This window comes from Mesocricetus auratus, unplaced genomic scaffold (assembly GCF_017639785.1).
Source record: "Mesocricetus auratus isolate SY011 unplaced genomic scaffold, BCM_Maur_2.0 Super-Scaffold_100676, whole genome shotgun sequence".
Classification (NCBI taxonomy): domain Eukaryota; kingdom Metazoa; phylum Chordata; class Mammalia; order Rodentia; family Cricetidae; genus Mesocricetus; species Mesocricetus auratus.
The window spans coordinates 153,830,976-154,984,408 of record NW_024429266.1 but is presented as its reverse complement, the minus strand read 5'-3'; the positions used below and the strand labels follow the sequence as shown (position 1 = coordinate 154,984,408).

Sequence of the window (1,153,433 nt, the reverse complement as noted above, 5' to 3'; positions counted from 1 at the left end):
GTGACACAATAGTTACTTTTCTCCTGGTGTTAATATAATACCCAAAGGAACAACACAAGGGAGAAAGGTCTTACTTTTGCTGAGTGTCTCCAGTGATGCTAGTCTCTCATGGTTGGAAAGGCATGGGCTGGAGCGGGCCTGGTCCCTAGTGATGAATGCTTGTGGCATGGCTTTTATAACATCTCTGGGAATCTAGAAGCATAACTCTGGGCAACAGGAGCAGATATTACCTTCAGGGCTCGCCCCTCAGTGATGCATTTCTGCTAGTTGGGCCACAGCCACAGAGTTTCTACAGCTCTCACAACAGCATCCCTGGCTGGAGTCCAAGTGTCTAGAACAAACACAAGGATCAGTCTGAAATCAAGCAACTGAGAAAGTGTCCCATTTTAAAGGCAGAAGATGAAAAGATCATCTATCTGGATACAATGTCGGAAAGTGCCAAGGATTTGCTCACCTAATAGAGCATTTACTAATGGGGTTTATTGGCTCACCTGGCATCTTCGGTGCAGATTTTAAAATGTCAGTTAGGATTTGAGTGATTCTCCCTGTATATGAGTAATGTGTAGAGAAGAAGCTAGAAGAACCCAGCTGCTATGGTCCTCTTGACTTGTCTTCGCTCTGATCAAGGGGCAGAAAGGATTGCATGCTGTGCTGTGCTGTTGTGGCATCAGTAAGCTAGTGCAGTGATGAAAGTTGTATGTTAGGAATTCTTGTAAGACCCCTTTTGACCTCATTGTGACTGGTGCAGCTGACTTAATTTTGTTAGAGGATTGCTGACATTAAAGGCTTCATTGGAATAGAAACCAAAATAAGTATTGGGCGATTTTAAAATCAGAAACAGCCTAGGTATTCTTCTTAGGGCCATTTAGGGCTGAAGAGATGATGGTTCATTGGTTAAGAGTGTACAGTGCTCTCAAAGAGGACCGAAGTTCAGCTCTCAGCACCAGAATCAGGAGCTCACAACCACCTGTGGCTCCAGCTCCAGGGGAGTCCAGTTCCTCTAGTCCAATGCGCTACCCTTCCTAATGCTGTGACCCTTTAATGCAGTTTCTCATGTTGTGACCTCCAACCATAAAATTATTTCATTACTACTTCATAACTGTAATTTTGCTACTGTTATGAATTGCAAAATAAATATCTGATATGTGGCCCCCAAAGGGGCCAAGACCCACAGGTTGAGAACCACTGCTCTATTCTCTGAGGGCACCTGTACATACAATTAAAAGTAACAAAAATAAATCTTTTAAAAAGAACTAGGACCATTTTACTAGACATTCCACAGGTACTAAGTACATTTGCCACACTTGGTTGGTGCTAATGGAGCCAGGGGATGGATCCTTCTAGGTTCCCTGCTCTCTCTCTCTCTCTCTCTCTCTCTCTCTCTCTCTCTCTCTCTCTCTCTCTCTCTCTCTCTCTCTCTCTGTGTGTGTGTGTGTGTGTGTGTGTGTAGGGGGGATGGAAAGAGAGAGATAGATTCATATTAGAAGTATTTTGTTGGTTGGCATATCCCAAGAACTGAAGTGAAGGAACTGGAGGCCCAGAAGAACCGGTGGTATCGCTTATCAGAAAGCTGGCAAGCCTGTGTTTTAGCTCTAGTCCAAAGGAAGGAAGAAATGACTCTGAATACAGAACTGTCTGTGGAAGGAAGTCCCTGCTATTTGTGAAGGGGTTAGATTTTGACACCCCCAGGTCTTCACCAATAAGACCAGGTCCACCTACAGTGATAAAGGTGGTCTGATTTACTCAGTCTGTCCATATTTGTTAAACCCATCATATTTGACTAAGAATCTGGCTACTTCATGGCCTGTAGAGTGAAGTCTTCCAGTCAGCCTGATTCCAGAGCTGCATCAGTCCCAAATGAACCCAGGAGGCTATATTAATTATGAAGCTGTTGGCTGTTTACTTGGTTTCTTACTGGCTATCTCTGACTTAAGTATTTACCCCATAATTGTTAATGTAAGTATTTCTCTTACCAGAGAAAGGGTCCAGACCTTTTACTCCTCTAGAGGCTACATCGTGACTCCATGTGTTTCCCTTTCCCAGAATCATCCTCGACTCCTAGTTCCACCTATCTTGCTTCCCTGTTGACCAGGACTTCCCCATCAATGGCCTAGTGGAATTGGCATGCGAAATGAACCCTTATAGATTTTTCTTTAAACCAGATACTGTGCAGATTTGGGGTTTACGTCCACGTCTTCTGATCTTTGACCAGGATTCTTTGATGTTATTGTCTTGTTTTCAGACTCACATCTGTAAAGCATTAGGCTTTATCAGCATTGAAAACTTTCACCTGTCTAAAGATTCCACTAAGTCTGGAGTATTGTTAAGTGGTACAGTGTTTGCCCAGCACACACCAGACCCTACGTTAAATCCCTGGGTCTCAAAAGAATAAAATATAATTTTGCAGAACCCACACCACTAAGGAAGTAGTAGGCAACCACAGAATGAGAGAATGTTTACCAAATCCCCTTTTGTACAGGGCTTCAATCGCAGTATATTCAGAACTGTTTTATTAAGATAACCTAATAAAAACAGTCAAATGGAAAGATACTTTCATTGGCATGTAACAAGATACTTAACATGGTTAGCCTTCTGGGGGAATGCGAATTAGAATAATGGATAAGCACTGTAATCCACACATAAAGAATGTGATCAAATGGGGAAATACAAAATGAAGCTGCGTGCCCTGATGTTTGGGACTGGATTAAACCAGAGCAGGGATGCCACTTGATGCTCCGCCCTGTGCTCTCCCTCCACAAATCTCAAAGCACACCCCCCTCTTGGCTTGCATATCTTTAGCCATACAGTGGTAGTGGGAGTGTGGAAACACTCTGAGGCCAACATCAGATTTAATTAGTTTATGTTCTGGACACATAAAAGGCTGACTTGTTTAACTTCTTTTGTTTTATACCTAAGTAACAGACATGAAGCTAAAAAAAAAAAAAAGAAATAAAAAACAAAAACAGAATTCTACAAGAGTTGACTGTGGCCATAATTCATTTGGTAAAGTGCTTGCAAAATTACCCAAGTTTAGTCTGTAGACTGAAGCCAGGCAGGGTGACATCACTTATAATCCCAACACCGGGAGGCAAAGACAGGCACTTATTGATTGTTTTGTGTGCTGGCTTGCTGGTCAGCCCTTTAGTCAAGAACAAATGGCTATTGAGAACACTGTTATCCTACAACCAGTGGGGAACCAGGCTGGCAGATGCGCCAGTGACTCCCAATACATCGCCTCTTCTTGTTAGGTTGGCATATGGCCAGTGAGTGCCCTAATTACCAAGTGACTTTTATAGCCCATTATTTGTAGTCACTCTTGAATAGTAGCTAGAAGATGACAGTGAGTCAGCATGGGAATGGTGGAGTATAAAAATGGGAATTGTTGATAGAATTTGGGAAATTAGCCACCTCTGATGATCAGCCAAGGAAGCATTTTCCTTATTTGTTCAATATGAGATCTAGTCTGTTCAGAGAGATGAGTCTTGGTGAATTAAGAATTTTTACTTGGGTGTCACTGCCTTTGCCCTAACTAGCCACCTTCCTTAATAGTCCTGTTAAAAGAGCTAAATCAAGCACGGTGTTGATGGCACACACCTTTAATCCCAGCACTCAGGAGGCAGAGAGAGGCAGGCAGATCTCTGTGAATTTGAAATCACCCTGCTCTACCGAGCAAGTTCCAGGACAGGCTCCAAAACAATACAGAGAAACCCTGTCTTGGGGAAAAAAAAAAGCTAAATCAATATAGACAAGCAGAGGAAGAGATACATTCTGTGTGGCTCCAAGAGGAAAAGAGAGAATGACCAGATCCCCACCCCCACCTCAAGCACATCCTGAAGGTTCTGAGACTCGGGGGTGAAATAGAAGACAAAGGCATGTATAACTGAGCAGAGGTGGTGTGGTCCCTGTGCACCTGCTGTCTCAGTCCCCAGCCTCTGCCCTAAGCTATACTTTGGGAGAGAGGTTCCTCCTTTAGCATATTAGTACCTCCTCCAGCTGCCCCAGGGCTTCAGCCATTTCTTCTCCCTGCTTGAGATTCCTGGGGAATTTTTCCTTTCTGGGACCCCACTCTGTTACTAGTCTGATAGACAAAGACTGTAAAGTGCCTCTTTAGAATACATCACTCCTGCCAGACAGGCCATTACAGATTTGCAACATATAAAATTACTCCCAAAGCATGCACATAGCCACATGCACATATGAGGTATTCCTTCCCTCCGTTCTTCCTTCCTTGATCTTGATGATTCTGTTATTTCCTTTTGCTTGTGACTTTTAACTGTATTTGAAGCCAAGATTGTATGCAAAGTAGGAACCTGTAAGGTGCTTTATTGAGTGGGAAACTGTATCGAGTCTTTGTCTGCCCCACCAGTTAGCTCCCAAAGAATGAAATGGAGACTTATTATTGATTATGAAAGCTTGGCCTTAGCTTAGGCTTGTCCCACTAGCTCTTATAGTTTAAATTAACCCATTTGTTTTAGTTACTTCTTTTGTGTGTCTTGCTACCTCATCATCGTATTGTTCATGCTGCTTTCTTGGAGTCTATCAGGTGATTCTGCTTCCTTCTTCCTAAAGTTCTCTCTCTTCCCAGAAGTCCCACTTATATCTACTGCCTAGCTATTGGTCATTCAGCATTTTATTACACCAGTTACAGCAATATATTTTCACATAGTGTCTAAATATCCCACAACAGGAAATTATCTCACTTCTTTTTCAGACTTATCTAGTCATTTGTGTTTCACCGTTCCTGTCTGTTCTTATAGTCTGTTCCAGTACAAATGGCAGAGGTGTGCTGTGCTAGGATGCTGTGTGTCTGTGATTTGCCAATGGAGGTCAGAGTGCCTGGAACTCTGGCCCCAGCCAACTGTTGCATGAATGATAGGAGAATATGGTTTGCAACCCAGATTCTCTCTCCACCCAGAGAATAAATTGGGGTGAGGCTAGGAGGGCAATGGAACAGCTGTCTTAATTATTGTGGATGTTCAAGCCGGGGAATGCCAATGGGATCTCAGTCACATTTGCATAGAGACATTTGAAAGGTCCTTCTTGTCTCCAGAGTCCTAAAACCCTACAAGACAGTGCTTTGCCAGTAGGTAGGAGGGGAGGGCTGTTTCCCGGGAAGGAACTTTGCTTACACATCCTAGCTGAGTGTCTGTGGAAGATAATGTTAGTCAGATGTCAATTCTTTGTTTTGTTCTGTTGGGTTTTTTTCCCCTATACTGAGAATATTGAGGGCTGTTGACTTTACTTTTGTGATTTGTAAGAGAAGTTAGTATCTTTCATATTGAGAGTCATACAGATGTTCACTAGTTTCTTGGTGATTATAAAAGCTTTAGCAAAATAATACCATAGTTCGTTTTTTTTTTTTCTAAAAAACTTCCAACCCATCTGGAAGGTGAATAACAGTGTGACTTGTACCCTCATTACTAAGTTCACCTTCATTCACATCTGGCTATCACTGTTCTCTGTTTCCTTATCTATTCCTGTTTGCATTTCACCACGTTTTATGACCATAGGATGCAGGCACGCTAGCACTTCGTCACCTCCAACTGATGACATTCTTCTGTAAGCTTTGGGGCAGATGCAGTGTCTCAGTGTTCATTCAGTAACATCGTTAGACTTTCCCAGCCACACTCATCATTTCCTCAGCCGAGTCTTCATCACATTGTTTGTATTAAGCATAGTGTACTCAAGTTCTTTGAGATGATCCTTGGCAAGAGAAAGAATAGTGCATTACTGAGCGTTTACAGTGTGCTAGGTAGTGTGTTAAGGCATGGCGATTCTAAGCTTGACAACAAATCTTTAGAGCATGTGCCATCTTTATAAATCAGCTGATACTTTGGAAAAGCCAGGATCAGCAGGGATATAGCAACTTGTCTAAAGCATGCCACAGAATTTGAAACATAGATTAGAACTAGTGGTATGGCTTGGGGTCTCCTGGGAAATCAATAATCTCGGTGTTGCACAGAGGAACACATAAACAAAGAAAGCAAAAGTCACTAAACAGTTCACACTAATGAACACAGTAACCAAAGGACCTCTTCTCTGTTATCCCTAATGCAGGTAGTGACTGCATCTCATTCCACTGATTGGAGCTTGACTTCACAATCAGATGTTATTGGCTAATCAGAGCAAAGAGGTGTGTGAGGAGGTTCAAAAAACATGGGCTCTTGTTGTCTTGGTAGAAAAAAATGCATTTCTTGCAGATTGCATGCTGCTGACAGAGTTCTACTGTCCATGGACATGTCTCATATGACTTGGCTCCCTACAACTTCCAAAAGCAAAAGCTGTTCAGAAAAAACTTTCGTGAATATGAGAACTTGATTGGATGTACACTGACTTCTTGGCCTTAGTTTCCCAATGTCCCCTCTCCCATGATGCTCCGTTCCTGTTGTGAACATCTCCTTACTCCCTCCCTAAGTAATGACACCTGAACAGTCCTTCTATCTGGATAAGAGTCCCATCTCTTCTCTTTTCTGGGTGGGTGATGCAGAAATTTCTGAGCTTTAGTTTATGCTTCTTCAACATGGCACCAGCAGTAGAAACAGCCTCGTTGGGTTGGAGGCAGATTGTAAGTCACATTTATCAGTGTACACAAGTGTGGTCCATATATGTTCACAATCCTCACTCAAATCTAGCAGGCTTAGTTAGTGTCTTTTCAGGTCAGTTAGAAGGCTCCCTGAGTAGAGAGAGGCACTTGCTGCCAAACCTAACCATCAAAGTTCAAGTACTGGGATTCATCAATAAATATAACAAAGAAGCAAAGAGGAGGGGGAGGACAGGAGAAGAAGATAAAAAAGCTGCATCCATAGCCATCACTGCCATCTCCAGCGATTTGGCATGGGGCATAAATGGGTTCATGTGCATCTTCAGGATGCTGAGGATTCTGAGCTTGGGTGCCTAGCTTCAGTTTTGGGTGAACCCCTAGAGCTGCTTTTTGGGCTGACCGTAAATGTGCATCATCTATAATGCTTAGACAAGAGGGATCGTTGTCTTTCTGCTTTCTTTATGAAGTCTCTTTTCCCCATCCCCTTTTCCCCCAATGAACAGATGTTATTTTGCTTCTTAGCTTAACTGGAATAAATGTAGGGAACATAAAGCCTGTAAGTAATGAAAAACTGCAGACGATAAAGTTTAAACCTGAGTTTGCTTTTCTTTCCATGCTTAATTCAAGTTTCTTCTCACTGTGAGATGAAATTTGCTACAAAAAGATTCACTGGGACAAAAAGAATAGGAAAGGTGGCCAGGAAATAATAATAAACCGATTTTCTATTCTAATGTGCTGACAAAATGTTTTGTGTGCGTCCACATGGGGTGCTTAATGTAAGTAGTGTTTTCTTGTATGTCATCAGCTTACATAGTTCTACTTACTCTTCACCTCTCTGGCATCACAGGCTCACTGTGTGTTTCTTCTTCTTTTTGAAGTTGTGGAGAAACATGCCTGAGCAAACAGTAGTCTTTGTATCACAGTTCAGCCTCCATGTGTCTAAAGAGGTCCCTGTCAAATTGCCAACCATCCACCTAGGGTTGCAGGGCTGTCACCCAAAGAGGAGGAGCTTGCTTTCCAGAGAAAGAGCCCCGCATCAAAGGAATGAAAGATAGAAAGATAGGGTTCATGCTGGAACATAGCTTTAGGTTTCCCCTTACAGGGTCTCAACATTGAGATAGCATCGTGGAGTTTTTATGCTGACAGAAGAGATAAAGTTATAAATCAGCTTTTTTCTTTCGTTCTTTTTCTACAGACACAGGACTTCTCTGTGTTCCCCTACTATCATTGAACTCTCTATGTAGGCCAGGCTGGCCCTGAACTCAGAGATCTGCATGTTTCTGCCACCCAAATATTAAAGGCATGCACTACCAAGCCCATCTAAATCAAGCATTTTAAAAATACCTTGGTGGAAACATTAGGATGGAGGTTCCAGGAAGATGTCAGAATCTCAACTGTGGGTCTCAGATTGTATCTGAAGGCATTCTTAGCCTCTCCATTTTGCCACGCCCTTGCTGCCTGTATCCAAGAATGTTCAGAGGGTGTCAGGATTGATGACACAGAGACCAGTCCCACCGGTGGTTCAAAGAAAACTTTAAACAGGCTCCAAGAAGGCTCAAGAAAGCTTCCCAAGAAAGGCTTCCCTCAAGAAAAGCTTCAGCCCCCTTTCTTACCCCTGTCTGGTTATATACCCTGACACCAGAGGTGGCAGTGGGGTGGGGGTGGGGGTCAGGAAGAGGCTGTTAGTCACTGGAAAAGGTCGAGGTCAGGGTTCCTGTGGGTGAGCCCTTATCAGGAACTTATTGCTCCGGGCACTGTATTGTTTTTAGTAAACATGTTTTTAGTAAACATTGTGTTATATCTGCCTGCTCCTAGGCTGTTGGGGAGTGGGCCTCTGGCAAAGGTCTGTTGTTCCCACACATTTGGTGGAGAACAAAGTTTTGTTAACTGAATACATTCTAGAGGGTTGTAGTTATTTATCAGGATGTTAGATCTAGCAAATAGATGGGGAAGGAGTGGACCTTTAAGGGGCTAATGGTACAGCAATTAAATGAAGTATAAAATTTCATTGAGATATTGTCGGTAGTTTTAGAAGCAGCTTCTTTCCAGGATGCTCATTCATTAGCTGTAGATCTGAAACCATGTCTGTTAGCCTTTCTCCACCCCGCCCTCCCCTTCTTCTTCCAAGTCTTTTTTGTTAGGGTCTCACTATGTAGCCCACACTGTCCTCCTCCCCCTCCTCCTGCTGTTTAGGGTTACAGGTGTGCCCCACCTTCTCTCTCTCTCTCTCTCTCTGTCTCTCTCTCTCTCTCTCTCTCTCTCTCTGTCTCTCTCTCTCTCTCTCTCTCTCTCTCTCTCTCTCTGGTTTTTGTAAATCCGTTTTGATGGAAAGTATTCTTATTTGCATATGGTCCCTGTTAACTTTCATAGCACCAAGGTAGAATGGATATTTGTAGAGCCTATGTGCTCTCAAGGCTGAGACAAAGTACTTAAATTTCATCCTATATAGAAAAATGTGGCCTATCCTTATTTGGGCCATTGCTTTAATGCTCTTTTTGGTAAAGAAATGTGAAGTGACTATATAAAGACTTGGCATATTCAATGTTCCAGTTTATGTGTATGGGTTTTTTTTTTAATGTATTAGGGTTTTCTTTTGTTTTTTGGTTAAATACACATGATAATGACAGTCATTCATTATTCCTCAATAGGCCATTCTCTAAATTAACTTTCTATATAGAGCAGTTTGTCAAGATTAGGAGAAAGTAATTAAAAGGGAAAACCTGTTCTCATCTCAACATTCTTTGTCACATTACTCATATTTAATTTTTTCTGTATCTTAGTAGAAATTGTTATGACTTTTGAGTATCAAGTAATTCCATTTGCAGAGAATTTCAAAAATAATTTGTACTTAAGATTGGCTTTGTAGCATTAGGTAGGGCATCCAAATGTCTGATACATGATTAATCTCTATACCAATTTTGAACCATTTGAAGAGTTATGGTGTGATACCCATCTGAAATCTCAGCACATAGGAAGTAGAGGCCAGCAGAACTACTGAACTAGACTGCTCCATGGGTAGAAAAAAAAAAAAACTATACTTGGGACCAAACTGCCAAAGCTATAGGGGGAAAGGGGTAGAGAGAACAACAAAAACAGTAGAAGACTCAAGGTTGTTTGTGAAGACAGGGTGGGGTCTTTGAGTTGATACAGGCCAATCAGACTAAGTTAGACGTCTTTGTCCTACTAGTTGACCTTTGTGGGAAGATTAAGGATGGTTTTGGTAAACAGACACAGCCTTGAGACTTGTTTATCCTGTGAGATTACTTCTGTTTACCAGGCCAAAGTCCTTCCTGTTAGGACAGTATCTGTCACCACTGCCGTGGGGTTGGGGATAAGAATTGGGGCCTTTGCACCTAACATCAGGAAAATGTTAGGACTGGTTTGAGGACTAGTTATATAACTTCAAAAACCTAGTAAATAAAAGATCTTTTGGGATGTGGGGAAGCTAATACTGTTGGTCGTTTGGAGAGAATTTGTTTCAAGAGCCTTAAACATTGCCATGCTTATTGTTCCAATATCACTACATCAAGGATCATGAATAAGTAATAAATACAGATAGATTATGCTGTCCCTTTGTTTTTTTATTTAAATTTAAATTAGAAACAAAGTTGCTTCACATGTCAATTCCAGGTCCCTTTCCCTTTCCCTCCCCTCCTCCCATGCCCTCCCGCCAACCCCTCCAATAGCCCCTCATTTCCCCAGGGAGGGTGAGGCCCTCCATGGGGGTGTCCACAGTCTGTCATTTCATCCAGGGCAGGGCCCAGACCCTCCCCCAATAGTCCAGGGTGAGAGTGCATCTCTCATTGTTGGATGGGAGCCCAAAGTCCATTTGTATACCTGAGATAAATACTGATCTACCACCCAAGGCTCAATAGATTACCTAGGCCTCCTCACTGACACCCACATTCAGGGGGTCTTGATCAGTCCCATGCTGGATTCCCAGGCATTAGTCTGGGATTCAAGAGCTACCCCTTGTCAGGTCAGCTGTTTCTGGGGGTTAAACCAGCCCAGTCTTAACCCCTTTGGTCATCAACCCCTTTGATACACAATCTCATGTAGGCTGGTTTCAAACTCTTTATACAGCCAAGGATGAACTTGAATACCTGGTGCTACCTCCACCTCCCAAATGCCAAAATTATAGGCCTGTGGCATAGCACTCAACTACAAATATATAGATTGTGGTGAATTGATAAAATATATGACATTATAAAGCACAATTATATTTTGCAGATGCCTACAAAATGTTATGAAATATGGGCATAAATCACCATGCATGGTTATGATCTGACAAGTTAGGTCATAGTTCAGAGGGATCAACTGAATTCTGTGTGTCGGGAGACCCAGTGATTGCCAGTTTAAAAAGAAAAACATTGTTGCTTTTCTGTTGCTGTCATAAAATACCGGGACCAATTAGCAACTTAGAGGAGAACAGCATTTGTTGTGACTTAAACAGAGTCCATCATGATGTGGAATCAGGAGCTGAGACTTGCCTGGCAAGCATAGAGATCACATTTCATCTGCTCACAGGAAGCAGAGAGAGAAGGGGAAGCAGGGCCAGGCTGTAAACCCTCAAAGCCCGCCCCCCAGTGGCATGCTTATTTAACAAGGCTGGGCTTCCTAAAGCTTCATAACCTTCCAGAACTGCCACTGACCAGGGATTGAGTGTTCAATTCATGAGCTTATGGGAGGCATTTTTCACTCAACCTGCTGCAGCATTAAATCACACCTTTCTATCCTCTCTGCCCTTTCCTTTTTTTAGCAAGTGTGGATATACTGACTTCTCCCTGTCACCTACAACTACACAGCCCACTGCGCCTGAAAATTTATATATACCATGTCTTTCTCTGCTATGGCTGGAGTGTCTTGGCACATTATTCTTGCCCCTCAAGTAAAATATGTGTCATGACCTATGAAGCCCTTTTCACTCTCTACCCATGCTCCTCCTTGAGGACGCTCTGTGCTCTTCTTCCCGCAGGCCTACTCTTTGCTGCTTCTGAATCTCTACATGTGCTGTTGCCCCTACTTGGAATGCTTTCCTCCATGCTTTGCAGGAGGGACTACCTTCCTTTATCTCATTAGTTGCCCTCTTAACAGTTGCTGTATCCATGGGCTATCCCTGCCTTATATGTTAGTGCCACTTCCTGCTTAGGGGCAGCATATCCTCAGGGTTCATAGCATTTTTGTCTGTAGGCATTTAATAAATTTCTACTGAATGTGTTGATGCATTTTGCTCATGTGTATAGGCATGATATAAGAGTATTTGTTGTAATCCAAGGATACATATGTCTGTACAGCTATTATGGTTTGAGTATATATGTATCCATACACAGGGCAAAAATAAATGAAATTAATAAAAGTGTGCAAAAGAGGCTACAGTAGTTTTACTTTGTTTATATCTTTATATTTTCAAACATTTCTATATTTATATTTATATTTTCAAATATTGACGGGGTGGAGAGATGTCTCAACCATCTATCAGTCAGGAGCACTGGCTGCTCTTCCAGAGGACCCAGGTTTGAATCCTAGTACCCATGAGACCAGTTCCAGAGGTCCAACATTCTTTCCTGGCTTCCATAAATATGTGATCCACAGACATACATACTGACAGACAAAACACCCTCACACATAAAATGTAAATTTTTTTGGTGACAGGATGTCACTATGCCGCTCAGGTAGTTTTTGAACTTGTTATACTTCAGCTTCAACCTTTAAGTGTTGAGACTACAGGTATGTGCCTCTTGTGACTGGCTTGTTGATAATTTATATAAGGTTGATAATTTATGTAGCTTAGTTATTATGGTAAAACATATATAAGACTTCATTTTAGCCATCTTCAAGGAGAGTATTTTTGCATCAAATTCAATCACATTACTGTTCATCTATCACTACCCTCCACTTCCAGAACTTTTTGAACATCTCCAACTGAGACTCTTTCTTACTTAACACTAACTCCTAAATAATTATATTTCTTTTACAAATGAGAGAAATGTTGGGAAAAAAATGTTAGAAAGAAACATGAATAACAAACACCATGTTGATATTCTCTGACACAAATGACATAGTTGACGGTCATAGTGGCTTGGCCAGTGTTAATAACAATCCTGTCCTCTTTCTTACAAACTATATTTTATTGCATGATTTATAGTTGCCTAAAACATATAGGAAAATAGCATGAGTATCTATTCTGTCCACGAAATATGTCCTCAAACACACCATTGGAGCCCCTCACATCATGCACTTGCTTGCAGACGAGGCTTCCGCTCCATGGAAATCAGTTTCTTGACTTCATGTCATCCCACTAACATTTATAGCTACATGGTTTGTATTGAAAAATGCCTTGCTTTTTATGTGAAGGAAAATGAATTTTGGTGTGTTGAAAACGGAACCTTATACAATATTTTTTCTGTTTTTTTTTAAAGATTTATTTATTTATTATTATGTATACAGTGTTCTGTCTGCATACGTGCTTGCAGGCCAGAAGAGGGCACAAGATCTCATTATAGATGGTTGTGAGCCACCATGTGGTTGCTGAGAATTGAACTCAGGTTCTCTGGAAGAACAGTCAATGCCCTTAACCTCCAAGCCATCTCTCCATCCCCACCTTATACAATATTAAGATGCTATATTAATAATCATTAAACTTCATAAAATTCAATGGAAAAATACAAAGATATATTTGGAAAGTTAAAAGATACAGAATTCCTATATATTGATAAAATATACAGATATAAAGTAATAGCAATTCAAGTAGAGTCTAAACTCTATTGTTGTCTTTTAAAATTTAGAACTTCTTGCAGTGATCTCTGACCGTGTGTGTGTGTGTGTGTGTGTGTGTGTGTGTGTGTGTTCGTTCGGGTGGACATTACACCTGTTCACATGGATGTCTGTGTGTGGAGATGAGAAGCTGACTTTAAGTAACTTCTTTAGTTGGTTTCCAGAGGGTTTGTGTGTATAAGTTTTTTGAGACATGGTTTCTCTGTAGCTTTGGAGGCTGTCTTGGAATTCACTCTGTAAATCAGGCTGGCCTCAATCTTACAGAAATCCACCTGCCTCTGCCTCCTGAGCGCTGAGGTTATAGTCATACACTACCACACCAGCCTTCCCTTCTCATTTCTTTGAGACAGGGTCTCTCATCAAACCACTTTGACTATTCTGGCTGCCCAGTAAGATCCAGGAATCCACTGATCTCTGTCTGCCCTGCACTTTGATTGCAGGTTTATTCTGCCACAGGCAGCTTTTTATGTGGGTGCTGGGGATTTGAACCCAGGTCATGTTTGCAGAGCAAACACTTTACTCACTGAGCATCTCCCCAGCCCTAGTCTGAACTTTTTTCTTGGGTAAAGCTCTACATACTTCTGCCTTCTGTTCTTTCTTCCATTTACAAAACAAATCTTAAATTTGAATGAAAGTAAAGAAGCTGCGACATACTTACAGTTTATTATTTATCTACTGTACAATTTATTATTTCATTGGCTCAATGCCCTTGACAATTAGGAAAAGATTTACTGACATGTCCTGAATAATTAGCAATTAATTTGAGATTAGATGCCCAAAGTACAGTATTCTTAATGGAATGTGAAGGTGGAAGCTTTTCTCATCCAAATGTCAGGGAATGCAGAGTAAATGTTAACTGGCTGCATAGTTAACCCTGCCCTTTGCACATTCACAGAAGAGAGGAGTTTCGGTCTGATGGCCGTAAACTATAACTGGCTTGTGTAGTTGGAGCCTAAGATCAAAGATAATTCATCAGAGTCTTGCTAATGTCATCCCATCTGAAAACCTGATTTATCTTGATGGTGCCTATCGATATATGCATCTGGGTTACATATAGGGAAAGAACTAATGTATCCCATGTGTTCTCTGGAATTTGTTTTGGACCCTAAAGGTATATTTAGATATCACAGACCTCTTTGCTACTCATAGCTCAAACTCAAATAGTGTTCAGTGCCTCTTAAATTTTTATTTTTGCATGCATGTGTGCGTGTACATGAGAGTACAATGCCATGGAAAACGTGTTAGGGGACAGCAGTTAGTTCTCTCCTACCACGTGGGTTCTAGGGACTGAACTCAGACTTGGCAGCAAACACCTTTGTCCACTGAACTACCTCACTGCCCTGTCAATGTCTTTGTCATGTCAGTATTTTCATAAGACTTTTTCATGTCAAGAACCACCTAGACTGTAGGCAATGGCAAACATTATTCTTCCAGTGTCATTCAAGAGTGTCTTACACCTGGCCTAGAGTTTAGCAAGTGTAACTATCACATCCACCAGTGATTTACCAGTAAGCATTCTGTCCTGAACCTCAGCCCCAGTTTACCTAAGACCCCACTAAAGACTTTCACCAATTTCTAGAAGCTCTGGAAATCCAAACTCTACTGCCTTGTGCTTTGTCTCCTGTTATCTCTAACCCATTTGAATAACATTCATATTTATGTGGTTTTTTTCAGAAGGAATGATAATTCATGTTTGCACTAGTTTTTATTCTTCTCCCCCTCACCTCAGACATCGTCCACTTGACACCGCAGTGATTACAACTTTTGTCTTTCGTTAAGTGCTTCCACTCTGCCCTGCACTGTGCTGGCGTGTCATCTCCTCTGCTGTTTACAGCGGCCACGTGATGCAGCTGCTATTATATCATTGTTCTATTTTTACGAGCCAGAGAAGACAGGCTCAGGAGCCATGAATAATGGAGCTGGATGCATACCTGGACTTTTGTTTGTTCGCTGCCAACATTTGACCTATTATTTTTGTATGACCCCCTCATGAAATTGGGAACAAAGCATCTAGCACAGTGCGTAGCATATGGTATCCACTCAGCCACAGCCTCTGCCCCCGAGTGCTGGGATTCAAGTCTGCACCACCACCGTCCAGCTGGAAAGACAACCTTATTCTTGTTAATTTTTAAAAGCCATCTCTGTAGCATCTTTATCCATCTCTTTTACAATTCTTTAAAATTTTCCCTCCTATGACATGCTTTTGCAACATTGAAAACTTTTGTTGTATTAAGTATATAAGATTTCAGGGAAATGACGACACGATTAACTGTGTCTCAAACAACATTAAAGAAGCAATGTGTGTCTCACGTTTGAAAGGTTGTGGAGGATATTGAGATGTACATGTCAATATTTATGTATCCGTAAAATGAAGACTGGGATCTCTCCTTTTTCTGCTTGAGTCTTTTACTCTAAAAGAAATGGCTCTTTTTTTTTTTAATGACTATGTGTTCTCTCTTTTTTATTTTGTAGTTTATATATTTTATTGTTTCTGTTTGATTCTGGGGATTGAATCTAGTCTCAAACTGCCTGAACTGTGCCTCTGTCCATTTCCTATTTAGAATCCCCCCCCACACACACACACAGAAAGAGTCGTAAAGACAGACACCATCATCTTGCTCATGCACGGAATACAAAAGCTGATTTAGTACTAATTCCAAGTAGAGTGCTAGAGAATGGTGTTTGCCAGTGGAAGTGCAAGGGGAGAGGTTTTTTAAAAGATAGAAGGAAGGATTTTGAAAGTTTTCACTGTATGCAAGCGATAGCTACCTTAACCATTGTGCAGTGTATACCTATGTTCAAACATTACATGACACACCCCTATATACTTAAGATATAAATTTTTTTCTGCCTTTACATACCAGTTAAATAAAGTTTAAAAATGCAAACAGGGGGGGGGGAAATGCCGGGCATTGGTGGTGTACAACCTTAATCCCAGCACTCGGGAGGCAGAGGCAGGCGAATATCTGTGAGTTCGAGACCAACCTGGGCTACAAAAGCTAGGTCCAGGACAGCCTCCAAAGTCACAGAGAAACTCTGTCTTGAAAAACAAAAAAACAACAACAACAAAATGCAAACAGGGTTCAGACCTTGAAGGCTATTTTCCAAGCTTCCTCCCTGCAACTGGTATGTGGAGGTGTATCTCATATACACTTAGCAGTTACTATTCGGGTGGAACTGAATCAGTTCCTTTTTGTTGTTTCTACGTTGCTTCTTTGCTTGCTTTTATTTTTATTTTTTTGTTTTTGCTATAATAAATTATACTGGAGTTCTGAACAGGCTTGCAAGTGTAACTGGTGAAGAGGTGAAGACTGCTTTATAATTTGACAGTTACTGCTGGCCTATCCTCTTGGCAGTTTCAGTGGTTTGTTCTCCCTGTGGGAGTGTCTGTGACTGTCACTGGCACCCATTTCAATGTAAAGACTGGAGGAAATTCCCCTTTGTTTAGCTTTCTAGTATTGCATGTGATGAGGCCCACACCTTGGTTGCTTCCTTGCTGTTTTCTCTTTGTTGCATTCTTCAGGCTTTTCCCCTGCAGAGGGAAAGGAAGCACTTCCTCCCAGTGGCTGAGGGTCTGTGGGCTGGGTTTGCTGGATGCTGCTTTCTCACACCCAGCTCTGACAGAAAGCCCTCTCTTGTTGATGTGCTCTGTCTGTTTTATGTATTTCCTGCAGGAGGAAGGCTCAACAAGGACCTGCGACACTTCCTCAACCAGCGGTTCCAGAAGGGGTCTCCGGATCATGAGCTCCAGCAGACCATAAGGGACAACCTCTACCGCCATGCCGTGCCTTGTAAGTAGCCAGCTTTAGTGTCTCACTGCTGGTGTGTGAGTGTGTGTGCTCGCATGTGTGTGAAGAGAGGAGAAAGAAGCTCAGCCGATGGTTCGGGCATGTCCACCTAATGATGCCCTAACTAAAGCAAATGATGGTTGACAGTGGAACAGACAGCATGATGTCATGGTGTAGCTGTGTGACTGGATTTCCATTTGTTTCTGCTGCTTACTAGTTTTAAATGCTGGACAAATTCTCTACCTTTTGTGGGCTCACCGTCTGATCTGTGTAAACATGTCAGTCATGCCAGCTTCATGAAACTACTGTGAAGTATAAATGGGCTGAAGTCAGTAGGCAGTTTGTAAAGCCTTGGCACGGTGAAGCCTCTAGAGATGGAGCCATTGTTATGTTTAATGGAGTGAGTCAGGCAGAGACCCTCAGACTGACCTGGCTAGAGGCCACTGTGTCTTTAATGGCCCTCAGTGGAGGGAATACCACAGTACATGCTCCTTCCCTCCGCCTTCCTTCCATACAACAAAGTTCCCAAGTCTGGATTGTAGGAAGAACAGATTTTGACAGATTAAAAACTGCAAATTCTAAAAACCATTCAAGGCAATCAGATTTGAACAAGCAAGATACAGAACGTCAGGCCTCTGAAAGGAAGACCTTTGGGCTTAAGGACAAGCAGGCAGTGTGTTGATCTATGAGTGGATAAATGGACAATTGCCTTCGAGTGGGACATGAACACACCGTGTCCATGAACAGGCTGACCTTACCTCTGCCTCTTGGGAAGACATGGCATTTATTTGATTTCATTTACACCTCAAGGAAAGAGTCATCTTGTTCTTATTACTGGGAATTTTACTTTCTGGTTTCTGTCATTTAGTTCTTTGATGTTTGAATGAGTTTTTAAGACACTGCCTCCTAGAGAAGAATGCTATCCACAAAAAGCATACTATCCGCAAAGTCCTCCTTTTACTGTGGTCTGTTGTCTAGAAATATAATACTTTGTAAGTAATATGCTAGACTGCCAGTCTTTGCTGGTACTCCTATAAAGCCACAAGTGTAACTAACCAAAGGCTTTGCATAGATTTGAGAACCTTAGGAAATAAGTTTCTAGAATAATCTGCTGCCCTCCATTTTACTTGGTAGTAAGTTGAGGCTCTGCGGAGAAGAGGAATACTGTAATAAGCTTGGGACAGCATTCCGTAGTCCCCTCTTTACTCTCTGGCAGCTGCATTTGACATAGAAAAGGTGACATGTTAACGTGACTTAGTTGCCCTCACTCATTTCAGCTTTTCCATATTGGATTGAAAACTTTAATCCCAATAATATACCTGAATGGTTTCATATATATTTAGATTAATTGCAGTTCCTAATTCTAATCTTGCAACTGGGGTAGGGATTTTAATCCCGTCTCTATTGATCTTGTAACACAGTTTGGAGTGAGAATGTGACTCTGGGTAACAGAACTGAGGCTGTATGACCCAGCATGGTTCACCTCTGTCACACTGGGGCCCGTGCTATATATACCAAGCCTCTGAAAGCAAAGCAAAGGAGGAAACAGAGTCACGGGGACTTCAAGCAGATGCTCATCTTGTTGAGTCTTGAACCTTCTAGGGCCATTTCTTAGCTGTCCCATGAGTGTCTGTAAGTTATAGTTGCAAGTTGAATGCAACTTGGCAGAATTCAGTAATTGCAGACTCATGATTGTTCTCCAAGTAATTTTTCCCCCTACTTAGATTCCACTTTAAGAAATGGGGATGAAGCAAATGATCACACCATTGCTTGATGCATCTGTGGTGTTACCATGGTTACATTTTTGGCACGCTTTCCCATTTCCGCCCCACTGATCTCTTGGACCTGACTGTGAGCTAAATGGCTTGATTTTAAGTGTGTCACTGTTTAGGAAGTAGGTCCAAAATGACCTCAGTTTTTTTTTAAAACAATGGAAAAATAATGTTTGCCTTTGCTTGAAAAAAACCACTTGGTATTGATGTCCTAATTGTACAAAACTAGTAGATCAGGAATTTGGAAATTGAAATTGACATTTGGCCTGAAAAAGAAAATATATCAGAATTCAGTGCACCTATCCGATTATAAAATGGCAGAAAAAGAGGGCTATTTCTATGCCTGTTGTGCTCTGTATGTATGTATATGTACATATATGTACATGTATATGTTATGCATGTGTGTATACCCACATGCACATGTGGGTAGAGTCCAGATGTCAATTTTTGATGCCATTCCTCCGGTGCTGAAACCTTGGTTCTGTCACTGGGACTTGAGGCTTACGATTGAAACTTGGCTGGCTGCCTAGAGTCACAGGAGTTCACATGTCTCCACCTACTCTAGACTAGAATTACAAGCCTGTGTCACCACATCTAGCTTCCTAAACTGTGAGTACAGGCCCTCATGGTTGTCTAGCAACCACTTTGCCTACTGAGCTACCTCCCCTGCCCATGATGTGGTTGTTAGCTAGGGTGATATAGGATTCTGTGGCAGGCTTGGAGTAGTCTGTCCTCATGTGTGTTTATTTTGACCCTTTGGCCCTATGCCTGGCAAAGCAGGGATCTTTCTTTACCAGTGCCCTGTGTGAATGGCTGTCTAAGTCCTTGATTGGGAGAATCAATCCTCCTTGTGTTATAATAGGAACAAAAGTTCCTGGGATCTGTTGCTTTCCAGAACCTCCATTGGCTGATACTCCCTGACCTCAGTGTGTAGAAGGGTGACCTCATGAGCACGTGTCTGCCAGTGCGGGTTGATTATCTGTTCTCCACCTTGCAGAAGATATATTGACCACTGGAAATGAAGAGCTAAAGCTCCCCTAGTCCCTAGTCATCTTGACATCCTCAGCATGTGTATTGTGATGGATGTCGCAGCTTAGAACTCAGTCCTATGCATGGCAATAGTCTGTTTTACTGGTAAGCAGAGAACAACTACATTTCCACACAGTCACTCTTGCTAATACTATGCTGCTCACTTCTCACCCACCACTGTGGTTATTATTTTTTAATTTCCAGCAGTTTCGTTGAGGTATAATTCACATACCATCCGCGTCACCCATTTAAAGCCTTCATATACAGGGCTATTTTTGTTGCAGCTATTCTCCCTTTTATTTTTCTCTTTATTCAAGAACTTGGTTCTTACAGTAGAAGGAAAAAGTTGTCGTGGTAGAACTTAATTATATTTACCACTGAAAATCACTCCACCTCCCTAGGAAGAAAAAGAGTACAGAAAAGAGAGCTAAGTGTAGAAGGAGTCAGAAGTCTGCTTGTGAGTACACAGGTTGCTCTGCCAACTCTGTGGCCTCCTGCAGCTCATAGAACCCCTTTGATGCTCTTGAAATGGAAGGTAGAGGTCTAAGCTCAACTAGTGTCTCTCAGGTAGGGGAGGCTTATGAGGTTCTTGTAGGCCTGACCATTCTCCTGACTCTGTATAATGCTCCATCTCACACTTGAGAACTATGTAATGTAGTCACACATGCACACACAGTATCTCATCATTTTCTAAGTTCTTGTAGGCATGAACAATCTCCTGACTCTCCAACACTGTAGCTTATACATGAGAACCATGTGATGCAGTCGCTCACACACACACACTCGTGCACATGATATCATATTCTAAGTGTACCATTTTGTCTTGTGCCCTGTTTGTAGCTCTCCTGAGACACATGCAGCCTTTAGCCACCCAGACTTCTTCCTGTCTCCAGCATATAAGCACCTTCTTCTACATGTACACATTGCTTTCTCTACTCACTTCCTTACTTTCATGGTTCAGCCTGGATGCCTCTTCTCCCTTGAAGTTCTGCTTCTTCAGTTCTGCCCTTGTCAGGGCTCTCTAAGCCTCTCACCCTCTACTATGTCCTGAGCTGTGGTTTCTACTGTGTGTCTGTCTGCCCTTTTAGAATCTAACTTTGCCAAGTCTCCCACAGTGATGTCTGCACCTCTAACCTGGCGCCTGGGTAGTAAGATAACCATTTGTTGAGTGAATGAACAAAGGAAAAAATATGGAGGAAAGTTCGCTATTTTCCTTAATTGATTTTCTTCCTTGATTATGCATATACAACCTTTAAAAGCTGCTTTTCCACAGACTTCAAGGTTGAGAGGCTGCTCAGAAGGTCACTTCCCTCCGAGATTGGCTGGTAAGGCCTTCTTTGGTGACCTGGCAGGTACTCCAAACAATCCTAAACATGGAGCCCTATGCAGCAGCTCTTAATTACAGTCTCTATTGCTGTACCTCCCTCAATGATAGCCTCCCTGTTTTCTGACTTCCTGTCTTCGTTGATGTGACAGCATCTGAGATTGTTGCTTTGGAGTAGCCGCATTCCATGTGAGGATAAATACCTTACCTGACAGGGCTTGTCATTTGCCGGGCCACTGCTGTCAAAGTGAGATCCAAGATGCAGCTCGTGGCTCATTCAGCAATGTCGCCTCTCTGGAATTCCGAGTACCCCCCCATCCTGCCTCCCCTCTTTTGGGGCTCTGCTCTGAGGGGCTCATTTTTTCCACGCAGAAAACAAATGTCTCCTGAAAGAGAGAAGGAGAAGAGGAACCTGTTTTATAGCTTAATGTGTTGTTGATCAAGACTCTCTGTGATACTGAGACCATTGTGACCTGCCTAAGAGGCACTGATCATTAACTTAAAGCAGTTTATAAAGAGATTGTGTTTGATCTCCAAGACATTTGAAATTTGATGTGATAAACAGGTGACCCTGGTCTTTATTTAAAGAGGTGCCATATTCAGATAGACAGTTGAACATCTGCCAACATTGACCTTTTGTTGTTATTTTTATTTATTTATTTATTTATTTGTTTATTTTGCTCTGTGCATTACTCTGGGAACTATTTGAACCTATAGTTTTCTCTTATGCAATGTTGTTTCCTCTATGGCTTGTCTGAAATCAGCCCATTCTGCCATGGTTTCTAATAATTAGAGCTAATAATAGAGTAGACCAGAAGCAAAGAAGCTGATGCTGGACGTCTTCTGGAATGCGTGTCTGTGGTCTGTGTTCGGGTTATGTTTGATGTTGATGAAGTGGTTCTGATTGGAGCTTGTAGAGAGGTCTGTGAGCACCTGAGCACTATCATGACTGTTATCATCTAATCAATGCACTGCCTAAAATTAAAAGAATTTCTTTTTGCTCTTTGCAAAGTCTAGCCTGATTCATAACATTGATATTGATAGTCACTTAATTTTGTGACTCTTTCTGTGTCACAGGTGCTCTGTTGTGATTTGTATAATTTGTATAGATCATCTGTCTATATTGTCATGTCTAACTCTCGGGTACATAAGCTCTCATGGACCTAAAGTACAGACAGATTCTTAGATTTTTAGATTCTCAGATTCTCTCTCTCTCTCTCTCTCTCTCTCTCTCTCTCTCTCTCTCTCTCTCTCTCTCTCTCTCTCTCTCTCTCTCTCTCTGTGCTTGCACTTGTGTTTGTGTGTGTGTTTTAACCTTTAACCTGCCTTATCAGCTAGTTCATTTAGCAAGTGGTATGGTAATGTACAGAAAAGCATCACCACAAACTACCATTTAGATTTCACTCTACTCCCCTGTACTCCCTCACTGCCTCTGTGTCATTGGTGCTTGACAAGGAGATGCTGATTCTTTGGGCCATCCTGCTGGAAGAAGCTGAGAGGCCAGCACCTCTTCCAGTTAGCAGTTTTGCCATGCTGTGTGGGGCTCCATCATTCACTCTTTTCATGGATGCTTCTGAGTAGTGCATAAGCACCCAAAAGTGAGCCCCCCTCTTCCCAGGTCACCTGGCAAGTGTGACCAACCTGGGACCCACAGACCTTATGTGTCTTGGGATAGCTGTGAATGTCCCAGCCTGGCACAAAATCATAAGCTTATATCCTGAAATGTTTTTGCTTGTTTTTTTTTTTAATTCAGTTGTGCTGTACATCTACTTTGTAGATGATAATAATGTGTTGCAGTGTGAGAATGTTACACAGGCCTGGGACCTTGTATCTGAAGGCCTTCCATTGAGATCAGTTCTTCTACTGACATGAACTTCCAAATTTAGCATTGTTGCTCATTTTCAAGTTCCCTTTAGGCTTTAGCTATCTCAGAAACACTCTGGACTAGGGGATCTAAAGAAAAAAAGGTATAACTCAGGACTGGAGGTACCAAGGTATCTGAATCCAGGAAGAGCCTTCTTGCTGTTTGGTCCTGTGACAGAGGCTGGGATGAGAGGAGGTCACTGTCCTCTGTATGAAGCCTTTTCTGAGAATGAGATGTGGTTTGTTACTATTGTAATGTTAGTGTGTGTAGCAAGAGAGGTAGACAGAGCCAGTCAGTGGTGTGTGTTGGTACCCAGTTTATTAGGGACGGAACTCAAGTAGAAACTCATCGCACCACAACCAGATTCCAAGCTCTGGTTTTGCTTCTTTGCCTGTTGTCATCTTGAAAATCAGTTTCTTAAATGTATGTACTGAATCGTAAGCCGTCTCCTCTCAGTAACATATGGATTAGGCCTTGGCTCAGTCCAGGATCCTAATGTATCTATTTGGCAGCCGTGCTAATTTATTTAATTGCTTTATAATTTTAGCTGACATTTTCCATCAAGATTTGTTACAATTATAAAGCCATTTTCACAGTAATTTTTGAAGCTACATTAGAGTTTCCATAGTGTCCTTACCACCTATTATGTCAGAGAAGACTTAGTTTTTCAAAAAAATATATAAGTCAACAGAATAAAATGCAGTGTATTTTACACAAATTCTCCTTGTATCAAGTGTGTTTGGTGGAAACAAGTGCCGGGTGTGTGTCTGCTGAGTTCTCTCCTAGCATTCATGAGCTCCCCACTCCTACCCTTTGGGTTTGATCCCTAGCCCTGCACAAAACTGGACATGGTGATTATATTAGTCAGGATTAGAATCAATGGAATTAATATAAACTTACAAAGGGAAGTAATAGGATGGCTTACACATTGGCTGGGTTGTCCAGCAGTGGGCTGTTTGCACTCTGCAGAGGCTCACAGTCTGTGGCTTCTCAGTCCACAGGCTGGAGGCACTGCTAGTTTCAACCTGGTGCTCAAGGCCTGGAGAGTGCTGGTCTTCAGGGCATGCTGAAAAGGTAAGAAGGCAGGGTTCTACTGTCAGTGACGGATGGTGCCAGCAGCTGCAGCAGTAGCATAGATGCACTTAGCAGCATAGAGTCCAGGGAGTTTGAGCCTAACCTAGACTGCATGAGACCCTGTCTCCAAAACAAACAAAAATAACACACACAAACACACACGTGCACGTGCACACACACACGATAAAATTTAAGATAGGCCATCATATAAGTCAGGGGTTCTCAAACAATTTTCATCCACAACCACTGAGAAAAATTACATAGATATATAAAGTATACAGATTAGCATTTGTTGAGAATAATTCATTAAAGCAAATAATTTTAAGGCAATCATTTTATATACACACACATATATGTATGTATATATAATTTTTTCATTTACTAAAGATTTAAACAAACTTGCCTAAACAAGATGGATGTGGTTGTCCATACATGCACAATGACTTACATCTTTGGTAACTATTTGATAATGCAGGACATAGAGCATTTTCCATGTCTTTGAGAGTTGATTGGCAGCCTGATCTTATGTTGGTGAGTGCTGGGGTGCTGCTTCACACAAGTACATAGTACAACAGAGCATAGAATGGTACTATTCAGTACCATTTCTGGAAGTTTTAATCTCTGAGCTAATCTCAAACCAAAATTCATTGAACCACCTTTTTATGAAAGTCAAGTGAGCAGCTCAAACAGTAATTTAAAAAATCAAACAGTTTAGCACAATATCATCCAAAGACACCGATTTGATAGATGCTGAGGAATGACAGTAGGGAAAATTTAGAAGGCTTTTTGTTTTGTATGACTAAATTATGTTCCTGTAAGGGCAGAAAACCTCCTGTGAACAGTAAAAATGCTGTAGTTTATGTCTTCTAGCTTTGCATATTTGAGCCAAGCTCCCGTAGACAGTGTTACTGCTGTCATATGGGCTGACAGCACGCTCAGTGCAAAGTTGCACTTACATGCTCAGAACAGAGGCTACAGTGAAGTGGCAAAGTGAGGCATGGGAGAGCACGCCACAGACACCGCAGATTTGGTGTATGTTTGGGTTTAATTGTTCACCATTGCATATCCAGAACCCCTTTACTATTGCCAAAAGTTTCATATTCTCCACCTTCAGTTACAGGACCCTATACGTGCTTCAACACACAGTTGTAGAAACTACTGGGCTGGCAAGATGGCTCAGCCAATAAAACGCTTGTCATGAATGTTTCTAGGACCTGAGTTCAATCCCTGGGAGCCATATTGGGAGGAAAACCTTTCTGAAAGTTGCCCTTTGACCTCTTCACGCACACCGTGGCACACAGTTAGCTGCACTCACACACAGCGTGCCCTCATGCTTACTTACACACATGCACACTCACCTGTACACACACACACAATGCACATAACACACTGACACACATGTAAAATTGAGGTGTAAAATAAGCTACGTAGTATGATTTTATTCAATTTAGACTAGACAATGTCTATTGTTCTATTTTAATCATAATGTGAATGAAATTGTTATATTAATGAATGGCATACTGCATTTAAAATTAGGCAGTTTCCTGGGATGGTAGCAGGACTAACACAGCACATGCAGCCCTATATTAATCTCCAGGAAGACTCCTCCCTTCACTTATAATTAACTGTTATTACTTCTGTCTGAAAATGTGCACTGAAGTATTTATGGGTAGATGGCCAGGGTGAATACAACTAATGTCAATTCTTCACAAAAGAGAAAAAACAACTGGAAATATATTGCCTGCACGGAAAGGGAGAGAGAGAACAAATAACAGGCCACCAGGCAGAACTGTTAACAGTGATGAATCTGAGAGAGGGCATATGGTATCCTTTGTATCGTTTTTATTCTTTTGATTTTATAAATTTAGAATTACTCCCAGATAAAGTATTCTTAAAAGGAAATCAAACCACCCCCAATAGAAATAAATTAACCAATTATTGTTTGGGAGAAAAGGGGTGTATGTGCTCCATGTGGGCCTCATTTCTTCCTGTAGTCTTTAGACTGCCCTAGAGCTGAAATTTGGTGAGCACTGTGATAGGTCATGAAGCAAAGACTTTCTGGGAGATGTGCATAGTGTGAAATAAAAATCTATTGTGGAATAACAAGTTTATCTGAAATGTTCTAGTTATAGTGTTTTGTGTCGTCATTGCAGAACTCCTATGAAGTCAGGTACTTCTGTTATACTGCTGTCCTTTTACAAACAAGGACACTAAGGCTAATGAAGTTCACTTTCTTATTCTTGTACAATAGGACTGAAACGCTAGCACTCCATTCCCACTCATAACTCTAGTTTCATCATTAGTATGCCTACCTAGAAAATTAGTTAGAAATAATCATTTTGAGTCAGTTCTAAAGATTTGCTAATGAGATTCTAGATTAATATAAAAGTATTCGTAGAAGATAACTATATTATGAGTTTGTGCTTGATGCTTCATATGCCAGGTTTTACTCCTCTACAGTCTAGTCTTCTCCTGATGGTCCTACAACAGGATACCATTTGTTGCTTTCCATATTCAAAGTTAAATAAGTTGCTTAAAATATCACCACCTCTAAGTTGTAGATCTATAGTGGATCCTCTGCTGGATGCTCAATTTGAGAGAGAGTGGAATAAAATTGCCACTCACTTTGGAAGCACATGTCTCAGAGATGCTTTCTAAATATTGTGACATTGTGTGTTATCCAGGTAATATCTGCTTCAGATTTATCAGAAACCCAATTATAAGAGTTCTTCATTCTTTCTCTTTTTAATACTTTATTTACTGTACAAAATTTAAACACCACCCTGGTTCTGAACCAGGTCTGTGGATCCCACACTGTGGCAAGCTGGGAAGCACGGACATGCTGGCCCAGCTTATCAGACTCAAACCACCCAAGACAGGTAGACCTGTTTCAGTCTGGATCTAGATTACATTTCCCCATAGTTTGAGATTACCATGGGAAGGTTGGCTTTACTGTTGGGAACATTTTTTCTGATCTTTCTCAGCACTAGAAGTCTGTCAGTGGTTTTTCCAAACACCACTTAGTTCCCATCTAGCCAATCAAAAATCACACTTAGAACAAAATCTGTAGCCATTTGTACTGGACACTGGAAAGCAAATCTTGAGCTAAGTGTCTTAAGTTTTAATTTTTTTCTTCTACAAATAGCCCCTGATAAATATTGGTGACTCCATTACCACCTCCACAGAAATTCCATCCTGATCATGAATTCCTTTATGAGTCTGTGGAAGGTGCTCCCTTTGTATTCTAATTGACCACTATCTTTGCTGAATTCTGCAGTGCAGAACTAACTACCTGAAGTTCTCCACAGTCACAAGCACTAGTTGCCGATTTTCATGTGGCTAACTTCCTAGCTGCCAACGCTGACGTTAGAGAATACCACTGTGTTGACTGGACTTGAACTTGACCCTGCCATGGCTTTGACCCAAAAATAAAAGCCCAAATTCTTCTTAATTCATCTCACTAAATAATTAGGTGTGGTGGTACATGACTTTAATCCCAGCACTTGGAGGCAAAGGCAGAATTCTTTGCTTCTTTGTTTTTTGTTGTTGTTTCTTTGTTTGTTTACAAGGTCTCACTCTGTAGTCCTGGCTGTCCTGGAACTCACTATGTAGACCAGGCTGGTCTCAAACTCTCAGAGATCTGCCTGCCTCTGCCTCCCAAATGCTGGGATTAAAGGTGTGCATCACTAAGCCCTTTGGAATTCTTGTGAATTTGAGATCTTTCTGATCTAAGTAGTGAGTTCCAGGACAACCAGAGCTAGACTCAAAAAAAAAAAAAAAAAAAAAAAAGAGTCAGGGTTCTGTTTGTTATGACAGAAGTCTCCTTACTCATACCATAAACAGCTGCTCCCCAGTGTGGTGCCTGTTTTTGGAAGCTGTGGGTCCTTTTAGATGTAGAGCCAACTGTTGAATGTAGTTTATTATGGACACCATGTGAAGGGTATACCTAGGAATGGTTCTTACCTCCCTCTTTGCTGCCTTGTCTGATATCATGCGAATAGCTTCAGCTGCATGCTTCCACCTCTCTGAGCTTGGGGTGCTAGCCTTAGGGCACAGTCTTATCTGCTACTTAACAATTGATAAACTGGAGGGGAAGGCTCTCTGGCTTTCTTGCTCACACTTGAGCTTGGCTCGAGACCAAGTAGCAGAGAGGTGGATTGTTGGTGCTCTTGACCACTGGGCAGAATGGCTGGACAAAGTCAGCAGGATCAGCAATGGCGTCTGCTTTGCTCTATATCTGTGTTTGTCTCTTCATTGCACCCCTTAATAAACAAATACTCCAATTTAAAAATGGGGTCCATATCTACACAGAATTCTCAACAGAAGACTCTCAAATGGCCGAAAGAACACTTAATGAATTGCTCAACATCCTTAGTCATCAGGGAAGTACAAATGAAAGCAACTCTGAGATACCATCTTATACCAGTCAGAATGGCTAAGATCAAAAACACCGATGATAGCTTATGCTGGAGAGGATGTGGAATAAGGGGAACAATCCTCCCTTGTCAGTGGGAGTACAAACTTGTACAGCCACTTTGGAAATCAGTATGGCAATTTCTTGGACAATTGGGACTCAATCTACTTCAAGACACAGCCAACAATTCCATTCTTTGGCATATACCCAAATGATGCACTTTCATACCACCAGGACATTAGCTCAACTGTGTTCATAGCTGAATTATTTGTAATAGCCAGAACCTGTAAACAACCTATATGCTGCTCAACTGAAGAATAGGTAAAGAAAATGTGGTACATTTATGCAGTGGAGTACTACTCAGTGGTAAAAAAAAAAATGACATTATGAAATCTGCAGGCAAATGGATAGAACTAGAAAAAAAATCCTGAGTAAGGTAATCCAGACCCAAAACGATGGTGTGTACTCACTTATAAGTGGATATTAGACGTAAAGCAAAGGATAACCAGCCTAATGTCCACTACCCCAGAGAAGCTGGGTAACAAGGAGAACCCTAAGAGAGGCATACATGGAGCCCCCTGGGAAGGGGAAATAGACAAGATCTCCTGAGAAAATTGGGATCACAGGGAAAGGGAGGGGAGAAAGATAGTGGAGATGAGAATATGAGGGAACAGAATGGTCAAATTGGGGGAATGAGAGGGAGAGAAAGGAAAGAGATATCTTGATTGAGGGAACCATTATGGAGTTAACGAGAAATCTGGCACTAGGACATTCCTGGAATCTACAAGGATGACCCCAGCTAAGACCCTAAGCATCAGTGGAGAAGGTGCCTGAACTGCCCTTCCCCTTTAATCAGATTGATGACTACCTGAATTATCATCATAGAATCTTCATCCAGCAACTGATGGGAGCAGATGCAGAGATCCACAGCTAAGCACTGGGCATAGCTCCCAGGGTCCAGTAGAAGAGAGGGAGGATAATATGAGCAAAGGGGTCAAGACCATTTTGGGGATACCCACAGAAACATCTGACCTGAGCTAACGAGAACTCACTGACTCTAGACTGATAGCAGCAGAACCTGCATAGGACCTAACTAGGCCTTCTGAATGTGGGTGACAGTTGTGTGGTTTGGGCAGTCTATGGAGCCTCTGGCAGTGGGACCAGGATTTATCCCTAGTGTTTGAACTGACTCTTTGGAGTTCATTCTCTTCGGAGTGATACCTTGCTCAGCCCAGATATAGGGGGCAGAGCCTTGGTGGTGCCTCAAAGTGATGTGCCAGACTTTGTTGACTCCTCATAGGAAGTTTTACCCTCTTTGAGGATTGGATGGGGGTGGGGAGAGCAGGAGGAGGGGAGGGAGTGGGAACTGGGATTGGTATATAAAATGAGAAGTGATTATTTTAAAATAAAATGATGAAAAATAAATTGGTTATTATCCTTTTGTGGCTTCTTGCATCAGCTGGCGTCTAATGTGGGGCACAAACCCACAACCCTGAGATTGAGAGTCTCATGCTCTACTGACTGAGGTAGCCGGGCAGGCAAGGCCACACACCCTAGGCCTGGTTCTCCAAGACTATAGGCAGAATGAGTTCCCACAATAGGAACCAGGAAAAATCTACCCTCTGATTGTGAACTGAGACCCCCCATTAATGCTTCCTATCATGTTTATTGTATCACTACATTGTCAGTATAGGTTTATTTGAAAAGTGCATTAAAGCTTTGTGTAGTGGTGGACACCTTTGATCCCAGCACAGGATCTCTGAGTTTTAGGCCAGCCTGGTCTACACAAAGTCCCAAGACAGCCAAGGATACATGGTGAGACCCTGTTTCAAAAAAAAAAAAAAACCAAAGAAATAAAACTTCAAATTCTTAAATTTAAGGTCCATGGTGAACAGGAGATTTGAGACAAAAGACCTTGACCCTTCCTCTCCTGGGCACCTCTTGATAGGTATGACTTCAGTTGCCTGTTAAGTGAAAAGGCCTAGGAGGTTGGGTTAAAGCTTTCAAGGACCCTCTACATGAGCAAAGGTGTTCTCTGACAGCCCTCAGGCCTTTCCCAGGCTTTGCATTCTCATCACCCTGCTCTTTAGTCTCAAACCATCTCATGTTTTTGTCATCACCCCCCCCCCCCCCCACGACAGGGTTTCTCTGTGTAGCTTTGGAGCCAATCCTGGCACTCGCTCTGTAGACCAGGTTGGCCTTGAACTCATTGAGATCCGCCTGCCTCTGCCTCCAGAGTGCTGGGATTAAAGGCGTGCGCCACCAACGCCCGGCCATCTCATGTATTTTTGACTTATGTGGAATTAGGGTTTTCTGCCCTTTCCTTCATGTTAAAAGTGTGCCGTTCTGTTCTTAGGGGTTTGTTTTGAAAAGTGAAACATATTTTGTTTTAGAATGGAAATGAAATAATTTTCAAGGTCCCTGATTGATATCTATGGGGGATTTATTCCTCTGGTTTCTGTTTGTGAGTGTGTTTGATGTTTTCTCCTCACCCATCTCCTAGGACGGAGCATTAAGTCCTGTGGCATATGGGAGCCACAGCTCGTGTATTCTTCATTTCGTCTACTGATTTTAAAGATATACATGTTTTGTTTTCATCTCTAATTGGTTTTATATAGCTTCAGCTTCACTTAATTAGGGTTTGTTGTAGAAACGCCACATCTGTTTCAGCAGAATCTTGAAAGCAATGGTTGCATGAGTGGTAGGTGAAATGTTCTTTAGTTGTGTGGTAGGACTTAAAGTGATGCACCCCGTGAAACCACTGTGGAGGGAAGTTGGGGGTTGGCTAGTAGAGTGCCGGTCATGCTAGCGTGAGAACTTGAGTTCTGATCTCCAGCACCCTCATAAAAAGTCAAATGTGTGCCTCTTACCTGTAGCTCTGCTGCTGGAGATTTGAAGCCAAGGACATCCCTAAAACTCACTTCCCAGATAGTCTTGCTGAGTCAGTGAGATCAGGATTCAATCAGAGATGAGGGTCCAAAAGTAAGGCAGAGAGCAATAGAAGAAGTGACTTGATTTGGGTGCTGACCTCCATATACATAAGCGCGTGTACACACACACACACACACACACACACACACACACACACACACACACACACACACACACACCCCAATGAAATTCTGCCAGATTTCTGACAGTGGAACTCACAGTGATCCTGGGTGACACTGGATCATACTTTCTTTTGAGGACTGTGGCCTTGGGGTTTCATTGAGGTTTTTTTTTTTTGTTGTTGTTGTTGTTGTTGGTTTGTTACTCGGTTCTGTTCCTCGCAAAGGGTAGACACCTACATTATTGCCTTCTACCTTTTGTCAGAATTGTACACCTGCACAAATTCACACCATTCAAGGATTCTGCAGGGTAAATTTGTGCCTTCCCAGTACACAGTAGAGTACATCATGTACAAACCAAAAAAGTGGGTGGAGAGGAAGTGAGGCGATAAGTCAGAGGGTAAAGCAGTGTACCTGAATTCAGTCCCCACCACCTACATAAAAGAAGCTGCACATGTAGCAAATGATTCTAACCTCAATGCTGAGGAGGTGGAGCTAGGAAGACCCCTGACACTGGCTGGCCAACTGACCCGGCCTGCCCTTACTTGGGGAGTCTTAGGCCAGTGAGAGGCCGTGAAAACAAGGTGTATAGTGCCTAAGGAATGGTATCAGGGTCGACCTTTGTTCTGTACATCCACACAAACATGCTTGTGTACCTGCTTGTTTGCACGTGGACATACAAGAGCCATATAATTGGTTCCAGATAAAAGTCTTCTGGCAGCCTCCTTATATCTCCACCTATAAATACTTCCTTTCCTTCTCAGAAATAACCATGATTCTGATTGTTTGTATGTATGTATATATATACACACACATTTTTCTTCTTGAGCTTCATATAAGTATAACCATGTGATATATACGTTTTGTTTCTGTGTTCATTTTTACATTTATTTTTCTGTGTGTGTGTGTGAGAGAGAGAGAGATCTAGAGAAAGATACCTAGAGAGAGGGAGACCTAGAGAGAGACAAACCTAGAGAGAGACAGACCTAGAGAGAGACAGACCTAGAGAGAGGGAGACCTTGTATGTGTTGATTCTTTTCTTCCACTTTGTGTGTTTCAGGGCTTGATCTTATGCCTTCAAGCTTTGAGGCAAGTGTTCTCACTCACCTGAAACATCCAACCAGCCCTTGTTCTGTCATCTTTTTCTTTTTTCTAATGTTGTTCTTTTGAAATGTATCCACATGTTTCAATGTAGCAGTAGTTTCATTTTTCCCCACTGAATAGTTTCTCGTTGTTTAAATAGAGTGCCATCCTTTTCTGTGGGTTTCAGTGGTCTCTAGCTTTTAGTTCAGCCTGATATATTCTTACACAATTACACATGTAAGCACAATACCTGCTGGTCAAAGTGAAGACAGACATAAATTCAGTTGTGGTAGATCTTGTCAAAAATATTTCCAAGGTGGATGTAGCTTTTACTCTGCCCCTACCATGAGTTCAGACCATACCTCATTGTCAAAATCATTAGGTATTGTTAGTTTTGTATAAAAATATTTTTGTCATCTTGGTGGCTATGCAGTAGTGTCTCTTTGTGACTTTTTTTTGCATTATTGCTGATACAAAATGACATTGAGCATCATTTCAAATACTTTTTGTCCAGTTGTATATCTTCCTTTCCTATGCAACTTTGTTTCCAATTTTCTTTTAATTTAGATTATCTTTTCCTCAAAATTATAGCAGGAGTTGAGTTTTAAATGTTATTTTAATGCTTGGATGGATTGTTCAAACTTCTTACATTGCACAGTACACAGTAGTGGCACTAGTAAGGTCAAGTGTGGTGGTGGGTGCTTAGAATCTCAGTGCTCAGGATGCTGAGTTAAAGGGGTTTGAATCTGAGGCAGCCTAACTACATAATGAGACTGTTATTCCCACTGGGTGAGAATAAGACCACCACCACAATCTTTAAGTCAAATTTGAAGCAAGCTTTATTAACTACTAGTCAGGATGATGGACAATGGCCAGGTCCATTCTTGGTACTCCCAAATTACATTAGTTAGGTACTTATAAAGGCAAACCCAACAAGGCTATGTACTTCCAGCCTTAGTTCAGTAGGACCAAGCATACCTTCTGAGGTACTTCCTCCCTATGTAACACACCCCACTCCCCACCCCAGTCCCTACAATTGATCAGGTACATCCTGGATAGTTGGGTAGTTGGGGCAGCCAAGCTTGTTTACAGAAGTGAAAACATGTAGCTTGTTATCTTACATGAACAACAGCCCCTAGGATTCCAGGAATCTGTCTGTTGACAATTAGGGCTTATAGGTTAGAAGCAATTTTGTTTTATAGATCTCTTAAGCACAGTTATTAAACTTAAATGTAACTTTAGCCATCATAAGACCTGTCATATTCATGTGGTGTGTGTGTGTGTCCAAAAAAAGTTCATTGGGGCCTTAAGAGATGGTTCAGTTGGTAAAGAGCTTGCTTGCAAGCACAAGGGCGTGAGTTTGATTTCCAGAAGCCATGTACAGATATCTGGATGTGCGCTATTGATTTGTAATCTAGAAGATGGGAAGGCAGAGACAGGCAGGTACCCAGGGTTAGCCTTGTCTACTTAGGGAGTGTGAGATTCATTGAGTGACCTTGTCTCAATAAAAACAAGATAGATGGCACCTGAGGCATGACCACAGCTAGAGGTTGTCTTCTGCACATACATGAACATGCATGTACATATACACAAAATTAAAGAGAACACTACAGAGCAGGTTCAGTTATACCTGCTTTATAGGGAGACTGAAATAAGAATGAAACAGAAAGTGTGAGAAATCACCAAGCAGGAAGCAGAAAGTGTTGTCTTTGTTCCAGAAACGAAGAAGGCACAGGCAAGTAGCAAATTAAGAAAAAGAAAATCTATTTTTGAAAATAAATAAATAAACAAGCAACAAATAAATAAATAGAAAGTAAATCTATTCTTGTATCAGATGTCAGATTAGGTTCATTAAGATATTATTATGTTGTGGTTCTCCCCCTCACCCCATTCTCTTTATGTGTCCTTACCTGCTTCCTATTCTTTTGTAGTACAGAAAGAGAATGGCCACATGCATAATACATACTGGGCCAAAGTGACTGATTTGTTACAGAGACACACTAGAGGTCATATTGTTTCTCCTAAGAAACTTGTCTTTGCAAGGGACACAAATGCACAGTAGAATCAGGTTTCTAAAATGAGGGCAATAGAATAAAATGGAGATGTAGTGCCCAATTAGAATTGCCTCCCTGCACCGGTAAGGAGCATGCAGGAAAAATGCCTGGGTTTTATTTTTCATTTCTTCCCCCTCCTTTGTTCCTTAGCTTCTCAGAGACTCACTTTGTTCATCTATAAAGCAGAGAGAGTGATGCCTTCCTTACAGCTTTCCTGTGAGGCTTTGCACAGTGCCTGACCTCCAGTCAGCAAGCACTGTATCAGCTGCAGCTGTGATGAGGTGGGTGATGTTCATGGTGAGAGTGCTGGTGCTGATGAAGGTGCCTCATTGGCTAAGAGGGACCTTTCCTACCTTGGCCACCAATAGGCTCAGTGAAAGCAAGCGGAGGCAATAGCAGTTCCAGGGAGTGGTGCTTCATGCAGCAGGAAGAGCAGTTTAGGAAGGGGAAAGGCTCTTCCCATCTGTGAGGAACCTCTGTAGGTGTCAGTGACTATTGGGGCATTGTTCCTGGATGCCCCAGGCATCCCAAATGACTTGCAGTTATGTTTGATTTGTGTATTTCAAAGTATGTGTAAACTGGACTGTAGTAGTACAGTTTAATCTTTAATCTCAACACTCTGGAGGCAGAAGCAGGTGGATCTCTGAGTTCTAGACCAGCCTGGACTAACAGGGTGAATTACTGGACAGCCAGGCTCATACAGAGAAGCGCTGTCTCAGGGCAGGGTCAGTTGGGAGGAGTATCTGTAAGAACAAAATCATAACAATTTGAGAAAGTAGTGGATTTGACTTCAGGCAGCTTCCCTCATCCTGACTTTGGGACACTGAGACATTTTGGGATACTTTGGGACACTGTTAGTAAATACAGACTTCAAATGTAGATTCACTCCCTCACCCCAATCTGGCCTTGTGTACTTGGATAGGTTGCTTCCCTGAGGTTTCCCAATTTTTTACAAACAGGATTGTGCTACGGTCCCCACAGATTTAGAGAGAGGATTGAGACCTGACATTTGAAAATATGACCAGGCACACAGTTGGTGGCCGTGTTGCTGAGATAAAGCCAGGTGCTTGATGAGTAGTGTGAAAGTCAATGATACTTATTCATGAGCACAGCGAACGGTATGAGGGAAGGTGTGTTTTAAGCACACCTACCAGACCATGTAGACTCACTCAGCCTCCTCATCTGTGTGCTGTGGCTACAAGCAAGCTTTGGTTCTATAATTCTGTCACCAAATGTTCTGCACTCTTTAGAGCAATTGCAGTTGAGATAAATCTGCTGTATAACTAGCCTGCCATTGAGCAATCTATAATTTACCGACATAAAACACACTCACCTGCACATTAAGATGCTAAGTGTGATATTGTAGCCTCATTTTTTCCTCTCCCCCTCATTAACTCTAAAGCCCTTCAACATGCTCTAAAGGTAGGTCAGGCAGTACAAAAGGGCCTGGTTGGCCTCGTGGGCTTTTACTGTTGTTGCCATTTCTTGACCTCTCTGCAATGAATGGCTGTCTGTCTGAAGGAAGGCGAGCTTTTCTGCAGTAAGCCCCCAGAAAGCACACCTGTGTTGCATGTCATTTCCCCCAGCAAATGCACATCTATGTTTCCTACCCTTTTTAGTTACTCATTGTAACTGCTTTTCTTCAGTGCATCACCTGTAAAAAGTTCAAACATCATGTCCCATGCTCCTGTTGTTCTGAGTCCAGGGAGGGTCACAGCAGAGCAGACCAAAAGGTATGTTAGCACAGGATTAATGAAGGTTGCACAGTGTTGAGGCTGGAGATATATGGCCTTGTTAAACAGTCAGTCTGTAATGAGGTTCTGCAAATAAAGATTCCACAGTGCCTGAGTTCCTGTTCAATACACATTTCTGGAACTTTTATCTTGGATGACACCATTGTAGAATGGTGTTTCTCCTGATAGCCCTCTTTCATAGATTTCATTACATGAAACTCTGTCAAGTAACAACTCGAAGGAAACCTGCTGGTTGACAAACCTGTGCATGCCATTATAAAAGCTGGGCGAGGCAGGGCAGTGGTGGCACACAACTTTAATCCCAGCACTCAGGAGGCAGAGACAGGAGGATTTCTGTGAATTCGAGGCCAGCCTGGTCTACATAGTGAGTTCCAGGACAGCCTGGGATGATACACATAGAAACCCTGTCTCAAAAAACAAATCAAACAAAACAACAACAAAAACCTGGGTGCTTTCCACCTTGGAGGGTCCTGTCAAATAGCAACAGTTGTGAGGAAATGTTCTCCATCACTCTGTTTCCTTTCCTTGTTGAAACTGACAACCTTTGGAATTGAGTTTATTTCTCATTTGCTTTATGATTCTCCAGCTGACTTAGGAAAGCCTTGGAGTTGTCAATGGGATTGTTTTCTGTAAGGGTAGAGGGGTCACTTCCTCATATATTTGTGGCAGTTCAAGTCAAAATTCAGCTGGAAAACATTTCAAATTGTTACACCCTTTTCCCCTTTCATTTATAGAAGGAGTCAAAGGTTCTTATAAAGGAGCTGCATCTCTGTGGCCCTTACTAATTGTGATGTGATTTATCATCTGTTTCTGACAATATGTGAAAGTCATTATAATCCATATGCAGGAAGAAACATGAATTGTGATTGTCTGTCACGTCTTGGTTATAAGTTGACATAGTACATTGTTATTAAGTTCTTTAACTTTTGAAAACATCCAGTAAGTTGAAGTTCTTTTGTTTAGCTTCTCTTTCCCCAACAATATTTGTTACTTCCTAATTGAGCCTGGTAAATTAATCTTAGAAGAAAATCGCTGTTCGTTTCCTGGAAAAACTTTGCTGCAGGATCCAAACAGTTGTGCTTAAAAGTTGTATCCTTTGAAAGGGGGTTTCATTTTGATCAGTACCTCCTTTGTTCTATAAAACCACTATTTCTTGTTTTAGAGGCACATGTTTTTCTACATTTGGGTGTGTTGATGCATGCATGTAATGTGACAGTTTTCTTTTTTCCTTGAAAACCTATTGAAGATGTTACTTATAATTAGTAACATGTTAAAACAGTTGTTTGTTTGTTTCCCCAGTATCTCATGTATCCTAGGCTGGCCTTAAATTTACTGTATACTAAGCATGACTTTGAGCTCCTAATCCTTTTGTTCCCCCGCCCCCATATTCTGATTGCTGAGTGTTGGGATAACAGGCATGAACCACCACATCCAATTAATGCATTACTAGGAATTGAACCTGGACTTTGCACATACTAGGTAAGCACTCTATCACCTGAGCTACATTCCCAGCCCCCAAATAAGGAGAGTTTGGTATTGAAAAAAAAGCTGCCCTGTACTGTGGTCTTAAAAATGTCTTTCTAAACTCAAATGTTAAAAATAAATGGCCAATGTGATATGTAAGACTTTCAGATGATAGATCAAGTCGTGAGTGTGACAGGAATTAGAGCTGTTATGAGAGGGCTTAAGAGAATATGTTTTGGTCCTGTCTTGGCTCTGCTCGATGATGACCCAGTGTTCATCCTTCTGACCATGCAGACACAAGCTGCCTGCCATCTTAGGACAGGTTTCCTGTGAGACTCCCAAGTCCATTGGCAACTTGACTTTGAATTCTCCAGTTAACAGAACTGTGTGATACAAACTTTACAAATTTCTGCTTCTTACAAACATCACCACAAATGGACTAAGACTTAGACTATTTATTTTTGTTACCTGTACTTTGAATTTGTATGTTTAGACTGATAGATCAGCATGTGGATGACTTTAGCTCAAAGGAGTTGCCTTCCAGTGTCAGTTACCCAGCCCCTTTTCTACCTCCACGCCTCTATCAACTAGCAAGAAATTCAGTCCACATTTTTAATGAATACCTTAGGGTTTTCCATTCCATATAATTATCAAGTTAAGCTTATTGTACCAGTAACATAATTTTTTTTATTAAAAATAAAAGCACAAAAATTTCATGTGACCTTCATAATACCATGTGTTTACTTTTTATCAGAAAGCTGTGGACGGTTATTTAAATTCTCTAAACATTTTCCTAGCAAGTATGAGATGTCTGAGCTTCCAGCACCCAATCCCTAATACACACAACATATACACGAATATTTGGGGGCTTGATGCAGTCTAGCTATACAGCTCAGTACTTGCTCAGCACAAGTACCTGAGTCCAGTTCATAGCACTGCAAAACCAAAATGAAACAAAAATATCCCTCCGAGATCCTTTGCTAGTAATTCATGAATATGTTCTGAATTGCCTTTTCCTCACTGTGACAAATTAGCTGAAAAAAGTCAACCTAAAGGAAAGTGTAGCTGGAAGTTTCTGTGCCACCAGCTGCTCCCAAATAAACACAGTGAGGCTTATATTAATTATAAATGCTTGAACAATAGCTCAGGCATATTACCAGCTAATTCTTGCATTTACATTAACCTGTATTTCTTATCAGTGCTCTACCACGGGGCTTGGTGCCTTTTCTCAGTACTGTATTCTCATCTTGCTTCTTCCTATGTCTGCTGACAGCTCCTCTGACTCTGCCCTTCTTCATCCCAGCATCCTTAGTTTGGTTATCCCTCTTATGCTTCCTGCCTGGCTACTAACCAGCCAGTTCTTTATTAACTGATGAGAGCAATACATATTCACAGTGTACGGAAGGATTATCCCACAGCAGGAAAGGGCTGTTTTGGCTCAGTTTCGGAGGGTTTTGAACCATGGTTGTTTGGTGCTTTGGGGTCTGCAGTGCATACAGTAGGACATCACAGCAGAGCATGTGGTTGAAAAGATCTCATATCATGGAGACTGAGAAGCACAGAGGTGAGAGGGAGACACAAGGGTCCTAATGTCTTCAGCAGAAAGAATACCCCTAACAACCCGTCTTCCTTTGCCACTCCTCACTTCCTGCAAGTTGCCTTTCCTCCTGGTGGTGCCACAGGCAGGCAACCACATGTTTAGCACTTTGGGGGATGTGAGGATCCAAACCATATCATGTATGAGCACATAAAAGACACATAATATAGGGGCTGGAGAGATGGCTCAGTGGTTAAGAGCACTGGCTGCTTTTCCAGAGGGCCCAGGTTCAATTCCCAGCACTCAAATGGCAGTTCACAACTGTCTGTAACTCCAGTTCCAGGGGATCCGGCATTCTCACACAGACATACATGTAGACAAAACACCAATGTATTGTGAATAGAATGCATACAATTCATGGAAAATAAAAATAAATACAATTAAAAAAAGACACATAGTATTAGCAAAGAATATGCATTGAAAGGGATTATATAACGAGCACCACACTCTTAAAGGCTGCATGTGTGTTATTTGCTTGTTTGTTCCAGTAACTGCATACAGGGAGGAGAAAATAGTTATTTCATTTTGTTGTTGTTGTTGTTTTTGAGACAGAGTTTCGCTGTGTAGCCATGCTTATCCTGGAATTCTCTCTAGACCAGGCTGACCTTGAACTCACAGAGATCTACTTTCCTCTGCTTGCTTCGAGTACTGGGATCAAATGTGAACACCATCACCACCCAGCAGGTTCTTTCATGTTAACTGCACTGTTTTCAGTCATTCCTCTCCTTCGGTTTTATGTTGTTTGTTAAGACAGTTTTATTAGTATATTATTCCAGAAAAATAACTCATCTGTCTAGGTTTTCAAATTACTAGAGTTATATATGACATTCTCCTACACATTTTTCTACGTATAATGCTTTACCTTTTGTTTTTGAAACTAATGACATGATTTCTCCTTTCTCTGCTCATGATTTTGTTTTCCAAAGATCTTTTTCTTGCCAGGCGATGCTGGCACACACCCTTAATCCTAGCAGTTGGGAGACAGAGGCAGGCAGATCTCAGTGAGTTCAAGGCCAGCCTGGTCTACAAAGCTACAAAGTGAGTTCCAGGACAGCCAGGACTGTTAGACAGAGAAACCCTGTCTTGAAAAACCACAAAAAGAAAAAAAAGCTGGAGAGATGGCTCAGATGTTAAAAGTACTGACTGCCTTTCCAGAGGATCTGAGTTCAATTCCCAGCAACCATATGATGGCTCACAACCATCTATAATGAGATCTGGTGCCTTCTTCTGGCCCGCAGGCATACATGCAAGCAGAACACTGTATACATAATAAACAAATATTTTTTTAAAAACTGGACGTTGGTGGCACACGCCTTTAATCCCAATACTCAGAAGACAGAGGCAGGCGAATCTTTGTGAGTTCAAGGGCGGTCTGGTCTACAGAGCAGGTTCCAGGACAGTCTCCAAAACAATACAGAGAAACCCTGTCTCGAAAACCCCCCCTCCAAAAAAAGAAAAGCCTTTTTTTCTTATTGCCTGTAGTTTCTTGTCTGTATTTCTACTTTTAATGTCATTATTCTTACACCATACATTTTAAAATAGCCTCATTGAAATGTGTCACCCATTTCTTAAAGACTTGTGTTTTAGTTTATAGCTGGCTCACTGTATCCATGCATTCAAGCAACTTCACATTCTGTGTGACACTCACAGTGGATGTTTCTATCTGAGTATTAATGACTTTTTTTTCCTTGTCAATATTCTCAAAGCAACACAGTTTAACAACTCTTGGCTATTATAAGTAACCCAGAAGTGACTTACATTATTTGAAAGGTCTAAGTTATGAACACATACATATTTTTAGACTGTTTACATCTTTTTGATGATTATGAATAATACTACCAGAAATACATTGTATACGTTTTCATTTTGGCATGTATTTTCATTTCTCTTGGATACATTGTATGAAATGAAATTATTCGGTCATATCATAAATAACTCTTTGAACCTCTGCCAGACTATCTTCCAAGATGGCAGCTCCATTTTATATTCCTACTTGAGAATCTCATCTTTGCTAGTTGTCATTTTGATTAAAACGTCTTCCTGACTATGAAGTGATATGTCATGATGGTCGTGACTTATATTCCTGATGGATTACCCAATTACACCGAGCACATTCTCATGTGTTTATTGGTCACTTGTGTATCATCATTGGAGGACTGTCTGTTTAAATCCTTCACTTGTTTTTCAAATGGACTGTTTGGTTTTGTATTACCTAGTTGTAGAGGTTCTTCATATATTTTCGATATAAGTTCCTCATCAGATATGATTCAAAAATATTCTCTCCCATTCTATTGATTCTCTTTTTCTTATCTTGATAGTATTATTCTCAGGGAATAAAGGGACCTCTTCAATTTTTACTGTGCTTAATTTGTGTGTGTACACTTTTAGTATCATTGCCTAACCTAGGACTATACATTGATAACTTCTGAGAGTTGTATCAATTACTGTCATCTCTTTTGAGTAAATCTTTGCATATGGTGTGAGAAGGGGGCAGCTTTATTCTTTTGCATATGAATATCTAATACTCCCAGCACTGTTAGATGATTTCTAGACAGTTTTAAAGTTTATCTTTCCTGTTTATAGCTTCATAAGTAGAAAGCATAATTCAGTTGTTTTCTTTCATTCTTTGATAAGTATAGGTAAGGTTGCAGTTTCCTTCTGTGTGGGTGCCTACGCCTATCCTGCAGATTTTTTTTTTTGGTCTTTTTATTGTTGATGTCTATTTTTATTTTATTTTTTTGGTTTTTCGAGACAGGGTTTCTCTGTATTGCTCTGGAGGTTGTCCTGGAATTCGCTTTGTAGACCAGATTGGCCTCGAACTCACAGAGATCCTCCTGCCTCTGCCTTCCAAATGCTGGGATTAAAAGTGTGTGCCACCAACCCCCGGCTGTTAATGTCTATTTTTACTAGAACTGCATTCTAGTTAGTGAATGTGGCCTGGGTTGTCATTAAACGTAATTTTATCAAAGGACAATTCTATTGTAGTTACTACAAAGCCTCTCTTCCAAACTCAGATTGGTTATGCCTGTTTTGGTATATACTAAATAAATTTGATAGAAAGACATATGAAGACTGGGTGTGGTGTGGCTGAGCTGTGGTGTCAGGACACAAGAGGCAGAAGCAAGTGGATTGAGATCGAGTTCAGGGTCAGCATGAACTAAATAGTGAGATCCTGCCTTACAATAACAAACCAAAACAGAAGAATATGTTCACTAACTATATCCTGGCATGGTGGTGCATATCTATAACCCAAGGACACCAAAGACAGAGTCTGTGGGTTTGCTGGAAGTTTGAAACTTGCTTATTCTACATAGAGAACTCCCAGCTATCTAGAGCTACATAGCAAGACCGGAGATCTCAAACTACCCCACCCCCACTCCCACCCCCAAGGCATATTCATAGAAAGCAGTTAGCAGATCCACACCTGGAAGGTAAGGGCCTAAGGTGGTTAGTGTGATAGCAGTAACATTAAGCCTGACTCTGTGCCAGACTCACCCATGGTCTGCATCTGCCCACTAGACATTTTCCCTGCCTCATGGGGTGCAGACTCTCCATTCTTCCTTTTACAGGAGACAGAGTAGAGGCGTGGCCAGGAGAGGCTGTTTGCCCCATTAGTCACAGGAGAAAGAGGCAAAGTGGCTATTGTGCCTGTTTGGCCCTACTTCCCACCCTAGAGACCAACCTGCACTCCTGCCTCCAAAGTGGTCATCCTGTTTGCTTGATCTGGTGCTAAACGTTTGCTCAGAGAGAAACCCCTGGGCCTCTTCGCACAGCTGGTTAAAATGTTGATAGAAAGCCATGTCTACACCTCATTGTTACTTTGAACTGATGACCCTGGGTCCAGAAATCAGGTAGCAATGAATGAAGAACCACTACACTGGTTCTTATGTTGTATATGTGACCAGAGTGATTTCAAAAGACACCCTGTGAAGCATCTTTCCTTATTTCTGCTGGAGACCACTCGCTCTCTGTAAGCCTGGATTTGTGAAATTGAGGGTGTACTTTCTGATAAACCTTGAGCAGGTATCTTTGCCTCCCCTTGTGTTTCTCTTATACAGAGTCTGGTCTTGGACTAATTGGAAATCATTTTGATTTGATTTTCTTTTTTCTTCTGTCTCTCTATCTCTGTGTCTGTCTCTATCCTTCTCTTAGAGAGAGAACATGAGGTTGGGTGCATAGGGAGATGGAGAGGGGAGGATTTGGAAGGAGTCGGGGGAGGGGATAGAATGTTATCAAAATATATTGTATGAGATTTTTAAAATTAAATTTAAAAATATTTATTTGTTGCCATTAGGGATATTTCCCAGGTAAATAGGACTGTTTTTCTCACACTACTGGAGACTGACTGCATAAAATTTCTTTCCTTATTTCATAAAGAGGGTGAGTTTGTTGTTTTGTTACCTTTGGCACAGTCTCTGCAGCTTCATTGCACTAAAACAATTTAATTTATACTGTACAATCATCTTCTTGTGGAGAACTAATAAAATATAAATTCCAGTTTTCAATGTAAAATTGTGGCTAAAGACTTTGAAAATGTTATGTGATACTTTTACGTTTGATGATTGCAGAGGATGATGTCAGTGCTTACACATATGATGTGCAAGGTTGATTAGGAAGCTACTCACTGAAGTATTGTTTCCCTCAAAATGTAAACTCGTTCTTTGTATTTGGCTTCTAAGTCCTCACCTGCCAATGCAGTAAGCAGTAATCTGGAATGAAGCTTTAAAAAAAAGTTTCACTTTTTCTGGCAACCAGAGTGGTGCCCCAACCCAGGACTCTGCATTTAGATAATTGGAGGAGTCCTAGATCCATTTTACAGGTCCTCCCCCAAAGTAAAGGGTGTGTGTTTTGTGCTAGGCTTAGTGTCACAAGCCTTTGATCCAAGCACTTGAGAGGAGAGGCAGGCGTGGTTCTCTTGGAATTTGAGGCCAGCCTGGTCTACATAGTGAGTTCCAAAAAAGCATGAGCTACATATTAAGATTATGCCTCAAAAAACAAAAGAAAGAAAAAGGAACAAACAAGTGATTAGAAATGCTTTGTAGGGAAAGTGTTGTAATAAATAGTAACAGCAGATGACATACAGTGATCCTTTTTTCTGTATGCATGGGCTGTAGACACTTAACTTTCGTGTCTTCACCAGTTTAAAAAACCGGAACAGAAATAGTGATAAAGGTGATACCTGATATTGACCTCTGACCTCACATGAACACACACATGTGAACATATACATTCATACACACAGTGACTACTATCATGTGGGAATAATACACAAAAAGTTCCCACCACAGCATAAGGAGAAGTGGACTTGCATACACAGAGCCTAATTCCATGTTGAGTCTTCCAACCATAGGTGACCACAGGAAGAGGAGCATTAGAAATGCTGTCTTGCCATTCCCTGGGTTGTTCAAAAGATCATATTTCCAGGAATACAGTGTCAGGTTCCTGCCTAGCAATTGAGGAGAAGCATACTTTGTTTTCCTCATTAGCTCTAACATTTAGCTGGTCCTGCATCCCAGGCAAAGTTCTGTTTCCAACTATCTTACCAGGGGGCCGCCCTGTCAATTTTTCTCTTACTTTTTCAAATACTTTGCTATCATTTACTTTCATCCTCTGTCCATTTTTTTCTCATCATTCTTCATCTCAAAGTTTTAGATTCCCTATCTCCTGTCCATACTTTAGATAGGCTAGTGTTTGTTTGTTGAAGACAGGGTTTCTCTGTGTAGACTCACCTGTCCTGGAACTCATTTGTAGACCAGGTTGGCCTTGAACTCAGAGCATCTGCCTGCCTCTATCTTCTGACTTATGGGATTAAAGGTGTGTGCCACCAGACTAGTATTTACCTCTTGACAGTTCCTTAGATGTGACCCTGGAGGTGGCAGGTGGTTCCTTCTTTTGAAGTCAAAGGCATACTCTGTGGTGCTATCCCCAACTGCCAATAGAAAATATTTACTCTATGGAGTTCTAGGTCTCTAAACACTTTCCCCCCTCACTGAGGTGGGCTGAGGATGCTGAGCTAGCAATAGGCCTGAGATCAAACCCCTGAGTTTGAGTGCTAAGGAGATGACTAACAAAATGCTGGTTGCACAGGCATGAGGACCTGAGGTCCCAGCTGTCTTCCAATAGCCAGGTGCAGCAGTGTGCACCTTCAATCCTAGTTCTGGGGAGGCTGCGCAAAGGCGTCCCAAGGGGGGTTACTGGCCAGTTAGTCCAGCTGAACTGGTGAACTTCAGGTTCAGTGATAGACCCTGCCTCAAAAATGAAGCTACAGAAATGATTGAAGACGCACCTTCGTGCCCCCCCAACACCAAGAAAAGTAAGTTTGAATACAAGGTGGTAAGCCCCAAAGAACTTGTTTCTAAATGGGATTCTACCTTTAATTTTTTTTTTTCGAGTCATCTGCTTGACGGGGAATCCTTCAAATTATCATTCTCCACTCCATCATCTTTAACTCCAAGAAAGTTATTTCAAATGTAAGAATTATTTCTGTGGAATTCCTTTCGAAGTTAGGAGAAAAGCCAAGGAAACTTGGGAGACATTTGTCCCTGTTCTTGAGAGTCACCCACCTTTCCTTATCATACCCCCAAGCTTTCACCCATCTGTCCACTCAGCTGCCAGTCCTTACAAATGGGGCAACCCGATTTCCCGCCTTTCCTTGGCCAAGGGATCTCTAGGACCAATCGGGTGGTGGGGACTTGACATGTCCTGGTAGGGGAGCTAGCTGGGTCCCGCCCCCTCCCGCCCCCTTCACAGGTGCAGCCCTAATCCCCCCCTGGCCTAGATATCCGGCAGCCTCTAAGAACCCGGGCTCTGTGATGTAATGCGCTTTTTTCACACTCCCGGCTTAAATACAGATGGAAATTGTTGTCATGTGTTAGAAATGTCGCCAGTGATATAAAAGGCGCAAGCTTGAGCATCTTCTCTCCCTTGTCGCACATCAGCTGCTCCTCCAGCCAGAGCCCGTGCCCTGGAAAACCCACTCGGTGGTCAGGTGGCCGAGGAGCCCCCAGATATCTTAGGAAAGGGTTCAGATCCCACTCCCCACCCCCGCCTCTCCATACAGCCGCTGCGGAGCCGAGGACCAGCGTGGTGGGAGGCTCTTTCAGGCGCACAAAAGGAAGGATTAATCTTGGCGATTGGCTGGGCTTTTACAGGCAAGTACAAGTCCACAATCTTCCCCCGGCCGTCCCCTGCCCACCTCTGGATTCGAACGCTCGGCCACTGGAGGAAGGCTAAGATCAGGCGGACGGCGACGGGGGGCGCCTGCCACCGGAGGTTTGCGCTTGGGTTGTGGGAACATCCATGGAGGTGAAGATGCCATGTGTGGTGTGTAGACCAGGGAGGAGGGAGACTGGGCCAGCTTGGGAGGGCCAGATGGCCGAGGCTGCGTTTTAATTCAACGGGCAGGCAGGCCCCGTTTGGCTGGGCAGGGTGGGAGGAGAAGCCGGGAAGGAAAAAAAATCAGAGGTCAGTGGGTAGGGAGAGGCTGGGCTCCAGAGCAGATGCCTGGCGAACAATAGGGCTTTTGAAGGGGATGCTGGAGGAAGTGTGGCGTGCGCTTTGTATTGCCTCCTCCGCATTGCAGGTTGGAATCGGGCAGCTAAATTTTAATGAAGTGCATTCCAAAGTGTGCTAGTCAGCCTGGGCTTGGGGAACCAGAGCGGGGGGGCGGCCCCCAGGCTTTGCTGAATGGGGACCAGGGTTGGGAGGGGGAGGGGGACCGCCGAAATGAGTTCCTGATGGATGGTAAAGGAGGAGATGAAAGCTTGCTCAGTGTGGAGGGCAGGAGAAGGGGAGGGGGAAAGCCTTAGGCCCCCGTGCATATTAATAGGCTCCAGCAGGTGTTGGTAAATGCGTGTTGCAGCATTGTTCCGGCGCCCAGGCTGGAGTAGGCGGGGAGACAGAGAGCTGCTTCTCCTGACGGTAGTAGGCAAATGCCTTTGCACTTTGGAAGGTCTTTGTAAGCTCTCAAGAAAATAAAGAAGGAAACGACCACCGTCCCCTCTTTCCTTTCCCCCAGTTTTAAAAGAAGGAATGTGCATGCAGAAGGTTTTTTAAGTTTGCTTCCTGGAAATTAACATGTGTTTGTGAGAGCTCTGTCTCATCTAGGTAAGGTATGCTTGTCTGTGGGCATCAGTAAATAGAGGAATCTGGAGTCTGGCTTGTGAGTGCTTGGGATCTGAAGGGCTGTTCTCCCTAGCTGGTTCTTAACGGGCCAATCCTGAAAGGCTGGGATCTTTATTTGTTAAAGAGGCAGGAGGGTGTACCTTCCTCTTCTCAAACCCTAATCTGTCTGACCTGAGTACCAAGGGGGCAGTGAAGTGTGCAAGGAAGCTGTCTCAACCACAGAGTTGGCCTTCCACACAAAGGGAGTGGATTTGTGTCTGAACTAAATGGTTTTTGAGGGTATGTGTTGTTTATTTGTAAGGATTAGGAATAGGCCCCTTTCTCTTCCCAAGAGTTGACTATGCCTAGAGCCCTCTCCATTGAGAATCATTTAGGAGGCTTTTTAGTTAGGACTGTGCACTGGTCAAATAACCCTTGCTGGTTTTGTTGTTTGCTTGCATGCTTGTTTTTACTACTCTTGACTAGAACCTATTCAGTGTTTTCAAAAGCTTCAGACGTAGTCATTGGAGGTTCAGATGAAAACTGAAAGCTTTGCAGAGGAAGGGGTGGGTGACTTTTATGTTGAAAATATTTAACTGTGGTATTATATATAACTGCACATTTTAACATAGACTAACATTGCCTTTTGGGGTTCTGAGAAAAATGAATTTTTTGAGGAAAGCTTACATTTTATCATTTATAAGACCAGTCAGTGCCTTCTGAAAACTGTTGTTTTACCAGAACTTTGGAATCCTGCATTGAACAGATATACGTTTGGATTCTCTTCATGATTGGACTTGCACAGTACCTGGTCAATAAGGCCTAGCTCACCACTTGCCTATGAATTTTAGTGCTGTTGAAGCTTGAGCAGATTAATGGTACCAACACGGTTTTGACTCCTCCATTTCTCAGCTGAGCAAACAGAAACAGTGTGCCTGTGACCCAGACTGCTTTTCTGCTTTGGGCTTTGGGAAAGAGGATGGGGCCGAAGGAAGGGATTGCTGCTGGGACCATATCTGACCACCCCCATCACCATTCCTACTGCACCCTACCCCACCAGGTTAAATGTTGGAGTATTCCTGTTTTGCTTCCCTCTGTAGTCTCTCAGGCTACAAATTTCAAGTTATGTTTCTATGGCAATGCCTTGAAGAAAATGTTTGATGTTGTATCTGGCCCGCTTGTGTTTTTACTATGGAGGTAGAATTGACCTATTATACCCCGCCCCCCCATACTTAGACCTAAGGTTTACATACTGGTACTTGGTGAGCAGAGAGCAGGGGCAATTGTGTTTGTTACAGAACTTTTCCCAAGAAGACTAGAGCTTCCATGTGTTACCTAGGGTGTATCCCAGGGGAGCAAGTATCCACCAGATTGATTCCACACTGAGCCTGTTTCTGTGATAGCCAGCTTTAGATAGGCCATTCTGATGCCTAAGATAACAAACAGTTCATGAGTTATTGGTACCAAAGAAGTCATGGCTGTCACTGGTGTGCCTCAAGAACATTTCCAGTAGTGTATTCTACTTCACTATTCTCATGAGACTAGAAGTAGAAGAAAGAATAAAGAAGAGGGAGAAAGAATAAAACCTTTATATTTGCAAAGAAGTCAAACACTGATTAGTACTAAAATGAGTAAACAAACAAATAAATAATAAATAAAACATTGTCATTTCTCTTTGCTCCTAGGCAGTGTCTTCAAAGCAGTTAGGGTGACAACAACTCAGTGCATGATATGTATGTACTACTAATATGTAGTTCAATGTATTTCTCTAATTTTGGCTTATTAGCCTTTCCATGGGAATAGAATATGCAGAGACTTAGGCCTAAATGTAAGAGTATTTCAAGTGAATAATGACTATACAGGTGCAAATATCAGAAAAAAGCAGAATCAAAGACAACTCTCCAGTCAAGTGTTTTGTTTTTATTTTCTTTGCAATTGTATTTTTCTGGCAAAATTCAGTTTATTTGGTAACCATTATTCTCCCAGCATGTTTATTTTCTCCTTTAAAAATGTTTCTTATGTTGATAATCAGACCCCAAATATTTGAATGTAAGCACATCTCTCACAGTCATACTGACACCCTCTGGCACCAGACAAACTGTCATAGATTTTTTGAGAAGTCTGGAAAGAAAGACAGCAGTGCCAGCCATTGACTTGGGAACTCTGCAGATGCCCACAACCGGGGCATTTATGGCTGAGCAGTGCCTCCCAAGCACTGCAGTGTGTTGTTTCTCTTTGGTAACCTTTTTACCTCTGCTCTTATACTCATAAAAATGTTTCTTCTTCCATTTGTCCCAAGAGTCTAGTGAGTTGATGACTGAACGCCATGTGGGTACTCAGTTTGGTTGGGTGTATTCATTCCCCTTATACACATCTTGGACTCTGGTTGCTCATTTTGATTCTTTCTTCCAAGGAGACTGGCATCTTTGAAGTTACAACAGATGTCAGATTGAGGCATAAAATCAATGGGAAAATGTTGTTTGACATTTACTATGACGTTTGAAAGAGTCCAAACATGAGAGTAAAGAGAGACCCCAGGCTAGAAAATGACCCACTATACTCAACCCTCTTCGATATTTGTGGTTATCTGACTGGAAAGGAAGGGAAAAAGTCCTCAGGCATAGATTTCTTTTCTTTGTGATATACAACCTTGTTTATGGAGGTTTTTTGTTTTTGTTTTTGCTATTTTCCTTTCTGAATTCCAGTTCTAAGTGCCATGCCTAGTACATAATACATATTGAGTAAATACTTGAGTGAGTGGATGCACCAGGAACCCTGGGCAGTCATTTTGAAGTTTGATCTGAAAGCTAGAGTGCTGTTGCTTCTGCCAATACATGAAAAATCATTTCAAAAACAGAGAAGGAATGATAGGTCCTCTGCATTTAAAGATGCCTGTTCTGCAAGCTAGGCAGTTGATCCCATATTCTATAGGAAATAACGAATTTGTTTCTGCTCACTGTTTAATTGATCTTCAGGGTAATACTGAATTATTGTGTGGGGTGTATTTCTGTTCCATAGTAAAGATGAGATCCATGTGAATCTACAAATTTGACAACAGCCATGTGAAATAACTTGCCGAAAAGCAGTAAGTGTCACAATTTTCTAATTAATTGTGGAGCAATGCCAAAGAGTGTTGCTTTAAAAGTACTAAGTATAGATACGGCCTGAAAGGAAGCTAGTCTGCAAACATTTAGCTCTTTTTAATGATGCTTAGCACCTGGGTTTATGGAAGCCTTTGCTACTTCTCTTTATGACTTCTTGGACCCTTATATCATTATTGGCATTCTCTATTGAGTGATGATACTACTTGGAAGTAGCGCATATGTGGGTGCCTACTCTGTGTTTTTAGATATCGAGGACTGTAGCACAGTGAGCAAAGCCAACTAGATCTTCCTGAGCTTCTCAAACTGGAGTTAGAACCCATGTTGATTTAGTCCAGTCAAGGTAGAGAAAGGAGGGTAAGGTGGAAATGATTATTGAAAAGGAAATGCTTTATCTGTATGAGGTTTATTCCTTAAAGCTATTGTGGTGATCAGAAAAAAAGTTGACTTGATTGTTTACAAATAAGGTCAGTCACAAAGACAAATAATAATATACAATTTCAGCTGACCTCAGTATTATACCTTAGGAGTGTATGTGTATGCGTGTGTGCATGTGCGCATGTGCGTGCACTCTCAGATTTCCGCATTAATATATAAATAGGCAGCTTTTATTTCTGTTCAGTCAGTGCCACTGTTTTCTACCTGAAATTGACATCCTAATTAATTAAAGTATCCTTGCCAGAATTTTGGTAGCAAATGCTCTATGTAAAGGGCAAAGTGCTATAATGCTTTTAATTTTCATTTTAACGCTGGGACTTTGGGTTGGCTTCTCTTTTCCTCCCTTATTGATATACCGTAACTAGCCCAGCACACGAGTTCCACTTGACTTTTCTTGTTACTATCAATCACATCTGGGCAACTTTCCATGTCAGTACACGTTTGCCTACTTCCTGCTTTCTAGCCATTATTGAAATCTGTGTTTTTAGGCTGCTTCATGCTTGAGCTGGCTCATTTAGTCATAAGATAGATTGAAACGTTCAGCAAATACTAATTTCATAATATTTCTATTCTGAGAACCATTGGGATGCTTAGGACTTACGATCAAGCTGAAGGATGAAGGTCCAGCATGGGGTCTGGGTTACAGTCAGGGAGTTCGGCGATAGTGAGTTATTTAGTATGCAAAATGGTGCAGATATGATGGGGGAGGAACAGAGGAGAGGGAGACGTCCAGGAACATGGGAATTGGGTGTGTTGCAGTTTTGAATAGGGTCTTTAAGGCGTCGATTTAGATCCCACAGGAAAGGAAACATGAAAGTTGGGAGTAAGGAGAGGACCTATGTACTGGGTGATGGACAGTCCAGTACAGACACTGCAGCAGACGTGCTAACTGCACTTCTAGAGAAATAGCCAAGAAGATGAGAATGGTTAGAGTCGAGAAGATGGGGAGAAGTGTGGAAAAGCGGCATTTTAGGGCTCAACCACACTACTCCAAAGGAAGAGTAGCCATTGCAGAGTCCTGACTAGAGTGCAGACCTGCTCTTGATGGTGGGAAGCCTCCCTATAGGCAGTGTGCTGAGCTGTCTGGAGGAGCAGGAGCAGGGAACACAGCTAGGAAGCTGTCACTGTCTTCTGCTCAGAGGAGAGGTGTGCTGAAGGCATGGATGTTTTTTGGTGAGGATGAGAAGGGATAAAGAGTGACTCTGAGTTTTATTTGTTTGTTTTGTTTTTTTGTTTGTTTTGTTTCTCTGTGTAGCTTTGAAGCCTGTCCTGGAGCTTGCTCTGTAGAACAGACTGATCTCGAACTCACAGAGATCCCACTGCCTCTGAGTGCTGGATTAAAGGCATGCACCACCACCTCCCTGTGTTTATTTTTATTTTTTATTTTTGGTTTTTGTTTTCTCAAGACAGGGTTTCTCTGTGTAGTCTTGGGTGTCCTGTGTAGACTAGGCTGTATTTGAACTTGAACTTGAACTTGAACTGCCTCTGCCTTCCCAGTGCTGGGATTAAAGATATGTGCCATCACTGCCCAGCTTTATTTATTTTTTTATTTTTTAAGGGTAGTTGTTTGAGTTTGATGGTTTGTTTGGTTTTGCTTTTTAACTTGATCATTTGGGGGAAACTGAAAAGGTGTCATCTTGTGGTTTAGGTCAGGAGTTTACCTAGGACTTAGTGAATGAGAGATGCCTTATTAGACATGAAATGTGTCCTCAGGGGTTTATGTAGACGGTGATAGAATGCACGGCATCCTATCTCCCCATAGCTACATGGTGTCTCTCTGGAGGCTTCTATCTGTTTCCTCCCCCTAGAAGTCTATGATCTAGAGTTTATGGAAACCTCCATTATGCCATGACTTAGGCTATCATTGGAGGTTAATCTTATGATAACACTGTTAGAGCTATAGCTTTGTACCTGCTTGTGACTTTCAGGAGACTTCCTGGAGGTTCAACTCCTGAGGTGTTTGCTATCGCTGTGTGAAAAGGGTGTGTATATTCTATGCATGTGTGCATTTGTGTGTGTGTGTTCATGTGTTCAGATTCACATGCATTCATGTGAAGGTGTATGTAACCTCTGTTGTCATCTTCGGGAATCCTGTCCACCTCCTTGGAGACAGAGTTTTTCTTTGGCCTGAAACTTACCAATTAGGTTGGACCTACTTGAGCTCCAGGGATCCTCCCGTCACTGCCTTCCCAGCAGTAAGATTACAAATGGGTAACACTGTGCCTGGCATTTCTATGTGGGTTCTGTAGATCCAGCTCAGGTTTTTGTGCTTGCAAAGGTAGCACTTTCTAACTGAACCCTTCCTCTAGCCTTAGAGAATGCGTATTTTAGGATTAGAAATACATCTACAAAGGAATGTCATGATGCACATTCTTGTCAGTGTGTGTAATTTTTTATTTTGCTTCAACTTCCTTCAAATTGAGTATAATCAATCTTTAAAAGTTGCACAGGTTGCTAGAAGAAATTGCTGTGTATAAGTATGGTCTATATACATATAAGGTCTTCACTCGGACCTCATGTCCTCAGTCTAAGAGGTTTCTGTCCAGGTTCTGGAATTTGCTCCCCTCTGTGAAAGTTTGCCTACCATGGGCTCAGTGGTAGCACAGGCCATATTTAGCAGGACAAACTAATTGCCTGAGGACTTAGCTTTCTGCAGGAGGATGTAACATACTCAGCATTGTTCAAGCAGCTAATTAAAGACTAATGGGGAGACAGCCAAGTAGCAGTTTTAAAGCACATCTCCTGTAAAAGGGGAAATTTTAAATTATGCCATTATATCATCCTCAGAAAGAACAGTGCATTCCGACATGTAGACAAGTTTTAGTTGCTAGTGCTAAATTAAAATAGTTGGCACAGCCAAGGTAAAGTGTCCAGTGAATTCAGATTCCTTTAAAAATTATACAAGGTTGATTGAGGACCGTCTTCTTAATTAATGAAACAAATACTTAATGTGTTTTAGCTGTGAGGAAGATCATAGATTAGGGCCTAGGAGACAAAGTTGCGTGACCTTTTTCCTCACTCGGGATCCAATGACATTGATGGTTGGAAACACATCTGTCACATGAACTATGTAAAAGTGTTTGGGGGACAGTGAGTATAGTTGATGTGGCTGGGATTCAGGTCAAGGATGATTTTTATAACACAGGAAGCTCTGCTGGTGGCTTTGAAGGCCAGAGAACAGAATGACAGAAGGACATCTGGAGACTCCTGAGTGAAGGCCCAGTCACATGCCCATCTTGAAGACAGAGAGGCTGGTATTTGTGCAAAGTCAATCATTGTGGAGTGCGCAGTTTATAAGAGCTGTGAGGGACTGTCATGGTAGGGACTTTGTGGCTCTCCTATGTCCTGCCAGAATATCAGTCTTAGAACTTCTCTTGAGGGCCTTGGGAATGTTGAAGAAATTTAAACAGAAGGAATTGCTTCCGTTTTGAAAATGACTCTGGCAGCCACCTAAGGTAGAGGCCATCTCACCAATCATCTAGCCAAATACGATCCATTGTGTAGGGAGAGGTCTCACGGACCTGCAGCATTGACCATGCCTTTTGGGTGTGGTCACAGGTATGTGGGAGAAATCAGGGATAAAAGAGGAGACAGGAGGGAACCTCCCTCTCTCTTGAATTCAGGTCAAGGTTCAGAATCCATAGAGGGCTGACCCTGGTTCTCAGCTTCTCATATAAGTTACTTCTCTCTATCTGAATAAATATCCTACCACCTTTTCCCAGCATCCTTGGCATGACTCGTTTCCATTATCACCATAGCTTGTTTTGCTTTTTGGGTTGTGGTTTTGTTTGTGTGCTTTTTGAATGTAGTCTTTATTTGGGGCATGGGCTTCTTTTTCTCTTCTGCTTTTGTGCTGTAACTGTAGGATATTGTCCTTGTAGCATAGACTGTGTAGCCTACCCATACTGAACTATTTAATTGAAGAAAGTTCGTTAACCCTTGATTTAAAGTTTAAAGTTAATGTAGGCACATTTACAAGGAAGCTGTGGCTAAAATAAAAGCACTGAATCCAGTTATTCAGTAAAGTTTGAAGGACTTAGTGAGTAATGAAATGAGAAATACAAGGGAGAGGCAGAGTTGGAAATGACATATCAGTTCTAGGAAGAGTAACCAGGGGAATTGAAAGGTCACAAGGGACATTGGAGTGGAGATGCCCAGCAAAGTGGGAGGTGTTTGAGTCTGTGGCTGCCTTGAGCAGGTGTGGAAGATGGTAAGTAGGAATTTAGGCCTTGTTAGTGCGTATAATCTCAGAAGTATTTCATTGTTTATCTTCTTCTCTGCTTCAGAAATGAACCTGTCTCTGCCAACATTAATCTTGACTCACGTTAAGCCTCACACCTTTAGGAAGCCATCCCTGTATGTGATGTCAGTCACAGCATGTTAAAACAGCATGCAGGCAAGTTCATAGATTTCAGTCCACCATCACCAACTGGCAGGCAGTGGTGAAGCAGAACATTGGTTGGAAGGGTGTGGTAGGGGGAAGCAGCTTCACTTGTAGAGAGGAAGGGACCAGGGAGAACTGGATCTTTCAAAGGCATTCCCCTGGGACCTACTTCAACCACGTTCTGCCTCCTCTGTCCCTTGCCGCTCAATAATGTCATATTAATCCACTGATTTATTAGCGCACCCATTAATTAAACACTCCCAAAGACCTACCTCTGAACATTGCATTGAACACAAAGCTTTTACACAGGAGCCTTCTGATAAGTTTCATACATACCCAAACCTTAATATTATAATATAATATAATTATATATTACATAATATATAATTATATAATGTGATCCATCCCTGCTCCAAACCCTTCATGTAGAATCATGGGGACCCCTGATTGTCTAGATGGTTTTCTTTACAAGCAAATGTTTATTTCTCTACCTAGAATATTAGTCTAAAGCTAAGTTCAGTATCTCATACATTTTTGTGATTCTAGAATCTATCATGCAATCAGTTCAATGTGTTAATATTTATTTTGTACTTACAAAACTTTATTCTAGGGTGGAGGAAGACAAACATCTTTCTTCTAAAATCTTTCATTGATTTGTTCAACAAAAACTTGTCTAATGCATTAAATATTGTCCCAGACAGTCTGCTATATTTCTGCAGTATAGTGGTTGACAATTGTTGCCCTTAGAGAGCTTTGGTTTTATTGGAAGAAGAAAGGCAGCACATTACCCCCACCCTTTTTCAGTTCCTAAGACTATAAACCATAATATTGTGGAAGGATTGTGAGTTTTTAGTCCAATTCCATCATTTTTAGAGCTAGGCCTTGGGTTGCCGTCTTACTTGTATGATCTGATCTACTCTGAAGGACATAGGATACATTGTTTTAATGTGAACTTTCCATTCTTGGCCCTGGTTAGTGCTGATTTTGAAGACTGTATTTTTTTCCCTTCTTTTGTTAATGCATCCTTGCCAGACTTACTTTTATTGCAGATGCTCTGCTTTAATGAGGTCAAATTTAGGGAAGAATGCTTCACCCTTAGTCCATTCTCTTATCTCATATGACATGCTGCTATCTGTATTCTTGAAATGTGACATGGAAAATTAGGGAACATGGAGTTTCTGGCAGTTTCCCATTTTCATCATTACATGAGCTGAAAGCATCAATTTTCATTTCATGCTTTGAATTGCTTGTAATAGGGGTTTTCAGTGAATCTTTGGTAGGCAGATGAGACAGAACTCCGAGACCGTTCAGGGAAGAGAACTGCTCTGGAGCCCAGGAGACCCACATGTGTCTGGAGAAGAGAATTTTAGATGTATTCCTCATGCAGCCCTAAAGGACAGCTGGCCTTGCCATGCACTGAGGATTCTAATTGTTCCTCATGCGTTTCCTTGTGTTGTTATGTGTGATCCAAAGATGTGGAGTGGGGCATGGTTTATTTTTTGCAGCCAGCATGAAAGGAGCAAGGTGCTGAGCACAGTGGTGTCTTCCATGTGTAATGGTCTCAAAGATCCTTAACTTTATAGCAGAGAATCCCCCCCGAAGGGGAATAGGGAGGGGACTCCAAGGTAGTAGATGCAGTTATATTATAATTGAGGTTTGACTTCATTTGTGGTCAGTTTGACTTTATTCATGGGGAGGTTGCAGTTTCCTTTCTATAAAGATACTTCCTCCAAAGGCAGCTTTTGTGAGTTACCAGATATGTGGAAAACCTACCCAAGATGCCTCTCTGTGTTGTGTTTGCATTTTCTAAGATGCAGAATGAAGGTGTTGGAGTGAACTGTTGTGCTTGCCAACCAGCAAAAGGGTGTTAAAAAAAAACTCTGTTATGTTTCTTGCCAGTTTGAAAATGTGTATGTTCCAACATTTGTCATTAAGAAAACTTAGGTTAGTTTGAGATGGCTTTAATCTAGAGGGATTGTAAGTGTGCACATGTGTATGTATGTGCTTGTACATGTGTGTGTGTGTATGTATGTGTGTGTGTGCATACACATATGCCTGCTTCTAAGAAATGCTAGGTTTTTATTGTTGTTAAAACTTCAATTTTTTGAAGTGAGTTTTATTCACATAAAAATTATGTGCAACTGGGGATGTGGTGCTGAGTTTTGGCAGTCACATATAGTCTTGAACCTATCAGTTCATTCAAGGAGACCATTGGAGTCTACCAAAGAATCCCTTCCTCCCCATCCCTTAGTAGTCAGTATCCTTGCATTCCCAGGCCTCCATATCTGTTTTCTGTTACCAATATTTTTGACTTATCACAAATGCCATTTGAATAGAATCATTTAGTATTAAGCTAATGAATTCAGCTTCTTTTGCATAATAGAGTTAAGACTCATCCCTGTTGTTGCTTGCATCATTAGTTCCTTTGTATTGCTGTGTATTGTTCCATTTTATGAATGTACCACAGTTCATTTATCTATTTACCTCTTGAAGAACTATTGAATTGCTTTCACTCAAGGGATTATGAATAATGTCATTAAGGGGGTTCCAGAAAGCAAGAGAATAGGCTTAGAGATCCTGGGCAAAGAACCACATGAGTGCTTAAGGGATTTCTGTCAAATTGGATTTTCAGTTGTTTGGGAAATACCTAGGAGTGAGATCTCTGGGTGACATGGTAAGTTCATGGTTAAGGCTAGGAGAAACATACCCACTTCTACAGTGGTTATACCTGGTGCATCCTCAATATGGTAGGCAGTGTAAGACTCTCTGTTGTATGTCTTTTCTAGCATTTGGTTTGTTTGTTTTTGAGACATGGTCTCACCGTGTAACCCTGGGTGGTCTGGAGCTCAATATGTTGACCATACTGATTTGGAACTTTTATAGATCTGCCTGCCTCTGTCGCCTAAATGCTGGTATTAAAGTCTTGCACCACCATGCCTGGCATTTCTCTAGTACTTGGTACAGGTTGAACATCCCTCATCAGTAATCTTAGTGCTGAACTCTAATAGGTTTTTAGTGTTTGTCCATGCTATGGAAATTTTGTGATTCCATTGTTTTTCAGAGTTTGGGTTTTCAGATGAGAGATGTGCACGGGGTAAAGGCTATACAAATACTTCTGAATCCAAAGGACAGGAAACTCTGAAACAGACTTGTCTCAAATATTTCAAATAAAAGAATTTCAAGCTATATTGTAAAGTTAAATATTTTCTTAGTCTTTTAAAAAATATAGGTGGGTGTGAATGGTTTTTAATGTGTATTTATTCAGTGTTTGTGTATGCGTCCATGCGTCCACACACAGAAGCTTCCCAGTGCATGTATGGAGGACAGAGGACATGCAGGGTTAGGTTCTCTTTCCCACGATGGGGTTCTAGGCAGCGAGTGACTTTACATTTTGAGCCATCCTCCCAGACGTTTTTCGTAGTCTTTCTAATACTGTGGTAGTAATTTGTCCTAATTCCAGACAGTTATGAATGCTAAGCACGCCCACATGTCCTTATTTGCCACCTGCGCATCTTGTTTGGTGAGCTGTGTGTATGAATTCTTTATCCATTTAAAAAATTGTGTTGCTTACAATCAAGAGTTTTAAGGGAATACACAAACTGTCAGTCAACCCTATTCATTAGTTTGATTTTTTTTTTGAAATATCAGATAGAGTCTGGAAAGACGCCTCAGTGATTTATAAGTGTATACTGCTCTTTCAGGGGACTTGAGTTCAGTTGTCAGCATCCATGTATGACAGTTCACAACAGCCTGTAACTATAGTTTCTGAGTATCTGATACCTCCTTCTAGCCTCTGTAGGCACCCATATGTGTGTGTGCAGACATTCATACATACATATATACTCACTAGTAAAAAAATACCAAGATGGTTCCCCACTTCTTACTTCATTTCCTTCCTTCAGTTTTGATGGTTTTTTGTCTGTTTTGTTTTGGCTTTTTTTCTTTTTCTTTTTTTATTATTATTTATTTTTAAGTTTAAATTTAGATTAGAAACAAGGCTTTTTCACAAGTCAGTTCCAGGTCCCTCTCCGTTTCCCTCCCCTCCTCCCGTGCCCTCCCCCAATTTTTTTTTTCCTTTTAAGTTTTGCTAGATGTTGGACCTACTTGGGCTTACTCTGTCTCTGACTGTAAAGATGACCTTAGCCACCCATTTCACATCTATGAATCTCTTCCTTCATGTACAATAGTCTTAGTGCTTAATTGCTAACTTGATGTTAAGTAGGATGGCATGCATAGACCCTCACACAAAACGTGTATTTACTGAGCGAATCAGGGAGTATTACTGATTTCTATGAACTTCTTTTTAGCCTGTCTGCCTTCCTTATAACAGATGTATGAGGTTCCTAAAGGGAAGTTCTTGGTGGCCTTTGCTTACCACTCTTCCACTGCAGCTCCAGGGTCTGGCTCATAGCTTGTAGTTAGAAGGCTTGAGTGAATTGTTGGGTTCTAGTATGAAGAATGATACTACTGATGTTTACTCAGGGGGTCCATTGCAAATGTGGCTTTTAGGCACTGAACTAAGTCCTAGGGGTGTGTGTGTGTGTGTGTGTGTGTGTGTGTGTGTGTGTGTGTGTGTGTGTGTGTGTGTGTATTTCCATTTATTTTAGTGTTGGAGTCATCCATACCTTTTAGCTAACAAACTCATTTAGATTTAATTTTAGGGAGTCTGACAACAAGATTTGGGAATGTAGTGTGTTTGCATACACCTTCTCTCTACTTAATGCTTTTCTAAAGGACAAAGCCGTAGCCTGCACCCACCTGTAGGTTTCTGTTTGCTGGGATATAGTATCTGCAAATAGTGTACTTGTGGATAAGTTAATGATGTCTTGGCTATGCTGAAGGGGGCTTCTTGACCAGCTGTCTCAGGGTGTGGGCCATTATTTCTTGGCTGTTTTTAGGGAGTTCAGGCAAACCTTGGCTGATTTAGTTCCCTCTTTTGCAACAGCAGCGAGGCCATCGGGGTTCCTTATGACCTGACCTCATTTTCAAGAAATCGCTGACTTTGGCAGGGTCCTGTCAGCGCCTCACCAACTCCAGCGCTGGCCTCCTGAAAAGCATTGACTCAGCTGGTCTCAGCTGAGTCAGCTGTGAGGCAGAAGTAGGTCATAATAGCTCATTCTGGAGTCTGAGCAATACTTCCAAGCAATCTTCCCCTTTTCCAAGGGAAGGGAGAAAGTTAACTTTAAGCCAGTTTGCTTTCTTTCAAAAAGTGTCTTGAGGCCCGTGGGTAAGGGAGGGAGGGTTGGGGACTGTCAAGGAGTCCCTGGGATGTGTTAATTATTATGTTCTGTTCTGTCTGGTTTTGAGCTTTACACCACTGTTGCTGTGGAAAGCTCTGCAAATTGAACTGCCTTTCATGCTCTGGTGATCCAGTTCACCTTTCCAGAGCCAGAGAGGCAAGAATTTCCCCTTTTAGGAGAGACCTGTTGGTGGTTAGAGCGGCTCTTGCCCGAATGCATCTGCAGGTACTTCCTTCAAACCTTGCTGAGAACATCCTTCAGGAGCTCAACTCCACAGAAGTCTCCCCTTGCTAGAACATTGAGAGTAGCTCTTGGCATGCTAGATGGTTCTTGAACTAACTACCTGCTTCATGTTTCCTGTGTTGCTAGTTAATTGTTTGTTAGGTTTGTTGTTGGTATAGCTGTTTTTAAAGACCTTACAGTCAACATACATTAGTGTGTCATTAGCAAGAAACCCACTGTTAAAAGGAAGCTAAACGAAGCAACTTCTTTTAGAGGTCAGAAAAACACAAATATTATTTGCAGTGCAACTGCATTAAACAAAGCAGCCCATTCCTACTGTAACATTACTTCATATAGTAACTGCATTGCAAGAAATATCTGGGAACTGAGACTAATGCTGTCCTAAATTAGGAGGAATCTCAAACTCCCTTCTGAGGTAGTTAAAAGGAAGACTAAGAGAGTAGCAATAGAGGCCGGGAAAATAGAGTGCTTAGTTAACACATATACTCACTGTCCAGGGTCAGTCAGTCTTAAGCCACATGTAGCTGTTGGGACATTTCAGATATGAAACATCTGGATTGAGATCTGGTGAGAGAGTAAGGTACACTGCACATTGTAAAGACTTGGTGTGAGCAAATGAAGGGAAGGCACAATGCTAATGATTCTTAGACTGACTTGACCTTACAGTAGTTTGAATGTGTTTACTTCGAATAAACTAATTGTTCAATTAATTTACTTGTTTAGCTTGGATTCTTTCTTTTTGGCTCATTTGTTATTTGTTTATTGAGGTAGAATTTCTCTGTGTAACATCCCTAGATATCTGGAAACTCACTTTGTAGACCATGCTGGCCTCCAGTTCAGAGATCTACCTGCCTTTTTAATCCCTAGTGCTGGGATTAAAGGCAGGCACCACCACTGCCTGGTGAATTCTTTCTTAAATATTTTTTAAAGTGTGTGTGTGTGTGGGTATGTGCCTATGAGTGCAGAGCTGGAGTTCAGTCAGTTGTGAATGTGGGTGCTGGGAGTCCAACCCAAGTCCTCTGCAAGAGTTGTGTACACTCAATCACAGAGCCATCTCTCCCACTCTTGAATTATTTTTAATGTTATCTGTGTGTTTTAAAATTATTTGTGGGTCCATGTTACATCTCTATGAGAGAGAGGTACAATACTTGTGTGACATTCCCACTCATAATTTCAAAAATTCAAGAAGTCAAAGTCATAGCCTATGCCAGTGTTCACTTGCTGACTGAAGTGCATCCTTCTCTGGAAAACCTTGCATCCCATGAATCAAATATTTGAGTATTGACCATAAAAGAGGCTTGGAACCAGTAATAATTGTGTATTCGCCATGGATGTCTGTGCTCATGATGGCCTTGGTATGAAGTTCAAATGGGAGAAATGAGGTAACAAGGTCAGAATGCAAAGGGAAAGCCCAACAATTTCCTTAGCAAAGCTTACTCTCTGCATAAGTTATATTTGACCTGGATTTCATGCTCAGAATGCTCTGGCATTATCCTCATCAACCCCCAGAGCCTGTCTTTGATGTTACATGCCTAATAGCAGTTCCAAGGGCTCTCACCTGCAGCAAGTGCTTTTGTGGTGTGCTTACAGATACCCACTCCATCCCTCTCAGTTCCCAAGAGCACTGAGGGAGGTTTCTGTGTATTGTTGCCCACTGTGATGCTTGGGCCTGTCCTGAGCCTCTTCTCTGTGCCTGCTGTTCCCTCCTCCTATCCCCAAATCTGCCATATAGACTCATAAGTGACCCAGACAAGACCTTTATTCTTTGCCCACAGAAAGCATGCTCTGTTACTGAACAGTCCGTTATTGAGTATGTAGCTGTGTGGGGTGCCCTTTCTAGGGTTAGAGGTATTGCAGCAGAAATGCCAAATTAACTCCTGCTAAGCTTGATTTAAGGAGCAGATAGTCTACGAGGGCCTCTTGTATAGTTTAAGACACCCAATTGCAATGAATGGCCAACCTACAGAGAACTTGCAAGTTATAGAGGCCAAACCACTTATTTAGCAATCATCACTGCAATCTTGACTCCACAGGGGTGAACTGTGTTTGTGTACTGAGGTACTCATTGTTCACCTTCATGAATTCAGTAAACATTTCTTAACAACTGCCATCTTTGAGGTACTTTCTTACATTCTTGACAAATAGAAGAACGAAAGACTGTGGTTTTCTTGAGTGTGAAATTGATTTAAAAAAAAGAAAGGGGTAAGAAAAGGCAGAGTTCAACAAGATAAGGGTCTTGTGGGTGTAGGTGGGAGATGAGTGGCAGTTTTCAACCAGGAAGGTGAACCAGATGAGTTGGAGCAAGTTTGTTTTCCTTCTGGAAATCAGGGTGTTGGTGAGTTGGTCCAAGTTGAGTGAACAGTCAGTGAGAAGTCAAAGATGTATGCCTGGCTTGTTTGATGATCAATAAAGGTGGGCAGTGGGGCTGGGGCAGAGTGGGGCAAGAGGAAAGGAAGGGTTAAAAGATGAAGTTGTAGGGAATGTAATCAGATGGGAACTTCAGCTTTTTTTTTTTTTTTTGGATTTTACGAGACAGGGTTTCTCTGTATTGTTTCGGAGGCTATCGGTCCAGCCCAGCCTCGAACTCACAGAGATCCGCCTGCCTCTGCCTCCCGAGTGCTGGGATTAAAGGCGTGCGCCACCACCGCCCGGCTGGGAACTTCAGCTTTTTAACACGGGATTTTGAGTACAAATCTGTAGTCCAGTTTGCTTGTCTGAAAAAAGTGACACGACACAGTAGAATCCTAGACTGCTGATGAGCATCCCTGGCAAGATGCTGAATCCTTGTATTGAGAGTCTCACTTGTGACTTGGCACTTCAGAGGACCACTCAGGAGGCTCTGACTGGCAGACTGTAGAAAGGCAAGCTTAGGTGATGAAGGCAGAGTGCATTTTCATACAGATGTGGAGGAAGCCAACAGATCTGGGTGTGACCTCAAGGTAAAGTTTGATGTGCTGTGTAAAGGACAGGGAGGTTGGCATGATTTTGCCCTCTGCAATAAAGAAGGGTGTAATAGTTGTCATTTACTGAGCTGGGGCAGATTGCATTGAAATGTATGCATTCATATTTAGAAATCCATGTATGCTTTGTAAGAGAAAAGGGCGGAAAGAAAAATTAGTGATGTTTTAGGGACCTCTTGTCCCCTGTTGGGTTCTGAAGTGCTTGGTTATACCTTTTGTGCAGTGTTGTCTTAGTTCGCTTTGTTATTTGTTCTTTGTAGAAAGATCTTTCTAGGTTGACACAACTCCAGCGTTTAGTGCAGCCGTAATCATCCTACACCCTGCTTAACTTATGTAAGAAACATGACTTGCGGTGATGAAACCTAGCTCATTAGGAGCCTTTATTCCACCAAAATTGAACTTCAAGAGGCAGCTCTGGTGTTTAACTTTGAGTCTCTTCCTCTCTTATGGTACTGTTAGATGACAACTATGCTCTTGAAGCAAAAGAGAATCTGACAGAATGCAAACATCAAACGGGGATAAAGTGCAAGTTGCAGGGAAAGGAACACAAATACTTCTTATAATCGAATCCCAAGTTAAGTCTAGAATACATTCTGGAAAGAATATCTGAGATAGTTATCAGTTGTTCTCTGTTGCTCAGTGATAAAGACTTTTGCTTCATTATAGGTACTTTTTTCCTTGTTTGGGGGAGTTTCATTAACAAGCATTTTAATTTATTTTTTGGAAGAATTTACTCAACATTAGACTCAGACTTAGTCTTGGGATGGACCAGTAAATGAGACAGAAAGAACAAAGGCTTTGTTTTGAGGGAGCTGATAATCATTTTTGTTTGTTTGCTTGTTTGTTTGTTTGTTTGTTTTTCGAGACAGGGTTTCTCTGTAGCTTTGAAGCCTGTCCTGGAACTCACTCTGTAGACCAAACTAGCCTTGAACTCATAGAGATCCACCTGCCACTGCTTCTTGAGTGCTGAAATTAAAGACGTGTGCCACTGCTGCCTGGCTTGGAGCTGATAGTCTTTTGAGACAGAGCCTCACTATGTAACTTTGGCTGAATTAGTACTCTATTTAGACCAGCCTGACCTCAAACTCAAAGAGTTCCTGTCCCAGCCCCCCTCTCCCGAGTGCAGGGATTACAGGCTTGCACCACCACTTCTGGTTGATAATCATGAGAACATATGTGATCATTACAGTTTTGTAATAAGAAAAATTACATTAATGAATAAAGAAAGAGTACAAGTGACTTTGTCAAGTTTCATTAGCCATTATTTTTTTCCTTTTACAGTGCTAGGAATGATATTCAGGGCCTTCCAAACATTCTGTTTTTTAACTACACCCCATCTGTCTTTTCTTTCTAACAACAACAACTAAGAAATTAAAACCTAATATTTTATTCCTTGAGAATTTCAAACACTATATTATGATTGTAGTCACATCCTCTCCCAGCTACTCCTAGATCTACCTCGCTACCTACCCGACTTTGTCTTCGCTCTCAGTCTGTCTGTTTTAAATACAAGGTGTGGTTCCTAACATGGAATGCAGCCCATACATCAGAGGTCACACCTAAAAGAAAATTGACTCTGCCTTTCTCATAGCTATCAAATGCCAATAGCGCCTCCATAGAGTGGGGAATGTGGCACCTGTTCCACATGTTGGAGTGTTGTATGACTTGAACTTGCACAGATTCTGTGCATGCTCTCACAATGCTATGAGTTCTTATGTGTATCTGTCTTGTCTGTTTCATTGTAATATGCCACCGTCTCTGGCCCTTAAAATCTTTCTTTCCCCCTTCCACTAATATCTTTGATCCTTGAGGGAAGGTGTGTGATATAGATGTCCCATTTTGGACTGAGCACTTTCAAGTTTCTTATTCTTTATACGTTGATCAGTTGTAGTCTCTATTAATTACTTTCTAATATGTGAAGACTCTCTGGTGAGGTTTGAGAGATATACTGATCTTTGGGTCTAGTGGTATGCCATTAGGAATTGTTTTAGTGCTAGTAGGTTTTCTCCGAGAACCTCTGACCTATCTTGCCACCGGATCTTGGACTCCTTAACAGTGCCAGTCATATGGAGTGGGCCTTAAATCCAGTAAGAAAGTGGTTGGTTATCTTCATAATATGTGTGCCACTATTGCACCATTGGGCACATCTTGCCAGGTGGGTTACTGTAGCTCACAGGGTTCACACAGCTGGGTGAGACTGACGATTGCTTTTCTTCAGAAGTGGTGCATCATTACAAGGAGACAGCAGGCCTAGCACCTTCCAGGGCTGTGAAAGCCAGACAGCTTTTTTCAATACGGTTTTGTTGTTCTTCTTCTTCTGTTTTTTTTTTTTTAGACTTATATATTATGTATGCCAGAAGAGGGCACCAGATCTCATTACAGAGGTTGTGAGCCACCATGTGGTTGCTGGGAATTGAACTCAGAACCTGAAAATATTGCATCATTTCCCCTCCCTCATTGCTTTCATGCACCCCCATTACTACTTTCTCTAAAATTCGTGCCTCTTTTTCTTCAATAATTATTGATATTGTCTTAGTAAGGTTACTATTGCTGTGATGAAATACCATGGCCAGTGTAACTTGGGGAGGAAAGGGTTTATTTGGCTTATACTTCCACATTATAGTTCATCACTGAAGGAAGTCAGGATAGGAAGTCAAATAGAGCCAGAACTGAGTGTTTTGACTGTCAGATCCTCTTTGTATTTCAGCAGCAAGTTTGGTTAGGTGGCATCTGATAGCTGGTAGAAATGTCTATCCTACTCACCATAGAGGGGAACTGTACAACATTCACATATGTATTTGTCTTGGTTTCAACCACTGGGTGACAGAGGTGATGTGGTAACCTGGCAGAAACTTTGCTGGAGGGTCCCACTGATGTCTTCTTGACCTCAGTGCCATTGTGACACTGGATTTTGTTAAGTTTCTGTTACCTTGTCTCAAAGACACCTACATTTACCTCACAGAATCTGATAGTGAGGCTGGGCAGTACTTCAAGACTGTTCGCCTTATGGCCATTCACATTGACACAGTTGTCCATTACTGCCGTGGGAGATCAATGCCAAGTGTATCTTGTGTTTTGAGGACTTCCAGAATGCATCAGATTTAAGAGAGCTTTCAGGGGGCATCTATTCTTATTGGACCAGGGAGACTTCACATTGTACCTTATGATCAAGTTTTCATACAGGGCTAATTGTGCTCAATAGCACCAGTTCTTCAATTTCTGGTGCTGGATCAGTGTTGCAAGTGGGATCTAGAACTTGAAAAAAAAAGTTTCCTTATGTTTTCTTTCTTGGGCATCTTATAGCTGGTTGAAAATCCCCCCCCTCCTCCAGAGGATGATGGTATGACGACTTCCTTCTAATTTTATCAAATACAGTATGTCCAGAAACAAAACAGAACCATGTTGCTGAATGTGATTGCTGGCAAAAGGGGAGCTACTTCATCTCAGGATAAAACTGTGAGCTTTTAAGAAGCAACATGATGTGATTCCTTAAGGAAAGCAAATGGGATGCCTAGCCTGGCTGCCAGAGTCTTTGGACTTGGTGGCTCAAGGACATTGCTAGTCGTTTGAGAGAGCTGAGGTTCCTGACTGCAGCAGAACCTTCCCTCCCTCCCTCCCTCCCTCCCTCCTTCCCCCCCTCCTTCCTTCCCTCAGCTTGCAGGGTTCTGGGTAGAGAGCCAAGGTGTGGTGGGCAGTGTTGCATTCCCAGGAGAGTCACGTTGTCAGGATATTTATTCACTCACATGACACAAGCCAAGTGCATGCATGTGTGAGATTGAGACAGGTACACTGAGACAGGTGTGATGCATCATTCACAAGAAGGAATGCAGGGGATGGGGGGGGGGGAGCTGTGTGCCTGGGCTCAACCGCCTACAGACTGTACCAGGATGGAGACTGCTGGGAGAAATAAATCTCCTCACATCACTACCTCACTGAGCTGAGGGACCTACTCTACACTGCCATTCCTTAAACATAAGCCGACTTTATCCTGGGGCTCACCTGCAGAAGCAGTGTACTTTTCTCATATTGGAAACAGACTGGTAGCATTGAGCTTAAGCAGAGTGTAGACTATTACATTTGGTGGAGAGTTTAAATAGGACACTTCAAAGACAGTTTTAGATATTTTGCAAATGGTGAATTGGGGTAAAGTAGGAGAAGCATGCAGTTTAAGAGCACTATTAGTAATCATTTTATCACTTTACGATAATGTTTTAAGAATTGTTTTAAGAGGCTAGAGAGATGGCTTAGCAGTTTAGTGTACTTACTGCTCTTCCAGAGGACCCTGGTTTAACTTCCAGTAATTGTATGGCTTGTCACAACATTTTGTAATTCCAGTTCCAGGGGATCTAATGCCCTCTTCTGGCTTCTGTGAGCATCAGGCATTCACATGGTGTATAAACACACATGCAGGCAAACAAACAAGACATATGTAAAATTTAAAAACTAAAATGCAATATTTTAAGTAAAGATAGATAAGAATCATGCCTTTTCTTTTTTCCTAGGATGTCTTTGACTCTCAGCATGGTTCTGGTACTGATGTTACCTTCATGAAACTGCCTTGTCATAGTTTAAATGAAAATGACCCTCATAAGCTCTTATAAAATTTGGTCTTCAGTTAGTAGAACTGTTTTGGAAGATTAGGAAGTGTGGTCTTGTTGGAGGAGGTGTCCCTCCGATGAGCTTTGAGGTTTCAAAAGCTCACACTATTCCCAGTGCTTTTTTTCTCTTGATTCTTATGTGGATCAAGATCTGAGCTCTGCCTGCCGTCTGCCATGTTCCTGCCATGATGGTCATGAACTCATCCTCTGAACCTGCAAGTTCCAGTAACACTTTTCTGTAAATTGTCTCAGTCATGGTGTCTCTTCAGAGCAACTGAAAAGTAACTTAGACCTAAGTTCATCCAAGATTCCTTTTATATCAACCACTTTTACTTGAAATTACTGAAATTTTGTTTTGTTTTGTTTGTTTGTTTGTTTGATCTTTGGAGCAGGAAGATCATGTATCCTTTGCTTCCCTATGGTTTGGTTCTGTCCTCGACTTCTGACCTTAGAAATTATGATTGTAACTGACATGAAGAATATCTAAGGTGACTTCTTGAATTCAGTTCTTCAGAAATAACTTCTTCCGTGTGTCTTGTAATATGTGAAGGCCTTTTATATATTTCTTCATTTAATAGATATTTATTGAATATTTACTGCATACTAACACTATTCTGAATGCTGTTATATAAATTAAGCAAATCTTTGTTCTTGGTGCATATATTTCTAGTCCTCATGACAACTTTTCAATACAGATATTGATTGGCTCAACCATTTTTCATGCGGGAAGAGAATGCTCCAAGGATAATCCTGGCAGCAGATGATGAGTGTGGTCATACCTAGCACAAAAGAATGTTGAATGGATTCAGAAAAAAAGTCAGCTTATTACAACCTGACTTTAGTCAATAGGAGGCTTCCTGGAATGTATGAGTCCAAAATTGGCTCTTAGAGGAAACCATTATTTAAATTCAAGGGCAGGAATGTAATACACATTTTCTTTGATTGGAGCAAGGCAACAAGATGACACAGAGAAAACCAGGTTAGGGTGAAAATCAAATGTTTGCTCACTAGTAAAAGCAGCATCCACTAAACTTTGGGACTGGCAGAGGTGCCTAACTTAGTCTGTTAGAACTGGAATCTGTTATCCAGAGAAGAAAGCATAGTGGTTTATTATCAATACCTGCATGGGAATGATAGGATCACCACTAATTTTTATGTTAGCATGCCAGGCACATCATAATACTGATACGATTATGTTGATTACATTAGTGTCCTGAACTAAATCTTCAGAAAACCTCTATTAGAATTGCTGAAGAAATTGCTAATACATGTTAGCCTGATTGTTTTGAGACTTAGATAGGAGAAAGAAACAGAAAGTAGAAAAATGTAGGTTAAAATGTTGATCATGTATTTTTTGATAGTTATATAAAACTTGTGATTATTAATGCACCACACAATTAGAAAACAGTTAAATTTAACTTACATTAAAGACCTTTTAAAGACTTCTTTTTTGAGATAGATTTGATGTACAATGTCTTGCATGTATTTAGCATGTGAAATAATTTGAAGCCATCACCATGAGGGATCAAAAACCTAGGTCCAGTTTTATATGCTTTTAGTCCTAGCTGCTTGAAAAGTGGAAGCAAAAGGATGACTGATACTCAGGTGTTAAACCAAGCAATACAGCAAGACAGGGAGACCAGGGGAAGGGGACAAAACCACATTCACATTTTGTTTGTGTAAGTTTCCTTGTACCTATTTATAACGTATGTTACCTACCCTGTACTTTTTCCATCCCCACACAATGATACATGTTTTCTTTCTTTTTAAAATTTTATTTTTTGAGCTTTATTTTTATTTTATGTGTTTTGTCTGCATGTACTTCTGAGCATCACATATGTGCAGTGTCCTCAGAGGACAGAAGAGGGTGTTAGATACCTTGGGACTGTAGTTGTAGGTAGTTGTTAGCCATCATGTGAATGCTGGGAATTGAACTCTGGTCCTATGGAAGAGTGGTCATGGCTCATAACTGCTGAGCCATCTTTCTAGCCCCAATACATATTTTCTATTGCTATGCATTAGGTTGCTTTTCTTAGAAACTTTACACAAAGTCATGTAATATGTAATCTTTTTGTGAAGGAACCAGTCTGGCTTATGTCAGAGCATTAACAGTGAATTATGCTTCATTCACTGGCATAACTGTTTGAGATCCATTCATGTTGTAGCATGTAGCCATAGTCCACTGTTTAATTACCAAGTTGAATCGTGCTCCTTATGGAGATGCCATAATTTACCTACTTTCTCTGCGGGTGGACATTTTTGTTATTTCTGTTTTGGGGAGCTGTTATAAAGAACATCCACAAGTAAGCTTTTTTATGGATTTGGGCTGTCATTTCTCTTAGTATTTAGGAGTAGAATGGCTAGATGTTAACTTCATCTGAAATTCTTAAGCAATACACCAGCATTTCCATACTGCCTGTTGCCTTTTACATCCCCACTTGGCACTATGTGAGACTTCAGTTTCCACATGTATTCAACAACTGTCGATTTGTCCAATCTTTTTCTTTTATTGTTATCGTTAAGATTATGTGTGCCTGTGAGGAGGTATACCCACACATAAGTGAGTACTGGTGCCACTAGAGGCCAGAGGTGTCAGGTCTTTGTTAGCAGGAGGTACAGGCAGTTGTGAGCTGTCCTGTGTGGTTTCCAGGATCTCAGGTCCACTGCAAGAGCCATATGTGCTCTTAACCACTGAACTGCCTCTTCAGCCCCTTGGCTAGTCTTTTCAACTTTAATCTTTTAATAGTGTCTAGTGATATTTCATTATTGATGACAGATGATGTTGAGTCTTTTCATGTCTTCATTTGCTTTCATGTATCTTCTTTTTTGAAGTGTGTATTGAAATGTTTTGCTCCTTTTATGCTGGGTATTTTCTTAATGCATTTCATATATATATATATATGTGTGTGTGTGTGTATATATATATATATATTCATATAATCTCAATAAAAGTCCTTTATCAAATATTTGGTTTGCAAGTATTATTTCTCAGGCTGTGCTTTGTGTGTTCATGCTTTTATAGTGTCTTTTATAAAATAGAAGTTTGAATTTTTGTTGCTCTCCATATTAGCCCTTGTATCTATATGTAAGGATCATGCTTTTGCTATCACATTTCATGAAACAAAGGGTCAGGAGAGTTTTTTTCCCCCCATCTCTATAAATTTTTTAGTGTGTGATTTTGCTTTTCTGTTTCCAATTCATTTTGAATTTTGGGGGGACTAGGAATGGGAAACAGAATTTCAGTATGTACTCTGACTGATCTGGAAGTCACTAGGTGGACCAGGCCAGCCTTGAACTCACAGAGATGAGCCTGCCTCTTCCTCTGCCTCCCCAATGCTGGGATTAAAGGCTTGTACCACCATACTGTTAATGTTCTTGTTGGTTCTTATTTTTGTCTTTTGTTTGTTTGCTTCTACTATAGAAGTTTAGTTGCTTTTCTACCATTTCTTGAAAATGTTTCATTTCTCCACTGGATTGTATTTCTAGCTCTGTCTGCAAGAGCAAGTGAGTCGTATGTGATGTGCATATGCATATTTGGATTGTCTATTATGTTCACAGAGTAGGATAGCATTGTCTTGGTAATTGGGAATTGATAAGTCTTGAAATTAGATAAAAACCTCCATCTTCAAATTCATTTTGGTCATTGGATATCTTCTGCAGTAAAATTCCTCATAAGTTTTAGAACCACTGTTTGTAGTACTACAAATATAAGGTAGAATTTTGGTTAGGACTGTATTGAATATCTAAATGTAGAGAATTTACAGTTAAAATAAAATATATCCATGGGGCTTAGGGCCTAAGTAGTACAGCTTGTCTGCTCTGTGCAAGGCTTTTGGTTCCATCCCTAACACTTCAGGATGAATATAATTTGCCCCCAAATAAGGTGAATCTTTAGAGGTCTTGTTTCTTCCTTTTAATTTTTTTGGTTTAATATTTGTGTGTGGGGTGCCGTATTTGCATGAGGGAGTGCTTGTGGAGGTCAAAGAGCAACTCTCAAGAGTCTATTCTTTCCTTTTACCTTGTGGTAAGATTTAGCCTTCAGTATTATGTATTTTTGATGCTTCAATAAATGCTTCTTAAGCAGTTCAGTTCTGACTACAAATTGTAAGTGGATATAAATACATATGTTTTTGGACACTATTCTTGTGATCTGTAATATTACAGATTGAATCAGATTGTCTGCATCAATCAGGGGCTAGAAATCTTTCTCTTCAAAGTCCTTTAGCAGATATTTTCAGCTTGTGGGTTGGATGGTCTGTGTGGAGGTGACTTCTCTGCCTGCTGTAGGAAAAACAGTAGTGGTTAATACATAAGCAAATGGGAGTTGGGAAACTTCCCCATCAGGCTTAGTCATGGAAATTTCTCCAGGATACCAGCCTTGGCCACAGGTAACTGTGCCATCTGGGTTGCTCACCTTTTCCAATCTTACATGTCTTTTATTTCCTTTCCTTAGTCATGTTCTCTGGGGATTCTTGTCATGATGTGTTGTGTGGGATAGAGGAAGCAGTTATGTGTCTCTCATTTATAATTGTAGGGGAAGCACTCCATCTCAGCACTAGGTGTGAGTGCTGGGATAGGTCTCTTATAAGTCCCTTTTCAGATCAGGGACCTTCTGAGCTAGTTACAGTTTGCCAGAAGTTGTTACTTATTTTCCCTGTCTTGTTTCTTCCCCATCAGCACTGGAATTTCTCAAATGGTTTTTCCATGTTCATCAAGAAATTACATAGGGTTTCTTTTTTAGCTTATGACTACAATAATCAGATTGATATGATAAGCTCCCTTTGTTTCTCTCTTTGTGCTGGAGATGAAACTCAGAGCCTTTCTTATACAACAGAAGATGCTGGGAATTTGGGCAACCCAGAGCATATATCATTCCTCCTCCGACTGTTCATTGCCAGGTTGTAGCATGGTCCCATTGTTGCCAGATTTTCTCAATTTTAAAGAGAAACTGGAAATTTGGTATTTTTTTCCCCTGTTACTTATCACATTTTGAAATTGTCAACTAAATTCTAAACTTGAACTAGATATACATAATATAGAGTTTACACCATCTTTTAAAAAAAGATTTTTTACTTTATGTGTCTGAGTGTTTGCTGCATATATATGCTCTCAAGTGTGTGTCTACTAAACAAGGAGATGGGGAACTGAAGTTACAGGTGGTTATGAGCCACCATGTGGGTGCTGGGAACTGAACCCAGGTCCACTTTGCAAGGGCAAAGTGTACTCTTAACCCGCTGAACCATAGCTCCAACTCCAGAGCCTGCCATCTTAATCATCAAGTGTGCATAATTGTTCACAATATTAATACATTCACACAATTGTGTAACCAAACTTCGGTCATATTTCTTTGCATCTTGCAAAACTAAAACTTTGTACCCAACCAACAACTTACCCTTCCCCTCCCTTTGGTGACTGCAGACTGCCAATTTCATTTGTCTTTACAATTTGATTCCTGTGGAGATCCCATGGTAGTGAGTTCATAGAGCATTTGCCTCTCCATGCTGCTTTCAGACACTCGGCCAATTGTCCTTTGGGCTTATTGATGTTGCATGTGCCAGTATTCCACCTGGAAATCCACAATTGAAATGTACAAACCAGGTTTTGTTTATCCTTTTTTTAAAAATTCATAAATGCTAGTTTGCTTAACTGCTAGTTTGTTTTGAGACAGATCTCACTCTGTAGTCCCAGCTAACCTGGAACTCACTGTGTAGCCCCAGATGACCTCAAACTCACAGAGATCTGACTGTCTCTGCCTCCAAAATGCTAGGATTAAAAGCTTACAAAAACAATTTTAAAGCATTATGCATGCTAGCCAAAACATGACTCCCCCAACTAGATTTTGCACTGGTCTATATGGATAATAAATTAACATGAGAATTATTTAACTCGTTACTGTATGTTGTTAGAAAGTATAGAAGATCTACTACCCCGTGTAGTCACACTGAAAGGGCCAAACTACTTGTACTTGATATAGTACAAATTTATGGAGATTCATGAAGCTTTGTGTATGGCGGGTGGAATTTGTGCGTGCCTGTCTCTCTGTGGGAGGTGTGGAGGTGTGTGTGTCTCTGTATGGCTTTTCCTTCAGATATGTGCATACATGTGTGCCTGAGTTGAACTTTGTGTATCATTCTTCAAGCACAGTGTCCACTTTGTTTTCAGAGAAAGAATCTCTCATTGGCTTGTAACTTGGCAATCAGAATAGGCTGACTGTTCACTAAGCCCCAGGGATCCACGATTCCTTGCCTCCCCAACTGTAGGATTACAAGTGTGCCCTCAGCACACCGAGCTATTTTGTTTTTAAGTGTGAGCTCTGGAGAGTAAACACAGGGTCCCATGCTTGTATAGCTGGCACGTACTGATTGAGCTATCTCCCCAAGCCCTCTCATAATGTTTCTGGATACTGAGCACCCGTGTATAGTATTAGTCTACCTTAAACCCAAAAGTAAACTTGGCAATCATCATTCTCTCTTGGAATCTGTAACATACAGAACATCATCCAGGCCTCTGCCCAGAGTAGGCGCTAAATGGCTCTAGATTGGCTGAAGCTTTATCAGTCCTGAGTTGTCTGCTCACTAGTAACCAAAACACTGATCTGGAAATTTAGTCTCTTGTTTGGATCAGCCACAGTGGGCACTGTACGGAGCATAGTGTATTGAATTAAGATCTCTGCTTTTGTGCAGGGATAGGTAGTCATGTTATTTCACATTAAGGTTCTGTTATGCACCTTGATTTGATTATGGCTGAGGGTTTCCCTCCTAGCCCATAGCAAGGAGTCACCTGGAATGTTTGGATAAATACATAAAAGACATTCCTGAGTACAACCAGTAGGGTGTGTGTGTGTGTGTGTGTGTGTGTAGTCAAACCTTTTTGTTTTAGATGCTATAAAGAATCAGAACTAAAAGGGAACCCAGGGGACAAGGTTGGGGACCATTCCTGCCTTACTATCAGTAAGCACTGGCAATCGCACCCCTCTTCCTTGGCTGAGTGAAAAGCTGAGCTTCCATGCATGCGTGGTCCTTCCCCAGTCCTTCGCATTAATTGCCTCTCTGGCTATGCCCTTTCTCTGGTACACAGGTGCCTTTGGGACAGTGCTTTTGGAGACTGTTATATGCATGTTGATGTGGATGCTGCTGACTCCGGGATTTATGTCCTGATGTCCCTTTGAAGGCAACATTTAACTGCTGAAGAGATTTGCTGGATTTGTGTTCAGCCTAAATTAAATGTAAATATAACATACCAGTGGGATATGTTACAGCAGAGTATAAAGCTTCTTTGCCGCCTCCTCATCTTCCTTCCTTCTTTAGTTAGCCTCTTTGATCTGATGAAATTATTGGGAACATGATTCTCTTAATGCTCTTTGAAACAGGCCCTTTTCTGAGTTTTGTTTTTGTATATGAGTGTGTCTTTGTTAAAGGTTTTTTGCTGTTGTTGTTGTTTGTTAATTTCTTTTAGATTGTGGTTGTTAATTTCTTTTAGATTTAGATATCTCTGCATCAGCATAGCTTGCCTGGTTTTTCTGGGGCTGGATGAGCCATGTGGGGGTGTTCCTATTTGCATTTCTCAGAGTCAAGGTTCACTTAGATGGAGCAGAGAAGAGCCTCCACTTTAAGCCTTGGGAATTCTCTTTAAGTGAGGTACATCTAGGCAGAGACAGAGACTGTCCCAAGGTGCATTTGAGACATCCAGCAACATGCTGCAACTTGTAGATTCCTGTTGGGTCATTGTGTACACAAGTGCCCTAGATTTCTGCTGCTGTCTCTGAGGTCCTGACCATGCTGCTAATGGAAAATAGCCATGGTGTGCTCCAAGTTGGCCATGGTATATGCAAGTGTGAGCACAAGTGTGAAAACTAGCATCTGATCTAAGGTCCAAGTGAAACAAGAGAAAACCCCCATGACCTGGAAGTGAACTTTGACCTCGGAGTTAATGCTGCTCCTTCAGCCAGAGCCGCAAGGACTTTGGAAGCCAGCTTTCTGATGTTATTGCTGTGAAGTGCCTACAGTTTGCCTTTGTGCCACTTATAGTTAAAGTGACCATTACAGAAGCTCTTTGTGTTTTGTGGAGAGAAAACACAAATCAGCAAAATAGAGGAAATAAAGTCACCCTGCACCCTGGTACTTAGTCACTGTTACTGTTTGTATGTTGATAGCTTTCCTGTGTTTCTTCCTCTGTATGTAGATAGTATGTTCAGATGAGTGCCATGGACATCTATTTTAGTATAACTTGCTTTATGCACTGCTTTTGAAAACACACACGTGATATTTTTCTCTTGACAATTACCATACCCGCCACCACTCTGTTCCTATCTGCTGTGTCTCAGTTTTCACTCACCTGCTGTGTACCCTGCTCTGGACATAGAGTGTGTCCATAGATGGGTTCTGTCCTCTTTTCCCTCCCTCTCATTCTGACCCACCCCAATACTGCGCGTGGGTGTGGGTGTATGTTGTGTGTGTTTGTGTTGTGTGTCAAGTATGTGTGCCATGTGTGTCGAGTGTGAATGCAGGTGCACATATTGGGAAGCTAGGGAGGAAGTCAGGTATTTTTCTCTGTCACTCTTTACCTTGAGGCAATCTCTCACTGTACTCGTTAGCTTTTTTCAACTTGTTACAAACTAGAGTTACAGAGGAAGAGGGAGCCTCAAATCAGGAATTGCCTTTATCAGATTGGCCTGTGGGCATGTTTATAGGGCATTTTCTTGGCTAATGATTGATATGGGATGGCCTAGCTCACTGTGAGTGGTGCCATCTCTGGGCAAGTGATCCCAGGTTGTATCTTGCCCTGACTTTCCTCACTGAAGGGCTTTGACCTGGAAGTGTAGTCAAATTAAACCTTTGCCAAGCCATGCCACATTTGGACCCGGTGTTTTATCATACAAACCAAGAAGCAGACTAGGATGCTAAACCCAGAGCTAGGCTGACTGCAGCAGGCACCTATAATTCTCTGTTTCCACCCACAGAATTGGAGGAATAGGCCAATGTATAACCACACTTAGCTTTTGACTCTCCTCTGTGGCTCCTTCACCCCCATGTAGGAAACTCGTAAGGAGAGTGGTATTGCTGAAACTGTCCTCCAGGAGAAGGTGCAGATCTCAAAAGTCAAATTGATCAACCAACTAAGAACACAAATGGCTACTGCTATTTACTTAATTATTGTATAGCCTTGCAGAATATCCTCTGGTCATGAGTATTCCTGTGTAGTTTCTAATTAGTATTAGTATGCTCATTTAGCTGTATGAGTTATCAGGAAGACAATGATAGGCCCTTGATAAGATTGTGGAATTTATTTTCTGCTAGAGTTATCTTTCATGTAATATAGGCTGCAGCATCTACTAAGAAAAAGGGAATGAGAACAATGTTTTAGATGATGTGCCTTTTTTTTTCTGACGATCAGTTGTCATTAGAAATGTTTAAGTCTTTACTAAATTACTTGTATGCACTCATGGACATGTGTCTGTATGCACATTGCTTGAAGGCTTCTGTTGGCACCTTTGAACATCAAGGTTTGCCAGCCTTGTCTTAGAGGTTCAGCTGGCCTTGACTGTAGGTCTGTTTTCATGTTCTCCAGGGAGCCAGTACTCTGGCTGTGGAGTGTGCTGGCTCATCTCTGTTTTTATAGTGTCACTGCACTTGCTATAATGCCTCTGGAGTCATATTGTGTTTCTACCACTGATACATTGGTTGGCAGTGAGGAGCCAGGAGATCTATTCTGTCACATGCATTTAATGATGATAAAACATTAGTGAGGCTATTTGAGAGCATTTTTGACAAGTGGTCCCTCTGCTAAAGACCTTGGCTGCAGGTTAGAATACTATTAGGAAATCAAACTGTTAAGCAAATAAATCTTTAGGTTGCTATTGAACTTGGGATGAGGCTGTGCCTACTTTTAATTTCCCAGTGGACTTGTGAATAGCCATTACATAGTCTACTATTTTTATTTTTTAATTCTTTAGTCTTCATATTGTTAGTATTGTAGTTTGGATGACAATCCTTAATCCGCAGTTATTTCAAGATTTCTGCAGATAGTTATTTATAAGAGATCTTTAAAAAAAACCTCATTCATTCTTTTGCCATATAATTGTCTCTTTGCCTTGGCTGGATCTATTCAGTGAAGAAGAAAATTCAGAATTAGACATGGAAAGAGGCCAAAAACAGGGGCAGAAGATGGCAGTGGAAATACCCAAATCAGGACACTTGTAAAGCACATTGCAATTGTAAAAGGAAAGAATCTTTGAAATAGATTTGTTCTGCCCCTAGCCCTCTTCTTTTCTATGAGACTTTTCTATTTTGCAGCTTTGTGTAAGCCAGGGGATTGCTCTATGTTTATGAGGTCTCTTGTATGCTTTGCTCTCCATTGTGATGGGTATAACAGTGAGAAAGGTAGACCATCTGTGTTGCATCAAAGATAGGTTCCTGACTTTGAGCTCTAAGTTTCTCTATCATTTCTCCTTGTAGCCTCTGCTCTTCTTTAGTTGGCTTCTTTTGGCATTTTGCACAGCCTGGTTTGAGAACTTGTGGGACAATGAGGGAAAGAAGAAAGAACAGACTTACAGATACACATACAGAAAAGCTGGGTGGGCCATGCTTTCTGCTGGAGGCATAGGGTCTTAGTCACTGTTCTGTGAAGAGATGGCATGAAAAAGCAACTCCTGTAAGAGAAAGCATTTAATTGGTGCTTGATTGTAGTTTCAGAGGCTTAGTCCATTATCATCATGGTGGCAGCAGGGTGCCATGCATGGCACTAGAGCAGTAGCTGAGAGCTACATCCTGATCATCAGGCAGAGAGTGAGAGGCTCTGGTGTGGGCTTTTGAAACCTAAAAGCCTACCCACAGTGACACACTTCCTTCAATAAGGCCACTCCTACTCCAATGAAGCCACACCTCCTAATCCTTCTCTTAGTGCCACTCCCTGGTGATTCATACATATGAGCATATGGGGACCATTCTTATTCAAACCACCACAGGCACCAACAGCCACAGGGGTTTATTTACTCTTAAAGGAGATGTTTGTAGGGGAGCAGTCTCAGGCTCTAGTCATTCCAGAGGAGGAAAGAATAGTTGATAATTTTTATATGCACTGTCAGCATTTGTTCTCAGACCACAAGAAGGCTCTGCTAGTTTCCATGGGTCTGACTGAAGCATTAGGGTCCTTGATATGGCATTGCTCATGTCAACAACACACATTTCATTTTGGACTTACTTCGCTCTCCACTGGGTCTCTTGTAGCCCAGGTTGGCCTCAGATTCTTGTTCTCCTGCCTCAATATTCCAAGTACTGAAATTACAGTCATTCGTCATCACACCTGGTTTCTCTGCCTTAATTTTTTAAAAAGCATTTATTTATTTTGTATATGCTATGCATGTGTGTTACAGCGTGTGGGTGGGTGGGGGGTCAGAAGATAACCTGTAGAACTTGACTCTCTTCACCAGGTGGGTTCCAGGGGTGACAAGTGCCTTTACCCTCTGAACCATGCTTTTCTCTTCCATTTGAAGCCCAGTGAAACAGGAAGTTAGTGGAAACCTATTACCTTATCATATGGGGTAGAGGGGTCCTGTTGTGGTGTGGGAGAGAGGAGAGCAGATAAATGGGTTAATAATTAAGAGAGAGCTAGCCAATAAAAAGCCTGAGTCATTGGCCAAACAGTTTATAATTAATGTAAGTCTCTGTGTGTTTATTTGGGACTGAGAGGCTGCAGGACCGGGCAAGACAGAAACTTCCATTTACAGAAGTCCCTAGTAGGTAACTAGGTGAGAGGTCCTTCCTGGCCATCTTGATGCTACCACATGCAAATATGGTGCTTGGTGTCCCCTATCCACCTCTGTTCCTCCCTTATTCACCCCTCCTGGTTTGAGTACATTACTAGGCGGTTATGAAAGGCGGTTATGTAAAGGATATTGAATAACTCCTAGTAGTAAACGAAGCTAGAAAGCCATTCTAAGAAGGATTCTGCTTAGCCATTTAGCCTTTCCATCTGAGAGGTGCCCCCTGCTAACTGCACACATGGTAGTAGAGAAATATATTCGTTCTTGGTACTGTAAGGTGAGCTTGCCCATCCTGTTGATGACTTCACTCATGAATATGTGCTACCACATATGGTCTCTGTAAGTGAGAGATCTGGAGTTGAATGGCCAGGTGACTGGGGCCAGTATTGTGAGTTTGAAGCTCAAGTGTGCACACAGTTGGTAGAGCTGGAGGGTATTATCTCATGGTGTCTCATAGTATGCTTGGTCAGTTTTCCTGACTCTTGTCGAGAGGCCACAGAAACTTCTGGTTGCTTAAGTGACTTCATGACGTGACATCTGTTTTTGCAAAACAGGAAACCAAACACAAAACATTGAAAGTTGAGGTGTCTTTTAGGATTTCACTTCAGAAAATGCCATCATCATATCATATCCCCTCCCCTCAGTGGGAAGAGACTACATTGGAGTGTCAGAACCTAGAGACAGTCAGGTACAGTGCTGCCTGCTCCAAGTTGTATGGTGTTTCCAGTGTATGGTCTGTTGTTTGTTCCCAACCTGGCTCATACCTGTCACATATTACTGCAGGCTTAAATTCAACTAAGAGTGATGGAAATCAGTAAACCGATGAATAAGGAAAAAGAGAGTGGTCATTTGCCTAAACACATTAGAATCTCGTAAGAAGTCCCAATAAAGGATGGCTGATTAAAAATTGCTGTGAAATTAGGTTTAGGTAAAGTTTGTAAAATTTCAAAAACAGCCATAAAGACTTAAACACACTCAAAATTGCTTTGCAACTGTTTTCATTTCAAATAAACCTTGTCTGGAAATCATAGCCTTTGAATTGTAAGCATGATTTATTCCAAGAAAAAACATTATATGCTCCCAAGCAGGGAGTGTAGATTGAAAACCAAATTCTTCTCATTGTACTTTATTAGAGAATGAATGTATGTGTTAAAGTGAAAGACTTTGAATTCATATGTAGTTTTGTCTGATTTCTTGCCCTTTTGCGTCTGATTTCATTAATTCATCATTTCCTGGTCTTAGATATGTTGGAAAAAGCAGATTTAGCATGTGACATAGTCTCAAGGTTCATATCTAAGACTTATTGCAAAACTTAGAACCACTATGTTCTAAGTGAAAGCATTGCCACAACTATCAACTCTTAAGATGGGTGGTTTCCTACCTTTTCATGTCCCAGGAATTAAAACACACTCTATATAATCAGTGACATTTTGTAATTTACTTGACAGTATATAGCTGCATCTTAAATTGTAGTTAATGCCTTAGATTTGATAATACATGAAGTGTTTTGTGGTATTATGTCCTAGAAATATGTTAAATGTCTGAATTCTACGTTTTTGTTAAAGTGGAGGTAGGTTTCTGCCCAATTGTGGCTTTGCTGAGTGTGTTTCAGTTTGTTAATAAAGTTGTGCAAAGCAGTGCTAACTCATATTTGACTCTTCTTACATGCTGGTAAGAAATGTGACATCTAGGTGTCTCAATCTCCTCAATTGTGTATTGAGAGACGTGATACAAATTAGTGCCAGACTGTTTCATCATGCACATAAAAGTTTGTCTTTTTCCACAGGAACAGATTTTAGTTCCTGATCTATTAGCACACTTTCTCATATTTCTTTTAACAATGGACAGAAATGGAAGTGCATCAAACCTGTCCAGTAGAACCTTCTAGCAAGATAGAAGAAATAAACTCTGGTTTTGTGTTACATAGTAGGTTGACGACAGACAGTGATAATCTATTACTGTGTATTATCATTTTGTACTGTGCATTTCTAAAGGCTGGAAGAAAGGATTTTGAATGTTGTTTACCATAAAGAAATGACAAATGCAACTGGATATGGCAGCTACAATCCCAGCACTAGGGAGGAAGAAGCCATAGGGATCAGGAGTTCAAGGTCATCCTCAGATATATGTGGAGACTAAGGCCAGCCTAAGCTAAGGAAGGAAGGCAGACAGGCAGGAAAAAAGAGAGGGAAAATCCTTTAGGAGGTGGGTCTGTTCCTATTCATTTGAGCACTAGATATGTTTATCTTGATTTGAACACTATACAGTATATATCTGTCTTTAAGCATTACACCATGACTTACAAATGTATACAGGCTTTTCAATTTCAAAAAGAATTTTCCAATAAGCAAAATGGAATAAAAATAACCAACCTCAGTCAGACAGTGGTGGCGCATGCCTTTAATACCAGCACTGGTAGATCTCTGTGAGTAGTTTGAGGTCAGTCTGGTCTACAGGGCAAGTTCCAGGACAGTGTTCAAAAGCTACAGAGAAACCCTGTCTCAATACACAAGAAAACCCCATACTTTTTAAATAGTAGTCCTCAACCTATGGATCGCAACCCCTTGGGGGAATCACATGTCAGATATTTACATTATGATTTACAACAGTAGTAAATGAAATAATTTTATGGTTGGGGCTCACCACAACGTGAAGAACTGTATTAAAGAGTCACAGCATTTGAAGGTTGAGAAGGTTTATAATAAGGAAATACCTGTGAGAGTAAATTCCCAAGATGTTCAGTTTCCAGAGATAATAGGTTTCCCAACCTACTAAGATTATAACTAAACATCAGGGCCTTTTGAGTTCAAGGTAAAGCCTTCCTGGAGTTTCACATCTTACATTTAAAGTTTTCTGTCTGATGGTTTTCGTTTCTCTTTGTATAGCTATGTAATAAAGTAAAACTTTAGAGTCCACTGAGGTAGTGGATTGTTCTTTAAGGCTCAAGTCTTTGCTGGTTTCTTCTTCCTGAGTTCTATAGAGACTTTTGGTTCCCATGTGCTAAGCATGGGTATCATAACTGGTTGCTATATGCTGAGGAGCGTGGTGCTGGGGGTAGCATTCAAAATACCTAACCCTTTGCAACCAGAGTCTCCCACATTGGGAAGAACTACTGATGGACAAAGAAAATCATGTTTCCTTAGTAGTGTTAGAAGATCCATTAAAAACCTCATATATGGGGGCCGAGGATGAAGTAGAACTCTGCCTACCATGCACAAAGTCTTGAGTTCGATCCCCAGCAGTTATAAAAGACAACAAAATATGAACAACCCCCACCATTGAAGAGCTAGGAAGAACATCACTTGAGCAGCTTGTTTTTAATCTTTTTTCAATATGTCTGTTATTACCCTGATAACATTGTGTCTATAAGAATTGCTGATGGCCGGGCGGTGGTGGCGCAGGCCTTTAATCCCAGCACTCGGGAGGCAGAGGCAGGCGGATCTCTGTGAGTTCCAGGCCTCCAAAACAATACAGAGAAACCCTGTCTCGTAAAAACCAAAAAAAAAAAAAAAAAAAAAAAGAATTGCTGATGGAAGGATGTGTGACTTGAACCTTTTCAAAACACAGGCTCCATTTGTACTATGTGAACATGCATCCTCAGGAATCACTGCCTTGTCATTATTTGGTCACACCTGACAGAAGCAACTTAAGGAAGGGTTTATTTGGGCTCACAGTTGAAGGTTTAGTCCACCATAGTGGGGAAGATGTTGTGGCAAGAGCTCAAAACAACTCTCCACAATGCATCTATAGTCAGGAAGCAGAGAGATGGATGTTACTGCTCAGCTCACTTCCTCCTTTTTATTCAGTCTAGGACTTCAGCCCATGGGATAGTGCTACCCCATTTCAAGGTAAATCTTCCCACCCCAGTTAACGTCATCTAGGTAATTCTTCATAGACATACTGTAGTGGTTTGGAAGAAAATGCTCCCCAAAGGGGGTGGCACTGTTAGGAGGTGTGGCTTTGTTGGAGTAGGTATGGCCTTGCTGGAGGAAGTGCATCACTGTGGAGGTGGGCATTGAGGTCTCATATGCTAAGCCACACCCAGTACCCCAGACCACTTCCTGTTGCCTGCTGCTGAAGATGTAGGACTCTCAGCTCCAGCGCTATGTCTGCCTGCATTCCTTCATGTCCCATCATGATGATAATGGACTAACCCTCTGAAAGTGCAAGCCACTCACATTAAGTGCTTTCCTTTATAAGTGTTGCCTTGGTCATGTTGTCTCTTCACAGCAGTAGAAACCCTAACTCAGACACATATCTAGATGCTGCCTCCTCAGAGATTTAGGATTAAGTCACTTTCTTTGATCCTTAGACCAGTTTACTTATCAGTTCCTCTCTGAACTAAGCCCTGAGACCTCTTCCTCCCAGATGACACCTGTGTTTGCCAATTTTCTAATAGATTCCTGGCCCTTCTCAGTAGGTACAGTGTTAGGCACTCTCCTATGTCAGCACACTTTAGTGCCTGCTGAGATCTTGGATGAGGTGGGTTCTTTGATGGCTTTTCATTTCCCCTCCGGTACTATTTCTTTCATTTGTTTCTTTTCCTGTCATTCTATACCCAACCACAGTTCACGCTTACTCCAGCCCTATAAGTTAACTATAGGTGGCTAGTTCCTTCAGAATCCCAAACTGCTATTAACATGTTAGCTAGCTATTGTAAGCTCTCCTTACTATAGGATGTGAGTGAAAGGAGTATATATCCCTGCACTATTACCATGGATATGTTACATTTAAAAAAGACCAATTAAACCCAAAGGTATGTGACTTTCCCAGAAATGCTAAAAAGTCATTGCTGGTAAATGCTGAGAAATCCCTATATGTTGTTCTTGACACTTTTTGCTATCACTATGGGAAGATGATATTTCAAAAAAGCATTACAGTCATATATGTGCATTTAGGTAGGTATGTGTGTGCCCCATGTGCATATGTGTGTATTCCTATATCTACAGGTGTAGGCATGTGCTTTTCATGACATTTTGTAAGTCAGAGGACAACCTTGGTGTTGTTCCTCACTTTTCCACTTTGAGTTAAGGTCTCTTTACTTACTTATGTATTAATTACTGCTGCTGTACACACAAACACACACCCACTCGCACATATATGTGCACACTTGTGCATATGCCAGACATGTTGGCCTATGAACTGATGAGGGTATTCTTGCCCCTGCTTCCCTGTCTTAGGACTGCAGATGCTCAAGCTGTATAGTCAGCTTTTACAAGACAGGTGTCTTTGCCCACCGAGTCCTCTCCCCAGTCTCTAGATGAATGTTGTAAACCTCTCTTGGCTTCCGTTTTCTGCTCTATAAGAAGAGAATAGCTTTCTCTACTTCATTGGAACTTGGGACAGATTTAAAAAGGAATGGATTCAATTACCCGATGCAGCATCTGGCACCATAGGAATATTAGACTGGTAGGAATAAGAAAAGGTAAAGATAAATGTTTCCTTAGAAAAAATATAATTACAAATGTTAATACTTTAAGGTACTGAGTAGATATGCTCATGTAGATAACTGCTATTTTGGAAATGGATTATAGTATAGGTTTGTGTTTAAAGTAGGTTATTAATTTGACACAAAAGCTGTCCCTTCAGAATTAGGAGAATAGACTGGTTGTGGTGACACACACCTGCATTGGAGCTGTTCAGGGGGCTGAGTAGTTCAAGGCTAGCCTCAGAACATAGCAAACCCCCATATTTCAACAGCTAAACCAGGACAATAAAAAGGGACATAAGGGAAATGCCCTTGTCTTCTGCTCGACTTGGAGTTATTCTTGAGGAAAACTAAGATGGGTCCTAGCATATGAGTTCACCAGGGAAAGTGAATCCAAAAGATTTCTATGGTATTGCATTGTCCCTGTGTGTTGTGTTAATCTCCACATGCCTTAGTTAGGGTTTCTATTGCTGTGAAGAGACACCATGGCCACAGCAACTCTTATAAAGGGAACCATTTAAGTGGGGTGACTTGCTTACAGTTCAGCGGATCAGTTCTTTATCGTGGTGGGACTGATAATGTGCAGGCAGAAGACATAATGCTGGAAAAGTAGCTGAGAGTCCTATATCTTGTAGACACCAGAGAGTGGTGTCTCACTGGGAGTAGCTTGAATATATATGAGACCTCAAATCTTACCTCCACAGTAACATACTTCCTCCAACAAGGCCACACCCACTCCAACAATATCCTACCCTTTAATAGTGCCACTCCCTTTGGGGGCCATTTTCTTCCACACAATGTGTGCTGAAAGGCTTTTGAGCTGTCTGGTTTATAGAGTATATAGCTTGCTCATTTGGTTCCACCTCAGGAGAGAAGCAATCCTTGAGAGTGATGTCCTTTAAGCTTCTTGCTTTAGAATGTTCACTGTTCTCTGCCATTATTCCCTTTGCATTAGTGAAGCGGAAATGGTTTTCTATCACGTAAAGCTTTTGTGCTTGGTAGTATGCGCAACTCCGTAGATTAGTGGCTAGGCTTTCCTTACAGGAATTCTGACCAAATACATCAGGATGCTTTGCTGAATATTCATTTCCTTTTCCTGCTCCCTCTCTGCTCAACTCACTCACTTACTTGATCACTCTTTCTTTCATGAGTGTCAGCAATTGTAGCCTCTGTTTCCTCAATGCAGAATAGACCAAGTGAAAGACTTCTGGGTTTTATGGCACCATCACCATGAATTGACTTTTTCCTTCCTTTCTTTTTCTTTCTCTAATTTCCTACTGTCCCGTTGTTTCCTTTTCTTTCCTTTTTTTCCCCTCTCATTTTCAGTGCTTCGGTTGAAACTATATTCAAGGAAAGCTCAGACACCATATCCTTTATAGCCAACCCATTGAAAATGTTGGCCTAAACCCATGTATTTGTTGGAAGTGGGACCAGTTTTTTTTCTAACCATGAGAGTAGAAATTGGGGTAGTGGCTGAAAGGGAATGATACTTGGAAAAAATAGGACCTGTCACCTGTTTGATTATACACATTGAGTGTTGGTGGCTTGCCAGCCTTCTTTGGGGTTCTGCTGGCTGTGCTTTTCTCAAATGATCCCATTTGGCTTTGGCAGAATAACATTGTGGAGGAGAAGTCATTGGTGAGGAGCTAAAATCTATTCCGTTCAGACACCAGTAGCATCTTCCTCTAGTTCCCAGAAAGATGGGGATGGCAGTTATCTCTCAAGGATGAGAAAGTCTTTATATCTGAGATTTGTGTGTATCTGTCAAGAAGTGACAGAAGACTGAAGTCTGGGCCAGACCTGGAGCAGATACAATTTTATTGTTATTAATTGATTCTTAGGTAGAAGGCAGTTTGGTACAGGGTCCCTACTGAAGGTGAACTATAGAACTATAGAAGCCAAGACATGTTCTGAAAGGAACTTGTCTACATTGTTATCTATTACTGATATTAATTACTGTCCAATTTAAGGCTCAAAAGCAAAATTATAAAGGTGATTGTTATTGAAGGAAAGTCTTCCAGTTGAATGGTTAGAGTGGTGACTTCAATTGTGTAATGTTTTTGAAGACTCCATTCTGCTTGGCAAAAAGTTCTGGAAATACTGTATGAGGGGTAAGACAAACTGATGAGGCCATTAACATGGGTCAGTATTTCAGTAAGCATGTAATTATCATGAAAAGAGGAGAGCTACCTTCTTTGAGAGGTCATCACCATGACATTCAACCTAGTAAATATATTTCTAATGCCATGTGCATTTCCTTAATGGAGGCAACTTACAAAGACAGGTTTATGTTCTACCACAGTTGCTGTGAACCATGAATCCAGGGGTGGTAGAAGTGGGTGGTTGTATTTCAAGGACTCTATTGAGGGTACAACTGGCCCGTTGCTCTCCCTGTAATCATCAAAGATTTACCTACATCTGAAGCATGTCTTTTGCAGTGTTGTTTTAATCCTTTAGTATGGATGGCTCTCCATAGGGCAGGTCCAATAGAGCGAATGTACAAACAAGATATGCTACCACTGTTTTATCACCACCTCATATTAGGAGTGATATAACCTCTTTTGTCCTGTGTGGTGTTTGCCTGCCTGCTTCCTTCCTTCCTTCCTTCCTTCCTTCCTTTCTTTCTTTCTTTCTTTCTTTCTTTCTTTCTTTCTTTCTTTCTTTCTCTCTTTTTCTTTCTCTCTTTCTATCTGTTGTTATACAAATCAATTTTTGTATTATGTGGGTGGAGAATGTACAAGAGTCCAAATAAAAGGAGTTAGGGCTTCTTAAGGGCCATCTAGAGAGTCTGGAGGATTGTTGATGTCCATTCTGAAAAGATGCTGTTCTACTCAGATAAAGTGAGGGTTCTTTGGACAGATCCTCCAATGCACTGGGAGACCATGCTCAAGAGCTTGACTGGAACCAGATCATACATGCCCTTTGAGGTCAAATGAAGAATTTTATTCTTTGAATACTTAAAGTAGTTAATGACAGTCAGATTTCTTTTTCTTCTCCCTTTTCTTTTTTTTTTTTCTTTTTAAAGTCATTGGTCTGCTTTCTGTGAGCAGTATGAATTATAGGTAGGGAAGCCAGCTGGAAAGCTGTGATAGTTATCCAGGCAAATGATCATTTCGGGTGAGAACATTGGCAGTGAAATAGTAGTGGATGGATATGTAATATATTTAGGAGGAAGCTTGTCAGAATTTAGAGTGGCTGGAGCTGTTGTCCAGCAGGACCTCTGCTTCTGGCATCTAGAATGGGATGGACTGAGGTGACATTGTCAGATAAAGGGAACCAGGAGCTCAGAGGATGTAGCCCAGTTGGTAATATTTGACCAGCATGGATGAAGCTCTGGGTTCATTCCTCAGGATAGCATAAAGCAGACATGATGGCACATAGCTGTAATCCCAGCACTTGAGAGGTGGAAGCAGAAGGATCAGAAATTTGAAGTCATCCTGAGTTACATAATGAGTTTGAGGCCAGGTTGGTATTCATGAGATCCTTTCTTTTTTTTTTTTTTTTTTTTAAAAGTGTGTGTGTGTGTGTGTGTGTGTGTGTATGTGCGTGCACACACACACTTGAGTTTGTGGTGGAGAGAGAAACAGAATTGGTCCCGAAATTGGAGATGTCACTGTGGAGAGTGAATAAATGTATCAGGTATCTAGGAGAGGAAGGCAAGCTTTGGTAGGAAAAATGTAAAAAAGCATGGTGGCCTTTTTTCCTGGGGGGGGGATGTGCATTTGTTCAGCTGTGCTCACCCATGTGGAGGATAGAGGCTGATGATGGTGAATTCCTTTATCTTGTCTCTACCACATTACTTGATACAGGATTTCTCAGTGAACCTGAGACATGCCTAGGGATGTGCCTGCCCTCTGCACGGGGGTATCAGATACACACTGCCAGACTCAGATTTGATGGGTTTTATGAATTGAAGTCAGGTCCTCATGCTTGCTCAAACAAGCACTTTACTTACTCAGCTATCTCCCCCAACCAGGCCTAGTACATGTTTAAACCCTTAAGACGGATATTGTTTTCATTTGTGTGCGAATAGTTCCTGCCTGGCAAAGCTCACTGGAATTCTTGGCATTTTCCTCTTATCTTATCTTTTAAAGCAGCTTGATACACTCTTTTGAATCACAGTTTGTTTGTTTGTTTATTTATTTGATTCTGAGGTCCATTTGGGGTGTCCAAATGAATTCACTTTCATCGTAATTTAACCCCTTTCTTGCTTTGTCTCTTGCCTCTGCTCTCGCCCTCCATCTCTCCCTTTTTCCTCCTACCCTCCCTTCCTTTCCCTCTCCTCTTCCTGTTCCCCCTCTTCTCTTTCTCACACTTATGTGCACTTGTATTTCTCTGCTCGTGTTTTGAGATAGTGTTTCATATCGTCCACACTGATCATAAAATCCAGCCTTCTGCTTCTCCTACTGCTACTCCAGAGTTCATGGTAGGCACTGTCATGCAGTAGTGGGCTCAAACCTGGGGTCTTGTGCATGCTGACCAAGCACTTAAGCAACTTAACCACATGTATGTAATTGTCAAAGAATTAACTTAGACATGCCATAAAACATATGAGAGTCTATTGGACTGCTGCATAAGTCATTCTTCTTTTCCAGGAAAAGAAACAGGTTAATTGAAATGATACTTTGTTCCAGGCTCTAGGTTTTTGAGGAAACACTACCTCCTCTCTCTTATCCAGGAGATCTATACTAAGGCTTATTCCAGCCACCCGCTGCTGTCAGGCAGTGGGTCAAAACTGTGCTCTGTCCATGAACCACTTACCATGTTCTCTGTGAGGAAACACAACAGGGGCCTTTGAACTTGGCATGTCGGTTGTGAAGGTTAGAACTCTCCAAGTAGGCATTGCTCAACAGCTGCTGTGAGGAGAGAAACTCTAGTGTCTGTGACTTTATAGATGTCTGTCTTTGTTCATGGCTGATTTCCAAGCTCCTAAAAAGGTCTACTGTGGGGTAGATCCTCAAGACATGTGTTAAAAACATTCTAACTGAAATAATCAGACTTTGTGAAAACAGTATAGAGAGTCCCCCATCTTCCTCAAGCTACTGATAATGTTGACTTCTCATATCGCAGTGGCACCACGATCAAAACCAGGAAGTCACTATTGACACAGTACTAGTAATTAACCTGTAAACAGTGGAATTCCACCCCTTTCTTTTTTACCAACAATCCTTGGTCCTACATATTAGTCAGCTGCCCTCTGTCTGATCTGCAACATTTTCAGTTTCTTATGACCTTGACAATTCAGAAAAAAAGTGCTGTAGTTAGTTGTCCTGTAGAAGGGCCTTCCAGTCAAGGCCATGCTGTGATGGTGATATATATGTGCTGCAGATGACTTCACGAGGGGCATAAGGTTTTGGCAAGCCTGATGGAAGGGGAGAATGGATAGAGCAAGGGATGCAAGGAGAACTCTAAACCCGGAGCCCTTTGTTGCTGTCTTGTTCCTTTGTAAGTTCAAGTAATAGTTGGCCTTAGCTGAGAGTTGTCACCCTCATCTGGTTGTCCCACAGCATTGCTCTTATCTTTCTTCATCCATAAAAGGATCGTTGTGATTTACGCCCAGCCCAGCCTCCTTATACTGCCAACCCTGCTAGTCAAGCTTTGGCTTCTTAGGTATCAGACCTGATGTATTACCATCATCTTTTAAAAAGAATTAGTATTTTATTTTTTGTGTTTGTGTTAGTGCCTGCATGTATGCATGTATGTGTACAACTGTATCTCTGGTTGTAGAAGACAATGTGCCAGATTCCCCGAAAGTGAATTTACCGATAGTTGTGAGCCACCATGTGAGTTCTGGAAACTAAATCTGCCTCTTCTGTGGGAGCAGTAAGGGTTCCTAACCCCCAACCATCCCTCCAGGTCCCTACTTCCCCCCTGTCATTTTTTTTTTTTACTAGACTCAACCAGCCCTTCTGTAGTCTTGGGACAGAGTCACTTACTGCATTTCTCTTTTTATTTCCCTTTGTCTCAGTTACTTTTCTTTTGCTGTGAATAAACACCATTACCAAGAAGGCATCTTATATAGGAAACCATTGAATTTGGAGCACACAGTTTTAGAGGGCTAGCGTCCATGAAGGTAGTATGAAGGCATGGGGCAGGAACAGCTGAGAGCCTTACATCTTGATCTGCAAATAGGAAGACGCTTGAGTCTTTTGAAACCTCAAAGCCCACTCCCAGTGACATACCGCCTCCAAAGAAGCCACGCCTCTTAATCTTTGCCAAACAGTTCTACCAAATGGGAACCAGGTACTCAGACATACACGTTTGTGGCGCCCATTCTCTTTCCCACCACATCATTGGGAAATACTACATGCCAGACTCTTGGCCATGCCTTGCAGGTGGGAAGCCATGCAAACTGGTTAGTGGGTAAAAAGTAGTTCCTGGTGGGGTGGGGGTGTTCTGCTTGTTTTGCCAACTGCACACAGGCTGGCGTCATCTGGATAGAGGAACCCCAGTTGAGGAAATGTCTCCTTCAGATTGGTCTGTAGGCAAGCCTGTGGAGTGTGTTCTGGGTAAATCACATGGGAGGGTCCAGTTCACTGTGGGCAGTGCAACCCCTGAGCAGGTGGTCCTGCATTGTTTAAGAAAGCAGACTGAGCAAGCCCTGAGGAACAAGGCGGTTAGCAATTAGCGGCACTCCTCCAGGTGCCTGCCTGGTGTCCTTGCCCTGAATTCCCTTCATGCTAGTCAAAGTATGCCCCCCCCAAAGAGCTGCTTTTGGTCATGGTGTTTTATCACAGCTGTAAAAACCTAACTAAGATGGGGTGGGGGGACAGACACTATATTTGTCCTGTAAAGATCTGCATAAACAGATGTGAACAGTCCTAGAATGCCCAAATAGACATTCAGTATATCTGTGCTGTTAAGCTTTGTTTGGTAGAAGAGGTTGATGGGCATGAGAGGGGGGACCTGAAAATAGTGGAAGTAATAATGAAAACATGTGTTGAAAGCACTGCTGTAGGCCAGATAGTTTTCTTTTCCAGTCTGATCTCAATTTTACAACGGTACCTCAAAGAAAGTATTCCATAATCTCCATGAAAAATTCCAAATGAGACCAAGAATTAGTAAGGTCCAGACATTTGCCTCACATGGGGGGCGGTGAGCTCAGTGCAGGCATAAACACTGTTCACCCATACAAAGCTGTAACCTTATTCCTGTTAGAAACCGACTAGAAAGCCCAGAGACAAGACACAGCAGCACCTCCCAGCAAGGATGTTCTTTCTTACTTCATCTGTGTTTCCTGCTCACTTGAGTTAGATGATAACTGGGGACTGACTCTCTCCACTTGTGCTGTTGATGTGAGATCCTGGTTAGGCACAGGTGTGCCACCATGAAAGTCTGTGCTCTGCCACTTCTCCAACGTCTGCAACAGTAAACTATAAGAAAGTGTGTAATAATAACAATTAATGTGTTAGTGGCCATGTTCAAGAGGCACAGATAGGAGAATCATGAATTCGAGCAAAGCCTGGACATACATAGTGAGTTCAAGGCAGCTTGGACTACATAGTGAAATTCCACCTCCCCCCCCAAAAAAAGTGTTGAATGAATAAAGAGGTGATATTTAAAGAAAAAGATGCTGGAGTCAAACTGAATTATTCTGTTTGGTGCTAGGGCCATAAGCTCAGTGCAGTATAGCTAGCTAGGACCTTTAGAAAGAAATAAACACCAGTGATCAAAATGTAGGATAAGATACCTACCGCAGAGAGTGAGTTCTGGGTGGCCACTCTAGTTTAATATGGAGAATGCCTCTAGCTACTGAGTCTCCAAATACATGACTTAACAGAGTTCTATCCTGCATACCTCATAGATTAAGTCAGACTTAAGTTTCCATCCGTCTCTAGGTGCTTACAGAAGAGAGAGAGCACCAGCATTGTTATTTTAGACATAATCGGCATGGCGTGTTTGGGAGAGTGAAACATTGATAGAGAGAAGTGTCATCCTCATTCCCTTTGCCTATTTACCTGCGAGTGCAGTGCAGCTGTTCATGTTTGAGGCGAGGCTTGGGCTGCTCCTAGGTATATGAGTGCCTAAGCAGGCAAGCGCCAGTCTCCAGTCCTCGTTACTTTGAAGTAGAAAATTGAATTGATGAGTGTAGTATACCAAACAGTGAATTTATCTCTTATCGATTTCTAAAGCATAGCCAGTGTGCCCGGAGGAGGTCTGATGGTTTTCATATGCATCATGTCTGGAGTGGCTCTGGGCATAAGTTTGTTTCTAAACTTCTTCCTTTAAGCAGATTACAGCTTGCACACACCCTTATCGAGTGGAGTCAGGGCCCAAGAGAAGCTAAATTTGTTCCATGAGGTCCATTTTGCTAGAAACAACCAGAAATAGACAGGAACGGTGATGTCACCAGCAAGCCCTCGTTTTCTTGTTCCTTTTGGTAAGGAGTGGATCGTTGCAATAAACCAAAAAGTGTGCAGCTCAGAGATTGACAGTGCCACCCCCCCCTTTGTTGGATGTTTCAAAGCATACCCCATTCTCTCACCCTGTGCTAAATGGATGCTTGGGAGTAGGTTCAAATATTTTTTTCTCTGAATTACGGGCTTCAGGGTTTTGTCAAGTGGCTTTTTGGTTTGCCTTTGCTTGGAGTTGTTCTTTTCCCATCACTCTGCAGCTTATAAAACTTGATGAAGTGAATGTTAATGTTAGGGACTGGACACGTGCGTGCACATGCTCACACACACCCCACTGCCTGAGCAGGGCTGCTCTCCCAGCCCTCTTCATCAGCAAAGGTGGGTGCTTCAGGGCCTCTAATTACCAGCTTTCTGCCTCCTAACACTCAGCCTTAAAGAGCCCTCTCAGCAGGAGACTCATGTACTACAGACTCTCCACTCCACCCACTGAATGACCTAATATAATTATTCCAAATTGAAAGTCACCTTTTACTCAGGCAGGACTAGCTTGCCACCCTTTTAAAGTTGCCACCTTAGACAAGGCTCTTCTGCATCCCACTACATCGCACCAGAAGCAGGATGACCTGGTTTTCTGATATATGCCTTTGGGGGAGTTATACCAGTTTTTCTGGGGGGACCCTGAATGTGAAATCCACCCTTGGTCCTTGCGTAAAAAATAAATGGAAGTAAGTTTTCCCCATTAAGTATTGCTTTTACCTCCTGGAAGGCAGGCCCGCTGCAGCTCCTCGATATAGATTCTATTTCCTCTGCTTCTTTAAGCCACATGGAGTATTTTGTAAAGTACAGCAAACCATTGCTTTTCGCTTCCTTTGTAAGTGGACTTGCTATTCCAGGCAATGATGTGAGCATGCTGGGGCCAATTCCAATTTAGTTACATTGATTATTCCTCCTGAATTCCCCATAAATGACTGCAACAGTCCACCTGAAATTAGAACTGAAATTGTATGTGAATCAAAAAGAAGATCTGGCCAGAGGTGGTAGATTCAAAAGGCAATCTGGGGTGTGTGTGTGTGTGTGTGTGTGTGTGTGTGTGTGTGTGTGTGTGTGTATGCACTAGGAGATGGGGCGCGCGTGCATGCACTAGGGGATGGGGCTATCCCGAGTCCATTTTGGGAAAAAAGCTTTTTTTCCCCTTGCCAATGAGATCTTCCCAGGCTCAAATAGACATGGTGCCCTTTTGACATTAACAGTTTATAAATGATAGTGATATTGGTTAAACTAGATCATCCACATCTTTGAACTTGGACCAGACAGAGACTTTGCTTCATTATTTCTTAGCTTTGTGAGCTTCAAAGGGGAAAACAAATAGTCACCCATCTCTGGAATGACATGTAGTGAGACAGCATCAGCTTTGAGACTGCAAGGTTGGACCAGGATAGCCCTACAGATAACTGTTAGAATATCAAGTTATCCTGGTTTTATCCCATGGAAGGAGGGCCAAAATCATCCCTCCTCAAAAGAGAGAACGTATCCCCAAGATGGGCCTGCGTGGTGGGCTAGGATAGCACAGTGCTTTCAGAGTGGTCTGGACCAGAACAGAGAGTGCAGCTCATCATAATCACCTAAGAAAATGGCAGGTGCTATTTAATAGTCATAAGTGAGTTGACTATGAGTTAAGGTTAGGCCTTACTGCTTTTCTGCCTTGTTTTAAAGTAAACTCAACACAGCCATTTCACTGTCATTTCCATTTCTAAGCCTGTAGCAACTCAGGGTGAGGACCATTGAATACCCTTACCTACTGAGTGTCCTGAAAGTCCATTTATCTCCCAGCCCACCTTGTCTAAGGCCTTATGGAACAGGGCAGAGAGTGTGAGTAGCATGCCTTGAGAAGGCGGGAGTAGGCTGAGGGACATTCAAGTTCACATCCCCTGCCTGTGGTCGCATAAGAGGAGCAGCTGCTACCCAGCTCGCAGGTGCCTGATGATGAGGCAGCTATCCACAGAATGCTTGCATGGACTTAGTCTGTGACTGAGTAGGACCTGAGGAGGCTCGTCAGGCAGGGAAATCAGCGGCTGCAGGGGTGGGAAGCCTGACTGTCTCAGGAAGCATCCGAAGTGCTAGCCTAGCACTCTGTGTTTGCTCCAGTTTGCTCCAGGCAGCCATGTTTTCTGGGCAGTCCTTACTGGTGTGCTGCTGAGCACATGCTTAGGAGCCTGTGCAAGAGGATGGAAAGGGATGCGAGCTGCTAGCGTCCCTCAGGCTGTCTCTACTTGGTGGCAGGGGTCATGAGGACGCCTCGCTGTGGCTCCAGTGTATTCAGAGCCAGGATGCTTTCCTCTTTGTGTCTGTTTCCCAGTCCCTCCTTCCTCTCTTCGCCGGTTTGCTGCTACTTGGGAAGTGTGGGCTCGCCCCACCCCTCAAGGAGCCTGTGTTTTGAACATCTCTGAGAATGGTGCTTGCATAAAGCTGAGCTCATCGGCTCAAACAATGGACTGAAAAGTGGGAGGTCCTTTTATGCAGGGTTCTATTGTAGAGCCATCTTTCCCTCCTGGCCTCTGGAGGTCCCTAGCTTGGGAGGAAGAAGAATGAGGAGCCCACACCTCTCTGGCCTCCTACACCAGTGTCTTCATTTTGAGACAGGAGGTTGCTCTGAAATGGAGAGAGCTAGCTTTTACCTGGATGCCCCTAAGTGCCCTGTAGCTCCAGTTTCCATGGTTTCTCTGCCCACTCACAGGAAATGTAACTCTTAGCATGCCTGTCTGCCAGAAGCAGTTTCCTCCCAAGCCACCAGCGTCCATCTACATCCTTGACAGTGTGAGTTCACATAAGGAGACTCACGTTGACCCTGTGAGGAGCTCTTGATTGGGACTTTTGGAGTCACCTATTCCTCAGATGAACACTTCCCAGATTTTGCTCCTATAGTCAAGGAGCTTCATGGTTGGGCACTTGTACAGTGTGTGGTGTTTGAACTCCAGGCTCAGTCCTGAGACTGTGTGTAAAATAAACATCATAACTATCGTAGGGTTTGCTTATGACTTGCCTGCGTGTAGGCCAGGTGCTGTTTGCAGGTCTTGAGCTCTGTTAGCGCTTTTGATACACATAGCCAGCAAGAATGTTAATTGCAGTCAGCAGACACATGAGAGCATGGTGAGAACCATATAGTATGTTAGGGTTGAGCTGAGGCAGTCTAGATCCTTACCCCTGCCTGTTCAGATGCTCTGCGTAAAACTTCTCCACTAACTGTAGAGCCAGATGTGCCTGAGATCCAAGGATCTAACTTTCACAGATTTAAAATTCATCTTACATAAGTCCTAGAAGATGCAGATATATGAGACCTACTACGTGATTTATAGTCTGAAGTAAATCAACAACTCAGTGTCATATCCATTAGAGTTTTCGCAGTGGGGACTAGGCACATTTATATTCAGCCCTTCCCATTTAGTGATTGAATTAACTTGGCAAGGAAGCCAAACTTCCCTAAGCCTCAGTTTTCACATCTTGAAAGGGATTTGTTTTGTGTAGAAAATGGACTTGAAGCAGTTAGCACAGGGCCTGACACATAGTAAATGCTAAGCTAGACATGGTAACACAGGGTTGCAGTTTCAGCACTGAGAGGCTGAAGCAGGAGTATCACAAGTGAATCTCAGCTGGGCTCTCAAAAGACAAAACAAAACAGATAACACCCAGTCCCCAAAGAAGGCTGATGGAGCTGTTTTTTGCACACGAGTGTCACCTTCCGTATTCGGTAAGCACTTCTTCATCTCTATGGATTCAGCCACACTCTTGACTGCACTTTGTCAGTTCTCTAATTGTCTGCTTACATGCATGCATTAAACACATGTAAAATATACATCTGTCCTGTGTTTACATGCTTTTCAATGCTACCTGGATAATCATGTACACCCCAAGAGCTAATATCACACCATACTGTGTTCTCTTTATCTGTGGCTTTGTTTTCACTGAACCATTGAAAGTAAGTTGCAGACATGAGTCCACTTCAGCTTCATCTGCCTTTTTTTAATGATTTTCTTCCAACCTACGGTTACTTTGAGGCTGGTTTCACACTTGTGCAGAGTAACTCATTAGGTTTAAAGGGATGCACATCTTAAACGCTGGGTCTGGATTTCCGGTATTTGTCTACTTCTAAGATTTGAGTCTTAAACTTCATCACAGTTGACCATCCCAGTAAGCTGAAACCAGTGTACATATTACTGTTTAAGTCCTTAAAGAACAGACATTCTGGACCAGATGGGACTGGTGAAAAACATAGGGATGGTGACATATACACCTGTAAAGAACATACAAGCCAAGGGCTTCTTAATCACGGAAATCACCCCATCATATTTTTGTTTCCATTGCCTATTATTATAGAGAATGCTCATCATGGTACTTAGGTCCTCAATCTTTCTTCCCTTTAATATTTTTATTTTTTCTTCCTTTTTCTGCTCTTTCGTTCATTTCATTTCTTTCTTTCTTTCATTTTTTATTTGATGGTCTAGGTGTCAAACCCAGGGGCTTTCACGTGTCTATTATGTGCTCTATCACTGAGTGCCAGCCAGCCATTTACCTCTCAGTATTTCCAACAGCTTTCGTTTGGGAGTTATCTTAGTACTGTGGGTGTGGTTCTGATGTAGCCTAGTAACATAGAGAAGGGCCTGGGGGAAAAACAAAACAAATATTCCACAACACAGAGGTGTCACTCTCTGCCTTTTACCTTCTGAGGAAGGATCTCTTGTTGGCCCTGGAACGGGTATTTCACAGCTGGCAGCCAGCAGCCATGGAGCCCTGGGAAGCTCCTGTTTCTGCCATCTTACTGCTAGAATAATAGATATGCATGGGACTAGCACATGTGTGAGCCCAGAGAATAGCTTTTTGAAGTCACTTTTTTATTCTACTTTGGCACACAGGTAGTAGGGACTGAACTCAGGTAATCAGACATATATAGCAAACATTTTGCCTATTGTACTTTCTGGTTGTGTGTGTGTGTGTGTGATAATCGTTTTATAAATGAAGTGGCAGTCATTCATTAGAGACAGTTTAGAAACTACAAGATTCTGAAAAAGAAATTCTTAATTCCATGATCTAGCAATAATTATGGTGGGCATTCAGCTATATTTCCCATTATTATCTACAGCTGATTCTATAACTCCCATTAAGTGTAGATTCATGGTAATGCAATGTCTATATAGTTTTATATCTTCTTGATATATTAGATATATCAACACATCATGACAGTTATATAATCTGTTTTTCTCATATTTTTGGTTATTGAACAATATGTTCTCAGGAGAACAGAAAGTTATTATGTACAATGGCAAATTTCTTCTGTTTATTCACTTTTCTTTCTTTTTTCTCCCTTCCTTCCCTCCTTCCTCCCATCCTTCATTCTTTCTCTCTCTCTCTCTTGTCTCTCTCTCTCCCACTTCCCCCCAGAGAAGCAGTGTCTAAAGCCTGGGCTGCCTTTAAATCTGATATCCTCTTGCTCCAGCCATATGGGCCACCATGGCCAGCAATTTCTCCTTTTTAAATGGCTATGATAAATGTTTTAATGTGTGTTCAGATTTCTGGTTATTTCTCTAGACAGGGATTTCCTAAAGGAGCACAGTGTCTTCAGTGCTTGGGACTGGACTGAGGGCCTTTTATATCTGTAAAGGTGTTCTAACACTGAGCCACTTTCCTAGCTCTTTGGAGTTTTGAGATAGGATCTTACTCTGTAGCTCAGAATGGTGCCAAGTTCATGACTCTCCTGCCTTCACCCAAACATAGGCATTTAAAAAATGTTCCTGGTTTGTGTTGCTTGAGTATCTTTTAAAAAAACAAACAAACAACAAAAATAAGCCAGGCGGTGGTGGCGCATGCCTTTAATCCCATCACTCGGGAGGCAGAGGCAGGCGGATCTCTGTGAGTTCGAGGCCAGGCTGGACCGACAGCTTCGAAAACAATACAGAGAAACCCTGTCTTGTAAAACCAAACCAAACCAAACCAAATTACTTTGGTCGTTTGCCCTCCAGAAATTGGGGAGCACTCAGGACTTTATGGGCTGGCTGCTGTTAATCCAACAGTGGGAGGAGGAAGACCACTGACCCAAATCAGCATGGCCAAACTAATTAAAGCAAGCTTTTTTAGTCATGTACTCGAGCTGCTTCTCCCTAAGGCAGCATTCCAAAGGTCAGCATTGAATGAGAGGAAGACAAGGCTTTTCAGGGGTGTGGGATTTACAAGTAGTAGTGGGTTTTGGCAGGGGGTTACAGGAGCAGAACATAAGCATAGCAAGTTATTCCTAATGACCTGAAACAAAGACATGCTTGCAAGCTGGGCATCACAAGGTAGTCAAAGGTGGTCATACAACCTCTTGAAACAAATGTAGGCTTGCAAGATGGTTATAAACAACTTTTTGAAATAAAGACATGATTGCCATTTCCAAAACAGACAGTACAGAACTATTTGTAGTTAAGGTTATAGGTGGGGCATAGCCCAATCCTAGATAAACTGATTTGATCATAAACAGGAATGAACCTAGTTTGTCTTCATGTCTTTTAAGCCTAAGATGGAGGCAGGTTGGCTCTTCACTGCATCACTGGGAACCACGAAGCTAAGCCCTGCCTTGCTGCTGCTCTTACACATCCATCCTTCTCCCACAGGCTGGTGATTGTGTCCATCAGCCTGGCTGCATTTGCTGTTGCCGTGAGGAAGAACGGAGGGACAGTTACAGTAAAGGTGCCATTGTGTACTGTGGATGAGACTCTGGATAAATGAACAACTTTACCTCCCAGCCGCTCTCAGGCAGCTTGCTGAAATGCACTATCAAGTCAGTGTTTGTTGAAGGAAAAAAAAAAAAAACAGTGATAATTCTATTTTAGGTCAATATCTACAATATCCAAACTCCTTTTCACGAAGCTAGGATTGTAGCTCAGTTGGTAGAGTACTAGCACAGCATGCACAAAGCCTTGAGTTCAACCCCGAGCCCTGCACACATCATGATAGGTCATATATCTCTAACCCCAGGGGGTGTGGACTGGAGATAAGAACTTCAAGGTCATCCTTTGGCACATAGTGACAAATAGTGAGTTTGAGGCCTACCTGGGCCACATGAGACCTTGTCCCCTAAACACAACAAAATGATCTTTTTCGTTATGACAGGGGTCATTTAGAAAACAAATAAAAATCATATAACTATCTATTTTTCAGGTTTACATACATTGTCCTGTTTTGGAACCATGAGCTTTTCTTTCTGTTGGGTACTGGATTGGGTACTATGGGTATAGCAGTAAGCAGTCTTCAATTTTCATTATGAAGCAAGAATGTCGAACTGGATCTGATGAGGGACTACTATAATCCTAGCACCTAGGAGGCAAAGGGAAGGATCAGGAAATCAAAGCCAGTCTCGCCTACAACAGTGAGTTCAAAGCCTGCTTGGTCTGTATTAGATACTGCCCCCCCACCTGCCCCACACAAAGTATAGTATATAAACCCCAAAGAGATGTAAAATGCCAATGGTGATACATACTTCTGTGGAGCATAATAAAGCAGCATGAGCTGACAGAGAATAAAGGGCACATTGCTATTTTAGAGGAAGCAGTCCAGTTGCAAACATAAATTAAGAAGTCTTCTGTTGGTTGTGATTATTAGCTTAGCTACTGAATGTCTGAGTTGTCCTGGTGTGCAGTTTCTGACTTCCCTCTGAGCCTATCTGATTGCTAAGCGCTTTCAGTGTGTGATTTGATCGCATGTTTTCCATCGGTTCATGAGGAAGCAACGATGCATTTCCTTCTTGAGTGTCTGTGCTGAGAGAGAGGGAGAGCTGCTGCCGTAGCAGCAGAGCTGATCCTGCTTTGTTTAAAGCCCCTTAGAGCACCTAGCCAGGGACCAAGAAGTCCCGGGTTATTCCTTCTCTAGGTTCCTAAGCCTAGAAGGAAAATACACTTGATAAACCAGACTACTCTATAAACCATTGGTGTGTGTGCTCTGTTTCTATTAAGGACCACCTGTTACGTCTCCAGAAAATGCTCCATGCTGGGCATCTGCTGTGCATGCTAACTAGCTGTGCACACCCTGTCCAAAGCAGCGGGAGCCAGTTCCATTGTGTTTCCAGCAGCCTGCAAAGCTGTGCCCTGCTTTTCATCCCAAGTTGTGCTGCGGAGTTACTTAACATATGTTTCCTTACACTCCTGTTATTGAGCACATATGCTTTGGCCCCAGTCACAAATGCAGATACAGGTTAAAAGGACACAGCCTTCCCAGGGTGTGGTATTCTTGTTCCCTAGAGAATGTATTCCTTTCAGGTGGCCCCTTGGCAGCATGTGGAGAAAGTTAACTTTCTATTTGGTGGTAGTTTATGTGTGTGTTCATATGTATCTGGTTTCCTTAAGAAAAGTGTGTGTGTGTGTGTGTGTGTGTGTGTGTGTCTGTCTGTCTGTCTGTCTGTCTGTCTGTCTGTCTGTCCAGATGGAGAGAAAGTGACTGCTCTGAGTTCGTCTATCTAGGACTAAATTGAGTTCCGGGTGTATGGTTAAATGAGATTGCAGTCTCTAGCAGATCTTACTGATTGAAGAGAATCACATTGATGCTGTGATTAATTTTTTAGTCCAATTACACACTTCTCCTCTTACAGGCCTTAATATTTTATCTGCCAGATTTCTGAGAGTATAACATAGCGTGAGTCTCCCTCTACGTGATTGATTTTTGAGTATACGTTTCAGAAAGTACTTGGCACACAAGAGAAGTGCTTTAGGAGTCTAGAGTGGGAAGGAGCAGAAGAAAAGTGCTCCGTGCCCTTCAGCCTGGGCAAAGGATATCTAGCCCCTGGGTTTGTGTTACCCAAAGCATTGTTCCTGGCTGCCATGTTTGTGTGTTCTGAAGCCATTCGTCTCCTGATTCCCAGCAGTGCGTCCTGGTTTTCCTGTGTGTTAGTGAGGGTGTCAGTGACCCGACTGTTGCTGTGGCAGTGACTGTCTTTCACTTTAGACTCACGGTTTCATTCCATACTCCGTGAGCAGGAAGTGGAAGGAGAGGGCTTGGGAAGTTGTTTTGAAAACATTCGAATCTGATGCCAGTCACCTGTATTTTTCTTGTCTTACTGTGTAGCCAGCCTTAGGAGGTTCTTATTTGGAATCCACGCATCATCATTGCTTCCCCTTTACGTCTTCTCTCTCGCCGGGTGAACATTCAGCCATGAGATGCAGGTGGATAGTACAGTTTATAGAGAATCATGAGCATAGCACGGCAGATTGATGTAGTGGATGCTGTAAGAAGCTGTCGGGCATGGTGACACAGTAGGAAAACTCCAGAGTCTGTGTAGCACAGGTTCTAAATGGTCTTAATAATAAAAACCCAGAGTCAGAGGTTAGGGGAGGAAGCTGAAGACCAGAGGAGCAGAGCAGCCAGCCACTAGAGCTCTTACCTCTACGAAATCCTCAGATGGAAAAGAGAGCGAGATCCAGACTCCTCTCACCTATATTCCTCCGGCTACCAGGCTGTCCCTCCTTAAGAGGGTTGAGCAAGGCTTTCACAGGGAAAAAAACGTCTTCCTCATTTCAGCAGGAGTTTATTGGAGAGAGGAGGGAGGGAGTGATGGCAGTCACAATGGCATACCAGCATCACTGTATGTGACTTACTTGTCAGTGCCCGGGAGAGCTGATGACACAGCGCCACACTGTTCGTTCCTGTGGCAGTCTCGGGGTTCTTTTTAGAGGCTCCTACTTAGGTGAAGCCAGGATTCCCAACTTCATCCCAGGGAATTTCAGAATGAGGCAGTCTGGAGCAAAGTTGGACTGTATCATAGATGTAAATGCAGACATTAGGGAGGGAGAGATGGTCCTTGGCAAAGGATTGTATGTGCACACCAAGACATGTCTGTAGGTTCTCAAAAGAGAGCCAAGCTGCTTGGTGGTACAGGTCTGTAACCGAGCACTCGGCAGATGGAGACAGGAGAATCAGCAGTTGAAGGTCTACCTTGCTTGACTACATTCCAAGTTCAAGGCTGAGAGATAGAGACAGACCAAGACAGCACTGACTTAAGTGTCTTGACGATAGCTGTCCATACCATTTGGATAGCTTCTCAGGGTGCATTGTTTAGAGAGTTTCTAAGAAACTTCAAGTTTTTTTCTTTTCTCCCTCTCCCACTGTCCCCTTACCACAACCCCTTTCCCTTTCCTTTCTTCCTCCTTCCTCCCCCAGTAAGTGAGGGCATAGGGTCATTCCAGAGGATCACTGGACAGGATCTCAGGCTGTTAAGACAGAAACATGGTCTGAAAGGGTTGAAATAATCTCACTGTACTGATCACAAGGGGATTAGGCATGTTTTGATTGTAAAGACTTTGATAATTCTTGTCTGTGAGATTCTCAGAAATGTGTAGTTTTCTGTAGCCAGGACAGGAGTAAATTAAATTCAAAATCATACCCTCTGGCCATTAGCATGGTTTATTGCTGTTTGATACTTCAACTAGATTCTGGGGTAAGGGACTTCTTTCCTGTTCCCTTTAGTTTCTTCTGCCTTTCTGTCCTGCCTCATATTTTTAGACAACACTTGGAGTTTAAATGCATGGCATCCATACCTTAGATTAGAGAAAGTGGGTTCTCGTCCATTGTGTAAAGATTGAGGATGACAAGGCTGTGCTATCCTTAACAACACCCTTGTTGCACTTACAACTCTTTCCATTGAATCCTAACTCATGCTGGTGGTAGAAAAGAAAACTTCCTGGCTACTCAAAGAGACTGTCTTCAGACATTGGCTAGATCTAGGTGCCCAGGGCATGCTAGGGATTTACCCTGAGTCTCTGATCTGATGCGATGATATCATCTAACTACATTCTGATTGCACATCAGGTGGGAATGCATTGTTTTACACCCTAGCCCCTGGACTTTAACAACACATTTTTCTCAGTGTTTATAACCCAACTCCTGCTGTTGCATACAGCCAGATTATCCTAACACTGTGACTGGAGAATAGGCTCTGTGCCAGGTAAGGTTGGGCTCACATGGCTCTCAGGACCTGGGAGCTGGTAGCAGGAATCCAGACCATAAAGACTAGAGTGAGGTGCCTTATTTGTAATAGACTTTTCAGCCTACACTTTGAAAAGAATTGGCTCTTTTTGTGAACACAGAGATCGCATCACTGTCTTTTGTAGGGGCCCCCAGGAGAGGACCCTTCCTTCTTCTAGTTACCTGAAGTCTGCAAATATTAAATAGGAAATTCCAGATGTAACTTTTAGGTCACATGTCCCTTGAGTAGCATGCTCTGAAGTTTCACTTCATCCAGCTACCATGTAAATCCTTCTTTGGTACGGTATAGCCGTGCTGTATGTCATACTCACTAGTTAGTCACTTTGTAGTGTTAGATTTTCTCATAATGGTATTTTAGTGCTTGCTCAAGGAACTGTGATACTAATGGTGCTGACAACTGGAATATGACAAAGAGAAGACAAAAGTGTTTCTTTCAAAAAGGTAAATGTTTTTGGCTTAATACAAAAACAAAAAAATTATGTCTTGAGATTGTACGGGTGGGGCTGGAGGGGATAGTTCAGCCATTAAAGGCTAGGCTCAGGGGTCTATAATACAGTAAAATCTTTCAAAAGAGACTCCATTTATGAATTATAGTTGTTAGTGTTCTATTTCACTAATATTAATCATTGACCTTTATTATGTCTAATTGAGACATTAAACTTTATCATATTAATTTTAGACATTTTTGTGGATCTTGGGCAATATCCCATGTGAATAAATAAGGAGGGACTTCAGACCACATAAATACTTTTCTTGTTGTTTTAGCCAATATTATCCTGATATCTGACTTTAATCCTAGCCCTGGGGAGTCAGAGGCAGGTGGATCTCTTGAGTTTGAGGCCAGCCTGGTCTACAGAGTGAGCTCCAGGACAGCCAGAGTTGTTACACAGGGAAACTCTGTCTTGAAAAACCAAAAAAAGAAAATAAAAGAAAAAAGAAGAGAAGGAGGAGAAAGTACTGTGCCTCCACAGATCTTACAGGAGAAACAATTAGGGCAACAAAGGTAATCTATGGTGCTGATGCCAGCACATGTATACAACAGACACAAAATCAGAGTGCCTGCTGGCTAAAAGGGCAAAGGTTACAGGAAATGCTGCTGTCCTTAATATGAGGTACCTTTCTTGGGGGTGTGGAGCTACCAGGACCCTCAGCAGGACTTCAGGCACTGGTTAGCTTTTCTGTCTCTCTTCAACGTGTCCCCATGTTGTGAGCATCTCATCAAGTGGGTACAATTCTAGCCCTCAGTGTGTATTCTTAAAAATCCCACATGGTCCTTGGATCTAAGCCAACCTCCTCAGCTGCTGTTGAACCAAAACGACAGCAATCACGATGATTTTGACTATAAGCTGTCAAGAAAAAAAATCTTGAGGTGTCATAATTAAGACAAGTGATTACCTAACTGATCTCTATTTTAAGAAATATTAACTTTCATTTTGCCAAATGCAGACTTTGGCTTTTTCTATCCTTGTATCGCCCACTCGAATTTCAATGCATAAAATAGCTTCCCAGTGAGTGAGTGGTAGTGTTCGACTGCCATTGATAGTCGAATGGAGGGAATGGAGGGAAACATTGGAAATCTTTCCAGACTGGGAAGGTCACAAGGCTGATTTTCCCCTGGTGAAAAATACTTGTGAACTTCTAGGGATGCAGTTGAGTCCGTTCCCTGTTCTTTTCCTTGGATGAAAATCCACATGTGGGGCTTGTGAAGTCTCTCCTTCTTGCAGCCAGAAGCATTCTTCAGAGCTGGAAATTTACCTCTGTCTTTCTCAGATGGGAGAAAGAGGTCCTTATGCATCTTCAAAGTTAACAATTTGATCTTCTCCTGAGACGGTCTTCCCTTTGAAGAGCTGTTCATTCTCAGGCTTTTAGGAAAGGAGAAAATTGTTTTAATGACCTGTTATTAGAAATATCCACTATCATCAGACTTATTTTCATCTTTCAACTCCCTTTCAAATTCATGGGAAGAAGTGACAGTAACATCCCCTGGGAAACGAGAACAGCATGGAGAAGGAGCTGGCCTGGGCTGACTTCTCCTGCCAACCAGATTCAATTTTGCCAGAGTTATTTTTGCCCCTGGCAATCTTCTTCCTCCCTAATTGCAGGACCATATGGTGCTTTGTGGTCCCCCTCTCCTCCCCCCACTCCCCACAAAGTGCACGCGCGCACACACACACATACACACACACACACACACACACACACACACACACACACACACACACACACACACACACGCGGGCAAGCATGCTCGGATAGTAATTGGCACTTCCCCTCCATTCAGTTTCTGTCTTCTGTCGTGTACCTGCCACAATGCTCAGGTTGAGCAGACTCAATCCTAGATGCCTTGCAACTTCCATATCTTAAAAGGGGAGCTGAGGCTTCCTGCAGATGACTTCTTAGTGAGCAGGTCTAAAGACAGTGGGTGAGAAATAATGAAATAAGACTGACTTTTGGAAGCAGCCAGACCCGAATTCAGTGCTGGCACACACTGGCAGTCTTCATCAATCTCAGTCACAGTGCAGTGAACATTTTCTGAGGACTTACTGTGTGCCAGGGTTCCCAGCCCCATGAGCTCACTTCCTGATTTCCTGTATTGATCATGCTAGTACTCAAAACCCTGAAGCTAGTGGCGCTTGCACAAGTCACATAGCTCAGGTAAGTTTCTAACTGCAGTCTTAACAGATCTACACTCTGAAATACTATCTCAATTGTCTTCTTTATCTAATGACTTTTTATTTATTTATTTATTTATTGTTTTATGTGCTTTGGTGTTTTGCTTGGGTGTACGTCTGTGTGAGGGTTTGGATCCAATGGAACAGAAGTTTACAGACAGTTGTGAGTTGCCATGTGGATACTGGGAATTGATCCTAGGTGCCCTAGAAGAACAGGCAATGTTCTTAACTGCTGATCCACTATCTCCAGCTCTATGTTAAGTGTCTTATTTTGTGTACATGTGAGGTGTGTGTGTGTGTGTGTGTGTGTGTGTGTGTGTGTGTGTGTGTGTGTGCGCGCGCGCACATGTGGTAGTTAGGTCAATTCCAGGTATCTTCCTCAGTTATCTTCTGCCTTATTTTGTATTACAATTATTTATTCATTCGTGTATGTGAATGGGTATGTGCATATCATGGTGTATGTATGGAAGTCAGAGGACAACTTGCAGGAGTTGCTTCTCCCTTTCCACCATGTGGATCCCAGGGGTCCACCTCAGTCTGCCAGAGTTGGCAGTGAGCACCTTTACCTGTTGAACTATCTCACTGGCCCTCAGCCCACTTTGTAAGTCAGAGTCTCCCACTGAGTGGAGCCCACCAATTCAGCTAGACTGGAGGACCAGCAAGCTCCAGCCATCTTCCTGTGTCCACATTGAGGATACAGACATCACTACTATGCCCAACTTGAAATGGTACCAGAGCTCGACACCCTGATTTCATGCTCACGTAGCTAGCACTGTACTAACTGGCTCATCCTCCCTAAATGAATTGTTAAATTGTCCTTTTACTGTGTATCTTATGGCATAAGCCAGTCTGGAAACAGGATGACTAGTGATTGTGCTCTTTTTTTTATGTTATCATCAGATTCCGAGGCCCGGAATTTAGGGACAGCTCCGCTGGGTATGTACGACTTAGGGACTTTGGGTAACTTTTCTCTGATAAACCTGCAATGGAGCTGCTAGGCTTCAGTGATCTCAAGCTTTGTCTGTGGCCAGAGAACCACTTCCAAGCTGGTGACCGACCGTGAATGTTCTTCATAGTCAAACTATTGAATTTGTAAAAGTAATACAAGCATCACCAGACAATCTTGTAGCATTTCTGGTAGGGTTAGATTGGATGGATCTAATACTTGGCATGGTGTCATAAAATTTTTCAAGTTTCATTTTCAGTGATCTATCTTAAGTGATGTTAAGCCAGGAAATGGCCATAACGTTATGGGAAAGTCCTTGTTCAAGGGGTCTGAGAGTGTTTTCATAGAGCTGCCTCAGGAACTGTCTTTTGAGAGAACGTTTGGTCTTCTTAAAAGGGCACATGTCCCTTTCTATGAGCTTTTCAGAGTCGTGCATGTTATATTCTTAGGCTCTTTGGATTTTGCAATATGGTTTTGACAGAATGATGTCGCGATGATAGGATTTTTTAATAAGTGGACATTTGACGTTTTGGAATTGTATTTTGGAATTCGTTAATATTTTATCATAAGAGAAACGCTGACAAATTATTGTAGTATGGTATAAAACTGGACCCTAGCAGTAAAAATAATGGATAAGCATCTGAGCATCAAAGGGTACCCAGAGAAAAGTTTTTATTAGTATGCCGCTTCATCCTTGACCATGGCGTACTCTGCCTGTAAACATGGAATGCAGTATTATTGCCCATGTGAAGGTCCTGGGGCCAGTGACTTGCTGTCACCTCATTTTATCACTGTTTCCTTAGGATCCTCTACAGTGTCTCCACCTAGTTGGGTACCCAATAGATTATGGGCTGAACTAAGTCTACTAATTTGGAAGGAGTGCAAAACCACTTAGAAAATAGATACGTTGTCCTTTGTGTACCTGAAACTGTTGTAGGTGTATTGTAGAGGATATCCCAGTGCCCAGCCTAAGTTTGCCTTTCAGTGAAAGGAGACACAAAGTCAGGAAGAAGAGGGATAGTTTTTTGGGCCACTACAAGCTACAAAGGAAGTTTACAGACATGTAGAGAGACTGAGGGTGGGGGGGCTGCTGAACCATAGACACCATTGTGGCACCATAGAGGGGAGACAGACCAGAGAAAAACAGGAAGACTTGCAGAGACATGTATGCCAGGAAAGGGATAAAGAACCCAAATTAAAGTGCCTTGATCAGGATAGCAGTGCACAGATTATGTATCCTAGAGCAGACACTGCGGGTAGTTCATGGTCACCCGAACATAGATCCCTTCTCTAACTTTGTGCTGCCCTCGCTGCCTTTGACACCTTCTCCCCTGTTGCTTTGCTTCCCCTGCCCCCCCCCAAGTCCATCTTTGTTTCCTTCCCAGCTCTCTGTATCCTAAGCTTGCTATGTAGATGGGAGTGACATTGAACTCCTGATACTGCTGCCTCCTCCTCTTGAAGAGGATTACAGATGTGTACCATCATACCTGGTTTACACAATGTTGACCTTCTGACCCACAGCTTTACACATGCTAGGCTAGCATTCCACCTAAATCCCTAGCCCTGCTTTGCAATTTTTTAAAATCCTCGTGTTTCACGTCTGAGCTGCCATGTTTGCACAGTTGCCATTATCAGGTAGGATGAGTTAGAAAACCAAGTGTCTTCTTTGCTAAAGACCTTTCCCTGAAGGACACACCTAATACTTCTGTGTAGATCTTATTGGTTAGATTGTAATTCCTTGACTCTGTAGCTGTGAAGCACACTAGTAAGTAAAACGTCCCAGTGTTTGGCATAGCTGTGGGAATTAGTAGTCCTGTTGCTAAGAAGGGATGGGAAAATGGCATTGAAAACCCAGGCCTCAAACAACAAGTTTGATTATTTGCATTTCAAGGCCACTGTTTCTAGAAAGGAAGGCAGGGGAAAGCAGGAATGAGGTCGGGGCACTGTTATGGGTTTGCTTTTATTTCATTTTTAAAATGAATATGCATTATTTTTTAATGTGTATACACACATGCACGCACACATGCATGCACACACACACACACACACACACACACACACACACACACACCCATATACCAGGGTGTAGGTCGGAGGATAATAACTTGCCAAACCAGTCCTTTCTTTCCACTGTGTGAGTCCCAGGAATTGAGCTTAGGTTATGAGCTTGGTGGCAAGCATCTTTATCTGCAGAGTCATCTTGCCACCCCCATTGTTTGGAGTTTTAAAACTCTCTTAATGAGAAACTATTGAGACATTAAATAGAAACCACAGGAAAAGAAGATAAGTGGTGTGGGCTAGGTTTCTGAGTACTACGGTAAGTCACCTATGGTAAGGAGAAGAGCATTTGTAGACTCATGGGAGTTGCTGGTGGCAAACACTGGGGTGGTTGGTAGGCCAGAGGGTGATGAGTGGCCAGATTTTCAATACATCTTGGACACAGGCAATAAATGAACCACTCTATACAACTGCTGAAGTGTGTACTCATACCAGAAAGTAGCCTAAGAACAAAAGCCTTAGGGCTACATTTCTGGGTTTGAATTCTGGCTTTTCCAATTTTTAGCTCCATAACCTTGGGCATCTGCATTTTAAGACTAGAGAGTCATATTAGCTTTATTCTTGTTATAAAGAAACAGAGTAGTAAGCTAAGTTGCAATTGCTATTATTAGGAATCAACGTTGCAACTTTGATTTGGGAACAGTTTAGGAGTCATGGAACATGACATAGTGAAGAGGGTTTCTGTTTATCCTTCTCCCAGCTCCTCCTTATGATGGTATCTTGAGTGTGCTCCATATTAATTCTAAGATGCTCATTGATGTCTAAGTGGAAATGTCATGTGGGTTGTTGGGTTACCGGCAAGTGTATAGTTCAGATAACAACCGTGACAACAGACTTGACATTCTTCATCTGCATTGGAACAGATAAGTTGATTTTTTCAGAGATTTGTGTGATTCCTGGATTTAGTATAAGAAGAAAAATATTTTCAGAATTTATTAAGGAGAACTATCACTAATGGCCTTATCTATGTGCCAGGCACTATTTGATACTTCATAAGGAACTAAACCAATTTGTTCTTAGAGCAAACCAAAGGCATGAGAATATGCATCTCACTTTTTAGAGGGGCAAATAGAGCCTTATAGAAGCTGCATTCAGTTCAGTAGTGGGGCTAGTGGAATTCTAACACTGTGCTATGTCACCTTGTGAAAGAGTTTTGTGATGTAAGAGAGAGCAAAGTCCATCCTAACATGGGTAGCTGTAGTGACAAACATCTGGTAAGTGACACTTAAAATAGCCCTCTCAACACTGCCTTTTCTGGCTTAACTTTGTAAATGGTTATGGTATTGGTCTTGCTACAGGTATTCACTGCATTTATGCTGTGTGCTGGGTCCTGTTTATTTGTTCATTGCTCAAACATTTGCTGAATATCTAGTCTTGGGCATTCTCACACATCTGTGCTAATAAGTAAGCAAGGAATGGGCATGGCTTGATGTTGTTTAAAAGATTACAATTGTGGAGTTGGGAGAGCATCAACCAGTGACAATGGAGAAAGAAGAAAGACCTTAACAAAAGAAATATGGCAACTGTAGCATATATTAGCCTCTATGTGTGTTCTGGATAATTATCTATTATTTATGTCTATATATCTGAGCTTGTATGTGTATATGTGTATAAATGTTTCAGATATGCCTAACCCATGGCCTATGGGATACATGTGGCCAAGAGAGTTATACATGTGGGCCAACACATTCTGTGCAATTTTGGAGGGTAGAGGGTAGTCTGATTGCATAGTTCAGTTCTTGAGAATTAGCATTATGGTATCATGGTGTTAAAAAGTCAGGACGTTTCTTGATCTAGTCTACTTTTAGTTTTATGTGTAAAACAATTGAAAGTAGATGTTCAACAAAAACTCATACATGAATATTCAGAGAAGAACAGTATTCACTGTAACCAGCAGGTATAAGCAACATAAATGACCACCAATTCATTGATGAATAAATAGATTGTCATATGTCTGTGGGAGAGAATACCATTTAGTCATGGAAAGTATTGACTGGCATGCTGCAGAGTAGACAAATCTGGAAAATGTACTGTGTGGAAAAAGTCAAGCACAAAGGACCATAATTTTTTTGGTCATTCAATTTATGTGAAAGATATAGATGATGCAAAACTGAATTAGGAAAATCTAGGATCTCGAGGAAGAGGGGAACGTGGAGTAGATTCTGAGTTGGTTTGTGCTGATGAAATGGACACAGACTGTGTAGTGACGATGACTGGGCAGCATTGTCCATATCTTGTCACCGAATCATATACAGTTAAATTTTTGACTTTTGGTTATGTTTGTTTTGTTTTTTAAACCACAGTTTTGAGAGGAATCTATTCTAGACTTACTTGTTGTAGTGTAGAAAAGTATATATCCCAGGCAGACATGAATTAGCCCTAGTGGTTTTGAACGGCAAATGACACTGGTACAGTGACCACATTTCCCTGTAGAATGAGAGCATAGAAGTGGGAACTGATATTTGCAGTGTTTTCTCTGCCAGCCCCGTGCAGAGAGCTTAGTTGGATTATCAAATTTAAATGACCCAGCAGCCTTTGTGGTGAGTGGTGCTTCCTTCATGTTGCAGGATTAGCGATTGAGATGCAGGTGGCTCTGTCCAGTATCCTGCGGAGGCTTAGTGTTTGTGAGCACCAGGTCCATTGGCTGTTCTACACCAAGGGAACCGTTGCACATCTTAAATTTAGCATTGAGATGGATTTTGCAATGTTAGGTAAATTAGTATTCATTGACTTGGAGTAAAAAGGTAAAGCAAAAACAAGGGACTTCTGTCCACTTGATAAAGACCATATTCCAGTCTTCCTTTTTTTAAAAAAAATGTATTTAAGTTAGAAACAAGCTTGCTTCACATGCCAATCCCAGCTCCCTCTCCCTCGCCTCCTCCCCCTGTCTCCCTCCAACCCCCCACCCAATCCCCACTTCTCTCCCCAGGGAGGGTGAGGCCCTCCATGGGGGATATCCAGAGTCTGTCATTTCATCCAGGGCAGGGCCTAGACCTTCCCCCATGTTTACAGGATGAGACAGCATCCATCCTGGAAGTCAGAGAACAACCTCGCATATCATTCCTCACTCCCCAACTTGCTTGAATCAGGGTTTCTAGTTATTTACCACTGTGTATGCCAAACTAGCTGCTCTGCAAGATTTGGGGAATTCTCATGCCTCTACCACACATCTTGCGGTAGAAACAACGAGATTACAAATGTAAACTACCACACTGGGATTTATGTATTGTTTTAGTTTGTCTCTCTGCTGTGATAAACACTGTGACCAAAAGCAACCTGGAGAGAAATAGATTAATTTCATCTTACAACTCAAGGGAAGTCAGGGCAGGAACCTGGATGCAGGGACTGGTACAGAGACCATGGAGGAGTGCTTGCTCTCCTCGGTTTATCCTAAGTGCTGTCATATAACCCAGGACTACCTGCCTAGCTCCCAGTGATCTGGACCCTCTCCCATCAGTCATTCATCAAGAAAATTCCATACACACATTCCTAGAGACCAACCTGATGGAAGCAAATCCTCCCTTGAGATTACCACACTTCCCAGGTGACTCTAGTGTATGTCAAATTGACAGAAACTAACCAGAACATGGGTTCTAGGGATTTAGACTCAGGTCCTCACACTTGCATGGCAAGAGCTTTACTCTCTGAGCCATCTCTCTAGAACTTATTGTCTTAAAGTATCTATATTGTTTCAGCTTACTCCTCCCCTCCCCCAATTAGTCTGTAAAAGAGTAATGTGGGGATCCAGAGTCCCCATTTTCTGTGAGACTCCCAGTTGGCACTTGCAATCTCTCTGAAATATAATTAACTTTGAGAATAAAACTGTGAGTGTGGAGATGTGAGACCCACCATGTCCCAGTGGTAGTATCCTATGCTCAGGAAGCAAAGAAAATGCTAGAACTGAGACCTGGCCTTCTGCTTGTTAAAAAGGTGGCAAAGGGCCTGTGGCTTTTCCCCTGAAGTTTCTGTTCAAAGCATTAATTTTGAATGGTGATTAATAATCATGGACAGTCACCTGATGAAGAGAATACACCTTTTCTTTCCTTTATGCATGAATTATAGGTCTCAAATCCAGACCTCAGAATTCTTTTATCCTTTCTGGGTCCTACTTACTGGTGGCATTTGAAGCTCTCAGAACTAATGTTGATGACTGCTGGTAAAGCTAGGAGCTGTGGATTTGATTGCTGCTTACATTTTTAACCTTTTGAAGATTGTAGGAATATTGAATCACCAATTAATCCACACTGTCAGTTGCAGAAATGCCCCTGTCAGAGGGCTGAAAGAGCTGGGGGATCTGCGGAAGGTTGCCTGGAGACTCCCTCATATTATTCTTTATCCATTTGAAGTGGTAAGAGGGAAGGAAGGTCAAGTGCATCTGTCTGGGCACAGTAGAGTACTGAGCTTTTCAGTTGGCAAGCAGTCCCAGATATGTGCAGGGTGTGATTGGAGTAATTTGAAGCAAATTTCCATAAAGAGGAGAGCTCATTATTAAATTCTTGTTCTTATACTGTCATATTAGCAGCTGCAGCACCTATGAGGTAATTTACATGCTGGTAAAGCATTCTGGACAGATTGGTAGCATAGTTACCGAACACTATTTGTTGCTAGGACAAGTGAAGCTTTTGCCACAGGTGTGCTCATGGGACCCATCTCCCTAACTTTGTTACATTTCAGATGAATTACATGCAGGAAGTATTCATTCCAGTGACGCCCCATTTGTTTTACAGGCAATAATTCACAAGTATGTTAGTTTGTACAGTCATTTTTGGCAAAAAAGGGGGGAGCAAGAGCATCAACACCTTCACAGTAAAATGAGCATCAAGAAGGGTGGAGGGGGAGCAACAGAAAAGGGATTGAAACAGTCAGATAATCAACCTGACAATAGAGTACAATAGCAAACATCACCCATTCATAGTCAGATCCATTAGACATCATAAATCAAGGTACAAGTGCTAAATGTAAGATAGGTTTTTAAAGAATTAATTATATAGATCAAAAGACTCTCTTGTTTTTGCAAAGATCGGGAAGCCCTCTGCTGAACATCACATTTTTCTCAGTTCTTTGAACTCCTTTTGGCTGAGATTTGGTGGCATTACTGTAATTCCCAAGACTAGGTAAGTGATGAGGATGGGATAGTGGGATGTAGTGATCCAGTAAATCCTTACACAGCATGCCAGTGGATTTCTGCCATGGAGCCCGAGGTTGTAATTAGGCACATTCTGCCGGTAGAGAATTGACAGGGTGGCTGTTTCATCCTTTTGTTTCTTTGCATATGTCTTTACAATGCAGTGGCTCTCGATAACTGTAATTGGAGCACCATGTGATACAATCTAAGAAGTTAATTCATTTATTCCAGACAGAAGTGCTCATGCCCTTCATTTTCACTTTCTTTGAAGCTAAGTTCAAGGTCTTGATAAGTCATCCTTCTAAGCAGTGTATTTAGATTTCTCAGATCACTCTGATTCTTCAGTGAGAACAGAATTGTTGAGTATCCTGAGTCGATCGTAGGTCCATGGGTCTAGAAGGCGTTTGGCATTACAAGTGTTAGAGCAGTGTTTCTCTGCAGATTATTCAGGTACTAGGGGTAATGTGCTTTCTTCTAAAGAGAAGAAAGGGAAATAGAAAACCCACTGGGAATTGTTGTGCTCTCTGTGAACAGCGTTGAGTAGGGCTGCAGATTGGATGATGGTATCCTGCCTTGGGTTTGACCCAAGAAGGTATTCAAAGACTTGACTTCAGATAAGGAAGTGGCAGTGGGTTTGAAAGGTACCCCTGGTAGCAGTGTGTGCATTTGACTCTAAGACATTCTGAGTACTTAAAGTAGCTAGGGAGTGGAGCTCAGTGAGAGACAGTTTCAATCATGTAGCACCTGTGGACCTCTAGCATCAAGGCACTGCTACATGACAGATGTGAGGCTGCACCTCCATGACCTGTGGCTTGAAGGGCATCGTTTGCAGATTATTAATGAGCTGCACTGGGAGATTTGCCAGTTTTTGTCTTATGTTTTCCTGGACCTCTGCCAAAGTCTGTGGGTGAGATACAGTTTCCAAGGAGAGCTGCATGATGCTGAGAGTGAGGAGGTGTGTGACCACAAGGAATCCTATTTGGCTACCACTTCAGACCTCCACCTGGGGTGACCTGCACAGCTGCTCTTGTTAGGCAATAAGGTCTACACCCTGGATGCTGTTCCCTGCCTTCAGAGTCACCAGGGCAGCTGAGTAGGATGGGCTGACCTTAGACTGGACAACATGTGGGCTTTGTTTTTACATCCCCAATATTTGCCTGGTCCTGTCCAAACTACCCCTCTCATCTGTGCTAATTCAGTGGTGCTCTGAGATACCTATGGATTTGCTTTAGGAGTTTGTCAGAAGACAGTCACTTCTCCCCACATGCCTGTTACTATGCTATAGGGAAAAGGGAAGTAGTCACACTGGAGGTGTCCTATGGAGTGCCAGGTCCTCAGTAAGAACCTTTTGTTCATTCTCACAGTTGGAAATTCTCTTCTTCTTTGTCTCTTCTTTTCCTCTCTCCCTCTCTAGCTCTGTTTAGCTGAGGATGTCCTTGATCTTTTGATCTTCCTGCTTTTGCCTTCTGAATACCAAGGTTTCAGGTGTGTGCCATCATGTCTAGTTCATGGGTGCTGGTGATTGAACTCTGGACTTCATGTATGCTAGGCAAGTCCTCCTCCGAGTGAGCCGCACTCTAGCCCTCTTCATTGTCTTTCTTGATTTCTGTCAGTGTTGAGCTTCTGACCAGGAAGGAGTACTTCTTTTCTTGTAACATGTTGCTTCTGCTCAGAAAACCTCTGTAGACTGTTAGGAGATACTATCCCTTTGGAAAGAATACAACAAACATTTCCATTGAGTTTCCTGGCTATTTCTATTATGTATAATTTTGTGATTTTAAAGTCTAGATGGAATTTTTGGTTCTAAAAGAATGTTATGAAATAATTCTCCAGGGAACAAAACTTAGTTTTTCCTTTGTCCTTCTTTTTTCTCTTTTCTTCCTTACTCCCACTTTTTTTTCATTCTCCACCTTTCCTACTTCCTCCTTCTTTTTTCAAAGTTCCATTGAACATTTTTTCTATAATTGACAATGCAGTAACTTGAGGTCTTTGATGTCCATGGTTTTCACATTAGGGTTCCTTTGATAGCAGGGTAGACAACAGGTCATCCTAGACATCTGTAGTGTCAGCTCCCTATTGTAGAAGAATTTATACTTGTTTTCTTGAGTGATGCAAAAATATATAGACAGGGTATTAAGTTCTCAAGAATAATTTGTCTTTCCCAGTGATCTCAACAATGATTTCCAGATATTCCAGATAGTGAATGCTTATGCATCTGAATCCTAACTTACACAATGGTTTCCAAGCATCTAAGACAAAGAAAACCACTTAATGTCAAAATTCCTTCTGAAGGTCTCCCAATTTTGTGCATCCTCTAATACTCCCTAAGGCAAGATGCTCATGCTGAGATGTATGTGGAACGGAGACTATGAGAAAGTACCACTCGGCTGCTGGGCACAGTAGTGTGCATCTGTTCAAATGGGCAGCAACTCTGTTCTCTATCTGTCCTTTTCTCTTATGGGTTTTTCTCCCTTTCCATTCTCCAGTTCACCACACTTCCCTTATTTCCTGACCTCACTAATGTTATTAAGGTTTCCTGATGTTTTTCTGTTGGCTTAGTGGCTGCACATGAATTTACTGATATTTTAATTATTGTCTGCATTCTCACAGCCCCACAGTCAGCATCCCATGGCCACTCAGGTCAAAGCCTGGTGGACTTCCAGCTGCCAGCTCTGCCACAGCTTAAATTAAGTCTCTATTATTCTATTTATCAATAAAATCCAGGAGCCAAAGACTGGAGTAAAAATCTGCTAGCTCAGAGAGGTTGAGTAGCAACTAGCTAACCTTGATTTTTGGCTGCAGCACCCCAAGAGACATATCTCCTCCCTTGTCCCAGAACCAAAAGGAAAGCTCAGTCTCTAGTCCCTGCCCTTGCTTTCCTGTGTCTTTTCTATCCAGATTGCTGTCTTCTCTATGGCTAATTCCATATGGTCCCCAACTCGATCCCCTGAGTCAAAGTAAACTTTATTGTCAGTCTGGAGTGTCACAGTGCAATTAGAATGTCCCACAACAGTTACATTAAATGACCCTCACTGCAATTCTAAAATGTCACCTCCTGGATTGTTAGAGTGGCCTGATCCAGAGCATGCCCTCATTCAACATCCCTGACATCTGAACAGTGTTTTGCACTTTGAGTTCAGTGGTTATCCTGCATTGCTCAACAGCTTAAAGTGACTTGTGTGAATGTCAAGCATCCTAAGAGAATGTATGATTTGCTGATTGATCTTGCCAGCCAAGATATGTGCACATTGGCTCTGTTCTGGGCTCCCTGGTCCTAAGCATTTTGCTTGAGAAGACAAGTAAATAGGTCATTTCAATGGCCAGTGGGGGGTCCAACCACATGCCGAAGGAATAAATAGATGCTGTGAAAACCCAGAGTAAGGATTACTAAGCTCAGCCTGAAACCAAAAGAACATATGGGAATTCTCCTGCCCAGAAAAGGATTGGTGGCAGAAGTGTTTTCTGGTGGAGGCATAACAGGTGCGGGTTTCCATGCATCGGCAGTGATGGTCCATGCCACACTCAGCTAAGTTAGTCAAGGCCTCTTTCTTACCTTGGAACATTTATTTGGAAGGGCTTATAGGAACATTGAGATGCCCAGCTTGAGATCCTGACTGACTTGAAAGGGGATAAACCAAGAGGAAATCATGGAAAAAAATTCCAAGAAATCAATAAACTGTGTAAGTTTTACTATACAGAGTCTGTGAAGCCCCTGGAGGACTTTGAATAGGGAGATGTTGTGGAGGACTTGCAGCAGGTAGATGTTGTAGGAGACTTGGAGTAGGTAGATGTATGGAAGACTTGAGCAGGGAGATGTTGTGGAGGACTTGTAGCAGGTAGATGATGGAGTCACATTTGTGTTTGTGGTTGCCTGCTGGGCAGCTGGAAGGGGAACCTCATCCCTGTATCATGCTGAGAACACAGGTACAATTTAGCTTTCTGTGGTGAAAACGTAAAAACAGGAATGAGTTCCTGAAGCAGCATTCTTTTAGTAACACAAATAAGCTTCCTATGGAGTGTGTAACTCACACGCTCACTAGAACTCAATCCTGACCCGCTGGTATTTCCTAAGGTTCCACCAAGGAACACCAGTCCCATGGAGCCCTCTGTGTAGAAAGAATTGGGTAAAGGTAGCACCATTATTCTTCCTGGAAATTCTTGATTAATAGTATATGCAAAAGTTTTGAGAAGGTCTTTGTTAGGTTTCAAAGGGTTGAGATGCCTATTTAATATACCAGAGTAGAACTGGCTACCAGGTTCTCCCAGCATCCCTCAGTCCCCATCTGTTACAGATTATGGCTGGCATGCCCCCACCCCCACCTAAACTTCTGCCGTCCAGTGGCTGGACTGCCCTTCTCCCAGCTGCCCTTCCCTGTATAAACCAACCCTTTTGGTTACCTGGCTCTTTCATCTCTTTTGAGCCTCCTGGCTGCTGTCCCTGCTTCCTCTCCCCAGCTCCTCACTTGGCTCAGGATCCTGTCCACTCTGGACTCTCCCAGATGTCTCTGACTCTGACTGTGCCCTCCCACACATCCACAATAAACTTTTTTTCTCCTCTACCGTATCCAGGAGCAATCATGTCCTTTCCTTTTTATTACTTTTTTTTCTTTCAGCCTTGTGTTGAATCTAGTTCTTTGCAAAACTTTGCCTGTCTATATTAGTAATAACTTTCATAGTTTTATGCTAGAGCCATTGGCAAAGTGAAGGAGGGAAATAAATTTCTGTGTGGGTTCTTCCCTTGTGGTTCTCTCTGTCGTTGGCACCTTCCCATTGTAACAACCATTGCTGTCCTAAGCTTATGTAGGTGTAAAGAAGATTAACGAAAATGATGGAGGAATTCATCTCTAATGCATTAAGTCCCATTAAACTAACAGATGAGATTAATGTCCAGTATAATTCTTTAAAAATAGTAACACTTTGGTGTATATGTCAACAGAGAGATGGTCGTTCATCTGTAAAAATTACTATTCTATTAGTCTGTAATGACTTTCCATTGTATTATCATCCAAGACTTGGTGCCTAAAATTCTTACCTTAAATTACTTGTCAGCATATGGTAAAGGAGTATAGCCCTGTCATAATCGAAGAGCCACCTAGTACAAATCTAAATCATTTAGAAATCAAGTATGCATGCTTACATCAAAATAGTGAATTTCTTCCATCGTTAATGAATATTCATTGTATTATATATTTACTCAGTAAGTAATGTAGTCCTCAAGTCGATATTTTCTGAAATCTGTATTTCACAAACTAATGGTATATTTGCATGGGTATTTAAATATTTATTAAATCAGTTCTTTACATCTGTTGTACTCGTTCCAAAGATGCGGCAATTGGGATTTTAAAGCAACATTGTTTTTAGCCTCCTGCACACAAGAATCTGGAAGACCAGTTGTTAAAACAGGCTGCCAGTCAGTTTCTCTGTCTTGCTGTGGCTGTTGGACCAGGACTTTATTGCCTCTACTAAAGATTTTTGTTGTTAAAATATAGCTTCTATTGAGTATAATCTGAAATAAATTAGAAGGGGTGTGAATGTCTTGATGTGTTACATTAATAAAGTAATAAAGGACCCATCTGTGGAAGTCTAATCTTGGTAGTGGCCAGGGTGTCCCATGTCTGTTTTGTGTGCGTGTGTGTGTGTGTGCGTGTGTGTGTGTGCGCGTGCGTGTGTGTGTGTGCGTGTGTGCGTGTGTGTGCGTGTGTGTGTGCGTGTGTGTGCGCGTGTGTGTGTTTTGTGCTAAGTTGCATTGAGGTTGTGGATGGTGTCACAGTAGAGTGCTAGTCACCAAGTGCACTGAAGTGTTTTCCAGAATAGACATGGTAGTGATAGGTTTGGGGTAACAATGTGCGGGCAGCTGGTTCTCTCAACATCTTTGATTGCTACCAGGTTTCCTAGGCACAGCAGACAGACATTCTCTCAGAAAAATCACAACATCTCAAATTTTTTTTATTTGTTGTAGGGTAATGCCACAGAGTGTATGTAGAGGTCAGGTGACAGCTGTGCAGTTGGTTCTCCTTCCCCACCTTTTCATGGGTTCTGGGGATCAAACTCACGTTTCCAGGCTTGTAGAGTGAGTGCCATCTTGCCCGCCTCTCATACATCATTGTTACTTTGTCTTCTATTTTAAAGATGGGTCTCACTATGCATCTGTGGTTATCTCGGTACTTACTATGTAGATTAGGCTGGCCTCAAACTCACAAGGATACACCTGCCTCTGTCTCCCAACTGCTGGGATTAAAATCATGTGTCTACATGCTCAACCCCTTCACATAACATTTAATAAGCATAATTGCTGTGTTTAAAATAGCTATATAATCGTGATTCAAGTGCCCTTGTGACTGTCTTCTTTTGTATTGGGCTTCTGCCACCCAGAATTTCCTACCCTGCTCTCCCTTACAGCAGACGAACAATATTCTCTAATTTGAGGGTTGTTCATTGTATCTTTCTATCTACTAGAATATAAACTCCATTTGGGCAGGTCTTTGGTTTTATTTTTCTGTTTTTATTGCCTATAGAATGTTAAACTTGGCACACAGTATTTGGTAAACATTTACTGAAAGCAGGATTTTATTTCATGAATATAGCTTAGTATCTTGTGGTGCTGTCAACTCAGATTTGGCTGAATAAGCTACCACTCAGGATCTCACTGGGATTCTTCTTAATTCTAACCTCTCTTAACCATTTCTTTTTAGAACAGTGATAAAACAGTATAAGAGCTCATTTGCTTGAGAAGTTATCTAAGTCCCTCTGTACTTTTATCTCCACAAAAAAATTGAACAGCTACTGTTTGCTTTGGAGTGCTAGGTACTGAGGATGTCATGGGGCAGCTACTACCCTGCTCCTTATATCATGAACGTTGTGATGAATGAGGAAGAAAATGACACTACAGATACATAAGCTAATTATAAATTATGAAAGTGCTAGGAAAGAAAAATGAGTGGCCATAAAGGAGAGACATTTTTAGTCATGGTCAGGGAAGGCTTTGGAGAGGCATGGCCTTCCTTAAGGTCTGGACCATAGCTTCTTGTTATTTTTAAGCATCTAATCAGATGGATTATTTTTTTCAATCCATGTTTATTCAGCGACTGACATAGGCCAGATAGTACTTTAGGAGCTCAGAATTAAATAGCAGCAAGATAGAGGAAACCCTCTGCTCTCACAGAGCTTGTATGCTAGTATAGGAAGGTGTTTTCTATTGCCTGTGACCTACAGTGTTAATACATCTGGTGTCATAGTCCTCCTTTATGCACAGCGAGTCTGTTCCAAGATTCCCAGAGGATGCTTGAAATAGCACCAAACCACAATCAATATGTTTTGTCACTGTATCTACATGCTCACAATAAAAATTAAAGTATGAATAGATACACTGAGAGATTAGCATCAGCAACAACATCTATAATATAAACTATGTGAATGTGGTTTCCTCTCTCCAGTCTTAGTGTTCTTTCTGTGCCTTCTCATGTTGGTTCCTCTCCCATCTCAACTGTGAACACTTTGCACAAGCAGTGAGTAAGTCTGTCTTTGAGGTGCGAAAGCAAAGCTGGTATGAATGCCTTTCCTTCTCTTCAGTTTTGTGGGTGGAAGATGTATCTTTGCTGAGATCTTGGTAACCTCAGCCCACAACTTGAGTGGTTTCCATCTGTAGGTTTCTTGCATACCTGTGGTGGGTCACTACGTCATGAGACAGGACTGTGTCACAGAAGCTGTTCATATCATGGTGGTCTGAAAGAACAGAAACATTTATAAGAAGGTGGGCATGAAGCAGAATGAGGCTGTAATGAAGAAGGATAGGCAAAGATAGAGCTTCACATACTTTGCCTCCAGGCACCTCCAACCTGGCCTTCTTCCATGGTTCTAGACTTACCTATTTATGCTTTAAATGCATCAGTAGATTAAACTATTCATTATGTCATAGCTCCCGATATCTCATTGCCTCTGGAAATGCCCTCTTAACACCTAGAGACATGCTTCACTAATCTCTACACTTTTCTACACACTGTGCAGTGTGTGTGTGTGTGTGTGTGTGTGTGTGTGTGTGTGTGTGTGTGTTATATGCATACATGTTCAAATGTGTGCTGGCAGAAAGTACATCTGTACCTGTTCGTGTGTGTGTGTGTGTGTGTGTGTGTGTGTGTGTGTGTGTGTGTGTGTGTGTGTAAAGCCCAGAGACTACTATCCAGCACCTTTCTCAATTGTTGTCCACCTTACATACTGAGTCGGAGTCACTTGAACCTGGAGCTTGCCATTTGGCTAGTCTAGGCTTGCTAGCTAGCTTGACCCAGGGATACCTTGTTTCCAATCTGCAACCTCTGGTTTTCAGTGGAGATAGCACTGTGTCTGCCTAGCATTTATGATTGGGTGCTGAAGGACATGTGTAATGCAGGAGTAAGAGGAGTTGTCTGGGGAGGGCTGTGATTTGGAATAAAGGGTTAAGGAACTCTTTACCTTGAAGATGACTGTCTTAGTTAGAGACACCATGACCACGGCAACTCTTATAAATAAAACAGTTAACTGGGGTAGCTTGCGTACAGTTTCAGAGGTTCAGTTCACTATCTTCATGACATGGAGTATGGTGGTGTTCAGGCAGATATGGTGATGGAGCTGAGCACAAAAGGAAGTTGACTGACACACTGACAGTATCCTGAGCATAGGAAACCCCCCAAAACCTGCCCCCACAGTAACACTCTTCCTCCTACAAGGCTGTACCCATTCTAAAAAAAGCCATACCTCCTAATAGTGCCACTCCCTATGAGGTTATAGCAGGCAATTACAATCCAACCTCCACAATGACATTTAAGTTAAACTTGGGGGAGATTTGGTAACAGCCCTAAGGCTGTTTTGTGGAACACTGACCATCTGAAGGTTGGTGATGTGACTCAGCTGGTAGAGGCACTTGCTGTGCAAGCCTGGTAGCCTGCAAAGGGGAAAGAACGAACTGACTTCGCAGAAGATTTCCTCTGACATCCACATGTGTTCACATACACCTGTGCGCACACACAATATAATAAAATAGGAAACACTGACCATCTGGTAGAAGAATGTAGACATGAGTCCTTTAAGGAGGGATTCCCCCTGGGGCTTTGTTCCAGTAAGGAAGCCACTGAGAAAGGAAGTCTTGTGGTGTTGTTACACTCACATATAAACTTCGGAATCAGCAGAGTGTGAGTTTTGATCCCAGCATAGCTGCCGTTAAAAGGCAGTAAGTAAGTAATGCATCCTTCCCCAGCCATAGGCGTGAGCTCTGGGCTCATGATTGTGAGAGGTTCCAAGAGGAAAGGATGCCAAGTAACAGCTGGGCCAAATTTTGTGGTGGTAGCATTAATAACAGAACTGTACCATTAGTTGAACATCCATCATCATCATCATCATCATCATCATCATCATCGTAATGCTTTTTCTAAAACCCAGAATAAGAAATTGTTTTTGATTATTTCATTGTTCTATTTCCTCAGCCTCCTTTAAAGGTGTTGAAAGTGAGTTCTCACTCACTTTCCATGCTTGGAAAACTTGAGCATGGGAGTGGTGGAGATAGTAAAAGAGCTGTGAAAAGGAGTGAGTCTTTGTCCCTGTAAACTTTAGTGTAGGGTTGGTGCTCACAAGAAAGCATGCATTGGTGAGCACAGCTTCTGGCTGCGGACCAGAAGCAGTGATCTGCTTATAGGGTGGTGGGTAGGGACCTTTGCTGGTCAGACGGAATGGTAAAGGTGTTTTTCCCCAGGTAAAGGACTTCCTGGTAACATCTCCAGGTTCCTCATAAACTTAGAGAGAGAAAGGAAGGAATAAGAACTTTTACTAACAATGGTCTCAGGCCCTCTCTGTTGTTGCTGCATTTTGCATTGTTTCACTTTCCTCTTTGTATTATTGATGGCGTCACTCAGGGGCCAGCATTTAGAAAGCCACAGCTTGGCTTACATGGCTCCTGCTTTACCTTCAGAAAACAGTAAAAAAAAAAAAAAAACTTGGCCTTTACAGCATTTGCTAAAGTGACTAACAAGAGTTGCTGCCTTCAGTTTCTCATCCCTCTTTTCAGAAGTAACTTGGATTGTGTGTTGAATTAGAAAGACTTTCAGAATGCCCAAGCTCCCTTTTACTAAACTCTCCCCGTTGTTTTAGTGTGCTGTTTTGTCAGGACACACCCACAGAACCCTACTAGTGATGCTGACACTTCTGTTCTGGGCAAAAAGATGGGTTTCCTTGAAGATGAGACAGTCGCTAGTAGGTAAATAGGTTAAGAAGCTAGGATGGGAGGAGAGTGGCCTGTAAGGACTCCAGGGTCATTTATTACCTCCCCTGGCTGCCCCCACTGACAGAGAGCTAATGGTAGTCAGCCCCTGCTGCCAAATGAGGGAAGGAAGGTTGCTCTCCCCTCTCTCTGCCCTTGACCAGCAGCTGCTGTTGACAGGCATGAAGAATTAGATGAAACCCAGTAGTGAGAACCAATCAGCTTCCTGGGATAGGACATTCAATTCACATATAGGGGACAAACAATGTGTTTCATTCTTTTTCTTTTCAAAAATAAGTTTATTTGTATTTCATGATAAATAATTCATTTTTAATGATCAATGTACAAATTCTTGTCTTCAGTAAACAGTATCCATTTGATCATTGATTGGTCTTATCTAACTAATTCACTTTGGGTCCAGTTTCCACAGATGACAAGGGCATACTTTGCAGTTGAGGGTTAATGAGACTCCTGTAGGTTTAAAATGAAGGCAACATGCTTACCTGATGTTGGGGGTGGGAACACACTTGTATGAAAAGAGCTAATTAAAAATCTGTAAGATAGTTTATTATCCTTATGTAATTATTCAAAGAAATTTGTAATAGTAAACATTTCTGTTTGACATGGTTGCTTCTTAAAGATTGGTCACTAAATTTTCTCTTCTCTTTTAGGTCCTTATGCTACAAAGTCTATACATAAGCAGCCTACTTCACTTAATGTAGACTTAATTCATAGCCAATCCCCTTTATTCTTCCAGCGTGTTGTCATTCTCGCTTACAGAGTGCCCTTTTATTGACTTTGACATAGCAATGTGTATTTTATGGGAGCTAAAATAAAATTCACATGTTCTTAGAGTATTTGGCTATATGGGTGAGAACGCTTCAGAAATTACCATCCCATCTATTCCACCCTCTGCCCAGAGAGAGAATCTTGTCATGGAAACAGCAGTGCTGTCCGTTGACCCACCCGGTTTACCCTTTAGTCTGTTCATCTTTACTTGGAAGTGTTCATTGCCGTTTTACTTGCAAGAATCAGTGGTCTGGCTCAAGGCCTCTGGATAATGGACTCTCTCTTGGATATCCTGTTATGTCCTGTGTGTGGAGATCCTGCTGTTTTGGATGATGAGGGGGATGATGGGGTGGGTCAACTCATAGCCCTGGTTCTGGGCCTGGGTGGTAGCTGGCTTGGTGAGCGCGAAAGCTTTCCCTCATCATCACTACCGTTCTGAGTTCTACAGCATGGCCTTGACTAGGTCACCAGATGCAGACTGTAGCAAGGAGCAGGGCAGTTCTCCGGCTTTCAGGTCTTCAGATCCAGGTCACCATGGCCAGCTCTATTGTTTGGCCTAGGCAAGATGCAGGGCCCATTCTCCTGATTGCTTTAGGGGGCATATGCGGTGGGGGTCAGCTCTCCTGTTCTCATGCCTTCAGGTCTGGATCACCTGTGCTCCTGACAAAGGGTCAGCTGTACTGTGCTGTCCAGGTGGGGCACAGGGCCTGCTCTCTTCTGTGCTGCATCTGTGGGGGCCAGGGCTAGCTCTCCCACTCTTGTGACCCTGGAGCCAGCTCTTACCTGCCTTGGGTGGCAATGAGTGAGGGTAGGGGGGACATCTTTCTCTCACCCATGCCACCACATGGCCGACAAGGTGGGGCAGGTCAGCTTTCCTGCTCCCTTGCTCTCAGGGTCAGCTCACCTGCATCCCTGACCACAGATCAGCTGTAGTGTTCTGCCCTGTGAGGTGCATGCCAGTGGTGAGAGGTGGGGCCTCTTTTCCAAGTGTGTGAGTGGTGGGGGGCACAAGCTCTACCCCAAGGGGTGGAGCCAGCTTTCCTGCTGCAGGATCCCCCAAGGGCCAGGGCCAGACATCCCAGGTTCAGGACAGGCAGGACTGGCCCAGCACAGCATGGTTCCAATGACTTCCTATGCTAACACTGGATACAGACATCATCAAAGACCCTAGCTGGCCATGCAGTAGTGACACACACTTTTAATCTCAGCACTTAGAAGGCAGAGGCAAGAGAATCTCTATGAGTTCCAGGACAGCCTTGTCTACATAGCAAATTCCAGGACAACCAGGGCTACACAGAGAAACTCTTGTCTTGAAAAACAAAACAACAAAAGACTCCTGCTGCAATAGGATCATGGACACAGATATGACCTTCTGCAGCAGTTCAGGCCTGTAAGTCACCATGGTCCTGGTAGCAGAATGGCCCTCAGACACCAACATGATCTCTGGTGGCTAACCAGACCCTGGGCATCTGCAGAGCCTTTGGTGTTAACAGGAGCCATGGACCTCATCCCAGACCCTGGTGTTACAGGGCCATGAACCAAGACATAGCCCTAGGCAGCAGTCCAGCTCAGAAGTCTCCATGACCCCAGGTGGCAGCACTGGCCACCCAGATCAGTATGACCCCCAGCAGTGGCATGATCCTTAGACATACACATGGTCTCAGGTAGCTGAGCAGATCCCTGTCATCTGCACAGCCCTTGGTGGTAACAAGTACCATGGATGTCAACTCAGACCCTGGCCATTTTAGAGCCATTGACCGAGACCTGACCTCCAGCAGCAGCCCTGACCTGGACAGCACCATGCCCTGGGTGACACTGCAGGCCACTCAGATCAGCATGATCCCTTCAATGGCATGGCCGTCAAGCACCCTCATGGCCACAGGTTTCAGCCCAGACTCCAGTATGTGTGGTGTTTGGTGGTAACATAACCCACAGACATCAATACAGACCTCAGCTGTGATAAGACCACAGGCTCAGACATAGTCCTAGGTAGCAGCCCAGGCCTGGATGTCACCATGGTACCAGATGGCAGGACAGGGCATTCTGATTGGCATGGCCTCTGTGGCAGTGTGGCCCTGGGGCACCAACATGGCCCCAGGTGTCAGCCCAGACTTCTGACATCAGCACAACCTTTCATGGTCTCAGGAGCCATGGACATCAATACAGACCCTGGTTTGGACAGGGTCACAGACGCAGACATGGCCCTTGGCAACAGCCCAGGCCCCGACATCATCATGGACGTGGTGATTAGCAGACCATTCACATCAACCTGAGGAACTTTGTTCTTATATCCATCTGGAATTGTTCTTGATAATTTCTCAGTCTTAGTACTAAATGTTGTTACCTGTCTTCAAATCCACCAGTGTTATTTATTAAAGAAGTATTACATTCATTCAATGAAAAGGAGTCTGCCATGTGAAGAAAAATATGGTTGATGTGGGATTGGGAGTATTGAGTTTTTCCATTGAGGACATTATGTTCAAACAAATTGGTATATTCTTGTGAATCAATACCAGTGCTAGTGCTAAATGATGAAGGATTAACTAAAGTGATGTTATTTACACAATATGATGACCGGGTGACTTGTTATCTAAAGATAACCCAAGGAGGTGCAGTTAAAGTCACATACATTGTGCAAAAGGCTCTGAACAATGTTGATTAGAAGTGGAAACTTTTGTTAAGGCCGGGAAAATGGACCTTTCTTTGGAGAGTGAAATTAGGCTTTATGTGTAGGAAACCTGTGCTCTGTGTTAGTAGAGCAAGTGATCAATAGCTGGGTCTTTATTACTTTCTTATGTGTGGTGCTGCAGATCAGCTGCAGATCAAACCCAGGCCTTGCTGCAAGCGAAGCAATCTGTCTGCCACTGAGCTACAATGTCTGCTCCAACCTGTCCCAGCACAATTAATAGATTTGATTCCTTCTTCCTTTATTGTTTTGCTTCAACTACAGAGTTTGTGGCAGTAATACCGGTGACGTTGCCATTGTTAGAGCTGATATTTCACAAGTGCATATTCTAACCTAAGTATTTTGCAGGTTTTCTCTTACATAATCCTTACACATCTCATGAAGAATGTGTTATATTATTATCATAATTGTTTCCAATTTAGTGATAAAATAAGGTGTTGGCCTTGACCATCATTGCTCAATTTGTAAAACCTTGAGCTGAGATTTAAATTTATAAAGCCTGAGTTTAGATTTTGTAATTTTTCTACACAAATTCTGGAAGAGCTCAAGATCTCTGAGGTATTTAGGACAATTATATAAAGTAGGCATTGATTTATGAACTTTCTCTGAAAAATGAGAGCAGAGAATAGATTTTACTTGCATCTTTACCTTTAAGGGTAACACACACATACATACATTTTTATCTATTTTGAAGTAGGGTCTCACTATGTATCTAAGACTGGCCTTAAATCCATTGTGTGTAGCCCAAGCTGTCTTCAAATTGGAAATCCTCCTGCCTCAGCTTCGTTAGTGCTAGAATTACAACCACACATCACTGTGCCCAGCTAACACTTATTTATAGTTTAACAGCCTTATTGCTGTACAGTTTACGTATCATAAAATTCACCCTTTTTGGAGTGTATAATTCATTGGTTTACGTCACATTCACAGAACTGTGCAACTATTGCAAGTACTTCATTGCAGAGTATTTTCATTATCCCCCAAATGAAACCATATGCTCATTAACAGTTACTTCTGAGCTTTTTTTTTTCTTTTAAGCTAAGTAAGCAAGCTGCCTCATATTAGAACCATTATTCATTATGTATTGGGCATGCAAAATCACCTAATTTGTGAAAATGTGATTTTTTTTTTTTCTTTTTGAGATTGGTTTCTCTGTGTAGCCCTGGCTGTCCTGGAACTCACTTTGTAGACCAGACTGACCTCAGTTCATAGAGATCTGCCTGTCTCTGCCTCCCCGGTGCTGGGATTAAAGGCAAGTGCCACCACTGCCCCGCTGAAATGTGATATTCTTAGTCATTGTTTTTCATTAACAAGCTTTTGAAAATTGTCCGATTGAAAACATTGGAGATGAATCATTCCATGTTATGCAAACAGTTGTGGAGTGACTTCAGAGAAAATGAAAGTATCTCCTGCCATAATGGATAAAATCAGCTTCAGTCCCCCATTGTCACAGACAACCTTCCCCACTCAGGCGTGGCTTTCCTCACTTCCTGAATTCTACTCAGAAGGAATATGTGTCAAGATAATCCCTAGAGGAGGATTTTTGATAAGGGAGCCTCTCGTGGTGAAGATTCTTTATTTCCTGAATGTTTCTGCTGCTATTTGGAGGGAATCAACAACAGCTGGAGACTTGCTTGCGGGCACATAATGAATGTAAAATGATTTAATCTGAATTGTAACACAGATCTCTTGTGTTTTCCCATGGTCTTAGGCGACCCCTGTGAAATGGTCATTCTACCTCCCCAAAGGGGTCGTGACCCACAGGTTGAGAACTTCTACCCTAGGAGATGATTAGAAGGACTTATAACAAAGAAAGAGCTCATGCTCTCCTCTCTGACTCCCTCCCTCTCTGTGAATACCACCACCAGTCCAGACAGAACCTGCGGTGAGAAGTGTAGGCTTGTTTAACTCTAGCCACCTGGTCTCTGGGGTTGTGTTACAGCAGCTCGTAGGACAAAGCTTTATAAGAGTTAAGGAGATGGTCTCTGATATTCACAGGTATCTACAGCAGTTATCTTCTTTTGTAATGAGGGAATTTAAGCCTTAGGCTCATTATTAGATCAACTGGCTTTATTTTTTGTTGTATTTATTTTTGGTTGATATTTATGACAAAATGAAACTGATTTTCCATTTAATGAAATAAAAAACATTTCCTTTTGTTAAAAAACTAATAAGAAGCAGAGTTCACTAATGATGAACTGAGGTGGGAAGGTCACTATGGGAAGCACCACTCCCTAGACCAGGATTCTGAACTATATAGAAACGAGAAAGTGTGCTGAGCACAATGTGACCAGCTATCAAGCTCCCATTGTTTTGAGTTCCTGATCGTGACAGACTGTATCTCAAACTATGAACCAACATGAACCCTTCCTTCAGTTCCGTTTGTCAGGGAGTTTTATCACAGCAACAGGAAAATGAGCCTAGTGTACCACGGACCTAACAAGTGCAGAGGTCTTAACCGACATCTACCACTGTCAGGATGCAGACTGTTTCTGTTTCTCTTCTCCCTAGTCACCTTGTGATGCCCCTGTGTAGTCACTTCATACTACCCACACTGTCCCTCTGTAGTAGTCTGCCTGTCTTGTGTGTTTTACCTTTTATAGACCATCATGTAAATGGTATTATGCCACATGTAGCCTTCTAGGTTTGGCTTGGTTTCCGCTTGGCACAATAAAGTTGAGATTCATCCACACTGTTGTGTGTGGCAGTTGTTTTTCTGGGTATTGTCGCATTGCAGTGGTATACTACAATTTATCCATCTGAAGGCCATTTAGGTCATTTCCAGTTTGAGATGATTACAAAATAAGGTTTTCATAAACATTTTTGTAAACTTGAATTTCACTTCTTTGATGAAATGCATTAGATTATTGGAGTGTATGGTACATTCATGTTTAACTTTTTAACAAATTGTCATGTTAACTTTTGAAAAAATACTTTGATTTGAAGGGTAAATATTGAGTAGTGCTGCTGGGCTTCAGAGCTGTAAAGAAAGTACTATGAGACATTGGTAACGGAGTAAATGGGGTGGGGACAATGCGCACATCTGTGCTCTGTCTCCATTAGCTAAAGAATGAATAGTATAAGTCTGGTCTTGTTGTCTGATACCCTGGTTGTCTAAGATATGAGGGCAGTTGTGTTACAAGATAAAATGTTGTCTGTATGTAGCATGTTCAACTCTCCTAAACAGTGAAAATGACAGTAATCTTTTTGAAATCATGGTAGATTTTGACAAATAAGACCCAAATTAATATAACAGCAAATAATACCTTTGCTGTTCACTCTGAGTGGGATGATCATGGTCCAGTTAGCAGTTCTGAGAGCATTTGTACAGTTGCTAGGAAGGAATTCCATTGAAATGGCTTGTCTGGAGACCTGCTGGTGTTGGAAACCTGAATCAGCAGGAGACTGCTTAGAGGTATTCCAGGGTTAGGGTCTCTTCAGCTGCCTCAGCTGGGTATTACAGAGGGATGTGTAGAAGGGCTTCTGATCCAGTGTCCTCTCTTCAGCCGTGGTGAATAGAGTGAGATGGCAAAGAAGGCCACTTTCCGATTTCTTCAGCGATAGTCACTGAAGCCAGGTATACTAAAAGCATAAAATGTGCTTAAGAAGCAAGTACCACCTTTTCTGCAACTTTATTCGAAGTGTGTTCTTCTTCACAGCTGAAAGAATTCCATTGACCTTGGTGTTAGCCTTCTGTCACGTGGCAGACCTTGGAATGCATTGTTAGTATAGCTGACTGGAGCCTGTAATTCCTTTATGTGTTTTTGTGGTGAATAAGTTAAGATTGACGATGTTTGAATATAGTGTCCAAGAGTAGAGTGTTTAATAGATTGAAGTAATCATTTTAATCTGTTTATGAAGTGCAGGAATAAATAAATGTCCACCGACACAGTTCACAATGTGAGAGGTATTTACTGAAAGGAATACCAATTCATCTCTTCCATTTCTGCAGCCACCCTGTTGAAGTGTCTAGTGCTAATAGTTCAGTATTCTTCCAACTGGTTATCTGTTACAATATATGCTTGCAAAACATGAGCTTTCATTTTCTGTTCTTGGGTGAAATGCAGCCATAGTCATTTAATTATTCAGTGACTTGTTTATGTCACTTTAGTGCACATTGTTGGCATTCCTTCTGGCAACTGCCTACAGTCTAACCATTCTTACCATTTGCAGTTACATAGCTAAAACTGTTCCCGACGGCAGATCCACAAGGCTCAGTCCCATCTTTTCCCTGTGTGGGACTGCTTTCCTTTCTGCCTTTTGTTTAATTCGTTGCAATCCATGCTACACAAATATATTTAAAAAATTTTTCTCCAAAAAAAAAGCCACAGCCAATAAAAGAACAAATAGAATTTTTAGAACAAAAACACAGACTTGGACTAGATCATTTTTTAAAGCATATACAGAATTTAAAAAATGGAAGGTTTCCAAATAGCAGTTCAAGATGTCTTGCTGTTTAATATAAGTATGTGTAGGGTGTAGCCTTCCTTGCCTGCTGCTTTGGTCTGTCCGTGTCACCCCCCCCCCCCAGCCGCCTGGGCTCTGCCACAGTTGCAGTCCCCAAATAACACACAAGACACTGTATTAATTATGGAGCTGTTGGCTGTTTGCTTGGTTTCTTATTGGCTATCTCTGACTTAAGTATTTAACCCATAATTGCTAATCTAAGTATTTCTCTTACCAGAGAAAAGGGTCCAGACCTCTTATTTCCTATGGCAGCTACATCATGACTCCTCTGTGTCTCTCTTTCCCAGAATCCTTCTCAACTCCTAGTCCCACCTATCTTGCTTCCCTATTGGCCAACAGTGCTTTATTGACATACACGCAGGACTTCCCCATCAAGTATGCTTCTTGTTATTCTGAGAGCTTGAAGTCTTTGGGGGACTGCATCAAATACAGTGTATAAGCAGCAACTCAGATCCTCCTTTCTAATAGCGGTATACTGACTAATCCACAGGCTGTTAGCAGTGGCTCTTCACATTTAGAGTAAATAATACTGAATTGAATTGAGTTCCAAAGACTCAGTAGTCAACCGTGTGTGTGTGTGTGTGTGTGTGTGTGTGTGTGTGTGTGTGTGTGTGTGTGTGTGTCTAGTTGTGTGCACAGGTGATAGCCAGAGGTAGACTTTGGGGATTCTGGATTCTTTTCTATTCTCTTTCTTCCTTATTTTATAAGATGTGGTCTCTCATTGAACATGGAGCTCACGGATTGGCTAAACTGGCTGGCCAGCAAGCTCTGAAGAGCCTTCTGTGTGCACTCTGCTCACCACTCTTATTCTAGTTTTACAGTCTCAGATCTCTTCTGATCCTGTCTTATATTCGGATGCTAGGGATCCAAACCCAGACCCTCAAGTGTGCATGGCAAGCACTGTGTCCTCCCATCCATTTCCCAGACCCAGTAACCACTTTGCAACAGGCACATGTAGGTAGAGCCTACATGATAGGCAGCACCAAATGAAACATATTCACCATGGCAGCAGGATCTGTTAGACAAGGCTAGTTTTGAATGGGAGATGATATAAACTGTTGTCATTTAAATCACGTTAAATAATTTAACCTTACTTACCTTTGTAAGGTCATGTATGGGTTACATTCCCTGTCTGAATCTCAGGATTCTTCACCAATAAGATGAATATAATATTAGTCCTACTTTTGAGGTTTCTTGTACAAATTAAATAAATATATTGTTGATGAAATGTTTAATGCCTTTCCATAAGTAAACATCTAGGCACTAGGAAGCCATTGTTTTCCCCCAGTGTTTGATGGTCTCCTTTTCTCTAAGAGGGGAAACACTGCTTTTATGAGCTTAGAGCTAATAACTGGAAGATATTGCTGGCCTGGTTTCCAGCTCGACAAACAGTAGGTAGCATTTTAGGCTGCAGAGAGCCAGACTTTGTTAGCCTGGTATATTTTTATGTGTCTTCCTAACATGATAGAATTTGTTTTACTTCTCTATTTTCAGGAAGTAACCCTTCTGGCTTTGTTAGAAGCATGGCTTGTAATAATTGTACCCACCCCAGATGGCTCCCGAAATCCCTTTGAAATGCCATCTGTCAGGCGTGTGTCCAGCCAGCAGCCTGTCATTCTGTCACAAGAAAAGAGGAGGCGGGGCCCCTCCCTGTGGCCTTTTCCCCCAGCATCCTCTCTGAATGGATCCTGGGAAGTTGGCCCAGACCCAGAATGGGTTGCTCTGAGCATCCCTGGGAGTAGCCCTCTTGGTAGCCTATAGTGAGGACAGGTTTCGTCTGGATAATAAGCCCTATTTGCTCAAGGGGTGGAGACTCATCCGCCTTCCCACCTCCTCCCTGTAGCTCAAAAGCTGCTGGAAACAGATTTGTTTTCTTGGGAAGACAGCATCTCTAGAAGCTTCACTTTTCCCGTAAAATGTAATTTTTGAAGTTCCTGATTATTTCTAATCCTTTCAGGAAATGAAGACCCCAGGGTGACAGTTGTCTTCAAAGTAATCTGGCAAATTGGATGTGATAACATGTAAAAAAGAATCGGCAAATATGAACCAGAGCAGGCAAAGGGAAAAACAACACTCTCTTGCCTAGGAAGATTTTAAAGACTCAAGGAACCTTTTGTTTGCTTTTATTTTTCCTCATCTTCTTTTGAATGGATTAGGTTGATGGTATTTGAGGATGGAAGCTGAGTGTGAATTTTCCATAAGAACAGACTTTGGGTGGATCCTCTCACACCATGTCAAGGGAGATTTTGTTTGTGCCTTGAAGTGGGATTCCCCATAATGACATTGGCTATTGGCATCTTACAAGTTGCTGACTAAGCAGTTTTTTCTCTTGACTTCAGGACCTCACCCTCCTTTGCTTCTTCCTCGCTGTCTTCTGCTCAGCTTTCTTCCAGAATCTTTCTAGCATAGAAAGTAGAAGGTCTTCTTGTCCAGCCAATGCCTCTCTGATTCTTTTCCTGCACACTCTCCTCAGATTTCTTTCTCAATATTTTGCCTTCAGATATCCCTGGCTTTCTGATAACTAATTTCTCAACCTCTGCTTGAACTTCAGATTTATAAGGTCTCTGTTCCTTATGTTCTCTCCATCAAAGTATCTAATCTCAAATTTAACATGACCAGGGTGAACTTTTTGGCCTTCCCCCTTTCAATGATTTATTCCATGATTTCAACTTTTAACAATGGCATCACCCATTTGTCCAGGTTAAAAACTTTTTAAAAATCTTCATTGTTCTCTCTTACATAACATATCTAATCTACCAGCAAATTACTTTATGTTTACCTTTAAAACTCAGACACAGTTGTTGTAACCTTGCCAGGAGTGAGGGTATTTAAAAGAGAGAGACCCTTGTATTATTAGACTATTGAAACAGTGCCCCCCCAAAAAAACATTTTTCCTTGAAACTTCATGGTGGAGGAAGGAAAAGACTGGCATCCTGCAAAGTGCCAGCCAAAGGAGGAACTTACCTCCCTGCAAAATTCCACATAGTCCTAATTACTCATCCACTCACTTTGGGAGGCAGCCTGGGTCAGTGATGGACATCATCAAACCTTGATGGGAGCTGCTTAGTTATACAAACCTCTTCTAAACTTAAGCCTCAGGGCGGCACCCTGAAGATGGGTTGGGGGTTATCAGACTTCTTTACTCATTCTTCTAAACAGTGTGGGTACACTGCGTTGCCAGCTTCCTGTTTTCCTTGACTACTTGTCTCTTGTATTAATGGAGGATGGTTAAGCATACTAGCTTGTTGGGCCTTCTAAGCCCAGGTTTTGACCCTGAGAATTCCAACAATAGTATGATGTGATGAGTTTATTTACTCCCTGCCCCCATTTCATTTTTATATATATTGGCGGCTTGCCAGCATGTGTCTATGCATGAAATACACATGGAGGCCAGAAGAGGGTGTTGATTCCCTGGGATTGGAATACAACCAGTTATGTGCTGCCTTCTATGTGGGTGTCTACTTCCCCACTTTCAAGCCTTTTAGGCTGCATGGCACTAAGATACATTATTTTAATCCAAAATTATGCTCTGTGCTTGTCTACAAACATACATACCTATTTTCTGTCTCACAGTAAAGTGATCAGTTTTCTTACAAACTTTGCCACATTTACCAATGCTTTCTCTGTGCTTTCAACATCACTTGGCATGCATTGGGACCTCAGACAATGCTTATTAAATAATTGAGACAAACAATGGCATTACATATATGTATACCCATATACGTATTTGTATAATTGCAAATTGTTATAGTTGGATTGGAAATGTAAGACTCTATAAACTCATTTAATTCTAACAACATTAAAATAATATCCACTAACAATTACTGACTGCAAGTATTATCTCAGCAGACTTTCTCACCAAGACTGTGGTGTAAGTACCATTGTTAACTGTCTTCTTACAAAGAGAACACTGTTAAGTAATAGAAACTCAGGAACATGCCTGAGACTGTAGTAGAGCTAGACCATGAATTTGTCCTTCCCATCCAGACCTCTGCCCTCCTGTGGTATATGTTGCTCTTGTTTCTCTCCAGTATTAACTGTGTGCTGGCATCTGGAGCTTGTCATGCCTTTCTGGGCATGGAGCTTGCTAATCAAACATTATCAATGATCCTAACCTGTGATAACTAGGATAGAAGTTTAAAGACGCATACTATTCCTTTCTTCACACAGGACCAGAAGGAGAAACAATTCAGCAAAGAATATAGGAGTTGAGTTCTGGATGACACCAATAGCCTCTTTGCCCGAAGCCATGTAGTGGGTGTGAGACACTATCATTCTGGAAAAAATTTGAAGCTGTCTTCTAAGACATTTGGATTTAGGATATTTTAAATTTTGGGTGCTCAGAGAAGCAGATTCGGGATGAGAAAATTATGCAGTAATTCTTGAGGGTTTTGACCTGAGGAGGCTGTAGATACACAGGGCATGCTGATACTGTTTTATGTGGGTATGGGGTCAGACTGCAAGCTACACATCACTGAAGGTATGAGAACTAGTGCCCGAATATAGTTGTTTGTTTAATTGCTTTATAATTGCAAGGAGAGAGTTCTGGGAAGAAGACAAAACCTGCTTATTATACTGGGAAATTAATGTCACCACCATGGATGTAAACTCCACTCTGAGTCTCATCCCTTACTTGTAGACTTACAAGGTTTACCTGGGATCAGAAATCATATCGTGCTCTAGTTTTGTTTCTCATAACGTTAATCACAGGTTCCCAGCACATACTGTGTGATTGCATCTTACTATTTTCTCTTTTGGTGTATATTTGAATCACATTCACCTCGTTGTTCCCGTCTTTGGTTGACACTGTGCTGACGTGTGATAGATAGTTTTACAGGTCAGAGCCTGGGCAGAACGTCTTCAATGCTCTCTGTGGCCCATGTTATTTCCTGAGAGAAATGGATACATTTATTAGCCGTTGAGAGTGTGAACAGATTAATTCAAGGGGCGTTTTCATTTCATACACAATGTCCTTTATCTGTCCTCAGAGCTCATGGGTGTCCACTTTTTATTGAGCATAATAATTACCTGGAGAGAAGCTGGGAGATGTCCAAGCATGGATTGAGCAGTCACATTTCTACAGGCTAAGTCTATGCAATGGGTATCATTTTCTTCAACAGCTTATTACACTGGAATTTGCTAGATGTATTGTGAACAAGAATTTCAAGGCCTGTGACAACAATACAAACCCATTAGACTCTGAGCTTAGGGTAGATAACTTTGTAGCATTTATTGGAGTCTTAAAAACTGGTAATCATGAACATTGCCTGTGTGCCATTGGATTCAATTTTTCATTTCCTTGCTGCATTAAAAAAATGTTAAAACTGTCTCTGTAATACCTGTTTCCCCTTTTCGCTGCTGGAGGGAAGGAGGGAAGAATTGGGGGCGATGTTCTAGTAGAACACTGCTTTTCCTGGGTCCTTGTTTGAGTTCTAGCCAGGCCAGCTTACTGAGCAGGTTTGTTTAATTACTCAGGTTGGAACTCCCTGTTCTAATGGACTGATGGCATCCTGGGCCTTTGTATTTTCTGCTGCAGGCACAACCCGATCTCCCAGAGAAGGAGAAGTTCCTGGCGTGGATTACAGCTTTCTTACTGTGAAAGAGTTCTTGGACCTTGAGCAGAGTGGGACCCTGTTGGAAGTCGGCACCTATGAAGGTGAGTTGCCCTGCTGACCTGTGGCATCCAGAGTGCCTGCAGTGGTACAGGCAGAGTGTTTATTCACTGCGGAACCCAAAGAAGTAAGAAGAGACTAGTCTAACTTAATGTGGTTCATGCTAATAAGATATGGAAAGCCTTGAAAGGCTTTGCAAATAGTTTTTCTCCTTAACCTTGTGAACTTAAGGACATACATTTTATGTTTTGATGTAGACACTAGTCCTGCTTCACTAAATTATATGTCATCACAATGTGACTTTATGTTGTTGTTATCTTGAAGAAATGAAATTCTATTTTTACCACTAATTAGTTCTACTTGTGAGTGTATTTACACTGTTTATAAAGAAACATCAATGAGTATCACCTTCCCATGCCAGACTGCTGCCTGCCTGACTTGTGTGATGAGCAATGTGACTGATGACCAGAGCTCCTAGTTGTTCTTTGAAAACCATTCAAGTATTCATATGCACGCATACATGTATATACCTCCGTGTGTGTTCATATTTCTATATGTTGGACACAGAGGACACTGTCCATTGCTTGCTTTTGGTGCCTTGTTCTTCTGTGTCTTGTATTTTAATAGATCCTTGCCATTCAATAATAGAGAACTTCCTGTTTGCTTTTCTCAAATCACTTCATGTGAATATACCATGATTTATTTAGTTTTCTCTCTTTGGGTAAAAGTTTTGAGTTATTTTTTTATTTTTGAAGATTTACTTTAATTATTTAAAAATATTCGTTATTTTTGCTGCTTCAAAACACTACTATATTTAAAAGCATGGACATTATCTGTAGCTATAGTGTGAGTTTCTACAAATGAAATTTCTATGTCAAAACCAAACGGGGAAAAAGTTATATTTCCTTACCTGTTTGAGGATTGTATAATAATTTATCTAGCTAGTTCTCTAAGGTCAGTTTTTCATAGCTGATTTCTAAATGTTTTCCTTGTTTTAGTTTTAGTTTTAGTTTTTTTGAGATGGGGTTTCTCTATAGCTTTGGAGCCTGTCCTGGAACTCGTTCTGTAGACCAGGCTGGTCTCAAACTCCACCTGGCTCTGCCTCCTGCGTGCTGGGAGTAAAGGCTACCACCACCTGGCAATGTTTTCTTTTTTAATTGACGTTCAGGTCTAATATTCCATATATATGCAAGGATCAGATCAGGATCAGGACACTTGACAGACACATGGAATCCCAGGGCTGGGATGCTGAAATGGAAGTTAATGAGTTCAATACAAGGCAGGTTACAAGTGATACTCATCATTTAACACTGATCATTCATGTTAGGAATATTCAAAATCCTTCCTACTGACTGTTTTGAAATGCAATTACTGTATTATGCTATAAAAAATGAGAAATTCATCATCTTAGTTAATTACATCCATGTAACTGCTAACCATCTTCTATGTTTGGCACACTCTTCACAGCCTCTAGTTGCTACTAGTCTCCTCTTGTGTCTCCTATTACAGAGCTATTGCATCTTATATGTGCACATAAAAACATGAGATATTTGTCTTTCTGTGACTGATGTATTCAAGTAGCTAATGTCCTCTGCTCATGTTGGAATGTGGGACACCAATAATAGATTTTTATTTTAATTTTTGAGGAAGTCTCACTTAGTCCAGGCTGGCATGATACTCATTATGTAAATAAAGATAACCTTGAACTTGACATCCTTCTGCCTCCAGAACTTTCTATGTCACTTCTGTTTATGGGGTCCTTCTGGCATACCAGGAAAGCACTATATCCTTAGCCCCAGTTTTTATGACTTTTTGTGGATAAATAATAATCCATTGTGTATATAAATTGTGTTTTCTTTATATATTCATCTGTTGATCAACACTCAGGTTGATGCCATGCCAGGACCATGTGAACAATGATAAACATGGGAATGCTGATATGTGTTACACACTGATTCCTGTTTTCTCTTCATAGATAGGTAGATAGGTAGGTAGGTAGGTAGGTAGGTAGGTAGGTAGGTAGGTAGATAGGTATTTATCTATATACACACATCTGGATCATGAGCTACTTCAGTTTCTATATTTCTAAGAGATTTCTATGCTGTTTCTATACTAAATATGCAACTTACATTCATTGTTCAAGAATTCCCCTTTCTCTGCAGGTTTTCCGTGTGCTACTTTTGATCCTTTTGGTAATAGCTACTCTGACTGGGGTGAAACAGTACCTTGTTATGGTGTTGATTGTTGATTTAGTTTTGATGACTTGTTGACCTTTTAAATGTCTTTAAAATGTCACATTTTCTGAAAATAATATCATAGCTTGATTGTTGTTTGGAGTGTTGTTATTTGAGACAGAATACCATAATATGATACAATTAACTAGGTTAAATTGCTAATTTATTCGTAGTTATGCTATGGATCTCTACAAACTCTTAAAATGTGTATTGGATAATCATAAATGAATTTTGAACATTAAGATTAAAAACAAAAGGTAAATGGAAAGATTATTATTGTCCATCTTAGCGTCTGTGCTACTGGAGTTATGTTCAGGAGCGGTCTCCTATGCCAATTCGTTCAAGGGTACCTCCCACTTTCTCTTCTAACAGGTTCATTGTGGCTGGATTTATGTTGAGATCTTTGATCCATTTAGACTTAAGTTTTGTGCATTGCAATAGACATGGATCTATCTGCAGTCTTCTACATGCCAATATCCAGTTATGCCAGCACCATTGTTGAAGATGCTATCTTTTTTCCATTGTATAATTTTAGATTCTTTGTCGAAAATGAGGTGTTCATTGGTTTGTATATTAATCTCAGGGTTTTCAATTTGATTCCATTGGTCTACCTGTCTACTTTTGTGCCAATACCAAGCTGTTTTTAGGACCATAGCTCTATAATAGAGCTTGAAGTCAGGGATGGTGATGCCTCCAGATGTTGCTTTGTTGAGCAGGGTTGTCTTACCTATCCTGGGTTTTTTGTTTTTCCATATAAGTTGAGAATTATTCTTTCAAGGTCTGTGAATAATTGTGCTGGGATTTTTGAGTCTGTAGATTGCTTTTGGCAGGATTGCCATTTTTACTACATTGATCCTACCTATCCAAGAGCATAGGAGATCTTTCCATTTTCTGGTGTCTTCTTTAATTTCTTTATTTAAAGACTGAAAGTTCTTTTGATACAGGTCTTTCACTTGTTTGGTTAGCATTACCCCAAGGTATTTTGTGTTGTTTGTGGCAATTGTAAAGGGTGATGTTTCCCTGATTTCTTTCTTGGCCCTTTTATAATCTATATATAGTAGGGCTACTGATTTTCTTGAGTTGATCTTGTATCCTGCCACTTTTCTGAAGGAGTTTATCAGCTGTAAGAGTTCACTGGTAGAGTCTTTTGGGTCACTTATGTAAACTATCTTATCATCTACAAATAGTGAAAGTTTGACCTCTTCCTTTCCAATTTGTATCCTCTTGATCTCCTTTTGTTGTCTTAATTGCTCTAGCTAGAACTTCTAGTACAATATTGAAGAGGTATGGGGAGAGGGGACAGCCTTGCCTTGTTCCTGATTTTAGAGGAATTGCCCTCAGTTTCTTTCCATTCAGTTTGATGTTGGTTGTTGGTTTGCTGTATATAGCTTTTGTGATGTTTAGGTATGTTCCTGTTATCCCAGCTCTCTCCAAGACCTTTATTATGAAGGAGTGTTGGATTTTGTCAAAGGCTTTTTCCGCATCTAGTGAGATGATTATGTGGTTTTTGTTTCTCAGTTTGTTGATATGGTGGATTACATTGATGGATTTTCATGTGTTGAACCATCCCTGCATCCTAGAATGAAGCTTACTTGATCATGGTGGATGAATTTTCTGATGTGTTCTAGGATCTGATTTGCCTGTATTTTATTGAGTATTTTTGCATCAATGTTCATGAGAGATATTGGTCTGAAGTTCTCTTTCTTAGTTGTGTCTTTGTGTGGCTTGGGTATCAATGTTATTGAAGCCTCGTAAAAAGAGTTTGGCAAAGACCCTTCTGCTTCTATTGCATGGAATACTTTGAGGAGAATTGGTATAACCTGTTCTTTGAATTTCTGGTAATATTCTACACTGAAGCCATCTGGCCTTGGGCTTTTTTAGGTTGGGAGACTTTTGATGACTGCTTCTATTTCCTTAGGTGTTATGGGACTATTAAAATTGCTTATCTGTTTTTGATTTAATTTTGGTAAGTGATATCTATCCAGAAAATTGTCCATTTCCTTTAAATTTTCAAATTTTGTGGAGTACAGCTTTTCAAAATATGACCTGATGATTCTGAATTTCCCCACTATCGGTTGTTATGTCTCCCTTTTCATTTCTGATTTTGTTAATTTGCATTTTCATACTCTGCGGTTTGGATAAAGGTTTGTGTATCTTGTTGATTTTCTCAAAGAACCAACTCTTTGTTACATTGATTCTTTGTATTGTGGGCGTCAGCAGGCACCAGCAGGCGGCCCGGAAATGGGCCCTGGGTTACCTGGACCGGGTGGAGCAGTTGGCTCCCACTGCTGGGATGGAAGATGCAGTGGTAGATCCCAAGCACAGGCAGCTGGTCTAGTCCTAGTTCCATGGGTGGAGCAGGACACTAGGGTACCTTGTCTGCTGCCTCTGCCGGGCTGGAAGCCTCAGTGGCAGAGCCCAGGCACAGACAGGTGGTCCCGCTTAATAATTCTTAATGGTCTCAACTCCCTACCAGATGCACACAGCCTAACAGATTAGATTATAAAATGGCATATACCTTTTTTTGTTGTCTCCAGGAACACACCCCACAATCAGTGATAGATACCACCTTAGGGTGAGATGATAGAAAAATATATGAAATTAAAGCAAGTGGAATAGTCAGTCTAATAGCTGGCAAACAAAACCTACTAAGAAGAGAGAAGGAGGGATACTTCATACTCATCAACGTATTAATCCACTAAAGCTACGGACTGATTCCAAGATGGTGCTAGTGGGCTGTTTCAAAACCACACTTACCAGGAGACAAGCCTTTGAGGCCAGGAGTGGGTGGGTGGGGAGCCTATACGGAGAAACTCCAGAGTTAAAGAACATCATAAATCAAATCTACATAACAGATTATCCTAGAGCATTCCACACAAACACTAAAGAATATACTTCTCAGCAACCCAAGGAAATTTCTCCAAAATAAACCACATATTAGGACTTGAGGCAAGTCTTAACAAATACAGAGCAAGTGAAATCACACACTACATTCTGTCTGACCATAAGAGAACAAAGCTGAATATCAGTAGCTGTAGAAACTACAGGAAGCACGCAGACTTGTGGAAACTAAACAACACACTGCTGAATGACAGTTAGGCCAAGTAAGTAATCAAGAAGGAAATGAATGAAAATGAAAATACAACATACCATAGTCTGTGCGATATAGGGAAGGCAAACCTAAGAAGAACACCCATAGTATTATGTACCTATATCAAAAAAAAGAGAGAGAGGAATATCAAATTAATAACTATGTTGCCCTGGAAGACCTTAGAAAATCCAAAACAACTAAACTCCAAAAGCAATAGACAAGAAGAGTGTGCTGGTTTTCTGTTTTTTTGTTTGTTTGTTTTGTTTTGTTTTTTCTTTTATCAACTTGATACAAGGTATGGTCATTTGGGAAGAGGAAACTTCACCTGAGAAAATGTCCCCATTAGATGCCTTATAAACAAGTCTTTGGGGTCATTTTCTCCATTAATGGTCCGTGTGTGGGGGCTACACCTTCTGTGGGCAGTGCCACCCCTAGCCAGGTGGTCCTGGCTTGTGTAATCATTCTGAGAAAACCAGTAAGGAGTGTCCCTCTGTGTTCTGGCTTCCGTTTCTGCCTCTAGGTTGTGGCTTTGAACACTTGCCCAGACTTTTCCTTCATGGTGGCCATTAAGCTGTAAGATTAACCCTTTCCTCCTCAAGTTAGTTTTGATCATGTCTTTATCACAGTAGTAAAAATCAAACTAAGACAAAAAGATAATCAAAATCAGGGCTGAAGTTAATGAGATAGAAACATAAAAAACAAACAAACAAAACAACAAAAAACAAAGAATAAAACCAAGAGTTGGTTCTTTGAAAAGATTAACAATTTTGGCAGTTTGCTAACCATTTTATCCAAAAGTGAGAAACAGAATCCACATTTATAAAATTGATGACAAGAAGGAAGACATCACAACAGATACTGAAGAAATTCAGAGAATCATAGACATACTTTAAAAATTTGTATTTCCCCCAACTGGAAAATCTAAAAGAAATGGATGAGAAAAATATATGTCCTACCAAAGTTATAACAAGATGAAATAGATAATGAATAAGTAATGAAAACATGGTGTATTTATACAATGGCATGTTATTTAGTCATTAAAAATGAAATTATAAAATTCACAGTTAAGTAGAGTTGGAACCAATCATACTGAGTGTAGTAATTCAGACCCAGAAAGAAACATCACATGTCTTCTCATTTATGGATGTTATCTTTGAATCCAGGTATGTGTGCTTTGTTTGGAATATCCATAAATGTCAGGAGATAAGTAAGGGGTGATGAAAGAGCTTTCAAAGGAAGATAGTTAAAACTCAGTGGTATAAAGGTCTAAAGAATAGTAATGGAACATGAGGTTGGGTATAGCAGGACAGGGCAGAGGATGAACTTAGAGAGAGATAAATAACACTAATTTTATTTCAGAAAAAGTTATAGAGATCTACCACTATAGAAGCTTCATATATATATATTAAAGTAGTGTTGCCTTAGGACCAGGTAACAGTGTTCCTACTAGACACCATAAGCTAACAAATAAAAAGCCTAGTGCCAAGAGTGGGTTAAGTATTTTTGAAGTTGTTGTATAGTTAGGTCACATAGACCCCTAAACATTGCATGCTGTAGCCAATGCTATTGCTTCCCCTCTAGAACTTGATGTTGGGGCTGTATTGTTGGAGATACTATATACGTGAGTCAAAGAATGTGGAAAACTCAAGCTAGTACTCATCCTTTATGCGTATCTTTCATTGTCCTAGAAGGAGGTGTTTTGCTACCAGGGGAGAAAGTAATCATCAGTCTTACCCAAACTCTGATAGCTAAAGTTAACAACTGGCCTGGCAAGACATACCCACTGGTGCAGTAGTGGCATGAACATCATGGGAGTAACCAACCACTTTCTGATTGAATTCAAGTTCCACCTCACTAGATAGAATCCATGTCTGGCACCATTATCTAGGCAAATAACCTGTGACTAAATGATCATAGGCTCTAGGAGAGAGCCTACTGCTATTATTTTGCTAAATAGACATAGTATTAAACCATGATTGCTCTTCATGCCTTACTCTTATACCCATAGATTAATGCATCTCTCAACCCCCATTAGAGAAACTCCTGTTTGTAGAGGATGGCAATTAATACAGGCATCCACACCTGGTTAAAGTACAGAGAATACGATCCTGTAGAATGCTCATTCCTAAATAGAAGGCTCAGGAATCATTGTGAAGGAGCAGGCTGAACGATTGTTAATACCGGTAGTGGTGGGTAATTACAAAGAAACAATACCGTTTGGGGGATCCTTAATTATTTTTTATTTAATCTCCTAGCAGGGAATATGTCTAGGTAGCTTCTGGGCTGAATGGTTGAGGTCTGAGAATCCAATGAAGTGTAGAAAGGGGCTGAGAGAGACACAAAGGACTTCTTGTCTTTGTGACTCTATTTAATAATTTTGTGACCATTGGAGAGCAACTGCAAACCCTTTGCTTAGAAGACAGTGAATTGTCCTCACCTGAAACCAGCTTTCAGTCTGGGGGGGTCTTAGTCCCCAAATGTTCATCCTATATATTTGCATTTGTATAGGCACAGCTAAAGGAATTGGGGTGAAAGGAAAACCAGGATTTAGAACGAAGTTTAGTTTGGAAAAAGAAAACCAAATGTAGTTTATTCAGATGTTTATGTGACAAAGTATACATAGGTAGAACAGGTTCCTCTTCTCTTTTTCTGTCATCAATGTAGCAAGGGTACCATTACTGTGACTGGAACTTCAGATGGAATCCTGAGCTAAACAGAGTAAGTAAGGTCTTCATGGCAGGCAATAGATCAAAAGCCACACCCAGCTCAGATCCATCAGCCTTTCCCAAACCCCAAGGATATCCTAGATGTGACACGTAGCCTGTTAGTGCTGTACTGACTTCCTGGTCCAGCAGAAGGAAAGTAAATATTTTTCAATAACTATCTGATTGTCCTCACATGTGTTTCTATGAATACTGGTTGGTTATGTTAGAATTGAAATTTTCTAATATACCAAATCAATCCTTTCTATTTCTTAATCATTTTTCTATACTTGCTCTCCACTATTTGACCTTTTACTAACAATTTCACATCCATACAAGAAGGCTCTTAACTTTTTAGCACCAACTAGAGTTTGACTTTCACAAGCTGAGAGCAAATGGAATTTTTGTTTTAAATGTGAGATACTGCCCTAGGAGTAATGCTACCAGATTCCTCAGAAGCCTGTCTCTCACCTGCTGCCCCTGGACCATTCCTCAACAGTGACTGTATCTGATGGGATACACTTAGCAAGCTAAAACCTCTTGAGTCTGAGTCTCAGCTCTGTGCTGTGGAACTGTATCCCCTCTGGCAAGTCACTTTCTGCTCAGTCTCCATTTTTCCCTTGGTAATTACAGTGTTTCTATGTGAGTTGAACTAAATGAGAGAGTGATTGCAAAGGGCTTAGCTGATTGCCTGACACAGGTATACTCCCAGTCTGGGTTAGCTTTTGCATATACACACAACTTACATAAATTGCTACACCATGTATTCCCATCTCCTAGTAAACCAGTGAATTATTTCTCAGGTTCCACCCACATTTTTCGCGATCTGGAATTTCTTTTGACCTCTAATTCCAAAAGGCAAGAGCCTGGTGATACAACACAGAGTGCTCCCATTCTCCCTCTTTTTGCCATCTGGTCTACCATGCTGTGAAGTGAGCACTCTGACACTGTAAACTGAAACATCTCTTCTTCTTACAAACAAACCAAACTATACGGGGTAATCTTTAAATATGTCATTAAAAATAACTACTTGATTGCTTTTGTTCAGATAAGTGTTCTTAAGAGTATCAAAGGCTTGTTTTCTAACCCATGGTGCTGTTGGGCCATGGCAGAACTGCTAGACAATGGAGTTGGTCTAGTTAGAAGGCTTTGGGGAGGTCACATGGAACATGCTCTTGAGGGGAATATTGAGGACATGGCTTCTTTCTCTCTTTGCTTCTTAGCCACATGACATGAGCGAATTGCTCCACTGTGGCATACGCCTTTCCCCGTCCCATAGTCTTTCCTGGCCATGGGGCCAAAACGAGGGAAAGGAGCAATCTGATTGTTGATTAGAACCTCTTGATTCTAAGGGGGGGGGGAGTAAAATATTGACATGGCAGCACATACCTGTAATACTCAGGAGGCAGAAGCAGAGGCTGGTGGAGCTCTGTGAGTTTGAGTCCAGCCTGGTCTACACAGAGGGAGTTCCAGAACAGCCAGGTTAGCTACACAGAGATACCCTGTCTTGAAAAACCAAAACTACAAAAAAAAAAACAAAACAAAATAAAATGCACTCTGAAAGGGCATGCTCCAGAAGTCTGTAGCAGGTGCTATTCCCAGCTGGTAGAGGAAACAGCTGTAAAAGGTCAGCCTGTGTGAATGATCAGGTGAACTGCTCAGAGATAGCAATGAAGACCAGTCATCAGCACCCTAGAAGTCATTCCCTGAAAGCAGACTGGCTGCGTTCAGCATACAGGAGATTAGAATACCTTGTGGGTGGGAAGTGAAGCAGCCAGTCTCAGCTTCCCCAAACCAGTGCCATCCATGTAGAGTTTGCTCAGTGTACCACTCTCGGTGTATTTTCAACTATGCATAAAGTAGCCACTAATCTCAGCTATGCATATGGTAGCCACTAACCTGCTGAAGATCTTCAGGCTGAACAGTTACATTTATTTTCTAGATTTACTTTTTGCTTTTTAAATTAAATGTGTGTATGAATGTGCCTGAGTACAGGTACTCAATGGAGTTCAGAACAGATGATCAGGTCCCCTGAGGATGAAGTTATTAGTAATTGTGAGGCACTCCATATGGAACTGAATTCTAATCCTCTGCAAGAACTACAAGTATTCTTAATGCTGAGCCATCTCTCAAGCTCCTGAACAGTAGAGGTTTTGTGGGTTGTTTTCTTTTCATTTTTAATCACTTGTTTCAGAGTTTCTTACTACATATTTTAATCATTCTCACTCCCCTCCCCCAACTCTACCCAGATTAAACCCAACCTCTCTACCACACATTTTTGTGTATCTCTCTCCTACCCCCAAATCCTTCAAGACCAATTTGTACAGCCAAAAAAAAATCTTGAATTGTGGTCTTCCACTGAAGAGTGGTCAACTTAACCAGGGGCTAAGAGAAGACTCTCCTCTGGGCTAATAAATGTCAGTAAGTCCACAGTTGGGATCATTTGCTCGACTCTCCTTGCCATGCTTGGATTTTTTTACTGGCTTGGGTTTACACAGGTTTTATGCATGCTATTGCAACTACCTTGGATTCATACATTGGGACTGGAGAGATGACTCAGTGGTTAAGAACAATTACTATTCTTGGGGAGAACCCAATTTAAGTTCCCATCATATAGCTCACAATTGCCTCTAACTCCTGTTCCAAGAAGATCTGATGTCTCTGATACCTTTGGGCACATACCTCCCCCTCTTATGTACACATACACACTAAATATTAAAAAGAACAACTAATAATTTTTAAAAGTTGAATTTTCAAGTTAACTACAGTAGCTAGTCACTGTATTTCAGTGTCATTTTTGAATAAAAAAATTTATTCAAGGAGAAGTCCCACAGAAGGACCTCTCTCCTCAGTTACTAACTTTGTCCAGCAATCATGCTCTGAGCTGAATTTGGATCCCCAGAATCCTTGGAAAGGTTAAAGCACAAATCCACATAAAACCCGTATGCTGTAGTACCTGTGTCTGTAACCCCAATACTCTCACTGTGAGATGGAAGACAAAGATGAGAGACCCATTGGAAGCTCATTGGCTAGCTAGTCTGAGTATACAATGATGAATACAATAGAGACCCTGTTTCAAAACAAGATGGAAGGTGAGGACCAACATATACATATACCCCCACAGAATTGCATATACATGGACCATAGCAGACTTTCTCCTGAACTCGCTTTTATATGCATGTACACACACACACACACACACACACACACACACACAAACACACACACCACACAGAATGCCCCACTATGTATTTTTATATGGTAGTTGGTGTTGTGCTTAGCTCTGAATTGCATGGGTGATGGTAGTAGTGACCAGTTGGTTGAATCTAGAAATATTTGTGTAACCAAAGAGCTGAATTTGGTGATATTGTTCATTGTCAGAAGGAAAGAAGAGATAAGTGACAAGAATACTCCAAGCCTCTTGTCTTCTTTATCTAGATCTGTGTTGCTAACATTTGCTAAGATAATAAGTAATAGGTGGCTGTGGTAGTCAAAGAGAAGGGGAGAATGATTTTTAGATTACCATGGTCTACATAATGAACCCAGTCTCAAAAAAGAACGAAATAAATACTGTAATTGGACCAGGGTTAAGGAGTAGGCAAGTACTCTATCATGTAACTGTCCCCTCATCAACATAAGCTCCCAACAAACCCAAGACATAGAAGGCATAGAAATTGCTAGTGGAGTATGCTTGAACCAGCTCAAACCAGACCCTTTCCTTTTCCTGGACAGACAAGTTATTAAAGCAAATCAGAGAAAATAAGAATATACTCCTTGGCTCAACTTTCTAATTGTGCTCTGGACTAATTTATTTGATACAGTGCTTGAAAAAGTAAGTAATTCCCTGTTGGCTTTTCCTTTTCCTTTTTTTTTCCCCAGCTGACATTTTAACTCTACAATCCTGGTTGCTGCCTTAGTGCCCACCATTGGGACTTCCCTGGGAGACAGTTTACAAGGGATGGACTTATTCAGTGGGACTGGTTCCGAACATGCCTGTTTCACAAATGCCCCTGGGTAGAAGAGACTGATTATACACTTTGAGCATCGCAAAGGTTTTCCTTCACCCTAGAAGTGCAGTGCCAGGGTAACATTTCAAAATGGAGTTATGGGTTGCATATTTCTGCATGCTAATTAGAAAGGGGATGTCAGTGTTCAATAATGGGATTGTTTTGCTTCCTAGAAGATCTGCAGAAAAGCAGCTGCCAGCAGTATACTTTTGGGGGACAGAGATATAAAGTGAGGTGAAGAGAGTTCATGTTTGTCATTGAGGAAAATGAGGCCGTCTGGAGTCCTGTTCTTTGGCGGGCCCTGGGAGCTGTCTGTTGTGATAAGCTCTGTTGGCAAACTCTGCTGTGGAATGTTCTCTGTTGATAATGAAAGTAACCAAATGAAACCTGTGCTGTCGTTGGCTTTTCTCTGAATTGTAAGATGGTGAGGCTGGAGCTAGGAAAATTTTATTTAATTTCGTCTCTCAGGGATCCTTAGAGATTTCTGAAGCTGAACATGTAGATGTTAGGTACAAGCACATCTATGTTTTAATGCCCTCATCATTTACAAATTATGTGACTCTTATCTCCGTCAACTGAAAATGAGACTACTAGTTCTTTTTGGCTGTAGGCTAACTATAAATACTAGCTTATCTCTTCTTTGGTCTCATACTCAAAGTCATGCATGGATACAGAGGAACATCTAATTACAGGATATTGGTTTATTATCCTTTTTATATATAAATATATGTCTACAGGGTGGGGCATTTGGGAAAAGGAATATTAGAGAGAAAGTGATGGAGGTTTTTAGAATAGCATAATGTTTTGAACACATATGTGGCAAAATAGTATAGGTATATGTTATTCAGGTGTAACTAATGGAGTAGAAAGAAATGCCATGAGTTGTGTCATTAAAAACCTGATCCACAGTGCTGGTATCTAGGATGATCCTAGGCTGGGATTTATGTGTGCTGTCACTACTTGTTCCTTTATACGTTCTGCAAAGTATTACTGGGTGACACTGTGTACCTTACAGACTGTGGCAGCCCTCAGGGAGCACAGACGTGCATAGAAACAGTAGTGGCTACTGCCGTGCATAATTTATAGCCTAGAAGTGAGAGCTGATGCTAAATGAAACTACTTGGTGCATACAGCACAAAATGTAGAAAAGGGATGGTATCTCTCTGTTAACACAGCAGGTTTAAGTATAGCTTTGAGCCAGCCGGTGGTATCAGAGATTATGTCCTGAGAACAAATAATACTAAGGTTGAGGGACGAAGGGAGGAGTGGGTACAAGAGCCATTAGATGATGAGGGGGCCCAGTTTGAGGGGCTACTGAATGAAGCCCTGTGGAGTCAGTGAGAGGGCATGCTAAAGGTAGCTGTAGACCAGTCTGTACAGTGGGTCGGGCCAGAGCCCTCCAGGCCCCAAGGCTGAGGCAAAACCAGGTGAGAGGGATGTCTGTCTGTGTTATACAGGAGAGTGAAGATTTTGTAAGCGCTACCTCCAAAAGGAGAAGGGATCTTTGTCACTTGGGATTGATGTTGCCATCACTAGAAACATTTTATATTTCCCTCAGGGAGTGTCACTACCATCCTGGGCTTTTGGTTATTTTTAAATGCTCACCTCTAAGAAGACAGAAAAAGTTTTCCTAATTTATGCTACGTTAGCAGTGTTGCCCTACAAGAGCCCTCTGTGTTCCTCTCCTATAGAAGGGGGAGTGGTTTTCTCTGTCTATGCATGGCGACCCCGAAGTGCTGCAAAATCACCTGTATACTGGTTGGAATCTTGAATATCAGGCCCACCCTGACCTGTGGGATCAGCATCTGTAATTAATGTTCCTAGACTGTTTGCCCATAGAAGTTTCAGAATACTAATATTTGCTATGTAAAAAGATGTATAGCTTTGCATCTTACTGCCGGTATATAACTTAGTACTTAGAATAAAGGTTCTCTCTAAGGATATAAATGGAATAGCAACTTGGTGTAAATTGAGACGCTGCGCAGAGTTGATTCATTTTTGCTGAAAATCCAGGGATAATACAGTCTTCCTTAAATGTTTTATAAAGCTTCTAAAAATTGATTTGCAGCCCTCATTAATTTATAAGTGTGAGTTAGAAAGTATTTTCTTTGGCTTTGGTCATGGCCATAGATTGTGCCTGTTAATTAAGGCCAGCCTTGCCTTCCTCTTCCCCTGCCTTCCCTTCCCTCCCTCCATATCACCCCTGTTGAGTTTTATTGTAGAACTTGTTCTGAAAATAGCAGAGAGGAAGAGGAACACATTCCTCTTGGGCTGAAGCCCGGGAACCTCAGGAAGTGTCTGTTGGGTAACATGGATTCTGTGGGACAGCCAGGTTCAGGGCTCATAGAAACGATGCAGCTGCCAAGCAATAATCTTAATTAATGTTTTAATCATTTGCAGTGCCTCAGATTATTTATGTCCTTCACACAGAGTCTCTTGTACATGCTGCATGTTCTCTGTAAGGTTTGTGCTTCTACCTTGGCTGGCTTGGCCTACTTAATGATCACACTGCAAATTTTTGATAAGGTGGAGATTCTGTGGAAGGCACAGTTTGGATCTCAGACTCCAAGACACTAGGTACAGGCAATAGAGCCCTGGAATAACTGTGGGACTCTATACATGACCCACTTGCCTGCAGTTACGTGGGGAAGGACATATACATATACTGACCAAAAGTCCAGGGTCCAGACAGATGCATTCATTCAAAGGCCAACTTACAGACTATCTGAAGACTTTTGGAAACTTTATGTTTTACTTCATTCTTGCCATCACTCTGCCTAGCCCCTGAATCTGCCATAGTCTTTTGTGTCACAAAAAGATACTGACCTGGGTTTCCTTCTAAAGTGCTTATGTGGCGAGACCAACAGAAAAGAGTAGGGGCGACATTATCTGCATAAAGCCTAGATTCCCTGGGTGTCCTGGGGGTGTGTTTGTTTGTTGTCATCTTGGCACCACCTAGAGTTACTTGAGAAGAGGAGCCTCAATTGAGAAAATGTTTCCTTCAAGTCTGTAGTACTTTTTTCTTGAATGATGATTGACATAAGTGAGCCTAGTCCATGGGGGTGGGGGGAGTTGATACCCCTTGGCAGGTGGTCCTGGGTTGTAGGGAAAGCAGGTTGAGCAAGCCAATAAGCAGCATTCCTCCTTGGCCTCTGCTCAGTTCCTGCCTCCAGATTCCCACCTTTAGTTCCTGCTCAGATCTCCCTCAGTGAGGTACTGTTTCCTGGTAGTGTAAGATGAAATAAACCCTGTCCTCCTCAGGCTGCTTTTGGTTGAGTGTTTTATCAGAACAGTAGAAACCCTCACTAAAACAGGCTTGATGGCTTTGCACATATGCTTGCTTATCAGTATTTCCTGGGTGTTGGGTGGGGTCTGTGGAACTCCACCTATTAGTTTATCTGGTGTCTATTAGAAACATCTCCCCTATTTAAATGGATGTTAATTCAAATTATATTTAACATGGTGTATGGGGAATAAACCAACACATAATGTTAAGTGAAAAATCTGAGCCCCCTTACATAGCAACATAAAAGGTTTTCTATGAAGCAAAAGAAACATTGGAAAAATGTGAATAGTATTTGTCTCTGGTGGACAAAGTTTCTCAGACAAGCTAGTGTTTGTCAAAATCATCCTGTAGGGTCACTGTGCTACTCTTTTGGATAGCAATGTGGAAACTTCTTGAGAGTCTGGGAATAGATGGTTATTTGGCTACTACTGACCTGCTTTTGTTTTTGTTTGTTTCTTTTAACAGTGGAATTCTTAGTGTCACTTACAATTTTCTGCGCATTTCAAATACATAGTATCAAGTGGTTCCTTAATGTGGAATAGGAATCATTTTAGAGGTTAGAAACACATCATCATCATGAAGCATTTGCCTAGTCTCACTCAGGTGCCAGCTTCAGCATGGTGAAAGCCTTTCTGGAGACCATCTCCTTGTGTCCTTATAACAGGGATTCAAGATGTATAGTGCATTTCCTCAGCATCACAATTTCAGGGTTTCTGTTTTGTTTCTAATGGGAAGAATAATGAGTCATGGATAACAGAGACAGTTAATGGTGAGTTGGGACTGTGGACTCTCTTACAAACTTTATTGACCTGCAGTGCCAAGACTGCCAGTATGGCTGATGCACATATATTCATTATGTTAAACCACACTACATTATTGATGTTTGACATGTTTTAACTTTACGTGGCTCACCTAATAATATGCATGTCATCTGTCTCTGAGAGACTACTTTATAGACATGGGAAACGACTACACAAATCGGTTATCTTGTGGGGAGGTTCATCAACAAATCTGCTAGTTGTTTTTAACTTGAAAACTGGGGACAGGTGCTTACTGGAAAATCCACATGTGTTTGTCAAATTACATGAAACTTTATTTCCTAGCCATTTATTTCTCTCATAAACTGTGGATATCAGAGAGTAAATTCATTTAAAAATGATACTTTTGTGAGCATGAATTCAGTTGAATGTCGCCAAACTGAGCAACAATCTTTAGGAAATTAAGAGTACAGGGTCCCATCCTTTATTTCCCTATTTTCAGTAGGTTCTAACTTGTAGATCTCAGCCTTCATTCAACATCTAATTCTAAAATGAGTGTGATCTTTTGTTATATTGGTAATGGGGAGGAAATTAAAATCAAATTCTGTTGTGCTTTATCTCTGTTTGTTTAATTCACTGTGGAGATTTATTTTTAAGTCAACAGTCTTACTTTCCTTAACTTCACAAATACTCCTCAGGTTAGTGAAAAAGTTGTAAGTACTTGGCCTAGGCACACCTTTAAAGAAAGCATGAGATAGTCTTTGCATGATCTTGTAGAGATGACAGACGAAGTGGGAGTGTGTTTCTTACGTATTTCTAGCTCTTCCTTGTGTGGGGATTAGCCCCTCACACCACTGTGGGATGCCGTCCTTCAAGCCTCTTCCTCCCAACTTCTTGGCCTATAAGTTGGGAATCTGATAGATTCTTTTATTTCTGTGTAAGAGACTGATAGGTGACTTTCTGTGTGAGAGCTTAAGTCTTAACCAAAGTCTCCAGTTCCTAAGACTGACAACTGTGGGTCTTCTATGTTTAATCATGGTGCCCTTTACCCCCTGGTTTATTAAGGTTTATTTATTTTATTCATGTGTATGATTGTTGTGTCTACCTGTACTTATGTGTACCACATGTATGCCTGTGCTCACAGAGGTCAGAAGGGGATGTCAGATGCCTAGAACTGAAAAGGTCCAGTTGGTGCTGGGAACTGATTCCAAGTAATCTATAAGAGCATTGAGTGCTCTTAAATGCTGAGCAGTTGCTTGACTCCCAGCTCCTGTGTTTTTTTTTCCTATATGTTCAGAGTTCACTGATGGCATGGATTGTTACATCTCTCTCAAAAGAAAATGTTTTTATGTGTGCTCATGAAATTATTGATTTAAAATGCAGCTCAAAGAAACAAGTATTATGGTTGAAAAGATGACTCAGTTATTGAGAATGCTTGCTGCTCTTCTAGATGGCCAGATTTGGGTTCCCAGAACCCACATTGGACAGATCACAACCCTCTATCACTCCAGGTCCAGGAGGATCTCACACTCTCTCTGGCTTCCACAGGCATCCACACAAACAAACACAGCACACCCATGTAGACATGCACATACACAAAGAAAATTTTAAATTTCTAAAGTCTCTTGTTATTATTAAACCTTCCTTTCTTTAAAAAAAAAATGTGAGGCTAGAGAAATAGCCAGAGAGGTTGGCTAGTAGGCTTGGAGCTCTACGTGGAATCCCAGAAAGCATAAAAGAGTGGCAGTTCATGCCCCAAGAAGCAGAGGCAGTAGACAAGCCTAGCTTTGGCTGCATGAAACCAAACCATGCTTTCATTCTCCCTTGCCCCCCCCTCCAAAAAAACCATACCTCAGGGAAGCAGATGCTCCATTAAAAGAAATAGAAAAGGAATAGGTAAAAGGGAAAGCCTGGTGGAAAGCACATCCTTTGTCAATGCACCTACCCTATTGGTTGTCAAATATGCTTTCCAAATCTAGATGAGTCTAAAGTACTCAAGAATTTTTTTCATGTTGGGATGTGCCTCTTAAATTTTCATTCAAGACAATATTAATATCACTTGCTTTTAGACATAAATTTGTAGGAGAAAATTGTCACTTCTATCATTATTTCTTCCACTCACCCATTTCTTTATTTAAGTCTGTTTTGGTTTTGTTCAGTTTTTGACTTTTGTGACAGGGTTTCTCTGTTTAACAGCTCTGGTTGTCCTGAAACTCAATTTGTAGACCAGGTTGGCCTTGAAGTCATAGAGAGCCTCCTGCCTCTGCCCCCCAAGTGCTGGGATTAAACGTGTGTGCCACTACCACCCTCCTCATTTAAAGTTTTCATTATTTTTTTAAATTTATTTTTGACTTTCTGAGGATTTCATTCATGAGTACTGTATTTAGACTGTTTACACTCCCTAACTCCCTTAAACTCCAGCCATGACTCCCATTCTGTCTCATTCTCATGACTTGAGTTATTAACTGTTACATATACACACACAAATCGATAAGTCCATGTAGGGTTGCTCATATGTAAATGTCTTTAGAGCTGACCACTGGGGGTTGGAGAAAACTGAGTCTCCCTCCTTCAACAGCCATTGGTTGACTGTTGCTCTTTATCTAAGGGTGGGGTTTTGTGAAATTTCCCATCCACATTGGCATGTCAGCTGGTGTTGGCATTAAGTCACCTTAATATAATTGTGGCTTCATGTCATCCTTGCACAGTGGCCAAGCATATCTTCTCTGTGTTATTTTAATGTTAGTATAAGTACTGTCAAAGGGAGCATTTGATTAATTTTCTCTTATGAGAAATAAGGTATGTGGTTAAAAATAAACCTTTTTTAAAAGCACTGTTTTTCATTTTGAAAGTTCATTGAACTTACTAGTTAGAATTTAGTAATTATACCAAATTAATATGCTAAAATATACATATCTAGGACTAGGCACATAGTTGGTAAAATGTTTGTCATGTAAGTATAAAGACCTGAGTTTAACCTTGTTTGACTTCAGAACCCACATAAAAGAGTAGGGTATAATAGGATGTGCTTGTAATCTCAGTGCTGGGGTAAAGGAAATCGATGGATAGGGCCTCCTTGTTAGCTAGTCTAGCTGAATCAGCAAACTTTACCCCAAGGGGAGACCCTGCCTCAAAAATGAATGTGAATGATATCTAAGGAATGACAACTAAGGTTGACCACTATGGTTTACACATGGTACTTGCACACATATATAAAAGTACACATACTTTCATGTGTGTATATGTATATACACACATAGGAACAAGCATATAAACAAAAATAGAAAACACATTTCTAAATATTTAAGTATCCACTTTGCCGGGCAGTAGTGGTGCATGCCTTTGATTCCAGCACTCAAGAGAGAGAGGCAGGTGGATCTCTGTGAATTTGAAACCAACCTGGTTTACAAAGCAAGTTCCAGAATAGCCAGGACTGATACACAGACAAGCTCTGTCTCAAAAAACAAAAATACAAAAACAAAAAAACCCAAATAGTATCCACTTCATGTATCATTCATAATTGCATAGCAGATGATAGTGAGGCCCATACTAAACATGGGGGAATTGAAGATGGCTCGAAGCAAAGGAAGACCATTAATTGAAGAGAGATTTCCCCCAGGGGGCACCAGTGAAACAGTTTTCTGTTGAAACTTGGCAAGGATTTGTTCCCACCTGGCATAACCCCTCTAGTCAACCCTGCCATTCAGTTTAAGAGGTGCCACGTGGTGCGCACTGCCCTTCTTTTACAGAAGTGCCCCAGGTCCCTCATGAAGAGAGACAGAGACCCCGACCTTTGAGGCCTGGGAGGATCTTGGCAGTAATGAATTTTATCTTCTGTGAGCCTCACTCTTAATTGGATTCAGCCTTATGTGGCTGCCTATATAAAAAGATGACCAATTGAAATTCAAATGTAATGACAACGAAGCGCCCCATTCAGCTCAGCCCCTTTTGTTTTCTCTCTGGCTTCTTTGCATCAAAACCATGTGGCTTCCTTTTCCCTTCTATAACCCCATAACTAGCTAGATAGAAAAGATGTCTTTGATAACCCATTCTAGAAATGAAATACAGCATGTTCTAGCTTTACAGCTTCATTTTTTAATGCTCTAAGAGATTTGAATGTGAATTCTTGGGGCTGAAAAAAAAAGTCTTCATTTTGAAACATGCAAATGTGTCTCTCCATCACCTAGGAAACTATTATGGGACACCCAAACCTCCCAGCCAGCCAGCCAGTGGGAAAGTGATCACGACGGATGCCTTGCACAGCCTTCAGTCTGGCTCCAAGCAGTCGACCCCTAAGCGAACAAAGTCCTACAATGATATGCAAAATGCTGGCATAGTCCACACGGAGAATGAGGAGGAAGATGATGTCCCTGAAATGAACAGTAGCTTTACAGGTAAGAGTAGATTGTGTCCACTCTGAATGGATGTGCCAAAGTGGTGACTGGGATCTTTACAAAAGGTTCCACACAGTGTTTGGGTTGTCACGATTCAGACTCTGAGCATAGAGTGCTGGAGGGAGAGGGGGCGCTTTCCTTGATCTGCACACCAGGTTTGTTCCTGCGAGTCTTTGAACTTCACCCAGACCATTTTTAGTGCACTAGGAATAAATATCTGCTGTCTCAACCTGCTTTCTTTCTTTTGTTAAAACAAAATCCTTACTTGTTGCTTGACTGTTTTCATTTATTATTGGAGGGGGCAGATCATGAGTCATGATCATGGTTGCTTAGTATGAATTGAAACATATCATTTGAGGTTATACTGGTGAGCTACCAGCATCTTCTTCTCACCTAAGTAAAGTTATAATGGAACCATATCAGGTTTCGGGTAACTTGTACAAATTTCACTGTACATCCTCCGGGGGAATGATGGAAAAATAAATATTACAAGGTTCTATAATGCATGTGCGTGCTGCATTACATAGCATGAGTTACTGATATTTGGTACATATTATGAGGAGCGAGGGCTTAAAGACAAGGCCCCTGGACCATGTAAGAACCAGAGGCTGGGTTTCGTATTCTTGGTTAGTGAGCATGTTTTTCACAGTATGTGGATTTGATCAGCTTGATATATTTAAAAATGTAATAACTGTATAAATGGCTATAGAGTTCATATTTACACACAGTACAGACACATGGCTTATAGCATATATAGAGTTGCTAATTGTTATGTGACTTACAAGTCCATCTTGTTTCCTCCATTTTGCCTATATATTTTTCTTTAATGAATCAGAATTATAGCTATGGATGGTTTATCCATTTTCAGCATATTAGATCATTTTCTCTCCATATCGCCAGACTTTTGTCATTATCTAGTTAGACCTAGCCACAGTGAGTGAAAAGGTTGCCTATATGCCTACCTCCCACTGCAGTCACCAAAAGCAATGTGATATTCATGGAAAAGTTGTTGGAGTTTAACATCACATATAGCCTCTTGTTCTTCTCAGAGGTTTTGCCAGACATTCAATTCAGAATCCTAAGAGGTGGCAATAAAATGTTCTGATAATTTTATTATCAACAATAGTTCAGTTCAACCTTTTTGCAAGAAATATTGAGTAAAGGAGAGTGCTTAGGTGTTGTGGCTTGACTTGTGGTGGTTTTCCTTTTACAGACAATGTGCATAGTCGCATTTGTGTGTAAAATGGCTGTATTAGGCCACTTCTAACCTTCTCTAAGAATTTGATTCTATGAAAATTTCCGGGTTTTTTTTTCATTTAGAATGGAATAAACAGTGGCTGACCTTTATTTGCAATATCTAGAAGATATTTGCCATTCTTATGCATACTTTTATTAAATTCCACTGATTTCATTCCTCGGGGATATTTCGTGTGTTGATCGTGGTCTTCTCCAAAATGAAAACAGATCATGCACAAGTGTTACCATTTCTTTTAAAAAACATCTTATACTTTAATATCTTGGTAGTTCAGAAGGTAAAAATAGCAAATCATGATTTAACTCACAGCAAAGAGGAGATCCCCAAAGAAGATCTAGCAGGTCAGACTCGGTGGAGCAGCTTTGCCAGCACAGGGAATAGGCCCCAGGTGTGGTCCTGAGAAATGGATGCCAGGAGTAGACACAGGGAGTACTCAGGAATGGTCCTGAGGAGTGGATGCCACGAGTAGACACAGAGAGTAGACCTCAGGAGTAAGCCCCAGGAATAGTCCCTAGGAATAACCCCAGTAGTAGTCTCCTCACAAATTTGTAACACAAATAATTAAAAATCCAGAGACAGCTATTGGGGTTCAAGCTGAAGATCAGAAAAGCAAAGCAGCCTACCACTAGAGAGTTCTTACCTATACCAAGGCTGGGGTGATCCTCTCCTCAGTGTGACTGCAGTGTGTGCCACCACTGGCTGGCCTCTATGGCACTCTGAACTTCAAGGCAAGCTTTGTTAACTCATAAACACAATATCACCATACAAGTGGATTCCAGGAGTGGTCTTCGATAAACTACAGGGGTATTCCCCAAGACTAGACCCCTGGAATTGGCCTCTGGAGTGTGCCCCATAGTTAGGTCCCAGGAGTGGTCTCCAGGACTAGACCCCAGTAGTGTTTCCAAACATAAGTTTCCAAGAATAAATCTCATGAGTTGGCCCCAGAAAGCACCAGGATTAGTCTTTAGGAGTAGACTTCAGGAGTAGTCTCTCAAGACCTCCAGGAGTGATCTTCAGTAGACCATAGTACTATGCCCTAAGAGTAGACTCCAAGAGTATCCCTGGAGTGGGCCCCAGGCATGGTCTCCAGGACCCAAGAGTAGTCACCTGGAGGTTTATGTTCTTCTACCTGACTTCTGCATACATATTTAGGAGATTTCTTGGTAGAAAACAAGACCAAATTCATGATAGTAGCTGCAGTTATTGGTGGCTTTCCTGTTTTTAATTATTATGTTTCTATTGGTAGAAGCCGGGTCTCAGAAAATCTGACTTCCTTATCACCCCCAGTTGAAATTCTAGCATCTAAGTACAGCATGTGTTCCCAGATCATCGTTGCTAAAATCAGTCTCATATTTAGTTTATGCACAAAACAGGAAGCCAAATGATCCCACCCTTAATACCCAAAAGGCAAATAACATATACTATAAGGGGATGCCCTATGCTGGGAGAATAGCTTAGCTATACAGCACATGCCCAGTGTGCAAGTTTGGGCCTGATTCCAGGCACTGCATTTGGAGATGGGGGTGAGGTATAGTGGAGAAAGAAATTAGAAAGAAAAAGGAAAGGATGTGTTTGTGTGATACAGTAATCTTAGTATGTAAGGAATATATTGAATGAATACTAATCAGAACACTGATGCTCTATCATGCACAAACTCTAAACTCTTGCTTTCAGATAATTAACACTACTGTGATATGTGTGTAGAAGGAGTTGCTTCAAAGCATTTTGCACTGTATACCTCTTTAAGTTGCAGTCCACCAGCTGCTCTGAGTTAACAGCTTCTTGAATAACAGTGGCGTAATGAGGTCTTAGCTCTGTTTTAGACTGGCTTTGCTGATGTTATGACATTCATAGCCAAATGTCCAAGTACTATGTGCCCATTAAAAATGGTACTCACCAGGACATTTAAAAATAATATTGTATTGCTGCAGCTCCTTGCTTGTTGTACCCAATAATCATGCCCGTGTAACATTTAGTGTTGGTAGCAGGGCAACAGGGGAGTAATGACCACATGCATCCTGAGGGCATAGATAGTCTGTGCTTTCTTTATGTGATGACAGCAGACACAATGAGCAGGTACTAATCAGAGTCCTGCTGGTTGAACACTAGGTTGTGGGCAGTCTTCTAAAATGGTCCTTGAATTACAGAGCTAAGAGGAGCCAATGAAGGCAAATTTTATTATGTGTACTCAATGATGATAGAATATACTGTTGGCCAGAGTGCACAGCTATTTAGACAACCATAAATGTTAAATGCTAAATGGAGAAATGGATCATTAAGTAAGAGTGTTTGCTGCTCAAGTTTGAGGAGCTGAGTTCAAATCCTAGTTGGGAATAAACACCCACATAAAATTAAGACTTTAAACAACTCTCATGTTTCCTTAGCTTATGTCTGTCCATTCTTTTTTGTTTGTTTTTGTTTGTTTGTTTGTTTGTTTGTTTCGAGACAGGGTTTCTCTGTGGCTTTGGAGGCTGTCCTGTAACTTAATCTTGTAGACCAGCTGATCTCGAACTCACAGAGATCCACCTGCCTCTGCCTCCCGAGTGCTGGGATTAAAAACATGTGCCACCACTACCTGGCTTATGTCTGTCCATTCTTTAGAGAACTGTCTGAAAACATGGTTCTTGTATGAGCTGAGTCTTCCTCAGTGTGGTGCTTTTTAAAAAGTCTCTTTAAGCAGGCAGTGGTAGTTCATTTCTAATCCATCCCAGCACTCGGGGAGGCAGAGACAGGTGGATCTCTGAGTTCAAGGCCAGCCTGGTCTACAGAGAGAGTTCTACCACAGCCAGGGCTACACAGAGAGAAAGCCTGGCTCAAAACAACACAAAAAGTCCCTTTAAAAATTTACCTCAATCTTGTTTTTTGTTTTTGTTTTTGTTTGTTTGTTTTGCAACAAGGAACCAGGCAAGTAGTTAATGGTAGTTGGTGGTGGGTCTGGGGGTTTCTTAGGCTCATGAGAAGTGAAACTTCCAGAGGAATGTCAGAAATAAGTGTGTGTTAACTTCTTTGGAGTCATTCCTCATTCTTGCTAATTATTCAGCTCATATTGATATCTGTTAATAATTTTAAGATGATCCTTCTGTTTTTGTTTGATTTCCTTTTCTGTTTTTCTAGATTTCTGTTTATCTGTACTCTTACATATAAATTGTAAACTGTTGGGTTTTTTTCTTACTCTTTACTTTTTGACTCTCTGTGGAGGAGAGAGGCTGCCACCCTGCTCCCAAATAAATCACATGAGACTTATTCTTACTTCTGAATGCCCAGCCTTATCTTAGCTTATTCCTAGCCAGATTTTCTTAACTTAAATTAGCCTGTTTATCTTTTGTCTCTAGGTTTTTATCTTTATCCTATATACCTTTCTTTACATCTTACTCCATGACTTGCTATGTGACTGGGTGACTGGCCCTGGAGTCTTCATCCTTCTTTCACTCCTAGTTCTCCTCTTCCCTGATTTCTCCTCCTATTTATTCTCTCTACCTGCCAGCCCTGCCTAGCCTTTCTCCTGCCTACATATTGGCCATTCGGCTCTTTATTAGACCAATCGGGTGTTTTAGACAGGCAAAATAACATGGCTGCGTTTAACAGAGTGAACTGCAACATAAAAGAATGCAACACATCTTTGCATCATTAAGCAAATGTTCCACAACTTAAATAAATGTAACACATTTTTAACTATAGTAAGCTTTTTTAAAACACTTTATTCACTGTATTTTTCTGATATAAAACACCTCTTTGATGGCCACAACTGAAATCTAGGTCCTTTGAACAGAGACGCTGGTGTGAGTATTTACAAGATGGCCAGTGAATTCTTGATAAGGAAAATTGGTGAACACAGTCTCTTTCCAGAGATCATGGATCAGGTAGCTGGAGATCTTGAAGAGAGCATGAAAGGTGGCCTTGCCAAAGTTGCCCAGGGTGGCAGTGCAGCTCCTGGTGATGTGTAGCAGTCATCAATACCAGTCAGCAGCAGAAGTTTCTTGGGCATAGGAGCAGAGACTATGCCAATGCCTCTGGGGGTAGGGATAAGTTGCACCAAAACAGAGCCACTATGGCCTGTCACCTTGCATGCAACAGTGTGGGGCTTGTCAATCTTGTTCCCCCAGTAGCCTCTCCACATAGGGACAGTGTTAAGCCTAGACAAGATGATGACCCATCAGATGGCAGTAGCTACCTCCTTGGAGCACTTAACACCAAGACCAACATGATCATTGTGGTTCCCAATAGTGACCAAAGCCATGAACCTAGTCTGGTGACCACCCTGAATCTGCACTGACATCATCCTTTAGGTATGCGCCCAAGAAAACATCAATAATCTCAGATTTCTTTCTTTTTCTGTTTTTTTTAAATTAAGTTAGAAACAATCTTATTTTACATATTAATCCATGTTCCCTCTCCCTCCCACTTCCCCATGCCCCTCACCAACCCCCCCCCCCATCCTACTCATCCCCATCCACTCCTCAGGGAGAGGGAGGCCTTCCATGGAGGATCATCAAAGTCTGTCATATCATTTGGTAAAGGATCTAGGCCCTCCCCTGTGTATTTAGGCTGAGAGAGTATCTCTCCATGGGGGAGTGGGGCTCCCAAAGTCCATTCCTGCACTAGGGATAAATACTGGTTCCACTACAAGAGCAGGTCGCCTAACTGTCACCCTTGTTCAGGGGGCCTGGTTCTCAGATTTCTTAATGGGTAGGGAGAACAGGTAGATCTCCTCTGGGGACTTGACCTTCATGTCCTTGACCTGGTGGCCCAGCTTAGTGCTGGGGATCCACTCCTTGCCCTCAGTTTTACCTCCACAAGCCCCATGGCCTCAACCAAGACCATGACCTTGACCAAAGCCACAGTCTGAACCACGATCATGGCTCCTAAAATCACTGCCAAATCCTCCGCAAAAGCTGCCACGACCTCCTAATCCTAGGTCTCTGTGTCCTCCAGGCCCTCCCAGTGCACCCATGTCATCTGTCATTTTGTATTCTCCAAAAGAAGAAGAAGCAAGTTGTACAACTTATCTTGTATTGGTTTGAGAAAGAAAGTGATTTTGAGGCATTAAGCAGTTGCATAGTCTGAGGACAACTTTGGTTTCAGACATAACCTTAAAAGCTCTATTGGGAATCTTAGGCAATGTACACAGTGATTTGTCGCTTATTTTATCTGCATACATCTTGCTAAGCCATGTTAGAAGAACCACCAAAATATCAAGTGTTAAAAACCTCTCTGCTTGATTATTCCAACATCAACAGACTGCCATTTACTCTATCAAAATTTCTATACTTTATTTCAGCTTGACACAAGCTAGGGTCCTTTAAAAAGAGGAACCCTCCATCAGGTCTGCTTGTATGCAAGTCTGTAGTGCATTTTCTTGGTCAGTGATTGATGTGGGAGGGCCCAGCTCTCTGGGGGCAGGGCCACCCATGTGCAAGTGACCCTGGGTGGTATAAGAAAGCAGGCTGGATAAGCCATGGGGACTAAGCCAGTAAGCAGCTTTCCTTTGTGGCCTCTGTTACAGTTCCTGACTCTAGGTTCCAGGCCTGAACTTCTCTCCATGGTAGACCACAGCTGTAAGCTGAAATCAACCATTTTCTTCCCCAGCTGCTTTTGGTCTTGGTGTTTTATCACAGCAATAGAAATGTGACTAAGACCCGTGATCTTCATTGCTTAGTCTTGCAGCATACACCTGTTCCTGAACCCATGGAAAAGGCAAACGTGATAGAATATCCCTAAATCTAAGACTGTGACTTGGAATCACGAATGGATTTGTGTCTGTTTCTATCTGGACCACCCAGACACAGAATGGCCTCCAAGCAGTAGCCTTAATGATGGCACCAAAATAAAAGGGGAGAGAAGTTGGCCAGGGAAGCCCTACAGATGGCCTATTCAGTGGTGCTAGGTTGTGTAGAACTGCTCATCTTGTTGATTTGGCATTCTGCCATGCACCTTTTGGAGAGCCTTCTCGTGTGTTGAGCTTGCTAGCTGTTTATCAGACAGCTTGGGGAACCAGTGTTTTTTATGCCTTATTCTGCTTTCACTCAGAAATGTCTTCAGGGGAGTGAGTATGAGAGGCAGAAAATGACTATATCTTGATTATTATGTTTTGAAGCCCCATGGAGATTGACATTTAATATCATCCTCCTCTATAAAAAGTCAGCAGGGATGTCAACAGTGCTGTTTATGGGTATTTTGATGACATCACCCTTGATGTTTCTGGTTAATATGGAGGCAAGGAGACACATTCACTTAGAGCCTTCTTTTAAGATCCAAGTCAAATCAGTCCACCCACATGATACTGTTCTGGGGTAACTGTCTTGGTTTTCACAGGAACAGTTGCTTTAGCTTCCCAAAGGAGTCTCAGTTCTGACTCACTGCCATAGCTGTCTCTATATTCTAAACTTTTGTATTCTTTCCACCTTAATTTGTCAGTATTTTTATCTTTGCCAGTATCTATCAAATGTCTTCTAATAACTTATACAATACAAAAATGCCACTGAGTCTGTGTGTTCATTTTGATCCCATTCCCCCTCCTGAATCATGAAATTAAACAATTCAGTGGAATGAGAGCTCAGATCAGTTTGAGGAGATTTTGGTATAGAATCCTTAGGGTTTGAGTTGATAAATTGGTTTCTTATTTGACATCTTCAAGATAATAGTTCTTGTTTCTTTTCAAAGTAACTCATGCTGTGTTTTGTTTTGTTTTGTTTTGTTTGGGTGGTTCCTTTTGTATGAGAAATGGAACCCAAGGCCCTGCATGTGCCAGGCATATGCTCTACTGCTCAGCCATACCCCCAGCCATGCTAGCCACGTTGATTCTTTCTGTTTACCAAGTGAAACACAAGCCATAGTTGATAACCAGCAATTAGGAAAAGATAAGTTCTCCTAAGAATGTAGATGCTGGATTGGGCAATTTTTTTGTTTTTGCTTGTCTTGAAGTGATCAAGTGATTTTTGTCTTTGAGTTTGTTTATGTGACATATTACAGTTACTGATTGAACCATCTCTGGAAAGAAGCCAACTTAATCATGATGGGTGATCTTTTTGATGGGCTCTTGAATTTGGTCTGCAAGTGTTTTATTGAGAATTTTGGCCACTGTGTTCATCAAGGATACACAGTATAGAAGTTAAGTAATTGTTAAATGTCTAGCTATAAATGAGACATCTATAACACCCTCACCAAGGCTTAGGGAACCTCGCATATGATCGGATAACTGAATTTATAAGAGCTGAAAAATGGTGAGGAGCGGTGTAGGACCCTAACTTCTGGGCATAACATCACTGTTGCACTCTTCAGATCACAGCAGCTATGATGGCCTGCTCTTGGTCTGTGTAAGATTGAAGAGGAAGTAGCTCATGAGGCCACACACTCCGTGATGCTTGACACATTGTCAGGGTTGATTAGAAGACGTACAGGCATTTGCTCCAGTGGTGTCACCACTGGAAGCCATACAGGTTTTTATGAACACACTGATGAAAATCACATGAGTCACTAGAAAGTAGGGGAGTAAAGTAAAAGGAGGGCTTGGTGTAAAGAGAAAAGGAATTCATGGAAGAGGGGAACAAGAGAGGGTACTGGGTTAATATGATCCAAACACATTATATACATGTATGGAAATGACATGATGAAAGCTATTATTATGCATAACTAACATTTGTTAATAAAATGTCATGTGTTTCCCAGGCTTGCAGTGTGTTGTTAAACAGCTTTGTGTTTCTTTTTCTCTCTCCCTTGTGCCTGATGGAACAGCCGATTCTGGAGACCAGGACGAGCACACTCTCCAAGAAGCATCGCTCCCGCCTGTGAATAGTAGCATCCTCGCGGCTCCCATCACGGACCCTTCTCAGAAGTTCCCTCAGTACCTACCTCTTTCTGCAGAGGATAACTTAGGTCCTCTACCTGAAAACTGGGAGATGGCCTATACCGAAAATGGAGAAGTCTATTTTATAGAGTAAAGTATACCATTTTCTCTACTTGAAAGTACCCTTCTCACTCTCCCTCCCCTCCCCTTGCTCTGAATATCAGCTAAGCCTAGAGAAGTGATCAGCCAGCAGTGTTATTCTCACTACACATGCCTCACTTTAAAACAGTTTTCACCCCTATCATTCTTAATTAATCACTGTGAAAGGGTTTACAAGCGTAAGGTCTGTAATTTCTAAAAGAGGTTAGACAACTGAATCTTGTTATATAATTATAATAAATAACCATTATGTTTTCCCACTAAAATGGTAAATACTTGGCATATTTTTTCTTAGCTGGTTTCAGTTTTCTTGCTGCTGGGTTTTCAGACTTCTTTATATACTCTGAACATAATTTATTGATTTTTCTCAAGGGTAATTGTGATTTTTCTTTTTTTCTCAATATATGTTTTTATTTAAATTAGAAACATGAATGCTTCACATGTCAATCCCAGCTCCCTCTCCTACTCCTGCTCCCTTGTCCTTTCACCAATCCCCCTCCAGCCCCCCACCAAATTCCCATATCATTCCCCAGGAAGGGTGAGGCTCTCCTTGGGGGAATCTCCAGAGTCTGTCATTTCATCCAGGGCAGGACCTTCCACATGTGTCCAGGCTGAGAGAGCATCCCTCCATGTGGAATGGGCTCCCAAAGTTCATTCATACACCATGGCAAACACTGATCTACTACCCAAGGCCCCAGAGATTTCTGAGACCTCCTCAATGACACTACATTCATGGAGTCTGGATCAGTCCCCTTTTGGCCTCTCAGCCATCAGTCTGGGGTTCAAGAGCTCCCCCTTGTCCACTTAGCTGTCTTTGTGGGTTTCACCAGCAAGGTCTTGACCCCTTTGCTCATAAATCCTCCATCTCTGTCACTGGGTTCCAGGAGTTCAGTTCAGTGTTTAGCTGTGGGTATCTGTCTCTGCTTCCATCAGTCACTGGATGAAGATTCTAGGATAGCATATAAGGTAGTCATCAAGCTTATCATCAAGGAGGAACTATTACTGTAGTCTCTCCACTATTGCTTAGTTTGCCAGTTGGTGTTATCCTTGTAGATCTCTGGAGATCTCACTAGTGTCAGCTCTCTCCTCAAGCCTATAATGATTCCATCTATTATTGTATCTCTCATCCTGCTCTCTATTCTTACCTCGACTCAACCTTCCTGCTCCCCTATGCCTTCTTCTTCCCTCATCTTATTCCCCTCTTTTTCCTGGTTCCCTCCCCCACCCCCCGATGTTCCTAATCTGCTCAGGAGGTCTTGGCTCATTCCACTACTCTGGGGTATCATTCATATCTCTTGGGAAACTCCCTGTTTCCCAGACTCACTGGCACTGGGATTATAGGCTGACACTCCCCTGATCCATGAGTGAGTACATACCATGTTTCTCTTTTTGTGACTGGGTTATCTCACTCAGGATGGTTTCTTCTAGTGCTATCCATTTAACTGCAAATTTCAAGATTCCATTGTTTTTTTTCCCTGCTGAATAGTACTCCATTGTGTAAATGTACCATATTTTTTTCTGTTTTCAGTTGTGGGGCATCTAGGTTGCTTCCAGGATCTACCTATTACATATAATGCTGCTATGACCATTATGGAACAGACATCCTTGTTGTGTGAATGGGCATTTTTTGGGTATATGCCTAAGAATGAAATTGCTGGGTCTTGTGGTAGACTGAATCACATTTTCCTGAGGAATCTCCATACTGATTTCCAAAGTGGCTGTACAAGTTTGTGCTCCCACCAGCAATGGACAAGTGTTCCCCTTTCTGCACATCCTCTCCAGCATAAACTGTCATTGATTTTAGCCATTCTGACTAAAGTAAGATGGTATCTCAGAGTTGTTGTGATTTGCATTTCCCTAATGGCTAAGGATGTTGAACACTTTCTCAAGTGTCTCTCAGCCATTTTATATTCCTCTATTGAGAATTCTCTGTTTAGTTCAGTCCCCCAATTTTTAATTGGATCCTTTGGTGTTTTGGAGACTTGCTTATTGAATTCTTTGTAAATTTTGGAGATCAGTCCTCTGTCAGATGCGGGGTTAGGGATTATCTTTTCCCAATCTGTGGGATGCCTTTTTGTCTTGCTGACTGGATCCTTTGCCTTACAGAAGCTTCTTAGTTTCAGGAGGTCCCATTTCTTAATTTTCGATCTCAGTGTTTGTGCTATTGGTGTTATGTTCAGAAGCGGTCTCCTGTACCAATTCGTTCAAGGGTACCTCCCACTTTCTCTTCTAACAGGTTTAGTGTGGCTGGATTTATGTTGAGGTCTTTGATCCACCTGAACTTAAGTTTTGTGCATGACGATAGGCATGGATCTATTTGCAGTCTTCTACATGCCAATATCCAGTTATGCCAGCACCAGTTTTTAAAGATGCTATCTTTTTTCCATTTTATAATTTTAGCTTCTTTGTCGAAAATCAGGTGTTCATAGGTTTGTGGATTAGTCTCAGGGTTTTCAATTTGATTCCATTATGCCAATACCAAGCTGTTTTCAGGATTATAGCTCTATAGTAGAGCTTGAAGTCAGGGATGGTGATGCTTCCAGACGTTGCTTTGTTGAACAGGGTTGTCTTGGCTATCCTGGGTTTTTTGTTTTTCCATATAAAGTTGAGAATTGTTCTTTCAAGGTCTGTGAAGAATTGTACTGGAATTTTGATGGGGATTGCATTGAGTATGTAGATTGCTTTTGGCAGGATTTCCATTTTTACTACATTGATCCTACCTATCCAAGAGCATGGGAGATCTTTCCATTTTCTTGTGTATTCTTTAATTTCTTTCTTTAAAGGCTCAGAGTTCTTGTGATACAGGTCTTTCACTTGTTTGGTTAGCATTACCCCAAGGTATTTTATGTTGTTTGTGGCATTTGTAAAGGGTGATGTTTATCTGATTTATTTCTCAGCCCTTTTATCGTCTATATATAGTAGGGCTACTGATTTTCTTGAGTTGATCTTGTATCCTGCCACTTTGCTGAAGGTGTTTATCAGCTGTAAGAGTTCCCTGGTAGAGTTCTTTGGGTCATTTATCATATCATCTGCAAATAGTGAAAGTTTGAACTCTTCCTTTCCAATTTGTATCCCCTTGATCTCCTTTTGTTGTTTTATTGCTCTAACTAGAACTTGGAGTACAATATTGAAGAGGTATGGGGAGAGGGTACAGCCTTGCCTTGTTCCTGATTTTAGAGGAATTGCCTTGAGTTTCTTTCCATTCAGTTTGATGTTGGCTGTTGGTTTGCTGTATATAGCTTTTATGATATTTAGGTATGTTCCTGTTATCCCAGATTTCTCCAAGACCTTTATCATGAAGGGGTGTTGGATTTTGTCAAAGGCTTTTTCAGCATCTAGTGAGATGATCATATGATTTTTGTTTCTCAGCTTGTTTATATGGTGGATTACATTGATGGATTTTCTTATGTTGAACTATCCTTGCATCCCTGGAATGAAGCCTACTTGATCATGGTGGATGAGTTTTCTGATGTGTTCCTGGATCGGATTTGCCAGTATTTTACTGAGTATTTTTGCATCAATGTTCATGACAGATATTGGTCTAAACTTCTCTTTCTTAATTGTGTCTTTGTGTGGCTTGGGTATCAATGTTATTGAAGCCTCGTAAAAAGAGTTTGGCAAAGACCCTTCTGCTTCTATTGCACGGAATAGAAGAGTTGGTATAACCTGTTCTAGTAAAATTCTGCACTGAAGCTATCTGGCCTTGGGCTTTTTTTGGAGGGGAAGGCTTTTGATGACTGCTTCTATTTCCTTATGTGTTATAGGACTATTAAAATTGCTTTTCTGTTCTTGATTTAATTTTGGTAAGTGATATCTATCCTGAAAGTTGTCCATTTCCTTTAAATTTTCAAATTTTGTGGAGTACAGCTTTTCAAAATATGACCTGATGATTCTCTGGATTTCCTCACTGTTGGTTGTTATGTCTCCCTTTTCCTTTCTGATTTTGTTCATTCACATGTTCATACTCTTCTGTTTGGTAAGTTTGGATAAAGGTTTGTGTATCTTGTTGATTTTCTCAAAGAACCAACTCTTTGTTACATTGATTCTTTGTATTATTTTCCTAGTTTCTACTTTATTGATTTCAGCCCTCAATTTAATTATTTCCTGGCGTCTGCTCCTCTGGGGTGTGTTTGTTTCCTTTTGTTCTAGAGCTTTCAGTTGTGCTGTTAATTCTCTAATGTGGCTATTCTCCAGTTTCTTCACACGGGCACTTAGTGCTGTGAACTTTCCTCTTAGCACTGCTTTCAGAGTGTCCTATAAGTTTGGGTATGTTGTGTCTTCATTCTCATTGAATTCTAAGAAGTCTTTAATTTCTTTTTTTATGTCTTCTTTGACCCAGGAGTGGTGCAATTGTGCATTATTCAATTTCCATGAGTTTGCAGGGTTTCTGGTATTTGTGTTGCTGTTGAATTCTAACTTTAAGGCATGGTGGTCTGATAAGATACATGGAGTTATTTCAAATTTTTGTACCTGTTGAGGTTTTCTATGTTGCCAAGTATGTATTCAATTTTTGAGAAGGTTCTGTGTGGAGCTGAAAAGAAGGTATTTTCTTTTGTGCTTGGATGGAGTGTTCTATAGATGTCTGTTAAACCCAATTGGGTCATAACTTTTATTACGTCCTTCATATCCTTGTTAAGTTTCTGTCTTGTAATCCTGTCTAGTGGTGAGAGTGGGGTGTTGAAGTCTCCCACTACAAGTGTGTGAGGGTTTATATGTGCTTTTGAATTTTAGTAATGTTCCTTTTATGAGTGTGGATGGCTTTGTATTTGGGGGCATAGATGTTCAGAATTGAGACTTCATCTTGGTGGATTTCTCCTGTGATGAGTATGAAGTGACCTCCTTCATCTCTTTTGATTGATTTAGTTTAAAGTCTAATTTGCTAGATATTGGGATTGCTACCCTGCTTGTTTCTTGGGTCCATTTTTTGGAAAATCTTTTCCCAACCCTTAACTCTGAAATGATGTCTGTCTTTGAAGGTGAGTTGTGTTTCTTGTATGCAGCAGAAGGATGGATTCTGTCTTTGAATCCATTCTGTTTTCCTGTGTCTTTTTATAAGTTAAGACCATTAGTATTGAGGGAAATTAATGACAACTGATAGCTCATTCTTGTTTGTTTTGGAATGGTTGGTGGTGGTGGAATTGTGTGTGGCTTTCCACAACTTTTTCTTTTGCCTGTTGGTAAAGTGGGATTACCTATTGCCTATGTTTTTCTGATTGTAGTTTAACTTCCTTGGGTTGGAGTTTTCCTTCCAGAATTTTCTGTAGTGGATATATATCGTTTAAATCTGGTTTTGTCATGAAATATTTTGTTTTGTCCATCTATATTAATTGAAAGCTTTGCTGGGTATAGTAGTCTTGGCTGGCATCTGTTGTCTCTTAATGTTGGTAGAATATCTATCCAGGACATTCTCCATAGTTTCTATGGAGAAGTCAGGTGTAATTCTGATAGGTTTGCCTTTATATGTAACTTGGCCTTTTTCCCTAGCTGCTCTTATATTCTTTCTTTTTTCTGTATGTTTGGGGTCTTGATTATTATGTGTCGAGGGGATTTTTTTTTTTTTTGGTCCACTGTTTTTGGTGTTCTGTAAGCTTCTTGCACCTTCATTGGGTGATTTTTCTTAAGTGTGACTCTTCATTGCTTGTACAAGGTAGGTGAATAAGGATTTGAGAAAATGTAGATGAGAAAGGCTTAAAATGTAATTAAAGTTTTAAACAAATAATATTTGCAGAAATAGAGAAAAAAAACTAGGATATTCCTATAACTGAAAATCAAAGAATCTTCTGTCTCCCCTAACAACAGTAGTGCATTTTTAAACGCAGTGTTTAGAACCTGCTGTCAGTGATGTGCACCACATTTTATGGATCATAGATGGCCAAATCTGTTCAAGCAGCATTACAGTGCTCTAATTGTCTTCCCAGTACACAAACAAAAATGTAGATAATTGTATTATTCTCATTTAAGTGCCCTATGCTAAGTCAACCAGCAAGGGAAGGTCTTGCTGAAAAATGTGTGAAGCACCTCAAGTTTTTAAAATACATGCATGCATCTAAATGAGAGGTTTGTTTTCTAACCAAAGTGTGCATTTCTGTGTGTTTTTAAATTTCATATATATCATAAGTTTTATTACTAGAAAGGGGAAACAAAAATTAAGAGTACAATTATCCTAAGCACATGGACATGAGGACCAAAGCTAGAGTCTCAGAACAGTCACTTTGAAAACCCACCTGGAAAAAAGTTTGTGAGGCATGAGGCTATTCTCCAGCCAGAGGGTGGAGACATCTAAGGCTTTTGTCTAGTTCTTGTTAATAGTGGATGCTTATATTAAACACAGTATTTTAAGCAGCACAGTGGTTAGCACTTTGTTCTCTTCACTTCCTCACCTGTGTGTCTGGGAACCTTGCATCCTCTTTGAACCTCTTCCATATCTGTAAAAGGATATAAGGTAGGGAAACTACCCAGTCTTGAGGGTTGGGGAGAGCAGTGTGTAAAGTGCTTGGGTTGTTAGTATTTAGCCATCAGTCCTTCTCTTATTGCCACATTCATCACTCACGGCCATTGCAGACTAATTTCAACATTGCGAAAAGAACATTGGATATCCCCTTTAAGTTCAGACTTCCATAGTTAGACTTTATAACATACTGCCTTCAAAATTATGCCCATTAGCAAGAAGTGTGCCTAGCAAAGGAAAGTATAATAGAGGTGTTCCCAATATCAAATAATGTGTGAAATGCACATTGTTGGAAAAGAATCAACCTATAATTTTGCCAAGGATTGAATTGATACATTTTAGAAAAGAAAATTAGGTATTCTAACAGTAAATGAAATGCTAATCCCCAAGCTATGGCTAGCTTAAGTATATACTCTGTCCCCTTTGTGTAAGTTAACATAGCTTTTAGGAGGTCAGTGTCATTGCCCTATGCCAAAACATGTGGTTCTGACAAACACGACACCAACTTTCCAGATATTGGTTCAATGGTATTAACTGTACACTCCATTTGAGACCAGAGATGCTCTTTGGTGGCAGAACTCCTGCCTTTTTTTTTTTTTTGGTTTTTCGAGACAGGGTTTCTCTGTGGCTTTGGAGGCTGTCCTGGAACTAGCTCTTGTAGACCAGGCTGGCCTTGAACTCACAGAGATCCGCCTGCCTCTGCCTCCCAAGTGCTGGGATTAAAGGCGTGTGCCACCAACGCCCGGCCGAGCTCCTGCCTTCTGTATGTGAAAACTAGATTTGATTGCCAGAACTTGAAAAAAAAAAACCTATATGTATAAACATTCATACACACATGCCATTTATATGTTAGCCTAAATTTTATACACATTCACATACAGATCTAAACTTTCAATGGTGTTTTCATTCTGAAAAGAACTTGGAGTATATTGCATTGACTAGCTAGCAAGTTAAATTAGAATTAAATCAAAATATGTGTGTGGAGAAAATGTCTCCACAAAATTGCCTGTAGGCAAGCCCACGGAGCATCTTCTTGATTAATGGTTGCTGTGAGTAGATTCAACCCGTGGAGGTGATGCCTGGGCAGCTGCATTATTGTGTAGACTAGTGCAGACCACAGATAAAACGGTGCAGCTCGCTGGGTTTCGTTTCCGTTTCTGCCATGTGTCATCAGTGTCCTTGGACAGACCTCATCTTTGTATTTACATTTTTTCTTCTGTAAAATGGAAGTAGTAACTTTATTGCTCATTACTTTTCCCATAAAGTTATTATGAGAATTAAATAAATAAATAAACTAACTAATTAACCTATGAAATGGGCTACATGTGGCCCTACCGAGGAGAGTGATGGTGGAAATTATGGTATCATTTTGAATTTGTTGTTGTTGTTTAACATGGGTGAAATGGTATAGTTTTCTCTTTAACAATTAATAAGATTTGAGTCTAAAATCCTGGTACAGATCTATGCCTCCTCTTACACTGGTAGCCTGAACTTTAAACTTGGAATAAAAGAGGATTCATGCCGAAACTTCAAATGCTTTTTTCTCTCTCCATTTCTTGTTTTTATTTCTAGTTTTGTGCCAGAACTCTTGAACTTGGAGTTCCCATCTCACCCACTTAGTTGCTCAGTGAATCAGACCCAAGCTGAACTTTGACCTCCATGGTCTTGATCAAGTTGGGAAAGCACAAAGGTGTCTTCTTCCCGCTTTGCTTGTGACATTTCTAGTGTAACTGCAGGACAATACACTTGGGGTATTTAAGAGCTCAAAAGGCTTCAGTCACAGTCTGTTGAGACCTTTTCTCTAGGACTGGCCTGTACCTTCCAGAAGGCATTTGGACAGCATCTCTATTACTCTTTTTCTTTTGTCTTAATAGGCTGATTCTATTTGTAGTAGGTAATTTGGGTTGCCTTTGACATCTCTAAAGCCTAAATTAGGGACCAGCAAGGTGACTTGCCAGTCAGGGTGCTTCCCCCCAAACCTGACACCTCAGTTAGGTACTGGGGACCCTGGCAATGGAAGCAGAGAACTAACTCCTGCAAGGTGTCCTCAGACCTGCACATATTCTATGGGATGAATTTGCCCACACAGTGACACATAAGTAAATTAAATGCCTAACTTAGGATGTTGTAGAGAGCAGTGTGTATGTGTAGATTTGAGGTGCTGTGTGATTGTGGGGTTCCCCACTGTCATGAAAATGGCTTATATGTTAGAATAGTGACACAGTAACCTTGTTAGTGGATTTCAGTATTCTAAGTTGAAATTATAGACAAATATAAACTAAATTAAAATTTGTTCTTTGACAAATGTGAAGACGGATGAATAAGTCTAGACAGCAGTAGCATGCTATTTATCTTTTTAAAAAAGAAAACTGGTATTATATTCTAAGCCTTCAGGAAATCATTGAATATATCTTAGGAAGGGAAATATCCTTCTAAGACATGCCCAAGGCCATTGTCCAGTGGTTTGGCTGTGCTGTTAGAATGCATCTTTTCATTTGTTCCTGAGCAGATAGGAAAGTTTCTGTGATTCCTGTCTTTACTTTTAAACAAATCTCTTGTTTTTGTCTCTGGATTTCAGCCATAACACAAAGACAACGTCATGGTTAGACCCTCGGTGCCTGAACAAACAGCAGAAGCCTCTGGAAGAATGTGAAGATGATGGTAAGGACTAAGAGGTCTTAGGATCAGCAAGTTATGGCTTGGTTATATGTACATGATTTTTTAAAGAGTGATCACAAGGCAAATCAGTTTTTAACATTTAAGTGGTTTTGGTTGTTCAATTTGTGGAAGCACATTGTGGATTTGAATACAAGAGGGGCTTAAATAGAATTCTTTCAGAAGAACAATTCAAGACATGTACATTCCAATATAGTTGTTGAAAAAACAGGCAAGTACATCCTCTGCCTTGAACTTTGAAAAGGCTATAGAGAAACTCCAGGAATATAGCAACCAAAGATAGTTTGATAGTCCACACATGCTAATATACTATGCCCTAACCATGTTATAAAAGCCTTCAGGGAAGAAATTTGGAGATTTTCTTGGCTCTTTTTTTTTTCTTAATTCTTTTTTCTCCAGTTTGTGTTTGGGGGGGGCGGAGCAATGAGAAGATCTCGACGTGTTGGGAATATCTTTGTGACTTAAAGTACAGCCATAATTTTTGAAAGCCTGTTCCTCAAAGAGGCCGGTGTTAGAGCTACCTCTTCATCTTCCAAATGTTCCTTCTGACTATACAAGTTTCTGTTGAAAAAGATTATTTCTCCTAAACTAGGAGGGGAGGTGGATGTAGGCAGAGCAAGTATGTCCATTTTGGCACTGGAAACTCCCAAGTTCTACCAAGATTACTTTCTCTTGAGGACGTATTAAAAGACAAATGGCTTGCCTTGATGCTCATTATACAATTCTGGCATTTGAATTTGTAGTATAATTAATTGTGGAATACATTTTTTCCTATGAGCTAACAAAGCTTTATTAATTTGTCCTGAAGTGCAGAATTGTTGCATATACATAAATGTGATGTTTGGAAAATGCAAGCTAGTGTTGCAAAATAGCATACAGTTAAAAGCCTTGTACTTTGAAAGTTTCCTGTTGCATATAGCTGCAGATTGCATGAAATACAGATTTGCATGTTTGTGTTTATTGGAAATATGCATTTTTCTTGTTTAAGAGGCACAATGCAGGTGCTCTTTTTTTTTTTTTTTTTTTTTTTTGGTCCCTTGCTCCTACAGCTGAAGGTATGACTGAAGCTGTTTCTCATATACTGGGGTAACAGCTATGTGAGTATTTGAGCATTGTGTTATAGGTAACCAGTTTTCAAAGATGAAAATGTCACGTGTATTCTTTAGAATGTACTTTAGTACAGCTTCATAGAACAAGTTTAATCTCCTTGACAAGAGATGAGTTGATGAGCTGGAAGACTGTTTAGCCATTTTTATCACATAGGGTCTTCAGGGTCAGTATCCATTATAAGTACATTGGGGATGTGTGAAAATACATAATACTATAGTTTTATAGTTGATGGAAGGATGCAGAATTTTTTAGGGAGAAAATTTGCTGTGGAATAATGAGTTAATGTTTTGTTAACCAAAGTTTCAACTCTACATTACTAGCATTTCCTTTAACACAAATATACATCCATACCAAATTCAATTCAGTCGATAATTATCTCTTTAACATGACAATCATAGATTTCGTTCATTTAGAATGATATATGTATTGCAGACATATAAACATGTAAGCATACGATGGCACATGTTAGTTTATGTCTTCTGATGCGAGTAAACACAGAGCTGCCTTGTGCTACTGCTTGCTGTTATGACACAGCCAAGAACACACTACTGCTCACACATACTGTGTCTGCGTTGCCTTACACTTTCAGGTACACACAGAATACAACACAGCAGTGTTAAACTAAATTATTGTGAGGATGCTGCACTTTCTGTTGCCTTTCTCCAATGAGTGAGGACCCATAGTGTGTTAATTACCTTTGGTCATTGATCTTTGTCTAGTACCATTAGAAATCTTGACCTGGCCTTTTAATGCTAGGTCAGTGTTTTTAGTTGCCTGGTTTTTTGTTCCAGCCAGCTGTCTCAAAGAGAGTTCAGACATAGGCTAATTAGAATCAGACTCTTGACCCTTCCCCAACCTGTGCTAGTTGTTCCTTGTGCTAGTTAAGAGTAAATGGCTACACACTCAGGAATCCCATTGACCTGTCACTGTCACCTCCATTTCTAATGCATGAGTCAGCTCAATTCGCATGCTTCCTAAACATTTCTGGGACCATTCCCTGTTTTCTTCCCTACCTAGACCATCCCTAGCCAGGTCTCATGTGTCTCCTACCTTGATGCTTTCCTTCTGCTGCTCTCAGCAGCTTTTTTCAATGTCAGTGGAAGATGTCTTCGCCGCCCCACCTGCGTGTCTCTGGCTGCTTAGTAACTGCCTGGTCTAGTCTGCTTGTCCAGCCGCCCTTGCTCTTCTCCAGCCTGCCCTTTGCTTTGCACTCCCACTAGACCTCACTGACTTGCTACCCGACAATTAGATGCACAGTTTTCTCTTTAGAATATATTCATGTTTCTCACAGTTGCTGAAAGTCTTCCATGAGAGACATACATTGTAGACCCTGCAGATGTGACAGTGACTGCAACAGAAAAACATCTGGTTCCCACAGAGCTTAAATTCTTAAATTCATTTTGGTTGACATTCATGCACCTTTCATATTATAGGCCAGATACTATTTCCATGACCTTGGAGAATTCGGCATGGTCATAATTTCAGTTGGATTTTGTTTAGCTTTGTACATGTCTCTTTTTCAGAAAGAGCCATTGTACCTGTCTGACAGACCTCTAGTACAGTGACTGGCATATAGTCACTGGGGAAAAAAATGAACAAACCCTCCCCAAGTATTATTAGGTAATATCTAAATGGGTATTTTGTAAATGATTTATTTAAATCTGACAACCTCTTAAAAAAAAGATCACCAGTCAAAACTTATTGTTCATGCCAGGTGGGCATGGCAACCTGTCTGTGGACTCCACCAGAAGGCAGAGATGGGATCCTGAGGTCAAACTGGCTCCCAGGACTAGCTGAGAAATGTTTAGTATGTAAGATGGTGTAGGGTAGATAGTGTCCTGAGCACTACCATGTAACACCATGGAAAGAGACGTGGACCCCTTGTCTCTTTGTTTATATAGCTCCCTTCCAGTGTTGACAAAAGCCACCCGCTCTCTGTAGCTGGGGAGATTTTCACAACAAAATGAACTTTGTGTGCTGTGCTGTGTTCTCATATCAGTAATAACCCACTTGTGTTATTGACAGCCAGAGGAGGTCAAGAATGAAAGGGTTTTGACTTGTTTTGCTGGCTGAAATAATTGAGCACGTTTTCACTTGACTATTTCTGAACTGTTGGCTTAGAAATAAACAAATGTACAAATAAACAAACAAAAAAAATGAGCTCTGCCCTAGTCCTCCTTCAGTGTAGTCCTCCAGCAACACATCCTTGATATATGTCACCATGACATAGTGGATCTTTCCAGCTCCTATTGAAAGTGGGTGCATTATACAATCTCCTTTCTCAAGTTGATCTCACCTTCTGCCTGTTAAGCATGTTACTTTTAAGTTAAATAATGCTATACTTGTGAGTGTAATTGCTTCTGTGATGAGTTATTGGAGGATTGAAAGAACCGATATTGAAAGGTCTCATGACTTTCTTTGCTACAACTAAGGTCTGTAATAAGCGACTTCCCACTTAAGAACATGGAAACCGCAAAGGTTTTCATCATCTTTTACAAACAATCAAAAAACACTTTACATGCAAGGAAATGAGCTGTATAATTATTTTGCCAATATCAGCTCTTACCATTTTTGTGATTTACACTGAGGTCAGGAGTTTAGTAGCCAAGCCTGTGAAACAAACCACAATGCAGGTAAGGACACTATACTGATGTGTTGGCTGCTGTTTTCTGAGGGAGTTTCTCTCTTGGTGCTGGTGTCTGAATTTGTCTTTCTCTTTTCTGTCTCATTCCTGCTCTTCCTTTGGAGAAGAAGGGGTACACACCGAGGAGCTGGACAGTGAACTAGGTAATGCCTCCTGCCCGCTGCTGTTGCGTGATTTCCCCTACCTGGTGGACTGCTGAATCCCTCTGTACCTTGAGTGTGCGCATGCTCTCCAGTCACAGTTGTCAGCCTGTCTGGCCCATGAAAGGCAGTGAGTGCATGTGATGACAGGCATCTGGCAGAGTTGTTTGTAATACACAGTGTTTACAAAGAAACAGTGTGAACAGAGTAAGAATAGAATGAGAGTCAATTGGCAACAAGTGGTCTTTAGATTCAGAGTTGGGGGAAAAAAAGAAGGGATACTTGCCATGAGCCTCCAACTTTCATGTAATCTGTCTTGGCTTCATTGCCTTTTTTGTGTAGTGTGCAAGGTCATTTATATGAATAATGTAAATAAGTCGAGAAAAACAAAACTCAAGAGACAGATTTGCTGATTGCTATGTGAGCTATGCGAAATAAAATAATTCCAATGAAGAGCTGCATAATTGATGAATCTTATAATTGTATTGTTCTGAAGTCATGGACTATGTACTGCTGACCTTGTCACTGCAGTCAGTGTCTTGGACAGCAGGTGCGGTGTTCATTTGTGATAATTTCTGTAGAGACTGTGTGTCAGTGTAACTCAGCTCTTGACTGCCCTGGCAGTTGTAGTTTGGGAGTAATTTGCATGTGTGTAAAACACTGTTCCTCTGCTTTGCTTTTGGACTGTATTGCATTATATTCCCTGTGAAGTGATAATATTGAGACTTGGATAATCTTGAAGTTAGTTGCAGTCCATCTGAAGCATCCCTGGAGTAGACGGAAAAGGACAAGTACTCTTGGGTAAATTGCAGGAGAACGTGTTGGCTGATTGAAAAGTAGCCCCCACTTGCCTGTTTTAAGCGGATCATTTGACATCAGTGTGTGTGGACTCTCCCAGGATTACTGAATCTGCTTGCATTTTTAAATTGTCTTAATTCCTAGCAATGTGAATGTATTTTACAGTGATTACTGCTCCTGTTTGTTTTTGGTTTTTCTAGATACATGCACTATTTGTTGCCTAGAGTATAGTATAGAATTTAGCCTCATTTTAATCAACATTTAGAAAATATCCTCTTACAACTAGTGAATACATCAGTAATAGACAACAAATACCTGAGGTCTATTTTTTTGCAATTGCTTAGTAAATTGTGCTGTGGTTATTGTGGTGGGAATGGCTTGAGATTTGCCTTATGTGATAACATAATCTAGAACCTGTTCTATTTAAAAAATTATCAACTTAGAATACTAGATAAAAGGGCTGGAGAGATGACTCAGAGGTTAAGAGCACTTATTGCTCTTCCAGGGGTCCTGAGTTCAATTCCCAGCAACCACATGGTGGCTCACAACCATCTACAATTCAATCTGGTGTCCTCTTCTGGCATGTAGGCAGAACACTGTATATGTAATAAATAAATCTTTAAAAAAAAAGAATACTAGATAAAATCATTGAAAAAGACAGAAGTAGTAGCCATTTATTGAACTAATTTCAGCCCTTGCTGCCACCTGAATAGAATATGTGAATCACCAATCTATGGTTCTAGGTTACTTGTAGAGATAACATACAAAGCTATGTGCCATAGCACATGCTTCATTGCTTCTGAGGAACTTTGAATGTTGGCGTTTCTGGAAAGAAGTTTGGAATTTCCCCTTTGTAGCTGTGGAATTGTTAGAACTTGCCCGTAGCACTGAAGACTCTGAGTAATGTGTTCTAGTGATATGGTCCCAGCTGACACTTGGAGATAATTTGGAGCAGTCGCTGAGCTGATTCCTACTGACTCCCTGACATGAACTTGCTCTCCTTACTTGCTTACTGGTTCTGTGACATGTCAACCTCATTCACCTTCTTGCTTTCCACTTTAAAAAGCTATCTAAATTAGTGGCTGGGGTGATGCCTCAGTTGGTAAAGTTGTGTCTTGCAGCACTTCGTTTTTTAAAAAAAAGCTTAATGTAACACTTAAAACCCCAGTGCTGAGGATAGAGATAGATGGGACTTGGTGGCCCGCCAGACTAGCCTAACTGGAAAGTTCCAGACAGAAGAGAGATACTGTCTCGCACAACATGGTGGTGGCTGGTGAAATGGCTCAGAAGATAAAGACACTTACTGTAGAAGTCTCAAAGTCAGAGTTTAATCTCTGGAATTGACGTGAAGGTGGAGGAAAAACCAACCCCTCTGACCTCTACGTGTTCACAATGCCATAATGCCCATAGTGGGCTCCACATGCTTCACAGGTGTGGTCATGTACATGTGCTCATGTGTCTGTGCACTTAGGCACATGCATGCATACACAAATTTGGAAATCGGGTTAGAATGAGAGCTCCCTCGATGCTTCTGAGGAGACTTACTGAGAACTTGCTTTGGTGATCAGCACATGTGGGTAGTGAAGAGAAGAGATAGATAGATAGATAGATAGATAGATAGATAGATAGATAGATAGATAGATAGATAGAAGATAGATAGATAGATAGATAGATAGATAGATAGATAGATCCTAGCCCTTTTATTGGGCTGACCAATACTTTCTTAAAATACCTTTCACTTCATCATAGACGAGTTGAATGCATTCCACTCTAAAACAGTCATCCATATATCAAATATGTTTTTTTCTCATGAGTAGTGAAGGCATTCTACCTGATTTTTGTTTGCACAGTTCTGTTGTGTAAGAGCAGTATGCACACTCAGGTTTGCCACATTTGCTATTGTCTACTGCGTTTACTTCAGATTCTGTTGACAAGCTCACTGCCCATTTTCTTAATAAATACAATCTATTTTTGGAACAAAAGCACCTGTCAGGTTTCCAATGAACAGTGTGAGTCTATAAGTGACAAGGAATGTCTACCCTGACTCTGGGGGACATAGGCAGTCAGTCGGTATGGGGCACAGGTCACTTGATTATAGAGTTGTCGTTTCTCACTCTATTGTGTGAGCTGGGTTAGTAGCTCCATTATACACTGGGTTTGCAGATTGTGTCACATTCTTTATAAAAGTGTCTTTAGAATTAAAAAATGAAAAACAAACACCCACAGAACCTTCCTTTGATCTAGTATCCAGGTAGTGAGATCAAGAAGGGAAAATAGAGACAAGACTTAAAGAAAAGCATCCCTCTGAGAGCTTTCCCATGTACAGGACATTTGATTAATCAATATTTGCTCCACATGAAATCTCCTAACGGAGGAAACACAAGCACACAAGTGTAGACAACCATCCTAGTTCTTTTGTGCTTTACTGCCTGGCACTGGCTATGGACTGCATGCTTTGTAAGTGTTTTACAAGTGTTTAGATGAACCAGGGGAAAGGTGTGTTTAGAGATGTTTGTTACCAAGCAGAGTCCATAGGGCAACAGAGCCAATGTGAACTGTAAGTTACAATACCAGATCTGAGCGATGCTTGAAGGATCTCAGCTCTCTCTACCTAATTCTCATAACAGGCTGAAGAGTCTCCCCTACTTGTCTGTCATCCATCCATAGGCACAGGCAGTGTGCTTTCAGTAATGTTTGCCTAAGACATAATGTAATCAGTTTCTCTATTAAATATTTTCTGACCTTTTTCATTTTCCAAAACCAAATGGCAAATTCTAAGACAAACAGCTTCCTTTTTTTTTTTTAATTGATGACCTATTTCTATTTTAAGCATTAGGAAACTAATTCCTGTTATTAAGTTAATTACCACATTGGAAGTGAGAAATCTGTCTTTTCATTTCAGACTGAGTTTTAGCTTTAAAAAATCAAAAAAATTTATACAATTAGTTCATCTATTTCAGAAATATTTAATTTGTGTATGTGCTTGTGGGGTGTACACAGAGTGCTTGCCAATTGAGCTATCACCCTAACCCCTAAACTCCAAATACCAGCTGACTGACTATTAAACTGTTGGTAATACAGGAGGTGAAGTCAGGGGTGGTTTCTGGTCTACTCTTTGTACCTCCACCAAAGCACAGGCAGTAGCTTGTACATTTCCCTCTGTGTTCCCAGTATCTAACATATCCACAGGCAAATCTAACAGTGGTTCTGTTCATTTTTGCCAAATTGGAAAATCAAGTATACCTACTCTACCATTTAATTTGATGATAATCAGGTCTCGTATTTTAGATTTTGGTAGGTGTAGTCATACTGCTGTCCTTCTCTCATCCATTCTTCTACCCCATGACTGTGCAGCAATTTGCATTTTTTAACCTTCAGTTTTCCAACTCCTTGAAAATGTTTTCCTGCTTCATTTCCATTTAAATGGTAATTTCTAGCTTTGTAAGGGGAAACTGATTCCCAGGTATTTGATTGGCATCAGTCTTTAAGAACTGATATTACAAACAAAGGCTATGTTATGTCATGCATTTTAGTACTAATGTCTCCTAAACTCAGAAACATCTTAAAATCTGTCAAGTGCTTTAAAAAAAAAGTGTGGGGGGTCTTTGCTTGCAGGCATAACCTGTGTGACAAATGCCATAACATCAGTGTGCTCTGGTGTGCAGCCAAATTTGAACAGAACATGAACTTTGAATAATTAGTTTGCATGTGTTTGTGTGCACGTGCATGACTCCACTACACTCTGTGACTGTTGGTAACATATGAGAACCCTTTGCTAACAAAAATTTTAATGTTTGAAATCCCCACACTATAACATAATTAAAGCATAACAAACAGAAGTGTATTAAAAACTCCAAGAGAAAAAATACAAGTCATATGTAAATGGAAACTCAACAGGATAGCAGCAAATTTCACAATGGAAACTCTGAAAGCCAGAAGAGCCTGAAGTAATGCAATCCAAGTCCTAAAAGAGTGTCAGCCTACAATAATATACCCAGCAAAACTATCCACTGTAATTGAATACTTAAGAAAAGCTTTCTATTATATAAATAATCTTTTAAAAAGTTTACAACCAACAATTCAAACCTAAAGAAAAGACAAGAAGCAATATTTTCAGCTAAACAAAGGAATAAGCATACTAGAAACACTGTGGGAAGACATAGGAAGCCATAATTATTAAAGCACAGACTACCACTGAGAACACACCACCACCCAAAATCAACAACAGGACAACTGCAGTTAACAAACATTTTAGGTGACAACTTTAAATGCCAGTGGCCTCAATTGTCTAGTCAATAGACACAAGCTGAATGAATGGGGCAATACACAAAATTCATCTGTCTGTTCCCTACAAGGAATACTTCTTAGTTTTAAAGATAGACTCCAAAGTGCTCTGATCAAATGGACCAGGGAGCAATCAGGTGTTGCTATACTGATATCTGACACTATACACTCCAGACTAGGAAGTAAAACTAATCAAAGGAAATGGAGACACTTCATCCTAATCGAGGTAACAGTTAACCAAGAAGACATCACAATCCTAAATATGTATTCTCACCAAATTCCATTAAAAAATTGCACTACTGGATTTAATGACAGTCATTAAGACCCATCTAGTAATGGTAGATAATTTCCATACCCAGTTTCTCCACTAGAAGGGTCACCCAGACAAAAATATAAACATCAGAATTAACTGATATCATACACCAAATGGACTTAATGGTTATCTACAGATTCCCAAATAATACACATTTTATTCAGCAACACCTGGTAGCTTTTCTAAAACACACCATATCCTGAGACACAAAACAAATATTTACAAATCATAAAGATTGAAATCACTTCATATATTCTGATCACAAGGCAATAAAACTTTCAAATGGAAAACAAACAAAACTCTATTAGATACAGAAACTTGTAGAGACTAAACAATTCATTTCTGAAGAATGATTGGGTCAAAGAAGAAACCAAGAAAGAAATAAAATTTTCCCTCAACTAAATGAAAATGAAAACACAGTAAAGCCTCTGGGACACACTGAAAGCAGTACTAGTAGGGAAATCTAGCTCCTAGTGCTAGTTTAATTGAAAAATGAAAACAAGAGGCCAGGTGATGGTGGTACATACCTTTAATCCCAGCACTCAGGAGACAGAGGCACACAAATCTCTGAGGTCAAATGTACAGAGTAAGTTTCAAGACAGTTAAGGCTACACAGAGAAATTCTATTTTTAAATTAAAAACAAAGACAAAAAAATGAAAAAAAAAAGAACACAAACAAAACAAATGGCTTGACAAAGTAATTAAAACATCTGGAAAAAGCAAACCAAATCCAAACCCAATTGTATTAGTCAGGGTTCTCTAGAGTCACAGAATTTATGAAATGAATCTCTCTCTCTCTCTCTCTCTATATATATATATATATATATATAATTTTTAAATGAATACATACAGTATATATATATACACAATGTATTAATTTGTTGGAGTGACTTACATGCTGCAATCCAGCTAATCTAAAAGTGGCTAACTGAAAGGAACGTTCAAGAATTTATTAGTTGTTGAGTCCCACAAGGCTGGGTGTCTCAGCTGATCTTCTGTAGATGCGGGAACCCTGAAGAAGTAGGTTCCAGTGTCAGTAAAGGAGTGGATGTGCTGACAGGATGAGGACAAGCAGGCAAAGAGCAAGAGCATTCTTCTTGCATGCCCTTATAGCCCTCCAACACAAGGTGTGGTCCAGGTTAAAGGTGTGTCTTCTTGCCTCAAGATCACATCCAAAGAATGTCTTCCCACCTTGGGGTCTCGATCAAAGGTGTGTCTTCTTCCCTCAAAGGTCTGGACTAGAAGTGGATTCACCTACTTCAAACCAAGGAGAATCACAGGTGTACCCCCCATGTTTGGATTGCAGTTTATTACCAATACAGTCAAGTTTACAACCAAGAATAACCATCACACAAGTCAACAGCAAAATAGAACAAAAATTAGAGCAAAGTTAATGAAATAGAAACAGTATAAATAATCGACACATCTAACAATAAACAAAATTGACAGAGAATTGACAAACTAACCGAAAGATAAAACACAGAGGAACCAAATTAAAAGATTCAGAAACAAACAGGAAAAACATTGCAACAGACACCAAAGAAGTTCCCAGTATCATAATGAAATACTTTAAAAACCAATAGTCTAGTAAGCCGAAAACACCTAAAAGAAACGAGTTTCTAGATTTAGCCAGACCACCAAAATTAAAGAGAAGTATAACAAAAGAGGAACTTGAGGTTCTAATAAAAGCCTTTAAGATTAAAAAAAAAAAAAAACAGTTCAGGGCCAGTGGATTCACAGAAGATTTCTATCACTCATTCAAAGGAGATCTACAAACAATCCTCCTTAAATGAAAGAAAGAGAGAGGGGGCGGGAGGGAGGAAAGAAAGGAGAGGAGGAGGGAGGAGAGAGGGAGGGAACAGAACTCAGATAGTCAAAACAATCTTGAACAAAAATAACAATGCTGGATGGATTACCATACAAGACCTTAAGAGATATTACAGAATTATGGCAATAAAAGCAATTTAGTGCTGGCACAAAAACAGACAAGTAGACCCATGGAACAAAATTGAAGACCTAGATGTGAGTACAAATAACTTTAACCATTTAATAATTGACTAAGATTTCCAAAACATACACTGGGGAAAAGAAAGCATTTCAACAAATGATGCTGGAAAAACTGGGCATCCACATGCAGAAGAAAGAAGTTAGTCATGTGCCTGTCACCTTGCAGAGAAACTAACTCCAAATGGCTCAAAACCTAGATGGGAAACACTGAAACTGCTACAAGAAAACAGAGGCAGTGCCCTACATAATATAGGTGTAAGAAAAGACTTTCTGAATAAGACTCCGTTTACCCAAGAACAAGGCCAACTGACATGTGAGACTTCATAAAATGCTTTGCAGAGCTAAAGAAACAGTCAACCGGGTGAAAAGGAAGCCCCCAGGATGGGAGAGACTTTTTGCCAGATAAATATCTAAGAGGATTAATACCCATAATTTATAAAGAACTAAAACAAAACAAACAAAAGTTACCCATTTAAAAAACAACAGGCTACTAGGGAAATGCAAATTGATACAACTTTGAGATTTCATCGTACCCCTATCAGAATAGCAAAGTTTAACAAAACAACTAGCAAGTAGTTAGGAAAGATCATACTGAATGAGGTAACCTAGACCAAGAAAGTCAAATGTTACATTCTCTCTCTCTCTAGAGGCTCCTAGCTCCAAATCTTCAGATATCCAAATCCTCATCCCTCATCAAGGAAGATTCTCTTTGCAGTAGATGGAAACCTTTTTCAGAAAATCCCAACCAGTCAGAATATGCATTGTTTGTCCTATTCCCAATGGACACATCTACAAAACAGACCCTGCACCTCAGGCTCAGGGAACACTATGGAAAGGGGTGGGAAAACTGTAAAGTCCAGAGGATCGGGGAGTTGGCTGTGAGACTGTCTCCCAGGAATGTCTCAACATGACTATCCAAAAATGAGCTGAACAAGGACAACAGTAGACATACCAAAGTGGATGGGAGGGAGGACTCATGAGGCCTCAGCCCTACACAAAGAACTATAGGCAGTCAAGGAATGCTTTCAGTGGAAAAAACAATATTCCTCAGGGAAGAACACATCAATTGGTTACTCAGTACCAAATGGTCAGCCCTACAAACATGTATGCATGTAACATTATGCAGACCGAGCAGGTTATATTTAGGAATATACATGTATACCTCTGTGTGTGTGTGTGTGTGTGCATATAACAACTATTAATGAGAAAAGAGGCTTTCAATTAGAAAGAGCAAGGAGGAGTATATGGGAGTGTTTGGAGGGAAGAAAGGAATGGGAAAATGGTGTAATTGTATTATCTCAAAAATCAATTAAGAAAATAGTAACTACACAATTCTTTGAATGAAAAACAAAACTGTTTCTAGTATTTGTAGTGTTCAATTCAAACCCTCTGACTAGTGATTTCTAGGAATAATGATTCACTTCATAATATAGCGTTACCCAAGCTTGCCTTAGCTACACAGATGGGTGGAGCTTTAAAATTCAAGTTGAAGAAAAAAATAAAACAAAAAATAAAACCTCAAGTTGAATAATTGCTGCTCTGCCTGAAAGGACTGTTTGATGACACAGATGCTACCTAGGTGCTTCTTTCTCCACGCAAAACGGCCTAGTGCAGCAGGCTTTTCCATGATAGATTCATCTAGTGGAACTCAGGAACCTGGCTAATAAATGAATTTCCAACTTCAATGTGAAACTGTAGAAGGCAGAGTTCACTCTTTACCTAGTGTCATTCCATCCTCACATTTAAAAGATAACATAGTCAGCTGTGTTGCTACATGCCCACAATCCCAGTACTCAAGTAGTAAAGGCCAGAAAACTACAAGTATGAGACCAGCCTGGCCTACCTGTGAGACCTGACCTGACACCCCTTACTAGGGGGAAATAAAAGAGAATGATACTCGCACACAGCAGTGAGCTGTCTGTGTCATATTCATAAGTAAAGTTCTGGAAAGACAAACAGACCCACATGTAAGAATGTAGTGACAGAGTGTGCATGTCAGGCACCCATGTCATTTTTATTCACTCAGTTGTGGTGATTAAGAACAAGGAGAAAATAAGATGTAAGTTTAATTTTCTTTTGAGGAAAGTGAAATAAGACCATTGAGTTCAAAATGAAAAGAAAGCGTTTTTAATGTGTTTTTGCTTATGTGGCAAGGTAGTCTGGAAACAACAAAGAAAACTAGAAATACTTAAGAAGTAGTCATTCAAGGCAAGTTTTAAGTGTTTCTGTTAAAATCTAATTTAATACTTGGCTGATAATGAAGGCAGCTGGGAATGCATTTTATTGTTTTATTTTTTAAGTAAAATACCAGTAGATGAAGGATTGTTTTTTTTTTCATGTAGAAAAGTACACTGAACAAAGTAAAAATACTGCGTGCTTCCTTGTGTTAGAATATGCAGTTTTAATTGGGTCAAGGTGTTTGAATGCTCACTCCCCTTTGAATAACTCGGTCATTGAGCTCCTGGCTCTTCAAGAATAGGCTCTTCTTGTTCTAATGTTCTTTTGTTTTTCAGAGCTGCCTGCTGGCTGGGAAAAGATTGAAGACCCTGTCTACGGTGTCTACTATGTAGAGTAAGTATCCATGGAGAAGCCACGAATCACTTTTTGCACTGCTATACAGTTATGCATTAAGTACATGATGCTAAACCCATCTTGGCCTTGTAACAAGGTTGAACATAGTAGCAATACTTTTATAATGAAAATATGAAGAACTTAGTGGATAAGTAAGTCGTCACTGAACCTGAAGAAATTCAGAAAGGAAGTCAGTCCATGTGGCTTTTGTTCACTTCCAAATCACCGAGACCAGTGTACGTGACAGATGCCCAGAGAGTGTTTGCTGAAGACCAGGGTATGGGAGAGCCAGTAAACGCTTGTACTTTCTCAGGGGGGCCTTACTGCCCTACTTTTTTCGTGCCTGGGTCAGAACTTCTCAGTAATGACTCATTTATTCATCCTGCCATTCTAAAAGGGTTAAACAGATCTTAATAATTTATGAAATGCCAAGAGTAAGAAGGAAATGGAAAACTGGGATGAGTTGCAGGATCTGTTATCTGCCCCTCTTGGCCTGGCTCCGGGAGTCTCACCCCTTAGTGTGATCTCTTCACTATGGACTTTATTCTAACATTGGACATGTACTTTGTCATTTTACTAAAACCATTGATTAGCAGGATACTGAAAGTAAATTTAAACAATAACCAAGAGGTAGAGCACTGAAAACATATAAATCTTATCTTTTCCTCTAAGAAAAAATGAGAGATAACTAATGCAGTCCCTTTGAACAGACAAACGTCATATAAATTTTGTATCATCATTATTCTTCCTGCCATGGTGAAGATAAAAGACCTCCTTTCTCTTTCTCATGTTGCTGGCAATAAAAAGTCACTTGGATAATGCTCCTTTAATAGGAGCATATTATACAAAAATGACAGTCCACAATAAGATACAGTGTCTTACTGTAAAACAACTAGAGGAGTTCCATATAAGGAGTACCCTTGACCAGTACAAGTCCTGCTTCTCTCTGCAGAACAGAAAGAGAAGTATTGCCATCAGAGACACAAGCAAAGCCATTTTTATTGACCCTAATAAAGTACATTTCCTTTGTGAGCTCTGAAGTTCTTTTATACAGGTGAGTGGAGAGTCTTCTCCCACGTGAGGCCAGGCTTGCTTTGGTACCCAGCTGCCTTGTGCGTTTAGTAAGAAAGGAAGTGACTGAGCACAGCTTTGAAGAGAAAAGAAACCTGGTCCTGCGGGATAATATGTTAACTTACTCAGGTCTGGCTCTCTTTTAATGCTTGGTCCTAAGGAATCAAAAGGCAAATAGCCTTTAAATAAGAGTTGAAGATAATCTGCACCCTACTAGATAAACCATTCTTTAAAAAAAAATCTGAATTTCAAAAGCGATGTTTTAAATAATAGGTATGACCACAAGCTTCTAAAGAACTGTTATTTTGGCTTTAAATATATGTACATACACATATATGAAACCATCTGTATATGTATATTTATGCTTAGCATAAATATAAAATAAGTAAGGCCATCACTCAAAAGCACACGTGTGTGTGTGCATTGTGTGTGTGCGGGTGCACATGCACGTGCACACGCACCCTGGCCATATCAGTTACATACTCATCTAAAATGTCTGGGTCTTTGTCACTTTGAACACATCACATTTACTTAATTTGGCTATCTTTGTAGTGTTTGTCTACAGACTTTTTGCTCTTTCCTTTTAGTCGGTCCATTAACATAGTTGACAGATGTTAGTGGAGTTCCTTTTACTCCTAGACTTCTATAGACTCTATTGTGTAAAGCCATGCAAGAGTCCTGCTGTTTGTGCCACAGATAACATCACAGCCCCAGTTTAATCTTAATTTTCAGTAATTGCAAATCTGCTTCTTGCTGAATTTAAGTAACTCCTCTCTCGGGTGATAGCTTGAAAATTTGGGTGGAGTCACTGGTAGAGTCCTAGAATTCCAAAGCAGTCATAGCTGAGTGAGCATGTTAGCTCATACTATCGGACCAAGTGAACTACTCAGAGGTCACTCCCCCCTCCCCCAAATGCTGTGTGTCTCTACATACATGGTCCGCTTCTGTGATCTCACCTACTCAAGTTTATCTGTTGGTTGAGCAAAAAAGTTACATGGGAGAGTTTAGAAGTGACTAAATCTTAAGTTTCAAGTTAAGTGTCAACCTGGGCATGATGAGCTCTCTCCATCCTTGCGGCTTCATGAAGATCAGGGCATGAAGCAGCGCTTTGTCTAGCACATTCAAGCTTCATGCACTGCCTGCCTATTAATTGCCTGAAGGCCATCTCAGTTACCAGGTCCACTGCCACAGTGTCATATGCTGTGTTCAAGTGTCCCTTATTTCACTTCATGATGGAGCCAGAGCACAAATGTCATGGCACAGGCAGTTGGAACATGCTGAAGAGGCAGGGAAGAAGTTCTTTAAGTGACTAAGGAAAGAAAAGAAATCACATGTAGAGACTGCTAGAGGTTCTGGTAAATTGTTGTTGATCTTTTCCTGCGATTGTTTTGTGAATTAAACTTCGCCCTAGGTGTGTAGAGATGCAGAAAAAAGCTGTAGACCCGACCCTGGGTTCCAGGATCCACTAGAGGTCTCAGAACACATCCCCTGTAAACAAGGAGTTTCTGCGGCACGAGTAAACATGCAGTTTGCCTTAGGACATTCACTAGGAATTTCTAATACGACGCATTCCCAGCTGACACCCTAGATCTTTGTGTACATAAGCAGCCTGTAATGGAAACCTAAAGGAAACCATGTTTATCCCTTCTTATCTGCATCTCCACACTAGACCCTCTGCACTGCTGCAGTCCAAGTGAAGGACTTGCTAAGCCTTTTGCTGCTGGAATGAGTATTTCCTGCCTGAAAAATGCTTTCCTTTCTTCCCAGCCACATCAACAGGAAGACACAGTATGAAAACCCAGTCCTGGAAGCCAAAAGGAAGAAACAGCTTGAGCAGCAGCCGCAGCAGCAGCCACCACAGCCTGAAGGTCGGCTCCTTTGCTGGAGGCTTTTGCCTGAGCTGGGGATGTGGGGCGAAGCCTGGGCACTGACACCCCCGTGTGGTCAGAGCTGGCCTTGATGACTGACTCTCCTCCTCTAGCCGCCCCTCCTCCCACAGCACGCCACAGTTCTCTGCTGAAGGGGGCGCCCCTGCATAGGCACTCAGACCTCTTGGAAAGGAGCTCAGCCTGCAGGGCTGTCTGGATGTGCGGGAATTTGGGGCTCCTGCAGCACTTGCATGGCAATCCTTGTCTAAATCCGATGTCCCTGTAACATTCTGACTTTACGTGGAGTTTCTGGGCACCAGACTCCTTTTCCATGTTAGAAACTCTGCACAAAAGGATCAGAGCTGGTGATCCTGACTGCTTCTAGGAAGTTAGGAATTCGGATTCATTGTAGAAATAAAAGCAACCCAGGAGAAGAGTGCAACGTTACATTTCCCAATGCTTGCCCTATCCCATTCTCAGATGTTCACTGTGCAGAAATGTTTTGATATATACAAATTGTAAATATCAAAAACAAGATAATTGTGCATAAATATATCCCAGGTGTATTTGAGCAACTTGTTGGTTTTTTTTTCATTTCTTGTTTTTAAACCTGCTTGAAAGTTTATTATAGTTAACTCAGTTTAAATGACTGAATAATGTGTCATTTAATGAGTGTCTCTACTAATATGTAGCCATCCATTTATTAATACTTAGGCTTTTCCTAACTTTTCATTATCATTTTTAAATGATAGGGTTTGTACCTTCTAAGCATTATATATGAATATCAATTATGTGAATATGTAGGAACTTTTGTTCCTACAATACTGGATATAACCATATATATACATATGTGTGTATATATAGTGTGTATGATTCTGGGAATTGAATTCAGTATCTCATGCATGCCAAGCACCTACTCAACCACTGAGCTATATTCCTAACCTTTAGATATAATCAAAAATAGACTTTAGACATGAGGATAGCCAAATATTTCTATAAATGGCCACATCACAAATGTTTTAGGATTAATGATACATATAGTTCCCATAATAACTACTCACCTTTATAATATGAAAACAGGTGGAGATAATATGTAAATACAGACATATCTGTGTGTTGATAAAACTTCATGAACCGTAATGTGAATCTGATAATTTTCATGTGTCAAAAAATACTCAATTTTAAGCTTTTAAAAATGTGAAAGATGTTCATGCCTTGTGTGTATACAGAAGTAGACACTGAGTCCAATTTAGTGGTAAGTCATGGTTTCCCACCTGCTACCCTTAACTATGTAGTCTAAAGAAAGAGTCTGTTTGCCAGCTGAAAGGTTCTCTGCCTTAATCTCCTTTTTAATTTAACAATAGACTTTTTTTCTTGAGATGATAAAACATAACAGTCTCAGAAACTGTTTTGAGCCATGAGCGCATACAGCTGGATGTGTTAGCTGAGGGAAGGTGACTCTGTGGTACTTCTTAAGGGTCATCCACTACAAACTGTTCCTGGGCCTCCAACGCTCATGAGATTAGAGCTAGGATCTGGCAGTGGCTTTCCTTTGGGTTTCAGAGACAACAGACGTTTGTGTCTCAGCAAAATGATGGCACATATTTCCCTCCAACTCACCCTGCAGGACCGGCAGATTCAGCAGACCACGCCACCCTTCACTGAGCCTGTAGAAGTTTCTTTCTCATATGGTTACCTTAAGGTTCTTTCTCATATGGTTACCTTCAAGTGAATCCACACTTTAACAAAAGAAAAACAAAACTTGTTTTCACTTAAAATCTTTAAAGTTGAATTTTTACCAGTTGTCATATTTCTTTAGCAAAAGATCAAACGTGAAGGAGAAAGATCTTGCCATCTTTAGCACAAAGGGAGGTCGGTCGGCTGTCTCAATTGCTCACCACCTGATATTGATTCCTCGCTTTGACTGTTCCTGAGAAGATAAATGGTGCAGCTGTTCAGAGACAAACCATGAAACCACTTCTTTTCTTTTTTGTAGAATGGACAGAAGACCATCCATCCCTTGCGCCTCCTGTTGCTCCTTCCCATCCGCAGAGCAATCCAGAGCCAGCCAGGGAAGCTCCGCTGCAGGGTAACGTGGGGTTTCACTGCATGAGCCCTAGAGATGCACTGCTTAATTTCTTCATTAGAGAGAGAGAGAGAGAGAGAGAGAGAGAGAGAGAGAGAGAGAGAGAGACAGACAGAGAGAGAGACAGACAGAGAGAGAGACAGACAGAGAGAGAGAGACAGAGACAGAGAGAGACAGAGGGAGACACTTGTACCAGGTCTAAGTACAACTTGAAGGAAGTAGTTCTCTCTTCACCATGTGAGGCCTAGGGATCAAACTCAGGTTGTCAGACTTGGCATGAAACACCTTTTGCCAAGTTATCTTGCCAGTCTTAAAGTCTGACTTTAAAAATGAGGTTTTGTAACTCATAAGCCTCAGTGCTAACAACATTGTAGCTAGATAATCCTTTGTAAAGATGACTGTCTTAAGCACTTCCTTATGGGATGTTTGAAAATGTCCCTATCCAATGTCAGGAGAATATACCCACCTCCCACTGGTACCATCATGATCTAAAAGATGCCCAGACATTGTTAAATGCCCCTCAAGAGCAGAACCATCCCAAAGTGATTCAGAGACCACAATATTTTTTAAATTGAGTGTTAGATATTTTGAGGTTCCAGAAAACATATTTGCTTTTGAGTAGTATTTTCCTCTAAGTGTAAATAACTTTATCTTCAATGTCCTTCCGTGCTGCTGTTTGTATGTCGGTATGTCCTACAGCATTTCCATGGGTGGCCCCTTAGAAAGGATCTTTCCTAATTTGGGATCCTGAGTCTTGCTATAGCAAGCCTCATTACTCCTCAGTGATGGAAGAGAGGCAGTGTGTCAGGGGTTGCATTTTCACATTTTCTAACTTTGCCTATAACAAAAATGGAAGGTACCAAGACCTGGTCATTTGTTTTCAGTGTTCTCAGCATCTTGCTGAAATCATTCATTGTGTTTATCATTAGTCATTCATGCCTTCAATAAAAATTGTTAGAGCACCTCATACATATCACAGTATTCAGATTGTAAGCCCTGAATCTGCAAATGAGTCTCCCTAAAGCTTGCATTCTAGTAAGTTCAGTGCATACACAGTGCTCCTTCAGCCTGGGCACAGGAAATCAAGCCAGTCAGTGAGATGTGTACATATTAAAGTAGTCAATTCTAAGAACACAAATAAAGCAGGAAAGGGGGCTGGAAATATTGCAGAGACGTTGCACATTTTAACAATGTGGTCCAAGAAAGTCTCTCTGGCTGTTGATGTCTCTGCACAACTAAAATGTGTACCCTTCCAGCTCTCTAGACTCCTGTCAGCCTCTTCTGTAAGACCTAGGCTGTTTGACTTCCACAGCCCAAAGTGAATTTCAAAGCCCATTCTCCCTGTCCTCAACTTTTCACCAGACGATGGCCTGGGAGCTGTCTCCAGGAGTCTCCACTGGAGGTGCCATCCTCCCCACACCTTGGCAGATGACTGTGCTGGCAAATCCTGCTAAGTCTTGCCTCTCTTTAAGCACAGTTACAGGGCTGCCACTCGTTGAGTTTCTAACAAACCTTGGACTGCACTGGAGAGGTTTGTGAGCGGCCCTCTGACTACTGCCAATTTGAAGGAGCCTTCTTTGTAAGAGCCAGAGACTTTTAAAAACATGCAATTAAAATTTGTGTGTGTGCCCAGAGACCTTTTTAAGCCTTTTAGTTATAGCTAACCAAAAATAACTTTCTAACTGGGTACCAAGGCTGCTAAGCACAGAGCCATGGGGTAACTTCTTTCTTTCTCCCTCTTAAAAAACACAGATATAGATAGATAAGAAATAGAGCAGATGAAGCGGTTATAGCAAGGGCAGGACATGGCAAATGAAATTAGAGAAGATGCAAATGGCCACTGCTTGGAATAACCCTACAAATTTAACGACCTCTTGAATGCAGAGAGGTACTTAGTGAAGCCTGGATACAACTTTGTGAATTAGTTCTGAAATGCTACCTTTTTAATTTAAATTCTTTGAAATTGTCATGCGTGAGTTACCTACATCGTTTCCATTCAGCCCTCTTTTTCCCCCTCCATTTGCTCCCATGACCCCAACAACCTCTCAAATCCATGACTTCCTCTTCTTTCATCATCATTATTATCATCATTATTATATCTGCACACACATACACAGATATAACCTGTACTACCCCATGAGCATGAGTCTCTGAGTTTGGTCCCCAGAACCCACAGGAAAATACTAGACAGGTGATACACACTTCTAATGGCAGCCATGAGGAGGCAGAGACAGGAGGATCCCTGAAGCTCCGTGGCCAGCCAGCCTAACCTAATTGTTGACTCCAAGCCAATGAGAGACCCTGTCTCAATGGACCTGGACAGTATTTCTGAGGCTGAAACCTGAGGATTTCTTCTGACCTCTATATATATGTATACATCTATACATATACAAACATGCACACAAACATATACACATGGTTAAAAACAGAAGAAAAGCTTAGTATGAGTGAAAATTGCTTAGCTAATAATTCGTTTCCAGGAAAATGACTGAATTTGAACCTGCGTGACTCTTGTAGGAACTAGTTTACTTGGGGGGGGGGTTGTTTTGACTTCTGCATTTGCTGCTTTTTTAAAATCACTTTAAGCCAGATGTCCTAAGATTTTTTGTTGTTGTTGTTGTTAAAAGCAATAAACCTTAGCAATGGATACATGGTAGCTATTTCTCAAAATGTTAAAAGCTGCTGCTAAATAATACAAGTCCATTGACTTTGGAATTCCATTTGAGGTAATGACCTTTAATTTTCAAAACAGTGACACTACAGTGTCAAGTTACACTTTGTAACCATATGTACTTCCTGGTATTAGCCATGGGTTTTTGTTTGGAGTCTTTCATTTGAATAAAAACTAAAGTTCCCGCTCAGTTGGTCCCATGCATGGAAGCAGTGTCCGTGGTAGTGCATTATAGGAGACACTGCAGAGTAGGAAAGAAAGCCATGGCACAAAGCAAAGATGGGCTGCTTCCTTTCAGGAGGCCGTGCTGCTTCCTTTCAGGAGGCCGTGCTGCTTCCTTTCAGGAGGCTGTGGCAGCCCAGTAGCTGTGAAAGCCTGAAGACTGCAATCAGGGAGAATGTCCCAATCCTGAGACTGTTGTTTGGTTTTGGTTTGTTTTTGTTTTTGTTCTCTTCTCTTTGCTTTTGGAACTAGAAGGTGGCTTGAGATAGAGCTGTAGCTGAGAGAATGCCCAATGATGCCAATGCACTAGGCTGGATTCCTGTGTGGCACACTGTAACCTAGCACTTGGGAGGTGAAAACAAGAGGATCAGAAGTTCAAAGTCATCTATGTCTGTATTAGTGGTTGGAGGCTAGCTTGGGCTACATGAAATCCTATCAAGGAAGGAAGGAAGGAAGATACTCTCTGTGTATGACAATATGATTATGACATCCACCCCCTAAAGAGAGCAAGCAGGCACACCATCATTCCTGTAATCAAGAGAAGAGTTTTAAAGTGTATTTTTTTGCATATGTATATACATACTATGTATGCACAGCTGCCCATAGGGAACAGAAGAGGGAGTCAGAGTCCCTAGAGTTGGACTTAACAGCACTTATGAGCTATCTGATGTGATGATGAAAACCAAACTTGGGTTCCCTGAAAGAGCAGCAAGTGTACTGAGTCATCTCTCTGGTCCCCAAGAGATCCATCTGTGTCCAAAGGCCTTCACCCATGTTCTTAAACAGCTGTCAGCATTCTCATAGCATCCTTAATTCATTCACAGGTATACTCATGACGAATTTCCTTATCTTTTTCTCCTTCTAATCTAAACCAGGCAAACCTTTTTTTACAAGAAACCCTTCTGAGTTGAAAGGCAAGTTCATTCACACGAAGCTACGGAAAAGCAGCCGTGGCTTTGGCTTCACAGTGGTTGGAGGGGACGAACCTGATGAGTTCCTGCAGATCAAGAGCCTCGTCCTAGATGGTCCTGCTGCACTGGATGGCAAGATGGAGACAGGTGAGTCCACATGGCCATAGCATGCTCCAGGTGGTGAGGCCTTTGCTCACATCTGAACAGGACAGACAGCACCATGATCCCTTTATATGTGTCCTTTATATACCTTGCAATGAGCTAGATCCCCCTGTTACAACACCCCCTCCCTAGTTCCAAAACCTTTGAAAGTACTTTGACTTTAGGGACCTGTTAAGGTGCTATTGCATATAGTAAAATAGTAACTTATTGAAAATGCAGATCCATTTGAATAAATGAATTCTAAACTCAGAACCCCAGTATTCTTTCAATGAGTATTAATTATATTGAGAGAAGACACTGGATGTTAAAAGAAAGCTTTATTATTAGTTAAAATATCCAATCTGGTTTTGGCCGGTGGATGTCCCACCTCCACCCTATTTCACTCAACTTCATATTGAAGTTACAGAAGAACTAAAATTCTGCTTTCACCCTCATTAGGATTTTGGATGGGCCTTAGAACTACAAAAGATAGGTCAGTAAGAGGAAAGCATAGATATTCCCTTAAGATTAGTTGAAAACCAGGTCTAATGGCACTCGTTTGTGACACTCAGAGATCTATGGAAAAAGACCACAAACTGAAGGCCAGTCTGGGCTGTATAGTGAGACCTTGACTTGGAAACTGCCTCTCTAAATACAAAGAATGAGTCGGATGTAACACAGGACCCTCAAAAGTAAATGGAAGCCCAAAGATACTATTCAGCACGTGGTGCGGTGAGCAGGTTTGGGCTAGCATAGTGAAGTGAATAGAGGAGTAGGGAAGTGACTGGGAAGTTAAGGTCAGTGCGCATCAGCTTCCCCTGGCCTTGGTTTCTTATCCATAGTAAGGAGAATATACTGAAATAAGACTGCTACTTCTTGTGTGGGAAGAACATTGTCTATGTGGATTTCTCAAGAGGAATAAAAGAAAGGTCCTCTTTGAAGCCTCTTTAGCTCAAGATAGGCCTGCACTGAGTGATGAATCTCAGGTGGAGGTTCTGAACATTACGTGAATGTGATTGTAGCAGTATTTTTTGGTGCTGTTGTTTGACCTCCAAACTCTTGCATTTTACAGGGGATGTCATTGTCAGCGTGAATGACACCTGTGTTTTGGGGCACACACATGCTCAAGTTGTAAAAATCTTCCAGTCCATTCCTATTGGTGCCAGTGTGGACCTTGAACTCTGCAGAGGTTATCCATTGCCTTTTGACCCGGATGACCCTAATACAAGTTTAGTGACCTCGGTGGCCATCTTGGACAAAGAACCGATTATTGTAAATGGACAAGAGACCTATGATTCACCAGCGAGCCACAGTAGTAAAACAGGAAAAATCAGCAACATGAAGGATGCCAGGCCAAGCAGCCCTGCAGATGTGGCTTCCAGCAGTCCTCATGGTTATCCCAATGATACGGTCTCTTTGGCTTCCTCCATAGCCACTCAGCCAGAGCTGATAACTGTTCACATAGTAAAAGGGCCAATGGGCTTTGGCTTTACGATTGCAGATAGTCCCGGAGGGGGTGGCCAAAGAGTGAAACAGATTGTTGACAGTCCCCGCTGCAGAGGACTCAAAGAAGGAGATCTTATCGTGGAAGTGAATAAGAAGAATGTGCAGGCCCTGACACACAACCAAGTCGTGGACATGCTGATTGAGTGTCCAAAGGGAAGTGAGGTCACGCTGTTGGTGCAGCGAGGAGGTACGTAGGTTGATTTTGTTCTTTGCTTTTGAAATCTGAAGTGCATTGGTTGGCTTACTAGTCTAACTATTTGAGAGTTGTTTTGTTTTCATGTTTAAAGATGTGTTGTTCTTTTCTTCCTTTTTGAGCCACTACAAGTTGAACATAGGGCCTTCAGCATGCTAGGTGAGCACGGTGCCACCAGGCTGTATCCCCAGCCCTGGATCGCTTCACTAACATATCTGAAAACACTCTGCAAATGTCTTCGGTTTGCTTTAGACACTCTTCAAAGTAAAGTTTATAAATTATGTTGCATATGTAAAATTAGAGTGATTCTGTAAAACAAATCACAGTGTCTTTTAAAAAAACAAGTAAGATTTCTCTTTTAAGACTCCTAACCTGGCCTTCAAGATGTACTCTCGAGTCCACTCTTCCAACCTCAGTTATTACTATTCTGCTACGCCCACTGGAATTCAGCCACGCTGCTTTGTCCTTTCCTGCCTCAGGACCTTTCTATTTCTGTGACCCATTTCCTCACTTATATATCACATTATCTAAATTAACCACTGACATAAGCACAACATTTCTCCTGTATATCTGTCTATATTGTGATAGCCTTTATCAATATTAGTTATTATCATTGCTTTCTCTTTCACTGGAACACAAGTTCAGTAAGCCAGCACAAACATCTGCACATTGTTGTTTGTTAACCCCGCTACTGAGCACACCTGACTCCTTTTAGAGTAACGTCATAGAACTCATATCATCTTAGTCTTAACGTTAAGCTTCCTTCTTTCTTCTTGCCTAAGCCTCCCATTTTCTCACCAGCACTCCCCGTATTTCTTAATGTGAAATTCAATACTCAGTATGGAAATGTCTCACTCCTGGGGTGCAAACTTGTAACTAGTTGTAGCTTATTGTTCACAGGAGGCCTGAGATTGTTCCCTGCATCCTCCTCAGCATGACATTTCATGTATAGAATACATGAGCCCTTGGAAATGATCAGTTATCAAACGTGGCTTCCTTGCAACAAAGCTGCTCATTTGAAGCTGCATATTATGTGATCGAAGTGGTTAGGGTCATTGAAGGAAACCCAGAACACGGCAAAACTGTTGAGTCGGTTAGAGTGTTCTAACGTTTGGGAGCAGTCATCAAAACCATTGTGCAGGAGGGGTGTGGGGTGCACAATGATCCCAGCACTTGGGAAGCAGAGGCAGGAGGATCTCTGTGAGTTCAAGGCTAGTATGGTCTACAAAGTGAGTTCTAGGACAGTGAGAGGTGCATAGTGAGACCCTGTCTAACATTTAAAACAAACAAATATCATTGTGCAGACCCATGTACAGTCCAGTACATTCAAGGTCTCTTCTGGTCTCAGACCACTTCGTACCCAGAAAGTTGATCCCTAAAAGTGACCTTGGTTCATGTAGACAAACTGGTGATTTGTAGAGTGCTCTCATACATACATGCACCTCTTGTCTTTACCATTTCCTTGGGATGTAGGAAAGTAGCAGCTCCTAGTAGAAGTGATTTGTTCACCTCATTTCTGGTTCTACTGTCCTAGTCTAGTACTCTGCCCGCTTATCTCTGAACAACACTGATTTTGCATACTTGTCTGGCTGGTCAAGCAGGCATCTCTCTGATCCAAGTCCTATGGATTTTACAGCCAGTCTCCTCTCTAGCTATTTTAATCCTTCTTTCTGTTGAGTGTGTTGTGTACTGGGCTTTTCTATTATTAGATTCACTTTTAAGGGTACCAAAAATTAGTTTTGCGATCATCTACTAACTCAATTCATAATGCATTTGCCTAAAATAGCCAAGAGTTGATGATAGAAATATATATACCCCTTCATGTTAACTGAGTATATCTTTTCTTAATTCCTGAGACTGTCTTTCTGTTGATGCTATTACATTTTATGACATTCATATGGGAAGATCCTGAATATATTGCCTCATTAGTCAACATCTACATGGTTTACTCTGCAACCTGAGTAATTTAAAATCACTGTAACAGCGACAGTCTGTAAAGTACACCATATACCCTGTGTTTGATTTATGTGTAGGATAGGAAGTTTGTACATCTGCAGTTGGCAGGCCATTACCAGCTACTATTAATCTTTCTCAAAAGCATAAAAATATATTTGGTTGTGCCACACATTAGTTGTTTGCATCGAGGCTGACATTTATTCATCCCTCTGTGTGGTGGGGGTGTAAGGAGAATGCTTGATGAAGAAACAGGACAGCAGCTGGCTGAGATGAGGAAGTGAGCGGTCAGTTCACTGACTGCTCGTGAATCTCATTTCTGTCATAGTTTCTGGTAGACAGATTGATTTTCTCATTAAATCCACATCATCCATGATGCTCAGACATCCATGGTGGAAGGTTGGAGTTTCATATACCTTCTAAAATAGGTTTGGATGTTTGTAGCATCTGTTTTCATTCCTAAGTCCCATGTTCATTCTTATGGTTGTCCTTGTCGATTTGGTTCAGTTTACTTTTTATTTTTAGTATTTTTATGTCTGTTACCTCCTTTCCATCCGTAGGGAAATAAGGCAGAGGGTGAAATAGCATTTGTTAATTTCTGGGTCAGTTTCTGGGGTCTGGCTTAGATTTGCTAAGGTTGTTCCCCCCAGGCTGACTAACTGGGGCTGTCACAGGTTGTCCCTAGTCACTCAACTAGACCCCCTTCCTGCTGTTGCTCCTGCTCTGGGATTTGTCTGTAAGGCACAACCCTCCTTCGTGTGCTGTCCTCTCAGGCACATCCTTCCTCCCTCCTCCCTCTGCCATCCAAACATGAGACTGCTTTCTTTGGCACGATTTAAAATGGTATCAGCATTTGCAGTCAGCAGTCTGCTTCCCAGTGCCAGTGTGAATCTACAGGCTTTCTTGAGTTTGGAAAGTCATGCTAGCCAGTGGTTAACTAATAGTGTTTGACATGTACTAAAGAACTTGTCCTATACAGGTTTTCCCATGTTTAATGGGAGCACTTCATATGTATTCTGCATAGCACCTATGCCCCATGGTGTACAAAACTTTGCTTGCTTAGCTAATGCACACCGCTGTGCTTCACTTTCGGAAATGATTTTGTGTTGACTTGAGGAAGTTTGTTTTGTGACAGTGTTTTGTGAATGTGGAGAATGTATGCTGTGCTTTGGAGGGAAAGCATCTATTAGAACGAGAGCTGAACTGGGTCTGTCAGGACCGAGCAGGCCTCTGGGTTAAACTGTGTCCTTATGCTTTTACCTCTTGCCATGCTATTCATTTCCTCATCCAAAAAAGAAAAAGAACATTTTTAACTAGAGGATCTTTGGGCTTCCATTTCATGAAAAGAATGATTCCACTGTTGTGCAGAAAAGACAGTTGAGTTGGAACCAGAGGGAGAACATTTGAATTGAACCTGGCTCCTGCCATCACTGTGTGAGCTTTTAGGCAAGTCTCTCGCCTCTTCTTAGCTTAGCTCAGAATGTAACAAAAGAGAGTGATTCTTGCCTTGACTATATGATGTAGATAACTAAGAGGTAGCTGCTGGTGGTCCATCCATGGTGTTTTACTAATATTGCCAGTTAGCAGAAGTAATTGCTAAAGTTGGTTGGGCTGTTTTTTTTATTAACAACCAAGAAAAGAAAAAAGGAAAAGCAAAGCAAAGATGATCTCTAGCCAGAACTCATAGTCTTAATATCATTCTATCTCTCTGTGTTTTGTTTTAGAAGCTCCATTGTTCGTTGTTAGGTAAGTAGCCAGTGTTGTAAATGAAACCAGGCTCCTACCCTGTAAGCCCTTTTAGCTTTAACTCCTTCTCATATACTTTGTGTGTGGGGGGGGAGTTAAGTTCATAAAGCTAAATTGAGTTTAAGTTTTGAATATTTTTCTAATAGATTTTTCTCAGTTTGTCGGTGATTAGGATCAAGCCAAGGTCTCTTTCTTGGTTGGGTATGTTCTCTCCTGCTAAGCCATATCTTTCCCACTTAAGCTTCTGTAAGCAGATGTTCCCATCTTTCCTAAGAGACATTTCAACTTCCACCTTCTGCACTCTTCTGCTTCAGACTCTGAAGTCCTTAATCTTGGGTGAAGGTCATGACTAGCTTCTAGTAATGACAACAATAATGGAAGGGATGTCTGCTCCACAGTATATTTGAACCATATCATATACAGAGGTTTTTTGTCTAGCCACTAAGGTATCTTTTAGGATCCAATTCTTAAGTACTGAAATTTTAGGATTCCCAGAAGGTGGGAATCTATGTCTTTTTTCTTATACCACAGGTGCTTTACAGTAAACTGCCTCATCTACAGGTCACAGAAAAATATACCCATATAGCTGGGTCAGACATGTTACCATGGTACAGCCATACACATTCAAACACAGACATGCATTAAACCTAGTGGCACCTCAGTTTTGCAGCCAAACTGGAATTAGTGTTTAAGTACAGAGTTCCTCTTAAGTGTGATCCTCTGTAAAATGAAGGTGCCTATTTACTGACTCCTGCAATAGGAAAGGAAATGTGGAGGATTGGGGTAGGGGTAAGAGAGAACGGCAGCTGAATTTGAGTAGTACAGAGCAAAGCAGGGATTCCTGGTTCTGTTGGGGACGCATGCAGCTTTATGTAACTCAGGAATAAACTGACACTGTGTCAGGCACCATCCTTAACGTTCTGCATACACTTGACATGGAATCCCTGGAACCCTCTGAAAATGGTGCAATGTTAATTCTGTTTTAGGAGAAGTTGAGATCTCAAGAGTGTCGTGTTTTCACCAAATTGTATACCTGGCTACGATTTGAACCAAAAATCTGGGCTCCAGAGATTGTGCTTAAACATTATGCTGAAAAGCCTTTTGGCATAAAAAAAAAAGAAAGAAAGTAGAAGAAACCACTCTGGTAGCAGAACTGTTTCTATGTATAGAAACTATCCCACTAGCATAGTTGTTGAGAAATTATTTTATATGTAGAAAGATGAATAATTCTGAAGTCCACAAGCAAATTGATACCAACTTAATTCTCATCAAAGTCACTGATAATATTTATTTCATTAAATCATCCAAACAGGCAAAGTGGTAATCTCAAGTTCAATCATCTAAGCCACAGTATTAGTGTCAGAGTCTGAGTGTGTGTAAGTATGTGCCTTTGTGTGTGCCTGTGTGTGTATGTGTACAAGTATGCTCATATATGTGTATCTATGTGTATGTTTATGTGTGTATATGTGCCTGTGTATGTGTGCTTCTATGTATGTGTGTATGTGAGAGAGAGAGACAGAGACAGAGAGAGAGAGAGAATGTAAGTATGTGCCTCTGTGTGTGTGGGGGGGGGGGGAGTCTATGTGTCTCTCTGTGTGTGTTTCTTCTGAAATGATACAAAACCATCATAATTAGGACCACAGTGTGCTGTCTGCCTGATAGTTAAACTGGGTGATCAGGCGCCTCTCTTTGCCCTCTGGTCTTGGACTGAAGAATGAATTGCAAATTGCACCACTTAAGTGTTTGACTGCCAGAATGTCTCACACTGAGCTGGAAGTCCCTGGGAAGGGAAATTCAGATTGCTTATAGAGTGATATCCTAATAGAGTTGAGTACTACATGTCTCTCAAATGCTGCCCCTTTCCCTTCTTAGATAGCCAGGTTCAGGATATCACCTGATATCATCTCATCCCTCTCTGGCCTCTGCCTGGCACCCTTATGGCACTTGGCTTTGTACTGGCCTCAGAAGAGGACTCAGTGCTCCTGCACCTACTCTGTCTAGAGTGGATTAAAGTTAAGTCAAGGCCCTTTTCACATCCAAATGGCTTCCCATCATTCAGTATAAACTCCAGCCTCATGTCAAGCCCTGTCATGTGATATTCCTTCTCAGCTCTTTCTTCTCCTACAGAACCTCAGGACTCTATTCCTCACATCCTCTGGCCTCTGCTCTGGGATACTATCATATAAAGTGAAATAGCATAACTCACTGTCCCTCCCTGTTCTCTGGGGTTTAGAGGTTTTTAATTCCTAGTGTTTAGACAGTGTCTTCTCCTTTATCCTTAGGGTATACACTCCAAGCGTATACTTCAGTGGATGCCTTGAAGCATGGAATATGTATATTATTATATATATTAAAGATTACTTTGTTAAACACAAAAGAAACCAATAATAGCCAATAATAATGAATAATTAGAACAATATACATGCCTCTCTTGTCAGCATACAATTCAATACCTATGACTTGTTTATTTCTATAAATTTCAAGTTATTATTTTCAGACTTTGAGTGACACAACCCTCAGAAAGTATCACCTCAGGTAAGGGACAGGCTCCTTGTACTTACTTAGGGTCTCCATGAAAGCCAGAACTTAGTCACTACTCTATTCTATTATCTGAATTAGAGCCCAGGGTATGAGAGTTATTCAGAAAAGTCACATGGATTAATGACTCTTCCTTAAGGAACCTGTGCTTGTGCTTGGGTATGTCATAGTTTCTACAGCTCTTCTTTGAGAAGCCTACACCCACACTCACAGATGTGCCTTCCTTTCTTCTGAGCATCTCTTTCTCTTAATTCTCATGATTAAACCTATATGTAACTACCTTTATTAAATCCCAACTCTGGTTCACTAAGTGGGGGGGGAAGCCACAAAAACAATCACATGTATTGAATGAGCAAATGAGATACACCAGGCTGTGTTTCCTGAACAGCGCTCCTTAGCCGAACTTCCTGAGAGGTGATTACTGAAGGGACAGCTAAAGGAAAGGACCAACACCAAACACCGTGCAGAAGACCAGTGGTAACATCTGGATCTGAACCCATTTCTATTTGTTTGCACAGCCTGAGTGCTCTCAGGACTGCCACAAGGACAGAGAATTGTAATCAAGTGCGTCTGTAAGCCAAGATGCCAAAGACTCAATTGGATATATTGGTATTACTGCCTTACACAATAAAAAGAACTCCACTAACTACGAAGTCATCTTCACTCAGATTTTTCCTTCTGTTCCAAGGTATACAGTTAAGAGAAATGATAAAATAAAGGGTATTCAACACCTCACTTCTGGGATAAAATAAACTCTATACCCAAGGAACACTTCTGCAGTGACTGACTATAGGATTCACTGGCTTGATTCTTGACTGCTGAGTCATCTCTCTAGCCCCTCAACCAGCTTTCATATACAGCCCAGGACCACCTGCCCTGGGATGGCCATTGCTCACAGTAGGCTGTGCCCTCTCACATCAGTCAATAATAAGAAAATTCTTCTCATACACATGGCTACCAGCCAATCTGATCTAGGCTATTCCTCAATCAAAACTCCCTCTTCTCAGGTGACTCGTGGCTAATCCAAGTTGATTGTAAAAACTAACCATGTCAGGGATTTATTGACAAAATTTAAACTATACCCAACTAGACTGAAAGATGGCTCAGCAGATAAAGGCGTTTGCTGCCAACCTGAGTACAGTCCCTGGGTCCCACATAATGAAATGAGAGAGCTGACTCCTGCCACTTGTCCTCTGACCTACATACTCACACATACTGGAGCACACATGCATGCTCATGTCCACATATGTCCATATACACACACAAATAAAGGTTAAAATTAAGAACAAACTGGAATGCTAGCTCACTGGCTAAGAGCAATTTCTGCTCTTGCAGAAGACCTAGGTTCAATTTGCAGCACCCACATAGTGGCTCAAAACCATCTGTAACTCCAGTTCCATGTGACGCATTGCCCTTGCCTGCACTGGCTACTGCATGCATGTGTGCACATACATGTACTCAAACACACATGCACATAAAACAATTTTCTTTTTTACTTAAAACATTACAGGCATTGGTGGCACCTACCTTTAATTCCAGCAGTTAGGAAACAGAGGTAGGCAGGTTTCTCTCTGAGTTCCAGTCCAGTCTGGTCTACAAAGTGAGATTTACGTTTAAAATAAATAACAGCTAAAATTCTTGCATATAAAATCTACGTGATATGCTACCTAAGCTATAAACAGTGTACAGTTTGTTAGAACTCCATTGAAAGGGGAAGCTGTTGACATCTTCTCTGATGTATTGATGAGCATGGTATCTCCGACTGACGTTACAGCCTACTGAGGGGGTTTGGGTTTGGCAGCACTACTGGAAAGTTGGGGACTTGTTGGAGCCTGATTCCTTCAAGGCTGTGAGAAGTTGTTCAAGGTAAAATTAGCAAACTTCTTGCACTTCCGTGGTGCTAAGCAGGATAGCTTTCACGTTTGCTATTAAGGAGCCTTCTGGCCTTTATTAGTAATGCAGTTTGAAGTTGTTATTTTGGTTTATTGCCATGGCTTAAAGTCATCAAGGATTTTATTTTGGAATTCTTCATAAAATGTTAGGTCACATTTGCATTTGAGATGACTTACACCAAGATAGGAGATAAATACAAAAATGTTTCTATTTTGGTTGTGCTTCATTATATAATGCATAAGAATTGCTCCTTGTTTTCATGTCTTGAGGAATTCTGTCTTCTTTAATTATATTTTGTCTTAATTTTTAAATCTAAGCATATTGCTTATTTGCTGAAACATTTATAGGCAGTGTCAGATGTAATTGGACAATTAGAGTTTATTCCTTTATATTATTTTTTAAATATTTATTATATTGCATGATATGTCTGGCTATTTTTGCATATGTATATATGCCTGTGCACATGTTCAGTCCAGGCCCAAGTCAACCTTGGGCGTTATTCCTTAGGAACTGTTCAGCTTTGTTCTTGGTCTCCCGTGGGCCTAGAGTTCACCTGAGTAGGTTTGGCCAGTTAGCCAATGAGCCTGGGGGTCTTCTGTCTTCACTTACCCAGAACTGGGATTATAAGTGTGTGTTACCATGACTGGCTTTTTCACATGACTTGTGGGAACTGAACTCAGGTCTCATGCTTGGCCTTTCCAACTGAGCTATCTCCTCAGCCCTGTTCCTTTATATTCATAACGCTGAGTCGTTGACATGCCTTGAACAAATCGTTTTTTTCCTATAAGCAAGTGCCTCATAACCCTTGAAGGTAAATATAATATCCCAAACGTATGCACATTATTTATTATAAATGTGTATGAGATTTATTATTCTCATTGAAAAGTAGTGGCATCCCCTGGCCTTTCTGGAAGAATGGTAGCATTTCATTGGTTAGGCTGACAGCAGTAAAATTACTATTCTGTGCTGCTACTCACAAAACTGCCTGTGAATGGTAAAGACAATGATTTGTTGTCTCTTTGGGGAGGGGACAAATTTATTCACATTATGTGCCTGGCATTGCATAGACACAGGGAGCGGAACAGAATCATTTGCAAAGAAAACAGAAAAAGACTTGATTTTGTGAAGTTTTTGTTCTGGGAAAGGTGCAAAGGGGCAAAAACCCTCAGATGAACAGGAAGGTGTCAGGCGGCGGAGAGCGCTGGGAAGAGGTCAAAGCATGGGATGGGCATTGTGGGGGGAGTCGGGAAGGATGACTCCTCTATGTTAGCTGACAAAACCCAAGAACCACCGGAAGGAAGGAAGAAATGGAAAGGAGGGCAGTGTGGCTGGGGACAACAAGCACTGAGAGTCACAGTCAAGGTCAGGGCTGGGACTTGGAATGTCTGTTCACAGCGATGTCCAGTTTTGCCCAGTGGAAAGAAACGCTTATGCTATCATTGGCAGACAGTCCCTCTGGCAAAAGAGTGCATTAGAGGAATAGGAGAGATAGGAGCAGATAGGGTTGGCAGCGCAAAGTGACAACAGTTAAGACCAAGGGAGATGAGTCATGGGCTGTTAAGGAGTATGGCATGACACGGTAGGTTGAGATTGACAAATTTGTGTAAAAAGCAAGCTAGTAACTATTTTAGACTTTGTGGGCCTTATGGCCTCTGTATTTTCACCACTCATCTGCCCTGTACCAGGTAGCATGCAAATGTGTGGCTCGTTTATGTTCTAAAAAACGCATGATGTGCCCTACTGTTCTAGTTTCAATCTGTTGTAACAAATTCCATGACCGAAAGCAACTTAAGGGAGGAAAGGATTTGTTTGGCCTTTCAGGTCGCAGTCCCATCATTGAGGGAAGCCAGAACAGGAACTCAAGTGGGAACTTGAAGGTAGGCCTGCTTAGTATGCCACATATGTACCACTCATAAGCAAGGAACTCCTTGCAGGCAGGAAGTACTGCAGAAACCATGAAAGAATGCTGCTTGTGGCAAACCCATGCTTACCTAGCTTCCTGTGCAGCCGGGACTGCCTCACTCCAGGAATGGGGCTGCCAACAGTGGTACAGGCCCTCCTCCATCAGTTAACAATCAAGATGGTCACCCATAGGTATACCCACAGGTCAGTCTGATCTGAGTGTTCCCTCAATTGAGACTCCCTTCTTGGATGACTTCAGGCTGTGCCAAGTTGACAGTCAAATCTCCGTAGAATATTTACATGCTCCAGTTTCACTGATCCCAGTTAAAAGAGGGAAAAGAGGCAGTAGTGGCACACGCACTTGGGCAGAGGCAGGCAAATCTCTGTGAGTTCAAGGCCAGCCTGGTCTACAAAGTGGGTTTCAGGACAGCTATACTGACACAGAGAAACCGTGTCTTGGGAAAAGGAAGGGGAATAGAAAAGCCAAAAATGATTCCTGAATTTCCCATCTGTGTCTAGTACTTGCCTAGATTTGGATACTAGAAGAAGAGTGGGCAGAGTCATGCTGTGGAGTCAAGAGTTCCTTTTTAGACTTGTTCATTGTGAAATGTCCCATCAGTGTCCAAGTACAGCAGGAATGCCTGCTCTTGTCTGGAATATGGGCAGAAGAAATATAAATGTATGGGCCATTATTAAATCAATGAATATTCTACAGATGGTTAGGTATGAACTATTACTATACTAGACATGAAATCAATATATTGGCTATGACAATTTTTTAAATTTATTTTTATTTTTATGTGCATTGATGTTTTGCCTGCATATATGTCTGTGTGTGGATGCCAGATCTGCTGGAAGTTACAGACAGCAGTGAACTGCCATGTGGGTGCTGGGAATTGAACTCAGGTCCTCTAGAAGAACAGCCAGTGCTCTTAACCACTGAACCATTTCTCCAGCCCTGACAATTTTTATTTTAAGTGAAAGAGAATATAAACTTATCAGAGTATATGGAAAGTTAGGTACTTTTTCACAGAACATTATGTACATGTTTGAACACACCCGTATATACATGCAAATGTATATGTGGATGACTGTGTTATATAAATGTGTTTCTCATTATGGATCAGACACACAACTTTTCATATACATGAAGACAGTCTTTGTACCCTGGGTCTGACTGAGGTTATTTAGGAAAAGATTAAAATAATAAAGAAGGGGTCAAAATAGAAGCCTGGGAGCCTGTTACCCTTCAAGGTCTGGCTGAGCAAAGGAAGGTGCCAGCAAGAACAGAATCGGTGTGCAAAGGGAAAAGAATGGGAAAATTAAAACTGGGTATTTCAGAATCCAGAATGGAGACATGTCCACGGGGTCCCAGCAGCAGTAGTGGCATCAGGAAGTAGAGACATACATGAAGGTACAGTGCTGCCTGTGGCGTGCAGAGCCCCTGAGCACATGGGAAGCCTTCTACACAAAGCTGTGAAGTTCTCAGAAGGCAGTCAGCCTGAAGTGAGTGGCGAGGAGCGAGGGAGGTAGAGACTGGGCCAAACTGTCATAAAGTAGAACAGAAGAAAGACAAGCTGAGCGTGAGGAATCACAGGAAGGCACTTCTGTTTGTAGGAGGTGGGAGTGCCTTAAATGCTCATGGGGACAACTTGGAAGATGGGGCTCCTGGTTCTTGGAGAACTGAAAGAAGCCTGTGCTTGCTGCTTGCAGACATACTGTCTGAGGAGGGGCAAGTGGGACCGGCACAGGAGGAAGGCTGGCCTGTAGGGTGACCTGTGTAAACTGTGGAGAAACATAGACTAGATTTGACCATGATTTTTTTCTCCTGAAAGGATTTCATATGCACATTTGGGGTTTGCACTTAATACAACCAATTGAGGTTATATACAGCTGATTTTATTTCTGAGCGGGGGGAGGGGAGCGTGTCACATGTGTATATTTAGGCCAGAGTTCTTCCTTGGTATCGATCCTCAGGAGACATCCACCTTGAAACAACATCTCTCACTGGGAACTGGAACTTTCTGATTAGGATTGGGTGGCCTGCCACTAAGCCCCAGAAACCCACCTCTCTCTGCCTCCCCAACACTGGGTTTACAAGCATATGCTACCCTGTCTGGGTTTTTAGAGGAATGCTTAAGATCAAACCCTGGTCCTTATGGTTGCAAGGCAGGTGCAGTACTGACTAGGCTCTCCTCAAACTCTAGTTTCTACTTACTTTGGTAATTGTCCTAGTAATAATATTTATTATAAACCTCCTAACATGTAACCCCTTCCTGGTCCCATCGAAGACTGAAGATGTTGTGTTTAATTCTGGAATTTGAAGAGTGAAAGCATAGTATGCCTAATCCAATTAAAGGAATCAAGAGCAGCAGGTGAATTTCCCCAGAGCGGCGTGTGTTTTCTCTGTGTGGGGTAGTTTTGGCTGAAATGTGAGTCAGAAAGCCAGGTGTGGTGGCACACACCTTTAGCCTCAGCACTTGGGAGGCAGAGGAAGGTGGATTTCTGTGAGTTTGAGGCCAGTCTGGCCTACAGATCAAGTTCCAGGATAGCCAGTGCTACACAGTGAAACTCTTGGGGTGGGTGGATGGTTCAGAGAGGAGATGATTAGGGAGCCTATATGGGTGACAGTGAGCAAATGCAGAGTCCCTGATGCTGCACTGTGACACATGAGCCAAGTAATTCTTTCCTAAAAGTCCACACCCACATTGTGGGTGGTTAAAAGTGTCCTGGTTAGAGGTCAGGGGTGCAACTGCCTGACAAGATTGTCAGATGTCCCTTAGGCGACAAATTGTCACCTGTGAGAACTGGTGAAGTGGAGCTTTGAAGTCTAGGAAGGAGTTGGAGCTTGGAGCAGGTGGTCCATGGGCAGTATTTGATGGGACGCACTCATCTATTCTGTAGCAGTCTCTTGAAGAATTACTTTAAATTTGGATACAGTTAGCCTAACTGCATCAGTTCCAGTATGCCATGGGCCTGTCATATCATCTCCTCTTCTGTCTGGTTTCACTCTTCTCCATGACTGGTCTGTGGTCCACGAGCAACCCAAAGACTGCATGAAGACATTGATAGGGAGGGGCAGTGAATGGATGTCGTACATGGATGCATAGAGACCTGCTGTTGTCCATTTCCTAGGAATTCCTTAGTGCATTGTCACTATCTCAGAATCCTAACAAGTATTATTTCCTGTGTTTTTATTAATATAGGTTGTTTTAACAAAAACCCAATACCTGTGAACTTTTTCTCTCAGTTTTTTCTCCTTTATTCAGTTCTATGTGAAGATTAACTTTTATCAGCAACTTTGGATGTTATGTCCTATATTAAAAGTGTATAGTATAGAAGAAAAGGAATGCCATAATAGCTTCTTCCTCCTCATTAAAGGAAGGAGTAACTTCCTGTTCCTGATTTTGAACATTCAGAAAGATGTATGAGACAGTTTGCTCTGTGAAATACTCTTTTCCTTTATTCCATCGAGGTAAACCTCACATTAGCTAGCAGCATATTACATTAAGAATTTGCTGCAACGAGGGCCTACATGGGTTGGCACCAGGTCCTCTTTGCATATACTATGGCTTCCAGTTTAGTGTTTTTATGGGATTCCTAAGTGTGCAAAGGAGTAAGTCTCTGTTTCTCATGCTTTTTCCTTGGTTCTTTTCCTTCTGTTTATTTTGTCCAATTCTGGTATGCTGGAGTTTTTGTTGTTGTTGTTGTTTTATCTTATTATATTATATTTTATTATCCCTTAGAAGCCTGTTCTTTTTCCCTACTGAGAGACAGAAAGGGGTCTGCATCCAGAGCGGATGGGAGGAACGAGGAGGTGTAGCAGGGGGTGGGAGGAGCATAATCAGGATATATTATATGAGAAAAAAACTATTTTCAGTAAAAGGGGAAAAAAGAACAGAGGTAATAAAAAAAAGAAAAGAACTTGCTGGAATGCTTCCTGAGTCTTCCCATTGTCACTGACAGGTGTAAGCGTGGTCTCCAACTTGTGTGTTGCTCTGTATTTGTTTATAATCATGCTCAGATATTAATCACAGTCCCCATCTGTGAACATAAGTCTTTAGATTTCTTAGTAGAATCATGTCTTCAAAAATAGCATTGGCACCTTAGAATGTGCCTTTTTGGTGCCTAGTTGTTACCTGGGTTTGTTTCTGATTCCTTATTATAATATTGTTGTGTTTTTAATTTTCTTATTTGCTTTTCTTGCCGCATAGAATAAACACTACTCTAATTCATCCAGCAAACTTCAAAACTGTGCTAATCTGTCATGAACGATGACGTGGAAGTACTTGTTCACGTCTTCCCTTCTTCACCTTCTAGAATTCTCACTGGTACATTACCTTAGCCATCAACAGTTCTGCACTATTTTGTGAGCTCCATTTTTAGAGAAAGATTGTTCAGAGGATCGTTTTTCACAGCCACAGCTTAGCAGCCATTAGGAAGTTGCCTTAGAGTGAAAAGGCCCTGCAGTAGGAGGAAATGCCTTCATGCCCCTGTGTAGTGGTCTGCTGACCTCATTCAGCACCCTGAGTTTTTAATTAGACTTCTACTTTGTCCGTTGATCTGGTCATTGATCCTGGCATGATAAACCCTGTAAAATCTATATTTAAAAAAAAAAAAGACTTTCCTCTAGTTGGCATGAACACCAAATCAGTTTAATAAAAATCATTTGGAGATAGAACTGTCTGTCCTCTTTTAGATTTTTTGTTGCTGTTTCTAAATTTAAAAATGGATTATGTTCTCTAGTGACTTTTGCAGTAGATACCACCTACCAAAGTGACAGATGATTGCGTTAAAAATAACAACACTGCCCATGAATTAGCAGAATTCCGGGTTTGTGGAATTAGTCTGCTTTGGTAAAGTGATTTTTGCTTAACAGCCTGGCAAGCTGAAGGAGGAGAAAGGTTGGTTTTCAAGTGAGGCCTTGATACCAGTAACATCTCCCATGCCCCAGCTGTTACAGTCGGTGTCTGCAGATGTGTAGGCTGCCTGCCTCCTCAAGGACCGAGGCAAATTCTGAGAGCCAGGTTTAGGTTTCCTTCCATACCCATTTGTGTTTGCTTTTTGCAATTTCTGTGTTATACACTTTAAAATGCAAATGGCATCAGTTTCTCTGTTATCTTTTGTTGTTGTTGAACTTGGGAAGAAAATACTTAATTTCTCAATCTCTTATTTCTTATTTGTCTCTTGTACCTCCTCAGTAATGGAAGTAATGCCTTGTCCAGTTGTGACAGCTCCCTGTGACAGTTGCCAGTAGCTGAGGCTCAGCCTGTGCCAGGCTTAGGCAGTGTTTTTGAACTTCCTAGTTGTTATCTGAAATATGGGTAGAACGGCACCCTCCTGTGTGGTAACCAGGATGGAACTGACACAGGCTTGTCACATGCTCAGCCCACCAGTGGAAGTGGAGGGCTGTTACTTTAGCCCTTGCTTTTTTGTATTGGTAGATGGTACTTGGGTTAGAGGAAGAAAGAGCATAGACATGTGCTGCCATTGTACTTTTGATGGTGTGTTTTTCCTGCTGTGGTGGAAGGAGGAAAATCAACACCGAATGGGGAGACGTTTCCCAGTGAAGTCTCCAGTGAGATCTTTGAGTACCTTTGGCCTCCTTTTAAATCGTTCTGAGGATGTTCTCAGTTTGCACAGTAAGGAATTGGCAGCTTATGTTCAGTTGCTCAATTCCGGTTTTCAAAACTGCTGTTTTGTGAAATTTACAATCCAAAGAGCACTGCTGCAGGGTAGAGGCCCCCAAGAAGATGAAGAAGGGACAGGAGAGCATGTGGGTATGTCCGAGGAACTTCCTCCTCTGACCACTGTTTCCAGAGACTCTTAATGTAAGGAGAGCCAGAGTTCCCAGGCCTCGGTTCCATTTGTTACTCTTCTGTATGCCACCCTGACTATGGCATTTGTTGATAACACCCTTTCATGTAGTTCTGTCCTCTTAAAGTTAGTCGGAAAACCCAGGGACTGTCAAATCCAGAAGCAAAAGGGAAAAACAGAATGAGCCGGGCACATGCAGAGTGCTTGAGGATTTCCAAAATACCCATGGCCGGCGCTCTTGTTTTTGTCTTTGTTTTATGTGTAGAAAGAAAGAAGTAGTCTCAGAAGCCTTATAACAGCCCTTAAAAGTCCTTTCTGAGTGTTTGCTAGCATTAAGATCTCCCATCTGCATTAACTGTTAGCCTGACTTGCCAAGAAAAACAACAGGAAATAGCTAGCTTCAGACAGGAGAAAAAGCAAGGGGGCCACAGTGATTACCCTGCACAGTGAGCAGTGGCCTGAATGCTCGCAGGGTCAGCACAGATTTCATTTCCTCCTCCTTGCCATAAACATGGTGCTCCATTCTCTGTCGTGTTCCTGGCTGAAATATTCCATGCAGTGGCCTCGAAGTTCTTGGATCTTTCCTGCATCTTAAATACACTTGACCTATACAAGTTATTTGTAATGAGGCTCACCCAGGGTGGGTGGGACTGTGTGTGTGTGTGTGTGACCTGATGCCGGCCCCTTTATTTCTCCTGTAAGTAAATCCAGTGTGGGGTGTGTGTGTGTGTGTGTGTGTGTGTGTGTGTGTGTGTGTGTGTGTGTTAGAGTGTGTTAGAGTGTGTGGACTCATGCCAGCTCCTATATTTCATCTGTAAGTAAATAAAGTTGGCACAATGAGACTTGACTGGTTGAAACATGAACGGTGTAAGTCCCTTTCCCGAAGCTAGAGTTTGGTTTCTCTATTCATTAGAAATTGACAGAGCCAAGGAAACACCTTCTTCCCCAAACCCCTTAGTAATTCACACACTCACTTAGACCACTTCAGATACTGTTTCATCAAGAGGATTTTGAAGACATTTAATATCTCCACAGGCACAAATGGGGCTTCACATGATATGTCCTTTGCTCTCTGGAAAGTCTGACCCCTGTGTAAGTGGCTTCTTTGGCCTGATTCACAGACTCCTTTAATAATGCAGTGCCACAGGCTCCAGTTGGGGATCGTCTTTCTGTTATTAACCACAACCTGTGCTATCTGAACTACATGAAACTTCTGAAAGTTGGATTTGGTGCGGGAGATGGGAGGGTTGTCCATAGTTGTGGTTAAGCAGTCCCATAATGAAGGCAAATGAAATAGCCATATCCTTACAGAAGACATTGGGAATTTGCCTCCCTGTGGAAAAAAAAGGCAACAACAAAACCATTGTGACAAAAGAGGAAGTGATACCCTCATCAGGCTGTTAGGAGTGCGCCAGAGATGCAGCCGTCTTCCCATTAGCACTTGTGTGAGAGTGACAGGGAGCCACTTGGAGCCTTGCAGCTCCTGTTGTAAGCAAAGATGGGACGCTCTCTTATCTCAAACTGGAAACAGTTCGTGAGAACATATGCATTTCCTGGGGCTGGGAGCTTGTAGGGTTTGAGCTCTGAGAAGCAAGCTCGTTGTTGTTATGGGAAGTCAGGACACAAGGTGGCACAGTAGAACCTTGCTCTGTGCAGAGTGAGGCAGCTCCGAGCTGAGCCGAGCCAGGCGGCTTTACCAGTAAATCAAGAAACAGCAAGGATCGAGAGTTGTTAAATAGGCACCGCAGCAAATGATGACATGAAAGGCCAGGTTGCCCCTCCCAGTTGCCTCATCAGCTTTTCCTGCAGCCCCTGAAATATAGGCTCGCTTCATAAGGTCTGCACATTCACGTACTCGCTGGAAGGGTGTTTACTGACCTGAGGTCCAGCTGTGGTTCTGAAGCTCAGCATAGACAGATTAGGTGGACCAAAGGCAAGAAAGCCAGGACAACAAATAAAGATGTGGGCAAATAAAATTATTTTAGGGAGTGTCGTGGTATCTAGAAACAAGCTGGACTTTGTAGGTCAATTATGATAAAAGGGGTCACTTCCTATTGGCTGGGGGCTTGCATCAATCCTGGGGTCTTCATGTTGAGAAAATGAGACGCTGCCCATGCATCGAGTTTCAAGCTTAGTGTTCCAAGATGGGGGAGCTGCCGGTGAAAATGTCCCGGGAGTAGAAACAAAGAGTTCAGAAGTGCATGGCAACAGGACTAGAACATATGGACAAGGTGACTCAAGCAGAACTGAAATGGACCAAAGGCAGCTCAGATAAAGGAGGACTCGGTGGGATACACAGAAGAGTGTGAGAGTCATTGAACTGATGCTGGGAAGCAAAGAGGCATGTAGCCAAGGGACCGTGTCATTGGATCTGTGCTACACAATGCCATCCCAGGTCTCCATGCATATAATAAATCAAAGGACATGAACAATAAGGCTAAGGGTTCAGTGATGAGGCCTTTGTAGTCATTTAAGGAAGACAAAGCAATGACAGTGGAGATGCTTAGATAGAAGGATACATGGTGGGAGAGATAATGAATGCCCTAGAAGCTGCTCCTTCTTCTGGGTTTGGGTGTCTTGTAAAGATAAAATTCAGATTATTCTACTAGATAGCTTTCTCCATCCCATGCCTTACTTATACTACTAAAAATAAACAATCAGGATAAGAATTGACCCAGAGTCAGCAGTACTGGAGAAAAGGGTCCTGATGTGGATTTCAAAACCCAGAAGTGCCTCAGTACCAATTACAGTGATGACTTTCCCTTGGAGGCCAGTGACCTTAAAATAGGGATACATGCAGCATCCTGTTTTTGGAAGAGGAATTCTTACTGAGTTTTTCTCTCAGTGCACTATTTTGAGCTATTGTTTCATAATCCCCTCCCTTCTTCCTAATACTATTAACAGTCAAACTTTGAAACTCAAAGGGTCTTCTATAGAGTTTCCATTTTGAAACAGCACATCTTGCTAGGCTATTCCCTGGAGAAGGATTGTCCCTGTGCTGTATCATGACAGAAAAGTCTTTTTAAAGTGACAGTTCTTCTTTCCTTATATGAAGACAAGGTGTCACAACTCCTCCTGCTTCTCTGACTCATTACTTCTTTTCCCTACACCCCAATAGAAAGAAAGCCTTCTATCATGTACTGTCAAGGAACAGTTGCAAACCAAATAAATCTGTTTCTACTACTGTGTTTCCAACTCTAAGGGGTCAGCTGTATAGCTTTACATTTGCTTCTTTGACCCCAGTCAGAGAGAGATGTAATTGTATTTTCAGTATGCACAGCTTTTAGTGGACAGTGATTTAGGTACTATGACTTAGAGTAATAACTCAGAGGCGTGTTAAGAAATTTGCCTCACAGAGACTCTCTACCTGTAGAAGAGATCCATCTGCCTAAATTTAATTCATGAACATGCGTTTGAGTTACCATGACAAACTGATCTGTTATTTGCAGATGGTAAGTCTACATTTTCCATGAGGCTATATGAAAATTTCTCTGTAAATTCATTTTATACTGCTTGGACAACTATAGCTTTCATCCCTTCATTGTGGTCTCCTCAACTGCTTACTTGCCCCTGTGCCCTTGACCATGTTGTGTAACACTTGGTGTGACTGTTTTCTCATCTGCAAAGTAATAAGGGTATTAGGACTTTGTCAGAAAGCTACTATAAAGAGAAGTGCATATCCATGCTTGCCAGTTGTTTTTATACACAGGTCTCACTTTTAAAGATGTGTATGTATATATGGTTTTATGTATGTATGTGTGTATGTTTGTATTAGAAATAAGGGGAAAGGCAGATTGTCTACCCTTCGAGTTATAGGTATACTTCATATGTGTTTGTTTTTTTTTTTTTCAACTCACTTGCGTAGTAGGCAAGCCCTCTACTGTTAAGCTACAACCCCAGCCCATACTTCATATGCTTTTGAATGAACTGTAGGAACATCCTCCCATTTCAGTGATATTTTTTTCTCAAGTGACCATTTATTTCTGAAGAATTGCTTGAATGTAGTTCATCCATCCTACCTTGGTCTTTCAGCAGTCCATGGTATTAATGCTTCAAGTCTGTGTCAGTTCAAGGCTTCTGACTTACAGGTGAAAGGCTCTGTAACCATTAGCAATCACCAGTCTTGCAAGCCATTTATTTCTCCTAGGGACATATTTATTAGGCTATATGTACTGTGTAATTGAAGCCAACTTCTCTATAGCTATAAAACCTGTACAACTATATTCTTAATCTTCTTTGTAAGATGCCAGGTGACACAGCATGGAAACTCCTAGATGCTAAGTCCATCCAGCCCTCTTTATTATAAGGGTGATGCTATTTCATAGCAACCATTAGTTGACTTCCCAAGGAAGAATGTCTTCATCTTTCTGGGGCTAGTGGGTCTGGTCCATGTGTTCTTGGCAGCTGACACTGTGTTTGCATTGAAAAATTACTCTGCAGAGTTGATGATGGGTTTTGGCTAGAGGAAAGAGGGGAAGAATCAAACAGTCTAAAGTAGAATAATTTCTCATTTTGTTCTATGGATTTAATTTTGTGATGTATTGTGTCTGTCAGATGCATCAGTGGAAATGTACCCTGGCTTGAGCTTTGCTTTGAATCTATGTTGACATACTTATTTAGCCTGAAACAACCTTGAAAGTCATGATCCTTATTCAGTCAATCATCAGTCATTACATGTTGCTCACAGCTTTTCCCCTGTCCTGTGGGCAAACTCTGACTGTCCCTCGATTCCAGCCCACCCCATTTTACTCCCAATGGAATCAGTCTCTTGTCTCTGTTCTGTATGTCATAGGGTTGCCTTCTATCATGGTGATTTACTTGTTTCTGTTCTGTTATGTCTGGGTTGCCTCCTATCATGGTGGCTCATGCTCATTACTCTGTTAATTTGGGTTTGTGAACAGACTGGGAACATCTCCAGGGCAAAGGTCATACCCCATGTTCCTGGGTCTCCCCAGCCATGCTCTGCTAGGCATATGGCAGAACTCAGTAGATCTTGGATGGATGAATAACCTCTTGCCAGGTTCATTCTTTTGATTCAGGTCTTAGCTAAAATACTGTCTCTTCAGTTTACTCTTTTGTTGAGCAGAGTTTAAAGTATCTGGTCCCAGGCCCTGCCTCTTTGTCATTGTCATCAAAGAAGAGACTTCCCACAAAAATGATCTACTGGGTGGTTGTTTCTCCACAGAGTGAGTGCTGTAAAATGAAGACTTCAGCCTCACTGCTCTAAATCATTTCAACTCATGGCACATAGTAGGGCCTCTATGCACTGTACTTAAACTTGGATGAATCTGACCAGTGTTCTTCCCAGCCCGAGCTCTCTCTGGCATCTAAAGTTTATCTGCATATGTCCCTCTTTACATGGTCTCTATCAAACAAAAGAAAGCAAAAAGCTATTTGGTAAGGAATGGTGTTCATGGTTTGTTTTAAAAGTACTGGTTTTCCCACTCATAATTTCTGCTTGGGTGAAGGAGCCTTGTTCCCAGCTGTCTGTCCTTCCCATTGGACATCTGCAGGTCATTGGTCCCTCTCTCAGATCATCACCATAAACAGGTTGATATGTTACCTAGCAGAAACTGTGTGCACAAAGCAGCATCTTGCTTCTAAATGTTAGTGTCCTTCAATGCAGTCTCTCCCCTCACAATCATTGATTCTTCTTTTAGACTGTTCCAAGAAAAAGGGGGTGTGTTCACTGGTGTGCACAATGGTGACCTAGAATTTGTTGGAATGCTTAAAGAAAGCCAAAGTGTTTGTAGTAGAATGGCCATGTCTGGAGACTCAGTGAAAGACGAGTGGAAGCCATCATGAAGGAAGTGCCAGCCTGTGACATTGTACATTTTTATTATTTGTTAGATCCTATTTGTATGTCACGGTGACTTCAAAATTCACCCTTTCAGCACCGTTTGCCCAATTTTTTTCATTCCATCAGTCAAGAAGAATTGCTTGACACCTCATTTCCTTTAATCCTGGAGCACTGGGGCCATAGAAGCCCTCTGTCCCAGCAACTCCAGGTTCACTCATCGCTGGGCTAAAATGAAATTTCTGCTTAGATTCCCTGGTAGCTCAGCTGAGCACTGCTATTTCTTCAACATTTCATTCTGTCCTTATGGGAAGGACAAACATTTGTCTAGACAACACTATGCGTCAGCCTAACATGGTAGCTTACTGTCTATTTCTAGTGTTCAGAAGTTGAAACAGGAGGTTCATGAGTTCAAAGCCAGCCTGAGATACATAAGAGATACAGAAAGAGAAGAAAAACAAGGACTGATGATGTACACAGCTGGTATAGCACTGACCTGGCATAAATGGGGCCCTGGGTTCAACTCTTAGTGCAAGAAGGGGAGAGTGGTGCTGGGTTCAACTCTTAGTGCAAGAAGGGGAGAGTGGTACTGGGTTCAACTCTTAGTGCAAGAAGGGGAGAGTGGTGCTGGGTTCAACTCTTAGTACAAGAAGGGGAGAGTGGTGCTGGGTTCAACTCTTAGTGCAAGAAGGGGAGAGTGGTGCTGGGTTCAACTCTTAGTACAAGAAGGGGAGAGTGGTGCTGGGTTCAACTCTTAGTGCAAGAAGGGGAGAGTGGTGCTGGGTTCAACTCTTAGTGCAAGAAGGGGAGAGTGGTGCTGGGTTCAACTCTTAGTACAAGAAGGGGAGAGTGGTGCTGGATTCAACTCTTAGTACAAGAAGGGGAGAGTGGTGCTGGGTTCAACTCTTAGTACAAGAAGGGGAGAGTGGTGCTGGGTTCAACTCTTAGTACAAGAAGGGGAGAGTGGTGCTGGGTTCAACTCTTAGTACAAGAAGGGGAGAGTGGTGCTGGGTTCAACTCTTAGTACAAGAAGGGGAGAGTGGTGCTGGGTTCAACTCTTAGTACAAGAAGGGGAGAGTGGTGCTGGGTTCAACTCTTAGTACAAGAAGGGGAGAGTGGTGTACTTGCATCCATTTGAAGGGAAAAAAGTGACTCTTGCAAGTTGCAGAAGTCAACGATAACCCTAGCAATTGTTCTCCAGTGTGCTGTGATCGCCTTACTCTAAAAGGCAATGCAGATTTTTGTTTATTGTAATATCCATGTGTATATGTATGTTCATAAATAAAGCTTTCCTTGTTGCAGAAGATAACATAGGTAGTAAAGGCACCTGGAATCCCATGAGCCAAAGAAAATGCTTCTATGTATGACTTACTTGCTTCCCAGTGCTTGTATACTGTTTCCTGTAAGTTATTTGTGCCCAACCATTATAAAATTTCCTCAAGAATATCATTCTTCTACTTAGTAATGTGAGAGGAGTCTGGGAACAAAGTTTATGGCCTTGGTATTTAATGGGGGAAAGAACACTCCCATTTGTGCTAATGATTGTGTGGCAGTCACTAGCAGATCACTTGCCTTTTGGTTTCTCTGCTGGAAAGTTTAGAAATCCAGGTCCCAGGCTTTTCTCACTGCATGTGTCACACATAGGCTCACACCTTGAGAATACGCCTCCCTGTAAAAGTTTTTCTGGATTCTCTTAGAAGTAGCATTTGCTGCTGCTTGGGTGCTAAGAGCAGATGGCACCATCCATAAATGCTTTCTTCTGCCTCTTCGGGAAACCTTCTTACCTTGAGTGGACCATATGAGCCCATTAAGACAGGTGCTGCTTGTGCCCATATGCCTCACAAGCAATATGTGGCTTGGTTTATAGAAGACAACCTTCCCTCCTGCTGCCACAGAGTGCACAAAGAATGAATTTGCCAAAGCAAACCAGGGCTATGCCATGAAGAAGGAATAACACTGCCTCCTGGAATCTGCCCAGCACGGGTGGTCTGCAGTTTCCTCTTCCTGGGTAAGACCTGTGTGTCACTTCCAGGGCTTAGAGAATGTGTCCCCAGAGTGACCCTTTAACTGTGTTCTAGGGCTTTTCCCAGCTGCTTTCAATCCTTCTGAACAGTTTTTGCCAAAATAAATTATAAATTGTAGTAAGGAAGTTTGTTCCAGCATTCATATTTATTAGATTTTAAGATTTAATGACCATATGTGCCTAAAACAAATCTTTGATTCCCAACCCCCCCTTTTAAAGCGGTCAAGTGGAATGCCTTGATTTTTGACTATTTAAATATTAATTTGTGGCCATAACCTACTTTGGGCTTCTGTCAAAGGGTGTGGTTTTTTAAATGAAGGTTTCAGCAACTCACTAGCAGAGAAAAAGAAAGGCCTTCATGCAAAGAGGTGTTCTTATTTGTTGAACAATACAATTTGTGAGGCCACACATGGTGACCCATGCCTTTAATCCCAGCACTAGGGAGACAGAGGTAGGCGAATCTCGTGAGTTTGAGGCCAACCTGGTCTAAAGAGCAAGTTCCAGGACACCCAGGGCTACACAAAGAAACTCTGTCTCGAAAAACAAACAAACAAACAAAAAATGTGTCTAGTTAGCTGGGACCTTCTGGAACATTATATGGGCAATTTGCACAAATATACATTACTGGGTTACTCCTCATTCTTTTGTGTTGGTTGATATTTTATTGTTAATAGTAGAAGGGCTATTAGCCAATTTTCATTTTAAAATTGCTTATCTTGCTACCTCAGTGAGATTAGTAATGATGAACGGTGTCCATGATATCAGTTTGGGGACATTCACAGAAGGCAAAACTGTATGTCTTTGTTTACTGTCTCCCTCCTGTAACACCTCCCCCTCTCCGTGCTGTTCACACTCTGTGTTATGTTTTGGAGGCAGTCTCTGCGTCGTCGTTACCTGTAGAGAGAGCTCATTCCTTCAAAGCATGTGAAGTGCTTTGTGGGTTGATTATCCCACAGGTTTGTTAGAAACTCTGGTGGTTTTCAGTTTTGCCATTTATCAGAGTGCTGCTGAGTCTCTTTGTGGATATACCATAGGGAATGCGTGATTGTCCTCTGTGATAGAGAACGACATGCCATTACCTTACAAATGGCAATCTTAAGAGATAGTTGGTGACTACCCAGAATGGAGTCTTACAAAGCTAGCTGGAGATTCCATAAGAAGTTTTGTGGAGGGTCAGTGGATAAGGATCAATCAAGTTTTATAAAAACTAACTTTATTGAAACTTGTTTTATTCCAATTAAATGTGTAAAAATTAGGAGAAAATGTGAACATAACTGTATAATAGTATATAATTTCGAAGTGTATGGAGTGACTCAGTAATATCATTTGATAAAGATTCCTTACAGACAGCCTATTGACCAAGAAAAGCACCCAATTCTTTTAAGTTCAAGTCATATAAAAATTGTTCAGCCCAGTATGAAATCTGTAAGTAAATCCTACCCTACATCTTTTTATGTGTTAACTCAGCAAAATTAATTTTTACTGATTGAAATTGGCTAATCCTAGTCATGTTTTTCGTAGATGCCATCAGTTAGCCAAGGAAGGTAAAAGAACCTGATGTTGGAATAGGACCCAGACAGAGGCTCTCAAAGATTTTGGGTTACTTAATTATCTTAACAATCTTAAAAAGTGAACCTGCTCTTCCCATTCATGAGTGCAGAAACTAAGTTGCAAAGCACTCCAAAGTGACAGGCCTGCCTTTGCCTCACTTGAAACAGTAATACTCTTTCTGCTCTGTCATAGTTTCCATAAATGTGTTCTGAAGTGACTGTTCCCTTGGCATCAGAAACCTGGAGAAATTTTGTCAGTACTTCAGGTTTCTGCTCCCCTGAGTGGGATAAGGGGTGCTGGGATTGTGCTTTTTTTTTTAATGAAGTGTTACATTTTGAGATCTAAGAACTATTCTGTCACATATGGTAACCTTATTTTTGTGATGTGAGGAGTCTTGCCAGGGAGTGGCCCTGACTTCTCTGAGGACCAGTGATTCTCGCCAGGCCTCACTGGTAGTGTGAACATTAGCATTGCTCATCTAAGTAGGGTCCTCCCTCCCCACCTCGACTGCTTCCTGCTACTTTTACTGGCTTAGCACGACTTCAGATCTGACAGGTGACTTCCCAAAGACTTGAAATTCGTCAGGCTACCTCAGCATCACTTCTCAGGTAAGCTGAGATATCTGTGCAGAATCATCACATCCCAATGTATCTTTGGCACTGGTGCAGATGGGCTCTACAGCTTGTGCTGTAACTCCTGTTCAAACAAGGAAAATAAAAGAGGTGGCAGTTGGGGAGATGATCACTTTTCAAACACCAGAATGCGCTTGTTTTCCTTTCTCACCTCCCTTCCCCACACTTGCCTGGTGACAGAGTCCCCATAATCCTGCTTCTTATTGCTGCTCACTTTCCTAGAAGTGATGAGATCACTGGCTCCTTCCAGCTCCAGCCCTCCCACTAAGGACAGGGTCTGAGGCAGCCCACCAGGTTCAGCCACCACCTTTGTCTCCTTTGCGTCCTCTTTCTCCTTTACTAGCTTTTTCCCTCTGCTTTGTGAAATTTTCCCCGTTCCTTCCAAATGGCATGCTTACCTCTCCAGAGCCCAGTCCAAACCCCAGTCTTTTCCAGAAGCCAAGTTAGGGGGCTGCTTAGATGACTGACAGATATCCAGATGTGTACTGATGATCCAAAGGGTATCCTAGACCAACTTGAGCTTGTGCTCCTATTTTATCCTTCTCTGCTGGTGAAAGAACTTTCATCCTTGTGTTGAGGCTGAGCTCATCCAAGCTAAAGAAGGCATTTCTTTGCCTGAAATACATAGGGGAATAAAAAAGGCAGGGGGGGTATAAATTTAACCATGCTGTCCTTTAAAACTAAATATATACCCTTTCCTCTGTCCTGATTGGTCCATTTCCGTTGACAAGTGGATCGTAAGAAAAGGGAATATCCTGAACTTAATTGTAAGTTAAGTCTGTCTCTTAATCCAGAAGAGCATTTGAAATTCTGTCCAAGTGTTCAATTTCCCAGGCCACTGAGGTCTGTGAATTTCTTTTCCCAGCCTCCAGGCTGCTGCAGTACAAGTCAGCATAGCTAATGCAGATAGATCTCCTGCCTCTCGCTCTCCTCCTCCCTCAGCTTTGATTCGATATGAACAGCCTGGTAACTCCGATGCTGGGGAGGACTGTGACAGAACTCTGCAGATGACTAGGTGGCCATGAAACACCTGGGGATTGTTCTTTAAGAAAAGGTAACATTTATATGCTAATGATGTCTCCTCCCTCCCTCTCCTTGTTGCATTTTTTCCTAGGGCTACCAGTTCCCAAGAAGAGTCCAAAGTCGGTAAGCACTTGTCATTTACTTGGTGCTTGGAGGTGGGGGGTGGGGCGCCGGGGAGCGGGGGACCCCAGCGGAAGGAAGGTTCGCTGCCTGGGTTCACCTGACTAAATGTGTTTTAGAGTGGATGTGGGAGCCAGGAGCACGGGCTCATTTAATTAAGTTCAGGGGATATGTTTGATATAGATGGTATTTGGGTTTGCCTTTTAACAATGTAGAGATGTGTAAGCAGAATGCAAAAGCTTTGAGGATTAAAATATTGCAGCTCGGCTTCCCTACACAAATGCTGGTAACTCCTTTGAATGGGCGAGTTTCTGAGCTGTTTCAACTTGATACAAATGCTATTGTTTCCTTTGGGGGTGGAAGAGAGAGAAAAGGCTCCACCTGCTTGCTCACTGGCTTCTCAACTGGTGTTCGCAGCATCGGTTCACATGGCTACGCTCTCTCAGAGCTTCTGTAGGCACTCAATGGTAAATTATTCACAAAACCAAAAGCTTGTGGGTTTGGAGAATTGCTGTGCCTCTATATGTCCATGCCCAGGTGGAACAGTGTTCACTGCCCGGCTCTGAGAATAAGACATCTCCTTAACGGGGAAATGTCCTTTGTTGTTTTGCTAGCTTTAGCAGCAATATGCTGCAGGTATAGGATTCTTTTTTTAAAAAAATCAATGTTTTGCTGTCCTTTCTAATCTGGTTTCCCCGAAGATGCATTACCTACTTGGCATGCTGGCTAATAACCTAGAGGTTGTAGTGTTTTGTTTGGTCATATGCGCTTTTACTCCCAGGGCACTAAGAACAAATTAAAATGCTACTTAAAAACTCAAAATCTGTTATTTGAATGCCTGTGAAATTGAACTATGTGGTAGAAGCTTCCCAACTCATTAATATTAGGCTAAAGAAGGGGCTTCCTTGTAACTTACTTAGATTTGTGAGCGAGGAAATCTGTGGCTTTGTGCCATCCAGAGGAGGACCTTTGAAACTTTGCAGCTTCAGGCGCTGCAACAGAATTTTTTCCACCGGTCTCCAAGCATGGCCGCACCAGGCAGAAGTTTATTAAGGAGATGAGCAAGGGGAAGTGCATGCCTTCTGAAGCCCAACTGCCTAGGTGTGCAAAGAGAAAAACCTGCAGTAATTGATGTAGCTCTGATGGCACGGGGCCGTGGCAATTGGAACATTGACTCCAGGGCTGCTTCCCGTGTCAGTTTGTGTTAATGTCCAGGCAGGAGAGTGCTGGTCACTGCCCACATTGGAACCACAGAGCTGCCAAAGTGTGTGTGTTCGTGCATGTGTTTATCACCATCCCTGGGTCAGAAACCCATTCAGCCTTCAGAAAAATCGAATGCAGCTGGAAGATGTGTCTCCGGGCTTGAGTTAGTGTGAGCCATCCATAGCCATGCTGTGCTGCTGCATGGACCTGTTGTATACACCCCACATGCTGTGGAATTCTGACAGGGAGCCACCTCTTTGCGCTAATAGCATGATTTTAGGGTAGCAGGGTGTTCTCTGCTGTTTGCACCTGTGCAAAAGAGGTTTTGCAATGTTTGTGCATCATCTTCCCTGAAGTATTGCAGAATTACCTGGATGACACCTAGTATCAAACAATGTACAGAGCCCACGGTCATGAAATGAGTAAGAGAATTCTCTGGCAGATAATTTTTGTAGTTGCCATGTCATTAGTGAGCAACAAGCCAATTACTTGGGTTGCATTCCTAGGAAAAAGGCTCTCTTAACTGCTTTGCCCACAGTCTGCTGGCTTCTAATTACCACAAGCTAACAGGGTGGGTAATGTTGGACTAAGGAGCAGGCTCCCAGCTTGGGGCTTGTCCTTACCTGGGTCCTGCTCCAGGACAGGAATGGCAGCTTGCATGACATGCTGGCACACTGGCAGCTATTGCACATGATTAGGGGACTATCAGCCAATGAATGACTGCTGTTGGCAGGAGAACATTACAAACATCTGTGATCAGTGGAGGCTTGTACAGGTGGATGGAAAGCTATTTCCCTTTCCCCAGTTTGAATGTAGGTGATGTCCTGCCAATGGGACAGATGATTATGGGATGTTTTCAGTGGGGTTGGTGGGTATCCACAGGGACTCTGGATGTCCAGGTGCTGGTTGAGCCGCTCAGGTGATGACAGATAGTGTCAGTTCTGCAGGCTGCATAATTAACAGTGCGGCAATTGTACCTGGGTCGTGATCCATGTAGATCCCACCCCAGCTCTGTGAATAGTTTCTAAACCAGGTCCACACTATTGGTTGCTTGCTCTCCCTGCTATACCCCCGAGGTCCTGACACGCTTGGCTTCCTCCAGTGATGGACAGGGTCCCTGTGTTGCCATACTTTTTCTTTCTTTTTTAATGTTTTCAATAATTAGGCAGTTGAGATTTTATTAGAGCAGAAGGGTTTAGCATTTTAATGTTGTTCTACCTCCTGGCTTGTCCCTGTAGCTTACTCCTAATAAGAATTTAACTTACAAGATTTAGTTTAAATGCTAAGTTTGTGGGTTTTGTATACTCTTACGGGGTAATGATAGTATCTTAATAATGTTTGATTAATTTAATACCTGGATTTCTACACCACAGATTTTCTACCACATGGCAGTAAAAAATAAGACACATTTGCTGTGGGATTTTAGGTGTCTCTGGAAAACTTAAGTTGTGACCCAACTTAATCATACTGACTAGAAACTTAATTTTAACTGTTGGTTTAAATCACACACAAAAATCTTGTGTGGGAGCTTTAAATTCTAAATTGCACAACCAAATAAATTGTAAGTCATATCTATTTGTGTTCCTGCTGAGTCATACCCCCCCTTCTCCAACCTTTCTGTTAATCTGTTCATTTCTTCACCTGTTCACCACTCTTCTGTCCATTTGTCCATCCATATGTTTATCCTCCAGGTACTCCCATTTATCCATCTTTTCATTCAGCAAATTAGTAGTGAGGACTTCTAAGCATGGAACTTGAAATGAGGTGTTGGAAGTACAAATGTTTACGGACTGTCTTCCAGGTGATAAAATAGTGCAGGTTTCCAGAAATTGAGACAGAAAATATCCCTGACTCCCAACAACTAGGGAGAGAAATAGATACCATATCAACAGACAGACCTATCCAGACCCTCTCCCTCTGGGGATTAAAGTCTGGTGAATATACACATTGAAAGCTGATGCAGGAGGACCAAGTGCACACATTATGCTGCCATCCAGCTGTCAGTTCCAATGACCTAAGTTGAATAGTCTTACAAAGCCAAGACCGAAGCTAGAATAAAGAACTATGGCTGATCTGTGAGACCACTTGGAGTTCTCTGGCAGGGTGGGGACACCCAAAACTTTAATAACAGTGACAAGGTGGTGTCTTCAAGACTGCCAATAGAAAGTTTCAATTCCATCCTTTTACCTGCGAGATACTGAGGGAAATTTGTGGAACTAGACATTAAAACATGTGAAGGGGACACAGGATCTCCCATGTGATGTATGCTTTGAGGAAACATAAGACCTCTTAGGACAAGCATGCATTGGGGGGACACAAGACCTCTTAGGACAAGCATGTATTGGGGGGAGCACAAGACCTTTAAGATGAAGTATACATTGAGTGACTCCTGCCTGAATCACCCTCTGTGATACTCACTGCCTCTCGCACTGCACTCCTAGTCTTCACAGTTCCAAAGCCACCACGTAGATCTCATCAAAGCTTCTTCAGACCACAAGGAAAAGCAGTGAGAACAGTAGATGAGGAACGGAATAGATTGACTTCACATTGTCAATCAAATTGTCCCACCTCAGTGAACAGTCCAATGTAGCCTCTGGGAGCGTAAACTTTCTGTTTTGCTAAATTTCTTACATTTTATGTGACTCAAATTTCATTGTTATATCCAACCAGTGTTCTCCTACCCTTCTCCATGAATTCCCTTGACCTGACTTTGAGGAGAAATTTGACTTGGAAACTGATAAGAGATACAGGAAAGAGGCAAAAGTGAAAAGCAGCCTATGCTTTGGCCTGGACCTGATGTCTGATTTTCAGACTTCTAATGACCTTGATCTCATACCTTAGCAGCACTTGGATCTGCTCCTATTGTCCATGCAAATTGCTGCAGTGGCCTTGGGTCCTGGCAGATCCATCAACTGTAAATAATTTGGCTTTAAAATGGATCAATTTGTCATTTTTAAGCCACATGAATTCTTTTCATCATCTAAGCTCCTAAGTGCTGTCTGTATTCATTTGCTCTTCCAAGCAAATATTTTCAGTTCACTTTGTAAGAGCCCCCATTTCTAAATCATTCTGTGAAATACTGATGAGATAAATTTTTCCCTATTTCCATTTATAAAAACCATTGAGCCTTCCCAATTTTCCTGACATGACAGTAAGTAGGATGAGAATCATTCATTTTAGGGAGATAGGTACAATTTCATTCTAAAAGGTTTTGTGAAACAAGTTCATGGCCAAGGACTCATAAGGAGATTTTAAAATTAAGCCCATTTCTTCTTCCAAGTTGGCAGAGATGTGAGAATCAGAAAATGAAATTCTTAGTTCAAAAATATCAGCCTAGAGACAATAGTTAGAGTTGGTGATTTCTGTCTGAGTATGTAACACCCTTCCCAAGTATTAACTCAAGCTGGTGTGTTGTTAGGGTGAATGTATTGTTTCTAAGGTGGTGGTGGGGAGTCCTTTGTTTCTTAGGTATCTTATTCTTCTTCCTGTCTCCCATTGGACCTCAGCAGTGCCTCTCCCTCATCACATCTCTGCCCCAGTGGAAGCTACGTCAGGTGCACAGCAACGAACCTCAGACTGGCCTCTCTGCTTCCAGTCATTTCTCTACATCTGTTCCCTACCCAGGAGCCCAACCAAACTTCCTGGAAGTACATTAACTCCTGATTCATTACCATTTTAAGTACATAAATAGATTCTTCCTCCAGAGCTGAGAACAAAGCCTGTCCTCAGGGTGTCATATAAAGCACTTGCATGATCTGGCTTCCAAGTTCATGTCCAGCTCCCCTATTCCTCCAGTGTCACACTAGCTACTCATTCTCTGAACTCCAAACTTTCCAAGCTCAGTTTTATTTTAGGAGTTAACACATGCTGGGTCCATTACCAAAATACTCTACTTGCCCATCCTTTAACCAGCTATCCCAAAGGACATAGTTTTAAATATATTCTGTATGTTTGATTCATTTAATATCTACCTACACACATACACTCATACTTGGGTATCAATTTCAGGCAGCTAGGTAGCATCTTTTTATTTACCTGTTGTGTATCTTAGTGTCTGACACAGTGTACATTATCCATTTGTATTTGTTGATCGGGTTGCATAAATATGTTGCAGGTGGTTGCTGTCAGGCAGCCCTTGTCTGGAATCCTGTTTGTTAATGTGCTAGATGTTTCTCTCCATCCATGTGCTGCACTCACAGGCTTCACTTAATAGGGTTAAAGGTAAAGCCTTATAACTGCTTCTCTTTGAACTACTGTCTCACTTGAGTTCAAGGTAGCATGCACCTATAACCCTAGCACTCCAGAGGCAGGAGCAGTAGAATCAAGAGTTTGAGTTGCCTGAGCTACATAGTAAAACTTTCCTCTCTCTCTCTCTCTCTCACACACACACACACATACACACACACACACACACACACAAACACACACACATGGGAACAAAACTATAAAGAAAACCAGATGAATGTCATTCATAGTCAATACAGATCTAATTTTGTGCTGTCTTGTTTGAGAGGTTACTTTTCTTTCATGCACAAAGCCTTCTGGTAGACAGTCAAGAAAAGTCATACAGACTGACTCTGAAGGGCCAGGAAGATAGCTCAGTTGGTAAAATTGCTATACAAGCATCAGGAACTCAAGTTCCTTCGCTAGGATCTGCATTAAATTAAAAAGTATATTGTGATGCATGCATATAATCCCAATACTGGGGAGATACAAATGGGCAAATGTATTGTTTGATGATCAGCCTAATCAAAGACCCCAGATTAAAGAAAGACTCTGTCTCAAAAAGCCGAAGTACAAGGCACCTAAGGGACAACACCCGAGGTTACCCTCTGGCTTCCACATACATACATATGTGCCTGTATGTGTGCAGGTCCATATATATATGATCACATGTGCACACATGCATGCCCCAAATGACTTCAACTCCAGAGCTCTGAAAATGCTACTTTTCCTTTGACCATTTTGGGCTCTAATCAAGGATGTCACAGAAAATGAAAAAAATATATTTTGAAATGTTTGCACATATACACACAGAGCACAACTCCAAAAACCCTAAGATTTTCATTATAGAATGCATCTTTAAATTGGGGAGAGATGATCAGTTTTAAAAATGAACATAGAACAGGGAAAATCTTAGCAAGGTGAAAACCCAGAAAGCTTCCAGATTACTGGGCCACAACCTTTTAGTATGTTGTCAAATTAAGCTGTGAGTGATGGTTCTGTGGTTTAGTATTTGGAGCACATTCTCCAAATTTTTGGATATCTCTTTGCTAGTCTCCCTTAGTCAGTATTCTGACTGAGAGGTGACATTTGATGACATTAGAGGAACTCAGAGGCACAGTGTGACAGGGATGCAGTTTTGTTCCTTCATCCAAGACTGTACCTATCATCTCGTTTTACATCAGACTCAGATGATCCTTTATGGCTATGGGAGAAAGGCCACTGTAGATTGAAAAGTGGCTAACATGTTTTCAGTAGACTCCCTTTATGGCCAAGCAACTCTTTAGCTAAACCTGAGGTTGGGTGCTCTGTGTCTGGAATAAATATCCTCTAGGGCCTTAGAAACCCATTTGAGCAACATGTGTGATGGTATATGCACGACTTTTCTCATTGAGGTGAGAAAATTCTTGACATAAGCAACTTAATAGAAGAAAGATCGTTTTGGCTCATGAGCTTAGGGGATTTCAGTCAGGGTAAGGCTGCAGGATTGGCTTAATCTCTGTCAGTGGTAGCATGAAGTGAATGATCACATTATGGCGACTGACAAGAAGCCGAAAGGTCAGGCTAGAACCAGAAGGGTGTTATCATCTTCAAGGGCTATCCCAGGAGACCCACTTCTGGTAGCTGGGTGGTGTTGAGAGGCTCCACAACCTCCCAACACCACCACCAACTGGGGACCACATGCTCAAACCCTTGACTCTGTAGGGACCACTCACTGGGCATAACATCTAATGGATGTGTTATATAATGGAAATGCCCAACACTATCACCAGATTCTCAGTGGGACAGGGAGGAAAAGTGATCTAGTGTAATAGGTTAAAGTTTGGTTTTCAGGGACAGGGACCCAAGAAGTCAGCAGGACACACACTGCAGAGTACCCCCTGAAACAGCTGCATACATGTGAACACTCTTCCAGGTGTGCTGTAGCATGCAGGCTTAGGGGGTAGGGATGTTAAGTGGAGGGTGAAGCTTTCAGGATATTTCAGCTGTGAAAAAAACTCTGTGTTGCTAGGCTCATCCTACAATCAGGCATCTGCCACTGTTTTAAGGAGCAAAAAATGGGGTAAGCATTTGAAGGGGCGTGTGTGAGTGTCCAGGCAAACTCAGCTCCTGTGTTCAATGATTTGGTTTTGTATTTAGAATATATCTTAACAACACAAAAGCCATAGTCCATATTAATTCTGTGTACTAGAGTTCACTTCAAGATAGAAGTAACCTTTAATTTCCTTACTTGTAAGACGTTGCCTGTTATTTTAAAAAAATGTAAGTATCATTGAAAAGTATAAAACTTAAAAATTTAAAGGAAGAAACTTACCCATGGTATCCTTATTTTTCCAAATATTGTGCTGTATGCTCATACCAACAATGAGCTGATGCTGTGCATGTTTTGTGATGGAGAGCTTGTAAGAGCTACACTAATGAGATGCGCACATTCAAAAGAGAGCTGCTGCTATGCTCCCCCTCAGCGTCTTCAGCATGTCACCCAGGGAAGGGTCGGGATAGGTGTTGCCTTTCAGGACATGATATGAGGCCATGAGAGCTGATGTGAGTGTATGAAGGAAGGACCTTAAAAGGTGCAGAGTGCCTATTTCAAGTCTCAGAAATGCTAGTCTGTCTAGCACAGAGCTAAGTACTTTATCATCTGCAGAAAGAAAGTAGTGTTGTGTTTGCCCTGTGCTTTCCTTTGGTATCTTTGTCAGTGTGTGCCATCCTTCTGCATGTGAGTGAGCTAAGCCTCTCAAAGTTCTGATAGTCTTTCATCTTTCTCAACTATGGATCTTTTTTTAAACCTGTAATCAGGTCTCTAGCAGTGAAGTCAAGATCTCAACTCAATCTAGGAGTTGAGAAGATGGCCGTCAATAAGATGCTTGCCACGCAAATATAAAAACCTAAGTTATGTTCTCAGAGCCCACATGTCAGGTACAGCAGCAGATGCTTGTAATCCCGGAAAGGGAGGTGGGAGGTGGAGACAAAGGTCCCTCCCAGGGCTCGCTGCCTAAGGAGCCTGGCCTACCGGGTGAACTCGAGGCGAATGAGAGACCCTGTCTTAGACAAAAGGTGGAAGGTTGCCCTCTGCATTCCATGTGTGTGTATGTGTGTGTGTGTGTGTTTATATGCACAAGCATGCCACTACACATAAATATACACATGCAAAGGAAACAAAGCAAATCTGTTCTTTCTGGACTTACTTCATCTGCTTATTTCAATAAAAGGACTAAAAGAGGAAAGGACCATGGTCACGTCCAACAGGGAGTAAAAGATGGAGGGCACCTAGGGGAGAGCAAGGAGGACTGGTGGCAGGGCTCCAGGGGACCAGGACACATACCAGGATCTTACAAAGCTCTTTAAAAACAGCTCTGCGGTGTGCATCATAGAGGATGGGAATATCCCCCCCCCCCGCCTGTCCACTAGCTCCTGATAACTAGGCACAGAAGTTAACTGACATGGTGTCTTTTGAAGATGAGGCGGAGCTCAGCATTGTATTTGCAGGGGTGAAACCATTACCAGGGTTTTGCTTGTGCTCTCTGTCAATTGAGAGAACATTGCATAAAATGCAAGTCTGTGCTGAGCTGGTTTCAGCGATCAGGAACTTGACTCTGCCTTTGAAGTCAGTGAAGTTCCCCTTTGAAAAGTACTTAAACTTCGGACAAGTTATCAGTCTAGGAAGGCTGACCCTCGCAGGGCAACACATAAACATACTTCAGGTTTGCTCTTGATTTTTTTAAATAACAGTAGTCTCAGTTATTCAAGAGGTAGAAAGCACTGCCTTTATAATTGATGAACTAAAACCTCGGCTCTCCACACGGGAGTACCAGGGCACTCCAGCGCCAGGTGTGCCTTCCTAATGCTCTGACCCAGTTCCTGCTGGAACACGACCGGTGGAAACCTGTAGAACAGAGTAGGCATTTTATTACTAAGTGATACAGCATATGGAGCCCCAAGTAGCATTTTTAGCCCTGATTGTATGACTTGCAGATATTACAGACCTACATCTAAAACACTTAAATAGTATTTAGAGTCACATATTTTTGTCAAGAACTGAGGGTGTCAAGATAGATGCATCTTACAATAAATAAGCCCAATGCCTCTTCCTGAGAGCTTACAATGAAAATCAGATTTGTTTCCCACTACAGCCCAGAGAACAGCATGGCTATGGTTATGTCTCTGTCTAGTCTGCCCCTCTGTCTTCTTGCTAATCACTCGAGGATTTATCTGCATTCAGCACTTACTGGAGGAGCCAGAGTATCCTTTGGGGGGGGGGGGAGGAGAGTCTGGTGTGTGTATGTAAGTGCTAAGCCAAGGCAGGCTGGGGAGAGGTGCCCACTGGAGAAGCCTTTGTGTGTGTGTGTGTGTGTGTGTGTGTGTGTGTGTGTGTGTGTGTGTGTGTGTGTGTACACAGTGCTAAGCCAAGGCAGGCTGGGGAGAGGTGCCCACTGGAGAAGCCACAGTCACCTCCTTTTTTGGCCCTCCCACTTGCTTTCTTGCAGCAGCCTCTGGAGAGGAAAGACAGCCAGAGCAGCTCGCAGCACAGTGTCTCCAGCCACCGGAGCCTGCACACGGCATCCCCGAGTCACGGCACACAGGTGCTCCCCGAGTATCCACCTACAGACACCCCTGCTCCAGACCAGACCGACAGCTCTGGGCAGAAAAAACCAGATCCTTTTCAAATCTGGGCCCAGTCCAGGAGCATGTATGAAAACCGACGTGAGTATGCTTTCAAGCCCTTCCCTGTGCTGTGACCTCGTCTTAATAAGAGAGGCGTAGGGCATCCAGTGGAGAAAGGTAGAGTACAGGAAGCCACAGCCTCTTAGAGCAGGTAGAATCCCCTGGTTGCCTGCAGAGGCTAGGTGATGTCTCCAGCTTGAGGAAGCCTGGGTAAAAATGGATGTTTTTCCTTCTGGTTCAAAGAAGTGGTTAGTAAGAGCTGCTGTCTTTTAATTCTTTTCTGGATTGAGAAGATGGCGTGCTCTGTTGGCACTGCTGCCTGGTGAAGCTGCTCCCCCACATAACAGAGCTTAATTGTGATTGTGGGTTCATGAGAAGACGTCAGGTACTTTCTTTGTGGCCTTGTGGTTCTTCAAAGAAAAGAAAAGAAAAACTCAGAGAGAATGGTTGTAGCTTAATCATCTACACAGTGGTTAGGTGTGTTTCTTTGTTTTACTATGATCGACTTGGAAAGATGGACTTCATTCAGAACTTCTCAGATCTTCAAAAACTAAAATCTCCTCCTTGTTTCCCTTCTCTCTCTTTTAATGGCATGATTACTGGGGACATTCACCATCAGCAGTCTTTGTTATTTTACCAATGCAAGTCCCTTTTTATGCCCCACACTTGGCATACTCTGTTGGCCCTTTTGGCTTTGCTGTCACTGACATCTCCTCCCTGAGTTGGCTGAGTATGCCCTGAAATGGGCAGAGTGTGTTAGGAGGGAGGATATTACTTGATGACCTGGGAGAAGCTGAGAGAGAAAACAGCATTGTTTTGCATGGCCACCTTTAGAAGGGAACTCTGCCCCTAGCCACGCTGATGTCACCTCTGTGGAGAGTTGAGGCTCAAAGACTTGAGCCTCTTCCTCCTCTCACCAACCACTCTGGCTTGGCTGTGCAGCATACCTGGCTGAGTGAAGGGTATCTGGGGTGACTCAGATAAAGGAAGAGAGTAAGGCCAGAAGCCCTCAGAAGGAAAGCTGGCCAAACCCTTAGGTAAAACTCAACAATCAGGGGCCACATGAGAGTCTCACCTCTTGCTGATTATCAGCTGTTAGAGGTCCCTTGAAGTTTCATCACCATCAGAGTAAAACATTGGGCCATTGGATAGGCTGTTAGACCGGCAGAGACTCAGCATGCTGACAGGCCAGCTAATTTGAAAATGGACCCCCATCCCCAACCCAGAAAGACACCATTGAAAGTAATCTGGAAGCCAGGCTGAAGGAAATTTACTACAAATGCAGCAAATGCTAACTGCAAAGTAAAGCATCCTTTATCAAAAAGTGCCTGGGATGGGAAATGCTTCCAATTTCGGATTTTGAAATATTTGCTTATCCATAATGAGACAGTCTGAGGATGGGCCCTGAGTCTGAATTACACACATAGCCAGGAAGTCACTTTAGACCATATTTGATTTTATCTGTGGTATGGAGTTTTCTTCTTGTAGTGTTATACCGGTACTTACACAGCTTTGGGTTTTATAGTATGTGAGGTTTTCAGATCAGGGACAGCCAAGTGGTATAAACCTGGGCTTCATACCAGGAATCCTATATAATTGTAATGATTTCTCTTTAAACACCACTGAAGGAATGCCTTCCAGTTGAAAATGTTCCATATTCCCTTTACACTTCTCTCTAACCATGTGGCTTCTTCAATCAATGACCCAACTTCAGGGGATATCGAATGATTGCTTTATTGACCATTCCCCGCTTTCTTCAGTACAGTACACATTATGATTGGGCTTTCCATGTTCAGTCATTTTGTGATCAAATATATCATTCCCTGAAGTATGGCAGGACCTCCTGGACTGACAGGACACTTCAAGCATGTGCTCAGTGGTAGGCTCATCCACCCTAAAGCAACCGTGTTTCATGGGATTTGGATATTTTAGTTCAACTTTTAAGAAAGTTTTCACCAGGAGAAGAAATTGGAATGTCCAGTATGGCCACGGTCAATTGCTATAGGCATTGACATTGCCCGAGTGCGGTCAGACTGAAATATTGAGAATGGTCTCTGTTTTGCCCCCTTGCTTTCTTTAGCATCTAAGCAATCAGATACAGCCCCATGAGTGAGAATCAATGCCTCTTTGGTGATTGGAGGTTCTGTAATTGAGTGATAGTAGCAGCCTAATGGCTGTTAAGATCTGCATAGATTTTTTTTCTTCTCTGCTAAATGAGAGTAATGATGACTCTCCCCTGGCCCTACCTCCAGTAATTATTCTGTCTCTAGCACAGATTTTTCTCTTCCCATGGTACCTGCTGATGAACCTACAGCAATCTTGGCTTTGAATTAGCATTTTGTGTAATCTCGAATTCATCTCTCCCATTGCCCTAAGTTATTTTGTATGTTGTTTTTTAAGAACATTCTTTTAAAAAAAGGAGTAGTCTGGATGAATGGAATTTCCTCCCCATCCCTTGATAATAAAATAAGCAAATACTATACTGAAGGAAAATTGAAGTAAGTCACAGTACATTAATTATACATATTATTCCCTTTCTGTTGAAAATACCTTTCCTTCTTATTGAATGGCATTGTTAAGGGCAATGTAAAGATGAACACACAGCTGACCACTTTGCCTCACATGTTCTAGGTGTTTCACAAAATTCCATCCTCTCTTATTGGCTGTCTGCCAAAACAGCAGTGTCAAAATGATTTAATCTGAATTAGAGAAGTGTTAATGAATCCCTTTGAAGGATTTCAATGTTAATTAAAGACTTGAAGTCCTTTAAAGAAGCCACCTTGCCTGTTGTGTATTTTCTTCACATAACATACTAGTTGGATCCATGTCTTTAAAAATGACATGATTGGTCTTATTAGCAGATGTTCACACAGTGCACAGCAGCCTTTACTATAAAGGAAACTCCAAAGCTTATAAAAAGTATTTGCCTGCTTGTGGTATAGCTTGCTCAGAAAGCAGTCAAAGCTGTCGTCTTAACCAGCGTTATAAACCTATCCTTTAGGGAGTCGTGCTTACAAGTCTGACAGTAGGATTTGGGGATGATTATAACAATTTCTATCTGTGTGTTCATTCAGATTCAACAGATTCCATGCCTAGAAATCACCAGGGCATGCTTCAGTCTAAGGATGGATTCTCTCAGGAACCAATACTCCCCTAAAAAAGTCCTGTTGTGTAGTGCTAACACACGTACCCATACATGTTCTCAAAAAGCGATGAGGGTTTAGGTAGCCTTCTATAGTTCATGACTTGACTGAAACAAGGCCATTCAAGAATGTGGTTAGACTCTCATTAAACATCAGGAACCTACTGTGGTAATGGAAGTCACAGGAAACTCAGTTTTCAATTACCTTTTGACAAGTACAGCACCATGAAAAAAAGTGAAAAACAGAACCGAACCACAGTCCTTTAAAATCCATAGCCGTCATGACCTTTATTGTGAAGCTGAATTGTACATCCCTTATCAATCATAAATTAAAATGAACCAAGAAAGAGCATATATTAAGCTTTACACAATTGTGAAATTGATATTCCAGCTATGTCACCTTCGCCTGCATCAGGATTGAGCAAGGGTGAAAGAGACAGAGAAATCAATTCCACGAATTTTGGAGAATGTCAGAGTAAGGATATGCTGCAAACTTTTGTTTCTCCATTATCATCTATCCTGTTTGATGTTCCCATCTGTCTGGGGAGAAGTCCACAGAAGTGAGGGAAGATAAAAGTGCATGAAGGAGTGTTTTTAGGCTTGTTCTGGCTGAGCATAGACCAAATGCAAGATGAGATTAGGAAGTGATATGTGTGCTTTCCAAGTCTGTAGATACATTATGTGTCTGTAGCAGTGGAGACACCAGGGCCTGGTGACCCCACTCTCTCATGAAATACCAAGGAAAGTCATTCTGCTACTTTGTTAAGTGACCATTACCAATACCAGAAGCAGATTAACTGCAGTGATTGTCCTCTAGGTGAGGATTTAAGATGCAAACACCTGAATTAGAGCTATAACTTCTGCAAGACTGGCCTCACTAAAGTGACAGCAATAATAAGAAATGTGACAGTAGTGTCAGAAAAATGGCCCCACCTTGCTGCTCTCTAAAATACGATTCTTCTGAAAGTAGAGAATGAAGCATTTGGGGTAACTATCTCTAAAATCTCAGTACTTCATATATAAGAAGTAGTAGCGCAGGAGATAAAATTCTGACTATCATGGGGTATTTCAATACGAACTCATTAGCCAGGGTTATATTTATTTGGATAGATAGTATTAAGTTGGTGAAAGGGTAAAATTGTTAATATGCTAAAAGTCAAGTAGCAGAAGGCTTTCCTTGTCCCATGTCTGTGCTGGTGTTTATGTCTGTGTTTCCTGGCTCATTGTTAGTATATTTATATCCCAGTTGTCACGGGGCACCTTTCTTCTCAACAAAAAACTCTTTAAATAAACTTATAATTTTCCAGTTGGTTCTTGAAAGGAAGAAAAACTTTTTCCTGTGGCCTAACTTGGGTAACTGACCTAAATCTGTTGGGTCTCCCCTATATACCATGTTAGCTGACACCTCATTGCACATAAGGCAGAATGTGCTATATTTTGTTGTCCCTGTAGGATGGACAAATGATACAGTAGTAAAGTGATGCAGAGGAAATGTGCTCAGTAGACATCAGATTGACTCTGCCAGCATCCATGTGTACCGACTGAAAACCACCAGTGGTCTGGGGTGCTAGTTTCCTTTGCTGAGTAAACAAAAAACAAATAAAAAAAACAAACAAACAAAAAAGAAGACAGAACACTGACTTAGTTTGTTATTTCAATTGAGGCACTTAACAGTATGTATCATGCTGCAGAGATACTCAAACAGGAATGAATATATACATAAATGTGTTCAAGGAAACATTAGTCTCCAAATGTTTCTGTAGGAGTCCTGTGATGTAACTGAGTTCATCTTCCTTGGCATTTTACAAGTTAGCCTCAGCAGTTTTAATATAAAGGGTCGTATACAAACATCGAGGTAGAGCCCCAGTCTTAAAGTAGCTCCAGCAAAATATTTTGTGAGCCCTATGCCTTGTACTTACCTGTTCATTTGTTTCTCTTGGATTATTCATTTACTATGCATCTTAGGCTACAGGCAAGTCACTCAAAAGAAACAATAATTTCCACTGTGAAATCTACACAGCCATTTTCACCTCTCCTGTTCTGTCACACAAAACTGGAGAAGATGGGACTTAAATTTTCAGGCCTACATACAATTAATGAAACAAATAAGAAAAAATGGGGAACAGTAATTTAATGTCCCCTTTAGGATTCACTGCAACTAAAGTATATGCATTCTCTTTAACTAAAGGTTGTATCACTTTATAGACAATAAAACACCTTGTATGTACACTAAAATACTCAATAAGAATAAAGGGAAAGCAGCCCTTTTATCATGTCAGCGAAGTAACAGTGCAGTTATATAAAATGACTTCATGCACAATAAGCATTTTCTTCTGGAATTTACTGAGAGCTTCATTTTAAAGCACTAGACCATTCCTGAGTGTTAGACATCAATAGCAACTTACTGGATAATAAGTTAATACATACTTGTTCAGATATCATAGGCAAATTGAGGGAAAAGCTGTAATTTAGTGATAAGATGTGGTTAATTGTTCAGAAGTTTCTGTCATCACTTGACATTAAGGGTATAGCAGTCTGGCATCTCTGGGATAATAGTACTGAAATCATATTAAACTCTATATTTACAAGTCCAAGGGTTATTTTGTTTCGTGATTGTGCCAGGGATCAAACCCAAGGCCTAGAGAAGGATAGGCAAACAATTTCCACTGAGCTATCCATCCCACGGCCCTTGACAGTAAATATATCTTATTCCTCACAAAACTGATCTCATATCAAATTAATTACTGGTGTCACTAATCTTGATTATGTTGGGGAAGAAGAAAATGATTAAAAATAAATTAAAATTTCTTTTTAACCAAAGCCATAATGCTTGTCCTTGAAATAAAATAACAAGTCACTTAAAGGAGCTTTTAAGTCCAGAGAGCCGACTTCTCCTCCGGGGACACACTCACTTCACATGATCCTGTCAGTGAATCCTTGCTTTGTAATGCAGTACATAGCACATAGTTTTACTCCTGTTGCAGCTATGCTAGAGAGAGGTCCTTGCTGACTCCTGGCTTAGCTGTCCATAACGGTGTAAGCTAAACTGGGAATTACCAGGAGGTCATAGTCCTTTGAAGAACTGCGCAGCTCACCTTTCCTGCTGCTTTCTTGTGCCCATGATTGTCTGCTGTGTCACCTTCCCACGACCTTTTCTTTAGTTGCCTGTGCTGGGAAGCTGTCGTCTGTGCATACATCATCCATCGTGGTCCTGTAATTGTGCTCATTTTAGACATGTGATCCCCTTTACTAGAGAAATGATCTTTCTCCCTTCTTCCTTCTCCGCAGTTCCAGATTACCAGGAACAGGACATCTTCCTTTGGAGAAAAGAGACTGGATTTGGATTTAGGATTCTGGGTGGAAATGAGCCAGGGGAACCTGTGAGTCTTTTATCTGCTTCTCTCCCTGGTGCTGTTTGCTAAGACTTCAAAGCAAAGTGGTGGCAATTGGCAGATCACCAAGATGGAGTCCTGCTAGTTGTGGCCCTGGCCCTTTCATCTTGAGTAATATGGATCTCCTACTGCCTTTTGTGGAGCGGCGTTTGTTTGTTTGTTTGTTTGTCTTAAGGAAGAAGGAAGTAATGTTTTCTAAAGCTTGTGTTTGTGATGGGGGTTGCAACAGCTGGGCCCCTCCACTAAAAAAATGGAAAACAGAAGGCCAAGTGGGCATTATCTAACAGAACAGTGACCTCATCCCTATGGTCAGTTCTGTGGTATCTGCAGCAAGTAGAGGGTGTGTGTGTGTGTGTGTGTGTGTGTGTGTGTGTGTGTGTGTGCGTGTGTGTGTGCGTGCGTGCGTGTGTGTGTGCGCGCATGTGTGTGCGTGTGTGTGCGTGCGTGTGTGCGTGCGTGCGTGCGTGCGTGCGTGGTTAAGTAGAAAGTATAGGGGTCTGTATAGTAAATAGCTAGAGCACGGGCAGTGGTTCAAGAAAACAGCACCCCGTCTTTAAATAACAGAAAAAGAACCCTGCACAGTGATCAGAAAACACCGAATCCCCTTCCTGGGCCTCAGTGTCTTAGAGTAAGTTCAATTAAACATCACAGGGTCCTTTGAAAGGAATCCAAAAGAGAACTACTGTTGATGCCTCTGGAAAAACCTAGTATTCATTGAGCAGTTACTATATGTGATGTGCTATACTAAAAACTGTTAACATATATTATCTCCTTTATCCAGAATGTATTCCAAAATAAAAACTCCATAAAAGGTTACTTAACTGGCCCAAGGTCATAGAACTAGTATAAATGCAAGGACTGACAAGGCCCAACCCCTTCATCTTTTTAGCCATTTTTGTTCACACCCCTTATAAACAAACTCTAAATGCCATGTAAAGAAAAGGGTAGCAGTATTGTCTACTGAGAGGACAGAGCACACACCAATAGTCAGAATCACATTTGGTGAGTGGCAAAACAGCAAGCCTTTGAATATAAGCTTTCCTTCATCTTCTAGTGCTGAAAGACAGCGGAAATGGGCCTGTCAGGCCAGAGTTTGCTTCATTTGCCCCTTATTTGCTATTTAGAGAGATTCCCTATGGGTAAGCAGACAGTACTAGGCCCTTAAAGAAAATCAGTATTGATAGACTTAGCAGGACTTAATGAAAGTGGGGTTCTCGGGTAGGCAGCAAAGGAGGAAAGATCTTATAAGTGAGTGAACTAAAGTGCCCGTTTCTCCAGAGTGGAAAAAGAAAAATTACATGATTGACAGACCACAGATAATATCTATGTTAAAGAGCCGTACAAGAAATAGTTATCCTTTCCACTTCTTAAAAACTGCTACAGTACCTGGCACAATGCCTTATACACAGTGGGTGCTCAATAGTTGTTTGTGGCATGCATGTGGATATGAATGAATGAACTGAATTATTTCTAGAGATGTACAAGCTATCAGTCTTGATAGTAAAACCAACAGGACAATGTTTCATCCATCATCTAATTACTCGACAGATTTATATCGGTCACATCGTACCACTGGGTGCTGCTGACACAGACGGCCGCCTGAGGTCTGGAGATGAATTAATCTGTGTGGATGGGACACCAGTAATTGGAAAATCACACCAGCTTGTGGTCCAGCTTATGCAACAAGCTGCCAAGCAAGGCCATGTCAATCTCACAGTGAGGCGTAAAGTGGTGTTTGCTGGTATGTTTTTCATTCATTCCTTCAGACCATGCTCTGTCGCTCTCATGTCTGCCTCCTCGAGCTTCTATTTTAGCAAATGTTTGCAAATGTGATCAAGCTCAGAATTTCCAGATGGTTTGCTTCTCTCCAGCTCTGCAAAAGTGCTGTCAGTCAGAGGTACTTTAAAATGCTGTTTGCATATGCTCCAAAAAAGACTTCCAGAAGAATGCCAGTTGAATATATATCCCCCGCCTCTTGCCCCCCTCACCAACCAGAGCTGAGCCTTCTGTTCACTGGATGATAATCCTCAATCGAAGGGCCCAGCAGGAGCATGAGAGGAGGTCAGCTCCACATTCAAAGAACAGAAGTTAGGTTTGGGCCGTAGAATGAGCTTGTTCCTCCTGACACAGCGCCTTGCTGTGGCTTCACTGACAAAGCTGGAGAGCTGGCCAGTTCTGTGTCATCTCTGGCTCCTCTGAAGTTCTCAAAATACCCTTTCAGGCTCCACTCGAGGAGAACGCTGCTCCACATGCTTTCAGGTGCTAGCACCCCCTTCCTGACATGCCTGTGGCTGAGAATGTGTATGTCCATATCTGATCCTGCTACTTTAGGAAAGCCGTTACATGTGTGTTCTTTTTTGAAAGCACGTGTCTTTATTGTTCACCTTTGCATGCAGCCTCCACTCAAAGCCTGGACAACAGAACCCAGAAGAAGAGATTACCTGCTTGCTGTGTCAATTGAATTACTGAAGAAGTATGATGTGAAGCCTATGAGTTCTCTCTAGCATTAATAGCTACCAGATAAAATTAATTGGCACTTTAAAAAAAACTAATGTAGCTTATTTTAAGTGATATATAATTGATTACAGAATGAAGTTATTAAATTCCAGTATAAGAACCTAATGGTAGTCAATTGAAAACAGTCCTCCTCCACAACAGATTATGTCCTTAGAACTCATTCCTGGTCCCCCAAAACATTCTTAGCATGCTACTCCATGCAGCCAATGGTAGTTAGCTGGTTTGGTTTTGGATTTGAGATAAATTGAAAACTATTTGATTTCCCTGTCTTAAAGTAGTAAGGTGATGTAATTTACTTTGCTGCTTCAGTTTTATTTGAAAGACTTAAGTGTTGGGCTATTCAGCAAGTTAGTCCTACGCAGACAGCAAGAGGAATGGGCATTGACAAATGCTGGAAGAGGAGCAAACAGAGTTGTTATTTAATGGTGAAAGTTTCACTTGGGGAAGCTGACAATTGTAGAAATGGATGGTGGTGACATTTACATAACAGTGTGGATACACCTATGCCCCTGAGTAAGAACCATTAAGCCATTAAATTTGTGTTTTCCACAATTAAAAATATCTATGAAAGTAAAAGCTTTGTGGAATAAATATAATCATAGCCACAAATCCACCATAGTACAAAATGATTTTGATGCACCCAGGTCCACCTCAGGTGTGGGCTATCTAAAAATGCTGTGACCTGTTAGCTGACAAGGCAGTGAGACTGCAAGGATGCCTAAAGTTGGGAGGAAGCTAATGCCTCTAGCTCTGTGATTGGAATAGATATTTACATCTGGGAGCTGGGGAGAGCAATTATGTGTACCTCCCACGAGGTCCTCATGAGTCCATCTGTGTGAACCTTAAAGGTACAACCCCTAGCAGTCTCCTACCCAATGAGAAAGTCAGCACTGAACAAAAATGTACCTAGGAGGGAAAGACAATGAATGAGTGGGCCTAGGAAGCTAGGATGGCAGCCTTCATTGGTATAGCTCATACCAAAGTCTGCTCACAGTTCCTTCCTACATAGGAGAAAGGTAGTAACTGGATGTTGCTGTAGATGCATGGCATTGTGAGTTGTGTCGTTGTACTGTCCCCTACATGCTATTTACGACTCCTCCTTGGGTGTCGATGTGCAGTCAGCCTTCCTGGAGACAAACTGTTATATTAATGTTCCCACAGCAAGACTGCTTTCCACACCTGTGTTGCAGTTCTCTGAGACACAATGCCCTCTTTAGCATCTTGGTTTCCCTACAGATGGAGAAGGTGGAAGTGGTGGCTGGGCCTATTTTCCAGGAATATCAAATGGTTTAGACCCACATCTCTCTTGCAGTCCCCAAAGCAGAGAATGAGGTGCCCTCTCCAGCTTCATCACACCACAGTAGCAACCAGCCCGCCTCTCTGACAGAAGAGAAGCGCACACCACAGGGCAGCCAGAACTCGCTGAACACTGTGAGCTCTGGCAGCGGCAGCACCAGTGGCATCGGCAGTGGTGGTGGCGGGGGCAGCGGCGTGGTGAGCACTGTGCTGCAGCCCTATGATGTGGAGATTCGACGTGGGGAGAATGAGGGCTTTGGGTTTGTCATCGTGTCCTCCGTGAGCAGGCCTGAAGCGGGCACGACCTTTGGTGAGTGCTATAAGGGACAGGCTGGTCTTTCTTCTACCAGGAGGGTTCGGCAGTTAAGGATATGAAATTCCTTAATGTTTTTTCACTTTAGATAATTAAAGTCTTAACTGGAGATGAAGTTCATTTGTTAGGTTTTGTTGTGTCTCCCTGCAACCTCTTTTTAGCTTTGGCTTTCTAAATGTACACATCCAATTTATGTACACATAAGATGTATGTCAAATTGGAATAGCAACCCCTTGGTAATGTAACAGATTATACATTTTTTTTTGCCAGAGAAAGACTTCAGAAAGTTCCTGAATAGATGATATCAGTACTAACAATGGCCTCAGAAAGTCATGAGGATTTTAAAAACAGCAGTTTGTTCATAAGAATGCCTAGGAAAAGTAGAGGTGCAAGTAGTAAAAATGACCTGTGATACTCCCCCGCCTCATGCAGGTCCTTTATCCCTACCTCAATACTGATGAAGTTTTAAATGGTATTTTATTGTTGCTTTAGAAACTGGCTAAACTCTGAGTTGAGAGTCATTTGATTTGGAATCTTATCCAGGTCTTGGATTTCAGTCAAGTATGGATAATGTTTTGTAACCTTCTCCAAGTATTAACTTTCTCCTGGGTGCATGCATAAGGATGAATAGGAACCCAGCCGAGTCCAAGAGTCTCTTTCTTGTTACAATGGATATGCACCCTACTTCCTGATTTCAGTTCCTTGTCATCTCTCAAGCACATTGGAAGGTGATAGGAGACAGGAGGGGTTATTATGTGGGCTTCAAATTTTATCTCAAGTGGCTTAACCCCATTGGACCTCGTGGCCAGTGGTCTAGGTTACTCACTGGCTTACATTAACAAGGGGCTACATCTCTTTAGCATTCTGACCCTGTAGAACCCACTCTGTCTCCAGTTAGTCTTGATGAATTGCTTCTTGCTAAAGGGGACAGTCAGCATGTTCTGCACATGTGTGACTGCAGTAGCAGCTACCCATTACTAACATGCTCTTCTGAGCTCTAAAGATCAAGTCATCACAGCTTGTCAAAATGTGTGACCTGACATCGAAGCACCAGTTTTTATTTTGTTTTTATTTTGCTTTGCTTTCAATTGACTTTCAAAGACATTTCTGCTGACTTTAAGAGTAACAAAAAAGAAAAAAAACCAGGAAAGAAATCGCAAGTGATTGCCCTCCCCCAGTCTGCAGTGTACCCCCTGTTGCTCTCAACTTTCTTATAGTTCTCATTTTCAGTCTCCAGAAGGAGAAAGCAGGTATGTCAGGGACAGGCTCTGTGCTGGGTGATGAGTATTGAATGCTTTCACTCACAATTTGATCTCTGATTATTTTCCCATGGTTCTCACAATCAGCAAATTGAACTTTCCCTAACACCTTGCATGAGACTGCTGAGCTCTGCAGAGCCTTTCTTCATGCCTGCTGTTTGAGACCTTTGTCCTGCAAGTTGCCCTTGGAGCTGAGCTGCACTTCCTCAGGATCTTGAGTCTGATACACTGTTCCTGGTTCCTAGAGATTCAGACAGCTCACTTGTTTTGTGAATTGAATTTGGAGTTCCACTTAGTGACACAGACTCAGTCGACTACTCCATTCAGATTCAAAGGAATCAAAGTGGGTTTTTTCAGATAGTTTTCCTTCAGTAGAAATCACAGTGACAGAGCCTTCGCAGTTGACTTTAGAACGCCCCCCCCATTAATTTTATACTATTTCCAAAAGGTGGCTCAACCATGAAGCTGTTTTGATAGTTCTGAGAAAGCCAGTTCTAAATGTCTGTATAAAAACATTGGAACTTGCTATAAAATACCTGGTTGTCCCTAAGCACTCCCCAAAGACAACTCCCCCAATAGGGTGCCTCAGGCACACAAGAGACAAAGTTGCAGACCCCTCCCCCTGTTTCATATCCTGTATGCATGTGTGTAAGCCATGAGTAGAGAGGAGATAATTAAAGGGAGAGGACTGGGGAATGCCTTGAGGCTAGCTTTGGTTTGCTGTCCTGAGCATGAACTGGTGCTAGATTTTCACTGGGTCCCTTTAAGGGAATTTGTTTGTGAGGCAGGACGTGAATGAGAGCTAATGAGCCCACCAGGGCCTCCCTGAGGGCTCCCTGCTTGGGCTGATTGAACAAAGGTCCCCACTTGGATCAGTGTGTGTCGGTGCTGGTGCTCTCCTGGCTCACCTCCTACGATTTTGTCGTTTTCCAAAGCTTTCATCTCCGCACAGAGACAGAGCAAAGGTGTCGGTCTACTTTGTGTTTTCAGATTGAACTTTTGATGCTAGCAGACTCTTAAATCTTACCCAGAAGTCCAGTGATTATTTTTGTAAATGGAGAAAGAACAAAACATTGGCAAAAATCTGACAGGAACACAGAGTGGGTAAAAGCATCTACCCCAGCTCTGGGATTTAGGTTTACAACCCCAAATAAACCAACAGCCACCAAGTTATTTGGGGGTCTCCAGACTCAAGTTACCAAATACCCCAAATTTTAATTGTTTTAAGGAGAGAAGCTGGAATTTTGTCATCATTTTAAATTAGAAAAGGACCGTGGCCTTGAACTCTAGTCTCAGGACTGTGGCTTTTTAAACACCCTGAGTATTGCCAATGTTTTGACCATCAACACAGCGCTCTCCTCTAATAACATTTGCTTAATGCTTTAATTAATTAACACTTAACCTTCTCTTTCCCTTTTCAACCCTTTTCTCCTCCCTTCACTATGTTCCCACATAACTTAAAACAAAAATTAAAACGCAATACCAAAGCAGGCAATGCATGTGTGGCTATGCCTCACAAAATAGGTCGGATTATTGAGGGGAGCCCTGCTGACCGCTGTGGCAAGCTGAAAGTAGGAGACCGGATCTTGGCAGTAAATGGATGTTCCATCACCAACAAATCCCATTCTGACATTGTCAACCTAATCAAAGAAGCGGGCAACACAGTGACCCTCCGGATCATCCCCGGGGATGGTAAAGTATACTGTTACCTCTCTCTCATTCCCTTCTCTCTCCTTCACTCCCCCATTAGTGTTTATGTAATTGTTTGACTTTGATAAAAAGGCATCCTTATCCATCCCTAACTGAACATGCCTGTAAAATGAACCAGAACCATTGTTACTAAACCATTTCTCACTCTCTGACCTAATTAATCCTATATCTCTGTAATACCATCTTGATGCAGATTTTTAAAATTCCAGAAAATCTTCAACTTTCTCCGTTTATTTTTCCCTTTGCTCTTCTTGTTTGCAGAGCTATTGAAAAACTTTACTATGGGTAGTAATAACGACCTGATAGTCTAATTGGAAATTTTGGCTTTTTTATTGGTTTTGTTTTTTAAACAGTCACTGAAATGTGACATCACAAAACCTGCCGAGTGACAATGAAGAGCCAACACTTATTTTATTTTTCAAAATAAGTGACAATTTTAATACTTTAGATTTTATGAACCGTTCCTAGGTCATAGTCTAATTGCTTTGTCTATCATTTTTCATAAAGAAAGATTGGATGTCTATATTTTTGACTGATTATGTACATTAAACTTGAAGTATCCTTGTTTACGTAACTAGTTAAACTAACACTTTTGGTTCTTTTATGTAAATGGCAGTAACAAGTGCACAGAGCAGCCCCCACAGTGAGAAGTCACTTAGTATAAAATACCAGTGTGCACATTTGCAAAAATGCAGGTGATGTGCTGATATTGGTAAGGATGGATGAGTTGCTTGCCCCCTTAAAACCTGAATATTGGCCTCATTCTAAGCCAGCTTTATGTTAGTAAGAAACTAATACTTATCCCAAAACATTTAATTAGTCCCCTCCCCATTATTTCCATATATAAAATAAATTAAATCACTTTCTGAAACATGAGTGTTTCCCAAGATAAAAACCACTTATGACATAGATCAAGAGAGTCAGGCATGTTATTTCAAGTGAATATTTTATATGCTACTTGATAAATGCTAAGTGATACTTAGGATCCAGAAGTTGAGGGGCAGAGCTGGTGCTTTTCAGTAAAAGTAAATTTCAAACCAAACACATATTTAAAAATTGTGGTGCTGGGCGTTGGTGGCGCACGCCTTTAATCCTAGCAGATCTTTGTAAGTTTGAGGCCAACTTGGTCTACAAGAGCTAGTTCCAGGACAGCCTCCAAAGCCACAGAGAAACCCTGTCTCAAAAAACAAAACAAACAAACAAAAAAATTGTGTACTCTTCCCAGGCAGAGGTGGCACACGCCTTTAATCCCAGTACTCGGAAGGCAGAGGCAGGAGGATCTCTGACTTCAAGGCCAGCCTGGTCTACAGATTGAGTTCCAGGACAGCCAAGGCTATATAGAGAAACCCTGTCTTGAAAAAAAAAATATTGTGTATTCTCAGAACAGAGAACTCTCCCCCAAATACACTCTGCCAATTATGGAGGAGAACGTGTATCTTCTTGAGTGATTACCTGCATCAACTTCTTTAGATGCATGGTTTGTAATTTGCCGTCGGGTGCAGGGGCCATTCCACGGCTCTCTGGAATGCTGCTGCAATGTACAGACGTGATCACAAAGTGGCAGGGCCTAGATTTCAAGTGTAACAGATAAGGGAATCCAGACAAAGAAATGAAAAATGGTTCAGAGAGTCAAAGGGTAGTATGGAGAGATGTTTAAAAAAAAAAAAAGAACTGGGCATGGGAATTCCCTTACTGACTCTGTCCCAGGCAATCAAGATGTGAGAATGAGAATTTCTCAAAAGGAAGGCAAGCAGGCAGGGGACCACCTCCTTAAAGAAAATGATTAAAGTGTCATATCAGGAAAGGCAACTCATACTACAGCGTGTATACCAAAAATCGATTGAATGATATACAATAAAGTCTCTGAAAACCTGAACACCAAAAAATATATAATATATAGCGGAATGTCTACTAATAACCTACAGTTAAAAGTCCTTTTAAAAACTAATACTTAAATGTCAGGTTCAAGAAGACAGTCTAGATCCTATTTTGATTAGAAGATAGTATGTGTTTGTTTGTTTGTTTGTAAGGCTGAATAGGTTCTTGAAGGATGCGGATTTTATCCATGGTGTTTCAGGAAATCATTGCTGTGATAATAAAACTCCCTACCAGTGACCTGAGTGACTGTCCAGAGCCAGGTGAAGGCAGCCACACATGGCAGGAGAGGGACGTGTGCTGTCCAAGCCTTGAAGGGTCTGAAACTGGAGCCTGAGGCAAGGGAGTTAGAGCCCAGAGAATTTTGCAGCCCTGTAAAGGAGACAGTGGTGGGGAGAAAACCTGCCAGATCTGTTTCCTCTGTGTAGTTTGTGGGACAAGTTTGTGGAGGGAAGCAGGCACCTCTTCGGGTTAGGGAACCCTGGTCTCCTTCGGATGTTTTGCTGGAATGTTCACTGTACCAAATAACCTGAAGACCAGTTTGCTGTTGTTGGTGGTGGTAGTTTTTTGTTTGTTTGTTTGTTTGTTTTTGTGGTATCTACAAAGAGGGTGAAGCCCTTAACCACAGTGATTCCATTCTCTGTCCTCAGAGACCCTAGGCTTGCACAGTAAGCTCACTTTGTATCTGGGCAATGCATAAAAGCACCTGAATGCACGTCTTTGGCTTGGTTAGTTTGTTTATTTTCTTTTCTTTTTGTCTGGAGACAAGGTCTCACTGTGTTGCCCAAGATGCCTCTAGCTTGAGATCCTTCTGCCTCAGCCTCCTGAATGTTGGTTATTACAGGCATGAGTCACCACCCTAGCTGCATTATTCAACTCCTGCTGCCTAGTTCTCTGTTCCTGTTATTAGATGCCTCATTCTTTCTCTAATCTCCCTTACTTGACTCACCCCTTTCTCGGCTGTCCAATAAACTTCTAGGACAGTGGTTCTCAACCTTCCTTTAATACAGTTCCTTCTGTTGTGGTGACCCCTAACCATGTAACTTTTTCATTGCTACTTCAAAACTTTACTGTTGCCTCTGTTATGAACCATAGTGTAAACATCTGTGCTTTCTGATGGTCTTAAGTGACCCCTGGGAAAGGGTCGTTCAACCTACAAGGGGTCATGACCCACAGATTGAGAACCGCTGAGCCAGGACATCACCTTTACTTTCACAGATCTGGTACCTAACAAGACCCTTTACCTCTCTGCCTTTTATATGTTAGCGATCAAGATGGGTGCCAGGGCAGAGGAAGGGCCTCTTCTAAGGTGGTGAGCAAGGGATAAACCATATCATCACAGCACAGAAAGACCTAGAAGATAGCTGAGCATCCTGAATCTGAGCTCGAATTATCCAAATTAAACCATACCTGTATTGCATAGAAACACCCATACAGTTTAAGTGGGAGTAAGACTTTCTTCAGGTAGAGTAGAACATGACTGAGCTTGGCTAATACAGAATCAGGTTCAAGATAATTAAAACATGTATGAGCTTAAAAATGTAACTGATACTTCATTTCACTGTAATTCAAAGTATTTGCTTATAGATAAGACAGAGCTTGGCAATATAAATTCTGTTGTTTCCTTGGTAGAGGGAGGGGAGTGGTAGAAAGCCCCCCAAATTTTTCACATATGCTTAGAATTCAGGTTTTCCAATGCCATTTTCAGAACTTATTACACATGTGTTTGCATGTTGAAGTATTTATGAAAAAAGATTGTATCCTTTGTTGACTTGCTTGGCTTTTCAATATATATTTCATAAGGGAAGATAAAAATATTAGCATGAGAATAAGGTTAGCATGGTAATCACTTGTCAGGGGGCTAGGTTGAAACCTGAGGTAGGAGTTCCTGTCACAAGAGTAAGGGCTTAGGCTAGCCCTCCACAGTGCCTCAAGAGCTAGGATTTGCTTTTCATGATGTGCGGTGGCTTTGAAAACTGTAATAATAGCCATCTTCATTTAATAAAGGGTAGAGGCACTGTCTAGATTGTCACCGACATGCTCAGTCAGCTCGTTGCAGTGTGACTCTCCCTCATACCATTGCTGTTAGACCACAGGGAAACGTGTACTCTTCTTTACAGGCCCCTTGGTACTTTTCTCTTACATAAGGCACATTTTGCTCTTATACAAGAGGGCCGGAGCTATGATGTATTGTTCAGAATGGGCTGTATCACTGTATTTTTAAAAGTTGGACAGTGATTTGGCAGATGTAATCTTGGTTTAATTCCAAATGAAGACTTCAATGTTTACGAAAATAAGCATAATTTTATTGATATTATAAAAGCATACTGGAAATCAAGCCTATTTAAACTATTTTGGTACTCTGAAGATAGCTTATAAAATTCTGTAGACAGGAATATGTCATATTTCAAGGAATCATTGGTGGTGACTAGTAGAATTACTGGTATTCATGTAGTGAAATAAAAGTATTGTTTATTTGAAGGGAATGTACCAACTGGGTATGATTTTCTTGATAAATATAATTCCCAGGCAAAATGAAGTGCATTTTTGAAAATGAACTGTGAGGCAAGCATTGGGTTCACTTTCCAACATCTCCACTTACTAACTGGAAGACCTTGAATGTGTTATTTATCTTTCAATGCCTCAGTTCTACATCTGTAAAGTGAGACATTTATTGAACCTGCTTGTTTCATAGACAGATAATCATAGTGGACCTATAAGGTGCAGTGTTTGCTCTACATACTGTAAACTAAACAGTAAGGCAAACAATGGGATAAGGAACATTCATCAAACTCAGAGTAGCCTATTAAGTATTAATATGTTTTAAATGTTGAAAGTTAAGCTTCAACACCCAAAGAATTGAAGGAAAATTATTGATGGCATTCTGTTTATATGTGTAGTACATGATTTATCATATGCCATCAAATCATGAAAACAACAGAAATACAAAATTTGCTTGACAATATGATTCAGTATGTGCAGAAAACATTCTAAAGGAATTCATTCAGCAATTATAATCACTTTAATTATAAGGAAGCATTCTCTTGTCCCAATTATGATTTCACCATGGCCCAAACACCCTTGTAATTTCCTGGAGAATCTTTATATAATGAATGATAGTGAGTACTATGAAGTGTGGTAAGAGACCAGTGGCCATGGTCATAAATATTCCCATGAGTCATACTGACAGGCTGTGTCATACCTGCATCTTGGACTGGCACAGTGAAATTGTTTTATGGAGTACCAGTTAGACTTATACGTTGGTTCTCCAGGTTAGTGGCCCTGGAATGGTAGTGATATAATGAGCTAGTGCAGTCTTCTAATAGCATTCATTAAAACTCACCAATATGCTCTTAATTGTTAACAATGATGGTGGTAATGAGTAGTAACAATAAATGCCCCCACATTATTCTGACTAATATTTATGAGTGAAACACTATCCTGTTTTCTACTTACAATCATTGCGACAATTCCCTTAGAGACTTCCATTGTTCCTCTTGTGCAAGTGAGGAAACCGAGGCAGCAAACACTTATGTCATTTTGTCTAAGCCCTATGCAGTCAGCTGCAGAGTGTAGGATGCAGTCTGACCTTGCAAACACTGAGCCGTGTGCCTCCAGTGTGCCTTGAGCACCAGCTCCCCACTCAGAGGGCAGAGGGCACATGGTATCCATACCAGACAGACAACAGCCCAAGAGGTGCTCCAAGACACATTCCCCTTTGTTTCACATATCACTTCCCAATTGGCCATACTCTTTCCCTGATAGCTACAGAAACATTTGATAAGAACAGATTATGAGGAATGCCATCCTGAAACATGACTAGGATACAGAAGCAGTTCTCTGGATCCAGTTACACTTTGTAATAATAAGAGTATTAAGTTTTAGGGGCTAAACTAGGAACTGAAGAAAAACAAAAACAGATTCAACTTTGTCATTTTGCAGAGAACGTAAATAACTTTAATCATCTCCCAGAGAAACTAATAAAATGTCCTCACTAGTAGCGAGGCCCAAAGGAAAGATACACACTGGGCACTCACTCACTGTATACGTGTAAGGCACTCTACTAAACCCTTTCTACCCTTTCATTCACAAGAAGGAATCGATCTCCTTTTACCGTATAAGACAAATAAGGCTCATACCTAGTGAGGGGGAAGCAGTGGTTTGAATATGGGTGTGAAATCTCAAAACTCATATGTACCATATAATGAAAAATAAAGCACTAGGAAGTTAGATACCAGCTGATTGCATGATAAAGGAATGAGAACAGAAGACAGACCACAAGCAGTTAGCATAAGTGGGCTGTCTTGTTCCCAGAATGTAGTGGAGAAAGATATGGTCCGGGTTTCTAGGCTTAGAATACCTAAAGTATTTACCCATAGAAACCTATTGTACATGGTAAATAGATATTTGTATTCAGCAAATGCTAAACTGCTTCCTGTCAATCATAGGCCTTGTGGGAACTTTGAGTTTCCAAGGTGCTCCATGAACTAAATGGCCATGTAGAGGCTAATACTAAAACTTCACAACCACTGTTAGTATTTTCCTGACTAAAAAATACACACTATTTCAGCATCAATTTAAAAATAAATACTGAAAGTAGGACTTGCTTGTGGGTAGCTACTACCCAGCTTGATCTAAATAGAGAAATGATTAGAGATTAGTTAATGATGAATAAATGTAGAATGACTAGCCATAATAACAAGTGATTATATTTTACATGCATGTTGGTGTGCAGAACATGGTTGTACTCATGAGTATTTTCAGGTTCTGAGCCTCTAAACTTCTAGAGATTAATGAAGTTGCTTTTGAATTTGATTAGTGGAGAAGAAAGTCAATTTGCATATGAATATAATTGTGTTCATTACATTAAAGTGGCCTCATAATTTATATGATTTATTTATAAACACTGGTTATTCTAATGCAAGTCTTGAAATTAATCTTTCAAAGAGATACTAAGTGAAATTTGTCAAGTCCCATCTTTTCTGTTGGGCTTCATTAAAAGCAATGGCAAAGAAAGTAGATATATGTATTTAACAAGATGGTACAGCATTTCTGATTGCTAGTGTTCAGATGAGGAAATCAAATAGACTCAACCAAATATAGCTGATAAATTGCAAGAAATGTTAGCAGAGTTATTTATCATCACCCTGTAAAATTCCTGAACTGCAATGTGGTATAGAGCTGTGATGGTGCATGCCACCTTTCAGTGGCAGGACATGAGTGATACATCTGTGTAAACTACATTATATTTGTGGGGAAATTTCTGGTAGGGAGGAGAGTCATGGGATATACATGGTCTTCAGAAAGGTTCATTGGCCACCTGATGGTTTGGAAATGTCAGTCAACTATTTGAAATATAGACAGAGAGGTCACTTTTTCATCTCGAGCCAGGATTTCTGCATCCCTCCCAGTTGGTTGATGTCTTCTCTAAGACCTTCATGTCTTTATGCTCTGCCTTACAGAGTCCTCAAATGCCACACTGTTGACCAATGCTGAAAAGATCGCCACCATCACCACTACTCATGCCCCTTCTCAGCAAGGGACCCAGGAAACAAGGTCAGATGTGGCTTGGGTTCTCTGTTGTTCCTGTTGCTGTTGTTGTCATCAGCATTGTTGAAGGGATAAAGTAGCTGCCACCTAATGTACACACGCCTTTGATTTTTCTTTCTTATTTTCCCCTTGGGTTGCTGTTATATTTGTGTCTCTCATTTTGGCAGGAATACCACCAAACCAAAGCAAGATTCTCAGTTTGAGTTCAAAGGGCCGCAGGCTGCACAGGTGAGGGCTGCATCTCCTTATCTGTACACCTTCTTCATTTCCCTCCAACTTCCTGAAGCTATTTTTATGGAAAAATCCTAAAGGAACCCTTATTTGAAAATAAACAACCAAAAAAAGAATATAAACAACCTTTTTGTGGGGTGTTTTAACCAGATGTGTGCTCAAATTTGATTGGCTAGAAAATGACATTTTATTTTTACTGCCTTTGAAAAATATTCCTAGGTACTCTTTTCTGAGGGAGAAGAAAGAAAGGCTGTCATAAGACTCAGTGATCAGAGAAACAAGGCAGCTAGTGTCTCACTTCTCATGGTTTTCAAAGCCTGTTACTGCCAAGAAAGTGTCTTTTTATATAAGATATTACTCTAGCTAGTGAATTTCAGATAAGACCCCTAGAGTGCAAGTCTTGTCCTCAGGTTGGAAATGCACAAGTGACAGCCAGTGATGCAAATTTGAGGAACATGGGTGATCCTAAGGTAAATGTTTCTGCTGGCCTTCTTCTCCAAGCAGAATGGAAACTGGGCCCTCATTTATAAAGGCTAACTTAGGGCACTAATAGCATTTACCAGATATAGGACATCTAGAAACACAGCAGCCAGTGGTTGTCTGATGCAATGAAGAATTTTCCTGCCTCAAATGTCAACTGCAGTCTTACCGACTGGGTGTTGTAAATGTATGCATGCAGATAGGCATGCTCGTAAATGTTTATAGATTCCGGAAGTCCTAACTCCTCAGATGAATGACGATTAATAGAGATGATTAATAAACAAGAGTCACTGAAGTAGGAGTTGCAGATAGAGTCTGTGCCTTTTTGCAAGTCACTAAGAGAAATGGATGTGGATTTGAATCCCCCCAGAATGATTGCATTCAATTTCTTCAAATAGGAACAAGATTTTTACACTGTGGAACTGGAAAGAGGAGCCAAGGGATTTGGCTTTAGTCTCCGAGGAGGGCGAGAGTATAATATGGACCTCTATGTGCTGCGCTTAGCAGAGGATGGTCCTGCAGAAAGATGTGGAAAGATGAGGGTAAGTAGAGAGGGGTCCAGAGTGGTTGTACATCGTCATCTGTGGTCACTTCTTGACATTCCCATAGCTTTCAGGACACTGAATGTATGGCTCCTGTCATTTCTTCCTAAACATACTTAAAGTGGGTACATTCTGATGCCTGTCCCATTGTTCTTGTGTGTAATCTCTTATGGTAGGCACGTTCTACCACAAGAAACTGGACAGTGCAGAATGCAAAGCAGGTGGGAAATGCAAGTAGCCCTATAGATTCTGAGCCGAGAGCTCATTCATTCTCTAGATGGTTACCAGCTGCCTTCCCTTAGCCTCAGAGATTCCTAGTCAACACTGAACCCCAGCATGGGGCCATCAGATCCATGGCATTGTCACTGGGAGTTGCTATAGTGGTATCAAACCTTTTGAAATTGTGAAACATCATTATCATCTACAAAGTTTACAAAAAAAAAACAACTGTCAACAATAAATCTCACAAAGTTTTGAGTAAGAGTTTTGGGTTGGCCGGGCGGTGGTGGCGCACGCCTTTAATCCCAGCACTCGGGAGGCAGAGACAGGCAGATCTCTGTGAGTTCGAGGCCAGGCTGGACCGACAGCCTCCAAAACACTACAGAGAAACCCTGTCTCATAAGACCAAAAAAAAAAAAAAAAAAAGAGTTTTGTGTTGGGCTACATTTATATCCATCCCTCATGTCACAGGTTCAGCATACCTAGCCTGACAATTTGAAGACACATACCCAGGGCTCTCTGTTCTCTTTAGCTGTTCAATGTTTGGTACTGTCTGTGTGGATTATATGATGGAGAAGAAGTAAGTCATCACATTTAAATAAGTTACATAACTTGAAACACATAGGGAGCCACTGCAGCAAATAAGAGATCATCAGGAAAGGGAGAAAAGTGAGCTGCCTGAGCAGAAAGACACACACACACACACACACACACACACACACACACACACACACACACACACACAGAGCAAGAGTGAGGAACTCATTACTATGTTTTTCCATTTTCAAACCAAAGTGCTTTGGCTTTTTGTTTGTGGTTTCTATTTTTATATATTATTCTGCTTCATGTGTATATATCATATATACGTATCCATAGGCACACATGTGGAGACTTTTGGGGTCAATTCTCTCCTTCCTCAATGTGGGTCCCAGGGATCAAATTCAGTTCGTTAGACTTTGTGGCAAGTGCCTTTGCCTACTGATCAATCTCATTGGCCCCAAACCGAGCCTTGTCTTAATTGAGGAAGCATAGTTTCCAGAATTAAACAGTGAAAAATGATGGCTATTTGGAAGAAACAGTTCCTAATAGCATGAAATAGTATCACTACCCAGCTGTGCAGAGCTCCTAGGACAGATTTATCCCATGGTTCCTTGAGCTTTGTAGCATGAGGTTGTTTTCATCCCCTCTGAAGTTGGAGAGCTGAGCTGCGGGAGACTGAAGAGCCATAGGATTACTTGACAAGCTCATGGCATGGATCCCAAAGCCAGTACTTTGCCTTTTCTTCCTTCCAGAATGTAAGCTGTGTGTGATTGCGATTCTGCCCTGTTTTGTTCATTCTATTTTTGCACAGTGCCTAGGAGGGTGTGTGGTCTCCCAAGACTCCTGTGGAAGGTTTTTCCTCTGAGTCCACTGATATGGTTGTGGCCAGGTTTTGGTGCCTGTCAGCTTGTGGCTGGAGATCTCTCACCTTCTTTACTGATGGGCTGTTGTTGTTTTGGGGGGTTTTGGTTTTGGTTGTTTGTTTTGTTTTTTTGAGGCAGGGTTTGTCTTTGTAGCCCTGGCTGTCCGGGAAATCACTTTGTAGACCAGGCTGTCCTCAAATTCACAGAGATATATCTTCCTCTGACTCCCAAGTGCTGAGATCAAAGGTGTGCACCACCACACCCAGCTTTTGTCTTACTTTCTTATCATGGAACTACATAGAGTGATATATTAGATTTCAGATCCAAATGCCTACAGAAATAAGCCTAAAATTAAGAAAAGCATATTTTGCCTCACAATTTCAGAGGTTCCTGTTTGGGGCTTTTTTGGAAGGTGAAGCGTTATAGTGAGGTGACATAGCAAAACTCCTTACCTCCCAGGAAATAGGAAAAAGTAAGAGGAAGAGGCCAGGGTCCCTGCATCCCTTTCAAGGACACACCCTCAGTCACCCAACTTCCTTTCATTCTACCATTGATCAGTAGCATCACTGACTGTCACAGGATCTTTAGGGAACACATTCACCACAGTGGAACCCCATAACATCAGAGAAAGCGAATGAGAGAACAAATAAGGACAAGAAAGACAGAAGACAGTTATTGTAACTCTTTGACCTTATATCCTATCACGTTTACCATACATACTCATTTGATTCGAAACAACCACCAGTTCTAACCCACATCCAGTGTAAAGGAAATTGCACACAAGTGTCCCTGCATGGAGCAGAGATCCATGCTGCTCTGTCCTCCTTAGTAGCTCATATTCTCCTTACAGCTCTTTTGCTTCAGCTAGCACTGAACATGATGTAATATGCCACTTATATAGTGTTCCTAATAACTGCCTTTCCATCATTAGAATCTAATTGCCATAAGAATTTTGAGTCAGAAAGACTTTCATAGCCTAGGAAAAGCCGGTGTGACCATTTCACTTTGTCTCTTGCTTTGACAGATTGGTGATGAAATTCTAGAGATCAATGGTGAGACCACCAAAAACATGAAACATTCTCGGGCCATAGAACTGATAAAGAATGGTGGCCGCAGAGTTCGTCTGTTTCTGAGGCGGGGAGACGGCTCAGTCCCAGAATATGGTGGGTCAAACTATGAAAACATCCCTTCCTTCCCTGGCATGACTCCATGAGTTTGTCTCCAGAACGGCAGCAGGAAAGTCTTTTTGTTTCCCTATTCACCAGTGTCTTACCAGCCTCTTGCACCATGTGGTTATTTGCCTCGCTTGTTCTGAAACCTCTACACATTTCATCCTTTGCTTGCTTACATGGACTGGGGCATGGCCTAAGACAAGATCTTGATAGCCCCCTTTCTGATAATCAGAGAGAACATTCTGTCTAGTCCGACCAAGAGCGAAGGAATGTTTGCTGAACTGTGCCAAACTGTTTCTCAGATCCAATTGTTAGCACAAATGACTACACAGTCCTTTAAGGAAGCAGGTTGCCTGACTGGTGTTGAGGCACAATATCTAGTTGGGTTTGTTTCTTTGTTTGTTTTGCTCTGTTTTGTTTTTTTGTTTTGTTTTTTGTTGTCACTTTACTGCAGAGGTGTGAAATTCTGAGATATTGGGGGGTTTGCTCACTTTGTTTAGACTCTGTATACAACAGTTCTCTGTCCCTCTCAACTGGTCTTTTACCCCAAGCCAGACCACCTGAGCCCACACTATCAAACAAACAACAACAAACAAATGTTGATCTATTAGCCATATGTTTTTAAATGATGAAGGATGAAATAGATTCCCAGTGCCCATCATGAGGGAAACTTGTTACTATACCTTTCCTATGAGGAAAGCCAGGTGATACGTAGAGTTCCTCTGTCGTATCTTAATCATAGTTTGAGTAGACAGCAATGCTCTTTACCTAGCTTAGTGTTCTGATGGCAAAATAGTGTATATTGTGATAATTATGTCCTATTTATTTGAGATTCATGTTTAAAATTTTAAAAAATTTAAAAAAAGGAAGCTATGCCCTAGATGTAGGGCTTTTTTCCCAACCAAAGGTCTACAAAGGTTTCTATAGAAACTGTGATTGAAAGATCCCCATATACATTGGTCCCCTTTATTCGGGATTTATCTCTTATCACCCTCTTTTCTGAAGGTCTTTCTGCACAATTCCCAGATACATTTGGGCTCAATGAGAAGCTCAATTTCAGATATAGTTCAAGGAGGAGAGTGGCTCCTTTGCAGGGCAGCCTTCCCAGGTGTTGGACATTGGTACAGGTGCACAATACGAGGGGTCTGAGGTAAGGGGGAGGTGGGTGTCCAATCAGAGGGAACCCTAATGACGACATCCGGTGCCATGGCTGCACACTGTGCTTAACTTCTGACCATTAGGTTTATTGATACCACTGAAACTGTGTAACATGTCTCCCTTTTTCTGTCTTCCCTATGCTTCTGTTGGATGTGATATCTCATTTGAGAGTCATCGTCAGTAACCTGTGTATCTTCTCCAAACCTATGTCTGTTGCACTGAGGATGAAAATCCAACACTAACAAATGTTCTTTGGGCTAAAAATAAAGATCATTGAAATACATGGTTTTCCACAAAGGGTTGAACATGCCAGGGTTGTGCTACTGTAATGTTTCCATGCGTCATTTGGACTAAATCTCTCTAATTCTATTGATTAGAGTTACAAATGGGTTATAATATGTTAAGTTCCAATATTTTTCTGACTTGACTGGAACCTGCTTCTCTGTGAGGCTATTTTTGTAATGAGTTTTTTGTACTTAATTTAACTGCCGCGGTATTGGGGGTGGGGAGGGTGGGAGGGGACTTTGTTCTTTTGTTGTTTATTGTTAATGCTCTCCTATGCCAGCCTGTCATTGTTCCAGTTGTTTGAAAAAAATTCACAAAACAAAACAAACAAACAAAAAAAAACAAAGGATGCATCATCATCTGGTCATCTAACAGCTATCTAAAATCGTCATTGTTCCAATTGCGGTCTCTGCAGCCTTGGGTGTTGCCTTAGACTGACTGGACAAATAAACTCTCTTTGCCCTGTGTTAACAAATGAAGATTTTTTTTCTTTCTTTCTTGTTATAGGGAATCTAAATGTTCAACTTTTTCTCTTTCTCTCTTTCTCCTTCTCTCTGACTGTTCTTGGTGCTGGGTCCTCCCTCCTACAGCGATGATACCTCCTAATATCGCTGCATGTATGAGAAATGAAAAGCTCGGGGAGGCTTGCTTCTACCTTATGGGCCATAATCAAACTACGGTTTGTAGCTCAATCAATACTAGGTGTTTCTGTGCTGTGGCCTAATTTCCTCATTGCTTCTGCTTAGCTCTATTTTGATATGTTTGGCAATTCATTCTGAGCACCCTGCGTTCTTTGAATTGTAAGTACATGGCTGACCCTGTTGAAGTGTTGCTCTCCCTTGTCTTAAGAATAGAGAAAGACCGTAGGTTAGATTGACAACTGTCTAAGTGCTTCTCATCCCCAAGTGTGGAATGCCTTTGTCTTTGTCCCTGTAGCACTATTAGCATTTAGAGAGAATGAAGCTCATGTTAGAGCTCTTCCCTGGTGGGTAAGGCTTTGCTGCACAGGAAGAGGAGATTTCCTGGTTGAGGTGTCTCTCAGCAAACTCCAGCCTGTGAACCAAATCCTGGTTATAGCCGGTTTTGTAAATAAAGTCTTATTGGCTTATAGCACAACTATTTTTAAAAAATGTTTTTGCACCACAGTGATCAAGTTAAAGAGGGATTGCTGACCCAAAATAAGTGATAGCAGACCTCCTCCCCAGTAAAAAGAACCAAGACTGTGAGGACTCATGCTCTAGGCTCTAGCTCTCCCTCTGCTGAGCTCATCCTGGGTTTGGAGAGATCCTTCATGAGACAGACCGTTTGGTTCCTGCTGTCCTGGCTGTCTCATGGAAGGTGTTGTCAAAGCCCCGTACCCCATGTTGCATCTCAGCAGCTCGGGCACCTAAAACTTGATGGTTTTATCATTGCAACAAAACATCCCACTTTGCAAAGGCTCTCATAAATTCAAGATGCTGCCTTAAATGGCTGTAGTGTCAGTTCAGATAGTTTAATGATGAATGGGACTTGTCGTGGGTTGTCCAGCCTTTAGATCGGTAGATGCCTAAGTGAGCTAAGGAGCGTCCAATAGCTCCATGGCTCTTGCATATCATTATGGTTGCTTTTTACATCATAAAGAAAGGTGCTTTTAAATGTAGAGATTTTGTAAACCCAACCCATTTCAAGCACCTAATAACCTATCCCTCTCACTTTTGTCTGGCAGAAAGCTTTTTTTTTAAGTACAGTTCCTTTTTTTTTTTTTAATTTACTTGAAAGCAGACAAAACAATTAAATGTAAAAGAAGTAGTTTAATGGACCCGCAAGCAGATACCAGATTTGACAGTTAACATCTGCCCTAGATAACCCACTTTGCCCAATACCCTGAATCACTTTTTAAAAGTAGAAGTATGTTTTTTGTATGATTACCACCCAGATACGTCAACGACTATTTCTAACCCCCAGAAAACTTTCCTTGTGCCCATCCAGGTCAGTGTCCGAGATTAATTTTAAGCAGAACAAGTATTCACCAATAAAATGGTATTGGGGGGAAACATAAGAAAGGTGGAGGCCAGAAATGGGTTGATGGGTGGCCAAGAAAGAGTAAGTGTGGGTCAGGCTGCCATAGTTCTCAGACCTCTAGACAGAGCCTTCCGTTATAATGGCCTGTCTTCGGGGTATGGGGAATAGTCAGCTAGATGTTGAAAGCCATAGTGCTAGTTTTTAATCCTTACTAGTTGCAGTAATACGTAAATTAACCAAGATTCAATTGGCTTGGAATCTGCTTTAACAGTTGTTTGTTTGTTGTGACTAATGAGTCAAGTGTGGGAGGGAACCGGGGCCAGGAGCCACAGGACCTTCATGTTAAACTGTTATTCTATTTCTCTTCCTGGCAGACCCCAGCAGCGACCGGAACGGACCCTCCACCGGTGCACAAGGTGTTCCGGAAGTGAGGCCCGGACCGCCTGACCGCAGAACGCATCTAGCCTTGGAGTCCAGTTACCCACCCGATCTTCACAAATCATTACAACATGGGGAAAAGCGGGCACACGTGAAGGATCCAAAAGGCAACAGGGAGCACAGCAAACAACCCAATGAACACCACACCTGGAATGGAACTTCTAGAAAATCCGACAGTGGGGCATGCCGGCCCAAAGACCGGCCACCCGATGCTTGGAGAGAGGCCCAGCCGGAGCGGACAGCCACCAATGGCCCCAAGAAGAGGTCTCCCGAGAAGCGCAGGGAAGGCACCCGCAGTGCCGACAACACTTTGGAAAGGAGGGAGAAGCACGAGAAGAGAAGGGAGATGTCCCCAGAGAGGAAGAGAGAGCGGTCACCCACCCGGAGAAGAGACAGCTCCCCCAGCCGCCGCCGGAGGTCCTTGGAAAGACTCCTGGATCAGAGGCGGTCCCCAGAGCGCAGAAGAGGGGGCTCGCCTGAGAGGAGAGCCAAGTCCACCGACAGGAGGAGAGCCAGGTCCCCGGAACGCAGGCGAGAGCGGTCTCTGGACAAAAGAAACCGGGACGACAAGGTTGGCCACCGAGAAAAGGAGGAGGCTGGTCTGAAGCCTGAAGCCGGGAGAAGCCCCAGAAACCCCCTGGAGCAGAGAAGGCGGCCTTACAAAGAATGTAGCACTGACCTCAGCATCTGAGATTCCGAGTCGCATTGCAACCTTTACCGTGTCAAAGGTTCTAAGAGGAAGGTCGCAAACATGGAATAATTTAGTTTCTTACCTGAGAAAGCATCTACACCTGACAGACCTATGAATAGTAATGGACATTTTATGCATTTGAAATCTTATGAGAAAAATATATATGAAAAGTCTTGTGCCTGATGTATAATATTAAAGAAAGTATTTTTAAATGCATACTTTTTTTGAAAATTATTTGCCAAAATAATGGCCCAAAGGGATCTACATTTTGTTTCTTCGCAAGCTATAGAATTGTTGAGAATTGTTCCCTCTTTAGGGCAAGCTCTTTCTCTTCCAGATAAATGGGGCTGTTGCTCATGCCCTCTAAGTAAACGCATTGAAATTTAACTCAGTGTAAACTGTTAGAAGTGATGTACTGTAAACCCCTGTTTTTCAGAAAAACAGAACACAAGAAAGCAAACTTCTATTTGTACAAACTGAGGACCTTTTAGGATGGATTAGGGTGGCCAAACTGTGTGACAAGAATACTACTGCAAATGAAGGATATTTATGACACAGCGCACAGCGCTAAGAAACTTTATGATCTTGAATTAATAGTTGGTTCAGAGTACGGTTTGTGCCCTCCCTGGCCCAGGAAGGTGCAGAAACAAGAAAGTTGGCTGCCATTAACCAAATACAGCCTTAGCTCAGATGGTCAGTTTCATCAACTCCACCACGGAACACATCTCACTTATGGCAGTGCCCATCACATCTGGCCAGCCTCTAGGAGGAACAGACAGGCTGCTTCTGGGTTGTCTGGTCCAATATGAAGCTGAGCAGGTAGAATGTAGGACCTTATGCCTCTGGGATGAGGGAGATGTAAATGTCTCCAGTGTGGACAGAATGCCCTCCCTCACTGTTTAGTATAAGCCCATGGTTGCCTTCTCCAGAGGGAGCAGAGGAGTGAACTTTGGTAGAGGAAACCTCTCTTGTGATCTTTAAAAAGCATCGGGGCTGCTTATTCCTGAATAGCTGATTATGCACTTTGAAACCATAATCCAAGTCATACAGATTGGATTGAAAGGCAAGGAAGGAAGTGGTAACACCCATGGTTCTTGACCTGAGAAAGCTCTGTCCCCATGACCCTGTTCTTTGTATCTGAGAACAGCAAAGTAAAATGTAATGGTTTTTCTTTCTAAAATAGACCCATTTTCTGAACCCTCAGAAGGTGTGTTTGGGTGAGCTGTAGCCCTGAGATGTGGTTTAAGTGGATTACTGCCTAGCTGAGCCAAAGTGTTTGCTTGTATCTGTCGGGCCACTACAGCAAACCGCTGCTGACAGTGCATTTGTATTTCTGTAGTACTGTTTTGCATTTTCCATTCAGACACAAAAACTTTGCAAGTCAATCACTGTTGTTCCCATGGTACTGTATTAGGGGAGGGGAGAAAAAAAAGACAAAAAATAAAAATAAAAAAGAAAACCAGCCAATCATTGTATGTAGAGTTTAAAATTGTAATTAATAGAGCCTGTTGGAAAAAAAATAAAACAACTGTTGCCTTTTTTTTTTGTATAAAAGAGAATCTATGACAAAAGTCTAGCTGTGAGGAATGTGGTATGTGTTTATATTTCTGAATATGAACAGATTGCTTCTTGGGAATATACTTTAATGTAAAGTAAATCAGGTATGTAAAGTTTTAAAGTGGGAGACTATATACGTAATCACTAAAGCTTTAGTTGGCGCTATCATTTCTCTATGGAGAGCCTGCTCATGAATAATCAAGCATTCATTTGCATTCTGTTCTTCACTCATTTCTTGCTTAATGCTCTTTCTGTGTTGATGAAAAGCAGTGTGGGGGCCAATCTTTTTATAAAACACTATGCACATATAAATATTACATTGTTCATAGCTTTATTTGACTTGGGGTTTATACGTGACATTACACGGAGTAGCTATAGTTAATGTGGACGTAATCAAAGTTCTTTTCCTGAATCAAACACAACGTACATTCTGTAGCTAAGTGGGGTGGGGAGTCTGTGATTGCTACTTTTATTATCAGAGTTCTCCCTACAAAGCATGCACTGACTGCAGTACTAAAGCTGAATGGCAATATTTATTTCCTGAGAGCAAACTTGGAGCATTACACTGGAGGTTCTGCTGCTAGGATTTTTCTCACTACTTCTAGCACAGTCCATGATGTGACTAGTTCATTCTCTTGATCACAGTCTGTGGGTTTTGAACAAGTAAAAGAGTCATGAATGGTTTTTTGGATTGCATCCTGAAGTTAACATCAAGGTGTCTGTCTCATTGTAAGAAATGGTGTTCAGCATTTAAAGTTAGTGCTACCCCCCTGAGCCTGGCTCAGTTTCTGAGAAACTTTGCTGTAGCAGTTTAATCTTAATTCTGTACGTCCAAATTGGTCTGAAAGTATTGCACTTTCAAAGTACAGAGAACTATATACTAAGCAGAAAAGTAGAATTCTCTTCAATCTGGTGTAACATTTATTGGAAACTGAATCTTGTGAGCTTCCTCTCCCTACCCTCCCACTTCATGTAAGAGTGCTGATGAGGTATGATGGATGAGTATTTTGTATTATTAAACCAAACCACTTAGGACCATTTCCCTCCACTATCCAATTGATGCCTGAAAGGATGTTCATGGGGGGAGGGGGGAAGACTCAATAGCCTACTTGTATTTTTTAAGTTTCTTTTGTGAAAGATCTTTTTAATTCATTTTTACTGTAAAAATACATGGAAGTGTGTATGCATTCCATAACCACTATTGCTTCTGGATTGGTATCTTGTTCGTCTCCATGTGGTCTCAAATGGATCAGGGTCAAGTAATCACTCTTGAGGGCCTGTGATTGCAACTACTGAAAAATCGATGCACGGAGGAAAAGGGAGTTGTGTCTTTGTTATTGAAAAGTGCCCTGCTATTGCTGCCTCATGATTACTGTAGGGGGGTACTAGGAGTGTAAACCATCAGACCCCACTCCAGACCTCCAGCATCAGACTGTGCACTCTGCTAATTTGTGTGCACGTGAAAAGTTGAGCAGTGTGCTGTAGCACAGGCACCAAGTAACAGCAAAGTCATCAGAGCCAAGGCTTGAGTCGCTTCCTAGGGGTGTGCTACCTGGCCAGGAGTCTCCTTAATCCCTCCCTACCTCTAAAAGGGCATACCTCAAGTAGTTGGTCAGCTCTGTCAGGGCAAGGAGCTCAGAAGAGTCCTCAGTAAGTGACACTGCCAGCAGTTAGTGCTTTTGAATTACTAGACCCACAAGTCATGCATATGGACCAGGGACAGGTGTGATGAACTTCTCATCTTGAAATGTGTAACCAAAACACTGAGTTTGGGGACAGAGAATCGGTCTCAGCGCTTAACTTGAAGGTGGGTTGATAGGTGGAGTTAGATACACCTGCTTGGTGGGAGAGTTTAGAGTTTGTGGAAGGGGAAGACAAACCAAATGCACAAAAGATACCCAGAGCCCTGAAAGAGTGTCTGAGAGGGGTCTAGCCAGGTTGAGGAAAAGTGGCAGTTGGGTAGACCACAAGAAGAAAAGGGCTTTCAGATTCTCTGATTATACGTCAATGCCAGCAGCATGAGTGTTTTGTACAATCAAATGGTGCATTTACAATACAGATCATGGGCTCCAAGGAGGAACGAGCAAAAGCTACCAACATAATTATTGGTATGACCTAATAAGAGCCATTTTAACAAGTCTCTATGCATTGAGATCATCATGAGGGGCCAGAGGGGTGTAATAGGACTTCATTATTAGTGCAGACATTAGGTGGTGATTGGATCCAGACCACTTAAGAGGTCAGCCAGATGGGATTAACTGGCATTATACAGTATGTTCTCCAGTATAGCATATGATGGCCTACCTTCGACTAGAAAGTTTTTGTAGTATGCCTAAGCACGGTCTACACAGCCTGCAGCTACAGACACTACTAGTAATGTTTCTGTGAATAAATTCTCTTTGATCTCAAGAGCATAGAATTAAAGAGAAAATGGAAGGCCTGCTAATTTGTGCACACATAATAACCAAGGCTGTTTCCCAAACACGGTTTGTTGGGCACGCATTTATTGAAAACCAGCTCTACCAGGTAGAATACCTGCTTGGTGGGGAGAGCTTACAGTTGGGTAGGAGGAGGGAAACAAAAAGCAAAACCAAATACACAAAAGACACCAAGCAGAGGCCCAGGGCCCTGTAATGTTAGCTTAAGGGGATCAAGCCAGATTGAGGAAAGTTGCAATTATATAGCTCAAGAGAAGCAAAGGACTTATCCTAGTGACAGAAGGAGCATAATGCAGGTTGACATAGAGGTTAGAGGTAAAGTGTGACCCAAATGGAAGAGCTGGCCAGCCTTGTTCTCAATGTCCAACTTCAACAGAACACCATTGGAGCATTTACAGAGCCACTGCTGGGTTGCATGTCTCAGGGAAGATGATGTGGACAAGTTAGGTTTAAGTTTGAGATAGGTGATCTCAGCGCCTCATGGGTCCTGCAGACTGAAAGAGGAAGAAGGTAGGAGTCATTAGACACTGGTGCTCTTCCTGTCCCTGTAACCATGGATCTCAGAATACAAGAGCTGGTTTGCCTGGGCCCAGGCCCACCTACTGTTTGACTTTCCATAGAAAGGAATTGGTTTTCTTTCCAGTCTGTATATTCATTACTTTTTGTCAGTGTGCTTTTATAACACATGTAAAAGCCTGTTGGATTTTGTACCCAGGTAGTTTATCTCGTTTTCTTGAAGCTTACAAATCCATACCTTATTACCCTCTTTCACACATAGGTGTCAGAGCTCAGAGACCTTATTCCCTTTACTGTTTGGGTTAACCACATCTTTGTCGAGCTGCAGAAGCATGTTCATGTATTTTGCTAGACATCTGGCATTGGAGTACTGGATAAGAATACTTCTAATACTCCATTTTGAAGAACACATAAATTTATGAAAGTAATGCAAACTTTTAATAAAATACTCAAATATTTCAGGAGACATTAAAGGACAAGATGATGTTCTTTGTGACCAGTCAATTCCAATCTCTGGATAGAATGTTTACAGAGTTGCCAGAAGGCACTTCTGGGGTAGGTAAGATATTTATTGGTTTGCAAGTTTCTCCTAGGAGACTGAATGAGACAAGCCAGGTAACAAAACAAAAACTGGATTATTCTCTGGAGAGAAGGATGAAGGGGATTGCGAATCAAAAAAAGAATTGACAGGGCAGCTAAAAAGCATGGAGGAGCTTGTAACAGAAACAGGAAAAGCATTTACAACTCCAGCCTTGGGTCCCTGTTAGGGAGCCGACCCCAAAGCTACACCACAAAGTGAGCCAGATGGCTCTGGCGATGAGCATCCATTCTCAGGAGAAATAGGGCTCACAAACCTGAATCTCAGCACATGTTTTCAACCTAACTCTCACTCTGAATTGGTAGCCAGCACCAGAGGAGAAATTGGTGGCAGCATTCTTCAAGTCTCATCACTAGACAATGCAAGTGCCGCCTTGACAGGTTCTGTGGTTTGAGACTGACTACTCTGATATCTTAGTTAGGGTTTCTTTTAGTGTGAAGAGCCACTGGGATCATGCCATCTCTTAGAAAGGAAATCTTAGCTGGAGCTGGCTTACGGTTCAGGGGTTCAGTCCCTTGTTAAGGTAGGCGCATGGCAGCATGCAGACAGACATAGTGCTGGAGAGGTAGCTGAGAGTTCTACATCTTTACAAGTGGCAGAAAGTGAATTGTCCCAACTGGCTGTAGCTTGAGCTTATATGAGACCTCAAAGCCCACCCCCACAGTGACAGGCTTCTTCCAACAAGGCCACACCTCCTGCCAGTGCCATAGCACCCTTTGTCCCACAGGGCAGTTCCCTGCAGTGTAAATTCCAAAAGCTCTGAGACCATCAGGTGGACTGCTGTAACATATTATTTATGATTTATTAAAGCTTGCCTGACAGTACAGAAAGCAAAGCTAGCCGAAAACCATAGAGACAGGCCATGGTGACACACACCTTTAATCCCAGGACACAGGAGACAAGCAGATGGATCTCTGTTAGTTCAAGGCTATACTGAGCTACACGAAATTGATCCAGTCTTAAAGAGAAACAGCTCACACAAAGGTGATCTTAGCACTTGGAATCACAAATCCTTAATCCCAGGACTTGAGAGGTATAAAAAGAGAATTAGCCGGGCGGTGGTGGCGCACGACTTTAATCCCAGCACTTGGGAGGCAGAGGCAGGCAGATCTCTGTGAGTTCGAGACCAAGCCTGGTCTACCGAGCGAGTTCCAGGACAGGCTCCTAAACAATACAGAGAAACCCTGTCTCGAAAAACCAAAAAAAAAAAAAAGAGAGAGAGAGAGAGAGAGAATTAGTCAGCAGTCATGCTGAGAGGAGCATAGCAGTCTGAGTGAATCTGAGAAGTAAAGTTGGGAGCAGTCTGAGGATCACCCCTTCTGTCTGAGCATAGGCAGAGGTAAGAGCTAGTAGTCGGCTGCTTTGCTTCTCTGATCTTCAACTTGAAGCTTGAAGTCCAGTATCAATCTCTGGGTCATTGAGTATTTGTATTACAAACTGCCAGTTCTCTGAGCGTTCCTCCTCCAAGGCAGAGCTCAACCCTCTGCCTTTTTCACTGTCAGGTAAGAGGGACTCCTCAACTGGGATGTTTGCTCCCTCTACACGCACAAAGTGCATCCTTCAGAGTCCACAGACTTCCCAGCCCACAGTCCACAAAACTCACATGACCAATAGTAGCTCCCTAGTATCCAAAGAAAGGAAGCTTCAGAAATGAATACAACCCAGATGCTGACAACATGTCCTTAACCATCTGGAAACCAGGAACTACAATAGACTCCAGCTACAACCATTTACTCCCACTCTCCAAACACATCTGCTTGATTAGAACCTAGTAAGAACGTTCTTCAGTTCTTTTTTTAATGATTCTTTGAAAATCTTGTACATTGTGTTTCGATATGTTCATCCACACCATTCCTTCCAGATCCAAACCCTTTCCTTATCCACAGAACTCTGTCTTCTTCTTCTTCTTCTTCTTCTTCTTCTTCTTCTTCTTCTTCTTCTTCTTCTTCTTCTTCTTCTTCTTCTTCTTCTTCTTCTTCTTCTTCTTCTTCTTCTTCTTCTTCTTCTTCCCCCTCCTTCCCATGCATCCACTCCAATTTGTGTTGCCCAAAAATTCTTGGATATGTGACCTTCCAGTTGACTTACCAGGAAAAGATTTCACAAATAAAGTCTCCTATGAAACCGGTTTCTAGGTTCTCTGTTACCCGGTATATGCCAGGATCCTCTGGTCTTGGCCTCCATACAGTTATTTTCTAATTATCAGTGTATTTTTTATCCTTTTACTGAAAACAGTTTTTTCCTCAGATGATAGGTCCTGATGTCAACTTCACTCCCTCTGCTCCTCTCATTTCCTCCCCACCTCTCCCCCATCCAGATCCACTTCTTTTCTGTCTCTCATTAGAAAACAAGCAAGCTTTTAAGGGATAATAATAAAATGAAATATGATAAGATAAATCAAAAAACTAACACATCAAAATTGCACAAAATAATCAGAGTCCAAGAAAAAGTACAAGAGAAGAAACCCAGCATCCAGCCCTGTGTATGCTGCCTCAATCTCTGTGAGTTCATGTGAGCTTTGATCTGGAGATGCAGAGGGTCTTGTGTCCTCCATCCCCTCTGGCTCTTATGTTCTTTCTACCTCCTCTTCACAGGGTTTCCTGAGTCCTAAGGGGAGAGAATTGATGGAGACAGCCTATTTAGGGCTGAGTGTTCCACAGTCTCTCACTCTCTGCATAATGTCTGACTGTGAGTCTCTGCTCCCATCCTAAGAAGAAACTTCTCTGATGATGGGTGAGCAAGGCACTCATCTATGAGTACAGCAGAATGTCATTTGGAGTCATTTAATTGTTTCTTTGTTTTTTTTTGTTTTGTTTTGTTTTTGTCTTTTACTTTGTTTCGTTTTTAATCCCACAAGCTTTGTGGCGATATTGCACTGGTGCATCTTGCAGGCAAGCCGCTCTTGCAGATCAAAGGTTTTGTGGCTGGTTTTCAGTTTCTGTTTCTCATTTGTTAGTGTGCTTCCTGTACCAAAGATACTAGAATGTAAGGGAGAAGGTTCTATGTAGGCACCAGCTTAACTTTTCGATGTTCAGTGAGTTGTAGGTGTTGTCTTCAGCAATGGGACTTGCCTTAAGTTTGTGGACAACAGGGCTATAGTCTTGACAACCTCAGTTATTTTAGGATTCCAATGGGATGCTTTTAGATAGGCAATATTCTTTTTTTTTTTTTTTCCTGGAACTCGATCTATAAACCAGGCTGGCCTCGAACTCACAGAGATCCGCCTGCCTCTGCTTCCCAAGTGCTGGGATTAAAGGCCTGTGCCACCAATGCCCGCTGATAGGCAATATTCTTAAAGAAGCCAATAGTTCTCTAGTTAGGGGTTGGATTTTATTCCTACCTCCCTTTGCAGTGTTGAGATTTCATATGGCTTCATCCTACAGGTCTTGGGCATGTTGTCACAATCATGAGTTCGTATATGTAGCTACTCTGCTGTGTCCTGAGGACATTGTCTCCTCATATTTATCTACTGCCTCTGGATATTTGCCTTTATACCCTCTCTGCAATTATCCCTGAACTTTAAGAGGAGAGGATGTGAAATACATGTCCCATTTAGAGCTTAGCATTCTGCAGTCTTTTATTTTCTACACCTTGGTTGGTTGTGGGTTTCTGTGTTCACTACCACTGTGTACTGCAAATAAAAGTCTCTCTGCTGAGGGTTGAAAGATGCATTAATGGATGGGTATTAACACTAACCCATTGGAAATTGGTATAATACTATGTCCACTTAGCAGAATAATTGTAGTAGGTTCTTCCTTAGGGCCTGAAACCTGTCTAGCCACATATTCCTGGCCTGACAATGTTGCCAGGTGTGTTTATCTTTTGGAATAGGACTTAAATCCTATCTTAAAATTATAGATTACTCCTGCCGGGTGGTGGTGGTGCACACCTTTAATCCCAACACTCGGGAGGCAGAGGCAGGCGGATCTCTGTGAGTTCGAGGCCGGGCTGTACCGACAACCTCCAAAACAATACAGAGAAACCCTGTCTCGTAAAACCAAATATATATATATATATTACTCCTATAATATGCCATTATTGCATTATAGGCACATCTTCAACAATTCATCTTTTTTTAACCTTTTGTCTGTTGGCAATATTTTTGACATTTTTTACTTTATTTTTAAAAACAGTTCATATTTTCATCTTCTTATCTTTATCTACTAGTTTTACTTATGTACTCATTTTATTTTGTAAACAGAATTTCTTTTTTTCCTCCTCATAAGCCTTTATTCTTTTTTCTTTTATGTAGCCTTGTAATATCTTTTTTCTCTTTTCTTATTACTGCTTCAATTCTTTCACTGCTCGTTCTTTTATTAATTTTTAACCTCATAGGTTGTTCTTCAGTCGTTTTTACTACTTTCTTTTTGATGGTGGTTGGTGATGTGGTAGCTAGTTGTCTTTGGTTTTTTTATTTGGATGATGTTACTTTTATAGTATTTTGTTTTCTCCTGAAACAGTCCTAAAGATTAAGTCCTCAAGAGAAGACAGCTCACTAAAAGACCCCAGATAAAACAGGAAGATATACCTATCCTAACAATGATATAAACTGCGACACAGAAACAGGTGTTACCAGGTGTGGTGACATACAGATATAATCCCAACACTCACATGCATGAGGTAGTAGATGAGCGTGAGTCCAATTTGGGAAGCATAATGAGACTTCCTCTCAAAAAAGAAGATAAAAAATTCTAGAAGACTATCAACATGACTCCTCTAAAAGCTGGTAAGTTTAAAATTGAAACCAAATTGAAATGTTTAAAATGAGAAGTATAAGTTGAAACAGTTCATGACCACTAAGCCAGAGCTGCAGAGAATACTTGAAGGAGCACTAGACAGAAAAAAAGGAGACTGATGTGTGTGACTGTGAGAGCTTGGGAAAGTGTAAACCTCACAAGGCTCTCTATGAGAATTAGGAAAGGGTCAGAAAGTGATAACTTACTTAGACAGAAAACCTCCGGAGCAGTAGAGAAATTAAGACCTATTTTTCAACAATAACCCTAAGTGCAAAGTCTTAAATTTCCTATTAAAAAATGTAGACTTGTAGATTGCATTTTAAAAAAATATCTAACTTCTTCCTATCTGTAAGTAGCCTCCCTGGCAAAAGACAGAGACTGAAAGCCAAAGTATGGAAAATGAAAACTCAAGCAGTTGGGGTCTGAAAATAGACAGATGGTGATACTTAATTTGAAATAAACTTTAAGACAAAATTAAAAGGAATTTGGAAGGTTACTACATATTAGTATAGGGAGCAACACATGAAGAAGACTTAATGATTGTCTTAATATAAAACTCCAGAGTTAAGTGTCAACATTGATTAGACTTATTATACATCTACAGAATATTACATTTTCAGCAGCCTATGGAAAAATTTTAAAAATAGATTACATTAAAAGTCAAAGAACAAGTCTTAACACATCCCAAATCCATTTAAATATGATCTTATATATTAATTACCAGATCATAATGAGGGAAAGCTACAACCAATAGGAAGAGAAACTATACAAACTTACGGGGATTGTCCAATGCATTTTTTTAGTAACCAATGGGTTGTTGAATAAGTTGAGGAGTGGGATTTGAAATTTCCTAGAATCAAATTAAAATGGAAACACTTTGGAATATAATGAAGGTAGTTTTAATGGGAATTCCTAGGTATGAATATTTACATTTTAAAATCAGTCTCAAATAAAGCGTCTAGTGATTCACCCAATGATATTAGAAAAATGAGAACAGACCAAATCCCAAATTGGTAGAAATAATAAAATCAGGGCAAAATATCAATGAAGTGGAAAAAAATATCAACAAAGTAAAAATTTGGCTCTTCAGAAAGATAAAAAAAATTGACACACCCTTGGCCAAAATGAACCAAAAGGAAGAACTCATATTAGGTAAGATTAGAGATGGAAAGGGGACCTTACAAGCGTCCAGAATACACAAGCAATCTTTTTTAAAAGTGCAAACTGGATTCAATAATAGAACATTAATGTCATGATCACAATGGTTTCATTTTTCAGATGCAGTGATGCTGCAACAGATACATATAAATAAATATAACATCACATGTCTTAGGGTTTCTATTGCAGTGAAGAGACACAATGACTACAGCAGCTCTTATAAAGAAAAACATTTAATTGTGTGTCTCACAGTTCAGAGGTTTAGTTTATTATCATCATGGTGGGACATGGTGATGGAGAAATAGCTGAGGTTCCTACGTCTTGCAGGCAACAGGAAGTAGACTGAGTATCACACTGAGCAAAGCTTGAGCATGTATGAGACCTCAAACCCCACCTCTGTGGTGAAACACTTCCTCCAACAAGGCAATAAGCACTCCAAAAAAGCCATACCTCCCAATATTGCCACTCTCTTTGGGGGTCATTTTCTTTCAAACCACCACAGCACATAAATGTAATCAAAAATGTAAATCACATAATCATGTGAGTTGATACGGGAAAAAAGGTCTTTGACAAAATTCGGCATCCATTTATGATAAAAACCCTAAAGAAGCAAAGGACACATCTCATAGTGCGATTCTGTATGATGAACGAGGCATCAACACTCTGAGTCATTTCATCTAGAATCAGGAACAAGACAAGTGTATCCATCTGTTCTCTCCACTCTTATTTAACATAGTACTTAAGTTCTTAGCTGGAGCAATAAGGCAAGAAAAAGAAAAGAGATATAAATAGGAGAGGAAAAAGTTTGCAGACAACCCAAAAATACACTAAAAAGACCCTAAAGACTTTCCCAGAAAACTCTTAAATATGACAAACAGGTCAATATCAGTATACAAAGTCAGAGGCTTTTTGCTATACCAATGGTGAACATGCTGAAAAAGAAATCAGAAAAGCCTGTTCACATGGCTCCAAAATAAAATACCTATAACAACCCTTACCAAGGAGCTACAAGGCTTCTACAATGAAAAGGTTAAGACATTGAAGAAAGAAATGAAAGAAGATACAAAAGAAAGGAAAGGAAAAAGGGAGGTAGGGAGAGAGAGGGAGGAAGGTAGGGAGGGAAGGAGAGAGGGCGGGAAGAAGAAAGGAAAAGAAACTTATGAATTGGCAGAATTTATATGCTGAAAGTCATCATTACCAAAAGTAACTTGCAGATTCAGTTCAGCTCTCATCAAAGCTCTAGGAGCACTCTGAAAAATTAGCCACCCTAAAATTCACACTGGAGTTAAAAAATAAAACTGCAAATAAAGGTTAGGGCAATGGGTCACTCAGTTAAGAATATTTGTTGCTCACACAGATGCCCTTGATTCAGTTATCAGCACCTACAAATGGCACATCCATTTCCAGGGGATGCAGTGCCCCCTTCTGACCTTTGGAGGTATGCATATGGTACAGGTACATACATCCAGGCAAAACCATTCATACACCTAGTGAAATAAAGAACAAATTAAGAACCTGAATTGTCAAAGAAATCCTAAGCCAGGCAATGGTGGCACACGCCTTTAATCCCAGCACTCGAGAAGCAGAGGCAGGGGGATCTCTGTGAGTTCGAGACCAGCCTGGTCTACAAGAGCTAGTTCCAGGACAGGCTCCAAAGCCACAGAGAAACCCTGTTTCAGAATCCCCCCCAAAAAAGAAATCCTAAGGAGAAAGAGTAATGCTGAGGGTATCACAGTGCCTGATTTCAAACTGTAGTGCAGAGATACACCAGTATGCTGCCGACACAGAAACAGGACAGCAATGGAATACAGCAGAATAACAGAAAGTTTACCCATGCTGCTCCAGCCTGCTGTTCTTGTCAAGGTGGCAAAAACATGTTGGAGGTAAGAGAAGCTATTCAAAAACAGTGGTGACCCCACATTCCGAAAAGCCAAATACAAATAAAAGGGGAAATTCACATACAATACCACACCAAAAACAAATAAAAAAGAAACAAGAATCAATAATCAATGGTAATTCATATCCCCCAATAGCAATGGTCTTAACTCAGCAATAAAAAGACACAGGCTAGCAGAATAGATACAAAGACAGAATCCATTCTTCTGTTGCATACAAGAATCCACCTCAACTTAAAGACAGATGTTACCTCAGAGTAAAGAAATGGGAAAAGATTTTCCAATCAACTGGTCCTAAGAAACAAGCTGGTGTAGCTATCCTAATATCTAACAAATTAGACTTCAAACTAAAATCAATCAAAAAAGATGAAGAAGATCATTCATATTTATCACAGGCAAATTCCATCAAGAGAAGTCTCAATTCTGAACATATATGCCCCAAATACTAAGGCACCCACATTTATAAAAGAAACATTGCTAAATCTCAAATCACACATAAACCCCCACACATTTATAGTGGGAGACTTCAACACCCCACTCTCATCACTGGACAGGACTACCAGACAGAAACTTAACAAAGAAACAAAGGAACTAAAAGAAGTTATGGCCCAATTGGATTTAGCAGACATCTATAGAAATTCCATCCAAACACAAAAGAATATACCTTCTTCTCAGCACAACAAGAAGCCTTCTCTAAAATCGACCACATACTTGGCAACAAAGCAAACTTCAACAGATACAAAAAATTGGAATAATCCCCGGTATCTTATCGGATCACCATGGTTTAAAGTTAGAATTAAAAAACAACACAAATTGCAGAAAGCCTATAAACTCGTGGAAATTGAACAATGCTCAATTGCATCACTTCTGGATCAAGGAAGAAATTAAGAAATTAAAGACTTGCTAGAATTCAGGGAGAATGAAGACACAACATACCCAAACTTATGGGACACATTGAAAGCAGTGCTAAAAGGAAAGTTCATAGTACTAAGTGCCCACATGTATAGTTACACTAGAGAATTAGCAGCACAGCTGAAAGCTCTAAAACAAAAAGAAGCAAACTCACTCAGGAGAAGTAGATGCCAGGAAATAATAAAATTGAGGGCTGAAATCAATAAAGTAGAAACAAAAAAGACAATGCAAAGAATCAATGAAACAAAGAGTTGGTTCTTTGAGAAAATCAACAAGATAGATAAATCCTTCTCCAAACTAACCAAAAGGCAGAGAAAGAACATGCAAATTAACAAAATCAGAAATGAAAAGGGAAGCATAACAATGGACACTGAGGAAATCCAAAGAATCATCAGGACATACTTTGAAAACCTGTACTCCACAAAAATGGAAAATTTGTGGGAAATGGACAATTTTCTGGATAGATATCACCTACCAAAATTAAATCAAGAACAGATAAGCAATTTAAATAGACCTATAACCCCTAATGAAATAGAAGCAGTCATCAAAAATCTCCCAACCACAAAAAGACCAGGATCAGGTAGTTTCAGTGCCGAATTCTACTAGAAATTCAGAGAAGAGCTAATACCAATACTCCTAAGTTGTTTCACACAATAGAAGCAGAAGGGTCATTGCCAAATTCTTTTTACGAGGCTACAATTACCCTGGTACCCAAACCACACAAAGACACAACTAAGAAAGAGAACTACAGACTAACATCTCTTATAAATATTGATAAAAAATACTCAATAAAATACTGGCAAATCGAATCCAAGAACACATCAGAAAAATCATCCACCATGATCAAGTAAGCTTCATCTCAGAGATTCAGGAATGGTTCAACATTCAAAATCCATCAATGTAATCCATCATATAAGCAAACTGAAAAAGAAAAACCACATGATCATCTCACTTGATGCTGAAAAAGCCTTTGACAAAATCCAACACCCCTTCATGATAAAGGTCCTGGAGAGACCAGGGATAACAGGAACATACCTGAACATAATAAAAGCAATATATAGCAAACCAACAGCCAACATCAAACTAAATGGAGAGAAACTCAATGCAATTAATTCCTCTAAAATCAGGAACAAGACAAGATTGTTCACTCTCTCCATATCTCTTCAATATTATACTTGAAGTTCTAGCTAGAGCAATAAGGCAGCAAAAAGAGATCAAAGGGATAAAAATTGGAAAGGAAGAAGTCAAACTTTTACTCTTTGCAGCTGTTATGATAGTTTATATAAGTAACTGGAAAAACTCTACTAGAGAACTCCTATAGCTGACGAACACCTTCAACAAAGTGGCAGGATACAAAATTAACTCAAAAAATGCGGTAGCCCTACTATATACAAACGATAAATGGGATGAGAAATAAGAGAAACATCACCCTTTACAATAGCCACAAACAACTTAAAATATATTGGGGTAACACTAACCAAACAAGTGAAATTAAAGAAGATACCGGACAATGGAAAGACTTCCCATTCCCTTGGATAGTTAGGATCAACATAGTAAAAATGGCAATCTTGCCAAAAACAATCTTCACACTCAATGAAATCTTCATCAAAATCCCAGCACAATTATTCACAGACCTTGAAAGAATAATACTCAACTTTATATGGAAAATTAAAAAACCCAGGATAGCCAAAACAACCCTGTGCAATAAAGGAACTTCTGGAGGCATCACCATTCCAGACTTCAAGCTCTACTATAGAGCTATAGTAATGAAAACAGCTTGGTATTGGCACAAAAATAGACAGGCAGACCAATGGAATCAAATTGAAAGCCCTGATATTAATCCACATACTTACAAGCACCTTATTTTTGACAAAGAAGCTAAAATTATACAATGCAAAAAGAAAGCATATTCAACAAATGGTGCAGGTATAACTGGATGCTGGCATGAAGAAGACTGCAGATAGATCCATGTCTATCACCATGCACAAAACTTAAGTCCAAATGGATCAAAGACCTCAACATAAATCCAGTCACACTGAACCTCTTAGAAGAGAAAGTGGGGCTACCCTTGAATGAATTGGTACAGGAGATCACTTCCTGAACATAATGCCATTAGGACAGATACTGATATTGACAATTAATAAATGGGACCTCCTGAAACTGAGACCCATCTGTAAGGCAAAGGACACAGTCAACAAGACAAAATGGCATCACACAGTATGGGACAATATCTTCACCAACCCCACATCTGACAGAGGGCTGATTTCCAAAATATACAAAGAACTCAAGAAGCTAGATATCAAAACACCAAATAATCCAATTAAAAAGTGGGGTAAGAACTAAATAGAGAATTCTTAATAGAGGAATCTAAAATGGCTGAAAGACACTTAAATTGCTCAACATCCTTAGCCATCAGGGAAATGCAAATCAAAACAACTATGAGATACCACCTTACTCCTGTCAGAATAACTAAAATCAAAAACACCAATGACAGTTTATGCTGGAGAGGATGTGGAGAGAGGGGAACAATCCTCCACTGCTGGTGGGAGTACCAACTCATACAGCCACTTTGGAAATCAGTATGGGGATTCCTTAGGAAAATGGGAATTAGTCTACCACAAGATCCAGCAATTCTACTCCTAGGCATATACCCAAAAGATGCACATTCATACATCAAGGACATCTGTTCCACTATGTTCATAGCAGCATTATATGTAATAACCAGAACCTGGAAGCAACCTAGATTCCCCTCAACTGAAGAGTGGATACAGAAAATGTGATACATTTACACAATGGAGTACTACTCAGTGGGAAAAAAAATGAAATCTTGAAATCCGCAGGCAAATAGATGAAACTAGAAGAAATCATCCTGAGTGAGGTAACCGAGTCACAGAAAGACAAACATGGTATGTACTCACTCATATGTGGATATCAGACATAGAGCTAAAGATTACCAGCCTACAATCCAAACCTTCAGAGGAGTTAAGAAACAAGAAGGACCCTAAGAGAGACATACATAGTCCCCTGGAGAAGGGGGGAAGTGACAAGAGCTCCTGAACAAACTGGAAGTACAAGGGAGGGGAGAGGGAGTTAAGAGAAAGAGGGGGGAGAAGAGGAGGGGGGGAGAGACCATGAGGGATCTGGAAGATTGAGTCAGGGGAGGAATAGAGGAAAGCAAGAAAAGAGATATCTTAATAGAGGGAGTCATTATAGGTTTAAAGAGAAATTGGGCACTAGGGAAGTGTCCAGAAATCCATAAGGAAGACCCCAACTAGAATCTAAGTTGCAGTGGAGAGGCTACCTTTAATGCCCTTCCCTTATAATGAGATTGATGACTACCTTAAATGCCATCCTAGAGCCTTCATCCAGTAGCTGATGGAAGCAGAAACAAAGATCTACAGCTAAACACTGAGCTGAACTCCTAGAATCCAGTTGCAGAAATGGAGGAGGGATGAGTAAGGGGTCAAAACCTGAACAAGTGGGAGCTCTTGGACCTCAGCCAGATAGCTATCTTGTTCAGCTGTCTCTGTGGGTTTCCCCAGCATGGGGATTCTTGAATTAGCTATGAGTTATTATTGTGAGTTGCTCCTTTAGCTTGGATACTGTGACATTTCCATGTTAGGGATGTATACACCCGTCTAAAATAACACCTGCATGCTGAGATCTCTGCTCTCTCCCCCTCCTTCCGGTTCCTACTGCAGCTCCCTGGCTTTTCTGCCCATCTTTCCACTTGCCCACCGTCAACATTCTTCTCCCTGCGGATGTCAGCGAAGTCCTTAGCACTCCAGCCACACTCTGGGAGGTCCTTGGAGCTTTGCCCTAGCCGGTCCCTGATCACCAGCTGCTGCTCTGGATCCAGATAGCCACACTGGCGTCCTCTCTCGCCGTTCCTGGCACCCTCCCCTGACTTCTCTATGTAAAGATTTCAACTCAGTCTTTGCTCTTTCTCCTCCGCAGCCCTCGCCACCTTCTAAGTGCTGACTCTTCACCTTCCCCTCTCTCTTCACCATGGACCAACCGTTCCCTCTTGAACACGCAGCCTGCGCAGCCACGCACACAGTTGTGCCTGAGGAAGGACCGCTCCCCCACCCCTCCCCGGCCAGGTTTAATATTTTGCTCTTGTGGTCTTTAATTTTCAGGAAGTCTTTGACTAAAGAAGCCCACAATTTGAATTTGCATGCTTCATCCTCATTTAAAGTTAAGCCCTTGCAAGAGACTCATCTTAAGCTTGGAAAAGTCGGGGATCTTTGTCTTTTAGACCGAGACAAACCTGCTCACAGTTGTCGTTCTGTAATGTGAGTAGTTTGCCCTTTTAATGCCTACCTAGTCTGCTGTTGACCACAATTTATTTAGCCAGATCCCTATGGAACAGTTTCTATTACAAAAATCTGCCGCAGTGAATAGCCCTGTGCGTAATAAAGCTTAGTACCCTTGAGTGGTTCGGTTTAAATACCTCTGAAGGAGCAGTACATCATGGCTCCTGCTTCTTTTCTATTTCTGGTGACACTAATACTGGGAATATGTACACTGCCGTTGGGAACAGCTGTTTTCAGCTAAGTGCTTGCAGGTCTTGCGGAGCCATTGATGAGTTTCCCAGCACAGCCGAAAGACTGACCCGGATGGCTCACAGCCTCAGGTGCACAGTGAAGCCACGCGGGGGAGGGAGCTTCAAAAACCACGGTGGCTTGGCCCTCTCGGGGACTGGGACAGAATTGGTCTGACTGCAGCCTGGCCACGAAAGGTTCCTGGTGATTCCATCAGGCAGAGTGACTTTAGCTTCATGGACGAGGGCGATGGAGTGCGACGCTTTGCTTTCTCCTTTGGCCGTAGGGGGGTCTGCCCTCGCCTACTGCAGCCCCTCACTTGCACAAAGGAGAGACAAGTATGATGGTTTGTTTTCAAACCTTCTGAACTGTAAAAGGCTGTCACCCAAATATAAACCGAATATGGAAGTGGGTATCAACTGTCAATTGTTTGATATCCTTACTGTGACTGAATTTATTCTATAGTAAAGGCAGCCGAGAGGCGCCTGCATGTGTCCTCAGAGGCAGCAGGGTTGCACTGAGCTTTGGCAAAGGTTAACTTCCGCTTCCTTTTTTTTTTTTTAAGAGTGTTGCCAAACCGGGCATGGTACCGCACTCCTTTAATCTCAGCACTTGGGAGGCAGAGACAGGCCGATGTTTGAGTTCCTGACCTGTCTGGTCTACAAAGGGAGTTCTAGGACAGCCAGGGCTGTTACAAAGAGAAATCTTTGCTGGAAAAACAACTACAAAACAAACAAACAAAAAGCCTGGAGGAATACTTCAATGCTCTTATTTAAATGGAACACACGGCATGTTAAAACGGAACAAGAAAGAGACTATTAAATAATGAGCAGTTTGATGTGATGAGAAGACTGCAGTATTTTTCTAGCACATTCTTTCTTTCCAAAGTTTTTCTGAGCCTCCCACTCTCCCCAGCCTCCACATGTCACTACTCTGAGCCAAGACTTTGACATGAGTGAGAGTGGTCAGTGTATACTACATACATATGTGAAATTGTTTAAGACAAATTTAATTAGTAAAAAATATTGAGCATTTTTTAAAGATTGCTTTTTAAATTTTTATGTGTACGTTTGTGAGCCTGAGTGTTTGTATATGCACCAAATGCATTTGGGTGCAGTAGAGACCAGAAGAGGGCATTGGGCCTCCTAGAATTGGATTTAAAGGCAGTTGTGAGCCACCTGATATGGGTGCCAGGAACTGGACTCTGGTCCTCTGCAAAGATCACATCTCTGCATGAGTCATCTCTCCAGATCCTAATTAAGCATCTTAAAGTTTAAAAATTGTGTGAGACTAAATAAGCAGAATGTGGCATTTCTCTAACCAAGACGAAAGTCAAGTTTTTAATATGAGAGGAACATTCTTGAGATCATGTTGCTATTAGTAATGTCATTCCCATAGCAGATCAACTCACGTGACTTACACTTGTCTAGACTAGTGCCCCAGGCCAGAACTCACCACTGATATTAGTAGCTCTAACTAGCAACCAGATGGGAACTCAAAGATTCATCTGATGAGATGGGAAGATGGCTCTGTGATAAAGTACTTAGCACCCAGGCATGGAGCATGGGGTGGGAATCCCCAGAACCCACATACAAAGCTGGATGTATCATCGAGTGACTGTGATCCCAGCGCTGGGGAGGTGGAGACAGGAGGCGTCCTGGAGCTCTCTGGTCAGGCAGTATAGCTAAGTGGAGAGTTCCAGGTTCAGCCAGAGGGTGTCTCAAAAAATAAGGTGGAGAGAGAGGACAATAGTCAGTGGTCACACACACACACACACACACACACACAGAGAGAGAGAGAGAGAGAGAGAGAGAGAGAGAGAGAGAGAGAGAGAGAGAGAGAGAGAGAGAGAGAGATTGTTTATGGAGCAGGGCAGAGTCTCCTCTTGCAAACTAAAGTGTGACTGATTAAACCCTTTATTGCCTGAATATATAGCTGCATCCAGAGCAGTTTGTTTACAAGTGTGTATTGAGTGGCTACCATTTTTGCAGGCCATGGTACTGGGTGTTCGTGTCAAAATGAGGAGGTGAGGCAATAAAATTCCTACAACCCTGAAGTTCAGAGTCTGGCAGGAAAGCCAGACACTGGCTAATTGAGTTTCCTTGTGGTAAGAGTTCTGGAGGTGTATGCGGTGTCCTTGAATGTCTATGCTAAAGAAGCTTCATCTAGACAGGCCAGGAAGGGAAGGAAAGAAACACGAGCTCTCCGCAGGGAACTCAAGGCGTGGGCAAGGACTTCAGCGAGAGGCCAGGGTAGCTTTCCTGAAGGAAGGGAAAGCCTGGAAGACTGCAATAGGGAAACACAGAAGCAAGACTCAGAGTCTGTCTGAAAGCTTAAGGAGAGACTCATTGTGTATGTGGAGTGGTTTACAGAGGATCAAGCCCTCCAGTGATTGCTAAAATAATTCCCATAAAAGAAGCAGTGAGGAAAGCCCATGTCCAACATCCAGAGAACACCAACACCTATTAGAGGAATCACAAACATGTGAAGGGGACATCATGGAGATGTCTGCAGAGGAAGTATTGTCTTAATTCTTCCCATAAGAGCCAACATTTGGGCTCTAAGGAGCCTGCTGAGGCTGGGAGAGCTTCACTGCCCCTGGCTGGTCTGTTTGGAATCTGAACACAGCTTCACGTTCCTGAAGGAAGACAGACTTAGTAAATGCACCCTGTTGTGAGTTCCATGAAGTCACTGTTGTGGATTTCTTTGTTTTACTCTCAACCTCTTTGAGTTTTATTTAAGAAAATCAGTTTCACAGGCTTTTATTAAAATTATTAACTTGATATAGTCTGTCTGGTTTCTTTATACTACTCTTCATTTTTATTGTGAATTTATTTCTCCTCTCATACAATAATTCCTGACTTCAGTTTCCCCTCCCTCTTCTCTGTTTTCCTCTTTCCCCTCTTCCCCAGATTCACTCCTCCTCTGTTTGCCTTCAGAAAAGAGCAGGCCTCTCAGGGATACCCACAGAACAAGGCATAACCATTTACAATAAGACTAGGCAGAAATCCTCAGATCAAGGCTGGGCTAGGCAACCCAAGTAGGAGAAAAAGAATCCTAGGAGCAAGCAAAAGAGTGAGAGACACCCCCATTCCCACTGTTAGGAATCCCACAGAGACACCAAGCTAACAGCTATAACATGTGTGCCAATTACTTTCCTTTTTGGCAAATTTATTTCTTCACTCTAGATTCCATTGAAGCAAATGAAAAGGTCTGTTTTCCCCTATTAATGAAACACAGTTTAGATGTTGAGGAAAGTATTCAGCATGTTCCACTCCTGCATCAGCAACTAGGTTCAAATGCTGAGAAAACATATGATCCACTATAGAACTTAGAGCAAAAAGAATTTCATATTCCTGGGACTTTACACTGCCTTTGGTGGAGGCTAGATGGAGGCCTCAATGAGAATATAATTCAAGCTCTGAGTAAACAGAAGAACTATGAAGCAACAAAGGACTTAGTTACTGTTGATGATACGAGCAGTACATCGTACACTAGGTGTGTGTGTGTGTGTGTGTGTGTGTGTGTATGTGTGTGTGTGTATGTGTGTGTGTGTATCTGTGTGTGCAGGTGCATAAACCAGAGGACAATAATGGATGTCACTCCTCAGAGGCTGTCCACTTTTTTCTTGTCAAGTATGTGGAGCTGGCTGACCACGGAACCCCAGGCATCTTCCTACCTCCAACTCCATAACACGGAGATTTCGGTCACTTGCCGATGCTCGCATTTTTGTGTGTGCTGGAGATCAAACTCTGGCTCTTGTGCTCTCACAGCAAGAACTTTACTGACTGAACCATCTCTTCACATCAGCTGAATTGCCCCAAAACAACAGATAGAGTATATGGGAAGCACTAATTGGACTCTGTAAGTTAAAAAAGAAAAAGTGACTTTAATTCCAGCACTCAGGAGGCAGAGGCAGGTGGATCTCTGAGTTAGAGGCCAGCCAGGTTTATAGAGTGAGTTCCAGAACATCCAGGGATATACAGAGTAACCTTGCCTCAAAAAATTGAAAACAAGAGGAGGAGAGGACAGGAAGCTGGGAAGTGTGGTTGGGCAGATCAGGAGAAGTTAAGGGAAGGAGCGGAGGTGAATGTGATCAAAACACATGGGGTGAAATTCTCAAAGAATTAATAAATACTATATATTTTAAAACCCTCCAGATAGCACAAGATACAACATCCCCTTGACCATTGCCCTCCCCAGTTCCAATCCTCTCCTAACTGGGTAACTATCCCAGACACCTCTGCTTAGATGTCAGTGTCTCAAAGCACTTGTGTTTGACTGTGCACACAATTTTGTCTGTGGAGTCTTAAGATGCCAAACTGTGATGTGCTTCTTGCTCAGACGATCTGTGTTTTCTCCTGCTGGGTACATCATGCTGTTTCTTGCCTACCTTACCTTGTACTCGTTCTGTTTTGTTTTCTGATTTACTTAATTGCTGAGTTCTGTAGTGCATTAGTCTTCTTAGGTTGCTCTTAAAGACTACCACAGAGTTGGCGATGGGACAGACACTTATTTTCCAACACTTCTGGAGACCAGAGGTTCAAGGCTGAGGTGCCAAGGTTGGTTTCTGGCAAGGGTTCTCATCCTCACTTGCAAAAGGCTTCTCTGCTGTCTTCACACTGCTTTCCCCTGGCGTCACTTCCTGGTAAGGATAACAGTTCTGTCAGAGTAAGACCTGTCCTTATGATGTCACTTAACCCTAATTGTTCCCTAATTGAACCCTCTGTTCAAATGTAGACACACTGTGTGTAAAGAAATTACATATGTGAATTTGTAAATGCCCAATTTGCCTTTTTATAACACATGGTACAGCTATCCTATACTTATCCTTATGTCCATTAGGAGATAGTTACCCTTATTTTTAAGCTTTAATAAAGCATGATTGTTTCCCCTTGAACTAATAACAACAAGGATTTCTGTCACTTCTGGGGAGGCAGTGGATGAGAAGAAAGACGGAACAGAGGGTCAGAGGCAGGGAGGAGTGAGAGGCTGGTTTAGGAAGGCTGATCGCTACTTGCTCATTCTCGACAGCCCCCAGAGTTCTCAGCTCCACGAGTGGGAGAATTTGGCATTTGAGTATGCAGAGACGGAGGAGGCAGGCAGAACCAGAAATGTCTTATGTAGGCTGCCAACCTTCCCCGAGCATTACCATAGCCAGCAGGCAACCTGAGGAGAAGGAGAGTGCTACAGGCCACTAGCAGACACCCAGCTCCATGGTCAGCCCCCATGCAGATGGATAGTCCAGGGAAGCCATCTCCTTGTGCTAAAATGCGCTGCTGTTTGGAGAACCTTCCGAGACACTGTGTCATCCAAGGCTCACCTTCCCGTGCCAGGAGATGTTCTGGAAAACTCTGTTCACATGAATCAAAGAGAAATGATCCAGGGAAGAGTAAACATTTCTCCCCCTGGTAAATCTGTGACTATAGTTACTAAGGTGAGAGTCTGGGCCCTGGTAGCCCTAACAAACTGGGCCCAGCCACCTGTCCTCAATACAGCGATTAAACAAGAGCAGCAGAAAGCCAAGAATGGAAGCTTACTCAAGGTAACAACATTGAGAAGAGGAATCATTAAAGAAGCCCAGAGACCTCCAAGCCAACCTCTGAGGCTCTGACATGAGGCTTAGGTTTCAGTAGAGAGCAAGAAGTAGGCACATCTTAGCAATCCTGTCATGGTGTGTTCCCCTGATCACTGGCCCATCTGTTTGCCCGGCTTCTGCCTCTCCATCATTGACTTACCGGGTCTGCTTGGCGTCACTCCTTCTTTGACCCATCCGGTCTCCTCAGCTTCCTCCTTTCCTTCATGGTGATCTGAGCAGCTGCTGGAACCCTGTAAAAATCTCTTTTCAAGAGACAATTTCCTGCTCTGACTGGCTCAGGGCTTCAGCCCTTCTGGCATCAGATTCCTGGGGAATTCCAGTTTTCTTTTTTTTGGGGGGGTTGTTATTGTCTCAAGAGTCTGACCCCTCGAAGACAGGGATAGCAGTATTTGTTTAGAATCCCTTCATTCCTGTCAGGGAAGTTACAAATCCACAATGGCTCTCTGGATGTGTAGAGAAGTGGGAAGAAATAACTTTTACATCTAGTCTCATACTTGCGCAAATCAGATGGCCAGGAGACACTTAGGAATGACTGGAGACGTTTTGTTATCAGACTGGGTGAGGGTTTGTGCATCTGTCAGTGTTCCCCGCACGCACAGGTCCTCCTCTTCAGTAGGCACTTGGCCAGCCAGCGTGCCAGCCAAGCGAGGGTGAGAAACTCTGCACTAAACCACAGTTTATGGATTTCCTGGGACCTTGCCCCTGGAAAAACACTGCAAAAATATTAACACTTGAATTTTGTAGAAGATGTGATTTTAGACAAGCATGCATTCATCCCCTAACCCTCACCTTGCTGGAGTGAATGATTCTTTGAAATGGTTAGTGCATCAATCAATTTCCTTCTGTTTAGTAGTTTGTTTTCAGATAGCTCCTAAAACAACCTGTTAAACTCCTTGTCAGAGCACACAGGATTCTATGAGAATAACGGGTGACATCCACAGCTGTCCTGGTTTGGTTATAGATTCCCACTATCAAGTGGCCATATTTAAACCTCAGCCCCAGCTGAAGCTCCACTATCACTCAGAAGGCACACTTTGGAGGGTGCTGTGAGCATTGATGAGTTCACATTGCTAAGGTGCTTTGGAACACACTCACCCTTCTAACTACCATCATTAGGCAGATTAGGCACCTTTTAGACATTACTCTTGACTGTGGTCCTGCCTGTCTCCTCACTTGCTTGAGCAGCTCCTGGGGAGGGAGGGTATCAGAGTCAGCCGTGGCCAACAGCTGAAAAACAGGAACCTTATTTGAGATGGCTAATTGGGAACTCTCCATTAATGATGCGACAAAGAGAAAAATACTCCCAGGGAAGTTAAAATCCCATAGTAGTGATGGAGGACTATTTCTGAAATGCAAGAACCGAGTTAGAAACACCACCATCCTCTCAGGTGTAATCATTTGTCATCTCCGTTTCTTTCCTTTTCTCCCTTGCTCCCTTGCAGAGAGCAGAACCTGATTGGGAGTCTGCTCCAAACACTCGCTTGAAGAAATTCAAGATGTTCTAGTTCCATGCAGACATTTAAAAGATTTGTCATATGTTTAATTGTATGTATGAGAAGGTGCACGCGAGTGCAGGGGACCTCAGAAGCCAGAGGCATGGCATCCCTCTGTAGCTGGGGTTATAGACAGTTGTGAGCTACCCAATGTGGGGGCTGAGAATTGAGCTCAGGTCCTCTGCAAGAACAGTGTGTGCTCTTCACCACTGGGCCAGCTCTCCAGACCCTATCTAGACTTGATTTAAAAAAACAAAAGATTTATTTTATGCGTGTTTTGTTTGCATGTAGGCATGTGCACCGTGCGCATGCCTGGAGCCCACAGAGATCAGAAGAGGGTGCCAGATGCCAAGGAACTGGAGTTATGAATGATTGTGGCTGCCATGTAAGTGCTGGGATCTATAAATTCTCCTTTCTTTATAGTCATAATTCTTGTTGTAGTCATTGTCTACTGCATTTGCAAAGGCCTTCCGGTTTGGGCAAAAACAATTTGAAAAGCACCTACTATGTGTCTGGCACTGTGCTTGGACGTTATCTCATCCTCCAACACCTGTTGAGATAGGTATGGTCTTGTCCAGTTGGTGAATATCAGCATGGACGTGTCCTTGGGGCTACTCTCTTGACCATGGTCACTGAACTGGGAAATGAGACTCATGATCCAATTGTTTCCAAGTCAATGCTGTGTTGCTTCAGCATCTCAAGCTAAGACAAACCTGTGTGTCCTCTTCCCTACCTGGCTTTTGTCCCCCTAGGGGCTGAATAGGGAAGGCAGCACAGGTCTCTGATTTCACATAACAGCAGGAATGACAGGATTGGTACCTTGCCTGTGTTTCCCAGCACCTGAAAACTGGCTTCCAACTGTCTCCTTGACCGCGAAGCCACCTGCGCCACCTACCAGCAGCTGCCTAGTACTGCATCCTTTTTTCTCTGGGGCCCGCCTGGTGAGACCTTCCTGGTTTTTGTGGCTCATGCCCAAACCAGCGCTCTCCGGTCCTCTTGGTGTGTCCTTGTCCCTGGGTAGCCTGTAAGCACTAGCTGCTGCTCTCCAACTTGTGCATTCTTTTCCACCCACATCAATGACTTCATCTTTTCCCAGGTTTACATCAGTGGTCCCTAAACTTCGCTATGGATTAGAATCACCTAGGGAGACTTAAACTTCCTAGACTGTGCAATAGATGAATTAGCCCAGCAGCTCTCATAATCAGGGCATTTTTTTATTTTTTTCAAAGCCCTCTGGGCAATTCTTAAGTGTAGTCAGTCGTGAAACCCAGACACACGAGTTAAGTCCTATGTGTTCTTTGTGAAAACTTAATAAACCTCACTTCTCCTTCCACACAAGGCCTGTCTCTCTACCTGTTTCCAGTTTCCCTCAGACCCAGGTCAAATTTAGCAAGCAAAAATCCAGTCACACTCGTGTTTCCCAAAGGACACATACTGAAAATGCTGGCTGTTTATCTTACATGCCTATTGTGTCACTTCTGACAACCCTGCTAAGGACAGAATGACCTCTTAGCCAGGAAGACCTTCCAGTGAAGCCAGTGGTGTGCCTCGGCTTTTCCTGCCTCCCCCTTCCCTGTTGACTCCTGCCCTGTGCGGCTGAACTACTTCTTACATGTTTTCTCTGCCGCCTCTGTCCATGTTGAATCACTGGGCCTTTGAGGGTTTTACAGCGATGGAACCGGACCCTTCGTGTCCGTGTTCTATATGTCTTCCTCTGATGATCCAGGCTCTGTTATTTCCCAAGATGACCTCATAAAGCACGGGTATGCACTTGGGGCTATAAGGGTACTCCTCTAGGATGTACAGCATTTAACGACTTTTGAGAAGGACTTGTTGGCAGTGTACCAAGTACTGGGGGGCATTTTAAGAAAACCGTGTATTCTGACATGTACACCTTGTCTTTCCCTTGGACTGGAACACCTGATCTTTCTTAACACATTTTTACCCATTCAAAACAGCAGACAACAGGCCTTCTGGAGCCATCCTTGCTGCTGTCCAGGTCTAAAACTCCAGAGACATTTGGTCTCAAGCTCTTTGGGGCATGCTTGTGCAATTCTCAGCTCCCCTGCAACACTCAGTCCCATAGAAGAAAGGAATGTGGGAACCACATTCTGTTCTCCAACCATGGCCATACAGGACTGAACTGAGTGGCCATCAGACTCAAGCTCGACTAATAAAATTCATATCATCAGGAATATGGAGTTAACACTTCAGCATTCCGGTTCAGACACAGAGAAAATAAAACACAGGCACTGGGGGAGATGGCTTGATCATAAAGTGCTTGCCACAGAAGCAAGAAGACCCAAGTTTGCATTCCTAGCACCCACATAAAAATCTGGGAGTGGCAGCATACACCTGTGATCCTAGGGCTGAGGATGCAGAGACAGGAGGCTCCTGGGGCTGGCTGAGCGACCAGCCCAACAAATCACTCAATTCCAGATTCAGCAAGACACGCTTGTCTCAAAAAATGAGGTGGAGAGCAATGGAGAAAGACATTCAATGTGGCCCTCTGGTCTTAATCTTCACATAGAGATGTGCACACACACACACACACACACACACACACACACACACACACACACACGGACACGGACACAAACACACACACACGGACGTAAACATATACACATAACTGTCAGCGTGACACAGCCAGGAGTTAGTTACCTGAGAAGGGAGTCTCAGATGAGATTGAATGGCATGTGGGGATTATCTTGATTATTGGTTGATAATCAGCCTACAGTGGGTGGCACTATCCCCAGGCAGGTGGTCCTGAACTGTGTAAGAAAGGTAGCTGAGTATAAACTGGCATGGGAAAGTGTTAGCAAGCAGCATCCGTCACGGTTCTTGCTGCATCTTTTTCTTTGGCTGTGAAATGAGTTTCTTGGTTGGAAGGAATGCTGTCTGGGATAGCAAACAGGACTTCCTCCATGTTGAAATACACCCTTTCCTCTCTCTGATTGCTTTTGGTCATGGTGGCTGTCACAGCAACAGAACAACCCCCCACCCCCACCCCCCCACCCCCCCGCAAAAAACAATAGGGAAAAAAGTCCACAAGGACATAGGACAGCCACATTCCCCTACATGTTTCCAGAACCTGAGTGAAGCACTAGAACCAGCTCCTGCCTACACTGAAACTGAGAATTGAGGCTGGAGAAGAGGAGAGAGCATTGTCTTGGGCCCTGGCTGTGTTCCAGGTTCTTCATGAAGCCCAGCTCCACTTTTGTGTTTTCTGAGAGGCAGCCACTGTGTTTTCTTTCAAGTGCTGTAGGTTGATCAAGATGGCTTCTGGTTCTTAGAACCAAAGGGTCTAAATGAATACGGTTCCTGTGGAGCTTGTTACAAAAGAAAAGAAGAACTTTTTACCATAGTTTCCAAGTGGAATATTTTATCTAAACCAATCAGGTGACCAAAAGTAAGAACTTGGAGCCTAGCTGGGGCTGCTGGGTAAAGCTGGGTACAGGGGTTCAGGGCTGTGTTTTGGTTTTAGTTTTAATACTAATAATGATTGCTATCATCATCATCATTATTATTGTTGTTGTTTTTTCAAGACAGGATTCCTCTGTGTAACAGCCTTGGCTGTCCTGGAACTCACCTTGTGGACCAGGCTGGCCTTGAGCTCACAGAGATCCGCCTGCCTCTGCCTCCTAAGCACTGGGATTAAAGGTGTGCGCCACCACACCCAGCTGTGTTTTGTTTTCTAATGGGCCTTCTTTTGTTGCTTTTCTTTCTGTAGCTGGACAACTGGACACTTTGGGTGCCATTTCACTTCTTAGGATACTTTATCTCTGGTAAGCCTTAACCTTGTGGCACAAGTGTATTCTCTAACCTTGGAAATAACAGACACTTCTCTATGACATGGTCAAATAGAAGGAAATGACCAGCTGCTTTTAGCTATTGGAAAAATTTAATACATTAGAACATATATCTTCAAAGAATCTGAGGGTAAATTGATTTTCCCCCCACTTCCTCCTGTTCAGTGACAGTCTAACACGGAGAAAGTGTGCCATCAATGAGCTGGTATTGGAGTGTCTGGTGACAGCCGACTCATTGAGGCTCCAGTTAATGGCATCTCTGTACTCGGTGATTTGCCCTGATTACAGTCTTGCTTCAGTGTGACCCTGGCCGAGTCTGTGACTTGCTGCAGCCAAGATGGTGTGGTAGAAATGACAGACTCAGCTCTGAGCTTTTGCCTCTAGAGGCCTGAGCAATCATTTTGTTCTCCCTAGGCTTGCTCATAATTTCTCATAATTCCCTTAAGCTTGATAGTGAGGGCCAGCCCTAGCTAGTGTTTTGATGACAAGAAGTCACATAGAACAGAATTAAATCATTGTAGTCAAGGTCAGTCCCCAGACAGCCTGCCAGCTCTGCAGAGATATGAGCAAGATCATTTCAAATCAGGGGTCCATGAACTTTGGAATAATAATACATGACTGTGTTTGAAAGCATATGGTTTTAGTGGGTTTATTAAATCCTGTGGTAGTAGACAATATAGCTTTGTCTTTTCTCAGTTGGGATTACAAATGCTTAAGTTCCTAACAGGGAATCTGAAAGAAGAAGATGCTAAAGACTTGCCAGTAGATATAGAGGCTGTGTGCCAGTGATTGACCCATTGTGGGTCTGCATTGTATACAGGAGGTCATGCTACAGGGATTTCATATCCTCTGAGATTATGCTCCATGGCAGTGGTTAGCAAATGATAGCCCGTAAGCCACATCCCATGGTCAGTCTTGGCAAGTAAAGTTTTTTTTTAAATAATTTATTTAAATTCATTTTTTTCTGCATTGTTATGAATGTGTCAGATCCCCTGAAACTGGAGTTATAGACAGTTGTGAGCTGTCATGTGGGTGCTGGAAATTGAACCCAGCAAGAAATTGAACCCTGGAAGAGCAGCCAATGCTCTTAATCACTGAGCCATCTCTCCAGCCCTGACAGAGATTTGTTGGAATATAGTCACATTGGTTTGTTCACAGATTGTCTATGTTGGCTTTTTTACGGCACTGAAAGGAGTGTCTGATTGAGACAGACAGGGCCTTGTAAACTCTACACTATTTACTCTCTTCCCCTCTCTCCAAAAAGCTTGTGAGTGCTTGCCACAGAGTATCTAAATCTAAGAATTTGCATTAATGATTGGACAATACATGCAGTCTGAAAATTAGACTGCCAAGGCAGAGAAAGTGAGTATTGCAAATAGGAAGAAAACCATTGACAGTACGGAGCCGTGGCCAAGTGGTGTACTCCTTGTGTTCTCCATGGAGAATAGCTGGGAGCTATTTAATTAAACACCAAGCCAACCCCTCTTTAACTCCTTCCAAGTCACTTTCCTGTGCAGCTTATGATTTGTCATCTTCTCAGGAGTGTAACTTCTTTAGGGATGGAAAATACGCCAAGAGATTGGTTCCGATGACTTCCACCCCTGATTTACTGTCTGATAAACAGGGGGAGTCCTAAAGTGTGTCACCCATGATGGGTCCCAGATACTCAAATACTCCTCCCCCACCAGTCAAAAATCTCTCATCTTAGTGAGAAATTATGGAGAGCAAAAGGCAAGAGTGAATGACAGGGATAGAATATTTTTCCTAAATTTATCTTAATTGAAATGTATGAGAGAAATACATAATTTAAAGGAATAGCTCATCTGCCTTTGTAATGTAAATAACTTCACTAGTGAGTGTCAGATGTGGTTGCTCTCTCTTCTTGCCTCCTGGAACCCTTGGCATGTGTCAAGCTTGTCTGATGCTTGTGCCTTGACTCTGAGATGTCACACCCAAGCCACTCTGTCCGGTGCCACCGACTCAGCATGCTGCCACTGCCCCGCCTCCCAGGCCTGTACTTTGGCAGCCACCCAACGGAATTGGTCACCCTCACTTAGATGCAGCTACACTTCCCGTCACTTCCCTTAAGATTCTGTCAGGTCTCCCCCAGAATTATTACAAGATCTCTGTGACACTGAGGCCCCCAACAGCTCTTGCCTAGAAGTCCAGACCACAGGCCCATTACTTTATTTCTGCCATGGTTGGCCGATTCTTCTCACAGCAGCCAGAACGATCCTCTCAAGAGGGAAATTGGGTCAGATCCCTTTCTGCCTAAGCTCCCAGTAGCTGCTCCTACTGCTTCAATCGACTCCAGTCTTCTCACAGCCAAGCACTGGTGGTCTGTCCATGCACTGCTTCTCTGACTTCACTTTCCAGAGGTTTCTTCTCAATGACTTCTGAGTCCAGCCCTACCACACTCCCAAATAGCCTGCATTATTCCTAGATGCCCCAGCACTAGCCATATCTCTAGCTGTTGTAATTTTAAAACACCACCAAGAGAAGTCACGCCATACAACAGGACTCACATGGGAGGTTTATTGGAAGAGGAGAGAGAAGGGGAGGGGGTGGGAGCAGAGAAGGGGGCAGAGATTGATCCCTGGGAACAAGAGAAAGAGAGAGGGGGGGAGGGGAGAGAGAAATAGAAAGGGGGGAGGAAGTAGCAAAAGTACCCAGGGAGTACTCTTAGTGAATGCATCTGAGGACATATCCTGTCAAGACCCCAAGGGCAGGCTAGTACAGATGTCTGAATACTAACACTAGTCTTAGCTATAAACTTCTCTGGAGCACTCTCTTTTGCTCATCAGGCCTTATCTATAGACATCTTGCATTAACAGCTCTGGGATGTGGGAGGCAATGTCATCCTCTACCAACTAGAGGCCAGGCATGCTGACAAACACCCTACATAACACAAGGAGCCCCCAACAGAGGTGTTCTGGTCCCAGGTCGGTAGTCCCTAGGCTAAGAAGCCTTGCCCCATCTGAGTGCTCAATTCTTCTCACCCCCTACCACCCCCACAAAACAAAACCAAAACCTCACCTATTCTAGAACATCTTCCTCACCCTTCGCACTCCGAGTCCTCCCTTACTCTGCTGAGTAAGAACACACATTTCCGGTTTTGTCTCTCCTCCCTAGTTAATTGTAAGCTCCCCAAGAAGAGCACCTTTGTCTGGCTCACCACTGATTGCCCCAGTGTGTATCTCAACACTTGCATAAAAGGCCTCCAGCAAATGTGGCTACATCCTGAGGTTTGGGAGTCTGCTACATACCCACAGTTGTACAGACTACCAAGAAAACTGCCCATCTGTTCAGTCATTCGAATCTTTATTATAAACAACGGGTCTTGCGGATGTTACAAAATGAATGTTGCTTTATGGGATGTACATGTATGTCATGGGAAACCCATTGTTATACATTTAATCCAACCATTTAAAAAAACAAAAAACGCAGAGAACAACCGAGGAAGGCACCCAAAGTCAACCTCGGGCCTTTACATCCACATCCACACATGTGACGGCACACATGGGTCAACGCTTGAATATGCACAAAGGAAAACAAATGCAGCCTTAACACAATGTTTCTGGCTTCCTCCTTCCAGGCTTGCATTCTCTGTTGACTAGCTGCCCCATGTAGAAAGTGTAGCCCATTATCAGTCAGGTTCTGGCACAGAGTAACCACTGTTCATTTCTTACACCTCCATGACCTCTCTACCTAATCCCAGAGACTGACGTAAACGAGGAAGAAACTCTGGGTAGCCTGATGCCCCTCACCCATGGACTGTCAGCCTCCCAGCACACCCCACTGTCAGTATTGGATTAATAACTTTCTTAACCTCGAGTTCTCTGCAGATTTTTCCCTTGGACAAAATTACCAGTCTCCTTCAGCCCCAATTTGGCAATCATAGAGAGAACCTTGAAATGATTATCCCAATTTAAAGACAGCATGGATTCCTGGCTTACTTTTATAAACATAAAATTGTGTGTCCTTTGTTCTTAAAAGCCACTCATGGGCTTTAAAAAATAAATTCATTTACTTTTGCCTCCTAGACTTGTCCGCATCTCAAAATGACTTTGAATTTTATTTTTCAAAGATGTGGGTTTCTGTATTTGGCATTAGACGTTTTAATTTTGGATTGTGACCATTTCTCTGCTTTACTCCCACACTCCCTTTCCTGACACTCGTGTGCACACTCACACGTTCACTGCACATTCTCCACACTCAATAAATAGCCATCATTTCCATGGAAATGGTCTAAACAGGAGTTGGCTGGTCGGCGCGCACCTCCAGCTAGAGACCCCTGGCGTCACCAAATGAAACGTGCCAACCTCTGCCTTGGAAATAGGTGCTGCACTTAGACAAGGTGCCTTGCTGGCCCCATCTGACCCTGCAGGCTCTACTCTGCACTGCCGTCTACTCCTTAGTGAAATCACTGTTTGGCAGCCCCCTTAGCAGGCTGTGAAGTTCCGGCCAACCTTGACCTCTCTCGACTCTGCAGACTTGCCTTCTCCAGCCTGGCCTCCTCTACGCTCCCTCTCTCTTAGGATACAAGCTCACTTGCCCCTCTCTGTAATCCCACTGAGGTCCTCAGCTGGGGAAAAGCCCTAGACACTGAGTCACATTCCAGCTGCAGTAGAGTTGGCTGTGAAATCTAAATTAACAAAGCCCGGGAGAGAGTGACTGAGCCTTTTCATATTCAAGGGAATGGTGTGCATTGAATGTGAGGCAGGAGGTTGCAAGAGAATCAGTTTTGCAATAGGGTGTAGGCTCAAGTTTTGTTTTACCACACACACGCCGTGTGGACCAGTGTTAAATCACTACACCTCTTTGGGCTTCACTTTCCAACCCTGCCCATCCCTACCCTCTGCCCACCTGCACCCAAATGGGGTTTGTAGTATCTATACCTTTAGAGCTTAAAGAAGTATTAATAGTAAGTAGCGCCTTTAGCACCTAAGGATGTGGCTGACTCATATAAGGAACTTGTTAGGGCGACACTGACTGTCAACTGCTGAGATCTAGAGTCACCTGAGAGACAAGCCCCAGGGCATGCCTATGAGGGATTATTTAGATTAGATTAATTGAGGCAGAAAAGAGTCACCTTCCATGGAGAGGGATGGGTGGGGTAGAGGTAACTGTTGGGTGGGGTGGAGGTGGGTGGGTAGGTGGGGTTGGTACCTCACTGGCTTGATAAAGGGAGAAAGTTAAGCTGCCTGTCTCTCTGTGTGGTTTACAGATTCAATGTGAGCCGTGGTGCAGATTCCTGCTGCCACACCCTCCTCTCTGCTGCCACGCCCTCCTCTCCTGGACAGATTATACCTGTACCTTTGAACCGTGAGCCAAAACAGACAAACCCTTCCTTTTTAAAGGGGCTTTTGTCAGGTGTTTTGTCCTAGCCATGTGAAAAGTAACTGATCTGATACAGGGTTAATAGAAGGCTAATGTATTTCCACTGAAAATCTTTTTTTTTCTTTTATCAAGACAGGGTTTCTCTGTGTAGCTTTGGAGCTTGTCCTGGAACTCACTCTGCAGACCAGGCTGGCCTTGAACTCACAGAGATCAGCCTGCCTCTGCCTCCTGACTGCTGGGAGCAAAGGCATGCACCACCACTGCCTTTAAGCCATGGCATATCTATCTGTTCTTTGTGAAAACACTCATGATGACTATTTTTGTATGAGCACACTTGATGGCTGGCTTCTCCCATGTGACATTAGGTCATATTCTTCTGCCTAGGCCTTGGAAATTCCTCTCATTAAGGACTCCAAGGTGTGATTTTAGTGTGTGCAATAATGTGGATCTCATCAGTCTTATTTGCAGTAAATTATTTGAAAGGCCAGTTTGTAGCCCAGTTCCTGAGTCCTCCAGATGTGGTCTGTTCTCTCCCCATAAACCCATGCTGCTGTGACTGCCTGTGCAATGGTGTTGAAAGGTGACCATGAGCCAGGGTCTCTGCTCCTATGAGTACATGACTGATTTTCAGGAAAGCCGAGTGAAGTCTCTGCCAGTGAGTTGGGCATTCGGGAACCGGATCAGTTGCTGCACAAGTGTGTTCTTGTGGAGTACATTCTCCAATAGTGTCCTGCCTCCTCCAACATACCTGTTTGTCATGAGCACATTGGTTCCTGCCGTAAAGTCTGGGGCATCATCCCACCGGGACACAATTAAAAATTAGTGCTTCCAACATTACTATGATTTTGAACACCACTGCTGCGAGCTATAGAAGCCTTCCCTGTTTATAAATCCTTAGCCTCGGGCATTTGGTCATCAGAAAATGGACTAAAAGACACATCATTGTGTGGCTTCGGCTCTGCCCATTCTCCTGGGCACCCAATAAAGGTCAATTACCAGTGACTTTGAGAAACAACTGCCTTTACTTTTGTATTGAGTTTTCAAGCTCCACAGCATCATATAACAACACACTGTCTAACCCATTGGAGCCTGGAGCCATATATATATATATATAATTTTGAGCCTGTTTTGTAGATTGGGAAACTGAGCCCCAGAGGAGGATTTGCAAAGGTTGGTTAGTAGATTAAAGCCAGATGTCCATCATTACCAGTGTCCTCATCAGAGTGTACATGTGATGGTCTTCAGGTTCCTCTGAGGAATGCTCTGGCTTCCAAGTGTCCAATCACTCTGGTTCTGTGATTATACTCCTCCCTCCTTCCCAAAGTACTGTGTCTGCCTGGTGTGTGGGATGATGTCGTAAACTGTGCCCCTTTCAATCTGGCTTTTCTGGCTTGCTTCAGCTGGAGACTGTAATGAACTTTCAACAGACATTTCAATGCCTTTTGATGGTCTGAGTGGAGAGTAATGATGACAGTGGTGAGAATAATGGCAGCCAACAGCTATCCAGGTCTTCCAAAGGCACTGGGGTAAGTGCTTCATGGGGAAGTGCTTCTTCAGCTCTCACTGAACGAGCTTCATGGTGATTGAGAGCTTCTGTGTGGACGGCATGCCCACTTGTATGGGAAAGAGGACAGGGGAGCAATGTAGCAATGTCACTTAGCAGTGGATAAAAAAACAGGATTGGAACTCAGGTCCAGGATCCCATATGCTGTCTTTGCAGTAGCAGCCTAAACTCTGAATGAACATATTCAACAACATTATTCTGCATGCCTGCTACAGGTTCAGCCTCTATTAAGGCCTGTCTAGATGTCACTGCTCGCTATACAAACTGAAATTCATGGGATTACAGAGAGACATGCCATTCCAAATCTACCATCCAGGTGTTAATAGAGAGGGACACAAGTAACTGTGAGACAGGACAACTAAGTTCACAATAGAGTCAGGGGCAGCATCCTGCAGGGACACAAGGAAAAGAAGTGCTTCTTAGAAGAATCAAAGGATGCTCCAAGGAAACTAACAGTCCTATTCAAGGCGTGCCCCACAAAGGGCTGCATATTTAGAAGCAGTCATTGTGTTGAAATTTTTCTGTGGTCAACACAAAGGACTGGGAAAGAGAGAGGAAAGGATAATAAAAGAACAGGAAAAGAATCTGAGTTGGAGATGATATCATGTTTCACTCTAGCTAGTTGGGGCTGAAGAGGTGGCTCCTGGGGAAGAGCAGCTCCCTGCTTTTCCAGAGGACCCATAGGGTTCCAGCCCTTACGCTGCGCAGCTCACACTGTCTGTAACTGTAGCTTCAGGACAGCCAGTGCCCTCGTCTGACCTCGCAGCATCTGCAAGAGGTGGCGTATATTCATGCACCCTCATTCACACAACCAAAAAAAATCTTAGACAACTGAATTGGCTACTGAAAGAAAGAGGCCCACACATTGCTTTAAGCAGGGAAGTGCTGCTTGGAGAGTCAATTTGGAGAGATCCTCTGGTAACTGAAAATTGCTTAGCAAAGGGGAACTGGTAGGGAGCTCTAGTGAGGTATCCTCAGAGCCCATTATTAGGAGGATATAGGGATATGGAGATGGCTCTCCAATTAAATCACTTGCTTTAAACGTTTTAGGACTGGAGTTCAGTTTCCCAGAAGCTTCTAAAAAGCCAGTGGGCACAGTGACACACCTGTCGTCCCAGAGCACCAGAGGCAAAAGAATCTTTAAGGCAAGCTTCCTAGCCAGACTAGCTGAAAGGGCGAGCTCTCTATTCTGGGAGAAACTCTTCCTCAGTGCGATAGAGAAAGACACTGAATGTTAGCTTTGGACTTCCACATGCATGTGCTTGTACACCTCACTTATATGTACGTGCATATATGCACGTGTGTGTACACAATACACACATGCATATATGGGAATGTGCATACATACATGTATGACCATTACACACACACACACACACACACACACACACACACACACACACACACACACAATGGGGGCTGATCTAAGAGTAGAAATTAAGAGTCAAAGAGAGATAGTTTTGAGGCACACTGGAAAGAGCTGGATCTTTGGAATGAAGATGGAGGAGATAAAGATGATGAGCTGATGTTCATTTCTCAAGCTTGGAGAGCGCGAGCCAACATTCTGCTTCTGACCAGTACAGTAAGACGAGAGAGGGAGCAGGCTCAAGAAGAAATACAGCTTTTGCTTTTCAGGTTAGGATATCCATATGGAGATGTCTAAAGGCATTTGAGTTTAAGGTTTGAAGGAACATTTGCAGATGCTTCTTATGAAGCCCAAATATCATAGGCCAATACCTCTGATGAATATGGATGGAAAATTCTCAATTTTGTGAATCAAATTCAAGAACATATTAAAAAGATCATCCACCATGATCAAGTTGGCTTCATTCCAGAGATGCAGGACTGATTCAACATATGTAAATCAACAAATGTAATCCACCGTATAAATAGACTTGGGGTAGAAACAACATAGACTCCTCAGTAGATACAGAAAAGGCCTTTAACAAAATCCAACATCACTTCATGACAAAAGCCCTGGAGAATCTGAGCACATAAGCCACATATTTCAGCATAATAAAGGCAATATACAGCATGCACAGGGCCAACGCCTTGTTAAGTAGAGACAAGGAATTTCTGCTAAGATCAGGAACATAATGAGGATGTCCATGTATCTGCTATCCCCTGCTTAATATAATGCTTGGAGTCTTAGCTAGAGCAATAAGACAAGTGAGGGAGACAGTAAAACTCTATTGCTGAAGAGTCTTAGAACTCTTTCAGTCATAGAACATGGGGAAATCAAGCTGTTTTGACCTGGAAGCTTCCTCCTTACTGGCTTCTTTCAAGGCTGGTAGATGCTAGACATGCTGCCAGAGGAGAAAAGTAAGCATCTATCTCACCACTAGCCTGTGTCAGACAGATGAAGCAAGAGAGGAAGAAATCAGAGCCATGGTCGCCATTTTAAGTGTATTCCCAAATCCTAAACAAGACCTTTCATGAGGCTGCACCTCTCAAAGGCTCCAATACATCCTAAGAGAATCATGGGAGTGGATGAAACCCTCAATTCATGGGTCTTATCCAGGTCACCTTGGAATTCAAGTATTGAGCATGGCAAAGGTTCTGACAATTTGCTCCCCAACAAACTGCACTAGCAGTTTCCTTGTCAGTGTCTATCTACCCGTAACTATTAGGAAATCAAGAAATAATAGCTTTACTATTCGAGTTCTGTTTGTTACAAAAGTTAGCCAATCTTTAGAGGTTTAAACTGTGTGTAGTAATGAGAGCCTATAATCCCAGCTACTTGGCAGGGATCCCTGCTGAGACAGAAGAATCACAAGTTCAAGACCAGCCTAGGTAATTTGGCCAAACTCTTTCTTGAAGTAAAATGTAAAAGGGGTGTTAGGAGTATGTCTTCATGGTAGAGCATTTGCCTAGCATGTGAGGCCCTAGGCTCACTCCTCAGTTACCCTCACTCTCAAAGAAGTAGTTTGCCAATGTTGTAACTCAATACTCACTGTGCTAGACAGGCATCTATAGAATGAAATATGACTTCCTCTCCTCAGTGCAGTGCAGAGGAATTTAGGCTTCATGGTGGTAATATTTTGAAACAAATATCATGTTCATTTTTCGTTGGATTTCCATTGACCTGCCCTGATTACAAAACAACTGGGGACAAATGACATCATTTGTTAAAGATCTTTAGGAAATGACGGTGAAATTTAAATTGGAAGCAGAGACCCATGAATCATTTTCCAGGAAGCTTTAAAACCCATCACAATAGCTTTGCTCTTGTGTTTTCTGTGTCTCTTGATTCTGTTCCCAAGGCCACTCTCCTTAAGATTAGCGCTCTATTCTTAGAAGACTGCTCGCTCTCTTCTCTCACTGGTTCAAAGACAGACTCCAAACCAGCCTTTCATGATGAAAGGGGAGGAAGGCTTGCTTCTATAATCCTTCACTGAAGAGAGCCCGCCACCAGGACAGAGCTGTAGGAAGCCATGACAGCAGGCAGGAGGGAGACCACAATGCAGCAACAGCACACAGCACACTGATTTTTCTGGAGCTGTATAGTCTAATAAGCACACTATTGTTAGTTAGGCTCACTAGCTCCCCAGCTGTACAGATGAGAAAACACAGACTGTTTACTGTGCTTAGCTGTGCAATTGCTACTTGGCCTTGAGTGGTTGGCCTGGTTCAAAAGCTTTAGGTCAGAATCCTTGCCATTAATTTCCCTGTTGGCTGATGTGTTGGGGAAGTTTTCTAGGTTAATGACTTCTGTTTGAAGAATGTGAGGGTGGGGGGCTTTGAGGGAAGAGAGAAACCAATATTTTATAGGTTGTGGGTACCAGCTGATAGGGAGAGATGCTCCTGACTTGTGTCACAGGGATGTTCACATAAGAGGTACAATGACTTTACAGATGAGTAAAGGTCCGGTCTAGAGATTTGCAAGTGCGTTTGAACTTGAGCAGACCTATGATGGATAACGGCCAATGGCCAGCCTGTACCTTCTGTTTCAACTTTCTGATGTGCATATATTCCAGCTCTCTGGTCAAGGTGTGTGACTTTATACTAACATTTTCCTTCTTTAGTCAATTCATCATATTTGTAGAAGTTTTAGGCTATGTTACCCAGAAGTGGACTCTGAGCTAAGCAATTGTAAGGTGATATCATGACCCCCTGACTACATGATGAGGGAGTGAGAAGAGAAAAAGGGGCTGGAGAGATATCTTGTTTATATGCCAACAAATACAGCTTTCCTGAAGGTCAAAGGTTAACTAGCCACTAGTTAACCATAGAGGTCTGGAGGTCTGTACAGATAGACAGGAAGTGAGAAGGCTGGGCAGAGAGAGGAAGTGATATGGGTGAAAAAGACAGGAGCTTAGTCTCTTTTCAGCTAGGAAGCTGAGTAGGTAAGGTGGCTGTGGTTTTGCTCCTGTTTCTCTGATCTCTCAGCATTTTCCCCTGTATCTGACTCTTGGATTTTATTATTAAGACCTATTAAAACTCATGTTACAGCCCAGAGATTAAGAGCACTGACTGCTCTTCCAGAGGTCTTGAGTTCATTTCCCAGTACCCACTTGGTGGCTCACAACCTTCTATAATGAGATCTGGTGCCCTCTTCTGGAGGGTAGGCATAAATGCAAGCAGAATACTGTATACTTAATAAACAAATAAATCTTTTAAAAGAGAAGAGAAAGAAGCCAATCCAGGGAACATTAATGAATAGGCTACCTCTGGGCACAGGTGGGGCTCAGCCACATGGGATATTTGAAAGGTAGGGATAGTTTTGAACTTCTCATATGGAACCATCTCCCATGAGGTGTGTACAGAGAAGCCCAGTGGCGCCTGTTGCTCTGTAATTATTATTATGTGATTATTATGAGCACTACCCAGGTCTGTCTGATGTCCATATGACAAGCTGTGTCCTAGAATGGACACTTGCCCTTGGCCCTCTTAATGTCTGGGCTGTCTCCCAGAAGGTGCTGCCCACTCTCCCTCAGTTAATCATTCTGGGAAGTCAAAGTTAACAATTACACATGGCTTGTGAGCCTGGATGCTGGCTTCTGAGGCCATTAATGCTCTCCAACTAGTGCTCCCTTTCCAGACACAGGATGGCTCTGCATGTTGGCGCTTGGACCTATCTTATCGTCTCACCTGGAAACCAGCAAGGGGAGATGAAGGTTATCAGGTATTAATGGTAGCTTAAGTGAGAGTACACCCAGAAACTTTGTGAATACTCTCTACCTGTGACTTGGATAACATCCAAATACATTTAAAAAATCCATTCAGAACTATGGTACCTTCTGGATCCTTGTGATTGTGCGAGAACTATGTTGCATATTGGTGGCTTATAGATGCTGTGCTGGGTGGTTTTATGTCAACTTGACAGAAGCTAGAGTCATCAGAGAGGAGGGAACATCAGTTAAGAAAAGGCCTCCATAATGTTAGGCTGTAGGCAAGCCTGCAGGGCATTTTCTTAATTAGTGATTGATGGGGGAGTGGGAGGACCCACCCCAGTGTGGGCGGTGCCATCCCTTGGCTGGTGGTCCTCAGTTCTATATGAAAGCAGGCTGAACGAGCCAGTAAGCAGCACCCCTCCGTGACATCTGCATCAGCTCCTCCTGCCTCCAGGATCCTGCCCTGCTTCAGTTCATGTCCTGACTTCCGTTGGTGAGCTATGATGTGGAAACTTAAACTGAATAAACCCTTCCTAGGGTTGTGGTGTTTTGGCATAACAATAGTAACCCAAGACAGTATGTATTCCCTGCGGCTACCTGTTATCCCTAATCCAAGGCAATAAAGTTGTTCTGCTCAGTGATGGATTCCCTTTGGAAAATGGGCCTTTTATTTATTTATTTAATATTATCATTGCTCCACCTTCCCTTTTCTTGCTTCGTCTTCTCCATGTACCTCTCTGGAACTTCTTTGGAAGTTCATGACCTCTTTTTTTTTAAATTATATACATTTCTAATACATTTATCCCCAAATATACAAACACCACTTTCTGGGTTTGTATGCTACTTATATGTGTATGTTTATCATGGAAGATCATTTGTTATTGGATAACCAGTTAGCATACTCTTCCCTGGGGAAGACTATTTCCACTCTCAGCATTCCTTAGTTTCCTGCAGCTTTGTGTCTAGGGTTGAAGCCTTATGAACTTTCCACCTTGCACATTGATTATGTCTAATGGTGTAGTTCTTGCTCAGGTCATGTTTAGGCAGCCATGTTGATGGGAATTCGTGGGTGCAGCTTCTCTGACATTTCTAGGAGACACAATCTCACAGCAAACTTCCTGTGCTTCTGTCTCTTACAGTCTTCCTGCCCTGCCTCATCGTCCATAGTGATGCCCGAGCCTTAGCTGCAGGGGCTGTGCTGTGGATGTATCAGTTGTAGCTGGGCCCTACAACTCTGCATTTTGATTGATTGTGGTGTTTTCTGTAATGGCCTCCATTTGTTGCAAAGAGAAGCTTCCTTGATTAGAGGTAATAACTACACCTGTCTGTGGGTATAAAGATAAATATTTAGAATGCAGTTAGAAATTGTATTGGTTTAGTGAAGAGGAAGTTGTTGGTTCTCCTCCAAGATCCATGACTTCGCTAGTCCTGGGTAGCTGGCTAGGTTTCCAGAACCAGGCATGATTTCCCTTTTGTTGAGCAGGCTTAAGTTTAATTGGAGAGATGTTGGTGACTGCCAAACTATTCATGCTGTTATTGGACTCTTAGGGTTATTGGGCCATGTGAGCCATTGTTTTTGTTCATAGGTATCACAAATGGATAGTACTGGGTTGATTCCCTCCTTAGGATGCTTACAGACACCTTCTGGTACCATGAAAGGAAGTCCTCAGGGAGGAGGTTTTTAGGTCAGATTCATCTCAGGATCCTCTGGGTCCTGCGTTCAAAGTGCATGGTGTCCTCTGGGAGACAAGCAAGGGCAACAGAAATAGCCTATCATGCAACTCAAAAGATGACTTTCATGCCTGGTGTTTGGGTTTTTGTTAGATGGCTTATGGGAATTTTCATTTAAAATATGTATGTGCACATATACATACACTAGACTTACATGTATTACAGGGTTTGTTGTTGTTGTTGTTTTTAGGTAGATAGTTAATAGTATGATTCCTTATGACTTTTCAGACATCTTTACTATTATTGTACCCTCCTTCTGAATTTATCTCCCATATCTCCTCCCCAATTAAAACTCCCTCCATTTTCCCCATTCCCCTTTTCAGATCACTTATTCATAGCTGCTACCCACAACACCCCATCAGAGCATTTTCTACGTCAGGAAACATAGGCAAAGACTGGCCATCCATAGACATATGTGATAACTTCTTCACCTGACTACCTAGGTACTTGTTCATCAAGCCATTCATTATTCACAGATCCATTCATTCAACAATGCCACATCAGCTCCATGTCAGGTTCTAGATGAAGTACCAAGGAAACTCAAAAGGATGAACAAGATGGTCAGAAACTCCCAAGATGGCTGAACAGTACTGACAGAAGATTGATGCACAGAGAAATAGAAAACTGTTAATTATAGAATGAAATTAAGAGGCAGTCGCATCTTTCATTAAACAAATAGTAAATAGCAAAAGATCACCATGTCGAAAAACAAGGACGTAGGAAGATAGTAAGATTATTCCATTTTTTAAAAAGATTTATCATGTGGTTGCTGGGAATTGAACTCAGGACCTCTGGAAGAGCAGTCAGTGCTGTTAACCTCTGAGCCATCTCTCCAGCCCCAGATTATTCCATTTTTGAAATGACAAAAGATTTTCTCAAATTTGAAAAAAAGAGGAGAGTTTGGGTTATTTCCAAAATAAATAATCATTTGATTAAAAAGGAAAGGACATCATTAGTATTTGCTTTGGGATATGTATTTTGTTGTTATTTGGTAGAATTAACATTAGATCACATTAAGTTCAATTGTATTTTACTCGTAGCTCATTTGATCCTAACCTGTTGTAACTTCAAGCCACCTCAAAGTCTGTTGTCAATCAAAATATATTTGCAGTTCTTTTGACAGATACAAAACCAGTTTGTAATAGAAAGATGGGAGGGAGAGAGAGAGAGAGAGAGAGAGAGAGAGAGAGAGAGAGAGAGAGAGAGAGAGAGAGACTGACCCAGCTTGCTTTGAAAGGTGACAGCTACAAATTCAGATGTGTCGGCTTCTCTCTATAATATCAGCTCTATCTGCTATCTGCCCCCTGTGACATCATCTTGTGTGGGGTATATATGTACGTATGTGTGAGTGTGAGTGTACATGTGTGGGTGCTGAGGTCACTGATCACCGTTGCGTGCCTTCCACAGTTGCTTTCCACCTTATCTTCTGGGCAGATTCTCTTGTTGAACACAAAGCTCATCTCTTTGGCTAAGGTGGGTGGACAAGAACTGCAGAGAGCCTCCTGTCTTCCCCTCCCTCTACAGAGCTTGGTTCACAGACTGCCATGCCCAGCCTTCACATCGGTGCTGGGACTCTGAACTCCTGTCCTCATGCTTGCTCAGCAGACACTTTATTGACTGAGCCATATTCCTAGGCCCTCTGTGATTTAAAAAAGTTTGTCTGGCCTCTCCAATTAGCTTATGATACATAATAATTACTGTGAGGTAATTAGGGTAGATTTTCTAGTCTGGCTCTGGTCAGTAGAACTTTCTGAATTTGTATAAAATTTATATCTCTACTGGTCAATATGGTGGTGGCCAGAATGTGTGGCTTCTGATTGAGTACTTGAAATGCAACTACTCTGACTGAGGACAGTTTAATTCAATCTTAAGAAACTCAGAGTTGTACCTAAATGGACATCTGTGAGTAATGGCTCTCATATTGCAGTGTATGGTTGAGTGTATGTGAGGTGTTTGTGCAGATGTACATGTAGAGACCAGATGTCAGTCAGTATCAGTGTCTTCCTCAATTGCTCTCACCCTTGTTTTTGGAGATAGTCTTTCACTGAACCTGGTGCTCAACGATTTAACAATCGAGCCCCAAGGACCCTCCCGTCCCTGCCTCCCCATTGCTGAGATTACATCTCCTCTGCCCCTGGACAATGCATCTTGAGAGACTCACCTTCCTGAAGGGAGCAAAGCACTTCTGTGTGTGAGGTACTTTGTGCAGAGACAAAGAGGCTCCCATGCTTCCAAGTTTTATTAAATATTACTAATCTATAATCCTTGCCTTAGTTAGGGTTTCTATTGCTGAGATGAAGCACTGTGACCAGAAAGCAAGTTGGGGAGGAAAGGTTTATTTGACTTACACTTTTGTATTGCTGGTCATTGTTCAAGGAAGCCAGGACAAGAGTTGAGACAGAACCTGGAGGCAGGAGCTGATGCAGAGACCATGGAAAAATGCTGCTTACTGACTTGCTTTCCCTGACCTGCTCAGTCTCTTTTACAGAACCCACAATGGGCTGGGCCCGCCCCCACAATCACTTATTAAGAAAATGCTCTACAGCAGGATTATGGAGGCATTTTCTCAATTGAGGTTCCCCCCTTTCTGATAACTCTAGCTTGTGTCAAGTTGACATAAGATTAGCCAGCACAGCCTCTTTGTTCCTCTAAGCATTTTGTTTATTCGATGTTCATGAAGCCACCACCATGTGAGTGGCCTGCTGGAGATGCTGGAGATACACTGGTGGGTAGACTGGGTAGAAACTCTGGCCCTTGTGTAGCAAATGAGGATGCCGTCTCTACTCAACAAATAAATAACAAACAAGTATGGAGTGTCAGCAAGTCAAGGACAAAGGTTGGAGGAGGGATGCTGTGGGATCTGTGACTGTGAACAGAAAAGGCCTTGTGGAGAAGACAAAGGAAGACTTGGTGGTCTGGCCAGGGAGTGTGCCGGTTGGAGGGAACTTGGAACCAAAAGGTCTAGAGTCGGTTGAGATCCCAACAGATTCGGGGGCAACTGGGGAGCTATGCTGGGAAGGAAAAGAATCTAGAAAAGACTTGCAGGGGCTGATCTCTGTGGAGGTGGATATCTGCCTGGGGCAGAGCCACTAACATTTGCTAAGGAGCTATTTTGGGGTTGTGAGAGAAAGAAGTCCAGGATGATTCCCAGAATTTGGGCCAATATGAGCAAAACTGTAGTGCTGTCATTTAGCCAAGAGGGTGGAGCACATTTATAATGTATCTTTGACAGATTAGGAAGAGGCTAAAGCATTTATGCTCTGTATCTGGAAATGAGCCACTACCCCCTTGCTGGGGCCATGACAAAAATCTACTATAGGCTTGGTTGTCATTTGAGAATCCTTCACAGTTCTCCTGGAAACCAGTATGTCTCAGAGCTGATGCTTGAGATAAAATCATCAGTGGAGTCCACTATTACTTGTTAGGAAGGTGGGGAATATGCGGTCGATTTCTCAACAGTTGTCAAATGAATGACTTCACTTTATATAATTGCTTATGTTAATGTGATTGATTCTTGAGAAATGCCTTTGAATCAATGCAAGGAAAAGATTGACAGGGCTAGGTAGATTTCTTCTCTGATACCTGGTTGTTGCATCTTTCATAGTTGACTAGAATCCCCTGCAACATGGGCTGATGTGTGCCACTGTAGTAGGATGCTCTGCAGAGCTACTGCTATTGCGATTCACATCTATTTCTTCGTAGTTTGGGTCATTGCAAATGATTGATAAGTGTTGGGTAGCTTAAATACATTTGAATTAACAAAAGGGGCCACTTCAATGTGACCTCAGTACATTAAATAACACTGTTAAACATTCATTAAGCACTTATTCTGTGCTGGATACCAAAGGTTTAGTAGTGCCAATGGGGAGAACTGTATGGGCAGTATTTCATCATCATTAAAGCAGTATTGATTGGGAATCTACTTCACAAACCCAGCTAGATACTAACACACAGCACAGCATGAGATCCAGTTCTCCCCTGATGTAGCTCTGTTTCACAGGGATGCTCTCCATACCGTGTACTTGTTCCACTGAGTATTCTAAGGTCACAGGAGCTTAGACATTCCAAAGAACATTGTTTTCCCTTTCTTTCCTTAGACATGTGCTAAGGACATTTTCTCCATGTTTGAAGGACAAACAGGTTTAGTAATTTCCCAAGAACACATACCTGAGCTATTGGGCAAGCTGTTCTCAGCGGGGTTGTTTTGGCTTCTAAGGGACACTCAACAATGTCTGTCAGAAGATGTTTTTTGCTTTCCCAGCTTGCAAGGTGCCTGTAACAGGAATAATATTGGGGTTCAAAATGAAAGATCAGAGAAGTAAAGTAGCCAAGCCAGTAGCTCTTACCTTACCTCAGATCAAAATGGGTGAACCTGTCTCCATGAATCCTCATAGTACAATCCATACTGCACTGCTCTCCACCAAGCCTCAGACTTCAATCTTCTGAGTTCCTGTTTCCTCTCACCTTATATTCCTCTCTCTGCCCAGCCATATCACTGCTGTCTCCGCCTCCTTAGTGCTGGATTAAAGGTGTGATCCCAAGTGCTGAGATCACCTTTGTGTGACCTGTTTCTCTTTTAGACTGGATCAATTTTGTGTAGCTCAGTGTGGCCTTGAACTAACAGAGATCCTTCTGCCTCTGTCTCCTGAGTCCTGGGATTAACGGTGTGTACCACTACTGCCTGGCCTCTATGACTGTGGTTAGCTTTGCATTTTGATCTCCAGTTGCTTTATTAGATCATAAGCAATATATCACCATGGGTGCCTCTGGTATGTAGTGAAGAAGCCAAGGAAGCTGCTAAACATCCTTCAGCGCATAGGGCAGGCAGGCCTACGATGAAGGCAATCAACCTAATGCCAGCTGCTTCAAGGTTGAGAAATTCCGTGTGCTTAACCTGGAGAGCATCAGAGCCGTGGTTCTTTTTAAGTCACAGGTGAAGGAATAATAATTCTAGAAACATGCATATATTGATATTTCACCTTAAAAAACTTAAACATGGAGAGAAACTCAGAGCCTGTTTCCAGGAATCGTAGTAGCAATCAGAGTCCTACTAGAGTGCAATCATGTCTATTGTGTCCTATAACAGAGGGGCTGTCATGGCCATGAAGGGAAAGAACTGTGTGGTCATTGCTGCGGACAGGTGTTTTGGGATCCAGGCCCCGATGATGACCACAGACTTCCAGATTTTTCCCATGGGTGACAGACTCTATATAGGCCTGCCTGGGCTGGCCACCAACATCCAGACATTTGCCCAGTGCCTCAAGTTCTGACTGAACCCATAAGAGCTGAAGGAAGGTTGGAAGATAAAGCCTTACACCCCCATGAATATGGTGGCCAGCCTCCTGTATGAGGAATGGTTTGGTCCCTACTATACAGAGCCTGTCATTGCTGGGTTGGACCTGAAGACCATTAAGCCCTCCATTTGCTTTCTAGACCTCATTGGCTGCCCCATGGTGACTGATGACTTTGTAGTCATGGGGACCTGCTCCAAACAAATACATGGGATATTCGAGTCTCTCTGGGGGCCCAACATGGGTCCAGAACACCTGTTTGAAACCATTTCTCAAGCCATGCTGAGTGCTGTGGACCGGGATGTTGTATTGTTCATGGGCATCAATGTCCACATCATTGAAAAGGACAAGAAGGCCTAGATGGACTAACACTGTGCTCTGGTCCCAGTTTCCTTTTGTTGTTTTCTTTTTAATAAGATTGCTTTTCTTAAAAGAAACAAACCAACCAACCAAACAAACAAACATGAACCAGCAGATCTTTCACATCCAAATCACTGCAGGTCACAGGAGGCATGCCTGTGATAGTTTTGCAGTCCTGGGTTCCTTCTGCCTAATTTGTTTCCTGTTCCATGACATAAAGCCTTTGTCACATACCCTGTCTACTGTGAGGCTCTGCTTGACATACATCTATAATCCATGGATCCATGGAGTCCTATCCCTCTGACACTGGGAGCCAAAATAAACCTGCCTTCTCTGAATTTGTCCCCGTGAGGTGTTTTGACACAGTGATGAGAATTCTGACTAATGCAGGGGTCTTTAGACCATGAAGTCTCCCAGCATCTTCAAGTTTCCTATTGCTTGCTGTCTGATAAAATGTATATCTTCTGGTTGGGTTGGCCATTGTCTTCTTTCCCCACCTGGTTTGTAGTTTCATGAAGACAGAGATTCTGCTCTTCATTTCATGCTTCCCTTCACCACACGGTACAGTGAACAACCAATTGCTCTTTCTGACAAAACTAACACAGTGTGGTGGGCCCTGTGAGCGCAGCTGAGTGGGACTTCTAGCCAACGGTTTCCAAAGCATGGACGACTTCAGCCAAACAGCCTAGAGGGAATGTCCTGCCCACAGTCACGTGAGTGAGTTTGGAAGAGAATCTTTCTCCACTCCGGTTCTCAGGGAGATTACTGACCTGGTAACCTGGTAATGATGTTCTGTACTTTGTGAGATGCTGTGAAATAAGGATCCATGACCCACAGAACCAGAGAGTTTTGACCCAGCAACACTATAAACAAAAATATTGTTTTAAACTACTAATTTAGGTGGCAACTTGTTAAGCAGCAATAGCTAACTAATACATAATAAGTTAGGACCCAGGGAGCAGAAAGATGAGTAAGAAATGAGCTTTCACCTCAAGGTACAGTTTTGTGGGAGGCTTCATCTTACCTGTGAGCACAACTGTGGAAAAAAAGTGGAAAAAGCATTCCACACACAGACAAAGGCTTGCCCAAAGACATGGAGACTTAAGAGTCTAGGAAGGGAGGCAGGAGTTCAGACAGGGGCCATCGCCAAACTCTTGAAAGGCTGGGCCTGGGATTTTCTTATAGGTAATGGGTACACCAAAGTATTTTGAGCACTGCAGTATGTTGGAGGAAGCTGTGCCAAAAAGGATTTTACATTTGGAGTCAGTGGATTACACTGTTAAATTGTTTTAAGTTGCATTTCTTAAATGCACAAGAAATACATATATTTTCATTGTAAATAATTTATGCAAAGCGAAATCACCTTACAATGTTTTTAACCTACATTTCTCTTCCTTAAAGGGATGCTGGCTTCATTTGTTGTGTTACACACAGTCATATGCTGGGGCAGGCTATAACTCTGTTTGTAGTGACATCATTTTAGTACCTAGAAATTGAGTAAATTTGCCTTACCTTGGTAACGACCTCAAACCAGAACCGTGACCTACCTTCCTCACCAAAGATTGCTTGCCAGGATACCTCTAGTTATGTGTATCTTTTAAGGTCAATTTCCTCTTACTTAGAAGTAAAACTTTAATTCCAATTGCTAATCTAAAGATACGCATCTTAGTGACTCAAATCGGCTGCCCCAGCATCACAATGCCTGAGTTCAAATCCTGACTCTGCTGTACCCTAGGTGACCTTGTATGAGTTACCACACTCTGTGCCCTCAAGTCCTTTCTCTGTAGGATGCAGATAATAGCACATTTATCATGAGGATGAACTGTATGAATATGTACAGTGGGTCCTATAAAAGTGGTTAATATTAATGTTAATATATTTGGGGCCATAGTGTATGTAATGTTCTAACTTTACCTTCTTTTAAAACATTGTATCTTGGAGAGTTTAGAGACACCATGCCCTTTTAAATTAAAACATTATTCTGAGATTACTGTAAATTCTCATGGATCTGTAAGGACACCTACAGCAGTACTAAGCACTGGTAACATTGTACAAAGCCAAACTACAACAGCTCAACCCCGATGCTGGCATGGATGCAGCCTAGATATGGGTTGGTTGCATCCTGAAAGCATGCTCTACTCTCTTGTAAGAGCCACATATGATTTCTTTTTTCCTAACACCATCCTTTATCCCTGGAAGCGACTGGCCTGGAAGCTGCTTGTATGTTCTCAGTTTCTGTAGCTTTTGGATTTCAAAAACCGATGCATGACATAGTACAGGAGGCAGTCTTTGGGGACTGGGGCTGCTCACTCAGTGATTCTCAGGGGACTGGTTCAGTTGCCTGCATCGAAAACTGGTACTTTCCGTTGCCTGGTGGTAGACTACAAAATAGATAAACCATGGCTTGGCTACTCTTTTCACATACTGTTGTGAGTGACTTCCTGTGGATTGAAACATCACCTCCTGGGGAAACGCTCATGGGACCCTGCTGGGAACTAGAAGCTCCTGACACTCATGTGTTAGGTGCACTTTGCCAAAAAATGACTTTAAATTTGGAGCCGTTGAGTTACCCTGGCAATCTGTTTTATGTTCTATTTCTTAAATGCGTGAACCATGCATATATTCTCATTGTAAATAATTAAATAAAGTAATAAAATCCCCTTTACTGTTTTAACCCTCATCTCCCCCGATGCAGATCTGTTTGGGTTTGGATATGAATTCAAATGTGTGTCCACCTTTTGGTACCTCCGAGCATTGAGATTTTTTTTAGAGTCATCCAGGTGCCTGATGAGCCGCTGGCCGCATGGCTGTTTGCACTAGTGTGTGGATGGAGAGGGCCTTTTTCAGCTGATTGGAGAGGCATTCAGTCTGATGGGGTGACTGGGCATCAAACTCCTGTCTTCTCTATGGCTTGTAACTATGGGGTTTAGTTGGCTGGGGAAATTAAATGGGTTCAAAAGGAAAAGGAAACCAGACTATCTTACTAAAGTACAAGGACTTAGGGCTGACCTTCCCTATAGGGACAGCAGAAGAGACTAGAAGGACATAGAGGCATGATGGGCCCAGGAAAGGTTAGGAAGTTTCATGCAGAGGGGGGAGACTATTAGTATGCACAAGTAAAGCCACAGTGGCCTTTGCTGAAGCATGCAGAGTGATCAGAAAGATCCAAGACACCAGGGCCCAGGGTTACCTTTGTAGAAAGGGGACATTAAGAAGATGGCAGTCAAACTGCCAAGGAGTTTCTCCCTTGGAGAAACTGTCATCTTTTAGGTGATAAAATGACAGAGAGAATTTAGATGTGATTGTTCACAAAGGTGCCGGATTTTCAAAGAGGAAAAGGAACACTGTAGAAAGACATGTTCTAAGCTACCTTATTCTTTGCTTGTAATGAGTGGCAGTTTAACCCAGCATATTAATTACCTCGTAGCTTCTGTGTGTGAAGAGTCCTACGAGGTTTTGATGTAGGTGTTGACCAGGGCTATGCCCTCATCACTTTCAAGTTCCTCTCAGTTATTGGTTGTACCCCATTTATTTTCCTTTAGGGAGTGAGGTAGAGGGGGAGCAGAGAACTGCCAGGATGAACCCCCAAGCAGTGCTGGATTTTACATTATGTAATAGAACCACGAGAGTGACATCTTGTGACATTTATTTGTGGGAGGCATACACTTAGAGGGATCAGATATATAAAGATGTGGTCATCATGTGTTTGGGGCTACGGTGACACTCACAAAGCTTGTCAAAGTACCAAGTGTACAGAGGGCTATTAGAATATTGAATTCACAGAAGAAGGAAGGAGGTGGACCGTCTGGTCCGGGGCTCTGGGGATAAGATGGTGGGAATGTAAGTTTGACACTACAGATTGGGGAATCTTGAAGGTTTAAGGCATTCCAGTTTGGGCATTGTGGAACTTATAAATGGAACATTCCATCCTTGGCCTTCCGAAACCAATGTGTCTGCTAGGAAACCCATTTTTGCTGTCAGTTTCTTATCCATATATTCATTTCCTAAGTAGTCATTCCTTCCAAAAATGCTTTAGAAATGAAATGATAATTGTATTTAAAGTCAAGTGTCTACATTAAAAATGGACCATCGTCTGTAGTTTCATTATTTGGTGAGTTCTTCAAGGCAAATTTACAAATCCCTGCATTAAGAAGCAAGACAAGCTGGGCGGTGGTGGTGCACACCTTTAATCCCAGCACTCGGGAGGCAGAGGCAGGTGGATCTCTGTGAGTTCGAGGCCAGACTGGACCGACAGCCTCCAAAACAATACAAAGAAACCCTGTCTTGTATCTTGTATAAGCAAAAAAAAAAAAAAAAAAAAAAACGAAGCAAGACAAAAGATAGTTGCAACCTTCTTCTCCCAGCACAGTTACTCTGTGGACTCATTGTAGAGATAGAATGAGCTACTTGCTAAATGCATCATGACTTTGTCCTCTCCAGGGAGCAGCTGCTTCGGGAATTGATAGGGAAAAATGTTGTGCCAATATTCAGGAGAGTAAAAGCACAGAGGTGAGACTGTTCAGGGTGGTGTCGGAAACAGTTCTCCAGTGTCACAAAGATGACTGAAAATAATGGCAGTCCCAAATGAAATGGTTCCCTCCTCCCTGGAAGAACTTCAGCCTCTAAAACAGCAATTGTGAGAATGCCTGTGAACCCTATGGGATGTTGGATATGTGACTGTCACCATCTCTTAGCTGATAGCATGCACACTGACAACAAGGAAAATCTTTTCAATCAATTTATGCTTTCTTAAAGATGGCCACCGTGTCAGGGATTAATACTTTTAAAGTATTGTTATCATTTATTATTTGTATTGTTACTATTATTTTTGAGACAACGTCTCACTATGTGTCTCTTCCTGGCTTGGCCTATAACTCACTATGTAAATCAGGCTGACCTTGGACTTGCAGAGATTTGTCAGCCTTCATTTATTTTAAGTGTGTGTGTGTGCACACTAGAATGTGAGAGCAGGTGTCCTTGGAGCTAGAGGTGTTGGATACTTCTGTAGCTGGGATTACAGGCAGTTGTGAGATGCCTGACATGGGTGCAGGAATAGAATTCAGCCCTCTTAATGGTGGATCCATTTCTCCATCCCCTAGGGTGTGTGTGTGTGTGTGTGTGTGTGTGTGTGTGTGTGTGTGTGTGTGTGTAGGATTCTCTTGGGAATCTTTTTGCATTTGTTTGTGTTTTGAGGTAGCATCTAAGCCTCCTGAGTGCTTGGGTTTCTTGTATGCGTCACTATACCCCTGAATCCTTTTGAGAATCTTGCTGGACACTATGGACTTTCCCCCTGAAAACTGCTCACATGAAGGACATTTTATAGTTTTAAGAAATTCTTGAGTAACCCAGCATTATCAACTGTGGACAATCATGCATTCTATATGTACAATCTTAAATTAAATAACTTCAAGATAATAACGAATAAACATAAAATGCACAGTTAAATCCACCTGTACCTAGTGATAGCTGTGCTTATGGATTTGAGTATCACTGTTTAGATATTCTGAATCACTTGTGCAAGAAATTAAATGGAGCCTTCATTACATGTTGGGGATTCTTATGCTAAGTCTTAGATGTAAAGGGTAATGAGGAATGGATTTGTATTTGCACTGAAGTTTTCTTTTCTAATAAAATTTGTAATGTCTCTGCATAGACATTTGTTTTTCTGGTAGAAGTCTTCATGGTATAGTATGGGAGACATGAAACAACCTATAGGGGTTAATCTCTCCATCCCCTATAAAGGTAAAACAATAATGACAGCTTGGATGGGGGGAGGGAAAGTAGAATGAGGACAATGTGTTCTCATTCTTTTAATCACTGTAATAAAATAGCTAAGAAGACAATTTAAGGGATAAAAAATCTCTCTCATGATTGCAGAGATTTTAATCCATGGTCACTATGGGCTGCTTCTGGACTTCTGTATGATTGGTCAGAGAATCTTAGTGAAGTGCTTGTGGTCCAGGAAAGTAACTGACATATGGTGACCAGGTGGCACCGACTGAGGAGGAGGGCTGGGGGCCAGGCATCTTCCTCCGTGGCGCACATCTAGCTAGTGACCTATTTCCTCCAACTAGGCTTTACTGCCTGGCTTCTAATACCCCACAGTAATGCCAGCAAATTATGAATCCATCAAAGGACCAATCCACTGATTAGGCCAGAGCCCACTGGACCAAATCACTTCCCCTAAGTTTTATCTTTAAACACTGCACTGGGGACCAAGGCTTCAACACATGAATTTTAGGGGTACTTTTATGTCCTGACCATAGACAACATCTAGAGCAAACACAGAGAAATGAAAGAGAGAGATAGATAGAGAAGAGCATAGAGAAGATGCACAGAAAGAGCAAGGTTGTGTATACACATAGTGGCAGAGAGGTGGTGCCGGGAGTAGGAGGGGAGGAGGAAACATGGATAGAGATGGACAGACACATAGATGGTGCTGTGGTTTGAATATCTGTGTGCCCAGAATGTCCTCCCCAATTCAGTGATGTCATGAAGGGTTGAAGGTTTCAGATGTGACATGAATGGTAGCAGTCATTAAGAACCAAGAATTCCTTTGTCCCACCCAGCTTTGATGATGCAGATAGAGTTCACCATCTATGAGGGGTGAGCTGTTACCAGACACTGAATCTGCTAGCACACTGGTCTTTAGAGCTGGATAATACAGTCACATATATATTTATAAATTATTTACTTGAAAGTATTTGTTATTTTGCCTGGGTGGACTTAAGCAGGCAGATTGTTGGGGAGGTAGCAGATAGTATAGAAGATAGACAGGAGCTCTGGGTCCCAATTTCCTTCTGCTTGCCCTCTTTTGGATCTCCTGGCCTGGGGACTGCAGCCAGGTCTACTGGCCTCTGGAGAACCAAGTGACCAGGAGCCTGCTGAGAGAGCTGGTCTACTCTCGCCCCCACTCAGGGCAGAGGGTAGAGTGCAGAGCTCCCATTCACTGGGAGAGGGAGTGCCTCAGACCCTTCTGCACCCACAGTGAGCCCCATCGGAGTATTGGACCTGGTTGCATCCACCAGGAGAGAACCTTGGGCCCATACCCACCAGAAAAGGAAGAGACCCCACCTGTACCCACTGAAAGAAGGGATGGGGAGATGACAATATAAGAACACATTCAATGACAGAAAAACCAACATGATGTCACCAGAGTCTAGGGACTCTACACCAGCAAGGTCTGAACATCACAACACAGATGAAACAGAAGAGAACAACTCCATGAAGATGATAGAGACCCTAAAAGAAGAAATGAGAACATTCTTTAAAGAAATGTAAGAAAAGACAAATAAGAAATTACAAGAAACTATTCAAACAGTACAAGATTTGAAAGCTGAAATAGAGACAATAAAAAAAAAACACAGTCTGAAGGAATTCTGGAATTAGAAAAGGTGAGTAAATGTTCAGGAACTACAGATGCAAGCATAACCAACAGAATACAGGAGTTGGAAGAGAGAATCTCAGGTGTTGAAGATTCACTAGAAGACATAGATTCATTGACCAAAGAAAATCTTAAGTCCAACAAATCCCCAACACAAAATATCCAGGAAATATGGGATATTATAAAAAGGTCAAATCTAAAAACAATAGGGATAGAAGAAGGTGAAGAAGCCCAACTCAATGGTGCAGAAAACATATTAAGCAAAATTATAGAAGAAAACTTTCCCAACCTAAAGAAGGACATGTCACTGAAAGTGCAAGAAGCCTACAGAACACCAAATATAGTGGACCATAAAAAGTCCCCTCCCCATGTAATAATAAAAACCCCAAACATACAGAATAAAGAAATAATATTAAGAGCAGCAAAGGAAAAAGGTCAAGTAACATATACAGGCAAACCTATCAGAATCACACCTGACTTCTCCATGGAAACTCTGAAAGCCAGAAGGTTGATAGATATTCTACCTACACTAAGACACCACGGATGCCAGCCCAGACTACTATACCCAGCAAAGCTTTCAATCACTATAGATGGAGAAAACAAGATATTCAATGACAAAACCAGATTTAACACTACATATCCACTAATCTAGCCCTACAGGAAAATACTTCAACCTAAGGAAAGGAAAACTTCAACCTAAGGAAGGTAACCATGCTCACAAAAACATAGGCAATAGATAATTCAACTTTACCAAAAGCCAAAAGAAAAAGCGGGGTAAATCCACAAACAATAATACCACCACCAACAAGTCAAAAACAAACAAGAATTAGCATTCAATAGTCTTTAATCTCCTTCAATACTAATGATCTTAATTTGCCTATAAAAAGACACAGGCTAACAGAATGTATATGAAGACAGCATCCATCCTTCTGTTGCATACAAGAAACACACCTCAACTTCAAAGACAGACATTACCTCAGAGTAAAGGGTTGGGATAAGATTTTCCAATCAAATGGATCCAAGAAACAAGCTGGTGTAGCTATCCTAGTATCAAACAAATTGAACTTCAAACTAAAATAAATCAAAAGAGGTGAGGAAGATCATTTCATATTCATTATAGGGAAAATCCATCAGGATGAAGCCTCAATTCTGAACATCTATGCCCCAAATATAAAGGCGCCCACCTTCATAAAAGAAACATTACTAAAACTCAAATCACACATAAGACCTTACACAGTTATAGTGGGAGACTTCCCGACTCTTACCACTAGACAGGACCATCAGACAGAAACTTAACAAAGAAACAAAGGAATTAAAAGACGTTATGACCCAATTGGGCTTACCAGACATCTATAGAACATTCCATCCAAACACAAAAGAATATAACTTCTTCTCAGTGCCACATGGGACCTTCTGAAAATCAACCACATACTTGGCGACATAGCAAACCTCAAGAGGTACAAAAAAATTAGAATGGCCCCCTGTATCTTATCAGACCACCATGCTTTAAAGTGAGAATTCAACAACACAAATGGCAGAAACTCTACAAACTCATGGAAATTGAACAATGACCAGTTGCATCATTCCTGGGTAAAGGAAGAAATAAATAAAGAAAGACTTCCTAGAATTCAATGAAAATGGAGACACAACATACCCAAACTTATAAGACACTTTGAAAGCAGTACTAAGAGGAAAGTTCATAGCACTAAGGTCTTAAATGAAGAAACTGGAGAATAGTCACACTAGAGAATTAATAGCACAACTGAAAGCTCTAGAACAAAAAGAAGCAAACTCACTCCAGAGGAGTAGATGGCAGGAAATAATCAGATTGAGGGCTGAAATCAATAAAGTCAAAACAAAGAAAACAATACAAAGAATCAATGTAATAGAGAGTTGGTTCTTCGAGAAAATCAACAAGGTAGACAAACCTCTATCCAAACTAACCAAAAGACAGAGAAAGAACATTCAAATTAACAAAACCAGGAATGAAAAATGGGACATATCATTGGACATTGAGGAAATCCAGAGAATCTTCAGGTTATACTTTGAAAACCTATACTTCACAAAATTAAAAAATCTAAAGGAAATGGACAATTTCTCTGGATAGATATCTCTTACCCAAATTAAATCAAGAACAGATAAGCAACCTAAACAGACCTATAACCCCTAATGAAATAGAAGTAGTCATCAAAAGTCTCCCAACTAAAAACAGCCCAGGCCTAGATGGCTTCAGTAAAGAATTCTACCAGAAATTCAAAGAAGAGCTAATTCCAATACTCCTCAAAGTGTTCCACACAATAGAAGCAGGAGGTTCCTTGCCAAACTCTTTTTACGAGGCTACAGTTACCTTGGTACCCAAGTCACACAAAGACACAACTAAGAAAGAGAACTACAGACCAATATCCCTCATGAACATTGATGCAAAACTACTCAATAAAATACTAGCAAGTCAAATCCAAGAACACATCAGAAAAATCATCCAACATAATCAAGTAGGCTTCATCCCAGGGATGCAGGGATGAAAATCTATCAATGTAATTCACCATATAAACAAACTCCAAAAGAAAAACCATATGATCATCTCACTTGATCCTGAAAAACCATTTGACAAAATCCAACACCCCTCATGTTACAGGTTCTGGAGACATCAGGGTTAACAGGAACATTCCTGAACATAATAAAAGCAATATATAGTAAACCAACAGCTAACATCAAACTAAATGGAGAGAAACTCAATGCAATTCCTCTAAAATCAGGAACAAGACAGGCTGTCTACTTTCTCATCTCTTCAATATTGTACTTGAAGTTCTAGCTCAAGCAATAAGACAACAAAAGAGATCAAGGGGATACAAATTGGAAAGAAAGAAGTCAAACTTTTACTCTTTGCAGATGATATGATAGCCTACATAAGTGACCCGAAAAACTCCACAAGGGAACTCCTAGAGCTGGTAAACACCTTCAGCAAAGTGGCAGGATACAAGATTAACTCAAAAAAATCAGTAGCCCTATTATATATAGATGATAAATGGGCTGAGAAAGAAATCAGAGAAATATCACCCCATACAATAGCCCCAAACAACATAAAATATCTGGGGATAACACTAACCAAACAAGTGAAAGACTTGTATAGCAAGAATTTTGAGTCTTTAAAGAAAGAAATTAAAGAAGATACCAGAAAATTGAAAGATCTCCCTTGCTCTTGGATAGGTAGGATCAACATAGTAAAAATGACAGTCTTGCCAAAAGCAATCTACAGATTCATCACAATACCCATCAAAATACTGGCACAATACTTCACAGACCTTGAAAGAACAATAATCAACTTTATATGGAAAAACAAAAGACCCAGGATAGCCAAATCAACCCTGTATAATAAAGGCATCACCATCCCTGACTTCAAAGCTCTATTATAGAACTATAGTTCTGAAAACAGCTTGGTATTGGCACAAAAATAGACAGGTAGACCAATGGAATTGAATTGAAGACCCTGATATTAACACACACACCTATGAACACTTGATTTTTGTCAGAGAAACTAAAATTATACAATTGAAAAAAGAAAGCATATTAAAAAATGGTGCTGGCATAACTGGATATTGGCATGTAGAAGACTGCAGATAGATCCATGTCTATCACCATGCACAAAACTTAAGTCTAAATGGATCAAAGACCTCAACATAAATCCAGTCACATTGAACCTCTTAGAAAAGAAAGTGTGGGGGGGTACCCTTGAACCTTAGACTGATAGCTGAGAGGCCAGCATGGGACTGATCCAGACCCCCTGAATGTGAGTGTCAGTGAGGAGGCATTCTTTGAGGCCTCGGGCAATAAATCAGTATTTATCCCTGGCAACCAAATGGACTTTGGGAGCCCATTCCACGGATGCCCTCTCAGCCTGGACGCATGGGCAAGGGCCTAGGACCTGCCCTGGGTGATATGACAGACTTTGGAAATCCCCCATGAAAGACCTCACCTTCCCTTACTGGGTGAGGGGGGCAGGGGATGAGGGGAGAGAGAGAGGGAGCTGGTATTGACATGTAAAGCAAGCTTGTTTCTAATTTAAATAAAAAATGAAGAAGAAGACAGACAGAATGAAAAGTTGAGAATTTCCAAGCAACTGAGCCCTGTGGGGGTGTCCTGCTGCTGCTGAGTAGTGGAGAGCTGTCAGTAATGTTGTTTATAATTACCATAGCAAATGAAAGGGCAGTGGGTGTTTAAAGAGGGAAGGGGCCACTTTGTGGGGGTACTTTCTGGGTAAAAAAATAAATAATTCAGACCCTGAGCATCTGGACTGTGAGAACTTGGCACCTCTATGCTCTCTAGGAATTCTCTTGCATTTCTGAGATGCTTTTGAAAATGTGTGTATTGTGTATCCCTAGGATAGAGAGAAAGAACACTTAAAACACACTGCAGCTCTTCCCAGAAACTTGAAAAGGTTCTTTTGAATACCTGGTCTGCAAATGTTGTGCAAGGCAAGAAAAGGTCATTTAAAAAGACATTATACTAGTCTTTGATGAAGGATCAGCCAAGGCCAACATTAACATTGAGAGAGATGAAGAATTTGTATGCAATATCTTTTGATGTGCAAAGAATTACTCACTGGCTTCCCAAGCAGGACATGGCTGTAATTCATTGAGTGACTGTTCAAAGCCTTTAATGTCTTGTAATGTGAATGTGCTTAGAATTTAAAATATTGCATGGAAAAATGATCTCTTGGGTGTTAGGGCTGATGTCTGTGACCAACACAGGCTTTGAGTAGTTACTTATTCTTTGGTACCTGGTGAGCTGATGAAAATTCTAGTGAATTTTCTGGAAATCCCCCCTTTAAGGGTTATCATTACATTAGGATCTCATGTGTGTCACAGGAATGATATTTTTAAATCAAACTCCGATATGAGTGGTTTTCCCATGTAGCAGAGTTGAATATTAGCACAGCTCATTGATGCTTCTGTGATCTACTGCATAGCAGCTTCATTATAATGCTTGTGAGAAAACATGGGATGAAAATGGAAATAAAATAAGTTTGATGATTGTATTCTCTAAATGCAGAAGCTTAGTAGGTGAAGATGCGATGGAGCATCTTTAGGGAATGGAATGATACATGACTGACTGTGAGCCATGATGTGAAAGCCTTTGGAAGGTGTTGACAGTTTAGAGGAACAGTGGTATTGACTAAGACCCCTGGGATTTGTATGCTGTGTGCCTTGGTGACATTGTTTCATTAAATATATTTTCTCAGTTATCTTGAAGACCCATGGACTTTTCTGGTTTTTACACTATGAAATAATATCATTTTATACTCCTAGGCCCTATTCTATTGCTTAGATCTCTTTTTCCTTGAAGAAAAGTGAGTCATCAGGGTAGTTTAAGAATGCCAAACCCTTTGGTAGGAGAAAGATAAGCCTGTTAAATGGAAACATGTTTATAGTGCAAACCCTCTACTGGTGGGATTAATATCCTTTGGGTGATGTTGCAAAGCAACCTGGTATTGCATTTTCTACTTTCTCCACATTATACCTCTGTCTCCTGAGTATTAGGATTATAGGTGTGTGATACAGTACCCTCTGACACATTTATCTTTTATTCTTTATAATCAAACTAAAACCTTTGATTTTTAAAAGTCTTGACCCTGCTGGCTTCCAGACAAGAAATGACACCTTGGATTTTCTAGTTCTCAGGCTTCTGGTATGTGCTGATGATTAACACTGGGATTTAGCTTCCTTACAGCGTATCTCCTCACAACTCTCTCTGCCTCCACAGAAAGCTTTCTTTTGCTGATCTATCTTCTGCAGAATTCCAAGCAACGCAGCATATAACACAATAATATCATTCTGCAAAACTGAAGTGATTAGCAGGTGGGTTTGCCATAGAAACAGAACTGTTCCAGGAGCAGACAGTGCTGGGTCACATGGCAATTCAGTATCAGCAAGGGCCCAGGCTTTCCTTATTTCTTAAGTTTTTATTAGAATATATTGAGTATACAGAATCATAGGTATCCTCATGAAATTTTGAACTCTATGTAATACATTTTGGTCATAGTCACCCCATTTCTGTCTCTTCTCCCCCAATACCCATCTTCTCAAATAGTCCATCCTTCCCACCTCCCTCCTTGCTTCCCTCCCTGTCTCCCTGCCTTCCTGCCTCCCTCCCTTCCATCCTTTTTTGAGCCAATGACTTTAATTAGGGTTGCTCACAGGACCACGGAGAGCTTATTAGTGTCTGTTTCACTGAAGTAAACACCTCTCCCACATTTTCTTCAGGGCCCAGGCTTTCTGGGTCTGTACAGCAGTGTTCAGTTTTTTACACTACTTTGCTCTCATGCTCCTATAGAGCCGTACTTACTTCCAAGGCAGGAAGGAGGTGTCTGGCCAGAAGGCCTAAGGAGCTCACTGGAAATACCATGTACTGGCGCCACTTACTCCTCCGTAGCCAGGTTCGTGCCCCAGGGATGTCTTTAGCTTGCCAAAGTCTGGGAGATAAAGCATCAATTCTACATATTGCTGTAACAAACTAAGTTGGGGTCTTATAAGGAAGACAGAAGGATGCACCCATCCTTGAGTATGGGGTTAGAAATGTTGTGCAAGCATTATTCAAAGACCATATTTAAAACACAGAGATAAATCTTAGCACTTAGAATTGAAGATTATATACATTCTAAATGAATTTAAGATTTGAAATATTACCTGTAAGTTTCTCTGGCACAATGCATTAAAATGATTTCATTAGACAAGGCAAGTATACTTACATTTCCTTAGATTAACTGAGCATTTACTGAGCACCTCTGATAACTCATGGGTTTTGTGTATGTTGTCACTCACGGCTGTCCTCTAACATGCTTTCTTCTACTTTGGCCTCCTAAATGATGGGGTTACAAGTCTGTACCACCGTGATGCATGTCTCCTATCGTGAGTCTCATAGCCATAAGAGGTTGGTTTTCTTGTCCTCATTCTGTAAGTAGAGAAAATGAATTTCAGAGAGAGTTTGTATGAGTCATTTCAAGTTTTACAGAGAACAATGTGAGGTTACATAGCAGGTCTATCTTGGCCCTTTTATAATACTTGTTATCACAAAAGAACTCTTAACATACATTCCATAGTAATGTACTTTAAAAACCTCTAATGTTTAGCATAGTGTTCTGCAATTAATCCTTACCAAAACATTAATTTCAATATCCTACTTGAAGGTTGAGGTTATTAGTAATAGGAAAATATATCCAAGGCTACAATTCATGAAACTCTGTCCTCTTGCAGGATATGCCTATTGCTGTCCTGCAGTCAGAGTAAATGCTGGTGAAACTGGACCCATTCACACAGTCTAAGATTCCATGTACTCCATCCTACATCCACACTTCCACCTGCCTATAAGCCTGCTCTAGGATAACTATGAATCTTGACCAACACATTTGTAGATGACAAGGTGAAGTTGCAATATCAAAAGGCGTACATAGGAGGTTGAGTGTGAAATAAGCATGGGAAATTCCAGCAATGCAGCTGTCATGAGTCATCACTCAAGCTGGGGTGGACTTGCCCTTTGTGCAGATGCCTGAGTCACCCATGTTTCTGTAGGTAGCCTCTATAAGCTCTTTGGTTCATGAAGCTGGACTTGGGTGGATTCATTCCATTTTTCTCTTCCAGCTGTGGAGAAGCAGACAACTCATGTAAAAGTCACACAACATGACTTGAAATAAAAGATTTGAAGTTCTTCTGACTTTATTTTCAGAACCTAAACTGTGATTTTTAAATTTATAAAAGAGGATGTTTTTTAATTCTGTTTTTGTGCATTCTTGGCTCTTTATTCATTCCTGAGGATTTATTCTAAAGAGACACTTGTCTGCTGTTCCAGGTCCCTAATTTAGAACATGATTTTGTGGGCAGTCTTAATTTTTGTTTATCTAAAACTGTCTTTATTTCACTCCTGTTGTTGGAAGAATCAGGTGAGAGGGAGATTTAAAATTCTAGGTAGGAGATTCTAGGTAAGTGAGTATATGAATCTGTCATTGTTTTCCATTGTTATAGTCTGTCTAACTGTTGCAACCTCCCTTTAGAAAATCTATTTACTCTCCAGATTTGCTTTGCTTTATTTTCATGGAGTTTTGTGGTACCATATTTAGGTTAGGAATCTTTTCAATTTCTTGCTTCAGTTTCATTTAACTTTTAAATCTGTGGACTGATATCTTTCAACAATTATGGAAAATTCTCTGCCACTTGATGTCTCAAATATTGCCTTTATCCCCTGTTCACTTTTAATATCCATTAAAAAATGTAAAACTGTGTCTTATCCCATCTCTCCACATTTGCCTCCTTCCTTGTCTTTTTCAAGCGTTTTTTTCAGTGTTCTGGATAAAGTCGTGTTCACATTCTCTGTTTTGTTTTCCATCTAACCAGGAACACAATCTGTAATTATGTTTAAATGTTTGGTTTTGTATTTTTTATTTATGGAAATACAGTAGAATTTTGTTTTGTTTCAAAGTGATAACACTTTATATAGTTTTCCATAGTTTGCATTCATTTCCATATATATGGAAATATATATAGTTTTTATTTATTCTTTGAGATTTTCATAAGATATATTTTTAAAAATTTTTTTATTTAATTTAAATTAGAAACTAGTTTGCTTCACATGTCAATCCCAGCTCCCTCTCCCTCCCCCATACGATATATTTTGGTCTTATTTTTTCCCCTTCCTCAACTTCTCCAGATTTTCCCTTACCTCCCTACCTAGCCAACTTCATGTTCTCTTTCTTAAACAAAAAATGAGCAAATATGATAGAAAACGAAAAGGAGTCCGGTTTGTGTTGGCTGAGTACTGAGCATGGGGCCTGCCCTGGGGTGTGGTTGATATTCCCAGTGCCACTCTACCCCAGAGAACGGATTTCCCTCTCCCAGCACTATCAATTGCAAATAGGTCTTGGGTAAGGCATGGGGTTTGTTCTGGCTTGAGCTCGTGAAGGCCTTGTACATGCTGTCACAGTATCTGAGTTCATTTGTGTATCTGCACTGTTATGTTTGGAAGATGCTGCTTCCTTAAACTGACTCCCACCCCCTGACTCTTATTATCCTTCCACCCCTTCTTCCATAGAGATGTCAGAGCATTGAGGGGAGGGGTACGACACATACATCCCACTTAGGACTAAGAATTCCATAGTTTCTTATTTTTTACACATTGTCCAGTGTGATTCTCTGTGTCAATTTCCATTTACTTCAACAAGATGCTTCTCTGATGTGGGTTGAGCAATGCATTGATCTATGGGTATAGCAATATGTTATTAGGAGTTGTTTTATTATTATGTTCATGTGGTGGAAAAATAATAGGTTTTTTTCCTGGAGTCCAAGACCTACCAAGCTTCAGGCCCTTGACCTCATCAACAGTGTCAGATATGGTTACCATCTTGTGGAGCGGGCTTTAAATCCAATTTTTCAAAGTGGTTGATCATTCCCATAACAATTATGCACAGTAGGTATGTATTGCAGGTCAGTCGGTATTATAACTTACAGCATGCATAACTGGGGGAGACTGATGGTTACTTTTCTCCGCTGGTATCCTGGTTAGCACTTTTAAGTGCTGTGAACACTTGCCGGTAGAGGTAAAGAACCCCTTGAATACTGGCTAAATTCCTCCATGTTCTAGGACATGAATATGTGGTATTTCCAGCAACAGGGTGTTGCCATCACGTTATGGGAGACAACAACAGTACTGACAATAGCTTGTAATGTTTGGGGGTGCCTATGGAACCCTACTGGACAGCAACTGAAGAAGATGTAATCCGTTCCCAGGAGTGGGGGTTTTATTTGGTAGCAGATAATGTTGAGTTTGGATATTGTTTTCCCCTATTATATGGTAACTTTATTTAAATGCCTCTTATATATGTAAATACTTTAGGTAGCTTCTACAGTAGTAAGTTTCCATATGATTTTTAAGTAGGTCTTTAGAGAAGGGAATATGGGAAGGGACAATCAAATTTATATTTTATTTCTTTAAACATAAAAGTATTCAAAGTATAGTACAGTTTTTAATAATGTCCTTTTGATTATTAAAGTGTCTGATATTCTAAATTTAAGCTGTGGTGATCTGATAGGGTACAGGGGTTTATTTCATTTTTTTTTCTGTTGAGGTTTGCTTTGTTACTGAGTATATGGTCTGATATTACCAGAGTCTCTTATTACTGCTGTTTTTCCTTAGATTGTATTTATTTTCTTAAAAGTCCTAGTAACAACAACAACAACACAACACAACACACACACACACACACACACACACACACTCCTTATTTCTAAACAGCTATTTTAAGTTGACATTACAGGTTTTGATCACTTGAGTGTGTCACAGTCAATGTTATGAATCTTCTCGATTGCTTCCCATGGTTCACAGCTTTCTCTCTTCCCTTCTGCTCTGATCAAGAGTAAGCTCCCCCTTCTGTAGTCCACCAGGTGGGAGGAGGTGAGTGAGTGTACTGCGGTTTCTCTCCTCCTTGGTGATGGTCAGGTTAGTAGTGTGGGAAGTCTACTGCCCACACAACCTTGACTCAGCTTCTCTTTTAAGTTTTGTTTTCTAGTGTTCCTTGATGTCATAAGCAAATCTGTTTCTTCCAGATTAGCAGATGCCTTGGGGCTAGCGCAACTCAGAAGTTTTCCATTTGAGTCACTTATTGAGTGTTTATTTGATATACTGTTTAAATTGTTTTGTCTGTTTTCAGATGGGTTAAAAGGATTAAGAATATGCATTGCATTAACTTTTTCTGCTTTATGTGTGGCGTTTGTCCAAATAGCCTAGCCACTCATTGCTGATTAAGCAACATCTAAAAGTAGCATTTTACTAACATCGTTCCACCATGATTATTTTATGATTATAACATCAGAAAAAGGCGAAGACTGTAGTAAATGCTTTCCTTTGTTTGACTTATAGCCTGTTTTAATTCTTTTTCTGTCTTTTGACTTAGAGATAGTTCCTTCTTACACTTCATAGTATCTCCAATGGCACAGTCAACTTCAGAGGCTGAAGGGAATGAGGTAACTGGGCAAAAAATGGCAGCAGGGAGACTTGAGCCTTGACTGTCTCCTGTCCTGGATGTGGGGTTGCAAGCATAATCAGCATTTTTTTCTTAAAAAATTGGACAAATTGCCTCATTTATATGATTTATTAGACATGTTTCTAGAAGAAAGAGGCCTGAACTGGATTAATCCAGTAGAAGACACAGAAACATCCATGGAGACCTCAACAGGGAAGGGAATTGGAACCTCCCATGTCCTCAGTATGGATGCGATTCCAGACTGTGCATGATCCTCAGGCCTGAATCCCATCTTTTTTTTTTTTCTCAAGTGCTGAGGTCACTGTCAGCTGTAGTTTTTCATGCTCTCTTAAATGCACAGTGATGGTTTTGTTATTGTGGCAATGTATGCAGCAACTTCCATCTAATGAGTTTTTGAGATTATGATTTATTTCCTTTTCTATTTTAATTGTCTTTAAAAATTTCTACTTGGGCTTTTAATGCTCATTACTCATCTTGCAATACTAAATGAGTTTTCTTTCTAAGTGGAAATATTTTTATTTCTGTTCATCGTTATTTGACTGATATATCTCTATAAACAATAGAACCAACGTTTCTAACAGTACTTTCTCAAGACAACTTGTTCTTTAAAATGTTGGATATTGGGGGTGGTTGGCGGGAGGGCATAGGAGGAGGAGAGGGACAGGGAGAGGAACCTGGAATTGACATGTGAAGCAACCTTGTTTCTAATTTAAGTTTAAATTTAAAAATTAAAAAATATAAAATAAAAAATTGCTCAACCCTTTCTACATTCCAAAGTCACAGCCAAAGAAGACCACAGAAAAACTGTACTTTTAAAATACATTCTTTTAATCTTGTTTTTTTCAAAAAATAAAATAAAATGTATTTGTTTACTTAGTGTGTGCTTCTGTGTGTCTGTATGTGCCTTTGTATCTGTGTGAGTGTATGTCCATGTGTTGTACATGATTGTGCGTGTGCAGAGGCCAGAAGGGGTCATTGTGTGTCCTCCAACACCCCCTGCCCATTTCTTTGAGGTTGGGACTCTCCTGAACTGAAGCCTTTGTTTAAATCAGCCAGCAAGCCACAGTGATCCTCCATGGAGCTGCCATAGTGGATGTGTGTGGAATGCCTAGTTTATTACTGGATGCTGGGGGTCCTAACTCTCATTGGCTGTTGCATAGCAAATGCTTACTCCTCTGAGCCATCTCTCCATATCTGCTAGAGGTAATTTCTATTAACCTTTAATAAGAACATTTGTAAATAGATTTACAAATGTCTTTTTCTGTTTACATTATACAGTGCAACATATGTGTATAATAACATGTAATAAATGTATATAAAGTATATTTATGTCTATATACACATTTACAAAAATGAGGCATGTGCCATTATTCTTATATTATTCAAATTCTTTATGAATACTGCATGTGTAGTCCTATTTCTCTTTTTCCGGTAAGTTAATTCTATTTTAATGTTAGATTTGAAGCCTACAATAGGCATGCTGTAATCTGTGTAACCACAGTAGTTAGGTATAGAGTAAGGGACTAACAGTGAGGGAGGAATTTCTCAAAGAATTGCAAGTAGAATATATAGTTATTGTGGTGGGAGGGAGGGTGGAATCAGAGAATTAAAATGAGAACGTAAGGGAAGAGGTGGGGGTAAGGCAGGGGAATACAGGGAGGGACAATTAGTACTAAGGACCATTTGAAAGGTCATATGGAAACCTACTACAGTAGTAGCTTCTTAAATGCACACATATACAAAATAAAGTCATGAAGAGACAAAGCCCCAATTAGACATTCTTACTACCAAGTAAAATCCTATGTACCAGGAATAGGTCACATCAAATTGAGTTGTTGGATAAAATACCTTGGGGTAATGCTAACCAAACAAGTGAAAGACCTGTATCACAAGGACTTTGAGTTTTTAAAGAAAGAAATTAAAGAAGACATCGGAAAATGGAAAGCTCTCCCATGCTCTTGGATAGGTAGGATCAACATAGTAAAAATAGCAATCCTGCCAAAAGCAATCTACAGACTCAATGCAATCCCCATTAAAATACCAGCACAATTCTTCACAGACCTTGAAAGAACAATAATCAACTTTGTATGTAAAAACAAAAGACCCAGTATAGCCAAAACAACCTTATTCAACAAAGCAGCATCTGGAGGCATCACCATCCCTGACTTCAAGCTCCATCATAGAGCTGTAGTCCTGAAAACAGCTTGGTATTGGCACAAAAAATAGATAGGTAGACCAATGGAATCAAATTGAACACCCTGATAGTAACCCATACATATATGAACATCTGATCTTCAACAAAAGAAGCTAAAAATATACAATGGCAAAAAGAAAGCATCTTCAACAAATGGTGCTGGCATAACTGGGTGCTGGCATGTAGAAGAATGCGGATCGATCCATGTCTATTGCCATGCACAAAACTTAAGTCCAAATGGATCAAAAACCTCAACATAAATACAGCCACACTGAACCTCTTAGAAGAGAAAGTGGGTGGTACCCTTGAATGAATTGGTACAGGAGACTACTTCCTGAACATAACACCAGTAGCACAGACAATTAATACATGGGACCTGAAACTGAGAAGCTTCTGTAAGGCAAAGAACACAGTCAACAAGACAAAAAGGCAGCCCACAGAATGGGAAAAGATATTCACTAACTCCACATCTGACAAAGGGCTTATCTCCAAAATTTACAAAGAACGCAAGAAGCAAGTCTCCAAAATGCAAAAGAATCCAATTAAAAAGTGGGCTACAGAACTAAATAGAGAATTCTCAGTAGAGGAGTCTAAAATGGCTGAGAAGCACATGAGAAAGTGTTCAATATCCCTAGCCATCAGGGAAATACAAATCAAAAGAACTCTGAGATACTATCTTACTCCTGTCAGAATGGCTAAAATCAAAAACACCAATGATAGTTTATTCTGGAGAGGATGTGGAGAAAGGGGAACACTTCTCCACTGCTGGTGGGAGTGCCAACTTGTATAGCCACTTTGGGAATCGGTATGAAGATTCCTCAGAAAAATGGGAATCAGTCTACCACAAGACCCAGCAATTCCACAGGCATATACCCAAAAGATGCACATTCACACAACAAGGACATCTGTTCCACTATGTTCATAGTAGCATTATTTATAATAGCCAGAACTTGGAAGCAACCTAGATTCCCCTCAGCTGAAGAGTGGATAGAGAAAATATGGTACATTTACACAATGGAGTACTATTCAAGAGAAAAAAAAACCAATGGAATCCTGAAATTTGCAGGCAAATGGATGGCACTAGAAGAAACCATCCTGAGTGAGGTAACCCAGTTACAAAAAGACAAACATGGTATGTACTCTCTCATATATGGATTTTAGACATAGATCTGGGGAGTGCCAGCCTACAATCCCACGGCCAGAGAGTCTGGGAAACAGAACCATCGACTGATGGAAGCAGAGACAGACTCCCACATCTAAACACTGAGCTGAACTTTAGGAACCCAGTGACAGAAGGGAGGACTAATGAGTAAAGGGGTTAAGACTGGTTTAACCCCAGAAATAGCTGACCTGAACAAGGGGTAGCTCTTGAGTCCCAGACTAATGGCTTGTAATACAGCATGGAACTGACCCAGATCCCCTGAATGTGGGTGTCAGTGAGGAGGCCTAGGCAATCTATGGGGCCTTGGGTAGTAGATCAGTATTTATCCCTGGCATACAAATGGACTCTGTGTGCCCATCCAACAATGAGAGATGCACTCTCACCCTGGACTTTTGGGGGAGGTTCTAGGCCCTGCCCTGGATGAAATGACAGACTATGGATACCCCCATGGAGGGCCCCACCCTCCCTGGGGAAAGAAGGGGTGCTGGGGGGGTTGGTGGGAGGGTGTGGGAGGAGAGGAGGGAAAGGGAGAGGGACCTGAGATTGACATGTGAAGCAACCTTGTTTCTAATTTAAATTAAAATTTAAAAATAAGCCGGGTGGTGGTGGTGCACGCCTTTAATCCTAGCACTCAGGAGGCAGAGGCAGGTGGATCTCTGTGAGTTCGAGGCTGGGCTGGACCGACAGCCTCCAAAACAATACAGAGAAACCCAGTCTCATAAAAAAATTAAAAATAAAAAAAGGAAAAAAATGAGTTGCTGGCCAAAGAGGTCCCAACCCAAGCTATTTCCTAGGCTATGTGTTGTATCCACAAACTGATGGTAAGGCAAAATTGCCAAAGACAGTACTTACATAGCTCATTGAATAGGAAAAATTGAGCTGTTGCCTACCCAGAGCCTTCATCCCTACTGAGTAGTGTTTATGGTACTGAAAGTTACTCTGCACACTTCCAGAGGAGAAAGGTAAATACAAGCCTAGCTACAAACCCATGCTACAACGGTGACGTGTGTATCTGATGCACTCTTGCACTAGTGGCTCGAATGTTGCAGGAGTAACCAACCACTATCTGATTAGATTTAAGGTCTACTCTATGGAATCTGTGGAATCCATGTTCAGGTGACCAAGAACCTGAGACTAGACAGGCCATGGGTCTAGGGGAAACCAACTCTATTGCTCTGCTAAAGGACATAGCAATAAAATAGCTCCTAAGGACATATTGCTATACCCACAGATCAGTGTCTTGCTCATCCATCATTGGAAAAGCTTCCCCTTGCAGTAGACAGGAATTGATGCAGAGACCTACAACTGGACAATGTGCAGAGAGCGAAAGACCTAGGAGCACTCAGTCCTAAATGGGATGTCCTCATCAAACCCCTCCTATCAGGGCTCAGGGAACTACGTGGAAGAGGAGGCAGAAAAATTGTAAGAGCCAGAGAGGATGGAGGGTACCAAGAAAACAGTGTCTTCCAGATACAACAGGACTGATACACATACAAACTCACAGAGACTATGGCAGTATGCATAGGGTCTGCATAGGTCTAAGCCAGATGGAGTCCCAGTTCTGAGAGGGAGAAATGGGCATGAGCTCTGATTCATAACCAAGAAGCTACCTCTAATTGACAATTGCCTGCAAAGGGAAATTTGGTTTTCTCTAATAGAGTCTTACTGGGCATACAGACCACATTTAAGGGCAAGCCCCATGCCAAGCAGTACAAACTCAATGTAATATTGGAAGTTTGTTTCATATTGCTTTGTTTATACATTTTTTACCTTTTTTTGCTTGTGTATTATAGTTTCTTGTGCCCCCCTTTATTCTGGTCTGTTTGTTTTTTACTTGGCTGTTCATTTTCTAAAAAAGAAAAAAAGGCATGGAGAGATGGGGAGGATCTGGAAGATGAGGGAGGAGAAATCAGAATCAGAATATACTGATTGAAAAAAATATTTTCAATAAAATTATAATTACAAAGTAATTGAAAAGTTAAATTCATTTTAGATTGAAACATAAATTATACATATTAGTGAGTACTATGATATGTTTGGCAGCATATACATTGTCCCATGCAGCTGTATCTTCAAAACATCTGTCATTTCTTTATATGAAGATTTAAAAAGCCCTGACTTCAACCTTTTTTTTTTAAAAAGTACATCACATCATTTTCATCTGTAGCACGCAGACTGCCTTAGTCTATGTAACTGTAGTGTAGCAGCTATGATACCTACTGATCATTTCCCCACCCTGCCCCCTCTTTCCTCTACCTGGCTGCTTGTAAGCATCATCTCCTGGCACCTTCTATGAAATCTACTTCTTCATCTCTCTCTGTATGTTTGTGACTGGACAAACTGCTTGCCACTCTGTGCTTGTCTTATGTCACTGAGCATAAGGATCTAGCACTGTGTATATTGTCACCCATGACAGAATTTCAGTCTTTTGTGTGTGAATAGCATTCCCTTATACATTTGTGCCATGTTTTCTTTGTCCCTTCATTAGGGACAGGCATTTAAGTTGATTCTGTTACTCAGCTGTTGTGAACACTGTTGTAATGAACACAAGAGTGCTATGTCCTCTCAACTTGAAGTCATGTTGTTTTACATCTAGTTTTTTTTTAAGATTTCTATGACAGCCTTACTAATTTACAATTATGCCGACTGTATGTCTTGGTTCTCTTTCCTCCACATACTCACTAGCCAGTTATCAGCTCCATAATACTACTATAGCGAGGGGATGTTGCCATATAGTTTCATTAGCATGCCCTTCACAATGAGTGATAGTGAATATTTTTCTTACGCCTGATAGCCATTTGCAGGCCTTAAAAAATCCATTTAAGTCTAGTGCCCACTTTCTAATTGTTGCTATTAAATTTTGTATATTCCGGCTGTCAACTCCTTGCCAGTTGTACATGCCATAGATATGTTCTCCCACTCGAGGGCTGCTTCTTTACCAGGTGATCATTTTCTTACCTGCCCTGAAGCCTTTGAGTGTGGTGCATTCTCATTAACTCATCTTTCCCTTTTGCTTCCTGTGATTTGGAGATTTTATGCCAAACAGTTTTTTCCCATTCTGATGGCCTATGGTTGCTTCTGGTAAATTTATAATTTCAGTTCTTTCATGTAACTCTTTATCCAGTGGTTCTCAACTTTCCTAACACTGTGACCCTTTAATGCAGTTCCTCATGCTGTGGTGACACCCCCCCACCACGAATTATTTTCATTGCTACTAATTGTAATTTTGCTACTGTTAGGAATATTTATGTTAATATTTTTGGAGATAGAAGTTTGCCAAAGGGGTTGTTTGGCACAGGTTGAGAATCACTGCTTTAGCCCATTCTAAGTAGACTTCTGTTATTGGGGAGAGATTAAAACCATTTCTTTACATTGTCAATGGACATACTGTTTTCCCAGCAGCATTTTTTAGGAAGACTGTACTTTCTCCTGCTCATATCCTTAGCAGCTTTGTCCAGCCAGTGAATGTTTCCTGCTCATTTCTACTCTTTTTCATTGATCTGTGTGGTCTCTGTTTCAGAGCCATGCTGTTTTGACTACTGCAGCTTTCTAGTATATTTTGAAGTCGATTGTAATTCCTGCAGCTCTGTCGTGTTTGCTCATTATGGCTGTGGCTGTCTTTCTTGTTCTACATACATTTGAGGGTTTTTTTCTGCTTCTGTGAAGAATGACCTTGGTATTTTGGTAGAGGTGTGGACATTTAAATAATTTTGATTCTTCCAACCCAGGAATATTGGGGGGGGGTCGTTGTGCTTTTTGTGTGTCTTTAATTTCTTCCTCAGTGTTTTTATAATTTTCACTGCAAGGATCTTTTTCACCTCTGGTCCAGTTTACTCCTATTCAGTGTATTTTATTGTTTTGGGTTTGTTGTGAATGAGGCTGCTGTAATGACTCCTGCTTCAAATGTTTTGTTGTTGGAGTGTAGCAATGCTATTGATTTTTCCACATAAGTTGTGTATCCTATAAGTTTGCTGAGTGGACTCTGGGGTTAGCTGTATATCAGCTCATGCAGTCTGCACTTGGTGACTATGACTTCTTTTGTCATTGAATGTCCTCTATTTCTTCCTTTTGTTTTATTGCTCTGTGTGGTGACTAGTCTTGGTTGTCAACTTGAGTATACCTGGAATTAATAAAAACCCAAGCAGCTGGTGTTTTCCTGTGAAGCATTTTTCTTAATTAAATCATTTGAAGTGGGAAGACCCACCTTTAGTTTAGAGCTTTCCATGTGAGATGACATGCTTTTTAACATGGGCCACACCTTTTGGGGGCAGCCTATATAAAGGACATGGAAGAAGGAAGCTTTTTTTTTGTTTTTTGTTTTTTGTTTTGTTTTGTTTTGTTTTGTTTTTTGCTTGCCATTCCTTCACTGTCATTAAAACCTTCTTTTTCATGATTTTGGTGTATACTAAATCAGTTTGCTAGTATTAAAATTTGGTTTGGAATTCTTTTTCAGCTGTGTTCATCAAGGTTGTTAGCCTTCCTTTCCTCTGCCTTTCTGTCCCTCTCCCTCTTTCTTTTTCTTATGTCCTTGTCTGGTTTTAGGATTAGGGTATTGCTGACATCATGGAATATGTTTGGAAGACTGCCTCTCTGTTTTATTTTATTTCATTTTATTTTTTTAACAACTTAAGGAGAAGTGGAACTAGCACTTAATATGTTTTGTAGAGCTCATCAGTGATGCTTGGCCCTGGAATTTTCTTGATGGGAGACTTTTATTACTGACAATATTGTTACTGGTCTGTTCAGGTGTTCTGTTTCATTGTGATTTAATCTTGGTAATAAAGTGATGGCCTTGCAAATCCTTAGGGTAGAGAATAATAAAACATGAGTTTAAGAGAGCTGTGTTGGTTGGATTTTTGTTTTTATTTTTTATTTTTTTCAACTTGACACTAAGCTAGAGTCATCTGGATTGAACCTCAACTGAGAAAATGCCTTCATCAGATTGACTACAGGCAAGCTTGTGGGGCAGTTTCTTGATTAATGAATAATGTGGATGGGTCAAACTTAATGTAGGTGATGCCAGCCCTGGGTAGGTGATCCTTAATGTATAAGAAAGCAGACTGAGCCAGTCAAGAAAAGTAAGTCAGTAAGCAGTGTTCCTCTATGGTCTCTGCTTCAGTTCCTGCCTCCAGACTCCTGTCTTGAGTTCCCTTGGTGATGGAGTATGAACTGAGAGTTGTAAGCCAAGATAAACCTGTTGTGGTGTATTCACCAGAGAAGGCTGCTGGGACATGGGTTTAAGTCAATAGAAAGTCTTTATTAGCTGTCTGGTGACTACTCTGGATGTTCAGGATCCCAGTGTAGCCCTGAGCTTTTCTCAGGGTGAACTTTTAAGCAAAAAAAAAAATGTGTTTTGGGTTGACATACTTCAGTTAACAAGAACATTTAGAGACTTTCTCAGAATGATGCACTTTGATGGATTAGGCCTTTGTTTTAGTTTTGGAGAGTGGTTCTGTCTACTTGCGGAGTTTTATAGACTCAATCATACTTCCATGGAGTCAGTCATGCTAAAGTCTGGGAAACTACTAAGGTCTGGGGCCCTGTTACAAATCCTTTCTCCCCAAGTTTTGGTCATGGTGATTATTATAGCAACAGATACCTCTAAGATGAGAGCTTTCATGAAATCTTTAGAAAGAGTGAACAGAGCTAAACTAAAGGCCAGTGTAGAGGTACAGAAGACCCACAAGATAATCCCAAACCATGAATGGTCGAAATCCAGTCTTCATTCATTCTCTGTAAATCTAAGTGTGGCTTGTAACTCCTCTCCCACCTCTGTCCCATCACTGTTCTGTATCCCTCTAGAGAAACTCTTGTCTTACTTTTGTCTGGGATGCTTTGTGGAATGAAAGCATTGGATGGTATCCAATGTGACTTGGCACCAGAAGTGCTGAGAGCTAGGCTGATTGATCCCAGGCCTTTTCAGAGGCTTGATGAAAGGACAAAGGAGCCTAGCTCTGTGTCCTTGCTGAGGGTCAGACTTGGCACGGTTTAGGCTGGGGCTGGGGCTGGGGCTGGGGCTGGGGCTGGGGCTGGGGTCAGAGCCTCAAAGGAGTTAAGGTTTTGGTTCCTGAGAATTTAGCTTTTCTGCCTATAAGGACTGTACTTAACATTGTGTGCTTAGGCTCTGACACCCTTGTGATATTCTTTGTTCCCCTTGTGTAACATTACTTGATTAGCTTCTTGATGAATTCATCTCATTTCTCCCCTAAAAAATGAATATAAAACAACTTCTTAATAAGTTTGCTTCACATAAGACATAGCTTATGCAAGACCTCTTGAATCCACCTTTTCTATCTCCTTTATTTCCTTTTTATAGTAGATTCTATTTGTTTTAGATTTATTTATTTATTATGTATACAGTGTTCTGCCTGCATGTTTGCCTGCATGCCAGAAGAGGGACCAGATATCATTATATATGGTTGTGAGCCACCATATGGTTGCTGGAAGTTGAACTCAGGACCGCTAGAAAAGCAGTCAGTGTTCTTAACCTCTGAGCCACCTCTTCAGCCCCTCTCCATTATTTCTGATCCTTTGGACCTTCCTCCTCAGGATGCTGTCACTGAGGAATGACCCGTTGGTCTAGGTCAAGAATGGTACAAGCGGGATTAAGATTCAGAGAGGCAACTGGAGCTGGAGTTGGTAAGAAGACAAGTAGCTAGGACTTAGGCTCTAACAGAGCCCAGCAAACTCCATGTTGTTAAATACCAACAGCTCTGGCACAGTAGCCTTCACTCTCATTCTACTTGTCATTGTTAACTCTGGATCAGCATCAGTGTTACTCTCTAACTAGCTTGGACCCCAAGGAATTCAGAGATTTCCCAGCTTCACTTATCCCTGCTCTTGTACCCTATACCACTGCAGAACTCTCCATTTGAAAGTTTCACCACGTTTCCACCTTTTCATGTCATATATGGTAGGACTTTTAAATCACTCTTATCCATTAAACAAAAATCAGTATTGTAGCAGACGATTTGATTGGTGGCAATATTCAATAGTAGGAGCAGACATGCAAGAGTGCTTAATTCCCATTTTCCTTTAAAATAGAAATACCTCTATTTTAAAGGAAAATGGAGTTATCAAAGCCCATATTTTTTGTTCTCTTTAGCTCATAGATTGCCATTCTCTGTCCACCTCTGAGGAGAGGAGCAGAGAACTCCTTTCTGGAGATGTTGACTGTGACAGCACCCTTCAGTGAAGTGGCCCCATCCACCAACTTCCTTCCTTCACAAGGAGGCTTCTGACTGTTAGTAAAGCAAATGGTTAAGGCTCTTGGAGGACTGACTGCCATCGATTTGAAAGAGAAACATCTTCATTGTTTGAGAGAAAAGGAGATGAAGTAAGAACAAAAACAAAACAGCAACAAAAAAACAGAACCTCAGAAAATGTTAAAAAGGGGGAAATAGCAAGCAGCAGTTCAATCATAGGTCCAGAGGTGTTAGATAATATTAGAGGTTGTCAAAAGGAAATATGTCACGTCTGCTGTGCGGCCTGTGTCCGAGAACGTGCGGAGGGTGTCGGGGGATTGACAACACAGAGACTTGTTCAACGATGTAAAGAAAACTTTAAGCAGGCCCCAAAAAGGTTCAAGAAAACTTCCTAAGAAAGTCTCCCTCCAGAGAAGCTTCTGCTCTCTCCTCTACCCTGGCTGGTTCTGCTCTGACACCAAAAACTGATCTGGGCGTGTCAGAAGAGGCGGTTAGTCTCTGGACAAGGTCGAGGTCAGGGCGGTTTCGGTGGGCAGGCCTTTTCCAGGAACTTATTGCCCCGGGCATTGTATTGTTTTTAGTAAACATGTTTTTAGTAAACATTGTCTTATAGCTGCCTACTCCCAGGCGGAAGGGGAAGTGGGTCTCTGCTCAAGGTCTGGTGTCCCGACAGAAATATATGAAATTCCTGAAAAATGTGACTTTAGGAAATTAAAAGATCTAGGTCCTCTGCATATGTTATAGTTGTGTAGCTTGTTCCTCCTGTGGGACTCCTAACAGTGGGAGCAGGGGCTGTCTCTGACTTTTTGACCTGCTCTTAGGGCCCTATTCTTCCTACTAGAATGCCTCATTCACCCTTGATATGAGGGTATGGGCCTAGTCTTATTGTTATTTGTTATTCCATGCTTGGTTGATATCCCTGGGAGGCACTCTCCATTCTGAAGGAAAATGGAAGATGAGTGGATATGGGGGGAAGAGAGGAGGTGGGGAAGGCTGGGAGGGGAGGTGGGAGGGGAAATTGTGGTAATATATGGGAGAAGAATAAAAAAAGAAGAAGAAAAGCTATGAATAATTAGACACCAAAACTAAAATGGAAAGTTCTACAGAAGGGCACACTGGAGCGAGACTGACAGGAGAGTACAGATAAGGCCAGACTGTAGTTCCAGAAGAATTAGGATACAAGCAACCGAGAATCTCTGTGAGCAGCAGAGAACCTGGAAACAGCAGTGAGCCCCACCAGGGTTTTGGGGATGAAAGGGGTGAGCACAGGATGTGAGGGTCTCTCTGTGAGTGCTGTTGTGAACTGAACAGCGTACCCGGTGTGGATGGCTCAGAGAGCACGCTGAATCTGCAGATAATGCCTAATTCTAGAAACATCAACAACTTAGGAAACACTACAGGCGTGCTATTAGGAAATATGGAAGTAAGATCCATGGAAAAGAGAGGCGGCAGGAGTTTGCTGCCTGGAGAGATCTGATCTGAAATGCCCCGAAAACTTGCAGTTTTCATGGTGTTATCAAATTGAACATGCAGTGCGATAGTTAAAACTCCACACCTACATTAGTTTGAGGCAGTATCTACTTTTATTCAGTACACATGAGTCCCAAAACATTTGGGATTCAAACATGAATTTTTCCATAATGAGAAAAAACAATCTGTGTGGGAATCACTGACAGTTCAAGAATATAAAACTCATACTCAGCTGGGTGATTTAAAAGATTTTCTATGAAAAAAATTTCAGACAAGCAACTTTTGTCTCATTTACAGACTAAGAAGCTAGCCCCATACGAGAGAGGGCTCCACACTGGCAGATTACAGTTGTAAGGTTTAGCAAAAACACCCAGCCAGATGAACAAACCAGAATAATTAGGTAAATTTGAATTCTGGTGAAGCAATTATGTTTAATCCAAGTATGCCCCACCTCTAAATGAAACATATTCATCCTAAAACATTATTCATTATTTATTGGAAATCAATAAATGTAGAAATCATAATGGGGTTTGAGAGGAAATGGTTGGACCTCTTTTTTGTTTTGTTTTTTTCTTACTAGCCCATTTGTCATCCATGAACTATTTAAACCTGCTTAGAATCTGCTTCTCTTCTCAGGCTCTACCAGCTTTGGGTTTTAGTGAGTTCCATGAAATGACCAACAGCTTCTGACTCTGGAAGAGTGAGTCCGTCTCTACTGTTCTGACAGTTTTTCTGTTACAGGATAATGGCCAAAATACTGACTTGAATGGACACCTTAGGGATAAATTTAGCCAAATGTCTGGCAAGCAAGTCCAGTAGCCCCTTCCCTTCAGTGGGAAGGAAATGTGAAATGAGGTGCGGAATCGGAACAGCAATCAGACACTTGGTAGAGGGTGCTAACCTTGTCCACAGCTGTCAGATGCAAAGTTCCCCTTGTCTTCCCTTTGAACTTAGGTTCAGTTGTCTTAACAGCAAGGGCTGTCACCTGTCAAGCTTTCCTCTCCATCAGTAATTTTTTCTTCTGGATTTATTCTATGGGGCTGTTTTCACCTTTGATATAGTCGAAGAATAATTTTTTCTTCTGCATTGGCAATTGGATGGTCAGGGCTGGCATTTGCAGTTTTCAAATTCTTTCCAGAATTCAATTCTCCTTCAAACAGCTTGAAGAAATCAAAGAAGCCACCAAGTGCTCAGTTGTGTGTCTGTATTTTTCAATTATTTCCAGCATGGTAAAACAAAAACAAAAATCTATCATGGGCTTGGGAGTCTGAAATTTTGACATAATGTGTTGTTTTCAGTCCCCACAGAAAAGCTTTCTGAAACCTGATGTGCCCTATGGGTGTGGCTCTCAGGGTTCCTGCGGTGACTAGCCACTTTCCACTTTAAAAGGCAAAACAACTTTCTCCCTACAACTATCTTTGACTTTCCATCTTTATCCAGACATGTCAATTCAATTTCTCTATTGATTCTGTAAGCATTTTGTAGCTTATGTAATTCAATCTCTCTCATCTCTCTCTCTCTCTCATCTCTCTCTCATTTGCCTATTTTAGTTACTTTATTCGCTTTCTCATAGTTTACCCCAAATTACAAAAAACCAAAACTAAGAGTCCCTAGTCTCTCTACAATTCTGAAAATAGCAAGGCATTTGTGGCTCCATGTTTTTCTGTCTATGGAATCAAGACTACAACACTTAGGCTCTTCCTCCCCGTTTCCTTAGCTGTAAATAAATGGCAACAATAGAACCTACTGGGTAGATTGGTTTTAAATAAGATGAGTGCCAGCTATGTATTGTCGTGCCTACCCGAACAGGCCACATAGTAAAACAGCCATAGAGTAAGTTCTTCTGCACAAAATTACCATGATCTTTGTCAGTTCCAGGACTACCATCCAAACATATAGTTTTGGCGGGTCAGACATATCATAGATCTATACGCATGTGCTCTTTCAAGACCAAGGCCTTATTGCTGGATACACAGTGTTTAGAAGCAAAGAATTCTGGTGCTGTTTAGCTCTTTCTGGTACTTTCACACACTAGTCAGGTAATGACCTCATGCCTCGATGGGGAGGAGAGCTTTTGAAAAGCATCTTCCTCCTCTGAACCACCCTCCAAGGTTCTCCACCCTTGTTTCTGTTTCCATAAGTGGGGAAGCAGATTGTTTTTCAAATCTGACTGTGGGTCTGTCAGCTCTTGAAGCCTTTTCCAGTACAGAATGCTTCCCGAGGCCTTTCTTGTCTCACAGGAATGGAAACGGAATAATGACAACAGCAACAACAACAATAATAAATCACTCCACAATAGAAAATCAAAGACACAGTTGGCATCTCTAGTGAAGAGCATTGCCAGGTGTGGTGGTTTGAATGAGAATGGCCCCCATAGGCCCATTTGTTTGAAGGTTTGGTCTCCAGCTGGTGGACTCTTTTGGGAAGGATTAGAAGGCACCCCCTCCCCCAATACATACAGCAGAAAAATAAGAATCAGCATCACACTTGGACATTAATGTATCTAGGCCAAGAGTCAATCATAATTGGTTTAAACTATGATTGTTTTAGTTTTGTTTTTTCCAGACAGCATTTCTTTGTATAGATTTGGAGCCGATCCTGGCACTTACTCTATAGACCAGGCTGGCCTCAAACTCACAGAGATCTGCCTGCCTCTGCCTCCCAAGTGCTGGGATTAAAGGTGTGCGCCACCACCGTCTGGCTAATTCTAATATTTTAATTCCTTCTTTGAATTAATCTTCCAAACCCTTTTCACTGTTTCCCATGGTACCTAGAGAAGTCAGCATGCTGGATCCAGGGAATCTTGACTTCATTTCCGTGTCTTTGTGGCATGGCCAACAGTGTTTCTTCAGCTGTCAAAAGAGAGAAGATGACGATCACACCAGTAATGAGGATGCTAATAATGCCTAACATCTATTGCTCCTTGCGGTGGCTATTCTTGGTTGTCAACTTGTTTGCATCTGGAGTTAACTAAAACCCGCAAATGGAGGGGCATACCTGTGAGGGAAGTTTCCTTCACTTGAAGTGGGAAGATCTGCTTCTAAACTGGATCTTTGATATTGGAAGACACGCCTTTAATCCAGATCATTTGAACTGGGAAACCCCACCTCTAATCGAGGCCACAACTTCTGCTGGAAGCCTAGGTAAGAACATGGAATTAGGAAACTTTTGCTCCTTACCTGCTTGCTGTCACCTCACCAGCAAGTCCAATCCTTCACTTTAGAGCCTACTTTTTTGGGATTCTGGTGTATATGAAGACCAGCTATGACATCCAGCCTCCTGAACAGAACAGGTGCTGGATTCTTGGACTTTTTATTGTCAGATAGCCATTGTTGGATTAGCTGGACCATAGCCTATAAGCCATTCTAATAAATTCCATATATATGATATATATGCACATATATTATTCATTAGTTTTGTTACTCTAGAGACCCCTGATGTACCCATTTATGAAATTAGGCAATGTGCTAAAGAAATTCATGAATATTATCTCAGTGTTCTCACAACAGATCTAAGGTAGGTGTCTTTTTTTAAATGATAGTAAAACTGAAATTTGGATAGCTAAGTAACTTATTTGAAGTTATGTGACTTTGAATTTACATCTTTCAGGCAGACTCAATGTCTGTGTTAGCCAACCTCAGAAAGTCCCTCAGTGACTCTGACCTTCTGCAACTCATATTCTTGTGAGCTGATCTCCTGGTTCCAGTGGCTTTAACTTGTGTGACAAAAAGCATAAAAGTTTCTGTTCCCCTCTCCTCCTCTCCTTCCCTCCCCTCCCCCTCTTTTCTTCTCTCCTCTCCCTCCCCTCTCTGTTTTGGAGATGACCAGTGGCCATCTTCTCTGCTTCCAGGAAGTGTGTAAAGAAGCACATAGAGCAAGGGTCTGGGGTATGAGCCCTGTTACACAGGCAGATCCTTTGCCTTTAGTCCAGCTTCCAGCATCTGCAAGATAGTGTTCAGGCCCATTTGACCTTCATTCTGGATTTCTCCTACATTTCTTTTGCTGTTCCTTTCTGGTTCAGTGACAAGATTGTTTGATTGCAAAGAAGAAAAGCCTAATGTAACCTGTTCTAGAAGGAAAGAGGATTTCCAGGCAGGCGTAAGTGAAAAGTCAGAGAACTTCAGATACCATTTGACTTGGAAGTTTATGACATCATTACATGAATGCATATTTCTGGGATCTGCTTGGCTCTGATTCCCCTCTGTGTGTTGACTTCATCTTAGTTGCTTTTTTTCAAGGACTGAAGATGGCTAGTGTTATCAAGTACCCAACAAACTAGGAATCAGAGAAAATGCATGAGTTTTCCCAGACTCAAGACTGATAAGGATCTGGAAGGAGCTATAAGTGGTTACATGCCTAGAAGAGGTTAGCGATCATCCTATGACATTCATTCTGACACTTTCTCTTTCTTGTGTAAGTGTGTAGTGTATGCATGTGTGCACAACTGTATGGGAGAGAGGTCACATTCCACTGTGGTGGCCTGTGGAGTGTTGGCTTCTCAGAGCCAGGTAACTCTTAAAATGAAAATAAAATTCTGCCAAGAAAGAGGGAAGTGCAGAAAACTACTGTCAACTTTTCACTAATTTCTTTTCTCTATCACTTTTATTCTATTTTTCAAAACCCATGATCAATGTTGTCTGTAATTCAAGGACTGACATTGACTTTCACTAGTCTAAACTAAACAAAAATCAGGAGGCTGCCACAACTTTTTGGAGACTGCAAATACTCAGATGATGATTGGTGGCTGTGAGGGCCCTGGAAAGAATGAGGGAAGATTGAGGTTCAGTCCTTTCTTTGATTATTAGACTTTGTGAGTGGGAGTTGAGTCTCCCTCACAAAAGATATGCCCAGTGCATGTTTGTTACTTGAATGTGTTTAATTGCCACAGTACTGAGAATTAAGATGCCTTCACAGTGAATCTCGAATGGGCCATTAACCAAGAAGAGTATGGGGCAAGAACTGGATTATAAAAATATAGAAATGCCTCTTACTGGAAACAATAAACTATCTCAATGGCACAGAAGTATAAGTTTAGGGGGCACTCACAGAGAGAAGCTGAGAAAAAAAAACTTTCCTAGTGTAAATAGAGGTTTCTCTGTCCTGCCCTGTCCAGTAGCCATTTTTAAATAATCACTCACGTTTTAATATTAATTACTTAATGCTTGGCAGAACAGCTCAGACTTATTACTAACTAGCTCTTACTTTTAAGTTAGGCCATTTCCATTAATCTATGTTTTGCCAATGTCTTGTGGTTTTACCTGTGCTCTAATGCATCTTGGTCCTCCCTTGGCTGGCTGGCATCTTCCTTGACTCTGTCCTTCTCCTCTCTGTATCTCTGGCTTTCTGACCTAGCTGTGTTCTGCCTGACTTTAGGTCAAATCAGCTTCATTATTTAACCAATAAGAGCAACACATTTTCACAGCATGTGGAAGGATGATTATTCCACAGTATTCCTATACTATACCCAATTTTACTTCCTTATACTGAATTTCACTGTTTGCTTTTCCCCTTGAATTCAAGGACAGGATCATGTTATATTTTGGATCTTAAGTGTGCCTTAAGGACTTATATGCTAAAGACTTGGTCTGGAGCTGACAACACAATTTGGAGCTGGTAAAACCTTAAAGAGGTGGGATGTTTTAGAAAGAAGTGACGTCCCTAGGCCTCAGCCCCTCCTCATTTCTCTGTGTTTGAACCACTTATAAGGGAAGCAGTTTTGTTGCTTGTCCCACTATGGTCTGCCTTACTGAAGGTCTCAAAACAATTGAGCCAACTAGCCATGGACTAAAACCTCTCAAGCCATGAGCTAGAATAAAAATTTCTTTCTTCAAGCTGATTTTGTCACAGCAACCAGAAACTACTTGAGATCTTCAATATACTGAACATTTGCTTTGAACACGTGTCCCAGGGCAGGGTTTGGGGGCGATGATGAAAGTGGTTTGTTTGCCTGTTTGTTCCCTAGTATCCTGAAGAGATCCAGCTATCTGACCAAGTGAAATAAATTACTATGAAATGGCATTGCTTCCTGTCACTCCTTCCCTTGAACAGAAAACAAGTACAGTGCTTTTCAAAAGGCCTTGTCCTTAAGCCTTTTGAATAGAGTTAAAAAAAAATAAAACTGTCTTTGAGAGAGGCAAGCATTTGCATTCAAAACACACAGAAGTCAGTGGAAGAAGGCCCTGAGAGTGCTGTATCAAGAAGGAGAGAACAAAAGCAATAGTGCAGAACAGCAGGGAGCAGACAAGGAGGAAACTGCTGCCAATGGCATTTATATCTGCATAAGAACTCTTGCTAGGTGCATTGTTTCAACTGAGTATTTTATAATATGCCACCTTGGGCTGTATCACACATCAGTCAGAGCTAAGAGCGTCTTTCTCACTGTCTCTTTTCTATTGTTGTATGAACAATGTGCTTCAAACACTTGTCTAAACAAAGTTTATAGCTGCTTCAGGCAGGAGCAATGACTGCTGGGATATTATACTAGGAAAGGGAGTGGGTGGGGAGAATAAGCTTCACTGCATATCAATCTCTAGCTTGGAGTAAACACTTACTTGGTGTTCAGTGACTTTGAATGCTGTAGAGTGTTGTTGGTCTAGGTATCACATCTTTGCTGACTTGCTAGGATCATGTGGTGAAAGTGATTGCTTCATTTGGACTGAGCTGACCACTGTGTTTACATAGCCCTCTGCTCTGGTGTTGTTCAGAGGCCTAGAGACTGCTTCATGAGCACTAAGTTTGTCATACATGTTTCCAGAGTAGAAGTTTTACTTGTAATGAGTCTTTGCCAAGAGGACCTCAAGACACTTAGACAGCCAATGTCTCTGCTTTGGGCCTATGTAGACAGCATGATGAGAACCTTAGGCTCTGCATCACATGGAGAGTGCTTACTGTCTCCTTGCTAGTGGTTGAGGGTCTTGGGACAACCATGATCTTGGAGAACAGGGATGGTTTTTAATGGGCAGTTTAGCAAGATTGGGATGGGGAAGTAGGATGGATTAGGAGAGTTAGGCACAGATGTCATAACTGTAGGAAGATACTTTTTACAGAATAGGCTACAGCACAGTTTGTTTATTGTTTCTTTTTTGAGCTAGGGTCTCATGTAGTCCAGGCTGGCCTCAAACTGAGGAAGATTTTAAACTTCTGAACCTAATTCTTCTATCTCCTGAATGCTGGGATTATAGCAGCTCACCACCAAGTTCATTTTATACAATGCTGGGAATTGAACACAGGACTTCATGAATGTTAGACAAGTTTTCTACCAACAAAGCTACATCTTCAGTTCAACCAACAGATTCTAATGGCTTATGTTAGTGTTGGAGTGGCCTTGATGTCTGTGCAGACTTTCTCCTCGGAGGCAGGAGATTGCACCTGAGTGAACACCTCCCTACTGAGTTAATACTGGTCTCAAATGAGCTAGTTCTGCAGGAAAAACAATTCTTCCCTTTCCACAGGAGACACGACACTATAGATCTGAATGTCATGCTTCTAGGGAAGGGGATGTGATGAACTCTACCCTCATGGCATAGTCCCCTAATGCTAGTGTTTCTGAATTCCCTTCATCTCTAGCCCTTCTGAGTATGAGATTCTGGGTACAAGTTTCTGATAAAATTTCTGGTGTCTCTGTAGGCAATTCTGAAGTTGGGCAACTTAAAAATCCTTCTTGATGTAAAGTTTGGAACTAGGAGTCGAGTCGTACAAGGCTAACCCTTTTTTCTCAGACACTTGCGCCTGGACATGTTGTCTAACTTGTCACAGCTTAGTGCTGGAATGCATTACATGATGTAGTGGTCCTCTCTTGTCTCCTGAGTTGTGAGTGCAGCTTAATGATGGGAGGAACTCTGCATAATGCCTGGAACACAGTTAATACCTGTACAAGTTGAGACTGTGGTCCATAGGAACCAGATATATCTACATCTTTCCCACCCATCAAACTCCAGAACTATGATAGTATTGACAGTAGCTAAGAATCATTGAATGTTTAGCTCATACCAGAAAACACAAAGTTGTTCCAATTATTAGCTCCTTACAAATATCCCCTAAAGCAGGAGGTATTATTGTCTCTTGTTAAAGAAATGTTCCAAGGAGTTGGGGTATGGCTCAATGAACAAAACACTTGTTTCATAATCAATCATGAGGGTTGTTGTTCCAATCACACAAATAGGTACACAAAAAGGTAAAGCAGTGACCTGGAGCCTCTTCCCTTCAAGACAGCAAGTGGCCATGCCTACACTGTTGTGTCTGAGTTCTGAACTTTGAGGCCTAAGAACTACTGCTTTTGATCCCTGTTGGTGTGTATCTTCCCTCTAGATGAAGAGAGATTTTCAAGCCACAAATTCTCTCAATACCGTTCAGTCTCTGGTGCATCTGTCTCAGCCAAATTCTTGTTAATATTTGCTTTGTGTCATGTGGAATGCTTTCCTAAGTCAGGCACCTCTTTTGCGTCTGTCGAGAATCATGTCCTTGAGCATGATTTGCCTGTTTCATCTGTGCCCTTGAACAAATGATTCCTCCTGTTCCTTCTGTACAAACAATGAAGATGCTTCATGGTTCTCCTTCAGCCTCCCCCAGCTCTGGTGGTTCACTGACATGTGCAGATGCTCGTGAAATCCTTTGATGGGAACAAGCTGACCTGATTTGAGTTCACTAAGGACTTGCTCTCTACAATGTCTTTGTTTGGAGTTTGGCTGTGTTCCTTGTTCTAGAAGACTGGACATTTTTCATTCTTAACTGTGTTCTTGGTCTATGTCTGGGAGCCTTGGAGAGGAGGATGTTCAAGTAGGCACGGCATGGAGCCATCTAACCTAGCTGGCCCACCCCCATTTCCTTGGTTTCTCCTGGAGACCGCTACTAAAGTTCTCGGACATAAGCATTATTTCTCACTGCAGATATTTCATACCTGTCTGTTGTCCCAGGATGGGGAAGGCCATAGGTGCAGTGTCACGGCGCTGCAGGGTGGTGGAGAGAGACCTTTGCTGCAGTGTCACAGCACTCAGGCTTTGGAGACCTTTGCACAGTGTCACAGCACTGCAGGGTTTGGAAGCCTCTGCTGCAGTCTAATAGCACTGTGCCTCTTTGTGTAGTTGTCTGACTATCATCTTTCCCCAGACCCAGATCCATGCCTGCTTTTTACATTTTGTCATTGCTAGGATTCTATCGAAGAGCTAGGCACTTAGTACTTGGTACATATTTGCTGAATGGTTTTATCATTTGAATGTTTGCAGAGAATGAATGAAGACAGAAATATAACTCAAGCTGGCTTTATCATGAAAAAGTGATTACTGACATATATAGCTAAAACTTCAGGTGTATGGAATCAGTAATGGGTGCAGGAATGTCTGCAGTTCCATAATACAGCAGCGATGATTAAGATCTGTCTTCCATCTCTTAGGTAAGTTTTGCCCCATTGTCAGCATTTTAAGGCAGTCCATTACCTTGTGTGGCGAATAGGTGGCCACTAGCGCAGGACAGAATCCTCACAGGTGTGCCATCTGAGTATCTTTTTCTCAGCTTCCATCAGAGGACTTTAATAGCATGCACCAGTTTGTGTAACATTCCCATTACCAGGCTATCTGTTTCTGACAAGAGGGATTATGTAAATTCCCTGGGTCCTGGTCAGGGCCAGGAAGGTGCAGGTGAACCATATGATCTAAGAACACATGAATTGGTTTTCCCCTCTCCCAGCCTCAGATGGTGTTTGGGGTACTAATTGTGATTACCTAGAATAGCTCTAGGTCTTATAAGCATTTCTGAAGCCAAGAACTAATAGTTTGGTGAAATCCAGGGCTCCTTGGGTTACCAGGTGAGATCCATGGTGACAAACTGAAGGTTTCTTCATTCCTAAATACATCTCCATGAACTTCACAAGCTTTGGGTTATTATAGTGAAGGGAAGTCATCCACACTCTCAGGGGGTGGGTCAAGAATGCTGGTAACCCATACCCAATGGAAAAGGAGCAATTCTCCAGAAAACATGCTAATATTTAACCTTAGAAAGCAAAGGGTTATGAAAGTTGGCCCTTTCCTACTATGTCAGCTCCAGGGATTGAACTCTGGTGGCAAGTACCCTTACCCTCTAAGCTATCTCCCAGGCCCCATCCTTGAGAATTTTATTGGAACTGAGCTACTTGCTGTCATGGGAACTTTTAAGCTAGGAGAAGGATCTGGAACTTGGACTCAGTCAATCAGATATGATTTCCCAGACTTTAAATCTTGAATTAGTGATAACACATTGTCTTAGATGTCTGAAAAAATTCACATGGCAGTTGGTGGCAATGACAATGACAAGAACAGTATTATTATATGACTAAGGGAGAACATTGCTGTGCTTTCTACCTTGAGCAATTTGATCTCAGACACTTCTATTCCCAACCCTCATCTTCCACCTACTCACTGACATTGAGCCCTCCATATCAGTCAGTGCATCCTCCTTCCCAAAGGTGGTCCAGTGAAGATGGAGGTTTTCTGTCCCTCCAAGTCCCACAGCTGTTTCAGCCCCAAATAAGCACACAAAGACTTATATTAATTATTAAACTGTTGGCTGATGGCTAGGGCTTCTTACTGGTTAGCTCTCTCTTAATTATTTAACCCATCTCTATTAATCTATGTATTGCCACAAGGCTATGCCTTACCCGGTAATGCCCTACCATGATACCCCTTTGGCAACGTGGCATCTCTGCTCCCTTAGCTTCTCTCTGCCTTCCTCCTTCCTCTCATAGCCCCACTTAGCTTCCTGCCTGGCTATTCTGGCTATTGGTCAAACAGTGTTTTATTCATCAGGCAATAATAGAAACATATATACAGAAGGACATCCTTCATAAGTCTAGTTGATTTTTCTCAACTCCAGCCAGGAATTCTAACTTCCTAACTGAATTTTCTAAATGAATAATTCTAAGTTAATATCCCTCTTGGAGAAAATTTCCACCTTAGAGTAAAGCCACTGGGCTAGGAACTAAAAGGACTGAATATAATCCCGTAGTCAGTACTCTATTGCTGGGAAGAGATACCATGACCAAAGCAACACTTATGAAAGAACTCATTTAACTGGGAACTTGCTTATAGTTTCAGAGGGTTAGTCCCTTGTCATCATGGTCAGAAGCATGGCAGACATGGTACTGGAGAAGTAGTTGAGAGCTACGTCCTGATTCATAGGCAGAGAGGGAGACACTGGGCTTGGCATGGGCTGGGATCCAGTGTCACACTTCCTCCAACAAGGCCACACCACTTAATCCTTTCAAATAGTGCTACTCCCTGGTGACTAGCATTCAAGCATATGAGCATATGGGGGGGCATTTGGGTTCAAATCACCATATTCCCCAATACCATAGTCATTTCCCTACATAGTTTCTAGCTTGTTATTAATGTCTGGTTTTGTTTCTTTACCTGTAAAATGAAGGTGGGAGAATTTCTGCCTGTAGATCTATTGTGTCAGTAGGAGTGCACAGCAGAGCCTGACAGACATAAATGCCTTCTCAGTGACACACATGAGACATAAATTGCATGGCTCGCCCATAAGCAGACGAATTTGATTGAATTCTTCTGTGGGGCAGCTATGTTAACTGCTGCTGTTAGGATTCATGAATTCCTTTTAGAGAATTCATGAAGTGTCCACTATGTGCCAGGTTCTGTTTTTGATTAGTACTTTTAAAAGAAATTAATTTTTTTGTTGCTCAGCTGTCATCTCCTATCTCTGAAGATACTGCTTAGATCCCAGTGCCTGCAGGAGGTGGGGGGGCGACAAGTTGCAGGTATCTTGCTTCTCTGTGAGGAGCCACTTTTCTCCCTTGAGAAATACCAATGCGGGGAGCCTTTCCGCCTTCAGTGCCCTCTTCTTCCCAGGAAACTTTTCATCTATGGGAATGATCTTCTTGGATAGACTTTGCAGTAGAACTTCTTGAAGATGTGTGTCCTGGGGAAGGGAAGACGACCATGTGCATACATTTAGTCTTTCGTGTATGGATGGGTTGGTCAATAGAACCAGGAAGGGAGCAGATGCTTGAAAATACCACCTGAACTGGCGTTGTTTTTTGGCAAAACAGGAAACCACATGACTCCATAAAAACATCAACCAAAAAAAAAAAAAGGCCAGTATTAAATTAATGATTGTATGGGCATGCCCTACAATGAAATTTCCCTGGTACACCTTGCTCCCCGCATTACGTGATCAACTGTCTTTCATTTCAGCAGAGTGCAGTTTTTTTTCCCGAATATAATGAGAATCATTTATTCCTCCAAGTGTCAAGAGTCAGTTTTGCTGGGAAACTTATCTACCTTAAGATAGCTATGACTAACACCTCCAAATGTTGCATCTGCTAATATCAGACAGATTTCCTTGGAATTTGGTGAGGTCTGAGGAAGAAATCCATTTTTAAGGTTGTCTATTTATGATTCCCGAAAGACCACATGGGGAAGGCTTCCTTGCTGCATAATCATCTTCAGCAGTGCGGCATGCATACTGCCACTGCTAACACACCGGAAGGAGCACAGAGCTCACAGCAAGAGCTGGCTTTTGTCGTTGTTTGGAGAAGCTGATTGTTTCACACTTGCTGGGGAAGCCTGAGCTGGGACTCTCTTTGGTTTCCCACTTGAAAGCCAGCTCTTGCAAACTAAGACATGTGGAGATTCACAGACTAAAAAGGGACTGTGGAGATTTTCAGATTCACTCTCCCCTCTTTGCTCAGAAACTGCAAAGTGTGTACTAAGAATCATGACAAATATCTCTAGCAATAGGTTCTTACCTTCGAGTTCTGGTAGGCAACCAAGGGAATAGCAACAGGCAATTCCTGACTGTTGAAAGACAGAGTGAGTCTTCTCCAGGTACATGATAGGTTGTCCAATGCCAAGTGGAGAGGCATACACACGTGTCCACTTGCGCACGCTTGCGCACACACACACGCACACACGTGTGCACACACACTTGCGTGCACACACCTATGAGCAACATTAAACAGGCTCAGTAGGTTTTACTATATATACTTACATATGTGTATAATAGTAATAATGAAAGAGGAAGAGGCCATGAATTTGAAAGGGAGTTGTAGGAAATATTGGAGGGATTGGATGGGGAGAGGGTGGGGTAGCAGTGATGTAGATACAGTACTCATTTATGAAATTCTCTGAAAATGCAAAAAAGTCATGAAAACTATCTCATTGAAAAAGAAGGTGTTCAGTATTTCAAAATCCTTTCCCCTGAAGTATAGGCCATCTCCTTTCTTTTAGAAGAAAACCATCATATATGCAGTGCCGTGTAAATGCCAGATTATAAAGACCACATCATTGTATGAGCCAAGGTCTTCGTCTTCCCTCCTTTATGGGTTATCTTGTGTATTTTCATAGATTGCTTTCTAGAGAAGCTTGGGAGGCAGATGGGAGAAGCAAATGCCACTTTCTGTAAGCCATCTCCTGTGAGAGCAAACAGAGAAAAGGAGCTGGAGAAGTCAGAGGGGTTGCTTCCTGACAGAGATTCAATGAGCTTGATGACTTTGATGCTCATCCCATAGTTGTTATGGCAACAGGAAAGTGCAGTTTTGGTTGCTAAGGGACACTGAACTGAGACAATCTCCATCGCTACTGGTCATTCTTCTACTCCGGGACTCAGAAATTGACCTAAGGATGAGTCAGCAAAACACCTTCAAAGGTTGACTTCAAATCAGGCCCTGGGTAGCAGTGTTTGTTTTTATAGAAAGTCCTAAGGTTTTGAAATAGTTAGGGCAATTTTTAAAAGCCTTAGATGGTTTAAAGGTGATGAAGATGTTCTAAATGAAGGGGCGCTCCTGTCACTATATCTGCCAATCCCCCTAGGTGCCACAGCACCATTTCACTTATAAACAGATGATTTTTGAAGCAGGTAATATATTCACAGTATAAATCTTCGCCCCTAGAAAGGTCAACCTAATTAGTGAGGAGAAAGCTCAAGCTATACCTGAAAATGACTAATGAGCCATTAAGTGGGACGTTTCCCTGTAGCATCCTGGGAGGGCAGTCAGTGACATCAATGTCCATTTACCTGAGTGATGAGTCTCATCCCCCTTCACATTAGTCAAATTCCACAGCATGTGCAGAATGCTGATCAATTAGTGTTGGGCAAAATGTGGGTGCTACCTGCCCTATAATAGACTAAGATGCTTCTGTGTTTCAATTCTTGGTCAACACCATAGATATGTGGCTCATTATTTCTCCATCTGGCATACACTAATAGATAGCTATTCATATGTACTTTTTATGGTGCTGGGGATTGAGCCCAGGGTCTTGCGCATGCTAGGCTACTATATGGGAAACATGAAGAGGCAGACTATACCTGCATTCTGTGGATGAACATATTTGTGCTGAGATAAAACAAAACTACTTCTGCCCTTTAACCCTTCCTCTTTCAATCTAGTCCTACTGCCCTTTCTTTTCTTAGTTCTGCAACTATTTATGAGCATATTTTATCTGCTAGGAGCTAAGAATACAGAAGTAAATCAGAATGCCCCCTTGTCCTTCCAAGATCCCAATTTTCACATTGGGATTATGTGTGTGTGTGTGTGTGTGTGTGTGTGTGTGTGTGTGTGTGTGTGTGTACTTTTTCCTCATGGGTCCCAGAGAGCACTCTAGAGACTTACCAGGTTCTTTGGGAAGAAAATGATAAAGGCAGATGTCCAAGTAATTTGGTGGGATAAAGTCTCTGTAAAATAACAACTAATACAGCAGGAGGAAGGAGTAAGTGCCTTCAGACCAATACATAGGTCTAATATCTGTGAATGACATGGCATCAGAAGAGGAGAGGGCCCAAGCCTTTGAGCATCCCACTGGGATCCCAGGTGCCAAGAGCATCTGTAGAGGCATTTAGTGCCAATGATCCCTGTGCCACCACACTGTTCTCCACATTCGAGAGTGTGCTTAGAACTTGGTGTGCTTGCTAATGGTGGTTCTGGGTGCACATGCTACTAAGTCTGGCAGCTAACTGTGCAGTCTGTGCAGCTCTCAATAAATAGATCAATGGGCAGAAGGACAGATAGATGATGGATGGATAGATAGACAGACAGACAGACAGACAGACAGATGAATGACGCTAAGGGACCTGGCAACTTAGGAGATTAGTAGGGAAAGAACTAACCTGACTTAATAGAAATTCTCAAGGGTTTAAAAATAGAGCTACAAAGTGTAAACTGCCTGTTAATGGCATGGTGGCATATGACCTAATGTAGAAAAGAACCTGGACATGCAGTGCACATACATCACTGTATTTGGTTGTCTTGGATACAACCCTATGGTCTCTGTGACCACCTATTATTGTATAACTCCTTTTGTGAAACTGAGGGAAGCTATACAGGCTGAAAATAGCCTCTCTCTGGGGAGTACTTTCAGGAATATCTTCAAGGGAGTGCAGAAAGCTGAATTAGGCAGAGAGCAAGCTTAAACTGCAGTTTTGCATAGGAGCCACACCTGACCGCCCAAAGAAACTCCAAGGCTGGTGTGGACCTACACTGATGTCTTCAGTTGAGGAATAATAGTGATTCTCTGTATCATGTATCAGCTAGCCATTGGATAAGGCTGCCCTAATAGGAAGAATACCCTTGGACATGGAAGAACAATTATTGGTAAGGGATGCCTATGTGAGCTGCTAGCAGGCAGTGTTTTGAGAACTTGCAAAGAGGGTGTCCTGAAAAGAAGACCCGACTGACCAAGAATCCCCCCACACACCAAAGCTAACTTTATGCCCCACAAAGCTATGGTCCCTCAGAAGCACTCAGGTGACTGCTGCAGTTGAAGGCGTAATTGTCCTTTTCAATTTTTATTTATTTATTTTTATGTGGTGTGTGTGTGTGTGTGTGTTCATGTTTGTGAATGTATGTTTATGCACAGCATGTAGGGGCTAGAGGTTGACACCGGGCGCTTTTCTTAGTTGCTCTTAACCTCGCTTTTTGAGACATGGTCTGTCATTGAACTTGGAGTTCAGCCATTTGGACATGCTGAGCTCCGGGGGTCCACATGTCTTTGCTTCAGCAGTGCTGGGATTGCAGGCCTCTGCTGTGTCCTTTACATAAGACAGGGGAACAAACAGCTCTTCATTTTTGTATGGCAAGTACTTTACAGACGGAGTCATCTCTCCCACGTCACTGCCCCAAAGTTCCTGGTGCCTGCTTCGTCAGTTTTCATTATTTAACCTCATGAATTTGATTGATCCCACGTTTCTGCTTGGCTTCTGAGAAACTCTATCTCCAGACACTGGAAACTGGCTTTGTATTATTGAAACCTGGAGCAAACAGGAAAAATGAAAGCTAAATTACAGAGCAATGCTTCCATTCTCCTCTAACATTGATAGATACATACCTTTTAAATAGAGTGCAACAATACTAATCCTGGTTGTATTATTACACACACCCTCCAATTTCACTAATTCATAGAAAGACAACTTGGAATTATTTTTGTTATGTGTATGTGTGTGCTCCTGGATGTCTGTATGTGTAGCATGTGCGTGCAAGAGCACACAGAAAGTACTAGGAACTGAACCCAGGTCCCCTGCAAGAGTAAATAAGTGTTCTTAACTGCTGAACTATCTCTCCAGCTCAAGAAAGACTTTTTTTTTTTGATTCACAGTTTATTTATTTTTTCCATTTTTTAATTTCATTTTGCATTCCAACCACAGTTCTCCCTCCCACCCTTCCTCCTGCCCCCCCTCGCCTCCCCCCCTAGCCCATCCCCAGTCCACTCCTCCTCACAGGTAAGGGCTCCCATGAGGAATCAACATAGTCTGGCATAACAGGTTGGGGCAGAGCCAAGCCCCTCTCCCACACATTAAGACTGAGCCCATTCCCACCATAGGGAATGGGCTCCAACAAGCTAGCTCATGTACCAAGATTATTTCATGGTCCTACTGCCAGGGGCCCCTCTGATAGTTCAAGCTTCACAACTGTCTCCCACATATGGAGGGCTTAGTTCAGTCCCCTGGAGTTTCCACAGTTGTAGGTCTAGAGTTCATGAGTTTCCATGAGCTTGGTTCAGCTGTTTCTGTAGATTTCTCCATCATGATCTTGACTTCCCTTGCTCATATGTTCCCTCCTCCCTCTCTTCGCCTGGATTCCCAGAGTTTGGACTGGTTCTTGGTTATGGATCTTTGCATCTGTCTGAAAGACACATTTTTGTTTGTTTGCTTGTTTTTTTCGAGATAGGGTTTCTCTGTGGCTTTGGAGGTTGTCCTGAAACTAGCTCTTGTAGACCAGGCTGGTCTCGAACTCACAGAGATCTGCCTGCCTTTGCCTCCTGAGTGCTAGGAATAAAGGCATGCGCCACTACCGCACATTTTAGAAAGAGGTGAGATTCTGCTTTTTGAAAAAAATATTTTAAAAACATGCAAAATACGATTTGATGATGGATTGTGTTCTTCATAGGGACAGAGACAGCGTCTGTTATATTATTCTCAAGCATATTTATAAACTGAGTGTTTGCATAAGATGAATGCCACTGATAGGGGTAAATCAATCAGAAAATGTGAAGTCACAACTAAACATATTAAAATGCTTTACAGGGCCAAGATCTATGAAGTCAGATTAAGAAGTACAGGAGTTAGTTAAGTGTATAGTGACAATTCTGTCAAGGGCACTTTGGATACCCAGAGATCTAGGCTGAAGGGTAGGTAGGTAGGGTATGAGCCAACAAAACCTCAGGGGCGACAATCTTCAGAAGTCATTCTAAGAAGTGGGCCGGAAGGGGGAAGAGAAAAAAATAATATTTGAAGGATTAATGACCTCATTCTAGGGTTGCCGAAATCTTCCTCTAGTAGATTAATAAATCATGGATTAATAGATCTCCAGAGGGGCAATCAAAGTTCTCAGCCAATCTCCCTGATATGTTAATAGGGATCTCCCTGGGTTGGGTCATTAAGACTCAGTTAGAATGTACAAGGCTAAATTGCCTCGCCTTGTTGACTAGATTGAAGACAAATCAACTCAAGTGGGTCCTTGCCATCCTTTTGCAGTGTGCCTGCTGACAGAGGAAATGGATCCCAGCAGGAGAAGATCTCTGAGTGTTTAATCTCTCATTGCTATGGTCTAGGCACTGACAGACTTGAGATGCCAGGGTGTGAATTACTGTTTCTCAGTTTCTGGTGATGAGGAAACCCTATTCTAGGGTAGCAGTTCTCAACCCATGGGTCATGACCCCTTTGGGGGTTTGAACGACCCTTTGACAGCGGTCGCCTAAGACCATTGGAAAACACAGATATTTACACCATGATTCATAATAGTAGCAAAATTACCGTGATGAAGTAGCAATGAAAATAATTTTATGGTTGGGGATCACCACACTATGAGGGACTGTCTTAAAATGTTGCAGTATTAGGAAGGTTGGGAACCACTGCTATAGGGGAAAGTGGTATTTCAGGTTTGGAACAGGAAAGGGTGTTCTTTACATAGTACGTTTAGAAAAGGGCTCATTGGATCTACGTGCTTTTCCTCTCCTCTCTTTCCCACTGTTCACCTGGGGCAGACAGGACTTTTCCTGTCTCTCTTCTTCTGTCTTCTCTCTGTGTCTCTTTACCTCATTTCTCTTTCCTTCCCCCTTCCCTGCCTTTCTAATAAAACCCACTTAAGCTGGGGGGAGGGGAGAAAAGGGCTCAGTGAGGTCACATTTAAGGTGTGACCATAAGGCAGGAAGGACTAGCCACACAAAGAGATTATGCGTGAGGCTGGGATGAATGGGGAAGACTATCCCAAGAAGGTACAGCATCACAAACCGTCCGAAAAGGAAAGAAAGGGCTTACTGTCTTAGAGGACATTGACTCGGACCAGTTTGGTAGAATTGATGCACAGGGGACAAGTGCGCTCCCAGACCACACCTAGCAGCCTGTTTTGCTTTGCTACTTAAGTCATACAAAACTGGGATTTTGCTCAAAATGCAAAGCGAAGGCAATTGAATTTTTAGGCAAGGAGGGACAGATTCAATTTTTTTAAAAGAACATTAAAGCTTCTACAAGGAGGGTGGTTCAGAGGTAAACAAAAGCAGAATCGGGCAAATGCTAATATGAGACATCCTGGAGAGGAGATGCCTTTGGTCTCAGGTGATAGGACCAGCGAGGACTGGAAGGCTGATGAATTAAGAGCATAAGTAGGAGGCAGAGAAAGGTTAGCTGTGGGAAAGAGCTGGTCAGGTGGGAGAAATCGAGGATGTATTCATGTTTCTATCTCAGGCAACCAGGAGTGGGTGTATAGTTGCTTGAGTTCTAAGGTCGACCCTGTTCTGTTCTGAAACTGTGTTTCTTTCATTTTGCAATAAGTCAAGGCCCTAACTACTGCCCTTCCTCATCCTTGTGTCTGGAGAGAGAGCAGCTTCTCTCATGGACTGAACACTGCACTCCTCTTTGGTAGTCAATGCCACATGGCGGGCTTCTCTGGCATGCAGTCCTGGCTGGCTCCTTGAATGATTTAACATCTGCTCTTCCTACTCAGCCTGAATCTGAATGCACTGCCTGTTGATGGTCTCAGGCATAACTTATTACCCCAAATCTAAGACTCCCGCACAGTTTCAATTAATGTGACCGTGAGTGCCTGTGTGCTCTAGAATGGCCGAGCACAGCCAGGATTTAATTGATTTAATTTGCATATCTCATTCTGAAAGAATTATGTGCTGTAAATTCACCTACTGGCAGGACCTGGCCACTGCTGCTTCCTTTGTGAATACAGAAATAGCTTCTCTAGATCTTTCTCCAACCCTTGTTGCCTTAAGCTCTCCGGAGATGTCCAATGTTTGCTCTTCTGGGGAAATGGAGAGAGTCTGGGGGCGGTGTGCATATCATTAGACTGCATACAAGAGATGCACATTGTCATGGGAACTTATATCATCATGGATGCTATATCTACTCTGGGTCTGGTATCTGAAGCCAGAGCGGATGCTGTGGAAGGGGAGCATCATGGATTTTGCGTTTTTCCAACCAAAGGCAAACTTCCTGGATACTACTGAAGTTTTTCTATAAGAGACTGTAAGAATGGCCAACTGATGCAAACCTTTATTTCACATATGAAATGCACATATCAAATATATACATTTCAATGCATGTGAATATGTATATGCTGGGAAATTATCAAGTGCACAGCAGAATATCTGTAGCAGATGATGAACTACTGAACAGTTCCATTTGCACATAAAAGGTACCTGCTGCCTCTTGATGCTTTTGCTCTCCATGGCACCTGGGAGCTCCTCTCGTCCCAGTAGCTGGAGGAACTATGCTTAGTCCTTGCAACATTCTTCTAGGCCACTACCTCCACTCGATAACTGTATCTAGAGTCGTTCTGATTGGTTAACTATTCTGAATTCTCTCCCTCTTTCCCTCTCTGAATTTTTGGGTCAATTTCATTCACAAATTCAGTTAATAAAGACTAGACACCAAGAACTACACTAATTTTATAGACTCGGGGGACTGAGTCAACAGACGCTTACTCTAGGAATGAAGACTGCTGTACAAATATCAGCACAATGACAGGAACAACCAAAAGGAACTGCAGGATTATTGATGGCTTCTAATTCTGCCTGAACTTACAATGTTGTGGGTAATCAGGGAAAAATCTCTTGCAGGAACTGACCACAGAGCCTCATAGGATGGGTGTGGGGGGAGGGGGCGGGGCAGTCATTCACTCTTAGGAAGGGTGGAGGTGAGGAAGGAGACCCTCTGGCTTCACTGAAGAGAATATATATATGTATATATATATATATATATATATATATATATATATATATATGAGTAGGAGAGGTGGATTGGGCAGCACAGGTTAGAACCGGTATATGCAGTACTATAATTTTGTTTTCTTAGCATTCATTTTGTTAACAGAACACATTTCTTTTCTGGAAAGGGGGAAATCACTAATCTCTCTCACACTGTTAATTTGAATTTCTAATATCAGGAATGGACATATCATAGAGCCCTCTAGTCGAGTGTGTGTTCTGTTGCCTTGGTGAAGTGATTGGTTCCATGGTAGATGAGGGACCTATGTCAGTTTAGCAAGATTCGGGCCTCTTTCTCACTGGCATTGCTAGCCTCTGGTAGGCAACTTGCTACTGTAAGGTAGATTCCCCAGTACCTTGGAAAATAGAGTTGAGACACAAAACTAGATCCCCTATAGCAACCATTTCAGCAGCTGAATTCCACTGTGCCAGAGACCACGTGTTCCTTGACTTCTGAGTGACACACACAGCAATAAAACTCCGGTCAGCTTAAGCCAAACTAAGGTCACGTGGGAGTGAAGGGGACCTGGTGAGTTCATGGTGTCCAGCAGAATAAGCCATGAGGATCCCTGAGAACAACATAGATCCAGAAATGGGCAGATGTGGACAACCACGCAAAGGCTACTGAGATGGACATTTATGAGAGGCGGAAGGAGAATCCAGACAGTTACTTGCACACAGAACTCAGTGTCAGTTCAATGAAGGTGATTCTTACAAGCAAGTGTGAGAGCAGAAGCACCCTCAGATTCTGACTTCCACAATGTAAGTTCTGACTGTTGTTGTATGCAGTACACACACACTGTCCTGGTCACATGTGAAACAGTGTACAGTACACACTGTCCCGGTCACATGTGAAGCATCCTAATTTCAGAATTGTTTATCGTGGTGTCCCAAATCTCCTAAAATGCTGTATTTCTGTCCTCCTCGACTGGCATGTTTTCTTGGTGACCATTTCATTTTGTCACTTGTTCTCTGGTTTCAGTACAGCAAAATTTGACGATAAAATGGTAAAATCACCAATAACAATGTAGGCCCAGCCGGGTGGTGGTGGTGGCACATGCCTTCAATGCCAGAACTCAGGAGGCAGAGGCAGGCAGGTCTCTGTGAGTTTAAAGCCAGCCTGGTCTACAGAGTGAATTCCAGGCCAGCCAGGGCTGTTACACTGAGAAACCCTGTCTTGAAAACCAAACCAAACCAATCAACCAAACGAACAACCAAACAACCAACAACAAAATCAATATATATCCATGAAAGTCTTGGGTTATGAATATGAAGAACTCGTTCTATACCTAATCCTGTAAAATGCCTGTGCATGAAGATGGTCACCAGCCTTTGTCCCATTTCAGACAAGAGCAAGTTGCTGTTAAAATTCCAAAAATTTCCCAGACTCCTTCAACCGACAATTGACAAGACTTTTCATTAAATATCAATTATTTTATTTTTTCAGAGAAAATCTTTTGTCTACTGCAGAAATCCATATGGAAAAGCTAACCTTCACAGGCTCAGATTCTTATCTTTCCAGACATTTGTGGTATATGATTGCTAATTTATCAGCCTTTCAGCTTTTCTCATGGATTTGTAGAGAATTTCCCTGTCACTAATTTATGACCTGCAATTAACAACAACCAATAGTTTTTCTATGTAACTGTAATGGTCACTTTTTTGAGCTCTACTTCCAGCTGTTCAAAGTCATTTCCTTCTATGGATAATTCTCTATGATTTCTGAAACACTGCAATCAATATTTTATCCTTGGCTGCTTAATAAATACAACCAAACCCACAGCCTTTAGCATTTCACAGAAACCATTCTCTGTGATTTCTCAGCAACAGTGAATTTATCTATCAGAGGAACAGCCTTGAGGCACTCCATTTATTTTAGAATATAATGGATTTTTTTTATAAACCTCCAAAAGCAAAATCGGAGCCTTCCCTCATGCTATTTCATGATTTTTAAAATATTTTTTTTTTAATTCTCACCTGGCTTGAAGCTCTACGATTCCCTGGGTCTTAGATTAGGAGCAAATGACCTCTCAGGTGACGATTGAAAAGCCCTGGCTCATTCTGCTTTGACACTTGGCAGGTATGGGAAGTCATTCAGCGTTGTCTTCAGCACCATTTCATGCCAAATGCCAGGGTCACAGGCAGGGAGGATGCTATCATATTTTAAAATTTAAGTCCATTGTAAACATGTTTGGTCAAGCTCTTACTTGTGTTGAGTTCTAGTCTTTGAGAAGGCATAACTTTCCTCTGAGATATTTGTCTCTACCTTGTCAACAGAAAACAAAATATGTCCCCTTGCAAAAACAAACTCCTAACCAAAGCAAAGCTAAGCTACCTTGGAGAATCATTCAGAATCTCTAGTATGTTGTCTGGGGGAGAGAAAACAGCAAGCAGAGCTGCTGTCAGCATCGAAGTTGTTCCTGAAGCCCTCTCCTTGTGAGAGGGCTTGCTTAACTGTCTTGTATAAGACTGTTTCTCCATAGGAGAGTGTGTCCCTGTTTGTTTATTTGCTCTGTTTTTGTTTTCGTAGTAAGACCAAAGTTTTTGGTCATTAAGTTAGTCCCAGCTCTTGGGTCTGCAGGCTGATTCCACCCACCTCCGTGGATTTATTTGTTGAAGCTTCCTATTAAAGTGTCTAATTCCTTTGTTGTTTTTCTGTGTAATATGGGTTAGAATGGATTTGAAAAGCTTCTTCTGCATTTAAGAAAAGAAAAATGTCCTGGATGGTGGCAGAATTTGTCATTTGGAATGACTTTCCCTCAGTTGACACTCAGAGTGTCACAGAATTGTATTTATGTAACACGTCTCTATAAACTAAGGCTTTTAGGAGCTAGCAGGGTTGTGAAGAGCTAAGATGTAGAGAAGAGAAGTGCAATGCAGAGACAAGAGACTGGATTCCATAGCACTTTCTCTAGGGGAACTTGTTGATTCTAGGCAGGGTAGCACAGCTTTCAACAGCCTGCTAGAAAGGGGGACCACTGCTTTCAGCATCTACTGGGGAATAGAAATTGGAGTTCAGGCCGGGCGGTGGTGGCGCACACCTTTAATCCCAGCACTTGGGAGGCAGAGGTAGGCGGATCTCTGTGAGTTCAAGGCTGGGCTGGACCGATAGCCTCCAAAACAATACAGAGAAACCCTGTCTCGTAAAAACCAAAAAAAAAAAAAAAAAGAAATTGGAGTTCAGGAATCATTAAGGTTCTGGGTAAACACAAACCTTGGCCCTCTAAGGTACTACACAAGCCTAAGGGCCAGGGTTCAGATTCACAGAACCCGTATCAGAAGTCAGTCACTGCTGTGTGCATCTGTAATCCTAACACTGGAGGTAAGAAGATCATGTGGGCTTGCTAGCAAGCTACTGGAGCTGAATTAGTGAGCTTCAGGTTCAGTGAGAGAGTGTCTCAGATAATAAGGGGGAGGAAGGACACTTTCATTAACCTCTGTCCTTCACATACAGGTGCACACACAGGCACATGCATCAATCATCACATGCACATGTACACACACACACAGACACTCAGACACACACAGTTTCTCTCTCTCTCTCTCTCTCTCTCTCTCTCTCTCTCTCTCTCTCTCTCTCTCTCTCACACACACACACACACACACACCCTGCCTGCCCCCCACATGAAAATGTAAAGGCACTGATAATTGGAAACCCACGTTGAATTGTCTGGGTGTTTCTTGATAGAACACATCCCTGGATGGTTGTGTATGTGTGTGGTTTAGTTATTGAGACTCTGGCTCTAGAAGTGGGACAGACTCTCCCTTTTAGACCATGGCATGTTTATCTCAAAGCATTATCCAGGAACTCTTGTCTGGGGACAGGCTGGTCCCCCTGTCCCTGTGACAAGGAGAGAAGAGAAGAACCCAAGAATCCACAAGTAAAAATATTGTACACATTAGAGCAGCTAGAAGCTAAGCCATTTCCAACAGAGGTTACTGTTGTTGACCCCACAGCATAATGATGCCTGCAGTTGGAGTGGGAAGCTTGTCCATGGAGAAGAATCTCTTACCTGGAAACTGCAGCTGGCTGTCTCCATGAAGCTTCCAAGATGATTTCTGCTGGACATTGTAGGATCTGATTTCATGTTACTGTTGCTTGCTTTCTCAAATCAGGCTACTCTGGTTGTCCCTGCCCTATGTGGTAAGTGCCTGATAGGATGATGTTTTGCTATTATCCTGCCGTTTCTATCTTCCATTTTAATTCTGCTTGTTATGTGCTTGATAAACTCAATTATTTGAAATTGAAAATACGGCAATTGTAAATGTTCTGACCCCACAGAACACCTGGCTTAGATGATAGATAAACTTGTAGTTGACTGATGAAATGCAAATTCCTCTTAGAAGAGGCAATATCTCAAATTATTCATAGAAACACTTTTCTAAATGTATTTGTAGGTGAACAACTCACAACCAGGCAGACGGGGAGCCAACATAGGGTTGTATACAGACAGAACCACAGAGGATAGATAGGCTCCACCCAGATGATAGCAAAGCAGAATGCATGCGGCTCAAGTCATCTTACATAGAAAACTCAATACATTGACAGGAAATTGGGAAAAGGATATGGCATATTTTAAAAGAACAAACTAGAATCAGGAAATGGAAAGCAACAATAATTAAACTTGATATGGTTGAGATTGATGTGACAGCAGATCAGATGAGAGTAACAGAATCGTTGAACTGTAAGGTGTGACTGTGAGAACCCGAACTCTCCAAAGTGCCCAGGATCAGCACAGATGGGGCAAGTTCATGGGCGGCCTGGAGTGACTCCACTGAGCCAGATTCCACGACAGGGAATTCAGGACGTGGTTTTATTCACAGACTGTAGTTCAGGAACTGTAGTGGGAAAGTTAGGCCTTAGTACTGATAACACAGAAATGGATTTAGGACACAGAGACACTTTGATAGGATGAGAGAAACAGGCTGTGGGTGCTGGGCTCCCATGGAATGTGTCTGAAACTGTCATGGTGCAGCTATATTAATGACTTAAAGCTACTACTGCAGTTTTCGGCTGTGAGATTCCATTGCCTTGGCCCCGAGTTAAGTCTCTCTCTCTCTCTCTCTCTCTCTCTCTCTCTCTCTCTCTCTCTCTCTCTCTCTCTCTCTCTCTCTCTCTCTCTGTGTGTGTGTGTGTGTGTGTGTGTGAATGTGTGGAGGCCATAGGCTGTCTTCCTTTGTTTCTCACTCTCTGCCTCATATCACATTGAGGCAAAGCATTGACTTGAACTCAGAGCTCATTGATTCAGCTACTGAAGAAAGACATCTTGATTTGGGGATCCCATGTCGTCATGTCTCAGGTGATGGGTTTACAGACAGGCCTCCACATCTGCCTTGCATTTATGTGGGTACCAAGGAACCAAACACTAGTCTCAAGCAAGCACTTGACCCGCTGATCCACCTCTTCGGACGTTTGGCTATGAATTTTACCAGCACCTTAGATATCTGAACTCGGTTGTCAATTAAGCTTTGCTTATCCACAAGGCTCTCGTAAATGCCTCCTTGCTACAGCAGTGTCAAGTAGTTGTCAAACATGTCCGTGGGTAAAAGCCACCCTGCTAGAATGTGTGTGGAGGAGAGTCTGTGCTATGTGGCTTTCAACTTCCAGCCTCTAGAATTCAGGAAGAAACACTTCAAAGGAATAGGAACAGGGAGGCATTGGCCAGTGGGCCAGATCCACCATGTGTGTTGTTCCTGTTTGCTTGGCAGCACACCACCCTGTTTCTCTTGGAAACAGAACATGTTCTGTGGGAGAACAATTCAGACATCGAGAGACACTGGCTCAGATATGCCAGTTACACTAGCCTGTACCACAAAACACCACAATTGGTTTATGGATGTGCTCTCGATCCATTCTAGTTTACTAAGCTTTCTCAGAACTCCTCTGCCAAAACTATGGGGGGAAGATGCTTACTGCTGAAAATCCTGAGTATGTGAGACCTGGGTGTGTACTTCTGCTGGGATCTGCCACCGTGAAGACAGGGGGACATGGATTCCAGAAGGGGGAGAAAAAACAAGAGAGATTGGAGTGGGAGAGCTACAGCGTTCCTGTGATTCTGTGTGAATCCCCTTGGTCAGATTGTGCCTTAGTTACATAATCCTATGCATTTCCCCTTTCCTTAGTTTGAATTGAGATCTTGTCAAATGTAACATAGACTTCTAATCATTTTGTGAATTAATGTATTTTGGTATACCTTTCCCTGTTCTTACAGTTATCAAATACTTCTCTTTCTGCAAATGACACAGAGATTTGAACATCCTATTTCCCATGGAGGTTGGCATTTTATTGAAGGTTTGTGGAGGCCTGGGAGGCTCTCTCGGGGCTCACATTAGTTAGCCTTCATTGTCTGTGACCAGGTACCTGACTGCACTTAAAGGAAAACTTGTTTGTTTTGGTTCAAGGCTTCAGAGTCTGTGTTTACTTTACTCTGTTTTTCTGGTCTCATTGAGAGGCAGAATGTCATGGTGGCTGGGAGCCTGTGGGTGGGGAAAGTATTCACCTCATGGCACACAGGAAGCAGAGAGAGAAATTCAGGAAATGGCCCAGGCAAACGATAGCCTCCAAGGATACCATAACCTGCTTTGTCCAAATATGTCTGTTTCCTTATTTTTGTTATCTCCCTGATGCTATCACACTGTAAAGCCTCAGGAGATAAATGTCATTGGGTCAGAGTCCTTATGACCTAATCCGCTTTCAAGACACTTGGAGGTTGGAGGTTGTCTCTCAACCAATCAAACTGACAATCAAGAGTAACCACCTAAGGCTTACACTAGAACTCTGTGTGTGAATCTGGCAATTTTAGTTGATTGTGGCTTGACAGTGAGTATTAGGACATTAGGGTGTGTCATTTCAGTTAGAATGGCCAGATCAAGAGTCAATCCTAGATTGCATCTGTACTTCTCTTAGTACTCTATTCAATAGTTATCTCCATCAGTACAAGGGTTTGCTCATGTGTTCATCCATCCATCCATCCATCCATCCATCCATCCATCCATCCATATTCATTCATTCATTCTTTAGCATTTAGAATCTCAATTCTTTCAACTAGTGTAGATACCTTACAAATCAACAAGTATCAATGGACTATATTGTTTACAAACTTACAGTAGCTCTATATTGCCCTGGGAAAAGGGCAACATTTATATCCTCAGTCCAAACTTAACCTGGTTTTGATGTATTCTGTCTGTCCATGGGGTAAGTATATTACCAAGTTCTCCAGTAATGAGTCTTTCTCTGTCTAGCCAGCCAGCTCCCAAATAATGACATGGGAGCTGGCTTATTAATTATGAAAGCTTGACCTATACCTTAGACTTGGTCCTAACTAGCTCTTATAACTTACATTAGCCCATTTCTATTAATCTATGTTCTGTCATGAGCGTCACCTCTTTTCCATCTGTACTTCCTGTTTCCCCTCCCTGTCTCCTGGCATCTCCTGTAAGTCTACATTCCTCCTCCTCTTCCTTCCTTTCCCTGGAAATCCTGCCTATACGTCTTGCCTAACTATTGGCCGTTCAGGTTTCTATTACACCAGCCACAGGAATACTCCTTCACACAGGGTGCAAATATCCCATAATATTCTCCTGTCTCCTGTGGGCCTTGTTTCCCACCCATGTCCCTAGTGCTGTTGCTCAGACACCTCTCTTAGGTGAGGACATGCTTCTTTGCTTCCTCAGTTTTCAAGGTCTGGATCTCATTGCGTGTATTCCAGGATCTCACCTTTAGATGAGGCTCAGGCTCTTTTGGACCTCTCACTATATTTTACATCACACTTAACAGATTTATAACATCACAATAAAGCTGTTTTTAAGTGCTCCCCCTTCGTTGCATTGTGAACTATTAAAGAGTCAACATAACAGCCCATTGGCCCTTTAATCCTCAAGGCTGACGACAAATAGCTAGGCCAGTTATGTACTGCAGCAGCAACTATTTCTTCCTCTTTGTCACAATTAGAATTTTATGGATGTTCCTGTGAGTTTGAATTACTTTGTCTCCTTTGATAGATAGAAAGCCCAAAAGGCTTTAGGAGCATAGATAATTTTGTATGCCTACATATCCTGACTGCCTAGAATAGTTCCTGACACAACAGGGACTGTTATCCTTATGGAGTGGATCAGGCTAATCTCTTCTGAGTGAGCGGATGATGAATTGTGAGTTACAGAAGATGATAGTCTCTTTAAGGAGTTTCAAAAGATGAGTCTTATTGGGTGAGGTGGTGCACACCTCACTCCCAGAACTCCCAAGGCAGAGACAGGAGCCTTGCTACAAGTTTAAGGTCAGCAAGCGTTGTATAGAGAGATCTTGTCTCAAATTAAAAGGAGGGAAAAGGAGAAGAAGGAAGGAAGGAAAGAAAGAAAGAAAAAGAAAGGAAGTTAGAGAACATATTTCTCTGTCTTGATGAGAAAGCCAAGTAATGCCCACGGACTGTGGAATTTTAGGCACCATAGGTGAGGGTGACTTAACTATGTGCACATTTCTATCTTTCAGAAGAGTTGAGAAAACAGTTCAACGAACTTTCTTCCCCCAAGAACCATTTGAGAATAAGTTACAAGCATAGTGTCTAATTATTTATCAATGTTAGACTATATTTTATGGACAATCTCCTAGATAACAGTACTATGACTGTGTTAGTTACTTTTCTCCTAGATAACAGTACTATGACTGTGTTAGTTACTTTTCTATTGCTATGACCAGGGTTACTTACACAAGGAAAGGTTTGTTTTGCATTTGCAGTTTCAGAGGGTTAAGAGTCCATCACTCTGGGTAAACATGGTAGCAATCAGACATGGTGGCAGGAACAGCTGAATGCTCACATCTCAAACCTCATATCTCGACCTCAAACAGGAAGAAGAGAGAGTTAACTAGGAATGGAGCAGGACTTTGAAACCTCAAAAAACCTCAAATCCTGTCTGCATTGACATACTTCCTTCAACAAGACCATACCTCCTAAATTTCCCAAACAGCATTACCAACTGGACACCAAACATTTGAAACCCTGAGACTATAGGGGGCATCTCGTTCAAAACCCCACAATATCCTCCCTGGACTCCATGTACTGGCTGGTTTTGTGTGTCAACTTGACACAAGCGAGAATCATCAGAGAGTAAGGAGCCTCAATTGAGTAAACGCCTCCATGAGATCCAGCTGTAAGGTGTTTTCTCAATCAGTGATCAATGGGGGAGGGCCTAACCTATGAGGGGTGGTGCTATCCCTGGGAAGGTAGTCCTGGTTCTATAGGGAAGCAGACTGAGTAAGCCAGGGGAAGCAAGCCAGTAATCAGCTCTCCTCCATGGCTTCTGCATCAACTCCTGCCTCCTGCCTGACTTCCTGTTCTGACTTCCTCCAGTGATGGACTGTGATCTGGAAGTGTAAGTCAAATAATCCTTTCCTCCCCAACTTGCCTTTTGGTCATGGCGTTTTATCACAGCAGTAGAAACCCTAAGACAATTGGTAGCAATATAGTGGGGTACTACTGTGACAGACCTGATGGTGTTTTGGGGAGGATTGTGGAAGAACTTTGAAACTTCAGGCTAGAAAAGCCATTGAGTATTATGAGCTCTGTAGAATACTTGACGGGGAGCTTGGAAGATAAGAATGTTGAGAGCAGTACAGAATATGGAGGCCTAGTTTGTGAAGTTTCAGAGGGAAGTTTAAAGACTCTATCAGGGCCGTTTGTTATTTTGAGTTAAGATTCTGTGGTTCTGGTTAGCTGGGATTGAAGAATCAGCTGTGATTAACAATATGCCAGAACTACTGAACTGAGACTTTTATGTTACTGGGATAATTGATGCTGGATAGTTGGAGCTAAGAAGTTAGTGGTGATTAAGAAGAGACCAGCATCCCTGGGTGAAATTTTCCCAGGAGTATTTTCTGAGAGCACAGAGAAGCTGTGTTTCAGAGGTGGCATAGTGTTGGCAGCAGGACTTGGTAATGTGTAAGTGTCACCCAGGAGGTATTGGTAATGTGTAAGTGTCACCCAGGAGGTACTGGTTTTGAAAGCATGAAGGGGTCCTGGGGAGCAGCTGAGGCTTGGCCCTGTGACAGGCCAGGAGAAGCCATTGATGGAGGTGCAGCCTCAGTGGCAGTTGAAGGCCCAGGACTGAAGGGGTGTTACAAAGAAGTTGAGGCTTGACACCATGAAGAGAGCCTATGAGACGCTATTAGTGAATGTGCAATGCAGTTGCAGCAAGGGACCCCAGCATTTTGGAGATGCCAGCACCATGGGATGACCACCAAGAACAGCAGCAACAGTGGAGTGGAGCCAGCTGGAGCCTAGAAGACAAGCTGTGTGCGCTGCAAAGGGCAGAGCTGGAGAAGTGAGCCAAGCCCTTTGGAAGAGTCAGACTATCATGAGTGAATCCCGGATAATTGTACATTGAGTTATTTATACTGTTGGAGTTCAGTTTTGCTTGGTTCATATTATAATGATGGCCTGGTTCTTCCCTCTTAAAGAAGGTATTTAATTAAATTTTATTTTTAAAGGAGCCCACATATGAAATACTTGAACTTAAAAAAAACTTTATTTTTACTTTTTTTGTGTGTGTGTATGAATATTTTGCCTGCATGTATATCTGTTTGCCACATGTGTGCCTGGTGCCTGTGGAGGTCAGAAGACGGCATTGGATTCTCTGGAACTAGAGTTACAGGTGGCTGTGAGCCACCACTGGGTGCTGGTCCTCTGTAAGAGCAGCAGTGCTCTTAACCTCTGAGCCATCTCTCCAGGCCCAAGTCTTGAACTTTTAAGAGACTGGATATTTTAAAGAGACTGAAATTTTAATGTGTCTGAATTTGTAAAGACCGTGGGACATTTAAAATTATTTATGATTTTTATATGTGAGTTCTTGGGGATGGATAAGAAAGGAAGATTTGTGACCTAATAGTGATGTGTTTGTGTGTCAAGTTGACAAGGGGTCAGCTGTACTGGCTGGTTTTGTGTGTCAACTTGGCACAAGCTAGAGTCATCAGAGAGGAAGGAGCCTCAGTTGAGGGAATACCTCCATGAGATCCAGCTATAAGGTATGTCTCAATCAGTGATCAATGGGGGAGGGCTTAGCCCATGGTAGTGGTGCCATCCCTGGGCAGCTAGTACGTGGTTCTACAGTGAAGCAGGCTGAGCAAGTCAGGGAAAGCAAACCAGTAATCAGCTGTCCTCGATGGCCTCTGTATCAGCTCCTACATCCAGGTTCTAGCTCTGCTTGAATTCCTGTTCTTGCTTTCCTCAATGGTCATGGTGTTTTTTGTTAGAGTAATAGAAACCCTAAGACAGTTCAACTTCAGAAGCCTCATAGTCTTCCAGTTTTAATAGTTTATAAGTCCCAAGTTTCTTCTGAGAATAAAGGTTGAATGAAAAAAAGAAGTAAAAAAGAAAAGACATGACTGCTCCTAGGTACGATGGAGGAGAAAGTTTATTGTAGATTATGTGGGCAAGCATAGTCAGAGACAGGCACATCTGGGAGAGTCCAGAGTAGACATGACCAGGCTGAGCTGGGTCATGTGGAGAGAGGAGAGCCAGGTGCAGCAGCCAGGAGGCCAAAGGTCCAAAAAGGGAAGGATAGCCAAAATGTTTGGATTACATATGAAAGAGCCTTTGGGCTGGAGAGTCCAGAGTAGAGGGCTGGCTATGCAAGCCATACTGTATAACATTTAGGGACTGAGTGATGCTGGGAGAACCTGTTGGCCAGGTCCAACTCTGATACGTTAAATAGGCACCTCAGCATTTGTTCCAGGTTTGAAACTTAACAAAGGCAATCTCTTAATTGTAACTTGTTAAGGAAGTCTTATGTCAATAAAGCACTGTTGAGCCAATAGGAATCTAGATAGGTGGGACTAGGAGTCCAGGAGGACTCTGGGAAGGAGAAACAGAAGAGAGCCGAGATGTAACACCATGGGGTAGGAAGCCCGGAAACTTCTCCGGTAAGAGAAATACTTAGATTAACAATTATGCGGTAATTACTTAAGTCAGAGGTAGCCAGTAAGAAACAAGCAAGGCCAACAGCTTCATAATTAATATAGCCTCCTGTGTGTTTATTTGGGACTGATGCGGCTCTGGAATCAGGCTGGCGGGAAGGCTTCTCTCAAGGAAAAAGCTTCTCTTTACAGTAACTCCCTATAAAAATCAAATTATACACTCCTATCATACAAAGGGAGGAATTTGGGCACCGTGAGGAAATACTGTACCAAAGCAAGACTCAACTCCAACAAGGAAAACTCCAAATCCTGTAGCTCCATGTCTGTAGTCAAAGGGTTTAGATGGCTCCACCCCTTTAACTTTGCTCCCTGCCTCTCTCTTGGACTGGTCCCACTCTCTGCATGAAACTCTTTTTGGCAGATATTCCATGGCTTTGGCTTCTTCAATATCTTGAGGTTATCAATTCAACTCAGGCTTCATTTCCACAACTTCCTGGAATGGTCTCTAGGCCCCCATGCAGGGACTCCTCCCATAGGCCTGGCCCCCGTGGTTCTCAGAAACCACAGAAAACTATCCAACAACTTTACTCTTGGGCCCTTCATGACTTTAAGGCCAGAACCACAAGGATGACACTGGCAACTTTGGCTCCCAACTTGGGATGGACCTTAGCCCCCATGAATTCCATTTGCAGCAGCTTTTGCTTGTTTCTTTCTAGAAGACAATTCCTAGGCCTTTACCTTTCTCAAGTTGGAAGCTTATGTGGGTAGGGTCTTGCCCTGAAAGACTCTTTCCTTTATCCTAATGCAGATCAGGCTTCTCTTTAATCTCTTTATTATCTATTGCAGCATAAGCCTTGATGCAACATTTAAGTTTCCAGCCACTCTCTTTCTCTTCCAAACTGTACACTCTGTATTTCTTTCCTTCCCACTTGCTCATTTTCTTTGTAGACCTGCATAAGACTGATTATTAATAACCACATGACAGAGTCAATTTTAGGCTGTCTTAAAAATCTCCTCCACCAAAGGAATTAGTTCATTACTTTTCAATTTAGCCTTAGACAAGATCTTAGGACAAAGGCACAGAGCTGCTATATTCTTGGTCAAAGTGTCACAAGAATAGACTCTAGCCCAGTTGCTAGTACTGTTGCTGCCTGAGCTGGGCTGCCACTGTCCATGTTGCTCCCATTGCTGTCTTCCAAGTTCCTCACAGAATGGCCCATTCAACTCTGCTCACAGGTTCAAGTGTTTTTCTAATTCAAAGTGCCAAGGACTTCCATATCCCTCCATAAAACAGCTTGGTCAGGTCTACCACAAGAAAAGCCTACTCCCTACTACCAGTTTCTATACCAGTTACTTTTCTATTGCTGTGATAAAACACCATGAGCAAGACAACTTACAGAAGGAAGGGTTTATCTGGCTTATTGTTCTAGAGGGGGAAGAGTTCATCATGGTGGAGAGGCACAGTGGCAACAAGAGCTGAGCACTCACAAGAACAAATAGGAAGCAGAGAGCACTAACTGGGAATGGTACATGGATGTGAAACCTCAAACCCCAACCCCAGTGACACACATCCTCCAGGAAGGCCTCATCTCTAGACTGCCCAAACTGGGCCACCAATGGAGGAACAAATATTTACAAGTCAGACTATAGATGGCATCTCATACAAATGACCACCACAATGACCATTTACATCCGGAAGCTGGAATTAATAAATGGATATAATTAAAGCTTCAAGCCCCAGTTGAGTGTGGATCAATTGTTCCAATAAATAACCTTGGTGCAGGAGGATCTAGTTGTGGAGTCCATTTGATTGTCAAGTCTCCTTGGTGTCCTTTGCTCTGGGAAAAAATTGGTCTTTCCTTGGTTTTTATGGCTTAGAAACACTTTAAAATATTACAGTCCATTTATTTTTCATTATTTTCCTCATTTGTTGTTGGCCTGCTATTTCCTCCTGATTAGATTCAGCTTAGCATGGTTGACAGGACTAACACAGAGAGCAGAGCTGACTCTTCTCGTTGATTCTAATCACAGATGAGTTACCTTCATCGTTATGTTGAGTCGATGTCCTCTAGGTTTCCCCACGGTAAACATTCCTTCCTTCCCTCTGTAATTATGAGATTTGAGAAGCTTCTTTGAGCCTATGAGCATACCCACTGCTCACTGGGTTTTCAATAAATGAGAGTTTTTATTTGACAAATATTTGTTTGGTACTTCTAACCAGGATTATAGAAAAGTTATATGATTTTTATAGTTGTACTTGCTTTGGAGACAAACCTAATAACTAGTCTACATAGGTGCAATGGATGAAATAATGTGTTTTTTTTTCTTTGTTTTTTTAACCAGAGAGGACAATACAGTATTTCTTACAAGAATGAATAGGAAAGACTTCTGGAGGAGAGCAGGTGGGAGGAGCTAGGTGGGATTGGATGGGATTTCCAGACATCAGAGTAAGTAGAAGCAAAAGGAAACACAGTACAAGGTGTGGGAGGAAGGTGGTAGGTCTGTGTTATATGTACATTAACTTGTTCAGCTCCATATGTTATAGGTGCTGGGGACAGGTAGAGGGGGAGGTGTAGGAGAGCGAGAGGCTAATTGAAAGGGATTTGTTTTTTAACCACAGGGTCTCATATAGGCCAGGCTGGCCTGGAACTAGAACTTGCAATTTAGCTAAGGATAACCTTGAACTTTGAACTTCCCATTCTCCTTCCTCTACTTTCCTGAAGCTGGGATTACAGATGTGTGCCACCATTCCTGGGTTAGGTGTTGCTGGGTATTGAACCTAGGGCCTCCAAATCAGGACCTAGTGCATGCAAGAAAAGCTATATCCCCAGATCCCAAAAGGGGCTTCAAAAGGTTTTAAATGTTATTATTGTGTGTGACTGTTATGTGATGTGTGTACAGACACATCCATGTCATATACATGTGCGGAGGTCAGAAGACATAGAGTCAGTTCTCTCCTTTCACTTTTACATGGCACGGGCTCTGAGGATGGAACTCAGATAACCAGGGGTACCCTTATCTCACAGACCAGTCAGACCAGTATTGATATCTATCTATCTATCTATCTATCTATCTATCTATCTATCTATCTATCTATCTATCTATCTACCTATCTACCTACCTACCTACCTGGTGTGTGTGTGTTTGTGTGTGTGTGTGTGTGTGTGTGTGTGTGTGTGTGTGTGTGCTGGATAACACACAGTGTCTTTTTGGGTATAAGGATAGGTACTTAGAATACAATCACTGTCCTTTAGAGGAGTGGCAGTAGTAGGTTCTTCTCTAGGGCCCATGACTTTACCAGCCATGAGTAACTGGCTATGCTTACAGTACTAAGCATATACCCTTTCCTATTGAGTGGTCCTTAAGTTCAATTAGAAAGCCGTTAGTTGCCTCTTCAGATGTAAGCCCCACTATTGTACCTTTGTGGATATTTTCCCATTCTAGTCATCATTGTTGTTCATAGGCATCACAGGTAGGTAGGACTACTGATTGCGTTTTTCCCCTTAGCTGCTTACAGAGCTCTTTCCAATACTATGCGAGCTAATCCTCAGGGAATGAGGCATCCATGTCAGTTCCAGATCAATTCAAGTCCTGTGTCCCAAGGGCATCATGTCTTCAGCAATAGGGTCTTACTTTCAAGTTCGGGAGGCAACCGAGAGTGGCAACAATAGCCTATATAGTTCTTGGGAGTCTCTTGCAGTCCTCAGATCAACAACTTGAAGAGAGGTTTCCTATGCCTGGTATTTTTTTTAGGTAATGTATGGTACTTGGGGTAAGCATGATCACCCATAAGTGTAGCATAACTCCATTTTTTTATGTTTTTGAGTGTATATATGTGTATAAACACATATTATGGTTTTACATAAACATAAAACAATGCTTATTTACTGCTCTATAAAACATCTTTAATATTATTTATCCCTCTGCCATTTGTCTCTGCATAATGCTCTTCCTCTCCCCGTCCTAATTAAAGCTTACCCTCATTTCCCACACTTCTCCTTTCATAGCCCTGGTGTCCTACTGTCCCTATCTCCAAAGTTCATTGTCTCTCAACTTTCATGGTCCCCTTTTATTTTCCTGCTGGCTAGTTTGATGTCAACTTGACATCTGCAATGGATAAAATGCCCTCATCAGATTGGCCTATGGGCAAGCCTATGGTGCATTTTGTAATCAGCTGTTGATATGGGAGGGACTAGCCATTTTGGATTATGCTACCCCTGGGAGGGTGGTCCTGGGGTTATAAGAAAGCAATTGGAGCAATCCAGTAATCAGCACTCGTCCACAGCCTCTGCTTCAGTTCCTGTCTTCGGGTTCCTAACTTGACTTCCTGCTCTGACTTATCTGGATGATGGACTACAATCTGTAAGTTGAAATCAGCCATTTTTCCCCAAAGTTGCTTTTGATCATGGTGTTTTATTACCGCAATAGCATCCATAACTAAGACACCTGACTTCTGCAGTTATTCCAGGTTCTATATTCACTTCTAAAGGTTCAGTGCTAGGATTCACAAATAAGAGGGAACACGCAGTGTTTTTCTTCCCTGGTCTGGATTACCTTACCTCACTCAGTGTAATATTTTCTGGTTCTATCCATTTGCCTGAAAATCTCATGACTTCATTTGTCTTTACAGCTGAATAGTATTTTGCGTGTAAGTGTAGCACATTTTCATTATCTACCCATCAGCTAGAGGACATGTAGTTTGTTTCTACTTCATGGCTATGTAAATAGAGCAGCAACGACCATGGCTCAGCAAGTGTCTGTGGAGTAGAACGTGGAGTCACTTCAGGCACATTCCAAGGAGTGGGACAGCTGGGTCAAATGGGAGGTTCACTTTTGTCCCCCTGAGAATTCTCTGTCCTGATTTACACAGTAGCTGCACTAGTTCGTAATCCCACCAATGGTGCATGAGGGTTCCCTTTCTCCACACCCTCACCAACACTTGTTGTGAGTTACTTCCTTATTCTTAGCCATTTTGATTGGTGTAAGGTGAAATCTGAGAGTAGCTTTAATTTGCATTTCCCCAATTGCTAAAGATGTTAAACACTTCTAAAGATATCCCATTAATAATAGCCCCTCCCCCCCAAATACCTAACCAAGGTGTTAAAAGAGCTCTTCAGTGAAAACCAAATCTCTGGAGAATGATCAAGGCAGACACTAGAAGATGGAGGGACCTCCTTTGCTCATAGATTAGTAGAGTTAATATCGTGAAAATTGCCATCCTTCCAAAAGTGATACAGAGATTCAAGGGAATCCTAATCAAAAATTGCTATGTCATTCTTTGCAGAAATAGAAAAAACGTCATAAAGACCCCAATTAGTGAAAGCAATCCAGAACTAAAAGAACATCTCTGAAGGATTACCACTTCAGATTTGAAGCTACATTGTACAAGGACATAGCAACAGAACAGGATTGCACAGGCAAAATACAGACATGTAGACCATTGTACAAATATAGAAGACCCAAACACGAATGCATGTAACTGTAATTATAGAATCTGATATTGAATAAAGAGGCAAAAAATAGAAGACATACTGCAAAAAGACAACATCTTCTACAGATGGTGCTGGGAAACCTGAATATCATTATAGAAGAAGGAAATTAAACCTGCATATATCACCTCACACAAAACCCAACGTCAAAGGAACAAAAACAAAACAAAAGCTGGCCGGTGGTGGTGCACACCTTTATTCCCAGCATTTGGGAGGTCGAGGCAGACATATCTCTGTGAGTTTGAGGCCAGCCTAGTCTATAGAGTAAGTTACAGGATGGCCAGGGCTGTTACACAAGCAAACACACAAAACCTCTCAAAACAACAAAAAACCCAACCCAACCCAATCCAAAACAAGCAAACAAAACACACAAAAATGTAAAAACCAAAAACAAAGATATCAATGTGAAACCTGAACTGCTGAAACCGCTAGGAGAAAATTATAGGCAATGTCTACAAGCTATGGATGTTGGAAAGGACTTTCTGATCAGGACCCTGTTTGTCCAGGAATTAAGGCCAACATTGACAAGTAGAACCTCATAAAACTAAATTTTCACACAGCAGGGGAAACAATCAAATGAGTAAAGGGAAAGCCCCAGAGTGGGCGAGAATCCTTGAGCTATACAACTGTAAGAGAATTAATATCCAGAATATACAAAGGACTCTGAAATCAAAGAGTCAAGGAAACAAATGACTCAATTAAAACATAGGCCACTAATCTGAACAGTTTTCTAAAGAAGTAGATAAAATGCCCAAGAAATATCTTTAAAAATGTTCAGCATTGGATGGGATTTTTTTTTGTTCCAGGAATCTGCTTGACTGTCCTCTGATGCAGTTTTGCCCTTAGATCTGGACACAAGGATTCTTTCTCTGGATTGGACTAGTAGGCTAGTGTGTCATGTGACATTAAGTTAGCATTAGTGTGCCACAGGGAAGTAGACAATGTTAGTGTGTCACAGAGCAGTAGACAGTGCTAATGTGTGTCACAGGACAGTAGCCAGTGCTGGTGTGTCACAGGGCAGTAGCCAGTGCTAGTGTGTCACAGGGCAGTAGCCAGTGCTGGTGTGTCACAGGGCAGTAGACAGTGCTAGTGTGTCATAGGGCAGTAGATGGTGTTAGTGTGTCACAGGGCAGTATCCAGTGCTAGTGTGTCACAGGGCAGTAGATGGTGTTAGTGTGTCACAGGCAGTATCCAGTGCTAGTATGTCACAAGGCAGTAGACAGTGTTAGTGTGTCACAGGGCAGTATCCAGTGTTAGTGTGTCACAGGGCAGTAGACAGTGCTAGTGTGACACAGGGCAATATCCAGTGCTAGTGTGTCACAGGCAGTATCCAGTGCTAGTGTGTCACAGGGAAGTAGACAATGTTAGTGTGTCACAGGCAGTATCCAGTGCTAGTGTGTCACAGGCAGTAGACAGTGCTAGTGTGTCACAGGGCAGTAGACAGTGTTAATGTGTCACAGGCAGTATCCAGTGCTAGTGTGTCACAGGGCAGTAGACAGTGCTAGTGTGTCACAGGGCAGTAGACAGTGTTAGTGTGTCACAGGCAGTATCCAGTGCTAGTGTGTCACAGGGCAGTAGACAGTGTTAGTGTGTCACAGGGCAGTATCCAGTGCTAGTGTGTCACAGGCAGTATCCAGTGTTAGTGTGTCACAGGGCAGTAGACAGTATTAGTGTGTCACAGGGCAGTAGCCAGTGCTGGTGTGTCACAGGGCAGTATCCAGTGCTAGTGTGTCACAGGGCAGTAGACAGTATTAGTGTGTCACAGGGCAGTATCCAGTGTTAGTGTGTCACAGGGCAGTAGACAGTGTTAATGTGTCACAGGCAGTATCCAGTGCTAGTGTGTCACAGGGCAGTAGACAGTGCTAGTGTGTCACAGGGCAGTAGACAGTGTTAGTGTGTCACAGGCAGTAGACAGTGCTAGTGTGTCACAGGGCAGTAGACAGTGTTAGTGTGTCACAGGGCAGTATCCAGTGCTAGTGTGTCACAGGCAGTATCCAGTGTTAGTGTGTCACAGGGCAGTAGACAGTATTAGTGTGTCACAGGGCAGTAGCCAGTGCTGGTGTGTCACAGGGCAGTATCCAGTGCTAGTGTGTCACAGGGCAGTAGACAGTATTAGTGTGTCACAGGGCAGTAGACAGTATTAGTGTGTCACAGGGCAGTAGACAGTATTAGTGTGTCACAGGCAGTATCCAGTGCTAGTGTGTCACAGGGCAGTATCCAGTGCTAGTGTGTCACAGGCAGTATCCAGTGCTAGTGTGTCACAGGGCAGTATCCAGTGCTAGTGTGTCACAGGGCAATATCCAGTGCTAGTGTGTCACATGTTCTGTCATGGCAGGGCTGCAGCCTTAGCTACCCTGCCTGCTCAGCACTGGCCAGGCTCAATAGCAGTCTGCCACATTTTATCCCAGTGCTGCAGGCCTTGGGGACTGTGTGCTGCTGTCCGGAGGCCACAGTGCTACATTTTTCCTTTGGTCTCTATAAGGCAAGAGTCCTCCTTCAAAGTCAATGCTGGGTTTTCTGTCAGGCAAGGCAGCACAGGGGCACTGCCTGACCCTGAAGTCTGTACACACTGGGCGTGGCAGCACAGGGGCACTGCCTGACCCTGAAGTCTGTACACACTGGGCGTGGCAGCACAGGGGCACTGCCTGACCCTGAAGTCTTACACACTGGGCGTGGCTGTAGTGTGAATGAAGTTCCACACAGTCACTGGAGAATTTCAGTAGCTGCCATTAGGATCATGAGTAGCTTTGCTTTCACACAAGTACATAATTGGATTCACCGAATATTGAAAAACTAAACGAGGTATTTTCTCTAAATAGTTTTGATTTAAAATTCCGATCATCATTATTCAATTTAAAAGTGTGCTTATTTTAGTGGGTAATATACTACAAAAGAAAAACAAAATTTGAAGGCAATACTTAAATATTAAATAGCTTAATAGTTAATAATGTATAAAGATAATGAAATACTAAATAACAATTAAGAATTTAATGAAAAACTCATTGCATTTACTCTGGTGTAAATTTCAAATAAAAATGGTGTCAACTTAATTATGTATTATATAGTAACAGTTGACAATGTAACTTGTCAACTTATTATAATTTAAATGTTAAATTGATATTTATTGTTGTTAATAGTCATAAGTTTTATGAAAACATATATTATGACACATGATTCATAATTATGTAGAGATGACAAGACAAAATTTAGGAAATTGATATGTAAGAATTTATGAATATACATCACTATTGGTTCAGATATTACTGGTCTATCCAGTATGACCCATTTTTATATGATAGTTGTTTTTTAAAATTAAAATTAAAATCTTATGTATATGGGTGTTTTGCCTGAGTGTGTATATTTGTATCACATGCATGCAGTACCAATGGAGGCCAGAAGAGGGCATCAGATCCCCCTGGAACTGGAGTTACAGATGGTTGTGGGGCATCACGTGGGTGCCGGGACTTGAACCTCTGCCCTCTGCAAGAACAGTCAGTGTTCTTAACCACAGAGCAATCTCTCCTCTCCATATGATTGTCTTTTAATTCAATTAACTGAGATGTTTCTATAATTTCTGATAGTATAAAACCATTAGTTTTGCACATTATAATGATTAATCTTGGTTGTGAACTTCATTGGAGCTAATCTAATCAAGAGACACGCCACTGGGAACACCTGTAAGGGATTTTCTTTCCTTTTTTTTTTTTTTAAGAGAAACATTTTTATTGACATAAAATGCACTTATAAAATGACCACAGAGGACATGTGATTTTCTTGCTGCCACATAGATGTATTAGCAATGTTATTCATACCTGTTGTAACCTAAAACTTACTGTAAACAATTAGTTATATCCTAAAACAAATGAGTAACTGGTTCTCAGCAGTCCTTGTTTAATAGTTAATAAGATTACACTGTCACACCTGTGTTCTGGAGCGTACGCTTACTTTCCTGCAGGTTGATAGCAGTTAGAGCACAGCTGCACAGGGGTGGTCCTGAGTAGCCACTGATTCTGTGTCTTGTCGACAGGCAGCACTCCCTTTGCTTGGAAATGTCAGCCTCTGTAATGCTCTACAACAGGGCTCCAGAGCTCTGAACACAGTAATTTGTGGCTCCCTGTGTAGAACAACTTAAAGTTTACCTCTAGTAAACAAGTGCAGCATTGCTGTCAGCTGTTCTGCATAAATAGCATAATCTAATTATTCATAAACAAACAAGACACACAAATACGCTTGATTCCATTCTTTTAAAAATTCCATCCACCCATAATCCCTCTCAACACGGTTTATGTGAACACACTGTGAATTTCTGGAAGGTGTATGAATTACCTTAGATAATAAGGTCTTAGTAATGAGTGTTTCATATTTCATAGTATGAAATGTGCACTGTTAATGTTTATGTCATGCAGCATCAAGGAATTCCAAATTCTGAATACCATAGTTTATTTCAAAACTCCTCAACATTATGGCTCTGCAGCTGGTTTAGCAGATTGAATACGAAGTGTTATAGTTCCTAAGGGATTTTCTTGATCATGTTATTGGATGTCTATAGACCCGCCCTACATGTCCACAGTGCCTTCTGGTGGCAGTGGCAACAAAGAGATTCTGCTTTTTAACTGCCTGCTTTTGTATTGTGCTGGCAAGTTCATCTACTCTGCTGCTGCCGCTGCCGCTGCTGCTGCTGCTGTCGCTGCTGCCACCACTGCCGTAGACATACCTGGCTGACTTCAGAACCCATCTTTTTCGGCCTCCAAAGTGCACTGAAGACCATTAGCCTTCCAGGAATCCCTGAGACCTTCAGGACCAGACCTTGTGGACTGAGCAGCTGTTGGCGTCTCAGCCTTTTCCAGTGTGACAGCAGCCATTGTTGGGCTGCCCAGATCATATTGTTATAAGCCAGTCCCTTTTTTTATTTATCAAATATTTTTATTTAAATTAGAAACATGAATGCTTCACATGTCGATCCCAGCTCCCTCTCCCACCCCTCCTCCCTTGCCCCTCCACCAGTCCCCTCAGTCCCCCCATGCAATCCCCACATCATTCCCCAGGGAGGGTGAGGCCTTCCTTGGAGGGATCTCCAGAGTCTGTTATTTCATCCAGGCCAGAACGTAGGCCCTTCCCCATGTGTCCAGGCTGAGAGAGCATCCCTCTATTTGGAATGGGCTCCCAAAGTTCATTCATACTCCATGGTAAACACTGATCTACTACCCAAGGTCCCAGAGATTTCTGAGGCGTCCTCACTGAGATTACATTCATGGAGTCTGGATCCCCTGTTGGCCCCTCAGCCATCAATCTGGGATTCAAGATCTCCCCCTTATCTGGTCAGCTGTCTTTGTTGGTTTCACCATCATGGTCTTGACCCCTTTGCTCATCACTCCTCCATCTCTGTCACTGGGTTCCAGGAGTGCAGTTCAGTGTTTAGCTATGGGTATCTGTCTCTGCTTCCATCAGTTACTGGATGGCATATAAGGTAGTCATCAAGGAGGGGCGATTAATGTAGTCACTCCATTATTGCTTAGTTTGCTAGTGGGTGTTATCCTTGTAGATCTCTGGAGATCTCACTAGTGTCAGCTCTCTCCTCAAGCCTATAATGACTCCATCTATTATGGTATCTCTCATCCTGCTCTCCTCTATTCTTACCTCAACTCAACCTTCCTGCTCCCCCATGCCTTCTTCTCAAGTCCTCTTATCCTCCTCCTCTTTTTCCTGGCTCCCTCTCCCCTCCCCCGATGTTCCCAATCTGCTCAGGAGATCTTGGCTCATTCCACTTCTCTGGGGTGTCATGCATCTCTCTTGGGAACCTCCCTGTTTCCCAGACTCATTGGCACTAGCATTGTAGGCTGACACTGCCCTGATCCATGTCTAAAATCCATATATGAGTGAGTACATGCCATGTTTCTCTTTTTGTGACTGGGTTGCCTCACTCAGGATGGTTTCTTCTAGTGCCATCCATTTGCCTGCAAATTTCAAGATTCCATTGTTTTTTTCCGCTAAGTAGTACTCCATTGTGTAAATGTACCACATTTTCTCTATCCACTCTTCAGTTGTGGGACATTTGGTTGCTTCCAGGATCTGGCTATTACATATAATGCTGCAATGAACATAGTGGAACAGACACCCTTGTTGTGTGAATGGGTGTCTTTTGGGTATATGCCTAAGTGTGGAATTGCTGGGTCTTGTGGTAGACTGAGTCCCATTTTCCTGAGGAATCTCCACACTGATTTCCATAGTAAGCCAGTCCCTTTTTAATGTATGTTCATTCTATCAGTTCAGGCTATAAAATGTGTGCTTTGTCAAGATGAGTGTTCCGTAATATAGTTCTGTTACCCGATTTCATCATTTAATTGTTCATTATAAGTGTCATTCTATAGCAGTGGTTCTCAGTCTTTTGGGGATCAAATGACCCTTTCACAGGGGTCCCATAAGAGATATCCTGCATACCATATGTTTATATTATGATTCATAACAGTAGCAAAATTACAGTTACGAAGTAACAGCAAAAATCTTAATCTTATGGTTGGGGTCACCACAACATGAGGAACTGTATTATAGGGTGGCAGCACTAGGAAGGTTGAGAACTACTGTGCTTGAGAAACCTGACATATTTCCCCTTTGTCTTAAAGAACGCTCATCAAAATAGGGAGAGGAGACATATTTATCAGCTTGCTCATAGATCTTTGTTATGTGGGCTCCAACTGAGCTTTCACTTAAGGCTCTGCAAATGCTATGGGTGGACTTTCCCACCCCACCCCCTTCCGACTCTGCCTCTAACATGGATACTGCAGTTTATGTCTAAGTTTTACTCCAGAGATAACATGAGGATTGCTTCCAAGTTCTCTGTATAAGATGGCATAGATTTGTATACATAGTAGCCACTGGCACCTACTTCATCTTCAGCCAGAGTTGTGGACAGTGGGGCATTTGCATAATGTCTTCTTTGGATAACAGTCTGAAGGCAGTGGACAGCTGTAGCTAGTCTTTAACTATCTGGGAGGTTGCTGTACTTCCAGTAGGATTCCAGTGTTTTGGGGCTGGCCACCTTATTGTGTAACAACCTCTCCGTTGGTGGAGATTGGTCTGTCGTACATGATGTGATTGTAGCCTCCTCCTCAAGTCCCTGATTCATCATGATTTCAGCAGCACAGCAGGCACATTTGTACCCATGTCCTCTTCTAATGGTCCGCATTGCACCCTCTTCCCTTCCTGTGCTTTGATGGTGAGTTCTTTCCCCTTATCAAACAAAGTAATACATGTGCTTATAGTGGAGAATGAAAAGATAAGCAAAAAGAAGAAAATAAAAGCATCAGCAGTCCCACCAGGCAGAGATGCCTCTGATAACAGTGGCTCACACCTTTGCAGTCCCTTGGGGAGCTGTTGCAGAAGACCAATGTCTGGTTTTCTACTCTGAGATTCTGTTCCAGGTGGTCCGGCCTGGCCTGGCCTGGCAGGGAAGTTTCTCCAGGTCTCGGGTGTAACTGTAGGAGACATCCAGTCTAGACATTCGGCTATAAAATGTGTGCTTTGTCAAGATGAGTGTTCCGTAATATAGTTCTGTTGCCTGATTTCATCATTTAATTGTTTATTATAAGTGTCATTCTATAGAAAGACAGCAGACTTAACCCACCTTCTTAATGGTTCTCTGTGTGAGCCAATTTAATCATTTTCTTGTGGTTGGGTAAATGGAATGGTCTCCCCTGGGCCAGGAGGTGGGAGATAGGTAAGAACAGAAAGTTTATAGATGCCTAGAATACTAGAGTCAGTTTGGCTTGTGTTTTGTTTTTTTGGGGGGGGTTATTGTAATTTTTTGGCTATAAAGCTATGGTTTTCAATTGGTCAGTTTCCAAAGGATTGCCTATCAACCATCAACACTTCTAGGAATTCATTCAGTTATTTATTCCAGTCACCCAACCAACACACACTTAGTCTCACACTGGGAACACAGGATTGGATGTTGTTTTTCATCTTAAGGAATCTGTATTCTAAAAGAAAGCAGAGGCGAATGAGCCAATAGTCCATGTTTGTTTACAGAGCACTTCCTCAGCCCCAGGACCTCTGATAACTCCGGTAAGTGGATTTTCTGGGTTAGCTGTCAGCAATACATGGTCAGCTGTATTGTTATGTGGGCTCCAACTGAGCTTTCACTTAAGGCTCTGCAAATGCTATGGGTGGACTCCCCCCCCCCGGGGAGATGTGAATGAGGTCTATTCACACCAGATAGGATGCCAACTAGAACTCCATCCAAGCCCATTTGGAGGAACCAATGAGTCTGTGGAGCTGTCTTACAGAGCATGGGTGAGGGCTTATTTACAGGAGTGCAGGTAACCCCAAAGCTTCCATGTCACCGAAAAGTTTCAAGCAGCACAGACGACGATGACTTCCCAGCAGCGGCATAGATACAGTCCCCTGTCCCTTGGCCTTCCCACCCGCATCGTGTAGTGCAAGGTGATGGACAGTACCACTCTAAGACTCTCCTTCAAAGAAAGCTCCTGAACCAAGAACCATTAGGTGAGAATGGGCAGAGTCTAGCTGACGGTTAGATATGAGGAGGCCACTTGGGGAACACTCCCCAGTGGAAACGTGTCTAGAGGGGTACTGTGGAGAGCCTTCTGTTTGAACCCACCTTGTCGGAGTTGTCTCAGAAGGACGGGGTTTGGAAGCAGAGAATCACCAAAGAAGCAGAAATGAGCAGGTGGACCTTGCTAACAGTGGGCAGAAAATACACGTCAGGGCTTAACTCACCCATTTCTGATGGTTTCTTTATTCAACAGTGTGGGTCCTGCCCAGGCTTCTGCCATGTCTTGTTGGATTTGTTAATAAGAGGAGCTGGCTGTGGAGAGACAAATGACTCAGCTAGGATGTGCTAGGTGGAAAATAACAGCAACAACTATCTTTTCCCTGTAGATTTCAAGAGTAAAGACATATTTTCTCGTGAGATAAGGTATACATACTGTAGAAACTCCAGTATTATACTGACCCCGCCCACCGGGGCACACACAGTGGCGTGACCACATCATTACTATGTCACTCGTTATGAGGCTGCGTAATGACTCAGTACGCATGTGCGAGCTTCTCCTTTAAAGGAACCACCTCCACGTGGTCGCTCTCTCTTATCTCTCTCTTACATCTTCTTTCTTACTCACTCACTCTCTGCCATGTCTGTCTCCACCTTTCAGTCAACCTCTGCTATAATAAACTACGGTGAACGTGCTCCCGGTGGCTTGTGCTGTATTGCACCAGACCCGGTTCCGTGCTCAGGCTTGTATTTCAACTTTTCGCCCCTTCTCATTTCTAATTTTTAATCTTAAGCAAAATAACAACACATATGAAAAGATTTCAGGGTCAGTTGATCCAGTACTTGCAGAATTCAATTGTGGTAGTCACCGTAGCTGCAGGCTATGACCGGCTAGCCTAAGACCTCAGTGGCCTCACCCAGTACAGCATAACTGCTCATTCATGTCATCAATCTAGGAAACTGGGACCCTCAACTACATTCAGAGACCTTGCTCCTTTTAAGTTGTGGTCTTCTCATCGCTAATGTGGCTTTAGACTCACTCTGATGTGCTGTAGCCTGTAGGGGGACAGAGAAGGGGTGTGGAGAACTGTTGAGATCTTACAGGTCTGGCCTTGGAGCTATAAACACCACTGCCATGTGTAATCCAGTGGTTAGTGTTCAATCTGGGGGCTCTGCCTGAACTCGGGGGTGCCGTTAGCCAGACTTTACTCTCTTAGGAGGGAACTACAGTGGGTTTTGTGAATTCTCATATGGCCCATCTTGTGAGTTAGTTCCTTCTACTCTTCTGCACTGTCAGTCTCAAAGTTTCTTTCTTCTTGTGTCAAGATGGCTGCAGTGGTGCCCTCACACCTAACCACATGGCTCAGAGAAGTGAAGAAACCACCTCTTTTCTGACTATTCCTATGAACATGGAGACTTTCCCCCAAGTCTCCACGGTACACTTTCTGTCATTGTTCATTGATCCCAATCAGGTCACTCTCTCTTCCTGTACCAACCCCCAGAATGAGATTATTTTCTGATAAATTAATCTCAACCTAGAGCTAGCAGTAAGGAAGTAGGCCTTTGAAACTGCTGGTCCAGGAGAATCCTGGAAAAGCATCACAATTCTACCAGGATGCAAGAGACAGCAATATTCCAATGATGGGTAAAGCAGGGACTGGTGGCAGCTGAGAGAATCATTTGGCCCCTTTGAGAAGACAGAGGGAGGCAGGCAGGAAGGAGGTTTGGTGGTATGGAAGGGGAATGTGATGTGGCCGCTTTCTTGTCTCTTGCACTTGAAAAATGTCCTCCTCCTTCCCAGATGTCTGTCTGTCTGTCTGTCTTTCTCTCTTTCTTCATTCCTTCGTTCCTCCCTCCCTTCCTCCCTCTCCCCTTCCTCTCCCAATTCTTTCTTTTTTTTTTTGAACAAAAGCTGGCAAAGAAGCAGAACACATGTAGAACATAGAATTGGGGAAGTGACAGTGACCATTGGAAAATCGTGTGGTGCTGGTTTCCATAAGGGAATCACAGTCTTGGTTTGCAGAGGGAGGGTGAGTGACCATGGGACTGATAGGGAGGATAGCCCGGGGCTCCTGGGTCTGTTCCTGAAAACATCCAGAGATTTCAGCATTGGGGAAAATATTTCCTGGCTGTGGCAGAGACTGAAGGCATTGCTGGAATCTTTGGTTTGTTCCATGAATCTGGCCTTTTCCCTCTGCAAAATAAAATAATACACAACTGAAGAAATTCAAGGCAAGGCTACCCAGGCAGGTAAGGGTCCTAGAGGTCAGGAAGGCAGGTTGGCTAAATGGAGTGGGACTTAGTCTTTAAGATGCCCCACAGAAATGTTTCCACTGTGGAGGTTTCCATGGTGAAGATCCTTGGTTATCAGCCAGCTGGGAAGGAGCTATGCTATACCCAAATGACTGTCCTGAAGACTTTGAATGCTATGCCCAGGGTGAATGGAGTACATTCTCTGGTAGGTACTGTGCCACAGAAGCCAAGAACATGACCTTTGGAGTGGACTTTACTGCTTTAGCCTCAGTTTCCCTATGTGTACCTACATTAGTGTCATTTTGCAGTTTATAGGACATATATTCAAAAGGGATTATCAGAGTTCTTGGATAGTAGAAAATGCTTCATAATGTCCTTTCATGATGATAATGGACTAAACCACTAAACTGTAAGCCAACCAATTAAATGTTTTTCTTTATAAGAGTTGCTATGGTCATGGTGTCTTTTCACAGCAATAGAAACCCTAAGACACCATCCGTTTTTATCTGCCGCATGCCTGCCTTCCTGCTTGTCTGTCTACCTATCTATCATTTATCTATCTTCCCTTCCTTCCCCCTTCCTTCCCCCCTTCCTTCCCTCCATCCCTCCCTCCCTCCCTCCTTCCTTCCTTCCTTCCTTCCTTCTTGGAGTAGGAACAATGGGGAAATACAGAGGGAATGCGGATGAAAGGTGGGGGTGGAGAGATGGCTTCATGGAAGCCTGTGGTAACACAAGGGCTGAAGTTTGCATCCTCAGCATTCAAGAGACTGAGACAGAGATACTCAGGGCAACCTGGCTAGACAGGCTAACTAAATGAATAAACTCTGGGTTCACCCCATGAGTCTACTTCATTAAATAAAGCAGACAGTGACCAAAGAAGACACTGCCATCACCCTTTGTTCTACACACACACACACACACACAGACACACACACACACACACAAACAAACAAACACACACACACACACAGACACACACACACAAACAAACAAACACACACACACACACACACACACACACACACACGCAAACACACACACACAGAGACACTTAAAGATAAAACTACCACAAAGCCTACTTTCCCTTTGTTTTCTACTCCTTCAGTTTTATTTTCATTTAAAAAAAAAAAACTTGTACCCTTGCAGGGCTGTGGATTCAACAAAATCATGTGCCTATCCTGTGTGTCATTCCCCCCACCTCATGCCATGACAGATAAACAGACCGTGAACCAGTATGTTTGATGGGCTCATTCGACCTGGCTTAGGAGTAGGGAACAAGATGTTGTAGTTTGGGATAACAGGCCGTTTCAAAGACTTAAGTGAAGCTGGGTTTCTAATCTTGGGGGAAAAAAAAGCAGAAATTCTGCTCCCAGTGGTCTGGGCTGACCTGGCAACAGAGCAGCCACAGAAGCTTAGCAGGAAACAAAGGAAAGTCTAAGAGGCAGGAGCAAGGGAGTGAGGAAGAAACCCAGGCACAGGTCGTTGTTATTGTTTGACACAGGCTCTCACAACCTAACCCATTCTTGCCTTGAACTTGTTATCTTCAGTCCTCTACCTCCCAAGTGCTGGACTCACTGGCCAGTGTCACTGTCTGGCTCATAGACAATTTTAAAGCCACCCTCCTTTCCCAGCAGCCTATCTGGCTAATCTGCAGGCATCTGTTAGTGGCCAAGGCATTTATCTCTAAGCTAAACACAGAGGTGGATGCTGGCTTTAGAAGATGAGATGGCTCAGTCCCCAGCAGTTCTGTTTGCAGAAGACTGAGATGTTCGCCTGCAGATACTAGGTTAGGTCTTTATTACAGGAACTTAGAGGTTGACTTGACTGCATCATTTCTTTTTCAGTGACATATAGAAAGTCAAGAGTCATTTTTCTAGCCATCATTTCTCACTTAACTGCCATATTGTGGCTAATCAAGAGAAAAATACTGGTTCAATTTTTTGAGCAAGGAAGCAGACTTACGATGCGGCAGTTTGTACATGATTTAAAGTTGAGTCAAGCCCTTACTGTTTCCTTATGGATAAAGTGTTTTTAAAAATAAAAACTGGGGTGACTGAAAATTTTACAAGACACATCATTCAGAAGTTTCTAGAGCATGCCACTATTTTAAAAAGTTTGATCTGTTGTATTGAGTTTAGTTTCAGGTTGTGGTTGGAACTCCTAATTACATTCTGCAAACATGGAGATGTGGAAAGGAACTCAGCGGAAAAGTAATTAAGGGGCTTTCTACTGCTTATTTTCCTGCTAACCAGGTCCTTTGGAATCGCTAAGCCATCTGTGGCAAGTCTATTTAATAACCTTCCTTTCATTTCCTGGTTTCTTACTCAGTTTCTCTTGCACTCGTCATTCCTGGGCAGCCTGGATTCATTGTTTGCTATTTCCGTCCATATGCTACTTTAAAATAATCACATGTGGGTTTACATTCAAGTCAGCCCTCATAGCTGGTTTCCATGGTCAGCAATTATCAGTGATGAAAACCAATGGAATAAAGGAGAGGGTTAAAGGACAAAGGAGAAGAGCTAAGCTAGAAATATCCCTCAACAACAAGAGTTTACCAGAGAGCTGAAGTTGTTTTATTTTTAATTAAAAGTAAACCTTTCCCCACAAAGGGCCCTTGTGTGATGAGGCACAAGAGGGCAGTGTTACGTTAAATTAAACTTTACGAAGATGTGATTAGTGGTAGAAACCTAAAGGGATTAGATTCATCATAACCTTGGATATGAGACTTCTAGCAGTGGTGAGAATGGGAATAGCGTAGAAGGAGGGGGCAGAACCGATCTCCAGGGCTCATAGCTATTGATCGCTTTCATGGCATTAACAAATGGATTGCGATCTCTTCTGGATAGGAAACCAGTCCTCCTTCACACCTGAATGGACGGACGAGGAATTCTGCTGTCCATGACTGCTCTAGGATACTTCTAAACCACCTTGAATTTTATGTCTTACTTATAATTTGCTATGCATTTTAACAAATGGTGCAAGGATGAGAAAATTCTTAGAATGGATGTTTGAGATGAGAAGAAACATATGCAGGTTGGCATCTCATGGGTTCAGGGCTGCCCTTGAGCATCTGAGTAGCTAAAGACTTCATTCAAGTGCTCAAGCTAAGACCATATTAGGCAGGTTCTCTACAGGAACTGATAGAGAGCACGTAAATTAGAAAAGAGGACTTACCTTGCCTCAACACAATGATAGGATAGACTTAGTAGACTTCCTAGAGGAGGCCTTACCCTCTCTGAAGAGCAGATGGGAGGTAGGGGGAGTTGTAGGGGGGGCTGGAGGAGAAGAGGCAGGGGGAATTGAGATTGGAATGTAAAAAATAAATTAATAAATAAAGGTTAAAAAAAGAGGACTTACTAGAATGGCTTACACTATAGGGGTTCAGTAGTCCAACAAGGGCTGTATGAATACTAGGGAGGTTGAGAACCCAGTGGCTTCTCAGTCTAAAAATCTGAAATCCTAGGTGTCTGGATGCTGAAGGCTTGGGAAATTCCCGGAGACTCACTCATCTTTAGTCTACCTTGGAAAAACCCAGGCAGCTGGAGTCTGTTGGCCCAGCAGGGGTTGTTGTTGGTGACAGACCAGCAAGAAGCAAAAGCAGACTTGAAAGCAACACCTTTTTATATGTGAGCCACCTCCTAGAAGGTAGAACCCATCCTGGGATAGAAGGCTCTTTCTCTAGTTAGTCTTTCCTGGAATGCCCTCACAGGTTTACCTAGAGGTGCACCACTTAGTTGACTTTAGCTGATATTAACTGCTGCAAGTTCACCCCTGGTCAAATTGACACTCAACCACATCTTACATTGTACTTAGTTTCTGACTGGAGATAATAATAAAGGTATAATTCTACCTAATGATGTAACTATCCCCCACACAGCTAAATGCTAAATCTCCCCCAGAACAGATAGCAAAGTCACCTGAGGAATGCTTAATTTTCTAGTGACCCATACTTAACATGACAATACAGAGTCAATGATATAGAACTACTGATATTATATCAGTTGATGCTATATTACATGCTAGAGGGATGGAAGATAAAGGAAAACAGAAATATCTGCTCGATGTACATATATATATACATATATATATATATATATATAACAAACTGAAAAAGAAACTCATGATGATTTACAATCATTGTCTTTGTAACTGGACACATGGCACAAAGCTGGTATTTATTACTATATTTCTCTGTTATTCATTATATATTTCCTCTGTCCTCAACAAGCAACTTGGCTGTCTTGGTTGAAGAGTTGACCCATACCTTCATTCCAAATGGGTCTGAGTCATTTGTCACCATATTTGAAATGGCAGATTCCATTGATTTTAATATCAGAATGTAATAATACCAAGAATTGCCCTAAAGCAGTAGTTCTCAACCTTCCTAATGTTGTGACTATAGTTCCTTTCATGTTGTGGTGACCCCAACCATAAAATTATTTTCATTGCTACTTCATAACTATAATTTTGCACTATTATAAATCATAATGAGATATCTGTGTTTTCCAATGGTCTTAAGCAACCCTCGTGAAAGGGACATTGGACAGCCTTTCCCACTCCCTGCAAAGGGCCCACAAATGACAGGTTGAGAACCACTGCCCTCAAGTGTCTTCTGCTCTCAAGACCTATTTGTGGTGAAGCAATCTAATTTCAGAGTGCTAGTCTGGATCACTCATCTCTGTTGACATTGTAACTTCTTGCTTAGTCTATTGACTCAAGTGCATGATGAGCACAAAGTAATCAGGGAGAAGTCTCAACTTCTAGCTCAATGGAATGTTGGCTGTGCCTCATGCAGATGTGCCTACTTCGTCAAGAACTGAGACTTCTGGACTGATGGAACATACAGTTGAAGGCTCAGGAAAGAAGAATTTTTCTGGTGGGTGGTTAAGGAGTGTTGGTAAGTGGTACCTTATCTATTTCCTGTTTTGACACCTGAATCCATGAATCCTGGCTCTGAGAGACATAGTAACCATATAAAGGATGCTGATTCAGACATCTATAACTTTCTGGAGAGTCCTGTCAACACTTCGTGTTGTGTAACAACCAATCAGACAATGAGAGTTTGGATTGTTTTTGTTTTTTCAAGGCAGGGTTTCACTGTGTAGCTTTGGAGCCTGTCCTGAAATTTGCTCTGTAGATCAGGCTGGCTTTGAACTCACAGAGATCCACCTGCCTCTGCCTCCCAAGTGCTGGGATTAAAGGCATGAGCCACCACTGCCCAGCTGGATTTTTTTTTAAACACCGTGCTGAAGAAAGATTCTTAGGACACACTAGAGAAGCTGAGAACCCAATGCTATTTGGTTCATGATACTTGATATCTTAGCAGTCTCAATCTAGTTCTGAAGATCTGGGAGATTTATTCCAAGTCATTTGTCATGAGTCCATGCTGGAAGGCCACAGAAGTTCAAGTCTGATGTCAGCAAAGGATGACTACCGTGGTGGCAACAGCAGCAGAATCAGTGCTGAGTGAGGTCGGGTAGTCAATCAACACTACTTTTTTCTTGGACCACTTTACTTGTTTCTGGGTTACCAGCTAGGGCATAATATTGGAGGATGATCTTCTCCCTTCAGTCAAGCCTCCCTGCAAATGCCTTCACAGACCTTCCTAGAGGAGTGTCTCTTAGTTTTTTTGACCTATCAGGCTGACAATCAAGATCAACAATCATACCCTCCAAGGGTCATAAATTGCTCTGAATCCAGAAACTACCCCCCCACTTGGTTTTGTCTGCTTTTATAATACTTCTTCCTATTGCCTGATGAAGCCTCAACATGTCACTCCTGTGGACTTGATTTATCTGTAGAAAGTAGCAAAAAAGCAAAACTACAATGTTTATACATGAAAAAGTCTGCTGCAATGTTTAGCATGTAATTACATTTTGATAAACAATAAACAGTGAACAATTTCATTATCGCCATGAGTCTCTCCATCTAGGACATAAATGGTATTGAAATAGGTTCAACGTTTTTAGTGGTGTCTTGTCTTCCTTCCTCTTTTGTCTAGTGTTGTCAAGTTGAAAGATAATGAATAATAATTATCCTGGGACAGCAGTCACAAACCAGGTTTGTGCAAGCCAAATCAAGATACATTATGACACTGGATAGGTTTTACTGAAGCAATACATTCAGACTTGAAATACAGAGAGACAGACACATGACACTTTAATATCTAAGATCAGTACATGGAAACATCGTTATGACAAGCTTTGGGCCTCAGTGTCTTCAAGACTAGGCTCCACCCCTCCTCCTGGTGTTCTTTTCTTCAGGACAGTTCCTAAAGCACGTAAACACAGGTGGCGAATCTTGTTTTAGTTCCCTGACATCAGTGGAGTGATACTTGGGTTTCATTTGGATTGAAGTGGGGTCTGGGGAAAGGATGTCATTCAAATGTCACCTGAATTAGGGCTGCCTAACCCCAGGCCAACAGAGATATCTCTTCTTTGTAGTGTCACAGCTTTAAAATTGCCTTTGACTGATTGTGTTTTGTGTATTGTCTATAAAGGACAAGGACTCTGTCTCCTTTGTTACTGTCACTAACAAATGACGACAGTGCCTGGGTAGAGTTGAATATCCTTGAACTAAAGAAGCTAGAAACTGATGACTTCAGATCATGATGAGTTATGAAGGAAAAGGCCAACCAGTACTTACAAAGATATGCCTTCCAAGGAAGACTTACAACTCATAACACAAAAATAGTTGTTTAACTCTTAGGAGGTGCAGGTCCTTGCTAAGCACAGTGCATTGTTGTAGCATCTAACCTAATAGTTCTAAACAGTCTTTCTTCTGACTTGTATATGGGGAAACTAAGGCACAGAGAGTTGCAAGCATTTGCTTTAGTTAGAAGTACCCAACATGTCACACAGAGTTGTTGAAGGATGTATTGAGAGCACAGAGATATGATGTGGAAGGCGGGTGAGTGCCACTCTGCTTCAGGTAATACAGAGCCTCCATTGATCAAGAGCTGTGAGCTCATTCCATCTAAACACATCAGCCTTATCCATCCTGCCCTCTTCCTCTTTGTCCTCAATCTTACAGGATCTTTTGGCTAGGTTGAGTTGGGACTCCAGGAGTCTTCACTTTTAAGAGATTTTTAAAAAAGATACATCTCCTTGGGGAGGTCACTTTTGCTACTTCAAAGAATTTCAAGAGTCACCCATCAGAGCCACTTCCCACTCTAGATAATACTTGTGGAGCTGGCACAAAGGGTGTGGAGTGGCCTGAGAAGGTTTCCTCTAAGCCATTGACTTCTCTGGTTGCCACTGACAGTGAATTCACTGGTCCTTTATGGCTTTCTCCTTGGGAACTTCTGAAGAGCAGATATTTGATTTGTCTCATGGTTTCATAGTTAAATATAATGGACAGCAATAGACTCTTCAGGGCACTGGCCTCTCCTCTTCCCCACCCTATCACAGGAAAGAGCTAACAAGACAGATTTTAAGGTTTTACAAAGTCCTTCCTTCTTCTCCAATTATTCCAGGATCTATTTCTGGTCTCTAGGAATGGAGGCGCTATAACAAATGAATGATTTCCCCAACATTGGTTAACAGCACAGTATCTAAGCACATTGTGTTTGGTGATAGGCCCCATTTTAATTGATCCTTTGAACTAACAACAGATCAATACTTTTAGCTTGCTCAGCATGCATGCTTTGGAGCTCTGTCTGAGAAGGGTCTAAGAGTTAAAGTTCTTATTTACTGCATCTGATCATTTAAACTGAATCCTGTCCCTCCCCTACCTGGTCTGTAAGTTACCTGGTTTTGTGTTGCTGGGATAAATAAACCCCAGATCTTAGCTGTAACACAAAAGGATTAACATGCATTCTGACATAAGTGCACCAGCATTGGGTTTGTCTGGGAGCTGTCCTCAGGTAGTCTCCCGGAAATGCTAGTGGAAAGGGTTGGTCTTGGTGTGTACTTCTCTGGTCACTACAGTGCTGTGGAGAGAGCATGGAGAATCACCAACAGGCCTGCAGAGCTCTCTCCAGAGCAACACTTGCTCTCATCTCACACACCAAAACGCAAGCTTATCATTTCTGTAAATTCAAAGAAGCTGAAAGTACAAACTCAGCGTGGGCCTTGAAGGTAGAGGGTTGAGGATATGTTAAACAGTGCTGATGATCTCCAAGCTTACTTTATCACACACACACACACACACACACACACACACACACACACACACACACACACAACACACACACACACACACACTGGTGGGGATAAGCTGGGGGTGGGGAGTGGGACTATGGTTGAAAGCTTGTATGCCAAGTGTCCATGTAACATGTAACAGCCATATTAGGCTCAAAGGTATTTTGTGTTTCTCTGTATTCATGCTAAAACTGATGGGTTTTGCTTGATGGGAAGTGGAGTTCCCATCCTCAGTTATATGCTTATGGGACATTCACTAACTCATGTGTGCCATGCCTTAGTGGCAAGCATGTAGCTCAGTCTGGCCTGGGACCGACCACAGAGCTGATCAGCTCCTGATCCTCTTGCCCCTTTTGAGTGCTGAGATCACAAGTGTACACCAACATGTACTGCCATGTTTACGGCAGGAGTGACCAAAAGAAGCTCCTCCTTGGGTGGTTGGGATGGATCAGTGTGGGAAAGCATTTACTGTACAAGCCTAACAATCTGGGTTCAATCCCTGAACCTAGTGGGTGGAAGGAGAGAACCAGTTCTTGAAAGTTGTCCTTTGCCACACACACACACACACACACACACACACACACACACACACACACACACACACACACACTCATGTGAGTGCTGCGTCATAAGTGCTCTTTTTACAATAGTCATAAATAAAATTTAAAAAGAAGTTTCCCCTCCCTTCTCTGGACAGAGTAGTCTATGAAGGTGAAGCTTTAACTGCTCCAACTGGTTGTATCCATGAAGGGAGCCTGGAGCTGCCTAGGGCCACCGTGGGAAGCCAAAGGGGACAGATGAGAATGGAGGAGTAAGGTTCTTGAAGGTGGTACTTGAACCCTGGCTGAAACTCCGCAATTGTTCTTAAATGCTTCAGAGTATGAGTGGAAGACTACCAGAAAGGACCGAAATGCCACACAGTCACTTGCAGAGTAAATTATATTTGACCTGAGAGTGGCGACAGGTTGCATAAAGTTCATATATATTATCTGTCTTTCTCATGCAACCCAATGGTACTAAGATTTCATTTGACTGTCATTGTACCGACACGGTTCTTTTCTGAGCCTTTATTTTCTGTATTTATTAAGATTCTTGAGGTTGGAAGTGTCCAATTCCCAAGTCAATACAGGCCAAGTAGAGCTGACCAGGTAAGTCTGGGGAGGCTGCTATAGTAAGTAGAGTGGAGATTCAAATGTTAATTCTCTCACCTTGCATACAGGCTTTCTCCATTAGGCAAAGCAACCAGCCAACAGAACAAAATAAAACATCACAACAGCAGCAACAACATCCCCCCTCCCCTAAACAAAACCAAACAGAGCAACAACAACAAAAATAACCAATAACAAAGCAAAAACTGAATTAGGTTTATTCTAGAATCGTGTTGTCCCAATTAGTCTGCTACAGCAGTAAGAGCTGCTTGCCTCTACCTGTGTCCCTAGGAGGGTAGGTGTCTGTTCTCCTTTTGAGAAGGCATTTGTTTCTACCCCTTCCACATCAGTTGTTATCCCAAGGTAACTAGGAACTAATTTTTCCCAGGTGACCATGGAGCAGAGTGAATGTGGCATGCTTGACCAGTTGGAGAGTAGATAGGTAGTTGTGGAGAACGGTGCAAGTTCCAGAAGAAAAAGGGTGCAAGGCAGGTGGAAACATCTGTATTCACCCATCGATTCGTCCATCCAGGTATCAGAAATAAACAAAACAAAAGCCAACAAACACACACCACTAGCAGAGGCTGTGTGAGTTCCAAGGATTGGTGGGCAGAAAAATTTCCATTAAAGAGCACGTAAGACTCTTTAGTTTACAATTCAAATCAGCATTTGTATTTATTGCACAAATATAAGTACTGTAAGAAGTGCTAAGTATGATGGGAGAGGTACAACAGAAAAATACCAAAGCTTTTGGAGGAAGGAGGTATTTTTATAGCTTGGGAAACTGGGAATGATTTCTCAGAGGTGATATTGGGATAACGATTACATGATGAGCTAATTAGCTGTGTGGCATTAGGCAAGTTGTTTTCACTCTGTAAACTGACCACATTGTCTCCACATTGGGAAGATGCTCTCTGCCCTGCAGGCTCATGGCTGAGAGACCCAACAGGATCTGGGTCTTTAGCAGAGTGTATGATGGGAAACAAAGGCTCGAACCATGGCAGTTGCTCCGTTTTATTGTGGATGTTTTTAGAGCTTTCTAGGCAACATACCACGTGAAGAGGCCATGCAGTGTTTTTAAGAATGTTCATAGTTGCACTGAGGGTACCAAAAGCTGATACAAGTGGAGGACACCACAGTGTTGTCTCTGAGGATGAAGGAAGCAGGGATTCTTGATTTTACATGATGGAGAGTAGCCACATGGTGGGTGGCAGTAGATTGTGTTGTCCCCATCTATGTGCTATGATCTTGGTGTTTCCTACAGAGGAGGGCAAGGAGACAACTAAAGAAAAACAAACACTAGTTATAGGGAAAAGGGCACTGAGTCTGCTTTGGATTAGTGGAAATGAAATGGGCGGAAAACATTTGGTTGTTTGATCATGAGAAGAGCTATTTTAAAAGTTCCAGGTTTGCATGCTCTCCAGAATGGTTATTCTTAGTAATAATGCCAGGAAGTCATGTGATGTAGGAAATAAAAAAGATGCAACTGGGACTTGGAAGAGGTGACCTGAGTCTTGAATCCATCAGGCATAGCTATGTGAAGGAGAGAACCCACCTCAAGTTTTCATCCTCTCTTGCCTCAGGTGTAATTTAGGTTGATGTCTCTGCCTTAGGAGGGGTGCAGAGTCAAGTGGCATACAGGATAGAAATTATTGGAAAAGTGTGAGGACCGTGGGGCAGAGAAAGAAGTATTGGATGCAGAGGAGGGCAAGCATGTGGTGAAGTCAACAGCTCATGTTATCACATCGTACCGTAGTGGAGGGTTTGAATCTGGGTGTGTGTTCAAGCTGGAGCCTGGCCTGTCTTTGGAGGACAGATGTGTGCCCTGTTATGGGATGGCTCTGCAGGTTCCTGTTTTGAATGGTTGGCTCCCACTTTATGGCACTATGTCAAAGCCCATGGGGACTTTAGGAGGTGGGGTCTGGCTGGCAAAAGCACGTCATTGCACGTAGGCTTCTGAAGATGATGCCCATTCTGGTGCTAGTCTAACGTTCTACCTCCTGGTTCTTTCTAAGGATGCAGCTGCTCCTGCCATAATGTTTTCACTGCCACAGAGAACAAAAGTCTCCCTGAAACTGTGAACTCAAACAAACCCTTCGCCTTTATGTCTTTTGGGCCAGGTATTTTGTCACAGAAATGATAGGGTAAGCAATAAATGGTCTGAAGGTATTTCAATATTGTATGCTTTCAATTTGATGGAAACCCAATGAGAACATTTTGAGTGGAGTATGGCAGTTCTCCTAACTGAGTGTTGTCATGCAGTGCCACTGGCCACATTCACACTGGTGTTTATGACTATGGTGGAGCCAAGAAGGATTTGGCAAGGCTAAGAGGGAATGCAGAACTTACACATGAATAATGAATTCCTACCATGGGACACACATACATCATGGAGTTTTGTGTGCAAACACCATTTCAAGTAATCAAGAAGGTGCCACAAGCTTCATTCTTTCTCCTAGTGTTCCTTTTACTAGTCGGGAGTTCTAGTCATCTTGGCAAATCACTTTTAATTTTCCATGACCATATAAAACTTTCAAATTAAAAATGTTTGCCTGCTTTTGTTTTGCAATACACTTTGTTACTAGTATAACAAAATGGATTTGCTGTTTAAAAGTTTGGGAAATGCCGTGTTTTTATCTTTTTCTAGTGAAGAAAAAAAAATCACAAAACTGTACTCATTTAAGACACAATAGCATTCAATGTGAATGTTTGCATTTCAAATGAGGACATGAAAAGATCCTCAACAGTGTTAAGTTGATGAGGAAACGCAGATTAAACTCCCAACAAGACCTCACTATTCATTGAAATGCTTAAATTGAAAAGACCGACCTTTGCCAAGTCCTGGCAAGGCCGTACAACATCTGGGGCTCTCATATGATTCTGGAGGGAGTGTATCATGGTACAGCCACGTTGGAAAACAATTGGCAGTTAAGTTTAATATAGTTACTGAATGACTCAGCCATTCTACTCCTAGATATTTATCCAGGAGGAGTGGAACCATATGTCCACACAAAGACAGTAGAAGGGTTCTCACAGCAGCCTCTTTACTGTTCCAAAGAGAAACAATCAAAATGTTTATCAGTGAGTAAACTGGTAAAAATAAGATATAGCCACACAACAGAATATTACTCAACAATAAAAAGGAGCAAACCACTGACAAATACAAAAGAGTGAGTATCAAAGTGTGGTTTTGTTCACATAAAACTCTAGAAAATGCCAACTAAGTATTATGATAGAAAGGTCAGTGGTTGCCTGGGCATGGGGTGAAGACTGGAGGGAAGAGATGACAAAGGAACATCTGGAGAGGGGGGTAGATTGTATAGACATGCTTAAGAATGGGTAAAATCATACCTTAAAATATGTTCTGTGCATAGTATATTAAGTAATGGTGGTAAAACACAACACAACACAACACAACACAATACAACACACACACACACACACACACACACACACACACACACACACACCAAACTTTCCCATCAGAAGGAGTTTCAAATCACAGCTTTGCCTCTCACAATTAGCATTCATTTGGACAACTACTTAATATTTTGAGTGCCATGAATGGAGGTGTATGCTACTCCAGAGTGTTGTCTAGCAAGGTCTAAGAAATCTCTTGGAACACAGTAAATGCTCAGTTGATGATGATTGTAGAGCAAGGATTTGTCCACCTGAGAACAATTTTAGGAGTGTTTTGCGCCCACCCATTTCCTCTTGTTTCTGGTGTCACATCACATGTCCCATAGTCATGATCTATGAATACTTGAATAAAAATGGCACACCATCACCTTAATGTGGCCTGTTAACAGTGTAAGCACTCAATATCAGATGTTCTCCTTCAGTGGAATTAGACTGTCGGGTGAGGGTAACAATTTAAAGTTACCAGTGAACTGGGATATACAGGGGTCATTGGGACCTGGGACTCTGCTACTCCCAAGTGTGTTCCATGAGCCAGGAGCATCCTCGGATGCAGGTGAGTCTTAGAGTGGATCTCTCGGAATAATTATGCCTCAGAATCACTGGGTCAGAAGTAACTCTGGAGCAAGAACTCTGGGTGATCCATGTGCACAGAGAAAATTGAGAGCTACAAAGTGGGATGAGCTCCAGGAGTCTCTCTTTTATAAATATGTCAAATATTTGAACATCATGTAGTGGCATTATGTCCCATTGCAGACCTTATTATTTGAAGGAATCAAGGAAGTCAGGAAATTATTCCTCAGAGAGACAGAGAGGCAGGCAGGCCAAAGAAAATGCACAAGTGCATATGCTTGCTTTCCGCAACAGAAGGCCCTTCATTAGCTCTTTATAAAATGGTGATTTTGGATGATTGAGGACAAATTGATGCTAACAGAAACTTTGTATATTTTCAAGAGGCTCCCTTGAGGTCATTCATTTTAAAGCACTTTCTAAATTAGGCAATTAACTTGTACTTCTTTCTCTTAGAAACCTGATTTAATAGGTCAGATATTAGTCTGGTTTACTTGTTACTGTTTACCAAATGTGTATATGCTGGGCTCTGCGTATGAACTTTGCTGTACCATCACACTCAGCGAGCCCTCACCTTAAGCCTGTAGATACTTTTTATCAATTAACCCATGTCTGCCAAGGGCATTGATGCACAAGCCCCGAGTTCTTTCTAAAGGTCACTAGAAGTGGGAAGCTTGAGATTTGAACCTGTGCCTGTTTAATCAAAGCTGTATGTGCTGATTCTAGGAAAGCAAAGATTAAAGAGCCCGATGTTAATGGTGATGTGTTTGAGTTCTCACTTTATGTTTAAATGAATGAATGGATGTCTCCACTGCATAGAACATTACCATGGGGCAGGATTAGAGGTTCAGAATATCCTAATGATTAGCAGAGACAAGGTAACCATTCTGGAAATCAAGAAGGCATTCTGGTGGCACTCAGCCCCTAACTAAGAGGGTTGGAGTAGGGATAGAGGACTGATGGGAGGGACAGCAGGGTAGGAGTAGGTTACAGGGGAGATGAAGGTATTGACCGCAAACATTCCAGCCATGTGATGTGTATTTGCCCTTATCGTGTGACAGCATGCATTGAGTTTGGCCTCTGTTGAACCCAGCTCTTAAAACATGCTAGTTTATCATTGTTATCAATATTATGGTTACTGCTTTTTATCAAGTGAGAGCCCTTGCAGGAAGCAGCTGCTTCATCCACTGTCTTCCATTATCTTCCAGTTACTTCAAAGGGAGGCCTGGCTCCATGCAGCCTTATCCTAGGACTCTACAGCAAAAGCTGTAAATCACCTCTTTACAATTCTTTTTCTGCATTCTATTTTGTTATCTAGCTTGGGTTTGCCATTACTTCACTTTTGAGATATATTTTAATTTAAAAAAGAAGTACACTTGTTTTTGGAAAAATAGAAAATTACATGCAGGCAAAAATGAGGAAAGCTATTGAGATCCTTGTCTGTTTAATATTTGGATAATTGGTGATATGGTAGCATCATTCATAATGTGAATATGGCCGTCTTCTCCTGTTCACCTTTGTGTCTATCCTTTGTCACTAAAACCTAGTTTTGAATCAGAACTAGCAAAGCTGTTTGTCCTCAGTCTTGACTATGAATCCATTACTAGTCAGGAACTTGAGGGTGTTCCTTGGGGAAATGGCTTGATGAATGGTGAACATTTGTCTTTCCAAGTTTACATCAATCTTCTCCTGAGACTGAGTTTACTCTGATGCATGTCAGGGGTGACACTGAAAAATGAGATTTGAGAAACCCACCTAATAAAAAAAAACACCCCAGGCAGCTTCAATTCTGCATGTTCCCCTGGAGATTCCTAAATGCCTGACCCTTGGGGAGGGAGCAGTCCACAGACACACTCTGTACTGTGACCACTTGTGGGTTTTATACTAACTATCATCCATTAGATGCACAATTTTTAATATCCATAAACTTGGCATCACCTAAAATCTTATCAGCTGTAGAAAGGGTAAATTGTGCAATGGAAGACTACATAACAAAATAAAGGAACAGAACTCCTGAGTCTCAGAGATGTAATGTTGGACAACACAACACAAGCACTGTATGGTTCTGTGGTATAGTTCATAGTGTTCAAAACAGATAACCCTGGTCAGTGGTGTTAAGAATTTGCATATTATTTCAGATGGTAGAGGAAGAAAGATGAAAGAAACTTCTAGAATATCGATTATGTTCTATTTCTTGCTTGATTACATAGGCATAACAGTCTGTAGAAAACCACTGATCCATGTATATACATGAGCAGGACACTTAAATGCATGTCTATCATATTTTAGCAATATACTGAACTTTTGTTTTAGACTTATTAATTTTTATATGTTGGGTGTTTTACATGCCTATATGAATACCATGTACATGCCTGTGCTGTCCAAAGCAAGAAGAGGGTATTGGATTTCATGAAACCAGAGTTAAGGACTCATGTAAGAAGCTGTGTGGGTGCTGGGGAGTCAAACTTGTGTTCTATGAAAGAGTAGTAGGTGTTCTTTACTGTTGAGTGTCTTTCTAGCCCTCACAACTTGTTTTCAAGACAAAGGTCACAGAGGGAGATGCTTGGTAAACACAAGGCTATTTCTTCATGGGATGGGGAGGGACCATGATAGATTCAAGGACAATGGTTTGCACTTGTATCTTTTTTGCACAGTACATGTGGCATGACAGTTTGTGGATGAACATATTTTACTAAATGGAACCTTGTTCTTCAAGGTGATCATGTCATGAATCATTCCAAGAAGGTCCTTGCTCTGTAATTCATCTTGTTTATGAATTATGACATCCACTCATTAAATTTGCTTCCAGCAAGGTGCACCTGAATTTTACAAATGAGCTATTTGCTTTTGCTCTGTTATTAATTAAATAATATCAAGTCAACCTTCATTCTCAAATAGCATTTGCATCACCATTGTATGAGTTTTACAGGACTGCCAGAACAAATAGCAACCTTGTAAATAATAACTTAATATAATACACTTCCATGGTTCGTGGAGGTCACGGTCTGAAAGCAAGAGATTGACAGGGCCATGCTCCATCTCCTAAAAGATATTCTGTAGCCTCTTCTCTTTCTGGCACTTTCCAGTTTTCCTTGGCTTATGGCAAATTAAGTCTCTGTTTGTGTTTCCCTTTGGGTTTTTCACTTCTGTGTGTCATAGTGTCCCCTCTGCTTCCAAAAATAAATACAGGCAGATTTTTCTGTTCTGCTTGCCAGCTCCCAAACATCTACACAGAGACTTATTATTGATTATGAAAGCTTGTTTGATAGCTTAAGCTTGTTTCTAACTAGGTCTTTTAACTTAAATTAACCCATTTCCATTAATTTGTATGCTGTTTCATGGTTCATGGCTTTACCTGTCCTCCAGCATGTCTTGCTCCCTCTAAGTCTCCTGGAGGCCCTGCCTTTCTTCTTCCCAGCATCCTCTGTGTCTGACTGTCCTGCCTACACCTCTTGCCTAGCTAATGGCTATTTAGCTTTTTATTAAATCAAACTAACTGCTGAAACTTTTTATCATTTTATCTTCTCAACAACTTCTACTTTAATTTTCTCTTTTTGAGACAAGGTCTCACTATGTAGACTAGGCTGGCCTTGAACTCACAGAGATCTGCCTACCTCTGTTTCTCAAAAGCTGAGATTAAAGGTGTGTGTGGTGTTACATCCAGCGATCCTGCTATTTTACAGACCTATCATCTGTGGCTACATGGAGAGTTTAAGTAACTTTGCCACAGTCACACAGGCAATGAGTGGCTGAGCTCAGGTCTAACTGCTCCTGAAAGTAGATACCCTTTCTTTATAACTTACCATGTGAGGGTCTGGGGAATAGACCAGATGTTAAGTTGCTTGCCTTAAAAGCATGAGGACCTCAGTTTGGTCTCCAGAAGCCATATAAAGATGGTTGGCAGGTGGCATGTACCTATATTTCCATATGGAAGTAGTAGAGACAGGAGGATTTATGTCAGAGACTCATGGTAGTCAGCTTAGCCTAATTGGTGAACTTTTGGCCAATGAGATACCCTGTCTCAAAGAAGGCTAATAGCATTCTTCAGGGTAAAACCTAATATTGTCCTCTGGCTTACACACACACACACACACACACACACACACACACACACACACACACGCACACACAGGCACAAGGAAAGAAAACAAACCATACTGGACATCGCCAATCAGTAACTGCTGTTCACCGTTCACCAGGCCATGGATGAGACCATAGAAACTAGGTTTAGACTATCCATAGGCCTTGCCTCTGGGAAGCTTATGACTAAGAACACTAGGGGCACATATTTTGTTCATTCAGTAGTGTGTAATCAAAGCATCCGCATGCAAGGTATGCCATTAAGCACCGGCAAGATGTGAGTAAACATGATATATGAAATCCCTACTCCTTGGAAGCTTCGAGTTTAGTGGGAAAAGGGATTCACTAAGATGGGTGCAGCTTGTGATAAATAGTCTCAAGGGTGTAATCTGGGATACCAATCACACTTATGTGTGGTGTTTTCTGTAAAGTAATTTTTCAATCACCTTTGAAGATGGAAGTACACATAGGTCCATGAGCTGTTAGAAACCAAGACAAAGTATTTGAAACTATTAAAAGGGAATAATAGTAACCTTTGACATGGAAAGTTGTTTTGCCAGTTTTATTGCTTAATAGACTTAAAGGATTTTTTTTTAGATTTTTCAAGGATTTTGTAGCATGCCTAACACATAAAGGACCACTGACTAACATTATTATTAGAGGTTGAAGAAAAGGATGAAGTGGTTGCTAAGGGTTGATAGTTCTCTGTACTTCAAATGCCAGTTATTGGAGCCCCTTCTCTGTACAGGACTGGCCCCAAAGCAAGCTCCCAGTCAGAGTAGGAATACAGTGCTGTGCCCTGGGGAGGATGGACTCAGTGGTTTTAGACTCTTGTTCCTATAACTCCTGACCAAATATAATCCTTAAACCAGCATCTCCTTTAAAAATAGTTCAATTAAAAATGTTAATTTGTGTGTGGTATGTGTTGCAGGTATGTGTGATTTATGTATTTGCTAGTGTGTATATTTGTACATGTAGGTACATGTGGTGCATATGGGTATTTGTTCATACATGTGTATGTGTGTGTGTGGTATGTGCCAGAGATCCAGATATGAAATCTTCCTTGATACTCTCCCATGCTGGTTAGTTTTCTGTCAACTTGACAGAAACAAGGGGGACACCTGGGAAAAGGAAATCTTAACTCAAGAAATGCCTCTATCTGATTGTCAGCATTTTCTTAATTAACGATTGATGTATGAAGGCCCGGAACACAGGGGTGGGGTGCGGGGGGTGGGGAGGCTGCGCCACCCTTTAAGCAGGTGATCTCAGGCTGTGTATACGAAAGCAAGCTGAGTGATCGATGGAGAGTAAGCCAGGAAGCAGTATTCCTTCATGGTCTCTACTTCAGTTCCTGCCCTGACTTCCCCTCATGATGGACTGGAAACTGTAAGTTGAAACAAACCCCTTCCTCCCCAAGTTTCTTTTGCTCATGGTGTTTTGTCACAGCAACAGAAAGCAAACTAGGATACCTCCACTTCATTATGGGACAAGATTTCTCATAAACATGAAGCTCATCTATTTGACCTTCCTGGCTAGCCAGTGAGTTTCAGGGACATACCTGTGGCCCCCCCATACCCTTCCAGAGAAAGAGGCACTATGGTCACAAGAACATGCCACCGTGCCCGATTTTTAGCATGGGTTCTTGGATCCGACCTCAGGGCCCCCATGCTTTCTCGGCAGGAACTTTTCTGACTTGCCAATTCCCCCTTTCATTTTCTGTTTTCTAACAATCTTTCCTGTCCCTTCAAAGCTGCTAGCTACCCAAGATCTCTCTCCGGCCCACAGCTAGTAGCAAGTTGCATGTGCAACTATGGCTGATAACAGTTCATTAAGTATCCAGGGGAAGTCTGAATATTGACGGCAGCGGCTGCTCGCTGGGCACGCCACACAATTGCAGAACTGATTTCTCTCTTGCTCTCCCTACAGTGATATGATAGATTTCATTCCTGGAGAGCTCCATGGGCAAGATTTAAGTCGGGTTTTCCCTGCTGTGAGTCTGGAATAAAGTCTTCACAGATTGCCCAAGGAGGCTCAGTGAATCACTCTCACTTGCCGGTGTGCTCCGAACTCCTCTGCATGCAGGGGACAGCCTGATTTAGCACAAATTGCTCTCACCTTCCATTCATCACCAGCTGCAGGCAGGCACACTGCTGGGGGATGGGGGAAGCCCAGTTGCAGACATTCCCATTGGCTTATCACCTCAGTGCAAAGCCCTTTTCCAATGGGGCCTTTCATTGGCAGACTGTCCTTCAGGGGATAGATTGCGACATGCCAGGGTCACTGGGTGGCTTTGCTGGCCCATGATTCCTGGGAGCAATTTGAAGGCATCGCTTCTGGGAAATAAAAAGTATATGTTAAAGCTGGTGGCTTAAAAATTAAAGTTGCAGTTAGGTATTCATTTCGTGTGTGTGTGTGTGTGTGTGTGTGTGTGTGTGTGGTATGCATGTATGTGCAACTATGTGTGTGGACACATGTGCCATGACATTCGATTAGAAGTCAGAGGACAACTTGGGGGAGTGGCTTCTCACCTTCCACTGTGTGAATCTCAGCAATCAAGCTCAGACTGTCAGCCTTGGTGGCAGGGGTCTTTGCACCTCAGCATCCCAGCAGAGGCTTGCAATGTGTGTGGGTTTATCTTTTGCTCTGGACTGTATGGACAAATGTTCGCAGAGGTTAAAAATACCATCTTTAGGAGTGCTTGACTCTGTCACTTGACTTCTTGTTTGTCTGCTTGTTTGAGACACTGTCTTATTTATCCTGCTTTGGTTTAGAGCTCATGATCTTCCCACCTCAGATTCATGAGTGCCGGGATTACAGGTGTATGCTACTGTGCCCGGAGTAATACTGCTCCTGTGGTCTTGGGCAGGTTGTGTATGTAACCTCTGAGATTCTCAGTTTGTTCATCTGTAGAATAGCACTAAAGTCAAGGATTATCCAATGCTATGATTCATGTAAATGCTTATTGGAGGGACAGGCCCCTAGAAAATGTTCAGTACAAGTCAGTGTTTGCTAATATTACTATTGTGCTGGAGGTAATACTGATGTCATTTACTACCATGCTAGTACTTAATGCAACTCTACCTTTTCTCCTAATTTGACTTTTCTGGATCTTTGGAGGGGTTATTTGTGTGTGTGTGCACCATGTGTGTATGTGTGTGTGGTCATGTGTGTGCACAGTGTGTATGTGTGTATGTATGTGTATTATAGGTCTGTTCTCAGGAGCTGTCTACCCTTTGATACAGGGTCTCTTGTTGGCATAGAATTTCACCACATGGTTCAGGACTAAGAGTTTCCTAGGGGTTCCATCTTCCCTCTGGGATAACAGGAGCATGCTACTATGCTCTTATATTTGTGGGTCCTAAAGATCCAAACGCAGGTCCTACTGCTTGCCAGGCAAGTACTTCATCAACTGACTCATCTCCCCCACCTTGAAGGGACCATCTTTTAGAAGGACTTCATATCGCTCCACCTGGACATATTGTTAGAGGAAAAGAGAGGATGCTATAAAGAGCTATGGTTTGAATCAATCTCTTCCAACTTCAGGGGACACCTCTGTGGTTGTGTTAGGGGCATGGGCCCGTAAGAGCCTATAAGAGGTCTTCATGTGTGATGAACTGTGGCTCTCTGAAAAGAGGCTGCATTCTGTGTTTGGTCAGCTTACTCTTCTATTTCCTTTGTGAGCTTTTGACATGTTAGGTGCTGCCGTCCTGGCCTGTCCAGCCTGTAAACTTATAAGCAAACACACTTCTGTCTTGATAACATTTGTAAAAGTTGAGCTGATTTGTTATAGTAGCATAAGACAGACTGAGACACATTGTCTTGTTAAGGAAGCACTGAGGATACCTGGGCCTGAATGTGCACACACCTATAATCCCAGAAACTGAGAGGAAGAGGTGGCAAAATTGCAAGTCCCAGGCCACCCTGGTTTATATAGCAAAGAAAACAACCAAGGCTAGTGACAGAGTTCTGTGGTAGGAAGTTTGCCTGCCATGTCCAAGATCCTGGATTGGCTCTCAAGCATAGCGAATAGAGGAGAAAATAATGCATTTTAAAGTCACAAAATATGTTTTTGAATTTATGATTTCTCACATGTTGCCTTTTGGGATTTAGACAAGTCCTTTCTAGGCTTTGTTTTTCTTTCATGTATCCTTTTAGATCAGCAACTCTCAACCTGTAGATTGTGACCCCTTTGGGGAGTGTTGAACAACCCTTTCACAGGGGTCCCCTAAGACCATCAGAAAACACAGATATTTGCATTATGATTCATAACAGTAGCACAATTACAGTTATGAAGTCGCAAAAAATGATTTTATCGTTGGGGGTCACCACAACATGAGGGTTGCAGCATTAAGAAGGTTGATAACCATTGCCCTAGATGATCTATATGGTTAAATAATGATACATCTTTTGTTGTGGATGGTACAAAAAGAATTCTTACAGAGATGGTTAAAAATATAGGCTTAGTCAGTCTCAAAGAAGACAAATATCAGGTTTCATTTCATTTGTAGTTTCTAGATTTTATACATATATATATACACACATGTAACATGTATGATGTAAAATAATGTTATATGTGACAGCATATTACATGAAAGTAGAAATAAAATGGTCTCAGGGACAAAGGGTCTAATGGGAGGGAGAGAGGCAAGAAAAGAGGGCTGAGAGGAGTATGGGATTATGTTCAATATGTAATATGTACTTACTCAAAAACTTGAAAAGTAACTAAATACAGAAAGACATTAAAAACTCTGGCTTAGAAATATCATGGTAGGTCACTTGTGGTTTTTAAAAACAAACTTACCAATAATTTATTAATTCAGCATCTCCTTTCTATTAAGTACACGGTATAGCCACGCCTTGTGATGAATGTCCTAGGAACATCAGCTTAATTGTCTTAACAAAGCTGTGATTTATGTTTAACCTTCACTGTGTAGGCAATTGAATGTCTGTCCATGAAAGTAAAAAAAAAAATCCCAAAATTGTTTGTTGCCCAGTCATATGAGAGCCACATTCCTGAGCATGTCTTAAAGGGGTCTTTCAGGTTTAGCCAGGTCACACGCCCACCCCGGGGGTCCTGTGTGCAGCTGGGGTCTGTGCTTTCTCTGTTGTAGCCACAGCTGACTTGACATTTCACAGACCATACCATGCTTTATCCAGAGGCCTCACCTATCAGCCCCCACATTGCAGCATCTCTGTCTGTTTATTTACCTGAACAACTTCTATTCATTTAGGCTGAAGATGGACGAATTTCCCTGTGAGCCAGGCTTCTGGCATTTTACACAGAGCTTCTCATCTAATCCATTGTGCTTTTGGATACCCTGAACATGATTCTCCTACAGCAACTGCAATGCCCTATGAAGACCATTTCTAAGGTCAAAACACTAGACAGGGAACATTGATTGATAACATGATGTTTGGCATGTAGCAAATGATCATTGTATGCTTATAGAGTGAATGAACAGACAGTCTGGGCATGTCTGCTACCTTGCTCCTGTCTTTGAATTTCCCTACCCTCCCAGGGATGTGGAAGGAGGTCTTTGGCTCAATGATCAGATTAGCATTCTCATTTGCAGTATCTCAGGAGACTTAATGGTTAGTGGAGATTTCTTTCCTTCAAAGAACTTAGGTAGATAGTTCTGGCTTGGCATGAGGTCCACTACTGAACACTTGGCATTGCATGTGTCCCAAGAATACACTTGGACATAAGTTGCACATCAAGAAATTTACACAGTAAATTTAACCAGTGCTGGGGAAAATATTTTGTTTTCTTGATATTCATCATCATACAGCAGCAAAAAATTAATGAAAAATTTCTAAATGTCTTACAATGAAGACTGGTTAAAGAAATCATGGTAGGCTTATGCAAAAGGATTCAAGTTACCCATTAAAATGATCCTATGGATGAAATTATTTCATATATGAAGAACATTCCAATGTATAGTAAGAAAAGCAGATTATGGATGTTATATACATCATGATCTCTTGTGTTAATTTAGTGCAGCAAAGATAATCTTTAATTTGTATGTATGTAGTGTGACTATACATACCTCTGGGTAGGTTTGTGCATATTATAAACTTGGGGGAAAGATCTGGAAGTTTTATACCCACGTGGTAACAGGAATTCTCTCTGCTTGATAGCACAAAAGTCGTCAAGTTCATATTTTTTGTGATACATATATTTTAAAGTTGTATTCAAAATATATTTATATTCACAGAAGTGTTTGGTGGAGTTTTCTCCACTACACTAAAGAAAAAAATCTCCTTATAAAATCATATAATGAAATGATGCTGCCCCATAAAAGCCTCTCTGTTGTATCTGACAAACTATTCTGAAAGTGATGTCCTTTGGACAATTCACAGCTGGATTGCTGAGGTAAAACATTATCTTAGGACAGGCAGAAGGAGAGGGTGAATTGTAATTGCTTTTTAAAATGGATCTTATGTTAAGAGTTCTAAACGATTGGTTTATAGCCTATTCAGACTTTCAAGAAAGTTTCCCGAGTATATTAATCTACAGTATAGTTAACTCAACTAGGTTCCATCAGACATCTATAAGAGAGATGACAAGAAATTACACAGTTGCAGGCGAGTTGCCATCTGCAAGGCTAATGTAATTATATAGACCAAATCTCACCAAGTTCCCCCATTCACAACCAGCCCTTGATTGGCAGGATCTTTTAGCCTCTGCTCTTTGGTCTTTAGAGTAAGTTCCAGTTTCTTGATTAAATCACAAGTCTCTGAATATCAGGCCGTGTCTTCTGCTTCTTTTAATAGAAAAAGTGATACCCAGGTAAAAATTTGATGAGTGAAAAGTGGAAGAGTATCTTTGACCTATTTATGCTTTCAAAATGGCATTCAGTTATAATCCTAGAACCATTTAATCCAATTAAAATGTCAGTTTCTTTGGCTTTCCTGGGAACTAAAACAAGAAAATGGTAACCATTATTGACTTGTGTTAATATGTAATAATGTGCAAGTCTGTTTCAAGATAAAATATCTTATCTACCAATATAGTTTATTCAATCTGGTTGACATCTAATCTAGCAGATAAAGTAACAGGTTATTGTTTGAGGATTTAATTCCATTTCTTTTGTGACTGCCTTCCCATGCTCACTGCTTCTTTCATCTTTCCATTTTGGATTCTAAGTTAACATTTCTGGGGTAAGACCTATACATCTAGATTTTTAATAACTATGCAAGGGATTGCTATGCACAATTACACTTGGCAACTTCTAATATAAGTCAACATTAATTAATGTAAAAGTAGTCTAAAAGTCTATAAAATTTAAGGATTCTTTTCCTAAGCAAAACCAAGGTGGTGCCATGAATGTTCTGCTCTTCTGCAGACAAGGGCTCTCCCAATGTGATAGTGACACCGTTCGGCTCTGCTGGCAGTTCCCTCCACTCATCTTCTTCCCTGGGCATCTTTTGTCAGATGTTCCCTTGTCAAGTGTGAAGTCCACTTTATCTACACTGAGATTCCTGGCAAATCCCCTATTAATAATACAGTGGCTCTTTTCTTTCCTATCTCCAATGGTATGGAAATATTAAAGGCAATGGGGGTAGGGAGGCAGAGCCAGAAGGCATTAATAGAAATTACTGGTATGAAAAAGGAAAAAAGGAAGAAAAGGTACAGCTTAGTTGCATATAATATTCCAATAGATACATACAATCTATTATTCTTAAATGAGCATTTGTTTCTTCACTAACACAGACACAGCTCACTGGCTAGACTGTGATCAAGTTGCTTTTAGTCATGATGTTTTATCAAAGAAATAGAAACTCTAACTAAGGCATTCCCCTTCTAGCCCTCAGTTTATTTTCTGTAAAGGGCTAGATGTGTTTTAATGTGTTGATTCATGATTTAAAAAAACAGTATATGTTCCTTCTGACATTGTAGCACAATAGAAACGAATTATTAGATTTTCTGTGTATATAGATACCAGTTATCTCTCACTATATAACAAGCCACACTGAAATCCATTGGCATAGAATAGTAAGTGTTCATTATTTCTTATGATCTAAATGTCAGGTGGGTAGTTCTGTGGGCATGGTCTAGGCTCAACAAATTGCATTTGAACTTGTTCATATGTCTGTGGTAGTCTGGTGTGTTAGCTCAGCTCTGACAGACCTAGGCTGACCTCATGTACAAGTCTGATAGTGCTGGCAGTTGGGCTGCCCATAATGCACGTCAGTTATCATCCCACAGATTAACTTGAAGTTTATTCTCATGATGGCTGAGCAGGACACTAGAAGAACAAGAGATAAACCTTTCAATCCTAGGTTTTCAGCTGTTATACATTCACCCCTGCTGCTTTTGTTGGCTAAAGGAAGTCAGGAGACCAGTTCACATTCAGTGAGAAGAGAAACAAATCCAACACCTTCATGGGAAGAATAACTGAGTCACACATAAGCCCTAGAGGGAAATGATTGGGCTTGTTTTGTAATTATAGAAATACATTCTTTCAGAAATATTTTCTTCAAATACTATGCCATCTGTTTTCTAGAATACATACTTTTTCTAATGTAACATTTTCTATTTTTATTTTTGTGGCTAAGTTTATAAGGATGTACATATTGCCTTACAGTTATCTTACTATCTCATTTAGATACTATATCTTAGACATTATTCCAGGTTCAAGAGATCAAGTGCAGGTGATTTCTTTGGCCTTCACCTTCTGAGACTCTAGGATTGTACTGCTCATTTTGAACCTAATTTCTCAAATCCTTAATCTCTACATTCCCCCATAGAACTGCTAGACACTCAAGTAGCTAAAAAGTCCGAGCCTGTTATGCTGGGCACGTATGTCATGAGGTAAGATGTGATTTTATCCTTGCTGGCTAGATAGTTACTAGTCATTATTATTATTAATTACAATAATAATTAAAAGACTGCTTCTGGTGAAACTCTAGAAATTGACTCTAATTAGCCCAAGGGAAATAGAATGCTGATTATTTTACGTGCATTGCTCATCTTCCTGTTTCTACCAATTTAGCAAGTAGTCTAAATTGACAGGCAGAGCAGTACCAAGAATACGCAACCTAGCTTACAGTCTGATTCCAGCAAGTTAGCAAAGGACAATAGCAACACTTTGTGGGCTCTGGCTTCTTTCTCTTTTCCTGGTTCTGGTAGTTCAGTGAACGCTTAAAAGCTGTTCATTTTCTTCAAAGCAAGCCTCCACAGTTCTTCAGCACCTGCCTGCATCCTGAAAGACACTGTTGCCAGTGCTATGTTCAAGACCCCGCCTTTGAAGTCTTAACTAACAGATGCCAGCAGAGGCATACTATGGCAGTTATCAACTCCATGGTCAGTGACTCCTCATGAAAATTGTCACTTTCTGTTTTTCCTTTAGAATTGCTTGCATCTGTCCACTGATCAAGACTTGATCAGACTAATGGACTTTGGTATTTGCCACAAGGCAGATTCTTTCTCATTTATTTGCTTAAACATATTGAACATTTGCTGTTTGGTAAGCCTGATCTGTGCATGTCCACATAGAGGATAGAGGCCAATGTTGGGTATCTTTTTCAATTCCTCTCCATCTCATTTTTTGACAGTCTTTCACTGAACCCAAAACTTGCCAATAGACTGTCCACTCCACCCTAACACCCATACAAGCAGACCCTGAATTTTACATACATGCTGGGGTTTGAAGTTATGTCTTTGTTTGTGTAAGAGAAATTGGTTCAGCCACCCCTCCTACCTGAAACTTAAGTTTTATCTGGTTTTATTGTTAGACTTTAGAAAGTCCTAGGCCAGGCCAGCAATTTCTGTACTCATTATTGTAGAGGAATGAGATTGAAATTCAAAAAACATTTATTATATTAGACTGGTAAAAGAGAGGAGACTAAGTGTAGATTTATAGAGTTTATTGCACTAACCCCCCAGTATTCCTATTCTGTCTTTTTAATTTGTTTCTATGAACTTCGGTTACCATTTGGTGTCTTGTCCTTCCTTGGATACAACTCTGCTCTGACATTTGTGCTAGACTGTCAAATATTTTGAGCTAAAATTGTCAAATACTATAGAGTTCAATATGTTGACCCATAGTTGTACATTAAATGCATATATTTTCTACAGTTGCTTTTGAAAGCAGTTAAGAGGAGACAGAAATGCAAATGATCATTCAGACTGTTGCTTACTTATTTACTAGTTTATTCTACTGACTAAGCTGAAATACAACATCCACACTCTCTTTAGAGTCTAAAAAATTTACATATATTTGAATCTGTGTATGTGTGTTGTGGACCCTCCATATGTGAAAGTCAAGGGTCAAACTTGGATATTGGTCCCCGCTTTCCACTTTGTTTAAACCTGGGTCTTTTGTTATTTACCACTGCCTATGCCAGGCTAGATGGTCTGTGAGCATCTGAGGAATCTCCCACTGCAGCCTCCAAACTCCTTAGAGGAGTGCTGGGATTATAGATGTGTGCTTTTGTGTCTGGCTTTATGAGGGCTCTGAGAATTCAAATTCAGATTCTCATGATTGCATAGAAAGAACTTTACTGACTGAGCCATCTCTCCATCTCTGTATTGTCCTTTATAATGATACAATTACCTACTGGTGTATTTCTCTCTCTCTCTCTCTCTCTCTCTCTCTCTCTCTCTCTCTCTCTCTCTCTCTCTCTCTCTGAGTTCATTAACTGTCTGAGGCCACCTTCTTTCAGCTGGAAAAATCTCTTAGTAACTCTTGCATGATGGGTTAATTGTCTTTGGTGACAATCTACCACAATTGTTACAGAATTCATCACAGCTAGAAGCATGTCAACTCAGCTTCCTAGCCAATGACAGCATTAGAGGTTGCATCAATAGTGTCATAAAGGCATTGATGTTGATCTTATTTGGAACTTCATTTATAAAAAGGAAATTTCAATAATTCTTGGAAGTGTGTGTTAGAGAGTGTCCTGGTGAGGGTCTCCAGGAAGGTCAGAGAAAGTGAAGCTCCAGGAACAGGCCAGAGCTTCCAGTTGTCAAAGTGGCTCCCTTAGTTACTGTAACCCACAGAGCAAGGGAGGTCTACAGTTCTGGCTCTTTCCCAAGACAAAGAATGCATTCCCAATTATGCTGTGGCAGCTTAAAAATAGGTCATATCTACTTTCTCTGTTCTTTTGCAGTGACCCTGTAATCTAAACCAGCTTCTTGCTCTCTATTTAATTTGGAAAAAATCATTAAAATCAAACAGACCAAGAGCCCAATTAGAACAGCCCTGCTGGATAACAGATAATTGTGGCTTTTCCAGAAAATGAGTATCTTTCGACCTACCTGGATTTGCAGAGTCAGTGCCAAGCAATATGGTCAGGGATGCTGCTGGACATCATCAACGATTTCTCTCTAATGTTTCCTTAAGACAACCCGATGAGTCAGATGTTATTATCTTTTGTTTATAGAAGCAGAAGCTGAAGCCCTGAGAGTTTAAGTAACTTGCCCAGGTCACAAAGCTAGGAAGTGGAACAGATTTGAAATGTGGGTCTTTGTGTCCTGGGTCTTATAAAGACTATACTGGTTAAAACAGTAAAGCAGAGGCTATGAAGATGCCATCTAGTTCTAGTTTAGATGGGAAAATTGTTATTCACCAGCATGGCACCCTTTCTATTTGGTCTGCAGCCAGCTTGTGTTCTGTAGTTCCTTATGTTTTATGTGTAGGTTGATGACTCAGTGAAAATATGTTCTGTTTGATGGTTCGGTGCTTTAGGAATTTTAGCATAATCCTCCCCCTTCTCTTCACTGATGCCATGCTTGCTTACTTTGTAGTATGAACTTCACCTGAGGCTTATGTGCCCAGTGGTTTTGCAGTCACAATGCCTTGAATGTGTTCATGACAATAAAATAGAAGATAAACAGGTATTTTATTGGTGGGTTTAAAAGTATTGTCAGGTGACATAGCTCAGTAGGTAAAGGCACTTGCCACCATGCCCAATGATCTAAGTTTAGTCATCAGAACCCGTACAGTAGAAGGGAACCAACCTCTAAAATTGCCCTTTGACCTTCATAGGTGCTCCATGACAGTTGTGTGCCCTGCTTCCCTTCATACAAGTAAGTAAATAAATGAATATAACCAAAAGGACTGTCAGAAGATATTCTTGATGTCACTACTACTACCATTAGCTAAGTCATTTTTCTGTATTTGGCCTCCACTTTGACATCTGGAAAAAGCTGTACTTAAAAGATTTCTATGAGCTAGATTAGACATTTTTGTCTTGGCCTCATTGGACTCCCTAGAACTGGGAACAAGTACCTCAATAGGCCCATGCATTTGTACTTTTCTCTCAGTAACTTGCTTATATTGGTTGCCTTTCTATTCTTATAATATGCTCCCCAGGCTCTTTCCCATACTTGGGCCCACAGTTCTGGACGGTCCCATCAACAAGTGATTGACTATGCTGTATGTAGGCCTGCGATGAAGCTTCACTTCCTGGGGGAGCACACAAGAGAGCCAAAGTGCTCACCTTATGCCAGCAAACAAAAACTGGAAAGAGGATGAACCATGGCTCACAGTCCCCTTTGGGTGCTGGTAGCTAGACCTCTTCTCAGGCCTCTCCCCTTCAGGACTCCATACTCTGCTAATAGTGCCACAGGCCTTATGCCATACTGCAAATCCAAACTATACCACAGCCCTTCAAGCATTTTTTTCCCATCTATTCTCACTCAGAGTTCCACACTTGTTATTCTCTTCTGACTTCTGAATCGAAGGGCCCCTTCTTCTATAACCTCGCTACCATTGTGTTCTGAATACCAACACATAAATTGTATTTCCTGCGCATTGCATTGAGTCCCACTTTGTCCCTGTGATGCCTTAACTCCTAGTGTATATTCTCCTAAAAGCATCCAAACAGATCTTCTGTTAGTCCTCATAGCACACCGTCAAAGAGGCAACTGTTACTACCCACACCATAGAGATAAAGAAAATAAAGGCTAGGGAGGGCATTGTTAGTGGATAGTTGTCAGAGCCTGGACCCTGGCAGCCCTAATAAATTAGACTTGGCCACCCATCTTTAACAGGACAATTAAACAGACAAGTGATACTGAAAAGTTGAGAAAGGGTAATTAATGATTCAATGTAGCCACACTGGAAAGAAAAGCAAAGATGACCATGGAGCATAGTCAACTCAGCCTGGATTGTGGTGGCATTGGAACATCTCTTGTCATTTAAATTGATACAACTAGCGTTTGAACTGTGCTTCCTACTATAATGTATCCTTCTCAGATCTCTGATGGTTTTGATGACTAACTGTAGCTTTATGTTAACAGCAGCAAACAAACCAGTTTCTTCCCCAAGGCTGCAGCTATGTGGTTAGTTCATTTTGTATTCAAAATCAGGCCCAGGCTTTTATGTCTCCTGCTGAGAAAGACAGACACAGACACAGTTTACCTTGCTGGCAGACTTCATGCTGATGGAGATAAACTCACAAAACAGGTTTATGAAGACATGACTGCTATATTGTCGATATGAGGGAAAGCACAGCTGGAGACATCTCTGAAGGGTCCGGACTGAATTGAACTGGGCCTTGAGAGGAGGTGTGGGAGATAGTGAGAGAGGAAGACAGAGAGAAGGGAGAGGGGGCCAAGAGGACCAAGAGAACATGTAGCCATTTGGCTGATTTCTATAATAATCAAAAGCTGGGGGAAGGAATCTAAGCCCAGACCCTGGATGGGAGAAGAGAAGTTCTGGGAGAAACCACAGGTATTAAGTGAGATGTTCCAAGTTTCTTTGGGACCTGACACTCAGTCTTCCATTCAGGTTTGGATGGAAGGTAACAGGTATGTGCAGTTAGCAGTCTTAGTCATGGTGTGGTCCTTGCTTACCACTGATCTCTCATTGTCTTGGTGCCAGTCCCTCCTGCAAGGTAGTTTGATACGTTGTCAGAATTGCATGAAATCTCTTCCTGGGAGACAAGTTCCTCCCCTCCTGGCACCAGGCTTCACCCCTTTTCTTCTCCCAGTATGAGATTTCTGAAGAAATTCCAGTTTCTTGGGAACTATTGTTTCTCCAGTTAGTCAAAGAGAGTCATATCCAGGTCTCTTCTTGGCATAATTTTGTTTCTGGCAGGTTACAATCTGAGGCAGGAATAAGGTTGCAGTTTAAGGCTCTGACATCTTTCTTGTTGACTCTCAGGCCACTACCCTTGATGAATAGAAGGTGAGGTGACCATAGCTCTATATACCTTGGTGGAGTTCCGGGGATGAGTCAGACCTTCATTCCAAATCTTATATGAGCCTAACTAACTACAATGTCTAGTATTTTGGATAAAATCATTATGACACATTTGTGTTCATACATGAAGTTAGGCAAATGTGGAGGTTCTCATGGGTGGGTGGGAAGCTTTGACAATCTTATCCCCTGTCACAATGGTACCAGACATTAGATGTCCAGGAAAACCACTTCAAAATAGCATCAAGGGCTGTTTCCACCTTAGAGTTCCTGGAGGTGTGCATCGAAAGTGTTATTTACCACAAGTTTAGCCTCCCAGCCCCATGATATGCCTTTCACAGAAAAGACCGAATGAGACAGCAGAGAGGAGACACCCATCCCTCCCATCCTTGCTTTCAATTTTGGTGTAGAAAGCAACAGGGACAGAGATGGATTTTAAAGCCACAACTTTCAGAAAGTGCAAGCTTTATACCACTGGTTTGGATGCCTTGGAATGTCAGAAACAGCATTAAGGAAGGTTGACCAGTATTCCGAAGGTTGGAGTCAACCACATGGTGTCAGCTCCTATACTGATATTCTAGTGATGGGAAGTAGTTTTGTAACAGAACTCTCTGCTGACACATGCTGTTTCTCTCTAGTTCACATATCCTGGCTTAATAATTCGGTGCTGGTTTGTTTTGTCTTCTTGTGTGAACTTGGCACATAGGCAATTTGAATCAAGCTGAGAACACTTTCTTCAGGCCAGGACCAGTCACTGTTATTGTATTCTTCACTGCAACCTTGGCTTTTCTACACAGGAAAGCTGCCCACAAAAGAAACCTTCAGGCTGCTAGCTGGTGGCCGTTGTTTTCCAGGGGAAATCTAATACTACTTTTTATGTAGATAGGAAAATGGAAGTGTTTATTCAAGGATGAATAACAATATATTCAAAACTGGGAATGCACCCTCTATATGTGGGAAGCGGTAACTTAAACTGTTTATAAAACAGCTCTTTGTGTAGATACATCTCTATAATAAGGGAAATTATTTTTAAAACGAAGCACCCTAGGGTGTAAATCTCCCTTAAAAATTCTACATCTAATAATCTTTATGCAAATAATTTCATTCTTTTCCTTGGGTCAAATGCAGACAATGATAGTCTTTTCTTAAAGCTTAATAAGGAGCTGTCCTAATGATGCTGGTTTGTTTCATGCAGTCATTTATTTAGAGGAACATGCTTACAACAGCCAAATGGGATTTTATGGAGCAATTAATGATTAGAAAGAGGCAAGTCCAAATGTTCAGATAGACAGAGCCAAGTGTTTTTGATAAATATATAACTCTACAACTTTTCTCCCCTCTATTAATCCACTCTGAACTCTACATTTTCATCCACTCTGCCACACCCACACACCTATATGTTCCAAGACAAACAAACAAACAAACAAACAAACAAACAAACAAACAAGGAAGTTGTGCCCTTAGTGTTGTGATTCAAAATGTTCTGACGCTGAGACACATGACACTTACAGAAGGCCTGATACCTTCATAATCTCTGTCTGCCACTTCCACCTCAAGTACTCACCAATAAGATAAGCAGAAAATTGTGCTGCTGAGGCAAATGTAACTTTAAAGTGCCGGACTAGTTTTCACCTGTTTTATTAGTCAGGGTCCTCTAGAGGAATGGATCCAATAGAAGGAATATGCATTATAAAGGGGGCATTTATTAGAGTGTTGTATAATGGCCCACAACAGCATTCCAAACCCACCAGTATTTGCTTGGTCCATCAAACCTGATGTCTCAGTAACCCTAGTCTGGTGTTGGAGAGCCTCTGGTCTGCACTGGAAATCCAAAGAAGGTTTTGGTGGCCATGGAGGATGCGGTTCCCACAAGAGCAGTAGCAACAGTGACAGGGCAGTTCACTCAGCATCAAGGAGAGAATGCAGGGGGCAGGCATGGCTTTCCTCTCAGACCTCATTTTATCTCCCTACTCCACAATGTGTCACCTATTCTGAGGCTTCAATTAATCCTTCCTGGAAAAAGACCTCATAGATGGGGTGTTACATATTCATTTACTTAGAGAAACATGCTTCCAGTAGCTAGGTAGGATTTTATGGAGCAGAGGTATGTTTCCTAATTGATTCCAGATCTGATCAAATTGAAAGATTGACCATTATAATCCCCTACTAATAACAGTAACATTTTGGTACTGCTTGAGTTTGATCTTTGACTTTAAGTTTGATCTTTGAGGATACAGAGCCCTCTGAGATGGACTCTTAGCCAGCTTCTGAACTGGGTCACAGAGGCCTCTGCCTCCTGGTAACTCAAGCTTTGGTGCAACCCTCTCCTTTGACAGTGGGTTGGATCTAGTCACTTGTTTCTCAGGAAGAGACTAGGGTAGTGGTGGAGTTTGGTTATAAAAGACTGTTTTACTCATTCTCCTTTCTAAATTTGTTCATTGTAAAGATGGCTAGAGCTACATTGTGAATTGCCCTGTAGAGAATCCTATGTGACAAAAAATTTAGCTCTATTACCTTGTCCCCTGGCAGCTTGGCTCCAGTGGGCCTCCCCTTCCCCAGTTACCTGACCTGTCCTGCTTCCCCTTCATTTATCCACGGGGAAGCCTCCTCCTTCCATCCAATAAGCCCTTTAAGCTCCTCTGAGACCTCCTTCCATGCACCTCCAGCTAGCTCTTCTCTTTCCAAGCTAGGTATTCCCCTTTCCCTTGCACCAAATATTGAGTAGCACTCACTCTCTCTCATACGTGTATGCTAGCTTTGGATCTTTGGACATGTGTGCTTAAACTGGAGTACCCATAGAAGCCACGAAACTAGTAAAGGGCCATGGGGCTGGATTTAGAGGGAAGGTGGAATCATGCTGGTGGTTTGAAGAGAGAAAGGACATTGGAAGGGTTAAATGAGTGAGGGATGAGCACACAAACTAAAGGAGTGTATGCGGGGAGGGACAGCTACATTAAAGAGCTTTGAAAAATGCCACATGTAAACCTACTGCTATAGAAGTTTCCTAAAGTGTGTACATATACAGATGTAAATGGGATTTAAATGCACTCACCCTATGATGTGGTGGTGGGAAGCAATGCCTCTCCCAGATGCTGCCATAGGCTATCAAATATAAAGTCCGTTTCCTGATATGAGTTACTCTTTTTTACCAAGTTGTTGGTCAATGGGGTCTCACAGTGGCCCACTAGAATTATGGGTTATTCATATGGTTCTTTGTTACCCCCCTGAACTTGATAGTAAGACTCTATTACTGAGGATAACATACTTGAGTCATAGGACATTGAGCTGGTACCAGCCTGGGAGTTGTATCCCTATTGACTATCTTTCTTAGAGCTAAATGGTTCTATATTCATGCTGCTGGGGTAGAGAAGTCATCAGTAGTATTAGCTGTGAATCCTGGGAGCTATAGTAATGACTGGCTTGTTGTACACTGGTGCAAGTTTCTGATTAGATTTATAGCCCGCTCTACAAAAAAAAAATCTTGTGGCTGGGTAGGTCATGGACCCTATGGGAGAACTTGGCATGAATATTATACTAAATGAGCATAATAACCAGCTACCTACTAAGTTCTTAACTCTATGCCTGTAGATTAGTACACCTCTCAATGCTCATCAGAGAAGGTTCTCTTTACAGTATATTGTAATCAATACAAAAGCTCAAACTGGCCAATGTGTAGAGAATTAGAGACTGGAACACACAGCTTTAAATGCAGTAACTGCATCACATTTCCTACTGACAAGTATCCAGGGTCATGGTGGAGGAGGATGCAGAAAAATGGTAAGAACCAGAGGGAATGGAAGTTTGCAAGAATGAGTATTTGCCTGACGTGACAGCACCATTGCATATGTGAACTCACTCACAATGACTGGAACTACATGCACAAGACCCATGCAAGATTAAGCCAGTCAAAATCTCAGCATGGACTGGGGAGGGGACTCAGGAAGTCTCAGCTCCATCTGTGGAGCTATTGGCTATTGCTGGGTGCTGGGGAAGGAAGAGGCAGTTTTCTTTAGGGGTATGGCTCCTGGGAGTCTGCCCCTCCTCTAGTAGATGGTCCTACACCCAAGCACATACAGTGTTAAGTGGACTCAGTGTATTAGTATTATTTCTTGTAAAGCACATGAAATTTCGAGGGAAAAGTGATGGGGGATAGGAAAGTAATTGTTGGGGAGTGAAGGAGAGTAGATTTAATTAAAACATAGAGGCATGTAGAAATTCTCAAACAATGAAAAAGAAGATTCTAAAAATAAACTGAGAAAAGAAAACAAACTACAAGTATGTCCTTTTGTCCATGTCAAGTTTGGAAATAAAGCTCTCTATGGAATTGGAATTGGGGATATGAATCTTGCCACCAGTAAAGTAAGATCCAAAGGGTCTTAGCCCAATGCACCTGTCAGACTAATCCTATCCTCCATCCTGCTGAGTCCTTGATTGCAGCCTAGGAAATTTGGAGACATGGCTAAGTTGCCCTTGGATATTCAACCTAAAGACTATGAAGCAATAAATTCTTTAAACTACCAAGTTTTAGACCTGAAAAAATATTTACAACCCAAAGTGATATAATTACTGAATCAAATTTCAGTTCTTATCATGATACCATAATTTGCACTTTTTATTCCTTTGTATGTAAACCAAGTATATTATGAATACTAAAGCATAATTTGCATATTTTTCAATTGAATATAGTATTTGTATACATATTTGGATTTTTAATTTTTGTTTTAAGCTAGGTTCTATATCCATTTCTGGCATTTTCATGCACCCCTTTAAAAATTTATTGGATTAGAAAGAATTATTTCTGCAAGTGAAAGAAAATAAACTCAAAATAGCTTAGAGAAAAGTGAGGTCTTATTAATAATTCACATATTCAAATCAAGGGCTTAGCATGCCCAGATGGTGACAACACACCTTATCCAGTCTCTCAGCCCCTCCATCCACAGCTTTCCATACCTCTGACTCTGTGCCTACCTTTCTCTTACCATGTTGTTCCTCCTCTTAATGAAGATACTATAAACAAGAGCACAGAGAAAAGGGCCGCATATCTCCGTGTACACTGTGATATTTGAACTGATTGGCCATGTTGTGTAAATGATCTCTTTCCTTGGACCACTGTATACATTGTGGGATGTTCTGACTGACCACAGTGGACTGCATATCTGCTCCATATGCCAGAAGAATCAAGAGTTACTTAGTGGATAACTCTAGAGAAGGGTGGAAAAGGGAGGGGCAAGAGTTCCCCTAAGGGGACAATTTCTAGGCTGCCAACACACACCAGCCATGTGTGAGGTGGATTATTTCCTGAACAGAAGTACACTTGCTTACTTTAGCTTTAACATGACCAAATACCTGACAGAGCAGCTCCAGAGAGGAACAACTAGTTTTCTCTCTGCATTTCAGAACTCTAGGTGGTGGCGATTTGCATGGTTTAGCAGGTCAATTAACATCATGGCAGGGCAGAAGCAGAGAAAATGGAATAAAGGAAGGGGTCAGGGCAAGATACAGCTTCCAGAGAGAAGCACCAGTGAACTAGATTCTGCCTCCTCTGTTTGGCTCACCGCTAGATAAAAAGAAACATGTTTTTAACTTTGGCACTAGAGAAAAAAATAGAGTAATCTATTCAATCAGCCCTCCTAACAAAGCAGGATGTAACTGACAATTCATGAGCTTGCAGTGTGTGTTTGCGGATGTCAGTGTGTGTTTGCGTGGGACAGGACAGAGTACCCTTTCAGTCATAAGCCATTGTATTTCTTATACAGACAGCACTGTTTTCCTATGTAAATAAACCACTATCGAGAAAAGATATTCTAAGCAAATGATTACTTTTTGTTCTTTAAGTTTTTCTGGTCTTTTTCTATGCTATTGTTTTTATGCTTTGCCTAGGAGTTTCTAAAGTTATAATCATGGGTATACGCATACTTGTGTGCCTAAATGCTTTAGAATGTTTTACTAACAAAAGCAAGGAAAGAGTTGTCTTTTTATGTCTGAGAAAACTAATGGATGGTGTCATCATTAACTCTATTTACAACAAACTTGAATGGTTAATTTAACCAAGCCATGGCACCTTTATGCTACGGTTTCCTTATTGGGCTACAGTGGATGTAAGATTTAATGTATTCAGGAACATGGAGGAACCTACAAGCCTTCAGGGTGGAGGCATTCAGTTTCACATGCGTGAAGCAAAACCTACTATGTGTCTCATCCAGTTTCTCTAGTTTACAGATCTTAAAGTGGATGTGCTCAGCCCCCAAGAATTCTTTGGTACCTCTGAGTTGTTGCGGTGTACTTTTGCTCTTTTCTTCATTCAAAGGTGTAAAAGGAGGTGGAGCATACTTAATGGCTTTTGTGAGATCCGTTTTACACCACTGAGAAGAAAAAGGAAACAGAGAGCAAAGTGACAAGATGAATTTCATGAAATCACTTTGGTTTACTTGCTATGAATGCAAAGGAGCATAAAGGAAACTTCATGACTACCTTGCAGGGTTCAGGTGAGGCTCTCTGACATTGAGTCTCTGTGGTAGGGTGGTGGTGAGGTAGAAAGTGGGCATGACTCAGGGGCTTAACTAAATGAGACCTTACTTCACTTTGTTCCTCCAGACAGCTTTGTAAATCGGGGAGGTGGGAGCTGTGCGGTGGAGATACCTGTCTGACTCTCCCTGAGTCCTGATGCCTCTCCTCATGTTCCAGTGAAAGGCTGCTGAAGGAGAACAGCCCAGTGATCTTTTAGAAGAGGGTGTTCTTAATGTCTTCTCTGTAGACACTGGTTCCAGTCTAGGGACACACCTGAGGTTTTGGTCATCAGTAAGCCTTTGCAGTCAGGACCCAATTACATATGTAGGAACTCGAAGGGAGTTGCTAAGTGAGATAATTTATCTGAGCAGCAAAACACAGTACCATGGTTGGATTCACACTGAACTGAATTTCATTCTCGGCTCTGCCTCTTTTAATTATAATCTGGTAAAATGCTGCATAGGGTCTGTCAACTAGGATCCAACCAAGGCAAAACAAAAGAAAGGAAGAAAGAGGCTGTTCTCTGTGTTTAACATGGGTAATATGTAAGACTGAGATTTGCTTAATTGGTAACATGGTGAATTACTGAGGTCAGCTGGCACATGGCCCCCAGTCAAAAGATTTGGTTAATAATGCAATCCCTAGCTGCATTCTAAGTATTTATCCTTATCCCTACAGGTAAGTGTAGTTATTGTTCCTAATCAAGGAAACTTCTCTTTGCAACAGATGAGGACCACTGTAGAAAACCACAACTGGTAAAAATGCACAGTTGTGGATTGAGCAGGTTGTATTTATGTTTAGGAATATATATATATATATATATATCACAATTAAAGAAAAACAAAAGGCCATGAATATGGATGAGAGCAGGGAGTGGTGGTGTTACATGGGAACTGGAGGAAGAGGGTAATGATATAATTATATTATAATATCAAAACAAATTATAAAAACAAAATAAACGAAGAAAGGTTGGTTAAGTTTTAGTCACTACAGCTGTTTTTAATCTTGAAACAATAGGCTGGTCATGTTTTTCTTATCTATGTTTCCACCCAAGTCCAAGTCTTTTGTGTGCCTTTATGTGTTGGGTGCACATGGATATGGAGTTCAGAACGCAACATCAGGTGTCTTCCTCTACAACTTGCCACCTCATTACCATCATCATCGTTATCGTTGTCATCATCGTCATCATCAACAACAACAACAATGACATCATGATTTTGAGACAAGATCTCTCACTGAACCCACAGTTCAGTGTTTTGGCTGGGCTGTCCGGCCTGTGATCTCCTAGAGTCTGCTTGTCTCCAGCTCCCAACACTGGGCTCATATGCACCTGGGCCTTGTCCAGCTTTTATGCCAGTGCTGGGGGTTTGAGCTCAAGTCCTCTTGCTTTCACAGGAAATGTTCTCCCTAACAACTGACAAAATGCCCAGCGATGGTGTCTTGTGTGACCAAGAGTCAATCTTTAGTCTCTCCCAGAAAAAGCTGGTGTATCCGTGTTCCTCCACTTACAGAGTAAGGTCTTCACTTGTTTGAGCTTGGTCTTGGTAAAGATGGTACTTCATATTTGCTCAACCCATCTTCAGGCCAGTTGAGTTCAACATAAACCAGAAGGATTTGAAAGTCACATGTGACTTGTACAGATAGCTACAAGAGGACAGCTTAGCAGGCTTGCTTTCTAGTCTTGAAAAGTATTTTTTTCTTAAAATCCACCCTATCTTCCTATAGAGTATGCTCAAGGAGAGAATACAAAGAATTCGCTGAACTCTTTTAAAAATAGCAAGCAGCTACTGGAAGCAAAACTTGGTTTTTGTTCCTGAGTTAAAGAAAAGCCAGCACTTAAAATTATTGAAAAGCAACTTTCCACATTGTTTCCCAGAATTGCCACATTTCATCCTGTCACAGGACCTGTGGGCTTCCGTCCTAACAGGAGCTCTCTCACCCCAGCTTAGTCCTTGTACCTTTCAAGGATTGTTCAGAGTGGATAGAATGAAGAAGCTGGCTGAAGGTTAATGTTTAATGTGACTGGGACCAGGGTGAGCATGAGGCGACAGAGGGAACCGAGGGCAAAGCTGGAGAAGGATACCCCGGCTGGCCAGCAAAAGCTTCCCTTGGAAGTTGGCATCTGATACAGAGTGGGAGCTTGCTCTTTGCTTTCACAGAAAAAGCAAGCCAGTCAGAGGGCAGGGCTGGGTTTGTAGAGAGGGGAGGGAGGAGACTAGTAGGAGATGTAGGCAGCGAGGATTTGGTCTCAGTCCAGACTATTGAAGTGGAGATAAAACTCTGGATTTTGCTGAGGAACATGAAATTTTCTGTGTAGAATGTTAAGATGACAGCCTGGCTTCTTTTGATCATACTGCTTGTTTTATGGGAAACAGACTGCAGGAGATGGAGGGTAAAAGCAGAGAGGCCATTTGGGGCTCTACCTCGGGCACTTTGTTTGGATGACTGGGCATCCCATGGGATAGATAGGGTACATGTTCTGAACCTCCTTCAGCTATCACACTCTGTAGATGCTCTATTTCTGTATATAAAGTGGTGTGGTATTTGCATATATACTATATATATTCTTCAAAATAAATTAAGCCACTTCTAGTTTACTAACACCAAAGGCGACTTCTGTGCACATAGTTCTTAGAATGAATTGTTGAGAGAATGTCAAAAAGAAGCAAGAAAAAAATACCCTCATCTGTCTGTGTTGAGTACAGATGGATTTTTTTTGATGTGAGGTTGAGTGAATCTATGGATGTGGAAACCATGGCTACGGAGAGACCTAACTCTACTTCAAACTCCTTTTGAGTTTCTGGGCTGCATTTCACAGATTGTCACTTTCTGACAATGTTAAGATGGTCATTGTGGATCCTGGGGTTTAGCTGGTACATGTGTATTGAGTGTTCACGGAGGACCAGCCATGATGCCAAACAAGGGGTAAGAACTTGACAGAGTATCACTATTGCTACAACCTAAGGATGACATGAGCCTGTAAGAAGTTTGCTTTCAGATATGCTATTAAGGCAGCGCCCCTTTGTCCCACTGTGCTTATTTAACACAAGAATGCTTTGGGACTGGAGGGAAGGAATGGGCTGCTTTGTTATGTTTTCCTTCTATTGTTAAAATGTTGGGAACACACACACATGACCTCATCATCAGAAGGACTATGAATAAGCCTGAAGGAAACTCTGGTTATTCTTCTTGTAATCTGGCTTGGGTACAGGGGTCCTGAGCTGAGAAGAGACACCTCTACCTGACATAACTCATTCTGACTCAACTCCATGGCAGAGAAAGGTCACAGAGCCAAGATTGTGTCTGGGCTCTTGCTCGTTTGAAGGACGTCTCTGGAGTTCTTTTTAGTAGGGGCACAATGTTCCCTGGCATGTCAAAGGGGAAGTATTTCTATGTTGTAAATATTCTGTTTAGGCTTCCTGTATGTGGCTTGTAGCCAACTCAGTAGCATCCTGTAACCATGGCAACCTAGGGAGCACAAGTTTTTGTGGCACCCAGTGAAGGCAAGAGGCAAAAGAATCCTGGAAAGAACAAGATATGAAACCTTTTAGCATTATGTGTAATTCTGATGAGTTCACTGTAATCTGTTTGAAACAAAATGCATTGTACATGTGTTTTCAAGAGAGTTGCTAAAAAAAGCCTTTGGAATCTTAGAGCATTCCTGTTCACCCCCTTTTTACTTGTTATCAACTGGTAATGAAACAGTTCACATTCATCCTATGTACTGCTTTGAGCCAGCTTTGAGAGATGCAGTTTATTTTACTGGGATCAACACCAGGGGGAAAATAAGACCCTGTGTCAAGACCAACAAGGACATTATGTCTGTGCCAAGGTTATTCTGTTCTGCTAACACAGCTGAAGCTCTGGTGGAACACTCCACAGAGCTGCCCAGTTTTCACTGGAACCCTCATGTTCATGTTCTGAAACCCCCAAGAGCTGTCACTTGTGGACAACTTCATTTTTTTAAGAGTACCAGCAGTTTGCCCAATGTTAGATCAAAGTCCTTAGAATATATGACAATGGGGACATTTTGTAGAGCGGAAATGGCTTTTATACTATGAAAGACATTAACAAGTAGCAAGACTTCACACACTGATGGCTGAACTAAACATCCCACTTCGGCTGACCTTGGTAGCACCTCCATTTCTATTCTCTAAAAGATGGAGCATGGATTACCACACTCAGCATTCAGTGTCTAGACCAAGGTCCACATAAACTATTGTAAGAGGGTATTAAGTGGACTGCTTCTTAGAAGTATGTGGACAGGGGCCATTTGTAAAGCAGCTAACATAGTCTAACCTTTCGAGGTGGCATGTACTTTAATGCACTCAATGTGTATAAAGACAGCAGGAGAATATTTATTTCATTATTTAGAGAAAGGTTTCCATGTAGCACATAATGACCTCTGACTTACTATATAGCTGAAGGTGTCATTAAACTTCAGGTCTCCCTATCTACTCCATCTCTGGAGTGCTGGGATTGCTTAACTTACGCAGTGCTGGTGATCAACCCTAATTGTCCATGCTAGGCAAGCAAAACTCCACTAGAAGAGTGTTTCTTAAACCTTTCTGCTCATCTACTAGCAGCCACTTTTGTTTATCTTGGTAGTGGGGTTAGGACTGAACTCAAGGCCTCTATTGGTAAGGAATCTGTCAGTGAGCTTCATCTCCAACTCCTCATTTACTTTTGATTTGCTCTATTTGGATCTCAATCACTTCTTTTCTTTTAAAACAGTGTGTGTGTGTGTGTGTGTGTGTGTGTGTGTGTGTGTGTGTGTGTGTGTTCACCATAACGCACATGAAGAGGTTAGTGGACTTTTGTGGAGCTGGTTGTCCCTTTCACCTTTACAATATGTTCCTGGAATCAAACTCAGGTCATCAGTCATGGCAAGCATCTTTATCCTCTGGGTTATCTTTTGGCCCCCACTGTTATTTTCCTTTCCTTTCCTTTTCTTTTCTTTTTTGATGCAGGGTCTTTCACTTGCCTGAAGCTGACTAGCTAGGCTTGGCTGACTGGCCAGTGAGCCCCTAGAATCTGCCTGTCTCTGTCTCCCTGGTACTGGGATTACAAGTGTGTGCTGCCACCACCAGCCTTTAATGTGGGTCCTGCATTGAAGGTGGCCCCTCAAGCTTGCACTGTAAGTGGTTTACTGTCTGATCGAATGCCTCAGTCCTGCATCTCCTTTCTTTCTGGGAGCTGCTGGCAATGGAAGAGTAGAACTGTGCTATGCCCCTGTGCAACGCCAAGGCTCCTATTCTCATTCTGGCCCACGTTATTGTTTCTCAATTAGGATGATCTCTACTCCTAAAAGGACATTTGACAGTCTTCACAGTAATTTAGTTGCCACAATTTGGGAATGGATGCTGGCATCTAGAGGGTATCAAACAAGAGACATGGAATCCTGCTCCATATGAAATGTTAGATTCCTGCTCCTCATCCCTCAGGACTCCAGTATCTTTGTAGGGGGCAATGGGAAGATTTAGGACCCCAAATTATTAATTAGTTTTTATTTTTGTTTACTTTAGCCATTGTTTCAGTGTGTGATTCTGAGTTAACACTGAGAACTGGTGGCCTTTGGGGTGAAATAAAGTGGGGTTCTAGTCTTTGGGTCTCCTGAGTACTAGCTGTGTATCCTTGATCAAGAGACTCAGCTGCCGTAAACCCAGTCTCTTCATTTGTGAAAAGGGAAGAGTGTACTTGTGGGGAGGATTAAAGGAATGCATTTAATCACAAAGCACCATCCCTGGCCCAGAGCTACCCTTCATATGCTATTGGTATCCACCTCTGAGCGATACCACCAGTGAGTGCCTGCTGGAGGTTAGGAAAATATATGGTGCTCCTGTATCACAAAAAGATCTCCCTAATCACCATCCCCTCTGGGGAAAGTGTGTACTGTGGGTGTGGGTTTGGATCATCTGCACAGAAGCATAAGGAAATAAGATAGATGCTCACACTGCACAGAAATGCACTAGGTAGGACAGCAAAATGCCTAACTCATAAAACTTGAACAATTATGTGAATTTTATTGTTATAGCATTGTGGAAAATTCTCATTAGCAAATAAATGGATGGGGGGACTTTCAGGTAAAACAGTTACCTAGGAGCCATGTCAGAGCAAGTGGCTGATGCAGTCGGTAATAAAGGGAACAGAGACATTCCTTCACTCTCAGCTGTGTCTTCAGTGCCCAGGAGCCGCTTGGTCAACACCCCAATGAGCTTCCTTTCCCTCCGGGATCTGGAGTTGTTGCTGAGACTGGGACCAGCATAGTAGCTGATGCAACTGCAAAATCTGAGGGACTCTAGCAGTTGGTTGCAAATTGGGCATAGACTCCTTCCAGGAAATCTACAAAAGCTGTATCTTAGGGGTTTTGTAGAGGGGGTCCCCAGTCACTACTTCTGAGACCACTATCAGCACCCCCTTAGGAAACTGGTGACAGCGGGGGTCTAAGAACAAGCTCTAAAGAATGCCTCCAGCTCTAAACAGAGGCTACCGACTGCGGGTTGCAGCCTCTGAACTTGGACAGTAGCATTTGTCTCAGTTTTCCTCACATCACAGAACAGTCTTGTGTCATGGAAACAAAGGTCAAGATAAGAGTGTCCGCTTTTGCCTCCTCTACTTAATATAGTGCTTGAGTTTTACTGGAACAGTAAGAAAAGAGTTGGAAATAAAAATGAACACAAAGAAAGAAAGGAAGAATTCAAAGTACCCTTATTTACAGGTGATAGAATTAGAGATCACAAAGACTCCCCTGGGAAACTGCTAGAACTGATAAACACTTTTAGCAATGTGACAGGTTACAAAATTAACATAGTTAAGCCAATAACCTCCCTATACACTAAAGACAGTCACACAGACAAAGACCTGAGAGAAACAATGCCATGCAGAATAGCCTCAAGAATACCTTGGAATAAATCTAACCAGGGAAGCGAAAGACCTTGACAATGAAAACTTTAAAACACTGAAAAACAAAATTGAAGAAGATACCAGAAAATGGAAAGACCTCACATCAATAGATTATAGGTAAGAGTAATAATGTGAAAATGACCAGCTTTTCAAAAGAAATCTACATATTCAATGAAATACCCTTAAAAAATCCACTGCAAGTTTTTTTTAAATTAGAAAAAAGCTTGCTTCACATGTTAATCCCACTCCCTCTCCCTCCTCTCCTCCTCTGCTCCCATCAGCTCCCCCAGCCCTCACCCCTCCAATCTCTACTTCATTCCCCAGGGTAGGGTGAGGCCCTCCATGGGGGATCTCCAAAGTTTATCATATCATCCCAGGCAGGGCCTAGGACCTCCCACATGTGCCCAGGCTGAGAGAGCATCCCTCGATGTGGAATGGGCTCCCAAAGTCTATTCATATGCCAGAGATAAATACTGATCTAATACCCAAGGCCCCATAGATTGCCCAGGTCTCCTTACTGACACCCATGCTCAGGGGGTCTGGATCAGTCCCATGCTGGCCTCTTAGCCATCAGTCTGAGGTCCATGAGCTCCCCCTTGTTCAGGTCAGATGTTTCTGTAGGTTTCACCAGTCCGGTTTTGACCCCTTTGCTCATCACTCCTCCCTCTCTGCAACTGGGTTGCAGGAGTTCAGTTCAGTGTTTAGCTATGGGTGTCTGCTTCTGCTTCCATCAGCCACTGGATGAAGGCTCTAGGATAGCACATAAGGAAGTTGTCAATCTCATTATCGGGGAAGGGCATTTAAGGTAGCCTCTCTACTATTGATTAGGTTACCAGTTGGTGTCATCCTTGTAGATCTATGGAAATCTCACTAGTGCCAGATCTCTCCTCAAACCTATAATGACTCCCTCTATTATGGTATATTCATCTTGTTCTCCTCTATTCTTCAACCTTCCTGCTCCACCATGTTCTCCTCTCCCCTCCTGTTCTCCCCCTGTCTTTTACCCAGCTTCCTCTCCCCTCCCCTGATGCTCCCAATCCCCTTAGGAGATCCTTTCCCATTCCCCTTCTCCAGGGTACCATGCATATCTCTCTTAGGATCTTCCCTGTTTCCCAGACTCTCTGGCAGTGGGACTGTAGGCTGGCACTCCCCTGTTCCATTTCTAAAATCCATATATGAGTGAGTAATACCATATTTGTCTTTTTGTGACTGGGTTACCTCACTTAGGATTGTTTCTTCTAGTGCCATCCATTTGCCTGCAAATTTCAAGATGCCATTGCTTTTTTCCACTGAGAAATACTCCATTGACTAAATGTATCACATTTTGTCTATCCACTCTTCAGTTGATGAAAATCTAGGTTGCTTCTAGGTTCTGACTATTACAAATAATGCTGCTATGAACATAGTGGAACAGATGCCTTTGTTGTATGAATGCGCATTTTTGGGTATATGCCTAAGAGTGGAATTGCTGTATCTTGTGGTAGACTAACTCCCATTTTCCTGAGGAAACTCCATACTGATTTCCAAAGTAGCTGTATGAGTTGGCACTGCCACAGACAGTGGAGGAGTGTTCCCTTCTCTCCACATCCTCTCCAGCATAAACTGTCATTGGTGTTTTTGATTTTACCCATTCTGACAGGAGTGAGATGGTATCTCAGAGTTGTTTTGATTTGCATTTCCCTAATGGCTATGGATGTTGAGCACTTTCATAAGTGTCTATCAGTTATCTTATATTCCTCTATTGAGAATTCTCTATTTAGTTCTGTACTCCACTTTTTAATTGGATCCTTTGGTGTTTTGGAGACTTGCTTCTCGAGTTCTTTGTAAATTTTGGAGATCAGCCCTCTGTCAGATGTGGGGTTAGTGAATATCTTTTCCCATTCTGTGGACTGCCTTTTTGTCTTGTTTGTTGACTGTGTTCTTTGCCTTACAGAAGCTTCTCAGTTTCAGGAGGTCCCATTTATTAATTGTAGATCTCAGTGTGTGTACTACTGGTGTTACGTTCAGGAAGTGGTGTCCTGTACCAATTCGTTCAAGGGTACCTCCCACTTTATCTTCTAATGGATTCAGTGTGACTGGATTTATGTTGAGGTCTTTGATCCATTTGGCCTTAACTTTTGTGCATGGCAATAGACATGGATCTATCTGCATTCTTCTACATGCCAGCATCTAGTTATGCCAGCACCATTTGTTGAAGATGCCTTCTTTATTCCATTGAATAATTTTAGATTCTTTGTCAAAAAACAAATGTTCTTAAATGTGTGGGTTAATATCAGGGTCTTCAATTCGATACCTTTCTATTTTTGTGCCAATACCAAGCTGTTTTCATGACTGTAGCTCTATGATAAAGCTTGAAGTCATGGATGGTGATGTCTCCAGAAGTTCCTTTATTGTACAGCGTTGTTTTGGGTAGATTGCTTTTGGCAAAATTGCCATTTTTGCTTTGTTGATCCTACCTATCCAAGAGCATGGGGGATCTTCTAATTTTCTGGTATCTTCTTTAGTTTCTTTCTTTAAAGACTCAAAGTTCTTGCTATCCAGGTTTTTCACTTGTTTAGTTAGCATTATTACTCCAAGATATTCTATGTTGTTTGTGGCTATTGTAAAGGGTGGCATTTCTCTGATTTCTTTCTCATCCCATTTATGGTCTGTATATAGTAGGGCTACTGATTTTTTGAGTTAATCTTGCATCCTGCCACTTTGCTGAATGTGTTTATCAGCTGTAGGAGTTCCCGTGTAGAGTTTTTCAGGTCACATATATAAACTATCATATCATCTGCAAATAGTGACTTCTTCCTTTGGGATTTGTATCCCCTTGATCTTTTTTTTTTTTTTTTTTTGGTACTTGTATTTGGGGCATAGATACTCAGAATTAAGACTTTTTCCTGATGGATTTTTCCTGTGATGAATATGAAATGACCTTCTTCATCTCTTTTGATTGATTTTAGTTTGAAGTCTAATTTGTTAGATTCTAGGATAGCAATTCCAGCTTGTTTCTTGGGTCCATTTTATTGGAAAATCTTATCACAAACCTTTACTCTGAGGCAATGCCTGTCTTTGAAGTTGAGGTATGTTTCTTGTATGTAGCAGAAGGATAGATTCTGTCTTTGTATCCATTCTGTTAGCCTCTGTCTTTTTACAGGCAAATTAAGACCATTAACACTGAGGGAAATTAAGGACCATTGAGTGTTAATTCTTGTTTGTTTTTGATTTGTTGTTGGTGGTGTTATTTTTTGTGGATTTACCCTGCTTTTTCTTTTGGCTTTTGGTAAAGTGGGATTATCTATTGCCTATGTTTTTGTGAGTATAGTTACCTTCTTTAGGTTGGAGTTTTCCTTCCAGCACTTTCTGTAGGGCTGGATTAGTAGATATGTAGTGTTTAAATCTGATTTTGTCATGGAATATCTTGTTTTCTCCATCTATAGTAATTGAAAACTTTGCTGGGTATAGTAGTCTGGGCTGACATCTGTAGTGTCCTAGTGTTGGTAGAATATCTATCCAGAACCTTCTGGCTTTCAGAGTTTCCATGCAGAAGTCAGGTTTGATTCTGATAGGTTTGCCTTTATATGTTATTGGCCTTTTTCCTTAGCTGCTCTTAATATTCTTTCCTTTTTCTGTATGTTTGGTATTTAATTATTATGTGTATAGGGGACTTTTTTGTGGTCCACTATATTTGGTGTACTGTAGGCTTCTTGTACTTTCATTGGCATGTCTTTCTTTAGGTTGTTGAATATGTTTTCTGCAACTGTGAGTTGGGTTTCACCTTCTTCTATACCTATTATTCTGAAGTTTGGCTTTTTCATGGTGTCCCATATTTCCTGGATATTTTGTGTTAGGGATTTGTTGGTCTTGGGATTTTTCTTTGGTCCATGAATCTATTTCTCCTAATGTATCTTCAATGCCTGAGATTCTCTCTTCCAACTCTTATATTCTGTTGGTTATGCTTGCATCTGTAGTTCCTGATCATTTACCTACCTTTTGTAATTGCAACATTCTTTCAGACTATGTTTTTTTTTAAATTTTCTCTATTTCATCTTCAAACCTTGCACTGTTTGAATTGTTTATTGCAATTTTTGGTTGGTCTTTTCTACCATTTCTTTACAGGATTTTTCCATTTCCTCTTTTAGGATCTCTATTATCTTCATGAAGTTGTTTTTAAGGTCGTTCTCTTCTGCTTTATCTGTGTTGGGATATTCAGGTATTGCTAGTGTTGAGTCCCTAGACTCTGGTGCTGTAATATTGGTTTTTCTGTTGTTGAATGTGTTCTTATATTGTTGTCTTCCCATCCCTTCTTCCAGTGGGTACAGGTGGGGTCTCTTCCTCTCCTGGTGGGTATGGGTTCAATGTTTTCTTTTGGTGGGTCTGCTGGATTATCCATGCCATCAGCAGACTTGTGTTTGCTTGGTGAGTGTGTATGTGTGGGGGGAATTGACCTCCCTGCAGTCCCCAGGCCAGATATTGGAAGTCGGGGCTGAGGTGGGGGCTAAGGCTCACCTCTACCCTGAGTGGGAGTGGGAGTAAACCAGTGCTCTTAGAAGGCTAATGATTGCTTGGTCCTCTGAGTGCAAGTCAACCTCCCTGCAGTCACCAGGCCAGGAGATCCCAGAGTGCCCACTGCAAGTTTTTCACAGAATTGTAAAACCAATATTAAAATTTGTAAGAAAGCACAAAAGACCAAAAATAGCAAAAACAATCTTAACAACAACAATAGCAAAAAATACTCTGAGGTGTATCACCACACCTGATTTCAAGTTATGCCTTTAGTAACAAAAACATCATGGTATGTTCACAAAAAGAGGCACACAGATCAATGCAATTTAATAGGGGACAGATATACATCCATGTACCTACAGTCACTTGATTTTTTTACAAGGATGCCAAAAATACTCAGAGGAGAGAAAGATAGTATCTTAACAAATCATGCTGGGAAATTTGGCTATTAGGAGACTGAAACTTGTTTCTTTTTTCACCATGCCCTCCCCATCTATTCCAAATGGATTAAAAATTAATTTTAGATGAAACTTCTAGAAGAAAAAGTAGGAAGAACACATCGTGAAATAGGCTCAGATAAGGACTTTTGAATATGATCCCAATCGTGCCAAAAGGTCAATAATCAACAAGTGTGACCTCATGAAATTAAAAAACCTTTGTACTACAAATAAAATTGCCCCTTGATTTAAGAGAGGAGAAAATCTTTGCTAACTATACCTCATAGAGTATTAAATGTCTAGCATATACAAAAAACTAAAAATATTCCCAAGTATCAATAAAATAAACATTTGAATTAAAAGTAGACTATGGAACTAAATATTAAGTTCTTTTTTTTCCATTCTCTGATCATCAAGGTTTAATGTTATTGAGCAGGAAAAGCTTTATGATAAGAATTTTAATGGCAAGATACACCTTCAAGAATCCACTAGTTGGTTTAAGAACAAGAGAGGCTTATTTCCTTTAGAAATTGACCTGTATCCTGCCTAGAATGTTGAAGCATTTCCACAAAGATTTCCTGACCTTCCAAAAACCCCCAGACAAATTACATTAATGGGGAAATTTTAAAAACCTCCACATCAAGGATTTTCTGATCACTGGTAAATGAACTTTTAAAAAATTTCCTTTATTCCTTGTATTTTTAAAATAATGACATCATTTCTCCTTTACCTTTCTTCCTTCTAACTCTTTCTATATCTTCTTACAGTCTTCCAAGTGCATAGCCTGTTTATCGATAATTGTTTATATAATATAGATGCATATGTATATGCATATAAATAGTATATGGAACATACTGGATGTCATCATTGATTAATATTAAGGACTGGATTATCTTCTAGCAGGCTTTCTCTGCAAATCTTTTTTTATTTTAATTTTAAATAGCTTGTTTAAAAATATTAAGTTCTTAATGAAGAAATAAAAATGGCTAAGAAATATTTTAAGAAGTGTTCATCATTCTTAGCTAGGAAGGGAATGCAAATTAGAACTACTTTGAGATGTCATCTTACTCTAGTCAGAATGGTTAAGATCTATATATCTGATAACAAATGCTAGCAAAGATGTAGGGAAAGTGAAACTCTTATTCCCTGTTGGTGAGAGTGCAAACTTATGAAGTCATAATGAAAATAATTCTGAAGGAGTCTAAGAAAGCTAGCCATAGATCTACCATATGACCAAGGTATACTACCAGCATATATCAACAGGAATCTATATCATACTACAGAGATCACGTATGAATAGCTTGTCTATGTTTATTGTTGAACTCTTCACAGTAACTAGGAAATGGAATTAACCTAAATGTCTATCAGTTGATGAGTAGACAATGAAAATGTGGCACATAATAAATACACAATGGAATTTCATTAAGCTGTAAAGAAAAATTAAACTATGAAATTTTCAAGTAAATCAATAGAAGTGGAAAAAGTTATGCCAAATTTGGTAACTCAGACTTGGACAGAAAATTCTGTTTCTGTGAATATTAGCTTTGAATCTTTAGATTTATGGGTTTGACTTGGAGTATCTGTAAAAGCCAGGAAGCTAGAAAATGGGCCACTGGGGAAGAGGGTATAAGAAAGACTTTATGGAAGGGTGGATGGTAGAATGCCAGTGGCATGGAGTTGGAAAGAAGAATAGTGGAGTGAGGATGTATAAGTGGAGAGTGGATGGGGAAAGTGCAGAGGAGGAGCAGGGGATGAATACTAATTACTATTATTAAGTCTTTAAACCAATAAGTTTAAAATGAATTTGAATGTAGTTTCCAGGCTCCAGAGACATCCACCCAAACAATACAGGCTATTGCCATTGCTGTTGCTTACCCACTATAATTTTATGATAAAACATCATTGCAGAAGACACCACACACTTTGGTCACAAGACATACAGAAATAAAACTGGAACTGACCTAAAAGCTGCTTCTCAAATGACTAGTTTTCATGACACTGGAAGGTGTTCTACAGTGTACTGAGAGCTAAAAGTCATTATAACAGTCTTACCCTGCTATGAACAGTATGGACTACAGCAGTAACTAGCTTCGCAAGATATGTCCATTGATGCAATATTGACATGAATGTTAGAGTATCAGCCAACCACTTTTTAAAAATTGAATTAAAAACCCATTCCACAGGAAGGAATACATGCATGATATTGCAAACCTGTCTAAGAACACATGGATAGGGAGGTCATTGTCTCCACTACTTTTGCTTTTCTAAATGAACATTATTTCAAAGTATATTCTAAACACTTATCTTTATACTTAGAGATTACTGAAGATACCAGTCCTCACCAGAGAATTTTCTTTTGGCAGTGGGCAGTGGTTAACTCAGAGACTGACAAAGTGCAGAGACTAAGTGACTTTGGAATGTTCAGCCTTAAATGGGGCATCTGTATCACACCCTTCTCAAGACAGGGGAAAATCACAGAAGAAAGACCATAAGAGACAGAGTTGGGGAGGTATTTTATGAAATAGCATCTTCCGGATATTCCATGCACTCATGAACTAACAACAGCTATGGCTACCTGTACAAGACCTTAAAAATAATGTGCTGCTAACACATTAGGATAGAATGGAGAAGGGTTAATGAGGACCACCTTTCCATAAGGGATTCCTAACAATCAGTGGTGGCTCAAGGAAGGGGTGTCACTTTCTTCAGTGATGGATAAGTGGCCCACAGTCCAGTAGATAACCTCTGACTCCTGCTCATGCAGACAACTGTTTGTACTCTATCAGTTATACACACAAAATGACATGGGAGCAGTAAAGAAGTATTTCCATGGGAGAAAGAAAGGACATAGGACAGGATACCATGGAGCAAAAAGCACTAAAATTCATTATATGCATGTATGAAGTTATCATATAAATAAAAGTAAACAATATTTTAAAATAGAAAAAAGGCAATTTTAGGAAGACATGACTCTAATCTTGAGCTAATGGCTCACTCCCAACTAAACTCTGCAGAAATATTGTTGTTATCAGAGATTCCAGGCAAGTTTCTGTGTGTTTTTGAGAGTGCCTTCAACATGTCTTATGAAAGATGCTGTGATAGAAGGCCCCTGTAGTTTTTATTTGGGACTTGACTTAATTAAAAGCAATCGTATTAACAAAAGAGTGGCACAGGGAGTCTGCGTTTCCCAATTTTTCTATTGTGTGACCAATTTCATGTCATATTTCTCAAAGCGTTTAAAAATGTAAGACATCAGAGAAAACATTTAATATAGTAGTGGCGGCGTGGACCAACCCTAAGTAGAGTAAATCAAGCATGAAGGGGTATGGCATTGTAAGGTTGCAAGTTTTCTTTTTCTTTTAGCTTTAGTCACAATAGCCCAGTGGTGTGGAGATGGCCATTCCATGAGTGAACATAATCACCAAGAAAAAGGCTTTCATGAGACACACACTGGAGGGTGTAGAGCAGCTTTCATTCTTCAGCCAGTTCCTTTTGGTTCAACACAAAGACAATTTAAGAAACAATGCTGGTATTCCATGCCTTCATAGAAACAGGAACCTATTACATCATATGGTACCAAACAAATCCAAAAGCATTTCTCCAACTTAGTTCATGTACTTCCTCCATAGAGCGTCCCCTTGCGTTAAAGCACTATAGACCCCAGCTAAAGCTCAGACACAGCATCTTATTTAGAAATGACAGCTTCATTGCATATTAGAGTCACTACTGGAGATGTATTAAAAACTGATGCTGAGCAATCTATGAGGAACCAGAGTTTTTCTTCCTATTATGCATGTGTGTGAGATAGAGAGGGACTGGGGGCAGGAGGGGTGCATGTACCAAGGTGCTCACATAGAGATCAGAGGACGGCTTTTTTGGTTATGAAACTTTAACGGCAGAACCCACTCTCTAGCCCAAGGGAACAACTTTTGGCAGCCACTTCTCTCTTTTATTTGTTAAGGCAGGATCTCTTTTGTTTTATTCCGTGCTGTATATTCCAGGCTACCCAGTCACGGAGCTTCTGCATGATGGCAATATCTGTGCCCCCCCTCACCATAGGATTGTTGGGATTATGGTTCACACCGTTGTATGCAGCTTTAATCTTATTTTTACTTACTTGAGGATTTCATGCATGAGTACACTGCGTTTGCATCATTTCTATTCCTCCCTCTCTCTCCTCCAACTTCTCCCATATCAACCAATTACCTCTTGAATTCATGACCTCTTATATAATTATTTCTGGGTTAACATGCGCGTACGCGCGCGCACACACGCACACACACAAAACCTATTGAGTCCCAATAGTGTTACCTTTATTTGTATATGTTTAGGCCTGACCACTTAGGATTGAGGTCTAGTCCGAAAAACAAAAAGCAAAAACCTGGGTCTCCCTCCCTGAGCAACCATGGACTGACTGCCTGTAGCTTTTCATCTAGGGGTGAGGCCTTGTGAAATTTTCCTGCGCCCATGTCAGTGTATTGAACTGGTAGATTCTTTGTGGGTCTGGTACCTATACCTCAACAATGTTGAGACTTGATGGGTACAACATGCCTGTTGTGCAGAAGACACTCCCACACAGTAACTAACCCAGTCCTCAGGCTCATATAATTTCCACTCCCTCTTCCATGACTTTTCTTGAGCCTTGGATATAGGGGTTATGCTAAAGATGTCACTTATGGGGCAAAGCACCCACAGTCACTTATCCTTTGTATTTTGGTCAGTTGTGTATATCTCTAATAGTCTCTACTACAAAAAGAAGCTTCTTTGTTGAGATGTGAAAGCTTCACTTATCTACAGGTCTAAGAGAACAACCCGTATTTATGTGTTAAGAATATATATGCATGCATCTATACATACATAAAAAACGAGGCCACGGACTCGAAAGAGGTCAAGGAGGGGTACATAGGACAGTTTGGAGGGAAGAAAGGGAAGGGAGAAATGATGTAATCATATTATAAACTCAAAAACTAAAAAATAATTTTTAGAAAGTATTTGGAAACTATATTACTTTAGTGATATGATAGCAATAGGTTCTTGTTTTTCTATAGGGCCTATGACTTTTCCAGCTGTCACTCTTGGGTTGGATTACCGTACCAGGTGTGAGTTTACTCCAATAGAGCAAGCACAAAGTCCAATTGGATAGCTATTGTTTGCCCCTAGATACACATAGCAGCATTACACTCTTGGGGATGTATTACCAATACTGTAGCTGTTGTGTTTTCAGGCTTTGCAGTTGGGAAGGATCATTCACAGCCTTTCATCCTTGACAGCTTGCATAGCACCTCTGCAAACTGTGAAGGCTAACCTTCAGCGAGGATGCTTCCAGGAAAGTACCAGTTTGATATCTCCAAATCTTGTGACCTAAGTGTGTAGTGTCTTCAGCAGTGGGGTCTTACCTTCATGTTCTGGCTGGCAACCAAGAGCAATGACAATAACCTATATGCTTTTGGGGGCTTTCTTGGTGCTCTCTAACCAACAACTTGAAGGGAGGTGTTCCTTGTTTGGCACTGGAGCTTTTGTTAGTCTATGACTCCTGGTGTGTGGTTAAATTCATAAAAATATCTGTCTGTCTGTCTGTCTGTCTGTCTGTCTGTCTCTCTATCTATCTAGATTGCATGTTTTAATATTAAGCTTATAGAATAGTAGGTTTCCATGTGTTGCTTCCTACCATCTTTAATGTTAGTTATCTACCCCTCTCTTCTCCTTTACTCTTCCTCTTCCCTCCCCAGTGAAATATCACCCCATTTATCCTACTTCCATATTCATAGCACCTAGGTATTGCTGCTCCCTTCTTTAGAGTCCCTTCTCCCCTCTTCCAATGGTCCCTTCCTGCTTGTTTTACATGTCAATCCCAGTTCCCTTTTCCTCCCCTCCTCCCCTGCCCCCCACCGATCCTCTAACCCATCCCCTTTCTGCTTCCCAGGGAGGGTGAGGCCTTCCATGGGAATCTTCAAAGTCTGTCATATCATTTGGAGCAGGGCCTAGACTGTTCCCTGTGTGTCTAGACTGAGAGTATCCCTCAATGTGAAGTGGGCTCCCAAAGTCTGTTCTTGTACTAGGGATAAATACTGGTACACTATCAGAGGTCCCATAGATTAACCAGACATCCTCGTTTAGGGGGTCTGGAATAGTCCTATTCTCTTTTCCCAGCTATCAGTCTGGGGCCCATGAGCTCCCCCTTGTTCAGGTCAGCTGTTTCCATGGGTTTCTTCAGCCTGGTCTTGACCCCTTTGCTCATCACTCCTGCCTCTCTGCAACTGGATTCCAAAGTTTAGCTCAGTGTTTTAGCTGTGGGTGTTTGTTTCTGCTTCCACAGCTATTCGATGAAGGCTCTAGGATGGTATATAAGATAATCATCTCCACTATTGCTTAGATTATTAGTTGGGGTCAACCTTGTAGATCTGGGCTGTTTGTTTTCTTGATTTTTTTTTGTTTTTGTGAGCTCTTTATATATTCTAGATATTAGTCCTTCACCAGATATATACTTGACAAAGGTTCTCTCCTAGGCTATGGGTTTCCTCTTCATCCAATTGTTTCCTTAGCTGTACAAAAGCCTTTTAGTTTTATGAAGTCCAAGTTGTCAATTGTTGGCCTTAATTTTGGGGCAAATGAAGTCCTATCCGGAAAGTTCTTTCTTACACCTATATTTTGTAGGATATCACCTATGTTTTTTTCTAATAGTTTCTGTGTTTCAGGTCTTTCATTGAAGTCTTCAATCCACACAAAGTTAACTTTTGTGCAGAATGACAGATACAAATCTAATTTCATTCTTCTACATGTCGACAACCAGTTTTCCCAGCACCATTTGCTGAAGATACTGTTTTTCTCTGATATATGCTTTTTGCCATCTTTGTCAAATATCAAAAGGCTGTAAGTACATGTACTCATGTTGAGATCTTCTATTTTTTTCCATTAGTTTATAAATCTGTTTTGTGTCAGTACCACACTGTTTTTTATTACTATAGTTTTATAATATATCATGATATCTGTAATGTTTATCCCATAAACATTGTTCTTTTTCTTTGGCTGTCTGGGATATTTTTTGTTTTCATGTGAATTTGAGGATGCATTTTGTATTTCTGTAAAGAATTATTATGGGAGTTTTGATTTGGGTTGCATTGAATCTGTAAATTATTTTTGGTAGGATGTTCATTTTGCAATATTCTACTGGTTTGTGAAAATGGGAGATCTTTTCCATTTTTAATGTCTTTCTCAATTTCTTTCTTTAGACATTAAAATTTTCATGGTGGAGGCCTTTTGCTTCCTTCCTTATTTTTATTCCTAAATATTTTCTTTCTCTGGGGATATGGTTAATGAGGGGTGTTTATGATCTCATTTTCAGTGTGTCTTGGTGGTGTATAAAAGGCTATTGGGTTTTGTATGTTGATTTTGTATCCTTCCGTCTTTCTGAAATTATTGGTCTTTCCTAGAAATTTTCTGGTGGAATTTTTGGGATCTCTTACACATAATATCCTATAATCTTCAACAGGGATTTAACTTACTTTCCTTTTTGTGTCCCTTTAATTTCCTTGTCAGATTGTTCCACCCAGTGCTCCAGGCACTATGTTGGAAAAGAATGAAGGCAGTAGAGAGTTCCAACTCATTCTGATTTGTAATGTGTTTTCCTTGAGTTTTTCTCCATTTAGAATGATGTTGGATATAGGTTTGTCTTATATATTTTATTATGTTGAGGTATGTCCTCTCCAGTTCTACTTTCTTCAGGACTTAAATTGTGAATTAATGCTGGATTTTGTCAAAGACTTCTTCTACATCTATTGAAATGACTATTGTTTTTTTGTTTTTAAGCCCATTTGGGCTTGGTGCTGGCAGGATAGGGTTAAGAGGGCACACTCACCAAGCAAGAGCACAAGATATGCTAGTCATGCTGGGCCTGTGGGATGGATGTGATGTCAGGATTGTTGGGATAAGGTCTGGAGGAGTCATCTGGTTTTTTTGAGAAACTGTAATTCAATTAGCTTAGGATAAACCATATGAAAAAATATCTTCCACATAATGTTTATTCTACAGCTGTGGTGAAGGACCATTGCAATAACAATTTAAGCCCTGGCCTTTGTGTAATTTTTCTGCTTCAAAATATTTGTGAATTAGTATGCACCTTCATCCTTTACCATGACTCACTTTGGCATTGAGTCCTGAGACGGGATCTTGAGTTAGGGTAAAGACACAGAGACACAGCAGAAAGGAGAGCATTTGTAACTTATGCAGATTCCACATCCAGAGTAAAACTATTTAAATGCCTGTGTTGCAGGGACACTGAGAATCTCCATAGGCACACATTGACTCTATCTGGTGGTTTCCCACTGTTCACTCATGCTATTAACAAACCCAGTCAGAGAAGGAATTAAGAGGCATTGGAGAGTTGGTGATGATGGGTGCTGGCTGTGTGACTAGCTCACTAGTGACTGGAAGGTTAAGGATAGAGCAGCATGAACAGATAAAGTTGGCAGGTCTGGGACTAAAGCATACAAACAAACAAACCAACCAGATGTTTCTCACTCCCCAGGACTGTCTGTGTTCAGTCATGTTCTTGAGAATTTAGGTATTTCATGATCAGAGTAGCCTTTGTGAGAAATCTCTAGATGAACTATAAAAACCTTAGAACCGAAACATTAAAGTCTTCATTGTGAACTAATGGTTCTCTTATATTTTTGGTTGTGAGCCTAGCCTTTAACGGCTGAGCCATCTCTCCAGCCCGAACTAATGGTTCTCAATGTATTCCCATGGGTCAAATAACAGCTAAACTGTAAACTGTGGAACTTGAGACACAAGATGGGGTCACTATAACACTGTGTGCCATTAAACTGATGGCCTTCTGCATGTCTCTTGGTAGCTGGGTGCCTGACTCCAGTCACATCCAATCTCCTCTGTTCCTGAGAGCCCAGAGTTCCAGGGCTAAGAAGGACCCTGTTTCAGCCATTACTCCAGGTAGTATTTCTCCTGGAAAATCCCCTTCTGTCAATCCTTGTCTGGTTATTCTAGTTGAAATTTGAAAATATAAGATGGTGTATCACTAAAAATTCACCCTTCAAAATTTGCATGTAATTGTCCTCTAACACAAGAAGCCTGCCTTGTTCCACATTAGTCAAAGATGCTTCTTTGTGTTAATCCACCTTTGACCAATTTCACACAGATCTGAAAAAAATCCAAAAAGAAAACTGATGAGAATTGAAACAGATATGAAAAGAATTGAAATGGATACAGATCATGTTCAGTACTTCAGGAAATCTAAAGACCCGTGGGTAACATGTACCTTTAGATACATTTTTTTGGGGGTTTTTCGAGACAGGGTTTCTCTGTGGCTTTGGAGGCTGTCCTGGAACTCGCTTGGTAGTCCAGGCTGGTCTCGAACTCACAGAGATCCGCCTGCCTCTGCCTCCCGAGTGCTGGGATTAAAGGCGTGTGCCACCAACACCCGGCTAGATATATTTCTAAGTTCCTCTGTTTTATGAAAATATTTGTCATTTACTTCCCTACACACTTTCTCTGCAAATACTTAATTCTCATAGATGAGATTTTTCTTGAAAATGATGAAATATTACATCATTGAACTGTAACTTATAGGAGTTTTGATGTCAAGAAGTTATTTGGTATTTGATCATCTTTATCACCTTCTAAGGGAAGAAGAGCCTTAGAAGTGAATGAAAATGTACTTGTGGTAAAGAAAGGCTCTCAGTGAAAGGTCATTCTGGCTGTACTCTGGACAACTGTCATTCCTGCTCCACAGTCACAATTTAATGCTCATACTGATGGTTGCTGACAGGTCTCCATATGCATTTTGAAACTGCCTTCCTAGCCTTTCTGAAACTTCACCCTCCTTAGTCTTTTATTTACTTATTTAATTACTTAAATATTGTGGACTGGAGAAAGAGAGAGACAGACAGACAGACAGAGAGAGACAGAGAGACAGAGACAGAGAGAGACAGAGAGAGGGAGGGAGGGAAAAAGGGATGGAGGGAGCTCAGTGGGTGAAAGTGCTTGCCTGTTATTTAGTCTTGCAATTCCATCTATAGGGAAGCAGTGGCAGGCAGACCCCAGAAGCCAGTCCAGCCTATTAGTGAGTTCCAGTCTATTAAGAGACTGTCTAAAACAGAAAAGAAAAAGGTGCATGGCATCTGAGGAATGACACTCAAGGTTGTCTTTTGACCTTCACACATGCATGTACACTGGCACACACATGCATACACATACATACACACAACTATTGTTTCTCCTGGGTCAGTGCCAGAATTGCTTATTTTTGTTGTTATTTTTTCTCTTAAATTGTTGATACATTACCTTCATTCCAGGAAATGTTCCACTCATGTACCATATTAACATCATTGACTATTTCTGCATAGTTTTTACACTCACTTATGCAAATAGTTCTGTATCTTGTTTCACAGATTCTTTACTCTATCTTGTGTTTCCCCCAACCCCCACTAAGTATTTAAGATTGCCATTGACCATCAGAATGCAAGCTTCATACCTGGTATTCTTTTGTAAATAGTTAGACATAGGAGAGTTGAGCTTTAGGATTCTTCCTCCTCTGCCTGGTAGGCTATACTGAGCATCAGTTTCTCCCAAGATTTTATAGACCTGACCAGAGTGAGCATGCAACTGGTCTGAGTAGCTAGTATGCTAGCATAAGTGTCTTGGCTCTTGCTAGCAAGGACTCTCACTAGCCCCAAAAAAGATGGGGAAACTTCTTGAAACCACCTCTTGATTACATCCAACTGTACTTTGGATCTAGGGCTCCTCTTCACATGACAACTATGATAAAGAACAATTGAGCACCCAACATACAGCTGAAGTCCTTCACCTTATGACTTCTAGTCTAATCATTTGAAGTTGTTAGTATATGGCAAAGTTAGTTACTCAACCACTATGATCTACGGGACTGTGCGAAACAATGCATAATAGTTAGCAACGGGCATCTACTAGGTACTGATTTTCCTTTCCCAGAAATGAGCATCCAGTGTTTTGCCACCACAAACTGTATAAAGAACATACATTCACTTATCCCTTAGGAACTGTTGTGAACTTTATGTGGAGTCAAATTGCCAAGTCAGAGAGAAAAGTACATATATGTAATTTGCCTGCATTGTATCAGACTGTTCAATGAAAATTTCCCTCCCTACCCAAAGCTGAGTGACCTGGGATGGATCAGGTGACTCATGCTGAGCAAGTATGGCTCCATCTGGAAGGAGAGCTTATGTAATCATCTGACAAGAGAGCTGAAGAGGTAAGTAAGAGTTGTGCTGGTGGCCTGTTTCTCTCATCTATGCTTAGAGTGGCAGAGAAAGAAGAGTCCTTATTATGACTTGAGTTTGCATTTTAAACACTTGTTTGAAAAATGGTGGCACCATTTTGGGAGATTATGTAGCTTGTGGGGTGAGTCACTAGGGTTATAGTCCAGTCTTCCTTCCCATTCTCTTGGCTTCCTTATCCGCCAAGATGTAAGCAGCTGTCACCTCACTCTCACACTGTCCCTGACTGAGCTGCCTTCTACCATGCCTTCTCCACTGTGGTGCACTGTAGGTCTGGAACCATGAGCTAACATAAAACCTCCTACCATTAAGTTACTTCTGTCAGGTGTTTCGTGAAAGCAACTAGAAAAGCAGCTAACACAGCCCCAGAGAAGAGACTATAGTCAACACTGAGAGGCAGAGAGAAGAAACTTCCATAGATCAGCCTGTTGTGATACATTCATCCCAGGCTTTGAGTTCCATCTGTACTGATTTGTTTCTTGCTGTTAATTCTGCAAGATGTTCTTATATAGCCACACCCCAAAGCAAGATGTAGTGAGTTTCTTTCACTGGTGATCAAAAATCCTTTTAACATAAAAGCAATGAATCATCCTAAAAATCAATACCACACACCCAAACATGATCTGAATGTTCTTAGAAGTTTAATGCAACTTATGTCTTAAAGATTGTTTTGAGGCAAATATTTTAGTTTTGGCTGAAAACCGATTTTTATCAGTTGCTTTTCTCATGAGAGATGAGACTCTTCTCATATATGGGGCAGACACTATTCTCCATAAAAGACATTAAATAATATCCGGCTCAAATGAAGACAATGTGTGGCTTTCAAAGAGTCTGGCTAGCATAATGCAGGCATAAGAACAATAACCATCATTGTCCTATTTAAGTGTCTTTTATATTACTGTATAATGTTCTGTCAGTCAGCTGGCTCTCATTCAAGTGCCTTGCACTGTGTTTGAATGCTGTACATTCCAAGTAGGGTATCATGGGTTTTTCATACGGCTTTTGTGGGATTCCTAATAGTGGAAATAAGGACTGTCTCCAACTCTTTTACTGGCTTTTGGGACCCTACTCTTCACACTAAGTCGCCTTGCCCAGTCTCAAAACATGGAAATGTGCATAGCATTACTACAACTTGATATGCCATGTTTTGTTGATAGTCATGGGATACCTGTTCTTTCCTAAACAGGGATGGAGGAGGAGTGGATTGGGGGGTGGGAACAGAGGTGGGATGGGGGAAGGGACCAAGAGGAGAGGCCGGACTAGGAGAGCAGGGAGAGAAAACTGGGTCAGACTGTAAAATAAATAAATACATTTATAAAACTTATAAAAAAGAATATCTCACTGAGTTCTGGAATAAGATGCAGTGTTGGGTCAAAAAACATGGGAGTTTGTGGGCTGAATGTTACTGAGATGCATTCCTTTAACTGAGGAGGTGGCTCAGCCTTAAAACACTTACTGTATGAGCATTCCCAAGAGAAAAGCCTACTGTAGTCATGCATCTGCAGTTCCAGTTAAGGAAACAGATGGGTCCCCAGGCTTTGCTGGCCAGCTCATCTAGCTTAGAGGACATGCTGCAGGTTCATAAGAAATTCTGTCTCAATGGAATAATACAGAATGTCATAGAGCAGGGCACCTGGCTCCCTCATGTAGCCTTAGCACTCAGGTGCAGGGACACCTCTCCACTAGAGGTATGAATATCACCTGCACACATGCAAGCACGCACGTACCCATGCACGAGTGCACACACATGTATGCACTTGCCTTTGTCACTAAAAAGTATATGAAGAGTAGTAGGAGTATATAGTTCATGCAGAACAAGGAGGCACAATTGTTACAATGTCAAATGACAACACTAAAGATAAACCACCGTTTTGTAGTTTTAGTAAGGAAATGTCACCCCCATTTAAAGTCAGTTGTCAGATCTTTTTACTTTCTTTGGGGACATCCCTTCCACTGCACACATCCCCATCTCAGGGTTATTTCACCTTTTACAGAGTTGTCACCTAATACTTTTACCTTTTTCTTCTCTTCTGTATTTTTTGATCCATTGCATCTCAGCTAAAATGCATCAAAAATGTAGATTTATGGAAATGCAAAATGAGGATCAGGTGGTTTCCAGTTTAGAGAAACAGATTCTTAGTGGCAGGAATATACAGCAATGCTTAGGAACAATAGCAGATGTCTGTCCTTTCATTTGAATATTTGTCAGGTCAGCAAACAAGGTTGGGGTTCCAGGAAGCAGTAGCCAAGGACTGTGCGCTTACCACAAAGGACTTAACTTATTTCAGTTTGGAAGCGCTTGCTTTTCCCATGAAGATAAAAGGCAGGGTTTCAAAGCCACAGTTCTTTTGCTCCTGGGAAATGTTCATAGGTTCGCAGCTTTGTTACAAACTTAACTTCTTTCTCTTGCCTGAACAAATGAATTGCTAGAGTTAGACCACATGCTTACATTTTTTGAAACCTCTTTTCCTCATTTAAACTTTATGAAGTAAGTCAGACTAACTAGATGAGATTTTGCAGAACCTGGTTCCCACATTCTGGGAAGTCCTTCTTCCATGGCCTTGAACTTCAGTTTTCTCACTGTGAACAGAAGTTATTGTCTGTGAGCAGAGATTCCCGGAGAAAGACACATAGCCACCTGTCAGCTGCCATGCCCACCTCCCACTCCAAGAGTGGCCTTTTGAAGGAGTTTAGGGTTGGATCCCCTGGAAATAGTTTCCTCAAGAGCTGAAATTAAAACCTCTCAAAAATATGGTCACATACGTGGCTTGATCAAAGTAAAGATTCAAGGAAATTAATTTCTGGGGATCCCATCCTCCTAGCTTCAGATTTCACTATAGTTCACACACTTATATCACCTGCTTGGTTCCTGTGGCAACTTTGTAGAGTATCACTTAGAAGAAAAAATAACTGGGCACACCCAGGCCATCCATGCATTCATCCCACCCATCCATCCATGCATGCATCCATCCATCCATTCACAAAAGTTTATTTCTGCCTCCTATATTCTAGGCTCCATGTTACATGCTGATGATGTAATATCAACAAAATGTTCTGCTGCCAGGGATTTTGAATTCTGGTGCAAAAGACAGACATTACTCGAACTTACTGAAGGGCTGTGTGATTAAGAACACTCACAAACACATTTTAGTCTTATAAAGGAGGGAAGTGTTCTGGACTAGAAGAAGGGATATAGTCAAGAAGGGTCTCCCCGGTAGGACCTGAAGCACCTGCAGGGCTAATGGCAACAGGGTGGAGGAAGGGACTGCCGATGGAGGCCTCAACAAGTGGAAGTCTATGGGAAAATGGGACACCACTGACCTCACATGACCAGAGGTCAGCTACAGCAGCTAGACACTCTCTGTCTCTCTCTCTCTGTCTCTCTGTGTCTCTCTGTCTCTCTGTCTGTCTGTCTGTCTGTCTGTCTGTCTGTCTGTCTCTCTCTCTCACACACACACACACACACACTCAGGCACACATACATATGGTGTGCATGTAAATACATGTGTGTGTATAACATGCTAGATGAGGTCTGTGGTGGGCATCTGTTTGAGGACCCATAGATCAGTTAAGGATTGGTTCTTATTCTAAGGGTCATGGGAAATCATTGACAGGCTTGGGATGTCAGCCCTGTGACAGGGGAGATGTTTCACAAGGACAGTTCTGGATGCTAAGTGGAAAATGAATATCTGGAGGCAAGAGGATCAGTGTGCTAAGGAGAAGGAAGATAGTGGCTTTGGATCAAAACAGAGACCTGGGATGGGAGACTGAGTTAGCAGAGCCAGGAGGCTGAGAAGAAAATTGATAGTCCTAGTAATACATTGTACTTGAGCATGAGGGTGGGCAGGAGATGTCAAGAATGATCCCTAGATTTCTTTCTGGCCATGTGACAGGATCAGGTCTGTGAGATGGATTATTATGTAGGAGTGACAACACTACTGCATCTTGGTCATCCAGGGATAACACTGCCCCCTGTCTGACCATGTTTTATTTCAAAATCTGTCTGCATTGAATTACAACTCAAGAAACATGATACAGTGCAAATGTTTTCAAAAGTGACAGGTAAAAGGAGCAATCCTGTCTCCCAGGTACAGTGTGCTAGGCGGAGCTGAGTGCCAGAATTCCAATGGTCAAGAGCATTAGACCATATCATTACCCACTGAGGAAGTAATCAGGTGAGAAAGTGATGATGGATTATAGTTACTTTATTATTTTTGTTTTATAAGTATTTTGAGAATACAGCAAAGCTCTGGCGGATGAGCACAGGGTGAAGGTGGTACCCTAAGGAAGAGTTTTCTTGGGAATGATGATTTAAGTCAAGACCAATTTTTACCTAGCAATGAGAAATAAAAATGTTCCTGGAGAAGGACATTAACATTTTTCAGGTCCCAAAGAATGGAAAGTATAAGGGGTCTAAGAGTTCTTTTTCTACTTTATGACTATTAGGGGCTGGCAGGACATGAATCAGGTGAGGGCAAGTCCTGGCAGATAAGTTCTTGTGGTATACTTTAAAAGACATGTAAACGATGTGTTTAGTTCAGATCTCCGCTCCTTAAGACAAACTGCATGGAGGAGGCATGGTGCAAGAAAGTAAGATTGTCAGGGGAAGGGGAAGGAGGCTGCAGGCTGCAGGGAGTGAGGAGAGAAGGAGGCTGCAGGGGCAGGGAGTGAGGAGGGAAGGAGGCTGCAGGGAGTGAGGAGGGAAGGAGGCTGCAGGGAGTGAGGAGGGAAGGAGGCTGCAGGGAGCTGGGAGTGAGGAGGGTTGACTTCAGGAAGGGACCTTTCTTTATAGTCTGACTCAAGGTAATTTAAGTCTTTTATAGAACTGCCTTTTTTCCCAGTGCTTAAACATTTAGAAAAAACAGGTGAAGGGCTGAAGAGATTGCTCAGCATTCGCAAGCACATACTGTTCTTGCGGAGGACATGAGTTCAGTCTCCAGCACCCAAGTTGGATGGCTCACAACCTGGGACTCCAGCTCCATGGGATCAAAGGCCATATTCATAAGCACTGGCACTTAAGTGCATATACCATCCCCCATATATAATTACAAATAATAATAATAAAAGAAAACAAGTGGGGAGGACATTTTTCCCCATGCAGAAGGTCAAGCCATCAAGTGATTGATTTTCCATTTCCTGTAACATAACACAGAAAATTTATGTATTTGTTCACTTATAACAATAAACAAATTGGGGAGGGAAGGATTAAGTTGCTTACATTCCACTGTCACAGTCCATCAGCGAAGGAGGGCGGGATAGGAACTCAAGGCAGGAAACAAGCGACAGGAACTGAAGTACAGGCTGTGGCGGGATGCTGCCTACTGGCTTGCTCCTCACAGACTGCTCACAGGAATTGTGTAGAACACTGGGATTCCTGCTGGGCACACAGGTGTTATTAGACTATTATGAATGTGGACCACTAGTGATCTGAATGAAAATGACCTCATAAATCCATATGTTTGAATATTTGTTGGTAGAACTATTTAAGAGGGATTAGGAGGTATGGCCTTGTTGGAGCATGTATGTACTGGGTTTGTGATCTCAAAAGACACACAGTATTCCCAAAGTGCCCTCTCTGCCTCTTGATTAGGGATTAAGATGTGAGCTCTCAGCTGTTACTGCTGCCATGCCTTTGCTTCACCACCATGGACCTCTGAGACTCAACTAAGTTCAATTAAACTCTTTTGTAAGTTACCTTGGCCAACAGTGTTTTAGCACAGCAATAGACAAGTAACTTAAGCAGAGACTGACTTGCATGCAAATTAGTAAAATAGCTATAAATTGTAACATGTGAGGTCCTGTATATCAAAGGGGATTTGGATTTCAATTTCAGTGTAAAGAGATGATATTTATAAAGAAATATTGAGATATACTATAGGTTGGAGACTTTGATTTTGCCAGCGGTATAAGAATAGATTGTAGAATAGGAGGGCTAATAGGCCCACTCAAATACTTTTAAAATTATTAATCATTAGAGAATGCAAACCAAAGCTACAGTGAGGGATCACAGGGAGCTATCAATTCCCGTTTACTAGGAAGACTGTAACAAAATGATAGGAATAATAAGTGTGAACAAAGATGTGAAGGACTTACTAATAAAACTGAAAAATTGAGGTGGTGCTTTGGAAACAGACAGGCTCTTGGTTAAGTTTATCACAAGTCCTAGCAATTCTCCTAGGCAATTGTATATGAATTTTAATAGCAGTGTTACTCGTAACAAGTAAGTAGATATAAACTAAGCACCCATTAGTTGACAGTTGATGAGTGGAAAGTTATACGTGGGACGTCCATCATGGTGGAATACTATCCAGTCATAAAAGGAGGAAAAGTCCTAATATGTGCTATAAGTTACATGAACCTTGAAGACATTGGTGAAGGAACGAAATCGTGAATGAAGAAAGCCTGCTAGAAATGACAATATATGGTAGGACTCCTTTTATAGGAAATACCCAGATAGGCAACTCCATGCAGACAAAAGGTCGATAAGAGTTTGTTGTGGTCTTGGTGGTAGAAATGAGAGATGAATATTAGTTAACTTGAGTTTTTTGGGGAGAAAAGAGGAAAAGGTTTTGGAATCGGATACTGTTGATGGTTATAAGACTTTGTGAATATATTCTAAACTATGAGGCACACATGGTGGCTTCACCAGCTTGTAATTCCACTAACAGTGAATGAAGGTTCCTTTTCTCTCACATCCTGGCCGACATTGGCTGTCAGTTGCTTTCTCAATCTTGCCCATTCTGATTGGGAAAAGATGAAACCTCAAAGCAGTTTTACTTTGCATTCCCCAGACTACCCTGGCACTTGTGAGGAATGTGTATGTTATACACATGAGTCTTGACCTTCCAGATGCCTCTATAGCCCTCTCTATTCCTTTGCAACAGCCACAGATCTACTTGCCATTTTGTTGAAATAGCTATATGCTTTCATTTCTCCTTGATGCCACTCAGGTCCTGCTCTATTTTTCTTTTCATTCTCTTCTAATTTGGAAAATACTTTACTTCACTAATTCTACAAGCTCAATATATACTCCTCCTTGAGACTTGGCCGCCTGGCCCTGTAATACATGGCTCTTGTCTTGTCTGAGACAGCATCTGTGCCTTCTGTCCCTGCAAGATCTGAACAACTTCTTATCCTTCCTTCTGCTCTGCCTCCCTTCCTTCTACCCTCTTTCCTTTCCCCATCTTTTTAACAACCAAAAGGAAAAGTCCCTAGATTTCTCTCCCCATCAGGTCTCTCTAGGTCTTCCATACTTGCTGTCAGCTGTGTAACATGCATTGTTCCTACAAAGGTCCATCCTATTTTCACCACCACATTCCCCTCTCTCTTTTTGGGACTTAGGTTTTGCTGACAACTTTCAGCAGGTTGTAGCAAGCAAATTTCAAGTACCTACTATGTGTTGGACCTTGGATTCCATGTATATATGGCAAAGAGTGAAATAATCTAAAGATTTAGATGTTATATATGATTAGAGTCTAGCAAGTCCCTACTTAAAGTGGATGTTTAAGGATGAGTGACAGGCAATATGCAATAAGGTGGGGCAGGGAAGGCCTATGAATAAATTGTATTTAAATTATGATCTGAATGGCCAGAAGAACCCAAAAGCTTTCCTTGCAGAGGAGAGAGTTCATGCATGTTTTCATGTCTGGAGACTTCAGTGACTTTCTCTAGTGTGGCTACAATTTGAGAAGTACAGGGAAAAGAAGCATGTGCACAGGCGAAGAGCAGGCAAGGACTCTATGTTCTGAGGCTGGCCCATCACTATACAGCCTCGAGGTTTGTCAGTTTGCAAGTGGAAGGCACTGGAGGGAATTTAACTCACACTCTAGTGTGAAAATGGTAATTTGGTAATTTTCAGGATTAATATTTTATTTTCTCTATATTTTGACAAAAAGAAAATAATATAGTCCAAAAAGCCAAAAGGGAAATTAGAGAGAGATAAAAGGTGAGTTGAAGACTCTTTAGCTGAGCATCTACCTACACAGAGACATACACAACACTGAGTTTCAATGGGACAACACCATCTAAGGATGCCACTGCCAGCCCTTGCACACAAATTTTGTGGCCTTTGTATTTCCACATACTCAAAATAAGGTTACGCAAAAGGAATGGATTCTTCTTCTTTTTATTAATCAGCATGTGTTGTTGCTTCCCAGAAGAGAGTGTATGCCTTGTAATGGGATTGAATGAAACCCTATTCTTAGAGAATCAAGGAATCATCACATCACACATCCCAGCTAGAATCTGAGAGGAGATTTGAGAAGAAATTATGCCATTTTGATTAAACTCCATTGAATAGAGTAAAACATTTGATAATGTTAAATCTTTTTGGATTTCAGATAGTCTACTAGCAGACATTTATCTTAAGGAAAAACTTGGAGATGCACAGAAAGATGGTCAACTATTTAGTAGTAGTAAGATCTGAAATCTTTCTAAATAGCTAGTAATTGGGAATGCTTAAATATTTCAGTGCAGAGCAATAGTCTGCATTATGTACAATGATGTCCTAGAAGAATATCCAATGTCAATATTTTCCCATGGAAAAAAAAGGTTAGGAAAAAATAGGACAGCTTCCTCCTAATGTTAATTGTTAGGTGGAAGAAGTTATAAAACACTGTATATACTTTGACATTAATCTGAAATTGCATATATAAAAAAATGAGAGCAAGCTGTTGTGAATGTAACAGTTGATGACTTTAGAACGATTGGAGTACAGAATTTTTTATTTTCATTTTTTATTTGTATTTCTCAGTTTTCATTTATCTTTTAAAATTCCCACAGTGAATATAAATTAAAAATAAGTCAATACACCAATAGTTAATTTATAAAAATAATTTGAGGGGCTGCAGAGAGAGCTCAGTATGTAAAAGTGCTTACTGTCACAGCATACGGATCCACATTTGAACACCATAACTCAAGCAAAAACACAGGCATGCTGATATATGCTTTCATATGTATTACATATGATATATGGAATTCCAGAACTGGGCAGATGGAGGCTGGTGATGCTTGGGCTTGCTGACCAGCCAATCCACCCTACTTGGAAAGTTCTAGGCCTGTGAGAGATCTTGTCTCAAAACCAAGATTAACTGTGCATAAAGAATGATTGAAAGGTTTTCCTCTGGTTTATCACATGCATAAGCACACACATGAATGTGTATTTGTACACACATGTTGTATACATACCCGCAAACAATAAGAAATAGCCTGGCCATTAGAGATGGCTTAATAGGTAAGTTTCTTACTGTGTAAGCATGAAGACCTGGGTTTGGATTCCCAGAGCCCATGTTAAAAGCTGAGCATAGTTACATGTACCTGTAATTACAGTTCAGGGAGGCAAAAGACAGGAGGATTCTTGGCGTGCTCTCTGATTAGTCAGCCTGACCAATTGGTGAGCCCCACATTTGATGAGAGACCCTGCCTCAACTGTTCACAGATAACATGTGGTACATATATGCATTAGAATTCTATTCAGCTGCAAAGAAAAATGAAATCATAATTTTAGGCAAGTGGAAGGGGTTGGAAAGACATGTCACATGTTCTTCCTTACCTCTGGATCCTAGCTCTGCATCTTTGGATGTGAGCATGTGACCTAGAGGAACCACAGAAGCCAGGAAGGTAAAAAGGTATCACAGAGGGGTAGAGAAGGAGATCTGGAGAGACAGGTGCTATGGAAGGGAAAATGAGGGGACTTTTATGAGAAATTGGGAGAGGGGAGGGCATAATGAGGGAGAGGGAAAGAGAAGGAGTAAGTAACACTAAAGATATTTGGATTAGGTCATAGGGTTACATTCTTTTACAAGGTCACGCTGTATTTATATATCTATTTCTCTATATAAGAAAAATGTAGAGCTTGAATGATATTATGTCATTTGGGTTGATAATGCCCTCTCCTAAGAGCCATCGACTACATCTTACCAAAACCCCAGTGCCAGGCATGGGAAACTTCCCCTTGAGTTGTTGGGCAGTGGAGTCAAAGAGACTCCCCAAATAATGTAGATTATTGCTGTTGCCCTAGTTTCCTACCAAACTTGAAAGTAAGACACTATGCTAAAGACACGACCCACGTATAACCCAGGACTTAGATAAATTGAACTGGAACTGACCTGAAAATCTCGTTTCTTATAGCACTGGGTATGAGAGCTGCCAAGGAAAGAAAGCAACCAATATGTATGCCCAGTTGTAAATCTTAGGAACAACAACAACAAGACGATCAAGGTAGGATATCATCCACAAGGACACAACTAATTTAACTTAAGGTCCTCCTCCCTCAACAGGAGGAAATTCATGTGTGGTACTGCATGTTTCACCAGCTACCCATAGCTGGCGAGGTCATGGACCTTGCAGGGGAACCTGTTAGTGTCACTTTCCTAAACTAGTATAATTTCTAATTGCATTCTGTATAGTTGTCCTTACACACAGATGAGTGTAGTTCTCACCCCTTATCAAAGGAGCAGGAGACCATTACAAAAGCCACAACCAACCCAAATACAGAGAACAACTAGCCCTGGTGTGTACAGCCTCCTTTGCTACATCTCCAACACAACCCCTACACCTATGGCTCAGGGAAAATTGCAGAATAGGGGTCAGACAGAACCAGAGTACCATGACACCTGCTCTTAGACAGTGTCTTCCATACATGACATGGAGTCTGAACCCATGAAATCTCAGAAATAGTGTCACATGCCTGCACAGTGACAACACTAGTTGACACCCCAGTGTGGGTGGTGGAAAAGTTGCAAGACTCCAACCTTAGATGTAGAACCACAGGCAATTAACAAGAAAAAAGATTATCTGTCTTCTCCAGCAATAAGCCCCCTGATATGTTATCCAGTCCTAAGTGCTCAGCCCCAAACACATAACGGAGCAACATTAAATGGATGCATCAAGTGGCATTTTTACACACACACACACACACACACACACACACACACACACACACGCAAATGCAACAATAACTAAAGAAGAGGTCATAGATTTGAGAAGGAGCAGGAAGTGCAGGGTGGAGGAGAGGTAGAAAGGTTGAAAATACAGCATGCACTTATAAAGGAGTTAAATATTTTTAATTAAATAAAAGAAAAAGAAAACAAAGTCAAGAATGACAAGAATAACATCTTACATGCATGGAGCAAATCCTGGCACTGGATCTAGAATGGATAGTCTGGTGCCACAGTTTGAATTTCTAGCAAATGCCTAAGCAAACAATAGCAAGACTTCTACTAGACACATGAGAACTCCACACAGATTAATTGTTGTGAAGTCATTACCAGCTTCTAATTGAGGAGTAGTGTGCGGCTGTGTGTCATTTATTGCCAATTTTATACATTGCAGATGACCTTACAGATTACAGGCTCTGTCATTTTCTGTGAAATTTTATGAATAAAGGATACACCCACATTTTCTCCTATGTTAGTACTTAGACAAGTAGACTGTACCAGATTTCACCCCAGTTAGGTTTTTTATGACTATATAACTGGAAAAATCGGGTAAACAGATTTTATATTATTTTGTCTTAGTTTTGTGTACTTGCTTCTGGTTGTTTTATGTACTCAATCAGTTCTACTTACTCTGACTTTATTCTTTCAGTTGTTTTGTCCTAACCCTTGTCATAAAGGTTTTAAAAAAATAAACATTGACTCTGTGTTTGAGTTAAGAAAGCAGTGCAGGAAGTTGGTTGGGAGGCAGAGGCAGGTGGATCTCTGCGAGTTCATGGCCATCCTGGTCTACAGAGTGAGTTCTAGGACAGGCCCCAAAATTACATAGAGAAACCCTGTCCAGAAAAACAAAACAGAAAAAAGAAAGAAAGGAAAAAATAAAACAGTACAGGCATGAACAGGGTAGCTATGGCAGGAGAATATGTCACATGACATGTGACATTGGATACTGTTGCTACGCATTTCACTGAATGCAATGTGTTCACATTTAATTCCCACAATGGCCTACAATGATGGTTCTCAACCTGTGCGCCAAGACCCTTCAGAGATATAAGATCCCTTGCCGGGGTTCATGTGTCAGATATACTGTATATCAGATACTTACATTAGGATTCATAACAGTAACAAAATTACAGTTATGGAGTAGCAACAGAAATAGTTTTATGGTTGGAGACACCACAACAGGAGGAACTATATTAAAGGGTGACAGCACTAGGAAGGTTGAGAAGCACTGGTCTACAAGTTAGACGTTTCATTCTCCCTTCTTTATGCAGAAGAGGCTGGTGTGCAGAGGAAGAAATTGCTCTTCATCCTACATCTAGGACTAGTATTCTAATCACAGGTGATATTTTTCTTTCATAATTGCTGATGACATCTTTCTTAGCCAACACCATGCTTCTGTTTCTTCCCTTTGTTATTGTTTTATTATTATTTTTCTTGTTCTACATGATAAATGAGTTAAACACCTTTATTTTATGGTTTTGAACTTTGAATCTAGGACCTTACTTGTGCTTGGCAAGTGCACTATCGCTGAGCTATTTTTCCAGCCTTTAAGCACATTTCCTTATGTGTACCTCTGATGTTCTTTGTGAGATCTTCTTCCTGCTATTAAAAAAACAAACTCTTGACTTTCTCTGTGTTTGGAGACATAAATGTTGAGTGCTTTCTGCTTCCCTTGGGGATTAGTCTTGAGTTGCACTGGCAAAGATCGTGGATGTTTCTTTCTCCACTGGGACCCTGGGAGGAGCCTCATCACCTTCATCCATTGCAGTAGACACTACATTGGAACACCCAGAAGCCTATAGAACTTGACACATGCACACATGTTTCCATTTATCTGTCACTGTGGCCTACCTTGGGTATTCCCAGACAACAGAGCTGACACTTCGGGGCCTCTGGCATTGAAAGCGTTGTCTCACTCTGGCCTGTTCTCTGGGCATTGTCCATGGTGTCACCCTGGGAAGAATCTATCTGTGTGAGCTGACTGTGCTGTCATTTGACCTTGTCTAAAATCAGAGCCACATTGCAGGCACAGGCCCTCTGTTGCTGCCTGCTCCTTGCCAGAAATCTCTGATGGGTTGTCAACAGTTACACTGCATTCTTTCAAATTGGGTATGCTCATTTTGAACGTATCAGCACTCCCAGCTTGGGTCATTTTCAGCTAAATTTTAAAGTGGCATCTTTTCTCTCTAGACTGTTTATATTCATCTCCTTCATGTTGGTTCTGAAAAAACAATAGGTTCTTTTACATGGCAGTTTGGCATGATCTAAGTGATTACAGCATTTATATGCCTACTTTCACTATACCTTTCTCTTATAGCCCATTTTTCAGTGAATTACAACACATTTAAGTAAAACAATCACTCCCGTCCTTACACAAAAGCAATGAATGCTCATTTTAGGAAGCCACTTAAAAAAAAGAAAATTACATGCAATCCAAGTAGCCAGAGATTATTAGTGTCAGCATATTGGTGTCTTCTCGTTGCATTGGCACACAGCCTGTAATTTACAGGTAAAGATGTGTATAGCTATGTAGTTGAGGAAATTATTTCTTAAAGTTGACTTCAATTTTATCTGGGTGGCCAAGGAATAAAAACACTTCAGTTTGAAAAGCATTGCTTTGTTTAGGAGAATGATTTTTTTCTCTTATGAATAGTTAATATACATATATATTATGGTGCATAATATTTGATATAGAGTTTGGTGTTTACTTATATACATGTATATATAGTCCCCACCAAAATAAGGATGTATAATAGTTTAAACATCCCTCTAAAGATTCATTTTTTCTATTCAATAACCCCTATTGACTGGAATATCACCAAGAAGCCACTACACTGACTCTTCTGATCACACATTTGTTCTGCAGTTCCCAAACTTCAGATAGATTTACACACTCATTATTCTTTGCTATCTGATTTCTTTTGTTCATTATTACATCTGTGAAAGTTGCCCACATTGTTAATCTTCACAGTAGTTTGTGCTTTCTCTTTTTAAATATATTCCTTCATAGTATTTCTTGCCTGAATAAACTACAATTTATTTTGTTGATAGATGTTTGGAGAATTTCCAGTTTTAGGCTCTTTTGAATAAAGATGCTATTTTGACTAAGGCTGAGGCCTTTATTGTAAGTGTACCTAATATCTCCCCCCCGCTCTCTGCCCTCCCAACCTCTACCACTGCTGATCTTGAAGGACTCTGCAAAGATTGTCTCCCAGGCTAATAATCTCCATCTCCCAGCCTATTTCCTGGACCTGAGCTGCAACAACAGCCACAATGGATTTATTTTTGTCAAATTGGCTGTTCTGTTTTATTTTTTTCTCTGAGAATTGGAAACTCTCAACCTTAGAAGTCAAATTCTCATAAGGCCTTGATCACAAAAGGGATAGAAACTGGCACTCCAGGTGCAATGTCAGATTGAATGTCACAGTCAAAGGAGATTTCTCCAAATATGAATGAACATTCTCTAGGTCTTCAGAAAAAATCATGTAAAATGAGAAAAGTGGTGTTCTGGGAGGTATAATCAGTTTTTGTATGTACAAAAGGAACTGGAGAGGCAAAATTTTAAAGACAATTCCTATAGTTCTGGCAGAAGGAAGCAATAAGAAGGAAGGAAGGAAGGAATGTGAGAGGCTTTGTGGGAGAAGGAGGTCTAGGTTAAGGGAAACGTGGCCATGTGTGGGACTGTCAATGAAGCCTACGAAGAAGAGAATTTTGACACCATTGCCCTGGATCCAGATGGCTGGGATTACATTTCTCATTCCATTTGCTCGTGTTTGGGGAAAGATAAAAAGTGTGTAAAGAAGCATGCTTTTGAAAAAAATAGAGATGTGAGGGGAAACACTGGTATGTGGTTAAGCAGATGCAGACCAGTTTCAGAGTGTAGTGGGAGGAGGAAAAGGACCATTGAGGGATGGAAGTCATGGGTCTTTTATGTAATGAAGAGGGGTATATTTGGGGGCAGATGTCATGGTATATGATTTATCTATTGTTCACAATAGGTTGCCCCCAGATATAGCATTTCAAAATGACTATGTAGTTTTGATTTTTAGACTCTGTAAGCCTGGTCCTCCAGCTTTGGGTTGTTCATGGGGCTGCACTCAGCTCAAGGTTAGTCTGAAAAGAGTTTTCTTCCACACTCTTTCATGTGTTTATTGGCAGGCTTCCACTCCTTGTGGCTTATAAGAGGGACATTTAGTTTTATGAGCCCTTTGGATCCTTGCTAGGTTGACATCTCCACGGGAGTAGATGGCACCATGGCAGCACCATGGCAGGGGGTAAGAGAGAATGCCAGCAACAAGAGAGACACTAACAAGACAGAAACTAGACTCTCGGAACTTATATAGACCCATGTTATTCACTTTGCTGAAAATGGTTGTCGTTAGCTCTGGACCCTTCAAAGGAAGGAGCTTGTGCAGGGGGATGGGTAACTTAGGGAGTCACCATGAGCCCCGACAGTGTGCCTAACCATATGCACTTAAAGTCATATTTGAGGACCTGGTGCTCATATACTACAGACAAACTGAAGTATTTATTGCTACCTACAACTTTGCAGTTAGAAAGTTCCAGAGGAATATTAGAAACGCTTTCTTTGAGAGGAAGCCATATGTCAGTGGAGGTGTTTTTGGCATTTACTAATGCACTCAGTAACTTGATTTGAGAAGCGAACTGTGCAATGCTGTATAATTTCAAACACTTTTCTAGCAAAAATGTATTACCTTTAATTGGACTCATTTAAAGCTGTTAAGACTCTTGTCAGAAATAATTTTTAAGTGGTTGTGTCAAGATAAAAACAGCAGTTGTCAAGTGAAGAAAACGGTAATTTGTGCATATGCTGTCTGGTTTATGAGCAATTGGCTCCTTAAATGCTAGCTGAGCGTTTGTACTTACAATTCTTTTACAGCAGCCACCTTGGCAGCCAGCGATTCAAGCTGTTGGAATGCTATTGTTTGTGGTAAATATTTGTCCTATGACTAGGGAATTAGATTTGGTTCCTACCCTGTAATATAGACAAAAGCATCACTAAGAAGGGAAAGCATTTGAGCAATTGAGTTCACCAACTGACTGAACTCATAACATGAGCAAGGCATTCTGGGTGATTACAGAGTAGAATAATAGCAATTATGAAGACCTCTCCTTGGTGAAAGCAAACCAGGGGACTTTAAGCATTTGAAAACACTTGAATTCTGCATGCAATCTTTTTAGGCTCCGCAGTTCTCTAGTAGACTCTTGTTATAAAACCCTGGAAATGTGTGCTGTCACTTGGCCTCTGTGGTAAAGTTTCTTTATGGGACCACTATTGAAATTTTGACTCACATACTTTTTCTTGGGAGTGTGTGTGAAGAATGTTCAGTAGCCTTCCTGATGTCAGCTCACTCAATCTAGTAGCTTTGCCTCCTCCAACTTGAAATTGAGTTTTGGTAATTAAATGTTTTCAGACATCATTGGGTGCATTCACGAGGAGGACTAGGATAGAAAAACAATCAGCATTCAATAGGATCCAAATTAGCATTTGAATTAGAGGAATCTGAATTTAGAAGATATTACCATAAGTTTTCTGTAGTGTATGTGTATATGTTTGTGTGTACAAGTTCCTATGTGTGCAGCTGTGTATGTATGCATGTGCATGTGAAAGTCAGAGATCCATATTAGATGTTCTCTTCTAATGTTCTCTACCTTAATATCTGAGACTGAATCTGGAGGTCACTTATTTAGTTAGACAGGATGACCAGTGTCTTAGTTAGGGTTTCTATTGCTGTGAAGAGACACCATGACCACAACAACTCCTATAAAGGAAAATATTTAACTGAGATGAATGGCTTATATTTTCAGAGGTTTAGTCCATTATCATCATGACAGGATATGGTGGCATGCAGGCAACCATGGTACTGGAGAAGGAGCTGAGAGTCCTAAATCTTGACCCACAGGTAACAAGAAGTGGTCTTAGTCACTGGGCATGCCTTGAGCATATATGACAACTCAAAGCTCACCCCCACAGCGATACACTTCCTCCAACAAGGATATACCTATTCCAACAAAGCCACACCTCCTAATAGTGCCACTCCCTATGAGTCCATGGGGGCCAATTACATCCAAGCTACTTAGAATCTCCATGTCTCTATTTCCCCAGCACTAGATTATAGGTATATACAACATTCAACTTTTTACATAGGTGCTTGTGCATCCAAACTCAGTTCCTCATGGTTTCAGAGCAACAGTTTAGCTGCTGATCCATCTCCCTAGCCCTATCTTACTTCTATACAGTGAGTTTTGTCTTTTCTCGTGCTCCCCTATAGCAAAATTCCATATGCTACACAAGGTCATTCACGTTTCTGTTTATTTATTGACTGCTTACTATATGCAAAATGATTTACCAATACAGTATGGAAGATACTGAGAAAAACAGATACAGATTTTTGTTACTTATGATGCTAGAGGGCATGAGGTTTGGACATAGAGCATATGTACACATACAGGCAAGTTGAATGCATTTCAGGGAGGGTTGAGTTTGGGAGGAGACAGAGTTAGAATTTTATGACATGATGCAAAAGAACAAAAGATCTTACCATTGAGCCACCTTTCAAGCCCCAAGTAAGTGGGAACTTAAACTTGGAGCTTGAGTTCTCAGAGTTGGGTCAAATAAAGTGATGTTGACCTGTAGTGTGAAAACATATTGGGAATTGCAGCCAGATGTCTTGGAACAGAACATCAGATCAGATGGGGCCACACAGGGGATTAGAAACTGAATCCAAAGCCACAGGTCCTTATCAAGAAGTAGCAAGATAGAGGCAAGAGGACCGGAAATGATGAGCAGCATGGAGAAGGTTTCAGAACACTGGTAAGCATACCTGAAGCTTTTGAGAGAAAACTGTTCATGAATTCCATGCTGCTTGACTGGCTTGATGGATTCTGAGGTTTCCAGTTGACAAACCTGTTAATTTTTCTTCCTGTTGTTGGGATAAAATACTCTGACAAAAGCCACTTAAGGGAGACAAAGCATATTCTAGCTCACAATTCCAAGTTGCAATCCATAGTGGTGAGAAAGTCACTTGAGGGAGCCGGCCAGATGACATCCACAATCAGTAGTAGAGAGCGATGAATTTAATAAATACATGCTAGTGCTCATCTCACTTTCTCCATGCTTATACAATCCAAACTCCCCCACCCAGAGAATGGTGCCACCCACAGTGGGCAGAGCTTCCTACCTCAATCAATGTAATCAAGATAGCATCCCACAGACGTGCTCCAGAGACTAGCCTATGGTCTGCCAGTCACTGTATGCTGCTAGTTCAGAATTTCATCCCACAGAGTGGCAGCCACACTTAGGGTAGGTTTTTCATCTTCAACCCAAATTATCAACTCCTTCACAGACATGGCTAGAGGCTCATCTCTTAGGTGAATTTTGATCTTGTCAAATTGACTGCATTAACCATCGTAGGAGGTACTGCAAGCAACAGATTTTTACCATGTCATCTTATGTTCACCTATAGGACATATAATCCCTGTTCCTATTTCACCTAGCCATGTGATCTCTGCCTCCCACCAAACACTCCTTACAATAACTTATCAAACCAAACCTCGTAGATACCATCCTGGAGCTTGTCCTCCTCTCATTTTTATATTTAAAGAAACCAGGGATCATAAGTAAGTAGAGAGCTCTTTAAACATTCACAAAGGATTGAAAAGATAAAAAGCCAAGTTAAGAATTAATTACTTGCTACTATAGTACCCAGAAAAATGCTATATGGCAGCTCATTCTACCATTATCAAATTCAAAGATGTATAAAGGCTGCTTTCAAGGCTAGTCACCTGCTCTGCTCAGATACTAGCAGGTGATCACAAGATCTGTCCCACTTTCCACTTGCTTCTTGATAATTCTTTATCTCCCACATTTACTCATTGACCTTTGTAGAGTAAGCCATTAGCATCTACATCCTTCACCCCTCACAGTGATGTAAAGCTCAGCAGTTGGTGATGGAGACAGAAATCTGTTTTATGGAATGAAAGGTGGTAGAATCAAGCAGACAGTCAGGACTTCCATCATTAGTGCCCAAGGCTGATTCTGTTTCCTGCTATGATCCATCCACTTAGTCCAGAGACTTGGCAATGGCCACTCATTTTGTAAGTTCATTCATAACAGTTGAGGGTTACTCAAAGAATAAACCATGTTCCCATGAGATGGTACAAAATAATAGCTCTATAATCAGATAAATGTGGGCAAGGATTCCTATAGTATTTTTCAACCTGGCTGTAAAGAAGAACCCAGGCCATAGGAAAAGAGAAACTAGGAAAAATATGAGGTTGGAGAGGGGGTAGAGCAATTGTACAATGTTATCATATTGTTTAAGTTATTGGGCCTTCTGTGTTTTCTTGAACTTGAAGGAATTCACTACACCAGTTTGACTCAACTCATTTAAAATTTAGTTTCTTACACTTATAACCAAAAAGACCTGTTAAATCAATACATTCTGGTTGCTTGATAGACAGAAAGATGCCCAGAAGGAGAAAGGCCTCAGCAATCGAGTAAACTTGCTTAGAGCAGAGCTTGCTGGAAGTCCCAACAGTGTGAGAGGAAGAGTGGGAGGCAGGCCTTCAATGAGCAAAAGCAAGTTAGCGTCTCTTCCTTTTCTTGCATGGGCTGCAAGCCCGTGCTGATGAAGCAAAGGAGCTGAACTCTGAGAATGGCGACTGGACTTGGAATTACCTGTGTGTGTGTGTGTGTGTGTGTGTGTGTGTGTGTGTGTGTGTGTATTACTTCATTTGAGTAAAACAATACAGATTAGCAGTGGTGCTTTTTAAAAAAGTATTTATTTTTTTAAGCACTTTTTCAAGTTATAAAAGACTGTACATTCAAAGAAAATCCAATGCTTTTTCATGGTCATCTGGCATGGTGTGTGGACTATGGGTCTCACCATGGTGGGCAGTGCAGAGACTACCTAAATTCAGTCCTGCACAAATCCTCACAGTGTGGGAGCAGGGACAGGGAGGCACACTGGACAACATGGGTATCTATAATTTCTCTTCCATTCAACCTGCACACATCAGTGCTTCATTTGTGTCTTTGTGAAAGGAGAGAATTCAGATGACAATCTTTGAAGTAGGGCACAGTTACATTTAAGAGAAAAAAACAAAATATTGTTTTTTGGGGGGGGAGAATGGGGTGGGAATTTGAAACTCAAATAAGAAACACTTTACCAATTGTTTTTCCTTGTTAATTATTTCCTCTCTTCTTTAAAGAGTGTGCTTTCATAGCTGTTTCAGGTCATAGATTATTGTGTCCCACTTTTCCTATTCTCTACAAGAGTAATGTAATGTGGACTCCATATTAATTAGAATGTACTTACTCTTTGGCTTATTCATAAATACATAAGGTATGTGCATAGATTAGCAGGGGAGGCTGGAGCATGTAGTGATATATTATTTATGATTTATTAAAGCTTGCCTGAGTGTACAGAAAGTAAAGCTAGCTACAAGCCACAGAACCCAGCAATGGTGATACACACCTTTAATCCCAGCAGCCATACTAGTTAGTCATAGAGCCAGGCCATGGTGGCACACATCTTTAATCCCAGGACTCAAGAGACAAGCAGATGAATCTCCGTTAGTTTAAGGCTACACTGAGCTACACGAAATTGATCCAGTCTGAAAGAGAAACAGCAATCTCAGCACTTGGGATCACACGCCTTTAAGCCCAGGATTTGAGAAGTATAAAAGAAAGAGACAGAAGTCTGGGATTGCAGTCTGAGGTGAGGCTTGGTGGAGACAGGATTGCAGTCTGAGATTTGGTGGATATTTATTTTCCAGCAATGCTGAGGAGAGGATAACACTTTCAGTCTGAGGCAGAGGTAAAATCTACTAGCTTGACTGATTTTCTTCTTTGATCTTCAGCTCAAAGTTTAAACCCCAATATCAGTCTCTGGATACTTTTTTTCCTGTTTCAGGGGCAGGATGTGACACCTGACTCCTATTCCGGGTCATAAAATTTTCTATACCTCAGCAGTAGGACTGTGAATCACTAATCTTAATTCTGGACATTTGCAAACTCAGGAAATGTCCTTTCTCTTGGTGTTCCAGAGCAAAATTCCATGCACTACATCAGATCATTCATTTTCTCAACCACTGAGTTAGTCAACAGTCTAGTAGTATGGTATGTTCTAACAGGACTTGAGAATCTTGGTTGAGATTATTTTCTTGCTAGGCTGGCTGGCCAGAGAATTCCTGGGGTACACCTGTCTCTGACTCATTGGCATTACAAGCACACATCACCAAAATTACTATTCAATTTATGTGATACCTAGTTGTGGAACTGATACAAAAGTTTCCAATTCTACAGGCTTCTTCTTCACTTAGAAGATGCTGTTTTGGTCCTATTGTCAATATTTGGCCTTATTGCTTGTGTTACTAGGGTCCAGTTCAGAAATATCCTTTCTGTGACTATGAGTTTAAGCCTATTCCATCCATTCTCCTTTTCTAGATTCAGGGCATTATATCTTATGCTGAGGTCATTGATCCATGTGGGATTAAGTCTTGTTGAGGGTGAGAGATAGGGACCGAGTTTCATTCTTTTACATGTATCTATCTTGTTTGACATGTACTATTTATTGAATATTCTTTTATGCGATGTATATTGTTGACTTATTTGTCAAAAATCAAGTGGCCATAGAATGGTCATTTCCACAATATTAATTCTACCAATCCATGAACACAGAAGGTCTTTCCATTCTCTAATGTCTTCCTCAATTTTTTTCTTCAGAAATTTAGAGTTTCCCTTATAGAATTCTTTTGTATACTTGGTGAGGTTTATTCTAACATATTTTATTTTCTTTGAGGCTCTAGTAAATGGGAGTGCTTTATGATCTTTATTATCTCACCATGGTTTATAGAAAGGCTACTGGTTTCTGTAAGGTAATTTTGTATTCACTGAAATTGTTAATCACTTCTAGAAGTTTTAGGAATGTGGGGCTTAAATTCTATTCCATAGGCCGTGCATTTTTATTATTTTAGCTCTGTAGTATGACTTGAAATGATGGCAAATACTGGCATGGATGCTGGGAAAGGGGAATGCTTATTCCCTGCTGGTTGGAGTGCATATGGTCTTTTAACCTTGATAATCAATGTGGATGTTCTTCAACATGCTACCACATAATCCAGCTATACCACTCTTGAGCATCTAACCTAAAGACTCTAAAGCCTACTATAGAGATACTTATTCATCCATGTCATTGCTGCTTTTCTAACAATACACAGGAAATGAACACAACCTATATGTCTGTCAACGGATGAATGGATAATGAATATGTAGTACATTTACACAAGGGAATATTATCCAACTGTTAAAAAATGAGATTATGAAATTCTCAGGTAAACAGATGGAACTGGAAAAATCACACTGAGTAAGGTAACCCAAGTCTGGACAGACAAGTGTTGCATGTTTTCTTTCATTTGTGGGTATTAGCTTTGCATTTTTATATACGCTTTTCATTTGGAATAGTTATAGAAACTAAGCCATTAATAAGGGGCCATGGGGTAGGCTTTCAAAGTAGGAAAATAACATACCGTGATATAAAAGGGAAAGGGGAATAATGGAACAGGAAGTGTTAAAAGGGGTCTGGAGGGCAGGGGAGAGGAAGGAATACAGGGAGGGACAATTAATACTAAAGATCTTCTGAAAAAGTCTTATGAGAAGTTACTACTTAAGAATCTTCCTAAAATATAACATATACATTTATTAAGGACTTATAAAGAGTTACCCTGTAATGTGTCAACAGTTTTCCCTAATAGAAACCACAGGCTAACACAAAATTCTCAATGCTATAGGGTTAACTATGGAGGTTGTTGGCCAGTGAGGACCCATAGATTTCCAAATATCACAAATAGAAATCCAAATATTGCCATCGACCTTGGTTACACTCCAGAATGTGACAGTAAGACTATTACTAAAGACTCTACATACTTGAGCTAAAGAACATAGAGAAATCAAGCTGGTATTGTGGAAGCAATAAGAATAAGATACTATGGAGTGATCAGTCCCTAAGTCAGAAGTCTTCATTACATCTTCTCCCAAGGCTCAGGGATCTTCATGGGAGACTGGGGAAAAAAGATTGTAAGAGCCAGGGATGGTGACGACTAAAACCAGTGATTTTCAGACACAACAGGGCAGTTGCACGTACAAACTCACAGTAGTTTATGACAGCATGAACAATATCTGGGAAAGCTCAAGCAATACAAAAACTCAGCATGAAGGGAGGAAGTGGGCACGAAGTCCCACTCTTAGCTGAGGAACTATTGGTAAGTGATAGAAGAGGGTGAGTTGGTTGTTGTTTAAGTATGTTACTCCTGGGAGGTTGACCACTCTCCATTGGCTGTCTACACACTCAAGAGTACAGAAACATTGCTTAATTGTACTCAATAGGTTATTTAAAACAACAACAACAACAAAAAAAAAAAAACAAAGGAGGACACAATATTGGGTAGGCGTAGGTGTGGGAGAAGTTGAGGGGAGGGTGAATATGAAAAGTACAACATATCAAATTCTAAAAGAATTAGTAGAAAAAATAAAAATAAATTCTACCAAATGGACAGGATGGGTATGGAAGGACCCTTTAAGAGGTCACTCCACTGATACCATTAATGAGAGAGCAAGCGAATGATGTGGGCTAAACATTGGATTCAACTAAGCTAGTTAGGTAATCTTGTCCCAAATGTTCAACCTGCCAAACTCTCTCTGCACCTCTCATGCAATATAATTCCTTCCATTGCTCCTTATTTTCAGCTAGCTGGCCAAGGAAACTTGGGGTATTTTCTGAAGAAGCCTGGGTCATAGAGAATACTAGTGTAAGCAGGTGACTTAAACATCTTCGTGGGTGTACATAGGAGTCTGAGTTAAAGGGCAGTTAGACCTTGAGTGAAGATGAAGAGGGCAGAACTGAAGGGTTGGCTTGACTGTAGATAAGATGTGAGAAGGGAATAAAGGTACCATCTGTTCTGAAGCCAGCCATCCTAAGGGAGCAGGAACAGCAACAGATGGAGAATCAGGAGACCTTTGAAGCCACCGAACTTTATCCACATCACTTCCCTTCCTTACTTCCTTTGTCTAGAGAGCAGAGATAATAATTCCTGTCCTGCATTACTCACAGGATTAGAAAGAACATTCAATAAAAAACACACTGAAATGCTTTTAAAAGCCACAAAATAATTCTCTAGATGTTAACTATCATGTTCAGCCATTGAACTGAGAGACAATTTGGGGATCAAAAGGCAACTTTCCTGGGGACCGTGTGCATACTTAATACCTCGCTCCTCTCAGAGCTCTGAGTATCACTATTAAGGTCTGATCACTTTCCACTGTCAAAGGCTACTTGGCAACTTATGATACTGTTTGGGGGAAACTGTGCTGTCAACTGCTGTGAACATGAACTTTGAAGTGATGTGGATATAGATTTCATTCTCTACACTGCAGTTGACATCTGTATGGCCGTGATGAAAGGCTTTAATTACAAGAGAAAGAGTTATAAGAGAAAGAACCTTCCAGACTCCAAATAATACTGTCTGCAACTGTCAACTGTAGAGTCAGAAGGCAGCAGACAGCTTCGCTCCTGCTTTCCCACAGAAGAGATTAGAGTGAGAACTGTGCTCACTTCCTTCCCTTCCTCAGTGTAAGCTTCCTATGGACCTGATCATGCTCTCAAAATGTGAATGGAGGGAAAAACGCTAATTACTCAACATGAGTTGCAGCCTCATTTAGAGTTTAAGCTTCCGGTTTGTCTGCCAGTGAAGGTTTCCTCATTAACCTGTTCATCTGCTCTGTGAAGATACCATGAATTTCATACTTGACGTGCATGCACATGTATACACATGTGTGCACGCACACACAGAAAATACATACCAATTATTTTGTTTCCCCCTACTTTCATCTTCTGATGTTTTAGGCTATTTTTCAAACTAATGGGTTTCAATGTAGAATTGTCAGATATTATTCTTACCCACCTCCTCCGTGTACTTTCCCCCATTCCTTTCCTGCTCTGATGGGTTATCTTTTGTCCCCCAGTTAGTTCTTGTGTGTGTTTAGTTGACATATAATCTGTTACCCTATTGCCTACCTTCCTTAAAAATTGTTCCTCCCTCTCAAGATTCCCTTCTAGCTTCATGATCTGAACATACACGTACACACACACACACACACACACACACACACACACACACCATATAAAAACTCAATGTCTTTCTGACTTTGGCTTATTTCATTTGATACACTGAAGATAAATATTGCATGTTTTCTTTCATTTCTGGACATTAGCTCTGAATCCTCTGATGTGTGTGTTCTATTTGCAATATCCATAGAGGTCAGAAATTTAGTAAGGAGCTTTTGTGGGAAGGGGCTATCAAAGGAAAAGAGATAGAACATAGTATAAAAGGCTAAATGGGGAATAATAGAACACTTTCTCCCCTCTTATTCTGTACAGTGCTTGAAGTGTTAGCTAGAGCAATAAAAAAGAGGAGGAAATAAAAGGGACACAGAAAGGATAGAAATAATTCAAAGTATCCTTATTTGTCAATGATATGATTCTATATATGGGGCACTAAATACCCAACCAGAACCCTCAATTTCATACAAATACCTTTAGCAAAGTGGCAGAATACAAAACTAATATACAAAAGTCTTGTTATGTACAAATAAGAACCATGCTGAGAAGGAAGTCATGAAAATAGCCTCATTCACACAACAATCAAACAAAAATAATGACAAAATAACCAACACACCAAACTAACAAACAAAAAACCCTATAACAAACATAATCAAGGAAATATGCAAACCTCTAAGGTTAAAAACACAAACACTGAATAAAACAACTAGAGAAGACACTAGAAGATGGAGAGCCCTCTCATGCTTAGCTAATCAATATTTTGGAAATGCATTTACTACCTAAAGCAATCTATAGACTCAATACAATTCTAGTCCAAGTTCCAATGACATCTACACAAAATAGAAAAAGAATCTTAAAATTCATGTAAAAACACAAAAGGCTCTGAATAGCCAAAGAAATCCAGAGCATAAAGAATAATGTGGGCTAAGTATTGTCTCCTCTGACTTGGTTACTCTATAGAGACAGAGTAACAAAACTACCATGTTACTGAAATGGAGATAAAGATATAGAACAAAGGAATAGGACAGAAGATTAAGCTGTAAACCAGTGTAGCTATATCTACCTTAAAAAAATAACAAAGATGCCAAAAAGTAGCCCATAGAGAAAATAGCCTCTTGAACAAATGGTGCTGGGAAAATCTGAATGTCCAGTTATCTAAAAAAATTAACTCAGATGCCTATCTCTTGTCTTGCACAAAACGTCTTCAAGTGGATCTAAAATCTTAACATAAGACCTGAATAGCAAAACTAATAGAGGAAAAAGTTGGGAGAGCTCTTCAAAGTACAGAAAAGACTATAGCTCTCTGAGCAGTACTCCAGTTGCACAGGAGACGAAGTCAGTCATTGACAAATGGGACCTCCTGATATTAAAAGCTTTTAGAGCAAAGGAAGCAATAGAGTAAAAAGACAGCCTGGGGGATATAAAATAAATATAGATATGAAACAGGTAACTAATATCAAGACTGTATAATGAACTCAACTAAGTAACAAGAAACAAACACCCCACTCACCAGAGGAGCCAAATAGACACATGCTAAAAGATGACACACAATAACCAAAGAACACAAAAAATGTTCAACTTCACTAGCCATTGGAGAGAGACCAATACATCCTATACTGAGAATATTTCTTACCCTATGCAGAATGGCAGTGACTAGAAAAGTAAATAACAACAAATGCCAGTGAGGATGAAGACAGAAGTGAATATTTATACTCTGATGATGTGAATATAAGCTCATCCAGCCACTATGGGAATCAATAGGGCTCCTCATAGAAAGATGAAAGCTAGATTCAGAATGTGACCTAGCTATAACACTCCTGGGTATTTACCTGGAGGATGTTGCAATGGTTTGAGTGAAAACGGCCCCTACAGACTCACAGGGAGTGGAAATATTGGGAGATGTGACCTTGTTGGAGTAGATGTGACCTTTCTGGAGGAAGTTTGAGGTTTCAAAAGCTCAAGCCAAGCCCAGGGTCACTCTCTCTCTTCCTCTGCCTGCCAATCCAGAAATTGAACTCTCAGCTATCTCTCCAGCACCATGTATGCCTGTGTGCCACTATGCTTCCTGCCATGATGATAATGAACTAATCCTCTGAAGTGTAAGCCAGCCCCAATTAAGTGTTTTCCTTTTTAAGAGTCATTAAGGTCATGGTGTCTCTTTGTAGCAACAGAAACCCTAATAAAGACAGATGTTAATTCACCCTATCACAGATGCACACACATTAGCATTCACTGTAGCTCTGGTCACAGTATCTCAGTTATAGACTCAACCTACACATCCAACAACACAGGAGTGAATGAAGAAAATGTAATATAGATATAAGATATTATCATAATGTTTGTTAGCCATAAAGAAGAATGAAGTTATATTCCTGGAGGAACATGGATGTGCAACTGTAAACACTGTGTTAAATGTAGTAAGCCTCAGAAATACAAGTATCAGATACTGTCTCACATGTGCGGTTCTTAGGTTTTATACCGATACATTAAAACATATGTGCACTTATGTGGCATGGAAGTAGAAAACAAAGTATCTATAGGGAAAAGAGGACTAATGGGGGTGGTGGTAAGGGAGACATGGAGGTTGAGAGGGAATTTGATTAAAGTACATTATGTGAAAATGTCCTTATGATTTTAATGCTTTAAAATGTGGCAAATCTCCCCATCCCTTCATCTATACCATTATTAACCAGGATGGTCTGATTACTACCTATGTCACTTCCTTTATCCACTTAAGAGTAGTTTTTCTATGGACTGTGTGAAAAGTTTTCTGTCTCCTCAAATTCTTTGGAGAATGCTTCTGGAGAGGAAAAAAACTCTGAGAGAAGCGTGGAGAGCTTGCTGTTGGAAGGGATAATGAAAGCAAAGAACATGGGGTTGTTTACATTCTTGACATCTCAGGCTCACTGATTATCCATCACTACAGAGACGCTCCCGCCAGCTTTTGCATCATGAGCTATGTTCCCTTGCTGCAGACCCATGGGAGCACACGTTGGCCCAGTGTCCCTGAGGCGATGCTGACGCACAGCCTTGCGAGGGGAAGCAATAGGCGCAGGGCCTCGTGATGTCACCTAGGAATCTGAGCGCTTGGACAGTTGGCAGAGTCTACTCCTACGTTTGCCAGATACGCGCTGGAAGTCTGAAGGGAATGCTGCTGCCAGAAACCAGGTCTAGAGCTAGTCAAATCCAGCACAAGGATTCTACAAACACGCACCCGTAATTGTTTTGGACACTAAAGAAGGTTAATTGTTGAAGGGCTGTTATGAACAGTAGTCAAAGAACCCCTTTTAGCAGATGGACTAACAATCTCTCCTCAATAAGAGGTAGCATGCAACCAGCTTTCCCACATCTGACCAGGGGCATTTCTTCCAACCCTGACTTCCTGAAGCCCAGATGTTCACTCAGTGGAAACTCTAGGGGGAGCTATTTTGTTTGTAATGTGGCGTGTGATCTGTCTTCAGGTAAGCAAGATGCTACTGAAATTCCAAGTTTCTCTTAAAGAAAAAAAAATTACTGATGAAATTCTAATGGGGATAGCTTCTCCCATCATGTCAGAAACCACATACCCTTCACTGGTGTAAAACCTAGGAAATAATGCACATATTCTGGGTTAGGTCAGTCAAGTATATGGATATATTGGGGTAAGAAAAGAAATGCAGGCTTGAAAGCTAAGCAAGCCTGCACTTGGAGTCTGGCTCAGCTAGTAGCTGCGTGACTGTTAAGATCTGAGTACTAAATGCACATGAGGGCTTAGCTGTTGAAAATTTCTTTTCTAGTTGGTGGAGCTATTTAGGGGGAAGTATCTTTAGATAGCAGGCTTAGTTGGAGGAAGCATATCCCGGGGGCAGGTTCTTGGGGTATATCTTGTCCCCCCCCCCCGTTTCCTGTCCAAACTGAAGCAGACATTTCCTACCTAAAACATGTTCCTACCACCAGGATGTTTTGCTAAGTGTGTGGGCCCAAGTGATTGTCTTCTGATCCCTGGGAAACTGAGTCAAAGCAAATTCTTCCTCCTTTGAGTTTTTATGTGAGTTATTTTGAATACAGTGATGAAAAACTAACGAATGAGCTAGGAGGGAGGCATTGAGCGATTGGCTTCATAACATGGTAATAGAAGCCTGTGTTCTCCACAGCTCTTATTTGGATTTAATTTGACACCTGCAAACTGACTACTCGTACGTGCTCAAAAGCTATTTCCACTCCCCTACTAGTTCTGTATACTATGAGATAATATTCCCACCTACATTCCTGTGTGGATTTTGCCCTGGTAACCACCTTCTTGCTTTTTACAAGGACAATTAGGTTCACAAAGGAGAGCACACACTCCACAGTGGTGCTTGGATGCCCCCCCCAACTCGTTCCTGTCATTGATGGGATGGCAGCAGGATGGAGCCTCCACAGAACAGTGCTTGATATTGGTGGGAAATGTATTTGTGCCCGAGCACAGATCAGGGATAAAATAATGACAAGATGGCATTTGGTTTTGTGGAGAGATCTGGGCAGTGGTTTGCAAAGGTTCCTGAACAAAAGCATCTATTTCCTGGCATGTCAAGGCTCTGCATCTGTGGCAGGCTGGGGGCTGCTCTGCCTTGTGCAGACCTCGTCTTCTGCTCAGGTTGAGACTCCTTCGAAATGCTATAAGAAACAAAACGCCTACTCCTAAGCCTCCAGCAAAGCAAAGATTGCTTTGGATCTGTTTTATGAATCACTAGTAGAAATGACTACTGGGCCAGGAAAACTGTTAGTAGTTAAAGGATACATGGAAACAAGACAGGGGAAAGCAGCAACCCACAAGGATGAGGAAACATTTTACTTACTCCTCATCTTCAGCTGTATGGATGGAAGGATCACAACGAGGAGCTATATCCTCTCAGGATATTACCTCAGAGTTTTCCTAAAGCCTTTCTAAGAGGTCTTGCTCTTACTTTTTCTCTACAGTCACATTTATACAAGCGGGTTGTATTTGATATTATCCTGGCAGCTCCTTTATTTAACAAAAGACTCTTGCTTTTTCCATGATGGTAGCCTTTAAGTTACTTCAAGGCCAGTTGTTAAAACACTTGTCCTGTTTGGAAGTATTCTTAGAATAAAGCTGGAGGGAAACTTGGGGATGATGACTCCAGTTCCCTCCTCATATAGGTGACCACACTGATTTCCCAGGGTACTACAGTGACTAGGTTCTGTGCTGTCTAGAGAACTTCTGCTTTGAATTTCCTTTTCTTAAAAAATGCTTTTATTAATTCTTTGGGAATTTAATACCTTCATACAATATATTTTTAAGCACATTTCCTCATCTCTCCCTCTCCAACTCATCTCAGATCCACTCTCTAACCTTTCCCAGATTCACCTCTTTTAAAAAGTCCAATTTGTACTGATCATATATATAGTCACATGGGTATGGGGCCCTCCACTGAAGTGTTGGCAACCTAATAGAGGCTCTCCTTCCTGCAGAAACCATTAGTGGTAAGTATATTCTCATCTAGAAAGGTTTCATGAGGCCGCCCCAAGCCAATGCTACAACACTGGTTTGATCTCATAAAACTCTTGTGAATCCGTGGGCAGCTCTGTGAGCTTGTAAGGGCAGTGGCTCTGTCATGCTTAGAGAATACTTTGGTCCTCTTTGATCTCTGGTTCTTACACCCTCCCTGTCCCCTTTCCATGACGGTTCCTGATCCTTCTAGGGAAGGATGTGTCATGTGTGGCTATGCACCCTATAGACAACTTATTCTCTGTACTTAGACCAGTTGTGAGTTTCTGCATAACCACCATGTGCTAAACAATGGAGCCTCTCTGATGAAGTCTGAGAGTTGCACTTACCTACATGAATAGAAATCTATCTAGAGGGCAGTTACTATATCCATCTAGTAAAATAATAATAGTAGATTCACTCCTGGGGCCTATGTATCACCCCAGTCATGAGTGCTTGCTTAGATTTACAGCACTGGGCATGTGTTTCCTCCTGTGGATCAAGCCTTAAATCTATCAGAAAGTGATTGCTTACCCCTTAACATTAATGACTCTGTTGTATCCATGAGCGTATATGAGAGGCTTGGAATGTAGAGGAGAGGAGAGTGTCAGGGGAGGGATAACTAACACTAAAGATACTTGAAAAAGTCACATAGAAACCTAGTAGTTTATAAGCTTAATATGAATCTAATTAGAGTTACCCTACACAGAGGAGGATGCCCCTTCCAGAAGCCATAGATTACTGAAGGCAAAGCCCAGTGCCAGGTGTGGGATGCCTCTCACTGAGTTGTTGGTCAGGGGTATCCGGGAGATGCTATAGGCAATGCAGCCTTTTGACATTGCTCTTGGTTGCTGTGGTGGTTTGAATGAAATTGGTGCCTATAGAGTCACAGGGAGTGGTACTATTAGGAGGTGTGACCTTGTTGGAGTAGTTATGATCTTGTTGGAGGAAGTGTGTCATGGTAGGGGTTGGGGTAGGGTAGGATTTGAGGTTTCAGAAGCTTGAACCAGGTCCAGTAGCTTAATCTCTCTTCCTGCTGCCTGCCAATCCAGATGTAGAACTCTCAGTTATCTCTACAGCACCATGTCTGCCTACAGGCTGCCATGCTTCTTGCCATGACAATAATGGACTGAAGTTCTGAACTAAGCTGGCCCCAATGAAATGTTTTTATTTATAGTAGTTGCTGAGGTCATGGTGTCTCTTCACAGCAGAAGACACCCTACCTAAGACAGTTTACCCAGCAGAACTTGAAAGTAAGACCTTATTTCTGAAGATACCACATGCTTTGGTCACAGAACAAGCTGATACTGACCAGGAAGCTTCTTCCCTTCTGGTCAGTTTCCTTAATATTAGACATGCAATGCAGGCTGCTAGGAGAATAAAGCCGTCAATAGTTGTAACCGGTTATGGACCCTGTGTGGCAAAGCTCGTATTTCTATCCTGATGATTGTTGACTCTGCCATGTTATCTTAGGGGACTGCTGGATAGGAAGGTTATAGCACTAATTATATTCATTTGCTGAAGACCATGTGAAATGTTATGAAGGAAGAATGATAAAAATTATGTCTGTTGCATTTTATTGTCAAAGAAAATAGATAGCAGAAGTGGTTGAGTGACTTGCTTGAGGCCAATATTATTGGTAACTAATGGAGCCAAGATTTTTAACTCATCATGTCTGGATAGCTGGTATTTGTTCAAAATGGAGGTAGTGTTGGCCCAGAGTTTCAGACTACTCAGTCTGCATTAGTACTATTCTGCCATGTGCCGGTCCTATTTCACTATGTTGGGATGAACCTGGCATTTGGAAATTTGGAAGTTTTAATGTTTGCCCAGTCTGAAAGAGAAATTTGTCCAAAGTTGTCTCTGTTCTTAAAAACATGGAAGAAAGATCCAAAATTGTTTGCTAAAGGTCATGGATATGTGTGTTTTGTAGGGGAAGCTGTAACATTCTTGGGAGATTGCTGTTCCCACTGCTTTCTTGGAGATGTTCCTTATAGCTTAGGAGAGGTAGCTCTCTTATTGGACTATAGGAAGGTACAAGATGGTTCTTCATGCTTCTTGGAATTAGTAATCATGATTTAATTAGTTGCTTTTGGAGAGACAGACTATAAAGCCACATATGTTTGTGAAATGAAGTCACCAACCCTGGGTGCCATGATCAGTGATTATAATCAGAAAGCAACTCTTTGAGAGAAGCAGGAGGAATGACATAATGAACAAATGGTCCAGTGCAATTCAATGAGGCACGATGAAAACTTTGCATGTGCTTTCTCTTCACCTGGTTATATTACGCCTTGATTGTTGTGGTCCTGATCCTAACATGAACAGAATGGAAGGCAGGGTGGAGACAGGGGGAAGAAATGGGCCCTGGTGATATCATGCAGATGTCCAAGCTATTGGCTTCATAAGCCAGTTTCTACCTTGAGCATTTTTGATGCAAGGGCTAACAGATCAGTTTCTCTCTTTCCTTGTCTCTGTATCATGTCCCCATTTCTTTTTGACTTGTCAGTTCAAGGTATGTATTCATACCTGTGGAGAATGCACAAATTTTACTCTGACAGTAGATTGCTTTGCCTAAGTCACCCAGTGCACCTTCAAGACGGAAGAGAAGAAATACTGAATCAGACGCCTTTTCAGGATGGTTGTTTTATTTATTTTGCTATTTGTTGTTTTTGTGATGGATGTGTCAGAAACTCTCCAGCTGAATTCTTTGTGCCTTGATTGTGATCTTCCATGCTCTTTCTTTTCTATTCTCTGAGTGGTCCTTGGATCCTGTGCTTATAAAAGAATGAGGAATGGCACATGTCTATAGGAAATAAGAGGATAGCAACCAGAAACAGGTCAAAATGATTAAAGCAGGGGTGGGAGTGAAGTGAAATATCTTGTTTGAGGCTGACTTTATTTTTCCAAAAGTTTCTACAAATTGAGAAAGGCACAATTAAGAAAGGCTTGCTTAGAAGGCTGTGTGCTCCCAATTAAAATTGAAATTAATTAAAAGCTGTGCCCACAGAGACAGCATCTCTCTTTTGAAATAGAATCCTGGCACTGGAACTCACTGGCATGGAAATTAGACTGACACAAGATCCTTTGTCTGTGAATTGGCCAGTCTGGATCCATAGATTTGGAGGTGTGATTGGTCATCTTGAATCATGTCACTTGCAGAGCAATTGTGGAATGGACATTTCCACAAGAAAATCAGCATATAAAGTTAATGAATGGAAACCAGGAAAGTAACAGAAAACATCTAGCCTAAAGTTTTCTCCAGCATTGTATATTAGTCCATTTCATACCACTGTAATAAATTACCCAAGGCAGGCTAGCTTTATAAACAAAAGATTACTTAATTCAAAATTTTGCACATTCAAGGGCGTGGTATTGCCACAAGCTAAGCTCCAGTGAGGAACTCTTAGCTATGTCACATCATGCTGATCTCACAGGAGCAAAGCTCACATTGCTAAAGTTGGAACCCATAGCTAAGGACTGAGGTGCAATCCTATCTTCAAATGACACACATCTAGTTGAGTTAAGAACCTCTAGCAAGCACCACCTCATAAAGCCTCCACAACATGCCACGATGAGAACTAAGTTCCTGGTATATAATGTTTAGAAGTCTGGCATACCCAAGCTGTATCAAACAGACACTGTATAGAATTCTTCAATGATACATTTTCTAAGCACTTTTAGTTGTTGTTGTTTAAATAAGAATTTTGTTAGATTTGTAGAAAATACACCCTTTTTCTATACTGGAGATTTCATATGCATGGGTATTAGTACCAAAATACTGAAATTCTTCGAATCTTAGATAATATTTATGGCTTACAATACTGAAAGAGTAAATATTGAATATTATGAAAGCATAGAGACTTCATTTTTTTGTTTGTGTGTTGTATGACCTTACTGTGGAGCCCCTAAAGAATGCATTGGTATAAATAATGTCAGAGGTCTAAAGCCAACAGCATTTCAGAGGTAGTTTTTTTAAGTCCATATGCCCTAAGCTGTGTGAATGGTTCACTCCATAGGACTTTCTCAGTGGTCTGACTACAGAAGAAGAACACATTGCTTGGGGGCAGATAACTGCCCAACTTCCCAGAGCAGTACTTAGAGTTACTGTGTCCCATGGAAAGAAGTTTCCCTTTGAAAACCAAAACTGCATGTTGTGTTGTCCCAAAGACTGTGTCATAGGATATGAAGATATTCCTTCCACAAACTCTCTGTCTGTCTCTTTCTCCCCCTCCTCTTTTCTATGCTAGAAATCAACCCAAGGACTTCAAGTAGTCTAAAAATGTGCTCTTCTACTGAGCTTTTAACCCCAACCCTCAACACATTTTCTTTATTCCTTTTGGGAAAATTGGACACTGATATGATTTATTAATTTAAAAATCTTTCTGACGTAAGGAGATGGCTCAGGGACTAAGATACCTGCTGGACAAACATGACAACAGGGATGAGATGAAAGATAGAGACAGGAGAGGCAGTGAAAGCTCACAGACCAGTAACTGAGGTACTTAGTAGAAAGCAATAAGAGATCCTGCTTCAAACAAGGTGGGAAACAGGCTGCCCTCTGATTTACACATATGTTCTGTGGTAAATTATGCACCTACATTCACAAACACACAAATGTGTACACTGAAATCCCTTACTTACACACCTACACACACACCATCACACCATCACACACACCTCCATGTCTCCCATCACACCCATAACACCACACACACACACCAAAGACACACTATATACATACATATGAAATACATCTTTCATACCTGGGGAGTTTGTTTTGTTATAATGTAAAGACAGATGCATTCAATAAAAACAAAGCATGTGTTAGACAAACAGACCTTGCTAGGTAAATGGAGCACTGGAAGACAGTAAAATGGTTCTCCTTGTTATCCAACTTTCCATTTCTTGGTTTTGTACTTCACCTTTTCGAGACAGGATCAACCATGCTCGCCATTTCCTTTGTAGTGAATGCTACCGGTTTTTATTACTGTGTTTTGCTGACATGATATGCAGTATTTGACTTAAAAGAAGTATGGGCAGCTTTAATTTCAGCTCAGCTTTTTTTTTTAGGGAACTTTTCTCTTAAATGCTGGGAGTTGAAAACTGTCTTGTGGCAAATTTCATGAACCCACAGACATTACTGTAAATAAAGCAAGCTCTCAAGTCAGAGACTTGAATCTGCCCTGGGAGATCAACTTTCACAGCAAGCTGTCAATTTTATCTTATAAATTCGGATGAGCGGTTAGCGTGTTCTGTGTCATCTTTGAAGCTGGATTGTTCTCTTTTCTCCATCGTGTCCATCAGAAAGGAGACTTCTTGTCTCATCTGGGCTTGCACATTTCTCTTTAGGCAATCACCACCTCGCCCCTGTCTCTGAGTGTCATTTCTTTGTTGTTATTCACATTCATCAACTTCTGAGTGTTTTTTTCTTCTAGAACTCTGAAGGGCTTGCAGGTTAAACTGTAACCAGTTATGAAGATATTAACACCTTGTGAAGCCACTCTGCAGGCTTTGGTGTGACTTTCCATCAGATCTGGAGGAAAATATCATTAGTATTCTTGCCTCTTTACTTTTTTGAGCAGGAGATAAAAAGAGTGAGAATGAGAATGTGTGTGTGGGGGGAGAGAGAGAGGGAGAGAGAGAGAGAGAGAGAGAGAGAGAGAGAGAGAGAGAGCAGCAAGCAGAGACCAAGAGAGATAGAAAAATGTAGTTTAGAATCATTTAGGTTGGAAGAATACAATCTAGGGGGAAAAGAAAGTTAATTTCTTCAACACATTCTCTCATGTACATTATCAAGAAGCATTTGAATCTAGACATGCAAAGTATTTGTCAAAGAACCCTCACTACTGCCCTATACTTTGTGAGACAAAAATCAAAATTTGAAACCATCTAAAATTCCAAATATGTGGATCTCAATGTTCCTAATGCTGTTATCTTTAATATAGTTCATGTTGTGGTAATCCCTCAACCACAAAATTATTTTTGTTGCTACTTCATAAGTGTAGTTTTACTACTGTTATGGATTGCAATGTAAATATCTGTGTTTTCTGATGATCTTAGGAGACCTATGTGAAAGGGACATTTGATTCCACAAAGGGGTTGTGATCTATAGGATAGGTGCCATCAGCATAGTGTAAAATTGTTTTCCTTACAAAAGAAAGCATTTAATTTAATTTGGGCCTTGCTTACAGTTTTGGAGGGTTAGTCCGTGACCATCATGATGGGAAACAGACAAGCAAGATACTGAAGTAGTAGCTGAGAGCATTACATTCTGATCTGTAAGCATTCAAACATATGTGCCTGTGAGGGCTATTCTCACCCAAACCACTACAGGCCTCTACAAGAGTTCTACAAATGTGAAAGTAGACATCGATTTTTTTTTTACACTGAATTGATTAAAAAGAAAACTCTTGGAGTGAGCAGAATGTCCCTCAGAAACATCTCTCTTTGTGTCTCATAAATGACTTGTGTATCTGTAATAAAAAGTATAATTTTCCCAGTCCCTCCACTCTGCCACTTCAATGCCCTTGCTTTTACTCTGAAGTGCTCCATGGCGGCTGTAAGAGTGACGCATCATATTCTGCCATGTCTCTTCTAGAGACGTCTTCCTAATGTTTCATTCCTCTTGTACTCACCTAAAGGATAAAGAAAATATGCTCAAATGCTCAACAAAGCTAGCTATTCCAACACGCACATCCACTGTCCTTTCCTCGTCTTGCCCTCCTTTCTCTCCATCTTTCCCTTCTCCTCAACGCCCCCTTCTCATGCAAATTTACAAAATTTGCCCCATTATAATGAATTTCAGAATTATGTTCACTAAATACTATCAGCATTTACCATTATGGACCAAATATATATCTTTAGGCAAGTTGACATAAGTACAGTACATATTTCAAATCAATTATTCAAAACAGGGAAACATTTCAGTTCCAAAGCATTTGTGACCCACAGTTTGAGAACCGCTGGAATACTGTAATCTTATACAGTGTTTAGGAAGGATGAAATAGGCTTACCCATTCAGGAAATAGAATTATAAGGAACCAAGATAATTGAACAAGTGTTGTTCTAGTAGACTTGTTTCTAGTGACATTCATGTCCGGGTCACATCCATATAAATACATACAGACTCCAATAAGTAGTTACTCAAGCTTCAGAATTTGAGGGTAATTGATGGAAGGATTTTGCAGCTACTGGGGTGTAAACCTCCATTTAAAAAATATGAGAATTTTGTATAAATATTTTAAGATATGCACGGACAAAAATAATATGTGGTAAAGCTCTCTAATTTTACAATTCTCATTTTCAAAGACTTTCACAGTGAGCACAGCTCTCTAGCATGAGTGATGGGTGTGGTTTTGTGCTGTGAATTGCATGAGGCAATCTTGTATGGTGTTTCCTCACCTAGACTGGTCCCTACATCAACTACTTAGAAAGAAAGCCATGCAAAACCATCAATACCCGTGTCTCTAGCTTCTATGACAAGATTCTTCTTCTTTTTGTTTTGTTTCTTTGTTTAGTTGTGGATTTTTCTTTTTAATTTGTTTTTCAATGGGGAGGGGAGGTTGTAAGAGCAGAGGGTAGATTCTAGGAGATTGGGAGATGAGTGGAATTAAAAATGCATGATGTGAAATCCACAAAGAATAAAAGTAAAAAAATAAGTAAAAACCATACCCCTCTCACAAAGAATTTTCAAAGTAAGTTTTATAAGTTTAGATTTTTCTTTTCTTCAATACACACACACACACACACACACACACACACTTCTTAGTGTGTGTGGATTCAATACTTGTGTTTGGTTTTCAAGTGGGTTTTATTGTATAATAAGCAGGGTAACTCTAGTGAAGAAGTAATTAACTGATGGGTAATCCAATCCAATCAATCTACTAAATTAAGAAGTGGATAGAAGACAACTATTCATGCTGTATATCCAGTAGTCTTACTACTTAGACCTAGGAGAAGTCTGCATAGCTCAGTGGTGCAACATGGGTGCTTACTGTGGTGGTCCCGTGAATCAAGTCCACAAGACCATTTCTTCAAGCAGACTGGGAATTGTGTTCTATTTGTTCTGCTGTTCTGCATCTTTTTATTATTGCTATTGTTTGCAGTGCTGAGGATCAAACCCAGAATTTCTTCATCCTAGATAATTGCTCGGTTGCAGAGCCACACCCCCATCCATCTTTTCCATTTTCCTTTTGGAGACAGGGTCATACTATGTATCCCAGATTGGCTTCAAGCTTGCAATCTCCCTGCTTTAGCCTTCCCAGTGCTGGAATTATAGGTATGCACTGGATGACTAGCTGTTCTACTTTTTACATGGCCTCATTGTTTCCTTTCTCTCTTCACTCACAGATGATCTGGATAAGACACAGATAGGTGAACATCTCTGGCCATGCTGGCCATTGTCTCACTTACTGTGTTCTCTTCACATGTCAGACAGTTTTACTTACTAAACTGACCCTTTGTTTCCGTCTAGGAAGGATGAGACTACATAATGCAAGATAGAAGGCGAGTGTCAGAGAGGCAGTTGATTCTGAGGTAAACTGTGATGCAATTGTCTCTGTTGTCATCTGTCTCCATCATCATTGGGTTATCTTCTGTGATGGTTAATCTTGGTGGTCAGCCTGGCACACTTGGGGAAAGGAACCTCAACAGAAGAACTGCACCCATAGGACTGGCCTATGGGCACATCCGTTGGGCATTTTCTTGATTGCTACTTTATGTAGGAGTGCCTTGCCACTGTCGGTGGTATCATCCTTAAGCAGGGAGTCCTGGGCTGTATTTGAAAGATGGCTGAGCAGAAGTTAGATGGGTTGTGACTTGGAAATGTAAATCAAATACATTCCTTCCTCCCCAAGCTACTTTTGGTCATGCACAGTGTTTATCACAGCAACAGGAAGGGAACTAGGACATCTTCAAAACTACCAGTTATGTGGCATTTCAATGGTTAGTCTTGATCGTTTACTTCATGAGATTTGGAATCACCATGGAAACAAGTGTCTGGATCATTCTGTGAGGGATTATCTGGTTATTAGACTAACGGATGTGAAAAGACCTAGCCCAAATGAAGGCGGAACAATTCCACAGCATGGATCCAGGACTGGGTAAAATGGAGGCAGTGAGCTGAGTATCAGTATTTATCACTTTTATGTTTTCTGGTGGTGGACATGTATGACCTCCACTTCCCACCACCATACACTCCCTGCCATGACAGACTGTATCCCTGAAACTGTAAGACAGAAGTCCTTCTTTGAAGTTTTTTCTTGTTGGTTTGCTTCTTTGTCAAAGAAACAAGGAAAGTAAGTAACACAGACATTAACCAGGAGCCAGGAGCCAGGTCCTGAAGTGGGTTTAGTATTTTATTTTACAACCTGCTAGGGTGGTGCTGTTATCTATTTGCATAAATGAAGATTTAAGCCAATAAGGCTTAAGAAATTTATTCAAGGTCATATTGGCTACGAATTACCTTTCTTGTTTCTGAAGAAAATGGTCTACTGTTAGGATTCGGTTTCTGGGCAAGAAAATACACTGTTATGTATAATAAGGGGGTGGTCACAGAGTGAATTCTCTCAACAAGCTTTTCCCTCAGTGTATACAGCTTATTAGTTTACAGGGGACCCTTTGGCTTTTTTGAAAGCATGTATTGATTTTGTTGTGTGAGAAGATTTACAGACACAATTTGTCAGCCTTGGATGCCATTGAAACCTCCCCTGCTTTGGCATGGATAGGAAGGATGCTTGTGAAAGGAAGGCCACATAATGTCATCATTTGGCCTCATTTGTGAAATGGATGGCTGTGTTCCTGACACAGAGAAAGATGCCCAAAGCCATCTGAAAGATGAAAGGGATAAACTTGAAGCAGGACTGCTGCGAGATCACAACCTAAGCATCTAAAATGTTAGTTCAGACAAAAGGACAGCGGAGAACTGCCAGACTCGTCACACTGAAATGGATAATTAGAATTTTAACAGCATGTAGGGAAACTTTCTTTGCTCAAATCTTGGGAATTACCTCATGCTACAGGAGAGAATGTTTTTCGTAACTCTTGGCTATGGCTATTGTTACTATGTAGTTATGATGTTTTCATTTTGTCAGGCCTTGCTATCTGGGTATGTATGTTTGTTATATTTTACAGTAAAAATTCCTTTTCAAAGCTCCAGGCTAATTTTAGTATAAATAGTAAGATTGTCCTAACTTGGGTAGGTCATTAAAACAACATCTAGCCATTAACTGGATCAAAATCAAAGAACACAGTATATCAGTTCTCCATCTCAGATATCACCCAGTGTTGAGGATTTTAATTTCTCCCCAGTTAGCCTGAAGCAGCTGTTAGCCTAAGTAACTAGGTTGTAAATGCAAAAGGATCAAGTGCTAGTCTTTGGTCATACCCAGAAGGAATATTTTCTGCAACCTTCTACTAATATCACCTGTGGTGATATATTGTTTATGATTTATTAAAGCTTTCCTGAGGATTCAGAAAGCAAAGTCAGTCAAAAGTTATAGAAGCTGAACAATGGTGGTACACACTTTTAATCCCAGGACTCAAGATTAAGAGTCTCTGAGTCTAAGACCACCCTGGGCTACCAGAGAGTGAATTAGAGCTCACACCTTTAATCCCAGGACTCATGAGAGGCATTTAAAACAGGAGCAGGGTCCCAGAGCTGGCATTCATTCTCCAGTCACACTGAAGATAAGAAGACATAGAGTTTTAGGATTCTCCAGACACATTGAGGAGAGCATAGCAGTCTGGGATTACAGTCTGAGGTTTGGTGGAATCAGAATTGCAATCCAGTCTGAGTTAGAGTTCAAGAGCTAGTGTTTGGCTGCTTTGCTCTTCTGATATGCAGCTTGAAGCCTGAACCCCAGTATCAGTCTTTGGATCTTTTATTTTTCGTGATACATTCACCTATCAGATTTGGAAATTATAAAGATGGATTTTCCCAGGGGTGAAATGCATGGTGAAATACAATAATGTTGAAATGTGGTTATTTCATACAGCACTTTCTATAAATGTTTATGTTCCATATAACCTTGAAAGTTGTATATTGAAGTCTATACTAATAATGACAAAATCTTGATGTCTATAAAAAATCAAGACTATAATTTTATAGTTACATAAGTTACTATATTAATTACACATATTAAACGTGTGTGTGTGTGTGTGTGTGTGTTTGTGTGTGTGTTTGTGTGATGGTGGAACCACACAAAAGGGTTAAGGTATTTTTGGATACATCTGAAGGAGTTTGATTTTTAGCATTGCTTTGCCTCCTCTCTGGAAGCTGCCACATTATGTCTCTCTTTATCTACTGAGACATCCTGTTGATATAGAAAACTAACAAACACAGGGGATCTCCCCTTTTCCCTCTTACCATGAACAGCATGATGGAATACATAGGTATGAAGTCACATGTGCAACACAGTGGAATTTCCATTTCTGGTCATATCTGGTGTGTAATAGGAAGCAAAGGAAAAGAAAGGAACAGTGACAGCAGCATGTCGTGATACTAGAAATAGATTTTAAAAACTTTCATTATTTTTGAATTGAGAATGTTTTCACCTGCCCATTTCCCACAAAGTGTCTTTTTTTTACTGCTTCCTGTTTCATCTTTGACCCTGCGAATTCATAATTTTGGAGTAAGAATCTCAGAAAAAAAGCATTGGACCAAACCATCTAATGACAAACTAAACATTCCTAAGAACTCAGTCCTCTAGAGAAAAAATGAGAATGACCAAAACAAAAGTCACCTTTTGTGGTGCCGGGGAGTTGGCCAGAGGGTGAGGTGTTTGCAATATGAGCATAAGGTCCTGAGTTCATATTCCCAGTACTCATGTAACAGCCAGGAAGGCTTGGTGCCCTCCTATGCTATAGCTGATGGGAAGCAGAGACAAGGGATCTTTGGTACAGTGGGTTAACTAGACTGCAGAAAACCAGCTAGCTTCAGGCTCAGTGAGACTGAGTGGACAGTATCCAGGAGGACACCTGTTGTCAATCTGTGGTCACCACAGAAACACTTGCACATGCACACATGGGGACTTAACCATGCCCACACCCACCACACACACATGTGTAGCATGGATAATATAAACCCAGAGACAGATACTGGGGTTCAAGTTGAAGATCAGAGAAGCAAAACAGCCAGCCAGTAGTTCTTACCTCTACCAAAGCTGAAATAGAGACCCTGTCTTCCCTGTGACTGGAAACTGAATCTCTCATGAGACCCCTCGCTTCTTCCTTGTATACCTCTCTAGTGCTGAGATTAAAGGCGTGAGCTCTGTTATTCTTTTAGAGTGATTCACTCTTGTGTAGCCCTGGGTGATCGTAAACTCACAGACATCAGATCCACCTTCCTCTGTCTCCTGAGTTCTGGGATTAAGGGTGTGAGCCACCACTGCCCAGCTTCTAAATCTAACTAGTATAGCTAGCTTTGCATTCTGATCCCTCGGCAAGCATTGTTAAATCACAAACAATATCATCACACAAATGTATATACCAAATAATCTTCTTTTTATGAACTTTGGAAATTAAGTGGAGATTAATAGCAACAATTTTGGTAAGAACAGTAAGATTTTATAGTGTTTTAAAACTTGCCATTATGTCACTCACTTGTCTAGACAAAGTGAACCTTGAAAAGCATTATCTTTGCCACTAGGTATATCTGGGAAAACTAGAAGCCAATCAGACACTGTGAGTGAAGGATGTGTTTGGAGTCTTACTAAGACCAATCCCTAGAATAGTTTCATTGTTTGGTTGTCTGGAAGCCTCAAGAGGAGCTGCGGGCTAAGGCTTGTTTATTTTGGTCTGATATAGAATTCATTCTACATGGATAGTATCTCCAAGGCAGTAGTCTTTAAAATAAAAATCCAGAGGTTGGAGAAATGGGTCTGAAGTTAGAGAACTTATTGCTATTGTAGAAGACACAGGTTCTGTTCCCAGTGCCCACATTGCTGCTCACAATTGTCTACAACTCCAGTTCCAGTGGATCTAATGCCCTCTTCTGATCTCTGCAGTTACCAAACATGCATGTGGTACATTCATACACATAAAATAAAAAAGTCTTATAAAAAACTAACCAAGCCAAAAAAAGTTTTTAAAGACAATTATCAGCAGTTGTTTGACAACACAACTCTCTGAAGCACAATTACCAACTAAAACTAACAAGAAGCTGACCCACAAACCAGATCCAAACAGAAAACAAGCCCCAAATCAAAACAAACACCCTTTCCCCAAAATCTTAAAAACTGTAAAAGTGGATGCTTGTAGGGTCATTAAAATGGCTCTGGCCCATTCTTGTATTATAAAAAGCTCCAGAAATTCCAATGAACATCTAATAAACTCACAAAACAATTTTAGCTAGGTTGTAGTCAAAATTTGAAATACCTCCACAAACTCCTGTGTTTGAACACTTGGTCCCTAGCTTGTTGGGATATTGAGCCTAGCTGGTAGAAGTAGGTCCCTAAGGATGAGCTTTTGAAGGTTATCCTCATCCTGAAATTACTGTCTTATTATTTCCTGGATCACCATGATGTAAATAGTCTCAAACATATAATAGTACAGCCATGAACTGATCTACTTTGCCATTAACTGAGGATATTTGAAAGGGTGAGTGCAAAGAAATCTTTTCTTCCTTGTTTCTGCCAGGCTTTGTGGTCAAAGTGGTATAAAAGTAAGCAATGCAGTTAATAAGTGAGTTCAATTAAGTTGAAGGACATAAGATCAATATACAACACTCAAGTGTTACATATACATTGAAAATGAAATTAAGAAAGCCATTCAATGTGGAAAAATATCAAGGAATAGGAGGATCAAATGGGGATGGGAGTGAGAAGAGGAAGGCAAGGGAGGGTATACAAGGAGGGGCGGCTAAAACTAAGGGCCATTTGAGAGGTCATGTGCAAATCTAGTACAGTGGAAGCATCTTAAAATATATACATAATAGGAAGGCAATCTAAATGAAACCAGCTGGACAGCTCTAATCATGAAATGAAGTGTCCAGTACCAGGAATGGGTTAAATATAATGGAGTTGTTGGCAAAAGGGGTCTGACAGGGACCCCCAAACAACTCAGGCTATTGCTGAGACTTTTGTTTGCTCTCCACAGACTGACAGTAAGGCCCTATTGCAGAAGACAACACTAAAACAACTCAATGAACTCAGAGAAGTTGAGCTGATGCCTACAAAGAGCCTTCACTCCTACAGATTCATGTTTGTAGTACTAGAAAGTATTGTGTACTCTACCAAGGGAGAAAGGTAAACATCAAACCAGTTACAAATCCTTCAGTCAACAATGATGACCTGCCTGCAAGACTCATTAGTGTAGTAATGGTACAAAGCTTATGGGAGTAACCAAGAAACATCTAATTTGGTTTAAGACCCATTCCATGAGATGGAATCCATCCCCAACACTGATGACGTGGCCAAGAACCTGAGACTAAATAAACTAAGGACTTAAGGGAAAACCAAACACTGCTGTTTTCCTAAAGGAACATAGCACTAAAATGACCTCAGGTCTGTGCCTTGCTCAGCTATCATCAGAGAAGCCTCAGCAATAGCCTGAGTTGTTGCAGTAGGTGGAAACACAGAGACCCACAGACAGACAATAGGTGGAGAGTGAGAAGCTTTAGATGTCTTCATCAAATCCTTCCTTTTGGGTCTCAGGGAACTGATGGGGGAAGTCCTTCTGTGTATATGTTGTCCTATTGGTTGATAAATAAAGCACTGTTGGCCAATAGGGAAGCAAGATAGGTGGGACTAGGAATCAAAGAGGGTTCTAGGAAATGTAGTCAAGAGTAGAGAGTCGCCATGTGATCTTGGGAGGAGAGGGCACAAGTTTGTTGTTCTCAGTAAATATATATTAGTAAATTATGGGTCATCATTAAGTCAGAGCTAGCCATTAAGAAGCCAGCTTCATAATTAATATAATTATTCGTGCGTTATTTGGTGGCTGAGACGGTGGCGGGACCCAGGTAGCTGGTGGGAAAGAAATCACATTACAGGAAACCTTATGGAAGAGGAGGCAGAAAGAGGAGTGAATACCATGGAAACAAGGCCTTCTCAACACAGCACTATTGAAACACATATAAACTTACAGAGACTGAAGCAGCATACACAGGACCTACATGCGTCTGTGCTAGATGGGGTCCCAGTGCTGAGAGAGGAAGTAGATACAAGCTTCTATCCATAACCCAGAAGCTCTGTCCAATTGATAGCTACTGGCAAATGAAAAAAAAAGTAGTTTTCGCCTACAGGGTCTCACTGGGGATATAAACCATTCTTAAGGGCAGGCCCCATACCCAGCAGTATATGGCTGACATAAAATGAACTCAACAGAGGGAAACAGAAAGAAAGAAAAAGAAAAAGGAAAGCAGCCTTGTTTTTGAAAGTTAAAGTCATCATTAATTGAAGTCAAGGACAACCTTAGGAAGTGGAAATGTATCCCATTCCTACTGAATTGGAAGAATTAACTTTAAGATAACAATTGCTCCTCCAGTTGCTCTACAAGTTCAAGGAAATCTTTTTTTTTAATCTAAGGTGCCCTTCTTTGAAGAAATAGAAAAGCTGAAATTCTGATGAACCCAGAGAAGCTAAAACAATCTTGCAAAGAAGAACAAAGATGGAAAATTCATACGTTCTCATTGTATATCTTCTGCACATCTACAGAAATCCAGCCAGGCAGTGGTGGCACACGCCTTTAACCCCAGCACTCGGGAGGCAGAGGCAGGCGGATCTCTGTGAGTTTGAGGCCTGGTCTACAGAGCTAGTTCCAGTACAGCCTCCAAAACAATGCAGAGAAACCCTGTCTCGAAAAACCAAAAAAAAAAAAAAAAAAAAAGAAAAAGAAAAAAGAAAAACAACTCTTTGTCGAGTTCTGTTTTTATAGTTGACTTATAAAATTATTTAATAATTTGATTATTTTTGATTATTATATCCTTATTAAATATATTGTTTGAAAATATATTCTCTCATTACTTGTTTTTAACTTTATTGATGGTATACTTTAATGTAAATGTTTTTAATTTTTGTTTTTTTTGTTTTTGTTTTTGTTTGTTTGTTTGTTTGGTTTTTTTTTTGGCTTTTTTGAGACAGGGTTTCTTTGTGGCTTTGGAAGCTGTCCTGGAACTCGCTTGGTAGTCCAGGCTGGTCTCGAACTCACAGAGATCCGCCTGCCTCAAATGTTTTTAATTTTGATGGTGGCCAGTTATATATGCTTTTAGCATCATTTCTAAGAAAGTACATATCTGATCTCATAAAAGTGAATGCTGGTTCTTACTCGTACATCTATGCTCCTGTGTGAGTTCATCCTGAGTGATATGAGATCAGGGAACAACATCTTTCCCTTGTATACATCCATTCATCACATCACATGATTCTCTAAAATCTATATGCTGCTGTTCCCTGAGATGTCTGGGCACTATTCTAAAACAGTCAATTAACCAAAAATGTCAAGCTTTATCTCTAGATGCTCAGTTCTACTCTACTGATCTCCGTTTGTGTATCTTTATGGCAGAACTGTGCTGTCTGGATTTCTTTTCTTTTTGGTTTTACGAGACAAGTGCTGGGATTAAAGGCATGTGCCACCAACGCCCAGCTTGACAAAGAGTTTTTATAGATTTCTCCTCCAAAGAAGGCATACAAATATCCAAAAAACACACGAAAGCATAAGTGGAAACTACATTAGCTATTGTTTGACACCTACCAGGAGTGTTAGAAAAAAAAGGTCACAGCAAGTGTTTGGAAGGCTGTAAAGAAAAAAGAACTCTCACACATTACTAGTAACTTTACAAGAAACAAAAATAGGCCAGGGTTTTGACCCCTTTGGATTGCATATCATAATAGTAGTGAATTTACAGTTATGAAGTTATGTAGTAGCAATGAAATAATTTTATGGTTGGGGTCACCACAACATGAGGAACTGAGGGATTGAGAACCACTGATGAAGACATTTAGAAGTCTTGATAGTTCTTCAAGATAGGGGTCTCGTATGGTCCAGAAATTCTAATGTTATGCATGTACTCTGGAAATTGAAAATATATATTCACATACCAAAAATTTTGATGTAGTTCATTCATTTCCATCAACATAAAGTTTTTAAATTGTATTTTTATGTGTATGATTGTTTTGTCATGGATGTATGTCTGTGCACCTCTCACCTTCAGTGTCTGTGGAGGCCAGAAGAAGCTGGATCCCCTGGAACTGGAGTTACAGATTTTTCTTTTAAAATTCATTTTATATACCAACCACAGTTTCCTCTCCCTCCCCACCCTCTCCTTCCCTCCCCCCTCCTCTTCCCTTCCCTCCCCTTCTTTCCCCTTCCCACCCCCCCATCCACACCTCAGAGAGGGTAAGGCCTCCCATGGGGAGTCAACTAAGGCTGGCATATTGAGATATTTCTTAGCAGTTATTTTTCTTTTGAGAATTCTGTTCAGATCCCAGACTCCTTTTTCAAATGGGCCCTTTGTTTTGATTCTTAGTGTTTTGAGTTCTTTATATATTCTAGATATTAATCCTCTGTCAGATGTACAGCTGGCAATGATTCCTTCCCATTCTGTGGACTTCCTCTTCAAATGGCTGTTTCTCTAGCTGTGCAGAAGCTTTTTAATTTTATGAAGTCCCACTTGTTGATTGTTGGTCTTAGTTCTTGTGCAAATGGAGTTCTATTCAGAAATTCCTTCCCTACATCTATATAATGCCTATGTTTTCTTTAGCTGTTTCCGTGTTTCAGGTTTCATATTTAGGTCTTTGATCTATTTAGAATTAGTTTTTATACAAGGTTATCACAGGTCTAATTTCATTCTTCTACACATGACATTCAGTTTTCCCAGCACCATTTGCTGAAGGTCCTTCCTTCCTTCCTTCCCTCCCTCCCTCCCTCCTTTCCTCTCTCTTTTTCTTTCTTCCTTATATTTTTTATTTAAAAAATTTTAATTTTACATACCAACCCCAATTCCCCCACCTTTTATGCTACCCCCCCTATACTCCCCTTCCCACCCCCATCCTCTCCTCAGACAGGATAAAACCTCCCTTGGGGAGTCAACAATATCTGGCATACCAAGTTGAAGCAGACCAAGACCCTCCCCACTGTATCAAGGCTAATCAAGGTATCCCACCATAGGGAAAGGGCTCTAAAAAGCCAGTTTGTGCACCCAGGACAAGTCCTGCGCCCACTGCCAGGCCTACCCTAACAGACCAAGTCACATAACAGTCACCCACATTCAGGGGGCCTAGTTCAGACCCATGCAGGTTTCCCAGCTATTAGTCCAGAGTCCATGAGCTCCCACTAGCTTATGTCAGCTCTCTCTGTGGTTTTTCCCCATCATGATCTTGACCCCTTTTAATCATATGATCCTTCCTCCCTCTCTTCAACTGAACTCCAGGAGCTCAGATCAGTGCTTGGCTGTGGATCACTATATCTGCTTTCATCAGTTACTAGATTTATGTTCTATGATGACAATTAGGCTAGTCACTAATCTGATTAAAGGCCCATTCAGGCACCCTCCCCACTATTGCTAGGAGTCCTTTCTGGCCTCTGTACTGTACACACATGTATAGGCATGCTCACCCATCTCCACACACACATATGTGCATACACACATACACACATTGAATTGATGGTGATGGTTTCACAACTTTGTGTGTGCTTTAAAACACTGAATCGTACACCTTAAAAAGATTCTTCAATGGAAAAAGATAAGAGCATAGTGCATCCCACTTATTCCCAAGCAATGCTCTCAGGATTTTTGTGGGAGGATGACTCAGCAGAACTCAGTATTTTCTAACTTAGATTTAAAAATGAGCCAAGCCATTTTGTGGTACAGCAAACATATTACATAAGACATAATCACTACACATCACTGTTGCAGACTGTATCAACCAAACAGGTTTCTTCCCAAACACCATATGGAGATAGGATTCACTCATAAGTACAGCCAAAATGTTTTGGTATTATATGCAGGGCTTGGGTTGGCAGAGACAGAGATGCAGAAATTAAGGCAGATCAACACAGGCCTGCACACTTTATACTTCATCAACAAGAGTAAAAGGTCCTTCTTAGATCCTTAACTGTCCAGCCTGGCACTCTCTACTGATTACCTGCAACAGATAATGGCTCGTCTGCCAAGAACTACTAATTATTTTAGATTGTGAAATTTTACTGTGATTAAATTAATTAAAATCTGTCTCCTTGCCATTCTAAATAAAGCGCCTAGAGTTTAAGCGATCTCTTACTTACATTGGACAGCCTAGAATTTAAGCAATCTCTTAACTTACATTGGGCAGTGTCTTGAAAGGGAATTGGTGACTCCTGGGAAGAGAACATCAAACTCCTAGCTTAATGTTAGTAAAAGATGCTGAACAACTGGAGAGTTGAGCCTTTTGGCAACCGAAATGGTTTAGGTCTCAAGTGGCCAGCCACATATTTTTGTTGTGGTTGGCTTAGTCTATTTCTTTTCAGGCAGACCTCTTTACTTAATGTTCACATTTGATTTTATTACTAACGTTAGCATACTTCCATACCTTTGATTCCAGGGGAATATATTACAGAGAGACAGTCTGGATGAGCTGATTTCCATTGCTGTTAGAAATAATGAGATGCATTAAAAGGATGGGAATACATAGGAAGTCTCAAGTTTTAACTTCAAGACTCTAAATTATACATTCATATTCATATATATATATGTATAACATGCTTATGCGAGGGTGATATAAGCAATGTGGCACACATAATAAAGTGTAATTGCAAAAGTGGATTGTAATTTAAATGTTCCCTGAGAACAAATGATTCTCATTTGTGTATTGCTCATTGATAGACTGACAAGTCATTTCAGGAAGAGGGTGAGCAATAGATCAAACATAGCACTTCCTCCCTGGTGAACTTCTTTGGGCCATATGAGATATACATGCTGTGAATACATTATATTTATCTTTAATTTATCACAACAAGACAAATAAAGAGGCTTTGAGCAGTCACCTGCAAACTGAATTATCTGGTATAATTCCTACATTTTAAAGAATCTGGGCTAGAACTTCTTTGTTTGTATCTGATTTATACCGTAAAATCCCCATGTGGCTATGAACACAGTAATCTTGAAGAGTAATTTAGGTTGTTGGCAGATGTCTCTCAGTGACTGAGTTTTTTCTAGACAATGTATATAAATTACTAATTAAAAGGAACCATAGTTTCAGAGTTTTGTACACATGTTGGTGACTGAAGTAACTCTCATAAGCAAATGAAAGATTTGAAGATATTTCTAAATAAGATGGGAAGATATTGTTCCACTTCTGCTCAATGGGAGAATCCTCAGAAGGAAAACAAATGAGTAGGAAATGGGATTATCTCAATTTTAGGAGAACTAACCCTGAAATGGAAATACAGTTTGAGATCCAGATTAGAATCTGCTTGATCTCAGAGAGTGGAGGAGCCTAAATACTGGTTTATCTGGGTGCTAGAGCCCCAGACTGTGTGAATGTCTTGGAGTACTATCATGTCAATCAATAATGGAATAGGACTAAGATTCCTAAGAAACCCAGAGGTAAAGTGTGCTAGCCTGCCTCTGAGATGTTCCCCAGAGATTCCAGACTCCTTTGTGTATCCTCACCCTGGTATAATTTCTCCTTGTATTACATGAGGCTGGCTTTTTGAAAAATAAGATATGACAGGAGTGCTAGCATATGGTTTTGAGGTTTGATCTTAAAATTCATTATGACTGTTGCCTTGTTAGACACACACACACACACACACACATATACACACACAGGAGGGGGTACAAAGTGAGTGTGAGAAAGGAAAGCAACAGGATCACTTCTAGGCTGAAGCTGACAGGTATGGATGCAATAGTCACCACAGCACTCACCTGAACCAGAAACAGTCTTGGGTTACCTCCTCTGGAAGAAGCCAAGGTCATGCCATGTGGTTGGACTCGCATGCAATCTCAAAGAGAAGCCCACACAGTAGGGCCTGCTGACAGTGACAGTTCCAGTTTGGTAGTCATCTCAGTGAGCCATCTTGGATCGACCAAGTCTATCATCCTTTCAGTTGACCAGAACCTTCTGATAATTCTGAGAGACTCTGAGACCTTGTAATGCAGCATCAATGTACTTCCTGACTTTAGGGGCTATAGGAGGCAATATGTGCTATTTGTTCGTCTTAAGGTTACTTTGGATAATTATATAGCAATAGATAACTGTTGTGACACATTTGAAAGGTGATCCAAGGAGCCTTCAGCAAGGGAGGGAGGGAGTCTTGTGAGTCAGAGAGGAGAGAGCTCAGTAAAGGGTATACAAGGAAGTTAGCTATGATATGGACAACTGGGCCCATTCCCCTGGCAACATACTGGAGCTTGCTTAGGATGTACATGAGAAGCATCTTACCATGGGAAGGGGAAACTGTGTCTTGGTTCACTGTCTCCTACTTGTCATTGATTTAATTTCCATGGTGTCCTCAAATCCTCTGTACCTGCTGGGTGCCTTGCCCTTGGGTTTCTACGGAATCCAAATCTCTGTCACCGAAGCAGAAAGCTGTGTGTGCATGAAACTGGGGAGCTGCCAGCATGCAGATGACCGACCCACTGAGGCGGAAGCTAAATCAAGGTGGACTGAATGAATCACAGGGCGCTGATGGCGCAGAGATGCTGAAGCTCTCTGCTACAGTCACAGCCGTTGTCATCGCCACACTTAGAGCACCACTCCCAATCAATTAGAGCCGGGATTTGCGATGAAGCCCACTTGTCTTCTTCAGTCTGGAATGTGCTCCCTCTTCTTTGTTCTTTCCACTCAACACCACTTTCCACCTGGTGGGTTCTTACTTGACTCTCAAAGGCCAAAGGTTACCTACCCAGTGACCCTTCCCTAAGAAGACCGCCTTTGCCTGGTGAATCTTACCTCCCTTGGTTTCTAATCCCCTTCTTTCAATTATTAGGGCACAACCGTTTGTTTATTCTCTGCTCATGCACTCTTGCCTATCTTGAACTTCCTTGACGTATTCTGAGTCCTAGTATGTACTCTAGCATATATAAATTCTCAATGCATGTGCGCTAAGAGCAAACCGAGGGGTGTAAAGCTGCAGACTGCCTCTGACCTTCCATGAGATTCTTTGTACAGAGATACTCACAGATAGCTTTTTTACTGTGGGTAAGAGAAAAATATTTACACACTGTTGGAATGCTTGGATTTCACTGTGTAGAAGGAGTAAGACAAGTGAGAATAATGACTCTGCCAAGCTCACTGGGTGTACAAATACATAATGTCCACCCGCTGGCTATCCAATACGTAAATTAATGCATGTGCTTTTCCATTCCTTGTAGGACACTGTCTTTGTAAGGATACTTGTGCTTGCAACTGGACTCTCCATATCAAACTAATATAGTAGATACATTGCTGTGTGGCAGGAGGCTTGGTTCCTATTATTAAGGTTTGAAGCATAATGTTTATATCTGGAGGGAAAAAGGGACCAGCCCTATTTCAATGCTGGCATTGTTTGTAAAAGTGCCCAGGAATGCACCATTCCCGAACACTAACAGATGTCGTTTTTTTTTTTCTTGTCCTGGATTGACCCGAGGGCCTCATCCATGCTTCAGTCTATTGAGATTTAGCCCTTGTGGATTAAGTCATCGTTTCCCTCAGGGCAGGACAAGCCAAAGTGAAGAGCTTCACTCTGGCAGATTTTGCTTGGGTTTTACCCTGTCAGAGGACTGCATGGCTTATATGTAGGGCATCTATCAGTTGCTGGACCTAGAGAATCCCTTTCTGTCAGATGCTAAGAGTTAAGTGGATTTTCCAGGGGGCATTATGAAAGGTGCTAACAGATGTTGATGTCGACTTTGTCATTAACATACTTCTCCAGAGCCACCTGAAGTCCCTGGGTTAGAGCTTTTCTTTCAGCCTTTTCTCATTACATTTTAGCTCTGGTTCGTGAAACAGACCTTTGAAGAAACTTGAGAGCTATTTTGGAAATTCAAGCAAGAGGGAGATGTCTGCAGTTCTGAAATATGCCTTTGACCTTATTCCCTATGCCCACGGGCCAGGGAAGGCAAAGGCAGAAAAGATTTCTTTTCTTTTCTTTTTTCTTTTGTGCTGTGTCCTGAAAAGAATAGCATTGCTCTTTAAAAGTTAACAATTAATTCTGATGCAACTATGAATATTCATAACATTTACCACCCTGACTGTAAAAGATCCCTAACTTTTGATGCTAAATTCTTGTCTTTTTAGTTGCAGAACCACAAGTGTCCATTTAAAATTCCCATCATGTTTGAAACTCCCCCTGAGTGCTTTCCTTTGTCCTATGGAGGGTGCCACTGTCGCCATACATCTTAATGCTATTTCTTTCTCATGTCACCTGAACTAGAGATGAAGGATGCATGCTTAGACTCTCTGTCTTTTATTTATCACCTTAAGATTTAGTTTTGGAAGTGGTTCGGGATGCATCTGGCACCCTGTGAAAGAGAACTAACTATCAGTTTTCACTTCAGCCCTGACTGACACAGCCCAGTTTTCTTGAGAGTGATAGCTGAGCCCTTACAGCAGGGAACATCAGTGCTGTGCTTTTGAGGATACCCTTTGGCACACATAGTCTCCCTTTCATCAACTACAGGTCCACATGTGTCTTGTATTTGCGCCTCAAACGCACCCATTTCCTTTCTTTGGAGAACACCTGTGCTTCCCAGTGCACTCCACTCTAACTTTTGGGCAGGATCTACAAGTGGCCTTGAGACTCAGGTAGGATGAGCTCGGGCTCACATTCCCGTTCATCCTAATGCCTGACCTAGGAATGGACATTGACTTAAATCAGGCCAGGTAAACCTTTCTAAAGGCTTTTGCTGGAATCACCAGGCAAGAACTGTACCTGTCCTCAGATCTTAAAAGTCAGTAATTAAGCTTATAGTGGTCAGAGGTTACTTTGGGCACCAAATGGAGAGAACATACCTTGGAAAAGGGACATTTCAGAAGAGACCTAAGCCTAGCCAGAGATGACGAGAGACACTTCTTTTTAGGTTGAGCCATGCTGGGGACAACTGAACTTGCTTCACTACATGAGTTGGTAAGACACCTCTGTGGTTATTGTTTAAGCTGTAGGAGTTGGAATTGCAACAGAGATGACCTGCTGAAATACCCTTGGCAGAGTGGAGCCAGGAAGTGACATAGTTAGGTTCATGAAGAGCTGTCTTTATCACTGTATGTCTTTGACTTGAGCACCCTAGTTTTGACCACTGATGGAGGTGTGGATGGAGTAAACCAAAATGGAATCAGTAGTCTTGCCTCTGCTTTGAACTGACCCAGAAACTGTTATAAATTCTTTCCAGAGCTAATGCCTTTAAGTTAAATTTTTTATTTTACCTTTTTGCATTTGTGTTTTTACTCTTTTGAGACTGTCACACATGTGCAATGCAGTCATATCATTTCCATCCCATAATCTCCCTTTCTAGTCCTCCTGTATCTTTTCCACTCCCTCTTAATTTCACGAGTTCTTCTATATTCTATTGTAGTAGTATCACACTTATGTGTATATAAACACAACCTGCTGCATTCATTTAGTCTTATTCTTATGTATAAGTGTTTACGGCTAATCATTTGGATAACCTATCAGGTGCTTATCACTGGAGAAGACAGATTCTTTTTCTTGGCAGTCATTAATTGATTATAATTCTTTACCTAGAAGTGGGACCTTGTGAGATTTCTTCTATCCACATTAAGATGTCAGCTGGTGTTGCTATTGTGTGAGTCATATATAGGTACCCATGTTGTTAAGGTTTCATAGGTGCAATTCCCTGTCATATATAGAAAATACTATTTCACAGCATATATCCTGGGTCTCTTACTCTTACAGTCTTTTTACACCCTCTTCTACGATGTTCCCTGAGCCTTAAATGTAGTGTTGTGTTGTAGAACAATCAACTGGAGCTACATTTTGTTCTCTTCATGTTAACCTTTTGCAGATCTTTGTGATGGACTCTATCTGCTGCAAAAAGAAGCTTTCATGAGAGATGAAAGCTACAGGTAACTGTGGATAGCAGGGTGTGGAATGGTGGGGAAAGAATCACAGAAGAAAGAACCCATATCCCTTAGCCCTGAGAAGAATGTATGGGGATGAGAATGTACTTGGAGATCAGCCCTGAAAAGCAACACTACATTGGAATATGCATCAACATGTTCATTTTCCTACAAAAGGAGGAATTGTGCATGGCATTCACCTAGCAGTACAACCAAGAAATGTTCTACTTTTCTCACAAGGACACTCTTCACACCCCAGTAGAGCAATGCCTGAGCCAAGCCACAGACCTTTTCTGGATCCAATGACTTGTGTGTTCCTCCTCTCTCAGAGCAAGTGGAGAGTAACTCCTCAAAGGTGGAGGGATGCATGTCTTTTCCATATGCAGAAGGAGCCCAGGCACTAGGGCAGATGTGTCTCTTATTCACACTTGGACAAAAGGCCTTGCGTTATTATTATTTTTTTTTGGTTTTGGTTTTTTTTTTTTTTTTTTTTTTGCTCTGCACTCACTCATTAGTGCAACTATGTTTTTTTTTTCTTTTTTTTAATTTTATTTTCCAGTTTAAATTTAGATAAGAATCAAGGTTGCTTCACAAGTCAGTTCCAGGTCCCTCTCCCATTCCCTCCCTTCCTCCCGTGCCCTCCCCCCCTCCCCCGTTATCCCCTCATTTCTCCAGGGAGGGTGAGGCCCTCCATAGGGTTGTCCATAGTGTGTCATTTCATATAGGGCAGGGCCTAGACCCTTTCCCAAGAGTTCAGGGTGAGAGTGCACCTCACATTGTTCTATTGGAGTCCAAAGTCCGTGTGTATACTTGGGATGGGTACTGATCTGCTGCCCAAGGCTCAATAGATTACCTAGGCCTCTTCACTGACACCCAGATTCAGGGGGTCTTGATCAGTCCCATGCTGGCTTCCCAGGCTAATGCCTGGGATTCAAGAGTTAACCTTTGTCTGGTCAGCTGTTTCTGGGGGTTAGACCAGCCCAGTCTTAATCCCTTTGATCATCAGTCCTCCCTCTCTGTTACTGGCTTTCTTGAGTTCAGCTCAGTACTTAACCAAGGAGACAGGGTTTCTCTGTATTGTTTTGGAGGCTATCGGTCCAGCCCGGCCTCGAACTCACAGAGATACGCCTGCCTCTGCCTCCCGAGTGCTGGGATTAAAGGCGTGCGCCACCACCGCCCGGCAGCCTTGCGTTATTTTTGTTGGTGATTTTTTTTTTTGAGACAGGGTTTCATTACGTAGTCCAGACTGGCCTTGAATTCTGTAGCTAGTTCAGGCTAGTCTACACTCATGATCCTACTGCCTTGTCTATGAAGTGCTTGATTTACAGGCTGTGTGGCTGTGTCTAGGTTAAAGGTTTTCTCTGGACAGTTTGGGAAGTGAGGCTGGAATAGTGATGCTGTCTGGACCTCCATGTGGAGAATGACATCCACTTCAAGTGTTTTTAAGCTCCTTGTGTGTAGTCTTGGTGAGATCGTGTTAAAGTGAACAAACTACAGCTCAGGGAAACCTGATGCCTTCATGACTTTCCCAGTTCTGTCTTCATTTCCCCTTTGTCTCATGTTGCTTAGCTTTCGAGGGTTTCCCTTCTGTTTGATTCTAAGATGAAATTCCAGTTCTTAACTTTTGCAGAAAGGCCACCACCTTCAGCATTTTGAAGGGCATAATTTTCTGGAAAAGATGAGATGCTTCCAGGGAAGGGGTGTGCAACTCATTCACAGCTTAGGACACACGACCTTCAGATAGTACACTTGATGTGGCCTTTGCCATAGTAGCAGCCATCTAGGAAAGCATGCTGTATTTCACATCATAGTGCCTCCAGCCACTCATCATGTCTGGATTAATACATTTGTGCATATTTCACAAGTAACCAGAAAGCAAAAAAAGCTATTTACTTATGAATACCAACATGGAATGGAGAATCTTGGAGCTTTGAAGAGTAAAGACTTTCTGTCTGGTAGTGGAAAGCTATGTCAGGCACTCCCTCTCACACTCAAGGCTGGGTTTATGCCCCCACAAAACCTAACTGAGTCTGCTCTCCTCTTGATCATGGAATTGGCGCATAGGGAGAGCTTGTCCTGGTGACCTTTGAAGCAGTGACAAGCTAAATTCTACTGCTGTGTCATTGCATCTGCTGCTTGTAAATGCATGGAGTATTGCTTCAGTTTTAAATCTGAGACATCCGCAGGCATTATCCAGACTGGCCTCACACTGGAAAAGCAAACAGTGATGCAGCAGGACGGGTCCTGCAGCTGGAACTGGAGTCCCTTGTTTTCCACTTGGTTCAGAATCTTTTCCTCAAACTTCTCCTTTCCACATTATGACCCATGTAGACAAATGTTTTATGGGGTCAGGGCAGTAAACAAATTAGGAAAGTTGCTATGGAAAAGACAACAGGGCATGGTGGTGCACTACACTTCCTGATCCTGTGGGACAAGAGGGGCTGCAGCTCCTGAGAAATCAACTATCTCTTGCCTGTCATGATGGACTGAACTTCACAAAACTGGCCAAAATAAATTTTTCCACCTTCAAGATGTTCTGTTAGGTATTTTGTCACAGCAATCAATAAAGTAACAGACAGGTCACCCTCTAAATTTAACCACAGGGCTGGGATCCATGGTGAACCCAGTCATTTGACACAGATGGTCCTTTCCATGCTCATAATTTTCTTTTAAAAAAGTTGAGTACAACTACCCTCTCATTTCTAGAAGACACGGTCTTACTCTTGAGACTTCAACAATATGACTGCCTCAAAAAGACTTAAACAATGTCAGCATCAATAGACATGCTAACGGGAAACAGAGGAAACCTCGTGGAAGTCCTGACTCTAGACAAAGAATTCCAGGAAAATACTGACTGCTGAGAGAGGGAGAATTAGTCTCTGCCAACGATGTGGCCATGAATTGATTTTTTTCTAATACCAAATGGCCAGTCTCCATACCATGCATACACAAGCAACAGTAAATGTATTCAACAGGTTGTATTTATATATTTAGGCATATATGTATACACACACACATATATATATCAAACACAATAATAAAGACTAGATTATCAATATGAGAGGGAGTAAGGGGAGACATGGGAAGAGTTGGAGGGGCACAGGGAGTTAAATTATATACTTACATTTTAACTTAGAATTAAAATAAATATCATGCATTCACTTCAGTGCCTGTCTTATTCTTTTGCAAGTGGTTGTGTTGTGTTATGAGCAAAAAGTGTGACTCAGTTATATTTTTGTTTCTTTGAAGAGTTTCTGAAAATTTTCTGACTTTGGGCAAGCTGGTGGTCAGAGATAGGCACAGTGTCTACTCCAGTATTTCAAGGATTAGCTGAGCTGTGTGTAAATGGATTGAGAATATACTGGGATCCTGGTAAGCTCAATAATTTTTGCTAGTGTTTGGGCTATTTTGCAGTATTGCTAGTGAATTATACCTATTTTTGTATCTCCAATAGGTTGCATCCTTCATGAATGATATCTGGAGAAAGGTCTGGGCACCACCCTTTAAAACATGGAAACAAATGAAGTCTCATCCCTAGGTGTTCTTATATCATTTTGTTGTGAGCAAGGAGCTAGCAGTTCACACAGAAGTTAATAAAGAAGATGAGATGGAATTTGGTGGCTTTGACATGACTAAGATGGCATTTGAAATTCTCAGAGAGTGGCCCAGGTTTATTTAAAACTGGAATTTTTCCCACGGCAGAGTATTATATACCTCCACTCTTTTTCATTTATTTATTTATTTTAATTTTAATTTTAAATAGCTTGTTTTACATGTTAATCCCAGTTCCCTCTCCCTCCCCTCCTCCTGCACCCCCCCATCCCCCCCATCCTCCCACCTTATTGCCAATTCCTTCAGCATAGGAGATATCTAGAGTCTATCATTTCACTCAGGGTAGGGTCCAGGCACTTCCCTAAAGTCCAGGCAGAGAGAGCAACCATCTTTGTGTTATGGACACACGATGTCTGTTAGTATTCGAGGGATAAACACTGATCCACTGCTCAGGACCCCATAGGTAGCCCAGGCCTCCTCATTGACTCTCACACTCAGGGGGTCTGGATCGGTCCCATGCTGACCTCCCAGCTGTTGGTCTGGGGTCCAAGAGCTCTCCCCTGTTCGGATCAGCTGTCTCTGCTGGTTTTGCCAGCCCATTCTTTGCCAATTTGCTCTTCGTTCCCTCTCTCTCTCTCTGTCACTGGGTTCCTTGGGTTCTGTTCAGTATTTAACTGTGGGTGAGGCAAATTCATCCAACAAGGGCATCTGCTCCACTATGTTCATAGCAGCATTATTTGTAATAGCCAGAACCTGGAAGCAACCTAAATGCCCCTCAACTGAACAGTGGATAGAGAAAATGTGGTACATTTACACAATGGAGTATTGCTCAGCAGAAAAAAAAAAAAACAACAATGGAATCTTGAAATTTGCAGGTAAATGGATAGCACTGGAAGAAACCATCCTGAGCGAGGTAACCCAGTCACAAAAAGACAAACATGGTATGTACTCACTTATATATGGATTTTAGACATGGATCAGGAGAGCGCCAGTCTGCACTTCCACTGACAGAGAGTCTGGGAAACAGGAAAAAACCTAAAAGATATGCATGGTACCCAAGAGAAAAGAAATGAGGCAAGATCCTCTGAACAGATGGGGAACATGACGAGGGGTGGGGGGGGGAGGGGAACCTGGGAAATAGAGAGGGGGAGAAGTGGAAGAGAGAGTAGGATGTGGAGGAACAGGAAGGTCGACTGGGGGGTAGGATAGGGGGAAGAGGGAATCATAGGTTAGAAGACAGATCAGGCACCATTGTGACCTCTAGTGATCTAAACGGATGACACCAATTGGCAAGCTAAGCAATAGTGTAGAGACCACCTCGAATGCCCATTCATGATAGTGAACTTCATGTCTATAAGCATCCTGGAGTATATCTCCACTCTTATCCCCAAGATGCCATTGAAAATAGCAACCTCTGCTATTATTTATGGTTCATTAGACTTTTTAATATCCTTAGATATTAAATATTTTATTATCTTTAGATCCATTCCATAGTACTGTTGCCTTTCATTGACTTCTATTTTTAAAATTTCAGCACCGAATTTAGGTTTTTTTTTTTTTTTTTTGTTTTTTAGTTTTTATCCTGGTGTGTAGGTATGAGTTTTGGCTACCTGGTTACTTGGTTACTTTTTATTGCTGTGATAAAACACCATGACCACGACAAATTACAGGAGAAAATAATTAATTAATTACAAAGTATTAATTTGAGATTTAGAGTTTCAGAGGGTTTGAGTCCATGGCTATCACAGCAAGGAGCATGGCAGTAGACAAGGTGCTGGAGCAGTAGCTGAGAGCTCACATCTTAATCCATAAGAGTGAAGCAGAGAGATCACAGTGGGGATGTTCAGCACAAGACTTTAGAAACCTCAAAGCCTGCCCACAGTGATCCACCTCCTCCAAACATTCGTCTTAACCTTCCCAATTATGTGCACCAACCTGGGTGTTCAAATACATGGGCATGTGGGCCCACTCTCATTCAAATCACCGTCACGACTACCTCTCCCCTCCACCACAGATTGGTGGTTTGAGAGAGTGGACCCGTGTGTGTGTCCACACATCACATAAAGCATCTGCTGGAATATCTTGCTGAGGTTGTTTTTGGGTTCTCTTGCCCCGATTTTTGTTTTCTCTCAGATGAATGGGAAACTTTACTATGTTTCTCAACTTTGATTTGCTTTTTCTTTAATCGTGATTTCTGATTCTTGACTGAAACAGAGGCAGTGTGTTCATTATATTCTTCCCTTTGTAGAAAGTGTGTCAACACTGGAGGCATCATGATTGCCTCTTGAACTGTTTGTGTCAACACTGTCTTCTCAATGGGCCAATTAAGGTGAACAAAGCACTTCAGTGACATCGAACTGGACACATGTAAACTCCATTGCCACTTTGGTTCTGTTCTGTCACTCATTGCTGTATTTTACTTGCCTTAACTGAAGTCTCTCATGTGGTTTCTAATCCATCCCAGGTGCTGAACCTCATAAACGTTATTTGCCTAGCCAATATGCTATATTAGAATGGCGTCTCTTAATCTGCAGTGAATTGAAGGCTTGGTTGACATGTGTTTGCATCAGCTCTTATTTCTTCAATTGAGAGCCTTTTCCATTTTTATGGACACTGGTAAAGAGGTTATCCCTTCCCTGTTATCCATGTGATTACTAAGTATTCCAGCTCATGGATTCTAGTGTCCTCATTGTAGTTGGAAAGCTCTTGGTAGCTAGGCATTTTGTTTGACATTGTGATAAGAACTGACTTTTATGTTTACTGCTGATAGGAATTTTTCAGCTGTGGTGGTGGAAATCCTTTGTGAGCTGAAACCAGCACACACTTGGAGTCTTGGAAAGTCTCTGTCAAAGGCTCAAAGCAGCAAGGGTGGAAATACACTCTTGGAAATACCCCATTCTGCACCAACCTGTATTGCATCCCCCAGCCACATGTGCTCTTGAGTAATTGAAATGCAGCATGTGTGTCCGAGAAACTCAAATTTCATTTGATTTCATTTAAGTCATCCCATGTGGCAACGAGTAATATTTTTGAGTAGTAGAAAGTTGGTTATTAAGACTTCTGTTATGTTTGTGTGTTAAGTCTGTTAAGTTTGTTTTCTTGCTATTTCTCCTTTTGTTTAAATCTACTTGGAAAAATTGATAACCTTTCTTTCTCTTTTATGTGCTGTGTGTTGTAAGATGCATGGTCTCATTTAGTCTCATCTCCAACTGCAAAGGAGTAGCGATTCCCATCTCTCCTTTGGTGCTGCTAAAATGAACTAAATGGAAGGTCACAAAGGGAGTTGGAGTTGCAGCCTGAGCTCCCAGGTCCCCTATGGGTGTTTGCATTTTTCTAGAAGATAGTGAATTATTATACTTTTTCTTGAATGGCCTGCATGGGACTCAGGTACATTTCTCTGAGTAAACTGCCACAAACTAGTACAAACTGAGGAGCTTAGAACACTGAAAACTGTGGCTCACATCAAGGCTCATAGAAGTCTAAGATCAGGACATCCCCAAGGCATGCTACCCCCACCACCCCAGGCGCTAGAGGATGGGAGCACTTCCTAGCCTCTCTCCTCGTTACTGCTTTACTTTCTTGGTGTGCTGATGTTGTTCCCTTCCTGTGCCATCCCACAGCTTCTCCCATGTGTGCCATCTTCACCGGGCACACCACGTCACCTTTGATTGGAGCCACTCCTCTTGCGTGAGTCTAACTGACTGCATTTGGAACGCTTTACATCTCCAAGTCTGTAGTTATTAGGAGGATACAATTTAGCTCAAAACAAGAGCCTGTTTTGTTAGGTTTGGGAACCTATATCTGCATTCTTAAGGAATTTTGTGTTGTGGGTGACCCTGCTCAGATACCCCTTGGGAGTCTGTAAATAACAGAGTATGCTGCAGACTCGTTTATTAAGGAAGTTAGGCCTGCCTTTATATCCCCTCCCAAGGTCCCATTGGCTCAGGCAGCTGACTCTGCTGCATTGCCCTTTCCTCTCTGGTATCTCTGGTCAGGTGTATCTTTGTCAGCAGTCTCTGAGTGTAGAAGGAGACTTGGCTCAGGGAGCCTGCTGCACATGTGCATGTGAGCTGGGCACCTGGGCAGGGCAACTGTTGCTTGTGTAGGTTGGCTGACAGTTTCTCCTATAATTTTCCACTGAGGTTTTTCTAGAAGCAGAGTAAAACTAGACTGAGAACCAGGAGGGCTGGGTGGAACCCTCAGGGTAGGACTCCCTCTTTTGTTCACCCAACTGTGAACCTGGGAATGACAAAAGCCAGATCTGGTGACCCCTTTCTCTTGCTCTGTCCCAGCAGGCCTTATTAAGCAATCAGGAATGCAGGGCATGGCCTGTGCAAAGCCTTCCCTTCCCTCCACAGGCTGAACCCACTGATGAATTCCAGGGCTCGCTCTTTCACAACCCTTGTTCCCATAGCAGGTGCTGGGTACAGTTCTTCCTGCTAGCTCAGAAGACAGGAGGAGGTGGCGGAAGTCACTTGACGTTGCCCTTTCAGCATTCCTCAGTCCTGAGAACAGCCTATTGATGCAGAATAGGTGTTCCTGGTGGCAAGGAGGGCAAAGCAAGAATACTATACTATGGGAAGAGGGATGCGGTGCAACTCGCTCTTTCTGAGGTCTAGTGCTATGGGGAATCAGGTGGACCAGAGCTGGTCTGGGTCCTGATGGAGTCCCTGTTGGCAATGAGGAGTGAGAATCTGTTTGTTTTTTTTTTTTTTTTTGGAGCCGTGTTCTGCCTTAATGCTCTCCCAGCTCTTCCTCTGCCTGGTGATGAACACAGAGTTACACCAAAGACCACTGAGACATTTAAAAGGACATCAGCCCTCGATTAGTCCCACTCTGTTCAGAACTGGGTCTTGCTTTGGAAACATTGAAGGAAAATTCTACCTTTGCTCACACCTGTGCCCACAGCTTGACATGAATCCCTGCTCAGAAGGCAGGGAAGGAGGTGTTTGTAAAAGCAGTTAACCTAACCTGAGAGGAGAAGCCATGATTCCCAAATGCCTGGTCCTGCTGATCTCAGGATCTGCTGCCACTCATTCTGACCAACACGTGATTGGTGTTCCAGCTGTGACCGGCCGTGTGTCTCCTTCAGCCACCATGCTTTAGTATTCCATGGGAGGCCTGGATGCAGTGAGGTTGAACTTGCCTTGTTCTTTATCCTGTGCCCAGTACACCGGAGGGTAAATAGAGAAGAGTTTGTGACTCTATTTGTTCTTATCTACAGATAAGCTATTTCCAAATGACACCCACAGTTAAAATCCTGAGTTTTATTGTAGAAACAGGTGCTTGTGTCTTCCGCTGTTCTCATTAGCCACCGAGCTCCACACTGACCTGCCCTGGTAAATGAGGAAGTTATTTACTTCTATGTATTATGAGTTAGTTGCTACTGGTTTCTTTAGAAGCCAGTTTGCTTAGACATATACAATGATTTGACAAATGCATTTTAAAGTGGTTGTCTCTTAATGGGCATTTTAAAACACTATTGCAAGTTATTATGAAAACATGACTTCTTCTTTTAAAGACACAACTTACAGCATATACCTTTCTCTGAACTTGGAGGTCTCAAGGGAAAATTTAGTCCAATTATGATAATGCCAGTTTCCTTTAAAAATGTCTGATAACTTGATAGAGGAGTTTAATTTAATAACTAATTTAATAGTCACTCATAGTTTATGCTACACTTTGACAAGGGCAATAGAAGAATCCTCATACAGCAGTGGTTTCAAGATGGCACACTGCTTATTCCTTGCAGTTTAGAAGATACAATCATCCAGGCAGGGAGGCACAGCAGTCTGTGGTCCTTACACCTTGTTGTGCCTACTTCCTAAGCAGCGGTAAAGAGAATGGTGTGGCAAAGGGAACTCCATCTTGCTTTGAGAACGTTTCTCGAAAGTTGTACACTTTATTTTTATTTTTTTGCTGATATCCACTAAATACTTAGTGCCAAGGTTGCGGCTAGTTAGAAGGAGGGCTAAGAAATATAGATTTCATCTTAGACTATCTGTGCACAGCCAGTAAAGAAGTGTCCCTTTATCAGAAGAGATGTTGATAGCCTCTGGTTGAGCAACACGTTCCCATCCAGCTGAGATGCTGGACAAGCCAGGACTGCTCGGATGGCCCACACACACCCTCTGCTCTCTGACCTCTACTTGCCTTTAGAACCTCATCGTGCAGTAAGTAATCTCTTCCAAAGCATCCCAGTCTCTCCCTGATACACATCTTTGAGTTCCTCAAATTGTTCTCTTGCAGCAACATTATGTGTGCATCCCGTTCCTCTGCCTTAGAGTGCTCTTCCCTTTATCTTCTATGCACTTCCTGCCTGTGTGACGCATTTCATTACTAGCTATGACAAAGAAACCGGACTGAAACAGAAATGGAAGGGCATACGTTGGCTCTTGGTGTAAGTGGTTTTTTATCCCCATGGTTCACCTGATTTATGGCCTTCAGGTCCGAGATAAATAAGGCAGAAGCACTGCCGTGTGAGTTCAGGTGAAGAAAAGCTGGTCACCTCAAGTCATCCGGGAGACAAACAGTTGAGAGGGACACAGAGACAGAGGTCAGGGACAAGATACGTCTATCCAGTACTTGTCCCCAGTGGCCTACTTCCTCCAAGCAGGTCCCCGGCTTGCACAGTTCTAACACTTCCAAATAACTTGTCCAAACACTGAAGCTATGAGTAGGTTAATGCACTCCCGAAGGGATGCCTTCATTATCCTATTGCTGGCCTAAGGCTTGGCCTCTGAATACTGCTTGTATTGGGGAGTCTGTTTCATGAAAACGTCATATCAAAAGCATTACACTTTTGGGGACATTACAGGCTAATCTGTCTTCTAGCTCTTAGCTTGAGCTCTTCACTAGCCTTAGGGTCTATAAGGTCCTGTGGTCACCTACTCTCATACAGCCACAATCTCATTGATCAATGTTGACTATTGTCTTCAGTTATATACCTGCATTGGTTACTTTTCTATTGCTGTGATAAAACGCCATGATCAAGACAACTTCCAAGAGGAAAGGATTTATTTGTGCCCTGGCTCCTGGAGGCTAAGAGTCTGTCATGGCGGGGAAAGTGTGGAGGGAATATCAGGTATATCTGGAGGAGAAACTGAGTCTCATTTCTTCAAACCATAAGCACAAAGTAGAGAGAGAGAGAGAGAGAGAGAGAGAGAGAGAGAGAGAGAGAGAGAGAGAGAGAGAGAGAGAGAGAGAGCGCACTGGGAATGGCACAAGCGAACCTTTGCTCATTCAGAACCTGTTCCCAATACTTCCTCACACACCTCCTAAACCTACCCAAACAGCACCACCAACTGGTCCAAGGGCTCAAACATGTGAGTCTATGGGTGGTGGGCATTCTCATCCAAACCACTGCAGTACCCATCCATGTTTCCACACGATTGGCTTCCTTGTTTCTCTACTAGACTGTATGTTCCTCGAGGGTAGAGACTGTGCCTATGCCTTTCATAGTCAAATTTACTAAGCCTATCAGCATTTGGCAGATGATGCACTTTCAATAATGAGTGAGTACATCAGTAGCAACTGTTTCAATATAAAATATTTGATAGTTTGAAGTGATACATTATAGAGAGTTAGATGGTGTATGTATGTTTGGAGTGCATTCTGATGACTGAATACTTAAAGAAAAAAATTAAATCAACCTAGTGAATGAATGTGCTTCTATGAAATATTCTATTTTTCTCCTCTACTGTGACTTTCCTTTTATCATTTAGGTTTAGATTAATTGTAAATTCAGTCTACAAATTGGTGAAAATGGTTGTTTTTCTTCTCAGAATCAATTTGTGTATTGGTTAGTTTCACAGTGTTTCTAGTTGGTTACTTTAGCTTTATTTTGATCTGATCATGAAGATGAAGGAATACATTTTGTATCCACTTTATGCAAATAGCTTCATCCATACCATGACAAATTACACTTAGAAATGTGGCTAAAAAGACTGCCTGTGTCTTAGAGCATACTGGTTTGAATAGGCTACACTGCACCAAAACTCTGGGCATTTGTGTGCTGCACAGACAAACATGCAGGCAAAATACCCTATACACAAAGTAATAAAATAAAATAAAGACTAATATGAATGATGGTCGCAGGGCATGAGAATGTGACTTGTGAAGAACGACAGGCTAGGATAAAAAGACAGAAGCATTCTCACAGTTCCCCTTCGTGAGGGAGCTCTTAAATATGGAGTGGCTGACATGGTGGTCACTACCACAGTAGTGCTTAATTCGTCTTGCTGGGCTTGCTGCCTACCTGGCTTTCCCTCTTTGCTCCTGTCAGCTTTTTGCAATCTGTTTCTAGAGGCAAAGAAAGAAGGAGATCCTATTTTACACTAATTCCTTCAGCCAGGCGGCAAGGAACGCCCCCTCCCCCCACAGCTATAAGCTCTACTTTGCCAATTTTGTGCATGTTGTGATAATGGATGGATAATGTCTTTGAAATTAAAGTATCACCTTCATATTTTTAGATATTTTCATTGATTGGGTCTCTTCTCTCTCTCTCTCTTAGCTATTTAAGGAAATGGATTATGAGGAGAGCTTTTATTTGTACTTTTATCTGTTGTATCCTGTGTTTTCAGAGAGTGAGTAAATGCCATTGGATTTTATCCCTCTCTCCCTTCTGGAGTAAAATGCCCTTTCTGAATATATGGAGACCTCCAGAAATGCTACTAGTATTTCATGATGGAAGCCACTGATTCTACTGATTCTTTATGCTTTAAAAATAATTTCTCCATGCAAGGAGTGGAGGCATTGCCCTTGGACCAGGTTTTCTTAGAGGATCTTCTAAAAGTCAGTTTTCTCATGACATCTTAAAAAGGAGGCAAAAATTCACAATGTGTCAGACCTTCAAGTGAAACATCATTTTGAAGACACTCCAGCTGAAATAGTGAAGTTCCAAGCTGAGTCCCAGAGAATGCTGGGAAAGGGCAGCAACCTCTGGTGGTCCAGGAAGCTGCTGATATATGCACATCATGGAGCAGTCTTTGTAAGACTGATGAGGAGTGAAAAATGAAGGCTCTGGTAGAATGGAGTGGTCCATTAATCAAGGGCATTTGGATCTTTGAGCTTTCTGTGTGTGTGCTGGAATAAATTAAGGTAAAAGCTAATCCATCATGGCCACCGCAAGGAGCAGGTACATTGCCTGGAAAGTAAAAGGCAAGGAAAAGGACGTGCATCTGCAGGTGGGGGCAGGCTCCTCACCCCAGACTCAGTTGAGGTAATGAATGCCCGGAGGAACGTCTGGCAGCCATCAAGCTGTTGGCTTGTTGGTATTGCACTCTCTTGGCCTGAGAGTTTGAGTTAATGGGAAAAGAGAGAGAAGACTGGGATATAGGAAGGTATAGTGTGCAGATTGTATCAACACCCGTGGGAGTAGAGAGCTTAGATGTCATTAGAAAAAAAATAATCTGGATGGCAACAGAGATTGATGACAGAGAAGAAAGGAAAGGAAAAGGCCCTTTGAAAGTGCTTTTGCCTTGATCAAGAGGTGATTTATTTACTGTTTCACATGGCAAGAGGTATAAAATGAGTTTCCTGGGTTGTAAAGTGGGTGGGGGAGGGTTTAGATATGGAAGTCTGTTGTGGTCTTAAGATAATTTCCTGAACCTGTTGGCCAAACTGGTCTGACGGTTGAGTGGTATGAACATGAGGAGACTGCAGTCGTGTAGGGGGAAGGACAGGCATGTGGTGGCTGAATGACATGATGATTTAGAAGGAGACTCTGAAAGACATGGAACCAGACCAAACAGAGGATGCTGGGAGGTTTTATCTTATTTTTTCGAGATAGCAACTTCTCTTCACTGAGATTTAACCAGGAGTATTTGACCAGAGGGCTAGGGACATAGCTCAGTTGGTAGAGTTCTTGAGTAGCATGCGTGAAATCCCGGACGCAATCCCCAGCACTTCATAACTCAGGTGCAGGGGTGCAACCTGTAGTCCCAGCACTCAGGGGGTAGAGCTAACAGGATCAGAGGTGCAAGGTCATCCCCAGGTGCATGATGAGTTGGAGAGCAGATTAGGCTACACAAGACCCCATCTAAGAAAAAGAGCATATTATTTGAGTTACTCATATGTTAAAATATGAGATAGATACAAACTGTGTCCAGTGCCATTCAGTTGCCAGTGTCTATTCTTCCTCCCACAGTGATCCTAATTGATGGAGTGTGGCACAGAACACTGGGACAATGTGTTACAAACAGAGTTGAGCTGAAATGTGTTCCCTGAGATTTAAAACACATGACTAAGAGTTCAGACTAAGCTGTTACCTTGACTGAGAGGTAGTACACAGACCCATTTTAATAGGTATAAGTAGAGGTATGCCCTACTGTTGCAGGCAGCAATTAAAGGGCAAAATAAAGGTTGACAACTATGTCCTTTCCTATACACTTTCTTGAGTTCATGACCTCATATTCTTAGCCCTGTCTTTTGTTTTGCTTATTCTCTTTTCCCTTCCTTTATTTGTACCTACCTTTTAGGTGTGGTTTTAATACACCTTTTAATTCTGTGTTGCTCCTTGTTTATATCCATGCAGGAAACACAGAAACACAGAGTAGTAGTTAAAGGTGTGGCATCTTATGCTGGGCTGCCAAGGTTCAAATCCTGGTTTTCCTATGAGGTTAGCTGTGGTGGAAATTTTTGTGCTTCAGTTTCCTCACAGTTTACTTTTATCTATGGCTATGAACCAAACTATCTCACAACATTGTACCTTAAAATTGCCACAATCATTTAGTTGCTCACAGTTCTAAAAATCATCCAGGGCTTGGCATGTGTAGGTCTGACGGTTGTCTGATCTCTGTTCTGTATGTTGTTTGTTGGCCTGCTGGGGAAGGAGACATAAAAGGGACAGAGGGGAAGGCTTGACTGGGGCTACATGAGGATTCAAGATGGCTTCCATCACAGCCTGGAGCTCAGTTGGGTTAGATGGAATATCCAAGGACTGGCTGATCCCCCTTGCCTTTTCACATGACCTCTTACTCTTCAAAGCCTAGGCTTCTCTGCTGGGTCTTAAGACAGTAAAAGCAGAACACTCTAATGTACAGAACAAAATGTCTTCTTAAGACAGTAAAAGCAGAACACTCCAATGTACAGAATGAAAAGTCATCTAATAGTATGTTTGTTTTGTTTTTTTTTCTTTGTTAAAGACAGTTAGACAGCCATACTAAGTTTAAGGGACAGAAATGGACTCCTTCTGATGAGAGATATGGCACATGGGACAAAGGTGCTGTCTTAGGGTCTTTATTGCTGTGAAGAGACACCATGACAATGGTAATTCTTATAAAGAAAACATTTAATTGGGGTGGCTTGTTCACAGTTTAAGAGGTTCATTCCATTACCATCAAGATGGAGAACATGGTGGTAAACAGAGCACTTCATTTTGCAGGCAACAGGAAGTCAACTAAGAATCACACCAAGGGAAGCTTGAGCAAAAGAGACCTCAAAAACCACCTCTGCAGTGACACACTTCCTCCAACAAGGCCACACTTCCTAATAGTGCCTCTCCCTTTGTGGGGCATTTTCTTCCAGACCACCACAGGTAGGTATGGTTATAGGAGAGTATTATTTGAAGATAGTCTATTTCAGGGAGGATAAAGGATCCTTCCTAATTGTGTGATTGATGTAGGTTGTTCACATGATGGAATTTCTTATTCCTGACAACAACTTATTGATCTAGCTAGAGGAAAGTTTAACAGTTATAGGCTCTAGGATTCTCTGTGAGACAAAATACATACCAGTGAGTATTTGTATCATGGTATGAGTTTAATGTCATAATGCTCATTATAAGTCAAGAAGATGTGTGAAAGTAAGAAATTAAAAGCACCTGCCAGTTAGGTATGATCTTTACTTCAAAGTCAAATGCTTGAAAAGATTATTGCTGGAATAAATTTATAATTTTAAGTAAGAGCTACTTTGCAGGAATTTATAAAGTAGATATAGAGAGCATGGATTTTGCTCAGTGTATTTGGATATTTCTGTATCACACATGCCATAAATCAGTGGACATAGTATATGTCCATGCTCTTGGTTTCTGAGATTGATCATGAACCCTGAAGAGAATCTTGTGAGTAATGTGATATATAACATCATCCAAGAAAGATGGAATCAAAAAGCATCTCAGCAAATCTGGTGAGCTGAACATCATGAATTCTATGTAATGTTACAGACATGAACAGATCCTCCTTTCTTTCATGTGAAATTCTGAAAAAAATTCTTTCCAAAGGTTTTTGTGCCCTGTACTAGGATCAGTCCAGCACTTTCTCCTCTAGACCACCTCCATGGAAGGCTATTATTTGCTAATCTGACATGAATGAATTTAAGCAAACACACTTACTTAAATACTTGCCCTCAGCCACCATTCCTTTATGAAATGCCAATGAGTGAAATTAATCCATGCAGGAAGACAAAGCATGGAAAAAGAATAAGTAAATAACTTCACCAATATGGTTAGAGACATATGACATCTTGTTTAGGAAGTAACATTCTAGAGGAATGAACTGAAGAGTAATTTAAAGATATGAAAAAGGGTGACTTACATTGTCCTTTCTTAGTGATTTACAGGTAATTTACCATGCCTAGTTTTCAGTTTTAGACACAATCTCTTTGTGAGAGGATGCTCCTTTATACTTCTGTTATTGACACACCCAACTACTATAATGAATTTGTTTACCCATTGATTTGAGTTTGTTAAGTTATAATAAGAGAGATAGTCCCTGAAGTATAGTAGCTTAAACTAGATGGGGTATTTTATTTCTCTCCTGCAGAAAAGTTTGGAGTAATGATGACATCCAGACTGTGGTGTATCCATGTCTGAAGTGGACAAGGAAGTGATTGGAGCTACTGTTGTCTTCCAGCTGTTAGGAAGACAGCAAAGAAATGTAGGGAAGGGAAACAACTTTTATAAAGTCGTAATCTAGACATCACTTTCATTATTGCTGCTCACTTCCCATTGGCCAGATTTGGTCACATGCCTGTAGTAGATTAGAACAAGGCTGGAAAAATTAGTCTGTAGTAAGGCAGCTATATGCCTTGCTAACTCCTGAGTTGGTTGCAGAGTTTCTGTTATCAAAGATTAAAGAGGAGAAGATACCACAAGACTATTAGTAATTCATAACTCTCACTAGACGGTGAGCTCCCTGAGGGTCGATAGTTTTACTCCTTTAAAACAAAGCAGGCATTCTTTAGATATTTGCTTAACTCAACCAAATATTATCAAATAGACTTTTCCTGAATGTACATTTATGTTATGTTCATAAGTCTCCCTCCATATATTAGTTTCACATTACAGTTCTGTGCATTGATTCATCTAAAGATTCATATGATAACCTCCACAAAGTACCCATTCAGTCATGGTCAATTAATGCTTACAAAATGCTCACCATGTCCTCTATACTTCACTGGGCTTACAGCAAAGAATGAGGTTAATCAAATCCTTTCCTTATAGAACTTTCATCTAGTGAGGGTGACATATATCCAATAACTGCATCTAAATAAATAAATTATTCAGAAAGTAGAGTATATTGTAGAGGGGAAAGTCTAGGATGTAATGGGACTATCTAATATGGAACCTAATTTGCTTTGGAAACTCAGGGGACTGTCCTCAAGAAAATCCATGTTTGAATTTACCAAGCCAAGAAGTAGTTACTGATCATCTTTTTATTTTGTCTTAATTTTTTTGTGCATATGTTTGTGTTCATGTATGTGCGCCTCTCTCTCTCTCTCTCTCTCTCTCTCTCTCTCTCTCTCTCTCTCTCTCTCTCTCTCTCTCTCTCTCTCTCTCTCTCTCTCTGTGTTTGTGCATACACCCAGGTGGGAAAAATGTGGCAGCCAGAAATCTCAGTTATAATCCCTTAGGTACTACTGATCTTTTTTCTTTTGAGACGGGGTCTTATTATGCAAACCACAATGGACTAGAACTTCCTGTGCAAACCAGGTTAGCCTGAAACTCCTAATAGAGCTCCATCCACCTCTACTTCCTGGGTGCTGGGATTAAAAGTGGCTACTTTTAGTTTTTTGATACAGAGTCCCTGATTGGTATGGAGCTCACCGAGTTAAAGTGAAGCTTGCAAGGAAAAACAAATAAACAAAAACCAACAAAACCTTAGGATCTGTATGTTTCTATCTCTTGAGTGAGATTATGAGCATGTGAAGTCAGACATTTTTTACATGGGATCTGGGGTATCACACTTGGGTCATCATGACTGTAAAGCAGGAATGTTACTGACTGAACCCTCCCTGTTCCCAGCCTTTATTGAATATCTTCTATTTCCTGGGTACTTTTTACGGGAATTGTGGACAGAAAAGAGGCAAAGTAAGGGTAGCAACTGCCTACATGAGAAGTACAGGGAAGAAAGTCTCCATGAAATAAACTAGCATTTATCCTGTCCTGGAAAGGACTTTTGTGAGTTCAGAAACATCCATGGAAGTGAAGGGAACTAGATTATCTGGAGCCGGAAGAGGAGGATGCAAGAGAAGGAGCATAGAGCAAGGCTGGAGAAACAGGGTAGAGTTAAGTCATGAGAAACTTTGCCATCAGACTAAGAAAGTGAGTGTCAGTTCTGTAGGCACTGAGAAGGCTTTCCAGTTTAAGACAAGGAAGGCCATGCCTTTATTCATTTTCATTTATCAGATATTTTGGGTGCATTATTATGTGCGAAGCTTCAACTAGGTAGCCAATATGACAGATGCTTCTGGGAGTAATTAGACTCTGACATCAATTTCCTTGTCTTCAATAATGAAATCCTTGGTTGTCAGTTGGGCCTATACAAAAATAAAGACTACATTTTCATTCCTTCCTTGCAGCAGGTAATCATGTGTGGCAGGTTTGGCCAGTGAGATATAAGCTAACATATTTAAAGGATAAGGTCCTGGCTTCCCCATCATCTTTTTCCCTGCTGTTTTGCAAAGAGAAGTTATGACTATGTAAATGACTTGAAGATGGTAGAGAAACTTGCTAGAGACACAGCCTCTTGGAAATCTGGGAGCCATCCTATCAGCCCAGGAACACTTGCCTCTGGACTACCCGCACTTGGGAGCAACACAGGCCCATAATCTTGTTGACATCAATGTTAGTGTGGATCTTCTATAACCAATGGAGAAGCTGATCTTACCCAGTATAGTAGATGGGTTCTAAGTTCTCCTGGAGTTATATCATACTGCGGGACAAACAGGTAGCAAAAAAGAAAAAGAAAGATTATTGGAGGTCAGCACTGTGAGGAGAATAGCCCTGAAAGGTCGTTTTAACGCTTTGAGAAGCATTAGTCCATGGGTGGTGTGACAGACTTCCCAGGGATATCCTGGGAAGGTGTGGCCAACAGTACAAGAGGGAGCATTTTCACCCTATTTTAGGACAGGACATGGAGAAAGAAAATAAAGGCCTCACTTATGGTGATCTTTGTGTGCGAGGATATAATGGCACACAAAGCATACAGATACTAAAAGAGAAATCTCATAGAAATGCCAGGGACATCAGCTATTTAGTCTTGATTCTCCAAACTCATCACCCCCCAGTTTCCCCCTAACCTTCAGCAGCAATGGAAGCTGCCCTTCCTTTGACCCAGGGCCAGAAGTGAATGCTCTTCTGTTTTGTTTAATGACAGACTTTGTAGTTCATCTAGCCAACCTCCATTTGCAAATCATAGATCTGAGGCTAGCACAGTGGCATTATCTGTGCTTCATCTAGCCTACCACCCTTTGCAAATCACCAATTCGAGGCTAGCACAGTGGCATTATCCCCTGTTAGAGCCGAGGAACCTTATGGAAAGCATTTAATAGATGTTTAGGATGAGAAGGCAATGATTTACTTGGGGCCTTTCCCACAGAGGAATTGTGTTTCTTTTTCCTAGTGTTCTGAAATTATCCCTTTGGCTGCAGGGCTAGAGGCTACAGTAAGAGTCTTTTGTATATATCGGCCATGTTTCTTCACTTTGTTTTTTCATTCTTTGAGTATCACTTTTTTCCCCACTGTGAACATAGCTGTTTTATTTTTTATCACTTTGTCTTGTGAATGTAGCTTTGTAATCAGCATTTCTACAAATTTTTCTGCATTGTCATTGGATTGCATTCATTTTATGCTGCAAATTTACCATACACAACATTTGATGCAACATGTTTCCAATGATCACTCGTTTACTTCTTCATTTATTTAGGTTTGGTTATTTGTGTTGCTGTTAATCTGTGAAAGAGTTTTGGCTTATTGGAGAAAACATTGTGGTTCTTGGAAGGTGGCACAGCACATCGTTTGGGGAGTGACTAGAGGTCAGATATCAAAACTGACACAGCACATAATTATCTACATTCTATAACCTGTATACATATAGAAAACATTCTCTCTCATGCACAAACATACGCAAAATACAGCAATAAACTCAGTAAATTGATAAATCCTTATACTATCCATTCTATTACTATCAATGCCACTCTTCTACACTACAGTTTAGCTATGACACACTCCTCTACACTGGAGATTGTAGCACTAATTATAATTAGTCTTGATAATAAAAACCTGGAGTCATATACAGGGCTTAATGGTGAAAGATTGGGAAGCAGAGCAGCCAGGCCCCTAGTTCTTACCTCGACTGAATGCTCAGACCAAAGGGCTATCCTGTCCCTAGTAACCTTCAGTCTGAACACAATGAGCTTCTGTTTCCTCCTGCCTCATATTTCTCACTCTACCCTGGCATATTGCTCCCATCTTCTCAAGTACTAGGATAGTGGTTTGAGCCACTGCCACCTGGCTCTGTTTCTCTTTTAGACTGGATCAATCTTTTTTTTTAATTTTTAAAATTTAAATTAGAAACAAGCTTGCTTCACATGTCAATTCCAACTCCCTTTCCCTCCCTTCCTCCCCCACTCCCCCAACTTCCCCAGACCCCGACCCAATCCCTACTCTGTTCCCCAAGTGTCCAGGCTGAGAGAGCATAGAGATGGCTCAGTTGTTATAGGCTAGACACACAAGTACACACACAAATGTGTATGTGTATGTACACATATGTATATATGCACATGAATGTACATATACACACAGACATACACAATGTGATTTGATCCAATCTACCCCCAAGGCCTTCCCCTTCCAATTCATCTCACACCCACCTTCCTATCTCCCTCACAATTTCTTGAGCTCATTACTTTTAGCCACCAAAACCAACTCATATTGTTGGTATGAACATCTGTATATGGGCCATCTACTGTCACATATGCAGAAAGACTTTTAAGAGCCAGAAGTTGTTGAACACTACTGTAAGAGAGCATTGTCTAGACATGACAGGCATTTTGCACATTTTTCCCAATGTAATATTTTTATTGAATATTTGGGACTTCACATAAAACACCCCAATCACATTCACTTTCCAGTTCTCCCAATCCACCCCCTGCCTTGGGACCTCCCTCAAGAAAAAGAAGAGCAGAAAAAAAAGTCCAATGCATATTGCCCATATTGTACATTTTAACTCATGGTGGCTGTGACCTTATGCATAAGACCTGTATAAGGTCAAGGTAATCAAAGCTCTGACGTGAATAGAGGGGGGCCTCACCAGGCTGCACTTCCGCCTCAGGAGCTATTGGCAGTTGGTGGTTTCTGGTGGAGGAAGTGCCAGTTTTCTCCAGTAACAAATATGACTTTGATTCAGTAGGAATGATAGGCAAAGCTGATCTTTTGCATGATCGGGGAACAATAAAGGCATAAGAAATTCTGTTCCGTCAATACAGTGAATAAGACACTTAGACTTTGTGTAAGCTAAAATTATCTCCAAGACTTCTCAGCTGGGTACGGCAATCCACATCTGCAGTATTGTCTCTCAGGTGACTGATACAGGAAGATTGTGAGTTTGAGATCAGCTAGGCAACACAGTGAGACCCTGTTTTAAAAGGAAAGACTCCTGGTCTGGGGCTCATTTGGACATTTTTTAGTCCAGGAAACCTACCCATCATTTCTGCCTTGTCCTGTTGCCCTGTACCACACGTGTCTCTTACTGAATCTTAGTCTTTCTATCAGGTTACATCACTATCTAATATTCACTAGGGAACTTTGAGGAGATGACTGAGATCATAATGTTAAGAACATGTGAGCTTCTTGCAAGAATGCTTCGTGAACCAGATAAGAGGTTTCCTGACTTTCATGTGAGAACACTGAGTCAGAGGAGTCTTCCTTTAGTTCTAAGTTAATCCTTAGATTTGCTGGTCTGGTAAACTGCAACTGTACTGGTGATGGTCCCATTCCAAGTTCTCAGGAACTGTATGTGGCTACAATATCAGAATGCTCTACTAAGAAGGACAGAGGCATAGGTAATTATTGTTGTATCATCTCAGAGATTGAAACATTGTACCCTGCAAGGAAAGATAAAGACAAGAAGTAAATAACTCAAAATAGCTTCAGGAAGTTCCTGAAGTTAACCAAATTCTCTAGTGCCCCCCACAAGTTCATAAAGAGAGAACACTGCTGTGTACCATTCAAAGACAAGTCTCCCAACTGGAAGAAACAGAGAGCAGCGGAGTTGCCTGGAAGAGGCTCTGACCTATTGAACCAGAGTGTGTTCCAGGTTTCCAGATTTTATGAGTTATATAACCTATGCTGGGGTGAGCTTTGGTGGTACAGCTCTCATCTTTGAATCATTTATACTGCTATAAGTAGCCCCTCACCCATATTCCTGTACACAACCCAAACAAAAGGCATGGATTCACCAAGTTGGACTTTGTTGCTGTTGATACACGGCCCGTCACCAGTTCCCAGTCTGGAGTGAGTAGATGATTGTTTATGTCTCCCTAGGAATAGTGTCACACAACACTTACTAATGTGGAAGCTAATCAGTGATTCATTTGAATGAGATGTAAAACAGGGCTTAGGAGTATGGATGATGGAGTGTAGAAAGCATGGCATTGAGAGCATGTTCTGCCACTGTTATCTATGTAGTCTTAGGCAAGTTCCTTAATTTCTTTGTAGTTCAGCATCTCCATCTGTCAAAGGAAAGTAAGACTACTGTGACAGTTAAGTAACTCCATGCATGGGGTGCATTTAGCCTAATACCTAGCACTTAGTAAACATTAAGATGCAGCTTGCAAGTCTATTATATATGGTGGTTTGCCATTGGAGAAACAGTCTGCACATACTAGATGGCTTGTTTTGGCTGCCTTTGAGAAAGGGAATCTGAACAAAAGTTTTATAAAATCAACAAAGATGTAATAGAATATCTTTCAGGAGAGATGCACCATCTGGAAGGCATGAAGTATAAAAGAAGCACTTAAAAGGGTCCTTAGAAGAAGGATTTCTTATTAGTGTTTAGGGGATTATGTAGTAGACATAATGTTGTTTGCATTCTGCACCTTCAATCCAGGGGGTCATGGGTAAATGTCTACGTCCTTTTCTTTTTCAATAGAATTACATATTCTCCTGGATATCAGCCTCCACAAAAGGGGTCCACCTCTACACTCAAAGAAAGAATCCCAATTTCTTTGAGCCAATAGAGAATTTCCTTTTGTAATATATTATTTTAGGACTGGGCATTGTGTGGGGGGTAAGTGTACCCCTGTGTGAATAAGCGTTCATGACATGAACACAGACATTTAAAGGACCACAATGTCTCAGATCCATAGGAATAGCAAGGCCTTCTTCTGTACTCAGCATGGATGTTGACATTGTGTACAGAAAATATCAACTACAACTTCCTCCTCCTGGATGACTACAGCCTGAGACTGTTCCCCTACAGAGACTCCTCATTTCCCAACCAAGATTAGTTAGCTCACTTCCTCATTCAGTAGTATATAATAAATGCACTACTTTATCTGGACTGCTGGTGTGTCTCCATCAGAGTGTGTGACCCACCTGATCCCAGCTTTCCTATATGTGTGTCTGTCACATCTTCATTTCCAGTAGCCCCAATTAGATCAAGTTAAGAGCCATGCGGTTTTCTGCATGTATTGTTATTGATTAGATTCTTATAACTATGACCAAAGTACCTCATAGGAATAACTAAATGGGGGAGAGGATTGTTTTGGCTCTTAGTTTCAGACCGCCATGGTAGGGAAAGTATGGCAGTTGGAGTATGAGGTGGTGGCTTGGTCACATGGTATCAGAGAAGAAGCAGAAAGTATACGGACAGGTAGAATCCTCAAAGACCCATGTCGTCTGACCTCCCTCAGCCAGCTAACTGTACCTCTTAAGTTTACACTATCTTCAAAAGATCCTCACAGCCTGGAGAACATATGCTCAGAACAAGAGCCCATGGGAACACTGACAATTCAAACCGTAATAGGCATGATACTCAGTTCTGCTAATGAAAAGGAATAACATTGCCTGTGGAACTTCCTAGAATTTTTCCAGAAGGTTCTAGTTCACTCTTGAATTGAGAAGGAGTTGGTCTGTTTCCTGCTAGAGCTTGTTTGTTCTATATACGAGCCTGGAACCACATCATGCCATCTTATGACTATGGAAAGCTAATGTGATATGATGCTTCTGTGCTGAGATTTGATGGAGTCCAAACACCTGTCACAGGACTTTTTTTTTACACACAAGACAATCTTACACTTCTAAAGTTGTGTTTGAGTGAGACATGGATCCTGACATCATTCATAGGTGTCCTCATCTTGCTGTTTCAACATTGAAAAGCATAGTATTATGTTTTGCTATTTATTATTTTTAGTCATTGTATACTTGTGAGCTAATTAGGCAAAGTATTTTCTCCAAGAGGAAAAATTTTCCAAAAGAGGGAGGTGTCTCTTCTCAAATGTGAGTGGTAAAAGGGAACAGGGATTTCACAGACTAAACGCCTGGATCCTTTTCTTTGATCTGAGACTTGGTATCTGGAGCTTTAGACAAATTACTTTTCTCTCAGCCTCTGACACATCATCTTTAAACTGTTGTTAATAACAGTGAAGTTCTCCTCCCTTTGCAGCAAAGATCAAGTAAGTTAGCGTGTACAGGATGTACAGTGACACTTCTGAAATGCTACAGGAATGCAAAACATTAGTGACACCGTTCTCAATTACGCCATCCTGTCTCAAGTCCACAGAAAGAAGGGAGCTGCTGCTGACAATTTGGAGTGCATTGACTGTTGTTTTGTCCTCCCTGAATCTCTGATTCTCCAGAGAAAAAATAAAAGTGGTTCCTATTCCAGGGTAATGTAAAAAGGACAACTCTGAAAAGTGATTTATCCCCTTTTTCTTGGAATAGTAAAAGGAACTTGCTCAAACCCTCTCAGAATTATTTCAGAACTTTCTATGGTCTCTGTTGCATAAGTACAATATGGGGGAAGTTAAAGTACTTGTCTTCCTATGGGAGATAGAACACAATGCATAAATTTATGAAGGGATGTTACCATTTGGGGAATTGAAAAGCTGGTCTCCAGACCAAATATCAGAAGGATGACATCTTTTGGAGATTGAAACTTACTTCAAAAGGAGTAAAGAAAACCCATTAACATGACTAAGAGTGTCTGTGGAATGGGATAGACTATTTTTCTATTTGTGTTGGGCTTTAACTATTCTTCTGCATGGTACCATTCTCTTGTCAGCCATGAGACTGGCAGGGTTCTGAAGTGTGACCATTATAATTGGATTTTCAGAAACTCCTACTAAAAAACAGAAGAAATTTATGATTTGACACCTTAAGGTCTCATCAACAGTGGTGGTATAAGCCTGTACAATAATGAAGCAGGACAGAAAATAATATGATTATATCCCAAAAGGACTTTCAGGGCTGGAGAGTTGGATCAACAGTTAAGACAGTGAGAAACCCAAGTTTGCTCTTTGAGAACCCAAGTTTGATTCTTAGAACATACATGGAAGCTGTAACTCCAGTTTCAGGGGATCTAACACCCTTGTCTGGCCTCTGAAGGCACAAGTCACACATGTGATACATAAACATACATCTCAGCTGAACATCTATACACACAAAATTTAACAAATAAAACAAAAGGAACATCAAAAATATCCATTTGGTGTTGTGGAAATGGCAGGTCTCCATGGAAGCCATTCTCTCTACAGCACGTGGAGGAAGTGTGTGAATGCAATTTGGGACACTCCAAAAATCTGAGTTATTTGTGACCCTGAGCTTCTTCCTCAAGGGAAAGCATCTACTTGCTTCTTTCTTTAGCCCAGTGCTCAAGCATGCACAATTTAAATGCACAGTGATTCACGATAAATAGCCCTGTCTTCTTTTCCTTATTTTATCTAAGATGTTTGTTCATTGGCTATTGGTGTTTCATGTTGTTAGACTATTTGATCTGTGAGTTTTACCCAGGGTGGTAAAGAAAGTCTTGCAAAATAAATGATGGTATTTAGATTTCCCAAAGAGAAGATGACTTTGTAGTTTAAGAGGATTCTTCAGTTTTATAACCAGTTGATTCCAAGTTGTGTGGATTTAACCTTCTCTTTTCAAAGAGTGTTTGTCAGCGCCAACACCTCCCAGCTCAAAAATTGTTGCAGGAAAAGAAAATTTGTTCACTGGAAAATGTAATGATGAGGGCTACTGTGTTCAGAGAACCACCGTGAAGATACTTGTATAGGCTTCTGGGCATTAACTCATCTGCTTTATGATTCCTGAAGAACTGACTACACATGTGTGCTAGCCACACATGACTATTCCTCCTTCTATGCTGCTTTTCCTAAGCTGTGTTTCTAGGTTACCAGTTTTTAGGAGAGCTGAAAGTTGCATGAGTGTTTAAACTGGAACAACAAGCTTGTTTTCAGTGGAAAAGTCACACCATGATAAAAATTGGAACCCAAATGTTTTCTGCATATATACAAGATTCTACTATGTGTATAGGTTATACTTCACTTTTTAGGACTTTAATCCTGATTTCCCAGGCTTTGTTGAGCACTACATTTATGAACAAAGAAAGTTAGTGTGTGGTTTCTGAGCCAATATAATGTAAAGTGTAGCTAACCTTTTGATTTGATTCAGCAAACCACCAAACTATGTGTACATACGTGTGTTTGGTAAAGTTTAGTCTCCATGACTTGTAAATTTCCCAAATTAAGTTAAATGTAAACATGGTACTTGAAGTCATGATAACAATCCGTGTTTGGCTTACCATAAAATGAATTACTTACAAATAAACCTAGAATACAGAGCACCACATTGAGTTGAAGCACAGGTAAGATGAAGCTGAAGGGGTGCCCTAGAGTTTGTTTCCCAGTTCAGCAACATGTTGAAAATAAATGGGGAGCAAAACATGGTGGCTCAGAGTAGGCAATTGTCGATGAAATAGGCAATGGAAAGTATCAAATCGTGAAAAATTTGGTTGCACCCCCCTTCAGCTTCCCATTTCAACTGATACAGCACCTGATGGTGTGGACACTCTGCTTCAAAAGAGTATTGCTCCAGAATTCTACTCAATTCAAAGTGCCAGCAAGCCACTACCAACTTACTTTTGACATGAGTCTTTGTTTCTGTTCCCATTAAAGTATTCATTTTAAGTGACTTAAGTAATCCCTGCAGCATTAATGTTGGGTCAACCTAGATATGTGGAAGAGAGATTCCTTTCATGGGACCCTCTACTGCTTGTGAAGCTGTCATAATGGAAGGCAGCCAAAGAGTCAGTTCGGCCTTCCTGAGATTGGTGTCTCTAAAGCCAGAGCAGCTAGAAAAGGCTGAGAGATGTATTAACATGACTATAATTTCTGAAAGAGGGGAGTGGGAGAAGAGCCAAAGATAGATAAGGGGAGGGGCAGACAGAGAGGGAGGCAACAAGACAGACACACAGAGAGTGACCTTTTAGTCTTTAGCCACACACAGTGACAGCCCAGTTCATATAAGAGAAACAAAAGTCACAACAAAAATCCTGGATCATCCCAGAACTCGGGAGGCAGAGGCAGGAGGATCTCTGTGAGTTTGACTGAGGCCAGCCTGGTCAACAGAGGGAGTTCCAGGACAGCCTCCAAAACAAGACAGAGAAACCCTGTCTTGAAAAACCAAAAAAAAAATCCTGGATCATTTTCCAAGGAAAATGATTCATCAGCAGTAGGTAGAGACAGCATATAATGATGCCTTGATTAAGCCGGGGGGAAAATGCTGCAAGTACCACTTTATGTATAGGAAAAAATTTTCAGATTTGTTAGTATTTGTATCTAAGAAAATGAATGATAGTTACAGCCAGATCATTGATTGCATTCTCTTGTTAGTAACTTATAGTCTGGAGCATCATTTCAGAACTTGCATCCAAAAAACCCATTTGTTGATGTGTGCATATATACTGCAATTAGGAAAAACCTCGGTGATATGCATCAGGGAGTATTACCTATGATCTGAAACAGGAAATGTCTTTCTTGCTTTGTTCTGCTGAGAAAGCATCCTAAAACAATTCAACATTGTTCTGACTTGGTGCCTGGAGCAGAAGAAGATGCTTTTGTTCTCCTCTTCAGTTCGGCTGCAAGATGCTCTGGAGGAAGGACATGTCAGGGTAATTCAATCTTTCAGAAAAGACAATGGAGGATCAAACAGCCCAGAGTCTTCTCAGAAGCAAATAGAAAACCCCATGAGTCTCTCTGCCCCCCAGGCAGATTGATGACTTGGTGTCTGGTGAATCTGAAGATTAACACTCCCCAACATCTATCGTCTAGACCTGGCCAAGTCAGAAGATTGATGTCAACAGGGAGGCAGCCTGCACTGGATGCGGAACTCCAAATCTCACCTTCCACTGGGCTGTAGATCAAAACAGATTTCCTGTTAGACTCCTGGAAGGAGGCTTGCAGATCAGAGAGAGAGATATCCATGTCAGAGTGAAAGGCATGGCCAAAACAGACAGGCTGGTAAGAACCCAGGTGAAAGCAACTGCAAGTGTCTCAGATCTTGATGGGGGCAACTGTGGCTTCTCTTGGATCAATAGAAAGGCAAGCGGTAGGATAGGGGGCTTGTAGATGGTCACAAAATAATTCCTCATAGTAAAGATGGAGTGCTGACTGCTATTTAGTTCCTTCTTCTTGGATTTAAAACTTTTCATTGAAAGAAATTTAGGAGAATCGTTTACCATCTCTCCTTACCCTAGAAAACACTTAGATTCATTTATTTCACACAAAGCAGGAGGACTAAGATTAATTATACAATGCACTTTGCTAAAATGTGAACACAGAGAGCACAGAGTTGGCTGGAATCCAGAGCAGGAGTGGTCAGTGGCCATGTCTTCCTACTGAAGAGTCACCATGGCCAGGCTGTGAGTCGCCACCAGCTGTAATTCACTCTTGTTTATGTCCAATTCCTTAGTTATGCTGTTTATTAATTTTCATTGTTCACTTGTTTACCGGAAAATTAAGTACTGTTATCGTTTTACTTCTGACTTTGGGTTTTAAAGAACTGTCAGAATGGAGGAGGTGAGGCCTCACCTGCTGTCATCACCTTCATTCATTTCTGTTCTGTGTCTTGAACCAGAGTTAAGCTGTAAGTGACTGTTACAGTTAAGCTGTAAGTGACTGCTGAGTGTGTTGCAAGAGGGCTTGTAAGATTGTGTTGAAGAAATCAAGGGCAGAAGCCATAGGAGGAGGCTGAACCCTAGGAACATGCTGATACAAAGTGTATCTTAGAAGTTAAACTAATGGGATGAGGTGTCAGCCTGAAGATGAGGTAGAGGCAAAGGAAGGGAGAGCCTGGGCTGATTTATGAGCCAACTCCTCTTTGAGGTATTGGTTTTTGTAAGCCAGGGTTCAATGTGGTCACTTGCAGAATACTGCCTGACTCCAATTCATTGAAATCGTCTGCTGTTTCACAAAGACTTTGGCTTTTGCCTGTTTTGGCAAAACATCTTAATTATGTCAGAAACCGATTGGCTGGATTTAGAGATTCTGCCCAGACGGACTATTCAGACATTGTCTCCGAAAGTGAATGAAGTAGCTGCTAAGGAGAGTTCACATTTAAAGATTGTCAGTGTAGGGCAGAGCCCAGGAATTAAAAACAACAATGAAGGCAGGGAACTGAGACACTGTTTTTGATATTCACTTCCTTTTAGAAAGGGACATTGAAAAATACATTATCTTTAATAACTGAGATACAGGTAAAAGGGGCCAAGAATAATTCAAATGTTTCTTATGTGGACACTTTCTGAATATAGCTGAGTATATTTTGAACATGGCTCCTGAAACTACAGAGGATTCACCGTCACTTATCTGCAAAGTCTACTTCAAAGCTTTGGCACTGTGCGGTTCCTTGAGTTGAAGTTCTCTGAGCTAAGAAGCCCTTGGCTAAGTGCCATTCTGCATAATGTACTCTTTTCACACTTGCAATTAAAATAGGCTAATAATTTAGCTTAACAATCTGGTGCTGCCTAAGAAGTCTTCCTCAACTGGCTGGAGTTTTGCATGTGAACAGTTAGTCATTAGTTTTCATTCTCTATTACTTACAGCTGGTCTTCATATTGTTCAAAGCGAGTGACATCACCGGGATTGTTAGAGCAGTGGTACTACACTGGTTTCTAATGATTTTAAATGTCCTCTGGAGCACTGTATTCTTTCCCCAAAGATAATTAGCTGGAAATCAGAATTATTACTAGTTTGAAGATTGCCAGCAAGAATTTTTGTGCTTTGTTCATCTTTGTAAAAACAATTTATAATCGGTACTATTTATAACATGCTGTTAGCATGCCACATTTTCTGGTATCCACTCCAGAAAGGTTATATAAGCCTTTTCTGCTTCCAAAGGAAGGTTTTAATCAGGGATTTTCTCTCCTGTTTCATCATCTAACTTAAGGATGTCCCCAGAAATAGATCAGAGTTGTCTTTCAAGCCTTAGAAACCATGCCTTCCCTACATCTCTCTTCCTTTTCTCCCACATCACTGCCCTGTCCCCTATTTCTTTTCCTCACTACTGCATCCTACCTTTGTTATCATCTTCTGTGTCCCCATCTTTCTCTTACTCTCTAAGCCACTTGGCTTTGAGGAACTTTATATTCCTGACGTGAAGTTTCCTCTTAGAGATCATATAATTAAGTGGGGCATATCAATTCAGAAGCAAGAACTAGCAATGTTGGTAAAAGAGACTCTAACATGCAAAGTATTAAGGTTGTTTATGTAACTTCCATCTCTTTTCCATCGTATTTATTCATTTGGCCAACAAATACTTACCAGTCTGTGTGTGCCAAACACACAGAACTTGAACTATGGTACTCAGGGCCAAGGAGGAGCAGTAGTAAAAATGATTATGAAATAGCTATGTAACAGCAATTGTGAGTTATGAACTCATGGAAGAGTTTGGACTTCCATGGGGTCATATAATGGAGAGAGTAAATTCTAGTTGCATTGATTGGGGTAGTTTCTTGGAGGCAAGGACACTGACACTATGACTTGGACGATACAGAGTTAGGATGGCAGTGGGCAAATCCACATAGTCAGGGCCAAACCCCAAAGACCTATGGTGAGGAGAAAACTAGATTGGTGTGACAGTAAAGTCAGCAATGAGTGGGAGCAAGGGAGTCAGGTTGGAAAGGGACTATAAAATTTGTCCTAAGAATTTTGACCTTAATCCCCAGAAGTATGAAAAAAACCATTTAAGCAGAAAGTGGACAGCAGTTTTTGCACCTCTCAGCATTTTATTTTCCTTAAGAATCCCTGGTCCTGGTCTTTGGCCAATTTCTGCAGTAGATTTGGCTGTTGAGGGACTGGAGATCAGTGCTTGGGATTAGCGTATTAACTGTAGAGTTTAGATACTGACACTCAAAACCAGAAAAACATGCTGACAGTGGAGCATGAACTGAGAACTGAACATACACAAAGGATGCAATGCCCAGGTTTGGGGTAGCTCACTTGGGTGGGGCAACTTTGACAACAGCCGTCAATCTGACTTGACTTCCTGCCTTCACTGTGTACTATTGATCATGGAAGTGGGCAGCTTCAATAAAGTATTTTAAAAGCATATTCAGATCATCAAGTTCCCCACTCATCTCTTGTGTGGAAGACTTCTATAATAACCACAGCAGCAATGGGAGGTACTTCCTTAAAATTTTCAGAAGACACACATTGTTTTGACCAAGTTGGACAGATTTCCTGTCTCTCTCTCTCTCTCTCTCTCTCTCTCTCTCTCTCTCTCTCTCTCTCTCTGTGTGTGTGTGAGTGTGTTGTCTATTTTAAAGTTCTCTTAGTATGATCTAACTAAATGCCATTTGAGAGAAAAGTCATTTTCTGAAATTGCTCTAAAATTAGCCACATAGTAATATGTCCAAGTCAAACAGGGCAGCACCCAGTCCATAGGACACCAAATGCTGTGGTTAAGTTAAGTCAAAATAATCTTTTTGCCTGTAGACTCCTAACTTTGAATTCAAATCAGACATACACCAAAGAGAAAAGTGGGCAAGAAGGATTCATTTCAAACAGTTGTTGTTTTCCTGATCTGAAAACTGTTTTAAAAATCAATGTATGGGAGTTGTTTCCACGTGTCAACATTGCTTCAGCTCCAACAGCCCATTTTTCTCATGACTCATTTTTGTGTCTTGTGACTGTTTGATGTGTATAGATTACATAAAGTAGCCCGAAGTTATGGAGTTGGCGTATCCTACTATGTGCTTTATGGTTTCCATTTCTACTTTTTTTTAAATTTAGATTATTTATTTTACATCCTGCCCACAGTTTCCCCTCCCTCCTCCCTCCTCCCTCCCATTCCCTCCCATCTTCTACCCACCCCTCTCAATCCCCTCCTCCTCTGTTTTTGTTCAGAAAGGGGCAGGCCTCCCATGGATATCAACAAAGCCTAAAAACAATTTGCAATAAGACTAAACACTTCCACTTGTATTAAGGCTGGATAAGGAAATCCAGTATGAGGGATAGGTTTCCAAGAGCCAGTCAAAGCATTAGGGACAGCCCTTGCTACCACTGTAGGGAGTTCCACAAATAGTCCAAGTTACACAGCTGTCACATATATGTAGAGGGCTTAGCTCAGCCCCATGTGGACTCCTTGGTTCTTGATTCAGACTCTGTGAGCTCCTACGAGCCAGGTTAGTTGTTTCTGTGGGTTTTCTTGTGATGTCCTTGACCACTCTGGCTCCTACAATCCTTCCTCCCTCTCTTCAGCAGGATTCTCTGATCTCTGTGGGTCTCTGCATCTGTTTCCATCAGTTACTGGATGAAGGCTCTCCAGCAACAGTTGGGGTAGTCACAATCTGATCACAGGAGACAGCCAGTTCAGGCTACCTATCCACTATTGCTAGGAGTCTAAGCTGGGGTCCTTCTTCGAAGATGCCAAACATATCATTCTCTGTGGAACTAAGATAAAGTGGCATGTGGCTCTCACTTGAGATATTATCATTAAGTAATTAAGCTCAGAGACTTGTGAAAACAAATGGTGAGATAATTTGGAAATGATACCGAAAGGTAACTGCTTGTTCTGAGATGATAGAAATTGTGTTAAAATTGTAATGACTTCTTCATTCTGCTCCCCAGAAGAGAGTAAGCAAAGCCTGTAAATGTATAGCCAGTATTAAGCTCCATCCCATCTGATTTTACATTAAAGGAATTATCAGTGGTGATCCTCAAGGACAGTTACCAGGAAATCTGAACTTTTCTGTGGTCTCTCAAAGAACGGTGGATAGAGACACAGGGCAGTGGTACTTTTGAGAATATACTTAGCCATCTCTCTGTAGCCTCCTGCCATCTCTCCTTCTGTCCTCATTTTCTTGAACTTCACCTACAAGTCCCAGGGTTGACACTTTGTGTATTTTCTGACTAACTTTTCCAACGTGCTTGTCTGGTTAGCCTCTCACATTACTGTCAGTTATCTTGCTTAACTACTGCTGGGCTGAATCACAATGACGATTGCAAATAAAGACCCTTCTCCTTCATAGAGTGAGGGGGCTGGGGGGCACTCTCCATGCTTGGACACATGTGTGAACCACCTGGAGGGACCTTGTTAACATGCACATCCAGTTCAGCTTGGGCTGCAGCCTAGGCTGTGTGTGACTTGGAGGCTCCCAGGGACCACACAGAGAAGATCTGGGGCTCAGAAAAGCCAGTGTGGAGACCCAGAGATAAGGCATGTTGGCAAAACAAAGTTAGGCACATTCCCTGAACATTGTGACAATGCCTGTTTCTTTCCATTCTCTCTCTCTCTCTCTCTCTCTCTCTCTCTCTCTTTCATTTTAGAAACATTCTTATTTTACATATCAATTTCCCCCATTCCCTAGCCTCCCATCCTCCCATGCTCCCCACCCCCCCAACCCTCACCGCTCCTACTCCCTAAGGATAGTGAGGCCCTCCATGGGAGACCATCAAAGTCTTTCACATCATTTGGGGGAGGGCCTAGACCCTCTTTCATGTATCTGGGCTGCAATAGTATCCCTCCATAGGGAATGGCCTCCCAATGTCCATTTGTGTACTAGGGAAAAACACTGGCTCCACTGTTTTTAACGTGGCCTGATATGTAGTCTACCCTATTTGATTTTTTCCTTGATGATACCAAATACAGCAAGGTTTAACCATGTATCTTTTCTCTCCATTCCTGTCTGACTGTCTTCACTTGAATTGTTTGAGGTGCCGTATTTCTGAAAATAGTCCCATTTATTCCAGATGTGCATGTATCTGGCATGTGATTTATGTGAAACCAGAGGCATCTGAGTGCTTTTGTCTGACCCTTAGCATCTTCAGAGATCCATTCTTCACTTCCAAGTACATCCTACTCCACATTTGGCCATAACTCACTTTTGACAGGCCAGTTTGGATCTTAATCACAGCTCCTAAAGCTTTAGTTAACATAGCTTCATCCATGAACTTAATCGGCAAGCTCTCTACTCCATCACTGCAGCCGTTGATCAAACGACAGCTACTAAATCATACAGAGCCCTGGCTGATCCCTGGGAATAATGCCTGCTCTTGACATTGAGCTATCCAGGGAACTAATTTTCCATTCCTTTTTAAAGGACTTACTTACCAGTGTTATTTAAGCCGGGTTACTTCAGAATAACCCATACCAGTTTTAAGACATTTCTTTTTGATATTTGTAATGCCTACTTTTCATTTTAAAATGTAAAAATCTAGAGGCCTATACTATGAAAAGTAGAAATGATTCATTTTCCCTTTCATTTCACTATCCTCTTCAAAGTTACCCATTAAATATTTTTCATTTACATCTTATATAAATTGTGTCAGACATGTTAATTGCTAGTTGTATACCCATGTTCTTCCCCCAGTCCCAGTTTCCTTGCCCATTAAATGAGCCCTGACGCTCACATACTGTATGCAGCAGGAATGTTAGTATTGCTGGGATGATGCAAATGTTGTTATCAAGTTCCAAAGTCTGTGCTTCTCTCTGTTCTTCTGTTTCTAAAATTCCTTTAAAGCTTTTGTTGTTTTGCGTGGAAATTCAATCCCACTTCTGACACCATTATGTTAAGAGAATATATTTCCTTGAGAGAATGCCTTCCCGCCCGCCTGATTCCAGAGCCCCATCAGTCCCAAATAAACACACAGGAGGCTATATTAATTATGAAGCTGTTGGCCTTGCTTGTTTCTTACTAGCTAGCTCTGACTTAAGTAATTACCCCATAATTGTTAATCTAAGTATGTTTCTTACCGGAGAATAGTTCCAGGCTTCCTACCCCCATGGCGTTACATGTTGACTCTCTTGTGTTTCTCCTTCCCAGAATCCTCCTGGACTCCTAGCCCCACCTTTCTAGATTCCTATTGGCCAGCAGTAATTTATTGACATATACACAGGACTTCCCCAACAATTTACATCTTATATAAATTGTGTCAGACATGCTAATTGCTAGTTGTATACCCATGTTCTTCCCCCAATCCCAGTTTCCTTGCCCATTAAATGAGCCCTGACACTCACATACTGTATGCAGCAGGAATGTTAGTATTGCTGGGATGATGCAAATGTTGTTATCAAGTTCTTTGTGAGCTTTCTTACGTTGTTAAAGAAAATACCAATGAACTGTCATCATCCAAATGATCTTGATGGGAACTCTGTTATCCGGGACCATTAAGTAATAGCATGAGTGAGAGTTCGTCCATTGGTTTGCCTATCTATAGATGATAATTATCCTCATTGTAGACTTTATGAAACCTAGAATCACATGGGAATCAAGTGTCATTCCCTGAATTTGTGCCCTGAACTGTATAAGATTGAAAAGATGAGTTGAGCAAGTAGGCATATATTGTCTCTCTATCCATGACTGCAGATGTAACCAGCTACTTCAAGTTCCTGCCTCAACTCCCTGGAATGATAGATTGTAACCTGAAAGTGCAAGTTAGTTAAACCCTTTCTCCCCCAAGGTGACTTTTGTTGGGGTGTTTTATCATAATAGCAGAAACATAATTAGGACATAGTATGCATAGTATATAAGCCATGAACAAAGCATACCTTCATTGTGTTTAGTTACTAACATGTTCCACATGTCTAGTTTTGAAAGCAAAACAAACTGAAATGTAGTTATGATGTTTAAAAAATTATTCTGGGGTTACTTTTTTATTTCACATTTCTAGATATCAATTCTTGTTCTCTTGTTCATATCTAACAACTAAAAGTAGGAAGCTACATCTTAAAACCGTAATTGCACATGTTTATAATCAGCTGTTTAACATATTCTGAGAAAATCTATGTATTTGTCTGTAAGTGTTCTTATGTTCATATGTATTTACAATAATTTTCTACAAGTTTAGATATGGAATAGTATAACATGAAACTGCTGGTAAGCACCTATTACTATAACAAATACCTGTAATGTGTTGTCTTCCCCACTAGCCACCTGGGCCCTGCAGAGCTGTCTGAGCCCCCAAATAACACATAGGACACTATATTAATTATGAAGCTATTGGCCATTTGCTATTGTTTCTCATTGGCTAGCTCTGACTTAATTATTGACCCATCATCACCAATATATAGTTTTATAAGGACTAATCTTTCCGAGAATTCAGACTTACATCCCCTCTTCCTGGGAATCACATGGCAACAGCTCAGTTCACTACATTTCCCAGAATCCTCCTAGACTCCTAGTCCCATCTATCTTGCTTCCCTCTTGGCCAGCAGTGCTTTATTGACATATACATAGAACTTCCCCCATCAAACACCTGGGATACACTAATTATAAAGAGAAAAACCAGGAGGCTCCTGAGGCCAGGGAACTGCACTCTGGGGAACCTGTCCAGTGGACCAGCCCATCCAGAGTCTACCAGCATCAAGGGGCTAGTCCTGCCCCCACCCACAGGAAGAGATAAGCATGGGCCTGTTACCTGCCTTCCTTCCTGCCTTCCAGTGCCCTGTTGAGGCCTGGTACTAGTCCCACCTTCACACATGGGAAGAGGAGAGCCATTGGAATATTGGACATGCTTGCTCCCACTGTTAGAGAACCTTGGTCCCACCAAGAGAGGGAGAGACCCCACTGGTACACACTGGAAGAAGGAATGGAAAGACAACAGTATAAGATCACAGTCAACAACAGAAGGAGCAATATGATACCACTAGAGTCTAGGGACTCCACACCATTAAGACCTGAACATACCAACACAGATGAAGCAGACGAGACTGGCCATAAAAACAACTTTACGAAGACTATAGAGACCCTCAAAGAGGTAATGAGTAAATCCCTTAAAGAAATGGAAGAAAATACAAACAAAAAAATTTCAAGAAATGACAATTCAAAAATTGCAAGAAACAAGTAAAACAGTGCAAGGTTTGAAAGCTGAAAAAGAGACAATAAAAATCATAGTCTGAAGGAATGCTGGAATTAGAAAAGGTGAGTAAATGATCAGGAACTACAGATGCAAGCATAGCCAACAGAATACAAGAGATGGAAGAGGAAATCTCAGGCATTGAAGATACACTAGGAGAAATAGATTCATCAACCAAAGAAAATCTTAAGTTCAACAAATCCCTAACATAAAATATCCAGGAAATATGTGACACCATGGAAAGACCAAAACTAAGAATGATAGATATAGAGAAGGTGAAAAAATCCAACTCTAAAGTGTAGAAAACATATTCAACAAAATCATAGAAGAAAATGTTCCCAAACTATAGAAAGACATGCCAATGAAAGTACAAGAAGTATACAGAAAAAAAAAGTCCCTTTGGCTCATAATAATTAAAACACCAAACATACAGAATAAAGAAAGAATAATAAGGTCAGCAAAGAAAAAGGGCCAGGTAACATATAAAAGCAAACCTATCAGAATCACACCTGAATTCTTCATGGAAACTCTGAAAGCCAGAAGGTCCTGGATAGATACTCTACCAACACTAAGAGACCATGGATGCTAGCCCTGATGACTATACCCAGCAAAGCTTTCAATCACTATAGATGGAGAAAGCAAGATATTCCATGAAAAAAAAACAGATTTAAACAATGCATATCCACTAATCCAGCCCTACAGAAAGCTCTGGAAGGAAAATTCCAACCAAAGGAAGTTAACTATACCCACAAAAACATAGACAATAGATAATCTCACTTTACCAACAGCCAACAGAATAAAAAGGGAAGGGATCCACACACAGTACCACCACACCACCAAATCCAAAACAAACAAGAATTAATCATCAATGGTCATTAATATTCCTCAATATTAATGGTCTTAACTCACCTATAAAAAGACACAGGCTAACAATGGATACAAAGAAAGAATCCATCCTTCTGCTGCATACAAGAAGTACACCTCAAATTCAAAGACAGATAGTACCTCAGAGTTAAGGGTTGGAAAAAGATTTTCCAATCAAATGGACCCAAGAAACAAGCTGGAGTAGACACCAGTAAATAATCAAATGAGGTCTGAAATTAATAAAGTAGAAATGAGGAAAACAATTTAATGAATCAGTGTAACAAAGAGTTGGCAGACAATCCTTTATCCAAAGTAACCAAAAGGCAGAGACTGAACATACAAATTATGAAAATCAGAAATGAAAAGGGGGGCATAACAACAGACACTGAGGAAATTCAGAGAATCATCAGGTCATACTTTGAAAATCTGTACTCCACAAAATTTAAAAATTTAAAGGAAATGAACAATTTTCTGGAAAGATATTACTTACCAAAATTAAACAAAAAAACAATATGGAATTTAAATAGACCTATAACCCCTAATGAAATAGAAGCAGTCATCAAAAGTCCAAAAGTCTCTCCCCCCCCCAAAAAACCCCAGAGCTAGATGGTTTCAGTGCAGAATTCTATCAGAAATTCAAAGAACAGCTAATACCAATTCTCCTCAAATTGTTCCAACAATAGAAGCAGAAATGGCATTGCCAAACTCTTTTTATGAGACAATTACCTTGGAACCCAAGCCACACAAAGACACAGCTAAGAAAGATAACTATAGACCAATATCGCTCATGAGCATTGATGCCAAAATGCCCAATAAAATACTAGCAAATCAAATCAGAAAACACATCAGAAAAATCATCCACCATGATCAAGTAGGCTTTATCCCAGGGATGCAAGGATGGTTCAACATATGAAAATCCATTAATGTAATCCACCATATAAACAAACTGAAAAAGAAAAACCACATGATCATCACACTAGATGCAGAAAAAGCCTTTGACAAAATCCAATACCCCTTCATAATAAAGGTCTTGGAGGATAGCAGGAACATACCTAAATGTAATAAAAGCAATATATAGCAAACCAGCAGCTAACATAAAACTAAATAGAGAGAAACTCAGTGCAATTTCTCTAAAATCAGGAACATGACAAGGCTGTCCACACTCTCCATATCTCTTCAATATTGTACTTGAAGTTCTAGCTAGAGAAACAAGGCAACAAAATAAAATCAAGGAGATACAAATTGGAAAAGAAGAAGTCAAATTTTCACTATTTGCAGATGATATGATAGTTTATATAAGTGATCCAAAAAATTCTACCAGGGAACTCATACAGCTGATAAACACCTTCAGCAAAGTGGCAAGATACACTATTAAGTCAAAAAAAATCAGTAGCCCTACTATGTACAGACAATAAATGGGATAACAAAGAAATCAGAGAAACATCACCCTTTACAATAGCTACAAACAACATAAAATAGCTTGGAGTAACACTAATCAAACAAGACCCGTGTAACAAGAACTTTGAGTCTTTATAGAAAGAAGACACCAGAAAATGGGAAGATCTCCTGTGCTCTTGGATAGGATCAACATAGTAAAAGTTGCAATCTTGTCAAAAGAATTCTACAGATTCAAAGCAATACCCATGAAAATACTAGCACAATTCTTCACAGACCTTGATTCTTTACAAACCAAAGAACAATACTCAACTTTATATGGAAAAGCAAAAGACCTAGGATAGCCAAAACAACCCTGTAAAATAGCAAACTTTTGGACACATCACTATCCCTGACTTCAAGGTCTATTACAGAGCTATAGTCCTGAAAACAGACAGGTAGACCAATGGAATCCAACTAAAAACCCTAATATTAACCCACACATGTACAAACACTTGATTTTTGACAAAGAAGCTAAAATTATTCAATGGAAAAAGAAGGCATCTTCAACAAATGGTGCTGGCATAACTGGATGCTGGAATGTAGAAGACTGCAGATAGATCCATGTCTATCTCCATGCACAAAACTTAGGTCCAAATGGATCAAAGATCTCAACATAAATCCAGCCACACTGAACCTCTTAGAAGAGAAAGTGGGAGGTACCCATGAACACTGTACAGGACACTGTTTCCTGAAAATAACAACAGTAGCACAGACACTGAGATCAACAATTAATAAATGGGATCTCCTGAAACTGAGAAGCTTCTGTATGGCAAAGAACACAATCAACAAGACAAAAAGGCAGCCCACAGAATGGGAAAAGTATTCACTAACCTCACCTCTGACAGAGGGCTGATCTTCAAAATTTACAAAGAACTCAAGAAGGAAGTCTTCAAAACACCAAAGGATCCAATTAAAATGTGGGGTACAGAACTAAATAGAGAATTCTCAATAGAGGAATCTAAACTGCCTGAAAGACACTTAAGAAAGTGCTCAGCATCCTTAGCCATCACGGCAATGCAAATCAAAACAACTCTGAGATACCATCTTACTCCTGTCAGAATGGCTAAAATTGAAAACACTAAAACAGTTTATGCTAGAGAGGATACGGAGAAAGGGAAACACTTCTCTACTGCTGGTGGGAATGCAAACTCTTAAGCCACTTTGGAAATCAGTATGGTGGTTCCTCAGGAAAATGGGAATGAGTCTACTGTAAGATCCAGCAATTCCACTGTTAGGCATATATCCAATAATGCACATTAATACAAGAAGGACATCTGTCCAGCTATGGTCATAGCAGCGTTATTCATAATAGCTAGAACCTGGAAGCAACCTAGATGTCCCTCAACTGAAGAGTGGATGAAGAAAATGTGGTACATTTATACAATAGAGTACTACTCAGTGGAAAAAAAGACCCAATGGAATCTTGAATTCCCAGGCAAATGGATGGTACTAGAAGAAACAATCCTGAGTGAGGTAACCCAGTCACAAGAAGACAAACATGGTATGTACTCACTCACCTCACATATGTATTTTAGACATAGAAGAAAGGATTACCAGCCTACAAATCACACTGCCAGGGAAGTTAGGAAACTCAGAGACCTTAAGAGAGACAAATGTGGTCCCCCGGAGAAGGGGAAAGGGACAAGACCTCCTGAGTTAATTGGGAGCATGGGGGAGGGAAGTGGGAGTTAGGAGAAAGAGAAGGGAGAAGAGAAGGGGAGAGGAGGATAGGAGGGAGCAGGAAGGTTGAGTCAGGGGAAGAATAGAGGAGAGCAAGAAAAGAGATACCATAATACAGGGAGACATTATAGGTTTAAAGAGAAATCTGTCACTAGGAATATATCCAGATATCTACAAGGATGACCCTAACTAACAATCTAAGCAATAGTGGAGAGGCTAATTTAAATGTCCTTCCCCAATAATGAGTTTGGTGACTACCTTATATGCTATCCTAGAACCTTCATCCAGTAACTGATGGAAGCAGACACAGACACCCATAGCTTAACAGTGAGCTGAACTCCTGGAATCCAGTTTCAGAGAGGGAGGAGTGATGAGCAAAGGGGTCAAGACCAGGCTGGAGAAACCCACAGAAACAGCTGACCTGAACAAGGGGGGGAGCTCATGGACCCCAGACTGATAGCTAGGAAACCAGCATAGGACTGATCCAGACCCCCTGAATATGGATGTCAGTTAGGAGGCCTGGGCAATCTATGGAGCCTCTGGTAGTGGATCAGTATTTAACCCTAGTATATGAATGGACTTTGGGAGCCCACTCCACACTGGGGAATAGTCTCTCAGGCTAGACACACAGGGGAGGGCCCAGGTCCTGCTCTAAATGGTATGACAGACTTAGAAGATCCCCCATGGAAGGCCTCACCCTCCCTGGGAGCAGAAAGGGGATAGGATAGGGGGCCATTGGGGGCAGGGGAGGAGGGGAGGTAGAGGGAACTGGGATTGACATGTAAAACAAGCTTGTTTCTAATGTATATAAAAAAGAAGAAAAACGAAGAGAGAAAGCTTATTTTTACCTTTTTAGGTTCTTAAATTTTATTATACTAGGTTACTATTATTCTTTCTCTTGGGGCATTTTCACCCAAGTGGCCCTCCCCATATCATGTGGTTTATTCCATCGCATTATCTCCTCTCACATCCGTACCAGCTCATTATAAGATTCTCAATGGACGGAAATGTCTAGCTGTCTTTTCCGTAAGCAACAACGTAATTCCGATTTTGATGTCAAGAGAATTACCTACGGTTTGTTGTGCTTCTTCTCCTGATGTCCTGCTGGGATTGATTCTGAGAGATGTGTGTTATGTCATCTGCAGTGCAGATTTTTTTTTTTGGATTTTTGTGACTTTTTGTAAGGTTTTTTCTTTCTTTTTTATTATTTATTTTTAAATTTAAATTTAAATTAGAAACAAGGTTACTTCACAAGTCAGTTCCAGGTCCCTCTCCATTTCCCTCCCCTCCTTTCGTGCCCTCCCCCAACCCCCCCATATCCCCTCATTTCCCCAGGGAGGGTGAGGCCCTCCATGGGGGTGTCCATAGTCTGTCATTTAATACAGGGCAGGGCCTAGACCCTCCCCCAAGAGTTCAGGGTGAGAGTGCATCTCACATTGTTGGATGGGAGTCCAAAGCCCGTGTGTATACTTGGGATAAATACTGATCTACTACCCAAGGCTCCATAGATTACCTAGGCCTCCTCACCGACACCCCCATTCAGGGGGTCTTGATCAGTCCCATGCTGGATTCCCAGGCATCAGCCTGGGATTCAAGAGCTAACCCTTGTCAGGTCAGCTGTTTCTGGGGGTTAAACCAGCCCAGTCTTAATCCCTTTGGTTATCAGTCCTCCCTCTCTGTTACTGGCTTTCTTGAGTTCAGCTCAGTGCTTAGCCGTGGGAGTCTGCCTCTTCTTCCATCAGCCACTGAATGAAGGTTCTGTTTCCCAGACTCTCTAGCCATGGGATTGTAGGCTGGCACTCCCCAGATCTATGTCTAAATTCCATATATGAGAGAGTACATGCCATGTTTCTCTTTTTGTGACTGGGTTACCTCACTCAGGATGGTTTCTTCTAGTGTCATCCACTTGCCTGCAAATCTCAGGATTCCATTGTTTTTTTTCTGCTGAATAGTACTGCATTGTGTAAATGTGCCACATTTTTTTCTATCCACTCTCCGGTTGAGGGGCATCTAGGTTGCTTCCAAGTTCTGGCTATTACAAATAAGGCTGCTATGAACGCAGTGGAACAGACATCCTTGTTGTATGAATGTGAATCTTTTGGATATATGCCTAAGAGTGGAGTTGCAGTGCAGACTTTGAGGGAGGCTTTTAATGATCCGTTCCTTTCAGTTGTTTTCTTCACTTTTCTGATGCTAATTTTCACATCTTTTGTCACCATCCCAACTGAATTCTAGGTGGAGCTGCACAGTCCACAAAACATTACATAGTTTTGTCAATTGTGGGCACAAGGACAAAGTGTCAAGAGTCTCCCAGTCTCCACAGCTGTGTCCTTTACTTCTCTTGTGTTCTGTCCCTACCCACTCCAGTCCCTGCAGGGCAATATCCTGTTAGACTCGATAGTAACAGTGTTGTTGAAGAAACAATACACATAAACCCACTCTGCTTTTGACTGTAAAACTCTGGTCTGGCCATATCTATGCTATTATACAGATGTCTATTAGTTTTCAACAGGGAAAATGATGTCAGAAATTCTTGCTCTGTACACTTCATAGACAAAATAAGGTTATACAAATGCACAGTTTCTAGAAATATGACTGACACTATTGTGGTTTGTGTGATGAATGACAAGCTACTAAAAAGAATCCATTATAAGGAAGGGAGAAAACCTCAGGACTCTGTTACACAGTGGTCCTTAAAGTCAGCCATAAGCATGTCTTTATGAATCTGCTAATTAACACTACTCATGATGATATATTTTGGCTGTCTCACAGAAAATCTTGGAACACATTATTATTTGTTCCAAATAAGTGAAAATAAGGAAAAAACATATTTAGAATGCCATTCTTAGAACAAAAGTCTTAGATGAACTGTCTCAGTGTCTTTCTTCTTTGTCACAGTTAATAGTTCTGTTCTGTGAGGCCAGGGGAATCTCTCATCTTTTGTGAAGCTTTAAGGTTGTGAGGGATTAGAAGGTGGGGAGGTCCAGAAAAACTGAAAGGCCCGCTCCAATTCCACAGGAAGTTCTGAGCAGGCCCTGCTCCAGAATAAAGTCCTGTCCTCTAAAATCAGTGCTCTTTAACTTCCTTGAAACTCATAATTAGTCATTTTTGCTCATGATAACTGAATTTTTGTGTTTCTACATCCCTATTTCCTTTTCAATCATTGTAATAAATTCAACTAGCATATATCCATCAACACCTTTCCTTGTCAATGTCCATTTCACTCCAGAAAGATGCCAGTGGTTTGGGTACATGGGGCTAAGCTAGTTTTCTGTTGATACTAAAAGAAGGATAAACTCAGTGGTGTAAACTAATATTTTTTCTTATTTTTATGTTCTGAAAGTTGCAAATATCATTTCTAGAGCTCCGTTGCCTCAGATTGAATGACAGCTGTGTGACTCTGGACAACTTACTCCACCTTTGTCTAACTCTGTTGCCTCTTCTGCCAAATGTGGGTATCAGCAGTACTCCTGCAAGTTTGTTGTGAAAATTATTCAGGTTAATTCATATTAAACATGTAGAACAGTGCCTGACACATTTTAAGTGGGGGCTAGGAGGAGGGAGGGATTGGTTTTGAGATCCTTCTAACGAAAAACTATTACTATAAAAATATTGAACAGCAGGAGTCTCATCTGGGGCCCTTACATTCTACTTGTTAAATGGGGTTTATGTATGTATTTTTTAAATATTTTAATGACTTTAAATGAATGGTAGGCGAGGTTCATAGATAAGACAGGGCAGAGTGTTTTGAGCAGGGTGTAATACAAGAAAGGGTTGACTGTGAAAGCTGAATCCAAGTGTGGTTCATCCAGCACGGAGGGTGAGTAAGGATTGCGAATGGATTTGAACCATATATTTATTCATATATGTCAACATAATTGTAGGACCTGACAAGCAGTCTTGGGTAGGAAGTGTATGTCATATTCCCTGTGAATCCTCATACCCAGGGGTACATTGTTAGAGAGAGCAGGGCTCAAGCCAACCTCTGCTATACTTATAAACACTTGCTACGAGGTCTGTACTGAGAGCCTCCCTGTGACATCTCTGTCCTCTGTTGTTTGGTTGCCCACCTGACTCTACAGCAAGGATACTTGGAGACAAGCATGGCTACTGTATGAGGTAGCAAGCATTATCTGTCTCCTTGTATCAGGGAACAGAAGCATTCCTGATGTGGGTCTACAACTGAAGGAATGATCTCTCTGCAGCAGCACTTTAGGCTGTCCACCTCCCTAGCTTCTCATGTACCATCTCTGTGTAGGTAAAAGCTCTTTCCTTCCATTTTAACATCTTAAATATCATACATTTCCCCAATGAATGAGTCATTTCCAACATCTATTACACTAATGTGTGAATCCTCTGGTGTAGCTTTCAGGGTGTTGGAAATGCCTGGCTGTCCTCATACTTCACTGTAACCTCCTAATTAAAGTCTTTCAAAGGCTAAATCTGATTATCATTTCTCACATTTAATCACCTGATTTAGAGTCCAGATTAGACTCCATCTTTCTATCTGTTTATCTGCCTGTCTATCTGTCTGTTATACTACCTATTGAGACATATTCTTGCTAATTATGCCTGGTGGAATAGGTGGTGATAGTTGAGGGTATCAGGAGCAGTGGGCACAGAGGTGAAAAATGGACTTTGAGTCATTCATGTTTCTGTTCTTCCCAATATCTTTTCATTCTCCTTTAGTATAGCTACCATCCACACAGGAACATTACCTCATCATTTTCTCCCCTCCAATCAGTGTCTCTTACTGATATTCATTTCTTTGCTTCCCTGCTTCATGAAAAATAAAAGACCCAGAGACTAATATTGGGGTTCAGACTTCAAGGTGATCATGAGAAAAGCAAAGCAGCCGGCCACTAGCTCTCACCTCTAGCTTGGGTTGAAATGGCTGATCCATACACTAACTCTTCACCAAGTCTCAAACTGCTGCCGCTTCTCAGTGTGACTGGAGAATCCTCAGTGTGGCTGGAGAACGAACGCCTCCTACTGAATACTGAGGACCCTGCGTCTATCTTTCATACCCCTCTACTGCTGGCATTAAAGGTGTGTGATATGTTACTCTTTTACATTGATTCAATCTTGTGAATTCCTGGGTGTGGTCTTGAACTCAGAGAGATCCTTTTACCTTTTAATCCTTAGTCCTAGGATTAACGGTGTGTGCCTGGCTTCTGTGGCTGTGACTGAGTTTGCTTTCTGAAAAGGCAAGATTTAATAAATCATAAGTAATACAGCACTACAACTTCCTTCAGGAGAAAACCATAATTACTTTAGTTCTTAATTTTTTGCTTTCTTTTTATTGAGATTAAAAAATAATTTGAAACATTTCAAATGAATCTAATGCATAAAAGAGAGTGAAAACTGGGTGGAGTGGCTTACACCTGTATTCCCATTATCTGGAGACTGAAGTAGGAGGATTCTTGTGAATTTAAGGCTATCCTGAGCTACCTAATGAATCAGAGGACATCTCAGGATATACAAGGTGACCCTGTATCAAAAACAAAACAATACAAACCACTTAATCCTCCCCCATATCCTGTATACATGTGAATGTATATAGGGTATTTATACAGTTAAAAGAGTCAGAATAATATGACTACCCAGAAACACAATTCTGTTTACCTCTTAAGGTCATAATGTCCATCTTTTTTCCAGTGAAAGCTCTTTCTTGCTCTTGGCTACTCCCAAAATGAACATATTTTAAAATTAATCACCCTGCCCACATTTTCCATCATTATGTCTTAACTAATAGCTTGATTTTGAAAAACAAGAGAGAACAAGAAACTGAACAACGGTATTTCTAGGTCATAGACTGCCTTCTTATTTTTAGAAAACTTGCAAGAATCTCATTTGGAATAGTAAAAGGGCAAGGTCAAATGAAAGTCATGAAAACAGGGTTTCCCACAACTGGACACTTGGATCAGATTCTGACATCAGATGATATAGGGACAAAAGACTTGCATTTTTCTACTACTAAGTCACCCGTGAATTCCTTGGAGGAGTGCATTAAAGCACAATTGTTCTATATGAGAAAATGTCCTCCAGATGACAAAAGGAAAAGCAGAGAAAAGGGACCTGTTAGCATGATGCTCTCAGTAGCCAAGTACACATGGCCATTGTACCCATTCTACTGTCATCAGATGTCCTGGGGATAAAAGTCTTAGAATTTCTGTATCCTTAGGATGCTGATCAAATCTGGAATAGCTCTCTATCTGTGATGATTTGCTGTCACCATGGGACCTTCACTGCTGCTCTGGGCCTCTGTTCTTTGTCATTATGGTGTTTCTAATGAGACTGTTGTTCTTTTATCTAATTTCCTTTTCTTCCTTGACTTTTGAAGAACAGGTGCCTTTTGTTTTCTGACAATGCACATAGCCTAAACATAATCCTTTTAACTTCACCAGATTGTTTAGGTGGGCATGCAGTTCTAGGCTGAAAATCTCTCTTGCTTTCAGTACCATGTTGAAAAGCCATACATTGTTCTGATTTCTCAGAGTTTATATGTGACCTATATGTTTTTCTGATTTCCTGTCTGAAAACTTGAGGATTCTTACCTTTGTGCCCAAAGGTAGTTTTTTTATTTTAAATTGCTTTTTAAAGACTTTTGTACAATATATTTTGATCATATTATTCCCTCTCCCAACCTCCCACATCTGCCCATCCAATTTATGCCCTCTTTTATTTTGTTTCTTATACCTACCAAGTCCAGTTTTCACTGTCAATATAGTCTTGGATCCGTGTCTTCCTACTGAAACATGCTTGACTTACCAGGGGCTGCATCCTTAAAAAAAACTGACTCTCTTTCACCCAGCTCTCAATTACAATACCTACACAGCTGGGAGTGAACCTTGTGCCCTCCTCTATTTAAGGATTTAGTCTAACCTGAGCTTGCACAAGTCTGGTGCAGGTAGTCACGAACTATGAGTTCATATGTGCAGTTGACCAGCTTTGTCCAGAAGACACCATGTCCACGAAGTCACCTACTGCCTGACACTTACACTCTTGGTCTTCCTTTCCCCTGATGATTCTGGAGCCTTGGTAAGAGAAAAATGGAAATAAATTCCACATTTAAGATGGAGCAATCCATCATTTCTTATTCTCTGTTCCTTGACCAGTTGTAGGTTTCTTTGTTATCATCATCTACTGCAAATAGAGGCATCTCTGGCTAAGTGTTGAAAGATGCATTAATCTATGGGTTTAACAACAAATTATTAGAAGTCAGTTTAATACCATGTCCATTTATCAGAATAGTAATGGAGTCCTCAGCCTGTGACCTGTCTAGTCCCAGCTTTCCTGAGCTTGTTAAGGCAGCTTCTCTTCAGTCATCTACTTTCATACTACCAAAACACATTACTGTCTTTTCTTGTTTTTTAATTTTTATAGGCTTACAGATTTTAAAACTATTCCTGATTTTCTCCTTGTGAAATTTTGGGAAAGTAAATAACATATGTAGTCAGTGTATCATTCTGACTTAAAACAATCCCACTGTCCTCTATGTTTGCATTGATCTGGGATTTGTTTCTATCACACTGATAAAGTAATCACATGGGACCCTGTGACCTCTTTAGTGTCTAGTTGTACAGCTGTTTTAGGTAGTCATTTCACTGACACTCTAGACACCATCTGACACTAACGTTCACTTCTTTTAGAAATCACTGTCTTTGTTTCTGTGTTGTGATTTTGTGACTTCTCCTACATCCACTAACTAGCTCCACTTATTGGCTGGCTTTTTCTGAGCCACACTATAAACCTACTTCCCTGTTGTATTCATTGTCAACAAGATAATCACTCTTTCCTAAAGAAAACAAGTCCATTGATACTTCATAAGTTTTTATCTCTATTATTATTCATCCCTCATCTGGATTTAATAAGAAAGTATTCACTTTTCTATTACCATTTTTCAGCTCATATAATATAGTTTGCTGTAGATCAACCTAAATTTTTTTTGTATTCTGAGTTCTATTAAGGAAGTAATTGTATTTGTTGTATTTCCCATTATTCACTGGGCATAGTAGTTGTCACAAGGCATGGATTCAATAGTGCATATTGGATTGGTAAGTATACATGCATTTATGTATACACAATCACATTGATATGATCTGGATTTGAGCACATAGAATTTCATTTCCACCGTAGTTGTCATTTTTCTCTTCTGGAGTCAGGCACATTTCAGATCAGTGAAGGCTAGTATGGATCACTGCCCATGTTTGGGTTTTTTTCTTGTGTACCCCAAAGTTCAACTACTTAATAACATATATTTAAAATTGTACAGAAAAAATCATCAATTATATTAGAAGAGTTAACTATGTATATTTCTAAGGAAACATGGTTCAATGTACTTAAAAAATACAAATAATAAGCATTTAATTTAATAACCCTAATCCAAAATTTAGAAAGAAATGTTTTTACTTTCATGTCTTATAGTTTTGATAAGGAAGAAAAAAACACCATAATATTAAGCAAACACCAATTTATGAGTTTTGGCCCAGTTCTCCAGTCTGTATTAATTCCTGACAACTTTATATGTTATAGTATCATTTAAGGGATCTAAGTCACCTCAAACTGAACAGTAGGGGATTTCCAACAGCTTGATATTTCAAACTCCTTTAGTTTTTCAGATAGCCTAAGGATGGTGAAGTAAAAATTATTAAGATATGGGAAGCCAGTGTTCATTGTTTAGGGAATTGCACCTCCCATGCTGTTGAAACAGCCTTGCTTTATCATGTGTTGAAATCATATTGTGGATTCCCAGACTTGCTTCAATGTTTGTGATGCACCTGTCTGAAGTGCATTCAACTGGGCTCAGATTAAAAGTCAATTCAGTACAAAGAGTCCTTGAACATAGTAACGTAGTAGCTATACCTGCCCACTGAAAAAGCCCCATGGGGGAGGAGAGAGAGAGAGAGAGAGAGAGAGAGAGAGAGAGAGAGAGAGAGAGAGAGAGAGAGGGAGGGAGGGAGGGAGGGAGGGAGGGAGGGAGGGAGGGAGGGAGGGAGGGAGGGAGGGAGGGAGGGAGAGAGAGAGAGAGAGAGAGAGAGAGAGGGAGGGAGGGAGGGAGGAAGAGGAGCAATGTTAGCATGATAATTTGTTGGGGGATGTCCTTCTGTATGCTGTTGACAAGCAAAGCTGTTTCAGCCAATGGGCCAACAGGATGTAGCCAGGCAGGAAGTATTTGTGGTGTTACCAGACTAGGAGAATTCTGGGAAGAGGCTTGAAGACAGTGAGTCACAAGGAGACACCATGTAGCTGCTGAGAAACAAGAGACTCGGGCATCACCGGTACCATATGGAGATACACAGATTAAGAGAAATGGATTAATAATTAAGAGAGAGGAGCCAGTAAGAAGCCTGAATTGTAGGCCAAACAGTTTATAATTAATATTAGCTGCTGACTGTATGCTAATTTGGGACTAAACAGCTGGGGGACCAGACAGGACAGAAATGTCTGTCCACAATATTTTCTGATACATTCTCGTCTTTGAAATTATCTGTGACATTTCTATCACACACATTTTGAGGAGCTGCTGTACAACACCGGTTCTTCTGGACACACATATCCGGTAGCACACCGGCGAGAAGGGAACAGAAGGTGGACAACAAGCAAGTAAATACATTGAGATACAAATGCCTTTTAATTACAGTCTTTATTTTTAAGGTTGTAATTATATCATCACACACACACACACACACACACACACACACACACACACACACACACGTTCCTGAATATTTAAACACAATCCAGTCAGTCTGTCTAAGGTTACTTGTATGTTTTCAGGGATGACCATGTGGTACTTTGATAACCAACTGGCGTTCTCTTCCCAGGAGAAGACTGTTTCTCCTGTTCTCAGCATTCAACTGCCGTAGCTCACTGTCTAAGGTTGAGGCTCCTGGGAGAGTTCTCCCTTCCACACTAGCATGCCTATTGGCACATCATGGTTTCAGTAATGTTGCTGGAGCCGTGCTGGGTAATCTTCATTAGTATAGCTTCTTTGATGTTTCTGGGAGGCACGATGTCTCAGTAAACTCCCTTTCCTATGACTTTTACAATCTTGCTGCCTCCTCTTCTATATTGATACCCATGCCTTAGCTGCAGGAATTGTGTTGGAAAATCATATTGCATACTTTAGAAAGAATGTGGGAATCCTCAGACCTAGGTGGGTCACAGACAAGCTTTGCAGGGAGGTTGTTTCAGTTGGAAATGTGGAGAAAAAGGAGACAGGCTTTCCAAGACCTTGGAAGAGCATTCAGTGAGGAAATGGAGCTCCAAATCTAAAGCATCAAATAAATTAGTGTATGGGCAGAGCTGAGCAACCAATTCAGCCAGTATTTTGAGGAAGGGGAGGTGGTGTTTGGAGGTAATGTTAGAACTATGCAGGGAGCTTGGATTTTGCAGAATGTTGAGTGTCAGAGACCTTTTCTCAAGTTATTAAAACCTTCCAGTCAGTCAGCCATTTCAGATGATTTTTATGACAATGCTAGATTTTCTTTTTCTTGTTTACAACTCATCCTCTGATGTGCACATAGTGGAGTTCTCTAGAAATTCTATGTATTTTAATTGCTGAGGTCTCATGGCAACCAGTTAATCTGAAATTGGAGGAAAGACAGGGAACTGCCAGAGGATATGGCCCCTGAGCCAATTCAAGCTGCTAGAAACTTCATTTAAAATTGCAATGAATAATCTCAAGGTAAAGGGTGACTAATACATACATGAAGAGTGCCCAGAAGCTGCGAGTCCAAAGAGGACCCTACTATAACTTTCAGACTTTTCCCACAACCTTGCCAGATACTCATGAGACAGATACGGTAAAGCTGAGGGTACATTTGTCCTGGTGGTGGTGGTGGTGGTGGTGGTGGTGGTGGTGGTGGTGGTGGTGGTGGTGGTGGTGAATAGTAACTCCTGAGAAAGCAAGAAGCACAAACAGGAAGTCCTTTGGGGGACCAGCAGGTAAGGAGACTTGGATAATATATTTAAGGTTAATGGGAAGTTGAAAGCATGCAGTATCAGATGATGAACTTCAGTATAAAAATGGGGATTATCGGTAACAATGAATGGAGGTACTAAAAGTAAAAAAAAAGTCTTTGACAAATGTATTAATAAACTCATTACAATGAAAATTGATTTGAAGAAACTGAAGACAGGCCAATAGAAACTATCCTATCTGAAACATCACTAGAAATAGGAAAAATAAATGAGTAAACAAACAGCATCCAAAAACCATGAACAATATCAAATGATTACTAATACCACATAGCAGGATTTCTAGAAGAAGAAATAAAGGGACACAGAGCAAGCAATATTTTAAATATATGCCTGAGATTTTTCTAAAATTGCTAACAGATATCAAATTACAAATCTAAGAATGATTTAAGAATTAAGCCTTATGACCATACTATTTGAGAAATATTTTGAAAAGAAAGCATGTGACAGTAGTAAAAGAGAAAAGAAACATCATATGAAGATGAAAAAAAGCAAGAAATCTCTCAGGATTACACCACAGGCCATGACAAGGGTTCACACCGTAAATTACCAAATCTTACAAAGAAAATTAAAACCACTCCCCAACTCAGAATTCTATACCCAGCAAAAATCTTTCAAAAATGAAAAGGACTTCTTTTTCAGACAAACATAAATGAGTGAATTCATTAGCATCCTACTTTGAAAAATACACTGAAGGAAATTTTATAGAAAAAAGGAAATTCTTGATAAAAGTCAGATCTATATGAAAAAATGAGGATATCTGGAATTTTAATGAGTGTAAATGTAAAATTATTTTCTTCTCACTTTAAACTGTTCTACAAGAAAATATATTGTCTATTTAAAATATATGCATAAATAAACAAAGGAATATTGAACGGAGGAACTGGAATATTTTTTTATGTTCCTTTCAGGTTTGTAAAGTACCATGTATTATTTGAAGTTAGACTAATTAAATATATATGATGAACTATAGAGCTACCATGAATTATTTTAAGAGAAATATAAAAAAATCTCAACTTTGATTTTAATATACTAAATATCAATAAGTACTACCTGGATCTAGGTACATCTGACAGTTCATCTTTCCTGTCAACTTGACAGGATTTGGAATCACTTAGGAGACACACTTCTATGTGTGTCTTGAAGGACTTCTAGAGACTTTTAGCTGAGAAGTTGAGACCTGTCCCAAATCTAGGTGGCACCATTCCATAGCTCTGTTTCTGGACTGAATATCAAGGGGATGGGGAAAATATGAGCTCACATCAGTGTTCATTTCTGATTCTTGACTATGGAAGCAGCCTGACCAACTGCCTCACTCTTATTGCTCTGTGTCCCCCTCATAACGGACTGCATCCTTGTACTGCGGGCTCAGATAAACCCTGCCCTTCCTAAGTTGTTGTAGTCAGGGTTTTTTGGTTTGTTTGTTTGTTTTGTTTTTTCCAGGCAGGGTTTCTCTGTGGCTTTGTAGGCTGTCCTGGAACTCTCTCTGTAGACCAGGCTGGCCTCAGTCTCACATAGATTCACCTGCCTCTGCCTCCCGAGTGCTGGGATTGTATTTTAACATGGCAATAAAAGAGTAATGAACACAAAAACTCCTCAGTAATTTTTAAGAATGTAATGGAGTCCTGATGTCAAAAAGGTATGGGGAGCAATATCAGATGCAGAAGCGAGTCAGGAGGCTACTTCATGTCACATGTGGTGAGTTGGGTGGAAATAATGGCAACTGAGATGGAGACAGTAGATGGATTAGGAAAATGTTTAGATGTTGACTGTATCACACTTGCATATGACTTTCAGATGGAGGGGAATGATTAATCAAGGTCAAAGAGAATTTTAAATCAACTATTGATTAAATTAGGTTTTTCAAGTGTGTGTGTGTGTGTGTGTGTGTATTGTGTGTCTATGAATTTACTACCAAAGCAAATAAATATAGGATAATTGTTCTTATACCAATATTAAACAGTTTTTGCACACCTTTCTACTCTGACAAGCTGAGTGGTGCTATAAAACTTTTTAAGGCACATCCACCAGGAGAGGAATATATTGAGGAAGAGTGAATGGGACTAAAAATATTCTGATAGCTGTAAATGGTTATTTCCAATGATAATGTTTCATGTCTTTCTAAAAGACCCTTCTGCCCATTTGCCGTTGCCCCTCTCCAGCCGGAGGGGAGCCAGATGCTCCTGGTGGTGCCCTATAGTTTCTTTCTTGCTAAGCTAATGTGCTGCTACATTGAAACTGTAGTGTGCTCCTAAGAACAGAGACTGCATGCATTCTCTCTCTCTCTCTCTCTCTCTCTCTCTCTCCCTCTCTCCCTCTCATCTCTCTCTCATACACACACAGGGGGATGGGGTGGGGAGACTGGCAGTTCACAAGCATGCAGTAAATACTATATGAATAAATGAGTTGTAATGATTCTTGATTTGTCAATGTTCCCCAGGGTTGATAAAATACCATTTTTCATAATTGATGGGAATACAGAATCATCCATTACCCACCAATTTCATGTGTGATATAAATGATTGTTTCTTTGGTTGAGAAATATCTTTTTGATGTGATCCTGACTTTTATTAGCTAGATAGAGTGATGTAAGCTGGCTGGCTGGGATGGAAAGACAGCAGGATTAGAGTGAGGATAAATAATCCATGGAGGCCCAGCTTACTCGGCTCTGGATGCAACCACAGAGCTTCACACAATATGCAATCCACACACTTCCAAACAGGCCCCATTCCATTATGTGTGCAATGCTTTGCAGAAATGTGTCCTTATGACAGAACAGCAATGAAGACTATACTGGTTATTTTTGCATAATTATGGCCAGAGTACTGAGCATAAACGAATTAAGGGAAGAAATAGTTCTTTTTTTTTTTTTTTTGGTTTTTACGAGACAGGGTTTCTCTGTATTGTTTTGGAGGCTGTCGGTCCAGCCTGGCCTCGAACTCACAGAGATCTGCCTGCGTCTCTCTCTCCCGAGTGCTGGGATTAAAGGCGTGCGCCACCACCACCGCCCGGCGAAGAAATAGTTCTTTTGTGTCGTGGGCTTTAATGAATTGCCATGCATCATAGTTGGGGAGACATGCAGAGCATGTCTATCCACACAGGCAGGCATGTGGAATGGTGGCCGTTCATGTGGTGGGGAACCTGAGGCCGAGAGAACATGTCCAGGACCAAGAGCCAGGCTATAACCTTCAAAAGCCCAGTCCTAGTGACATACTTCTACCAGCTAACCCCTACTACATAACAGTTGTACAACCTCCCCAAACAGTACCAGCACAGGACATGCAGGCAGAACTCATACACATAAAACAGTAAAATGATTTAAAACATTTTAACGTTCTCTTTTGAACTCTTATCTATACTTCTGTTGGCAAAATAACTGATGCCATTAGACACACAGAAACAAAAAGACCAGTGCTGACAGAGTTAATTAGCTGAAAGGTCCAAATGAGTGGGGTCTGAGTGGAAATGATTATGCAGACAGCTAAGAGTTATGTCCCATATATCCTGTCCTTGGCAGCTGCAGTACAGACAGATGGCTCTGGGGTTCTGGGGTTCTGGGATAAGGAGACCATAGTATTTCCCAGAGACCGTATGAAACCACTTACTTATGTGAAATATGTCAACACCCTGGAGGAGAAAGCAAGAAGTAGGAAATATGCTTGTGTTGCATCTGAAGTTAGTTGGGTTGAGTAGAATCCTTACACTGGCATAGCCCATTTCTCCAGGATGATCCTGAATGAGAACCTGACAAGTCATGCTCTCCTCATGTTCTTCAAGAGAAAATGACACAGGGCATGTACAAGATGCTTTTAATTTTCACACGTATTATCTTGCTGAAGATTACTTTATATAATTCCTGAAACATATATTGATGTTGGATTTTAATCATAGACGAAACTTGCAACTGGTTTTGAAGCACACTGTAACCGTAAATAGCTGTGGATGTTTGCCCAAGAACATGTCCTGTGTAACAAGAACAGTGTGTGTCTGTACACCGCCCATGCATGAAGCCTAGCAGTTGATGGATGACTGGAGGAGGCCAGTTCTTTTCCAAGTCCCTCCCAGGAATCATGTGCACGTTTTTCAGATACTGGGTGTTTGGTATTGGTTTTAATTTGCAGCCAAGAAACTTTGCCTTTTCAGCTGATTCTTTTTCTTGTTTTTACCTGTATCCCCTTAAGCTGGAAATGTTAAAGAGAGTGATTAAAATCAAACAGATACCTTCTTTCTGTGGCCAATGAGAGAACATTCTGTAAAGGGGAGAATTATTGGTAAAAAGAAACTATTTTTTTAAGTAAAACCTTCCACAGTGAGATCAAACCAGGCAGCTGCTGGGAAAGGAGAATGGCTAGAAAGTATTGTAAATCTGGGGACAGATACTGGCAAGGACAAAAACAGTTACACCATGCTCATACGGAGTAAGCTGGTGACAGGAATGCACCAATGAGTCACACACTTCAGGTGCCATGATGGAACTTTTGAGCCTGAGTTTTTTGTTTAAGGACAGACTGTTGGATTCTTAACTGTGGTGACTCAGGAAACCTCTGTAGACCTAAGTACTGTCCCTAAAATGGGGTGTGTTAAAACACGCAGCAGAGATGTTAAGCAATGTATACAAGATTTCACACTCAGTAAACAGCTGCGTTGGAGCCAGAGCGCAGGACCGACATTTCAATGAGCTCAGGGTCAACATGAAGCCGACACATTACTCGATTTGATAGCTAACCCATTTATTCCAAATCACCCAGGATCACCCAGCTCATACCGGAGTGATACTAATTATTATCTGGATTCTGGGGTCAAACTCAGGTCAATGAGCATGTTAAGCTCACACTATACTACTGGGTAACATCCCATGTCTAGAAGAATCACTTCCAGGGTTCCCTTGTATTCTGTAGACTGTTTTGGCCTTGCTTGGACAGTAAATTCTGTGGCATTTAATTCTCATCTTTCATTAAGACATATGTTACACCTTCCTCGGGCATCCGATGTTGATGCTGTTCTGAGCTTTTTGATTAACTCTCCATCTGCATCTTTTCCGGCCGGATTGCCACAGATGTCTTGTGGACACAACGGAGCACCCTTGTGTTTTGTGATGCCTTCTTCTCTTCCTTCCCGCCATCATATTTTGCCTTCATCACTAGCACTCACATGGTGGTGCCAGCTTGAGGGGGACCTCAGCCCTCTCTTCGCAAGTGACATCTTGTTCTTGAAAACTCCCTAATCTGGTGGGAAACAACTTGGCTTTGTGATGTTTCCTTCCATGAGACACAGATCATGCCATTAGAGGGATCACAAATCATGACAAATATTGTCACACCAGGTTTCCTTCCCTAGCAATGTCCCCTTCGTCTCCAGAAGGAAGAAGAGCATTGAAGACAGCCTCAGTGTTCCTAAGCTGAAAATCTGCTATCAGCAATACTCCAGAATGCAACATGCTGGGTGCTGCCCTGCACAACCAGGTGGAAATGCAATGTCCTGAAACTTGGTTTCATGCAGGGAGTTAATTAGCAATCACATAAAACTGCCCCGCAAGCAGGAGATGCACATTCTGACACTTTGCTTCATGCACAAAATTAGTTTAAAACATTGCATTAAATTACCTTTGGTCTATATGTACAAAATTTATAAGAAATAAATTAATTTCATATTTAGAACTGGATCATATCCTACCCCCAAGATATCTCATTACATATCTGCTTCAAAATCTGAGAAGTCTGGACTCTGAAATACTTCTAGTTCCAAGCGTTTGGACAAGGGCTTTTCAACCTATTCCTACACATTCTATATTGAACGTCTCATTTGTTAAAGTCAGACTTTCACAGCTTTTACATATAAATATGTTTTTATCCTAAAGAGGATATAAAATGCTTATCTCCAATGTTACAAACAAAATTAAAGACTGTGAGATTGGGACAAGGAAACTCCTTGTTTGCTGGGGCAATGATTCTATAGCAAAAAATTTCTCCTCTGCACCCAGGCAGTACCTGCTTGTGCCTGTTGGATCAGCTGTCAGGAGGAAACATCTTGTCTGATGTCCCACCCCTCATGGTGTGAGACTCTTCCACTGTCTGGGAGGGAGTCCTAGGCTGAAGTTTCAAAGAGAGTTTGCAGATAGTGTCAGTTCTGATGCCAACTGTAGTTCATGATGTCATGCTCCTACCCAGTATTGTGTGACTCAAAGTCTCAAAAGGAAGTGGCTGAATGAAGATATGAAGGTCGTCTATCAGGAAACATATAACAGACTCATGGTGGGCAGGTTTTTGTTCCTGCTGCTCAGGCAGATTCTTTCCTTCCTTCCTTCCTTCCTTCCTTCCTTCCTTCCTTCCTTCCTTCCTTCCTTCCTTCCTCCCTCCCTCCCTCCCTCCCTCCCTCCCTCCCTTCCTTCCTCCCTTCCTTCCTCTTTCGCCCTCCATCCCTCCCCCGTCTCTGTCTCCTCTCTGTCTCTCTCTCCTTCCCTCCCTCCCTCCCTCCCCCTCTGTGTGTGTGTGTGTGTGTGTGTGTGTGTGTGTGTGTGTGTGTGTGTTCATGGACACCTGTGTATGCAGATGAGGGAACAACTTCTGGTATTACCTACAGGAATACCTTTTACCTCCTTTGATGCAGGGTGTATCATTGGCTGGAAATAATCAAATGGTCATACTGGCTGGGAAACTAGTCCCAGGGACATCCCCCAACCCCTCCCTGTCTCTAGCTCTCCAATGCTGGACCTACAAGTTCTAGCTACGTCATGAAATTTTGTGTAGGTTCTGGGGATCGAACTTAGTTCTTTAAACCTGTAAGCAAGTGCTTTACCAAGTGAGCCATCACCCCTCCACACCATCCCCAGCCCACAGATCATTCTTAGAGGAACCTTTTCTTGAAGTGGTTTATAATGATCGTCTAATACATTCCACAAACAACTTTTTTCCCAGTTGCAATCCTATCACTGTCTCCTTTACCCTGTGATATGAATAGCATGGTGTTTAATATCACTGGGTAAGTGCTCAACTCAAGGTCACATAGGTAGCCAATAGCTTATCTGAGCCTAAATTTAATGCTCTCAAAAATCCTCCATATTTCTTATTACTTCTTTGAAACATAAAACCAAAATAGCCAAAGAAGAGAGGTAGAAGACACAGTGTGTTGAAAGGAATATCCCTTTAGACAATTCGTTCAAAAGGTGGAACCTTGTATTGCTGCGAAGTGGATGTTCTGGCCTTCGTTTATATTCAGCTGTCAATGAGCAGAAGTTAGCCCAGGGCAGAAAGTATGGCCATCTTCGCGAGGCGCGAAGACATATGGACAGCTTTAAAGATGCACATGCAAAGAATCTGGTGACTCAAAGTTCCTCTGAAACTGGCCTGGTGGCAGAAGCCTCCGCCTTCCTCAGCTTCATTTACTTTGTCATTGTAAGGGCACTCTTGCCTCCACCTGTTTCTTAGTTCAAAAACATACAAATCAAATAGGAACATCGGGAAGAAGGGCACAACACTATTTTTTAAACCAAGGATTATGTTTTACACCTATCAACTTTCTTAATATAAGAATCTGGGGAAGAGGAAAGGAAAAAGAAAATGTATTAAAACTTTAATCTTTATACCTAAATGTAATAGGATTTTCACCCAGAATCATCTCTATATTATGACCTGAGTATTTAGTGAGGGTTTCTTTTCATGCAGCATCTTAAAATTCTTATTTCTTTTCATCACAGGTGGCTGACTTATAAAAGAAAAGAAAGATACTCTCAAGATTGCTCTGTTAAAGAGCAAGATTATTTCAAAATAGCCAAGGCAGTACAGAGTTGCATTTTAGCATATGGATTTGTTTAAAACAGACCTGAATTTGAGTCCTGTCAGTACCCATCCTTTGCTATGAGCTTTCAAGCCTTGATTTTGCTATCTGTAGAACAGGAATGTAATATTCTCACTGTGTAGCATTGTTTGAGAATGAAATAAACAGTGTATGTGCAATGCTTTGGGCATGTGTTCTTTAATATCAGCCATTTTTTGCATAAACGATACCAAGTCCCCATAGACTAAGCTGGTAAATTCATGGAAAATACTATTATCTCTCTGTGGCCACACATTAAGTCTTGATCTAATCTATCTATCTATCTATCTATCTATCTATCTATCTATCTATCTATCTACCCACCCACCCACCCACCTACCTACCTATTTGCTTGTTTATTTATTTATTGTCTTCATGCTCTTTTTTCTTCTAGTTTTTCCTCTCCATTGGACTTCCTAAGTTTCCTCGTTCTGTGACAATAGATTGATAACTACTCTTTAAGTCTACTGACTTTGTGCCTACCCTTTGAGAAACTGAAAATCCTACCTTCAAATTAAGTTCTTTAAAGATGGCCTGATTGGTTGCTCTCCAGTCAGTGAGCTCACACCCAGCATCAGCTCTTCACTCACAACAAGCCACAGCCAAGCCGTTGGTCGTCAAGTGAATGCTGGTATGTATTCTGAGAATCCCCAAACTCTCTGGCTGTAGCGTCAAAGTCTTAGAGAAACTGTGCTCCTTGCCTAAAGTTTGAAAGCTCTATCGTGTAATACATGTAGGTGTCTTGTGAGGTCTTCAAAGGGACATTTCGAAAGCTTTTGGACAAAGATAATTGCATTCAAGGGAAACAGCTGTTTCTATATTTGCAGCGGAGCTTACCATTAAACAAATGATAGTGAGGGCACTTGTGTTTAATTAGAGTGGTTACCGCGGAGCTTGACGGCTGCCCTGTAGCTTGCAGCTTCCCGGGCCCATGTTCACATTCCACATCCCGCCTTGTGCTCCACCATTTCTGACTGTGTTCCCTTTCTGCCTGTGCTTCTCCGCTTCTCGATGCATCCCCTGTATTCCTGTCTTCATGCAGTGCTTACCTCCATTTCGGAAATAATCCCTTCCAGTTCTGGGTCATGTCTGTCTGTCCCGTTCCCTTAGAGCTGCCCCTGCCCTTTAGGACACTTTCTTCCTTGTCATGTGTTTGCCATGTCCACTTTGGTTTAGGCTGAGAGAATGAAAAGTAGAAGCAAGATAACTCTTGTTAGTTTTATTTATTTCTGGGAACAACCATTGCTGCATTTTGTGTGATGAAATCTCACAGAACCCATCTGAGTTCCTTTCAAAAGCATAGTATTAATCCCTTGCTGTTTATATGTAAGCTGGTTCAGTTAGCTTTCTGAATGTTTAGATCTGTGGTCAGAAGCTGCGGTTTACCTCCTGACTTTGTTTAGGAAAGCAAAGCTGAAACCCAGGATTCCTTTCCCCGGAGCCTGAAAGCACAGCACAGAGTTTCTTCTTTGAATTAGAAGCTGTGTCCCAAAGTAATTTAGTCTAAATTCACATCCATGGGAAAGACATAGGAATGGTTCCAAAGGTACCAGCACCTGCATTTTCATTAAAGCAGCAGCAGAATCCCTCGGTGTTGCTCTGCCGTTTTCTGTCTATCATGGCTCAGGTCTAGGGCCTTGCTCAGGCCTGGGAAGAACATTACCCCTGAGTTCCATCCAGGCTTCCAGTGTGTGCTTTATTTACAGTTCCTAGCACTAGGGACTGGAAGAATGAAAGAAGAGAGGAGCCCAGTGTGGGGCCAACACCTTTAATCCCAGCACTCCTGAGGCAGAGGCAGGAGGATCTCTGTGAGTTAGGGATCAGCCTGATCTACATAACAAGTTCCAGGCCAGCCAGGGCTACATAATGAGACACTATCTCAAAATAACAACAACCAAACCAAATCAAACAAATGATCACAAAGCACAACCAAAGCCAACTAACCAAACAAAACCACAATCAAAACCCATATAAAGAGCAATCGAGACAGGTGCAGACCAGCAGGTCTTTCATGGAAGAAGAACAAAGCATGGGTTTCTTCGTGTTCCTGTGGAGCAACTACACTGATTTTTAGAAAACTCACACATTGTTAATATCCTTAGAAGACCATAATTAACAAATAAAAGGGTGTTAGGTGTCTTATTTAGTTTTGAAAACAAAGTCAATTTCAGTCTTATTCTGAACGTTCATTTTTATACATTTTGCCTTTATTGGCATATCTGACAAGAATTTTCGAGGCTCCCTGATAGATTAGGTTTGTGTTCTCTGCTGCATAAACCGAGATACAGAAAACCTAATGATTACCCAGGCAGCCACTGCACACAAACTCCCTCCTGAACCCAAGGAAAGGGTTCCATGGAGCAGAAGAGAAAGGTAGGTAGTGACTTCACTAATCACTTTCTCCCAAGGCCTGTGCCGGAGTTCTTGCAACAGGTGGGAGACGAACTATATAAGTGCAGAATTCTGCTGCGGCTATGGAAGTATATTCTGTGCTGGTTTCTCTTTCTGGAATAAAGACAACAACAGTAACAGTGGCTAACGGTCTTTGCATGTCTCCAGTGTGCTGGAAACCACACCATAGGTGTCCAAAATGTCCTTTTTAGTATTTTTTTACTATCATTGTGACACCTTTCTGTGACAGGAACTGTTACTGCTTGCCTTTTAAGGTCGAGGAATCCAAGGATTCCTTGCAAGGTACTCTCTTGCAATCCAGGCTAGTTTTATGCCAGCTCAACACAAGGTAGTCATTTGGGAAGATGGACTCTCAATTTAGAAATTGCCTCTAGAGGATTCGCCTGTAGGCAAGCCTATAGGGCACTTTCTTAATTAGTGACTGATGTGGGAGGGCTCAGTCCATTGTGAATGGTGCCACCCCCTGAGCTGGTGGTCCTCCATTCTCTGGGAAAAAAAGCTAAGCAAACCTGGAGAAGCAAGCCAGTAAGCAGCACCCCTCCCTGGTCTCTGCATCAGCTCCTGCCTCCAGGTTCCTGAGCTGTTTGAGCTCCTGCCCTGACTTTCTTCAGTGATGGGCTGTGTTGTAGAAGCATCAGAAATTAATTCTTCCCTTCCCAAGTTGCTTTGGTCATGGTGTTTTATCACAGCAGTAAAAACCTTAAATAAAACAATTGCCCAAGCCCATCTGCTATGAGTGGCAGAGGTAAGGTTCCTGCTTGGATTCCGGAGTCAGGACTTGCTGGGAAAAAGAATGGGAGCTTTGCCACTGAGATGTTACAGTCAATCATTCAAAAATTATTTACTGAGACTCTAATACCTGCCTGTGTTTGTTACGGTTTTGTCACTATGGTTCAAATCCCCACAACTGAGTAAAGGAAACCCGGTTCATCTTTAGTTCACAGTTTTGGAGAGATTTCAATCCAACACTATGGAGAAGGCCCGTTAGCTGGAATGACTCCAGCTGTGGTGGTGAAAGCTTGGATCATAGCTGTTCACATGATGGCAGATAGGATGTAGGCACCTGTCGAAGATCCACTACTGACTCACTTCTCATAGCTGGGCCCCACCTCATAAAGGCTCTAATCACCTTCAAAAGAGTGCCCAAGGTTGGGGACAGACCATTTAAATCTGAGCGCATTGGTGATATTTCAGGTCCAATCCCTGCCAGAGGTTTTTGGTCATGAAGATTCCGCAGTGAGAAATGGGCACAATCCCTGACCTCTTGATGCTTGTGTTTTGAGGTGAGCAGAAAGTAGACAGGTTTAGTGGAAAGTAACGAATGCTAAGGGGGGAAGTTAAGGGCAGTGGGGCTTCTTTTCATGAGGACATTAGCAAAGGCTCATTGGGAAGGTGCCAATTCACATATTTCAAACATAAAGTTGGTCATCAAGGAATGTGCACTGAGAATGTAATGTGTAGTGTGTACAATTGCTTTTCTTTCCTCTTTAGAAAACCCCAAACAGGTATCTTCCCCAGGTGAACCCACAAATCCAGAAAAACACCTTCCCATATCCTGGAATTCATGCATTCTTTCTTAGATACCTGTTGTATGACAGAACTATTCTTAAGGAGATACAACACACATATATACTCATCCCAGACACCACTAAGGTTCAATTTGGTGAACTAGAAGTTTTATTTGGGTTACTTACAAGAATGTGGGTGAGAGGTTACAGTTACTTTTATGACTCAAAGACAGCAGCATCACCAAGGTCAACGCTAGTGTATGTGACACTTCACAGAGTTGGGAATCTGGAGCACACTGCACAGCCTAGAGGCAGCTCAACAGGTTGGAGGGTGTCCTTTCCAGGTGCCTCAGTTGGTCTAAACTTCCTTCAAGCAGCTCAGATGTTTCTGCTTCTTCCAGGCAGCTGGTCTCTTCCCAGTCTTCTTTGCAGCCGGGCTTCATGTTCTCTTAGAGGGACTCTCGGCTTCATTATGTAACTCTGGCAAGGCGGGGCCTAGTGAATTTGGTCAGTTTCAGGGACTTCCTGAAGCCACTTTTAATTGTTTGCCTTCCTGCTTAAGGAGCTTTTCTGAAAGATTGAATGCTTCTATCTCAGAGGAAACTGTTAGCAGAACAGTGCATCAGGCTTGAAACAAAGAAACACTGTGCACTTAGAAATTTTAAGCGTCCTCATGGTTAGGAGCTGATTTTGAATTAGGATTGGACACAAGTATTGTTTTTCCATCCAAAATAGGTTTGTAAAATGAATTTTCTATTAGTACAAATGCCCCCAGCAAATTTACTTGTGAAAGAAAAGTGGTTTCCCTGATTCCCATAGTTACCCAGGCACATAAAGAAAGCCCACAAAATAAAACATCTGTGGGTGCTCTTGCCTGTTGGGAGTCAATCAAAAAGCTTAAAGCAGCATGGGAGGAAGTGAGAATAGTTTACATGCACACACACACACAGACACACACACACACACTTTGATTTTCATCTTTTCCCCCTATAATTGTAAGAATTTCTAAGAACAGTGGAACAACTTCATTGTATGGAGTAGCACTAAAATTTGTCCCAAAGCAATGTGTTTTGGACTAAAATTTCCTATCATGTTTGAGGAAAATGGTTAAAAGCCATGGACAAGATCACAGGAGATATGGATAGCTTTTAAAAATAAACTGCTTTAAAGTGATTGATACAGTCTGGGCATCCAGTCCAGGTTTGTAATAGACGTGCCCTCTCCATATTAGTTTTTCTCATAGCAACTGAAGGGCAACCTTGCAGTCATCTGCCCTTGAAAGCAACAGTACCTCATCTCCTTAGAAAGTGTTCACACTTCAGGTTTCACAGGTTCCTGGTAGCCATCACCCCAGTTATTTGTAATTAGCGAGGAGTGCACCTTTTGAGCTCTGAGAGCATTGAATGAGAATGGACCACAAATACCAGGTCCCAGAGTCTTCGTGTCAAGATTCTATTTTCCTCCCAGTGTCATCTTTCCATCTGCCTTCCCCTTCCATCCGTTGTGAAGAGTCAGGTAAGTAGGATTAATTTCAGTTTCAGTATCTCCAGCTGTTTTTCCATCATTAACTCTGCCTTTGCTCCAGAAGGTTTCCTGTTCATTACAGAATGAAAATGAACATGCCTCAGGGCATTTCACATTCTCTTAGCAGTCATAATGTTTTTTACAAAAGCCCCTCCATACTTCCTTAAATTTAATATATTCTCTGAACTAATTCTGGTCTGCTGATGATATGCCCGTATTATTAAAATCAAGACACTGCCCGATTTAGACCAGTGTCATTTATTTAGTTCAAATGTCTTCAAGCCTATCGGAGGCTGGCCAGCTATAGGAAGCACGCTGTGAATAGCACAGAAAAGTAATCCTTCACTTTTGTGGAGAAGCCTACTTCCTCAATCACACGCATGAGTTTTATCACTCACGCAGGAACATTAAAATCCTTATGGAAAAACCTGGTCTTTCATTAGTGAAATGAGGAAAAACAACAAGGCAAAATGAATAGGAAATAAGTACTGGAAATGAGAAAGAGAATTTGTAAACCGTGTGGTAGGAGTCAGAGTGCCAACTCTTTCCAAGGAATTGGCTGATGATTTTAAGTTGTCATAAAAGCCAGGCAGAAATACTGGACAGAGGCAGTGAAGGTTGCATGCAGAAGGAGACCGGGGTCTCCATTTCAGTCTTTCAAGTCAACTCTGAAAAGAAGGTCAATAAGCAAGAGAATAGGCCAAGCAAACAAGCCACATCTGAGGATCAGATCTGGCCTGTGGGTCCTCACTTTAGAAACCTGGCATCTGGCAAAACCAAACAGCCAGCTTTAAATTGTCTGAGCCAGGATTCAAAGAAGTTTGTCCAGAGAGCCGGAACAGTTGACCAACTCCAAAGTGATCTCCCCAAGGCTTTACCTCTCCCATTAGGCTGAGCACTGATTTCTTAGGCTATGTCTTGAGTTCAGTGCAGTGCTATTTCTAGAGCACAGCAAAGTGGCACCTAATGTCACCATCCATTCTGCTACACTTGGTCTGGAAGGAAGATGAGCAGACTGCCAGTACTTGTGCCTGTTGTAGCATGGCTGCTTAAACCTAGCATGCTGAGCACTTGTGTTCTGTGGTCTTTAGCCAGTCGACCTGAAAAACAGTCATTTGTATGTGTGAAGTCATGTAACATATAATGATGTTTTAGTGACGTATCATATACATTGCATTATGTTGTCTACTTAAGATTACAATAGAGCTAAAATATTCCTATCACCTAGTGATATCACAGCACCAAGCATCACACAGGGGTGTGCAGACTTACTGGGTGCCATTCACTTATAACCATAGTTCATACAATTATGTACAGCCATAATTTCTGATAATGATAATAAAGGACTATATTATTCTCTGATATACTTATCATCTATATTTTAGTCATTGTTTTAGAGTGTGGTTTTCTGCCTATTGAAAACAAATGCTGTGAAACAGGATGCTGTGTTGTGTCCATACCATCTCTCATATCTTGTGTTTACTATATCTTGATTATATTTTTGTATATCTCATACCCTCTTAATTTGTTCATTATGATACAAGGAACAATAGGTTGTAACATATACATATACCATCACCTAAGTGTGCAATAGATTATACTATACAAATGGTTTTAACTCTGTGATGTTTGCATAAAGACAAAAGTATCTAATAGTTAAGGTTCTAGAACATATCCTCCTATTGAGCAACACATCATTGTATATATGCATATGTATATAACATATATATGTATGTACATCATTGCTTATATAGGCAGTGACTCTCTTTGTATACACATATGGATTTTAAACAATTTTGCTTTTGTCCAATACTATTTCTTTTTACTCTTACCATGTATTTTTCTAAAAGGTAAGAAAACCTTTTACTGACAAGAAACACTTAGGTTTTTTCTTCTTCTTGCATATATAGGAACAAGACCCAGGAAACCATAGGCTAGTTTAATCATCATGTCAATTAAATGAACGAGCAGCAGCATTGGTAAGATGAAGCATGTTTCTTGGATTAATGAGTAAAAAAAATTCCCTCCCTGTGATTTCCTTCCCATTAGCATTCTGGCCACTAAAATGTCAGCATCTTGAATGTTGCCTTTGAATTCCTCAGTGATGTACTCAGGGCATCTCACTTTGGCCTTACATCTTGGCATTTTCCTTTCATCTCTCTATTACCAAATGCTATCCACTCGGTGTCTCATTCTGTCAGATCCTGTCTAGGAATGGCTCTCAGTGGCTGACTGTGTCACCTGTCTTAGGGAGTTTATTGATATTTCAAAGCGGAGCAAGGGACACTTTCTGGTAGGCTTCAAGTTACATCTATATGGGTCAATGGCTCTTTTTCATAAGCTCAGGGATTTGTATAGTGCTACATAAACTGTTCTCCCCAAGCCACATAGCCCCAAGAGCAGCCATTCTCCAAGTGGGATCTAAATCCTCCAGTAGCTTGATGTAAGTGCAAATTCTTGGACCCAACCACAGTCCAAATCAGAAAGTGCAAGCAGGGCCTTGCTATTGGTGTCTTGCTAAACCTCCTAGCCATGATGAGGAAAGTTAGCTTTCTACCACCATGCTAGAATATTTACTTCCATAACTCTGTATGTTGCCTTCTCTTTTTCTCACTTATTTCCCTAGCTAAATTGTAAATCCTAAATCAGAAGTGAGTTATCTTGCTTATTTATCATGAAACACCACTGAGGACTCCTAACATTAATCTATGACCACAGGAGGTGCTCAGTGACTTTCTGTTAAACACATGAGTATGTGAATGGTTGGCAAAATGCCTGCCTTTCTAGTGATGCCTGTGTCTTCGTGTTGAGACTTTAATAGCCCATTATAAAGGCAGGACAGGTAGGTGTAGTACAGGAATTCTTGTGAGCTTTGCTGTTTGATTGAAATCTTCACTCTACCTTCTATTGGCTGTATAATCAGTGGGAAGTTGCTTATGCTATCATTGGGCCTTATGTTTTCATGTGTGTTATAGGATGATGAGATAGTAATAATAGAGCAGCCTTCTAGAGTATTCTTTACATAAGTGATGGCAGTGATGTTTGTTACTTTACCAATGTGTTTTTTTTCTTCCCAAGGCAGGCAGTCCTCTGCATCCAAACCTGTCGATCCTGACAAAGGTCAGGAAAGAGTTCCTCTCTCAGGTGAGGTATCAGCCCGATATCAACAGACTCCAGTTTAACTCCTACTGTTGTTATCCTCATCCTGATTTACTGCATCAGTTTTTAATGCTCTTAGCATTTGCATTTGAAATAATGCATTGCCAGGCTACTCAAGTAGTCTCTCTTGATGGGTCTGCATCAATACTGCCTGCCTTGTGATATGATTTCCATGGCAAAACCATTCTGCAAGCTTTTCTCACTTCTTGGCAAGACGCCTGTGTTCTTAGTACCTTTCCTAAGACCTCATCCTGTTGTCATGGTTAAACCATTAAGATACAAACAAATTGAGTTTCCCCCTCGTGCCACAAGCAGTAATATGCTATTTATTATCTCTTTCTGAGTAATCCCCACTCTGCTTTGAATGTTCAGCATTTTCCTTTCTGTGGAGAGCTGTAGGTTTGGCAGGAGTTCAAGGCAAGGCTGAAAATGCTTCTAAGAAACTATTTTAATCCCAAACAGTTAATGTTTGGTGAACAGGTTGGAACATATATAATATAGGCACCAAAGCACAGTCAATTATCTCCAAAGGGCAAAAGGGGGCAGAGAATAAAGACTGAGGTACCCTGAGGTTAAGGATACAGGACTAAAACAATGGCCTCTCTGGTTTTCCAAGGGTCATGGTGTCAGCTGAAGGACGGGAATGATAACACAAATGGAACAGAATGTGTGGGTGGACTTATTCTCATGGCCCAAATGTGACTTTTGAAGCAATTTTCCTGTCTAACAACAGCCATTCTGAAATTATAATATGATCCAGAACTTGGTGTCTAAAAACTCTTGCAATGTTCTGAAAAGAGAGTGGAAGGAAAGGTAAAAAGTGTAGGCAAATGTTCAAAAGTTCTGACACAGAAATCATTTGAGTTTTAGAGAATTTTTTTGGCTTAAACCTTTGAAAAACAGAAAACAATAGCTTCCATCTACATTTTGAAGGGTGGAAAGGGATGTTGGGGAGTAGAAATTCTCTACTGTTTAAATAATATTTTGTGGGACACAATGAATCATCTCATGGTTCATTCTTCCATTTAGCCTCAATCGTACTCACACACATACAGTAAATCATGATATATTCATGGTATATTACTGTAATGGTATAAGACAGTATCATTTATTATGTAATATCTACATGGCTGCTACATTTTTGTTTATGTGAGGAGGGGGTATCACATGTAAATATGTGCCTGTGGTGGCCAATAGTCAATCTCAGGTCCTTCTTAGGAGTTGTCTACCTTGTGTTTTGAGACAGAGCCTCTCCTTTGGCCCCTAAGCTTGAAAATTAGATTAGGCTGGCTGGCCAGTGAGTCCCAAAGATCTACTTATTTCTGCTTCTCCAGAGCTAGGATTGTAAGTAGCTGGCACCACCCCCGGCTCTTCATTATGTGTTTTGTGGGGTGAGGACCAAGGAGCTCAAGATTGTACAACAGCATGTCACCCACTGACCCATCTCCCAGCCTTCTACAGTGCAGCTATTTTATTGTATGCTTTTCAGAAGGAAACAAACATATCATCACCATGCAGGATCCCTTAGGGGGAGAGGTAGGTACTAAGGCGATGGACGCCTTGTTTGCTATTACAGGGAAATTATGACAATCTGTGGGAAGGTTCATAGATTTTTGTAACACTTAAATCTTTCCTTTAGGACCAGCTTCTGTGAAAATACACAATGCCTGGAATTTGCCCTGTCAAAGCCAGGCATATTTTTTTCATTGAATCTTGCTTTGAGAGTAGTGATTTTTTTCATATGTAATTTACTTTTTATGTAAGAGGAGAGACGTTCTGTTTCTCTTCTTTGGGTGGTTGTCATATTCCTGTAAGAACAATCAATACTGGGCCATTTATCTCTTATTCCTTCCAACTCTGATGTGGGATATAAGTATGTGTATGTGGGCAATATGGATTTTTTTCATTGCTCTATTTTACTGTCATGTTATTGGCCAGTGACCTTCATTTACTTTCCAGAATACTTTGGAAGTGATGACAACTCTTTAGTCTTTGTTTGTTAACTATGCTCTGCCTATCTACCTTTTCATGTAATAATTGCTTTCAGAGAATAAAACAGAAATGGAATATTGCTTTGTTTAATATTTTTCTAATCAAATATACCATAGCACAGCCATCTGTGAAAATACATTTCAGCTTTCATCAAATTCTGCCTTAGCCTTTTTGAAGATTAATAATTCCTTTATGTGGGTGTGTTTCCATGGCTAATGTAATATTGTTTATATTGCTGCTCAGGTAGGAAGAGAAAGGTTTGTTGAAGGGGACATAATTGAGTATTTTCACTCCTAAATTTTTTTGTTTTTTAGGACAAGTGCATTTGAAATGGAAGATAAGGTCAGTCAGGAAGCTTCTCTTGGTGGAAAATTGGAAGTAAAAACTATATTTGCATGTGAATTCCATTCTCTGCCAATAGGAATAGGGCTCCCTTTTCCATTCAGCCTTATGTGACTGACTGCTTCCCTTCAACGGTTCTCTTTCTTTGGTTGTTAGCAACTGGAATCCCTGTCATTTCTGTCCATCTTTTTCTTCCACACACCACTCTCCTATTTTTTTCTCAAGCCTCACTGACACACAACTGTTGGATGCACCCGAGGCTAGGCTGTAGAACAAGTTCTGAAGGGGGCTGCAGGGTAACATACATCTCAAAGCAAGACTGTTACTAAGACTACTTTCCCATACCTGCATCACTGGAGTCTCTTACTTGAGCTAACCTTCCACCCTGTCTGTACTATAGTAGTTTCCCAGACTGTGTGCAAGCAGGAGAGATTTCCATCAGTCTGGGAGAGCAGTGCACTCCTCAGGGATCATTGGCAGGCCTGATCTGGATGTTCTCCTGCCAGTAATCAGGGCTGTTAGGAGGGAGATGATCATAGCCCGGGGATAGCATTCCATAACACATGATAAGGCAAGGCAGATCAGAGTGAAGAGCTTGGAGTTAGTCTGAATAACTTGGCTGGCTGCAAACTATAGGGGTGATCGGTCTCAGGGCTATTTCTGGACTGAGGCAGTCCGGGCAAAATAATACAATCTCCTGGAGGCACACACCTGGCAGAAAAGGTTGGCCTGCACTATTGATTTGCACATCCAAAGGTGCCTCTTCCTAGAGTAGGCTAGCCCAGGAAGGGCAGTGTATTTCCAGCTAGAAGAGGCTGTTTAGACGGGGAGTTTTCTAGTGAGGACAAGGTGTGTTCCTTTCATCCAAGCCAGGTCTAACTTCAGACAGCTTTAAAAAGCTTGTATTTTTCCCACTTTTCATTATATAGTCACACATTGCTTTGTTAGAAACCCACTTCTGAGAATAAATATAGTTTGCCCTTTAGTACTAGGTAGTGGAGAATAATATCAGATTTTTGCCTAAGGAAGTTAGTGACTGTAAAATTGTTAGGTGCAGCTTGTCCATACAGATATTTTAGGAACCTCTGCAGTATTAAAGCTGTGAGCATCATGGAATTGGGTTTTTTATTGAGTGGGTTTATTTACTTACTTTAATGTGGTGATACATTATTTATGATTTATTAAAACTTGCCTGAGGGTGCAAAAAGCAAAGCTAGCCATAACCCATAGAGCCAGACAATGGTGGTACATATCTTTAATCCCAGAAGCCATACTAGCTAGCTGTAGAGCCATACTAGCTAGCTGTAGAGCCATACTAGCTAGCTGTAGAGCCATACTAGCTAGCTGTAGAGCCATACTAGCTAGCTGTAGAGCCATACTAGCTAGCTGTAGAGCCATACTAGCTAGCTGTAGAGCCATACTAGCTAGCTGTAGAGCCATACTAGCTAGCTGTAGAGCCATACTAGCTAGCTGTAGAGCCATACTAGCTAGCTGTAGAGCCATACTAGCTAGCTGTAGAGCCATACTAGCTAGCTGTAGAGCCATACTAGCTAGCTGTAGAGCCATACTAGCTAGCTGTAGAGCCATACTAGCTAGCTGTAGAGCCATACTAGCTAGCTGTAGAGCCATACTAGCTAGCTGTAGAGCCATACTAGCTAGCTGTAGAGCCATACTAGCTAGCTGTAGAGCCATACTAGCTAGCTGTAGAGCCATACTAGCTAGCTGTAGACAACTTACATTGTTGTATGCACTTGCCTACAGCTGACCTTTCATAGAAACTAAATCTTGTATACATAGCCTTTGTTACTGGCTTCTTTCACTTAACAGGTGGTCCCAAATGTTTATCCATGTTAAAACACACTTCAGTATTCCAACCTTTTGAGTGCTAGTATATGCATGTGCCAGGTTGTTTCTAGCTTAGGCTATTATGAATTACACTGTTATAAGCATCTGTGGATAAGTTCATGTGTTTGGACATATATTTTCATCCTTCTTGAGTGTGTATCTTGTAGTGGCATTTGTAAGTCATATAGGGAGTCTATGTCTATTTGAAGAATTTTAAAATTGTGTGTGTGTGTGTGTGTGTGTGATGAATGTGGGTGTGGTATATATGCCTGCGTGTGTACTTGAGAAGGCCAGAAGACATTCAGCTCCCTGCTCTGTCACTCTCTGTATCTTTTGAAACCTTTTAATCAGGGCTCTCACTGGACCTGGAACTATACTGGTGGCCTATGAGGTCCAGTAACCCTCTCATTCCTGTCCATCCACACACATCACTGAGGCTATAGAAGTGCATCACCACCCCTTGTTTTTTACATAGGGTTGGGAACTTGAACTCAAGCCCTCATGCTTGCTCAGCAAGCACTCCTACCCACTGAGCTATCTCCCCAGCCCAGTTTGACCTTTATGTCAATTGCCAGACTGTTTTCCAAACTGGTACAAAAATCTTTCATTCCCACCAACAGTGTGAATGTGAATTCTGGTTCCCCTGTATCTTTGAAGGAACCGATCAGGGTCGGTCCTTTGATTGTAGTCATTTTAGTGGATCTGAATCCTATCTCATTGTATGTTTTACTTGCATTCTGTGATGGCTAACAATGTTGGCCATCTATTTATCTTCTTTGTACAAAGGTCTATTTAGAGCTTTTATCGTTTTTAATTCGGTTGTCTCCTGGGAGTTGCATTGGAAAAATTGTTTCTAATATTCCAGATATTGGCACCATACCAGATACGATATTGGAATTATTAATTTTCAATAATCCTGTGGATTTTATGTTCACTTTCTTCATGCAAATAGTATCTTTATTAATTATGTGAAAAATGCATGCAATGTTTTAGATCATATTTATCCCTCTCCCTCAACTCCTTGCACTCTACCTCCTGTTCTCTTCCCTCCAAAGTCTCATGCCTTTACTTTAAATCCATTGAGTGCGATTTGCACTGCCCTAAACTGAATTTTCCTTTTCCAACTGCTATCAATTGTTAAAAGCTCCTTATGGGGGTGGGACTTTGAGCTCACCTCCCCTCTCCATGCTGGAATTTCACAGGTTTTGTGCATACTGTCATAAGCACTGTGAGTTCATGTGTGCAACTGCTTGTGTCAAAAGAAAAACATTTTCTTTGTGGTTATCCACTGCCTCTGACTCTTGGGATGTTTCTGTCCCCTCTTCCATGATGATCCCTGAGCCTTGGGGGGACAGAATTTGATACGAATGTTTCATTTAGGGCTGAACACTCTGCAGTCTTTTATTCTCTGCCCCTTGAACAGTTGTGGGTCTCTACTATAAGAAGAAGTATCTGTAATGAGAGTTGGGAGATGCACTTATGATATATGGATATAACAATAAGTCATTAGGAGTGTGTTTAATATTATGTCCATTTAGCACAATAATCATAGTAGGGTCTTTTCTAGGGCCCAAGAACTATGTCTACCCACATGATATTGACCTTGATAACAGTAACTAGTATGGGTTGCAGCTTGTAAAAGCAGGCACCAAATACAATCACAAAGTGCCTTATTATCCTCATAACACTTGTGCCACTATGGCACTAATAGGCCTTTATTTCCAGGTCAGTTGCAGCATCCATGACTGGGTGACACTGATGCTTACTTTACTCCCTTGATAGCACCTTCCAGTAGGGACGAAGCTTCTAGGTCAGAACCAGCTTGATCTTTCAATATTCTATATTCAGTATTCAAGAATATGGTACCTTCAGCCACAGGATCTTACTGTCAAGTTCTGAAGGGTAATGAAGAGCAATGGAAATAGCCTGTAATTTAATTTTTGTGGGACACCATTGGTCAATAACTCCAAAAGAGATAACCCATTCCTGGCACTGAGTTGTTTGCTAGTCCGTAGTGTCTGGTAGGAGCATTGACCCTGTTAAAGTGTAACTTCATTTAAACTTTTTTGTATGTATGTATGTATGTATGCATGTATGTATGTATGTATGATGTATGTATGATGCATGTATGTATATATGATGCATGTGTGTATGATGTATGTATGTATGTATATTAGGAGGCTTCTATAGTAGTAGTAAGCTTCTATGTAATATTTTCAAAAGGTCTTTGTTAGCTACCACTCTCCTATTTTCTCCTGGACTCTGGCCCTCCCATCCCTCATCCTACTTCCTTTCCCATTATCCACCCTCATTTACCCTTTGCCCTCACTCAGGATGACTGTTTCCAGCTTCATCCACTTACCTTAAATTTTTATTTTTCTTAATTGTTGAATACTATTCCATTGTATAAACATACCACATTTTCATTACCCATTCATCACTTGATGGATATGTGAGGCTATTGCCATTTCCTTGATATTATGAAGAGCATTGAACATGGATAAGCAAACATCTCTGGAGTAGGATATAGAGTTCTTTGGGTCTATATAGCCAAGAGTGCTGTCATGCAGTAGATCTATTTCTAGTTTCTTTAAAGGAACTTCTACACTGAATTCCATAATGGGTGCACCATTTGCACTCCCAGAACTAGTGGTTACATATCCTCCTTCTTTCCCCACATCCATTTGTTGTCATTTTTAAAAATCTTAGCTGTTCTGACGGGAGTAAGATGAAATCTCAAAGTAGGTGTGTGTGTGTGTGTGTGTGTGTGTGTGTTTGTGTGTGTGTGGGTGTGTGTAGCAGGTAAATATTTTTCTGCATTCTGTAGGCTGCATCTTCACTCAAATGATAGTGTTCTTTACTGAATAGCTTTTTAGTTTCATGCATTCCTAGTTGTCAATTGTTGATCTTAATGCTTGCTCCACCACAGTCCTTTCTTCTCTGTCAGCTCCAGGATATCAGGTCTTGTTGAAATCCTTGATCCATTTGGAGTTGAGTTTTATTTAAGGAAAGAGATAAGGCTATGGTTTCATTCTTCCACATGTAGTCATTGAATTTGACCAGCACACCTGTTGGAGATGCTGTATCCTCCTAATGCATACTGTTGGCCTCTTTGTTAAAAATTGGATAAGTACATGGATTTATATCCAAGCACTCAATTCTATCCCATTGATTACTATGTGTTTTTATATATTTTTTATTTTTAAATTTAAATTAGAAACAAGGTTGCTTCACATGTCAATTCCAGGTCCCTCTCCATTTCTCTCCCTGCCTCCCATGCGCTCCCACCAAACCCCCCCCAATATCCCCTCATTTCCCCAGGGAGGGTGAGGTCCTCCATGGAGTGTCCATAGTCTGTCATTTCATCCAGGGCAGGGCCTAGACCCTCCCCCAAGAGTTCGGGGTGAGAGTGCATCTCTCATTGTTGGATGGGAGTCCAAAGTCCAGATTAATATGTGTTTTTATGCCAGTACTATGGTGTTTTTACTACTATATTTCTATAGTGTAATTTAAAATCAGGAATGGTTATACCTCCAGTAGTTCTTTTGTTGTTGAAGATGTTTTGGATGCTCTGAGTATTTTTTGTGTCTACCTGAAATTTAAGATGATGCTCTTTAGTTTCTATAAAAGATTGTGTTGGAATTTTGATGGGGATTTCATGGAATCTACAGATTGCATTTGGTAGGATGGCCACTTCCATAACATTAAACCTAGCAATCCAAGAACATGTGAGGTATTTTCATCTTTTGATATCTTTTTCATTTTCTTTATCAACATCTTTAAGTTTTCATTATATGAGTCTTTTATTCACTTGGTTAGATTTATTCCAAGATATTTTTGAGGCTATTATGAATGGTATTGTTTCTATACTTTCTTCTCCATATGTTTGCTGTTGGTATATAGGCAGACTACTGATTTTGTGTTAGTTTTGTGTCTTGCTCTTTGGTGAATGAGCTTATCAACCACTTGATTTTTCTAGTAGAGTTTAAGTCTTTTATATATTCAACCATAATTTGCAAATAAGGATACTTTGAGTTATTTTTTCCTATTTGTATGCCTTTTTTCTCCTTCTTTAGCTAAGACTTCAAGCATCCATGATGTTTAGATAAAGAATTGGCTAAATGATAGAAGTTTACTTTGCATCTACTTGTCTGGAACTGTAGTAAAATGCAGCTTTCCAAATCTTGAGAGCAACTTTATTGCCCTTGCAACTTTCAAGAGGCACAAGAGAATTTGTAAATAATCAAGAAGCTGTTTGGAGAAAACCAAATACAAGATGGCTATGCCTTCTTCTTTGACTTCATAGAAAGCTGGCTTGGAGATTTAGAAAGTACACTCTTAGGGAAGTTACCTTTTCTCCTACTAGATGAGATGATTGTCATTTGTCCTTTTCTTACCTGAAGACCTCATTGTCTTCACTTTGGGAAAAGGTGATAGATTAGACTTAGAGGTAAATGCCAAGATGAGATTTAGTTAGAGGAAGTATCCATGACAGAAAGGAGGATTCGAGAGCAGACCTGTGAGAGCTTTGGACATGAAAGAATTCTGCCTGAGGGAGAAGAATGGAAAGGAGGTTTGCTAGAAGCATCTTAGACTGCTGTGCAGTCTGGGGAACTTTTGGTAAGGCCAGTGGGGACTTCTTTAGCTAACATTTCTATTAATGGAGTCTTGTATCACCCAGGCATGGAATTGCTTCAGTATTTGTCCATTCATAGACTGGGAGCAAATATGGTGTTTATTTTAGGCTATGGTTTCAGATTGTTGATAAGTTACATTTTCTGGTATTGAGCTCTGTATAGAACTGTTTCTGACAAAATGGTAATTTTTTAACATTAGAGATTAGCTATAATAAGAAACTCCCAAATACAGTGACTAACCAAGGTAAATGTTTTATTTTTCTACTAAACTGGAAGCTCAAACAGGCTATAAATGATCCAGGCTCTTTCTGTCTTATTGCTCAGTCATCCTAGGATTGTTCACATAGTTGGTGGTAACCTAAGATGGCTTGCCACTGTGTTTACAGTGCAGAAGAGAGGAAGGAAGGACAGAAATCAGTTTTCCTTTGGAAAAAAGAGCAGAATAATGAACATCTCTCTGTTTTATTAGAACTCAGTTGTATTGATTTTCTCTGGCTGCATCAAATTCTACACACTTAGTGGAAATATTTTTTCCCATTGTTCTTTTCACTTTACTGATTGAAACCCTGAGGTCATCAGGTGTATATTTTTGGAGATTTATGGTTACTTGTCTCATTGCTGGGACATGACTAAAAGCGAGAAGAGGGAAGACAGATTTGCCTTGGATTACAGGTTGGGAGACATGGATCATCATGGGTGGGAAGGCAGGACTGTTGATGGCAGTGATCCACAGTCAGGATTCAGAGAGAGATTAATGCTTGTACTCTGCTGACTCTCCCCTCTGGTTCAGACCGGGATCCTAGCCCAAGGAATGCACCCACATCTACAGTGAGTGTTCCCACCATAGTTAGCCCAGTCAAGAAATTACTTCGCATACACGCGCAGATGGTCATCTCCTAGAAATAAACTGGAAGTGTTACCACTTTCTTTCTACAAAGCCTGACAAAGGACTGTAAAGACCACTCTGGTGGTTGTGTGGAAATGTTCTTATGATGATGTAACTAAGAACTTGGATCCAGCCACATTTGAACAAAATACCTGAAGTGCTGGAGGTTGTCTTGTACTGAACAGTGAATGAACCTTTTCTAGTGCTGTTATCACAAAGTTTTTTATTTGCCAGCTGGATGAGATTCTGACACTTATAATCAGGAGACCCATGTACTAAGACCTTGAGAAATTTGCTTAAAAAATGTGTAGTGTTGTATGCAAAGCTAAGGTTAGTAGTATCAGGTCATCTTTCTTTTCAGCTATTTTTATACTTCCTTGTCTCCATTTCAATAATGGCTGTGGACAAACCTCTTTTGATTTCAATATAAAGTCACTTGATAATAAGTAATTTATTATTATATTCTATATTATATAAAGTCACTTCTTCATCGTGTCAGCCAATCTTTATCTCTGAAGATGTTTAAGTTGTTATGTGATTTCTTCTCATTTAACTTTCTGCAGCCTATCTGAAAAACATCACTGACAGAAAAAAATTGTGACAACATTGACTAATTTAGTTTTATTTGGGAAACAAGAGAGGCAAAGACAATCCTTTTTGTTTATTTTTTTAACCAACAAAAAGTAAGGAAGATATTGATGACCTTTTGCTTGTTGTTTCTGGCAGATTTATAATGCAGTAAAAAAAATGTGTTCTGCAATCATTTAGCCCATATGGATGATATTATCCATTTCAGTTGGAACTGTTCGTGTCTTCCAGAGCTCTGAAGCTTTTTATTTAAGTGAAGGGCACTGCTAAAATGTTGAACTCAAACATCCCCCTCCCAAAGTTCTTTCAAGCCCATTATTATGAATAGTTGGTTTTAAGACATTCCAGATGAATGGTGTAAACCAAGATGAAAGGCGTAGCGTCACAACAGCTGTGCATAAGAATTAGGCAGAAGTATGCAAATTCTAACCCCACCAATGAGAATAATGCTAAGCTGATGCTTCAGAAATAACAGTTACCCTGATCGAGTGGTGACCCAAGAGGTGCACAGGGTGCTTGACTTCAAGAATTAATAAGCAAAGAAGTCCCAGGCTCTCTGAATGACATTAGGCTATTTGTGTGAATCCATCATTGTTTAGTGCAGTTTGCCATAGCAACAAACATTAACAATGACAGGGTCACAGCACAGGTATTTGTCATTAACCATAAACCTGTTTTATGGAATTCTGAGCCTTAAGTTCCCATAAAGCAAGGCACTGATTTATCATTTTTCAGAAATGGAATTCTTGAACTCAAGGGGCCCTCAAGGACGATGTTAGAATTCAATGGCAAGAACAGGTCAATCTCTTCTACATCAAGAAATGATAAAATGAGGAAATCTACGTAGCTTGAGAGAAATGGTAAAGGGAAGGTTCTAGAATGAGGCAAGTGTTGTAAAGAAGTAGAAATAATAGCCAGAGTTAATTGGATACTCATCATGTGTCTGGTGCATGTAAGTACTTTGTAGTTACATTGTCATTAAAACTTCAGAATATCCTCCAGTGTAATGGACACGAGACTTCCTAGAGGCTTCAGAGACAGGAAGAGTCAGGCCGGATATCCTCAAGTACCTGAGAGAGAGCTTGTAAACACTGTGACATGCTGCTGGTGTTCTCAGACCTCGCCTGAAGCACTTGCTGTAGCAAAATGCTTAGAGCTGGTTTCTCTTGTACAACCACAGTTTACCAAATAGACTTGGATGCAGCTGCTGCCAATCTTGCAGATCTTCTGGTTTTATATTTTGGTGTTTTTAAAATCTGTACTTATTTGCAGACAACACTGTTTCTGTTAAAAGTAAGATAAAATATTATAAATATGCTCTTAAGCTCTCTATAATAAAATACTTCTTTCTGAAACTAAACTAAAAAAATCTTCTAGGCAGCTATACAGTTATTCACATCTTCCACCATTGCCCTTACTCTCTGATTGTCTTTTAGCAGGAATTCTATGAAGACTATCCCCTACATTTCAACTTGGCCGTGTTTGACACTCACTTCTCAGTTGGGATGGTCAAAGGAAGTGCCTTAAGAAGATTCTGACTGAGTAATCGCCCTCAGAGTGCCTTGGCTTGTGTTTCTGCCATCTTTGATATGTTTCTTTTATTTCAAGGTTAGGAGCAACTTCTGCCTCCTGCATACTGCCTTCCTCAGCCAGAAGGGGATGGGGAAGAAGACAGGCTCTTCCCCTAGGAATACAAGAACTAAAAAGAGCATGTAAGACTTTTTCTCACATCTGTTACTCAGGGTCACATGATAACATCCCTTGGTGCTGGTATATAGCTGTGGCAGATAATAATAGTTTTCCACTACCTACTTTTCCTTTCTCTTCCCCAAAAGCAAGATAATAGTTCCTCCAAAATTTGCTGACAAGTGACTCTCAACAAAGTCTCTGTTTCTGAGACCCCCTTGCTGAAGTGACAGGATCTACCAGTGTCCTTTGCTGACTTGATGCCTTGTCTCAGCATTGGATCTGCCTTTTGACACATCACTCAGCAGTTTTGGTATCACAATACTACCTGCAAAGGGACTCAATCTTCCCAAAGTCCTGGAACAAAATCCTTGATGGCACTGGTGTCTGCATTCTCCACATTAGACCACAGTAAGTGGAAGAGACACTGAGAAATACTGTTGTGTTGGAATTCACATGTTCAACCACATTGTGAATGTTTTAACAAAAAGATGATCAGTTTGGAAATTAGAGGACAAATAACTTTCACTCTGATATTTAATTAGAGCATGTGATGCAACAGGACTGTACTCAGAATGACCTTTTTGTTCTTAACTGAGTATATATATATATATATATATATATATATATATATATAGTCAAAATAAAAAACAATGGGAAAGTAATAAACTTTGGACTCCATTTGACACAAGTATATCTAAAAATAGTAGGAAAATGAGTCTGATGAAGACTCAACATTAATGAAGCATGAAAAATAAAAGACCCAGAGATTGATATTTGGGATTCAAACTTCAAGCTGAAGATCAGAGAAGCAAAGCAGCCAAGCTAGTAGACCTTACCTCTACCCAGCTGAAATGGCTGTCCTGTTTCCACGAATCCTCAGAGGCAAAAGCTCTCAGCTCCTGTCTCTTCCTCCTTTTATTCCTTTCTCTGCCCAGCCACATCACTCCTGTCTCCACCACCCTAGTGCTGGGATTAAAGGTGTGTGATCCCAGGTGCTGAGATCATCTTTGTATGACCTGTTTCCTTTTAGGACTGGATCAATTTCGTGTAGTTAGTGTGACCTTGAACTAGCAGAGATCTGCCTACCTCTTAGTCCGGAATCCTGGCATTAAAGGTGTGTATCACCCACTGCCTGACCTCTATAGCTTTTGGCTGGCTTTAATTTCTGAATCCTCAGGCAAGCTATAATAAATCATAAATAATATATAGCACATTATAACACATTAATAGCATAGAAGACATATTAAGATAATGAAGAAACACTAATAGCTGTTGCTTGAAAGATAAATTAAGTATTGGGAAAACAACCCTTTGGCAAGACAAGAAACAAGAGAAAGAGTGCAAGAAAAAAATCTACTGATGGGTTTGGAGAGATGGCTTGGAGGATAAAGAGCTTTCTAAGCAAGTATGACGGCCTGTGTTTGGATACAGAGAACACATGTAAAGCTGGATGCTGTAGCATATTTCTGTAATCTCAGTGACCCCAAAGGAAGATGGGATGTAGAAACAAGAGAATCCTGGGAATTTGTGGACCAGCTATAACTGTTCTAACTTACAAATCTTATCATAGATGAAAAGTGATAATGGTCACTAAATTTGATCTTTGATCTCCATACATTACACACACACACACACACACACACACACACACACACACACACACAATTAAATAAAATTAAATTAATTTTAAAAATAAAAAATTTTAGCATAAGAAAATAAATTTTTATTAAATGTAGAATTACTTAAATACTGATAGAGTAATTACATATATTTGATGCTAATCAATCAGAGGATTTATGTAAAATTGATTTTTTCTAGAGAAAAATCATGCTGAGATTAGTGAGAGACAAGCATGAGTGAACCTATGGCTGTGCTCGCTTTAAGGAACCAAACATCTGTCTACCCTTCTTCACTTCCCGCTTCACCCACACACACTGTTTGCAACCCATGGCCTGGATCATTCTTAGTCTGAATTTTATGACACTGCTGACAAATAGCTACTAACATCTGTGAATTCAAATGCTACAGAAGGAAGATGCTCCCTGTTCCAGTTATGACAAAAGCTTCAGTGACCACCAAGTGTCCCTTTAAGTGATAGAATTTACATTTACAGGCTTCTGGAAATATGGCTCCTGACCACTCACAGCAAAGACCTGTTTTAGGAATAGCCTTGTTTAGAAGGGAATGCCTTAACTGACATTACATCTTCCCATACACCACACCAAATACACACACACACACACACACACACACACACACACGAGAGAGAGAGAGAGAGAGAGAGAGAGAGAGAGAGAGAGAGAGAGAGAGAGAGAGAGAGAGAGAGAGAACTTTCATCATAAAAATACTGTCTATGATAGACTTCCATCACTGGAACAAAATACCTGAGATTTAAAAAAAGAAGGTTTTATTTTAGTTCACATACCTTGGCAGTTTCCAGTCACCTGCTCTATTGCTATAGGCCTGAAATGAGGCAGAACACCATGGCAACAGGAGCCTATAAAAGAGGAGATTACAGCCGGGTGTTGTGGTGGCACATGCCTTTAATCCCAGCACTCAGGAAGCAGAGGCAGGCAAATCTCTGTGAGTTTGAGGTTAGCCTAGTCTACAGAATGAGTTCCAGGACAGGCTCCAAAACAATACAGAGAAACCCTGTCTCAAAAAACCACACACACACAAAATAGGAGATTACTTACCTCATGGTAAAAACCAAAACCAAAACAACAGCAAAACAGGAGGGGTGGGTAGAGAGGGAGAGGAGAAGAAGGGAAGATGGAGAGAAAGGAAAAGGGGAAGAAAGGGTTACGATACATCCCTGGGTAAGCCCCCAGTGACTACAGCTAGTCCCACATCCTAATCATCTGTCACCTGTTAATTCTTAGTGGATTAACCCACTGATGAGGTCAGAAGTCTCTTGATCCAGTCACCTCTCAGTGTCCCAGCTCTGAACACTGCTTCAGAGACCTAACTTTGAGCACATGAGGCTTTCAGAGGTCTTTTGCATGTACAACAAAAAGATATCAGAAGTTTTTTAAATTAAAAGCAGCCTCCAAGAATGCTATCTGGTAAATTATACTATGAATTGAGTGCAGAGCAACTCAAAGGCAAAGAGTAAAATTGATCAAGATTTACATCACCCCTTAGCCCTAGAAGCTCTCATCACAGCAAGTAGTTACATAGAAGATTTACCTCTGTGGTAAGTAGCTTTCAGTCCTGTGTCTTTCCTAAGAGTATTTCAGTCTGTAGGATTTCTTGCTGTCCACAGTGGCCAGTGTGGAGGTTCCTCTTATATCTAAGGTTAGCTCAAAGGAAAAGAAACAGCTCTCTTCCTGTAAAATGGGACAAAACCACTTGTGGACAGTGCTGCTTGCCACAGCCTGATAGATCAGACACTGAATCCTCAGAGGCAGGGGGTATAGGGATGCTGCGGGCTTGAGGATTGAGGGATACTGTGGGTGCCAGAAGAGAAGGGTGCTTGGAATGGTGACTATGACTGAGCTTGCTAGGAAACGATGGAGCGATGAACCCAGGGAGCATGGAGATGGCTCTAGTGTAAATGAGTAAGTGAGCTGAATTATACTGTCAATTTGTGGCTCAATGGAGATCAGGCTGAGCATCTGGGCTGTGACATGATTGGAGGAAACAGGAGTGGGCATAGGCCTCACGCTGGAAATTATATAGTAGTTGTGAGCACATGAAAAGGGGGAAATTGTTGTGAGTCACATTTGTAAAATATTATTTTGGGTAACTAAATAATTAGATGTTTTTGTTCCTGTACAGCAAATACTGGCATGTCTCCATGTAGAAACAAAAGGCCAGAAAGCAACTAAAAATCAAGAGTATACTGCCATGTTTTAGACACTCTCCCTGGAATAGCTCATAAAGAAGGAATTAGTCCAGGCTAGCCTTTTAAAAATACAGGAAAATGAAATGCTGTTTTGATTAAGGTAGCCATTTCTATTTCCTTCTACTGTTGGGGAAGTCTTTTGTTAATAAAGCACTGTTGAGCCAATAGGAATCTAGATAGGAGGGACTAGGAGTCCAGGAGGATTCTGGAAAGGAGAAACACAAGAGAGTTCGAGATGTAACCGCCATGGGGTAGGAAGCCCGGAACTATTCTCTGGTAAGAGACATACTTAGATTAACAATTATGGGGTAATTACTTAAGTCAGAGCTAGCCAGTAAGAAACAAGCAAGGCCAACAGCTTCATAATTAATACAGCGTCTTGTGTGTTTATTTGGGGACTACAATGCGGCAGAGCCCAGGCGGCTGGCGGGGGATAAACCAAAGCGGCTAGCATAGAAAAAGCTTCTCTTTACACTTCTACTTTCTTGTCTATGATTTTCTCCTGTTAAAATTATTAAATGAAACTTGATTCATATTCATTGTTTTAAAGTTTGAAGTTTTCAGCATTCATATACAATTTTATTAAATCTTTTTTTTTTTAAAATAGGCACTAAATGGTGTGTCGGGAGGTCAACTGAAATATTAAAAGTAACATTTTTCAAATAGAAAAATTCCATTATGAATAGTTGAGTAATTAATAAGAACCCAAGATACTTCCCATTAAATGAGTAAAATAAATAAATTTTATAAATAAAATTATATTTGAACATTATTTAAATTGAACCATCCAGTCAATCTAAAGTAAAAAAGAAATACATGCAAAAGTGAATGGAAGACACAAATTATTTATTTGCATGTTATTGCCAATATAATAAATCCAAAAGAATCTGAAAACTGTGTAGCAGTGAATTTTAAAAAACTGAGGAAGTTTCTAGGACTTGTGATCAATTCATAAGAGCAAAGCCGTGCCCACTTTTGTAAAATCTATATAGTACCTAGAAAGAGCCTAGTAAGACATATGCAAAGTCCTTTAAAGAGAAATTATTCTAAATATGTTGAGTCATGTTATAGAAAAAAGCACGTTATGGATAAATCACAATCTTAATCTTTTTCTTTTCTTTTTTCTTTTTCCAGACAGGGTTTCTCCGTGTAGCTTTTGAGCCTCTCCTGGAACTGGCTCTGTAGACCAGGCTGGTTAGAACTCACAGAGATCTGCCTGCCTCTGCCTCCTGAGTGCTGGGATTAATGGTGTGCACCACCATCACAAACTCTTAATCTTTTTCTTAAAAGAACGCTTTTGGACCTATGTGTAATTCAGTCATAAGTGCAGTGGCTCATGACACTCCCTGTGTACCAGGTGATTTATAAAGGCCTTAAGTACATTTCTCGCTTACACATCAATGTCATGTGACATTGTTAGTCAGTCTTCACTTACTGATGAGGAAACTGGAGCTCAGGAAACCTAGAGGTTAGTCAGCAATATCACTGACATGAGGAACAAGTGTCTACAGAATAGAAGTGTGCTTGGGAATGGAAACCCACACAGCCTCTGAGGAAGAGTGCTGGTGCCTGGCCCAGTTTCCTCACAGTACACTTAGAGGTTAGCTTAGAGTTAGTTTATCATTAGCACATAATCAACTGTGGGCTTAGTGGTCATATCAGAGCACACAGTCCCTCCTTCCGGAAGCTGGTCTTTCAGAGAATGGCAATGAGGGAGGGATAATAGTAGAGCTAACTGGGCCACTGAAGGCTTTAAAGAAAACACAAGACTTAAAGTCTTAGTTGTGATTCTCTTTATGTATAAAATCTAATGTGAACGTCATATTCTAAATAATTCACATTTCTTTTTCTTAGCAGTAGTTGAATCAAAAATCCCCAACACTTCCTATTGAATATATTAAGTGTTCATGACAAATACATTGGTAGTTCTACTCAAGGCATGTAATTACAAGTGGGAATTATTTCATAAAGCATGGATGTTTTTGAGTTAGAACTGAATGTTACAGTATCTTAAAGATAAAACACAGTGTTGTGTTTTTAGGGCCTTTTATTTTTAGAGGAGAGTGAAAGGTATTATTATTAGGCTATTTATACATCTATGGCTACAGCATTTACGTGATTTCTTCACCGGGCTATGTCAGCCCCAGTCACACTGCACACCACACTTTTGGGCAATGGGTTCTCCCCTTTGCTACTTTATAAGGTTAGCTCTTCTCCTGGCAGAGGTAGTTTTGTGAGCCTCCTCCAAACAAATGTCATTTATGCCATGTAGTCAGCAGGTGGCTTATCTTTATGGTCAGGTCTAAGGTTATATTTCTATGTCATGAGCATTGTATGTCACATGGTTCTAACCCAATGAGATTTTCCCCATCAGCAAACATACCATATGTTAAAATTTCATTATTGTCGTGGGGCAGGGAGAGAAGAGTGCTGTTGGCATGCAGGGGTAGAGGTCAGTTATACTACCAAAGGCTCTGTGATGTCTAGGATAGAGCCCCAACAAAGAATTGCTCAGCCTCAAATATCTGTAGTGTTCAGTCAACAGCCCTGTTAGACAGAAAGGACAGCATAGTCTTCCTCTACCTTCACTAGCACATGTAGTAATTATCTATTTATCCCTGAAAGGATTGGTCTATGACTGTCCCACCTCTCCCAAACCAGTATCTATAGAGGCCCAATAGTTGGAGGTAGCCTATGCGATTCTACCATAAAATTTAAACCATGTCTAGATTATATATACTCTCTAATAAGATGTAAATGGTACATAAGTAGTTGTCAGACTGTATTGTTTAGAGGATTATGACAAGAGAAGAGTTTAGTGCAATCTCTTTAATTCAGAACATTTTCAGTGTAAGGTGGTTAAATACTTAGATGAAGACCCCATGGATAAGAAGAGCTGTCTGGGAAGAGCCACAAGTATTTAATACATATAAATGCAAGGTTGAGGTTATAGAAGACATCTACTGAGCAACCTGTGAATAAATATTTAACAAGGGTGTTCCTAATCTTTATGGCCATCCATGATTTTTCCTCTGTAACATGAAGGTCAAACAGAACCAGCCTTGTCATCGTCTGAGAATGAGTTTCTTGGATCCTCCCTTTTCCATCCCCCTCTTCCCACCATACTATTATCCACTTAGCAGAGTTTTTTATGAAGCTGTTGGCTACTGGATATGGCTTCTATAGGCTAGCTCTGCCTTAATTTTTAACCCATAACTACTAATCTATGTATTTCCATGTGGTCTTGGCTTACTGGACCTGCAACTCCTTTGCGTGCTTCATGATGACAGCTCAGCATCTCAATAGAGAAGAGAGCAATTTCCTGTTTGTCTCTGTTTATATTCTGATTCTGCCCAGATATGTCACTTCCTGTCTGTCTGTACAGACCTCCAGACCTCTATGGCTAGCTAGTGGCAGTTTCTGTCCAGCTACATCACTTCCTGGGATCACATGATAATTCCACTATGCCTACACTTTCTAGAATCCTCCTCATATCCTAGTCTCACCTATCTTTCTGCCCTATTGGCCAACAGTGTTTTATTCATCAACCAATAAAGATAAACATATATACAGAAGAGCATTCCCCATCATCTCCTCTTTTCTGTCTAAATAAAAAGAGAGTTTTTTGGACACCCCCATGGAGGGCCTCACCCTCCCTGGGGGAATGAGGGGATAACGGGGGGGGAGGGTTGGGGGAGGGCACGGGAGGAGGGGAGGGAATGGGAGAGGGACCTGGAACTGACTTGTGAAGCAACCTCGTTTCTTATCTAAATTTAAACTGGAAAAAAAAGAAAGTTATTTGAATGCATGTTAAACATTAATGTAATTTTTGAAAGGTTATATCTGATTTTTTTTACCAAAATAAATCTGGAGAATAAAAAAAAAATAAAGGGATAAAGCAAAAAAAAAAGAGGGTTTTAACATTGGCATAGTAAAATTATATATAAGAAAACAATTATCAAATAAGGACTATAGTTACTATATTTAGTCCAATAACATTTAGCAAGATTTAACGAAAATATTGTCATCAATCCTATCTTTAGTTTAAAGTCTTATATGTAACTTATATTTTATTATAACTAAGGAAATCTATAACCATAACTATCTGTCTTCAACTTCATCAAAAACCACAGATAGTATCTTATCTCTAGAATTGGCAGAGACATCTTACTGCCTGGAGAGTCTCCCAAAGTTATTTTGTAACATTGGGGCATCCATCTTCAGCCCATAGGCCATAGTTTGTCTGGCAGATTCCTCAGCAAAGCAGGAAACTTTAAACTGTCTGCCTGTATTGGCAGTTTGTCAGTCATTTTTCTGTGTCCTGTAGAATGTCCAGCAGACTCTTCCATGAAACAAGAACCCTGCAGCAATGTCCCGTCTTGTTTCAGCATTCACTTTCCTGTGAGTCCTGCATGTCCAGTTTATTCAGTAACAGTCAAACAATCCAGACAAGAGTTGTCTCTTGCCCAAATGGCTAGTCTTGCCATGTCAAAGACAAACTCCATAAGGAGTTTCTTTTTTGCCCACCTTCCTTTGTGATGCAGTGGTATTGCCAGGAGCAGTTGTGTCTCACTGTTAAGAAAAACCCTAAAACATTTTATATGTCATAATCTGAAGGTCTTTGGAAGGTTTGAAGATTATCCATCTCAAATATATCTTTGTATATATAGGAAACCTAACTAACATAACTGTAAGTTTTGACTATTACAAGTAACTATCTATAATCTGTGCCTAATTATACATTACATTTTTAAATGAGCTATATAAACACAATACCTAAGAGGAGATATATATATATATATATATATATATATAACACAAAATTGATCTTAAATTTGTATCAATAAATGAAAATACATACCAATGCAAAGTATTCATTTCTGTATCATATTCCCCCTTTTTTTTCCTTAAAAAGAGATTGACTGTGATCATTACCATTTCTAACCCCATTTAAATGAAAACAAACATTTGTAAACAGTATTTGGGAATGTGGTTGTTCTCTCCAAACTGCTTCCTGCTGTTTGGGGGCACTGTCTTGGGGATATTAAGAAGACCCAGAAATCCTGGCTGTAGTGGTCTGCAAGGCTGCCTTGTCCCAACTATTTTGAATGCTGGCTCACCCGCACTGCTTCAGGAGGTCTTGCTTCACCAAACAATCTTAGTCTGGAAGGAATCCACAGCTTTTCCTTTTTGGTGGAAACACAAATAAAATTTATTTTCCAAAGTAACATATCCTTAGATTTAAATTTTGAAGTCAAAGAATTTCAAAATATATAAGTTGGAGTAATTCAGCAGCATTTGTGATCAAGTGTATTTTAGCAGTTGTTGCTCCTAACTTAGCATTGAACAATTCAATGATAATACAGTAGCATACAGTATCCAGACTCCCTGTGTATTTTCCATCTTTACATGACTTATTTATTTATTTATTATTATTACTCTTTTTTTTTTACTTTTATCTTTTCGTTTTTGAGACAGGGTTTCTCTGTATAACTTCAGCTGCCCTTGAATTTTGTACACCAGGTTGGCCTTGAAATCTCAGAGATCTGTTTGCCTCTGCCTCCTGAGTGCTGGGATTGAAGGCACTTGCCACCATACCCAGCTACTCTATTTCTTTCTTTTTTTTTTAATTACTTTATCTGTTTCTTTTCTCTCACAAGCCTACATATATTTTTAAACACACTATAAACCTTTAGAGGGTATTCTTCATCTGAATCTGTCTTTACTGTAAATCTTTACCTTTTTCTGGCCATGTGTCTTTTATATGCTAAACAACATTGCTCAAATTAAAGCCATAACTGTTTTAACTGCTGTCTTTCCAAGATGGGGGGGGTATGTTTACTGCCAGAACTGGGAGCTGTGCTCACTGCCTTGGTCTATGCTGTCATCAAGCAGCATGCTGATGGCTTGAAGATGTGGTCACTGCCACTGCCAACTGCTCGTACATACCTTTCGATTGTTAGCAGTGACTCTTAAAAGAGCATTGCATTTTTTTTCACTTATGCTGAGTTAGGAAACCTCTCTTAAAGGAGTCATGCAAGTCTCTGCTTGTCTCTAGCAAAATGCAGACCACCTGAGAAAATGCTGCTACCAAGAAGCCTTGCTTGACTTTGTCCTTTTGTTTCTAAAATTACTTTTAAATCTTTTGTCAGGTTTATGTGGTGGAAATTCGTGCCCCACGTTGTTTGTGGCCAATTTGAAATGTGAAGTTCTTGGCCCATGTTTGGCCCACCTCTCTTCTCTGCCCCAAAGAAACACACAGACACTATATTAATTATGAAACTGTTGGCTGCTGGCTATGGCTTCTATTGGCTAGCTATGTCTTAATTTTTAGCCCATAACTACTAATCTATGTATTTCCATGTGGTCTTGGATTCCTCAACCTGTAACTCCTTTGCCTGCTACATCATGATGGCTCAGCAACTCAGCAGACAACAGAAGAACCACTTTCAGCTTTGTGAGAGAAAATTCACCATGATGATGAAAAGACTCTCTGCTTTCCAAAATGGCAGCCATTGGCTATATGCAGTTACTACATAATTGAAATGTGGCTGATTAACTTTTGGATGATGCTTTAAATTGTACTATATGGAGATTGATGTAAATTTAAAAGCAAATTATTTCACATGACTAGTGGCTCCTACATTGGGCAGTATAGATTTAGCAGGTTCACAGGCATAGACTTACAAGTTGGACTTCTTGGGTCTCATGTGAAGAGGCATAGACTCAAATCATTTTTAAATGCTTTTTTGAGATTATAATAAAATTACACCATCTCCCCTACTCTTTCCTCCCCCCAAACCTTCCCATGTACCATACCTCTCTCTCTCTCTCTCAATCTCTCTCTCTCAACCTCTCTCTCTCTCTCTCTCTCTCTCTGTCTCTGTCTCTGACTCTCTCTCTCACATACACACATTCCTGATGGTCAAATCACTTTTTTATTATGTCCCATTTTGCTTCCCAATTTTTGTAGAGGGGAGAAGATGTAAAGGCTCATGTATGACAGGGCCTCAAAAGAAACAGCTCCAAAAATGCAGACATTTTCAACTTGAAGGTTGGAACCTTGGAACCTTTGAATTAATGGTCTATATGATACAGAGGTCTGGTTTCTATGTATCATTTTGCTAAAGGTGCCTCCTTCAATTCCCAGGCTACAAGAGTTATGTGAGTTCACTTCTATCACAGTGAGGGCGTTATTTCTTTTTGTTGTTATTGTTTGTGGTGGTGGTGGTGGTGGTGGTGGTGGTGTGTGTGTGTGTGTGTGTGTGTGTGTGTGATCACTTTGCAGGTCTTGTTGAGATTTGGTGGATAAAGCATCACTGTCACTTCTAGAAGACACCGTCTCAAAGCAAGTGTGTGTGTTTGCTTATATGTTTGTAAATGAGTGTCCTTGTGTGTATATGCATACATATGCATGTGTTTATGTGCATATATGTGAATACATTTGTATGTATGACTGTGTGTGTTTGTGTGTATGTATTTATGTATGTGTATATTTGCTTATGTGTTTGTATGTATGTGTGTTTGTATATATGGACATGTATGTGAATGTGTTTGTGTATATGCATGCATTTGCTTATGTATTTATGTGTATGTACATATATGTGAATGTATTTGTGTATATGTTTATGAATCTGTTTGCAGGCATGTTTATGTGTGTTTGTATGTGTGTATGTTTGCTTATGTGTTTGCATGTGTATATGCTTTTGTGCATTTGTGAAGGTGTGCTTATGTGAATAAGTATATGCATTTGTTTGTATGCATGTTTGTGTCTGTGTTTCACTGCAGGATGCATAATACAAAACAACTAATCTAAGCATCTAGAGAACATTCATGTACAGCTGCTATTAAAAATCCTGGCTGAAGTTTCCAAAAACAAATATTATGAGTCCTTTTAAAGAGGTGCTTAACTAGCAGTATTCAGCTTTGATCTAGTGGTCCAAGGTAAACTCAGCAACTTTCCTTAAAGTAGCAACAAGCCAGCACATCAAAATTAGATGGTTGATTTCCACAACTCTTAGCCAAGAAGTTCTACAGACAAGCTCTTCTGCTCCAGTTAACTAATTTAGAAGAATAAAGGCCAGGTTGACTTGATAGGATTTGAACCCGTGGTTCCAGGAAGTCTAAATGAGCCAAAGATGATGTTTGGCCATGCATCATTACCCCTGGCAGGGAATGCACAGAGCTTCTAGCATGTTTACATTGAAAAAACTCTTTAAGATAAGGATTGAAATGTTCCCTAATATCAGAGACTCTCATGTTTGCCTCAGTGTCTCAGGTAGATCATTCTGAAAAGACCTTTGTTGGGATCCTCACTACACAAAGAACAGGAACTTATTCATGACAGGAAAGAGGCGGGGGAAAGGCAAGCAAAAGGCTTCCTTACAACGCAGCCAGGAGTCTAGGGAGAGGCAATTTCACACCAAAAAGCAGGTTAAAGGAGGTAATTTTCTGCTCCCCCAGGCTGTCTGGTGAGGTGGTAAGAGTCAGAACCAAGGAGAAAGGCTCTAGGCTTGCTTACAGCTTAGACAAGTGCTTCCTGTCTGTCCTTAGGCACATTGCCTCATCTGTTTAAGGAGCCTTGATTAAATGTCTCAATTACCCATCTAAAATAATAGCTGTTTCGTCAGGGGTATTGTGGCGTTTAATTAAAGCCTGTGAAGGGTAATGAGATCCTCAGATAAGATCTTGCATAAACACCAGAGATGTATGTCTGCATACATACATGCCACATACAGATGCCTACCAGGTCATAGAACTGAATTATCAGGCAAAACTCTTGCTTCATTTCTGCAGACCTAAGTCTTGTTACCTCAGATTTGGAACATAAATTCATTCTAGGTGCCATTCTGAATGTCTGTCTAATGCTTATGTGAGGTGCCTTGTTTAAGGGTTAAACAGCACAGGCAACCCCTGGTCAGCTGTGATGCTGCAGTATTCCTGTGAACCTGAAACATTCATTTCCAAGTTTCCCAGGCTTTTTCAGGTGCTGCTTAAACAGCTCTACTTGTTAGTTCATATTTCTAAGTAGGGTACTTTTTCAATTTAGTAACTTGGGGCAAAAACTCTATATGGCTTTTATTCAGAAAGAAAGACCATTGTTTTCTAATATACATTGATTGGAATATGTTCTTATTAAATTTCTTATCAAAGTTTGTCTTATTTTTAAATTGTCTTGCATGCTGATAGCTTATGTGTGTTACACTGAGATGAAGTAAAAATATAATTCACAACTGAATTGTAAATAAGTCTTGGGTTGTTTTACTTTACATTGAGAGCACTTTTTGATGCTTCTCTTTAGTCATCTTTAGTATAGCGTGCGCGCACACACACAGCAAGTTTAGAGTAATAATTTATTGTGACTTAGGGTCTGATCATTTGTGATGGTCTGTGCCAGGACTGGATGATCTTGAATTGGATAGGCCATATGTCTCTGGTCAGCTGAAGGTTGACTGAGATGGGATGGTCAAAGACAGCCATGCTCACATATTTAGTGGCTGTCCATCTTTACTTTGAGACATTGTAATGACTGGACCACATAGCTTCTTCCAACAGGCCTTGCTCAATTTGTTCTCCTATTGGTGTTAAAGAGAAGTGTAAGGCCTTTGAGACCTATGCTTGGAGGCAAAGCAACTTAACTTCTGCCACACTGTACTAGCCAGGCAAAGTTGCAGGTCTGACTGGTGTCTTCCATTTATTTCTGCGGTCCTCATGGCCTACACAGCACCTTGAGTTCCATCAAGTACATGCTGAGTTCAGATAGGATCTACAGGAGACTGAATAGTGAATCCCTAAGACATCTATGTCCTAATCAATCACACCCATCAACTTGGAAAAGAGACTCTGTAGGTATGCTTAAGTTAAGGCTATTGAAATGAGATTGTCCTTTAACCACAAGTGTCCTTGTAAGAGAGAGGTGGCGGAAGATCTCACTGTGGCAGAACCAGATGGAAGTGAGAGTCTACACTGTTGGTTTTGAAAAGAGAGAAAAGGATCAAATAATACAGCTTCAGAAATGAATAAGTCAAGAAAGTTAATTCTCACTTGAGCAGCCAGAAGAATTGCAGTCCTCCTAACCTTCTGACTTTATCCCATTGAAATCAATCTTGAATTTCCATAGGAGAATAAAAATACATCATTTTACACACACCACATTTGGGATAATTTGCCACAGAAGCCATAGAAAGCAAATGCAGAATTCACTAAATGTTCAATATAACATTTCTATTTTAATTCATTGTTTAAATATGGTCACTTGACCTTAAATAGCTATAAGAGAGCCTGGGAAGATGCATTTTTTGTTGAATGTTATCAGGAACTCTTAAGAGGAGGATAATATTGATAAATGCCTGCTTCAAATGAGAAAGAGCTCACTCTCATGCATTTGACATTTATTGAATATTTGCCACACAGAACCAAGAACTAGGGTGTGCTCTGGGTATGTGGAGTAATACAGACAAATTCCTGCTCTCACATGACTCACATTCTGGAGAGGAGAAAACAAAGTTATGAATGTAATGTGTAATATATATTGTAATATGTAAAATACTGGCTTATATTATAGGAAAATGAAGCAAGGTCTGTGTGGAGTTAGCAGGTCCATAGCCATTTTATTTGTTTGTCTTTTTGTTTTTACAAGACAGGGTTTCTCTGTGGCTTTAGAGGCTGTCATGGAACTAGCTCTTGTAGACCAGGATGGTCTTGAACTCACAGAGATCAGCCTGCCTCTGCCTCCCGAGTGCTGGGATTAAAGGTGTGAGTCACCAACGCCTGGCTCATAGCCATTTTATAAAGGACTTTAGAAAATAATGTAAGATGTAACTTACTTAAAAGAAATGGATAAATAGTCAACTAGGCAATATGTACCATGCCTACAGCCATTCAGAATCCAACTTAGGGTATACTGGAGATGATTGCTGGATTGAGCATAGGAGTTCTGCTGGTCCGTTCTCCTGGAGAATAAACATAACTGACTATTATTACTTTTTAAGTCAAGGTCTCTGGAAATTATCCTTATGCCATAGAGCAGATGAAGAGATATTTATTTTAAATTAACTTACTGAATCATGATAAGAATGGTGAGAAAGTCGGGCTCTGTGGTACAGGCCTATAACTCCAGTTACTTGAAAGGCCAAGGCAGAAGGACTGTAAGTTTAAAAGCTACTTGAACTGCAGAATAAGATCACAGCCAAATGGTATAATGTTTTACAATTAAAAATTTTTATTTTTGAGAATTTCATATATGAATACTAGATTACATAATTCTGCCCCTCTTTATCCTCTTTCTAATTCCACTTAGCTCTCTCCCACTCATTCTCAGATTCAGGGCCTCTTATTTTTAAATTATAGTTGTTACAGACACACACAGAGACACATTTATGTGTGCATGTGTATAAGTTTATAAACACAAGCTGCCAATCACACTAAGGGTTGCTCACAGGAATTTAGGACCTCCTAAGATTTTCTAGTCTAACAGGGGTTTCTATCCTGGAGAAGGCTAGTTCTCTGTCTCTCAGCAACCAGTAGTTGTCTGTGCCTCTTCTTTTCAGAGTGAAGCATTCAGAGAATTCCCCCATCTACATTATTACAACCTTGGGTTAATTGTTCCTATCCCTTAGTTTCATTATTGATAAATGAAGGCAATAATAGTGGTCTTTTAACTGCATTGGGAGAATCAAATCAAATGTGATTTTAAACTCCAGGTTTAACTTGTTTGTTTTAATTTTGGCTTATCTTTTTGTGTAGGAGGAAAACCAGGCCATAGAGTATAGGGGAGACTATGTCTTCAACTGGCCAAGATCAAAGTCTGTCATGTTATTGCCTACTGCCATTTCCCTCGTTTTGGAAACCCAATATGTCTGATCTCCCATATTCTGGAGGAAGCCTAATGCATTTAGTAGCATAACAGGAAATTGTTTCCTTCCTCTTGAGGGGGAAAAGATCATTCTCTCTCAGTTTTACCCCTACCACCAAACAGGCTCAATCTATGTCTTCTGGATTTCAAGATCAATTGAGCAACAGGATTAAAGGTCAAAAAAGTATTTGCCAGCATGAAATAAAAGTTGGCTCTGAACCTACAAGTGTCCTAGGAGAGAATCTGGTGGGTGCAGCTTAGAGCTGCAAAGGAGAACTACAGGGTGTCACAGGAGAACACAGAGCACAGGGACCTCACTCTGTCCAACTGGCCCTTAAAGGAGCCATCTCACCCCATGGTTTTCTCCCACTCCTCCCTACCAAATGGTCTGAAACTGGCCTTTTTGAAGTTGGCCTTTTAAACAATCATGTTCTGTCTTTACAAAAAAAGTTTTAAATGGCTGCCTCAGTAAAAGTGAAATCAATATTCTTTCAGCCTGGGCTTTTAGCAGATAATGTCTCCCCATAAATCATGGGCATAATGACACTGGAATAATTCATCATCTCATTACATTTACATATGATGCGCCACATTGTTCTCAGGCGAAGGTTATCTTCCCTGTCTGGGACTCCATCCAGAAACAAATAAAAGACCAAGCAACCTGATTATTTCATGATCCGTTTATAGACGCTCTTGTGGATCAGTTTCCCATCTGTCAGCTACTTTTTCTTTACAGTTCTCCTGTGTGCACACTGCAGGGACCTGGCCCCTGAGCTCAAGAATTTCAATAACTGTTAAAACTTTATTTGTTTGAGAGATGCCTGTTTAGACTGAAGATACACTCTATATTCTGTGCTTCCTTTGTATCTATGCCAAGTTGAAGGTCATGGTAACCAGTCAAGAATTTATTGAGCACATAGTATGTGTCAGGTATGGATGCTAAAGATGGATAAGAAGGGGGTAACAAGATGGATTTCTTGAGATCACTGTCACATTAGAGAGAGGACCAAAGAACATGTGGGAAATGACCATGGGAGCATTGCTAGTGGTGAGTACTGAGGATGAAAGACAAGGTGTGCTATTAGTAAGGGAACTCCAGGCTAGGGAGGGGGCTCAGTCAGTATAGTTCTTGCTTTCAAGCATGAGGACCTGAGTGTAATTTGCAGAGCCCTGGCAATGGGGGCAGAGTGGGGGAGGGTGGGAGAAATCCAGGCTGGGTAGTATGTATTTGTAATCCCAATACTGGGGAGGCAGCAGAGGCTTTCTGGACAGTCAGCTGAGTCTACTTGGTTAGTGAGACCAATGAGAGACCCTGTCTTTAAAAAAAGTGGATTGATTTTAAAGGATGATGCCAAAACTTATCCTCTCTCCTTTACCTGTGCATACACATTGTGTGCACACACATATGTATGTACCCACATGCTTAACTGCATGCATATGCGTTTACACGCACACAAGCACATACAAATAAAACGCTAGGGAAAATCCCTAGTGTGAAGGGCGTAGATTACAGAGGGAAGCTCCGGCCACACATCAGGAATTGCTAATGAAGGATGAGCGAACATGACAAAGTAAAGGAGTGAATGAATAGTGCTGACCGTCCCACAAGTTAGGAGGGAGGACCTCAGAGAACTCAGGCCTGTGTTGACCTGTGGTGTTATCCCTTTACAAGACCTCGAGGACCCTCTACCCTCCTGCTGGAATCCTGGCCTGAGTCATCTCTTCAGAGAAAACAGGCCTCCCATGTGAACTTCAAAGTTTCCACTTATGGTTAACATCATCCAAGATTTACTTTGTCAAGTTTCTAAATCTTGATTTTTTTTTCCCCATTGGTAAAAAAAGAAACAACAAGGGCCCTCCTATGGCTGCTGTGAAGATTAAAAGAGATCATATATGCCAAAGCAGAAAAATATGGAGGCTCAGAAACTAGCCTGGCTTCCTTGGCAGATCATGCCGAAATCCTTGCTAGGCCATTATTTAGTGAGTGACCTTGTCCGAGTTACAAATAGCTATGCTTAAACACAACATATGTGTTTCTAAAAATCACTGTGCTGTGCAGAATCAGGCAATAAAACCACAGTGATTATAAGGAAATGGGGGCATTATGGACACAGCACATTAAAAACTTAAGCAGAGACACTTTACCAAAAGATAGTTAAGAATAATGTGTAGTATTCATGATTGCACTTGTTACATAACCAAGACATATATGGATGTTCCTCCCCCCATAAATGTGGCACCTATTATGAAGAAGACGTGGCATTTAGTTGTATAAATTTCATGGAAAGGTTGGAGCTCATGAGTTACAATGAGGTTAGGGGAAAGGAAATTTGCAGGGCTTGATGTAGTGGGTGTGGCGGAGAACATCCCTGCAGAATGCAGGTGGGTGGTAGATGTTGGCTAGGGTTATGCTTCCTGTACAGATGTTCCTTGACTTAGAGCGGGTTTATGTTCCCCAGTACACCCCTCAGAAGTTGAAGATGACATGAGTTGAAATGCATTTAACCATTTAAAGCTAACTGAGTACCATACAACATTGCATGTTGTTGTACACCGGCTCTTTCTCTTGGTGTTTACAGAGCTGTGACTTACTGCCACTGCCATGTATCATAGGCAGTCTGCCGTATATCATAGGCATTCCCACCACATAACACTTGTTGGGAAAAGGGCAAACAAAAGTCAAAACTGGAAACCTGGTTTTAACTGAAAGGGTACTGCTTTTGCATCATTGTAAATTTACAAAATCGTGTTGGTCTGTGGGGCCATTCTTAGAAACAGTTAACAGTCCCAGGAAATCCACTCATCTGCAAATACTTCTCCATTAATCAGGTGTTTATTGAAGAGAGAATCACACACAGGCAAATTGGGAAAAAAATCATAGTTGTTTTCTATTGTACTAACTGTATTTGAACAGACCATTACAAGATACCCAGACGTGCTTACTGTCCTACTTCAATTATCCCGTCTATAAATGGGTATGACGGCAGTGTCTGTCTCTGAAAGCTGTAGCAATCATACTCATATTATACATGATACTTCTGGAAAGGCTTAGCTCTAGGGCTAATGTATAGACGTGATACATTTCTTTGGGTATTTCACCTTCCAGGTTAGGTTATATTTTATTGATGATTTTTACTAGAGGATATGAATCCCTTCTGAGTAAGTGAGCCATGCACCTTGTCATATGAGAGATGACAGAATCACATTCCCACATGGTCTGGGGCGTTTCAGAGTCAGTTGCTCGTTTCTCAAGCAGGTCTGTGTGGTTAGCCTGAAGGCCATTTCTTCACAGAGGCATGGATAGACCTCAGGAACCAAAGGAAAATGAGGGCCAGAAGGTCTGTGCTCCCCCCAGAGGTAAATATATATTAGCTGTAGACTTCAATCCAGCTGTTTTTCCTCATGGTGCTTGGTTGGATTACATAATCTAACTTGATCTGCAATAGACTTGATGACCCTTCAAAATGATCACAAATTCTGGAACTTCCCTATCAATTGCCACTGTTAGCTCAGTTTGCCATAAAACCTGAAAGATAGGTAATTGTGTCTTTTGCCCACCTTCTCTTGGGGTGTCTTTAGACCGCTGGCCTAGAATTGATGTAAGGTGGCCAGGGCATGACTCACAGGCTTTGATTGCTTGAGTTGGAGAACAAAAGAAACAGACTTTCGTGAGGCACACCAGAGTTATTTGCATGAAGTTCATGAGGCGCTGGTGCAGGTGGTTGTGTGGGCCTCTCTGGTATTTGCTTTTAGCTGATTCTCCCAAAAGCTCCTGAGTCATATGTTCCATTGGTAACTTACTCATGCCTTTCTTTTCCCATGCATATGCCTCAGTGTTGCCTCTTGTTCAGCCTCTATCCCCAAATACTCATTCATACTTGCCATACACACTCTCCTACTGAGAATGACCCAACCCCACATCTCCATTACTACCAGCATTAGCTGCCTCTAAGCCCAACCATTCAGCAGTCCCGATTATCCCTCCATTTCATCCCATGTGTTTCAGGACCTCCAAGTGTCTGGTGATTATCTCCTTTTGGACCCATGTTGCCTCCTAGCCCAACTAAGATCAGAAGGGCATCAGGGTTAGGATGCACACTTTGAAGGCAGACAGAACATGGCAAGACTCTTGACTGTTCTGCCGATAAAGATAAAGATAAAGATAAAGATAAAGATAAAGATAAAGATAAAGATAAAGATATTTCTCTAAGGTCTTTTCTGAGGAAGGCAAGAGAACTACCTGTCTCCATCAAGTCCCTGGGAGGATTAAATGAGAAAATGTAATAAAGTACCCAGTACTTCATTTATATAGGTTTGGGAACCATTAAAAGATTTAGCCTTTTATGAACAGATAAATTGATTATTTGTGATTGTTATCAATATTGATTGAATTCAATATTATACATAGATATATGTGTTATGTGTCTGGACATATATGTATATGTGTGTGTATATATATACATATATATATAATTTTACTAAATTGGGGAAAGCTTTAGATTTTAAACAGAAAAATAGTGCATAACAGGTAAAATACTGATGACAAGGGCCAGTGCAGAAGCTTTGCTAGATTTCAAACAATGCCACTGTCCGTCAGTCACCAGCATTGTTCTACTTTCAGTGGCCTGCCTGATATTTTATGCAGTCTGTGGAATGTAGGGTTGTAGATTGAAGTTAGAGGTAGTCTTAGTATATTTGATTGAATTTTCCGGGGAATATGGAAAGGCCAAATTCCATTCTGGAAAACATGTATCTGTGGTTTTGCAATGATGCAACCAGACTGATTGACTAGTTGATTGATGGATTTGAAGTGTATTCTATGGAGAAGTATTTGCGAAAGTGGGGATTTGAAGGGACAACACAGCATTAGTTTTTTTGCTTTATTCTATTTTGCTTATGCACCAGTATCACCAGTTGGTTCTGACTCATATATATGATTTGAGAACTAGCCAATGCTTTAGCAAAAGTAGATGGATTCAATTCTGAGAATCAATCCAATATGGTCAAATTGGGTATGAGAGAAACCACTAGGCAAGTTGAAGATAATTCACTGGTATGAATTCACACTGGGGTACAATGGTGACTCAGAGTTCAGTTGCAGGTTGTCTTACCCCGTATTTTCATCCTCATAAGTTCAAAAAGCATGTAACCCACTCCCTCTAAATGTTTGCCTTTGTTAACTCACCTGTAGTCCACAAGTACATCTATATACTGGGTCTATGAAAGTATTGCAAGGATGGCTTTTAAGTAGCTTACAGTAGATTTGGGGTGTGATTCATATGCAACTTTAAAATCATTAATGAGAACACTGGAAACTAGAAATTTAGAAGTAGAAGAATTATCTGGTTCAGCTTGTAGAGCTAGTGTAAGAACACATGAAAGGCACAGGACCAACTTTTCTGAGCTCTAAAAGGGATGAAGAATGCATCCAGGAAGGAGGCAGGAGCAGAGCATCCTTGTAGGAACCCCAGTCTACACAGATGGGAAAGCACTGAAGAGGGTCAGCTTGGTGTTTCTGTGAACAATTGGAACAAAGCCACCAGAGCCCTTTAGGATACACATGGTTATAATATCATCATTATAATTAAAGGGTCACAAATGGGACATTTTCCTGAGTCCTGGATGACTTTTAGATGTCGTACCAGGAGTTTGGTTTAAACTAGCATATGGTTATTTTATGTAGAATCTAAACCATATGGTAGCTAGATAGACAAATAGATGGATGATTGGTAAATAGATATGCTTTAATATCATGTTTCCAGGGACACATTACAGAGAGTAGGTTATTACTGATTATCTTCAATTTTCTGAAGCATATCAGTTGTAATTTGTAACTGTTACACTCATAGAAAATTTTCACTCATACTTACAAATGTGCCTAATTAGTTCCCACTGAACAATGGTAAATAGATGGTGGAAGAACAGACAACTTTCTATGTGTGTTCTAACTCTTCTGAAATCCACAAGAATTTGATGGAAATGGGTGTATATGTCACTATGGCAGGCACAAGACATAATGCTTTTGTTTTGCTTGGTTTTCTGAGATGACAGGGTCTTACTATGTAGCCTTAAGTAGCTTGTACCTTGATTTGTAGATCTGGCTAGCCTAGATTTCATCCAGACCTGCTGCCTGTGCTTCCTGGGTGCTAGAATTAAAAATGTATGTCACCATGACCAGTGAGATGTAATATTGGAATTTTTGCTATGAATTAGCTTCCTTTAATTCTTCTTTATATTGTGAAGTCATCAAGGTAGTATTTTTTCAAATATTTAGCAAATGACTGTTTTGTGACTTCTTTTTCAGCATCTTATGCATCAAAATGTTTTCCTTATATTCTGAAACCTCAGCACCTGAGGGGATTCCCCCAATGAAGGAGTCTATGAACATTACAGTTTTCATCATATGAATCAACCCAGAAGTTTTTTCCTCTGTGCACTCTATGTGTTCAAGCTCTCCTGGAAATGCAAGACTTCCTACCATTTCCAACCAATCCCCACCAGATGGCTGATCTTTCACAGAGCTCCATGTTGCTCCAGAAACTATCCTGTGGGTAAGTCTGGAGTCCACTAAGCCGAGCTTTGGCAAGAGACAGAGATCTCCTGTTTTCTCAAGAGCAAAGCAAAGCGAGGAGGCATGGGAACAAAGCTTCTTGTCCTTGAGGCACAGATGTTGCTAGAGAATTGATGTTGTGTGGTTACTAGCACTGGATTCTCCATGTTAGAGTACCACAGCATGTGTCCCAGGGATTGTAAACTTCTGCTAGGGGAAAGTAAGTGGGTCTGTAAGTGCTTGCTCTGCAAGTGTGAAGAAGACATGAGTTTGAACCTTTATAACCCATTGTATTTCAAAGCCAGGAATGGCAGTATGTACCTATAGTCTGAGCACTGATAGGGATCTCGAGATTACTGCTCAGCCTGTCTAGCCAGCCAGTGATCTCCAGGTTCAGGGAGACCCTTTATCAAAAAATAAGGTGGACTTAGATTGAGGAGGACACCTGGATGTCAATCTCTGCTCACCACATGTATACTCATACGCATGTGTGCATAAAATAAAATTGCAAAAACATTGTAAAAAGACAAATCAGCATTTTATAAGTTAGTTTTAAAAGCAAAAGAATAAAACTATAAAATCAACAGGGACTTGGTTGCAGAAACGTAAGCTGTGTCTTGCTGTTAAGTGGCTAATAAAAGGATCATGCAGGACTAGTCTCAAATATCCCTTCATTATTATGGGAAATGGGTTTCTTCCTATCCTCAGATATCATTCAATGACCAGGTTGCAAAAAATATGGTGCTTATTTTAAACTGGAATTGCACCAGCCACCTGCCATGGTTGCTGTTCTGGGGCCTGCAATAACCATTAAGAAGGTTGTTTATTCCACAAAAGTTGTGCAGAGTTGACAAATATATAAAATTTATCACTGGTGTTGATGCATTTTGGATGGGTCTGAAACAGCATTCAGCCATTTACACATAGAAAATACTCTCTGCAATATATTACCCTCAGGAACCTAGAGCCCAAAGCAATTTGAGATGTTGGTTATGGCAAAGCACATCAAATGTACTGACCCATTTTGTTTTGGTTTTGGCATTGGTTAGATGTTGGCTGCAGCTGTCAACACATCGATACTTTGACTTTATGGTTGTTTGAGTGAGAACTTGTGCCTTGTGAGTTAACATACTTGGATTTGAAATCATAGGTTTTGCTTACCTCTAACTCTGTGAAAGCCTCTGTAAAACATCAATGGCAACATGGCCTTATCAGATATTTTACCTGTAGTTAACATTAGATTCCCATCACTGTGCCTTAAACTTTGAACTCATTAAGCCTCATGTGGTGGTCCATGGCTGTAATCCCAGTGCTCAGGACAGACAGGCAGGAGGAGAAGTAGTTTCGAGGTCTCCATGGCTACAAGGTGATTGTGAGACCAGCCTGGGCTCTATAACACAGATTCTGAAAATAAAATGTGAAACTGTTTTCAGCAAGTTACATAACCATGGCCTAATCAGTAGGATTCTAATAATGGATTCATAGACAGTAATTCCTGTGGGAGTTATAATAGTAATAGGACATGTGACCTTTTGCACAGAGGCTGCCATATAACAAATGCTCCAAAACATGTATAGAATTTTATAAAAATGTATTGCCTGTGTGTTCATGCTAAAGTGGGCATGCATAATTGGGGTGAGGGAGTGTGGTGTGCATCTACTATGATGCACATTTGAAGATCAGAGGACAACTTGCAGGAGTAGGTCCTTTCTTCCCACCACATAAATTTGAACTCAGTCAGGCTCAGTGACATTTACCCTTATCTTCTGAGCCATGTCACCAGCCTTAACTATATTTAAATTTAGTTTTTAGATTTTTTTCATGTATATAATGTTAAACCAAGAATTTTCATGGTTTAAAGACTCAGTGGTGGAGATGGGTCAGCTGATAAAGCACTAGCCTTGCTAGTACAAGGACCTAGACTCAGCCTTCACAACCATGTGTAAAGCCAGAGTTTGTGGTGTGTGCCCTTAGTCCCAGCACTGAAGTGCCAGAGACAGACGGATCCCTGATGTGCAGTGGTCAGCCATTCTAACCTACTTCGGGCCAATGAGAAACTGTCTCAAAAAGAAAAGGTAGACAGTGCTTGGAGAATAAATTGTAAGATTGACATCTAGTCTCCACAATATGTATGCATGTATGCCCATGCTCCCCCATGAACACACACACAATAAATAAATATGCAACAAGTTATGGTAAATAGATAGTGTCCTTGTGACCTACTGTTTTTAGAGCTTCCGAGAAAACACACACACACACACACACACACACACACACACACACACACACGCACACACATTCTATATATATGCCCTTAACACAAAACAGTGAGATCATACATATTTAGAAGTAAACCCTTTTGAGGGTATAGCTCAGTGGTACAGTGCTTGCCTAGCATGAAAAAAGCTATAAGTTCAATCTCCCATTACTGCAAAAAGTGAGACCCCCCCCATCCTGTCCATGGTGCAGGAATCCAGTGCTTGGCTAATCGAGGTTGTGTGTGTCACAGTGAACATTCCTAATGAGCTACGAAAGAGCAGAAGTTCCTTAGGTACATAAAAGTGTCCTTGGAAACACAATGGGCTCAGTAAAACAATAAGCACAAGGCTAGGAAACATCTTCCTAGGAAGGCATATCCTCTTCCCTCAGGTCTCTATGCCACCAGTGTTAGTTGACCTCAGAGTTAATAACAGTCCTGCTGTTTTCTTGTCGCTCTTCTCAGAGGCCTGATGTCAGAGAGGGAAAGCATTTGCTGGCTGCCAAAGATCGCTGTTGTTCTTGGGTCAGACTAAGGGCCTTTTGGCTGAGCCTCAGGATTCTGTGATTAATTTGCTGAAGTTCTAGAGGGTCAGTTATATGGGGTCCCCACTGCTTGAAAAGGCATTGGTGAAGATTAGTTTGGGAGAAAAAAAATTGCCTGGCTATCTATACCGCTCTGTAGAACAGCCTAAATCAAGACAAACAAAGGATGCTAGGGAGAGAAAGGTAGTTTCACACTTGATTTATTAGGATTGTCATGACTTTCAAAGAGTCAGTGGGTTTGGGTAAATAAGGATGTAGAGTTTTTAAACTCCAGAATATGTTTTTATTCCCTGCCCCACCTTAAAGCCAAAAGCTGACTTTAAATGCAGTGCTGTGCCCCAAGTGCTTGCTTGAGTCCTGGGTCTTCCACTTCCACTACATGACTGGGACACATTTTCCCATCTGTTCTAGCTTCAGCGGGAGATGATAAGACTCTCTCTGTGCAGTTTGTGGCAGGATTTAATAAAGAAGACACAGGTGAGTATGTGCACACTGACTGTAAGTGCCTTCTTCAACAATCCTTCTGTTGCTGTTCACTTCACTGACAAGAGACAGACAATAAATACTGTGTGAAAATCTACAAATGGTTATTATATAGCTCAAACACATCAAACTGCAGGAAATCCATGCGTGGATTGTACTTTCTCTTCTAGACATTCAACGTGGTGACTCTTACCTACTTTAAGCAACGAGACAGGCAGTACCTGGCAGGATGGGAGTTTAAAATCAACATAGTCTATTTTACTTGGTTTTTTATCTTAGCTCTGGGTCTTTTATTAAGTATTTGGAAACTATCTGTTGGTACAGTGGATGGATGGAATACATGTTCACTATCTGTTCTGTGTTTTTCATGAGTGAACTGATAGAACAGGCTTGCCACCATTTTGCACGTTTGTTTGGTATACAAACATGATCCTAAAAAAAAAAAAGCTAACTGCTTCTCTCCTTTCACCTCTCCAGGAACTGTCACTGAGCTATTCTCCCTAGTCTCAACCCTTCTCTTTTGTGTTTAGTTATAGTGGTTTTGTTATTTAAAAAATTTCATTTTTATGTATCAGAGCGCTCTATCTGCATGTACAACTTTACACCAAAAGTGGGCATTAGATCCCACTATAAATGGTTGTGAACCACCTTGCGGTTGCTGGGAATTGAACTCAGAACCTCTGGTAGAGCAGCTAGTGCTCCTAACTACTGAGCCATCTCTCCAGCCCCTATAGTGATTATTTTAATATATTAATTGTTTTATCACCCTGGCACTATACAAAGCAGGTAATACTTCATAACCTTATTTTGAGAATGTATCTTTGTTCTTACTTCAACCATTAAAAAATAGTCTCAGGGAGGTTGAGGGTTTTGTCTTAAGTTGCACAGGTGGAAAGTTGTGAAACCAAGTTCTGTGTTCAAATCTGACCATCTCTGAGTCCTAAGCTCTAAGTTGCTACTGAGTAGATATTGATTTGAGCATGACTTTTTTTCTTCGTAGACATTCAAACAGAAATCTCATGTGAGAGTGTGGATTTTCAGCTAATAATTGCCTTGCCCTTCCACTGGCCTGTTGAGCAAAGGTTCCTGTGATTATCCATTCTTTAAGGATAATCCACCAATAAGAAAGGGAACAAGAATATGAACGAGGATCTATCATTCTTGAGCTCACTACAATGAAAAGAGAAAGAGGATCTTTCTGTGACAAAAAGATTAATTTTGTAATCATTTTGTTGATTGATGCAGCAAATAAAAATAGACATGATATTTAATAAGAATGTAATGGAGTAAGAAGTCAATTTGAAGTAATAGAAAGATTAAGTGGGAGATCAAAGGGAAAAAAAGAGAGAATCCCTCATCTGCTTGGCAGTGATTGGGGAGGGGAAATGGTATGTTTAGGGTCATAGCCAGAGAGGGAACAGGCATGCAATAACCCTAATAAGGTTGGTAATGAAACACTCCCACCACACAAACTTCAGCTATCTCCTACTCCCAACCTCATCCTTACTCAGCTACACCATGGGATTGTCCCCTTCCTTCTCTTGGCTCCTGGCAGTGTGCTGTCTTCTGTCCTAGTCCAGGCCTGCCATTTGTAGGCTCACCTCCTCCTGCCTAGTCATTACCTGTTGGAGGTCCTATACTTTCTCCCCCTCTTATTCTAACTTCTCTCCCTGGTGACCTCATCTACCTTCCATGGTTTCCATCACTATACTCTCACTTGACTCTCATCTTGCATTGATATTGTCTCCTAATCCTCAACCACATAGCAACTGTCTGCTCACCATCCTTTGAGAGCTTTGCAGGACCCCAATGCTGAGAAGATCCAAGAGTGAGCTCACGACCTGCTCCTTCAAGTTCCACACTCTTTCAGAGTTTCTCTCAGTGAATAGCAACACAAATTTGTCTACTTGTTTAAGAAGAAGCCAAGTAGCTAAGCCACCCCCAACTCCATATCCGTGACCAGTTCTTATAGAATTGATCCTCCAAATCTCTCTGGACTCCATCTCTATCTTTACTGCTATCCCCATAGTCCCAGTCATAATCTGTTTCTCCGTGAAGACTGAAAGCCATCTTCTGACTATCTTCCTGAATCCATGCTCACCTCCCCATAGTCTTCGCTCCATTCCACATGTCACAATCATCTATGCTAATATAGCTTGAGTCATATCACCCTCTTCCTTAGAATTCCTCAATTACTTTGCACAATCGTTCTTGAAGAGTAGCCTGGAACCCCATAAGTACTAGCTAGCAATAATTTTTTAAATGAAAAATTTTGGGTCCTAGATGCTTATGGTGAGTGGACTAAGAGTCACATAGTAGATAAGTTAAGTGTACATGTAGGTGTGTGTGTGTGTGTGTGTGTGTGTGTGTGTGTGTGTGTGTTGGGTACTTCCACTAGGTCTTTGACTTGTATGGATTGTCTGATAAATTTGTAACATATGATGTTATTGGGAGGTGGTGAAAGACAGGAGGTTAGTCCTAGCTGGAAAAAGTAGGCCACTTAAGGGTCTATATGTGGAGTCTATATCTTTCCTGTTTTGTTTCCTGTGTCTTTTTATCTGCTTCCTGGCTGCTGTGACATGAGCAGCTCTACTCTGTTAGCTTCTATTATCCCCCCCCCATGAGGGACTAAACCCTCTGAAACTTTGGTAGTTTGAATATAACTGACTTCCATAGCTGATAGGGAGTGGCACCATTGGAAGGTGTGGCCTTGTTGAAATAGGTGTGGGCTTGTTGAAGGAATTGTGTCATTGTGGGGGCAGGCTTTGAGGTCTCTTTTGCTTATACTTTTCTCAGTGTCACAGACCATTCCTGTTGCCTTCTGACCAAGATGTAGCCAGCAGCATGTACACCACCGTGCTCTTCACTGAACTTCTGAGCTCTAAGTGAGTCACCCCAAATAAGTGTTTTTTTTTTATAATAGTTGTTGTGGTCATGGCGTCTTCTCACAACAATAGAAACCTTGACTAATACAGAAACCATGAGTCCTTCATTTAAATTGTTTTTATATTCAAACTATATCAGGGCAGGTACATCTATGGTGCCTTGCTATTTTCTTTAGTATCTATTGCTAGGACAGCACATGCGTACATATTTGTTGGATGAATTGAATGAACACACCTGTGAATTACCTTCCCATAGAGGTATCTGCATGATGTATCTGAGTCCTTGAAGTCAGTTTCCAGTATTTGACTGGTTGAGATGATTATATGGGGTGACACTTGAACAAAACCCTGCAGAGCCAGGCACTTAAGTCTTTTATAAACCTAATTTTCATCTTTATTAAGACTCCAGAGTTATTATCATTAATTATTCTACTTTGCATAAATTCCCACAATCACAATGGTTGAGTTGGAACCAGTGTAATTTGTAACAAAAATTTATATTTTAAAATGATAAAGTGAAAATGTTTATGTAATTTATCCATTAAACATTTCTTTTTTTTCATAAATGTTTAGTTTATTTGTCCTCTCGGGAATCTGCACACCACAGGAGATCAAGTCACCGCAGATCTACTCCTTTGGCTTTTTGCCAGCACCAACGTTGGCCTTTGCAGTTCCCCTGACCTTCTTCATTCTGTTCTTGCATTCCTTTCGTTGTTTTCGGGACGTCTTTTTCTTCTCATAAAGGCCATGTCTTGCAAGTCTGTGTTTGGGCTCATTCTTCTTTGCATAATCTAGAGAATCATAGATCATGCCGAAGCCAGTCGTTTGGCCACCACCAAAGTGGGTTCTGAATCCGAACACAAAGATGACATCTAGCGTGGTTTTGTACATTTTGGCTAGCTTTTCCCGATTTTCTGTCTTTGGTACTGTTGCCTTCCCAGGGTGAAGGACATCAATGACCATCTGTTTCCTCTGATGCAGAAGGTTTGTCATGAACTTCCTGGTCCGGATCATTACTGTGTCATTCATGATGGCTACGGTTCCATTAAACATTTCTAATGCATTTACTTCAGAAAAATCTTTTTAGTCTTGTCATTGTTTATTGCTGCCACTCACTCATTCATTTAGCAATTAGAGGCCGGTCCCTAGCCCACTTTTCCCTTTTTCTAGTTTGCATGAAAATTCTGCTTATAGGAAAAAAAGAGCTCCCTCAGAGGTGAATTTTCTTTAAATCCAGAGACAAACCTCGGCTGTATACACCACCATATACCTTAGTCGGTGAACCTGAACATATTTCACTATGTTCTGAGCATGCAAATCCTGGAGCCTTCTAGCACTGGTTGTCTCAGAGCTGCCAATCAAGTGGAGAACAAGATGCTACTAATGGGTCTATTGGGGCAGCAGTATCCATTATGCAAGTAAATAATGCAGAGAAGTATGAAGTCTGTGTTTGAGAAACAAAAATCTCAAACCAGGAAGAAGGTATTTTACCACCTCAAAGTCCACCACTGGCGTCAGGATTCACACCAACCCAACCAACTAAGGTATATGGTGGTGTATACAGCTGAGGTTTGTCTCTGGACTTAAAGAAAATTCACCTCTGAGGGAGTTTTTTTTCCTATAAGCAGAGTTTTCATGCAAACTAGAAAAAGGGAAAAGTGGGCTAGGGACCGGACTCACATTGCTAACCTGTCTTCCATGAATGCTTAGAGCTAAGAAGGACTTTTTTCCTTTCTTTCTTTGCTTTTTGTTGTTGTTGTTGTTCTTTGCCTGATTCCTTTACCACTGTGAACATCTGGAGCCAAAGCTCATTTCCATAGCAGTTTCAAAGAAATCCCTTTCCTTAGTTTGCTGCATACTGTAATTTTTGAATAGCATCAAATATTCATCACTGTTTGATGAAGGTGAAGTTGGGGGAATCCAGAGCTTTCCAAACCAGGGCTCGCCTGACCAGGGGGATTCAGAGAGTCTTTCAGCAAGACTGCCTTGAAATCTGCTCAATTACTTGATTTCAAAGGGATACCCAGGTGCTGTTTGACCTTCAAACATATGGACTGCTGGAGTAATGAAAGTCTCACCTGTTCCCATAATGCCTAGGAAGCAGGATGGGGGAATGCTTTTCCATATTCTCTGAGTTTTGTGGCTTATTAGGTTTGGGTTGATAAGGAGTTATTTACTATAGTCTTCTGCATAGTGGCAGGCTGCTGTTGCCTTTGTTGAAGGAGCAGCCAGGTGTAAGTTAATACCACCCGAAACCACTGAGTTAAGAGAGATGGGGGAAATCCTGGGACACACAGCAAGGGCTTATGCTCTAAGCCACACAAGAAACAATCCAGGGCACAAGAAGTCACAAGAAGACACCAAACTGTGCCTTGGATTTAGGAAGTGAGTGTGATGCTTCAGAAACTAGGGAGCTGAGGGGCCACAGTGGCTTTTCCCTTTTTCGGGTAGTAGGGTGACGACTGTCATTTAAAGACCTGTAACCCAGTTATGATCATTTGTGCTTTTCTTAGGTTTTCATCGAGGAGGCTTTTAAACCTAGCAGCCCATGACTTTTGTTCATTCGTGTGTATATTTATGTATTTCTTACTCTCAGCGTACATATCTTTGAAGAAGGGGTGTGTGCATGCTACTGAGCAAGCGTGGAGGTCAGAAGACAACTTTATGGGGTTGGTTCTCTTGTCTCCGTGTGGATCCAAGGGATTGGACCTAGGCCACCAGTTTGCCTGGCAAGCACCCTTAACTGTTGAGCAAACTCACTGGCCCTATCCTGTGCTTTTGAAACCTGAACATTTCCCAAGAGTTGGGGCTATATTAAAAACAATTATTCTGTGGTTTTGTTATTGAACTTGGGGCTCACAACCTATGCACCCAGCCAGGTCTGGCCACCTGTCCTCAATAAACCAATTAAAAGCCAAACTAAAAGTGGGAAGCAGGAAAAGGAGATTTATTTGGTGTGGCCATGCTGAGAAGAAGGATAAAGAGATTCAGTGAAATCCCCAAATCTGTCTTTGGGATCCTGAAGTGAGATCAAAGTTTAAACTGAGGGCCAAAGATATGCAAATCTTAGCAGTCCTAGTGAAAGTGTGGCCCTGCCCACCACTGACCCATGTTATCTGTTTTTCAGTGTCATCTTGTGAGGTGGCCCAAGAAGCTGTTAGAACCCAACTCCCCCTCTGACTGGCACCTTTTCCCAGCATGAGATTCCTGGGGAAATCCCCATTTCTTCAGTCCATTGTTTCAACAATTTAAGAGACACAAGTGTGTTTTGGAACATCTTTATTTCTGCCAGGCTGGTAACAGTCTGAGAGTTAGAATTATCCAGTTTCAAACAATTGTCCTTCCTGTTTGCTAATTGGGTAACATCAGGCAAGTGTCTTTAGTTTCTCTGAGCCTGACTTTTCTTCGCTATAAAATTAAATTTATAATTTTTACCTTACTATTTGACAATGTTTGAATGAAATTTTTGTATAAATATAACAAAAAAGGGATTAATTGCCAAATAAATTTGGAAAGACCTTTAGACTATTTTCATGAATTCTGTCAGACTGGGCCTTATGAAGTTTTATGGAAAATAAAACTTTAATTTCATTGGAATCAAAATGTCAAAATATACTGGAGTTCAAGAACCTTTTTTTGTTTCCATTGTAGAAAATGGCAGTACTTTATATTGCTGTTCAGGGTGATTATAAAGGTCAAATACAAATTTAAGTCCGGCCATGTTTTTTCTGTCTGCCCTGCAGTCACCAAATAGTAGGAAATATTATAAATATATACAAGTATGGAGTATCTATATGCCTTGGTTTTAAATAGAGTAATTAGATCAGTGGTCCCAGTTAGTTTACACAGTTCAGCTCAGAAATGGCTAATGGCCATGGTTTGTTAAGTACATGCTACTGTATTGGTAAGCATAGAGTCAATCACACGTACAGTGGCTCCAATTATTTTTCCTTTTGTAGATGTGGATTGTGTCTCAAAAGTAACAAGTGTTGCTAATTTGGCTGCAGATTTGTTTGACCCTTTATTAGCTCTGTTGGGATTCTACAGATCCTTAGGGATTTATAAGACAATGGTCACCTGGAAGGTACTTGCAGCAGTTAACCCTAACAAAATCAAATCCTTGACGAACATGAACCGTCCCAGGGTTAAGGACATTGGAAAGGTCATGTTCTAACCAGACTAAAAATCTTGTCTTCATGGAATTTGCTATGTTCTCTTACTTTGAAGCCTGGAATATGTGCTTCCTTTGTCTAAAACATTGTTTTGTGTTGTTTTCCTGTTCTCTGCCCCTCAGGTCTTGTGACAAGCGCCATTCCCAGCTGTGCAGGTGAGAACTAGTGCATCTTTTGGTGTCCTCTAGCGTCTGCACTTGCCCTTCTCTGCCCTTCCACCTCCTGTCAGTCCAGTCCATCACTTGTTTGTCTTCCCTGTCAGACTGTGAGCAGCAACTAAGCCTTGGCTAGCTCTGTACTCCCAGCATGAAACATGGCATAGATATTAATGAATGAAGGATGTCAAGTCAAAATGGCAAAATTATTTATGCTTCAATTGAGTCAGAATAGAGCTTATTTGTTACCCTCTGCATATAAGACTATGAAGACATTGCTTTTTAGAATTATTAGCATATATAGTGTTGAAAATCCCTGCATTAAAACAATGTCTGCTACTAAACCGTATTGCAATGGCAGCTGTTTAAAGAGACAGCCTATTTGGGGCTGAATCTTGAAGACATTCATAGAGAAGCAGGTTTAGGATCTCACTTTCCCCCAAGTAGTTTCTCCCCTTACATACACCCAAGCCTTCCATGGGTATCACACAGGCAGTTAAGTCTTTCTTAATGGCTATCTCTGAGTATGATTCCACTAGAAATGCTTTCATCAAGGGCTATGCTGTGTGCCGGAGCTGGAAAGGGTGGCGGATGTTGCTTCAAAGTTATGTGTGCCAGCTCACTGTGTCGTCTTCATGCACGGATACCGATACTGTCTGGTTAGTTCTGCATCCATGACCAGCCTTTGAAATCACACTCTCATTTCCCAGCATTGCATTCATTGTTTGAACTCCCTTGGTGTTAGGCTTGTTCTGTTGAGTCATGGTCTTATAAGTGAGGCATCACCTTGGCTTTAAGGAGCTACCTAATCAAAAGATGGTGGGTTATTTCCCAGGATATCCCAGACTTCATGGGATATCTAGAAGGTAAAAGGAAGGCAGGAAATCACTTCTCACAAATGTAGTCTCAAAAAGTAAATTAGTTTCTGTTGTATATTATGGTGATACATTGAGGAAAGCCTGCTCAATGAATGTATGAAATGCCAGGTGGCAAGAAGCTAGGGAAGGTGCCTAGAGTCTCTCATGGGTGATGTATACTCCTCACTCTACAAATGTTATAAAGGTCACCATCTATGTTGTGTCCCCTGATGCTACAACTGGTCATGCTTCCCACCTGATCCTAGCAACTCATGTGACCATCGAAGGAGCTAAGGAATACCAATTCCTTGCACACATCAGCGTTAGGCAGTGATATTCTGTCCACTTTGATTTCACCAACTGTGTTGTGATGGTTTAATTGACTTCTCAGAGCTCCTTTGTTTAACTGTACTTCAGCCAGCTCCTGAAGGAGAGGTCATTCTCAAGCCTCTTTTGTAAACAGAAGCATTTACTCTTCTATTAGCTGACTTCTCCATGTCTCGTCTGAGAGATAACCTGTATGAGGTTTAAGGGTATTTACACTACAGTGTCTCCACCTTTGACCTATAATGACCATATTTCAGTTCTCTTTTAGCTTTTAGCCTTCAGATGATGAATTGCAAGAGACTAGGACCCAGAGAATACAGGAAGAGGCCTGCAAGATCCTCCAGCCAGTCAAGTTTAGGCATTAGATTTCACCGTCCCTTCCCTGGACCTTTCTATCATCTCCCAAATGTGGACACCTAGCATCTTTAGGTGCTGGCCTTGTACTGTGTATAACCCTTTTTTGGGCTGATTGAAATTCTTTCTGTTCAGTTGTTCTCAACTATATTTTATGGTTGAGAGGTCAAGGACTGTGTTTAGTGTTGAAGGATAAATACTATACCTTATGCAGTTCCCAGGAGCCATTTTCTCTCTATAGTAGTTCCCCCTTATCTATGAGTTTACTTTCCATAGTTTCAGTTATGGTCAACTATGGTCCAAGAACATTTAAATGGAAAATGACAGAAATAACATCTATGTGTTAGATTGTGGGTCACTCTGGCTTGTTAATGAAATCCCAAGATTCTTGCCCAGCCATGAATCATCTTGTCCAGCACATATCCATCCTGCATTCACTACTCATTTGCCACTCAGACACCAGCGTGATTATCTGATTGACAGCCACAGTAAAGGGTTCAAGTAACCTTTACTTAATGGTGGCTCTGGAAATAAGAAGCAATGATGCATCTCAGATGGGGTGCCGGGGTGGGTAGTATAAAGGGATTCCATTAGCTGAAAAGATTAAAGTCTTCTATTAAAGAAAATATGTGCTGGGATTACTAAAATTTATCTTAAGAATGAACAGAAATTATGACATGGAGGGCTCTGTCTTACCTGTGTACGGCGAGTGTTACAGTGTAAAGGAATATCTTTCTCACATGTTATCATCAATGAACACCCAGCAGAGCATTGTCACTGGGTTCACACTGGCATCTTCAACTCAGAGGCAAACCTTTCATGGCTGACCCCAGCTTATTCTACCCCATCTCTTCCCACATTGATGCTAATGTTAATCACAAGCTACCCTTATCCTCATGAGTGTCTTGGCATGTGAACTTTACCATCATCCTGAAATTGATTTACCACTACTAATTGATAATGTCTTCCATATAAGAAATGTATATGGAGTGCCTATTACATAGCAAGTTGTAGGTCATGGGCTTTGCCTGTAATGTCTTTTTCTTATAACAATCTTGCATGATGGTTTTGATTATCCTTTCATTTAAGAAGTCAGAAAACTAAAGAGAGTTAATTTCAAAAAATATATAGACCCAATAGGAAGTAAACTCTAGGTGTTTCTTCCTGTCACGTTGTCTTCCCTTTCCACTTTGAGTAAAATGTGACAGTTAACCAGTGCTGGGGCAGTATGCTTTATGGCGAGTCTGACTGAACCTTTGGACCTAGTTGAATACCCCTATAGCTGAAATAGCCAACAAACAGCGAGGAGCACATGGAAGCAGTTGCATATGTCCAGGTATGGCCAACTACATAGTCCTTCAAGCTACCCTCCAAGAAACACCTTTGAACTGAGGGGGAAATTGAATAGAGTAATTTCGTAAAACCCCTCAAAGCAAGCTTTGATTTCTGTATTCTCAGAGCTCTTAAACAATAGAGTGAACACTCTGAGCACATCCACACCAGACTCTGGGTAATTAGTATTTGTGAAGACACACAGAGTATGCTCTGCAGCCTTTGTCACTTAGTAGACCTTGTCGTGTCCTCATGTACCAGTGTATTCAAACACTCCTTTCTCTTTCCTTCCCTTTTTCCCTCCTTCTTTTTCATGTAGTGTTGGAGATACAGAATTATAGTGTGTATCTTATAGGGTGTATTTAGGGTTAGATGAATCAAAGAGAACTGTGACCTTAACTGTTGACAATATTGCATTTAAACAGTGTAAGGAAAGTTTCAGTTTTCTCACCTAACTGGTATCTCATTTGAAGTGACAAACAGAGCTGCTGAGTCTCCTGCCATATACAGGACAAGTCTCTCAGGGAAGAATTATCATGGCAAAGCTCGAATATTGTCAGGGTCAAGAAAGCACTGGGTATATCTCCCAAACACCTGGAAATCTCTTTGGAAATATGGGCATTATAGAAATCAGATGAAAAAAAATGGAGGGGAGTGTGACTGTTTATCTAAGTATTTTGAAGTCATGGAAACTTCATTTCTGTCCCTCTGCTGGAGTATGCTGACTTCTTTGTCTGATGTTTTTAAAGAGCTTTGAAAAGCTGGACTCTCTGTGTCTTCATTTTCAAAGTCTCTTAGCACATGACATCACTAGGGGAAGTGGAGTTTTATTTGTTTTTATCCATTTTGTGTAACTTGAAAGCATCTTGAATTATTAAACCAGTTATTTTCCAGGCCTGCAAATGTTTTCAGTGTGTTGCCCCCATGTTTCCCTGAGTCAGCACATGGGCTCATCTTAAAAGACCTCAGTGAGCCAGGGCCTCCTGCTTCTCAAGTTGGTATGTTCCTTCTGGGTTGATATTTGGGGTGTTCACATAAACCAGAAAAAAATGTTTCTCCTAGGCCCCATGAGACTTCTGCTCAGGACAAAAAGGTTTGCCACGTTATTTTAGTCTGCTGAAGAGAAGAAAGGATCCAGGCAGTCATGTAGTTTTTTTTTTCCCTGAAGCCTTGGACTTAGTCTAGCTAGAAGCCAAACTGTAAGGTGAACCCTCTAACTCATATTTTATGGGAGACAATAAGAAAGTACTTTGAATTACAATGTAAGAATTTTTTTCACAGAGTCAAATGGTTTTAGACAAGGCAGGGAAAGAAACGAGAGAGAAAGAAAAACTACTTTAGTTCAACTGAAAAACAGTAAAAATATGGTCTTGTTGTGACTGCCACACCTCTTCTGAGTACCCCCTCACAGAGGTGTTTGCAAGAATTGCTTTCTTGGCTGACTGAATGAGATATCTGTATCAAGAGCTTGAACGATTCAGTCTTCTGCCCCACATTTCCTGAGTATATTATTGAAAATTATCATACCTGTTTAGTTCATTACTAGGGAGCCGAAAAATGACTTGTAAGAAAAGGCCACAAGGTATTCTGTAGCTGGCACATGCTGACTCTTAAACAGATGTCTCTTGAGCTCTTGAGTCCATCATGGAAGGTCTTAAGCCTTAGGGAAGTCATCATTCATAATAACCCCCTGAGAACTTCTACTAAAATCTACTGGCTCCTAAGGGATGGATAGCTCCCCAGCTAAGTGTGCTTGCTTCGAAAGTATTCTGGGCATATAATTTGCTTTCCAGGTGTAAATGTATGCACTCTTGGTTATTGTTCTGCTGATAGAGAGTCAAACTAAATAATGCTGTCTACTCATGTCTATCTGAATACTAGATATTGAATTCCAGCAATTTTATCCCCAGAGAGCTAGGGAGGATGTGATTCAAGGGCCAACTGTGATTTGCAGATCCAGGGAGACCCCTAAGATATCCCAACTAATCAGCCTGCACTGAGCATAAGGGACCTCAGGCTGGGGCCTCGTGCTGCAATACACATGGCGGCTGAGCTCTTACTCCTATTGACTGCTGGCTTTGTCATTTTCATCTAAGACTCAACTGCACAGCTCTTATTTCTCCCCTTATTCCTAACAGTTCATTAATAACCCTTGTTCCCTTCTCCCCCACCTGACTTTGAAGAATCTGAATTCATTTAGGCTTTCATTAGTGGTAATTCTTTACCTGTCAGAGCCCAGCTGGACTGCATTGCTGAAGTGAGTCACTTCACTCTGTTTCTAGTGACTGCTTCCAAACAATTAAAGTAGAGGAGCACCTGTGTAAATAATGCAATATTCGGAGATAAGAAAACAATTAGGCAATAGAAACTGAGCTGAATTTGTTAAAATAGTACTTCCCTCCCTGGGTGTTTTGCCCAGGTCTTTAAGCATCTCTGGTCCCAAGAACAAGGTCAAGATTTTCCCCACTCCTTCTCTATATTGCTTGCTGGGAAAACTAAGCTAACTGCTGTCCCTAGATTTGAGTTTGCTTGTGAAAACTAAAATGTTAAGGAACTGTCTTGCAGATCAGCTGACACCATGTCCAGTGGTAGGCCTTGTGCCTGCTGGACAATACCCACATGAGAGTAAGTCAGAAAACCCGCCACCTTTGGTCCACTCACCATTTGGAGGCTGAGTCTGTTTGTGTTTCAGGTTGCTCTTTGATGAAGAACACCTTCCAGCAGTGTGAGGTGCCATCATGTTGTGACTCTAAAATTCCCTCATCTCTCTTACTGTGCCCTAACCTGTTTAGGGACCTTCTTTTCTCCTGCGGTACAGATTCATGTAGACTAACCATCAGACAGACTTTTCTTCAGTCCTGTGGACACTGAAAAGTATCTATCTTCCTCTCCATCTGCTGATGCAGGTTTTGCCGTCTGTTTAGCTGAAGGGTATCCACAAAGTCGTGCTTGCGGGGCTTTTCTCTTTTTCTTTTCTTTCCTTTTGTCTCCCTCCCTCATTTCTGTTGCCTGTGTGGATGTCATGGTTTTTGTTGTTATTTGTATGTTTTTTTAAATTTTATTATGTTCTTTTTTAATGTAATTCTTTGTGAATTTCACATCATGAACCCCAATCCTGCTACCACCCAGCCCTTCCATATCCACTCCTCACTGCTGCAGTATGCCCCTCCCAAATTAATTATCAACAAAGCAAAACAAAACAACCCACCTCTCTCCTTTGTCTTTCCAAACCCCTTCATTCATCCTAGTGGCAGTCATCCTAGTGTCCAATCAACCCCATCCATAAATTGCTCATTGCAATGAGTCATTGGTCTGTGCGATAGTTTGAATGTAATTGACCCCCATAATCTCATAGGGAGTGACACTATTAAGTATGGCTTTGTTGGTATGGGTATGACATTATTGGAGGAAGTGTGTCACTGTGGGGATGGGCTTTGAGGTTTCCTATGCCTTAGCATATCACCCAGTGTGTCAGTCTACTTCCTGTTGTCTACAAGATGCAGGACTCTCAGCTACTACTCCAGCACCATGGCTGCCTGCACACCACCATGCTCCCTGTCATGATGATAATGAGCTGAACTTCTGAAACTCTAAGCAAACCACCCCAATTAAATGTTTTCTTTATAAGAGTTGCCATGGTCATGGTATCTCTTCACAACAATAGAAACCCTAACTAAGACAGACTGGTTAAAGGTCTCTGACACACCATTATCACAGGATCCTTGCAGAAACTCCTCTGCGATACCCTCCTCCAAGCCATGGAGATCCTGCAATTACTGATCCACAGGACCAGTCTCTTCATCCACTCCAGCAAGTCATAGATGAGGTAGATGGGCCAACCCAAGGCCCAGGATATGGGTTTGGGTGATAGCTGACACTGAGACCGCCCTGCTTCAGGTGAGGGGTAGACTAAGCTCTCCAATGCTCTGGTGAGGGGCAGAGCCATCTCTCTGGACTAAAGGGGTAAGCTCTCCCATAGGAGGCAGGACCAGCTATCTCAGGGTCAGTAAGGGATGGGCCAGCTCAGTACAGCCCTCAGATTTCAACACACATGGTTCCTATGACCCCCTATGGTACAAAAAGGCCATGGGCATCATCACAGACCCAGCTGAAGAGGAAAATAGGGCCCATAATGGCCTTATGCAGCAGCTTGGGCTTGGAAGTCACCAGGGCCATGATGGCAGCACAGGCCACCCAGATCAGTATGGCCTCAGTGGCAGCAAGGCTCTTGGACATCAACATGGTCTCAGGTGGATGTCTAGATCCTTGACATCTACATAGCCCCATGGTGGTAATAAGAGCCACATGCATCAAGCCAGACCCTGGTTGCTACTGGACCACAGACCCAGACATGGACCACAGCAGCAGCCTAGGCCCAGATGATACTATGACCACATGTGGGCGTGCAGGCCACCCAGATCAGCGTGGCCCCAGTGGCAGCATGGCTTTCAGATACCAACATGGTCACAGGTTGTAGTCCATACCCTGGGCATCTGTGTGGCCTTTGGTAGTACCATGGGCTGTGGACAGCAACACAAGTCCAGCTGTGGTAGGACCATGGACCCAAATATGGTCCTTGGTAACAGCCTGGGCTCAGATGTCACTATGGCCTCAGGTGGCAGTGCAGGTCACTCAGATTGGCATGGCCCTCATGACAATGGCCCTTAGCCACCAACATGGCTCCAGGTGGCAGCCAAGACCACTGGCATCAGCATGATCTTTGATGGTATCAGGAGTCACAGACATCAACATTGTTCTTTTAAAGGTCAAAGTTTGTTCTCCTTCCTGCTTCAGTTTCTCCATGTTGAGTGATGGCAACTAATAAACAGTATCATTCAGAAAATTCAGTGAGTTGAATGTTATTTGAACAGAGAAGCAGCCACAAAAACTTGGCTGTAGTTGTGGTTATTATTATTACCGGGAGAGATGGAGGCAGCCAACAATACAGCTGGTCTCTTGGAAAGAGTTGGTGTGTGTGACATAACAGTCAAGTTTAAAAAGTTGCTATTAAATATGGTGTTCTCTTTATAAAAGTCAGACAGGATTTGTATGAGGTTTAAAATAGTAGTTTATGTTCATGGCTTCTGAACAAGACAAAGAAAAGTGGGAAATCTTTCGTGATGATGCTGAATTACTCTTGTAGGAAGATTCAATGAGGTTTGGACCTTGAGTCTAAAATTAAATAGTCACTAGCTTGAAAATTCACAAGATTTATTCTCTGACTTCAAGTTGATATATTTACAAGGCTAGGAAAGGGGGAATGGATGGAAAATGGTTGTAAAAAGTCAATATTTATTTACTATCAGGTTTCAAATACATATGTTGAGACAGTAGAATGGAATATCGATGTGGGTAGAGACATGGCATTCTCCAGAACTATTAACCTAAGTCTTAAACCAGGCTATGTAGTTACTTTTAATGGCGTCTTTGTTTTTGGTGACTCCATTTGCTGATTTTCACTATGTGATGTAGTATAAAACCCGAACAACCTTAACAGTTAAGAAATTCCCACAGACAAAGATGGCCTCTTCAGTTGAGACAGCAGAAGTAATACAGATCTGTAGAAGACTGAGAAAGGTGTTCTAAACACAAAAAGTACAGATAAGAAACATCACCCGATTAAGCCTGAGCACTTTTACTTCCTAATTCTTTAAGCAAACTGATCAGTACTCAATGAAGAGATGGACTGAGATGATTCTCACTGGAATAGAAAAGGTACTCTTAATGATTAAGCTTCTTACACATTTAAAACAGAAATTTACCACTAGATTCCCCTCAAGTCGTATTGAGTTCACTGAGCGATGAGCTTGCCTTGTTTCTTTTAATGGTTGTATATCCCCATGGGTGTTAAACAACTCGTGGTGCCGGAGTGCAGCTCTAATGTGCTTCTTCCCTGGGGCCTTATCACTTATCTAGCCTGTTGATTAACTTTGTACATCAATATACCATGGTCCAATTGAGGAGGCTATGTGTGTGATAAGCATGACAACAAAAACCCCATAGCATCTAAGCTGAGAAATGGATGGCATGTTGATGGATGCAAGCGTAGGCACTGAATTTCCAAGATGCGTCTTCTTTCAAAGCCAGAGTTTAAACACTCAGATGTTCCTTTCAATGCATGGTCATTTAAGTTTACGCAACTTTCCTTAATATTGGTTAGTTTCCGAGGAAATTGAAGAAGTTATTATTCTAATTATACCTTTTGAATACTTTATAATTAATCTTAATTGTTTTTCCCAATCTGGTTTAACTATTCTGCCTGTACCTCTCACACCTCACTTCCAGGTCAATTTCCATTTAAGTCTGTAAGGTTGCAAATTCTTAGGCAGCTATTGATTCAGTCTCCTTGCTAAAGGTTACTAACTTCATCCTCAGTGATGCTGTAAATCACATCTGATACTACCCTCTTATTCCTTGTCAGTAGTTACGATGAACTTTCAGTCTCAGGCTGCTTAATACATTGATGTCTGTTCCACGTCTCTCTACAAAGACCTATACTATTCCTGGAAACTATTGCTACATTAACACACCTTTGGCTGTTTGATCATAAATCAGATTTGTTTGTTTGGTTTCTTGTTTGTTTGTTTTGATTTTGCATCCCAACCAAACCATTTCCCCTCCCTCTTCTCCTTCCAGTCTCTCCCTCCCACCTCAGCCCCCATCTATGCTTTCTTTTCTGTTTCTCTTCTGAAAAGGGCAGGCCTTCAGTGGATATCAGCCAGTCATCATGTATCAAGTTGCAGTGAGACTAGGAACCTCTACTTCTATTAAGCCTGGACAAAGCACTCTGGTAGGAGGAAAGGGTCCCCAAAGCAGGCAACAGCTCCTGCTCCCACTATTAGGAGTTCCACAAGAAGACCAAGCTACACAACTGTAACACGCATGTAGAGGGCCTAGATCAGTCCCATACAGGCCCCCTGGTTTTTGGTTCAGTCTCTTGTCGGCCTCTATGAGCCATGATTAGTTGGTTCTGTAGGTTTTCTCATGGTGCCATTGACTCCACTGGCTCCTACATCCATTCCTCCCCCTCTTCTGCAGGGTTCCCTAGCTCTGTCTAATGTTTGATTGTGTGTCTCTGCATCTGTTTCCATCAGTTGCTGGATAAAGCATCTCTAATGATAGCTGCGCTAGGTTCTAATCTATGAATATAGCAGAATATCATTAGGAATAGTTTCATTGACTTTTAAATTCTTTTTTATTTTTGCTACTCATGGGTCTCTGGGCTTTGGGGACCTCATGAAACTGAAAAGCTTCTGTAAGACAAAGGACACTGTTAAAAGGACAAAATGGGCCGGGCGGTGGTGGCGCACGCCTTTAATCCCAGCACTTGGGAGGCAGAGGCAGGCGGATCTCTGTGAGTTCGAGGCCAGGCTGGACCGATAGCCTCCAAAACAATACAGAGAAACCCTGTCTCAGAAAAACCAAAAAAAAAAAAAAAAAAAAGGACAAAATGGTAGCCTACAGAACAAGAAAAGATCTCCACCAACCCCATATCTAACAGAGGGTAGACATCTAAAGAATATAAAGAACTCAAGAAACTAGACATCAAAAACAAAACAAAAAAAACCGAAATAATGCAATTTAAAAGTGGGGTACAGATCTAAATTGAATTCTCAACAGAGGAATCTCAAATGGCCAAGAAATACTGAAAGAAATGTTCAGTATCCTTAGTCATCAGGAAAATGCAAATCAAAACAACACTGAGATTCCATCTCATACCTATCAGAATGGCTGATAAAAAATACAAGTGACAACTCATGCTTCTGAGGATGTGGAGCAAGTAGAACACTCCTACACTGCTGATGGGAGTGCAAATTTGTGCAGCTGCTTTGGAAATCATTATGGCGGTTTCTCAGAAAATTGATCTACCTCAAGACCCAACTGTACACTGCTGGCATATACCCAAAGGAATCGCCACCACACCATGATTACACTTGCTCAACTATATTCATAGCAGCTTTATTCATAGTAGTCTAACTAGGGTGACATATTGAGACCTTGCCTCAAAATGAGTAAATAAATAAATAAAAGATGAACAAACATAAATAAACAATGAAAGGGCTGGGTGGTGGTGGTGCACACTTTTAATGCCAGCATTCAGGAGACAGAGGCAGGCAGATCTCTGTGAGTTTAAGACCAGCCTGGTCTACAAGAGCTAGTTCCAGGACAGCCTCCAAAGTCACAAAGAAACCCTGTCTCAAAAAAACAAAACAAATCAAGACAACAACAACAACAACAGCAACAACCCCCCCAAAAAAAACAATGAAAGGGGTAGGATACCAAAGATATATAGGTAGAAAGTGGCCATAACTTTTCTCTAGATGTGTATGAATATATATGCATATGTGCATATGTATATATGTATATATATATATATATATAATCAGTTAAACTGAAACATATCAGGACAAAATCAATGTATTTATCTTAAGGTATAGTTCAATGAAGTTTTATTATTTTTTAGATAGTGTTCAAAATAATCTATTCCATTATGACCTTTTTGTACATTGATATTGTACTTTGTTCATCCTTTCACTTGTCCCCTGGTTCCTCTTCTCCCCTTAAGTGTCCTACTTCAGTTTTCATGCTGTGTGTGTGTGTGTGTGTGTGTATTCAAATTTAGATCTTGAATTTGAGAGAAGACACAATATTTTGTCTTTCTTTCCCTATTGCCCTCTCTGGTTTCTCTCTCCCCTTCTCTTTGGGTTTCTAAGTCAATCAAGATTTTTTATAAGTGATACAATAAAATATTTGTGTCTCTGAGTCTAGCTCATTGGTTAACATGATGATCTCCAGTTCCATCTATTTTCCTGCAAATGACACAATTCTGATCTTCCTTACATCTTAATACACTGCATTATGTACATATACAGTATGTTTTTATCAGTTCACTTGCTGATGGGCATCTATGCCTTAGCTGTTATGAATAAACATGAACATGCAAATACCTTTGTAAAATGTTGACCTATACCTGAGAGTGTTATAGCTGGACCACATGGCAGTTCTGTTTTCACTTTTTGGAAGGATTTTCATTTCCACAGTGGCTACACCCATTGGGAATACCAGGGATGCATAAGGCTGCCTCATTCCAGACATCATTGACAGCATTTATTGTCCTTTGTTTCCTTGATGATAACCATTCTGACTGGGGTACAATGGATTCTCCATTAGTTGTTCTTTGTGTGTGTGTGGTGTCTTTTTTACTGATTAAGAATTTCATACATGCGTATAATGTTTTCATCAAGTCTATCCCCACATTTCTTCCATTATAATTCCTCCCCCATTTCTACCATGACCACTATTCCCTCTCATTTCCATGAGTTCACTTAGTACTGCTAGTACATACATGGGTGTAGGACCATCTACTGGGAAATGAGATGCCTTATCCCTGAAGAAAACTGTCTTCTAGCAGCCATCAATTGCCCATCGCTCCTCAAATAGGAGTGGGTTTTACTGGCCCCTTCCTTGCACCAATGCTGGGATTTTGTCTGGCTTTATTTTTGTGTGGGTCTTATGCTCACACTCACAGCCACTGATGGTTCATATGTACAACTGCCCTGTTGTGTTCAGAAAGCACTGTGTAACTCTAATCATACACTGCTTTTGACTCACAGCTTTTCTGCCCCCTCTTCCATGATGATCTCTGAACATAGGGAGGAGTAGGTCTATCTAATGTAGAAATCCACATTAAGGGCTGAATATGCTAAAATCTCTTATTCTCTGCATGTTAACCAGTTGTGGGTCACTGTTAATCACTATCTACTGAAAAAAGAAAAAAGAAGCCCCTATCTTTGATGGGGGCTGAGACATGTACTAATCTATGAGTGTAATGATTAAAAATTAGGAGTCAGTTTAACTCTATGTCCATTCAGCAAAGTAATAGTAATAGACTCTCCCTTAGGGCCTATGATCTACCTAGCCTTGGGTTCTTGACCCTACTAATGGTGCATGGCATGATTCTCTCTTAAATCCAATCAGAAAGTATCTGGTTGCTCTCATAACACTTGTGCCATCACTGCACCAGTGGGCATATCTTTTCAGGCCAGTCTTTATTTGTAGCTCACAGGACTCACAGTTGGGTGAGACTGATGATTCCTGTTCTTCTCTGGTTAGCATACATAACAACTTCCAGCACCACAGAAGCTAGCCATGTCAGTCCCTGCTTGTTTCCCTACATTCTATGATTCATGTATGTGCTGCCTTTGGCACTAGAGTCAAGTTCAGAAAGACAACCAAAAGCATTGTCAGTAGGCTGTAATATTTGCAGGCTGAAGGGACCCTACAGGTTAACAACTTCAAGAGAGCAAACCTGAAGGCTTTGGCAAAAACAAAATCAGGCAACATCCAAAAACCACAGATGGAAAGAGATAATTAAAACTAAGGCTTAAATTAATGAAGTAGAATTGGAAAAACAATACAAAAATCAATGAAATAAAGAATTAGCTCTTTGGAAAGATTAAGAATATGGGCAGATAGGCTGGAGAGATGGATCAGTGGTTAAGAGCACTGACTGCTCTTTCAGAGAACTTGGGTTCGGTTCCCAGCACTTGCTTGGCAACTAACAACTGTCTCCGACTCTAAGATCTGATACCCTCACATAGATATACATTCAGGCAAAATGACAATGCAAATAAAATAAAAATAAATAAATTAACAGAAAACATTGGCAGACTTCTATCCAAATTTTTAAAAAGGAGAAAGAAGATTCAAATGAATAAAATTGGAGATGATAAAGGAGGCACTGTAACAGACACTGAGGAAATTAAGAGAATCCTAAGAACACACTTTCAAAATCTATATTCAACTAAACTGGAAAATCTAAAAGAAGTAGATGAATTTCCATATGTATGTACTTAAGTGTATATGAAGTTAATAATTTAACAAAACCCATAAAGACCAATGATACAGTAGTAGTATTTAGAACTGCCACTATTAAAATGAGTCTATAACCAAATGGATTCAGTGCAGAATTGTCCTAGATCTTCAAAAACCTAAACTAGGAATCCTCAGAATTTTCTGTAAAATAGAAAATAAAGGAATACTTCAAAATTATTTTTATAAAACCAATATTACCCTGAAACAAAAATTGTATAAAGGAAAAAAGGGGGTAAAGAAAATTATATGTTAACCTTTCTGATGAACATAGATGAAAAATAAAATTCTTACAAACCTAACTTAAGAACACACTTAAAAATATCATGTACATGAGCAAAATGGCTTCATCCCAGAGATGCTGGCCTGACCCATCATATGTAAATCAACAAATGTGATCCACCACATAAATAGACTGAAGGGTATAATCCATATGATCATCTCATTAGATGCAGAAATAGCCTTTGACAAAATTCACAATCTCTTTATAATAAAAATCCTGGGGATAATGGGAATACAGAAGACATATCTCAACACAATAAAGACAGTATACAAAAGCCCCAGCCAACATCATGGAGAAAGACCTCAAAGAATTTCCATTAAAATCAAAAACAAGAAAAGGATGTCCACTCTTTCCTCTCCTTTTAGCTAATACAGTGTTTAAAGTCTTAGCTAGAAAGAGAAGACAAGTGAGGGAGAGAGAGGGATACAAGTAAGAAATCAATATATCCTTATTTGCAGAGGATACAGGTCTATAAATAAAAACCCTAAAGACTTCACCAGAAATTTCCTTCAGCTGTTAAATACACTCTGCAAAATAGAATATGTGAAGTTGGCACACAGAAATCAGTAGACTGCCTGTTTAGCAGCAGCAGATACATGAAAACAGAAACTGGAAACAACCCAGGTAGTTTTGACTCATGATCCTTCATGGCTAACGATGTTGAACATTAGGGTCTCAGTCAATCTCCAAGCTTGCCTCACATGGCTAATTTCTCTAACAAGCTTTCTCTGGGACCCCTATGCTGCCTTCTAAGTCTGGAATTAAAGGTGGCTGCCATACTCACTTGATATTTAGATAGGTTTTTGTGAGCCACAATGTGGGTGCTGGGAACTGAACCCAAGTCATCTGCAAGACCAGTCAGTGCTTTTAGCCTCCGAGCCATCTCTCGAAATACGTGGGTTCTTGGCATCTGAACTCCTGCCCTTGTGTTTGTGAAGCATGTACTTTAACCAGCCATTAAATCTATTTTTATTAGTTTGGGTCCTCAGATGTCTTTCCTGCTCAAGTTCATAAAGTTTTATAGTTTGGGGTTTTATGATTTGTTTGTAGTGTATGCTGTGTATGGTAAGAGTAAAACTGATAGTTTTCAATACGTGTTTCATTTTTATGGCATTGATGTTTGGAAAGAGCGTATTATGCTGTTTGGGTTCCATTCAGGATAATCGAGGTCTGTGATAACAAATTGCTGTTGCAGGCTTCCTGTGCATTTTTCCAATTGTTTACCATAGGTGAGTTCTTCAGTGTAAGTTTGTGTCTATGGTGAGGAACAGAGCAAGGATGTTTCTTGAATGCACAAAGAAGGATATGCATTACCAAAAGGGCCTCCAGTTGAATGAAATGCATTTTTGGAGCTAACCCAGCACCTTTGAAAATGTTAGTCACAATTGGGTTTGAGGAACACCAATAGGGATGACTCTTTCTCAGATAGAAATTTTTTTTGTTGATTTGTTAATATGTGTGTTTCATTTGAATTATAATTAAAATATCTTAGTTCACTGACTCATAACAAAACTTATTTGAAAAGCAAATTCTTCAATATTATCCTAATGGGAATCAAAAGAGCAATTTGGTTTTCCCAGAAAACATTAAAATTAACAAAGAAACAGATATGTTTGAACAAATGGTGTGCTCTTATGTTCACTGGGACCATCTTTCTACACTTGGCCATGCTGAAACAGCTCTCACACTCACAGAATGGAGAACCAAGGTGAGCAATGTGATACAAAATGGAATTGTTACTTTTTATTTGTACCTTCAGAGCCATTAACACTTCATTCAGAATGAGCATAGGAAAATGCCCAGTCAAGAATCTTTCTCACGAAGGACTTACTAATAATAAGCATTTCCTCAGAGCTGGTATTGAAACAGCAAATAAAACACGCACGCACACACACACACACACACACACACAATCTTTTGATTTTTTTGGAGTTTGCATTCTAGTGGTCAGTATTTCTTTGGTCCCATGTCCAGTTTCATATTATCTAATGGCTTAGTGACAACCAAAGATACCTCCTGGTTATTCACATATTATCCCTAAACACTTGCAAGGGTAACGATTTCTCTACAAATAATTTCATAACCATCTCAGTATAACCCACTGGAAATACCCTAAGTTACTTCATGCTTCCTTCTGAAGCCATTTCTTATACTTATATGCAGTAGTTGTAATGTTTGGAGGAAGGGCTCACTTTTTTACAAGAAAGTGCCCACAATGTACTGCAACCCCATAACCTCCAATCTTTCTAGAGTGCAATGTATCATTGCTGGCCAACAGCTTAGTTGGGTGGGTACTTCTTCTATTCAGCTTTACGTTCACTTTTTTGCTTTACTTTTATTTTTATTTTTCATCTCTCGGTAGTTATTTCTTCAAAGTGTCAGTGTCCATTATCTGTATCAGTTATCAGTGTCCCTACCCCTGCTCAGCTTCAAGAAGAGCTGGAATATTTTCCCCTTAAGCCCTCTGGTATAAGAAAAATAGTCTGTTCTGACTTTCCCGTCCTGAAAGGTGACTCTCCTTCTGAGATTCTCAATGCTTTTCACAGGCACAGCTACCCCCAGAGAGGCTGCAAGGAGAGAATGGAAGAAATCCTCAAAAATGTGTTTGGGCACACTTGGCTCTCTCTTTTGACTTAGGATTGGTGGAATTAGTGAAGACTAGTGTGAATCATGGAATTTTCAACCTTTAGAATCCCCAGATGGCTCCAAGTTGTCTTTGAAGCATTCTAATTTTACAATGTGTGTTTTTCCTTAGAGAAGGAGAAAAGCAGAGTAGGTCTTATGAGAGGCATGACTGAGACTTGAGGTTAGCTCCTTCTTGTGGATTCGCTATATCCCAGTCATTATGTTATTCGCCTATCGTTTTGACCTGAAAAACAAACAAAGACACAAAATGAGAAAGTGGGATCTTTTGGAAAGCACTTAATTTTCTAAAGCAGAGTAAGATCCAGTTCTGATTCATACCAATCATGCTTTTCTATAGTAAGCTTATTGATATTAATATTGAAGTAAAAATCACAAACACAAAAATGTGTAGGATTATGTGGATGTTTCCCTCATACATTCATTTTATAGCTGGAAAAACTAAGCTAAACAAAGTGTTGGATTTGCTTTAAATTAACTGTCAGTATGATGAGAACTCCAGTTCTTTGAATTTTATTTATTATACACACACACACATACCACGTACACATGAACAAACACAGAAATCATTCTTCCTTGGGTTGGATAGGATTGCTTAATTAAAACTGAGAGGATCAACCATTGCAAAGAATTCTAAGGTCAGAATGATACTTAATTGCAAAGATACTTAATTTCATTTTAGTCTGCCAATATCTATTTCAATATTAAATTATTATCTACTCTGCATCTTGGCCACTCAGATATTCCAAATAAACCAGAGGAAAATAAATGATAAAATTCCATCTCAAACTCAAGGAGAGTTTTTGATCTGTATAGATTAACCATGACATCAAGAAAAATGTCATGGCAGCAGGTGAAAATACAAAATGTCTCTTTAATCAAACAGTCCTGTTAAACTGCTATTTGAAATTTTTAAAAAATAGTCTAATTAGAGGAGGCACATAGTCATGGAAGACAGGCGTGTTTCAGTCACTGACTGCAAATGTAATTATGTACAATTCCCATGAGGCTACCTAATAGGAGGAGTTGTATCAAGTATGGCTAACAAGGGAAGCTAATCATGGTAACTTCTTTTCAACATTTCCCATAGCTAAACCTATTTAGCAGAGTTGCTGCAAGGACTGAGACTCGTTGGCTCTAGTTTTCGTCCTCTCCTCCCCACACCCAATATCTCTTAGCCAGCTCCCTTCACCCTTTGATGGAGAATTAAGAAGCCATGAAGTAACCAAAAGCTGTGGGAGGTAGGAGGAAGAAAAGTTGGCCAAAGCCTTGAAAAGTACAAGCTATTTTTATGTATGTAAAATATAAATTAACATATTCATATTATTTTTATATCAGTATTTTGATCATATGTACATTCACAACAAACACTTCTCAAATACAATTCATTAAATCCCTATGTATCAGTGAAAAATAAATACAGTTTTGTTTTAAAACATTAAAAAATATAGAGATGGTGGACATTTCTTTTTGATTTTTTTTTGTGAAATTTTCGATCAGTTTTTTCAACAGGAACTCTGCCATCTAGACCCTTGCTTATTACACCAAAATGTCAGATTTTAATGTTTGCATAGAAATTTAGACAGGGAAAATGACTATGTTCTTTTCCTTTGTGGTAGTAATTGATTTCCCCCGAAGCACAGCAGTGTGCACACGCAGCCACAGTGACCAACTCATTGCCTTAGCTGCAAGTGTTGCCAACAGGTGTTCTCAGTTGTGCAGAGAGACACCCAGAGCTGCCTACGCCTCCTCCTGGAATCAAGCACATCCAAAGACTGACCCACTTTCAGCTGATGTCCATGCACTAGCTCTTCAAGTTCGTTACCATCTTACACATACCTCCTGAGATGGTCCAAGTTGTCACAGCTTGTGGGGTGACTGAGCCTACTCCTGGTTCTATAGCACAGCTCTTGTCCGCTGCCCAATCCTGCCTCTTCAGATGTCGACCTTAAGAACAGTCCTAACAAACATGCCAAACAATTTCATCTTGTAATCCACTCTTTAAGGTAGCTGTCCTCTGGGTCACTTGTTGGTTTTTTTCACTCAGTAGAGTGCCTTGTAAGGCCTGTTCATTAAGAAATGCAGATATAGCTTTTAATTTTGGAATGGTTTATGTCAGAATTTGAAGATTTTCTGTTCTTCTTTCGCCCTAAACCTGTGTATAAACTACATTGTGATTGGATGCGGCCAAGTTCCCGCATTCTGTTCAATGGATTGTGGCGGGAAGAGACAGGTGACACTTCCTGGCCTGGTCTATCAAATACTAATGAAGGCTCTAGCATCCCTTCTTCTGCCCTGTTCAGCAGATTGACTGAAAGGACCTAGAGGAAGTTTCCAGAGACTGGGGAATAACAGAGGTGGAAGATGAAACGAAGGTTGATCAATTAAACCAGGACAGAACATGACTCTCCTGAATTATTTAAGAGTATTTCTTATAGAAATAAAAGTTAAACAACTCATTGCTTCCTGTATATTACAAACCACAATTCCCTGGGTATTTATCTCACCTCCTTAGTTACAAGTGTTTTTCTGTTATGTAAATTCAGAGAAGTGAAACTGCTAGGTCTTTCTTGAGATATACCAAGGTTAAAACTCAATACACATTTTTGTACAATTTTCCAAGGCAATTATATCAATTATATTTTCTCTGGGAGTATAGTAAACACCTCTCTCTTGAATTTTACAAACATGGCACAGGCAAGGTACAGTGCCGAGCATTTTACCTATATGAACTTACTTGAGCCTTTCCAAAGCCTCTAATGTGTCACCTTCTATTGTTTATTTCTGCTTTCTAGATGAGTACATTCAGGTCAAGTCAATTTAATGTATAAATGAAATAGCAAAAATACATCCTGAGGCTTAGGGCTACCTTTCTCTTTAGTTATGCTATATTACTAATGAGTTACACTCATTCAGAGTCCAAGACTGCCAGGTTATTTCATCAAATTATACTGTATCTCATTTTTATGGGACTGACATGGTTATGAATATATATTTCTCATGAATACCCAAGGTATATTTTTGTAGACAGAAATACATTCAGGAAAGTTAAACATTTTCTCCCAGCTTTAAGAAAAAAAATATAAAACCATAGAGGTCTATAAATTGCTTAAAAGTTTAAAACAATGAATAAAACACAGCCAGCAATAAAATCTGCATCTGGGCATCTATTGTCAAAGCAGCTGTAATCATTTGGCCACATCACAGCTTGCTCAGTGTTTCTCCCTGAACTTCCTTTGTCCTCACACTGAACATCATACAGGGCAGGGTTGTGTGAGTCTCACACATGATGGAATTTGACCCAGCTGTTTTCAAAGATTACACTAGAAACTCAAAAAGCCAAAAAGGGTTGCTGTGAAAACCATCTTTGAAACCTCCATGTTATGTCATGTGCCTGTTCCAAGAACTATGGTGAGGGTAAAATGGATAAATACACAACACAAAAATTCTTAGGGCCATACCAGAGGCTCAAGAACATATTTAACTTCTCAAATTTCTCCCATTTTTGTGGTTTTTGAGGTTGCAATAGAATTCAAACCTCTCTGGGTACAAGGTCATGTTATCTTGAGAAACTATGACTTCCTATGGCAGTGAAAGGAGGTTTTGATTTTCTTGTTAAATGATGATAATTTGATGAAATAAATAGTTTTTACCAACTGTAAGTGAATTAAGATTAGACTTTTTAACACACACAGGGATTGATATACATGTAAATAAAACATAGGCAGTGAGCCTATTTGAGGTTGCCTTTGCTTTGTCATTTCAAAAAATGAGAATTCCTGTGTCTTCTATGCCCTCTTGGGGCAAGAAGACACAAAAGAAGAAAATGGGCATATAATTGTTAGTGGGTTTAAGTTTGATCTCAGCTACTATCCTTTCTGATATATATTTATTCATTAAATCAAGAGCTAATGTGTTGACTTCGTGGGTTAGAAATTTGCTCTACAGTACGATGGGGAGATTTTGAAATTCATTAGTAAGACCAATTCATAAACAAGTTTCTTTAAACTGAAACAGCTGCAAATAAGATAAATAGTAAGTGGCTATACTAGTCAAGAGTGAGAGGCAGCCTGTGTTCTCTACATCCATACAAGTCCATACATGGACTACACTAACTTCTCATGAGGAACAAGGACAGAGAAGGGTTGGAGCCACTTGGAGATTTTTGGCTAGAGCCCTGTAGAAATCATTCAGGATATCATTGAGGGTATGTAGGATCAGCATGGACTAAATGATCCCAGACAATGGAATGTCACTGGAGAGTTTTAAGCAAGGAGACAACGAGGTCTGACTTGCTTTTCAGAATCCTATCTCAACTGTAATGCATATACTCCATTTGGAGGAAGAGATGAAAGAGAAAGAGTGGGGGAAGGCAGGGTATAAGTTAGCAATATTTAAAAAGTGAGACCGGCAAGAAACAAAAGCAGAGTGTATTTCTTCATCTGTTCCTTTTTCATTGGCTGAACTCTTTTGGAACTCTGTCCAAACTGACATGAATGTGAAGTGTTTGAATCCGTGTAGCATGGATTCCATTAAGTATGCTTGGTAAATTACAGGCAGGCTGGAAGGAAATCTTAAAGTTTGTGAATTGTTTAAGGCCACAAGAATCCAAAGTATCTCTGTCTGTGATTATACCCTGTGCAAAATATTTGAATATCTGGGTTTGGGCCAGTGTTTGCATGTGACACTGAAGGTCATCATGATAGTGGGCACCTCTGACAGAGAGGTGTTAGGAGATGCTCTTGGCTTTGGACCAGATGCCATTTAATGGAGAAGGCAGGCAGTATCAACTATAGTGAGTTTTTGATTATTCTGTGCTTGTGTTCATAGAATATATGAATATAAAGGGAGACATGGCATCTGTTGCTTAGTGACCATGTTAGAAGGGTTAAGCTCCTCCATCAAAAAGCTCTTTTGGAGAGTTTGGACTGGCTCTCATATGTTCCACTGTTTGTAGATATCATGTACCACATGGAAACATTGACAGATATGTTGGACTGATTTGTCTTTTAAGTATTTCACTATCCTCCATAGATACCTGTGAGATTGCCTAGGTTCATCCATGGATTAGCTGTTCTGGAGAAAGTGGGGCATTCAAAGTTCCATATTGACTCCATGGTCTTGACGAGTGCTACTGAACCCCCTTTTGAGATCCGTGGCTATAAATTTCAGATGAAGCCAGTTGCTTCTTTAAAGCATTAAGGTAACCCAGACCTAGAAAGACAAACACCATTTGTCATTTGTCATTTGTGGATCCTAGCTCTGAGTCTTTGGATTTGGATATTTAACCAGAAATAACCCCCCAAACCAGTAAAGTATAAAGGGACCATGGGGTAAGCAGGGAAGAGGGATTGTAGAACATAGGTGGATGGGAAAAATGAGGAGGGCTAACTGAGGAGGGGTTTGGAGGGAAGGGGGTAAGTAACACAAAGTATATTTGGAAAACTCATAGGGAAATGTTATTTTATAAACATACTTAAATATATACATGCATGTATATACATATACAAACACATGTGTACATGTAAAAGCACATGTGTGCATACTAAATGTTGTCTAATTGGACTGAATGTCCCTTCAACAGGAAGGAAGTTATGCCTGATACTGTAAACATTGTCAACTAATCATGACTAGAGAGGTCATAGTCCCTAAAGGAGAACCTTCTATGGCTAATTTCCTAGAGCAGCATAACTTCTGACTGTGTTCTAAATACTCAGTCACAAATGCATGTGACTCTCAACCTCATCAAAGAAGATTATTTTTGAAAGAGAGGCTACTATAGAGACCCATAACTGGACAAAATGCAGTAAATAAATCACTTTGGGGTGCCCAGCCCCAATTGAAACATCTACAATGCAACCCAACCCCAGTTGACACATCTACAATGCAACTCCCAAGCCCAGTTAACACATCTACAGTGCAACTCCATACCTAAATGTCAAGGGAATTTGTGAAAGAAGGGGAAGAATGACTGACTGTAGGATCAAATGATAAAGATGCCTGCTACATCCATGAAATCCCAATAATATGGCTGCCTAGACACTAGCAGACATGCTAACATGGACAGGGGAAAATTCACAAGGTCCCACACCTAGAAGAAGAGTTTCAAGGAATCAGTGACTACTGGGAAATGGAGAAACTGTTTTCTCCAGGCACAAGCTTCCTGATATCAATGCAATCCCAAGTGGTCATATGATTAATACTAGATAGACTAAAATGACTATACATGTATACATATATATGAATACACATGTAACAATAGCTAAAGAGGAAGAGTTTGTGGATTTGGGAGGGAATGGGTGGATGGGAGGTGTAAGAGGGGGAAGAAATGATGTAAACACAGTACTCATGTAAGAAATTCTGCAAATAAAAGAAATCACAGTTATCATATTCTTCCAATGCAAATAATATACTCAATAATAAATTTGTTTAGGGCTGAAGAGATAACTTAGATGTGGTAGCCTGGATATTCCAATACTGATGAGGCCAACATAGGCTGATCACCATAAGTTAGCTCCAAGCCAATGAGAAATCCTTCCCCAGAAAAGGAACTAAGGGGTGGACATGAATGACAGCAGAGAAATAACATGCAAAGCTGTCCTCTGGTCTCCACATGCATGTGTACACATGTGATTATGCACCCCCCCACATACGCTTGCACACACACATGCACACACAAAGTTAATATAATATTTTCCCCTTAATTGTGTCTTGGGTCTTTCATTAGGCTGCATTGACTGAGCATCTGTTAAAAGCTTAATGCTGTGTGGACCTAATCCCCAGCATTAAGCTAAGGGAAGCAGAGTGGGGGTGGGGTGAGACAGAAGATAGAAGTCACAAGAGAGATGGAAATAATATTAACAAAGGAATCCTAACCTTCTTCTTCACTTGCTCTGTCACTTCTGGTCTAGCTGACATGGAGTGACACTTTACTCCATGTTTATGCTTCCTTCTTCAAATCCAAATGCTTAGTTGGGTATGATGGCTTGTTCCTTTTTTGCTGCAGTACTCAGGGGGCAAGGCAGGCCGATCTCAGAGTTTGAACCTAGCCTGGTCTACATAGCAGAGTTCCAGGTCAGCCAATGGCTTCATTGTGAGATCTGTCTCAAAACAAATGCAATTTGAAGGTTTAATTAAGCATCAGAGTTCTTGGCAGGCTCTTAGGGAAGGGTGTGATCAAAGTGCTGATTGTGGCATAGTTCATATCCCTCAGATCACTGAAACATGAATGCAATGTCTAGACAATTTTTTATTGTCAATGAAGGGAAGGAAATGTAGGTATAGACCAGAGATGTGGCTGAATATCCGAAAGATTTGAACATCTTTCATCTTTACAATTGCATTTCTCTCCATCCTCCTCCTCTTTTCCCTCCTTCCCTCTCTCTCTCTCCTTCACCCATCCCCTCCCCACACTGTGTATGCATGTGTGTGTGTGTGTGTGTGTGTGTGTGTGTGTGTGTGTATCAGAGGACAATTTTCATGAATGAGTCCCACCATGTGGGTCCTGGGGGCCCAGCTCAAGTTGTCAGGCTTGGCAGCATCTCCTTTACCTCTCAAGCCATCTCACTGGTCTAGATTTAGGCATCTTATTTAATTAACAGCCACAGCAAATAGCTAGATAAAGTTCTCCTCAGATGCCATGCTCTAGGCTCTCAGTGACATTTTCTGTTCCCAACGGAGAAAAACAAAAGAAACTGCTGTTCAATGGGCTTATGTGCTGCAAGTTTTTGCTGTCTCACTGAGAAAGCAATCCTTCAATGTGTGTGTGTGTGTAGAGTTGTATATAATTTTATGCAATTTTTGACAAAATTTTTAAATGTTTGCAGCAGCAGCATCCAAGTCCACTCTCATTTGCATTTACTTTTGTTCATTTTTATCTCTGCATTTGTCATTGTTCCTGATGCCGATTTAGTCAAGTATGGCTAATCTAGACACTAACAGCAAGCCACATGCCACTGTAGGAAACTTTTGGTTGCCTCTCTAGTTTTCCTAGAAGAATGTTGAAAATATCTCCTTAGTGTAAGGTAGAAACAACATGGGAATATCTAAGATGGAACTTTCTGTCCTCCATGGTGAGCCTTTTACAGTTCATGCAAGCATGCATGTTCTAGGGAACAGTGGTTCTTAGTCTGAGGCAACTAGGAGTCTTGGAGGGTGAATGTCTAGACAATTTTTTATTGTCAAGAAAGAGAAGGAAATGTAGGTATAGACCAGAGATGTGGCTGAATGTCCCAAATTGCACATGGCAGCCCACTCCCCCAATGAGAAGTTATTTGATTCAAAATGTAGTGGTGCTATCACTCCTGGCTATTTGAATGTGTTCCCCACAGGGTAACGTGTGGAAGGCTTGTCTGCCAGTCTGTGATGCATTAGGAGGCAGTAGGACTGTTAAGAAATAGAGTCTAGTGTGAAGGTCACTGGGGAGAGCTTTTGAAAGGAGTACCGGGACCCTCACCTCTTCATCTCTCTTTTTCTTCCTAGCTGTCAGCAGGCGAGCAGTGCCCATCCACCATGCACTTCAACCTCAATGCACGGCTTCACTGCAGACACCAAAGCCGAGTAGTGGACCTGAACCTAAAACACCTAAAATAAATCTTTCCACATGAAATAAGCTTGACACAAAGGACAGTCACTGTGTGACTCTGCTTTTACAGAGGGCCTAGAATAGACAAATTTCTAGGACTAGAAGCTATCCCCAAAACTGAGCTCAAGGGAGAGCACAGTTATTTCCAATGGGTTTGAAGTTTTGGTTTGGGATAATTAAAATGTTCCAGAGATTAATAGTGGTTAGGGCTCTATAACCACAGTGCCCTTATGCCACTGAAGTGTAGGCTGAAAAACAGGTGCTTCTTATGCTTTCTTATGTATACTTATCCAAATATTCAGAATGTAATAATAAGATTATTTTTAAATGCATATGTTTGAAAAATAAGCATAGCATAATTTATTAGATTCATCCTATGTAGCATGCTGATCATTTTAGATAGTTTAATTAATTTAATCCTTGAAATACTTAATGCCACATTAACTAATTTACTTCAAGGATTCAAACACTCTTATAGATCATTATTCCCATGCAGCAGTAAGGTAACCTAAATTTACATAGCTAGGAGGTGGCAGATCTGGAATTAAAACATAGATAAGTACTTCCTTGGGGAGGGTAGTTGGTTTTTCCAGGCAAGGTTTCTCTGTGAAGCATTGCCTTGTAGACTAGGCTGGTCTTGAACTCAGAGAGATACGACTGCCTCTGCCTCCCGAATGTTGGGATTAAAGGCTTGCACCACCACCACTCGATTACTTCCTTTTTTGTTGTTGTTATGACCCTAGCCTTTAACAGCTGAGCCATCTCTCCAGTCCCCCACTTAAAAAATGATTTTAATTATTCACTACAAACTCTGAAGTGATATGAATGAAGGCCAGGGAATGGATGAATTGAAGATCTATACAGGCCAAGATGAGCACCAGTTGATTGTGAATTTCAATCACAACCCTCTCAGCAGTAAAACAGAAAGGAGATGGAATGTAGGCTGCAACTCCATTTAGTTCTGTCCGCCCCACCCTTGCCAATGGGGACAGTCACATACTGGTCAATGGCCTTGGAGGGTTCTACATTCTTCACTCTGGCTTTAAACTCCATGGAAAACGCTCTTGGATGATGTCAAAGTCACGAACAAGTCTGCAAGGCACGGGTAGTGTATCCAATAGTATTCCTGCTCTGATGTGAATAACCTTGGCTTAGCACACCGAGTTAGACTAAGTATATTTAAAAGCTGTGGTGGTTGCAGTGAGGTATCTAAGGGCAGAATTCAACAGGTCTTTATTCTGCATAACAACATTGCTAAATAATGACTTGTTGGTGACATTGTTTCTCTTCTGGCTTAGATGAAGACCAAAGAATGTTCTAACCTCATTTCCATTTAGTCTATAATTCTGGTGCATTTGAAGAACATAGTAGTTTCCTCTTTTTAAAGGTTATTTTCAAGGGTTTTTCTTCATATCTTGGGACAACAAGCATTTTACCATGCCTCTAGTGACTAGATTCAAACGAACAGAGGCAAGGTTTTTGGAAATGTCTATGAAGCTAGTTTTGTGAAATATTAAGCAAGGAGAGGTGCGGAGGAACCCTGGCTGGGGTTCTGAGGACCAAGCACCCAGGCCACACTCACATGATGGAGACAAGCATTGCTGCCTCACCTTACAATTCAGGAAGTGGTGGGCAGGGCTGGGCACTGTGTTTACTTCATCACCTGATCCCTAGGTGTACACACAGTCACACGTTTTCAGTCTTTAGTCCAGACCTTAGAAGAGTATTACTTGATGCCTCGTGAAAGAGTAAAAGAGTTCCCACTATCTTGACATAAAGGTGAAAACAGAGGCACTGGAAGGTTCAGTGGCTTGCTCCTGCCTAATCTGTAGCAGAACTGGGATTTCAGCCCAACTTAAAGCCAGAGTCTTGAAATAACTCCCACCCTGAATAGCCCACGAGTTCCCTAGTCAAAGATACATTTTTTCATATTTTAAATTTTCTGAGCTGCAGATTCATCTTATTTCACCAACACAGTACCCTCCAGAATTCCACTGTCATCAGAGGGTTCAGGGAGCGAAGGCTCTAGAGCTTAGAATATATCATGGGCATGTGGCATCATATGTTTTCTTTAAAGTAATACCTAACTGAAGAGTACCAAAAGCTATATCCCTGGTCTTTTTGTTGCTGTTGTTAAAAAAACATATATTTCATTTCACAAAATAGAGCAAAGTTTGGGTGGCTAGCTTAAAATACTCCCAAAATTTCTCAATCACTGTGTAAACCCAAAGTACAGCTGAGATTTCAAGACTGGCATTACTGTTGTAGAATATGCAGGAGGGGAGTATGAGCCTGTTTCTGCACGGGGTTTTGAATTATCCATATCATCTAATATTCATGCTATAAAAACTCTGCAAAATGCTATTTCCTAAATAAATGTCAAGAGTCTAGATGGCATTCAGTGAATGATTCCAAGAAGAGTGCAAACAGTGTTTCCTTAATTAAAAGCAAGCAAAAATGATAGTTAATTAAATGTCATCATGCGAAAGGGAGAGAGTGAGAGAAGGAAGGAGCTCCAGGGGAGAGCATGTCAGAGGACAGGCTGCAGACTCTGAGATGAGCCCACGCGGGAGGCTGGGGGAAACTCCCTCACTGCTGTAGGACCAGGTCTAACAATGCCTAAGTGCTAAAGCATTACCAAAAAAACAGTCCACAGAGGAAAGGCCCGAGGTACACATCCATCCACTTATCCCTCCCTTCATCCCATGTTCAGTGTTAGCATCCTTTTAAAGCAAAGGAAACCATAGTGAATGGCTGGAAGCCTTCTATTATTACTAAAGTAACAGCCAACTTCTCTGGACCACTATGTTTTCTATGCTGAGCTATTTCTAAGCATGTTACTGAACATCATTTTGCCAGATAAAGTTTGGGAAGGGTGCCAATACAGCACTTCAAATCCTCTGGTTTGGTTTTTTGTTGTTGTTGTTGGTTTTTGTTTTATTTGTTTGTTTGTTTGGTGTGTGTGTGTGTGTGTGTGTGTCAGAAATTGGTATTTTATGTTTCCTCCAAACATCAATCCATATCACAAGAAAATTTGGAACATTTCTGAGGGTGTTTGGAGGACACTGCCTTCATTCCTATTTTGAATCAGAACTGTTATTTCACGTGATATAATGGATGGGTAGACAGTACCACAATCTTTTTAGCATTTCAAAGCTCCAAGCGCTAGCTAGAGCCACTCGGTCTCCATTATCCTTGCTTTCTTTGTAACTGCCACCAGGCATTTCCAGGAGAAAGAAAGGCACACAACTTTACATTAGATTGTGTAAGTATCCTGGCAGGACTGAAGACATTCTAAAGGGACACCTTTGCCTTGGCTTTGCCTCCCTGACTATTGAAACAACAATCCCCAAGGAACTAGAATTTCCCCAAAAGTCCCATGTTGAGAAGAGGAAGTGCAGAAACCTCTTGCCAGCCAGGAGAGAGGCTTGTGTTCTGGAAAGAGATTCCATGCAGCTGAGTGCTGGTCAGGCCGCCTTGCAAGAGGGACTGAAGCTGAGACACCAGTGGGTCAGTGATGGGCAGGACCACACCTTGACCAGCCCTTATTGGTTGTGCATACCTCTAGACTTCACTTTAGACCCAAATCTCACGTCAGGATCCCAAGATCAACTTGCTGGTGGTGGGAGAGCCACTGGACCTCTTTGCTTCTCTGCACAATGTGGTTGCGTTGAAGAAACCCCCTTCCTCTGATTTTCATTACGGTGTCTTTAACCCACCGGGGCTGAGCCTAGCTTGTTAGGGTTGCCTAGGCCCAGCCCTAACAGCTCTAACAGTAGGACACAATTCTCCCTCCAGGCCTATAGTTGCTCTGAGCCACAGGACTGAAGGACCACCTGCCCATCTTGGGTATACTGCATGCAGGAGGTTCCCTTTGGTCTTCGTCTGTGCACTTTGTGCCTCATTCCATATCATCACTCCTCGGGATATTTCTTCCCAGGTTGCAAACACACATCCTACTTCCAGGCATCTGCTTCAGGTTTCCTGGATGGCCGGGTAATGTGTTTGTTTAACTCACTTAGCGTTAGGCTATAGATTTTGCCAGTGGCCTTTGGCACAGCGGCCTCAGGATGTTTGTTTTTGTAAGTTCTGCCTTATCTTACTTCCTCTGAAAAAGTCTCCATTTTCACATCTCAGCTGAAGCTTGAGTCAGTAGTGGCTCTCTGTACCCTGCCCAGAGAGCTTGCTCAAGTGTGAGGCTAAATGATCTTAAATGATCTGCAGTTGAGAACCATAAGCCCTCTGCCTTGTAGTGTTTCATCAGGCAAGAAGACCAACCCAAGAGGGTAACTGGGACGCAGAGAGCTGTATTAGCAGCTGTCTGTTTCTGCCTGCTACTTAGTCTCTCTCATCAGTGCATGGAGGCTGCCTGAAGTTCAGAAAGTCTCAGAAACCTGGGTAGACTGATAAAATTCAAATACCCAACTCACATCTTCTGAGAGTCCAACTTAAAACAGCTGGAGGAGCCCGGAGTAATTATTAATTAATTCATATTTATTTTACTCCTCCTGGGCAGTGTTTTTAATGGAAATAACCCCCTGCCAGTCCTGTTGATGAAACACAGATCAGAATGGGAGAAACCCCAGTAAAGTGGTGGGAACCTGATATTTGAACATCTCCTACCTGGCTCTGAATCCTATGTTAAGTCATTGACCAGCCATCTAAATGACCAGAACCCATTGTATTCAAGTGTTGACAGATGTTAAGGTGTCCTGTGGATTTGGCACAGTGTGTTCAAGAGCAGTTTTCATTTTTATATCATTTTTTCAAAAGCATAGTAAGAGGAATGAAAACAGGATTGAAATGTGCAGCCCATGGGTTGAGAAACTAAAAGCAACATGCATAGAGACTGCAGTATGAATGACAGAAAGAAATGCCTCCCTCTGCCATTTTTGATGACCTGTGGGGCATGCCTCCTCTTGTCTTGGCATTGTCTTGAGTATCTTTCAGCGGTCTCCACTTCTTCAGGGAGGAGAGGGGGAGCTTTCAGATGCCTAGGTTAAACCCATAGCAGTGGTTAATTCTCTCCATATGCTCCTCAAGTCTTATTGATGATTTCTAGCTTGATGTCTGTCTTCCTGGTACAGACTGAATTCCATGAAGGCATGGGATGTTGTTGCTCACACCTGCCTTTATTCTGGACCTTCATAAGACAAGCCTGGTATACAACCTTTGTAGATAAAAGTTTTACAGGATGCACTTTGTAGAAAGTCATCAATGCTGTTCATCGTTGGAATGGGAAGTCTAGAGACACCAACTTGCCTGGCACAGTAGGTTCATTCAAATGGATGCCTTGGACATCCGTGCAGTGAACTTATTAGCGCTTACATTTTCTTCCAGCCAACTAAAAAGTTTTCTGGAACATCTGAAGGAAATTTTGGGTCATTTATTAAAGAAGGGCAAAACCGTCATGAATGCAAAGTGTTAGACAAATCACACAGGAAGTCTCAGACAGCAACGTCAGTTTTTGTTTGTTTTTCATGAGGCACCTGAAGGGGCTAGCTAACTGATGCATTGCTGTAGCCCATAGGACCTCTCACAGGTTGGGGGGAATTAGTGGAGTTCAGACAAAATTATTTTATTTACCAACCTTGGAGTCTTTGTCGTGTTTCAATTATTTCCCATTCCTCACATGGAGAAATTTTGCATCAGTGTTAGTATCCCACAAAGAAATAGTGATTCACTGGGAGCCTGAATTAAGTGTTACGTCAGAACCAGTCTGACACACTGGAGAAACAGCAAAATTCACACATTATTTCCAATCTAGAAAAGCTGAGCTGAGGTCCCCCCCCCCCGTTGTCTTTTGATTTCTGGTTGTAGCCCCAAACAGAAAGCCACTTTTCTATCCTTTGACACACATTTCTTGTGAGGAAAGAAACCTTCCAAGTAGAAGTAGACCGTGGAAACAAATATGAAGTTCTATTTCTTTTGGCATGGAGTCTTCATCTGAATTTTGTTCATCTGGCTGAAGTTTACATTGCTGTGATATAGAAAGACACCTGGAATAAAAGCAAGGGAGGCTATTTAATCCTTTATCCTGTGTTTTTAGTCAGCTTGGTCCTTACTATAATTTAGCCCACAGGACAGCCCCTTAGACTGAGTGTTTATCCTTCATTATGTATTAAGAAAATCAGTGTAATGCCTTAAAAAGACTCCCAGGTCCATGTTAACAAGTGTCTGACAATGCACAAAAATGCACCTTCATTCTTTGCTTATTTTCCAAAGTCATGGAAATGCCATATTTAAGGTTTTCTACAGATTTCTGTTTACTTCTTTGAACACTTGTGTTTTCTTTCTTCCGGTAAAAGAAAACACACTGAAAAGGAAGAAACATTTTATTCTCTGGCCAAATGTTGACAGCTCCATCTCCAGACTGCCCCCAAGTTCTGTGGGGTCATTTTAGAGAGGCCGGAGCTCAGTCAGAGCGATTAAACCCCTCAGTCTTTTACTTCAGCTCTACCAGGCTTGCCCCTTGCCACCTGTAAGGACTAAGCCAGTGTGGGCTCCCATACTCTCTGATGGGCTAGGGTGGCATGTTACGTGGGGACAGAATAGCTTTCTATCCCACCTTCAAAGAGGAAGAATAGCCCACCCTTTCCTACATGGGTATAGCAGTAAGATCATTTCACTGTAGCGGTTTGTAAGGTGCGTTCCTCAGATGAAGGAACCCAGTTAAAAGAGTTTCCTGCAGTAACCCCATACTACCTTTACTTTGTGGAAGGCACAATAGGTATTACTCAGTTCTGAAACAACACGTCTTATTTAAACCAGCTCTTTCCAAATGCATTGGCTTCCATGGGTTATCCCATCTGCTTTCCAGCATGTCTCTTAATAGTTGCAGGCCTCCACTGAAAATTCCTGTCTCAAGTCACCAGCCCCTCCCCTGCTCACCTGTCCTGTTATCTCATTAGGTTTATTTATTGTGAAGATGAACTGTGGTGGTCTTCGGATTGCCGGTATTTTGCAAGTCCTAGAAGGCATGATAAGAATGGGAACACTTGCTTATTTCACATAGTGTAATAGTTACTTATCACACCGCTTCTACTTTATGTCATTATTTTTATTGCCTTATTTTCCTTATTTGCCATAAGCCCTTTGTTAATTCTATAAGTGTATGACATGCTTTGCTTTTAGAGGTGCTGAGCTAGAGGTGAGGCCACTCTCTCTAGAGTCAAGAGGACCTCTCATATGGGAAAAACCTTGCACACAGCCTACCAGTTGGGACATCCCACCCTGAGGAGTTATAGTGGGTGTGTAAAGATGACACCATTTCACCTGTTGAAAATACCCAGGCTGATAAATGGGTCCTTCCTCCTGGCCCATTGCTGTCTGTGGGCCTGTGCCACATAGCCACTGTGAAGTCAGGCATTAGCATGGGGGTTGCTGTTTCCTGGCCTATTGTCCACTCCACCTGAAACTGCTCACAGAGTACCACTGCTTTGTCATGGGAATGACCACCTCCTTGCTAACACGTATCAAGTGCATTTCATTTTTCCTGTTTTGGTCTCTGTTAAAGGCAGCAAAGCAGAGAGAGGAGGTTTGAGTGAGGGTCAGTCTATTCTTTGTCACTGTTGTAGGACTTTTCACTTCCTTTCAATTAGAGTCAGGCTATTCTGTCTGTCTGTCTCTTTTTCTGTGTGTGCACGTGCATGCTTCCACAGGAATGTGTGTGCAGGTGCACTTGTATGTGCACGTGAGTGTGGAGGGAAGAAGACAATCTCAATTACTGTTCCTCACTTGCTGCTAACCTTGGTTTTTTGAGACAAGTCTCCTACTGTCCTGGAACTTTCCAAGTAGGTTAGGATGACTGGCCAGTGTGAAGGGCGATTTGTCCTTTGGGGATCTCCTCATATTTGTCCTTGTGTCACTCCTTGTGTACCTCCAAGCCAACAGCTGGATCTGATTTTCAATGCCAGAACTGCAAATGCTAGAGACAAACACAGTCAGGTGGGTGGCCATTGGCAGAGAAAAGTCACATTCAGATGGGCTTGTGGGTATTGGTAGGATTCCAGGTGTTTTCCAAAAATGTTTTTAAACTCTAATTCTTGCCCTACTCTTAAATCTCTAGGCTCTTTTGTCATTATTGTTTCCAATTAAATGGTCTGTCTTCTTTTCATTTCCACAAAATAATTGCCCATACCCATTGCTCTGAATCAGTCTACAAATAAAACACAATAAAACCCAGAGGCACCAATAATACCATCATGTAAATAGAATCCTAGTTAGCACTACGTATATTTCTCCCAGTCTTTGCATGTGTAAATGTTCATAATTACTTGAAATCATGGGACCATCTGTGTATAATGTATTATAAACATCTACTTGCTTATGCATCTTGACTTTCAGAGGCTGAGGAATGCTGTTTGGTGCTATCACTTCTAGAATCTAGGTTCTGCTCTGTGGGTCTTCGTCTGGTGATATAGTTCACTTTGCTAACATGGCAGGCTTAATGCTTTGCAGTTTTCATGCGACTTTAAGATGAGGTCATAGTTAATATCCCTATAACCAAATCTTTACACTCATACCCGCAGATTTGTCCTATTTTTTAAATTATCTCCTTTGAAATAGCAAAAGCACAGAAAGCTATCATTTGACTCTGAAGTGTCTTCTACCGGCTCGTGTCTTAAGTGTGTCTTCCTTAGTGCGTGGCAATGTAAAGAATGTGGACCCTTCAGCAGGGCCTGACTTATGGAAGCAGGTCACTAGCAGTGGGTGTTTGAAGGTCACACCCTGGCCCTCAGCTGGAGCTCTCCAGCCTTGCTCTAGTGTCAGGAGCCAGGATGGACTGAGTCCCTCTGAATCCACAGGGCAAAGTCAGCCTTTCTTCCACGTTTGTCAAGTCGTGTGGTTCCCAGAGATGCAGTATACAACATGTAGTGATATTTCATATGTGCTTTAACATGCTTCATCTCACACAACAGACCAGGTTAAAACTGTCTTGTTTGCCTGTGCTTTGTTTCTGCCTGGAATAGGACCTGTCATATGTAATGAAGTGTGGAACTTCTGAAATGTTTCAGCTTTTGAAGCATTTCAGACTTTAGGATTACAGACTTGGGATAGTTCTGCTTATACAAGGATGCCCCATTGTTACAGTAATATTCCTAAACTGTTCTTTCCTTACCAAACTGCCATTTCCTCTGTCATACAGGAAACACCCCTAACTATACAGGGTAATTTATACAATATTCAAAATACTATATAAAGTAATGCAATATCTGAATTGAATTCATTCCACTGCTCCATTGGCCTATTTCTGCCCTGCACTTAGCTCTGGCTTGGTTCCTGTTGATATTTGATAAGGCATATCCTCTTATTTTGTTGTCTCTTATTTGCCCTTTGTCAGTCTCTAATATATTGGAATCAGCTTACTGGGTTCTAAACATTAGGGTGAGGGATTTCACTGGGAGAGAAGCTGTATTTTAAACATTATTAAGGCCTCTGATCTTTGAGCATTTTGGTGTTCTTAATAATTGTTAGTCACATTTTTATAAGTTGTCCAGAAGTCTTTACCTCTTTTGTTAGTTTTATTCATACATATTTTTCATGCTATTATTAGTGCTATTTTCTTAAATTTTCATTTCTGGGTTTTAGTTTATAGTAGTACAGTTGGGTTTGTAGACTTAATTTTTAAATTTTTAAAAAAGTTTATTATATTTCTTTCCCATCTTATTTTTATATCCAGCAAGTTTATATAATTAGGTAAATCAAAATAAAATATATATTTTATATTTTATTAATACAAAGTCATATCATTTTAAAAATGGAAATTCTTTTTTCTCCTTTCTGATGCTTGTGTCTTTTATTTATCTTGGTTATTACATTGTCTGTCCCAGCTCCTTCCTATATCTGTGATAAACACCATGACTGAAAACGACTTGAAGAGGGAAGGGTTTATTTGGCTAACTCTTCCCAGATCACAGTCCATCATTGAGAGAAGCTAGGCAGGAACTAAAACAGGGCAGGAACTCTGAAACAGGAACTGAAGCAGAGACTATGGAGGAATGCTGCTCACTGGCTTGTTTCTCCTGAGTTTCTCAAACTGCTTTTTCATATAACCCAGGACCACCTTCTCAGGGGCTGACCTCTCCCACATCAATTGATAAGCAAATGCTCCCCCAGATTTACCTGCATGCAATCTGATGTTGATATCTTATCAACCAAGGTTCTCTCTTCAAAGATGACACAGTTTGTGTCAAGTGAACAAAAAACAAACCTGCATATTGATTACCTCACTGATTTTAACTTTTGGGATACCCCTGGAATTGGCACCATTGTCTGTATTGCCACATTCAATTAATTAAAGTAAGTCAAAGGCCAGCCCAGGTCAGGGTGTCAAATAAGGCTATGGTGCTGAAGCCCATGTTTGAAGGGAGTTTCATGTATTAATGTGGCTAATGATATTGGTTCACTCTCAAGTCTACTTCTGCCTTAGATAACTGTAATAACAAACTCAACTTTGTCATGAGGAACTATCTTCTATATGTGTGGTGTGTTTGTGTGAGTGCATGTTTGTGTGGGTGCACATATTATGCACATGCATGTAGAAGTCAGGGGCCAACCTTGGACTTCTTGTTTTTGTGAGACAGATTATCTTATTGGCCTGGACATTAGGGAGTAGGCCAAGCAGGCTGTTCAGTGGACCTTCGGGATCTTCCTCTCTGTCTTCCCAATGCTGGACCTACAAGTGTACACCACCACATCCTACATTTTTGCATGGGTTGTGAGGATCAAACTCAGATTTTCACACTTAAGCAACAAGCACTTTACTAACATTTTTATTCCTAGGCCATAATGAATTACTTTTTAAGTCTAGGGCACTATTTGCTTGTATCATATGTAATTTTCCTTCTGTCACACAGTTTGTAAATAATAAGTTATCTTTGCCTTAAGAAGAATTCAGGATCATCCTTATAGGCTAGTAGTTGAGGCACCACATTCTCTCTCACCCTATGTACATCCCAAGATTGGATTTCCTTGATCTTTCAGTCCTGTTGAGGCAGTTCCATTTCTCTCAGCCTGGTAGAACCTTAGATGCTATGATTTCACTCAGCGACTCATTCCATTTCTTGTGGATGGTGCCACCTTAACACAAAAGCACTTATCACACCCATCAGTGGCAATGAAATAAGTCTCCCCGGAAGCCCCCTCTGCCAGACAACCTCACAATAGCTGCCTTGGAAGGATTCTGACAGGAACTTCCTGCAGTCTGATGCCATTCAGCAAATATAGGGTGACTAATGCCTCCCACAGGGAAGGGGATGCTTCTTTTCAGTGATTACTGTGGCCTCTCTCTTTTATTCACTCGTGTGCTGATCGCAACTTCCATTAACTTTATGAAAAGATCAGAATACCATGCTGAGATTCTTTGGTTCTTACTACAATAGATGCTGTTTGAAATATTATAATTTAATATGCTGCACAGTTTGCCATATGCTTTGTAAATGACGTTGGTTCAAACACAAAACCGGAGCATCATTCTTCCATTGGAGAGGTGGCTAACTGTGCTGAACAGTTTTATGTCAACTTGACACTAGCTAAAGTCGTCTGAGAGGAAGGACCCTCAATTAAGAAAATTCATCCATAAGATTGGGTTGTAGGAAACCTGTGGGTATAGTTTCTTAATTAGTGATTGATGTAGGAGGGCTTGTGTCCTGGGTTCTTAGGAGAGCAGGCTGAGCAACCCATGAGGAACAAGCCAGTAAGCAGGTCTCTGTATCAGCTACTGCCTCCAGGTCCTACCCTGTTTGAGTTCCTGCCATGACTTTCTTTGATGATTGTCTTAGTCAATGTTATATTGCTGGGAAAAAAACAAGACTTAGAAGGTTCTCATAAAGAAAAGTCTTATAGAGGGGGGCATTTAACTTGGGCTTGCTTACAGGTTTTCTGAGGGTTAGTACATGGTCGTCATGGTGTGGAACACTGTGACACACAGGCAGGCATGATGTTGGAGAGAGACAGAGAGAGAGAGAGAGAGAGAGAGAGAGAGAGAGAGAGAGAGAGAGAGAGAGAGAGAGAGAGAGAGAGAGAGAGAGACTGGGCCTGTTTTGAGCATTTGAAAGCCCAAAGCACACCCCTAGGGACATATTTCCTCTAACGAGGCCACACCTACTCCAACAAGGCCACACCTCCTAATCCTTGCTAATAGCACCCACTCCCTAATAACAAAAAATTAAAATATATGAGCCTATGTGGGCCATTCCTATTCAACCCACCACAATGATGATGGAAGTGTAAGCCAAATAAACCCTTCTCCCACAACTTCCTTTTTGGTCATGGTGTTTTATCACAGCAATAGAAACCTTAACTAAGACACTCTTCTCTTAAGTCTGCAAGGCACTAGAACTCTTTTGAGCAGGAAAATAAGAACGTGATATTGAATCTATTTGTATGTCCAGGCCTTAATAAACTTAAATTTCTACTTCCTTCCCTTAGAACCCTCATTCAAGGGTGAAGCTAGCTCCCAAGTGGGAAGTTCAACAGTTGGAAGCATCCCACACTTTGGGAAAGCCCACATTAGCCACAGGCAGCAAACAGCCCTAACTAAACACCATTCACCTGCTTTAACCATGTGTCTTAGCTAGGGTTTCTATTGCTGTGAAGAGACACCATGACCATGGCAACTCATATAAAGTAAAACACTTAATTGGGGCTTGCTTACAGTTGCAAAGCTTCAGTTCATTATCATTATGGCAGGGAGCATGGCAGCATGTAGGTAGACATGGTACTGGCTATGTCTTGATAGAAGACAGCAGGAAAAATGATCTGTCTGTCATGCTGAGTGAAGCTTGAGCAAAAGAGACCTTAAAGCCCAATCTTACAGTGACATACTTCCTCTAACAAGGCCACACATACTTCAACAAAGCCACAATTCCTAATAGTATCATTCCCTTTGGGATTATGGGGCCCAATTACATCACAGCCTGGCTACCAGGCTTTCTAGTGAATATCCCTCAATGGGCCAGCTTTACTGCCATCTGACTAGGTCCTGGAAAGGACTCAGGGAGAGGAATACACATGATCTCACCTGTCAACATATGTAACTGAATAAGCTCATGATAAAAGTCTTCCTTAAGCAACTACATACTGGCTCAATAGGAAACAAGATAAGGCATCATCTTATTTAACTTTTATTAAATCTCTGGGAGGCAGAGACTACCATGATGCTTATTTTACAGATCAACAAAGAGAGATTACATGTTTGCCCACATTTGCTCTAGAAAGGTATAGCACAGGAGAAGCTGCCTCCATGGCTACAACACCTATACATGCTCAGGAGGTCAGGGCACATCTTTCTTTCTTCATTGGAACTAAAAGCAAATAGTTTTTGCTCACAGGACTCTTTCAGCCTAGTACATAAAAACAACAGTAGTGAAAAGAAATGAGGTGGTATTTGGTGAATGAAGATGACTGATTGGACAAAAGTAGCCTGTGTCTAATCTTAAGCATTGTTCTGAGAGGATAAGGAAGTTCTCTGACAATTCAAGCGCTCAGGAGGCAGGAGAGCAGGATCTTGGGCCACTGTAGTCCCCCTGTTCCATATACTTTTTCATAAAGACAATGGTATTCCCATAGTGAGTGGGAATTTGATGCTTAAGGTAAGTACCAGCAATTAACTCCCTCTTTAGATTAGTTATTTTGGGGGCTTCTTCTGTGACTAGCATTGCCTGGTGACTCTAGAGTTTGACTGAGGTCATTGACTAAAGAAACACTGCTAGAGAAATCAGAGACAAGTGGATTCCTGGGACTTGCTGGTGAGCTAGACTAGCCTTGTTGGCAAGCTTCAGGCTAGTGGGAGACCCTCTCTCTTAAAAAATGGGCAACACTTGAGGAATAATACCCAAGTTGGTCTCTGACTACCACAATGCACACACACACACAAATCCATACTTGCACACATATGCACAAAAAGAAATTGCAAGAGGCCCAAGAAATGATGGCTTCAGTTTCAGTAACTCCTGGAGAGTTGCTTGCAACTGGGATGCCTAAGACATTCATCAGGAAAATCTTTGAATAACTTGGACTTTTGGGCTGCACAACAACAAACCACATTAAGGTTGCAGGAGAATCTGCATGGTCTTACACAACCCCCAGGTAATTCCAATGTTCAGGTGAGGCTCAGGGCTGCCTCCATGAAGTAGGCTCAGAAGTGCTGAAGATATCCTTCCCAGGCACATGACTTTCCAGCCCTTCTCCCTCTCTTATGCCCCTTTTCATTTGGTTCTAGAACTTTATGCACTTATTAACTTGTTCATTCAGATGAGTGATGGTTACTGACTAGACAGGTAGCCTGTACCAATTTGGTGCCATATTGATACCTGCTAACATGAAAAATGGAGACAAAACTAACTTGTTTATAGACAAAAATAAGTTTGATTTTTGGTTGTGTTGTGTTTCAGGTGTTATCTTCATAAAGTAGAGAAGCTTGAAATTTGAGCTGGAAGTTAGGGTGAATGACACCCCCCCACACTGTACATATGATTTAGGCACTGTGGGTTGTAGCTCCCTCTTGTAGGGAAAAGTTGCTTACTGTGAGTAGGGGTTACATTATAGTGTAAGAGGTTCAGATTGATACCGGAGTGATACACTTCACACAACTCCACCCCTTCCCAAGGCAATTCTTGTGTCCCCAGGGAAAACTAACAACTCTGCCTCCCCTATAAAACTAAAGTGAAATATAAAATTAGAAAGCACTCTTTTAGAACATGGGCCACTGCTTATGGGAATGGCATGGTCTTTTGTACAGATATTTTCCCAGAGTGAGGCTTATTTGAAAAGTTATTGCTTCCTGTATCTTTTTTCATGGCTTCTAAAGACCACCCAATATAGTCCTTGACTCTTGACAGGGCCTCATTTCCTTCCCAGGTTCACTTTTCCCTAGCCACCCTGAGCTTTTCAATACACATGTCTCCTTCCTTCTTTCCTTCTTCCTCTTCTTTATTTTCTTAGAGAGAGTATGTGTGTGTGTGTGTGTTCATGTATGCATGTTCACGGGTGCCATGTGGTGTATTTACGCCAATGTACACATACATGCAGAGGTCAGAAACTGATGATCAATGTCTTCTTAGCTCACTGTCCATCTTGTATATTGAGACAGTGGTCCTCATCTGAACAAAGAGCTCACCAATCAGCTAGTCTAGCTTTCTCTTTTCTGGGGTTCCCCTGCCTCAGCATCCCAAGTGCTGAGCTTCCAGGTGGGCCACCACAGCTGCCCAGCATTACACAGGTTCTGGAGATATGAGCTCCATCTGCCACATGTTCATAGCATTCACCTAATCCACTGAGCCATCTCCCCAAAGGCCTTCTCAGGTCCCTTTTTCTCAAAGTCAAGAATGAACCCTAAGCAGAGCTATCAACTTCTCAAAAAGGCTGTGTCTATATTTAATAGTCACACTTGCCTTCCCTTTAAAAAGCATCTATTTGTCTCTAATACTTTTATTGTTTTAATCTGTCATACTGTTACCTCTACAGTGTCAGGACTTGGGGGATTCTAATTCCTGGAAACTAACTGGTACATAGGAGTCCAGTAAGCAGCTTGCCTGAAGCTCCCCTGCTGGTTCATCTCTGTTCATCCCATTTGAGAACTATCCCTGTCTGTTACCAAAACTGGATGCATTTTTCCCGTTCCTCTTATAGTATCCTTCTTGAGCAAATTCTGAGGGATTATAACAGTAGACTCACAAGGCAATGCTAATCACTAAAGGTGCCCCCCAAATGCTTAGTCTAGGGGTAAAACTGCACTGCTGAGGTTGACCTTAAGCACCAAATTCCCACTGCCTGGTGGGCCTGTTTTGTTTTGTAAGGAAAAAGTACACAGAGCTTTTGCTGGAGGGCAAACCAGGGGTGGTATATATGCCAAATTCAGAATTTTCCACATTAGTATCTTTCTTGGATATTACATGTTAAAATAAGACAGGAAAGTAACTTAGCAGTCCTCTTGGGAACAGAAGTTTTGGCATTTTAAAGGTCACATTTGTACCCCCAAGGGAAGTGCATAGGAAATAGCAGCAGGTTCCTTCCCTAAGCCCACGACTTGAGTGATTCGAGGACCAGGCTAACGTGGCTGATGGACAATACGCAACAGCACAGGTTGACTGAGAAGCAAAAGCAAAGCAGATAAATCTTCTTTTCAGAGGAAATCAAACTATAACCCCAATTCTAACCCTGATAATAGCTCTGTCACTTGGTTATTAGTAATCCCTCTCATGAAGATCTGCAATGACAAAGAGCAAGTAGGGCAAAGGGAAACATAAAATGTACAATTTAAGGAGAAAGGGGGCACCAGGAAATTTAACAGTGGAGGGAGGCTTGTGCTGAAAGAGATGAGAGGCTTGATGGGAAGTGCAATAAAGGGAGTGGTAACCTCAGGGCAAGCAAGACCCCGCCTAGCTAAACTTCCACCTTGTAATATGAAAATGCCTAAGGATAACTGTTACTAAAGCAACAGCCAAAACAAATCTTATACAAATGTAATTCAAGGAGGCAGCCAGGTTCTATCCCAAACAGGGAGTGGAACATGACAGCTTCTGCTTTGTGGTTCTGAGTTTAGAGTCATAAAGGTTATAGGAGCAACGGGCTTGTGGAATCTTCCCTGTGGTTCATGAGAGCCACTGAAGCCATGTGAAAGTTAGGGGAGTCCCGGCACCCAGGCCCAGAGAGAATGTTCCATGATGCTGCAGAAGTGAAGCCTGAATTGTATTAGAGATCCAAAGATGTTGGAGATACCAGAGCTGTGGGATACCTGCCACAGAGAGCTGCAGACCGGGCATAGAACCAGCCTGAGAGAGGAAGTGTGTTACTGTCAGCGAAACTGTCAGGAAAGTGCCACTCAAGCCCATTAGCATCCAATATGGAGTTTCAGGATTCAGTTTTTACTGCTGGGTTTCACTCTTGCTTTTGCCCAACATTTCCTCACTATGCCCCCTTATGGAATGGTAATATATATTTTGTGTCATTGTATGTTGGAAGTATGTAATTTGCTTTTTGATTTCTATAGGGGGTTATAATTAGGAGAGCGCCTTGAGTCTCAGGAGAGACTTTGAACTTTTAAACTTTGTGGAAAAGCTATGGGGACTTTTGAAGTTGAACTAAATGTATTTTTTTATTATAATGTGGTCATGAGCCTATGGGGGCCAGGGAGTGGAATGCACTAGTTTGAGTAAGAATGACCTCCATAGGCTTGTAGACCTGAATTGTAGGAGCTGTGTGAGAAGGATAAGGAAGTGTGGTCTTGTTGGGGGAGGTGTGTCACTGGAGGTAGGTTTTGAGGTTTCAAAAGTCCAAGCTATTCTCAGCCCTCTCTGCCTCCTGATTGTGGATAATGCTGCCTGTTGCCATGCTCCTGACCATAATGGTCATGGATGCTAACCCTCTGGAACTCTGAGCCCCCAAATTAAATGCTTTCTTTTACAAGTCGCCTTGATCATGGTACTTTGTCATGGCAACAGGAAAGTAATTAAGACAGGGACTTACCTTCTTCCTCTAGGGACAGAGGAGGGGCAATAACAATAGTCTGTAATGTCTTGAGAGTGTCTTGGTCAACCCTAATACCTAACTACATTCTAAATATCTCTCCTTATATATACAGATAGTGTAGTCCTCTTCTCTCAAGGAAACTTCTTTTAGCAACAGATGGAGACCATTACTGAAAATTACAACCAATAAAGGTGGATGGTGCTGCACAAATAAGATCTGAAGTTGTCTTCCAGCCTCTTCATGCATGTGTATTCACATGTACGCATTCTTATGCACATAAGTACATCCACATACATGACAACATGCACACACACACACATGCACGCTTGAATAAACACCCTACTGTAATGAGTCTTTCTCTGAAGAGACAGCTCCCAGATAACAGCACCAAGACTTATTGTTAATTCTGAAAGCTCGGCCTTAGCTGAGGCTTGTCCCACTAGTTCTTATAACTTAAATTAACCATTTATTTTAATCTACATCTGTTGCATGGCTCATTACTTCATCTCTCAGTCCTGTTCATGCTTCGTCCTCTGCATCTGGCTGGTGACTCTGCCTTCTTCTTCCCAGAGTTTTCTCTCTGCCCTGAGGTCCCATCTATACTTTCTGCCTAGCTATTGCCCATTCAGCTTTGTATTACATCAATCACAGCAATACATTTTCACACAGTGCACAAACATCCCATAATGGCTCCACACAAAGAGTGGGAATACGGTAGGCACAACAGCAATTGCCTATGGATATCAGGGGAAATGAGCTGGAACCTGGATCTGACTCCCCATTTATGCAGGGTATAAACTTAATTTTGCTCAACTGATTTGAGATTCAGTTTTCTGAAGAATGATTTGGAGACACCAATAGATGTAATGTCATGAGGTTTTATGAATACTTACTTAATGGCTGTTAGAAAACATTAAACATGGAGTCTGGTACCCAGTAAGAGCTGAATCCAGTAGTAGCCCTATGGATGACAAAAGCAAGACAAATGACACTATCAGTGCCAGCAGAGTCCACCCTGGAGGCCCCTTTTAAGAGTTACAGGTAGATTAGCTGAGAACTACCCATGCCCTGGCCTTGTATAAAAGGACAGAGTGGACAAACCTGATTTTGTACCACTTCCAGATAAACCTTTATGTAAGGTATACGATGTCACCAAAGTAAAGCCACAAATTTACTGAGACACTGAGGAATGGAGTTACTGGTTAGAGGTCAGAGGACAACCATACAGAGACAGTCAAGCAATGGAAAGACTAGGGTATGTAAAATGAATTCTCTCTTTCTACAACGTCCAAATATTGACAGCCCAGTTTAGAGCCTGCTGAAGATAATTGGTACAAGGGTTTCTGGGGCAATGTGTTTCAATCATCAGCCAGACATTGTAGGCAGGTTATTTTTAGCCTGATTACTAAACGGAAGAATGTGACTTTGAAAGGCATGCTTTAAGAGTTCTCTTGGGTAGCCAAGCTTGTGTGATCATTACTACCAGGAAGTGTGCTTGTTCAAGTGTTCCAAGTTTTTGATATAGTTGTGATTTTCAAACACTCTGCTCCCTTATTGTGTGAGTAAATTCTGTTTGTCTAATCAGATACCGTGAGTTTCTGGGGAAGTACTTGAGGAAATATGAGCCGCATAGACCAACATAGATATCACATTAAATATTCTAGATGGGTTGAGGTAAAAGCACTGCACATTATAAATTGGCATGACTTTTCCTGTACCTCAGTTATGAGTCAGAGTTGCTTTTGTTTTGTTTTTGTAGTTGTAAGTGATAGAAACTAATTCAAATCAGATTAGACTAACGGGGGTTACCAAATTTATAACTGAAAAATTCTGAGGATTCATGGCTGGCTGGCTGCATGTTCTCAAACAATGATCTGGTTAATAGACTGCCTTACATCCTTGCTTCCTGTCCACTGTGTTGGTCTCACACTCTTGCATTGATTCATCTTTGAAAGTCCCCAGAAGACCTTGGCATAGCCCACCAGCTTAGCATCCACACAAGAACTAGTTCATCAAACTCTCTGACTGAGCCTGGCTCATTTGTTGTCCCTCTTTCCACAGTCAGAGAACTGTGTGACCCACATGGAATACACATCCCACTTCCCACCATCAAAGATATTGAGCCTGTGGTTTCTGTTATGATCTGAATGAGAAATGCTCCTTATGGGATCATGTGTTTGAATACTTGGTCCTACCTGGTGCCATTGTCCTGGGTGGTTAGAACACCTTTACTATCTAGGATCTATCAGTCAAATATAGGCAAATAATGACAAACGATGAAGCTTAGAGGCCACCATTAGGAATGTTTTCAGTTCAGCCAAGATATGAACAAGCCAAGCCACAGACCTCCCCATTGCCCCTTCCTGCCAGGATGGCCACACCCACTGAGATCAAGAACCCAAATCAGTCTCTCCTTCTTTAAATTGCTTGAATCAGGGTAATCTGTCACAGTAAAGAGAAAACATTATCCCCATAGAGGGTGGTATGATCACTAGTGAGGGAAACAGAAAGTAGCCTGCCATGCCTACCCTGGAAGTCCAAATTTCCCATTGCTTCCTTATGACTAGTTTTCCTCCAGTGAAATCTCCCTCTCACACCATTGCAATCTACCTGCAAGAGATCTGTGTCTTTCTCACTGATGTTATTTTTCTGGCAGTCAACTGTCTGGAGCACATGAACCACTCCCTGTGAGCACTATGTTCTGGAAGCTGACTCTCTCCATGTGAGTGAATATTCCAGGAGATTTTCTTCCTGACATGTTGACTTCCTAAGTTTCCATAAAGGTCTGTCACTCAACTCCTGCAATCCTTTCTTCAGTTGTAGAAAGACAGGAGATGCTTGCTGCTATGGGCTGCCAGGAGGTGCTTCTGGGGTTTCCTAGGAAACATGAAGATGCCTCTGTGCATCATCTATGCATCATCGCTGGCTACAGAAGAATGGGCCCACGGTTCATCTTAACCAGAGCTCACAAACGATCTACCCATATCCAATATGCAAAAGGCATTTATAGAACTAATTATTTAGACATTTTCAAATGAGAATCATTGTACTTATGTGAAACAATTTACTTTATTCATTGAGAACTGACATACTACTTGATAAAAACCTTAGTATATTAATGCTCACAGTGAGGCAGACGGTACAATTCCATTTGCCCAGTGAGTAACTGAAGATCTGAGGATTTAGAAAGTGTCTGGGAGACAAAACAAGGACACTTCAATAAAATGCATGCTTTTATTTAAAAATGCAGTGAATTAAGCCTCCTGGAGGGCTGATTGTAAAGGCCCAATGTAAAGTGAGGTTTTCCCTGACTCTGGTAGGTCCCACTGCCCTTCTCTGCCCCAAAGAAACACACAGACACAATATTAGTTATAAGCTGTTGGCTGGCAACTTGGGCTTCTTATTCTTAACCCACAATTACTAATCTATGTATTTCCTCGTGGCCTTATCTTACTAGGTCTACACCGTGTCTGCCCAGCATCTCCACAAAGAAGAGACAGAGCAATTTCCTGCTTGTCCCTGCTTATATACTGATTCTGCCCTGCTATGTCACTTCCTGCCTGGATCACCTAGCGACTTCTCTTTACTACATTTCCCAGAATCCTCCTCGACTCCTAGTCCCACCCATCCTGCTTCCCTATTGGCCAACAGTGTTTTATTCATCAAACAATAAGACAAACATATACACAGATGAACATTCCCCATCAGTCCAACATTAGCATTGTGGAATATTCCTTTACACTGTGTAAAGATGTGTCACTGCGATTGATTTAATAAAAAGCTAAATGGCCAGTAGTTAGGCAGGATGTATAGCAGGGACTTCTGGACAGAGAGAGCACTGGGAAAAAGAGAGGTAGAGTCACGAGCCAGATTCAGAGAAAGAGCAAGATGCAGGAGAAGAAGTAAAAGTCATGAGTCACATGGTAACAGGTAGATAGATAGAAATAGGTTAAGTTATAAGAGCTAGTGGGGCAAGCCTAAGCTATAGGCTGAGCTTTCATAATTAGTAATGTTGCCATGTCTTTTTTTAAGCTGGCCACCCAAAGAAAAATCCTTCTACACATTAGGGGTTGAAGATATGACTCAGAAGTTAAGAGCATTTTCTGTCCTTGTAGGGTACTCCGGTTCAGCTCCCAACATTCATATCAGGCAGCTCACAAACACCTGTAACTCCAGCTTCATGTAATCTGATGCCCTCTGCAGGTGCCCATACACATGTGTGCATACTCACACACAGACAATTTTATATATATTTTAAAATAACAATTAAAGAAATTTTCAAAAATCTCCAACAATTATGCACTAGATGCTATCTGTCAGACAGCGAATAAAACCCATTCACTAACTCTACTTCTTGAAATGGAAAATACCATTATTATTCCCATTTTCTGGTTAAGAAAACTGAGGTACTATGAGGGCTAACCAAAAGAACTGCACTGCACAGAACCTTCTGGCCACTGTTATCTGGATCCCGGGCCCCAATATGCTGAGAATATCAGATATTTTGGCCTTTCATAAACTATTCTTCACATTTTAAATTAAGTATTAAAGGCCTTTGTTGTGCCAGATATCAGATATATGTGATACAATGAAAAAATTTAAAAACAATTTCCAGATAGTACCTGAGAGGAAAAGCAATAGTATCTAAAACCTACAGGCACTTTCTGATACGTCTTTTATAAAAAGTTTGCAGGTTCCATTCTCTGACCTTCACACTGCTTCCTGAGTTAGAAACTGTCCAGTTAGAGTAAGGAATGAGTTTCATAGAGACACTTACTGATGAGCATCTAAGAAGTAAGTGGTGAAGCTGTGACTTGAACCCACGAAGCTGCAACCTTTGACTTTTATGTCTTGTGCTATAACAACCAACTAGATCTTGTCATCTCCTGGCAGAGACCAATCTTAGCCTCTTAGGATCCAATTACTTTGTGTGTATGTGTGCATGTGCTCCCATGTCAGCATGGGCGTAGGGGTCAGAGGTCAACCTCAGGTGTCATTCCTCAGGTGGCATCCACCTTTGGGGGTGGGGAGGATCTCTCACCAACCTGGAACTCTTTGATTTAAGTAGGCTTGCTGGTCATGGAGCCCCAGGGATCTGTCTGTCTCTACCTCCCAAGCGCTGATATTGCTGGTGTGTGCCACCATAACAAGCATTTTTATGTTGCATATGAGAATCTGAACTTAGGTCCTCATGCTTGTTAAACAAGAACTTTGCTGACTTAGGCATCTGTCTAGCTCCTAATTTACCAGGTGTTAGTCATCAATATTATTCCCTGCTTTCTGCTTTCATATATGAGAGAGTCTTGCTTTGTAGCCCAGCCTAGCCTCTGACTTGGGATCCTTCTGATTCTACCTCCTGACAACTAAGATTTACAGGTGTGGATCACCACACCTTGCTTAATCTTTTGAAGTTTTTTTTTCAAGTCCTTTTAAAACAACTCATGATGGGTGTTTCCATTAAAATTCAAGTGCGAAAGGAAAAGGAGTGAAGTAAGTTTATGTTGCTGAGGAAAGTGTCAGTGCTGTGCTTTTCATCCATCCTACATATTCTCCAACAGCTTTGCATACCATGCTCTGTGCTGGGAACCAGATGCAGGTGTGTATTCAGACATGCTCTGGGGACAGACGTCTAAAGCTGTACAGGGCCATTGCTACATGCTGGCCTAGAGGGAAGGTGGAACCATATTGGGGGGTTTGTCAGATGTACCTGTGCCAGCCAGTGAAGAGCCTTCCAGCAGTTGCTTATGGAAGACACACGCTCTACTAAAGGAACAGGATATTTACAAAACTATGTATTTATTTGTGAACAACTTCAATAGAAGATTTTAAAGAATATCACTTAAGAGATACTGAAACAGTGTACAATCAGGTAGCTTCCAGCATTGGCTCAGGTACTCCCTGGTCTCACCAGGCCTTTTATGTCTGCTGTGTTTGTTGTTGATAATTTTCTACCCATGCATCTTCCCCATTACCACAACATGGCTGCTGTTACTCCAAATGGCATCAAGGCAGAAAGTGGGCAATGGAATGATGGTGAAAAAAAAATACCTTCCTTATGATGGTACTCTCTTTTAATCAACAAAGAAAAAAGTTTTGCCAGAGGTTTCCCAAAAGACTTCACATTAGATTGGTTATAAGAGTGTCACGCAATGACTTAGATCTGCCAAGAAAGAAGGGAAAGAAGTGAGTGTCCAGATTCTTCCTAGGTTCATTGGGAGAGCTTAGCAAGATTTAACCCACCCCTGGTTTCTGTTATGGAGTGCAACCGTGTGATATACCTTAAGCATCTTCAACTAATTTAACTGTGAGTACAGTGTCCTTCTTCTCATTGCCATGCACCCAGTTAATATGGTGAAGTCATTCATGTAGAAGTGTGAACTGTAAGCTCATCCCAATTAAATGTTTTCCTCTTTAAGAGTTTCCATGGTCATTATGCCTATTCACAGCAATAAAACCCAAACCAAGACTTTTTTAAAAAGAAAATTGTATTGCGGACTGGCTAACATACCACAAGCTTCCAGGAGCTTCCCTGTAGGCTCCAAAGGACGCTGTAACGATAAGCGACATTTACTGGAAGTAAAACTAAGTATTTATTGTAGAAATTACTCACAAGATACCAAACAAGTAACCCAGATGAGACAAGCAGTTTTCAGCTGCCGAACCAGAAGCCGAACTCCAGGAAAAGAGACCGAGACTTCCTGTGTGCTGTCTTTTATACCTTCCCCCGTAATGCCTCCTAGCCATGCCCAAAAGTGGGCCTGGCTAGTGACGTAGTTCCGCCTACGTACGTATACGTCTTTACGTCCAGCCGTATATGTCTTTAGTCCTGCCTAAAGTGGGTGTGGTTAGCGGTGTGGTAAACCATCCTTTTATTACCTCATCTGTATGCGCCTCTAATAAGTCATATGTTTAATGGCGGCATACAGACTTCCTCCTACAATTCCCCTTTTAGTCTAAAAAGGACAACTAACTTGTGTCCATGAACAAAATGCATCAAACATCCATTCTATCTACCTAAACTTATCTGAAAGAAACACCCAAATATGAACACCTCCTTCCAATCCCAACTCTAAAATAATTGAAAACTAGCACTAACAGGTGTAAACTATCTTATAATATCAATAGTAGGGAGAGGGGGCGTAGAATTCTCAAAACTACTTCCTGCTGAGATGGGACGATGATAATCTCATGGGGACCTGTGAGAAGAAAAATGTTAGTATAACAAAATCTCAGTAGATCAGACAGTCTCTGTATGGCACGAGATGCTTGATTGAAGTTCCTGACTGGGGTTCTAGTGTTGATTGAAGCTCTCATCTTGAAGCTCTTGCCAGATTGTAGAAGATGTACTATTTCAGTTTCTTGGTCCGGAGTTGTGTAGAGTGATGTAGTTTCAAGCCAGTTTCAGGATAGTGCTTGTCAGATGGAGTCAATGATGTGGGGCAGTTCAGATGCCTCCAGTCGAATCAGGTGAAGTCAAGGAAGTGGATCCTCATTCTCTTTCTGAAGCAGTTGAAGATTGCTGTCAGGAAATCCCTTGTTCTCTGGAAAACTCAAACATTAATGTTAACAAAGAAATATTTTAACTTTCATATGTATGCAATGTATGTATGACAATAGGGAAGATAGAAAACCTGGAGGAAATTAGACTGTTCAGAAAAAGAAATCCACAGATAACAGTCCCTCATTTTATTTCTTCTGTCTTATATCAATGGCTCTTTGATATAACACAGAAATTCTGAATCGTATTTAAATAATATGCTTGAGTTTAGAGTAGGAGAGCCAATCCAACTCCAAAGCCAGCTTCAGTTAAATGAATGGGGACTGAGGAATGTGAAGAAATAAAGATAAAAGGGTACTATGAAAAAACAATATAGAGAGATTTAGACTTTGATACCACACAGTGAGTTACTGTTTGTTTGATGGTCCCCAGGGTAGCTATTCATTCTTCTACAGGAATCCATATGTCCAGTATTCTTTGCTGAGTTTACCTGTGAAGACAAAAAACAAAACACTTCTCTTTCCTTTTAGGAGGTCACTTTACCCATGGTGGAATATGAATTTGTAGATGGGCTGTTCTCTTCCTCCTCCTGAGATGTTTTCTGTTTTGATCGAATTTTAATTAATTTTGATGGAACCCAAACCTTTTCTTCTCCTGTGGAAACAAAAGCATAACCCCTTCCCCAACGTAACACATATCCTGGTTTCCAGACTGAGGTCATAACATCCTTAAAATACACCGGTTGGTTCAGTTCAGAAGTCTTCTCTGTAGTCCAGTGTCTTTCTGCTGCAGTTTGTCCTTTTTCATCAGCATTAAGAAAATTCAACGTTAGTAAAGCATTGTGTAACCTATGTTTAGGTGTCTTTGTTTTCCCTGGCTGTTTATGAAGCATCTCTTTTAAGGTTCAGTTAGATCTTTCAATTATTGCTTGTCCTGTGGGATTGTAAAGTATAGCAGTTACATGTTTTATATTATAATATTTGAAGAATTGTTCCAATTTACTGGAGACATATGCTGGACCATTGTCAGTTTTTATTGTTTTAGGTATACCCATAACAGCCATCACCTCTAAGCGGTGTGTAATAACAGAATCAGCTTTTTCAGAGCTGAGGGCAGTAGCCCATTGGAAGCCTGAGAATGTGTCAATGGTATGGTGTACATATTTCAAACTGCCAAATTCTGGGAAGTGAAATACATCCATTTGCAAAAGTTCATTTCTGTGAACACCTTTAGGATTACAACCTTTCTTTTTGTTTAAACAGAAAAGAGGAGATGTTGGGGGAAGTCCTGTGCATTTGTCAATAAAGTACTGTTGAGCCTATAGGGAACCAAGATAGGAGGGACTAGGAGTCCAGGAGAACTCTGGGAAGGAGAAACACAGGGAGTCAAGATGTAATGCCATGGGGGTAGGAAGCCCGGAACCATTCTCCGGTAAGAGACATACTTAGATTAACAATTATGGGGTAATTACTTAAGTCAGAGCTAGCCAGTAAGAAACAAGCAAAGGCCAACAGCTTCATAATTAATATAGCCTCCTGTGTGTTTATTTGGGACTGATGCGGATCACGAACCAGGCTGGCGGAATGGCTCCTCTCAAGGAAAAAGCTTCTCTTAACACTTCCCTAACTGAATCCCTAGCATTATAAAATGTACTTACTTCATTAAGTAAAATAAATAGCCTTGCATGGTGATACACAACTTCAAGCTCAGCATTTCAAAGTCAAAGGCAGGTGGATTTCTGTAAATTTGAGGTCATCCCTGTCTACATAGCAAGTTCCAGGCCAGCCTGGGCTGAACAGCGAGACTCTGTCTCTAAATAAATAGATGAATACATAGGTAGATGCATTCAACCTATCTTCCATGCATTATTTAGTAGAGGAGTGAAATTATAGCCTCTGTCTTTCTAGCAGACATTGTGTTATGCTCTGTCAAGCATTGCTATGATCTGTAACTTTACTGATCTAAGAACGCAATCTGGTCATGTCAGAGAGAACATGTCAGATTCAGAGGCCCAGGCCTTTGCAAACTAAGCTTACAAGAGAACAGTTTACAAATATAAATGTCCATGGATTCACATGGCAAGAACTGGCTGGACTCAGTGTGCCATGTAGCATCAGTCCTTATTCAGAATCAACGTGTAGTAATGTTGCTTAGATTGGTAAGCAGGTTTCTCAGCACAGAATCATTATTTGCCTCAAATGCACATGTCCTGAGATGACAAGGATAAATAATCTGAAATGCTTTGGGTTTAGTCAGTTTCCATTGATTTGTCAAAGTCTTTCACATCTGTATCAGCCCTCTGAGTTCTCTAGAGGACTTCCAAACTTGTCTAAACATGTGTGGGGACTGACTTTCACATTACCCTCAACATAAACAGAATAGTGTTATATGTAGGTGCTTGCATGTGTAAACCCATTCAGGAGCAAAACTTAGGTAGCATTTACAACACCCTCAAAAAAAATCTTTTCTCAGGCATTTTGGATGCCAGTGCTGTAATGGTTAACACAGACTTGGTAACTTGCAAAAGGGAAATTGTAAATGCTCCTTTTATCATTAAACACAGTGATTCATGATGAGGTATATGACTGGGAAAGCCTAGCCATCTCTGTCTTCTGGGGTTTAAGATGAAGCTCCTGGACTTAAAAAAAAAGACTGTCACCTGACAGAGTCCTATGTTCAGCTGCCCACCGCCCCAGCCAGTCACAGGCAAGGCAATGTTCTATGCAAGAGGTTAGGTGAGGTTCTGAACACTGAGCATGCCACCTTCGTGCTTATCTGCATGAGGGTAGGCTTTGATCTAAGACTTGCTTGCACAGTGACTTCTTATCGGGAAGCAAGCTTGAATCATAAAGAGCCTGTCTGAAGGGTAAAAATATTTATGAAAATAACCATGTGGTTTGGCCAAGTAGGTTGAAGGGTCTCATCACTGAACTGGCATTCTTACAATATACTTTAGAGAACAGAGGAAATAACTCACAAGCAGGTAGTTTGTTTCTTGAAGAGAGATGTCTGTCAGTCTAGAAAGCTTTTTTTAAAAATTGGAATATTTTCCCATTTTATTGGGTAATCTGTAAAGAAAGTCTTAGCTATCAAAATGAAATCTCACTTTATTCTATTATCTAATGGCCTGATTGAAATTTTTGTGTAAATCTGAGGAAGTTCAGGGAATAAGAAAACAAAAACAGTCACTCTACCACTTGACAGGTGGTGGTAATTTGCTGAGACACTAGGCTCTTGGGACATCCGCTGTGTGCTTCTGTGTGCTCCCATGTCTTCCTGTTTACAGAGTGTCATTTGACTGACTGGGGAATCCTCAATCTTAGAGGCGTGGTGCTGTAACAAGCATGCTGGGAAAGTAAGTCCTTGGTGGGAATAACCCTGCTTTTCTGTAGCATCCACATACTTAGTACCCAGCTGGAAGGTGGCTAGCAGCTGGGAATAAATGCAGTAGCTGATTCCCACCCAGTTCCTCTGGAGAAGAGGAAGTGGGTCCTTTCTAATCTTTGATACACAAAAGCACATTGCTTGATAATGGCTATTCCACAGAAAAAGCAAAATCCAAACAAATAGCATCATTTTGCTCTAGCTTACATACAACCTAAGTGAGATTCCAGCTATGGGAATGGTGGAAGGAAAAGCAAGACTTTCTTACTATTCCACTCAGCAGCTGCTGTCCGCAATGTGAGCACTGAACTCAAGAGTACTAATCCGTATCCACTGCTGCTGCTTCCTGTCTCTTCCTGTGCTCTGGAATTTGGACTTCAGCCCATGTTTGTTGTTGCTGCTGTGGCTGTGGGGCTGGCCGGGGGAAGGGGTGGCTGCTGGGGAGGGGGGTCCATGGAGGATTGCACTTGTGCTAGGCAGGCACTCATCCCAAAGTCTAACCTGTTCTTTGTGTTTCTATGCATGTGGTGTGCACTCATATATGTGAGTTTACATGTGTGGGTGTGCCTGTGCACATGAGTATGAGTGCCTTTAGAGGCCCCAGGCTTCATCACTTCCCACTTTATTCACTGAGGCAGGGTCTCTCAACTGAACACAGGGCTCATGATGTGGTTAGTATTGCTAGCTGGCTTGCTCTAGGGATCCCCTGTCACAGCCTTCTGAGTGCTGAATTTCTAGGCAGGCCTCTACACCCAGCCTGCACTATGTGGGCGTTAATGATCCACACTTCAGCCCTCACCCTTGCTCAGCAAGCATTTTATCCACTGAGTCATCTCCTCAGCCCTCCTCGCCTGTCTGATTTTTATCTTCTATATCTTCATGCTCTTATTTTATGTGTGTGCATGTGTGGCTGAATGGGGGGTTGTCTGTGTGTGGAGGCTAGACATCAACATCAATTGTCTTCTTCAATTGCTTCTCCATTTTATTTTTTTTAAGATCGAGTCTCTCATTGAATCTGGAACTCACCAACTGGCTAGACTGTCTGACCAGGAAGTCCCAGGCAGCCTCCTGTCTCCATATCTTCAGAGCTGGGGAATCCAAGAGCCCAATGCCACTAAGCTCAGCATTTCTTTAGGGTTTAGAAGAAGCAAACTCAGGTTTTCATGCTTGTGGTGCAAGGACTTTACCAAGTATGTCATTTCCAAAGCTCCTTGGTTGCTCCTCTACAGAGAAATAGAGAGTTCTTTTTCTAAACAATTTATGTTTGTATCAATAGTTCTAAGGCCTGTTTTGTCTGTCATGAGCTTCATTTTGAAGGCAAGTGTTGCTATAATCATTTCTTCTGGTTAAGGTATGAATGAAATCATTGTCATTTTGCCTCTATGTTGACAAATCAGATGTTTCTGTAGCCTGGTTTGGAGCCAAGCTGCTACAGACATACAGTCCTTATTTCCCATCACATCATCCTCTTGACCAAGGCCCTTTCTTGAGTTAGGTTATATGATAACATATCCACTTTTTTGTTAGACAGGGACCCTGATCTCTGGTTCTTGTGTTTATCTTGCTCTCAATACCTTAACTAGAGCTTTCACCCAAGGAAATATCCAATGTTCCTTAGCCATAAATCCTTTTAGAGGATATTTTAGGGCAGTGGGAGGGTTTCAAGGCATAATTTCTGGAACAGTCCAGTTCAGACACTCACAGGATGGCCATGGGCAAGCCACTTATCCACTCTGAGCTTTTTTATCAGCTATATAATCAAGAGTAATTTATGCAGTTCAGGGAGTTTTTGAAGGATTAAATGAGTGTATTTGTCTAATGTGCCTGTTTACACATATACACATATATTCAAGTATTCGTGTGAATGTATTTTATGGATTCATATGAGCATACACATAGACATTCAAATATGTCTCAGCACAGTTTCTGAATGGATTCACTGATGGCAAGATGTGAAGTCTTGTCACTTGTTGGTGTTTATTAGAGTGATGTTGATAACAACTGTGGCTCCTACTGCATAAAGCAATCATTAAGTAAATTGATAATCAGACCCTAAGCCAGGCATGAGGCCCATAACTAGAATTCTAGTGTTCAGGAGGCTGAGACATGAGGATAACCATGTATTTGAGGCAATACTAGACTATCTGAATTTTAGGTCCGCTAGAACCACTCAGACTATATTAATAGTGATAAACTGGGCAACATAGTGGAACCGAATAGGGTAAAGAAGGAGAGAGTATTATGGGGACAGCTTTTTAAAGGAGGTGCCCTTTAACACCGAGACATAAGGAAGGGGGATGCTCACCTTGCAGAGGGTTGCCTGACAGAGGAAGCGTATTTATTGCACACAAGGATGTTGCAACCGTAACACAGGGAACAGTGTGCAGTAGTTTGCTGGGGTGGAAAGTGATGCTAGAAAGCCCGCATCAGAGAAAGGTGTCTAAATATTCCTCCTTGGGCTATCTGAGGCCTGTACTGGAGGACAAGCAGGAATTAACTCAAAGTACTGCACTTCAGTGAGGACAAGCAGGAATTAACTCAAAGTACTGCACTTCAGAAGAAAATTCAAACGTGGTTGGAAGCATGGAAACAGAGAGAAATAATTAGTTTTGGGGTATTTTGAGGTATACAGCCTTGCTGGAGACTTGCTGGAGAACTGGGGAGGGGGCATTCAGGTGATACTAGTTTTTGAATTCATGAACTAGGCTAGCGGGATTTTCATCTGTTGAGATAAGACTTGTAGAGAATGTTCTTGATGAAGAAGCGTCAAAATGACTTGAAGGCAAGTTGTCTGCAAGAAATAGAAATTTGGTGTCCAGATGAAAGGCTGTGTCTGGCCGAAGAGGAATCTGGGCATCATTGGTGACTAGGTGACACTGTGCATGAGTGACATACTGTAGGATAAGGGACTGGTTTTTAACAATTGGTCTGGATGTCAAAGAAAGTGAAAAGAAAACCAGCAGAATAGAATAAAATGATGTAAATAAAAACCTCTACAGTGATCTGCTTAGTATTCAGGATGTGTCAAAAACCTTGTAATTTAAAAACATCTCAATTAAGCAACAGGAAGAAGACTTGAATGGATACTTCTCTAAAGAAGATATACTGTTTTTGTACATTGCAAAAATATAAACAAAAGCCACAAAGGAGATGTCACTTCACTTCTACTAGGATGTTGTTTTAGTCAGGGTTTCTATTGCTGTGATACAGCGCCATGACCAGAAGCAACTTAAGGAGGAAAGAGTTTAGTTCAGTTTGTAGTTTACAGTTCATCCTCGGGGCAGGAAGTCAAGGCAGGAACATGGTAAACAGTAACTGAAGCAGAGCTCACAGAGGAATACTGCTTACTGGCTTGCTCCTGCTGGCTTGCTCAATTTGCTTTTTTATACAATCCAGGACCATCAACCTCAGGGATGGCACTACCCACAGTGAACTGGGTTCTACTCTATCAACTCACCACAGGCTGATCTAGTGGGGGCATTTTCTCAATTAAGTATCCCTCTTCCCAAAGGACTCTAGCTTGGGTAAAGTTGGCAAAACACTAACCAGAACATGTGCCATCAAGAAAAAACATTGGCAAAAATTTGAAGATGTCAGAACCTTTTTCAGTTGCTACAGAAGTGTAAGATGACTCTACTACTAGGAAAAGAATTTTAGTAAGTTAAAATCATTATATTTCTTATTAGCTAACATACTAGTGGATATCTGTTAAATCTTCTTCATGTATCTAAAGACCAAAAATGGTGGTTTGAATGAAAATGTCCCCCATAGACCCATAGGTAGTGGTAATTTAGAAGGTGTGGCTTTGTTGGGGGAAAGTGTGCCAATGGGGGTGATTTGAGATTTTAGAAACTCAAGGCAGACCCATGTCAGTCTCTTTTCTAGCTGCCTGTTGATCCAGATGTAGAACTCTCAGCTACTTCTCCAGAACCATATCTGCCCATGTGCCACCATGCTTTCTGCCAAGATGACAATGGGCTAAACCTCTAAAACTGTAAGCCAACACCAATCGAATGTTTTCCTATATGATTTTGATTTGATTTTCTTCTTTACAGTTGAGTAATAGTTCATTTGTGTACATGTATTACATTTTCTCTATCTGTTTATCAGTTGATAGACATCTTGGTTAATTCCATTTCCTAACTACTGTGAATTGAACCACAGTGAACATAGATTTGTTCTCTATGGTATTTATAAAGTCCTCTCTATCCAGGGGTTACATTTATGGGTCAGATGGAGTTCTGTGTCTAGGTGTTTTGTTTTGTTTTGTCTTTTTTTTTTTTAGAGACCTCCAGAGTGAATTTCAAGTGGCTACAGAAGTTACTAGTTTACATTTCCACTAACAGAGTGTTAGGATTCTCTTTTTCCCCACCCTCACCAGCATTTGTTGACATTTGTATTTCTGATCTTGGTCATTCTGGCTGCCAGGAGATTAAATTGTAAAGTAGTTTGAATCTTCACTTTCCTGATAGCTAAGGATGTCGAACACTTTAAAAAGTATTTCCTAGCCATTTGTATTTCTTGTTTTGAAATCTTTTAGCTCATTTTCCACATCCCATTTTTAATCCAGTTGCTTGTTTTCTTGAAGTTTAGTTTGCCAAGTTCTTTGTATACTATGAACACTAGTTCTCCGTGAGATATAGAGTTGGTGAAGGTTTTCTCTTGTTCTGTGGCTACCTCTTTACTCCACTGAGAGTTTCCTTTGCTGTGAAGAAATTTTCTATTATTTTCATGAGACTACCATTTGAGATTCATTGGTCCTATTTCCTGTGATACAGGAGCCCTATTCAGAAAGTCCACACCTGCCCCTGTGTGTTGAAGCATCTCCCTACTTTATCCTCTGACAGCTTCACAGAATCAGGCCTTACATTGAGGTGTTTGGTCCAATGGGGTTAAGTTTTGTGCAGGGTGAGAAAAAAAGGTCCAGGGTAATTTTCCTGCATTTGCAATCCAGTTTTCCTGGCATTATTTGTTGAAGATAGTATATTTTCTCCAACATGCATTTTTGGCATCTCAAAAAATCAGGTAGCTTTACTTGTGTAGACTAAGATCTGGGCCCTCTATCCTATTCCATTGATCTATGTGTCTTTTTTTGTTTATTTGTGTGTATGTATCATGCTGCTTTTAATACTGCATTTTTGTAGTATAATTTTAAATTAGGTAGGGTGATTCCTCCAACAATATTCATTTTATTTCAGATCGCTTTGGCTATGAGGCTTGCTCTATGGGGGGGAATTTCATACCTGGGACTATAAACATGGTCAGAAGCCCATGACTGGGAAGATCATCGATCCAGGGAACCTACAGGTGTTTTGTTAAACAATCATGCTGTGAAACTACCTTCTAAGTGTTTGTGTTAGCATGTGTAGATTTGTGCTGCTCTCAGTTTTGATTAAAGAAGTTTCCTTTTTCAGATAGTGGTGGTGAAAACAGACTTCTAAGTAGTCAAAATGTCAATTGTATGTAACCCTGAGCACTCAGTTATGGATGGACCATCAACACCATTCTCCCACCATCCAAAGCTCTAGGAACTTCGAAGAAGGAGAAGAAAGAATGGAAGAGTGAGCAGATGGAGAGATCAATGAAATGCTTTCTCTAGACATGACCATACACTCATCAAATCAAAGCAGCTATAGTTGCCTGCAGAAGACCTGTACATGAGCAAGCCAGTTACACTCCCAGCATGGCTGGGGGATGGGTTCCTGAGGCCCTATCCATGGCAGAGGGGATTCAGAGCTACTGCAGGAAGGAGAGTCACTGGTAGGGTGATTGTCCCAGTGAATGGCCGTACACACACACACACACACACACACACACACACACACACACACACACATTCATATGGGCACTGACTAGACTTGGGGGGATACTTTTTAACTAAAAAGTTAAAAAGATGACATAAAGTTGGGAAAGAGATGGGATGGTCTAGGGGAAGTTACAGGGAGGTAGTTGTTAGATGGATATGGTCAATGTACATTGTATGAATATGTGAAACTTTCAAAGGATAAGACAATTACTGTTTGTAAACATTAAAAACAGGATGTGACATGACCCAGCATTTTCACCTGCATTTCTGCATCCAAGAGAAATGAAAACATTTGTTTGCATAGAAACTTGCACATGAATGTTTATAACAGCAGTTATTCATCACAACCCAGAGGTAAAAAGACCAATACTTATGACCATCAACAGATGAACAGATAAGCACATTTTGTTATGTACATAAAGTGAAACATTATCCAACCATAAAAAGGAATGAAGCACTTATGGGTGAACCTTGAAAGCATTCTAAGTGAAAAACAGACATAAGTTGCATAGTGTATGAATTTTAAATAAAATATCTATAATAGCTATATCATCAAGGCAGAAAGACTAGGGCAAAGGGGAAAGGAAAGCATATGGAATTTCTCTGAGGTCATAAAGAATTCAAACTAAAGAATGTGGTGGTTGTACAACATGATGAGTGTGATTAATGCCACTGGATTCTATATTTTAATATGTTTAGCATTATATGAATTTACCTCAGTTAACACATGATAAAAACAACACTGTTAGATATGTATCCCTGGTAAGAAATGCATAATAAAACAATGTATATGTACAGGTGCTATTAGATTTATAGTATGCTGGAATGTCATACATTTGTAAAACAGCAATATAAAGGACGTGAACAAAAGTTAAACAGCTTAGACTTTAAGAGACCAGACAGCAACTGAAATCTCCAAAAAGAAATGGATAAGTCAGACACAGTGGATCAATCTAATACTTTGCAGACATGATCTTACTTTATTCTAGATCCTGTACAACAGGTACAACTATATGATTACTAGAATGCATTTGGGTTTGGTAACATATAAATAAATTGCACTATATAAAACTACAAGGTTGCAAAATCTGAAGAGAGTGGTTATATAATAGGTACAAATATTCTTTACTGCATTAGAATTAAATTAGTATGTTTTGAAATTAGATTTTGAGAAGCTAAGATGTATGTTGCCAGCCAAACTCTAACCAGTCAAAAATGATTTTAAATACAGTAACATAATAAAGAAATTGAAACACTAGAAAATTCCAATTCACTATGAAGGAAGACTATGGGTGGTGACCCAAGCACAAAAAAACAAGTGTTGTGTGTTCTCACTTATATGGATTTTAGCATCAACTCTTTGGATTTGTGTGTTTAACTTGGAATATCTGTAGAATCCAGCAAAGTAGAAAGTGATCATTGTGGAGAGGGGGAAGAAATACCATGTGGAGAATGGGATATTAGAACACAGGTGATATGAAGGAAACAAAGGGGATAATCACTGTGGAGGGAGATTTAAGTGGGGAGAGGGAGAGGTAAGGCAGGACAGAGGAGGGGTAAGGCAAGGAATAGCTAATACTATGGGTAATTGGAAAAAGTTATATGGAAACTTAATATTGAAAACTTCATATGTTACAGAGAAACCCTGTCTCGAAAAACCAAAAAACAAATAAACAAACAAACTTCATATGTAAGAATATATATATATAAATGTAATAACTATCTATCTATCTATATATGTATATAGATATGTGAATGAAAGGGTTTAATTGAAGTTATCCTATAGAGAGGACAGTGCTTCTCTAAGAACCCATAGGTTATCAAATAAAAAGCTATATGTATGTATGTGTATATTTAAATAACACAAAGTTGGCTGAGCTGTGGTGTTGCATGCCTTTAATCCCAGAACTCTGTGAGTTTAAGGCCAGCCTGGTCTACAGAGCGAGTTCCAGGACAGCTAGGGGCTGTTACACAAAGAAACCCTGTCTTGGAAGAAAAAAATGTTAAAAAAAACTTTTTAAAAGAGCACAAAGCTGAAGGTGTAGGAAGGAGGTTAGGAGGAAAGGAGGTAAATATGATCAAAATACAAAGTATGAAATTCACAAAAATTAATAAAAATATTTTAAAAGAAAAGAAAAAAGCTCAAGTACCAGAAAAGGTCAGGGTTTCCTGGGGAACCCCCAAACATGATAGGCTACTGCTATTACTCTTAGTTGTTCACCAGGACCTGATATTAAGACCCTATTTCTGAAGACACCATACTTTTTGGTCACAAGACATGGAGAAATGAAGTTGTACTGACCAGGAAGCTTCCTCAGTACTGGTGAGCTCTCATAGTCCCGAAGGTGCTGTGCAGGCTGTTGGGGAAAAAGTTATCAACAATCTTATTCGGCTGTGAGCACTTGGAGCTACAATAACAGCTCTTTGGCAAGAAATGTGGATGAGTGCAACAGTGGCACAAATATTACGGCATCAACCAACTGCTTTCTGATTGGATTTAAAGCCTGCTCTAGAGAAGTAAATATCTGCCTGATATTATACTTCTGGCCAAGAACCCATGGTTGGGGAGCTCACAGGCTACATGGGTGAACTTACTGCTCTTATTTTTCTAGATGGACACTGTAGCAAACTGACATCCCTACACCTCTAGATTAGTGCAATTCTCACATCTCATAGGAGAAGTTTCTTTATGTAGTAAATATCAGTTAATGCAGATAATCACAGTCAAAGTGCAGAGAACAAGAATCTGTGGAGTACTCAGTTGTAAGTGGGCACCTGCATCACACCCGTTTACCCCAAAGCTCAGGATCATTTAGGAGGAGGGAGCAGAAGGATTATAAGGGCAAGAGGTTGGAGAGGACTAGAGGGAAACAATGTCTTCTGGGTATGACAAGACCAGTGTACTCATAAACTCAAAGAGTTCACTATGATTGCTTGCATAAGACCTGCACAAGATCAAGCCACTCAACTTTCCAGCATAGAGAGGGAGGGTGCACTGAGTCCCCACCCCTCAATGAGGAGCTGTTGACAGTTGATGGCTTCTAGGAAGGGAGGGGTCTGTTTTCTTTAAGGGTGTGGTTCCTAGTATATTTACCAGGCACTAGGGTATGGCTTCACCCCCATGAGTATATAGGCAGCATAAACTGGGCTCTGTTTTTAAAAAGAAAGTTGAGAAGGGATGGACAGTAGAGAGTGGGGAGTGGAAATAGACAGGAAGAGTTAGAGGTAGGAGTGGTGGTAAATATGATTTAAAACACATTGTATTTATGTATGACATTCCCAAATAATTAATGAAAACATTTTAAATTTTTAATCAAAGAAATGAAAATGCTATACTATAAAATATCTATCCCTTATAAAAGAAGACAGCAAAAGAGGGATAAAATCTATGAATAACATTTGAAGCATGGAAAGCCAAAAGCAAAGTGGCAGAAGTAAATTGAAACTTAATTACAAATAATTACCCGATCCAGTCAAAAGGCAGGGATTATCAGACCATATTAAAACATGAAACAAGACCCAAGTATACACTGCATAAAGGAAACACACTTTAGATACAAAGATACAAATAGGCTGAAAGCAATAAGAAGGGAAAGATAAATCATGCAAATAGCAACCTTGAGCAAGCTGGAGAGGCAGCATTGATATCAAACAAAAGGGACTTTGAAATAAGACCTAGAAAAGGGGAGACTACCCAGGAGGAAGACAGTGGTAGCAAGGAGCAGAAAGTTTGGGGCAAGATGCTGCGAATTCTCAGATTAAGAAGTAGGACAAAGAGGAAAGATTTTTGAAAAAGAAAACCCACACTCTGGCATTTCCATAGGCCATGGCATGAAGTGCAAACATTAGAACCCTTCAGCCACCGCTTGCTCACTGACCCTGCTGTTTGACAAATGAGGATATGATAGACATGAATAGTGACTTCCCAAGCCAGAAGAGTAATCGAGCGCAATTGAACTAAAACCTTCTATTTAATTTCTCTGTCTTTCTGCTAACTCTCCTTCCCCTCTCTCTGTTACTTGCCCTCCCCCAATCCTTTCCTCTCTTATATTCATAGGGTTCTTTAGAGGAACAGAACATACAGGATGAATCTCTATTTATGTAGGAAAGGGATTTATCCGAACAGCTTCCAGGCTGTGGTCCAGCTAGTCCAACAATGGCTGCCTATGAATGGAATTCAGTAGCTGTTCAGTCTGCAAGGATGGATGTCTCAGCTGGTATTCAGTAGATACTGGAATCCCAATGAAGTAGACTCTAATGCCAATGAAGGAATGAACTTTCCATAGAGGTGAGAGCAAGCAAGCAAAGAGCAACCCCTTCCTTCTTTCATGTCCTTATATAGGCTTCCAGCAGAAGGTGTGGCCCGGATTAGAGACATCTCTTCCCACCTCAAAGATCCAGATTAGAAGTGGATCTTCCCACTTTAAATTAAGCAAAAGAAAAAATGTCCCTCACAGATGTCCCCCATTTAGGGGCTTTAGTTAATTGTAGATGGTGTCAAGTTGATCACCAAGAACAGCCATCACAATCTACACCATTGTTTTTGGAACCTCTAGATTGTGGAGGTGCAGTCTGCTAGGATCTTTGTAGAACATTATCAAGATTTCAAGTCAATGGAAGAAATTCAGTGTTTCCTTCAATTGTCTGTTCCTTTGTGGATGACTTGCTAACTTCCCTGGGTTTTAGTTTCCTTATCTTTTGAGTGGAAAATCACACTACTGAGGAGATGTAACTGCCAAGGATGAATGAGGAAAACATTCTGCTTTTAGGAGTCCATGCATTGAATTGAAGAACACAGCCACCCAATCAAAGACCTTGGAGGTCTCAGGAGACTCTAAGGGGCACTTAAGAAGTAATGCCCCTGCAGTGACAACTTGCTCCACAGGGAGAAAGAAGCAATTAGGGCAAGTCTAGATATTCTACCATGTTGTTTAGGTGCCAAAGAAGAGCCATTGCAAATATCCCAGTGACTCCAGATGTTAGAAACCACTAGCGTCTATGGGAAACCAAATGCATGGCCACTCTCTTACCATGGAAATGCCAATGATTCCTTGTTGCCTGAACTGGACATTTCAAGTGTTTGTTGGTGCTGACACATGACATCAATGCCCTAGGGTGGCTTTTATTTGGGAAAACCATCAACAGACAGATCCTCTCATTCTCAAAGGTCCATGAGAATTCAATAGAGATAAGCTGAGTTTATGGTTTATATCCTTCATAATGGTTTCCATGCTTCCTCCCTGGCATTATCTGCAATAAGAATCTGACCCCAGGGCTAGTCCTGATCTACCACAGTGGAATCAAATTCCTTTATTTAAGGAGGAGGGGGGTGGATAAAAAGGCTCTTAGACACATAATTGTTTTTAGTAATGATAAATAGTAATTGTTTAGAATAGTAAATCATTATCACAATAAATACAAATGGAGCCAGCTCCCCTTGGAACATAAGCAGTGATGAGGGTAAAGATTAGGTATCTGGGAAAACCATAGAGCCCTGACGGGCTAGAGGAGAAGGTCTCATACAACTTGCAGATGAAGAGTGAATTTGACATGGGACAGTGTAAGGAGATTTATTGGTCACTTCCCACTGTTATATGAGCATGGGAGGTTGAGCTAAACATTTTGTTATTTATAAGCTCGAGCATATTATGCTATTGCTCTGTGCTCAAGTTTCATTTCACACATCTCATTTCCCTTTTCAATTCTTAGCAATTGAGCACAGTAAGAATTCTGATGCTCAGTGGAAGGTGACCCTGAGGGTTGTTGGAAACTTTCCTTATTACTGTCAATAGAAGAAAGAAATTATAGATGCATAAGTTCTGCTTTTCTGCTGTTGCTGTATAGAGAACTCTCAGATAACTTGGTGCTCAGGAAAGAGATGGAGTCACTATTGACAATGCTCTCTGTAGGACATTATAAGTGAACTAAATTGGATTAAGTACACTGAGTGAGATACAGGTTTGCATGTTTATTTGAGTGCTATGTATGTATTTATGGGCCCCTGCACATGCATGGGAGCTAGAGATCAACCACAGGTTGAAGTCTTCAGAAGGCATTCACCTTGTTTTCTGAAATAGGAATCTCTCTTGAACCTGTGATTCACCTATTAAACTATACTGGATTGTCAGCAAGCCCAGGATCCAGCTGTCTCTACCTACTCAGCCCTGGGATTACAAATGCATGCCATGATTTCTGACTTTTTTATGTGGGTTCTGGGACTTGAACTCAGGTCCTCATGCTTATTCCGCAAGTACTTTAAAAACTGAACCATCTCCCCCACCCCCTGGTCCTCTCTCAGTTTGCTGTTCATGATGTGGAGAGTAAGGAGCATCATGACTTCTTAGAAGCAATTGTAATGGTGGAGAGGGAATGAAAGAAAAAGGAAACATTAAAAACTCTCATTGTTATAGTTCACCATATCTTTAAAAGTTTAAAAAACATCTTTAGTTTTTTCTTTAAATTAAACATGGATGCTATTACTAAGAAAGAGAAAATAAACTTGGTGACATTTATAGTTAACTTTTATCACCAAAAAGTGTTTACTTCTGTGTATGTAACTTATTAATATTAAAGTATAACATTGATTCTTATTTCTGAAGACTACGAACCAGCTAAGTGCAACACATTTCTCTAAGTATGAGTCAAGGTAAGAATAGAGGAGAGCAGGATGAGAGATACCATAATAGATTGAGTCATTATAGGCTTGAGGAGAGAGCTGACACTAGTGAGATCTCCAGAGATCTACAAGGATAACACCAACTGGCAAACTAAGCAATAGTGGAGAGACTACACTAATAGCCCATCCTTGATGATAGGGTTGATGACTACCCTATATGCCATTCTAGAACCTTCATCTAGGGACTGATGGAAGCAGAGATAGATACCCACAGCTAAACACTGAGCTGAACTCCTGGAACCTAGTGACAGATGGAGGAGTGATGAGCGAAGGAGTCAAGACCATGATGATGAAACTCACAAAAACAGCTGACCGAATAAGGGGGAGCTCTTGAATCCCAGACTGATGGCTGAGAGGCCAAAAGGGGACTGATCCAGACTCCATGAATGTAGTGCCAGGGAGGAGGCCACAGAAATCACTGGGGCCTTGGGTAGTAGATCAGTGTTCACCATGGTTTATGACTGATCTTTGGGAGCCCATTCCAAATAGAGGCATGCTCTCTCAGCCTGGACACATGGGGAAGGGCCTTGGTCCTGCCCTGGATGAAATGACAGACTTTAGAGATCCCCCCAAGGAGGGCCTCACCCTCCCTGGGGAATGATGTGGGGATTGGGTGGGGATTTGATGGAGGGACAAGGGAGGAGGGGTGGGACAGGGAGCTGGGACTGACATGTGAAGCATTCATGTTTCTAATTTAAATAAAAACATATATTGAGATAAAAAAATGAAAACCACTCTTACAACACAACTTGTTTTTACTAGAGCCTAATCTTTTCTTGAGATTTTATTTCCTTGTAAAGATTTTCTTCCTTAAAACTTCATTCCTAACACAGAAAGCAGAAAGTCATCACTGATAGAGTCCTGCATCCTTATGGTCTGCTCTAGAGCATGCTGGGCCTTTGAAGTGGGCATTCTTCTCAGCCACAGCAGCACCATCTCAGACTGCTCACATGGATGTGCCAGTGGGTCTGTATCACAATTTCTAAATCCCCCAAATCCAAGAAACCAGTTAGAGGGATGACCAGGAAAGCAGAAGCAAATCGGCTTCCCAATGCTTTCCCCGCCACTAGCTAGCTTTTCTTCCCTGCAACCTTACAACAGAGGCACTGCCAATGTGGCTACTTAAAGAAGGAAACAACTGTTATGTGTGTGAGGGGGTAGTTTCCAGAAAGGGCAATGTCAGGAACCACTCACCGCCTGCCCACGTCCCATTGGGATGAGCAGTGAGTGCCGAAGTGCTTTGTCTCTGTGGATGGGCATTTCCTCCTCAGCACCAGTGATCCAATCAATGAGGCTTCTCAAACTGTCCAGGAATCCCAAGCTGGTTTGACAGGAATGAGCTCCTTTTCTTCCCATTCTGTCAAATAGAATAGCTGTAGGCTTTCTACAAGGAGGCAACACCAGTACATGACAGGGCAGCATCAGATATTCCAGTTGTCATTTCAGGTTTGGAAGTTGTCCTCAGTATCTCAGAATTATCTCTTCTAACTCAAGGAATGTAACTCACAGGTACCCATCTCATCTTGGAGCATGGACTCCTTTGAGAATCTGCGGAAGGAACACTGTAGCTTCTCCTCCCTGAAAAATATACAAAAACATACAAAAAATCAAAACAGAAACATTACCTATTGGTTTCACTGCTGGAAAAATCCCATGGAATATGGTTTTGCTGGTGCCTTCAAATAGTTCTAGCTGGACTCAGAACACTCAGTATTTTTCTGGTACTTTTAGGATCAAACCTAATTTCCTTCTCAGAACTGAAAGCCCATGCTTATATTCAACATTTGTGCCCATTTTCATCTTGACAGGGTTGTGATTTCCACATGACTTTCCTCAAGACAGACATTTCTACTCCACACTATTTTTTTAAAGTCAGTACAATTGGGGGGTGGGGTGAGATTGACGACTGACAGGCAGTATTAGCATTTATTTTTACAAGCATGGTACTCACATAAAAAGTGAGGTGTGACTGCATATGCCCGTAATCCCAGGCCTGGAGGTGGCCAATGACAAAAAGATCACTGGGGTTTGCTGGCCACCAGCCTTGTTCCAGGTTGGTTTGGTGAGAGACCCTGTCTCAAAGTAGCATGCCTGTCTCAAAGTGATGAACACATGAGGTCCTCCTTTGTGCTCCACACATATACCGTGTCCTGTGTACCTGTGCATGCATGCCCATGTGCACACACACACACACACACAATACACATAATACACACACAACACACATCATATACACACAATACACACTATTTAAGCACACACAAAATAAACTAAAAAGTATCAGTACTGTTGCTTGACCAAGCAGTTCTCCTTCAGAAATACAGCTTTATCCATCTTTTCAAAGCAGGGATCACTTCTCCCTGGATCCTCCTGTGATGGCCTATGTTAAAAATCTCCATCCACTTTGCTTCTTTCCAATTCCTATAGCTCATGGTGCTATGTCCATGTGGGGGTTAGTAGTTGGTCCTGTTTTCTTCTTCATGCATCCATCACTTAGCAGGTTTACAGCTCATTATTGACTCTACCTCACCTCTACATGGGTCAGTTTAAATGAAGGCTGGTTTTAAAAAGAAAAGAAGAAAGAAAAGTTTATTCTTCAATTGAGCCCATTTTAGTAACCACCTGTCAGTACAAGCCCAGGTGTCCCCATGCATGCTGAAAACATGGAGTCTGCCTTGAATATGGATCCTGTAGCTGAGAATATCCCTCCCACTTTCCCCTATCAAGAAAACACTGGAAGGTTGCCTTTCTGGGTGATAGGATGAATAATCAGACCAAACCAACCAGCCTCTTTCGGTAAATGAACATTCCAAGAGCCGGTTCTAATGTGGGGTAGCTTCCATTTCACTGCTCAGCCCTAAATGCCTCCTGGTTGTAATTAAGTACTTCAAAGTCTTCCAAACACCCTTTTAGAAATGACTGCCCCAAATACAAAATGATGTCCAATCAGATGTAAATCATCCCCCAGCAGGGAGGGAGAGGCATGGGAAGCAGTCATCAGCACTTGAACTAATCAGAAAGTCTGGTCCCCTGATGAGGATTCTCGTTTTCTCATTTGTCATTCTAGCCACTAAGGTCTCAAGTGGCCAATTTGCTCCCTATTGGTAATCAGCTAGTTATTTTTACTCTCATTCCTCCCTCTGGGACTGTCAAACTACTTGAAGCAATTCATCACCCATTTGCGCCAAACTCTTCTATGACAGGAAGTGAGGGAAGAAAGATACTAGCCTGCAAAAGATAAAATTGAAGACTATTTCATCATTTATATTCAGTTTTTAAACAATGATTTCCCCAATGAGGTAAGTAAAATAATGACACAACTGGGTAGATGTAGGGCAAAAAAAGGAAGAAAGAAAAGAAAGCCAGCTCCAGGCAAAGCACATCATGCGATGGAAATTATCTCCGGCTGTGAAGTTTGTTACTCTGAAATGACGTGTTCTTACATTGTCTTTACAACTCCCCAAAGAGTGTCATCTTACATTCATTACTTACTTTGCAGGAAGCTGCCTCTATAAAAATTATGAACGCATATGAAGGCTGTAGCAGACATTAGTGGTTATCCTAAACCATGCTACCCGCCACCACCTGGGAGGAAGGTAGCCTTTGAAGGTTATTTGGTCTGAAACAGCACAGTTGCTGTGTTACAGAATGTCCCTCCTTCCCTTTGTCCCCACCAGGACTTCTCACTTACAGCATCCCACTTTGGAGCAACTCCTTCATTTTCCTCCTTCCCTCCAGCAGTTTCTGTCTGTCTCTAACAAAATCATTTCCAAACACGTTTTTAGGTGTTTCATTTCTCCAAGTTCACCTTGGGAGCCACGCAAAGGTTGACTTCCCTTCTCCTTGCAGCTGCGTCTCTGATGTCAGTACATTTTCTAATTAGTGGGTGTCTGTTGCTCTCCTCTCAGATTTCCCTCTGTCATTATGAAGAACCAAATTTCAAACCCTCAGGGCCAACTGGTCCCCAAGTCCAGGCTCAGCCTTGAGAAAGATGCGAGTATGACAGAAATTGGCATTTTCTTGGCATTTCCTTTGCCTATAGCCAGCTCTTTATTCCTTGGAAGGAAGCTAAGAGTTGAATAGCCCTTCTAGCTGTTTCCTTAGAGACTGAGTTTAGGCAGCAACATGATCTGAATCTTGAAATGCTTGTTTTCCTCCACCAGTTTCGCTGTCTTGAACCTTTTCTTGTGTCTTTACACTTTATAAATGTTGTCCTGTGTAACTTTACTTTTAGGTGTGCCTATCTATAAAGAGAATGCAAGGAGACAGAGAAAGCATGTTCACACACCCATATCAAGTATTCTAGCTTTTCATCTGCTAATTCCCTTCAAGCACGGCTGTTTGCACACTAGGTGATGTCACCCAACAGCTGTCTTGGACTGGAAACTAAAATGCCTGTGGATTTCCAGTCTTTTGTCTTACCTACTCAACAATCTGTCTCCTTTTCAATATACTAGAGCAATAAAAGACGGCTCGGTTCCCTTTGCTGAGAACTGAATCCTATAGCTTTAAAGAAACTGTCTCACAACTTGCTTACCTAATGTTTTCTTGTAATTGTCTAATTTAGTTTGTAATTGTCAAATTTAATTCTAAATTTGCTTTTGAGAATTATTAACTGTGATGTTTTGTGGAAATGAGTTTTAATATTTAGTAAAAAAAAGATTTTTTTAAAAGTATATTTTCCAGTTTGCAGTTATGGGAGAGGAAGTCTCTCTGTGTGTGTTTGTGTGTGTGTGTGTGTGTCTGTGTATGTGTGTGCACGTGCACACATGCACTAAAGAGTTTGCATTAGAGTGGGAGAGATTATAATTTATCTGCCCAGTGTCCCCAGGTTCTCCTAAAAGAGAACCTCCACATCTGGTGTAGTACAGGCTTGTAGATCCCTTAGATACAATGAACTGAGCTTTCTGTGTCCCATTTTATGTGAAAATTAATCAGTTTACTTATTATCTTTTAATGATATCCTTATTATCCACACACACACATATGCACGCACACACATATGCATTATGCACACACGCACATGTGTACTTTGTCAGTGAAATTTTGATTTCTGAGAGAATTTTTCCCTCCTTCCGGATCTTCTCCCCTTCTGTCTTGGTGTCTGTAATGACAATGTGCATTCCCTGCTTCTGGCCCCTGTTTTGGTCATTGTGTTCATTGTCTGTATTCCCCCAAATGTTTGTTTAAACAAAACTGAGACAGTTGCCAGTGAGTGCCTCTCCAGACTGCCATTGGATTACCTGGGGGCCATGAAGACATTGTTTCTAGTGAGTGCAACACATTCTTATAAACTGTATCTATTCAACCAACACCCAGACTAAGGAGACTAAGGAAAAGAATCCTGAAAAGGGCACTTGACATAATCATACTAAACAAAATAGTTTGCTGTCTCCCTCCTGCCTTTTAATCATTCATTTTTTTTATAGATGAAAAAAAACCTGTTGGCTGGTGAAAGATTCAGAAAGAACCATTCAAGCCAAATGAAATTAAACAGCAGGACTGTCCTTTTTTTCAGATCAGTTGAAAAGAACTCACGCTAATGACCTAAGACCCTATAGGGTTTCATGCCTGTCTATTCTCAGTTGCTGAGGGAGCCTTCCTGTGAGATCAATCCATCCTTCCCAAGGGACCTAGTTCTCCCAAAAGTCAGGAGCACACCTCCACAACATGCATCCTTGCACGAGCCTGTCACACTTTCTACAAAGACATGTCTTTGGGTTTAAATGAAGTTAAAACAGCATGTCTCTTCAGGGACTTAAAGTCTTGCTTTTCCTTGGGGTACTTGCCTTGAAAATGTCAGCAAAGTTCAGAAATGACTAGGGAAAGGCTCCCTGGCTGAAGGCCAACTTCAAATACAATGATTACATCATGTGCTACGCCATAGGAATTATCTTCCTGGTTCTTGTATAGAAGCTGACACACAGGGCTGTGCTTTTCCTCCTCTCATGTTAAGAGCGTCTGCAGATGTCAAACTTTCCTGTTCGGAATGGGTACAAGCTGTGATATTGCCATTCAAGGACTTCCAGTAGCAGCAAAAGGAAAATTACGAACCAACTGCCCTCAGAGAGGAAGTGCCTATTCAAACAGCCGGTGTTGGCCATGAGTATAGGCAAAGGCTACCTCCTTCCTGCCTGGAATGGCCCAGTCTCTAGCATTGCTGCCTTTCCGATCACAGGCCGTTAGGACTGGTGTGGTGGGAGGATGCTTGGCAATGGCAACATTTGGCATAGCCTCACTTATCCCATAAGCACCCAGGGAAAGAATTGGCTGTGTGCATTTTCCCCAAAGACAGATTGTGCTTGTTCATTGATTGTGTTTAATTTATAACAAATGTCTTTAAAAGTGGGACACACGCAGCTTGGAAGTCGTCTACACATTTTAATGACAAATCTCTCCAGGGTTACCCTCTGCTTTCCCTCACTACTGAATGGGTTGTGGCCAGGGAAGAGGTAGTGCACATATTGCAGACAGGGAAGGTCTTTGCTGGGTCAGCTAATATTTCCCTCTCTCCCTTTTAGTCTAAGACTGAAGAGAGAGTCATTGGTGGACCGTTCAGTTAGTATTTTTATTGTCTCCCAAGCACCTCACCTTTCTAAGCACTGGTGTACTCTCTTTGCCCGGGTCATAGTTGAGAAGGAACAACTGGAGGTTCCCAGAAGGGGAGCCCCTCCCTAAATGCCTTCCCTTCACCTTTCCCACACTCCTTGTTTTTGAGGTCAAGACAAGACACTCTTTTTTTTAATGACTTATTTATTTTCATTTTATGTGCATTTGTGTTTTGCCTGCATTTATGTCTGTGTGAGATCACTTGAAGCTGGATTAAAGACAGTTATGAGCTGCCATGTGGGTTCTGGGAATTGAACTTGGGTCCTCTGGAAGAGCAGCAGTGCTTCCAACCACTGATTCCTCTCTCCAGCCCCAAGATAAGACATTCATGATGTGGTGATGGGGCTGCCTTCCTGTCAAGGGCTCTGCCTGGGTATTACTTGAGAAATAGTGGTCAGATAAAATTTTCTCATCACTAATAACTCCAAAGCAGATCATCAAAGTGGAAACCTTTCTGTGACAATGGTGGTAAAGATTCAATGTGCCCTTTACAGGAATCTCTTTTCAAAACACAAGAGACCCTGATGATGACAGTGCATTACTCTTGTGGTTGTTGTGAAAGGACACTCAATAAACAACAAGGAAGAAAGACTTTGCTTTGGTACAGTGAGTTCATCATGGAAGGTATGGTGGCAGGAGCTCAATGCATCCACAGTCAGGAAGCAGAGAGAGATTAACACTCCAGCTCTCCCCTGCTCTCCTTTTTATAGGGGGGTCTTTCCATAGGCTTAGCCTAGTGTAGAAGCTTACTCAAAGAAGTGCCCAGAAATTTGTTTCCTTTGAGTCCAGATACTGTCAAACTGGCACTATTGACTGTCCCCAGATGGCATTTAAATAATTAGTATTACATCATTCCTTTGTTCCTTCACACAGTTTACCCTTACATTTGTAGACCTTAAATAAAGTCTGACATCATGTTCTAGACCAGGTGGACAGCTTTTAAGAGGGCACACACAGTCCCTTGCCTATAGACCCATTTACTAGGACACAGACACTGGGCCAGCAGATAATATGTGACATGTTTAGGAGACTTACCAAGAGGGGCTTCTAAGGACTGAGGCTGGGATCTTGATTAAGCAACCTGGGTCACCTCTCTGTTTGTCATCAGATACTTCCCTGTGTGCTGCTCCTAATGAGGAGGGTCCCTACTGGTAAGCATCGGGGCATGCAAAGGCCTCATTATTATGCCTCCCCTGTTGGGGGGAAGTCCTGTGCATTTGTCAATAAAGCACTGCTGGCCAATAGGAATCTAGATAGGTGGGACTAGGAGTTCAGGAGGACTCTGGGAAGGGGAAAACACAGAGAGTCAAGATGTAACGCCATGGGGTAGGAAGCCCGGAACTATTCTCCGGTAAGAGAAATACTTAGATTAACAATTATGGGGTAATTACTTAAGTCAGAGCTAGCCAGTAAGAAACAAGCAAGGCCAACAGCTTCATAATTAATACAGCATCTTGTGTGTTATTTGGGGACTACAATGTGGCAGAGCCCAGATGACTGGCAGGTGATAAACCAAAGCGGCTAACAAGGAAAAAGCTTCTCTTTACACTCCCCTGCGATCTCAGCTATACTATCATACCCCTAAGTTGACCCTCTAAGGAAGCTCACATTCCACCTTAGAGTACACATAAATCCAAATTAAAAAGGGATAAATAGGAAGGGGAACAGGCAAATAGAAACAAGAAGAGAGAATCAACAATAGAGATGGATAAAAAAGATATATAGAGAGAGAGAGAGAGAGAGAGAGAGAGAGAGAGAGAGAGAGAGAGAGAGAGAGAGAGAGAGAGAGAGAGAGAGAACGTGATCATGCTGAACTTTCAAGTAATCCTACTGACATTCTTCCTTGTCTGGGAGATCTCATGTATAAAGCCTGACTCAGAACACCTGGCCATGAGTCACATGCCATGTTCCCATTACACACAAACTCTGGTTTTTTAGACACATTGTCTCTGTATCCTCATTTGCAAAGTAGGGGTTGTTAAGATTCAGTACCACAAATTGGCCTGTTTCAGCACTGGAATAAGATAAGCAAGTTAATGGCCACCAGCAGTGCTTACAGTGTGTAGAAATGTTTAAAACCACTCCTATTCATTGCTCTTCAGATAAATGTGAACAGATCGTGTAACAACTCTCTGACTTGGAGGTGTTGGAGTTAAAGGTAAACCAAGACTATGAATTTCAGGGGTACCTAGAAAGAAGATGTGGACATTTTTCTGTACAATATTTACTTTCTCATCATCTCCAGTGTGTGTCCATGGTATTCCTAATGTCTGCAAGCTCTCAAACATCAGTCATTTCCCATCTATACTGGTTTGTCTTGATAAGCACTGGTTTATCTTGATAAGCTTGCTATCTAGTGACCACATCCAAGTTTTCAAGAGTCTACTTGCATGTTCTTTGACATGTGTTCATGAATATCCTCATGAGGCTGTAGGGAGATAAAACATACTTGCTGTCTAAGTATATTTATATTTGGCAGTCAAAGCCCTCCTAGATAGTGTGGCTCTGAGAGCCCATGGGGAAGAAAAATTGCAGCATGAGGAGATGAGGTCAGACTTAGGGGAGAGCAATGATGAAAGCCATACTTGCCAAGTCAAAACAATCAAGTTTGCGAACATTTGGTTCTTCATGAGCACCTAGAAGGATGATAAAATAACTTGCTACTTTTGGTGCCTGGAATTCTACTGTTCATTTGCAGAAGAGAATTCCTCTTGGGGAACTGAGAGCAATGAACTTTTAGAAACTGTTCCAGTTTGGTTTTCAGGTGACACCCCCTACTAAAGACTTACTGTAAAAATCCTGTTCTCCAGTTTGTAGTATTACTGAAAGTTGATTGGACCACAAAGACTCCATAGTCATCAATGGGCCCATCTACTGATGGAGTTTATAATGTGATGATATCATTGGAAATGGCGGAGATTTAGAAGGTGGAGCTGGCTTGGAGGAAGTCAGTCACTGGAGGGTGTTCTTGGGGGTTGTGTCTTATTGATGGGTCATCCATCATATGAACAGCTGTGCCCTACTATGCTATTCCACTGTGACATTCCATTTTACTACAGACTCATAAACAATGGATTCAGCTGGATGTAGACTGTAGCATCTTAAACTGTAAGCCAAAATAAATCTTCCTAGCACCATGCTGCAAAAGAGGATGACAAGAGGACTGAGCAGGGAGAGAAGCAAGCAAACACCCAGATTCAGATCACCTGGTCTCTCAGGGAGTGAAATAAGGTGACACACTCAAGTTAGAGCTAACTGTGCACAGTCCTTTCTTGCTTTACAGTGCTCTTCAATACAGGACAGAAGAATGAACAAGATAGGGTAATGTACTGGAAGGCAGGAGGTCGGCATGGTAAAGGGGGAAGTCAGATGGGAGGAAAGGCAGCTCAGTTGAACAAAGGGCAGAATAGTGACAGTCTGAAGAACAGAGCTGAGTTGGAACTGAGTTTACAACCCAACACACATCGCTTATTAACTGAATAATCCTGGTGTCTGTTATTCAACTTCCTCGTCTGAGAAATGGATGACATTGTCCTACAGCTGCTATACGAATTCCAAGAGAAACTACCAAGAAAGTACTCAGTCTAGGCCCTAGCATACAGTGGTACTTAAATCCTCAGTAGGTTTTTTTCTCATCCATCCATTTGAGAAAGTCGATGACCATAGCATAGTTTAGACCTCTTAAAAGTCTTTCCTTATTTCCTCAAAGAAGACTTTATCACTGACTCTTGTCCAAATTGTTTTATTTAGACTGTGAACTTGTGTCATAGACCTATTACAACAGCTGCCCCCAACCCCAATCAAATTCTCCACCCTTTGTTTCTATCCAATGGGACCTTCACATCTTGTGGGTCACATAGTTGACTTAGATTCATCATGTCCATTCTGTATCATACTGTCATGGACTTTTGCTTGTAACATTTTTTTTGCAAGTAGGAAACAACATGACAAATATTAGGTGCAAAGTAATATCTACTGGATACACTACAAAAGACTTAATTAGTTAGGTGTGGGTCCAAGGCTGGTGTTTCCTGGAACTGTGAATTTAATGTTTTGGAATTTCTTAGGCTAGACTCAGAGCATGGAAAACCAAGCATGTCTACCAAGAACAGCCTACCATCTTTCAAAATGAGAAGAGGCTCTGGGAGAAAACAGCAAGGAGGAGCTTCCTCCACACTGCAAGAACATCAGTTAGGCTTCAAGGTGCCCAGGTAGACAACCAAGACACATATTATGACAAGAAATACTCCCACAGATGTCTCTAACTTGGGGATGCTCATGTCCAGTATGGTGGCCAAGATGAAGAGGCAGAGGAGCATTGTCATCTTTCAGGACCATCTCCACTGCATCCAGGGACAACTGCTCCAGGAGACAACATAAGAATGTGCCTGTGTACCCTTCCCCTGCTTCAGGGAAGTGAAGATGGGCAACATCATTACTGTGGCCTAGGGCAGGGTCCTGAGCAGGACTGTGTCCTTCAACACCTCTGGGATACTAAGGCCACCAACACCAAAAAGCAGTTCCATGAAGTCTGAGACTGAGTGGTATCTGACCCCAAACCAAGTTATTTTCCCACTCAATGAAAACAAAACAACAGCAACTACTAATGGTAATGGTAGTGGCCAGTGGGAAGCTCAGAGGCTGTCATAGGTTTGGCCCACAGCTTGACTGGTGCTAGGATCAGGTCAGTGTAGCTGCTCACAGATCTGTCATGCTCTTATGAGTCTATCTTGTAATGGGAGTGAGAATCATTGTCACTGGCTGCAAGAACCTGATAATTCCACATTTTCTCAAACACAGACCAAGGATCTTCATGCCAGCAGAAATCATCATCTGCAAATGTGCGTGTACTCATGCATGAGTGCATCCCCGAGGCTGGGGATGTTCAAAAGTCACATGAGTTTCTGGCTAATGGGGAAGGCAGCTGTCACATTTTCCTACATCCCTTCCACTCATGCATACACCTTAAGGTGGATGACTGGAATGCACTGATAATGAAGCCTGAAGCCAGCTCAATTCTTAGTTGTTTTGCTTCTTTGGGGAAGAAGCTTAACCTTTCTAAAAGTAATTGAAACTAACATTTGTTTATGTGTCAGGTACTTTACATGTATTAGTAATTTATCCAGCCATTTGCTTGTTTAACCTGCGTTGACTGAATGCCAGCTTTATACCAGGCACTGTGGATACAATGTTCAATAGGACATTTGCATCCTATATCATGAAACTTTAATATTGATGATGAAGGTAGGGAATGAGCAATCATTTGTGTATCTACTTAATCACAATTAGTTGTCAGTTCATTCATAAGGACTTGGTAAGCCTCTATTGCTTGCCTGATGAATTGTGCTCAATACTATAAAGCAGGTATATAAGGTATTTTCTGTTACTAGGTAGGTAGGCAATAGCCTAATCTGAAAACTTGGCCAAGAATTCTAAGGAGAAATAATGTTTGAATTATAAATTTGAAAGTTAGGTAAAGTTTATATGTGTAGTACTATTTTGAAGATCAAGAAATAGTAACTCAGAAAGGTCATATGACTTGTTTAAAGAGTTGGGGTCTCAAACAAAATAAAACAGAAACAAAAATCAACCCAAGGCTGAATACTTTGTATAGAACAAATTGTATAGAGTGCAATTCTAGAAGTAGGAAAATTCAAGATCAGGAACAACCTCTGAGGAGGGCAAAATACTGTGTCATAGATGGCATATGGCATCAAATAGCAGAGCAAAAGTAAGAGCTAAGTGACATTCATGCAGGAGAGAGGGTTGCATGGAATCTTAGAATGGAAGCAGCTGTGCAATCTCAGAACCCTGATATGCTTTTGTAGAAACCAACTCAGTTCCCTAAGACTTAGCCTAACTACAGATGAGCATCCATTCTTTCAGGCCTGAAGCGAAGTCTCATCTGGGAAGTATTTTCTCACAAACACAAGGACCTAGTTCAGATCCCCAATATTCACATTAAAAAGTGTAATCTCAGCACTGGGGAGACAGACAGGAGAATCCCTGAGGTTTTTGGTCACCCAGTCTAGTTGAATAAGTGAGGTTCAGGCTCAGTTAGAGACCTTATCCCAAAAGATAAAGCAGAGGTCGATAGAAAAAGATACCCAACATTGACCTCTGACTGCCATGAACATGCCCCCATGTGTGCATGGGCATCCATACAGAAAAATATACACATAAATTAATACACACACACACCCCACAAAGAATTGAGTCCCCATAATCTAACCATCCATTATGCCTCCATCTCTTAAACATTCCAATACTTTTCAATCAGGGCCATGGAACTTTAAGAGCACAATGATTCCTGAACCCTGATATACTTCATGAAGTTCAGATTTGATAGATCCACTTCTAACCTTGTACTTCATGGAGTTCAAATTTTATAGATCCACTTCTAACTCCAGACCTGGTGTTCTTTCTGGCCTTCTGTGGCTGATGTAATTAGAAACACACTTTAGTATTGCTAAAAAGATTTTTTCCAAGTCTATAAAATCTGTGTGCTGGAGTCTATGAAGAGGTTCTGGTTCATTTGGTCCAATGGACTAAGGAAATTGAGTGCACTTTTGTGTGGGCTCCACATGTGACTGGATGCATAGCACTGAAAAAACATTGGGTTTTCCTACCACTCTACTCTAGGACTCAGTTACAGCACTTCACTGTGGAAGGAAATACTACTGTCAAGCAAGGCTCTCTGTGTCACTCACAGCCCCAGCACTCTGGACCTCGGGGTCGCCATGAAGCTATGACTATGTCAGTACTTCCCAACCTTCATTGAAGGATGGACATATGCCCCAGTCTGGACAACTCATCCTGAATCTCCAAAGAAAGCGTCCAGGAGTAGGCACTTAACTGGAAGTTTCCATTTGACTGGGTTGTAGATGATCTCAAAGGTCCCTTCTTACTTGGAAATCCTGCATCTATGAAATCAGTCAACCTCTGTGGCCTGGAGACATTACGTAAAGTGGAGAATGCAGGCGACATTACAGAAAGCTCGGCTCTAGGGAGTGGGGCTGGGTGCTGACGCATTGCCAAGACCCGCTGTTCTACTCGGCAGTGTCTTTGTGAAAATAGTAACCCTTTTCCCCCCTGACTGATTTATGTGACAGTTGGAAAGCAGCTTCCAGAACAGCATGTTCCTCCCCTCAGACTCTTAACATAAATATGTGCACGGGCCCTTGGCTCCTACTTCTCTGTGTACACTAGGCTTAAGGGGCCTTAAAGCCGCAGGCCAGCTCAAGACAAACCAGAGAGAGGAAGTGTTGTTGGAGACAGAAGAATGAAAAGGGGAAAAGGACAGGAGGTTGCTAAGAGACAATGTCAAGCTGGGCCATGGGATTAACAGCCAAAATCAAAGCAAGAACTTAATGGTATATTCTTGCAGTAGGAGCCCTTTCTAAGCACAGGGGGAAAGGGTGATTACCCAAGTAATTCCACTCCAAATCAGGCGGAAAGGGCCCCCTTTCCTTCTTGGCCAAATGAAAAGTAAAGACTAAGTGATTTAAAAAATAATACTAGCTAATACCATCCTGTAGCCTGCGGTAAAGCAGAACAATTCTTAACTGCAGGCGGACTTGAAGCCTTTACTATGCTACTGAGCGCTGAGAATCACTAATGCTGAAATTATTTGCAACCTGTTTATTGAGAATGGTCAAACATTTTCCAAGCCCTATTTGGGGAACTCCAGTTTACCAAATGACTATGATGATATTTCATAGCCCTGTGCTTTTTTGTTTCACATTAATCGGTTTATTGGATTTAAGCAATAGCCTCCTGAATTGGTTATTTTTTCCCCCACCTTTGCAGAAATAAAGGCATCAAGAGGCTCAGCAATTTGCTTATAATGACTCAACCACTAGGGAGTGAGGAACTGGAGGCGAGAAGTTTCTAGGAATTGGGTTTGAATCTTGCTCCTGTGGATACCTCAAAAGCTGACTCGGTTTTCACATGTGAAAAATGGAGACAGAGTTGCTGAGATAATACAATACATGTGCTATATGTTCCAAAAGTAGCTATAGATCCCATGCTTTTCCTCCTCATATCTTTCCACCACTACCACCATCACCAACCGCCATCACCACCACCACCACCATCATCACCGTCACCACTATCATCATCCTTGTCTTGCATTTAATGCTTGGAAATGCAGTTCACAGAGACACATAGCAAGGAAAATGTTTTTAATCAAGCGAAATAGTAGGCTTAGGTGCACAAGAGGCTAGGTAAATGATTAACCTCTTTAAAGAAATGGAAAATCTCGTTGCTGTTCTTTGGGCCAAACCTATTTATGCTCAGTCACCATCTACCAATGCAGCATCCTTTTAGGGTTCATGAAGGGTCAGCAGCAAGAGACCTCCTGGGGCCAGGTTCTGTTTTACAGTCCATGCTTGGTAGAGCAGGAAGAACTGGTGACTTCTGTCCTGCTAGCCACCAGACTCCTTCATGGGTTTGGTCACACAGCTTTCTAAGCCGGACCCTGGAGTGCTGGAAGCCTCAGGTCTGTTTATGATGGCTTCTGGGAAACACAGGCATATGGCAACTTGCAGCTGATGTTAATCACCATCCTGCTTCTGAATCACTGGACTGGACTAGACATGGGACACTCGGAAAGCAGAGGCAAAGATGAAAGTAGATGCAGGTCCGTCTCTATGAGTTCACGGCCATTCCATATAGTGAGTTCAAATTCACCTTGGGCTACATAGTAAAAGCTTGACAAAAAAATAAAGAAATTAACAAAACCTACCAATCCCTAGACTGATGAAGATTTGGAAGGACTTCCTATTCATTTATCCCTCAAGGATTCAGAGAAACAGGCAGGATTATTTTTTTGATCCAAGAGACTATAGTGGTCTTCCCTTGTGCAATCACACAACAACTCCTAGACAACCTGGGCTCTGAATGACAACTGTTTTCCCCATGCTTCATGTTCAATACAGTGACCTGCCCTGGTGAAACAAATGACTCTAGGAGGGTCTGAGTGATGGCAATATACAGACTTGTATGCCTGACAGGCTTGGGTTCGGATCCCAGGAAAAGGAAAAATTTGGAGCATGTGGACCATGTGCCCACCCTCAAAGGCCATGCTATTCCAAGTATTTAATGTCACTGCCGTCAGCTACATAATGCAAGTGAAAAGCCAGCAGGAGAAATAAAATCCTCAGTTATGGTTTAGTAATTGCTTTCAAGACAGCAGGAAATAAAAATGCTCCCAAGTCCTCGTATAATGGCATGCTTCCCTTCGTGGACTAGCATGCACATGAGTAACATTTTCATGGCTGGCTTTAAATTAGCCTTGATTTCTCTGTCAAGTAGAGTTAAAGTTCACTGTAAGATATTTCATTGCTTGTCTTAAAGTGATGATTTCAAGCCTTCTAAATATTTATGCCAGTATCATTATTTAGGAAAAATAATCAAAAATAAAAGGCTAGCCTTCACCACTATTATCTACCTGGGGTTCTAACATATGTCCTAAAACAGTTCATACTTGAAGATTGAATTTTTTATTAAAAGGTCACTGCAATAAGATATGTAGTGGAAAAGAATACGAATGCATGCTTGTATTCATATTCAGAGACAATATTGGAAACTCTTTAAATATTTTTTTTCATTTTAATTCAAAGATAATTGCTTCTGATTTTGATGGCTCCAAGGAAGGTGAAATGAGAGAACCAATATCAAGTGCTGGCAAATTCTGGCACATAGTAAACGATTAAGAAGCAGTAGTGCTCATCTTTATCTTGGTTCAATCAGTTTGCTCTAGGTTATCTGTCTCCCTATAGATAAGCATCAATACTTCCCTAGGTTTAAGTCCTCTCATCTGTGAAATGGGAATAATAATATATATTACAATATTGATGGTGTGACATAGGTGATGACTACATGCAAAATACCTAAATAGCATCCTGAATGTTAATCAGTGTTAACTTGTGCTATTTGCTTGAATGATGTGCTATCTTTTTCTGTTGTTGTTGTTCAAAGCTCTTAACCGTACCATTCATTCATTGGTATAAATACATCTCCACCAATTTTGGAGCACTAGAAACATAGTAGCCCAAAAGTATGATGTCAGCACTTTCTGTTTCTTAATTAGTGATTGATGGTGGTGGGCCCAGCCCACTGTGGGTGGTACCATCCCTGGGCTTGTGGTCCTTGGTTTAAAAAAAAAAGGAAGAAGACTGAGCTAGAATGGGAAGCAAGCCAGTAAGCAGCACCCTCCATGGCCTTGGCATCAGGTACTGCATCTCTGCCCCTGCCTCCATATTCCTGGCCTGTTTGGGTTTCTCTCCTAACTTCCATCAATGATGGGCAGTGATTTGGAAGTGTAAGCCAAATAAACCCTTTTCTCCCCAAGTTGCTTTTGTCATGGCATTTCATCACAGAAATGATAAACCTAACTGGAACAGTGATAAACTGTTAGCATTATCTCTCCCCCATGCATTCTCTAGATGACAGAAAGGTGTTCATTTATCTGGGGGGTGATGAGGCTTGAAGATGACAGTATTTGATAGGGAGATGGGGAGAGAAAATAGCTTGCTTAAAAGAATATTCAGAGCATAAGCATGGCTGAGGACACATAGTCACCTAGAGGTGACATGAGAAAAAATTAGACTGGACAGGGTAACCCAGGCCGGTACATAGGGCCTCCAGACCCATGATAAGAAGGGTAAGGATGTCATGGGTCACTGGAGGATTCTAAACAGGGGCCTGTCATGATCAGATCTGAGTTTTAGGAACTCCGTCCTGGCCACTTTGTGGTGAAAGGATAAGTACATGGAGCAGAAGAGGGGAGCCTTCCATTTCTTATATCTGCTATCATAGTAAGTGCTCCATTGTCGGAAGTCAGTGTACGAGGCCAGAGTGTAGGAGAATGTGAAATTCAGCGTGGGTATTCCTTCCTGGGACTTATAGAGGAAGTAGATGTGGTACTCACTAGATGTGGCACATGATTTCTGCAGGAGACAATTTCCACGATTGTGATCAATGAACTTCATTCACATCCTGCCTACCCCACCCTTGAATAACCCTTTCCTCGTGAAGTGGTGCTGTACCCAATGCTTCCTCTTAGTGAAAAGAACATAGCTAAAGTAATGAGAGGAGACTTCCCACTGCTGACATTGTTTCCCTGTCCTCACCTGCTAACCCCACCCTCTCAATGCATTCTGATGAAGCTTCCCATAGAGAGGCCCATGTGACTAGGAACTGAGAAATCCACTCATCCTTCAGAAACCAAAGCCCATCAGCCATCACTGAGTGAGCCTGTGAACAACAGTGCCAGCCTTAGCTGGGAGGATCACAGCTGGATACAGAACCTCCTTGTAGTTTGAGAGACATCCCAATACAAATGAGTCAGATAAGCTGTGCCTGGCTTCCTGACCAGAAATGTTAGGTCAGAAATTGTCTTGTTTTAAGCTCCTATGTTGGGACCAGTGTGGTATACAACAGCTGGCTAGATACTCTCATATGATGTCAGACATCAAGAGAAGGTGCAGCACCAAGAAGAGTGAATGGCAAGTATTACCGTGGATGGCCTGGAGAACAGAAGTAACAGAAGGGAGATAAGGCAGGAGAGAGCTTTACTTCTGGCAAGTAGGCAGGTCCTGCCATTCACAAAGAAGTCATGTGAGCATTCTGGCAGGGGCTGACAAACACCATCTAAGTGATGTTCTTAAGGCCCAACTCCAATTCCGGCTACAGGTTGAAGTGTAACTTTTGGGGGATTGATATGACTTGGTTTTGCTTTCTATGTTATCCTCAAATTCTTATTTGGACATTAAGATCCTGAATTTTCAAATGGTCTCCCACAGATATTTATTAATGCATTTAGCAGCTGGCTCTGCAGTGCCCCTCCACATTCTTCTTTCCCTGCCTCTGGATTCAGAACCCAACTGTGCACTCCATAAACCCTTACCATGTGTGTCTTTTCTGTTCATTATCTGTCATCTTTTAAAGCGACTTGGAAACAGTGTAGAAAATCTATACTTTGGAAGATCTGAGTGTGAAGTCGGAATCTCCCCAGCTACAGAGTCAAGTTCTTTCCTTGCTTGACTTTGTTGCCCGTCAGGTGTTCACCGCGGGTTGTGCCAGGTCCCTCCCTCCACCCTAACCTGCTCCATTCAGCTTAGAGCAGAACTGTCAAGGGCTAGGGAGCTACCACTTCGTTGCTGTGTGTAGTCAAGGACTGTGTGTGGGACTGTTTTGAGGAGGATGGCGGAGCAAAGCAAAGGTTGAGCACAAACTCCCCAGTGCACACATCTGTGATGAAGCAGCTAACCTGTGTGGTTTCTTACCTGCCAGGCAAACACTACACTCCTCTAGAAGCTGCCAAGCCAGCAGCTGCCTGAGACACGTCATAAATAGCCTGCAGAGCAGTTTGCTTTCAAAGAGAAGCAGGCTAGGGGGTGGAAGGAGGCAGCCAGCAGTGGGCCCAGCCCTAAGTCTGGACAAATTTGGCAGCGGCAAATTCCTCACTGCTCAGCGTGTGTCTCTGCAGGACCTCCCAAGCTCAGTACTGTCCTGAACCCCTACCCCTGCATTCGGGAGCATGATCAGTTGGAGCTACTCCATGGCACCTGTACCTACCTATTCTAAAGCCAGAGTTGCCTCAAATCACCTTCCTTGATTTTTCTTTTTTTTTTTTTTTTGTGCCACCAAGGCCTTCCCCACCTTATGCCAATAAAGCATGTTTTCTCTCCATGACTTCTCTTGAGGCAGGAGGAACAGAGGCAGAGAGTATTTGAAAAAAAAATGCAGCCCACTGACAGCTGTTGCCAGCACTCCGCAGCATTGAGCTGAGAAAACGATGCTATGCTGGTGTCTGTATAGGTTGCATACCAGTGTCTCCTGTCACCAGATGATACTCAGCTTCGTTGTTTTCATTCTGGAACATGACATCGGTCTTCTAGCCCTGGATTGTGATGTGGTTGGCTCCATCTTGCTGCTTAGCTCCAGGGTAAAAGTTGACCATCTCCTCACAGAGGCCACTCTTGATAACCCACATAGTCCAGTCCTACCCTTGCCATAATTATTACTTGCTCTTCGGGAATCTGTTGAAGTTTCTTCTTTACACAATAATGTTGTGTCTACATTTAGGGTCAAAGCACTAGTTAGTAATGGCACCAGGATTGGAATTTTCAAAACATAGTTATGCCATCCAACATGTTAGCCATGTATTGATGTTGAACATTTGAACTGTGGCTAGCCCAAACTGAAATATAATACAAAATACATGCTAGAGTTGAAAGGCTTAATCTCAATTGGGTAACCCTTATACAAAATGCTTGTGAATGGAAGTGTTCAGTTCTCCATATTTTTCAGGCTTGGGGATGTTTGAACAGATGTACTGATTGAGCACACTTAATCTGAAAATCTGAATACCCTCAGTGTTAACATGATGCTCAAAACCTTGTGGTGTTGGAGCATCTCAGGTTTCCAAATTTTTCATTAGGCATGGTCAACCTGCGTGATAATGAGGAGGTGGTTAAACTATGCCATTATTGCATTTTACATTGACTGAAGTATAATGACAATTTTATACATTAAGATAAATAAAGTAGAATATCATAATTAATTTTGGCAGTTTTTTCTTATTCAAAAACTACATTTAAGTTGTATTTCTGTGAGACAGCATTGAACTATCTTTTTCATCACTGTACTAATAAGAACTGAAATGCCAACAGACTTGACAAAGTGTCTCTACAGGTACCATTGGCACCATTAATATAGAATCCTTTGTACTAGTTTCAAAAGTTCATTTATTTAAGAAAATAGAAATAGTGTCTAGGTAATCTATGGGACCATGGGTAGTACTTATCCCTGGCATACAAGTACACTTTGAGTGCTCATGCCACAATATGGGAGGCCCTCTCAACCGGGACTCTTGGGGGAGGGCCTAGGCCCTGTCCTGGATGAAATGACAGTCACTGGAGATCCACCGTGGAGGGCCTCACCCTCCCTGGGGATCTGAGTGGAGATTGGGTGGGGGACTGGAGGGCCTGGTGGGGAGGGCGGGGGAGGAGGGGAGGAAGAGGGAGCTGGTATTGAAATTTGAAACAAGATTGTTTCTAACCTAAATAAAAAAAGAAATTCAGAAAAAATCCTATGTAATAGGGATTATCATTTTAAACGTATACTGTATATTATTAAATGTTATCATCTGACTTTCTATAATAATAAATAAATAAATAACATTTTTTTAAAAATCCGAAGAATATTACAAAAAAAGAAATAATGTCTTTTTAACATTCCATATCCATTAGGTATCTACTCTATACAAACCAATGTGCAAGATGCTTCTTCCTGCAGGTACAACCTAAGTTAATCAGGAAGGACCAGAAACCTAACACCAGCTACTCAGTGAAAAAGGCTGAGTGCTTAGAAGAATTGTGATGTAGTTCATATATTTGAAGGGAGAGCTGAGTGAATGACTGTCAGGGATGAGGCTCCAAATCCATACCCTTCCTCTCTTAAGTCTACCTTTGTGTACGTGTTGATTCCACTGTGGACAGAGCTAGAGCTAGAGGCAGATTGGAGGATAGTTTTCAGGGATGTCTTGAGTATGGATCCATCCAAGCAGCATGATCAATCATTGGCTTATGTTGATCCTGTGAGGATCCCTGGTACCAATCACAGATGGAATATGGTGATGTCAATTGGGTCAACAAGATGGTGCCCTGTGTTCAATCAGGCTGGTTAAATAGATGGTGAACCTACATTAAAACCACATAACTAAAGCCAGGGAACACACATTTCCAAAGCAAAGGGCACTGGTTTTGAATTAGAGGAGATATGCTTAGCAGTCAGAGAGACAGGTTCCTGGTGCCTGCTTTATTGTTTTTTCTAGGCAGCAATTATGGAAATCTTGCCTCAAAGTAAAAACTGTGAAACTGGCACTAAGGCATCTGAACAGAAAGAAAATTGTAACAGGAAATTAAGAAGAAAAAGGTGTTGTTTGGTGCATGTGTGTGTGGGGGTGCGAGTCTGCATGTGTACGTGCGTGCGTGCGTGTGTGTGTGTGTGTGTGTGTGTGTGTCTATGTGTTTGCATGTGTTGTATGAGAATAATGAGCCTCAGATAGGAACCTTCCTTTAAAACAGCAGTTTTCCACCTCTGGGTCACAATCCCTTTGGGAGGGGTCAAACAACCCTTTCACAGGGGTCACCTAAGACCCTAGGAAAACAGATGTTTATGATGCAATTCATACCAGTAGCAAAATAACAGTTATGGAGTAGCAAAGAAAATAATTTTATGCTTGAGGATCAATACAGCATGAGGAACTGTATTATAGGGTGGCAGCATTAGGATAGTTGAGAACTACTGCCCTAAAGGCATCTTTGTCCATTGTGTCTATTCAGTATCAAAACATGTGATGCTTTAACAATGAGTGGGCATCACTTATTTGATCTGCTGACACCTAAAGGCCAGACAGAAACAATGCAGCAAAGGAAGAGTTTGCTTTGGATGACTGCTTCAGAGGGTCACTGACCATGGTGATGGGAAGGCACGGCCATAGGGGTGTGTGGCAGAGGCTTGCCACACAGTAGATCAGGAAATAGAGTGTGGCTAAAACTGGAGGCCAGGCTTCTATCGCAGACATACACCCCCTGACCCACTCCTGCCAACCAGGCCCCACCTCAGAAGGGTTCCAGGGCCTCCCAAAACAACATCACTGACTGAGAACACCTTACACACAAACCAGTCAGAGATTTTATATCCGAACTCTAATGATGTCTTACCACCCCTGGAACACTGCTGCTAACAACCTACAGAGTCCCAACAGTGCAGAACAGAATTAAAAGCAGTTCTGGTCTGCTAGAGGAATGGTGCATCTCATTAATACTATCTGAACATGTCCTGCAGGGAAACAGAAAGCGTTCCCGCTTACAGTCAGCCAAATCTCTCTCTCTCTCTCTCTCTCTCTCTCTCTCTCTCTCTCTCTCTCTCTCTCTCTCTCTCTCTCTCTCTCTCCCTCCCTCCCTCCCTCCCTCCCTCCCTCCCTCCCTCCCTCTCTCTCCCTCCCTCCCTCCCTCCTTCCCTACCCATCTCTATGTGTGTCTTGCTTGGTCACTACACAGAAAATGTTTTCTCTTTGTTTGGGGCTGGGCTCCCCTTTTCCAGCCTCTCACCTTCCCACCACATCCATGAACACAGACTCTTTCCCACAAGAGTCACAGTTGAACATATTTCTTTAGGATGGAGAATGCTGGGCTTCAGGACTTGGTGGAATTTCAAATACTGAAAAGATCTCGGGGTGGTTGATAAGCCCACACATGTTTCTGAAGCCCATGGTTATACTGAAGTACGTGTATGTATCTGTACTCAATAAAGAAATGTTTGGAAACGTGTGTTACCTTCCTTTAGTTCTGGAAGGATAAATGATGGTTTTTAGTCTCTTGTTTTCTCTCTGGCTACTCAGTTCCATCAACACAAAGAGATGAGACTCTAAAGTGGAGATGCTGGGGTCCTGTCTAAGCCACTGGGGCAGAAAGAGTGGTGTTTTGCTGTGCATGTCTGAAGCATCATGAAAATATGAGTCGCTTTGTTGCTGGGAGGCTCTCATTTAGAGAAAAGGGTGGGGAATAGGGGTTGTTCCCATGGTAACTCAGGGCTAGTATGTACTGCACACAGTCATCATGTTCTTGGTCCCCTTGGAGCTTATGTTTCCATTACCTCACCTCTGTGTTTCATAGAAGTCATAGACAGGTGGGCACAAGAGACTGATTTAGCACCTGTAAGCTGAGACTCTTCCTTCGTGGTGTGCTAAGCCTGGAAAAATCTTGGGAGTTTTCTTTAGTCTAGCCCTCACCACACAGGATGCAGTTTTTCTGATATGGGACACACTGATATTCTCTACAGACCACTGGAAGTTATTTCTCTGATATGTACAGTGTCTCATGAATGGAGATATAGAGAGATGTTCTTAAAAGGGGTGAGTGGTAGTTGGGGAAACATGTTTTCCTTCCTGGAAGCTTTCATGTTTAATTAAATCTGTGAATTCAACATTTTCCTCCTTCTTATTTTAAGTCCCAGCCAACTGGGGCCTTGCCTTTCTGGCCCAGACAGCACCCTGCATGTCTAGCTTTGCAGGTAATGATGGTGATTCATTGTTGTAACTGAGGGAGGGAAGAAAACACACACAGAGGGCTTCTTCTCTTTCGGTAGAGCACTGAGTGTCATTTTTGGAACAGTCAGTAACTTCTAGTTAAGCATTGCCAGGTTTATTTTAAAGGGACATTCCACGGCTTTGTTTGTGTGCATTTATGATTTTTATGTTTGAAGTTATTTCAGAGCAAAGAAAAAAAACAAGTTAATTATTCATATGCCCAACCAACCAAGTGTGGGGTTGTAATTATTTGCCTAGGTAAAACACCAGTAGCTATGAGATCAGAGCCCCTCATTCTGTTTAGTTTTCAAAGCAGTCAGAGCTTTTAGTGGTAAAACCCTTTGTTTACTTTTTGTTGCAACTCTGATACTTTTCTTATTCTGTGATAGATGAGTTCTTTTCTACAATGTGATCCACAACATTGACTTGATGATCTGAGTATCCAGAAAGCAAGCAATTTTATGTTTATCCTGAGGTGAAAGAGGAAATAATTTGGCATTAAACAACTGATACTTTTATCTCCATAATTAAACACGGCCAAGTGAATCGGATTTTTAGTAAATCCAAAAATATTAGGCAGGGAGTTCAGGATTTAGAGTTCTCTGTCTTGTTACTACCTCTTAGCCTTTGAACACACTGTTCCACTGCCGACACCGCCCTGTCCACTCCCTTTTCTCTGAGTGTCTCCTACTCATCATTTCTCAGCTTAATATTACTTCCCGGAGACTGCCTTGTAGTTTAGTCCTCATGGAATACTCTCATTTTTCTCACAAAAAATATAGTTCACCATATCTGCTCAACATTTATGGTCTGTGTTGAGGCAGTTATTGTGAGGTGAGAGTGGTTGCAATGTCAAGTGTTCACATTAATTAATTACTCCACTTAACTGATATTCCATTCCATCTTGGTGCAAGGCAGAAGTGGAAAATGATTCCCACTTCAAACCCACATAGACCTTAGAGGTTAAAGAGACCAACCTCTGACTTCAGATGAGGTCTATCTTGGCCTTATGATTTGTTAAAGCTTCCATCCCATGAGGGGTATTGATAACCTCTGTAAGCTTGTCATGCCACTTCAGTGCTTCTGATGCAGATTCAGGAAAGCATCGGTATACACAGGTGACTGTGACCACCCCATGATCCTCCTTCTAGTCACTCCCTGGTTTGCCTCCCACAATGAGCGGTGAGGGAGGACTGGTTTCTACTGACTTCCTAGGTTATTGGGGACTCCAAGGTTAGGTCACTTTAATAGTTAATCTTGATTATCAATTTGATTGGATTCATGGATGACCTGAAGATTAGTAAAGCATGTTTCTGGGGCATGTCTGAGAGTGTTTCCAGAGAGAATTAAGGGAAGAGACATGCCCTGAAGGTGGGGAATGTGAGCAGTGGGTAGTCCCATCCCAAGTCTTGGATCCTTAAAAACTAAAGACAAAGAAAGAGATGTCCATCTCATGGAAGCATGCAGTCTTCCTTTCCATCTCTCTGTGTGTCTCTGATTCTCTCTGTCTTTGGTCTCTCTGTCTTTCTGTCTCTCCTGTCTCTTTCTCTCCCTGTGTCTCTGTCTCTCTATGTGTCTCCATTTCTCTCTGTGTCTCTCTCTGCTTCTTCACATGAAATCTCTGAAACTGGAGGACAAAATGAAGCTTTCTTTCTCAAGCTGCTTTGTTCAGGGATTTGGGACATCAATAGAATAATTAAGTCCTTAAAGGGATGGCCACCCAGTCCTCTAGAGCCCAGTTGCTTGAACTGTTAGTCATCACCCCCACACAGTGTTTCCTAAACTGAATGTGGAGGATGGATACACACACACACACACACACACACACACACACACACACACACACACACAAAACCCAACCATCAACAGTAAAGTGTTTCCGAACACACAATAACAAAAGGTTAATTAGTATCAAACGCATAATGAACCTGAAATGTTTCTGGTCAGTCTTTACTGTCCTCTGATGTCACAGAAGCTTTGGTTTTGAACTCATACACATCCTCTTTGTTCTGTGCATGCCATCATGACACACAATGCCAACAAAGGAAGATTCCAGACTATTGGATGTTGTAAACTACAGTAGGGTGTGTGTGTGTGTGTGTGTGTGTGTGTGTGTGCATTTCCTGCTCTCATGGAAATATAATGCTTTAATTTTTGAAAACAAAGTTTTCAAATATTTCTCACTGTTGCACCTTAGAGTGTATTAAATGAATCTAACCTTGGATTACATTACATTAGAATGTTTCTATTAAATAACACTGTTTGTGTTGCTGACTTAATATCATTCAAAACAAACAAACAAACTAAAATGTTCAATGAATTTTGCCTTGGGATTAAGACAGAATCTTCAGCAATCCCTGAAGCAGTCTTAAGCATGTTTTGTTACTTTGTACTGCATGGTTATGAGAAACCCACTCAGGGTCGCTGTTCACAAATCAAAGCAGGGATCAACTCTGGAAGATGCTGATAGTCTACATCTTGTACTGTCAAAATCTGTGGAAATGTGTGAACATAAAATAATTACCTTTAAATAAATGTATAGTTGTTATCAGCAAATGTTTGGTTTATACGCATATCTTGTGATCTATACATGCAGGATAATATAGAAAGTCCTTATGTGTAAAGGGTCTACGAGTGGGAAATGTTTAAGAAGTTCTATCTCAGAGAACACATTTTGACCACATCCAGTTGTCATGCTAGCAAATACAGGAGCTGTCCTTTTTGTCTTACTGCTATGAAGAAATACCCAGCAAAAAATAATGAAGGATCTCTTTTGGCTCACAATTGGAGGGCACCGTTCACTATGGCAGTGAGGTCATGGCAGCAGGAGCTCGAGGCAGGTGTCACACTGTGGACATGTTCAGGAAGCAGAAAGTGACTAAGGCTTTGGTCACTTGCCCCTTTTTATTCTGTCCAGGATCCCAGTCCATGAAAAGGTGACATCCAGAGTGAGTGAGTTTCCCTGCTCAGTGAACCTAATCTAAATAATCCATCACAGGCAAGCCTATAGGTTTATCTACTAGATCAGTGGTTCTCAACCTTTTTAATACTAGGACCCTGTAATATGCTTCCTCATGTAGTGATGACCCCAAATCACAAAATTATCTCATTGTTACTTCATAACTATAATTTTGCTACTGTTATGAATCGTGATGTCAATATCTGTGTTTTCCAAGTCTTAGGCAACCCTTGTGAAAGAGTCATTTGACTCCCCCAAAGGGGTTGTGATCCACAGGTTGAGAACCACTGCCCTAAATGATTCTAGAGCCATTCAAATTTACAATGAAGACTAACAGGTTCTATGGAGATGTTCGTGTAGAAAAAGCTGAGCTTTTCATTACCAGCTAGGGACAGGATCCTTCAGCCCCAAAGTAGCTTCAGAACCTTGGGCTCATGGTTTCAGGAAGAAATAAAAAATATGTCTGATATAACATTCAATACTTCATACCTTCTCAATAGCCTCTTCAGAAGGCTTCCAGAATTGAACATGGGAATGTGCCTGGACAATATAGCACTTGCCTAGTATGCTTAAGGTCCTAGGTTCAATACTCAGGACCAGGAAAAATGGAAGAGACATGTTATGGGAACTGAGATATATTAGCTCAACAGGTGAATGCTTGCCCAGCAGGTTCAATGCCTTGGAGTCTACCCCAAGCCCTTGGGTGGTGTGAACACTAACAATGGTAACAAAGGAGAGAGCTGATTTCATTTGTCTAATATTGATTGGAAGCTCAAACTTTGCATATTCTTAACAACTAGACTAATGCAATGAATTCTTTTCAGTTAAATTCAGTTTCTTGGGTCAAACAATAGTTTCAATAACCTCAGCCACACCAGCAAGCTGGTCTTTATATTTTTCATAATTAATTTTTAGTTCCCAGAATACTTCAGTCAACAGTGGCTTTGTATGCCACTCCTGGACCTGGGCTTTTTGCATTATAACTGATGGTTTCTGGGAGCATTATCCCTCAGGGTAGGAGAACTTCAATTAAACTGCAATGTGTATTATGAAGCTTATGAAATTGTTGGTCTCCATAAGGCTTTTTCTAAATCCTTAGTGTCAATTACCCCTTCCTCTTCCCAACTTCCTGTTCACTTTGCAAGTGTGCTCTGGCCTCTCCTTTCAAGAGAAAGTTTTTTTCAGGCTTCAGACACCTTAAGTGAAGGTCAAACATGGTGGTAGACAGGGTGAACATGACCTGTGTGGAAGACAGTACCGAGCACTCTGTCCTATTAAAAAGGCAGAGGGCAATGGGCCGCATCTACTCCTGGCATAAAGAACATATGTGTTGTGTTGCTGCTTCACACCTGGCCCCATTTTGTGTCAAGGAGAACTTGTCCTTTTGGTTGTTGTTGGTTTGGTTTTTTGAGACAGGACACTAGCTTCTCAGCCTGTCCTGGAACTCGCTCTATAGACCAGACTGGCTTCGAACTCACAGAGATCTGCCTGCCTCTGCCTCCCGAGTGATGGGATTAAAGGTGTGTACCAATGCCCGGCTCAAACTTGTCCTTCTTTTTGTTCCTATTTTCTATTTTGCCATGTTGTTTTCTGTTTATATGTTTGTGGTTTTCATTTTTGTTGTTGTTTTGTTTTGTTTTGCATTTAGGCTGGCTTTGGTTTGGGTCATCTAATACTTTGCAATAACCAGACTGTGTTAGACTGCACATTATACCCTATACTTCAAGGACAGAATTGTTCCTTTATAATTTTCTATGTCCTTTCTTACAATATATCTTTTTTTGGTTTGGTTTTGAGACAGGATTTCTTTGTGTAACAGTCATGCCTGTCCTGGAACTCACTTTGTAGAACAGGCTGGTCTCCAATTCACTGAAATCCACCTGTCTCTGCCTCCCAAGTGTTGGGATTAAAGACATGTGCCATCAGAGCTTAGCATAATATATTCTTATTATAGAAATGATAAATCTCGAATGATACACAAGTACTTAATGCACATAAAAGCCACTTCTGTCCTCTAGGATTAATAGTTTTGGTTATATATCTTTCAAAGTTTTTATGTTTGTGTTTTTTGTATATGTAAGAATATATGCAAACTTTGAAACATAGGCATTTTGTGTACACAAGATCACTTAGTAGTGTTCTGTAACTTAAAAAAAATCTCAACAGTCTAAAGATATTTATCCAACAGCAGTACCTTACATTTACTGAGAGCTATTCCGGTGCAAAATCATCTTCCGTAATTCTCCAAACAGTACCATGTGAGGGCTACTGTGAGTGCCTCTGCTTTATAGATAGTGATGGGGTCTTAAAGAAGTTTAGCGCCTTGTCTGGTACCATGTAACAAGTAAGAGTTGATGCAGGATTCAGCTTCCAGCAGTTGTGCATTAGAGGCAAAACTCAGCCACCATTCATCTCAGTATCTAGAATTGTGTCTCTTCAGAGCAGTTCCCAAATCCCTGATTTACCTGTGCTGCACTTCGTGGACACTTTTTCTGCCTATGAATGGGCGTTATCTTGCTTAGCACCCTCCAACCACCTCCCCATGATCTCAATATTTTGCCCTCTGAAACTGTCTGAAGGTAGTAAGGTGTCTTTACAATTTTGTAGTCCTGTTCATGATACTTTTCTGGGCCTCATCTCTTAGAAATGAATCCATCTGAGGGGCAATAGCCCCTTCTTTTGCTTTCCTACTCTGCATTGGGCTGCTCATGCCTGACTCAGTTCATTCATAGTCTCCTGCTGAACATTCCCAGCAATGCTTTGGGCTTGTTCCCATGGTTTTAAATTTTCTCTTGAGAAAGAAGAAAATATGCTTGCTCTGTGACCTGGAATTAGAAGGAGGATGGGAGGAGATCTAAGGGCATGAAGCGGTGAAACAGCTAGGCTTGGTTTACAGACAAGGAAGCCAGCATAATGAGTCTGTAAATCCATGCTGTGTCATGACCTGGGCCACTCCCGGTCCCAGGGAAAAGCATGCTTTCGGGGAATAGACAGGAGATGGGCCTTTTTGCTTTGTTCTTGTCACATGGTCGTATGCATTTTTTGTTTTCTTTTTTTTTATGTTTTTTTAAATTTAGGTTAGAAACAATCTTGTTTCACATGTCAATCCCAGCTCCCTCTTCCTCCCCTCCTCCCCCACCTTCCCTACCAGGTCCCCCAGTCCCCCACCCAATCTCCACTCCAATCGCCAAGGAGCATAAGGCCCTCCATAGTGGATCTCCAATAACTGTCATTTCATCCAGGGCAGAACCTAGGCCCTCCCCCCAAGAGTCCTGGCAGAGCAAGCCTCCCATATTGTGGCATGGGCACTCAAAGTCTATTTGTACGCCAGAGGTAACTACTACCCAAGGCCCCATAGATTACTTAGGCCTCCTCACTGACACCCACATTCAGGGCAAAAGGCCATCACGATTTGGGAAGTTGGTGGCTTCCCAACTGGCTTGATAGCAGGGAACTCTAGGACTTTTTACTAAACAGATTAATCTACAGCTTGTGGAGCGCCAAGTCTCTGATGATCTCTGATCTTTGAACTTACCAAGCAGTCCTCTTAAAGCAGCATCAGTCACACAGTGTGTGCAGGTACCAGTGCAGCATTGTCATGGTAACCATGCAATGTTGTCAAAGAAGCTGTTAAGGAAACTAAGCAGGAGGAGTTGACACTGGAGGAGAGACTAGATTTGATACTGAAGGAAGCTGCAAATAGACCAGTACTGACTTGCCAACAACATAATGGAAAGAGAAGGATTCTGCAGCCATTCCGGGAATCAAAGGGAAACCACTCTAAGTTTGACTTGTAATGTCTAAACTATCATGCTGTAGAGTGTGTGTCATAAGGACTAGTTGAGGATTTCTTTCAAGACTGAGCTCAGTTCTATTCCTTGTTAGTCGGAATTAGAACCTTGTGTAATTGACTTAAGTTTGTATCCCTAGTTTTTCCATATTTTCTTGTTGCTTATTTTTTTTTGGAATGATAAATTTTTATCAAGGTAAGTTAAACAATAAAAATTGATAAGTGATGAGGGCTGGAGAGATGGCTCAGTGGTTAAGAGCACTATCTGCTCCTCCAGAGGACCCAGGTTCAATTCCCAGCACCCACATGGCAGCTCACAACTGTCTGTAATTCCAGTTCCAGGGAATCTGACAACAATGACAGAACACCAATGCACATAAAATAAAAATAAATAAACTTTAAAAAGAAAGATCTGGGTATGAGAGAGAAAAGCAACTAAAAAATGAGTGAAAACTACCAATAGTTTATCACTTGGGCCAATAACAAAGCAGCTATGTATGATTTTAGCATTAAATAGAATATTGAATTTAAAGTTAATTTCTCCTCTGGCTTTTATTTTCATACTGACTAGGTTTATGGTTCTGTGAGACTGTGTTGTAAGCTATAGTGTATGTCTGCTTTGTTATTAACCAAAGTTTGAATTAGGTTCTAGACTTGAGCAGTAGTTTCTTAATTTACTAACTTAAAAACTATTTTATGTGTATAAGGTTTTGCCTGCAAGTATGTCTGTGTACTACATGCATACCTGGTGCCTGCAGTGGCCAGAGAAAGGTATCAGATTCCATGGAATTGGAGTTACAGACAGCTGTTGAGTCGGTTCTGGGGGTCAAACTCAGGTCCTCTGGAAGAACAGCATGTGTTCTGAAGTTCTGAGCTATCTCTCTAGAGTTATTTCTGTAGGTTTAACACATGAGTTGCAAAAGCCAGGCAAAGAAGTGTAATTACAGTGTTGGGGTGGGTGGGTAGAGACAGGTGGATCCTTGACCTCATTGGCTAGTCAGCCTAGTAGAAACACAAGGAATTGAATGAAATAATGAAGATAATTCATGATATGAAGATAAAAATTTAATTGAGATAGAATTTCTGAAGTAAAGCCAAGTAGAAATAAAACAAATTGAAAGAAAGATTCAGGGCATCAATTTAAAAAAATAGGGGCAGGGCTTCAACAACAGATTGGATAATGGAAGAGAGAATATCAGGAGTTTTTAGTTATTATTATTATTTTATTGATGTTTTGCCTGTATGTGTGTCTGTGTGATGGTGTCAGATGCTGGGGTTACAGACAGCTTTGAGCTGTCATGTGGTTGATGGGAACTGAATCAAGGTTCTCTGGAAGAGCAGACAGTGCTCTTAACTGCTGACTCATCTCTCCAGCCCCAATATTATCAGGTTTTAAAGAAAAGGTAGAGGAATTGAATCACTCAGTTAAAAGAAAAGTTAAACCTGGAAAGAATAAAACAGTTTTGAACAGAGTGTACAGGAACCCTGGGACATGGAAAAAAACAAAACAAAAAAATGCATTTAAACAAACAAACAAAAAAAAAACAAATCTATGAGTAGTAGGTAGAGAAAAGCAAGAGAGACCCAAGTAAAAAGCACAGAAAATACTTTCAACAATAATAGAGAGAAAAATCTTCTCTAATCTAAGAACAGAAATGCTTATCAAGGTTCAAGAGGCATGTAGAACAACAAATAGAGGATCAGAAATGAAACTTGTGTCATCATCCAAAAGCCCAAGCACTAAATATATAGAAAAAAGAAAGGATACTAAAAGCTTCCAGAGAGAGCAAGTCACGTATAAAAGTTCATCAGAATAACACTGTTTTCAAAAGATACTAGAAAGCCCTCCAAAGGCTTGTACTGATGTTCTATATATTATGAAAGATCACAAATTTCTATACGCAAAACTAGAAGTCATAAAAGATGGACTAGAGAGATGGCTCAGCCATTAAAGGCTAGGCTCACAACCAAAAATAAAAGAAGGACAAAGGAAATCTTTTCATGATAAAAACAGATTTGAGGAATTTATGGCCACTAAGCCAGGTTTACTGAGGCTACTGAAAGAAATATTTTAGTGTGAAGAGGTTAAAAGTTTCCAGCATCTATATGGTGGCTCATGAATGTCTGCAACTCCAACTTCTGATGCCTTCTTCTGCATTTCAAGAAAACCAGGTAGGCACCCCTCTCTCTCTCTCTCTCTCTCTCTCTCTCTCTCTCTCTCTCTCTCTCTCTCTCTCTCTCTCTCCCTCTCCATCTCTATCTCCCTCTCTCTTCCTTACACACACACACACACACACACACACACACACACACACACACCCCTTATGGAGGCATTTCTTAATTGAAGTTCCCTCTTCTCAGATGACTTCAGCTTGTGTCAAACTTACATAAAACTATCCAGCACATCAGCTGTCTTCTTTAATTGTTCTCCACCTTAGTTTTTGAACTAGAGTGTCTCACTAAAATTGGCTAGCCAGTGAGCTTCAGAGATATACCTGTCTCCACCCCACCCATCTCAGGATGGAGGTATTCAGGTACACATAAAATAAAAACAAATATTTTTAAAAAGAATTTGCACAATAAATTCAGTATAAAATTAGATTAAAAACAGCAAAACGACAGGAACTAATACACATTATTCGACAGTAATTCTCAATATTAACAGTGTTGCCTTTAATTACAGTGCTTGGGAGAAAGAGGCAGGTGAATCTCAATGAGTTTGAGGACAGCCTGGTCTACAGTTGAGTTTCAGGACATGATCCAAAGCACCACAGAAAACTCCTGTCTCAAAAAACAAAAAAACAGTATCATTTCCCCTCCAGTAAAGAGAAACAAACTATCATATTGATTAGAAAACAGAATCTATCTTTTTGTTGCCTCCAAGAAACACATCTTACCATCAAAGATTGATACCATCTCAGGGGAAGGTATTCCTTGAAACTAAGAAACAAGCAAATGTAGCTATTCCAATATCCAGCAAAATATACTTAAACAAAACTAGTCAAAGACATGAGGGTCACTCATTAAAGACAAATCCACCTACAGGATGTTACAATCCTAAACATATATGCTCCAAACACAGGTGCACCCAGTTTCATAAAAGAAATACTATTAAATCTAAAACCACAGATTAAACACTGTGGGCAACCTCACTACTTTATTCTCACCAATGAAAAGGTCATCTGGAAAAAAACTAAGCAGAGAAACTCTGGAGTTAAATTAAATCATAAATCAAGCAGATCTAACAGATATCTACAGAAAATTCCACCCAAGCACTAAAGAATACAGGATATTCTCAGCAGCTCCATGGAACTTTCTCCAAAACCAACCACATATTAGGGTATAAATCAAGCCTTAACAAATATAGGAAAATTGAAATCACATCCTGCATTCTGTCTGAACACAATGGAATAAAGCTGGATATCAACAACAATAGAAACTACAAAGAGTACACAAACTCATGGAAACTAAGCAACATACTACCAAATATTACTAGGGTAATAAACGAAATCAAGAATGAAATTCAAAAGCTCTTAGACTTTGAATGAAAAAATATAAATATGCCTACTATATGATATATTTTCATATATAAGTATATATTCCCACATATAAATATAAATAAATTTCATCAAATAACTGAAAGACTTAGATAGTAAAAACTTTTACACACTGCATTAAAAAAACTGAATATACTAAAAGATGGAAGCCTCATGGATTTATAGACTATTGTGAAAATGACCATTCTACCAAAAACAATCTATAGATTCAATGCAATTCTCATCAAAATTCCAATGCTTATCTTCATGGAAATTTTAAATTTAAATTTTAATTTTAAATTTAAATTTCATGGAAATTTAAGATTATTAAATTTCAAACGGAAACACAAAATAATAAAGGTAGCCAAAACAATCCTTAACAAGTAATTTTTGGAGGGATCACCACCTCAGATATCAATTGCACTTCAGAAATATAATAGTATAAACAGCATAATACTGACTTTAAAACACACTTGTTATCAATGAAATAAAATTGAGGACTCACATAGAAGGCCACACTCCTAAGGTCATCTGATTTTTGACAAAGAAATCAACAATATTCAAAGGATAAAAGAGTATCTTCAGCAAATGGTGATGGTCAAACTGAATAGCTCCATGTGGATGAATGAAACCAGATCTTTATTTCTCATCCTACACAAAACTCAACTCCAAATGGGTCGAAGACCTTGTGGTGGTTTGAATAGGTATGGACCCCATAGATTCATATGTTTGAATGGTTGGCCCATGGAGAATGGCACTATTAGGAGATGTAGCCTTCTTGGAGCAGGTGTGGCCTTATTGGAGGAAGTATGTCACCATGGAGGTGAACTTTGAGGTCTCACATTCTAAAGCTAGGCCTAGTGTCATGGTCTTCTTATGCTGCCTACAGATCAAGATTTAGAACTCAGAACTACCTCTCCAGAACCATGTCTGCCTACACACTGCTGCCATGTTCCCACTATGACCATAATGGACTAAACCTATGAAATTGTAAGTCAGCCCAATGAAATGTTTTCCATAAGAGTTGCCATGGTCATGGTGTCTCTTTATAGCAATAGAAACCCTAAGACAGACCTCAACATAATGCCTGATACCCTGTTTATGATACAGGAGAATGTAGGGAATATCTTCAATCATGGGCACAGGAAAAGACTTTTAGAATGGGATGCAGGTATATAGACATTAAAAGCAACAATTAATAAATGGACCTTATGAAACTGAAAAAGCTTTTGTTCAAACAAGCACACCATCATCTGAGTGAAGAGACAGCCTACAGAATGAGAAACAATCCCAGAATAGAGAGGAGAGGTGGGCATGGAGTTCCAACCTAGCCGAGGAACTGCTGGGAGCCATACCAGTATGGTCTATGGTAGGTTGACCACAAACCCAAGACATACAGAGACACCACAAACTGAACTTGATGGGTTTTTTTAAAAATTGAGGGTAATAAATGTAATAAAAAGTTAAGGGGATGTGAAATAGTGTGTAGATCTTGGAGGAACTGGGGAAGAAGGGTAAATATGACCAAAATATAATGTATGAAATTATCAAATAATTAATATTTACAAAAATGAAAAATTATGTTAAGTGACTATAGTACTATGTCTTATAGCTTCTTAAGTGTCTGTCAGTAAGATGCTCTAGGGCAGTGGTTCTCAACCTTCCTAATGCTGTGACCCCTTAATACAGGTACTCCTGTTATGGTGACCCCAACCATAAAATTATTTCCATTGCTACTGCATAACTGTGATTTTGCTACTACTGTGAATCATAATGTAATTACCTGATATTTCTGATGGTCTTTGGTAACCCCTGGGAAAGGGTCATTTGACACTTCAAAGGTTGAGAACCACTGCTCTAGAGTCATTCCTATCTAACTACTCAAGAATAGACTACCACATAAAATGTAGAAAGCTCAGTTCATTTTAATTTTTTAGTTTCAAATAAGTAATCAATGGAACATATTTATAATAATTTAAATGTATCTGAAAATGAAGCCTTATTTCTGTGGTGTAAATGTGCCCCCAAAAGTTCATGTATTGGAAGCTCAGCCCCAAATTGATCTGTTAGTATTTGGAGACTCAGTGTTTGGGCAGTCATTAAGATACAAGCAAGTCAATAACACTCATTGTTTACAGGAAGAGAAAGGGTTGTCAAGATGGTTATGTAGATACAGAGACCTGTGGTGAAACCTGGCAAGTGATCTGGGTTTAAGCCTTGGGACACAGGTCCTGAAAGGGGAGAACAGCTCCCTCCAATTGTCTTATGACCTCCACGCATTCACTGTGGCCCATCCTTCCCTAAATAAACAAATGTAATACAAAAATTAAAGTAGAGAGAGACCAGAGCTGGCCCTGCCCCATCATCAGCGCTAGTACAGCTGCTCTGTCTCATCAGGGGATATCCTACCCTGGTGAAGGTAGGGTAGGTAGAATGAAGCAAGCAGGCCCTCAGCAGACACCGAGACGATGCCAGCACCTTGTGAGATTATCAGGCTCCAGGATCCTGAGCCACTATAAACCGACATTCTTAGACATCACCTGAACCCAGGTCTTGTTAGAACAACTCAAAATGGACTAACCTTGATTAGTTGAGATCTGTGACATTATTTAGTAGGAGAACTGGTTAAAACTATGATTCCTATTGGATATATTAACAGTAGGCTATAAATTATGGGACCCATTGTCTAGCATCATAATGACATCGAAATCCATTATATTTGTAAGAACACCCAAATATTTTCAAGCATATTATCTCCTTTGCTCTTCTTCCCAGCTTCTGGACAGATAGGGTTGGCAATTTTGTACCACTGCTAAGGGGAAGATTTTAGAATTCAGAATGAAGAGGCAACTTAGTTCAAGTCGCCTTGCACAACAAGGAGGGGGAAGGAGTGGGTATGACCCACAAACTTCATTCCAAAGTTGATGCTTACTTTCTGACCTGTGGCCCTTCCTTCCTTGTAGATATATGCTTGCATTAGAACTTCTGACAGGGTCTGGTTTAGTTTTTATTAAATAAAGATCAGCATTCACATCCAAAGACACCTGGAGTGTTCTTTGTTATAAAAAAAAATCCCTCCATGTTGCATTTTTCATCCCTATTTATCTATAAGGTAATAAAAGCAAATAATTCACAAATCCTGGGGAGAGATCAGAAAAACAAATCTTGATGCTATTTTTGTGCTATAAGCACACTGAGCAAGTGCTGTAATTGGTAGCAAATGTTCTGTAGCCTACGCTATTTCACCATGCTAACCATAAAGCAAAGGGCGCTTCACCTCAGAAGTCTTAAGACTCACGACTAACATTTCCCCATGTTATTACAGCAGTTTAAATCTTCAGTAGAACTCCAAACGGTCATTTGGAAGTCAATTGCCTCCTTGTGCTGTGTGTCTCTGGATTATCACTAATGCATGATTTGCCCATCTTTGAATTTCTTTCTACTTAGAAAAAGAAAAGAAAAAAAGATGTTTATGGAAAATGCTGTGTTTGGAGACCTTAAACGGAAAGAGCTTTGAACGATCAGGCAGGCATCCAAGCTGACCTCAGGCCAAAGTTTCTATGAAAGCTGAAGGTCTCCAGCCCACTGGTACAGGACACTGTGGGAGGAAGGAACAATGGGCGGAGCCATGGGGGTTTCTGTTCTTCTGGAATACCTGCTGTTGGGACCGAAGGAGGGAGGCAGGGGGATTAGTGAGAGGCAGCAGTCTTGTTCTTCTGCACAAGGACTAGAAGCTCAGCACCTACAGTACATGTAAGATCAGCGCGGAAGGAAAGAAACACAATGTGTTGATTAAGACCATCACTCATTCAAAAAACAAGCAGAGAGAATGACAAAAAGAAAGCTGACAAGATAGAGTACACACACTGAAATGGTTCCTTTTGAGTGGCTAGTCAATATGATTCCACTTGCAAGCAACAGATTTCCAGTCTAAAGTGAACACAAGGGAAAGGAACACGCTTGCTCATGTGTAGAAGCAACGGTTAAGAGCTCCAGATAGGGCTGGATTTGGGTCTTTAAAGGGTCCCTGGAACCCCTCACTTCCTACTCCTAGAAAACTGGCATTTGTTCCTGTCTCTGATCTTCAGACTTACAGATCCTGTCTTCCAGAGCCCAGGAGATGAGAACATCTTTCAGTAGCTTCAACAGAAGTCCCAGGCAAGAGATTTGCTCATGGGGGCTTTGAGATCCCTTGTCCTAGGGTAGAGTCAGCTCCATGCAGTCCAGGTAGATCAAGGGATTACAGAACAAGCCAGAGAACTGGCATCCAAAAAAAAAAAAAAAGGATGCAGGCCAAGCAAAACCATCACTCTGGGCTCTGACTTTTACCTGCTCTTTGCTAGACTGTTATTTTCAGAATGATTTGTATCAATCCTATATTATATATTACAATTTATAACAATCCTGTGATAAGCTTTTAAGGTTTTATTTTAAAGGGAATTTTGAAGCAGAGAAATACCTAGCACCTACAGGGTCCTACACTTTAATGCCTTCAGCTGCCTTCTAAGTAGATGGCTGACAGTTCACAACATCAACAGTGGCTACTCTGGCCACAATAGATGTTGCTGTAGATAACTACCCTAAAAGTAAAAATAGCATATTCAGGCTCTATTGAGCCTCAGCTGTGTAGAAGAGGAATCAGACAGCACTTTGCCAATTACACTATGCTATGCCCCCAGGTCCTCACATACTTCCTAAGAGAAATGTGTGGAAGCCTATTAATTTGTGAGATAAAGGATGCAGAATACCATATATATCTGTATAATCAATTAGCTGCTCTCAATGAGCTGCCAATGAGAAATTGACTTCTCTTTCTGCGCTCCTGAAGTTCCCAATTTGAATGTATCTTCTAACACTGATCTCAATGTGCCTGAAATTATTAGGTAGTCAAATATGCCTTTCCTTTTCAAGGGGTCATTGTAATTGGCACCTGGGACCTGTAAATTACTCCTTCCTAGGGAACATATAGCAGGTGTGCAATAGCTGCATAACAGAACTGATATTTATCCAGGCTCCTGTGTAATGTTTCCATGGAGGATAGACACCTCTGTTATGATTTCAGGCCAAGGGTAGGGCTCTTCCCCTTTCTGCTCCTGAACTTGACCTTGCTAGATACTATAGAACAAACAGTATTTGCCATTCATGGATAATGCATTCTTAAAACTGATCTATTACAGCCATCCCCATGGCACAAAGCAATATGTCGTAGCTGCATCATGGGAATCCTACCTTTAGGTGCTGACAGTCCTTGGAGTGTTTGCATTGGCTGGGTTGAATCTATACATCAGAAGTGTCTCTATAGAGACACTGAGCCCAGCTCCTTCCAACAAGACAAGTTCATATCAAGGATATGTCCTGTTTCCTGAAGCTATTGGCTTTTGGAACTGGAACTGGAGATTCTTTGAAGGGAAGGTTGACATATAGTTTGTAAGGACTGGTTTCAGTTTGTGAGATGGCTTGAGATATTAGGAAGAAATGTCAAAGAACAGGATGAGCCCTCCTGGCCTGGTCTTCCAGAAATATTTCAGGGAACATCCTTCTGGAGGTGGCTTCACGAGCCTGGATTTCTGAGCCACCTCCAGAAGGATGTTCCCTGAGTGTGATTTGCTGGGTTTGGGAAGCTGCTTCCTTAGAAAACAAGAAATTTGGGAAAGAATATATTAAATTTCTACCTCTATTAAAGAAGCAGATTGTAGTGATGGAGCACACTTGTCATCAATCCCAGTTCTGGGGAGGATGGAACTGGTGGAGCTCTTGGGCTCCCTAGCCAGCCAGCCTAGATAGTAAAAGACTCTAGATGAAGAACATAAATGGAACAAGAGGAATGGCATCTAAGGTTGGCTACATACACACACACACACACACAAACACACACACACACACACACACACACACACACACACTGACAACTTCTGACTGCAGCCTTCCTTTCCTAACTTTACCTAATCACAGACTGCCTTTTGTCTTGATATTTCACACCCCTTCTTCTGTTCCTGAACTATCCCAGTTGTGTTCTCTTCGTGGGGGTGTCTTTGCACTCATTCCCCCCACACACACCCAGAATACCCTTTCTCCTGTTTCATCCTATCAAGGTGGGATCAGTTAGTATTTTTCTTCCTCCAAGATGTCATTCTGGATCACTCTGCCTGACATCATTCTCCCGTAGTTCTTCCCTCATCATTACTCTTTTCAAGAGGTCATGCTTACCACTCTCTACAGTTGTTGTGTTTTGTTTTCCTCTACAGGGGCAATATTATTGGACTTTAGCAGAGCGTAGCTTTGCTAGGAAAGGGTCCTCATAGCCTTTATGCTTATGCTTTCTAAGTTACATCCTGTGCTAATCATCCCCAGGGGATCAGTTAGGGTACCATCCTCTGCCCATGACTGAGGAGAGATTAATAATGTTACACAGACAGACAAAATTAGAGCCCAACTACATCTGGAGTTTTGAAGCCTCTTTCGTGTGGCAGCACCCCACACATTACAATTTTCCAAGGCTATTTCTGCTGAGCCTGAAGTTTATTTGCTTGGTATTTGGTGGCATTTATGGGAATTCCTTTTGGAGTTTTACCAGCTATAGAATAATGTTGTCTCTGTGTGTCAAGCTAAATCAGAGCTTTTTAGAATTCAGAAGACTGCCCAGATGCTTTGGGCATTCTGTTCTCCAATTTTTGTTCCTCAAATACTACTTTACCAGGCCTTTCTGTGATTCCTGTCTGAAATAGAAAAAAAGTGAAGTGACAGCAGCCTCCCAGATTAACATGTCACTCTCCCATGGACACTTTCAGTGCTCCTGCACAATGACTCCAAAGCACCATGGCAAGCACTTGCTGTGACCATCAAAGCTGAGGTGATGCTCAGGTATGCTGGGAAGACCATAGAGTTTGTTCCTTTCCCCCAGGAGAGGCTGCCTATTTACTATGGCTGCTGAACATTAGTGGATAAGTAACAAACTTCTTGCTCCGAGACATCTGTGAAGCACATTCATCAACACAGTCCCCAGTACAGTACTGGGTGTCCAAAGATTTAAATCAGCTCCTTTATGCAACTTGAGTTGGTTTCTATTTCCAGCCTAGCTTCCCATCTCCCCTGCTAATACTTCTTATACATTCACCTTCTAAACAAAACTGCTTATGTTAAATCCTTATCTCAAGATTTGCTTTTGGTGCTGCCTAATCTAAGACAGCATTCTACAGCTAAACATGCAAAGTAAACTTAGAGAGATGTGCAACAGCCAACCCCCCCCTTCCCACAAATCTCCCTTCCATGACCTTTGGCTTCTCTAATGGGCTAATATGCATTGTGAAATTCCAAGGCAGGGCTTGTGGCAGAATTTCCTTTAACTGTGGAATTTGAAGGGATATTACCCTTTCTAAAGGAAGTATGTGTAATTGGTGTACCTTAGAACAACACACACTTTAGCAGTCACTTATCCCAGCCAAGGAAATTCACAAGTGTGCATCTGGAATTCAAGAACTCAGGAGGCTGAAGCAAGAGGGTCATGAGTTCAAGGCCAATAATGAGACATTATCAAGACAACAACAACAATAATAGTAATAATGACCACTTAAACCGTTCCTGCACACATTCTTTATTTGGTAGTAGTCCCCTGAGCTTGGAGTTTTGTATTGTTTCAATTGGAAGGTAGGCACATCCCTTCCACAGAAGTCTGCATATTCACTTGGTAAAAGTGTTGTTGGGTAGACTTGGTAGACTTGGGTAGACTAAAGAGTCCGGTCCAAATATCACAAGATGGAAGAATCTTCCAGAGTTCCCCTTTTTCTTTTCTTTTTTTTTTCCGTGTGTATCTTTTAAAAATTTTTTTATTTAATTTAAATTAGAAACAATTTTGCTTCACATGTCAATCCCATCTCCCTCTCCCTCCTGTCCTCTCACACCCCCCTTCAGCCCCCCCCAATCCCTCTTACAATCCCCACTCCACTCTCCAAGGATGGTGATGCCTTTCACGGGGGATCAGAAAAGTCTATCATATGATCTGGGGGAGGGCCTAGGCGGAGACAGCATCCCTCCAAGTGGAGTGGGCTCCCAAAGTCCATCTGGATGACAGGGCTTAATGCTGATATATTTCCTGAGGCTCCCAAAATGTGCTGAGGCCTCCTCACTGACACCCAAGTTCAGGGAGTCAGGGTGAGTCCCATGTTGGCCTTCTGCTATCAGTCTGGATTCTATGAGCTCCCCCTTGTTCAGGTCAGCTGCTTCTGTGGGTTTTATCCACCAAGTCATAACCCCTTTGATCATCACTCCTCCCTCTTTGCAGCTTGGTTCTAGGAGTCCAGTTTGGTGTTTAGCTGTTGGTGTCTGCCTCTGCTTCCTTCATCCACTGGGTGAAGGCTCCAAGATAGCATACAAGGAAGTCGTTAATCTCATTATAAGGGAAAGGCATTTAAGGTAGCCTCTCCAGTACTGGTTAGATTGCCAGCTGGTGTCATCCTTGTAGGCCTTTGGACATCTCACTAGTACCAGATCTCTCTTCAAACCTATAATGGCTCCTTCTATTATGGTATCTCTCATTCTTTTCTCCTCTATTCTTCCTCCTACTCAACTATCCTGCTCCCCCATGTCCTCCTCTCCCCTCCTCTTCATACCTTCTCTTTCTCCCAGTCCCCCTTTTCTTCCCCCCCATGCTCCCAATCCCCCATGCTCCTGTTCCCCTTTTCTGGGTTACCGTGCATATCTCTCTTAGCATCCTCCCTGTTTCCCAGACTCTCTGGCTGGGGATTGTAAGCTGGCACTCCCATATTTCAGGCCTAAAATCCATACATGAGTGAGTACATACAATGTTTGTCTTTTTGTGACTGGGTTGCCTCACTCAGGATGGTTTCTTCTAGTGCCATCGTTTGCCTGCAAATTTCAAGATTTCATTTTTTCTCACTGAATAGTACTCCATTATGTAAATGTACCACATTTTCTCTATCCACTCTTCAGTTGTGGGGCATCTAGGTTGCTTCTAGGATCTAGCTATTATTACATATAATGCTGCTATCAGAGTTCCCCTTTTTCCAAGTAAATCTCATACTGCAGTTGAACTCTTGTCCCTTGTTCATTGTCACTTTGAACACCATGGGTTAGAAATGAGCAGATAGAAGTTGGCATATCGATGTTAAGAGATTAGGATGGTATGGCCCTCACAAATCAGCCCTTCACACCACAGAATGTGAGACCTATAGATGCAGGGCCTGGTGGAGCCTCGGCCAAGGACAGGAAAGCAAATGCAGAACTGAGCTGTGAAAATAACCAATCTCCACTCTGACTATGGAGCTTGCTTTGTCAAGAGAGCATGTGTCAGGAACACTAGTCTTGAAGTAGGGACATTTAAGGGGAGATGTGAAGGACAAGGAGAAGTGACTGTTGGTAGGGAGCCTCAAGCCAAGAGCAGGAAGAAGCAAGACTTTAGGGGACCAGTCTCCAGTGTCTGGAGATGATAAGGACACAGTGGGGAAGAAGAATACGGGCTAGAGCAAGTTCCTTTTCTGAACTCAGCTGCCACTGGATCCTGTTCTGTGAAAGGCAGGAAGGGGGTTTGTAAGGAGAACTTGAAATTAACAGTTGTAAAGGACTTAATGATTACCTTGTTATGAAACAGGTTCTCAGTAAATGCTGTCACATTAATTTACATATTGTATTGCTCACAGGCCACTTTCTTCAGGGAGAACCAAGACTCAAAGTTGGGTCTTTCTGGTGGGTCCTTCCCTATGAGTAGTGCTGATGTATGTTCTGGGTTGACTCCGTTCACTGTCTGTCATGAGATTCTGTGAATTAATAAGTGGCCCCTGTGTAAAATGATTTTGAAAATATCTAGAAATTAAACGTGCAAGAAAAAGTAGTTCTATATTTTAATAAGAAAATGCATTCTTTAGACTGTTAATTATCATTATTATGATTTTTAATAAATAGAATAGGTGTTTTTAAAGTTAAGGTAAAATGTTGTTGCTACATTACACAACTCTGGGTGACTTGATGTCATATTTATAACTTTTCCTCTCAGAACGTGAAAAACTTGCTAAAGGCCTAGGTGTTCCTCTTGGCCCAAGACTTAGGAGTTACTCATTTCCCTGGTTCTGGAAAAGAAAACCACGTGTCGGACTCACCTCCTACCAGGAATTGACTTAAAAGACTATGAATCAAACTTGAGAAAGAGTCCGGCCAGTGTTAACACTCCTGTTTAAAGAGGAAGGGGTACTTCCTGCTTTTAAGGAAGTACAGGAGTGGCTCACTTCCGGTCCTGGCAAGCATCTACTGCTCAGAGCATTGGTAGCAGTAGCTGCATGCGTGTGTGAGCGCACAAGTGCATTCACATGTAGGTGCCCTCATGCTGTACACACACACACACACACACACACGACAACTATGTTAGCTTCATTTCTTTACTTTGACTGAAAAATTTAAGGCATTTTCCCAGCATACATTAGATCCAGAACATGGCTTGTGTATCACCTGAAATTATTTGACCCAGAGAGAAAGCATATATACACTGAGGTCCTTATTCTCCCTTTGCAAAGTGGTAGCCACAAACACACCACCAAGCTGTGGGGTTAAGTCCACCAAAAGTATGCTCAGGCTTCATGAAGAACAAAATAGTTACACAAGGCCTTCAGGGTCCAAACATTCCTCTTCAAACATCCACCTCCCCACTCCCACTCCCTATCCCTTCTCCCAGTGTGTGTGTGTGTGTGTGTGTGTGTGTGTGTGTGTGTGTGTGTGTGTGTGAATGTGGAGATATGCCACAAAAGACAGAAGGCAATCAGAGGAGAGGATAGATAACAGATGTGGGTTTTCTCCTTTCACCTCCTTTGAGACAGTTTGAGCCATCGCCTAGGCTCACCTAGCTGGTCGACAGGCTTTAGGGGATTCTCCCATTTCAGGCTCTCATCTCACCTTAGTGTTCTGGGGTTGCAGACAATATGTTGCTATGTCCTGCTTTACATGGATCCTGGGGATCTGAACTTAGTTCCTTATCTTTGCATGCAAGTGTTGTACCCACTAGGCAGTTTCTTGAACCCCACTCATTTGTCTCTTTGGGGTTTTGTTTTGTTTTGCTATTCAGATACACCATCAGATCACAGTGTGTCTCAGACTGACAAATTCCAAATTTCCAGTTGGAAAGTGTTTGGTGAAGAAACTGCTGTGGTATTGAGTCACATGCCATGTGGGGAACTTTTATGTGGATTAGGATGTTCCAGTCAGAAAGAAAAAGAAAGGAAAGGAAGGAGGGAGGGAGGAAGAAAGGAGGGAGAGAGGGAGGGAGGGAGGGAGGGAGGGGAAGAGAAGAAAGAAAGAAAGAAAGAAAGGAGGAAGGAAGGAAGGAAGGAAGGAAGGAAGGAAGGAAGGAAGGACGCTGTCTCTTGGCGGATTCACTCCTCCCTCTCTCCTGAGAAAACCTGCAGCTTAGGTTACCCAGTCTTTGTCTCTCCCAACAGCAATTTTTGTAGCATCCTAACGCATCTTAGGGGACAATCATTTATTACATGTCTACTATGTTACATATATTGCAATGATATGCCCAGAGAGGAGAGAGAAATTAGCTTTTCTCCAGCAGTCAGACTCTTGGCAAACATTTCTGAGGTAAAACAGGATTTATTTGAAGCTTAAGACAGAGGATGTGGGCTCCAGATGGCACTTGTGTGAGTATAAACTTTTGAGTAAAACATGACTGACCTCAGAGTGCAAGGAGCACGTTTTTGCAAATTATTAGACCATCTGTCACTTGAAGACATTTGAATAATGCCTTCCATAGGAAATTGAGGGAAATTACATGCCTGTTCTTGAAGTTCACATTTCTGAAAGAATATGCTCACAAGGCATTTCATTGATTTCAGAGGGCGGACCCTCAGGGTATCTAAAAGGTGTGCCGAAATTCTCAGAACCTCATGATCCCCTTCAATGGCCATGATCAATCACGGCATTAAAACAATAAACAAATAGATGAATAGTTCCATGTGTTGTGTAGAAGGATATTTACAGTGGTCGACTTAGTGCCTGGAACTCTGATGTTCCCAGACTTGCTGGTGTTCTGTTTGGAAGGATCTGAGGCCATCTTGAGAGAGAGAGATAAAAGACATATTCTGAGGATTTTAAAATTAGCAGTCATGTCTCTTAAGGCCTGGATTTATATATTCCTGTTTCTCCTGTGATACTTTTATTAAAACCTATTTGTTCATTCCCTTTCCGGATGATTCTTCTTCACTGTGCAAGATTCTCTTAGGCAAATCTCATTCGCCCAGGCAGGTGTCACTTGACTCTCTAGAGCTGTTTCTCTGCTAGGCTGTGAGTACTGTTAGGGGATAGTGTTAATTGTCCCTGTACCTCACTGACACACAGGATAGAGCCTGTGATGAGATGAACTGGAAAATGAAGATTTGTCTCTAAGACACTAATGCTCTTCTCATTCGTGTATGTGTGTCATACACACACACACACACACACACACTCAAACACGCACTGAAAGAACAATGAGATATACTTAATGATTACCTGAAAATGTTTTGAAATAAAATTCAAACATCACCTGACATAGTTCTTATATATCTATATTGGGAAGTGGTACAGTAATATTCATGTAGGTGTAATATGAGATTATAGCTATTTTATAAGTATGTTATATTTATTTTATGAATTTTTTCTTTTAAGTTTTTTTTATTTATTCATTATTACAGGTGGGAACATGTATATTCCTAAGCATGACACTTTTCAATTACATTTTCTCCTTCCAGGGCCCAAACTAAGGTTGTCAGGCTTCAAGGCTCTTTTACCCACTGAGTATTTTGCCAATCCCTTATGTGAATTTTTCATGAACAGCTAATGTAGTGGTTCAAAGTGTAGTTTTATGGGTTAGAATAGTTGGGTCGGGTCCTGTGACCTTATACAAATAACTTGTGCTGACTCCGAATTTCAACACCATCACTGTAAACTGGGGACTTTCTCATCACATGAAGTTGTTATTTTGACTGAATCAGTATAAGTGAACTGTCGGCCTTAGAACATGGGACAGAAACAGTGCTCAATAAACGTTAGCTATTTTCATTATCAAGCAATAATCTGTGGTGACACTTGGGAGTCAAATAGGTTTTAATAAAAGTACATAGCTTTTTGTTCACCTCAACAAACCTTCTCACTGGTGTTCATTGTGTGTGTAGGCTGTGTATAGGATGCTGACTTAAATGGATGAATGGTCTTCTCATTTAAGTCTCAAAACATATCATAGAAAACCCAAACAGAAGCAAATAATTAAACTATGGTATCTATGGGCTATTTATAGTCATAAACAAGGTGCTGTGACAGACATGTCAAACAGGTATTTTGTTAATTATGGTTGAGACCACTGCTTTGGAATGCTGTTGAGAGGAGATCTGTGATAATTAATAATTTTTGCTAGATATAAAAGTCAGGAAACTTAAGGGTTCTAGTGCCATGCACAGATCTATTGTGAAACGGATAATAAGAAAGACGACCAAAAAGAATAGACATTTACACTCTATGGTAGCTCATATTCTTGGGGTGAATAAAGAATGATAAAGAGATAAAGTAAGGCCTGATAAAGCTAATTTGATCAGTGAGTCATCATGGATTGGACAGGCCCAAACTAGAAGTGGCTCAGAAGTTCCTAGAAGAGAATGTCAGTTGAATATTTTTCAGGACAAACACAGAAGTAAAACAGAAAATCTTTGGTTATAGTCATATAGTTGTTGTAATTAATCTACCTCATTGGAAAGTCCCTAGTTATATAATTATGAGTTTGTTTGTTGCTTCTGATTCATTGAGTCTAAGTTCTGTTTCTGTTTTTCTTATAAGCATTTATAAGGAATAGACCAACTTGAGTTTTACTTATTCTTGTGTAAGTAATCAAGGTTGTGGCCAAGAGTGTAGCTCTATGGTAGAACTCATGCTTACCATGTTCAAAGCCCTAGGTTCAATCCAACAAAACCAACAACAGAGCCAACAACAAAATTCAGCAAGTTTGAGCTGAGCATGCTTGGTCTACTAAGAGTCTTGAGGCCTTGTTTACATTTGAATTTTCTTTAACAAAGATCATATCAAAAGTGATCCTGGGTCTGTTTTATTGTGCAATTGCTTGCTGAAGCCAGCTAACTAGAGCTAGGTAGGCCCTGCTATGTTGCCTTTACTGGTCTTGAACTCATGGGACTCAAGAAAAATTCTCCTGCCCCTCCTGCCTTATGAATAACTGGAGATATAGGAGTGTGCCACCATGCTCATCTGCGGGTTCAAATTGTCACCTGCTTTCTTTCTTTCTTTTTTTTTTAAGTTACCAAGTATTACTGAACCTCATTGGTCACCAAGGTAACACGGAAATACTTATTTTGTGGATTACGTGGAAATACTTGGCAATGGACTTGGCTCTGAAAAGGTGCTTAACAGATGATATTAATCATTGCTAGAGTGATCAAGGACTTCCTAAACCACTTTGGAATTATGATGTTGCCACTTTATTTTCTGCTCACTCAAATCAAAGACTCAACCCCATTAGATATTAAACTGATAAGGGCAGATAATACACTCGATTTTAGCAAAAATGCCAAGAAGCAATTCAACCCTGTTTGAAATTCAGGAAAATGGCTCAATTTTTATCTCATCAAAACCACAGCTCCCTCTTTTGTCATTGTCCTCAGTTGCCTCCTAGAAATTGAGACATTGTTGCTGAAGACCGCACATGTTGGGTGGAGGACTTATAGTCCCAAAAGGAGCCATTATAAGCTGCTAAGAGAGAAATGTCTTACCCAGCTGTGACACCCACAAAACCGAATGACCAGAATGACAAGGTATCCCAAAAGGAGAGTAAGTGGCACTTACATGATAGGATAACAACAGTCCTGCTCAATAGGATGGAACTCATGCCTAGTACTGTAAATCTAGCCACTACCCTTGGCTGGTGAGGCTATGAACCCCAAAGGAGAATGACTACTGCCACTTCCTAAACCACTATAAATGATAATTTCATTCTAAATACTTATACCCAGAGATTAACGGAGCATCAACGAAATGCGTCAAGCAGCAACCTTTACAAAAAGACACAACCAGTCAAAATCCAGAGAAGAACTGACCATGGGGTACCCAACCCCATTTGATATATTTACAACAGAATGTCTGCACTTAAATCTTGTAGAACATCTCAGAAGAGCAGGCAGAAGGATTGATTGTAGGAGTCAGGAGAAGAGGGCATTTGCAAGACAGGGGATCTCCATCCAGGAAACCTCAGCAATATGGTTGTCTAAACAAAACCTGAACAATGATGATACCAATTGATAAGCAAGCACAGATGGGGGAAGTCACACAAAAGCCTACATTTAGAAGAGCTATAGACAATTAATAGTTGCTGAGAGTAGGTGAAAGAGTCTTCTCCAGGAAAGAGCCCCAATTATCCAACCACAAATGATCAACCCTAACCACATATATATGAGCAACACTAATTGAGCTCATCAGGTTGTATGCCTGAAGATATGTGTGAATGTATACACATGTGTGTAATGATAATAATTAAAGAATATGGGACTATGGATTTGAGAAGGAAGGAGGGGACATGGGAAGACCTATAAGAAGCAGAAGGGGAGAAGAAATGATAAATATAGTGTTTACCTATGAAATTCTCAAAAATAAACTAATTAAAAAACTAATTGGGTCCAAATCCGAAAGAGGAGATCTGGAAGAGGACTGAGGAAGCCTACCTGCTTTTTGGTACAATGGTGAGTGACACAAATAGTTCTTATTTTCAACGACTCTCCTTAAAAAATGCATTTTACCTTTTTTCTAAGTAAACTATAAAAATCAAAATTGTATTATGCATAAGTTCTATAGATCCTCAGGTACACACACTGAGTGTTCAGCAAGTGATAATGATGAAAAGAACCCAAGAAAATATTAAAAGTATTAAAATGGTTTCATTCAGCTTTTGAGTCATGAGAAGTCCAACTTCCAATGATCTAATACTGCCTTGTTCCTAACAAGCTTTCTGCTGTGTGACCATTCCTCTTAAATGTGATAGACAAGAGAACCAACTCATGTATTTGACATACATAGCAATCTGTTAGAAATAATTCATTTTCTGTGTCATGCAATTAGTTGTGTGTTACATATTTGTACAAATGGCTCCCAACTTAGCACAGTATGACTAATTCCTTTCAGCTTTATAATGGCGTCAAAGCTACACTCACCCAGTGGAAGCCTCACTTTGAGTTACTCATTTGGATCACTTCCAGGACTGTAGTCCTTTTCTGTGATTTTGGGCAATGACAGTGAGTCATAGCTCCCAGGCAGCCACATGACATAACTGAGATTTTGGATATTGTGATGTTTTTTTGTGTGTCCCATAACTTCTGAAAGATGCCCATCTGCATGTACACGAGCTATTTAACACTTTACTATAAAGTAGGTTTTGTGTTGGGTGATGCTGTCAAAATGGAAGTATCCAGGAAAGAGCTCATTTAAGGTACACTAGTCTAACCAATGACATTCAGTAACTTAGAAGTATCAAATGTATTTTCACTCTATAGAATGCTCAGCTTCTGATTACTGGAAGATGTAATCCCACTGTAAATCAGTCACTGTAAATCTGTCACATGTAGACCGTGAGCCCACACCACATGCTTGATTCTAACAAGGCTTGAGACGGTTAAATCTTGGATACTGGAACAGAATTATTCAACATACGTTGATTGTCTTCTAAAAGTTATAGATGATGGCTGAGGAGATAGGTCAGTCTGTTAAGTGCTTGCCACTCAAACCTTAGGACCTGAGTTCAGTCCCTGCCCAGGTGTGGTGATACATGGAGTATGCGAACCTGATACTAAGGAAGTAGGAACAAGCAGATCCTTGGGGCTTCCTGACAAAGAACCTGTCTTGCTCAGCAAGTTCTAAGCCAATAAGAGACGCTATCTCAACAAGCCGGGTGGTAACTCCTAAGGAACACCTAAGATTTTCTGTCCTCTGCCCTCCACATGCATAGGCATACACATATTCACCTGTGCACCCCTACACACATACACACATCACAAATTATAGACCATGAAGTCTGGGTTACATTAAATTCAAAGACTCAAAACTCAGTGCTTCTGATTCCAAATTCTATGCCCAAGGCTATACACTCAAAAAAATGTGTGTGTAGTTTTAACATTTATAAGATAAAAAAGTCTTACACTTTGTTTTAAGGCCTCAACAATGTGTCTAGCTCTTGCTATATTTGTTCAGTTTACTCAGATTTTCATATCTGAAGTTTGATTGACCCAGAGCAAACCTAAGATGACTTACAAATTCTGAAACTGTTAGTGTAGCAAAATGCTGCAGACACATAGTCAACTTGTAAGTCATGGCTATAAAAACAAGCAACCAGCTGATTGAAATCACTCAGTGCGACATATTCAACTATGCAAATATCCATGTTACCAGTGTCAGTAACTCTTACAGTTAAATATTTTTAACCATTAAATTATTTCACAACTGTTTTGGGAATTTAGTTCATTTTAATCAGGACATTATCAGCTCTAAGTCATGACTGGCACTGTAATAATTTAGATGTGTATATCATTTCCCTTTTGGTAAAGTAGACAATAGGAACTTAATTAGGAAATTAGTTTATCCACTGCCAATAGATATTTTTTCACTGCAATACACCCTTCACTTAATTTCAAAACTTTTGTCTGCCATAAAAGGAAACTTGGGGCCATTGTGTGATCCTTAGAGATTCTACACAAATACTATCCTCAACTGCCTTGTCAAGTTATAAAACCAAAAAATCAGCTGAAGTAGATCTATCACAAGATCAGCTATACCATAACATTCTTGGGTATATACCCAAAACCAAAGGGCTTACATCTTGCTATGAGGTATCTGTTCTTTCATGTTCATTTCTTCTCTTTTCATAATAGCCAGAAATTATAAACAGACTAGATTTCCATTAAATGATGGATGGATAATGAAAATTTGGTACATTTATAAAATAGAATATTAGTTAACTGTTAATAAAAATGAAAATACAAAATTTCTAGGTAAATGAATGGAGCTAGAAATAATTGTCTTGAGTGAGGTAACCCAGACCCAGAAAGACAGATGTTTCACGTTTTCTCTCATATGTGGAGTCTAGATTTTATACTTTTTATGTTCCATTCAGAATGCCCTTGGTATTTAGCTGCAAAGGGACCAGGGGAGAAGAGGCTCTCCTGTGGAAAAGGAACTAGAATACAGTGTTATAAAGGGAAGGGGATGGAATTAGAGTAAGAGAATGAAACAGGGCGGGAATGGGAGGACAGGGTAGAGGAGGGAACTTGGGTAGGAATAATCAACACTAAAAGCCTTTTTAAAAAGCCATATGGAAAACTACTATAGAAACTCCCTAAAATACATACATATATAAAAGGAGTTTAAATGGAATTACCATAAAATGACATGACAACATTTCCACTAGGTACCATATGCTACCAATTAAAAGCACCAGTTTCAGGAATAGTTACATCTTTTTGACTTATTGGCCAATGGGATTCTAATAACCACCTTCCCCCACCCAAATATCACAGGTGTTGTCAAATTACCCCCAAACTTGACAATAAGATCCTATTGCTAAAGGCACCACATACTTATGGTAGAGAACATGGAAAAATATAGTTGGTACTCAACTGGAAGGTTCACCCCGACTGGCTAGTATTCATAGTTCTGGGAGGTATTATACATGCTACCAAAATAGAAAAGTAATCATCAGTGTCATCCAGCTATGAACCCTGTGAGCTACAATAACAACCTGCCTACAAGATATGCCCACTAGAGCAATAGTGACATGAATGTATGGGAATAACCAACCACCGTTTGAAAATCAGATTTCAGGTCAATTCCATGAGATAGAAGCCACAGCTGACACTGTCAATGAAACCAAGACCCTAAATGTAGATAAGCATCTCTGGGGGAGAATCTACTTCTTGTATTCCAGAAAATTAACATAAAAACAAAAAGAAAGTCTCCGAATGACATATTTTTATACCTATAGATCAGACCTTACCAGAGAAGCTTCTTGCAGTAGACAGTAATTAAGACAGAAATTCACAACTTGTCAATGTACAGAGAATAAGAGGCTTTAGAATGCTCAGTCCTAAGTGGGATGTCGGTGTCAGACCCCTGTAGTCAAGGTCCATGCATCTTTGCAAAAGTTGGGGCAGAGGATTGTTAGTCTGAAGTGTTGGATGGTTTCAAGTTAACAGTTGTTTTACATACACAACAACGCAAATACACATATGAACTCACAGCGCTTGTGACAACATGCACAAGACCTGTAAAAGTTCAAGCTAGACAAAATCCCAGCATGGAGGAAGGGAAGTAAGCAGGAAGTCCTATCCCAATCAGGGGTCTATTGGGAATTGACAGCTACTGGAAGAGGGAAAATCAGTTTTCTTCAATGGAGTGACAATGTATCAGCCATACTCCAAGGTAGGATCCAAGCTCAGGAGCAGTGGGCCAACTCAAAATGGACTCTGTCTCTCTCTCTGTGTCTCTCTGTCTCTGTCTCTGTCTCTGTCTCTCTCTCTCTCTCTCTCTCTCTCTCTCTCTCTCTCTCTCTCTCTCTCTCCATGATGCTGGGTAAGTAGGAAGGCGGGAGAGGTTCAGGGAGGAGTTGGGAGAGAGGAATGAATATGACCAAAATAATTAATTTGCATGAAATTCTCAAAGAATAAATGAAAACATTAAAGAAAATCAATAAGTTTAAAAAACAAAACATTTTAGAGTTTGCTCTTTTTACATTCACTGTTATTGCTCTGTATGTGTGTGTGTGTGTGTGTGTGTGTGTGTGGATGGTGTGTGCATGTTAATGTGGATGAAAATGTGTCACGAAACATGTGGACGATATGGGTCAACTTTCAGGAGTCAGTTCTCTCCTTCCACTATGTGGGTTTGGGGACAGAACTTAGCCACAAGGTTTCATGGCAAATGCTTTTACTGACTGAGCAACCTCATTGATACTTAACATTTGTTCTTCTCAGAACTCAACAATAGTGTTTGCATAGAGCTCACTGCATCTATTCAGTTCTTCCACATAATTAGTAAACAAATAGACAGTGTACAATACCTAACTAAACACATATGTGACCAAGTCTATCATGTAAATTAATAGCTATTTACATCTCTCTCACACACACATGCATGCATGTGTCTGCACATAAATATGCTTACATGTGAACACACATTATGTATATACACTATGTGCACACACATATATGTACACACACATACACATGCCCTATGCACACACATAATCAATCATTTTTCTCATCTCATTTTTTGCTTAGGACAAACATTAAAATCACTCTATGATTACTGTTAATGTGAAAAGTGGTTCTTTTCCATTCAAAGACTGTAGAGTGCAGCCTTTCTTGCCAGCCTGGTTCCAGAGCCACATCAGTCCCAAATGAACACACAGGAGGCTATATTAATTATGAAGCTGTTGGCCATTTGCTTGTTTCTTACTGGCTAGCTCTGACTTAAGTATTTAAGCCATAATTGTTAATCTAAATATTTCTCTTACCGGAGAAAACGGTCCGGACCTCTGATTCCTATGGAGGCTACATCATGACTGCCTGTGTCTCTCTTTCCCAGAATCCTCCTCAACTCCTAGTTCCACCTATCTTGCTTCCCTGTTGGTCAACAGTGTCTTATTGACATATACACAGGACTTCTCCATTAAAAGACTGTGAATATAATGTGTATTTGGCATGGTTTGGGAATTAATCCTATCTGAAGTTCCTATCAATACCATTTGCAGATAACCAGGTGTCACAGAGATTACAATACAGTGCTCTGAAAAGCTCCTCTATGGAATCTGGCCCCAGAAAAGACGGAGTAAGCACACTCTATCTGACTTCTCCCACTGAATGAAACTGAAAACCCCAGACAGAAGACAGGCAGCATGCAGAAGAAGCAACATACCACACCATGCAAGATCTAGACACAGAGTTTCCTGGGCCCACTAACCTGGGCTCAGTAGCAACGTGAGTCCTGGACTAGTACACGAGGCACCGAGGGAGCCAGCCCGGCAGAAGCTGTCCCCCTAGTCAGAGCTACAAGAAGGAAGAAGCTATAAGAGACAGAGAAAATAATGGGATGTCTTATGAGTTCTCTTCCTTCCTTTCCCATTATGGTCCAGAAGCTATAATCCCAGACAGTGACAAGCACAGCACAGTCATGCCGAAGGAGGAGAATCTGCTGGCTGAGCAAAGCAAGTGGGCTCTGGAGAGACGAGAAAGGGAAGGTTCCGGCGACTTTCTTTTTATTTCTCTATTTGCTGGTTGCCCTGGCAGCAGCTCCAGCTGTGAGAAGAGAAAATACTGAAGTCTTTGTTTGCTAGTGAAAGGACCAGGACACTGTAGTGTCACCGCCAGTCAAAGAATATCCAATAGAGATAATGTGTTTTATGCAGTCCGTTGTATCTAAAATATTTCAACAACAAAAATATTAGTTGATATATCAATTTACACACATATTTAATATATTTAATTTCATGTATGTTATATATATATGTATACATACTTTCATGTACATACATATGCATGCACACATATACGTGTCTGTGTGTATACTAAGGCCTCTGAGACCCTAGTTCTATGTGACTTTTGAGCATACAAAATGTGGTAAGTCAAAATTTAGATGTGCTCTCAGGATAAAAATCCATATTAGATTTCAAAATGCATTTTGAAATAGATTCTTCTAAGTCAGTGCCACTGACTACTTTTTTCTTTAGTCAAATCACTAGAAGATGTACAATGAATTCTAATCACATTGCAATATTGTGATGCTACAGAAGTCAGTATTTCACTATAAGATATTTTAGGCATTGATGCAGGCTAAGCCTTGGGGAACAGTACCACTGAGTGCCATGGATCCTTGAGAACAGAGTACAGTTGGAATATTAGTCATGGGGGTGGGGCTTCTTTCCCATTGAGCAGGTAGGAGTTGACATGGGAAACCCAGAACATTGGTTCTCAACCTGTAGATTAAGATAACCACAGGGGGTCTCATATTAGATATCCTGAATATATTTACATTATAATTTGTAACAGTAGCAAAATTACAGTATGAAATAGCAATGAAAACAATTTTATGGTAGGGGGTCACCACACCATGAAAAACTGTCTTAAAGGGTCGAAGCTTTAGGAAGGTTGAAAACCACTGCCCTAGAGGGAGGAAAGATGTGTAGATTCCTAAGACCTCTGGTGCAAGGCTGCTGACATTTGCTACTGCCAACAAAATTAGGAGGAGACAGGCTGGGTCCCTGTGGGGCTGCCACTGCTGTCAGGAGGTCTTGCTCTTCAAAGCCAGGAGCCAGCTAACAGTGTCTGCAGAGCTAGTAGGTGAACCTCCACAGCTAAGGAGTGTCTATTCATTAGCATAACACAAAGCCTGGTAGATAAAAATCTGGTCTAGGAGTTATCAGGCTCCAATTTATTAACATTTTTTTCCTCTAAGAAACAGTTAGGTCTCCCCACCCCCAATTATGTTGTACTGAGTGTTAAAAATAATAAACCTGGCTTGCATTTATTTAACAGCCTGTAATGTTGCTAAGACTGTACTGGGGGCTCTCTCATTCACATTCCTGGGAAACACTAGTCTGTGGATATTAATAATTTCCTTTTCTAGTAAGGGTAGCAAAGCTAGGAGCAATATTCGTAGTCAGTTAGCTATACAGCTGTAGGGTCTGATCAGAGCATGGTAGACTGGTTCCTAACAAGCTGCCCCACTTAACTTCAGCAGTGGGCTGGTTTCTCAGCTATTGCAGGTTTCAGTATCCTCAGCAAACCCCAAACAGCCTAGCATAAACAAGGATGCTTGCTGTTTCTAAACTGCCAGAATTAAGTACCTGTGTTGCCACTGAGGTGTGTGCATAGGTCACATCCCAGGGTGTACTTTGAGTAGGGTATGCTACTTCAGGAAGGTAAGCAAGGAAACCTGCTCCTGCTGGTCTTCGGGCAATGGAGTCTTGTCCTATCACTATGGAAGTTTCTTTTGCCCAGGGCAGAGGCCAGATTTTGTTAAATCACAATTCAAATGCATGGAGACTCCACCCTGAGGAATGAGTGCTATGCCCACACACTCTCACCTTCTGCTTAGCTTTGAGAGTCTGGAACTGGTCTATTTACCTCATAAGTGCAAGGCAAAAAACAGCCACCCACCCAACATTGATTGTTTTCAATAGATGCTAATTTTCATCTCCATCTGCCTCTACCCCATGCCATAGCAATTATCAAAATCTATCTGTCTCTTAAATCAAGCCCCTAGGAAGTAAAACAATAAACGAGGCAGACGGAAGCTGAGTAGGAAGGAGGCATCACCACTAAGTGAGTCTGAAGAGGACAGACGCAGGGGCGGTGAGGCACAGCCTGCAGTCATTAGGAGCCAAGGAAACTGAAGTGTGGGAACAGCCTCCAGACGTGAGGGTGCTCTCGAGGCTTCCAGAAGGACTCGCATGAGAACTATTGAACCCTGTGTTTTCCAAACTGTACGTCATGACCGACAGGTCAGGAAATCATTTTTATGAATCATGACCAGAAATGATTTTTTATCACAAAGCTTAACTGAATAGAATGTAGAATGCCACATACATTACTGTCTCACGGCATAAAGTTTATTTCTCCATGAAGCTATAATCTGAGAGTTGAAAATACATTGTTCTGTTTTCTGATTCCTGGGAGGTTGGTATTCCCCACACACTGCTGACAATGATGTTTTCTAATGTGGTAATATGGGAGTTAGAGTACAATGTTCTGGTTCCAAACGGCACTTTTCACCTTTCTCCTGTTTCTTTCCACAATGAACAAATTGGCAGAGTATTTTGCTAATGAAGAGCTAATACATGTGTCCCCTCAATTCTAGGAAATTTATACTTGTGATCCATATTTAATCTTCCTCTCATTGCCTTCTAAGCTGATAGCTCTCCCTACAAGGCAATGCAACCCCTCTGTGCACCCATATGGGTCAGGTTTGATGTCATTATTGATAGTCACTTTCTAAGAAGTTGGTTAGGATGAAATTTGAACCCTCTGCTGCTTTTGCACATGTGTGTGTTGTGTGCATGTGTGCTGTGTGCATATGGTGTCTGGTGTGGATATGTATGTATGTGTAAATGTTTATGCATATATGTGTATTTGCATGTGAAGGCTCACAACAGCTCTTTTTTTCTTGATTACTTTCACTGTGTTTATTGAGTCATGGTCTCTTGATGAAGCCAAACTCACTGACTCCAGCTAGACTAGCTCCTAGTTTGCCCCAGGGAACCCCTGTCTTTGCTTCCTTAGTGCTAGGATTATAGGTGGCCATACCTCCCTTCTGTTCTTGATGCTAATGAAAAATGCCTGGTGCTATGAAAACTGTTACTTAGCTAATTTTTAAATGTGGCAGCATGGATATGCAGATGTTATTAGCATTGCCCAGACAGACTATGCAGCCTGTTTTCTGTCTTTTGGATCTCTGTCAACTCCTATTTTAGAGGAATAGAGTTTACAGTGCCTGGTTCCAGATCAAGTGTTGCTCTCTTGTCTAGGCTCTGCATCAGATCCTCAGTAGGGTGTGGTCACTTTCACAGTTTATCACACTGTAACATCCCAGCACACATCTTGCCAGACCTCCTGTACTGGCTTTTCATGTTCTCTCTCTTCTGGTCTTTCTCAAATGCAAGCTACATCAGCTGCCTGTTCCTGTGTTTCAGCGGCTTCTCCTTGCTGGTACATAAAGACAGTCTTTGTTAGGGCAGCTTTGTGTCACCATGGTCTAGCCACCTTCTCCCTCTCGACTTTCTTTTTCTCCAAATGTAATTATTTATTTATTCTGTCACTTTTGGCATTTCAGCAAAAATTACTAAAGAATATCATAAAGTTTTTTTACACTTTAAAATTAAACTTTTTGGTTTGGAAAGAAATGAATTTCATTATATTAATATTGTTTCTCTCTCATTTTTATTAGATCTTTGATAACGTCATACCATGCATTTTGATCTTATTCATCCCTCTCCTGCAACCCCTTCCAAATACATCCCTCCTCCCTACGCAGCCAATTTTGTGTCCTCTCTTTTGTTTATTAGACCCACCAAGTCCAATTTGTGCCATTTATATATTCTTAGACGTGTGGCCTTCTACTGGAGTGAGGGCTCTTACCAGGTCCCCACTGTTAACCAAATCTGACTCTCTTCTCCCTGTAGCTATTTCCAGCTAGGGATCAGACTTCTTGGTTTTAGACTATTTGCTCAAGACTTCTTTCATTTCCTGTGATGTTCCTAGGTCCTTCCCAGGGTCGTGACATAGGCTGAGCTTTCTCCTGGCATCATTAGGTTTATTGACTCTACTAGAAGTCCTTGTCTCTCTAGGCAGGTGACTTACCAAGCTGTCTCAGCATGCCCTGGAGCTATGCTTCATAGTATTGTTCTTTATTGATGTCTATCTCCCTCACTGGACTGTAATGATCTCTGGTAGTGTGAGCATAGTGTGTGTGTGTGTGTTTTTTGCCCCAGAGCCTAGAACTATGCTCAGTTCACAGAGTTTGGAGGCAGACATTTTTCATCCAACCCTTTTGACCTCTTTAGAAGCAGGCAAGTGAAAAGCCCCAGGTGCTCACGTGTGTCCTGGAGTCTCAGATCTGTGGGGAATACCCAAAGGCAAATCTCCAAGGGATGGAAGAACCAGGTTGAGCAGCAGGAAGAACCTTTTGAGTATCAGTGTTGATGTCTCGAAGCCCTGGTATTTATGGTTTCTCCTTTATTTGGTTTGGACACAGGCATCCCTCTATCCCCTTTGGAGGCTGTCATTTCCTTGTTTAGGGGCTTAATTAAGTCTGCTCCTAACCTGCTGCAAACAGCCAAGGAGGGAGAGAGGTGTCTGCTTTATGGCACTGGGAGAAATTCTAGCTGTGCACAGTGCAGTGAAGCTGAAGAATTTACTGTGTGTATAACTCCATGGCGGATCACATGTGCTGTTAGCCTAATCCCAAATTTCAAGCTGTTCCCTGGGCTTTGTGTTTCCTAAGGGATATAAGAATGAGCAGTAGCAAAAACGGAAATCACACTTTACCATAAACACAGAAAATTGTCCTCTCCAGGCCCCTTATTGCATCAATGGATGGACCATGCTGTGGGAATGCTAACAAGAAACACTAGTGACATTGTCTGGAGTGACAGCCTTGATGGAGCTTCTATTTTAGAGTGTCAAGTGCTTTTCCTACAGTGTCTTAGTTAACATCTACAGCCATCCTAAGAGGGGCTCTGCTTGACCAGGGAGGAAGCGGCAGCAGAGAGAAGCCAGGCTCTTTCCTGGAGACCACACATGAAGCAACAGGTGGTAAAAGGATTTGGAGCCATGCAGATGATCTTTCTGTCTCATCCCCCTTGACCACCATTTTATCTGCCCCCTTTGGTCTTTCATCATTCCTTCCATAAATCTTTTATTTTCAGGAATTTATTGTATTATGGTCACTGGGGAGTCAAAGGATGGCTCTTTCCCTGGAAAAGCTAACCACCACCCTAGGGGGATATAGACTCACTAATTCCCTTGCTGACATCTTTTCTCTTCCCTCCCCTTCTCTTCCTTTTCACTTAATTAGTTTTAGTTTAAGCAGAATGTTACTCATAGTCCAAGCTGGCCTAGAATTCATTATGTATCCAAAGCTGGCCTTGAACTGAAGGCCGCTTTCTTTTCTCAGCCTCCCAGGTACTGGGATTGCAGTCATGAGCCCCCATGCCTGGATTCTTACTAACCCTGATTGAGAACTTCTGTGAACCAGGCTTGGGATACCTTCTTGAGCCTCAGGACTGTTACGTCCAAGTTTATGCTGTTACCTGACACTTTCTATAAATGAGAAAATGAAAGCCTATGGTGAAACAACTTACACATGGATTCAGGAAGGCACCTAAGAGTCAGTTGGGATAATTTACTCAGGCCAGATGAAAAGGGGGCTCAGGTTTACCTGACTCAGTCACATGTCCATACATGGCACTAAACTACAGCAATATGGAGAATGCAGGAACAGAGGGACCTTCAGTGCACTCTAAGAGCACTGGGTCCCTGGGAGCTGGTGGTACATACCTTTAATCCCAGAACTTGGGAGGCAGAGGCAGAGGGATCTCAGTGAATTCAAGGCCAGCCTGGTCTACAAAGTGATTTCCAAGACAGCCATGACTGTTACACAGAAAACAACAACAACAACAACAAAACAAAAACAAAAGAGCACTGAGTAAGATGTTTGTAACTTTACCCAGAGAGGCCCAAGAAGGCTTCTTGAAGAATTCTTGTGCTGAGAAAATGTAAAAGTATACAGTCTTTGTGGTAACTCTGTCCTGTGCATTACGTTAGCTCTACACACAATCTGGTAGGCGCTTCCACCAAGTACCAGTTCCTTGGCTTTCCCACTTAACACTATCTTCTTAAAGTGCTATGGATCAAGCCCAAGACCTTTCACATACTAGAAATGTACTCTACCACTGAACTGTCCCCAGCCCTTCCCCTGAATATTCTGATTCAATGGGTCAAGAACAGATTCCAGACACATCTGCATTTGTAACAAGCTCTCAATTCAGTTCTTGAGTTCCTGCTCACTATGATGTCACTGAGCCTCAAGTGAATAGATAAGCTATAGAATTTTTTCCAAGCTAATGTTTCCCAGTGAATATGCCATAAACCATTCAGCCTGAAATAGGATCAACTATCTTGTTCTTTGGAACGCTAAACAGTAGAGAATTTAGACTTTCAAGGTTGTCTTGTCTCTGTCACAATGACTCAACTTAAAGCCATAGACAGTGTGTAAATGGGTGGGCTGGTTGTGTTGTAATAACATTTTGTTTGCAAAGTAGGTGGTAAACCAGATCTGACCTGTAGATTATAGTTTGCTGACCCTAAACTATAAAAACCCATGTTACAAAAATAAGATTATGAAAACTGCAAACCATATGTCTTCATGAATATTGATGGTATGTATTAGCATTGTAAAGGTTCAGAGAAGGCCCAAGAAGTCTAAAAAAATAGGTTTAATGTTAAACAACCTTAATTTCTCAAATTCATTTAACCATACAACTCTATTATGGAATATTGACATTTTTTATGATGGTAATTACATTCTTTACATTCCAAAGAGCATACATCAGGAACCATCATTCATGCTTTGTAAGTAGGCAACTTTTGAGAACTGTTTGTATATGGTGCTTCAACTTGGCCCACTAGAGGTAGTATCCATGCCACAGACAAACAGCCAAGATTAAAATGAAAACATTCTCAGAGCAAATTCCTTTGTCTAGTTTTCTCCTCAGAGGTACTACTGGTTTCATTTTGATGATTTCCTGTTGTTATTTTGTTTGTTTAGATGATTTTTTTGTTCTTTTTCTGGAGAACATCTCAAATCCCTGGGCTCACATGATCATTCTGGCCCAGTCTACCAAATGTCTTGTACTACATATATGTCTGTATCTGGCCAAGAATGGTTTTGAAGGTAATTGATGGAGCAGAGGATGCTGGAATATTTAAAAAGGAATGAAAGGAGGTATTAGGGAAAGGAGGTGGTCAGATGAGCAATAATAGACTCGTTAAGTACTTGCCAATTGTCTTCTGCCATGTGAGAGCTTTGATCTAGATTTGTAATTCCCAACTGGAATGAGTTTGTCAGGTGAAGTGTGGTGGAGTCATTTATAATTGCTGTCACAAGAGGAGGCATATAGCATGAAGACCCAATGGTAGAAGCCAGCGATGCTGCTGGGCACCTACAGGACAGGCAGTGCCAGATGTCCTTAGTGCCAAGGACAAGAAGGTTGTCCAATTTCTGCCATGCTGTGAAGTTGCAGGGCAAGGAATATTTGTATGTTTTAGAAACTTAAAAAAAAACAATGGCAAAAACAGACTGGGACAGTAAGAAATCTAATCTTGTTGCCTCAAGGCTCCCCATAGTGTGTAATAGGTGAACGTACTCCTAATAATTGGAGCACAGTTACTCACAGCAAAGGCAAACAACTTAATTGGCCACTCAAAGCCTCTCAGTCCACAAGTTCCCGCCATGGTCTTTGCTATTACTCTTCCCTCTGCCACTTCTTCCCTTTGGACCCCATCACCTTTTGTCTCCTGCTGATGCATTAGGTAACTGTTCTAGAATGTTGTCCAGCCCACAAAATGTGTCTACAATGACCACTAAAATACTCCTTATTAAAGTCTTGCATTCCATCTGATGACAGCCTGACCACTTGCAATGAGTTACCTTCGTGACATTAGGCCAGTGATTTTAATCTCCAGGTCTTGGTTTCACCATCTGGAATGGGAACAATACTTAATTCAGTCAGTTCCACTCAGACATAAGCCATTGGCTCAAGACTGTGCCTGGAGAGTTGGGGGGATCCCAGGAATGCAAAACCTCCCAGGGAGAATATGTTGAGGTGATTGTATCTTGTGGGAGGAGGAGGCAAATTCCTCAGTTTTTATAAACCAGCCCAGATCTAGTTTCCCCAGCAGCCAGAAGAATGCTGCAAAGTGTGGAAGTGGGCTCAAGGGGTCTGGACAACATCACTAAAGGACAGTCATTATCTCTGATGCATAGTCAGGGATACGATGAGCCAGAAGTACATGAGAGGCAGTGCATGAGAAAGTGAAAAAGTCCTAGGTCTCCTCCAGGAGGACAGTGATGATGACCATGACCACGATGCCTTGAGGACATCATCAGGACCTCTGTTCTTGGAACAACTAAGTATTCTCCTGTCTGTTAATTAGGAAATGTAAAGCCCGTGCACTTCATTTTTATCACCGCTAAGTTGAGCGATCCATTTGAGACAGTCTGTGAATAAGGAGGCTGTTTCTGGAAACACGATGCCCCGTGGATTCTCAGGAAACACTGCACGCGGTGCTCAGAAAAGAAAAGCAACAGAATAGCAGAAGTCTTTCGAATGGTACTTCCTAGCCGAAGTGTCTGGGTGTGGCTGGGAGTCATGAAGCTCCCAGCCACAAGAGGTTAGGTGGTCCTTGCTGCCTTTCATCTTCCCTCTTTTGGTGACATCAGCTCCTTTGTTCTCTTTCCATCTATACTACTCTGGCAGTTCAATTATTTCACAGAGAGAGGAGAGATGCTCCTGGAATTGGAAATGACAAAAGAGAAGCCACAATCATGATGAAACTTTCTTTCCAGAATCTGAGTCTCGTGGAAATGAACAACTGCTGAGTGCAATGTGCTTGCTGTTCTCAGATACCAGAAATTAGAAGAAAAAAAAAACAATGAAAGACACAACTCTTATTTACTTATTTCCTCTCCCTGACATTAATACAGGAAGAAGAAATGGTATAACGTGAGTGTGGGTAAAAGTCTGAAGATATTCAGTAGGGTGCTAAGCAGGGAACTTCAGGCATATCCCTGGAGACACTCACAGTGACTGCCCAACTCCTGAATGGCTGAACAACATTTGTTTGTTCAGTTATTTTATAGCAAGGACTATGTCCTATATGATGGATGTTTGTGGTAAGTCCTAATTTATTTGTTCCAGAGTCTCCTCTTTGCTCTTCTTGAGTCTTTCTACAGTGTTTCTAAAAAGATGACAAAGAGAGTGAAAAGACATAGTTGGAATAGAGAAAACCCGAGTTTCTTGTCTTAGCTCTAACTTGGTTAGCTAGGTGTTTAGGGACCCATGGATTCACCTCTCTGGGATTTAATTTTCTTAATCTTCCAGTGAAGAGATTTTACTTATCTTACTGACTTCTTGGGAGAAATGAAGGAAATGATGCTTGCTAGGTGCTTAGAATACATAAGGCACTTTAAGTGGCAATTTATTTTCTAGTCAAATAAAAATGAAATTATATTGACACCTTAGTGAACTGTTTATTGAGGATATTTGAGCTCAGAGAGGGTTCAATGACTGAAGTTCTTCCTGTGTGTAGAAGGAAAAGCATTCAGTTCCACAGAGCCCATGTAAATTTGGGAAAGATGTAGTAACCTGTCTGTAACTCCAGTCTCAAAAGCATAGATGGGATCCCTAGAGCAAGACTAGCCTTTCAGCTAGCTGTGTGTTGACTGATAGACCCTGCTAGTAACAGGTTACTTTCCCATTGCTGTGATAAAAACATCATGATGAAGGCAACTTACAGAGTTTATTTGGGCTTATAGTTTTAGAGGGATAGAGTCCATGACAATAGAGTGGAGACAAAGTAACAAGCATGGAGTCTGAGAGTCCACACCTTAAACTTCAAACACAAAATGAGAGAGAAAACTAGAAATGGAATGGAGTTTTTAACTTCCAAAGCCCTTCTCCAGTGACATACAGGGTCAACAAAATTACAACTCCCTAACCTCCCCAAACAGAGTCACCAACTGGGGACCAAGCAGTCAAACATTTGAACCTATGGGGGACATTCTCATTCAGACCACTACCTTAATAAATAAGATGAGAGAGCAATCAAAGTAGAATCCAGAAATCGGCCTGGGTTTTCACAAGTACAGACATACATGTGCAGAAGTGAGTGCACATGCACACACACACACACACACACACACACACAGAGAGAGAGAGAGAGAGAGAGAGAGAGAGAGAGAGAGAGAGAGAGAGAGAGAGAGAGATGAGCTTGTGTGTGGTGTGCCTGGTCATCGTGGCTAACCACATTGATCACAGTCTTGACTTGTTGCTCGGTTAGGTGGGTGTTCAAAGTAGGAAGACACAGTACAGAGGAGCAGAGCCAGTAGCCAGGGTCAGTGCACTTACAGGAATCCAGATCTGAGTGCAGATAAATGACTCTTCAGGAATCCGTGTAAACACAGGGTTAATCTCCCACAGGAGCACAGTCAGATCTGGTTCATGTTATCATTTCTGGGTTTCCTAAAACCAGTGACTCAAAACTGGGCGGCCCTTTTAGCCTGGGAAATCTGTGAAGCGGAAACTGGGGGGAAAGAGGTCCTTTGTGATTCGTCTCCAAATGAATCACTAGTGATTAGAGCCAAATTCAATTTTGGATTCATCAGCTATGTTACCTTGAAAAGTGGAAGCACCCTGCCTTTCCCTTTTCCTCTCTTTGTTCCCCTCCCAGCCAGGGCTCCCTCCCTCCACTGTGCCCTTCACCTTTTACACAAAGACCTCCCGAATTTCAGGGGCTCCCTGGGGAAGGCCAGCGGACCTCCCACTCCAGGACCACCCTCTAGTCTTTCCTCTTAGGTGCTGTGAGAAAAGCTTGATTCAGTCTTCGCTCTGCACCACTAAGGTACTCTCCTCCTCCTCTCTTTCAGTAACCTCCGTGAAGGGTAATCCCTGTTGTTCTGGAGAGGGAGCAAATGCTTGGAGCATGAAGCTAGTCCTCATTGGTGAATGAGTCTCTGAGAGTTGCTGGTTATATGTGTTAAAGGCAGGGTAGGTTTTGCACATCTTCAAGTAGGCATTTCTGCTGGCTAGAAAGCCCAGCAAGCAGAACACGTAAGTAACCCACACAAAGGCATCTGGGAAGTACCTGCTTCGGATCCCCTGTGAGACCCATGCTTGGGGACAAGGATATCTGTGCTATTCCTTACTGTCTTCTGTCTTTTTTTTTTCCGAGACAGGGTTTCTCTATATTGTTTTAGAGCCTGTCCTGGAACTTGCTCTGTAGACCATGCTGGCCTCCAACTCACAGAGATCCACCTCCCTCTGCCACCTGAGTGCTGGGAATAAAGGCGTGCGCCACCAACACCTGGCCTGTCTTCTGTCTTAAGGCCAGACACTATAGTGCTTTGAGAAGGGCAGGGGTAATTCGGGGACAAGTTTTCTATGTTTTGTCATCTACTTCAGTTCACTCAACTGTCCCTGAGTATGGGAGTTCTGGAACCTACAGGTCTTACTTTGACCCCATCTGTACCCTCGGAGAACTGCCTTCCAGGGGGAAACAGATATGAAGGTATCTGTATTACAACATATCCACCTTCTCCAACGCTGGTCTGCTCGATTGCACCCCACCTTTGTGTGATTCCCTGGAAAATCAATAAACAGACTACCATTTTCTTCACCACTTTTCTTCAGGCCAGCCTTCCTTCACTAAGTGCAGCTTCAACCTAACCAGTATGCTCTGGGTAATTATGGGTAAATACACAATTACACCATTATGTACACATTAAAATAAATACATATACAAGGAAACCTGTTCATCTGTGTACCTTATACCTAGTATACTTTCCCTCTTCCCCACAGGAGATCCTGGTCACGTGGTGTGCTATGTCTCACAGCTGAGGCAGTAGGTCCAGAGAACAGAGAGAAGGGAATAAGTGTAGTAGACTTCCTTAAGGGCTTTGAACTGAGAGTCAAAACACTATAAATAGGTGTGTGCCAGAGATTCCCAATGGGAAAGGGTGATCCACACAAAAGGAACACAGACTTCTAGTTTTAAAATGGTAGGGGAGGGGTAACCAGGATATTTATCTAAGCAGTAGTTTATGAGTGCTTACCTTGGTCACATGTCTGTCAGTTTTTCTCTTTGATGCTGAAACACACACACACACACACACACACACACACACACACACACACAGTCACAGCTCTCACTACCTGTGAACTCACAGCCTTAGATTCAGCCAGTCAAAACTAAAAGATGTATCTCTACCGAACAAATGGGGTTTTTGTTGTTGTTATTTCTCCCTAAGCAAAATGGTATAACCATGTCCATTTATGTTATATCGGGTGTTAGAAGTAATCTAGAGATGCCTCAAAGTGGGTGGGAAGATGTATGCTTGCGCAGCTGCAGACTTTCTCTTCCATGGGGGTTGCTGGGGTAAATCCCCTGCAGACACAGAAGGAAAAGTGTACAGGCCTCCGAGATAAGCATTCAAAGAGAGTGCACACTTATGGACCAGAATAGCAACACTGATAAGAGTTAGTGTGAGCTCAGAGGGGGAGTTTCCGTAGAAGCCCAGACTGGGAACGGCATCCCAGAAGCTGGGGACCATGAGGAATGAGGTGAAATCTGGAGAGCAGTGTAAACAATACTTCAGGCTGGAGGAACAGATGAGAAGAAACAGGGGTGAGACAGCAGCGGGGCTGTAAAGGCGGAACCTACAGACGCTGCCCCCATCCTTGCAGATGGCAGGAGCAGCCTCTAACCCGCATTCAACTCTGTGCTCTGGGTGGCTGGTAGGATCTGTGAATTTTCCGAATTCTCATGTGCACTGAGGGAAGGGCCTGTGAGTACCTCTACCTTTTGCCAAAGCCTCCAAAATCGCTTAGGAGTTTCTCAGTGTCTTTGGTTTCCTTATTTCAGCCTCCTATTTTGTTGTTTAGTTTTTTTTTTTTTTGGCTTTTTTTCCCTCTTTCATTACCAAAAGAATCCAATTTTCACAATCTGGAAAGAAAACAAAATTTCTCAGGATGATTAGATTAACTGCCCAAGGACGCTCAGTAAAATCAGGCCGCTCGGTGAGGTCAAGGTCTAACGCCACCAGAGCTCTTTGCCAAGCTCTCTGCTTCCTCGGGTTTTCACATGGTTTACATGCCTTCCCTGGCTCAGAGTCTTGCCTCCCCCATCAAGGCTTTATCATCTCAGTTCAGTGAAACACTAGTTGGGTATTTCTCCCGGTCACTGACCGTGACTGGAGTGCACATTTTTCTCCTTTTGACACTTGGCTCCGCGACCCACTATGCCATCCTCAAGAGTCACTGGAACTTGTAGAAAGGGAGCTGACTTCATAGGCCTTCAGCACATCCCAAGCACACAGTATGGTATTTCCTTGCACTAGCGTGACATCAAATGATGTTCAGCAACAGCACTGCCATTTAAAAGCGGAACCTGCTTGCAAGTCCCCTGCTGCTGCATAGTTCTCAAGCCAATCATCTTTCTTTCTCTCTTCATTACGCAACAGTATGGTGGAGACGATAAGCAAACCCCATGTCCTCACCTCCTCATATCGTTGAACAACTCATGGCCAGCCTTGTTTCCTTTCAGCCTTTTCATTCACAGCTCCTACTCAAATTGTTTTTGTAACAAACGGTATATATATCATACAATTTTGCCTTTAAACATTTCAGCATTGTTTGGGATTTTAAATAGACTTTGATATATATAAATAGCCTGGAGCACTTGCCAGGTCACAGAAAAGGCTGGTGCTATACAATACCACATGGGACAGGCGGATAGGAGCAGCCCCAAGCTTTTTCTCTGAAACATTTCTTTGTTCCCTTAAAGTCTCTTGGATCCTGTGAACTATGGTTTGAGTCAGTTCTGTGGGATTAGCTGTGTGAGCTCAGTTCTGTTATCTGGCTTGTTTTGTAAACTCATGTGTGCTCCGGCACCATTTGTATGGTAAGGAATCGTGAGCATAAACTGAATTTCACGTTCAGTTACAACTTAATCATGGAAAGGCTCCCATGAATGCAGAGAGTCGTGTGTGCCCAAAGGCCTGAGCTTCACAGGAACATGCCCTACCTGCATGCATAGGAACGCCATGCACCACCCACCATCTGCCTCAGCTCACCAGGTGTGATGAACCACACCCATGCATGACTACCCTACATCTGGCTGGTCTGCAAAGCCCCCTCCACCACCTCCCTGTAGGTCACAAACAGCAGCCCTCCTGATACACACTTCCATAGGCAAATGTCATTTGCAAACTGACTGCAGCATACATGGCCGTACTTACATATCTATGAAACATTTAGCATGAGTTAAATTGTAGTAGTATTTTGTCAGGCTTCACCATTTTTTCCTTTTTGTAATTTTTAGTATTGTGCACAAACCCAGGGTTTCTCAGCCTTAGCCTTACTGAGATACTGGCTGGGTAACTGGCTGGGGTTAAGTGGGGAGGCCATATATTAGAAGATGTTTGGAATCTGTCTGTCCTGGTCTTTATCCACCAGGAATGCCAAACTCTGATCTTCCCTACCACACCTTAACAACCAAAAAAAAAATTATAGACATCATAAATATCCCCTGGGGATAAGGGTCAAAATCACATAAGATTTTTCTGAGTAGTTGGGAATGGAGGCCCTAATTCTGCTTCCTATAATCTCTGTGGTATTTACCGAGTAGTATGATGAGTTTTCTAAATGTGTGTACTCTATAGCAGAGCCTATTCTATACCTTACACAAGTACCTCTAAACAAGTCCTCAAGCTAACATGATTTATGGTGTGCTGTAAGATTCCACCAGCTGTGTGTAGAGCTCAAAAGGCAGATCCACAATTTAAGATCATTGATGGCTAACAAGATCTTTACTTTCAAAGTCTGTAGATCTTGAACCATACCAAGTCTTGTAACAAAAATTAATGCTGGCGGCAATGGCTACTACCATTTACCAAGCCGACTCACTATGCTATACCCACCACAACCCATGCTGCATTTTGCCCTTCTCAAGAGCTACTTCTGGGGGCCACTGTCCATCACTCCTCACTCCCAGGTCTTTACCATTAAAGACAAGAACCTTAAGGGGGAAAATTGAGACCCTGAAAACAGTGATTTGCTTGATGTCCCACCTTAACCTGAGAAAGAGGCATCAGGTCAGGGCCGTAAACTACTTGTAATGTCCCCAGAACTTCTTCCCTTAAGGATACCAGCAGCTACTTCCTAAATACCTATACACTTTCCCAAAGTAGTGACTATCATTTACAATTCAGAAGAGTAAAAAACTCAGCCATCCTTACCCAAGGCAGTTAAGTGAGACAAAAATCATCTCCTAGGACTAACTACATAGAAATTGTATGATACTGTTAAAAATGAGGCAACAGACAGGGGGCTAATATGTTAGGATTTTAACATTTTGTTATTATTGCATGTATGCGTGCTGACTGTGTGAGTGCAGGCGTGTGTACCACAGCATGCCTATGGAGGTCGGAGGACAACTGGAGCTGGTTCTCTCCTTCCAAATTCATGGAATCAGGCTTGCCTGGAAAGTGCTTTCAGACACTGAGCCATCTTGTCTGCCTTGTGTTTTGTTTTGTTTTGCTTTGCTTTATTTTTAAACAAACAAGTAAAACAAAGAAACAAAACAAAACAAAACTGATTTGTTTGTTGAGGCAGGATCTCATACATCCCAGGCTGGACTTGATCTCAACATGTGACTGAGGATGACCTGGACCTGTTTATCTCCTTTGCTCTACCTCCTTAGTGCTGGGATTACAGACATGAGCCATCACTCCCAGATATTTGTGATGCTGGAGATCAAACCCAAGACCTTGTACATGCTAGACAAGTCCTCTGCTGTGTGACATCACCAGCTGTTCTCATGTTACTCATCCAACGGCATATGTGTCTGTTTGTACATTTAAAAAAAAGAAACAACTTTTAGAAATAGAAACAACTCAAAGACATTATCTCAAATCAAGACACACCCTTACTGATGTCTCTGTGTAAGAACAGAGGGTGTTTTTAAATGGCTTCATGTTTTTGTGTGTTCAGCCAGGAACATACATTACATACATGTAGGTGAATTTTTTTTAGGAACATCTTTAGAAAGGGGGACTGTGACAAAGATTGCACAAGAGATAATAGCAGAGGAACTAGATACTTAATGAGTTCAAGTTGGATTAAATTCTAGAATACAGAAAGGACTTGCAGATGTGATTACAAAACCACTGTCAGTACACTTAAAGAAATCAGGGACTGGGATCAAGGCCAGGTTATTGGAGACAAGAATATGCTACTAAAGTTTTCAAAAATGAGAAAAATGTGAATTCTAAAAACTAGAAGGCAGTGATTGTAGGATATGGCACCCGATTATTTACTCATATTTTAGGAGCCTGTAGGAAGGAGTGTTTGGCAGAGATGGCTGGGAGCCTGCAGGGCTTCAGTCAGTCCCCTGCCCTAAGCTCCTTCCTCTTCTAAAGGTTTACTTTTGATAGATCAATAAAATATTCCAGACAGTGTGCACGTTCATTCCAGCGGGCTCATTTGATACACAGATGTGGCTTCTTCCTTAGGAAAGCATGGGCTCAATGGTGATCTGGTGATTGTATTCCCAGCTAACTGAACTGTGAAGTCATTGCCAACGGCTCCAAATGGCCTGCCCTGCTTTCTGTGCTCAATACCTGGGACACACAGCCCACGCAGATGGCCATGGTGACTAATCTCACTTCCACAGGTAGAGCTTTGGGCACTTCCAGAGTTGGAAACTTTTCTGGAAGACACACCATTTCAATAGCTGAACTGGGGTTTGTATTTTGACCTCACATGCTCTCTATTGCCTTCCTAATAAGCAATGGGATTGAAATGAGGACGATAATTAAGGCCGTGTTTTCTCTCCCATGCAGTAAGTGGACCAATGTTTCCTTTCCTCTCCTTTGCTTGGACCTCAGTGGACTTTTCAACTGGTGTAGCTGGACCAGACTCCCTGAGGGACTCCAATCCTCTTTTTCCAAAAACATCATCTCTAAGGCCAATGTGAGGTTTATGTTTTGCCTGAATAAGAAAAAAAAGGGATTTAGCCCATTTATTTTACTAGTTCAGCCACAAACCGATCTTTTGGGATAAGATTCCCCCTGGCTCTAAAAATAAAGGATTTCTTTCTGTCTTAAGTGTTCTCCTATAGTACTTTGTTTTGGAAGAAAAGGAAAGAATGAGAAAGGAAGAGGGGGTGATAAAGAAGGGGAAGGAGTGAAAAACTTTTAAAGGAGAAGAGAAGAAAGGAAGAGACACGTAAAGCAAGGAGCCCGCTGAGGAAGCCTCTCCCTTGTGTGGTATAACCAAATTCCTCTTCGAGTCAGCAGGGCAAAATTAAATGGTTGCAGTTCCCCTGGCTGTTTGGTCTGAGATGCTGTGTAAACATGCCGGCCCCTCATCTGGCCCCCAGGAGGCTGGAACCTCGGGAGGGAATCCTGCTCTGCCAAAACCACCATGAACTCTGCAGAGGGGTCCCTTGCCTGCTTAGTCAGCAGGCAAGGAATTCAACTGTTTCCAATTTCGTTTCTTCTCACTGCCAGGAGGGGAGTGCTCAGGTGAAGGGTGAAGTCCTGGAACAATTGAGGTCAGCTCCAGCTTAGAAACTGGGACACAGCTCTCAGATCCTTCCTGACATTGTGGCAGCGTCCAGGCTTGTGGTGAGATTATTCCTCTCTGGTGTCGTAAAACCCGCACAGGGAGGATTTGACTGGACAGAAAACCTAGGCCTTGTGTTCTTCGTGCTATTTTCTTCTCTCTCGGTAGTGTATCCTGGCATTTTTGTGTCAATGAAAAATTCTGTGATCACTAATAAAGTTGACATACTATTGAGCAATATATATTATTTGTCATGAGAAGGTGCCTGAGATCTTTTGGTTGCAGAAACACATTGTGTCTTTACAAGTACCATCAGCTATCTCCAGCAAGTGGTTTTGAAGTTTTGTATTTTTCCTTAGTTAGTTTTGTTTTTTGGTTTTTGTTTTTCTGCTTAGGATTCTAGATAACATGTACAAAGAGTTTCCTGTGCATGAGGTACCATAGCCTTTCACATGGATCACCCCAGTGCATCCTTGCAAAAGACCCAGGAAGTAGCTACTGTTCTATTCAGTGAGGATATGAAGTCACTCGCCATGCTTCTGCTTATGGCAAAAGTCAGACTTGAACCTCAAAGCCACACTAAAGACCATGCCTGTGATGATACTGTTTTCTAAAATAAACAAACAAACAAAGCAGACTAATTAAACATAAATGCATTCTGGTAACTTCTTAAATCTGGTTCCAAATACAGTTACTTGAAATGAATTGGCAAGCAGATACCTACTAGCATGCAAAATGTCCCTAGTGCTTAATTACTTGACCAGGCTGACCACAAGGATCATTCTGCTGTTTGTGTGTGTGCTTTTGGTACCCCTCCCCCCAACACAAACCCTTCGATCTGATCTGTTAACCGCTATTCCTTTAATGACAGGATGGGAACATTTTAGATTCTTCTTTTGATCTATGGTATTTAAATTTTTTCTGTTATAGCAAATACTACTTTTGTGGGAGGCACAGCAAAAGGATGGTTGGGGCTTCACCCCACTTTCTAGTCTCTCAGTGCACCACCTCAGTCCTCTGTCCTAAGGAGCTTCCTGAATAATTGCTAATCTTTCCATTCTCTGTTGTCCTGGAAACCTGAGGCCACATGAGTTGGATTCAGCTTTCTTTACACAGACCTATGCTGGTGCCTTGAGGCAAGGCACACAACCTAGGACCTCCACAGAGCTGGACAAATGCTGAGAGATAAGACTGACTAAGTTTTACTTCTCTGGCCTGTCTACACTTTGGCAGCTCAGAGGCCAAGGATTGCTTATCCAGTTGGACTCATTAGTGGTAAAACCCCTAGATTCCTGGGGCTCAGGGGATCAGATGATCATTAAAAAATCATGGTAAGATTCCTGAAAAGACCTCCATGAAGGCAACTTCATCCTCTTCCTTGCTCCTGAAGGAGAGGCTGTGTACCAAGGAAGGAACTTCATCAGGTGTGGGAGAAATCCAGTTGCTTTTCACATAGGTCTTTGTGGACATTGAAAAATTCCCAGACACCTAGTATCTAGAATTAAAAGAATGATTCTCTATACAAAATATTCTGAAAAAGCAACTCAGAAGAATATAAGTGCGAGCAGAGGTCACCAAAGACGGAAATGAGTGAAGGTCAGGGTTTACTAGGAATAAGCAGAAAGGAGACTTGGAAAATATGGACCAGTTCCTCATTTGATCACTGTAATGGTTACACGATGGTGCACAGTGGTCCAAACTTGTAGGACCATTATTCTTCATAATTGTGTTTGGGGACAGGGAAGAAAGAAAACAGGAAATACAACACAAACCATCTTGGACTTAGTGCTGGTGGAGATTTTATGATTAGAAAATGGAAAGCAGAACTAAAATCCTCCCCAATACTTTACCTGGCATCTCAAAGGCTGACCCCACAACAGCAGCTCACAATTAACACCAGGAGTCAGCCCACTCGATAATATAATCACTCTTGTTTATTTCTCATTCACACCCACTTTTACTTACTTCTGCCTCTTGGTGCTACATCCATAATAAAACAGTATAAAAGATTGCTTTTTCCTCTACTTTGAAAGGAACTTAGAGGGAGACACAAGATATGTCTCTGTAATAGGCTTGCCAATAGAAATCAGGGCTGATACAGGTCCTGTGTCCCCACCTTGTAACATGCTCTTCCCAAAACTTCTTTCCATCATTCTTTGAACTAAACCAAAGTTATAAACTGGACTAACATGGGCTGACAAGAGGCTTTGAGAGTACAAGTCTTGGAATACTTGCCCAGCGAGTTCAAGTGCGCAAATTTGACATCCCCACCCCCAAACTGCAAAAGAAAACACAAAACCCACATAGACAAATCCAGACATCCTAAGAGATGGAGGAATAGCGACATGGAAGAATGTCGTTTAATAAGAATGACTGAAGTCTGGACATTGGAATGGAGCTTAGTTCAAGGAGTTCCCTAGCATATGGGAAGTTCTGCATTTGGTCCCCAGCACCATGTTCAACCAGCTGCAGTGGTATGTGCCTGCAACCCCAGAACTGAGAGGTAGAAGCAGGAAGATAGTAAGTTCAGAGGCAACTTTTGTTAAATATTGAGCTCAAGGCCATCCTGGGAGATTTGAAATCCTGTCTCATAACGAGGGAGATACTGAGATCTTTGTCTATGGGAAGCTACTGCATTTTAAGGTCTTTTACTTAAAGCAACATAATCCTTAATCCTATAATTACCCCTGAAATTGCAGCAACTTAGGGGTACGGGGATGCTATCAGTAATGAGTCTGGAATAAAGGACTAAAATTAATTCTTTGTCTATAGGCAACTTCTCATTCCTAAGAAAATGCTACACTCAGCATTGTATTTACATGGCCATGACTGGGAGGAAGGGATAGAGAGTGTTACTAACCCAAAAGCAGGAAACCAAGTGAGAGTTTGGACCTGGAAAGTTGCTGGTTTTTATACATAAATGTGCATGGGATTTTTCCATTCCAGGGAGATAGAGATGGAGTGTCTGATAGCCTTGGAGACACCCTTTAGTGCTAGATAAGCTTGAATGGATTTCTACAATATTTGAAGAAATCTAATGGATAAGAGGAGTACAAGGGCATCTGCACTTGGAGTAGGGTTCCAGGAAAGTCTCTAAGTGGATCTTATTTACTTGTTATTTACATATTAATGTTTTATTTACTGAGGGTGGAGTGCATGCCTGTGTGTGAGTATCTGGAGGCCAGAAATCAACCTGGGTGTCTTCTCTATTATTCTCTAGGACCCTACTTTTTGAAATATGGTCTCTCACTGAAACTGGATCTTGCCAATAGGCTAGACTGGCTAGCCAGGAAGTTCCTGGATCCTTCTGCCTCTGCCCCCAACAATAGGAGATTATGGATGTACATGCTTAGCTTTCAGGGTAAGTCCTAGGTACTTAAACTCAGTCACCATCATCATATGGCAAGTACTTTATCCCTAGCCCCAGAAGGTGGATCTTAAAAGAGCTTCCCAGAGAAGACAGTAGGAAGTAGCCTATGTCCTAGTCTCCCTTCCTGGAGCTGAAGCATGTAAACTTTGTGTGTGTGTGTGTGTGTGTGTGTGTGTGTGTGTGTGTGTGTGTGTGTATGAGCACTGCGCACGTGTATTTGTATGTTTAAGGAGGGCATGTGGGCATCAGAGCACAGCCTCAGCTTTCATCCCTCAGAAGCAACCCATCTCCATTTTATTTAATTTTGAGTCAAGGTCTCTCAATGGCCTGGAACTCACCGAGTAGGTGAGGCTGGCTAGTGAGCTGCAAGGATCTGTCTGTCGGTCTTTGCCTATGCTCAAGATGGGGTTACAGGCACATGTTTCCCTGCCCAGCTTTATTCACATGGTTTCTGGTAGGGGGGTCTAGCTCAGGTTCTCATGCTTACAAAGCAAGCACTTTGTTGACTGAGCTGTTTTGAAACTCCTTTCGGACTAACCCCAGCTAGAGGAGGCAGCCCCAGAGTGCTATGGTAGAGCCCAGGTGACAAAGTCTTCTCTGAGCTTGAAAGACCAGAGCTTGAAATAAGCAATGACACAGCCCCCACTGCCCTCCTGGTAGCCACAAGTCTATACCAATTCCTCTTCTCTCCTTGTCCTCCATATTGCCTTTGGTGAGCATGGATAGATTAGGGAACAAAGCGATAACAGAAAAACAGGTCATGAGGTAAATCTGAGATGTGTTTTATAACTTAAAAAAAAATCCACACCATGATTTTTCCTCTGTAAACACCATTAGTTCCAGATAAGGAATGTCATTGTAAGAAAACTCATATCTGTCTCCCTCCTTCTCCACTACTTTTTGCTCCCTTAAAGCTGGTTTTTGTTTTGTTATTAATTAATTAATTTATTAGTTAGTTTTCAGGATAGAGTTTCTTTGTTCCTTTAAGTAGCCCTGGCTGTTCTGATACTTGCTCTGTAGACCAGGTTGGTCTTGAACTCAGGGCCTCCTCCTGCCTCTGCCTCCCAATTGCTGGGATTAAAGAGCCAGCACTGCCCAGCTGTCTTTCATTCTTACTGTCTCATCATGACATGATGCAGCATTGCGTAAGACAAGCCTGGCTCAGTTTGAATTTCAGTTGTATGAGAAACCCCCATGAGTACTGTCTGTAAGGATGCATTATTAAAGCAGTTAGCTGGAGAAAAGGAAGTGTCAACATTTAAATGTACAAAACTTTAAAATCATAATCTGCCAAACAAAATGCTATCTTTTGAGCTGAGTCAATATTCTCTCAGGGACAGACCTGAGCAACTAGACAGCTGCATCTGTTTAGAGTTTCCCATGTGTTTCTTCTCTCCTTCCCAGTCAACTAGCTCAACCCAAAAGGCTGGGGCTTCCTTTATTGACCTTCCTTATTCCCAGCATGGGACTCAAGTAGTGAAAGAGCAAGCCAGCTGCCATGAAAACGTCCCTCCTTATCTTCCCCCTCCTCTGCACACATTCAGATGTTCTGTCTTGTTTATCTGTCTGCAGGAAGAAGTTAGAGTTGTCCTTGTCATCCTCATGCTCCATTTACCGGACACTACCACATCCTAAGCAGCATGTTTGTACAACTAAATATACGTGAATTACTGTAGATAAGCCTCAGCAAAGCTAATGAAGTAGTAAGCCCCATTTTCCAGATGATAAACAGAGGACGAGGAAGCTGATAGGACTTCCAAAAGCCACACGTCTTAAGTGGGGTTTTCAGGAATTTGAACCTCTCTCTTCTGAAAGAAGCTTGAGCTGCTCTGAGAACCCTTTAGAGATTCATCAAGTATGTTTGAGTAGCCTTGGCACTCTTTCAATATGCCTTTTTTATGTTTTTAAAATTAGTTTTAGTGAGTGCATGAAATAGTGGGTTCCTTGATGGCATTTCCTTGTGCTTGTATCGGTACACTTTGCTCTTATTTAGTTTGTCTCCACCACAGGCCTCTCTGCCTCCATTTCTGCCTTTCCTTCCCTCAAAGTCCTCCCATTGCCTTCGTGTTGCACACACATACATGGACACGTGTGCATATGTGCACTAGAACTCTGGGTTTGCATTTGAGAGATCATGCAATAGTGTTTCCCTTTCTGTTACCACTGGCTGCTCTTGATCCCCCTCCCAGATACCCCACCCCATGTCCCCTTTCTACCGGTGTATGGATCACATTGTCTTTATCTGTTCACCTCTTGGTTGTTGTCTAGACTGGTTCTATATCTTGACTGTTCTGAATAGGGCTGCAATAAACATTTCTGTGTAAGCATCTCTATGGCATACTATTAGATTTCTTTGTATAGCTACCCTTCAATGACAGAGTTGGATCGTATGGTAGTTGTATTTTTCATTGTTCGTAGTGTCTGAACTAATTTAGAGTATGTTCTTTTCAAGCTAGAGAAATGCCCTTTCAACTTCTACTTTCTCCCAAACTGCCAAGGGACTCAAGAACTCCAAGACTGTCTTTTCTTAAAGATGTTTATACTTGATAGGAAAGTCTTAGAGAACAAAGGGGCTGAGAGCTCAAATGCACGGCCCTGCTGCTGACTCTCAGAGCTTGTGAAGCAGATAGAGAAGAGCTGGCTTGCTTTGCTTTGATGAGGGAGTCCTCCCTAAGACTCTCTAGTGACGGGGTGAAGCCAGGGAGCTGCTACTCAAGGTTTTAGCAACCCCACATCCCCGGCAGCATGTCTCAAAACAGATACACACAAATTCTCCGATTTACTCAAACCAGAGCTACAATTCTTTAAGGCCACTAATTTAAATCCATAGAGTGTTAGCAAGTAGCGAAGATGTTTTATAAATATAGCAGTTCAGATCCCTGGCATGAATCAGATGGACCAGGTGGTGGTTTTCTAGCAAATAAAAACATGCTCTTTGGCGGTTTGTCCGCCTGGGTCTCCAGGACATGTCTTCTCTCTGCTGTTGACAATCCAAAACATTCCAGTTGGCAGAACAATAGACTTTCCTCCTGGTAGACTACTGTGAGTTGACTTTGGACAATGATTGTTCTATTTCCAGAAAGTCACCAGGGATGGAGGAAGGAGGCCTCAGAAATCCAGCCACAGTAAGATACCACCTCAGGGGCTCCTACACCATAGACTTTCAACCCCAAGCCTGGAACTGTGTGTGCATACCATTTCCAATGTTTGAACTTCATTAAAGAGCAGGAAGCAAGGGGCTATTTTCCATGCACTGCTCTGCTGTAGAATTCCTGGTCCAGACCTTGGGTATGCTGACCTGTGAGCCTTGTGATATGGTTCAACAATAAAGCAGCTCCTCACTTTCCACAACATTCTGGTATATACAGGAAGAAAGGTTGAGTAAGATGTGTTCTGGGCATGCTATTGGCCTTAGATGTAGGCTTGTAGAAACAAATGTTTCCCTGAGGGTTTTCTATGGTAAGTACATTTTTCTCTGTTACTAAATGAGTAATTAATGTTTAATATGGAGCTGGGCCTTATGTCGACAATTTATATGCATGAAACCACCCTCCTTTTTTCCTCAAAGTAACTGGATTTTTCCTCCTAAAACCTACCAGGAGGACAGCTTAAAATAAGTAAACATTTGGGTGGTCTGTTGATATTCACAGAGCACATTTGAAATGAACTAATTTGCCTTCTATGAGAAACAGATTTTAATGCTGTTCAAAGAGTTGCTTCTTTGAAATTAAGTAGCACAAGTTGTCTTTGCATGTCCTCTGACTTGTTTAGGCTGTAGTCCTAATGGCATCATGTGCTAATGAGGGAAAAGAGGTCACCAGAACTAGGGACAGAGGCCAAGAGGATCTTAACCATCAGTAGCAAAGAGGCGACAGCAGTCCCTGTGATTCTGATACAGCACTAGGGGACTGACCCTTGGAGAATGCATTGTTGATGCTCTGGGGCTAGCAGACTCTAGACAGAAAGTCACAAGGAAAGGGAATCATTACAGGCTCTTCTGCTCCGTCATACTCTGTAATCCTTTACCAACATACCAGTCCCTGTGTCTTCAGCTCAAGGGATCTTCAGGAATGTTGACCTTATCAATCTCTGGGCATCTTCCTAACACTCCTGTTTCCTGCACCACTCCTGTGCCTCCCTTAATTAACAACTTTCAGTGTAATCGGTTAACTGTCAGCATCCTGGAAAGTGACTCTGCTGACTTTTCCCGGGTGAGCCTAAAGAACACTAGGAGTGGTCTGCTAATGAGGGCTCTAGAATGGAGGAATCTGTAACAATCCCATTGGATTTAACCTTTCCTAAGCCTTCTGATGTTCTATGCTAAGCCTTGCAATGTAGAAACTTAGAATGAGAGACTGAGCAAGTATCCTAAAGTCATGGACGATGGGGCAGGAACCACTTTCAGGGCACTTAGAGTCAAGGCTTGGGAATCTCCAAGGGAACGAATTCTTAAATGGAAATATTAAGCATTACTTGTGTAGGTATTTTTATGAATACATATTGATTATATAAATGGGATTCTGTATGATATTTTCATATGATTCTATTTATTCACCTTGTTTATTATGCCTATGTTTACTACTAAGAGCACCAGTTAGATATGGCCTTTTTCTTTGGTTAATAGTTGTTATGAATTTGTCATTAACTCTTGCTGTCTCAATAGCAATGACAGACAAACACCATTTGGCCCTGCAAATATGTTAGTGTTGAAGAAATGGTGAGTTTGTCTTTTCCTGAGATATAACATGCCAGAAACTTTACCCTTTTTCGATGCAAATTCTATGGATTTTATGATGTTCTTCAAAGTTGAGCAACCACCGACACTATAAAATTCCAGATTTCTGTCATCACTCCCAATTGAAATCCCATAGCTGTTAAGCCCTCTCCTCTCATCCTCTAAAAACCACTAACTTCTGGTCCCTGTGGATTTGTGACTCCAGAATGTCATGTAAGTGGAATTATGCAGACTTTCACAACTGGCTTCTTTCATATAGCATATTATCTTCCAGATGTATTTGCATTGTTAGTATAGTCTCTCATCCTGTATAACTGAGCAGCATCTCACACTGTGATTATACTTCAGTCCGTTTACCTTGTCATTGGGTGACGGGCATTCAGACTGTGGACCTTTGCGGTACAGTGCTGAATACTACTTTCAACATTTGGGTACAAGATTTTATGTGGACATGCATATTCACATAGTTCCTGAGAACTCAATGCTTTGGACTACCCACCCAGTCCCTTCTTCATTCTCATGATCAGTGCTCGTGGTTCATGTGTGCTTGATTAACGCCAGGGATGGCAGTTTGATCAAAATTACCCAGTGAAAGGATTCTGTACCCTTGGTCATTGTCATCAGTTCATTCACCAAGGTATTCATTCATTCATTTAAGGTATGTCATTGTCCTTTGCTGGACTGTTAGGAGTACCCAGACACAGGCAGAAGATGTGATCTCCCAGGAGAGTAGCTAATCACACAGATATGAGAGGGAGAACCCACTCAAGTGATGGAAAGAAGCATTTGAGTGCCTGTATCCTCCTGGCTCTGAAGTTACAGTACTGAGTTTACACTTCTAAGTACTAAAGAGTCACTGTCTGCTTCTCCCCTTCTCTCCCAATTCCTTGCTTAGGATACAGAAGCATATACGAAACAGTCTCCTGCTTTGTGCTGCTCAGCAGAAAAAGGCTGCCTGTGTTCCTGGGGTCTGGTGGGCAGAGAGACTCCAAGCTCCTAAGAGCACCCCTCAGACTGCTTCAGGTTTTGACACTCTCGTTTTTGTGGCAGTGATGAAGCTAGGAAGAGAAAAGAACTCTTCTTTGCATCTGCACCCTAACCGCTTGCATTTTCTCTTGGAATGTGTGTTTTTCTCTTACCTTTACAAAGCAAGTTTGGGGGTAGTATTTGGGGCTTGCTTGCAGACCTGGTGACTGGGGCAGTGGTTTTCATATTCTTCCTGTGTTATGTGGATCTTATGTATGCCAAATGAAGTTTTACGAGCTTTTTATCTTCTCTTAGTTTTCAGAGACATTTAATTCATGGGTGGGGGGTGTCTGTCACAGGCATGAGCATTTCTAATAACACACTGAGCTTAGCAAGAACAGGTAAAGTCAGTATTAAGGGGGCACTTCAATGTTAGAAGAATTAAAAGGAAAGAATGTTCAGATCAGAATAAGATAAATCAATGAGAAGAATGTAGGCTTGCAAGATCAGATCAGAGGCAATAAATATAACCCCCCATGATCTTATTGACTTTCTGATGTGATAGAGCAAGTGACACAGCTAGCAACCACTGACATGATCTAATTTCATCATTGCAACATCTCTGTGATATAATTGTTCTTATCATCATTATGTAGATGAGAAAACTGATGCTTAAAAAATAAATAAATGGCCCAAGACCATACAGCTCTTACATGGCATTAATCTCTATCTATGTGGTACCAAAGTCTTCAAAACAATGATAATACAAAATTGCCTATCTATATACACAGCTTTGGTTTTATTTTTAGTTGTGTAGTTTTCATTATCCAAAACTAATTAAGTCATAAGTATTATGTAAATAAAAAAAGTTCCCAATCATTCTCATTATCATTTTCTGTACCATCTCTAACTTAATGCATTGTCCTGGCTTTAGTTTCATGGACCCTGACTCAGTCTTCAATGTCTGTAGCCACTGTTGACTTCATAGGAAAGCTGAGTGTTTTTCTGGGGGAATAATCTGCCAAGTATTCAATGTTGGCTCTGTTTAAATTAAATTCCTGCTGTGTGTAACTAACTGTTCAATTTCTTTGTCAGAGTATACTTTGTAAAGTATGAGAAACAAAATACCTCAAATATAAGCATCTAGTACTTAACTCTGTAGCAAGGGACACAGGAAGATGCCCAACAGGGCTTCAAGAAAATCTAATGTATTGATTATACATATGTAATCAGTTAAAAATGCTAGACATGGGTAAGGGACAAGCTCATGAAGTCCCACCCCTAACTGACCAGTTGTGAGTTATTGATGGCTTTTGGAGACAGGAGAATCTTTTTATTTTTCAGTGATAACTCTACCAGTAAGTTGTCCATTCTCTACTAAATATAACTCTGCACCCATGTTCATGAAAGCAACCCTAATTAAACTCAATATGTCATTAAAATATAAGGTAAGAGGGTGCTTGTTGAGAAGAAGAGGGTACAGACTAAAATATATTATATACATGCATGGGCTTATCACAGAGTGAATAAATGAGTGTTTTTAATTGCAGAACAAGATCGTAAATTTTCATCCAAAACTGATTGATTTTAGGACAATTAACTGAAACCCATAGGCTTGTCCTTTTCTTGAACAAAAATTATTTTCACGGCTAAAATCAGGCAACCATCCAACTTTATGAAGTCTGGACTGATTAATAGTCAAATTTAGGGCAACTATACTTCCCCTTAGAGGATTTATCTGAACCAATTTTCTGTAATGAAGGAACTATTCTCTGTCTCATCTGGCTATGAGAGCCACTGGCTAGCTCCATGTAGTCCTTGGGCTTTGGGTATGAGTAACCAGGGAACTGAAGTTTTAACTTCATTTAATTTTGTTTGATTAATGTTTAACTTTGAAGAGCCATATGGGACTAGGGACCACATTAGTGTATAGTCAAATCCTGGACTGAACTGAACCTCAAATGACCTAGCTCTGTGAACTAGCTAGAATAGTCACTGTGACTTTGAAAGGGCTCGGGGTAATTAATATGCTTGCCTTATTTCCAAGCTTGGGGATTGTCATAGTTACTTTTGTCAACTTGACACAAAGCTAAACACATCTGGGAAGAGGGAACCTTAGTGGAGGAATTGCCTCCCTAGGACTGGCCTGTGGGCTTGTCTGTGGGGATTTTCTTAATTGCTAATTGATGTAGGAGGCCCAGCCCAGTGTGGGCCTTGCTGTAGGCAAACAGGCCTAGGTTGTACATGGATGTGAGCAGAGCACGAGCCAAGGAAAGCAAGCCAGAAAGCAACATTTCTCCACTGTCTCTGGTTCAATTCTTACCTTCAGGTCCCTTCCATGGCTTCCTTAGATCACAGACTCTCAGCTGCGAAACAAACAAACCCTTGCCTCCCCAAGTTGGTTATGGCCAGTGTTTCATCACAGCAGCAGAGAAACAAAGGTGGTCAGGACTGTTTTTGCATACGACATTTTTATTTTCCTCCTATATTTCCTTCTGTCAATCTACATAGCTTTTCTTTGCCGAAAAAAAGTGGTAAGACACTAGTATGTTTATAGATGGTTGCCAATGGTGGCTCCCTTCCAGCTTTCAGATCATGCTAATGTCTCTCTGGGGAACAAGGATACAGTCCAGGAGCACGGCAGTTAGGGTAGAGGCAGGCCCAGCTGGGGACAGAGAGAACTGACATGCTGTCCCCAGGAGGTGAGGAGTAAATGTCACGAGAAAGCCCTTGGAAATGGTTCTCATCCCATTTCTCCATCAAGGACATTGGAGGATGAACTGTTCTCCATGGCTGGACATCAGTGTTATTCATGCTCGGGATGGGCTTCTGCAGAGGGAGTCCCGGAATAAGGAGCTCACTGGATTTAATTGTTTATCAGCAAATAAGGCTCTTCATACAGAGACTGGTATTATTTAATAAAAAGGGGGAGGGTGTATTTTCTTTGTGGTAAGCCTGTGCAAAAAGAATTGTGGGTGGGATAGCATTATTTATGAAGCGGGGACATTTTCAAAAGGAGAAGAGGTAAGAGGAGGGCTGGTGGGGAGAATGCCCTTTCTGAGGGCTTGGCACACCTGCTTAGAATGAACCAAGTAATTGTGTTTTAGGAACAACCTGGTCTGTGTTCCCGGCTCTCAAGGGTCTTTCGCCCTTATTAAATTCGATGCTCCTCCTTGCTGGCTCCTCAGCCTCCTCACATTTCCTGTTCAGAGTTGCTCATGGCTCTTTCCCATGTGTGTTCAGCATGGAATCCCAGCAGTTATGTTTGGCTTGTTTTGCCTTGAAGATTGCCTTCAAATAGCTTGCTGTTCTGCCCTGGATTTGGGGGTAGCCTGTCTCTGAATAGCATTCTGAGTTTGGAATCCATTTTTCAGGCCTGCCATTGCATGAGGTTGATTTCTTTAATCTTCCCCTTTCACATTGCTCCAAATAAGCTAGGGCCTTTACTGGAAGTGACATAAACTTTGACAGAAGTCACAAGAAGTCCCAGAGAAAGAAAGAAAGTTAACGCAAGGATCCTGACTTCTTTCAAATAGCCTTGGGAAATTTCTTCAGTATTTTTAAGTGTGCTCACTTTAAAAAGGAAGACTTCTGGAGATATGTGTCAACTATACGGTAAAACCAGAATGCCTGTCATTCCCCACCCCCAACCAAGATAATGGAACTAAACAATGGGTTTATTGCTCTACTGCCCCTTGTTCAGCAACACAGTTCCTGAGTTATAATAAACATGGTTTGTTGAGTAATTATTGTGACTCAGCCAATGTGTAAGAGCTGTTAATGAAAGGTCTCTTTTAATACTCACCACACAGAGTTAGTAGTGTGTTCCCCTAAGAAAAGTCAAATGCTTCACCCAAGATTACTCATCTAGCAAGTATGGGAACTAAACCCACAGACTAAACTCTAGGTGTGCTCAACTCCATGGCCCAACTCAACATGGTCTTGAGTTCCAATCCCAACTTTGACTTTTAAAGAACAAACAAATTGTTTGGCCTCATGGGTATGTATCTGCCCACTTATTTGTAAAATGAAGATGATGATATTCCCTTAAAAGGTTAAGGAGTTGAGTGAGACTTGTGAGAATTTATTTCTGGACTTTAAAATGGTGCACATATGTACCATGTTATCATTTTATGCATCCATTAGTTAGTGGCACACTGAGCTAATAGGATTACAATTAATTGACAAAGTATGCTCAGATTGTAGGTGCAGTCTCACTATATATAAAAGGAAGACATTGGTGTAAAACCTCCTGACTTTGGACTTGATCCAGTGTAACTTAGTTACTGAATGACACTCAGTAGTTCACTTAAAGCTGGCCTGGCCAATGAAATAGCCAAAACCCAGCTCCCTGGTTCTACCCTGTGTTTACACACTCTGATTTAATTTACCATGTGAATATACAGGAGTCCAAATAAAAGACAATTACACTGTTTGTTTTATATGTGTTTAGGTTCTAGATTAGAAAACTTGACATGAATTTGAAGAACCAAACAGTTTTTGCCTTATTCCAAATTTTGGGTGACTTTTTCTGATTCTACCTGTCCTACATGATTACTGCTGTTCTAATGATTCAGATGATCTTCCTAATTTTGAATGAGATTTCTCCTGATTAGGATTCTATTTCTGACCCAAAGCAAAGAAAAGCAAAATGGACTTAACTGAGATCACTTTTTGATAGCAAAGTTCTGTGTTTTGTTTTTCAGAAAAGCCAAAACCATCCCTGACAGTATGATACATTTTTAGAGACACATAAAATTCAACACTTTGTAGAATTGTTCCACATAGTATTGATACTTAACTTTTAATTTTCTCAACTTCAGTAAAGACTGCTTTCCTAGTTTAAACAAAGCCTTCTTTACAGGAAACTGCAGAGAAATGTCTAAGTCACTGGAAACCTACTTGGCCGCACTGCTGAATATTCATGAGGTTGAGTTTTTAAATCATTCTCAAGTCAAATTTCATGGCCAAGTCAGATTTCAGCAACCAAGAGGTAAACAAGTCAGGCATATTCACAGCCATTATCACAGAATACGATTTATACTCCGTGTCTTCCCTAGCGAGCCACTTCCAAAGACATTTTGAGAGAACCTGTACTATCCCTACCTTGAAATTAGCAAGATACTACCAAAATGGTTTTTAAGGCAAAATGATGATGATGATAATTGATAATGGTGATGAAGAAGAGGAGCAAGAGGAGAAGAAAGAAAGAAAGAAAGAGGGAAAGGAAGGGAGAAAGAAAGAAAGAGAGAGAGAGAGAAAGAAAGAAAGAAAGTAGAAAGAAAAGATGGGTTGGGTAAGTGAGGAAAGGCAAGGAAAATTACAATCTTTTCTTTCTCAATAGATTTGACTGTTTTTCCTCCAGGTATTGGTAATGCTCAGAAGACATATCCAAACACCTGACCTCCATGTCTAAGGCCAGCTAAGAGTAAATGATCAGGACTAGGGATTAGGCAAAAGCACAAACAAAAATCAAAACAACCTAGGAACATTTAGCTTGAACTTCACATCAGGAAGAGGTTAAATAAAATATATGGCCAAAGAAATATCTATCCAATAAATCCTACATGTCAACATCACAAACTTGGTATCAAAAGCCCCAGTCCTGTATTGGAAGCAATGATAGAGTCAAAGGAAGACAAGCAAAAGCAGCCATCCTCTTGGATTTAAAAAGACACCCAATCTTCCGTAGTAAATGCTCTAGCCTGATTAGAATGGCGTTGATCATGACTCTTTGGGAGCAGAGAAAACTTACACCCTTTACATAAGAAGACGTAGCCTTAGAAATTTGATGAAGTTGACCCCTAGATTTTCTCCTCTGAAGGAAAAGGTCCATCTTGATTGTTCTTGCTGACTGTAAAAGCAGAGCCTACCTCTAATCATGTTTCTTACTGAGGAAGCTTCAGAGGCTATGGGAAAAGATTAATCTTATCATAATATGGTTTCCTGCTTTAATTTGATTGGTGCAGACAAAGCTGTATGGTGTGGAAGCTTTCAAAAGGCCTTCAAACACGGCCGGGCCATTTCCTTGGCCCCAGCAGGACTTCTGAGTCATGGGCCTTCAGGTTTTCTTCCTGGTTGTTTCTCCTCCTTCTCTGGGTTCTGCCTGTGAGTCAGAACGCTTTGTACCATGGAGAAACAATATAAATAAATCACGTGATAAAATGACCTTTTTGAAATCACGTTTTGGCTGGGAGATGCTTTTTACAGCTGTCTCTCTGCTCTGACTGCAGAAGCCAGTGAGAGTGGTGCTTTTACGGGCTCTGCACAGAAGTCTGCCATCCGCTGGACCCTATTCTGGGGAAGCTAAATTCAACACACTTCCTTTTCCCTTTTTTCTCTTTTTTCTTTCCAGTTTGAAAACCCATACTGTCAGTGAACTGGCATGTGTACAAATAATAGCCTTATCTTTGGCCTTCTGCATTGCTTCTGGAGAGAAGCAAGTGGTTCTGGCAAAGGGGCCCGAGCAGAGGATCTGGAGACAGATTGTTTACTTATTTATCATGTTTGTTTACTGGCATGATGAGGGCCGGTTGTGTTGCCCTGGGAATTGTTGACTCCAGTGGCATGTGAAGAAGGAAGTGGCTTGGGAAGTGACATGGGCATCCTTTCTTTCTGTTGTAGTTTCGCTAAAAAGTGTAACAGCTCTACATATACCAGGAAATGAGACACAGTTACTAGGGGCAGGGTGTGAGAGGAGTGGTAGGGTGACTCCTGAGAACTTTGAGGGGTATCTGACAGACTGCTCTATTTGTCAACATTGCCTAATCCACATGTCAAACAACATTTTCTCTCTGTTTCCAGGGCATGTCCTGTTTGTGTTCCTTTCCAGAAGGATTAGAATTCACAGATGTGCAAGTCCCCAAAAGAGCTGGAGAGGCCGTGGAGGGAGGAAGGCATGGCCACCTGGCCAGTCTTCCCACGTTCCATTTTGTTCTCAGTAAGTTTTCTAATATAGCTTTGGCTGAGTCATCTTATGTCATTGGTAGCAGAACCAGAAGTAGAAATTAAGCATTCTCTCTCTCAAAGCAATTCTGGAACCTCCCTGTCCCTTTGCTTTCCTAGTCACTCTCTGTTCTTTTGGAAGGATACAAGGAATAAGGCATGATTTAAAAGCAAGAAACATTGTCTCTCCTCTAAGTGACCCATGTGTGACTCCTGCCTGGAAGCCAGGCCTGCCCCTCCCACCCATCCTCCTCATGATTTTTCTCCGGTCCCCTCCTTTAGCGTACTGAGCTCTTCTTCCACTTCTCGGCATCCGTCAAGTGCTCTTTACCCCTTTTCTTTTCCACCCACATCTTATTCTCCTCCTCCTCTTCTCTCTCCCTCTTCTCAAGACAGCCTCCATATCTAGTCTACCCACTTTCTAACTTAGGGGTTGGGTTTACAGTTCCCCTCAGAACCCTAGCACAGACGCAGCACACTGAGGTGGACATGGAAGGGGGATGGAGGCCACCCTATCCATTCCTGCCCTGGACTTCTTTCCGATCATTAAGCTGGAAATTCAGCTTGTCATGGGCCAGTTCCACCAGTGATTGTTGCAAACTACAAAGCATAAATAAGTAGGTAAACAAACAAATAAATGATAAAATAAAGCAGAATCTTGAAAACTGAGTTAGCCATATCTTAGTGGCCAAACTACCTTTTGGACCTGAAAAAGTCCTTTTGTGTTTTGGAGGTCAAGTCACAAAAAAGTAGATGCTTGTGCCAGGTGGTCGTGGCACATGCCTTTTTTTTTTTTTTTTTTTTTTTTTTTTTGGCCCATGCCTTTAATCCCAGCACTCAGGAGACAGAGGCAGGTGGATCTCTGTGAGTTTGAGGCCAGCCTGGTCTACAAATCAAGTTCCAGGACAGGCTCCAAAGCTATACAGAGAGACCCTGTCTGGAAAAACCAAAACTAAACAAACAAACAAACATAAAAACGTAGATGCTTATTGTTTTGTTTACTGTTTGAAATTTGTTTATGTCTTGCATGGTAAAAGAAGATGCTGATAAAAAGTCAATGTCAACCACTTAATAAATGAAATAAATAGGTAAAATACTTCCTTTCTATTAAAGACAGTTGAAATGCTAGCTTAAACTCTAGTATAGACTCTGTAATGTTGTCACCAGTTAATCGTTTTTGACCTACAAAAATCAGACTTTCATGTGGTTCCACATAATGAAGCAGCTTTATGTAAAATTTTGATTTGAGCTAAGTATTTCTGTAGTTTCTAAGTCTTGGAGAACCAACAAGAACTTCATCCCTAAATCCTATTGTCAATCCTCAGGATTCCTAGGGGTTCAATCTTTTTCTCTGATGATGTGATAGTACCAACCACAGGTCAACAGCTTAACCCTTACTGACCTAGTCCAGATTAGAAATACATCTGGAGATTCAATGCCTTGACTCAAATTATACAAGTCTAACAGCTCTACATGTTGTACATTGTGGTGATACATTATTTATGATTTATTAAATCTTGCCTGAGGATTCAGAAAGCGAAGTCAGCCTCAAGCTATAGAGATCAGGAAAGTGGTGATTAAAGTCCTTTAATCTAAGGACTCAGGATTGAGAGTTAGAGGGGTCTCTGTTAGTTCAAGGCCACCATGACCTACAAAAGAGTGAAGAGTAACAGAGCTCCTGACTTTGATCCCAGCACTAGGGAGGTATATAAGACAAGTGCAAGGTCTCAGAGCTGGCATCCATTTTCCAGCCACACTGAGGATAGGATGACATTGAAGGCTCAGGATTCTCCAGCCACACCAAGGTGAGGCAGCAGTCTGAGGTTTGTTGGAGCCAGGGTCACCTTCCAGTCTGAGGTAGAGTAAGAGTTAGTGGCCTGCTGCTTTGCTTTTCTGATCTTCAGCTTGAAGCTTGAACCCCAATATCAGTCTCTGGATCATTTATTTTTTGTGCTACAGTACATGATGAAGACATGATTGTGTAGATTAGAGATAGCATGCCATATTGTTTAGGATGAGATCCACCTCATTTGCACTAACCCTTTGTTTTTAAAATGAGAAAATTAGGGCTGGGGCTGTTGCTCAACTGGTAGAGTGCTAGCCTAGAATACAAACTTCTGAGTTCAGTTCCCAATACTGAATAAATTAGGCAGGTGACACATGCCTAGAATCCTAGTATTCTCAAGGCAGACGTATAAGGAAGCTGTTCTCAGATACATACCAAAAGAAGCTGTACTGAGCTAAAGGAGAACCAGTCTCAAAGAAAAATAAATAAATAATAAAAGACAAAAAAGAAACTTCAACACACTTGTAAGTGACTTAGGGTTTCTATTGCTGTGAAGATATAAAAAGACCCCATGACCAAAGAAACATGGCAGCATGCAGGAAGAAATGCTGGAGTAGAGGTCAACATTTGGATTGGCAGCCTTTGGGGGTGCGGGGGAGAGACTGGATCCTGGCTTGAGCATCTGAAACTTCAAAACCCACCTCCAGTTGCCCATTGCATCCTTCTCCAAAAAGGCCAAACTTATTCCAGCAAGGCCACAAGCTCTAATTCTTTCAAATAGTGCCCCTCCCTATGAGCCTATGGTGGTCATTTTTCTTTCATTGAAAATCACCACAGTAAGCATCAAGACCAGCCCTTCACATGGTACCTTAGGGTCAAGTGTTGGTACCTCTATGCTTAGCTTTAACTGCTGTTGAATGTTCAAATCCAGAGAGGAACTTACCCTGGGCCAATTACTGTGGGGAAACTCCAGAAAGTAGAAATTTGCATCAGACTGAGGTAAAACTCCAGCCCAACATGTATTGAGGAGATTCATTTGCTGTCGACAAACTTCCATGTTTCTCCCCCAGCCCAGGCTGAGTGATAGCCCTTGCCTCTCCCTTGGTCCTACACCAGTTTTTATCAATTCACAAGGGACTTGTGAAGCTATTCTTCCCTACTCAATTCACCCCTAGGAGATTTTGGTACCGTACATACTGTACATCTGTTTATACAATGTACATCAGTGCTTTGAATGTAAAATGAGTAAGATGACTTGTTATAAGGAATAGATACCTGAAACATTCAGATTTCCATGGTACTTTTCCTTCCTACAAGGTTATTTACAAGGTTAAAGCCTCTGCTTGGTAGATATTGTTTTGGCTGATTTAGAAACATATTGGATACAGCACTAAGTGGTTTACTAAGCAAAAAATAAATAAGCCCAACATATCAAATTGCAATTATTTTAGTTTCCCACATTGTGAAGTATGAATTTGAAAAGAGATATAAGTTTGTTTAAACAAGTGTGATTTGTTTCAACAGAAGTGGCCATACTTCGCTTAGTTACGGCCCGTGCTTTTGACTTCTGTATTAGTACATTTACGCTGCACCAACAAATATATGATGCTGGTTATTTTATAAGGAAAGAGATTCATTTTGCACACAGTCTTGTGAGTTGATTGGTTTTTTTTGTTTTGTTTTTACTCTTTGTTTTTTAAGGACCCACCACCCAGCTCCCAAATAAATATAGAGAGGCTTATTCTTACTTATGAATGCCTGGCCTTAGCCTGGGTTGTTTCTAGCCAACTTTTCTTAAATTATCCTATCTACCTTTTGCCTCTGGGCTTTTATCTTTCTCTGTTTCTGTATATCATTTCTTTACTTCTTATTCTGCATCTAGCTGTGTAGCTGGCCTCTTCTTTTCTTCATCTCTCCTCCCAGATTTCTCCTCCTATTTATTCTGTCTGCCCGTGCCACATATCCTTTCTCCTGTCTCGCTATTGGCCATTCAGCTCTTTATTAGACCAATCAGGTGTTTTAGAGAGGCAAAGTGGCAGCTTCACAGAGTTAAACAAATGCAACATAAAAGAATATAGCACACCTTTGCATCATTAAACAAATATTCTACAGAATAAACAAATGTAACACATCTTAAATTAATATTTCACAACAGTTGACAATGCCCTGGACCAGTTTCTCTCCGCCTAGAAGGTCCCGGCAGCCACTTATAAGATAACCACTCTGAGGCTTAATAAATATTTATAGTTGTTTGACAAATTGCTTAGGTTTATTACTGGCTCATTCTCTTTTATAAATTAACCCATTTCTACTAATCTGTGTCTTACCGTGTAGCCATGGCTTGCTGGTGATACCCTAGCATCTTGTCTTCCTAGCAACTACATGGCACCTCCTTGACTCTGCCTTCTCTGTATGTGTGTCTATATATATATACATTCCACCAATAATTTTGGGAGACCTGTCTTAAGGTGTAGCTTCTGTGTACAGGCTTAATTTCTTACAAGGAAGAGGAGGGGTCTTTCCCATTCTCTTGTGTTGTGGTCCAAGATCTAATTGCAGCTTCCATTGATCCCAGGGCAGAAGACCGAGGTGGCTCTCTACCTTATTTTATTCATGAGTGTTCCCCAATAAACATTGGATAGCCCTTTATTTGGGCTCTCATGGACTCACCCTTTGCCTACACGTTCATCTTCCTAAATGGTGGAGCCCCCTGTAATACATCTCTCAGTGTGCTTTGCATTAAAGGTTGCATTGCCCCAGTACTGATACACTGAGGACCAGGCCCCTGCCACTTCTAAACGAGAGCAATTATCTAATAAGACGGCATGCCTTCTAATCCGAACAATTCTGCTTCTATCAGCAGGGTTTAAGATGTTCATTATCTCTGTGATATTTTTAAAGATTTACCACCAAATATATCACATGAAATATCACCAAGGAGGGTTCACCAGTTCACAGTAACAGTTTTTTTCCAAAGTGCAGATGTGCCTTGATCCGCATATAAATAGATAATTAATGGCCTCTCTGCTTACTGGAAGAGAGTCTATGACTCCTCTATGTGGTTCTACTTTTGCCCAGTTGATGTCATTATATCTTTTCCATGTTGGAGTTTGATTAACCATTGCATCAAATATCAAAAAGATAGTGACTTTCTCTTTTAAACTTACATTTTAATTAAGGTATTTTATTAATCTCCAATTGAGCTTTAATTTAGTGGCTTCTTCCTTTGAGATCATTTTTAACATCTTTCTTAGCGTGGGCCTACTGGTATTGGGATGGTTTGGTTGATTCATATGGCAAGTTCCTTTTTCAAAAAGATCCATCAGAATTTTCTTTGGTGCACAAGAAACATAGAAAAATAAATGATGTTACACTAGAAACTCTTGGTTAGTTGGCCCATATTAAGAGAAATAAACTGTGTAGATAAATATGAAGAATGACTCATTCATGTCTAGGCTGATGTACAGGAGGAGGAGGCTCTCGGGCAGCAGCTGAGTGTCCCATGCTGTGCACACACAAGCAGTAAGCAGGCCTTCGAGTGGCAGAGAGCTAGTTCTAGATTTGCGGGTCATATTTTTTTATCCCGGTACAAATATATTTTTAGGAAGCTTCGCTAGCACTGGGTTTCCTTATGACTTTTTCATGTAGAACCTTTTAACCATTTCCAAGTCCCCAAGATCTGATGTCTAAACAATTAATCAAACTTGTCATTGTTTCAGCCTTCAGTTATTTAAACATGGAAGCCTGAAGTCATGGGTAAGGTGATGGGACAGCAGAACTCAAAGTCTCAAGGCTTCCTGGTGCCACAGTATCTAACCCAGAATTCTTTAGTTAGGGATGGGTTCAAGGTACTAACCTTTAATGTGTTTTCATTCTCCAGCAAATTACCTGCCTACAGTACTTAACAGTCACAAAACCCTAACAAAATACATTTTGTTGTCTTTTTTTTCCAGTGAGGAAATTTAAGCTCAAGGTATTTAAAGTTACTGACACAAGTCCTCTGTCAGATCACAAACCCTAGGCTGAGACCAAGCCATTCATTCTCAAGTAGGGCAAATTCTTTTTCCTTTCCCAATGGTCATCGGGCATGGTCTGGAAATGTTTCTGGTTGCTCCAACTGGAGAATAGTGCTACTGTGACCAGTGGCTGTTGGTTACTCAGCATCCTCTAAGCAGTGGTCCTCAACCTCCCTAATTCTGTGACTCTTTAATACAATTCCTCATGTTGTGGTGGCTCCCAACCATAAAAATGTTTTGTTGCTATTTCTTTCTAAACTTAGCTTTTGCTATTGTTACCAACTATAATGCAAATATCTGATATACAGGATATCTGGTATGTGACTCCTGTGAAATGGTCATTTGATCCCCCAAAAGGGTCATGGCCCACAGGTTGAGAATCACTTCTCTACAGCATAGGACTATCACTGTGTACATACAGTAGGGCCATAGCATCATTGTTGAGCAAAGCATCATTGTTGGACAAACTAGGCGTAGGATCTCCAGTACTGTTCAACAGAATCCTTGAAATGATGGATATATTCCACAAATCACTTAAAGTGCTAATTGACATGGCTGGGATGAACTGTATGTCAATCCCTTTCATTCATAAAATACTATCAACTGTCCAGTGGTCATTCATCCAGACATTTTAGTCTTACATATTAGTCAGTCCTTCCTTGTTTGTGACATACCGTGATAGTAGCACTTTCACAGAGTAATGATAAGATTTGAATACAAGAAGTATGTGTGGATTAGGCTAGTAGCTGCTGTGTTAGGATCTAGACATGAAATCTATACAGTCTGAATATGTGTATCCAAAAAGCTTAGGAACAGAAGTTTTTTTTTTATTTTTTCAGATTTTCAGATAGTAATGATGATATATATATATATGAAATCTGAGAACATATATATATATGTATATATATGTACACACACAGAGAGAAAGAAAGACATTCTCTAGAGGTAATTTTGTACACTACTTTAGTAATTTTGTGCATGAAATAAAGTTTAAATATATGAACTGTAAGAGGTCAGGTATTAAGTCTTCCACTTGTCTTTAATTTTGTTGACATTCAAAATGTTTCAGATATTGAGGATTTTTTTTAATTTTAGATGTTCAGATTAGGAATGTTTGACCTGTATGTGAATACTGGTAAGTGTCTGCATACCATTATTATATACACAAACATCCCTGAATCAGTTTCCCAAAGAATGGTTTTACATAATAACAATATGTTCAGAAATTTCACAGATGAGTAAGTGATTAGGTCCCTAATTCTGATTAGTCCTCATGTGTCACCTCCTGCAGCTGCCACACATGCCAGGACCCCAACTATGGGAGACCCACTTCTCTATATCTATGAACAACAAAACTGGAATAAATATATCAGGATATTAGCATTAGCAAAGTCCCTAATTAGTCTCAAGGTGTCCATGCATCAGAGAAAGGAATCAGTTGATGGAAAGTCTTGCAAACTTAATATTGGCCTAAGACCAGTTAGATTCCCTTTGCCTTTATGAATTATCATGATCTATGAGTTGAGCTCCCTCTGGAACAGTGTCTAAACTCAGAAAAAAAAATAGTCCAAGACTAAAGAATGAGTCAGAAGAAAGATACGTGGTCTTTCTTCCCCTCTTTTTCTTCTGGGTTTTGTATCCCTTGTCAGCTGTCTAGAAAAGCCAGCATGCATGTAAATCAGGCTTCTCTTTGCACTCCTCTGCCTTATTGTTTTTACCTAAGTAGTTTTCTTCATAAACTTCGGGAATCATTGCTACATGTTTGTAGAGCCACTGCCTCGTGTCTCAATGTCTAATCATTGCCATAATGTGCCTGAAGGTGGAGACAGTTTCTAATCTCTTCATTAAGACATCTTTGTAAGCTAGCAGAGTACCTGATATGCAGTCTGTGTTTATTTATTTGGATGAAGGAATAAATGTTAGCCAAACTGATTTGAACAGAAACACATTCAATTTCTTTTTCTTACTCATGTAAGCCATAAACCATTGCCAAAAGATAGTTTTCCATGTCCCATGAATGAATATTCACAACTTATGTTTCTCCCTGGATATGAGTTAAGTTTGATTTAGAAGCAGTTTTCCAAATCATAATTTTCTCTAACTTCAAGATCCAGGAATAGGGCCTCCTAGGATGAGGCCTTTAAAGGGAAAATTAATCAAGCAGTTATGTGAAACATGCAAATATCAGGTCTAAAGCTGACTTAGACATGAGTTCCCAGGGATTCTACTTCTCATAAGAGGGTGCAATAGGTACTCAGCTCAACAATGTTCAACAAAGCCCCTATTTCAGAACCTTTGAGTAGATAGTTGCCAAGAGAACCTTCTTGCAATCCTTAGCACATATAAGGACTCTACTATGTCTGTTGGACCAAGGGTCAGGTATCAGTCACAAAAAAAACAACCAAACAAACAAACAAACAAAAAACCCCACCAAGGTTCATTTAAACTGGTAAATCTTACAAATTTGGTTTCACTTCTCAGCTTGGTCACTTCCTGGTGGTTTTGGACAAGCTACACATCCTTCTTCAATCTTTCATTTATCATCTGTTAACTGGGGTGATAACAGACTATATACACTGTATCGTTGCAATATTATTTGAGTATTTTTGTTTAAAAATTTACTACAGTATATAGAAAGTATTTTATAAATGTCAGTCATATATGATGACTTTAAAACTGGGCTACTAATTCTTCGGCGGTTTTTTTCCATTGAAAGGTGAAGGTTATGTAACTTTTCCAGAATGTGGATGAGTATCTAATGACTAATGATAAAATATGATGACACTGGAATTTAGTTGCCTTCCAAGCAAGAAGTAGTCAGAAGACAATAGCCCCCATCTTGTTCACTGGAATACTGGTTGACCTTGGAAGAAGGTCAATGACCCACTTCCATGAGGCCACCATGCTGCACAGAGCACATGATAGCCTAGGCTACCTGGCCAGTGAGCTCTGGGATTCTCCTGCCTCTGCTTTCCATCTTCCTGTAGGAGTACTGGGTTTATAGACTATCGCATGGTGGAGCCAGCTCTTAGGTGCGTTCTCTGAAATCAAATTCAGGTCCTCCAGTTTGTGCAGCAAGTATTTTACCCATGAAGCCATCATCCCAGCCCCATTCCGAAGTTCTGAGGAGGCAGTTTTGTGAGCTGCGCTGTGCTTGTATCTCTTATCCAGTTTTCAAGGAGGGAAGAGTACCCCACACACACAAATTTTCCTTAACACGGCAAATTGAACTCTGTTTAAAACCAACGTCCAAATGCCATTTCAGCTGCTTCCTTTGTCACCCCCAGGAGAATCGATCCCTGGACGCTTCCTTTGTCACCTTCAAGAATATCGATCCCTGTCCTGATCTACTGATGGAATGGTCCTGTGTAGTCAGTAGACTATACTTTTCTTTTTTTGAGTAAATATGTGGGGGTGTTAAAGCAGGCTGCTAACGAAGGTAGTTCCTCTCTTTGGTACATAATGTGCCCTCCCCTCTGCAGAGGGAACAACTGAGGTTTATTCATAAGGAAACGAATGGCTGGCCACAGAGACTGATTCTCCTTGGCTGCTGCAGGGTGCTTTTTCCTGTTTCGTGTCTGTTTGTAAGCACCCGCATGCATACATCCATACAGTGTTGTTTCTGGACAGAGAAAACCTTTAATTGTGGAAGAATTACAGAACACTAGAAAGAAGGCAAATGGAAACGTCTTCCTTGGAGCACACCTGTGAGCCCCCTTTGGCTAGAGCTTTGAGAATGAATGGCCCGTTATCTCTCTCCTGGTGATGTGGTCACAGCTAAACTGGCACCCGCACAGCTGTTCACAGCTGCACACAAGATGTGAGCAAGCGATGGTGTCAGCCATTTGTCCTCACGTGATGCAACTTCTTTCAGTTCCTTTGAGAAAGGACACTGACCCTGTGTTCTAACAAGGGTCTAATCAGCAAATCTGAAAGGCACACACAGGCCAGACTTCCTGGAATGAGATGATGCTCTCTGTATGACGCTCTGCTCAGTACCACCACCACCACCCTCAGAACACAGTGAGTCCTTGGTCGGTACCCACCACTGCCCTCGGAATGCAGTGAGTTGAGAATCTTAACAGCATGTTTTTAATAGACCCTGAGTAGGAAGTGAACTGAGGTGGAACAAATGTCCTCATTATTTGAGGGAGACCCACAGCTGCTCCGCACTGCTCAGCTGTGTTAACTGACACCAGAACTCTCTTCACCAAACAGTTCAATATAGTACAAAAACTAAATTTTTAAAAATTGAGCATTTACTATATGCCAAGCAAATATACAGGACCAAAATGGGCAATCAAAACCTTTTCTGCTTATTAGAGTGCAAGTTTCCTATTTTGCTTCTGAATGCCTTTAACATAGCTGGCATGGTTTTCATGTTCAATAAATGGTGGATAAATGAATACTAATGCACACAGAGAGTCAAAGTTTGCCAACGAAGCATAGCTGACTTTTACCTTCATTTATTTTTGGAATTTTTATTAAGTATGCGTTAATTCACAAATTGAAGAACCAAATTCATGCGGATATATTTAAAAACATGCATGAGACTATATAACCAGAAGGTCGTGTTTCTAATGACATCTTTCTTTGATATTAGAAGAAAATGAACCAAAAGACTCATGTGGATGATGTCTAGTTATTCCTCCTTAAAACTAAGACCTAATGTGATGGAAAAATTAAACTTAGCCATTTTAAAAGCAAAGGGAAGTAAAAAATGGATTCCACATTTGAGATGCATAGCATACTATTCCCATGAAGTTAACATGGCATATTATCTAATTTGATAAAATTCCTCATTCCGTATTTTTTCCTGGAAATATTTGTTAGATGTAGAGAGAAGTCTTTTTCTTGTCTGCCACTTTGGTTTTTCTCCACCAGTCACCTGGGCTTTGCTGCGTTGTAGTCCCCAAATAACACACAAGATGCTGTATTAATTATGAAGCTGTTGGCTAGCTCTGACTTAAGTATTTACCCCGTAATTGTTAATCTAAGTATTTCTCTTAGTGGAGAAAAGTTCCGGACATCTTACTTCTCTGGCGGGCTACATCGTGACTCCCTGTGTTTCTCCTATCCAGAGTCCTACTGGACTCCTAGTCCCACCTATCTTGCTTCCCTGTTGGCCAACAGTGCTTTATTGACATATACACAGGACTTTCCCTTCAATTAGAGAAGTAAATAAGGATAGATCTATACTTATAATCATACCTTATTGGTATAAAAAAGATTTATTTATTGTGTGTGTGTGTGTGTGTGTGTGTGTGTGTGTGAGCCTAAGTGTTTTGTATGTGCTCCATGTGTGTGCAGCAGTCTCTGGAGGTCAGAAGAGGGCGGCACCAGATCTATAACTAGAGTCATAGGTGTTTGTAAGCTTCCATGTGGGTGCTGGGAACTGGTTCTCTGTAAGAGCAGTGCTCCCTCTTAACTGCTGAGCCATTTCTCCAGCTCCTTGGGATTTCTGATTCTGAAACACAGGTTTAAGTTCATGGACCATACTAATAGAAGACTACATGAATACTATTCAACTATCTTGATTCCTGAGCATACCCACTTTGAAACCCACACAATCAAATAAGTACCCAGTAAAATAAATACATAACCAAGTCACTAAAAAACTGGCACTATTCCTTAACTGCATTGGGGATTAGAGACCATATCATAATTCCTTTAAGTTGCCTGTATTAGCACTTATAGTGTAAAGCTAAAATTGCATATGCTGCTGCTCATATAATAAGAGAACTCCTTAGCCAAGGAGACAATGGAGCCTACAGCAATATGGCAGATAGGGTTTTGGGTGAGAAAGAAAAATTCAGCCCAGGAAGACCTCCAGCTGTTGTTCCTATGGGGCAACTTTCTGTAACTGGCTGAAACTGCACCTGATCTTACAGAGACTGGAAGAGATACCGCTGAGCAAACTTGATTTTAGAGACAAGGCACTATATTCTCTGCCCATTCCAGGCTGGAGTGGGATCCTCACTCCTGCTCACTCAGTTTGCAAGATTAGACTATGCTAGAGACCAGGTCAATGCCTCTGAAATTTTAGTATTCATAGTAACTGCCTGATGGTCTTTTTGAAATAGGCTGCTGGCCCTTACCTCCATAGTGCAGTGTGTCTGGGGACAAATGATTCGTTCAAGCAAATTCCCAGGTATCGCTTTTCTCTAGGAGCAGACTTCTGAGGACCACTGTCTTAGAAATTATTTAAAGCGAGGTTTATTTTACTTTGTCTTAATTCTCCTTTGAACATGATTGCTTCTATATAAAGTACAATAAAATCTGCCACTAGAAAAGAGAAATGATGCAGAGTTACACGCAAATAAATCCCATCGACAGTGTGGATCCCATAGCAACATTTACTGTTTTAGTTACTATAAAAATTTCCAAAAGTATCTCAGTTCTTCTTAGTGTCAAGCCTTGGCTCTAGGTCTGTCATGGCTCCCTGCCTGTTGGGTGAGCACTGTTTAGACATCCCTTCAATGATTAATTGCCTCACAAATTTCTAGGGTAAAATCCAAAGACCCCCCAAACCTAAACCACAGTTTCCCACGCTGGCAGCAAAACTAGCAGCCTTCAACTTTTAAAAGCCATTCCAATGGTTTCCTATACATGCAGTGTGTGTGGCTATATTCAACACCCTATTATCCTGTTATCACCCTCACTCTCCCGCTCACCATCCTTTTCCCAACTAGTCCTCCAGTGACTACACCATCCGTGAAAATGACACTCCTTCCCATAGCAACCATCAACATGTAACAGTCAATAGCTCCCCAGCAGGGGCGAGTCCTCCGGGTGCCCCTCTGTGCACGGTGCAGTGCTGAGGCATCAGTTGTTTGTGGCCCTACCACAGGTGGATAGCAGCATTTCATGGCACCCCCTCCATCCTACCGTTCTTCCAGTCTTTCCACCCTCTTCCTTATGTTCTCTGGGCCTTGGAAGGATGATGGAGATGTCCCATTTATGGTTGAGTGCTCAGCAGTCACTTGCTCTCAGCTCTGTGACCAGACCACAGTCTTTCGTGGTCTCATTGTTAAAGGTGAATATGGTGTGTTACTTTTGGGATGATTTAGTAGTACAAAGGAAAAACTATTAGTGTTGCTCGCTGTGCAGCATTCTCAAGATGCATCTGCTGACAAACTTTTTATTATTGCTTTTTAAAAATGTAAGTATAAACAGATACATATTTGTGAAATATCATGATGTTTGATACAGGTATACATTACATGATGTTTAATCATGTCCTCAATTACTTGCCACTCGAAAATTTTATGGCACACACTTTTAGATCCTTAGCTTGTCCTGGGTAAAATGCATTGTTATTTGCAGTCACCCAACTGTGCTGTAGCATCAGAACTTCATGCTACCATTGAGATGCAACTCAATACTTACTTATCGATCCATATTCTCCTTAGTCTCTAGCAATTGTTGCTCTGCTCCCAACTTCCATGAACTCAACACTTTCTGGATTCTATATGAGTGGGGTCACATGGTACTTCTCTTTCTGTGCATGACATATTTAACTTAACATGATCATCTCCAGTTCCATCTATGCCACAAATGCCACAATTTCTACTTTTTTAATGAATGAATAGTATCCAACAGTGTGTAAGTATTGCATTTTTTTTATTCTTCAGGGAAGGGACAATAGCATTTCTTTGTATTTCTTACTTTCTACTGAACATGGAAGTGTAGATGTCTCACTATGCTGCCTTTGCTTTCATTTTCTTTGAATATATATGCAAGAGTGGGATTACTGGTTATGAACTAGTTCTGTATTTTGTTTCGGAGGAATTTCCATATTCTTTTCCATCATCACTATACTATTTACATCTTCCCAACAATGGATGGAGTTCCATTTTCTCCACTTCTCACAGTGCTTGTTATATTTAGTGTTTTTGATAGTAACTGTCCTTGTAAGAGTGAGGTCCTGTATCATTGTGGGTTTGATTTTTATTACCCTGGTGGGTTTTTTTTATAATGAACCCTGTTTCCTATCCTATACTATTGGCCATTTGATAGACTTTTGAGAGGTATCTGGTAAAGTCTATTGCCCAATTTCCAGCCCAGGATTTTTATTTTTGCTATAGAGTTTTAAAGGTTTAAGAGGAAGGCTCTAGCAAACAAGCAGCTGTCATCAGACCTCCTTTAATGTCTGTGACATGTGCCCCCCCCTTTAAACACTGTCGATAATTGGTAGAGTATTGTTAACTCTTGCTGTGTGCCGGGAATGCTGTGTTATTGCTAACTAACGCATATTCTTTACCTACGCTCTTCACTCAAGTCTAAGCATCACACAGGGCAAAGCGATCATTCTCAGCACGGAGGAGGAAGGTGAGCCCTGGAAGTGCAACATCCTGCATGAGATCACTCAGAGCAGGCTGGTGCACTGGAGATTTGTGTGCCTCCACACCTCCATTTCACTGCTTCACCCCGGGCTTGGATCCTTGTTTTACCCTAGGCCTTTTCCTTGAGAAACCCGGGCTATGTCAAGAAGCTGTGTGCTTATGCAAAGCCTCCTGGGAAGGCACTGGGAGACGTGGATTACAGGTAAGGCTCTATCTACCTTTGCTAATTAAGGCTGGGGAGGCTTCACTTTCCTCTGTGAGCATCAGTGAGTTCTCAGCCAGTTTTCAAGAGCAAATGCTCCTTAGAGATCCAGAGACATCTTAAAAGAGATGGGTCCTGTGCTCAGGTCACCTGGCAGGCTGTGCTGTCTAGAATCACCGCCATATTCTGATCTGTTATCATGCGCCTCGAACAATGGTAGATTGTTTGTAGGTTGTTTATTATAGCGTTTATGTTTGAGTGTCTCTGACCAAATACCTGACAGCACAGCTTAAGGGAGAAAGTTTTATTCTGGCACACAACTTCAAAGTGCAATCCACCCTTGTGGGGAAGGCATGACTCAACTCAGTGGTGGGGGGAGCCTGTGGCTGAGCCTTGTTCTCATTCTGGCTGTGGACCAGGAAGCAGAAAGACAGTGCCATCTTCCCATCCACCCCACACACTGACATCTACAGTATCCAAGGCTTTCAAAATGATGCTCGGATCAAGCTTTAAAAATAAGAACCTGTAGGGAAGAGTTCAGATCCAACCATCACAGACAGATTAGAATATGGGCTCTTTTGAGATGGATGCAGTTAGGTGACATATTAAAGAACTGATTTTATTTAACTTGATATTTCTCCAAACTTACAGGTAAAGGAATCTCTTTCTTATATGACCAATGTCTTAAATGACACAGATGCACACTGAAACAGACTAGAAACAAAACTCTAAAGGTTTCTTTAGGTTCCCACATTCGATGAATTTTTTTCTGCTCAACACAGTAGAAAAGCCAAAAATAATCTCAAAAATAATAATAGCTACATCTTATAGTAAGTACTATCATTAACCCTACACTAGACCACTAACCCAAATGCTGCTCAGAGTGCTTTATATTGACTGACTCACTTAACACCTATAACCACTGCACTATGAAAATTAGAGTAGCTATTACCTATAATCAGTATAGACAGCATTAGCCCACTTTACAGATGGGGAAGCTGAGGCCTACAAGGAACAACTGTCTTCTGAAAATTAACCCTCTTAGACAGATAGGTTTTCCTACTGCCCCAAGGGCAGAGTTAAGCAACACTCAGACATACAAGCCCATCCTATTTGTCTTTGATTGCCTTGTGCTCACTAGCATATCAAAGCCACTAATGTGGGTGTAATCTGTACTGTTGACCATTTCTGACTTTTTCTACTGTCCCTGTGCTTAAAAACCTGGCTCACATTCAGTGCCCTCTTGATCAAGTTACAGACAAAAGCAGCCTTCAAATTAGGCCCATTAAGATTTATTTTTAATGAGGAGATAATTCCTCTAACAACACAAGCCAGACTCGTGTGGGTATGATTACACAATCAGGCTGTCTTCAAACAGAGTAAAGAAAAGCAGGTTTGTGCCACCCTTTAAATCTGAATAAATCGCAAGGAATTCAGCCAGCCTTGATTAATTCCATGCTACTTAAAAGCCACACAGTACAGGGGAGAGAGTGTGGGATTCCCCCACCCATGATCAAACCATCACAGTGACAGGGGAGTTTCTGGTTCAGCAATATGGACATCTTAGAAGGCACATGTCCTGAGCCGGGGTGCTGGAAGTCACAAGAGGAAGGTCAGCCTGTTCCTTCTCCTGGCTGTACTGTTCTGCATTCCCTGAATTCCCTGGCCAACCCTTTGTGGTTTTCCTGAGTCACTCCAGAGAAGAGATTTGATAATTAACCCCAATATTTTGGGGTCCCTCTGCATGATTTTTATGCTTATTTTAGTAGTAGAAAATGATATGAAAAGTAACTTCTCATACTAGCTTTCTAAAATATTCATAAGTCATCTTTAGACATCTATATCCTAGGCCAATCCTCCTTCTTAACTCCAACTGAAAGATCATTTTACTTTAATAAGTAATTTATCCAGCAATCTCTTCATATGTAAAAACTACCTAAAATATTCACTGACATGAACTTAACTTTTCATATAGTTCATAACAAGGAGAACTCTGGCCATCCTGGAGTAGACTCTGTGATTCTCAGTGCTACTCTCTGGATCTTTTACTTTCTCACTGTAGCACTGATAAGAGAGTCCATCAGCCTACTCAAGGAATAGACAAGATTGAGCAACAACACATTGCTGAAGATGTTTGTGCAGAACTGAGCTTAGCAGGAACATCAAGGCATAGCTCCTAACCACAGGCAAGGCAGACAGATAAAGGCAGTCCTAGGGAAGAACAAGACTTATCAGCATGCCTTATGATGCTTCTACTTGTAATCCTAGACTCAGCTGAGTGGTTAACCTGTTTGTGTAAACATTGTAGGAAGTGCTGAGCAGTATCTAGTGGATAAGGGAGTGCATAGTGGACAATAGGACGGTCCAAAAACAAGAGATCAAGTCTAACTTGTCCTAGGATACCGTGGCTCCTGTTCCCACCAGATGTGCATACACATTTACACATTCGCACATGACTCATTGTGGACTCTTACACACTTCATCTGTATAGAGTAAATGTGTCCTCCTCCAGTTCTGTCAACACTCAGTTTATTTTCCCCCCACTTGGTTGTGATCTTTTTCACATACTGTTTTGGATTTCTAGGAGTCTCTTCATTCCAACACTCACAAGGCTTTTTTTTTTCTCCCTGCTTTTCTTTGTTAGCTCAAGGAAATCATGAATGGTCACTGGAGGCACGGTTTCTAAAGCCATCCACCCCATTAGCTCTGTATCTCTTTTAATTAGGTAGCTTCAGATGTAACACTGAGTTACTTGGTTTATTTCACTCTTTTCAGGCTTCTTATTATAATGATCCTTGATGGTAAAGAATATATCCATCCTTCCCTTTCCTCCATCTCCTACCCACAAAGACTATGATAAAATAACCACCTTATGTTTAGCTTGCTTGGCGTAAGTTACTTACTGGGATCAAATTTCATCAGTCATTTTGTTTTTCATTTTCTTGTATTAATTCCCTTCACTGGAGGTAAAAGTTGACTCTTTAATGAGGATCCCAACCAGTTTTTAAGTAATGCCTCTCACCTCCATTCATGCATTTTGGGTGTGTTTTTACCCACCGTCTCTCAGTGAGTGCTGTAGGTAAAAATGCTGGAGAACTCCATCCTTTGAAACTTCACTTAGTATTTCTCCCAGATGAATGTATTGCCTCACAATGGGACTCTTTGTCTCTCACAGTTAACAGGCTCTTTGTCTAGGCTGGTATCCAGCATCCCAGAGTAAAATGTCAGTGCTCTCTGTTTAATCAGTGTTTGGTTCTTGGCTTGTATTTCAATAAGGGGGATGAAATGGTAACTCAAATGTCGCCGTAGATACATCTTTGTCCCCTTTCCTAGTATATGTTATATGGATCTCAATAAACAGAATTTATTTTCAACCTGTACCAATCCCTTGGAAAAATGTGCTGTTCATTTTCCAAAGGACTAAACAGTTGCGCTGACCTATCAGACACCAGAAGCATGCTTATCTTTCCCCCATCCACAAGGTCACTTGATTGCACGGAGCTGCTGCTGCTGCTCCTCCTCCTTCTTCTCGTTCTCCTCCTCCTGTTTTCAGTTCCAAATTTTCAGTCTCTATTGTTTAAAGACTACTCATTCCCAAAGCCCATTTTGTGGAACACTAATCTACAACAGAACTTTTGGTTTGTGTGAATCAAAGTGCTTGAACAGCCAAATATTAGCATCTTCAAGACAGAGAAAACATATCAGAAAATCATCTTGTTTCATGGTTCCTCAGTTTCTTTGGCTGCAGCAGTGGCTCACAACTGGAGTCTCCAGGCCACCTGGTAATTTGTTAGAAATGCAAAGTTTGGGTTCCAGCAGCAAATTACAGAATCCAAAACCCTAGAGAGGAGAGGAGACCTTGTAATCCATGTTTTACCAGCCCTCACGGGGATGCTGGTGTACATTTAGCTTTAACAACCCCTGGAGGGGCTGGAGAGGTGGCTCAGTGGTGAAGAGCACTTGTTCTTGCAGTGGACCCAGGTTCAGTCCCTAGCACCTACATGGTGGCTCACAACCATCTGTAACCCCAGTTCCAGGGGATCCAATGCTCTTCTCTGACTTCTGTGGGCACCAAGCATATGTGTTAACATATGGAGGCAAAATGCTCATACACATAAATTAAAAAAAATAAATGTAAAAGTTTTTTAAAAAGAACCACTGGAATATGAAATTTGTAGGTTATAACCAGTTTCCAAGGTCTTGGCAGTCACCATGCTTCAGACATCTGGGAAACCACCTGGTAGATCTGGGTATGGCCCAAGATTCACCACATGATACAAGTCGCTAGGTAATATTGATACTTGGAGTACACGTTGAATAGCAAGACCTTAAGACACTTATAGCCTGAGACAGGCATGGCTGATGTGGATAAAGGAGACCATTTAGACAGGTTCATGTACTAAAAATCACAGGCAAAGTGTTTCCTGTGGTCCATCTGACCAGCCGTCCTCCAATTCTCCACACACATTTGTTGAAAGATGGGTGGAAATGGCAACCAGATGTTCCCTTATCAGGCCACACCAGGTGGCAAATGAGGCAGGGCTACAGATTCTTGCACAGAGGAATTTTACTTACAATTACAAGTGAAAAGGTAATATTGTATGTCATTGACAACTTGCATAACTACCTAGAGACTCAGTTTCCCCAATCAGTCAAAGCAGCACCTGTGCTTAGCTGTAGTGAAAGCAATTATCACATTCTTAAAGAAGCTGACACTGCCGCAACCCCCCCCAAATGATGACGATGTCATTAAAATGAAGTAGCTAGAAGTCACCTCATGATTCAATAGTAAAAAAGGATATGAAAGCCAAGGTCAGGTCATCTTGTTTCTTCTATCCCTGGAGAATACAAACTGCCTTTTCATCCTGAATGTCTTTGTATAGTGCCATGTGTCATGAGAACCTACCAACATACCTACCACTTTGTTAACTGCAGACTTTACAAGCATTTGAATTGCCCCTGGTCCTTTATAGAAAAAAAGTGTGTGTTCACACGCATGCACACACATATACATAGAGACTGGACAAAAGATAAAACTCCTGGTTTCCCCTAAGGGTTTATAACTTCCCTCTTCTCTAAACATTCCAAGGAAGATTTCCTATTTACGTGGGCTCTGTGCCTGTTGCTGTGTGGGCTAGGTGATGGGCAAGCTTGCTCAAGGGGAAGAAGCTAGCTGGATACAAACTAGAAAGACCAGAGAGCTACATGGGAAAACCCAAGTCTGTGTACTAAGGTAAGGAGAGCAGGCTGGGAAGTCAGTAGTGGTCAGCAGCTGGGGTCATGTTTGGGGATAAGGGAGAATGGTGCCCTAGCAACTCTGTGAGTAGAGAAACCAATAGAGAGATATAAGGGTATATCAGTGGCCTTGAACTACATTTTCTGTCACTGAATCTCTTAAAGAAAAGTTCTAGAAAAATGTAAATTTTATTTTTATTAATTTGGGGATGTCAGAATTCTGCTTTTATTTATTAAAACAACATGGGCACTGACTTTAAGGTGATATATCATTACCTGAGTAGCATGTTTCCATATTTTATCAATACAAGGTTTATTATGCTTATAATAAGAATGACTAACATCTACTTTTTTCTTTTATAAAGGAACTATCCCTTTAAAATTTAAACAGGTAGATTTGTCTAAATTAGTGGTTTTCAATTGGGGCATGCTTTACCACTAGCACCAGAAGATATTTGACAAGAACTAGATATTATTCATTTGTTGTTTTTATTTTTAAAGGATTATACACACACACACACACACACACACACACACACACACACACACACACACACACACGTAGATATCTGTAGAGGCCCAAAGAAGGTGTTGGACCCCCTGGAATTGGAGTTACAGGTGGTTAAGAGCCTCCTAACTTGGGTGCTAGGACCCTAACTTGGATCCTCTGCAAAAGTGGCCAGTTCTATTAATCCCTGAGCATCTCTCTAGCTCCTTTTCTTGTTAATTTTGAGACATGATCTCATGTAGGCTAGGATGGCCTTGAATTCATGATCTTCCTGTCTCCACTTCCTGCAGCTGGGATTACAGGTGTAATCCCAATCATGCCTGATTGATCCGGTACAGGAGATGGAGCCTGGTACTCTGTGCATGCAAGAAACCCAACGCGTTATGATACTAGGCAAGATGCTGCAAACTGAGATGTAGCCAGAGTTCCAAAGCATTAACCAGGTTTACCTTGAACTCTTTGTTGTTGTTACTGTTGTTTTGAGAGTTGTTTCTCTGTGTATCCCTGGCTGTCCTGGAACTCGATCTGTAGATCAGGCTGGCTCAGAAATCTGCCTGCCTCTGCCTCCTAAGTTCTGGAATCATAGGCATGAACCACCATGTCGTTTATCCAATCTTTATAACTAAGCCCAAGGTGTTATGCCATATGAAATATTCTGACAGCCAACTGAGCTACATTCAAACTCTAGGTACCATTTTGGTTACCACAATTTGGGGTAGTTGCTAGCATCTGGATGGGAGAAGCCAAGGAAACTGCTAAAAATCTATAATCATAATTAAGTCCTTGCAGAACAAGCAATCATCTGGCTCAAAATGTTGGTGGCATTGTAGATTCCAACCAGAGTATGCTTTGGAGGAAAAATCATCTCTATTTAATTTATGTACTTTCAATAATTGTAACTCTAAGGGGAGTTTTCTACAAAAATCAGATAAGGGGGGTATTTTCTCCCTTTTCCTGTAGCCATGTCACAGGCCTAATAATGAGCAGCTTTAGGGGGACAGTCTTATTATAATAAAATCAATTGACAAAGAAAATGTCTAATTCTATACCATCATCTTTTAAAGTTTTCTTGCAAGTAACACAATGTATGCTGTTGGATCTGAGCAGGGTAGTCAGTGCTCCCCAATGCAGCTGCCACCTTGGCAAAGTTATTGCCAAGCAGGTGAGGAGGTAGTACCGCCTAATGGTAAGAACTCCATGGAGTAAGTGTGCAGGCTCAGCCTTGCCATCCTTAAGCCCTGTTCCTTCCCGTTTGCTCTAAGGCTTCCTCTGAACTCTGAACTCTTGTTCAATCTGAACTCTGGCTACGAGCCTTCTCCATGAGGAATGATGCCGTCCAGTTCATCTTTGAAAGAACATTAAATAAATACCAGTTCAAGTTCAAGTTCAAGAAAGCATTTGTTCTGCTTCTGAAAAATAAAAGTTAAAAAAAAAGAGAGAAAAGGAGGACTTGCCAGTGTTGAATTATGTCTAAATGGAAATGGAGTGTTTTCCCTGCTATGAGAAATCTGTAGCCAAATAGAATTTGAAAAATAACAAAGTGTAGATTCCCACAACACAACAGTGAACCAACACTCACATCTGTTGGATTTGTTTTTTCATATGCCAGACCAACATCATATTACAAGCCATGGCTAGTACTCACCCACTCTCCTTGTTATCCCCCTCCAAAAACAAGTCAAATAGTTTTAAGCACACACAAAACAATTTGCATTGACTTCATTGTAACAGAATGTAAAGCAAAACACATCTTTGAAGTTCCCCACACAGATGGCTCGTCCCATCTCTCCCATGGTAAATGCTAAGCATAAAAAGTCACTGAACCACAGGAAGCTGAGGAGACCACAAATATCTAACACCACACAGAGAAGGCCCCAGAATGCCACCGACCTACAGGAAATACACTGAACCCAAACATCCCTCGGAAGCCCTCGACCACCAGGTCTTCGGCAGCAACTCCTCTTAATGTGAACTTGCTGGTGGGCCTTTACATCTGAGCAACAGGGCTTGCTCTCCTGGGTCTCATTTTTTAGTAGGAGAAAGGGGTATGTGTGCTACCTTGGTGACATCTGCTACCTGGTTCCCATGGTAACATGCAGCAGGCATCTACAAGGGTTTCTCAGGTTTGGAGTCATACTGGGCAAACTCTTTTGACCTTAGCACTTAGGAATATATGTTATAGCATTACCCAGTACACACAGCCGTATAGACTCTTAGAAAAGCCTACACATTCTTCATGAATCTACACCCTCATATGTGTATAGTAAAGTTCTTCTCTTCTGTTCTTGCTTCCTTTTTGTTCACATGCTGGTTATCAGCCCTTACATTGATTTCATAGCCCAGCCTGAGAAGTTAAAGAAAAAAATTATGATTTTTACAACAACTTTTAGCACTAGGGGCTAAAAGCCATAGTCTCACCCAAGTCCTAATCTTTGCGCTGAAACCAAGCCATCCTCTACTACATCCTCTGGAGTGATGTTTTCACTTTACAACCAGATCTTTGTTTTCATCTACTTCACACCCTTCAGTGGGACCAGGAGGATTTGATCAGTAAAAGAAGTGCTGGCTAAGCATGAGGACCTGAGTTTGGATCCCAGGCACCCATGATATTGCTGGACACCATACTACATGCCTGTAGTTCCAGCACAGGGCAGACAGGGACAGATCCCTGGGCCAAATCAGTGAACTCTAGGTCTCTGGGTTCACTGAGAGACCGTCTTTCAAAAAACAAAACAATCCCTGGCATACAAATGGACTTTGAGTGCTCATCCCAAAATGAGAGATGCACTCTCACCCTGGACTCTTGGGGGAGGGTCTAGGCCCTGCCCTGGATGAAATGACAGGCTAAGGACACCCCCATGAAGAGCCTCACCCTCCCTGGGGAAATGAGGGGGTATTGGGGGAGGTTGGTGGGAGGGCGTGGGAGGAGAGGAGGGAAAGGGAGAGGGACCTGTGATTGACATGTGAAGCAACCTTGTTTCTAACTTAAATTTAAATTTAAAAATGAAAAACAAAACAAAAAATGAAGTGGTAAACCAAAAGACAAAGACACTCACCATCAATTTTTCTGACCTCCTGACCCACACCTGAAAATATGAGCAAGTACTCACATACACACGAACACATACATGCTTTCCAGTGGGTCCTTGTTCTCCTTTGTATAAATGCCTTCTTATGGTCTCAAAGCTTGTCTGATATATGGTAACCACTCAACTTCCCTATCTTTAGCTTTCAATGAAAAGTCCTGTGTCTGCCATTCACTTCTGTGTACACACGAGCACAGAGCTGCCAGGGTCCTAAGTACTTAGTGACTTTTCCTACTGGGTCTTCTGCCAGCATCTTCTGCCAGATCCCTGTTCCCCAAATGTGCATTGCTCACATCAAAGGAAGGCATCGATTTTTATTTTTATTTTAGAAAGAAGTCAGTTTGTGTTCTCTAATCTAAGTCTTGAGATATAGCACTCCTACTTCTGGAAACTGAACATTTTTATAGTGGCAATTTTTTACATGTATTTTGCTTTTTGCTGAGACAGGGTCTCATGTAATCTAAGCTAGCCCCCAGGCTTTCTGTGAATGAAGACACCAGTAAGGTTCTGATCCTTGTGCTGATACCTGCCAAGTGCTGGGTTTACAAGCATGCTCAACTACACCATGCCAAGTGTATGCAGTGCTGAGGACTATGCCTGGGCCTCATGCTGAGCTGAGTCCCAGTACAGAGAGGACCCTAGGGAACTCAGCCGACAACACACTTATGGAAAGGCATCTTAAGAAGGGTACCAGCAAGACCCCAATCTTTCAGCAGCAGGGATAACAGGAACCTTAGTCTCAAAAGAGGAATTTGAGCAAAATCCCATAGCACAAGTCCAGTAATGATCTTGGTGGGAAGTCATGGTCACCTCAACAGGATTCTTAAAGTGCAAACGAAAGTTCTAAAATCAATGTGTGCTATAGAAAATAATCATACGTGAAAGATAATTGATGAATATTAGATACAAGTTAGGTTTTTAAAAAACGAAACTATAGTGAATTTTATATCACTATACTACTATGGTTATTGCTTTTTTGGCAAGCGTTTTTGTATGTGTGTCCACATGCAGCTAAGTGCGTGTGTGTATACAAGTGTATGGGAGACAAGAGGTTAATATTGGGTGTCTTCCTTGGTCGCTTTCCATCTTATATATTGATGGAGAATCTTTCACTGGAATCCAGAGATCACCAATTCAGTCAGCTATTCTAGCTAGTGAGCTTGTTTCAGAAATGTCCCATCTCTGACTTCTGACAGCTAGGGCCTGCCATGCCCACCCAGCATTTACTTGGATGGTTGGAATCCAGCCTCCAGTCCTCATGGTTTCATGGCAAGAACATTACCTCCAGAATTTTGTTAGGTAAACTGAAATAGTTATGGGTGATATTGTATTAAAAGAACATACTTTAGAAAATAGATCAAAATTAAAATACCAAGATGACAATAAGACTAATGAGTTCTTTCCTGGCTTTTATGTTTATGCATATCCATAATTTTAAAAAGCTAAAGTAAAATAATTGTAAGATAGACTAGGAAGGAATATGCTTGACATCTTAATTGGGTTTCTTGGCAAATTGGCTCTGAGATAGAGATGTGCACAGGAGCTAGTTCTGTATTCTCTTGAAGAGGTTATAGGAAGGAGAAACAGGTAGAAAGTGACATTAAACTATGACACAGCCATAGGAAGGATTACAACTTTACAGTGGGAGCTATGGAGAGAGCATTAGGGAGCCAGGTTCTTGGGCACCTCTTCTCACACTCCTACTCACATACATATGCTGGCCAACTGCCAGAGGAGCACAGCCTAGAACAGGGCACTCTGACTGAGGATAAGCCCTCCAGAGTGACTCTTGCAACCAAGACCCTGAACTTTCAGCATCAGGAAGGGGAAACTGGGCAAAATACATGTCATCCACTATCCTCGTCATTTCTTCACTCTTTCTTCTCTTTGTTTAGTGAGTGTGTGTGTTTGTTACATCTACGAGCATGTGTGCTTTTGTGTGCACAGAGGCAAAGGGACAATAGAGCATCTTCCTCTATTGCGTTTTGTTTCCTTGATCTTGAGCTCGTGCTTTTGGCTAGTCTGGCAGCCAGTGAGCTCCAGAAACATTGCCTCTGTCCCACCACCCCCAGCATCAGGATTACAGGTGCAAACAGCCATGCTGACTTTTTTTTATATGAGCACTGGGAACCCTAACTCAGATCCTCACATTTGCACAGCACGTGCTCTTACCAACTGAGCCATCACCCCGACCTCATCTCTTCATTCTTACAAGTTTACAATGACGATGTGTTTTCCCGTGTCACATGGAGCTGATGGCTGTGTTTGTGTTTGGCTGGCTATTGTAAAAAGGGATATATTTGCATAAAGAGGGCATGTTTTGACAAGACAGAGATCTCCTGCTTTAAATTCTTCTTGCAAGTGGTTTTCATTGAAATAGCAGGAAACTAATGTCCTCTTAAAACTTTATTAAAATCATCTGGATATACTCAGCCTAATAAAAGCATAGTGCATGGCTGCTAGACTTCCTGTAGTTGTAGATAGGGAGAAAACGGGCTTAAACTGTACCCTACATTTGCAATCATGTAGACAGATATGTTGTAGGCATACAAAAATATGTCTCTAATGAGGTAGACTCACAAATAGCATTCCTGCTCCGTATCTGGAGCAGAACATTTGGTGTCTTACGGGAGTCTGTCTCACATTGTCCCTTTGCTGCCTGCTGTGTGTTCATAAACATCGGTACCATATTGTTGGGGGTGTCATCTCATCTTGTTCAGTCCAAGACATTTCACTTCTGTACTTGGGAAAGGCTAGTTACCAAGTGTGTCTTTACACAAAGGTGTACGATAGCCACAGGCTTCAGAACCATGTCTACTTTCTCTTCTAAACACCAGAGACCAGTTCCATCATCATAACTCATTGCTACTTAACTTAGCCATGCTAAGACTAATTCATCAGAGGGATGAGGCCGCCATATTGGATGAGTTCCTTCACATGGAAGTGCTCATGTTTTCTTTCCTCTTTCCCTTCTCCCTCAGCCTCCTCTTCCTCCCCCTCCCTCGTTAGTTCTTCCCCCTCCTCTCCTTTTCCTTCTCTTTCAATGATTTTTTTAAATAAGTTCCTGGCAAAAAAGGAAAAAGAAAGAAAGAAAAAGAAACTTTTTGAGCTATTTTAGAAAAACGGCACCACTAGGGACTCAAATGTATGTAAAGCACAAACACGCCCTCCAACTCCAACATAAAACCTTAATTGCATTTGATTCTCGAGCTTTGAAATGCAAAGGGAAACATAGAACACAGTAGGGAGAAAAGTCCTTTGCAACCAGGAACTAGGAGGAAGTCTTGAATAACATTGCTCTGGCCAATGTACACAAGCGGAACACTACTTTTTAACCTATGGCCATGTGCATTCAAGATGAATATTTTGCCTGTGAAAAATTAACGTCCCGGACCTTTTAGAACTGTTGTTTCTTTGTGTAGTGAAATATGTAAGATGTCTTTTAAAAATTCAACCTTTGGGGGAAGTAGATCACTTCTCTGTGCAACCAGTGGGGAAGGAACCTGAAACAAGGGAGCAGATGGCAGGTTGAGAAGATCCAAGGGGTTCACAACATGCAAACGGGAAAGCTGGAGAGTGAGACGCTTCACCTTCATGTGAAACAAATAAAACATCTCTTCTGTTTTCTTTTGATCCTGTAAAAACAGAAAGGCTTGTTTGTTCTCTCCTTGGCTAATAAACTGAGTTTTAAACAAAGAAATCTCATTTTGAAAGTTAAAGTCAGACCATCTCCATCCACTGAGGAGGATGGGGCTGGCCTGGAAATGGTACAAGTTATCGGATTTATGTTGTGTCTGGCACAGAGAATATGATAACCAAGTCTCAAGGGGCCTTCTCCAGTTTAATTTTGATGAATGACCAGTTGGCAAATATTATTGCCATTACTGCAGTTAGTGCTGTTTCATTCATGTTTGAACAACCCATGTTGTCCTCTATGAAATAGTTTCTCAAGTTAATCCCCACAGACCGCCTCTCCCACTGTTAATTCACAATTAGAAGGATAGCTGGTAATGAGCGAGCTTTGCTTTGAACTAAAAATGAGAACATGAGCTCATCACTCAGTAATCTAGAATTTTAACTCTTTTTTTTTTTTGCCTGAAAAACTTCAAAAGTATATTTCTGATAATCTACAGAGATGGAGCTAATTTTTTAAAATTTGCTTCTGCTTTTAAAACACAAATATAGTGTGTGTGTGTGTGTGTGTGTGTTTGCAGTGTATGCACATGTGTGCACATGTGGGGCATGTGAGTTGTATGTTTGCCTATGTGTACTCTCGTCCCTGCATGAGCCTATGGAGGTGAGAGCTCAGCATCTGGTGTTTTCTTCTATTGCTCTCCACATTACTTTTGGAGGAATGGTCTCACACTGAACCTGCAGCTCTCCTGTCTGGCAAGGGTGGGAGCCCCATTGATGCTCCTATCTCTGATGCATCAGTGACATCATCTCATGTAGCTTTCATGCCGTATTGGGGATTTCAGTTCAGGTTCTCAAGCTTACAAGGCCAGCAAGCATCTTATCTACTGAGCCAGATCCCTAGCTCTACAAACAATATTAAACAAAAGACAGGATTTAGTCAAGACATTCCAAGTATAGTCACATCCCTTTAATCCATCTGCATTTGTGTCTTCTGTTCTTTATCCTAGTTTGTTCGTCTATTTACTCTGTGTTTGTAAATCACTTCATGTATGTCAGCTCATTCACCACAGGCAGGTGGTATCAGGTTTTGAGGGCCCCATGATGTGTGACACAATCACTTCGCCCACACATACAAAACTGTTGCAGATCACACATTAGCAAAGGAACTGGCAATGTTCTAATAAAACTTTATTCATGAAATAAGAATTAGCCCAGTGCTACCACAGACTGTAAAACTATAGACACAAGTTAAATAAAAAAGTATTATTGGATACTGCAATATTGGGGGGTGGTGCATAACTAATAACAAGAGACTGACTAACATATTAAATTAATTCAATTGAAGTCCAGTGTGATTTACTCAGTTATTTTGTGAGTGTCTCTGTCCCTAGTCAGCCATCATTTTTACTGTTTCTTCTGCCCACTAATAGCCTCCTTACCTAATTGCCATTCCAGATCTCACCCAGTCCTCATACTCAGTACCTACACATTTAGCTCAACCTAACTTATGGGAATATAAATGAGAGAGCAGGTACATCAATGAGTTCATGTTATAATTGATTCTTATTCTTTTCTTTGCTTCTGCCTTGGACAGAGAAACCCAGGAATTCTAACCAGCAAAAAACAAAAACAAAAACAAGGCAGAAGGTGCTGCCTTTTGGCTGTGGAGTAAGTGTTAATTTCTGCTGCTGTCCTGAAGCTTCTGGGGACCCTAGAAACCAGATCCTGAAGGCTGGAAGTTCAGTAAAGCATAAGTGAACAGACACGCAGGGCTCCAGGCTTCCCAGTCAGGATACACTGCACAGACCAGCCCCTCGCCATCTATTCAGCTGGGAACAAAGTCTCCTCCTCAAGGTAAGCATGCTCCTCTAACTCATCAAGCACTCATCACTGCCAAGTGGATAAGGAGTACTGTGAGTGGGCTCCTGTCAGGATAGGGTCTCTGATAGTATGACTCAAACTCTCTGTCTAGGAGATAGAGTTCTGAAGGGAGGGGACAGACTTGAGGAAGATGGGGAAAAATGACAAAACAGGTGGGACAAAGCCTTCTTCCTTTCTGCTTAACATTTGGTGCCAACTCTATCCCAGGAAGTGTGAGCACCTGAGAACTGCTGTGTAGAGCCTTCTTGCTTGCTCTTCTCTTTGGGGAGAAGCTTCACTGAAGCTCTCCAATAGGGTGATGGAATTCTCCACATAATAGCAATGGCTATGAGTTTCTCTGCATCAGTCACAAAGGGTACCATTTGCTCAACCCTCACATCTGACCTAGTAGGGAGTGCCGTTATCCTCATTTTATACATGGGGAAATTGAGTCACAGCAATACAGAGAGACTTGTAAGGCTAAGCCTTCTGACACACCTAGCCCTGGGATTTATGTTCTCCATGTCACTTCTCCATGAATCCCATGAAGGAGTGAAAATATTCCACTAAACTCTTCCTTGGAAGAACACACCCAAGTCATAGCTAGTACCCAGGCCTTGCTCAAAGCCCCCCTATCTGACAAAGGCATTGGAAAAATTGACATCTGTAGAGACCCAGCGCTGATGCACGATGTGTACCAATCACTGCATTTGGCAGTTGTGAACACAAAAGCCAATCTATACCAATAAATTCGGCCATTTTGGTAAGAAAACTAGAGTTTTCATCTCTCTTGCTTTGGATCTTGTATCTTTTTCTCAAATTGTGGTACCCAATATTGAGGAACAAGGATATAATTAATTTTCATCCTGTGACCCCAACATAATGTGGGGGCAATAGCAATAGTAAAAGGTAGCTAAAATAACTGTAACCCAGCAGGTGTTGTCCAGGGTAGATACATGCATTGTTACTACTCCATTGAGGGAGATACTGCATCTTATAGAAGGCAAGGGAGAAATTAAATTTGAGGTTGTCAAGTGGGTTTTTGGTGTATAAAAGGGCAATGACTATTTTATTGGCTACATGATGTCTTAATAGGCATGTCTAAGATTTGATTATAATGGCCTTTGATGTTAACATCAAATAATTTTGCCTTTCATGGAGCCACTCACAATAGTTGGTAATTAACATTGTCTGGGAGCATTCAAAGGTAGAAGTAGCTCAGAGGTGCTGACTGCAAAATAGCAATGCCAGATTAGGTCAGGTCATCACACTCGCAGACCACTTACATCTGTACACCTCTTCAGCATGTGGACATACCTGATAGCAAGCCACTAAGACCTGTCACTTGCACTTTACACACAGTCCCCATATGTCCAGCCCCATCCATATATCCTAGTCTCTTCATATGCTGCTTTTACAATACACAGTGGAGCCTTGCTAAAAGTCATGGCTCTCCCATACAGTACATCCAATGTTAGCCTTTGTTTTAGCATGAGAAAGAAAACCTGCAGCACCCTGGAAAATGTGAGCTCCACTGTCTTTGGATCCCTGTGCTCCAGTCTCCCTACATTTCCGCACCTCTTCTTCCTTGGCTGCCTCCTGTTCCTTCCTGACTTGGATTTCATTCTCTCCTCCGGTTGTTCCATTCATGGACACACTTACTCTTCAGGCTCCAGCCTGAATGCTTCACCTTTAGACTTCCCTGCTTAGATGAGCAGTTCCCCCTGGAGAAGTCCATACACCATCCTCTTCTCATATTTCTCAGAACGTATATCCATCTGTATCTATTTGTAGATACTAATTCTTCTGTCTGACTTTACGAGAGCAGAAGTCTGTCTATCTTGCTCACTGCTCTAATCTCAGTGCCTCACATCATGCCTGGAACATGTCTGATACTGTTAGTGGAAATCCAATATTGGTGATGTGAACCTCTCCAAGTTTTGCCACTCAGGCTTCCATGCACACCATTGAGGTGTGGTCAGCACTGACACCACCGATGAATAATTTAAATGCTGTTGATTTATACCTAGTGGATATGGTTGAATGGACTGTGAACTACCCAGCTCCATTACCATCCACCTAGACAATAATATTAGTGGTGTTGATTAGAAACATAAAGCACAATGGCTCTTCATTGGGTAAATGAATGAATAAATGAATGAAGGAATGAAAGAAACCATTGATTGCTCATCAATATAGTTATCTACTGGGGTAAACCATATTTGATAGACAATATTGCCTAAAAACTGCAAAATTCCATGTGGATATAAATGTTTTTATAAGCTATATGTCAGAGCCCCAATTATTTTGATATTACATGTGTTGCAAATGAAAACTTTTTCCTCTTCATTTGAATTCCACAAGTACTTTTTGTAATCTTGAGCTTCACCCTCCAGGTGACAGTATGACATTCTGTTTTGACTTTTTAAGTGTACAGGGACCTCACTTTTTGATTTTCAGTAAGAAGGAGCTAAAAGCTGTACTCATTTGGGAGCCAGAATGCACTTTCAATACAGAATTTTCTCCAGTGGGACCCCTTGAGTGACAGCTGCAGTATTATAATATGATAGTGAATTAAATGCAATCATCAGGGGAGGAAAAATGTGACATCCAGAAGAAAGGTCTAGACTGTGGTGCTGAGACATGAATTAGCAACTTCAGATAACTACATGTCCATTTGACTATGGTGCCATTCTCCAAGTCTTCTCACACAGGACCTTCTGTTTCCGACCCCACGCCTTATTTAGTGCATCTGAAACTGATCCGTGCTTGTTAGCAGTACCATTTAAGAGAACACTTAAGACAGGGGATAGGATAGGGGATTAGTGGGCGGTAAGGGAGGTGGGAGGGAGAGGGAAATGGGATCGACATGTAAAGCAAGCTTGTTTCTAATTTAAGTTAAAAAAAACCTGAAAAAGGGGAAATGATGCAAGAATAAAACGACATCTTAAAAACAAAATGATGCAGCTCAGTAGTGAAGAATTTGCCTACCATGAGTGATCACCAGCAGGGCAAAACCCAATCCTTCCTCCTCTCACTCTCATTTTTATTTATTATTGATTAATTGTGGGGTGAGGAGGGGGCAAGATTGTTTTTCACAGTGTCTCATGTATCACACATTGGCTTTGAACTTACAATGTAGATGATGTTGACACTGAACTTCTGATCCTACAATCTCTACCTCATGGGTGCCAGTGATGGGGAGGACACCTAACTGACCTCTAGACTCTGGGCAAGCACACACATTGATATACAAATGAACACATATAAGCACAGGAAACACACTATGGGTGACACACTAACCTAAAGGCATTTAATGACAATATTCTAACAATAGTGCTCTTGTAGGGATTAGCAAAGTAGAAATGGAGGCCATTGAGGGGAGAGCCAGCATACATCTCATGTGTACTGACTGCCGGCGATGGCCGTCATGACACTGTGACAGAATGAATCAGAATCACCGAGTTATGACAGACCTTCCGCAGCCTACAAAGTCTAACATACAGCTTGTCTCATCACAAAAGGAGTTGGTTGAGCCCATTCTATAAGGACATTAGATGATTCTAAGAGAACGTTCAGTGAAATGAGCTCACAGAGGAGCAGATCAATGCTTTCTGTGTGGGTAGCAAGGAAAGTTCTCATCTCTGGATGCAGAGATTAGAGACAGAATCCACATTTCACTCTTTTTGCTCAGTAGTTTCTACAAGAAACATGCATTGCATTTATAGTAAGACCATGAATATATGGTATCTCTTTAAAACAAAAATCACTCTTTCCATATTTTATCCTGTCTTCTTGGGTATTTTCTTCAGCACCATTAAGGATTTTGTGATGAGCTGGCTATGTGGAAAGCTGCTCTGTGGAATGTAAAAATAAAAATAATAATAATAATAATAATAATAATAAAAGAACAACAACAACAACAAAAACTGCTCTGAGTGGAAGGGGGGGTGAATACTGAAGAATTTATTTCCTAATACTCCCCTACCCCCATCCCCAGTCAAAGGAAAATATGTAAACCATGTAGTGTAGATGGAGAAGCCTCATTGACTTTGGGAGGAAGCAGCCAACTGGCCATCAGAAGCATTTTGTGGTTATTCCTCTGTCTCATTTCTTTCTGTTTCCCCCAAACAACAACAGGGATCCCGAGTTGCTTTTGCAACAGCGTGCTGTATGTGGCTTATACATTCTATGCTGAGAAAAAATGGTTTTATTTAGCCTGTGGGTGGCAGTGCTTTTTAAATTCCCCAGCGAATGCAGAATAGCAGCTCACTCTGGCTATAAAAATAACATAGGCACCATTACAATAATATAACTAACGCTTTAATTCTCCTAAAAAACACCAAGTTCACAATCAGTGCATTTCATTCTCGTAACAATTTTTTGAGAAAGCTTCTGCAGACACATTTTTTACCTAGTTAAAAAAAAAGCTCTCGGAAAAGTAAAACTCTTGGAAAGGTGAGTGGGTGGCCAAAGACTGGTTCCGCACAGGGACAGAGAGACATGGAGGGCATGGCACTAAGAAGTGGTGATGGTGCCTGAATGTCGCTCACTAAATCACTCAGAGTATTATTCAGAGTGGATAGAAAACACAGCACACTAATTTCAGGTGATGCTGAGAGACTTCTTATTTAAAACAACAATCTCAGGAAGCCTTTTGGTAAAATGTGCTATAAATCCAAAATGTTTTTTGTTCTAGTAAATGCTAAACTTCACACAGTAGTCATGCTGCTGAGTCTCACACTTCATCTGTCATTATTTATGAATGTCACGTGGAAAAGCACAGACTAGATGGATGTGTCCATTTTGTTCCAATCTGGGAATTCTGGGGAAGTGTGTTCTCACCAGTTGAAACCTTTGTTTTTATGTTGCTGTTTAAATTACAGCAAGTACTGTCGGATTTCTGACTTAATGGCTATGGGCCTGCTGAGATGTTGGAAGAAGTTTGTATCAATAACTGGCCATTTCATAGCACTAAATGGAAGCAGAATTATTTTAGCATTTTGAAATTAGTAGTACTTAGTTGTGCCATACAAACACTTCTTTTCTGGCAAATGCTTCTATTTCATAGGTAGGACTGAAAGTCATTTTGTATCCATCCACCAATACAATAAAAGAAAATAGTAACTTGGGCATTGGAACAAAAATATAAGTGCTTATACATCATCTTATTCTAGTCAGCGTGGGACTTCTTTTTATTGCTATTTTCTTTTATTTTATGTGTGCTGGTGTTTTGCCTGCCTGTGTGTCTGTGAGAGATTGAAACTAGAACTGGAATTATAGATGGCAGTGAGCTGCCGTGTGGGCCGGGGCTTGAACCCAGGTCCTCTGGAAAAGCAGTCCATGCTTTTAGCCACTGAGCCATCAATCCAGCCACCCAGTGTGTGACACTTGTTAAGAATTGCAGTTAGGGATCTGGACAAAGGTGATGCTTATACACTGTTGGTGGAAATGCGGGTACGGCTGTTGTGAAAGCGGTAGAGAGGTTCCTCAAACAACTAGGGCCAGAACAACATCCACCCAAAGAAAATGTGCTCAGCGTGCTGCTGCTGTGTCTACACTTGCAATGCCTACATAACTAAGACAAGTCTACCAAGGGGTCCACTGATAGAAGCTCCCTGCCACCTGCCACACACAGAGAGGGGGGAGAGGGAGGGAGGGAGGGGAGGGAGGGATGGAGGGAGAGAATGAGGTAACAGTCAGTCATCGACAAGAATTAATTGCTGTTGTCTGTGTCAAAAGAATAAAATTGGAAGCCACTTTCTTCAATGAACTATCCAGGCTCAGAAAGACAAATATGGCATGCTCTCAATCATCATTGTGGAGGCTAAAAACATTGACTTCATAAAATAGACTACAGGTCATTAGGGACTGGGAGGGAAAGTGACTACAAAGAGGCTGTGTAATAGCTACCAACACACAGGAATATAGCAATATTGGTATATTTAATAAACAGAAATGGCTTCCTATGTTTTATGCTGAAATGGGGTAATTGCTGCCTATAACAATTCATGATATAATTCAAAATAACTAGTAGGGCCTGGTGCTTCCCAGTGCATAGAATGATAAATGAGGAAATGGAATGCAAAAAGCCCCAACTTGATCATTACTCATTATGTATACATGCATTACCTTACTATGCTGGACTCCATAAATATGGACAAATAGTATTAATTGAAAACATGTTAAGCTGATAGTTTACCCTAAAATCATGGGTAGTCAGGGCAAATCAGTTTATCCTAAAATACTTGAAACACAGTAGGAGGTATATAAAAAAGAATATATTTTTAAATCTTTACAACTTCCTTGATTGAACATTAATACAATTAGATATCTTACTGTTACCTTCATTTTATAGAAAAGCAACAACAACAACAACAAAAACAGTACAGTACTTGACACTCTCACTCTGTTACCTTAGCCTCTACAGGTACATGCATGGATACATGCTTACACACCCAAACATGCATATATACACATACAAAGAAATAATCATACCAAGTTTACACAACCACAAAGAGGCAACATAAGGCACAAGTTCTAGACTGCGGGGCTGGATTTCCCAGTTGGGTCCTATTGACAAGGAGACTACATAGTCCTTTGTGTCCCAGGAGGTGATGTGTTACTTCAAGATTGCTCAGCAGTCATTTGATGGCAACAATAGTTTTTCTTTATCCTCAAGCTGAAACAATCAATTGTCTCTGGACTACTAGCTTCTTCGGGTCCTGGCTTAGAATCCCTGCTTGGAACCCCTATCTTCAACACTATGGTTTTTTGGGTTTTTTTTGTCTTTTTCAAGACAGGTCAAGGTCACCTCTGCTCAGTGGCCCGAGCAAGCTCTGCTCCACTTGTGTGTATCTGGACCACAGCCAACTTCAATTCTCTCTCATTTACCTTGGAAGGAAATGCCAGGCGCCCACAATCTGAGGTGACTTGGGATATGGATCCAAAGCTAAATGAATAAAAAATAATGAATTGCCCAGCTCTCATTACCAGACATCTGAACTTGAGCTGGATCCATGTGCTCAAGGCGGGGACTGCTAAAGGGGATGCTGGGTGGGAAGCCTTCAAGTTCTGAGTACTCACCATCTCACTTAGAGTTAATTTGATGAAGAAATAGAATAAGAATTGCAAAGTCATCAAAGATGATGGGTTTTTCTTTATGACCCTTGGCACTAGAACAGAGGGTCTATTTTTGTGGGTTTTTGAATTTCCAGAATAAAGGAAAGAAGAATGTTTAGGTAATGTTTGGATGGTTTGGGGACTGTTCTTACATTAGTGATAGGTCAATTAATATCAGAACAGTTCAAAGAGGCAATTACTTTAATTTATAAATCACTTCAGAGGTAGGAAGCTGCCATCCATTAATGTGGTTTTTACAAATCAGAACGCTCATGGTGATGTGTGTTTGTGTGTGTGGCTTCTCTCTCCATGTCATCCTATCTGGCCCAAGTTTCCAGATCACATACCTCCCTGATTATGTATTTGTCTCTAGGGCAAAAACTGCCAAAAACATAAAGCCTTGAATCTTGCCATTCGAGCCCTGACTGAGACCTCCTTCCTTTTCCAGTTTTTACTAAAAGGTAACGTCACCGATGATGTGGCTTATAAAAATCACCTTCTAACCTTACACCGGAAATGGCATGGTCTATGAATGGAGACTCCTCAGCAGGTGGTTGTGTAAAAACAGAGCCAGAGTGATTTCTGTGTAGAGTGAACATAGTGGACAATTAGCTGGTGAGTTGTCTCCAGATGTCATTTAAAACCATGCAAACCAAGCTTTGCTTTTCTTTTCTCTTCTTTTCTTTTCTTTCCTTCTTCCATTTTTTAAAAATTGTTTCTCTTTGTTTGTTTGGTGGGTTGGTTGGTTTGGTTTGATTTGGTTTTTGTAGACAAGGTTTCTCTGTGTAGCCCCGAATGTGCTGGACTCACTTTGTAGATCAGTCTGGCCTCTAACTTACAGAGATCTGCCTGCCCTGCGTGACCACTATCATGCCTAGCTCCTTCCTTCCTTCCTTCCTTCCTTCCTTCCTTCCTTCCTTCCTTCCTTCCTTCCCACCTTCCTTTCCCCCCCCTTTTTTTAAAGTCCTTTCATCATTATTTAAGCTCATGAGTGACTGGACCTGGAGATCTTGATGGCTAGGCAGTTAAGAGCACTTGCTGCTCGTACTGAGGCCTGGGGTTCAGTTCCCAGCATCCACACCAAGTGGCTCACAAACACCAGGGGATCTAAAGCTTTCTTCTGGCTTCTGGGGCACCCATATAGTATCAACAACAAAACAACACAAAACAAAACAGCACCACCTGAGTGACAACCAAGTGCCAAGCACTGTGCTCAACACTGGAGCTATGAAAGTATTCAGGGCAAATGCAGACTTGGTGGGAAGGCAAACTAGTAAGCTGAGTATTTGGGGGAAACCTGCTTGCTGCCATGGAAAGTATATCAGAGGCCCCACACCTACATAGACCTTTTCAGAAGGAAAGCACTCTCATTTGAAATGAACAGATGTTAGTTTAGTGACTTGGAGGTGGGAGCCAGGGAGGATTGGGAGGCATCACAAGGAGCAGGTGCCAGGAGAATTACTGGCAAACCCAGAAAGCAGAGCTCAGGAGAAAGAAGGGGGTGGGAGGGAGGTGGAGCTAGCAATGTAGACAGAAGAACCATAAATATTTCCCAAAGCATGGTAGAGTTGGCTGAGGACATCAGCATGTTTCCTCAGGATATGGTACATTGGTACTTCTGTGAGCTGAGGAATACTAGGATAAGTGAGATTAGTGAAAAACAATGGGAACAAAAGAACACTGCTGGGGAAGGGGTTGGGAGGGTGGTGGGAGAGGTCGGACTGGGCCCATGCCAGTGAGTGTGAGACCAGAAAGGGCAGCTTCTGAGAGTTAATGGAAATTTCAGAATTTAGTTGCGACTCAATCCTGCTAATAATAAATCCACCAGTAACCCTTTCCATTACATATCTTTCTCCCTCTAATAATTTAGGATGTAATTCTGTTGTCAGAGACCAAGATAGTAGACACACTTACACAGAGAGGGAGGGAGGAACAGAGGGACGGACTGACGGACAGATGGAGTTTGTATTTATGGTCGAGTCCCCACTCCATGCCTGGCAGCACTGCTCCATGGCTGACTATTGGCTATCCTGCTTTCAGAGCACATGCCTCTTAATAATGGGGCTGGTCCCAGGAAAGCCAAGCAGGTGTTCACACAACAATCAGCTCTAAAGATGAGAAACAGCAGCAAGGTTACATAGCAGATCATTCTTCACAGAGAGGAAGTCTCTTCAAAGGTGACACTTCTGCTAAGATAATAGCAAAGAAGAGCCCACCAAGGTAATACCAACACACAACAACCAAGGCCTGGGGGTGAAGTGATGGTGTGCTAGTGACTCAGGGAAGACTCTTAAGAGGGGCCTTGTGAACCATAGTGTAGCAGCTGGAGACCACCTTGGTGGACATGTGGATGCTAATGTTCCTTCCTTAATGGATAGGCATTGGCAGACCCATTCCAAAGGATGAAACAAACCATCTGCTTTGAGGTATGACATATCAGTGTGATTGCTGCAGGTTTTTCATTTCGAGATTCCTCCGTCCTACCTCCAGCTGATAAAGCCTTTGTTGTAATATATCTTAGTGCAAAAGCAAAACAGATGGTCTGAATAAGAACCCATAATTAGAGAAATGATTGTACCCCAAGTCCAGGCTACCAGGTACTGGTCAATAGTCTAGACCTTTTCTGAAAGTAAGGGCAAAATGAAGCTGCAGAACTTTCCATGTAGACAGAGGAACAAACCCAACACAAATAGGATCTATGTGAACTGTAGGCCAAGTGCCTCATCAGTAATTAACTCAACTCTCTAATTACAAAAAGTGTTTAGGAAACTGAAGTAATGAGAAGATCAGCCTTGGGAATGTCTATGCTCCAAGGACCATTCCACCATTGCCAAGTCTCCTGTGCCAGCTGGGAAGGAATGTAAGAATTTACCGGAAGGAGACAGTTCAGGATGTTAAACACTTGCTACACAAGTGTGTGGACCTTAGTTTATATTCCTAGACGCCACATAAAAGCCAAACACAGTAATATACGCATCTATAATCCTTGTGCTTCTATGGGAAGATGGAAGATGGAGACATGAGGATTCTGGGAAGTTGGAAGTACAGTACAGCCTGCTATAAGCAGCAGTGAGACCTGTTGCAAACAAAGTGGAAACGGAAGACAATCATCCATAATTACCCTCTGATTTCCACATCCCACACCCATACCACATAATCTCTCTCTCTCCCTCTCTCCCTCTCTCCCTCTCCCTCTCTCTCTCTTTCTCTCTCTGTCTCTCTCTCCCTCCGTCTCTCTTTCTCTCTCCCACCCCTGTGTGTGTGCATGTGCACGCACGCGCGCACACAGACACACACACACACACACACACACACACACAGAGGAATTTACAGGCAGACAGTTGTGAGTAGGAGACCGGGGTTCCACTTCTGACTTTGACCTCAGGGACAAATCATCTCAGCCTCTAGAGTATAAATTGGGGATCATTGTGCTCATCTCACATGACTAATGAGGGAAACCCCAGCACACTGATGCTGTCACTTACATTTTCTCTTCTTCTCAGCTCCATCAGCCTCTCCTTTTCAGTAGTGTCAGGTTTTACAGCTTCCAACGATAGCACTGGCTGTTTCTTCTGCAGCCATCACCTTCCCCGGGAAGAGAGAGCAGGCTACTGTTAACTTGGCTCCATTTTATCTCCACCAAAGGATGGCTGTTAATCAAGGTATACTATAAAGAAGACCATGAGATTCTCCCCATGATAAAAGACTTACCTACAGGCTATTGTTGGTTATTGAAGTACTGTCAGTGTCTAGCAAAATTCAAAACTACAAAACAAGATGTGGGCTGAATGCGTGGAGGTTGAGGAGGAGAATCCTTAGAGAAGTTAATTTGTGTTTGGCTCATATAACAAGTTACATCACACTGTTTTGAAAACATCATCATAGTACCATTAAATTTAATCTTCTGGTCCAATGACATTATCACATCCAAGTCAAAATACTTGTTACCATGAAGGTATATTAATAGCTGGAAACTTAAGTAATCACTTTATTTGGATGAATTTCAACATTAACACTCTACTTTGTTCATGTTTCATGGAATCTTAGTATCCAGAGACATCAGGAACTGAGTGATCTTGAAAGAATATGGGCATGGACATGCTCAGTGATTAAGTGCCTTCCCCTCACATGACTTGGACAGTTTTGTAGTATACCTGGGGACTGTGAAGTCTGGCATTTGAGTCCCAGCTCTACCTCAGGTGTGTGGGGTTCCTTCTCTGTAAAATGTGGAAAACAGCAATAATATTCACCTTATAGGCTATCATTAGCCCCAAGACAGTACTTGGATTTGAAACTGCTCCATAGCAAGAGATCAGAGAACGAAGTCATCGTCCACTGTTAGCTGTGCTGCCTTCAGCAGGCCACTCTAAGCGATCATCTATAAAATACAGGTCTCCCTCCCTGGTCCTTCTCCATGTCCTGCCCCCTTCTTCCTTTCTCCTTTATGCAGAGTCTTATTATAAATTCTGGAGTGGCCTTGAACCCATAATCTTTCTGCCTCAGTCTCTTTCATAACAGCAAAATATAGGCGTTGGGTTATAACCACCATTTCCTAAATTTAATTATTCTTATATGGCCTTCAAACTATTTTTCATTTTGTGAAAATATAACGTAATTCTAAAAAGAATAAAATTGCCCTTGGTATATCAGTGTAAATCTATGAATTGAAAATAAATTAATCATTCTGTGTGGTGAAGGGACTCTTTGGTGTAGGGATCAGAGGAAGCCCTAAGTGAATGAAGTCCTTAGTGGATTTGTGCTATTGACATGGCCATGACCATGTCAAGGACCCCAAAGCCTCAGCCGCATGAGAAATGGCTGGTTCTGGGGCTAGGCTCAAGGAAATGGCAAAGCCTCATTTCCCAAGTGTGGATGTTAGCAGTGTGTGCAGAAAATGTCCATCATGGCTTTCTCCCCTCGATGGATGCGTATGCCCGAAGACCACTTCCTTCCAGAGACTGCTCCTACTGAGATTAGCTAACCTGCCTCCTTGGTTCAGCTGTGAACCATAACCGCTCCTCCTTGCTTCAGTTATACGTGATAACCCCATCTCCCTGTCCAGCTGTATATCGTGAACAGGCTGAGCTTCTAAGTGCTGCAGCTTTTCCATCAGACAGTTCAGTCTGTCCAATCCCAGCTTTTCTGCCTGTGTGACTGTCCTTTCCTTATTTTCTCTCTGTACCAATAGGATCAAGTCGCTTTGGTGTTTGCTTGTTTGTCTGTGTTTGATTTTTTTATTTTGTTTTTTGAGGCAATGTCTTCCTATATTTATAGCCTAGGTTCGTCAAACTCACTGTATGACCTAGGATGGCCTTGAACTTGTTGCAGTCCTTCTTCCCTCAGTCTCCTGAGTGTCGGAATTGTGAGTCCCACAATACCCAACTAACAGAACTGCCTTTAAGAGCACAGAAGACCACACCACTCACCTTTCCAATGTGCTCTTGTAGAAGACTCCATCACTGGAACGTGACACAGTCACAGTCATCAAGATTGTATCCAACGAACTACCAGAACCCCACACACCTGAGGCACCTCTGAACTCTCTCTGCTGGTTATCTTTTAAACTCAAATGTAGCACGGCAGAAATACCTGTGAAAGTCATGTTTTCTGTGGCAGAGGAGAGGACCCCTGAAGTTAGATAGCTTGTAACCAAATGGCACTTTTCGTTTCTTGATGAAATTAATAAGTCATTTAACAACTATGTGCTTCTGTTTCCCTATTCACAAAGTCAGGACAAGAAGGCTGTCTACTCAGAATGTGCTTATGAGTTCTTTAGATAAGTTAATACATGAAATGGTCTCAACATACTGTAAGGTACCAACATAAGCAAGTATGCCATACTCTAACGACAGGAGTGAATATCATCACAGAATTCCATTTTGTCCCTGAAGTCTCTATGCAGTCAGTCTAAGATATTTGCTTCTAATTCTATAACAGATAGGTGATATATCTAGCTGGGATTTTTTTCTTGCCATAAAATTGTTAGAATACTGTCTCCCTTTAAGGACTTCACAGTATGGTAAAAGCTACACTAGGTAGCAGGCTTATATTTGAACAGCTTTAAATATCCCAGCACCCCACAGCAGAAGATCCTGTGAACTAACTTGGAGCCATGCAGCTAGTTAGAATAAGCAGACCATTGTGTAAGACCCAAATGTTGATTGGTAATCCTCTCCTGCTTAACAGAAACTACGAGGGGAGAGAAACCATTTCTCTTGCTACAGTTTTCCCACCAAGAACACTGAAGAAAATTAGACATAATGTGAATCCCATATGTCCAAATATAGCGCTAATTCATTTGGTTATATAAAAAGTAAGTCTCTCTGGCCTATCATATTTTAATCCCTTTCTATCTCGTATTCAGACTCTGCCTCTAAATCCCCATACACCTGCATCACGTGACATCCAAACTAATCATGATTCCTTGAAGCCTGTGGGATTTTTGCCCCAGAAGTCCCATGAGAAGAGAAAGACTGTGTACTGAGATTGGAAACAGATGAGTTCGCGTGGCAAACAGACGCAGCCTTCGTGTTGGGAGAGGCTCAAGGGGACAAGTCAAGTGTTTAAACTACTCAAGCAGAATTACCATGTGCCTAATTATTATGTCTCATATGAGAAAGTTTTTGAAAATTCCAGTAAACTAGTAATTATGGTCTTAGACTCACTGCAGCAAATTTTAATAGACCATGTTTTTCTCTGTAGTCAATAAGTGCTCATGTCAGAGCTAGACTATAGAGTGGACATACAAATCCCAACCAAGGCAACACTGGGGCGGGGAGGACAAAGCCAAGTGCCCTGTGCTTTTGTTCTTCTGGAAAAGATTCCAAAGCTGCCTGCCTGTGTGCTGCTTTGGTTTCTATTATCAGGGGACTATCTGCAAGGCAACAATTTTCTACTCAGAGATTCCCAACATCCCAGAATCCACCTGTATGTTTCTTATAGTGAATTTGCAATTTTTCTGTTTGTAGTCTGTCTATTTCTAAATAAATTAGTATTCTTTTTAGAGAACGGACTGTGTATTTATGAATTGCTTGGTAACAGGGACAAATTCTAAGAGATGCATGGATAGATGACGTTGCTGTATTACCACCACTGAATGTGTCTACACAGAACTGTATGGTAAAGTTCATTACGTATCTACTAGACGGCACGTACTTCATATTTGTGGTTGATCTCTAGCAAACACCACGTGTGGTGTAGAACTGTGTAGATGAGATGTTATTAATTCAGAACCCACCCAGTTAACCTTGTCATTCTACTGGGCTATGACTAGCTATTGAGATGAGTAACACCCTTTTCAATGCCTTCTTTCTAAGCCAAATCTATCCTTCTGGCCTAGCTCAGATTATTAACCTGGATTCATTGATCTTTTTACCCTTTGCATTGTCTTGTTATGATTTTCCTTTCTGAAGCTTTCCTTTACTTCTCCTACCCTCCCTAGACCTGGATGGATGACACTGGGGCTTAATCCTGGTAGCATCTGTTTCCTACTGATTCTTATTTTTCAAAGAGAACTCTTTCACCCTCAAAAAAGATTCCATTTTGCCTAAGTCAAGCAAGATTTGTCTGTATCTACTATGATCAAACAATCCCACTGAATATAAGAGACTAGCAAAAAATTTCATATGTATTATATATTATATACATTATTTATGAAAAATTATCCTACCAGACACCATTCTAAGCTCTTAGCATGTAGTAAGTCCCCCATGCTTATTAGTTTATGGGAATACCCTACTCTGCACATGCTTTGCCACTTCTATGTTTTTGTGAACCACAGTCTTATTCTTTGAAATTTTTGTAGATGTGTCTAATGCATCCTGGTCATATTTGCCCTCTGCCTCTACCTCCCTCTGGCCCTCTCCCAAGTTAATCTCCCTTCCTGCCTTAAACCCTTATTTATTTATTTATTTTTATAAACATATAACCCATGGAACCCATTATTATTACCCAATGCAGTGTTTTCCATTTTTAAATGAATGTATTGCTATCTAAGAAACTCTTCAATTTTCTTATTACCTATTCTTGCCCATTGGTATAAGTTCAATGATGTGTCTCTAATATCTAGGATAGTCTTTGACACATAGCAGGGCCTTAATAGATAAGTATTTGATTATAAAACTGTTTAATGACTGAAGCTAGAGATGATTCAAAGGTTATAAACACAGGCTGCTCTTTCAGAGGACCCAGGTTAAATCCCCAGCACCCACATGTCAGGTAACAATCTCTAATTCCAGTTCCAAGGGATCTGACGCCCCCTTCTGGTCTCAGCGAGCACCAGACAAACACAGTCATACATTCAGACAAAACACACACATAAAATAAAAAATAAATCTTACGGAAATGCATCTTTAAAAACTGATTAATGAATTATATTGCATTTTAATGAATATCTCTTGAATTTCCCAAGGTGCTCTAGTACATCTTGCAAGACCAGAATTGGAACATAGGTAAAATGTTTGCTTCCCAAGAGACCTTTTAAATGAAGGCTTGATTTTCACATCTATGCTCTTGCCCAGCAGCAGAGGACTAGATCAAATGACCTCTGGAGAGCACTCTGGCCCTTAACATTCTAATTCAATTCCACTTAAATGTCCTAAAAGTAATTTGTGGAGAAATTCTTTTCCTCCTCCTCTCTGGATTGGAGTTTGCATTTATCTAATTATTTCCTTGGTAGATTGACCCAGCTTGAAAGGAGCACCATGTCATCTCCCCTGGAAATGCTCTAAGCTCTCACTTTATAAAACAGGAGGACTAAAGACTCAGCTCTCTGGGGAATTAAATTGCATTCGAATAAGATTAAGGCTTTTTGACTCACAAAAGCAAGGACAATCAGAGGCTAACCAAGCCAAAGCAATTGTTCAGCAAACTAATCCAGACATGTTCTTCACAAAAGGACTCTCACAACTGGTTAGCAAAGGAAAAAAAGTGCCCAGAAAGGAATCCTGGGCCGGATTGATTTAGGGGCTAGTTCTTCCTTGAGACCTGAAACTTTGTCCCTCCCTACAATGTGTCCTTCCTCAGTTCTTTTGACTGTGGCCCAACACCTCCCAATGACCTCAGTGAGAATCTTTAATGGAATTGGAAGATGTCAGCCCTCTGCAGTGTTGGATGAATGCAGAGCCAAGGTGGAAAACAGTGTCACCAGGGGTCAAAGGATGAGTATGTGTGTCAGTCCTTGATTTGAGGCATGACATTTTGATCTCTTACAAGATATAGATTCCTTCTATATTGGGAAATAAATAAAGAACACAAAATTACAAAGAAAACCAATTCTATTAAAAATCCATGTAACAAAATATCCCTCAAAAAAAGTGAGTAGCACATTTACTCATTAGCATATTGAACTGAGGGCCAGCAGTTAGTCTTATAATTACAGTAATTTTATAATGGTGACAAGTATAAATGATAGTTTGAAGTATTTCAACAAACAATATGTATGATACAAAACAATAGTATGATATAAAAATGTCTACAATTGTATGCATTTTGTATGAAAAATACAAATGTCACAGGTAAAGCTAATGCTACTATGGCTTATTCTCTACATTCATAATGGAAAGAATTGTTTAATGTCAGGTAAATATGAGTGTAAATAATAATGGATACAATCTTCTCATTCAAATTCATGGATGCCCCTCTCCTTATATCTCAAGTAGGAAGCCCCTGATGTAGACATTGAAGGGTTCTCAAAGACCCTTCCATAGCTGATAAACAGTATCCCCACCTTTATTTGTACTTAATAACATTTATTCTGCCCACTCACAGCCAACAAGTATTCTTGTTGGCCAAGACAGTGAGGAGAAGGCTTGAATAACTGGAAGGTAACCAGCTCTGTCATGTGTGCTTTATGCTTGGAGAATAGACCTCTTCAGACTGATGGAGAAGGTTTGCCAGTTGCCATAGAATTCTGGCTTGCTCAAACTTGCCCCTAATGTGGCTACAAGTATTGCTTGAAAAAAGCAAGGATTGCTTGAAAAAAGCAAGTACCCTAGAAACAGCTCAGTCCTTAACAAAGCAGGATGATTGGTGGGTGCTTTAGGGTTAGAACAGAACTGTGTGACCTCCGTCAGTGGAGTTTACACTCTGAAGCTGAGCATCTTAATTTCAATATTGGAATAGCAACATCATGGAGACTGTAACGAGAATGAAGTGAGGTTGTATATGCAATGGGGTGTCTGTCATATTCTACACACTTAAGACATGCTGTCATCTGTAATCATTGCCGCTGCTAGTGTAGCAGCTCCCTTCTCTCTTTTGGTCTCATTGTCCTGTCCTGTGTGCCCATGTAACATGCAGAGTTAAGACCTTCCTCAAAGTCTGCTTTCTCATGAAGGCTTTGTTGATTCCTGATATGCTAATGAAATAGCATGCTCCACTCAGCCCATGAAATTGAGAGATTTGTAAGACAACAGTCCACAATTGATAATGTCACACAGTCCAATGTAGTATATGACGTCTCTATCAGGGACTGGTATACAGGAGGTTGTCTCTGTAATGAGCCTTCCCTTCTCTTCCGTTCCCCTCCCATCCCCTCCCCTCCGTTCCCTTCCATTCTTCCCCTTCCTTCCTTCCTTTCTTCCTTCCTTCCTTCCTTCCTTCATTCCTTCCTTCCTGATTCTGCCCATTCTTCCACGATCATTCTCAACCTACCCTGTCCACAATCACCCCTGAGGTTCTGTGAGCTTTCTGTTTTCTGTTATGAAACTCTTTTATATTAAGATAGTTACTTGAATGCTTAATAAAGTTATTCTTAACATTATATAAGCTGCATAAAATAAATAACATTATAAATCAAACAGAACATGATGGTGCATGCATACCTGTAATCCCTGCACTCAGGAAGCTAAGACAGGCAACTTAGTAAAAGTTTGTCTTCAAAAAAGAAAAAAAAACAATAAATCAAAGGAGAGATTCTTAGGAATTATGTGTTAGCTCGACACAGCAGCCATCTTCATGTTGAGCTTGTGTCATTGCACATGTGTGGTTTAGTAAATGTGATTAAGAAACATGTTCCTATATCTTATTAATAATTATTGCTATAAAGAAGCACATTATTGAGGATGATCAAAAAGGAGGATTTAAATACCATATAAAATAACTGGAAAGGTTACAGAACTAAGGTTGGGGACTCAAAATGACATCGTTGCGGTAAGGTCGTGTAACTCAGGATCGAGAACAGCACTGTCCTATGTGGGAAGCCCAGCTTCATGCACCTCTGAATTCCCTGAAGGGCAGTTAGCACAAGTGAAGTGAAGCCATGCACTAAAACACTGCAGAATGAAATACACACTGGATTTCAAAGACTGGGTAGTAAGTAAAGGATATAAAATGCATCATTAACCATCCGTATTTGTGATCACATAGTGAGAGTACAGTAATTTGGACACATCAAATTAAACATATCTAGCATTATCATAAATCTGACGTTTAGCCAATACACAAAAACAGTAGTAAAATACCTTCTCTCTTTCCACTGGCTTTTTCCACTGTGGCTACTGGAACACTTAACGCTTTATCGTGACACAGTCAAACGTTCCTTGACAGATGGGCGAGTAAATGAGATGAAGAATCATGAAGGAAAACACTGGCCTTGAGGAGGAGTGAATTCCCTCCACTACAGCATGATAGCCTTCAAAAACGCATCATGGGAAGGCGAACAAGTCAAACACAGCATAGTAAATATTGTTGGAGTTTGCTTCTAAGCAGCACCCAAGTGGGTAAATCCATAGAGAAAGAAAAAGATGATTGGCTGACTGAGGGGAAAGGGAAGAACAAATGGAAAACTACTGTTGAATGGTTGCAGAATTTGTATTGGGGGGGCTCTGGAAATGCAGAGTGGAGAGGACTACCCTACATGAATGGCATTTTATTGTGCCAAAAATGGATGGAATGATAAATTTTATCTTATATGTATTTTGCCACAATCAAAAACTTCCATATGTCTCACTCACGTGGCTCACATTTTTGTGGGTGAGGCTGCTCTAGAGCTAAAAATAGGTTAAGAGGCAAGCCCTACCCGCCACACTACTGTGGTCACTGGGTTCACCCTGTGCTATAGGATACCACAGGACCTGAGTGCTGACTGCCTCAAAGAGCATGGGCCATGCCAGAGCTGTGACACCTTTAGTTTTCCCACCTGAAAAATAGGGACAGCGTGTGGCTCATTGCATTATTTCAGGGTTAAGAATGTTTGTCTATCTAGTGAGTTGCATAAACAGAAGTGAAGCTAAGTAAGTGGTTCCCACTGCCCACACAGGGAAAACATGGCTGTTTGTTGCTGGGGAGACTCCACGATTGTAGAGATGCTAAGGGATACCTCAAAGGTCCAGGCAGTGTCACCCAGTTTTCCTGGGCAAAAGCTTCTGCTGCAAGTGTAGCTCCCATTCTAGGAACTGTGAAAGAAGGGGCTGCTCTCTATTCTATAGGAAACGTGTGTCCTAGGGCTGTGCAGATAGCTTAGTGTTTGCCACACAACCATTTGAACCATTGAACCTGAGTCCAATTCCCTGAATCCAGATACTGTGGCATGTACTTGTAATTCTGGTCCTGAGGAGGACACAGAATGACCCCAGAGATCCTTGAGGATCCCTGGCCAGTCAGTCTAACTGCATCAGCAAGCCCCAGGCCAATGGGAGATCCTGACTTAAAACACAAGGTGAGATGCTCCTGAAGAATAGCACCGGAGGTTGTCCCTTGGCCTCCCCCACACATACGTACCCATGTTGTTCCTGCACCCTTAAACACACCCTGTGCACCACCCACAGCAGCGTTCTCTTTAGAATCCCTGATTGTAATGTGCTTGGGAATAGCAGCTCATAATGTGACATAGACTCCCATAAAAACTTTCTTCTGTCCCAAAATGTGCACCAACAACAGCCAAGCTAGATAGTGCAGATTACACCGGTATTCCTACTTTTGCCACTTACAAAAACAACGAATTCTATGGGGACCAGACTAGGCAAGTCATTCATCATGGCTGAAATCTGCTGTAGTGGGTTTTTTAAATGCACACTCACACGTGTGCACACACTGGCAAGAGTGGGTAAGTCATGCGGTTCAGCGGCCTCACGAGGGCCAGGGCAGAGCTCCAAGCCATAGGACTGCCACAGAGCTGGGTACCACCAGCGGTGCATCCTGCCTGGGGCCAAGAGCCGAGCCGACCTTTGGGTACCTGTTTCTGAGAACGCCCAGATATGGACACTTGTGTTAATATATTCTTTTAAAATAATTTAACTGCCTCCCAATAACAATATTGTTGCAGGGCAAGCTGAGGCTATCCTTTAGGGTTCTTGCTGTCCCAGTGTGCCTTGCCCATGGAAAAGAAATGTCACTGATGAATTCCTTCTGCATGCGCAGTGCAGACAGCATTCTGTTTATACTAAGGGTTCACTGTATCAGAGCTCAGAACCCAAAGCGTCCGTATTTGTTTTGTTCTAACAACCATGTTCCATAGATCATCCTACTTGATACTTACAATACCTCTGCACAAACGATGCCATTATGTGTAGTTTGCAGTAGGTTGTTTTACCCAACAATCCCATAGCAATTCAGTTGCTTCAGGATTAACATCCAGTCTACTAACCTCAAAAACCATTCTCTTGGGCCCTGCACTGTATAGCGTGTTTATTTTCTAGGCTATTAGAGTTATAACACACATGCCCAGATCCTTGTGTGTATTCATTCCTCAACCCTTTCTGAATTTTCCATTAACTATAGTGCTGATGAAGACAATTTAAATGACCCATGGCTTGACCATTTATGTTGTTACTGTTGTTTGAGAAACAGGGTCTCATACTGAAGGCTAGGCTATCCTCTAACTCATAGCAATACCTCTGACTCTGCCTTGCAATTGCTGGGATTAAATGTGTAAGCTGTTCCATCCAGCTGATCTAGGAGCATTTCTTGTCCAAAATAAACAATGGAAACAGAAAGGAAGATCATCATCTTAGTGGTCTCTATCTCTGCGGCTATTTTTGTGAGTTTATCGCCCGTCAAGTAAGAAGCAGCAAATCCCTGGCTGATTGCAGATAGCGAGCTGCTTGTGTAAGCAGAGCTGTCTGTATCCAGCCCCCACAGAGGTTACTAATGAGCTTCACAACAAGCAATCGAATCTCCAAAGCTAGAAAAACATCTAATGAGGAAAGTTGTTGGTGGAAATTCAAAATGTGTTGCTCCTTCCAGGGTGTTCAGTTAATGCAGCAACACTAGCCAATAAGATACTAAATAGTTCAAATGGAGTAGGCGAGTGCCCGTCTCTCAAGCCCTCCAAATGCTCCTTCTACAAGATGATCGTAGCTGCTGGAACTTCTGGAACTACATGCCTCACTTCTGGAGCGTGTCCCAGTTTACAGCTGGACAATCTCATTAACCAGTGCCACCTCCCATAGTTTATTCCTTGCTTCCAGCATTGTTCCTGCCTTTCCCCCACTCTCTAGCTAAACTCCCGAGATCACAGCAGCCCATCTATATCCATGGCACAAGGAGTAGAGAGGGATAGGATACACTGGAAAACTTCATGATCCTGCTGCTTACGTCATTTAGCTACCATTTGAGCTACTGTTTGAGCACAGGTGTATGTGTGTATGTGTGTGAATCACACATGAGTATACACATGCACTTACTAAAAATCTCTAAGTGCTTGAAGTCCTGTAGATTGACCCTATTTGATTTTCAGAGTGTGTGTAGATATTAATTCAGCGCTGGAGTGTAGTTCACTTGTTAGCATGCATGAAGCCCTGAGTTTGATTTTTCAGCATCTTAAAAAATTTTAAGCTCAAGGATTAAGCCAAAGAAAAGGAAAGGAATGAAAGGGAAGGGTAGGGAAGGGAAGGGAAGGGGAAGGGAGGGGAGGGGAGGGGAGGGAAGGGAACGGAGAGAAAGAAGGAAGGAAGGAAGGAAGGAAGGAAGGAAGGAAGGAAGGAAGGAAGGAAGGAGGAAGTTTGTTGATCTTAGTGTCCCTCCACTCCTTTATCTTCTACAGCTTCCCCTTGGATACTCAGAATCTTGGATTATCTGCTGAAGGTGCTCAAATTTGCATTCTCTCTTCTAAGCCCATTCGATACTCTTTGTCTTAGTACTTGCACATCAGTTGGGCTGACCCCAGTAATCTGTCCCACACTGAGCAATACTGGTTCTACTTGGTATTGAGAAATGGGCATAAAAAACCTCTTGGGCTATGGTGAGCCTATTTGTGTTGAGCAGTGCCTATGAAAATCGCTCTGGAGAGGTGGCTAATTCAATTTAATTAATCATTTTGTCAGACATAGGCAGGTCTAATTAGATTCGATTGATCTCTAATTTTATACCAATGAGCATGTTTTGATTATTCTTTTAAGTCTTCTAGGCCTTGCAGAAGATACATGCTCATCTCTCCCCCTTGGGCTCTTTTCCTCCCTGTCTTAAGGGTTACCATGATGAATCATCCTAAAGTCTGTGTTCTCGCTGTCTCCCTGAGAGCTGAGGACGGGATCTGGGGCACTGGCCCACTTCTGGCTGTGGGCCACCTCCCTAGATTATTCATGTGGAGCCAAGATTGGTGTGTGTCCAGCCACAGAAAACCAGGACCAAGGCCCAGGGGGAGACTCTGGTCAGAAATAATTGCAGACAGCTCTACTGGCGCCTCTGAGTTGGAAGCTTCAAGGAGAACCACATGATTTTAGCCCAAGCCCAAGCCCAGCTCTATGCTCATCAAGAGAGGTGTTCCAAGGAACAAAGGTGTCTCTCTGACCTGGCTTAAGCCTGGTTCTTGAGTCATCTTTTATTTAACCACCCTGCAAGAGGTTTTAGAAAGTCTTGAGATTTTAGAATAAACAGCAATCGCTAACCTCTAATTTTCTCCTTCTGAACTCTTGTAATTATCTGATTTGTGTGAAGCTGATTGTATGCTGTTAGTGTAACCACGGAGTACCTATCTCACACACACTGTTGGGAGAGGCATGATGGGGCCATAGAGGTGAAGAAGACACTTTGATGGTGACTTTGCAAAGTCTTTAGATAAAAGTTTTAGAAGGAATTCTGAGGTTCCACAAAGAGTCATGGGTTAGAAGAGTGGGATCTACTCTTGCTGTCTGTGGCACTGTTCTTTCTGACCAGCATTCTTATATAAGAGAGATGATGTCCTCTTTGTCACCCACTCAACTTTAATAAGTCAGCCAAAGGAAACCAGCTGCTACACTTTCCTGGGTACCAGGTGCAGGTAAGGTGTTATGTAGGCATTCAATAAACAGTTACTTTCATAGCTTAAGACTGCTTAGTATTGTCCCATCAGGATCACTAGCAACTGTTTTTTATGCCTGATTTATGGAGTCTTCATCCAAGTTCTAGATGCAGATACACAATTTTACATTTATCCAGTGTGTGATAAAAGTAGTATTTGGCATTCCCAGAGGTCATCTCACACTTCAGTCCTCCGTTTTCAGAAGGTAAACTGTTGGAAGCACCTTGATTTCTTAAATCCACTCCATCCCCACAAGCCACACCTCATCTCCCTCCTGTGTAGATGGGTTTGAACCACTGAAACTGACAGAAAGTGATCAAAACCATGCCCAAGTCACATCTGTAAATAGCTCAGAGGCTTATTGCCTGTCATTCTGAAGAGAGAAAGGGATGCTTGCTGCTAAGTGACCACACACAGTCTAAGTAGGATTTAGACTCTGCTGGGTTTGGGGAGGTTGCCCAGGGTGTAGTGACATCTGAGATTTACTCATCTCTCATAGTTATGACCAGGTCACTGAAGGCATGTGGGGAGAATATGTTCTGATAAAGGCTACAGAATTGTTAACACTTTTAATTATGTTCGGAACACACAGCACTGTGGATAAACTGAGTGGACATTATTGAACTCTTTGTGAGCTGTCACTCAGTTACTCGGTCAGCCAAGGAAGCTCTTGGGAACCTTTGCTCTGTCCTTTATTCAGGTTGTTTGTCTATCTGTGTGACTTTAGGAATGCTCTTTTGAACAATATGACAGCTGTTGACCCTAACAAACAATAGCTTTTAATTCTGGAGTGTCCTTTATTACATGAAGGTTAGACCAAAAGACAGAGAGGAATAACCTCTTGCTCTATTTTGCTTTTATTTCCAGGATACATTGTCAGAGAAAAACAGAAGTAGTTGATATGGGAGAATGAAGAATAAGTTGTCTTAGAAAATACACACACACACACACACACACACAGAGAGAGAGAGAGAGAGAGAGAGAGAGAGAGAGAGAGAGAGAGAGAGAGAGAGATCCTATTTCTGTCTTAGGAAACACATTGAAACTTAAAGAGCTAGAAGACACTATTTCTTATTTTATTTTTATTTTGCTATTCATTCATACTTGAGCTGAAATAATTTTTTATTATTTTTAAAGGGCTGAGTATGGTTGTAGCTTCCCCTGCCCCCCATATTTGGGAAGGCTGAGCAAGAAAGCTCACATATAATTGGCCAACCTAGGCTACCTAGCAAGGTCCTATCTCAACAAACAACAAGGAGGAAGAAAACACAAAACAAAGCAAAACAAAAACCCAACCAGACAAAACAGAGAGATAAAGCACTGCAAACATCACATTAAAACTTGACATCCAGAAGGAAGAATTTACATCATGTAAGGAAAGATGCTTATAGTTTCTCCCCAGCTGGAGGCCATACCCTGTATCTTGCTGTGGAAAGTTACTCCTTGATATTTGTTCTGGGGCAGCAGTTAGTGTTAGACCATGTAGAAGGAGGGACTGTCTGTGATGACATGTAAGACCTAGAGCCTTCCCTTCCCAACAGTCCCTTGAGGACAAGTGAATAAATAGACCAAAGATTTGAGCCCCCCAAACAGCCCTGAAGGACATAGTGGAAATGGGTTTTATTTCCCTAGACTTTCACATTCTTCTCATCTCTCCAGCCAGAGTAAACCCAGTATAACCTTCCAAAGAAAAGCTGAGCAATGTCTAGGAAGACCAACGAGAGGCAGGAGGCCCTCTTTGTTTCTCAACCTGTATCATTACTTTCTCTCTCCATTCATGTCTTTCAACCTCAGATGGGAAGAGGCAATTGTAGACATTACAGGGACACCCTGCAGTGCCTGTATTTGCATTCTTTTTTATTGTACTTTGGTTATATTGCTGTATCCAAAGTTTTTAGCACCCACTTTAATCAGTCATCCTGGTGTTTGGGTGGTTCCTCTGTAGGTTCCATGTGACATTGTGTCCCTAGAGGGCTAGATGCTTTACAACAACCTCCCTGCCATGGACAGCATTTCACACTAGCTCAACTTATCTTTCTAGAAAAAGGCTTTGAGTCTTTACCTGGGTAAACCATGCTGAGGTGCAACAGTGACTCGTGATTCATGGTTAGGGGCTGCAGATCTCTAGCAACTTAATCCAGCTGGCAAGAATGGATAGCAGAAAATACATTAGAATTGACTCTGAAGTGTTGGTAAAGGAACAGAGGACAAGGCTCCAAGACTTGGAATTACTGCCTCCGAGTTAAGGGAGGGAGGGTGATGTAGACATTTATTCACAGGCAGAGAGGCCCTCAATCCTGCTATAGGAAAGTGCCCTGCCGAAAACGATTTGACTATTTCAAAGAATTCTTTTCCCTCCACTAGTTTAGCACCAGAATGAGTACTGGCTTTATATTTTGCCCAGTTATTTATTTCCCATGGTGTGAATTAGTACCCAGATATTCTCAAAAGCACCTGTTGCACATTATAAAATAAAACATTTTTTTAAATTTTTGGTAACTGAGGTTATGGAATGCTAGTGGTATGAGCAGAAAGTTGGATATTAGTTTAGATTTTCAACGGTATCACCAAGCCACTCCTGGGACTTCAACACTGAGGAATTGCCTTAGCACAGCCAACTTGAGTACCACAGCTGTGCAATGGACATGCTCACACACAATTGCTTTTGAGCTATTTGTCTGAAGGACCATGTGTAAGATCAGAGACTCTCTAATACTCTACTGTGGTCTAAATTATTCAAGACACATGGACTTAGCTTGAACTGATGTTTTCGTCACGCCAAGTTCCTCTCCCCTTCATATGGCCAGCCGTCCTTGTGATTTAAAAGGAGTTTTAACCTCTGGATTGTTTAATCCATTTATAAATATATAAGATAAATGAAAACTAAAGGTATTTTAGAACCTGGGCAAATGAGATATAGGGAGAACGAGACAGCATTGTGAGACATAGAGAAGGAAAGGGAGGGGGAGAGTAAGGAGAGGTGATGTGTAGAAAGACTACAGGGGTTTGGGCAGTCTTCCAAAAACATCCAGCTTTACTTTCCCCATGTCCCAGGGAAATTGCAGGCACCTAAGCATTGCTGTAGTGTGAGAGCATTGTCTTCCAGATGCATTTATAATCCTCTGTGAGTTATATAGACAGGAACAGATGACAATGCACATGACAGCATTGCTAGTCATGCCAGCTCTTGCTTAAATTTAGACCACACTAACCCACACCTTGGCTTTCCCATCATTTATAAATTGGTGGTGCATTATCATCTCTCCAAGGAGCTGGGGCCTTCCTTGCACCTGCCCAGTTTTGACACCAAGAGTATGAGAAGCCCAGCATCCATCTGGGGAAGTGTTTTTGCTGAATGTAGTCCCTTCACAGGGAGATGCCTCCTGTATGCCCCTTCTGGGACCAGAGGAAGCAAAAAGTGCAAAGCAATCGATTAGCCTGGGGAGAGAGCTCAATCAGTAAAGTTTTGCCAGCATGAGGACTTGAGTTTTGTGTCCAGGACCCATGTCAAAGAGCTGGGAGTAATACAGTGCACCTGTGAACCTAATGCTGGGAAAGATGGGAAGAAAAAAGATCTCTGGGCTCAGGGTCATTCAGTCTATCCCAACTGGCAAGTTCAGGACCAGTGAGAGACCCTGTCTCCATATAGAGGTGGGCGGTGTTTAAAGAATGACACCGGAGGTTGTCCTTCACTCTCATGTGAATACACAGGAACATGCACCCACACACACCACAAGAACACACACACACACACACACACACACACACACACACACACACACACACCACTCAAGGGACTGAACTTTCCCAGCAGAGCCCATTAAAGATAGTTTTCCTGGCAAAGATTTATAATGGATAGCTTTCAACTTCTTGGGAATATTTAATATGTATACATTTGTTTCCCTAATTGCCACAAATACTCAAATTGTTATCAGTGGAATGTAATATATATTTACTTAGGACTATCATTTCTAGTACTTTCCCCTAATCAGAAACAAGACAGCTGTTTTGTCCTTCAGAGAACAAGACTTGTCCCTTTGACTGATCATTTATAGTGAATAGAGATCACAAGTATTTACTTAGGATTTTTAAAAACAGGGATGGGGTTAGTTCTTTGCCAAATGGAAATGATCTTCTGCAGTCAGATTACCACAGTGAATGAAAAAGCAGTAATTTGAGATTAAATGGCACTCCAGTGGTTCAAACACCCTGTAAATGGTGTTTCCATCTATAATGTTCTACTTATGGGGTCATGATCTTCACTGTCAATAGCTGATAGTGACCATGTGAATCCATGAGGTTGGTGATTTGTTAAGTAGTCTGCTAGCTAGCAACACCAGGACATATTCTCTGAGACTGATTGCTCACTCTGAAAAAGAAAAATAAATATATCTTTTATGGTTTTGCCATTAGTTCAAACTATAAAAACATAAAAATAAAATGTCTAGATTTTAATGGATGATTTGCATTGTTTTGTTGTGTACAAATAAGGGAAAATGACTTAAAACCAAGCTTTGTTTTTAAAATTTAAAGTGGATGGAAAGCCTACATTCTTGCTTATATTTATGTAGAGGAACTGTAAAATATATGATGAATATTGGCTTTTCCCACATTAAAAATGTATTGTTTATATATGAAAACTGTTATACGTTTAGGAGGGAAAACTTAAAAGTGAGTTGACTTATAGTGTAACTATATTAACTTAAGAGGAAATCACTGTGTTTACTAATGCCATAGTTAAGAGTGTGTGAAGTTTAATTTAAAAATCATATACAAGTAGTTTATTGTTTACAAATTGCTCAGTTGAAAAAAAATGTTAAAGCAGATTAAGTGGACTTCTGTCGATACGGCATTCCCACCCACTGTCATCATGCATTTATTTCAGATTGTCTTCAAGGGAAATGGTTTTTATACCAGTAACAAACACAGGATAGCAGTCTCCTTTGAGGGGAGGGGCATGGTTGAGAATGGACATGGCATTGCTTTCCACTTCAGTTCATGATATTGAACAGTTTTGAATGTAGCTAAAGGTTCTTTTCCATGTCAGAAAGTCAGTGAGTCTGTGTTTTCACTGTTTAGAAGTGGGCTTGGAATCAAACTCTTAAAGGAACAGGAAGACAAGTCAGTGTCATAAACTCTAGGAATGATCTGGGAGCTCCTTTCAGAATTCCCACAAAGTAAAAACACTCAAAGTGTCATTAAAAGTTAGCAATGGAACTAAGTAGCAATGGTAAGAAAGTAAGCCCTTGAAGACTGCCACCCAAAGAGGCAGGCATGGTGAATATCAATAGTGATGGGGAAACCAGGTCTGGAGGTTGGCCTCTTCATGGTCACCAGTGTTCAGTGTCAACAGTCCTAGATCAAAAGCCAGACTTTTACAACATCTGTGGTCTGGGACACCTCATGTTCTCTCTCTAGCTGATTTTTCTTGTCTTTGTTACAACTATGATAACACCATGTGCCTTCCTTAGATAGGGTACATTTAGTATAAAATGTTTTGTTTTTTGGAATAGATTTCCCTGTAGGTAATAATGGACTTAAACTTTAATTTTTGTACTTCTACCTTTCAAATGCAGGCATTATAGATGTGTATAACTACACCCAGGGTATGCAGTGTTAGGGACTGAACCCAGTACTTCATGCATGTGAACACTGCCCACTGATCTAATGTCAATAATTCATGAATTGACTGATTGCTCAACATGTGTCTCTTCTTTAAGTCAGCCCTTGAATCTTCAGCATCATCCACATATCTGATACCAAGCAGACACTCAGTGAAAAGATGTTGAATAAAGTGTAGTACTCTTAGGAGACAGAGAATGAATCAGTAGCATATGGGGACAAAGAGTGTTTTGCCAGTGATGACCTTGAAGACTGACTTGATGTGGCCCCAATCCAAGAATGGCAGCCTTGAGAAACAGAGAGAAGCAAGGAGAGTGTTCTCCCTAGAGCACCAGAGAGGGCATGGCCCTGCCAACACCTTGATTTGGGCTGGAGGACTCCAATTCCAGGCTTTAGGTCTCTAACACTGTAAGAGAATTAGTTTCTGATGCTGTAAGCCATGTGTTGATAGTACTTTTTAAATATGTTTACAGGAAGCTAATACATCTATGAAATAGAGAAATTGTATTTTCAATTTAAAAACCTTGGGCACATGATATAACTACTGTCCAAAATATTTAGTAGACAAACTATCCCAGTAATGCCATATATAGCTTTTCAGCCAAACCAATCTTTTTTTAGCACAAATGTTTCAGAGTTGACTGAAGTATAGTTAATTTTGTATTTTGTGTGTATTTAGAAGGGATTCTTCCTGACAAACTCATGGATGCCTCCAAGAGACTCCCTTATCTTATAGGCAATGTGCATAAGCAGTGCCACTTATTACATATCTTTTGCAAAGACATTTATATGATATTATACTACTGTTACTTTGATTTTTTAGAGGATGATTTATTACTTTTTAATGAATTATAAACTATACTTACATCATCTTTTTCCTCTTTCTCCTCCTTCTCCCTCCAATCTCTCACAAGCATCCAGCTCCATTTAAACTTCATGGCCTCATTTTCTTTTTTATATATGTATATAATGTTTACACAAACACACACACATATAGCAAATTAACATATAAATGAAACCTTCTGGTTCTGTTTAGTGTTACATGGATTCATGTTTCTAAGACTGATTGATCACTTGGGATTGGATAACATTTCAGGGTTCATCTCTGGGGAAGACTAATTCTTCCTCTCTTAGAAGTTTTTAACTGTCTATAGTTCTTTAACAGAGGTAAGTCCCCATATGATTTTCTGCAAACTGTCTCCAAAGCTCCCTCTGGAGGAGTTAGGCTACAGATAGTAGTCAAACTAGGTAAATGCACAACTACAGGCCAATATCTCTATGTTATATATTGAAACATGCTCAAAAATATACCTTCAAACTGATTACAGACATACATCTAAAATATTTTCCACCATGATTAAGTTTGGTTTATCCCAGCAATGTAAGGATGGTCCAGCATAATTGGACTTAAAAATAAAAATCGCATGGTAATCTCAATAGACTCAGAAAAAAAGTTTTGACAAATTCCAACATACCTTCATGATAAAAGTCCTAGAGAACTAGAGGGAACATACCTACACACAATAAAAGCTATACTGGAGGAATCTACTTCCAACACGACCGTAAATGGAAAAGATTTTAAACCAATCCCATTGATATCAAGAAAGAAATAAGACTGTTCATTATCCCCACTCCTTTTCAATATTGTACTCGAAGCAGTAGCTGGAGCAATAAGACAAGAGAAAGAATACAAATAGGAAATTAATCAAACCATTCCTATTTGTAGATGACAGGATATAATACATGAGCAATCCCAAGAATTCTATCAGAAAACCTCCAGAAATAATAAACAATCTCAACAACATGTAGGATACAGAATCAACTTACACAATTAAATAGCTTTTCTCTATACACCACCAAGAAACATACAGAGAAGGAGATCATGGACACACTCCCATTCGCAATAGCCTCAAAGAAAATAAAATATCTAGGAATAATCCTAACCAGGAAGTGAAGGGCCTTGACAATGAAAACTATAAACCTCTGAAAAAAAGAGATAGAGAAAGACACTAAAAAATGGAAAGATACCCAATGCTTATGGATTGATACAATTAATATTGTAAAAATGAACATTCTACAAAAGCCGCTTGCAGACTCAATACACTCCCAATAAAAATTATTATGTTTCTTTACAAAAATAGAAAAAACTATCCTGAAGTACATATAAAATCACAAAAGGTCCTGGATATCTAAAAAAATCAATCTTGAGCAAAAAGAACAATGCTGAAGGGATTAACCTTTCAGACCTCGGATATAGTACAGAGACGTAGTAATAAAAATAATATGGCACTGGCACAAAAACAGACATGTAGACCAATGGAACAAAGTTGAAGATCCAAACATGAGTAAATAAAACTATTGTCATCTTATATTTGACAAAAATGCCAAAAACATACACTGGAGAAAAGACAGCATCTTCAACAAATGATGCTGGAGAAACTGGATATCTACCCATAGAAGAATGAAACTAGAGTCATCTATCACCTTGCACAAAAGTTAACCTCGAGTAGATCAAAGCCCAGTGTGAACCTGAAACACTGAAACTGCTAGGGGAAAACACAGGCAGTATTCTACAGGATATAGGAGTAGATAAAGAATTTCTGAATAAGACCCCATTTGCTCAGGAATTGAGACCAAAAATTGACAACACAGATCTCATAAAACTGAGAAGTTCATGTCCAGCTAAAGAAGCAATTAACCCCCAGAATGTGAGAGTCTTTGCCAGTTACATTTTGGACAGAGGAGTACTATCCAGAATATATAAGGAACTCAAAAAACCAAGAGTCACAAAACAAATGACCCATTCAAAACATGGACTTGGGATCTGAACAGAGAATGCCCAAAAGAAGAAATAACTAAGAAATACGTTAGGGAAATGCAAATCAAAACAAATGCTGGAGAGGATGTTGGGGAAAGAGAACCCTCAGTTACTGTTGGTTGAATTGCAAACTGACCCATCCGCCTTAGAAATCAGTGTGAGTAACCCTCAAAGAGCTAAAAATAAATCTACTATGTGACCAAGTTGCACCACTCCTTAGCATATGTCCCCCAAAGGAACATCCTACTCCACAAATACTTACTTAGCCATGTTCATTGCTATTCTATTCACAATAAGTAAGAAATAGAAATTACCTAAATGTTCCTCGGCTGATGAATGGCTAATAAAAATGTGGCACGTGTACACTATGGAATACCACTCAGCTGTAAAGAAAATGAAATCACCAGTTATGGTTTTACATACCTTTAATTCCAGCACTCAGGAGGTAGAGGCAGGTGGATCTCTCTAAGTTCAAGGCCAACCTGGGCTAGATAGTGAGTTCCAGGACAGCCAGGACTACATAGAGAGACCCCGTTGCAAAAAAACAAAAAACAAACAAAAAAAAACCCAGAAAGGAGAAATGAAATAACGAAATTTCGGGTAAATTGGTGCAACTAGAAGGGACCATAGTGAATATGGCAACCCAAACCAGAAAAGAGAAACATAGCGTGTTCTTTTTCATATGTGGTTCCTAGGGCCATGTTTTCAATGTGATATAATCGGGACTAACTGTAGAACTCAGGAAACTACAAGGGCACCATGGTGTGGAGATGGAGGAGTAAGAACAATAGAGAGAAGAATAGATGGAGCAAATGATTTGAATGGAAAAATGAGAAAAGGAGGAGCTTTGTTTAGAGTGGGAGGGGGATAAATATGGAAGACGTGGGAAGGAGTATAGAATATTGGTAAGGATGTCTGCAAAAGTCATAGGAAGCATATTATTGTCAATCCACTAAAATTATACATAATACATGTAAGTCTGTGAGTATGCATACATACATAGTTTCAAGGAAATCTCTGGACTGACATTGTTCTTCCTATGAGCCATAGACTATCTGACCAAAAAAAGCCAACATTAGGCATGAGAATGTTCAGGGTTATTTAAGAGACTCCCCACACATTGTAGGTTGCTGCCATAGCCCTTGGTTCCTTCCCAGAGGTGGAAGTCAATTCCCTATTAATGAAGATACCATGCTCTTTAGACAAAAGACCCAGAAGAACTCAGCCAAATATGACTGAAAACTTTCTCCTTGAGGACTAGTATTCATGGTACCAAAGGTCTCCATGCAAGTTTTCCAGGGACAGAAGTAACCAATAGTTCTCCTCAGCTATGACCAGCATGGCATAATAACCCTAACGGTGCAATACTGACTGATGCTTATAACTTGGTGATAACCAACGAACAACTTTCTAATTGGTTTTATGGCTCATTCAACAAGATGGAAATATTGCCTAGTATCAGACACCTAGCAACTACCTGGGGCTAGTAAAGTCATGGATCTTGGAGAAGAACCTACAACTACCACTTTACTAAACCAACACACCATAACTACATACTAAATATTGATCCTTATGCCCACAAATCATCCTTCATCAAAGAAACTTCTATTTCCAACAGACAAGGAGGCCATTATAGAAAACTACAATGGATCAAAATGCAGAGAACAAGTTAGTGCCCAGTCCCAAATGATACAACAAAACATGATTCCTGAACCTAAGAAAAATGGTTATTATGGAAGAGAGGGCAAAAAAATTTTAAGAGGCAGTTTGCTGTGAGATTGTGCCTATTAGAAATGTCAAAGAGACTACCTCCCTGAAGTCTCACTAACATGGCTGCCTAACTAAGACCTGAACAATGATGACACCGATGGACGTGCTAATATGTAAGGGTGAAAGCCTTTAATCCTAAACAAAGAACTGTGGGCAACTGGGGAATACTGGAAATGGGACAACTGGTCTTCCCCAGGGAAGAGCCTCCCAATTCATTATCTAATACCAAGAAACGATAACAGTATACAGACTGAGAAGGTCATATTTATGTATTTAGGGATATATGTATATGTATACATATGAATATAAGTGACAACAACTAAAGAAATAGAGGCCATGAATATGAGAAAGGGCAAGGGGGAATACATAGGAGATGTTTGAGTGAGGAAACAGAAGGGAAAAGGGATATAATTTTAATTTCAAAAAATGAAAAAAGTATTATAAATAAAACAAAATCATAGAAGGCAAATCTGTGGGTGTGTCTGTGAGGAACTTTCATGACTAGGTTAATTGAGGTAAGAATATCGACTCTAAATGTGAATAGCACCATTCTATGAGACTGGAATACTTAGAAAGCCATCCAAAAGCCAACTGAATGGAATCTGTGCAGACACATCTGTCCATATGACAAGTCCTGAAACCAAATTCAAGTCCATATTTGTCTCTCCCTAGGTTCCGAGGTAGCACTTAGCACGTGTCTGTTGAAAACTCACAGAACTCTATGTTCTCCTCCAGTCCATGACAAAATCGCAGGGAGATACAGTGTGGTTAAATAAATGCATGTGGCAGCCAGAACCATGCCTGATCTTTGCAAGGCGTTGAAAACTGGTGATAAACCTGCTGATGTGTCCAACCCATCTGCTAAGCTGTTCCCATGGACTGTTTGTCATGTGTGTGGGATAAAGATGTTTGAGATAGTCACTGCATTGGAATAATAAGATTGAAATTTTCCCTTCTAGTGTCTTCTTATTGGCCCTTATGTAAACTTGTCTTTGGGCTTCCCTTCCAAGTAGAGTATTTGACACTTCTTGGTTTATATGACCAGTTTATAATTGATTATTTACTCATTTTCACCCAATCCATAGTAAAAGATCAACAGAAAGCCATGTCTGTGGCTTTCATAACCAATTGGAACAGGGATGAGAGTCTGAAGTGGGCCAGGTCACTGTTTCCTAGAAAGAACAGTGTTGACTCAGTCATTTCATGTGGGTGGAGCTCCCACATGTGGCCTTGGGAAGCTGTAGGTGGGTATCTATCCCCACCACAGGAAAGAAGCAGAAAAAAAAAAAACCAGCAGATGAATATGCAGCTGAGCTGGACATTGCCTCAAGCCCTGTCAACTCTTCCCTTCCCAATTCTAGTCTTTCCTGAGCTCTCACTGCTTTCATCACACTAGTACACTGTGTGATCTTTGTGTCTTTTGTTTGTTTGTTTGCTTGTTTTTTACGAGACAGGGTTTCTCTGTATTGTTTTGGAGGCTATCGGTCCAGCCCGGCCTCAAACTCACAGAGATCCGCCTGCCTCTGCCTCCCGAGTGCTGGGATTAAAGGCATGCGCCACCACCGCCTGGCTGATCTTTGTGTCTTTATACTAGATAATGATTTAATTTGATGTTGCCTATCCTGGTCTCAAACTACCTAAGCTTAGGACCACCCTGTATTAATCACTCAAGTAACTAGGACTATGTGTGCACACCTGGGTAGTTTTTCATTTATTGATTGAGCTAACCCTAGATAATGCCTGGTTCATTCCCTCCTTCCCTCAGACAAAACCTCATACTTTAGCCAAAACTTCCTTAAGATAGGAAATTACCCAACTGAGAATGTCAGTAGTCAGTTCCAAAACCACCAGAGACATTTCTCTCAGCACCAGGAAGAGGAAACAAAGCTGCCCCCTATCCAGCATGATGAACTGAAATAACATGAATGGACCAGGGGTTCACCGAACTCTTGAAAATGGATTCCTTCTCACAGTCTTCAGCCTGCTGATAAGCTGGGAAGTTTATTCCTAAATCCCATTCCATGACTTCATAACAGCGTTGGCACACTACAGAGACTGCCAAGTTGAGACACAATGCTTGCAGCATTACTGACATAGAGATAAATGTTCAGATGATCAATAAAGTCAGTGTCCCTTACAAGCACATCACGTGGTTTGACAATCCTGTTTCTACATGGCCTCCATAGAGTAGGAATTCCCCAAGTTGGGTTGTTAAGAAGAAACAGGCATAATGATTGTGTCAAAACACATTCGGGATTTTTCTTCTCTTGTTACTACTGGTATTTGTGTAAGATAACAGACTGTGGGTTATGAAACCTACATTTCCTGCTTGTTGTTGTTTCAAAATCACGTGGTACAAGGGAGCATCATCACCTCCAACATACAAATGAATTAGCATCATCATCAAAACATCTATCTTTGGTCTTTCGCAGCTGAGCAGGTGAACCATTCAAAACAACAGGAATTGGTTTTTTTGTCCTTAAAACAATGACCTTTCACTTGCCTTAATTGTAAGATGGTCCACACATTGCTTGATCCTTTCTTAAATGCCTAGATAAAGTCACGGGTGTCACGTTAATGACATCTACAGATGATACTAAACTGGGAAATGCTGCTTTTATTTTTAAAGACAATGAAGTATAAGGCAGCCAGATACGGCAACATCAGTAAGAGAGACGAATGAAATGAGGAAAGTTATATTCGTAAGAAGGAGAATAGGAGCTATGAAAAATTAAAATAATACATCTACAATGTAGGAGTAGAATGAGCAGCAGACAGATGAGCCCAGAGAACTTCTCATATCTACATAGACACATAGTGGACAGCAATTAGAAATTTGAATGCCCTGAGGAATGAGAACTGAGCTATTTTTAGTTCCACAAGCCCAGGCATTGTGTCTCAGAACAGATAGTCTTTTCTTCTGAAACTTTAATAAGGCCGCACCTGGCATGGGGCGTTCAGTTCTGGCACTGTACCAAAATGACATAAAAACACTCTAAAATGGACATTTTCAGGTTTTTGTTCTTCTAAGAAAGAAATGCAACCATCTATATTTCCCCCCTTCCCAGCTCTTTCTGACAACATATCAACTGTGTTTGTTGATTGGTTCATAACTGAGCATATCCAAATGAAATGTGAATGCCTAGTAAGTAAATTATCCCCAGATTATCATTTCCAAGCCCAAACTCTGGCCTGCTTCCCATATGCCTGTCGAGACCTGACCACTCCTCAGTGTTTCCCATCTCAGTTACTGAACTCTATGACTCCAGCTGGTTCAACCTTAGAGCATTCTGAGACACCACTCTTTAAACAACACATCTTATTTAGAATCAATTACTATTATCTTTACCTGCAAATAGACCAGCCTGTAACCACATATCATATCCTCCAATGCTACCAAACTGATGCAGATCACTTGAACCAGTAAGAGGCTAGAGGTCTGCCATCCCTGATTCACTGTTCACATTTTCTGTTCCTGCCTATCACTCCCTGCCTCCCACACTCAGGCATCCCCGCTGTCCCTGTAACAACCAAGGCAAACTATGCTTATGTCTTTGCCTTGGAGATTCCTCATGCCTAGAATTGTCTTGTCTGGATAGACACTTGGCTTCCCTCCCTCAGACTTTATTTCAAATTTGCCTTTCTTTTCTGGAAGTGAGGGGTGGCATTTCATGACTATCCTAGGACAGCTGTATTCACACCACACACCCTCTTTCCTCTTCTTCATACTTTATCTTTTCCCATCATGCCTTTCTCTGTCTACAGTGCAAATGAACTCCACGAGGAGGTTAAGTAGCACTTTCTAGTCTGGTCTTGTTAAGTGGGAACACTGCACTGTGCGTTGAATGTTTTAATCTTCAGGAAGATATCCACAGAAGTGGGCAGTGGCTACAGGGAAAGTCGGCTTTAAAAATCTCAGAAATCAGGAGCATGGAGTTTCTGAGAGTGACTCTAGTGGAAAGAGTGTTCATTCAAGTACTGGACAAGAGCCAACGTGGTCAGCTGGTGTTCACAGAGACTCTTGGTGTCAACTCACTCAAAATTCATGAGCTCTCAGAATAGAACTACTGTTGCTGTGCCATTCACATAGATGGAAAGCCACGGCAAAAAAGCAGGACCACTGCTCAGTGTCCAAGATCTCTTTAACAGATAATGGTGTAGGTCTCCCAGGAAGATGTGGCTCCAGAGTCCATGTTCTTATGTAAAGATCCCCAAATACTTAGGCTCAGGACTCCCTTACATACCTAACAATCAATGCAGAGCCAGAATTGTTTTATTCATGTATAATGTGATTGATGTTTGTTGTATTCAAAGTTAGAGCTTTTACAGAATGTCTTCATTAAATTATTTTAAATAATAAAAACTCACTATATATTAACACATATACCATATTTTAAAGAGAGATTAATATATTTTCCAAAAAATAAAAAAAACAACAACCAAACACTTGGGGAGCTAGATGATAAACTTGCTTAACAACTTGACCACATCTAGATCAAAAAAGCCCAAGCAGCTGGGCATACCTGTGGGAGATTTTCTTGGTTAGATTATTTGAGGTTAGAAGACCCACCTTAAATTGAGATCACTTGGGGTCAGAAGATCCATCTAAATCTGGGCCATACCTTCTGGTGGTGGCCCACATAAAAGGACATGGGCCTGGGAAGGTTTTGAGTTTTGCCTGCTTGCCCCTACTCTCACTGGAAAGTTCATCTATTCCTCTGTTGGTATTAGAATCTACTTCTTCAGGATTCCAATGTAGAACTGAGACCAGTAGGTCTCTGTGCATTCCCCAGAACTCCAGAATTAGATTGGAACTGATGAGATAGCCAGACTTGTGGACTAAACAGCTACCAGATCCTTGGCCTTTCTGACAGGAGACGGCCATAGCTGGATCGTACAGCCCACAGCCTGTCGGTCACTCTACTAAATGATATATATTCATCCTATCAGGCCTGTTCCTTTGGAGAATGCTGATAACACACTTGGTAAAAAGAGTGGTATCTACTTGCCTGTAATATCTGGGTTAATAGAAAGCAGCTTGATGATGCTATCTGCTTCTGCTTTCAATCTGCTGCCATGGGTTGTTTTGACTGAAGTCTATGAAGAAAATCCAGCTCTGTAGATGCATAATTGGAAAAGGCAGTTAGTTTAATCTCTTTTTAAGTTGCTATAGCCACACTTGTACAGCACACAGTACCCGACGAGTGGTATTTTCATAAAGGTTAGCTTTGGTGTGGAATGTAAAAGTGGAGCGGTGAACTTTTCAAGGTCTGTTTCAGTAGGAGCTGTGTCTTTCCCACATTTCCACCAGCTCTTCAACTGAGAGGCCCCTTTAATGTTATGCAGGGACATTTGAAGATAATGGTTCACTGAGTTTCACGAGTCTTCCCAAGATTGTTTTTAGAAGCCATCCTTTTAATGTCACCACAGCTCTCATTTAAAAGGGCCATAAGAGGTGAAAAGTTGACAAAATCCTTGTTGGACTTTCTATTTTTTATGTACAAATTTAAATCACATTATTGGCGATTGTATGTGGTTGTCCCAAGGGCCTTTATATTCACTGATACCATTTCTAGACATTAGCTTCCTGATGCAGCCATATTTATCTTCTGATACTTTGTGTGACTGTGTTTATATAAAATCCTCATCTGTCTAGAGAAGAACCTACTTCAACTCCATGATTAATATCGCTAATAAAAAATTAAACATGTTGCTGAGGTACAGACAGCTTTATTCATCCTTGCTCCTGATTCATGACTGCAAATGCCAACACAATAAAAAAGATAAACAACATCTCAACACCATTAGAGACTTGTTGACCACTTGCCTTCGCAAAGGCCTCGGGCATCACAGAGCATGCTCAGGCAACCCACTCACTGTGAACTAAGTCACAGTCCTTAACAACTTTAGAAGCCCACACTCTCTACCTTATGACAAATTATGTCATTTGCCTTCTCCAGGCTGCAGTTCTCCCCATTGTAAAACAAAGATATATATCTAATATGTGTATATACATATATATATACATATACATATATGATATATCACTCTGGTTTTGCACAATAATCATGGAAACTTGGAACATGCATAAGTTAAGTTCTTGGGAAAATATGTGGCACAGAGAAGGTTCTTGAAAAGTGATATTATGATATGATGATCATGTCTAAGGCCACGCAGACATTAGAGAGAAATTCCGGTTTGCCCTGCTGCATCACACCAGGTGAGCAGAGTAGACCGCAGGGTGGCTACAGGAAGGAGCAGAGGAGTTCATTCTCTTCAGCTGGTCAGGGACATTCCTTGGTAAAGTTCTGGATGACTACAGCAGCAGTCAGGTGATGTTGAAGTTGTGAAGACTATGATCTGTTTTGGGGTTCTAAAGATGCTGTGTGACCCAATACAAATCCTCTAAGCTGCTGCTCTTTACAGTGTAATTTCAGACTTGGATAATGAGAACATCCTGGGAGGTTGCTATGAGAATTAAATGAGATAATACGCAGATATATGCTTGGTAATATATGTACCCCAAATAAGTGTTCAACCAATGGTTAGCTTCCTGTCCTTACAATAACAGAGCTCAGTGAGTAAGAGTACCTGCTGCCAAGCCCGGTGACCTCAGTTCAATCTCAGGGACCTACACAGTGGAAGGAGAGCACCAATTCCTGAAAGCTGTCCTCTAACATCTACATGTGAGCCTTGGCTTTAGTGCACAGAAACACACACATACACAGAGGTACAAAATCAGTCAATCAATCAACCAGTATGATAAAAAATAACCACACCTTTTGTTAGGTTCTGATCCCGGTTCAATATCACTTCCTCTAGGAGACTTTCATGGCTGTTCCATGAAGGTTACCCATTTTCAGATCTCATTGATCCCTATACCCCTCCTTCATTAGACATACAGTAACAGTAGTGCCACATCTCATTATACATGTGATTAAAGTTTGCCCTGACACACTAGGCTCCCAGTTCAATGAAGATAGACAGTCTGTTTTGCCCCCTATTATATGCCCGGAGCTGGCTCAGGGCCCAGCACAAGGCAGGTTTCAATAAGTACTTATTGAAAGAATGAATGAAATAACCAATTTACTAGCTTGGCAAAGCATAACTTTACTCCATTATAACTTTCTCTGAACTTCCTCTAACACTTGAGACTCCAGTGTGGTCTGTGGATCAGGACCAGTAACCCATGTTGAAATACAGATTTCAGCCCTGACTTCAGACCTACAGAGTCAAAAGCTTATATTTTAACATAGTCCCAAGGTAACATCTATGTTCAAAGTACTGACCCCTGCTTCTCTTCTTCCTGGCCAGTCTGGTGGATAGAGAAAACACAACTCAGGGCAGGAGAGAGAGAAAAGAGTGAGGACAAAAGTAAGAAAGTAAAGCAAAGAAGACTCCCGATTCCTGGTGAGAAGCAGCTCCCCCCCACACACAATTCCAGATTCATTCCATTTCAAATACAAACACTGCTACAAACATTGCCATCTCCCAGCCCCAGCTGATTCTTTGTTCAGTCAACTCTCCTTTCTCTCTCTGTCTCTGTCTCTCTCCATATATATACATGTTTTTTCCAGAAAACTATTTTAGCCTGGGCTAAATAATTTATTATAGACTTTAAATCCTAAAATATTCTCCTGAGACTGAAGAAACACCACCTGTGCCCACTCCTGCATAAATATCACCAGACCATGTTTTAATGTTGCCAGCTAAGAATGCCTGCTTGTCCATTGCAGAGCATAGCAAAAACTCCTCCATTCTAGCACCAAAGCAGAACTTGGGCAATGCAGAGGAATTTTTAAGCAAACAAACAACTTCCTGCTGCCTGTTTGGCAACACTGCCTCCCACCCCAGTGGAGGAGGAGGGTACCTAGCTCAGTCTGTAATAGGAGGTTACTGGCTTTGGGATTTATCCCCACATGTACTTGGTAAAGCACACCCAGAGATTTGATGAAAGCTCCATTTTCCCATGCTCAATCTTCCTCACATTGTGAGACCTGGCTTTGGCCTTCCCTCTGCCGTGGTCCCTGCTTCCCACGGAGGAAGCAGGCCTAGCCAGAAGCCAAGCTGCATTTCAGCTCTAGGGTCATCCCAAGGTGCACTGGCCTGGCTAGAATCAATGGGAGCGGGCCGACTGGCAAACAGCACGGTGCTGTCGAACACTGGCTGCTGACTCCCCGAGAACTGTTGTTTGTTGGGCTCCTATCTCTGACTTGCTGTCTAGTCTCTCCTACAGACACACCAGAGACCTGCCTTCTCTGAGAGCTGCTGCTAGGTTTTCAGAATCAGCCACTAGCGTGGTTTGTAGTGTTGTGCCAGAGGGCCTTCTAACTCTTCATTTAGGTTCCCCCTGGTGTCTCAGGCATGGGCAGACTTGGAGAAGATGCCTGGGGTTACAGTAAAAGATGGAGACCCTAACTAAAACTCAAGCTGTTCTGACCTTGTACTCTACCCAGATGAGCCAGGGGATTTCTCAAAGGGCACAGTTCAGGAGCTGTATGGCTGTAGACCTGAATCCTGGCTTTAATATTGCTAACACTGGGTCTTCTGAAAGATTGTATTTTATTATCAAGACCTTGTTTCTGTACCATAAATAATACGTGTGTGGTATCCCTTTGTTATAAAAGGGTGTGTGTTACCCAACAAACCTGAAACATAAGCAAAATCTTGGGATGTGTTGATTGGCATCTCTCTCTCTCTCTCTCTGTCTCTCTGTCTCTCTGTCTCTCTCTCTCTCTCTCTCTCTCTCTCTCTCTCCTCTTCTCTTCTCTTCTGATTCTATTGTATTTTCCTTAGGCCTAGAAATGATGACTGATGGTAAGACAGAGCTATTTCAGTTGGTAAAGAACTTGCTTTGTAAATATAGGGACTCGGGTTCAATCCCTAGCACCCACCTACAAACCCGACAGCAAGAGGGCACACCTACAACCCCAGATTTTAGGAGGTGAAGCCAAGAGTTGACCCATGCACATACATGTGCACTCACTGGAACACTTACGTACCCAGAGAGACAAAAGAAATGCTGATGGGAAGTGACAGGAAGAAATGAGGGAGGATCAAGAGGAGAAGAGAAAAAGCAAAGAGTTCAAGCTGGAGCTGATCTGCAAATGGGACTTACAGAAGCACGGTGGTCTAACTCACTACATCTCCAAAGTTCTGAGGGTAAGCAGAATTTTTTATCATAAAACCTACCACAGGTTTGTTTATTTTTCAGTCTCTTCCCTGTACCTACTTAGGAATTATTTTTAAAAAACTATTGTTTCCGCTATTGAAATATGTTTCTTTTCTGCCAACCATGTGCTTCATGTGGTCTTTATGAACTCACAAAGGTGACTGACTCAAATCTTTTGGCCTTGCTCTAATGGTTCAGGAATCCTGGCATAAGGAGGAGGCATCTTACTGTAATCATAGTATGGTTGTGTGATCAGTAAAATGATGCCCAGAGAAAATAATACTTGGTGAGATTGATGGGAAATCACACAAAGGACCCTTCACCTGTAGACTTCCTGGTGACAGGAAACACGGATAGTGTGTGGCAGTCTCTTTGTAGCAGAAAGAGAGAACATCAGTCCCAAGACAGTTGCTGACCCTCTCATCCTTAGACATTGGTGTCTTGGGGAGGAAAAGTCTAGAAGGTCCGGAAGAGAATCACCCTCCAGTCTTCTGGGGCAGGGGTGATGATGGATTGAGTTGGTTTTCCTGGGAAGAAGGTAAAAGGATTGGGCAATGTAGCCTGATGAATAAACTGCAGAAGACTTTGCATTGGCTATGAGTGTCATTGAAATGCCATTCAGATGTTTAAAGTTTATTCAGAAAGGACTTACTTAGAACATCAACTACTTACAACATCTTGTAGGCAGTTGGATTGTTGGACTAATGTGCTGTGACCAGTCATCACACATTAATTTTGTGAAAAGTGACAAGAGCTGTCTATTTACTTCAGTAGTTGTGGTACTTCCTGTAAGTTTCCTGCTGTGCTACTAAGAAACATAGTTAGAGGACTAGAGAGATGCTGGGTCAGGCAATAATCTGCCTGCCTTGCAAGCATGAGGATGTGAGCTTTATCCCTAAAACTCATGTTTTAAAAGCCCTGATATGGCATGCATTTGTAACCCCAATATTGGGGAGGCTAAAATGGGCATATTCCTTGGACTCACTGGCCCATCAAGCCTACTTGGCTTACTAACCCACTTGGCAAGCTCCAGACAAGATAGACTCTGTCTACAAACCAAAACAAAGAAACCAAAACAGAAAAGGAGGGCAGACAACACCCAAGAAATGACACTGGGGGGCTATCCTCTGGCCTCCAAACATGCATGTACTCACACACACATACTGGAACACTCGAAGGAATTTACAAAGCAGAAATTGGAGTGGTGGTGCACATTGGAATCACCTGGGGATCCAATACCTGTGTCATACACCATGCCAGCTAAACCCAAGTCTTTGACAGATGTGGGAGCAGGCTTTGCTTGAAATTGTACCAAATGATTCTAACATGAAACCAAGTTACACTTCTAAGATTTTAATATGAACCAGAGCTACAGCTTAAAGATGAGTAAGGTAATGGTGGACGGATCTAATGTCATTTTAAAGGACTCAGCCAGGACTCTTGGCAGTGATGGATCCTGGGCAATTTGGATGACAATCAATACTGTTTTGGTATGTTTTATGAAACATTGTATGAAAAGTCAAATATGCCTACATTGTGTGTCAGCACTTCAGGAAGTATAGGAGATAAGCCCACAAACTTGATCTTTTTAAAAATCTTCTCAAAGGCTTTTGCCAGTATTCTCTACTCCAGGCACAGGAAACACCACTAATGATGTGTCAGTGAGGATGAAGATGACGACAGTAACATTACTACAAATAGCAGCAGCAACTGACATCCACAACATGTCTGTACTGGTCAGCTACTGTGCTAAGCACTGCTCCTGGTCATACTAGGTGAACACTGCTGGTATTTCTTTATTGCATACGATAATTAAAGAGGTCAAATCACTACCTCAGTCTTCAGAGCCAGCATATGTCAGAGGCAAGGTGTAACACCCGGCTATGATCTCAAACTTTAATTTCTTTAATCAATTTAAAAATTCTATTTTGGCATCATCAGACAAACCGACAGTCTCACAATATTCTATATAAAGCATTTGCTGATGTAAACAAGTTCGTATTTCTGAGCCTGGCACAGAATATGGGAACTTGGTGGTTTTAACAAAATACATTAGTAGATGCCACAAATGTCAGGACACAAATTAGAGGTCATTTTACTCACTTAGGTAGAAAGGAAGATGGCAACTTACATATAGAGGATATTTTTAGAGGACGTAAAGACTGACTAGGAGCCTGCCAGACAGAAACTAAAGGAAGTATGTGAAAGACCACACAGACAACAATAAAAGTCTGCAGTGTCTTGACAAAATAAATGCCTAGCCTAGATCGCTAATCCTCGTGATTTAGTTGAACTGAAATCACTTGCAGGCGTTTTCAACGAACTCAGGAGCTAGCCAAGTCCAGGGGCTTCTGATGAACTGAAAATTTGCATTTCTAGTGAATTCTCATGTGCGGCTTTGGACTGCTCTGAGGAGAGCCTCTTTCCTAAACCAAAGAACTGTCTGGAACCCCCCACCGCTTGTGTGCAAACGGGGAGAGAGAGGCCAGGGTCAGCAAGCCCCACTCCAAAATTCCCAGAAGACCTGAGGCTTTCTTTGCCTACAAGGAATGGTAGTGAAATTTTACTGTTGGTTTTGGGAGCAATTAATACTGAAGCTGTCCAGTGGGAGGAAATGGGAAACCACAGCTTGAGGCTGAGCGGAGGGAACCTAGGATTTTATGGTGTTTCTGTCCCCTCAGTGCCCCTATTCACAGGCGGGTGAGGGCCTGAGGCCAGAGCATTGAGAAACACTAGTTCTTTTGTTGTGGGAGTGAGGAGGGTGTCCGATTTGCAGGGAAATAATGTTTTCACAATTCCTCCTCCAATTCTGAGGCTGTGTCTGCTGACTACAGTTGAATTTGTGTGCTTGTCTCAAGGTGCTTCTGCAGACCTCAACGTCCACAGACCTAGGAGGGATAAGCAGGAATCCTAGCTGGGAACGACAGGAGCAAGGCCAGGCCAGGCTCTGTGGATGCAGCTGGGACAGATGAGAGCCTTGGGAAATCCTTCCACTTCTAATTCAATTTCTATGCTTAGTTCTTATTTTCCAGGATGGAAAAAATCTCGACTCCGAAAGGTCAGCTTCCAATTGTTGAATCTCCCTCTCAGACCACACCCACCGACTCCCACAAACCCCCGCGGCTCTGAAGGTCACTTCTGCCCAACAGCTGAGACGCTGGAAGCTTCTGAGCCCGCTCTTTTCAGCAGGTTGCTTTGCCAGCTGACAGTCAACAGCTGTGTTAACATTCTTGGCAAGTCCCCTCTGTACCCGCCATCATTGGCATGGAGGATAGGGAAAGAAGGGCCTTGGCTCCTAGAGATCAGGAGAGGAGGTGAAATCGAGACATTTGGGTTCTGTGTTTCATCTCTGTGCTCATTTGTGCTATCGTTTCTTTTCGCTCTGCAGAAGTCTTGTGGGAATTTCTCGAAATCTACTTGGCAGTCCTCTTAGGTACTAGACATGGTCCCAGAGACAATTAGTTCAGGATTTTCATTGTCCTACTGTTGACCAAGAAGGAAGAGTCTGAGAACAAGTATCCAGAAGACAAATACTTCGAAAGACAGCACAATCCTGGCTCCTTTTTTACCGGGGACTATGACGGTTACTTCCCGGGTTAGTGAGATCCATACTTTCTTTCCAGAGCTGTAGTATTTTTTTGTCATCATGTCTATTTCACACAAGAACACAATTAGGGGAGATTGCCTCAACAGAGGAAGCTTATTAAGTTCACAGATTCATTGCAAAACCATTTGGGAGTTGTGGAAAATGAGTTTCACTGCTAAGTTTTCTTGCTTTAAGAAAAAAAAAAGCAAGCAGCACCTTGAATTATCCATTTATAACAGATCATAAAATACCCATAGTCTTCCATGTAATTTACTCATCTCAAGAGAGACGCTGAATGCGTCTTCCAGGCTCTTAGTACCTTCCCAAGAGTTTAGTGATTTTATGGGATGGGGGCGTGGGGGTGGTTCTGACCCTATAGTAGAGTTGGGCAGACAGTGGCGTGCTGCCAGGATACATGTCACAATAGAAGACTGTACTTTGCAGAGCTTGCATGCTAGTGGGCAGGTGAGCCTCGTTTTATTTGAGTCCCGGGAAAGCTGCTGTAAATAGGACCGATGTAAACGGAATCCATTTTCAATAGCAACGAAGACAGCATTAATGATGTACTTTTGACCCAGATGCCCAAAGTCCTGGAGAAACAATCAGAAGCCATACTTCAAAATCCCTGCTTTAATGAGGGTGTCAGCACACACAGTTTTGGATTTCATTTATTTGAGGCAGTATCTTCCATGTTGTTTCTGTCAGAACACTGACTTTACTGGCTCCTTCAGAATATATGGGATTTTGTGGTGATAAAGTTCAATGGTGCCCCTTCATTCAGAGTTCTTAACAATTAAACAAAAGGGAACCAACCGTTCATAAAACTCTACCTGAACTACTCATTTTTGCTTATTTTATCAAATCAAATTTTCAAGAATACTGAGATGATCATTATCTCATTTGCCACAAGCAGGGGTTGATGGTTGGATTGGTTTATTGAAATGAATAGTTCAAAGTGCAAGTTGACCTCAAATCCATTGTCACTCTCAAATCTATGATCATTAACCACTAAGTTTACCTCCTTCCTGATACTCTATCATGTGACTACTAATAGACCTTAATTCCATTGCTTTGTTTTTCTTGTCTTTCTTTCTTCCTTTTTTTTTAAAAACACAATTGAGTCCAAACCTAGCCCTAATAGTTGATCATCTCTTGCCAGTATTTGTTGATGTTTCCATCACAGAGCCCTCCTGATATTGCTTTAGGTAATAGTTTCCCCAGCATCATATTGTTGTCTTCCCATCTTCCTGGACCTCTCTTCCCATAATCACTTCAAGCATGCTTTCTAGGATGCCTGTCTGTATTTTTTCGGATACACAGAGATATAATGGAATTGGCTGGTGCTTGATTTATAATCTGCCTTTGGTAAAGCAAATTTGCTCTGCAAAAGTAAAGTGTGTAAATCACGATAAAAATGATGTTCAACGTCCAGAGTGTTAAGAGATTTACACTTCTTTCCTCTTCCTCCTCCTCTTCTTCTTCCTCCTCCTCTTCTTCTACAAAACTGTAATTCAGAAATGCAAGTAGCTTTGTTCTCTCTAAATAAGAATAAAAGGCCCATGAGTCTTGTTGCTTCCTGGCCAGCACTCTGCAAGAGCTGCCAAGCTCAGAACATCACTGATGCAGAGGCACAGAGAGCAATGAGACAAGAAAGAATCACGGTCCCCAGCTGACACAGAGGGAGTTCCTGATAGATTCGCAGGAACTCCTGGCCTACTTGGTATAATATGGAATCTGAGATATAGATTTCTTGTATTATCATTATCTTACAGTAAAAGTATATAAGAAAAGAAAGATGATTGGGAATAGGCAAAGAGGAATTCTGAATCCTTCAGTTAACCTCAAGTTAACTGTTGACCCAAACTGGGAAACACACACACCTACTTGGAAATGTGCTGTCACCTAATGACCTTTCCAGTGCAGACACTTGCTCAGGAAATGGGACTTTCGAGGCAGGCAGAGTGAAGATTGCAAGTTATTATCAGTAGCCCTGTCATAACAGCAGTAGAGCCAAAAAAGGAAAAACAGTGTGCTCAATTCTGTAACATTTCACATGACCCATGACCTTCAGTTCAGTGAAGCTGGATTCTCAGACAGACTTAGCTATGGCTAAGAACACATCTGTGACAGGATTAACACTGCTTTCGCCCCTGTGGACAGTTAGGACTAATTTAGTGAGCACCTAAATGGACTTAGTCCTTCCTTTCTCCATGGGTCAAAGGCCCTGCATGGCTTACTGCTGTTTGCAGAGACTTTTTGTTGTTGCCTCTGCTGTTGATACGCTCTGTGGGTTTTCCCCTTTGACCCCCAGAACAGCCTTAGAAGGTGGAAACTATCATTAGTTGTGGTTTATGGATGAATACACTGAGTCTTATGGAGAAAGAACACTAATCTCCCCAGGCATGGCAAGCACATTCAGCTCAGGCACATTCAGCCTTCTGTGATCCCTACTCTCCACGGTGCCCTCCCATTCCATCCTCCATGTCACAGGATAACTGAATGGGAACACCCCTTTCCATGTTACTTTCCTGGACAGATTAGGTATGTTCTGTTCCAGAAATGGAAATAGAAAGGAAAAATGTTTGGCCCATGTATTAAAAGTGAATTTGTGCATGTTTTTACTAACCATAAGTGGGACCTCTAATATTGCTGGGGAGAAAAATAGAAGATTAGTTATTTCAGGAGAACAGAATTATATGACTATAAATTTGCCTGTATACAATTGCCATGAACATCAATGCTGCCTGAAGCCCAAAACAACTTAATCTAGTTGATGTATTCTGATTTGCTCTGGTTCTCCATGGCACAAAAAAGCACTTGAAATTGCTTTTTTAGTCATTTTAGTTTTTGAAATAACACACAAAATAAGGCCCTTTATAAAAATTTAGGTTTTTCTCATAGGAAACAATTGTTACATGGAAAGATTTTAAAGTAAGGTAGGAACTATTGAACAATAAGATCTGGATTCTGTTCCATGGTACAACACTTGTCCATCATAGGAAAGTCCCTGGGTTCAATCCCCAGCACCTTAAGAAACTAGGACGAATTGGTACAGGAGACCGCTTCCTGAACATAACTCCAGTAGCATAGACAATGAAGTCAACAATTAATACATGGGACCTCCTGAAACTGAGAAGCTTCTGTAAGGCAAAGGACACAGTCAGCAGACAAAAAGGCAGCCCACAGAATAGGAAAAGATATTCACTAACCCCACATCTGACAGAGGGATGATCTCCAAAATTTACAAAGAACTCAAGAAGAAAGTCTCCAAAACACCAAAGGATCCAATTAAAAAGTGTACTACAGAACTAAATAGAGAATTCTCAATAGAGGAGTCTAAAATGGCTGAGAGGCACTTGAGAAAGTGCTCAACATCCTTAACCATCCGGGAAATGCAAATCAAAACAACTCTGAGATACCATCTGACTCCTGTCAGAATGGCTAAAATCAAAAACACCAATGACAGTTTATGCTGGAGAGAATTTGGAGAAAGGGGAACACTCCTCCACTGCTGGTGGGAGTGCCAACTCATACAGCCACTTTGGAAATCAGTATGGAGATTCCTCAGAAAAATGGGAATAAGCCTACCACAAGACCCAGCAACTCCACTCTTAGGCATATATCCAAAAGATGCACATTCATACAGCAAAGACATCTGTTCCACTATGTTCATTGCAGCATTATGTGTAATAGCCAGAACGTGGAAGCAACATAGATGCTCCTCCTCAGCTGAAGAGTAGATAGAGAAAATGTGGTACATTTACACAATGGAGTACTATTCAGCAGAAAAAAACAATGGAATCCTGAAATTTGCAGGCAAACGGATGGCACTAGAAGAAACAATCTTGAGTGAGGTAACCCAGCCACAGAAAGACAAACATGGTATGTACTCTACAATCCCATGGCCAGAGAGTCTGGGAAACAGAACTTTTATCCAATTACTGATGGAAACAGAGGCAGACTCCCACAGCTAAACACTGAGCTAAACTCAAGGAACCCAGTGACAGAGAGGGAGGACTGCTGAGCAAAGGAGTTAAGACTGGGCTGATTTAACCCCCAGAAACAGCTGAACTGAACAAGGGGGAGCTCTTGAATCTCAGACTGATGGCTGGGAATCCAGCATGGGACTGATCAAGACCCCCTGAATGTGGGTGTCAGTGAGGAGGCCTAGACAATCTATGGGGCCTTGGGTAGTACATCAGTATTTATCCCTGGCATACAAATGGATTTTTGGGTGTCCATCCCACAATGAGAGATGCACTCTCACCCCGGACTCTTGGGAGAGGGTCTATGCCCTGCCCTGGATGAAATGACAGACTAAGAATACCCCCATGGAGGGCCTCACTCTCCCTGGGGAAAGGAGGGGATATTGGAGGGGCTTGGTGGAAAGGTGTGGGATGAGGGGAGGGAAAAGGAGAGGGACCTGGGATTGACATGTGAAGCATCCTTGTTTCTAATTTAAATTTAAAAATAAAAATTAAAAAAAGAAACTATTGACTAGTAAAAAGAGATGAGCTATCAAGCCACAACAAGGAAAACAGTTCTCCCAATGCCAACTGACAGATGCTTATCTGAGTGACCATAGGGATGATCCTAGCTCTATGACATTCTGGAACAGGTAAAGCTAGAGAGGGAAAGCATTAGCACCTGCCTGGAGGGAGTGGGAGGTGGGAATGAGGGGCGAGTTGGTAGAACACACAAGGTTTTTAAGGTAGTGAAACTCCTTTATATCTTAACATAGAGTGGTAGATATGTGTCATAATGTTAACCAAACCTTTAGCATGTACAATGCAGAGTGAACCTAAAGTAAACTGTGTACTTGTGATGTAATCTAATACAATTAGTATAATAAAGTATTGGTACTGCCTCATGACCAGTTTAGGAAACCATAAGTGCAAATGATATCACTAGGGAAAACTAGAAGAAGGTGTTGGGGAGTAGGGAGGCAATTCATTGTACTTGCCTTATATTTTTCTCGTAAGCATGAATTTACTCAAGGGATTACATTCTTAATTTTAAAAATTAGAAGTGAAGCTGAAGAGAAGCACACTGCTTCTTGGGCCCACAGCGTCTCTGGAGATGGCATGCCCCTTGTGGGGGGAAAGGAGAATATTCTCAAGGCACCCTAACACCTTGGCACTTGGGCTGTGACAACCACAGACTATATGAAAGGTCAATTTAATCGTCTCAGTGAGTTGGAAAAGACAACGCAGACTTTGTCCCAAGTAGAATTCACCCCTTGAAGTCCTAGCGATGGCAGGAGATAAAACAATACTCTTTATCAAGGCAGATTAACCAGCAAAGACACGTTTTCTCTCCATTTATCCTATAGGCTTCTAAGGACAATGGCCCTTTTGTCCTTGTACCTGCGGTGGGGGCAAGGGCCAGGATGGAGGCTGATGAGGGTTAGATGAGGTCATTTGCTTCAGATTTCTTACCTGCATCTCCAATGATACATCCCACTTTATAACACGCCTTCCATTGAAGAGCAGAGGGATGTGAGCAAGTCCCAGCCTTACTGGAGGAGAAGGATAAGATGAAAATCCTAGCTGGAGGGAAATAGAACATGGCTGTGGCCTGGTTCAGCTTTCAGGAAGACTTCAGGCCTAGATGTCTTGAAGGTCTTGTGGCTCCCTTGACCTCAGCCTCTAGCGCAGCACCAGGCACAGGGCAGGGGCCTCAGTAGAGGCTCGGCAGGTGAATGAACTTTGGGTCCTGGCTGTAAGAAAAGAATACAGAAAAATAAATCATTCACATCAACATCAGGTTTACCCAGCTGCTGCACTAACGTTTCTTGGCTCAGGGTTTTACAGACATGTGTGTGCTCTTGTCCTGCATTCTGAACCCTTGCTTGGAATGGGATCTGTCAGCTTGACTTTCTCTTTGCCTTCTTTGGGGAACAATGCTCCAATTTTACTTTGAAGCCACCAATCTTTCCCCTCCTCTTTAAAATCTGAAGGTTGAATTCAATACTTCTATTCCCTAAGGGGGTTGTGTATGGCCAGCCAATCAGGGTGCTGTTTCCATTTTTCAGAGAACAACACATAATTCATGCTGGACCCATGAAAATCCCCTCCTGGAAACTCAGTGGATGGTTTGTAGCCTTCTTTCTGCGGATGACCTGGTAAGCCTGAAGTGGAAGGGCTAGGATATGGCTCTATGGGTAACACACTTGCTGCTCATGTGTGAGGATGTGAGTTAGATCTCTGGAATCAACATAAACAGGTGGCCTGCCTGTAATCTGACTCCTAGAGCGATGCAGAAGAACCCAGGGTCTTCTGGCTAGCTAAACTAGCTGAAGCAGCAAGCTCCGGGTACAATGGAGAGACTTTATTCATTGAGACTTCTGCCTCAATGAATAAAGTGGAGAGTGATTAACCAAGACTACTAGCTAGCATCAGCTTTGAGTCTATCTACACACACACACACACATACACACACACACACATACACACACACACACACACACACACACACACACACGCATGTAGACTTAGCTACCATCAGGGGAAAACTTTTTTTTTTCAAAATAAAACCAAAACAGAAGGAAAGTAAGGAACAATTTGCAAAAGAATAGCCTCTGTGAAAATAGTGAACAATATGAACTGGCCAAGCTGGAAGCCAAGGAATTCACTGGATCCTACCATAAGACCATCAAATTTCCAGAAAGTTGTATTAGATCAGTCTACTCTTCTCCTTTATATTGAAGTCTCTATTGTTATTCCATATAGTCCTGTCATTCTGGTTAGAAATCAATAGGAAAATTGGAGTTAGAATGGTTGTACCAAAGCCTCATCCACCTTTCTTGGTCCCTGTCATACCTCTAAATGGATATAGAACATCTGAAATGGAGTTCTGGAAGTATTGCTACTGAGTTCCAATAAAAGGCACATATCACATCGTCATTGTTGCACATCACCATGGATGTGAACTTTCTAGTGGCTTAGAAGTTTGCATGTAGTACAGTCCTGCCCAGTACCTGGCTCACTTCATGAGGACAGGATCCTGTGCCACTGTCCCTCCTCACCCTTCATCCTCCATTTAAGAGTAGGAGTGGAGCTCGAGTGAAGGAAGCCTGGATTCAGAAATAACATTAATTCATGGGTGAGGCAAAAAGAAGGATAACATTGACTTTACTACACTTTTCATCACTTAACCTTATAGAAAGTAGCCTACATCAACTACTACCGTAGCACTCAGAGTACTTACTGCTCTCCTAGTCTTCATTTCACCATCCTTTACAATGCTTTGTGTTAGGTCCTGTTATAATTCCTCCTTTATACTACATGAAATATACCCAGAAAACTTAGAAAATCTACTCTGATTCCTGAGCAGGATTCAAACCAAGTAGCGTGAGCCAGGATTTCAACCACAACACAACCTTGCCCTTTTGGTAGCAAAGTCTGGAATTATGCATCTATCATTAGCTTAAGAATTGTGACAATTTGGGTTGTACTTGGAAGTTAGTCTCAGCTTCTGGGGTGGAGACACAGAGAGGTGATTTATGTCAAGTTAAAGAACATCTGATAGCTCCTATCACTGAGTAATTAGGGACTATTATAAGCCACAGTTATTAATAAAAAGAACACTGTCTTAAACACCATCCAGGGAAATGTTGTGCTCTTTATTGAACACCTTTATGAAACATATTCTGTATTCTTTGGTTAAATTAAATTGATATTAGCTGAAAATCACCAGTTTTAACTACAAGATGTTTTGTAAGCATTATAAGCATTATGATAACCCTGCAGCAGATGCAAAGAACAAATGGCTGTCTTGATAACCATTATCAGGAGGGAAAAAACGACTGATACTAGACACTAAGTGTTCTTCCCTACCTCCCTGCATATAGGGCCACCCATTGTGTGTCTTGGAGCTAATATAACTGCTTTTTAACCTTATATTCATTGCTACATTTGTTATATTGCTGGTGACAGTGGTGTTTTCTGTGATTGTTAGTACAGCTTAACTTCTTTGATGGATATTGTTTACAAGGTTGTGCTAGAAGATGCCCTTTTGCCTTTTCAGTTTCCCAGGCTTCCCACCTTATATTTTTAAATGGGGGCACTTAGGTTATTCTTAAGTCAGACCATTATCAAAACACTGGCAATTAATATTTTAATATTTCATACCAACAAAAATTAAATGCTTAATGTATGTCTTAGGCTAATGTATTTTATATACACATTTTTCTTCTGTAATTGAAAGTAGTCTTAAATTGTTAATTAAAATACAATTAAACCATTTCCCTCTTATAAGGATTCAGGCATTATGCTGGCAGAATGCACTCAGGCAGTACCCTGGTCAGCTCAGGGTTCCATGACTACTAGTCTGGAGGCAGGAGCAAAGGACCCCTTTAAAAGACCCCTGTCTCTTTCAGCACTCTCTTTCCCTATCTCTTTCTGTTCTCTCATATCTGTCCCCCTCCTCTTTCTCTTTCCTTTCCTCTCTCCTTCTGTGTGTGTGTGTGTGTGTGTGTGTGTGTGTGTGTGTGTCTTTATGTCTTTTCCCTTCCTTCCCTCCTCTTTCTAATAAAACTTCTCACTTAAACCTGGCATGTTTGTCCCTCCACAAGATCAACCTTACCCGACATGGAATCCCGCCAATGTTCCCCACATGCATTATTATCATAACACCCCTTCCTTTTCCTCTCTCTAGGACCCCTCATAACCCACACTCAAACACATGGCCTTTTTTCCTTTAACTATTAATGTTAAACAAACATATACCCAAATGTAAATGCATAATTATATAAATAAAATCTGTTGCATCCAAGAAACACACCTTAATATCAAGAATAGGCAGCACCTCAGAATGAAGAATTTAAAAAGATAGTCCAAGTAAATGGACCTAAAAAGTCAGTCAGTATAGCCATTTTAATATCTGGCAAAATAGATTTCAAACCAAAAATATAGAAAGAAATAGGGAAGATCGCTACATACTATCAAATGAAAAATTCACTAAGAGGATATTGAAATTCTTACAATCTATTCATCAAACACAAGGATATCCAAGTTCATAAAGGAAACACTACTGTAGTTTAAATCATGTATTGATCCTCACCCAGTGATAGCGGGTGACTTCAATACTCCCCACTTGACAAAACACAGGTCATCTGGGCACAAACTAAACAGAGAAACGCTGGAGCTAATTGATGTTATAAGTCAAATAGTCCTAACACATATCTACAGAACATCCCATCCAAATACAAAAGAATATATCCAATTTCAAATTGTACTACTGAGCTATAGAATAAAAACAGCTGTGGTACTGGCACAAAAACAGAAACATTGATAGACTTGACACACCAGAAATAAGTCCACACACCTATGGACACCTGGGTGTTTTTGTTTGTTTGTTTTATAAAGAGTCAGAAACATACACTGGAAAAAAGACAGTATCTTCATCAAATGGTGCTGGTCACACTGGATGTCTGCATGCAGAATAATCTAAATGGATCCGCACTCGTCACCCTGCACAAAACTCAACCCCAAATGTATCAAAGACCAGATACACTGAACCTGATAGAAGAGAAAGTGGGCAATAGTCTTGAACTCATCAGCACAGGAAAAGACTTTCTGAACAGAACACCATTAACAGGCACTAAGATCAACAATCAATAAACGTGGCCTCATGAAACTGAAAAGCTTCTGCATGGCAAAGGAAACCATCATCCAAACAAAGCAGCAGCCTGAAGAATGGCTACACATCTGATGGAGGGCTAATATTCAAAATATATGAAGTCCTCAAAAAATCTGGACATCAAGAAAACAAATAACCCAATTTCAAAAGGGGGTAGATATCTAAACAGAGACTTCTCAAAAAAGAAAACTCAAATGGCTAAGAAGCACTCAATGAAATGTTCAACATCCTTATTCATCAGGGAAAATTCACAGAGATGGAGGCAATATACACATCATCAGAGGAACTTCCTCCTGTAGCAAATGGGAACAAATACAGAAACCCGCAGATAGACAATATACTAGTGTCTTAGGGTTTCTATTGCTGTGAAGAGACACCACAACCATGGCAAGTCTTATAAAGGAAACCATTTAATTGAGGTGGTAGCTTGCAGTTTCAGAGGTTCAGTCCATTATCATCATGGCAGGGAGCATGGTGGCATGCGGACAGACATGATACTGGAGAAGTAGTTGAGAGTCCTACATCTTGCAAGCAACAGAAAATGAATTGAGACACTGGGTGGTATCCTGAGCATAGTCAGTCTCAAAGCCCACCCCCACAGTGGCACACTTCCTCCAAATCCACACCTCCTAATAGTGCCACTCCCTAGGAGGTTATGGAGACCAATTACATTTATATACAGAGAGTGAAAGACCTCAAAACACTCAACCCTAAAAGGGATGTTTCTATCAAATCCTTTTCCTCAGGGCTCAGGGAACTCTGAGGAAGAGAAGGCAGAAACAGAGTAAGAGGGAATGGAGGATGCCAAGGAGTCAAGACCTCTTGGCACAACATCACTAGCGCACACATGAACTCACAGAGACAGAGGCAGCACACACATGGGCTGCAGGGGTCTGCACCAGATGGGATCCTAGAGCTGAAAGAAGATGCATTCCCTCATCTTTAACCCAGATGCTATCTCCAACTGACAGCAATAAAAACTAATTTTCATCAAGAGTCTCACTGGGGAATCAAACCACTCAGCAGTAGATGGCCAACACAAAACGAACTCAACAGCATTTTTGGAGGTCCTGTGTCTCGTAATGTTAAGTCAGGAACATTTTTGTTTGTTTTTCCTATCTTACGGGTCCTTTGTGTACATATTATGGCTTCCAGTTTTAGGTTCTTAAGAGAAAGGGTACAGATTCAGAAGGGAGGGGAGGAGGGAGGAACTGAGAGGAGCAGGGAGACGGGAAACCATAATCAGAATAGATTGTATGAAAAAATCTATTTTTGATAAAAGAAAAATTAAAGGTAACATAAAATTATAGGATGAAACAAAATAACATACAACTTGAAGAAAAAGAAATTTGCAGATAAATAGATGGACTAGAAACTATTATACTGTAGGAGGTAACTCACCCAGAAAGACAATTGCCACATGTTTTCTCTTGCTTATTGAGTTGTTTTGAATTTTCAGATTTAAAGATATAACAGCAAAAGCCAGAAAGGGTCCATTGGAGGAAAGGTATAGTAGGACTCAGGTGCTATAAAGGGGAAGCCTGAAAGTGGGGTGTACTGGGAAGGGGAGGATAATTCAGAGGATGCTTGAAAAATAGGGAAGCATATTACTTTAAAAACTCACTGACACATACAGACACATATATGAATATATGTATAAATCAACAGTAGTTAAAGAAGAGGGACATGTCATGGAGGGACACAGGAGGAGTGGAAGGGAGTGAGGGAAGGGGAAATTATGGAAATATAGTACTTGTGTATGTGTTTCACAAAAGAATAAAAAATAATTAAAATACAAGTTAGAGTCAGTGAAATACGGTACTGTGTTGTTTTCTATAAGCCATGTTAAGAACCAATAATCATAATTAAAGGAGTACATTATGGTGTTTTGGTGATATTAGGCATTCGGGCCTAATATCAAACCTCAGAGTGCACATAGGATCCTTTACTTACACTATATTTCCTTGCTGACTGCTTATAGTAACAGATATACCTTGCACCATTGACGGAGGTGAGGTTTAGAGCATATAGACAAGTTTTCAACGTCACTTTGATTCTGAAGTGGCAAAGCCAAGATCTAACTTCAATATTTCTAATATAAATTGCATTCTGCTGCCTTCTGTGTGAAAGACTACCATCCACACAAACATATGCAAGAGATTCAGCAAATATCATTAATGAGCCTTAGCATGTGCTGTGTAATAAGGCACACAGGAAGTGATAACCCACTCCCTTACTCCCCCCACCCCCAGCCTGCAAGACTGTAAAGTACAGTCAATGAAGACTCTCACTCTTCTTCCCCAAGGTTGAGTAGTAACAACAATCCTTGGACACTGATCTGAAGGTCAGGGGTCAATATGCCTTGCAGCTTGGTACAGATCATTCAGTTGTTCATTTTGCTTTATGTTTTCTGGGGAATTATCTATACCATATACTTGTTGTGTTGTCTTAGACAACTCATGAGAGCTAGTACGTTCATGCATTCTTTCTTTCTTTTCTTTTTGTCCCAACAATCAGAACATTGATTGCATCTTGGCAATCATTCTGCAGGAAATTAATGTTACTTCCTTCATGTGTTTATCGCTCATAGTATGAAAGAAGAGAATATATGCCTTATACATTTGCTCTATGTCTTATCAAATGCATAAGATTGTATTATTCAGCTGCTGCCCCATGCTTGGGTAATTGTTTTGCTTTTAAAAATAAGAAACTGCAGCTGTCTCTTAATATTTTAGGGGAATTTGTTTCACCTACATGAATACCAAACTCCGAGGGTATCAGTGCATTGGGTAAATGTGATGATGTTTGCATACCCATACAGACCCTTCTGCGCTCCTCAGAACAACACTTTATACAATTCTAGCACTAGATGTGTTCATTTGTTTTGCTTTTTGTTGTTTTTTTTACATTATTATTTTGAGAATGATAATAGAGGAAAAGGTGTGCAGATACAATTCAGATTTAGGATTCTAAATCCATGGTTTGTTTAATCTGAGGATCTAGGGCCATCTGAAATTGCCAAGGAACTGTGAGCATACATTCGAATTAGGAGTCCAGTAGCAAAATACTTGTAATGTTGCCAATGCTGCTTGTAAACTTTATGTCAGATGGGTAAGGAATCCGTGAGTTTCTCATAACATAAAACTAGGTAGCTGTATATGCGTGTATGTGCCTGTGTGTGTAAGTGAGCTTTTGCATGTGTGTGTTTGCTGTATGTGGGGGGGGGAGGATTTGTGCGTGGAGATATTGTCTTGCCTGGCTAGAAAACCCCCAGGAGTCCTCCTGCCTCTGCCTTTCCAGTGATGAGATTAAAAAGTGCATACCACCACACCTGGACAGTCTACATAGCTTCTGGGATTGAGAAGCGTACCTTTTCAACAGAAATGTCTATCCAGCCTGCAGAGCAACTTTTATTGTTAGGACATGGGTTTGAAACTTTCACTTAAATACATCTCACACACTGAGAGGTTACTCAGTGTCAATAAACAATTTATTGCAGTCATTTGGAAACAAGAAAGGGACCTCTGACATTTCCAGAGCTTGTGACACTTCAGGCTTAGACCCTGTTGACAATCTGTCTTAACTGACTGTGAACCATTGTCTAGGCAACCGGTTTGCATCAGATAGGAATATACACTGATACTACTACAAAACAACTCCCACACCTAAGGCTCAGGGAATGCTGTGGAAGAGGGAAACGTTGTGAAAGCCATTGTAAAAGCTATGAGATTGTCTCCTAGAAACATCAGGGGCTACACACATAAGGTCTCACTAACATGACTGCCTAAACATGAACTGAGCAACAAAACACCAACAGACATGCCCAACTGGACGAGAGTTGGGAGAGCCCAAGGGGCCTCCAATCACATATAAAGTACCGTAAGCAACTAAAGAATGTTAAGAGTGAGAAATGGATTTCCCTTAGGAAGAGAACATCGATTGGTTATCTAATACCAAATATCAAATGGTCATCCCTGAAAACATACATACAAGTGACATTATACACTGAGTAGGTTATATTTATAAATATATGTATAACAGAAATACACACACACATATGCATCTAGCAACAATTACTGAAAAATAAGGCCATGAACTTGGAAGAGAGCAGGGAGGGGTATATGGGAGGATTTAGATAAAAGAAAGGAAAGGGGGAGTTGATGTAATTATATTGTGTGTAATCCCAAGAATGAAAGGGAGAAAAAAGAAGATACATCTGCACTTTGTCCCATCAGCTCAAGCGTCAGTGTCTAACACTCTCTCCACCCTACACATGAAATCCTGTTTGCATTTGCATTCTTTTAGTCCTGCTACCCAATTAATCTCCAAGTGTTACTAATTCTGCTTGATTGCTAGCTTTACAATCTGTTTGCTGCCCCACCCCAACCACCCTTACTTCCAGTCAGGACCATGGCCCACCTAAATGATTACATCAGCCTCTACGTGAGTTACCTGATCTTTTCTGCCTTTGGCCCTGCTGCTTGTTAAGTGAAAAGTCTAATCATATCACTCTCTGGCTTAATCTCTTCAATGGCTTCCTGTAGCTCTTCAGATAAAGCCCCAAGTCCATTGTACAGCTAGCAGGCCCTGCAGGAGGGGCCTCGTTAATTGTCTGAGCCCCCATGTCCCTCTCCTCCATTTCTCTGCTTCAGTCAAGTAAAACTAATTTCAACAATTCCAGTGCCCCATTTTCAGACTCTTATACATGTGTAAAACACCCTCCTTTTTCGAATCTATAGCTAGGTTCTGCATTCCAAGGATGGTTTGCTCTCCTCCCATGTCTCCTACTGAAGGATTGTTTTCTCCTTTAGGATTATCCTATCCAGTCATCAACTTCTTGAGAGCAGGTACAGTCTGCTGTACATCAGAATACACTAGTCTGTTCTAGTCTGTACATCTACTTGGTCAGTGATCGTCCCTTGCTGTGTTTTGTTTCTGGTGTTTACTCTTTAGGCCTTTTCGGGGGGCCCACTACCGAGCTCCCAAATAAGTCACACATGGAAGCTTAGCCTTAGTTAGGAATGCTCAACCTTAGCTTGGCTTGTTTCTTGCCAGTTTTTCTCAATCTAAATTATCCCATCTGTCTTTTTCCTATGAGCTTTTATCATTCTTATTTCTTTATATCTTTCTTTCACTCTTACTCAGTGGCTGGCTGGGTGGCTGGCTGACCCCTAGCATCCTCCTCTCATTTTCTCATTGTTCCCTTCCTCGTTTCTCATTCTATTTATACTCTCTGCCTGCCGGCCCTACTTATCCTTTCTCCTGCCCTGCTATTGGCCATTCAGCTCTTTATAAGACCATCAGATGTTTTAAACAGGCAAAGTAACACAGTTTCACAGAGTTAAACAAATGCAGTATAAATAAAAGTCACATGTTTTAACAGTTCTAACTTCTGTCCTATTCTTATGGTTTTTAGGAATTGAAACAAATATTGTGTGATCATTGGAGATTGTGTAGGCTTTTTTGCTGCAGTTGGTACCTTGCCTTTTGGATGACTTCAGAGTGTCCCAGCCAGCGTACAGCTGACAAATGCAATTATGTACATTTATCTGTCTTTTGTAGTTGCTGTTCTTTGTGTATCATTTTTCCCACTCCGGAATGTTTTTTGAGATAGGGTTTCTTTTTTGTGTAACACCCTTGACTGTCCTAGAGATCACTTTGTAGACCAGACTGTCCTTGAACTCAGAGAGATGTGCCTGCCTCTGCCTCTAGGGTGCTGGAATTAAAGGTGTATACCAAACTGCCTGGCTTGGGACTGGTTTATTTTTTAGGAAGGTAATACGAGGCTTATTTTCAAACTATACTTGAGTGAAACTGAGATTTTAAAAGGAAACATTATCTAAAATATTATTAATAAATATGACAAAATTTGTATTAAACTCCATACCATGCAAGACACTGAACTGTATTTTATTCAGTGCATGGTACCTTTGATACACAAAATTTTTAATTTCCCTGTAATCCAATTTCTCTATCATTGCCTATATATTTTGCACCATATATAAAAGTGGTTACTAAATCCCACTACAGGAAGCTTCTGTTTTCTGTTTTTCTTCTAAAAGTTGTATTAGCTTTTAACCCATTTTCAGTTCAGTTTTGTAGAGAAAAATATCAACCTTCATTTGGACGAGTTTTTCCAGCATCTTTTTTTAAAGGTAGCCTTTCCTCACTAAACATTTGACCATGTATGTAAAAGGGTGTGTGTGTGTGTGTGTGTGTGTGTGTGTCTTACAAAGTCCAGACAACAACCTTATGTGTAATTCCATAGGTAAAATTTACCTTTCTATTTTTTTAAACATGTCTCTCACTGGCCCAGAAATTTCCAAGTAGCTAGCTGCATATTTAGTGAACCCCAGGGATCCAGCTGTCTCCACCCTTCTGGCACTGGGATTACAAGTGAGTGCCACTTCATCTAGCTTTTTTCCCCCCAGTGGATTTTGGGTGAATGCACTCAGCTCCCATGCTTGTGAGGCAAACCTTTACAAATGGAGAAATCTCTCTCACTCCTGCAGGAGTTATTTCTGAACCCTCTCTTGTATGTATTTAGTCTATATTATATTCAATTGTCTTTATGCCTGTATTGGTTACTCTGAATTAATCATAAGTTTTGGTATCAAAAGATGGGATTCCTCCAGGTTTGTTCTTTTTTCAAGATTATGTTGATTACTCACTATTTTCCAGAGTCCATATAAGTTTTTAGGGTGCTTTCCTATTCTTACCAAAAAGGTCAAGGAGATTTTGCAGAGACTCTCTTAGTAACATTGGTTAGTGTGGACATTTTAACAATACTAAGTTTTCCAATACAGGAACACGGATGCACTTCTATGTTTAATCTTTATTCATTTCTTTCAGTAATCTTTACTGTCCTTCATGTCTTTGGTTGAATTAATTATTAAATATTTGATTCTTTTCGATGTAAATGAAATTTTCACAATGTTTTTTTCTGATTGTTCACTGTTAGTATATACAGAAAGATGTCTGACTTAGCCTTTTCATCATGACTCTTAAGCTAGCTCCTTTGCTGAACTGATTTATTAGTTCTAATGGATTTGTTGTTTTTATTTTTCACAGAGTCCACAGGGTATGTCACCTACAAACAGATAGGATTTTACTTCACTTTCCTTACTAGGGATATGTGGTTTTCCCTTGCCTAATCTTAGAAAATGTTATAAGTTTTGGCCACTGGATATGGTCCTGCTCATAAGTGGTCACTGTGTTAGCATACATTCCTTGTAGTCCAAACCACTGATTAGTATTACAAGATGCTAAGTTTAAAGAACTCTCAGGTGTCTTTTCTCCATCAATTGAGGTGATCATTATTTCTGTTCTAGTCTCTCTGTCAATGTTGTGTTTCATATATTGACACATCTTTGCACTCTATGAATTAATCCTACTTGGTCAGAGTGTACAGACCATTTAATATGTTGCTGACTTCACTTTGCTAGTATTTCACTAGGAATGTTTGTATTCACGTTTCAAAGGAATATTGAACTATACTTTTATTGTGGGTGTCATTCTCTCACTTTAATGGTCTCCTAGGATGTGTCTAGAAATACTTCTTCCTTTTCTGTTTTATTTGTTTTAAAAAGTTTGAGGAGGATTTGTGTAATTTCTTCTTTCAGAGTTTGGTGTCATTCAGGAATATAGCCATCATATCCAGAGCTTTTAGAGGGATTCTTTTGTATTTCTCACTCAGTCTCCTACCAAGCAAAAAGATCTGTTCAATTTTAGATTTTGTTCTTTGTATTTCTTCATGATTTAGTGGGTTTTATATTTCTAAGGATTTTTCCGTTTGATGTGGGTTATCTGCTTTATTGGTAGCCCTTTGTTTTCCCTGTGGAATCACTAGCAATATCCTTCGTTTTATTTCTAACTAATGTAATTTGAGTCTTCTTTCAGTCTGTGGAGCTAAATGCTTGTCAGGTTTGTTGATCTTTTCAAACGATCACCTTTGGTTTCAATTTTTTTCCCCTCTGTTGTTTTCTGTTCTCTGGTTTATCTCTGTTCTAATCTTTATTCCTTCCTTCTGATAGCTTTGAGTTTGTTCTTTTCCTAGTTTCTTAAGTCGTAAAATTTGAGGTCTTTCTTATTTGTTAATATAAGCACTTACAACTATGAATTTCCTCCTTGATCCTTCTACTGCATCCAAGAAGTTATAGTATATTCTATTTCCATGTCCATTCATTTCTGCAGCAGTGCTGTGCGTTTAGATTTTTCTTTTGTTTTGTGATTTCTTTGAGACACAGTCTCACTGTATCATCTTGGTTGGCCTGGAACTCCCTCAGGTTAGCCTCAAAAGCATAAAGATCTGCCTATACCTGTCTCCCAAAGTTCTGGGATTAAGGGGATGTTCCACCACCTTGGTGTTTTTGTTTTTGTTTTTGCTGGATCTTGGAAGCTAAACAGGGTCAGGTTTGATTAGAACTGGATGGGATATTGCCTGTAGAGCCATCTTCACCCTTTAGTGAGTTTTCCTTTGTATACTCTGAGATCCTGGAGTTACATATATACACAATCACAATGGTTGCATACACTTGTGAACTGAGTTTTCATTAACATAAAGTATCCATCTTTCTCCTGTCTCTCTTGAAATGTCCTTTTCCTTGTATTGGTATACCTATTTACCTCTTTGGGTAATCATTTGCACCTTCCTTCATACCTACTTTCAATCTGCTTGTGTCTTTAAATCTAATGTAAGTCACAGATAACACACTCCTATTATATGCTTCTATCCATTCTATCAGTTGTCGTCGTTTGATTAGGAAACCCAATCCATTTGCATTTAAAATAACTACCAATAAGGGGAGAGACTCTCTCATTTTGCTGTTGCATGCCTCATAGATTTTTGCATTGTCTGCCTTTGATTTATGATAGTAAATGTTGGGATTTCTTTCTTAATTTCCTCTGCTATTGGGTCTGTCTGCTGGCTTACAACAGAGTCCACCAGCTACACTCACTTCTTTCCAGTCATTTTTCTTTCTGTTTCTTAGAATCAATCTCCCTATTTTCCTCCTATTTGGGATTTAAAGTATAAGTTTTCAATTATTAAAACACCCGTGCCTGCTTCTTTCTTAGTTTCATTATCTCAGAATAACATTTTTCCATCCTTTTACTCTAAGATGGTATTGAGCTTTGGTGGAGAGGTGTGTTTCTTGGAGGCAGGCTGGATCCTGTTTTCTAATCCAATCTGTTAGTATGTGTCTTTTTATTGGGTAATTAAAACCACTAATATTCAGAATTATTTTAGAAAGATGTAGATTAGTTCCTGTGGTTTTATTGATTTTGTAATATTTTCTTAAGCCATCTTTGAGTAGCTGTGCTGCTTTTGTTACTTACACTGTGTACTTAATATCTTGTTATTTACTCTGTGTACTTAATATCTTGTCATTTATTATCTGAGTGAGACACATCAAAGAGAGAAAAGGACATTGGACACTGACTTTGTAAAGGTGTTGGAAGTGACCTCTGTTGTGGAAGGGATATAATGCTGGGTGGGGTAGGGGCAACTCAACAGCATTGGTTTCTCAATGGCTGGGAAGTTCAAGATCAAGGTGTCAACTGATTTGACGCCCAGTGAAGCCTATTCCTGGTTTGCCTTCTCGGTGTGCCCGCCCCAAGTAAGTCAGAAATAAGAAATACAGGCAAGCTTTTAGTGTCTCTTCCTTTAAGGGTTCTGCTACTATGGTGACGTCCCACCTTTATAGCCTCATCCAAACCTAATTATTTTTCAAGGATGTATCTTAAATACCATCACACTGGGGATTAATCCATCAACAACCACATTTTGAGAATGTGCAGATATATTGTAGTACACCAAATCCCAGCTGCAGCACAAGCCATTATGAACATATGGATTTACTTTGGCAAAAGTTACACTAAAAAAAACACAGAACATGGTAGTCATTCAAAATACGCAGAGTCAAAGACAACAGGAGTCTTTCTTAATCATTTTTAATTGATTAATTAAGTAAGCAATGTTATGCTGCTGTGAGGTCAAACTCAGGACCCCTTTGAATGCTAAGCAACCCACCTACCACTGAGTTACAGTTCTTGCATTAGCCCATTCTCCCTCGCCCCTTCTTAAACCATTTATGATCTAGCATGTACTCAGTATGAGTATATAACTTATTCATTCCTGTATTCCTTTTTAGAAATGAGTAAACTAAGGTAGGTAACATAAGGTCACACAGGAGGAGGCAAAGCAAACATTTGACTTTAGGTTTTTGCATGGTGCTTCACAGAATGGAGTTCACAAAAGCTATCATTGTTCTTCTAATATTTGTAAACTCAACTAGAATGAAATACTTCAAGCCAAATAAATCTTAGGAGAGGTCTCCAATTAAACTAGCATGGGTCACATGCCGACAGCCCAGAGGTCAGAGTACTATGATTGGATACTGTTATTTTTCAAAGGAGAAAACAAATGTTTTTTTTTTTTTTTTTTTTGGTTTTTCAAGACAGGGTTTCTCTGTATTGTTTTGGAGGCTATCGGTCCAGCCCAGCCTCGAACTCACAGAGATCCGCCTGCCTCTGCCTCCCGAGTGCTGGGATTAAAGGCGTGCGCCACCACCGCCCGGCGGAGAAAACAAATGTTTAAAATCAAATAGCCCAAACAAGAGCTTTCCACCATTCCATGTAAGATTTAGACCATGGCTTAAAATATACTTGCCAGATGATAACACCCAGTCAAAAGACAATAAGTAAAAGGTACCAATTGGTTTCTTAGTCAATCCAACCTATTTAAAGCAGATTGAAAAGTCAAGGCATGCCTATTGAGTCACAGTTTTGTGGGTATCCTGTTATATGTTCCATATGAAGCTTAATGTTCTACTCATAAATGTAGCAATTGTCATAAGTCATTTCTAAAGATCTCCCAACTCCCAGGTAGCTCTAATTTTTCTATATTTGGTCATGAACTTTGGATACAGATTCCCAGATAGCCGGGAATGGGGAAAAGGGAAGCATTATATTCTGATTCAGTCTCAATGCCTCTTTCTTAATTCTTGTTTGGTCTTGCAGTGCTGGCTTATTTGTAGGACCATAGACAATTCTAGTTTTTCATAGGCATCACAGCTGTGCAGCACCCAGCTTACTCCAAAACAGAATCTCAGAGAAAAATTTAAAGAAGCAAAAGCAAACAAAATGCCAAGTCAAGTTCAGTGAACCAGATTCTGCCTAAAGAAAACTGAAATGAAAGTATGATTTGTAGCTTTTGCTGGGCCAACAAACCTTTATAAAAGTAAAAATTGCATAATTGCTAAGCAAATTCATTAAGAGTAAATACAGAGTTTTGTAGCTTTTTGATAAGCACCCCACACCAGCTTCCAGAGTTACTGAAATTTCTACCCATGTTGTGGAAAAGCCAACTTCTTCTTGCAGGCTCCATTAATGGTCAATAAAGACTCCAGTCTTCCCATACTGCTCCTTGGCAAGACTTGTTAAAGTTTGCTTGTCCCAACTAAGTAATTTAAATTTTTATTTGCTAATTAAATCAAAATATTAACTGTGCATCTATGACCACCTATCTACTCCATCATTCCCCTACCCATGGACAGGAGAGTCTAATATGATGCCTCTATGAGACTCCTGTTAATAATTCCCGTTTACTACATACTCTCCTTTTTTCTCCATGTGGTTTCTGAATCTTATTTCTTCATGAGTAAATGACAAACAGTAAAGATCCATTAAAACTGGTTGAAAAATTGCTGGGATGATTATTTGTGGAATATAATACAAGGCCAGTGGATGTTAGATTACAGTAATCCATGCTGCTATGTATGAACTGCTCACTGCACAGCTCCGGGGGCTGCAAACCTAACTCCAGTGCGAAAGATGGATTCTATGATACTTAGGTAACAATAGATACGTGGATTGATGAATGAATGAATGAATGAATGAATGAATAAATGAATGAATGAATGAATGAATGGAAATGGGAGGAAGATAGATGGGAAGCAATATTAAAATGTAAATTGCCAGCTGGGCGGTGGTGGCGCACGCCTTTAATCCCAGCACTCAGGAAGCAGAGGCAGGCGGATCTCTGTGAGTTCGAGGCCAGGCTGGACCGACAGCCTCCAAACCAATACCGAGAAACCCTGTCTCGTAAAAACCAAAAAAAAAAAAAAAAAAAAATGTAAATTGCCCAAGACCAGGGTGACTGAATTACCCAGGCTCATTTTCTGCTCCTGCTGCACGGTATCATCAGCAGGGCAGGAAGTCCAAGCCAGCCAACTATGCAGCATCGGGCCATCGGGATCCTATCCAAGTGATTTCCCAGGCCAGCTTTTGAAAAGGAATAGCATTTGTGACCCACAACGAATGGGAGTGAAGACATGAAACATCCAGAAGGGGCCATATGAGGTCTTCTGCAACTTCTCAGGCTCCCAAGGAGAAGGCTTATATCATTTCAAATATTGTCTGTTTTGATCGGGATCACCCGGGAGCAGCTGCGGGGTTGTGCTGAGCGTATACAGAGGAGGGGAGCTCTCTGTTTGGGCCAGCGGTGAATGTCTGCTCTGCAGCCTGTGGGATGGAAGTGTTTCATAACTGGGGATGCTTCAGTTCATACTCGAGACGTGTGACCACAAAACAACTGGAAAGGACAGGACAAGTCAGAGCAAAGGGAGACTGGAGGATGTTCAGTTCACCACAGGCTCCTGGACCATGTGTTTTATGGCATGAAACACTCCGAGAGGAATGTGACATTAAAGGAAATAAAGGGATCTGTGACCAAACAATATTAGTGTGGAGAATTCTAATTGGGCTTTCTACTTAGAGAAGTTCAAATACTTGCAACTAGTGGGAAGTGTATCTCCCTGATCATCCACACGTGAAATGGTACTGCTAACTTCTGTCCCCTCCCGTCCATTTCTTATTAACCCCAATACTGCCAAAAGTGAACTTTCCAAGAAAGAAATATCTAAGCATTTGGTTCCATTTCAAAGGGCATTCATTGCCTACCTACTATGTTTTTTTGAAATTAAAATATAGTTACACGATTCCCCCTTTCCCTTTCCTCCCTTCAACCCCTCCAATGTACCCCCACCCTGCTCTTTCTCAAATTCATTATATATTTTTTGAAATTCATTATATATAGTATATATATATTATACATATATATAATGATCAAAGAGTCCAGAGGACATGAATATCTATTCCTCATGTTACATATGTATTCTTAATCATACATCATTACATGTGAATATATAATTATATATTGCTATATATAATTAAGAATACATATATAACATTAGGAATAGATATATTCTTAATGATGTAGGTGTATGTTCCTAATTATGTAAATACAATCTTCTCAGCCCATATAGTGTTACTTCTATGTATATGATTTCATGGCTGACGACTTGGAATTAGAAAACTGATTGAACATTCCCTGGGGAAGACTATTTTTCCTGCTTTCTGCATTCCTTAGTTGGCTGTAGTTTTTTGTCCAGGTTTGAGGCCCATTAGATTTTCTGTTTTCAAGTTAGTAAGTCTCTTGGTGTCACTCCTGTTCAGGTGTTGTTTAGGGAGTCATGTTGTTGTGACTTCACAGGAGTAGCTCCCCTGACATTTCTAAGAGGAGACACTATCTCAGAGCAGACATCCTGTTTTCCAGGCTTTTACAATCTCTCTTGTCTCCTCATCCACAATGCTGCCTGAGTCTTAGTGTTTGTTGTACCTGGATCAGCACCACATGATCATTTGTTCTCTGCAATTTTATCAGTTGCTTTCTGTAAGAATTTCCATCCGTTACAAAGAGAAGTTTCTTTGAAGAGGGGTGAAAACAACTGGATACAAGGATATCTCTAGGTATAAGGATAAACATTTTGACACAGTTAGGAATAATGCTGTTTTAGTAAAGTGTAGGTTCTCTTCCAGGTTTCCTCAGGTATTTAGCAAAACTTTCAGTACCAGCCCTCTTGTTTAGCAAGTTTGAAGTCCAACTAGAGAGCTGCCGGTTAGCATCAAGATATGAGTGCCAATATTGAGCCCTTGGAGTCATCACGCTATTCATGATGCTATGTAAGCTATTGTAGGTCACAGGTGTAATAGGCAAGAAGAAATACTGATTGCATTCTTCCCTTGGAAGCTTGGAAAGCCTCAGAGAAGAGGCTTTGGATCAGATACAGTGTGTGTGTGTGTGTGTGTGTGTGTGTTGCCATAAGTGTGTATACATTTTCATCTATGTACATATGTGTATGTGAATATGTGGGTGCCAGAGGTCATTGTGTCATGTCTTCCTCTATGGTTTTTCATCTTAAATTTTTTTTCATGCAGGATCTCTAACTAAACTTGAAGTTTGCAATTTGATTGGGCTGAGTGGCCAGAGACTTCTAGGGATTTCCCTCCTCCCTACAGTCCATGCTTGCCTCTCCAGCATGACATGCTCCTACCACCAGCGCTCAAACTTCCTTCCCCTCACCTGATCTGTTTCCCCCAAAACCTGTGCACCCTCAAACCCATGCTCCCTCTCCTGCCTCCATTTTATATGGATCATTGCAAAGTCCTAGTATGTTCAATTGTCAACCGTTCTAGAAATGCAGGCATGCTGCCCTCCTCCCTACACAAGTACAAGAGAAGACTCTTGGGCCTTGGGCCACTCAGACTCCAGTACTCCTCACTTTCCAAACACAGGGAGCATATTTCAAAGGTCTCTGAGGGCCCATGACCCCCCTGTCCACCAGTCTTGTGGGGAGACCAGGGTTAGTCAATGTCTTCTCTCAGCTCAAATGATAAGGTTTGCAGGCTTTATGAACCACACACTCTTCACCACAGTCTGTATGCTCTGCCTCTGTAGAGTCAAGGCAGCCACAGAAGAAGCATGCACACATGGGCATTGTCCGTGGTCAGCAACATCATAGAGTAGGACACTGCAGCTGGAATGCAAGTCAATTTTCACATATTATAAAATTCATTTTGTTTCCCTATGTCCCTATCTCAACCACTTGAAAACAGCTTTCATCTCACAGCACTGAAACAACCAGTCAACTGGAGTTCAACTGAATTGGTTGGAACTTGCTAACCCTAGGTGGGAATGTAGAGCCCACCCCTTTCCCTATAGTCACATCCATTGCCACATCTAATTGCTGACCTGGCCTTATAATTCCATTCTCCTCTCTGCAATTTCCACACTTTGATCCTCTCAAATGGTGGTTTTGGGGTGGGACTAGGGATTTAAGACAATCTGCCAAACCAATGCTAGTTACATCTGTAACCCATGAGAAGAGTATGAGCGGTGTGAGCCCAAGACCAGCCTGCATTACATTATGCTACCCTGTCCTAGCAAATAAAAACAAAAGAAAACAATCGTGGGTCAGTTTACTACTTACTGTATCGTAAACATCTCTGTATATGTATCTCTTGGTGTCCAAGGAGGGTTGGTTTCAGGACAGTAACAGACACCAAATTCTTATGAATAGCCAAATTTTTAATATAAATTGCTACAGGGTCTGCATATAACCTACACATATCCTTCTCCACACATCTAGCCATCTGGACATTACTTATAACAGCGAATGCAATATAAATGTTCTGGGAGTGTTATAGTGTTGAGGGAATAGTAGCAAAAGCCTAAACGTGTTCACTACAGGTACAACTGTTTCTTATGTCTTTTGATCTGTGGTTGGTTGAATATGCAGATAAGGAACCCACTACTTTGGAGAGCTGATTCTATACAAGTTTACCCTACTCTCCAACCCCAACCTAGTGATATGCTCCCACCACTACTAAACAAGCTATTATTATTATTACTACTGTTATTTTGTTTGTTGTAATGATGTGTGAGACACGGGGAGGGGGAGCAATTCACACCCAAAGAATAACTTTGTGAGGTTGGTTCTCTCCCCCACTTTTATGCAAGGTGTGGTGGATTGAGTTCTTGTCTCCAGGTTTACACAAGTGCCTTTACCACGAAGCCTTTTCACTGCTTCCCCCCACCCCTTATTTTTAATCTCTCACATTCACCTGTCAGTTAACATTGAACAGAGTGCTCCATTCTAAAATCTAGTTGCAGTAGCTACTGTTCTCATCTCTACCTTCACCATCTAGACTCTCCAGTTAGAAGGCAGAGCGAGGCTAGTCAGGAGGGGTATGTAGAAATATCTGCTTTAGGGAAAGGAAGCTAATGCCACATCACAGAATCAGCAAGGCAGGAATTATTTTTATTGCCTATTATACTTTATCACTTTCTCTCCTGCTGCCAGTGCAGCCTTTCTTAAGAATCTTGGCTTTGAGGGATAATCTGGCACCATTCAGGTTCAGTCTTTGTCCACCAGAACAGAATCCAACACTGCCATCAGTTGCGATAACTATTTATGGAGCTGAGATATTTCAGCTTCATGTGGAGTAACCTGTGCATTTTGTTCATCAACTTGGCTTTCAGTCTATGTAAGTGACAACTTAGACACCTACTCCCATGGAAGCCACTTTTGTCCAGTGTGTTACTTCGGCACCATGCTCTTTTAGATCGTGTTTTTAACCCTGTAGGAGACCATAAAATTCACATCAAGAAAAGGCAAGGCTCACCTTGAAAGTAAGCAAACCTGGGTTTTCTTTGCCTTTTCCTTCTGGAAACATAGCTCTATTGTAATATAGTTGAGGCTGGATACCAAACAGATTAAATGGATAATATACAGGGAGGAATTTCCATACTTCATTTTTATATGTATACGTGTGCTCTAGAGTCACATATAATCTGTGTCAGGACAAGTTCAAAGCCTCCCCCTCCCCCCAATTCTTCATTGATGTGTTCCCTATCACAGTCAGGAGGAGACAAAAATAATTTTCCTTTCATTATAAAAGTGATAAAACGGGGCCAGAGAGGCTTGGATTGAAGTAGAAGCACACACGGACGAAGGACGCATAAGCATGACTTCATCCAGTGACCCTCATCATCATTTTACTTGTGTGGTGTGGATGTTCCTCACAGAGGGGCTGCAGAACAGTTTCCAGTGTACAGATGTAGTCACTCTTTCTATTTGTAAACGTATTAACGTTCCAAACTTGTGAAACCGTGAGCAAGATGTCTCAGATAAGAATTCAAATGGCCAGATTTAAAGAGACCTTAGCAATCATAACATTTTGCTTATTTATTTAATGTCAGGGACAATGAGGCACAGGATGAATAGAGGAGGCATCTGGCTCACAGGTGGCAGAGAAATCTAGTTGCCTGAAGCTAAGTGACCTTTCTACTTGAATTTCTGTGGCACACTGACTCCCTATTGCTTGCCTATTGTAGTGAACATCAATATTCAATCCTGTTCTTGTCTGGACTAGTCAGTCTCACAGCCATTGCCAATGCTTCAGCCACAAATCAAGGCTGAGTTGTCACCAGGAATATCAAACCTATTTGTCCCCTGTAAGAGTGAAATGTTTAATATGATTTGGATGCTATTGCTTAATGATAGGCACTTAGTGTACAGCAGGCAGAGTAAGGGCAGTGCTTCGTGGTGACATCACAGTGGCCCTGTGAGGTTGACTCTGTTACCGACTTGAAAACTGAAGACAGGTTATGTACCTTGGTCAAAGCCACACAGCCCGACGGCAGCAGAATGAAGATTTGACTCTAGGTCTTAAAAAGAAACGTGTCCATGCATACATGCATGCACTTCAGCTTTCTCTTTGCTGTTTCAATGCAGTTCTGATACCATCTTCATTCTGCTTTCCAGTTACCCTGATTCCGGAGAGGTGGGTTTCTTTTCCCTTTCCGCAATCAACAGTAAGATCGGATGTTCCAAGTTCACTGGCTTTGAAAGCCAAAGCATGCCTCTATCTTTGCCATCTTACCTCTGTTGTAACTTGCTGCAGGTCAGAAGAGATCTTTTCCTGAAAGTCATATTTGGCAAAATATAGATTGCCTTTTGTTCATGCTTTCCCAGGGCTGTGCTTACCGCATGCCCTGTTTTATGCACTTCCAACCCCACTCCATACCCCCAGCCCCCACCAGCTGCCTCACACAACTTCCTGACCATCCTTGTCATGGGACAAAAATGAACAAATTCAACCCTGCCGGGTTTGGCATTGTGCATAGAGCTAGAGCCAGGCCAGAATCAAATACTCTAGCATTTTCTAGCAGTTCACTGTCAAGAAGGATTCAACCAATTTATGGCTGCTTTCAGTTATGTATAAATGTCACCCATAGATTAAGAGACCTGGCATCTATCCTAAGACCTCTACCTTTCCCAACCAAAAATGGAAAAATAAAAACAAAGACCCAGGAGTGGTTTCTTAGCCACAACTTTGTTAGTGACTCACTAAGTCTGGAGCATGAAGTTCAAAGCTCACAACAGTGTCCTTTCCAGAACATGGCAAGAGTCCATGAAGGTCATTCCTCAACCAGTATGGCCAGCCTTGGATGGCCCAGCTTTGTTCCTAGATTAGAAACTGTGAATTCCAACTGATGCCTTCAGTATCAGTGTGGCCCTCGTGGCTGTTTCAAAGCCACAGAGCCACTTATGCCACCAGTCTTTTCATAAGCTTCTATGTGAAGCCAAGGGCTATCAGTGGTACCAAATGATCATCTCAAAAGAGAAAACTTACTTATCTTCCAGTTAGAGAAGTGAAAAACAACTATCGTTAATATACTGGGAGCTAAGAATCCATCCTCTCTAGTGGAAGCGATACCCTCCTCCTGTTTCGGAACTGTCTACCAACTTCTGATACTCACATGTACCCGTCCCCTTAGAAGGAGGAGCAGATCACAGACCCCGGGGACATGGACTATGACTGCTTGCCCTGCTAGCTTAAAACATAAGTTGCTAAAAAGAATTTTTCCTATCTGCAGCAGCAGGCGTCACCAGTAAACAGTTTATTCTGTACCTCGTTAATACTAAGAGGTACTTAATATAAACTCTGAATTATTCAAACTCTGTGCAGTGTTTGGAAACACAGCTGCACCTCCTGTTGTCTTGCTGAGATTCTTCTGTTTGGCCTCCATCAGAATCATGTAGCAGTCATGTTCTTAGAAGCAGAGGTAAATAGTTTCTAGTGTCATCATTTCTGTACATCTGTGTTTGTGAGAACAGGGCTGTTTGGTGATATAGGCAAATGCCATTTGAGGTTCTTTGGTTGAGCTATGCTAAAGAAAATCTGTGTTCACACTAACTTAAAGTGAAATCTAACCAGTATATACATCCTAACTAAATAATGAAAGTAGTTTGTAGCATGTGCAGACAATATAGTAATTCTTAGCAAATAGAGATTCGGGGGCCCAGGGAGATGGATGACTCAGTGGGTAAACTGCTTGCCATACAAATAGGAAGACTTAGGGTCAAGCGCCCCACTTAAAGCTGGGCATATCTGGATTTCCAACACAATGACATGGGAGGCAGAGACAGGAGAATCCTTAGGAGCAGCTAGCTTGTTAGTTTCACAAACACAGCAGCAAACAGACCCTGTCTCAAACCAAGAGGAAGGCAAGGACTGACACCCAATGTTGTCCTCCACTGACCTCATAAACACAGTGACATACGTGCCTCCACCCCCACCTCTCTCTCTCACACCCACACACATGCGCGCGTGCATGCACACACACACACACACACAATATGACTTTCAAAATAAAGGCTTGGATGTCAATTTTCATGTCATTTACATGACTTATCTTCTATCTGGCTCTATTTTTCCTATACTCCAATATCCTTTCTTCATTCTCCTTCCTAGGAGTTCTGTTCTTATGCGTATTAGTCACCTGTGCATCAATTGTTCCTTATCCACTATCATTATGCCTGTGGTACATAGCCTACATTTAACAAACATTTCTTGAATTAAAATTCAATCCACAATCTACTTCTCTATTACTTTTCCAATCTCATCCTATGAATTATTTGTTTTTGCCTCTGCTTTCTCCTATGTGCCTCTTATTTGCCTCAAGTGTAACATTAAGTGTAAATGCTATTGTAATTGTGGGCAAGATATATGATTTGTGGAATAGAATTCTAAAACAGGCATGATGAGGCCGAGCCCATCTTGCAGGGGAGAAGCATTATCTGACTGAACCATCTTAACAGTAGCATGAAGCTAGGAACCATTGCTCTTATGATGTTGCTGATGACAAAGTAAGACAAAGAAGGGAAAATGCTGGTTCAAAGTTCACTCAGATAGTACATAGGTGATATAGCTCAATACTGCCTGCTTCATCTCAGCTCTCAGATCTGGAGCCTGATTGAAAATTAAGCCATTATTTCAAGATTCCATACAACAAGTTATGACTAGGCCTCTTCTTCAAGATACCTCTGATCTCTATGAAGTATAGAAAAGTACCAAAAGAAGGAATGCTGGACTAGTGTAACAACAATATCATAAACTGGGCAATTCATAAATGCCAGAAAAGCTATTATCGACAGCTATGGATATTGGAAAATTGGGATCAAAGTGTCAGCAGGTTTGGTGTCTGAAGAGCACTAGTTCCTCACAGGCAGTACCTTCTATGTGTCTTTACATGGCAGAAGGGTCAGAGTGCCCTGGAGCATCCTAAGAGACTGACTTCCAGAGAGGCCCCAATTCTTATCTGTCACATTGGGGGTTAGGCTTCAAGAAGGGAATTGTGAAGGGATATAGATAGCTTATAACAAAATCAGAAGACAGAGTAGGGAAGGGCACAGTCTGTGGCTCAATCCACCACCACAGCCAGCTCCCATATGCGTATGATTTCTCAAGAGGGCTTGTTCCTCCTTGAGTTGTTTACTATCCTTTCAGCTGCCGAGCGAGTAAAAGAGTGCAGGAAGTACAAGTTTACAAGCTTACCACATGCAGTCTACATGGGAAGTCAAGAGGTGCTGGGGATGTGTCACAGTCATCGGGAAACGTGGAGGATTCCTTTCTTCTCCCCACTTCCAGTTACTGACTCTCCCAGCAGAGCTGTGAACACAGTCCAAATTTGACTTCGACTGTCCAGCAGTTAGTTTATACCTGTCTGGAAGATGTGACTACAGGAAAAATATCTGAGTTTCCCTCACCACTCTTTATGCCCACTTCTTGGAATTCAGGCTGTCTTCTATCTTTGCAACAGGGTCCAAATACACATTGCCTAACAGCTTAGTTATCATTGAACATTTCCCAGGGTTTATCAGAACTACATAGTTAGGTAGAAGGGCTGCCTACAAAAACAGAAAAGGGTGAACGGGAGAAGGAAGGTACTGCCTATGTACACTTTGCAGTGAAGTCCTGTGTGGGCTCAGATACTCCTGTTTGTAAGATTTCTATCTGGGAAGATGAGAAAATTGCAAGTCTCCAAGAAGTCATTTTCATGAATTTTAAGTTTGGAAGTTGTTTTAGCAATTTTTCAAGTCAGTAATTTTATGAGAAAAGAGACCAAGAAATACTCCTATAGCAAGATTGTTTTGTTCCTTTAAGTAAAGACTAGACAACAATTCCTCAAATACATTTAAGAATTTTCTAATCCTAAATTGAAAATAGGGGAGAGATCTTAACCATTTCATGAAAGCATGTCCTCGCCCTCAAATAAATGCAAAGTACTTTCTTCTCCTTGTTTTCCCTTTGAATCCCTCTTCCCCAGGCCTGATGTCTCTACACTTTCACAGCATGATTATTAAAATGTCTTCCTACAATCTGACCTTGTTGCCAGGCAAAACCAATTCTTTCTGTTCTCCTACATCCCCAGTGGCCTTCTATATCAGAATGCATGGAAAGGAAAGTCACTTTGAGAAAAGGGCAGTAAGATTTGCAATAGACTCGGTTCTTGGGTTGCTGATAAATTAAACTGTTTATTCAATTACTGCCACTCAAATATCCATCTGGAGACTGAAGGAGCTGTAAGTGCCAAGTGAAGAGATCACCTCCTAAGCTTCCCCTTCCCCAGATCCCACCCTGGGCTCTAGAAGCAGGGACCCTGCCTCTGGAAGCCAGACAGCCTATACCACAGTATCACAAGACAGTTGAGTGCAGGAGGTCACAGGTAAAGAAATGATCTGTCAATCATTCCATCAGTCTCCTATGAGTGACTTCCTTCTTCCACTGCCAGACCACTGCAGCATAGAGGAGCCATGAGGTCGCATGGGTAAACCCAGGCCACCAGGGCCATGCTCCATCATTCTGGATGTTTATACTGGCCTGCTTCCAAGAGGCTAAATATTTTCAGCAGTGGAGGAGGGGAGAATTGAAGGAAAAGAAAGTGCTTCTAGTTATAGTTGTTTAGCACTTCCCTGCAGAGTGAACTTGTAAAGAAGCAAACAGCCTCAGGCCATGGGGAATGTTAAGGATCCTCCAGACTTGTGGGAGGATCCTGAGTGACACCAAAGGAGGCTGAGTGACTCTGACTTCATTGCTAAGTGGCCCAGCATGGCTTGCAGCTATATCATCTCTTCATGTTCCCTTCATTCCCTGCATGGGTACAAAGAGACCCTTCCCTGGCTTCCCTGGCTTCCCTGGCTTCCCTGGCTCCTCAGCCTTACTTAACTAATGCCCATGAATCCATTTGTCTCTTTTTGGGATACATTCCCACCTATCATCACCAGCTGCATGTTCTAGAATAGGTGCTGGAAAATTGGAACACTTTCACAAAAGGTTCAGATAGCAAATATCTTTGCCCTGGAAAAAAAGGAGGCTTAAGAGGCTTTGCCCTACAACAATTCAGTACTGCCATTGGAGACATAGTGAACACGAGCACATCTGTGGTCTGTGTCCAGTGTTTCAGTGAAACTTTATTGACAGACACAAATGATGAGATGGATTTTGTCAACAATAACCTATGTTTTCCTGGTCCCTGTATCTTTAGTCTGTCAAGACACAAATAAGAGACCATAAACATAGTAAGCCTATCAGGAGTATAAGTCTTTAGTATCTATACTCCCAGACAGCCTACACAGTATATAATGTCCAAAAGGAATTGTGGGTGAAGAAAATAATGGTCAGGCAATTCATTGACCAATTAATTCATCCACTAATTTCCTGTGACTGACCTCTCTCTTCCATAAACTGTCTTTTCTTCATAAAATATACCATAAATAGTTTCTTTTATTGTTGATTGTGCCAGAATCATATTATATAGCCCAGGTTGACCCAGAATGTGCTATATAGCTGGAGGTAATTTTGAGTTTCTGATCCTCCTGCCTCCACCTTCTAATACTGGGATTATAGACATGTACCATGAACCCAAACTGTAAAATGTTTTGTAAAACACTAAAACCTGTGTTTGGGTTGGAGTGGCAGATAGAGCTAGCGTGAAGTTTGCTGTGGTTAACTCTCTGAGATGGGAACAAAAGCACATAAAATGTCTTTTTTTTTAAGACTGATTTTTAAAAATGTATATTCATGAATGATCTGCTGTCATGTGTATGCGTAGTCTGGGAAAGTATCTAGTGTTTGTTTGCTGAGGTCAGAAGAGATACCAGATGTCCTGGAAGTAGGATTGAGCATGTTTGTCAGCTATGATGTGGGTGCTGGCCACAGAACCCAGGTCCTCTGCAGGAACAGGAAGTGTTCTTAACCACTGGGCCAGCTTTTCAGCTCCAGAAAAGTTCTTTTTTGCAAAGTTTCAGTCCCTAAATCTCCAGTTCTTCTGAAGAGTCTAGCTTCTAACTGGTCCACCTTTTAACCCCAAGTTCTTGGTGGATCTGAAAAAAGCCAGTCATTCCTTCAGCTTTTGCACTGGGGCAGACGACATCTGCCCACTGTGGGAACTTACTGAGATACTTCCCTGAACAACTTTCAGCTCAGCACCCAGGCAGCCTGGCTGCTCCTAGGAAAGTTTTTCTGGCTGTGTCTCCAAAGCTGTGATAACTAGCTATAATGCTTGGGCGGACCTGGTATCCTTCTGGACCCTTCATGGAGTGAGGAAATCCTCTTGTGTCCCCTCAGTAGTTCAAAACCTCCTCTGTTTTCCTATTCTCACCTCCTTCGTATTCCTGTAAGAATCCTCCTCTCTCTCCCTTACAGAGCTCTCAAACTCTGTGTGAGCTAAGTCCTGGGGGAGAGTACATGACCAGTCCTGTGTATCCCCTCCCTGGCCTGAGAGACTTACTCAGAGCATTACAGCCCAACTATTCCTGAGACTTCTGGGAGAGATACTGGGAAAATCGTGTGGAAGTTAGAACACGTGTGTAAGAATTTATCAGCAGCTACTCAATCAACAGATACAGAATGAGCAACAGTCAAGGCTGTGGTTGTTGCCTTCTTTTGTTTTGTGTTTGTTTTTGCCATTTTAAGACAAGGACCAGCATAGTTTAGGCTGCCTTGCAGCTCAGGCTTAAATTCACTAAATAGCGGAGGATAATCTTGAACTTCTGACCCTTCTCCAGAGCTAGGATTATAGGCAGGCCTGTGGCAGAACCAAGATTCTAATGGAATTGTGTGAGTCTCTGATCCAGCCTGACCTGACACTTAGCATCCTCTCTGAAACTTCCTGGATTTGGAGTTAATAAACTATGATTTTTTTTACTTAAGTTTGAGTCTGGTTTTGGACACTATGACTCAAGGAATTCTAAATAACACAAGGCATAAGCAGTCCCGCAAACTGCTTGAGAAAGCTGGGGACTGTGAGAGTCCCCATTCTGAGAAAGGAATTCTACCATTGGCCCTGCTCGTATTTCCTCTTGACACTTTCTCCTGTGGTAAATGCACATGGGGTAGTGACCCATTTTCTCTAGAGTACACTTTCAAACCAGACACATACGGAATGACACACAATGTTGTCTCCCAACCCCACAAGTATCATGACATTTACACACATGCCACACACACACACACACACACACACACACACACACGGAGTAGGGCAGAATATACAGAATATATTCCTACCATTTCACTTTGTTTGAGGTGGGTTTTCTTATCTTTTGCCTCTGCATGATGCTGGTTAGTTTTCCTTAACTTGACACAAATTAGAGTCTTTCGGGAAGAGAGAACCCTCGACGGAGGAATTTCAGATTGGCCTGTGGGCATATCAGTGGGGCATTTTCTTGATTGATGATTGATGGGAGAGGGCCCAGCACACAGTGAGTGGTGTCATCCTTGAGCAGGTGGTCCTGGGTTGTATAAAAAAACAGGCTACAAGCCAGCAAGCTGCAAGCTAGTAAAATGAACAGCTTCCTCCACAGTTCCTGCCTCTGCTCCTGCTTGAGCTCCTGGCCTGACTTCCCTCGTGACATGGAGGTGGAGGTTAAATAAATCCTTCTCTTTCCCAAGTAGCTTTTTTGTCGGTGTTTTATCACGGCAGCAGGGGAATGCACTAGGACACACGAATACGAGGCTCTGCTGGTTAGTGAGCTTCCAAGGATTCTCTTGTCTCTGCCTCCCATCTTCATGTAGAAGCTCAGATATTACAGATATGCACTGCCATGTAGGTAAAACACCTGGATTCTGGAGATCTGAACTCAAGTTCTCATGATTGTGCAATAAACGCTTCACCCGTGAGTCATCACCTCAGCCCTGGGATACTCTTTCTTCAGAAGGAATTTTACCATAAATCACTTATATCCTTTTACTCTCAGTTTGTATTTCTGGGCTCTTGTGGTAAGAAAATACTAGAATTAGGATGTATATATAGACTTGGCCTTTAAAAATGTTCATTTATTTCAGCACTATTTATAGCATCCATCTGCTGCAAGTGGCAATTGTATGGAATTTCAGGAATGGTTCGGTTTGGGCTGAGCTGGCTTAAAGACCCATCCTTAGGAAGTTAGGAACCACTAGTTAGTAAGGGTGAGTGCCATCCAGCCTCTAACCACTAATGAGGATGCATGGAAACGTGCGCACTTGAGATAGGTGCATTTTATTAGCTTATTTTGCTAAAGGCAGGTGGATTTAATCTAGTCTATGCATTTATGGTTAATAAAATTTATCCAAACAAATTAAAATGATGAAAACTTGTTTATTTGTATGAGATTTTTGTTTGAGAAAAAATCATGAAGAGTCTATAAGGCATTATATATTATATGAAATATATAAGTAAAAGAAAAATCTAAAAGGGTACACTCCAAAACAGTCTTTAAATAGTCTGAGTAGTGGGCCAAGATATGATTTTATTTTATCTTTTGTTGTTATTGATTTGTTTTTAGTGAGTGTTTTGTTTATCTTTTGAGAGCATCTCCCTGTGTAGCCCTAGCTGTCCACAACTCACTATGTACAGGAGGTTCGCCTTGAACTTGCAATGGTCCTAATGTGCTGGTATTTTATTTATTGTTTACTAAAAGTAATTTTGCTATGCATCTTAAAATGTGTTCCCTGTTTGCAAATAGAATCCAAAATAAAAAAAAACACCTCTAGATCTTTCAAATAACTCCTTTTTCATGATTTCTTGAGTGTTCTGCCAAAACACTCATAAGCACATTGAGGAGAGCTGAGATCTTCTTGGTATAAAAATGTCTTCTGGATACAGAAACAGAAGCAAGCCATTTACACTGCCTGGAGTTTGTTCTTCTTTATAGTTTATCATGAGGAGATTTTAGGACCATTGCTTATAATTAAACCCATGCCTTCTTCAAATGGTTGTAGATTGCTCCACTATCAGGATGCCAAACCAGTTGTAACTCACTTGCAAATCACAAATCCTATTACTATTTTCTTCAATAGATTTGCAAATGTTCTAGGCAATATGTGATTGAAACTGAAATTGGAGCTGGGTGGTGGTGGCACATACCTTTAATCCCAGCACTCAAGAGGCAGAGGCAGGTGAATCTCTGTAAGTTCGAGGCCAGCCTGATCTACAGAGCAAGTTTCAGGACAGCCTCCAAAGCCACAGAGAAACCCTGTCTCAAAAAACCAAAAAAAATTGGAATAATATAAGCATGATTATCTTTATTTCACATGTCTATATTTAATATTTTCTAAGATTCCATGGTGCATGCTTTAAAATAAAAATTATATATATACACATATGTATATATGTTGCTTTTAAATGGCATTGGTGAGGCACAGTTCTTTCATAAGTTCAACTGTTGTTCATTTGACCCATGTATTAAGCTTATTGTGGTGCCATGCCCAAATGGCACATTCTCACTGAGATGATGGCTAGAGTCCAATGTAACAGACTTAATATACAGTCCATGTTATCATCCCAGAAAAGCTCAGGGCTTTCCCCAACACTGTAGGCCTATTTCAGAAAAGAACCAGCCAAGTAAGTTTGGCTGGAGGAACTGGGGTTGTACTGCTGATGGCTTTGGCATCAAAATGCCATGAAGATGGGCTTGAGAGATGATTCAATGCTTAAATACACTTACTGCACTCACAGAAGACATAGGTTCAGTTCCTAGCACCTACACGGTGGCTCAATTTATAACTTCAGTTTCAGGGAATATAACATACGCTTCTGGCCCCTGTGAGTACCAGATATGCACGTGTTGCACATACATACGTGCAAGGAAAATGCTCATGCATTTAAAATAAAAATCATTTTTGATGCTATTGAGAGGTGAGATGGTGAAAACCCTGCAAAACTTCCATAGTTTATTAAGACTACCATGGCAGGCTTGATAAGGCTAGGATCAAAAGAGGAAAATTTTCACAAAAGGAGGTGAGCAGGAAAACTGGACTGAAGTTCCATAGTCTTTGTTCAGACAAATCAGCTCTAAGTCATTCCAGAATATTATTACCAAGCAATGTCAGTGAGCTAGAGTTGAAGCAACATACAAATGTTGGGCAATAAGTCTTCTTGCAGCTGGGATCACATAAAAAATCCATTAATTGTGTGTGCTCAGGGGTAAGATCAGAAGGAAACATTAAAACAGCCATCTACACGGGATGATATGAAAGTATACTTGCTATGTTTCCTTAAAGGGGAGGAAGGTAAGTATTGATAACATTCCTCAAATGGTAGAAAATGTGTTTGCTTGGATCACCCAGATGCAGGATTAAAATAACATCATCCAACTAATTATCTTCCACTCTTTAAGTTTCCTATTTTGGTACCCTTACTCAGCTTGTTTTAAAATATATTGTTTACAGAGACAGAGAGATAGTTCAGTGCTTAAGACTACATACTGCTCTTGCAGAGGACCTGAGTATGCTTCCTAACACCCACATTAGCTGGATCATGACTGTCCAGCTCTAGGGGATCTGGCACCTTCTTCTGGAGTCTGCAAGCACTTACACTCATGTTTTCGCAAAACCATACATATACACATAATCAAAAATAAAATACAAATCTTATGTATATGTATATACATATATATTTATTTGTGGCCTGTATGTTTATATATAAATAATATAATAATAAATTACATATAGTTTTGCTTTGTGACTCCACCTCTAAAATTGTTTGGTTTATATTTTCTTAATGATGACCCTAGAGACTAATAAGAGAAAATTAAGTTACATGAGGGTTTAATTCAGATATTAATTAGAAGCCAAAGAATAGAAGAACCAACAGAATGAAAAATGCAGAGGGTGGAAGGGATGGTTCAGTCAGCAGGGTGCTGTCATGCAAGCTTGAGGACCTGAATTCAATGCCCGGAAACTCCGTTTAAAAAAAAAACATGTAGGACAATGCCTGTCTATAATCCCCATACCGGAGGATATGAAGGGATAGAAGAGAGGCAGCAACAGGTGGATACTTGGAGCCCTCTGATCAGCCGGATTAGCCAAATTGGAGAACTCCAGTTTCAGTGAGAGACCCTGTCTCAAAAAACAAGTTGGAGAGTGAATGATGAAGACACTTGGCACTGACCTCTGACCTACACACACGTATACACACACGTGTGCAAACACATATGCACACATACAAAAAGAATGGACCGTTTTAGTGTGTATGTTTTCTGAACTGTACCCATGAGCTTCTCCATCACACTGCTCAGTCCCATTGAAGAGCTACACACACATGGTCCCTGGCTTCTGTATTGGACAGTACATTTAAAACGTGCCATCATAGAACATTCCCTCGGAACACACCTTGGGACTCATTCTCAAAGTCTCTCATTTGGCCTTCCTAATTCCTACAACTACCATTCAGGTTTCTGAATGTCACCACTAGTTGTTCCTGTGTCATTTTTAATCCTCCTTTTCATGTCATGAGGGAAAGGATCAGGGATAGCTATATCTAGTTAGAAGTTCTCAAAGGTCTGGAATATAACTGACTCTTACCAAATGTTTATTGACTAACTGACTGATCTGTTAAAAGAAGGAATGAAAGAATCTTCTGCCAGAATTAAACTGATCTTTCCAGACAAGCAGCGGTCTTCTTAAAGGACAGCAAACTACAAACTATAGTCAAAATAAGAGTCATTGGACAGCAAGACGATACTGGTCTCAATCTGTAGCACAGACTCCAATTAGACTTCAGGACGCCATTGCATCTGTATGCCCCCGCCCCACCCCCCATGTCTGTAAGGCTTCCTGTAACAGACGATGCCTTGTATGGTCTGCAGGCTTGCATGCCAAGAGAGTGTGCACATGGCTGTGGGAAGAATACTGTCCATGCATCAGCTTAAATCTTGTCTCTGCCAATGCCATCTTTTCAGATCTTCCCCTCATCTGCAAAGAGAGGAGCCGCTCAAGTCAGCTGATCACTTAACCAATGTTTCCCCTTAAGTTGAGGAGCAAGATACAAGAAGCAAAACCCTAAGATGGTCCCGTGGCCTTTGCCTTCCATGGTATATAGTAAAACAGACTTTGTAGGAGAAATCAAGGTCACTAATGTGTAGACTTTACAGCAGACTACCTGGAGGGACCCAGCTCACTCACCTGCACTCAAGAAGCAGAATGGCTTCCTGGGGGTGGGAGTGGGGGATCAGTGAGACTCTGGGGCCGCATGCCTGTGGGTCCAGCATGGTGAGACTGAAGCAAGAGGATGCTGCATTTGAGGGCCAGCCTCACACTGTAGAATGAGAGCCCCTAACACCACACAAATGCAAGGAGGGTTCAGTGGAAAGGGGCACTCCCTCGGTGGCTTTTAAGTGACACAGTAGGAAGTCACATGAAAAGGACATAACGAGCAGACTTTTCTAGGAACAAATAGATAAATGCCAAATTATCTTTTCGAGGAAAGGAGTCGAGAATGTATCAGCAAAAGATGCAGCAAGCTCAAGGTGAGCTCCATCCATTCCATAGTGGGAAGGAAGTGAATTTTGTCAACAGCCAGAACGGGCTTAAAGTGGAGTTTTCCCAGAATGTCTAGGCAGGCTGGAACCTTGATTTCAGTCCTGTAAAGCCCTGAGTAAAGAAACTTACTGAAGCCACCCAGACTTTCAAATTCTAGAACTCTGAGTTACTGGAGTGGGCTGGGGAGATGACACTATGAGTATAAGTTCTTGCTGTGAGTATGAGGTATTTTGCAGGGTTTTTTTAAAGTACTTTTGTGGATGAGTTGTGTGTGATGTGTTGTATGTGTGTGGTGCATGTATGTGAGTGTGTGGGTGTGAATGCAGGGGCGGCATATCCAGTATCTTCCTGGTTGCTCTTTGCTTTACAATAGGGCTCTCCTGTACTCAGTGAGAAGCTGGCCTTTATGCTAAGCAGGTCAGGGAGCACCCAAGGTCCAGCTCCACCTCTAACTGCTAGAGTTACAGGTATGTGCAGCTAATTTCAGCTTATACTGGGGGTTCTACCCCACTCCCACCCACCAACACATCCCCTTATCCTCAACACAACATTTTGTTTATAATGTTTTATTTAGGTATAGGTACAACCACTTGTAGAAGCAATGACACTGAGAATTATTTTAAATGCTTCACTCATGAACACAAAAGCTATGAGCAACACGTGCCAAAAGGCAATTGAAGCTTTACACTGAATCAGGGCTTAGTGGCCAATTTTCGGTAGAGAGAAAAAAAAATAAGAATAAAGTAACTGTTGGAACAGCTCAAGATTAGATTTAGAGCTGAAAGGGCTGGTATCCGCCTTGCTGGTTCCTAATGACTGTTGAATAGAAGATAAGTGATCTGTGTCTTGGTTACAGACTTGGAGGTAAATTGGCCCTATTAAAAAATAATTTGGAGAATCGTATTGATGATGATAATGCTAATGCGGCAATAATAGCATTCCACTCTGACCTTGACTGGGTTCTGGTTCCAGCCAGCTTCCTTCTAGCCTAGCCACTTAGCTGGCACTGGCTTTCAACTGCTGATCATGGTAAACATTTGTATCCACTCTTCAGGACAAAGGGCAGCCTCCTACCTCTGAGGCAAGTAAATAAACATGACAATCAGGCCTTCCATGGATGCCCACCCATGTGAGGCTTTTGGCCTATCTGACGTGAGACTGCAGACAGATTTAAGGGGTCTTTGCCATTACTGGAAATCTGTGTAACAGGAAGACTTACTGAGGCCAGTGATTCTAAAACAATAAATAAAAAAGACATGGACTCAAGTCCAAACCCATACAAAGCTGCCTGGCAGGTTGCAGAGAAAATCTAAACACTAAAAGAGAAACAAGGACACAAACCCCCGAGCTCCTGTCAGCCTGTGTCAGCTATTTATAAACACTTCTAGCCAAACTTCTGTTTTAGCTCATTTTCAAGCAACATTTCTGTAGTTATCTGGAAATAAGCACAAAATGACCCCTTATCAAGGTAAGCAGACAGATCTAGGGCTGCCTAAGAACAATCTTATGATTGGGCATGACTTCCACAGCAGTCATCTTGTGAACGGGAAATATGGTGCAATTGTGGATTTCTCTGACAGAGAGACAAATGCAACACTCATCTTTCATTATCTCTTTTCTGCATTCCTGGCTTTCTTCATTCTCTCCCCTTTGTAAGGTTCTGTTTGGGGTTGCACTTTTAAACAGATAGCTGCTTACTCACATAAGTTACTTATCCTTAGTGAAGCTAAAAAAAAAAAAGTACAACCTCCCCCCCACCCCCGTGGAACTTGCCAATGAACTCTGCATGTGTTTGTGGCTGATCTCATCCTTAACCTCCCTCTAGGACCCATCAGAATAATGGATAGTGTGACTTCTCCCTGCTAATGTGTGTGCTGCATTTGGGATTTTTGCTTCTCTGATTAATAGGTACTCAGGCTCTCGACCCTTTCTCTGTTTTTTTTTTTTTTTTTTTTTTAGATAAAGAGCAAGCTCAGTGTCCAAAAGCTAGAGTCCAAAGGGAGGAAAGGGATGCTTTTCAAGCCGTGGTGGAAGGAGTTGCTATCATTTACTTTCTACTTGCTTTACACCCAGCAGTACAACGAGGCACTGGTGGAGGAGGAGGGCCACACTGGCGCGCGCGCACACACACACACACACACACACACACACACACACACACACACACACACACTGAGTTCTTGCTGAGTTGGCAAGAAAAGCCACTCAGGTCTTCTCAGTCTACCTCTTCTCTGGGGTGAAAGATTAACAGTCTCTGTCTCTCAGGGGCTGTGGGAGTCTAAATGGCACAAAGGTGACCAAAATAATTGCACAAAAATTAGCATTTATTTATGTGCAGGGGGTGTGGGTGGGTGTGTGCACATGTGAGTGCCTGGGTAGAGGCTAAAGATCAGACTTGGATATTGTTCCTCAGGTATTCACCTTGTTTTGTGAGACGTTGTCTCTCATTGGCCATGAGCTCACTATGTAGGGGAGACTGGAAGCCCAGGGAGCCCCAGGGACCCTTGTATTTCCACTCCACCTTTCAAGCACAAATGAGTGATGCTGTGCCTGGCTTTTCCCATAGCTTCCTGAGCTCAAAATGTGGTCTTTATGCTTGTAAAGCAAGCGTTTTACCAACCGAGCTGTCCCCTAATCCCGTTAGACAGTCTCTTGCCACAAGACTATCTAATCTTGCCAGAATGGTTCTTAAATTCTCCAGAGAGCCTGGTCAGGTCTCAAAATGAGCTTTGGCCTTGGTTAACTGGTTGATTGCTCAGGGAAGGACAAGGCATTATCAGATATTAATACAGGTGTTACCGGGGACATCGGAGTAGTCTCCTTGATAAAAGAATTTAAGAACAGATTTGAAAGGAAGCTAGAGGAAAATTTTTTTATTTTTAAAGAAACATCTCAGAGCAGGTAAGCTTTAACTCTAGGCAGCTGCCAAGAGATGGGAGATTGAATAGAGAATTAGAAAAGGCCATGCCTTTTGAATTAGGCTTGGTGCTTAATCTGGTGGGGGACAAGCAGAAGACTGTCAATAAGGCAGGAGAGGGAAGAGAGTTTTAGAGAATGTGCCAAAAAAAGCATACTTAAGCTCTGGTCAGTATCCAAAAGACAACAGAGAAGAAAAGGGGAAAGCTAGGACTTTAAATCTCATGGTGACTATACTGACTGTACTTGGGGGTGGGAATTCTGGGAAAGAAAGTACATTATCTCATTAAATAGACAATTGTTCCTTCTATCTTGTTAGCATGACTTAAGGTGGCTCTACCTTGTAGAGGGGTGGTCCGTTAGTCAAGTGACTGTCCAGCCTAACTGGATTGTTAGATCTGCAGACAGGCCAGAGATACCATTGTCTTGACTAGAATGAAATTTAATAGTACTCCCTTAATGGGTGTTTACTGATAGTGTAACATAGCTACACACATAGAAAGATTCTCTTGGGTTTGTAGACACTAATTATAGTGGTAGAATTAACCCTCTGTGCTGAATCAATACTGGTGTTTACAAGCTTATAGACGGAATAGTCCATGGTGGGCAAGGAATGCATGTTAGCTAGATGAGCTCCTGCTCATGACAGTGGACATGTATCACATAGTAGTAGGCAACAAGTAACAGAAAAGGTTTAGGCAGAAAGTAAGGTCAGGTTTTACCATCAAGACCTGTCTGCCCCCACCCACTAATGACCCATTTCCTCCAACTATATTCTACCTCCTAAAGGTTCACAACCTAAACAGCTCTATCTGCTGAGGACCCTATGCTTCCACATTGAGTCTGTAGAGGATATTTCATAGGGAAACCATAACAAGTCTTATTTCTAAAGTGAACTTGACAAACCTGGAGAATCTCTCTTGCTACCACAACAGGGGCATGACAGCTAAGAGCTTCTTAGGTTTGGTCCCAGTAGCAACTGTGTCTAGGGACCTCTCAGAAATGCAAATTCCTAGGCCCCCATTCTAACCTAACATTTTAAAATGATGAGGGTGAAGCCCCAAAATATGTGTTAAGAAGTCACCTGGATAAATGTAATGCCTGTTAGAGAGAAACATCCAGGTAGGTCCTCACATATAGGCTATGGGATGAGATTGGCCATCTTTAGAGGAAGCTGTTAGATGAAGCAAGCTAAGGGCCAGATCTCCATGCTAGAAATGTCTCGGTTCTTTGAAGACCACATGAAGCTAAACAATCAGTCATACCATGAAAGCCTTTCTAGACATGAATGGTAGGCCCAGTTCAGCCAAACAGCTGGATGCTACTTTTATTCATTCTGTAGTGTTAGAGACCAGCACTAGGAACTAGTACAAAGCAAACCTTTCCACCCTGTGAGCCTGAAGTCAAGAAAGAAGATGAAGTGAAAAGCTCTAATGTGCTTACTCTATGGACACCATTTCAAAGTCAGGCAGAATGAGAAGCAAACATGGCTGCTGGATTTCATTTCCTGAGTATAGGGCTGTGATGAGCGTTCTTTTGTTCATAATCGTGACTGCCCCATCTCATGCATGTCGGATTGGTTCCGTGTTAGTTTCGCAGATAGGCTGCCCCTGAACATCATGTGTACCAGAGCTCTTTTCCTTATGGTAATGATTGGTCAGGAAACCCCAGCTGGTCCATGAGACTGGAGAGATCAGAATGGTCCAAGCTTGAGATGTTCACTGATCTGATGAAGCCCCTTCTTAACCATATGGATTGGAGATGCAGAGACAGTTTATTTCCATGAATGATGCTTATTTTGGACAAGGATGACACACAGAGTAATAAATATCAGGCATTAGTATTATCTGTTTCATCCTTCAGCTTGTTGCCCCAACACTTACACAGTGTGGTATTTGCAAGAACTTCTGAATAAGGCTAGAGGGAAGAAGGAAGGAAAGAAGAGAGGAGGAAGGGACTTGCTGATGAGACTAGAGTAAAGACATACCCAAGAATTTCAAAACAAAACAAAAAATAAAGAAGGAACATGTCAGAAATCACTACATACAGGTCTAGTGGCTTAACATTAAACAAATGGAGACCGCAGTGTGTTAAAAGTAACTCCCACCTCTAGGATCAGAGCTCAGAAATGTGTGACACTTGTAATGTAGGATGTAAATAATTAAGCAAAGAGTGGAAGGAAAACTGTTCAAGGCACATCAGAGTTCTCACAGCAAAAGGAAATACACCAAGTATAATGAACTGAACAGAAAGAGCACGATACACAGGTACTCAAATAATAGCGGTATGCCCCACGAGGTTGAGATGGTTACTTTCACTCTGTAGAGTAGCTGGCTCCCACAGGCATGTTAGCCTATGATGGACTTTATTCTGTGGGCCACAGGAAGCTACAAATTGAACTGTAATGCCCTGACTCATTTTGGAGAATGATAAGTACATGCCCTGCTCTCCTCACTAGTCTCTGCCCATGCAAAGGTATGTAAGGGGTCATATGACTTCCATGATCTTAGCAGAATCTGTAGGGTTTCCTCAGTGGCCATGGCAACTCTACACACTGACAGGTGTTTTGGGGAAGGTAAAAGATGAGTGCACACATTCATTTCCATACAAAGGAAGCCCCCAAATGGAGCCCGAGCTAAAACTGTGACACACCAAACCCTTGGAACTAGATTCCCAAGAAGCACTTCCCTCTGATACTCAGTCCTGCAGGCTGTAGCTGGTTCCAGTGCTGTGTCATCTGCAGGAACAGAGTGTCCTACTTCCTCCTGTGACCATTCCCTTCAACTGGAAGAAGCTTTCAGTGTTCTTTACAAACGCATGTTTCTGAAACTAAGATAGGAATTAAAATAGACATTTAATGTAAGATTTCTTTTCTTCACCCTCCAAAATAATGTCAAATAAAAGGTGTGTCTTACAAACCATGTCTTAAGAAAATGCCATGTATGTGATACTCTTGATGATGACCGCCTCTTTCCATTGATGTGCGTGGGTGTGAAGTGATGGTGCACATGTGTGTATGCATGTACACTGCCATGTGCCAGTGAGTATACATGGGTGAGCCATGGTAAGACCAGAAGTGGGTGTTGAATGTCTTCCTCTATGGCTCTCCACTTTATTTTTTGAGACAGAGTCTCTTCCAGAGGCTTGAGCTTACTGATTCTGCTAATTGCCTGGACAGTGAGCCCTGGGTACTCTCCTGTCTCCTCCACAGTGCTGGGATCACAGATGTACATCACCACATCCAGGCTTTTATGTGCTGAAGTCAGATCTTCACATTTTTGTGGCAACGCTTTACTGACTGATGCATGACCCCAAGTCCCTCTCCTCTCCTCTTAGGTTAATGAAACTTCATAGTTTCTTTTTTTTTTTCCTCACTGGCATATGAGACCTGCTGAGGTCTTTCCTTTTCCCTCATGCAGCAAGCTCCCCTAGGACAGTGCTGCATTCCACTGTGCACCTCTTCTGTCTCCTCCTCAAATATATTTAGTAGGTCCTAGAAAATACTAGGCGTGAAACACTTCTTTAATTAATGGACAATTAATGGGTGGTTATATAAATAATACCCTAAACATGTGTGGTTCAGAAATGTATTCTAAAAAGCACTTTAAAATATATGTGGAGCAACATATGGTTCTTTTACCCTCTATAATCTGGGCAGAATCTATAGTATTGAACACTTTTAAGGACTCACAATTGAACCAAAGTCTGTGCTCAAAAGCATTATATGGGACGTCTCATTAAATGCAAATGAAACTTCTATTGATATAATATAATTCTCTCCATCTTTTAGGATATACTGACATGAGAGTCTGTGTCCCCAATTCACTAGCCTGAAAGTAGCAATGACATCTTTAATTCTTGCCGACTAAGTCCTAAGATAGTCCTCCTAGTGACCAGAATGACTATATGAATCTCCCATCTCCAGGTTTCAGTTTCGAAGTTAAGGACCAGGCTCCTCAGAACAGTTAGTCTTTGCATCCTTTCCCAACACTCTGGTATCACAGTAAGGATGGCTGCTGAGTCAGGAATGCCACATGGTAAAATTCACCTTACCTCTAATTCTTTCATTATATAAAAACCCAGCTCAAGAAAAGATACACATATTAATAGAACTGTTTGCAGATTTCTCCCTATCTAGGGGATTTTCTTTTATCCCATTTCAAGTGGGTGAGGTTTATCTGCTGAATTCAACTTTAAATGTAAAAATGCATTCTTACTAAATCAGACACCTCTTTCCGTAACGGGATGGTGGTACAGATGAGTCAGCCGAGATAAAATTTAGAGGGAGGTATTTTTCCATTTAGATGAGAGTTGAATCACGTTCTCTGGACCTGGTTGTATTAGGAACTGTTAGTTGTTTCTACTGTCTGTTTTTTTCCCGTTGGTAGGAAGAAAGATCTCATTTTAAGTGGTTACCTGGACAACAGAAACAAAGATTATACTTCTTGGAGTTGCAGGAACACAGACAGTTGGGGCTGCGTGTCTAAATTCCACCCCAAAACGTGTAAGTGCTGTCATGTCTCCCTTGTGCCCTCTCTCTCTTTTTTCTAATCTCTTTTCTTCTGATGTCTGAAATTTCAATGTAGTGGCTGAAGGTTAAGTGGTTATTTTGGGCAATGTTACCTTGGGAATGAAAATTCTATACACTGAAAAGAGAAACAATAAACTGGAGTCCACAAGGTCCTTGTAGAATAGAACCTTCATTCATAGCTCTGCACTGACCACTTCTATATTTTGTTGTTGTTGTTGTTGCTGCTGCTGTTGTTAATGATGATGGTGGTGGTTATGTGTATGAGTGGGGGTGTTACTATGCCATGACACAGAGTTTAATGTCAGAGGATGTCTTAGTTAGGGTTTCTATTGCTGTAAAGAGACACCATGACCACCCCAACTCATATAAAGGAAAAACATTTCATTGGGGTAGCTTACATTTTCAGAGGTTTAGTCCATTATCATCATAGTGACACAGGGTGTCATGCAGGCAGACACAGTTCTGGAGAAGTAGCCAAGTGACCTATACCTTCACTTGTAGGTAACAGGAAATGGTCTGTCTCACTAGACATGACTTGAGCTTATATGAGATCCCAAAGTTCATCTCCACAGTGACACATTTCCTCCAACAAGATCATACATACTCCAACAAGGGCACACCTCCTAATAGTGCTACTCCCTTGAGGGGGTGAGGGGGAGGTATTTCCTTTGCACTATCACAGAGGATGACTTAAAGAAATTGGTTCTGTCCTTCCACCATGGAGTCCAGGGATCAAACTCAGATCACTGGGGCACACACAGCAAGCACTTTTTCCTGTTTAAACATCATGCGTTTATCTACTTATTTATTTTGACATGAGAGAAGAATAAACTTATGTATTGTATAAGCCATTGTCTGCAGTTTAATAGTTCAAGTTGGCTCTTATTGTAACAGATGCATAGGTCACAGGTATGAATATCAAATGTATACCACTCTTACAAATAACTTCTTTTTAAGATGTGGGTTTTTTAATGATTATACTATCTGGAATTTGATACAAACCAGTGATTATTTCTCAAGAGTTAAGGAGTTCTATAATCCTTAGAAAAATAATAATTAACACACACATACACACCTCATCCTCCCTCATCCCCAACACACACACACAAAAAAAAAACCCACAATGGACAGTTGAGCTGCAAAATGCAAAAAAGATATTCACTTAGGAACTAGAGATGTAAGGTTATGGAAGAGGATGAGTGGCAGGATAACTAACACTAAGGATGTTTGGGAAAATTGAACAGAAACCTATTCTTTTATAAACTTCATATAAAAGACTTGGAGTTATCCTACCCAAGGAATTATAGTCATCCCAGTATCCATAGTTTAACAAATAAAAATCCCAATGTGAAATGTAGAAATTGTTGGTTGGAAGTGTCCTAGAGACCTCTCCCCAAACAACACAGGCTATTTTCATTGCTCATGGTTGCCTACTAGAAGTTGGTGGTAAGACTCTATTGATGAGGACACCATACACAGTGATCTCAGGATATAGCAATTCAAGTTCATACTGATCAGAAAGCTCCTCCCTTCTGGCTAGCTCTCATCAGTCCAAAACCTTTTAGATCTGACTTCACTTGAAAAAGCCATTCCCAAAGTTACCTCAACCATAAACACTTACACTTCCAAAACTTTAAGTAGTCAAACGGCCTAATTAAATTATATTTAATCCTTTCTAATTATGCTGTTATCTATTCCTATTCTACTAACTACTTAATTATCTCAAGTAACCTTAATAATAATGAAAAATACCTATAAATAAAGTTCAACCAGACACTACTATTAACCAAGCAGAGCAACTGTACAATGTCGCTACTCCTGTGCCAGTTTTTCCCATCAGCCCTAACTCATCACCATCCTAAAACTACCTAACAACCTTTTGGAGGGAAGACCTCCAAACCCTGTCTTTTTAAAATATGCATTGACACATAATCCTTATATATACCTAAAGAGAAGAGGGTAAAAATTCAATGCATACACAAAATAGGTAATGAGCAAATCAGAACATTTGGGATTTCTAGCTCCTTAAGCATTTGTCTCTTTCTCTTTGTAGCCTGGAAAATATCACCTCAGATTTGGGAATCGTAAGGTAAATTATTGTAAACAACATTTGCCCTGTTGTATGTAGAAACATCTCATTTATGTCTCTTATTGAATTTTAGTAGTCACCATCTAACATGCCTTCATCTCTCTTATTCCCCATCCCTTTCAAATCTCTTCTCGACCTCTTCTGTCTCTTCTTCGTGATCAATTTTCTTTGCTTCTACATATGATTGAGAACATGCAGTATTTGCTTCCTGACTTATTTCACTATCTATAATGCTCTACAATTCTATAACTTTTGCCACAACTAATAGGGCTTCAGTCTGCTTTAGTGACCAAATAATATTCCATGCTGAGTCTACACTGTGGTTTCTTTATTCATTCATTTGCTGACAGGCCTCAGAGTTAGCTATTAGGGGGGAGTGTTACAACAAATTCTGGAAAGCACAAATCTTGTTAGCATCCTAGTTTCATTTCCCCCTAAACATGTACTAAGAAGCGAGAGAGCAGGATTGCACCGGAAAAGCATCTACAATGTTTCCTATATGTTAAGAAAAGCTTTTTCTTTGAGAGAAGCCTTCCCGCCAACCTGGTTCTAGAGCCGCATCAGTCCCAAATAAACACACAGGAGGCTATATTCATTATGAAGCTGTTGGCCTTGCTTGTTTCTTACTGGCTAGCTCTGACTTAAGTAATTTCCCCATAATTGTTAATCTAAGTATTTCTCTTACCGGAGAATAGTTCTGGGCTTCCTACCGCATGGCAGTTACATCTCGAACTCGCTGTGTTCCTCCTTCCCAGAGTTCTCCTGGACTCCTAGTCCCACCTATCTAGATTCCCTATTGGCCAGACAGTGCTTTATTGACAAATGCACAGGACTTCCCCAACAGTACATTCTCACCAGCAGTCAAACCAGCCTTCCCTTTGAGCTCAATGGTGGTGCCATGTTGCCAGCTCACATACAGGTCATGTTCCAGCACAAAGGTTGCACAGAGTGTCAAAGAGATCTCTGAATTCTCAACCAGAACACATCCATCTTCTGTTTAAAGCCCTCTAATAGCTTCCCCTACCAAGTCTCTGGGACCTGCCATAACCTGTCCCTGGACACACAGCTGTCCCAACACCCCTCCTCACTGCCTTGTCCACACTATGGCTGCCACAAGTAGATTTAGTTCTACATCTGAACCCACTGCCTTCATCCCATCACCATGTTTAATTTTGTTTATAGATGCCTGTGGGCATGAGCATTTCCTACCTATCTAATAAACCTGTGCAATGTAAGTTTCTGGAGCCACAAAATTCTCAACACCTAGAGCAGTGCCTCTTACCAAATAGGAACTCAGTTCAAATGAATGATAAAACCTAAAGGTTGGGACTGAAGAGATCACTCAGAGATAAAATACTTGCTATGCAAGCATTCATGAAGACCTGAGTTCTATCCCCAGCACCACCTAAAAGCCAGCTGTATTTGCACATGTTTGTAGTCATAGTGCAGTGAGGCAGAGACTGGGGGATTCCTGGAGCTCAACAGCCAGACAGACTAGCCTAATTGGAAAGCCCCTGGTCCTGCTAAGAGACCTTGTCTCACACAAAAATGCACATCAAAACCAGCAGAAAACCACAGTGGATGGCTTCAGAGAAACAATAGCTAAGGTAGACCTCCAGCCCCCACACATGCATATACATGTATGTGTACATGTACCCATTAAGAAATGACAGCAAAAGTGAAAGTTAGACACCCAAACCAAAACTAGCAAAAACAAACAAAATAAAAAAAAATTCATCTACAAGAGCTACACAAAGCTATGGCCAAGAGGAGAAGACTGAGGAAAAATGCCACTATCTACCATACACCACACATCACAACACACACACACACACTAGCATCCTAGAGGAACTGATTCTAATTTACAACACACACCACAGCAAACAGTTCTAGAGCTGTACTCCCAGCAGATGGTGTGTCTCCAGCAATGTCAGAAAGAGCAAACATCCAGGACAGCACATGCAGTTGGGCACACGCTTACTATTTGGTGTAAAAGCCAGCATTGGGTTTCAGAGAAGTGCTTTTGTTTTGGTGGCAAAGGAGCCTGGAGATGTGACCACAACAACCAAGATTTCCTTTCCTACTGCTGGCCTCCTGAAGAGAGTGCACCTCACCCATTCCATCCTGCTGCCTCTTTGCTTGTGATGCTGTAAAACACAAACATGCACAGTCCAGAAGGCTGGCCAGTTCGTGCCATGGAAAATGGTCCTCATGTGTTTTCTTTCAGCTCACCCCTGATTCCCTCCACAAGGGTGGAAATAAAACATTTTGAAGGTCTGAGAACATTCAAAACAAGTCATCATTTAGAAGTAACGGCTGCTTGTGCTGTGCACATAAATAAAAATCCATTCTAAGCTTAAACACATTTACAAGGTCTATGTAAAGACTTTGCCTTTTCTCTATAAATGTCTTAAAAGATTAATTAAGAGCAGGATGACTCATCCATCTAGATTGATTTAATGTATATTTAAGGGTCAGACTGGAAACAATGCTTAGACACATTACCATACAATTTGCCCACAGCCATTAGTCTATTTATTTTACTTGCTGACAATATTTCTAGAATTAAGTCATTGTTAATCTATGTCTGGAAGGGGAGACGGGACCACCCAACTCCTGATCCAAGAAGACACATCCTCTCTCACTTCTCAATATGAGAATACTTCTAAATTCCAGCCTTCTTCTGAGTTTGATATGGGATCAAGACATCACAACATACTGGGACTGTTACTAAAGACACCATCCCACTCTCAGACCCCTGTCTACTACCAGGCTTCTGAAACAACACCTCTCAACTTCTTTATCTTTTTTTAAACAGTGTCTACTTGCGTTGGGGTGCATTCTTTGAAAACCTTTTGGGAACTGCATTAGTTACATTTCTGTTGCTGTGATAAAGTGGCATGATTGAAGTCTGCTAATGGAAAAAAGAGTTTATTTTGGCTTATGGTTGCAGAAGGAGAGTCCATAATGGGTAAAGCATGGCAGCAGGTTGCCAGAGCAGGAAGTAGAATGATCATTTTCACAACCATAGGCACAAGGTAGAAAGAACAAACTGGAAGTGGAGCCAGGCTATGAACTCTCAAAGCTCATCCCCAGTGGCATACACCCTCCATCAAGACTGAACCACCAGCTCCAGCAGCACCCCAAATGTGGACTAAGTATTCAAGTGCCCATGACTATGGGGGAACAAGTCTTGTTCAAATCACCATAGGAGCTAATGTCCTCTTCCCAGAAACAAATCTTTTTATGTATAGGACTAAAGAATAATGACCACCTACTTGAACATATTTTTACATGCTTTGCCCCTCTTTTACTTTAGTTAATATGTATAAGTCTGTAAAAATTCCAAAATTTGTTCTTAGGTAAGAGAAACTTTTGACTACTTTCATGCAACTTGAAGGTCTGTAATCAGGCTTCTGTATGTTAGATATAGGTAGCTTAGTGTGTCAAATCTATACTCCAGAATTTTTGTGTTGGATCTTGGTCAGTTTTGCTGCCCTTAGGTAAGCCTCCTGAATGAGAGATAAGTTCCATCACTATCCATACACCTAGTGGCAAAGCAGAATAGGCCCGGCCTCCTCTAAACATTTGCTGGGGTTGTTGGAATGTATGGTATGTTGGTAATTTTTATTTGGCTGTCCTTTGGTTATAGTGGCCAATTCTCAATGCCATGTTTATTGATATAACTCCTAGGAGGATTTTTAAAGCTGATCATACTTCTAGACTGACCACACAGTTCTAAAATGAGACTACCAAACAGGGCTAAGGAAAACAAAGCAAAAGGAACCAGACCGCTGTTGTCCTCATGTGTAGGGTTGTGGAAAAGAAAACTCTGTGTTTGGATTTGCACACTGTCATCATTCTTGGGCAGGAGAGTTACCTCATTTGAATGTCAGACTGGGGATAGTTGACTTAAAGGGACTGAAAATATTAAACAAGACGATGAAGATAAGGTAAGGTGTATTGTGCCTGTTACATAACAGAGTCCCAAGCACTAAGGGCTCTAGGATCTCTGACTTAGGTTCTATATATGGTAAATAAGAATGCTGATCATGGTAGCTATTTGAAGGTTGCCAATATGCTGGGTCTTATTCTAAGCACCTTATACCATAACACATTTAATGATCACAATGGCTCTATGAGGAAGTTGCTTCTTACTAATGTGTTGAGGTCTGCATAATTCGCCTATTTGCCCAATGTTATATTGCACATCAGGAACGATTACAGTAAATGAAGCAAATGTCTCCAGGGCTCTCCACATCTCTATCTTCCTTAGATTTCTTCCCTCTTGAAATCCACTGTTTGAGTTTCCAGATACCACGTAGCTAAGGACAACACATGTGGGAGACTGTTCCACCTTGACATATTTCTCAGAAATGCAACTCTCTTAGATCTGTTTCTATAGCTTTTAAGACAGTAGCACGATGTAGTCCTTAGTCGGTTTGGATAATAATGAAACACAACACAGCATCATCAAAGTCAAAGTGTTACAACCAAAAACTGTCTCTATTCCAGTCCATCCCCCAGATTTACTCTCCCCATAGAGGTATATGCTTTCATGTATACTTCTGCCGCTACAACACCTCATTCCTAACTACCCACCTCTCCTCAGCCCCAGCCTTACCCACATGATTCTACTTACCCATCATAGTTCAGATCAGAGCTTTGATTCTGCAGAAAGCCTAACTGGAGGTCAATATTCACATCACTCTGTTTGTCTTAACTAATGTAGCTTGAATCTGGAATACCCCCCACAACTCTGGTATTATTTAGGAGATGTAACCTGAATGGCAGAAGTGAGTCACTAAGGACAGGTCTTGGAAGGATATATCTACCCCTGGTTCTAATCCTAGTTTCTACTTCCTAGTTCATCATATTGTGAAGAACATATCCACATACTCATGATGCCGAGAGCTCCACCATTCCTTCCTTACTATGATGCATGGTAACTATGAGTCAAAATAACTTGTTTCCTCCTTTGTTTCTGTCAAGAATTTTAGTCACAAGACCAGAAAAGTAGCAAATGGAAGTGGTCTCTGCTGAGCAGCTGTGGGAGTCATCATAGTATAAATCTGCTCTTCCCCCTTCTGTGTCACTCCAGTAGCCTGAAAATTTCATGAGAGAAGAGGCTAAAGTCTACAGGCTTTGTCTGCCACAGAGCCCACCAACGTGCTTGAGAAATATTTAGATGCCTCATCACACATGTACCGAAGGGAGCCTTGGACAATCTTGGGTTAAATCCACAAGGAAATAACACTTGAAAACATAACATGAAATATTATAACCTTTGACCACAGAAGGCTTAAAAACAACAACAACAACAAAAACAGAAACCCAAAACTTGACCTCTTACATCTACAAAATGGGGCATAAAGTAAGAGTTCAGTTTATGATCATTTGGTCTCATGCTACACACAAACATACACACACTCATATAACACATGTGTATAAGTATAAAAACTTCATATTCATATTTTAAAACCTGTGCACAGGCAAAGGAAGTGGCTTAGTGGTACAGGGCATGCATTATATGTGTAAAAGTTCCTGGGTCTGCTACACAGGAACAAGGGAGAAGGAGAACAAAAAGAGAGTACAATCAAGTCGTTTTTAAGATGCTCAACTTTCCACAAAATTGTTCAAGAAACCAATCATGTGAAGTCCATGGGCTAGCACAAACATATGCATAGAGTATTAGAAATCATTCTATATTTTCAGAACATTCATACACTCTAGTTAAGGATGCAAAAGTGCTGGTTTGGGTTTTTGTTTTTTCAAATTAATCTAGTGAAGGAAGAATAGTTTCCTAGTATTTATATGACTTTGACACTAGGAAGCAGGGTGGTTTCTACTTGGTTGGCAACACTAGAGAATGGACAAACATCTTAGGAGACTACACTGGCAATATCTAGGAATGTTGGGGAATGTATAAATGTACACAAGTGTAAGTCCTGGATCTGGTTCCCTAGGCAGAATAACAAGCTCACCAGGTCAACTGGCTCAAACCTCCTCTGAACCTCCTACCTTCTAGAAAATCCCCTGAAATTGACTATTTACTTGAAGATGCCAAGTGAAGTATAAGGTAGTGTACAAAATGGTGGACTTTATTCTCATTACTTCCAGACAAGGTTGTGGGTGTGCTGGGCTTGCCCATTGCTCTGAAGAAGGGGAAAATGAAGAGACTTCACTGGGGAAAGTCAGATGTGTAAACTTAACAGAGTCCTCTGAAACCCACCCACTAACATAAATGTCCTGGGAAAGGCTTTTAAGAAAGTAGATAAGGTTAACTGAGGTCAGAAGGATGGAGCCCTAATCCAGTGGGACCAGTAATCTTGCAAGTAGAGGCAGAGATACAGGTGTGGGCATACAGAAAGGGAAAAGACGTCCACCTACAAGCCAAGGAAAGAGAACTCAGGAGAAGGCAAACCTACTACACCCTGATCTTGGACTTCCAGCCTTTTAGACTATGAGGAAAAAAATTTCAATTGTTGAAGCCAGTCATTCAGTAAGATTATATTATGGCAGTCCTGTCGGGTCACATGGGGATGTATCTAGAGCAATTGCTCTCAATAGAGGATGTTAATCCAGAGCTGGGAAGTGTTCTGTAGCAAAAAAACAAAAACAAAAAACAAACTTCTCCATAGGGAGAAGAAGGAGCATTTGGTGGTCAGAGAGTTCTTATAACCAGAAATATTATGGGCCCCAGATACCTTCTGAATGTCTTTCTGGTAATTATAAGTCATTAGGTTTTGCAATGGGTTGTCTTTCAGCAAGAGGAACTCAGAGGTCCATGACTTGTCTCCTCTTCTGAACATACACAACACACAGCTTGTTTTCCCAGCCTAGCTTCTAAGGCTCCTTCAGCACAGTCTAGTCTCTCTCTCTCACTCTCTCTCTCTCTCACTCTCTCTCTCTCTCTCTCTCTCTCTCTCCCTCCCTCCCTCTCTCCCTCCCTCCCTCTCTCCCTCTCTCCCTCTCCCTCTCCCTCTCCCTCTCCCTCTCCCTCTTCCTCTCTCTCTCCCTCATCTCCCCAGAGGTTGCTCTGAAGCTCTATTCAAGCTATGAAAAAAAAACAACCCACCTTTCCCACCCATCTACTCTTAGCTAGAGCCTGGAAGAGAGTGCCATAAAAATACACTAGACATAGTAGAGAGAACCCTGAGATCTGTGTCCGCTACTGATTTCTAGTTCCCCTGCAGAGTGAGTCAGTTCTCCCTCTGGTTTGGAATCACAGTCTTTACTAGCACCCTTCCTATATACCTTTCCCATGCTCCTACTGGTATTTCCTAAATGGCACCACTGAGCCATTTTTGCTGGAATCCTAGTCTTGAGATCTGCTTCAAAGACTATAAACAAAACTATTGCACAACCTTGGAGTTTCCCAATCTTTCTGATCTTTGTTTCCTTATCAATCGGTAGAACAGGAGCTATATTACCACTTACAGGAAGTCGTCATGAGGACATTTTTGAAGTGATGCTAACCAAATACTCAGGTGATGATGATGCTTTAAACTATCTCACTTCCTGTACACAGTCTCTCATGGCTGGGCAAGCACATGTAGCATTCAAGTGACAGGTCAGACTCTTCCTGGAGGCACAGGTTATCGTCCAATAAAAGGCATCCATTAAATGCAGAGCCACAGTGCAGATGGATTTATTGTGTCCACTTTCCCCCCACAGTCACGTCCCAAATCAGAAATCTCAGTCCTGCGCCACAAGTCCCGTCTGGAGGACGCCATGGCTCCTGAGTTCCTGGTTAGCATGCTGGGCTGGAGCCTGCTGCGTGCCTGACCCCAGGAAACAACCCTGATCTCGAGGAGGAAAAGAGTCAAGGAAGTGAGGCAGACAATCAGAAAACCATCACATCCCCATAGTGGAGTAGAGGGTTGAGCATGACTTCATTTGAGGAGGAAGCTTGCTTTTTCTCCTGTCATAGAGAAGTCTGTCCACCCTGAGCCCTGCCCTCCCTGCGACAGCCAATAAGTACACCATGCAGCCTGGTAAAAACAAAACAACACAAACCTTAAAAACAGGCTTCCTCTTCGGAGAGCACATTCCATGCGCTTTGGTTTTTCCTGTTCTTATTTAAAAGTGGTCTCCTTATTCCTCCTTGGTCATGACTTACTCTCAAAACATTCAGGGGTCTCCGAGAGAGAACTGGACACCACAGTGTGGTTTGGTGACTCAGAAGTCCCCTGTATCCGTGCAGAAGGACTCCCTGGGCCCCCAGGTGAAGCAACCTAAGATGCCAAGAGCAGCGTTCTGGCTCGGAGCCAGGCCAGGAATAACAACAAAGCTGCAATTGCCCGGGAGACACGGAACGGAAGTGACTATTTTAGAACCCGAGAACATCTCAACTGCTACGTGGAGACACTATTGGGAAAACCCCTTTTTACTAGTTTTTGCCTTCTTGTCCTGCAGTAGGATGTCAGTGTCGGGGACATTTCCTATTAGAAAATCATAAGACTCCATGTGGCACTTGGAGAAGCTTGAAAGGCTGCCCTGGTTACAAGCTTTGAACCTGGTGAAATGCTAGAATTTCTACTTCCAGGAGAAAACAGTTTCGTCCTAGCGTTTTATTGGGTCAACACAATTAAAACAGTTCGTGCCACAGTCTCTCTAACCATGGAGCATAAACTCTTAGCAATTTACGCTTGCATGCAAGTGTTTTTCGATACTCTGAGAATGTGTATGTTGGGAATAGAATGTGCTGGTTTTAGGTCACCCAGTCTCGCTCCCTCATAGCTTCAGGAAGCCATCTGTTCCCACAGAGAACTCCTTCCCCCACCTCCTCACAATGTTAGAAACACCTCAGGAAGAAACTCCCAGATTCCTGTCACAGAGCATGAGCTCAAGTCAGGTGAATTCTGGGATTAAAAGAAGCCTTGTGGATCTTCCATTCCTAAAGAAAAGAAGACAAGGAACAGTGTGGGAAGGCCAGTACAACCTACACACATGGACATAAAGGGAAAAGAACAGGGTTCAGATAGAAGACTGGCCATATCCTAAAGTTCATGTCAAACAGTTCAAGGACCCACTTCGTGAGACTACTAAAGATTAAGTGATAGAATTCACATAGATACTGCCCAAAGTCTGGCACTCAGTCACTCCTACAGTGTGTAATTGCTTTCATTCGTGTCGTAATAAGTAGTTTTAAGTTATTGAAAACCAGATTTGTTTCATGCTTGGATCCTTGAGTGGTTAAGGCCAGGAATGGGTTTCTTAAAAAATAAAAACTGTGTGTGTGTGTGTGTTGTGTTATGTTGTGTTTATAAGTATATGAATATGTATGAGTGTGAGGAGTATGGATATGTATATGCCTGAGTGTGTGTGTGTCCAGTCTATGAACAATCTCAAGTGTTTGTCCTCACCTTTCACCTTGTTGTTTGCCCCTATGTATACCAAGCTAACTGGCCTTCAAACTTCTCTGCCTCCCAGCTTGCCCTGAGAGCTCCAGGATTCCAGGTGTGCACTGTTTCGTTTGGCTTAACTTGGGTTTGGAAGAATCTGGACTTAGGTCTTCACACGTCTATGACAAGAGGATGTGGAGCCGTCTACCCAGTCCTGGGTGCATGTATTTGACAGCTGTTGTGCTGGCTAGTTTTATGTCAACCTGACATAAGCCAAAGACATGTGAGAGGAGAAAACCTCAATTAAGAAAATATATCCATACCAAAGTGTCATTGGTCTGGTTTGAGGTCTCTGGTTTCTGCTACACTATCAATGATGGGCCCTCACTGGAACTCCTCTTGGATATCATGTTGTTCTCCTCAGTCATGGAGAACCTACCACTTTGGGTCTGCAGGACCAGTACCTTCACCTGCTATAGCAAGATTGATTTTTCTTTTTTTTTTCTCTCTCTCTCTTATATTTTATTTCCTTATGGGGGGATTGCAAGCATAGAGGGTGGATATAAAGGGACTGGGAAATGATTGAGATGGAGATACAAGATGTGAAAGACACAAAGAATAAGTAAAAAAGAAAGTTAAAAAAATGAAAAAGAAAATGCACCCACAATATCAGGCTATAGGCAAGCCAGGAGGGCATTTTCTTAATTAGTGATTGATAGGCATGGCCTAACCCATTAGGGGGCCAGCTCTAGGCTGGTGGTCCTGGGTTCTGAAAGAAATCAGACTGAGCAAACCATGAGGAGCAAGCCAGTAAGCAGCATCCCCTCATGCCCTCTGCATCAGTTCCTGCCTCCATGTTCCTGCCCTGCTTGAGTTCCTGTCCTGACTTCCTTTGGTGGTAGACTATGATGTAGAAGTGTAAACCAAACAAATCCTTTCCTCCCCAACTTGCTTTCGATCACGATGATTCATTCCAGCAATAGTAATCCTAACTAAGACAGCCATTCAGAAAGACACAAACTCTTTACAGTAATATCACGATTGCTGGAGGGCATCTTTGCAGATAGCAGACTCCACCCAAGATAAAGCTGGCAACTCCTGTTATCTCAGGGTGCAGTTCAGATCCTCAGATGTCACATAGTGCACCTGTCTATCCATCTGAACTCTGCCACAAGAGTCTCATCAGACTCCATCACCAGTGTGAGACTTGGGAAAAGAAAGGTGTTATGAATTTTACTTGGAGTGTTTGGGTCTATGAACGCTTCTGTTACAAAAAACAATTTGGGTCAGAAACAAGGTTACCTCATTATTTCCTTGCAATAACGAGGCTTTGCTGTTGCTAAGTGAGAGACCATGGAGTGGATTTGCAGTTTGCCACACTGAAAATGTCTGAACCTATATTGATTATGGTGCATGTTCCCTGCCTATCTGTGCTGTCTGTTCGTTTAGATATTTATTTTCCCATTGGTTTTTATTGGTTTTTTTTCTGTTTAATTCACTTGGTACAAAAGGGAAGACTAACATTTTTATTCTCATTTTACAATGCAATGTCCACTGAAGATTAAGCAGCATGATCTTGGTCAACTTGGTATGTGACATCTGAGGATTTCTCACTACTCTGGAAATGAGTTTCCAGTTCTATATATGCTTATGCTCATAGTTAGAGCAATCCCTGACTGGCAGGGTAGAGAGTGCAGAGATAGACTTGTGGAGAATAGACTTCATCCATAGTTTCCTTTTTGTCACAAGAAAATGCTAATGAATGTGAGAAGTACTAAGAAGCCAATAGAGAAACCAGCGGATCTAGCAGTTCAGGGAGACCAGGGGACCAGCTGTTCCAGCGGGACCAGGTACAACAGGCCCTGAATCCAGGCCTGTGTTCCAGTGCCTGGGGATTGCCTGGGAACTGCACAGAGCTTCCAATCCCGGTGGGAGCCAAGCACCCCAGATTCCAGGTCTTCTCTCCCACCAACGAGACCAGGAAACCAGTGAATCCAGCAAAGGGACCAGGGGACCAGGTGGGAGGCTAAGCACCCCAGATTCCTGGTCTTCTTCTCCATCCATGGGACCAGAACAAGGACAAGAAATAGAAGAACTACCAGATTATTGGACTTGCTTGCACCCACCAGAAGGGAACTCTGGTCCCCTAACCACCAGACCAGTAAGGGGCTCTTTCTGCACCCACCAGAAGAAGAGATGGGAAAGAGACAATACAAAAACACACTCAGCAACAGAAAAACAAATATGACACCGCCAGATTCTAGAGACTCCACACCAGCAAGACCCCAACATTCCAATGCAAATGAAGCAGAAGAGAATGACCTTAAAACCACCTTCATGAAACTGATAGAGGCCCTAAAAGAGGATATAGGAAAATCCCTCAAAGAAATGGATGAAAAAACAAACCAAAAAATGCAAGAAATGGAAAAAAACAAAGCAAAAAATGCAAGAAATGGAAGAAAAAACACAGCAAAAATGCAAGAAATGGAAGAAAAAACAAAGCAAAAATTGCAAAAAATGGAAGAAGAAACAAACCAAAAAGGGCAGGAAATGGAAGAAAAAACAAACCAAAAAATATAAAAACTGGAAGAAAAAGCAAACCAAAAAATGCAAGAAATAGAAGAAAAAACAAACCATAAATGGAAGAAAGAACAAACCAAAAAATTCATAAAATGCAACAAATGGATGAAAAGATAAACTGAAAATTGCAAGAAACAATGAAAACAGTGCAAGGGTTGAATGCTGAAATAGAGACAATAAAAAAAAAACACAATCTGAAGAAAGGCTGGAAATAGAAAAGCTGGGCCAACGGTCAGGTACAACCGATACAAGCATTACCAACAGAATACAAGAGATGGAAGAGAGAATCTCAGGTGTTGAAGATACACTAGGAGAAATGGATTCATCAACCAAAGAAAATCTTAAGTCCAACAGATCCTTAACACAAAACATCCAGGAAATATGGGACACCATGAAAAGACCAAACCTCAGAATAATAGGTATAGAAAAGGGGAAGAAAACCACCTCAAAGGGGCAGAAAACATATTCAACAAAATCATAGAAGAAAACTTTCCCAACCTTAAGATAGACATGCCAAAGAAGGTACAAGACGCTCACAGAACACCAAATAGAGTGGATCACAAATAAAGTCCCCTTGCCACATAATAATCAAGACCCCAAATATACAGAATAAAGAAAGAATATTAAGAGCAGCTAAGGAAACAGACCAAGAAACATATAAAGGCAAACCTATCAGAATTATACCTGACTTCTCCATGGAAACTCTGAAAGCCAGAAGGTCCTGGATAGATATTCTACCAACATTAAGAGACCATGGATGCCAGCCCAGACTACTATACCCGGCAAAGCTCTCAATCACTATAGATGGAGGAAACAAGATATTCCATGACAAAACTAGATTCAAGCAATACATATCCACTAACCCAGCCCTACAGAAAGTTTTGGAAGGAAAAATCCAACCCAAGGAAGTTAACTACAACCAGAAAAATATAGGCATTAGAGAATCCATCTCTACCAACAGCCAAAAGAACAAAGGGGTGAAATTCCACACATAACTCCACCACCAACAACCATTCCAAATCAAAGAAGAATGAGCAATCAATGGTCATTAATATCCCTCAACATTAATGGCCTTAATTCACCCATAAAACGACACAGGCTAGCAGAATGGATTCGAAGACAGAACCCATCCTTCTGCTGCATACAAGAAGCACACCTCACCCTCAAAGACAGACATTACCTGAGAGTTAAAGGTTGGGAAAAATTTTTCCAATCAAATGGACCCAAGGAACAAGCAGGGGTAGCAATCCTAATATCTAACAAATTAGACTTTAAAATGAAATCAATCAAAAGAGATGAAGGTGGTAATTACATACTCATCACAGGTGAAATCCACCAAGATGAAGTGTCTATCCTGAACATCTGTGCCCCAAATACAAAGGCATCCGCGTTTGTAAAAGAAACATTACTAAAACTTAAATCACATATAAAGCCCCACACAGTTATAGTGGGAGATTTCAACACACCACTCTCACCACTAGGCAGGAATACCAGACAGAATCTCAATAAAGAAGCACAGGGTCTAATAGAAATAATGACCCAACTGGGATTAACAGACATCTATAGAACATTTAATCCACATAAAAAAGAATATACGTTCTTCTCACCACCACATGGAACCTTCTCAAAAATCGACCACATACTTGGCAACATATCAAACCTCAGCAGCTTCAAAAAAATTGGAATAACTCCATGCATCTTATCAGACCACCATGCTTTAAAATTAGAATTCAGCAACAACACAAATTGCAGAAAACCTACAAACTCATGGAAACTGAATAATGCACAACTGCACCATTCCTGGGTCAAAGAAGAAATAAAAAAAGAAATTAAAGACTTCCTAGAATTCAATGAGAATGAAGACACAACAAACCCAAACCTATGGGACACTTTGAAAGCAGTGCTACGGGGGAAGTTCATAGAGAGGGAGGAGTGATGACCAAAGGGATTAAGACTGGGCTGGTTTAACCCCCAGAAACATCTGACCTGACAAGGATTAACTCTTGAATCCCAGGCTGATGCCTGGGAACCCAGCATGGGGCTGATCAAGACCCCCTAAATGGGGGTGTCAGTGAGGAGGCCTAGGCAATCCTATGGGGCCTTTGGTAGTTGACCAGTATTTATTCCTGGCATACAAATGGACATTGGGTGCCCATCCCACAATGAGAGATGCACTCTCACCCTGGACTCTTGGGGGAGGTTCTAGGCCCTGTCCTGGATGAAATGACAGACTATGGACACCCATATGGAAGAACTCACCCTCCCTGGGGAAAGGAGGGGGTATTGGGTGGGTGGTGGGAGGGGATGGGAGGCAGGGAGGGAAAGGGAGAGGGACATGAGATTGACATGTGAAGAAACCTTGTTTCTAATTTGAATTTAAATTTAAAAATAAAATTTTTAATTAAAAAAAAGCCAATAGATGTGCCAGTTAACTTACCAGTCCTGTAACAAAATACCTGAGATGAACAACTTAAAAAAAAGAAAACAGACTTCTCTTGGTCTGTGACTTTAGAAGTTTTAATTCATAGTTACTTGTTCTTGTCCCTTCAGGCTTGCTATGAAGCAGAGCATCGTGACAGGAAACGTGGTAAAAGAGGTTGCTCACCACCTTTTTAGGAAGTAGAGAAAAGATAAGGAAGGGCTAGAATTTCCATATCTTCTTCGAAGTCACACTTCCTGTTAACTAACTTCCTTCTGATAGGCTTTGCCTCCTAAAGGTTCACCACATGACATTTCTAGATGGTGACAAACCTTTAGCATATAGCCCTTTGGGAGATAAGTAAGATCCATACCACAAGAGTAAATGAACCACAAGTCAATTGCAAGATCTATCACAACCAAGAAGCACTTGACAGGCAGTAGGATACTGAATGCCCAGCAATGGATTAGCAATTAGAAGCCTTCCTATTTGCATGGAAACAGCCACTTTGTAAATAGCTTTATCCACATGCTCTCACTGTTCCTTTCAGACCATCCTGTAGATGCAAAATCAACACAAGCATCATCAGACAGACAAGAAGCAGAAGGACTGGGCAGGAAGAACAGGGTTTAGAAACCCTCGCCTGCAAAAGTTAAATGTCAGTGACCATCCAAATGTGATCAGTCCACACTGAACCACTCATGAACACAGTCATATTTTCCATATTCTAGTTTGAAAGTAAAAAATATGTTAAGAGACCCACATCATCCTTTAATTATGCATCTGGAACATATTTTACACTGTAACCTAGAGGCACTCTCGCATCTCAAAGATGTTACTGGTTTGAGCACGGCATAATAAGCATTTCTCCCTGCCAGTCCCTTCTCCCTGCCAGTCTCTTCTCCCTGCCAGTCCCTTGGTACGTTATGAGAATGTCCATGTCAAAATTAATGATAACCATGGGTTGGAATGCTCGTTCTGAAAAATAATATTGGTGGGCTGGGGTGATAGTTCAGTCACTAAGTACCTGCATTTACAGACAAGAGGGCTTGTAATTTAAACCTTCAGAATCTACATAAAGAAAAGCAGAGTATGGTAGTGATTCTTCTGCTAGACAAGTAGAGATACAACAATCCCTATGGATCTCTGGTCAGCTAGCCTAGCCTGCTTGGCACGTTCCAGGCCAATGAGATACTCCATCTCCAAAAACAAGGTGTCCAGAAACGGAGGAATAACACCCAAGGTAGCCCTCGGGTCTCCATGCACATCGACACATATGTGTATCGGCACACACATACTTACTCACACACACACTCAAACAAATATTATTAGTATCAAACTGGTGTTTATTCACCACCAATTACAAGCAGTCTTCTCTGTCCCCTGGTTCCTTGTCCACACTGAAAATACTTGAAACCAAAGAGAAAATGTTGCATCGTTGCTGTGGCAAGTCATGTAGTTGGGTTTGCAAAGGCTGCATCTGTACATATCTGGGCAGAGGCCACTCGTGTTGAGCCAGACTGTAGTTAATACTGACCAAAGGAGCAAGAGCTATCCCAGCAAAAAGCCTGAGCTACACAAGGCATGCTGCAGTAGGCAAGAGAGAGTCCAGAAGTTCTTCACTTTTCTGCCCTTCTCTCTGAGTGCTCAAGAGTCTCTGAAGAAATTCCAGAACAGAAGTAACAAGATCAAGACTCGTCTTCAAAATATTGTCCTGACAGTAGTGTGGCATTCCAAGGCAGGGAAGGCAGGCTTCAGGCAGTGTGCAAGCTCCCAGTCCAGGCACTTCTGCTGACTAAAAAAACTGAAGAATACAGACTGAATAAAGCCCAGCACGGACTATGCTCAACTTTGTACAGACTCTTTCACTCTTGAAATAGGTGTTCTCAGTTCTTCAAGTGGTAAGAGAAATGACCCCACATTCATAGAAGAGGAAGCATAGCCCTTGGTGCAGTCTCCAGTTAGTGTAACTGTGTGTCTGCTGTGCCTCACTAGGATTGGGATCCTTTCCAAAGGTTTGTTTATTTTTATTTTATTTGTATGTTTTACCTGGATGGATGGGTGGATATGCACTGTGAGCATGACTGGTACCTACAAATGTCAGAAGAGAATACTGGGCCCCCTGGAATTGGTGTTGAAGACGGTTTTAAGCTCTATGTAAGTGCTGTGAACAGAACCCACGTTCTCCAAAAGAATAACAAGTTCTCTTAACTGCTGAACCATCTCTCCAGCCCCTAAAATTGAGATATAATGCATGTAGCTAGAAAAAAAATTCTTAAAATGCCGGGAAAACAGCTCTTCAATACCCATAAGCAGGAACCAATGGCAAGCAATGATCCTAAAGCATACTGGTTTCAAAAACAAAGGACTAAGTAAATAATACAAACCCATGTATAACATGCCTGAAAACCTGGAAGCTGCTGTCTGGGATCTGAGCAATATTGAAAATACTTGACAGCCCTTGGGAGATGGCCCAGTCAGTAGATGTCTGCCATATAAACATACTGGCCTGAGTACAAATCCCTGGGACCCACATAAGTATCTGGTCACAGTGTGTGTAGTCATAACTTCAGTACTGGGAGAAACAGAGACCAGGGAATCCCTGAATCTCATTAGCTAGCCAGTCTTACTGAACGAATGAGATTCTGTTTTAGTTAGTGTCTCTATCTCAAAACCATTCCAATGGAAAAAAAGTCAAGGAAAGACACCAGCATCTACCTCTGGCTGATAGAAGCACCATCTGCATGTGTGCATTCACACATACACCTACACTAACACATACACACACTGCACATACAACACAACATTATATATACCCAAAAATACTTGACAGAAAAAATTATCATTTCTCACATTTAATATACATAGCATTTAAAAAGATGTTAAGATATGGAAATTTAAGATTACCTAATTGTGTAGATTACAACTCTTAGCAGGCTGTACTAGGATTACCCTAGAAAGTATTTTGAACTTCAGGCAGAGCCTAGGTTCTCCAAATTGTAAGGGAAAGACAGTGGTATTATTGAGTGTGAAGAAGGCAGAAGCAACCTGGGACTTCATCCAAGACTGAAGACCAGAAGATGTAGAGTGAAGCCTTTTCCTTGCCAGCAGCTTTGGTTTTTCCCCACCAGTCGCCTGGGCTCTGCCACGTTGTAGTCCCCAAATAACACACAAGACGCTGTATTAATTATGAAGCTGTTGGCCTTGCTTGTTTCTTACTGGCTAGCTCCATAATTGTTAATCTAAGTATTTCTCCATAATTACTCCATAATTGTTAATCTAAGTATTTCTCTTACCAAAGAAAAGGGTCTGGACTTCTTACCCCTATGGCAGCTACATGATGACTCTCTGTGTTTTTCATTCCCAGAGTCCTCCTGGACTCCTAGTCCCACTTATCTTGCTTCCCTATTGGCCAACAGTGCTTTATTGACATATACACAGGACTTCCCCATCAAGAAGAGACAGGTGTCATGGTAGGATCTGGACTACTGGTCAATAATCCCACTTACACAGGCACCAAATTTGCCCTTAGTTCAACTCTTTACTTCAGACTCTCAAGGTGCTGTATGAATTCTATCTGTATTGGTGAAGCTGCTCTTCCCTCATTCTGCTGATGTTAATGATAAAAACACCCACACAGACACATCTAATAATAATAATTCACCCACATTGTGGGCATCCAGTAGCCCTGTTAGGTTGACATGCAAAATTAACCATCACAACATTTTTCCCGACATCTCTTTTTGTACAATCTCCAAAGCCTACAGATAATATTCCTAAAGCTAGGGAGAAAGACACTTAAGTGCCCTTTCACATGTAGTATAATTTGTATCTTTGCATTTCAACAGAACAAGCCAAAATAAGATTGGGCAAGGCTTGCTTCATGGCTTTACATGATCAAAAGAAATTTCTTCCAGGTGATGAGAAAGATAGAATGACTTCAACGCCCTTCCAGAATTTTGTGGCATCAGTGTAAAACGACCCATGGGCTCTAACTTCCTGACCTCCAGTTGCATCTCCTACTGGGTCTGTCAAAATTATTTCCTCCATTTGCTCTTCCTGTACCTTGAGGGAGACCCTACATGCCTCGCAGATGCACCAAAGATACCCTTAGCTGAGGCTTTTGCACTTACAGTCTGGTTTTTTCCAGAAACAGCTGCTCCTTGAATGTCTTCAGGCTCATTTCCTTCATTCTTTCCCTCTTCTTGAACAGTCATTCTGCACGAAGATTTCTGTTAGCCCCTTGGCCTGTTTTTTTTTTTTGATTGTTTGTTTGTTTGTTTGTTGCTACAATGAGTACCTGAGTCTAGGTACTTTGTGAAGCACAGATTTACACAGCTCTTGATTTTGGAAGTTTATAAGCACGTGTTAGCATCTGGGTGGATTCTGATGGGACCTGCGCTACTTCAAGTTGTAAAAGACAGAAGGGCAAGCAGTTCCTTGAAAAAGCCAAATCACATGATGTGGCCTTGTTTAAGAAAACCACATTAGATATAACTGACTCACTCTTCTGGCAGCTAAATTAATGCATCCATAAAGGAAAATCCTTCATGAACCGAAGTGCCTTTTCAAAGCTGCATAACGTATCAACAAGATCAAATTGGGAATCTACCTTCAACATGAGTTGTGCAGGGGACAATAGACATACAAACCAGAGCAATCAGTAAGTGACACTCATTGCCCTTTATGTGACATTTTTGTTTGATGCCCTGGTTATTCCCAGCATTTGTGTCTACCTGTTTGTTTTTCTGTTTATTATCCACTCTTATAATCAACAGGAAAACACAAAATGCACGAATGTCAGAACTTGGTTCCCTTTCCTCTTGCATCCAAAGACCTTCAACGACTGCTGGCAAGTAAATTCAATTAATAATTATAGAAGAGAAGAAATGACAAAAGGAAAGAAATATCAATGCAGTAAAATGATGAAAGTTATTTCTATTAATTGTTCAAGTCGTATTAAAATGAGATCCAATAACCATCTTCTTTTAAAGATGTAAACAATGTTTTATTTGTAGCAAAATACACAGAGCGTAAGTCCTCTAAACCATCATAAATATTTTAAGTAATAGTTCAGTATTGTTCACTGCAGTCATCAGCATCATCTGTCCCCAGAACTTTCCCAAACTTTCAAACACATTGAACTACAAAATGCCATTTCTTTCCCCAAGCCCTGGTGAAGCATCTTATGTCTCTATGAACCTAATTACTCTAGTAACCTTTTAAAAAGATTCATTTTCTTTTATATGTGTAAATATCTTGACTTCATGCATGTACACCATGTGCATGCCTGGTGCCCAAAGAGATCAGAAGAAGGTTTCAGATCTCCTAAAGCCCTTCCAAATAAATCGCATGTACAAACAGGGAATTTCGGTGAAAATTTTGTCTCAAGAGGAATCCTGGACTTGGCTCTCCACTTTATGCTTCTAAGTTTACCAAAGAATTTATAGAGACGTTTTGGTTCAAAAATCTGTGTTTCATTCCTAAATATTTTGATTAGTTAGGTCATTTTTGATCACGAATAATGTGGTGTAATGTTCTTCTGATAAAGCAGAAGAATTTAACCCCCAAACACAAAACAACACAACCCATTAATTTGTAATATACTGTGAGCCTAAAACAAGAATTTAAAACAATATAATTAATTGTTTGCTGTTCATCAGTGATCTAAGAAACACTAAGCAAGACCTTACACAGTAAGTATGTCAGAGGCCTGTATTTGGAGCTCTTTATGAACAAGGAGTGAGTCAAACGACCCTTGAAACACAATTGGTTTGCTTCACATGACTGGCCAGATGGCAATCTTGTGAGCCTAGGGGGAGCCTACTGCTTATCCAGGCAAAGCTAGAACTCCGTCTGGGCCTTCTGACGAAAAGTTCTGATAGTTCCTTTACACTAGGCTACAAAACGACGTTCCTGGATGTCATAGGTTCATTTCCATCTTTTTTTTTTTATCTGCTCAGCTATTCAACAGTCATTCTATGTGGAAATCCCTTCCTTCAAGAATCAAATAAAGACTTTTTTAAATTTAAATTTAAATTCGAAACAAGGTTGCTTCACATGTCAATTCCAGGTTCCTCTCCCTTTCCCTCCCCTCTTCCTGTGCCCTCCCACCAACCCCCCTCCCCAATATCCCCTCATTTCCCCAGGGAGGGTGAGGCCCTCCATGGGGTATCCATAGTCTGTCATTTCATCCAGGGCAGGGCCCGCCAAGAGTCTACGGTGAGAGTGCATCTCTCATTTTGGGATGGGAGCCCAAAGTCCATTTGTATACCCAAGATAAATACTGATCTACTACCCAAGGCTCAATAGATTACCTAGGCCTCCTCATTGACACCCACATTCAAGGGGTCTTGATCAGTCCCATGCTGGATTCCTAGGCATGAGTCTGGGATTCAAGAGCTAACCCTTGTCACGTCAGCTGTTTCTGGGGATTAAATCAGCCCAGACTTAACCACTTTGGTTATCAGTCCTCCCCCTCTGTCGCTGGATTTCTTGAGTTCAGGTCAGTGTTTAGCCGTGGGAGACTGCCTCTGCTTCCATCAGCCACTGAATGAAGTTTCTGTTTCCCAGACTCTCTGGCCATGGGATTGCAGACTGGCACTCCCCAGATCTATGTTTAAAATCCATATATAAGAGAGTACATGCCATGTTTCTTTTTTTGTGACTGGGTTACCTTGCTCAGGATGGTTTCTTCTAGTGCCATCCATTTGCCCGCAAATTTGAGGATTCCATTGTTTTTTTCTGCTGAATAGTACTCCATTGTGTAAATGTACCACATTTTCTCTATTCACTCTTGGGTTGAGGGGCATCTAGGTTGCTTCCAAGTTCTGGCTATTACAAATAATGCTGCTATGAACACAGTGGAACAGACATCCTTGTTGAATGAATGGGCATCTTTTTGGATATATGCCTAAGAGTGGAGTTGCTGGTCTTGTGGCAGGTTTATTCCCATTTTTCTGAGGAATCTCCATACTGATTTCCAAAGTGGCTGTACAAGTTGGCACTCCCACCAGCAATGGAGGAGTGTCCCCCTTTTACCACATCCTCTCCAGCATAAATTGTCATTGGTGATTTTGATTTTAGCCATTCTGACAGGAGTAAGATGGTATCTCAGAGTTGTTTTGATTTGCATTTCCCGGATGGCTAAGGATGTTGAGCACTTTCTCAACTACCTCTCAGCCATTTTAGACTCCTCTATTGAAAATTCTCTATTTAGTTCTGTAGCCCACTTTTTAATTTGATCCTTTGGTGTTTTGGAGACTTTCTTCTTGAGTTCTTTGTAAATTTTGGAGATCAGCCCTCTGTCAGATGTGGGGTTAGTGAATATCTTTTCCCATTCTGTGGGCTGCCTTTTTGTCTTGCTGACTGTGTCCTTTGCCTTACAGAAACTTCTCAGTTTCAGGAGGCCCCATTTATTAATTGTTGATCTCATTGTCTGTGCTACTGGTGTTATGCTCAGGAAGCTGTATCCTGTACCAATTTGTTCAAGGGTACCACCCACTTTCTCTCCTAAGAGGTTCTGTGTGGCTGGATTTATGTTGAGGTCTTTGATCCATTTGGACTTTAATTTTGTGCATGGCGATAGACATGGATCAATCCGCAGTCTTCTACATGCCAGCATCCAGTTATGCCAGCACCATTTGTTGAAGATGCTTTCTTTTTTCCATTGTATATTTTTAGCTTCTTTATCAAAGATCAGATATTCATACATGTATGGGTTAATATCAGGGTGTTCAATTCAATTCCAATGGTATACCTGTCTAATTTTGTGCCAATACCAAACTGTTTTCAGGTCTACAGCTCTATAATAGAGCTTGAAGTCAGGGATGGTGATGCCTCCGGACGTTGCCTTCTTGAACAGGGTTGTTTTGGCTATCCTGGGTCTTTTGTTTTTCCATACAAAATTAATTATTGTTCTTTCAAGGCCTGTGAAGAATTGTGCTGGTATTTTAATGGGGGATTGCATTGAATCTGTAAATTGCTTTTGGCAGGATTGCCATTTTTACTACATTGATCCTACCTATCCAAGAGCATGGGAGATTTTTCCATTTTCTGAGGGTTTTTTTAATTCTTTCTTTAAAGACTCAAAATTCTTGTGATACAGGTTTTTCACTTGTTTGGTTAGGGTTACCCCAAGGTATTTTATGTTGTTTGTGGCAATTGTAAAGGATCATGTTTCTCTGATTTTTTTCTCAGCCCTTTTATCATCTGTATATAGTAGGGCTACTGAATTTCTTGAGTTGATCTTGTAGCCTGCCACTTTGCTGAAGGTGTTAATCAGCTGTAAGAGTTCCCTGGTAGAGTTCTTTGGGTCATTTATGTAAATTATCATATCATTTGTAGATAGTGAAAGTTTGACCTCTTCCTTTCCAATTTGTATCCCCTTCATCTCCTTTTGTTGTCGTATGGCTCTGACTAGAACTTCAAGTACAATATTGAAAAGGTAGGGAGAGAGTGGACAGCCTTGTTTTGTTCCTGATTTTAGAGGAATTGCGTTGAGTTTCTGTCCATTTAGTTTGATGTTGGCTGTTGGTTTGCTGTATGTAGCTTTTATTATGTTTAGGTATGTTCCTGTTACCCCAGATCTCTCCAAGACCTTTATCATGAAGGGGTGTTGGATTTTGTCAAAGGCTTTTTCAGCATCTAGTGAGATGATCATGTGATTTTTGTTTTTCAGCTTGTTTATATGGTGGATTACATTGATGGATTTTCATATGTTGAAACATCCCTGCATCCCTTGGATGAAACTTACTTGATCATGGTGAATGATTGTTTTGATGTGTTCTTGGATCCAATTTGCCAGTATTTTATTGAGTATTTTTGCATGAATGTTCATGAGGGATATTGGTCTGAAGTTTTCATTCTTAGTTGTGTCTTTGTGTGTCTTGGGGATCAAGGTTATTGAAGCCTCGTAGAAAGAGTTTGGCAAAGACCCTTCTGCTTCTATTGCATGGAATACTTTGAGAAGAATTGGTATAAGCTGTTCTTTGAATTTCTGGTAGAATTCTGCACTGAGGCTATCTGGACCTGGGCTTTTTTTTGGTTGGGAGACTTTTGATGACTGCTTCTATTTCCATAGGGTTATAGGTCTATTTAAATTGCTTATCTGGTCTTGATTTAATTTTGGCAAGTAATAGCTATCCAGGAAGTCATACATTTCCTTTAAATTTTTTAATTTTGTGGAGTACATGTTTTCAAAGTATGACCTGATGATTCTCTGAATTTCCTCAGAATGCGTTGTTATGTCGACCTTTTCATTTCTGATTTTGTTAAATTGCATGTTCACACTCTGCTGTTTGGTAAGTTTGGACAAAGGTTTGTCTATCTTGTTGATTTTCTCAAAGAACCAACTCTTCATTGCATTGATTCTTTGTATTGTTGTCCTAGTTTCCACTTTATTGGTTTCAGCCCTCAGTTTGATTATTTCCTGGTGTCTGCTCCTCCTGGGGGAGTTTGCTTCTTTGTGTTCTAGAGCTTTCAGCTGTGCTGTTAATTCTCTAGTATAACTGTTCTCCAGTTTCCTCAAGTGGGCACATAGTGCTATGAACTTCCCCCGTAGCACTGCTTATAAAGTGTCCCATAGGTTTGGGTATTTCGTGTCTTCATTCTCATTGAATTCTAGGAAGTCTTTAATTTCTTTTTTTATTTCTTCTTTGAGCCAGGAATGGTGCAGTTGTGCATTATTCAGTTTCCATGAGTTTGTAGGGTCTCTGCATTTGTGTTGCTGTTGAATTCTAATTTTAACGCATGGTGGTCTGATAAGATGCATGGAGTTATTCCAATTTTTTGTAGCTACTGAGGTTTGACATGTTGCCAAGTATGTGGTCAATTTTTGAGAAGATTCCATGTGGTGGTGAGAAGGTATATTTGCTTTTATGTGGATGGAATGTTCTATAGATGTCTGTTAATCCCAATTGGGTCATACCTTCTCTTAGACCCTTTGCTTCTTTGTTGAGTTTCTGTCTGGTATTCCTGTATAGTGGTGAGAGTGGGGTGTTGAAGTCTCCCACTATAAGTATGTAGGGCTTTATATGTGATTTAAGTTATAGTGATGTTTCTTTTATGAACGTGGATGCCTTTGTATTTGGGGCATAGATGTTCAGAACTGAAACTTCATCTTGGTGGATTTCACCTGTGATGAGTATGTAATGACCTCCTTCATCTCTTTTGATTGATTTTATTTAAAAGTCTAATTTGTTAGATATTAGGATTGCTACCTCTGCTTGTTTCTTGGGTCCATTTGATTGGAAAATCTTTTCCCAACCTTTAACTCTCAGGTAATGTCTGTCTTTGAGGGTGAGGTGTGTTTCTTGTATGCAGCAGAAGGATGGGTTCTGTCTTCGAATCCATTCTGCAAGCCTGTGTCTTTTTATGGGTGAGTTAAGGCCATTAATATTGAGGGATATTAATGACCATTGATTGCTCATTCTTCTTTGATTTGGAATGGCTGTTGTTGTTGGAATTATGTGTGGAATTTCACCCCCCCTTTTTTTTTGGCTGTTGGTAAAATGGGATTATCTAATGCCTATGTTTTTCTGGTTGTAGTTAACTTCCTTGGGTTGGAGTTTTTCCTCCAGAACTTTCTGTAGGGCTGGGTTAGTGGATATGTGTTGCTTGAATCTAGTTTTGTCATGGAATATCTTGTTTTCTCCATCTATAGTGATTGAGAGCTTTGCCGGGTATAGTAGTCTGGGCTGGCATCCATGGTCTCTTAGTGTTGGTAGAATATCTATGCAGGACCTTCTGGCTTTCAGAGTTTCCATGGAGAAGTCAGGTATAATTCTGATAGGTTTGCCTTTATATGTTTTTTGGCCTTTTTCCTTAGCTGCTCTTAATATTCTTTCTTTATTCTGTATATTTGGGGTCTTGATTATTATGTGGCAAGGGGACTTTTTTGTGATCCACTCTATTTGGTGTTCTGTAAGCTTCTTGTACCTTCATTGACATGTCTTTCTTTAGGTTGGGAAAGTTTTCTTGTGTGATTTTGTTGAATATGTTTTCTGCCCCTTTGAGGTGGTTTTCTTCCCCTTTTCTATACCTATTATTCTTAGGTTTGACTTTTTCATGGTGTCCCGTATTTCCTGGATATTTTGTCTTAGGGATTTGTTGGACTTAAGATTGCCTTGGTTGATGAATCCATTTCTCCTAGTGTATCTTCAACACCTGAGATTCTCTCTTCCATCTCTTGTATTCTGTTGGTAATGCTTGTGTCTGTAGTACCTGACCATTTGTCCAGCTTTTCTATTTCCAGTCTTTCTTCAGATTGTGTTTTTTTACTGTCTCTATTTCAGTTTTCAACCCTTGCACTGTTTGAATTGTTTCTTGCAATTTTCAGTTTATCTTTTCGTCCATTTGTTGCATTTTATGAATTTTTTGGTTTGTTCTTTCTTCCATTTCTTGCATTTTTGGTTTGCTTTTTCTTCCATTTCTTGCATTTTTTGCATTGTTTTTTCTTCCATTTCTTTGAGGGATTTTCCTATATCCTAGGGCCTCTATCATTTTCATGAAGTTGTTTTTAAGGTCATTCTCTTCTGCTTAATTTGCATTGGAATGTTGGAGTCTTGCTGGTGTGGAGTCTCTAGAATCTGGCGGTGTCATATTTGTTTTTATGTTGCTGAGTGTGTTTTTGTATTGTCTCTTTTCCATCGCTGCTTCTAGTGGGTGCAGAAAGAGCCCCTTACTGGTCTGATGGTTAAGGGACCAGAATTCTCTTTCAGTGGGTGCAAGCAAGTCCAATACTCTACCTCCTCTTAGTTCTGATCCCATGGGTGGAGAAGCCCAGGAATCTGTGGTATGTAGTCTCCCATCTGGTCACCTGGTCTTGTTGGTGGAAGAGAAGACCTCTCTCTCTCTCACACACACACATACACACACACACCATATGTACATTTTTGGGTTTTTTTTTTGAGACAAGGTTTCTCTGTGTAGCTTTACAGACCAGGCTGGCTTCAAACTCTCAGAGCTCCACCTGCCTCTGCCTCCTGAGTGCTGGGATTAAAGGCAAGCACCACCACCACCTAGCCGACCATAAGTACTTTTAAATAAATAAAAAAATACTGTTTCCCCAGGGCTTTTAAAATCATCCTTAGTATTCTTTGTCCCTCCTCCTCTCTTTCACTCATTTCTTCCCTCCACCCTCTCCCCACCAAAGCTATATCCATTTCTTCTATTAACTTATTTATAGCACCTGTTACCTAGAATGCCCACACCTCCTCCATGCCCCCTTTTTACATTCCTAGCTTCTACTGTTATCCCGGTGATACATTAACATCTACAGATTGCACCCTCAAGCAAGAGAAAACAGCAGCATTTGTCCTTCTGAGTCTGAGTTACGGTTTCACTTGCTATAATATTTTCTCGGTGCATCCACTTACCTACAAATTTCATTTTCCTTTACAGCTGAGTTGTGTATATATACTACAATTTCATTTTCCTCTCATCAGTTGAATGGCATTTAAATTGTTTCCACTATCTAACTATTGTGACTAGAGTGACAATGAAATGGCTGAGCGTCTGTGTAATACAATGTTGAAACCTTGGTGCATGTGTCAAGGAGGGGTATAGCTGGGTATTTGGTAGATATACTTTTAGCTTTTTGAGAATTCCCTATACTTATTTTAGTACACCAATTCCAACAATAATTCAATATCACATGGCAAGATCTTATTATATACAAACAAAAGAAAAACTGTATGGGCTCAAGGTCAGAATACCACAAGCGAATGAGCCAATAGGATGTAGTAGCACATATTTTTAATCCCACTGCTTAGTAAATGGAGGTAAGAGGATCAGAATTGCTAAGTTATCCTCTGTTACATAGTAAGTTCAAAGCCCACCTTGGCTACATAAAGCCACATCAAACTAATAAACTATAAAATTTAATATAGTTACTATTGTAATAAATTGTAAATGCAATAAGCAATTTATATACATGTGAATAAAATATATGTCTGACATTTAGTAGCATTTTGAAAGTGAATAAACACTCAGTTAATACTGAGAAGTCTTCACTTGACTCTAAAATTAATCACCTGTGTTTTTCACATACAAAAACATGAGATGCCCCAGGAGATGGCTCAAAGGGAAAAGGTGCCTGCTGCCAAGATGAATTGGTTTCCTGAACCCACATGGTAAAAGGAGAGAACTGAGCTCTTCAAATGGTCCTCCTACCTCCACATGTGTATCTAGGCATATACACACCGCCATACACACAATAAAATCAATATAATATGAGCAAACAACAATAGCAATATGCACTCTCTCAGAAAGTTCCTTTAAAATGTTCTGTTAATTCCTGAAGTCTAGCTTCCATGTTCCAGAAAATTCTGTGCAGGCTGCCGAGGGAGGGACTCAATTAAAGAGTCCTACCCAGCTGTAACACCCATGAACCATGACAATTACCAGCATGGCAAGATATGCATAAAATTCGGTAAGTGGCACTCACATGTTGGTGACCACAAACGGCTGATTAATTGGACTTCAGGCCCACTCAACAGGAAGAAAATCATGCCTGGTCCTGAAACCTAGCAAGTTTCCCAGTACAAGCTATGTCACAAACTTTAGAAAAGAATCTACTACCAACACTTTGCTAGAGCAACGTAATTCCTTACTGTATTTAAAATCTTATACTTAGAGATAAGGAGCCTCTCTATAGCAAATAAAATCCATAAAAGAAAACCACAACTGCTGAGATGTACACATCTACATCACAGCTCCTGCAGCTATGGCTCGGGGACTATCTCAGAAGATGAGGTGGAAAGATTGTAAGAGCCCAAATGCCAGGAAGTCTGCTATGAAACAGTCTATCCTAGAAATGACTACATAAACAAGACCAGAACAACGTCACTATCAATGGACATGTTAATCCAGAAGAAGAAAATCTCAAGGGGCCCCACCCCAGAAGGAAGAACTATAGGCAACTAAGATTGCTTGAAGAATTAGCCTCTCCCCTTATTGTTTTTTTGGTACAAAGTCGTCAGCCTTGAAACTGTTTACATATACATATATATATATGTATATATATATATATATATATATATACATACAGTAATAAACAAAAAGAGGCTATCGTCTTGAGAGTTAGTGAGATGAGAAGGATTCAAGGCACTTGGAGGGACTGGAAGGGGAAAGGGAGAAAGTGATGTAATTCTATTTCAATTAAAAATAAAATTTTGCAATAAGAAAATACTGTTATTTTTCTTCTAATAATTCAAAGATTATCCACAGTTTTGTAACAAGTTGGGTGTCTAAGAGGCAGTCTTCATTTTATTTGTATATGGGCACAGATTGAACAATGTGTACTTTTTTGGGAAACCTAAGCAAAAGTATGTTTACCGAGTAATCTTGAAAAGAATTTCAGTTGTCAGTTACCTGCAAGAGTCTAATTCAGCAGAATTGAGTCACTGTGAAGTTTTCCCACAGGTGAGCTATGTATGTTCCTACAATATTGTTTCTATTAGAAAAAGATAAGTCAGCCTAAGGACGAATTCTTAGAGAGCAGAAGCTAAATGTTGACATCTGCACATCTATATGGACATCATGAGCTTGGGTGTCAGAGAGACCTGCTTTTGAGTCTAGACCCTGGACTTTCCTAAATCATAGTTTTACCTAAGTTGAGTAGGACATTAGCTACTTTTTATAGCTATGACAAAATGAGTGGCAGAAATAACATGAGGAAAGATATATTTTGCTTGATGGTTTCAAAGTGTTTTAGTCTGTCATTGTGGAGAAGGAATGCCATGGCAACTCAGGTCATGGCAGTGGGAGTATGTGGCAGAGGTTGCTTACGGCATGGAACCAGGAAACAGAGTGAGTGAAATTCGTTACATGGGTTGTAACAGGATTTCAGATTCATCGTTTTAAGTCTAAGATAGACCAAAGCAGCCTCTCCTCAAGAAATGGTTGGGAAGGTTGAACTGACTTATGCGATAACAAAGCCCATATATGCTCAATAATATGAACAGGTTAATGGTAATGAAAATTATGTCAGTGGGGATAGTGATGGTAAGACAGGACAGCAGGCCTCTGAGGTGAAATTCTAAAGTGTGGTGTTGATGTTAAGCGTGTGTTTCTCTCACGTCCAATTCATTCCTTCAAGTGTGTAATGTCAGACAGTTGAATTATATTGAAATGTAGTAATCACAAACTCCAAACAATTTGGGATTATTCCTCCATATTTTCTAGGCCAAACCATCTTTTGAAACAAAACTTTTTTTATGTGTGATGGTTAACTTGCCTTCACAAAGCTACCTAGCCCAGACAGGGATAAGATCTTGGCCTCACCAATACCATCACATACTCAACTAAGCTAACTAGTTTAACATGAAGAGTGAACATAGTCCCAAACCAGTCCCTGGGATATTATCATTGGCTTCATCATAGAACTGGCTGCAAGAGGTATTTTTTATTATTCTAGTCCTTTTTTTTTAAATTTATTTGTCAGCTTAAATTTAGATAAGAAACAAGGTTGCTTCACAAATCAGTTCCTGGTCCCTCTCCCTTTCCCTCCCCTCCTCCTCTGCCCTCCCCCCAACCCCCTCATTATGCCCTCATTTCCCCAGGGAGGGTGAGGCCCTCCATGGGGGTGTCCATAGTCTGTCATTTCATATAGGGCAGGGCCTAGACCCAGTTCAGGGTGAGAGTGCACCTGACATTGTTGGATGGGAGTCCAAAGTCCGTGTGTATACTCGGGATTGGTACTGATCTGCTGCCCAAGGCTCAATAGATTACCTAGGCCTCCTCACTGACACTCACATTCAGGGGGTCTTGATCAGTCCCATGCTGGATTCCCAGGCTGATGCCTGGGATTCAAGAGTTAAGCTTTGTCAGGTCAGCTGTTTCTGGGGGTTAAACCAGCCCATTCTTAATCCCTTTGGTCATCAGTCCTCCCTCTCTGCTACTGGCTTTCTTGAGTTCAGCTCAGTACTTAACCAAGGGAGTCTGCCTCTTCTTCGATCAGCCACTGAATGAAGTTTCTGTTTCCCAGACTCTCTGGCCATGGGATTATAGGCTGGCCCTCCCCAGATTTATGTCTAAAATCCATATATGAGAGAGTACATGCCATGTTTCTCTTTTTGTGACTGGGTTACCTCACTCAGGATGGTTTCTTCTAGTGTCATCCATTTGCCATCTCAGGATTCCATTGTTTTTTTTTTTTTTTGCTGAATAGTACTCCATTGTGTAAATGTACCACATTTTCTCATCCACTCTTCGGTTGAGGGACATCTAGGTTGCTTCCAAGTTCTGGCTATTACAAATAATGCTGCTATGAACATACTGGAACAGACATCTTTGTTGTATGAATGGGCATCTTTTGGATATATGCCTAAGAGTGGAGTTGCTGGTCTTGTGGTAGGCTTATTCCCATTTTTCTGAGGAATCTCCATACTGATTTCCAAAGTGGCTGAACCAGTTGGCACTCCCACCAGCAATGGAGGAGTGTCCCCCTTTCACCACATCCTCTCCAGCATAAATTGTCGTTGGTGTTTTTGATTTTAGCCATTCTGACAGGAGTGAGATGGTATCTCAGAGTTGTTTTGATTTGCATTTCCCGGATGGCTAAGGATGTTGAGCACTTTCTCAACTACCTCTCAGCCATTTTAGACTCCTCTATTGAAAATTCTCTATTTAGTTCTGCAACCCACTTTTTAATTGGGTCCTTTGATGTTTTGGAGACTTGCTTCTTGAGTTCTTTGTAAATATTAACCTACACACGTATGAACATCTGATGTTTGACAAAGAAGCTAAAAATATACAATGGAATAAAGAAAGCATCTTCAACAAATGGTGCTGGCATAACTGGAGGCTGGCATGTAGAAGAATGCGGATCGGTCCATGTTTATTGCCATGCACAAAACTTAAGTCCAAATGGATCAAAGACCTCAACATAAATCCAGCCACACTGAACCTCTTAGAAGGAAAGTTGGTGGTACCCTTGAACAAATTGGTACAGGAGACAGCTTCCTGAACATAACACCACTAGCACAGACAGTGAGATCAACAATTAATAAATGGGACCTCCTGAAACTGAGAAGCTTCTGTAAGGCAAAGGACACAGTCAGCAAGACAAAAAGGCAGCCCACAGAATGGGAAAAAATATTCACTAATCCCACATCTGACAGAGGGTTGATCTCCAAAATTAATTCTAGCCCTTTTTAAAACTCCTTGATGAATTTTCATTTGGAATATTTTCTTTTGAATTGCCATGGTTCCCTAAGCAAAGACTTAGGAAGGTGGAAAGCAACACACTTTCCTGAGATATAAGAATATATATTCCATTTCATTGTGATGATCTAAGGAGCCACAAAAAGAAAGAAACCCTGTAAGTGACATAGTAACAGGAAAAGTCAAGGCAATTTGAAATTCTAAAGAGAAGACAGCAAATAGTAAGTTACTTTCCTTTGTAACTCTATTTTCTTTACACTGTGGACAATAGCCATTACTCCATACATGGGAAATGGATATCTGCACAACACTATTTTTTACATAGTTTGGTTTTTAATAGCATTAGCTGGTAGAGTTTCTGCATACTCAATGAAGGAAAAGCTTTGAGTAATACACTGCTCAAAATAGACGGAGAACTAAAGCAACATGTTAGCATTTGACACTACTGTCTAAGAGTTGCCTTCTGCCTTGTAGCTGTTCCAACTTGGTGAAATGTGTCACATGATACTTAGCTACAGTGTTTTTCAAAACCTCTAATAAATTTAGATGGAGCCTAGCCTAAATTTTTAGACAAGTATCTTTCCTTATTACATTATTATTTAGGTGTTAGAAAACCAACAGATTGAAAAAATGAAATTCATCTAATATTTTTTATTGAGCTCTTTTACCCTCATGTGTTAGTGATTTTGTTTTGAACATGATCATGTTTCACTAATGACTGGAAGTGAATGTTTCATTGTGAATAATGAAAAACCCTGGAGGTTGCGGGAAGAGTTGTTTAAGAAAAATGTGCCGGGCAGCGGTGGCGCACGCCTTTAATCCCAGCACTTGGGAGGCAGAGGCAGGCGGATCTCTGTGAGTTCCAGGCTGGGCTGGACCGATAGCCTCCAAAACAATACAGAGAAACCCTGTCTCATAAAAAAAAGAAAAGAAAAAAGAAAAATGTGAGTGTATTAGAGTTAATATATATGTATATATGTATATATATTACATATACATACATACATTCAAGCAATTAAAGGAGGATTTGTTTGACTGACTTACAGGCTGTGTTTCTCATAGTCCAGCAATGGGTTTCTCAGTGGAATGACCAAGAATCCAGTAGTTGGTCAGTCCATGAGACTGATTATCTCAGCAATCCCAATCTGGTGCTGGAGTTCCAAAAGATCCCTAGAGATTTTCTTGTCTTCTAGGCCAGTAGAATGTAAGCTCCCAGGAACAGGAAGCAAAATTTTCCCCTTAGGTTATAGTATATGAAACCATTTCCATTTCCACTCTGACTCCTGGATTTGTGAATCCTGTGTAAGGGAAAAACTATATTGGATACTGATTCAAAGCATATACCACCTTCTGAAGAAGCCTGCCCCAGCTCTCCAGGATACTGCTACCTAATTGATGCTGTAACTGTGTCTTTCAAAAGAAGACAATGGTCTATTAAACTAGCCATTTCAAGACAGTGGGGAACATAGAAGGACCAGTGGATTTCATGAATGCAGGCCCACTGTTATAGTTCTATAGCTATGAATGAGTTTCTTGGTCAGAAGCAGTACTACATAGAATACCAAGATGGTGAATAAAGCATTCTTTAAGTCTGCAAATGGTAGCTTTAGTAGAAGCATTACATGCAGGAAAAGCAAATCTATAACCAGAATGAGTGTCCACTCCTGTAAGGACAAAGTGTTACTCTTTTCAGGAAGGTAGTGGTTCAACCTAGTCATTGACTGGTCATCCCAGGGAATGGTGCCATATCTAGGATTATTGATCTCTGGTGCTGGTAGATCTGGCACTCAGTTGCAGGTGTAGCCAGTAAGTGGAAGTGAATGGAAGTCTATGTTGTTGAATCTATACATAATCTCCATTTCTCCCACCTTGGCCACTTTGCTCATGAGCCAATTTAGGCAAAGACAGGGATGGCTGGAGAAAGAGTTTGACTGTCACAGAACTGATTATCCTATACCCATTCAACTACTGCACTCATCTTCTGCTGAAGTCACCTTTTGGATAAATCCATCCACATTCTTTTTCCCCAAATATCTTTCTCACCAATTTTCCATTACTTTTTTTCCAAGTCCCTGTCTATCCAGTCAATCCTTTGGTGTCAGCCCATAAATCAATGAACAATTACATATCTGGTGATTTCTCATTCCAAACAAATGTATGACCAAGTATACTGCCTGAAGTTCTGTCCACTATGAAGAGTCCCCTTTGCTGGTGTCTTTTAGGGTTGTCCCAGAAAGGAGTTGTCTACTTCTGGGTGGTGTCTGCATAACATGCAGAACCATCAGTAAAGTAGGCTCTAGTCTTCTGTTTCTCAGTCAACTTATCATAGGGCACACCACATAAGGCTATAGGTGCATACTGAGGAGAAAGCATTGTAATGGTAGTAGAAACCATAGGAATTTGAGCAACTTCTTCATGTAATTTTCTTGTACCTTCAGGACCTTCTGGGTCCAATCACATGCATACCACTTCCATTTGATGTTGGATTGCTGTTGTGCATGTCCTACTTTATGGTTTCGTGGGTCAGATATACCCAGCTCATGATGGGCAACTCAGGTTGTGTGATAACCTGATGGCCTACTGCCTAGTCTTCAGCTTCCACTAAGGCCCAATAGCAGGTCAAGAGCTCTCTCTGTAAGGAAAATCAGTTGTCTACAGCTGATGATAGAGCTTTCCTCTAAAATCCCTAAGGTCTTTCCTTTGATTCACCTAACACTAGCTGTGCTAAGAACTCTCTGGGTGTGTATCATAACTGATTGAGTTAATCACAGCTCTCTGAATAGGAAAGCTACAATGAAGTAAAAACAAGGATTTGTTGTGCTACAATATTTATTTAAATTGCATCACAGGGAAAGAACATCCAAACCTTTAAGTACTGGTTTTTAAAAAAGATAAAACATACATACACACATAGTTTATTTCACTTGGCACCCCCTAGTGTGAAGAATGGGGAAAGCAAGTCCCAACCAAAACTATTCTTTGCATTTCACTTATTCATGATTTGTCCCTTGAATGTAACTGATTGTTCTGTGCAATACTTTATGGTGTATGCTAGCTCAGAGTAGAGAATGAAACAGACCTGCTTCCACCTTCAAGACATTCATTGTGCAATATGAGACTTACAGCAAATGATTAAAACTTCTCAGTTCCCGTCTGTAATGAGGCCCTTGCTAGCAATAACCCAGGGCTTGAGGTAGAAAGAACTGGGGAGCTCTAGAAGGGGATCATTCTGTTGAACGAACAGGTACTCCGAACATGAAACACCAAGCGCACAAGTCCATGGGAAGCATCCCATCTTGGCTGGAACCTTGTGAAAGATGAATAAACAAGCCCAGGTATGTGAGGCAGCCATGCCTTTATGAAAATGAGCACAATTCTAAGATGTCTGCCTTGTGTGCGTGCAAAGGGAAGCAGGCAAGGGATTTAGGTTGAGGCATAATGGTGGGATGCTATATTACAAAGATCATCCCAGCTGCACTGGGCAGAAGGGTTTTCTGGTGTAAAGAAAGGTCTCACTGTTACTGGAGAGAGACAACTAAAAGGGCATAGGACTGGAGGGAGAACCTGTTTCTTTGGATTGGACTGGAGGTTTTCTAGCTCTGTGATGTTTCTTCCAGGGCAACACTAGTGATGTCTAAAGGAATGTATGAGTTAGGAGCCCCCATTGATAGGCCAAGGAGGAAGAACAGGATGCTACTGACAGTGCTGAGGAAAGTCCCCAAAACAATGACAGGAACCCATCTGGACAAATGTCACTAGGACAGCTGGAAAAGCCCAGCCTATAGACAGGAGGTCCTGACAACACAAGCAGGTGCATTCATCTTGTTTGAACTATGGAAGAGCTCTTAGCGCTTGTAGACTGACAAGGGGAGGGGCTCAGCATGACTGTCTTAGGGTGACTACCGCCACGATGAAACACCATGATCAAAAGCAAGCTGAGGACCAAAGGGTTTCCTTTGCCTCATACTTCTACATTGTAGTCTATCACTGAAGAAAGTCAGGGTAGGAACTCAAACAGCACCAGAACCGGATGCAGATGCCATCGAAGGGTGCTGCTTTTTGGTTTGTTCTTCATGGCATGTTCATCCTGCTTTCTTATAGAACCCAGGACCACCAGCCCAGAGGTGACACCACCCATCATGGACTGGGCCCTCCTTCAGAGATCACCAATTAAGAAAATGCACTACAGCTGGATCTTATGAAGTCATTTTCCCATTTGTGGTTCCCTTCTCACAGATTGCATCAAGTTAACTAGCCAGCACAAATGGATGACTCTGTAGCTCTCTGGCTTAAACAATGGTGGGTGCCCTTTATTGTGACAGAGAAGATTGAGAGAAGCTAGACTAATAACGTAGAACTAACTCAACTCAGCTTTTGAATACATCAAATTTGAGCTGTCTGTGACACAGCCAAGTGGAGAAGGCAGATCTTACAGAGTCTGGAGCTCACACACATTTGTTAACAGTTATTACATCTATCAAGCAACCACAGTGCGGTAGGCACCATTGTGGGGATTTTTCACATCATTTTATCAATTCTACCAAGAGAAGATCAACATTTGCTCTTTGAATCCTTTTGATGTATGGTTAAGTTTCCACATTAGAACCAAAGAATTTCATTCTAATATTTAAAAAATTCCTTTAAAATAAGAAAATACTACTGGAAAGCTAACAGTAAACACATGTTTCCTAATAACACATAGTATCAGTGAGACGGGGCATCCTAACCACTCGGCCATAAAAATTTTCCAAATTGGATTATTATTGTTCAAATGGCTTTCATTGTTTTTAACTTTGGAAACATCCTGAAATTATTTGCCTTCTTTCAAATCTCTAGTTTGGATAATAGCCACACTTTGCCCCAAAGAGAACACCACTTAAGAAATGTATGCACGCTTTCTAGAAACAATGAAACAATCTTAGACAGTCTTCTGCCATTTAATAGTTGTGTAAAGCCATCTGGCCCTCTGCTTTCTCAGCCAAATGACACAGTGTCTTTAAAATTAGCAGATGGTCACTAACTCAAGTCAGAGAACCTGGAGAAAGCCAACAGCCAGGCTCCGAGTTATATGATACAGACGTCAGTCCTCAGTGCCCTTGATGGATGTCTGGGAACAGTTTTGCTTATTTGGTCTGAGGGGAAAAAAGAGGATCTTAAATATCATGAGTATGAAAGCTCATATTGTCACTGCTCAGGTCCTCATGTGGTTATGAGATTCAGCTAGACCTTAGGAAAACGGGGCTCCAGTTAGGCATTCATCAACACTGCCAATTCTTGGTGGGGTCCGTTTGTAATTTGGCCTGAGCCCAGCGTTTCAGGTCAACTCAGTGAAAGAGAAAATAAAGTACTTTGTTGTGGAGAAAAGGCTGCTCAGCTCAGTCTAGAGATGCAAACCACTAGTGGTCCTCACACATCTTGGAGGTCTATGAGTCACTTCAGTCACGTATCCCTCCACTCTACCAGGATCCTGGCAGGCCTGTGTCAGGTGAGAAACATTGCTGACAAGCCAGCCCCTTCCTTAACATGACAGAAGGTGCTCATCCATCCACAGAAGCAGTAAATGCAGACTCCAACTGCATCTTGTAGTGCATATTTTGTTGGTTATGTCCAAGGCCTTCTGTTGTCTTCAGAGAGAAAAAAAAAAGTTCTAAATTCTGCAGTTGGCTAGACGGCATTGAAAATCCCTTCCTTAGAGTCACCAGCTTTTCCTGCCCCTCGTTACAATTTCCTTAGCTGTTCTAAAAGTGGCTTTGGGATTTTTTCCCCTCCAGGGAAGGAGGAGGGTCAGGGAGTGGAGTAGTGAGCAGAGCTGCAGTGTTGTTCCGGGCTGCCCAGGAGCAGCCAGTACTGACAAGCTGCTTGTTCTGTGCAGTGTGTAGCACCGACAGACCCCGCCCATGTGTCTGATACCTGGCATGGGCAGCCTGGTCAGGGAAAAAAATTTTTTTACCTCACTAGTCCCAAACAGTATTTCAACAAAAGGCTGAAAAACACTGGCAGGATGTTTTTTAATACACAGTTCAAGGCGGTGACTTCTCTAACTTGCTCTATCTATCTATCTAGCTAGCTAGCTAGCTAAGTTTCATGACATCTGTAATTCCACAGAATATACAATTGATAATTTCATAATAAATATATAAACCTTCCACTCTATTCACTCTTCTATTCCATGGCCCACGTTTTCAATGTCATTGGCAATTTCTGGGACACATATACCTTGTTGGATGATTAGAAATAAATATGATCCTTGAATAAGGGAAGAATTAGCCTTATCTTGTTTTATCTGCAGTGGTTAACTCATTTAACCAGTAATAAACAGTGACCTCTCACAGACATCTCACACTGGTAGCATACAACTTTCTTTAATCATGAAAGCAATAAATGTATGCTCTTTATTCATAAAATTAATGCATGAGTAGTAAATAGATGTAGGCAAAAGAAATATAAGCTTAAGGAGAGGTCATAGTTACACTCCCAAGAAATAATCACTGTTAAGTATTTTCTTACATTCATTTTTATATGTTAGGACTTTTTGTCTTATTTTACATGTGTAAATATTTTGCATATATATATGCTCTCTGTGTGTTGAGGCTTTTTAAAAATCTACTTGCAATGATATTAAATTTACAGTTGTCATGTATTACATGTAATCACATAAATGTAACAATGCACAATGGTTAATTCTTTCAGCCAACACTAAAAATGCGTTTTTAGTGTCTTGTCACCTTATGTTTTATTAGTTCTTTAAAAGTTTTATACAGTGTGCTTTGATCGTGTTCACTCCCCATCCTTTGACCCTTCCAAGATCTACCCCGATTTCCCTATCCACCCACCCAACTTTGTAGCCCTTTTTCTTCTTTTTAAACCCTTTGAGACCAATTTGTGCTTCCCTAATATTCTTGGATGTGTAGTTTTCCATTGGATCATGGCCAACTTACCAAGGACTACACTCCTAGAAAAATGCTTTCCCAGCACCTAACAATTGCCAATAGTTCCATGGCTATGAATGGGATTGTGTGTCCAACTCCCTCCTTCATTCTGGAATTTGTCTGGCTTGGACTTGCACAGATTTTGAGTATGTTATCACAATCACCAAGTTCACATGTACAATTGCCTTGTGTAATTGTCCAGAAGTCACTCTTTCCTTTTAGTCATCCATCACCTTTGTCTCTCATACCTTCTCCTCTCCTTTACCATCTCTGAGTCATGGTTGGGGCTTGGTGGGATGCTGTGTATGCACTCTGGTCAGTTGTAGGGCCCCATATTCATCACCATCTACTAAAAACAGAAACTTCTCAGATGAGGGGTGAGATATATACTGATCTATGGGCATACCAGGTCAGTTAGAATTCAGTTTAAAGCTATGTCTATTTAGCAGCACAATAGTATTGTTTCTCCCTTCGAGACTATGACTTGTCTATCCATACGTTCTTGGCTTAATAATGGTACTGGCTATAGGTTTTCAGCTTGTGAAGTGAAACTTAAATCCAGTCTGAAAGTGGTTGTTTATTTCCATGATGTTCATGCCACTACTGAATCAGTGGGCATGTATGGCCAGGTTTCTCATTATTGTAGCCACCAGGGTTCACAGCTGGGTATGATTAATAGTTACTTTTCTTCTCCAGTAGCTTCTAGCACTATGAAAACTAGCCAGTAGGGATGAAGTTTCCAGGACTGTACCAGATCCATTTCTTCATATTCTATGACTCGAGTGTGTTGTCCCTTCAGCTATATGGTATTAACATCTGGTCTGGAGGGTAACCAAGAGCAATGGCAATAGTATAATGCCCCAACAACTCCAAAATTCATAACCCACTCTTGGTATCAGGCTTTTTATTTGTTATTATCTGGTATGTAATAAGGGCAATGTTGACTTGTTTTAGGCTAACCTTGTTTAATCTCTCTCTCTCTCTCTCTCTCTCTCTCTCTCTCTCTCTCTCTGCCCTCTGTGTGTGTGCTTGTCTCTCTTCTCTCTTGTACACACACACACACACACACACACACACACACACACACACATATAAGCTACTACAGTAGTAGGTAGCCATATGTATTTTCAAAGGTCTTTAGATTTATTTATCCCTTCCCAGAATCTTTCCATTACCTTATACTCTTCTCTCCCACCCAAGTTTAACACACCTGTTCTAGTCCCATTGTTCCCCTTTAACCCTTTATACCAGTATATTCTATCTCCTCTCCTTTGAAGTCCCTTGCCAGAGCTCCTAACTAATTTCCTGACTTCTATGAGTATTTTAAATGAAACGTGCATGGCTGAAGATGCAAAGTTATCATCCACAGATAAAATAAAACGTATGACTTTTCTCTTTTTTGGTTTGGGTTACCCCACTTAGGATGACTGTTTCCAGCACTGTACATTCACCCACAAGTTTCCACTGTATATGTATACTATTCCATTGTATAAATATACCACATTTTTTTCAGTTGATGGACATTTAGACTGTTTCCATTTCTTGGCTATTGTTAATAGAGCAGCAATGGACATGGATGAGTAGGTATCTCTAGAGTAGGCAATGGAGTACATATATATAGAGAGAGTCAGATAGCTGAATTGTATATCTGCAGTTTTTTGAGGAACTTGCATACTGGTTTGCATAATAGTTGCACCAATTTACATTCTCAAGAGCAGTGAATAAGTGTTTCCTTTTCTCCACATTTATGATAGTATTTATGGTCATTAGTTTTTTTGTTTGTTTGTGTTTTTTTTACCTCAGCTGTTCTGATTAGGGGAAATTAAATATCAAAGAAGTTTTATTTTGCACTTCCTTGATGGTTAAGGTATTGAGCATTTTTAAGTGTTTCTCAGTCATTTGTATTTCATCTTTACTCTCTGTTTAGCTCTGCACCCCATTATTTTGATCCTCCTTTGATGTTGTTGGTCAGGGAAATCCAAGAGATACCCCAAACAATATAGACTATTGCCATTGTTCTTAATCCCCTCTCACAAGCTGAAGATAAATCCCTATTACTAAAGACACAACTCACTTTAGATAATGGACTTGGAGGAATCAAGCTGGATCTGACTCAAAAGCCTCTTCCCTGAAGATAAGCTTCCTAAATCTAGAAGGTGCTATGCAAACTGCCAAGGGAGGAAAGAAATCCTACCCAGCTGTGACACCCATGAGTCACAACAGTGATCAGTTTGGCAAGTTATCCCTTAAGGGCAATAATGACATTTTTATCCTGGTGGAAACCAACAGCTAATTGGACTTAAGATTCACTGAACAGGAAGGAAGTCATGCCTGGTACTGATAACTTAACCAACCATCTGTGGCTAGTGAGATCATAGGTCTCAGAGGAAAACCTGCCTCCACTGCTTTCCTAAACCAGTCTAATTCCTAATTGCATTCTAAATAGTATCATTCTTCCCACAGATGAATTCGGCTCTCATCCCTCATCAAAAGAGCTTCTTTCCAGAGCAGACAGAAACCACTACAGAGAACTTCAAGTGCAGAGAACCAACAGTAGTGATATACTATTTATGATTTATTAAAGCTTGCCTGAGGATTCAGAAAGCAAAGTCAGCCACAAACTACAGAGGTCAGGCAGTGGTGGTACACACCTTTAATCCAAGGACTCAGGACTAAGAGGTAGATTGATTTCTGTCAGGTCAAGGCTACATGAAATTAATCCAGTTCTAAAAGAAACAGCTCACAGAAAGGAGTTCTCAGCACCTGGGATCACACACTTTTTTTTTCCAGACAGGGTTTCTCTGTAGCTTTGGAAGCTGTCCTGGAACTCACTCTGTAGACCAGAGTGGCCTTGAACTTACAGAGATCCACCTTCATGCACCACCACTGCCCTGCCTAGGGATCACACACCTTTAATCCCAACTCTAGGGAGGTGGAGACAGGAGTGATATGACTGGGTAGAGAAAGGAATAAAAGCCAGGAGACAGAATCTGAGAACTTTTTGATTCTGAGGATTCATGGAGACAGGACAGCCATTTCAAATGGATAAAGCTGAGATCTACTGGCTTGGCTCCTCCAATCTTCAGCTTGAAGCTTGAACCCCAACATCAATCTCTGGGTCTTTTATTATTCGTGTTACGAGCAACCGACTTGGGGTACCCACCCTAACTGATACATCTACAACAACTCTTTTTGTGTTTGCTTTTTTAGTTTTTCAAGACAGGGCTTCTCTTTGTAATCCTGGCTGTAATACAACTTGCTCTTTAGCCCAGGCTAGCCTTGAGCTCAGAGATCCACTTGCCTCTGCCTCTGCCTCTGCCTCCAGAGTGCTGGGATTAAAGGCATGCATCGGCAAGCCTGGCCATATGATAACTCTTATACCTAAGGTCCAGGAAATGTTATGGAGGTAGGACTGAAAGATTTTAAGAGCCAGAGGACTAAGAAGTCTGTTGCAAGGTTGACTCTTTTAGATATGATAGGGATACTATGCTCATGAAATCTCAACAATATGGCTACCTAAACAAGACCAGAACAGTGACAGCACCAGAGACTTGACATGCCCAACACGGATGGGAACAATCACATGGGACCCCACCCCTAGACAAAGACCTACAAGCAATGAAAAGCTACTGAGAGGGAAATTAATCTTTTCTAGAGATGAGCACCCTAAATGATTATGCAATCCCAAATGGTCACCCCCATAAAAAATACACATATGCAACACTAAATAAACTCAGCAGTTTTGTTGTTGGTTGTTTTTTACTATTTTGAGGACCCACCTCAAATACATCACAGAAAGGCTTATTCTTACTTACAAATGCCTGACCTTAGCTTGGCTTATTTCTAACCAGCTTCTCTTAACTTCAATTATCCCATCTACCTTTTTCCTCTGGGCTTTTATCTTTCTCTAGTTTCTATTCCTTTCTTTACTTCTTACTCCGTGGCTTGCTGTGTAACAGGGTGGTTGGCCCCTGATGTCCTCCTCTCCTTCTCTTGCTCCCCCTTTATCTTGTTCTTCTTTGCACTCCTGCTTCTTCTGTTTATTTTCTCCGCCTGCCATCCCCACCTGTCCCTCTCCTACCAAGCTATTGGCCTTTCAGCTCTTTATGAGATCGATCCAGTATTTCAGGCAGGCAAAGTAACCCAACTTTACAGAATTAAACAAATGCAACACATCTTTGCAACACTAAACAAATATTCCACAGCACAAAAGAATGTAATACATCTTCAGTTAATATTCCACAACACTGGTTGCATTTTATATATGCATATATATTCATGTGTATTTACATACATGTACATATACATTTATACATATTTTATATATGAATAAGCGGCCATGAGTTTTAAAGGGAGTGTAAAGGGTTATGGAGGAAGTGGAAAGGAGGAGAGGGAAGGGCAAATGATAATTAAATACGCAAAGGGAAGATTCTTAGAAAACAAAGTGTCATTCCTCTTCCTCATATATCTGTGATGAAAATTATCACTGGACTTGGTAGACACACTTGGTCATATGACCAAAACAAAACACCACACACTGGATGGTCTAATTCAGAAATTTTTTTGTTTTTTTTTTCTCTTCCAGTACCAGAAGTCAGGATTAAGGTGTCCGTAGCTGGTTTCTCCTGGGCTTAATCTGTTGGGTTGTAGGGGTCTGCTTCATGACTCAGATGGTCTGTTCTCACCACGCAGGGTTTCTTCCCAAGAGTACTTTTGATCATGGAGGGGGGCTACTTGCATGTCCTCATTTTACTTTAAATACTTCTTAGAAGGCTATGTCTCCCAAGTACTGTCCCATTCTGTGATCTCAGAGGTCCTAACTCAATGTAAGGATATAGAGCAGATGTAGTGAGTCCCTCACACACACTCACAATTGTCAGTGAGGAGGCCCTTCTCCTTCCCTCCTGTCTTGCTGGGATGATTAGCAGGTTCTCAGTGAGGAGGCCCTTCTACCTCCCTCCAGTCTTGCTGGGATGATTAGCAGTCAGTCTCCCTTTTGGAAGAAAAAAGGAGAAAAGGAAAACAGATGCAACATCTCTCTCACACTCCCCAGCCTACAGCACCAAGGGAAAAACAGCCGAAGTTTTTTTCCCCATGTGAAGCATCAGATCACTACTGCTTTGGGCAGGTTTTCAAATCCTGCGCAACATTTCAGAAGAGCAAGACCCACAACTTTTGCACTACATTCCTTTGAGAAAGAGCCCTAGCTTAAACTGCAGAGTCGAGAAAGAAAAAGAGGAGGGAAGGACAAAAGAACATGCTCATGGAAACTACTCCAACACAGCCTTGAGGCCGTTCTTGTCAACCAGCGTCCTGACACCTGAGACTCCGGAACGCTGCACAGGACTGGCCACAGGTCTGCCCCACTTGAGTCCCAGACCAAAAATAATCCCTCCTTTCCTCTCTGCACCCGACTGTCGTGTTTCCTGCTAAATCTAAACAACTCACAATCTGCCCTGAAAGGTATCCTCGAGAAAAAATACATGATGTGAACTAAAGCGCCTAAGTCTGTAATGATTTTGTTTAAAATGAACCTGCCCTTCCCTGTCAGAAAGAAGTCGCGGACCACTGGAGACTCTTGGGGAGAAGGCTCTTCTTGGAACTCATGGCTGCTGGCTTCTTTGTTCTTTGATTTTTGCTGGAGATGGGGAGGGAGAGGTTTTGTATCCCTTCCCATATCTTTTTGTGAAATCTAATCCTGTTTTCCTAAAGGTTGCCTCCTGTTCAGTTTGTGCGCAGGTGGGGGTGGAAAGCCGCAGTTTAACCCAGCATGGAGCGCTCTTGAGCTCATTACCCCGGGCTGCTGGAGAAAGTCTCCCTGCAAGGGCTACACTCCAAGGAGAAATATCCGCTTTCTCTGTATCGTGTTATGGTAAATACAATACCAGAAGATTATTGTATTTGAGATGAAGTGACTGATTCTGAATTTCCTCTCTCTGCTGAAATGAAAATAAAAGATTACTCAAAATCCTAATGGGAACATAGAAAGACTGTTTTTACCTCTCTGGCTGGTCACAGTGTGACTTAAGATAGACTCGTCGTGCGTCTTTTTATGTGTTGTTACTGGGGTCAGGCCACTTGCTCAGTTAGGAGTCTGCCTGTTGTGGACCATTCCTTGGGACAGAGAAAAGGACAAATGCTTTATTACTTTCATCTTCTTAAGATAGAGCTAGTTCCAGGACAGCCTCCAAAGCCACAGAGAAACACTGTCTCGGAAGAAAAAAAAGATAGTTTCATTAACATTAGGGAAGAAAAGCCCACCGACCAGAGCAGACATGGTTACTTCAGGCATCCCCTCCTCTATGGCCAGAGGCTATACTGAAACCCCAAGGTGTCCAGGGTGCAAGAAGACATCACTGTCATTTTAGAGTGGATGAGTTCAGGGAAATCCCTAGAAAATCAGCTCATCAACCTGACAGTGTAAATTCACTAAGATCAGCTTTCACTATTTGAAATGTACAAGTTACTTGTGTTCTCCCCTAATCCATAATTCTATGGGGTTGGGTGGAATGAATAAGGAATTGAAGGAAAGGCTGGAAACACCATCCAAGTAGGGAATATGGCTGCTGAAGCCTTGAGGATGAGTTAAATGCTTTAATTCTGGGACCATGAAGCATTTTTCTGAAGGATGTCTGTGTTTCTTGCATAATGTCAAGTATTTTCATCTTTGAAATTAAAAAAAAAAACACCTGTTTTCTGAGATAGTGTCCTGAGTTCCTGACTCTTGGGTGATCAGACATCCTGGTTTACTTGGAATATACAAGGTTGCTGTGGTAGAGGGCAGGGGTGGGAGTTGGGGGAGGGTAACCTTGGAATGCTGCAGGGAAACTAGACTGGATTGTGTATACTACAACTCTGACCTAACTATCTCACATTGTTTTCTATTCACCCAGTCCTCATCAGAGCCCTCCCAGACAAACTGATACTTTCAGTATCCTGTCTATCAGCAAGACTCAGGACAATGTTTCTCAAAGCCTCAAGCTTGGTCCCACACAAGTAAAATGGGAATGACAGTGCTCTGCTAGAACCTGAGATGATGGTGGTGAGCCCCCGTGTAGCATTTTATTATGCACAGTTATCATTGTCTCATCATCTACCTGGGGTTAAACACTTATCAGTATCATAAGACTATCAGCCCCCGATGACAGGGACTGGGCCCTGTACTAGTGTTCAGATTCACCTGTGGATTTAGTGATATCAAATCTACTTTGTGTTTAATCAGTACAAAGTAAACCAGAGGATCACCTTAGAATGGGTCTTTTACATCCACTTTGTTCAGGGGTCAGAAAACATTGAGACAGCAAAGAAAGAAAGGACAGACCTGTGAAAAAGGAAGGCAAGGGGAGTTGGTGTCTACATCTTCAATAACAGGAGTGCTGTGGTTTGTATCCTGTGTGGAACCTTACCATGAGTTTCACAAGGTAGAGATTTGAAAACGAGATTCTTACCTAGGTTTGATGAAAGAAGAAGTATATTTGTCACCAGCTTTTGGCACACTATACACTCACACACATACACACACTCACACTAATGTTAATACAAATACACATAGTCACACACTATGCACTCACATAAACTCACATAATAGCACACACACTCATACACATACACACACATTGCAATTTTTGCAAAATAGACAATAGCAAGTGTTGGAGGGAATGTAGAAGAATTGAAGCTTTTGTGTATTTCTCACTGGAAAATGTTTAATACATTGGTAATTCATCAAAAAATCAATGCAGAATTACCATATTATCCAGAAATTCCTAGACATAGATCAAAAAACTGAAACCAGGGACTAGTACTATGGTCCAGTTGATAAAGTGCCTGCTACATTAGCATGAAGATCTGAGTTGGGTCCCTAGGACCATGTCCTAAAACTGGGTGTGGTGGCATGAACTTATAACCCAGCACCATTGAGAAGTGAAGGGTCCTTGGAGCTCATAGTCAGCCTCACAGAATTGCCAACTCTTGAGTCCCACCAAAAGACTGTCTTGAAAACTATGGTGATCAGATCCTGAAGACAACAACCAACATTAGCTGGTAGCATCCACACATACCTACACACATGTGTATTTGTACCCACACACTCACACACACACAAAGTCAGGGACTCAAAAGATATGTACATGTGACTGTTCACAATTAACACCCAAAATGTAGAAATAAACTTGTGTGACTCTCAGATAAAAGACTAAATAGTGCTATATTTAAATAATGGGATATTACTTGATCATAAGAATTATATTGAGCTGGGTGTTGGTGGCACACGCCTTTAATCCCAGCATTCGGGAGGCAGAGGCAGGCAGATCTCTGTGAGTTTGAGACCAGCCTGGTCTACCAAGCAAGTTCCAGGACAGAGTCCAAAACAATACAGAGAAATCCTGTCTTGAAAAACCAAAAAAAATTATATTGATACATGCTTCAATTCAGACGAATCTTGAAAATATGATGAATCAAAGGAGCTAGACACAAATGGTCACACATGAGTCCATTTCTGAAAAATGTCTGGAATAAGTGCTGTAGAGCAGAATGAAGACAGGTAGTTACCAGAGCCCGGGAAAGGAGGAGGATGGGAGATAAAAATTGCTTAATGGGCACATTAATAGGGTGATGAAAATATTTTGGAACAAGATGTGATAATTGTACATTGTGAGTGTATTAAAGATAACTGAAATATTCACTTTTAAATGGTGAATATAGTATGCGACTTTCATCTCAACAACAGCCTAATAAAGATGAAAGTATAATACCATCGGGATAATTTCATTAGAACAGATTTCATTTTAAATGTATTTCAAAACAATTGCTTATGAGACAAATCTTACTGAGTTGTCCAGATTAACCACAAACTCCTGAGCTCCAGTGATCCCCATGCTTCAACCTCCCAAATGGCTGGGACTGTTCACCATGCCTAGTTCTGGATGTAACTTTAAAGTGATGTATCAAATGTGTGTGTTCTTTTCTTACTGGGTGAAGATTTACTTGTTGTTTTTTTCACAGGTAGAGTCCATTTGAGAGAAATGCATGGTGTATGGTGTGACTGATAAGCAGGAAGATGGAATCATGAAAATACATATACATCAGAATCACCTTGGGTCTGAAGCATTCTGCTGCTGGCCATTGCCCTGATCAGCAATCTCAGACCTGCCACATCCTCAAGCTTATAATGCAGCATTGTGTTGAGTGTTATTTGGGTCTCCTGAAGTCTGTTTACATACTGTTGGGAAGGTTTACTTGTGGCACATTTAAAATTTTTCTCATTAACTACTTTATTGTAAATTTTCTAATTTTTGACATAAGCTTGATTCAGTTTGTGAAAATTGACATGAAAATGAAAATTTTAAAATAGCATTCGATTTTAGAACTATGCATGCACGCAGGTTTGATGTCGTGTATATATATTTTATCAAATGGTATCATGCTGTACACGCAGAGCATGAACAATTAATTATCTGTCTCTAAAGGTTTCTATTCCCTCATCCCAATGTCTGCAATACTGGCCATACTCCTTCCTGTTCCTTTACTAAAGGAGCACGTGTGAATAAACCCTGGGGGATTCGTGATATTTCCTTCACTCTGACATTAAATTTTCAAACTGTCCCTCCTTTTTCTCTTTCACATCTCTTTTTCTTTATGGTAATACATTAACAAAAATAGTGTTTAAATCCTTAAAAATAGGGATCCAGTAACTTAATTTAGACACACATGGTAATATGTGGACTAAGTAACCTAGAAATTTCTGACACTTTCAGACAAACTTCCTTCTTGTTAGGTTTATGCGCCTTTGGCTATTCAGGGACCATTGTCCTACATTCTTGACAAAATGGCGGTCCATAACCAAAGGGTTACTTTGCATTTTTAATTAGACAATATGTAATATGGCTTAAATATCCAAAGAATTATACAGCACACAGGGAAACAGTACTGTTCCGTTCACACATGGCATGTCCCTATGTGAGTAACCAATATCCACAGCCTTTTGCATTTCCTTGTAGAAAAAAAAGACACATTCATAAATACTAGCAATCCAAACACATATTCTGTATCTTGTGTTTTCTACCTATTTGTATACTTTGAACATACAAGTTTACTCTTTCTTTACAAATGCTTATTCTACATTGTTGGACATCAATACACTAAACCAACCTGTTTTTGGTGAATGTTCAAGTTGCCCTTAACCATCCTGTAAACAGACCACTTAGTCCAAGTATGTGTGTCTCACTCAAAAGTGCCTTCCTGTTTTCCAGGAAGTGAGCACTATTTCAAATAAGGGCATTAAAGGAGGAAGAAACACTGGAAAATGTAGTGGTTGGGAAGTTCCTGGTTTCTTCTTCCGCAGCTTCTCTCATCTCAGAGTTGGAAATTTTCAGAAGATTAAGTGCAGAAAAGGGACCGGTACTTAAAACCCCAAAAGCAGAGTCACCTCTGCTGTCTTACCAGGAACCAAATCACCTTACACCAGAGCAGTATCTGGATCCAGGAAGTGCCCAGGTTGAGCCCTGAAGGGGTACTTAGCACTTCCTGTTCACAGATTCAGAATGAAAATTCGTTTGGGATAGAAGGATATTTTCCAAAGACATGCACATCTTGACAGATTGAAATTTCAAAATCTCAGTGATATATATTTACTTAACTGTGACTTCTTATTGTTATGGAAGAAATTGATCTCATTTACTTAAAAGGAAGCTTTTGTAAAATCTTCAAGACAGCAGGGACACCGATCACAGTGCTGTGACTTAACGGATTTTCCCACAGAGTAAGTGATTGAGGAAACTTCCACGCAGATCGAGTAATGGAATGCGACCAGAACCCCAGAACTCAGGCAAATCCCTCCACACGTGAATACTGACTGTCCCCACATTTCTATCGGTTCCCGCTGTCCTGCAAGGTTGCGTAAATGGGAGTGCAGGATGTGCTTTGCTCTGCTCCGTTTCTCAAGACGACGCAAATTTATCTGTATTTTACTTTTATCTTTCTTTTGTGTGGCTTCACTCATTCCACAAATATTTACGGTTACTCTATGCTAGGCACGATGCTAGTACTGGAATACAATGGCAACCATTCTGATAAGGTGCCTGCTCTTCTAGGACACACACGTAGTAGAAAGATTGTCTTCCAGTCCTGAAAAGGAACATCTGAGGATTTAAAAGTCATTGCTTTTCAAGGAGTCTAAGGAGGTTTGCCAACATGGGTCACTTCAGGGATTCCATTTGTTTACAAAATCAAGGGTATTGTTGGGCTAAAGTGGGCTTCAATGATTTCCTACATTTGGACCGGCACTGTCTCCCAGACTCTCATTACCTGCTGTACAAGACCAGGAATCTGCAGAATAAAAGTCCTGGCTACATTTCAGAGTTGCATTCATCTTAACACTGAATAGCTCTAACATACCTACCAGGTCAGGCCCTAAGGGGAGGCAGTTATACCCATGAATGTTGCTTTAAAAAAGCTTTGCAGAAAAGTAATGGCCAAGCAAAGCTCGCTCATTCATTCATTCATTCATTCATTCATACAGTCACTCAGCTTCTGACCTTTTCTCGGCTGAGAAAATAGAATGGGAGGAAGGATTCTGAAATAATACAAGAAAGAGGATAGACTATGGACATCACCATCTTGGTATCATACACTGTCAGAAATTCAGTATATGTACATATTGGGAAATATTGCTGTTTTCAATAGATTTAAAAAAACAAATTAGCACAGCACTAGAATAATAGAATATGTGTGTTTATCCAAATGCTTAAAAACTTTAGGACATTGAAAATAAATTTAAAGTGTCATTAACCAAGAATCTTCTACAGACTTGTCACTTTCCCCCTCTCTCCAGATGAGAATTTGGAGTATTTTCTTCTAGACCTCTTTCTGTGTCTTTGTGCATAAACATCTAATGAACTATTTTTCAGATAAATCATCATACCGCAACTTACTTTTTTCCCCTTCAGTAACATATAGCCAGTCAACACTACCTGTTTCCCTCTTCTGGTCTAAAGTATAGTGTCCTACAGTTTGAGCACTATTTGACAGAAACTTGCCATTTCTTGGATGAGAGCTGAGTACATGTAGCCCTCTATTGTTCACCTTATAAGCGATGTTTGCTACATACACCCTTGACATGTGAATGCATATCTCTATAAAAGTGAATAGAGGGCATGGGGAAATGGATCAGTGAGTAGCAGTATTGGACGCCCAAGCATAAGAACATTTATCAAAATCTAAGAGTCCACAGAAAAATACAGTAGAGGATAGAAGCAGGAGGATCTCTGCTGGGACTTGCTGGCTTCCAGTCTAGCTCCAAGTGCAATGAGACATTGTCTGAAAGGAATAAAATGGAGAGTGACAAAAGTGGGACACTCAATATCTGTCTCTGGCACACACATACACACACACACACACAGAGGCATACATAGAGTGTACATATAACTCATACACATATGTCACATTCAAATAAACACACACAGAGAAGTGGATAGAGTATCTTAGTCTATTTTATCCTAGAGATTAGGTATTTTGCAGGCGTCATACATCTTAACTTACTTAATTGGTCTTCTATTAATTTATATTTTCTTTGTAATTTTTAGCCATTAGAAAGCATCTGCTTATCCAATCCCAGTCTTTTTTTCCAAGTGGAGAAGTTATTCTGCTCAGAAGAACTTGTCAAGGCATTTCCTGCACCTGAAAACATGATGCATTTGAAATGGAAAGGACTAGGTCAAAGAGTGTAAGATTTTCCAGTCCTGGTGGATGTTATCAAGTTGCCTTATTAGAAATTAGGACAATTCTCACACCCAACAAAGGTGTCTAGGAGTACCCAAATCTTATCCAAGTGTAGGATTTATATGTCTGGCGGCCAAAAGGCTGAAATTAGGACAGTTCCAGTTTGTATTTTTATGAGCAAAATCAAGTATCTTTTCATATTTATGACACTTGTATCTCCTTTCTTTTGAGATACCTTAATTCTGTCCAAATTTTTCTTAGAAGTTAAAGGAAAACTCTTTGTGTTGTGAGCTGAATTTTTTTCTTGTTTTGTCCTTTGACTTGGTCCAATGTGTTGAGAGCTTCATCCTAGGAGGTAGGACTCAGTGAGAGGTAGGCAGGTCATGAAGATAGAATGAAGGTCATTATTGCTGGAAGGGTTTCCTGCTGAAGGGGGAGTTTGACTTCTTTCTGTATCCCTCTGCCTTTTCCTCACCATTCCACCAGGTGAGTTAGAATGAGTAAGACATCCCTTATTAGATGGTAACACAGTGACATACACTTCCCATCCCCAAGAACTATTCATGACATAGGACTTCCTATCTCTAAGAACTGTCCTCTGGTATTTTTCTGTTCATTGCATGTTGCCCAGTCTGATGAGTAGGTGAGGACGTGATGTTTCTTGTCAGACACAATTTGTGTTTGTTTGGTTCTTAATGAGGTTGAGCATTTCATGTTTCTCTTTTCTGGCTTGTGGATTCTGAGTCATAATCCAAAGGCTTTTTGATGCTTCAATCACAGGGACAGTATTCCTTCCTGTTTCCTTCTAGAGCAGACTTGATTTAATGTTTTATGTTCAGTTTCTGATACATTTGTTACAGATGAAGTACGTATTTAAAGTGAATACAGTTTCTACTTAGTGAAGTGTGTGTGTGCATGTGTGCAGGCATGTGTGTATATGTGTGCATGTTTGTGCTCATGTGTGTATTTATGAGGTGGGGATATGTACATGTGTGTACGTGTGGGTTGGAGATATGTATATGTGTATATGAGGGTCTGGGAAGGTGTGTGTGTGTGTGTGTGTGTGTGTGTGTGTTCTGACTTCACATAAACTTTCAGTGACCTATGCCTGTAATCCTAGCATTCCAGAGGTAGAGACTGGAGGATCATAAGTTCAAGATCACCCTTGAACAGGATGGCAAAAAAGTAATACTATTGTTGTGGTAATAAATATGGGAATGAGCATAATAGAAACTGTATGAGTTTTCTATAGATCTGGCTGGGGAAGAAACATTGGCCCTATTTGGATGTGTATCTATTATTTGAGACATTTAGTCTATCTACCATAGGTGAAGTTGATTGTTTTAGTATATATAGTATAGACTATCTAGCATAGGTGGAGTTGTTTATCTAACATAGGTGGAATTGGCTGTTGTTATTTTCCTTCATTTTTATGATGGGAGGACAAAGCTAAATAAATGCCACGTAACTTGTTTCTGGGCCAAGTATTTTTGACATGATTGGGTGCTGAAAAAATGGCTCTCCTGTGTCCTTTGAATACAACTGCCTAGTGTTTCATTTATTGTCTGTCTCTTGACAGTCCATTTACAGCAGGACAGCCAAGGCAAGATAGAGGGCTCCCCTACTACAATCTTCATTTGGTTCAAAATGGTATCCTAGAGAAATGAAAAGTACCTGAGTCCAGGTTTATGTTCAGGATTAAGAAGCTAACTAATCTAAGAAATACTGACTTCAGATTTTTACATAAGTAAATTGGTGTTCCAGGGCTGGAGAGATGGCTCAGCGAGTAAGAGCACTGGTTGCTCTTCCAGAGGACCTGAGTTCAATTCCCAGCAACTACATGGTGGTTCACAACCATCTGTAAAAGATCTGGTGCCTGCTTCTGGCCTGCAGGGATACATAATAATATAAATATTTAAAAATAAATAAATTGGCATTCCACACTGTGACCAGAATTCAGGAATGCCCACAACCCCAGTGAGGTGTCCCAAGGAAAGTCATACCCCTGGGCTCGTGATAACTTTAGATGTGCCTCTCGAACATCCCAAAAGCAGCTGCAGCCTGTTCCTTTGCTACTGTGAATGCAGAATCACACCCTCTTTGAGCAGGGGGAAAATCTGCAAAATGAGTTATTTTTTCCAGCACCTGACACGGACTTGACAAGACACTAATTGCTAGGCTTACATTTCAGTAAGCAACTTATCCTATTATTGGTATCTGTTAATACAGAGACCATGTGTGGTGAATATACCATGGAAAACTGGCATTGATTAAGCTCGTTACCAGGTCTCCTTGTAACATGTGATATACCCACAACTGTACATTTCAAATATCTGCATTTTCCAACAGAAAGTCTTCTTAACTCCTACCCCTTCCCACTGTTCTTGGTAATGAGGTAATTTGAAGAGTTGTTTGAAAGTCTCTTTGGAGAGGCCCCAACTGAAGTAGCTTGCAAGGAACACAAATCCAGCCCCACTTAAAAAACCCCAGACAGGTGCTATTTAGTCAGAAGAACCACAGCATAGCATAGACAATATAGAGACCCTGGACAGAACTGGAGACAGCAGAGGCTTATAGGAATGGTTGTGACAGGGAAGCCACTGAAGACCAATGCTCTCAAAGGCCAGTCTTCTAGGTCAGGCGAGCCTAACCTCCTAGGAAGGCAGTTTACCCATCCCCCATCCGCTTGGTTTGTGACTTACTGCCTGAGCCATTATCATGGTCTCCCTTGATTCCAGTTGCCTTAGATTGGAATTCTGCTAATATTCACATTTCCATTCTTTGGAACAGTAGCCTTAGGCGTTGCAATTTAGCCTGAACTAAGCTTGATGAAGTGTAAACACGTGTGAGAGACACTGGGATGTGCTAGCGGAAGAGCACAGGCCTTGACATCAAACCACATAGCTCTGAATCCTTCTCATTCAGGTATACTAGCTGTGCATCTGAGGCTGGTTGTCTAGCTTTTCTGTGGCTTCACTGCTTCCTCTGCAAAGTCTTCCTGAGTTGTCAGGAAGAGTACAAACGGTATTATTATTCATTGGTCCCAGAAGTGAGCTTTATCATTTGTGTAATTAGGACAGGAAACCTACTAAACATCATCTGACTTAATTAAAAACTTACATTTCTGTGCATGTGTAAAAATTGACTTACCATAAAAGAACAGGAATTTCTTTAAATGTTCACAGGGAAATTAAGTTTTGGCTATTTCAAGACTTGTGTAAGAATGGAACAACTGGTAAGGGACCCTCCCACCAAGCCTGTCAACCTGAGTTCCATCCCCCAAGACCACATGGAAGGAAAGAACCAACCCCCACAGTCCTCTATTGTAAAGAACTCAAAACAACAACAAACCTGGACATCAAGAAAACAAATGACCCAATTTAAAAATAGGTTATAGATCTAAATAAAATCATCAAAAGAGGAAACTCAAGTGTCTAAGAAGCATTTTTTAAAAATGTTTAACATCCTTAGTCATCAGGGAAATGCAAATCAAAACTACTTTGAGATTTCATCTTACGGCCCTCAGAATGACCAAGATCAATAAAACTAATGATAGCTCATGGCTGGTGAGGATGTGGAGTAGGGGGAACATTCATCCATCACTGGTGGGACTGTACCTTATACAGCCACTACTGCAGTTCCAAAGAAAGATGGGACTCAGTCTATCTCAAGATCCAGCTATGCCACCTTGAGCATACATCCAAAGGACACTTCATCCTATCACAGCAGAGAAACTTGCTCAACCATGGTCATTACTACTCTATTCATAACAGCCAGAAGCTGAAACAACCTAGATGGTCCTCCACACGTGAATGGATAAAGGAAACGTGGTATATTTATGCAATAGAATATTACCTAGTCATTAAAAAATGAAATCATGAACTAAAAAAAAGTCATTAAGTGAGGTAACCTAGACCCAGAAAGACAAATATGATTAGTATTCACTTATATGTGAATATATTAGCTGCTAAGTCAACAATAAGCAAGCTACAGCAATCCATAGTACCACAGAGAACGTGCAAATGGGTGGGTCACTGTGTCTCTTCTGTCCCTTGTGCCTTTTCCTGGGCTCGTTTCCTTCTGTTTGCTTTCTTCTATCCTGGTGTGTTAGGCTTGTTTTTTAAATCTTATTGTATTATATTAATAATATTATATTACATTCTAACTCTTAGATGCCTGGTTGTTTTCTAATGACAGATGGAAAGGGTAGATCCTGAGGGAAGGGAAGGGGGGAGGAACAGGGAGGAGTAGAGGGAGTGGAAACGGCACTCAGGATATGTTTTGTGGGGGAAATCAATTTTCAATAAAACAAAACAAACAAGCCCAGATAGTCCTCTAACCTCCCTGAATATTCTGTGGCGTGCTGGGGGATGACAGCGCACAACACAGTAAGTCAATAAATAAATGACAAAAAAAAAGTTCAGGTTAAAAAATAAAGCAAAAAATAAAATGCCTGAGAAAGAAATGTGCAACTTCCATGCATTGCTTACTTATGCAGGCTATAAGGAGAGAAAATAAATCTATTTCAATAGCTTTTAAAATTCAAATGAAGGAACAGGAGGTCAGTAAACTATGTACAGCGCAAGCCTGAGAACCCTGGTTCAATTCCTTGAGTGCATGAGCAAGGGAAGTGGACAGAGGGAGATCTCTAGTCTCAGGGGCCAGCCATAGCCAAAGCAGTGAATCAGTGAATGCAGGCCAGGGACAGGCTTTTGTACACACACATGCACGCAAGCCACTTGCCAAAGGATGATGGGATTAACAGCAGGGTATGCATGAGAAACATTCAAATCAATGACACATGAGTATACATTGGGGAAGGCTCCTAAAGTGAGTGAGATGATCGGGAGGTGGAAGGTTATTTGATAAAGGAGTGCTAAGCCCCTAAGTTCACTCTTGGTTAGAGATCAAGACTGGCCCCTCCTAACCAGCAGCAGGTTCCAGGGATACCCCTGATTGGAAAGTGTAGAGACCTTGGCTTGCAGACACATCCTGAGCCAGCACAGTCAAGCCATTTTCCTGACACTCTATATATGACTGGTGTCCACTGTCCCTCCATCTTTAGGTCAAGCAAAGGATATATAGTGTCCACAGCAGAGTTCTAACTCTTGCATGCTGCACTGAGTAGAAATGGAGTGTTCCCAGGTGTCTGGTGAGTCATGGTCTGGAAGTAGCCACTAGGGGAGACTAGCCCTGAAAATTTCTTATTCCAGAAAAAAAATGAAATTCTGATGATTTTTATTAAATCAGTGCTTGTCTCCCCCAGAATGGTGATGTCATGAAAAAATGGAAATTTACCTCAATTGGTATAAAATTTATATTAGTACATGTTTATAAGAAAATGGGTTCATCAATTAAATGAAATAGTTCCTTTAAAACCAAGAACAAAATTGGTGTGAACAGCTAACACATTTAAAAAATAACGAAGCACCTCCTCTGTATCATGATGCTGTATCAGGGACGTCATTTCATGCAACAGCAAGCGCTTGCATCCCAAGTGGACCAGGAAAAGTTTGGGACTCTGGACATGCACATTCTGATACAATTCTAAATGATCTGACACTTGCCTGATTCCAGGAGTGTGTTTGCTCAGTAACCATCTCTGTCAAATAAGTGCATTTAGGAAACAGAGAATTCAGATCTGTACAAGTCAAAGTGACATCTAATCTAGCTCTAGCTTGCATGCTTTGGATCTAGTCTAGAAGTCTAGCATTTCTAAATTCCGTTTGGAACGCAAGCAGAGTCACAAAGGAAACGACTGTAAGATTCACGAGTTGTTGTTAGAATGACAAGGAAGCAAGGAACACCTGGTGATTAACCAGGCCAAAGGTGGAACCAATGCTATCCACCAGATGTGTGTTTTGAAGAGCTATCTCACAAACAGGACCAAGGACTTGTAGGGCAGGTGCAACAGAAGATTTTCAGACCATTAAATGCAGCATCAGAGGGAAAACCGGTGTTCTTACACGTCATATTTATTAGGTCGAGTACAAAGACTGAAAGACCTTGAATAATCATCCAGAGGACTGTATGTGATGTAAGCTGCACTCTATCGCTGAAATCGCAAGCTTTGGAGCTGAGCCCAGCTCAGAGCACTCCGTACTCGGCACTCTTAGTTCTGTGGCGCTCCTTTGCCTTCTGATTCTCTGCTGAAGATGAGGATACAAAAAACAAAACAAAACAAGCAAACAAGCTCCATGCTTAGTATAATATTTTGTTTGAAATCAGCAGCCGTAACACAGGTCATTTACCCACATGACAGGCAAAGATGATGTAGTTCCTTTCCAGTTTCATCCTGCAAATATGTGATTCCCAGGGCTAGAGAGATAGCTCACTGCTTAAGAGCACTAACTGCTGTTGCAGAGGTCCCAGGTTCCATTCTGAGCACCTACATGGCAGCTCACAACCCTCTTTAACTCCAGTCCCAGACATCTGATGCCCTCTTCTGGCCTCCCTAGGTATTGCACATTTTGTGCACAGACAGAGGCTCAATGTCTATACATACATATGTATATATACATATGTATAGACAAAGATACATACATATATATGCATAGATACATGCATATATGTGTATATATGTGTATGTGTACATACATATGTGTACATATTCTCTCTCCTTCCTGTTGATTCAATGGCATTTATTTCAACGAATACCATCTCCTGTATTTTCATCTTCCAGGATATCCACTGTCAGCATCATTCCTCGGGAACCTATTTTTATGCAGAATCATCCAAAGAAGGCCTCCACTTTAACCTACAGCAATATCCAATTCCAGTAAAAATTCAGAGAGGAAAACTGGCTAAAAACTCTGTGTGTGTGTGTGTGTGTGTGTGTGTGTGTGTGTGTGTGTGTGTGTGTGTTAACTTGAAATGACCCCCAGAAAGCTCTGGATCTTTCAGAGAACACTTTGTGCACAGAAGGGTGGTGTTAAAATCCACATTGATCTTCCATATTCAGACCATTTTAATACCACTTTGTATAACCAAATCTCCACCACCACCACCACCACCATCCCCAAGTGCACATGTATTATTGGAGGTGGATAAGGGTTACATTCAATTACTCATTTACTCAGTACTTTTTAGCTCACACCATGTGTGGAATTATTGTAATTTCAAAGGAAAAGCTATGAAAATCTGAGACAATTATTGTTAATGAGCATTAGAGCCAAAAAGTGGTGCCTCATGCCTCTAACTTCAGCTACTCATGAAGATCACACCAGACGATGGCAAGTTCAAAACCTGAGACCTGCCCGGGGTACAATGGGAGTTCAAGAACAGTCTGAACTTCTTAGTTTGAGGCCCTGTTTAAAAAGATTTTCTTTTCAGGACTAGGGATGAGGTCAGTGGTACAGCACTAACACAGAATGTGCTAGGCCTGCATTTAATGACTTGATTCCCAGCACAGGGGAGAAGACAGGAGAAGAGGAAGGAAGGGGAGGAGAGGGAGAAAATAGGAAACTGACCAACAATTTTCTGACAATACTACTCACCCTTTCTGAATAGAGCTAGAATTATGATGAATCATTTGTTATATAATAATTATGAGTTTGTTGTTTGTTTTTTGAGATGGAGTCTTATTGTATACCCCTGACTAGTCTGGAACTCACTGTACAGACTCAACCTGAGAGTTGTGACCCCTTCAGGGAGGTCGAACTACCCTCTCAAAAAACAGAGACTTACATTACAATTCATAACAGTAGCAAAATTACAGTTATGAAATAGCAACGATAGTTTATGGTTGGGGTCCCCATGGCAGGAGGAACTGTATGATAGATAGGGTCATGTCCTTAGGAAGATTGAGAGTCACTGATATAGACAAGCAACTCACAGAGATCTGCCTGCCTCTGCCTCTACAACACTGGATATGATTCCAGGTACATACACCATCATATCAGCTTACATATAGTAATTTATGGAGTTAGACTAATCTTTCAAAATAACTTGAATTGTGTCACTTACTAGTCAAGGATTCTTGTCCAAGTGTTTCGGTTTTTTGTTTGTTTTGCTTTTTGTTTTGTTCTTGATCTCAGTATTTTAATCTACAAAATGAAATAGCTAACACCACCTGCCTTGTAGGGCTAATATAAAAACATGGTCTGGTACATGGTAAATTTTCAATAAAATATTTACTATTTAAGATTAACACCTGAATTAGCAAGTTCATTTATCTTCTTTGTCTCACAATTTGAACCATGTTTCTCTGTTATGCTTTAAGACTTCTTTGTGGGCAGAAGTTCTGAGGCTGGCTAGTACATTGATCCACAGATGAGCACCTCCATGAAGACCAGAAATCATTAACCTGTGGTCCCAAGATCCCAGGAGGTCACAGCAGGTACTTCAGACCTCTTTAAATCAGCTCTTATGAAAATGACTGTAGTCTCAGAAACAATTTTTAAACTGCAAACAGAAACCATCCTTTTTTTTAAAAAAGACGTATTTATTTATTTACATACATTGAGGTTTATCCTGCATGTATGTCTGTGTGAAGACGCCAGATCCTCTGGAACTGAAGTTACAGACAGTTCCAAACTGCCGTGTGGATGTTGGGAATTGAACCCAAATCCTTTGGAAGAGCAGTCATCTTTCAGTCTCCTTTCCACCCCCACCCAGAAACCATTCTTGAAGTTTTAGGAAGAAACCAAAGGACTAAAGCTACACACACACACACACACACACACACACACACACACACACACACATGCTCCTCTGCGTGGTGATTTTTAAGGTTTTGTAATTTCTAATTATGGGTACTTGAATGTGTGTACAGAGATGTTGGAAAGGCCAGAAGAAGGTGTTGGATCCCCTGACAGCTGTTTGCAGCCCTATAGGAGGTGGTAAGATGGGACCTCAGGACCTCTGTAAGAGCAGCAAGTGCTCCTTAACAAGGAGCCATCTCTCCTGCCCTCCATGTCTGTGCTGTTAGCATCTCTTGACCAGGAGGATTTGAGTTAAACAGAGGAAATGTTTTCCAAAGCACTGAGCTTGCAAGAATGGCAGAAATACTGTAAGGCCTCCACTGGAGTCAATTCCTGTAGACTAATTTCTCAACTCTCAGCAACTCCCAGGTATCATTAGCACATAATGAAAAGGAAGCTGGCATACTAGAAGAAATTCACTATTGTGAGTTATTTTGAAGATTCAAGGTTGAAAAAAGCCATCCTTCAAAATTCCATGTTTCTTCTGTTATTTTATTTTGCTTTAAGTCTGGGGGAGGCGGTCTATGTAGCTTAGGCTGGTCTAGATTTCTCCAGCTTGCTGCCTCAGCCTCCTGATTAATGAGATTTCAAGTGTACATCGTGCCTGGATACTGGGTGCCTGGTCGTTTCAGTGGTGCCTAACCATTGAATTAGTAACATCTTTCGGAAGTTGCAACCCTGCCAGGTCATTTTTCCGCTGTCATCAGAACTGTATACATCATTGTTTCCAGGATGGGTGGCACTCCCGGGGAACTGTTTTCTGGTTTCTATTGGCACTTTGATATTCTCAGTTTTGAATGGCAGGCCAAGCAGCAGTAAACTCCGGTTCTAGGAAACTTGGGCAACTATGAATTTGTTAGTCATATCTGTTCCTGAAATGGTCATTTCCTTTCCCTTGGAATTGTCACATCCTCTCTTCCCCAGAGCTAAAGGGGAAAGGTGCTTTTGAACTATCCAGGATTTAACAATTCTCCCTGTCCGGTCCCTCCAGCTCTCCCTGTCTTCCTTTCTAGAGTTCTGGCTTTCAAACGTGCTCCCTCAACGGGAGGAGGGTGATAACTTGAAGTCACTTCCCTGCTCCCATCCTTTCTACCAAAAGCAAGCACAAGTGATTGAGAAATCCCTGGAGTGCCCTCCCCCCTCCACCAACAGCTCCTCACTTGCCCTCAAATCTCGAGCAGAGTCGGGGGCTCCCAAACTGCACAGTAAACCCTGTAACTTTTTGTGAGCGAGGACCAACAGAAACCTGTAGATGCTCTAGCCAGTCTGGGGAAGAACTTGAGGCAATTAAATGGAGAGTGGAGCTCAGGTGACAAATCTAGTTTTTGGTGATCAACTGTAGGATTGGGACTCTGGCGCAGGGCTACTTTTTCTTGTAAGGGATTCCAAGTGGGGCGGTGGAAAGAGATGGGGACAGAATGAAGGGAGCAGGCAGAAATGGGGAGATGAAGAAGGCACAGTAGAAAGCAGAGAAGGAAGAGACCATCGAAGAGGAGGGAACGGGGCCCAGAGAGATCCTCACCAAGACCCGGAGAGGGAGAGACTCCAAACGGGAGGGACCGAAGTAGAAGAGGAGGAGAGTCGGAGTGAATGGCTGAGCGCCACAGAGGAAAGAGAACTTTCTCTGCTCTCCCTCTCAAGCAGAGAGACTCTGAAAACCCCACCTCGGGGAGGTGACGCGGACCGTCACCGATTGCTCCAGCGCTGCTAGCGCCTCTGGCCTCCGCCTCCGGCAGTTGGAGGGGCCTAAAGCCGCCAGTCCTGGCACCCGCGGCCGAGGAGGGGACAGGATCTGCAAGGAGGCGGGCCGCCTGCCTCGTTTTCTCCTCCCCTCTCCTCCTCCTGGAGGCGTGCACCCAGGGTATTTGAGCGCCCGCGGGGGCCCCCGCCCCCTGGCCCCCCATTCAAGAAGCGGCTCGGCTAACTCGGCCAGCACAGGGCGCCTGGCGCGCCTCGGAGCGCACGTTCAGCGCCTTCTCCTGCCCGCTGGCTGGACATTATGCGGCCGAGCAACCGAGCCCTAGTCCTCCGCCTCCTTCTCCTCCTCCTGCGGCCCGAGCGGCTCAGCTCACGGCAGGCGGCAGCGTTGCTCAACCGAGCGCAGACGGGACCCTCTCTGCAAGACCTCAGCGACTCCTAAAGTCAAAAAGTTGGCGGCAGGGCGCCGGGGTTCCGCGCGCTCTCCACTGCTGCTGCCTCGCGTCGCCGCCAGCCACCAAAGCCGGCAGGAGGGAGGGGGTGGGAGAAGCGAGGGGGAGGGGTGAGGAGCACCATGCAGTTAGTATCCTGTGCCACACTGCTAACGCTCCTGGTGTCGGACCTGGCTGTGATGAGGAGCCCTGTCGCCGCGGCGGCAGTGCGCAAGGACAGGCTGCACCCGAGGCAAGGTAACCTGGCTCTGGACCCTCAAGATCCCCCCCACGTCTTCCCCCCCCCGCCCTCCCCCCCCCGCAGCACTCCATCGCCACCTCCTCGAACACGCTCCGGGGCGGGCACCCCGCAGCAGAGGCCTCTTTCCTTTTCCTAGAAAGAATTACCTCCCGTTTTGGAGCCTCTCTCTTCTCTGGGTCATCCATAGCCAACTATTAAGGAGGGAGGCACTGCAAGAATTTTAGGGCCACCCCTAGCTCTTTTTTTTTTTTTTTTTGCCTGATTTTTGCTCTCCTTATTCCCTGTCCCAAATCAATGCTATTTAGCAGCTGAGAATCACCGGAGAGCGCGTATTTTATTTTATTCAGGAATTTATCAGAGCCTGTAATTATCTTATGTTTTTAGATTTGTTCATTGTCTGACCTCTAATGCTGTATTCTCAGTGCCTCGCACAGTTGTTGGCTGTTACTATTACAGCAGGCGCTCGACAAATATTTGTCCAGACATGGAAGGTGAAAGAATTGACACGAAGGGGCTGCAAAATAAGTTAGGGCAAAGCCCCCCTCCCCAATCTTCTTTTGAAATGAATGATTTGCCTTTGCTTCTCCCTGCAGTGAAATTATTAGAGACTCTGAGCGAATATGAGATCGCGTCTCCCATCCGAGTGAACACCCTCGGGGAACCCTTTCCCACGAACGCGCACTTCAAAAGAAAGCGACGAAGCATTAACTCTGCCTCTGACCCCTGGCCTGCCTTTGCCTCCTCCTCGGGGTCTTCCTCTACCTCTTCCCAGGCGCATTACCGCCTCTCAGCCTTCGGCCAGCAGTTTCTATTTAATCTCACCGCCCATACCGGATTTATCGCTCCACTGTTCACTGTCACCCTGTTTGGAGAGCCAGGGGTGAACCAGACCAAACTGTATTCCGAAGAGGAAATGGAACTTAGGCACTGTTTCTACAAAGGCCATGTCAATACCAAGTCCGAGCACACTGCGGTCATCAGCCTATGCTCCGGAATGGTAAGTGGGCGCGTGTCCCTATCCTCCTCCCCGCCTCCTCGTCTGCTTCTTTGAAACTTAATTGCCCCCTAGTCTGAACCTACCAAGTCTATGCTCTGGCGTTAAATATCAGCACTGGCTTAGGTCCCGGGATTTGGGGGTCTACAGGCGGGCTGCGTGCGCTTACACTCGAGAAGAGAGTACACATCTGTCCCCAGAGAGTCGTGGATCTTTTGGAGCTGTCTTGGGGATGGGTTGAGCTTGCTGTGCGTAGCCCAACTCGGCAGAGTAGCTTGCACGTCGGTTTACAAACTCAGAGAAAGTTCCTGGGGTTGTGGTTTCTAGTAGAAAACTTGACCGCCCTAGAGCAGAGCAGCTGAGCGCAGGGCGGACCTAACTCCTCATTGGCCCTTCCGAGTCAGGGATGTAAACTGACAATCCCGGGACACCCCTTCTGGAGTGCTGGGATATCTCTCGTAGTGGACGGGAGTACATAACCTAGTGTCCCCGCGTTCTTTCCTCTTGGAGTCTTTTATCACGTGCAAGGAATTTTGAAACTGACCCAGACTGACAGGGAAGCCGATCCTGTCCCTGGAAAGGAAGGGTGGGCCAAGGACTCAGAGCCTGGAGTGAGGGCGGAGCCTGTCTCTAAGGCGGTGTTTGGGAGTAGAAGGTTGGGGGGGGGAGGGGTGGTGCATTGCAGTCCGACTCTGCACCCTGCTGGCGTGGTGGCTGGAGGCGCTAGAGTAGTGGGACAGAGCCTGGAAAGGTAGCCTTTAAGAAGAGTGCGCATTCTTCAGGAACCCGTGGCAGTTCCAAAGGACAGAAATAGAAATGTGTAGCGCACGTTTTCTCTAGGAAGGTTGAGTGTGACGGATAGCAATCACCCTGTGCTGCCAAGTGGGCACTTCGTGGGTGATCCAAGTTGCTACCTCCACCTCCTGCTTCCTGACCCCTCTATTTACCCTCTCTTGGAACTAATAAGGCACTCTCCCCCAATTCGTACGACAATTGAGAGTCTCGTACAATTCTGGCCCCAACGAGGGTGGTCCTTCTCTTTCTCAAGCGACGTGCGTTTCTATCACGCGCATATGACGCAGAAAGTTTCCCGCGGCTCGCTCTCCTAGCTCACTGCACCGCGCATTACGCACAATTGGCTATTAAAAGTCTATGCTCCTGGTACATTTACTCTCTCCCCTTGGCACACACACCCTTCTCCTCCTCTTTCTAAGTGGGGGCTTGGGTACTCACTCGCTGGCTGGTTCTTGCGTCTCTTAAATTCCAGATCTGAAGGTTACATCCTTCTAAGACGTCCAAGAGCAGGATCCAGGCGGGAGCTCCGCACTTTACAAGACTGGGAGGAGGGGAGGTTCAGCCTGCTGGGATGCCGGAAAGGGGATGAGCCCCTTTACCCACCAGCTAAGTACTGGGAATCCAGGCGCCCAAAGTGCCAGGCTGAGATTGATTGAGGGTAGGCGGAGACCGGGAGGGGATGCTGCGTTGAGTCATCATGGCTTCAAACCTGGGCCTGGACGCTAGACTGGCTCCGATTTTTGAGAGGTTATCGCCTAGCTAGGCTGAAAAGTCTTGATGCGAATCCCAGAGAATCAGCGCACCTCTGATTTAAAGCTAGGGACCCCCAGTTCCTGATTCTTAGATAGGGCTGCTGTGTACTTCGTTGGTAAACAGTCTTTACTCCTCCTCTTTCCCCGCCTACACACCGGTGGAATTCGAGAGGCCCCAGCAGTTGTATAAATATTTTTCTGCGTAGGACCTTAATTTCCATTGGTGGTTTTACATGGTAACACAGTGCATGTGGTCTCCTTGAGAACTGCGAACCCGGACTTCTGAAAGTACTCTTTGAACTGTCCTAACCCAATTTGCATGACGTGTAACTTGCAAAATGCCTTTTTTTTTGGGGGGGGGCTACATATACTTTAAAAATATGTGAACTATTTTTCGTGTCTTTAGCCACTAATCTAACTGCGTGCTTCCTGCCTTCTTCGTCTCCTGGAATTTTTATTTCTTCCCAAGACTTATCTTTACCCTTTCTGTAGCAGTCCCTACATAATGATGTTCCTTATTGCCTATGAAGGCTTCCAGGAAATCTGCCCTCTTTAGAGTGATCCCAAACTGTACACTGGTCACACACACATACCTCACACTCTCCAGTTCTCAGTTTCCTGAATCCCAACTCATACATTGCTCTCCTCTGCTGAGAGACTATCTGAAGCCCAGTCAGAGCTTCTCTCCCTCTCCTTAGGACCACTGTCTGAGAAACACCTCCATCTACCTGCTTCTCGCCCAGCTTTTCCCCTTAATCCCTGCCATACAGCCTTAACGGGTTTATAAGTGGGCTGCAAGATCTCATCACCATCGATGTTCAAAGAGCCTACACATCTCCTCATAGTCTAGTGAATAGTATCAAATTCCACAGCTGATGTTTAAGATCCCGACCTTACATCCTGTCATCCATAGACCAGTGTCCAATTTTATCTTAGTTTCTTCTTCTGAAATTCCCTATTTCAAGTGGTCAGCTTTATGCATTCTCTAAATGCTCTCTTAACTTCCTGTTCCAGTACATATATTGTCCACTCTGTGTGTGTGTGTGTGTGAGTGTGTGTGTGTGTGTGTGTGTGTTGCTGACAATTGGTTGTCTTGGATTTACCAGCAAGAGAGCTATGTTCTTGGGCCAGCATTTTTTCTTTTCTTTTAAAGGGTTGTTTCACTTCTACTTCCCCATGAGACTCCATAGTCTTCCATATGGTATCATCCCTCTGCTTCAAAATCATAGACACTGTCTCTCTTCTTCACTATGTTCTTGATGTATGTGGTCTCCTCTTCTGTCCTAGGCATTTGCATTAACCTCAATCTCTTCCTCTTGCATGCTTCAGTGTAAACAATTGTGTGTTTATGTACATAATATATATTTAAACAAGTGGTCACCTGAGCCAGCACAAGATAAGTCGGGTCCCAGTGACTATTCTGAATCAATAACAAAATTGAACTTGCCTCCACATTGTTACCATTCATTGAGCTTTTGCTGTAGGCTCTGTGATACAATGACCCAGTCCTCAGAGCTGTCCATTTTGCGGGTAAAAATGCCTGGGCCTTCAGAACTACTATCTTTCTCCAGGCCTCATGCTGATGGGTGACCGTGTTGTAATTTCACCTCAGCCTTCCTCATCCATACTCTTAACCAGAGGCCAGAGGCCCAGTTGACATTCCTCAGGAGAATGTAGGAGAATGGCTGGATTCATTTTTGTAGACACTGGTGTAAAATCAGGACTGGCATTAACACTAGCCTGAGTTGTACCACTTGAAGGACAACTGAGGACAAATCGCTTCCTTTCTGTGCCTCGCCGGCTCCTTTCACTAGTCCTGCCTCCCATAGACCTTCCACACGCTGTACTTAGAAAAAAACAGTTGCATACTGACCCCAGGCTGAGGTGCTCTGGTGAGCATTAATGTGCTAGCCCGCTGCTGCTGCTTCTCTGGTGACTTGTTAATCTGTCACAGACTACACAATTTGCCTGAGTCTATGTCCTTTAGTCACGAGGAGAGCGGCTTTAAAAAGTCAGGTTCTAGACATCACACCTAGAAATTCTGAATCTGTAAATGAAGAGTGACACCCCAAATCTTATCAGAAAAACAAAAAATTTCTCCCAGGCTGTCTTGGTCACCCTTGGTTTGGGAAAACCTTGCCTTAGCCTGGCATCTTGCATGCCTTTTCTTGTATAAGAACCTTGAGAGTGTCTTAAAATTCTGATTCCTGAACTGATCCCAGAGATTTTGGTGTAGTGCAGATCTGGAGGTACCCACACCTGTTCAGGGTGATCTTTCCTCCTGTGCCCAGGAAATGAGAGAAGAGTTCTAGCTATTTTCAGTGTGGGAAGAGAGTTTGGTGTGTCCTCTGAGACGCTGCCCACTGGGCACTTTCAACGTTCATATGGCATTGAATGGTTCAAGCATAAGGCATCATGGATCATTTACAAAACTTGTAGATTTGTGAAGAGGGGAGCAGGAAAATGGTCTTTTGCAATGTGTCTATAGTGCTTGGTAAGAGCAAATTGGACTAAAACTAATACTATACCAAAACGACTGGTCACTTCAAATCCTTAGAAGGTTCCGGCTCTGGGCTACGTGCATGGCTGGTTTTTATCCCATTTAACCATCCCAGGTGAATTTGAAGAAAGAACTTTATCTCCAACTGACAAAAATGTGACAGCTCAGACTAGCAAGGAAGCTACTCAAGGAGGCTAGGTGTGGCCCTGGGAGTCACGTAGCAGAGTGTGACAACACTGCCTTTAGGATGTCATTCTGCCTTGGCAAAGGGAACAGGAGGACACTGTGTGTCAGGGTTACAGGCAACACCATCTTGAATGCATTGTGGCCATCATGGTGAATGTGAAAGGAGAAAGTTTTGGCCAGCCAGCTTGTCCCTCAGCATTGCACTGGTGTCTGTGAATGTCTAGGCAGCCTGAGCACTTAACATACTCTCCTTGAGCCTCCTGGAGGAAGAATAAGAGATATGGGACTTAACCACCAAGGAAAAGCTAGACTTGGACAGCAATCTTAACTTGTTGCAATCAAGTCAAGAATTAGCCTCCAATATGTTGGAGAGTGAAGATAAACCACAGCCGCTCCAGGGTACCTCAACTCTCTCAGGGAGGAGCCGTGAACAAGTTGCTCCTGCTCCTACCAAGTATTATCTCTTTCTTTGGGTTGTGTTTTTGTCCCTCCCATTGGATGAGTTGTGTTGAATCAATCTCTCATCTCTCTACACAGATGGGCACATTCCGGTCCCACGATGGAGATTATTTTATTGAACCACTGCTGTCTGTGGATGAGCCAGAGGATGAAGAGGAACAAAACAAACCCCACATTATTTATAGACATAGTACCCCTCAGAGGAAGCCCTCAACAGGAAGGCGTGGCTGTGACACCTCAGGTATTTGCTTCTTGATTAAATACAGATGCAAAGTTGACATGGGTTCATTGCCACACTGCAAGAACACAGCAGCTTTTTTGCTGTTCGCAGAACACCACCACATACAATATGGTTTATTCGATCCTCGGGTAAGGTAGGTATAGGCCCTTGTATAGATGGAAACTACAGAGGGCTTTAGTGATTTACTCAAGGTTGCACAGCTAAGAATGAACAGTCAGGATTCGAAATCAGAGAGCAATGACTCCAACCCATCTGTGGGCAAAGCTGTCTCTTTTGTGGAAGTTGTTGATACTTAGAACAATGCTGGAGTCTGAACCTGTAACTTCAGTGAGCAGTTGTCTGTATTTTCTTGATGTCTTCTATTCATTAGGTTTCACTTTTGTTTTGTGTCACATTTATAACATATGCATGCTGCACAGGGTTTTGCTGCTTTGTTTTTGTTTTGTTTTGTTTACCTTATAATGGAATTCACAAAACCTGCTGTGTGTTTATTGGTTTGACTAATGCCCTGTGGTTTTAGGAAACCCAGAAATGGATCTGTGAGCCTCCTTATAGGTTTCAGTCCCATCCATACATTATAAGCTCACTACTGGATTTCACTCCATTCTGGGCAAGTTGTCAGGTTTTTGGCTGATATATGGGTCCATCCTTAGGGATCCATTTTCCTGTGTACCTAAGGAAACCAAAGTTTGTTTGTGGCCTTCAGTCTGCAGTGTTGTGTTGTTGTTGTAGCATCTCTTATTGACCTCTAAGCCTGGCTATTGTTCACCTGCTGGCAGCTTACCACTAAGTAGCATCCTTAAGGTTGTTCTTGTGTGCTAAGATGTTTGTCACAATGTTGTTAAAATTCCACTGAACTGTTGCATAAGCAAGAGCCATTTCTTTCTTCATAAAAAACTGCATCAACAAAGTAAGTAGCTATTCAGAGCTTTCTGGTATCTTTTACAAGACTGAGACTAATTAATGCACAGTTGCTTTAAATGCTCCCCCAAGGAGTTGTCAGCGTCATCTTCATTCTGTGTCAGGATTTCTCACAGTGATGGTGTCTCATGTCTTCATCCCTGCTAGAGGTGTTATTTCAAAAAGTGAATCTTAAAAGATAATGATGTCTATTTATAATCTGAAAGTAGTCAATAGCAAGAGTATATATAGAATTGTAGGTCGTTGGGCTTATTACATCCATTTTTGTGTTCTCACTATCTGATCAAGGTGGGATATAACTGTAATCACTGTTATTTAGTCTCTGCAAAGGAATGAAGGAGTCAGACGTGGTGGCACACACCTGGAGGATCACAAGTTCAAGGCTAGCCTGGGCTACTTTGTGACTTCCAGGACTGTCTGCTCTATATATTGAAACTTTTTGTCTACAGAGGGAAAAGGCAAAGGAAAAGTCCAAAAGTTGGTATTGGGTACTTGTCCTCAGAAACAATAGTTCCAGGAGCTGGAGTAGTGATGAGCCTGCTAGGTACCAGCTAGTTTAGTAACTAGAACATTTGTCTTCATTTCTTTTATTTACTATAGTAAGTTAGGCTTATTTTAATTTCTCAAATACATATTAGAAAGTACATATTTTAAGCATGTTTACATGGGATAGAAGGGAAATACATGATTCTTCCCTTCTGTCTAATTAATGTGTTTGAAAGACATAGACATGGTACTTGTATTTAATGCACTGAAAGTTTAATCTATGATCGGATGTTCTTCTTCCTAGTTAAAACAAAGAAACCAACCAATCCATGTCTCTCAGACAAAAGGCTGGAGTCATATTAGCAGGTTTAGTAAGTTTCCAACCAATTGGGATATTCAGGTAAATTAGAGTGTCACTGCTAAAGCTGAATTTAAGAAATTAGTCACCCTCTGACACATGTGGCTTGTACCCTTAGGACTTCACGTTCTCATGGTAATTCTTCCTAATCTTTAGAGCAGTAGAATATTCGAGCTGTAAGAATCTTCAGTAGTCATGTCTAGTTCAACACCCAGCTGTAGATGGAAGAGGGAAGAGGGAATCAGAGTGTAGGGTGTGGAGTTGACTGCTTATTTTCAGGAGCAATATACCATATATCCAACACCTATTGGAACTTGTCCTTGCCCAAGTCTGCAGGTGGCCTCTGGAAGCCCCACACAGAGTATGTGTCCCATTTTAGTTGCTGGATTGTGGGATTCTCAGCAGGGCCGGCCGCATGACTATTGCCCTGCTTCATACAAATGGGCTGTATACCTTGATCACTTCCGATTCTTGATGTAGGTCTCGTTTTCAGAAAAGAGACTGAGATAATGTATTCAAAATAATGTGTGAAGGAGTCTAATGTGGTGGAAACCATAGATTTACAAAGCAAGGTGAAGCTCTGTGTGAATTTTTATTCACTAAGCCATCAAGCACTTATTGAGCAACTCTTCTATGTCATGATGAAAAAACTAGAAACCCGTCCCTATTCTGCTGTGTGTGACCTGAATCGCATTATAGAATATCAAGTAAAAGTACCGTGAACTTGCCCAGGTGTGTTCAGAACTGAGCATAAAGTAATAAAGGGGACCGGACAGGGGTTAGCAGATGGTAGGCATTCAGAGGCTGGAAGATGAAAAAGAAAAAGAAAGGGAAGGTCATGAAAACATGGAAGATAACATCATGGTAAAGGAAGGGAGACTGCAAACACCAAACCCAGATGCAATCACTTGTAACTTTGCAGTAAACACGTTGTAAATCCATTATGAGACCTGTCCAAAAGCATTGTGCCCACCAGTGGTGGGACTGAGAGCACTTCCTGTCTACTTATTTCCTCTTCACCCAGTGTAGTATTTGGTTGATGGAAAGCTTCTCTAGGCCTAGTGTCTGCCCTTTCTGACTTAGCTTTATTTTGAGGTCATTGTATATGCATATTGACTCCTTAGATGTATATCTACAAGGTTTTTGGTTTTGGGGTTTTTGATTGTTGTTGTGTTTTTTTGGGGGGGGTTGTTGTTGTTCTTTCATTCTGTTTTCAAGGCCATTGGGATTCACAATGGAGAGTCGGGTGTTGTCTTCCTGTGGCATGCCTTTTAGAGAGTAGGGATAGGTTTATTGAGCTCTTGGTCCACCTCCCTTCATCCCAGGGGCCTCCGTGGCAGGCTCAGAAAGCATATTGTTGTTTCTGTGAGTCATTTCCACTGCTTGCTTCCAGGTAAAGCACAGGTCCTGTTCTCTGTCTCTCTCTGTCTCTGCCTCTGTCTCTCTCTCTCTCTCTCTTTGTGTGTGTGTGTGTGTGTGTGTTGTGTTGTGTTTGTGTGTGTGGTTATGTGTGTGTTGATTGGGGTGTGTGCATGTATGTGCAGATGCTTGTAAAGGCTAGAAGTTAACATCAGGTTTCCTCCATTGCTCTCTTTATTTCTCATTAAACCAGGAAATTGTCAACTTGGCTAGATTGCCTTGTCAGTGAGCCTCAGGAATCCTTCTGTCTCCATCTTCCCAGTTCTGGGATTACAAACTTGCACAACAAGTCGGTTTTTTATCGTGGGCTCAGGGACAGAACTCAGGTCCTCATGCATGCACAGCTAACATTTTACCAATTCCCCATCCCCAAGCTCTGTTTCTCTTTGACCCTGAACCTTTCACAGGAGGATTAGTTCTCATCAGTGAGCTAATCAGACTTGCTGGTAGGCAAGTGAGAGAGAGACTGTTTGTCTATCTGGACCTGTAAGATACTGTTTTCTGTTACCAAAGTTTCTCCTTCAGCCTCCCATCACACCAAGGTCAGCTTCCCCCACCCCCACTAGAACAATGAGAATCAAGTGCTCTTTGACCCATCAATACCACATCTAAAGAAATAGTCAGACAGTGGTGTTTACGAACCGTTCAATGCTAGTTATCGTAGGAAAGAACTGCAAACAAGTACCCCAGGAAGAAGAAAGACAAATACAATACCTTGCCAACATAGGATTGATGTGCGACCATTACAAATGAGGGTGCAGATTTAATATATTGGGAAGTTCATATTTAGTGAAAACACAGACGATGAACACCTGTAACTTCTCAGCTTTTAAAAATGATAGTTTATCTGTGTTTATAATTTTGTGCTGGGTGTTGTATCCTGGGGTTCAAGTGGCCAGTGAGCCACACTAATAATAGTTGACCAATAACTGTATATTTATAATTAACATATATTACATAATAATACAACTATAGCTTAATATAACATTGTGTGCAAGTAAAATTAATCTTTAGAAGAAGCACAATGGGAAGTGATTGTTTCTGGTTATAAAGAACATAGGCAATCTTTGTTTTTTAAAGTTTACTCTTTGTGTTGTTGTTTTATTTTTTTGGTATTATTCAGTAGTACTTTCCACAAGATTTATCAAGTGTGTCCAACCTACAGTCCACTGGCCAAGTGAACCTGAGGATACATTCCCAAAGCAAGGAGCTTACCTAAAATGGAGGGGGGGAGGGAGAGAGAGAGAGAGAGGTGTGTGTGTGTGTGTGTGTGTGGTTAAACTTCATGGTTCTTGAGTATGAACTTTGTCAAAAAATTGGACCCACCTGATTTTAATCCCTTACAGCTAGAGATTGGCCAGCTACTTTTAAGTAGACTTGTCACAATAAGACAGATGAAAGCCCTGTTTGTGTTTACTTCTCTGAGACATACGTGGCTGGTCAAGGTTGAGTCTCTCTCTCAGCTCAGGTCAGCTGCCTCTTGGACTGACCACGGGGCACTAGTCAGTTTGTACCATAACTACTTGGTTGGACCCTCAAGAGTGCAAGCTTAGAGGTGGCCAGTCAACACATTTCAGGCCATCACATCAGACTCTCATGTGCATGATGGATCACTATGCCATGTACTTCAACTTATCATAGAATATGTTCATATCATCATCGTGGGGAGGTCATATTATCCCTATCTAACAATTGAGAAAAAGCACAGCTCAGAGAAGTTGAGTAAATGTCCAATATCACATTGATGGTAGGAAGTGGGCTTACACCTCCATTTGTTCTGTACTAGGAGTCAGACTTGACTGAAAACACTGCTTTCTAGGACATTCTTTTTCCTCCCCACTTTGGTGAGACAGGTTGTTCCTATATGGCGTAGCCTCTCCTTGAGCCTCTGCTCCTTCTCTCATGGCTGAGATTACAGGCGGGAGCCATCATGCCCAGCTACCAAATCCTTTGTGACTTAAATTTGTAGAGCATCTTCTTTGGTTTGCATCTAATGTCCAATGTTCAAACGAGATTCCTATGGCTTGTGTTGACCATGCATCCTACATGGTTCCAAGTCTTTACGCAGATTATATGAGATTTTGTTTGTCTTTTGCTTTTATTACTATATGCTAATTATACATAGTAGATATTGTTATGACATGTAATACAATGACATTCACCCCCCTTACTCTCTGTTGTCCCCCACTTTTCCACTGACTCTTTTCCTTTTTCCCTACGAGTCCCTTTTCTATTTCCATGCTTTCCAACTCCGCTTTGTAATGACCCAGTGGGTTTCATTAGGGCTGCCTACAGAGGGTGAATGAAGGGAGGTTTACAGGAGAATAAGCACCAGTACCATGAGTAAATGTTTCTCAACCCTACCAACCATTAACTGAGTACAAACCCCCAGACAAAGTAGAGCCTTGTGAGCAACTCTTGTGGATTGTATGTTCTAATTCTTCAAACAACTTCTGTTTGTTGGTGAAAAAACTGGAACACAGGAGTTCATGAAGTAGAGCTGTCCAAGGTCACTACACTCATAAGCTTAGATTTTCCCTAAACCTTAGGTCTGGTCTAGTTGGAAGATTTCTAGGCCTTCTCTTTCATGAATTAAACCACAATCATAGGAATTACAGTTCTTGGACGGATTGTAGACTTGCCTAATTAGAGTCTGGTTTGATTTGAGGAGCTTGGTGTTCCAGCTTCTCACCAAGACTCTAATGACACCCAGTGGCTTTGTGACTCCAGCATGCCCCTGTTGGAGTGTCTGCTTGTTACAGGTTAACTTCTGGTTCCCAGTAACAATTTAGCATCAATCCACTGATTAGATTAGCATCCCTGTGAGTCAGGCCCCAAAGTGAAAGACAGCACTCAAGATTTCCCCAGGGGACTTTCTATGTACAATTCCAAGGCAGCTGACCAGTGTCTGGGTTAATTGTGATCCATGGTGGGCTAATCAGGGTCTTGGGCTAAAACCGAACCAATTCTCCTTCAGTGGACATTATAGCAGTCCCTTTTCCTCTCCATCTCTCACCCTATGGAATAAGAACAAGCAACTTCTAATGCACATGCTCCCTCAATCATTGTGCAGGTCTCCAGATAAGTCCCTGGACAGTAGTACAATGGGGGACTTTGGATGTAAGAGTGAATGGCTTCTTCTTTTATTTGTTCTCTCAGTGTCATTATCTAGCCCAGGCTGGCCTCCAATTTGATCTTTCACTCTTAGACCCCAAAGTCTAACATTGTAGGTGTGCCCCCCTACATCTGGCTCCATTTTGTGAACATATTCAAGTGTAAATAGAGATGATAGCAAAATGACCACCATCTACATTTAATAGAGACCAAGAATTTCCACACTTACTTCCTGTTTGTTTGCTTTTTGCTGGGGTGTTTTAAAGCCCATTCAAGATACACGACTTTCCGTCTCTAAATATTCCAACATGGAAAACTAAGGATATTCTTCTGTGTAACTGAAATGCATGTACTGTGGTGAGCATAATTAACACTGGTTCTTCCACACCTGAACAGCACCTACGTTAAGCTGTTCCTTCTTGTCTCCCAATTCTGTTTGGTTAGACTGTGAGCTCAGTGAAGTCTGCACATTGTGTGGGGTTGCTGCATCTTCGGCAGTGTTCATGTGTCATCGTTGATGATGTTACAGGTGCAGTGTAGTTTTAGATTTGCTCCACCTGGTCCATTTTTCCCCATCCTGGTCAGTATGCTGCTAGAATAATTTGAAGACGGAAGCAGCCCTCAACCACAGACCAGGTACCACACAGGACCTCGGATGGCCCCCTTTTTGGAGGGATTTAGTGAAGCCCAAAAGGCAGCGTGGTTGGGCGTTGTTGTTGTGCCTATGTGTGTGGCACACATGTATATAAGCGTGTGTTCACATGTGTGGACTCACATATGTGCACGTATGTGTAAACATATGTGCTCTTGTGTATAGAAGCCAGAGGTTTCCTCAGTTGTTCTCCACTTCCTTGATGGAGGCAGGATTGCTTGCTAGACATGGAGCTCACCAACTCCATTACTCTAGTCTAGCTCACAAGCTTGTCCTGGGGATCTCTGCCTCCCAAATTCTGGGTTTACAGAGAGGCTTCCATGCCCATTCAGCATCTGTATGGGTGTTAGGGGTATGAACTGTGGCTTCACATTTGCTGGTAAGACCTTTATCTACTGAGCCACCTCCCTAGCATTGGGCTGTTTCCAGCTTTGTTTATTTTGGTGTCTCTTGTTTTCAGTTTCCTACTAAAGGAAACATTCTCAACTCACAGCATTTCTTCCCACTTCTTTGTCATTCAGGATAGTCCCTCACCTGTGATTTCCCAGCAGAGCTAGTTTGAGAATGGAAATGTAAAGCAGTGAACTAAGTTTGGACTTGACAATGTGGCTTTTCTCACTGATGTGAAAAGGACTCTCCTGTCCCCTTCTTAGATAGAGCACCTTGAGTTTCTGAACCCAGAAAGGTAGCCAGGGGATTGTGTACTTCCATCACTGCTGCCAGCCTCAGGTAGTTCCTGTCTCTTGCCCAGCAGGATCTTTGGAGTTCCTGCTGTACTTCAGAAACTTCTCTCTGTTGCCAAGGGGCCAACTAATGGAGCTGCTTGCTAATGTTGTCATCTTCCCAGAACCACCTGAAATGGGTGTGGATGCACATCTTTCTCTAGAAGGAACCAAAGAATACAGGAACAGAGCTCTTGGGAGTTAATATAAGGATCCTTCCTTCAGGCTTCACCCAGGATGGGTTATTTCCAAATAAGACATTATAGGGTCTCTTTATAGGAGGGAGTAAGATCATTGGCCTAATAGTGGCTATTGATCCTTCCGTGGAGATTTGAAATTCACAACTTCATATCCATCAAGTTTTGGTTCTTCATGATAAACAGACTGTTACAGAGTTGTAGGCATTCCTAGGTGAATCATTTGTGGGTGAATTTTTCTCATGTGTCCTTTTTTTATGCTGGACCAGATGTCTGCATGAACTACTCTATGTAAATGCAAATGCAAATCCTTAATAAATAGGAAATACCACAGACAGACAGGTAGTCAGGGAAGCTGCTGAGTCTGGGATGCACTGGGGCTGGTCGATTTTACCAGAGAGCAGATCCAAGTGAAGGCTGTGTTGGAGGGAGTCTTCCTTTTTTATTGGTTACCTAATCTCAAGTGATATTAGAATAGAGCACTTTAAAACACAGTTGGTATCTGGGAAGGGTTCCAGCTGATTTTTATATGACCTTAGAATTTTTCTGCTCTGAATTTTAGAGAACTTGTTCTTTTCCTCTAGAGTTTCCTAGTGTTTCCCTTTCCATTCTATATTAAGGTACAACTTGTATGTTCTATGATTCATCTTCTTACCATACAATCCTATGAGTCTAGCAAATAGTATCGTGTCATAATATTAGTCTCACTTTTTCCAAAATATTATATAAACAGGGTCAGCAAGTTCATTGCATTTGGGATCCATCCACACAGAGGGCTTTACCAGTCAGTCATTCAGTCAGTCATCTTTTTCACTATGGAGTAGTGTTCCATTTTATGAATATAGTGTTCATCCATTATATAGTTGATGAATGCTGTTTTTTTTCTCTATTGCAAATAAACCCATTCTAAACATTTGAGTACAGATCTTTGTATGGATATAGTTTTCATTTCGGTTGTATGAATGCCTTGGAGAGGCTGGCTTATATGATAAATGTGTATATAATTTGTAAGAAAGTACCAGTTTACAAAGTTGTGTGTCATTTTGCAGTAGGATGTGAAAGTCTATTTTCTGGGTCCTTACCACAACTTGCTATTTTGTGTATTTTTATTTACTTATTTATTTATTAGCAATTCTAGTAGGACAGAGTAGAGTTGCTGTGAAGTCTCAATTTGCATTCTCTCCTGACTGCTGATGGAGAGCCTCTGTGCTTGGGGTTATTCGTCATTCATGTGTCTTTGATGAAATAACTTCATACATTTTATGCAATTTTTAAAAACTGGAAGGCTTTTTTTCCTCATGATTGAAGCTTGAGAGATGGTTATATATTCTGGATTTGATCCCCTTATCAGACATGGCCTTTGTGATTATCGTCCCCTGGGCTGAGGCTTGTCTCTTCAGAAAGCCCCATCATTTGCAGACACATGCTTCACAGGCAGCGTCTTCCTGTGACTGACAGAACTTCAGACACTGTAGAGTCCACACTCTCATGGACCTACCTCCACAGCAGCCAAAGTCAGGGGCTTGGCACGACATAGGTGGAGAGAAATGGAACAGGGCGGGCTTATTTAGGGCTTGCTAGTCACAAGCATTTCCTACAACAGGATAGGTATGTTGGTGTTTTTATTTCTGGCTGGTGTCCAGCAATGTGGCTTTCAGTGTTCAGCCACTGTGCTAGGAATGTGGGTGACGTCAGCTGCGCACCTACAAATACAAGGGTGCTGTTCTGTACCTGTGAACAGTGTGCATGCAGGCAGAGCAAAGGAGCCAGAGCAGCCTTGAGACAGACTGGGTAGAGGACTGGGCAGTGGAAGCAGGTCCCTCCCAGCCACACGCTCTTTGGGCAGGAGGAGAAACAATCACATAGTTCCATTGTTCCTGGAAGTCCCCACTCCCTGATCTGCAGAGAATTTAAGGCTACTCCCAAAGGCTCTTTACCTGTACACCACTTTCTCTCATTGAAGCTGACTGCTAACCATCACATTTGATGTTCTCCTATTATAATGCCAGATTAGATGAACATAAAGGTGATTTTCAAAAACCATCATGTGTGTTAGCAGGTACACAACAACAATACACAAACAAAAAACCTCCCCGGTGGGTAACAGAGACAAATGCACTATGTCGCCTTCAATATAATTTAATATTAGCTAAAAACCATCTCTTTTATTGTGGTCTTTACTTTGCAATCATTTTATCCTACCCTGCTGATGTTTGTTTTTATCCATATCTTCTCTGTGAGTCTTGCTTTCGTTACTGTAATAAAATGGCTGAGTGTGGATGGGATATAAAGGAAATAGGTTACAACCTGGGAAGCTACTAGCTAGGACTTTGGTAAAAGCACAACAGAAATCAGCATCATGACAGAAGAGAAAGTGGGAGACAGATCAGGCCACTAGCGAAGCAGCTATAGGGCAGTTTAGGGCTTAGGGTCACTCGTGTGAGAACTGGTTTAGATTCTACAAAAAGTAATCCCTTTTGGGTGACCTAAAGACCTTGAAAATTCCCCACCCCCCACTTCAATTAGGCCAAACTAACCAAGTCTCTAACACATGGTGTCAAAGTCATGCAATTCATAATACTGTCTCCGAGACTGACAGTAGCCAAGAGTCTTGGATTTTTACCCACTTGAAACTAAGGACTTCATTTGATTTTGCTTGTCCACTTCTATCTTACATAATGAACTTCTGTCCTACTCCCTTTCTTTGTGCTGAGAGGATCAAGGCCCTGAGCTAGAATGAATGGCATTTTTAGGACCACAACATAGACCCCAGTTTTCAGCCTGTATCCTTTCTGCGGTATGGCACAAGGGAAAGCTGCTTGTGGATGGTGCCCAGGAAGAAGATGTTTAAAAGCAGGAGCAAAATGAAGTTCGGATCTAAGTGTGAGGAAAATTAAGAATGAACTTGTAGGATTGTTCAGGAATCTGCCTCAAACCTACAGGGGAAAATTTTCATCCTTTAGTTCATTCAGATTGTCCCTGAAAGAGCTAAATAGATACAAAATATATTAAGAATAACAAAATAGGGGATGGGTGTTGGAAAGAGGACTTGGTTGGTGAGTGCTTGCCATAAAATAATGTGTATGTGAGCTCAGATCGCCAGCACTCACACCAAAAAGCCAGACTCAGCAGCCTATGTCTGTAATGTCTGCACGGGGGGATGGAGACAAATTGGTGAGGACCAGGTTGAGTGAGAAAATGACACAGAGAAGAGACTGGATGCCGACCTCTGTCAACACATATGAAAACATATGTACATGTGTAGCTTGGTGCACACGTGCACACATATGTGAATAATAAAAAAGGAAAGAAAAAAACAACTCTTTAGAACCAGGCCAGGATACTGGGGAAGGTGCTGTCCCCAGCTCCAGGGACGGTTAAGAAATTTGTTACAATGACCCAGGACGGTGCATTAGTTACTTTTCTTCTTGCTGTGTCAGAGCACCTGGGGAAAGAACTTACAGAGAGAAGCCTTCATTTTGGTCATAGTCAAAGGGCTACAGAGCATCATGGCAGCAGAAGCACAAGGCAGCCGCTCACACTGCAGACTCAGAAGCAAGAGAGATTAGGTCAAGTGGCTCCACACTCTTCCTTTTGCTTCAGTCTCTGACCCCAGCCCATGGGGTAGTGCCAATCACACTTCAGGTAAGCCTTCCTCTTTCAGATAAGCCTCTCTGGAAACAGCCTCTCAACTGCCCATGGTGTCTCCTTGCTGATTCAAAATCCAGCCATGATGGCAGTAGAGATTAGTGTCACAACCAGTTAGAGCTCAGCCTGTGTCTTCTCACTGCCAGTTCTTACGCACTTGTCCAAACCCCATGCAAGCAGACTGATGACTCATGCCTTCAGATCTTCCCTCCTCTCTAACTTCCCTTCCAGCCTTGGTCTTTTTATAAGATTCTCTCTGTTGTAGAACTGTTCACTTGAAGATTTCTAATTCTAATGCATTAATGTGTAGAGTCTCTTCTATACTGTCAGTATAACAGTACTCACCCTCTTACAGTGGTAACTATAACAACACCCATCTTCTTACAATGTTAATTATAACAGTACCCATGGTCTTGCAGTGTTAACTATAACAATACTCATCCTCTTACAGTGTTAACTCTAACAGTACCCATCTTTTTACAATGTTAACTAAAACAGTACCCATCGTCTTACAGTGTTAACTATAACAGTACCCATCTTTTTACAATGTTAACTAAAACAGTACCCATTGTCTTACAGTGTTAACTATAACAGTACTCATCCTCTTATAGTACTAACTATAACATTATCCATCTTCATACAATGTTAACTCTAACAGTACCCATTGTCTTGCAGTGTTAACTATAACAATACTCATCCTCTTACAGTGTTAACTCTAACATTACCCATCTTTTTACAATGTTAACTAAAACAGTACCCATTGTCTTACAATGTTAACTTTAACAGTACCCTTTGTCTTACAGTGTTAAGTGGGGGTATTTAATGCTTTCCTGGGAACTGGGCCCTGCTTTAGAAGAATTAGATGTATCATCTTCTTTAATATCTATAATTCTCTTATATTTCATTATTATCTTTATTTTGCTGATGAGTAATCTGAGGTTTCCAGGCCAGAAATTATCCAAGGAAGGGCAGCTAGTATTGAGTTAGAGCAGGAGTAGAAACCAAGACCTAAGTCCAGGATCTAAGTGGGAAACACTAATGATGGTTTCCTGTCTTCCTTCACTTGGTCAAGTTCAGGTGGAACAGAAGGGGAATGGGCTTTGTTCTTGAATCCTCCCTTTGGCTCTTGCTATGTGATTCCTCAGCCCACCAAGACAATGAAGCCAGGATGTCTTAACAACACTAGGTCAAAATTTGATAAGCCTTATGAAAATGCACAGCAGTAATTAACCTGCCAAATGTTACCATTAGTGTTCCAATTGACTCTGCTCAGTTTGGTTGGCAGAAACACTTTGGTGAGTAGCCACTGAGTAACAAGGGTGTGTGTGTGTGTGTGTGTGTGTGTGTGTGTGTGTGTGTGTGTGTGTGTAACTCCAATTTTTTAGTAGCACCATGAGCACTTCCTTGAATACCTAAAATGTTTTCACCAAAATATGATCGAATATCCAAAAAATTTTGGTTGTAGAATATTTCTTTTTCATAATGATGCAATCTTAAATGTTTATAATATTAGACTATTTAGGGTTAAACTGTTTTATACTTATTTTGTGGTTACTTTTCAACTTGCTTAGGCACAAGACAGGTATTCTGGAAGGTATTTTGAACTTCTAATTTGTAAGAAATGTTTCTTATAAGTCCTTTCTTATTTAATTGTCAAACACCATTTAAATGGAAGCAGGATTGTTTTTTCTGCTCATTTTGGAGATGGAAGCTCACCCTCAGCACCTCTGGCTGTCCCCCTCCTTCTCCTCGGACAATAAGGTCCAATCAGATGTCAGGAATGAAGAGTGGAATGCTCTACTCCTCTGTCCTACTCATGAGGACCAACAACGTCTTTGAAATTATTATTCCAAGCCAGAACATTATTTTTAAGTGCACTTAGTCACTCTACCTTAAATAGTTCCTTTTAAAATCTAACTCATATTATAATTTTATGACTGGTTTAAAAATAGCAAACATGAATAATGACAGGATTTATTTACTCCTTCTAGCACACCAGGCAGGAGTTAGCATGTCGCAACTCATAAACGCCCATTATCCCTCCAAGGGGGAGAACAGATAGACAGGGATGTGCCTGAGGTCAGGAGGAGCTTGCTCACACATTCTCACTGTGTGAGTTCTTAGAGTCCCAGTACTTTGGTGGTCAGAGAAGCATTAGAACTTGGCTTTTGACAGAATTGAAGCCAAAATGATTGCAAACACCAACATTAACTTAGGTTTGGTCATTGCCATTCAGAATTTTAGAGACTATAGTATAGTCACAGAGAAAACACACTGCCTGGCAGAAAATTTCAGTCTCTTTCTCTCTCCCTCCCTCCCTCACTCACTCCCTCCTTCCCTCGCTCCCTCCCTCCCTCCCTCCTTCTCTCTTTCCCTCCCTCCCTCCCCCCGTGTGTGTGTGTGTGTGTGTGTGTGTGTGTGTGTGTGTGTGTGTGTGTGTGTGTGTGTCTATCATTTTAGTTGGTTTTGTAAAACATGTAACCCAAGTTGGTTTCACTAGATCCTCCTGGCTCCACTTTGCAAATACTGGGATTACCAGTGTGTACCACCACACCCATCAAGGAATCTGTGTACATGTCTATGTGAGATTGGTATTGGTAAATACTAACTTTCTGAGACATGGGCTTGATTCTTAGAAGAATCAATACATTTTTGGAGGGTTTGAATGAGGTCAGGTGTCTTATAAGCTATTGGATAAAGTAAATGGGATTGACTTTTCAATACTGCTTAAAGAACAAAAGACAGATAAAAAGAGAGCTTGTTTCTGGGGGTTTTATTTCAAACCTCAGGAGGCAAACTGAATGGACCTGGAGGCTTGATCTTGATTCTGAATGGTATTAGAGAAACAAATCCTGGGAGCTGTCCCCTGACCTCTGTGTGAGTGCCACAGCATATATATGCCCATACTTATACAATAATGCAATTAAATTTATTTTTTAGAATGAGACAAGAAAACTAGGCAGCCACTTTGGAAAACAACTTAGTAGCTGTTCAAAATGTAAAATGTAGAGTTACCATGTGACCAGAAGTACTACTCCTGCATGTGTGTGTGTGTGTGAGTGTGTGTGAGTGTGTGTGAGTGTGTGTGTGTGTGTGTGTCACACACACACTCCCCACTTCACTTCCCAGGCAATTTTTACTCCCTGTTCTGTGTTCCCCATTTCCCTCTTCATAGCACCTGCAGCCTGCTAGTCCCTTCCCTATATCTCCTTCTTCCCCTTCCTCTCCACTCACTGTGGTCCCTTATTTCCCTGGTTTCTGCAGTTACTCCAAGCATACTCTACATCTAAAGATTTGGAGCTAAGACGCACATGTGAGGGGAAAAAACATGCGGCATTTGTCCCTCTGGATTTAGCATGCCTCATTCGGTATAATATTTTGTTTGGTTTTGGTTTTGGTTTTCAAGACAGTTTCTCTGCTTAGCTCTGACTATGCTGGAACTATCTATAGACTAGGCTAGCCTCAAACTCAGAGATTGGCTTGCCTCCTTAGTGCAGGCTTTAAAAACGTGTGCCACCACGCCCAACTTTCATTCAGTATGTTTCCTGATTCCATTCATTTACCTGTAAATTTTGTGATTTCATTTTTCTTTACAGCTGGATATGTACTGCATTTTGACTATCTATCACCAGGTGAAGGACAGTAGGTTGTTTACATTTCCTGGCTATTGTGAAGAGAATAGCAATGAACTGGCTGAACAAGTGTCTGTGGAGTGGGATGTCAAGTCCTTTGGCCACATGCCAGCAAGTGGTATAGTTGGGCTATGTGGCAGATCTATTTTTACCTCTTTTGAGATTTGTCCACACTGATTTACAGAGTTTGCACTCCCACCAACAATGAATTTTCCCTGTCACCATTCCTTGCTAGCATTTGTTGTTGCTTGTTTTGCCGATCTTAGCTATCCTAACTGGTGTAAGATGAGATCTCAGAGTAGTCTGAATCTCAATCTCTTAATTGGTGAAGATGTTAAACACTTTTTGAGATATTTCTTAGCCATTGTTATTTCTTCACTTGAGAATAATCTGTTCTGATCGCTAGCCCATTATTTAATTGGGTCACTTTGCTCCATTTTTGGAGTTCCTTATATATTCTGGATATTAATTGTATATTAGATGTATAGTGGGCAAAGATACTCTCCCATTCTTTGGACTTCCTCTTCACCCAGTTGATTATTTCTTTTGCTGTACAGAACCTTTTTGGTTTTAGAAAGTCTTATCTGTCAACGATTGCTTTAATCCCTGGGCAGATGGAAGCCTGTACAGAATGTCCTTTCCCAAAATTTCAGTGAATTGGCAGACTACAAAATCAACTCATCACTCATTTAATGTATAAATCAACATTTGAGGTATATCCACCAATAGGTGAAAATCTTAGTCGGGGTTTAGCTCAGTTCAAGCTTAAGTCACTGCCTCTTTAGGTGCCCTTTCCTCGTCTCTCCCTAACTACAGCCCTAGCCTGAAGCAACTGCCCCTCTGCCTTCTACTCTACACATGTTCTTGTTCTGAGTGTCACATGACTAAAGTCACTGTGACTGATAGCTGTCGCTTAACTGATGAAGTCCTACACAGTGTCTTCTAAAGACTCAAAGGTCAAAACCTTAGGAAAGTTCAAATTATAAGCCCTGGCATAGTCAGTAAGCAGAGGGACCTGAGTTCAATCCTAGAACTCACATGGCAAAGAAAAACTTGAGTGTAGTGGTGTGTACTTGTGACCCCAGCAATGTCGACATGGAGACAGGCAGATCTCTGGGGTTCATTGGCTAGCCTGTCTTCCCTTCTTGGAGAGCGCTAGGTTTCAGAGAGAGACTGTGTTTCTTGGGGAACTATACAGTTGTCTGCTGGCCTCCATGCATGTGAACACATGTCCCTCCCCCACCCCACCCCCACAAAAGGACATTCACACATGGCATTAAGCAGGGAGTATTTCCTATGAAACAGATAACATATTTTCTTAATTGTATGAAGTAATTTTCATTCTTACGCGTCTCACTTACTTCATGTAAAAAGCAAACTCTCTTAAAAAATGTCCACTGGTTACTACTATCCAGTTCCCAGTTCAGCTTCCTTTTGGTAATGGTTAATCAAACTATACACTGGTTTTAATCTTTAGCTGTTGAAAAATCTTGCCAAATGCCAAGAGCACAGTTTAGGGTGCTGGTCAGATATGTGTCTGAGCCCTCCTACCTGTGTGCACTGTTATGTATGTAACTTTGGCCAGCTGCTCAGCTTCTTGGTATTAATTTACTTATCTATAAAACAGAGGTCATTTTCTCAGTTTGAAAATAGTGTAGTATGTGAGATTATGTACAAAACTAAAATACACAACAGTATGGTTCCTGGCCTATTTTAGGTGCTTAATTAGTATCTGCTCTATATTCATACATTGCTATGAAACTTGAGTGACAGCTTAGCTCATATGGCATTGGTATACTGGGAATATGCTTGAAAGAGAGTTTAGGATAAAATGTCCAATATTGCATTCTCTCAAGTCCTGGGCTTTGGGTTAACTGTGTTATCTATAGTTGCAATGCACAGGACATGTTTGACAGTTTGAAATAACTTTACCATTTTAATAATCAAAATGTTCATGTAGGCCCAGTGTACATCTTGGGCTTAACTTTTTAAGCAAGTAGTTATAATTGTCAAGTATTTGGACCCTTCAAATATGAAACCACTCAGAATTTATCCCTTTGATTTGTATTGGTTTGGTATTGATAAAAGGAATTATTTCTCATGTCTTAACCACTGAAGCATACTTCTTAGTTATACAATTCTTCTTTGTCATTATAAAATGAATGCACATTTGTGAACTGATAAGCAAGGTAACTGATTAAATCAAGTTTTATTCAAAATGTGTTTTGTCTTTGATTGGTGATATTAAAATTGAATAGTGCATTTCAGAATTTGAACATACTATGAAGCACTTCAGGAACAGTTTAAGCCTAGCTTCCAAGCTTCCATGGGTACACACACACACACACATACATACACACACACACACACACACACACACACACACACACACACACACACAGTCCTTGGTAGGATAGAAGAGGCTCCTTTCCAGTAAGCTTCCAGTTCCTTCCAGGGCTGCTGCCCCATAGACCACAGTTTCCAAAGACTGGAATCCAGGAGACCTAGAGATTCATTGAGCTACCCTGCCATAAGCTGCAGTCCCAGCTCCTGGCCCACACTCTGCCCTGATCTGCTTCCTTTACTGATCATTGAAATGAATCAATTGCAAGTTCAGAGACATCAAATGGCAGTGACTCTGTTCTTCTATTTCACTTGTTATGGCCACTGGATAAAGAAATAGAATATTTTATTCTGTGTTTTCTAATGCCTTTTGTTTTATCTGTTAGCCTGTTGCCTGTCAGACATCGCCCCCCTCTGCTATTATTGACTTTCAAAAACAACATTTAAAAAGGAATATAATTTCTCCTCCTTCAAACTCTGTTATAAAATTGGCTTTTAGTCTATCCATGATGAAGAACAATGAATGACAACCATTTAAATCCTAATAAGGATTTTGTTACCCAATGGAAGGAACTACATGCTGCCATTTCCCTTAAACCAGACCTGATACTGTAGAGTAACCAGAGTACATCACCTAAAGCTTCCCAGGGAAGCTAGTCTCAGACATGTAGGCATTTCAGAGAGAGTATAGCTTGGGTTCTAGTTATACAGCTCATAGTCTGTAGTTTATTTAGTATGTCATTTGACTATAGAGGCACTTTATTTACTTATTTTTTGTGTGAATGTGTGTATGTGTTCTTGTATATGCACATATGCATGTGGGTGCATGTATATGTGCATTCAGGTATGCATGCACGTGTGTATGTGTGTACATGTGTGCGCATGTGTACCTCTGGGAGCTAAAGGTCAATGTTTTAGGTATCTACCATAGATGTTCTGTATCTTTTTTTTTTTTTTGAGATAGTGTCTTTCATTAAACTCAAAGCTCACCAATACAGCTATACTGGTTTACCAGTGAATTACAAGAATCTGCTTGAGTCTGCCTTCCCAGCCACAATATTTTGGTTCTCAGAACCAACCTGCCTTTCTGTGGGTGTCAGGAATCCAGACTCCAAAATCAGGTCCTTGCATTTGGACAGCAAACACTGTACTGATTGAACGGTCTCCCTACCGCCTAAAGACATCATTTGAAAACACACACAGTTTGTTAGTGTAAGTGTAGACTGCCATGTAAGTAATGGATGTTATCTGATTTATTACAGAACCGAAAAATAGTCACAGTAAAGACAAGCAGAAAACCAGAATGCAAAAACGGAGAAAGCGGAACAGCCTGGCCGACGACGTGGCACTTTTAAAGAGCGGCTTGGCAACAAAGGTGTTCTCTGGTTACAGCACCAAGACAAATGGCACAAGGGACAGGAAGAACCACAAAAGGACCAAACGCTTTCTGTCCTATCCACGGTTTGTAGAAGTGATGGTGGTAGCTGACCACAGAATGGTTTTATACCATGGATCAAACCTTCAACATTATATCTTAACCCTGATGTCAATTGTAAGTATACCACACAGAAGGCGATTCATGAGCTGACTCAATGTGCTGCTGGAGGATGGGTTTTCCTTTCCATTCTGCTTGTAGTATCAGTCAGGGCTGGTGTGTCAGCCATTCAGGCAAATGTCCAAAGAGAGTGTGTGGATGTTCTCTGTAGATATCACTAGTGAATGTTGATTCTCTGGTAGATATTGCACTTACTTACTACTTGAAAAACATTGTTTCCAATCCTTCTGGCAATGGGCTTAGGATGAACTACCATCCTCATTATGTAGATAAGAAGAATGACTCTCCAAGGGGTTATGTCACTTGCCCATGGTCAGGCACAGCTAGCAAGTGGCTTGGATGCTATGTGTGACCTTCAGCTTGTTTGTTCTGGAACCTCATGTTCTCTGTCTAACTTAGGAGCTTTGCAGAGCCTGGTAGCACTGTGTGGTGCTGGTTTGCAGTCCCTCTCACCTATGATGCTTTTTCAGAATGTGTCTACCCAGTCTTGCTTCTTACTTAGGGTTATAATCAAGTAGGAAAGGGATGAAGCCTACCAATCTCTGTATTTCTGTACTCCTGTGTTATTTTGGAAGCACAATAAAGCTGCAGGATTAGAAAGTCTCTATACCTGTTCCTGCACCTTCCCAGAAGCAAACATTGTTAAAGCCCCTGCTGCTTCTAGCAATAAAGATACGATCTAATTCACATATGGAACTTTGCATATTCTAGTAGGTACATTTTAAAGAAGCTAATAAAACAGATAAAATTACTTTTAATCTACTTTTGTACCCATAGAATATCATTTCAACACATAGGATGAAAGAGTTTACACAAAGTGTTTTCCATACTAAGCCTTCAAAATCCAGTATCTGCCTGTTCAACTAACCATGTATCAAAAAATATTTGGCAAGACTGGAGAGATAGTTCCGCTGACAAAGTGCTTCCCTTACAACCATAGGACCTGAGTTCAATCATAGTGACATGTAAAAATCAGATGTGGCCGGGCGGTGGTGGCGCACACCTTTAATCGGGAGGCACTCGGGAGGCAGAGACAGGAGGATCGCTGTGAGTTCGAGGCTGGGATGGACCGACAGCCTCCAAAACAATACAGAGAAACCCTGTCTCGTAAAAACCAAAAAAAAAAAAATCAGATGTGGGTCTATGCGCTTGTAATCCCAGCCTTGGGAAGGTAGAGAAAGGTGGACTGCCCCATTGACAGGCTCTCAGCTAGTGAGAATTCCTATCTCAAAAAATCAAGGTGGACAGCTCCCGAGAATAAAAACCCACTCCGTGTGCACACTCGTATTTGTGCCTTCAAATGCACACACACATACATACACTCATGCATACATGCACATATGCACATGCATACACACACACTTCAGAAAAAAATCTTGTAAGTCTGCTAAACACATACAGACTTTCTTCTTATCATTCCCTAGTCAATATGACATAACAACTATTTACAATTTTCTGCCAGAATCTAGTCTATGGTAAGTGACAGTGAATGTAGCTGACATAATAAATTAGGATAACAAACCAATGCAGAAACAAGTGACACTGCTGTTGAGCATATAAATGGACAGTGAGCATGAGGAACGAGTGCCAGCATTTATGTGGGAACCCAGGACTCCAAATGACAGGAAAGTGCTTGATGGAAAATTAGTATGCAATGCTTTGGAACAAATAACTGTCAAGTCATACAATGATTCAGCTTCAAGAGAAAATGCCTCCGAGTTTAAATTTGCTAGAGCTCATTTTTAGCTAAAACTGCCATCTATGAGTTTTACAAAGAGACTATAAGTCAGTGTTTGTGCAATGAACATTCAGAACTGTAAAACATTTGTGTTGCATGAAACGTAAGAAGTGCTGGAACCCAACCTAAGAAGTGAATTGCTTATTGCTTACACAGAGTCCACCATTAACTTTGAAAAATTTATCTCGGTTGCAGGTAGCTTCTATCTATAAAGACTCAAGTATTGGAAATTTAATTAATATTGTTATTGTGAACTTAGTTGTGATTCATAATGAACAGGTAATAAAGTTTATTTTTCTCTCTTTTTCTATCTGTATCCGAAATGGCATATCTAATTGGTGTTGTTGCATAGACCAAGAGCAATTCTTCTCTGTGTTTAGGAAGGACCTTCCATAAATTTCAATGCCCAGGCAACATTAAAAAACTTCTGCCAGTGGCAGCATTCCAAGAACCACTTAGGTGGGATACAGCATGACACTGCTGTTCTTGTCACAAGGTAAGTGGATTGTTGATTCCTTGTATCTCTTGGTGTCAGATCAAGTTGATGGGAAGGATCCTGCATTGCTGGTAGCCAGTCCTACTAGGGAGCTTCTCAGCTTAGTCCCTATGGACAGTTAATAGCAGACAATTCTTTGTTGAACCGGCTGCTCTGAGCACTGCAGTACTTTGCATCCCTAACCCCTGTTCTCCACACATCAGTAGAGTGCTCTCCTCTCAATTATGACAACTGGCAGTGTCACTAGACACTGCTGTATGTACCCTGACGGTGAGGGAAAGCTACCATTCTGGCTGAGAATCACTATCATATACATGCCCCATGAGGACTCAGTATATAAAACAGGTCTAAAAGCAAATGCCCTTCTACAGCAAGGGAAGCTGCTTACCACATCCAACTGCTGGCTGCCGTGTAGGACCTAAGTCTAGTGTGGCCAACTTATGCGATTTTTTTTGCAAGAAACCAGAAAGGAGAATTTTTTAAATGAGAAATGTCCCAATTTTTATATGAGCTACTCTCAAAGAATGTTTTAAGAATGTACAAGCAAGAAGGAGATGCTGGCTTAATAGTTTCTCTTATGAACCATCTCTGACATAGTCATAAACATTCTCATTACCCCACAAGCCCTTGCTGGAAATTGAATCCAAGGCTTTGCCAGGGTCTTGAACGAGAACTTTATACACCTAAGTCACAACCCCTAGCCCATCACCCCTCTTAAATGTACTCAAAAAGCTGTGACATTTGGGGGGGGTTGAGAAACTCCGGTCTTGCTAGTATACGTTTTTGTTGTTCCCTTCCTAAAATGAACTGGAACTCTGAGGATTTTCTTGTGTTGACCTTTACTCTGGTGTTGTCACAACCTAAGTCTGCTTTGCTTTTAGGGAGGATATCTGCAGAGCTCAGGACAAATGTGACACCTTAGGTGAGTCCTTGTACATACATGTATGTCCCCATGGCTAAGATGGTTCCTTTGTTGTTTCTCTTCTGAGTTTCAATTGCTTTTCAAAGTAAATCCATGTTGCTTTCTCCCCTCTCTTCTAATAGGTCTTGCTGAATTGGGAACCATTTGTGACCCCTATAGAAGTTGTTCCATTAGTGAAGACAGTGGGTTGAGCACAGCTTTCACCATAGCCCATGAGCTGGGGCATGTGTAAGTCATTCCATTCATAGTCTCCTAAAACTTGGTTCCTTTTTGCCAGTGAGTATACTCTTAACTTTCATGGAGCCAAGACTTCAGAGTAGATGTGACAGGATCGAAGGAGCTGAGCTTTGTGAGAAATTGCTATCAAGGCAATTCACCCTCTTCAACCCTAGTTCTCTGTCTTTGGTTGAACTGCTTACGTTTGAAGAGAAAATCTAATAATTTTTCTCCACCCACTGGGGACTCAAAGAAAGAAGCATTTTGATGCATTATAGCACATCAAGGATGGATTAGCTTGGAGAACTATCTTGACTCAACAATATGCCTGGAAGGTTGCTCTGGTCCATAGATTTTAACTAATCCAGATCATTTCCAACTGATTTACGTGACTATACTAACTTAGACAGTTAGCATCTAAAACAGCGATGTCCCTCCTTCAGGGAAGAAGTTGAACAAAGATGCAGAGAGATCCATTTTCCAGATTATGATCAGAATGTGGCCATTATGAGATAACTTTCCCTGTTTGTTTTTCTGGGAGAGTGTTTTTGCAATTCACCAAAGTGCCTTTCACCCTTTGCCTTTTCACACACCTTTGCTGTTTTCTCCAAGGAAACATTATCAGAGATCTGATGTTTAGAATGGAATCCAGGCTTTCAGTGCAGGCAGGACAGACTGCCTTAGTCAACATCTCCTTGTTCCTTCTGTTTCCTGAGACATATGAAACACAGAGAATCCTCAAGATGATTTATATTTCCAGGTTTCCCCATCCAAGTAACACTATGGCCTGAATTATCAGGTGACGAAAGCTCTCTGTGTCTTAGTTGCTCGTCTACAGAGTGTGGGGAATAGTACACTCATTGTTGGGTATCTGTGGGAGGCTGGTTCCTGGACCTGGCATAAATACCAACTCCACAGATACTCAAACCCTTTTTATGAAGAGGCATTGAATTTTCATGTCACCTGTGCTTACTTGCTGTATACATTAAATGATATCTAGATGACTCATAATACCTAATACAATACAAATAGCTATTATACTGACTGAGGGAGGGAGAAGTCTGTATATGTTCTGTACCGACACATGTTTGTTTTCCCCACTAAATATTTCCCATCCACAATTGGTGGAACCTGTGGATGCATGACCCTTTGATGCAGTGAGTTAGCGGTACTGTTTACTGCATTGAATGAGTTACAAAACAGAGCATTCGAAACATAGAATATGCATCCTAGTGTACTATGGATGTGAGCAGTCTTAGTTATTATTGGTCAGTAAGTATTTAAAAGAAATAGCTATTTACAGCTCCACCAGTGAGCAAGGGTGCTTATTTAAATGGAAATGAGTTTCTGTTCATTTGGGATGAAATAAGTAAACTTAATTGACCTAGTTATGTCGAATTGGGAATAAAGGGCAGATCCTGTCTGCCACAGAGAAAGAAGTGCATAGGGTTCAAATGCTCCCCTTGCCTGAAGTGAGCTCGAGAGGGAGTCGGGGTGATGTGGACTCTATGGTTGGCACCTGCAAGCCAGAGCGTATCTTCTTTGAAGAAATGGGCCTACGGTATTAAAACTTTTAGTAAATTCATCTAATACAGATCACATTTTTCCATCTCTACTGGCAAACTGAAGGACCCGTATCTTTTAAGAAAAAAAGAAAGAGAACACAAAAGGATTAGGGGAGTAGATGCCTATGCTCTAGTCCAGATTTTTCCTTTACAAGAAACAGCTCTACAGCTTTCTTTCTCATTCACATTTCCTGAGTTCAGCATGAATTGTGGAAGGGAATTCCTCTCTTGGTGCTCAGTTAACCACATGTTCAGTTTTCTGATTGACAGCCGTCTTTCCCAGAGAGAAAAGGTGATCCTTTGACCTTGTCACCTGATGGATAATTGCCTGGACTGGAAGGCCATGTGGGTCATGAGGGGTGTGCACTGAGGAAATGCTATCATTTTCCCCCATTTCCTCTGGTGAAGCCAAGAATGGAAAGTATGTGTGAACACTGTTGCTACCCGCCCAAGCCCACGAGGACCCTGGCATTGCTCCACAGCCTCCTCTCAGGCAGAATGAGAAGGAGTTTAAGAATCTTTATATGCCTGGCTTTCCAGGAAGCCAGTTCCTGTCAGCTGGCATTGGCACGTAAATCCCTTTGCCATCTCTGCCTTCAGCTGGCTAGATTTGTATGCCTTTGGTCTCTGGGTCCCTTCCTATAAGTTCATGCACACACTTTACATATCTTTATGATGGCACGTTACTTGATAAACACGCTTGTCATCCTGGCCCAGAAATGGGAGATGCAAGGCCTCTTATTACAAGGCTCTTGGCTTCCATTTTTGACACTGATTTATTCTTTATATGACCATAGTAGAGCATGCTGCCAAAATCTTGACTCTATGGACTGTGCTTTAACTGTCTATTAGGATTTCCAACTACTGTATTTTAGCACCAACCACAGCACATTCAGAGCCTCTGCAGTTCCAAAAATGCATACTTAACATCCAACAGATGGCCGTGCATCCACTAAAGGTTCTTTATATTAAATTGTATCAAAACCCCTTGTGTTCTGTAGCTCCATCTTGAATTGTCTTACAGTTTATTCTGCTACCTGGATTCAGATTCTTTTGCATAGCACAATAGGCAGTTACAGTTTCCTCTTAACGAATTGTTAAGCAACAATGGCAGCATGAACCATTGGTGTCTACTTACTTTCTCACCTTTGTTTTGTTGACTCTAGGTTTAATATGCCTCATGATGACAGCAATAAGTGCAAAGAAGAAGGTGTTAAGAGCCCCCAGAACGTCATGGCACCAACATTGAACTTCAATACCAACCCTTGGATGTGGTCAAAGTGCAGTCGAAAATACATCACTGAGTTCTTGGAGTAAGGCTTCAACTTTCTTTTAGTAACATCCCCTAGTGTAGCAGTTCTCAACTTGTGAGTCACAACCCCTTTGGGGGTGAGGGGGATGAACAACTCTTTCACAGGGACCACATATCAGATACCCCTCATCAGATATTCACATTACGATTCACAACAGTAGCAAAACTACAGTTATGAAGTAGCAACGAAAAAAATATCATGGTTGGGAGTCACCACAACATGAGGAACTGAACTAAAGGGTTGCAGCATTAGGCAGATTGAGAACCACTGATCTAGTGTCTGGTCTATTTGAAGTAAATGTCTAAGGGAAAGAAAACACAGAGTTTAACATTCTTTTGGGATTGCTGCTTTTGATAACATTCCTTGGAGGAGGAAAACAAAAATTACCCTATGACATCTGTTAGTTCATAGCCTTCCCAGTGTTTGGAAGATGACAAACTGATCTGAGCGAAGACTTGGATTCTTAAAGGGAATATGCAAATGTTTCTGAATTTGTGTAATGCTTTGAAATTTATCAGGTCTTTGGAGAGGGCTATGACGATGAAGGGTCCAAATATTTGAAGGGTACATTCTCTCTCTCTCTCTCTCTCTCTCTCTCTCTCTCTCTCTCTCTCTCTCTCTCTGCTCTGCTCTTCTCTTCATGTCCTTTACCTTTGAAAAAAAAAGCTGATTCCTCAAAGATCCAATTACGTTATACAAGGACCACATCCACATGTCACAGACTTGGTGCTCTGCTTTCCCAGAGGTGCAAAAGATTAAGCCAGTGCCTCAGGTCACTGATTTATATTTCTGCAACCTAAGATGGGGGGTACTTTGTTCATTAGAAGAACTTACCTGGTTCAAATTTTCCAGAAGAGATGTTTGCAGAAACCTGGATGAACTAGAAGGCTGGTGTTTTTCTTTTAGGCAGGTGGCTTGAGATGCTTTCTTGCTGAGTCACCGAGCCCTTACTCACCTGTTCAACAAACACTGAATACTTCTTGCTACAGACTGGGCCCTTTTCAGAGATAAATACACACTATCTGTGGCCCTAAGATATTTACAATCTATTGGGAAAGACTGTAAAAAAAAAAACAAAAACAAAAACAGATAATGGCCCCTGCTGGACATCAGTGCTCCCTCTGATACTGTATTTCCTCCAGGCTATGGCGTATGTGGAGAATGTCTTTCTACAAAGTGTGTGTCAAAAATACAGCTTTCGCTCTAGACTTACCGTTGATTTATCCTTGGGTGAAGAGAATAGAGCAAAGGCCAAAAGGAACAGTTCTTGCTGCCATTAGGTGTGTGCGTGGCCCTTGCCTCTTTCTGCAGCCTTGGGGCGCCTGTCTGACCATCTCTGTATGTTTCTCTTTCCCACAGCACTGGGTATGGCGAGTGTTTGTTGAATGAACCTGAATCCAGAACCTACCCTTTGCCTTCCCAACTCCCAGGCCTCCTCTACAACGTGAATAAACAATGTGAATTTATCTTTGGGCCAGGTTCTCAGGTGTGCCCATATATGGTAAGTGTTCAGGATAGTTTCTGCCCTCAGCTTTCGATTCCAGGCTTGTTTGTGGTCACGTTTTCCCACTGGATTCTCATTCTAAATCAGTTACCCAGGTTACACCAACACACACATTGCACACACAGACATGAAGGAGTAGGCCTTGAAATACTTTCATCTATCCCTTCATGGGTGTGATTCTTATAAGCAGAACTCAGTAGAGAAAGGAAGTTGCAAGGCGTGTTGTGTACTCCAGTCAATAGGAAGCTTAAAAGTTGTGTTTCTCTGGTGGATTTTTAAGCATCTGTACCAAAGCATAGACAACCCTGAAGACATGGGCATTGCTGAAGACAGGGTCACCTCTGGGGTAAAAGGAGCAGGAAAGGGACACAGAATACATATTCAAGACCTTGGCTTGCTTGTGAATTAATGATGGGAACATAACTGCCCATTATATATTTTTGGAAGTGAGAAATATATTTTAATATTTTTTTTCTGTATTTCTTCCCACAACCTCGAGATCTTAAAAATGGCTAATTACATGATCATGCTATTTATTATACACACATATGTGCATGCAAACATGCATTCACATACATGGGCACACAGGCCTGCACACAAACACACTAATTTTGACCCTAAGACAAAGCAAAATTCAAGTCACACCCATTTTCAGAATTCTAGTGTAGTTCTGAGAAGGACCCTTCATCCCTCTGAACCTTAGTTCCCTCACCATTAACATGGAGGTGGTACAGGCCAAGGACCCTGTGATATCAGAGTCTCCTTTGGGAAGTCTCGCTTTTAAGGAACCATATCTCTTAATGGAATGGAAATGTGTCTTAGGTGGCTGCACTTTGAAATACTTTATAATGATAAATATGTCATATCAGGGAAAAAAGAAAACCAACCTTTGCAAGGCAGCTTTTACCCCTGGCAAAGCGTGTGACTTGAAAGGGATTCTTGCGCGGTTTGCTCACCCTGTGTCTTGTCTTGCCCTGTCTGGAACAGATGCAGTGCAGGCGGCTCTGGTGCAATAACGTGGATGGAGCACACAAAGGCTGCAGGACTCAGCACACGCCCTGGGCTGACGGAACGGAGTGTGAGCCTGGAAAGGCAAGTAGCGCCGCCCATGTGGTGCCTTTCAGCGCTCCTGACTTGGGTGGATTCCCTGTGCTGTGTGGCATGTAATACATGACAGTGTGGTTCAGCACGCATATTCTTTTGGATGAAAGCATGGCTTTCAATTGAGAGCTCTGAAACTTAATTTTAATAGATAAACCATTTAGCGTGTGGTGATATTTCTTTTCCCTTTTCTGACAGTGGCACAGGCAAGCTCTTGTGACCAAGCACATGAGAATCAAAGAAATGCAAACCCCTGCGAGCCAATGCCCTTGTTATTGTTTCACCAGGCCTTTCACCAAGGACGGTGTTTTCTTTTATATAGAACCATGATGCTACCTGGGACGTATCTAAACCCAGATTCTCATGACCCTGCTTTGGTTTTAATGATTCTCATCAATCCGTTAATAACTAAACAAAACCCACTGTTTGTGTGGGCCAGTGAGAACAGAGCTCCACGCCGTTAGGAGTATGATTAATCTAGCCTTCTGTGCCTGCTATGCACCTCCACACAATGGCAGTGGGCTAGTCCTATCATCTCCATTATCTTCTCCCACACTTCCATTTACTGAAGGAAATTTTAGCTCTGGGTCCATGCGGCTTGTGTCGCTCATGAGGGATGAAATCTGTGGGCACCATTTCCAAAACTCTTGTCATCCTTATCATTTCCTGCCTTTTCTCTCTTCCCACTTTCGTTTTGTTCTGGGCTTTACTTCCTTTGAACATCTGATTTCTTGTACCTGCACTTTCCTTGTAGATTTAATAATATCCAGGATGTCCCCTGACCTGATTTTATACATAGGAAACTGGAGAATCAAACAAACAACAAAGAAACAAGTTTTTTTTTTTTATTCTGAGATCAGTCGGGTCATTTGGGGAAGAATTGCCCCAAGCCCTTCCAGGGTGGACCCTCCCTACCATGGTTCTGCCTTTTGCTTCTGAGAGACATTGGGTTGCTTGATGGACCCTGAGTGACTTCATTTTCCAGTGGTCAAACATGAGGGCTCCATTTTCATCATGTGTATCTCAATGATTAAAGTAAATAGACAATGTGGGAATTATTTGGTTAAGTTATAATTTTGAAGATGATTTTGTATTAAGTTGATAGCAAAGTTAGCTCATGCCTCCACTTCCCCTGGGCCATTCTAAAAAAATAATTCAAAGTGAGGCTATCCCTAGTGATTGCCTAGAAAGAGACAATAGACTTAGAGGTTCTGGAACTTTCATTAACTTAAAAGAAAAGTATGTCTCTTTGTTCAAAAATTGAAGTTTGAATTTTTTTGTGGAGCACTAAACTTCAGTGTGCCGGGGAGGAGAGATGGTTTAGTGGTTGAGAGAGAGCACTGACTGCTCTTCCAGAGGACCCAGGTTCAATTTCCAACACACACACGGTGACTCACAACTGTCTGTTACCGTATGCATGTGGTGTACAGACATGTACAAACAAAACACCAGTATACACATTAAAAAAGAAAGCCTTAGCGTATGAGTAGGTGTAGGGCCACAGGTTTTTGGAGGAATGTAATTCTCGGATTTCCACAGCAGTCATTACAAATTGAACATGACACTCATTCTTACATAATCAAGATATAATTTTTGAGTCCTTCTAAACACAGTAACCCAGAGATGGCTGCCAGTTTCTCACCTGGCAGCTAACAATAAGCATGACTCCTACTTGACAACTTGGTTAGTTGATTAGGGTAGAGCTAGCCAATTGTATTGCTCAGATTGATCAGCTCAGCAAAATCACTGACGTTATATTGTGGCTCTTTATCTGTCTGATACCCATTCACTATGTCTGTTTCTGACACTTGTTACTGTTGGGAAAATCACAACAAAAGAGCATTCCTAAGAAGATGATGAAGTGACTTGTATTTAGTGGGATTGTCACAAAGAGACTCCCAAGCCCCATGCAGTTGCAAGGTTTCCCACAGATTATGAATCACAAAAAGAACAGGGCCACTATGTCTGCTTCTCAACTTCTGCTTCTGCAGCCAGTCAGAAGAGAAAGCAGCACAGGGCAGTCTTACAGCTTCTGCTGGGGTCTCAGGCAACCTTTCAGAAGATCCTGTCTTCAGTGCTCAATGAGTTCACCTAGAGCGTGGAGTTCAAGCCTTCCACAGGATGTGTATAGTCTTGACCAGTTTTAGAAAAATTACTGTGCAGAGAAGATAAGTTGCATTCTCTCTCTCTCTCTTTTTTTTTTTTTTTTTTTTTTGGTTTTTCGAGACAGGGTTTCTCTGTATTGTTTTGGAGGCTATCAGTCCAGCCCAGCCTCGAACACATTCTTAATTGTGTGTTAGAACATTGACAAGGTCTAATGGCTCTTGTTAAAGATAGATCTAGAGCCGGGTGTTGGTGGCACACGCCTTTAATCCCAGCACTCGGGAGGCAGAGGCAGGCAGATCTCTGTGAGTTTGAGGCCAGCCTGGTCTACAGAGTGAGTTCCAGGACAGCCTCCAAAACAATACAGAGAAACCCTATCTCGAAAAACAAACAAACAAACAAAAAAAAGATCTAGAAACAGAGATAGATAGATGTACACATATTCTTCATATTGTTCGGACCAAAGGAAATGTTTACGCTGGCATAGAAGTTGTAATTATTTTGTTCGCTGTTTCGTGTTGCTTGCTCAGATTTGAGAGTGTGTTCCTTTTCTCCATTTACCAGCTCATCCTCACTCTCCTTGCCCCAGGACCTTTGCTTCCACTTTCCCTTCTTTCAGCTCCACTCACTCAGCGGTAATCTATTTTGAGCTAGACTTTAACACAATGCTATTTTGATGGATGACTCACTAATGTCTCCTTATATTCTCCATTCTCTGTTAATTCCATGAACATTTTCATTTTAAAGCTGCTTGTGAGTCTGAGGCTCAGAACTCTCTTGTTTCAAGAGTTCTTAAAACAAACTTGGCCTCCACATCCCCTTTCTGACCTCTTAAAAAGGTATATGTTTGAGAGATGTCATATGAATGGTTTTGAACTCTTCTAAGAAAGGCTGGGCAGAAGATGACTCAGTGTGTATGAGTGATTGCTATGCCAGCATGAGAACCTGAGAGCAAATTTTAGCATCCATGTAAACAGCTATGCATAGCCACACACAGTCCTGTAACCCCAGCATTATGGTAGGAAGAGAGAGGCTCCAGGTTGAATGAGAGACACTGTCTCAAATGAAGAAGCCACCTTATTAGAGTGATACAAGATAACACCCTGTTTCCTCTCCTGGCCCCTGTACATGCTCACACAGGCAGATATACATACCACTCCACACTCGCATAAACACATGCTAGCACATGTGTGTGTGCACATGCGTACAACAAAAGACTGATAGGACTTCAGCCCAATCCAATGGCCATTTAATGCTTATTAAACACTATGACAAAAGTAACTTGGGGAGAGAAGATCACATTCCTTCACTGAGGGAAGTCAAGAAAGGAACTCAAGCAGGGAGGGAAACTGCAAACAGGAATTGAAGCAGAGACCATGGAGGGGTGCTGCTTACTGGCTTGCTCCTCATAGCTTGCTCAGCCTGCTTTCTTATGCCACCTGGATGGTCACCAACCATATGTGGCCTCTTGAGCATTTGGGAGGTCAGTATAGTCTATGATGTTACTTATGTGCAAAGTGGGATCTAAGACAAAGTATGGGGGAAAAAAAGAGGATCAAAAATTTTACAGTCTGGCGTGGTAGTGCACACCTTAAGACTCAGGAGGCAAGGGCAAATGGACCTTTGTGAATTCAAGGGCAGCCTGGTCTACATAGAAAGTTCCAGGCATGTAAGGACTATGTAGCCAGACTTTGTCTTCAAAAAACAGGAGGAAAGCCTGGCAGTGGTGGTGCACACCGTTAATCCCAGCACTCGGGAGGCAAAGGCAGGTGGATCTCTGTGAGTTCGAGGCCAGCCTGGTCTACAGAGCGAGTTCCAGGACAGCCTCCAAAACAATACAGAGTAACCCTGTCTTGAAAAAACAAAACAAAACAAAAAAAACAGGAGGAAAAAAAAAAAAGCACATATTGTTCTTGCAGAGGACCTGATTCAGGTTCCCAGAACCTACTAAACCTTTCTCAGATGCTGGGACAAGATGGTTACAGAAGAGGAGTCCAGGATAGCCCAAAACTACTCTTCTGTTTCCCGCCAAGCCTTTCTCTCCGAAGGGGACTGAACCTTCCCTCTGTGTCCCTTTACCTGTCTCTTACTTGACTCTGCAAACCACCCCTGGCCTCCTCCATCCTCTGCCTCTCACCTCCCCCCTGCCCCCCCACAGAGACATCACAACAGCCCAGCTCCAGCACTCCACTTCAGAGACCTAAGAGCCACAGGGATCACCCCCCCCCTGTGGCTGTGGCTGCTGCCATTCCTTTTGTCCCCTGACCAGTTGCCTGGGCTTTAGGTCACATAAAACAATAGCAGAGAGTTGAAATAAGCCCTTCCACTCCCTGTCTTGCTAGGGAGTATTATTGTGTTTTACTATTGTCACTATTTTTAACATCAAGGCCCTCCCTCTTCCTGTTTCAGAGTGGAGTCTGAAACCATCAGTACAAAAAATGTAATAAAGTTTAGGACTATGTAATCTCTCCCTGTTGCTTTAGTGATTTATAAGAATTAAATAGCTAACTTCCCCTCCCCAGTTTAATTGAAACCGGGGTTTTCCAATCAAAGGTATTAATAAAGCCTTCGATTTTTAGCAAGATTGGAGAGTCTCAGAGCCTTGCTAATAGAGATTCACACGGCAAATTCTCTAATTCGTTTTGGCCCCTGTCTGCAGTCCATGCCCCATTTCTACTCCTCATTTTTCCAAGTACACAGACTAATTGAGCAGTTTAAAGCTGGCCGTTAGAGCTACCCATTTAGTGTGGAAGCAGCCACTCACTAGCCTGTGTTTTTTAGAGCAAGCAATAAACGCAAACACCGCCTGAAATCAATGAGCATGATATTAAAATGCCTGCAGTATCCATTATTCATAGAAATAGCAAATTTGCAGCGTTTCAAGCCAGCACATGGCGGAAAACTTAGAAATGTGATGTATTTCTGCGGACAGCTAGTCCTATGATGACTCACAGCACCAAGCTCTCCCTCACTGTTCTCCTTATTAAACACAGCACTGCAAGTTTGGATTTTGTGTTCCTAAAGAAACGGAGGGCCCTGCGACTGATGGATCCTGGGGAAGTTGGAGTCACTTTGGAACCTGCTCAAGAACATGTGGAGGAGGCATCAAAACAGCCATCAGAGAGTGCAACAGACCAGAGTGAGTTCTAAAGCCTTTGGCTGCCATCACTGATGCAGCCGGATGGGGGGGGGTGCTCCAGAGGAATTCTTCATCTGGGGGCTAAGAAAGAGGGAGCAGGTGGACTTCAGGGCTGTGAGACCCAGGGTACCCCGAACACCTTAATTCTACGATATTCTTTTCCTTTCCTGATCTGCTGCCATCCATTAAATTTGTCTGTCAAACAACTGATACTTTCGCATTGGCTGCTCTTAATCACCAGGCATGTCTCATGGCACCCTGGAGTTTGGGATAGCATGTTCAGAGTGAGCAAGTAGATTGTATAAGAAGTGAGGACCACCACAAGCACAATTTGCAAGTCAAGTACTAACTGGGACAAGAAGAGACACCATCAGACCTATGGGTCCTACTCTTGGCTATTTTGTTTACAAATTTGCCTCTGAGATGCCTGATGGCAGAAACAAGAACCTCTGGAATTTGTTCAGTCTTCCACATAGGAGACAGCAAAGGCCTAGTTAAGAAAGGCAGACACGTTTCCTCCTTCCTTGGTGATTCTATTTTGTTTTTAAATTAAGAAATAGGCTAAATTTCAAAATAATGAATTTGTCAATCTGAAAAAAAAAAGATTGTTAACTAGATATTTCCCATTCAGGGTTTTACTATAGCAACTGCATATAAAATCTTACTTTAAAAGAAATCAGGACATATCTGTTTCATTTAAAATTAATTTGAAATGTTATTTTTGTCAGTATGGTCACAACAAAAATGTTTAAATATTTTTGCATATGTATTCCTTGGGGCATGTGTATGCCTATGCACCTGTGTAGCACGGTACACGTGTGGAGGTCAGAGAATGACTTGTGGGAGTCCGTTCCTTCCTTACACCATGGATCAAACTCAGGTTGTCAGACCTGGTTGCAAGAACCTTTACCCACTGAGGCGAGGCATTGCCCCCGCCCTCCCCCTCCCTCCCCGCCAATTTTGGGAATCATTGATTAGATGAACTATTTCCAAAATGTTGAGAACTGAGAACTGGTTACTATGGAAGAGTCATTAAGTAATGAAGCAATACAGAATCAGCCCCCTAGTGTGCACCATTAGAAAAGATCATTAAAGGTAGATTAACCAAAGTCCCTCTCCTGTTATCTAACTCTTGAATAGGATTCCTCCCAACTGAGACATTGGCCTCTTCTGATAACCTGGAAGCATAGGCACTGGCCTACCTTCCTTATGTCAGGAGATTATTTTTTGGACTAACTACCCCAAATCTGATTGCACTAATTCATATAAATAAACAAAGGAGCTGCTGTATCTGTTCTAGCCAATTTGTAGACAAAAACTCAGCTGTCTTTAAGACTAGAGTGCACCTGTGATGGTGTTTGTAATCATGATGGATGCTCCCTAATTTAATCAACTGGCATGTGTAACATGTACTTGAAGGAATGACCTAAGCTGGCTGTACAGAGTGATAATTAATCTCCCAACTTCCTGAAGTCCTTTTTATTCCCATTTGGCACCAAGTATCCTTTAAAAAATCTTTTTAGTTGGGAGATGCAGCTAGCAGTATTTCCAAAGTTGAATTTCTAATAGTTTCAATATTTGCCTACATGGAAAAAATAGTCATATCCAAACAAATTTTTTAATTATGAGATTAATTGTTCCATTCTGAAAGGTTTATGGATATATATTTCCATATTATACGGTACACACAAATGAGATAGAAACCACATTGTCTAGGAGATGTGTAGTTCAAAAGGGCACATTTGCATTCATTAAAGCCACATGCAGAGTTAGAAGGAAGTTATAATCTGATTTTACACACAAAAAAAACCCAAAGCCATAGACTGAGTTTGATATGCAGAGTGCTGGGATTAAAGACATGTGTTACTGTACCCAGCTATATGCTCTCATTTTAAAGAAGGGAAAAACTGGGCCTCAGGGCACAGTAAGGAAACTAGACTGGAAACCAGAACCAATGTACCACCTTCAGCTGCCCCTCCCCCCCCTCCGTTATGGTCATGGTTGATATATTTCCCAGCTCCTAAAACCTCTACTTGAAAAACAAAACAAAATCCATTTCTTATACTTTGGATTACTCTGAAAAAAAAATCACTGAAACAGAAAAATTGTGAACTTCGTCTTGGAGCTCCATGGTGTTCTGAGATCATTGTGTATTCTGGGCTGTTTGAGTGTCCGTGGTTGAGTTCTGAATCCTTCCCTACCTCTGTGATGAATTTGGCCAGCTGCTGATAGCTAGGGGATGTGTTGTGTAATTTATAATCTGGGTAACATCTGGAAAAGACATGTGCAGAGTTTCACACTGAGAATGAATTTGCGCCATGGTGCTTCTCCAGAGTGTACCCTACTTGAGCAATAGTGTAAGGAAACCAGTGTGCTTTCTCCTCCTGTGACATAGATCAAAGTGTGGACATATGCCATGTGTGTGGTTTACTTAATAAACCAAAGCAAAAGACTAGTTGTCGGAAAGAAGATGGGAGAGGACAAAATGAGAAGTGTGAAAGGAAGGGAGTGTGTTCCTGTTGTCTCCTTTGAGAAGGTCAAGGTGTAGAGAACAAACAGGAGACAATCTAGTAGCAGTACCAGCTTTTCTTACAAAATTATTAAAGTTGAAGGACTAATCATTTGGGAAAAGGGAACAAAGACCAGCTCTGTATGTTCAGGCTTTCTGTTTGGTACTTGACATATTACCCTCAAAGAAGGTTTAAAAACTTGGTACGGTGATGCACGCCTATAACACCAGCATTCTGGAGCTGGAGGCACAGGATTAGGAGTTCAAGATCAGCCTCAACTCCATCAGTAGTTTTAGGACAGCCTGGTATACATGAACTAGTATCAAAGAAAAAACAACAACAAAATCTAGACATAAGACAGGCACCTCCCATTTCATAGTTGTATATGCTGAGGCAAAGTTTGACTTCTTTACTTAATGTGAGACTTAATGGATTCAAAGGCAGAAAGCAAAGTCAGACCCAGAGATGCTGATGGGAGGCAGAATGCAAACCTGGAGTCTGGAGTCACATCCTTCTACCTTTGTCACGTGTAATCTCAAACTTGCTTCCTTAAGACCCAGCCAGTCATAAGCGAAGGAGTGATGAGTAGAAAAGTAGGTTTCAATGCATTGTATCTGTTGTCTCCATTTTTTTTCAGGCCCAAAAATGGTGGGAAGTACTGCGTAGGGAGGAGAATGAAGTTCAAATCCTGCAACACTGAGCCCTGCCTAAAGCAGAAGCGAGATTTCCGTGAAGAGCAGTGTGCTCACTTTGATGGCAAGCACTTTAACATCAATGGTCTGCTGCCCAGTGTGCGCTGGGTCCCTAAGTATAGTGGAAGTAAGTTCAGTGGGGCTGGAGCGTGTGGCTGCCAGGCTGGAACTCAGTCCAGGCATGGAAGTCACATAGCATCATGATCTTCCTCTCTAGTTTTGATAAAGGACCGATGTAAGCTGTTCTGCAGAGTGGCAGGGAGCACAGCCTATTACCAGCTCCGAGACAGAGTGATCGATGGAACCCCTTGTGGCCAGGACACAAATGATATCTGTGTCCAAGGCCTTTGCAGGGTAAGTCCATGAGACATTTTCTTCTTTGAACTGTCCTGTTACCTAACTGATTTGTAGCCTCTTAATAGAATGATAGCCACCACTTCCTGGCTTTTGTTTTCACTAGTTAGAAATCATTCCTAGCTTGACCAAGCTCTGAACTGATGAATGCGGTCACTATATGTGGCCCAAGGGCCAACTAGAATTACTGGGGTTTCAGGCTTTATTGAAATATCACCTAAGGGGATAAAGAGATCATTTCATGGTTAAGAACACTAGCTACTCTTTTAGAGGACTTGGGTTGTGTTCCCAGCACCTACAAAGCATTTGACAACCATCCCTAGATCTAGTTCCAAGAGGATCTGCTGCCTTCTCCTGACCTTTGAAGGCCTTAGACATACATGTAGTTCACATACATACACAGCCAGTACATTTGCATACATAAAATTAAATAAATATTTAAAAAGAAAAAGTAGGTTTACATTCCTCTCAGCTTGCGCTGAAAGTATGTATTCTCTTGTCATTACACTCAGTTGAGATGCATTAAGCATACTAAAAAGCCAGAGATAAGAATGAGGGCTCGATTCTCCTGTAGGCTTGACTGTTGCTAGGGTCCTCCCTGCATTTGCCAGGGCCCTCTTTCTTTATTGCTTTGCTGGGTAAATAAGTTGCTGAGGGGGTTGCACAAAAAAAACAAACTCCCAATTTCTCCTGATAATTGGAACATTTCAACACTTGTGATTCTAAACATCAGCAGTAGCCTGGATTGAGGAGCAGCTTGTCCCTTAAGATGTGCAGGAGCTCTCTGGTGTGGCGCTGGCATCACCATTCTGCTTTAGTTTTCATTGCTAGGCAGTTTTTTTTTCATTTACTCTGTTTATTCATAGACCATTACACCTCAAACTTTAATCTATGCATGAAGCACCAGGGCCATTGGTTAAAATGCCAGTTCTGATTCAGTAGGGATGGGTGGTTCTAGAGAGTCAATATGCCAAAGAGCATCAAAGATGCCAGGTTACTGTGGTCTAATGATGGCATCCTAAATGGCAAACTGTAGACAATTGAGTTCTCAACCTTTGCGGGCTTTAAAGGGCATGACTTTCTTGTCATTTTTGGATTCATATCCCCGAAAGAAATGCATGACTTGCCATTTTATTATCTCTATAATACTTACCACTTATGTCAATTGTTTTCTTTTAAAAAGCAAGCTGGATGTGATCATATTTTAAACTCAAAAGCCCGGAAAGATAAATGTGGGATTTGTGGTGGCGATAATTCTTCATGCAAAACAGTGGCAGGGACATTTAACACAGTCCATTATGGTAAGAATTTGTTCCTAGGAACCAGGGGGAAGGAAGGGTTTAAAAATAAATTGTTAACTTCATATAATACAGGAAGATATCAATATGAGGGGTAAAATCAGTCTTGCTATGGTATATTATTAATCTGGCTATACAGCATCGTAGTGGTAATTGTCTTTTCTGGTTGCCTGCCTTTTATTCTGTCCTTGGAGAATGTGAAATGCACAGCACAATACTGATCTTGTGCTAAACTCTCTGCAGGCTACAATACTGTTGTCCGAATTCCAGCTGGGACTACCAGCCTTGATGTGCGGCAGCACAGTTTCTCAGGGAAATCCGAGGATGACAACTACTTAGGTAAGAGCCACGTCCCTGACATGGACATGAATTCTGAGTCCCGGGTCTCTTTCCGAAGCAACAGGTTCTCACCACTTCCTTCCTCTGTTGTACGTGACAAGCTTCCTTCTATCAAAGAAGATGATCTTGAAATTCATTATCATATTTCTTATCCTGAATATTCCCTCAGAAGATTGACACAAGGGTTATATTGTTACAGTATTCAATAGCAAGCGATTTGCTCCAGATCTTATACTCTGAGTTTAGCATAGAGTTGTGGATCTCCTGGAACACTTTAAAAACGTCTGTCTCCTGGGGAACTGACTTGCAAACGTTTTCTTAGAAGCATTATTTGACTTAATTTTTACGTTATCAACACTAACCAGGAGCAGACTCTTCACGGGTCTATTTGGTATTTTACTATGCCTGGTATATATCTCCATTTCTTCCAAAAGAGGCTATAATTGCAAGCATTTTTAAAGCCATTATTACAAAAATCAGCCTACCCTGCTATAGTACAGACTCTTCCATTTTCTCCTTTAAAATTAATTCCTATATTCTTTATACCTACCCACACAATTATTTTATATCTTTTCTTATGCTTACCCACATAAGTAGTTCATATATATATTCCTCATCTTTAAACCACATCTCACCAAAGACCTCTGTTGGTTTTTGCCAGCCTCCCAAACCAGACCAACTTCAATTTATTGTTCTTCAAACTGCCTTAAGTGATTATGAAATTTGCCCAGTGCTCTGTGAAAGAAGGATATGGGCAAGAGGAGGGTGACAGAAAGGGATTTGGTAGGTCCCCTTGTACAGCTAGGCTTCTCCTGCCTCAAAGCATGGCCATAACTGGTACTTGGCTCTAGAAGAAATAGAAGCCAACTTCCTGAGTAATCACTGCTTAAAAAAAAGAAATTGATTTACTGTTTCATTCTAATGTGCTGGCAGGAATTCTATTGATCCATCTGAATGTAGCCTGGAGAGCTCTAATCCAAGCATTCCGACATGAATGGCTAATGAATATCTGTTGAATCAAATGAGAACCTACATCTGTGTTTTGAAATGTCTGCATGAACTCATGCATTCATAGCCAGACACACTAGCCATACTAACTTATATATGACTCTGCAAAAGTGTTTTCTGCTGTGTCACCATTTCTTCCTGCATTCACTTGTTTATTACATGCCAGCATTACTTTCAACACTATAAACTAAACAAACTAAAATTTACAAAACTCTGTCTTCTTGAAGCCTTCTCTTCATGAGTCAAGAATGACAATAAACAGTAACTTAATCAACATGGTCTGTGCTCGAAGAAGATGCTAAGTGGTATTAGAAATCCAAACAGCACACAGGGAGTAGATAGGGACAGACCACTAAAGAAAGTCAGCTTCTGGGAAGAGAGACTCTTTGTACAGTCTTTGTGTACATGGCGGAGGCGATGGAGTATATGTGTGCGCACACACACAGAAAATCATACCACCTACCCTGCTCTATCACTCTTGTGGCTCTTACCAGGGCTCTCACTGAACCCTCGGCTAGAGTAAAGGCCAACAAGCAACCTTAGTGATCCTCCTGTGTCTGCCTACCATGTCGCCCTGGGCTTAGAAGCCTGTATAGCTGCCCCATCCCCATCTTCTTACTTGAATAGTGGGGGTTTGTATTGAGGTCCTTAATGGTTGTGCGGTCAGTGATGGGACTCATTAAACGACTTCCTAACCCTTCTTTGCAAAGTCTTTGAAGGAGGATTCTGCAAAAAGCAGAAGGAGTTCTCTGTGCCTGTTGTTGAGGGAAAGTGGAGAATCTTAGTGCTAAATGGTGTTAGGACAAGACCATGTTGAGCAGTGTGCTCAAAAGAACACTTGGACTGTTATGTTGAGCATCATTGATAGAACAGCAATACTGGTTAGGAAGTTCTATCAAGAATCCAAGAGAAGTTTAGTGTGGTGGTACCAACCCTTAACACCAGCAGAGGGGAGACTGAGGAAGGATGATGGTGAATTGGAGATCACTCTGGGATACATGGGAGGCTTTGTCTCAAAAATTAAAAAGGAAAAATAAAGAATAAAGAGACAGGTTCTATAAAGAGGAATGCTAATGTCTTGACCTCAGTGAGGAGAATGGAGATGATGGTGAGTGTCAAGGGTCTGTCTCTCTTTTCAATTTGCAGTTATCTTGATTTGTGGTGGATTGAGTATGGCATAGGAAAGGGAAAGGACCAAGGTGTGTTAGCCTTGGATTCAGCCCCTTGTACACATTGAACAAGACATGATGGCAGGCTCCTGTAACCCCAGGACTTAGGAAGTACAGTCAGGAGGATCAGAAGTTCAAGGTCATTTCAACTACATAGTTTAAGGCTAGCCTGTGGTACATGAGACCAATTCAGGGAAAGGAAGAAAGAGAGACAGAGAGAGAGAGAGAGAGAGAGAGAGAGGGAGGGAGGGAGGGAGGGAGGGAGGGAGGGAGGGAGGCAGGGAGGGAGGGAGGGAGGGAGGGAGGGAGGGAGGAAAGAAAAGAAAGAAAGAAATACATAAAGAAGAAGGGAGAGACAGGAAGGAGTGAAGAAAGAAAGGAAGGAAGGAGGGAGGGAAAGGAAGAAAACAAGGTTAAAATTATCTTAGAGACAAAAGGAGTCAAAAACTCTCAGGTTTGGCCCTAAGCAGTAGGAAGGAGGCAGTGTCCCCCTCCCTCACCCCGTGCCCCCCCCACCCCGTTCCCCCTCCCCCCTGGGGAGATAAGACTTGTTACTTATTCATCCACACAATCCCAGTAGTTTAAGGTCAGGGCTATTGCCTGCATGTTTCATTCCCGATACAATGTGTACAAGAGAAGCCTGAGTAAACATTTACTGGATTGATGAACAGCCATTGCTAGTTCCTCATGGAAAATGGAATTCTCTTGGAGATAAAGGCTCAATTTCTTCAAAAGCCTAGAAAGCCTAACTTGTAATTAATTACTAGACAGCTGGATCTGCTTTTTAACACCAAGTATTAAATTGAGTGGTAGCTTTACAAGAAAATAAATAGGACTGGGTTGTAGCTCAGTTATGAACCATGTGTTTACAATTGAGCATTTACTGGTCCTAGGTTCATCAAAACACATACACACACACACACACACATGCACGAATTGAAATAAGATGATTAACAAGCTTCTGGAAACCACCTTCAAGTCACTCCCACATTTCTCATTCTGCGACTGCTCAAAGTATGTCAGGCATCTTTCCCCATATACTTAGCTATAAATTTGAGCATTTAGTAGTCTATATGTTCTGAGTTCATCCTAACTAAGTTAAGCAGCATGGCATGAAGTGTCCCTTACGAATTAGTTTCTTGAGAGCTGAAGGCTATCTTGAATCATTCTCTTCTGTTCCTTGAATCATTCTCTTCTGTTCCAAAGGAAAAGGAAGGGTTCTCTTCTATTTCCTTTGGAAAATATATAATCACTGTCCAGGTAGCGACCTCACTTCTTTTCAGTACAATCACTGCAAGTCAGGCATCTGAACTCAGGCAGTCTTCTGGCCAACTTTTCTTCTTTACTGGGCTTTTCTCAATCCCCTTGTTAATTAATGAAAATAAAACTAAAGAAAATTTGTTCAGGGATGGTCAGCGTGGGCAAGTCACCGCTTGCCTCTCTGAAAGGGAATGAGGAGTGTGCAAGCATTGATTGCAGGTCACGGCCCATTGAGTGTAAAACCAGACCTCAGAGTCCCAGCCTCACAACGGTTCCTAGGGAGGATCCGTTGTCACATTTGTGTCACAAATGTGGGGTGTGTGCACATTTACTCTTGGCTTGAAGCTAGGTGCTATTACAGAGCACTTCAGACACTTTACAGCCCACCACTCTGAGTCTTGCTAAGTTCAGTCATTGCCACTCTGTAGCTAAACAACCTTCATCCTTTGCCCTGATAGCCGTGTACACATCGGTCAAGTCTCACACTCTTCCTGTGTGTTTTGAAGAGGAAGACTTTTCTAGTGGAACCTCTGTAGCAACCGGGTTCTGATGGGTGTGACAGGAGGGACAGCAACCCAGGAAATTAGCTTCCCTAATCTCACTAGCAGGAAGTAGGGCTGGAGTGTCTGGGATTTGGGAAACGGTTTGTTTCACGGGGTACTGAAGCAGAAAGCCTGCCGGTCAAAGGTCATCTTCCACTGGGATTCCCTCCTGTTGGCTTGAAACCACATTGTGCTGCTCTGCCATGTTCCTATCTCTTCAGGAGAAAGTGTAACCATTTCTGTGAGGCTTTCTTGCCTCTGGGATGTTTAGCTATGAATTAACTCTGGCAGTGGGAAATCCCACACCCATGCAGTGCAAGAGAAAGCCAGAGTTTCATTTCACTGATACATTTACAGAAATCCGTAGGCAAACCATTTGTAGGAACAAATCATGAGAAGGGCTTTACATGGTTCAGGGTCATGTCTCACTGTGCACTCACAACCGGGGTAAGAAACATGCAGCGAAGAGTGACCTTCCTCCTGTCCTGCAGAGGCCTGAGAGGCAACCTAAAGCCATAGGGAGAGATGGGGATTGCTGCTCAACTTATAACTCTGGCATGTGGCATTTTATTCCCCCCTCTCGGGTAGCTAGCCTGTGACTTAACTTGAAAGAACTGAGTGGTGGTGTTGACAGCACATCATGCTTTTGTGTGTAAGTGACTTGCTTTGGAAATAGCCTGAGGTGCCAAGGAAACAGCCTCATTTATTCTCTGTTACCCATTGAAAACCCTGCATCTCAAGTGGCTGGCAGCTCATCCCCTCCAGGAGCTAAGTGTGAGGCACAGTTCACACCAGGCTGAGGGGGTGAGGGTCTGAGGTTCACACCAGCTGGAAAATACTCATGCCAAGTGGGAGTGTTCTATTCTCCTTCCAGGGGTGACAGCTTCAATCACTCTCTCACTCTCTCATTCTTTTAACATCACTCTTCACTAGCTACTAAGGGTTGGGATCTTGGGATCTCGGTGTTTATGGAGGTGAGCTGTGAACCGATTTTAGCAATCATGCCAAGTTGTTAAAAAGCTGTCTCCATTCTATTTGTAAACAAGAGAAAGAATGGATGAGTGAATGTGTCTACTTGACAAATGTTTGCTGGCTGTCTTCTTGGACAATGTTAGTGTCTCACAAGTTATGGAGACAGATTCCCATGAGTAGAAGCTGTCTGGCCTTGATAAATTAATGTGGTGATTTGTAAATCATTCTTTTCTCATTTGTACAGCCACATGCACAAATGTGTAACATGTGTAACAGACCAGCTTCATGGAGGTATGATGAGTAGTACAGTATAAGTTCCTCTTTGAGTAGTGGAGTAGCTGGACACTTGGGAAGGGGACCTATGTCTAGAAGAGCCCTTAAAATGAGGCCAAAGTTGTGTGATACATGCTAAAGAGAAACAGTGTCGTTGGGATTTTAAAAAGACATGACTTTTTAATGTTTTATTTATTTAATTCAAGTGAAATGCATGTGCCTCTATCTGTATCTGGAGATCAGAAGACAACTTGAGGAAACAGGTTCTCTCCACCCATGTGGATCCTAGGGCTTGAACCTAGTTCATTGGACTTGGCAGCAGGTGTCTTTCCCTGCTGAGTCATCTTGCTACCCATCACTGAAATTTTTGTCTTTAAAAAATGAATATGCTAATATATTTCTTCTATCTTATATCTAACCAAATTATTTTTAATTTCAATCAAGCCACTTCCGTTGTAATGGAAAGAAACATGGTCAATCAGCCTGTATTTTCACAAAAGTTGTCCAGTGGTAGAAAAGTAATGAGTTCTTAGGATTCAGTTCAATGGGAAACTCTGAAATGCAGTCATTTTAGAGAGTTTCTGGTTATACCAGGTGTGACAGCTTCAGCTTTGAGTCCTAGCACTCAGGAGGCAGAACTGGAGGAAGGCTGCTCATTTGAGACCACAGTGATAAACATAGTGAGTTTACCCCAACTCAGACTACAAAGGGAGACCTCATTTCAAGCAAAATGTTCTGGAACTTCTAACTTTCCCAGTAGCTTCTTCCTACCCTCTAAAGAGTACGTTATTCCTTCTGGGGCTGGGGCTGCTGTCTCCACTCCTGGTAGCACGTGTGTGTCTATCAGACCTTAAGACTTCAGCCTCCATCTCTAATCCTGCAACTATCTATACTGTATAATTAACTTCAGAAAGATGAGGACTTTTATATTTCTCTTAGTTTACATAGGCACCAAAATGGGTGAGTGTTTTTATCTCCACTTATTGACAAAGAAGTTGAGACCAAGAAGGGTTTGTCATCCATGGTCACTTAGCTAGCACACAGCAATCCAAGCCTGTGAATTGATGGTCTGGCTGAGAAGCCCCCAGTCTTCTGCCTGCCCCTGCCAATCCAACAGTCTTTGTTTTTTGGTTTTGGTTTTGGTTTCCAGCACAGCTGGTCAGCGGCAGCACCTCACCCAATTCTCTTTTCTCATCCACAGCTTTATCTAACAGTAAAGGTGAATTCCTGCTAAATGGAGACTTTGTTGTCTCAATGTCCAAAAGGGAGGTCCGTGTGGGGAACGCTGTGATTGAGTACAGCGGGTCCGACAATGTTGTGGAGAGACTTAACTCCACAGACCGCATCGAGGAAGAACTTCTCCTTCAGGTAAAAACTCGGCTGCTGGCCGGTGGCTCTCTCCTCTTGGCACTGCGGGTCCGCAGACTCCTTTCCAATTTCTCCACATGTTGCAGGTGCTGTCAGTGGGAAAGTTGTACAACCCTGATGTGCGGTACTCATTCAATATTCCAATTGAAGACAAACCCCAGCAATTCTACTGGAACAGTCATGGGCCGTGGCAAGCCTGCAGCAAGCCCTGCCAAGGTATCTGCTCAAGAGTTTCCGCTTTTGTGAATTGAGGGTGTTGGAGGTGGTGGGGAGGGGAGGTATTTACTTACTGATCCTTTTTTTTTAAAGAACAGCTATGTACATACAATCTGCAAACCTTTCTGCTTGCATACATCTTCTCACCTCATTTACTTGGACCATCCTGGAGATTTTGGTTGTCAAATTGAACTTTATAAGATTCGGGTCATGTCAGGCCATACTACATTTTCTCCTGTGAAGTGCAAATACATATGTGAAGCTATACAAAATCAGTACTGCCACTTTAATTTCCCATCACATGGCTTTACTGGCCATAATTTATATTAGTTTTGTTTCCTTTTGTTGAATTAAGGTCCTCAGACTATAGCAACAGTATCAAATACACCGACCACCCTTTTTATATTAATAAAATTTATTAGAACACGGATACACCAATTTGTTGACATACTGGTTTTGTTCTGTCCTGGCAGAATTGAGAAGTGTGACAGAGATCATATGGGCAACAAAACTGAAAATACTATCTAGCTTTTTATAGAAAACTTAGGCAAGTCCTTGATCTCATTTAGAGTAGGTTATGTCCTCAGCATAATGATACTCCTCTTTGCTTAGGGGAGCGGAGACGAAAGCTTGTGTGTACCAGGGAGTCTGATCAGCTCACTGTTTCTGATCAAAGATGTGACCGACTGCCCCAGCCAGGACCCGTCACTGAAGCGTGTGGCACAGACTGCGACTTGAGGTGTGTGGTCTCTGTTTTTCTTGTGTCTTTCTTCCAGGGTCTAGCGGGCTTGAGGGGAGTTTCTGTGGGGAATGAGTTAGAGACAAGAGTTGCTGACCTTTTTCTAGACTCCCAGTGTTTTCCTCACACAAGTTCTAGCCACTTCTGAAACTACTTAGCTGAGATATAACTGGAATATTTGTTCTCCTAAGGATTAAAAATAGTTAATAGAATATAGCGCTTGTCAGAAAACATTCTCTCTTGATGTTCACAACTCAGTGATGGTGTATTGGCCTTGCCACTGAGTCATATCCTATGTAAGAGTCCCTGTAGTGTTCCCTTTCCATCCAGAGTCGACACCATGCAGAATTCTTATGTACACAAAAGTTTCAGTCTACATACATCATACACATACACAACTCATAAACACACACACACAGAGTGAGAGAGGGGGGGAGAGAGGGAGGGAGGGAGAGAGAGAAAGGGGAGAGAAAGAGAGAGAGAGAGAGAGAGAGAGAGAGAGAGAGAGAGAGAGAGAGAGAGAGAGAGAGAGAGATGCTATGCGTTAAGGGAAAGGCATAGAGGAAAGAGGAGAAAATCTAAATACAACTAAGTATTCACACAATTCTGTGTTTAAGAAAGGTGTGACATCTGATGGAAGAAATATTGGGAGGGTAGAGAATTCTAAAGTGTTCTATTGCCTGAGAGGTTGACTGTGTCATAAGTATCCAACAGCTGGAGGGCTGTACTGTATAATCTGCCAGGTCAGTGACTACTTTGACCATTTACAGAAGAGAGATTATTAGCATAGAATTGTAAGGGAATGTGATAAGGTCTCTCCATTCATTAGCATAGAATTGTACAGAGTATGATAAGATCTCTCCATTCATTAGCATGGAATAGTGTGGGAATGTGATAAGGTCTCTCCATTCATAAGTAGCAGAGTGCACACATAAGCATTTTGGAGGTTCCACATCACCATGTCCAATCTTCATAGTATTAGCTGCCTAGTGCAGTAGTACAGATTATAAGGTCCTCTTGTATGCCATGGTCAAATAATTAACAGTGTTCTGTCCTAGGAGTCAGAGGGCAATGGTGGCATGTGTGTCATAGATCTCCCAATCCTGACCTGAGGCTCTGACTTTAAACCAGGGTCTTTCCACTCTACCACACTTTCTGAAGTAATAGTTACTGACTGGGTCACTAAATGGCTTGTCAGAAAGTATGGACAAAAGCCATTGTAAAAGCAAGACATTAAAAAGTAGGTATTAATGTAAACATTAAGCAGTATTTTGTTTTAGGCATTGTCCATATAAACCTATTTGCATCAGTCATTTGAGTTAAATTAGTTAAGGTAGAATTAAGGAGCCCTTTGAGGTGGGGAAAATGCAGGTAACAGTTAAGCTGCATGATCACTGGATTCATGCACAACTTCCTTGAGATGCAAGGTTAACCAACTGAGGAAGACTGCATTTCCAGATTGCCTTGAGTCCAGCCCTCACTACATCTCCTGCCATTCTGCAGCAGTTATGGTAGAGGGAGTCCCTCCTAACTAAGGCCTGAGAGCAGTTATGGTAGAGGGAGTCCCTCCTAACTAAGGTCTGAGAGCAGTTATGGTAGAGGGAGTCCCTCCTAACTAAGGTCTGAGAGCAGTTATGGTAGAGGGAGTCCCTCCTAACTAAGGTCTGAGAGCAGTTATGGTAGAGGGAGTCCCTCCTAACTAAGGTCTGAGAGCAGTTATGGTAGAGGGAGTCCCTCCTAACTAAGGTCTGAGAGCAGTTATGGTAGAGGGAGTCCCTCCTAACTAAGGTCTGAGAGCAGTTATGGTAGAGGGAGTCCCTCCTAACTAAGGTCTGAGAGCAGTTATGGTAGAGGGAGTCCCTCCTAACTAAGGTCTGAGAGCAGTTATGGTAGAGGGAGTCCCTCCTAACTAAGGTCTGAGAGCAGTTATGGTAGAGGGAGTCCCTCCTAACAAGGTCTGAGTTTTCTTTTGGTTGTTCTGTTTTGTTGTTGTTGCTTTCACAATACTGGAGACTAAACCTAGGGAATTACATATGCTAGGCAAGGGTTCTGCCACTGAGTCAACCCCAGCCTTCTCTTTACATTTTAAAATAGGGTCTCACTAAGCTAAGAACTATTTTTAGCAGCTATATATAATATCCCCATGTGAATAGGATGGTTCTTATTATCCTTTAATACAATTAATAGTCTATTAATATTTCAGTTACTGTTATGTCTTAGTCAATGTGCCACACTTGTGAAGAGACACCATGACCAAGATCACTTTTTTCTTTATGTTTTTCATTATTCTTCTTTTAATTAAATGTATTCATTTCTTTTACATCCCCACAACAGTTTTCCCTCCCTCCTCACCTCTAATTCCCCCAGGAAACTCTTATAAAAGAAAACATTTAATTGGGAGCTTCTGTACAGTTTCAGGGCCTTAGTCCATTATCATCACAGCAGGAAGCATGGTGGCCAGCAGGATGGTGCTGGAGAAGTAGCTGAGTTATAACCTGATCCTTAGGTGAGGGACCTGGCATGGGTTTTTGAATGCCAGAGACATACTTCCTCCAACAAGGTCATACCTCCTAACCCTTCTCTAAGAGTGCTGCTCCCTGATGGATTTCAAATACATAAGCCCATGGGGGCCATTTTTATCCAAACCACCACAACTATAGCATATATTTTAATCATTATTCTATGTATAAAAACATTAAATCTTAGCACTGCTATGCAAATTGCTTCCGGTCACAATAGTTAGCATAGCAGCAGAGGTTTACATATATGCTTTAACTCTAGAAGAAAGCTGTTTTCTATCTTACTTCATTAATTCTGTAGAGTGATACTCGTGTGTTCTATTCTGTGATTCCATGTATGAAGAATTCTTTTCTACCAGTGTCTGTCCTGTCCCATCCATTCTTCTGCACTGGGACTTCATGTATGTGCTCTTCCTCTACTGCCTGACTCAGATTGGGGCTTGGCACATCCTGAGTGATACATGCAGATACTGCAGGGCTGCTGCCTAGAACACTATGCCTCCGACATTTATGATGGCAAAGAAAACAAGTCTGTGCAAAGCATTTAGAGAAATAGAATGTGGCAGTAAAACAAACAAATAATAATCCCAGTTCAAGTTTACCCAGCAAGTGTCCTTTTCAAAGTAGAGCTAATGTTTGCACTGTTACTTCAAGAGCCAAGCACTTTTCTCTTTGAGAAACCTCAGTGTGATCCCCAATTCAGGGTGCCATGGTGCCGGTTTCTCCTGCAGGGAAAGCTAGAAACACCCAGATCTTAAAAGCCTATGCAGGACAAGGCAGGCTCAGCTGAGAAGAGTCCTATGTCAGGTTGCACAGACTATCACAAGGGAGGCTGCCTCCTCATTGGCAAATGTTCGAAAGTTAGCTGAAGCTCAGACCATGGCTCATGGCTATGATCCTAGCCCTAGGGAAGCAGAGGCAGGAGGATTGAGAGCTTGAGGCCAGTCTCGGCTACATAGTGAGAACCTGTTTTATAAAACCAAAGGCCCGGGATGCATCATGGGCAAGGTCTTCTGATCTTCAGCACTGCAGAAAATTAAGGATAGGAGGCAAAAATAGAAATTGCTTAGAGGCAAAACAGCAAGGATAACAATAGTCATCATAATAATAGCTAATTTATTATCTTCCTCAGGTGTAAGTGCCCACCTTGCCCCACTTACTTCCCCTATGGAGGGCGGGATTCTGTTCCCTCCCATCTTGCAGGAGGCTTCAGCTTGATGAGAAGTGATTGACTTGGGCTTTCTGGTAATAAGTGTGAGAGCTTCCATTCATTCCCTACATCTGCTGATTAAATAGCACATACTCTGATTTTTGTTTATATTCTTTTCATAACACCAGATAAAGCTACGGCCTGAAATTTTTTGTTCCGATCAATAGTTAGGTCAATGTGTTCTTCTAAATCCCCCATTTAGAGTCTACTTTTAAAAACATTAAAAAAAAAAAAAACTCTGCAAAGGCCAAGTGAGGACAACAGCCGGAAGTGCAGGGTTGGATGACAAAAGCAGTTCTGATTGCAGATAAGAAGGCAAAGGATTTTTTATCCCTTCGGATCAGAGTGGGGAGGAAGTCCAGAGTGAATGGCAGAAAGAGTTCAGGATTAGCTTTAGAGCCACTAAACTAGGCAAGCCTACGCTCATGCCTAAAAGTCAGTAAGAGACTGGCTTTCAGACTCATCTCTTACTGGCTTCTACTGATTGCTGGAAAAATTAAAGGTGCCTGCTAAAATATACAGAGAAGCAAACCAAGCCTAAGGAAGATGCTGCCCATCTGAAAATCTGTCTAATCAAAACTTATGCCAAAGTGTGGCCAACTAGCTGTATGCACAACTGAGAGAATGGAGAGGGAAGGGCTGCTGGTCAAGCTCCAAAACAGCTTCTCCAAAGCATGTTTGCAGACCCCTAGTCCGGTGAAGCAACCCTTAGCCAGCCTCCGTGTTTGAGAAGGCCTCCAAAACATGTTCTGCTCAGAAGTTCATGCTCACCAACACTGTGAAGCTCCAAAACCTTCAGTGTATACCCCCCATGTAATCTGGAGGTGCTCAAACCCATTTTGTCTCCAGCCCACATATCTACTCCTACATGGACACAACACATCTTTCTTGATTTTCACGTATTAACATACTGGAACTCGGGTTTTGTTTTAGTTTTTCAGGGTTGGTGGTTGAACACGGCACTTGCCACCTACCATTGAAGTATATCCCCAGGGCTCAGATTTCTGAGGCAGGAGTTTCCTGTGTAGCTCAAGTTGGCTTTAAGTCCACAGTTCTCTAGCTCCCACCTCTGGAGTACTGAGATACATGTGTGCACCACCATGCCTGACTAGAAAATATTTTCCTGAAATATATTAGTTAAAACGATAATAGTATTTTTTCTTTCCCGTAAAATAAACTGTGAGTACATTGTGCTGAAGAAGAGATCACTGTCCAGAAAGAATATAAAGAAAATTAGATATCATTTAGAGTCTTTTTTTTTTTTAAGGTAGCGCCCTGAGCTTCTCACAGATTCTTCTGGGATCTCTGCTTGGACCCTGAGGATTGTGGGCTATCAGGGAAGTGACTTTGGCAGCCTGAGCTGCAGGAGTACTTTCTTGTCAGGATACCTCCCTCCTTTTGCCAGATGGTAAATAGCCTTCCCACAGAAGTGGGGATGGAGGCCATGAGAAGGTAGCCAAAAATCAAAGAGCAGATGAAAGTTCCAGATGCCTCTGTTGAATGAGTTCAAGATTTTTTTTTTGCCTCACTTCCTGTAGGAAGTGACAGTTTGCCCCAACTGGCCTGTGGCAGGATGAGATAAAGGGTGAGTTTATAAGCCCTCATTTACCGTGGTTAGAACAAAATCTCCCTGACGCTATTTCAGTGTCATGGAAAATCACAGCCCACTTTATTTGCCAGTGATCAACTCTGACCTACTTTCGGGCATTACTGAGAAATTCCTTGATAAGTGTGTTGGCTTGTAGTCCCCCTTCTCCCCAACTCCTCCCCTAGACAGGTGTAAATTGCTAGGACCTTGAAAAGGGGCATGCCACCCAAGTGCTGAGATGTAGAGAATTATCAGTGGAGAATGAAATCTCCTGGAGAGTAAAAGGAAATTACCTTTTGCTAGATTTCAAAATGCATTTCAAGATCGCTGACTCAGAAAACTCAAATCAAACATTTTTTGCATACATGTTTTAAATTCAAGCACTGCGAGCTCTGTTCTTGTTGCATTATAAAGATAGGAGTGGACACTAGTCTGCATTGTGCACCTGTGTGTGTAAGAAGACTTTGTTATGGATATCAGGGACACGAAGGTGGCCAATTCTTAGGGACTTAACAGTGTAAGATGAGAGTTGTAAAGGGCTTCTGCAAGTCCAGGGACCTGGGTTCAGTCTCCAGAGCCCACATTTAAACTGTTAGGTGCAATGCCGTGGTCTTGTAACCTAAAAGTTGGGGAGACAGAGGAGTCCTGGGTTTCTTGGCCAACAGCCTACAAAGTCTGAGAGTCCCAGGTCTCAGTGAGAGAGCATCTCTCAGAAAATAATGTAAGGCTAATAAGATAGTTTAGGGGGTAAAGGCTCATACCCCAAGCTTCATGACCTGTGTTTGATCCCTGGGATTCACATGATAGAAGGTGAGAACTGACTCATACAAGCTGTACTCTGACTGTCACACCTGCTACACACACACACACACACACACACACACACACACACACACACTCACACACACACACACACAATGCCTGCTGCCTTCAAGAAATTCCCAGTCATGTCTATGTATGTGTATGGTGTATGTGCACATGTGCAAGGGTCTGTGCCTTTTTCACAGAAGCCAGAGGAGAAGGTCGCTTGTCCTGGTCCATCACTCTCTGCTTCATTCCTTTGAGGCTGAGTCTCTTCTTGATCCTGAAGCTGGACTGGTGGTCAAACCCATGAAGCTTAGTCTTTATTCCAAGATATAATAATAATAATAATAAATGTATAGTACACTTGAAATTTTCAATTATAGTCCATACTATTAATGCCTTCATCATTATCAGAATGGCCACTGAGCACTTTCAAGCAAAGACACACTCAAAAGAGAATCCTGCAGGTGAGTTCCCCAAGAGTAAGCCTAAGGAGCCAAGTGAAATGCTTGCCTGGCCTTTTTAAATATAAAAATTGCTCTTTTTTTGCTTTGCTGAGTCCCACTTTTTTTTCTTTCTGCTACTTGAATTTCAGACGGACTGTCCCTAGCAGATTCTTCTCACAGATAGCATTTCTGGCTATGGTTCCGTGACTTCCATGTACATTGGCAGCCATGAGAAATACAGGGATACGTTGGCTTGAAATTGGATTTTTAACTGGCTGTGGCTTTGAGCTTTCATCATATGTAAATTAAGAAAGAAAGAACTCTATCTTCCCACTAGTTGAATGTGACACATATATCTAACACAAATGTTGGTTTTCCACCATTATTTTTGTTTAGGTGGCAGATTGCCAGTAAGAGCGAATGCAGTGCCCAGTGTGGTTTGGGATACCGCACTTTAGACATCTACTGTGCCAAATACAGCAGGCTGGATGGGAAGTCTGAAAGGGTTGATGACGCTTTTTGTAGCAGTCAACCCAAACCAAGCAACCAGGAAAAATGCTCAGGAGAATGTAACACAGGTGGATGGCGCTATTCAGCTTGGACAGAAGTAAGTTGGTTCTCGCTCTGAGTCTTAGATACTAAATCCAATGAGTTGATGGTGGCTCCTTCTAGGGTTGTGTTAAGAAACCCATTTAAGCTGTATGGAAAAGAGAACTGTGATTGATTTATAATGCCTGGCCAAGTCAAGCTCTGCAAGAAAGAATCCCAAGTTTAAATTGCAATGTCTGACTCACGTATAATATGCAGAAAATTGTTCGTGGTAAAGCTAATCAGCCAGCCATTTTTACATCCTAATTTTAGTGTCAATTTGCCAGTGAGACTATATTGACTTCAGTATAAACCTAAGCATTGAAAGAGAATCTCCCAAATAAAAACTAGAATCAGCTCTGGTAGGATATTTGTCTCTTAAGGGTTGAAAGAAACAGTACAGTCATGATTTTAAGCACATTTTATAAGAAACTCAGAAATGCCCTGTTTTGTTAATTTTTTTATGCTCATAGTGTTCTAAAAGCTGTGATAGTGGTACCCAGAGAAGAAGAGCTATCTGTGTCAACACCCGAAATGACGTCCTGGATGATGACAAATGCGCACATCAGGAGAAAATTGTCATACAGAGATGCAATGAGTTCTCTTGTCCTCATTGGAGATCAGGGGACTGGTCAGAGGTGAGGAGGGCAAGTGCTGGTCCCCAGGTCGGCCCAAATGATTCAGTTCTGGATCTCTCAGGGTTCAGGGTAGGTGTAGACTGCAGGGGAAGCAAGGAATAATTCTCCACTTACAATATGATTGTCCACCAGGACTTCAAAGTCACTGGGGGTTTGGCTGACTATCACAGCCCAGTAGCTTCAGCTGCTGACTTTGAAGTAATGGTTCCTCCCCTCCTCCCTCTTTGAGCTGCAAGTTGTTGGCTGGAAATTAAGTGTGAGGTTCAAACTGTTGAGACATGAGTCCAGCAATGAGGATTTCCATCTTCCTTGTCTTTGAAGTAAGAAAATTAGTTGTGAATGGGCCACCTGACTTACACATCCAGGCACTTGTGGGAAAGAGGAAGAGACCGGGCTGAGTGTTCCAGAATGATGCCTTCTTGTCCCTGGCTTGATGAAGCCCAGGCAATGCTGCCTGTGTTTGTCTCCCGGTCTTTGGATGCTGCATCCATCCTCTTTATTAATGTAGCCCAGCATTGTCACAGTCCAGTGAGATTCTCAGCAAGATGAAGCCTCGCTCCATCTCCTTCAGGGCATACAAGTAGTTGAGGAATAGATGTCCCTTATTAACTGTCAGGGATGTGGTGGAGCAAAGTTTCTACAACCACAGCCCCTGCATGCAAACCCTGGCCTCCCTCATGTGAGTTTACTTCTGCTGTCAGAAATAACCGTCATGCTCCTGGAATGGTGAAGCAGCAGTGTGTATCTTCACCTGTGTCTGCTTTGTGAGCAAATGAGCAACAAATCTAATGTTTTCCCAGCAGGCAGTGGGCTGAGCGCTAAATCCTTGATTTTAAAAAATATGACAGAAAACGGTGCTGTCACATTGTACTTAGATAACTAATACTAATTAAAGTGTAATTGTAAATGAATAGCCAAATGTGGTGGCACATGCCTGTAATTCTACCCTTGGGAGTTCAGGAGTTTAATACCACCCTTGGCTGTGTGTAATGTAGTGATTTAAGACTTCGTTAGCCTGAGCTACATGAGATCCTTTTCTAAAATAAAATAAAAAGGAGTGGAGGGGAAACTTTTGCAGCAAGACTTGGCTAAACAAGTGTTGGAATCACACTGAACACACAGCTTGACTATCTCAGCACTCAGTTCACACCCAAGGAAAGGAAAGAGTAGACTTGAAAATACTTTCGATTAGTTTAACCTTGTCTCTTATGTGCTTCATGAAAGTTTAAATTTTCCAAAATGAGCACAAATAATACTGAAGATTATATTTAACAACGTTTCTTTCCCGAGAATGCCGTACATGTTTACTGTATGTGCTAGACACTTCAGTTTCTCTGAGTCAGAATTATGGTTATCCCCATTTTACAGATGGAAGTACTGAGTCACAGACACATTGTGAGTTGGTTATAGAGGTGTACAAGTTGATCGGGCTTTTAGTGCTTCACACCGAACCTCTGTGTTGGAAAATCCTAACTATCCGTCTCCCAGAGGATGGCGCTCTGATGAGCTCCTGTGTTCGAATCTGGAGGAATGGGAGCAGCTAGTGGGGGCAAATATGAGCAAAGCATGATGGTGTATATGCGTGAAAATGTCATAATGGAGTGCAGTAAGAATCCAGAAAGAAACAGGCTGAGGGTGTGGCTCAGTGGGCAGAGCACTTGCCTCCCAGGCACAAAGCCCTGGGTTGGATCCCTGCAGCACATAAAACAGTTAGTGAGCACCCCTGCAATGACAAGGAGTGGGCACTAGAGGCGGGAGGATAGGAATGGCCTGTCCCCCTCAGTCACAAAGCGCACTGGAGGCCAGCCTGGGCTCTGCGAGGCGCTGCCAGGGTGAAACGGGAAAGGGGAAAGAAGACAGAGAAAGGATGAACGGAAGCGGAGAAAGCTGGGTGTTTTTACTACCCAGCAGTGGAGCGAGGCTGAGTACAGGAAGGGGCCACCTGTTCTCATTAGAGAACAGCCCCCAAGGGCCCCAACGCATTGATCAGAAACAACCCTGACCGCCTCTGCTTTTCATTCCAGTGCTTGGTCACCTGTGGAAAAGGACATAAGCACCGCCAGGTCTGGTGTCAGTTTGGCGAAGATCGATTAAGTGATAGAATGTGTGACCCTGAGGTCAAGCCAGAGTCCATGCAGACTTGTCAGCAGCCAGAGTGTGCGGCCTGGCAGGCAGGTCCCTGGGGACAGGTATTTTGAATGATAAGATTCTTAACTGCATTCTTTCCCACTTATCTGGAGAGGGGCATTCCAGTGGCGGGGTTTCACCACCATGCTGTGTAGCTTGGCTTGAACTGTACCTCTGTGACTCTGAGTTCAGCACGTGGAACTCAGCAGCCTGCAATCCTGCAGTGCAGCCAGGGTTACCTTGCTCGGCTGGAGCTGATCACTCCAGTTACAACCCCCCTCCCCGTGCCCCCCCTACCCCCCCCCCCAATGTGCAGGTTTTCGCCCTGTTCTAAACTGCACACAAGTATTTAAACAAATTCACAACAGACGTGGCATCTGGCAGATGTAATCCTCCCTGGAGTGAGTCTCTATGGGTATGTGATCCTGTCTGCCAGCTGATTTGGAGCAGAGGGTCTGGGCCGGGCTTTGGAAGGGCTATTTTGGCTTTCAAGATAAGGAATCCAAAACTCAACTCTCGTAAATAAGTGAGATTCTTCAAATGTAGTTGGTTAGATCAAAGGGGTCTGGAACCATAATCATCAGGTTGAGAATCTTTTCCCAGTCTTCTAGAGTATAATAGGTTCTGCTGCCTTAGACTTCTACCATTTCAAAAGGAGAGAGTGCAGTGTCCCCTGGGCCCAGTTTGCTCTTGGAATCCAGTCTTTCCTAATATAGAAGCAGGAGAGTGCTGTGTACTATTTAAGCAGCACTCCAAGTTCCCCGTAGAAGTGGAACAGCTGTCTGCTGTCACTTATGCAATCTGCTGAAGAATGACTCCCTCCACCCTGACCAGCCATGGCCACTCCTGCTCTTTAGCCTCTGTCTCCATTTCCAAATTTGCAGGCAGTACGCAGGCAGCTTTACAACCACGGCTGGGGCTTCCTCATTCTTACTGATAGTAGTTTTAAAATGTATCTTACTACGTTTTTAACATTTAGTGTATGGGTAGGTGTTAAAGAGAGAAAGTGTGTGTGTTCCATAGGGTGCTTGTGGAAGTTAGAGTACAAATTACAGGGTGAATTCCTCACCACGTGGGGTCTAAGGATTCGACTCAGGTCTGACACTTGAAGGCAAGCACCTTTACCCTCTGAGTCATTTTCAGAACCTATATTGACACTTTTCTGCTAGAATCTTCTGCTTCTGCTGCCAGTCCAGGGGCAAGTCATGTCTGAAGAAGAGCCCTTTTATCCTCTCCATAGTGCTTCCTACTTGTCCAAATCTACAGTTTCAAGCCTAATGAAAGGGTGTTAGCACAAGGATTTAGTCAAGACCTGACTGTCACATCTCCTATAACTGGTAGACCAGTCCATCCATCTCTCATCTGTCTTGCAAGTGATTTGGCCTTTCTTTAACTGATCATGCAACTTAGGCAAACACTTAGTTTTAAAAAAAGAGTCATAAATATTCACATGAAAAAAAAACTTCCCAAGTATGTGACAGCAAAGAGAAGAAATAAAACAGCTGACTGTGCAGAGCATTTTTTTGGTTTTCGTTGCTGTTGTTTTTATTTGATTTTTTGGTTTTTTTTTTTTGGTTTTTTTTTTTTTTTTTTTTTTACAATTTTAAACCTGGAACTGTACCCTGCCTGTATTCTTTTGCTTGAGCAGAAACATGCAGAACATACAATTGACTGCTTAAAAGGGAACAAATCAGTGGTATTCATTATATTGAAGTGTTATGACCTCGCTCTACTTTCAAACTATTTCTAGCACCCCTAAAGAAACCCCGTCCCCAATTCCCTAGCTTCTAGCAGCCATCATTTGCATTCTGGGTCTGTGGATTTGCATGTGCTGGACTTTTCATAAGAGTGGGCAGCTGTATGTAACACATGAACTCTGTGGCTGGCTTCATTCATAATGCATGAAGCTTTTCACACCATCCTGCACAGTGGCATGTAACCAGCACTCCTTCCTTTTGATTTGTGAATCATATTCCACTGTGGGAATAAGCATTTAAGATGGATATTTGGGTTCTTTTCACATTTTGGCTACTATGAATTTTTCTGGCATAAATGAACAAGTATTTATTTTAGTGCCTAATGCCACTTATTTGGAATCTATTACCCAGAGATATAATTACTGGCTTCTATAGTAATTCTGTGTTTAGGCTTTTAACTTCCAAGTGACTTTCCATGGAGGCTGTAGCATTTTCCATCCCTCCCAGCAATATATAAGCAATATACAATTTCACCATGTCATTGTCAACAGCTACTATTTACCATTTTTGAAATTGTAGCCCTCCTATTGAGTGCAAAGTGCTATCTCACTATGGTTTCTAATTATATTCCTCTAATAGAAAAAAGATGCTGAGCAATTTGCCATGTGTTTGTTACCATTTGAATATCTTCTTTAGAGAAATGTCTATTCAAACTGCTTGTCCATTTAAAAAGACTATAATTCATCCCATTGGACCTGGGACTGTAGATCTATAGGTAAAGTGCTTACCTTGCACAAAGTCCTGGATTCCATCCCTATATCACCTATCATTTCAGGAGATGGAGGTAGGGGGATCAGAAGTTCATGGTCAACCTTGATAATCACAGACAGTGTAGGGCTAGCCTGAGCTACATGAAACTCTGTCCAAAAGAAGGAGGGCGATCAAACAAACAAACCTCTAAACCACTTTAAAATGTACCTTTTCCCATTTTTTACATGGTATACTTGGTATCACTCCTTTTCCTAGTCTTATCCAATTGCTTAAAGGGCATGAAGTTGTGAATGATGCTGTGTGAGTTCCGCATGTGTCCTAGTTACCGATTTTTAAAAATCAGATATGTCGTTTACAAATACTTTCTACCATCTCATTCATTGCCTTTTTATTCTGTTGATCACGTCCTTTGATTGACAGATGGCTTTTCATTCTAATGGAGTGTAATTTATTTATTCTTTTCATTGTCTTTGCTTGTTTCATACTAAACAAATGGTTGTCAAATACAATATCACAAATGCCCTTTTTATTTTTAGAGTTGACTAGCTGGAGATACTGGCTTTAGGCAATTCATGTATTGCTAATTTTTTTGTGTATATGAAGTGGAAGTCTGGCTTCACACATGTGGCTAAACAGCTGTCTCTGCACTATTTGTTGAATAGACATTCTTTCTCCTTTAAGAGTATTGGCACACCTGTCAAAAATCACTTGCGTAAAAATGAAGACTTGTTTTCCTGGGCTAAGAACTAGTCTGATGCCTGTCTTTATGCCAGAATAAAACCATTTCAGTCCCTTTCAAATTTTTTGAGATTGGAAAATATTAGTCAAATTTCTTCTTTTTCTATATGTGTTGGCACTTGGAATCTCTTACATGTACTTAAAGCTAAGCTTTTCCATTCTTCACAAAGGTCATGTGATTTTTTTTCATTGGGTTTGAATGGACTCTGGATCAGTTTGGAGAATATTGGCATTTTTAGCCATATTTTACAGTAACTAAGTAATCTTTCAATTTCTTTGGGCCTTCTAATTTCTTTTGCACTCCTCTACAGACTTTATTGTAAAAGTTTTTCACATTTATGATTACTATTTTTCCTTGTTTTTTATTCTTTGGGATTTTACTATAAATGCGCTTACTTTCTTAATTTTCCTTTTGCTTATTTTTGAGAATGTATAGAAACACATCTGATTTTTCTATTGTTATTATTACTTAGTTGGTGTTCTGAAACTGCTGGATTTGAGTGTTAATTATAGTGAGTTCTCGCAGATTCTTTGGCATGTCTGTGTATGTTGTGGTAACCCCTGCAGATAGGCCAGCCCTGGCTTCACTTTCTCTCCAATCTGCCTTTTGTCTCTCTTTGTTTTTTGTCTCTGGCTAGACCTCCAGTGTTCTCAGAATAGCAAAGTGATAGGAAACATCCCTTTCACATTACTGGCCTCAGGAGAAAGACTCTCATTGAGTATGAAACACACAAAGGGAGCTTTTAGGTACTTTTCACCATGCTGAGGAAGTGTCCTCTTATTTGTTTTTTGGGTACATTTGCATGAAAGGTTTTTTTGTTTTGTTTTGCTTTTGTTTTAATTTTGCCAACTAACAACTTTTTATCAGTTGATGTGATGATAGGTCTTTTCAGATATTTTTTCTTTCTGTTTTATCTACTTATATGAATTATTATTTTAAATCACAAGCCAGCCTTGAATTCCCGTTGTAAATCCCACATGACTGTGACCCATACTATGTCACGGGGTTTTATTGCTAGTGTTGTCTTGAAAGGTTTTGCATCTTTATTTACAAGAGATATTTGTCTGTATTCTTCCCTCTTGCTTTTGATATTAAGATAGATAATGCTGGCCCTGTAGGATAAATTCTCAAGAAATAATTAAAAGTTGCATCAATATTCTCGCCTAGACTGCTCTTCGCAGTATTTTTTTTTTTTTTTTTGTAAGAGACAAGATAGGGCCAGGCAGTGGTGGCACATGCCTTTAATCCCAGCACTCGGGAGGCAAAGGCAGGCAGATTTCTGTGAGTTCGAGGCCGGGCTGGACTTACAGCCTCCAAAACAATACAAAGAAACCCTGTCTTGTAAAAACCAAAGAGAGAGAGAGAGAGAGAGAGAGAGAGAGAGAGAGAGAGAGAGAGAGTGAGAGAAAGAGAAGATATTTGGTTCTTGCATATTTAGGTGCTGATCTTCTGGAAACTGATCCCTCCTCAATATTTTATAAGTGTTTGAAAAGGACTGATGTTAACCTTTCTTTAAATATTTAGTAACATTTACTTGGACTTTATTGGGAATTTTTATGCCTATCTTTTTGTAGCTATATTCATATATTTATTTCTTCTCTCTCTTTCTTTTGGTAATGGGAATTGAACCTAGGACCTCATGCATGCCAATCATGTACTTCCCACTGAACTATACCTCCTGTCCTCTGTTGTTTTGTTTTATTCTGTAACTCATTCTTCTCTGGGGTTTAGCCTGGTCTTCCTTTTTTTTCTCAAGATACAAAGTTAGGTTACTTTTTATTTCTTTTAATTTATTCTTTGAGACTTTTTTATTGCATTGGAGCCTGTCCTGGAACTGGCTCTGTAGACCATGCTGGCCTCAAACTCACAGAGAACCTCTTGTCTCTGTCTCCTGAGTGCTAGGATTAAAGGTGTGTGCTACCAAAACCCAACATACTTTGAGAATTTTATACAGTATATTTTTCCTCAAATTCTTTCCCATCCTTCAACTCCTAAAAAACCCTCCCGATCTCCTACCCACCCAACTTCATATTCTTTCTCTTACAAAAAATAAAAAGGAAGAAAGAGGGGGAGGAAGAGAGGGAAAAAGGAGGGATGGGGAGGGAGAGAAAAGAAGGGAAAGGAAAGGAGAGGAGAGGGGAGAAGAGGAGAGGAGAGCAAAGGAAAGGAAAGGGCCATTAAAAACCATGGAGTCTAATTCCTGTTTGTCATCTACTCCTGAGTATGGAACCTGCCTTGGAGTTCAATTGATATACTAGTGTCACTCCATTGAAGAAAACTGAACTCAAAGTCAGCACATAGTAGGGGACAATACCCCAACTAGACACCAAGTGCTACTAAAAAAAAATCCCAGTACTAGGAATGGGTTATATCTTTTTGAGTCATTGGCCAAAGGAGTCCCAAAGATGTTCCCCACCAATACTACAGACTGTTGTCAATGATACTGGCTAGCCCCCCGCGTCTTGATGATAAGCTCCTATTGCTAAAGTTTGGCTATTGAAGTCTTTCTTCTTAAATTATATAGCCATTTGCAGTGATAAGTTTCCTGAAGAGCACTGCTTTCACCATGCCTCCCAGTTCCCTACTGTCTCTTTCATCTTTCTCTCCAGTGTGGTTTATTTTTTTTTTGCGAGACAGGGTTTCTCTGTATTATTTTGGAGGCTGTCGGTCCAGCCTGGCCTCGAACTCACAGATTCGCCTGCCTCTGCCTCCGGAGTGCTGGGATTAAAGGCCTGCGCCACCACCGCCCTGCAGTGTTTTCTAACTTCTCTGTGATTCTTTTCTCTGACACATTGCTTAAGAATTTATCAGTTCCCACAATTGCATCTGTTATTGCCCATTCTATTGTTGTCAGAGAAGATATGTTACCATGTTATCTTTTAGATGATGTTATCATTTAGATGCACTGATACTTATTGAGTGGCCGGGTTTTGTGGCCTGTATTGAAACAACGTCTCATGTGCATTGAGGTGAAGGGACAATATGGTTGGAAGAGCAAAAGTGACCTGCTACTTTGTTACCAATTTGGAAGTTTCTTACTGCAAGGTTTATATCGATATTCGATGCTATATAGGGAAAACAATATATTTATTTACCAGAGAGAGAGGGAGAGAGTCGCACTGATCAGGAGTTAGAAGCGTGGCTGGCTTCCAGGAGAAAAAGGGAAGCCCCTTTTCCTTTCACTTCCTTTTATCTCTACCTTGACCCCGCCCTGATGGGCGGATAGATTTATGGGGTTCACTCCTACAAAGGTTTAAAAGTTGCTGTCATTAAATCTCCAGCGCCATGAACAACAGAACTTTAGTAGCTGTTGCTGGCTTAGTGCACTCTTCAGTGTAGGGACTGATTCTACATCTTCTGCTGTCTTCCCCATAATGCCTCCATCCCCATGCCTTTTCTTGGCCTGGAATTCTGGCAGTGGGCCTTGCAGCAGCTCTATTGATCTCGTGTGCTGTGATATATTTAACTGTTGCATATCTTGTCTCTTTCTTATAAATGATGCTGCAAAGAGTGTCCTATGCGGAAACATTGGTTCAACTTTCAATTATTTCCTGAGAATTCTTTTCCAGAAATCAAAGGTCACAGAGGTTTACTAAACACCTGTGCTAACCAGGATAATGGAGTAGGTAGAGTGTGGGGTGTTTGAAAACTATAGATATACCCCTTTCCCTGATAGTGCTCACAGTCAAGTGTAATTCTAGTAAGAGACAGAAATAATTCTAAATGTCATTATAATAATGGACCAGTGTAAATTGCATGATTCAGGATTGCATAGTTTTACCTAATTTCTGGGTGTCAGCCCTCAGGTCCACTCTGATACAAGGACTTTTCTCTTACAGAATATTAAGGGATGAGTACATGAAAGAAAAGGTTTGGTGAAATTTTTGTTTTATTCCTTCCCCCAGTGCAGTGTCACTTGTGGACAGGGATACCAACTAAGGGCAGTGAAGTGCGTCATTGGGACTTACATGTCAGTGGTAGATGACAGTGCCTGTAATGCAGCAACTAGGCCTACCGATACTCAGGTGAGTCTCCCATTTCAACTTAGTTATTGGCTTTGGGCAGGGAAGGGTCAAAACATCGCACTGGTTGAGACCAGACCAAAGCATTTTCCTAGAGAAATCCATACATAGCACACCTGGGGAATTAAATTACTTATTTTCTTCATTTAGAATCTAACTTTTTTCTGGCTTTGTCTTTTTTGTTTGTTGGTTGATTTGTTTAAGTACCTGTAGGTTAGAGTTTCATTCTCATTGGCCAGCAAATATTAGTCAGTCTTATCCTGAACTTGGCTGTCTCACATTATTTATTTGAAGACTCCAATAGTTCAGACATAAGTACAAGAAGTGTTCTGCTCAAGCTAGTTTGGAGCAGCTCTCAAGACCCAACAGCAAATTTCAGAGAGGCCTGGTGAGCTGGAGGCTACATATGGCTACTCTTAAAAGTAGAAAACACTGGGGGGGAGGAGGGCTGATAAATCCCCGAAACTCACCACTTAGTATTTTACTTGATGTCGAAGTTGCCTATGCTCACAAGGTCTCTGACACCTGTATGTGTCTATGGTGTACTGCTGAGTGTGTCTCCTCAGCACTGTTATCAAGGTCATGCTAAAGATAGATTTGAGCCAAGAATGTACTCAGAACTCATGTTTTGAGGAAAACCTTACACAGCCAACCAATCAACTGCCTCCATGCAGGGCACCCTCGGTTGGGTTCATTTCACCATGTGTCACTTGTGTATAAAGAATCACAAAGGACGAATATGGTGATGGAGATCATATTATTCTTGCTGATCCATTAAACTGGCAAATGCTATACCTTAAAAACTTTGTTTTTATAATTTTATTAAAATGTTCAAATGACATGGTGGTGGGTACAGGGAATTGGCTTAGTTTGGCAAATTCTTGCTTCACAATCATGAGAACTTGAGTTCAGTTCCCTGTATCCCTGTAAAAGCTGGCTATGGTGCTCTGTATCTGTAACCCTGAGGTAGGAGGCAGAGATGGGTATATCCCTGGAACTCATGGGCCAGCAAGCATAGACAATCAGTGAACTTCACATTGTGTGAGAGATTCTGTCTCTACAATTAAGGTACAGAGTGATTAAGGAAAACAGCCAATAAACACCTTCTGGCCTCCACATGCTCTCTGACTCTGTCTCTGTCTCCGTCTCTCCTTCCTTCCCTCTCCCTCCCTCCCTCTCTCTTCTCTTCTCTTCTCTTCTCTTCTCTTCTCTTCTCTTCTCTTCTCTTCTCTTCTCTTCTCTTCTCTTCTCTCTCTCTCTCTCTCTCTCTCTCACACACACACACACACACCATGTGGTCATGTGGTCATTAGTCCCAAGAGACTGTCAGTCCTTATATCAAGTGAAAACTTAGCAATTTCCTTAGAGATTCAAAACAGGATTTCTCACTCTCATTCTAGAGTGTTCACTTGTCCATAGACTCCCATGGCTGAAGTCTATGGAAAAATTATTTGCTTTTCACAGAAGTCCCCTTTGGAGCACAGACAAAGGAAAAGGCAAGGCATGGTGCCAGGTAGTAGAATTTTCATGCCATATGTTAAGTTTTCAGGCAGTGACCTTCAGTCTCAGGACACAGCACGTTTGCTCCAGGTCAGCTGACTCTTAGGCCTTTGATAACTATGTATCAAATCAGGGATGGGGGGGGCAGCTCCTGAGGTTGAGAGTGATTATAAACAGGTGTGCTCTTTTCTTCTCCACTCTGTAAATAAGAGACTAGTGTCCTTCCATAGATGACTGAGTTCACTACAGCAAGTCTCTCTGAATGATTGAGGGGCATTATGTGAATTCCAACCATTGGCCTGCAGAAAATTCCTTTTATATTAAAGGTTGACCTTCAGAACCCTGGGTGTTATCTTTAGGTGCCCTGGGAAAACAAGTTCATGATTAGCAAATTTTGATTAGGAAACTACCTGAAATGTGAGAACACAATTTAGCCTTGAGAAGTTTTAAACATTAATAGTTAATAATTCATAAATGTTATTCTGTTCTTTCCAGACATGCGCACTCCTTCACAATGTTCCCTCCCTTTTTCTATGAGCAGGTGAATAAACACAGCTCTAACCATCATTTAGTAGACCCTGCCCTGTGTTAAGGCATCCAGAAAATGATTCAGACTGTATCCCTCTTTGCCATTGAAGAGTCTGGGGCTAAGAGAGGTCATGGGACTTGTCAAAACAGGCAGAAATCAGAGTACTTAGATTTCTTGTTGCCGTGTGCTTTCTTACCAAGACTGTGTATCTATGAACGTACGTTGCCTTGAAGGTAAATGTTTTCTCCTTCCACATCTAGGACTGTGAATTATCATCTTGTTACCGTCCCCTACCAGGTGTGGAACCAAGGAGAAGCACACACAGTGTGCCCAGAACCCAGTGGCGATTTGGCTCCTGGACTCCAGTAAGAAACAGACTAGGAGTAAAGTGGGGAGGTGTGCCAAGGAGGCAGCTATTCTCTGGCATGACTATAGAAAGGGGGCTAAGAACTGATAGGAAACTGGGCTAAGTGAAAAACACTAAGCAGCCATTCATTCCAAATGACATGTCTGTGTCCTTTCACTCCAACACCCAGTGCTCAGCCACTTGTGGAAAAGGTACCCGGATGAGATATGTCAGTTGTCGGGATGAGGATGGTTCTGTGGCGGATGAGAGTGCCTGTGCTACCTTACCTAAACCAGTAGCCAAGGAAGAATGTTCTGTGACACCCTGTGGACGGTGGAAGGCTCTAGACTGGAGCTCTGTAAGCCTGGATTTTGTGGGGTTGGGTAGGATTGGAAGATGGGGGAGGATATGATAAATGGATTATATTTCAGAGTTGGGCTTGAGATTTAAATTATCCTGTTCCATATATATGTTCCTAGCTAAGTCTAAAAGAAATCTTAGTCAATTGTGCAAGGAATGCATATTTTAAAAATATCTAAATCAATGTACTGTCTGTTTGAGTACCTGTCCTGCTGGGCTGATTGCAAAGCTCAACCTGAAGAGCTTCGCCAGTCTGTAGCAGACTCACATGGCCCAAATAGTGGCAAGGAGAGGAAGAGAGCTGAGGTTCTCTGACTCTGAGTCTGATTGCTCATGCATCTGTGACCCTCAAAGGCAGGTGTCCCTTGATTCCCTTTCAGGGCTGCCATGGGGACTTCTCAGTGTTGCGAGTAGCACAGTGACAGTGCCACAAGCCCAGTCTTCTAAGCATACAAGCACCATCTGTTTGGGCTTTTATAAAAGCAAATGAAATGTCTCTTCAGGCAACCTCTGTTATCAGATCTTCCTCACGTCCAGAATCTAGGAAGTAGTTTAGGTTAGGCGAACAGGGGGACTGAGGAAAAAGAAGATTAGTATTGTAGAAAATTTCAAAATATGTGCATGAGACATGGAATCCCAAAGCTATGGAGAACCCCAGACATAGTCATTTATTGACCTGATGCTGAGCAAATTAAAGTCTTTGAATCTCATTTTCCCTCTGCTCTTAAAAGAGCGGGCTAAGGATATGGTTCAGTGCAAAGAGCACTCTGTGCCAGCATGAAGATCTGAGTTTAAATTCCCAGCGCCCATGTAAAAGCTGGGCTTGATGGACATGCTGTAAACTCAGTGCTGGGGAGCAGAGACAAACAGATCCCAGTGGATCCCCAGAGCTTGCTGGCTAGGCAGCCTCGCTGAAAACTGAGAACTTCTGGTTTATGAGAGACACTGTCCCCAGGGTATAAGACAAGGAACTATAGATGGACAACACTGGATATGCTCCTCTGGCCTATACAAACATGTACACACACACCATACAAATGCACATACACACATACACCTCATACAAATGCACATATAGGCACACAAGTAAAATTGGATAGGTGAATAAAATTAAACTTTAAAAAACAATGTTGAATGCTTAGCAGGAAAATAAGTAGTCAACAAATGATAAATAATCATGCTTTTATGCATGGAGTGGAGGAGAAAAACACAACACTATCTGTGACAGGATGCCCAGGATGCCCCTGAGTTAGGAGGTTCTTGGCTTGTTCCAGTAGCTTTAGGTGCAGCATATGGACAATGAGAGAGCAGCCAAGGAAGTAGCCAAAGGCTCCATAATCAAGGGCCTAGCAAATGAACAACAAGGAGTTTAGATGTTATTTTAAGTGAGCTAGGAAGTCACCAGATGGATGCATGAGTTAAGTGGTAATGGGTGGCATTTTGTCACTGGCAAACAACACATGTATAGGGAATGTCAAGTCCTAAGCAGAAGTCCAGCTGATAACTACACCATTAATCCTGGCGAGGGAAGGTTATGCCTTTCTTAGACAAGAGAAGTGAGGGTAGAAACAGTCATGGCTGGATCTGGGTGTATTTTGAATGCTACACTAGCAGCATTTCTTGGCAAAAGAGATATTGAACAGGAACAAAAGAAAGCAGTCAAGGATGATTTTAAGACTTAAGTTGGGCCCCTGGGAAAACATTCAACCACTTAAAAAACATGTACATGTGAATGTAAGTTGGACTCCCAAATGATAGCCACTTTCTCTTTCTGAATATTTAACACAGTGTTCCGTGACTTGTGGGCAAGGTAAGGCAACCCGCCAAGTGGTATGTGTCAACTACAGCGACTACGTGATTGATCGGAGTGAGTGTGACCCAGATTATATCCCAGAGACCGACCAGGACTGTTCCATGACACCATGTCCTCAATGGATCCCAAGCAGAGGCATTGTTCACCCATATCAAAACGAGGACTTCCATCCCAGGATTGACAGCCCTAGCCGCACCCACGTGCTTGGAGGAAACCAGTGGAGAACTGGCCCCTGGGGAGCGGTGAGTATCCACTTGGCCTGTTTCTCTCCTACTTGAGTTGCCTGGAGGAAAACAGACTAGGATTGCTTTGGAAGAAATTTTCCTTTGAAAGATTGTTGACACACATTTGCAGCCAAGCTGGGTGAACATGATGGCTTCAACTCAGTCCCAGAGAAGAGTTCCTTTGTAGTTGGAGGAGGGGGTGTCACTTCTGGTGACAAGACTTGCTGAACTGGGAGGGGCAGGCAGAGTATACCCCAAGGGGAAGGGGCAGAGAAACTTTTCTGAAGAAGAATTCTTTTTTCTTTCTTGCCCTTTTTAATGTTTATTTATTTGTCCATGTATGTGTGCCATGGCACGGTTGTGACCATTGGAAAGAGCTGGCTAGAGTTGGTTCTCTCCTTCCCCTGCGTGGACTCTGGGATTGATCTAGAGTTATCAGGCTTGACAGTGAGCACATTAACCCGATGAGCTATCTCCCAGACTGAAAGGGAGTTCTTAATGGAGGCAGGTGTCCTTTCCTCTGTAAGCCTCAGTTTCCTGGGCTGCAAAACAATGACAAGGTTACGTCTTGCTTTCTATAGTTTCACGAGTTAAATGAGATGGTTCCAAGAAAGTGCTCTGCGATTCTCCAGCTGCAGGATGGAGCCCAGAACTACCAACAGTGTCTTTATCACAGCCCTTGTTACTGTCCTTCCAACTACAACAGGCCTTGAAAAAGAATGTCAAAAGGAAAAACTGCATTTTGATGTTTTAGACTGTTGTTCTGGATAGCTTTTTCAAAACTACATTGTGAAATACTGAAACAGTTGGCATCCCAAAGGCAAAGGGTGACAACAGATTCTGGTAGCCACATGATTAGAGGGGGTATTTTGGCCACTCAGGGCTCTTGTTAGCTTACTTTTAGTGTCTTTCTCCAACTGCTAATTGTGTTAAATTATTTCTGGGCCAAAAGGAATTAGAAGTCTGTCGCTCCCCACAGTGAGTGTAAATGCAGTAGAACTGGTCTGTGAGTGCTGATTGGATTCGGTGTTTGGACCACTTGGTGTGGCTGTTGGCTTCCTGTGAGCCAGCCCTGTCACCTTCTCATCTCCTCCTCTCCTGTTTCCAACCAGTTTCCTAGGTAGGAAAGCTTCCAGTTCAAAAGACTGAAGGATGAGGAGGAGTGTGTGTCATGGTCTTTCCTGGTTGAAGAAAAATTCGTAATTCACATGTGTATATTTTGGTGAAAGTTTGTTGTTGTTGTTGTTTGGTTTAGTGGGGGGTTTTGTTTCATGGTTTAGTGCTATTTTCATTTAAATTCATTTATAGGTAAGATGTATTTGTTTCAAGTTGAATGATTCTGCCCTGAGATAGTCCCCAATCAAGGAGGGTTAGTTGAAGAAAGTTGCATTGCTTTGGAGACACGATGAGTATAAGCTTGCCAATTTCACAGCAAGGGTCATAATGGAGGATGCTAGAAAATGCACTAGGTTAAGAGGCAAAGAATGTATGGAAAGAGAAACACTCCACCTGTAGACTCATAGGAGAACTATGAGAAGTGTGTGTGGGAAACCAACTGAAATGCAAACAATCGCCATTCGAGAACATTCCACTGAAATGGGCTAGAGAGAGATTTGTGGTGATGGAATTCAATTGAGTTCATTGAGGAAGTGAAAAGCAAATAAAACACATCTTACTATCATCAGTCATTGAAATATAGGTTCTTGTAAACAGGGGATTATTCACCTACTAGGAAGTAATGTCTAAATGACATTCTGTGGGACGTTAGTAGAGTTATTGAATGAGTTGGTGTGGAAGTTCGATTTCCACAACTGGCCATTCATTAAGTATGAGTTAACCTCTGTGGTGAAGGAGACTCAAACATTGATTCCAAAGGAGCTCTTGACAATCTGAAAAAAACTGTGGTGTCCCTTGACACTTCTATCCCTCTCAGAAATGCAGACAAGTCACAGGTAGACAATGAACAGGACCACAGGGAACTCTAAAAACATTATCACTATTAGTGCTGAATACCTCCTGATGGCCTGGAGAATGGGAAGAGAAGCCCCGCACTATGATCCAGGCCTTTGTATGTGTGTACAAAGTGAACAACCCCACCTTGGGGAAGTGCCCAAGTGCCCAAACCCTCCCCACTGTGTATGAAGACCTGAAAGCCATCTCTGTCATGTCACTGACCTTTTAGCCGGCTGGCTTATGTCTGGGTAGGAGGCAGGTGATGCTGAGGATAAATCCACTGTTGTCTGTGCTTAGTGTTCTAGTACCTGTGCCGGAGGTTCCCAGAGGCGAGTTGTGGTGTGTCAGGATGAAAACGGATACCCTGCCAGTGACTGTGTAGAGAGAATCAAACCTGATGAGCAAAGAGCCTGTGAATCTGGCCCGTGTCCCCAATGGGCTTATGGCAGCTGGGGAGAGGTAAGAGCAAACTATTTGTCTATGTGTCCTTTATTGGCTGCCTGCTGTTGTTTAATATTTTATTTTTTGGACATAGATCTAGGAGGAGCTTCCAGATACAGGATTCCTTAGGAAACCTCTGTTCTACCCTGCTTCTTAAAGGCACTTATTACTAACAAGAGAAAGCTTGAATGTGTAGGGAATGCAGAATGACAAAAGATTGCATAAACCCAGGTCTAAGTTGTTTATTAGTAAACCTCTGATGATTGAGAAATTAATGCTTATAAGGATGGAAATCACACGAGAGTCTTGCCATTTATGTTACAGCTTCGGGTGCATTTGTTTCCATGGCAGATGTCTTCTAAGTTTTCAAATTCCCCATAAAAACAGAATGGGTGTTATTCCTATCACAGATGACATTAAATGAATAAGGAGGTGTATATGTTCCTGTTCTCCACTAGTGATTTCTTTGACTGTTAGCTTTGTAGAATTGCCCACTTTGCCTGACAAAGAGTAACATAGTGTTTGGAGTGCATAAAAACAGGCCCAACCAGACAGTGGTGGTGCACCTCTTTAATTGCAGCACTCAGGAGGCAGAGACAGGCAGATCTCTGTGGGTTAGAGGCCAGCCTGGTTCTACAGAGTGAGTACCAGGACAGGCTCCAAAGCTACACAGAGAAACCCTACCTCAAAAAAACAAAAACAAAAAAAAAAAAAAAGAAAAAAGTTCCATTGGTCCATTTCCTGACTCTGTGTGTATGTTATTTTGTTTGTTTTTGTTTGTTTTAAGATCGAATTACATCATTTTCTCTTTACTACAGGCCTTCCCATGCACCCCCTTGTTCTCTCTCAAATTCATGCTCTCTGTTTCATATATGTATGTAATGTTATGTAAATATGTTATGTAAATGTAACCTGTTTGCTCCATACATTGTTACTTATATGTGTATGATTTCAGGAATGACCACTTGCTATTGGATGACTAATTTGGGTGTTCTTCCCTGGAGAAGACTGTTTCTCCTGCTCTCAACAATCATTAGTTGCCTATAGTTCTTTGTCTAGGGTTGGAGTCCTGGGAGAGTTCCCTTCCATGTTAAGCATGTCTATTGGTGCCATCCTTGTTCAGAGCTTGTTCGGGCAGCCCCGTTGATGACTTCATACGTGTAGCTTCTCTGACAAAGATGAAATCTCACAGCAGTTCTTCTAACTGCTACAATCTTCATAGCTCCTCCACTCTGATCCCTGAGCCTTAGGTGCATGAGCTATGCTGTAGCTTTGTTAGCTAGGACTGGGTACCACACGGCCACTTGCTCTCCGCATTTTGATTGGCTGTGGCTTTCTGTAATGATTGCAAAGACCTATTTCTCTGATGGTGGGTGTAAGTTAAATATTTAGAATGAAGTTAGGAATTATGCTAGGGCCCAGAGACGTTGGCACATGCCTTTAATCCCAGCACTTGGGAGGCAGAGACAGGTGGATCTTAGTGAGTTCAAGGCCAACTTGGTCTACAAACATCGTTCCAGGACAGTCAGGGCTGTTACACCGAGAAAACCCTGTCTCAAAAACCAACAACAAAAAATCATGCTGGTTTAGTAAAGTAGTAGTTGTAGATACTCCTCCAAGACCACAAATTCATTAGCTTCAGGTAGTTGGCTATATTTTCAGTACCAAGCATTATTTCCCACTTATTGAACAGAACTTAAATCCAATTAGAGAGCTGCTGGCTACCACCAAGGTATGCATGACACTACTGCACCCTGAGGGATATTGTCATGCTGGATATTTTTTAGTAATAGGCATCATAGCTGGGTACAACTATTGGATAATTTCCTCATTTAGAAGCTTGCATAGCACCTTCTGGTACCATGAAACTAGTCCTCAGGGAGGATGCTTTGATGTCAAACCATCTCAGATCCTCTGGATCCTGTTTCTGAAGTACATGGTTCAGCAATGGTATTTACCTTCCGTCTCTGGGAAGCAACCAAGGGCAACAGCAATAGACTATTTTTTGAGAGTCTCTTGGAGAACTCCAACCAACACCTCAAAAGAAGGCTTCTCATGTCTGGTGTTGGGGTGCTGTTAGATAGCCCACAGCTCTTGGAGGAAGCATTGTGGGCCTAGACAATATATGTAACCATGTATGTATATGTATACACAGACTTATCAGTATTGTGTATAATGTTAGGTAGATAGATAATGCTGTGATTCCTTCTGACTTTTCCAGACATCGCTACTATTTTTCTTACCCTCCTCTCCACTTCTTTACCCACCTACCCTCACCCTAATTAAAGAATCCCCTTGGTTCCCATTCCCTCTTCAAATCAACTTGTACACTGTTATTCCCCTCTCTGTTGCTTCCCCCAAACCCCCTGGTCCCTTTTAAGAAATGCAGATGGGAAAGAACAAGTGACAGGCCTAGGCTACTTTTTTCAATATGACCTTTCCTAGTTCCATCCATTTACTGAAAATTTCATTATTTAGTTTTCCTTTACAGCTGAATGATATTCCATAGTATATATACCCCATGTCATCTGCTGTAGGTTGAAGGACTTTTAGGTCGTTTCAATTTCCTACCTATTATGAGTAGAGCTGCAATGAACACAACTGGGGAAATGTCTGAGGAGTAGGATATCCAGTCCTTTGGACATATGTCAAGGAGTGTATGGCTGAGTCATGTGGTGGATTAAGTTTTCTGAGGATTCTCCACACTGATTTCCATCTGGATCAGTTTGCAATCCCACCAACAGTGAGGGAGAATTCCCTTTCCCTCAAATCCCCTCCAGCCTTTGCTGTCACTTGGTTTATTGATCTTTGCCATCCTGACTGGGGTAAAATAAAATCTCACCATTGTTTTGATTTTCATTTATCTAATTGCTAGGGATGATGAAAACTTTTTGAGCTATTTCTTAGCCATTTTTTTCTTTCCTGTTTTAAGAACTCTGTTGAGATCCCAAACCTATTTTTTTAAGTGAGTCATTTTATTTTAACTTTTTGTTTTTGTGCATTGATTTCTTTGCGTAGTCTGGATATTAATTCTCTGTTGGATATATGGCTGGCAAAGATTCTTTCCCACTCTGGGATTCCTCTTCACGTTACTGGTTGCTTCCTTAGCTGTACAGAGCTTTTTAGTCTTATGAGATCTCACATGCCAATTGTTGGCCTCAATTACTGGGCAAATTGTGTCCTATTAGAAAGCTCTTCCTATATCCTATGCCTATTGCCTGTGTTTCTTCTAGTCATTTCCATGCTTTAGGTTTCACAATTAAGTCTTTGGCCCATGGGCTGGAGAGATGGCTCAGTGGCTAAGGCTAAGAACCCTGGTTGGTCTTCCAAAGTCCCTGAGTTCAATTCCCAGCAACCACATGATGGCTCACAACCATCTGTAATGAGATCTTATGTTCTCTTCTGGCATGCAGGGATACATGCATACAGAACAAGTGTGCACATAATAAATAATTTTAAAAAGTCTTTGGCTTATTTGGAGTTAGTTTCTTGTGCAAGATGATAAATATGGGTTTAATTTCATTTTCTTCATATGGACATCCAATTTCCCCACCACCATTTGTTGAAGATGCTTTCTTTTCTCATATATATACATATATTCTTTGTCAAATATTACATATTAGATGGCTATGATTAAGTGTATTCATATTTAGGCATTCAATTTTGTTCCATTGGCCCATATGTTTTTTTTTTTTTGCATCATTACTTCTGTCCTCATGAGTTTTGTTTCATTTTTTTTTATTTGAAACAAGCTGGAGTTATCTGAGAAAAGGAAATTGAGAACATGCCTTAAAAAGATTGTTTTGTAGGCAAGTGTGTAGGACATGTTCTTAATAGTAATTGATGTTGGAGGGCCCAACCCACTGTAAGTGGTACCATTCCTGGGCAGGTGGTCCTGGGCTACATAAGAAAGGAAGTTGAGTAAGCAATAGAGAGCAAGCCATGGCTTCTACGTTAGTTCCTGCCTCCAGGTTACTGCCCTGCATGAGTTCACAACCCGAGTTCCCTCATTGATGAGCTGTTACCAGGAAGTGTAATATGAAATGAACCCTTGTTGCTTTGGGTTATGGAGTTTTATCATAACAATAGGAAAACCTAAGGCAAGTATCATATTGTTTTGATGTGTGGTTCTGAAATATAACTTGAGGTCTAGAATGGTAATCTCTCTGGCATTGTTCTTTTTGCTAAGGATTGTGTTTGCTATCCAGAGTCTTTTTGTGGTAACAAGATTTTTTTTTTAATTTCTGTGAAGAATGAGATGGTGGTTTTGACTGGGATTGCATAGAATCTGTAAATAACTTTTGACAGGATGGTCATTTTCACAATACTAATTCTTTTCAGTCCATGAACATGGTGAGAGTATGTCTTCCACTTTCTAGTTTCTTTCCCTGTGTTCTCCTTCAGAGATTTAAAGTGCTCATTGTAGAGGTCCTTTACCTCCTGGTTAAGTTTAGTCCTAGGTATTTTATTTTCTTTGAGGCTACTGTGAGTGGAAGTGTGTCCATGATCTCTTCCTACATATGCCTGGAGTTTGATGGCCAAGCTGGGGTGCGACTATTCCAGGACACAGGATGTGGAACTTTGGCTATATCTGGGGAATCGAGGAGGGTGCATGGAGGGAAGGATCAGGCAGTCTCACCCAGCTAGATCCTGGTTCAGGATGTGCAGGATCTGGCTTGACCTAGCTATGAGCTTTATCATTTTCATGATATTAACAAGTAACATAAGTTAGTACAATTTTATACCATTATTCATAAACTGGAGTAGTAACAGTACCACCCGCATAACACTTATGACTAGTATATGAGACAGCATCCATTAAATGCCTAACATGTATCCTTCAATCAAGCAAGTGACACTGTAATAATGCAATAATAACTTACTTTACTAGTAGTAAGAATGACATGCATTAGTAGTAGTATTGGGCATTTTGAGTTCTTGTTATACTTTACAGCAAGATGTACGTGCATATTTATGCTACTCAAAATCTCTCTTGATGGTTGAATCTATAAGAAAAGCATACACTTAAGGCTCCCTGGGTTGTTCTGTCTTAACTCTTTACTAAATGAGGCCTGAAAACTAACACCTGGAAGACCAGAGCACCAAGAGGAAGAAAAAAGACATAAGAGATGATGGACTTATTAGTCCACATTCTGGTGTCTCATCATTTCACACACATAACCTGGAAGACAGGCCATTGACCCAGGAATTTTTTTGTTGATTTTCACTGATGTTCTGGGCAGTGATGCTGAGGGAAGGAGGGGGAGAGGAGCTTTGAGACTCCTATGACATGAGTCTTCCTAACCCTCTGTGCAGTTTTGTCCTGTGGGATCCATAATTAGGCTTCTGTAGTTGGATCCCAGCCAGGGTGAGTCCTCGCCTTTGCTGGGATGCTCTCTGTTATCACAGACTGACTGAGCTAAGTGCTGTGGGAGAGCCGGCCTTGGCGCAGCAGGGACACTGAATGTCTGTGTTCTTGGATATGAGTGCAACCGCACTGTCCAAGAAACACAACTTGTTCCTGTCTCACAAATGTGAATCCTTCCAGGAGTCAGAACTTCAGCTAGCACCCATTCCCACCATATTGTTTACTCATCCTAAGGGACAGTTGTACTTGTCCTGAGGTCTGAAGAGGGCTAAACAGCTGCGCATCACAATTGGAATAAGAGAATAGGCAAAGGTCCCTCCATGACAGCTTCGTAGAAGTTGCCGGAATGTGTGGGGTTGTGTAAAACTCGGTTCTTTGATTAAATCCTTGGCAGAATTTAAAAATAAAACGTGAAGTTGGGCCTGGCTACTCATATCTGTAATCCCAGCACCCAGGAGACTGAGACAGGAGGTCAGTCTAGATCACAGTGAGTTCCAGACTAGCCTAAACTGCATAGTGAAACTTTGTCTCCAAACAGAAACCAAGGAAACAAATTATCAACTACAATAAAATAAAATAAAATGGGCCAACTCTTTATCTCTTTTATTTGATATTGAGTAGTTTCCGGTTATTTATTTATTTACTGATTTTTTTATGCCTCCAAGAATGTTATGTTAGCTACTGGTTAATGGATCAAGATTGATTACATTAACTTCCCACACTTTGTTTTATACATGGGGCATGTAACTTGTTCTCACTCTGATGAGGTGAGCTACATAAAAGTCCTTATTACAGATATAAAAGAAGCCCTCACTGAGGAATACTTAATGTTCACAGGAACCATGGTCCATTGGCTGTATCATTGTTGGCAATTCGCCTTGGCTCTGTCTGTCAAACTTGGGCTGCCCAAAGCTATAATAGAGTGTAGCCAAGAAAAGTCTCCTGTGGGGAAATAGAATTTGCACAAAGTAACTGTAGCCTTCTTTGTCCCTCTCCCAGTGTACGAAGCTGTGTGGTGGAGGCATGCGGACAAGACTGGTGGTCTGTCAGCGTGCCAACGGTGACCGGTTCCCAGATTTGAGCTGTGAAGTTCTTGACAAGCCTCCAGACCGTGAGCAGTGCAACACACAAGCGTGCCCACAAGATGCTGCATGGAGTACTGGCCCTTGGAGCTCGGTACGGCCCTAATACTTCATGTTTGTTACCCAAACTCTCAGACAGTGTTATGAGTATTCTGGGACATGCCTTCATAGCCAAGAACTGTCACATGCATGAAAGCACCCAGATACTGCGGCCTTTTACTTTCTTCCTAATTATGGCACACAATTAACACTGTATGACACTGCCAAGGTGACTTTATACAATCCAAATACCTCATGCAGGAATGGTGCCAAGAAGTAGCTTCCTTTGCCTAGAAGAGCTGTGTGTATGTACATTGATAATTATTTAGAGAAACAGCTCAAAAGTAACCAATCTCTGCTTTCTAAGCTGTGGTAGCTCTGGCTAATGGAGTAAGGTCCCTGCTTACTGAGGCTGATGCAATTTTTTTCTTCAACTACTATCATTTGCGTCTGTGAGGCTTGGATATACCTTAGCACAATCAACATAAAGTCTATACCCACCAATAGACTAGCCAATATAGATGACCAGCAGTGTAATCAATGTCCCAATACCTCCTGAGGTATCTGGAATCTCTTCCCTATCCCCAGACAGGAAGTCCATCTGAGACCAGCTTTTACTTTGCTCCTAAGTTTTCCTTAGCCGGCAGCTGACATGGCAGGATTGCCGCTGTAAATACTATGCAAACATCTGGGGCAGCTCTTAACAAACAGATGGATTAACCATGTCAACACAATATTTTGGCTAAGCTGTGACAAAAATTATGGAGCCAGTAGGTCTGATGTATTAAAGTACAGTAAATATTCCTATAAGTACATTAATTGCAATGAAACTGAAATTAGTATTATATAAACTCATTTCCAGGAGTCCCTTTTTATTTAGTCTTGTCTTGGAAGGTGTTATTCAATCCTGGGGCCAGGTGAAGAGCAGATTAACTGAAGTAGCATGATTGACATCCAGTGATGCTTCTCAAAGTCAAAGTTTTTGGCATCGGTGGCTGCGTCTGCAGGGTTGGTTCTAGTTTCTCTTTCTGGAACACTCTCTCAGTATATCCCCTATTGATAATTTAATAGCTTAAATCGTTAAATATAAGCTGCTGATTGTTTTAATTGAAAACATGGAGCATACTTAATATTGCTGTTCTTCTTGGGGCTACATACGGTTTTCTAAGCTATCAGAGAAGAAGAAAGGAGAGTAAAAGTTCTGTGCTCTAGCACACACAGATGTGGATTTTAAAGCTAGCTTTACTGCCTGTGTAATCACATCAAGTGCTTGCTAGATTGACTTGCAGGTTTCATTTCTTCTATTGTCTTAAGAGAAAGGGCCACTCTTGCAAGGCTTTTAAACTGCTATTTTTAAAGAACTAAATCAAAAGCATTTTGTTTAAGTAGATAGACAATTGAAATATATCAATTTTAGCCGGGCGGTGGTGGCGCACGCCTTTAATCCCAGCACTCGGGAGGCAGAGGCAGGCGGATCTCTGTGAGTTCGAGGCCAGGCCGGACCAACAGCCTCGAAAACAATACAGAGAAACCCTGTCTCATAAAAACCAAAGAAAAAGAAATATATTAACTTTATGTACATGTGAAAGAGCAATCATTTGGACACGTACTGTAGGATTTTGATTATTTTATGTTTATTTGCATGGATGCTTTGGTATAATGTCTTAGGATGCTACTTTTCAGCATACCTCAGTGACTCCTGTTTCTAGCCATAAAGTCTTTTTTATGGTGCTTTCCCATTGTAACTACAGTGAAGTTAACAAGTGTACAAAAGAGAAAAGTGCATTTGAGGTGCTAACGTCTTGCTTCCAATAGAAAGAAACTTAGACTGACTAGAGGCCAGGGTGGCAATGACTTTTCCAGCAGGTTGCTTTTGCTCCCAGGAACTCCCACACATAGACACTGTCATATCACAAAGCAACTACTGCTATGTAACACAGCCAAGGTCAAGCGGAGACAGCTTACATCAACACGAAGGAGTGCTGTTTGAGAAAGAAACCCCAAATCGTTGTTGTCACAGCTCCCAGAGTCTCCACAATGAAACTTCTTTTAATCTATTATTCAAACAGCCCTTTTAGAGAGAATGTTGGTTCTGGCTCATGTCACTGCAGATCTATGACTCACAATTATAACCCTGAATGCAGTGACTCACACCTGTGACCCCACACTCAGGAGACTGAGTCAGAAGGATCACCTAGAGTTTGGTGCTATAATAAGTTCCAGGTCAGCCAGAGATACAAGTAAGACTGCCTCAAAAAAACAAAACAAAACAAAACAAAACAAAAGAGTCATGATTGAGAAAAATATCCTACAAAATTTTCTTTTCTGGACTTTAAAAAATAATGTCCCTGGACCTTTGCTTTGTCTGTGAAGCAGTGTTCTGCAACTCTGTTGAACTATTGAGCCCGTCCTAAAAGCACAGTGGATAATAAACACCCCTATGTCCCTTGACAAATGGTACAAATTGGAAAGAGAACTCTATTGTCAAGGTGAAGCAAGAAATGCCTTACAAATCAGGAATATTCTAGACTGAGCCAATCCATTAGAGAGTAGTTTGGTGGCGTTTCTCTTTGCATTGCCCTGTATTTCTGTTCACTGATCATCTTGTAGATGGTGGTTCTTCTCTACAGAAAGTGCTTGGTTGAGTGTTTTTATGACAACTCAGAACATATTCTCTGAGCATTTGAGATCTGTGCTTATGGACCTGACTGGTGAGAGATTATGAGCTTGCAAGGGAGCTATGCTTTTGTTTCAGTCTGGCAAACTTAAGTATTTGTGTCTACCTCATTTTCATATCACACTGTACAGTTTCTATAGGTAGAAAGAGGAAATGTTTGACATTAGTGTTTTACAACCTCATTGTATCATAGAAAAAAAGATTATAAATATCACAACCATATTTTCTGAAAATAGTTTTAAGCAGCCACATTTACATATTTCTGAGTATTTTGAAGGGTACAGATTTATATGTCTTTATATAATAAAGCATATTTATTTTTCCATGTTATTTAATTTCACAAGCAATGTTTAAAAACTAGTATGCGTGAGCCGACTATGAAGGCAAATAGTCTATGTGGATTAGAAGTGAATGTATGTTTCTTTTGATTAAAATATGCACATAAATATTTTAATTTTGTAAACTTTATCACTTTCCCCCAGCGCTGAGTAGCCATGTATTAAACTTCATGTCTTTGGCTAGGCTAAAGTGTACATTTTGAAAGGTTACTTTAAAAGAATTCTGAATCAGAGATGATGAGTTCTATAAACAAAAATTTGTGAGGCTTAACATTGTGTTGGATAGCTTTTTCTTTTCTAATAATGTTGTCTTGATTTACTGAGTTTCAACTATAAATCAAAAGCTCTGTTCATTGAGTTTGAAGATAACGGTAAAACATACCCAGAAGACAAATAAAGGCTAGAAGAGAAGATGCTGAAACAAGCCACTTCTGCGTTCACATAGGGATACACCTGGGTCTCTGTCCAGACAACAGCAGAACGCCTGCCTCCACTTGTCACTTCTTTTACTTGCTCACCTTCAGTATGCCTCAGAAAGGACTTATTATTAAAGAAAAATGAATATTATAAAAATGAAGGTGGAAGTTCGAAGACAGCCTTCTCTTTGCAAAAACATATATCCAGGTTCCAACTTCCATTTCATCCCGCTATTTATAGTAGTACTTACACACAAAAAATCCAAAATGGGGAGGGGGGACCCTTTTATGAGTTAGAGGCTTATAAGAATATGACAAAAATAGCATTGCAAAGTAGATGATGATAACCATAGCTAACCTTATTAAGCATGTGTGTGTTGGAGCCAGCCTTTTTGCTATCCCGTGAGAGGACCACTGTTACACCACATTGCGTGTTGCTATAATCTGCCTTAGGGACAAGACCTCTCATGGCATGTGCCAGCTCCATTAATTTTGGGAGACATAAACAGGTTATGTTCAATGAGCTATGAGGCTTTTGTTAAGAGATTTCTAAAATTCAAGTATCATCCACCCTGAACAATGCTAAGCTGATTCTGACATTGCATGTTTGATTCCAACAACAGAAAATTCTAAATTATCAGTACTATTGGCAAATTCCCATAACCAGAAGTCCCAGAAATGTCATGTAAACTGTCTTAAGGTAGGCATTGGCCGAACAACCCTTTCTTTCATGATCAAGATACATTTTTGGATAGAATAGGTCGATCGTGTAAAATTTCAACTTTGAAAAAAATGCAACTAAATATAAAAATTTAAGTGATAATTTTACTAAATAAACACATGTCATAAGTGCATTACTAGCACTTTTAAAAATGAAAGATCCTCACTACCTGGTTTTGTTTTGAGGCAACATCTTGCTAGAGCCTAGGATGGCCTTGAACTTCTGGTCCTCTTGCTCAATCTGAGCAGGATAGTTATTGTTTCGATTTTATTATTGTTATTGTTGTTGTTGTCGTTCAAAAGACCATGACATATGAAATCACATTTTTACTCAGTTCACTATAAATTAAGACTATCTATAAAACACCCCTGTCTGGTGTGTTTAGAGCCATCAGAGTGCTTGTCTGCATTTACCTACTGAAGAGAAAACTCAATAGACTATAGATACTGTTTTTAGGTTTATGGTGAATGCATCTATATCCCCTCTTTTGGCAGCTATTTTATCACATCTTTGGACAGCTGTTTCATTACACCTTTTGACAGCTTGTTCACGGTGGCTTAGCAGATTTCTTATGCATTTAAGAAGTCTGGAGATGGGAGGAGGATGTGCTTCGGGGGAAGCTGTGTCCTCCGCCTGACTCAGGAGTTGTCTGGCCAGTGAGGAGAGGGATGAGAACACTGGAATGTGGAGGGGGAAGCAGGGGTTGCATCCAAGAGTAATTGGCTGGGAGGGGATCCCGGACATTAGCGAAGGCTTTTCCAGAAGCTTTGTCTTGTGGACGAATGTGAAGAAGTAAAGATGTCACCTTGTTCCCTTGGGAATAAAAGCCATCCATTTCCCAGCAAATCTTTTCAGGGTGCCTACTGTGGGTTGGGTCCTGTTACACATATTACAGACAAACAAGAGACGAATCAGAAGTGTCCTATACAAAGGACAAAGGGAAATTTTTAGCAGGAAATGGAGAAAGCCAAACTCCTTTAATCAAGGACACCGACACTTCTTTGGCTGACAGCTCTGCCAGTTAAAACCAAAAGGACAAATTGCTGCTAGAACCCACACCTTCCCTGTTGCTGATGATGTTCGCTCAATAAATAAAATTAGCAATCCTATTAGATGTGAAGTTGTCCAATCATTTTTAAATAGACACTCAACACTGTGGAAATGGAAGCTTAGTTGTTGCTTTGGTTTGTTTTTTTTTTTTTTAAGTCTTGGCCTAGAATCTGCCCATATTATTAGATCCCAAATGTGACCGATTGGTCTGAGACCCAGGATCAGTGGAGGACCTGGCTTTCGGCCTTTTCCTTGCTGGGACTCAGAGGCTCCTTCTGGGAAGTTGTGATCTAAGGGCACATATACCCTTTGTCACTTATTAGAGGCCAATAAAAAGATCTGGAGCATGTGGATTGAACCCTGTCTTCCCTGATTTTTACTGCTCTCTCGTAGTGGAATTGTTGTTGTGAACAGTTTGAAAACCACCACTTCCCTTCCAGAAGTTTGTAAAATAGAAAATTGGCAGCTGAAACAGATGTGTACAGTTGGTAGTAAGGCAGACAGCTCACATCAAGTTAGTCCAGAGCCCATCATTCCTGTCCAGACCTGCATCCCATTGCTCCTCTATGGAAGAAGTTATGTCTTGATCCACAGTCTGACAGCAGTGAGGAAGTGAGGAAGATATTCTGTGTTACTGGTTTCCAATATGGAAGTGTTTAGTAATGTGTTGTCAATACTAGACACATATATTGGATGTAGTAGTACAGGCCTGTAATCCCAGAAACGAGGAAATTTGAGACAGGAGAATCCCAAGTTCAAGACCTTGGCTACTAGATAAATTGAAGGTCAGCCTGGACTGCTTAGCCACACCTTGTCTCAAAAGTTTTCTCAAAAGGTTAAAAAGCAGTTAGGGGTGTATACACAACTCAATGTCGAAGCATGCACTAGCTGGGACCAGGCCAGCCATTCTATCCCCCTTCTGCCCCACAACACATCCTACACACGTATAATGTAAATAATGGACAAGAAGCCTCATTTTTAAAGGTATTGATTTATAAATCTACTACGCACAGTCACCCTAAATTTTAAAGTGCTTCCTGTAGCTGGTGGCTACCAAACTGGATGGTCATCTGGCAACAGTGTATAGTTGACAATTTGTTACAAACTAGCCAAAAATCAAATTTACAAAAATAAACTTGGAGGAAACTCTTGTGTCAGCACTGAGAGGCCCCTACATCCTGATAATTAGCATTCCCTCACCCTTCTTGTGGTCTGTGCTTTTGTTTTACAAAACATCAGTGAGCCACAGCTGGGCATTAGAGAAAAGCAGGGCAAATGTAAAGACAGCCAGTCCGAACCAGCTGTCCTGGGAGGGCTAACTCCAGTTTTCATCGTCAAAGCAGCTGTTGAAACAAACTCTCCTCTTCTGTGTGTGAGCATCCAAGTTCATAGTGGTTGTCCATTCACTTAAGGAGAAAGATGTTTACGTGTGCGATGGGGTGGAAGGGCGGACCCTGGTTGACACCCTTCGGGAGAAGGAGAAAATTGAAAGCACCAGGTAGAATCTAGAATTCCAAGAGAGCATTGTCTCTTTGAAGGGAAAACCTTAGGAAGACAGCTTTTTCATAGTCACTGAACCCAGTAGGTGACATTGAGCAGATTAGCTTTGCAGGACTCCATTTCAAAGACGCATCAGGAGATTCTGAACTCTGCTGATCTCTCCTCCTTCTCCTTTATTATCATTGCCTCTACAAGCCCCATCCTCCATGGTATTAAGAAAAACCTCCATGGGTCCATGCACAGTCATGCCTCAAACTGAAAAGGCCCCTCCCCCCACCATGTGCTCAGTGGCCAGACATAGAATCCTCCACACACACATTTTAGGGTGACACCCTGAATTAAGATGCCATCCAGGGGGGGGGATATGATGTAGAAGTACTTAGTCTTACATTCATTCTCAAATCTCTTTCTCTCTCTCTCTCTCTCTCTCTCTCTCTCTCTCTCTCTCTCTCTCTCTCTCTCTCTCTCTCCCCCCACACACACAGGCACACACCCTTCCTTAGTCATCCAGAAAGAACCTGATATCTAAATTGATCAGGAAAAGGCAAATGATAATAGCCTATATCTAGGCAAGGAGAAGGCTGACATTGGTATTTGGGGGGCTGAAGGGATGAGGGAGGTATTAATATTGGTGGGGGGGTTATCCCTAGATGAGACAATAAGGAAGATTATACAATTTTTCTGTATATTTGAACTTTTACAAAATAATCAGATTGACTTTTCCCTCACAAGGGGGTAAAGAGTAGATCTGGATATTTCAAAGCATCAAACTTTTGGATAAATGTTAGGGAGCTATTTGCAATCACACTTTGGCCCTGCAGTGACAAAAACAGGGATGGCTTCCCATCACACCCAGGACACAGTCTTGGGGTCTTCCTTGACTGTCTCTTTCCTGCCCTCTCTTCCTCACTGCACCGTTCCTCCTGCCCGGAGCACCTGAAATAAAAGGCCTCTGGGCACCTGAAAATTGTACCTTTTTGTCTCCCTTCCCCAGGGAAATAAATCCTGTCTTTCTTCCAATGCAGTCCCTGCTCTCAAAATCTTACAGCCCCACCCCTGTAAACCACCCCTACCCAAAGTCTAAGTTCCTTGGAAAACAAAAGACTTTTTCCAAAACCGTGCTCTGTTTGTTTTCTGTGAGCTTAGTCAAAAGCCCTCCCCCAGCCAGCTTACCTATTTCTGCGGTTCTGTATGCAGGACACTGATAAAGCCATGTTCCTTTCTTCATGGGCGCCTCGAATCAGATGTGACCTATCTAAGAACTCCTTAGGTGGCCAGTAGGCAACTGATGTCAGGGAGGAGCACTGTCCCCTAGAGCTTGTTACTGTAATTAAAATCTTGTTAAACGTGTTGCAAGGAATTTTGTGCTATATGAGGCATGTTCTTTATAGAGCAAGGCTCCTCGGCTTGCTAACCCAAGACCCTAACTTTGCAGGAGTGATAGCCACATGACTCTTTAACTTTCATTTATCAGAAAGGCTGTGTGCCCCTACCCCCTCAACATCTATTCAAATCAAGCCAGTTCAGGGAACTTGAAGCCTTAGGATAAATCAGTGATTCTCACGTGTGGTTGATTTTTATCCCTCAGTGAACCTTTAAGCAAAGTCTGGAGACACTTTTGGTAGTTACTTCTGGGAGTGGAGAGTCTCCAGGCACAAGCAGTTGAAGCCGGGAAGGTATTAGTCATCAGGCAAAGACAGGATAGCCCAGCAAAATTTCACCTCACCCAGTACCTAAAAGAGGGCTAAAGTTGTAAGGTCTGGCAAAAAGGAGTCCTTCCCATTGAAAGTCTGTGGACTCATGGAAGGGCTGTTGAAAACTCCTCTACAGAGAGTTAAGACATTCTTGTTAAACAGCTTTCTGAGATCTAGGAAGTCATCTGTCTCTGTCAACTCCCAACAAGGGTCACCCAGAATAAGCTGAATGTAGAAGAAGGACCCAGAAAGTAGATTATCTAACCAGACTATGAATTTGCAAGCCAGCAGAGAATGCCACTCATCCCAGAGGACACACAGGGGTAGGGGTTAACATAAGTGTGGACTGATATAATGGGGCCCATTATGATGAGAGGAAGTTTACATGGTTATTCCAGCTTAAGTAAACACCTTTTTAAACAAAACAGTGATAGTGCAGATGGGACTATTCCTCAGCATTCCAGGACATTTGATACAGCTCTTACCTGAGTCTTTTTAATTAGATGTTTCAGCAATGACAAAACTCTTCCTCCCCCCCCCCTGCAAGAACCCAGCAGCATTTAGCATCTGGTGAGGTTTGGATGTCACGTTTGAATATGTGGGTTACAGTTTGGGAAACTTTTTCCAAAGTAAGACTAATTCTAGTGAGCATTTTGTCTGGGAAATGGGTGAGCACATTCTGATTAAGAACTAAGACAGTAGTGCGTAGAGCAATCTATATATTTTAAATAAGTGTGAACTAGATTTTCCCCAACTTGAAGCTTGGGGGCCAGATGACTCCTTCCTGGGGGGCATTGGAGAATGCTTAGCAACTTCCTTGGCATCTAGCTACCCCATGCCTATCACATGCCCTCTACATTGTGATAACCAAAACTGTTCACACATCACCAAATGATGGGCTGGGTGAGGATGACAAAATACCCTGCCCTATGAATTTATTGATTTCTCACTTCAGGATTTTGCTTTTCATACTTTTGTGAGCATTGGGTCGGTGACCATCAACATTTCCAAAATATACTTGATACAAAATCCCTACTTTTAAGTCAATAAAGTCTTTGAGGTTGGCCAATTGTTTTCTTTCTCTTCTCTGAGAACGGTTGTCTTGCACAGACGACCAAGTTTTCACTGTTGTGTCACCTTGGAACACTGATTATTTCTCAGCTTTTTTTTTTTTTTTTGCCTGTTGGAGGAAATTGTTCAAAGAGTCAGCTATTCAAGATGCATGACGTTGACTTGACTTTTCTGTACTTGACTCTGGGAAAGAGAGTCTCTGAGCTCCACTCCTCCAGATGAACACATTTCCCCTTTGCAAATCATTGCTGCTTTAGCAGATGGCAAGTTCTAGACATCTACCAGCCCCTCGCCCATGCCACAAATACTGACAAATAGACTCAGAATGGAAGGTGTAATTCCGAGATCTTAGAGGCAGAGAACGTTGCAGACCATGGATTTCTTGGATCCAAAAGGAATATCTTATCTCTTCTCTTTTAAAAAAAAGTCCAAACAGGACTCTCAAATGCCTACTGTTTTATGGTGTGTCTTGACATTGCTAACTATATAGTTCACACTTAAGAATTATACAAATGCATTACAGAAATATCAGAGGGGCTAGAGGGATAGTTCTGTGGTTATGAACTCTTGCTGCTTTTCCAGAGAACCTGAGTTTGGGTCCCAGAACCCAAGTCAAGCAGCTCACAACTTCCTGTAAATCTAACTTTGGGGGATCCAACACATTCTTGTAGTCTCCATGGTCACAGGCAGTTGGCGCACATTCATATAAGCATGCACACATACACATTAATGAAATCTTCATGAAAATAATCACACACACACACACACACACACACATTCCCTTCTGTTTTCAGTAAATTTGTGGTTTTGCGTTGGGCCGCATTCACCATTGTTCTCAGCTACATGGGGTTCCAGGTCTGTGTAGGACAACCCTGCCAAAGTGGTATCAGAGCTGTGATGCTAGAATAGTCTGTTGGTAGAGAAAACAACGTAAACCCAAGATACTGCCACTAGCCTAAGGAATTGCATAGTAGGATTTAACATGTAATGAAACAATGCATTCCCCACCCCACCCCAAATTTAAACTATTTGATGGAAGACTGGAGAAAAGCAGACATTCACCCTTAACTCTCCATGAGATGAATGAATGCTGTTCACTATAATAAAATTGAACTTTAAGTTGTTAATGGACTAACTATGCCGAACAAGTTCTTTAAATTGAAGTTGGAGGGTCTGGGAAGTAGCTCAGTAGGTGAAATGTTTGCCTGGCATGCACAGAGACCTGGGCTCCAATCCTGATACTGCGTGAACTGACCACAGTGGCACATTCCTGTGAGTTCAATACTCAGGAGGTAGACACAGGAGGATCAAGAGCTTAAGGTCATCCTCAGTTACCCAGAGAGTTCAACACCAGCCTGGGGTACATGTAACCACATCTCAAATACATTCATTCATTCATTTTAGACAACAGAAATTTGACCTTTGCATACATATAACCTTGCCAGCAATTCAAGGTTAAGGATCTAATGTGCAAATTTTCCCTAAATACGATGAGCAAGGAAGCCACTATTGAAAAATCACACTTGCTTGACTTAATGCCCTCCTAGGCAGTCTCCAGTCGGCCTCCCATTGGCCATCTTACACTTCTTGACTTGGCACACTAGGTACCCATCTGTAGTTGACCAGGTAGTTTGAACTGGGATGGAGAAATAATAACAAAAACACTCAATTTTTGAGCCATGCTATGAGCCATGACCCTACATGATGCTACACACATCATTGATAATCCACATGTAATCCACATGTATCCTGTGGGATACCTTTGGTTAGGTACATTGTGCAGGTAGGAAAAGTCAGACGCCAGAAAGCTAAGTATGTTTCCACTATCGTGTGTCAGGAAGCCTTGGACACACACCTGATGGAGTTTGAAGGTCTGAGTTCTGATCTGACTCAAATCTTCTGAAAGTTCCATTTAGGAGAAAGGCACTTCTTTCCCAGGCAAATGGCTTAGTCTTACCTCTGCTTTTGAAAAAATCCTCCAGGCTCAGTCATTGAGATCTGAAGGCTCCCAAGAGAGTTTTAGCTGGGACCTGCTTTTCTCCCTTTACTTATCACTAGTTGGGGGAAGTGAACATTTGCATTGTTTGAACTGGGTCTTTTTTTATACTTCACTTGCTTTAATAAAGCTGTCTTGGAAATTGGAATTGGTCATTCTGAGCACTGACTTTGAAATGGCTTCGTTCTTCCCCCCTGACTGTTCACTGGAAGGCTGAGGATTCATGTGTCTGTCCTGGCAAGGTCCTGTGAACTAAAAACATGCTGTCTTTCTGGACATGGCCTGATCCTAACATCCAAATAGACAGGTGTACTGGGGGCAGCTTATCAAAAGGCTGTAGACACATGTGTAGGCTTCACTCCACACAATTCACAGTTACAAAATCTTGGGCTCCCTGTTGACTTCCTAGTCCTGCATAAACCTATATTGGTTCTAAATGAAAAAAGTACTTTTTAAAGGGCCAGTGCTAAATGGGGGCATACTGGATTTGAGTTGGTGTGGGAGTTTTCAGATTTTTGCACATGGGTTTTCAGTCAGAATGGAAATAGAAATTACTTGGCCCTGATAGACTGATAGACTGAATTGCCTTGCCTTGCTTTCTTCTTCTTCCTCCTCCTCCTCCTCCTCCTCCTCCTCCTCCTCCTCCTCCTCCTCTTCTTCTTCTTCTTCTTCTTCTTCTTCTTCTTCTTCTTCTTCTTCTTCTTCCTCTTCTTCCTCACCTTCGTCCCTCTCATTCCCTCCCAACTTCTTCTCCTCCTCTTCCTCCTCCTTCTCTTCTTGTGTATCCCAGGCATAGAATTACAGAGTTCTAGCACAGAATTACAGAGTTCTGTCACCACACCTGTTTTTATTGGGTACTGTGAACTAAGCATGGGATTTCATAGATAATTAGGAGAGAGCCCTCTGCCACTGAAATTGCATCCCTAGCTGCTGCCTAGTGCACATGCTTACATTATATATATTTTTAGCTGGAAAGCAGAAGTCAATCTAAAGTGGCATTACTGAGTAGAAGTAACATTACATAACACTAAGGGTACATAGTGATATCAGCAGTTAGAGTTGAACTCTTTCTTACTTCCTTTTCCCTTCCTTCCTTCCTTCCTTTCTTCCTTCCTGTCTTTATTCTTGATTATCATTGCTGTTGCTTGAGACAGATTCTCATTATGTAGCCCAGGCTGACCTTGAATTTAGGATAGTCCTCCTGTCTGGGCTTCCTAAACTCTGGGGTGGAGGCAGCATGTGCCACTACTTGCAGCTAGAGCTGAACATTCAGTGCTTGTCCATCATTTAGGGATGGCATAGTATTCTGAGTTTCTAGTTTCTGCCTTTTGCTATTTTTTTGATATTACAATCTCAGATAAGCTTCCTCTTAGTTGTCCCTTACTGTATTCAGATTTATAGTTGTGAATTAAATATTAAACTACTAGGGTAATTAGTCAGTTTGGAGGTGAGTGGACACAAGAGATTAGAGAGAACAATTGCTATTTATTTGTCTTTATAATAAACTAAGCACTATGAAAATGTGGACTTATTACCTCAGTGTTCTTAGGATAAATGGCTGTAACTTAGGTACCATTAAAGCATGTATTCATTTGTGTACTGTATAATTACTTGGGTGTTTTTTCATATACCAGCATGTTTTTAGTCACTAGGAACTGAACAGAGCATTGTGTGCATGCACAAACACACACACATTCTCAAAATTTTTTAAGTGTGTATTCTAAGGAGTGAGGGAAACCTATAAATAACAATGTAAAGAATGAAATAGAGATTCTGAAAGAAGATGATAAAATTTATAGACAAAACTGGCTTGAAGGGAAAGAGTAGGGATGGACGTGGAATAGGGAAAGGGAACTAGTGTTTTAAGACTTGAGGAAGTCTCCGATAATCTCCATTTGAACAAAGATAAGGGGAAATACAAAAGGAAACGAAGCAGCATCCTGAAACAGGATGTTTCTGGAGGCAGGAGTGCTGCATTTAGTGGTCTAAAGAGGCCAGGGGAGCTGAAGTAGAGGGGGTATAGACAGGATACAGGAATTACAGAGAGAATGAGGGACTTGGAGATACGTTGTAGTGTGAGCCTTGGGAGGCAAGAGCTAGATCGCTGAGAGAGAGATAAGAAGCCCCTCGGGTGGGATTGGATGGGTTGAACAGGAACATGGGTTTACTTTAAAAGGTTGACTCTGGCTTCTGAATTCAAGGAAGGAAGCAGGGGAGCCTCTTTCTAGCAAGCCATGCTGTACCTTAAATGACAACAATGGCAAAATGAGGACAACAGTGGCTCAGAGAACTGCTACCACGGGAAAGATGATGAGGCATGGGAGGCTCCAGAGATCTTTTTTTTTTCAGGTAGAGTTAAAGGGCTAGCTGAAAGTCTGGATATAGAGTACAAAAGAAATAATATTGTCAAACGACTCCAAGCTTCATGGACTAGGAAAATGGAAGTATGGTAATTCTATTGTTTAAAGTGGAAATATCTAAAGGAGGAACAGACGCGTGGAGAGATAAGAGAACGTCTGTTGGGGACATACTCATTTTTGATGCATGTTTGCCATGATTTCACAGCTCTGCTGAACACCAATGCAAGTAGATGTTTGCAGTGTTAGATGTCTGTAGTTAGAAAACAGGGAGACATGGTACTTACCAAGCCATATCCTTCTTCCAACACCAGTGCAAGTAGATGTTTGCAGTGTTAGATGTCTGTAGTTAGAAAACAGGGAGACATGGTACTTACCAAGCCATATCCTTCTTCCAACACCAGTGCAAGTAGATGTTTGCAGTGTTAGATGTCTGTAGTTAGAAAACAGGGAGACATGGTACTTACCAAGCCATATCCTTCTTCCAACACCAGTGCAAGTAGATGTTTGCAGTGTTAGATGCCTTTAGTTAGCTAACAGAGGGAAATATGGTACTTACCAAACCGTGTCCTTTTTTCTTAGTCTTTAGATACCCTTTACAATAAATCTTAGAATAGTACTGTAATAATTTAAATTTGTAAAATCAAAACAAAAATAAGCATAATTCTAGTCCTTCCTAATGTCAAATGAATTATTTTGTATACACGTCAGTCTTTATTTCTTCTCCTCTTCTTTACCAAAATGTGGGCAGAAGGAGGAAATAGGAAAAGGGATAAAATTTGAATCCAGCATGTTGAAAGAGACAAAATGCTGTTTGAGCTCTCAGTAGAGTAATGTGAGGTTGGCTGAGCATCTGATTCAATTAATTTTAAAATGACCTCTTGTCCATCTGTGCAGACACCAATCCCTGCAAACAGTCTCAAATATTTATGCATACATCATTTCTGGGGTGGGATTAGTATCCACCCAAATGCCACTTGGTTACCTAAGCTGCTTCTTAAAAAGTAGGGGATTTTCTTTTTCAGTTCTTCCTTGATTTCTTGGGGGTGCGAAGGGTTCCAGAATCCCTTGCTTGGAATCCCTAGGTTCTGTAGATGGAGAAGTTCAGTTACTTTATAAGAAATAGTGTACCATTTCTGTACAACCTATGCACGTCTTCCACAATACTTTAAATCAATATAAATGCCCTACAAATATTTCTATGCTGTTTGGGGAACAATAACAAGAAAAAAGTCTCTATGTGTTTAGAGCAGGTGTAATTTTTTTCCAAGATATTTTTGATCCAAGATTGGTTGTATTCATGGACTCAAGAGTCTCTAGACATAGAAGGCCACCTGTGTGATCTATTTCACAGCTGCTTCATATAAATAAAGATGCTCCCTTTACCCCAAGGGAAAAAGGGAAAGGGGCCAGACAGGCTGAGAAAGCAGTGTAGGTTACAGGAGACAAAATGAAAGGCACACTGCTTCCATGTCTTTTAGATGCCCGATTGTCACATGGCTAGAAAGGGGGTGCAGTTCAACAGGCACACACTACAGTCAAGAGACAAACTGATGAATCACTTTCCTGCAGAAGCATTCCTGGTCATGACTGAAGCTTCCCAGACCTTGGATACTAACGCAGGTCACATCAAGTGGGACTGCCAAGGCTTGACAGCTGATAATTGACACACATCTCCTGATTGCCTTGACCCCTCCAGCCCAAACCTTTGATCACAGTCCACCTTCACTTTCAAAAATTTGGGTTACTGTTCCCACCAGCCATAGTTTACCCATCAGCTACTAACTCAGACACTTCTTAATTTTCTCCCTCTCAGGTGCATGCGTGCGTGCGTGAGTGTGTGTGTGTGTGTGTGTGTGTGTGTGTGTGTGTGTGTGTGTGTGTGTGTGTGTGAGTCACACAGGAGCATGGATGTGAATATTCAAAAATGTGTGGATCCGTGTGCATGCTTGTGCTCCTTGCACAGATGTGCACACGTGCAGAGCCCCAGGTCTTCTGCTATTGCCCTCCATCTTATTCACTGAGTCAGGGCCTCTCAGGTGAACCTAGAACACTCCAATACAGCCAGTCTTAGCTAGCCAGCTTGCCCTAGGAATCTGTCTCCCCTCCTTCTGAGCTCTAGAATTCCAGAGCCATCAGGCCCAACTAACATTTACATGGGTGCTGGGAATTTAAATACCAGTTCTCATGTTTACAGCACAAGTATCTTAAACACTGGGCCATCTCCCTAGTCCACCTCTCAGACACTTCTTCACTTACCGTTGGAATATCCGACTAAGGATTTTGGAGCTTGTATCTCACCCTCTACCCTCTTTTCTTCCAGCTGTTTTCACAAACACTTTATTGTAGGCAGAGTGGGCCCTCACACCATCATCACTCCATTCCTGAAAAACACCAACATCCTTACTGTCTTTAAGTCAGATTATAAATAGCCATAATGGATAACCTGGAGAAGGATGTAAGAACTACAAAGCTGGGCGATGGCCTTGGGCAGAGGGAATCACAGGGGACATAAAGAGGACCAGGCCTGGCAATGGAACACACCTCATACTGTCAGAGCACCACTTAGCTGCGATAGAATTCACCAGACACCATATTTGCAGATTTTAATGTTTTTTGTGTCTCTCTTGATGAGGAGAAAAATTGTAGCAATCACATTCTTACAGAACAAAATGAATAGCAATTTGGATTTTCAGATTCTAGCTTCATACACTACTGGGTTTAGTGTTGAAACACATCTCTCCCTCCAGTACCAACTAGTTCCACTGTGAGAATGAGGGTGGGAAAGGGAAGCGGGGAGCCCTGTGCCTCCTAAGTCTTGGGGGATTGTTGGATTGTGAGTGTGAGCGCTTCTTGCTGCTTTTCTCTCTTTAGTTACCTGGCCCTGGCATCTCTCTTGTTGAGAGAGGTCACCTGCTTGACCTCAAAATTGACAGATGTTTTGAAGTGTGCCCCAATAGTTGGCATATGAATCACAGTTCCTTTCCTTAGATCTTTTGACATTCAGCATTAACAGAGCAGTGGGGTGGGGTGAGGCCAGGAATGAGAGGGTGGCCCAGTGCCCCTTCCGGCTGGGATGATTGTGACTACCATATCAGCTTTCTTCTGTTCTGTTCCCTGGAAACCTCATGCTTTCTGGGGTTCCTTTCATGCTAATATGTGCCAGAGTAGTCCTAGATATAAATAGCCATCAAGCAAGCCTGTCAACACTGACTTTACACCCTGAAATCACAACTCTTATTTCCTATTGAAATTCTCTTTTCCTGTTCAATAGTTTGGTTCTTGACAAAGGGAAGAAACTACTCCTAAATGAGCATAGACAGGAAGGGACATACTATGATTGTCTCATCTTTTTTTTTTTTTTTTTTTGGTTTTTCGACAGGGTTTCTCTGTATTGTTTTAGAGCCTGTCCTGGAACTTGCTCTGTAGACCAGGCTGGCCTCGAATTCACAGAGATCCTCCTGCCTCTGCCTCCCGAGTGCTGGGATTAAAGGCGTGTGCCACCAATGCCCGGCTGATTGTCTCATCTTCACAGAGAACAAGTCTAAGCCAAGAGAAGTTCTGTGACCTCACTAGCAGTGTTAAAACGGCAGTTAGGATACCAGTTGATGTCTGCCTGACTTCAAACCCTCTGTTGCATTTTGGAGAAGGTGAACCCCTTGTGGCCAGCTGCCATTTCCTGTCTTAGTTCCCATGCACAGTCGTCTCTTAGACTCTGTTCTTTACTGGCTTTGTGGGCCCACTCCTGCTTTTGTTAGCATTGGCACTGGGCATCCCTCAAAGTCAAAGAGCATAATAACTGCTTGCTTTCACTCCGGCCCTTCATGCTAACCCTCCGGCTAGATGACATGGCTGACTGGTAGAGCAAAGAGTGAGTTCCTGGCTAGCCATGGTTCTAGGCCACAACCCTCCAGTGTGACTAACATCCAATGGTTTCCTCTTCTGACTATCAAAACTATATGTGTGTTTTTCTCTCTGCCTGACCTTAAGTGTGTCATCTCGTGTCTTCTCAAACCTTGAGTCTAAAAGTAATAGATGGACTGAATAATCTTCCTGATGGCTCACATTTCAAATATCTGAGAAACTGACCCTCCCCTCTGTGAATTGACAGCCCCTAACTTACATCCTACAGCCTTCCATCCATAACCATGCCAAGACCCTTTCATCAATCAACCGAAATGATAATTCACTACAAGGCATTAGGCAGGCCCCAAAGGGTTGATTTACCTCAAAATGGCCAAGAGAGAAGCAGGATGTGTTTTCAGCTAAGGGAAAATGGGAGCTTTTATTTATGTGATTGTATCTGTCCTTTATAATGCCTTCAGTTTCCCAAGTGCTGATGATACTGTGAAAAGCTGGTGAAGTCAGAAGGACGAGCACTGCTTAGCCACTCTCTTTTAAGGAGACTGAGTGATCAGAGGACTCTGAAGGAGTCTTGCAAGGCCTTTCTCAGGGGTCCTTGCTTCCAGCATTCATATAGGGAGGCAGAAGTGGACAGCTATATGGATTACCCAGCTCCTTATCTAGTGTAAGGATTTGCACGGTGATCCTGGAGATGTACACACTGTATTTAAAGCTCCGCTGCTTCCCAGTTTTGTGACCTTGGATAAGTCACTCTTACTCTTAGGCCCTTGGCATCTTTGTCTATATAAAAGACCCCTAATAATACTTGAGCCACATGAATTAAATGAGAGAAGCTAATGTACTTTAGCCCAGTGTCCTGTTCATATTAACAATTAAGTAGGAGATGCATAATCTAGTGGTTAGTAATTATGACCTAAGTTTATCTTTGGGTGGCCTTTTTAAATCTTCACTTTATAGCAAATCAGTTCAGTGGTAGTACTGGGAGATTCTAATGGGTTCTTTATGAATATAAGAGGTCACTATGGTGCTGTCCTATCATGGCTATAGCTTTTGCGTGTTCATTCATTTCATAAATATGTTCTGACTGGCTATAGTGTACAGAGAAGTAAATGAAAAAAATGTATGAACTGTAGCTACTCTCTACTGTCTCTTCCCATCTTCCAATAGTTCTCTAGGTCTGCCACTCATCAGTGTTTGAAGCTCTGAACCAAAGTCTCTGGCCTTGTATTTACACTGTTTCTATGGTAGATCAAAAGCTATAGGCAGTTGTCTTTTAGCCTTCCCCAGGGTTGTGACCCTTGTGCACTCTTCACTTTGTTGCTGCACTGGCAATGGCACGCCTGAGCCTTGCACATAGCATTGCTTCCTCTCTGATGGGGTACCTTCTAGGTGACACTTAACTTTGCTTTGTTAAAGGCAAAATTAAACTAGAATCAAGAAAAGCTTCTTGTTGTGACCAATAATTTTTAATGTATTGATTTAGGTATTACTTTCAAATTCTGTATAAAAAGAAGAGAGAGGGCTTGAGAAGTAACAAATACAGTGTCTAAACAGAACTCTATCCACCTACCTCAGAATGATATTAGCCGTCTCTTAGAAGAGTCTCACTTTGCTGGTAATGGGACCCAGTACATGGCATTCTCTTGCTCTTTCGGTCCTTGTTATTTTCTGCTTATAATTAGTCAGTTCTGGGCTTAGACATATATATTAGTTGATCAGGATGCCTCACTATATATTTCACATAGATACAACCTCATCTGTCAAGATTGCAAGTCATCTGTGCAGACACTAAACAATGACTGTCATCCTAGACCACCCACTAACCCACATCTTTCAGACAATTGGTATAGTTCAGCCAGTCCTGGCCCACAGCCCCCAGACCTGGAACCCTCATGCTCCACCCAGATGCTTTCTACTAACCATGTCCCATAAGTACACCTGGCCCCCACCCTCTTCTTCTTACCTCTACACTTTCCTCTTCTTCCTTCTGGGTTCTTTATGATTAACTTGCCAAGTCCATACAGATCTCCATCACCATGGGGACGTCCATATCCTCAGCAATGGCACAGCCCAGAGAATGCGTTCCTTTTTTGGTATTCAGCCCCTCTTAATCAGGCGTGGACATCAGGGTTGTTTTCAGACTCCTTAGTGATTAAGGAACCACGACCCTTTGCACAAGTGACAAGAAGAATGCAAGGATGTCTAAGACCAGGACCAGTGCACCAGACCCATATCCATCCTCATACATAGAGCTACTTCCCTAGAGAGCTTAAGCCCTGGGAAGAAATTAAGAACACACTGCCTTCATCTTGAGTTTTATTCCCACCAATGGAGTTGAAATACAAGAATTTCAAATTTTAGACCTCAGTGAGTGGAAAGTGTCAGTATATCTGAACACACCCCAGCCCTGAGCATGCCCTATGAATGGCCTCACAGAAATAAAAGCTTAAAATCACAGGCATTCAGCTAGCTGACCTTGGTTCTAAGTACCAAGCAGTGGTTATGTTGTTCAGAATCTTTCTCAAATGGTGGTGGGAGGTGGGCAGGGATAAATCTCTTAAATAAGTTGAGTCATTTCCCAAAAGAAAAAAGTCAGTATTACTGGCAAACTAGGAGGCTATTTAAGCTGTGAAATGTAAGGAATTAAATGTTCCCAGAAGCAAGAACTTTTATATATGTAGCCAATAAATAACAAATACTACATGACATACTAAATATAACAATCATGTCTTGATGACGCAGGTTGATGTAAATGTCATCTTTGCCTGGGAAAAGACTGGGAATGACCAGATGGAATTTTCCCTCGGAATGTAAGAGCTAGAACCTGTGTTTATTTGACTATCAAAGTGACAGCTCCTTTATGAAGTCATAATAGACCCATTAATAAGCCTGTTATATTGAGCATTTCTACGAGCAGAGGCTTTTCTTCATTGGTAATTTAGGAAACATTAAATGAAGAGTGTTTGCTGTCAGATGAGATACCTTGAGAATTTCCTAATCACTTTGAGATCTTAATAATTCCAGGCAAATAACAGTGTGGTGAATCATGCTTAAGTCTTGCATTTTTTTTCACTGCCACTTGCATTCAAGCTCCCTCCAAGAAAATACACATAGAAATTGGTAGAGGCCAGCTAATCTACTTATTGAAGGCATCATATTTAGCACTTAGATCATTCATCACTGGCTTGTTGGCAATAGATGCTAGTGGATGAGTGGCATACCTATGAGGAGTTATTGACTGCGAGATTCTTGATCATGTATTTTTTTCATAGCACTGTTATTATTCCCATCAGGAATATATTCACTTGTACTGGAACAGCATGTGGGACACCGTATATAAAGCATTGTGTTGTACTGTTTTGCAAATACCACTTGACTTGTCTCTAGTAACAGTGCCTACTCTATTATAAAGCTGTGTTGGGATGCTGGAATGGCCATACAAGTCTTAGAGCTAATAACATCTTAGGGTAGTGGCTGGCACATGGTGACTGTGAGATGTTGAGACTTTTCTAATTCTCACTCTAGCGATCATTACCTATTTTTAGACTGTGTCTTCTAAGGACCCTGGCAGATTATTAACTGTCTCATGAGCTCTTTTCTTACTTCACATTGAGGACTAGCTTCTTTGGGCAGCTTGCATACTGAAATGACTATTCCTAAGGATATATTTGTTCTAAGTTCACTTGTATCTATCTGATGAGTCAAAAAAACGAACAAATACAAAACACCTAGTTTTTTACTCTAATCGAGCAAATGTTACCACCCACTATTCCCTATGCTTTCTGTCAGACCCATTTTCTACAAATAAAACACTTGACTCTTAATGTTTTTTCTCCCAGTATACACCATATTTTCAAATGGGAGCAAATATTATCACCATCCATTCAGTTGCCCAAACCAAAAACTGAATGTCATCTTTGCCCTCTTCCCTTTTTCCCACAACTGTCCCATAAGGTAAAACTTTCTACAAAAAAAATACAGACTTAACCTACCAACTTTTCCCACCCAAACCTTCTGTACATTCATCCAAGCCACCACCGCCACCTCTTTCTGGCCCAAATGTGCTGGCTTCCTTCATGGTTTCCCTCATTTCCACTTACCCTGTATTCACTTCTAGTACTCAATAGTCAAAGTAGAAGTTTTGAAACAAAATTTAGATCATGCCGTATTCTCAGTTAAGTCTCCTGAGAGATTTCCCACTGTGTTGAATATAATTCAACCTAATTTTTACAATCTACAATGTTGGCTGGTGTAGCCCCGTAGAAGACTACACAAAGCCCTCTTCCAATCATTCCAGTTTATTTGTTTCTTAGAAGTCAAGTCATGAATATTCATATGTGGTACTTCGATTTGTCATCACTTGAGCAATACTAATTACTGTTACTTGTCTATAAGCTCCCTGAGGTCAAAGACCATGTCAATTCTGTTATCACTGTATCTTCAATGTGCCCCAAATTTCTACCACATGGTGAGTAGAAATTAGATGTTTTGTTCATCAAGCAAATGAACTTACCCCAAATTGTAATTATGACCTCATCTTTTCTCATTGAAGCGATGTGTTAAAGATAATGCACTGGTGACTTGCAATAGGCGTTATCTTTGTGCAAGTCTATAGCCTTTCTCAGAGACTAAAGTCCTAAGAGCCTTGTTGCAAGAAGCCCTTGAACATGCTCCTCAGTGCTCTCCATGTACCCAAACTCTGCAGGTTTTGTTTGGACACAGACTTCCCCACTAGGCTCCCTCTTTCCAAAGTGTAAAATACTACGATTTCTGTGATAGCTACTCCAAGTCATATATTCATGAGTATTTCGCATCTTAAAGTAAAAAAGTTAAAGCCAAATGTGTTAATAAACATATTTTAAATTTCTCTACCAGCTGCAGTTGAAATTTTTATAATGGTTTGTTTTTAACAGAAAAATATGTTTGGCACATTTATGAATGAGGTAATTTTGAGGATGTCTGGTAATAATGATAAAATTAGTATTAGGCTCCTTGTTTTACATGGAGCTGTTTGTCTATTAGGCATCAAAGGGCACTTTGGTAATTTAAGCCATAAAATAACAAAGTTATTGGGGGGAATAAGAAATGTGAGGTCAAGAGAAATGCAATGTGAAATCTGTTTTCATTGAGACTTTACCTTTTAGTCTCCATTCTTAAACTTACTGCCCTCTAGAAAGCAAGGCTATTATATTGGGAAATAAAATGTCTTTAAAGATCTGAGCCATCAGTTTAGGATGGCTATGGTAAAGACTCTGTAATTGCTAATGAGGCCTTGGATGTTGAATGTCTCAGCGCATCCATTGGGGCCAGCCTCTTGCCTGTTCTACAAGAAGCTGTCACATCAAATTCTTGTCCAGACTCCATGGGCACTTTGATTCCTAAACCTTTCTGAGAAACCTAATCTGAAATCAAAGTCAAGTTTCTTAGATGTGGTCAGACAAGGTCACATTTGAAACAGCCGAGTGAACCCACAGATCAAAGTTGAAAGGTAATGCCTCCCTCCTGAAGTTGGCATGGACTTACCCACCAGCTAACCTTTCAGGGTTTTTTTTTCCTTGCCTTTTTCACCTCTTCCAAATGGTCTGGGAAAATGAGAGTTTTTTCCCCTTAAAGAAATAGCTGGAGAGTTTACTTAAAAGCAATCTTTAAAACATTGAACATGGCCATGTTGGAAGTGCACTTTATACCAATCAGTGAACCAGAAGACATTTTACTGAAGGTGTGTTTCACTGTTCTGCAGAGGGACTTCCCTTGGTAAAAAGGCCATAGTAATTTCAGAATCATGAGGTGCTTTTCAGGTTAAGCTGTCATGATCTTTCCATGCTGCTGTGTCCACCAACATGTCACACAGGACCACTGCTACAATGCATGGCCTTTGTTTTTTTTTTTCCTCTTGCCACCTTTCTTCCCTGTAAGGCTTTGAGTTATTCTCCAGAATGGCGCTGGAAAAAAGGGGTAATGCTAACTCTCATCAGATGTGATCTTATCGTCACATTACACTTTTTCTGTTGTTTTTTTTTTTTAAATCAAAGTCACTGTGATTAAAAAACAACAATCTTGCCATTGCTTTATATTGCAGTGTTCTGTCTCTTGTGGTCGAGGGCATAAGCAACGAAATGTTTACTGCTTGGCAAAAGATGGAAGCCATTTAGAGAGTGATTACTGTAAGCACCTTACTAAGCCACATGGGCACAGAAGGTGCCGAGGAGGACGGTGCCCCAGATGGAAGGCTGGCGCATGGAGTCAGGTGAGCAATGCTTCTCCTCTACCCAAATGCTCCCCTCTGTTCAGCCCCATGCCTGACACCAGCACATTCATTTATGTTTCTCTGCATTGGTTTCATTTTACGAGCCAGGAGGAATCTTCTTCACCTGGGCAGGCTGGGTGGCCTTGGACAAGTGACCTCAGGCAACAGATCTTTGACTATACCTAAGTGGTGCGGTTGTGAGGCTGAATCTCATACGGTGATAGACGGCAGATGTCTAATGCAGAGTGGCCCTTCAGTATCAGACTTGGTGGCCTTGCATTATCATTCGCCACTTAGAAAAGCCCAGCTTAGATTGCACTGAGGTGAGCGGTTGTCACCTGACAGGAACTGAGGCTCAGTTTACCTTGGAGACTCTCAGAGAGAGCACTTTCATATCACTGTCCTGACGTACCCAGAAGAAACATCGTATGAGAGGGAGGGTGTAGTCTGAATTACTGTTTCAGGGGTGTCTGTCTATCACAGCAGGGAAGGCATGGCTGCTGGCACAGCGCGGTCTATGAGCCAGCAGACCAGGAAGCAGAGAGACAGAGCTAAAGGTGGAACAAATGTGTAACCCTCAAAGGCAGCCTCCAATGACCTATCTCTCCAGCAGTTACACCTGCCACCACAAAGGTTCCACAACCTCTCAAAATAGTGCCACTGCTTGTGAGCTAAGATAAACCTGTGGGACAGTTCACCTTCAAACCATCACGATTGTCAATATGAAACACTAGCCAATATCCCTCTACCTGTTTGCTTCTTTACAACTGACACTGGGAGCGTGAAGGAGAGCGTTATGTCATTTCGTAGCTGTGTAGCATTGGGTGATTTATTTGACCTTCCTGAGCCTATTTCGGGTGGTTCTTAGGAGTGTTTTAGCTCTGTCTGTCTGCTTCCTGACCCACCAATGATCTGCAGAAATGAATGAATGCCAAGTGGTTTGCTCATGGGAGCTTGATTACAGTAGACTCTCCAGAGCGATATTTTTGTTTGGATGAGAGTGATGTATGTATGCTTTAGATGGGAAAGAGAAAAGGAGCCCAGGACACCAGTTACAGTCTCTTATTGAACCTGCAAAAGCAATTTTTTTAAAAGCTTGTCAAATTAAAGGCACTGGTACCTAATCCTTAGAGTAGGACTCAACCCCACTGCTTGTATGTTTTCTCACCGTGCTTTAAGGTGCTTGCTTGAAAGTAACAAGGTTCAATTTCTTTGAAAGCATTCTATGCTTAATGTTGAGCCTTTCCTCTGTCGATTGGATTCAGCAGGAGCTTTTGCAGTCTTCTCATTCTCCGATGCTGTGGTTACTCATGCTTATGACTCCTAAGGATCAGGGAAAGCTAGGCTCCAGGTGGGTGGCCTCAGGAAGAATTCTCCCAGCTTTGGGTGCAACCGTGTTAACACGGGAAGAACTGAGGATTTTCCACTTTATTATTCTAGTGGAAAATTCCTCTAGAGATCTGAATGCTGCTGACATGTCCTTCACTGACATCATTGTTCTCTATAGCTATGCCCCACTTTACAAAAGTACACAGCATAGTGAGTGTATCACTCCCCAGCACAGTAGTTTTGTTCCTCTAGAGGCTCGTGTCATAAAGAAACATCTGGGGTTTGCTTGTTGGCTTTAATTTGGCAATCAAAGAATCCATGCTCTGTCTTCCCCTGGCTTCTGTTGGGGATCATGTTCAAGGCAGTATGTCATACTTGTCATCCTCCTTAATGGTTTGTAAGTGGCCATTATCATCTTTTAACTTCCAGCCCTTTTGTTTTTGGAGCTATTCAGTTCATGCAAAGCCTGCAGCTAACATTATTTAAGATGCCACACTAATTAGGTTGTCCTCTTGTAGACTTTCATGCTCTGTTACTCTTCATTCTGTTCCTTGGCCTTTTCTTATCTACTTATCTAATGCATTTTCTCCCAGAATATTAAGCTCTGAGCATGTAAACATCGTGCTTCTTAAAGGCCAAGTTATTCACCAAAGAGATGCATAAAAGAATCTTTTGCTCTTTATTGGTAAACACAGACTGATTTTTTGCTACAATATCCAGAAGAAGCCTAAAATTGCTTATAAAGCTATGATGGTTAGGTGTAAAGTCCTTTTTATTTGTTGGTTGGTTTGTTTAGCAAACGTAGATAAAAGTATTATCAGATGCCTCCCTAGAAAGAAGCAAAATCACTCGGAATTGATTTGTAGGGGTAAATCGTAAAAGGAGGAAAGACCTAAACATCACTGGGGCCACTAGCTGATGGAGAAAGATGGTCTGCATGATTAAGGATTATGGACTTGCTAATTATCCAGTGGTAAACAAGAATATTCCTAAGGCAATGATATTAAGCAAAAGTAATGAGTTCTTACTTGCTACAGTATTTAAATTTTATATCTGGCATTTCTATTTTCTGCTAGTAGCTATACTCCAGTCATCATGCCTTCAAGGTATGAAGAATAATTAGGACAGCTTTTCATCATGTCAAAATGTCTAATGATAAGACACATTGAATGTTGGCCCAGGACTCTGCCATACTTAGTAGCCCCTCCCCAAATGGAGTGTTCTGAGATGTAAAGTGGATGTTTCATTTCTGTGTCCTTTGAAATCTTGAAGCTGTAAAGGAAGTTCACTTTAAAAAAAAATCCTCACTAATGTCTTAAAGGATTTCCTTTTCCCTCAAATGGTCATGTCCAATTTGTTTAGAGGGTTTTGATCAAGAGCTAAGGAATGCTGATAAAATTTTAAAACAAAAATCGCCATTGGGTTCTTGATTCAGCCTGAGGCTGTAAAGGCTCAATATTTTCCTTGGGCCAAAGACTTCCAGGGTACAGTTTGCTAGGGTTATGCTGAACCTCTAGGAAGCCCTCTCCCCACCCCTAGAATGATGGGGAAAAGCAGATTGGGTTGAAAGTAGTATTTCTTTATTCAGCAGTCCTGAATTGTCTCCATCAGGTCACTCATCATCACTCCTGAGTTCCTGCCTGGCCTTTTTCTCAGTTTAACACCTTTGGGGTCAGGATGAGCCTGACAAACCGTGAAATGTCATGATTTACTTCTTTACCCACACGATGTGGAACGGAGTGCTGTAAAGCTGTGGAGCCTTGGATTCCTATGAATTAATTTTTACATGATCTCTGTTGCAAATGTACAAATGAAGCTGGCAGAGTGTCCTTCAAATCACCCGCCGTTATTGATGTTGATTTTTTCCTGTAGTGGGAAGGAAAGCAACCCCATGTTTGCGGCATTTGCAGCAGGGGACTTTCCACCTGTTCTCTGCAAACAGTGGTGACTATGTAGCTTGTGCCCTTTGAGAACTTAAGGAAGTGATCATATGAATGCTGATAAGAAACAGTGTTGCTTTTTAGTACTTTCTGGACTCTTGGTTCTTGTGGGTTTTATTTGGGCCACCAACCTTAGCGGCCCATGGTTGTTTGAATATACACGTCTCACCCCAGGTTTTGCTGGCATAGTATAAAACATCGCTTCATGGCAGTACTGTGCTTCGAAACTAGGATCTCTGTTCTAATCCACAGTGGCATTGCTACATTGCCTTGCTGCATTTGATTTTGATTCAAATTTAGTGTTTTGTTTTTCCTTGAGCTAAGGTAATTTCCTCCGTTCTTCGCTTTATTTATTGATGGAATATCTATTGCAAAGGCTTATTAGGAAATAAAAATTATTTTAAGGGAAACAGTTAGCAATGTCTGGAGAAAAAGAAAGGCAGTTTCCAAATGTCCACAATACTCCAAGCATCCTGCTTGACCTGCCAAGCACTTTGCTGAGAACCTTATATAGAACCCAGCATATGAAATGCACTTCATGAAAGTTTAGTGACTGGTGTTATGATTTATACACTCATTTTCAAGATAGTTCCCACTTTAAAATATTGATATCACTGTAATACTAGAAGAAATTGTGTGGGGTTGGGGGTGGGAACACAGACCCCTTTCTAGCTTTTCAGTTATATGTTGATTCCCCAAACATGAGGAATTTCACAGATTTTTGTTTGTTTGCTTGCTTGCTTTGTTTTGTTTTTAAAATCTCTGTTAGTGTCAAGTTCCCCTTAAGCCAGTGAGTTCTGCAGTCTGGCATTGCACAGCGGGGAACTAAAAGAGATGAAGCCTGAGAAACATCTCCCTCCTTTCACACCCTTTCAAACAGACTGGCCTGCCAAGATGATGGGAGGGGCACATTAATAAGGGCGGTGCAGATGTTCTTTGCCTGGAAGCTAAAAAGTTCACTGAGCATAGCTAGATGCAGGATCATGCTGGGGACCTTTCCGGTGCTGGGTTTTTCCTCAGGGATTCCACACAGACCTCTCAGAACTTCTCAGGGAAGCTGGCTGTCTTTGCACATAAGTTGTTGTCTCCCAGGAACCATCGCAGGAGAGTGAGACACAGTTGCAGCATACCTCCTTCTGCACACATATTAGCACAAATGCACTAAGCAGAAAAGCAACCTTTGCACTTCATCTTCACTTAAGGCAGGGCGATAGTTCTTAATTAATAAAAGCATCATCCCAAAGTTGTCTTCAATATTATGATAATCAGAAGCCAGAACAACATATTATATGTCAAAAAAATTTTCCTGCGTCTCCATTTGTCCTGTGCAGAATTATGAAACATTGTAAGAAGTGATTGTTCAAACTGTAGATATTTATGCCCCTTAGGACCTTACCCTCACTGCCCTCTAGGTACTTCTGTTTAGTAAGGATAGCATCAGAAGGAGGTTTGGGGGTCTGGGGAAATAGCTCAGCAGGGAAGCACAGGCTCTGCCACCATGAGTTTAGAATCCTGGTCAAGATCTGAGAGCACACCCTTGAGGTCCCATTGCTAAGGAGGCAGCGCCTGAAAGATGCCTGGTGCTTGTTGACCAGCCAGTGTAGACTGTGAGTTCTGTGTTCAGGAAAAGGCCCTTCCTCAAAAAATAGAGTGGAGAACTTTTGTAGACAATAACCTACATTGACTACTGGCCACCATACATATGCCTGCAGACAACAAAGGAGTTTCATTTACTTAACAGCCTAATTAGTACTAAACGCTCTAAAGGTATTTCCCATTTTTCTTTGTTGTGAAAACATTATGTGATTTTTCAACTTACATCAGCTTTATATCAAATTCCAGTGTGTTTACATTATTATTCTCTTTTTATTTCTGTTGCCCATTGTTCTAGAAGTATATTCTTGGATCTAAGAGTCCAGCTTCAACTATCCAGAACTTTTTGGTTGCTGTTGATGACATTTGAATGTTTCTGTCATTTTCTGGGTAGCTCTACTCCCATTCTTTTCCAGGACTGCCTGTGTAAAACATTACTCATGTAGGCCCTGTGAGCATTAAGTGACTGTTGTCTGGAGACAAAGCCATTCCTGGCATTTAAGAGTCCTTGCCTTCTCCCAGAACATAATGACTTTAAAGTCTGGTTTCTTGTGGGTCACAAACTCATTCAATTCAATTAATCCAATTAAACCCAAACAATAGCAGCAAGGTTGGGACGCAGCATTGTCTTCGGCTCACTTTGATGTGAGCTATGAGCCTCTTCCCCAGCATAGATTTTCCTGAAACAATAAGATTTCCCAAGCTGCCTGCTAAAAAGGAGATTAAGCTGCAGAAGCATCCACTTGGGTGTACATCTTAACAGAATTTCCATCATTTGCAGAGCACCTTGAATTTTCCTACAAGTAAATCGGACAAGCGTGCAAGCATAGCATAAAGAGCCTGGTTCTGTTTTAAGAAAAGACTTCCTCTTGGCTACATGACATGAATGTCAAATAACTTCGTTTGCTCAACACCAGGCAAATTAATAGAGACTGAGTTATTCCCCCAAAGTTGCTAATAACCTCTAATAACTGAGTTCAATATTATGCACTTCTTCTAATCAAAGGTTGCCGTTGGTTTCTGGCTGACAAAACCTTAATAAAGACAATAATTCTTGGCTTGCCCATAAGTGAGATTATGCAACCAGCAATGAGGAAGCCATTAAAAAATTAATTTAGGGGAAAGTTAATTGGTGTTTTGCAACTTGGTCAACAAAATGCTTCATCGTGATTAATGGGATTTTTCAAGGACTGAAAAACATTAAGCCTGAGGAAATTATTTTTCCTTATTAGCTTTTATTCTTCATCTATTCATTTGAGATTATAAGCAGGCAGAGATACTTAAGTGAATCCCATGATTTAAACAAACAAACAAACAACAAGCAAAGCAATGTTTTGTCTCCAGAAATAGAAACTAGAAAATAAAGGGGCTGGAGAAAGTCATTCTACTTATATGGCCTTAATCATCAATGGTTGGTTCTCTTTGGCTTAGACTGTAGAACTATATCTCCCAGCTTTCACAAGTCATACACCTTTTGCTTGTTTGTTTCAATGTGGTCCCATTACTTATGGGCTGCGCCATTTGCCCACGATCTCTCCACCCTCCGTCAACCACTGAGAGCTTTGGTTTATCCCCACTTGTGGCTCCTGCTCCCTCTCCAGCATTGGCAGTGAGTTTCCAGCTTTTAGACATTGCCTTGGTATCCCCCTCCTTGGAAATGAGAAAGCATCTTGACTGCTGTGAAAATCATTGGATTAAGAAAATCACCCTCCTCTGTGACCCACCCCTTCCCGCCCTCCAGAACGAAGGAGCCCAAGTGCCTACTTACATCCTGTGTCTTCTCAGTGCTCTGTGTCCTGTGGCCAAGGCGTGCAGCAGAGGCATGTGAGCTGTCAGATCGGGACACACAAAACAGCCAGAGAGAGTGAGTGCAGCCCACACACCAGACCAGAGTCGGAGCGTGTCTGCCAAGCCTCACCATGTCCTCTCTACACTTGGAGGGCAGAGCAATGGCAAGAAGTAAGTAGAGCCATGAAGTAAGTGCACACCTGCCTGCGTGTTGCTCCACCCCCTTGTCAGCATCATATCCGCACCCTATGGAGCCAGCAAAGCCATTGAGCACAGTGGCATTGTTGGCTCCTTCCCCAAAAGTTTGCTGCTCCTTCCCCAAAAGTTGGCTCTAGGCAATTCCTGTGTGTGTGTCCCTGGTATTCTTGACTGTTCCAAAGCTGTGTTCACTGAAAGGGTGTGTGTGTTGGGGGTTGGGGGAATGCTTTAACATGCCTTTGGCCAAGAGCATAAACACAGAGATAGCTTTCACAGAAGGGAAGATGGGAGGGATATTTTAATATGTTAGTTCAGATTTGGTTATTCTGTGCTAATTTAAATAGCCATAAACTGCAAGTCACAACACTTGAGGTAAAACCTAGGCTTATTTTCCTCTTTCTGTGGCATTGACTCTTATGGAGCAAAGATGAGCACTCATGTGAAACACTCATCAATTAATGTAGAATTTCCAACGGTTTCAACAATGGATGGAATCCGAAGAACTGTTGAGTTAATGCAGAAATAGGCCAGGCTTATTTTTCCTCCCCTCCACAAGTTAATTCTTGACTGAAGCAGACTCTGAAGTGTCCATGCTGAAATGTCTAGTGGCCGGGAGGCGATGGGTAGAGGTGGTATAAGACATTAGAAGGAGGTAGTCCCAGTTCCCAGAACAGAAAGCTAGATTATAGAAAGAGGGGGACAGATCTGGAAAGTAAAATCAGACCTGCTGGCATTGGAATGAAATAAAATATCCACACTGCCAAAGCAGGAAGATGAAAGACCACCCACACTGAGAGTGGTCCTCAACTCAAGGCAGTGTGGTTTGGAGGTCATTGTTCTGCTCTTTGTGCTGTGCTGGGACCTTTCTGTCCATCATCTCACTTCGTCTTTTGAGCAGCTAGATGAAGGTGAGAATTATCATCATCCCTTTTTTCAGGTGGCAAAACTAAGGTTCAGACAGACTTTGCCTGTGTCCAAGTGGCCCACATCCTGCAAGTGGAGGAAGCCACACATTGTACTGTTTTTTCTCTTAAGTCTTCATGACTTTCCAACTGTACTCTGCACCCTTGGGATCAGTTTCCCAGGATAAATCCATTCCCTACTACAGTGATTCTCTTCTTTAGGAATTCCTACTTCTCCATTGGCCTAGTCTATGTGACTCATTTTCCTTCTAGACTTTTCTTTGCTTCTGTCAGAAAGTGTTGGGAAGAATACCTAAGGCAGTTAAATTGTAGATTACTTGGACTGGAGCAAAATATGTTATCTGTCAGCATGCTTTGAATCATGTCAGTGTGGTCCCTACCTCAGCTCTGCCTTCAATAGCCACATGACTCAGACAGAGAAGTCTTATGTCTGAGCCTTGGCTTGCCACCTGTGGAATGGGAATGATAGTAACTTTGTAGAGTTGTTTTGAGGAAGTTGGAAAGACCACTTATCTATCTTCAGTCACAGTTCCGGGAAACTTGCCACTGTCTTTGGAATTCTTACCTCAGACCTATCCCTGCCCATTTTCTCCACCTCATTCTTCATGCCAAACTTAACTCTGTGTCCCTGTTCCAACCACTAGGGAGTGAGAAAGGGTTCACAGACGAATCAAAGCTAACTGCTTACACTGTAGCCAGTGCTTGAGAGTTCGAGAGCCAACTATGAAAGTATAAGCTCCTTTCTCAGTTCCTTCTGGATCCGTTGGGGGTACAAAACCACACAAGAAACTTGCCCAGAAGTGTCCATCTTTGCATGTGCTGTGCAGATGGGCCTTTTGAAATCCTTCTTCAAATATTGCTTTCAAGCTCCTTGTAAAAAGATTTAGGAGTGGTGATGCACGCCTTTAATCCCAGCACTCAGGAGGCAGAGGCAGGTGAATCTCTGAGTTATAGGCCTGCTGAGGACATATAATGAGACCCTCTCCAGAAGGAAGAGAAGGAGGAGGAGGAAGACAGTGCCGTGAGATGGCCTGATGGGGCTGGTATTTAGCGAACTCAGCAGAGGTTAACCATAGTCATGGAGTGAATGGTCTCTACAAGTGATAAGAAGCCAGGCTCTAGTGTTCACCCCTCCTCCGGCATGCTTTCTCATACTCCCAAGGAGGAGAGTTTAAGAGGCAACAGGTGGTGAAGGTGGCTGGAAGGCCATGAGTGACCCTGAATGGGAAAGTAAAATTCAAGGTAGCAGAGGAGAGACAGGCCCCATCAAACCCTTTGTGTTTCCCCGCTCGCAAGGCACAGTGGGAGCCTACCCGAGATGTCCACACAGCATCAAGGCTTAGAGGGAAGGTTGAAAACCACTAGGCAGCTGTCTTAAGTGACCACATCAGGAACCCCACAGCCTCAGCCCCACTCACCCGCGGCAGGACTGCTTTCGAGACCAAAGATGCTCTCTTTAAACAGTAAGTTGGTGCTCGCTGCACAGCGCAGCACTTCCCAACCTCTTTCCTCCTGTCTGTCTAGCTCTGGTCTCTTCTCACAACCTCTCACTCAGCTGCCATTCCACCTGAACTCGTCCCTGTGTGGGCTTATGTTCTAGTGACCCATGACCTGAAGTTGGTGACATATTCACAGCACAGTCTCCCAGCCAACCCAATGGGACACACTGGGGCTTCATCTACTGGAAATCCCTTTCTTTCCCAGCCGGCCATGGCAACCACTTCTTGTCCCGCTTGCCTTTCGTGTATGTATGCCACCTTCCGCTCCTCCTTGTGCAGTATTAAAACTCAGTCGGTTGTTGTCAAGACGAATTCCCTTCTAGGCCTGTGAGCAAACAGCATCCCTCTCCTACTAAGAAACAAATAGTCGGGGCATCTGAATTGAGAAACCTAACTTTCAAGTGTTCACCCTGCAGTGATTATCATATTTTATACAGCTGCAAGGATTGTGACCTGCACAACTCCAGGGAGTGCTTTTCCTGTAGGGTGCAATGTGAGAAGCTTCCCTTGGAATTGTCTAGTTCAGAGGTCTCACATTGGTGATACGAAATATAATAGAACGTAGTGTTTACTAAGCAATGGATGAGGCATTTGATGAGCATTTTTACACTAAGTAACCTGTTGAACTGTGTCCTTAACTCTTTGATGGTTTTTTTACCCACTTAATGTGAAGAAACCAGAGGCTAAGGTAGTTTAATCCATGAAAGTTCTTGCATGAAAGGCTAGAACACAAACTGTGAGAGTTTATATCCTTGGTTCCTCACATCGGCGTGGCCCTCGCCTGCATTGTTTCATTTCTCTCTCAGCGGCATCATAGTCTTTTCCTGGAGAGTTGGTTCCCAAGCATCGCTCACTTTCCAGGGTTGCACTCCACCTGCTTCTAAAACCAAGATTCTCCTCTGACCTACAAGTGGTAGGAAGGCTCTGGTGTTAGCACCACTCTGCTCAGAGGGATGTCTTTGACTATGCCAGTGAGAAAGGGTAGGGGCTGTTTAAGACGGGGACTTCTGTTTTCCAGAAATTTCCCAGCATTTAGTATATTACCTACAGCACACAAGATACCTTTGAATGGTGGAATTTATGAATGGAGGGAACAAAACATGGTGTGGGGAGCAGGGATTGGGGGATGAGCAATGCCTGTTTCTTCCACTAAAGAGTAAAGACATTCCAGTGTCTTCTGGAACAGTTAAGAAATGTTCCTTCTGGAAGGGCAGTGGCTGTGTTTTCTTGTCACAAGGCCATGAACATGCTGTGACTTTGCAGAAATGCCTGGCCTGTTGCTGTTTGGCCCAGAACAGGAATCGGGGCTTCTTTAGAGCATATTTCAAGTTTAAGAGCATTTATTACACTCAGCTGTAGAGTGACTCCCAAGTTCATCTCATTAGAATAGAATCATTAGAATGAACAGCAATTCCTTGGTCAGTTGAGTGATAGGATTTTCATAGTGTTTACAACAGGGAGTAGACAGGGCTTGTTATGTTCAGAGTTAGACCTTAACCCTTTCTTATCCATTGCCTCCTTGGCTTATTAAACACTGTGTCAATCAACTGAAAAATACCGGGCACTGGGCATTAAGAGTGTTATGGGTTTTATTTTTGTTTTTGTTTGTTTCTTGTTTTTTTCTCCCCCAAACCTCAAACTGTATCACCTAACCTCAACCTGAGGCTAAGTGTCATGGTGGCGTGTGCATTCAGCCCCAGTAAAAAGAAGGCTGGAAGGTGGCAAGCTGGAAGCTGACCAGGACTGCGTAGGGAGACCCCATCCAAAAAAGAACTGAGCAGGTCATAACTTAGAGGCAGAGATTGATCAGTTGCTTGGCTACCATGTGTAAGACCTTGCATTCAGGCCCTGGTGCCATGGGAAAGGAAGATGAGAGGAAATGAGATGCAAACCCTAGCCACCGTGATCCTCATGCCTATACCTGCCGTTGCTGCTCACCTCCATCCTTGCTAAGCCTTGAGAGGCTCCTCCCCTTCTGACCCTGGATGACTCACTTGTCTCTTCACTCTGTTTCATCAGCTGCCACAGCCCCCCACTTCAGCATGATTGGGATGCCCCCATTCCTTCCTCTTCCCTTCTAGCTCAGTAACAGTACCTGTTATGGAACCTGTGAGGTACATGTTTATACAGGGGACCCTTGGGATTAAACCTCAGTGGTTATATAAGGGACGTGTGAGACTCCAGGCTGAGAGCGCTGGCTCCCTGAATTAGGAGGACTGGAAGTCATGAAGCCACCACACGGACTTGTACCCACTGCATATGCTAGTGAGATGCATGATGTTAAAGAACGCCTCCAGAATGCAGCCTCTGCCTCTTTTTTGAATGACTGCTTTTTCTCTCTTTTAGACAATGGTAGATGAACTCATTTGTCCTTACCTTTCCTTGGGACATAAAAACCCAGCAAAAGCAGCCCCGTGTTATCAACCCATTGGGTCTGTGATTCATCTGCCCATATGCTTCCCAACAACAGTAATCTGCTACCAGAAATGACAAATCCTTCCATGCTTGGCGTAAGCATCCATTAAAAGGTAGAACCTGTAATTTTCCAGTAATGTTCTTTTCCCCATGGTTAGGGAATTGTGTCAAGACGTGTTTCAAATGAAAATAAACTTTATTACATTTAAGGATTGCAATGAAGAATCCTATTTAGATCACCAACCTATAGGAAATGGACATGTTGGAAGAAAATGGTGCCTTAGGGGTTTATTTTAGGTCTTCCTCATCCTCAGATTTTGAAGTTCTTTCCCATTAGTTTCAGCACCCTTGAAGGCATGCACCCTGCAGGACAATGAATACGCTACCCAATTTTCTTTCTTTCTTTCTTTCTTTCTTTTTTTTTGTTTTTTTTTTGTTTGTTTGTTTTTTGAAACATGGTTTCTTTGTGAATCAGTCCTGGCTGTGATGATTTCCTTTCTGCATCTAATGAATGCTGAAATTCATAGAGGAGGATGCTGTTACTTAGTCATTTATTTGGTTGCCACTCTTTTGACTCAGGAAGCCATAATTAAAACCCAGAAAACCTCTGCAATTCAAAATGAGGGTGCTTGAATTTTCTATTTTATTAGAACAATCTAGATGATATTCCAGGACAGGAAGCACTGGAGATTGTTGAGGACTGGACTGGGAGAAATGGCATTTACCAGTGCAGAAGTACCCAGGAACATGGGCTGGGTTTACTTTCCCTCATGACTCTGCTAAGATTTAAGATTCCAGAAGAAAAACTTTGCCACATGGTTTTCAGAGCACGAAAGAAGTCAATTATTTACCTCGTTTAAGTTTTAACTCCCAGAAAATTTTATTCTAGGTAAAATTTCTCAGTGCAGTTCCCTGCTGCTGTCAAAACAGATTTTTTAATAGTTAACTATTCTTCAAGACTGTGGAAGAAAATACTTAACAAGCTGTTGAGGAACCCTGCCATTTCTGCTGGGATCTGTTACTTATTGACAATGATTCAAACCTTATGAATTAGTGTGAATGCACTTGGACATGGCAAGATTTAGTTTAGGTTTAACTGTGATTGTGATGTCCCGAAATCCTAATTTTCCAAGGAATTACTCTTTTCTGTGGGTAAATATTCGTCTTTCAGAGATGTGTGTGGTTTTTAACATTCAGCAAAACACTGTGACTCCCCAGTAATTGTCAGTTTATTCCAAGGGGAACCCAAAACTCCAGACTCCTGAAGCTTGAACCAGGGAATCAGGCTCAGCAGTCCCCGCTTGTTTGAAGTGGTTTAGCTTCTTCTCATCTCACTGGAAACTGGTGACATGCCAACTAAGGAGGTTTGCTCCCAAGCAGTGAGACGTTGAAGTTTCCAAAGATAAAGCTACTGGGATGACCTGGCTTGTGTCTTTTGCTTCCTAAAAGAACAGTGACTCATAAAAGACAGTGAACACTAGCATATGCTCTGACAATTCTACTCCTAAGAACAGATTCCAAAGGATCAGATGTTGTCTTCAAATTGTTGTCTGAATGTCCATAATAGCATCATTCATAGTAGGTCAAAGGGAAACCATCAAATGTCCATTAACATATGAGTGAGTAAACTAAGTGTGGCATGTCCATACATTGAGCTATTGCAGAGTCTTGAAGAGCAGTGAAGCGTGGATACATTCTCCAATATGGAAGAATTCTGGAAACACTGTGCTAAGTGAGAGACGCCTAGTTGAAAAGGGCACTTACTAGGTGGGTCTCTGAATGTGAAGTCCCCAGAATAAGCAAATCCATTTATACAGAAAGCATGGTCTTAGTTACTAGGGTCTAGGCTAGGAGAAGGAAAGATGAGTGAGTGACTACTGAATTTGAGACAAGATTCGAGTAATGAAGATGTTCTATCATTGGGTTGTAGCAATGGTTGCACAGCATGGCATTCAGGTCATTAAATTGACATTTTAAGATGGTTATATGATGAATTTTATGTTCTTTTTATTATTGATGTGTGTGTATGTATGTACATGTGTGCATTCATGCGTGTGAATGAGAGTATCTGTGAGACACAAATGCATAATAATCAGTGGACAAACTTTACCTTGTTTGAGAGAGTCTTGTGTTGTTCTCTGCTGTGTTTGCCCAGCCAGATGATCCTCTACCTCCAAGGATCCTCCTGTCTCCTGCTTCCCATTTCCCCCACAGAGGTTCTGGGATTACCAATACTCATGCTATTCCTCCAGATTTTATATAGGTTCTGGGGGTGTCAAATGCTTTTACCACTGAAGCATCTCCCAGCCCTGTATTATTCCTTTTTTATCGTGCACAGATACAAAAACATGGGGTGAATTAGGGAAGACATCTCAGAGTGAAGCTGTCTCTCTAACCCAAATGTCTTTGGGGCAAACAGATAAGAGAAAATTCCTGCCTGTGCTGGCTAGTTTTGTGTCAACTTGACAGGCTAGAAGCTTCTATAATATTGGATTATGGGCAAGCATGTAGAGCAGTTTCTTCATTAATGATTGGTGTGGGTGGGCCCAGTCCTTTGTGGGTAGTGGCAGTCTTGAACTGGTGGTTCTGGGTTCTATAACAAAGCAGGCTGAGCAAGCCATGAGGAGCAAGCCAGTGAGCAGTATTCCTCCAAGGCCTTTACATCAGCTCCTGCCTCCAGGTTACTGCTCTGTTTGAGTTCCTGCCCTGACTGCCACAAACAATGCTGTGGAGGTCTTAGTGAAATAACCTTTTCTTTCCCAAGTTACTTTTGGAAAAGGTGTTTCATCACAACAGTACAAACAGTAACTTAGACTCTGCCACTATGCAAAAAAAAAAAAAAAAAAAAAAAAAAAGGAGGGGGTCTATGGCTCTCCCTACAGAACTTACATGGGGAATTCTGAAAGAAAGTATGCTAATAGCATATCAAAAGCTTGCTGATGTGAGAGAAGCTGGAGGCAGCAGACATTCCCTGTGACAGAAGTCAGCCTCTTCCCTGAAACTTTCTGAAATAGTCCAAACCTAGAATGTCGAGTGGCAGCAATGCTCTGGACAGGCTTTGGTGACAAAGCAGATAGCAGAGGTCTGCCTTCCAAGCAGAGTTTGTTGACGGATGAAACATGCGATTTGTTCTGTCTTCTTTGCTGGATTATGGAAGGTATGACAGGGCAAGTAATTTAGGCTCTAACAGCCCCAGGTTCTTCGCCTAATAACTGGAGGTGATAGCCTTTGCTTTTTCCTGCTGCCCAGATGTCCCTTTTAGTGTCCATCCTTGATACTTCAATAGCTCCTTTCTGAGAACCAGGGAATCCTGGTCATGGGCACCCTTGTCCATCAGGGTGTTCTACCTTCTGTTGGAACTCAGTGGGTAGTTGTTGGGAGTCTAGAACTGAGGACAGTCCACCTGACGGAGGCCTGGCTGTCAGACCATACACACCTGAAAGCGGCTTCATCGAGAGTGGAAAATGTACCCTTGAGGTGTTCTGGAATAGAAAAGTGGCCAAAAATAGCATAATCTGTGAAAACATAATTTTAATTATGTTTAATGTCTACTTATTTGATGTGAAAATATTATTTTAATTATTTATGAGATGCAATGAACAACTATGTAGGTGATGACCTTTCTGGCCCTCGAAGTATTTTAATGCCACCTTGACAACTGTGGGACACAGTTTCTTCTGTTTCCCTTCCTTCTCCCCCTCAGTTCCTTCTTTTTCCTTTTTTAGACATTGTCTCTCTGTGTAGCCCTGGCTGTCCTAGAACTCACTATGTGGACCATGCTGGCCTCCCATTCAAAGATCCCCCCATCTCTGCCTCCTGAGCACTGGGATCAAAGCCACGTGCCACCATGCCTGGTGTTTGCTCCCCTCTTTCCCTCCAGCCTTCTCCTTCCTCTTGTCCCCTTTCTCTTCACCTCCTTCCCCTTCTCCTCCCATCCTTTAGATCTTTGTCTTCCTCCCTTCCTCTCTTTCACCTCCCTACTCCACTTCTCCTTTCTTCCCTATTTTTTTTTCAGTAATAGGAATCATGTACACACTGGGCAAGTACTTTGCCACAGTGCTACACCCCCAGCCACGGATTCGGTGTTTGAGGGAGGGTTGACAAAAAAACTGTGGAAGCCTCATCCAAGCTTGTGTTCATTCATTCATTCTTTCTTTCATTCACCCTTTTATTTCCTCATTCAGACAGACATGTATGGAAAGCACATCCCTGTGCCAGGGATAAAGTTGTCAGATATATAGATAGAAACAACCAGCACCTAGGGATCTCACCACTTCAACAGCTGTCTAGCTAAGTCATCAGATAACCAGCTGTGTGAGGCTTTACCTGACCCCACCCCATTTGTCTCTTGCAGTGCACCAAGACGTGTGGTGAAGGCTCCCGGTACCGACAGGTGGCGTGCGTAGCCGAGGACCAAAGCGAGGTGCACAGTGCACATTGTGACTCTGACCAGCGTCCTCCAGACCGTGAGAGCTGCAGCCTGCAGCCCTGCGAGTATGTGTGGATCACAGGAGAGTGGTCTGAGGTACTGTCCTGGGGAATGTGTGATGCTTTCAGTACAGGAGCAGCAGGGTGATGGGGTGATGCCTTCCAGGTCCACTTCTGAGAAACATGTGTTCTCACACAGTGACAATTCCCTGACTTCTGCTTTCTGGGAGTCACCTTAGTTCCTTTTAGTACAGATAAAAAGGAATTATTATAGGGGCTGAAAAGTCATAGGATGCCTTCAGGTGCCAGCAGAAAGTTATGCATAAGAATGTATCTTGAGGCTAGGGAGAAAACTGAGTAAAAGTGTTTGCAATGCAAGCATGAGGACCTGAGTTCAAATCCCGGGAACTCATATAGAAGCTGGACATCGTGACTTGAGTATCTATAACCTTGGTCCCCTACTGGGAGATGGGAAGTGAAGAAAGAAGACTACTCTAGTATTTGCGCCTAGATGATATATTTGCTGTGCTGAACTATATATCTTTACTCAAATTGATCCAAAAGTCTTTTCTAACCATTTCCCCTGCCTTCTACAACACTGATTTTCATCTTCTGAGGGGGCATTTGTCAATGTTGGGAGATGTCTGGTTATCACAGCTAAGACAGGGGGTACTTCTGGTATCTTGCAAGTGGAGGCCAGGGTTATTACAAAGTGATGCACAGTGCACTGCACATGCCCACAACACACACACATCAGAGGCCCAGAGTTCCAAGGCAAAGAACTCTTCTTCTCCAGACAGCATGAAGAGCCTTTAAACAGTGATAGGAGAGCCTAAGTTCAGATCCCCAGAACTCATGTGAAAAGCCAGGCATGCCCACACGTATCTGCAGTTCCAGAGCTTATGGGTAGCATCAGGAAGCTCTCCATGGATCCCAGCCTAGGCAATCAGTGAGCTCAAGATTCAATGAGAAGCCTCTCAAAAACAATGATGGGGAGTGATAGAAAAAACATCCTGTGTTTAACTTTGACTGCTGCATATGTACCCATGATCACACACACACACACACACACACACACACACACACACACACACAAAGACAGAACATTAAGATATACATTTACACAGTTGCCAACAAGGAACAAGTAAGTCCAGATATGAGTGTTCAGAAAATTCATTGAGTAGCTTGGGTCAAAATCTTCCAAGCATTCAGATCCCAGCAAGAGAAGATTGAGAAGGGCCTCTGGATATACCTCCTTTCTTCTCATCCCTCTCAGTATTGGGCGAGCTCTCCCTAGTGCCCTCCTCCTGTCTCTCCACAAGTCTTCTGTCTCTCAGTAAACTCCTCCTTTGGGCTCTGATTCCTTCCTATCTGACTGTAGTTGCTATGCCTCCCTCTCAGCCAAAACCAGCATCTCCCTCGTGATCAGCCTCTTCAATGGGGCTTTACTATGCCGACAGACTTTCTGTCTCTTTCTGAGAGCCATGTTGTTCCATGTAGCTGTACTGCAACCTCAACCATCAACAGATGAAAGGATGTCTTTGAGTGCATGTGTGTACATGTTTATGTATACACATTGTGTAAGTGTGTGTGGTGGAAGCCAGAGGACAGCCTCAGGGATTTTCCTCTGGCGCTGTCCACCCCGCCCCCTCGCCTCCCGCCTGCCCCTTTTGGACATCAGGTCTCTTACTACACTAGAAGTCATCAAGTAGGCTAGCCTGGCTGGCCAGCAAGCCCCATGGATCCACCCATCTCCCTCCACGGTGCTAGGATTACACATGCACGCCACCACTTCTGGCTTCTTCTGAATGAATTCTGGGAATCAAACTCCAGTCCTTTTAACTGCACAGCAAGCGTTTGGCTCACTGAGTTACCTCTTCAGCCCTAAAAGAACATCTTTGGGAACATAGTTTCCCATACTCCCACAGATTCTCAAGTATGTTATGGATTGAAAGCAAACCTACATATTTTTATAGCAAAGGGTTAGAAGCAGATTTGGGCACAAACACAAGGACCACAGAGTCAGGGTCTGCAAGGATATAGGCAGGGAGAAGCTGGTCCCAGAACTCCTAGAAACTGTGCTTGAAGATGCTAGAGCAACTGCAAGGTACTCCTTCACTCTGGGACCTGTGCTTCTGGAAAGTTCTCTGTGTTGTTCTCAGCATTCACACCTCCCAAGTATGCAAGTCCTAGGACAGCCATGTGAAGAGAGGCTATAAGAAAACATGCATCTGCAGCATGAGGTCTGCAATACAGCCCTGCTGAAATGGGGCTGTCGATATTGCTTTGTTGTCACATTCAAGTTAGAAAAGGAAACTTTGCCTGTGAAGAGCTGCACGCATAAGGCCATGGCATTTGGAGTCCACTTACCCCACAGCTGCCACCTGCCCACTTCCAAACCCTGGCCTAGAGGAGCTGGGGGCTGGAGAAGTCATCAACTGTTTCGTTGTGCTACACTGTCAGCTGACCCATAGTATCTGGTCGTCCTGGATGCTTTACAGTTGTTTGGAGGCTTCTGACCATGTTTGTGGCCCAGCTCATCAGCAAATGTGTGTCTCCTAAGGCGCGTAAATGGCTGGCAGGCTGCTTTTGCTTTTGGTGTATAGGGGCTTGGCTCTCAGCATCTGCCTTCTCCAGTATACAGCCTTGAGGAAGTCAGCACATACTGAGGCCATAAAGGCATGAGGTCACACCCTCTAGAACACCCACAGCTCAGCTAGGCAGAGCTTGTCAACATCTCTCTACACTGAGACACTGGGGTAGCCTGAAGTCTCCTGGCCAGGAGTCAGCTGGGTCCTCCGGCATGTGAGCAGCAACAGCCAAAGAAGGAAGAAATAAGGATGGCACGTTTCCAGGTCTCCAGCCAGCTGGGAGGGCGGGCTCGGGATGCTCAGCATGCCTCTGGCTGGCTTTCTTCTATCCTGTTGCTAGGATTTCTCCAAGGCCAGCCCAGAAAAGTTAAAGGAGAAGAAAATGGCGTAGCTTAAAGCAACAGGGCAAGAGACATCAGGCAGACAGGGTGGCTTTCAAATGTCCTTGGGGATTAATGAAAATTGGACCCTCATCCTGGAAGAAACATGACATACACATGACGTGCTATTTCCAGGAGCTCCTCTCGTGCCCTGCAGTCTAGAGAGGTATAGAGACGCTGACTCCTCTCTGTTTGTGTAGTGCCTTTACCAAGAATGGCACTTACGCACAACACTGCCTAGAAGCGTCATCCAAGTGGTATGAATTGTAACTTGATTTTATTTTTTTCTATTAGCATACGCTAATTATAAATTTAAAATGGGCCTCATTATGATAATTTCTTCCCATTACCCTCTCTTGTCCACTCCTGTTCCCACTGATCCCCTTATCTTTCCTACTAGTCCCCCTTCTAGTGTGAGTGTGTGTGTGTGTGTGTGTGAGAGAGAGAGAGAGAGAGAGAGAGAGAGAGAGAGAGAGAGAGAGAGAGAGAGAGAGAGAGAGGAGAGAGGAGTTTCACCAGAGTTGCTTGCAGGAGCACAGGTGAGAAGTTATTTGCAGACATAAATGATGGACTAACCCACTGAAGAAAACATTTCTCTCCCAGCAACCATTAATTTCGCACAGATCCTCAGAAGGGGTGGCACTCCTGAGCTCCTCCTCCCCTCCATAGCCGGACATTGACTGACTCAATCTTGTAGCGCTCTAATACAGCTATCACAGCTAATTCAAGCGTGCCACAGTCATGCCATACCCAGAAGGTTCCAGCATTCCACAGAACTCTACCTCATCCTCAGGCTCTTGCATTCCTTCTTTTCTGCCCTCTTTTCTGCAATCTTCCCTGAACCTTGGAAAGGGTAACAGGATGTCTCATTTAAGGCTGAGCACCCAACAGTCTCTTATCTTCAGTATCTTGACCAGTCTTGAGCCTGTAATTACTACTGACTGCCCCCAAAGCAGCATCTCTCATGGGAGCTGATGGCGGCACTCAACTGTGGACATGAGTGTAATTATTTAGGAGTCTGTTGACGACTGTGTCATGCCCACCAGTGCCCAAGTGGCATGTTGGCAGTATATGAATAAAACTGTTGTTGACAGTTCTCTCCACCAGTGGCCTGTAGAGCACGATCCATCTCTGTGAAAATAGGGAGGAAGTTTCCAGCAGCCAAAGTGTATGGTGTCTTTAGTCAATAGGCTTGTACCATCTAGTTATGGGGGGAACCAACCACGGCAGCAGTTGCCTGAATCATTTGGGGGCTCTTGGGACTCTCCCTGACCAACATCTCACTGGGAGGTGGCCCACCCCATCATTTTTGTTATGGGGTCTACTTTCCTCGCCTCCTCAGGATACTGTTTTGAAGATTTTTAGTTTTCTTTTTAACTAGATTACCAAGTTTCCTTACACCCTTTTCATATATTCTCAGTTTTCCTTGATCCCCCTCAAGCCACCCTGCTGCCTGTCTCCCTGCTCTCTCACCCTCTTCATTTAAGCTATTCCACCCCCAGATTCTCCCTTCTGCCTTCATGTGTTCTGTTACCCTCCCTGCCCCACTCTTAACCCCCACCACAGTGATTTTCTACTTCCCTGTCTTCTGCACAGCCTCACTCCCACAGAAACATACATATGGAGAAATTAGCAGCCGGGACCTGCATATGACACTCAACGTGCAGTATTTGTCTTTTTGAGTCCGGGTTACCTCACTTAAACTCCATCCATTTTCCTGAAGATTTGATAATTTCCTGTTTATTAATGGCTGGGTTAAATTCCGTTGTATATGTATATTATATTTTCTTAAAGATTTTATTTCTTTTTCATTTTTAATTATGCGTATATCTATGTGTCCATGTGAGGTTGTCCACCTGAGTGTAGTTCTTGATGAGGCCAAAAGAGAATGTCAGATGCCTCTGAGCTGGAGTTCCAGATGGTTGTGAGCCACCTGATGTGGGTATTAAGAATCAGGTGGGGTGGTGGTGGTGCACACCTTTAATCCCAGCACTTTGGAAGCAGAGGCAGGTGGACCACTGTGAGTTTGAACTAGCCTGGTCTACCGAATGAGTTCCAGGACAGCCAGGACTGTTTCACAGAGAAACCCTGTCTCAAAGACAAAGCAAAACAAACAAAAGCATCAGCTCAGGTCCTCTGCAAGAGCAGTGCTTGAATCTAATCAGGAAGTCATCTCCCCAGCCCTTACTCATCTTCATTATCTATTCTTCAGTTGACCAACATCTAAGGGATCCCATAGATAGAGTAGCAGTAAATGTGATCTGCAAGTGTGGGTGGCAGGATAGAGTCCTCTGGGTGTATTTCCAGAGCAGCATATCCGGGGTCACGTGGTAGCTCTACCTTTGGTCATTTGGGAAACTTCTACAGTGATTTCCGTAGTAGCTGCATCAGTTTACCCTCCCACTGTAAGTAAGCTATTTCCATTCTCTGTACCTTTGCCAGCATTTGTTGTTAATTATTTACATTATAGTAAGAATTTTGATGGGGAAAGATGGAATCTCAAACACTTTTAATATGCATATCTCTGGTGGAAAATGATATTGAACACTTTTTAAATGTTCCCTAGCTGTTAATACTTTTTTTTTAATTTTGAGAATTCTCTGTTCAGATCCAGGGCCCATTTTCTTTTTTACTTTTATTGATTCTTTGTGGATTTCACACAATGCATTCGACCCTTTTATCTCCCTCATCTTCTTGCTTCTGCCCTCTGCCCTTGCAACCCCCCCCCACTCAAAACCAAATTTAAAAGAAAAACCAAAACCAAAGCAAACAAACAAATCTTGTTGTGGAAGCTGTAGTGTCCCAATGAGTCATGCAGTTTACCCTTTGGTCCATTCATCTTTACTTGCGAATGTTCATTGCCATGAGTCCCTGGGTCTGGCTCTCGGCCTCTGGTTCTGCTACAGCACTGATTACAGGCTGTCACTGGGGCTCCTCTTAGATATCCTGTTGTTACCCTGGGTCATAGAGCTCCTGACTATTTAGGATCTGTAGGTTTGTCCCCTTCACCTGCTTTGTGGGGTGGGCCAATCATAGCCCTAGTTCTGGGCCTGGGTGGTAGCTGAGTTGGTCAGCACCCAACCCCCAGCTCTCCCTCATCTTCACTACCCAGGAGAGCTCTCCAGCACCTGCCTCAACTGGCTCACCCAGTGCAGCCTGTAGCAAGGAGCAGGGCCAGTTCTGCTCTCTGGCTCTCAGATTGGGATCCCTTGTATTCATATCCCCAGGGCCAGCTCTACTGTTTTGCCCAAGCAGGATTCATGCTCCTCTCTCCTGGTTGCTATAGGAGAAATACAAGGTGGCGGGGGGGGGTAGCTCTCCTGCTCTCATGCCCTCAGGACTGGCTCACTTGTGTGTGCCTGCTCCCTCCCCCCCATACACACACACAAGGTCAGCTCTAGTGTGCTGTGTGCTGCCCAGGTGGGGCACAGGGCCTGCTCTCCTGTGTGCTGCAGCTGGCAAGGGGCAGGGTTAGGACTCTAAATCTTTTGACCCGGGGCCAGCACTCTCACCAGCTGTAGGTTGTGATGGGTTAGGGAGAGAATGAGGAAGGGTATCTTTCTCTCACACATGGTACCACATGGCAGATAGGGGTGCGGGCTCAGGTCTCCTGCTCTCATGCCCTCAGGGTCTGCTCACCTGTGTCCCCAGAGGGTCAGCTCTAATGTGTTGTCCAGGTGAGATGCGCATCTGTGGTGAGGGGTGGGGCTATTTTTCCTGAGTGTGTGTGGGGGAAGGGGCTTTCCCCTCAGGGGTAGAGCCAGCTTGCCTGCTACAGAATCCAGTGAGGGGCATGGCCAGCCATCCCGATGAAGGGTGGGGCTGGCTCAACACAGCATGGCTGCAATGACCCCGGTGCTAATGTGGGCCATGGACATCACCACAGACCCCAGCTGCGCAGGACCACGAGCTCAGAGACTGCCCTCAGCAGCAGTTCAGGGCCAGTGGCTACCACAATCCTAGAGACAACATAAGCCACCCAAATCATCCTGGACCCAGCAGCAGCAAGGCACCCAGGCACCAGCATAGTCCCAGATGGCTAACTAGACCCCAGGCATCCACAGCGCCCTCCTGGGCAACAGGACCCATAGACACCACCCCAGACCCTAGCCACTGAGGGGCCATGGACACAGACACGGTCCTAAGCAGTGGCCTTGCCAGAACATCTCCGTGGCTTCAGGTGGCAGCACTAGTCACCCAGATCAGCGTGGCCCCGCAGAACCCATTTTTTTATTGGGTTGTTTGATATTTTTTGTTTGTTTAATATTTTGAATTCTTCATATAGTCTTTATAGAGATTCTCTTTCAGGTGTGTAGTTGGCAAAGATTTTCCTTCCACTCTGTAGGCTGCTTCTTAATTCAATTAACTGCTTTCTTTCTGTATAGTATTTTAATTTCATGAGGTCTCATTATTGGACTTATTTTCTGAGTGATTGGACTCATGGTCAGAAAGTCCTTACCGGAATCTATATCTTGGAGTGTTTTTTTTTCTAATTTTACTCTATTGGTTACAGAGTTTGGGGTCTTACATTCTAAGGTATTTGGAGTTGATTTTATGCAAAGTGAGTGATGGGAATCTAGTTTCATTTGTCTAACCTGTTGAAATCCAGTTCTCTCAGTATCATCTTTTGAGCAGGGTGTTGTCTTGCAAGTGTGTATTTTTGGCATCTTTATCAAAGATCTGGTGGCTGTAACTTGTGTGACTTATCTGTAGATCCCATATTCCAGTGATTCTCAACCTGCAGGCCTCAACCCTTGGGGTCACATTTTCATATATCCCACATATCAGATATTTCCATTACAATTCATAACAGAAGCAAAATTACAGTTATGAAGAAGCAACAAAAATAATTTTATAGTTGGGTCACCACAACATGAGGAACTGTATTAAGAGGTAGCAACATTAGGAAGGTTGAGAACCACTGCTCTATTCTATTTCGTGGATCTAGGTAGATCTGTTTTCTGTGCCAATACAATGTTGATTTTATTACTTGAAGTTAGACATGAGGATACCTCCAGCATTTTTCTTTTTACTAAGGATTACTTTGGCTCATTGGTGCTCCCATATAAACTTTTGTTTTTATTTCTCTGAGGAACGATATAAGAGTTTTGACGGGGACTGCACTGAGTCTGTGTATTGCTTTTAGTAGAATGCCTGTTTTCATAAGAAGTTTTTCCACCTTCTAGCATCATCTTCCTCTATTTAGTCCTTCAGTACCTTAAAGTTCCATTGTGGAGATCTTTTGCTGCCTTGTTTAGGCTTATTTCAGAGTTGGTTAGGATTTTCGAGGCTGTTGTAAATGAGATTGTTTTCCTGATTTCTTTTTCCATGTTTGTCATTGGCATACAGGAAGGCTACTGATTTTCATATGTTAATTTTGTATCCTGCAATTTTTCTGAATGTGTTTATCAGTCACAAGTGTTCTCTGGCAGAGTTGTTGGAGGCTTTTTTATACATAGAATCATATTGTCTGCAGATAGGGATGTTTTTACTTCTCCTATTTTCTCTCTTATCTTATCACTCTAACTCACAAGCATTCATTCTACTGAGTGAAGAGACTGCACAAGCTCCTCTTGTTCCTGATCTTGGAGGGAATACTTTGAGTTTCTTTTCTGAGTGTGTTTGGCTGTAGGTTTGTTGTGTATAGCTTTACTGTGTTGGAGTGTGTTTCTGCAATTCATAGACTCTTTATGGCTTTTATCATGAATGGATGTTGGATTTATGTCAATGGCTTTTTCTTCATCTGCTGAGGCTATCACATGGTATCTGTCTTTGAGTCCATTTATATGATATCTTGCATTTGTGGATTTGTATAAGTTAAACCATCTCTGCTTCTCTGGAACAAAGCCAATTTGACCATGATAAGTGATATCCTTGATATGTTTAGGAACTTAGTTTGTCAAGTATTATATTAATTTTTGTGTCTGTTTTCATTTGGGATATTGGTATATCATTTTCTTTTTGTTGCTGCTGTGTCTTTTGCCATATACTTACAATAAAAGAATCACATGACAGCTCAATTTAGAAAGAAAAGGGAGCAGGAAAGTGACTTGTTGTCCAAAATGCATAGCGAGGGACAGAAGACAGAAGGGAACTGGGCAGACGGCGAATGGGCACAAACAGAGAACCACAGAGAGCAGGAGATTGGATGAGGGACTCTGAAGTCTCCTTCTGGAAAATATTTGCATTGCACTCTGAGAATGCAGCTCACAGGCTGACCGCAGGCCCCTTTTCCTCTCCACATTCAATGGGTTGCTAGCATGGTCTTAGAGCACTAGAAAGGGGGAGTTTGGAGGCATAGGGATGTCTGTATCCTTCTCTGGGTTTTGAGATGCCTGCCTGGGAAGCCCCAGTTTGGGGAGTGTCTGGGAGCCTGCTGAGGATGAAGCCTGAGATGAAGGCTTCAATAGATCAACAAGAGAGAGCATTCTGCAGCTCCCACAGGAGGGCAAACTTGGTGTGGAGGGTGGGTGCTTACCGTGGCTGCTACAGGAAACCTCTGGAACATCCCCTCTTGACCTCTCTCTTCTCAGTGTTCAGTGACCTGTGGGAAGGGCTACAGGCAAAGGCTGGTCTCCTGCAGTGAGATTTATACCGGCAAGGAGAATTACGAATACAGCTACCAAACCACGGTGAACTGCCCAGGCACACAGCCGCCAAGCGTCCATCCCTGCTACCTGAGGGACTGTCCTGTCTCAGCCTCCTGGAGAGTTGGTAACTGGGGCAGTGTAAGTAGGGGCTGACTTGTCAACTCTGAAATCGCAAACCTTCTCTGAAGGCCTCCTGCCTGCCTGCAACTTGGCATGGCTGATTGGAGGAGAACAAGCAATCTAAATCCAAACAGCTGACAGTTCATCTTGCTTCACCCCAGGAAAAGCAAGTTGTCAAGTTCTGTGCCTCAATTTCTTCATTTATAAAATAGAGCTCTATGAAGATGATTTGAGTTATATATAAAAAGCACTTAGGTGATTGTGATCATTTTTATGTTACATTTTACTCTTTCCCCTACATCTTTACTATACTTTTTTCCAACTAACCTTTGGAACCTGGCATCTGGTAAGAGTTGCACAGGAAGCATTTTGGCTGCCTCCATTGTGGAGGCCCCTACACTCTCGCCTGTGCAGGAAGAACGTTGTTTACTCGGGGCACAAAATAGAATATTCGAAATTAAGTCTGTCTGGGAAAATCATTGTCACCGTCTTCTGGCTTTGGGCTAGGAAACTCTCAGGCGAAAGTGTGTAATGTGATAAAAGTCATGAGGGTTTGAATCTGATCTCCATGAGGGCCGTGAACAAATTCCTTCACATCTGAGCCCAGATCTTCCATCTGTAAAAACAAGTACTGTCAGTGCTATCTCACAGGGTTGTCAAGTGTCTTACATGGGAAGGGGGAAGTGTGTGCATAACTACATACAGTGACACACATGTGTAAATGTTTTTTATAGACTTGTGTGTTTTATAGATATAATATATATGTATATACATATACATATATATAATGCTTAAGTACATATATGTGAAGCTTAACACAGTAGTGATAAGAAATCAATAAATGCCAGCAGTGTGTCACACAGCCCCAGGGCTCCAAGCTTTGTGTCATGATGCCTATATGTCCCAGGTTCAAGAGCCACCCACTGACTCATCTTTGCCTTCTAGTGCTCAGTGTCCTGTGGTGTGGGAGTCATGCATAGATCTGTGCAGTGTTTAACCAACGAGGACCAACCCAGCCACTTATGTCCTGCTGGTCTAAAGCCAGAAGAACGAAAAACCTGTCACAATGTTTATAATTGTAAGTTGCTCCACCATGGAGAGCAAAGCATCAGTGTTCATCTGTCTATTTGTCTGTCTTCTTTAGAGATGTAGTACTTTTCTGTGTTTTTGTGGTGTGTTGGGCGGGGGGGGCAGGGGGAGGCGGTGCCTGCACTTTTGTGCTCAAATTTTTGGAAGCCAGAGACTGATCTCAAGTGCCCTTCCTCGGTCACTCTCCACCTTACGTTGCTCACTGAAGCTAGAGCTCACTGATTCACCACACTGCTGGCCCGTGAACCTTCATTGTCCTCCTGTCTCCCCCTCCCCAGCTCTGAGATTACAGCACACACTCACAGCCAGCTTTTGTGGGCGATCCATCACATCAACCTCAAGTCTTCATGTTTGCCTGGAGGGTGCTCTACTGACTGAACTCTCTCTCTCCTTGTCGGTCTTCTCCCCACCAACATCCCTCTCTCCTTTTCACCCACCCATTGGCCAGTTCGCACAGGCAGTGTGACGTATTCTGTCGGTAGATAGTGAACATCTGAGACACTCGCACCCATTTTTATGATTTGTGCTTCCTAGGCGAGTTACCCCAGAACTGCAAGGAGGTGAAAAGACTCAACGGTGCCAGTGCAGATGGTGAATATTTCCTGATTGTTAGAGGGAAGCCCCTAAAGGTGAGTGTTGAAGTCAGTCAGTTTCCAGAATGTTTTCACAGTCATCTCTGCTCTCAGCACTCTCTGGCTGCCTCTGTTGAGTTCTTCCTCGTGTGTCTTGCAGGTATTCTGTGCAGGAATGCATTCCGACTATCCCAAGGAGTATGTGACACTGGCCCATGGTGACTCAGAGAATTTCTCCGAAGTTTACGGGCACAGGTAGGAGGCTCAGTCCCAGAAGAGTTTAGATGCCTGGAGGCTCCTAGAGAAAATTTCCCATTCTTACCTCAATGCTGTTGCCATTGCTTAGGTTGCACAACCCAACAGAATGTCCCTATAACGGGAGCCGGCGGGATGACTGTCATTGTCGGAAGGATTACACAGCTGCTGGCTTTTCCAGTTTCCAGAAGATCCGCATCGACCTGACCAGCATGCAGATCATAAGTAAGTTCAGTCAAGCATCCTGCAGAAGTACATACCTCCTCTCCACTTGGGTCCTGTGAGTGCATAGATACAGAAGGGAAGTCACACAGGGTGACCACCATCCAGCAGTGACAACCCTGCCATCTACTTCACATGTCAAGGCTTTGTCTTTTTTGTTGAGCGCTGAATTCCAGTGCCTGGAGTGTGCCTGGCACAGGTCAGGTCTCCATCTGGTTTATGCTGAGTGAGGGAGAGAAAGAGATAAGTATTTGCTCATGGAAGTTTCACCAGTGCATGTCGGGTCTCAGGGAAGCACCATAGTAAGCAAGGCCTTGGGAATGGGACCGTAAGGATGTGAAGGGTTTAGACGCTGAGTGTGTCTATACAGGGAAAACAATAGAGCAGAAAGAAGCTTCTAGAGAAGAAGCAGCAGCTAGGAAACAGTAGCAAAGTCATTTGTAAGACACATTCCCCCTCCAGATGGCTCTCCCCAGCACAGAGCACACACACATAGGCAGAAAACTAATTTTATCTGATTGTTGATTTATGGAAGAAAAATGGCTTCAGAATTACCTTTCCTAACAAGGCTTCCCATGGCCTGATTTCACACTCTGGCCAGCACTCTGGTTCTGCTGGGCACATTAATCATTAGAGTGGGTAAAGACAGCTAAAATATCTAAACACGTTCTCTTGAATAGAGGAAGAACAGAAATAATGAAGAATTAAATTTTTTCTTATTAACATTGCACCCATAATATTACCCTGGTTTCCTCTTGAGTTAGATTAAGTGGGATTTGTACTGAGATAGTTTTTAGTTGCTGTCAGCTATACAGATTAGAGTTAGATGCAGTGCTTCTGTGTGTTTTTTGTTGTTGTTGTTGTTGTTGAGAAAAATGCCCCAGTTTTTGATCATCAGGGGTGGGGCTCATGACCCTGTCCCCTGAGCAACCATTGACTTTAAATCCCACTCCACTGAGGACTTGTAGGCAGCTAAGTTGCTAAGGGAAAGAGACACATCTTCTTCAGTAGTGTAGTTATGGAAATAACCCTTCACCTACATTCCTGTGAGTGACTAAAATGAAACTTACTGAGTCACACACACACACACACACACACACACACATACACACACACACACGAAGCACAAAAGTAGGTTAAGTACTGGGGAAGAGGAAAGGGCTGAGTGGGCATGGGAGGGAGACAAGAGAAGATAATGGGGTAATTAGTATATGCGAATGAAAACTTTAAAAAGAACCCAGCAAAGAGCTACTAAAGTGACCAAGGATGCCTCTGCTTAAAAATGGAGTCCCCCACCAAAAAAGAAAACCCTGCCCGGTGACCACAGCCACCATCTGCAGCCCCTCTGCAGCTCACTGTTTGTCCTGTCCTTTTGAGGAGTGGCCACAGGCTTAGAAAACAGCTGTGGCTCAACACTGTCTTTAGTGGCTTTTCCCCCCACTTTTAACTATGAGCTAGCCCCGAACTTGAGAAATTGCCATTAATAATTTCAAGATGTGTGTTCTAATTGTTCTACATCCTGGCAAGAGCAGGGCCTAGGCCACAGGAGGACAGAGGAAACTTGGGGATGGCCCCTAAGTGACTGGAAAGACTTCCCTGGCTTCTTGCCCTGTCCTCAAGCTGTGGAAAGCAGGGTAACAGGAGGTTCCCCGTGCTCAGTTACTGCACTTAAGTCATTTCCTATTTATGCAGGAATCAATTCTAAGATCATGTTAAACCTCTCTTTGGCTCCCATACTCTGTGGAGACAGACAGTCAGTGCTGATAAAGCCCAGGGAGAGAAGCTCTCAGAATCACAAATGTGATGGGGAAAACACCAGTGCACATCTGGAACCATTTGCTCACTAATAATTTGAGTTATTTCTTTCTCTCCCATTCCTTCCTCCTCTTTCTCCTCTCTTCTTCTTCCTCCTCCTCCTCTTCTTCTTCTTCTTCTTCTTCTTCTTCTTCTTCTTCTTCTTCTTCCTCTTCTTCTTCTTCTTCTCCCATCTCTTACTAAAATCCTGTCCCTTCCAAACTTCTCTCCCCCTGCCGTTCTTTCTCTCCCTTTAACCCTTTCCCCACTCCACAGCCACTGACTTAGAGTTCGCAAGGACAAGTGAAGGACATCCTGTCCCTTTTGCCACTGCTGGGGACTGCTACAGTGCTGCCAAGTGCCCACAGGTATGTCCTCAAGCCTCATCCCTCTGCACACCCTGCTTCTGAGACCCCGCTGTCCATGTGATTCCATAGTTAGAATTAGAGTCGTTGCTCATGGGACAGTTTGACCACATTGTATCACACATGCTTTTTGAGTCTGTCTACCCCAGGGATGTGACTCCTAACAAATGCTAACAGCTACAGGCATAATGTCTGTGTTCAGCCAGATGCATCGGGTATCATGGTCAAGATTTATGATCAAATCAGCTGTTGCATGGTAAAGACTTGGTTCGATAAATTATGAATCAATAAATGAATACTGCAGTCAGTAGAATGTTGGTTCATGCTTAATGATGGATTTGCCATCAACAAAATTCATGCTTTGTAGCATTTTTCAGGTTCTATGCTATATAAATATTCTCCCTGTGACTGATTTAAATTGTCACTAACAGTATGTCACTAAATGGGAAGAGATGCACAGAATTGACTAAAAAAAAAAGTCAATATGGAGCCAAGTCTGGTGGTATAGGCCTGAAATGTCAGATATTTTAGGAGTATGAAGCAGGAGAATTAGCAGTCCAAAGCCTACCAGGGCTATAAAATGGGTTACAAACCAGCTTGGCAACCTAGTAGGTTAGACCTTACCTAAAAAAAGGTTACCTAGCTTGCACACCAAGACCCCAGATCCAATCCCCAACACCCACCCAAACACCCAAAGACAACTGGAGGAGAAAAATATTACAAGTGATCCTCAGCATGCCAGTTTGTCATTATAAATTCTGATATTATAAAATATAGAAAAACATACATGGGGTTATATAAGAGAAATCAGTGTCAAAAGTATAGCATGCCCCATCTATGTTTTGGGTTGCATTTCAGTGTGTGTGTGTGTGTGTGTGTGTGTGTGTGTGTGTGTGTGTGTGTGTGTGTGTGTGTGTGTGTTGTATGTATACATATATGTATGTATGTATTGTTGTATGTATGTATGGAACTGAACTCAAGGCCTCTTGCGTGGCCAACACTCGCCGACTGCTGAGCAACACTGCCAGCCTCTGGTTTTGCTTATTGTTTTGAGAATTTCTCAAGTACTGTATTCACATCCTTCCAACCCTTCCCTCTCCCCTACACCTTTTAAAATGTGTATTGACAGAGAAAAGATCTGGAAGGAGATTGTTAAACGTCAGTGGGGTGTTTTATGGTTTTAAATAAATAAATATTGGAATCCGGAAGTTTCAAGATTTGTAAGGTATGCATGGGCATTCTCTGACTACACAAATGTTGGGCCTCTAGAATCGTCTCAGCAAATGAGCTGCCCTCCTTTTCTACTAACTCTGAGTCAGGTCATATCTGTGTTGTTGGAAACTCACACTGTCCAAGCCCAAGGAACCCATCACCCATGAGGAGACTAGAACTTCAACAGCCATGATACGATATTCTAAAAGTCCCCTTAGCCTGGGGTTTGGGGCTCTAGGGATGTCTTGATCCCATCTGTTAGCTCTACTGCATATGTATGAAATTCTCAGTGTTCACTCCAGAAATGCAAGCTAAGCGTCTTCACCTCTTCCTGCCTTTTCTGCAGTCATAGGCGTGCTCGCCTCTTCCAAGCCTTTGGGGAAATGCTTAATTTTCAAGTGTTACTCAGCCTGTACTAATTTTGCAAAATGGCCAGTAGCTTTTGCAAGAAGCTTCAGCACTTGGAGTGTAGACAGGAAAACATAGCTCGCGGTTTCCTTTGGTTGCCCTGTGGTTTTTTTGCAAAGCTGCCGTTAGAGGGCGCTGGATTTCCCCACTTGTGAGCATTCAGAAGTTTGGGCCTCGGGATTTGAGGATGCATCCCGAGTCCCAGGCCTTATCTTTGAAGAATGGTACATTTGTTCCCAACCACAGTGTCATCCAAGCTCACCTGAACTTGCTTCTAAGGAAACAGTGTCCTCCAAGTGCTTCATGCATCAGAAAACATTTTAGAGGAATGGCAGGGGCGCCCAGTGGAGAAAGAAAAGCAGCAAAGGGCATAACGGCTAAAGGGGGTTTCCCTCCATCACCAAGGAATGGTAAAGATTTGCAGCGCCGTTTCTTTAGGCTGCGGATGGCTTCAAGCATCCTGTCAGTGTGGCTTCCATTTCAGCAGCTAAGGCTGACCTTGCCCTGCCCTTTTCAACTGTCTTAGAATTTTCTCATTTCTATGTGCATATTCCTTGGGAAGTTAGTTCTTCAGTAAATGAAAGGTAATTTGTTTTCATTTATTTTAATAACTCAGCGATGTGAGCTCATTTACTAAATTCTGATAAGAAGTGATTGTTAAGTGGAAAACTCTGTGCCAGGGAGAGGGTTTCTATCTTTCCCTCAGCCAATTCTTTAGACTCTATCCGGTTCCTTCAGGATTCCTTAAAAATGTATTGAGCACTGATTGTGCTTATGAAAAACCTGAGTTGTTTGTTTGTTTGATTTGTTTTGTTTTTTTAATTCAGTTTTCCAGGGGAGGTTTCTAGGCAGCCTGACTAGGTGTGGTCTGCAACCTCAGGTTTGCATTGAAATCAAAGCAGAAGGATGCTGGAGGGTGCTCCGGCTGGACCCCCATTTCTTCCTCTCTACCCTTTGTCTTTGCTTTAAAAACTTACTTTTCAACACAAGAAAATTCCATGAACTATCTCTTCAACAGATGGCTAGAATATGGCTTTTATCCTGACTGCGGTAAACTCGGTATTGTTTCCACTAACCCTGAATCAGCCCCTCACCTTTCCTGAGAATTCTTCTGCATTTCAGGCACTGTGCTTAACATTCTGAAGGCGTTAGCACAGTCTCAGCTTCCCACCCCTTGGGATGAAATTCTAACTTTTCCAAAGCACACAGATGTCTCAGGACGGGCTGGATTTTATTCCAAGCCGTCTGAATACATCTCCGCTGTGGTAGATGTTTCTTCCTCGTCCTGTTGCCAGGCAGAGTCCTGCTACATTCACCCCTGTAGGGCAGGAATAGGATCCCTGTTGGTCTGAGACCCTCTCTGCAGACCTCTGTCGATCATCTAGCATATGTATAACTCTTTGTTTCTGCCCTCCCAAGAGTCACTAGTTATAAATCTTAGACCTTTTAGATGCCAAAGACAAGATCGTGGGTGCAAATGCGTCCTACAACAGAGACAGACCATCAGGTTTTTTTCTTCTCTGGGGCACTTAGTTTTTACAGTGCCAGTCAGCTAAGATGTTTATGGAAAAGTGTAGGTCCTTCAACCAGAAAATTCAGGAGAATGAGAAAGACGACCTGCTGTCGCCTTCAAATGTGTCCCCCTGGCTGAGAGTATGGACCTAAAAGATTTCAAGGAGCATGCTTAGTCACAGAAAGCCCAGAGAGTTAGGAGCACTGTGAGGACAAGAGCCAGGCCGGTAGCATCCACCTTCTGAGAACTTCAAAGCCAAAGTAGATCAGGCATTGCTTCTGTGGCAAGACAGACGGAGTGGGGGGGGGACGAGCAGCCCCTGTGTGTGGTGGGTCCTGCCCTTCTTGAGTAGCAGTGACCTTGAGATAAGGAAGTAGTGACCAGTGGGATCTTGGCACAAGCCTGTGCACACCCGCCCTCTCAGCACTCTGAAGGCTAAAGCAGGAAGACACAGAGTTCCAGGCAGCCTGGGCCACATAAAGAGACTTTCTCTCCAGACTGTTTCATTTTTTACTTTGTAAAAATTAGGAGGGAAAGTAAAACAAAAAGGTCAGCAGCAGAGAATTGTATGAGGCGGCCCGCATGGAAGTCCCAATCGGTCATATTTGTAAACGCCTTGTATTGAGGCCACTCAGTGTAACAACTACTAACATCTACACAGTATAGTCATTAAAAACATCTAATAATATCTCCTCCTGTCTGCCAGGCAAGGAGGTAGGTGCAATATGGGGTGGGGGGGCGGGGAGGTTTCCGTCTGATAACCTCCTTTTCAGAAGTTTGATCTTATTAACCCATCTGATTGATGGGCTTGGGAAGTAACCCACTTACTTACGGTCCACTGAAGCAGATACAGGAGGGGGCGCTGTGGAATGAATCCATCTTTTACCCCCCAAGATTTCTCACTCTCTGCACTTCAGACCTTGTGGCCCCGGGCTGGATAACAATCTGTCAGGACAGGGGCCGTCCTGCTACTTACAGGCAGTCTGTGGAGTCTTCAGTGTCCACCTGTTACATAGACCCCTCCCCTGCCACCCTCTGGGATGTCTCACACCGCCTGCAGACATCACCACATTTCTTCTGAAGACATGTCACCCCCACTGTCACCCCACAGAAACCCGCTTTGCACCTCAGCTCCAGAAGGGTTCACGCGGTTTATTTGCTCCTATTTATTAAGGAACGGGCAGGAAGAAAATCCCAGAGCCACACCTCATCCTGGGAGTTTCAGTTGAAGACCTAGGACTTCCGATAACTAGTAGAAACAGACAAAGTAATACTGAGCCTCTCCCCTAAATAATCCCAGCACTCGGGAGGCAGAGGCAGGCGGATCTCTGTGAGTTTGAGTCCAGCCCGGTCTACAGCCTGAGTCCCAGGACACCCAAGGCAGTTACACAGAGAAACTTTGTCTTGAAAAACCAAGAGAGAGAGAGAATGCAGATATGATACTCACATTTTTTATTATAGAGAGCAGTATTTCTACTATGTATCAACCACATGAGATTTTATTTGTTTGTTTGTTTCTCCTAGAGTTTTGTTTTGTTTTAAGTCAGGGTTTCCCTGGGTGATGTAGATTGCCAGGATCTGACTGCCATCCTCCTGCCTCAGTCCCCTGAGCATTGGATCACAGGCAGGGGCCAAGACACCCAGTTTAGGTGAGCTAGTTTCATTTATTCCTCACTAGAGTCAATGAGGGAGGTATGTGCATTACCTTCTATTTTACACATGGACCAAGAAAAGTCTTGAGAGGAAGGACTATCTCTCTGGGATCTAATCACTGCTGAAGGAGTTAGCTCATTCATGACAGGGTTTGGTTGTAAGTGGCACCTCTTTTGCTTTAATGTGTGACAAAGCTGCAGTTTCTCAGTTTGGGGTGAAAGCAATCCTGAGATCGAAACCGCCAATGATGAAGACGAGTTTGAAAGAGAGGAGAGGCCGATACACCGCACTGGTTCCTTAGAGATAAATATCAAAGAGCCCAGACCACACACCCTGGGAGCCTTTGGGAATCTGTCCCCTGAGTAGAGTTGTGGCAAGAGGATGGAGAGGTTGGGGTGGGAGCCTCGTCAGCAGGCCAAACGCGCCCTCTTCTGGCTGCTCTGGGAAACGCGCCTCTGCTTTGAACTCCCACCCAGCGGTGCTTGGTACACACTGTGCTTGCTCTTCGCCCCAGGGGAACTGGAGACCCAGGAAACTTTGGCAGCTAGATCTTGTTAGAAAAATTACACTGTGCCATTTTGGTCGTGAAGGAATCTGATAATTGTGAGCAACATCAGAGTTGCTGTGCTACGGAGGCCGACGGGAGGAAGCTGTGAGAGGGGATTTAGAAGTCAGTAAAATGACCCAAGCTCTTTACTGTGTTCTGGAGGGAGTTAATCGCCTGCGGTCCTGGGTTTCACCATCTGTAAACATAATCCCTACCTAGAAATCATGAATGTAAAGTGTGTGGCTCTGAAAATGGAACAACAAATACCTTCAAAGATTAGTGGCCATCAAAATTAATTAACACCCCTCTCCTTACCAAAGTGCCTTTAAATGTGTCAGCTTTGCTTCGTTTGGTATGTGGTGTGTGTTGAAAGTCTTTCGCACTGCCTATGTGTTCCAGGGGCGTTTTAGCATCAACCTTTATGGGACTGGCCTGTCTTTAACCGAGTCTGCCAGATGGACATCGCAAGGGAATTATGCCGTTTCGGACATCAAGAAGTCTCCGGTAAGACTGCTTATCGTTTGGGGAGTGGGGGATAGACCTTGCTTTCATTTCATGAACATTGTGGGAAAGCAACCCTGCCCCCACGTAAAGTGCCAGAGAAAAAATTTAGAGCATAAATACAAGAAGGAGTGACACAGGGGTGTCTCATCGCACCTGGTTGGAGCTTTTCCCACCTAGTAAGTGCGAAGCTGGCCAGGCACCCAGAAGGACTACCTGATCAAAAGCGGGGGAGGGACCTCCAGAGTGCACACAGGCTCACGGGTCTTTACTAGTTAAACAACTCGTGTGAACCTAGGAAAATGGTATTTTGTTCTGTTTTTTTGCTTTGTTTTGCTCAGAAACCAAATTGCAATCCCGATGGGAAGAGGTTATGGCATGATATTTTCAGGGAAGTTAGGGATACTCGCACAGCTTCTACAATAATCCATTTTTGGGCCACACCGCTCCCAGAGCACAGGGCATGTCAGCTACACCGGGGCATTAGAACGCACACACTGGGACCTGGTCTGCTGGCTGCTGGTCTGGAGCTGAGCAAGCCCCAACAGCACAGCCAGAGAATCACCCACCTGGGAGATCTAAACGTGTGGTCCCTCTGCCCAGGCTGTGTCTCCATGGCGATTTTGATAGACAGCGGGGTGGAAACTTCCCCCATTCCTTGCAGCCCTTCCATTGAGTTCTCAGGCCAGTGCAAGAGCCCCCTGGGGATATAGCCCCATCCCTGCTCGGTCGTGCCTGCACGGTGAATCCAGTGGGTCCGGAATCGTGTGGCCAGAGCAGCAAGCTAGAACTGCAAGGCAACTGTGAAATGGTTTTCTACTCTTTCTTGAAGCTCCTACAGGGTGTTCACACATTTTCAAACAGTCGGTCCCCAATTAGGGGAGTACACACATGTAACTTCAGCAATGGCGGTAGGGGAAGGTGCTAAGGGAATCTTCAGTTTAAAGCCAACTTAAGCCACATAGCTAGACCCTGTCTCCAGACCCCCAGTGCTACAACTACAGAGAAGTAAAGGTAATATGTGCTTATCTGAAATTCATATTTGACTAGTGTCTGTGTTTTCTCTTGCGAAATTTGGCAGCCCTTTCTAGCGTGCTGCCCGGGGCTTAGAAGCAGAGGGTGACCAGCAGTTCAGCCCGCTGTGTTGCAGAACCCCAGGATGGGGCGGGGCCCTTTCTGACTTTCTCAGGAAAGTGTGTTTCCTGACCCCCTTTTAAACTTCTGGAATTCTATCTGCATCTCAAGTCCTGATTTCGCCACCAAGCTAGGCAGGGATCACGGTTCTGAGTCAATGGCCACATTTATTGCTCATGATTTAATCATAAGTATTGTCCTCCCACCAAGAGTAATATTGGCAGTTGAAATGGCACAGTGACCTTTGACTGCACCCTGATATTACAATATTCTTCCCTACCACCCCCCACAACCCTAGATCCATAGATTTCTTTTTTTACAGAAAATGAAATTAGTGTTTTATTGTGTTCGGTTTTTGACATATGCAATATGTCTCAATAACCAAAATTGAAAAAATTTTAACTGTTTTAGATATAGTTGAATGAAATCATTTCTGCTAGACTATTTTAATAGTGACATTTTAGCCAGAAACTAAAAATAACTAAAGGCTGTGGTGCCATCTTATGGACATGTTGAGTACTGCACAGGCTGTTTCCCACCCTCTGGGAATTTTCCCTGAACTGCTGAATCTGACAACTGCCTATCAGCATGATTTTCTGTGTGTCTGTCTGCTGTGGGTTTTGTGTATGTGTGTGTGTGTGTACATATGTGTATATGTTGTGTGTACATAAGTAGAAGCTAGGACTTCAGGCTTCCCACCTGCTGCCTATCTAGACCGGTGCTGCTGTTCTAGCTTCAGAGCAGCACCCCCTAGAGGTGATCTAAGAAAACTGACTCCCAGAACTGCTATGGTTGGGAAAAAAGCAGATGGTATTGTCTTCCTGAAGAACACCCCCTACCTCCAAGATTCCGGCATTGTCACAGAGGAGGAAGTGGAAATGTAAGAGCCACACCATGTGGACGTCTTCAGCAAACGTGTCTGAGTTGCTCTCCACAAACTCACAATGGGAGGAGGGGCTCTTGGCAACCCACCCCTGCACGAGACGCTACTGGCAGTTGATGGTTGTTGGGAAAGGGTCGGTTTCTTCCAGGATGCAGCCTGGAGAGGCTACCTGGGTCCCAGTGCACAGTCCTATATGCACACACACACAGGCAGGCAGCTGCCAGCAGACTCAGTGGGTTCCAGAAAACAGGGAACTTGAAGTTGGGAGGGAAATGGGATGGAGGGATCAGGAAGTGATTGGAAGGGAGGAGATGGGGTAGGTTTGATTAGAACACATTGTAAGTGTATGGATAGTAAATAGAATGTTTTTAAAATTAAAACAAAATTTTAAAAGTCATAGGAACATTAGCTTGTTGATGATAACAGTAACATCTATTGGCAAGAAACCCCTGTGACCTTATTTGAACAGAGTCCTCCAGAAGGGGCAGGTGCTGCGGTGTCACCAGCAAGGCTCCATCAGCCATAGCAGACTTCTTTTTTTCTGTTCTTGGTACTGGAATCAAATGCAGGGTCCAGCACTTTCTATATCACTGAGCAACACACTGAGCCCTCAAATGTCCCTAATCTGTCTAGAAGAAACCAGAAATGTATATCCCTAATGGTTTCCAAGGTGATGCCATGTGTCTAGTCAGTAAGTACGACTTGAAAACCCCTGCCCTAAGTTAAAGCAAACTGCTTTTCACATTCACACCTTTAATAGAGCCACAGAAGCAGTTCTGTGTGGTGCATGCTGGGAATTATGTGACATTCCACTCCCAGTCAATGCCCCCAGCAAGAAAACCTTGCTTCCCTGAGCCTGCTTGGGAATAAAACATTCTCCTTAATCAAAACTAAAAGAAAATTCCAGTGGTGCAGACTAAACCTGGATCTCCGGTGCCATTGAAAGCCAGAGATGCCACCTCACCCCTGGGGACAAAGTTCCTTGTAAACATTGTGAAGAACCCTGACACCTGTCTTTACCTAAGACAAATCTTGCCTGTCATTCAAGTGCAATGGTTCCCTCTTGTGCTTTGATGGCCCTCAGTAGACGACTAAGACCTCAGGAAACACTGAAGTCTAACTACACTAGCTTCCCTCTGTCTGTTCATTCCTGTGGTGGCTTAATTTATTAGTAGGACACAGTAAGAGATTAACAACAACTTCTAATAAAATAAAAGCAATGCATCGTGAACAAAGACGTGTGAATATGTGCTACGAAAACACCCTGGGCTCGCCCCATCTTGTGATGATGCTACACACGAGGAAGAGAATGTGCAAGCGCTGTGGTGGAGTGTTGGGCTATGCCAGACTTCCTTGAGCACAGACCGTGACAGCGGAGCCATTGATGTGAGGGCGGGGATGTTCAGAGTTACTAAGGAGCGGGTGTCTGTGCCGTGGACACACTGGACAAATGAATGAGTCACCACCAACTGGGGTAGAGCTTGACAGTGAGATGTTTCATCATATTCAGAGTGGCAGGTATTTAAAACTTAGGGTTTTGTTTTTGTTTTTGGAATTTCTATGTACTATGTTGAAGCCACAGCTGACTGCAGATAAAGGAAACTATGCCGATGGGTACAAGGCTTCCAGAGCTGCTCTTTGTTTGGAAACTTACATGTTGATCTGACTCTCCCAGCTTAGGTGGGACAACAAGTGAGAAGAAAGGTGTCTAAGTTTTCAGGCGTCAAGTTGAGGATGTAGGCAAAGAGGTGCATGCCTGATAACCCTCCATAGCGGGCTCTGTCTGGCTTGCCGCGGTGCAGTCATTGGCTGTGCAGTGAAGGCCCTCCATAGCTGCTGAGAGACGTGGTGTCCCCCATCCGTACAGGAGGTCCCCACACATACAGCATGGGCGCTTGTCAACATTGTCGCCTTGGATTCTTGTGGAAGCAGGCAGGCAGCAGGAGCATAAGCAACAGCAGTTAATGCTGTGGCATCGTCCAGACTTGTGGCTTCCTGTTCATTTGCAGAGGCTAGCAGAGGCTGCCTGCCTGCTGGGGGGCAAAGGGACTGCCGGCTGCAGGTTGAACCTGGGAAAGCTGTCCACACCCCACATTGGGCTTCCTGGCCAGCGCTTGTTTGGAGGGTCTGATGGATTCTCACTGTCTCAGCTTAGGTCCCTGCCCAAGGGCTAAGTGGACAGAAGCAAGACTGGCTCGGAGGTGAGGAATGAGGGAAATGTCCAAGTTCTGAGCTTGGGTACCAGGGACATTCTGGCTCCCTCAACTGCAAATGTGCCCAGGGCATGAAAGGGCTCTTCAGGCCTGATCAGAGCTCAGCCATAGCCCCCATCACCATCTTCAGGGCTGCCTGCCTGGTGCTCTTCTGGGGCGGAGATCCCAACTGGGTTTTCGGGACCAGGCAGATGGAAGAGAGCACACTTCTGGCTGGTTGGGGCTGGTGCTCAGGGTGTCTCCTGCCTTCCTTATGTGCCTGGGGGATTTTAAGGCACAGGAAGCCTGGTCTCTGGGTCTGCCATCTACCAGGATTCCTTGCACTATAGAAAGGATTATAAATCCAATAGTCACTTTATAAAACAATGAAAAGTATACTGTGTGGAGCAAACAGGCCTTTCCTACCTCTGCATTCCTTTTAAATGGCTGAGTTAAGAAAGGAACATAGCTGTTTGCACATGCGTATACATGGTATGATGGACTGCCATAAAACCCACTATTCTCTAAGTACCCAAACCATGCCACAGACCTGCAACATGGAATTCTGTATATTCGCATTTTCTGTGCATGTACATTGAAGACTGCACATTTCTATGGAAACTGCACAGTGTCTATGCATCTATCTGTACTTTCATAGTTGTCTGAGACTGTATTTGGGGAAAATCATTTGTGCTATTTTTATAGGAAGTTTCAGAAAGAGTTAATTTTGCATGTCATCTTAACCCTAACATTTCATTTTAGATCCTAAAACTATGTCTCTAATTGTTAATATCTATGGATTTTCTTAACAAACCTGAGCCTCCTTTCCCTTCCACTAAAGACAGGCAAGTGAACATACATCCATCAAAGACAGGCCCCTCCCTAAATTACAAGCACCAGCTTCCCCAAACACTATCCCCTGAGAAAAATTAAACACTTAGTGAAAACTGAGAATACAAGCTATGCCTAATGAGACAGTGAGTCGCTTACTCCATTTATATGCAACAATTGGAGCTATTAACAAAATATTTATTTAAAAGAGAATTAGGCTTAATAAAGAAATAAAAACCAGAGTATCCTTGCATGTCTGTGAGGGCTTCTGGCTCCTTTTTTTTTCTGAAAAAAGCTGTCTCCATGGCAGCCATGTTTTTATTGTGCGGTTTTATTTTGTTTTCAATCTGGGAACTGCTGGATGCTGAGGACCATCATCAGCATCATCTGAGAGTAGTATCATCATAGATAGTTCAGCTTAGCTCCACTTCTGTCTGTTCTGCCTAAATTAGCGCAGTCTCAGTGGAGGAGATAGTGTGACTGCTGTGAAGCCAATATCAACTTTTTATTTTTTTTTCAATTTATGACTGCTCCAGTCTTTTCTATTCAGTGAAGAAAGGCTAGGATGGAGGTCCTCACAAAATTACTATGTAATGACAGATATAGTCAACAAAGCGCTGCATTCAATCCCCAGAATCCACACAAAGTAGCCAGCTGGGCGTGGCAGCACACACTTACAGTCCCAGCAGATTGTAGATGGGCAGATCCCTGGGTCTCACTGGCCAGCCAGACTAGCCTATTTGGTGAGTGCTAGGCCAGTAAGACACCCTGTTTCTGCAAGCATGGAATGATACCCAGGTTCCACATGCATATACAAACCACATACACATGGATACACACACAAATGCCTCTGTGATAACAATAGCTAATACTTGTTAAGCACACAGGTTAGCAGGTGTCATGTGCCAATGGCTGATGTGTGTCATTTCACTACAGCAAAGTATGAGAAGAGACCTGTTTGCCCATTTTACAGATGCTCCCAAATCCTCGGCTTCCAGGGCTTCTTTACAGAGGCCGATCCCAGCTACAACCAAATCAAGGTAGCCAGTGCATCCGTAATCCCAAACCCTGCTACCAAACAAAAGCAGCCAATGCATCAGTCAAGAGGCCATGTTGGCTGTAGACCTGTGTTCCACAGCCCTTCTCTGCATGGACTGGGAGAGTCTGGGCTCAGCTTAGCTTTGATGATGCTGAAGACGGGCCTAGCATGTCAACATCCCGACAGCCACCAGTCCTCTGCTTATAACTCTTGACTGGACAGCCAGAGGCTGCAGCCACTACTTCCAGACCCAGCTCAGCACTCAGGAGCCAGGACCAAACCGGTGATGGGAATTACTTCCCACATCAGTCACACCCAAAACCAAATGCGTGGAAAACTTAAAAAGAGAGAAAACATTATGTTCTCTCATTTTCTGTTAAGCTGGCAGTGTTTTTTCTTTCTTGATCTCCCCTCCTGGACTCTTCCTTCCCATCCTAAAAAAACAAAAAGACAGATGACCCATTCTTTGCAAGAGATGCCACGACTGGGCTATAAGAAGCCGGTCTTCACGACCCTTGCCCCATTCTGGGGATGGAGCCCACAGACATGAGCTAAGTGTGTTCATTACTCCCTGTCATGGAGAAAGAATGGTTTTGTTCAAGGAGGCTGAGGGGCAGGGCTTACACAGCATGGTCAATACAGAGAGTGAAGTGTGGTACGGCATTGAAGCAAAGCACCTTTTCAAAATGTGGAAGAGTATTAGCGGAACTAATAGGAAGACATTTATAGCCCAAAAGAGAATGCAGCTTTGTTTTTTTTGTTTATTTGTTTGTTTATTTGTTTTGATCACTCATCTTATCCATTTAATAAATGTAGCCGGGCATTGGTGGTGCACGCCTTTAATCCCAGCACTCGGGAGGCAGAGGCAGGTGGATCTCTGAGTTCGAGACCAGCCTGGTCTACAGAGCAAGTTCCAGGACAGCCTCCAAAACAATACAGAGAAACCCTGTCTCAAAAAACCAAATAAATAAATGAGTAAATGAACAAATGTGTGATTGGCGTCACTATTAGCCTTACACAACCCTTGGTCTTAGATGCTTCCAGTTTTAACAAGGTATCACTTTTATATCATGGGGCTTACATTCTAGCATGAAAACAATGTTAAAGAAGGTTACCCAGTTGCAGAGTACTTGCAGCAGACAGCATAACCAAGAACACATAGGAAAGAACAAAAGAGCATTTCAGCCAACAGAGACTGGGAGTGCAAAGGGCCTGTGGAGCAAAGTCATGGGACATCAGAAATGGAAGTGTGGAAAAGAATGGTACAAGACAAACGTGCCTAAGTGGTCCAGCACTGGCTATGTGAGTCTAAGACCAGGGGTCAGCAACCCTCTTCAGTGAAGAGCCAGATAGGAAAGATTTAAGGTCTTTCAGCCAAATGGCAGGATTAGTTATAAAGAGAGTAAAAACATGCACAAAAATGTTATTAGGGGTTGGAAAGATGGCTCAGTGATTATAAGCACTGTATAAGCAGAGTATCCAAGTTTCATTCCCAGAACCCACATGGAGGCTTGTCACCATCTCTGACTCCAGTCCCAGAGAGATCTGCTGCCCTCTACTGGCCTCTCCAGATACACACACACACACACACACACACACACACACACACACACAGAAACTTTTTTTGTTTTTCGAGACAGGGTTTCTCTGTAGCTTTGGAGGCTGTCCTGTAACTATCTCTTGTAGGCTAGGCTGGTCTCGAACTCACAGAGATCCGCCTGCCTCTGCCTCCCAAGTGCTGGGATTAAAGGTGTGCACCACCACCACCCCACTAACCTTTTTTAAAAAATATTACTGGTTGAACTCTAAATATACTAATAACTGAGTGACTTTTTATCACAAATCTACAAGGGAAGAATGGAATATTGGAGAAGGAAAATATTTGGCCTCACTAGTGTTTTCCGTTATCAAGATTTATGGTAAATATCTGATTGTTGATGCTGAGGGGAGTGGGGTTTTGTTTCCTGTTGCTAAAAGTCTTTTTACATAAACAGATACTGCCAAACACTGCTGTCTGTTCACACCTATACAATTTTAATTAAGCATGCTTATGTTCACCAGGCATTTATACAATTTACCAGAGTTTTCTTTTGATGTTTGCCTGTTTAAAAAGTGTGTTGATTTGTTTTTATGTGTGTACCTGTCTGCACGAGCTTTATTCACCAGACGTGATAGGTACCCAAGGAGGCTCGAAGGCGTCAGGTTCCTTGGAGCTGAAGTTAGAGGGTGTGTGAGCTGCCTGGTGCGGGTGCTGGAAACCAAGTTAGGGTTCTCTTCAAGAGCATTCTTGTATGGTGAGCCACCTCTCCAGCACCATGATATCTGCTTTTCAATTCCTACTGAAAATTATATGAAAGCAACTTGTTAAATAACCTAGTTAAATGGATTTTGAAATATGAGAATTATTTTCTCCTCACATCGAAGTCCAGGTCATACTATTGGGTCTGCATTTTATGTTCAGGAAACACAATCACTGTGATCATTGTGAGTGTGTGTGGAATAGAGTGCATGCAGCTCCATATTGTAACTTGTGATGGCCCAGGAAGAATGTTTAAAAAGCTTAGCATCACTTGTTGCTTAAGCAACTTTAACATAGTATAAGTTTACCTGTAAGGGTCATTTTCCTCAGTTATAGTGTAAGTTTTCTAAAGTCTACTATGGACTTGGTAGCAAAGCTAATGTTCAAAGCCACCAAGGGTTCACTTATGGTGACAGGGAACAGTTTTTATTCTCATCTCTGACTTCAAAAAACGTACTCAAAATATTGACTGATGCTAAATTCTTACACTCCTGAACAATGGGGTAAGTCAAGTGTTCAGGCTCTAGGTCTCAATAAAACTAATCTTAAAACTGTGGGTGGTAACATCACATGGGCTGGGCTCCCAGGCTCCCAAAAAAGGAGACAGTGAGCTGAGCACCAGCGTTCACCTCTCAGCTTTCTGACTGTGGATGCAGTGTGACCAGCTGCCTCCTCCTGCTGCCACACCTTCCCCCACTGTACTTTCAAACTGCAATCCCAAATAAACCCATTCTCCTCCAATAAGCTGCTTTTGTTGGGTATTTTGCCGTGCCAACTAGAAAAGTAGCTGATAGAACATCTCCAGAGACTCCCTCTGTCTGGTGCTCTCTCAGCATCTTGGAGATCTTTGCATCCAGGTCTGTCTGTTCCACAGAGACAGTTTACAGACATCCATTCTGGTTCCTGCAGAAGGGGTATTGCCTCCTCAGATAGACAGCAAGATCTGCTGACTCACAAGGAGACAGAGAAAAACTATACAACATGATCTATCTGCCTTGCTCTTAACTGACTTCATGGTGACCTGCCTCCCATCCTCAGGGACTCGCAAAGCAAGACTTCTTCTTCTTCTTCTTCTTCTTCTTCTTCTTCTTCTTCTTCTTCTTCTTCTTCTTCTTCTTCTTCTTCTTCTTCTTCTTCTTCTTCTTCTCCTCCTCCTCCTCCTCCTCCTTCTCCTTCTCCTTCCCCTTCTCCTTCTCCTTCTCCTTCTTCCTCTCCCTCTCCCTCCTTTTCCTCCTCTTCTCCTCCTCGTTTTCCTCCTTCTCCTCCTTCTTATTCCCTTTCTCCTCCTTCTTTCCTTCTCCTCCTCCTCCTTCTTGCCAAAGAGGTGATTTTCTCAGGCCAGTTTATTTCCTCTCTAACAGCTTCTTCAGTTCTTGCTGTTAAGCAAAATGTAATTAACTCAATGGGTAAATTATTTTTCTTATTTTGCTAACAGTTGAGCCACATGGAACATACCTATTCTCACTTTTTATTTTTGTGAACAAAGTAGTCTATGTTGGCATTCTATCTTAAATCTTCCTCGTTTTGACCACTGCTTTCTCATAAGTTGGAAATATTGTGACAAGTGCTTAGTGTGCTGATGTCAGTGTATGCCTTATTCCTTACACAAATTTGTACTGTCGCTGTGTGATAAACACAGCAATTTGTTGCCATAAAATTGATTACAGAACACTCCAGGTGCCCCTGTATATTAAAAGCAGGACATTTAAAACCCACTGTCCTCATCTTTCCTTGATGTATCACGGTGCAACAGGCTGGCCGTATTAGTCACTTGTCCCATTACTGTGACAAAATACCCAACAAAAGCAACTGGAAGGAAGAAGGGCTTACTCTGGTTCAGTCCGAGGGTACAGTCCATCATGGTGAGAAGGCGTGGTGACAGGAACATGAGGTGAGACAGTGATCATGCCGCATCCATAGTCAGAAAGCAAGGAGATGAAAGGGGGAATGCATCATGCTTTCTGATTCTTCCGGTCTTTGACTCAGTCTGAGCTGTAAATCTGTATTGAGAGTGTGTGCTCCCTCCTCTGAAACACACCCAGAATGTCTTTCTCGGTGATTCTAAAATCCAGACAAGTTGATAGTGAAAAATCACCCTCACAACTGTACGATGAAAATGTTACGATCTCGCAATACACCTCACACTCCCAAAAGCTGGGTTGCATGGCGAGTATTCATGGTGTGTTAGGCGGCAACATGAAGCTGAAAACCACCCATTTCTCTTATTACAACATGAAAGCAGCTGTAGGGACATAAATGATGCTGGCTGTGCTGAAATTTGAATCTTATATAGGTTTCGGGTATCAAGACATAACTAGTCTTAGTTTGACTTTTCTCAACTGAATAGAAAAGTCAAAACTAACCAGGCATGGTGATGTCTACCTGTAATCCCAAACCCTGGGAGACTGAGGCCAGGCGGGGATACATAGCAAAACCCTTGCTTTGTCTCAGATAAACTAACAAAAAGGTAAAAACCACTGTAGGTTTTAGGTCATCCAGAAATAGGAGATGGGTGTCTGGATTTGACCCTGTGAGCCTTGTCTGCTGATCTATGCAATTAGACATGCCTGCGTGTGTTGAGTTTCAATTCAACACTTCTTATCGGTGCAAGAATTCAATTCCCTCAAAACCATTGCAAGCCCTGAAATCACTAACCTCACAAGTCATCTAAGAAGATATGTGCTTTTGCAGGATGGTACCCGGGTCGTTGGGAAATGCGGCGGTTACTGTGGGAAGTGCACTCCGTCCTCTGGCACTGGCCTGGAGGTGCGAGTTTCATAACCAAGGTAAGTCTCCTCCCTGTCCCTTTCATTTTAGTCTGTCGCCTCATGATGAACAAATATGGTGACTGTCACTTCCTCCAGACAGGACTACTGTCAAGCATTGTGAAGTTGACACAATAATAACATTCTTTCTTACCTGTCTTTCTTTGCCTGAGGTCATCTGTCCCTCACCCTTGAACCCAAATCCTCAGGCCTCATACATTAAGTTCCTCTGTGTTGCCTGTTGAAGATGCTACCTGCTGGGCTTCACCTTCAGGAATCTTACTTCCTAAGGTCCCTGGTAGATTCAGAGATCTATGTTCTGAATATTGGGAACCGTGATGTGGGGGCTAGATAAGCACTTCAAGAAAATAATAATCACAGTAGCACTGGTGTTTGCCAGGCTTCCCCTGTGGTGAGCAACTTACAGGCATGGTTTCATTGAATCTTCACACAGAAATCACGAGGTAGAGCTCTTGGTCTCATTCTGCAGTAGAGGAAGCTAAGGCCCATAGCCATTACTTTCCCTGAGGCCACAGGGACATTCCCTTGCAGGCCCCAGAGATAGCTTACACCAACAGCATTGCTCTCGATCACTGCAGTGTCACAGACTTGTTACTCACAGGGGGGCCAACAGCTCGGTGTCTTCAGAGATCTCGTTATAAATGTGGGTCTTAGACCACCGCCGGTGTACAAGAAATCAGAATCTATTCTGTCAAAATCCACAGGAGTCTTTCGCTTGCCAACAAGTGCTCCCTCTTCTGGGCAAAAGACTAACCTGCTCACTTTTCATTATCCTGGTGCCTTCAGCTACAAGGCAAGGAAGATCAACCATCCTGTGTGACTTTGCAATACTGTCCCTGTAACTTCCAATGATCCATTCAGTTCCCTCCACAGGTCACTCCCATCCCAACACATGAGTTACTATTTGACAAGTGTTTAAGTAAACATCAGTATTGAAAGTATTCCTTTTATATATACATATTAAGAAGGCTGTGTAGGGTTCTCTGGACTACTACAGTCTTTTTTTTTTTTTTAAGATTTACAATGTTGTGCCTGCGTGTATGCCTGCAGGCCAGAAGAGGGCACCAGATCTCATTACAGGTGGTTGTGAGTCACCATGTGGTTGCTGGGAATTGAACTCGGGACCTCTGGAAAAGCATCCTTAACCTCTGAGCCATCTCTCCAGCCAATATATATATGTGTGTATTTAGAACAGACTCTTGCTTATTAGCCCAAGCTAGCCTTAAACTTGGGGTCTTTATGCCTCTATCTCCCAAGTACTGGGATTGCAGGTGCACACCACCACACCTGGGCAGAATTGCTAAATAACTGCGATGCCCATGTGTTGTGCCCTCTTGAGGCACAGCTGCATAAGGCTCCACAGTATTTTCCCTCCCCATCCATCAGCAGTGAGGCCCTCATGTAGCTTCTTTCTTAATTTGTCATCTTTCCCACACCCAGGCCTTGCTAAGATTGCATCATCATTATAGCTCCTGATTAAACTAAATGCTGTCCACAACCATCCTGCAAAATAACTGTCCTTGAGCTGGAGGGATGGCTCAGTAGTTACGAGCACTGGCTGTTTTTCTAGACAACCTGGGTTTGATTCCCAGCACCCACATGGCAGTCCCATCTGTAATTCTAGTTCCAGAACTGATACTCCTTTCTGGCCACCAAGGGCACCAGCACACATATGACACATAGACATACAGGCAGGAAAAGCACCCACATAGAAAATAATAAATAAATAAATCACCTCTCCCTACCTCTGGTGGGATCACATGATCAGTTCTGAAGTAGAGTGTCTGGTGGCCTGAGATCTTGTGCCTACCGGGAGTAGCATGATTGACAGCTTTGTTTGAAAGAGGATCACTTCTAAGAGCAAAAAGAAATTTGACCTGGGACTATAGCTCAGTGATAAAACACTTTCCCAATATGAACAAGGCACAGGGTTTGACATTTAGAACAAGCACAATAAACAAAACAATAGTGTATGAGCTCCAGGACAGCCTAGGCTAGAGAGTCACACACACACACACACACACACACACACACACACACACACACACACACACACTGGAGGGGAGAGGGAGAGAAAGAGAGAGAGACTTGGGATCCAAAAAGTGGAAATGGGGTAAAATAGGCAAAACTCAGCAGATATACACTAGAGACCCCATTTTCATATGCGTTTTATGTCTACTTTTCTTGTGTATGTTATCTGTCATAAAATATGAAAACGTATGTACAAAATTTACGTGTATAAATTTACGTGTATATGAGAAGGAAATGTGCTAACATTTGAATATTATCTCAGATGAGATTTATAGGCACTGAACTTTTTTCTCTTTCATTCTTTTGGAATTGTTCTTTTTTCCCTCCCTTTTAAATTATGTTCATCTATTTACGTGTGCATGTGCTGGCACACGCCTCCACGTGTCTGTGGATCTGAGAACAACTCACAGGAGCTGGCCCTCACCTTCCAGCAGGCACCTCTCCTCGCTGGGACACTTCTTTTTATGGTGCTGGGGGTCAAACCCGGGACCACACACTTCAGACACCCCACCACTGAACAGTGTCCCAGCCCACTTCATGTTGCTTGTAGCAGAGAAATAAGTAAATAAATGACCAAATAAACGAGAGTTCACTTTCTAACCTGGAGAAGAACTTTGTAATTCTTCATGTGGCTCACCTACCCTTTGACTTTCAGCCTTTGGTGTAGAAGGTTTGTAACTCCTGGTTCTTTTCTTTCAGAGGCTCTGAAGAGGAAGCCATTATGGAATGGATGAAGGATAGTAATTCAATACCTCCACCTTAAATTCGGGTGCATCTGTGTGCGTGTGTGTGGACCTGTCTGCTTGTGTGTGTGAATGCGTGTGTATATGTGTGTACATATGCATATATATAAATATATATAAATATATATATATACAGGTTGAGCATCCCTTATCCAAAAATTTAAAGACTGAAACGCTCCAAGTTCTGAAACCTTCTGAGTCTCAGAAAAAGATCTCAAGTGGAAATTTCAGTGCCATGAAACTTGGTTTCATACACAAAATTTGTTGAAGTACCAAACAAAATTACATTCCTGTCACGTATGTTAAGGTACATAGTAAACACTAATGAGATCCATATCCCATGTTCTTGGGCGTGTATTGCACTCTCCTGCTGCTTAAAATCTATACCAAAATCTCCTAGTAAACCCCAACTCCATTTAAAAGAAAGAAGCATAAATGAATACCAGGTTTAGATTTGAGTCCCACCCCCAAGATATCTCATTTTGCATAAGAAAACATCACCATGTCTTCAAAGTGTCTGAACTACACCCTGATGGTCTCAAGCATTTCAAGGAGTGATACTCAACCTGTGGAACACCCTAATGATGTAAAGTTTAATATTTATGTTTGAAATTATTTATTGTGATGTAATATTTTTGTACGTAAAATGATTTTATTGTGACTGCCTGTGCATGTCAGACCACTGCATTTTACGTACTCTACATTATATGTAGTATGTGACAAAGTGACCCTTCATTATCACGGTACACTGTTGTTTACTTTTTACCTGAAAATGTGTTTTACTGTTACATTTTGAGAATTGTAATTATTTTTTTTAACAACCTAGCTGTCATCAAGGTGCTACGTGCGTTGAATAAGGGTATTTTTGGCAATTGTGGGAATGTTTCATTAGCCAGTAAGTGAGTTAGCAACATCACTGATTGTACCAACTGTTAATTATCATATCTATTCCATTTCATGTGATCTCTGGGAGAAATATGCTGCCTTGGTGCTAATATTATATGTTTTTAAAGTAATCTTCAGAGTAAAAAAAAATAACACCTACTAAAAGGGAGTAACAGATAGACAATTCCCAAGGGATAAGATCACTTGTCTAGAATAAGACCCACTATTTACATTTATTTTTAGACCTGCCTCTTTTGGATAGTAGCTAGACTCATTTCTTCCTGCTGTTGTTGGTAATATGCTTTACTCTGGTCCATGGTGCCTTGGACTCCTTCCAACCATTGGGAGGGTCCACAATAGCTTGATTACAGAGTAACACTGGGAAAGGGAGGTTCAGCTGCTGTTTTGTCAAGATATCCTCAAAAACATACAAGTTTACCAGCATCAAGATAAAAGGATACACAGCAGGATCATAGCCTTAACACCCCTCAGCATATTTGTGGCCTTCAGCACCTCTGAGCATACACGGAGAACGACAGGAGCAGATTCTGAGCCGTGGAGATCAACCACCTTTACATGAAAACTTTGGCCAATGATATGACTTCCCGTCAGGCTGTGAGCCTAATACCCTGCCGGGTTTCCTGTGGTCTTCAGCATTTGTGTGAAAAATAAACTGATCTTCCTCGAATCCACCCTTGGTTACTTCTTTCAGAAACGGAAGTGCTGAAGCAGTGGTCACAAGACATTCTGCTTGAGAAAGCCTGTCCAAGCTTTCCAAGACCAAAGAGATTAGGAAAACCCTGACAGTATTCTCCGACTTCACAGAACTACCAGAGCACGGTATACTCAGTTTATGAACAAGTGTCATCCTCTATTGTTAATATATGGGAAACATATTACAAATAAATATTGTGACCACATCCAAACCATATACAGTTCTCTTGGCTTTTGGCTCTTGAATAACATTCAAATACAAATGTCTCTAGGGTTTTTCTTTTCCTATATTTTTGAGATTACAATATAATTACATCATTTCCCCCAACCCTTTCCTCTCTCCAAACCCTCCTGTCAGCCGGTTTCTGTTGCTGTGAAGAGACACCATAACCACAGCAACTCTTCTAAAGGACAAACGTTTCATTGGAATGACTTACATTTTGAGAGATTTAGGTCATTATCATTACGGTGTGACATGGCAGCATTCAGGCAGACATAGTGCTGGAGCTGAGAGTCCTACATCTTGATAGGCAGGCAACAGAAGTGGTCTGTCTCACTGGCTGTGGCTTGAGTATACATGAACCCTCAAAGCCCACCTCTACAGTGACACACTTCCTCCAACAAGACCACACCTCCCATTAATGCCACTCCTTCTGGGGGCCATTGTTTTATCTAAGTTGGTTTATTTAGCAATAAAGATTCAGCAGTCAGATATCAAGGTCAAAACCTGCTAGATCAGAGTCAAGAAGCAACCAGCTGGCCTTCCTTTTGGCCAGAGACCCAGCAAGAGAAGTGTCTCTCCACTCCCCCCACCCTCTGACTCCTACCCTCTCCACCCCCCCACACCCCCGCAGAAAAGACAGTGAATCTCTAAGTGCCTCCCTACTCCTTCCTGTGAGTCTCTCTACCTGTATTCCTGGATCCTCCATCTTCTCTATGGCTAATTCCTATTAACTAGTAACTGACTTCGACTCCTGATCCAAGGTTAATTTTATTAGCATATGTTGGGGGATTCCCACCCAGGTCCCATTGCGGCTTAGCACCCAAATAACACATGAGACACTGCTGTTTGCTATGGTTTTCTAATGGCTATCTCTGACTTAATTATTAACCGATAATTGCTAGTATATATAATTTTATAAGGTCCTACCTTACTGAGAACACCAGACTTGTGCCCCCTCCAACAAGGATCACATGACGACTCTCCACTCTTGACTACATTTCCCAGAATTCTCTCTGACTCCTAGTCCCACCTATCTTGCCTCTCTGTTGGCCAACAGTGCTTTATTTATCCCAATCAGACAAACATATACACAGAAGGACTTCCCCCATCAAACACAGTCTCCAAGTTAACCAGTGCCATCAAATATCCCACAATAGGTCATTTTCTTTCAAATCACCACATCTCCCATACATCTCTCTTTGCTCTCTTTCAAGTTCATGGCCTATTTTGTCATTAATTGCTGTTACATATATAAATATAACTTGCTTACTAATAATTCAAAAGGTCTTGTGTGTAAATGACATATTTATACATACACATAGATTTTTGTGTATTATCGTGGTTGTTAGATAGATGGTTAATAATATGATTCCTTGTGGCCTTTTCAGACATCATTACTTTACCCTCCTTCCTCCTTCTGTATTTATCTCCCTCCCCTCACTAATTAGATACCCTCTTTTTTCTCATTTCCCTGATCAGATCATTTGTACTCTACCATTCCCCTTTCTATTTCTCCTCCTCCCTTCCCTGGAAATTATACCCTTTTTTACCTTCCTGGTTTCTGCAGTTGCTCCAGAATATGTGCTCACATCTGAAATTTTGGGGCTAGGAGCCTCTGTCAGTAGTATTCAGGCATCTGTGCTGGCCTATCCTTGGTGTTCTGGCAGGATACGCCCTCAGCTGCAGCCACTAAGAGCACCACTTATGCATATTCACTGTGTTCCCTTTTCAAAGGGCCCTGCCCACTTCCCATCCTTCTCTCTTTCTTTCCTTCTCTCTGCTTGTTCCCCCTCTCTCCCTTTCTCTCTCCCTCTTTCCTGTCTCTCCCCCTCTTTTCTTTCTCCTCTCTCTTGCAGTTCCTGTCTCATAATCCCTTTTCCTAATTTAAAAAAAAAACTCTGCTTGAACCCTGGCATCTTTCTCTCGAATGCCACTTTTCTAAAATTAGAACAGTCCCTGATGATAGAGAACATGTCATGTTTTTCTTTCTGGGTCAGGTTATTTCATTTAACAAGATATTTTCTAGTTCCATCCATTTATCTGCATAGGTCATGATTTTATTTTTCTTTACAGCCAAATAGCATTCATTAGTATATGTACCTGTACCACGTTTTCATTACCCACTTGTTGTTTGAGGAAACTTAAGTAGTTTCCATTTCCTAGCTACTGTGACTAGAGCAGCAATGAACATGGTCACGCAAATATCTGTAGAATAGGGTGTGGAGTCCTTTGGGCATATGCCAAGAAATGGTATAGCTGGGTCATATTGTAGATTTATATTCAGCTTTTTGAGAATTCTCCACACTGATTTCCATAGTGGTTGTACCAATTTGCACTCCCAACAACAGTGAATGAGGATTGGTTCCCCTTCCCACATTCACACCAGCATTTTTTGTTAGTTGTTTTGTTGATCTTTGCCATTCTCATGGGGATAAGATAAAACCTCAAAGTATATCTGGCAAAGATTCCCTTCCATTCTGTACGCTTCCTCTTCACCCAGTTGACTGCTTCCTTCATGCCCTGTGACCAAATGTATGCAATAAGGTCTCAACAGCAGGTTCTGGTGTGCAGCCATGAACTGTAAAATTCCCTGCATTGTTTTGGGGTCTTTGGGATGCCTGACAAGCAACTAAAGTTGTGGTATCCCATAGATGGCACCAGGCTATTTAGCAACCTATGGCTTCTAGATTGAACATAGTGCCTCATGTAGGGTAACTCCAATAAAACTCTTCTATATGAATATGTGTGTGTGAAACATAAAACACTGGATTTCTATGTATGTAGCTTTTCAAATATCCCCCAATCCACTTCTCTGCTATGCTCTCCCATCCCTCTTTCCAAGTAAGCCTCCCTCCTCTTTATTCTCCTTTTCCCCTTCAATCACCTGTCTCCTTCTATCTCAATTCCCTTGGGATCTATCTTCTGCCTCTCTTCTAATCACCCCTTTCTAGTGTCCTTGATTCTATAAGTACTTCAAATTAAACACATGAATCTAAAGATTCAGTACTAATATCTGCTTATGAATGAAACATACAGCTTTTTTCTTCTTGGTCTGGGTTACCTCACTCAGTATAATATTGTCTAGCTCCATCCATAATGCAGCTTCTTTTGTTTTTTGTTTTCTTTCTTTACAACTGAATAAAATGCCATTGTCCACATTTTCGTTATCCTCCAGTTGAAGGGCATCTGGGCTATTTATGTGTCCTAACTATTACGATAGGGCAGCTATGAACATGTGTGATTGATGGTGAAGTCCCTTGTATATGTCAATAAAGCACTGTTGGCCAATAGGGAAGCAAGATAGGTGGGACTAGGGGTCAAGGAGGATTCTGGAAAAGAGAAACACAGGGAGACATCATGTAGCCTCCATAGGAATAAAAGGTCCGGACCCCTTTCTCCGGTAAGAGAAATACTTAGATTAACAATTATAGGGTAAATACTTAAGTCAGAGATAGCCAGTAAGAAACAAGCAAGGTCAACAGCTTAATATTTAATATAGCCTCCCGTGTGTTCATTTGGGATTGATGAGGCTCTGGAACCAGGCTGGCGGGAAGGCTGCACTTTACAGGTGATCATGTGTCTTTATGGTAAGAAGTCTTTTGGGTATATGCCCAGGAGAGGGAGAAATGTGTCATATGATAGATCTATTCCTAGTTTTCTGAGGAATGGCCACATTGATTTTTACCAGTTGGTAACTGCACCAATTTGCACTCCTACCAACAGTGTTTGAGGGTTCCCCATAATTCCACATCCTCTTCAGTCCTTACTGTTCTCTTTTGTTTTCTTTACTTAGCCATTCTGACTGGGGATAAGATGAAATCTCAAAATAGTTTTACTTTGCATTTTCCTGATGGCTAAAGACAGTGAATACTTTAAAAAGTATTCTGTAACCATTTATATTTCTTCTTATTCTGAGAGCTTTCTGTTCAGTTATATATTCCATTCCACCTTTTTTTAAAGATTACTTTCATTATGTACCCTTGGCATGCCAGGAACTCAATATGTAGACCAGGCTGGTCTCAGACTCATAGAGATACACCTGTCTCTGCCTCCTGAGTGCTGAGATCAAAGGCATATGCCACCACACCTAGCCACATAGCCCACAGTTTTATTAGGCTGTTTGTTTTCTTGATGGTTAGTTTTTTTTTACTTTCTTGTATTTCACAGATGCTAATCCCCTGTTAGATATATGCATGGCAGGCTGACTCTTTGGTTGATTAAAATTTTCCTTTGCAGAATGGAAACTTCTTTAATTTTATCAAGTCCCGTTTGATGATTGTTGTCTGATTTCCTGGGTGACTAGAGTCCTATTCAGAAAGTCTATATGCTGAAGTGTACCCAGTCCTTGACTGGATTTGGTATCAGAGTAATACTGGCTTCATAAGAAGCCTTGGGAAGAGCCTCTTCCTTTCTGTCTTGTGGAATAATCTGAGTGGTATTAGTGCTAGTTCTATGTCAGGGTCTGGTAGAATTCTGTGCTGATTCCATCTGGACCTATTTCAGTTGGAGACTTTAATTGCTGCCTCTGTCTCATTGGCTATCATGTGTTTGTTTGAATTATTTACTTCATCTTGATTTAGCATTAGTAGGTCATATGTGGTGGTTTAAAAGAAAATGACCCCCAAAGGGAGTGGCACTCTTAGGAGGCGTGGTGTTACTGGAGGAAGTGTGTCACTGTGGGAACAGGCTTTGCGGTCTCTTTCTCAACTTTCACTCAGTGTGACAGTCAGCTGACTTCCTGTTCCCTGCAAGATGTAGCACTCTCAGCTCCTGTGCCCTATCTGCCTGTATGTGGCCATGCTCCCTATCATGATGATAATGGACTGAGTCGCTGAACTGTTAAATGTGTTCTTTATAAGAGTTGTCATGGTCATGGTGTCTTATCATAGCTAAGACAGTCTAGAAATTCATCCATTTCTATTAGGTTTTCCAATTTAATGGAACATAGATTTTTTAAAGTACACCTTTATGGTTCTCAGAGACTCCTTAGCGTCTGTTTTTGGGGTTTTTTTGTTGTTGTTGTTTGTTTGGTTTGGTTTGGTTTGGTTTTTGCTTTTTTGAGACAGGGTTTCTCTGTATCATTTTGGAGGCTGTCCTGGACCTCACTCTGTAGACCAGGCTGCCCTCGAACTCACAGAGATCCCCCTGCCTCTGCCACCCCAGTGCTGGGATTAAAGGCGTGTGACACCAACGCCTGACTTGTATTTCCCTTTTCAACTCAATTTTTACTCATTTGAGTCTTCTCTTCTTTTGGCTAATTTAGCTAAAGGTTTGTCAATGTTATTCATCTTTTCCAAGAACCAAGAATCCTTCTCGTTGAGCCTTTGTACAATTTTTCATTTGTTTGTTCCCAAGCTCATCCCTGATTTGATTATCTCTTCCCATCTACTGTTTTGGGGTGAGGTTTTTTTCTTGTTTTTCTAAGATCTTCAGGTGTACCAATAAGTTTTAATTTGAGATCTTTCTTTTTTTTTGATGTAGGCACTTAGTAATATAAAATTTCCTCTTAGGACTGCCTTCATTGTGTCCCATAGGGTTTGATATGCTGTTTTTCCATTTGCATTCAGTTTTAGGATTTTTAAATTTTTTTCTTGATTTTTCTCCAGGATCCACCTATCTTTCAGCAGTGTCTTGTTTAGTTTCCATGAGTCTGTGTCTGTAGTTGACATGGTTGTTGATATCCCATTGTATTCTACTGTGGCCAGAGAGTTGTGGGATGCTATTTCAGTTTTCCTGTATTTGTTGAGACTTGCTTTGTGTCTTAATAGGTGATCAATTTTTGGAGGAAGTTCCATGAGTTTCTGAGAAGAATGTATATACTTCAGTGTAGACATCTATTAACTTCATTTGATTTAGGCTGATTTAACTCTATGTTTGTTTGCTTTTGTTGTTATTGTTTAGCTTTTTTCCAGATGTCCTGTCTATTGGTGCAGGTGGGGTATTGAAGTCACTCACTATCATGACAATAGGGATAGCCAGTAGTTACAGACTAAACAGTATTTCTTAAATTGGTTTGGTGCATATATGCTTAGAATTCTAATATTCTATTGATAGATTTTTTTCCTTTGAGGGATGTAAAGTGACCCTCTTTACCTCTTCTTCCTAGTTTTGGCTTGAAGCTTATTTTGTCTGATTCTGAGTAGCCACACCTGCTTCTTTCTCAGTTCCACTTGCTTTGAGCACCTTTTTCTATCCTTTTAGCCCCGGGTGGCGTCAGATTTTGATGGTGAGGTGTATTTCTTAGAGACTTCAAAAAAATTGCTCTTGCTTTCTTTTTTTGTTTGTTTGTTTGTTTGTTTGTTTGTTTTTGGTTTTTCGAGACAGGGTTTCTCTGTGGCTTTGGAGGCTGTCCTGGAACTTGCTTTGTAGACCAGGCTGGCCTCGAACTCACAGAGATCCCCCTGCCTCTGCCTCCCAAGTGCTGGGGTTAAAGGCGTGCGCCACCAACGCCCAGCACTGCTCTTGCTTTCTAATCCTATCTGTTCTCCTGTGTTTCTTGTGGGCTTGAGATCATTGATGCTGAGCTATTATAGAACAATGCACATTATTTCCTGGTTTTTGTTGTTGTTTTATGGTGTTTTCTTAGCTTCTCTTAGTTTTTTTTAAAGTTAACTTTTCCTAGAAATGTCTTCTTTTTTTCCCTATGACTTCTTTGGTGTTTTATCATACTGAAGTATTCCTCCCAACATAGAGGGGGCCAAGGGGTCATAAATTCTTTCATCTGGTTTTATCATGCAAAGTTTCTATTTTTCTTTCTATTTTAATAGATGGTTTTGTTGGGCATGCTATTCTAAGTTGTCAGTTGTCTTTTAGAACTTGGAATGTGTTATCCCAGGCTTTTCTGACTTTAAAAGTTTTTGTGAATTAACCAGGTTTTATCCAAATGTACTCGGCCTTATTAACAGTCCCTCCTTGTGGATTTTCATTCCCGTGACCTTGTCTGTGTGTTCCTAATGTCTTAGTTACAATATGTCATGAGGAACTTCTTCTCTGGTCCTGCCTACCTAGAATGCTGTGTGCTTTTTGTACTTGGTGGGCATATTTTTCTCTAAGCTTAGGGAATTTTTCTATGATTTTATTGGAAATACCTTCTACGCCTTTGTTCTGCTGCCCCTTTCCCACATCTTCTGATGATGTCCCAGCTTCACTGTTCAAATTGGTCTTTACTGAGCACTCCCAGGCCGTTGTCATGTCTTCCATCTCTGAGTCTGTTTTCTAGTCCGTTTGCAAGGCTTTCCACTGAGGTTTTTATTTGGCTCGTTGAGTTTTTTGTTTTGTTTTGTTTCATTCCCAATATCATATTAGCTTGAGTCTTCATCAGCAATCCTATCTCTGTCTCCACGACTTGGATCAACCTCCCCATTTCAGTCACATTCTCCTGGAGTACAGCCGTGTCTTCTTTGCATTGTTTGAACATGCTGTTAACCATTCTTTTGAGTTCTTTGGTAGTTCCTCAAAGCTGTTTTTATTAGGTGACAGGGTTAGTGACCTTTTTTTTCATTCATTTCTATTTCTTCACCAGGACTGAACATATCTGGGGCTGGCTACTTGGTTGAGGTTTTCTTTGTTTGTGTTTGTGTTTTGTTTTGAAGATTGTAGTTACTGTTTTCTTCCTCTCTCATTGGCAATGTGTTCAGTGTTCAGTGGAGGACTAAGTCCTTTCCTGCTGTGGTATTTAGGACTGGAGGGTCTATCTCCAGTCTTCTCTGAGGGTCAGATGTCATCCTGTATCACCTAAAGCATCCTACTTGGGTCTACAATTTTCCCTTAGAGTTGTGACACTATCCACACATCTGAAGGCCTTCCCTGGTGCCGGATCTGATCCCTTCCTGGGTCCTCAGCCCTTCGCTTTGCTACATTCCACAGTTTATTTTGAAGCCACTGCAGAATATAGAACTCCCCAAGCACCAATAGACTTTACCTGGGTTCAGGATAGCAAACACTGTGCTGAAGCTGCTGGGAGATGAGAAACTTCATACTTCCCACCCGGGTTTTTGAGACAGGATCCCTTACTGGCCTGGAATTGCCCAATTAGGCAAACTAGCAGATGAGCCCCAAGGATCTGCTTCCACAGCACTGAGATTACAAGCACACACCACTATACCCAACTGTTAAGTTTAGGTTCTGAGGCTGTGCCCCAGGCCTTCATGCTTGTATAGCAAGCACTTTACTGACTGAGCTATTGCTCCAGTGGCAGAGATATACCTTCTTAACACTCCTTTACAGCTGAAAAAGAACCTGCTGCAGTGCTCATAAGTATGGGAAACACCTGTTCCTAACAGATGGTAAGTGAGGGTCTATTCAATTCACTTTTATGTCAAGTCTAAGCCCTGGCACTGTTGAGTTCCTATTTGCTTTTATGTCCTTATGTCTCCTTCCCAGAGTAAAGACAATCCTTGGAGACTCTAAGGCCCCAACAAATAGGCTGCTTCCTTGGGATATGTCTTTCAAAATAAAAAAATACCTCTGAACCATAGCCTAGTCTTTTTCATGAAAGTTTATTTCTGGTTTGGATTTCCTGGGGGTTTTGTTATTATTGTTTTCTATTTAACCAATTATGAATTTCACCTGCAAACCCGAAAGCCATTCTTGCTGTGACTCTGGGCACATATTATATCTCCCTTGTGGATGATCCAGCTAGTTATACATCATTCATCATAAAGCTATCTCATGAGAAGAAAAAGGACCCATCAAGGTCAAATAAGTGATCAATCCCCATTAGAATATAAAAGAAAGAAAATGTAACTCAAATAGAAATGTCCATCTTTATATGAAACTTATATGGGGGTGACTTTGCTAAGACTTAGTATCAAATGCCCTTCAGACTGTTTACGTGGTATCAGTATGCTTGAGCAAGGGACTCATGTATAAGAAATCTAATTAATAATTCATTTATTACATTTATAAGTTGAAGGACCTAATTCCTCCTTAAGCCTTTGAGTTCAGCTTGCTAATCTTATTATTTTACTGAGTGATCAGCTTAGATGCTAGAAGTTAATTTAAAATGAACTCAGTGAGAGAGAGAAAGGAATGGGTATGAATGGGTTGGGGGTGGGGAGAACCTACGTGGGAAGGAGGGACAAGAAACTGTGACCAGAATATACTTTATGAAAAAAATTATTAAAAAATTCTTGAATGATATGTATCTCATCATAATTTAGTCAAATATGTTTAATGCAATATTTGTATGTTCCATGGATTTTATTTCTATCTAGTCCAGGAATAATGTGACATGGCAAGCAAACTTTCTGAATATTTAGGTGGTTTGTTTAAATATTAAATGTAAGTGACGTAATTAATTAGTTCTTTTTTTTTTGGTTTTTCTGAGACAAGGTTTCTCTGTGGCTTTGGAGGCTGTCCTGGGACTAGCTTTTGTAGACCAGTCTGGCCTTGAACTCACAGAGATCCACCTGCCTCTGCCTCCCGAGTGCTGGGATTAAAGGCATGGGAATTTATTCTATTTTAGGATGAGGGTTTTCTTGCTTGCTTTTGTTGTTCTTTGTTTCGAAACAGAGTCTTGCTATGTAACCCTGGCTTATCTTGACTTTGTGGAGATTCTCCTGCCTCTGCTCCCTGGGTACTGGGATTACAAGTATGCACCACCACATCGGCCCACTTGGTATGAATTTTGCATAAAAATCACACACACACACACCTAAATCAAGTACTCCACGGTATACTTTAACAAAGTTGTCACTGCATTTAAATGTTTTAAATCATGACATTCATGTAAAGTATTGAATGTTCACATATTTTAATAGAAAAGTCTTAATACAATGGTTCCTACTTCTTTAAGCATTTTCTTACCTTAAATCTGTCTCATGAATAAAAATGATATGCTTTTCAATAGCTGCTGTAGACCCAGAGATGCTTCCTGGGCATAGGACATGGAGTGTCAGGCTATCAGTGCTTCGGTTTACTTCTACTGAAGAAACTATTGGGTGATCCCACACAGAGTTGACAGAAGCCATTGTGATGTCTTTCCTGTTGCTATCCCAAATCTAGTGCCTCATAACACAGCTTCATTATGTTGAAGTTCTGAATGTCAAAGGTTCCCTTGTCTTTTCCTGTTTCTGCTACTTAGTGATATATTATTTATGAGGATTCAGAAAGCAAAGTCAGCCACAAGCTATAGAAGCCAGGCACACACCTTTAATTTCAGCAACCAGAAGCTAGGAGGTGGTGGTACACCCCTTTAATCCTAGGACTCAGAATTAAGAGATAGACAGCTCTCTGTGGGTCCAAGGCCACCCAGATCTACACAAGAGTGAATAAGTCTAAAAGAGAATTATAGCTCATACCTTTAATCCCAGAATTAGAGGAGTACATAAAACAGAAGCAAGGTCTCAGTATGAGGCATTTGTTCTCCAGCCACACTGAGGAGAGGCAGCAGTTTGAGATTTGGTAAGAGCTCATTTGTGGATCAGCCCTGTCAGTCTGAGCTAGAGGTGGGAGCTAGTGGCTAGCTGCTTTGCTTTTCTGATATTCAGCTTGAAGTTTGAACCCCAATATTAGTCTCTGGGTCATTTATTTATCTGTGTTACACTACTAGTCTTTTGCTTAAGGTTCTTTCTTCATCTTTGAAATCAGAAATGTTGCACCTTGAAATCTGTCTCCTCTCTCACTCACTTCTGATGCTGACCTACTTGTTTTCTTCTTGTATGAACCTACCACATGAGCCAGAAAAATCTCTCCATCTCAAGATGCTCCATTTAGTCATGTCTGCAAAATTCCCCTTTGTAATGAAAGATAATGCAGAAACTTCAAAGACTGAGACATAAGTATCTTTAAGGGTCATTATTTTGTTCAGCACCCCTTCTCCAAACACATAAGAACTATACATATTGGTCTGATACTGCCATGATTGTGGCATCCCAGGGACTACATTGTACTTTAATTCATCCATCAAGTGTAGGAAATAGCTTCATAGCCCATGTTCATTGAGTCGAATTCCACACTGTATTATTCAGGGTTCTCTAGAGGGATAGAACTGATAGAACACACAAATACACATTCACACACATACATGGGATTCATTAGAGTGGCTTACAAGCCATGGTTCAGCTAGTCCAACAAAGACTGTCTATAGTTGTTTCAACTGGTCTTCAGTATAAGTCAAAATCTCCAAGACATAGACTATTGCCAGTGAAGCAAAGAGTGAAGGCGGACAGGCAGATCCCACAATTCCTTCTTCCCTGTTTTGTATACAGGCTGCCATCAGAGGGTGTGGCCAGATTTAAGGTGGATCTTCTCACCTCAAAAGATCTGGATTTATGAATAAGGATCTCAATCTGGAGGTCTGGTTAATCTATGGGGCCTCTGGTAGTGGATCAGTATTTTTCCCTAATACAGGAATGGACTTTGGGAGTCCAATCCACATAGAGGGATACTCTCTCAGCCTAGACACAGGGGAGAGGGTCTAGGCCTTGCTCCAAATGATATGACAGACTTTGAAGATCCCCCATGTAAAGCCTCACCTTCCCTAGGAAGCAGAAAGGGAATGGAATGGAGGTCGGTGGAGGGCAGGCGAGGAGGGGAGGAAGAGGGAACTTGGATTGACATATAAAGGAAGTTTGTTTCTAATTTAAATTTTGAAACAAGGGAAAATATCTGGATTTAAAGTAGGTATTCCCAATTGAAATAATTCAACCAAGAAAAAAAAATCACAGGTGTACCCAGCCTCCTTGGTTTTAGTTAATTCCAGATGTAGTCAAGTTGACAGCTAAGAATAACCATCACACATACACTGCCTTATTCTTCTGTCTGCATTCCACAGTCTGCTACAATGTGATTGTCTGATTGGATATTGCATGTACCTCTTAAATATGAGTATCTTCCTGCCTAGGTACAGAGATTTTGTTTGTTTCATCATAGCAGCTTTCTATCTTTCTTTATTTCTTCCTTCCTTCCTTCCTTTCTTTCTCCCAGTTTTTCAAGGAAGCATTTCTTTGTGTAACATCCCTGGCTGTCCTGGAACTAGCTCTGTAGACCAGGCTGGCCTTGAACTACAAAAATCTACCTCTGCCTCCCAAGTACTGGTATTAAAAGAGTGTACCACTGCGAGGTCAGAGGTAAGCTCTGGGTCCCCATCTTAGACCCGAATTCTTCCCACTCACCCTCTCTCAGATCCCCTGGCCTAGGGACTGCAGCCAGGAAACCCCCCCTGGATTGACAACCAAGCTACCAGGAGCCTGCAGAGAGAGCGGGTCCACTCCTGCCTGCACTCCAGAGGACAGAGGACAGAGGACAGAGAGCAGACAGCAGAGGCCAGAGAGTATTGGATTTGCTTGCACCCACCGAAAGGGAACCCTGGTTGCCTACCCACCAGGAGAGGAAGAGGCTCTTTCTACACCCACTGGAAGAAGGGATGGGAAAGAGGCAATATAAGAACACACTCAGCAACAGAAAAACAAATATGACACCACCAGAGTCTAGAGATTCTGCACCAGCAAGACCTGAACACTCCAGTGCAAATGAAGCAGAAGGGAATGACCTTAAAAACACCTTCATGAAAATTATAGAGGCACTCAAAGAGGATATGAGAAAATCCCTTAAAGAAATGGAAGAAAAAAACAAACTAAAAAATCCAACAAATGCAAGAAAGGGAGGAAAATACGAAGCAAAAATTACAAGAAACAATTCATACAGTGCAAGGGTTGAGAGCTGACATGGAGACAATAAAAAAACACAGTCTGAAGGAATGCTGGAAATAGAAAAACTGGGGAAATGGTCAGGTACCGCAGATGCAAGCATAACCAACACAATACAAGAGATGGAAGAGAGAATCTCAGGTATTGAAGATACACTAGTAGAAATAGATTCATAGATCAAAGAAAATCTTAAGTCCAACAAATCCCTAACACAAAATATCCAGGAAATATGGGACACTGTGAAAAGACCAAACCTAAGAATAATAGGTATAGAAAAAGGTAAAGAAACCCAACTCAAAGTGGCAGAAAACATATTCAACAAAATCATAGAAGAAAACTTTCCCAACCTTAAGATAGACATGCCAATGAAGGTACAAGAAGCTTACAGAACACCAAATAGAGTGGACCACAAAAAAGTCCCCTCACCACATAATAATCAAACCCCAAGCATACAGAATAAAGAAAGAATATTTAGAGCAGCTAAGGAAAAAGGTCAAATAACATATAAAGGCAAACCTATCAGAATCACACCTGATTTCTCCATGGAAACTCTGAAAGCCAGAAGGTCCTGGATAGGTATTCTATCAACACTAAAAGACCACGGATGCCAGCCCAGACTACTATACCCAACAAAGCTTTCAATCAATATAGATGGAGAAAACAAGATATTCCATGACAAAACCAGATTTACATAATACATATCCACTAACGCAGCCCTACAGAAAATTCTAGAAGGAAAACTCCAATCCAAGGAAGGTAGCTACAACCAGACAAACATAGGTAATAGATAACCCCACTTTACCAACAGCCAAAAGAGGAAAGGGATGGAAATCCACACACAATTCCACCACCATCAACCATTCCAAAACAAACAAGAATGAGCAATCAAAGGTAATTAATATCCCTCAATATTAATGGTCTTAACTCACCCATAAAAAGACACAGGCTAACAGAATGGATTTGAAGAAAGAATTCATCCTTCTGCTGCATACAAGAAACACACCTCAGCTTCAAAGACAGATGTTACCTCAGAGTTAAGGGTTGGGAAAAGGTTTTCCAATCACATGTACCAAAGAAACAAGCAGGGGTAGCAATCCTAATATCTAACAAACTAGACTTTAAACTGAAATCAATCAAAAGATATGAATATGGTCATTTCATATTCATCACAGGAGAAATCCACCAAGATGAAGTCTCAATTCTGAACATCTATACCCCAAACACAAAGGCATCCACATTCGTAAAAGAGACATTACTAAAACTCAAACCACACATAAAACCTCACACACTTATAGTGGGAGACTTCAACACCCCACTCTCACCACTAGACAGGACTACCAGACAGAAACTTAACAAAGAAACAAAGGAACTAATAGAAGTTATGACCCAATTGGGTTTGACTGACATCAATAGAACATTTCATCCAAACACAAAATAATATACCTTCTTCTCAGCACCACATAGAAACTTCTCAAAAATGAACCACATACTTGGCAACATATCAAACCTCAACAGGTACAAAAAAATTGGAATACCTCCATGTATCTTATCAGACCACCATGCTTTAAAGTTAGAATTCAGCAACAACACTAATTGCAGAAACCCTACAAACTCATGGAAATTGAATAATGCGCAACTGCACCACACCTGGGTCACAGAAGAAATAAAAAAAGAAATTAAAGATATCCTAGAATTCAATGAGAATGAAGACACAGCATACCCATATTTATGGGATACTTTGAAATCAGTGCTAAGAGGAAAGTTCAAAGCACTAAGTGCCCACATGAAGAAACTGGATCCATTTAAAAAGTGGGATACAGAACTAAATAGAGAATTCTCAATAAGGAGACTAACATGGCTGAGAGACACTTAAGAAAGTGCTCAACATCCCTAGATATCAGGGAAATGCAAACCAAAACAGCTCTGAGATACCATCTTACTCCTGTCAGAATGGCTAAAACCAAAAACACCAATGATAGTTTATGCTGGAGAGATGTGGAGAAAGGGGAACATTCCTCCACTGCTGGTGGGAGTGCCAAGTCATACAGCCACTATGGAAATCAGTATGGAGATTCCTCAAGAAAATGGGAATCAGTCACCACAAGACCCAGCAATTCCACTGTTAGGCATATACCCAAAAGATGCACATTCATACAACAAGGATGTCTGTTCCACTATGTTTATAGCAGCAATATTTGTAATAGACAGAACCTGGAAGCAACCTAGATGCCCCTCAACTGAAGAGTGGATAGAGAAAATGTGGTACATTTACACAATGGAGTACTATTTAGCAGAAAAAAACAATGGAATCTTGAAATTTGCAGGCAAATGGATGGCACTAGAAGAAACCATCCTGGGTGAGGTAACCTAGTCACAAAAAGACAAAAGTTTTAAACTGAGGATCCTAAAAGGGCACATGCAGCAAGGAAAATAGTACTGTATCACAGGAATAATTGGAACTATATTCATGGCCCATGTCTCAGCCCATGTGAAATGTAACAAAACAAAAAACCACAGACCGGGTTATAAATTACAGAAATGTATTCCTTAGTTCCATAAATTAGGAAGTTAGAGATCAAGGTACCAAAAGATTCTCCTCATTCTAACTCCATTCAACAGAAAGGTGAGTGGTCTCTCTTCCTTTCATAGGGTCATTAATACTATTCATAAGGATTCTGCCCCCAAGGCCTAATTACTTTCCAAGAATCCTCTCTCCTAATAAATAGCACCTCTTCGGGGGTAAAGATCTCTATACACAAATTTGGTGGCAATAGCAGCATAAACATTCTAACTGCAACTGTCCTGGTTAACCTTAATTGTCAACTTGACACAGTCCCTAGAATGATCTGAGAGGAGAAGCTGGGGGGGGAGAGCTAGCAAAGTGTGAACCAGGAAGAGAGCCAGGGAGGAAGCTAGCAAGCAGTGTTCCTTCACAGGTTCTGGTCTAGGTGGCTGCAATGAGTTCCTGCCCTGATTTCTATCAGTTATGGGCTGTGCCCTGAAGTGTAGGATGCAGTGAAACCTTTCCTCCCTTAAGTTGCTTTTGATTGTCGTGTCATAGGAGCAGAAAGAAAACAGAACAGCAACCATCCTCACTTGTCTCCTGTTACTGTGCAAGGCTAACTTGGGGAGGAGAGGGCTGATTTGGCTAATAGATTCCACTCCATCGTGGAGTTGGAAGCCAAGGCAGGAAGTGGACGCAGGGACTGAAGCCCAGACATGAAAGGATGTTGTTTACTGGCTTGCTCAGCTCTCACTCTTATACTGCCCACGAGTTTTGGACCCTCCCACAACAATAATTGGTCAAAAAAAAAGTCCCATAGATGTGTACAAAATGCTAGTGTAATGGAGGCATTTTTGAGACAGGATTTCTCTGTGTAGCCCTGGCTGTCCTGGAACTCACTCTGCAGCCCAGTCTGGCCTCAAACTCTGCCTGCCTCTGTCTCCCAATTTCTGGGATTAAAGGCGTGTGCCACCTTGTGGTAGGTTAATTAACTTTGTGTTAAATTGGAATAGGTTATAGGGTCCAGTTTGGGGTCGAACAGCAGTCTTGATGTTGCTATGAAGGCATTTTTATTATGTGGATTAACATTTAAATCAAAACTCTTGGAGTAAAGGAGATGACCCTCCATCGGACTTTACCTAATGAGCTGAAGACATTCGGAGAAAAAGACCGTAGTTCACCATAAATTTAGGAATTCTGCTTCCAGACTCAAGAGGCAACATCACCTCCACACAGTTGCTCCAGCTGACCATCCCTCCTTCCTTGCAGACTTCCAACTGCCAGACCCAACTGTCACGTGTGAGTCATTTCCCTCCCCTTCTGTCATTGCTATAGACAATTGTCATAGAGCAACTCAGACACATATATGTAACACACACACACATACACACACACACACACACAATCAGCACAAAAACACAACTCTCACCTTAAGGGGGATAAGAGAGAGTTTATTCTGGAGTCAATCAAGAGTGACATGGCCTAGGAATATAGATTTAAGTTACCCCAAATTCTGTGATGTGTTTCATAGGGTTTTTATAGTAACAAAGAAAGTCACAAATCAGTGTTCTCCAATACACCTGTTTCCTGCTCCCGACTCCTCTCCTTCTCCCACCCTGTGGTTTCTCCTTAGCATCTGCCTGTCACTCTGGCCAGCCCTCTCCTAGGCCTGTACCTTCTCCTTAGGGAACCTTTCCAGGTCGCTGGGCCTCTCTAATCCTCGGGCTCTTCTCTGGACTACCTTCCCTCGCCCAGATCCGTCTTTGACAGGTGATCGCTCCTCAGTGACATCTGTCAAAGGTTGCATGGCTTCGGTGTGCATGTGTTAGGTGGCTGCATAAGGACTCTGCATACAGAAACCATGTAGAACTGGGGCCGCACTGAGCTCCATGACTTCAGTTTCAACAGTCCCAGCCGCTGAAACTCATTCTAAACCATTCCCGTTCCCTATATAAGCAAGCGCCTCCTGCCTCTTCTCTCTCTTCTTTCCATTTCTTCTCCCCTCCAATTCTCCTTTTCCCAGTAAACTCCATGTGGGTTTGTTGAGTTTGGTGAATCATGTGTCATCGCCCGAAGCTGCAGCAAAGAACAGTGAATACGATAAGTGGGCAGTTACAATAAACTTGAGAAATCTCAGCTGTAGGCTTCAGATGCTGCCTGAGTTCTTTTGGTTTATAGTAACTATGATGTAGTTAAGACAGTCTGTGAGGTTTTTATCTGTTAGTCATAGGATGTCAGGTCTGACACAGAGGTGGACAAGGGGTGGTAAGTCAAGGGCCTAAAAATAACCCAAAGGTACATCACTGAAACTATAAAGAGTCAGCATTTGCAGACACGGCTTCCTTCCAGGAGAGAGACAAACTTTGTGGGTGACATTGTTTGTGGGTCTGAATATAGTTGGTTCTCCCTCTATGGAGATCTTAATGGTGACCCATACAGCATATGACAGACCTGAGTTTATTTTGGTTCCAGAAGATGCCACACACCCCAAAACCAAGTATAAAGGCTGTGTTAAAATCTTGTGAAATCTCCAGGACACCTTTCAGCAGATCGGCTCTTTTTTATCCCCATTGTGAAGAGGAGGCAATTGAGCTGACTCATGCCCACAATCTGCCTGTCAGCGTAAGTGAGCTCTGAAGTCACTGTGTCTAAAACATGAAGCTGAGGAGCAGCATGGAGCTGGAGCCAGAGCCTGACATTCTGGCCCTCACACCAGCAGCCTCCTCGCAAGAGGCTGAGCAAATGAAGAACTTTACACTTCCTGCGATCTCTAGGAAGAAGAGAGAATTGGTCCTCATAGAACAGTCCTTGTACCTCTAGACTGTTCTGCCGTAGAAACTAACAGTTAACGGCCACAGGACTGAGGATAAGGTAATTTTCTAGTTAGCTAGAACTGCCTCCTACCCACTTACTCTTTTTTCCCCACCTTTATACAGTTTGGAAGTCACTAGAAACGCCTTCCTGGTGTCCTTCCAGGCTACGTTTTAGTACAGAAAGGTCCAGCAGAAAGTGCAGGCTCATTTGCAACCCTCAGTGAGTGGGAGGGAAATAAACATTTCCTGTCCTAGGAAAGAGACAAGCTCTTCACTCAGCCTTCATCTGAGGTGAAGAACCCTGTGGCTGTTAAATAGCCCTGTGTTGTCTTTCTGAGGTGAGGGTTGTTTTCCGTCTCCCCCACAGGTATTATTCAACTTAGGAAGTATAGTGTTAAAGCAATTGCTTGGCTGGTTTAGGCTCACCCAGGGGTTAGCAAATCCATACTTCTTGTACAATTTACAAAATATTTTCTTTGTAGTTGTCCTTGAAGCCCAAGTGGGACTAATGACTTTAACTACTACCCAACAAGTTTCAAAGTGATTTCCACACCAGGAAGCCATTGTGGGCTTCCCTAAACACTTAATTGGTACAGGATGTGAGGCATTCTACAAGATACACTTCTGGGCTTGCCTCAATCATGTCTCCAAGAGGGGCTGGTTCCTGGTAAGCATTTCCATTTCTGCCTCTTTGTGTGGCCTTAATCATTTTGTGGTTCCATTTTTCTGTGGACTCAATGGTTTCCTGGGTAATGGAAGCACATTATAATCACACTTGGCACCCAAGAAATGGCATGGGTTTTGTTGTCACAAGACTAAGTTGCCATAAAATCATACAGGATCTGTTGTACAGCAAAGTCTTTGTCAGCATATGTGTGGGGGTATGTGAGAGAGGGTATGGGTGGGTGCAGGTATGGATGGAGGTGTGGGGGTGTGGGTGGGTATGAGTGTGTAGGAGGGGGTGTGGGAAGGGGTGTAGGTATGTGGGGGTTGGGGTGTATTGGTGCATATAGACAGGAGAGGCATAAAAGAGAGCAGCCTTGAACAGCTGAACAAGTTTCTTCCTTTTAGGCCTCAGTTTCCTCATCTGTCAGAGCAGTCCAGTGTAGAGGAGAGTGAGTCAAGGATTAATTGAATAATATACTCTTCGTTAGAACAGAGACTGCCACACAGGACAGGAAATAATAATTTTGACTTTACTCTTCTCTTACTCCCATTCTTGTCATCATCTTCATCACCGTCTTTGAGGAAGGAACTCTTTTCAGAAATCATGGGAAACCCAGACAGTTTAAGCACATGGTGTTGATACGGCAGCTGGGGGAGGGGGTGGACCTTGGTGGATCCCATGGCCGGTGAGGGACAAACATGCCATGTTGACAAAACTTACATGGGAAGTTTTACTGGAGGGAAGGGAAGGGAGCAGGGAAAAGGAAGGGAGAGGGAGGGAGAGAGGGAGAGGGAGAGAGAGAGAGAGAGAGAGAGAGAGAGAGAGAGAGAGAGAGAGAGAGGGAGGGAGGGAGGGAGGGAGAGAGGAATAGAGAGAGGGAGAGAGGGAAAGAGAGGGAGGGAGGGAGAGAGAGAGAAAAAGAGAGAGAGAGGAAAAGAGAAAGAGGGAGGGAAAGGAAGAGAGGGAGGGAGGGAGAGAGAGAGGGAAGGAAAGAAAGAGAGGTAAAGACCTGCCTGCCTCTTCAGAGGAAGAAAGTGGGATGGGCAGAGCTTGTTTCTTAAAGGGACCTTTAAAGGGCCTTCAGAGCCAGGTCTGCCAGGTCTCCAGGGGGTCAGGCCAAGGTGTGCCTGGATGCTAACCCATGGAAAAATTTAAAAGTCACACATAAAAGAAAACATCCAGAACTGAGTCCAAAGATAAATTATAAGGTAGGAGTAAAGTGTTTGTACACATTAACCAGCTGCAAGGCATTGCTGCTGCTAACAAAGAAACCTGTTTTCCCCTAGTCCATCTTTTTTTCCCAGTCTATCTTTTAACTAAAAAATATCCCTGACATTATAGAACTAAACCGAAATGCATGAATATTTTACTCTTACATTTCTAAAAACAAACAAAAATGCATGGGCCAAAAACAGGGGGTAAGGCAAAAGGCTTATAAAATTAAATATGGGTCTCTCAACATAACTGCTGCACAGAGAAAGGAATTGAAACCCTTTAATTAAATAATCATGAGTGGATGATGAAGTGTGTAGAAACTGGAAATTTACAAACTATTTAGCACCTGGAATCACAGACTGTTCAGAAACCACCCAGATGGGTCATGGGTGGTGGTGGACAGCATAAAGGGATCTTCTTCCCCCAATTCAGGGTTGGACAGTTTAAAAAAAAAGAGAGGGAATCTGATAGGCTCACAGCTCTGGGTCAATGTGGCTGTCCAGGGTCAGCCATGAGTTTATCAGGTGAACCCTGTTGGCAGGAAAAGGAACCATCAGGCTCGTGTCAGCACAGGGGGATGAGGGAGAGGCCAGACATTCACAGTCTTTATTATGCTTCTGTGGCCCCTTCCCCATCTCTCTGCCTATCAGGGATCTGTCTATTCCTATCCCTCAGAAAGAAAGAGAAAAAAGAAACAGTAAGAAAAGAGAGAGCTTCTACCAATAAGAAAAGACTGCACCTGAGGAATTATACTCAAAGTTGTCACCTGTCATCCAAATACATACAAACATACATGGACATGCACCCACATGTGCATATATACTCTCATTCACACAAATGCACACAAGTGCTCACTGAAGGAAAAGAAACAGAGTAGTCGAAATACAGGGTAAAGATAGAAAAAAAACAAGGAGGGAAAGAAATGGAAGAAAAATGATGAAAAGATATGTGGTCAGTTCTTAGAACATTCTTTTTCTATTTTTTATTTAAATTAGAAACAAGATTTTTATATGTGTCAGTCCCAGTTCCCTCTCCCTCCCCTCCTCCACTGCCCCCCACTAACCCCCTATCCCATCCCCTTTCTGCTCCCCAGGAAGGGTGAGGCCCTCCATGGGAGATCTCATTTCATCCAGGGCAGGGCCTACGTCCTCTCCCATGTGTCCAAGCTGAGAAAGCATCCCTCAATGTGGGATGTGAATCCAAAGTCCATTTGTACGCCAGGGATAAATACTGATCTACTACCCAAGGCCCCATAGATTGCCTTGGCCTCCTCACTGACACCCACATTCAGGGAATCTGGATCAGTCCCATGCTGGCCTCTCAGCCATTAGTCTGGGGTTCAAGAGCTCCCCCCTTGTTCAGGTCAGCTGTCTCTGTGGGTTTCACCAGTCTGGTCCTGACCCCTTTGCTCATCAGCCCTCTCTCTCTGTAACTGGATTCCAGGAGTTCAGTTCAGTGTTTAGCTGTGGGTGTATGCTTCTGCTTCTATCCGTCACTGGATGAAGGCTCTAGGATGGCATATAAGATAGTCAGCAATCTCATTATCAGGGAAGGGCATTTAAGGTAGCCTCTGGACTATTGCTTACATTGTTAGTTGGTGTCATCCTTGTAGATCTCTGGTGCCAGACTTCTCTTTAAACCTATAATGGCTCCCTATATTATGGTATCTCTTATCTTGCTCTCCTCTATTCTTCCCCCAGCTCAACCTTCCTGCTCCCTCATGTCCTCCTCTCCCCTCCTCTTCTCACCTTCTCTTTTTCCTTGCTCCCCCCATCTCCCAATTTGCTCAGGAGATCTTGACCCTTTTCCCTTCTTTGGGGATCATGTATGTCTCTCTTAGGGTCCTCCTTGTGTCCCACTTTCTCTGGAGGTGTGGATTGCAGACTGATACTCCTTTGTTCTATGTCTAAAATCCATATATGAGTGAGTACATACCATGTTTCTCTTTTTGTGACTGGGTTACCTCCCTCAGGATGGTTTATTCTAGTACCATCCATTTGCCTGCAAATTTCAAGATTCCATTGCTTTTGTTTTTTTTTCCAGTGAGTAGTACTCCATTGTGTAAATGTACCACATTTTCTCTATCCATCTAGGTTGCTTCCAGATTCTTGCTATTACAAATAATGCTACTATGAACATGGCTGAACAGATGTCCTTGTTGTATAAATGTGCATCTTTTTGGTATATGCCTAAGAGTGGAATAGCTGGATCTTGTGGTAGACTGATTCCCATTTTCCTGAGGAATCTCCATATTGATTTCCAAAGTGGCTGTATGAGTTAGCACTCCCACCAGCAGTGGAGGAGTGTTCCCCTTTCTCCACATCCTCTCCAGCATAAACTGTCATTGGTGTTTTTGATTTTAGCCATTCTGACAGAAGTAAGATGGTATCTCAGAGTTATTTTGATTTGCATTTCCCTGATGGCTAAGGATGCTGAGCACTTTCTTATGTGTCTATCAGCCATTTTAGACTCCTCTATTGAGAATTCTCTATTTAGTTCTGTATCCCACTTTTTAATTGGATTACTGGGCATTTTGGAGACTAGCTTCTTAATTTCTTTGTAAATTTTGGAGATCAGCCCTCTGTCAGATGTAGGGTTGGTGAATATCTTCTACCATTCTGTGGGCTGCTGTTTTGTCTTGTTGACTGTGTCCTTTGCCTTACAGAAGCTTCTCAGTTTCAGGAGGTCCCATTTATTAATTGTTGATCTCAGTGTCTGTGTTACTGGTGTTATGCTCAGGAAACAGTCTCCTGTACCAATTCATTCTCACTTTCTCTTCTAAGAGGTTCAGTGTGGCTGGACTTATGTTGAGGTCTTTGATCCTTTTGGACTTAAGTTTTGTGCATGGCGATAGATATGGATCTATCTGTAGTCTAGGTCTCCTAACATTTCAAATAAATGACAAGCAACGGAAAAATGCCCAGGCTATTTCCTAATGAATGACATATAAAGTATCAATGAAAACATTTCATTAATCAAAAGAGGAAAAGTTGTTACTGCTCAATATTTGATAGTGTTCTCTCTAATGCATTTATTTTATTTTTTACTTTTCATAGTTTATTTCTTTACAATACTTTTAAGAAAGAAGCATTGATGGAGTTATAAATTGATGAATCATCTAGAGGTTAGTTTGAGAATTCTTACAACCCCAAAGTCTTAAGTACACTTTAAGAACACTTTCTTAAAATGGGATTTAGAAGTCTGTTGCATCATTACTCATGAGGAACAATAACTTTACCATTTCTTTAAAATTTTTTTAAATTTAAATTAAAAACAATCTTATTTTACATGCCAATCTCAATTCCCTCTCCCTCCTGTCTTCCCATACCCCCACAAGCCCCCATCCCATCCTTTCCCCAGGGAGGGTGAGGCCTCCAGTGGGGGGCCTTCAAAGTCTGAACTTGACTGCTCCTTAACAGTGGATTAGTTATATGAATTGCTGTAAGCTACACAATGGTGTATCAGTTGCTCATTGCTGCATAACAAATCAGGTCAAGATTTAGCAGCTTCAAACAAGAGTACAATTATGTACCAGTTTAAAGACATCCTATGAAACCCAAACAACACATATTTATTTTCTCACAGTATCTGTGGATTGGCAATCAAGTGTGGCTCAGCTGAGTCTAAGGCAGATGGTGATGAGGCTTCTAGTGAGTTCTGGAAAGATTCAGAAAGAGAATGGTAGGGTGAGACTCTCTCTCTCTCTCTCTCTCTCTCTCTCTGTGTGTGTGTGTGTGTGTGTGTGTGTGTGTGTGTGTGTGTGTGTGTGTGTGTGTGTAAAATAAAACAATCTCAGAGGTGACATCCCAGTCTCCTTGCTGCATTCCATTCATTAGAAGCAGCTCATTAGAACTTTCCAGCAACCTGAGTTTTCAATACCAAATTATTCAGTATTCATCTCTGAAGAATAAGAACCTTGGCCTCATCAACCACAATGCAATCACGGCATCTAGCATAATTAAAATAATTTCTTATTGTTAACTTAGACCCTGTTTTCATTTTAAAGAATTTCCAGTTGTCCCCCAAATATCTCTTAGAGATGTTTTGTTATATCCATGATCCAACTAAAATCCACATACTGAATGAAGTTGATTGCTGTGTCTTTATCTCTCCTTTAACCCAACCGCCCACTGCCTTTATGTACACGCACCACTGATTTTCTGGAAAGAGAAGAGTGTAGTCCTGATGTTTTCCGGGTTTGTCTGAGTACTTCCACGAACACTCTTAAACTTGTTCTTTAACTTCTGTATTTACTATGCAGATACTGGATTTTAGTATTCAGCAACACTATTTACTAAGTGCTATTATTTCCCTCCTGTTCCAGGAGTTGCATAATGGCTGTTTGCATTACTACTTGAAGCTTTAAAATTGACCAGAATGGTCCTTTTAAATGCTCAAGTCCCAGGCTAGGAAGACAGCTCAGTTAGGAACGGACTTGCCTTGCAAGCATGAGGACCTAAATTTGATCCCACAGAAACCATGTAATCTCTATAAATCCCCTGACCCCTGCTGTCCTTATGACTCCAGCCTGAGGAGGTGGATCCCTGGGGCTTTCTGGACCTCACTCAGTTTTTGTCCTTTGAACCTGTCAGGTTCTTTCTCAGGTTAGTACCTTCACACAGACAGCCTGTCGTACTGTGAGAACAAGCACCCAGTCTGTAATAAATTCAAGTCTTGTGACACCAAAGCAGTCCTCTATATACTGTTCTCTAGAAAGAGACCCCAGCAAAGAGAAAGAGAAAAATGGCTGGTGTGTGGATTTGGGGCAAGACAGTGGTTTTTAAAGTCCTTGAGTGTAATAAATCCCCACCTTCTTTCCCCCCATAGGCTGGTACTCCATTGAATTACAATCTTCCAGCATAGTCCCCTTCCCAACTTCCCCACTGGCTCACAATACCGCTCTTTCTAACGAATGTCCTGGGGCTTTTCTGATAGGGTTAAGTCTTGTGACAGACAGGGTGCAACTTCCCACCTCTCCGAGCTCTGTGATAAGTAGGTAGCATCCACCAGCTGGGGTGCAGGGGAGGGGAGATGTGGGGGTTCAAATGTGACTCCTTGATGAGCTCTGAGGGAGCCTCAAACTAAAAATGGACCTAGAACTTTGTACGGCTGGTTACTTTCCCGGAGAACCCTCCTTCCCAAGCCATCCTTTAACCCACAACTTGTTTTGTGAGCATATGTGCATTTGTCAGTCTGTACTTATGAGTTTATTGTCTATCTTCCCGCATGGAGTTGTAGCTTATCTTCACACCCAAAAACTTGCAAAAAAGCTCAGTCCTTATTAGAGTCTTGATTAATATTTGTTAAGCATGTAAATGAGTGTAACCAGCATTATTTTCCTAGGCAGCTTACACTGAGACCATTGATGCAAAGACTCAACTCTTACCTCAAAGGGAATATGGTAGTTTATTCTGAAGACAAGTGTGTATGACTGTGATGGCCCAGAGTACAAGGTGTAAGTTGCCTCAAATACCATGTTCTAGTGTGTTTACAATTTCTATAAGGTTTTTTGGTTTTGTTTTTTTTGTAATAAAACAAAAAAAGTAAAACTCAAAACAAAAACAAATGATGGGAACTACAGATAGGTGAGTTAAGGCAAATAGAGGAAGTCTCCACCACAGGTCACAGAAGCTACTTCACAGGACAACTCTTAGCCTCTAGGTTGGTGGAATCTAGGGTCTGTTTGTACATTACAAAAAGAATTAGTTCAGACACAGAGGTGGGAAATGAATGGCTGTTAATGAGAGTAGAGATAGCCCAAGATCATTTAGCTCCAGACCTAGAATACGCCAGCTCTCTCAAATCACAGGTTGTATCCACTTAATCCCCCTTTTAGAATCTTTAACATAAGCGTAGTTTTTTTTCTTTGTGGATATTTCAGATGCAGATCCTAGAACATCTACTACAGAAGGAAAACAGAACACTGACCAGTATTTGTACTTCTGGGGAAGTATTCATTTGTACTTCTCCTATCTTTTGTAGGGCTATGTAAAGCTTTCATGGCAGAGAAGGCTTCTTCTCAAAGTGTCCAGCTGGGCACTTGTCAGACACCCAGAAGCACCTGCCTTCGAGACTTACCAAGCAGAAGCTGCATTTGACAAGCCCCGGGGAGTTCATGTGCGTTTTATTTCGGTTATAACTTATGGTATTTTTATTTATCTTATCTTAGTTTTAAAATTAGCATACAAAGTAATGAATTTCTTCCTGCCTGTTCACGCATGACTGCTTTTGATTGATAACCCTCCCACTTCATCTCTCTGCTTCTCCACTCC

At 41.5% G+C, this 1,153,433-nt stretch overlaps 4 protein-coding genes, 9 long non-coding RNA genes, 1 other non-coding gene and 1 pseudogene across 34 annotated transcripts in view; 6 read left to right on the top strand and 9 right to left on the bottom strand.

Annotated features, from left to right (window-relative positions):
- The window catches only part of Magi1 (membrane associated guanylate kinase, WW and PDZ domain containing 1), a 612,472-nt gene extending 339,856 nt beyond the window's left edge, over positions 1-272,616 (top strand). Inside the window, exons 2-25 of one of the 19 annotated variants that reach the window (XM_040737566.1) lie at positions 16,990-17,106; positions 139,695-139,814; positions 160,036-160,242; positions 169,229-169,430; positions 178,466-178,548; positions 182,425-182,460; positions 192,373-192,430; positions 195,269-195,369; positions 197,366-197,458; positions 201,224-201,406; positions 202,473-203,093; positions 230,066-230,097; positions 240,009-240,225; positions 243,720-243,803; positions 246,617-246,708; positions 248,269-248,461; positions 250,550-250,843; positions 253,597-253,797; positions 261,153-261,246; positions 261,408-261,468; positions 262,350-262,493; positions 265,140-265,278; positions 267,321-267,409; positions 269,106-269,244. In XM_040737566.1, the coding sequence (XP_040593500.1) occupies positions 16,990-17,106; positions 139,695-139,814; positions 160,036-160,242; positions 169,229-169,430; positions 178,466-178,548; positions 182,425-182,460; positions 192,373-192,430; positions 195,269-195,369; positions 197,366-197,458; positions 201,224-201,406; positions 202,473-203,093; positions 230,066-230,097; positions 240,009-240,225; positions 243,720-243,803; positions 246,617-246,708; positions 248,269-248,461; positions 250,550-250,843; positions 253,597-253,797; positions 261,153-261,246; positions 261,408-261,468; positions 262,350-262,493; positions 265,140-265,278; positions 267,321-267,409; positions 269,106-269,162 (3,518 nt within the window). In that variant the 3' untranslated portion in view covers positions 269,163-269,244. Of the gene's footprint in view, positions 1-16,989; positions 17,107-46,505; positions 46,734-139,694; positions 139,815-160,035; positions 160,243-169,228; positions 169,431-178,465; positions 178,549-182,421; positions 182,461-192,372; positions 192,431-195,268; positions 195,370-197,365; positions 197,459-201,223; positions 201,407-202,472; positions 203,094-230,065; positions 230,098-240,008; positions 240,226-243,719; positions 243,804-246,616; positions 246,709-248,268; positions 248,462-250,549; positions 250,844-253,593; positions 253,798-261,152; positions 261,247-261,407; positions 261,469-262,349; positions 262,494-265,139; positions 265,279-267,320; positions 267,410-269,105 lie in introns of those variants that run through there. The other 18 variants (XM_040737561.1, XM_040737562.1, XM_040737560.1 and 15 more) reach the window with 18 other exon arrangements.
- LOC121137323 lies at positions 158,511-158,618 on the bottom strand. The gene has a single exon (XR_005874580.1). It is a non-coding gene; the product is annotated as a U6 spliceosomal RNA (small nuclear RNA).
- Positions 272,617-291,110: 18,494 nt separating the features above from the next.
- Positions 291,111-294,749, bottom strand: LOC110341055. Its single transcript, XR_002382938.1, has 3 exons — positions 294,600-294,749; positions 293,950-294,523; positions 291,111-292,856 (listed from the first exon to the last, which is right to left on the bottom strand). It is a non-coding gene; the product is annotated as an uncharacterized LOC110341055 (long non-coding RNA).
- Positions 294,750-317,565: 22,816 nt separating this feature from the next.
- Positions 317,566-319,803, top strand: LOC121137107 (proteasome subunit beta type-3-like). The gene is given in 1 exon segment (XM_040738978.1): positions 317,566-319,803. A coding segment is annotated over 1 exon segment (588 nt). The 5' UTR covers positions 317,566-317,927; the 3' UTR covers positions 318,516-319,803.
- Positions 319,804-364,768: 44,965 nt separating this feature from the next.
- On the bottom strand, positions 364,769-378,694 carry LOC110341054. The gene is made up of 3 exons (XR_002382937.2): positions 378,588-378,694; positions 378,349-378,479; positions 364,769-365,186 (listed from the first exon to the last, which is right to left on the bottom strand). It is a non-coding gene; the product is annotated as an uncharacterized LOC110341054 (long non-coding RNA).
- Positions 378,695-378,848: 154 nt separating this feature from the next.
- LOC110341053 lies at positions 378,849-387,178 on the top strand. The gene is made up of 3 exons (XR_002382935.2): positions 378,849-379,012; positions 385,837-385,913; positions 386,836-387,178. It is a non-coding gene; the product is annotated as an uncharacterized LOC110341053 (long non-coding RNA).
- A 194,472-nt stretch (positions 387,179-581,650) lies between these two features.
- On the top strand, positions 581,651-595,992 carry LOC110341075. Its single transcript, XR_002382967.2, has 3 exons — positions 581,651-581,762; positions 594,841-594,944; positions 595,952-595,992. It is a non-coding gene; the product is annotated as an uncharacterized LOC110341075 (long non-coding RNA).
- LOC110341076 lies at positions 595,986-605,010 on the top strand. Its single transcript, XR_002382968.1, has 2 exons — positions 595,986-596,035; positions 604,921-605,010. It is a non-coding gene; the product is annotated as an uncharacterized LOC110341076 (long non-coding RNA).
- Positions 605,011-623,946: 18,936 nt separating this feature from the next.
- Positions 623,947-624,382, bottom strand: LOC101840803 (40S ribosomal protein S24-like). Its single transcript, XM_040737717.1, has one exon. It carries the CDS (start codon positions 624,369-624,371, stop codon positions 623,970-623,972), a length of 402 nt encoding a protein of 133 aa, XP_040593651.1. The 5' UTR covers positions 624,372-624,382; the 3' UTR covers positions 623,947-623,969.
- A 17,499-nt stretch (positions 624,383-641,881) lies between these two features.
- On the bottom strand, positions 641,882-677,046 carry LOC106021200. The gene is made up of 8 exons (XR_001196533.3): positions 675,171-677,046; positions 671,287-671,354; positions 659,813-659,891; positions 657,822-658,920; positions 651,214-651,437; positions 649,376-649,551; positions 646,177-646,402; positions 641,882-644,563 (listed from the first exon to the last, which is right to left on the bottom strand). It is a non-coding gene; the product is annotated as an uncharacterized LOC106021200 (long non-coding RNA).
- Positions 677,047-678,323: 1,277 nt separating this feature from the next.
- Positions 678,324-971,762, bottom strand: LOC106021214. Of its 3 annotated transcripts, XR_005873623.1 has the most exons (5): positions 971,310-971,762; positions 863,107-863,387; positions 694,952-695,335; positions 689,384-689,438; positions 678,324-678,381 (listed from the first exon to the last, which is right to left on the bottom strand). It is a non-coding gene; the product is annotated as an uncharacterized LOC106021214 (long non-coding RNA). The 3 variants fall into 3 exon arrangements; XR_005873622.1 differs by lacking the exon at positions 678,324-678,381 and having other exon boundaries at positions 682,612-689,438; XR_001196543.3 differs by lacking the exons at positions 678,324-678,381; positions 689,384-689,438; positions 694,952-695,335; positions 863,107-863,387 and adding exons at positions 949,016-950,268; positions 951,276-951,389 and having other exon boundaries at positions 971,310-971,753.
- On the bottom strand, positions 742,201-742,315 carry LOC121137389 (annotated as a pseudogene).
- Adamts9 (ADAM metallopeptidase with thrombospondin type 1 motif 9) lies at positions 968,885-1,127,307 on the top strand. Its single transcript, XM_005071171.4, has 40 exons — positions 968,885-969,078; positions 969,676-970,079; positions 974,847-975,009; positions 993,764-994,053; positions 995,990-996,073; positions 996,175-996,290; positions 997,172-997,212; positions 997,335-997,440; positions 1,000,160-1,000,306; positions 1,001,666-1,001,807; positions 1,002,798-1,002,902; positions 1,008,008-1,008,153; positions 1,011,301-1,011,482; positions 1,011,573-1,011,709; positions 1,012,893-1,013,010; positions 1,013,251-1,013,346; positions 1,019,772-1,019,938; positions 1,020,025-1,020,154; positions 1,020,767-1,020,893; positions 1,027,857-1,028,067; positions 1,028,522-1,028,686; positions 1,030,711-1,030,875; positions 1,037,926-1,038,045; positions 1,040,332-1,040,436; positions 1,040,608-1,040,775; positions 1,042,566-1,042,832; positions 1,045,065-1,045,226; positions 1,051,576-1,051,752; positions 1,075,461-1,075,628; positions 1,082,276-1,082,449; positions 1,091,668-1,091,838; positions 1,101,246-1,101,440; positions 1,102,368-1,102,500; positions 1,103,046-1,103,140; positions 1,103,244-1,103,338; positions 1,103,430-1,103,563; positions 1,105,631-1,105,722; positions 1,111,452-1,111,556; positions 1,122,623-1,122,717; positions 1,125,448-1,127,307. The coding sequence occupies exons 1-39, from the start codon at positions 968,964-968,966 to the stop codon at positions 1,122,710-1,122,712; spliced, it is 5,808 nt and encodes a 1,935-aa protein (XP_005071228.1). The 5' UTR covers positions 968,885-968,963; the 3' UTR covers positions 1,122,713-1,122,717; positions 1,125,448-1,127,307.
- LOC121136589 lies at positions 1,009,758-1,016,844 on the bottom strand. The gene is made up of 3 exons (XR_005873624.1): positions 1,016,652-1,016,844; positions 1,012,863-1,013,024; positions 1,009,758-1,011,321 (listed from the first exon to the last, which is right to left on the bottom strand). It is a non-coding gene; the product is annotated as an uncharacterized LOC121136589 (long non-coding RNA).
- On the bottom strand, positions 1,103,089-1,127,650 carry LOC121136590. Its single transcript, XR_005873625.1, has 2 exons — positions 1,127,528-1,127,650; positions 1,103,089-1,103,782 (listed from the first exon to the last, which is right to left on the bottom strand). It is a non-coding gene; the product is annotated as an uncharacterized LOC121136590 (long non-coding RNA).
- Between the last annotated feature and the right edge of the window lie 25,783 nt (positions 1,127,651-1,153,433).

Bases quoted from the DNA above. Each gene is read 5' to 3' on its own strand.
- Adamts9 (XM_005071171.4), top strand. From the start codon at position 968,964: ATGCAGTTAGTATCCTGTGCCACACTGCTAACGCTCCTGGTGTCGGAC. The intron at 994,054-995,989 runs GTAAGTATACCA...TCTCGGTTGCAG, and splicing joins TCTTAACCCTGATGTCAATT to GTAGCTTCTATCTATAAAGA. The intron at 1,040,776-1,042,565 runs GTAAGCCTGGAT...TATTTAACACAG, and splicing joins AGGCTCTAGACTGGAGCTCT to TGTTCCGTGACTTGTGGGCA.
- LOC101840803 (XM_040737717.1), bottom strand. From the start codon at position 624,371: ATGAATGACACAGTAATGATCCGGACCAGGAAGTTCATGACAAACCTT.